The sequence below is a fragment of the Saccopteryx bilineata genome, chromosome 12 (assembly GCF_036850765.1).
Source record: "Saccopteryx bilineata isolate mSacBil1 chromosome 12, mSacBil1_pri_phased_curated, whole genome shotgun sequence".
In the NCBI taxonomy this organism is placed as follows: Eukaryota; Metazoa; Chordata; class Mammalia; order Chiroptera; family Emballonuridae; genus Saccopteryx; species Saccopteryx bilineata.
The window spans coordinates 24,696,829-25,850,261 of NC_089501.1; the positions used below are offsets into that span (position 1 = coordinate 24,696,829).

The 1,153,433-nt window shown below is 37.0% G+C and overlaps 3 protein-coding genes, 1 non-coding gene and 5 pseudogenes across 8 annotated transcripts in view; 3 read left to right on the forward strand and 6 right to left on the reverse strand.

The window, feature by feature from the left end:
- Positions 1–114,660, forward strand: part of LOC136316468 (uncharacterized) — a 199,596-nt gene extending 84,936 nt beyond the window's left edge. The window contains exon 2 of one of the 2 annotated variants that reach the window (XM_066248526.1): positions 114,624–114,660. In XM_066248526.1, coding sequence (XP_066104623.1) covers positions 114,624–114,641 — 18 coding nt within the window. In that variant the 3' untranslated portion in view covers positions 114,642–114,660. Of the gene's footprint in view, positions 1–86,384; positions 86,482–114,623 lie in introns of those variants that run through there. The other variant, XM_066248525.1, reaches the window with a different exon arrangement.
- A 14,482-nt stretch (positions 114,661–129,142) lies between these two features.
- On the reverse strand, positions 129,143–171,769 carry LOC136316049 (GTP-binding nuclear protein Ran-like; annotated as a pseudogene).
- Positions 171,770–276,493: 104,724 nt separating this feature from the next.
- On the forward strand, positions 276,494–936,761 carry LAMA2 (laminin subunit alpha 2). 3 transcript variants are annotated; one of them, XM_066248490.1, is made up of 65 exons: positions 276,494–276,996; positions 451,405–451,575; positions 456,633–456,745; positions 491,053–491,295; positions 536,690–536,869; positions 540,293–540,382; positions 541,724–541,841; positions 548,037–548,215; positions 564,739–564,838; positions 571,576–571,736; positions 596,146–596,286; positions 599,214–599,387; positions 656,061–656,162; positions 657,500–657,711; positions 667,702–667,813; positions 673,394–673,447; positions 673,629–673,742; positions 687,392–687,519; positions 696,451–696,537; positions 704,128–704,339; positions 709,166–709,272; positions 713,600–713,780; positions 715,663–715,799; positions 720,368–720,604; positions 721,883–722,026; positions 722,733–722,912; positions 723,020–723,208; positions 723,292–723,425; positions 727,433–727,550; positions 734,859–734,993; positions 754,201–754,325; positions 763,259–763,345; positions 767,545–767,738; positions 780,227–780,369; positions 784,158–784,256; positions 797,086–797,197; positions 803,006–803,168; positions 804,465–804,675; positions 812,579–812,695; positions 813,391–813,554; positions 814,861–814,999; positions 837,981–838,083; positions 851,059–851,175; positions 852,563–852,745; positions 856,724–856,878; positions 862,672–862,815; positions 863,774–863,907; positions 865,721–865,880; positions 869,037–869,161; positions 887,938–888,100; positions 888,775–888,919; positions 895,147–895,285; positions 897,297–897,308; positions 900,506–900,626; positions 903,049–903,225; positions 910,291–910,439; positions 915,217–915,393; positions 916,413–916,581; positions 924,416–924,528; positions 924,817–925,006; positions 926,991–927,146; positions 928,564–928,717; positions 931,752–931,882; positions 934,615–934,837; positions 936,388–936,761. In XM_066248490.1, the coding sequence occupies exons 1-65, from the start codon at positions 276,891–276,893 to the stop codon at positions 936,543–936,545; spliced, it is 9,411 nt and encodes a 3,136-aa protein (XP_066104587.1). In that variant the 5' UTR covers positions 276,494–276,890; the 3' UTR covers positions 936,546–936,761. The 3 variants fall into 3 exon arrangements, with proteins under 3 accessions (XP_066104587.1, XP_066104588.1, XP_066104589.1); XM_066248491.1 differs by lacking the exon at positions 897,297–897,308; XM_066248492.1 differs by lacking the exons at positions 673,394–673,447; positions 897,297–897,308 and having other exon boundaries at positions 276,495–276,996; positions 936,388–936,676.
- On the reverse strand, positions 373,678–374,658 carry LOC136316416 (developmental pluripotency-associated protein 2-like; annotated as a pseudogene).
- TRNAA-AGC (transfer RNA alanine (anticodon AGC)) lies at positions 507,498–507,573 on the reverse strand. The gene has a single exon. It is a non-coding gene; the product is annotated as a tRNA-Ala (tRNA).
- Positions 640,228–640,903, reverse strand: LOC136316417 (ubiquitin carboxyl-terminal hydrolase isozyme L1 pseudogene; annotated as a pseudogene).
- On the reverse strand, positions 673,760–675,816 carry LOC136316418 (metallothionein-1A pseudogene; annotated as a pseudogene).
- A 56,116-nt stretch (positions 936,762–992,877) lies between the features above and the next one.
- Positions 992,878–1,122,258, reverse strand: ARHGAP18 (Rho GTPase activating protein 18). Of its 2 annotated transcripts, XM_066248038.1 has the most exons (15): positions 1,122,063–1,122,258; positions 1,053,866–1,054,059; positions 1,051,142–1,051,377; positions 1,047,575–1,047,638; positions 1,043,003–1,043,181; positions 1,031,358–1,031,523; positions 1,029,157–1,029,248; positions 1,024,751–1,024,828; positions 1,021,718–1,021,877; positions 1,019,610–1,019,692; positions 1,014,116–1,014,325; positions 1,013,247–1,013,387; positions 1,001,220–1,001,344; positions 995,961–996,022; positions 992,878–994,398 (listed from the first exon to the last, which is right to left on the reverse strand). In XM_066248038.1, exons 1-15 carry the CDS (start codon positions 1,122,173–1,122,175, stop codon positions 994,307–994,309), a joined length of 1,995 nt encoding a protein of 664 aa, XP_066104135.1. In that variant the 5' UTR covers positions 1,122,176–1,122,258; the 3' UTR covers positions 992,878–994,306. The 2 variants fall into 2 exon arrangements, with proteins under 2 accessions (XP_066104135.1, XP_066104137.1); XM_066248040.1 differs by lacking the exon at positions 1,001,220–1,001,344.
- LOC136316419 (large ribosomal subunit protein uL1 pseudogene) lies at positions 1,062,089–1,063,086 on the forward strand (annotated as a pseudogene).
- Positions 1,122,259–1,153,433: the final 31,175 nt, after the last annotated feature.

The following is a 1,153,433-nucleotide window of genomic DNA, read 5'->3' on the forward strand; positions in this document are numbered from 1 at the left end:
TAAAATAGCTCAGTTGCCGAGCAGTGGAGCAGCAGCCCCATATGGGCAGAACATCAGCCCCAGATGGGGGTTGCTGGGTACATCCCAGTTGGGATGCATGCAGAAGTCTGTATTTTCACTTCACTACTTCTTGCTTGATTGAAAAAAAAAACTTTTTGCTGTTGGGAGGAAAAATGTCTCCTCAAGTTAATGTACAAAGATTCAAAACAGGAAATTCTAGGAATGTGGTCCTAAATTGGTTGGTCTTACTTTCTAATATTTACCCCATCCAAACTGTCTTTCCTGAATCAAATGGCTGCTAGAACCTATGGAATGGCAGGTGGAAAGGAAGGCTTTATTTCTCCTCTTTGATGCAGCATGCGCCCAACACCATGAAAGGAGCCTTGAGCTAGATTGCTAATCCCTGGAACCTATAGAAAGCTTGACCCTTGAGATTAGTAAAAACCTAGTGGAAGAGCAACATGTTTGTGGGCCTGGTTTTCAACAAGGAATAATATATATTTTTTAGATAATGGGAAAAGAATTGGATCATTCTCAGACTTCTCCCATGTGCCCAAGCCTAGGAGAGAATGCCAGGTGCTTTCTAAGGACTTCTTCACTGCTATGGTAGACAATCAGTATTTGTGTTCGTTTCATCACTTCAGTTCTCTGTGAACAGCCCTTAGTTCCACTGAGCAGAAAAAAATAAAACAAAAGTAAAAACATTTAAAATGGCCCAGTAGCCAGAGATAGAGGGATCAGTCAGAACAAAAGAAACAAATACAAATAAGAATGAACCTCTAGATTAGATAGACAGTCTTTTTGGAACTAAAATGAACAAACAAAAAACCCCCAAAATTCACCCTCCCCCCAAAAAAAGAAAGAAAGTCTGATTTCTCAACCAAAGAATTTACAGTAAATATTGGCAGAGTGGCAGTCTTTGGTAAGGTGACGGAGACTACTACTATGTGTTCCACAAAAGCATGCGCCTCTTTGTCCTGGGCATGTAGGTAGATTATACTCCCCAACCCCTTTTGCACTTATGAATGCCTGTGCAGTTGATTCATGCTAATGGAATGTGAGTAGAAGTAACATGCACCAATTCCAAAACTGCCAAACTGCCAATGGTGATCCTTCACTCTGTCCCCATTAACTGGCTGGATGTAGCTTCCCAAAGTGACCTGGGAAGCCCTATGTTGAAGATGGCAAGTCTTCTTCAGACAAGGTTGACTGAGCAGAATCAGCTCCTCTAACTTTTACCACTTACATTTTATGTGATCAAGAAACACACTGCAATTGTATTGAATAACTGAATGTATCTGTTGTGCCTTAAATATATCTTAATAAGTACAGTGAACTGACAATTAGTGGCCCAGAAGATCAAAGGAAAAAATATCTCAATGTATGCATTAAAAAAAATAGATAAACAACATGGAAAGACATTTGGAAGGTAACTGATATGTGAACAAATGGAGTTTCAGAAGAAGAAAACAGAATAGAGAAGAGACATGACTAAACCAATAGTTAAAAACTTTCCTGGGATGAAGAATGACCCAACTGAACTTCATGATGTTCAAGTAGAGTTGTTGAACAAATATATGAGCCAAAGAATTTCATGGCAAATGTTTAAAGAAAGATCCTTATAAGTATTCATAGAAATAAAGGAGGGATTCTTACAAAAGAAAGAGAATCTTACTGTCAATAAAATTCTTATCTGTAAAAGAAGAATATAGAAGAGAGTAGAATAGCATACTGAAGAAAAAAGATTTTAAGTCAGAAATCCTGTATTCTCTCATAAAAGACATTCATCTTTCAGTGTGAAGGAAAGATATTTATAATGATGCAAACTATACAGTATATGCTACATGTAGAAGAAAAGAATTGAGAAAACAATGTATTTAAATCATAATATATAGAATAGAGAGCCTATAATAGAGATGGAGAAGAGGCTATGTAGTCAAATAGCTAAATCTATTGATATGATTTATTTATAAATCTAAATGATGTGGACTCTTAATGAAAGACTTAATTGTGGAGTCTTGAAACAGAAGGGATACATGGGGACTTAATACTAACCTAGAACCAAAAGTACTACATTATTTGAGCAAAACCTGAGAGTTTACCACGAATGGGAGAAAAGAAAAGTAAAAACATTTAAACATACCCCTTTATCTGGGCATATAGAAGAGGAAAAATCTAAACACAGTACATTGATGTGTTGTGTGTGTTGTGTTGTGGGTGTGTGTCTTTGTGAACAAGGATGAGAAAGCAGGAAGTAGAATAGAATTAGAGCATTTTGGTTGAGAAAAGACATGTCATCTGATATTTAATATTAGTAGAAAGACAAAGATATGTACCTGATTAAGCATCTCATTAATATAACTTCTTTTAAAAAGTAGGACAATATAAAACATACTCATTAATATGAATAAAAAATGAAATGAAACTTAGCAAAAATAAGGAAATAAAAAAGAAAGAATATAAAATGTAATTTGTTGTATAACTACATATTCATTCCTAAAAATCATATAATTAAAAAAACACAAAATCTCATGGGAAAAGTGAGGTCTGGAGTACAACACTCAAAAACTTTGTTAGTTTAAAGATTGGAACCTAATAAAAAAGGTATTACAGTTTTAAACATGTTAAATTGTTAAAAATACATCGATAGTACAACAAATATGGCATATTGCCTTGGAAAGTATAGCAGTTTGAATATGAAAATAGAAGCTGGAAGGATTGGAAATTGTGAGTTGTGAAGTTGTGAAAGGGAAATTGTCAAAATTTACAATCTTTTGCATCCTTAAATCCTGAGGCTTCTTTTTTTTTTCTTTTTTTTTTTTTTTTGCTTTTCAGATGTAGGTCCTTCAGGCACATGTTAATAGTAGGTACTTGTCAATACCCCACTTTCCCCTTTAATTAACTTCAATATCACTGCTAGAAATTCTCTGTGGATTTCTCTTCTGCACTTGCAGCTTCACCAACAACTGGAAGGTTTTGGAAAACGTAGTGATATTTGAACATCCCAGACCTGGTCGCTAGCAGCACTAACAGGAGCCAGTTCTACAGGGTTTGGTGATTGAGGTCTTTGTATGTAAATGATGCTTTCTGTTTGATTGTGAGGAAGGTTGTTCTCAGTTGTTGCACAATTTGGACTTTAATTCATACACTCAACAATATTTCAATATCTTCTGGGTTTTTTTTAGGACTTGTTCTTATTTTATTGACTTTCACAGCATTTACAGATGTCCCAGACATCGACATTTATTTTTGTGCAGTTGTCTCTGATGACACACAAGGTGTGTTCCCTTATGTGTTTCCTCAGGAGGTATCATGTTTTCTCTCATTTCTTTCAAAACACTTTACTACAAGGTTTCCCTCAAAACTTAAAGGTTTTCCTTCACATACACTGCTTACAGTTTTTGAATCTGGTTATTTAGATAAATTGAAGATGTTAAAAAAAGTGTTTTTATTTTATATATAAAAGTTTATAAATTCAAAAGGCTAGAAAAACAGAACCATGTAGAATAAACATGGTTTAAACTGAGGTGGCTGGCAGATATCTCAGAGGTGAGCATGGTGTTTTTCATGTATTAATTACTGTTTGGCTCAGGCTAGCCAGTACAGTTTTCTGCCTTTACTTAAAAGTTTTAAGGAGCCCTGGCCGGTTGGCTCAGCAGTAGAGCGTCGGCCTGGTGTGCGGGGGACCCGGGTTCGATTCCCGGCCAGGGCACATAGGAGAAGCGCCCATTTGCTTCTCCACCCCCACCCCCTCCTTCCTCTCTGTCTCTCTCTTCCCCTCCCGCAGCCAAGGCTCCATTGGAGCAGAGATGGCCCGGGCGCTGGGGATGGCTCCTTGGCCTCTGCCCCAGGCACTAGAGTGGCTCTGGTCATGGCAGAACGACGCCCCAGAGGGGCAGAGCATCGCCCCCTGGTGGGCAGAGTAGCGCCCCTGGTGGGCGTGCCGGGTGGATCCCTGTTGGGCGCATGCGGGAGTCTGTCTGACTGTCTCTCCCCGTTTCCAGCTTCAGAAAAAAAATACAAAAAAAAAAGTTTTAAGAATATTTATGAAATGATTTATAAACAAACAAAATTAATTTTACATCCAAATTGTTCCCTAAGCACTATAGCAGAACTACTATATATAATAAAACAGTAACATAAGGTAAAGAATAAAATGTTATAATCTGAACGGAATATTACTGAGCCATAAAAAAGAATGAAATCTTGTCATTTGTGACAATGTGTATAGACCTACAGGGTATGATGCTGAAAGCAATAAGTCAGAGAAAAAACAAAAACATATGATTTCCTTACACATGGAGTCAAAAGAACAAAATAAACAAACAAAATAGAAATATACTCATATAGATATAGAGAATAGACTAATGGTTGTTAGAGGGGAGGGAGGATTTAGGGGTTCAGTGAAAAGAATGAAAGGATTAAGAAGTATAAATTGTTACAAACTAGTCACGGGGATATAAATTATAGCATAGAAAATATACCCAAGAATATTTTAATAGTTATGTATAGTGCCAGGTGAGTACATGAAATATCAGAAGGAATAAACTTTGTAAAGTATATGATTGTCTAACTGCAATGTTATATACCTGAAACAAGTATAAAATAATATTGAATGTAGACTGTAATTTAAAAATAAGATTTTAAAAAATGTTTTGTCATTACATTAAATGTTGACTGAAATAATTTTATAAGAAGAAAGAAACCATTAAATTAAAGTAAAAAAGAACATAGCTATGTACTGACTTTATACAAAACACATCATAACAAAGAGATGAGCAGAGAGGTATGAATCAAATTCAAGCGAAATACAGCATGAGTGGAATTATAAATACTAAAGAAGCTTAAACTTAAGGATAATAGAACTAATTAATATAAAGAAATATATACTAAAATCACTATTTATAAAGGGAACATGCTGACTATAAACTTTTATGTACCAAACATAGCAACTATGTATGTAAACTAAAATGCATTAGAAAATAAAATATAGTAGAATTTATTTATGATGAAGCTTTAAGATACTACTGTCAATTTTGAGTAGGTTTGGTAGGAGAAAAACATTATTTTCAATAAAACATATATATAATACATATATAAAATATAATATATGTATTACATATATACAATACCTATATCTGACCATAAGTATATTTTATATCCCTTAAGTAGATAATATTAGAAGAAGACTCTTACAATTTATCAAAGAATTAACACTATAATAAAGGTTTTATATTAGAAAAAAATGGTGCTTTATTTATTATTAAGATATCTACCACCAAAATTTAATACATAACTTAACATAAAACAAATTTAGAGAGAATAAATATGTATTTATAACAATAAACAACAAAGTAGCATTTTAAAAATTTATTAGAGATTTCTAATAAAACATGTAGGAAAAAAAAAAGCACATTAAAATTAAAAAGTCCATTACCTCAGTTGGTTAGAGTGTTGTCCTGATACGCCAAGTTTGCAGGTTTGATTCTTGGTCAGGGAACATAGAAGGACCAACCAATGAATGTATAAATAATTGGAATAGCAAATTGATGTTTCTCTCTCTTGCTCTCTCTTGCTCTCTCTCTCACTCTCCCTTACTCTCCCTCTCTCCCTTCCTCTCTCTCTAAAATCAACAAATAAAGTTTTTAAAGAGTTCATTACCAAAATATATCTGGAGTTTGTTTCCTAAATGGTGAATTACTAAAAATTCTTTTTAAAATAATTGAGGGTCTACATTTCCAAATAAAAAAATTAACAAGAGAAAATAAATGGGCAACCCACAAGATAGTAAATCCAGAAGGTCAACAAGGATGTGAGATGATGTCAGACTTGCCAGGAATCAGATAAATGAGAATTAATTAACAAAGATATTCTATTGCTTGTGGTGGTAAAAAAAAAAAAAAAAGAGTATTTTCAAAAATTGTTAGTGGGGCCTGACTAGGAGGTGGCACAGTGAATAGAGCATCAGACTGGGACACAGAGGACCAAGGTTCAAATCCCCAGGGTCACTGGCTTGAGTATGGGCTTACCAACTTGAGCACGGGGTTGCTGGCTTGAGCCCAAGGTTGCTGACTTGAGCAAACGGTCACTTGCTCTGCTGTAGCCCCCTGGTCAAGGCACATATAAGAAAGCAATCAATGAACAACTAAGGAGTTGTAACAAAGAATTGATGCTTCTCATCTCTCTCTTTTTCTGCCTATCTGTTCCTATCTGTCCCTCTCTCTGTCCCTGTCTTTCCAGCTAAAAACAAAAAAACAAACAAACAAAAAAACATTGATAGCGGGTATATAAGTTATCTCTTTAGATATAAAATTTAGTTAACAGTTATTATAATTTAAAAAGAAAATATACCTCATATATCTTTTCACCCAGCAATTGCATCCTGTGCATTTAGGTCATAGAGTTAAAAGCATGAATATGTAAGTATAAATATATAAGATGTTTAATTAAGCATTGTTTATTATACCAAAAAAGAGGAGAAAAAGAATATGCACTATAAGGGTTGAAATACAGTAGCTGCATATAGTGAATGATTTTGCAGCTATTAAAAATGAATTTGAGCTCTCGTAAGGTTTGCAGAATTTCCATGAGGTATTATTAGGTGAGAGAAGAAGAAGCATAAATGTATACATAATAAGGTTTTGATTTTCTGTAGCAAATAACAAAAACAAATTTGTATATGTTTATATATGTATACTGAAAAACATGGTAGAATAGCTACCACATTTTTAACATGATATTCTTGGAAAGTGAATGTAGAATAATGTTGTGAAGAGGGGAGGTGGGAAAAGGTTGTATCAAGAATAAGGACAAAAAGGGGGTAGCAAATTGGAGAGAAAAAAAACAAAATGTCTAGGATATATATATGGTCACATATACATTCATGTAAATTAGTAGTTTGCTAGTTTTATGCTTTCTAGAAAAAGAAATAGATTGACTTTTAACCATTAACAGGCTTAATGATATATACAATAAAAGCCCCAAATAATGGACAACCTCACTCTATCAACATGTCAGGCTCCAAAAATATGGGATTTCATGGAATTACATGGTACTGTATCTAGGCCACACCTGGATGCTGCGGACCAGAGAGGGCACTGGCAGGATGCCGGCCTGAAAGTGCCTCAGAAACCGTAGTGGTGGCTTGAGGAACAGGCAGGATAATATTTACCCTCATGTCAATATAATATGATTCTGCTTTGTCTTCTCTATTGACTGCTGGAGCCAACTGTGTGAAAGGTTATGGCAGGTGGTCATCTATGTACAGGAATATGAACAAGTGACTGCCTTGCAAAAAGTTTCCCTAGGTTTGAAGAAGCATTCTGATACCTGGGTCCCAATTGCAGAGACTGATTCAGTTGGTATGGAGAGAAAGGCTAGGTTTTTGAGATAGATTGCGTATATATATATGGAGGGAGGGAGGGAGAGAGAGAGAGAGAGAGAGAGAGAGAGAGAGAGAGAGAGTTTACACCCGAGAGCATTCTCTTGCCCAGCTAGAATTGTAGAATTACAATCCATTTCAACTCTATCTAAAGTTTTCGTTAATACAAACCATTTCATATCCTGTTTTGTTACTAGAAGAGCCAAGATCCAACAATGGCTATATTTAATCCTCATCTGTTACTAAACTAGGACAAAATAGAGTAACTATTAACTGTTATCTCAAAGGCACTAAGACAGGGTTAAGGGGAATGGTGATGTTTGTGATCAAGTAAATTATATATGAGGTGGGAAACGAACTGGTATAGAAAAGATGAGCTTCTAATGGTAGTCAACTTTCACAATACACTAGAATCACCTGGGGAACACTAAAATATACTGATGCTCAACTTCGCCAAAATTCTGAGGTGATTGGGTCTGAGCACAGGGATTTTAAAAGTTGCCCCAGAGGTTCTGTGCCAGGATTGTAAACTACTGAAATACGGTACCATTTTTTTAAAGCATGGAGTTGCAAAGATCTTTGAGACAGATGTCATTCCATTTATTTATTTATTACTTCAGTTCAGGCATTCAGTATAGTCATTCTTTTTTATTACATTCAATTCATTCAGTATTCATTAAATAACTACTTTGTATTTGTCACTGAGTTAGGGGAAGGGCTGCTTCACTTAGTTACCACTTGATAGCTAGAATGCAAATGTGTTCACTAATCTCTCCTTGTTTCACTAATTTCTCCTTGTGTCTGGGCCTTCTGCATCTCTTATTTTGGCTCTGGCTCTGTTTGAAAGTAAGGCGTTTTTTATGTTCCTGCTGCAACTTGTGAATTGAAGCATAGAATTGTGGAATGTCTGGGAAGGTAATTTCTTTGAAGTTTCGTTTTGTATCTTAAAAATTTACTGAATTTTTAATCTGTAAGTTACTTACAATATAAAAATGTATTTAATTTACTATTAGGGAAAATAACCTTATGTTTCTACTTTAATGGATGCAGTTGCCTTGAGTTTATGAATTTCAGAAAATTCTGCTCAAGACAACTGACACGACATATACGTTTTAGTGTCCAGAATGTATTTCTCTGCTTTGCCTGTAATCACTAAATTTCAGGAATACATACTCACCCAAATTGGGGAACACAAATGGCAATACTCTTTTTCACTGTGAATCTGAGTTTCTGACAAGTCCTGATGAAGAGATTCTGAAATGCTACTGAATTGGGAAGATCTCTGCACCCACTGGCCAGACACACTCGCTGATGCTGATTTTTATTTTCCTCTAATGGTGTAATTTTCGTCTCATGAGTCAGGAATCTCAGGTGACTTATTAGTCCTATTATTAACTATCTTTATCCAATTAAGACTTCATTTTCTGTGTAGTGATCGTATATGTATTTCAACCACTCAGTTTGCAGAACTTTGCACTTGTAATTATTTATTCAACTCTTGTAATTATCTGTTTAATTTGTATATTTCCTGCTGGTATAATCTCCAGGAAGGTAGAAACTTTGTCTATCTTTTTAACTCATGTGTCCTCCATACCTAATATTTTGCCTGGTACATATTAGGCCTTAGTATAATATTTGTTAAATGACTAACCGTATAGGACTTTGCCAACTAATTTATTTCTAAAATAAGTTTTTACTAGCCATGCTTCACTGAGCTTGCAGAAAGTCAGGTAATTTTTAATTTTACTGATTGTGCTTTTTACTATGTTGTTTTACCCACTATTTCTTTTTAGATGCAAAAATATGCAATCTCATAAGCTTGAAAAGCTTATGAGAGATATTTTTGAAATGCTGCTATAAGAATGATGATTTCTTGTTATTGCCTAGGAGTTTTTTTTTTTAAAATTCATCCAGTATTTGGGTTTTTTATTTTAATGATAAAAAATTTAAAATATAAATAAGCATCAAAATTCATCAGCACCTGGGGTATTAATTGCCTCTATGTATGATAAATTTACCAGTACAGATTAGGAAAATATTTTTTGGTTGTTCCTTCTATCAAGATCATCCCAAGACTATTTCGGTGACAACTGTGAAACCACTGACTTAATGACATCAGGTTGCTTTGCATTTCTTTCTTTTTTAAAATTTTATTTATTCATTTTTAGAGAGGAGAGAGAGAGGGAGAGAGAGGAGAGACAGAGAGAGAGAAGGGGGGAGAAGCTGGAAGCATCAACTCCCATATATGCCTTCTCGAGGCAAGCCCAGGGTTTCAAACCGGCGACCTCAGCATTTCCAGGTCGACGCTTTATCCACTGTGCCACCACAGGTCAGGCTGCATTTCTTTCTTTTAAAGAATTTATTTATTTATTTTAGTGAGAGAGGAACAGAGAGAGAAAGAGAGAGGAACAGCCAGCTATTCCTCTATGTCAGTGGTCCCCAATCTTTTTTGGGCCATGGACCAGTTTAATGTTAGAAAATATTTTCACGGACCGGCCTTTAGGGTGGGAGGAATAAACGTATTACGTGACTGAGACAAGTGTCAAGAGTGAGTCTTAGACGGATGTAACAGAGGGAATCTGGTCACTTTTAAAAAATAAAACATCGTTCAGACTTAAATATAAATAAAACAGAAATAATGTAAGTTATTTATTCCTTCTTTGCGGACCAGTACCAAATGGCCCATGGACCGGTACTGGTCCGTGCCCGGGGGTTGGGGACCGCTGCTCTATGTGCCTTGACTGTGGATCAAACCAGCAACCTCTGCACTTCGGGACAATGCTCTAACCAACCAAGCTATTTGGCCAGGGCCCTGCATTTCTATTGTTTATGTTTTTCCTGGTTTCAGACCTATTTTAAAATCATTGGTTTTTAAAGTCCTCTGATATAACCAGTTGAAAATATAATTTAAAAATTATTTTCTTTCTTTAAAGTAAATGGAAAAGAAGAAATTCCCCTACCTACCCACAATTATTAGAATTCTTATGCAATTGGAAAGCACGTAATATCAGGAACTAGAGTAGTGTCAAACTTGCTGTAATTCAGGAGATCCAGACCCCCAAAATGGATCTGGTATTGTGGGATCCCAAAGAAAACACAAGGAGGGCTAGATGGAGTGGACATAGCCTTTATTAATACTTACATAATAAGTAAGGGGCAGCACCAATGGTGGCAGGTTGGTGAAATTCTGCACCCTACAGGGTGGGGTCATGGTTTAAATAGCTAAATCCTAAGAGGTTACTCAAGTGAGACTTTTTTCTACGTGCAAGAAACCAGGTGAGCAGGGGATAGGGGTAAAGGTACGTGCCATTCTGTGTTGTCTCTCCTTGATACATATCTGATGACTCAGTTCCACTGTTCTTAGTAAAACCTTAGTTTCAGTTTGACTATCCAGTATCTCATGGCCTGATGTCAGGATGAGTGACAGTGGCATCATGTGGCCAGAGAGAGGGGGAAGGTTCATGTCCAGCACTGACCCTCCAGTGCAAGCTGTATCTCTAGTAACAAGATATATATAACCACTATAGTTCTGTTTTGCTATGTATCTTTATATATAAATCAACAAATTATATAGTTTTATCACTTGTGTATATATATAATTTTTAGTGACACGTGACAATTTTGTTATCTTATGGTATCCTCTCAAGAAAGGAAATATCCCATATAAAAACGCAAACATATTTTGTAAAGAAACATAAAACAAACAATAGAAAACAGCTGAGAATATTGAGATTAAATCTTGCCAAAGGTCAGATAAGCCCATACAGAGTTGGAACCCATCACATATCTGTTTTTTCTCTGGTGCTATCCACTCTGATTTAAAATTAAAGGTTCTTTTTTACTGTTTTCTATTTTTTTTTGTACTTTTCTGAAGCTGGAAACGAGGAGACAGTCAGACAGACACCCACATGCGCCTGACCGGGATCCACTCGGCACGCCCACCAGGGGGCGATGCTCTGCCCACCAGGGGGCGATGCTCTGCCCATCCGGGGCGTCACTCTGTTGCGACCAGAGCCATTCTAGCGCCTGAGGCAGAGGCCACAGAGCCATCCTCAGCGCCCAGGCCATCTTTGCTTCAATGGAGCCTTGGCTGCGGGAGGGGAAGAGAGAGACAGAGAGGAAGGAGAGGGGGAGGGGTGGAGAAGCAGATGGGCGCTTCTCCTGTGTGCCCTGGCCGGGAATTGAACCTGGGACTTCTGCACGCCAGGCCGACGCTCTACCACTGAGCCAACCGGCCAGGGCCACTGTTTTCTATTTTAATTTTACAGTTCTGGCCGAATGGAAGAAGTATAAAGAAAATGGTTCATTGCTTCCTCTGGTCTACACTTTATCTTGTAAGAATTTATGGTAAGGAGTACTTGAGAATTGTGACTGCATGACAATTCTTGCTGCATCCCCACTGCTGTATATCATCCCACATTCTTCCTTGCCATACTTTAAATCAGCTTTGCAAATAGCCACTTATGCAAAAGAAAACACTTTAGGCTAATAGTGTAATATTTTCCAATCTTGTATCTGGTTTAGTAATTGACATCTCTAAACACACCTCATTTCTTATTATCGTTATGTCCAAACCACAATTAATATTTTTAAAACTTATTTACTGATTTTAGAGAGAGATAGGGAGAGAGACAGACAGACAGACAGAAACGTCAATCTGTTCCTGTATGTGCTCTGACTTGGGATCAAACCGGCAACCTCTGCGTATTGGAATGACACTCCAAGCAACCTAACCGTCCGTCCAGGGCAAACCACAATTCATGTTAACAGGCAAGGGGTAATCAAGGTAAGTCTCAAATCTCTTTGGAAAAAAAAATAATAATGCTCTTGTAGTACTACTTGGTTAGGCAAGATATTATATGGGTTGTTAATAATTTTAGGATATCTAAATAGCTCTTCTCTGGGGTTAATGAAAGTAAACCTTCACCAAGAATTTGCAAATAAATAAATAAACAAAATACTGTGTAGGAAGATGTATCTAAAAAATAACCTCAGCAAAAGGACAAGTAGGCACAACATACAAACTGGGAGCTCTTTCCAAGAAAAGTTTTGGGTTTATTTAAATTAAAATAAAGTAGAGCTGAGTGCCCAGGGTCAGGCTCTTCAGAGACTGTTGTCTGTGTGTGTTTACATTTTTTAAAGCTAGCACCAGCTCCTGTGCCCACAGCTTTGACAGCTTTGGGTGGATGGGAAGCAGCAGGAGTTAGGCGGGAGCATTGAACTAGCCCTCGGGTACTCCAGTGCCATCTAAAGAGCTGCCTAGCCTGTTGCCTGGGGCAGAGAAGCTGCAGTTGGCCTAGATCAAGGTCCTGGGGAGGGACTGAGCAGGTGGTTTGATCCGAACAATTCGAAGTGGCACAAACTCAAGTAGGTCAGACAGGTGGGGCAGAAGCAGGCATGGCAAGAGCTCCATGAACTTTCGCTTTGAGAGGAGACAACTGGCCTCTTAAGGTCTTTTTGGCTAAGGGCTGCTCCATTGTTCTTGACCCTTTCTGCTCCCCCATGGAGTGGAATCCTGAAGTCTATCTAACAGGTTTAAAATGTTGAGGAAAAGGCTTACATCCTGAACGTATTATCATACTTTTAATCCCCCAGGTAAAGTCTTTGTGTCTTGACCAAGAATTTGTAATTGATCTTGGTCCTCAGTGGTAAAACCGTTTGCTGGTGCTGTGGAAAGAAAAGTCTGCTTATGAGAGGGAGAATTTTGAAGCTAAAGATGTCTCTGGGCTAAGGCAGTAAAATCCTAACCTGAGAGGATCAGTGAAATCTTCAGCTCTCCTTACTTTGCCCTTGACTCTGTCAGTTCCCTTACTTTATAAAAACCCAATGTGGGGCAGATTGAGAAGACAGGTTCCCCAGAGTATATCCACCCCCTCTTCAACCTGACTGTGGGCTGACAGTTTATGTAACGCTGACTCCGGATCTGTGCAACTGACAGTTGTCAAATTAATATTTATACAGAATTTGTTCTGTATGCAAAAGCAGTCAGGCTCGAGTTTTTAAACAGTGGACACCACTTTTACAGCTTCTGATGCTTTAAATAGCCTCCCCAGGTGACTGAGCCTTACTTGTCATAGAAGTGTGGTAGTATACATGAGTACTGGGTCAGTTTTAATACACAGTAATTGTCTCCCACAAGATAACTTTATTATTATCCGTCAAATAACCATGAGATTTTCAAAATTATTCTTTTTCTTTCCTAATGCTAGTCACAAACTCTCAAAGAAAGGAGTCTTAACTAATTTTTCATTTTCTTCGTGGCTTTTGTACAACTCTCTCAAAACTTCGGCATTTGAAATAAGCCCCAAAGCTTCCTTTCAGGCCATTTGTTGACTAAACTCTCTCTTCTCCACATTTATAAAATGGATAATAACTTATGATATCATTACTCCAACAAATTGCTCAAGGTGAAAATATATACAGAATTAAAAGGCATATGCAGGGGCTCCTTGTGTTATAAAGTCTTGACATTCGATGTTTCAAGTTTATGACTCTTACTCCCATAAAAACTTAAAAAAAAAATTGAGACGTGAGTGTTTTGGATTACGCCGTTAGCATGGTATATACTTACGGACTACATGGGCAAACTAGTTTGATTATATGTGGCGGAAGAATATGCTGTATTCTTTTTCTGTGGCTTAGTTGTGTTTTTATGTTCTAGATTATGATTTTACAACTGTATTAGGATAGGTAAGTGACTAAGGGTAGGGTGTGTTATGACTTACATCAAAATTCGGGTTACATCACTATCATAGGAACAGAACTGTGTTGTAACCCGAGGACACCCTATATATAACAAATACATAAAGACAATTAGATATGTCTGAGGAAGGACCCTGTCACTTGAAAATATTATGGACAACAATTATTCTTATAACAGTAATTAATGACAGTTGAATAGTCAGAGATAATTTCTACACCTGGAGCCATGAAGAGTTTTGAGAAATGAGGCTCTGGTTAATGCATAACTACTAGATAATTTCTGAGCAGAGAAGTACATAAGACTTAGAGGAGTTAAGAAAGGGAATATAATAAAATGAGAAAGAAAATCTGTTATTTCCCCATTAGACTTTCATTATGCTATATATTTTATCTTATGGTACTTGGTAAGTTTAGAGTTATATATATTTTAGTGAGTCTTTGAGTAATGCTTATTTCTATAAATAAATAAATAAATAAATAAAAACTGTAAGACCCACAACAGCAGGAACATTGCTAGTTCTCTTCACTGGGAATTCCCTGTGTATTATACATGATACAACGAGACTGTTCAAGACACATTTTTGTAAAAAAATAAATAAATGCATGAGTGGAAGAATAAATGAGTCTAGTAGATAATTCAAGATTTAGAAAATGAAGGAAGTCCAAGGACAGTACAGAGTCAGCAGAGTTGACCTTGAATAATAAAGTTTCTGTGCTCTGATTTACAGCCTGTTGGGTACCAGTGGTCAGGTGTTGGTCATGGCCAGGAGCATTCTGCGACCTGGAGATGACTCTTTCCTCTAATTGTGTTGGTGACAGCAAAGCTGTTATCTTACCCTGGATTCTGATTACACACTGTGTATACAGTAATTGTGTAACAGGCCAGGTGAGAATTAAACAAAAGCTGTTTTCATTTCTTAAACTACCTGTGCAATTCTTTAGCATAAGAAATGATAAACAATTTTGGTAGACAGCCAGATGTTTTAAACATATTTCCAGGATTGGTCATGAAAATATCATGAATATAATTTCTCAAATTTCCTGGTAATTCTTAATTGAATATTCAGTAGGAACAAATTCAAGCCAACCTGTTCAACTAGTTTGTTGTATAATAATTAACACACCTAATAAAGACATTAAAGGACCATCAGAGCTAATAATAGCAAGTTTATCTTCCTTCAGTGGGCTAAATTTTTTCCAAAATGATTTGCAATGTAATTTGTTTAGACTAGTTTGCTTTCACCAAATTTCTTTATGTACAATCTACTAAAAGAAATTTGTCTTCTTCTTTTTTTATTTTGACAGAGAGAGACAGAGAGAGGGTCAGATAGGGAAAGACAGACAGGAAGGGAGAGAGATGAGAAGCATCAATTCTTCATTGTGGCACCTTAGTTGTTCATTGATTTCTTTCTCTTATGTGCCTTGACCGGGGGGCTACAGCAGACTGAGTGACCCCTTGCTCAAGCCAGCGACTTTGGCCTCAAGCTGGTGAGCCTTGCTCAAGCCAGATGAGCACGCACTTAAGAGGGCAACCTCAGGGTTTTGAACCTACGTTCTCTGTGTACCAGTTCTTTTCTTAATAGGCTTATAAATTTGAGTTTTAAAGCCAATTAAAGAGAAAAATAAAATGAACTAAGGCTATTTTACTTAACTAACTGATTTTGCCTTTATAGAATTAAAAACTAGAAAATTTTATAAATTATTTTGTCATTAATGATTCTCATTATAGTACTTCAGTGCCCCTGTAACATAATCTGTAGAATGGGGAGTCATTTAATGGTTGTTTTATGAGTATTACAGAGGTGTTTCATTATAAGCCAGAAGTTTCTCTAAAGAATAGCAAACCTAAAATATGCAAAAAAAAATTTCTATGTTAAAAAATTTATTTACTACTTCTGATTTAATAAAACAAAAAATAAGTCTCAATGCTTTCAGACATTTTTATTTAAATACCAGGCTTATATTGGAGATATAAAGTTGAAAAATGTAATATTTGTTTTCAAGAAACTTACCATCTAATAGGTAATATAGATTTTTTTAAAATCCCCCAAAACACCATGGACTTCAAATAAGTAGTATAATAATAGAGATATTTATACAATATTTATAGATGAGAAAAAAGAGAAGGATTTCTTTTATTTGGGAATAATTAATTTAATTGTCAAAAATATTTTTTAAAAGGCCATTTCACTTGATAGGTTTCCTTTTCTTTTTTTTTTTTCTTGTTCTTTTTTACTTTTTTTTTTTTTTTTTTTTGAAGAGAGGAGAGGAGATAGTGAGGCAACTCTCGCATGCACCCTGACTGAAATGCACCTGGCCACCCCATCTGGGCCAGTACTTGAGTACTGAGCTATTTTTAGCACCTGAGGCTGATGCTCGGATCAACTAAGCTATCCTCAGTATGCAAGGCCACGTTTGAACCGATTGAACCATTGGCTGTGGGATGGAAAGAGAGAGCAAAGGGGGAGGGGGAGGGATAAGAAACAAAAGGTTGCTTCTCATGTGTACCCTGACCAGGGATTGAACCCAGGATTTTCCTATGCTGGGCCAACATGCTATCCACTGAGCTAACCAGCCAGAACCAATGGGTTTCCTAAAAGAAAAGAAAATACCAAACAGGAGGAAATTCATATGTGCATGTGTATATGTGTGAGAGCCTATAGTTTGGGAATTTTGAGTAGTGAAAATAGCATGTGCAAAGACATTAGGCACTAAATAGTTCTTTATCATGTATTGTCCTATAGTCCTAGTAGTCACTGATGAAGAGCTAGGGGAACAAACAGGAGTCAGGTCATTGAGAACCTTGTAAAACATGCTGGACAAATGCTCTTAATTCTAAGAATAATGAGGACGCATTAAAGAAGTTTATAGAATATAGTTGTCTTTTTTTTTAAAGTGCATGCTATCTTTCAAGATACATAAAATGAATATGTCCCCCTTTAAAAGATTTAGAGGTTCAAAATAAAATTATACCCCTAAGAAAGAAATTAGAATCTCCGGTAAGATTTTTCAAATTATTCTGTTAGAAATATGATATTTAATTCAAGAACTCTTTTTTCTTATACCTTACTCTTTCTCAAACACTTAGATGGGATTGTATCACTTCCTTTCAGTCACTAGATTAAGAATTATAGCTTTAGGGTCAGTGTGCAATGTAGATAGGCAAATTTTAGAATGAATTTAGGAGATCTGTTAGGAGGCGATTGGGTGTTGCAGGTAAGAATTGAGCGCCTGAGCTAAAGTAGCAGGAGCAAATCTCAGGGAATGGGTTGGCTTAAGAGATACTAAGGAGGTTAGATCAATGGGACCGAGAGATGAAATAAGGGTTGGCAAACACAGAACGGTTGGAGTTGACTGCTCAGTTTCTGGCTTAACCTAGTAATCAGGTGGTGATCTACATCAGAGTGTTTTGAAGGGGTGGGTATAAAAAAGAGGCAGGGAAAGTGATGAGTTCATTTGGGGATATATTGATTTAATGATGAATGATGTGTAATAGACATATGGATATATGAGATTTGTAGCTCAGAAGAGAGATCTGAGAGGCAAATATAGATTTGACACTCATTGCTGAACAGATGGTAGTTGAAATTTCAGTTTGGCTATGATGCTCCAGGACAAAGAGTGAACAAGAATCAGTTGAGTGCAAATGAAGAAACTGTGGGAAGAACCCACATTTACAGGGAAGATGTGGAAGATGAAACCTAAAGGGGCTGAGGAAGAATACCACAGAACAAGGAGGAAAACCAGGACATAGCAGAATCATGGCAGATGATGGAGAAAATAATTTCAAGGTGGAGAAATAGTCACGGAGTCAAAAGTGACTGAGTAGTCAAGTAAGACAAGGAGCTACAAGTGTCCATTAAACTTGGGAGTTAAAAATTTTCTCTTGGAAGAACAAAACTAAACCAAATCAACAAAAAAAACTACTCTGATACCATCAGAGTATTTTCATTACGTATTTTCTTTAATGTCACCAGACCCTTTTGTTATTTGGTTAAAAAAAAATGGAAGAGTTATATTTGCTGCATTCACATTTTTATGAATTTGTTTATTTTAGAAAATGCATATAATCAAAAGGACAAAACTGGCCTCTCAGATTCTATTTCTTTCTTTTCATGATATTTATTTTTTTGATTAGCATTAATGTTTCTAAATTGATACTGTAGGTATTATATGGTGATTTATTTCTAGCTTCATCGAGATATAATTGACATATAACATTATGTCAGTTTAAGGCAGTGGTTCTCAAACTTTTTGAAGTCAGGGCGTATTTAAAATTCTACAAATAATTGTAGGCGCACTATATACAAATTTCTGAGAAATATGTTATAATAATTAAGTCAAATATTAAAAAAATAAAATCTAAGCATACTTTTATAGTAATTAAAGGAAATAAATATGACAAAGGTAAATTTATTCTGACATTAAAAACATTTTTATGTTATATTTTTTGAGTTATGCTTTTTAGAATTCATAAAAAAAGAGGGGTTAAAAAATTAAAAAACAACAAAAAGTTATCTTTATATATATATATATATATATATATATATATATATATATATACACACACATTCTTAGTAAGATTTAGTAAATTCAGCAGGTCCCGGCACAAATGTGTTAAGTTTTTTCATTCTTGTGTTTATGAGAAACATGAACCTGATGTGTCCTAGTGATTTCTTCAATGTTTGGGCATATATTTGAAAGGCAAACTCTCATTTTCTCATCAATACATTGAAGGATTCTTCTCTTTTTACTCTTAATTGTGTTGAGTGCAGAAAACCCCTACCATACATATCATCTTAACTTCACACCAAAGGATAGAAGAAACTTGCCTCCAGTCTTTCCAGGGAACATGGAAGGTAGTGTAAACAATCCAACACCACAGCTTAACAGCATTTTGCAACCTAATCAGGCAAGTGTGGTGGGGGTTGGGCAGACTGTGGGCTTACAGCCAGTTCCCCACACCTCTGTCCAACAGGCACGTATTTCTCTGGAATACCACAGGGCGCACCAGTGCACCCTGGCGCACACTTTGAGAACCCCTGGTTTAAGGTGTACTATGTAATGATTGGATATATATAGTGTGAAGTGATTACCATGATAAGGTTAGTTTATACATTCTTAGCTACTCTCATGCGTATAAAATACAATATTGTTAGCTATAGCCACAGTGCTATTTGTTAGATTCAAAGAAGTTATTCATATTATAACTGGAAGTTTGTTCACTCTGACCACATTACCTATTGCCCCTAACCCCTTTTCTCCTGGAAACCAATAGTTTACTCTCCGTTACTGTGAATATGAGCATATAAGTGATATCATAGAATATTTATCTTTCTCTGTCTGACTGGTTTCACTTAACATAATGCCTTCAAGTTCTGTCCATGTTGTTGAAAATGATAGGATTTCCTTCTTTTTTATGTTCAAATAATATTAAAATTTTTATATATCACATTTTTCTTATCCTTTTATCCACTGACAAATACTTAGGTTGTTTCTATGCCTTGGCTATTGTAAACACTGCATTGTACATGGGATTTGCATATCTCTTTGATATACTGATTTTTTTTCTTTGGTTATTTACTCAGAAGGGGTATTGCTGGATCATATGGTGGGTCTATTTTTAATATTTTTGAGAAACCTTCATATTATCCTTCCAATGCGCAAATTTAAATTCCCACCAACAGTACACAAGGGTTTTCTTTTCTCCACACCTTGCCAGTATTTGTTATCTGTTGTCCTTTTGCTAATAGCCATTCTAACAGGGGTGAGATAATATATATAGTAAACTTTAACAACAACTTTGGATGACATTAAAACAGAATTTAATTTTTTAAACTGAGTAGACTCTCTCAGGAAGTTGGACGTTCCAAGTTAATTGGCAAATTTAAAACCATCAAGGAAGAAATCTTTCCCCGAGTTGGATTTCTTTCCAGTTGGTTCAGGTTTTTCAGTTTAGTCCTTAAATATGGGAAACACTGTACGTGAAGTTTGAATCTGGCAACAATAAAGACAAGAAAGGGGAGGGAAATGCAGAGCCTTACCCACATTAAAAGCATTGTAGCCCTGGCTGGTTCTGGCCGGTTGGCTCAGTGGTAGAGCGTGGGCCTGGCGTGTAGAAGTCCCGGGTTCGATTCCCTGTCAGGGCACACAGGAGAAGCGACCATCTGCTTCTCCACCCTTCTCCTTCTCCTTCCTCTCTGTCTCTTTCTTCCCCTCCCGCAGTCAAATCTCCATTGGAACAAAGTTAGCCCAGGCACTAAGGATGGCTCCATGGCCTTCGCCTCAGGCACTTGAATGGCTCCAACCATAACGGAGCAACGCCCCAGAGAGGCAGAGCATCGCCCCCTGGTGGGCATGCCAGGTGGATCCTGGTTGGGCGCATGTGGGAGTCTCTCTGACTGCCTCCCACTTGTAATTTTGGGACTTACGAAAGGCTGGCATGTTTCTTAGATGTTTTCCCCTTGAAACAGGATTGTGTTACTATGTTTTCTAGATACAAATATTGATTGACTTACAACCTATGCAACTTATGACCATTCGACTTTACAACCACAATCGCTAGCCATGACTGCTCCACATCTGGCAGCACAAGCGTTTCCCAGCTGGGCATACAACAGTGCAGACCAGCTTCCGGCAGCACTACCATCTCCACGTGCACCATTTCTACTGTTATCCCAGACTCGGTACAGGAATTTGTGTTTTGTGTCTTGGATATTTTTCATCAAACCGCTCCCAAGATGTCTACCAAGAGGAAATTGTCTTTGCAAATATTAAACCAGTTGTACTGGTAATGCAGTATTTTACTTAAACCTGATGAATGTAAAAATAAGAAACAAAATGCTGTAGAGATGGTACAAATGGCATAAAATGAACAAAGAAAATTATGATATATAACAATAATGAAAGAAAATTATGATAAAATATGACTTAAAGATTTTTATAACATTATTTCACAGTACTGTACATATAGCCTACTCAACTTATGACCAAATCGTGTTACTACCAGCCAGTCGGAACCAATCGTGGTTGTAAGTCAAGCACTAGCTGTACATAGCACCTGTAATAAAGATGGGGAGGGATTTGGGAGAAGTTATAATACTTATTTCATTTCAGGTTAATATAAATATTTTTCAATAAATAATTAATAAGGAAAAGTCCCAGAAAATGTAGCCTTGCCTAAATCAGTGTCTCCTTGGTAATGAGGTCTGTTCTTACTTCTGTGATCTATTGTTCAACCAAGGGGCAGTCAGGAATGGTGAAAAGAATTGCTATTCTCTCAATAAATTTAGCAGAGCTTTTGGAGCCCTTGACATTCAGAACATCCTTAGAGTTACAATGTTTTCTAATCCAGTGTGTAGGGGACAGAGAACTTCTGTCTCTCCAGAGTGAGAGAGATACTCTAGGCTTTTAAGTGTAGGTACAAAAATTTTCCAGACATTCCCCATAAAACAATATCTGAAAGTGATAATGTTCTTTCTAATTCTTTTAAGAATGATATAAAAAAGTTTAGATTTGGAAACCAATTAAAGTTGATACCTAAATATCTTAATAATCTAGCACTGTGCATCCAACTTAAAACAACTTTGAAAATCACTGCGTATGTTTATATAAGCACATGGATCATATACACATGAACACACAAGATTTTCAGGGCATTACTCAAGAAAATATGAGATTACACTCTGTGATGGAAAATTTGGGGTTCTGATATTCACTCTTTAGCATAATTGTATCTTGCTAGATTTGAGTAGAAATTTTTTACAGAACGATGTGAAAGTGCTCTAGAAAAGAGGCAGACTTCTTTAAAAAGATTATAGACCAAATGACAACCAAATGTTATCAAATAGGAACAGGTAATTGTTAGAGTTTCTATGATCCTGTGAAACATCATAGGAATGAATAATTATTCTATAACATTTACTACTAGTGTCAAATATGTGAGGGTTCCTGAAACTAATTATACAGTCTTAGAGCGAGTATCAAAATCTCCCTTGAATGAATCCAATTGCCACTTAAAGATCATGAGACTATTCCTTAGCTCCTGCTTGTCAACCCCTGGCTCAGAAGATGACATCTTTCTGATGTCCAACACCTACCTCTATTTTTCAAAAATATTCAGTGACTGCATATTTGCTGGCAAATAACCTTTCTCCCAGCTCTACTTGACAAAAAAGTCAACCAGATTTTTTTTCTGAAATGTCAGCTCTTTGTGAAGCTTTTTCTGAATCTTTATCCTTAATATAATCTCTCTTTCCTGTGAATTCACCAAGTATCCCAGTCTTCTCTTTGTTACATTTATTTGTTCTGTTTTTTTTTCATTTGCTGCACTATTTTGTAAGCTCCTGGAAGACGCAGTTTCTTCTTCGGGTTTGTATTCTTTAGCTCCCCAGCCCAATATCAGAGAGAGAAGCAAAGAGAGAGAGAGAGAGAGAGAGAGTGCTTGGTAGACAGTTGATGTTCATATATTTTATTTTTTTGCCTTGGCCGTGTATCTCAGTGGATAAAGCATTAACCAGGTGCGCCAAAGGTTGCGGGTTTGATCCTAGTCACTGCACATAAGAGAATCAATCAATAAGAACACAACTAAGTAGAACAACTGAGTGAAATAGTGAGTTGATGCTTCTCCTCTCTCTTTCTCTCTCTCTCTCTCTCAAGTCAATGAGAAAATTTAAAAAATATATATATATTTAATTTTAATTAAAATTACAAAGAGAAAAAGTGGCAGACATAAAAGATGTTGAAAGATAAAGAGGACACTGGTCATGAAGACCTTTATTATCAGCAAACAGAAACCTACATTTGGAAGCATTATGCCCATCCATGTGGGGACCAGCTTTTTTTTTCCCACCATATAATTTTTGTTGTTAAAATAGCTTGTTGATTGTATTTTTATCTTGACTCATTTGCCTCCTACTTCTGGATCCAAGAACGATCATGTCCTAGTCTGGGTAGAGCAGAAAATGTTACAATTTCAAGGTCCTTATATCCCTAAAATTTTAATCAACTACTTAGTTTGTCTTTGATATTTGGCCTTTGTACACTTCCAACTTGCGAGTAATCTTGCTTTTCACTTTGGACCTCGTTTGGAGCGTTCGGTTCTGTGTGCTTTGGGTCCTAGATGCCTGTTGGCCTCCCCATTATGCCTCTGTAACTCATAACCCTGGCATGACCTTTTAAGTCTATTCTTGGGTATTTTTATTAGATTAAAGAGAAAGGTGAGAAGAAAAATGACAAAAGAAAATAAATTTGACTGCTAAGTGTTAGCTAAGTTTAGGTGATCATTATCCGTAGCTCTTGCTGCTGTCTTTGTCCTTATATTTGTCTGATGGTTATTGCTATGCCAAGTGTCCTAAAGTCTCCTTAGGGATCCTCTGCTTCTGTCATGGTCCCCAAAGAAATCAAATGCAGTCCTGAACATTCAGACTTGAGATTTTTTTATTTTCTTATTACAAACTGATTATAACTTCCAATATTCACACAAAAAAAAGCACATTCAAGTAAAAAATAATTGATTACTTTAAATTTGAGGACATGAGAATTTATTTCCATGGAATTTCAAGATCAAAGAAGAGAGAATGTTAGAAAGCGATATTTTGATCCTCAAATTCTCTGATTTTTTATGTTTATAAATACATGGGAAAACTGAAATAGTCTGAGGTGATTTGTATTATAACGTTTAGGAAATAAAAATATGAATAAGAAAGCCCTTTAAGTTAGTAAGACAGTAAACTAGATATTTAAAAAACTATTAAAAGAGTGGTGGGAAGATAGAAGAGGGTAAAGGGTCAAAAAAATGGTGATGAAAGTGGACTTGACTTGAGATGGTGAACACACCGTGCGATATACAGATGATGTATTATGGGATTGTACACCTGAAACCTATGCAATTTTATTAACCAAGATCAACTCAGTAAATCCAATTAAAAATAAATGAAAAGAATATAGCTAAAAAACTATTACATATGCATAGTAAAAACATTTAAAATTAATTTTATTTGCATAAATAAAATAAGTTTATATAAATTTGAATTTTTTTCCTTTTTAATTTCTAAAGCAAATCATAAATTAATTATATAGTGTACATTTATTTATACTAGGTGTTTTATTAAAAATGAAACTAATATTATAAAATTGTAAACATTTGACTTCAGACTTTAAATATAAGGTTATATTCTTTTCACCATTATCAAAGATGAATTATAAAGAAAAACAATCAAATAACTGGAATGGTTTTCTGTGTGTGTGTGTGTGTGTGTATGAGTTTGGTAGTGTTTCCTATGATTATTCTTTGTGCAGATTTATAAGTCCGTCCCTAATTACACATAAGGATACTTTTGAGTTTTATTAGCTTCTACCGCAGCATCTTAAAGATATTGATAGTTAACTTCAGAGCAGTATAAATGTAGCATTCTAGACAAATCTGGGTATAGATTTATTAGGATAGCTGGACTAGCCACAATTTTTTGTGAGGTTAATATTTAGTACAAAAAAATTTGTTTCTTCCTGTTTAAATAGTAAATGTAACTATCGTCTGGGTTAGAAAATTTCAAACCAAACCAACAGTGCATAGAGAAGATCCTGGAACAAAATAAGAAATCCATTTTAACAACAGACTAGTGGGTAGTAATTGGGTCAATAATAAGGTTATATTACTGAGTCAACATCAGCAATAAAATACAACAAAGCCAAGTGACTAAATCAAGGTCAAGTATGACAATGGTTATGAATCAGCAAAAACAATCATAGTATCAATGTTTAAGAATAGGTTGGCCAGAAATAGATCAGTGGGACTCAACTATGTTGAATGCATTTGGTATGTTACTTTCCTTCGTTTCTTCTTTCCTTCCTCTGAGTCTTCCTTTCTCTCTCTATTTCCTCCTTCTCTTCCTTTCTCATTTCTCTTCCTTTACAAAAATAATATCTACTATATGCATCATAATTAGCACTGATTATACTGATGATAGATTTATTTCTTACCTAAACAGAGTTCTCAGACTATGTGTTTTGAGATCATAAGGTTAATACATCTTTGCCTAATATATATCTTGAGTACTCATCATTTGCATGTTTCAGTTGTTCATAATCTAAAATATAAATCTAATACTAAGCACATGGCTATGAGCAGAAACCTCATCCCTGACCTTCAAACTTAAATGACTGTCCTAATTGGATGTAATTTGTATAGCTCATGATGTTATTCAGTAGAATTCACTTGGAATAGTGGTAGTGGAACTTAGATAATGGTAATGAGACTTAAATACATGTAGACAGTGCAAACATGAGAAAAATGTGAGGGAACATGATTTTTCCTGCAGCACAGCTGATCTTTGCTGTTATAAGAAACATCAGACGGAAATTTTATAGAATTCTACAAAACATATTGAACTACTATTGCAATAGTATGAAGTACAATTTCAAACTCTTACTTGGATAGAATACACACGTAGGCTTATAATTTATTGTATTTCAAGTTGAACTTCATGACAGCTGAATAAGGAATATGATATTGCCTTTTAATGAGCTAATTCCTTCCCAATTTTAAGAATGATAAAAGGTCACCCCTTTCAAATTGCACAGCACACACTTTTAAGTAACTGGTGTAAATCATTCCTATGTTCAAGTGCAAGAAAACTATAACATAACTCCACATATTAAACCAAAAGTGCTTTTCAGAATAGGGAGAGAGAAGCAAATGTTCACAGTAACAATACAGTGAGTGCTTTATGAAATAGAAAATTAACCTTCGTCATTTCTCAATGAAAAAGGTTTGGATAAAATAGAAAGTTATTCTTCAGAGGATACCAAACCATGTAAAAACATTTCTCATTTGGAGTTGAGTTCTGAGTGTCAGGTATTTCGGCCTTGTCTCCAAATGTCATAAAATGTTAACTATGTACAGACAGCATAGACCTCAATAATGTGGTTTAGCTCTGGGGAGTTGGATCAGTGGTAGAGTGTTGTCCTGGCATGTGGATGTCCTGGGTTCAATTCCTGGTCAGGACACGCAGGATAAGCAACCACCTGCTTCTCCACTCCTCCCCTTCTCTCTCCCTACCTTTCTCTTCCCCTCCCACAGCCAAGGTTCAGTTGGAGCAAGTTAACTCTGGGCGCTGAGGCTGGCTCCATGGCCTTGCCTCAGGTACTGAAATAGCTCCATTGCTCAGCAATGGAGCAGCAACCCCAGATGGGCAGAGTATCACCCTATTGGGGCCTCACCCGGTGGATCCTGCTTGGGGCACAAATGGGAGTTTCTCTGCCTCCTCGCTTCTTAAAAAAGATGATGTAGGTTAGAGAAAAGCTGCCGAGCATTGTGGCACCTGAATATTTAGTTTAGAGAGATTGAAAATAGTGTCATATCAGAAACTAGTATGGAACCTGGAAGTAGGCAGTTGGTATTGGCAGATAGCCAGTACTTGGGATATCCACCCCCATACTTCAAAGGAGATTCAGAGATGTATTTTTTAACAAAATTTAAAGGGGGATGGGAGTCTTAAAGTGGTAATTTTCTTTCTTTCTTTCTTTTTTTTAGAGAGGAGAGGGAGAGACAGAGAGAGAGAAGGGGGGAGGAGCTAGAAGCATCAACTCCCATATGTGCCTTGACCAGGCAAGCCCAGGGTTTTGAATCGGTGACCTCAGCATTTCCAGGACGACGCTTTATCCACTGCGCCACCACAGGTCAGGCAAAATGGTAATTTTCTTAACCCAGTATTTCTACATTTAAAAACTTATGAGTATAATAATAATCAATAATCCATATAAAGTATTATATACTAAGATATTTGCTGCAACATTATGTATATAGTATAGAACCTGAACCAAATGTCTAATAATAAAGAATATATAATAAAGTACATAATAGGGTATTATGCACTCATTGGAATCATTTGTAAATAATATCTAATAAAATATGAAAAATGAGCTTTACGCAATGTTAAGTGAAAAATAGAATACAAAATAATATGTATACCATAACTATATTTTTATAATAAACATAAATACTTTTATAAAATGACTTAGAAGAAATACAGTAAAACATTAATTATGGTTTTATCTGCGTGATGGGACTTATAAATAATTTTAGTCTTTTAAAATGCATTCTGTACTTCAAATTTTCCACAAATTTACTTTGTTTATAATTAGAAAAATAAGCTTAGAAAAGTTTCTGACAATATAATTCCTTGCTTATTTATGGAAGATTCCTTTCACCTTCAGTCCCTAATTTCAAACTTTGATTTTGAACTGAAGATATGAATGAGACCCCTATTGCTGTAGCAAATATAGTTTGCTCAAACCTATAAGTTGCTTATTACAATTGAGTCTCTTGTTTCCTAAAAATCTCCTAAAAGTGGCCTGTTAACTCAGGACTTGATACTATTTTTAATGTATACTGCTCACAAAAATTAGAGGGTAATTTCAAAATGAACATGAATGATAAAATACCCCTAATTTTTGTGAGCAGTATATTTGGTCATCAGTAGGTTTGTTCTTTCCACATGATTCTATATGAAACTGCCTTGTCCATGGATCTTCTGTTCATCTGATAATTCTTTGGGCTAATTTTTGGATCTCCAGGTTAGTGAAATTTTCTTCTGGACATTGAGTACTTTGTTTCCTCCCTGTTATGAAATCACTCTTCAGGGCAGACTATAGATTATGTAGTGCCTCCCTTTGCTGAGATGATCCTTAGGCTGAAATCGTAAACTATTCCATTCTAGCTTAAGTTACTAATACTCTGGCTGGCTTTGTGCTTTACTGAAAGTATCCTAGAACATATAATGCATTGACTTTCTCACAAAGCAATTGAAATTTTGGTTTGTAGGCAGGGACTATGTAGCAGTCCTCAGCTCTAAGACACTTGGCTATAGCTCTCTATACACCTGCATGTTACTTTGAAGACTTCACTCACAAGATAAGCTACAGGAATGTTTTCATGAAAGTCCCTAGGACTCTGGGGATTAAAAGTCAGTGACTCCCATAGACCTTGAAGCATTATGGGAACTCAAGAAATAGATAATAAAGGGGGAAAGACCAAGGAAGATAAAGGTAGCCTTTAAGATATGAGTAATTTTATTTTATTTTTTATTTTTTTTTGAGTAATTTTATTAATAAAAATATTGTTTTATAGAGATTAGGTAGAAGAACAGAAGACAAATAACGGAGTTAGGTAAATCATTCTGAGGTAGGGGAAGTTTAGAAAGTGTCCAATCTTGGAACAAATAGTCACGGTTGATAAGGAAAATTGAGAGCATAACATAGGGTGATTTCATATATATGACCATCAAGATATTTGATATAAACTCTTCAATAAATAAATTGTTGTTGTTTCTTTTAAGCGTTCAAATAGGTAAACTTACTTGTGACCCAGACCTTCTATGGTTGATTGTAGTCAATTGAATAACGGCCACCAAAAGATATCAAATTCTAATCTCTGGCATTTGTAAATTTATTTCTCTGGGAACGAGGTCTTTGCATGTGACTAAATGAAGGGTCTTGAGATGAGGAGATGACCCTGCATTATCCAAGGGGCCCTATACACCATCACATGTGTCCTTATAACACAGATGCAGAGGGAGGTCATACAGACACCCAGAGAAGGCATACAGAAGAGGAAGATGCCACATGACCAAGGAGGCAAAGATTAGAGTGGTGTAACTCAACCCAGGGAAATTGTTGGAGCCACTAGGAGGTAGATGGGGCAAAGAAGGATACACCCTGGAGCTTTAGAAGGAAATGCAGTTCTGCTGGCAACTTGATTTCAGACCACTGACCTTCAAAATGGCAAGGGAATAAATTCCTATTGTTTTAGGTCACTAAATCTGTGGTAGGAAACACATACATAGCTCTTCTATTGGAAAACATTCTTATTGCAATTGGTTTGGGAGAAATGTGATTTAAGTGTTGTGCTAATAATATGGTGAAAGCTAAAATCATATTTGAAGAGCTGATATGAGTAGTGGAGGTCTCTAGGAGTCCCGTGGCCACAATAACTTCAGCTACTGTAAGAGAATTGGAAAGTGGGGGGTAGGGAGACAGTAGGAGGGAAAGGGCTCCATCCTGAGCAGCAGTCTCTTTTTCAGTTGAAATAAAATCTAGACACTTAGAAGAGATGAAGTCTCTAGTTGCAAGACTGGGTGGGAACTGGAGCCATATGTATGTACTCTGTGGGGTGATTTACCCAAATCTTGGGTTAGTCTTTCCATTGCATAGGATCCATGCTACAGTTTATCAACAGAAGAACCAGTGGAAGGAAAGTTGCCTGCCTCATTTTCCTGGACCTGAAGAACAGTTTTTGTTTTTTTTTAAAGAAATGTTTTCAATGCCCGGTTCCAAACAAAACAAAACAAAAACAACCACTGCTTCAAAACTCAAACTAGATCCACTCCAAAGCATTCTTTCCTCAAAACTACTTTGCGGTGCCAGCGCTAGGAAATTTGCATTTGACAGACACATAGGAAAGTTTTTCATGTTACACAAAGGCAACATTATAATCTGGCTGTCAGGCCTGAGCTCCCCTGATGCACGGAGATGTGGGACAGATGGAGATAATTCCGGGAATCCAGCTGCGGTGACGGTCTCAGGGAGCCCAGCCTCAGTTAGCTGAAATCCCAAACGCTTATCACAAAAGCAAGAGACATTTGATAACGACCTGGCAGGGGCGACCAGACTTATTCTTGCTAGAACAAGAAAGTGATATGCAGAGATTGACATACTCTTAAAACGATCAAAAGGGAAATGCAAGGTTTTTTTTTTTTCAGAGGTTCAAGTCACACTGAGTTTGGTCAGATAGTGTGAGGGGCCCAGTCAAGTCACTTGTTAGAGTATGCGAAATAAAGTAGGGAAAGAAAGGAAAAGATAGAAAAGAACAGGGTATTTATTTACTAAAAGGACCAATGAAATCAATCCCTTCTGTGTGTAAAATGAGGAAGGGAGGATACTCTGCTAGGTATTCACAATGTGTAGATAGGATTATTTCTAGAGGACACTTAGTGGATATTTTCCATGGTGTGCACCAAAGGTAATAGAATTCTATTATGTCAATAATGGATTACGACATAATGGATTAAAAATGATACTTATTTTTTAAATAAAAGTAGTACATATCTTTATTTTTAGAAGGGGGGCTGAAATATAAATACATAATATGGGAAATGACATACCCATATTGGACACCCAATGGATGTCCACTCCTTGGAGTCAAGCCATAGTTAAGAAGCTGGTATACAGGCCCTGGCCGGTTGGCTCAGCGGTAGAGCGTCGGCCTGGCATGCGGGGGACCCGGGTTCGATTCCCGGCCGGGCACATAGGAGAAGTGCCCATTTGCTTCTCCACCCCCTCCCCTCCTTCCTTTCTGTCTCTCTCTTCCCCTCCCGCAGCCAAGGCTCCATTGGAGCAAAGGATGGCCCGGGCACTGGGGATGGCTCCTCGGCCTCTGCCCCAGGTGCTAGAGTGGCTCTGGTCGCAGCACAGCGACGCCCCGGAGGGGCACAGCGTCGCTCCTGGTGGGCGTGCCGGGTGGATCCCGGTCGGGCACATGCGGGAGTCTGTCTGACTGTCTCTCCCCGTTTCCAGCTTCAGAAAAATACAAAAAAAAAAAAAAAAAAAAGAAGCTGGTATACAACATTATAGAAGTTAGAGATAATAAATTGGTTGATGTCAACCAGTCCAATTTGCATATGTTATAGTGGAGGAAAATGAGGCACAAATAAAGCTATTGAGTTGTTGAAGTTTGTATAGCTAATTAGGAGATCTTGGTGTGCTTTTATGTTATCTAAAGTAAACATAAAAGCAGATGCTTTCACTTTTACCTGATTTTTATACCTAGTTTTTCTCTTGAGCTATTAGGGATATACATCCTAGATACTTTGAACAAGGTTCTCTCAAAGTAAGAAAGGAAATTTAAAAAGTAGCTGAAGACAGCTAAAGAGTGTTACCTAAAGTGATCATAGGAAGAGGTAGTTTATGATTGAATCATCACTCTCAAATAATTGGAAAGGGCTTTGTTCTTATTTTCAAACTTGAGGAAAAACATGATAACAATAATGTATTTACCAGAACTTTCTTTAATACAGGAGTATATTTTTAGCTCTTTCTGTAGGAAATCCACTTCCAGTCTGAATCATGTTGGCCAGTTTCTACATTCTCCTAATCTAGCCTCAGTCATGCTCCCCAAAGCTGTTAATTTTATGGTAAATATGAGAGACTGTTTAAATTTTTCCTGTGATATCTAAAATTTCACTGAATACTGATGGTGTTTTTCTATAAAAAATTTTGTATTACTGCCCCTTTTTAAAATTCGATATTTTAGCCCTGGACGGCTGGCTCAGCGGTAGAGCATCGGCCCGGCATGTAGGAGTCCTGGGTTCGATTCCCGGCCAGGGCACACAGGAGAGGCGCCCATTTGCTTCTCCACCCCTCTCCCTCTCCTTCCTCTCTGTCTCTCTCTTCCCCTCCCGCAGCGAGGCTCCATTGGAGCAAAGATGGCCCGGGCACTGGGGATGGCTCTGTGGCCTCTGCCTCAGGCACTAGAATGGCTCTGGACACAACAGAGCGACACCCCAGAGGGGCAGAGCATCACCCCCTGGTGGGCATGCCGGGTGGATCCCAGTCGGGCGCATGCGGGAGTCTGTTTGACTGCCTCCCCATTTCCAGCTTTGCAAAAATGAAAAAAATAAAATAAAAAAAAAATAAATAAATAAAATTTGATACTTTATTAAAGAACATATTGAATATTTAACCATTTCTAATGAGATTATTTTCAGCCCTATAAAAATCCCAGAAAATTGTCTAAAATCATTTTACATATTCTTATGCTTTTTTCTCCATATACAACCTACTATAGTTATCAAAGTGCCTTAAATACTATATATGTATGAAAGATTCACTAAGAATATGTGTATTCATTCTGTACAAATGTATGTTTATATATGTACATAAGCATTAATAAATATAGGTTTCACCAATTTTTGAACAGGAAATGAACCTGGAATTTGAGCCATGTAAATTTGTGAATATTGGCTCTTTTACTTGCTGGCTGTGTGATTTGGGGCAAGTCGCTTAGCTTCTGAACTTTACTCTCCACATTTATAAAATGAAGGTCATAATGACTATCTTGAAGTATTGCCACTAGGCTTAAATAAGATGAAGAAATAAAGGGTCCCAATAAGCCGGGCATCTAGTAGGTGTCAAAAATGGCAGCTATTAGTATTATTTCTTTATAAATAGCATTATATTTTGAAGAGACTAAATAGTAGTGTCTAAAAATATTCAGTTTTTTATCTTTCTGTACTAATTAATTTGTCCTTAAAAAATGTTGCATCTTTGGAGACCATTTGCAGGTTGGAGCTTTATTCAGACTTTCTCACACTTACATTTTCTCCTCTGCCCCACCCCTGACAGTGATAGGCGCTCTGCTGTTTTCACCTCCTGGCTCTTCTCCTTGTTGGTACATTGTTTCAGATTGAATTGAAACATGTTCTGGAACCATTTCTGGCATTCTGCCCTCTTGTGCAATTGCCTTAGAATCAACTTCTCCCACAATTGGTTGTCACTTGTTATATTTTTATCAGTTGACCAAAATGCATAGTTGAACATAGATTAGGTTGTCATGTCTCTGGAGAGCCTGATGTTCAGAACTTTTTACTGGACACTTTCTCTTGTCACCTGATGCTAAGAGGAACATGTCAACAGTGAAACTTATCTGAAAGCTAAATATGATGTTACTGATAGATGTAGGTGTCACATTATATAGTAGACAGTAGTGTTGCTTGATAGAACATTGTTTGATTTTGTGCCAAAAACACATTGGGTTCACTGTAGCTGTCTAGCTCGTGGCATATAAGTATGTCATTTGCTAGCATGCTAAAAAGGTAGCAAGAGACCAGGATTATTTTAAGCTGGAAATGCTTCATTTACTTCTTATAAGCTAAATAGAACTTTAATGAATAACTTCTTTAATTTAGCCTTGTTTTTAACACATGAAAAGGGAATAAATATTCAGTGATTTGAATGATAAATTCTCTGTAACAATGAACTATTCAAATGTTCTTGCCTGGAGCATTAATGGATCATAATGTTTCTTTTGACAACCACTAGTATTTTCTATTAAGTGAGAGTAATCTTTTTTAAGCTAAACATAAAATCACAAACATAGAGAGCTTTCATTTTGAACTTTTAATACTCAGAAGTAAGCCTTAATTTGGATGGCTCACAGAGGTGTTTTCCTTAACTGTTGTACTCATGAAGTTCTTTTCCAAATCAGAAATAGTTTTATAAATTAATTTATAAACAAAAACCTAAATTTTAGTCACTGGCATGAACTTTTTCTTGGAGCAGAAAACTGGAATTTATTTTACTCTAACACTAAGTCATTCATCATTTACCCGCTGATATAAAAATGCTATATTTTTAGTAGTCTAAAATTATGCAAAAATTACAAGACATTTCAATTCTATTGTTATAACATTAAATAGGAGAGACTGTATATATTACTATATGCCCACTGATCATACATTTGCTGAGGTTAACTGAGTTCTGGGTAAGATATATGCCTGTGGAGGATTATCCTGGTTTGAGAGTAAGAATCACAAAGATGGTTCATTTAGTTGACTAAAGTTTTGAGTTCACATTCAGGTAATGAACTGCTTTTCTTCCATTTTTTATAACACATTGTGTAGCAAGAGAAAAATAGTATATTTAAATACATCTATAGTATATTAGGATAACAATAGCCTTCTGTTTTCCATACAAGTAACCCTTGAGGCAGACAACTACAGAGCAAAAAACTGCGAAATGTGACTTCACTAGAACAGATATCGAGGGTGAATTTTAGTTGTTATTTGTTGTTTTATTTTAAAATTTTCTCAGGAACTGTTTTTCAATCACTTTTTGTCCATTTTAAGCTGGTGGTATTTTCCTGTACTGGAGGTTGCAGTAAAAAGTCCGAAGCCACCTTGGTTATTAAAACAGGAAAGGGTTTGCATTGGAATCGCAGATATAACCATTGCGAGGATAGGGGAGTGAAGGGCAGGAAGTCAGCCTGCTGGTCCCAGTGACCAGTAGAGCTAGAGAGGACACTCAAAGCATCAGGAAGCTAAAGTGAACCTCAAGAATCTCCAAAAAGTGGCTATAATTTTACTGCTGCCTGCAGCACCCAAAGTGGATGATTTGTAAGACTCCTCCGACAGAATCTTATGTCTATCTGTGAATATTAGTTAATTGCTGCCATAAAAAAGTGTGTTGTTTCTTTGTTACTTTCTTCATCTTAATGCTTGCTTGCCATTTGCAGGCTAATCTGGAACATCCAGTTAAAGGGGACCTGGGCAATCGAGTTTTGCTTCTCCTCCTTTGAAGCAGAGAAATATAAAATGCTGTTTTAGTTAGATGAGGATGCTGTAACAAAAATACCATGGATTCTGTGACTTAAACAATAAACATTTATTTCTCACACTTTTGGAGGTTGGAAAGTTCAAGATAAAGTTGCGATCAGATCTGTTCTCTGGTGAGGGAACACTTTCTGGTTTACAAAGAGCCATCTTTACACTGTGCCCTCACATGGCGATGAGAGAGATCTCATGCTTTGTACTTTTTTAATAAGGACATTAATCCTTTCATGATGGCTGCATCCTCCTGACTTAATCTAACCCTAATTATTTCCCAAAGGGCCCCATGCTAAATACCATCACATTGGGTATTAGGGATTCAACATATGTATTTTGGGAGGATACACATCTACCAAGTTGAACACACATCTGGAATCATTCACCCTTTGCCAACTCAGCATCTACATGCACCTTTCTACTCATATTTTAACTTCAAAACAACAACCACCCAACTTTATGCTTCCACATAATATGATGTAACAATTTCTTATACAGCTATATGTATAACACATATGATCACAGACAGCTCACCTTTTCCCCAAATGTGTAGACACAAAGTGCCATAAGTCACTGTGATGTTCATTCTCTTTTCTAACTTAGTTTAATTTTGTTTTTAATATCTAACTTCTAGACTGACCTATAAGGTTAATCTCTTCTAATGCATTTTATATTACATAGAACAAGAGGAAGGCTAGAAAACAAAATGGTTGATATATACAAATATATATATATATATATATATATATATATATATATATATATATATAATAAAGTGGAAAATGAAATAGGCTTAGCTTCCACACATCTCATTTCTGCAACTGAATAAAAGGTCATGGTGGTACTTATAATTTCCTTTTCTTACTGCCCATTCCATTCTCCCCCAGTAAGCACCTTAGCTGGTCAAGGTTCTTTACCTGATGGGGTAATGCAAAGCTCTACTTTTGAAAGGCTAAAGGTATTAGGGGTCCTGCTTTTATTGGTTTGTTCCACTTTTTTATTAACCTTAACCATTGGACATATGAGTACTAGGAAACAGCCCAGAGAATTCCTTGAATTCTCTCTGCCTTCATTATGTAGTAGCAACTCTAGTTCTCTTTCATAATCAGGATCATTCACTTCGGTTAGGATAGCAAACCCTTCTTTGCTGCCAGCTTTAGTGGAACAAAGATTTCAAGGTCACAGTTGATAGCTTAAACATTAAATTCACTGGAATCATTATTAGGTTCACTAGTAAAAGCATTTTATTTTTAAAATATTAAGTACTCTAAACCTGTAGAACCAAAAGATGGAAAATAAGAAGAAATGTTTTATAATTGTGTTCCTAAGCATAATAGTGAGAGAAATCATTTGTATTCCCATTTCTTGGTTTTTTTTTTTTTTGTTCATGTTCTCTGGCTCTGAGAAAGATAGTATCATATTGGTTGCTAATTTAGAACAAATACATATATAACACCTAGATAAACAAAATGTTATTACTTATTCCCCAGTAAGCTAACTGGGTCTTTAATAGGGTAGTCCACTATTTTATCACTCAAGAAAACATGGAGGTGTGGCACATATTAAAACCAATAAATTCCTTGGTTGAAAACCTTTTCTTTATTCTTTTCTGGTAAATGTCTTCTTTGACCAGAAGCAAGGTTTGTGGGTATCATGATAGAGAATCAGGAATTCCAAAGCAGTGCAGAGAGGGAAGGCATATATATGTATCTATGTCTGTTGTGTTTATTCTTATGAAATAGGTTGCTTCTCCCTGCATGGTGGGGTGGTCATCCTGGCTAGCTGATGTCCTTGGGTATGGTGCCACAAGAGAGGAGCAGCAGCAGACACGGCTGGATGGCATGATAGGTATTCAGCAATAATTAGAGCCAGAATATCTTGTTGAAGGGAAGGCCATGTTTTTTAACCCATGTATAGCCTCTACTCCTGATGCCTTGACCACTCTGCTCATGAGCCCATTGGTCAAGCTGCAGTAGTGAGGGTAAGAGACCACTGCACAAAAAGTATTGTCTTCTCCATGTTATTATTAGGAAAAGTATCTGCAGTTGATGCCTGTTTGTGAGCACTTATTTGGGACACAAATAATATCAAACTTACCCACTTTAAGTTTAGTACTTCTTATTCAGATCTTCATGTTATTAATCCTCTATATTGTTTCTAATGAGGAAACTGTTATCCATTTTCCACTTTGTAAATTTGCCATCTCTTTCCAGAAAAAGTAAGCCCTTGGCCAGATAGCTTAGTTGGTTAGAGTATGCACTAAATAAACCAACATATGCATAAATAAGTGGAACAACAAATCACTGGTTTTCTCTCTCCCTTCTTCTCTCTCTAAAATTAATCAATATTAACAAAGAAAAAGTAAAATAATTGAAGTTATTTATATGTATAATGCATCCACTTTTGGATAATTTGATGAATTTTGGTGAATGTATGCACTGTGACCTCCACAAATAAACTTTTTCTCCATTCAAAAAATACCCTTGTACCTTTTTGTAGTCAAAACATCCACTTACTCCTCTTCCTAAATAAACACTGGTTTGATAACTACCACTATAGACTAATTCAAATATTTTATATAAATAGACTCATTTAGGGTTTAGTATCTGGCTTTATTTTACAGTGTAATATTTCTGAAATCCATCCATGTTGCTGCAAGTATCAGTAGTTGGTTCTGTTTTTTTTACTGAGTAATATTTCATTGTGTAAGTATACTACAATTTGTTACCTGTGATGGATATTCATCTACAAGTCTTTCTTTAAACATGTTATTAATTTTCATGGATAAATACTTAGGAATGGAATTCAGATATTACATGTATGTTAAACCTTATAAGGAACTCTCAAAATGTTTTCCAAATGGTGATAAAATTTTCTACTCCTGCCAAGAAACAATATATATGATTTCACATTTCTTCACATTCTTGTCAATACTTTATAGTGTCAGACTTTTTAATTTTGGCATTTACTGGTTTTACTTTGCATTTTCCTGTTGATTAATGATGTTTCAAATGTTTATTGACAATTTATTTATCTTTTTTTGGTGAAATATTAGTTCAAATCTTTTTCCTATTTACAATTTTGTTACTTTTTTTAGTATCGAGTTGTAAGATGTCTACATATTCTGGATGCAATCCTTTCTCAGATACACAGAGTAAGAATGTTTTCTTCTAGTTCGTGGCTTGCCTCTTTATTTTTGTAAAGGCCTCTCAAAAATCAGTCATTTTTAATCTTGATGAAGTAGAAATCTCCATCTAAAAATAACCTGTTGCTTTTTATGCACTATCTAAAAGAGTACACAAGACAGTAAAAATAGTATGCCAAAGTTATGATTTTCTCATATGTTTCATTCTAAAAATTTTATACACTAACTTTTATATCTAAGGCTATGTTCTATTTCAAGTTAATTTTTATCTATGATTTGGAGTGAGGGTTGAGGCTTGTTTGTACATTGTAGTTTTCATCTCCAGTTTGATTTAGGTCTTTTTTATATCATCCATTTTTCTAAAGAATTTAGAGGAAATGTTTTGTCTTTCCTCTAGCTTTTTTGAACACATGGATACCATTGTACTAACAGCTTTGATGCCCTCACTTATAAATTCTATTACCTTCATAATTTTGGGTCAGTTATCATTGATTTATTTATCTTCTGATTATGTCTTATTTTCCTTCTCTTTCTTGTGTTTAGGGGATAGATTTTGTAAATTTTACCTTATTAGTTGCTGATATTTTTGTGTTGTAAATATTTTTTTAAGCTTTGATATGGGACATAGTTACTTGGAAACAAATTGGTTTCTTCAGGTCTTGAGTTTAATCTTTGTTAGGTGGTATTGGAGCAGCTAGTTTTGCTACACTACTAAGGAAATAAATCATTGTGTATATTCTACCCAATGTCCTATTTTCCAGTCTGCCTTTTGAACAAAAGACTTATTCCTGGCACCATGCAAACTGCAAATTTTCTCTTCTAATTCTTTTGGGTAGTTTTCTTTTTGTTTGTACAGAGAGTTTTTTTCCCCAGGCATTCATTGGTTGGAATTCAGCCAAAGATACAAGGAAAGGGAGATTGTCTGAAGAATTCTGAATCTCTTTCTGTGTGTGCAACTCTCTTCTCCCTGGTACTCTGACCAGAAAAACATAACCTTCTCTAGAGAGACCTAAGCAATTAGAGTATAATGGCTCTGAGTGATGTTTACTGTTGAGGAAATAAAATGCTGTTTGGATATCATCAATAAATCAACAAAAAACAAGTGCTGGTGGAGGTGTGGAGAAAAGGAAAGCCTTGTACACTGTTGGTGGAAATACAGGCTGGTGCAGCCACTATGGAAAGATGGATGGAGTTTTCTCAAAAAATTAATGATAAAACTGCGTTATGACCCAGCAATTCCACTTCTGGGGATGTATTTGAAGAATTGCAAAACACTTATTCAAAAGACTATATGCATCCCTATGTCCATTGCAACATTGTTTTCAATAGTCTATATATGGAACCAGACCAAGTGCTCATCAGTAGATGAGTGGATAAAAAGACATTTATTTACACAAAGGAATACTACTGAGACATAGAAAGTAAGGAATCTTACCTTTTGTGGTAGCATGGATGGACCTGGAGAGCATTAATTATCCCAAGTGAAATTCACCAGTCAGAGAGAGACAAATATCTTATGACTTTACTTATATATGGAACCTAATAAACGAAATGAACTAACAAGCAAAATAAAGACAGACTCATACATAGAGAACAGTCTGACAGCTGTTGGGGAGGAGTTGGGTGAGGGAGATGGAGCGACTGACTGAAAAAATGACAACCCCCCCCCCCCAAGAAAAACCCAAAATCGAAATGCTCATGGACATGAACAACAGTGGTGATTGCTGGGGGTTGGGGGATGGAGGAAGAGACTTGACTTAGGGGAATGAACACACAATACAGTGTACAGAAAATATGTTGTAGAATTATACATCTGAAACCTGTGTAATTTTGTCAATCAGTGTCACCCCAATACTTTCCATTTAAAAGCAAAAACAAAAAAAAAACAGAACTAAATTAAAAAACACAAAAAAGTTACAAAAAATCTGGATCAATTTTAGAATTTGGAAATATGTCTTATGAGGTACGACAGTTCATGCTAGCTCACTCGAAATCGTCTCTGCATAGTGCTGGGGACGCCTATGAATCTGGCCCTGGTCCTCTCCTGTTCCTGTGCTGCCTGCTGACATATCTCTGCTTGATGAATTCTCTTTCTCTAGTGATAAATCTGTAGTTCTCTTAGTCCTAGCCACATGGCAATCTTGTTAATTCAGCCTCTGGTGTGGGGGTTCCAAAACTCGTTACTCACGCCACTGATAGTCACCTGAGTCAGTAAGTTTGTCTTGAGTTTCATCAGTTTTACTTTCAGAGATCAATTTTGTTGTGAAAATTGTGAATACAATTGTTGCAAATTAAGAATATTTGAACATATTACAGATTTAAAAGATTTTTACAGGACCCTTTTATCTTATTTGTCTGAGCTCTTTTATGATCTAGGTTTTTTGTTTTGTTTTGTTTTTTTGTTTTTGTTTTTGTATTTTTTTCTGAAGCTGGAAACGGGGATACAGACAGACTCCCGCATGCGCCAACCGGGATCCACCGGGCACGCCCATCAGGGGTTGATGCTCTGCCCATCCGGGGCTTTGCTTTGTCGAGACCAGAGCCACTCTAAGCGCCTGAGGCAGAGGCCATAGAGCCATCCCCAGCGCCCGAGGCCATCTTTGCTCCAATGGAGCCTCGGCTGTGGGAAGGGAAGAGAGAGATAGAGAGGAAGGAGAGGGGGAGGGATGGAGAAGCAGATGGGCGCTTCTCCTGTGTGTTCTTGCTGGGAATCGAACCCGGGACTTCTGCATGCCAGGCCGACGCTCTACCACTGAGCCAACTGGCCAGGGCCTGATCTATATTCTTAACGGTATCTTTATTTGTTAATATTTTCTAAATTACTATTGCCCTTACTGCTCTTTATATTTTAGTTATAATTCCTATGTAGTAGAAATCATTCATTTTTATGGCTCCTTCTCTCACATCAATTCACATAAATAAATTCATCTCTAATGTATAGACCTGGTAATCATTGAATTTTCCATTTTCCATTGAATTATTCCATTTCCTGCTACACTGTTGACTATTTATTTTATATTTGCAGACATTTTGGAGTGCTGTTCTGTTGCATATCTTTTCCTTCCTTCAATTCCCTGTTGACTGTCCCCATCCCTAATCCCTGGCTAACCCATTGCCTCAAGGGAGTGCGTCCATGACAGCTATGTTGGCACGATATTCTTCTTCTTTAATGACAGTTTATTGTAACATAATGAATATTTCAACCAAGATAGTCTAATTGGCATTATCATCCTGGGATTTTAAGTACGGGCTCTAAAATTTAAATTGAAAACAAAGAAAATCACTTGAATGGGTAAGATGCAATCTTAGTTAATGTGTTATACTGCATTGCTGATTTCAACCACCTTTGTGCCCTAGAATGAAACCCACTTGACTGTGATGTATTATCTTTTTAATGTATGTTGTATTTGATTTGCCAGTACTGCTCACAAAAATTAGGAGATATTTTATAGCTTCGTATTCACTTTGAAATATCCCTTAATTCTTGTGAGCATTATATTTTGTTTAGGCTTTTTGCCTAAACAGATGTATTCATCAAAGATATTGGTCTGTAGTTTTCTTTTCTTTTCCCTTATTTTGCATTATCATTGCTAGGTTTTGGTATTAAGGTTATGATGGCCAAGACCTAGAAACAACCTATGTGTCCTTTGCTAAATGATTGGCTTAGGAAGATGTGATATATATTTACAATGGAATACTACTTAGCCATAAGAACAGAGGAGGCCCTGGCAGGTTGGCTCAGCGGTAAAGCATCAGCCTGGCATGTGGAAGTCCTGGGTTCGATTCCTGGCCAGGGCACACAGAAGAAGTATCCATCTGCTTTTCCACCCTTCCCCCTCTCCTTCCTTTCTATCTCTCTCTTCCCCTCCCATAGCCAAGGCTCCATAGGAGCAAAGTTGGCCTGGGCACTGAAGAAGGCCTCCACCTCAGTCACTAGAATTGTTCTGGTTGCAGTGGAGCAATGACCCAGATGGGCTGAGCATCACCGCCTGGTGGGCATGCTGGGTGAATCCCAGTTGGTTGCATGTGGGAGTCTGACTGCTGCCACCTGCTTCTCACTTTGGGAAAATACAAAAAAATAAAAAGGAACAGATGAAATACTGCCATTTGTGACAACATGAATGGACCTTGAGATTATCATCCTAAGCAAAAGAATTCAGACAGAAAACATAAAGACCCATAAGATTTCACATGGGATATAACATGGAAAGCATCAAATGAACAAATAAAACAAACAAACAAATACTCATACACACTGACAACAGTATGGTGGTTACCAGAGGGAAGTTTCAAATTTTATTATTTTTCAATACTCTTTATTCCTGTAGGACTATTTGTTACATGGTCCATTATAGAATTCTTGGGTGAAAGGATTGTAAAGGTTAAAGGGGTCAAATATATGGTAAATTTGGATTGTGGGCTTACAATGTAATATACAGATGATGTATCATATAGTTGTACATTTGAGACCTATATAATCTTATTAACCAATGTCACTTCAATAAATTTAATTAAAAAATATAAAAGTGTAATCTTTGGATGCTGTAGGATGGACATCTTTGTCCATTGTATTTCTGAGAATTTAAAGAAAGATGAATGGATGAAGTTAGTGCTTAGCAAGAAGCAGAGGAAAGAAGAAGAAGGAAATTTTCTGGGTTTTTGATGTTTTCTACTTTTCTAGTTCCAAAGTTTCTCTAAAGCTAGCCTATATTCTTGTCCTTGAGCATTAATGAATTGTACCTATATCCTTACAATACATTCTCTTTCTTATTTTGTCTTTCTCTCTTGCTTAATCTAGCTAAATTCAGTTTATATTGCTTAAACCAAGGGGTGCCAATTAATAAAGTGTTCAACTTTTTTTCTTCTTTGGTAATAATCCAAATCCACCCTAAGAGTAGAAACTACATAAGTTGTATACCATTTTCTGGGCAGCACATATAGACAGTTTACAAAAGAAGAATGCTCAGGTCAAGCCAGAGGCCAATTATTTAAATATCTATTATATTTTGCCCTGACTGGATAGCTCGGTTGGTTAGAGCATCGTCCTGATACTCAATGGTTGCTGGTTCGATCCCTAGTCGAGACACATGCTGAGGCCAATTGATGTCTCTCTTTCTCTCTCTCTCCCTTCCTTTCTCTCCGAAATCAAGAAATAAAAATCATTAAATAAACAACAGATTCTATAATTTCTGAGAAAAAGGTTAGACTTCAGCTAAGTAAAATAAAATCTTTGTAAGAAGTTCAAGTACCAATCTAGAGCTGGAGGTAGGACAGAAGCGAAAAGGGAAGTTCAACAGGAGAAGCCTGGAAGTAATATTTAGTAAAATGAAGTGATTCATACAGACTCAACCCTAGATAAATCTCAAGGATAAGGCATTTAGGCAATGATTTCCTTTTTTCATTCAGTAAATCAGGATGCATAAGGCACTGGAAATATCGCAGAAACCATGGCTGGCACTGCCTTTCCCTTGTATGGCTCATATTCCTTTGGAGATGAAGTAGGAAGTTATTGAACAATTAATTGCACATATATTTACTTCTCTATTACTGTGATGAGTATACTGAAGGTGAGCCAGTAAGAGAAGGGACTTGACCAGTTCTGGGTGAAAGCGAATGATTCTGTAGGGAAGTGAAATAAGGTATGTTAGTATATATTTGCTAAGCCAGATGTTAAAACGGCAGACTTGTTTCAATGAACCTGAGGATTAAAAAAACAAAACAAAACAAAATTTTATGCTTACTTGTAACAAAAAGTGGCAGAAATATAACAGTGTATGGGTTGAAAATTCTTAGTTCTTTTTTATGCCTTTGACCTTAATCTTCTTTTTGAAATAAGTGTTAGTCTTTTGACTTAAAATACAGAGAATAATGTACCTTTTCTAGCTTGTCAGAAGAAAGTAATAAAGGCAAAGAATTATCCTGCCTAGACAGCTACTGTTCTAAGTGGGTAGGCTTTAAGTATCAAATAAACTTAACGCTATATGTACTTCCCTACATGTTTCAGTAAGACTTGTTTTCTTTCTGCTACTCAACTCACACCGCTCAGACTTTTCTCCAAACTTTCAGGCATTGGCAAAAGAAAGAAGGTAGGAGAACTAAAAATATTTGAAGTATAAATTATGTGCCAGATTGTATAGGCAGTGCTTGGACATTTTTGGCTGCTTCTCTATCCTTAGAAATTTACTGTTTTCCTCACCAATGTAGTCATTTCTTACCCACCAACAAAACTGAGCTTTTTCAGCAAGACCATGATAAACCTTTTGAATTTGTGCATAGGCTTTCCGAGGTCAGTGAAAATTTATAATTTATATACACAATTGCATATATATATATATATACATATATATATATTTGGGGGAACAATGGGGAAATTAAATACATTTATAATATATACCTGCTTTAAAGAAAAACAGTGAATCAAAATGGTTAGGTAGGTCTGCTCAAAAATCCTGCCTTGTCCCTTAAAACTCAGGCCTACATTGATCTCATACCGGAAGCAGTTCTGAAAGACTCAAGGTAAATATAAACTGGAGCACATGCTACTTACTGGTTTAAGAAATGAATGTCTTCTCTTACAGATCAGATCGAAAGTTACCAGGGATATAGTTCTTTTATATTCTTTGTATCTCCCCTTAGTTTCTAGTACAGGGGTTTAATCTTAAAGAGTAATTTAAAATTCTTGCTAACAAATAACATAAATCATTCTCCTTAAAATGATAAAGATACTGAATTTCTGGGGATAATTCATGTGTTATATATTTTCATAATTTACCATTTGTTTGATTATTATTCACAGAAAATATTTTTTACTTATAAAAGTAACAAAAATGTTAGTGTAAGAATCAAGACACTTACAGTTAGTTGACCTTGTTATTACCTAATATTATTAGGTTATTTTGAAAAAAAATTTTTGTAAATGTCAAACTTTTCCTATTATGTCTAAATTAAAAAAATATTATAGTTAAAACATTAAATAATATTGTTTATCCACTCAGTATATGGTAAGCAGAATAGTAGCCCTCCCACCCCCCAACCCACCCCCTGTTATAGCTACCTTGTAATCCTCAAATCTGTGAATAAATTATGTTGGCATAATTTCATGACAAGGAGGAAAGGTGTTGCAGATCGAATTAAGGCTGCTAATCAACTGACTTTATTTATTTATTTATCTTTTTAACATGATTTATTTTAGTATTTTTTTAAAATTTATTTAAAAGAAAAGAAACAACAGATTTTAGAATAAGAAAATTATCCTGGATTTTTGGATGGGTACAGTGTAATCACTGTCTCATAAATGTGGAAGAGGAAAGCAGAAAATCAGTGTGAAAGTGATTTGATTTGAAGAACTCACCAGTCTATTGCTGGCTATGGAAGGGGGCGAGGAGCCAAGGAATGCAGGAGGCCTCTAGGTGCTGGCAAAGGCAAGAAAACAAATTCTCCCTTGAAGCCTCCAGATGGGATGAGGCCCTGTTAGCACCCTCATTTTAGCCTCGTGAGACCCCTTATGAACTTCTGATCTCCAGAACTGTCAGATAATAAATTTGTTTGGTTTTAAGTCACTTACTTTGTGGTAATTTGTTATAGTAACAACAGGAAACTATATACACACTGTCAGGTAGGAATAATAGCATTAGATTATGTTATTGTCCACATAACTGTGCAAAAGCATTTGATGAAATACTTTACATACTTTTTTAAGTTCTTACACAACCTTATGTATTAGGCTTTTACTGCAGAAAGCAGAAGGAAGTTTGGAATCAAGGTCTGTCTGACTCTAGAGCCTATGGTCTGAACCATTGTACTAGGCAACCTCCTCTTTATCAGTCATTGAATGAATGATTGAGGTATGTAACACTAACTCAAGTACATATGGAGCTCATATGAAGTGCACAGGAAATTCTTATGAATAACTGAAAATGTAATTATCAATTAAATTTTCATTAGAATCCAATTTTTAATTTTAAAGAGCAGCATTTTGGTCAGCAGGAATATTCAGGAGGCTGAAGTTATTATTCTACTATACTTCCCTGGAAAGTGGCTAGAGCAACTTTGAGCTTGGCTATATCTACTTTAGCTGTTCATTGCATCCATCTTTTGAGATATACTCAAGCATTTAAGAGTTCATTTCTTATAATTCTGAGAGTAAGAAGATACATGAACCGCTTAGCACACCCTGGTGAATCATCTTAATCTGGGTGTTTCCGTCAAAGTGTTCCGAACAGACATTTTTTTCTAGTGTGAGAAAGCAAAAGCATATCGAACTTCAGGCCAAGTTATAGATTCCCTAAAGAAAAGCATCATATAAAACAACCATCTGTTTTTCTTCAACTTTCCAAACTTGCTTTTATCCATTTGCTTGAAATGTTTTCTCTCTTGTAGTCCCTGATTCTCCCTATGGTACTTGCTTTCCATTAACTTCCTATTGATTTTTGGTTACGTGTCCTCAGTACAGCATGAACATAAACTGCAAACAGCAGACTCAAAGAAGTTCTGAACTATGCCTGTTTTGTCTTGGTGACATAGCACTACATCATGAATATTATCTGTGGCCTCTTTAAAATATATATATATTTTAAGGTAGTTGTGACAAGTAGGGTCAAATCTAACTATAATAAGTGATAATGTATGTAAATTACCACAGGAAGAAATTTGGCACCTGGGGATAGAGGATGTTCAAGAAGAAAGGACACATTGGAGCAGATAAAGATGAGTTTTTGAAATTATAGCATTAAAAAAGAGGAAAATTTAGCATTACAGAAGGTAAAGTATTAAATGAGAAAAGAGCCTGACTAGGCAGTGGTAGACTGGATAGAATGTCAGATTGGGATGCAGAGGGCCCAGGTTCGAAACCCTGAGGTTGCTGGCTTGAGTGCAGGCTCACCAGCTTGAGCAAGTGGTTGCTGGCTTGAGCGTGGGATCATAGACATGACTCCATAGTTGCTGGCTTGAAGCCCAAGGTCTCTGGCTTGAGCAAGGGGTCATTCTGTCTGCTGTAGCCCACTGGTCAAGGCACATATGAGAAAGGAATCAATGAACAACTAAGGTGCTGCAATAAAGAATTGATGCTTCTCATCTCCCATTCTGGCTGTTTGTCCCTATCTGTCCCTCTCTGTCTCTGCCACAAAAAAAAAAAGAAAAAAAATATATTTATGAAAAGAAATATACTAAACGATGAGGAATACTAAGGAACTTATACATAGCAAGCAAGAAAGAAAGTACAGTTTTTGAGGCAAATGAGATTTCAATAGTTATTTTCTCTTAATATAATTAATAATGCCTCTCACATTTTAAAACTCAAAGTTGGATTGTTTTGCTTTTGAATTTCAAACAGTAGCAGTATTTTGAAATTTGAGAGACTTGGATATATAGATATTGGGCGAATATTTAACGTTTTTATTTGTCTCAGTTATGTCATCTGTAAAATGAAGATAATAAATATTAATTCACAGATTTGTTGAGTAGCTTTTCTACTAGTAGAGAAACTAATAAAGCACTTTGTAACTTTCCTATATTTAGGAAGTCATAAAAATAGCCAATACCCATATTTATATTGAAAGCTATTTGAAGTAAAAACCAGTAAATGTAATAGAAAAGAGTAGATGTAAATAAAATTGACAAAAGTAAACAAGCAAAAGCACATGAGTCTTAACTTTGTTCAATTATTTGAAAGGTTTTACCTAAAGTTTACAATGCTCATTAAAAATGCATCTCTGTTGGTAAAACAGAAGAAATAAGCAAGCCAAGGAAATTGATGACAAAGCTAAGATTTTTAAAGCTGATGCATTGTTAAAAATTATATTAAATTTAAAAATTGTAGTGAGATTCCTTTATATTATAACCTATGTAACAGGAGTTTATGAATAATTGCATTGAAATAAAACAAAAATTAGGAATATTTTTTCTGTAACAAATAAATAAAAGGTAATTTTCTAGAATTTTAAGATTGTATTTCACTTTCAGGTGATATTTTTAGAAATAGAGCTAAGTTATAAATAAAAGAAACATTTTTCCACATTTCTGAAAAACATTTACATAACAGACCTCTATTGCATGAAGAATATTTAGAAAATATTCATCTACATGAGCACGATTTTCCTCTGAAGATTCTTTCTTATTTGAGCAAGGGAAAAAAAGAAAGACATATTTTTGTAGGGAAATTAAACTGCCTGTTATGTCTTAGCTTATGCCTTCTTTCTTAGTGTTTGTACAAACAAGAATATTCCAGTTATCTTTTACTAGTTATTATCAAAAACACTATTTTGTGCCATATATATATATATATATGGCACAAAAAAAAAATATATATATATATTTTTTTTTCTGAAGTGAGAAGCGGGGAGGCAGAGAGACAAACTCCTGCATTCCCCCAACCGGGATCCACCTGGCATGCCCTCCACAGGGCGATGCTCTGCCCATCTGGGCAATTGCTCTTTTGCAACTGGAGCAATTCTAGCACCTGAGGCGGAGGCCCCCAAGCCATCCTTAGCCCCCAGGCCAACTTTGCTCCAATGGAGCCTTGTCTGTAGGAGAGGAAGAGAGAGATAGAGAAGAGGGAGAGGTGTGAAGGGAAGAGAAGCAGATGGGCGCTTCTCCTGTGTGCCCTGGCTGGGAATCGAACCCGGTACTTCGCTCACACCGGGCTGATGCTCTGCCACTGAGCCAGCTTGCCAGACTATGTACCATATTTTATTGAAGAGCTTAAGATTTCCAAAGCGAGAAGCTCAAGTACTGAATATTTTAAATTGGTCTTGTTTCTTTCTTTTCCATCAAAAAGTTCTTACAAATATTTCAAGTGCAAGAAATAACCTTTGATGTTGTTCTCCTTTGTCCTGGTTGATTTGGAGCTGAACTGGGCTGAGTGGGTTACTGAAATATACTGACAGAATGACATTTTCTTGTGGAATGACTTCTTGAACCATTAACTAACTTGTAAAAAATTAAATTTTCTCTAACCCAACTGCAAGTTTCAACCAAATTAAACATTTCTTACACAATTATTAAAAAATAAAGAAGCCTGACCATGATACAATGGATAGAGCGAACCTAGGATTCTGAGGACCCACATACACAAACCCCAAGGTCGCCAGCTTGAGTGCAAGTTCACCATCTTGAATGCAGGATCATAGACATGACCCCATGGTTGCTGGCTTGAGCCCAAAGGTCACTGACTTGAAGTCCAAGGTTGTAGGCTTAAGCTCAAGGTCACTGGCTTGAGCAAGGGGTTACTGGCTCAGCTGGACCCCCTAGGTCAAGGCACATATGAGAAAGCAATTAACAACTAAAGTGACGCAACTACAAGTTGTTGGTTTTCATCTTTTTCCCTTCCTGCCTGTCTGTCCCTGTCTGTCCTTCACTCTGTCACACACAAAAGAGTGTCTATTGAATGCCTACTTTTTCATTCTCACCCTTTGCCAGGAATATCCTTCTAGTTGGAACAAACATTGCCTCTTAATAAACCACTCTATATAGCTATACTGTTTTTTTATTTTATTTGTGTGTGTGTGTGTGTGTGTGTGTGTGTGTGTGTGTGTGTGTGTGACAGAGACAGAGTGATAGAGAGAGGGACAGACAGACAGGAAGGGAGAGAGATGAGAAGCATCAATTCTTCATTGCAGCACTTTAGTTGTTCATTGCTTTCTCATATGTGCCTTGACCCGGGGGGGGGGGTTCTATAGCAGATTGAGTAACCCCTTTGCTCAAGCTAGTGACTTGGGTTCAAGCTGGTGAGCTTTGCTGAAACCAGATGAGCCTACGCTTGAGCCAGCAACCTCAGTGTTTTGAACCTGGGTCCTCTGCAACCCAATTCAATTCTCTATCCACTGTGCTACCGCCTGGTCAGGCTATATAGCTATACTGTCAAATGCTTTTTCTGGATCATAGCTCAGTCTTGGGATCACCATATTTCCTGGCTGGGGAGGGAAAAGAACTAGGCTTTCATATGTCTTGGAAGAGAAGATTGACACACAACCACCTGCGGTAGTCTAGTTATGTGATCAGGATTCAAGTCTTTTAAAAGGAATTTTCATTTTTTAAAATTGATTTTTAGAGAGAAGGGAGGAGATATGGTAGGGGGTAGGAGCAAAAAGCATCACCTAGTAGTAGTTCCTTCCTGTGTGTGCCTTGACCAGGCAAGCTCAGGGTCTTGAACTGGTGACCTCAGTGTTCCAGGACAACACTTTATCCACTTGAACCACCACAAGGCCAGCCAAATAATTTTCTCCATATGGCTTCTCATTGTACCCTTTCCTGATGACTAATATACCTTTGGCCATACTGTTGCGCCAAAGAAGAGCATAGTGGAATTGGGGTGATTTTGTGCGCGTGTGCAAGGAGTACACAATTCTTATCGGCTTATTTCCTCATAATTTAGTCAAAGGAGTATGTATGGCGGCATTTTTTTTAACTACTATTTGTTATTCAACTCTATTTTTCTTTGGGAAACAGGATTTAGGAATCAGAACATTCTGTTGAGTTCTAGTTACCAAACTTGGGTTTAAATCTGCCTAATTTAGAACCAAAACACACTCTATGAACAGTGCAATTTAGTGTAATTTTACCTTCTATTTTCCTAGGTGAGAAAAACCAGAGTAAAATTCCCACTTGCAGACTAACTCCTTTATCAACTAGACCTTCAAGGCTGTATGTATCACCCAACCAAATCTTAACAAATTTCTCCTATACTGGCAGAAAATACTACGGATCCTGATTTTACTTCACACTGGGTTATTCCCAAGTCATCAGTTCTAGACTGGGAAAGTATATAAATATAGCAATTAAATTTACTCCTTTTTCCAGTGTATTCTTCCCTTTCTAATGAAATAAACCTTGCCTCTTTTACTGCATTCCTAATGTCAGCCTTTTATGTTATAAATTTAAAATGAGAGTATAGACATTATAATATGTTTAATATTTTTGTGTGTGTACCTCTTATGAGCAAGCATGGTGATATGTGCAGCCATCACTGAGCAAAAGTTTTAAAGGGAAAAGAAACTAGTGCAGGGATAGGATTGGACAATTCATATCTTTGGTCCATTACTCCCTTCCTAAATAATACTTAGATGAGCACTACCAGTAATTAGTTCTGATAAACCTCTTTTCCTAAGATTACAGTCCCAACAATCCTCATGTCTTGTGGGCCATATTTTTTTTATTTTGGTGTAGTAAAATCTTCAAATATGACCATCAAAACTAGCCAATTTTGTAATTATGTTTTATATTTAGTTATCTTCTATCACTTTGCTTGAATAAGTTATGTATGGTCCTAAAGCTATTCTCAGGTAGCATTTTTCCTCTTATTTCTTGATGGGGTACCTCACTACTATTCCTCTGTTATCGCTAATAATATTTATATTATACACTGGTAATTAAATATAGGTTCTATATATAGAAGACACCACTCTATATTCATTTGCTAAATAAATGATTGAAATTTCATTGTATGTCAAGCATTAAAATCATTTGTTAATTCATTCACTCATTTAATTCCTTTTAGGCATACTGTTTTTATTGAACATGAATAATAGTATATATATTGGAAACTATGATAGAAGCTTAGTATTCCACAGTGAGCAAATTGGACACTATGTCTATCTTCAAAGTGTTTACAGAACTGTTGAGAAATCATGTGAACAATAATCACAATAATGCAAGTAAGAAGTAACATAAAGGAACTAATAGGGTCTTATGAGAACAATGATGCATAAATACTGTGGGTTTTTATACTTTAAAATTTAGTGGCAATGTCCTTGGAACAAAATTTTTAAAGTGACCCAAATAAATGAACTAAGAAATTAAAATATTAGCATAATAATAAAATAATTAAATAGTTTAAATCTTCTGATAACAATTGCTGGACTAAGATTATGCCAAGTCATTGTGAATGAAAGGAGAAAAGAATTAACTCTAGGTTTGTTTCCTTAGAAAAGAAAAACCAAAATCCAAAAACAATCTGAGCAAGAGAAAATCAGTCAAGAATAAAGTTAAAAATTATAACATTGATGAGTAGGTAAAACTGGAAATGTGCAAATAACAGAAATTTTGCAGACAGACAAATTTAAGAATTATTCCCTTCAATAGAAAAAAAAGGTAGTTAGATATTCATGAAACAAAGCCTTAAAGGGAAATAGTTAATGTTAGAAAATCACAGAACAGCCCAAAAGCTTAGAATGTTCAGATCCCTAAAGAAATAAAGATAACATTATACAGATTTTTTGGAGCATTTTATTTTCACAATAGTTGATACTGAATGTTATTTTATTTTCCAAAGAGTGCCTACCATATAACAACTTATAAAATAGCGAGAACGGGTAAAATTGGATAAAAGACTCCAGCTTCTAGCAGTTCAGACTTTACCCTGTAATTTGTCTTTAAGTTTTTTGCTTACTCTGTTCCTGAGTGTCTCATATAACAATTGGTTTGTAGATTATCCCATCACTGAGTAGTTTGTGCCTGAATCATAGGCTGGGAACACTTACAGAGAGGATATTTTCCTGACTCCAGGCCCAATAACATTCAAACTAACCTGAAAACATCACTCTTTTAGTTCTTAAAAATCTTTTGTGAAAGAGAGGACACAATCTTCCCTTTAGAAGCTCTGTGGAAAGCATCTAATTGGTAGGCTATTTTTAGGTACAGTTTCAAAGATTATACTTTTTCCAAATCTCTTCTTAATACAGTAGTAGCACACACGCCTACAGCCCATGTTATTATCATGCTATTCAATTCCTTTAACTAATAGACCCCTGGAAAGAGTAGAATGATTTTATTTTTTTTTTGAAATGATATCTAAATTTTCTTTCTTCATTTCATCTAGAGTGTAAATTTACATACCCAGAATATGTCTTTCGTATTTTATATAGCACTCTCTTTGGCTTTAGACAAGGTTTAGAAAAAATTATAAGGAAGGATATTTACAACGGTGGTAGAATTAAAGTCGAATGAGTAGTTTGGGCTGAGTGTAAAAGAGCATGAGTAGGTAGTTGCCGAAATAAGAGGAAAGATGGGGCTTTGTCTTCAGAGGAGGTAAACCGGGCACATCAATTCAGACTTTGAACATCTCTGTGATTACCTTAATTTGAAAATTGACACATCCTGTGTTTTTTTTCCCATTCTCCTCAGGAAGTTAACATTATATTTTAAAATAGTCATCTGAATATATCTGCAACTGGATAGCTGCTACCTTTGCCTACAACACAATCCCCCACCACTTTGGAAAACTTCCTCCAATTTTTAGGGCTTGAATTTTAAAACAGGTGACCACCAACCTGGATCCAGATATGGCTGTGACCCATGCCTACACAATGGGTTTATTTCATCCTTTCGCTTACAGAGCATGGTTGAGGAGGGGTGGGGGGAAATCACACGTTTCAGAGCACAACTGGGGTTGATCTATTGCAAAGGGGGAAGAAACTCTTTCCATGGTGATTGCTGAAGGAGGAAGATACAGGCAGGAGCTGTCTCATGCTCCCTGTGATGAGCTGGAATGAATGAAGCCCAGGCAGAGAAAAGCAGACTTAAGGGAGGAAGATAAAGCAAGTCCCTACTGATATAAATTGAGACACTGCATCTAGTGCCTTCTAAATATTCATTTTTTTGAGTATGTAGATTACCCCCCTTTATTCTTTATGAGACTCCAACACTTGCATTGTTCAGTAACTCATAACTAGAACAATTCTAGTAATAAAATGCATTTTGCACCCATACCTGTAGAGGAGCTTGGGGGTTTCTATAAGTCAAATGCTCAGAATTCTGCACAGAATCCACTTCCCTCTGTCTTGCTTTACCATCTGAAGAGAGGACCATGAAGGCAGGCATGAGTAACCAGCCAGCCAGGCACACTATATAAATGGCTTCCATGGGTTACACTTCTTATGCTGATAGCATAATAATAAATACTTCTCTTCTTTGTTAGGGAACAAAATGGATTAATCTTCATCTAGAATTTGTTTTGTAGCAAATAGCAGTGAAAAACTAATATTTTTAAAGAGAGATCACTACCAACACATTTTGGTAGAGCCTGAGAATCTGCAAGGTTAGAAGAGATAAAAATGAAACTGTTACTCTCTAGGATGCCCAATAACGTTGAAATTGTTGGCCTAGAACCTTCTTTATCCTATCCGGCAAGGTGCAGGTTGGAGAGGATCATGGACGTTAATCACTCATTCTTGCTAATCTTCAAAGAGGTGGATGAGAGACAGAAATGGCACAGAAATGCCCTATAATATCTGTAGTTGAGTTCTTGCTCCTAGAAGAGAGTATTATTTTGAGATACTGAAATTTTATAATGTTATCCTGGTGATTTAAAGATTCATCACACTAGGTATTAATTATATTAGATGATGTATATCATTTGTAACAGTAGGATAAAAAAGTCTTATTTTCTTTATTAATTTTCAAGTTGTTACATCACTTTTTATTTCCTCAGGGCTTATAAAGTCCATTTCTATAATGACAGATGAAATGTCAAGTTGAGAATGCTCTAAGGCATTTGACAGTAGAAAAAGTGTTGAGTTTTTAAGTTGGCAGCAGATTTTATTTTATTATTTTTAGAAAGACTAAAAAAATATATCACATGATTTGAAAATTGCACAGATTTTAAGTGGGAAACTTGAAGAATTCTCACAAAGTGAACATACCAGAATAACAAACACCCGATTCAAGAAGCACAACATGACCAGCATCCCCAAATCCTCCACTCAGTCCCTATCTACCCCCTTCTCCACCACAGATAACGGCCATCCTGACTTCTAAAGCTGTAGGTTGGTTGTGGACAGATTTGGAAGGGCAAAATACCCCACTGAGACATGAAGGAAGTCTCACGGATAGTTTTATTCTAAAACTGTATGAAAATCTTTTTACAACAGGACCTTTTTTTCTTCAGCCTACACAAGAACCCACCCACGGCAACTCTACATTTCCTCTGAAGCAATTTTTATAGTAAGTTTTAAATCTTGGTTTAAGAGTTTCATCATAAAGAGCTATATAACACTGAATGGGGTTACCATCCGGGTGTCTGTGTCAAGTAAGCTCCCGTAATAGTTCTTGGGAGAAAGGGTCAATGTGGAGGCAGCTCAGTCCTTTCTTCCTCTCTTTTGCCCTGCTCCATAATGACCAGTTTACTCTTTAACTAAAAGGAAAAGGGAAATAATTTAAAATGTCATCTAAAGGACTTCAATTTATAGTTCTTTATTCATTCTTACATCCTGCTTAATCTCACATGGTTTCGATTTTAAGCAGTATATATCTCCTTTGTCTCGCTCAAGTTTCCATCTAGACAACGAAATTGAACATAGGGAAACAAGTTGAGATAGTTCCTGAGTGCTGGCCGGTGTGTGCCCTGTAAGTCTGGGTGAAAGTGAAATGACGAGGTGACTTGCTTTGGAAGAATAATGGTCATTTCAATATACTACTGAATGCTCTTGGATTCAGAGTGTGATGTTATATGTAAACTAATTTCTTGGTAATTTGCCAAAGACAATGATACATGTTTAAGAGAACCAAGTACCAATGCAGGTGTATTTTTCCCAAACTAATAGGTATTACTCAGCATGCTGGGATACTGGGGAGATTTGACTTTTAGAAACATAGAAAATGATTTAATTTAGAATCAGAGATGCTAATTTCTCATAGCATTAAGCAAATAAATTCAGAATTAAAAGAAGGTGCCTTAAATGATATTTTATTCTTTCTATTGAACAATAGTCTCAGAAATGCTGACAGTGAGGATTTATGAATTTAGCAATTTTCAGAGCAGTCACTTTTAATTGCATAAAAGTCTCAAATAATTGTATAAAACCTTCAAAGTACTTTTATGTAGTAGTGCTGCAGCTGATTATGTAGAGCTCATTTAAAGACACACATGCAACATGTTATTACATTAGCTTCTTACAATCATATATGATATATATATTTCTTGCAAAGCATAATTATTGAGAAATAATGAAAACTGCTAAGAGGGCGATTTTAAGAGTTTCATAAAGAAGGTTTCTACCTTTAGAAGCTTGTAGTCCTTTTGAAGAAAAGGATTCTAAGTCTGTGCCTTTTATTTTTTTGCCTTTTCTTTCTTTTTGTATTTTTCTTTAGTGAGAAGAGGGGGGAGTACAACAGAGTCCCATATGCCCCTGACTGGGATCCACCTGGCGTACTCACCAGGGGACGATGCTTGACTCATCTGGGGCATTGCTCTGCTGCAAGCAGAGCCATTCTAGCGCTGGAGGCAGAGGCAGCTGTCTTCAGGGCCTGGGCCAACTTTGCTCCAATGGAGCCTTGGCTGTGGGAGGGGAAAAGAAAGATAGAAAAGAAGAAAAGGAGGAAGGGTGGAAAAACAGATGGGCGCTTCTTCTGTGTGCCCTGACCAGGAATTGAACCTGGGACTTCCACATGCCAGGCCATTGCTCTACTGCTGAACCTACTGGCCAGGGCTTTCTAAGTCTGTGCTTTGGCCTAGTGTCATCCTTGCCTAAAATAATATGTGGAAAATAATAATAGGAAGAAGCAGAGTGCGTTTGATGGAAGAGTCGAGAGGTCAGTTAAATTGAACACCGCTGCTGCTGCTGCTGTGCGTGTGTGTGTATGTGAACTAAGTGTAAGATAAAGTAGGAGTTTTAAAATTGGACATATAATAGTCTGGCTCAGTAACACACAATCATATTCAATACATGTTGAAAGAATGAATAAAAAAGAGCCTCAGAAACCTAAAAAAAGATCTGAGTTTTCATCCTGTAGGTACCAAGGAGATACCATGAATACAAACTTGCCCACTTTGTTACCAGAAATGTTTGAGTTCCTCTGATAGAGCGCAGTTACAGGTCCTTAGATGGACGAGGATTGGACTTTTTAACTTTAAAGAGAAAATCCTGCCAGACATTGTACGCATCTAAATTCATGTGAAGTTTTGCACAGGCAGTGGAAGAAATTAGTTAAAAAATGATAAACTTCAAACCATCTTGTACTTGTATATAAATTTGGTAGTCAGCATCCTATGAACCATAACTGATCCATCTTTCTCAGGATGAATAAGACTTTTTTTTAGTGACATTAACAGGCTTTAAACTATACAAGCAAAGTTGTGACAATATCAACTGCTGCTAATGATAAAACCGAAATGCCATATATATATATATGTGTATACAAGTATATATATACATATATATGTGTGTGTATATATATACACACACAGTATATATATTATATTATATATATCTTGTACATATATATACAGCAGAATTACATATAGCTGTATATATAAACAGTACACACATACACACACTTATTAACTATGTTTTGAGATTTCAGACAAAATTTTAAAAACTTTAAAAAATATCAGTTTGTTAGTTTTTCTGATAAGAATACAAAGTTTACAAGTATTTATATTTTTTATGACTCTTTTTTTTTTCAGGGACAGAGAGAGAGTCAGAGAGAAGGATAGATAGGGACAGACAGACAGGAATGGAGAGAGATGAGAAGCATCAATCATCAGTTTTTGTTGTGACACCTTAGTTGTTTATTGATTGCTTTTTCATATGTGCCTTGACCGAGGGCCTTCAGCAGACCGAGTAACCCCTTGCTCAAGGCAGCAAGCTTGGGTCCAAGCTGGTGAGCTTTTTTTGCTCCAATCAGGTGAGCCTGTGCTCAAGCTGGCAACCTCAGGGTCTTGAACCTGTGTCCTCAGCATCCCAGTCCGATGCTCTACCCACTGCACCACTGCCTGGTCAGGCAGATTTATGACTCTTAAAATAAGAACCAGTGCCTGACCTGTGGTGGTGCAGTGGATAAAGAGTCGACCTGGAAATGCTGAGGTCACCGGTTCGAAACCCTGGGCTTGCCTGATCAAGGCACATATGGGAGTTGATGCTTCCTGCTCCTCCCCCCTTCTCTCTCTGTCTCTCTCCTCTCTCTCTCTCTCCTTTCTAAAAAAATAAAAATAAAATAAGAACCAATTATTTTATTTTGTTTGATTTGTTTTAGCATAATTTATTTTTAGTAATGAATTCTCACAAAATGGCCATATTCATGGCACCGCTGATGTCAGTATCACCAGCCAGATGTAGATGACGTATCTCAATCTCCAGTCTGAATACCAACCACACTGTCCTCATGAACATTGTTACCCATCATAAGATGGATAGTGTGAGTCAATTACTTTCTGATCATTATAGCCTGTATAATATGGTTACCCCCTAGATACAAACTTTGTAAATAATGTTGTGTTGCAGAAATTAGATTGGGCAGATGGCATATAGGGATACATTTACCAGTCTTAACCCAAGTAAATATACAACAGATCCTAGTATAAGAGGATTTAAAAGTTTCTGTAGCCAGCATGATATTTTGCTTACAAGGTTCTAACATAATATAAAACTTAAAATAGGCGAGAAAAGCCCTGGCCAGTTGGCTGAGTGGTAGAGTGTCGGCCTGGCGTGCGGGGGACCCGGGTTCGATTCCCGGCCAGGGCACACAGGAGAAGCACCCATTTGCTTCTCCACACCCCCCCTCCTTCCTCTCTGTCTCTCTCTTCCCCTCCTGCAGCCAAGGCTCCATTGGAGCAAAGATGGCCTAGGCTCTGGGGATGGCTCCTTGGCCTCTGCCCCAGGCGCTAGAGTGGCTCTGGTCGCGGCAGAGTGACCCCCCGGAGGGGCAGAGCATCGCCCCCTGGTGGGCAGAGCATTGCCCCTGGTGGGCATGCCAGGTGGATCCCGGTCAGACGCATGCGGGAGTCTGACTGTCTCTCCCCGTTTTTGTATTTTTGTAAAAAAATACAAGAAAAAAAAAAATAGGTGAGAAAAATAAAGGTTTAGCAGTGCTTCGGCCTGCTGTTTTGGAGGAACAGTTGAAAAGACTGGTTGTCATTTCATTTGGCATTTTTGGATTATTTTAATGGATTATTAAATTCCAGATGGGTATTAGCATATTGGTAGGGCATGGTCAAATACTTTTAAAAAGCAGCAGCTACTGGATTGGCTTGAATTGTGTCCTTAAAATGGCAGATTAGTTTTATGAGTGGTGTTTTTAATACAGCTTCACAGCAAAGCAGATTTGTGTAATTTGGCCACCTGTTATAAACATCAATTTTAATCAATCATGTATATCTTAGCCAATATAGTTTATCAGTGGTAAAACATTTAAATATTTGGAAATAAATTTCATGATAAAATTAAGCAGCCATCTGGAATTATAATATAGGTTTTCTTTAAATGATTTGCAAGGCACACGTGAAATATTGTATATAGAGAATATACATATAAGGGTATACATTTATCTTTTCTCTCTTTACAATGCTGTTTGTGAGGACATTTTATTGTGCATAATATAGCAAATTTCCCTACTTAACATGACCTGTAAACAACCATGGGCAGAAAAATGCTTGAGCTCTGGTGGTCTAGGCTGTGTGCTTAGATCATGAATATACATCTGCTCTAGGGTCTGCATATGATGATCCAACCTCTTTAGCTTTTCAGTTAGTGTGAAAGTATTGCAAAACACAGTATCTGCTTTCTGTATATATTTCAAGTGATGTTTGCTTTAATAATGTGCCCCCAATCCAAATACAATTTATGGGGAAAATATTGAATGTATCCTGCATATTCAAGTTAGGTTAAGCCCCCACTCCTGCTCATTGTTTGTAGAAGAAACTTTCAAAACTGTTTAGGGAAGACAAATTCAAAGAATTTGCATAAAGATTATATTACAATCTGGATCTGTGAAACCAAAGACATTGATATTTAAATCAATAATAATTTCTGCATTTAACCCTGCAATCCACTTATTTTCATAGATATGGTTTATTTTGTATTTTCTTATTTTAGGCTTAATTTAGGTTTAATGATTTATTCATTACTAGTGGTAGGGAATGTGGGGATTGGTTAACATATTTTCTGTTTCCTCTCCTCTTTTTATACTTGTTTTATTACTCATTTAAATGTATTACATATGGGTATTTTTCCTTGAAATAACTAGTATTCCTCCAAATAAGAACACATTTTACTAGTTTTATAGCTTATCCTGCCTTTAATTCAAAATCATAGGTCTCGAATAAGACTAGATACAAAATTAAATATGTAAAATATGAGCAATAATATGTCTCAAAAAAAGATGAGATTGCCAGTGAAAGACTATTATCATTTAAAAAACAAACTAGTTTGAGGCCATTAGCAACGACATGCTGTACTTTTCATTTCTGTGGCATTATTGTCAATGTGGTATGGAGCCCCGACTTTATAAAAATTAACTTTGAATATGCAAACAAACTGAGGCTCATATAACCACTCTGCATTTTTTTAAAATTTTTATTTAAAAGTAAAATGTTTTAGATTAGGTTATCACCTCATATAAAGAGAGGTAAAAGTTTTTATTACTTGTTCATTTAACAACACACGTAAGAGCTGGGTACTTACCTACATCATCTGACTTTAGATGTCAAGCTGTTATCAATATACCAAAGTACCCATATATAAATCCATATTTATGACCCAACTTGATACTTGGTATAAATATTTATTTGGAAAATAAAGGAGGAAGCAACTTTTTCTTGACTAGTAGGGAATAATTACACAGAAGAAGTAACATTTTTATTGGGCCTTGAGGATGCATAAAAATTTACCAGGCAATGAGGAACATTCCAACAGAAAAAATAAATAGTATGAAAGCATACAAGATGGAACAGAAGGCTGAGAAGTTGAAACCCATATAGTTGGGTAAGGGTACAAGATGGTCAGTGGTGGGATTTAAATAATTTAATAACCGGTTCTCTGCCCTAATGACCGTTTTAAGTATAAAAAAGTGATATACCAAAAGGTAGTTTATTAGTTCATGCATTTAATACTTAAATAAGAACAATAAAAGAGGCACACAAAACTAGATATTGTTATAAGAAAAAAGTTTTAAAGTGTTAACGAAAACGTATTAATAATACCTGACAAAACCAATAAAATTGCTATTTAAGATATTTCCAATGACAGCTTGTCACCCCCTGGTTCTTTTATACTTTTTCTCCTCACATTATATGTTTGTTTACTAAAGTAACTAATGTGAGAGATTTAAAATATAGTATTTCATCAAAGATATAATGAGTTTTCTGAAATAAATAAATAAATATTAGAAGCATAGTTTCATCAACTTTTCTTCACCTCTAAATGGAATGAACATTACTGCAGGTGCTTAGAATATGCTGTTGCACAGATGAATGTTAAAGAAAAGTAAAGAATGTAAATTTGTGGTTTCCACATTGGGTGGCTCCCTAGGCATCCACCTTAGAATCCTGATTACAAGTATCATTTTAACAACTGGTTCGCCAAACTCAACAAAGAATTAGGTAGCAGTTCTACTGAACCAATGTGGACTGGCTTAATTCTACCACTGAAGATTGTGGAGAAGTAGAATAAAGGGCTTAAGAGTCATCTAAGGTCAAATTATTAAGGGTATTATTGTCATAGTAAAGAATTATTCTGTAGGCATGGAGATCTAAGCATTTTAAAGCAGAGTAATGACATGAATGAAATGATCTTTACAAAGAGATTATAAAGTGATAGTGTGAAGGATGTGCTCGATGCACATAGACCAGTAGCTCAGCCAATTATACAGAAATGGTAATGAGCAGAGATTTTCTTTTTCCAGCAGAAAATAAAGCCATGTATTCTTCTCAGAAGAAATGGAAGAAAGTTGCTGGGTTTTATTCTTATATATGTTATCTACTAACATTAGTTTTACTGTTAGATTATAATAAAGTATATAAAGATTACAGAATACTTGGCATACTTTTTTTAAAAAATGTTTATTCTATAATTTTTGAACATCTTGATAGTTTTTTTTGAAGTTTTATGAATGTTTTCAAATGTCCAAGTTACTATTCTCCATTTTGCTAGAGAAGTTGATGAATCCAACATATTTAAATAAATGTTTTCTTTATCAGTGTTTTAGAAATATCCAAGAACACAAACAACTTGTTTGTGTTTTATCTCTTTTAAATGACTCTTCTTCAAAAGCAGCCATAATGTAAATTATTAGATAAATAGCCAAAGGGTAACTGGCTGAAGAGAAAACAAAAAGAAAGTATTTGAATAAGGAACACACCAAAAGATAATTTAATTCTGTATAACTAAAACTTGAAAAGATAAGATGTCTTGGGCCTTAAAATTAGGAACTCATATTATGAAGCTACCTATTATAATTGCTATATACAATGTTTTTATTTTTCACTCTATTACTTACATTGTTCAAAATCCCTACTGTATAGGTAATAAAACAGGATTTATATGCCAAGACTGTTTGTCAATGTCAAGTATTATTTGATGTTTTTGACTTGATTTGGTAGGTCAGGTCAATCAAAACAATGAAACTAGCTCTATCCTATATCTAGTCTAATTATACTGTGAACATGTAGACATTTTGTAATAGTAAAGCATATTATATGTTTGCTGCAAGGGGTTGAAGTCCTTAGTTGCCTTTCTAGCCTGTAAAATGTTGTTCACTTTAGCAAATATGTAAAGGATTAGTTGGATTAAATTTTGAGCAAAGCAATTTATTTCCTCACTTAATGCACGATTAGTACTAATGATTCTTGTAACAATAGTCATAAAGATGATTCATAGTTTTCTATGTGGTTTTATAAATGCACCATCTAGAAAATAGAAGATTCTAGTTTAATTAATAACATTTATCTTTTGGTTCTCATTTTCCCCCTGAAGTAACATTTCTAGATATGGTAAAAAAGGAAATCTTTACTTAAAAGATTAGGTTTTAAAAATGAAATTCAAGGTTATTAGCTGAAAGTTTTTTTATAGGTGTGGGGAGTAGCCTATGTATTATTCTATTATAATATATACATTTTTTTATCTGTAAATCCACAGGTATAATTAGAACTTAATTGTTATAATTGTCTTTTGAGGGTCAAAGTTTAGATAAAAAATATAAGAGCAGTAGAAATTTGCTTTAAGCTTATCCTTGCAAATAACACCTTAATTGAGTATCTTTTTCTATGTTATTTCCATCGCCTTCCCTCTGATTCTGCTCACCTCCATTACTTCCTCCTTACTTCTTCTTCTTCTTTTTTTTTTTTTTTTGTATTTTTCCGAAGCTGGAAACAGGGAGAGACAGTCAGACAGACTCCCGCATGCGCCCAACCGGGATCCACCCGGCACGCCCACCAGGGGTGATGCTCTGCCCACCAGGGGGCGATGCTCTGCCCCTCTGGAGGGTCGCTCTGTTGCGACCAGAGCCACTCTAGCGCCTGGGGCAGAGGCCAAGGAGCCATCCCCAGCGCCTGGGCCATATTTGCTCCAATGGAGCCTCCGCTGCGGGAAGGGAAGAGAGACAGAGAGGAAGGAGAGGGGGAGGGGTGGAGAAGCAGATGGGCGCTTCTCCTGTGTGCCCTGGCCGGGAATCGAACCCGGGACTTCCGCACGCCAGGCCGATGCTCTACCACTGAGCCAACCGGCCAGGGCCCCTCCTTACTTCTTTTCCTTCTGTAAGTATTTATTGATAGCCTAATGAGTATAAAATATTTTAATACAATGCCAAATATATTGTGATATAAACAAATGCAAATATTTCTTAGATTATAAGTACTATTAAAATTAGTCCTGAGCACTATGTGAAGAAGGTAAAAGTCACACTTTTGGACGGACAATAACAGGAGTGGGCAGTGACTATATCAGGGCCAAATTGGCTATTTAAGACCAAGTCCAGTTACGTAGAAAGGATCTTGCAGGTACTGTTGGTCTAGCAGGCAAGAGGTCATGTTCCAGCTCACAGAGAGGTAGGTTCTATTAGACAATGACTCAAGTAAGACTTTAACAACAAATTACAGTTCAACATGGCCTTTCAGCAAACCCTTCTGTGGGAAAGTGCATGGTGAAGATGGAGAGCATGGGTAGTCAGGAGGAGGGAGGCACGAGTAGTGACTAGGGCATCAAAAAAACTTAGTTATTAGAGAAACCACATCCCTTTGTCTTCATCAGTGAGCATTACCCAGGTGACAGAGGAGTTGGTCAAATGGGGTGAGCTTGTGTCCAAAAAAATTAATTTAAATTGGCAAAACATTTTTTCTTGTTTGTTTGTTTTTTGTTTTTTTTTTTCAGGAGAGGAGAGGATATGTAATTATAGAATCAAAATGGTATCTAAGGAGGGTAATCAGAGAACATAGTGATTAAGACTTTGGAGTTAGTCTAAATTCAAAACTCAACTTTACTACTTACAAACTATGTGACTTGGGCAAATTATTTAACTTCTTTGTGCCCTGGTATCTTTATCCTTAAAATGAGGAAACTAATAGTATACACATCCTAAAATTGTACTGAGGATGAATTGAAATTGTAAGGTATTTTTCCCCGCCGAGAAGGAAGGAAGAGGGCCGGAGCCGCAAAGTGTGAAATAATAAATGGCTTTATTGAGTACAGAGCGCACACCCCACCCGGCAAGATTCCCTGGCCCCGAGGAAAGAAACATGGAGGCTAGGGAAATTGCAAAGATTAAACCGCGTGGGAGATATTTAAAGGGTCCCTCTAGGGAAGTGGAGCTACTATGACGTGGTGAAATTTCACTGGCTGGCAGATGATCGCTTCTTTCTAAATGGTTCCTGGGAAGCTTCCTTTGGCGGGCTTGATTGTGGGCGGTCCTAGCCAAAGTGGGTGGGTTTGAGTCCCTACGTCACCATCCCTCTATCGTGAGGAGGGGGAGATTAGAAGGTGGTGGCTTTGAGGGGTGTTAAGAGGAACATCTGTGTGGCTGTGACTGGAGAAACTTCGCAGATGCGGTCCTGTAAGGATTTTTTTTTAAAAAGAGAGGAGTAATAGGGGATTTTGCAGGGTCCAGCCTTTTGGTGAGCTGGAGATGGATGGAGTCCAGTGGTTCCGACTGCCAGAGGTCCTATAAGGAGACAAGCTTGAGGCAGAACTGCATGTCAGGAGTGGCGTAAAAAAGGGGAAAGGAAGAGGGTCCCATCCATTCCCATAACTGAAACCTGTGAGGGAACTAGAGGTCCAGAGTATGAAGGTAAAAACAGAGAAGGCAGCCCCCATGTCCACAAGAAATGAGGTGGACTGACTTACCCACTTGTTGCAGAACCCTGGGTTCTCCGAGTCCAGGCTGTGTCCTAGGAGTTTGAGTGATGCACCCACCTGGCTGAATTGGCCTTCCATTTGGGCGGCTTGTCCTCCATGTAGAGGCGCTGAGGAAAAAACCTGTTGCCCAAAGGGGCACTCACTCCGCCAGTGACCGGGCTGCTTGCAGTCATGGCAGGGCTCAGTGGGCAGCCGCGGGCAGGGGCCCTGCCGGGGCCAGTGGTCCTGCTTGCCACACTTAAAGCAAGCTGCTGGTGGCTCTGCTGGTCTCAGGGTTGCCACAAGAGTTTGGGCTTAGAGTGTTACCTTCTACTGCATGGAGGCCTGGCGAACAGGCCTGTTTTTACTAGTTGGGACCGTTAAAAACTTTAAATGCCGTGTTCACAGGTTCCGGATAGGGGTTTGGGGATTTGGGAATAAGAGGGGGGCTCGTGCGGGGCCCAGCACCCAGATCCCGCAGGAAAAATGCTGGAGCCAAAGGCAGAACAGGGCAGGAACTTCCTGTAAGAAAATTGGGGTTGGACATCCTGAAAACCGGTGTAAGAGCCAATGCCAGGCTGAGAAAGGCCTGGCGGAGGCAGGACTAGAGAACACAGTGAAGGCAGGGGCCCCTGGCCAGCAGGGGAGGAAAAAGAGAAGGTAGTTAGTAGATGGCGAATAGGAAACAGGTTTTTGCCAAGGGAGTGGAGAGAGAGTTTGGAGTCCGCGGAGAAGGAAAGATTAGGAATAGAGGTTTTAGGTGAAGTTTCTCCAGCCAGAAAGAGGGGCCTGCGTGATGTGGAACAGGCAGCACAGAGATTAAGGACGGTTGTGCAAATAATTAGGAGCCGTGTATGTAAGAGATCTCCAATCAGTTCCCAGCTTTTTTGGCGATAGTTAAATTGGTGAGGGTGTTAAAACCAAAAGTCCCTTCAGGAGGCTAATTGAGTGGGTTCTGTGGCCTGGCCACAGCGGAGAAGAAGAACAGTTTCTTCTTCCTTAGGAAGGGAAATTCCTGTGCCCTCACAGCCGCACTCAGTTCTCGGAGTGGTCAGACCTGAGCATTAGCGTCCTAAAAACTCAATGTCCAGCCACGGATGAAAGTGGATGTGCTTGGGGAGGTCTCCACAAGCACAGGCTCACTCGGACGGACGGACGGACGGAAAAGACTTCCCTGACATAGCTACGGTTTCGGACAGGGAGTCTCGCAGGAAAGAACTGAGAGGAAAGCTGGAGGCAGGGGACTTACCGCACTGTGCGCCGAAGTGGGTTGGAGATCAAAGATCCTGGTTCTTTCTCCTGGTTCTTTCTCGGAGGGGAGGTGAAAGGAGCAGTCCTTGCAGATTTCTAACTCCTTCCCGGGTTTCGGCACCAAAAATGTAAGGTATTTTTCCCCGCCGAGAAGGAAGGAAGAGGGCCGGAGCCGCAAAGTGTGAAATAATAAATGGCTTTATTGAGTACAGAGCGCACACCCCGCCCGGCAAGGTTCCCTGGCCCCGAGGAAAGAAACATGGAGGCTAGGGAAGTTGCAAAGATTAAACCGCATGGGAGATATTTAAAGGGTCCCTCTAGGGAAGTGGAGCTACTATGACGTGGTGAAATTTCACTGGCTGGCAGACGATCGCTTCTTTCCAAATGGTTCCTGGGAAGCTTCCTTTGGCGGGCTTGATTGTGGGCGGTCCTAGCCAAAGTGGGTGGATCTGAGTCCCTACGTCACCATCCCTCCATCCACCCACCTTACAGAAATAATACTTGCAAAGTGTTTAGGGTAATTCTTCGTCAATCGTAAATGGTTGTGAAATATACTTTATAAATTGGATAAAGCCTTCATACATGAATAGCTCATAACTGAAATGATAAATACTGCAATGTGAGGTGATGAGAGTTTAGACTAGAAGTGTGCTTGTGGTATGTAGAGGCAAGAGTGGGACAAGAATTTATTCCCTCTGGTTTTGCAAGGCCAATCCAGTTCTTATCCAGACATGTCAAGGTAGCCTCAATGTCTTCTTGTAAGATCAGTTGTATTAGTATTAAAAGAATCTAAGATTTTATGGTCTTCTTTGAATGGAAAAATGCTGTTTAGACTCCAAATACATCCTGAGTTAACAAAATTTGAACCAAACTTCTCTTTCTGATAAACTTAATGATTTTCATGCCTAGAAACCTAGAGGTTTCTGAGAAAAATAACATACGACCAGTCCACTTGAATCCACAAGCTGAACAAATAGGTTAAACACAGCAGCTAAACAAGATTTTAGAGCTGACTCAGAAGCTGTTTCACACATCTGGCTCATTAAGGGATAGCTGGCTCTTGTGGTTTCTATAGTGTGTGTGTGTGTGTGTGTGTGTGTGTGTGTGTGTGTGTGAGGGGGTATCTCCTGAAAATTTTTGAGATTTAAAAAGTCTAATTTCATTTTTCAGTACATAAAGTATCTATTTGAAGAGTCCTAAAAATATGAAGATACATTTTAACACTATAGGATAATGCTGATTAAGAAATGCTTAATTTTCTTACAGAGGGTTGATTCCTGTTTTCTATTATTTAGGGGGAAAGTCCCATCAGATGACAAAAAATGTGATTTTCTGTGTTATTTTGTACAGTCTGTAGGGAGCAAAGGATTATTCTTTGGTGTATGTTTGTAATGATTTGTCTATCCTAATTTTGTATTCTGTGTTGCTCTTGGGCTTTTCTCGCCACATTTCCCCCTAGTGGGTTATTTATACTTTTAACAAGATGATGAATGGTTTTTTTGGTATATTCTAAATGTGTTTATGTCCTCTGGAGAACCTAAGTGAAACAAGTACATTCTTGCAGAGGAATCCTAATATGGTTACCTGTTCCTTGGAAATTGACTTTATCTTTGATTCTAAGAATTCTTTACAAATTGAATGCTATATATTAAAAAACTACAATATTTCATATTTTTAATAGAAATAAGATGGAAGAGATTTTAATTTCTTTTAGAGAGGAGTATTTTATAACATTAAATAAATCCATCTAGGGATTTAGATATGTATTTTCTTTATATGCTACTATGAAACTTAAAAACATGAAATTATTTTTCTCCTTTTTGGAGAGCATTTCTCTTTCCTTCTTTCTCTCTGATTTCCTTCTCTGGATACCATCATATTTTTATACTTTGGCACTTGAGCACTGGGTTATAGTTCTGACTTAAATAAGATGTATCTATTTGATTTTATACTGCACACACACACATACACGCAAAACACAGGATGGTTAATTTTGGAGAAGAGAGAGAAGAAAGAATGTGCACAGTTGTCTGTGTAAAGAATTTGTACATTGCCTGACAAAGCAGAGGTGCAGTGGGTGGAGCGTCAGACTGGGATGCAAGGGGACCCAAGTTCGAAACCCGAAGTTTCACTGGCTTGAGCGCAGGGTCACTGGCGTGAGCCTGAAATCATAGATATGACCCCATGGTTGCTGGCTTGAGCCCAAAGAACACTGGCTTGAAGCCCAAAATTGCTGAATTGAGCATGGAGTTACTCGGTCTGCTGTAGCCCCCTGGTCAAGGCACATATGAGAAAGCAATCAATGAACAACTAAGGAGCCGTGACGAAGAATTGATGCTTCTCATCTCTCTCCCTTCCTGTCTGTCTATCCCTATCTGTTCCTCTTTCTGTCTCTCTGTCTCTGACACACACACACACACACACACACAGAAATTTACTCATTGGAATTTCAAAGAGATATTACTTGCTATTAATATTCCATTTAAACTGAAGTGTAAAGTAAATAAAGATAACTTACGTTGAACATTTAATTTATAGAAATATTACACATCATTTATTGGAATGCTCTGTTATGTTCTGATAGAAACAAAGATAAAAAAAAAGAAGAGAAAAAAGAGAAAGAAAAAAAGAACCAGAAATAGAAATGGAAAAAAATCTGAAGTTCTTTGGAGTAGAAGAGCAGCATAATTTACTGGGTATTAAATGTGCAAAACACACTCTTAAGTATATGGCAGTTCCCATTTATATTTGTAACAGTGGGATTTAACCCTGAGAAATATATTTCCCTTAACAGTATTTCTGTCAATGAGGTGAACTAGTTATAGTCTTACTAAGTACTGAGAAAGGATTGAAATCAAGGTACTACAATTCACACAAGACACTAGCGCTATAATGATATATTCTTTGGTTGGTATTGATTTATGTGCAGTTCAAAGTTTGAATTTAACAAATATTTAATAAGTACTCTCTATTTTCAAGGTACTATAAAAGGCAATGAAAATTAAAATAATAGTAATAAAAATACAGAATCCATGTTCAAAAAATTTATCATCCAAAAAGGAAACAGATATGTCAAAGAACCAAAACAAAGTTATAATAACACATAGTTAGAGGAACTTAGAAAAATGTTGTCTAATTTTGCTTGGGGCTACTTGGCAAGCTTTGCCCAAAGAAGGAAATCTCAAGATATGTTCCAAAGTTAGACCGCGTAGGAAAGGGTATTTCAGGCAGAGGAAACTACACAGATCAGATGCATTGAAGTGATGTAAAGTAGAGAATATTAAGGAAATTGCAAACTCAATGACACAATGCTTCTGGAATTTCTAAAAGGCATGACATGACCTTGGATCATGACAAAGGCCAGTCTACGAAAGGCCTTATAATGCCACCACATATATTATAAACTTCTAAAGTGGAGTCCTTTTAACCCCAAATATTAGGTGAAATAATATTATTATTATAATTCCTGAACACAATATGTCAACCAATAATGCAAATCTATAAAGTGTTGTGAAATAGGATGGTGTAGTTTAATGGCTTTATTAACTTAGCATAGTTTAATGCTAGTGGTCATTGTTGCAGGATGAATCTAGAATCTCTGGTGTGAAGGAAAAATCAGACCATAAATAGACATGAGGTTTAATGAGTTTCCAAGAGGCAATTTTTATCTTGTCAGACTGTAGAAGAGAGTCACAAAAAGAATAACACTCATTTATTAATTTATCCAATAAATCTTTATTAATTGCTCATAACATATCACTGTGGGAGATGAGAATCTAGCTCTTGAGGAGTTTATAAGGCACCACAAGCCTCATGCTTTTGGAGTCTGAAGAACTAAAGTAATAGAATCTGCTCAGTGATGTTGTGGCTACTTCCTGCCCCCCAGGTATCCTGAGTGAATTATGTTGCTGATCTTCAAAGATTAGGAAGGTTAATGGACAATTGCATTTCTTAATGTGCTTGTAAGTGCTTCTTTTGTGAAGTGAATGTTAACCTATTTATAAGACATGCCACAAAGTGATTTAGTGGGAACTCTAAGCTGGTGCTACAAAATCTGGGCTGTGAAAAATAAAACAAGGAAGTCCAGATTTTACAAAGTAGGAGAGAACGGAGTGCATGAGCAGAGCAAAGAGATTGCATCAGCGAGCATGACAGACAGTGTTGGTTGGTGGCCTACTCACAAACACTCACTGATTCTGTCCCTGTTCTGCCTAGGGATGATGAGCATCAGGAGAACTTGGCTTCTTTTCCAACTCCAGGGGTGAAGCTTGATTAGTCCAAGCCAATTATGGTAATTCCATGCCCCTGCCAAGTGATTCATTCTGGCATTGGGTAAGTGACAGAATTTTGGCAAGTGAGATGTGAAGGGAAATCAGTTGGATAGCTTCTAGGCAGTTTAACCATTCTTATTGAAGGACATAAGGAAGCAAATATGCCTTCTATTCATTCTGGCTTTTGAATGTTGTTGTGTGAGCATATAGCATTTGAAGCTACTAGAGCCATCTTGCTATCATGAAAGGACAAACCTGAAGAGAAAACCTACATGCAGATGATGGCAGGAGGAAAGAGATGGAAATAACGGGGTTCCTTCCTGGTAAAATGAACTGCTGAATTGACCAGTTGGCCATTCCTGGCCTGTCACTGCTATGAACTGCTATATAATGTAACTGGTATCTTAACAGAAGCCAGTTTTGTTTTAATGGCTTTTCTATTTCTTGCAGCCAAAAGTGCCTGGGATAAGTCTTCCTACCCTGTTAGTATTAGTGTTTGAGAGCCTGAGAATTAAACTGATCAAAACCAGATTACCAGGAGAAAGATGATAATATTTGTATGTGCACCCAGTCAGAAAAAAGCAGTTAAAACACAGAGACAGTTAGACCCCAGGGACATATATACATTTTAACAATGGGCAATACATTATGGAGAAGGGACTAGGCAAAGGCAAAATGGGGTCTAGGTTCTCAGGGACAGTAAGCTGTAGGGAGATGACTAGGACATATCTGGTATATAAATGTTTTTGAGTACTGTTATGAAGATGAACATTGTTCTCTTTGTCTGGGAGAGGAGAACACATTTACAAATGGAAATTTATGTCACCTTTTTACAAAAGGGAAATTTGTGCTCTGCTTTTAGGCCAAAAAGGAGGAGGGCAGAAAGTTCTTCCTGCACCTGCTGTTTTCATTTGTCTTTACCCCCAAATAATCTTTATGTCAAGGGACTATTTTGGGGCATCATATTCTGACCCCTTCTGCATCCTACTTGAAATGGCAATTACTCTGCCTTATGGATTGAATGCTCGTGTCCCCCTGCCAAATTCCTATGTTGAAAACACATCCCCCAAAGCGATGGTATTCAGAGGTGGAAACTTTGGGAGGCAATTAGGGTTAGAAGAGGTCTTTGAAGATCAAGCCGTTATGAGTATGATTAGTGCCCTTATAAGAATCACCAGAGAGCTGAATTCCCCCACTCTGCTCTCCTGCATGTGAGGATATAAAAAGAAGTCAGCAATCTGCAACCTAGCAGAGGGTCCTCCTAGACCCCACCATGCTGGTATCTTCATCTCAGACTTCCAGTTTCCAGACTGTAAGAAAAAAATCCTGCTGTTTAAAAGTCACCTAGCTTATTGTATTTTGCTATAGCAACCTGGACTAAGATATCCCACTCTTCCGTACCCAGAGGTTGAGCTCAAGTCTTTTGTTCAGGGTAGTGAGTACACTGTGTGTGGTCTAGGAACTAAAGCAGGTTGGATGGGGCTTAATTCTCATGTTAAACATATTTATAAACCATGATTTTTATGTCTATAGTAAAACCAAATTTTGGCCATCATTACAGTGAAGCTAGAGGTGATTAATGAGTAGAAAATAAAATATATATAAATGGTTTACAAAAAAATTACTAGCAGGTTTTAAATTAAGGCTCTAATAGTTTATAATTAGCCAAGAGCAAAACAGGCAGACCAAAAGTAAGTGATCAAAAACTAGTGATCAATAGACATGACCCCATGGTCTCTAGCTTGAGCCCAGAGTCACTGGCTTGAGCAAGGGGTCACCCCCCCCCCCATCAAGGCACATATGAGAAAGCAATCAATGAACAACTAAGGAGCCGCAACGAAGAATTGATGCTTCTCATTTCTCTCCCTTCCTGTCTGTCTGTCCCTATCTGTCCTTCTAAGGAGCCTCAACGAAGAATTGATGCTTCTCATTTCTCTCCCTTCCTATCTGTCTGTCCCTATCTGTCCTTCTCTCTGTCTCCTCTGTCTCTGTCACAACTCTCTCCTCACAACAAAACTAGTGATCAATTGGGCAGACAGCTATTTCTCAGATATAAAATAAATGCAGTTTTTTAGGAAAATTAATGGGAGTCAATGACCCTCAGCTGTCTCTTAAAACACACATGTAAGTTAGAGAAAGTTTAACAATAAATAAAGCCTGGAGTATGAAAATTCAGTGATTTGTATTTTATGGTCAATAAAAATGTCTTGTTTTATATTGGTATAAGTACAATTTGTGTAGGAGTCTCGACAGTGGTGGTATTCAAATAATTTAACAACTGGTACTCTGCCCTAATAACCGTTTTAAATATAAAAAATATACCAAAAGTTAGTTTATTATTTCATGCATTTAATACTTAAATAAGAATAATAAAAGAGGTACAGAAAACTAGATAACAAGAGTTTTAAATGTTAATGAAAAAATATTAAATAATACCTGTCAGAAAACAATGAAACTGTTATTTAAGATATTTCCATATTGCTTCTTGATTGGCATCCTCACTTCCAATGTTTATTGTTTTTTTATCCAGGCATCACTGACTGTGTGATTTATCCCTAACCATCTTTGACTGTAGGAGTAGGATCCCATTTGTTTATCTATGGACAAAATGAACATTACTACAGGTACTTAGAATAAGCCATCACACAGATGAAAGTTAAAAAAGAATAAGGGCTCTAACTTTGTGATTTCCACATTGGGCATTTCGGCACCCTCCTTAGAGAGAACCCTGATTACAAGTGCCATTTTAACAACCGGTTCACCAAACTCAACAAAAAATTAGGTATTGATTCTGTCCAATTGATGTGAACTGGCTGAATCCCACCACTGGGTCTCGATGATGTTTAAGAACCTCTTGATTATATGAAATTGAATTTCAATGAAACCAGACTATTTTGTGAAGTATCTGACTTAGCATTTATTTTTCTCTTTAGGGTGATGATATTGCTTTAATTAATGTATCTAAAGTTTGAATGGATAGCTTTATCTTTTCAAAGTAGTGATTTTCTTCAGAGACTTCAGTTCTATGTCATATATTGCTTACCTTTAAAATGTCTATGAATTGCTGCTGTTTTCCCTTCTTAAACTGGGAGAACTTTATTCCTGATTGAGAATAAAGGATTGAAAATGTCACTTTTCCCTTTGAGATGTGGAAGAAATCTTTTGGAAATGTTCAGTTTTTTGGTTTTTTTAATTTCACAAAGTGAAACATATACTGTATAGATAGGTCAAATTTTTTTTCATTTGCATTTCTCACATTCAAGTATAAGAGTTTGATGCCCATGCAAAACAGGAGGCAGAATCTGGAAATAAAACTCTCCACCTGTTTTAGGAAATTTAGTATCCATCTGAAAGCAGTTATTGTCAATGTTAACATATTGGGGAAAAAATGTCGTAGTTCAAATGTCCAATGTGAGTGGTCAATTTCTGCTTTACTTGCTCTGTGATACTGGTTTAAGAGGGTCTCTCTCTCTCTCTTTTAAGGAACACTGTGCTCTCTCATGGATTGATAAACAGTAGTCATGGCTCCTTTAATATGTATCATGATTCCCAGCCAAGAAAAAATTATTCACTTATACAGAACATGTTGTAAGTATAGGATATGCTATCCTGAAATTTATCAAGGGTTTGCTGTGTGGGTGGCTTGTCTTAAATAAGTGATCATAGCACTTTAAAAATCATTCGAGCAGCTTCCTAAACTACATGGAGAAAAATTCTATTTTCTCAACCATTTATTGGATACCACTACAGGATAGACAGCTATATGCAGTCTTTATGGCCATAAATAAATAAGAATCTACAGTCTAGTTGAAGGAAATAGATGTGTACCTGCAAAGATATCTAAGTGTAACAAAAAGCTGCTGGTGATACAACTGAAGTATAATTAGATGACAGTGCAAAGATTAGATACCATTTGATGAAAAGGAAACCATCTATCCATTCGTGCAACAGGTATTTATTGAGCATCCTTAATGTGCCAGGAACCATGCTTTGTGTCAGAGTTATGATGGTGGACAAAATAGACTTGGGGAACTTATTCTTGCTTGGGAAAATATAAATTAAAATGTTTTACTATATTTGCCAATTAGGTTAAATATTATGGTTGAAATATATAACTGGGTGAGGGTTGGGTATGTACATAGCAGAGAACTTAACTTCCATATTGTGTATATATTTTTAATGAGCTAGGGACCATAAGACATGCTCTATACTTAGATTTAGCTGTGTGACTCTAAATCACGCAAGAAAAGTTATATTTTTCTTATGTCACAGAGCAAATTAATATAAATAACGGAGCCTTCAAAAATGAAAACTATTACACAAATGTAAGTCATGTAATGTTATAGTTAAAAGTACTGCATCCCAGAACATCATTTCAGAACAAGATCATTATAAAAATTAATTATGGTAAGGTCAGCAAATGAACTTTTTGTCACAAGCATTTCACAAAAACATTTTGCAGTAGGTACTTGTTAGTCTTTGAGATAAAAGTCAGTAGAATGCTAGATATAGAAACAGGTAACAGTAGTTTCAGAGAAAAAAAATCATAGGGGAGGATACACAATATGGGACAGAAATGGGAATTCCTGATTCACTTTCTTTACTTGAGGCAGTCGTCAGTGGGAATATCCCACTTTATAGTTCTGATCAGTTTCCTCAAGGAGAAATTCTTTCCACTCAACTCCCTTCCCCAGGAATGTCATCTCACCAGTGAGCAATTATGACTTCTCTAGGAGGTCAAAGAGACCTAAGGACCTATCTATGCCTGGGTCCTTGTAGGTTAGATTTTGCCCCCCCCATTTATTAAATATTACTTTATATTTTCTATTCCTTCACATTTTATGCATACTTTCTCAATTTCTATTGTTCTTTTAAAGCTAAGTCCTTAAAGATTAAACTCTGTAGGTCTTGAGTTTTAATCTAACTACATGGCACATTGACACTAGGTTTAATATTATATATTTCTGACACTTTCTGAGTAGTCAACAGAGGTACCTAATAGCCAAACCATAACAAATAAATAGAAGAGGTAGTCTGTGCCTTTTTTGTCATTCTCAAACCACTCCAAATTATAATAAGAAATCTCAAGAAGAAAAAAAGTCCTAGACTTCCCTGTCATCTTCCTTTATGTCAGAAGCACTACTCTGACATTCTAAGTTTTTAGGTAATATCTTACAAGAAACTGAGAGGTGCTTTTGATGCAGTTGCCAACTGTGGGGTTTACTTTATGCCCACACATCACTCTCAGCAGGTCAAAAATTATTGTATTATGAGCATCTACATTGGTTCTTCAGTATATTCACGGTAACAGCAGCACATCTCTGGGAAAGCACCACTTTTATTTTATGGATCTAGGGGTGATTTGGCATTGACATCTGTCAGTCCATTAATCCCTAAGAAAGATTTGGCTGAATTAATTTGTTTCCTGGTTAATCCCTTTCCCATCTACTGCTCCATTTGCATCCTTTACCAGGTTGCTGTTTGGACAGTTTAAAGATACCTTCCAAGGTAGAGAAAGGTTTTTATCAAAAACGTGACAATCGCCTGACCAGACAGTGGCGCAATGGATAGAGCATCAGACTAAGATGCAGAGGACCCAGGTTCGAGACCCCGAGGTCACCAGCTTGAGCGCTGGCTCATCTGATTTGAGCAAGGCTCACCAGCTTGGACCCAAGGTCGCTGGCTTGAGCAAGGGGTTACTCGGTCTGCTGAAGGCCCACAGTCAAGGCACATATGAAAAAGCAATCAATGAATAACTAAGGTGTTGCAACGAAAAACTGATGATTGATGCTTCTCATCTCTCTCCATTCCTGTCTGTCTGTCCCTATCTATCCCTCTCTCTGACTCTCTCTCTGTCTCTGTAAAAAACAACAACAACAAAACACAAAAAAACCAAAAATGTGACAATCAAGCACATAAATATAACATTAGTTCAGTGCAGTTTTATTTATTTTTTATTTTTTATTTTTTTGTATTTTTCTGAAGCTGGAAACGAGGAGAGACAGTCAGACAGACTCCCGCATGCGCCCGACTGGGATCCACCCGGCACGCCCACAAGGGGCGACGCTCTGCCCACCAGGGGCGATGCTCTGCCCCTCCGGGGTGTTGCTCTGCCGTGACCAGAGCCACTCTAGCGCCTGGGGCAGAGGCCAAGGAGCCATCCCCAGCGCCCAGGCCATCTTTGCTCCAATGGAGCCTTGGCTGCAGGAGGGGAAGAGAGAGACAGAGAGGAAGGAGGGGGGGTGGAGAAGCAAATGGGCGCTTCTCCTGTGTGCCCTGGTGGGGAATCGAACCCGGGTCCCCTGCACGCCAGGCCGACGCTCTACCACTGAGCCAACCGGCCAGGGCCTCAGTGCAGTTTTGAAATATCATTAAGCATAAGGAAGGATTTTTGTACTCAACAGCACTTCAAATTCAGGCACATTTAATGACAGTCTTGCTCTGTGCTTCTCGGAAGCATGGTGGCTCAGGCTGTGAACTGGGGGGGAGGACATAAAAATGAAACAAAGGAGGAAACCCACAATGAAGGCACTTTTAGGCTCTTTTAAAAGCCTATTACCTGGCTGTACTTCTATTCAAATGTGAAAACAAAGTTTAAATCTTTTGTTTTTATGTAGGAAAGTGGTCTATCACTAGAGAAGACAGGTTATTTTTTCCTCTGTACTTGGAACAATCTTCTTCCATAGTTGCTGTTTTTCTGGACTCTACCTCCTTGCTTCCTGATGGTTTCCCACCTGGGTACCCCCCTCTCCTTTCTGTTTTCAGGACCATTTTTCTTTTCAGGGAAAATTAGAAGAAAGTAGAACAGAATAACCCTGTATTGTTTGTTCTGTGTCTCATAGCTCATAATTTTTTATCTTTTTTTACACTACTTAAAAAAATATTGTATTTATTCTTTTCCCTCTCTTCTAAATACCTTTTTTGCTTTTGTGTTTCTTGTCTTAGTTAACTGTACAAATTTTCTGTTTCTCTAAAAGTATTTGAAAAAAAGTCCCATTATGTTTGTATAAATTTTTTCTTCATTAATGCCATCATCACATCTTATATTTTAAATTTATTTATTGATTTTAGAAAAAAGGGGGTAGAGATAGAAAAAGCAAAGGGGGGTGGTGAGGATCAGGAAGCCTCAACTCATAGTGGTTGCTTCCCATATGTTCCTCAACCAGACAAGCCCAGGGTTTCAAACCAATACCTCAGCATTCCCAGTTGATGCTTTATCCACTGTGCCACCACAGGTTGGGCCATCCCATCTTCTATATGATTTTAATGTGGTCTCTGCTCAAATAAGTAGGCTGCGTACTGCTATTATTTCTGCACAGATTACACAACATGAAAAAGACTCTATCCTACTTCTCATCTAAAAACATTTCTATGTATTGCAATTCATGTTTAAGTGCTCCAAAACTGCACACAGAGCCTTGTCGCTGCACTGTTGCTTATTTACACTAATTCTTCTTTATTTAAGTGGGAAATCCATCTTGTGACTCCTTTTAGGGTTGGAGATATTGGAGGATTAATTGTTCACATGTCAGCTGGGAAAAGAAAAGTGAGGTGGCAAGTGTTGATATTTGGATTTCTAAAGAAGGCACTTCATTTTCATCAAAAGGTGATTACACCAATTAAGATTTTATTTGTACTGGTTCATTTTTCACAAATACAGAATTAGAGCAAAGCTCAACATTTAAGGCCTTTGTGAAAATGATCAGCTAATAAAACTCAGAATCTATACAAGAAATGAGGCAACTAGAAATTTAAAAAGAAAAAGCTGAATTTAGCACTGTTAGAAATTTTACACTGGGAGTGGGAAAAATTAAGAGAAATAGCTTTAAGTATTCCAACTCCAAACTCATTTGAAAGTACTCTTTATTGCCTATTTACTAATCTTGATATAATGATACCACTGTACATTTTATATCAACTCTATCAATACTGTTGTTATCACTGTGATCTTCATCAATATTGTGATTATCATTGAACACTCATTTCACAAAAGGTAAGGTGCTGTGTGTTGTTCTGTAAACAGAGATTAGACAGTGGCTCTGATCACCATGGTGCTATAATCTAGGAATAGAAACAGCATATATACATATCAATGAATGAATGCTAATCAAAATTATAGACATTTAATGAGTCCCCAGAATTTGTCCTAATTGTGTTTTTTTGCATTACATTTTTACATATAATTCCTTTAACCTTTATAGTTTGATTAACATTGGATTTTAATCTATCTGGTTTATATAAAGAAAACCTGTAATTACAAACATGATTTGTCTTCTTTACAAAAAAAATGCTATAAATTATATTTGAATTGCTAGAGAATACAGTGATTCTTTTATTGATACCTGTTTGTATTAATTAGTGTAATTCATACTTTCTACTGGAACAAGTGAAGTTATAAATTCATTGGATCACCATAAAGTCTGATGGAGGTTTGGGTTGAGGTCTTTTCTGGACTGCCCGTTTCTGAAGAATGACTGGGATATAACTGGGATATAGTCCCCTTCAGTTGTGTAGCTCTGCTGTCTTGGAGCCCATCACTTCCTGCCTCAGATATAGGAGAATGAATAAGCTATCAAATGGGACCTAATAAGACAATATCATTCTGCCTCTGTTCCATTAGCCTGAAGTTAGTCATATGGCTTCCACTTAATATTAAGGGAGGCTGGGAAATGTGGTCTTCTTACATGCCCTCCCCAGAAAAAAAGAGAATAGGTTTAATGAGTACATAGCATTGTCTCTGTTGTACTATAAAATATCCAAGTAGAAATAAAACTAGATATTAGGAAATTAGAAATTTAGGATACAGGACTACATGAAAAATGTAGACCTGGAAGACCATGACAAAATGTAGGGTTGACTAGTTAGATGTTAAATAATGAAAGTCATTACCCAAAGCAAATGAGCAGAAAGGGATTTAAAGAATGCTTTTAAAATTGAGGGACCAAGAACAAAACCTGGTATGGCATAGACTTTTAATCACCTTTTATTGTCCATTTCTTTTACTTCTTTTGTAACAATACTGATTTACTGCCCAGTTAAAAGTCTATTTTGTACCCTTTCTTGTATTTGGGTATGACCATGTGATTAATTTCTTTCCACTGGTATATAAGTGGAAATGGTATGGTGAGATTTCTACAAAGTCTCCTTGGAAAAGAGAAAGTATGAACTTCGTCTTGCTAGCCTCTTTTTTTTTTTTTGAGCCAGAGTTGACCTTTAGTATGAGAAGCAAGCACTGGGATGATAGAGAATGAAGATAGGAGAAGTCTGGTCTCTCAACACGCTGCCTGCATTCTTCTAGAATTTCTTTACCTGAGAGGAAAATTATACTACTATTTTGTTTGAGCCTCTGTTAATTTTTGTTTTCTATCTCATGCAGCTAGTCCTAATCCTAACTACTAAAGCAAAAGTTACCAACAGTGAACACAAATGACTACATGGTACACTGAACTTAGAATTTATTTAAAATTTTTATTTACTGATTTTAGAGACAGGGGAGAGAAAAAAGAAGTGGGAGGAGGAGTAGAAAGCATTAACTCATAGTAACGTTTCTCATATGTGCCTTGACCAGGCAAGCCCAGGATTTCAAACTGGTGACCTAAACATTCCAGGTCGATGCTTTATCTACAGCGTCACCACAGGTCAGGCTGAACTTAGATTTAATACTTTCCAATTCTGATTCTTCCCACATGAACATTATAGTTTCATGATAACAACAGCAACAATCTATGGAAAATAAAATCTTTGACTTTCTGCTATTCTCAAGTCACTCAAAATTATAATTTAGCAGGAAAAAATTTTTTAAAAATCTATAGCTCTCTATTATCTTCCTTTTTGTAAGGTAAGCAACCTGTCTGGCTTTCTAAGTGTTTAAGGGACCAATGTCTTTGGAAAATAACAATTCATGAAACCAGAAATGACTCAGTAGGTCTTTATGTCTATATGAAATATATATATATATATATATATATATATATATATATACACTCTAGTCTAGAAGGTGAAATAGAATATGTTATTCTAAAAATATTTTCATTGATTTTGGTAAACCTATTTTTTTTTCTTTTCTTTCCTTTTTTATTTTTTAGAGAGAGAGAGACAGAGAGAAAGGGAGAGAAATGAGAAGCATCAACTCATAGCTGTGGCACTTCAGTTGTTCCATGATTGCTTTCTCATATGTGACTTGACCAGAGGAATCCAGATGAGCCAGTGACCTCTTGCTCAAACCAGTAAACTTGGGTTCAAGCCAGCAATCATGAGGTCATATATATGATCCCATATTCAAGCCAGTGACCCTTAGGGTTTCCAACCTGGGTTCTCAGCATCCCAGGTCGATGTTCTATCCACTGTGCCACCACCTGCTCAGGCTGTAAACCGATTCTTATAAGTTGTTAGAAGTATAACATCTAGGACAATTTCGAAGCCAATATACTCAATGAGCAATAAGTAACATGGTTTTATAAAGGATAAGTAATTTTGAGATTGATAGCTTAAAGCAGAATTACCAACCTTGAGAAGAAAGGAAAGGCAGCAGATATGATATGTAGTTTCCAGAATTTAATAAACCATTAAAAGTACCTGAAGAAATGTGTGAAAAATTAATTTGAATTCGCAATGTCATTTTGGTTGAGAAATGAGTGGCATGGAATGAATTGGAAACTGTCGGATGGTAATAAATACGAGGTAAGATTAATGGCATTACCCTGTACAGAGCTATCCTGAAACAAGTCAGTGTTATAATCAGTCTCTCTTTCTCTCTTTCTTGCTCTCAGTATAATTTTACTAGTTTTCTGAAAGAATAAATCATATACTATTCATACCATTTAATAAATCGAACTCTATTGCATGTTAGACTATTGTGCTCCTCAAGAATTTTCATTAATTATGACAAACTAAATGAATTGACCATAAATTTATTTTGTTTTATTTTAATGACTTTGTTTTTCACTAAGCTGTATTTCACAGGTCTGGTGATTGCAGGTACTTTTACAAACTCCCAACCTACATTACATAGTTTTCTTTATTCTTAAAAATTTTTGGAAAGAGTACAACTTTCTCCTAGAACTTCTTTCTTGCTCTATTTCTTGAATGCTCTGCCCCCCCCCAACACACACATTGTTTTTCCTTTGCTGCTTTTCTGTTTGCTTTATTGCTCTCAACTAAAATATTAGATTTCCATGTGTCCACTAGTGTAAATGAGTAATAAGATGTTAGGATTGTAAGGTACAGAAAGGTTGCTCTTTAGAATTAGATCTGGTTCAAAAGTACTACTTAAACTACTGAAGTAATCTTGACAGTTTATCTAACAGCTTTGGATCTGACTTTATTAAAAAATGGTATATAAACGCATGTGTTATAGGTGTGCTGTGAGAATTAAATGATAAGACACATATAAAAATGGGTAATGGGTCTATCTTATAGAGTAGGTATGTAGTCAATAAAGATTATTGTCTATATGTTTTTCCTTATGTCCATCCATTCTTACAACCCTCCTTTTTTTTTTTACTTCATCTCTCTTATTCTTAATAGAGACCACAATATCCTAATCTAAGGTTTAATGTTAGTATACCCCTTAAGTCACACTTTGCCAAATTTTTTTTAATAATAATTTTATTTTTTTAATGGGGTGACATCAATAAATCAGGATACATATATTCAAAGATAACAAGTCCAGGTTATCTTGTCGTTCAATTATGTTGCATACCCATCACCCAAAGTCAGATTGTCCTCTGTCACCTTCTATCTTGTTTTCTTTGTGCCCCTCCCCCTCCCCCTTTCCCTCTCCCATTCCCCCCTCCCCCCGTAACCACCACACTCTTATCAATGTCTCTTAGTTTCACTTTTATGTCCCACCTACGTATGGAATAATGCAGTTCCTGGTTTTTTCTGATTTACTTATTTCGCTTCGTATCATGTTATCAAGATCCCACCATTTTGCTGTAAATGTTCCAATGTCATCATTTCTTATGGCTGAGTAGTATTCCATAGTGTATATGTGCCCCATCTTCTTTATCCAGTCATCTATTGACGGGCTTTTTGGTTGTTTCTATGTCCTGGCCACTGTGAACAATGCTACTTTGCCAAAATTTTATTCAAACAATGAAGACTCAGATAACCTCTGCAAGAAAACAAAGGAGCAGCCAAAGTTATTTTTATTCTGGCATATTCAGTGAGAACTTAGGGGAAATGTTTGCGTTGGTTGCTTTCGGTATCATCTCAGAAGTATTTTCTCATTCCACTCTTGATTTTACTCACCCACACATTCTGATTAATGTCATAGCGGTGGCAAGCATGTAGATGACTAAAAATGTATAAATAGTAAGGAAGAGGCTGTTTCAGGGCAGCGTTTTGAAATAGCTCTTTTTGTCATGGTTAACCATATTTCTCTTCTGCCAGAGTTCTAGACTTCCATGATAGTAGTTAAGAGTCATTCTACAAGTGAAGAAAAACCAGCCTTGACAATAATTGCTCCTAAACAATCTCTCTGCCACTATAGAAACTCTTAGCACTTCCTTATCCTGTCCCTTCCTTTCCCTCACCTTCCTTCACACTGAGTGGACAACCTTTGTTTGAAATGGTAAGCACTGAGACAGTTCCTCTCTCACCATCCACTCACTTTGCTTCCTTCCTTTCTTAAATGCTTCCTGAATTGTAACACTAAACTATTAAGCAGCTAATGGCTACAATTTAAAAATTGATGAGTTAGCTTATATTTATCTTATATTTTCTTACAAAGTAAAACTATTGCAGGTTGATTTAATATGTAGAAATAAATACTCCTCAGCAGAAGTCCAATTATAATGAGAGAATTTGGGTGTTTAGTGAAAAGTTGCTACTTAAATGACCATTTTGGAAAAGAGGCACAGAAACGGTTGACAATCCCAAGGAAACACAGATCCATTTGTGTTGCGTGTGCAGCTGCAGATGTCATTTTAAATATCCATGTTATGAATAAGTGGTACAAATACAAAGACACATCTATACTTGGTATGGAATTAAAAAAACAAGTAATTTGTTTTCCAAAATCTATGAATATACCCAATAATTCATCAGAAAAAGCAAATTTACAAACACAACATTGACAAAAATATGCAAAATTTTCCCAACAGTTTACTTCTGAATACATTTATAAAATATGACAGAACATAATAAATTTTGTGTCACTTTATTTTCCAAAGGAAGTGCTTGGTTTGTAAACACCAGAATATCACCAAACTATGTTTTGAAATTCATTTCTTTTGGAGCTAGAATTTGAAACATTACATATTTTCTTAAAGAAAATATTCACCTACTTACTAATAATGATGCCAAAGAAATGGAAATGTAATTTCTAGAAATCACTTACAACTTTTTAAAGTTTTATAGCTCATGAACAGGAATACTGAAGATTGAAGTTGATTTAATATTTAGGAGAAAGAAGAGAGTGTATTATTTATATCTCTGATGTTAGAAAAAATACATTTCATAAAATGATTTTTAAGTCAAATTTTAGAGTGAAAAACATGTGCTGAAAAGAAAAGAATTAAATTTTTAACACTGTAGTTGACCTAAATACCTTAAAGTTATTAGACAATTTTGTTTCATTTACCCATCAATAAAGAGAATGATAATAATAATTATTTATTGCACAGGAGTCTTGCAATAATTAATTAATGTTTTAAAGTACTTTGAAGATAAAAAGATCTTTATAGGTCTCATTATTAAAGGTAAAATTTTATGGTAAATATTAAGCAACCAAAGTTTAGTCTCCTCAATATATTTTTATATGCTTCATTTGGATCCCTGTGTTAATTAGGAATTTTGAAAACAACACTTATGAAAAGGACATAAAATCTTTCAATCTCGTTCACACTGTGAAATCACGGATACCTTGTATTTGTGAATATGGGCAGGAATGGAGAAATAGATGTAGATAATATAGAAAATATTATTAGGAGAGTGTTAATGATTAGGTTAGAGCTGATTCATTCTACGCACTCTCTCATTTACCTATTCTCACGCACTCAATAAATGTTTGTATCATCTCAGGCAATGGGAACAGAGAAATGAAAGACATAGTCCCTGCTTTCATGTTTACAACATAGTTGGAGAGAGTCAGGTAAACCAGACTTTGTACATCTAATGCACCTTTGCCCTGTAATTTCTGTAAAACATCAATTCTACCAAGTGTCTTTTAAAAAGTGTTGACTAAAAATAAAGTTTTGAAAATTATAGATTATATGGTTTCTCATACCCTGGCCCTATGTAAAACAGATAAAGGTGGATATATCTCTATCAATTAGGCTTTATTTTAGCCAGCAGTTACTTTGTCAATAAATCTTTCCTTTCCTTTCATATAACAACTATTAACAACCTATGATAGGTTAGGTAGTTTCCACTGGCCCCTCCACACACTGTTCTATGCCTGGGATGCTGATATTTTGGATTTCATGCTCAAGGGCCCTGTGTTAGGTTTTGGTTGTGTTTGGCCCAAATGGGAAATGTGCACCCTGAGGAGGGAAGAATGAGAGAGAAGAGCAGGTCGGGCATTTATTCCTTGGCTCTCTCTTTGAAGTAACAAGGTCACCACAGATTTGCTGCATTCCTCAACTGAAGACTACAACTTCCTTCACATGGCCTTTCCCATAGAGCTACCCCTCTGCATTCTAGGGCTGGCAAGGCTCCTCTCCTGTGGCAAGTCTTATGATTCTATACTATTTCTCTTTATGAACCTGCTCACACAAGCTCTTTATTTAGCCTTCCTCAAATTAGCCCTCTAGGACCTCACTGTTATATATGAAATACAAGACTTGGGACATACTCATAGGGAGTGCTTAAAGAAAGAGTTCTGCATAAGAAGAAGTCCAGAAAAGTTTAAATTTCATATTATGATCCATAAGAATCTATTGAAGAATTTATCTGTTAGCTTATATATTGTTTCTTTCTTTTTATTTTTTTTAAGTTTATTTTTAAATGAGGCAAACCCCAGAGGTTTGGCTGTTTCTCAGACCTATTTTGCTATTCTTTATGTAACCCCACTTTTGGTATACTTGATTTCAGAGCAAATTTAAGGTTTTAGAAATGTGACATGAGTCAAAAACAACTGTGTTGTACTCTGGCAAATAAATTGCAAAGGAGGGAAGAAGGCAATGAGGCAAGGAAACCAACTGAGATGCATAGTGTATACTGAGTAATTAATATTTTATTAATAAATGGAAAGACTAATAAATATAAAAAGTTGATTTTAAAAATTTCTATTCAGCACCATTATAATATCTGATATTTGGATAGGGGCAATGGAGGCTAAAATCTTTGGTTAAAAGATTGTTGTGAAGCATGATATTCTCACAGTGATAAAGTATCACTGCATAGATTGTTCACAAATTGTAAAGGGTGCAATGTACCTTTAATATGGAATGATCTGGTGGTCACTACCCAACCCAAGAAGATAATCACAGCAGTTGTGATTAGTTGAAGGAGCTGAAAGCTTGTGTCTTCTCTGCTTGCTATGCAATATAAAATATATGTAAATCATTACCAATAAAGTAGTCTTGCCAATAATGTTTATTCTGAATAAAGCATCTACCTAACTTGTAGTTTATGAGAAGTTTTGTAATTAGAGAAACATGTTAAATCTCACCATTTTGAATCAATTTAACAAGTCCATAATTTAAAACATTCTCAAAGCCATTACTTTTAAGAAAATTCAAAGTCAAGAAAAAAGAACACTGTCTAAAGAGTAAGAAGACTCTAGATTAAAGGTGATTTTTGAAGTATAACAATACTTTTTGTAACATATGACTCTTTAAATAAATATTAGAGTTTTAATAGCCTATAAATATATTTTCAACATAATTGGGGAAATTTGAGTAACAACTGAATTAGATGACATTATAAAATTATCATTAATATTTTTTGTTGTGATAGTGATGTTGTACCTGTGAAGAAGGAGGATATGTGTGCTAAAATATTGTAGATTTCAATTGCTGTAAGTCTTCTTCCTGTGTAGTTAAAATATTTTGTGTTACCTATTATTGGTCCTCATTGTACCACCTAGGGTTCAAACATGAATTATGAGTTAATACTATCAAAAATAAAAATGGAAAATTTTATCATTGTTACCAAAAAACTAATAAAAATATATACATATAAAAGAGAAGATTACAAAAATTGGGTGTCCTGATATTATTATATTAATTATATGACACATTGACACACCCCTCTTAAATGTATGATTCCTTCCAACAGATATGTCATGACAGAAGTAACGGAAGTCAACTGTTTCCCACCACTTAGATGTCATTAGGTTGCAGTCCATAAAATAAAGATTTGTTCAATAGTCTGCAAGTATAACTTATTTTACAATATGTATTTATATATATACAGATTTATATATGTCTGTGTGCTATCTTTTTTAAAGATTATATAGCTTTATATAATAGCTATAGATAGCATATGTAATATATTATTGCATTACTGTAAAATAATATGGTTTGTAAAACAATTTTCTTGAAATTGTTAAAATATTCTTAATTATTTTATACTTGATATGCATTGTAAGAATTTCATGGACATAAGAAATAACATGTATTGTCTAGAGCAACTCTTTCTTTCCCTAATTCCATCCTCTTATTGGCAAGAAATGAACAAAAACAAGTGATTAATTGATGGTGAGATGTTAGGGTATAATATTATTGCTCAGTGTCGATGGCTGTTAGGTTACTTACCTATTTGACCTCTAATTTTGCAACATAAGTCATTGAAGTATGTATAATTGAAACCAGGATTCTGCTTCCAGCAAGCTGGACAAGGTTGCTTTTTTCCAGAGAACAGAACTATCTTCCAGTGGTGAATCTCAAGGACTATACTTAGGTGGAATACTAGGAAGCCCATAGGGTTTAAACCTCATCCTCCAGTCTAGTACTTTGGATAACAGTGTTGATATTTTGATAGCCATCTCTTTGATATCTGTTTCAATTTCTGAATTGTTTAGAACTTGAAGAGGGAGCTAAAGTTTAATTTGGTGCCCACTCCCCAATGTCTAGTATTTACTAATGCAGATATATTGTGTATTTGTAGCATGCATTGTGGTGGCCAAAGGAACCCAGAATGGTTCTGTTTATCTGCATTTTAACTTGACTACAATATTGTTTATTTTAGGCTCTTAGATCCAATGATAATTTAAATTACTCTCAGTGGACACTGTTTCCTTCCCTTCATGCTTTACAGCCCCAAATAATAAAAGATTCCATAATTTACTTTAAAGTCCATATTATATAAGCATGATTTTTGAGCTTTATGAAGGCTTAGGAGAAAGAAACAAGTGGTAGTGATATGCTCGTTAAGGAAGCAGTGCCATAGGCCCTGGTGGGTTGGCTCAGCGGTAGAGTGTTGGCCTGGCTGTGAAAGTCCTGGGTTCAATTCCTGGCCAGGGCTTCTGCTTTTTCCACCCTTTCCCTCTCCTTTCATTCTATCTCTCTCTTCCCCTCCCGCAGCCAAGACTCCATTGGAGCAAACTTGGTCCTGGTGCTAAGGATGGCTCCATGGCCTCTGCCTCAGGCACTGGAATGGCTCTGATTACAGTGGAGCAATGCCCCAGAGGGGCTGAGCTTCACCCCCTGGTGGTCATGCTGGGTGGATCCCGGTTGGGTTCATGTGGGAGTCAGTCTGTCTGCCTACCCTCGCTTCTCACTTCAGAAAAATACAAAAAAAAAAACCCCACAAAAAAATCCAGTTCCATAGGGTAAATAGGTTGGCTTGAAATCCCAGCTCTGCCTTATATTAGCTGTGTGAACAGGTTAATCTCTTTTGTCCTTTTGTTTCTTTACATGTAAAACAAGAACAATGACAGTATGTAGCTCATAGCATAGTTGGGAAAATTAAATGAACTAAGACAGCCTGACCAGGCAGTGGAGCAGTGTATAGAGCGTTGACATGGGATGCTGAGGACACAGGTTTGATACCATGAGCTCACTGGATTGAGCGTGGGATGGTAGACACGACCCCATGGTCACTGGCTTGAAGCCCAAGGTTGCTGGCTTGAACAAGGTGTCACTGATTGAGCTGGAGCCCCTCTGTCGAGGCACATATGAGAAAGCAATCAATGAACAACTAAAATGCTGCAACTCTGAGTTGATGCTTCTTATCCCTCTCCTTTTATGTCTATCTGTCCCTGTCTGTCTGTCTCTCTCTCTCGGGTGTGCACCTGCTAAAAGAATAAATAAAAATAAAAGAAATACATGAACTAAGACATGTGCAATGTTTACTAAGTCCCTGCCATTGAATCCTTAAAACATTTTGCTTTTATTATGCATACTTGGTTGATATAGAAGAAGAATTGATGGGAAAGCTGGAAATTCATTCTTGCCATAATTACAGTCTATTTTTAGAAATTTTAAAGAAAGCTGAAGCTACACCTATTCTAAAGTAGAGGAGCATTGATCATGATCTTTGTCCTGGAGAACTGAAAACAAATGAGACTTACATGCCACCAGGAAAAAAAAAGAAAGAAAAAGGATCTGAGGAGAAGGAAAGAAAAAAAATAAAGAACAGACAAATTATCATTTATGCAGGGGAAACAATCAAGAAGAAATCATCAAAAAAAAAAAAGGCTAAAGAAATATAAAGGTAATTATTCTGAATTGATCCACCCATCATCAGACTGATCAAACAGCATCTGTAAGATTGCAAGATGAAATATGCATATTTTCCTTACCATTACTTACGTAGATGCTTTCTCTACTTAATAACAACTACAATAAGCAACTGGAAGATGTCACTTAGCCAGCATGTTAAGCTGGATCTTTCTTAACTTTCATGGTAAAAGTTTTGTCTATGTAGACTACGTATTTTACCCTAGATATCAAACTGATAATGCAGATAAGACATGCATGTGCTTTGGAATTAGTAGTTTTCTATCTAATTTTTTTGATTGGTACTTTGTAGATTATGGAGAAGTTTGGTGAGAAAAACATTAATGTTATCATATATAAAAAATCAACTGCTACCTTTTAATATAAAAAGAATTATGCTTTTGAATTATTTTTGGTGTGATCAGTTGTATCTATAGTATCTTAGTGGTATTTAAAAGTATCTTACCCTAACAGTTCATCTAGAAAAATGCAGAGATTACCAAAATAACTAATAAAAATAATTTAATTAACAAATTAGCTTAATTTTATTTCATAATAATCTAACATTTTGGAAATGTTTATTTACCAGTATTTACATAATACAAGGACATTCCTTAGATTAATTATGCTTATTTTCAGAGGCTTATCAGGATGCAATATACATGATTCTGTTTAATATTCTTAACATTCCATAGACTTAACATTAGACATTTAAGTGCTTCCTTTTAGAATTTGGATTTTTATTTTCACCCCTAGTAGCAGGATAACTTTGAGATATGTGTGAGAAATATAGAGTGGATGGCAAAATAGAATGCTATGATATGAAGGAATATTTGATGGAAATATAATGGATTCAAAGTTTTTTGTTGAACAAATGAAACCAAAGATTTTCCTCTAACATCACAAACTAATTGCATTTCATTCTGATTTCCTTGGAGATACATATAGAAAAAAAAATGTAATAAATACAGTACTTAGATGTTTACTTAACAAAATGTTCTTTTCAGAAAAAATGATACCCTTTCATTGACATCATCCAAGTGATAATATACTTTTGTTTCTGTCATTGGAGTAATAATAACCTTTCAACCACATCGCTGCACAGTGCTTCTTTCTTTTATTGTACATAATGCATAAAAATAAAAACCCTTTATTATTTCTTAAGGAAAAAGGTTGTTATTTAAAAATTTACAGACATCTGAAAACTGCAGTTCCCTACTAATGTGTACTAAAATTTCTATAGATACTTGTAACTTTGTACAAAAGTTTAATTTTAATACTCTTTCAATTGTCATATTATACTTAGCTATAGGGCTTCGCGGTTTCACATCTCAAAAAAAAAAAAAAAAAGACTTGAAACCAAGTGTAGTTGCTTATGTTGCAATGATATGGAATTAGGGTTTTTGCCAAATACTTCTCAGACTGTTTAAACTCGGGTTTATTTAAATTTATATAAATTTTTACCAGTAGATAAATTGTATGTTACTCAACAACAGATGTGTCCAAGCTTATGTTGATGGGTTATTTAAATATAATTCAATAAAGATGGACACTAGTCATGGTGAGATTTTCTTTTAAATTATTTTAATCACTTAAGTTAACTTACAGCTTTAATGTAAAACATTCATGAGTATTTAATAGAGACTTTTATAAATTACCATACTTCTTATTACAGTAAAGTATATGCAGTGTGAAAAAATATTACTTTGGGCTTTTTAGTTACTGTCTCTTAAGAATTAAGACACTAATTTCTTTCTGCTTTTGTTTATTAACTTTGCTTTACTTAATTATAAATTGGAAAGCTATTTTTGCTAGATGAAGGAAATCCAAACAGCATTGCTCTATATAATAAATACACTATATCTTTAATACTTAAAATAAAAAACTACCTTAATAGTAATAAAGTAATCAGAAAGTTTCCTCATGCAGACATGAATTTCAAGCATTGGTGGGAGGATTTTTATGACAAATAATTATAAAATTTTATACCCTTTAAATATAAGTTTATTAAATAAGTATCAGACTTTGGTCTTGGTCTCTGCCCCACAGCGCTGCATTGGAGCTGAATAACACTGGATAACATTAGTTTGAAGGCATACTTACCAAAGTAGGGCAGAAATGTTACCTTTGTCCCATATTTCTACTATTGCAAATTATCTCTAAATTAAAGCTCAAATTGCCTATTGGATTTTATTGAAACAGGAAGCCTAATTAAAGCTTTTAAAAAAATTCACATGTATTTAGCAGAGCAAGAAAACAACTTCAAGACTCACTTTTAGCTCTTCCTAAAGTCATCTTTTGGTTTTACTGTTAAAAGGAGAAGGACTGTTCTTCAAACTGATAATTATAAGCATGCTGAGACAAAACTGTTATTGGGTTGGTATGACTTAAGAAGTCTGATCTCTTTCTGTAAATATTAAAATGATGTGTTACTCTCATCTGCAACTGTAATATTTTTGTAATAGCCTTACTGAAATTATACTCATATACCATACAAGTCATCCACTTAGTGTACAATTCAATGTTTTTAATATATATAGAGTTATGCAACCATTGCCTCAATCAATTTTAGAACATTTTTTCACTCCCAAAAGAAATCCCATACTCATTTATAGTCACTGCTCATTTTTGCCCAACAACAGTCCCACCACACCCACCTTAGGCAACTACCGCTTTATCTCTGCCCTTATAGATTTGCTTATTCTGAATATTCCATATAATCAGAATTACATAATATGTGACCTTTTATGACTGATGTCTTTTTTACTTAGCAAATTGTTTTTAGGGTTCACTCATATTATAACATGTATCTATTCTCTATTGCTTTGTGATGCCAAACAATTTTCTTTTATATGAGTATATCACATTTTATTTATCACTTCATCAGTTGAAGGGCATTTTAGGTTATTTCTATCTATTGGCTACTAAGAACAATGCTGCTATGAACATTCCTATATAAGTTTCAAAACAGGCATATATACTTTTCTCAGGTATAACCTAGAAATGGAATTGCTGGATCATACAATGTATGGCCAGTAGGCCCAGCCCCATCACAGCCGCCTGGCCAGTGCAGGTTCACATTAGATTCAGACAGACAGTAATGAAACAACAGAGCTGAAAACTGTTGACCTATCACCTTTAATCCTAGCTTGCACCCAGTGGGCAAGTAAAAATACACACTGGGCTCCAAAATCCACTCATTCAGTGCTCACAAAGCTACTGACTTATCCAAGTTTCCTAGTGTAAAGCCAGTATTCAAGACCACCATCACAGCCGCTTGGCCCATGCAGGTTCGAATTGGATTTGGACAGTTGGTAAAGAAACAACGGAGCCAAAAACTGGTGGGTCATCATCTTTAATCCTAGCTTGCACCCAGTGGGCAAGTAAAAACACACACTGGGCTCCAAAACCCACTCACATTCAGTGCTTATAAAGCTACTGACTTATCCGAGTTTCCTAGAATCAAAGGTTTCTAGCTCACCAGACTTATTCACCTCTGTTCCCCATCTCCTTTCTTCTCCCTGCACAAACTGCACAAACTGGCTTCTCCTTTAGCATTCTGCCATCTTGGCTGCTTCTCCTGGCCTCCTCCACGTGGCCTTTTTCTACTCTCCTTTCTCTGCTCTCTAATGCTAATCTCAGGAACCAAGAGAGAGCAAGCTCCTGGTCTGCCCCACTTTATAGTGTAGAAAAAAAAACATTTAATCCAATATACAAACAAGGAAGTCTTTGATACAAAGTCATTTATCTGAGGCATAAGGGGATTCCTCATGAGAGTGCACCACCCCACATCATGCAATTAGTCAAGGGTGTGGGGAAAAGCTTAGTCTTAAAACTAAGCCTTAGGCTATAATGACCCGGCCTACTTAGAGCCTGTCCCCCACACCCAATGCAAACTATAAGCAAGCAAACATATATATCATATTTAAAAACTTATTTGACCAACATATGATAACTATGAATAATCATTTTTTTAAATTACTTATTTATTTATTTATTCATTTTAGAGAGAGAGAGAGAGAGAGAGAGAGAGAGAGAGAGAGAGAAGTGGGGGAGGAGCAGAAAGCATCAACTCCCATATGTGCCTTGACCGGGCAAGCCCAGGGTTCCGAACCGGCGACCTCAGCATTCCAGGTCGACGCTTTATCCACTGCGCCACCACAGGTCAGGCCCACTATGAATAATCATTTGAGGAATTGCTAGACTGTTGTGCCATTTATATTCTCACCAGTGGAGTGACATCAGAGAAATGGCGCCATAAGGAATGCTCCCGATACCTCTGCCTGAAACTTCAACAAATTCAACAACTAGAGACAGAAAAACAATTTCAGGAGCATCTGAAATACACATACATCAAACAAAGGTATGATTGGGTGAAAGGTAGCTGAATATATAACCCACTTTGAAGGAAATAAGACAGAGAATGGAGTATTCCGCTTTCCTCACTGATCTGAGGAAGGGCTGCTTTCACTTGGAACTGAGAGGAAGGGAGGGTTGGGGGCACAGAAAAGCTGGGCTAGGGCAGAGACGTTCAAGTTGAGGACAGGGTGTGCCCACGGCTCATTCCATGTGGAGGTAAAGCCAGCGGCAGACCCCGGCAGAGGTAGGTGAGCAGTTGCCTTGTTTACTCCCAGTATCCCGGTCAGCGAGCACGGGCAGTGTGTGAGTGGACCCACCTGGTGCTTTGGGTGTGGGAGCCCGCATTCCTCAATGGAGGCGCTGGGTCGGAGACTGTCAGTAGTGACACTCTGTGTGGGCTGTGACCAGAGTTTCTGAATAATCCTGGCTTCCCAAACAACAGTGCAAGAAGTGCACAAAAACTGGCTTCCCTACACTCAGACCTGTCTGGGCGTGGCACCTCTGCCAGCCATACAGGCTAACAAAGCACACTCCTGGGAAAGAGAACTGTGGAAGTGGTAGGGGGAGGGGCACGCAAGCAGCTTGCAGACAGACTCTAGAGAGCAGACCTGCAGAGTGCTGAGGCATACTAGACGTGCCTGGAGGCTCATAGAAAGACATCTGAAAGGCAGTCGGCTTCCAGCCCTGCCTGATTATTCTGGTGGCTCTGGCTGGTGGTTCTTACTCAGAACCCTGCATTGAGTGGGATAGAGGGGAGATTTGGCAGCTCTTAGAGCCTCTTACTCTCCAGGCAGTGGCTGGGGCAACTTCACAACTGGGTCCCAGGCTGCTGGTTCAGTAAGGAGAGATTTGGGGAGAGGTTCGGGGAAAACAGACTCTCCCATTGTCGGAGCCTGCAAACGCTAACAAGCCCCACCTACCAACGGGACTGAAGCTTAGTTTATTTTATCACCATAGCGACAACAGCAAATCTCTGCCTAAGAGTGCCACAGAGGCAGAAACTAAGGTACAGTGCTACTGGCCAAAAAAAGAGAGAAGAAAGAAAAAGGAAGAAGATAACTTCTCAAAACCAGAAAAAATCCACAGTCTTTATAAATTTTTCCATTTTTTTTCTTGTATTTTATATCTTTTTTTTTCCTTCCACCATGGTGATTTTATCCTCTTTCCATTTTATTTTTTCCTTTTCATTTTGAACATTATTACCCATAGGTGTTACATTTTCCATTTTTTATTTTCTATGAGTGATACATTCCAAAAGACTTAGCTCAATTTTTTTTCTTTCTCTTTTTTGGTTTCTACTTTTCTCGTTCACTTTTTCTCTCATTTGAATCTCATCCACAAACAAATTATTTTATTCTGGATTCAAATATTTTCTTTGTGGCATTTTGTGTGCTTTTTATATCACTTTTTATCTCTTTAGCATTTCCCCCAACTCCAGCTCTCCATTCTATAGTTTTTGTGCCACTTAATACAATAGAATTTTCATTTTTCACTGATTTTTTTTGTTTTTTCTATTTGTTTTTTTTCTTTTCTCTTACACTATTTCTCTCATTTGCCCATCATTTACAAACAAATTATATTATTCTGGATCCAAACTTTTTCCTTGTGAAATTTTGTGGGTTCTTGCCTCATTTTTGGTGTCTTTGTCACTGCCCCCCAACCCAGGCCCGCCATTCTACGTATTTTTGTTTCACTTAGCACAATAGAATTTTTAGTTTTTCACTGCAATTTCTCAAAAATTTTTATCAACTCTTATTAGTGTTATTTACAATACCACTCTCAAATGCCATTAAAGAAAAAGAAATTGAATGTTATGAATACAAAAGACAGTGATGCAACTCAGATAGATGAGGAAAATCTAAAAAAAAAAAATTTCAATAGCTTAGAAACCTTGGATTTAAATGACAGAGAATTTAAAATTGAAGTCCTAAAAGTACTCAGGGATATACAAGAAAGCACAGAAAGGCAATTTAGGGATCTCAAAAAACAATTCAATAAACAGAAAGAATACTTCACCAAGGAAATTGAAACTATGAAAACAAATCAAACAGAGATGAAAAACTCAGTTCATGAACTGAAAAATGAGGTAACAAGCTTAGCCAATAGAACAGGCCAGATAGAGAAGAGAATTAGTGACATAGAAGACAGGCAACTAGAGGTACTACAGAACAAAGAGGAGAGAGACTCATGAATTAAAAAAAAATGAGGTAGCCCTACAGAAATTGTCTGATTCCATCAGAAAGAGCAACATAAGAATAATGGGTATATCAGAATGAGAAGAGAGAGAAAATAAAATGGAGAACATATTCAAACAAATAATAGACAAGAACTTCCCAAACCTGTGGGAAGAACTAAAGCCTCAAATTCAAGAAGCAAACTGAACACTGAATTATCTTAACCCTAACAAAACTACTCCAAATCACATCATTATAAAATTGGCACAAACCAACAACAAAGAAAACATTCTCAAGGTAGCCAGGGAAAAGAAGAATACAACATATAAAGAAAGGCCCATTATCAACAGATTTCTCAGCAGAAACTCTACAAGCTAGAAAAGAGTGGGCCTCAATATTAAAAGTTCTGAAAGAGAAAAATATCCAGCCAAGAATACTACACCCATCAAAGCTATCCTTCAAATATGAAGGATATATAAAAACATTCACAGATAGAGAAAAGATGAGGAAATTTATCAACAGAAAATCCACACTTCAGGAAATACTAAAGGGGGTTTTCTGGCCAGACACAAAGAACAAAACAAAACAAACCCCAAGTAAAAGCTCTTTTAAGATCGCAATAAAAACAAGATTAATCTGTAACAAAGAAACAAAAAAGGGGAGAGGATGAAGATTAAAAATAGCAAAGGAGAATGGAGTGCAGAAGCACTCATGAGATAATGTACTACAATGAACATGATATATATGCTTTCCATTACTTAATGGTAACCACCCCTAAAAAAAACAACATAGAAGTACTTGGCTTGAAAAAAGAAGTAACAGGGAAAAGAAGTATGGATTACAACCATATACAAACACAAAACAAAAACATATAATAGAAAAATAAAAGAGAAAAACCAAACAAGATACAAAACTATCAGAAAGCAATATGTAAAATGGCAATAGGAAACCCTCAAATGTCAATAATTATACTAAATGTAAATGGACTGAACTCATCAATAAACAGAGTAGCAGAATGCATTAAAAAAAATCCAACTGTGTGTTGTATACAAGAAACACATCTAAGCAACAAGGATAAAAACAAATTCAAAGTGAAAGGTTGGAAAACAATACTCTAAGCAAATAACATCCAAAAAAAGCAGGTGTAGCAATACTCATATCTAACAATGCTGACTACCTTTGCTGCAAAGATAATCAGAGACAAAAATGGTTATTTCATAATGATAAAGGGGACATTGAATAAAGAAGACTTCTTAATATATATGCACCAAACCAAGGAGCACCAAATTATATAAGACAGCTACAGACTGACCTAAAAACAAAAACTGACAAAAATACAATCATACTTGGAGACCTCAGTACACAGCTGTGGCTCTAGATCGTTCATCCAAACAGAAAATCAATAAAGAAATATTGGCTTTAAATAAAACACTAGAACTATTGGATATGATAGACATCTACAGGACATTTCATCCCAAAGTGCCAGAGTATACATTTTTCTCTAGTGTACATGAAACATTTTCAAGAATTGACAATATGTTGGGCCACAAAAATAACATCAACAAATTCAGAAAGATTGAAATTATACCAAGCATATTTTCTGATCATAAAGCCTTGAAACTAGAATTCAACTGCAAAAAAAGGGTAAACAAACCCCAAAATATGGAAACTAAACAACATACTTATATTTTATTTTTTTATTTTTATTTATTCATTTTAGAAAGGAGAGAGAGAGAGGAGAGAGAGAAGGGAGGAAGGAGCAGGAAGCATCAACTCCCATATGTGCCTTGATCAGGCAAGCCCAGGGTTTTGAACCAGCAACCTCAGCATTTCCAGGTGGACGCTTTATCCACTGCGCCACCAAAGGTCAGGCCTAAACAACATACTTTTAAAAAATGAGTGGGTCAAGGAAGAAATAAGCGCAGAGATCAAAAGATACATACAGACAAATGAAAATAACAATAAAACATGTCAGAATCTCTGGAATGCAACAAATGCAGTAATAAGAGGAAAGTTTATATCACTATAGGCCTATATGAACAAACAGGAGAGAGCCCAAGTAAACCACTTAACTTCACATCTAAAGAAACTAGAAAAAGAAGAACAAAGCCAACCCAAAACCAGCAGAAGAAAGGAAATAATAAAAATCAGAGCAGAAATAAACAAAATAGAGAACAGAAAAACTATAGAAAAAATTAATAAAACAAGGGGTGGGTTCTTTGAAAAGATCAACAAAATTGACAAACCCTTGGCAAGACTCACCAAGGAAAAAAGAAAAAGGACTCATATAAATAAAATCCAAAATGAAAGAGGAGAAATCACCACAGATATCATAGGTATACACAGAATTATTGTAGAATACTATGAAAACTACATGCTATCTAATTTAACAATATAGAAGAAATGGATAAATTCCTAGAACAATACAATCTTCCTAAACTGAGTCATGAAGAAGCAGAAAGCCTAAACAGACCTATAAGCAGGAAGGAAATAGAAACAACTATTAAAAACCTCTCCAAAAATAAAAGTCCAGGGCCAGACAGCTCAACTAGTGAATTTTATAAAACATTAAAAGAAGACTTGGTTCCTATTCTACTCAAAGTCTTCCAAAAAATTGAAGAAGAAGCAATACTTCCAAACACATTTTATGAGACCAACATAAAGCTTAAACCAAAACCTGGCAAGGACAACACAAAAAAAGAAAACTATTGTATACAAACCAATATCCCTAATGAATACAGATGCTAAAATACTAAACTAATACTAGCAAATGGAATACTTATTAAAAAAATAATTCATCATGATCAAGTGGGATTATCCCAGAATCACAAGGATGGTTCAACATACGTAAAACGGTTAACGTAATACACCATTAAACAAAACAAAGAACAAAAACCATATGATCTTATCAATAGATGCAGAAAAGGCATTTGATAAAATACAACATCATTTTATGTTTAAAACACTTAACAAAATGAGTATAGTAGGAAAATATCTCAACATAGTAAAGGCCATTTATAATAAACCATCAGCTAACATCATATCAAATGGCATTAAAACTGAGGACTTTTTGCCTAAAATCAGGAACAAGACAAGGTTGTCCACTCTCTCCACTCTTATTTAACATAGTGCTGGAAGTTCTTGCCAGAGCAATCAGACAAGAGAAAGAAATAAAAGGCATTCATATTGGGAAAGAAGAAGTAAAGATTTCACTTTTTGCAGATGACATGATCCTGTACATCGAAAACCCCAAAACTCCACAAAAAGACTACTAGAAACAATAAAGCAATACAGTAAGGTCACAGGGTAGAATTAATACACAAAAGTCCATTGCCTTCCTATATGCCAACAATGAAACATCAGAAAATTAGCTCAAAAAAACAATTGCCTTCATGTTTGCAACAACAACAACAAAAACACCTAGGAATAAACATAATAAAGAATTTAAAGGACCTATATAATGAAAACTACAAATCATTGTTAAGGGAAATTGAAAAAGATATAATGAAATGGAAAAATATTCCTTGTTCTTGGATAGGAAGAATAAATATAGTCGAAATAACTATACTAAACAAAGCGATATACAAATTTAATGCAATTCCCATCAAAACTCCAATGTCATTTTTTAAAGAAATGGAACAAAAATTATCAGGTTTATATGGAACTATAAAAAACCCCGAATAGTCAGAGCAATTTTAATGAAAAAGAACGAAGCTAGGGGCATTACAATACCTGACTTCAAATTATATTATAGAGCCACGATAATCAAAACTGCATGGTATTGGCAGAAATATACTCAGACCAATGAAACAGAATAGAGAGCCCAGAAATAAAACCACATGTATATGGTCAAATAATTTTTGATAAAGAGGCCAACAACACACAGTGGAGAAAAGGAAGCCTCTTCAACAAATGATGCTGGGAAAACTGGAAAACACATGCAAAAGAATGAATCTTGACTACAGTTTGTCCCCTTGTACTAAAATTAATTGAAAATGGATGAAAGACCTAAATGTAAGACCTGAAACAATAAATTACATTGAAGAAAACATAGGTAGTAAACTCATGGACCTTGGTTACAAAGAGCACTTTATGAAAGTCAAGGGAAGTGAAGGCAAAGATAAATGAATGAGACTACATCAGACTAAGGAGGTTTTGTAACAAAAAGAAACAAAACAGAGAGACAGCCAACTAAATGAGAGATGATATTTTCAAACAACAGCGCAGATAAAGGCCTAATATCCAAAGTATATATATAAAGAATTCATAAAACTCAGCAACAAGCATACAATCCAACAAAAAAATGGGAAGAGGACTTAAACAGACACTTCTCCCAGGAAGAAATACAAATGGCCAACAGATAGATGAAAAGATGCTCATCTCACTAACTATTAGAGAAATGCTGATCAAAACTACAATGAGATACCACCTCATACCTGCTATATTAGCTATTATCAACAAGACAGGTAATAACAAGTGTTGGAGAAGCTGTGGAAAAAAAGGAACTCTCATCCACTGTTGGTGGGAATGTATAGTACAACCACTATGGAAGAAAGTATAGTGGTTCCTCAAAAAATTAAAAATAGAACTACCATAAGACCCAGCAATCCCTCTACTGGGTATATACTCCCATAGCTCAAAAACACTGGTACGTAAAGATACATGCAGCCCCATTATCACTGCAGCATTGTTTACAGTGGCAAAGACATGAAAACCAAAAGCCCTTCAATAGAAGATTGGATAAAGAAGATGTGGTACATATATACTATGGAATACTACTCAGCCATAAGAAATGATGACATCGGATCATTTACAACAACATGGATGGACCTTGATAACATTATACTGAGTGAAATAAGTAAATCAGAAAAAACTAAGAACTATATGATTCCATACATAGGTGGGACATTAAAATGAGACTCAGAGACATGGACAAGAGGGAGGTGGTTACTGGGGGTGGGGAGGGGAAGGAAGGGGGTGGGGAGAGAGGAGGGGCACAAAGAAAACCAGATAGAAGGTGATGGGAGACTATATGACTTAGGGTGATGAGTATGCTACATAATCAAATGTCAAAATAACCTGGAGATGTTTTCTCTGAACCTATATACCCTGATTGATTAATGTCACCCCATTATAATTAATAAAAAAAATTCTCACCAGTGCTATATGGGGTTCTAATTTCTATACAACCTTGACAAATTTGTTATTATCTTTTTGATTATTGCACCTTAGTGGGGATCAAGTGGTATTTTGTTTGAGTTACAATTTTCTGAGCATGAGCATCTTTTCAGGTGCTAATTGGCTATTTGTATATCTTCTAGGAGAAATAGCTATTCAGATCTTTTGCCCATTTAAACAATTGCTATTTGTATTTTATTATTATGAAAGTTCTTTATATATTGTTTTAGCAATTTGCTTTGTGTCGCTCACTAAGCTGAAAACCTGAAGTGTATGTTTGTGTCTATCTAAATACAATATTTGATGTTATTTTTTTAACTTATTAAATCAACAAAATATAATTTTTTTGTCCACCTGCTATAGGGACACCAATTTGACTTAAGTTTTCTTTCAACAGTTCTGGAATTTGCTTGACTACCAAACGTTGTGGATTTTAATGTGTCACTCAGGGTACTCCTTATAAAATAACATGCATTTAAGTTATATTTTTCAAATTAGTATTTAAAATTTTAGCATTTGAGAAGTCATCTTTTTTTAGATTTTTTCTATATCTCTTTTCTTGTATATATTTTGCTCTTAGGCTACAAATTAAACCTACCAAAACATTAATGTTTTTATGTAACAAGAACAATCACCTACATGCTTCACTCTCTTATTTTCAGTTAAATAAGAGAGAAAGTGTAAAAATCATGGTGCTCCTTGATGTTGCTAGACTGATCCATTCTCCAGGTACAATGTGGTGGAGATGTAAGCCCAGTTTACATGGAAGAACACTTAAGAACGACCAAGGTTAGTAGAGGAAACCAGCTATTACAGCAAGGAAAAAGCGCACAGACTTAGACAACAGGATGGTGATTACAAGAGCGAAATGAGGTTCAGAGGAGGTAGAAGAGGGTAAGAGGGAGATAAATGTTGATGGAAGGAGACTCAACTTGGGGTGGTGAGCACACAATGCAATATACAGATGATATATTATAGAAATGTACACCTGAAACCTATATAATTTTATTAACCAATGTCACCCCAATAAATTAAATTAGAGACAAATATTAAGTAAGAAAATAAAATATATGTATATGTAATTGAAATAGTGGAGAAGAAAGGCGAGTGTTCATAATGAGGCTCAGGTTCTGTGACATTAGAAAAAAGAGTGACAGGTGGTTTTGGTTCCTTCCTTTGAGTCTTCTTCCTGGGGTCAGAGATATAGTATGAAAGCCTTCTTAAATAACTGGACTGAGACAATGTGTAGCTCAATACAAACATGGCCTTCCTTTTATGAAAGAAAGAAATGACGGGAAATATAACTGAAAATTATGATCCCAATTTGCAAACTCACTGGACAATATTAATTTCTTTTAAGATTTCTAATATATTTTGGGCAGACTATAAGTCTTCACCATGAAAACAAAACTGAAATGGACCTAAAAAGTAGACAAACAGGACTTACCGTAGTTTTAAATTTCAAAATTTAGATAAATACAGGGAGCCAGTATTTAAAATGCAATCTCCATTTTAGATGCTTCTGGAAATAAAGCAGTGAATGAAGTATGTTATAACTTTAAGAGAAGTTAAATTCACAAATATATTAAAAAAATTGATACATATATTTAAATATTTGCTTAAAAGCACACACAATTCTTTAAAACAGACATATAGATCAATGGAACAGAATAAAGAGCCTAGAAATAAACCTACACTATATAGTCAATTAATATTTGACAAAAAAGGCAAAAATACAGTGAAATAAAGATTGCCTATTTAATAATACTGCTGGGAAAATTAGACAGAAATGTGGAATAAAATGAAACTAAATCACACATTACACAAGAATAAACTCAAAATGGAATGAAGACTTGAATGTTAGACTTGAAAGCATAAAAATCCTAGAAGAAAATATAGGCAGTAAAATCTCAAACATTTCCCATAGCAATATTTTTATGATTTATCTTCTCAGGAAAGTGAAACAAAAGAAAAAATAAACAAATAGGACTGTTAAGACTTTTAAGGCCCTGGCCAGTTGGCTCAGTGGTAGAGCATCGGTCTGGCGTGCAGAAGTCCCGGGTTCGATTCTCCGCCAGGGCACACAGGAGAAGCGCCCATTTGCTTCTCCACCCCTCCTCCTCTCCTTCCTCTCTGTCTTTCTCTTCCCCTCCCGCAGCGAGGCTCCATTGGAGCAAAGATGGCCCGGGCGCTGGGGATGACTCCTTGACCTCTGCCCCAGGCACTGGAGTGGCTCTGGTCGCAACAGAGCGACGCCCGGGAGGGGCAGAGCATCGCCTCCTGATGGGCAGAGCGTCTCTCCCCCTGGTGGGCGTGCCGGGTGGATCCCGGTCCGGCGCATGTGGGAATCTGTCTGACTGTCTCTCCCTGTTTCCAGCTTCAGAAAAATACAAAAAAAAAAAAAAAGAAGAAGAAGAAGAAGAAAAAAGACTTTTAAAAGTTTTAGCGCATTAAAGGAAACCATCAACAAAATGAAAAAGAAAACCCACTAAATGGGAGAACATATTTGCTGATATATCTGATAAGAGGTTAATATCCAAAATTTATAAAGAACTTATAGAACTCAACACTAGAAAATTGCAATTCAATAAAAAAAAGTGAGTAAAGGACCTGAATAGACACTTCTCCAAAGTGAACTTATATATGGCTAATAGACATATGATAAGAATGCTCAATGTCACTAATCATCAGAGAAATACAAATTAAAACCCCAATGACATATCATTTCACACCTGTCAGAATGGCTAATTTAATAAATCAACAAACAAGTGTTGATGAGGATGAGAAGAAAAGGGTATACTCATGTCCCATTGGTGGGAATGCAGGTTAGGAAGCCACTGTGGAAAGCAGTATGGAGTTATGTCAAAGAATTAAACATGGAACTACCTATGACCTAGTGATTCCACTTCTGGGAATTTATCAGAAGAAATCCGAAAAGCTAATTCAAAAAATACATAAGCACTCCCATGTTCATTAAAGCATTATTTACAATAGCCTAGATTTGGAAGCGGTCCAAGTACCCATCAGTAGAAGAATGTATAAAAAAAAGAAGTGGTACATTTACACTATGGAATACTACTACTCAGTCATTAAAAAAAAGAATTTTACTTTTTGCGACAGCATAGATGGACATGGAGATTCTTATACTAGGTGAAATACGCCTGTCAGAAAGAGACAAATATCATAAGATTTTACTCATGTGGAATCTAACGAACAAAATGAACTAACAAGCAAAATAGAGATGAACTCATAGATAAAAAGCAGGTTGACAGATTTTGGGGGTGGGGTTTGAGGGGCTGGGTGGTGGGGTGGAGGAATTAAGCAAGCAAGAAAGAAAAAAAACCTCATGGACATGAAGAACGGTGTGTTGATTGCCAGGGGCTGGGTATTAAAGAGGTGGAGGAAGATATAAAGGGATAAAAGAAATAAAAGCACGTGCAATTCTTGCTCACAGACAGATGAAATCCTAAATGTCAGCAAGTTGCTGCTAACAAGAAGATGTGGAATGCTAAGTCATAATTCAAAACCTGGACAAAGAGATAACACTCGTGTCTCGTTTGAGTAATAGCAAGACAGAAGCATCATCTTCTGAACTTCTCATTCTTATGCCTACTCTTCTTTCTTTATTTCTTTCTTTAGATCATAAACATGCAATTGGAATTGTGCCATTGAACAACTATGCTCTATGACAAGATAAGTAATAGCCTAGTAATGTGATTGTGGAGAAGAGTATGTGTGTTAGGACAGGAGAGATGAAAATTGTCCACGTAGAAGAGAAAAAGAAACATTATGTGAAACAAAGCCCTAGGGCAAGAATTTTGTATTTACAATTTTTTTTTTAAGCACTAGCTTCTATAAAGTGAGCTTCTGCATTTTGTGGTCTTAGTAAATCATGGTGGCCTAACCATGAATTTAAAGCTACTATGTTACCAACAGCCATTCTCCCAAACTTACATTCATGAAAAAAGATAATAACAATAAAGAAAAACTTCTATGTAAAATTTAACGTTGATATGATTAAAACATGTATCAGCAGCTGTAGGGAATCAGACTTCATAATGATGGAATTGGTTTGTTATAATAAAAACAAGCTTCACTGTCATATCTGAGTACAGGTTTAACTTAGTATTATTTTTTAAAAAAGCCAAAAATGGTAGGCAGTAATTTATTTATTTAGATTGAAAACTACATCTGGGTTAGCGTTAATAGCACCTAAAAGTAAAGTAGCACTAGAGAAGGCTTGCAGGTATGTCTGGAGCTTTTTATTTTTATACTGTTTGGTAATAAGCTAGTTACCTGAAAGCTATTAAATTAAATCTTTTTATTTTGCTGAGATTAAAAATATTACACTCATACTTAATATTTTGTACAGAAAGCTTCCATTACATTTGGCAATGGTTTTTTGTTGTTGTTTAATCCAATGTAATGGCTTGTTTGAAGTGATGTTTTTACAAAGCTTCAAACTTTAGAACTATGTCTGGTTTAAAGAGTTTCATGTAGGTAGAGTGCAGAGCGCATTCCTAGCAGCTGTGGCTGATGCAATGCTGTGAGAACACTCCAGCACCTGAAACCCTCCTAGGCACACCCAGGAGGGAGCTCACCCACTGTAAGGAAGTGACTTAGCTCCAACCACGCAGCTCCCTGATCTTTTCAGCCATTGGCTTTGAGGAACACGCTGTAACACCCTATAGGCCGAACCTGTGTATATAAGCTAGCTTACTTCCTGAATAAATCGGATCTGCGTCACTGAACCTGGTCCTCGGAGTTGGGTCTCTGGTCTCCATCGTCCTCACCCCCGGTGGGCCTTGTCCACAGTTTCATAGTAAATATTGATGCTGTATAAGTTCAATGATATGTACTAAGTTCCCAAAAGCCTGTTCCTGAAGGATAACTGGTTTATACTCTACCGGTTTCCCTGTCTAGCTCTAATGGGAAAATAGGTATAATATAGGAAAATTCTAAGAATATTAGGAACTACTCAGGAACAAACTAAAATTGAGAAAGAATAAAGTTAGAGGTGAGAAACATGTCATGACAACACTGGACTTAATATGTGTTTGACAAGTGCTCTAAGGTTTTTAGATTGTAATTTTTTTATATTTGGTTGTCTGACCATTTTTCCTTTTGAAAATTCTCCCCTCTCCTTTTTCCATTCCTTTACTTTCTCTTCTTTTTTTCACCAAAATTATTTTCTTGATAAAAACCAAATGGTTTTTCACTCTGAGAATTTTATAATGACTTTCCATTGAGTTTTGCAAGCTGTAGGCACACACATGTGCATGTATGTGTGTGTTGGATGGTTTTCTAAGAAAATTTTAAATATAAATTTGAATTTATATCTTTCTCTTTGCCTAACATTTTATACAAATTCTACATAGTTTTAGAGACAAACTACAGTAGTACAGAATAGTACAGAGATTCAGAATCTCAGTGCTCATATTTTTACTTAGTTTCCTACTTATTAGAAATGTCCGTATTGACTTGTTTAAACTCAAAATGTAGTCACAAATAGATCTCCCTATAATATTTCTTTTATGATTCCAGCTGTGGAACTGCAAATATGAAAAAATATCACAACAAATTTCTTCAACTACTTTTTTTTTTTTTTTTACCGGGACAGAGAGAGAATCGGATAGAGGGATAGATAGGGATAGACAGACAGGAACGGAGAGAGATGAGAAGCATCAATCATCAGTTTTTCGTTGCTACACATTAGTTGTTCATTGATTGCTTTCTCATATGTGCCTTGACCGGGGGACTACAGCAACAGCAGACCGAGTAACCCCTTGCTGGAGCCAGTGACCTTGGGTCCAAGCTGGTGAGTCCCCCCCCCCACCCGCTCAAGCCAAATGAGCCTGAGCTCAAGCTGGTGACCTCAGGGTCTCGAACCTGGGTCCTCCTCATCCCAGTCTGATGCTCTATCCACTGCGCCACAGCCTGGTCAGGCTCTTCAACTACTTTTTAAACACAATCTTCAAAGATCAACTTCTTTAGTCAATAATAATAGGCAGTCATTGACTAATAAATAAGATTTAAAAATTTTACTTATGAAATAGTTATTTAGAAAATTTGGAAATAATTTTCCCACTGCAATATTGCTGAAGGAGCTAGTCTTGGTTCAAGAATGATCCCCAAATCAATTTATCTCATAATAAAGTTGAAGTGTTGAAATCTAGAATCTAATTTCAGTGTCTTGTTTGTAGGAAAGTAAACAGGATAAGATTCACTTGATTTTTAGTTTACCAGGATTTTGTTCTGCCTAAGTTATTTGATTTTTATTCCTGGCTGTACAACCCCATAGGAAGAAACAAAGGATTTCTCAGACGTGACTCACCAAAATTTTATGCTATTTTTTAACACAGCCCTTACCAGTGTGCAGCCTCTCCCCACACTTTTAAATCTCTTACTGATTCTCTGACAAAATAATTCAGAAGTGTAATTATCGACTATAATTTTTGTATTTCTCTTTATCTTTCCAATTCCATATTCTCTTGTCCTTCAAGTTTCATTCTTGTTCCTCATCAAATGATTATTCTTCCTATTTATTTGAAGATCCAGGGTGTCTTCCCCCCTCCTTGGCTTGTCAATTTGTGATTCCCTTTAATTTTAGAGAAAAAGATGTTTCTACTATAAAACCCACCTGTCTTTTTGTCCTTGACCCAGCTTGTCCTGTTACATAAGCGATATTAATCTCAAAATGTTTTTGCTAGTGTAGAATTTCACATCCTGCTTAACATGCACACTTATACCCATATTCCACTCTAGCTACAGCCCTCCTCCCCTCTTGCCCTTTACTGTCAAACATCTTTAGTGCCCCTTTTATCTCTATGTGGCTTTAAATTCAATGAATTGTTTAGTATTCTCTCTCTTTCTTTTAATATTACCCTCTCAAAATCTACACATCGTTAACTTTAATAGCCATTTATTCACTTTCAATCTACTCAATTCTTTAATGCATTCTACCCCTTAAAATTTCTTCTCCCTGACTTCTGGGAAAACACATTACATTGCTCTGCAACACTCAGACCCTTCTGTTTTTGTCTGCTAGATGCTCAGTCTTTTTCAGATATTCCTTTCCACTCTTTTGTTGTTCTCTTTATTAAACACCAAACCTCAGAGATCTCATTTCTCCCAGGACTACAACTCTCTCTTCTGGATGAAAAATCATAAAATATCAATGGTTTCCTGTTTATAAACAGTTTTTGCTTGTATAATTATATTAAATCTGCAATATGTACTTGTGAAGTAGATATTATTATATTCACTTTAAAGACTCCTAAATTTATATTTTTCAGCTAATAGCTATCTGACTGTTTTCCCAAAAGTCAACTAAACATATATTGTACGGTAGGCATTCAATATAGCATGGTAACATTCAAAATTAAATTTACAATCTACACTCCTGACCAGGCAGTGGCATAATGGATGTAGTGTGGGCCTGAGACACTGAGGACCCAGGTTTGAAACTCCAAGGTCCCTGGCTTGAGCGTGGGTTCATTTGGCTTGAGTGCGAGCTCACCAACTTGAGCCTGGGGTTACTGGCTTGAGCATGGGATCATGAACATGATGCCATGGTCGCTGGCTTGAGTCCAAATTCATTGGTTTAAACAAATGGTTACTGGCTTGGCTGGAGCCCTGTGGTCAAGGCACATATGAGAAAGCAATCAATGAACAACTAAGGCACTGCAACTATCAGTTGGTGCTTCTCATCTCTCTCCCTTCTTGTCTGTCCCACTCTTTCCCTGTCTGTCTCTCTCTTTCTCTCTCTCTGTCTCTCTTTCTCTCTCTCTAAAAATAAAATCAATAAATAAAATCAATAAATACAATCTACTTTATGTCTCACCAGTGTTCTCTTCTGACTTTCTAATTGGTGTTAATAACACAACTATTAGACAAATATCTATTTCAAAATTTTAAGATTAAGTTTTATTTCAAATAGTAGAGGCTTCCAATGGAATTAAATTGGACCACTATCTCTTGATGGTTTCTACCCACAGCACTCCGGACATCAAAACGTATGGGTCTTCCACACCAAGAAGTTTCTCAGTTTTCTGTGGATACCATCTGGCTGCCCAACAATTTAATTCACTTGTAACACTAACTACTCAGATTTAACACAGACCTTGCAGTTCAAAGGTTTATTCCACATGACTGCCCCTCATTTTAGTTACCAATCACATGTAGTGTGTCTCCAGATTGACCACACTTTTATTCTTTTTGGCTATAAGGCAGAGGTTACCACGATCTCCTTCTTGGGTTGTTATAATGGTTCAAAGAACTTAAGGAAATGCTTTACTTACTATTGAGGATATTATATTTAAAAGAAGATTCTAAAGAATACAAATAAGCAGTCCGATAAAGAGACACATAGGGCAAGGTCCTGAAGAGTCTTGAGTATAGGAGCTTCTGTCCTTATGAAGTTTGGGCTCCACCAGCCTCTTGGCATGTGTATGCATTCACCAAGCTGAAAGCTCTCTGAACCTTTTTGTTTAAGGTTGTTTTTTTTTTTTTATGAAGGTCCCAATAAATTGGCATGACTGATTAAATTATTGACTATTGGTGGTTAATTCAACCTCTCACCCCTACTGAGAAATTAGGTGATGAATGGGGTCTAAAGTCCAGCCTGTCAATCCTATGTTTGGTTCCTCTGGTTGATGGCAACCAGCACCCATCTTGAGCTACTTAGGGGCCCATCAGAGAACTAGCTTCTTAACATAAACTCAGATATTGTGAAAAGGGACTTTTTATGAATAATAAAAGACACTCCTCTCAAACCTTATCACTCAGAAAATTCCTAAAGTTTTAGCAGCACTGCGTCAAGAATAAGGATGAAGACTAAAGATACATGTCTTTTATTATATCACAATATCACAGTGACCTTCGCTGTTGCCTGTCAACTCATCCTTTAAAAGACCATTCAGATGGTCACTTCTCTACAGAGTCTTCACCAGATCCCAATGTTTCTGGATGTTTTCTCAGAGTGCTCTGTTCCTGTAGTATACTTGTTAGTCCTCAACCTGATACTGCTGAATGGTGTTGCTGTCAGAGCTTTTGTCAGATAGACCTGTACTCTAATCTTCCCGTTGCCACTTACAAGATGAATGACTTGTTATAAGTCACATACTTTCTGAAGCTTCATTTGTTCACAGTGGTAAACAATGTCATTAATAATAATGCCTAATTTGTGGAATGCTTCAAAAGATTAAATGAGACTATAATGCACATAGCTGGAGCATAGCAAGTACTCAATAAGTGACTGTCTAATTCACCTCCTAAAGTATAACATTGTGAAAAACATGCAGATCCTGGAGTTTGAAGATTCATTTCCCAGTTTTGTGTTTCAGCTTTACAGGGCTGTGGCCTGATCATGACACCTAAATTCTTTGTACTTTTATCATCTCTGCTATACAGTGGGATGAATTATAATTCCAAAGTGTATTTGTGGGATGAGAAATTTTTCACTAAAGATGTTCATAGACTATAAGATTCTTGGTAAAATGTAAACAATGGTTCAAATCAAGTACTTGAACAGAGGAATAAGATTTTGTACATCTTTGCATCTTTTTATTAGATGAACAATCATAAATTAAACAAACATGAACGACAGAGTGACTTATAAATTGTATAAAAAGTGTTTGAGTATTGACTGATTGAATTTACTTTGATATTAATTCTCCATTTCCCACATACAGACACTTTTCAGATTGTGTTGATTAAAAAAGAGAAAACAAACAAACCTCTAATATATTACTTCTCCCTTAACCCAAAACTACTCTCCTACTCAGGTCTCAAAATTCTTTTGAGAATAACTGTAAGTACCACCTACTTGATTGCACTCTCTTTGGGTTTCAGCTCTATTAATTCATTCATTACAACATTGTAGACTGTTAATTCAGCCATATCATTCCCTTGTTAGAAACTTCAATAGCTTGCTTCTTCCTCTCACAACAAAACTGAACTTCTCCCTTGAATTTTAAAATCTTCCATCTATTTCTACTCTTCCTAGGCAATATTATTTTTCATTATTTCTTAACATGCTTCCACTGCCCTACTGAGACAGGTATATTTTTTGTCTCTAGTAAACGAGGCCCCAAAGATAAAAAATTTGCATAAAATATTCAGTAACATGTTTCTTATTTTTCTTTCACCTTCTATGCTTTTACACATGCTGTATGAGTCTCCTGGAATGTCTTCTCTCCCATCACCTTGCATAAATCTACCAAAACTCCATGATCCTTTTTCCTGTTCTCATTAACATTCCCTGCTCTCTTAATGTCATTATATAGTCTTTTGACATAGTCTAAATAGTCATGTGGTATGAGATTCAGAAGGCACATTGGGAGATATGCAGTTTCTGTTCCCCAGCAGCTCCCATTTTTCTCCTCCCAGATGTGTTCTGTATATAAACAAATATTATATATTTTTCCCTTATCCCTTCCCCTACCCTCTTGACAGTGAGGAAGCTGTCTCTAAGGACGTCACATTTGAGTAAAACCCTGAACAAAAGCAGTTGAGCAAGTCAGATTGGATCTGGGTAAAAATTTCAGGCAATGTAAACAGCAATTGCAGAGTTCCCCACTTGGTAATTGAGGATGAGATCACAGCAGATGATAATGGAATGGTGTCCAGCGAAATTAAGAAGAGTGATCTAAGCCATACTAAGGAGTGAGGAATTTATTTTAAACTTAATAATAATCTATTGTAGGATATTTAAAAATTTTTTAATTAATTTTAATGGGGTGACATTGATCAATCAAGATACATAAGTTCAGAGAAAACATCTCCAGGTTATTTTGACATTTGATTATGTTGCATACCCATCACCCAAAGTCAAATTGTCTTCTGTCACCTTCTATCTGGTTTTCTTTGTGCCCTCTCCCTCCCCCCATAACCACCACACTCTTGTCTCATTTTTATGTCCCACCTATGTATGAAATCATATAGTTCTTAGTTTTTTCTGATTTACTTATTTGAGCAGAGCATGCCTATTAACATTTTTAATTCTTCCTTTTTTTTTTTTTTGCATTTTTCTGAAGTTAGAAACGGGGAGGCAGTCAGACAGACTCCCACATGCGCCCTACCGGGATCAACCCCGCATGCCCACCAGGGAGTGATGCTTTGCCCATCTGGGGTGTGGCTCTGTTACAACCAGGGCCATTCTAGCACCTGAGGCAGAGGCCATGGAGCCATCCTCAGCGCCCGGGCCAACTTTGCTCCAATGGAGCCTTGGCTGCGGGAGGGGAAGAGAGAGACAGAGAGGAAGGAGAGGGGGAGGGGTAGAGAAGCAGATGAGCGCTTCTTCTGTGTGCCCTGGCTGGGAATTGAACCCGGGACTCCTGCACGCCAGGCTGACACTCTACCACTGAGCCAACCGGCCAAGGCCTCTATTAACATTTTTAAATGACCATTATAGAAACTCTGCTGAGATTTGACAATAGGCAACAGAACAATTAGGGAAGACATTTAGAGGTCCCAGCAAAAAAAAAAAAAGAAAAAAAGGCTGTAAAAATGTGCCTTGGAATTACAAATCAACTGAAATTACAAGTTATTTAGAAATTAATGACACTGCTATCTATTAAAACCTAAAAGATATAGGCATAATGCTACTTGAGGGAAAATTTTGTAACAGTAAAGACATCTACTTAAAATGCGGATAGCAAGCAAACTAAACAATTAGCTATATAAAATTAAGATTAAGAAAATAAGGTAAAATAATTTAGGTAGAAAGGATAAAGAACTCTATTAGCAGGAATTTAATATAAATAAATTAAAACTAAAATTGACTCTGTAAAAACAAGTGAAAAGGGGAAAGTTAGAAAGTTTAACGAAGAAACAAGAGAGTAGACATATTAATACCTGTTATAGGTAACTCTGTGAGGGTAGTACAGCTCACAAGTTCACCTTTTCTAGAGTTGAGCTCCAATACACAGCGATTGATTGTTGGTACCCTCCTCCCACCCCTCTATGGAATGTGATCCTAAGTAGCCACCATTCATTGAGCAAGGACTGGAGAACTCACCCAAGCTGGACCAATTATATATTTTTTTTCTGGAAATTGACATTTAAACTGTGATAAACAGAGATTGAGAGTGGTGAGAGCATAGAACAGTGGTCTTTAACGTGCTTCTGCATATATGTGTAGACTCTCCAAAAGTTACTTGGACTCATAGAAAAAGGGAGACAATTTCTACACCTTATTATCCACATGTATTCTAGTTATGCTTTTCTCATTTTATTTTCACCATACCCTTTTTCTTCTTTCTGAAAAAAGGCAAACACCTCACTCAGGCTTCCTGAGTACTTACATCAGTGAATTACTCACTTACAGTGAGTACTTAATCAGTGTAAAAACTGCCAGGGTGCCAAACAATGAACAGTTGGCAGTATTGATGTTGGTGTTGAGGCGGTGAATGCCTAATGATGGGGTAACAAATTCTCCTACAAATTAGGAGATTTCTTTTTCAGCAAATTAAATAAAATTCAAAAAGAAACTAATACAATTTTCATTGATTAATTATTAAATATAATTATTGAAAATCACTATTTTTTTTGTCATATAACCAATAATGAGTTCATAGAAGTGAATAACATTGCTATATCAAAACTCCTAGGACCAGTTAAATATGATATAAACAAGCTTTCTCAGAATTTATATCTCTGAAAATAGGAATATTTGAGCAATAATATTCATCAATGAATACATGAATTAATAAGAATAAATAGCCCTGGCCGGTTGGCTCAGCGGTAGAGCGTCGGCCTGGCGTGTGGGGGACCCGGGTTCGATTCCCGGCCAGGGCACACAGGAGAAGCGCCCATTTGCTTCTCCACCCCCACCCCCTCCTTCCTTTCTGTCTCTCTCTTCTCCTCCCGTAGCCAAGGCTCCATTGGAGCAAAGATGGCCCGGGCGCTGGGGATGGCTCCTTGGCCTCTGCCCCAGGCGCTAGTGTGGCTCTGGTCGCGGCAGAGCGACGCCCCGGAGGGGCAGAGCATCGACCCCTGGTGGGCGTGCTGGGTTGATCCCGGTCGGGCGCATGCGGGAGTCTGTCTGACTGTCTCTCCCCATTTCCAGCTTCAGAAAAAATACAAAAAAAAAAAAAAAAAAAAAAGAATAAATAGGAAAAAAGCTTCAGTCTTATCTGTTTCACTAAGAAACGCATTTTCAATTAATGTTTACATTTTATGATTGATAATTGTCAAAATTTGTAATTTTGTTGTTTAAATCAACTGGGAACATCTAGTCATTATAATAATTAAGTTAAAAATAAATTAACAGCCCTGGCCAGTTGGCTCAGCAGTAGAGCGTCGGTCCGGTGTATGGAAGTCTGGGGTTTGATTCCCGGTAAGGGCACACAGGAGAAGCGCCCATCTGCTTCTCCCTCTTTCCCTCTCTCCTTTCTCTCTATCCCTCTCTTCCGTTCCCACAGCCAAGGCTCCATTGGAACAAAGTTGGCCATGGTGCTGAGGGTGGCTCCATGGCCACTGAATGGCTCTGACTGCAGCAGAGCAATGTCCCAGATGGACTGAGCATTGCCCCCTGGTGGCCATGCTGGGTGGATTCTGTTCCAGCACATGGGGGAATCTGTTTGTCTGCCTCCACCCCCCACCCCACCCCCACCCCACTTCTCATTTCGGAAAAATAGAAAAATATTAATTAATTGATTAACACAAAAACTCATAGTAAGAAAAATTGAACATTAAACTTCCAGGCATAGTATTTTACAGAAAAATATTAAAAGATAATAAATAAAAGATGCTGAAGCATAAAAATATGTATTGCCTTGGTATAAAGTTTTATGGGGTTAAGTGAAATATAAAAAGGAAAAAAGAAATATTGTAAATTTTAGGCATTTAAAAAAAATGGATTGTGGTGGGTGTCAAATCATGATGGCATTTAGATTCCACTGGATACATTTTAAAGTTATAGAGCAGTTTACTTTATAAGTCATATATTTATGGAACATAGAGTATTATTTTTGCAGCTTAAATTTATAAAACAAAACTTAATTTCAACTTAAAATTTTTTTACAAATATCAAATCATGTTGTACACCTGAAAGAAATACAATGTAATATCTAAATTATATCTCAATTAAATACATTCTTATGTAGATACATAAACAAAATGTTTGACTACCTCTGTTCTAGGAAGAAGAGCCACCCTGAACCCTGCGCTGCTACGGATTGGGAAGAGGTTCTTTCTTTCACAAAGTAAGTTATATTTGCAATTGAAAAATCCTCAACAGTCACCAGGTTTTCCCAGTGTGCAGACAGATTGAGTACAGACTGAACTTGAACACTTGATAGGCTACTTGCTCTCTGTCTGATACTGGACAAATAACATACTGATTTATGCCTCACGTTCTTCATCTGAAAAGTTAGGAAAAATATGGTACCTATCTGAAACATTGTTATAAAAATCTCTATAAACCCAAAGGACTAGGGAAAATAGCTTAAAGCATCCTGGCAAATACAAAATTTCTTTGAAGTCCCATGTTTTATCTTTATAATCAACCATTGCTGAAACCCACTTCATAATATGGTTTATTTTCATATAAAGTGTGGTTTCAAATATAGAATCAAATGAATTATTTATTCTACCAAATCTCTATAAAAATGATTCTCCAACTCCAAAAAGGCGTGTTGTCTTAATACCATCAGTTTGCATGCTTCCTTGCACACCACCTTCCTAAGCACGGTATTACTTATCTTCCACGTGCATCTGGGTTTGGGAGTGTATGTGTGTATTTGGACAGGCCATCATGTTTTATTATTTGGCAAGAAGCGATCACTGCCTTCCCAATATTTCTTAGGAACTTGATCTGCTTATTTGTAGGAGTTATGCATAAAGAAAGGCAAAATATGTGCATAAGCTCCTTCCTAGGATTCTGTGCACTTTCAAAAGCTGAATTCCAAAGAAGCCATTTCAATGTCTTATGAAATTAGTCACTGGAAGGAATTGATGCAGCTTTTAAAAGAAATGGAAGTTCCCCGAGAGTGCTAATGCTCTGCTACAATGAGCATCAGTGGGCCAGTAAATCAGTCGTACAAAATGAAATTATGTGTGCACCTATTAAAGATTACCTTCTTGCTAAATATGTGAAAACTTTTAAGAGAAATTTTGCTTGTAATTTAAAGTCCTTGATTGCAGGAGTATAATGGAAACAGAAACTTGAGGCAACTTTTTAAAATGAATTCTTTTTACAAAAATATTCAAAATGCAGATTAAAAGAGAGCCTTTTACTATCTTCTTCAAAGTTTGAAATCAGTAACATAAAGGTAATAAAATAAATCTTTTAGTAATAAATCATATTAGAGGGTAAAATCTTGTTTTTTGTTAATATAAATATAAGTTATCTAAAGAAGTATTTAAAATAATTTGGCATGTGTGATCTAAATAATTTACAGTTAAAAGTTAAATAACAGATATTTACTAGGAACCATACATGTGAAACAAAAAAGGATATATTTGTTGGTAAAAATGAAGGGTAAAAATCACAGGATGTAACAGAATAATAAAAGGAAAATCCACTTTGAACAGAATTTAGAAACTTCAGTAAGAATTGAAGGTTTTAAATGACTAGTAGAAATTGTTTACAGGTAGAACTGGCACAAAGAAAGTTTAAGATCCCAGTTGTGAAAGTCCCACCAAGCAAAAGGTTCTCTTTTCATCAAATCATCAAACCGAAGCAAGAAAATGAATCCATATCCAATAAATTAAGTGTGTTGAATTGGTGATAAATGAACAGTGTCAGAAATCACTGTTAATAACCAAAGTTCTGTTGTCCATCTAAATTCTACCTCTCCTATTAAATTGCAATTTCATCACTATATTCAATCTCCTTCTCATTCATTATTTCCCCTATTATTCTGTGGTTTTCCTTGTCAAGTTCATGTAAGTGAAGAAAGTTGCAGAGCTGTCCTCAGAACAAACTTTATCTAGGCAACTCTTGAGTCACTTTGGCACCTGAAACTTAAAGGAGAGTATCAAATGTCTAGTTTTTACTTAGCTCTGTGCTGATGCCACACCAGCTCCAGTCAAGGGCTTCAGTAAATAAAGGCGATAAAACTGATTTTTTTAAAAATATATTTTTAAATTTTTATTTGTTGATATTTAGAGAGAGGAAAGAAGGAGAGAACAATGGAAGGTAGTTGTTGCTTTTTGTATGTGCCTTGACCAGGCAAGCCCAGGGTTTTAAACTGGCGACCTCAGCGTTCCAGGTTGACGCTTTATCCACTGCATCACCACAGGTCAGGCAAGGTGATAAACCTTAATAGAAAAGAACCCCAGGGCTTTCCTCCATACAGTATGTTTTTCTCCGGAAGAATTCCCTTTCACATTTAAGGTGTCCCTTTCCCAGTCTGTCTGCTTTTTGCCAAAACCTCCTCTTTTTGAGTGACAATGGGTTCAGATGATGCAGTAAGTCACTTTGTCACAAGTGACAGGTGTTTCAGCAGAATTATTTTCCTTTCTTGAAGGACTGTTGACCTTGAGCTTATTGAAGGTGAGTGAGTTTTTCTATGAAAAATATAGTGAGAAAGTAGATGACTATCTCAAGATTTCCTTATTAAGTACTTCACACAAGTCTAATGCTATGGTTTAAGTATAATTTGTCATCTTCAGTGCAAATTGAAGTTAATGTTTAGGCTTTATTTTTTTTTTTCATGGCTAGCTTTCACACTGCTTATTCAAGCTAATCTTGTGCCTTTTCCTCTTTATTCTCTTTTGATTTGTACACTTGCCATGAATAAAAGGGAGTTTATATAGAAGGAACTCTGCTATCTTTGGAAAGATTTTCTTAAACTTCTTTTTTTATATATTTTAAACAATAGTGACTTATATGTCTATAGATAATTAAGGTAAGTAAATTCAGTATTTTGACTTGTTTTATAATGCATGCTACTGAATTTCCCCCCATACTTAAGAGCTTTGTGATTTTCTGTGAATTTTGTTTCTAACGGCCAACACTAGGGGTCATCCTTCCTTATTTTAAAGTTTTAGTTATAACCCCATACCCACTGACTGACAATCCATTCATTTCAGAAGTAAACAATTTTGTAAATAAATGCAAAGGACTTTTGGCTCTAAGAGGGAAGTACTTTTGCTTTTTCTCCTTACCCTGTCGTAACAGTTTTATGAGTGAAAATACTATCGAACTTTTTTTGAGTAAGATATTTTGATAATAAAAATTAACTCAGTTGGTTCGAAGCAGGACTCACAATAAGCATTTTAGGGTATAATATATGAGATAATATTTGAAATTTTTGAGTTTAAAAATGAGTTTTTTATGTGATAATTTACTTATAGAAGTGATAGTGATTTTGCCTAATAGAATAGTACAGATATCTTCATAAAATGAAATGGGAGAAATTAGGTAATTAATGACTGTGCATATCCCAACTAAGGGTTTATAAAACTTATCTGAGAATGCTATTGTAGAAATAATTACATGCTGAGCTCTATCTTTAAGATCAAACCCAAGTACAACCAATTTATTAACTTCAATACTTAAACACTACCCTGCCTGAAAGTTTAACCATATCCCAGTTCATAATTAAAGCAATTCAGGTGTTGATTTCATGTTTTCTTCCCTGGCCTAGGATGTCACTCATTAAATAATTTATACAATATTTATAAGTCCAAAAGCAAGATGATTTGAAGATTTAATGTCTAGCACATAATAAGCATTCAATAATAGAAAGCATTGTCTTTATTATCTGGATGTCTAAAATGAAAGATCAGTGGAAACCCGTTCAAAACTGAGAAAAATTATAAGCGAGAAGAAGGCAAGGGGTAAGAGTTGTAAAGGGAAAAAAGTATTTAAGACTGTTGATCAGAATTATTGAAAGAAGGAGCTCTCTTTGGGATTCTTAATGATACATATTTTTTTATTTAATAATTTTATTATTTTTTTAATGGGGTGACATCAATAAATCAGGATACATATATTCAAAGATAACAAGTCCAGGTTATCTTGTCGTTCAATTATGTTGCATACCCATCACCCAAAGTCAGATTGTCCTCTGTCACCTTCTATCTTGTTTTCTTTGTGCCCCTCCCCCTCCCCCTTTCCCTCTCCCATTCTCCCCTCCCCCCCCCTAAACACCACACTCTTATCAATGTCTCTTAGTTTCACTTTTATGTCCCACCTACGTATGGAATAATGCAGTTCCTGGTTTTTTCTGATTTACTTATTTCGCTTCGTATCATGTTATCAAGATCCCACCATTTTGCTGTAAATGTTCCGATGTTATCATTTCTTATGGCTGAGTAGTATTCCATAGTGTATATGTGCCACATCTTCTTTATCCAGTCATCTATTGACGGGCTTTTTGGTTGTTTCCATGTCCTGGCCACTGTGAACAATGCTGCAATAAACATGGGGCTGCATGTGTCTTTATGTAACAATGTTTCTGAGTTTTGGGGATATATACCCAGTAGAGGGATTGCTGGGTCATAAGGTAGTTCTATTTTCAGTTTTTTGAGGAACCACCATACTTTCTTCCATAATGGTTGTACTACTTTACATTCCCACCAACAGTGGATGAGGGTTCCTTTTTCTCCACAGCCTCTCCAACATTTGCTATTACCTGTCTTGCTAATAATAGCTAATCGAACAGGTGTGAGGTGGTATCTCATTGCCGTTTTGATTTGCATTTCTCTAATAGCTAAAGAAGATGAGCATCTTTTCATATATCTGTTGGCCATTTGTATTTCTTCCTGGGAGAAGTGTCTGTTCATATCCTCTTCCCATTTTTTTATTGGATTGTTTGTTTGTTTGTTGTTGAGTTTTATGAAAATGATATTTTTTATAGCTACATTATGTTTGAAATATACCAACTGAGAAGAGATAGGGACCAAGAAATACAAACTTACTATTAAACAATAAAATCTGTTGCTGCCACTGATAATGATAAGTAGTAATTGCAGAATATTTATTATGATCAGGCCTTCTCCATATATCAGGTGAAAATATAGGGGCTAAAAAGATACAACATGCAAGACAGTAACAGATAAGTTTATGAAGCAATATTAATTTTGATATCAGGAAAAATCGACTTTTAAGCAAAAACAAAACAATGAAAGTTGCCATAAAATCATAAAATAAATAATCTTCCAAGAAGAAAAAAATAACTTTGAAGTAGTGTGTACTTAATAATATTGGCCCAAAATGTAAAATGCAAAATCTTCCTGAATTATAAGTAGAAATTTAAAAATCCAGAAACATGGTGACAATTTTAAACAAACCTCTGTCAGAAATAGAAGAAGCATAAATCATATGAGAGACTATAAAAGATTTTGATATAACTATTTAGAGTATCTATTAAATACAGGAAAACAAACACCCAATTAATTTATTCATTTTTTTTTTTTTTAGAGAGGAGAGAGAGAGACAGAGAGAGAGAGAGGAGAGACAGAGAGAGAGAAGGGGGGAGGAGCTGGAAGCATCAACTCCCATATGTGCCTTGACCAGGCAAGCCCAGGGTTTTGAACCAGCGACCTCAGCATTTCCAGGTCAATGCTTTATCCACTGCGCCACCACAGGTCAGGCCAACACCCAATTAATTGACCATTTCAAAAAGACAAGAAAATTAGAGTTACAAGAATATAAATGGAGAAAATAAAACTGGTCATATTTTTTGAAAACATGATTGTTTAATTAAATAAGCAAAGATATTTTAGAGTCATATTAGAAATAATATGAGGCATTGCAAAAACATAGTACAGCTATCAGTAATCTTCCATTATCAAATATAATAGAACACGAGATTCAGATTCCAAAAGCAACAGAAAGTAATTTCTAGTCTCAGTGCAATTCCAAACACAATACTGATATGGCATTTGATTTGATATTCCTAAAATTAATATAGTAACCAATGATACTAAAAATAAAAAATAAAATTTTCAACAAGGAAAGCAAGGGAAACGCCCCTACCATTATTTTTACTAAAAAACTATAATTATGCCAGTATTATCCCAAAGCAGGGATAAACAAATAAAGAATAGACAGTCTAGAGATAGATCTTCACACATATAAAAAAACACATCTTTGAGGTAAAAGCCTGTGCCTTTTGTATTTGCTCATCTTTACTGTTCACCAATGTGTCGATCTGAGTAGAAGGTAGAGCCATTCAGAATAGCTTTCTACTTTGTTTACTCAGTTGATGAATTTGAGCATAGTTTTATATGTCAAGAAGCAGGCTTTTAGAAGAACAAAAATCAACGGACTTTATAATATTTTGCCAAGATAATAGCACTTTCTTCCAACTACTAATTAAAATGAAGTCAGGTAAGACTCAAACAGAACTTAAAGGCATTGTATACAAATACATTTCGGTAACAGGTTTGATTTATTATATTGTTGAAGATTAAATTTTTTTTTTCTCAGAAAGACGAGGAATGTTGGACATGTTGTTCATTGGGATCTACCCTACCACTTGAAGGTCCACTAAGTATATAACTATCTGCAAACGTGCATGAGCAGTGCTAAACTCTGAAAGCAAAAGAAGACATAGTAATATAATAGATATGATACACAATATCATGTAGAATATAAAATACCATGTCTACTATTTTATTGTTTATTGCCGACACTGATAATGAAAAGTAGTAATTGTAGAATATTTACAATGATCCAGGCCTTTCCACAACTAATGGGACAGACAATAGCCTTAAGCTCTATTTTGTAGAAGACACTATCCCAACCTACACATGCCATGCATCTTAATTAAAAAAAGACTGAATTTTTAAAAAATTACACAATATATGTCATTATATTCTTTGTGATCCACTAATAAGAGGACAATCTTTAAGATAGATATTATGCTATCTAAAATCACTGACTCGTAAATTAAGCCAGTAAAACACTTCTTTAGGGCAAATTCCTAAAAGTGGAGTTTTTTGGTGAACAGATATACTTTTTGATATTTGATAAGTGGATTTTTTTTCACTGGCCTCCTGCTGGTATTACAAATGTGTGCAATGCAGAGTGATAACGCTAATTAAGACGGAGTTGGGTGTTTTTTCTCCGTTTTACACTCCTATAATTGCTGGGTTAGAAGGGTAGAGGGAGATGCCAACAGTTCTTAAGTCCCCCTGGTGGTAGCCCTCTAATCTTGTGGTACTCCTACGTAACAGTCCCTCAGCTGCACACACTGAACAAGGTCCCATCCTCTTTTTGACCTCTGAACACTGGTGCTTTTCTGCACTTGGCCAGCACGAAACTCTCCCCTTCTCCAGATCTAGCTCTTTCATGGCATTGGGCCTTTGAACTACCTTGGAAGGTAGTTCTCTCCATTCACATCATTGGTTTTTTTCTCAGAAAATGAAGGCAGAATTGAGAGTAGAGAGATTGATATCTTAGTGGATGGTTAAGCATGCCCATAAATGGACTCTACGCCTAGACTCCTAGATGAGTGTCTACTTCCTAGTCCTTTCCTATCCCCTGGAAATTGCAGTTATGTATGACCAGAGACTGGTGACCACTAGGGGGCGTTATTGGCTAAAACCACAAGCCAGCCTGACGGCTAACTGCTTAAGAACTGCCTGCCCTCTAGAAAAGATGGTGTCTATAGAACATCCATGTATTAGTGTCAATTTCTCCACACCTTTGCTAATACTGTTGTTTTCTTTTTCTCTTTTAAATCAATTTGAAAGACAGTAATGTTATCTTATGTTTTCAATTGGATTTCTTTGATAACTAATAAGATTGTATATTTTTTAATATTTCATTTTAAAAATTCTGATTATACAACAGAGTATACCCTTTAGAAAACACATTCATACCACTTTAAAAAGCACCAAGAAAAAAGATTCTGTCATAATTTCACCTCCAGAAGAAACCATTTTGATGCCCCCAGAATTTCTCCTATGCAACATGTATACATACATAAATAAATATATTTTATGCCTAAACACATAGACTTACTATATCATTATTTTTAATAGCTACAGGAAGGTTTTACACAATAAATATCATAACTTATTCAACCAGTCCTATAATGATGAAATTTTAGCTTGTTTCTAATTTTTCACATGACTAACAGTGCTATAATGAATATCATTTTAAACAAACCTCAGAGTACTTTGTGCAAACATCTTGAAAATAAATTTCTAGAAATGTAATTATTGGGTCAAAAGGTTTGCATATAGAGTTTGATAGAATAAAATTCTGTGAGGTCAGAGATTTTTGCTTATTATATTTACTGCTTTAACCCCAGTGACTAGAATAGCACTCAATGAATATTTTTTTAATGAATGTATGAAAATATTTAGCCCAATCCTTAATTTTTTAAACAATTTTTTCCTTCTACCAATAGTGTATTAAAAAGTCCTGTTTTGCTCTGGCTGGGCCTTTCAGTTGGTTAGAGCATTGTCCCAATACACACCAGGGTTGCAGGTTCCATCCCCAGTCAGGGCACATGCATAGTTTGACCACTGAATGCATAAATAAGTGGGACAGTGCATTGATGTTTCTCTCTCTCTCCCCCTTCTCTCTCTAAACCAATCAATAAATAAAAATTTTAAGAAAGCCTGTTTTATTTCACAGATGTCACACTGAGGTTATTGCATCTTCTGATCATTATCCGTCTGAAGAGTAAAAATAAGGGTATCTTATTTTCTTTTGCATCTAATTATCTTGAGGCTAAGCCTCATTTATTTTTTGCCATTAGTATTACCTAGTAATTGTCTATTGTCTTTCTCCCTTTTATTGAGTGATTATGTTTTTCTTTCAATTTTTTAACTTATTTAAGTATTAAAAATTATCCTAAAATATTGTCTACTATTAATTGTGTTTACATTTGCATGTAGTCAAATTCGACTACCTATTCCCTTACAGCTCCTGTGATCCTTTCACGATAAGAAAGATCATTGCTACCCAAAGATTAGGAAAATAATATATACACGGCAATATTTTCTTCTTATTTTCCCTATATTTAAAACTTTAATTTATCTCAATCTCTTTTTCTTTCTTTTTTTTTGTGGCAGAGACAGAGAGAGTCAGAGAGAGGGACAGATAGGGACAGATAGGAAGGGAGAGAGAGGAGAAACATCAATTCTTTGTTGTGGTTCCCTAGTTGTTCATTGATGGCTTTCTCAAGTGTGCCTTGATGGGGGTGGGGGGGGGGGCTACAGCAGACTGAGTGACCTTGGGCTCAAGCTGGTGAGCCTTGCTCAAATCAGATGAGCCCACACTCAAGCTGGTGACCTCGGGGTCTCGAACCTTAGTCCTCTGCATCCCAGTCCCATGCTCTATCTACTGCGCCACTGCCTGGTCAGGCTCAATCTTTTGTTTTTAGTGACAAGTATAAAATAGGGACCTACATTTTTAATTCTTTGACCTTTTTAATTTCTTTTTCATAATTTTGCCCATTTTTCAAGTTTATTATATCTTTCTTATTGATGGAAAGGAATAAGAATATATTAAAAAAATTTTGCTATTCAGGATCTTTCACACTATTAAGGAGAGAAAGATAAACTGAAAGGGTTAAAAAGGGGGAGACCTCTAAGGACATCAAAGAAATTTATTTCAAAGATGACTAAATTCTAGCATCCAAACAATTCACCAGAGCTGAATGAATTTCTTGTCTCCAATTTTCTAACATTTATGTCCTCACTCTCTTCTACTTGTTTCCTTTATAGGATGGAAAAAATGGAAAAAAAGTATGATCACTGGCTATTTCAGATTTACTTTATCTCCTAGTTGATAATCGCAGACCAAAGAACAAGATTCTGTTAACTACACTTTTACTCAACTTACTGTCAGCAGCACAGCCTAATTTTACTAATAACAGAGACTCTCACCTTTGATTTTGGGACAACTCGTGAGCCTTCTGGCTAAGAATGTAGTTCTCCTTCTTGCCAGGCTTGAGTTAAGTGCCCACCCCAATGACCAGGGGATTCAGAAACTGAAAGAAGTAAGATAAGCACACAGCCAAAGTGGGAACGAGCAGCTTTTCAAAGGGTGAGCAGTAGTGTGCGTCCACATAAAAAATGAGAAATACTAGCAGACAGACAAAAGCATTGAGTATCAAACCAATTCTGGCATATATATGTATACACACACACACACACACACACACACACACGAAGAATAGTTTTGTCCTTTATTTATACGATCTTTTGAAATAACATTTCAAATTTATGTAGTAAATAATAAGGTATTGCTGCAGTATATTTATGATATGTGATTAAATACTGGGCAACTTTAAGAATCATCTTGAAAAATACAAAGAAGAATGTTAAAATATTTTCATTAAGTGCCTGACCAGGTAGTGGTGCAGTGAATGGAGCTTCGGCTGGGATGCAGAGGACCCAAGTTGGAAATCCCGAGGTCTCCGGCTTGAGCGCAGGCTCACCAGCTTGAGTGTGGGGATGGTGGCTTGAGTATGGGATTATAGGTATGACCCATGGTCACTGGCTTGAGCCCAAAGGTTGCTGGCTAGAGCCCAAGGTCACTGGCTTGAGCCCAAGGTCGCTGGCTTGAGCCCAAGGTCGCTGGCTTGAGTAAGGGCTCACTTGCTTTGCTGTAACCCACTGGTCAAGGCACATACGAGAAAGCAGTCAATAAACAACTAAGGTGCTACAAAGAATTGATGCTTTTCATTTTCCTCCCTGTCTGTCTGTCTGTCTGTCTCTGTCCTTCCCAAAATATTTTTATTAAGTGAAAAATCCGGTGCATATATTCTATATTCTTGATATATACATATATATGTACACACACACATATTCAAATATATACACTTGTTTAAATGTTTTCTTTGCCGGACCAGGTGGTGGTGCAGTGAAAAGAGCATCGGAATGGGATGCGGAGGACCCAGGTTCGAAGCCCTGAGGTCACCAGCTTGAGCGTGGGCTCATCTGGTTTGAGCAAAGCTCACCAGCTTGGATCCAAGGTTGCTGACTTGAGCAAGGGATTACTTGGTTTGCTGTAGCCCTGCAGTCAAGGGACATATGAGAAAGCAATCAATGAACAACTAATGTGTCGCAACGAAAAACTAATGATTGATGCTTCTCATCTCTTTCCGTTCCTGTCTGTCTGTCCCTATCTATCCCTCTCTCTGACTCTCTCTCTGTCTCTGTAAAAAAAATAGATGTTTTCCTTTATGGATCTGACAGTTAAATATTGTCATTTTGTTTTATCTTAAATTAACATAAATAACTACAACTTTTAATTCAAATCTATAACTTTTTAGTATTTGTTTCCCAACCATATACAATAAGAACTTAGCATGATTTGCTCTTGACCAATGCCTGAAACGTCCTCATTTTGTTATTTTAGCTGAAAATTTTTATTTCTAACTTTAAAACACAAAACTATTATTTTTATTTTTTAATCAAGTGAGAGGTAGGGAGGTGGACAGACATATTTCCACATGCACCCCAACCAGGATCCACCTGGCAACCCCCATCTGGGGCTGATGTTCTGCCCATCTGGGGCTGCTGCTTTGTTGCTCAGAGTAATTTTAGCACCTGAAGTGAGGCTATGGAGCCATCTTCAGTGCCCAGGGCCAACTTGTTCATTTGAGCCATAGCTACAGAAGGGTATGGGGGTTGTAGAGAGGCAGATGGTAGCCTCTCCTGTGTGCCCTGACCAGGAATCAATCCTGGGACTTCCACACGCTGGGTCAAATCTCTACCACTGAGCCAACCAACCAAGGCCACAAAACTATTATTTTACAGTATAGTTAATTAAATTTATTCAAGTATTGTTATTAATTTCAATGGTCATTTTATTCTATCTACCTTACCTTACGTTTGTGTTCATTTTTCTTTTGATAGAATGCATAGCTCTGTTTTCTTTTACAGAATGGCTAGTTGGGTAAATGATCTTAGCTATTTTATGTCTGAAAACATCTTTATTTTGCCCTCATTCTTGAATAATAAGTATAAATTCTATGTTGACAATTTTTTTCTTCCATCTGTCCTTGGATACAATTATTCTACAAAATGTTGAAATGCACTGTTGCAGATAAAAAACAATGTGTTCTATCTGACTATCATTTGTAAGTAATTTGTCTTTTTTGCTCCGGTAGCTTTCAAGTGTCACTTTTAAACTTGATGTAGTATTTTATATATATATATATATATATATATATATATACACACACACACACACACACACACACACACACACACTATGTCTCTATGTATGGACATGACCAAAAGTCAGAGTGTACTTCAGATCTGAGAGCTCATGTTTATCCTTAGTTCTTGAGAATTTCAAGCAGTTATTGTTTCAAATGTCACAAGTCAGTATACCTTATTAGATGAGTGTTCTGGTCTTTCAATCCATCCTTCATATTTCTTACTGCTTTGTGATGTTTCTTTTTCCTCTGAGCTATACTCCGAATGAGTTCCCCCATATACTCATGTTTCTAGCTATTCTGCAGTTGTTTAAATTTCTTTGTTAGTCACTTACATTGCATTTTATTTTAATGACATTACTTTCCATTTTTAGTATATGTGAGTGATATTTTTTATAATCTCAGTTTATTTCTTAAGGATTTCTAAATTTTTTATTTAAGATAAAGTGATCTATGGCTCTTTTTTCCCTTAAAAATCTTCAACATATTTAAAATATGTGCTCCAATTAAAAAATTAATTCAAATTAATTGAAGTGAATTTACATTCTAGTTACTGATTTTCTTAACTGTCTTGTAACATTGTATTCGTTATGTGTTTTAGAATTTCCCTGTCTCTCTCTCTTCCTCGCCCTCCCCCATTTCCTCTCTTCCACTCTCCCAATTTGTCACATTCTGCCACACCTTCCTGCTGGTCCTCTGATCCTCTATTTCAGAACCTGGTCAGATAATGACAATAGTTATTCCATCCAGTGGCAATACTGGAAATATCAGATCTATTCACAAAGTCAGTGAATAATTTGGTTCAGTCTCCTGTCACAGGTTGTATATTTTATTGTTTATTTTCTAGTTGCAAATCACTGGCTTCTCCCACTCTTTTATATTTACATTCCATTTCTAGTCAATGCAGATATTTATTTTGAATTTGAGTGTGGCCATGTCATTTTGATTACTTTATACTTTATTTGCCTTTAGAAAGATCAGGGGAATTTATCAAGGGATATACCTTTTGCACTATTTTGACCTATGTATCTGTTTATTCATCTTACTGTCCACTATTTTTTTAAAAGATATTCCATAATTAAATTTTTATTTATTGATTGATAGATTTTAGAGCAGCGGTTCTCAACCTGTGGGTCACGACCCCTGGGGGGGGGGGGAGGGTCGAACGACCAAAACAAAGCCATCAGAAAATACATATTTTTTATACAATACATTTTTAAATAAAATATGTATTTCCGATGGCTTTAGGCGACCCCTGTGTTTTGGTCGTTCGACCCCCACCGGGGTCGCGACCCAAAGGTTGAGAACCGCTGTTTTAGAGAGAGGAAAGAGGGAGAGAAATAAAAACATCCATTTGTTGTTTTACTTTATTTATGCATTTATTAGTTCATTTCTAAAAAATGTTATTGGGTTAACACTGGTTAATATCATTATATAGATTTCAGGTGTCCGATTCTACAACACATCTTTGTATACCATATTGGGTGTTCACTGCCGCTCCAAGTCAAGTCTTCATCTATCACCATTTAACACTCCTATATCCATTAGTTGATTCTTATATATTCCCTGATGGGGAATTGAACATGCAACCTGATGTATCAGGACAATACTCAATGAAAGACACTACCCAGACACGCCTTTTTAAAGATATTTAAAATCCAATTTTATTCTGATTCTTTTTTTTTTTTTTTTTTTTAAATTCCACTTCTGTTTGTGACAGAATGATTTTTTTTTATTTTTTTATTTATTTATTCATTTTTATTAGAGAGAGAGGGGAGAGAGAGAGAGAGGGAGAGATAGAGAGAGAACAGGGGGAGGAGCAGGAAGCATCAACTCCCATATGTGCCTTGACCAGGCAAGCCCAGGGTTTTGAACCGGCGACCTCAGTGTTCCAGGCTGACGCTTTATCCACTGCGCCCCCACAGGTCAGTTATTCTGATTCTAAACAAAAGGGAATGGAAATGATAGTAAGAGGTTTTACCACTGAATATTGTGATGAGATTATAACATTCTTATATTTGAAACTCAATAAGGAAACAACTGCATTCCCAAACAGATAAATATGCAGGATCAAATAAATGAAAGTATTTTTCTAACTGCCACATTCACTCTGAAGTTCATTCATCTCCTTCAACAATTCAAAGATCAAGCACATGTTCCACTTAGCTTGATAATAGAATGGTGAACGTGCTGCAGTCTGACGCTGGGCTCCAGCTTCCCTTGCTCACAGGTCACCATCCTCACCTGGGAGAGTGGTGGTCTGAGCATCCTCTAGATCAGTGGTAGTCAAGCTGGTCCCTAGCGCCCACTAGTGGGCATTCCAGCTTTCATGGTGGGTGGTAGTGGAGCAACCAAAGTATAAATAAAAAGATAGATTTAACTATATAGTAAGTTGTTTTATAAAGATTTATTCTGCCAAACTTAGTGAAAATCCGACATAAAGTACTTAGTAAGTAATTATTATTATATGCTTTAACTTGTTGTAACTCTGCTTTATAAATTTTATAAAGTAAAATTACTTTCCTACTTTATAAATCACCATTACTGTGGAACTGGTGGGCGGTTAGAAAACTTTACTACTAACAGAGATACAAAAGTGGGCGGTAGGTAAAGAAAACTTGACTGCCCCTGTTCTCTAGATCATGCTCATGTTGTGCTGCCAAAGCTGGGTCCACAACAACCTCAAATGGGGCAAGAGCAAGCATGGCGATAAATTCCAAGTTAGAGTCTCCAATTAGTTTTCCGGGAAGCCAGGAGAAAGGCTCTTCAAAGTTGGAGCTCCTTTTGGCAGAAATGCCATAGTACTGAAGATTCTTCTTTCTATGGAAGACAATGACTTTGCCTTAACTTTCCTGTCCTTAATATCCACTTTGTTATCACACAACACGATGGGTACATTTTCACACACTCATACCAGATCTTTATGCCTGTTCAGTCCATTCTTGTAACTATCTTTCAAAATTGTATCAATAGTGTAATGGCACACTGGACTTGATAGTTATAGCCATCTCTCACTGCACCAAGTTTCTCCTGACAAGCCGTATCTCACATATTGAACTTAATAGGTCCTGTGCTGGTGTGGGACATGAGGGGGCGGACCTCAACACCCAAGGCATTTACAAATTCTTCTAAATTCGTCAGTCAGATGACGGTTCACAAATGTAGTTTATTCAGTCCTAGTATCATTAACCAATGCAAGTTTGAACTGAACTTGGTCTTATCCTTGGGCAACATCTCTTTAATCATGCTTTCTTGCTGTGCCCATATATTGTCTACCTGGTATTGTGATAATTTTTGAAAGTTTTTTCAAAAGGTCCTTTAAAAATTTTCAATGACAATTTAAAATTTTGTTTAGTATCTGGCTATTAAATTATAGGCCTCTGCCCCTCTCCTGGGAGTACTTCTCTTGCTGCTGTATCCTCCTTCTTGGTCCTCAGCACTTTGCTCTGTGCCATAGTCAACTTTTGTTTTACCTTCTTCCTTTATGGTGCACATTTTCTCTGAGATGCAGCATTATTTTTTTTTAACCACAAAAACATAGATTCTATTTTAAGACTCTCAATTCTACCCACCTGATAAAAGGGTCCTTGATTTTAGGGAATGTGTTTTTACTAAGTGTGACCAGATTTTATCTCAGTTCTACAAACTTTGGCAGATGTTGTTGGTGGCTCATTCATATCCCTTGGTATCCACTCTAAATGCTGAAGTTTGCATTTTGCAAACACATGTGACTCTCCCCTTTAAGGCATTTATGGCTCCAGTAGTTTTGCTTCAAATTCAGCACAAAGCAGAAGTGTTAGATTGTTAATGCCTCCTGAAGGGGTCCTCAGATATACTGGATAAGATGTGGTGTGTAACTATCACAGGGTCCTGTCCCTCATCTGGGGTAACTCTGAAGCAGATTCCACAGCTTCCCCATAGTTCCTGAGTGGGATTTGGTTTCAATTGCCCCCAGTGATAACTTACTTGTATTGCATCTTTTGTTGCTTTCCTTTCCTTCATTTTCTCTTCACTCTTTTATAGGCATTTACCTGGGTTGTGTCCCAACCACATTATTTATATCCTACCCCTTTTCTCTGGGTTCGCTTCTGGAGGATTTTAAACTCAGATATCAACCATCTCGTTTATGTGCTATATTTAACTAGTGTTCATTCATTCCTATTCAATTTCATAGCAGATATGGACACCACTTTTGGCTATCTCTTCTGATTGCTTTAGTTTGCTCATTATACATGTCTACTCTTTCTGTATGCTGAAGCATGCATCTACATCTTAAGAGAAGTTCCTTTGCTTTTTCAAAAGGTATAATATTCTAGCAGTGCTAGAATTAGAAAATTCTTCCTTACTACTCTTAGGGCCTGATGAAAATCTCTTTTTAATCAAACTTTAGTCAAGCTCCTCTGAATCCTTTTCCCAACTAGGCCTTAAATCTTGGACTTCCATGTTCTTTGCGTTGCCTAGTTTTAGCGAGAATCTTCCTAAATTGGTTTAGCCAGACTCCCCTACTCTCAGTATTTTATTATCCTTGGTATCTGATCAGGTTCTTCATCTTTCTCCATGTCCCAGGTAATATCTGTGATATCTGATTATCCTAACATGCCTTCATCAAGAGTCCAGTTAGGTTTGTTTAGCTAAAAATCTTTCTTTATATAGCCCTTGTATTTCCTCTTATAATTGTGTATGCCTGTCTCTCATTCTCCAACCTCAGATCCTTGGCTATAAATGTTTAATTTGGAATTGAACCCACTTCAGTATAGAGTCCTCTTTCCCTCTTTTGCAGTAGCTGTGAATAAAGTCTGTTTTTACCACTCTGCTGTTTAGGTCTGGTTTTCTTTGACAAACTTTCTTTTGGTCTTTTTTCTTTTTTTTAAACATTATAAGCTGGTGGGGGGAAAACCTAGATTCAAAATATAGTCTCTATAACCCATGTTTTAGTTTGGCATAGGCATGGACAAGTCTTTTCCAACATGGATTTATGAGTTGGTTCATTTTGTACAAGCAAAAGTGTAATTGCATGGTATGTCTAGGGGATAGAACACTACACCCGTTTGCTTGACCTCAGAGTGGTGGATGGCATGGTTGAAACTTGGGTTGCAGGAGTCAGAGGCAGTGTTATTTTATACTCCTTTTTATTCTACCTCTTTTTGTGCAGTGATAAAATAATTATTTAATGAGTAAAACGATAAATGTTTATAAATATAATCTGGACACTTAACTAACTTTTTTTTTTTAGAAAGAGAGGGACAGATAGACAGGAAGGGAGAGAGCTAAGAAGATCAACTTGTAGTCATGGCACTTTAGTTGTTCACTGATTGTTTCCTCATATGTGCCTTGACTGTGGGGCTACAGCTAAGCCAGTGAACCCTTGCTCAAGCCAGCGACCTTGGGGTCATGTTGATGATCCCATGTTCAAACTGGTGATCTTGCTCAAGTCGGCGACCTTGTGCTCAAGATAGTGAGCCTGTGTCAAGCTGGATGAGCCCTGCACTAAAGCTGGTGACCTCAGGGTTTTGAACCTGTGTCTTCAGCATTCCAAGTCAGCCCTCTATCCATTGCACCACCACCTGGTCAGACTACATAACTAATTTTATAATACTACAACTGGCAGGAGATTTCTAGTTTCCTCTTTTTTTCCCTTTATTCTTTTAATTCGTTGTTTCCATTTTTTCCTCAGGGAAGTCACATTGATTTCTGCTATAGAAAGAAGGCCAAAAACTGTCAAAAACTCCTAGATGAGGCAATTTAATCTTAATAATCAGCCAGCTGAATGGATATCATTCAGAGGCAAAGGCACCACCAAGCAGATTCTAGCAAATTCTAGATTCTTGCCAATTTATATTTAATCTTTCAATAGGCAAATATTGACACTGGGTAGTTAAATCTGAAAAGTGAAAGAGAATGCTTTTCTTGGCTTTTGAAGAAAGCCACTGGAGTCACTTTGCCAGTTGTTTCTTCTTATCTCTTTGAATTGGCTTATTGTTTAAGGCTTTGTCCCTCACTCAGATGCAATTTTATCAGAAAAGAGGTTTTCATTTGCATATTCTGTTGAAGAATCTGAAGCATGTTTCCTTGGAAACTTTGATTATCTGGAATAGTTAGTTTTATATAAACAAGGTTTTTATCAAAGCTGATGTTCCCAAAGGGAGGGGAATATTTTGTTGGCCCCACATAAAGCATGAATTAAAACTAAAATATTTTTATATTGAGATTTATTATGATTAGCAGAACTTGTTTAACTTCATCAACAACATGTAATAATTACACACACACACACATACATACACACACACACACAACTTGCCAAAGTATGCATTAGGTTACACGTTCCATATGTTATATATAAATATCTCCCTTATTCAACCCAGGACTTGTAGGTGAAAAGTTAACTGAAATAGTTGTTTAAAGTTGAATCTAAAAACAAAATTAAATCATTTAAATTAAAACAAGTTAAGTTGTATTTATTTGTTGGCCGAGGTCTAAAGACTTTTACTTTGGTGAGTCAGTGGAGAGAAATTGTACTTTTTCTTATTAATATAATCACATATATGATGTATTTTGTAATTTCCAATCTTAATTTTCTTAAACTTCAAGTGAGAACTCATGTATTTACAAAAAAAAAATGTAAATGCCTTGTAGATATTTTTTTCAAGTCTCCTGTTAACTTTTTATGGTTTTCTTATTATCTATATACTTCATACAACAGAGAATATGTTAGTGACCCATAGTTATTGAATCTTTCAAAGCGTTTAAGTTAGATCACATAGCAAAACCATCATCAATCACATATCATCAATTTGCATAAAATTATTTACTTACATAATTGTAGTGACAAGTACAACTGGCATAAACAGGAATTTCAGCTGAATATTGGTAAGCATACACCTCTACAGGTAGACTCTCAAAATTTACTGAGTACTACAGGAGAGAAACTTTTATATACTCTTAGACTCTGTGACTGGGCCTAAAATTAAACTGATATGTGACAGATTAATGGGAGACAAACACACATTTTATTTAATATTTTTACATGCATATGCATATTTTTCAAAAGGAAACTAAAGGCTCAAACCAGCTGGTAGGCCCAGAAGCTCACATATCTTTTTAAACAACAAAAAAATAAATTGTGAGGGCATGACAGACAATGAGCCATGGGCTAGGGGCAAGGGTGCCAATGCTACTGAGACAAGGAAATATATGAAGAAAATTAATGAAAAAAAGGTTTTTGTTTTTTTAGAAGGTTTGCATATAAAGGTCCAATTTGGTATCTGGGGATCAGAATGTCTTTTCTCCCTGATAGAGGGAGAACACCTTTGTCATGGGAAATTTTATGGCCTGCTTTTTGGTAGAAAGGGAGAGGAGAGGTCACAGAACCTTTCCTGCAGCTTCTATTTCTCAAAAGTGCTGGTTAGCTCAAAATAATCAATATACCGATAATCAATAATCAGTATTTTAGAGTGCATGTTCTGAACCCTTTCAATAGTTAGGTATACTAATCTGTGTGCTTTTCATGGTGATACAGGAGTAGATAAAACAGATGAGAGGCCCTGGCCGGTTGGCTCAGCGGTAGAGCGTCGGCCTAGCGTGCGGAGGACCCGGGTTCAATTCCCGGCCAGGGCACACAGGAGAAGCGCCCATTTGCTTCTCTACCCCTCCGCCGCGCCTTCCTCTCTGTCTCTCTCTTCCCCTCCCGCAGCCAAGGCTCCATTGGAGCAAAGATGGCCCGGGCGCTGGGATGGCTCCTTTGCCTCTGCCCCATGTGCTAGAGTGGCTCTGGTCGCAACATGGCGACGCCCAGGATGGGCAGAGCATCGCCCCCTGGTGGGCAGAGCGTCGCCCCTGGTGGGCGTGCCAGGTGGATCCCGGTCGGGCGCATGCGGGAGTCTGTCTGACTGTCTCTCCCTGTTTCCAGCTTCAGAAAAATGCACAAAAAAAAACAAAAAAAAAAAAACAAAAAAACAAAAAACAGATGAGAGTCCTTGCCTGCATGGAGAAGTAGACGAGTAAATGAAGCATTTAATAAATAACTATGTCTCTGTCATGACGAATCAGAGATGTCCTCTGCCTGAACACCTTTCCACGTTCCCAGCCCACCAACGGTCCTTTCCCCACCGAAGTCTATGATGCTGAGGTGCAAAGCTTATGGCCCTTTCTACATTTAATGCACTCAAAGGGCTTTTCTCCTGTTTTAATTATTTGAAGTTGAAAAAGGTGTAATCTGTCTGAAGATATGACCAGTCTTTTCATTCACCTTTTCAGTCCACTGTGACATTTTATTTTTTTATTTTTTTACTTTGAACAAAGTAAAGATTTGGCTGAACATTTTCTCCAGCAGGAGCTCTTTGAACAGAAGTGTGAGGACACTTAGGGACTATTTGGCAACATTGAGTGTATAGTGGACACTAGTCAGAATTTTTATGGTAGAAATGGAGAGAGTAACTCTGTTGAGCCAGTCAAGTAACCTGAATCTTCTTTATATATTTGTTACTACATTATGATATTTGGGCAAGAAATACAGGAAGCATGCTATCATCTTTTTTTTTCTCATTGACACCAAATATGTTTTCTCCCAGAAAATATAAATGTTGTGGCTTTCACCATATTTTGATATATTAATATCATTTTAGCTAAACAGTAATATTTTAACAATAAAGACTATGTTTACTTATAACTATCTTTGCAAGTACCACAAACCAACTTCCCAAAACATTTTCTTTTTCTTTTTAATGACAGGTTTATTAAATCTATTCAGTACTTTTCTTTTATAACATATTGTGACATTGTACTTAAGAAATAAGTCAAGAAGATATTTTTAAAAAGTGTTTTATTCAAGAACTACATGATTCCATACATTGGTGGAACATAAAAATGAGACTAAGAGACATGGACAAGATTGTGGTGGTTACCAAGGGTGGGGGGGAAGGGAGGACATGGGAGGGAGGGAGGGAGAGAGTTAGGGGGAGGGGGAGGGGCACAGAGAACTAGATAGAGGGTGACGGAGGACAATCTGACTTTGGGCGAGGGGTTTGCAACATAATTTGATGACAAAATAACCTAGACATGTTTTCTTTGAATATATGTACCCTGATTTATTAATGTCATCCCATTACCATTAATAAAAATTTATTATAAAAAAAAGTGTTTTATTTTATCTCTTAAAGAAAAAAAAACAAGTGAACTGTGGCTCTTTTTAAGTAAACACAAACACTAAACATATATAATGGGATAATTCATTCATTAGAATACTTCTACTATGTCAGTAAATAAAACCCTATTTTCAATTTGGCTTCTTCTTATTTCTTTACTAATACAAATTCAACTTAATTGTAGTTTTCCTTTTGTTGCTATTGCTATTGTGATTTCTTATGAAGCAATTTTGCAATCTTATAAGCAGAATCACTTATCTGTATGGAAATTAAGTGGTAAAACAATCTTGGAATCCAAAAGAAGTAGATATAACATGCTGTGCAATGTGTCCTGATATATATATTTTTTGAATATGCTGAGCAATTTTAAACTTTGTTTTTTAAAAAATATTTTTGATGTTCAACTTTTAAAAAATAGTTTTAAAAGCCTTTCAAATTAACTATCCGGAAAGAGAGCAAGGGAGGGAGAGAGAGAGAGAGACTCGATCAATCTGTTGTTCCAGCTGTTTATGCATTCATTGGTTGATTCTTGTATGTGCCCTGACTGGGGATGGAACCCGCAAGTTTGGCATGGATGATGCTCTAACCAACTGAACTGCTGGGGTCAGGGCTGATAATATTTTCGACTTGAATCTAAACTTTTTCTTCATGTATCAATAAAATGTTTAGTAAATACTCAGTGGCAGGCATAATTCTAAGCATTTGGGGTATATTGGTGAGCAAAACTTCAAAGATTCTTGATTTCTCAAAGATACCCTTCTAGCAGGGAAGACATATTAAAAAAAAACCATAAGGAATAAGTGAATTATAGTACGTTAGGTCAGAAGCACTATGGAAAAGGAAGCAGAAGAGAGTAGGCAGATTGGGAGTGTTACAGGAAAGATGAGGTTGGAGAGTTCCATTTGGAAGGTGATATATTGGGCAGAAACCTGAAAGAAGAAGGAAGTACGTTTTATAGGTATGGTGGGGAGAGGTGACTATTGGAGTGTCTGAGGTAGCAGTGTACCTGGTGTGATGGAGGATGGAAAGGGGGACAGAAGGCAGGAGCTGAGTGATTGAAGTGAATATTAGAAAGAGAGGTCAAAGCAGTAGAGTCGTCTCAGATCAGCACTTGAAAAGGATCACTCTGGGTTCTCTGCTGAGAATAAAGTTTATATGGCAGAGGATGAAGTAGAAAGAATAGTTGGGAAACGACTAAAATAAAACGAACAAGAAATAATGGTGATACAGACCCTAGGTTTTGCCTAGTAGGATTCTGGATTTCTTTTGAAGGCAGAACCCTTGAAACTTAAAAAAAAAAGTATTCTATCTCTTTGTATAGGATATAAATCATATATGGGAAAGATTCCATCACCACTTTGTAATATATCTAGACACAATTTATTACTTTTCCTTATCATTAGAAAGTGTTGAAAGTCTTCTGGCTTATACTCACCTACAACATATCATTTTTTTTAAGTGGAAGTGATAGATGCTTAGAGATATAGTTCCCAGGTTGTTTATGAATTAACATTAAAGATGAGCTTGGCTCTCCAAGGGTATATCGTTTCTTAGTGCCTTGAACATATACATATCTACTAATTATGGAAATACTGTAATTCATGCCAAATTTTAATTTTAAAATTTATTTTTAAAATAAACACTGTAGTTAAGAAAGGTAGTATACCTATACATACAACACATATACTCTACCTTCTTAAATGAGCCTTCTTAAACTAATAATAACTTTATTTCTTTTCTTTTATTACCAATTTATTTGAAATGAGGAGACTGACATTTTGAAATGTTTGCAGATGTATGTTACATTTCCCCCCTTTGTCTAAGTGCCAGTTCTGGTCAGAAATTGAAAAACAAATCAAGTACCAGCAACCTATTTAACATTGTTGTCAAAATCATTCAACTTCACATAAAGCCGCTCTCAGATCTTTGAATTTCTACTACAAGAAGGTATTTGTGTTTTCTTTTTCAGTATTTTATTCTAATCCTATTTTAGCAGCTAATTTTCTTTCTAAACAATTGAAAATTATGTCATAACTAGTTTATTGCTTTCTACTGACATAAAGACATATCGAAATTTTTTAGGCTGTAAGAAGTGATAAGATGATGGAAGGACAGGGATGGAAATGATTAAAGTGAATACAAGGAGAGAGTGTGCACTGTAATGATAAAATCCCGTCATCTTCCTAGATAGAAATCTGATTGTCCCGAACATCTTTATATCAGCTTGAGTTTGGCAGCCTGGGTCTTATTGACAGTTGAAAAATATGTGTTGAAACTTTCAAATATCTTTTATTTTCCAATTTGATTAGCTCATTTCTTTTGGCAAAACATACATTCTCTTTGTTAGAATTTAGGCAGTTAGCTCTTCATGGACAACATGGCTTTAAAATAATAACAAAAACGGAGAATAAAGATCTCACAATAAATATTCTCAATCCTCAATTTAATTCCATGCACTTTGGGGTTGCTTATATTTTATTTAGATCAATTTCAGTTGCTAAATCCCACTTACAAATTTCTCTCTCCAGCCGGAGCTTTCTCCTGAATATAAGCCCATATATCTAGTTGCCTAAAGTGAATGAATTACAAACTGAACTTCTGCCCCTCTTCCTACAATGTCACTCTTTCCAAACACCATAAAAGTCATCTCTATCTTAATTTATAGCACTTAACTCTTCCATTTACTCTGGTATCAAATATGGTTTTCTCCTGTATCTCACATTCGGTCATCAAGAAATCCTGTTTGCAGTAATTTCAACATATACCTACTGTCTAACCCAGCATGGCCAACATACGGCTCGTGGGCCTGATCTGGACTGCATAATGAATTTATGTGGCCTGCGATTAATTTTTAATATTCTCCACTACTTTAAAATCTCAGCTACTCAGAAGCGGAAGCGTCTTTGATTATTGGAAATCAAGATATTTAAGAAGATAGTGATATGCGGAAAAGAATTCTGCGTGTGACTAATCTAGGATTAACTTCCAATAATTGGTCAAATGGATTTGCAATACTTCTTTATTTTTAAAAAAAATTTCATTATAAAGATATACAACTATTGTACTCATCTATACTCGATATGAACTGTTTGACATTTAGCGGCGAAGTGAAACCCACATTCTTTTTTTTCTTTCTTTTAAAAATTAATTTTAATTGAGTGACAATAAATCAGGGTACATATGTTCAGAGAAAACATTTCCAGGTTATTTTGACATTTAATTATGTTGCATATCCATCACCCAAAGTCAAATTTTCTTTGTCACCTTCTATCTGGTTTTCTTTGTGCCCCTCTCCTCCCCCCACTCCCTACTTCTCCCCTCCCACCGTAACCACCACACTCTTGTCCATGTCTCTTAGTCTCGTTTTTATGTCCCATCTATGTATGGAATCATACAGCTTTTAGTTTTTTCTGATTTACTTATTTCAGTCAGTATAATGTTATCAAGGTCCATCCATGTTGTTGTAAATGATCCGATGTCACCATTTCTTATGGCTGTGTAGTATTCAATAATGTATATGTGCCACATCTTCTTTATCCATTCTATTGAAGGGCTTTTTGGTTGTTTTCATGTCTTGGACACTGTGAACAATGCTGCAGTAAACATGGATCTGCATGTATCTTTACGTACCAGTGTTTTTGAGCTATGGGGGTATATACCCAGTAGAGGGATTGCTGGGTCATATGTTAGTTCTATTTTTAATATTTTGAGGAACCACCATACTTTCTTCCATAATGATTGTACTACTTTACATTCCCACCAACAGTGGATGAGAGTTCCTTTATCTCCACAGCCTCTCCAACACTTGTTATTACCTGTCTTGTTGATAATAGCTAATCTAACAGGTGTGAGGTGGTATCTCGTAGTTTTGATTTGCATTTCTCTAATAGCTAATGAAGATGAGCATCTTTTCATATATCTGTTGGCCATTTGTATTTCTTCCTGGGAGAAGTGTCTGTTCATGTCCTCTTCCCATTTTTTTTGTTGGATTATTTGCTTGTTTGTTGCTGAGTTTTATGAGTTCTTTGTATATTTTGGATATTAGGCCTTTATCTGTGCTGTTGTTTGAAAATATCATCTCCCATTTAGTTGGCTGTCTCTTTGTTTTATTGTCAGATTCTTTTTTTTTAAAAAGCTTCTTAGTCTGATGTGGTCCCATTTATTTATCTTTGCCTTCACTTCCCTTGCCTTTGGAGTCAAATTCATAAAGTGCTCTTTATAACCAAGGTTCATAAGTTTAGTACCTATGTTTTCTTCTATGTACTTTATTGTTTCAGGTCTTATATTTAGGTCTTTGATCAATTTTAAATTAATTTTAGTACAAGGGGACAAACTGTAGTTGAGTTTCATTCTTTTGCATGTGGTATTCCAGTTTTCCCAGCACCATTTGTTGAAGAGGCTTTCTTTTCTCTATTGTGTGTTGTTGGCCCTTTATCAAAAATTATTTGACCATATATATGTGGTTTCATTTCTGGGCTTTCTATTCTGTTTCATTGGTCTGAGGGTCTATTTTTATGCATATACCATGCTGTTTTGAATATCGTGGCTCTATAATATAATTTGAAGTCAGGTATTGTAATACTCCCAGCTTTGTTCTTTTTTCTTAGGATTGCTTTGGCTATTTGGGGTTTTTTATAGTTCCACATAAATCTGATGTTTTTTATTCCATTTCTTTAAAAAAATGCCATTTGAATTTTCATAGGAATTGCATTGAATTTGTATATTGCTTTGGGTAATATGGTCATTTTGATTATATTTATTCTTTCTATCCAAGAATAAGGAACATTTTTTCACTTCATTGTATCTTTTTCAATTTCCCTTAACAATGCTTTGTAGTTTTCATTATATAGGTCCTTTACATTCTTTGTTATGTTTATTCCTAGGTATTTTATTCTTTTGTTGCAACCACGAAAGGGATTTCTTTTATGAATTCATTTTCTGATGTTTTATTGTTGGCATATAGAAAGGCAATGGACTTTTGTATATTAATTTTGTATGCTTTTTATTGTTTTTTTTTATAAAAAATTTTTATTTTAATGGAGTGACATCAATAAATCAGGGTACATATATTCAAAGAAAACATTTCCAGGTTATCTTGTCATTCAGTTCTGCTGCATACCCATCACCAAAAGAGAGATCATCCTCCGTCCCCCTCTAGCTTTTTATTGTTTAAGGAGATTTTTCCATTTGAATTTTTTTTAATAATTTTATTTTTTTAATGGGGCGACATCAATAAATCAGGATACATATATTCAAAGATGCCTGACCTGTGGTGGCCCAGTGGATAAAGCATCAACCTGGAAATGCTGAGGTCGCCGGTTCAAAACCCTGGGCTTGCCTGGTCAAAGCACATATGGGAATTGATGCTTCCAGCTCCTCCCCCCCCCTCCTCTCTAAAAAATGAATAAAATATTCAAAGATAACAAGTCCAGGTTATCTTGTTCAATTATGTTGCATACCCATCACCCAAAGTCAAATTGTCCTCTGTCATCTATCTAGTTTTCTTTGTGCCCCTGCCCCCATTTGAATTTTTTTCTTATTTTCCAAGTTAGGGTGGGAGAGACAGAGAGACAGACTCCCACATGTGCCCTGACCAGGATCCACCTGGCAACCCCTGCCTGAGGCCGATGCTCTGCCCATCTGGGGCCATGCTTGCAACCAAGCCATTTTTATGACCTTATTGTATTGGTTTATTGTTTCTAGTAATCTTTTTGTGGCCTTTATTATGTTGAGATATTTTCCTTCCATATCCATTTTGTTGAGTGTTTTAAACGTAAAATTGTGTTGTATTTTATTGAATGTCTTTTCTGCATCTATTGACAAGATCATGTGGTTTTTGTTCTTTGTTTTGTTGATATGATATATTACGTTAACCATTTTGCATATGTTGAATCATTCTTGTTTCCGGGGATGAATCCCACTTGATCATGATACATTATTTTTTTAATATGTTGTTGTGTTCAATTTGCCAGTATTTTGTTTAGTATTTTAGCATCTGTATACATTAGAGATATTGGTCTGTAGTTTTCTTTTTTGTGCCGTCCTTGCCAAGTTTTGGTATGAGGGTTATGTTGGCCTCATAAAATGTGTTTGGAAGGGATTGCTATTTTTTCAATTTTTTTGAAGATATTGAGTAGAATAGGAACCAAGTTTTCTTTAAATGTTTGATAGAATTCACAAGTATAGCTGTCTGGCCCTGGACTTTTATTTTTGGGGAGTTTTAAATAGTTTTTTTCTATTTCTTTCCTTTGTAAGGGTCTGTTTAGGCTTTCTGCTTCTTCATGACAGTGTAGGAAGATTGTATTGTTCTAGGAATTTATCCATTTCTTCTATATTGTTGAATTTGGTGGATATAATTTTTCACAGTACAATACTTCTTTGTATATCTATGATATCTGTGGTGATTTCTCCTCTTTCATTTTGGATTTTGTTTAAATGAGTCCTTTCTCTTTTTTCCTTGGTGAGTCTTGCCAAGGGTTTGTCAATTTTGTTGAACTTTTCAAATAACCAGCTCCTTGTTTTATTAATTTTTTCTATAGTTTTTCTGTTCTCTATTTTGTTTATTTCTGCTCTGATTTTTATTATTTCCTTTCTTCTGCTGGTTTTGCATTGTCTTTGTTCTTTTTCTAGTTTCTTAAGATGTGAAGTTAAGTGGTTTACTTGGGCTCTCTCTTGTTTGTTCATATAGGCCTGCAGTGATATGAACTTCCCTCTTATTATTGCTTTTGCTTCATCCCAGAGATTCTGATACGTTGTATTGTCATTTTCATTTGTCTGTATGTATCTTTTTATCTCTGTGCTTATTTCTTCTTTGACCCACTGATTTTTTAAAAGTATGGTGTTTAGTTTCCACATTTTTGTGGGGTTTTTTTAAACCTCTTTTTTGCTGTTGAATTATAGTTTCAAGGCTTTATGATCAGAAAATATGCTTGGTATAATTTCAATTTTTCTGAATTTGCTGATGTTATTTTTGTGGCCCAACATATGGTCAATGTTGAGAATGTTCCATGTACATTAGAGAAAAATGTATACCCTGGCACTCTGGGATGAAATGTCCTGTAGATGTCTATCATATCCAATTTTTCTAGTGTTTCATTTAAGGCCAATATTTCTTTATTGATTTTCTGTTTGGATAAATGATCTAGAGCCTTCAGTGGTGTATTGAGGTCTCCAAGTATGATTGTATTTTTGTCATTTTTTGTTTTTAGGTCAGTCAGTAGCTGTCTTATATAATTTGGTGCTCCTTGGTTTGGTGCATATATATTAAGAAGTGTTATGTCTTCTTGATTCAATGTCCCCTTTATCATTATGAAATGACCATCTTTGTCTCTGATTACCTTTGCTGTCTTGTAGTCAGCATTGTTAGATATGAGTATTGCTACACCAGCTTTTTTTGGATGTTTTTGCTTGGAGTATTGTTTTCCAGACTTTCACTTTGAATTTGTTTTTATCCTTGTTGCTTAGATGTGTTTTCTGAAGGCAGCACACAGTTGGATTTTCTTTTTTTTTATTATTACTAATTTTACTAGGGTGGGATTTTCTTTTTAAATTCATTCTGCTACTCTGTGTCTTTTTATTGGTGAGTTCAATCCATTTACATTTTGTGTAATTATTGACACTTGAGGGTTTTCTTTTACCATTTTATATATTGCTTTTTATTAGTTTTGTATCTTGTTTGATTCTTCTCTTTTTTTCTATCATTTGTTTTTGTTTGGATGTAATTCATACTTCTTTCCTCTGTTAATTTTTTTTCAAGTCATTTGCTTCTGTGGTGGTTTTTTCAGGGGTGGTTACCATTAAGTAATGGAAAGGGTACCTATAATGGTCATTATAGTACACCATCTCATGAGTGTTTCTGCACTCCATCCTCCTTTGCTACTGTTAATCTTTGTCTTCTCTCCATTTGTGTTTTTTTTTTTTTTTGTCACAGTTTAAATTTGATTTAATGTGTTCTTGGTGGAGCTTTTACTTGTAATTTCATTTTGTTTTGTTCTTTGTATCTGGTGGTAAACCCTGTTAGTATTTCCTGAAGTTTTCTGGTGATAAGTTTCTTCATCTTTTCTATATCTGTGAATGTCTTTATTTCTCCTTTGTATTTGAAGGATAGCTTTGATGGGTATAGTATTTTTGGCTAGAAGTTTCTCTCAGAACTTTAAATACTGGGGTCCACTTCTTTCTAGTTTGCAGAGTTTCTGCTGAGAAATTTGATGATAATCTAATAGGCCTTTCTTTATATGTTGTATTCTTCTTTTCCCTGGCTGCATTGAGAATTATTTCTTTGTCATTTGTTTATGCCAATTTCATTATGATGTGCCTTGGAGTAGTTTTGTTGGGGTTAAGATAACTCAGTGTTCTGTTTGCTTCTTGAATTCAAGGCTTTAGTTCTTTCCATAGGCTTGGGAAGTTCTCGTCTATTATTTGTTTGAATATGTTCTCAATTCAATTTTCTCTCTCTTCTCCTTCTGATATACCTATTATTCTTATGTTGTTCTTTTTAATGAATTCAGACAATTCCTGTAGGGCTTTCTCATTTTTTTTTAATTTTGTGAGTCTCTTTCCTCTTCTCTTTGTTATTCCTCTAGTTGCCTGTTTTCAATGTCACTAATTCTCTCTTCTATCTGGCCTGTTTATTAGCTAAGCTTGTTACTTCGTTATTCAGTTCATGAATTGAGTTTTTCATGTCTGTTTGATTCATTTTTATAGTTTCAATTTCCTTGGTAATATATTCTTTCTGTTCCTTGAGTTGTTTTTTGGCTCCCTAAATTGCCTTTCTGTGCTTTCTTGTATAGCTCTGAGTATTTTTAGGATTTCTATTTTAAGTTCTCTGTCATTTAACTCCAAGGTTTTCAATCTATTAAAAAATTTTTTCTATAGATTTTCCTCATCTATCTGTGCTATATCTCTGGCTTTTATATCCATGATATTCGATTTACTTTTTCTTAATGGCATCTGATGGTGGTTTTGTTAATAACACTAATAAGAATTGATAAAGAATAAAAAATGAAAAATTAAAATAAAATTATTATCATATTTTTGTGAAAATGCCGTAAAAACCAGAATTGTACTAAATGGAACAAAAACTACCTAGAACAAAGGGCCTGAGTGAGAAGAAGTGACAAGGGGGAGAAAAACAAGGCAAGGACCCACAAAATGCTACAAGGAAAAAATGTGGATCAAGAATAAAACAATTTGTTTGTAGATGATGGTCAAATGAGAGATATAGTGAAAGAGACAAGAAGAAAACAAGGTAAAGAAAAAGGATACTATGTATTAAGTGAAACAAAAACTACATAGAATGGAGAGACAGGGTTGGGGGGAATGCAAATGAGTTAAAAAGTACATAAAATGCCACAAAGAATAAATTTGAATCCAAAATAAAATAATTTGTTTGTGAGTGAGGATTGAATGAGAGGAAAAGTGAAAGAGAAAAGAAGAAACCAAGAGAGAGGGAGAAAAAAGAAAAAGAAAAAAAAGGGAGAGAGTTGAGGTTTTTGGAATGTAACCCTCATAGAGAGAAAAAAGAAAAAAAAGGGAAAATGTAAATCCTATGGGTAATGAAGTTCAAGATGAAGAGAAAAGAATAAGATGAAAAGAGGATGAAAGGACCAAGGCAGAAGAAAAAAATAAAGAAAAATAAAGAAAGAAAAAAAGTGGAAAAAGTTATAAAGATTGTGGATTATTCTTGATTTTAAGAGGTTATCTTCTTCCTTTTTTCATCTTCTCTCTCTTTTTGGTTGGTGGCATTGTGCCCTAGGCTCTGCTTCTGTGGCACACTTAGGTAGAGATTTGCAGTTGGTGTGTCGCTATGGTGATGACATATACTAGGCCTCAGTATCGTTGGTAGTCGGGACTTGTTAGAGTTTGCAGGGTCCAACAATGGGAGAGCTTGTTTTCCTGGAGCATCTCTCCAAGTCTCTTCTTCCTAAACCAGCTGCCTGGTGACCCAGCTCTGAAGTTGCCCCTGCCACTGCCTGGAGAGTAAGAGGCCCTAAGAGCTGGCAAATCCCTGCCCTAACCTCACTCAATGCAGGGCTCTGGGTAAGGCTTTGCCAGCCAGAGCTGCCAGTGTAATCAGGCAGGGCTGGGAGCCAACTGCTCTCAAGGTGTCTTTATATGAGCCTCCAGGAGTGTCCAGTATGCCTCAGCACTCTGCAGGACCACTCTCCCCAGGCTTTTTGCACTTTGTAACCTGTGTTGGCTGGCAGGAAGATGCCCTAGTCACTGCCTGCAGAACAGGAGGTCTTAAAAGCTGCCAAGTCCCTCTTCCAGGTCCTTTTAGAGCACAGCCCTGAGTATGAAAGCTCTACTGAGGCCTGATCTGTGTTAGTGCAGTGGATAAAGCATCAACCTGGAAACCCTGAGGTTGCCAGTTCAAAACCCTGGCCCTGCCTGGTCAAGACACATATGGGAGTTGATGCTTCCTACTCCTCTCCCATTCTCTCTCTCCTACTCTCTCTCCTCTCTAAAAATGAATAAATAAATAAAAATTTAAAAAATTTTAAAAATAGAAAGCTCTGTTGACCAGAGCCACCAGCTTAAGCAGGAAGGGAGGCGAGTTGACTTCTGTTCAGGCTTTTTTTGAAGGCTCCCCAAGTATGTCTAGTTAAATTTGCCTTAGCATTCCATGGGATTGCTCTCTGCAGGCTTCTCCCTTGTTAAAAAGCCTACAGCTTAGCCTGCCCAACTTCTGCTGTGTTCTCTGAGGTCTGTTCCATAAGAATGTGTTTTTCACCCTATATCGGCTGGCAGGAAGTTGCCCAAGCTACTGCGTGCAGAAAAAGAGACCTTAAAAAATATCACATCTCTCCATCAGGTTCTCTTAGATCGCTGACCTTAGAAAGAAGACCTTGTCAGCCAGAGCCGCTGCTGGCATAAGCCAGCTGGGCAGTGAACAGACTGTGGTTAAGCTAATTTCAATGATTGGATCCGCGGATCTGCTCCAGAGACTGTCTGCAAGCTGCTTGCGTGCCCCTCCCCCTAGCACTTCTGTATTTTTTCTTCCCTGGGAATGTCCTTTGTTAGCCTGTATGGCTGGTGGAGGTGCCATGCACAGAGAGGTCCGAGCATAGGAAAGTTGGCTTTTGCACACTCCCCACTTGCTATTGTTCAGGGAGCAGTGATTACACTGAGACTCTGGTCACAGCCAATGCAGAAGGCTACTACTGACAGTCTCTGACCCTACCCCTCTGTCCAGGAATGCGGGCGCCCACGCCTGGGGCACTAGGAGGAACCACTCGCACACTGTCTGTTCTCACCAACCATGACATTGGGAGTAAACAAGGCAATTGCTCGCCCACCTCTGCTGGGGTCTGCTGCCAGCATTAGCTCACGTGGGCTTAGCCGCCACGGGCACACTCTCTCCTTAGTTTGAAAGTCTCTACCCTAGTCTAGCTCTTTCCATGTCCCTAGCCCTCACTTTCTTTCAGTTCCAAGTGAAAGCAGCCCTTGCTTAGGTTAGTGAGGAAGGTGGAGTCCTTCGTTCTCCATCTTACTTCCTTCAGGGTCGATTATATACTTAGCCACCTTTTCACCCAATCATACCTCTGTTCAGTGTATGTGTATTTCAGATGCTCCTGGGATCGTTTATCTGTCTCTAGTTGTTGAAATTTTGGGGAGAGGTATTGGGAGCCCTCCTCATGGTATCATCTCTCTGACGTCCAAAACCCACATTCTTTTAGGCTGTGTTTCCCTGTGTGCACCCAAGGTCAAACAATTGGTTATATTTGTGGTCAAGTGTGCTGAATTAAGTGGCATTATAGCATAGACAATAGCTGCAGGTGATAACTGAAAACATGTCTAGGCTGTTTGTAAAACAAAATAATTGTTTTATTTGCAATATAACCCCGTCAAGCTCATTCTATTAATTAAATATTGTTTCGATTGATTGTGATAGTTTGGATATTTATACAGTATGTAATTATATTTTTATTAAAATAATATTGTATATTAAAATTTTTTTCACTCACATTTTTTTTTTTTGTATTTTTGTATTTTTCTGAAGCTGGAAATGGGGAGAGACAGTCAGACAGACTCTTGCATGCGCCCGACCGGGATCCACCCGGGGCTACGCTCTGCCCCACCAGGGGGCGATGCTCTGCCCCTCTGGGGCATCGCTCTGCCGTGACCAGAGCCACTCTAGTGCCTGGGGCAGAGGCCAAGGAGCCATCCCCAGTGCCCGGGCCATCTTTGCTCCAATGGAGCCTTGGCTGCGGGAGGGGAAGAGAGAGACAGAGGAAGGAGGGGGGGCGGGGGTGGAGAAGCAAATGGGCGCTTCTCCTATGTGCCCTGGCCGGGAATCGAACCCGGGTCCCCCGCACGCCAGGCCGACGCTCTACTGCTGAGCCAACTGGCCAGGACCTCACTCACATTTTTTCATAAACAAATTCCATAATAAAATTTTGTTTACTTAAAAGAATTATTTTTTTATTTAACATTTTTTTTAATTTTAATATTTCATCCAGCCCATGAAAAAAGTTTTCTTTCTAATCTGGCCCAGAAACAAAAATTGTTGGCCACACCTGGTCTAATCCCTTCTTTTTCTGAACCATCATATACAGACTAACCATTTTTAACAGACTTCTAAATGGTTTCCTACCTCTTGCCTTTGGTTTCTTTACAATTTATTCCATTACAGCAACTGAGTGATACATTTAAAATCTAATTAATTTTTATGTTACTTCTCAGTTAAAAACTTGCATCTGGTAGGAGAGAAGATGGCAGCGGAGTAGTCGGATGCTCAGACGCCCAGCTCTCAACACCAAACTGGAATACAAATCAATTTAGAAAAAATCAGCATGAAAAACCAACACTGAACTGCAAGAACAGTTCTCAAAAACCAAGGAGCAAAGAGGAAGCCACAATAATCCTGGTAAGGAGTGCCTGAATCTCCTCTGCTTACAGGAACAGAAGGAGGGGGGTGAGGCTGAGAGCCCAGAGAGGATTTCACAGAGGAAAAAGAGCAGAAACTACTGCTCACAGCCACTTACCTGGCGACCAGGGAGCAAGGTGGGTTGAAAAGACCAGCTTATCTCCCAAGTGGAAAAGACAGGGAGAGGGACAGACTGTGAGGGGCTAAGGTATGCAAGAAAAAAAATAAAAAAGCTGACTCATTCGTGCTGGAGGCAGCCATAGCTGGGGGAGGGACTGAACCTTTCACAAAACAGAGCTGAAGTGCTTCCGGATCAGAGATCTCCGGACATCTATCCAGCTCCAGTCAGCACAACAAGACACAGCTGAAAACAAGAAGTGGGGAGGAGGGTCAGTAACTCAGGTCTCCATGGAGATCTGAGATACACCTCCCCCTACTGAAGCTGAGAAAAAACCCTGCCCCCAGTGAGATTAGTTGGTGGAAGAGACTTTCAGCGTCTCAGGTTACACCCACAGCATTCCTGGATACAGTTTCAAGGAAGCCCCCTGCTGAGATCAGTTAACAAGACTATCACCTGTTAAGAAAACAAACAAATCAAGACTTCAAAGCTGCCCAAATCCGAAAGTGGATTACAAATAATAGCTGATACCAACCCACGAAGACCTAAAAATAACACAACTGAAAACTGGAGGCAGACAACACCAAGCCTAGACTCAACCAACTCTACAAATAAAAATAAATAAATAAATAAATAAATAAATAAATAAGAAGATGAGAAGACAAAGGAGTGCAATCCAAATGAAACCACAAGAGACACCTTCGAGAGATGAACTGAGTGATATGGAAATAATCAAACTTCCAGATGCGGAGTTCAAAATAATGATTGTAAGGATGCTTAGGGATCTTAGAACAACAATGGAGGGGCAGTTTGAAAACCTAAATAAAGAAATAGCAAGTATAAAAAAGAATCAGTTGGAGACGACAAATACAATATCAGAAATAAAGACCACAATGGAAGGAATTAAAAACAGGATAGATAGAGCAGAGGATCGAATCAGCGAGTTAGAAGACAACTGGAATGAAGGCATGAAAGCAGAAAAGAAAAGAGAAAAAAGACTCAAAAAGTCAGAGGAAACTCTTAGAGAGCTCTGTGACAACATGAAGAGAAATAACATCCGCATCATAGGGGTTCCTGAAGAAGAAGAAAAAGAACAAGGGATAGAGACTTTGTTCAATCATATCATAGCTGAAAACTTCCCTAAATTAATGCAAGAGAAACTCTCACAAATCCAAGAAGCACAGAGGACTCCATTAAAAAGAAACCCAAAGAAATCTACACCAAGACACATCATAATTAAAATACCAAAGCTAAGCGATAAAGAGAAAATATTAAAAGCTGCAAGAGAAAAAAAAGTTATCACCTACAAAGGAGCCCCCATAAGGATGACATCTGACTTCTCAACAGAAACACTTGAGGCCAGAAAGGAATGGCAAGAAATATTCAAAGTAATGCAGAACAAGAACCTACAACCAAGACTACTTTATCCAGCAAGGCTATCGTTTAAAATTGAAGGAGAAATAAAAAGCTTCCCAGACAAAAAACAACTCAAGGAATTCATTACAACCAAACCAATGCTGCAGGAAATATTAAGGGGCCTGGTGTAAACAGATAAAGTGGGAAAAGAATATAGAAAAAAAAAAAAAAAAGGAATACACCTTTAAAGAAGAAAATGGCAATAAACAACTACATATCAATAATAACCTTAAATGTAAATGGATTAAATGATCCAATCAAAAGACATAGGGTAGCTGCGTGGATAAGAAAACAGGACCCATACATATGTTGTCTACAAGAAACACACCTTAGAACAAAAGACACACACAGATTGAAGGTAAAAGGATGGAAAAAAACGTTTCATGCAAACGGAAATGAAAAAAAAGCTGGGGTAGCAATACTTATATCAGACAAATTGGACTTTAAAACAAAGGATATAGTAAGAGATAAAGAAGGCCACTACATAATGATAAAGGGAGTAATCCAACAGGAAGATATAACTATTATAAATATCTATGCACCTAATATAGGAGCACCCAAATATATAAAACAGACTTTGATGGATTTAAAGGGCGAGATCAACAGCAATACTATAATAGTAGGGGATTTCAATACCCCACTAACATCACTAGATAGATCCTCAAGAAAGAAAATTAACAAAGAAACAGCAGACTTATTGGAAACACTAGATCAACTTGATTTAATAGATATCTTCAGAACCTTTCATCCTAAAGCAGCAGAATATACATTCTTTTCAAGTGCTCATGGTACATTCTCTAGGATAGACCACATGTTAGGGCACAAAAGTGCTCTCAACAAATTTAAGAAGACTGAAATCATATCAAGCACTTTCTCCGATCACAACAGCATGAAACTAGAAATGAATCACAGCAGAAAAGCTCAAAAATTCTCAAACACATGGAAACTAAATAGCAGGGTGTTAAAAAATGAATGGATTAAGAATGAGATCAAAGAAGAAATAAAGAAATTCCTAGAAACGAATGACAATGAGCATACAACAACTCAAAATTTATGGGACACAGTGAAAGCAGTGCTGAGAGGGAAGTTCATAGCACTACAGGCACACTTTCAGAAACTAGAAAAAGCTCAAATAAACAACTTAACCCTGCATCTAAAAGAATTAGAAAAAGAACAGCAAGTAAAGCCCAAATGTAGTAGAAGGAAGGAAATAATAAAGATCAGAGCAGAAATAAATGACATAGAGGCTAAAAAAACAATACAGAGGATCAATGAAACTAGGAGCTGGTTCTTTGAAAAGGTAAACAAGATTGATGAACCTTAAAGTAGACTCACCAAGAAAAAGAGAGAGAGGACTCAAATAAATAAAATTAGAAATGAGAGAGGAGAAATAACAACTGACACAACAGAAATACAAAATATTGTAAGAAAATACTATGAAGAACTGTATGCCAAAAAACTAGACAACCTAGATGAAATGGACAAATTCCTTGAAACATACAATCTTCCAAAAATCAATCTGGAAGAATCAGAAAACTTAAACAGACTGATTACACCAAAGGAGATCGAAACAGTTATCAAAAAACTCCCAACAAAGAAAAGTCCGGGGCCCGACGGCTTCACAACGGAATTCTACCAAATATTCAAAGAAGAACTAACTCCTATCCTTCTCAAACTATTTCAAAAAATTCAAGAGGAAGGAAGACTTCCAAACTCCTTTTATGAGGCGAGCATAATTCTGATTCCAAAACCAGGCAAAGACAACACAAAGAAAGAAAATTATAGGCCAATATCTCTGATGAATATAGATGCTAAAATCCTCAACAAAATATTAGCAAACCGGATCCAACAATATATGGAAAAAATCATACACCATGATCAAGTGGGATTTATTCTGGGGAGGCAAGGCTGGTACAATATTCGTAAATCAATCAATGTGATTCATCACATAAACAAAAAGGAGAAAAACCATATGATAATTTCAATAGATGCAGAAAAAGCATTTGATAAAATCCAGCACCCATTCATGATCAAAATTCTCAGCAAAGTGGGAATACAGGGAACATACCTCAACATGATAAAAGCCATCTATAAGAAACCCACAGCCAACATCATACTCAATCGGCAAAAATTAAAAGCAATACCCTTAAGATCAGGAACAAGGCAGGGGTGCCCCCTTTCACCACTCTTATTTAACATAGTCCTGGAAGTCCTAGCCACAGCAATCAGACAAGAAGAAGAAATAAAAGGCATTCAAGTTGGAAAAGAAGAAGTAAAACTATCATTATTTGCAGATGATATGATATTGTATATAGAAAACCCTAAAGTCTCAGTCAAAAAACTACTGAACCTGATAAATAAATTCAGCAAAGTGGCAGGATATAAAATCAATTCTCAGAAATCAGAAGCATTTTTATACACCAACAATGAACAGTCAGAAAGAGAAATTAAGGAAACAATCCCCTTCACAATTACAACCAAAAAAATAAAGTACCTAGGAGTAAACTTAACCAAGGAGACTAAAGACTTGTACTCAGAAAATTACAAAGCATTGATAAAAGAAATCAAGGAAGATACAAACAAGTGGAAGCATATACCGTGCTCATGGTTAGGAAGAATAAACATCATTAAAATGTCTATATTGCCCAAAGCAATTTATAAATTCAATGAAATACCAATTAAAATACCAATGACATACTTCAAAGATATAGAACACATATTCCAAAAATTTATATGGAACCAAAAAAGGACACGAATAGCCTCAGCAATCTTAAAAAAGAAGAATAAAGTGGGAGGTATCACACTTCCTGATATCAAGTTATACTACAAGGCCATTGTACTCAAAACAGCCTGGTACTGGCATAAGAACAGGCATATAGATCAATGGAACAGAACAGAGAACCCAGAAATAAACCCACAGTTCTATGGACAACTGATATTTGACAAAGGAGGTAAGGAAATACAATGGAGTAAAGACAGCCTCTTTAACAAATGGTGTTGGGAAAATTGGACAGCTACCTGCAAAAAAATGAAACTAGATCACCAGCTTACACCACTCACAAAAATAAACTCAAAATGGATAAAAGACTTGAATGTAGGCCGTGAAACCATAAGCATCTTAGAAGAAAACATAGGCAGTAAGCTCTCTGACATCTCTCGGAGCAATATATTTGCTGATTTATCTCCACGGGGAAGTGAAATAAAAGACAGGATAAACAAATGGGACTATATCAAACTAAAAAGCTTTTGCACAGCTAAAGACAACAAGAACAGAATAAAAAGACAAACTACACAATGGGAGAACATATTTGACAATATGTCTGATAAGGGGTTAATAACCAAAATTTATAAAGAACTTGTAAAACTCAACACCAGGAAGACAAACAACCCAATCCAAAAATGGGCAAAAGAGATGAATAGACACTTCTCCAAAGAGGACATACAGATGGCCAATAGGCATATGAAAAAATGCTCAACATCACTAATCATTAGAGAAATGCAAATTAAAACCACAATGAGATATCACCTTACACCAGTCAGAATGGCGCTTATCAACAAAACAACACAGAATAAGTGCTGGCGAGGATGTGGAGAAAAGGGAACCCTCCTGCACTGCTGGTGGGAATGCAGACTGGTGCAGCCACTGTGGAAAACAGTATGGAGATTCCTCAAAAAACTGAAAATCGAACTGCCTTTTGACCCAGCTATTTCACTTTTAGGAATATACCCCAAGGACACCATAGAATGGCTCCAAAAGGAGAAATGCACCCGCATGTTTGTGGCAGCATTGTTCACAATAGCGAAGATCTGGAAATAGCCCAAGTGTCCATCAGAGGACGAGTGGATTAAAAAACTTTGGTACATATATACTATGGAATACTACTCAGCCATAAGAAATGATGACATCGGATCATTTACAATAACATGGATGGACCTTGATAACATTATACGGAGTGAAATAAGTAAATCAGAAAAAAAAAACTGAGATGAATCCATACATAGAAGGGACATAAAAATGAGACTCAGAGACATGAACAAGAATGTGATGGCAACAGGGGCGGGGGGTTGGGGGAGGGAGGGTGGGGTGAAGAAGGAGAGAGGGGTTAGGGGAGGGGAGGGGCACAAAGAAAACCAGATAGAAGGTGACAGAAGACAATTTAACTTTGCGGGAGGGGTATACAGCACAATCAAATGTCAAAATAATCTAGAGATATTTTCTCTCAACATATGTACCCTGATTTATCAATGTCACTGCATTAAATTTACTAAAAAAAAAAAAAGATTACTTAGCACAGTAAATCATAAGCTTAATATACTATAATAGATATGATTATACCTATGCTATAATGATGTATATGATAATTAACTTTAGTTAATTAATATAGTTTATGCACTATAATAAATTATAATTGTCATTAAAAAAAAACAAAACTTACATCTGTTCCCATTTCAATTGGAGTAAAAGCCAGAGTCCTTACAGTGGCCTATAAGTTCTTTCATAATTTGGCCTAGAGTTACCTCTCTTACAAAAAAATTGTATTCAAGATCACCCAGCAGAAGAAGCCCTGGTAAACACACCTGATTTCAGAGGAATACACTGAGGGGCTTGCTTTAGGAGTGAATAAAAATCAGAAGAGTCTTTTATTATTATTATTATTATTGATTTTAGAGACATAGAGGATAGGAGAGAAAGAGCATGAGAGAGAGATATAGAGAGAGAAGTTTTTCATTTGTTACCCCACTTAGTTGAACATTCATTAGTTACTTCTCATTTGTGCACAGATGAGAATTGAACTACAACCATGGTGTTTCAGGACTACATTCTAACCCACAGGGCTACCTGGTCAGGGTAAAATAAGAAGAGTCTTAACAAAACTATAAACCAGATGCTACTTAGCTCATGCCCTGATTAGAGTAATGTGGCAGCTACCCCATTCAGCTCTACATTCTAGGAGAAGAGAATAAAGACCTTGAGGGAAGAATTCAATATTTCCTGGAACCACAAATTTTATACACTATCTATGCAATTTCATTAACGCTAGGCATCTTATAGCCTGACCAGGCAGTGGTGCTATGGCTAGAGCTTCAGACTGGGACACGGAGGGCCCAGGTTTGAAACCCTGAGGTTGCCATCTTTTTTTTTTTTTTTGTATTTTTCTGAAGCTGGAAATGGGGAGAGACAGTCAGACAGACTCCCGCATACGCCCGACCGGGATCCACCCAGCATGCCCACCAGGGGGTGACGCTCTGCCCCTCCGGGGTGTTGCTCTGTTGCGACCAGAGCCACTCTAGTGCCTGGGGCAGAGGCCAAGGAGCCATCCCCAGCGCCCGGGCCATCCTTGCTCCAATAGAGCCTCGCTGCGGGAGGGGAAGAGAGAGAGAGGAAGGAGAGGGGGAGGGATGGAGAAGCAGATGGGCGCTTCTCCTGTGTGCCCTGGCCAGGAATCGAACCTGGGATTCCTGCACACCAGGCCAATGCTCTACCACTGAGCCAACCGGCCAGGGCCGAGGTTGCCATCTTGAACATGGGCTTATCTGGTTTGAGGAAGGCTCACAAGCTTGAGCCAAAAGTTGCTGGCTTGAGCAAGGGGTCACTCAATGTGCCCCCTGGTCAGGGCACATATGAGAAGGCAATCAATGAAAACTAAGGTGCAGCAACAAAGAATTAATGCTTCTCATCTCTCTCACCTCCTGTCTGTCCCTATCTGTTCCTCTCTGTTTGTCTCTGTCACCCTCCACACACACAACACTAGGCATGTTCTAAGCTAGAGTCATATGATCAGAAGTAAAGTAAAGAAAGACAATAGAAGCAGATTCACAAGTAATCTAGTAATCAGAGTTAGCAGGTAAGAGCATTAACATACAATAATAAATATGTTAAAGAAAATAAAGGAAAACATGGGAGAAAAGATGAAAAGTTAGATAATGTTACTATAAAATTAAAAACAAAAAAATTTGACATTCTAGGACTAAAGTTAAGAACTCTATAACATTGCAAACAACAGAAGACATGATTCAATAAAAATATATCCAATCTAAATCCTTGGAAGAAAAATAACATCAGAGACATATGGAACACATGAATAGAAACTGGAGTTCTAGAAGGAGAAATAAAATGTGGCATAGGCAATATTTAAGTAGATAATGGCCAAGATTTATGTAAAACTGATGAAAGACTTGAAAAAAGACTGCTGGAAAAACTCTAGTAGAATATATACACAAAGAAATCATATCCAGGCATATGGTAGAAAAACTATGAGAATCAAAAGCAAATAGAAAATCTTAAAAGCAATAAAAGTAAAATAGGTAATCTTTTATAGCTAATTACTCAGTGGAAATGATGTAAGACAGAAATCAACAGAATGACCTCTCAAAAATGCTAGAGAAGAGTGAGGTCAGAGGAATGGCTCCATAAGGGTTGCTCCCAATATCTCCCCTTGAAATTTCAACAAATTCAACAACTAAAGACAGAAAAAAAATCTCAGGAGCACCTGAAATATACACACACCAGATAAAGGTATGATTGGACAAAAAAGTGGCTGAATATATAATGCATTCTGAAGGAAATAAGATGGAGAACGGAGTATTTTGCTTTCCTTGCTGATCTGAGGAAGGGACACTTTCATTTGGAACTGAGTGAAGTGAAAGTTCTAGGGCAGAGAGAGGAAGCTGGGCTAGGGCGGATGATCAAACAGAGGAGAGAATGTGCTGGCTCTGCCTGAGAATGCGGATGTGGAGCAAGCATGGGCTGCAGGCTCCTACAAAGGTTGCCAGTACGAGATGCCCATGGGAGTTAGCACTGGTGCTGGCAGCTATGTGTGCCCAAGGCCCACTCCTATGGGTGGTATGCGAGTGGCTCCACCTGGCACTTCTGGCGTGAGTGTGCACACTTGCAGGCTGGAGGGCTTAGCCTGAGATTATCAGCAGTGGACATCTGCGTGGGCTGTTGCCAGTGTCTTTGTGTATTCCTGGCTCCAGGACCAACAGTACTGAAAGTGCACAAGGGCCAGGATCCCTAGGCCTGGACCTGTTTAGGCAGGGTGCCTCCATGAGGCTAATACAGGTTTCAAAGCACATTCTTGCATTCCTGACTCTGACTGAGCTCACAGGTGCCGTGCACCTAAGTTGGTGGGAGCAGACTTCTGTGTGCACTGCTAAAGTCATGGGGGCTGGGCTCATCATGGCTCTCTGCAGGTTACCAAACAATGCACAAGGAAGAAGCTTGTGGAGATTAGACCTACGAAGTGCTGAGGCATACTAGACATGCCTGGGGGCCCTTAGAAAGGTGATTGATCTGTAATCGGCTCCTAGCCTTGCCTGCTCTTGCTGGTGGCTCTGGTTGGCATAGCCCTACCCATAACTGTGCTTTGAATGGTACTGGAGGAAGGATCTGGATGCTCTTAGAGCCTCTAGCTCTGCAAGCAGTGGCTGAGGTGAACCTCACAGCTAAGTCCCCAGGCTGCTAGCTCAGGAGGCAGAGAGGAGAGGCACCTAGAAAACAAACTAAGACTCCCATTGTCAGAGCCTCCAAGCCCTAACAAGCCCTGCCTACCAACAGGAGTGAGGCCTAGCCTATGTCATTGCCATTGCAACACAACAGCAAACCTTACCTCTGCTCAAGAGATCCACAGGGGCAAAACCTGTAGTACAGCGCCACCTGCCAAAAAAAAAAGGAAGATGCTATCACTCAAAATCAGGAAAAAATTACATTTTTATAACTTTTTTTTCATTTTGGTCATTTTATCTTCTTTTCTTTTTATTTTTTCCTTTTCCTTTTGAACTTCATTATCCAGAGTTGTTACATTTTTCATTCTTGTTTTTATGAGGGTTTCATTTCAGAAACCTATACTTTTTTCTCTTTCTTTTTCTCTCATTCGATCATCATTTATCATCAAATTATTATATTTTGGATTCATATATTTCTTTGTGGCATTTTACATGTTTTTTACTTCATTTTTTATCTCTTTTGTCATTTTCCCTTAGTTCCTGCTCCTTGTTCTCTATAATTTTTGTTTCACTATTCATTATAAAATTTTCATTTTTTTACTGTATCTATTCAATTTCTGTTTTATTTTATTAATTAACTTATTAGTGTTATTAACAATACCACTCTCAAGTGCCATTAAGGAAAAAGAAATATCATGGATACAAAAGACAGAAATATACCTCAGATAGATGATGATAAACCCCTAGAAAAACAATTTCAATTACTCAGAAACACTGCAGTTAAATGACAATTAAAAATTGAAGTCCTAAAAATACTCAGGGAAATACAAGAAAGCACAGAAAGGCAATTTAGAGAGCTCAAAAACAATTTAATGAACAAAGAGAATACTTCATCAAGGAAATTGGAAATATAAAATGGAACCAAACAGAAATGAAAAACTCAATACACGAACTGAAAAATGAGATAACCAGGCTAGCTAATAGAACAGGCCAGATAGAGCAGAGAATTAGTGACATAGAAGATAGGCAACTAGAGATACTACAGAGAAAAGAGGAGAGAGACTCACAAATTTAAAAAAAAAAAGAGAAATCCCTACAGAAATTGTCTGACTCCACCAGAAAGAGCAACATAAGAATAATGGGTATATCAGAAGAAGAAGAAAAAGAGAAAAAGGAATGGAGAACATATTCAAACAAATAATCGATGAGAACTTCCTGAACTGGTGGAAAGAATTAGAGCCTAGAATACAAGAAGCAAACAGAACACTGAGTTACCTTAACCCAAACAGACCTACTCCAAGACACATTGTAATGAAATGATCACAAACGAATGACAAAGAAAAAATTTTCAAGGCAGCCAGGGAATAAAAAGAATACAACATATAAAGGAAGGCCCATTAGGCTACAATCAGATTTCTCAGCAGAAACTCTACAAGCCAGAAGAGAGTGGATCCCAATATTTATAGTACTGAAAGAGAGGAACTTCCAGCCAAGAATACTATATCCATCAAAGCTATCTTTCAAATATAAAAGGGAAATAAAAACCTTCACAGATATAGAAAAGATGAGGGAATTAATCACTAGAAAACCCCCATGTCAGGAAATACTAAAGGTGGTTATCTAACCAGATACAAAAAATATAACAAAACAAAATTACAAGTAAAATCTCTATCAGGACCAAAATAAAAACAAGATTAACTGATGAAAACAAAAAGTAAAAAGGGGAGGAGATAAAGATTAACAGTAGCAAAGGAGGATGGAGTGCAGAAGCACTCATGAGATAATGTACTACAATGAATATGATATATATCCTTTTTATTACCTAATGGTAATCACCCTGAATAAACCACTACAGAAACACATGGCTTAAAAAAAGAAGAAACAGAGGAAAAATGTATGGAATACAACCAAAGTAAAACAAATGATACACTGGGGAACAAAATTTTTGTTGCATCCACAAAAACACTTGTTCTAACCTAATTCGAGTGTGCTCATCTCAAATCCGACATTAGTTTTTTTCTGTAAGCTACAGGTTTTTTTGCAATTCAAGATTTTAGGTTTTCATCTTATTGTAAAATTTTCAACATTTGGTTTAACATAATGAAGTAGAATGTCTTCCTGGGCATCATCTTTGTGAAAATATAATAATTTATATAATGCAGTAAATACACTAATACACTAAAAGATATGATTGTATCAGAATTTGTCTACTATTTCAAAATAGAACATATTAAAACAATTATTTTAATCATAAAATTCGTACAAAACTTATTTAATTTAAATTTTATTCAGGCAAAAATTTGCGTTTATAGCTTTTGCATTCGTGTACTTGTTGAAGACAATCTCTATTGATGCTCCAGCATTAGTCTGCTCATCACTAACAGCTCCAAGATTTTTGAAAAACTTATCAAGGTGACTGTTCAGGAAGTGAATCTTAATGCTCATGTTATATCCAGTGTCACAGAGAGCCAACAGCATTCTTTGAATCAGAAGTTCATAGTTTTCTGCTTTTTGGTTGCCAAGGAAGTTTTTTTGTAACTGCCACAAAAGACTGCCATGCTGCTTTCTCCATCTTATTCATCTTCCTGGCAAATTCTTCATCACGTATGAGGGTTTGAATTTGAAGTCCATCGAAATACACCAGCTTTTATCTTCTCGAAAGACAAAGTAGGAAAAGCAGAAATAATATGTTGAAAGCATTCACTTTCTCTATTCAGAGCCTGAACAAACTGCTTCATTAAGGCAAGTTTGATGTGAAGTGGGGGGAAAATGATACTGTATCGATTAACTACAGGTTCATTCACAATATTTTGCATCCCTACTTCCAGAGCTTCATGTTTTGGCCACTCCTGTGTCCAGTGTTTTTCTCGAGCTTGGCTGTCCCACAAACACAGAAAGCAAAGATACTTTGTGAAACATCTCTTGTCCTAGCAGAAAATTTACCATTTTAAGATTCACACAAATGGTCTAGTTATGCTCATCATACTTCAGAAAGTCGAGGATAATTTTTATGTCATTATAATCTTCTGACAGATGAGTTGAATAACCAATTGGAACTGCTGAAAATAGGCAATATATGAACATGTCACAAATGATGAAATATTATGCCTTTGACGTTGAAGAGTGTAACAGCCACATATATAATAGAAGGTGTCAGGACTATTCTTACATTTACACCTACTCAAAAAAGTCATTATTCAATCTTAAAACAAAGTAAGTTTTTATCAGATAATTTTTTTGCATTGAAAAACAACTACAATTATGTAAAAGTGATGTTTGTAAAACATTTATTGCCTTGTGGTTATGTTCAATCCAAGAGTCATTGCCCTTTAACTCAAATTTAAAAACCAATGCATGCCATTAACTCTAACCAAAAAAAAATATATAATTGCATAAAAATGCATGCACCAAAAAATGGATTTCAGATTTTGAATCAGTGATGCAGAAATATATAGAAACAGTTCTAAAATCTCATGCAACAGAAAATGAGAAAAAATTGTTCCACAGTATACATCATTTTATGTTTAAAACACTCAACAAAATGGGTGTAGAAGGAAATTATCTCAACATAATAAATGCCATTTATGACAAACCGTCAGCTAACATCATATTAAATGGCAAAAAACTGAAGACTTTTTCTCTAAAATCAAGAACAAGACAAGGTTGCCCACTCTCTTCACTCTTATTCAACATAGTGCTGGAAGTTCTAGCAGCACTTTGACAGAACAGTCAGACAAGAGAAAGAAATAAAAGGCCTTTATATTGGGAAAGAAGAAGTAAAGGTTTCACTTTTTGCAGATGATATTATCCTGTACATCGAAAATACAAAGACTCCACAAAAAGACTATTAGAAACAATAAACCAATACAGTAAGGTCTCAGGATACAAAATTAATATACAGAAGTGTATTGCCTTCCTATATGTCAACAATAAAACTTCAGAAAATAAACTCAAAAAAATAATCTCTTTTACGGTTGCAAAAACAACAAAAAATATTTAGGAATAAACATAACAAAGAATGTAAAAGACCTATATAATAAAAACTACAAAGCATTGTTAGGGGAAATCAAAAAAGATATAATGAAAAGGAAAAATATTCTTTGTTCTTGGATAGGAAGAATAAATATAGTCAAAATGACCATATTACCCAAAATAATATATAAATTTAATGCAATTCTCATCAAAATTCCAATGTCATTTTTTAAAGAAATAGAACAAAAAATCATCAGGTTTATATGGAAGTATAAAAACCTTCGAATAGCCAAAGTAATCCTAAAGAAAAAGAATGAAGCTGGGGGCATTACAATACCTGACTTCAAACTCTATTATAGGGCCACGACAATCAAAACAGCATGGTATTGGCAGAAAAATAGACACTCAGACCAATGGAACAGAATAGAAAGCCCAGAAATAAAACCACATATATATGGTTAAATCACCTTTGGTAAAAGAGCCAAAAACACACAATGGAGGAAAGAAAGCCTCTTTAATAAATGGTGCGGGGAAAACTAAAGAGACTTGTGCAAAAGAATGAAACTCGACTATTGTTTGTCCCCTTATACCAAAATTAATTCAAAATGGATCAATGACCTAAATATAAGACCTGAAACAATAAATTACAAAGAAGAAAACATAGGTACCAAACTCATGGATCTCGGCCATGAAAAATATTTTATGAATTTGACTCCAAAGGCAAGGGAAGTGGAGGCAAAGATAAATGAATGGAATAATGCAGTTCCTGGTTTTTTCTGATTTACTTATTTTGCTTTGTATCATGTTATCAAGATCCCACCATTTTGCTGTAAATGTTCCGATGTCATCATTCCATATGTAGGTGGGACATAAAAGTGAAACTAAGAGACATTGATAAGAGTGTGGTGGTTACGGGAGGGGGGGGAAGGGGGAAAGGGAGAGGGAAAGGGGGAGGGGGAGGGGCACAAAGAAAACTAGATAGAAGGTGACAGAGGACAATCTGACTTTGAGTGATGGGTATGCAACATAATTGAACGACAAGATAACCTGGACTTGTTATCTTTGAATATATGTATCCTGATTTATTGATGTCACCCCATTAAAAAAATAAAATTATTAAAAAAAAAAGATAAATGAATGGAACTACATCAGACTAAGAAGCTTTTGCACAGCAAAAGAAACTGACAACAAAATAAACAGACAGCCAACTAAACGGGAGATGATATTTTCAAACAACAGTTCAGATGAGGGCCTAATATCCAAAATATACAAAGAATTCACAAAACTCAACAACAAACAAGCAAGCAATTCAATAAAATATGGGAAGAGGACATGAACAGATACTTCTCCCAAGATAAAATACAAATGGCCAAAAGATATATGAAAACATTATCATCTTCACCAGCTATTAGAGAAATGCAAATCAAAACTACAATGAGATACCACTTCACACCTGTTAGATTAGCTGTTATCAAAAAGATAGGTAACAACAAGTGTTGGAGAGGCTGTGGCGAAAAAGAAACCCTCATCCACTGTTGGTGGGAATGTAAAGTAGTACAACCATTATGGAAGAAAATATGGAGTTTCTCAAAAAATTAGAAATAGAACTACTATATGACCTAGTAATCCCTCTACTGGGTATATACCCCCCAAACTCAAAATCATTGGTACCTAAAGACACATGCAGCCCCATGTTCATTGCAGCATTGTTTACAGTGGCCAAGACATGGAAACAACCAAAAAAGCCCTTCAATAGATGACTGGATAAAGAAGATGTGGTATTCCATACACTATGGAATACTACTCAGCCATAGGAAATGATGACATCGGATCATTTACAACAACATGGATGGACTTTGATAACATTATACTGAGTGAAATAAGTAAATTAGAAAAACTAAGAACTGTATGATTCCATACATAAGTGGAACACAAAATTGAGACTCATGAACATGGATAAGAGTGCAGTAGTTACCAGGGGGAGGGGAAGGGAGGAGAGGGAGGGGTTGGGGGAGGGTAGGGACATAATGAAAACCAAATAAAAGTTGATGGAGGACAAGTTGACTTTGGATTATGGGTATACAACATAATCAAATGTCAAAATGATTTGGAGATGTTGTCTCTGAATCTATGTACTCTAATTAATCAATGTCATCTCATTAAAATTTATTGTCTAAATAAAGTAAAAAAATGCTATAGAAGACATGCATACATGTATTTCCTATCAAGCAAAATAATCCTCCAAAAATGGAAACAAAATAATTCAAGATGTTTTCAGACAAACTAAAGGAGAAAAGTCATCACCAGCAGTTTTGAATAAACAGAGATATTTATGAAATTCCTCAGGCAGAAGTAAAATAATTCCAGATAGAATTGTAGAAATTAGGAAGGTAATATAAATACTATGTGGGAAACTTCAAACCTATACTGTTCATGCATAACAATAATAATAGTAATATTTTATGATGCTTAAAATATGTGAAAAATTTAAAAAGGTGACCATATCAAAAAGGAGGTAATAACCAATTTTACTATTAACATTTTGACTTTTCTAACCTCTTTTTCTAGAATTACAAGCTGGGTGACTTCCAATGTGTTGATGTTGATAGCTTTACCAAATAGTTTGCCATTGGATAATATAGTCATCCATTTTTTCCATTCTCACATCAGTTTCCTCACTTTCTGCTGTCTGATCGCTAAACCAATGTCACGGAAGCAATATGTTTCTTAAAATAAATTTCTCACTTCAAATTAGTGATACCTATATTAGTTAAGATAATATCAGATGCTGCAAAAAAACCCACAAACACAACAAACTTTTGGTTGGCTTACGTGATGGAAGATTATTTATTGCTTAAGTAAGATCTAATACAGTGGTCCCTTGTTTATTGTAGGGGGGGTTAGGTTCCAACCCCTGTGATAGGTAAAAATCTGCAAAGCAGCAATCTTATATTTATTTTATTATTTACATATCTTTATAAACCCTCCCCACACTCTTATAAACCTTTCCTACATTGTTACTAACCTTTCCCACACTCCTAGAAACACTTCATATGCTCTTAAACACTTTCTACACTCTTAAATCTATGTAAATTTACATATTTTATTTCAATTTAGTATTCTTCTAATGTGTTAATTAATATTGTTTATATTGTTTTTAATTTTTTAGGCTAGATTTTACCGCAAAATTATTAAAATAATAAATATATAGAAATACCTATATACCACAAAATCCCACGATACAGTGAAAAATCTGCAATACAAAATTAGATATATACAATTTAAAAATCTGCTGTACAGTGAGACTGCGAAAAGTGAACCGCGGTATGGTGAGGGATGACTGTACAGGTGTTCTTGGTTGGTAATTAGCCTTGTATCAAGTGATTCCGGACATTAGACTTCTCCCATCTTATGTTTTCACAAGAACCTTGAAATCCTTTTGCATTTAATTGGCAGTACAAACAAACAGAAAAGAATGTGAATAAAGCAGAGTTGTTTCTCAACCTGTGACACCATTTTGATTCATATACCAATGGTGTCATTACTTTGAAGGAGAAACAACTGTAATTGTAGACTTTAGGTCAACAAGCAGGCCTCTTATAGAAATTTTTACATTAGTGAAGAGAGATCATGAATTTTGGTTGGACAGTTAAGCAGTTCTGTTACAGAAGGCTTTTTGAATGAATTGTAAACAAAACTCACCTTCCATCACACTAATATTATACCACATTCAAAATTAAATGGACTCCATGAGGTAGCTATGGTTCGGGGATAGACATGCCATGTATTTTGTGAAATTATTTAAAAACTTTCAGTTAAATCATTTATCTAGGATTATGTCACTAAAATGATAAACATAAGTTAAAAACAACCATGCAGTCACTCTACAATATGTGTTTAAAAAGTATATACATAGCCCTGGCCGGTTGGCTCAGCGGTAGAGCGTCGGCCTGGCGTGCAGGAGTCCCGGGTTCGATTCCGGGCTAGGGCACACAAGAGAGGCGCCCATTTGCTTCTCCACCCCTCCCCCTCTCCTTCTTCTCTGTCTCTCTCTTCCCTCCCGCAGCCAAGGCTCCATTGGAGCAAAGATGGCCCGGGCGCTGGGGATGGCTCTGTGGCCTCTGCCTCAGGCGCTAGAATGGCTCTGGACACAACAGAGCGACACCCCAGAGGGGCAGGGCATCGCCCCCTGGTGGGCATGCCGGGTGGACCCCAGTCGGGCGCATGCAGGAGTCTGTCTGATTGCCTCCCCGTTTCCAGCTTCGGAAAAATGAAAAAAAAAAAAAAAAGTACATACATACATTTTTTGTTTTTGTTTTTTTATTAAGAGACAAACAAGAAGGGAGAGAGATGAGAAACATCAACTCATAGTTGTGGCACTTTAGCACAGTGGTTCTCAAAGTGTGCATCAGGGAGCACTGGTGCACCCTAGAAGATTTCCAGGTGCATCCTATGGTATTCCAGAGAAATATGTACCTGTTGGGGACCAAAAAACCAACAGGGTTTTTAGAGTTTAGATTTTTGGGGGACAGAGGTGTGTGGAATTAGCTGTAACCTGACAGTCTGATCAACTCCCCACCTCACTTGCCTGATTAGGTTGCAAAAGGCTGTTAAGCTGTGGTGCTGGATTGTTTACACTACCCCCCCCCATGTTTCCTGGGAAGACTGGAGGCGAGTTTCTTCTATCCTTTGTTTGATATAAAGTTAAAATGATATGTATGGTGGGGGTTTTCTGCACTCAACACAATTAAGAGTAAAAAGAGTGGAATCCTTCAATGTATTGATGAGAAAATGAGAGTTTGCCTTTCAAATATATGCCCAAACATTGAAGAAATTGCTAGGACACATCAGGCTCATGTTTCTCATAAACACAAGAATGAAAAAAACTTAACACACTTGTGCCGGGACCTGCTGAATTTACTAAATCTTACTAAGAATGTATCTCTATATATAAAAAGATAAACTTTTTTTTGTCGTTTTATTCTGAATTTATTAACCCCTCTTTTTTACAAATTCTAAAAAGCATAACTAAAAAAATGTAACACGTAAAGCTAATGACCCACCAAAAAAAAAAAGTAACATAAAAATGTTTTTTAATGTCAGAATAAATTTAAATTTGTCATATTTGTTTCATTTAATTGCCATAAAAGCATGCTTGGACTTTATATTTTTCTTCTTTAATATTTGTCTTAAATATTATAACATATTTCTCAGAAATTTGTATATAGTGTGCCTACAATTATTTGTAGGATTTTATTTTTATTTTTTTATTTTTATTTTTATTTTTTTTTTTGCATTTTTCTGAAGCTGGAAATAAGGAGAGACAGTCAGACAGACTCCCGCATGCGCCCGACCGGGATCCACCCGGCACGCCCACCATGGGGCAACGCTCTGCCCACCAGGGGGCAATACTCTGCCTATCCTGGGCGTCGCCATGTTGCAACCAGAGCTACTCTAGCGCCTGAGGCAGAGGCCACAGAGCCATCCCCAGCTCCCGGGCCATCTTTGCTCCAATGGAGCCTTGGCTGCAGGAGGGGAAGAGAGAGACAGAGAGGAAGGCGCGGTGGAGGGGTGGAGAAGCAAATGGGCACTTCTCCTGTGTGCCCTGGCCGGGAATCGAACCCAGGTCCTCCGTACGCTAGGCCGACGCTCTACCGCTGAGCCAACCGGCCAGGGCTATTTGTAGGATTTTAAATGTGCCCCGACTTCAAAAAGTGGTTCTCAAACCACTGCTTTAGTGGTTCATTGATTGCTTTTCAATCATGACTTGACTGGGGGTGTCCAGCTGAGCCAGTGACCTCTTGCTCAAGTCAGCAACCTTGGGCTCAAGCCAGTGATCTTGGGCCTCAAGCCAGCAACCATGGGGTCATATTTATGATCCCATGCTCAAGACAGTGACCCCACACTCAAGCCGATGAGCCCATGCTCAGTCTGGTAACCCAGGGGTTTTGAATCTGGGATCTCAGAATTCCATGTCAATGCCCTATCCACTGCACCACCACCAGTTGGGCGAGTACATACATTTTACTTAAGAGAAATCTTTGTGCATTTTAACCTATTTACAATGATTTTAATTTAAAGACCCTAGAAATAAAGAGAAGGTATTTATTAGAGTGTTTTGTACATGGATCTTTTCTACATTCTCCTTTAATTTGGCCTGCAATAGCAATAGAGAACTGAAGTTATGCAAACTTTCAAGCTTTGGATTAGCCTTTCAAAATTTACTCTTCTTAAAAAGGAGAAGGTATTTTTAAAAAGTTAATAATTAAAATGATTGTGCTGATATGCTTAATTTCTTAAAATCACTCATACTTTAACAGTGGAAGAAACAAATGATAATTATAGTCCACTCATTTATGACCTTAGTTCATAACCTCCTGAGAAAGGAGATGGCTATTTTCATGATATAAATTTAAACTCATGGGCTGTTTGTATGTATTAAATACATGCTGCAGTATCATGTTTGATTCATTGTAAAACATATTTTCTGAAATGCAATAATAATATAACACAAAAAATATGTCTTATAATATTAAATTTAAATTAAATATCTGATCTTTATTATTTATACCAATCATTTAATCTGAAAGCACTACTTTTATAGATTTTAATTTATAAATAACAACATTTAAAATATATAATCATCCAGGGATATATTTATATTCAACTCAGAATGAATTAAAATGGCTGTTTAGAAACTGTTTGATCTTATATACTGAGCTTATGTTTTCTATTAGTTTGCACAACACATTTAGATTTGAAGAAATCCTCTCACAAATTATTCATTTTCAATGTCCTTAATAAATTAGTGCTAAAAAATTGTCTATAAAACATTGAGTACATTTACTCTAGTTGAATTCCTTTTCAAAAGGCACCTTTCAGTATAACACAAAAAGACATAATTAAAAAGTTATAAACATCATGTTATTACTAATTATACTTGATCAAATACATATTAAATTTTTATTGTATTTCATTTGCCCTTGATTTATTATTGAATACAGTAGTTGAATTTTTTGACTTAGCAAATGAATTGATTTTAACTTTATAATAATCATTAAGACTATAATCAACTGTTGATTTGTCTTTTGTTTGATATAAATTTTTTATTTAAATTTTACAATGGGGTTTTTTGAATAGAAAAAGTAGCTGAAGATCTAACTGTGAGGTATTTATTTTGCCTTCAGAGCCAACACTGGAAAAAATTAATATGTGTGTTTTACTGCCAAAGTCAAGGATATTTTCCAAAAAGCAAAGAATAATTTTTAGTCTTTGAAAGAGTCTACTAATATGGCTGCTAATAACACTTGTTAGGATGAGCACTTCCTTGTTTTTGGAATCATTAGCATGTAGACTTTGTGATTATTAACTACTTCATCTTAACTATAATTGAAAAGTTTTTTGGTGTTGTTATTTAAAAGTATTTTAAGGAGCCTGACCAAGCAGTAGAACAATGGATAGAGTGTCCATCTAGAATGCTAGGACCCAGGTTTGAAACCTTGAGGTTGCTGGCTTGAGCACAGGTTCATCTGACTTGAGCACAGGTTCACCAGCTTGAGCGTGAGGTTGCCTGCTTGAGCTTGGAATCATAGACATGACTCCTATTTTCTTTGGCTTGAACCCAAACTTCACTGGCTTGAAGCCCAAAGTTGCTGTCTTGAGTCCAGAGGTCGCTGGAATGAGCCCAAAGGTTGCTGGCTTGAAGTCTAAGGTCACTGGGTTAAGCTCAGAGGTCGCTGGCTTGAGCAAGGGGTCACTGGCTCAGCTGGAGCCCTGCAGTCAAGGTACATATGAGACAGCAACCAATGAACAACGAATATGCTGCAACTATGAGTTGATGCTTCTCATCTCTCTCCTTTCCTGTCTGTCCCTGTCTGTTCTTTTTTCTCTTGTGCAAAAATAAAAAAAAAATTAAAGAATCTTTTTGTAAATTAAAAAACTTTCAATGGTTACTAGTTGTGGGTTATAAAAATTTAGTGAACCTCAATAAAACATATGAAACCCAGTCATTAATCCCACAAAATTATTTATAGCAACAGAGTTTTTTCTTCTTCTTTTCAGGTAGCATATACTTATTTCATATGACAACTTACACATTACTAAAATAATCAGCATATCAAGAAATAAAATAAAATATAAATGGAGTAAAGAAAAAGATAAATTGCTACTTAAATTATTTGTTTAACTAGATAATTTTTTGCATTTGGAGCTGATAGAAACCCTTTCATTTATAAATTTAAATTTAAGGTTGATCTTTCCAGAGGACCCAGTCCCTATAGGTAACCGCTGGAATGGTTCCCCAAAGGATGGAAGGTAGCATCTTGATAATGAACCACAGAAAGGCGTAAGTTAATTTGATAAACTCTTCCAAATAATTCTGGTATTCCTAGTCTTTCCTTAAGGATCTTGCATCTAATATAATTATTTCTTTTCAAGGGGCAATTGAGATTCAGTTTTATCCAACACTGTTCGTAAAATTAGGTGAGAAGATAGAAATAAAACCAATGCCTACCATTTTCAAGTGTAGTGCTCTTTCTAAAGCATCGTGCTTTACCTCTCTTAAAATTATCTTAGTGTCAGTAATGATATATCACTTCCAATTACAACTGAATGTCAACTCTTTGACCCTTCTGTAAAGCCAGTAGCTACGGCGACATTACAGCTGCCTGGCCCATGCAGGTTCACATTAGATTCAGACAGTTGGTAAAGAAACAATGGAGCCAAGAACTGGTGAGTCATTACCTTTAATCCTAGCTTGCGCCCAGCAGGCAAGAAATACACACTGGGCTCCAAAACCCACTCATCAGCACTCACAAAGCTACTGACTTATCCAAGTTTCCCAGAATCAAAGGTGTCTACTGCACCAGCCTCATTCTCCTTTGTTCCCTATCTCCTTCTCTCTGCACAAACTCTGAACAAACTGGCTTCTCTTTCAGCATTCCGCCATCTTGGCTGCTTCTCCTCTCCTCCACGTGGCCTTTATCTGCTCTCCTACAGCATGGGCTTCTCCTAGAACGTAATCACTCTTCTCCCGAACAATGTGATCTCTCTTCCTTTTAAAACCTTTTGGCGTGAAAGCCCTCCCCCAACACATATTAACATAATCATGCCCATCCCAAGCAGTCTCCGGGGCGATGAGCTTCCACATGGGCAGTGCCATCTTTAACAAAGTGAGCATAATATATTTTATCTGCCCAACAATCCACCCCTATGCTCACTTCACTACCCACAATCTACATCACCTGCATCCCTGTGCAAGGAAATTAGGCATATTACACAAATTACACCAACATGACAAATAATACAATTTCAACAATTATAAAGGTACATTTCATCAGTCTCTGAGCACTTTGCCAAAAGCACAAAATGTCCTCAGCCTTCTTTCTTGCCATTTGAAAGGCTTCTCAGGGTAGGGGAAGGGCCTCCAGCAAAGCCACCCCCCTACCCCCATCAGGGAATTTCACATTGTCCAAAATCCATAAGTTCATCCAGCAAAGGAGCCAGTGCTCACCTGGTCATAGTCCAGGAATCAGTCCACGCACATGGGGCCTTAGCCACCCCCCTTATCCCTGCCATCCTGGCATGTCTTACACTGTCCCAAAGAGGAGCATGTGGCAATGGCAGTCAGCATTTCCATATCTGCTCTGGAGAGCATGATGGCACCCACCCCTATGTCCCAGAATCACAGACCTACCAGGAGCATAGCAGGTACTCCTTCCAGCTGGGCTCTCATCTTCTGGAGACTGTGGATTACAACTCCAGTCCGATTCTCCTCATCTTCCAAAGAGGAACTAAAAACATCAGCTCCTGCTGCTGGGCTTGAGCCCCGGGTCGCCACCACCTTATTATGCTCAGCAGGCCTTGTAGCCCCAGCTCCAGCCGCAGCCCAGGCCTCCTGCCGCTGCTGGCTCGCCACAATGTCCAGGGCAATGTGCAACTCACAAACCTGTGATTCCCTCTCCAGCATCTGCTCCATTTCCAGGTGAATCTTGCAAACTTGGCTGGCCTCCTCTTCCAGCGCTTCCTCCAGCTTCAGGGTCAGGATCTCTTTCTCCCACTTTTGTTCCAGCTCCTTCCACTGCTTGGTTTGCAGGTCCCGGGCAGCCGCTTACACAGAGCTCTTGGTTTCCTCACGCATGGCTGTAAAAGTCAGCCAGCCTACGATCCCCAAAAGGACAGCCATGGGGAACCATAAGAGCAGCCAGTCCTCTACTCCACCGCTCAAAGGTAGTGGTGGCTCCATTCTCATCTGTATAGAATCCTACCATAGACTATGCCAAATGTAAAGCCAGTAGACATGGCCACCATCACAGCCACCTGGCCCATGCAGGTTCGCATTAGATTCGGACAGTTGGTAAAGAAACAAGGGAGCCAGGAACTGGTGGGCCATTAGCTTTAATCCTAGCTTGCACCTGCAGGCAAGGTAAAACACACAGTGGGCTCCAAAACCCACTCATTCAGTGCTCACAAAGCTACAGACTTATCCGAGTTTAATAGAATCAAAGGTGTCTACCGCACAAACCTCATTCTCCTTTGTTCCCTATCTCCTTCTCTCTGCACAAACTCTGAACAAACTGGCTTCTCTTTCAGCATTCCGCCATCTTGGCTGCTTCTCCTCTCCTCCACGTGGCCTTTATCTGCTCTCCTACAGCATGGGCTTCTCCTAGAACGTAATCATTCTTCTCCCGAACAATGTGATCTCTCTTCCCTTTAAAACCTTTTGGCACGAAAGCCCTCCCCCAACACATATTAACATAATCATGCCCATCTCAAGCAGTCACCTGGGCAACGAGCTTCCACATGGGCAGTGCCATCTTTAACAAAGTGAGCACAATATATTTTACCTGCCCAACACCTTCTTTTTTTAAAAAACTGATTTTCCTTAATTATCATAAAACAGGGTCTCCAGGAGAGAAATACTCAAATATGAATTGGTGAGGTATTCTTAGCTTGATGCTTCTTGACAGACTCAGAGGTATCAATACAGTTTTACAAGTTTTTAAGCAGATTTTGTCTTCTTTTATAATTTTTAGGTTTTTAGAATGTTTAATCAAGGATAAAAAATGTCAGAGCTTTTGCCCTAATGACTAATTTTGATGAACTCATCCAACCATTTTGGTTTGCATTCCCATACTGTGGTTTCACTAATTTCATAAATTCAGACAGTACTATAACTGGAAGGATAATTTCAAGGGACAGCAGACAGTGATGGTACACATTTCTTTTCTGGTAGTAGGGACAAGTAGATAAATAAAAAAGAGACAGCTTGGGTATGCCAGTCCCTACTCAATGCACCTCCTTGTAGATGAATTTTAAAAAGCTTGATTCAAAAACAATCTAATCAGATTAAAGTGACTCATCTTCTTTTCTATGCAAACGCACATGGTAAATTTTCTCATGTCCCTCAATGCACTGTGTGAACTTTGAAAGGTATTCTTATTTTTGGCTATGTCTCAGATTTTCCTTTTTATCTATTAAATATTATGCATATAAACTCTATCAACATTATATTGTTATAGTAAAAAGAAATTTATTTATTAAAAAAATACTTAAAAAATATTTTTAGCCTCACCAAGAAGTGGAGCAGTGGATAGGCTATTGGCCTAAGATGCAGAGTACCAAGGTTTAAAACCCCAAGGTTGCCAACTTGAGCAAGGGCTCATTTGGTTTCACCGCGGGCTCACCAACTTGAGTGAGGTGTTGCTGACTAGAGTGTGGGATCATAGACATGACCCCATGGTCCTGGCTTGAGCCCAAATGTTGCTGGTTTGAAGCCCAAGGTCTCTGGCTTGAGCCTAAGATCACCGGCTTGAGCAAGGAATCACTGACTTGGCTGGAGCCCCCAAGTCAAGGGACATATGAGAAAACAATCAATGAATAACTAACATGCACAACAAAGAATTTATGCCTCTCATCTCTCTCCCTTCCTGTCTGTCTGTCCCTATCTGTTCTTCTCTCTCACTAAATTAAATAATATATATAATATATATATAAAACATATATAAAAATATATAAATATATATACACACACACACACATTTATACATATAAACATATACATATTTTAAATGCCAGACATTGTCCTAGGTCATGTGCACAATCAGTAAACAAAGTCTTCACTCATGAAACCTATAATCTAGTTGGAACTTAGAGTTTTATAGTCTGGTTACTAAAGGCTATATATATATATATATATACACACACTTATGAGTGTGTGTGTATGTGTGTATATATAGATCACACACATATACATGTCTATATACATATATCTATGTATGGGTGTTTTTGGTGGTATGTGCTAATAAAAAAAAATAAAGCAAACAAGGTGACAGAAAATTTCACAGGTGTGCTATTTTATCTAATCAGGAAATGTCTTCTCAATAAAAGAATACTTCAGTAGACACATAGATTAAGAGATGGAGTGAGCCCAGGTGATATCTGAGGGAAAAACATTTCAGGCTAAGGGAGAAACTTGCTTTGTATGTTTGTGGAATTACAAATAAGTGGTGTGGCTGGAGCTTTGTGACAGGAGACAAGGTCAGAGATGTTATGAGCAGCCAGGACATGTAGAGCTTGTGGGCCTTAATAAGGACTTTGGAATTTATTCTCTTTAAAATGGATATTTAATGAAGGGTTTTGAGTACAAGAAGGGCATAATTTGACTAATGTTAAAAATACTATATATGTGGTGTAAAGAATAGACTTATTATGAAACTCATGTAGAAGTAAGCTGATTCATTGGAGGGGGAGCTATTAAAAATAATACAGGAGCCTGACCAGGTGGTGGCGCGGTGGATAGAGCGTTGGACTGGGATGCGGAAGTACCCAGGTTCGAGACTCCGAGGTCCCGCGCGGGCTCATCTGGCTTGAGCAAAGAGCTCGCCAGCTTGGACCCAAGGTCGCTGGCTCCAGCAAGGGGTTACTCGGTCTGCTGAAGGCCCACGGTCAAGGCACATGTGAGAAAGCAATCAATGAACAACTAAGAAGTCGCAACGCACAACGAGAAACTGATGATTGATGCTTCTCATCTCTCTCTGTTCCTGTCTGTCTGTCCCTGTCTATCTCTGCCTCTGTAAAAAAAAAAAAAAAAAAAAAAAAAAAAAAAAAAAAAAAAATAATAATAATAATAATACAGGTAAGACAATGCCCCTTGTACTGATGTGGCATTGTATAAGAATAAGATTCACAATATGCTTCCAAGGTAGAACCAGCAAGCTTTGCTGATATTTTCTATATTGAATATGAGAGGTAGAAAAGCTAAGATGACCCCCTCATTTTGGCCTAAAAACCTGGGATAATAAATATTACTATCTTATTGAGAAGAAAATATTATACTTTTAAGTAGTGATTGCCATAGTCTTCCCTAGAAGTGAAGCAATTCTCACTGAATTTAAGTAAAAACTCCTCCAAAAGACTGAATTGGTTCTGTAGCTCTTTCTATTACTTCACAAGCATTTTTCACACTTGCTAATGAAAGCTCAGGTTGGCAGCAGAGATAAAAATGATTGGTGGAGCTATTAGGGAAATATTCACAAAGGCTAGGAACTATCTTGCTTGACAGGCAGAAACAATGACTACTTAAGTGGCTTTGGGGACTGGGAGTGGCTTAAAAAAAAACCCTAGCTTAAAGCAATATTAATCTTTTCACAGATGCACTGACTTCACTCTTTTTTGCTAGGGCAAAGGAAGAGGGGAATCCTCTGTCCCCCTCAGTTGGTTTTAAATCACTACTAAATGTTTAAATCCTAAGTTTAAGTTGATTTAATTTTTCCTTTTGAATTAGCAGGAAGAGATTTGTTGTTTTTTGGTTCTGAAAATAGAAAGGAGACTTGAAAGGATGACTTAGTATACTGATATTTCTCCTGCAGACAGAAAAGAGACAAAAGGCATGATTAGAAAAGAGCTATAATAGAAAATTATGAAAGTAATTCTTTAAATTTGTATAATAAATTTTCTTCTTGATATATGGATTTTTGATTTTTATGTCTGCATTTCATAAAGTCTAGGATATTTTATTGTGCCCGGAAATTTTCTCTCTCTTTCTCTCTCTCTCAATATCTCTCTCTCTCTCTCTCTCTCTCTCTCTCTCTATATATATATATATATATATAGTATACATATATATACACATATATATTAGAGGGACAGAGACAGACAGACAGACAAAAGGAGAAAAAAAGAGGGAAACATTCATTTGTTGTTGCATTTAGTTTTGCATTCTTGTTTGCTTCCATATGTGCCCTGACCTGAGTTCAAACCTGCAGCAATAGCGTTTCAAGATGATGCTCTAACCTACTGAGCTAACCTTCTAGGACTGTATACATATATTCTAATGACTATGGTAACTTAAAAAATGTAACAGTTTACCAGAATACAAATATTCCCAGTAATGATATAATATTTTGTGTACTGTATTACTTACTATCTTACATGTGGGCTTCCACAGCAATCTGTTGTTTTCTTTTCCTGAAAACTATAAGACATTGCTGAAAGAAATCAAAGAACATACAAATAAAATGAAAATATATTTTATATTTATGATTGGAAGAATTAATATTGTTAAAATGTCTATAATACCCAAAGCAATCTACAGATTTATTGTAATTTCTATCAAAATTCAAATGGCATTTTTTATAGAAATACACCAAACAAATCCGAAAGTTCTAGGGAACTGCAAAATATGCCAAATAGCTGAAGCAACCTTCAGAAAGAAGAACAAACTGGAGGCATCATGACCCTTGATTTCAAACTATATCCCAAAGCTATAGTAATTAAAACAATATTGTTTTCTAAAAACAGACTCATACATCAATGAAACAGAATAGGGAACTCCAAGATAAATTCAACAATATTTGGAGAATTTATTTATGACAAAGGAGCCAAGAATACACAATGGGAAAAAGACAGTCTTCAGTAAATGGTGTTGGGAAAACTGGACAACCACATGGAAAAGAATGAAAGTGGACTTCCATCTCACATCATACACAAAAATGGTCTTAAAGTGAATTAAAGACTTAAATGTAAGACTGGAAACCATAAAACTTGTAGAAGAAGATATACCCACTAAGTTTCTTGACATTGATCTTGGCAATGATTTTTTGGATTTGACACCAGCAGCAAAGGTAACAAAAGGAAAAATAAGTTGGACTATATCAAACTAAAAGGTTTCTGTACAGCAAAGGAATCATCAACAAAATGAAAGGAAACAAATCAAATGGATAAAATATTTGTAAATTATAAAAACTCACGAGGGGTTAATGTCCAAAATATATAAAGAACTCATACAATTTAGTAGCAAAAATACAAATGACTATGTAGGAATGTCCAAAACTTTAGAAAACTTAAAAAAAAATTTTTTTTTTACTTTTATTAATTTTTTAGAGAGGAAAGAGAGTGAGAGAGAGAGAGAAGGGGGAGGGAGGAGCAGGAAGCATCAACTCCCATATGTGCCTTGACCAGGCAAGTCTAGGGTTTTGAACCGGTGACCTCAGCATTTCATGTCGACACTTTATCCACTGCGCCACCACAGGTCAGGAACTTTTTATAAAAATTCATTTGAGTCAAACGAAGGATATACTGGAGGCAAGATCTCAATAGATTGATATAAATGCTTCTAAGAAATGAGTTTGTAGCTTCTTTTATGCATTTGAAATTAAGGAGGAAATCTAAAGATTATATAGAGGTGGAATAAAGCAAGATGGGATTGCATTACAGCAGTGGTCCCCAACCTTTTTTGAGCCAGGGACTGGTTTAATGTCAGAAAATATTTTCAAGGACCGGCCTTTAGGGTGGGATGGATAAATGTATCACGTGACCAAGACAAGTGTCAAGAGTGAGTCTTAGACAGATGTAACAGAGGGAATCTGGTCATTTAAAAAAAATAAAACATTGTTCAGACTTAAATATAAATAAAACGGAAATAATGTAAGTTACTTATTCTTTCTCTGCGGACTGGTACCAAATGTCCCATGGACCAGTACCAGTCCGTGGCCCAGGGGTTTGGGACCACTACATTACAGGATAGTTAAGAGTATGTGCTCTCTTGAAAGTGGGCACACTTTGGAAGAAGGGACTTGAAAAGGTGGTCAGTATTAAAAGGAGAGGTCGTAAGCGGACATTTCAACGATGCATTAACTTAGATGCACAGAAATAATGGACAGGGCTTGTTTTACGCAAAGATAAGCCTTTTATTTTATTTTATTTTATTTATTCATTTTATAAAGGAGAGAGAGAGGGAGAGAGAGAGAGAGAAGAGAGACAGAGAGAGAAGGGGTGGAGGAGCAGGAAACCTCAACTCCCATATGTGCCTTGACCAGGCAAGCCCAGGGTTTTGAACCGGCGACCTCAGCATTTCCAGGTTGACACTTTATCCACTGCGCCACCACAGGTCAGGCAAGATAAGTCTTTTAATAAAGAACTTATATACTTGGGCCATGATTACCCACCAAGACCTGTCCAGTTAAAAATATATGATCAGGTCACCCTTCAAAGATTACTTTTCATACAACCCCCCCTTTTTGTATACACAAACGATTCAATTAAAAATGGCCAGAAGATCTGAATAAACATTTTTTCAAAGAAGACATATAGAAGGCCAAAAAGCACATAAAAAGATGCTAAACATCACTAATCATCAGGGAAATGCAAATTTAAACCACAAGAGGTATCATCTCATACCTGTTAGAATGATTATTAACTACTATTATCAGAAAGACAAGAAATAGCATGTGTTGGTGAAAATGTAGAGAAAATGAAACCTTTTTGTAATATTGGTGGGAATGTAAATTGGTACAGCCACTATGGAAAGCAGTATAGAAGTTACTGTAAAAATGAAGAATAAATTACCTCAGCAATTTCACTTCTGGGCATTTACCCAAGAAAACAAATATACTAATTCAAAAAGACGTATGCACCTCATGTTCATTGCAGCATTATTTACAATAGCTGAGATATGAAAACAACTTGTGCCTGACCCGTGATGGCACAGTGGACATAGCATTAACCCAAAAGGTGAGGTCCCTGGTTCAAATCCTAGAGGTAGAAAGCTTGAGCATGGGCCTGTCCCTGGCTTGAGCCCAAGGTCACTGACTTGAGACCCTGGTCATGGCATATATAAGAAGCAATCAATGAACAACTAAAGTGAAGCAACTATGAGTTGATGCTTTTCTTCTCTCTCCCCCATCTTTCTCTCTCCCTTTCCCCCTCTCTCTCACTCTTTCTAAAAAAATAAATAAATAAAAGAAAACAACTTGTGTCTAAACCTGTAGAAAAATTTTATGAGTTTATTTGAGCCAAACATAACGATTGCCATGGAGCAAGATAGCAGTTTTGCAGTTTCATTTTTCTATTTAAAATCAAGGAGAAAAGGTAGGGAAGATTTCAAGGAAGCAGGACAGGCAGATCCCGGCAGATTTGATCCACCTTCCCTCAATCCTTCCTGACCTCACTCTTGTATTTAATTAAATAAACTCTTTTTTACTCCCACCCCAAAAAGGGAAGCACAGTGGGATCGGTTTACAGGAGGTCCTGGGGTTACAATGCAGTTCCATTCATACAGCAGTGACGTAAACTGAATTTTGGTGGAAATTGAAACATAGCCTAACACAAAGAAACACTTGCACTTTTAACAGTCCAAAATGGCGTAGGTAATTGTACTGGGGGACGCCTATACCCTCATTCATATGCCGCGTTACTGCACATTCCTCTGCCTCATGCAACCAGACTAGTTCACCCATGTAGTCCATAAGTCTGATGCTAATGGCCTAAGCCAAAACACTCATGTGTCAATTTTTTAAAGTTTTTATGGGAGTGAGCATTGTAAACTCGAAACATTGTATGTTAAGACTGCCATAACCTGAGGACCCCTGCAGAGGGTAGTTAAGGTTATGTACAATCTTGAGGGTGGTCAAAGAAGAGGTCTGAATGGGGACATTTCAAAGATGTGTAAACCTAGTTACCAGCAAAAAATGGACAGGATTTGTGGAAAGCAAATATAAGCCTATTAATAAGAAGTTATATGCCTGGGTGTGACTATCCACCATGACCTCCTGGTTAGGAATTTAAAATCAAATCTTCCCATGATGCTGCTTTCCATCAAACTCCTTTGCATCCACAATAGATACAGAGAATATATTGGTGGTTGCCAGAGGCAGGGGATGAGGGGACAGAGGGTATGGAATGGGTGAAGGGAGTCAAAAGGTATCAGCTTCTAGTTATAACTAAGTCATGAAGATGTAATGTATAGCATGGTGACTATAGTCAATAACACTGTAGTACGTATTTAAAAGTTGCTAAGAGATTAAATCTTAAAATTTTTTTCACAAGAAATTAAAATTTTTGTAGCTATGTATGGTGACACACAACTTGACATTGTGGTGATTATTTCACAATATATACAAATAGCAAATCATGATGTTGTGTAATTGAAAGTAATATATTGTTGTATACCAACCATACCACAATTTAAAAGCACGACAAAAGAAACTGGAAGGACATGAAAAGCTTATCAGTAAGTAAAAAGATAAACAAGTTTTGGTATATTCCATTTGCCATAATGGAATACACCTTAACAACAACCAGAATAATGAACTACTGATAGATACTAAAAAAAATTTAGCCCAACAACTTTATACTAAGCAAAAGATAAAAATGCAACAAATACATTGAATATGACTCCATACAGGATAAATCTTATTTATAGTGACAGCATCAGTGGTTGCCTGTGGCCAAGAGTGAGATAATTTGTGTTCAAACAAAAGGGACCAAAAAAACCAAAATCCCAAATTTTGAAATAGGTAAATGGGTGATTGCATATTTTTTTCAATGTCATAGGAGAGCTTGTTGTAGCAGGTTTATCTAACAAGGATTATCTAACCTTTAGAAGCATGCCTATTTGATTGTGGGGTTTTGCAAATCTCTAAAAGGAGGTGGGTGAGTAGAAAACTAATAGTGATACAGATGATTCCGTTTCTATAGCAATGCAGTTTAAGTTTGTCCTGTAGAGACGCATATAATTTTTATGCCATAAGAAAATAATCATACAAACCCTATAGGATATTGACATTTTTTCTGTGTAACTCAGAAATCTTAGCCTAGCAATCTCTCTTTCCATGGCTATAAATAATTATAACTACCCTATAGTTTTTAAAATCAGCTTTATCATCCTGCTGTTTCTACCAATGTGTAAATTCATCTTTGATACATACCATTAAGAAAAAAAACAAACAAACCAAGCCCTCTCCAAAGATTCCAGTGAGTTAAACTATTTACATCATACCTCATTGCTGCTGCCCATTATTGTAACTCTTGTCTCTGGTTTCATTTAGACACTGAGCCTCTGTTATGCTGCTGGATCCCATCATCTCTAATACAATCAAGAAACCTGTCTCGCTGCAGTATCTCCTGTAGTTATTGCTGACCTACAGCAGACAGTAACCACAGGGCTTTTTAAGGACACTGGTGCTCATTGCCTTAGTTAAGCTAGGATCTCCTGTCTCCTTAGAATATACAGTGTGTCCGTAAAGTCATGGTGCACTTTTGACCCATCACAGGAAAGCAACAAAAGACGATAGAAATGTGAAATCTGCACCAATTAAAGGAAAACTTTCCCAGTTTCATACCTATTCAGTGCAGTTCGATGTGGGCTCATGCACAGATTTTTTTAGGGCTCCTTAGGTAGCTATCATGTAGAGCCTCTACAGACTCATCACTGACTGATGGCCTACCAGAACGGAGTTTCTCCACCAAACTGCCAGTTTCCTTCAACTGCTTATCCCACCAAGTAATGTTATTCCTATGTGGTGGCGCTTGATTATAAACGCACCGATATTCACGTTGCACTTTGGTCACAGATTCAAATTTAGCCACAGAACACACTGAACTTTCCTCTGTACCATCCACATCTCGACTGGCATGGCCGTGGGCTGCTCCGCTGTATACACGGTGTTACATCATCATCTGCACATGCGCACATGCTTCCACATCATCCTACAGAAACTGGGAGGGTTTTCCTTTTATTTGGTGCAGATTTCACATTTCTATAATCTTTTGTTGCTTTCCTGTGACTGGTCAAAAGTGCACCATGACTTTACGGACACGCTGTATAATAGATAAAGAATGCACAAATAAATAATAAAAAATATTTCAAATATTCTTATTGCCTTAAATTTCTACACTCCTTCCTTTACATTGTTCTGGAGAAGTTCTGGCATATTTATTTCATTTGATCACCAACAAAACAAATGACAAAAGCTGTTTTCTAGCTGTTCCAATTAACATATAACATCTAGAATATCTATCAAACTTACCCATTTCACAAAATTGGTCCAACCTATTGTTACATTCGGTCCTTCTTGGTCTGATACTCTTAAAATGCACACACACATTTATTTCTTAGGTATACGCAATATATATTAGGAAAATCTAGTTCTTTTGGTAAATGAGTGATTTCGCCCCCCTGCCCCCATTCAGACTTTGTCTCTGCCACTCTGAAGCATGCTTATAAATGACCACAGTCATGGATCCAGTAGCAACCAGGATTTTTTCAAGTGTGTGGTAGGCAAGATAATTGTCCCCCAATGAGGTCTATATTCTAATCTCCAAAACCTGTGCATGTTATTTTACATGGCAAAGAATTTCACAGATGTGATTAAAAGGATCTTGGGTTGCATCCTGAATTATTCCAGTGAGTCCAAGTAATTATGAGGTTCCTTAAACATGGAAGATGGAGTTCAGAAATAGAGGTCAGGGTGATGGGATGTGAGAAGGACTCAATCCCCCATCCTTGCTTTTGAAGATGAAGGAGGGACCATGACCCAAGAAATGTAGAAGCTAGAAAAGACAAGGAAACAGAGTCTGTCCGAGAGCCTCCAAAAGGGAATAGAGCTTTGCTGACACTTTGATTTTAACCCAGTAAGATTCATGTTGAACTTCTACCTTAGAGAACAGTGAGATAATACCTTGGTATTGTCTTAAGCCACTACATTAGAGGTAATTTGTTATGGTAGCCATAGAAAACCAATACAACATGAGGTGGTTGGGTATCCCATTACCAGATAATGGACTTAGGTGAGAATATTATAAGGGAGTCAAGAAAGAGGAAGTTAGTGTTTTCAGAACCAGGAAGGGGAATTATTGTTGCTCACACAGGAATAGCTGAAACACTATATTTGAGTCATCTAAATCTCAAATCCTATTTCTTCTCTATTAATGACCAAATCACATCAGATTTTCTTAGAAAATCTGTATATTTAAGTTACCTTGTAATTAAGAAAACTTCTCAATTACATGTTGCAATTGACTCTAGCAGAACTGGCCCAGAAATAATTATGGGATATAAAGTATTCTTTCGGGACAACTGTGAAAGTTTTTCAGCATTGTGGAATAGAAAAATAGAGTGGTACCTTAAACAGTATGGGTTAAAGAAAACTGATTTTTAAAATAATATCAGTAATTTAAACACGTTTAAATGTCAATGCATACAAATAAATGGAAAAAATATTGATCATGGGGGAATAATCAACCAAATTGAGAATCTGGAAAAGTGTAAAGAGGTGAGCTTCAGAGAATAAGGAGAAACAGTATGATCTAGAACACAAGAGGGAAGATTAATAACTGAGATGAAGGAAGGAAAAAAAAATAGGTCGAGATTAATTTGTTGGCATGGTGGCAAGGAATTGAAGAATTTTTTTCCTTGAATTTTGATTTTCTTTCTAAATGAATTGATAACAATAAAATATTGAGTACCACTCAATATAACAGCCTCTCTACACACTGCATCTTGCCCCCCATGCCCCATGCATAGTTTCTTTCCAACTCTATTCCCTCCCCACTTGAACCCATGTTAACACAATAAATTAAAAAATTAAAATTAAAAAATTTATAAAAATAAAAATATTAAGAATAACAGAAGAAAGGAAATAATTGGTGAAAGATGGAGAAAATCTACAACAACTTTTATGGAGAACAGAAGAAATTGTTGATTAGAAAGCTATATAAATAAAATTTAGGAAATGGTCAGTATCTAAGCATGATTAAATAATGCAAATGTATGACTGTATAATTTTCTTTTACAGTGTTCACTGGTCTGTGTTCAGTGGCAATGAGGAAGGCAATTGGATTAACATAGGCTCCATATGTCAGGCATTGGCCAACTGACTTCCAAACACTTTCCCTGTTTGGGGTACAATTCTCATTTTGAGCAGTTGATAGTTTTCATTTCCTCACCTTTCATCACAAAAGAGAGAACTTTTATTACCCTCTCTTTTAACTAGGATTTAAACTTTTGAACTAGTTTTAAGCTAACATACTCTCCCACTGGAGACTTTATAACTTGGGAGAATAATGCAAAGGCTTAGCAGGGGTCTCAAACTCGCGGCCCGCCAAACAATTTTGTGCGGCCCGCAGACTAATCCACGAAGTTCAAAATATTTTGGATAAAATTAAGTAAGCCTAGGGGCCTACTTGTATTTTTCATTTCTCTAGCATCCTAGCTAGATATTAGCTTAGTTAACAGCAGTTGTGATGCGAACTACAGTTTCTGGTCGTTTTGTGACACTGAGTAAACTGCATGTACGATTGTGCTTGTACTGATTTTTTTTGTTTTCAACTGCAGTGAGAAAAGTGTTGCGTAACAGTTGCCTTTTGTAGACCTAGTGCGGCCCGCCGAATGGCTGTGATCTTGCTCTGCGGCCCACATGCTGAGTTGTGTTTGAGACCCCTGGCTTAGAGCCAGTTTGGAAATAATATTTATGGCAACAACAGAACTTTAATAATCCACACATATCAGTATGAGGTGTGCTGCTGCAGCACTGGTCAGAGGCAACCATGTCAACGTAGCTGGCAGTTTCGGAGTCAGTACTGCCGGGGAGAAAATTTTTTCTTTGACTCTCTTAAGGCTCCTAGCTGGGTCTGAAAATGGAACAGATAATGGTAGATTAATAAGGGAAAGCATACAATTTTTATTAAATTTTTACATGCACATGGTAACCTTCACAAGAGAAGAATGACTTGAAGAAGTGAACAGAGCAGGAAGCTGTTAAAACTTTTAGTATAAGGAACAACAAATTTGTGAAGACAAAAAAGACAAAGGGGGTTGACCTAGAAGTAGTGAATGGTGAAGAAGTAACTAGAAAGATTAGAATTAGGTCTATAAAGTTTGTTTATACAGATTTCTTGGGCTGAAGTTTCCTTTCCCATTTTTTCTTTTTCTTCTGAGGTTTTCTCAGGCATATGGAGGTGGACAAGGGCACTGCAGAAATACTGTCTGACTCTTGCTTGCTCTGTGCTTTTTAAAATTTAGTTATTTATTTTTTATTAAATTTAGTGAGATGACGTTGGTCAATAAGATTATATAGGTTTCAGGTGTACATTTCTACGATACATGATCTGTATATTGTATCGTGTGCTCACCACCTCAAGTCAAATCATCTTCTGTCACCATTTGACTCCCTTTACCTTTTTTACTCTTAATAGAAAAAAATGTCTTTGAAGAGCAGCACTTTTACATTTTAATGAAGTCCTGATTACCAATATATTTTTCAATGGATAATGCTTTTTAAAACTTTTTACTACCTTTGCCTATTTAAGAATAACTAAGACTCTGTCCTATATTTTCTTTTCTCTTTTGATTTTTATTATTTTGTTTTTCAATGCAGTTTGTATTCAATATTATTCTATATTAGTTTCAGGTATACAACATAGTGGTTAGACAATCATATACTTTACAAAGTCATCCCCTTTATCCCCTTGATATTTCAAGTACCTACCTGGCCCCATACATAGTTATTACAATATAATTAACTATACTTCCTGCGCTGTGAATTTACATCCTTGTAACCATTTTGTAACTACCAATTGTTTCTTCTTAATCCCTTCACTTTCTCCATCCAGCTCCCCAACCCCTCTCCCCTCTGGATACCATAAATCTATTCTTTATGAGTCTGTTTCTATATTGTTTGTTTATTTTGTTGGATTCCATATATAATTGAAATCATATGATATTTTTTGTTCTTGACTTATTTCACTTCAAATAATGCCCTCTAGGTTCATCTTTACTGTTCCAAAGGGTAGTGTTTTATCTTTTTTTTTTTTTTTTTTTGTATTTTTCTGAAGCTGGAAATGGGGAGAGACAGTCAGACAGACTCCCGCATGCGCCCCACCAGGATCCACCCAGCACGCTCACCAGGGGCGATGCTCTGCCCACCAGGGGGCGTCGCTCTGCAGTGACCGGAGCCACTCTAGCGCCTGGGGCAGAGGCCAAGGAGCCATCCCCAGCGCCCGGACCATACTTGCTCCAATGGAGTCTTGGCTGCGGGAGGGGAAGAGAGAGACAGAGAGGAAGGAGGGGGGGGTGGAGAAGCAAATGGGTGCTTCTCCTATGTGCCCTGGCCAGGAATAGAACCCCGGTCCCCCGCACGCCAGGCTGATGCTCTACCGCTAAGCCAACCAGCCAGGGCCTGTTTTATCTTTTTTAACAGCTGAATAATATTCCATTGTGTATGTGTATCATAGCTTTTTATATTTTAATTTATTTCAGATTTTTTAAATGATTTTTTTTTTAGAGAGGGGAAGCGGAAAAAGGAGATAGAGAGAAAAAAATAGAAAAGGGGTGGTGGAGGAGGAAGCATCAGTTTGTAGTAGTTGCTTCTCATATGTGCCTTGTACAGGCAGCCCAGGTTTTTGAACCAGTGACCTCAGCATACCAGGTCAACCTCCTATCCACTGAACCACCACGGGTCAGACTTCCAGCATTTTTATTTGCATGTCTGTTGATGGGCACTTGGGTTGCTTCCATAGCTTGGTTATTATAAATAATGCATATATTCTTTTGAATTACTGTTTTGAGTTTCCTAGGGCTAGGCTATATACCCATGCTGGGTCAAAAGGAAATTTTATTTTTAATTTCTGTGGCAACTCCACATTGTTTTCTATAGTGGTTGCGCCAATCTGCATCCCACCAACAGTAAACTATGGTTTCCTTTTCGTCACATCTTTGCCAATACTTGATAGTTGATTTATTGATGATAGTCATTCTGACAGTGTGAAGATGTATCTTGTAGTTTTGATTTGTATTTCTCTGATTATTGGTGTTGAATAACTTTTCATATGTTTATTGGTCTTATGTATGTCCTCTTTAGAGAATTGTCTATTCAGATCTTTTGCCCACTTTTTAATTGGGTTATTTGTTTTTTATGGTGTTGAGTTGTTTGAGTTCTTTATAAATTTTTTATATTAACCCCTTATTGAATGTATTAATGGCAAATATCTTCTTACATTCAATAGGTCTTATTTTTATTTTGTTGATAGTTTCCCTTGCTGTGCAAAATTTTTTAGTTTAATGTTGCTTTTTTTGTTTGTTTGTTTGCTATTCTTGCCTGAGGAAATATGTCAGAAAAATATTGCTCCAAGATATGTCAGAGATTTTACTGCCTATGTTTTCTGCTAGGAGATTTATGATTTCAGGTCTTACAACTTAATCTTTAATTTATTTTGAGTTTATTCCTGTCTATAGTGTAAGAATGTGGTCTTGGTTTATTTTTTTGCATGCATCTATCCAATATTTTCAACATCATTTATGGAATATACTGTCTTTACCTTGTTGTTTGTTCTTTGTAATAAATTAATTGATCATATAGGTGTCGATTTATTTCTGTGCTCTCTACTTAGGCCATTAATCTGTGTGCTGTTTTTATGCCAGTATTATGAAGTTTTAATTACTATAGCCTTGTAGTAGAGTTTGACATCAGGTAGTATGATACCTCCCATGTTGTTCTTTTTCAAGATTGCTATCACTATTTGTGTCCTATGTTATCTTAATAGAAATGTTATATATTTACTTTTAAAGATTATATCTATAATTCACTTTGAGCTAAATTTTTTGCATCCTGTAAGGTAAGAGTTAATGTTATGTTTTTCCATATTTATATTCAGTCATTCTAGCTCCATTTATTGAGCATATTACATTTATACTATAAGATTATGTTGTCAAATTTGTAAAAAATCAATTAACCACACATGTGTGGGTCTACTCAGGGTTCTGTATTTTCTTCCTTTGATTCATAGCTTGATTCTTATACCGATGACAAACTGTCTTAATTTTGGTAGGTGTAATTATGTTTTAAAATTCATGCATGTTCTTCAACTTTTTTCTTTTATAAAACTACAGTGATACCTCAGTTTTCACTGATAATTTGTCTGAAAACAATTGGTGAAATCCAAAACTGACAAAAACCAAGGCAATTATTTCCATATGAATCAATATAAATCCAATTAATTTGTTCTAAGCACTCCAAAATACATATGAAAAACACATTTTATAAAGAATTAGTGTAGTGTTTAATACTAACAACAATAATAAATTAAATGAACATTTAGCATGGCATTTACCTTTCTGAAGACTCTTCTTGGCATATGGAAGATGGCAAGGAGGGGAGAGAGAGGTGCAGATACTGTATACACAGTAATCATTTATATGTAATTGTAGTATTAGCTCTTGCAATCAATAAAAAAAGCACAAAAACACTGAAAAGCAATGGAATTGTTTCGCTAGAAGAGCGAGGTGATGCTCACACAAGGAGAAACAATGCCACACTGAGTAGGAGAACACCTGGGTTGCCCTTTGTTTTTGTAAAATTAGCAACGAGGTCATGTGAGCATGCTGACAAAATCTGAGGCAACCAATAAAAACTGAGACAAATTTTTTGTGGAAAAAATGACAAAAACCAAAACCCATGATAACTGAAATCAACAAAAACTGAGGTATTACTGTATTTTAGTTACTCTTGTTTTATATTGCATTTCCATATAATTTTAGAATCATCTTATTAATGATCACAGAAAGCCTACTTGTTTTATTGGAACTGTATTGAGGTTATAGATTATAGGTGGAGAATTATCTAATCGATATGGAATCTATGAATTCATGAACATAGTATATTTCTCCATTTCTTTCATTTTAAAACATTTCCCAGCAAAGTTTTAAAGTCTTTAATATACAAACTTCCCATATATTTCGCAAAGAATTAAGAGTATCACCGTTCATATTTCTGGAGCTCTTTTTTTTTTTTTTTTTTTGTATTTATCTGAAGCTGGAAACGGGGAGAGACAGTCAGACAGACTCCCGCATGCGCCCGACCGGGATCCACCAGGCACGCCCACCAGGGGGCGACACTCTGCCCACCAGGGGCAATGCTCTGCCCCTCGGGGCATTGCTCTGTTGTGACCAGAGCCACTCTAGCGCCTGGGGCAGAGGCCAAGGAGCCATCCCCAGCGCCCGGGCCATCTTTGCTCCAATGGAGCCTCGCTGCGAGAGGGGAAGAGAGAGACAGAGAGGAAGGAGAGAGGGAGGGGTGAAGAGGCAGATGGGCGCCTCTCCTGTGTTCCCTGGCCGGGAATCGAACCCAGGACTTCTGCACACCAGGCCAACACTCTACCACTGAGCCAACCAGCCAGGGCCTGAAGCTCTTTTTTCTGTGTAGATTTCTCATCTGTAGAATACTGTCTTCCAATTTCCAAACACCTAAGCTTCTTAAAACCAGATTTTTACTGTCTCATTCAATGAAATTATTATGTCCTCTTTTGAATCTTCTACATGAACTAGGTTCTGACTGTGCTTCCAGGCAGAATTCTTGAGCAATATTATATCCAGTAGCTTTTCTGTCTCTCAGTTGTTTCATAAATTTTTGTCTAGTTTTCTATTGTTGATGATGAAAGAGTTAGTTGGGTATTTGTGATTCTACCTTGCTCAGAATCAATACTCTCAATAATCATCTGAGGTTAAGGTATGATAAAAATTTGACTTCTTCAATTTCTAAGTAGTAAATGAATTCTGAAAGCACTGTTTAAAATCTTGGTTCATTGATTTGAAATAATAATTTATCATTAAGTTATTTCTTAAGTAAACTCATATTTCTTTCTAGAATTGCTATTTTTTCTATGCATATATTTACTTATACTTAAGAAAGCTAATAGTTTAATATAAATAATAGCAAGTTGAAAATATATTTTAGAATCTTGTAGTCTATAATATTTAACACTTTGATACAATGTTAAAGTGATAATATAGATATATAGCACATATGCTCTTAATAAATAAATATATGATCTATAAGTTTTAGAATATTAATAATAATCACATCACTATTGTGAATATGTTAGTATAATATCAACATTTCCACCTTCAAAAATATCACTTTCCTATCTTTAGATATTTTATAGTAAGCAAACATCATTTCAAGCCTGACAACAGAAAAGATGTGTCAGGAAGGTTACCACAGTTATAATCAATGAGAAAACAGAAGTATCATTTGTCCCTCTAAATTTGCTATTTTACCTTGGACTTTGCTTAAGCATGAGAAAAGAAATATTTTACTTGGTTAAGGGTATGAATGAAAAAAGTTTCTGGGGTAGCAAAAGAGATTGTGAAAGGGAAGAGACTGAAGACTGTCAAGGAATGGTCCTGTATACCTCATAATTCAGGCCAAGACTATTGATTCACACACCATGTTACGTATATTACTTCTTTTTGTTTATCTCGCCCTAAGCATTCACTTCTCCTTTCTTACCCTCATATCACCTCATGCTTCCTCTTCATTAGAAGTGGGACTCAGAGATGTCATTACAGAACATTTGAGAGCACAGTAGCATTATGCCCCATGGTTCTCCACTGCACATCTTCAACGTAGCTGCAGGAAACTCTGACAGAACTTGACCTGTGGTGGCACAGTGGATAGAGTGTTGACCGGGGATGTGGAGGTCCCAAGTTAGAAACCTCAAGGTCTCCAGTTTGTGTGCAGGCTCACAAGCTTGAGTGCGGGGTCACCAGCTTCAGCATGGGATCAGAGAAATGATCCCATTATTGCTGGCTTGAGCCCAAAGATCACTAACTTGGAGCCCAAGGTTGCTGGCTTCAGCTCAAGGTTGCTAACTTGAACAAAGGGTCACGGGCTTGGCTGGAGCCACCCAGACAAGGCACATATGAAAAACAATCAATGAACAACTAAAGTGCCACAACTACTGGTTGCTACTTCTCAACTCTCTCCCTTCTTGTCTTTTTCTCTCTTTCTCTCTCTCTTTATCATACACATATGCACATACACACACACATACACAGAAAGCAACTCTGACAGAATTTTTGTGAATAATTTTAATTGAAGATTACATGCAAAAAAGAGTAAAGTTACAAATTATGAATCTTCATTTTCAGTAGGTTTGTATTGTCTTTATGTATAATGACTGGCATAAAAAAACAACAAGTGTCCCTTAACCTAAACTGTTCTAGATTATAGAGTCACTGCTATTCTGGTCCTTGAGTTATTTTTTCCTTTTTTTATTTTTGTAATGGATAGAGAGGGAGACAGAGAGAGGGGCAGATAGAGACAGACAGACAGGAAGGGAGAGAGATAAGAAACATCAATTCTTCATTGTGGCTCCTTAGTTGTTATTGATTACTTTCTCATATGTGCCTTGACCGAGGGGCTACAGCAGAGCAAGTGACTCCTTGCTCAAGCCTGCAACCTTTGGGCTCAAGCCAGCAAACTTCAAGCCAGCGACCTTTAGGCTCAAACCAGCGACCATAGAATCACATCTGTGATTCCATGCTTGAGCCAGCAACTCTGCACACAAGCTCATGAGCCTGTGCTCAAGCCAGTAACCTTGGGGTTTTAAACCTGAGTCCTCTGTGTCCCAGTTTGATACTCTATCCACTGTGCCACTGCCTGGTCAGACTGGGTTATTTATTCTTGAGAATGTTAAACTTACTGTCATATTTAAATCTGTCACTCTAAAGGAACTTTACATTCCAAACTTTGGTATATTGTCCCATCATCTGAAACACTACATTGTAACCCTTTACTATGTCCTTTTTGGTGCTGATAGAACCCATTCCAGTCCCAGTGATCTTGAATACTCTCTTTGTATCAAACTACAGATTCTTTCCTTATGCTTTTGAAACAAATATGTGAACAAACAAATATTTAAGCCTTTAATGCTAGTTTCCTAGAATTATGCCTCTTTCTGATTTTTTAAGTGAACTCATACATATATTCTTCATGTGAAAAACACTATAAAGGCACAATTCAGGTGCAAGGCATAAGACTCTATCAATTTCATATTTTAGAAATTTAATATAAATGGGAAGGATTAATAAAACTAATTTTTATAAAATCAGTTTTTATACATTGAGTAACATTATCCAAAGCAAGCTCCCAGAATATCCTATGGGGCCATTCATAAGAGACAAAGTGTTTTATGGCCTAATAAATGCAGTATAATAAATATAAACTACATCTCATGTTTTAGATTCAATGCACTTTAACATAATACTCTCTCTCATATGTCGTATTGAAGAAATCTACTTGACATAATATTTCCCAAGTTTATTTTAAAGGTGGTTTAGTGCATTAGTTAGGAGTTCAAGGTCTACAATGAGATCATATATTGACTGCCATTTTCTAGCTGTGTGACATTGGCCAATTATTTAATCTCTCTGTTTCTTGTTCCCATAATATAAAAGGTAATAATAATAATAATAATAACTGCCTTATAGGTTTAGGATTAAATAAGTTAATGTATGTTTAGTGCTTTGAAAATTACTTAATGTAAGAACCCACTAAAAGATCTGTGATTATGAATTGACTTTGATATTTCTTTTTCATTAGCATCTACTAATAGCTTGTTATTAGTAATGTATTTATCATTACTAATTCCCAAATGCTCATTATGCATTAACTGTTGTTATAGTCAATTTGAGCTGTTATAACAATATACCACAGACTGAGTGGCTTAAACAACATTTATTTATCACAGTTATGGGTGCTAAGAAGTCAAACATCAAGGTGCTGGCAGTGTCTTCGCAAGACTCACTTTCTGGCTTGTAGATGATTATCTTCTATTTGTTATCTCATGTGGTGGGAACAAAGAGAGAGTAAGCAGTATTTCAAGTTTCTTCTTATAAAGGCATTAATCACATTCCCCAGGGCACCACTTTCATGACCTAATTACTCCACAAAAGCCCCACCTCCTAATATAATCACATTAGAAGTTAGAATTTCAATATATGAATTTTAGGGTGAAGGGACACAAACATTCAGTCTATAACAGCAGTACTACCAGTATTTATTTTTATTATGAAGATAAACAGATTAAATTATTTCAATCAACCAATATTTACATAGTAAGACATAAATGTTAGACTTAGATTTTGTAAGTGGGAGAAACACAGGGTAGAAACCTTGGTCTCTCTGACTTTGAGGCTTGTGAAGGTGATGGATGGGCTTAACAGTCATCTTGTATTTATTTTAGATACTTGAGACATCAGCTATCAAGATCTCATTTACAGAGACAAGATGGCAATGGAGTAGGCAGATGTACCAACTTCCACCTCCCAGAACCAAAGTGGATTACAAATTAATTTTAAGAAACATCGTCTGGAAAAACCAACTTTGGACTAAACTAAGAGGACTCTTCAACCAAGAAATACTGAAGAAGCCACACCAAGACTGGTAGGAAAAGCAGAAATGCAGAGAGGGCTGCCCAGCTCCCCAGAGTGAACAGTAGCCGGGAGAGACTCTAGTGGTGGGAAGTGAGTTTAGCAGAGAGGGGAGGGTCCTGAGTCCCAAGAACAAAGCTCCAGCCTGCAGCTCCAAAGCCTAGAAAAGGCATATGGACAGTATTTAGCTGGAAACAAGACAGGACACTGTTTGTGAGAAAGAGACCGATTTCTCAGACCCAGGATTCTTCTTAAAGGGATGTGTAGAATACCTCTCTCACAACCACTCACCCGGGGCTCTGGAGGACAGGGAGAGAGGAGAGGACTAGAGTAGCAGGAAAAGAGTGTAATCTAGGAGGCACAGGGAGAAACATTTTGAGAGACAGCCACCCTAACCTCTGGGACGAGTCACTCCCCAAATTTGAAGCAAATATTTCCTCTGGAAACAGCAATATCAGCAAAGGGAAGCAGGACACCAGCCAAAAAAGCTCTCCTGAGGCACTCAGAGCAGAGTTGCTTAGAAGGAGGGAGCTTTCGGGACTACAGTAGTGAGTCTTAGGGTCTGAGCTGCAGCACCCCCATCCACACAGCTGAGGGCTCGCCAGAGGGAGGGCGGCGGTGGGATGCAGAAGTGCAATTCTGTTGGCAAGGGTGGAAGCCAGCTGGCCACCACAGAGGCCCAGGTGTGAGCTCAGTCTTGCCCGGCTGGGTAGGAGGGGGCTTGCAAAAGTGGTCAAGGGTGAAGGCCAAGGCCACTGAGGCTTGTACACTCGAGCATGTGATCACAGCCACTCCCATGAAGGAGAGGTGGAGACCACAGCAACAGCCCCAGTGGGCTGGCACCAGCAACACCCATACCCAAACACCATAGGCAGCACCAGCAGAGGGAGTGGCAGGCCTGCAAGCAGACCACACCTAGGGAACACAGAGGTCACATCCAGTGGACTCCAGTGGCCAAAACCTTCTTGTATACAGACAGAATGAGAAGGCAGGGAAATGCAACACAAATGAATCAAGAGAAATCCCCAGAAAAGGACCTGAATGAGTCAGATGGATTACCAGATGCAGAGTTTAAAATAACAATTGTTAGAATGCTCAAAGAAATTAGAACAACAATAGATGGTCATTACAAACACCTAAATAAAGAGTTAGCAAATATAAAAAGGATATTGAAATAATAAAAAAGAATCAGTCAGAAATGACAAATACAATATCAGAAATGAAAAACACAATAGAAGGAATTAAAAGCAGGATGGATGAAGCTGAGAATTGAATCAGTGAGTTAGAGGACAAGATAAATGAAGGCACGGAAGCAGAGCAGAAAAAAGAAAAGGGACTCAAAAAGTCTGAGGAAACTCTAAGAGAGTTCTGTGACAAATTGAAGAGAAATAATATCTGCATCATAGGGGTTCCTGAAGAAGAAGAGAAAGAACAAGGGATAGAGACTTTGTTCAAACATATCATAGCTGAAAACTTCCCTCAATTAAGGCAGGAAAAACATCTCACAAGTTGAAGAAGCACAGAAAACTCCATTAAAGAGAAACCCAAAGAAACCTACAACAAGACACATCATCATTAAAATACCAAAGCTAAGTGTTAAAGAGAAAACATTAAAAGCTGCTAGAGAAAAAAAGACTGTCACCTACAAAGGAGTCCCCATAAGGATGACATCCGACTTCTCAACAGAGACACTTGAGGCCAGAAGGGAATGGCAGGAAATATTCAAAGTAATGCAGAACAAGAGCCTACAACCAAGACTACTTTATCCAGCAAGGCTATTGTTTAAAATTAAAGGAGAAATAAGTAGCTTTCCAGACAAAAAAAAACAACAACACAAAAAACCTCAAGGAATTCACTACAACCAAACCAAGGCTGCAAAAAATGCTAAGGGGCCTGTAGTAAACAGATCAAAGGAGAAAAAAAATATAGCAAAAGAGGAATACAGTTTTAAAGACTAAAATGGCAATAAACAATTATATATCAATATAACCTTAAATGTAAATGGATTAAATCATCTGATCAAAGACCTAGGGTAGCTGCGTGGATAAGAAAACAGGACCCATACATAATGCTATCTATAAGAGACACATCGTAAAACAAAAGATGCACATAGACTGAGGATAAAAGGATGAAAAAAAAAATTTCACGCAAATTGAAATGAAAAGAAAGCTGAGTAGCAATATTTATATCAGACAAAATGGACTTTAAAACAAAGTTTATAATAAGAGATAAAGAAGGTAACTACACAATGATAAAGGGAGTAATCCAACAGGAAGATATAACCATTATAAATATCTACGCACCTAATATAGGAGCACCTAAATATATAAAGCAGACTTTGATGGATTTAAAGGGCAAGATCAACAGCAATACTATAATAATAGGGGATTTCAATACCCCACTAACATCACTAGATAGATCCTCAAGAAAGAAAATTAACAAAGAAACAGCAGACTTAAAGGATATACTAGATCAATTCGATTTAATAGTTATCTTCAGAACCTTTCACCCTAAAGCAGCAGAATATACATTCTTTTCAAGTGCTCATGGTACATTCTCTAGGATAGACCACATGTTAGGGTACAAAAGTGATCTCAACAAATTTAAGAAGATTGAAATCATATCGAGCACTTTCTCTGATCACAATGGCATGAAACTAAAAATCAACCACACAGAAAAACTGAAAAATACTCAAACACTTGGAAGCTAAATAGCATGTTATTAAATAACGATTGGGTTAACAATGAGATCAAAGAAGAAATTAAAAAATTCCTAGAAATGAACAATAACAAGTATACATCAACTCAAAATTTATGGGACACAGCAAAAGCAGTACTGAGAGGGAAGTTCATAGCATTACAGGCATACCGCCAGAAGCTAGAAAAAGCTCAAATAAACAACTTGACCCTGCATCTAAAAGAACTAGAAAAAGAACAGCAAGTAAAGCCTAGAGCTAGTAGAAGGAAGGAAATAATAAAGATCAGAGCAGAAATAAATGACATAGAGGCTAAAGAAACAGTACAGAGGATCAATGAAACCAGGAGCTGGTTCTTTGAAAAGGTAAACAAGATTGATGAACCTTTAACCAGACTCACCAAGAAAAAAAGAGAGAGGACTCAAATAAATAAAATTAGAAATGAGAATGGCTGCCTGACCAGGTGGTGGCGCAGTGGATAGAGCATCAGACTGGGATGCAGAAGGACCAAGGTTCGAGACCCCGAGGTCGCCAGCTTGAGTGTGGGCTCATCTGGTTTGAGCAAAAGCTCACCAGCTTGGACCAAGGTCGCTGGCTCGAGCAAGGGGTTACTTGGTCTGCTGAAGGCCCGCGGTCAAGGCACATATGAGAAATCAATCAATGAACAACTAAAGTGTCACAATGAAAGACTGATGATTGATGCTTCTCATCTCTTTCCATTCCTGTCTGTCTGTCCCTATCTATGCCTCTCTCTGACTCTCCCCCTCTGTAAAATAAATAAATAAATAAATAAAATAAAATAAAATAAAATATAGAAATGAGAATGGAGAAATAACAAGTGACACAACAGAAATACAAAATATTGTAAATCCTGACCAGATGATGGCGCAGTGGATAGAGCATCAGACTGGGATGCGGAGGACTCAGGTTCGAGACCCCAAGGTTGCCAGCTTGAGTCTGGGCTTATCTGGTTTGAGCAAAGCTCACCAGCTTGGACCCAAGGTCGCTGGCTTGAACAAGCGGTTACTTGGTCTGCTGAAGGCCCATGGTCAAGGCACATATGAGAAAACAATCAATGAACAATTAAGGTGTTGCAATGAAAAACTGATGATTTATGTTTCTCATCTCTCTCCATTCCTGTCTGTCTGTTTCTATCTATTCCTCTCTCTAATTCTCTGTCTGTCTCTGTAAAAAAAAAACAAAAAAAAAAGTAAAAAAAATACTATGAAGAACTGTACGCCAAAAAACTAGACAACCTAGATGAAATGGATGAATTCCTTGAAACATATAATCTTCCAAAAATTAATCTGGAAGAATCAGAAAACCTAAACATAGCAATTACAACAAATGAGATTGAAACAGTTACCAAAAAACTCCCAAAAAAGAAGAGTCTTGGGCCTGATGGCTTCACAAGTGAATTCTACCAAATATTCAAAGAAGAACTAACTCCTATTCTTCTCAAGCTATTTCAAAAAATTCAAGAGGAAGGAAGACTTCCAAGCTCCTTTTAAAAGCGAGTATAATTCTGACCCCAAAATCAGGCAAAGACAACACAAAGAAAGAAAATTATAGGCCAATATCCCTGATGAATTTAGATGCTAAAATCCTCAACAAAATATTAGCAAACCTGATCCAGCAATATATAAAAAAAATTATACACCATGATCAAGTGGGGTTTATTTTTGGGAGGCAAGGCTGCTACAATATTCGCAAATCAGACAATGTGATTCATCACATAAACAAAAGGAAGAAGAAAAACCCCATGATAATTTCAATAGATGCAGAAAAATTATTTGATAAAATCCAGCACCCATTCATAATCAAAACTCTCAGCAAAGTGGGAATACAGGGAACATACCTCAACATGATAAAAGCCACTTATGACAAACCCACAGCCAACATCATACTCAATGGGCAAAAATTAAAAGCAATCCTCTTAAGATCAGGAACAAGGCAGGGGTGCCCCCTTTCACTACTCTTTTTCAACATAGTTCTGGAAGTCCTAGCCACAGCAATCGGACCAGAAAAAGAAATAAAAGGCATTCAAGTTGGAAAAGAAGTAAAACTATCATTATTTGCAGATGATATGATATTGTATATAGAAAACCCTAAAGTCTCAGTCAAAAAACTTCTAGACCTGATAAATGAATTCAGCAAGGTGGTAGGATATAAAATTAATACTCAGAAATCAGAGGCATTTTTATACACTAACAATGAACTGTCAGAAAGAGAAATTAAGAAAGCAATTCCCTTTACCATTGCAACCAAAAACATAAAGCACCTAGGAATAAATTTTACCAGGGAGATTAAAGACGTGTACTCATAAAATTATAAAACATTGATAAAAGAAATCAGGGAAGATACAAACAAGTGGAAGCATATACTGTGCTTCCATATACTTATGGTTAGGAAGAATAAACATTATTAAAATGTCTATATTACCCAAAGCAATTTATAAATTCAACGCAATACTTATTAAAATACCAATGACTTACTTCAAAGATATAGAACACATATTCCAAAAATTTATATGGAACCAAAAGAGAACACGAATAGCCTCAGCAATCTTGAAAAGGAAGAATAAAGTGGGAGATATCACACTTCCGGATATCAAGTTATACTACAAGGCCATTGTACTCAAAACAGCCTGGTACTGGCATAAGAACAGGCATATAGATCAATGAAACAGAGCTGAGAACCCAGAAATAAACCCACACTTTTATGGACAACTGATATTTGACAAAGGAGGTAAGAGCATACATTGGAGTAAAGACAGCCTCTTCAACAAATGGTGTTGGGAAAATTGGACAGCTACCTGCAAATAAATGAAACTAGACCACCAAATTACACCATTCACAAAAATAAACTCAAAATGGATAACATTATACTGAGCAAAATAAGTAAATAAGAAAAAACTAAGAACTATATGATTCCATACATAGGTGGGACATAAAAATGAGACTCAGAGACATGGACAAGAGTATGGGGGTTATGGGGAGGGGCTTGGGTGAGGGGAGGGGCACAAAGAAAACCAGTTAGAAGGTGACAGAAGCCAATTGGACTTTGGGTGAAGGGAATGCAGCATAATCAAATGTCAAAATAACCTAGAGATGTTTTCTCTGAACATATATACCCTGATTTAGCTATGTCACCCAATTAAAATTAATTTAAAAAAATTTACGAGGACATGATGTTTTAAAAAAGAGATCTCATTTACAGAAAAAAAAATTATTATGTTCTGAGGACTTGGCACATTTAAGGGAACTGTCCAGGAACAGTGTTCCATGGCTGATAGCATAAGGGGTAAATGTATGATCCAAAGATGGGTGGTCAGTTGTCTGATGGGTTTTTTCAAACAGTGGTAATAGTGATAAAATGAACAATTCCAAACTTTCTTTTATCAGACATACTAAGAAAGAATCTTTATTTTTATTGAGCAATTTTTAATTTTTTAAAAAAATTTTATGAATTCAGTATGGAGAATCAGACTGTTGCTAACTCACCACAACAGTTAAATCATAGGCTCAAAATACTTCTGACAGAACAAAGAGAGTCAGGAGCATCTGATTTTTTACTAAAGCTACTGCTATATTGCAATTTCCGTGAAATCTGGCTGCTGGCTGGTTGTATTTTTCTTTCTTTCCATGCATCCTTTTGGAACAGGAAAAATTTGGCTAGCTAAGATGGCACAAAGATGCTGCTAGCAGCTTCTTTAATCCTACCAATCAAAAATATTAGTATTCATATATGTAAAGTATCTTTATTTTCTAACTAGAGAATAATTTTAGTTACAGGGAGGAATTTTTTGAAAGAGGATAGAGAAAATGCTTCTTTAATTTTGAACTCATTATCCTTTAATAGGGAGTTAAACTCAGCAAAAGAGTTTATAAAGACAAATAATTTGCTCCATTCTATTGAAAGAACTGAATGGTATCCAGGGCAAGAAATTATGAAGAAATTTGATGGAACTATTTGTGTAGGTGTCATGAGTCTAGGGAGCCTGCAGAGCAGGGCTGATACAAAAGTATAGCCCACAGTGAGTAAAGGGGTTATTCTTCCCAGATCTTCATTCAACACAACATCCTTTTAGTCCTTTAGAGTCAGTCCTAAAGCTTGGAGCATTGGACTTTTTATGGATAGAAGCAGTGACTCTTATCCAAAACCTTCTGCAATCAGGATTATAAACATTTTGAGGCCAAAAGAAGAGCTGAAGATGAGTATAAATGTGACATGATGACTGCATCTGACAAACTGCTACCTACGTGTAATGAAACATGCTTGAGCCCTTTCGGAAAACAAAGAGAAACCTAGAGAACAAGTTGAGAAGAGCTTTCTTCTGCTTAGACTAAAAGGAGAGAAGATGATGACTCATAATTAAATAACTCTGTTTTTAAACATCACAGTCTGATAAGGCTTGTGAACACTGGTTGCAGTTAAAATAAATTCCTGTCAACTGAGATATTATCAGCATATCCAAAAAGATTCCTTTCACCTTGAAAGGGTTTAACTAACACAATTATGTGGTATGCTACCAAGAAGTGAGTACAAACAGCAGTATGGAGAGAGTTTTTCTACTAAATTAATGTGAGGATGAAAAAGACTGAGATCTATATATTTATTTATTTATATTTATTTATTTATTTTCCATTCAAACTAGAAAGGGTTGCAATCAAAGAAACAACAAAGACTTGGATGATAGAATTGCCTCATAGAAATGCACAGTTAAATTAACTTGTACAATTTAACAAATTATTAACATTTGCTATAAACATATATATGCTTCTTTTCATTCACTTTTTTATTTTGAAGAAAAATTATAGACTCATTAGACGTTGCAAAAATGCAGAGCATTCACATGCCCATTATTTGGCTTCTGTCTGTGGTGGCATCTTACACAGCACATTATCCAAACCAGGATGTTGATACTGGCAAATTACAATCAACCAAACTAGTTCTTCAAATACTACAAACCACTCAAACTCACCAAAGACAGTATATGTATTTTAAATGCTTCTATAAATATTAGAGAAATTAGTCTATAATATAAAAGATTCTGGAAAACAAAATTTTAGATGATTTTACTGGAGAATTCTACCAAATGCTTAATGAAGAATATCAGTTCTACCCAATCTCTTCTAAAAAACAGAAGAGAAGGGAACAGTTCCCAACACTTCATTTAGGTTATAATTCCTCTAATACAAGAAACAGAAATAAATGTACAAAAAACAAACAACTTTGTTTTGAACATAGCACAAAAATTCTCAACAAAATATTAGCACACTGAATCAGCAATATACTTAAAAATTGTATATAATGGTGAAATGAATTTTATTCTAGCTATGCAAAGCTAGTTCAACACTCAAAAATTCATTAATGTATATACATGCTAAAAACTATAAAACCATGGTGAAAGAAATAAAGATGATCTGAATAAATGGAGAGGGAGCCTGACTGGTGGTGGTGCAGTGATAGATTGTCCACCTGGGATGCTGAGTTTCCAGGTTTGAAATCCCAAGGTTCTCGGCTTGAGCATGGGCTCATCTAACATGAGTGCAGGCTTGCCAGCTTGAGTGCAGGGTCACTGGCTTGAGTGTGGGATCATAGACATTACCCCATGGCCATGGATGCTGGCTGAGTCCAAGGGTTGCTGACTTGAAGCCCAAGGTTGCTGGCTTGAACCCAAGGTGGCTGGCTTAAGCAAGGGGTCACTGGCTTGACGAGCTCCCTGGTCAAGGCACAAATAAGAATGCAATAAATGAACAACACTAAGGTGCTGCAACTGTGAGTTGATGCTTCTCACCTCTCTCCCTTTCTGTCTATTTATCTCTCTGTCTTTCTCTCTCACTCAATAAATATATAGATAGATGATGATAGATAGATAGAAAGATAGATGATAGATAGATAGATGATAGGCAGGTAGAAAGATAAGGGGGAACAGTTCATAGATTTGAGCTCAATCTAACAAAGATGAAATTATTTACAAATTATAGAATAAACTTGATTTCAAATTGTCAACAAGACTTTTTTTTTGGTATAGGTAAATATATCTTACAATAAGTATAGAAAAAACATAGAAGTAGAATAGCCTAAACAGTTTTGTAAAAGAAGATTAAAGTTAGAAGAATTGCATTATCCAGTTTTAATACAATGAAAAATTTATCTTATAATATCACGTATTATAAAATACAGGGGTGGGCAAAAATTTGTTTATAGCTGTGTATAGAAAATAATACAATAATTAATAAACAGTAATAAGAGGATAAACTCATATATTCACAACTGCAATCCTATTTTTGCCCATTACTGTATATATACATATTTTAATAAACTGTAAAAATGTACATAGACTTTCTTTTTTGTGTATGTGTGACAGAGACAGAGAAAGAGACAGAGAGAGGGGGCAGATAGGGACAGACAGAAAGGGAGAGAGATAAGAAGTATCAGTTCTTCATTGCAGCACCTTAGCTGTTCATTGATTGCTTTCTCATATGTGCCTTGGCAGGGGTGGGGATGGGGCGCTACAGCAGAGTGAGTGATCCCTTGCTCAAGCTCATGACCATGAGGTCACCTCTATGATCCCGTGCTCAAGCCAGTGACCCGGTGCTCAAGCTGATAAGTCTGTGCTCAAGCCGGTAACCTCGGGGTTTTGAACCTGGGTCCTCTGCATCCCAGTCTGGCATCTATCCACAGTGCCACCACCTGGTCAGGCTGCATATACCCTACTTAGCATTCTCAATCTTTCTAGCTTTTAAATATATTAAAATACAATTATAATGATGAATGTGTTTCATGTTCTGTCTGATAATTTTAATGTCTATTCCAGTTCTGAGTTGGTTACAATTTATTGGTTTTTTTCCTGACATAATTTTCTGCTTCTTTGGGTGCCTGTTGATTTTTAAAAAATTAAATGACAAGAAATATAATTGTTACTTGTAAATCTGAATGTTACTTGGCTCTATACTTTTGTATTTTTAGAAATATTCTTGCTCTTATTCTCAATGCAGTTAAGTTACTTTGGAAACAGTTTGATCATCTCTGGTCTTGTTTATAAATTTTTTTTTTAAGACAAGAGGAGCATTTCATCTAGGACTAATTTTTCTCCATCACCGAGTCAAAACCCTTTTTTTTTTTTTTTTTTGTATTTTTCTGAAGCTGGAAATGGGAAGAGACAGTCAGACAGACTCCCGTATGCGCCGGACCGGGATCCACCCGGCACACCCACCAGGGGCGACGCTCCACCCACCAGGGGGCGATGCTCTGCCGCGACCAGAGCCACTCTAGCGCCTGGGGCAGAGGCCAAGGAGCTATCCCCAGCGCCCGGGCCATCTTTGCTACAATGGAGCCTTGGCTGAGGGAGGGGAAGAGAGAGACAGAGAGGGAGGAGGGGGGAGGGGTGGAGAAGCAAATGGGCGCTTCTCCTATGTGCCCTGGCCGGGAATCGAACCCAAGTCCCCTGCACGCCAAGCCGACGCTCTACCGCTGAGCCAACCGGCCAGGGCCTCGAAACCCTTTTGATTATTCTTTCACAACACACCTTGGGCTACAAAGGTACCAGCCTGTCTGGTGGGAGCAGACCTGGATTTCTGCTCCTGGATGAGCACCAGGTACTGGTCCCTCTAATTATGTCACGTGGTATTTTTTCTGGGCCTCTGCTGTCTGCTCACATTCATGCAGCAATGAGCAATCGTCAGTGTGCTGGAGGTGAACCTTCCACAGTTCTCTGGGGTTCACTCTTTTGGGAAGTTATCTTTTCACTGGTACCTTTTCCTTCGACTCTAAGTCATCTTGGTCTCACTGGATTTTTTGCTCTGCTGTCTCCTCCACTCAGGAAGTCTGTCGATCTCCTTCAGTGTCGCCACTCCCTGCACAGGAGCCTGGAAATTCTTTCAAGACAGTACACTGGGGCAGTAGAACTTATTATTTTTCATCTCTCAGGGATCACTGTTCTTTATCTGATGTAGTGAAAATGTTGTTTCATATCATTTTGCTTGCCTTTCTTAGTTTCAAGTGGGAGGATGAATTCTATCCCTGTTACTTCTTGCCTAGATGGAAAAGGCCCATAATTCTATTTTTTTTTCACTTGGACATTTTTAATGTTTTATACATCCACTCCTTTACTCTATTTTCACTCTCATCTAGTATTATTTTTTTTTGCTGCAACCAAAGCAATCTTCTAAAATAGGTAGTTCAGCAAGAATCAAAACAAAATGCAAAAATCAAAACAAAAATAAACCCACAAAATTTAATGATTTCTCATAGTATTTAGTCTGAGAATAAGCTCTAATAAAAGCTTAATATGGTTTAGCCTGACCAGGTGGTGGCACAGTGGATAGAGTGAACCCAGATTTGTACCACGAGGTCACCGGCTAAAGCGTGGCCTCATCCAGCTTGAGTGTGGGGTCTTTGGCTTGAGCACAAAGGTTGCTGGCTTGAAGCCCAAGATCACTGGCCTGAGCAAGGGGTCACTTGCTCTGCTGTAGCCTCCCAGTCAAGGCATATATGAGAAAGCAAACAATGACAACTAAGATACTGCAACAAAGAACTGATGCCTCTCATCTCTCTCCCTTCCAGCCTTTCTCTCTCTCTCTCTTTCTCTCAAAAAAAAAAAAAAAAAAAAAAAAAAAAAAAAAGAAAGAAAAAGAAAAAAAAAGGCTTAATATGGGTTAGAGGTCTTTCATCAAACCTGGCCTTAAATCCATTATCTTCCAAGTCTTTCTGCAGCTATACCCTATCCTTCAGCCACTTAACTTGGAGTTCTTCGAAGGTATGAAATAGCCTATTATCTTTAGGTAGTCACACATCTTTGTCCTCTCCTGTCTACCTCCTATTCATTCTTTACTTCTTTGTTTAAAACATACTTTCTTCAGTTTGAATTCAGCACTTAGCATATAACAGACACATCATAAATATTTCCTATAACGTATTATTATTTGGGATTGGTGTGGGGAGAATGGGGTTGACAACGGACTAATCTTGAATATTTCTGATATTTTATTTTTAAAATGAAATAAATTCTAAATAAAATTATGTTACTGTAGCTTACATTCTCAATGTCTTTTTATTTCTACTGCACAGTTATGAACATAGCTGTTTTCAACAATGCAAGTTTGCAGTTGAGTTGATTCACCTGCTTCTTTCTCTCACTCATACTGAGTCAGCTGGCCTTCCTCCAGGGTTCCTCGTTAGTGCCAGCATTCACCCATTCAAGGTTGGCATAATTATTCACTTTTACTTCAGGAAAGGCCCTTCTTCTCCTTTCCCAGGCCAGCTGGCATCTTCATAAAATCCTTTCCAATATTCCTGGCCTATCTTACATCCCAGGTTCCTCCCCCTTGGCTTATTGTCATAACACTCCAGATTCTCTAATGAGGCAAAGGCTATTTGTCTTGACTGGTGGTGGGCGGAATTTCTAGTCCTATTACAAACCACCGAGCAGAAATTATTTAACAAGGCAGAAAAAAAAATGGCATTTAAAATTATTTTTAGAATCAAAAGATCAAAATAGAGAACAACATTTTATTCATGCATTTTAAATAAAGATCCTCAAAAGAATATTCTCATAAATATATGCTATTTATTGGCATATTAAACTGTACTTTGGAACACATTTCAAATATATTATTTTTTATTTAAATGATTTTAAAGTATGTGTACCATGATGTCTTTTGAAAGAAATAATTATCTTGCTTTGTATTTAATGTCTAGAGCCTTCTTGAATATAATCTGGGTTAATATTTGAATCACATATCAATTTGTTATAAGATATTAAGTATAGCTATGTGCAAAGCACTGCACTTAATTTTGTGGACATAGAAGGATCAACAATGGATCACAATGGTCTCTGCCTTATGTACCTATGTGTGAATAGATCACTACAGGCAAGTTACTGGTATAGAGCTGAACTACCAAAATTTAGAACATCTATAATTCCTAGCTACATTACGTACCTTTTTTGTACTTTGAAGAAACCGATGTATTAACATTTGTCTTTCTTTTTATCCTATTTTCCTTTGGTGTATCACAGTGGTACAAAATCAGATTAATATTTATCTTTATTTTATCATATACTCTCATCCTCGGCTCTTGCATGCTTTATTTATTTGTTTTCAAACAATAATGTAACAGACATCAATTAACTTAATACTAATCTTAGAAACTAGAACATCTAATGAGCTGGCCTCTGATATTACTAACACTTATCCAATTCACATCACCTTCTAGTCACTATTATCTTGGGTCAGATATGGATATTATCTTGCTATTAAAAATATGTCTTAGTGATCACTAAGTATCCTTAGCAAGTATATTATTTCTTTGAAATTTTTAATATTAAAAATGTATGATACACAATTTTAACTTTTGGAATTACTCTTCCCCATTAAACTTAGATCACTTACATTCATTAGTGTTGTCTTATGTAATATCCATTCATTCATTATTTGACATTGTTGCATTTTGGAAATATACAATTTAATCATCCAGTTGCCTGTCAGTGTACTTTGTTTATAAATTATTGCCATTACCAAACATTACCCTCATATAAACCTTCTGTATATATGTTCTGTTTACCTTAGCAATATATAAATACATACATATATATATATATATAACCTATATATCCTTTGGTATAAAATTATCTGAGTTAACCACAAACTTCCTAAAGTAATTAGAAAAAATAGAAATGTTTTAGACTGAATTTTGTTATTATAAGAAATGATGGATCCCTGACAAATTCTACTTATTATGATGTACATGTGTGTAGAAATATTTTAATACTTCTTTTTAAAAGTTAATTTGTCATAAGTATCAAAACTGCTGGGTAAGGATTAAAGTTAACTGCAAATATTTTTTGTTGTTGTCTTATTTTCAAAGGTATACCCAGTGCTCTTTTTCCTAGTTAAAAAAAGAAGCTAAATACTGTGCTGTGTCTCATTTCATATCAGTTAATGTGAGCACAACATCCATTTCTGCACAGGACAAAGATATCTCATGTTCAGCTAAAAATAGTAAGGTAAAGAGTTGAGACTAGCTTTGATAAACTGAGAGAAACAAGAAAGCATTGTCCAAATGCCATTTTCTCATAGGGTAAAACACAGAAGTTTGAACAAGCAATTTAGAGTAAATAAATCTAGTGATAACTGTTCAATGTGATAGCATTGCCAAGGAGCTGTCCTAAAAACTTAATTTGAGATTATCTTTTTGTCCTAAACCTTTGTATCCAAATCACTTATCTTGACTCTCCTTTCACAAAACAAAATTCACTCTAAATTTTTTTTCCCATGACCAGGTAGGACAATTCTGATATTTTGTGAAAGTGCTGAACAGATGACTCATGGTTGCTTCTTTTAGGGCTGGCTTTCTGCTCTGAAATTTTCAAGGTTGCATTTGTAACTTATTTCTTTACCACAAGGGTACACTAAGAAGCCCTCATAAACACAAGAATCAATTATTTAATTTTCTGTAACTCATTTATCCAGAGCAGTAAAATGTTTCTGTTGGATTCACACGAAGGTGTTCATACTCAAAGAATTTTTTGCACTGTTAGAGATACTGTGCGTAGGAGCAAAAGATGAACTCCCGTCACAAATAAAATACAACAGTGAAGAACTTATTTACAATAATTAATTATTGTTTTAAAAACTCTTCCATAGATTCTTTCATGCATGAAAATAAATTTTGTCAGGAATTTTCTATTTCTTTGGCATTTAAAATATAGGTTTCCTCTCAAAAAGAACTTTTCATTATTTAGGAGAAATAGTTATGGGACTTTAGCCTATATTCTAATTAGAAACTATAAAACTTTGGTACATTATGATAGCATTATTGCTTAATTTTTCTTCATTACTTATATTAAGTATAATTGTATATTGGGCTTTTATAAGCATTGCATTAACTGAGATACTATCTATACTATATATTCATGCCAACCCAGATTATTAAAATTGAGTTATGTTTCTCAAAACAAAGAAAAAAATTATACCAACAATAGTGTCCCAAATGTAATTATGTCTATATATTAGAAACACATCTCATCACCTCTGCTATCATATTGACAAAAAGTGGTATTTTGCTTTTAGATAAAGCGTTGCAATTACTATTGTATAGATTTGCCACATTCTTTATGTTCCAGTGAGCATTAATTAAGTGCCTACTGTATGTTAGGCAGTGTGATAGAGCTTGGGGAATGATCTAGTTAATAACAACAGCAGACACAAAAGTTCCTTTAAGACATTCCCTGTATATTAGGATAACAGTGGAGATGGAGTTATTAGAAGAGAATGTGAAAGGTCAAAGCTTTCTTCAGCATTCATTGGAGAGTTTTCCTTAGTAATAATCAGAATGGATTTATTGAAAGGTAAATCTTACATGCATGACTTTAAGTTGAGTAGTAAAAGAAGCACTAGATTGGAAGGGAGAAGCCTGGGTTTTACTCTCAGCTCAGTCAGTAATACTTTGAAAACTTTCAAAATATCCTGTTTCTTCATTTGTTAAATACAAAAGTTAAATGACTTTTCTATTTTCTGAAATTTTAAAAAGCTCTGATTCTGCTTATCTGATTGCATAATTAAGAGATTTTCTCTACTGAAATGCAAAAAAAAAATATGGATTGCAAACAACATTTTGTAGTAACAGGACAATTAATATATTGTGGACTTTTCATTTTGAACATAAAGACATTATTCACTTTTACAGTTTAGCTCAGCAGTAGGCATCCTTCCAGTGCAATAGGCACAAAATGACCCTTTACATACAAAACAATCCTTTGAATACCACAACATTCCAGTCCACTGATATTCATCATGTAAATTTCTTGATAAGCTAATTGGCTTAATGACAAAGAAATATGGAATATCACTTCAAGAAATTATATTTTATATTAAAGATTTAATATTGTGGAATTTTATCAAGGACTTCCTCATTTCCTGCCTCACCTGTCATCACCTCTGATTTACAATTAAGAATGTTTGCATATTACAGTAAGTGTTAAGCATTATTTTTTTTTAAATTTTATTTTATTTTATTTATTCATTTTTAGAGAGGAGAGAGAGAGGAGAGAGAGACAGAGAGAGAAGGGGGGAGGAGCTGGAAGCATCAACTCCCATATGTGCCTTGACCAGGCAGGCCCAGGGTTTCGAACTGGTGACCTCAGCATTTCCAGGTCGACACTTTATCCACTGCACCACCACAGGTCAGGCAAAATGTTAAGCATTATTACAGAGAGAATATAATAAAGTTTTATGTATTCATCATACCATTAAACAATTAACAATCCGTGAACAATCTTCTATATTCTATCCAAGTGATTATGATTAAGGAAATCCCAGTATTGCTTCATGTCATCTCTATGACTCAGGAAAAAAAAACAACCCCGTCTTATTTGTATTTTATAAAGTTTATATTAAATTTATAAATTAACTTAGGAAGTACTGACTGATATCTTTGACACTAAGTCTTCCTGTCTAAGTTTACTGTTGTGTCTTGGGTGATTTCAGTGTGTAGGTTTTGTATATTTCTTGGTATATATACATATTGATATCTATATGTATGTGTATATGCATAAGTATATCAATGCATCTATATATATATATAATTTGTTAATCTAAATATGCACATTTGCTATCATGACTGACATCAGTCAGTTTTTGTTTATTTTTTAAAATGTTTTTTTCCTATATGTAAATGACCTTGTAATTTTCCTCCTTAGCTCAAAAGATATAAAGATTTTTATAAAGGTTTTTCTGATGTAAAAGTTGAAACCAACCTCACTTGCTTATGCTGTATTATATTTTAATATGCCCTTTATTCTTTTTGGTAATATTTTGAGTGTTTTTGCTTCAGTATTTGTCACTGAGACTGGGTTGTGGTGGGCTTTTGTTTTCCATTGTTGCCAGTTTGGGAATTTAATGCTATAATTCTTTCATAAGATAAATTTAGAAGTTTTTTTTTCTATCCTCTGAAATAGCTGCAATAGAATAATTTCAATTTTTAAAGAATTGGTAGATTTCCCTGTTTTTATTTATTTATCTATTTATTTATTTATTTTATTGTTTGTTTGTTTTATGGTTTCCAAGTAAATACTAAACATTCACTCTTTCACATTTGACAAATGATATACTTAAGCTTTGTATTGGGGTCAGTTTTGCTAAGTTACACTTTTGGGGAAGAATTATTCTTTTAATCTGGAAGAAATATATTGTCTCAGATCTCTGCTAAGTAATCACTTATTATTTTTAACATCCCTAGTTTTCATAGTATTTCCTGTCTTGTGTATCTGTCTTTTCTTCCTCTTTTCCTTTGATTATTTCAGCTACTTTTATATCTATTTTGTTGACAATTCAAGGCCTAGCCTTTCAATGTGTTAAGTCTACCATTTTTCTTTTTTATCACTTTTTTCTTATTAAGTTATCTTTATTAATTTTTTCTGCTTACTTTTGGTTTAAGTTGTGGTCCTTTATCTAATTTTTAAATTGAACTTTTAATTTGTTAATTTTTATTGGTCAACTTTATTGATTTAGTACTTAATGCTATTAATTGGTCTATGATAATTTTTAACTATATCTCATATATTCTGATATACCATTGGTTTATTATTATTTCTAAAATTTTTTATAATTTTGTTTCATATTTCTCTTTAGTACTTTGTATTTAATTTCTAGTTGAATAAAACTTTCAAATATAAAATTATATTTACTTTTACTGCATTGTAATAAAATTGTTAATTTTATTATATCTAATTTTCCATTACATGTAATTTTGGAATTCATTGGGATTTTGTGGCATATATGTTTTAATTTTTACTATTTTTTCTACTTCATTTATCTTGAACAATAGAAGTACATTAAAATTTCTTACTATTAGTTTATTTTATTTCTTATAAATTCTGTAGTTTTTTTCTGGAAAAATATTTTTTAATGTTACTGGTTTCATTAATATTGTGTTATTTTTTTCTTCAAAAACTTTAACTTTATAAACTGTTCTATTTTGTTTCTTTTAGTGTTTTTTGGTTTTAATTCCACCTTGTCAAAATAAAGATTAATATACCCTGCTTTTTTATTATTTTCATTTTCCTAGTATTGCTGTGTCTATTGTGTTTTTTTTTAATGTGTTTCTTTTTTTATTTTATTTATTCATTTTTAGAGAGGAGAGAGAAAGGTAGAGAGAGAGAGAGAGAGAGAGAGAGGAGAAAGACACAGAGAGAGAGAAGGGGGGAGGAGCTGGAAACATCAACTCCCATATGTGCCTTGACCAGGCAAGCCCAGGGTTTCAAACCGGCAACCTCAGCATTTCCAGGTTGATGCTTTATCCACTGCACCACCACAGGTCAGGCTATTGTTTTTTTTTTTTTACCTTCCTGAGTCTCTTTGTTTTAATTGATTCCAGAATGTAGCATAAGGTTGCAGTTGTTCTGTTAGCAAATCAAAACACCACTCTTTAAATTAGAAAATTAAGCCTACTTACTTTTATCAGTAAAACCAATATGGTTGTCTTTACTTTCACAATATTATTTTTTGTTATATTTATACCTAAATTTGTTGTACATTAAAACATGCAATCCTCAGTTTTTTTTTGTTTGTTTGTTTGTTTTTACTTTATTTGCTCTGTTTCTGAAACTCTTTTTCTCTGGCATAGTTTTTTTTTTTCTTTCTTTTCTTAAACTAGACCGACAGGGTCAGACAGACAGGAAGTGAGAGGGATAGAAGTATCAACCTCCTGTTGCAGAACTTTAGTTGTTCATTGATTGCTTTCTCATATGTGCCTTGATCAGGAGGACTCCATTTGAGCCGATGACCCCTTGCTCAAGCCAGTGACCATGGGATCATATCTATGATCCTACACTTAATTCAGCGACTCTGTACTCAAGCCGGAAAGCCCAGTTTAAGCCAGCTACCTCGGGGCTTTGCACCTAGGTCCTCAGCATCCCAGGCCGACACTCTCTCCACTGTGCTAACAACTGGTCAGGCTGGCTTAGCTATTGATATTTAGAAATATGTACATTTATGTTCTAATGGTTATGTTTATACTAATTCCTATATAAAATATCCTTATTCCTCTCATCCCTGTGCTTTTTTTTTTCATTATTGCCAATTAGTGTTCTACTCTGAGTATTCATTAATTTAGTGTACGTGTTTCCCATGGTTATTGTAACAAATGAGCACAAATTCAATGGCTTAAAAAATGATAGAAATTTACTGTCTCACTGTCTGGAGACCAGAAGTCCAAACTCAAACTGTCAGCAGGCCTACACTCACTCCACTGGGTCTAGAAAAGGTCTTATTTCATACCTTTTCCAGCTTCTGGTGGCATTTGGCTTTTTGCTCCAAAACACCAATGCCTGCCTGCATGCCACATTACCTCCTATTCTTGTGTCTGTTCTCCTGAGTGTGTATTTTATGAAGTTCTTGTCATGGGATTTAGAGCATACTCAGATAATCCAGGATAATGTCACATCAAGGTTCTTACTTTGATCTAATTCGGTCTACAAAGATCCCATTTACAAGTAAGGCAATAGATTCCAGGGATTTGACCTGGATATCTTTTGGGTGACAATTTTTAAAATTTAATTATAAATAATTATCCATTACCTAATTTTAACAACCACCAACATTTCTTTTCTTTTTTATTTTTTTAGTGAGAGAGACAGAGACAGACAGAGAGACAGAGAGAGGGACAGATAGGGACAGACAGACAGAAAGGGAGAGAGGTGAGAAGCATCAATTCTTTGTTATGACACCTTAGTTGTTCATTGATTACTTTATCATATGTACCTTGATGGGGGGATTCTGGAGGGTGGAGAAGCTCAGGCTGCGAGTGACTCCTTGCTTCAACCAGTGACCTTAGTTTCAAGCCAGCGACCTTGGGCTTCAAGCCAGCAACATCTGGGCTCAAGCCAGCGACCATGGCGACATGTCTATGATCCCATGGTCAGATTAGTGTCCCCATGATCAAGCTGTTGAACCTCAGGGTTTCAAACCTGGGTCCTCTGCATTCCATGCTGATGCTCTATCCACTGCGCCTGGTCAGAAAACAACCACCAACATTTTGACATTCTTGCTCCTTCTATTTTTCAATTATTTTTACTAAAGTATTTCAAAACAAATCCCCGAGTCATGTTATTTCAACACCTAAATATAATAATATGCATCTCACAAAAGGGTGAGACATTTTCCTACATAATCACAGTGTCATTACCACATTTTGTATAATTATAAATAACTTTTATTATGATATAATTAATATTCATTTTATATTCAAATTTCCCCAAGTACCTAACAATGTCTTCTTGCAACTGGTAAGAATTTGGATCCAACAAAGGGACTCTCACTGTATTTTTTTAGGTTATTTCTAATGCACAATGGCTCTCTCTCCTTAATTTTTCATGCCATTGAGTTGCTGAAGAAATTGGGTTAGGTGTCTCAGGAATTCTGAAATTTGGCACATTTCTTTCTATAGTGTTATTAAACCTTTTTCTATATCTGTAGTATTTCTTTTAGACTGAAACTCAGATGTGTAAGTTCAGAATTAAGTTTAAATTAGTTTTGGGTGCCATCTTTTGGACTACCTCACTTATTATCTGTTCTTTTTTACCATACTTAGTATAAAATAATTTTAGTATATCTATACTTTTAGAGAATATGGTTATTGTGACTATACTATTTTTTAATAGCCATCATTTAGTTTTAAGTCTAAAGGTAAATATATAATGCATAAAAAGGTAAAAACAGATCAATGTTTCTCTCTCTTTTTCACTAAAAATGTTTTTAAGAGTCTAACAATAATTCGATTTTTGTTCCCTTTTAGATATCTTGATATTTTTGCCGAAATACTCAAAATCCTTCCCCTGAATTTTTTCTTTTTTTTTCTTCCCTCCTTTCTCTTTATTTTCTGAATCTTTTATTTTTTAAAAAAATGTAATTCTTTTTCTAAATTTGGCTGTTTTCTGTTCTGTTTTATCCTCATATACAGGATGTCTACACTATGTGCTTTAAACTTCTCTTCAGGAAAGTTCTGTTGAATCTTGTTTTTATTGTGTGCTCTGTTTCATTGTCTTGGTATTCATATGTTGGATCTAGCATATCTTTCAATGATATTTTTTATTTTCTTTGGAATCCCATTTTATCTCTTTATTTTATTTTGATTTTCAAACACTGCTTTCTTTTCATATTTTCTTTCTCCTAAATTATTATTTATGCTAATGTGTGCGTGCCCCTTTTAGTTTAGTCTTAATTTCTGAAATGATTTTTTAAAAATTCTTTAAATATTTTTATTGATTTTAGAGAGAGAAATAGGGAGAGAGAATATATTTGTTGTTCTATTTATTTATGTATTCATATTTTAATTCTTGTATGTGCCCTGACCAAAGATTGAACCCACAAACTTGGCCTATTAGGACAATGCTGATGTGATTTTTTCATTTATTTATAATTCTAAGTTTTGTCAGCAATTTTTTCAAATAATAACTTTTTCCAGTAATCACATTTATAACTTTGTATAATTATTATCTGAACTGTTCATTCATAGCTTATAACAATTTCTTAATTTCTTTGGGCCCTGGCCAGTTGACTCAGTGGTAGAGCATTGGCCCGGTGCCTGGTCAGGGCACAGCATACAGGAGAAGTGACCATCTGCTTTACTCCCCACTCCCTCCTCTAGCTCTTTCTCTCCCCCTCTTGCAGCCATAGCTTAAATAGTTCAAGCAAATGGCCTGAAGTACCGAGGATGGCTTCATGACCTCGGCCTCAGGCATTAAAATAGCTCATTGCCAAGCAACAGAGCTGCTACCAAGCTGGGCAGAGTATCGCCTGGTAGAGACCTGCTGGGATCCTGGTCAGGGCACATGCGGGAATCTGTCTCTCTGTCTCCCCACCTCTCAATTAAAAAAAAATTGCTGGGGGAGGACTAATTTTTTAATAATTATACAACTCTTCTGTGGAAATGTTTTTTGTTGTTTTTTAGTTCACTTTCATCATTTATGGGGACCTAAACTTTTCCCCAATCTCAATTTTATTACCATAATTTTATCTGTAATTTGATTGTAGTCATTTTCATTGCTCATCCTTGAGATAACTTTCTTATATTCTTAGAAGCACAGGTAAGATTATATTTCCTAGCTTCATAGTTATAGACCTCCCTCTTCTGTTAATTTTTGAAGGGTTGAAAAAACTATGTCCTCATAATCTCTGGGATCTGTTGGCTTCTTCCCTGTCCCCAGCATGAGAGGACCCTTTTTCTGCCCTCCCCATATTTTCTATGTCTTGCCTAATGTGGTTTCTATTTCCCAGAAGGCTTTGAAAGGCGCTTTCACTGTTTATATGTTTGTTTGTTTTTAAATAGAGTTCAAATGGCTCAGAACTGTTCAACTTCATATGGCCTTAACATCTTTTCCTATACTGAATTCACCAATGAACCTGTCAAATCCTTTCCCAAATCAGTTAATGTTCCCATATTTGCTTTCCAAGCTCTCCAAATCTTGGTGTTTTAGGGGTTCTTCAGTCTCATGGTTTTCAAAAGTTTCTGTATCTCTCCTCTGCTTCCTCTTGTACAGTCATCCTACCAAACTACAGTGTGTTCATAAAGTCATGGTGCACTTTTGACCGGTCACAGAAAAGCAACAAAAGATGATAGAAATGTGAAATCTGCACCAAATAAAAGGAAAACCCTCCCAGTTTCTGTAGAATGATGTGGCAGCATGTGCACATGCACAGATGATGATGTAACACCGTGTATACAGCAGAGCAGCCCAAGGCCATGCCAGTCGAGATGTGGATGGTACAGAGAAATGTTCAGTATGTTCTGTGGCTCGCTAAATTAGAATCCGTGACCAAAATGCAACGTGAATATCGGCGCATTTATAACGAAGTGCCACCACATAGGAATAACATTACTCGGTGGGATAAGCAGTTGAAGGAAACCAGCAGTTTGGTGGAGAAACCCCATTCTGGTAGGCCATCAGTCAGTGATGAGTCTGTAGAGGCTATAAGGGGTAGCTACCTAAGAAGCCCTAAAAAATCTGTGCGTGTATGTGCTTAAGAATTACACCTAAGCAAGACTACAGTTCATAAGGTGATAAAGAAACGTCTCTGTTTCACGAGGTACAAATTACGGCTGTTGCACGCTATCAAACAGGCAGATAGACCCACATGATGTGCATTTGCTACAGATTATGCTTCATGAGATCAAAAATGATGCAAGATTTTTGCAGAAGATTGTGTTTAGCAATGAGGCGACCTTCCATATCTGTGGACATGTTCATCGCCATAACATCAGAATACGGGCTGCTGAACATCCACATGCCTATGTTGAGTATGAATATAATACCCCTAAAGTGAACGTGTGGTGTGGCCTGATGCATTATAGGGTGATAGGCTCATTTTTTTTTTTTTTTTGCAGAGCAGTCTGTGACGGCAAAGTCCTATCTTGACATGTTGGAATTCTTTTCAGTGCCACAATTTCCAGAAGGTGTCATCTTTCAACAAGACAGCGCTCCTCCACACTATGCCACCATTGTTCATGAGTTTCTGGGTAGAATATTCCCCCGGCCATGAATAGGCAGGAGTTCTGTCAAGCCATGGCCACCACGATCCCCAGATCTGACGCCCTTAGACTTTTACTTTTGGGGTTATGTGAAGTAACATGTGCACATTGAACATATCAACAACATTAATCACTTAAAACAGAGAATCATAGATGTTATTCACTCTGTCACACCAGACGTCCTATGTGGCAAGAACTTCACTACCGTTTGGATGTGTGTAGGGCAACAAATGGAGTCGACATCGAATTGCACTGGATAGGGATTTTGATTTTTCTACCTAGAGTGCTCCATCTGTTTTTGTGGTAATATTAGCTAAGATTCAAAAACTTTTAGTTTGAATTTTAGTTTGCTAAGCTGCTATAACAAAGGTCTAGAAGGGAGGAACTATGCCTCTTGTCCACTTGTCCTGAGAAGACTTCGAGATAGTGGTGGGAGTCAGGAACTAACTTAAAAATGATTGAATACAAATGATATGAACACCTAACCAGAATAATTTTATGTTTCACTCTTGAGATCAGCTTTTGGACTCTTTTAATTACATCAAGTTATCAATAAATAAGGATGTTACTGTATTGTCTGCACAAAATCAGGAAAAGACACAAGGAGTACTAATGATAAAAAAAATTGAAAGGATGAGAAGTTTCTTGTTTATAGTACTTCAAATTATATTTTTAATGATGTTAAAATTAGGAAGTTATTTTGTGTAAAACATTATGTAAATATTTCTTAAATTATTTAGTTATATTGAAGTTAGAGTATTATGTTAAAAATAAAAAATATATATTTGACTATTGGTAGTATTGAAAGTATTTTTAAATTGCTTTTGGTTTATTATATTGTAGAATTAAAATATTATAAAATTAAACTTAATATTAAACAATAAATAATGTAATGAAATAATATATAAGAATTATGGAATGAAAAGGTTTTATTCAAAAGGTTTTCTTTTTGCCAAAAGAGTTTCCATACCAATAATAGTGACTAACTTTATCAAAAGGGTCCTCTTTTTCTTAAACAAACTGATTCTTTTGTTGATAGCTATTAAAACTTTGGATTAAAAAAAGAAAGAATTGTTTAAAGATTTTAAAAACAATCTACACACCAGAAATTGCATGGAACAGAATTGTTTCAAGAAAGAGTGAACAAGATGATACTCTTATTTAGTTGGTTTTCCTCCTGAGGCTACTTCCCTGAGACACACAGAGTAATAGAGTTCAAATAAAAATTTGCAGTCCTCATGGGCTAAAAGGACAGAGGTTAAAACAGATAGGAGCATATGAAAATTGAAGGGAAAAAAATCTCAGAAAGGATTGCCCACCTCCAAATTCTGCATACAGAATTCTGCACACATATTACCTTTAACTTTTTAGATGATTCCTAAAATATGCGTATCATAACAAGACTCTAGAGAGCCAAGAGGATGTAGCACCTGGACGGTCAAAGAAATAAGATTTCAATACCTTGCTAAAAAAAAAAAAAAAGTATTTGCCATTTAAATGTTACTAAATTCTAGCTTCCAAAATTGTGAGACAATAAAGTTCTGTATTTAAGCCACTAAGTTTGTGTATATTGTTACGGTAGTACTTGCAATGATCAAATCATTTGTAGTGGTATATAACAACGATAATATATACTAGCCAAGTGCAGTTTATTCCATGAATGTAAAGTTGGTCGACCTTTAAAATCAATCATTGTAATTTCAACATATTAATAGAAAAAAATAAGATCATGCAAATATGCAGAAAAATCATCTTACAAAACTCAATACTTATTCATGATTTAAACAAACAAACACTCCCAGAAAACTAGGAATACAAGGAAACACTCCCAATTTGATTGAAGACATCTTTGAAAACTTTAAAAACTCTGCAATTAACAACATATATAATAATCAAAGACAAAATTTCTCCCAAAAATAGGGAAGAAAAGACTCATTCATCATTCTTATCACTTTTTTTTTTACCCACCAATAGAATAAAAGTCCTAGCCAGATAAATAAAGCAAGGAAAAAAAAAGATTAGGAAAAAAGAAGTAAAACTTTATTTAAAAGTTGACATGTTGTATACTTTAAAAACTACATACTTTACAAAAGTAAACAAATTAAAAACAAAGCCTACTAGAACTAATAGGTAAATTTAGCATGGTCACACAGATTCTTCCAGAAAAGTAAGAGAAAGAAATACTTTCCATTTTTTTAGGCCAGCATTACTCTAACACCAAAATCAGACATATGAACTATACAGGAAAGAAAATTGAAGAATAATATTCCCTGTGAATGCATAAGCAAAAATTATTGACAAAATTTTAGTCAATCAAATACAATATATACAATGATAAAGTATTATGACCAAGTGGGATTTATACCAGTATTGTATGTTTGATTTAATGTTTGAAAATCAAAGATATGGCCCTGGCCAGTTGCTCAGTGGGTAGGGCATCAGCTCAGGGTATGGACATCCTGGGTTTGATTCCCAGTCAGGCACATAGGAAAAGCGACTATCTTATTCTTCCTCCCTTCTCTCTCTCCTTCTCTTCCTCTTCCCCTCCTGCAGCCAGTGCTCAATCGCTTTGGGCATGGCCCTGAGCACTGAGAATAGCTTGGTTGTGTGTCAGCTTCAGGCACTAGAAATAGCTCAGTACTCGAACATCAGCACAATGGGGGGGGGGTGTTGCATGAATCCTGGTAGGGGCACATGCAGAAATCTGCCCCACTATTTCCCCTCTTCTCACCTAAAAAAATATAAAAATATGAATAAATAATAATAAAAAATAAAGCCAAAAGTATGAAGTAATGCATAAATAAATGAAAATAAGAAAACCATGTGATCATACCAATACATTCAAATAAAACATTTGATAAAATTCAAATTTTTTAAAAAAACACTAGCTAAGAATAGAAGGGATAGTGGTCAGTATTCTCTAGAGAAACAGATCCATTAAGATTTATCTTTCTATCTATCTATCTGTCTATCTATCTATCTATCATCATCATCATCATCATCTATCATTAGTCTATTATCTATCTATCTATCTACCTACCTATCTACCTACCTACCTACCTACCTACCTATCTGGAAAAGGAGAGAAAATGATAAAGTTAAGGGAAAGGGGGAGGATCAGTGGAAGAGTAGACAAAGATTTTTTTAAGGAATTGGCTTGTGATCGTTGGTGCTGGCAAATCTATGTGCAGAGCAGTCTGGCTGGAAACACATTTAGAACAAATGTTGCAGTCCTAAGTTTGAAGGCTGACTGGAGGCAGAATCCTTCTTCTTTAGGGAACCACAGTCTTTTCTCTTAACACCCTCAATTGATCGAATGAGACCAATACATTATAGAGAGCAATCTGCTCTACTCAATGTTTACTGATTTAAATATTAATCACATCTCAAATATACCTTCACAATAACATCTAGGCTGCTGTTCAACCAAATAACTGGCCATCCCAACCTAGCAAAGTTGAAATATCAAATTAATTCATAGATAAAAATATCTCAACTTGATAAAAGTTTTCTATGAAAAACCTACAGCTAACCTCATATGTAATAATATAAGATCAAATGCTATTCTTAAATGAGGAAAACAGCCAAACTATTTAATCCTGCCACTTCTAATCAACATTGTATTGGAGATTTTAGCCAGTACAATATGGTAGGGAAGATAAAAGGAACCCAGATCAAAAAGGCAGTTATTCTGTTTGTATAAAACATGATCATCTTTGTAGATATCCCATGGGGCCTACAATAAAGCTACTATAGCTAATAAATGAGTGACTCTAGCTATACCATCGCTTATTCGAATAGCTTAGATCAGAGATGGCATGGCACACAACAGCCCAGAATGTCTACCTGGTCCTTTACAGAAGGCTTGTCAACACCTGCTTTATTTTATCTTCCACATTGGCCCTGCATGTTTTTCTGGCCCTATCTCTTTCATTTCACACCCTTGCACCAAACCCTTACTGACCTTCTTACCGATTACCTAACATGCCATACTGTCTTTCATCTGTGACTTTGTACATATTGTGCTTGCAATATTCATTTTTTCCTACCTCCTATTTATTGGGTTACTCTTTTTTAATCCTTCAAGCTCCAGTTTAAGCTACTGCTTTTCTTAGAAAGCCTCGCTGAGCTCTGAAACCTTATAGAGTTGCCCTGACCACGGGCTTTTATTGAGCTTTGTCCATTTTCTAACGTAAGACACTTTAAAGGAACTTCTTCTGCTCTCTCTAAAAGATTGCAAGCTGCGCGAGAAAGGAATTTTGTCTAATTTTTTTTACTTGACACTGGCACATAATATCTCCTGAGTGAATAATTATTGAATAAATGAATAAATAAGTGACATTACAGGACCAAAATAGCTTTGAACCTAGATGGCATGCTCAAAGAAAACTTTCTGAGTATCACAATGACACTGACTACTTTCCTCCTTCCAAAGAACACCACGCCATTTTTCCTGGTTAGTCTACATTCTGTTTAAAGATGCAGAGGTACAGTTTACTGACTAACATTTCATATATATATATATATATGAATGAATCATATTACAAAGAATTCTTCTAGAGACATGGGAAATTAACTTTCCATATGGCATAGGTTATTTCTATCGACTGATATGGTAACTTAGGAGGCCAATTCCCTGGGCTCCTTTCCTAGGTCAACCTCAGACTTATTTGTATCATATTAGAAGTGCAAATCTTTATATGCGGCCCAACTTCTTCCATTTAAAATAGTGAAGTAATTGCTTTCCCCATAATTTCTTAAATTGATTGCTGAGAGGATTACTATTGTGCAATATTCTAAAATAAAAAAAATTAGTAATGTCTCTATGAGTATACCTTCACATGTGATGGAGGCAACCATGTGTGTTGACAAGTGAAATTGATTTGCCCAAGTTTTACTAGTAAAAGTAACAAATAGAACCTTGAATGCAAAGAATAAGTTCAAATAGCCAGTTACCAAGTTGAACTGTTAGAGATTTTGACCCAGGAGAGCAGCATTTTGACTGGAGAGTGGGGGAAAAGGGGATGAGATGACTCTAATTCTTAATATTAGGTTGTTTAGATTAAATACAGCAGGTGCAACTCCAGAAAGCTAGATGGCACAGTGTGATATCTAAACAACAAGGGAATGATACTTTATAAGAAGATACGAGCTCATTATTGAGACATTTAAAGGTTAAAAGGGTTTCTAGCAATACTTATATTTAGTTAAAGATTTGTGTCATAATTATGTATCGAAATATGTAGCAAACATGTTACAATATGCAGATTGTAAACTGACCAGAAAGAATACTATTTTAGAGAATACAAAGTAACATCAGTCATGTTGCCCCAGAAAAATAATGTCCTAAAATCTCTAGTTTTAGCAAAGTATGATACATTTTGCCCCCCACCTGTGCAAGAGAAAAGGTGATGAGCAGAAGCTGCTATCATCCCTGCAGAACATTTTTGACTCAGCAGCTGAAAGTGACAGATTACGTTAGAGAAAATTGATGGAGATACAATTGGATAAGTAAAAGTTATTTATTCTTTCAGAACTTAGAGTATATAAACTAAGAAACAAAAGTCTGCAAAGTCTAAAAATTTCAACCACAGAGGTAAGCAGAAACTCTTGACATAGAGCGAAAAAAACAAAAAAGAAGTCTGACCAGGTGGTGGCGCAATGGATAAAGCATCAGCCTGGGGTGCTGAAGACCCAAATTTGAAACCTTGAAGTTGCTGGCTTGAATGTGGGATCACAGACATGACCCTATGGTCACTGACCTGAGCCCAAAGATCGCTGACTTGAGCCCAAAATCGCTGACTTTGAGCCCAAGATCACTGTCTTGAGCAAGGAGTCACTGACTCAGCAATAGCCACCTGGCTAAAGCATGTATGAGAAAGCAATCAATGAACAACTAAGGTACTACAATTATGAGTTGATGCTTCTCATCTTCTTTTCTGACCGCTTACTCTATCTGGGTCTCTCCCTCTGTCACACACACACAAAAAAATCACTTAGGGAATGATTTATGATATTTATATAATTAATAAAATATTTATATTTATAATGGGAATGTGTTCTTAAAAGAAAAATAATAAACTCTTCACTGTTGGGTTTTAAGAATAGTTTATTATTCAAATATGGAAAAGAATAAGAGCTGAATTTTGAAAAAATGACTATCATAACTACTAATAAAAACCTTTAGATATGTGAAAAAGTCAATTTATTAAACATTGACTGATGACAATGCTGCTTGTGAGTGTTGAATAGCAGAACTATGTTCTAGGCACTACACTAGGCACTAGAGACCATCAGTTGACAATCTCACTATCTGCTATTAAGTTGCTTATAATATAGTGAGAAAGAAATGTAGGAACCAAAGAGTATGTGTCCATGATAAAAACATGAACTATTGATCAAAGAACTCATGTTGCAAATTCTTTGAATGGATGCTCAGTTTGTAGAGCAGAGAGATGCTTGTTTTGTTCAGCACTGTATTTTTAGTTCTGTGATTGGCATGGAAGAGTACTCAGAATTTTTTAAAAAAATAAAAATATCTGCCTTGCATGTATTAGACTAAAATTCACACTATAAGTGATGCATAAACTGATCCTTTAGAAAAGCCAGGGAAACAATGCACCAATATGCCCAATGGTACAGAAAGATGAAGCAGCTTGATTGTTTGGTCAACAGCCAGTCGTGACCACCAGTCTTGCAGGAGAAGATGCAGTCCCTCAGGACTGAAGAACATGGACAGGTGGGCAGGAGTCATTTTAGGTGGATTGGAAATATAGAGAACATTGAAGATTTGCTGTGATAATGAAAGAAAATCACTTGCTTGAAATTTTTTGCAAAAATAAAATGAAGATTAGTACTTTTTTAAAATATGATTTAGACAGGTTTGACTGGTACCTCAACCAGGTCAGAGTAGTTTTTGAGGCTTGGAGATGCTGGGAGAGTTTCTGAAGGTGCAGTCTAGGTGGCCTCTGAAGATGGTAAGGGAGGCCCTTATGTCTTGGGCTACTCCATATCCTAGTATAAGTCACTGACTGACCAAGAATTCTCTTCCACTATCACCCAGTCTTTAGTAAGAGTTATGTCTGAAGTTACAGACTTGTCTTGGTTGACTGTGGAACATGAAGACAATCTTTTGGGATACTATCGGGAATATCTGGATGAAACTGCAATAAAGCTATTGATGCATAATGCAGTTGTACTTCGGTAAGACTCTTAGCACATTGTTTGGGCATCAGAGTTGTGATTAAATATCAGTTGCTTTTATCTCCTCTGCCCTATATCATTGAATACTTCCATCATCACAAGTACTCATTTGTCTCTCACTGATCTCTAGCACTGAGCTTCTCATTTACTGTTTGATCTTCCTATTTGCCTCTGTAGACAACATTCATTCCTCTCCTTTGATTCCTAAAATGCTTACCCACATTCTCTACAATAAGCCCAGTTAATCAATTCCTTTTAAAAATCTGAGAAGTTTCCTCTAGCAGGATACTTAATATCAACCTCATTCTGTGGGTTTGTTCCCTGTGCTTTAAGATTGATTTGCTTTTAGTCTCAAAGGATCTTAGCCAACCTCAAAGTCCTGCCATGAACCTTACCAGGTCCATGACACCCCAGCCCTACTGAGTTCATTTGGAAGACACCGTTGCCTTTAAATCAGTAGCACTTACTAGGTCTTAACAAATTTGTCTATTAGTTTAGCTATGACATCATGGATAGAATGCAAACTCCTTGAGCATCAGACCTTTATGTGTGTTGGTATTCCTCACAGTGCTAACTCCAAGCTAAACATATGACAGATAACTCACTCAATACCTATGCTTAGAGAGGCCCCATGTGGGTGGAGGAAGGATTCTTGAATTTCTGAACAATACTTATTCTGGGAGTTTTCCTTTCCTAACAGGGAGAAGTTAACTGATTATTCGGTGTTGGGAGGTGCTTCTTTCACTTCCATTTCCTGTCAAACTATCTTTATGACATTTCTTTTATCATTCTACATTTCCCTTCTGTCATCAAGGATTTGCTTGTCTCTGCATCTATGGAATCTTTATGATTATAAAATGACATGAAGTAAGCATAGAAAAAACTGGTTGCATAATACTGACTAGGAGGTGTCTCTCATCATAAGGTAATGTGATATGGCAAACTCCTAATCACTGGGATGTTCTGGGTATTACCGAACACAACAAAAATGGAACAGTTACACCAGCCTGTATGACTGTACAACTTTATTCTCAGAATTGGTGAAGCAGTAACCATAAATAGCTTGCTCATATTTTACTCTGTTATATTTAAATGTAACAACTAAGTATAGATTTATTTCTAATGTCTAGGTTAGTCAAGTGGTTATCAGATATCTAAGGACCTTTGCTGTTATATAAATGCAGATTGGACTGAGCTTTTCTTTTTATGCTCTATACAGGTAGAAAAAAGAAGTAAGAATATTAGGAACATTTACAAAATTACCTGTCTAGTAAATGAGACTATTGATATAAAATTGTTATTCCTCTCAATAGTCTATGACAGAGCTTTCTAATACATAATTTTCTGTTACTCTAAACAATAAATAAGAATCATGTACACAATTAATTGATAACTGACTGAATTACAGTGGTATTTTTTTCTGATGAGTATCTTAGAATATTGGAATAGGCAAGATGATGCATTTTCTGCATGTGTTCTTCAGACAGAGCTATTTTCACTTTCACGGCCAACAATAAAAGTTTTCTCCCTGAGTTTTGACAGGGCAGGGAAGATAGTCATTTTTCTTTAAGAATGTCTGTGGTTGTTATTCCCAAGAGAAATTGCCTAAAGACCCTCTTCTCTAGTTATAAACTTTCTTAAAGACAAAACAAACAAATAAGCAAAAAACACCAAAAACACTAAACAAAACAAAAACCAGTCTCTAGAAAGTAACTGGAAGTTGTGAGCAAGTGAAGCCTTTCGGTGGGCTTTGCCACATTTTCAGCTCTAATGCCTCAGCCATGCCCCTCGATACTTTCGACTATTCTTATGCCCAAATTGAATAGGTTGAAATTGCTAATATGAGGTGGACTATTTGAAAATTCTTGGTGAGATGAATTTAAGAGTGAACAGTATACAGTTATATGCTTTCTAAATGCTCTTTAAGGGCTGACCTGTGGTGGTGCAGTGGATAAAGCATTGACCTGGAAATGCTGAGGTCGCCGGTTCGAAACCCTGGGCTTGCCTGGTCAAGGCACATATGGGAGTTGATGCTTCCAGCTCCTCCCCCTTCTCTCTCTCTGTCTCTCTCTCTCCTTCTCTCTCTCCTCTCTAAAAATGAATAAATAAAATAAAAAAAAATAAAATAAAATATAAATGCTCCTTAAATTTAATTAAGTAAGATGAAGGGAACCAGAACTCGAAAAGGAGAAAGATTCAGTATGAGAGATACATATTTTGGCTCTGGCCGGTTGCCTCAGTGGTAGAGCGTTGGCCTGGTGTGCAGGAGTCCCAGGTTCGATTTCCAGCCAGGGCACACAGGAGAAGCGCCCATATGCTTCTCCACCCCTCCCCTTCTCCTTCCTCTCTGTCTCTCTCTTCCCCTCCGGCCGCCGAGGCTCCATTGGAGCAAAGTTGGCCCGGGCGCTGAGGATGGCTCTATGGCCTCTGCCTTAGGCGCTAGAATGGGCCTGGTTGCAACAGAGTGATGCCCCAGATGGGCAGAGCATCGCTCCCTGGTGGGCATGCCGGGTGGATATCTGTCGGGCACATGTGGGAGTCTGTCTGACTGCCTCCCCGTTTCCAACTTCAGGAAAAATAAATAAATAAATAAATAAATAAATAAATAATAAATAAAAGAGAGATACATATTTTATGCTGGTTTTGAATGGTTCTTTTTTTTTTCTTTACAAGAGAAAATAGGATGAAGTGAGGCTTATGTGGAGACTCTGTGTGGTACTCCTACACATGCCTAGTAGTTGCTAACAGTTCACTCTTCGATAAATCATGAACTGATCCTTTTATTTTTTTGAAGAACCATCTCATTACCTTTCTAATGGTTGACTTCCTCCTTGTGGATATATTCAAAGAAGCCAGAAAAGAGTCTTTTTGAAATAGGACCACAGTCTGTGATGAGTATGATTAGTGGTTATAATTCTTTGCCAGCCCATGTGGGATTCATTCCAAGATCCCCGTGGAAGCCTGACACCTTGTTTAGTACTGAACCTTACATATACTAGATTTTTTTCCTACACATAACTATATATGATAAAGTTTAATTTACCCATTAGTCACAGTAAGAGATTAATAACAATAACTAATAAAATAGAACTATTACAACAGTGTACTCTAATAAAAGTATGTGAATGTGATTTTTATCTCTCAATAAACTAGCAAAAATTTATTTTGCCTTCTTCACAATTTCACTGATAGAAGTCTCATTCTCATTATACCTCTTAGCAACCTCCACATATGTTTTTAAAAATTATTATTATTATTATTTTATTATGTCAAGAAGCTTCACCTTTTCTCTACTAAAGGAAACGCTTTCTGGTTTCTATTCGGTATGTCTGACTTGCCAGCATTGTTCCTCTTGCACTTCGGAACCAGGGAGAGGTGGGTGTGGAGTACGGCAAAGAGGTGTCCAGTACACCTTCTCTAGAAGCTTCATTGCCGATTAAGTTTGGTTAAATTATTTCCATCTTAAATGCCTCTGGCAAGTCTTTAAGCACCACTATTAAAAAAATTCTTAAGTCAATAGAATTATAAAGCATGGTATAATAGAACCTGCGTACCCAGCTTTAACAACTACCAACGTGCTGCTACTCTTACTTTATCAATCTCCTCCCTCAGTGTTTTTCCTGGTATATTTTTATTATTTTATTTTATTTTATTTTCTGTCCTAATTTCTTATTTATTTTAGATTTACATTAGACAACTTGACAATAGTATTAGCGATAGTAGATGTACATACTTCCACCATAACAAGAAGATAAGCATTCTTTGTGTAGCTGTTATGATTCCATTCATTCATTCATAAAATAATGTTCACTGAATGAATATTTACTTTAATTTTTGCATGTTCCAGGCACTTCTCTAGGCACCAGGAACACAGCAATGAATGAAACAAACTTCACAGAGCTTACATTCTACTTCAGTGAGGAGAGATTGACAAGAAAATACGTTATATGTGAGAAACTACTATGTGTTGAGGAAACAAAATAAGTGAAGACAGTGATACAATTTAAAATAGGTAATTAGGAAAGATCTCTCTGAAAATGAGTGTTTGAGTAAAGACTTAACTGAATTGAGGGTGTGAGCACTGGGTTATCTTGGGAAAGAGAATTCCAAGCAGAAGAAACAGACGGTTCAAAGGCATTGAGGCAGGAGAATGACTGGAGTATTATAGGTGTATCAAGAACTTTGAGGTGAAGAGGAGAATGGTAGAAGAAGAGGTCAGGTGTATATATATATACATATACATGTAGATAGGGCCTTAATAGGTTATCATAGGGACTACTTTTCTTTTTCTTTTTTTGGGGGGGAGGTATTTTATTTTATTTTATTTTATTTTTTATTTATTTTTTTTATAATAATTTTATTTTTTTAATGGGGTGACATCAATAAATCAGGATACATATATTCAAAGATAACAAGTCCAGGTTATCTTGTCATTCAATTATGTTGCATACCCATCACCCAAAGTCAGATTGTCCTCTGTCACCTTCTATCTTGTTTTCTTTGTGCCCCTTATCCTGGTATATTTTTAAACAGATCCAGGGTAACACATTACTTTTCATCCACAATAACTTCAGTATATAACTCTACTAGATAAGAATTTTTAAACTTAATCATAATAGCATTGTTATTCTGAGGGGAATAAGTATAATTTAACCTTGTTCAAGTTCATTTTTATCTGACAGTTTCCAAATCAGTTTAAAGTTGATTTATTTGAATTGAGATCTTAATATTGGATTTGGTTGAATGTCTCTTACATTAAAAAAAAATCTGTTCTGTATCACATACTTTCTGAAGTTACTAGGGAATTTGTCCTGTTTAATTTTCCACACTTTTCCCTTAACTGATAATAATTTTATGGTATTATATAATATTTCTCCATACCAGAGTTCTTAAATGGGGGTTCCCTGATCCATGTAATTTAGGAAGTCTCTGAACATGGACTGAAAAAAAAGACCTCTTTATATTCCCTCACACCTAGCAGAAATGTATCATTCCCTTACTGTTGACTATAAGCAAGAAATCACAGAAATATTGGCATTACTATATAGATTTTTATTTCTGTTGGTAACAAATAGAAATTTTTATATTTATATCTTATTGCAATTATAGAGACTTGAAATGTTTTCTTTCTCATTCTTCTAAAATTTTACTGTGGCTGTTAGGTACTCCATTAGATTTCAAGTAATCATGGTCTTCTTGTTCACAAACATGTCTGGCCAACTAGGGGGCAAACTTGGTCCTAATAGTACTCAGAGACACAGACCTTCCCAGTGGCTTGGAAAAGCCACATGGAATTCTCAATTCTCAACCCATGTTGCAAAAAGGTGATAGCTTTTGTAATGCAAAGGGATACACAGGCCATAATTGCAGAACAAGCAAGTTTAAAACGTCTTTCTGTTGGAGTAAATACACTATTTGCTATTTAATGTAGTTTATTATGACTATGAACAGATAGTGTCATGGATTATTCATCGGTTCTAAATTCTGTAACAGAGTCTCTTGTTTTTATTTTTTCTACCACCCTTTGATCACTGTCTATATTATGAAATAAAAACATTCAAATACTGAAAAATTAGTAGTGCAATGATTTCAGGGATGTTGTTTATGTATGTGAAAGAATTCTTTGAAAGTGTTTGTGTTGAAGTGGATTCTTATGTATTCTTCTGGCAAATTAAAAATCAGTGCTCCAATCTCTATAGTTTGAAGATGGAGAAAATAATAAACAACAAAAAAAATTGTCTTTTTTAGAGATCATTTATTTTTACTATTTTATTTGCATTGTATTTATTAATATAAGTTCTTAAGTTGTTGAGTATTGCTCATCAATTACAGGTGACAAAAACTTTTGGAATTCACATTGTGTTTAAGTTTTTATGTAATTATGACGTGAATTCTATTGGATAAATTATGATTGCTGTTAAGTTCTGATAAATGCTACTAATGGTATATTGTATTGAGTGTAACATATTGCCTTGTGTGTTTTTTGAAAGATCACCCTACATATTTTAAATGTTACTTAAAAATTAGATTTTAAGTAGTTATAATTTATTAATATATTATCAATATTTAAGTACTATAATATCAATATGTTCCTATTTATAATACTGCCTATAATATTTGGAATCCAAATAATAATTAATGAAATATTTTCCATTTTAATAAATATCAATTGTTAATAAGATAATATTTGGAGGAAATAATTTGTTTCTGAGATAATGAGCTCTTCCTTCCTACATAGTTTTCCAAAAGCATTTTTTTGTTGTTTTTTTTTAGTGAAGGGAGGGAGAAAGAGAGGTGAATAACATCAACTTGTAGTTCCATGACTTTAGTTGTTCATTGATTGCTTCTCATATATGCCTTGACCAGGGGGCTCCAGCTGAGCCAGTGATCCCTTTGCTCAAGCCAGTGACCTTGGACTTTAAGCCAGTGACTTTGAGTCATGTCTATGAGCCCACACTCAAGCCAGCGATCCTATGCTCAAACTGGTGAGCCTGTGCTCAAGCCAGTGACCTTGGAGTTTTGAACCTGGATTCACAGCATCCCAAGTCAGTGCTCTATCCACTGCATCACCACCAGTCAGGCACTGAAAACATTTATTTAATGTTGCAACAGATTTGCAGTGATGTAAAGCAGTGTTTCTCTAACTCAGTCAACATCAGAACGATCCCAAGACCTTTAAAACTCAGATTACAGGGCCCCACAGTTTCTGATTCAGTACATCTGAAGTTTCATTTAAGAATATGCCTTTCTAAGAGTTCTTAGATGGGTCTGACCAAGTGGTGGCGCAGTGAGTGGATAGAGGGTCAGCCTGGGACGCGAAGGATCCAGGTTCGGAATCCCGCAATCTCCAGCTTGAGCACGAGCTCACCAGATTGAGTGTGGGGCTGCTGGCTTGAGCATGGGATCATAGACATGACCCAATGGTTGCTGGCTTGAGCAAGGAGTCATTTCCTCTGCTGTAACCCCACTGGTCAAGGCACATATGAGAAAGCAGTCAATGAACAACCTAAGATGCTGCAATGAAGAACTGATACTTCTTATCTCTCTTTCTTCCTGTCTATTTACCCCTATCTTTCTCTCTCTCTCTCTCTCTCTCTCTCTCTCTCTCTCTCTCTCTCTCTCTCTCTCATACACACACACACACAAACACACACACACACACACACACACACACACACACACACACACACACAAGAACATTCTTAGATGATGTCAATGCTGGTGGCCAAACAACCACACTTTAAATGCCACCATTGTAAAATATGTGAATGTACTCAATCATTAGTTCAATCATTCTATAAAAATTTGAGTAGATTTTATGTGCCAAAGTCTGGGGAAAATGGTAGAGAAGTTACATTGTCTCTACTGGAGAAAATTATTCTGAATGAGTATATAGCTTTATTTTGTTTCATAAAATAATCTATAGTTTTTAGCTTATATCTACAATCTCATTTCTTTATGTCAATTTTATATCACAAAACTTTTTCATAGGAAATAGATCAATAATTTATTTATAAACTAAGGCAATTAGACTACAAATATAATATTACTTTTCTATGGATACCATTACAAAACATCATAAATTAGATGGCTTAAACAACAGAAATATATTTCTCACAGTTCTGTAGGATGGCAGTCCAAGATCATGGTGCTGGGAGTGTTGATTTCTGGTGAAAATCACACCCCCCCTTCTTGGTTTACAAATAGCTGTCTTACTGTGTCCTCAGATGGCTTTTCTCAGTGCTGGTACATTCCTGGTGTCATTCTCTTATTATAAGGACACTACTCATATTGAATTAAGGCCTCACGTGATCAGCCTCATTTTAACTAAATCACCTCTTTGAAAGCCCCATTGCCAAATATAGCCACATGAATTAGGGCTCATGCATCCTACCTCATTTGACCTTATTTATCCCTTTAAAAGCCCTTCCCAAATTGGTTACATTCTGAGGAACTGGGATTGCGATTTCAACATATAGATTTTCAGTGAATATATATAATCCTGTAACAGATGCTCACAATTTTTACAAACATACCTTGAGAATACAACTTTAAAATTGTTTCTTCTGAATATCTATCTAAAAGATATTTTTTCATATAATCAGTTCCTCTAAAACCATATATTTAAGGACTACAATATATCCAGGTCTATAGTAGAAACAAAGAAATAAAGAAAGCTATAAGTAAATCAGAAAAAAAACTAAGATGAATCCATACATAGAAGGGACATAAAAATGAGACTCAGAGACATGAACAAGAATGTGATGGCAACAGGGGAGGGGGGGTGGGGGGAGGGGGGATGGGGTGAAGAAGGAGAGAGGGGTTGGGGGAGGGGAGGGGCACAAAGAAAGCCAGCTAGAAGGTGACAGAAAGACAATTTAACTTTGGGGGAGGGGTATACAGCACAATCAAATGTCAAAATAATCTAGAGATGTTTTCTCTCAACATATGTACCCTGATTTATCAATGTCACTGCATTATATTTAATAAATAAATAAATTAAAAAAAGAAAAAAAAAGAAAAAAAAAAGAAAGCTTACTTTGTCTTTAATTTTGAAGGTATTTCTAAATGTTTATTTATAAATTTGTCTGTTTGCAAATTGTGATGCATAGTTCTATAAAAAGAATATTTTGGTTGATCAGTTTCCTAGAAGAAGTAAAAAAGTCCATTTATTTTATAATGAGATTGAACACTGTGTAATTCAAATATAAAGTAATCACACCATAATTATAATTCAGTTTTCTAAGTATAATTCATATATTCTTGATGCAAGTTGTAAAATGGAGACAATTGTAATCACAGCAATACAAATATTGATTGACTTATGACCTATGCAACTTACAACCATTCAACTTTACGACCACAATAGCTAGCCGCACTGCTCCGCGTCTGGCAACGCAAGCGTTGCCTAGCTGGGCATATGACAGTGCAGACCAGCTTCCGGCAGCACTACCATCTCCATGTGCACCATTTCAACTGTTATCCCAGACTCGGTACAGCAATTTGTGTTGTGTCTTGGATATTTATCATCAAACCCTTCCCAAGATGTCTACCAAGAAGAAATTGTCTTTGCAAATATTAAACCAGTTGTACTGGTAAAGCAGTGTTTTACTTACACCTGACAAATGTAAAAATAAGAAACAAAATGGTGTAGAGATAATATAAATGGCATAAAATGAACAAAGAAAATTATGATATATAACAATGAAAGAAAATTATGATAAAATATGACTTAAAGATTTTTATAACATCATTTCACAGTACTGTACGTATAGCCTACTCAACTTACGGCCATATCATGTTACGACTGGTCTGTCGGAACCAATCATGGTCGTTAAGTCAAGCACTAGCTGTAAACGTTTTACTCTTTGAGTAAACTTTCATCCATTCATTCAACAAACATTTTATTGCACACTGGCTTTGTGTTCAGGGTGTAGTCTGAGAGCTTAAAATATAGCATTGAGTAAGAAGGACAAATCTTTGCCAAATGAAGTTGCCAGTCTTGGCAATGATTGAAAAGTGAAGGTATAACGACCAAAGAAAATCAAGCTACACACAACAATATTGAGGAGAACAGCTTACGTGGTCCTGTTAGGAAACAATAAACCCCAGATGACATAAAGAAAGGTTCTTCTCAAAGAACTATTTAGGGTAGTGTGTGGAGTTGAAGAAACAAAGAAGATATATTGAGATTCTCAGAGCCTAGCCACTACCATTCTTAGATCTGAAGAGTCCATGGAAGAGAATCCTTGTTTTAGAGCCCAGTGAGAAATGAAATAATGCCGGAGGGGACATACAGCGGGAGCTTGCATGGTTTAGGGATGGGGAGAGAAAGCTACTGACAAAATGTGACCCAAAGTTAGAAATTAGTGAGAATAAACCATGTCAATTTCCCTTTCCTCTGTTCTCTATTCTCCTGCTGATGCCTTTCTTTGTCCAAATCATATAGGAAGCCAGACAATCAGAGAACATAAAAGGTGTAGTCTGCTGGGATTAGCAGAAAAGGAGAAAGGGTGAGGTTGGGGGGGAGATGAGTATAAAGGGGTTAATAGCCTATAACCAACACAGAAGCTACAGTGTGGTTGAGATTATAGTTATAACAGCCTTTTGGGCATGTTCTTTACCAACAAGAATATTTGTATGACAAACACTGTTGTTATGCAATAAAGTTCATGATTTGTCTCTGAAGTCAAATCGTGGAGAAGACTAAGTAACATATGCAAAAAATCATGGAGTCATAAAGAATAGTGAACAATCATGAGCTAAGTGATTTACTGCAAGTAGAGGCATAGGCAGAGGGATTACTGGGGTTTGAAAATTTTTATTTGATCAAAAATCAATTTTGAGCAACTGACTAATTTATTTAAGGGTGACTTAATTATTACTTTTTTCTGAACTTGTGCTCAGTGTCATGGTAATTCTATGGCTGATGTAAGATACTTTTCCAATCCATGCAGCAGCTATGCCCTACTGGAAACTATTTCTTTGATAAGCTTTTGACAGGAAGGTCTTGGCAGTATTCCCAGGGTGACAAAGTCTTTCTATCTTTGGAAAGAGTTGTACAATTTCAGAAACTGCTAAGGTAGCTGGATGGTACTTGGATTCCATATAATTGGATAGTATTTTTAGGACATTGTGTGAGCATGAAATATATTAAGTGATAAGGTAAATGAATCTTGGTGAATAATAAAATATCACCAGGTATCTATGTACACAAAACAGCAAAAACTATAAATAGCATATTGAAATATTTTATGTCATTATAAAAATAATTAGAATAATTATAAATAAGAAATCTTATAGCTGATCAATTTATTCTCATCTCTGTATAGCTTCCTGCTTTTTAAAATGCAACATATTATGATTAACAAGAATAAATTCTAAAACTCCATCTCCTCAGACAAATATTTCTAAGTTCAATCTATATGAACATATAAACTCAGTAGTGTATCATTTGCACAAAATATATATAAGTACTAGAAATAATTAGCTGGCTTACTTGCTAGATTTAATTCTGTTCCTTGACTAGTTATTATCTGTCTTCTATATTTGTATTAATTTTAAAATTTCTATTTTACTAAATTTTAAGTTGGAAAAGATCTTATACACTGGGAAGAATCACACAGTGATTAAGCCTATGGGTTTGAAGTTGTATTCCATGAATTTGAGCCTCAGCTCTCTGCTACTTTTTACTTTGACCAATTTACTGAAGTTCTATAAACCTTAGTTACTTTATCTGTAGAATGAAGAATAGTAACAGTGCCTACCTGCCATGCCCGATTGGCTCAGCAGTAGAGAGTGGGCCTAGCGTGTGGAAGTCCTGGGTTTGATTCCCGGTCAGGGAACACAAGAGAAGCAAGCATCTGCTTCTCCAAACCCTCTCCTCCTCTCTTTCTCTCCCTCCCCTTCTGTAGTCAGATATTGAATGGTTGGATTGAGTTGGCCGCAGGAGCTAAGGATGGCTCCATTGCCTCATCTCAGGCAATAAAATAGCTCAGTTGCTGAGCAATGGAGCAATGCCCCTAGATAGGCAGAGCAGCTCCCGGTAGGCATCTTGCAGAGTGGATGCTGGTTGGGGCATATGTGGGAGTCTATTTGTCTGCCTCCCTGCCTCTCACTTAAGTTAAAAACAACAACAACAACAAAACAGTGCCTATCTGCAAAAATTATTATAAAGGATACATGAGACTTGACTTCCTAATTAGTCACTAATTTTATAATTTTAATTATTATTGTATCGGTAGTGGTACAGATAGAGCTTATTTAAAACAATATAAATAATGATAATATTTAGTTATTTATATGTATCACACTTCTTGAGGCTTATATAATTTAATAGTATCAATAATAATACAATATACAACATTCTTATACTTTAGAATATGACATGGTTACATAATTTAGTATATAATATTTCTAAAATAATAGTAAATTAATTATTTTAAAGACTTACTATTTCCAATTTTAAATTATTGGTCTTTTAAAATAATTTATTATTGATGACATTTGATAAATGAGGTTGTAATATTAAATAGGCCATCTCTTTATCAAAACACATAATAACTTAATAGTTTGGGTGAAATATTGGAGGAAAAAAAATCCCTAAATGTTTGGAGTTGTGTCTACTAAAATTCTAAGACAGTCTAAAATATTAACATCTCCCTCTGTGTTTTCCATCATTAGTGAAACAGGTGATATAAGTAAACCCTAAAGTAAAGCAAAAATCATGTGAGCTTTTGATACCTTTGAGATGAGTTTCAAAGAAATTATTACTATTCCCATTTAAAGAAATATTTCAAAAATGGAAGATAAATAACTAGAGTAACTGATATATATGTTTACCATATAAAATGGCAGAGGATTAAACCATGTTTGCCTAATACCATTTTTTAAAAGTAGAACCTTCAGGGAAAGAAATGTCTAGAGATCCGAAATCCATATCCACAGCGATTATGTCGGGCTTATCTACCGCACTGTACTGCATTTTTGTATTCTTTATGTGGTAAGCAACAAAAGCAATTTGAGTAAAAGTGGCTTAAACATTAAAGAAGATTTATTTGCTTTCATAAATATATAAATCTTGAAGCATACAGAGTTCATTTTGATTCAGAAATTTAATGGTATCTTTAAAAAGCCAATTTTAAATATTTTTTCTTCTATTGTCAAGTTCATTTTAGAGCTTTTCTCATATTGTCAAAACAGCTGCAACAGTTCCAGTCTTTGTAAGCACATTATCCAGAAATAAGAGTGTTTCTTTCTCGGAGTTCTAAACAAGAGTCTTAAAATTTACTTTATAAAAATCAATTCCTGGTTGGGAGGCTAAGGTCATATTCATCTGAACAATCACAATGCAGGAGAATAGAAATGTGCTCATGGGTTTAGCTCAATTGGAGGCTACTCTCTCAAATTCAACTTTTCTCAGAACATATAGACTGCAACTTGAAATTATTGATAACCAAACTGAAATTAAAACAATGCCTTTAGGAAAGAGGAAGGAAGCAATAGATGCTGACTAGGAGACCAACAAATATACTCCAGCCACTTATATCAAAGTCAGCAGAACAACCTCAAAACTCATATACACTAATCCTGGGGATTTTGCAAATGTAACTATACATCTTAAATCACATAAATAAATAAATAAATAATCGCACATCTACAGATATTATAGTAATTGCTTGACTTTGTTTTTCTCAAATACAACCCCTATTCCCAGAGGTTTTATCTGTTTTTTTTTCTATAGATTTTATAGAAGTTTATGGGTCTATAATACAAGACCTTTAAATGACTATGGCTCTGTGTATTGGCTAAAGTGTCCTGAACAAAAGTATTATTTAGTATAGGAACTGAATGCTTGTTTTGAAAATATACTTCTTAGTAGCTTGGGTCTTTATAAATTTTTGATTATTTTTATTCTTATTGAACTTATTAGGATGACTTTGGTGAATAAAATTATAATTTAGCTCTTAATGGAATCTGAAATACATTTTGTCCTGTGATTCCATTATGCAACAGACACCTTGTCATCTGGAAGTATAAATAATATTGCATTTTTAGTCCTGGTTGAATACTGAAAGACTGAAGAAAGCTGGAGTACAGCATATATTAAAGTTGTAGATGGTTTTATCTCTCTCATTTCTGTGATTCTTGCAATAACCACACTTTTTTGTTTCAAAGAGACTTCCAGAACTGACAACTGTGTCTGAAGAAAGAAAAGAGAGTTAATGTTTCTCTTCTGTCTGTTGGTTTTAGCAAATCACTTTGGATGAGCTGAGGCAAAACTCCAGCTAGCGTGAGCTTGAGAAAACTAGGCCAGTATTACAACACAAGCTCAGGACCGTTTGTTTTAAAAGTTGATAGATAGTTTAAGTTCTTTAGGGACTGAAAGGGCAATTCTACTTACAGTTCAAATGAATAGGATATAAGAATTTGCTCCAAAATTTTTAAGGTCTTAGAGACAACATTTTTCATTTTTTGTACATTTTTAGTCACATGTAACAACTATACAGAACAAATGATCATGAGGTGGTTTGGAGGAAAAAATTAAAAAGATTAGGAGTACAGGAAACATTTAGCCTATATAAGAGTTCCAAGAAGGATACATCGATGATGGTACATATCTTTAGGTCAAGCATGCTTAAGATTTTCTAAAAAGATTACAGTTAAAATCCTCTGGAAGAATAGGATCATCCATAAGTCAAGGTACCATATACTCTATATTAAAGGAGTTATCACTAGACCATTCATTAGTTTATTTACATGAAGTAGTGAGGACTTGGAGGTGGTTTGTGATTGGTTGGGGTCAGAACGTAGAGAGGTGCAGAGAGAAATCTATGGATTCTTTTAATAAAGAACTCTATGAACCAAGGGAGGCTCCAGTGGAAATTCAGTTCTTTAGTAAGTTTGCAGCTTTGTAAGCAACAAGAGAAGGTACACTTATCCTGAAATCATATATATATATATGATTTTTTTTTTGTGGCAGAGACAGAGAGAGTCAGAGAGAGGGACAGATAGGGAGGGACAGACAGACAGCAGGAAGGGAGAGAGAGATGAGAAACATCAATTCTTTGTTGCGGTTCCTTAGTTGTTTATTGATTTCTTTTGCATATGTGCCTTGACTGGGGGGCTACGGTAGACCGAGTGACCCCTTGCTCGAGCCAGCAACCTTGAGCTCAAGCTGGTGAGCCTTGCTCAAGCCCAATGAGCTTGCGGTCAAGCTGGCGACCTCTGGGTCTTGAACCTGGATCTTTGTGTCCCAGTTGGATGCTCTATCTACTGCACCATCGCCTGGTCAGGCTTGAAATCACATTTTAATAAAGGGTACAGACAGCAGTAGCAGTGCAAGGGACCACATTAAGAATGCCTTGGTAGATAGCAAACTTCAGGCAAATGTTGAACTAAGACAAGAAAATTGTCTGTGAGCATATGTATGAGATAAATAACAAGGTGTGTGAAAAATGGGTGGAAGGTTGTGAATATTTTTCAGATGGATGGAATCATAACCCAGTGGTATTTGAAGCATTGCTATTGATAAGATTATTTCATATTGGTAATGTTGTAGACAATAGCATAATTATTAGCTCTATGATTTTATTTTTTTATTTTTTTATTTTTATTGATTGATTTTTAGAGGGACAGAGAGAGGAAGGAGGTGAGAAAGAGAATGAGAGAGAGAAGCATTCATTTAGTTCTCCTTAGTTTTGTATTCATTGGTTGCTAGCCAAATGTGCCCTGACTAGGGATTGAACATGCAACATTTGTATTTGAGATAATGCTCTAACAAACTGAGCTAAATGGCCAGGGCCTAGTTCTATGATCTTAAAAAACTAAAAAAAAAACAAAAGAAATTAACAAAAAAGATGATTAATGAATACCAAGTCCAAGAATGGTATAATTCAAGAGCTGTTTCTGTCCTATATTGTTTCCATGTTAGTTACTTCTAAACTCATTTGGCTAAATGATAGAAGAATTCTTACTTTATTTTTTATTTTTTATTTTTTAATTTTTTTACTTTTCTGAAGCTGGAAATGGGGAGGCAGCCAGACAGACTCCCGCATGCGCCCGACTGGGATCCACCCAGCCCGCCCACCAGGGGGTGATGATCTGCCCATCTGGGGCGTCGCTCTGTTGCATTCAGAACCATTCTAGTGCCTGGGGCAGAGGCCATGGAGCCATCCCCAGCACCCGGGCCATCTTTTGCTCCAATGGAGCTTTAGCTGCAGGAGGGGAAGAGAGAGACAGAGAGGAAGGAGAGGGAGAGGGGTGGAAAAGCAGATGGGTGCTTCTCCTGTGTGCCCTGGCCAGGAATTGCACCCAGGACTTCCACATGCCAGGCTGATGCTCTACCACTAAGCCAACCAGCCAGGGCCAGAATTCTTACTTTAAGTTTAGAGTTTAGTTGGATCATCTGGGGTGTGGACAAGTCCTGCCGGGGGTGAGGACGACAGACGCAAGGACCCAACTCTGGGAACTAGGTTCAGTGATGCAGATCCACTTTATTCAGGAAGTAAGCAAGCTTATATAGATGGGTTCAGCCTATATAGAGTGTTGCAGTGTGTCCTTCATAGCCAATGGCTGAAAAGATCAGGGAGCTGCGTGGTTGGTGCTAAGTCATGTCCTTATAGTGGGAGAGCTTCCTCCCTGGGCATGCCCAGGAGGTTTCTGGGAGCTGGAGTATTCTCACAGCATTGCATCAGCCACAGCTGCTAGGAATGTGCTCTGCACTCCACCCACATATCCCCCTTCTCTTTTAATTAAGGCCAATTGGATTTGATGAATGACAGCTTGCTGTTGTTGTAGTTTCTGAATGCTACGCATTATGCAACAAAACCCTAGTAGAACTAAAACAACTATAATACCTATTATACTATATGCTAATAGATTAGCTGGATTAAACAATGAGGCAAGCTTCTGTAATGTTTGACTAGTTAGGAAATAAAATGGGAGTCTTAAACAGGGGACTCCTCCAAGGGTTGAGATGTCATTTCCCTCCCATTGTGTTACAGAGACCTTCTAGGTTCCATTAAACACAGTTCCATTTTGATTATAAAAAATGGATGTAGGTTTATGCATGCCCCCTTCCCACAAAGGTCCAAGCATCCAAACACAGAGCGGATGGCTTGCCGTGGGCTGCATACTGCATATGGTTGCAAGGCACATTACACAAATTACAGCAACATGACATTTCACCAGTCTCTGAGCACTTTGCCAAAAGGACAAAATGTCCTCAGTCTTCATTCTAGCCATGGGAAAAGCTTTCCGGGGTAGGGGATGGCCTCCAGCAAAGCTGCCCCCCACCCTCATCAGGGTATTTCATATTGTCCAAAATCTGTAAGTCCATCCAACAAAGGAGCCAGGGCCCACTCGGGTCATAGTCCAGGAAATCAGTCCATGCACATGAAGCGTCAGCCACCCCCCTCTTCCCTGCCATCCTAGCAGGTCTTACACTGTCCCAAAGAGGAGCACGTGGCAATGGCAGTCAGCATTTCCATCTCTGCTCTGGAGAGCATGATGGCATCCACCTCTATGTCCCAAAATTGCAGACGTACCAGGGCATACATAGCAGGTACTCCTTGCTGCTGGGCTCTCACCTTCTGGAGACTGCAGATCGCAACTCCAGACTGATTCTCCTCATCCTCCAAATAGGAACTGAAAACATCAGCTCCTGCCGCCAGCCTTGCAGCCCTGGGCCTGGCATCAGACCCCGCCTCAGCCCCAGCCTCCTGCCGCTGCTGGCTCTCCACAATGACCAGGGCAAACGGCAACTCACAAATCTGTGATTTCTTCTCCAGCGACTGCTCCATTTCCAAGTGAATCTCACAAACCTGTTTGGCCTCCTCTAGTACTTGCTCCAGCTTTAGGGTCAGCGTCTCTTTCTCCCACACTTGCTCCAGCTCCTTCCAATGCTTGGTTTGCAGGTCCCGGGCAGCCGCTTCCACAGAGCTCTTGGTTTCCTCACACATGGCTGTAAAAATCAGCCAGCCTACAGCCCCCAAAAGGACAGCCATGGGGAACCATAACAGCAGCCAGTCCTCTACTTTACTGCTCAGAGGTGGTGGCGGCTCCATACCAATCTCCGAATCTTGCCACAGGCTACGCCAAATGTAAAGCCAGTAGCCATGACCACCATCACAGCTGCCTGGCTCATGCAGGTTTGCATTGGATTCGGACAGTCGGTAAAGAAGCAATGGAGCCAAGAACTGGTGGGCCATTAGCTTTAATCCTAGCTTGCACCCAGCGGGCAAGTAAAAACACATACTGGGCTCTAAAACCCACTCATTCAATGCTCACAAAGCTACTGACTTATCCGTGTTTCTTAGAATCAAAGGTTTCTATCTCACCAGCCTTATTCACTTCTGTTTCCCATCTCCTTCTCTGCACAAACTCTGCACAAACTGGCTTCTCCTTTAGCACTCCATCATCTTGGCTACTTCTTCTGGCCTCCTACACATGGCCTTTCTATGCTCTCCTACAGCATGGGCTTCTCGTAGAATGTAATCACTCTTCTCCCAGAACAATGTGATCTCTCTTCCTTTTAAAAACTTTTGGCATGAAAGCCCTCCTCCAACACATATTAACATAATCACACCCATCCCAAGCAATCACTTGGGTGACAAGCTTCCATGTGGGCAGCACCATCTTTAACAAAGTGAGCATAATATATTTATCTACCCAAGAGTCCACCCCTTTGCTCACTTTACTACCCACAATCTACACTACTGGTGGGTGCCAGTTGTGGACAAGTCCTGCCGGGGGTGAGGATGGTGGATATGCAGAGACCTGACTCTGGGGACTAGGTTCAGTGACGCAGATCCACTTTATTCAAGAAGTAAGCTAGCTTATATACATGGGTTCAGTCTATAGGGTGTTACAGTGTGTCCTTCATAGCCAATGGCTGAAAAGATGAGGGAGCTGCGTGATTGGTGCTGAGTCACTTCCTTATAGCAGGCGAGCTTTCTTCTGGGTATGCCCAGGAGGCTTCTGGGAGCTAGAGTATTCTCACAGCATTGCATCAGCCACAGCTGCTAGGAATGTGCTCTGTGCTCTACCCACACTGGGGTATGGATAATTAAATGATTAAAGAAAGACTCAGTAGGCCCTGGCTGGTTGGCTCAGTGGTAGAGTGTCAGCCTGACGTGTGGAAGTCCTGGGTTTGATTCCCAGCCAGGGCACACAGGAGAAGAACCTATCTGTTCCTCCACCCTTCCCCCTCTCCTATCTCTCCCTTCCTGCAGCGAAGTCTCCACTGGAGCAAAATTGGCTCCGGCACTGAGGATGGCTCCATGGCCTCCGGCCTCAGGCATTAGAATGGCTCCAGTTGCAATGGAGCAACACCTCAGACGGGCAGAGTGTCGCCCCCTAGTGGGCTTGCTGGGTGGATCCCGGCCAAGAGCATGTGGGAGTTCGTCTCTCTGCCTCCTAGCTTCTTGCTTCAGAAATAATAATAATAATAAATAAAAGACTCAGAAGTCTTATTTATATTGTAGGAAACTGGCATTATATTTGGAAATCTTTAGAGTAAACCCTCAGATTGTTTCATGTTAATAGACTTCACAAAGATTATTAGAAGAACATGGAATGTCTAATGTGTTGAGATTTCCCTAATTCTAAACATTTTTGATGGGTTTTTGTGGAATTTTTTGGTAAACTAAATTTAAAAAAATGAGTTATAGCTTTTCAATATATTCCTTGTTCTGCTTATAGTAAAAATGTTAGTTTCAAATATTCAACCAAGAACCTTGTCTGGAACAAAGGACAGAAAAATAAAACGGATTATATTTTCTATGGAATTCTAAAAGACACATACAGCTTTAAAGATTTGTTTTTAGGTGAGAGGAGAGGAGACAGTGAGGTAGACTCCCACATGTGTCCCAACAAGGGATCCACCAGGCAACCATATCTGGAGCCAATTTTCGAGTATTTTCAAAGTCTGAGGCTTATGCGCTCCAATAGAGCTATCCTCAGCATCTGGGGCCATGCTTGAACCAATCAAGCCACTGGCTGTGGGAGGGGAAGAGGGAGAGAAGGGGAAGAGAGATGGGGGGAGAAGCAGATGGCCGCTTCTCCTGTGTGCTCTAACTGGGAATCGAACCCAGGACGTCCATACACTAGGATGATACTCTATCCACTGAGCCACCAGCCAGGGCCTAAAGATGTTATTTATTGATTTTAGAGAGAAAGAGTGAGAGGGATTGAGAAGGGGGAAGCATCAACTCTTAGTTTCTTCTTGTATATGCCTTGACCAGGCAAGCCTGGGCCCTGAACTAGCAGCCTCAGCACTCCAGGTCGACAATTTATCCACTGAGCCCCCACAGGTCAGGGAAGACATGTACAGCTTTAACATATTATTTTCAAGTGCTGAAATGGATATCAGGGTTGAAATGATTCATGCGACTCTGCAGTTTTTCTTTTCACAGTCATTGCCTCCATCAATTTGTTCTAGAACCCATTTAAACACAAGGGAATTGGAAACAACCAAAAAGCCCTTCAATAGAAGACTGGATAAAGAAGATGTGGCACATATACACTATGGAATACTACTCAGCCATAAGAAATGATGACATCAGATCATTTACAGCAAAATGGTGGGATCTTGATAACATTATAAGGAGTGAAATAAGTAAATCAGAAAAAAACAAGAACTACATGATTCCATACATTGGTGGAACATAAAAATGAGACTAAGAGACATGGACAAGAGTGTGGTGGTTACCAAGGGTGGGGGGGGGGAGGGAGGACATGGGAGGGAGGGAGGGAGAGAGTTAGGGGGAGGGGGAGGGGCACAGAGAACTAGATAGAGGGTGGCGGAGGACAATCTGACTTTGGGCGAGGGGTTTGCAACATAATTTGATGACAAAATAACCTATACATGTTTTCTTTGAATATATGTACCCTGATTTATTAATGTCATCCCATTACCATTAATAAAAATTTATAAAAAAAAAAAAACACAAGGGAATACAGAGTAAGAATACTTTATTCGGTTTATTGAGACTAAGCATTATTACAGTGATGCTCTCACCTTTTTATTTCTAAAAGCTGGGATTCTGACTTGCACATGTTAGTAGAATATATGTATTAATTGAATGAACTCATTATTCCTTATGAATAAAATATGCTCTTTCAAATTCTTTACTTCAGTAACACCACAAACATGAATATCGAAGTAAGAAAGCTTGAAACTATCCTTACTCTTCCCTCTGCAAATAGTTGTGCATCAAATTCCATCTCAAAAGCTGGTCTCATTTATTAATCTCATCTCTTGTTTTCCTAGACTAAAAATTCCATCATCTTTTGTCTGGCCTTTTGAAGGTCTTTATTGCTATTGGGTTGCCATTTATAATTTATCTTTCCAACCACTCCCAGAATGGCTGGAGTTAATATATGCAATGACCAAGAGCAGTGGTAATCAACCTGGTCCCTACTACCCACTAGTGGGCATTCCAGCTTTCATGGTAGATGGTAGCAGAGCAAGCAAAGTATAAATAAAAAGATACATTTAACTATAATAAGTTGTTTTATAAAGATTTATTCTGCCAAATTTAGTGAAAATCTGACATAAAGCACTTGGTAAGTAATTATTATTATATGCTTTAACTTGCTGTAATTCTGCTTTATAAATTTTATAAAGTAAAGTTACTTCCCTGCTTTATAAATCACCATTACTGTGGAACTGGTGGACGGTTAGAAAATTTTACTACTAACAGAGATACAAAAGTGGGCGGTAGGTATAAAAAGGTTGACTAACCCTGACCAAGAGTCCTGACCCAGCTGTCAGACCATATGGATTAAAATTCTAACACTACCCCTTGGCAGTCTGACTTTGGGTGAGTTGCTTAGTCACTCTGTGCTTCAGTTTTCCATTCTGTAAATAAGGAATAGGAGAACTATGTGTGAGGTGCTTAGAAGAAAGCATTCAAACCATGGTTCTGATTTGAAACCCATGATGATTCTCTTTTAACCTGCTGAAATAATAATAATAATAAATAATAATAATTATTATTATTTTGTGTATCTGTATACGAATTCCCACAATGATTCTAGGTTATCTTCGCAGCCTATGTATAAATATAGCCTATTTACTATAAAGTTAGTGCTGTTTTGGAGATGCAAACTTTATGTTCGTACTGCAGATTTCTTCATTTCCTCTTCCTGGAATGATCTTACATTGTTTATTGCCTGGAAAACTCCCACTTCTATTTCAAATCCAAGCTTGGAGATTTTCTGACCCTTTCTTTCTGTAGTGAATGTTGGTGGTTGGCCCATATCCCCTTCATTCTGCCATTTCTTTCCATGTACAACAGCCTGAATTGCAATGGTTACTTTTGTCTAATGGTGGTATTTGGGCTTGTCATCCTGCTCTGAACCCACCTTGTCATTCTGCTCTGAATCTGCTTTGCAAAATAAGAGTTGGGATGAGGAAATGAGGTGTAGAGATCCTTGGGAATTAACACCCCTCTGGCAGCAGCCCTTATTTACTAAGTATCATAATAATGATTCGCAGTGTAGGTATGTGTCTTTCTGGGATAAACTTGAGGTATGTGTTTTGCTTTGTTTCCTGAGGTTCTATTCTCAATGATATCTTAACAATGTACTGTTTAATGGCTATTTTCCCTTTCTGAAAATACTGCTTGTATTTAAATTGTTGGCTTAGGGTCTACTCTTAGGGAAACTCAAAGTAATTCAGAATCCTTCATATGCTTCCTTTGTTGGTCAAATAAGTTTTTAAATGTGATATATGTTTGCTCGCTTATAGTTTGCATTGGGTGTGGGGGGACAGGCTGTAGGCAGGCAAGGTGGTTATAGCCTAAGGCTTAGTTTTAAGACTAAGCTTTCCCCTACACCCTTGACTGATTGCATGATGTGGGGTGGTGCACTCTCATGAGGAATCCCATGATGCCTCAGATAAGTGATATAAAGCCAGTAACCAAGGCCACCATCACAGCAGCCTGGCCCATGCAGGTTCACATTGGATTCGGACAGTCGGTAAAGAAACAATGAAGCCAAAAACTGATGGGCCATCATTTTTAATCCTAGTTTGCACCTGGCAGGCAAGTAAAAACACACACTGGGCTCCAAAACCCACTCACATTCAATGCTCACAAAGCTACTGACTTATCCGAGTTTCCTAGAATTAAAGGTTTCTAGCTCACCAGACTTATTCATCTCTGTTCCCCATCTCCTTCCTTCTCTCTGCATAAATTGCACAAACTGGCTTCTCACTCAACACTCCGCCATCTTGGCTGCTTCTCCTGGCCTCTTCCACGTGGCCTTTCTCTGCTCTCTAATGCTAATCTCAGGAACCAAGAGAGCAAGCTCCTGTTCTGCCCCCATTTTATAGTGTATATTCATAACCTTTAATCCAATATACAAAATAGGGAAGTCTCTAATACAAAGTCACTTATCAGAGACATGATGGGATTGTACCACCCCACATCAAAAAGGGTGGGAAAGGCTTAATCCCAAAACCAAGCCCCAAGCTACAAGGATTCTGCCTACCCACAGCCCGCCCCCAACACACAGTAATATCACCTGGGTGATGGCCTCCACGTGGGCAGTGCCATCTTTAAAAAAGTGAGCATAATATATTTTATCTGCCCAACAAATGACTTTGTATCAGAGACTTCCTTGTTTATATATTGGATTAAAGGTTTTGATTTCTACAGTTTAAAATGGAAGCAGACCAGAAGCTTGCTCTCTCGCTGTTCCTGAGATTAGCATTAGAGGAGAGAGCAGAGAAAGGAGAGCAGATAAAGGCCACGTGGAGGAGGCCAAAAGAAACAGCCAAGATGGTGGAGTGCTGAGGGAGAAGCCAGTTTGTGCAGAGAGGAGATGGGGAACAGAAGTGAATGAGACTGGTGAGATTAGAACCCTTAGATTCTAGGAAACTTGAATAAGTCAGTAGCTTTGTGAGCACTGAATGAATGGGTTTTGGAGCCTAATGTATGTTTTTACTTGTCCGCCGGGTGCAAGCTAGGATTAAAGGTAATGTCTGACCAGTTTTTGGCTCCGTTGTTTCATTACTGACTGTCCAAATCTAATGCGAACCTGCACTGGCCAGGTGGCTGTGATGGTGGCTGCGGCTAGTGGCTTTACATCCCCATAGCACTTTATACATGTTCTCTCTGTATTTCTTAGAAGATTTTGTTACAGAACTGTTGGTCAAATAAGTTTGTAAATATGATATATATGTTTGCTCACTTATAGTTTGTATTGGGTGTGGGGGACAGGCTGTAAGCAGGCCAGGTCATTATAGCCTAAGGCTTAGTTTTAAGACTAAGCCTTTCCCCACACCCTTGACTATTGCATGATGTGGGGTGGTGTACTCTCATGAAGAATCCCATTATGCCTCAGATAAGTGACTTTGTATCAGAGACTTCCTTGTTTGTATATTTGATTTCTATACTATAAAGTGGGGCATACTGGGAGCTTGCTCTCTCTGGGTTCCTGCTATCACCATTGCAGGGGCCTCCCTGATCCCTTGCCCTTTGTGGGAAAAGCAGGTTTTCTGCTTTTCCCTTGTCTTCTCTTGTGGCTTGCCTGTCTTGGTGAGACACCAATAAACAGAATAGCCCACCATCCTCCGAACTCACCATTTCTTTACCGTCTGCCTGAATCCAATAGGAACCTGCATGTGAATGGCCACAATGGCAGTTCCTAGCCTTACAAGAACATTTATTAGTTTTTATCTGTTCTGCCACCTCTTCTGGACTTTGAGATGCTCCAGTGAAGTGCCACATCTCATTTTTCTTTGTATTTCCATGATCTTGGGCTTGATTTCACTCATGATGGCCCTTCAATAAATTCTTGGCTACTGAAATAAACAGAGATTTCTTCTGTGCCATCAAATTACTTAATCACTCTTTTTAGTGTACTCCCTCCTCTAGGATCATGGAATATTTGACCTTGCTGTTATATTAAGCTTCTCCTTCAGAGACTGGAATATAGTCCTTGAAACCCAAACTCATGGTTTTAACTTCCAATTGGTCACCATTATTTCTGATTCTGCTCTCCTGGCTGGTCTTTCCAGAAGAAAAAGAAAGGAAGGCAGGAAAAAGAAACAAGAAATGAAGAAGGGAAGAAAGAATGAAGAAGGAAGAGAAGAAAGAAGTGAGAGAAAGAAATGAGAGAAAGAAAATGAAAGAAAAAGAGCCAAAAGTAACAGAATGAGAGATGAGTAAGAGAAAGAGGAGGGGGAGGAAGGGAAGAAGGAGAGGAAATTGAAATGGAAAAGGAAGAATGCCGAGAGTTCATGTGAGACATTCTTCCTCTTTTCAGAAATTAGAAGAGGAAATCAACTGATAAGATAAAGGGGCAAGAAAATGCAGGCTTGAGTAGAGTAGAAAGAAGCTTGGAAAACCTGATAAGAGTGGAGATAGACAATCAATGATGAATGAAAGTACTGACATTTCTTCAATCAATAAACAGTTATAGAGTACCTTTCAGAGCAGGATTGAGGCCACTATATTGGGCAAATAATACAAATCTATTACCTTATATCAGTCTTTTTGTTCTAGTGTTTTTTTTCCCCTTTTTTGGCTAAACTATCTCAAAATGCATGTAAACAACACTATTAACCTAAAATATAAAAGTACTCATAAACAAAGAACAAATATGTGAAATAAATTACTTAAGCCTTGAAAGTAGAAATGTCTCCATAACAGCTGCTATCGATGTCAGAATTTATTATTTTGCTATTTTGTTGTCCAGTAAAGAGAAAAATACCTCTGGCAATATCACTTTCTTTATTATCTTTGCCAATGTTATCCAGAAAGCAGGATATCGAGTCACTGTCCCAAAGGAGAAGATTATGTCTGCCGAGGTCTACTCAGGGGTTTACAATACATTCTAAAGTAAAGTGGAATTTTATAACTAGAATCTTCTGACCCAATTTTATAATCCTAAGGAATTTTAGGCCTATGGCAAAAGTCTTAATCTAATGAGTCAGGTTTTAAATTCAGTCACAATTTTGCATTCTTCTTTTTTCATACACATTTCCTTAGCACTTTATCAGTTTTCTCCAAAAGATAAGCAATATTATGTGTCAAAATTACTATATACTTTGGACCTTGTTAGCAGTTAATTATGCCATTATAGATGATGTTTATAATAGGTAAGGGGAGGTATCTGTCACCTGACAGACCTGACAGAGAACTTTTTCCTGTCACTTGGTAGCTGTGACCTCAGAGAAGCTATTTAATCTCACTGTATTTTATTTTTTAATTAATTATTTATATTTTATTGATTGATTTTAGAGAGACAAAGAGAGGATGGAAGAGAAAGAAAGAGAGAAAGATTTATTTGTTGTTCCACTTAGTTGTACATTTACTGGTAGCTTCCTATATGTGCCCTGACTGAGGATCAGGCCAGCAACTTTGGCATTTTGGGATGATGCTTTAACCAACTGAACTAACTTGCCAGGTCCTAATCTCACTGTATATTTGATTCCTCTTCAAAAATTAGAAAATACAGAAATGAAAGAACTAAATTAATTAAAAAGATAGAAAGCTCATAACAGTGCCTGGCAATGCAAGAATTTGATAAATATTAACAACCAGCATTGACTATTTGTCATTCCACTTGTTTATTTAAGACGTCCATTATGTAGAATATCTTCCTATACACAGGGATTTCCCCATCTATAATTTTTGGGAGGATCAAGAGTTCATTTTCTTGTGTAGAAACAGAAATGACAAGTATTCAGGATGCTAGCCTGTGTAACTTTCCTTGAACTTTGGTTTGGAAAACAAATGCATCCATGTAGCCAACACTTAGAATTATAAGATAATGGTGCAAAAAATATGTATCTATATATGTAGATAGATCAATAAATAGATACATAAGAAGAAGTGAATCTGTTTAGGATAAGACAGAGACAACTATAACAGCAACAACTGCCTTCCAGGGGCAACAATAGCAGCAGTCCTGACAGTGACATCAGAATCATTAACAGTGCTTCCTGTGTCTTTGAACATTCAACAGAAGCAACAGCAGGCCAAGAAGTTGCATGTCTGTAGGTTATAAATTGTCTGGTGCTCTGGTTGTATGGCCTCTGAGTCTGGTTGTCTAACTTTCTGGTACTTTCTTTCAAAACACTTTTATTTAGATTCAACCAGTGTCAGGGTTTGTTGCTTTCAGTGAAGATCTTGAACTAATATAAAGTTAGGAACAGAAATGTTTGCACCAACAAGCCTAAGGGAAAATGGGGGTGTAAAGAGAGCACATGAATACACACATGTTGAGAAGTGTAGGATTTGTTAACTGGCCTAAAGGCAGAAAATTCTAACAAATATTAAAGAATAGATCTTTGGTAGTCAATGGCACATGGTACCTGAGCCACTAATTAAATTACTCCCTGAGGTCATCTACTGCAAAATAACAATTCAAAGCTAAGCTGTGAGGGACCAGTGGCTGTTTCAATGGCATGGGATGGGCAATTCAATAAATATGAGAAACTTTTTTTTCTAAATGCATGGGCAGCTAAAAATAAGAATGGTTTGCTCAAATCCCAAGTCTTGGCTTAAGGCACCAACAGTAAATATGACAGATAATGTCTACGTTCACATTTTTAAAAACTACCTTCTGCTGTACAGAGCTAAGATGTTGAAACCTTAATAATATAAATTTGAGTCTGTGCATTGCTAAATTATGTTAGGTGAATTCATTGCTTCCCTGACTTTCTTAGATGGAAATGAGAGTACTTATTGAGAAGAAGCGTACCCCTGATTGAAATTGAGATATATGGCAAATTCAGAGAAGCCTGAACTTCCAATGCTTTCTAAGCCTCCCAGGCCTCCTGAAAGCTGCCACTCATCCCTTTTAATGAAATGTGCCCACCTTGCTCCTCGGCTCACCTAAGAGAGTTACTTGCAGAAGGAAGCCAATTATACACATGCCCTCTTCCCATAGTTGTCTCATTTCTAAACCAATCAGAAGTTAGATTACAGCATACTTTAGAGGCACAATAACAAAGTCAAACCTGCCAAAGCTATATGCATAAGTGCACACATATATACACACTACACACACGAGTTGCAAGAACTTGCAAATTTATATGAGTAAAATCTGGTGAATATATGTAGTATTTTTTTTTTTTTTGAGTATCAGGGGTAGCCTGTGGACCAAATATGCTCAATTAACTGTTTATAAATAAAATTTTATTGGAACATAGCTCTTCTCATTTCATTATATATCATTTGTAGTGGCTTTACCATGACAATTGCAGAATTTAATTGTAACACAAACTGTCTCATATGTAAAGCCAAAAATATTTACTAGCAGAGTTTTACAGAAGTCTGTTGCCCCTAGTCTAGGACAAGGAGGGTAGAACAAAGTTTTGAATCAGTTTAAAATTATTGATTTGGATTGATCATACCAGCAGTTCAGGACCCAATGTAAAGCTTGAGTTGGTGGAAGTGACTGGGATTTTTTATTAATTATTTTGCGTTAGACTCAATATGGTCACTACATTAAGTAAGGTGCAAGAATTTCCTTAGTATAATATAAAAGAAAAAATCCCAATATAAAAGAAGTTAGACATTTTGGAGTAGATTTAGAGACTTCTCTCCTTAATTTGTCATATTCTTCACTCCTTAATCTATAGAAACCAACAGGAATATTTTATTTTCAGGGGCAAAATAAAGCTGGTTACCATAAAATCATTAGAACTATCTTGAAAATTTTGGTCATGCGCAGAGATGTTTTCGTGCTGTTATTGTTGTTTTGCCCACAGAATTTCTAGCAATGAAAAAGATGGACAATTTTTTAAGGCTCCACTTTATTTGTATATACCAAAAACTCTGGGTCTGGAGAACGAACAGGGGCCCAACTTGAACTCCTAAGACCTCAGTCTCAGCCCAGATCCTCAGCCCCTGGATTAAAGGTGATTCGAAACTCAGGAAAAAGGAGTTCTCAAAAGAAGCACAAATACACAGGGTACTTTTAACCAGGAGAAATGTGGCATGTGAAATGAGAAACTCTCTCATGAAGCATCAGGAATGATTGGACAGTAGCCTGAATAACGCTGGTTTAAAGGGCATAAATATGCTGGTGAACCATTAGGAAGAGCTAAGACTTAAGGAGGTCAGGTAATAAATGGAATTCTGACCGATGTGGACTTCCTATTAATCCCAGAAGAACCCATCTGTATTCATTAGGGTTATATATGCCTACCAGTAACAGAAAATCCAACTAGTGTGGTTTAAATAAGCAAGAATTCATGTCGCACCCATACCAACCAGTGTGGAGGAAAGTGGCCTTCAGTAACTCCCAGAGCTCTGCAGTGTCTGTTTCTCTTTGCCATCCCCTCATGTTAAAGTGGTCACTGCAAGTCCCGTCTCTACATTCAGGTTCAAGGCAGGGTCAAGGTAAGGGATAAAAGCTAAATCTGCTGCTTAGTTCTCCTTTTATAAAACAATTGTTTTTACAACAAATAACATCAGTTTGACACACTCTGTTAATGTATCATTGTTAGGATTATGCCGTGTGTGTTCACCCTGACAGTAAGAAAGTATAAGAAAAACAGAGAAACTTTGTCATAAAATATTCACTTGGGCTAGGCACATTGCTCCCCTGAATTCAGGTGAAAATATTAGCAAGGATGGAGTGGGGACCAATCATTCAGTTGTCTACCAATAAGGTCTGCCACATCATCTCATATTTATCTGACCAGATGTTGAGTGTATGGTTGGCCTACATATATTTAGTAACTAGCAACAACTCCTGTTTACTCATCTGACCCACTGAATAGAAGTTATTAAGATAGAAATGACCAAATGGAAGGGAAGGCCCTCCTTTCCTAGCAATATAATAACTTTCTTCCCAGGGGAAATCTATACCATCATTAAAGACTTGAAAGAATCCCAAGAAGATCACTAACCAATATGCTTCCTTCAGAATGTTAGAGGTATGAGAGATAATGTCTTTTTGTTGTTATTCAGTGAGAGGAGGGGAGGCCTAGACGTACTCCCACATTTGCCTTGACTGGGATCCACCCAGCAAGCCCACTAAGGGGCGATGCTCTGCCCATCTGGGGCTGCAGCACCATTGCTCAGCAACTGAGCTCTTAGTGCCTGAGGTGATGCCATGGGCCCATTCTCAGTGCCTTGAGCCAAGTTGCTCCAGTTAAGCCATAGCTGCAGAAAAGGAGGAGGGAGAGAAAAAGAGAGAGAGAAAGAAAAGTGAGAGGAGAGGGGTGTGAAGAAGCAGGTGGGCACCTCTTCTGTGTGCCCTGATCAGGAATTGAACCCAAGACATCCACAGGCTAGGAAGATGCTCTACCATAAAGTCAACCATCCAGGACCAGATATGATGTCTTTTCAAAAGGATATACTGACGTGTCCCAGACTAATGACCCCTCAAGTTGAACTGATAGAGTAGACCACTGAATTGTTGTAGTTTATTTTCTCCCTTTTGGAGCTCATTTATCTTACCAAGGCTTCCAATGTAATTGTATGTTATCACTTAGGTGGCTCCTTTAGCACCATGCCATTGGCATAGAGGCGACATTATGCTGTTCTGTGCAATGTCCACATGCTGCAGGTCCTCTCAAACCATACTGTATTAGAGTGTAAGGGAACTGATACAGAGGAGGGGCAGGCTTGGAAATGTCCATACCGAGAATTAGATCAATGTCTTCGGCTGTTCTTTAGATATAGAGCCTAATGAATCATGACACTGTGCATGTGTGTGTGGAAAAGCAACCCCAATATAGGAACAGATGTATTTCCAGCAATTCATTTATAAACTGGTTATTTGGGATTTGGATTATTTCTAAAAAGAAACATATTGTAGTCTTAATTATGTTGGTTACTAAGCCAGCCAACAAAGGCAAATTTAGTCCGTTCACAGTGTGATAGCACAATGTGGACGTTAGAGCCTATGAAAGACAGCTAAGAAATGCAGTGGGAGATAAAAAGAAGAGAATTCTTATCTTTAGGACTTAAAAACAAAACAAACGTTTTCATCCTACTTGTTGATCCTTAGGAAAGGAACTTCTACTACCTTGTCTAAAACTAATTTGCTAACCTATGTACTGAAGTGTAGCACTAACCCAAATTTACTACCAGATCTAAAGGGTTCCAATATTATCTACCTCTTTAATTAATTTGCACTAACACCTATACCACTATATTTGCATGTAAATGTGGGCAGGCTTTAAATTCGGGATGATGAAACACCATGTAGGCAGATGGGCTCTACCTGTACGTCCACTCCCATTGTTAGTGCTACTTTCCATAGCACTTTCTTCTCTCCATTTCTAAATACATCCATCCTTCAAAAAACTTTAAGGATTTGCTAGAGGTTCATTATGGCACAAGTTGGCTTCTGAGGATGGAAAAAGTACAAAAATATAGGTGGTTACATTTCGGGATTATCTATAAATTGAGATTTAGTTAGTGGTGTGGTGAGATTCAATTAATTTCACAACCTGTTCTCTGCCCTAGTGACCGTTTTAAGTATAAAAACAGAATATACCAAAAGGTAATTATTATTTAATGCTTTAATACTTAAAAAAGAAAAATAAAAGAGGCACATAAAACTATATCATGAGAGTTTTAAAATATTAATAAAAATATTAAATAATGCAAGACAAAAAAACAATAAAACTATTACTTAAGATATTTCCATATTGCTTCTTGATTGGCGTCCTCACCTGCAATTTTTTTTCACCTATGTACAGAGTGACCTTTACTACTGGCTCTTAGAATACACTGTTGCGTAGAACATTAAACAAGAGCAAGGAATGTAAATTTGTGATTTCCACATTGAGCGGCCACCCAGGCACCCACCTTAGAGAGAACCCTGATGACAAGTGCCATTTTAACAACTAATTTGCCAAACTCAACAAAAAATTAGGTATCAGTTCTGCCAAACTGATGCCAGCTGGTGCAAACTGGCTGAATCCCACCACTGGATTTACTTAGATTGAGGCCTGTAAAAGAAACATTATCTTTTTGGGTTTTTTTGTTTGTTTTTGTTTTTTTTGTATTTTTCTGAAGCTGGAAACGGGGAGAGACAGTCAGACAGACTCCCACATGTGCCCGACTGGGATCCACCCGGCACGCCCACCAGGGGGCGACGCTCTGCCCACCAGGGGGCAATGCTCTGCCCCTCCAGGGCTTCGCTCTGCCGCGACCAGAGCCACTCCAGCGCCTGGGGCAGAGGCCAAGGAGCCATCCCCAGTGCCCGGGCCATCTTTGCTCCAATGGAGCCTTGGCTGCTGGAGGGGAAGAGAGAGACAGAGAGGAAGGAGGGAGGGGGTGGAGAAGCAAATGGGTGCTTCTCCTATGTGCCCTGGCCGGGAATCGAACCCGGGTCCCCCGCACGCCAGGCCGACGCTCTACCGCTGAGCCAACCGGCCAGGGCCTATCTTTTTGTTAAGTAGATTTTGTCATCAGAGAGTTTTGTTAGTTTTGGCTAGGAATCCTTGATGCAGTAAGGATCCAAAAAAAAGTGATGTAGCCCACAGCTAATGAAAGAGAGAGAGCAGGATAGAGAGTTGTGGGTGGGCAGGTTCCGGGTCTCCTCCCTCCCACCACATCCAGTTCTATTCAGGCACTGTACTCTGACCACGTTACTTGTTCAACATATTCTGATTTTCATCACAGACTGTATTTGAAGGAAAACTTCCATTGTTCAAAGACTTTCGAGACAGGCTGGGTAAGATGATGTTTAATATCCATTTTAAATCTGCAATTCAATGGCTTGGTACTTAAAAGCTCAACACTTATAAAGTCCTCCCAGTTTTTAAAATTTGTAAGATCGTCTGTTTTTATACAATTTTTTTATGAATTAGAGAGAAAGTAATTAAAATATATTTTAAGTTTGATTATAAGTAAAAATTTTAAATTTAATAATAGGTAAACACCTTAAATTTTAAATTTAATAATAGGTAAACACCTTAAATTTTAAAGCAAAGCATGTTTTTTTTAATTTTCTTTCTAGCTGAGATTTTACAGTAGCCTCGAATCCTAATTCTACCATTTCTAGCAACGTAAACTAGATAACTGTCTTAAACTCTTTAGTCTTCAATTTCCTAAGTTGTAAAGTGGAGATAAATGTATCTACTTAGTTGTTATAAATAAAAATGGTAAGACATTTAAAAGCTTTAGGAGAGTGATTGGACTCTGGTGAGCACACAGTATAAATTTGTAATAATTATTATTGCTTATATTGAAATAATCAACTCATATTACTTGTTTTACCACTGAAAATTTGAGTAAATAACTTATAAAACCACAAAAAGAGGGAAAGAAGAAAAAGTAGGACATTCAGAACACTTTAAAGTCAAAACGCAAAAAGGGAAACAGATGGGCAATATCCAGAAAGAAAATTTTTCTCAGTATTTCCCATCTGCTACTCTTTGCCTGCATGCTTTGCAGTAATAGAAATTTTCAAACAGCCAAGCAATATAATCCGCAATCTAGTTTAATTTGTGTCTGCACCTCATTGGCTGCTGCCAAGGGAACGTTTAGATTCAGATTTGATGATAAAACCACATAGTCCTCATGTTTATCCCATGAGAGTCAAAGTTGTACAAAAGATTAAAATTAGTAGGAGGCAATTATTCTTCTTATTAATCAAGTCCAGACATATTTGGCAGCTTTTCTTTTGCAACAGCAGTACAATTCAAAGTAAAGGTGCTAGAGACTGTTTTTAATAGTGTTATTTTAATTAAAAGCCTTGAATTTTCTTCAGTAAGCCATAAACTTCTTTGCCTAAGAATTTGTTAAGATTAATGTTTTCCATTTAAAAATCACAGTTTTCTAAAAAGCCCATCACTGTTCATTCTCTTATTAATTTAAAATATACTTGTCCACAGTAAAAATAAATAGAAGTTCTCTGATTCAGAAATCAGAGAATAATGCATTTTCTTCCTACTGGGAAAAAGTGGGTATTATTATTATTATTTTTTTTAATAATTGGTCATTTACATAGACCCCCAGCTCAGATAGCAGATGATGGTTTTTTAAAAAGCAAGACTAAAATGAAGTTTCTATATTTGTAAACAATTACCAGTTTTCAGGAAACAACAATAGTAAGGGATTAACTCTGGAGATTACTGAATGAGATGATCATTTTTGTTTTAATCAGTCAATTCAAACACTTAGAAATGGTTTTTAAAAAGTGATTATTTATTTATTTTTACTTTTAATCAGGAGGAGGAAATTAGGCTTTTTTTTTCTCCTTTCTCCCGGGATTCTTGGTATCTGTAAGGCTAGGTATGTTCTGATGCAATCGGCTTCAACTTTAAACTCACAAGGTTTTATTACATCGTTTGTATCTCACACCGCACATCCCTCGATTGTGCTGGATTATCTGGAGTGTTGCTAGGTCTCATGACAGAGTGGGAGGAAAGCAAGGTGAAGCACACAGAATGACAAATTACCAAATATTTCATTCTTTTGTTTCACTGGCCTAGGCAAGTCACGTGGCAAGCCTGATTTCAACACAGTGAGGAGGTAAATTGCCCATCAGTAGGGTCATTCCATATCTTTTGCTACAGTCATCACAAATACAACTCAAAGAGGTGCTGTCAAACCTTCAGGCCTGCATGTGAAATGTGCTGGGGGAGATTTTCAGTTGTGTTAAGTTGGTTCTTTCTCTAAGGTGGGACCAGGGAGAAAGATCAAATAAGTAAAAAAATTAAAAGTGACCTTTTCTTTCCCGGGTATCACTTCTAGCCCTCCCCCAAATTACTCCAGTTAGAGTGCTTTGAGAGTATATGTTCTGACAAGAACAGGGTGCTTGAATTATGTAAGGGCATTCTGCCCACTAACTGAACATTAAGAGAGCCTGTCAAATCATTTTTTCTCAATACCTCTTTTGATGTAAGTGTTCTTTCAGTTGAAAATTTCTGTAGTACTACACTAGTAATAATGAATCTGCAAGCACTTTGTCATTCTTTATATATTCCCTTTTATAATTTTTGCCTTCATGTGGATCACGGAAACATTTTTACCTATTAAATTATGATATGATGTAAGGCGAAATAGGTTGGTGGAATACTCGGGTTCTAAAGAACATTATTTGACACTTAACAATATAAATTTCAACCCTGGTTTTCTCCTTCAGAAGAGTGCTGATTCGGAGAATATTCTATATTCTTAAAACTCTAAGTCAAGGTTAATGAAGTATTTTATGTTTTATATAAGGGCTTTAAGTTTATCTACTGCAGAAGTTATGTAAAATAATCTGAAAGGAACAAATTTCTTTTAAAGTGGTAGAAACTGTGTTACAGTATGCTTTATAATTTACATTAATAACTGTAAATTAATGGTTCTTTGAACTTTTTTTTACCACTCTTATTGTAGACTGACCCTAAATACACATTTAAATCTTCACTTTCTCTTCTACTCTCTGTAAGAAAGTGTGGGCCCTCTCCTTTGCTACTAATTTTTTTTTTTAATTTAAAGTCAGTTTTCAAGGTGCCATCCTAATTCCACTAATTCATGAGTATTTTATCCATCTAAATATACACCATCAGACTGATCTATTCTTCACTGCTAAAGTATTACTGTCTTCTCTGATTTTCATCTTCTTCCTTCTTCCTGTTCTCCAGTTTCCAAAGGTTTTATTGGTACATATGCATTAGAAAAGAGGCTTGGGAGCCTCTTGCTTCCAAGTTGGTGCACAGAAGAGCTGTGTCCAGGGACGGACGCACCATGCAGGGCCTGAGGAAACTGCTGCTTTGTCCGCTTCTTATTTGTGGATTAGTCATAAATGCAAATTGTGTAATCAACCAATTATTAAGGCTAAAACCATAGGCTGATTTCTTTTCTTTTTTTTTTTTTTCTTGCATTTTTCTGAAGCTGGAAATGGGGAGAGACAGACAGACTCCCGCATGCGCCCGACTGGGATCCACCCGGCACGCCCACCAGGGGCAACACTCTGCCCCTCCTGGGCGTCGGTCTGCCGCGACCAGAGCCACTCTAGCGCCTGGGGCAGAGGCCAAAGAGCCATCCCCAGCACCCGGGCCATCTCTGCTCCAATGGAGCCTTGGCTGCGGGAGGGGAAGAGAGAGACAGAGAGGAAGGAGGGGGGTAGTGGAGAAGCAAATGGGAGCTTCTCCTATGTGCCCTGGCCAGGAATCGAACCCAGGTCCCCCGCACTCCAGGCCGACGCTCTACCGCTGAGCCAACCGGCCAGGGCCCTGATTTCTTCTTTGGGACTTCTCCGTGAATCCCTGGTATGAATGATGTTCCTGCTAACCGAATACAGGTGACCCCTAGGATGGTGCCTGGCTTACAGTCTCCTGGATTGTTTTCCTACATATCGGTTGCCCAGTTTCCGCCACATCCAAGTCCTTCCTGACCCTGGCCGCAACCAGCCTGAATTCACGTAGTCTCCAGCCCTAGGAAGAATGAGCAGTCTTTCAAGTCAAAGTATTACTGATTTAGATCCTCAGAGACCCAAAGGAAGGGCATGGTCACAAAATGAATTCCCTTTTGCTGCAAGATCTTGTTGATCTATCGGCCCACCATGCCTGAGTGCCCGCCCTCTGGCTTGATGGCAGTAAAGGTGCCCCTGGTGCTGACTATGGTTTGAGAAGGTGTTGAGGCTGAACGATGGCTTGCTATGGTGCCAGAGCCAAGTCCTGTATATTTTCCTTTCTTTGTTGTTTAATAAAAAAAATTTTTTTTGTTTATCTGTTAACTTTCTCTCCCCCCTAAAAGAAGGTTAGAGTGACAAAGATGCTTTCCTTGACTAAACTTGCATCATGCTCTTCTGAGCCCTCTTCTGCGCTAGGCCGTGACCTTCGGACCCCTGTGGTTGTCCTCGCAGAGTCCGGTTTGGGCAGGAATCTTGCTAAGTCAGTTTACAAAGAAACCTCCTCCTCGTAATATCCGATCACTCAAATTCCTTATTTTCCACCATTCCCCAGGCTTATTATCTGATCTCCCCGGTCTGCTTTTAGCAAGAATACTGTCAAGTCTGTTTAGCTAGACTCTTCCCACCCTTGATATCTCCACTTTGTAATTTTCATCCACTGATGACCCACCTCCAAATCCCCATCCCGTTTCTGGCCTATAAATCGACTTGCTTTTGTTGTATTCAGAGTTCAGCCCTATCTTTATTGTTGCTGAACCCCCCCACCCCCCATTGCAATAATTCCTCTTGAATAAAGTCATATTTTCTATCTTTAACATGTGTCAAAATAATTTATTTTCTTTAAGAAAGGTCAACTTGTCAGATTTCATAAATAATTCTTAGAGGATTTTAACTTATATTGATTAATTGTGAGAATTTGAGAAGAAGAATTGTTATATCTAATATTTGATTCTTTCTTTCTTTTTTTTTTCATTTTTCCAAAGCTGGAAACGGGGAGGAAGTCAGACAGACTCCCACATACGCCCGACCAGGATCCACCCTGCATGCCCACCAGGGGGCGATGTCCTGCCCCTCTGGGGTGTTGCTCTGTTGCATCCAGAGCCATTCTAGTGCCTGAGGCAGAGGCCACGGAGCCAACCCCAGCGCCCGGGCCATCTTTGCTCCAATGGAGCCTCGGCTGCGGGAGGGGAAGAGAGAGACAGAGAGGAAGGAGAGGGGGAGGGGTGGAGAAGCAGATGGGTGCTTCTTCTGTGTGCCCGGCCGGGAATCAAACCCGGGACTCCTGCACGCCAGGCTGAGGCTCTACTGCTGAGGCAACCAGCCAGGGCCAGATTCTTGCTTCAAGAAGCATGTTCTGTATCTCTATTTCAGTGGGTAATAAGGTCTTTTTCTCTTTCCTAACTCTTGTTAGAAGACTTTTGATGTACCTTTTATAGGTCTAGGATATATGTATACAAACGCACACATGTATGTAGTCTTAAGCTTTAGCAATATAGGTATTACAAACTTATAAAACACATCATTAAAAAGTTAAATAATGTAAACTTGTTTTGTTTCAAGAATTTAAATAATAATTTAAATATATTTTAGTCTGTTTTTGCCACCTTTAATCAGAAAAACAAACAATTAAAATTTATGAATCACAAAATTAAAAACTGTAAATAAAGTTTCAAATGATTTTTGGGTAGATTTTTAAAATCCGTACTCTGAAATTATCAAGGCTTAAAACTGAACCAGACATTTGGGAAATATTGTCAATGGATTTAATATAATTTGTACTAAGTAATTTAATGTAAATTCCTTACAAAAGGACATTTCAATGTAAATAAAGAAGAAAAGCTTTTATTAGCATTTTATCTTAAAAATAAGACTAAAAAAATGTTTCCCTTAATTTTATCAAAATAAAAGATATCATTTTAACTGCTCTTAGTTTTGGCATGTCTAAAGAATGTATTGTTGTAAATTTTTCTGACAACACCATATAAAAACATGATATGAAATCAGTGACATTTGACTTTTGCAATAATTTTAAAATAGGACATTTTTGATAATGTATATAAGCTCTGTTTGCTAAATATTTTAGTCTTAAATTTATTATTATTTTTTATAGCATTTGACTTTTGCAATAATTTTAAAATAGGAAATTTTTGATAATGTATATAAGCTCTGTTTGCTAAATATTTTAGTCTTAAATTTATTATTATTTTTTATAGCATTGATCTTGTTACTATGCTTCTTCATTTCTCCTACTTGATTGCTAACTGGGCTAGTTTTAAATGGCATGGTCTGCAACCTGTATAAGCCCCCAAATCACTGTCACTGACTTCATGTAGTGTTACAGTTTTTGTGAGATTTTCATTTTCATATAGCAATTAATTTACATTATATTTTATTGTATTATTTGAAGTAATGCCTGATAATCAAAAAGAGAACGACTGACAAATTATTTATTTATTTATTTATTTAGTCAGTGAGAGCAGGGGAGGCAGAGACAAATTCCTGCATGCACCCAGACTGGGATTCACCTGGCAAGCCCACCAGAGGGTGATGCTCTGCCCATCTGGGGTGTTGCTCTGTTGCTTGGCAATAGAGCTCCTCTTGGTGCCTGAGGCAGAGGCCGTGGAGCCATCCTCAGTATGGGGCCAACTCGCTTCAATTGAGCCATGGCTGCAAGAGGGAAAGAGAGAAAAGCAAGACAGGAAAGGTGTGGAAAGCACATCGGTGCTTCTTTTGTGTGCCCTAATCAGGAATAGATCCCAGAATATCCACACACCAGGCTGAATGCTCTACCACTAAGCCAACTGGCCAGGGCCTGACAAGTAATTTAATGTGACATGCAGAAACATATATTTCACTTAAGTTAAGAAACTCATTTTAAAATTAATCTATTAAATTTGACAATTCAATTTTAAGGTCATAATTACTTAACAATAACTTTAATTTTTCTGTCCTCACAGCTGTGGGGTCTTATGAAACTTCTACTCAGATAATCATCATACCATTTTCCCAGTCAAACATTTTGTATTTAATTTCAGTTAATTTCTTTTTTGATAAGTTATATATTATATAATCTTTTTCCATGTCAGGACCTGTGGAATACTTTATTCTTTTACTTGGTATGTATGCTTTGTAGCTATATCTAGTCTTCTGTTGGTGGAAATTTGGGAAACTTCTTATTTTTTTTAATAGTACAATGAAAGTCTTGCATAGGCTATTTTTTAGTAATACAACAATATTTCTCTTGAATAGAAATCAAGTAGACTTACTAGGTTGAGATGATAGGTATTTTACATTTTCATATATTTTACCAACTTTTGTTTCTCAATGTATTGGCCATTTATACACTTTATGGACAGTGTATGAGCACCCCACATTATGCTTTGTCCAACCCTCAAATGTTTCAATGCCTTACTATTTTGCCAACTTGACTTATAAAAAGTGGTATTTCATTGTTGTCTTAAATGTTTTTCTACTAACTTACAAGGTTGAGTGCCTTTTGTACACGTATTACTATTCATGTTTCTTCTTTGTGAGTGTCCCTCACATATAATTTTCCCAGTTTTCTGTTGAACTTCTGTTTACTCTTCTCTTGCTGATGTCACAGGAGTATTTTTATATTATATGTACTAAACTTTTATCTCATATATGTTGCACATATTTACTATCTATATGTAACTCATCTGTTTATATTATTTCTTTTAATATTAATACTGTTTATGGCTTTTGAATTTGGAATATTGAAAAGGCTTCCCTATCTCCAAGTATATTTTCTTCTAGTGCTTTTATGATTTTATTTTTGACCATTTTCATAATTAACCTCTTAATCCATTGGATGTTGTTTCATTTTGTGAAAAATGCTAAGTAAGAAAATCTTGTGACTTCTACCTTAAAATATGTCTGCAATCTGTCACTTCTCTTCACCTCTGCTACCCCTTTGGTTCCAGCCACCATCACAATACGAGATTTCTGCAGTAACCTGCTAACTGATCATTTTGTGCCTACCCTTGCTCCTGACAGGCTATTTTCAACACAGCAACCAAAGACATGTACAAAAAAAATTATATACAGAAGTAATTTAACAATAGAGTAAAAACATTGTTTTTATTTTTTAAACAAAAATTCACATTTTATTTAGGTTGAAATAAACTATACAAAATTGATTTTCTTCACCAAGAGTAACAGCAATATTCTCTGTATTCTTCTTAGATAAGCCACAAAACATCTTTTTCTGGGTTTTTCAGGTTTTGCTTATAAATTTAAACAACATAGTAGATAAAGTCATGGAAAAAGACAGAATAAAATAGACAAATCAGTTGTCAATATCCATGGACTCTGATTCTGTCTTGACAATGAACAGAAGTGCTGGACATATTCCTGCTAAACAGCTTATAAAATAATAGGCTGAAATGTAAACAGCAACAACAACGTGATCTGGCTTCATTCCCTGCCAACCTGTCTCTTACCACTTTGCCTTCTTCTTCCTCTGTCCCTCACTGTCTTCAAGTGTACTCTGGCTTCAGTGTACACACCAGCCCAGGTCTGTGCCCATGCTCTGCTTTCTACCTAGAGCAGGGGCTTGCTCTGTCCCATTGACCTGGAGCCAGGTTGCTGCTGTGGCAGCTGCTTCTGCTTTAGTCTTATGTATCCACTGTGTCTGTTGCTCCTGATCCGTCTTTAATAGTTGGGTACAACCTTCCTCTTGCGTCCTGCTTTGAGGTGCCACTCTACCACTGCCCTTTAAGATATGGGTACAGCTCTGTATTTTACTAAGCACCTGCACATGTGTTACTTGGAAGTGAGAGGTGCTAATTCCTAAATGTTGAACAGGCTCAAGAAGGGGATGGGTATGAATGGGTAAGTTCTTTCTTATTTTTCCTTTGGAGGCAGAGTAGCTTTGTGTGATCTCTCTGAAAATATCTTCTGTGACCCTGCAATAGGTTTGCCAAAAAACTGTGTCCAGCTCACTAACGCTCTGCCTCTGCTTTACTCCATTTTCCCAGGGTTCCTGCTTCTTTGATATTGTACTTCCCAATAAAATGTTAGCAAACACATATTTCCTTCAGAGTCTATTTTCTAGAGATACAGGAATAAGACAAGTCTCTCCTTACATGTAACTTTTCTACTAAGACTTATCCTGGGCACTTGCTCCCAGGCTCAACCCCACATTTCCTTTATCACTGCATTTATTGTCTATTATATAATGTACTTTCTAATTATTATGGTTATTATTTTTATATTGTATCCTTCCTCATAATAAAAGTTTGAAGGCTATAGAGAAACAGATCTCTGTCTGTTTTGCTGAGAGCTGTATCTCCAGCACTCAAAACAATGCCTGGCTCATAGTAGGCCCTCAATAAATATCAGCTGAATAAATTGAAAGACTGAGTGCTGGCATTAATGCTACTGAGTATCACCATCATTGCCACTATAACAAATTTGAACTTGCCTTTGCTTCTTTATATTTTTAGTTGGATGTTAGACCTGTTCTGTGGGAGTATCTGAGAGACAATGCTTAACAGTCTTGTTTTCATCAGCTTCCAACAAACCTCTTTTTTTTTTTTTTTTCAGAAACAGAGAGAAAGTCAGAGAGAGGGATAGATAGGGACAGACAGACAGGAAGGGAGAGAGCCAACAAATCTTTTATCTTCTTATTGATAGACAAGTCCCCTTCTACCATCAAATAATGGCTGTGTTCCCAAATGGACAAGGCAAAAACAAAACAAAAAAGGTAATTTCTTACTTATATACAATATATATAATCTAGTATCTTATTAGATTTAAAAATTAATTTGAAGGGATTCTCTTTATAATGTTTAATATTCTTATCTAAGAGTATGGTAAAACCCTCTATTTATTTAGGTCTTCATTTTAATTTACCCAGATTGTTTTTAATTTAAAAATTAATTTTAATGAGGTGACATTGGTTAATAAGAATGCATAGGTTTCAGGTAAAGATCTCTATAGCATTTGAGTTGTTAATTGCATTGTGTGACCATCACCTATAGTCACCATATATTTGTCCCTTTTAACTTTCCTCCCCCAACCCCACTCCCCCTGCTAACTATTTTTGTCTATGTCCATGAGTCTCAGTTTTATATCTGGATTTTTAGAAATATTGTTTTCTATATCAGTCTTATGCATTTATTATTATGTTAACAGCTAGATAGAACTTTTCAAAATTAATATGACTAAGTTCTCATTTTCTAATTGAATGATTTTAGTATATAGCACAAATATTGCTTTTTATTTCTACAATAATTTTGTTAATTTCTTTTTTGCTGTACTCATATTTCACTTCTTAAAATAATTTGTTATTTTATTTTACTTTTAATCATTAAATTTATTCACAATTTCATGTATGGTCTTCAGTGTAGACATAACTTTTATTTTTTTCAAATTTTCAGCTGATTGTCTAAGCATTTATAGGTGAATATTCCTTTTATTTTATTAATTTATGGTGAAAATGAGCATATTATCTTGTATACTTCTACTTGTTTCTACGCTAGCTATGTCTTTTTTTTTAAAAGAGAGATAGAGAGAAAGACAGAGAGACAGGCAAGAACATTGAGCTATTCCTGTATGTTCCCTGACCGGGGATCAAACCCTCAACCTCTGGGCTTCAGGTCGACACTCCACCCAATGGAGATAGAGAGAGAGACTGAGAGACAGGCAAGAACATCGAGCTATTCCTGTATGTTCCCTGACCGGGGATCAAACCCTCAACCTCTGGGCTTCAGGTCAACACTCCAATTAACAGAGCTATTCAGCCAGGGTTTAATTATTTTACTGAGGAACAATTTTTTCCATTTTCTATTGCATGAGATTTTAGAACTGTTTCTATATATTTCTGCATCACTAATTCCAAATCTGAAATTTGTTTTTTGGTGCATGTTCTAGTTTTTATGCAATTTTAATTTCTTTTTGTTACAGTTAATGGCACGCATTTGTTTTTAAATTGGAGTTAAAGGGCAATGACTCTTGGATTGAACATAACCTCAAGGCAATTAATGCTTTACATACATCACTTTTACATAATTGTAGTTGTTTTTAAATGTAAAAAATTATTATCTGATAAAAAAGCCTCTTGTTTTGTTTTAACATTGAATCTTGGCTTCTTCAAGTAGGCGTAAATGTAAGAATAATCCTGACACCTTCTCTTATATATGTGGCTGTTACACACTTCAGCGTCAAAGGTGCAATATTTCATCATTTGTGACATGTTCATATATTGCCTATTTTCAAGTTCCCCTGGACGATCAAGACAAGAATTGGGCTCCTCATATTGTGTGTCATAATTGTGAGGAAATGCTTCGTGACTGGACAAAAGGAAAACGCAAAGGAATGCCTTTGGGTATTCCCATGGTTTGGCGTGAATCTAAGGACCACAGCAGTGACTGTTATTTCTGTCTGATCTATACAAAGGGCATCGGCAGGAAAAAATGACATATGATTGCATATCCTAATATTCTTTCAGCAATATGACCTATTCCACACTCTGAGACACTCCCAGTTCATTTTCAATGGTTTTATTTCTTCTAAGGACGAAGAAAGTGAAAATGGTGACAAAGTGTATTTTGATAAGATGCGTGAGGAAATGGTTGTAGAATCTGAAGGGTCTTCTTCTGATGCCAAGCAGTCATTAACCCTTCAGCAATTTAGCCAACCTGAATTAAATGACTTAGTAAGAATGACATAAAAATTGTCCTCAACTTTCTGAAGTATGAGGAGCATAACTGGATCGTTTGTGTGGATCTTAAAATGGTTAATTTTACTGGTAGGACAACAGAGAGGTTTCACGAAGTATCCTTGCTTTCTGTGTTTGTGGGATAGCTGAGTTTGGGAGAAACACTGGATACAGAAAGAGTGGCCAAAATGTGAAGCTCTGGAAGTAGGGATGCAAAATATTGTGAATGAACTTGTAGTTAATCAAGACAGGATCATTTTTCCCCCACTTCACATCAAACTTGGCTTAATGAAGCAGTTTGTTCAGGCTTTGAATAGAGAAAGTGAATGCTTTCAACATATTATTTCTGCTTTTCTTACCTTGTCCTTTAAGAAGATAAAAGCAGGTATATTCAATGGACCTCAAATTTGAACCCTCATATGTGACGAAGACTTTGCCAGGAAGATGAATAAGGAGGAGAAAGCAGCATGGCAGTCTTTTGTGGTAGTTATAAAGAACTTCTTTGGCAACAAAAAAGCAGAAAACTATGAACTTCTGGTTCAAAGGATGCTGTTGGCTTTCCATGACACTGGATGTAACATGAGTATTAAGATTCACTTCCTGAACAGTCATCTTGATAAGTTTTTCAAAAATCTTGGAGCTGTTAGTGATGAGCAGACTACTGCTGGAGCATCAAACGAGATTGTCCTCAACAGGTACACAAACACAAGAGCTACACACACAAATTTTTGCCTGAATAGAATTTAAATAAGTTTTGCACAAATTTTATGATTAAAATAAGTGTTTTAATATGTTCTATTTTGAAATTGTAGACAAATTCTGATGCAATCATATCGTAGTGTATTGATGTATTTACTGCATTATATAAATTATTATATTTTCATGAAGATGATGCCCAAGAAGACATTCTACTTCATTTTGTTAAGCTAAATGTTGAAAATTTTACAATAAAATGGTAACCTAAAATCTTGAATTGCAAAAAAACTGTAGCTTATAGAGAAAAACTAATGTCAGATTTGAGATAAGCACGCTCGAATTAGGTAAGAACAAGTGTTTTTGTGGATGCAACAAAAATTTTGTTCCCCAGTGTTATTGATTGAATGATTTTGAGAGAGAAAGAGAGAGAGAGGAAGGAAGAGAGAGGGGAGAAGGAAGGGGAAGTATTGATTTGTTATTCCACTCTGTCATTCATTCATTGGTTGCTTCCCTTGTTTCCCTGTGTGCCCTGACCGAGATCGAACCAGCAACCTTGTTATTTCCATTTCCAGATGATGCTAAACAACTGAGCTAAATGGCCAGGGCTGCTATGTTTTCCTGTTATTACATTTACACCTATTCCTCAACTGCTTAGAGAAATATATTTCATTGAGTTTCTGTGACGTGCTTTCAGATGAACTAGAAATAACCTACTAGATGTCTCTAATGGCAATTACCTCAATATATCTAACTCACACCTGCCAGTCTTCTTGTATTTCCTATTTCAGCTATTAATACTGCCAGACAGCCAGTTCTCCAAACTGAAACTTTAGAATAATCCTTAAATCCCCATATCCGGTTGGTTAGCAAGTCTTGTTAAATCATTCTCTCAAACATCTCCAAAATACTTTCTCCCCTCCATACTGAGCTTAACATTCATTTGAGTTCTGTGCTCTGTCATATCTTAGCTTAAGTGTCACTTCCTCAGATAGAGTTTCCTAACACCTTATTTATAGAGCGTTCACCTTACAATTGCTGCTATATCACCTTGTTCATTTCCTTCTTAAGTGTTATAACTATTTCAAATGACTTTTAAAAATTTTTATTACTTTACTCTTTGTTTCTCCACTGGAATGCTCTTCAGTTGGGCCTTGTTTGTTTGTTTGTTTGTTTGTTTTTTACAGAGAGAGAGAGTCAGAGAGAGGGATAGACAGGGACAGACAGACAGGAACAGAGAGATGAGAAGCATCAATCATTAGTTTTTCGTTGCGCGTTGCGACTTCCTACTTGTTCATTGATTGGTTTCTCATATGTGCCTTGACCACGGGCCTTCAGCAGACTGAGTAACTCCTTGCTGGAGCCAGTGACCCTGGGTCCAAGCTGGTGAGCTTTTTGCTCAAGCCAGATGAGCCCGCGCTCAAGCTGGCGACCTCGGGGTCTCGAACCTGCATCCTTCCACTTCCCAGTCCAATGCTCTATCCACTGCGCCACCACCTGGTCAGGCTTATTTTGTTTTTATAGTAGCTACCAATGTCTATTTTCTAGTTCATAGCACTCTGTAATGATTTGTTACAAGAATGAATAAATGACATAATGCTCTCTTAGTGGGTTCATAGCTTCTACTTCCTTACTCATCTTTTCCAATTAACCCTCTATTGATAGAATTGTTATAAAAAAAATAGAAACCTGGCCCTGGCTGGTGTCTCAGTGGATAGAGCGTTGGCCCAGTGTATGGATGTCCTGGGTTCAATTCCTGGTCAAGGCACACAGGAAAATCTCCCATCTTCTTCTCTTCCTCTTCCCTCCCACAGCCAGTGGCTCGATTAGCTCAGTTGGTTGAAGCCTCAGCCTTAGTGCTAAAAATAGTTTAGTACTTGAACATCGACCCCAGACATGGGTTGCCAGGTGGGTCCCAGTTGGGGCACATGTGGAGTCTGCCTCACTATCTCTCCTCTTTTCATCTAAAAAACAAAAAACAAAACCAGAAACCTGATCATGTTACTTTGCAGTTTAAAAACTTTGTGTCTTCTTAAGTATAAGATAGACATCAATTTCCTCAACCTACAAAAAGTGGTAGAACTACTTTTAATAAACTTTAAGTGAGGTTTGGATTAGAATGAAAAGGTACAATATTAGGTCAAAATCTTAAAACTTATATTTTATCTTAAATATTTATTTAAAAAACTAATTCTCTATAGAGTTATAATTCTTTTTTTAAAAGTCCACAATTTTTAATATTTATCCTTTCTTCATAGATGTTCTTGACTTTATTTTTTTATATATGAAATTCTAATTTTTTATTTTCATGTTTATTTTGGTTTTTATTTTACATTTCAATTTTTAATCTTTTCTGTATTTTAAAATCCTAACAGTTAAATACAGTGCTATTCTTTTTTACATAGAGTTATAGAAAGTCCATATAAAATAATTGTATTTTGTTATTAGTCTGTGGTATTGATTTCTTTTATGTCATCTACTCTTCCAAAGATCATATATTTTATGTGGCAATATCCGGGAGGTTATATTTTAATATCTTTTCCTCTTTAAATGAAAAGAATTTAAAAATTACACATAATTGACGTTAAGATTATGTATTGACCATGTAATTCAGTTTTTAAAATTTTTGTTTACTTTAGAGAGAGGAGAGAGTAAAGGAGTGGAGGAGCAGGAAGCATCAACTTTCATAGGTGCCTTGACCAGGCAAGCCCTGGGTTTCGAACCAGCCACCTCAGCATTACCAGGTCAATGACTCTTTATCCACTATGCCACCACAGGTCAGGCTGACTCATTTTTAATAGATGTCTATGTTAGCACTGATGGGTTAGTTGGTTGGAGAGCATCCCAATGCATCAGGGTTAATGATTCAATCAGGCCACATATAAGAGTCAACCAATGAATGCATGAATGTGTGGAACAACAAATCAATGTTTCTCTCTCTCTCTAGCTCTCCCCTGTTTCCTCTCTCTCTAACTCAATAAAAATAAATTAAAAAAGCAAAGGTTTATTGAAAACCAGATGTCTTATTTTCTCTGCAATATGTTGAAAGTTTTAAACTACTATACATTTTCCATACAGTTTAATAATATAATTATTTCCCAATAAGGTAAAATATAAAAATCTATTTTTAAGTTTTTTACTCTGTTTTGGAATAAGGTTTAATAATGTTATCTTGAATTATACTTTGTTCCTTTTCAGATATATGTTGTTTTCACTAATACATTGTCTTTTTAGTCGGTTTTTAAAATTGTTTATGCTTTTACTTTTTTAAAATTATTTTTATTTACTTATTCATTTTAGAGGAGAGAAAGAGAGAGACAGAGAGAGAGAGAGAGTAGAGAGAGAGAAGGGGGGAGAGCAGGAAGCATCAACTCCCATATATGCCTTGACCGGGCAAGCCCAGGGTTTTGAACCCACGACCTCAGCTTTTCAGGTCAATGCTTGATCCACTGCACCACCACAGGTCAGGCAAAATTGTTTATGCTTTTAATATAAAGATAAGATAGTTTTTATTTTGGGGGGTCTACATTGTAAATTAACTTTTTAATTTTCTAACTTTTAATGATCCATTTAAAAAATTTTCTGCATATCTATTGCCAACCAAAAATTTGTGATTAAAGAGAATGTATTTTAGTAAATAAATCCCTAGCATATTAATAAATAGTGCTATGGCTTACACATTATTAATAATATCAAGAAATTAAATAATATATTTTATAGGTTTGTGAAAAATATCAATTGGCTTAACAAAATTTATTTTTTCTGTTCTTGATCTTGTATTTTCTTAAAGTATATCTTGTGAGAACCTATTAAAATATAATTAAAAGGATTTTAAATCCTGTGATCCATTTCAAAGGCTACATTGTTAATATAAAGAGTAATAGAATGGTTTCAGGCTATGATTCTCAGAAAGGTTCTAGCTCATTACATTTTTTTAATCATTAAGATGAATTATTATTCTATCTTTAACTAGTATTTTGTTAATATTATTATTATTTAAAATGTATAACTTTGAGACTTTTACTCCCAGCCACAAGGAACTAATTTGTACTGAGTTTTTTGTATATTAACAACTAGGACATTGGGAAAAAGATAAAAATGTTGTTTTATGATATTGGGTATGAGAAAGTACAAAATTGTATGCCTTTTAAAAAGAAAAACATACTAGATGAGCCTAGAGATTGATCCATCCTTTTGCCTGAAGACAAAGTGCAAGGTTTTCTTTCAGTGCAAGGAGAGAAAACACAAGTGGTACATAGTAGTTTTACGTAACAGCAGAGGTAAAGATGAGAGTTTGGGGAGCCTACTTAAATTTGTGCAGTTGAGTAATGGAGGAGAGTAAAGAAAAGAGGCGGATCACTGCAGACTAGTAGGTGACAGATTTAATGAGTAAGTAAACTTACATAAGAGGCTTGTCAGGGGTGGCCACAGGATGAGTGAACTTTGCACCTGCCCTCCAGAATAGGAAAAGTTTATATCAATGCCCTCACTGGATTCAGTCACAAATACTGTCCAGATGGTCGCAACAACACATTACTATCTCAAGGCTGTATCCTAGAAGCAGCTTCTAGTATGGGGAAGGCAGGCAGAACTTACATGCTAAAGACAGGGGAGAGCGTGAGGAGGGGTTCAGATCCCAGGTCAACCTGCAGTCAGGTCCTGTCGATGAACTTCTCCAACAGCCCACAAGAAGTTGAAGACTCAAGCCTCAGACTGAGAACAATCTGCATTATATTAAGTATGTTTGACAAAGGACTTTCCTCCAGAATACATAATTTAAATCTTTCAACTTAATAATAATAATATGACAAATAAAGCAATTAGGAAAAATGAGCAAAAGGTCTGAACAAACACTTCACAAAAGAAGTAGTAAAGAACGTTGACTTGGTGTGTGTAAGTTCCGGGTTCGATTCCTGGTCAGGGCACACAGGAAAAGTGACCATAGGCTTCTCTACCCCTCTTCCTTCTCTTTCTCTCCCTCTCTTCTCTCTCCTCTATCTCTCTCTCTTCTTCTCCTGCAGCCATGGTTCAAACGGTTTGAGCAAGTTGGCCCCAGAGGCTGAGGATGACTCTATGGCCTCGCATCCGGTGCTAAAATGGCTCGATTGGCAAGCAACAGAGCAGCAGCTCCAGACAGGCAGAACATCACTGTTAGGGGGCTTGTCAGGTGGGTCATGGTTGGGGAACATGTGGGAGTTTGTCTCTCTGCCTCCCCTCCTCTCACTTAAAAAACATAGAAATGCCCAGTAAGCCCATGAAAAATATTTAGCATCTTTGGGAAAATGTAAATGACAACACTGGTAAGATACTATGCAACCACTAGAGTTGCAAAAATTAAATAATATTAGATGTCGGTAAAGATGTGAAGTATCTGCAACACTCATATCACTGATGGAATTTAAAATAAAATAACCATATTGAAAAACAATTTTATAATTTTTTATAATTATATACCCACCAAACAACCCAATTCTATCACTCTTAGCAACTGTGGAATACACATATATGTCCATACACACACACTGTATTCAAACATTCATAGTAGCTTTATTCTTAATAGCTCAGAATTGGAAAAATACAAATATATTTCTTTTTCTTTCTTTTCTCCCTCCCTCCCTTCCTTCCTTCCTTCCTTCCTTCCTTCCTTCCTTCCTTCCTTCCTTCCTTCCTTCCTTCCTTCCTCCCTTCCTTCCTTCCCTTTCTTTCTTCCTTTTTCTTTCTTTCTTTCTTTCTTTCTTTCTTTCTTTCTTTCTTTCTTTCTTTCTTTCTTTCAGTCTTTCTTTCTTTCTTTCTTTCTTTCTTTCTTTCTTTCTTTCTTTCCTTCCTCCCTCCCTCCCTCCCTCCTTCCCTCCCTCCCTCCCTCCCTCCCTCCTTCCCTCTCTCCCTTACTGCCTCTCTCTCTCTCTCTCTCTCTTTCTTTGTTTTTATTAAGTGAGAGGTGGGGAGGCAGGGAGGTAGAAAGACAGACTCCCACATGTGCTCTGACTGGATTCCACTGAGCAAGCCCTATCTGGGACTGATGCTCTGTCCATCTGGGGCTATTCAGCAATGAAAATGAATGCACTATTGATGTAAAGCAATGACTTAGCTATACCTACAAAACATTGAACTGAGTGAAAAGAACAGACACAAAAGACTATAATTTTATTTATTCCATTTATATGATATTTGTGAATAGCTAAAATAATCTATAGTGACAGAAATCGGATCAGTGGTTTTCTGTTTCTAGGGATGAAGTTTGGGGGAATTACTACAAAGGGTAGAGAAAAAAAACTTTGAGGGGAATGATAGAAATGACTGTATATCAATTGGAGTTAATTGTTAAGTGGGAGTTTACATTTTTAAACACATAAAATAAATGCATTATTTTGTGTATATTGTACCTCAATTAGGTTTATTTGAAAAAAAATTGTAGCTCCAATAATACTGATTCTGTATCCTAATTTTGGTTAAATAATTTTGTTTTCTCCCTGTGTTAAATCAGACAGGTGAAGCTGACAGTTCATATTATGGTCTCATTCTCAGGGCTTGAGCCATATTTCATTTTGCGATTTCCATAATCAAGAAAATGTGATTATAGGCCCTGGTAGGTTGGCTCAGTGGTAGAGCGTTGGCCTGGCATGTGGATGTCCTTGGTTCAGTTTCTGGTCAGGGCACACAGGAAAAGCTACCATCTTCTTCTCTACCATTCCCCTCCCCTTCCCTTTCTCCCTCCCCCCCCCCCCCAGCCATGGCTAAATTGGGTCGAGTATATCAGCTGGGCACTGAGGATGGCTCCGTGGAGCTACCAGCTCAGGTACTAAAAATAGCTCAGTTGCAAGCATGGCCCTAGATGGGGGTTGCCGAGTGGAGCCCAGTCTGAGAGCATGTGAAAGTCTGTATCTCTCCTGTGTCTTACTTGGAAAAATAAGAAGAAAAAAATAAAAAAGGGAAGGAAAAGTGATTATAAATTTTCGTAGTGCCAGCATTAATAGAACTAAGGAAAATGGATAATATTGAAGAATATTTTATCACTTCAGCATCATCTTGCCAGTGGATCTCAATCAATCCTATAATAAATTTCCTTTCAATAAAATAAAGGAAGTAATTTAGATAATCAGTTAACCTCAATATAATATATTTTAAAATCAATATAATGTCTTAAATATAAAATAAAAAGAAAATAAATTATCTTTTTTGTGAGAGAGGAGGGGAGATAGTGAAGTAGACTCCTGCATGTGTCTGGACCAGGATCCACACAGCAACCCCATCTGGGACCGATACTCCAGTATGGAGCTATTTTTAATGCCTGAGGCTGTCATCCTTCAACCTATCCTCAGGGCCCAGGCCATGCTGGAACCAATCAGTCCCTGACTGTGGGAGAGAAAGAAAAAGGGAAGGGAAGGACAACGAGGGAAAAAAGTGAGTAGTCGTATCTCCTATGTGCCTTGAAAAGAATCGAACCAGGGACGTTCATAGGCCAGGTCGACACTCTATCCACTGAGCCACTGACCAGGCCCAATAATGTGTATTTCTATGTGTAAATACTTGAGTAAAACTATCTTAGTAGGCAAAATGAAATAGAAGCCCAAACCTATTCCCAGAGTCATCATTAATGTGACAGATGGGGTATTGATAGTGTCCTGGAGACAATGCCCTGAGCAGAGTTATTGGTGATGTGATTTTCTGAAATGGTAAACAAAACTTGGTAAAGTTAGAAAACACCAAGTACGTATATTATTTCCTTTACATATATATAGTAGATGTATTCTAGAAAATAAAATCCATGCAAAATGTTTTATGTGCAGAATAGACTTAAGGCTTCAAATATAATGTATATCTTTCTAACTTTTTTTTTTAAGTGAGAAGAGGTGAGATAGATTCTTGCATGTGCCCCAATTGGGATCCACTTGGCAACCCCAGCCTGGGGCCAATGCTCCAACTGACTGAGCTATCCCCAAAGTCAGGCCAATGCTCGAACCAATCAAGCCACTGGCTGTGAGAGGGGACGAGGGGAAAAGGGGGAGTCAGAGGGAGAGAGAAGCAACTGGTCGTTTCTCATGTGTGCCCTGACCTGGGATCAAACCCAGGACATCTGCATGCTGGGCTGAAGCTCTATCCCCTGAGCCAACTGGCCAGAGCCAATGTTTTTAACCTTTATAAATGAATACCCAGTGGTCCATTCAGAAGCTCCTGCAGAACAATTTATGGTGCAGGACTGTCCCACACATTGTGATACAGCTGACACTCTTCAACCTCACAGTACTCTAATGCCGGTGGTACTGCCAAACATGGAGTAAACAAAAAAGACAGCCGACAAGTCACATAATTTAAATCTTATGTGAATCACAAACCGTAACAAACAACAGCCAAACAAACAAAAACTTGGTAAGGAGCTGTCATCTAAACCTGGAATGGTAAAAAAGATACTGATAAAAGTCTGCTGATTAAAGGGAAGAAATGGGGAATGGAAGGGATAAAATTTTGAGTGTGAATGGAAGCATGTGTAAAGGTCTTTTCATCTTTAAATAACTGTCAGTGACTTAACTAAAAACCTGCATTTTAACCTTTCTATTTGTCATAAACATGGTAGTGGAGCAGGAGCCCATTTTATTGTTTCTTCTCTCTGCTGCCGGCCAGCATTCCACCAAGCAGTAAGTCCCATGGCCTGATTTGCAGCGTCCTAGGGACCACCTTCTGCCCTCAAGTAACTTTGATGTCATCTGGGCCTTTGGGTCAGTATTGTCACCAACGTGAATCACCTGGACACGAAGTGACAGCCCGCAGCTTTGCCAGGCCGTCCTCAGGGGTACATCTTCCCCGCTTTGGTCAGGTTCCTAGCTGTGCGAATTTCCCACAAATCATGCTTTCCACCAGCGGGGATTTTACAGATCACGAAGGGCTTCCACATCAATTACTTCCCTTAACTTAAAACTTCAGTTAACAGATCCAGCAAGGGACGAGCTCTTCTCAGAGGACAAGAGCGCTGTAGCAAAGGCCTTTTTCACTGAGGACCCTTTAAACGCCTGTGCCTGGATGTCGTGGGGCTAGGGCGAGCGAAGGGGGTGGAGGGTGGGGGAGTGTCCTCCTTCTCCCCCCACCCCACCCTCCGCCGTCGGCGGCTGAGCCGAAGCCAGTGGGGGCTGTCTCCTCCTCTTCCCCAGCAGCTGCGGCTCACTCAGCTCAAAGGCCGGGGCAGGGGACACGGCGGCTGCGACTCCTCCGGCTTCTGAGAAGTGGATCCGCTCGGGGCCACCGCAATGCCAGGAGCCGCCGGGGTCCTTCTGGTCCTGCTGCTCAGCGGGGGCCTCGCGCGCGGCCAGGAGCAGGGGCTGCAGCAGCTGCCACAGGCGCATCAGCAAAGAGGTAAGTCGAGGCACGGGCTGGATTGCATACTGTGTCCGGGCGTGAGGCTCCTCCCTGGCCCCTTCTTCCGACGGTTGCTGGCCTGGGATCTCTTTCTCTTTCCGCCCTCGGGGAGTGCGCTTTGGGGCGAAAGGGGCTAAACTGGATGCAAGTTCACTTTCCACTCCCTGAGTTGGAAAGAGGGAATTAATTGCCTCTCTCACCCCAAGAGAACATGAGGTGCTGTTCATTTTTCATTCGTTGCTGAGAGAACTTGCTAGCCTTACACATCCTGCAAATTGATTTCCAAAATCTTTCCAAGAGGCAAACTTTTAACCAGTTGAAAAAGTTTCTCCAAATCAGGTTCCTTCTCTGAAGAGAAAGGTTTCCCAAGCTGTGTCTCATCTTGGAACTTTATGGACCGCAGCTGATACCTCACCCCACCCCCTCCCTGGGCCCGCGCCCCGCGCCCTTTTGAAGGGACTTTGTAACTATTTGAACAGGGTTTGTAAAGTATTTAAGAGTGTGGATTTTTTTTTTCTTTCATGGCAATGGCGCCTCCAGCCTCGTATTTTCTCTACTCACATCCTAGCTCAGGTACCCTATTATATTATAGTAAAATTTCTCCTTGCTTAAAATACAGTCGAGGCTTCTGTGTCATCTGTATCTTAATTAAGACCGCAATGACCAGATAAACACTTCAGAGGACTTTGTAAAAAGAGTTGTATTTAATGTAACTCAAATTATTCTCTTCAGAGAGCCTTAATGTTTATGTGCATATCATTTCAGAAACTCTGGGGAGCCTTTGAAGAGTTATTTTATGATCATGAATTTTAAAAGAAGCACATGTTCAGTGTTTTAAACCACAATTTATAGTACATTATTTCAGCAAACATTTCTCTAATTTGGAAAACATGCATCAAAGTAAAAATAAGAAATATTTAAGGTTTGGTCTCAGACATCCAAATATTTACCCTAAAAGTATCAAACCTGGAGGTTAGCAGCTTTTGAAAGTTTTGATGAGGCTTAATCTGCCAGATTTTTGAAATATACTTACTTGCTTTTAGTTAACTGGAATAAAGTTTATGTCTAAAGTTCTGATAGTTTTTCTTCTTATAATCTAGCATTAAAAAGGAATAAAAATACTCTAAGCTCCTTGCTATAATAATAACTCCCTGATAAAAATTCCGAGAATACAAATGACCTAAGTTCACTATATGATTTTTTTCTGTTTTTGGTCTTCCTTCTCTTAGAGGTGAAATGAGGTCAATGCGGCTTAATTAATAGAATTTATGAGACAGTGATTTTGAGAATCTCTCTGACAGCTGATTTATAAAAATACTACTTTTAAATATTAACTTTGCCTAGTTATGTGATATGTTTTAACAGTACACAATACTTTAATACTCTTAGGCAGCTGGGAGTGAAGAGAGGCAAGGAGCACCCATCTTTCTGTTGTTGTGAATGGGGCAGAAGCTCAAAGCATGCAGAGTGGGGGGCCAAGTGGGTTCCTGAGAATTTTCCTTAGCATGTTCCTCCTCCCCTTTTTCTTCTATTTTCTCTCCTCTCCAACCCTCCCCTCCTGTGTTGCCCTCCCTTTCTTTTTCCTCCTTTCCTCTTCTTTTTTCTCCCCTCCCCTCATTTTTCTTCCCTCCCTTCATTTTCTCTTCCTTCCTCTCATTTTCTCTCCTCTCCTCATCCTCCCTCCCTTTCATTATTCAATCCTTCCACCTCTCTTTCTGTTCGCTGTTCTCTCCTCTCTCTCTCCCTCTCTCTCTCTCTCTCTCCCTCTCTCTCTCTCTCTCTTCCTGTTGTCAGATAAAACCATCTCTGATTCTATGGTCCAGATTCAGGTTGAGGTGAATGCAGAAGGAAGTGTTTATACTGCCATTCTCTTGAGAGAAAACTTGGACACTATATAAATTACAGAGTCCTATGCAAAATAACTATAACCTAGAGTGTACTGTAGACTGCTATATTCTGCTAGAATCTATTATGTATTTTCTAGATCCTTTGTCATATATTTAGGATTGGTTCTCAACTATTTGGTTGAGACCTGCTAATATTAAAAGTATACAAATCTATTTTATAATACCTTAAATTTGTATAGTGCTTTATAATTTAAAAAGGACTTACATACATGATTTTATTTAACCTTCAGCTAATATTATTCTAATTAAACAATTTGAAAACCTGAGGCTTGGAAGAGGTGTGACTTAAGTTGATGCAACTGATAATAACCTAATTTATAACAACTGAAATGATATAGTTCTGGTTATGCTAAAAAAACCTTTTTTTATGGTACCAATATTATTTCTATTTATTTATTTATTTATCTATCTGAGACCTGTTTTCGATGTTGTGCTAAATCAAGCTCTCATTGAATCAAGATCATTGAATATGAGTTTGATAGAAGTGTTTCCTTGGCTACCAGCATCTTTTTTTCTGTTTGATCATATAACACTGATCCTCCTGGATAAGCACTACTTGTTTAGAAGGAGTTCTGTTTTCTCTTTTAGTACAGTGCCAATTTATTAAGAATGTTGACCTCAAGCAGTCATTTTTAAGTGTTGAATTGAATTAGGAACTTAACCAGATACTTTGTTTGTTTTTAAATTTTGTGTAGTTTCTGTAGCACACGGAATTGTAGGCTGAATAACATTGATTCAGAAAGAATGATAGTCCAAGGAAATTCTTTAACTAGAATTAAGATTGATGAGATAGGAGAATAATAGTCAAAGTGATTTTGCATTTTCATAAGGCAGTAGATATAATCTTTTCTGGATATTTTTGTAAACAGTATGTGCAAATGGTAAATTGAAACTGATTGAAAATAGTTACCAAAGAATATTGCACAGTGAATCAAAGTTAATCAGGAAAGAAGTCTCTAGAATTGTGAGAGGTTTTCTTATGTTCATTTGTCTTGATAATGGCTTGATAGAAGACATAAAACCCAAGCTTATCAGAACTGTAGGTGGTCCAAATATAATTTGGGATTCTAAGCTGGTAAAAATGGATACAGGACTCTGTAGTATGGACCAAGAATGAGAAATACCTGAGATTGGTTGTAATATGTATGTCTAGATGTTAAATAACATCACTTGCCCTATTCTGAAGATTTGTTGTTTCCTTTATACATATAGGGATGAATACCAGGAATGTATGAGAAAGGACAAGTCTGAAGTGCAGTTAAATCCATTGTGAACATATAGCATGACACGGTGACAGAAGTGTTAACCAACTCACTTTTATCAAAAACTCATAGAAGCAGATGGGTGTGTTTATTAAATACATTTGTGTGCTTCATTGACTAATCGATGTAAATTCAGAGGAGATAGAGCACAATAGTTAGGAGTCTGAAAATATTTTCAGAGGATGCCTATGCCAAATATATTCTGTTGCTTTAGAGAAAGAAAGAATTAGGAAATCATAAGAGGTATTCTCTGAGTATTGGAAAACAGAGACTAAGTGTCCTTCCTAAAGCCTGAACTCAGATCCATAAAAGTATATGACTAAGAGGAATGTTTGAGCTCAATAAAATATTATATTTTAACCTGTTTCCTCTTCGCATTCTGAGCTGTTCTGAAGTAACTGGATTGTGTTGGAAGGCCTAGCTTCTGGATATGTCCATGCAAGGAATAGCTGTACAACTTTTCAGTGATGATTTTGTACAAAATGCCTTCACCAACAAGAAGTTAGGACTCATCCAGTCTCCAGCCCTTTCCCAAGTTCAATATTTTAGTATTATATCCTATTGTTTTTGGAGTACAAACTTGTTTTTTAAACTTCTGAATTCTTAAAAATGTCAAGAAAATATTAAATGTATATAAACATGTTTTTAAAAATATTTTATTTATTGATTTTAGAGAAAGAGAAGAGAGAGAGAAATTATTGGGTGAGGGAAGGGGAGCATCAACTCACAGTAATTGCTTCTTGTATGTGCCTTAACCAGGCAAGCCCAAGGTTTTGAACCTGTGACCTCAGCATTCCAGGTTGCTGCTTTATCCACTGTGCCACCACAGGTCAGACATAAGTGTGTTTTTAGATGCCTTTTGGGATTTAAAATAAAAATATGTTTGAGGCAATCCCACATATTTTTGGCACACATGCTTAAAAATTTAATATAGAATTTCCACCTCACCATTAATTACAGTTGTAAAACATCTATGCTATAAAATGTGAGAGCACTTTATAAATTACCTGAGCACTTTTCAAAAGATTTATTGTGGCTATAAAGCTGAAATTAATTTTTTGTAATATCTTCTTTTGTTTCATACATAACGTGTTGCCTTGTTCACACCATACTGGTTGAATAGTTTAGTAAAAATAATTCATAACAAATGAATGTATGGCTGGGAATAAGAACATTCAACATTGATTATTATGTTGTAGGTGTTTGGTAGAATTTTTTTAAATGACAATTTCATATTATAATTTTTATTCTCATATATTAATGTATACAAATTGCTGATATACCTTATTTTTAAAACTTCTCTTATCTAGAATTTCATGCAAAGTAATGAACTCAAAAGTTTCTAGGGATTATGTACAAGCTCTACCAATTTCTCATGATTCACTTCAGTTACCATACTCCTGAAATATGGGATAATGGTCACTTACACTAATAACTATAGTGTTTACCTTCATTAGATATAATTATCAAAAACTCAAATAAGCATCTCAAGAGTTATTCCCAGGTATGACTGCTGCAAGAAGGAACAGGTCTATATTTTACAGGAGAGAGTTAAATAGGAAGAATTTTTGAAGTAAATGGATTTGTAATTCTCACACTTTTCATCTATATTGCAATAAGCATGGCTCAAAAAAGTTTACTTTTTGGTTGATTTTACTTTGCAGTATTTTCTCAGTCTCCATTTATATAAAGTTCTGGTAGACGATTGTTACTTTTTTATTCATACACTTAATAAATACTGATTATTCATTCACAATGACTAATGAGCAAGACATTTCTACTTGGACCTCCAAGACTGAATCATTGTTCCTTCTTTTCATTCAAATAGATTTGGCAGTGAACTGTAAGAAAAAGAAATCACTTGAACTTTATATGACGTCTCACATCTCCTTTTATAATCTGCTTTACAATTATGGGGTCACAGTTCTGGACCATGATAGAAGAGAAGGAATTGGGACCTAGTGAGGTCCAGGATTGGGAAAACGAACTTCAATCTAGCATACATGCATAGAATGATTAGTGGGGGGCTAGCTGTCCAAAATATTGAGTCCAAAGGATGTCCAGTTATCAACGCTCAAGTTGTTTAGCTTGTAAAAGAGAAGATGGAGGTTTAGAATTTGTATGCAGTCAGAACTTTGAACTGGGTAGCTGAGTAGGAATTTAGGCAGAAGGCCAGTTTTTGTGAATGAGAAAACAAGGTAATGGTTAGAGAAAGATAGAACTCAATGCCACATGGTACTCAAGACTCATGCCAGGCTCAGGATATACCGGCCAGGCAGGCAAGCAGAAAGACTAATTGTGGGCTGAATCAAATGGTAAGACTCAGTTAAAGGAGAATTTGTGTAGGAAATTTATGGAAATGAGTCTATGTGTATTGAAATGTGCTTAATGGGGGAATTTATTCAGTGAGTAAAACAGACAAGCCCCCCCAAAAAACTCCCCCCAAAACCTCTCTGTGCTTGTGAAGTTGATATTCTAGTTGAGCAGACAATCTGAAGAATCTAATGAATCAGTAATATAACCAATACCTACATACCTACATTGTATAAAATGTAGTGGATAATGAGAATCCTGGACAATCAAATACAGCAGAATATGAAATGTCAGTGGTTTAGGAGTGGAGGGAGGTTGACTGCTATTTTAAATAGAGTAATAAAGGTTGACCTCACTGAGAAGGTTATACTTGAGCAAACACTTGAAGGTGGTATGGGTTCAGGAGTGATCACACAGAATCAGGTGGAAGTGGAAGAGGAAGCACGCTCCACATAGGGAACCAGCTTATACAGATCTAAGGCTGGGATGTAGTGAGAAGGTCAGAGAAGTAGTTGGGGGGTTGGGTCAGTGTGAAGATTTTGCCTTTCAGATTGAGTGAGATGGGTGGTATTGGAGAGTTTTGAGTAGAGTTAATGAATGAATGAAATACTACTTAATATTTATTTTTTCAAGCAGTCCATTGAACTAGAAGACCATAGTCCAAATGTAGGACTATGTTATATTTACCTCTTGGCCCATTTATAGAGCATATTTCATTGATTACATTCCATAATATTCCACCCCAAATATCTTATCATTGGGAAGCTCAGATGCATCTTTGTAAAATGTTTTTTTTTGTTGTTGTTGCTGTTTGTTTGTTTTTTTACTTTGGGCATCTCAATTCTATTCCATAATTAAAAGATTATGAGGACCTCAGAACAACTCAGAAAACTTCTACATAGCCTTTTGTTTTGCTTCAGGGTTTTTAGAAATATGTGATAGGTTTCTTAGAGAAATTTTAACTAATGTGCACATTAAACAAAAATTATTCACGATCTCAGGTGGATAAGTGTGTATGTTGGAGTTCTTTTTCTTTTGTTCATTTCAACATCAGACCTAAAATTTAGATACTATTGTTGAAAACGACACGATGTATTGATCTGATGACTTCTTTTATGAAATGAACTTTGAAATGTTACCTATTTTTACAATCAGAAACCTATTTATGCTGTTTCGATTTTTATAACTTCTTTAAGGATCACTGTAAGTCCTGCAGTTACCTTTAGAGTAAAGTAATACAATTTTGGCCTGACTAAATTATTTAGAATAAATTTAGGTGAAGAAAATTGCCTGACCTGTGGTGGTGCAGTGGATAAAGCATCAATCTGGAATGCTGTGGTCGCTGGTTTGAAACCCTGGGCTTGCCTGGTCCAGGCATATATGGGAGTTGCTGTTTCCTGTCCTCCCATTCTCTCTCTCTCTCCCCTTTCTAAACTGAATAAATCAAGTATTAAAAAGAAAAATTCTCTAAAAAGAAAAAGAAAAAGGAAATTGCATAGCTTCTCTCTCTGTCACTCCCTTTCTATCTTCCCCTTTGTTTCTTCCTTTCCTCCTTCCCTTTTCCTCTCCCTTTCCTCCTATTTTCCCTCTTTTTTCCCCTCATATTAGTATCCTTCTTCCAAATACAATATGGTTTTCAGAGAGATGATTCTAAAAAATATAACTTTTAAGAAGATATGTAAGGCAAAACTACACTTACATCTTTCTTCTTATTAAACACTACTGATAATTACCTTTTAAAGATAGTTTTGAGGAATAATATAAACTTACATGGTGAATTAAAGCTAGTAATTAGCTTGTCAAAGATGTATAATATGATACTTATTCTATACTAAATTATTTGAAAAACATAGTCAATGTCTGTGCCAGTGAATGAAAAGAACAAGACTCAACAGATATACCTAAGTATCAGAGCAGCATGAATCTCAAAGTTCGTTCTGAAAAGTGTAGAGCACTTACACTGTCACAAAATGATTGAAAGAGTTCCAGTTGAAGTTGACTTCTCAGTAAAGACAGAAAATTTAGCATATGTCCTAGATTTTTAGGATTTATTCATAATGCCTAATGAGAGCAAAAAAAAGGTTATTTAAGCATCTATTAGAATGTATGTATGTTTGCATGTATGCACCATGTATAGTTTAGAACTCAAAGTACCTAATTAGTATAGTTAGTCTATTTTTATTTGATTTTTTTAAAATTGCTATATTTTCAGTTTTGTAAAAAATATCTAGAATAAAGGAATCTAAAAATTGAACTTGCCAAAAAAAAAGCCTCATTGCTTTGATAAATTATTATGGACTGCAGAATAAATTATAAATGGGATTCTTATATTTTTAAGTTTGGTAGCTGTTCTATTAAAAATTTAAGGTGAAATCCCTTTTAAGTTGCTGGTAACATATAAGATCCTATTCTAAAGTGGAAATAGGGTTAGTAGAGTTTGCCATATCAAATATAGTTTTTCTTTTTTCTAATATATTTTATTCATTTTATTTTTTTTATTTTTATTTATTTATTTATTTTTTCTGAAGTTGGAAACGGGAAGAGACAGTCTGACTGTCTCCCGCATGCGCGGGACCGCGATCCACCCGGCACGCCCACCAGGGGCGATGCTCTTCCCACCAGGGGCGATGCTCTGCCCCTCCAGGGCGTGGCTTTGCCACAACCAGAGCCACTCCAGCGCCTGGGGCAGAGGCCAAGGAGCCATCCCCAGCGCCCGGGGCCATCTTTGCTCCAATGGAGCCTTGGCTGCGGGAGGGGAAGAGAGAGACAGAGAGGAAGGAGAGGGGGAGGGGTGGAGAAGCAAATGGGCGCTTCTCCTATGTGCCCTGGCGGGGAATCAAACCCAGGTCCCCTGCACTCCAGGCCGACGCTCTACCGCTGAGCCAACCGGCCAGGGCCTATTCATTTTATCTTTGTCCATCACCATTTATTCTCCCCTTTACCCTCCTCTACCTCTCTCCCTCCCCCTCCCCCCTCTGGCAATCACCATACTGTTGTCTCTGCCCATAGATCTCTTTTTTTTCTCTTTTACTTCATCTTACCCTTCTCCTCCATGCCCCCAGAGGACTGCCTGCCCTCTGACAGTTGGCAGTCTATTCTCTGTATCCATGAGTTTGTCTCCTCTCCGTTAAGTTTATTTTGTTCATTCGATTACACATATAAGTGAAATCATATGGTGCTTGTCTTTCTCTAGCCAGGTAGCTCAGTTAGAACATCATCCTGAATATGCCAAATAAAGTCTTTCAAAGCCTGTATTGCTACCATAGTCTGCTCTGCCTTTTTCGGTGACTGAATGAGGCTGAAAGTGTGAAGGAGAACATGAAGTAGTGCAATTGTCATTTTAGGTACCTACTTTATCTCTTGTTGTGAGCAGTGCATAAAATAATGACTATAAAGCACGCAGCATCTATGAGGGCCTCAGTATATGCAAAAATATTCAAAATGCCTCAAGAAAAATGAATTAAGTCTAAAAATGGTCTTGGTGCCAAGTAACTCTCTGGCATAAGCGGTATTTTTTCTCCAATACTATTGTATGCCAAATTTAGCTAAGAGTAGTTAGGAAAGAACTTGCTCATATAATTAAAAGCAAAAATGTAATAATTCCATATTAATTGGAATATGTATATTCATATTTTAATACTCTGAACTTTATAGCTCATCCATGAAAAGTACTCATTAACATACACCTTTTTATACCTTGAAATTCAGTATACATTTCTCTGCTGTGGGAATAACCTTGAATAGTAAGAAAGGTATAAATGGGTGATGGAAAGAATTGGACTCATAGGTATTACCACTTTTTTTTTTAGTAAAGCAAAAACCTGAGTTAAAACCCTTTGAGTACTGAGTTTTTTTTATTCTCGTTGACCCCCAGGAGTGAGTTATTTTTCAAAAAATGGCATTAGTTCCAGTTCCAGTTTTATTAACTTAAAATCATGTTTGTTTGATAACTAATTATGGAAACAAGAAGAACATAACATTTACTGCTCCAGCTTTTACTGCTCCAGCTCAAAGATTAAAGACATACATGTACGATCATACTCTGGATGGTCAGGAGGCACAAGGACATACATGAACGTTTGTACTACTCAAAGCGTTAACAGAATTTAAATTTACTATTAAAATTTTTGAAATTCAATTAAGTGAGACAATATATGTGAAAACACTTGGCATCTAATCAGTAAATATTATCTCTTTTCTTCTTTCCTCTTTATTATTTGATCACAAAACTCAAAAATGATGTTTGTAGTGCATATGACAGCCCTTTTGCCTAATGAAAGCAAAACATTCTAAAAGTTTATTTAAGTAGACCCTAAGAGATCATAGTTGGCATACTATGTCACTGCAGAGAGATTGAAGAATTCATTCAAGGTCAGACAGGAAGTCAGTCACAGAGATGAGAAGAAACAGAAGGTACTATAATTAGCTAATAGTTATGTTAGTAGCTCAAAGTGAGAAGTGATTTAAACACGCAACAGAATGAAAATTATAGCAGTACTTTGTGTTTTATTTATATTTTCAATATATAAAAACATTTTTATCTAACAACCCCTCATTTTTGGATATGTATTTATTAGGGATCAATAAACTATTTTTAAAATAATTTTATTATATATGTAATATGTTATAAAAATATATTGCACATAGTAAGCACTCCATAAAGGTTGGTTATTATTTTTAGTTTAGTGGTCCTCAAGCTTTTTGTGTTAAGACTCCTTTATACTATTAAACAACAAGCTGATTATACTGATTTATTGTATGAGAAATTTAGATTAGGAAATCTAAACATGTTTACTTATTAATTTAAAAGAAGAATAATAAAATAATTACATGTTGAAAAACTTAACAATTTCAAGAAAAATAATTTTATATTACAAAACAAATAAAACAGTGAGTATAATGATATTATTTTTATACTATCAAGCCACTTTAATGTTTAGGATAATATAAAACAACTAGATTCCTATTTCTTCCTTTACAAATTACTATGACATGTTGTTTTGATGAAAGTACATAAAGAAATATACAAAAACACATGCAGACATGTTGCTGGAAAAGGGAGATATCTGTTTGTCTTTTTTTTTACTCTACATAAATTCTCAGTAAGTGGTAGTTTTTTAGACATTTACTGCAATATGGTACCTGAAACTGGGCCAATTTTTCCTTTTTTTCTGTTATATTAAAATCCACTAGTTGTTTTGCACTTGGAAAGAGTTTTACTAGGTGTGATTGATAACTTCAATCGCTGTTAATTTGGAAAATATCAATTTGTTGATTTATGCGTATCTTCCCAAAGTTGACAAATTCTATTAAAAATAATTTTAAATCACATTTGCAATATCACCACTGATTGCATCAGAAAAATCTTTAAATATTCAAAGCTGTTAATATTAAAATGGTTTTCCAGAACTTTTATTTTCATTTGCAAGTTCAAATGTAATCATTGGCAACAAATTTTCTTCACATTACATTTACTTCATTCCTTTTGACAAAATGTCTGTCAGACATTTTTAACACTAAAAAATTTATACTTTGTTCAACTTTGGGGTAAAAAGGATATTTTATGAAAAAAATGGCTACTTCAGTGTGCAACTCAAATTGTACTGGGAGGGGCTAAAGTAGGTTCCAGTTGTCCATATGGAAAATAATATAATAATTTTTTTTTTGTATTTTTCCTAAGTTAGAAGCACGGAGGCAGTCAGATACCACATGTGCCCAACCTGCAATCATCCAGCATGCCCACCAGGGGGTGATGCTCTGCCCATCTGGGGCGTTGCTCTGTTGCGTCTGGAGCTATTCCAGTGCCTGAGGCTGAGGCCATGGAGGCAGAGGCCATGGAGCTGTGCTCAGTACCCTGGGCAACTTTGCTCCAATGGAGCCTTGGCTGTGGGAGGGGAAGAGAGAGATAGAGAGGAAGGAGAGGGGGAAGGGTGGAGAAGCAGATGGGCACTTTCTCCTGTGTACCCTGTCTGGGAATCGAACCCGAGACTTCCACATGCCGCGCTGATGTTCTACCACTAAGCCAACTGATCAGGGCAATAATTAATAAATAATAATATGAGAACAAACTCTGTGATTTACATACTCACAATTGTATACCTACTTTTGCCCTTCCTTGTATAAGTGTTTTTTCTCAAATCGAACATATTTCAGTTTATATTGATTATTATTTATTTTTCATCAGGGATCTTCTGTACAACTCACCTTTTATTTTCTTCTGTCAGTGTGTGGCAAAGAGTGAAAGGGCTCATCATATTTATTAATGCTAAACATCATCACTGTTACCCACCATTACTTTTGTACTGTTGGTATAAATGTCAATACAGTAAAAAAAAAAGTAAAAAAAAAAAATGCAAATAATGACTAAATCTTGTTATGCAAAGAATTTTGACCTTGAGAACTGACTCCCAGGGATCTATGGACTATACCTTAAGCTGTACAGGGTTGACTTTAGTTAATTTCCTTATCATATGTTCAAAGGCTACCATTATGTAAAGATTAACTGTGTCATCAGAAAGAACCTAAACAGTTCAGTTTTCACTCCAGGTCAGGTAGTATAGTCCAGAGACACCATTTCTTTTCAAAGAATAGAAATCCTGAGAGCATCTTTTCGGGGGAAAGCAGGGAATGGTTAAAACCAGCCATACATACTTACTGAAAATCAAAATGTCTGCATGTCATCTTCCTGTTTTTCTAGTTTTTTCATTTGCCCAATTAGAAATAGAAATAGTTCACTTGTCCAAGGTTAAAAATATTATATTCATCTTTAGTAGATTTAAAAAGTGAATTAATGACCAAAGTTTAACACAAAGGAATAATGTTAATACTTTGGAATTGTAAATTAGCAGAGGGCTTCCAAATTCACATTGGGAAGGGACTTCCATGCAATTCATGAAGAGGATCCTTGTTGAAAGTACTGTGACACATGCGTCTCTTGAAAAAACAAATTTGAATATACCTCTCCCCCACACACACGCAAATACAAACTTTGAAAGTTTGTGTTCTGAAAAAACATGAAAAAGGTTTTATAATATTTGGAACCCCAAACATGATCTTTTATTCTATGCCCATCTCATCAAAACCATTATGTAGGTGTCTAATAATAGATCTAGTTTGTTTCTTTTGGATTGTTATAGCATGTTGTCCAGAGACTTAAGGATTTATCTTTTTTTTTTTTTTTTTTTTTTTTGTATTTTTCTGAAGCTGGAAACGGGGAGAGACAGACAGACTCCCGCATGTGCCCGACTGGGATCCACCCGGCATGCCCACCAGGGGGTGATGCTCTGCCCCTCTGGGGCGTCGCTCTGCTGTGACCAGAGCCACTCTAGCGCCTGGGGCAGAGGCCAAGGAGCCATCCCGAGCGCCCGGGCCGTCTGCTCCAATGGAGCCTTGGCTGCGGGAGGGGAAGAGAGAGACAGAGAGGAAGGGGGGGGGTGGAGAAGCAAATGGGCGCTTCTCCTATGTGCCCTGGCCGGGAATCGAACCTGGGTCCCCCGCACGCCAGGCCGATGCTCTGCCGCTGAGCCAACTGGCCAGGGCCAGGATTTATCTTTTGACCCAAATTTTCACTGTCAGAGGACTGTCTCTCACTACCCTAATAGGTAGGAAATTCAGATTTATAGAGAGGAGTTATCAAACACTGATGGTTGAAAACAGCCAAAAAACAGAAGAAAGATTTTTATAGACTAAGTAGACAAGTTGCTTAGAAACGTTTTACTATCATAATTTAAATAACTATATATTTGAAAATTATGTGTTTCAAGCCTAACCTACCCACAGTATAATTGATCTGTAATCTCTTTTTTCTATAATAATAATAATTCATGGGCTGCTAGACAAAGTTAACAGATAGTGTTGAATCTATGTCCTGCTGACCAGTATGTCTTAATTCTACCTTTTTATTTATTTATTTATTTTGCCATATACGTCCCATTAACATAGAAGAAGTTATTTGGTATGGAAGGAAAATGTTTTAAAATGTATAGTCTATCCTTATTGGTTTTGTAAACAATGATATATTTAAAATTATTCAAAGGTACTTTTATTATTTCTCTTTATTATATCTTCTTCAAGATTCTCTCATATATGTAACTCAACTTTTAAGGACTGATTTTAACCATGGGGTTTCTGACATGATACTACCTAAAATGTGCGGAGTCAGCAAAACTATCTAAAGTTTATTTATGTATCTAGGATCTGAAATTCTACCTTTAGCTATTAATTTCTTTGGACAAAACATTTTTCTCTCCGGACATTTTTCAGATCCTAGGAGATCCATAAAATCTTTTTGAATTAACACATTACTATTTATACTCTTCTGAATATAATTATATGAATTAGATCAAAACTGGTCATATGTGTAATGAGTCTGTGCTGTTATTTTTAATTATGTAATGAATTCAAAACCAACCCAATCATATTTCAGACAAATTTCAAAAGTTATTGTTATTGAAGAAAGCTAGAGGGCATTTAGTCAACTAGTTCCTCTTCCAAAATTTTTAGATATTTAGCAGTTAGAAATTGCTAAGTAAGTTTCACAATAATAGGTCTTTTTGTCTCTTATTTTTATCTACTGCTATATCTTCAGTCTCTAGTATGGCATATGATAGTTACTCAATAAAAAAAATGTAAAATGAATAAAGAAGCCATTCTTTTTGGACAGACCAAACGTTTTTCTTTTTAAACTATTAACATGTACTTTTTTTCCTAACACTTTTTTAGTCTGAATGAATCTTTTTATAACATATACATTTTTACAGTACTGAAATGACATGCACGGACATAAGGTATTATTATCAATGCCACTTAGAGGATAAATAAAACATTTTAGATAGTCAGGTTACTTTAAGTTACCTTGCTTCTGAGATACATTTTTCCTCTGAGTGTATGCCAGTAAGAACTGAGCAATTTTCAAACTTTGGACGAGGAACTCATTTAGCTGAGTAAGAACTTTTCTATACGTGAGGCCACTTTGAATGAGGATTACAATACATAAAACTAAAATCCCCATTTAAGATGTAACTTCTAGGGATAGAATGCAGATAACTCAGGTGAGTTATACTGGCATCTTTTTCCATTTTAGTTGTTTCTTTTCTGACACCTCCAAAATCCTTTTTATTTCAGAAAAACAACTATAAAAAAACTTTTTCCCAGGCCTCCATAATATGTAAAACAGTACATGCACTTTGTCTTTAGATGTTGTTTCTTATTTGCAGTTATTAAAAATCAAAATGGTTACATACTTAGACTTAAGAGATTTGTAATTCAAGAAATATGGTACATGTATTGTTCTTATATTAAGAATGGAGCTCTCATGTAAGGCAATGCAGAGCTGATCTTTCAGCAAATAAGGGTTTTTTCCCCTTACAAAAGTAGATTTGTGAGAATGGGGTACAGGGTAAGACCTTTGAGAGCACAGCCTATTTTTACTTTACCCTCATGTATAGTGCACAGCCTGGCACATACAGTGGTCACACTAAATACTGAATGATGGAATAATAGAAAAAGGAGAGCTAATGTTTAAGAAAAAATGCATACTTGTAAGTATTGAAAATTTTGGAGTTAGTTAAGAGCATGCATGACACTCTCCAAAGCAGGCAGTTAAATTTTCTACTTAAGTCAAAAAGAGAGAGAGCAAGAGAGAGAACCAAAGATAGACATAAAGACACAGACCAAGACATAAAGAAAAGGTGTAAGATCTTGGAATGCTAAAACAGCATAGCCTTATTAAATGTTTAAGTATAAGTGATACTTCTAGGAGTTCTTCAGCTCACATTTTAAATATCCAAAAAAACTAGTGTTCAAGATATTATACCAGTTTCCTTTTTAAACCTCCATACTTTCTAAGTTTATTAATTGGAATTTATTCCCACTTTCCTTTTTCCAAATTAATCTGTTTTTAGTCACTTTTTGCTAAGGCTTTTACTAGGCTACGTGAGCCATTGAGAACTTTCTTCTTTCTTTAGCACACTCTCCTTTTGCAGACCACACCTCGTCTTCTACTGGTAAAATGGAGTTAAAACACATTTCCTCGGTATGCTCAGTGAGGAATCTCACTTCAGCCCCACCGATCATTATATATAGTGTAAGACTTCATCATATTATGCACTAGAATATTTTTCTTATTTTTCTTTATTTATTAATATGTTTTTGTGCTGTGAGTGTGGAAGAGTTAGGATTTGAGCTGATATTGTATATGTTTTATGTTCTTTTTTAAAATCTTTTTTACAATTTTTATTTAGAAAATTAAATTTAATGGGTGACATTGATCAATAAAAATACATAGGTTTCAGGTAAACATTTTTATAACATTTGAGCTGTTGATTATGTTGTGTAACCATCACCCAAATATTTTTCTTTTTTAAAAATACTACTTGAAGCACCTAGTGACTGAATTCTGTGTGAACCCAAGGAGCCATTGCAATGTTTTTAATTGGGAATTTACTTAAAGGGAGTAGAAAATTGGTATGATACTTAATTTTTGTTCTCTTGGTGAGTATTCTTTGTAGATTAAAGAAAAAAAAGTCAAGTGACTGAAAAAAAAACAACAATATGAATCAAATAATGAAGAAACAACTTGGCCTGTGGTGGTGTAGTGGATAAACATTGACATGTAGCACTGAGGTCACCAGTTTGAAACCCTGGGCTTGCCCGGTCAAGGCACTTATGACAAGCAATCAATGAACAACTAAAGTGAAGCAACTATGAGTTCATACTTCTTGCCCGCCCTGCTCTCTCTGTAAAATCAATAAATAAAATCTTTTAAAAAATAATGAAGAAATTGCAGTCAGCTATGGAATTATTAGCATACTAGCAAATTTCTTTCAAGTTAAATATTCTACTAAAACTGGGAATTCACATCAAACACTTAAAATTTTTCTGTTCAGTGAGTAACTGATATAACTTTCAGAAAGAGCAGAGTCTATAAACTGAATATCTAAATTTAGGTAACTACATAACAGTTATCTCAATTTCCATGGAGAAAGAATATCAAATCCTATTCGATAGTCTTAATTACAATCTCCTTTTCCACCATGCTGCTATTGTATGTTTTACTTTTGTGTAGCATCTGGGATGCAGGGCATTTTATTGTTTTGCCACCATTTTTAAGCTTTTATGCAAAGCTTTTGAGTATTGTGGCTAATGCAGGACAGTATACCATTGCAGTTGGAGTAAAGGGAGATCGAAACTTAACATAAGAGACTTAGCCTGCTAAAAATAGGAAGGGATAAAAATAGAATCCCAGGTTTTCTAAACCCCAGACATGCATTTCAGTTCTATATAAATTTTCTCTAGTATGAAAAGTAACAATTTTTCTTTTAAAACAATAAATCTAAGGCTGATCAGTAGGTGGTGCAGTGGATAGAGTGTTGAACTGGGATGCAGAGGACCCAGGTTTGAAATCCCAAGCTGGCGCTGGCTCATCTGGTTTGAGTAAGGGTTCACCAGCTTGAGTGCAGGGTTGCTGGCTTGAGCATGGGATCATAGACATGACTCATGGTCACTGGCTTAAAACCCAAGGTCTCTGGCTTGAGCAAGGGGTCACTGGCTCAGCTGCAGCCCCCCGGTCAAGGCACATTTGAGAAAACAATCAGTGAACAACTAAAGTGCCACAACAAAGAACTGATGCTTCTCATCTCTTTTCTTTCTGTCTGTCTGTCCCTGTCTGTTCCTCTCTGTCTCTCTTGCTAAAAAAAAAGGGAAAAAAGAAAAAAAAAGAGGATAAAGCTAATATGAAAATGATAGCACTAACAATATTTAGCGATGGTAGGTTATAATAGTTGAAATTTGAATGTAAAGGTAATTTATAACATGTTTTTCAGTTTAGTCAAAGAATGACGATTCCTCATGTTCTCCAGAGGGAGAACTCCCTTATTTATTTATTTATTTATTTATTTATTTATTTATTTATTTATTTTTGAAGTGAAAAGTGGGGAGGCAGAGAGACAGATTTCCACATGTGCCCGACAGGGATCCACCTAGTATGCCCACTAGGGGGCGATGCTCTGCCCAACTGGGGCATATCTCCGTAGCACCTGAGGTGAAGGCCATGGAGCCATTCTCAATGCCTGAGTCAACTTTTGCTCCAGTAGAGCATTGGCTGCAGGAGAGGAAGAGAGAGATAGAAAGGAGGGGTGGGGGTGAAGAAGCAGATGGGTGCTTCTACTGTGTTTCCAGGCTGGGAATCAAACCTGGGACTTCTACACACTGAGCCAATGCTCTACTACTGAGCCAACTGGCCATGCTGTTTACTTACTTTTTATCAGTATATTTAAGATAATTCTTACTTCTTCCTCCACTTAACTGAAGAGTTTAATTCATTTTCTATTTTATTTATAAATCTGACCAGATACATCTTAGAATTTCTGTACTGTGTTGTTTTATATTAATACATACCTATTTTCTGTCTTTCATAGACAGAAAAGGTAGATTTCTATGGTTTTACATATTATGGAATTATAAATTAAATTCACTATAATTCAGTTAGTAAAGTATTGCTGTTAAAATCTAATGTTATTTTGAATACTCTCTTTGAAGGATCTGGGACATTTAGAATGAAATCATCATTTCACCAAGATTTCTTTCTAATAAGACATTCACCATTACTGGAATTGTATTTTGTGCATTACATTCCATTGATGTAATTTTAAACTTTCATTATATTTTACTATATATGGAATTTCATTATATCTGAGTCCACAATAAGTGGGTTACAGTATTGTTGACATTTAGTAAAATTGCAGATCTTAGTGTCTTGGTATATACTCTGTATTAAAATGCATTATGTGTGCTTTTAATTCTGTTTCAAAGAAAGTACTATTGATTTACATAGTTGTATAGAAGAGTTTTGTTAAACTCCATTTCTTGATTTCATGGTAGCTTTTTTTCCCTTTCTGATCTCACTTGAAAATATTTCTCAATGTATTTTATTCAATAGTTATTGGGGAAAAATGCAAGAAAACTGGGAATTATAAGTGTTTTTGTGAGTTTTCTCTAAAAGTCTGTATAAAGCCTTTGTGGATCTTAAGCTGTAATTGTAGTTTTTTCCTCTTACAATTTTCTTTTATTCTACACGTTATTATGAAGCTCTTGTGCAAAATGAGGTGTTTCAGATGGTTCTTAGGATGCCTTTCTCTTTTGACAGGAAAATTAAAATCTTTTGTTTCAAGCTCAGGCGATAAAGCTTGGTTAGAATAAGATCTTTTATCTGGATCCGAGTTTCTGGGATGTAGGGTTCAACTCCTCCTGCCTTGGAGGCGACAGAGGGTGGGAGAGGCCTGGGCGGCAGGAGGTAGCAAAGACAAAGCACTTTGATTCTAAGAGACCTGGTGTAGATCTCATCATCCACCCCTAGATCTCAGAAGTAGGCATCTCCCTTCAGGGAATGGCTTTTTTTTCATTCAGCACAGCCCTGAAAGCACGAGATCCAAAGTGGATATTGCCCTAGAAAAAGTAGTAAAGCTTTTGGTTCTAGAGCCACTGTTTCCTTAAGAGTCTGAGAGTCAGGGCTAACCAAAATTTAGTTCACAGCCACAGTCTGTTGTGGTGGGAGGAACATTTTAAGTTCACCCAGGTTAAGATCATCCACTAGGTTATATGCTTAAACCTGACCATTCTTTCTCTTCTTCTACATTTTCTTCTCTTTCGTATCTGGGGGGAGGAGGGTCACATAGATAAGTAACTACTTCAAAAGACAGGTTTATAGTTCATCATTGTGCCACCTGAAATCTTAGTTCTTCAGCTAGTTAAGGGGAAACATTTGGAATACTTACTGTAACATTTTTGCAATAGAAATGCCCTTCACAACAGGTTTAATAAGGATTTTTAATTCAACACTAAAGTAAATTGGAGCATCATTTTTGTTTGTTTCTGTATCCCAAGATAAAGAGTATCTGGGGGCTAGATTTCCTGCTAAGTTCCTTAGCGTTATTGCCAGGTCAGAATGAGGCATATTAACATGAAACATATTGTTCAGCATCTGGAAGCCAGAATACAATAATCATTGTTAATTTAGCTGAAGAAAAAGACAGCTGTTTAAGATTAGCCTTCTTGTATATGTGTGGGAGTTAACAGAATAATGTCTCTTTCCTAAGATGTGTATATTTTTCTCTTGCTTAATGCAAATTTTAACTAATAAAGGAATTCATGAGCTAAATGAAATAATAAACTGTCTTATAGTTTATTTGGAAATTAGTTGACAAGTATTCTTCCAAGTAATGATATAAAATTCTAGAAACCAGATAACTTTGAAAATCTCTCTAGACTATGCATTATAATCTGGGTCATAATTTCCTGTAGTACAACTCTATTTCCAAAATAAACTTTTATGATAACCATTATTTAGAGTCCTGGCCTATCTGATACCTTGCAGTTAAACCACTGTTGTTCTCCGATATGTATTTTGATTGTTACCTGTGTTAGACACATTTATGTAGATAGGTATGATAAGATTTCTTTGGAAAAGTAGTTTGTATGTTGAGTTGAAACCTTTTATTTCTATTTACCATTCACCAGCTTTAATTTTTCTGTTCTATTGTAGAGCTGGTACCAGTTTTATGTCAGGCATTTTATTCACTTTGTTTCAACTGTTGTTGAGACGAGACCCATGAGGATGAGTATTGTTGTGGTCACCATTCTAGGCTGAGGAAATGAGGCTCCTCTGTACTGTAAGATTTACAGATGTCATATAGGCACACACTGTCTCTCTTTTGAACAACTTATTTGAATTATAACTTACATGCAATAACATTAATACATAAGTATACATTTAGATGGCATTTAGCAAACATATACCCCCCTGTAACTACCACTGCAATCAAGAACAAGAACAAGAACATTTCTACTTTCTCCGTAGGGCCCTTCCCTGCTCTTTGCAGTCTCCTTCCACACCCACCTCTTATCTGATTAGTTTCATCTGTTCCAGAATTTCCATTATATGAATCAGCAATTATGTACTTTTTTTGTGTCTGCCTTCTTTCCCTCAGCCTAATGTCTATAAAAACCATCCATATTTTTGTGTTTATCTGTGGTTTATGCCTTTTAATTGCCAGGAGTTTCCAGTGTATGAATGCATCTCACGTTTAATAACACCTGCTGATGACATTCAGACAGTTTCCAGTTTTTAGCTATTATGAATAAATTTTTCATACACAAGTCATGTACAAGTCTTTCTAGGGACATTACTTTGTTTTTAATATTTAACCTAGGAGTAGAATTCCTGGGTTGCAGAGAAAATATACATTTCATATTATAATAAATGAGAAAATGATTTTTCTTTTTTTTTTTTTCATTTTTCCGAAGCTGGAAACGGGGAGGCAGTCATACAGACTCCCGCATGTGCCCGACGGGGATACACCCGGCATGCCCACCAGGGGGCGATGCTCTGCCCCTCTGGGGCATTGCTCTGTTTCATCCAGAGCCACCCTAGCACCTGAGGCAGGGGCCACAGAACCATCCTCAGTGCCCGGGCCATCTTTGCTCCAATGGAGCCTCGGCTGTGGGAGGGGAAGAGAGAGACAGAGAGGAAGGAGAGGGGGAGAGGTGGAGAAGCAGATGGGCGCTTCTCCTATGTGCCCTGGCCGGGAATCAAACCCGGAACTCCTGCACGCCAGGCCGACGCTCTACCACTGAGCCAACTGGCCAGGGCGAAAATGGTTTTTCTAATAGGTTGTTTCATTTTATTTTCTCAACAAAGAAATGATCTTAATATAGTAATGTTTACTTCCTTATTTTTTTGGTAAGCTTTTTCTTTGCACTTCTTTTCTAAGTGAGAGGAGGGGAGACAGACTTCTGCTTATACCCCAACCAGGATCCACCTGGCAACCCCTGTCTGAGGTCGATGCTCTGCCCATCTGGGGCCCTGCTCACAACCCAACTATTTTTTATGCCTGAAGTGGAGGCTCCACAGAGCCATCCTCAGCTCCCCGGGGCCAATGCACTCAAACCAATTGAGCCATGGCTGCAGGAGGGAAGAGAGAGTGAAAGAGAAGGGGAGAGGGAGGGGTAGAGAACCAGATGGTTGCCTCTCTTTTGTGCCCTGACTGGGAGTCAACGCCAGGACATCCACACACCAGATCAGTGTTCTACCACTGAGCCAACCATCCAGGGCCGGTAATCTAACTTTTGCAATAAAGAGTAATGATAAAATTGGTTGTTTTCTTCTCTAATTCTTCCTCTTTTTTGTCTCTTTTAGAGAAATAATAGAATAAAGGTAAAAAGCTTGTTTTATATGGGATGATTTTATTATTTAAAAGGCTTTTTGGTAATATTTTCTATTAAAATTCTACGTATGCATACAAAGCAGAATAAATAGAATTTGTTCAACATTTAGAGTAGGTTTTTAGTCATTTAGCTAAATTTTTTTAGTATTATCATTAGATATAAAGCAATAATAATAGTAATAGGAAAAGGGAAGTCCCAATTTATTCATTAGATAAAAATGTGCTGCATATGTACTATGAGTAAGAAAGGGTTTCTATACTGTACATACAAAGATCAGCAAGTCTTTTTTATTTTCTGCAAGAATCTTGTAAGTTGAGAATAAGATAAGTGTATATATATGAGGATATTAATACAGGAGTACGTATGTGGGAAGGACTTTAATAAAGTCATTAAAAATGTTTTTAGATTCTCTGGGAAGTGAAAAGATTTCCATCTCATAGAAGTAGGGCTAGATTCACAGTGGAGATGAAATTTGGCTGAGCCTAACAGGAGAGAAGAATCTTAATAGGCAGATCAGGAAAAGAGCAATTCAGGAGAGGGAAGGGTGGGTTATGGGATATGACCAATCAGAAATGAAGAAGAGAACAGATGTGTGAGCTAGTAAGAATATAGACTCTATATGACCAATCAGAGAGGCAAGTATGTTAAAACAGGGCTGAGGAACTAGAAAGCAAAGGAGTAAGTTTAAGTTTATTATTACTAAGGCGAGAGGTTAGTTTGTGATGAAAGAAAGGGAAGCTCAGAATTAAATTTTCAGGATGATAGTATTCACTCTGAGAGATTATGAAAACTAAAGGTGAGGGTCTCCTATTGTCTTAGTGAAATGAAATACAGAGAGCAGTCATTGGCTTTGATGAAGTCTGGAGGCTGAGAGAAAGATTATCACAATGTCAGCATTTCTAAGTAGCATATTTTTTTAACTTCCAAATTTCATGTTTTTTGTAAGCTTTCAAATTTGATAACTTAAGCCCACAAAATGATACTCCATTATTGATGTAACCAATTATCAACAGTTTATTTGACTGGTATAATTTCTCTTTAAATAAGTCCTATTTATAAAAAAACAAACAAAAAACCAGGTTTACTCTACACAGGCTTCTTGTTATAACTTGCATATTGGATAAACATCCACATGAACTTAAGCTATATCAGTTTTTGGCGACAATAACTTGGTTTTACTTATTTTTATTAACTAGAGATACTTTCATGTAAAATTCCTTTTAAAATTGTGTATTTGTAGCTTGTTGCAACATAGTGACTAAAACTACTCCTGTTACTGGAAGTTGATTTGCGGGCATTGTCTACAGGATGTTTTATAATAGAAGTAATAAAGCAATTAGAGTTAGCTCTCAGAGCAGATTAGATGTGCTTATTAACCATAAAATATAGTCAAAATATGCCAGGCATAAACATATTTTTATGTGATGGAATGACTTCAGCACATAGTCAATCTAAATTAAATGAGTTCATAATTGAAGTTTGTGCAAGAAGAGAAAATTTATCTCTTATGCATACTATACATGCTTTTAATACCCACAGTCATCTTAGATATCTTCTGATAGTGAGAGTGGGTGACATTAAATGTAGCTGTCCACTTCTGCTGTTGTTACAAATAAATGACAAAACTAGACCAAAATTATAAAGAAAGAAACAAGCGGCTGTGGGAAAATGGAAGAGAAAAACTGTATTAGAGAGAGAAAAGCAAACTTATTCATCTGTTCTTTTCTCAAGGTTGTTAACCAAAATAATTTCTATCCCGCTACCTATTATGCAAACATAGGAAGAGATTTTATTTCTATTTTAAAAATAGTTTGATATGGCTCAAGGTTTGCTTCAGTTGCTTAGTTATCACAACTCCTGACTCCCAACTCCAAAAGCCACATATTTTCGGAATGTTTTGTTAATTTGATACATCAAACCAATGGTTGTGTTTTTATTATTGGCTTCCTGGTGCAAATAAGGAGATAAATTCTGCTTAAATAGTGTTTGGGTACATTTGAATTTGTACTTTAGAAAATTTATGGATTTTGTTACAGAAGTGAATATTGAAATCAGCAAACAGAATGTGAAATGAGCAGCAAATAAATACTACTTATGATGAGCTAACCTGTATAATTTAACTGTGTAATCCCCCATAATATGTGTATGTAATACTTGTTTTAATGCAATGTACTGGTATCTCCAGGCCACTGTACATCCCTGTCCAATCTCATAAATTTAAATAGCTATGTTCAGTTCAAAAGAAGACTTCATTATTTTGATTTGATTTGATTTAGTTTAAGTATATATCACCCGGGTAGATAGATATCAAATCAGTTTTTATGGACACCCCCCCTGTAAAAGAATCTTAAGGTAATTCTTTTACTTAAGCCTTAAGGTAAAGATAGCAAATTCTCTATTTTTTTTTGTTGCAATCGTGAAGGGGATTATTCTTTTGAGTTCCTTCTCAGTTGTTTCATTGTTGGCATATAGAAAGGCTATTGACTTCTGAATGTTAATTTTGTATCCTGCGACCTTACTGTATTGGCTTATTGTTTCTAGTAGTCTTTTTGTGGATTCTTTGGGGTTTTCGATGTATAGGATCATATCATCTGCAAAAAGTGATACCTTTACTTCTTCTTTTCCGATATGGATGCCTTTTATTTCTTTGTCTTGTCTGATTGCTGTGGCGAGAACCTCTAGTACCACATTAAATAAGAGTGGAGAGAGTGGACAACCCTGTCTTGTTCCTGATTTAAGGGGGAAAGCCTTCAGTTTAGTGCCATTTAACATGATGTTAGCTGATGGTTTATCATATATGGCCTTTATCATGTTGAGATATTTTCCTTCTATACCCATTTTGTTGAGAGTCTTAAACATAAAATTGTGTTGTATTTTATCGAAAGCCTTTTCTGCATCTATTGATAAGATCATGTGGTTTTTGTTCTTTGTTTTGTTGATATGGTGTATTACGTTAACCGTTTTACGTATGTTGAACCATCCTTGAGATTCTGGGATGAATCCCACTTGATCATGATGTATTATTTTTTTAATATGTTGTTGTATTCGATTTGCTAGTATTTTGTTTAGTATTTTAGCATCTGTATTCATTAGAGATATTGGTCTGTAGTTTTCTTTTTTTGTGCCATCCTTGCCTGGTTTTGGTATGAGGGTTATGTTGGCCTCATAAAATGTGTTTGGTAGTATTGCTTCTTCTTCAATTTTTTGGAAGACTTTGAGTAGAATAGGAACCAAGTCTTCTTTGAATGTTTGATAAAATTCGCTGGTATAGCCGTCAGGGCCTGGACTTTTATTTTTGGGGAGGTTTTTAATGGTTTTTTCTATTTCTTCTCTACTGAAAGGTCTGTTTAGGCTTTCTGCTTCTTCTTGACTCAGTCTAGGAAGGTTGTATTTTTCTAGGAATTTATCCATTTCTTCTAGGTTGTTGAATTTAGTGGCATAAAGTTTTTCATAATATTCTACAATAATTCTTTGTATATCTACGGTGTCCGTGGTGATTTCCCCTCTTTCATTTTGGATTTTGTTTATATGAGTTCTTTCTCTTTTTTCCTTGGTAAGTCTTGCCAAGGGTTTGTCAATTTTATTGATCTTTTCAAAGAACCAGCTCCTTGTTCTATTAATTTTTTCTATAGTTTTTCTGTTCTCTAATTTATTTATTTCTGCTCTGATTTTTATTATCTCCTTTCTTCGGCTGGTTTTGGGTTGTCTTTGTTCTTCTTTTTCTAGTTCCTTAAGGTGGGAAGTTAAGTGGTTCACTTGGGCTCTCTCTTGTTTGTTCATATATGCCTGAAGTGATATGAACTTCCCTCTTATCACTGCTTTTGCTGCATCCCATAGATTCTGATATGTCGTATTGTCATTTTCATTAGTCTGTATATATCTTTTGATCTCTGCACTTATTTCTTCTTTGACCCATTCATTTTTTAAAAGTATGTTGTTTAGTTTCCACATTTTTGTGGGATTTTTTTCCTCTTTTTTGCAGTTGAATTCTAGTTTCAAGGCTTTATGATCAGAAAATATGCTTGGTACAACTTCAATTTTTCTGAATTTGCTGATGTTGTTTTTGTGGCCCAACATATGGTCAATTCTTGAGAATGATCCATGTACACTGGAGAAAAATGTATACTCAGTCACTTTGGGATGAAATGTCCTGTAGATGTCTATCATATCCAGGTGCTCTAGTGTTTTGTTTAAGGCCACTATGTCTTTGTTGATTCTCTGTTTGGATGACCGATCTAGAGCCGTCAGCGGTGTATTGAGGTCTCCAAGTATGATTGTATTTTTGTCAGTTTTTGTTTTAAGGTCAATAAGTAGCTGTCTTATATATTTTGGTGCTCCTTGGTTTGGTGCATATATATTAAGAATTGTTATGTCTTCTTGATTCAGTGTCCCCTTAGACATTATGAAATGGCCATTTTTATCTCTGAGTACTTTTCCTGTCTTGTAGTCAGCATTATCCGATATGAGTATTGCTACACCTGCTTTTTTTTGGATGTTATTTGCTTGGAGTATTGTTTTCCAGCCTTTCACTTTGAATTTGTTTTTATCCTTGTTACTTAGATGAGTTTCCTGTAGGCAGCATATAGTTGGATTTTCTTTTTTAATCCATTCTGCTACTCTGTGCCTTTTTATTGGTGAGTTTAATCCGTTTACATTTAGTGTAATTATTGATACTTGTGAGTTCCCTATTGCCATTTTATATCTTGCTTTCTGTTAGTTTTGTGTCTTGTTTGATCCTTCTCTTTTGTTTTTCTATCTTTTGTTTTTATTTGGTTGTATTCCATACATCTTTCCTCTGTTGCTATCTTTTTTATCTCATGTGCTTCTGTGGTGGTTTTTTCAATGGTGGTTACCTTTGAGTAATGAAAAGGGTCCCTACCCTGTTCATTGTAGCAAACTATTTTGTGAGTACTTTTGCACTCCATCGTCCTTTGCTACTGTTAATCTCCATCTTCTCCCCCTCTTTCTTTTTGTTGTTGTCACAGTTTAAATTTGGTTTTATTGTGTTCTTCTTGGAGCTTTTACTTGTGGCTCTGTTTTTTTTTTGTTCTTTGTATCTGATTGGAGAACCCCCTTTAGTAATTCCTGGAGTGGGGGTTTTCTGATGATAAATTCCCTCATCTTTTCTGTATCTGTGAATGTTTTTATTTCTCCTTCATATTTGAAGGATAGCTTTGATGGGTATAGTATTCGTGGCTGAAAGTTTCTCTCTTTCAGGACTTTAAATATTGGGGTCCACTCTCTTCTAGCTTGTAGAGTTTCTGCTGAGAAATCTGATGATAATCTAATGGGCCTTCCTTTATATGTTGTATTCTTCTTTTCCCTGGCTGCCTTGAGAATTTTTTCTTTGCTGTTGGTTTGTGTCAATTTCATTATGATATGCCTTGGAGTAGGTTTGTTGGGGTTAAGAAAACTCAGTGTTCTGTTTGCTTCTTGAATTTGAGGCTTTAGTTCTTTCCACAGGCTTGGGAAGTTCTCATCTATTATTTGTTTGAGTATGTTCTCCATTCCATTTTCTCTCTCTTCTCCCTCTGATATACCTATTATTCTTATGTTATTCTTTTTGATGGAGTCAGATAATTCTTGTAGGGCTATCTCATTTTTTTTAATTTTTGAGTCTCTTTCTTCTTCTCTCTGTTGTGCGTCAAGTTGCTTGTCTTCTATTTCACTAATCCTCTCTTCTATCTGACCTGTTCTATTAGCTAAGCTTGTTATTTCGTTTTTCAGCTCGTGAATTGAGTTTTTCATCTCTGTTTGATTTGTTTTTATAGTTTCAATTTCTTTGGACATATATTCTTTGTGTTCATTGAGTTGTTTTCTGAGCTCCCTAAATTGCCTTTCTGTGTTTTCTTGTATATCTCGGAGGATTTTTAGGATTTCTATCTTGAATTCTCTGTCATTTAGCTCCAAGGTTTCCAATATATTAAATTTTTTCTCCATAGATTTTTCCTCATCTAGCTGTGTTACCTCTCTTTCTTTTGTATCCATGATATTCGATTTTCTCTTCCTTAATGGCATCTGAGGGTGGTTTTGTTGATAGTATTAATGAGATTTAATAAAGAATAAAAAGTTAAAAAAAATAAAAAATCGAAAAGAGTTGTTTTTTTAAAAAAAATTAATAATGAAATAAAGAAAAATAAAATAATAATTTTTAAAAAAAGGAAATTATTCCCCCCCTCCTTTTTTCCTCTCCTCTCCCCTTTTTCTTGAGAAAATCTTGTGGTGAACTGTGAATTATAACAAATAATGCCTGTGATGGAGGTCCTGAATTGGGGAAAAGTAATAAAGGGGCAAAAAAAAAAAAAAAAGAAAAAGGGGGGCGGTATGGACCCACAAAAAGCAAATAAGGAAAAAATTTGGGTCAAGAATAAAATGATTTGCTTTTAGGTGTTGGTTGTCTAAGAGTTATGATGAGAGGAATAAGAGGAGAACAGAAAAATGGGGGGACAAATTAAAAAAATACTATTGTATTTAGTGGAACAAGAACTAGATAAAATGGAGAGCCAGGGATGGGAGCACTGCTAGTGAGTTAAAAAGGTGAAGTAAAAACCCCCAAAATGCCACAAACATAAGTTTGAGTCTCAGATAAGATAATTTGTTTGTTATTGATGTTTGAATGAGAGGAGATGTAAAGGAGAAAGGAAGAAACTAATATAGAGGGAGAAAAGAAAGAGAGAAAGAGAAAAAAAGAGGGAACCAGTAAAAGAAAAAAAAAGAAAGGAGAGAGAGAGAGTTAAGGGTTTTGGAGTGCAACCCTCATAGAGAGAAAGGAAGAGGAGAAAAAAGATAATGGGAGATGTAACACTTATGGGTAGTGTAGTTCAAGGAGAGGAGAGAGTAAGACCGGCAGAGAGTTAATTGGCCAAATTGGAGGAGGAAAAAAAGTATCAAGAATGAAGATAAGAGAAACAAACGAACAAATATAATAAAATGGGATAGGTTATAAAGTCTGCAGATTATTCTTGATTTTGAGAGGTTAGCTTCTTGTTTTTTCTTTTCTCTCCCTCTTCCTGGTCGGTGACTCTGTACCCCAGGTTCTGCCCCTTTGGCACGCTCAGGTAGAGGTTTGCAGTTGATAAGTCTCTATGGCAATGTCATGTATTGTGCTTTAGTCTCGTTGGGAGTCAAGGCTCATTAGCATTCATAGGCTCCGACAGTGAGAGAGTCCGTGTTCCTGGAGCCTTTCTCCTAGTCTTTCCTTCCTCAATTAGTAGCCTGATAATCCAGCTATGGGGTTGTTGCTCCTCTGCCTGGATAGTAAGAGGTTCAAAGAGCTGGCAACTCCCCACTCTATTCCCACTCAGCACAGGGCTCTGGGTAAGGCTCAGTCAGTCAGAGCTGCTAGCATAATCAGGCGGGCTTTCTGCCCACTCAAAGACCTCTGGCTCTGCCACTCTGTCCGGTAACACAGGCGGGCACCCACTTCCGGGGTGCTTGGAGGAAACTCTCACTCACTGTCTGCGACCAGGATATCTGGCCAGCAGTCTCACGCTCTGAGTGAAACCCCGAACCGCATGGAAATTTGCAGCGCTGGAATTCGCTCTCGCTCCGTCCCCGTGCACGGCTTTTGCAAGGCGCTGGGGCGGCCCGAGATTCCGCTTTTGCCCACACAAAGGCCCCTGACTCTGCCCCTCTGTGCGATAACACAGGCGCGCACTGCCGAGGCACTCGGAGGAATCGCTCACTACCTATCTGCGCGCGCACACCAGGATATGAGGCCGGCCGCGTTTCCCTGAGTGAAACCCTCACCAGCACGGAAAATCTCCACCGTTGGAATTAGTTCTCGCTCCCTCCCGTGCGCGGCTTTCCCAGGGCGCTGGGGCTGCCCAGAGATTCTGCTTTCGGCCCACAGAAAGGCCTCTGACCCTGCCTCTCTGTGGGGCAACACGGACACCCACTTCTGGGGCTTAGGAAGATATCTCTCGCCCACTAACTGCGCACCAACCAGGAGACCGGGTAAAATGGCCGCTCCGCTTGTCTTTCTTTGTTTGGGTTTGGCGCGAGTGTTAGCTTGTATTGCCCGGCTTGCCACAGGAACAGTTTTTCCTCCGCTAGGATCTCCGTGCCACAGCCTGGTTCGGCCTTTTGTGCGCGGCCTAGATGTATTCACCCCCTTTGCCCGCCTCAGTTTCTATATTCACAGTTACCAGAGAAAGCCGCCCTGTTTAGGTTAGTGAGGAAGGCGGAGCATTTCTTACTCCCTATTTCCTTCAGGATTTGGTTATATATTTAGCCAATTTTTCACTCGACCATACCTTCGGGTGTATTGTGAAGCATCTGGAGGCTCCAAGTATAGGTTTTTCTGTTTCTGGTTGAAGATCTTGTTGAGTTTTGGGGGAGATTTATTGGTATCGCTTCCTACTCTGCCATTACTCTGACGTCCGCAAATTCTCTAAAACAGTCTGGTAATTGAACATGGGTTAATCATTCTTGAGTTCATTATTGTTGAACTTAAATATGTTTTAATTTACATCTAAAATGTGCTCTTAAAATTGATAGAATAGTCATATTGTATAGTATTTTACAAATTTGTAAATTCAATGGACTATTCATAATATATGGGGTTATTTAATGTTTAAGTTTCACTAAAAACAATAAAATACTTTCTCCTCAAATGTTTCTATACCTATTGTACATTACTGATTTTTTTTTTTCCGGAGTTAGAAGTGGGGAGGCAGTCAGACCGACTCCCTCCCGCATGCACCGGACTGGGATCCACCCAGCATGCCCCCCAGGGGGCGATGCTCTGCCCATCTGGGGGCGTTGCTCCGTTGTGGTGGGTTGGAGCAATTCTAGTGCTTGAGGTGGAGGCCATGGAGCCATCCTCAGTGACCAGGCCAACTTTGCTCCAATGAGCCTTGGCTGGTGGAGGGGAAGAGAGAGATAGAGAGGAAGGAGAGGTGGAAGGGTAGAGAAGCAGATGGGTGTTTCTCCTGTGTGCTTGGCCGAGAATTGAACCTGGGACTTCCACATGCCAGGCTGATGCAGTCCCGCTGAGCCAACTAGCCAGGGCCTGTACATTACTGATTTTGAGAAATAGAACACAAAACAATTAGCTACACCCATTTATGAATAGCTATACTTGAAGCAGTTTGTTGCTAGGCCCTATTACATGGCAGAGGTGGCTGACTAGTTGGTCTAATTTGAAATATTTTGTTTCACATAGAATTTATAAAGCCTGAGTGCCAGTTCTGTGTATTCAATATTTGGCCAAGTGCTAAAAATTAACCTATGTACCTCTTTCAAAACATTTTATATACATTCCACTTAGACACATGAACAAAACAGAAAAGATGATGGGGAAAAAACCCCACACTGCTTTTCTTAAAACAAACAAACAAACAAACAAGCATGTACCTATATACTAACATGTAAACCTACATACTCACGTATTTCTCCCCTATAAATGGTTTATCTGTTTTTGAGGTTAGTCTCTGGTTGAGCTGTGTGGAGTCCAGGGTTAGAGCCAAGGAAGGAATTCCACTCAGAGCATTTCTGATTATTTTAGCATTTTGTGGAATAGTATGAGAGATCTCTTCCAGTTGTGTAGGATAAGTACAGCCTGCTGAACACTGCTTACCAGCAGTTTAACACAAGCCAGTTATAATGTCAAAACTGTTGGAACCTTTTCTTTTCTTCTGTATTTGAATAATGATAAATGCCTTCACACTATGTGAGAACTATTGAAGTGTGTTTCTCTGCAGGTAAACTTGGCAGTGTCTTATATAACTCCACTCGATGGGAGCATTACTTAAACAGTGTGAAATATGTTGTCTGATAAGAATTGTATCACAATTTGGAATGATGTTTATTCAAGTGATAGCCTGCTAGTATTTGTAGTTTAGAAAATGGACCTGTGAGGCCACTACAGAAAACCTTCATCTTTATTTGGGTATTTGTAGTGAAAACTATAATTGTTCCTTGTGGGAGAATAATGCAAGCTCAATCATCTGGCCATAGTACGTGTGATAAGAGACAACTTGCTTGCTCTTTATTTCTAAAATAAGATGTATAATATAATATTTTACTATTATTAAATGCAATTTTCAGTGAAATTGAAATACTGATACTTAATTGCATATATTCCAAATGCCTGAAATGTACTTTTTGGTTGTTGTTATTTATTAACTAACTGCTGTGGCATTCTTCTTTGCTGCTAGTTTGTCACTATCCATCACCCTTGGTGATAATAGTTTTTCTTTTCATGGAAAAATTCAGTAATGGGTTCATGGTCCTTAGTAGGCTGGATAATAGCTAGGTAACCAAAGAGCCTGTTTGGCTGAATAGGAATATGGAGATGAAGGCCAAATATTTCAAAGTTCTTGGCAAATTTTTGAAAGACTACAATTCTATTGACACATGTTCCTTTTAATTGAGTCTCCAGACACTCCAGGATAAATGTTATAATCAGACAGAACCCTAGGTGTAGATACTGATTTTAGCAATTGAACGATTGGTATTTGAATCACTGAGTTTCTGATATGTAAATACCTCACTAGTTATGTGACCATGTTACTTTTTTATTTAAAAAATTAATATTAACAGAATGACATTGATCAGTAAGAGTACATAGGTTTCACAGGATACCTTTGAAATGTAGTACGCAATGCACTTATAATTGTACACAGCAATGCGATACTGTCACCTGAAAAATCTTACCACTCTGAACATGATTCCATAAAATAACTAGCATTTCAAGACTTTCGTCCCTTGTGACTTATTTGCTTTTATCCAATCTTTGCATTTAAAGTTAGCATCTGGTTACATACAATTCCAAGATCCTTTTCATATAAAAGTGGGGTTTCTCAAATTGTGTAAGCATAGAGAAGTCTAGGAGGCATCACATAACTCTGAAAAGCTGGTATGCCCTATCAACAGTGGCTGTGAGGTCAGCCCATGACTTGGGGTGACAGGTGATTCATAGCATTTCCACCCAACATCTAGTCAAGTATAAATGGATACTCATTGGTTTCAAACTGGATCTTTTCTCTATTTTAGTACAAAGGATGTGGATAAATTATGGTGCAAAATTAAGATATGATCTGAGGGGGTGGAGTTTGAAAATATGGACTCTTCTCAGCATTAATTTTAATATAGATGAGAAATTTGATTGCTCTCTCTCCCCAGTTATCTTTACAGTTGTGTTTACTATTTCCCAATCTTTATTTCCACCTAATTCTTGTTATTTCTCTCACTGTCTTTGTGTTGGATTTTTTTTTAATGACTCTATCTCAAGAGCACTCTTTGCCTCTCCTTGTTCCTCCCCTTCCACAAATAGAATGTAAAATTGAAGTCCCCCTTTTTAAAAAACCAGATAATAGAAGCAATGTATACTTATTACGTACTCACTGCAGTTAAAAACAACATATAAGCAAAAACAAAGGGACAAAACTTCATCATTTTATACCAGAAGTTGAGTATCTTAGAGAATTGTAATTACCTATAACATTTTTTTTACCTATTTTTCTTAGATGTTTAGGAGTTTTTGGCCTATGGATGGTCTCAATTTTGAAAAATCATATTTTTACTTTCTACTTTACTCATTTTTATAACCCAAAAATAAGAAACTCTATTTGCTTTACAAATATTGATCGACTTACGACCTATGCAACTTATGACCATTCGACTTTACGACCACAATCGCTAGCCACGACTGCTCCGCGTCTGGCAGCGCAAGTATTGCACAACTGGGCGTACAACAATGTGGACCAGCTTCCGGCTGCACTACCATCTCCATGTGCACCATTTCAACTGTTATCCCAGACTTGGTACAGCAATTTGTGTTTTGTGTCTTGGATATTTTTCATTAAACTCCTCCCAAGTTATCTACCAAGAGGAAATTGTCTTTGCAAATATTAATCCAGTTGTACTGGTAATGCAATGTTTTACTTAAACCTGACAAATGTAAAAATAAGAAACAAAATGGTGTAGAGATGATACAAATGGCATAAAATGAACAAAGAAAATTATGATATATAACAATAATGAAAGAAAATTATGATAAAATATGACTTAAAGATTTTATAACATCATTTCACAGTACTGTACATGTAGCCTACTCAACTTACGACCAAATCGTGTTACAACTGGTCTGTCAGAACCAATCGTGGTTGGCCTATTAACCTTGGTGGAGAAAGAGGTTTCCCTAACTTGCTTAATGATTTGTTTATTAAAACATTTAATTATGGTGGTAAGAACTCAGTACTACTTGTTCTAAAGAGGAATTTTAAATTCACCGAATCCCTTTACTGATTGTGTATAATGTTGAGCGTTATTTCATTTTCTTATAGTTATTTTCTTTTCTTTACTTTGTCTCTCTACATCTGTCTTCCTTTCTTTTTATCTTAATATCCTTCATTTGTCCTCTTTATTCTCTTCTTTTTACCTGAATTTTATACAGTGGTATGAGTCAATCTGATGTGAAAAAAAGGTTAGTTTTTTTTATTTTCTGCTGAGGACAATGTTTATAAGTAAGCAAAATAATAATTTCTCCCCAACTTGGTGATGTTTACCAAAAAATAGTATTATTACTATAAATTTTCTAAACGTATAATTCAATTTAGTAAATTAGACATCCTGGACTGGATTTTAGAAATATTGAAAATGTACACTTAGGATCCAAGTAAACTTGCTTGAATGAATGTACGTGCATTTGCATTGTAGTAATGGTGTTTATCTGAAAATTTAATAAATTAAAATAACTTAATGATAAAAATATACCTAATGCTGAATTATCTAAAGAGAGGTTGGAGTTAATAAAAAGGAATAAAAGAATGTTGGAAGTTAGGATTTGCACATTTATTGTCTTCTACTTTTCTTTGAGCTCTTCTCTAATATCTAGAAAACCAGTCACCTCCCCCACCCCCCAAGTCCAACTAGAAACCTAGTAGTCATCCTACTGTTTCTTTTGTTCACTCTCTCCACTACACTCAACGTTCCCTTGTGACAGGTATAATATTTACAGTGTTGTGCAAAAAAAGAAAAAGAAAAATTGTGAGTTTTATATTTCTAGTGTATAACTTGATTTGTTATTCAGAACTTCATTTTCATATGGTAGGCAACTTCATCTAGATGTTTTTAGGTAAGTTAAGATTAGTTTAGTAGGTTTTGATGACTTTTCTACTTAAAACTGATTAATTTCATGTTTCAGCCTCCTAATATTTCTTCTGATAGGAGATGTGGTTCAGAGGGAGGGGACTTATGTAATATCGTGATGTCCGGACAGGAAGATGAATATTGTGGAGAGGATATGGTGATGTCTTCAAATTGTGAGGATCAAGAATCCATCCTAGTACAGATTTAGTTCACTCCAGAGTAGCTTTACTGTTAGCTTCAGGCATGCTGCCACCTGGCTCACAGTTTCTCCTCTGCTTGTCACTGTGCCGGTCACTTTGCACTGTGCTCTGGTGGTCTCTAGCAAATGAACTGACTCTGACTCTGTTTCCTCAGTGACAGGTAGACAGAGTGGTAGGAGTTATTTTCTGACTCACCCTTTGAGATCCATGGCTCACTCGTGGGGATCATTGTTCAGGTTGGTTCCTTGCCTGTGACAATATATACATGTGCCATAAACAATCAACTGTTCTCCCAATACCTAGAGGTAGTGATACATAGTGTCCTGTGTTTTAAACTCTAATGTATTTAAACTTTAATTGATATCAGTAAATTCTGATAATAATAATACTTATGCTACTACATTGTCATATAACATAGTACTACAAATAACGTTTATATTGTGGTTAATATTTGCCATAAACTTTATATTTCATTCTGTAAAAAAATACAATGATGTAGATAGTACTATTCTCATTTTATAGACAAGGAACATGGGATATAATGTTAAAAGACTCACCCAGACTGACCAGGCAGTGGCACAGTGAATAGAGAATTGTACTGGGACCCAGAGGACCTAGGTTCAAAACCCCGAAGTTGTTGGCTTGAGCATGGGCTTATCTAGCTTGAACACTGGCTCGCTGGCTTGAGCATGGAATCATAGACATGACCCCATGGTTGCTGGCTTGAGCCCAAAGTCGCTGGCTTGAGCGAGGGGTCTCTCGCTCTGCTGTAGCCCCCCCCCCCAGTCGAGGCACAGATGAGAAAGCAATCAGTGAACAACTAAGGAGCCACAATGAAGAATTGATGCTTCTTGTCTCTCTCCCTTCCTGTCTGTTTGTCCCTATCTGTCTCTCTTTCTGTTTCTCTCTCTGTCACAAAGAAAAAAAAAAAAGACTTACCCAAAGTTACACTTACTATGTGGCAGACCCAGTAATCTGACATTAGAGTCTGAACTCCTAATCTCAAAAATTTTTAAGGGACCCCATATATTTGGCTTTTCTTCTTTCACATCTGCCAATTCTTTTGTTATCAGTGGTCCAAGGCTGGTCTATTCTAGATGCTGGGGATGGTGAATTGTGGAGGAAGTTACTCATCAGAGAGCTAATTCCATTTATTTCCAGATACCCAAACTGACTCTTACTTGAATTCTAATCTTTTGGATTCAGAAACTACAAGTTTTGGATCTTTATTTGTTGCTCTCTTTCTCCACCCTGCCCACAATCTCTGATTTCCAAAAATAAAAATAAATAAATAAATAATAAAGTAAAAAAAGATACCCTCATAGTCTAAGATTCAGCCAATATTGATCACATGGGAGAAAAACAACACAGTTATGTTTCAAATTATTAATTTGTCTAGCACACACTTACCAAAGAAATCTAATCATACCTATTTCTTGCAAAACTATTAGTTGAAACTTTGAAACTGCCACTTTTGCAGGTTAAAAATGGTGAATAGCAGCAGTTTTGTATGGTTCAACCTAATATACCTTCATCAATTTTTTTACTGGCTCACAGTCATTACGGTGATTCAGGCCACCATCATTTCACAACCAGAAGTCATCACAGTGGTCTTTTCATGAATCTTCCTGCTTTCCATTCCACTCTCTCCCATTCATTTATTACACTTCAGCTAGAGTCAGCTTTGTAAAATATAATAGTCCCGAGCCACTCCTCTATATAAAATTCTATAACAGTGTCTGATTGATCTTAGAATTTGTGGTTTAGAAGTCCTGTGGTCATACATTCCAGTTACTCTTGGACAGCCCTGGTTTACACCTGCTGCCCCAGCCTAATTATTAAATGTGCCCCTTTTTATTCTCAGAGGTGGCCTGGTTGGAAGATGAATTTTATAATTACCTTATTTATCAGGTACTTCCTGATCTGGCCTCTGCATTTCTCTCCGCCCTCATCTCTTTAAAATTGCAACCTGAGCCCTAGCCATTCAGAACTCCCTTGGATTTATGGGACATGTCACACTCTTGCTCAGTTCTGAGCTTTGGGCCCATGATGGTGTCACTGCCTGCAACCCTCTTGTTAACCTGACTAATTCATACCAACCTGTCACAACTGCACTTAAATACTTTCCGCAAGAATTATTTCCTGACCTCCAGGCCAGCTCGAATTTCCCTGCTTTCTGTGCTTGAACTTGCTCTGCACATCCCCAGTCAAATCCTCTTCCCACTCGAGCGTGTTTGTATAGAATTTCTGAGCTTCCTCTCAGAGCATTAGTTCTGGCAAGACATGACTCAGTTTATTCACCACTATAATCCCCAAGGCTTAATAAGTGTTTATTGCTACATTGATGTTACTAAAAATGTATGTATGTGCTGAATGAACTTATGAGGCAGAAATGATTTTAGGGTGACTTAGCATTTTGACATCTACTTTTTACTTTTTATATTAGGAGAGAAATGTTAGGAAAGTATGAAGCACTGTGACAAGGAGAAGGAAAAAGGAGACCAGAAAAGTACCAAATCTTGAGTGTCAAAAGAACAAATGAAAAACAACAATAAAAAAACACCTGAGAGGCTTTTTGAACTGACAGTTTGGATGGACACTACATTCCGTTTCTGATCGTCCGACCCTGTTTGCACTGCTGCTCCCACTTATCTTAGCAGGAGCATTTAAAAAGCCTGAACCCCATTATATGTTGCCTGCTGTGTGCAAACTTATTACAATGTCATATAAAGTAACATAATTTTAAGTAAGTGCAAAAAGTAATTATGTTTGAATTTGAGAAGGTATGGGCTAATATAATCTCTCATTTAAAACTGGCAACAGTTAAACGTCAAATAAAAACAAAACAATTTCTGAAATGCTGGCTCAAAGGAAAGGCTGTGTAAATCCAATTTATAGCATTCACCTCCAGAAAATGAAAAACCTGGAGCTGTTTTTTAAGCTGTTGTTTGCAAACTATTGTAGGTTGAATTGTGTCCTCCAAAGAATATGTTGAAATCCTAACCCCCGATATATGTGATGGTGACTTTATTTGAAAATAGGGTCTTTGCAGATGTGATCAAGTTAAAATGAGATTATACTGGGTTACGGTGGGTCCTAATTCAATATGACTGCTGTCTTTCAAAGAAGAGAAGGAGAGAACAGAGATACAGGGAGAAGTTGACGAGAAGATGGAGGCAGAGATTGGAGTGATATAGTAACCAGCCAAGCAATGTGCAGGATTGCTGGCCACCACCAGTAGCTGGATAAAGAGACCTAGAATACATCCTTCCTCACACTATCTAGAAGGAACCAACTTTTCTATGACCTTGATTATGAACCTCTAGCCTCCAGAACTATGAGAGAATAAAATTACTATAGTTTAAGACACCCAGTTTGTAGTAATTTGTTAGCAGAACACTGGGAAATGAATATAGCTATTTTAAAAGAGGAGAGACTAAGTATATCCAATGTATTTTCTATGGAAAGGATGGAGATGTAAATGGTAGAATGATCAGAGGACTAGTTATTTAGGATTGAAATGATGTGCTATGTGCTCCTGCTGCTCGTTCTCTCACGGCTGATTTTTTTTTTTTTTTTTTTTTTTTTGTATTTTTCTGAAGCTGGAAACAGGGAGAGACAGTCAAACAGACTCCCGCATGCGCCGGACCAGGATCCACCCGGCACGCCCACCAGGGGCTACGCTCTGCCCACCAGGGGGCGATTCCCTGCCCCTCCGGGGCATCGCTCTGCCGCAACCAGAGCCACTCTAGCGCCTGGGGCAGAGGCCAAGGAGCCATCCCCAGCGCCCGGGCCATCTTTGCTCCAATGGAGCCTTGGCTGCGGGAGGGGAAGAGAGAGACAGAGAGGAAGGAGAGGGGGAGGGGTGGAGAAGCAAATAGGCGCTTCTCCTGTGTGCCCTGGCCGGGAATCGAACCTGGGACTTCTGCACGCCAGGCCGACGCTCTACCGCTGAGCCAACCGGCCAGGGCACGGCTGATTTTTTTTAAGTAACACATTTACTCATCTGCTGTAGTAGCCTAATCATAGGAACAAATAAACTCCCAAATCTCAGATGATACAAGAGGCTTGATGATACAGAGGTTTAGCTCTTAATCATGCAGTGTCCAATACAGGTCCATCCAGTGACTCAGCGTCCCCCTTTTATTCCTCTTGTGATGTCTCCAGCTCAGCAGATGGCTTCCGTGGTGGCGATGGCAGAGAACGAGAGGGGGGTGGATCTGGTACTCCAGTTCTCCAGTTCTTCAGCCGGGAAGTCATACATATTTCTCAATAACATGAGCTACATGCTATTGTCAAGAAATAGTCTGTTCCCCCCCTAACTATAAGTGGACTGAGAAGTGCAGGGACACAGGGGGCAGTCCTACTATTTCTGCTTAATTACAATGGAAAGGAAACAATCTTCAAAGTTTATTAGTAAATTGCACTAGCTTTTCAAAGATCTAGCTTGACCCCTATTTAGGTTTTCTTTTATCCTAGTAATAGTCTTTTTAAAAGCTTATATATATATATGTATATATATATACACATACACACACATATACATATGTGTGTGTGTGTGTGTGTATATATATATATATATATATATATTGCTATTAACACAAGTAGGCCAATTTCCGTGGTGCTGTATTAGCCCATGCCAGAACTTCTGAAACAGTAATAGAATTCTTCTCCTTATTTAAACATTTATCAGTGTTCCATTCTAACATATTTGAACTGCTTACACTGAAGGAAAAGGAGATGAGAAGAAAAAGAAGAAAAAATATAGAAGGCAAAAGGAAGGGAAGGGGTGTGGAGGCAGAAGCATCCACTGAAGTTTTTAGAGTAAATGAAACAGCCCGACAAATGAATTCTGTGATTTAGTCTATGAATTGAATTATCAGTTCTCAGAATTCAGGAAAATATACCCCAGGAAAGAATTTCTCTTACATAACAAACTAAGCTTTACCCAACTCTGTCTTGTATAAAAGGTTGATGCTCCTCTGTTAGATATCTGTAAGATCTCAGCTCCTAGGTAATAAGGAGCCTCCTAACTTCCCCCTAGATTTGAAGGTACAGTTCAGCTCATACAAGCGGGTTATTTCCCAGCATACAGATGCTTCATTTGACTCTCCTACTGGTCCACCACCCTTCACATCAACCCATCTGCGATTACTCTAAACGTGATTATATTATTTTCAGGGAAGAATGTCATTAACATAGAAATAACATCAGAAAGTCTTTTATGGAATATACCTACTTAAGTCTCACAACATATATTGAAGATATATGATTGCAAAAATAATATATAAATGTATTTTGGTTGTAAAAAATTCAAATATAATCTCATGCATTAGGATTGGCACTTAAAAAAAAACAGTGTTGGTGTAGATGTGGAGAAATTAGAACTCATATTGTTGATGGGAATAGAAAGTAGTGAGACAAATATGAAAAACAGAGTGGCAGTTTTTCAGAAAATGAAAAATAAAATTGCCATATTATCCAGTAATTTCTCTTCTGGATATATACCACCAAGAATTAAAATCAGGGTCTTAAAGAGATACTTGTACACTAATGTTTGTAGTAGTATTATTCATAATAGATGAAAGGTGGAAGCAACACAAGTGTCGAAAGATGGATGAAAAATACCCAAATGTTATCTATAACAATGGAATTTTGTTTGGCCTTAAAAAGTCAATCTAACACATACTGTAACATGAATGGACCTTGAGAACATTATATTAAATGAAATAAGCCAGTCAGAAAATACAAGTACTGTGTGATTCCACTTACATAAGGTACCTGAAGTCATCAAATTCTAGAGACAGAAAATATAAAGGTAGTGCCAGGGGCAGGGGTGTTATTGATTATTGTGTGTAGAGTTTCAGTTCTCTGAGTTGAAAGATTTCTGGAGATGGATGGTGGTGATGGTTAAATAGCAATATGACTGTGTTTAATACTATTCATCTGTACACTTCAAACTTTAAGATGGTAAAATTTGAACAAAACACCTCCACTGCTAGTGCTCTACACAGAGGAAATTGGTCTTTATTTTTTAGTTATGAGATAATTTCTTACACATTTACATAAACACACAGTCTTATTAGGCAATATAGCAATATATGGTTTATTCGCTGATTAGTTTTGTTTTTTACATGAATACTAGTAAACTGAACATCTAGTTCTGTATGTCCAACAATATTAATTATGAGAGCTGCGGGAGGGAGTGCCTGAGCCCAAACAGAAGAGGCCTCTCATTTGCTTCTTTGCCACATGCATTGAAGTCTTGATTCCTTTGGACTGAATCGTTCAGTCCTTCTAATGAGCCATTTTTGTGGACTTTAAAATTGTCCACCAGTTCTAGGATTTCTCCCTACCTCTTCTACCATTTCCATATTGCTTCTCCTAAAATTCCTTATTCTGATGAAGATGAAGTCTACATCAGGGTATGAGTGCAGTGTTAGGATTCAAAGGTAAGGTCACAGGTTTTCACAACCACTCAATGATTTAGCTTTGAGTCACTTTAATTTTTTTAAAAAAATCCTTTTTTGGAGCCTGACCTGTGGAGGCACACTGGATAAGGGCATCAACCTGGAACACTGAGGTTACCAGTTCAAAACCCTGGGCTTACCTGGTCAAAGCACATATGGGAGTTGATGCTCTCTGCTCCTCCCTCTTTCTCTCTTTATTTCTCTGTTTCTCTCCTCTCTCTCTAAAAATGAATAAATAAAATCTTTAAAAATTTTTTTAAATAAAAGAAAAATAAAAATCCTTTTTGGAGTTGGTGGGACTAAGGTTTGAAATATAAGTATTAGCTCTCCTTTAGGTTCTAATCTTTAGATTTGAGAAGTTTACAGTTTCAAGGATCAGAATACATCATACCCCAAATTTATAATACCCAGAAGTTACTCAGACATATCTGTGATGCTTTAACAATATCATTTTTCCTCAATATTTAGGGTGAAACAAAGATGAAGAATTGTCAAGAAAAGTTTCAAAACTCAAATGCTGTAATAGGCTTCTAAACTTCTGAAAGCTTAAATCTTGTTTTAACATAGGAAGCTCTAAAATAACAATGCAATATTTCATATCTAACAATTATTTTATACTAGTATTGTGCCTTGATTAAAAAAGTTGTTATAGGACATACATTGACTATTTATGCTCCTTTTTAAATTTGGTAATTATTTTCTGAGATAAAGAAAATCTGACCTATTTTCTGAGCCCTTACTTCTCTTGAAGTAGGTAAGACCACTTTCCCAATTAGAAATATTAGCATAGTAGTAAAGTTCAGAGTTGATGAAGTGATTCAGTATTCAACAGATATAATGTTGTAGTATTATTGGTAAGATTGTGAAACAAATCCCTGTACACTTAAGCTCTGCTAACAAAGATGAAATGAGGAATTAGGTATGTATATGCTGAATCTGATTAAGGTTGACATCAGTTTGAATACATTCATTCTCCAAGGTGTAGTTTTGGGAGAATCATCAGCCAAGCACAAGATGGTGACGTTGAAAGCAGCAGGACTCAAAGTCCTGGTGGATTTTAAGGAACTGAGAATGTTCTATAGCTATTGAAATGAGATTTATCAATGATAATTTGTCTTTAAATACTAAAATGACTAAAGCATTCCTTGGTGAATACACCAGTCTCCTTCCTCTCTCCTCACTCCTTTCAAGCAGTGGTGCTTTTCTCACACACACACACACACACACACACACACACACACACACACTCACACTGATAATGCCATAAAATATCTTCAAACAATACTTAAACTTATTTCATTCTATGTACTCCCAAATTTCTACTCAATAGTCTATATTATGAATACCAGTTTTGACTTAATAGATTGATTTTGGTATCTACTTCCAAATTGTAATAATTTGAAAAATCCTCCCCAGAGAATTTTATTTTTATATATTTAATTTTATTTTGGGAATAATTGAAAGTGTGTTGAGTAAGTAATGGAATACTTCCTAATTATCTGTACAGACAAGCAAAAATATTTCTGTGAGCTGGGATCTTTTTTAAGAAGTTTGCTTGAATTTCTTCATAAAGACTTTTTTCCTTATTGATTTTTAATTAAAAGTTTATGTGTGTATATGCTAAAGCAAAGGGAAAGGAAATCTCTCTTTGTAAAAACTGCAAACCTGTTATGATACCGTAAAGGTATCATCTTTAATCATGTGCTTCTTATCATCCCAGTAGAGATTATGTCTTCATATTTACATAGTGAACTCTAGGAATGAGATACAAAAGCCATAAGATTGTATTAATAAAAGACTCCTGAAGAATTCAAAAATCATAACTTTGGCCAATTTTAATACTTAATAAAGCAGTGGGTTTTTTTTTTCTTGAATAACTTTGCAAACTCTTGTCTACATTACTTTTTTGTTGGTAGTTTATTTTCTTCCAGGAATGTGAGGCCAATAAAATAAGATCAACATTCTCTCTATTGTCTAAAGGTTGTGATAAGGTCAATGGAATGTAGACAAATCTGTTGTCTCATCTGTGTCCATAGATTTAAATGTTATTTCAATGTCAATGACTCTGAAATCCTTATTTTAATGTTTGAACTCTTCTGTCTGATTTTAATGTTTGAACTCTTCTGAACTCTAGTGTCTGATTTTCAACTTCTCTTAGAATATTTTTACTCATATATCCCTGCCAGGGTGTATAACTTAACATGGTATAAACTTAACAACTAAGCATTCTTTCATTAAGGACCCTCATTCTTTCCACTAACACCCCTTTAGTCAACTCTTTTTCTTCTTACTTTCTGATTTCTGCTAATGACAACAGTAGTCTTCCAGGAATATATCCTTAGAGTCATAGGAGACACCTTTCTTTCCTCCTATATCAACCTGCAAGGCCTCAATTCTATTTCTAAAGTATTTATTTTACTTTCCTTGCTTTACATTCCTACTGCTTACATCTCAATACTGTTTATCTGCACAACTGCAGTCATCTCGTGAGCAGCTGCTGGTGCTGTTTATGAATATTTCCCATTTTTCTCCTTTTGGGCGAAAAGTAGAATTGTACATGCCCATCCCTGAAATTAGACATAGCCATAGTCAACGAAAGGTGAACAAAAGTGACATGTATAACTCTTTGAATCCTTTAGAAGTCATTGCACAATTCACCATGCTATAGAGACAAATGATCTTCCAGATGGATTCCTGAGTGCAAAAGCTATGGATCAGTGCCCCCCACTCCCACCCCGCCAACTCCGAATGGCCAAAAACATATGGAGCAGCAGCAAGAAATAAGTTTTTTGTTTTTTTTACAGAGACAGAGAGAGAGAGTCAGAGAGAGGGATAGATAGGGACAGACAGACAGAAATGGAGAGAGATGAGAAGCATCAATTATCAGTTTTTCATTGTGACATTGATTGCTTTCTCATATGTGCCTTGACTGTGGGCCTTCAGCAGACCAAGTAACCCCTTGCTCAAGCCAGCGACCTTGGGTCCAAGCTGGTGAGCTTTGCTCAAACCAGATGAGCCCACACTCAAGCTGGCAACCTCGGGGTTTTGAACCTGTGTCCTCCACATCCAAATCTGATGCTCTATCCACTACGCCACCAGCTGGTCAGGCAAGAAATAAGTTTTTTCATTTAATCTCTGACAGTTTTGAATTTCTGGTTATACTACATTCTAGCTTGTTCTGAGTGATAAGATCCCTCAACTGATTTCTCTACTCAAAGTCTTTCCCCCTTTAATTATTCTTGAGCACTATCACATTCATCTTTTTAAAATATGTCTAAGATAAATCATGTACTAAACTCTTTCAATATTTTTCATTCTCTTCACTTTGGTCATCAATTCCCAGTATGTATCTCAACTTGCTTTTAAAACACCCCTTTCGGTATGTCTGCATGCACACACACTGAATATTTTCTACCTCCTTTGCTGTTCTGTTCTTGTGATTTAAGATGACATTTCCTAGTGCTGTCAAGTGCTACTGTTCTTAAGTAACAATTCAAATACCACCATTTCTATGAGGGCTTTTCTGTACCCTTGTATAAAAGGGACAAGAGACACTTCCCTCATGTCCCAAAGGATTTGAATCTCCATTAAAGTTAACACGTTTTGTAGGTACCGTTCCAAATAGACTAGTTTTATTCAGGCAGAACATGTTTTCTTTACTTTGATCTTATTACAAATTCTCTAACATGATGCCTAGTACATTGATCTTCAAGAAATAAATGAATGGCCTGGCCATGCAGTGGCATAGTGTATAAAGTGTCAGTCTGGGATGTAGAGGACCCAAATATGAAACCCCGAGGTTGCCAGCTTGAGTGCAGGCTCATCTGGCTTGAGCGCATGCTCACCAGCTTGAGTGTGGGGTTGCTGGCTTGAACATGGGATTATAGACATGACCCCATAGTCACTGGCTTGAACCCAAAGGTCACTGGCTTGAGCAAGGGGTAATTCACTGTGCTGTAGCCCCCAGTCAAGGCACATATAAAAAAGCAATCAATGAACAACTAAGGTGCCACAACCAAGAATTGATGCTTCTCATCTCTCTCCCTTTCTGTCTCTCTGTCCCTATCTGTCCCTCTTTCTGTCTCCCACTCTGTCTCTGTCACACACACACAAAAAGGAAAGAAATGGATGAATAAAATTAAGATTACATTTGATTTCAAAGCTGCCACTTTACTCTTTAGAAATCATGTGGTTATCTACAAAAACAATAAGTACGGCCATTGCCTCTTTCTTTTAAGTGAGAGGCAGGGAGACAGGGAGGCAGAGAGACAGACTCCTGCATGAGCCCTGTCTGGGATCCACTTTGCAAGCCCCCTACAGGGGTATGCTCTGCCCATCTGAGCTATTTCAATGCCTGAGACGAGGCCATGGAGCCATCCTCAGTGCCTGGGACCAAATTGCTCCAATCATTTGAGCCATGGCTGCAGGAGAAGGGAGAGATAGAGACAGAAAGAGAGAAGAGGGAGAAGAGGACTGGAGAAAGAGATGATCACTTCTCCTGTGTGCCCTGACTGGGACTTACACACACTGAGAAGACACTCTACCGCTGAGCCAACCAGCCAGGGGCCAATTATTTCTTAAGTTAAAAAAAATGTATGTCATAGCAGTCATGTTTTTGAAAATGATCTTAAAAATTATTTTTTCTAAGATCTACTTGAACTTTTACTCTTTTATCTGACTTCTTTTGACTTTCAAGTATTTCTTTGTGACTCCAGTTTTTAAACCATTTAAAGAAATAAAAATTAATTTTGAGAACTCTTATTTTCAAGCTGTTGCTTTCCAAGTAGTGCACTTGGATTGTTATTAGAAAATCTGTTCTTATTTTTTTTAAATTTTAGTTCTATTACTTGGTTTTAAAAAAATAATAATCGTTCATTATATTTTTTCTCAAATTGCTTTAAATGTCCACCCATTCTTTTCTTTTCTTTCTTTTTTTCTTCTTTTTCAAGTGAGAGGAGGAAAGATAAAGAGACAGACTCCCTCATACGCCCCTATGAGGATCCACCCAGCACCCCTGTCTGGAGCCAATGCTCTGCCCACCTGGGGCTGTGCTCATAACTGAGACATTCTTAGTTCCTGAGGTGGAGGCTCCAGGATCCATCCTCAGGGTACAAGTGTGATGTGTTCAAACCACTCTAGCCACTGCTGCGGGAAAGAAAGAGAGAGAAAAAAAATGAAAGAAGGGGGAGCAGGAGGGGTGGAGAGTCAGATGATCGTTTCTCCTGTGTGCCCTGACCAAGAATCAAACCCAGGACATCCACACACCAGGCTGACACTCCACCACTGAGCCAATTGCCCAGGGCTAACCATTCTTTTCTAAGTAATATAATGACCCACACCAATAAATCTTCTTCTACTTTGACCTTATTATAATTATGAAAAGGAGAGAAAAAACCTAAAAATTCTTATTCTATAAAATCTAAATTAAATATGCCTGTATATTTTACACTAAAAGGGATCCTCACAGTAGTAACCAAAAGAACAAAATTAAATCATTCTTCACACATTACAAGAGGCTGCTTCTGTATGGGCTGTTAGGAAGAGTCATATAAGTGAAGCACTGTGTCCTTAAATGCACCTTTGTTAATGTGAAATCTTTAGAAGTCTCTCTAGTTGTTTCTTTCAGTAGTGGTGCCTTGAAGCCTGAGAAGCAATCACTCAACAAGTGTTTACTGAGAGTTTACCTACAGTCAGGCCCAAAGCTTTTACTAAAGAGACTACCAGATATGGGATGTAAATTGTGCCTCAACGGCTTATGTTCAAGACAAGATGTACATACATTACAGAGAAATGTAAGAGTAAATGATGAAGTTCTAAAATGCACTGTACAGCCTATGAGTGCAAGGAACTGAGAACAAGGAGAAATCAATAGGGGACATCAATAAGTGGTACAGGAGAGTGGTTTTTAGGCAGGTCCAGATAACAGTAGGTAAGCATTGCCCAGTGGCTTCCAGGATCAGGCAAGGATCTTCTGGATCTTTGTGGAAATCTCAGAGTCTCTGAAGCCAAGTTGCCTAAGTTCTAATTACAGCTTCAGCACTTCCCACCTATATGTCTTTAGGCAAGCCACTAAAACTTTACCTCAATTTCATTCTCTGTAAACATGGAGATGGCAGTCATAACATTAATAATATATTCTATCTCATTGAGTTGTGAGGATCTTGAAGTGGTAGAAAAAAGTATTTACAACAGGACACCATATATAGTGTTTGCTGTTATTTATAAATGATGTTTTATGCGGTCCTTACAATGTTAAGCACTGTATATGAACTATTTCATTTGATCTTCACCATAATCTCACAAAGAAAGTTTTTTTGTTTCATGTTTTAGATCAGTGGTCCCCAGCCCCCAGGCCGCAGACCTGTACCAGTCCGTGGGCCATTTGGTACCAGTCTGCAGAGAAAGAATAAATAACTTACATTATTTCTGTTTTATTTATATTTAAGTCTGAACAATGTTTTATTTTTAAAAAATGACCAGATTCCCTCTGTTACATCCATCAAAGACTCACTCTTGACACTTGTCTTGGTCACGTGATACATTTATCCATTCCACTCTAAAGGCCGGTCTGTGAAAATATTTTCTGACATTAAACTGGTCTGTGGCCCAAAAAAGGTTGGGGACCACTGTTTTAGATGAAGCGATGCTCGGAGGGGTTACAGAAGCAGAGGTGTTGTCAGTTAGTTTATGGGGGAGCAGGCATAAGTTTTTCTCATTCAGCACAGGAAGCTGGGCACTTCACCACCACAGCTGCTCCCCCAGATGAGTGTGAGTTCAGTGCTGGGTCCTGTGGAAATAAGAAAGGATTAACGCACTAAACATTGAAGTTTATAACTCAGACTTCTCAGAGGATGTTCTTCTCAAGTGGATTTCTCCTTCTACATACTTGTAGTTTGTTTGCAGATATCACTTTGTGAGTTCTTACACACCACTGAGGAAAGAAAGGAAGGCCTGGGGGTACCAGTACGTAAGGGTGAGCAAAACACTAAGAGCCAGCACAGGGGTAGTCAACCTTTTTATACCTACTGCCCACCTTTGTATCTCTGTTAGTAGTAAAATTTTCTAACAGCCCACTGGTTCCACAGTAATGGTGATTTATAAAGTAGGGAAGTAACTTTACTTTATAAAATTTATAAAGCAGAGTTATAGCAAGTTAAAGCATATAATAATAATTACTTACCAAGTACTTTATGTCAGATTTTTGCTAAGTTTGGCAGAATAAATTTTATCTGGTCCCTACTGTTCCACTAGTGGGCGGTAGGGACCAGATTGATTACCACTGAGCTAGCAGAAAGGATAGACTTCTGTTATCTTTAATCCCAAACATACTCTACGTCAGGTCACCTTACTTTCTGTCTGTGACCCCTGGTGCAGGCCTTGAAAATCTCAGAATGACCTCATTCTTTTCTCTCTATTTGCACTTTCTATCATCTCTTCAGGGTGTAGACTTTAGTATTCCCTCCATGTACTTTCATTGCAGACTTTAATTTACCTTCTTATTTCTAGCCTCTTTTTAATTTGAGCAGTCCTCCACCTTACACTGTCCAGAATATTCTTCCCAAAAAACCAAAGGCTCTGCAACTTATAATTTCTGTTAATTCTCACTTAGATTCTTTACATGTTCTCCACTTCACCCAGTCTAGAAAATTTTTCTTCATAATTTTTTGATAAACTATTTTTTTTTGTTTCATTACTGCATCTTTATGCCTGGGACATGGTAGCTATTCAATAAATAATGTTGAATGAAAGCATAAACCAACTTATAATATCCTCTTCTTCAAGTGACTTTGAGTTTTATAAGGGTTGTAATTCCTTTGTAATTAGCAGAATATCTGATATTTAAGTAAAAGATTAAATATATGAATAAACAAAGAATTAAGTACATGAATATTTTAGACAGAAGCAGAGAAGAAGGTTGCAGTATTGAGGAAGTCCCCCGAGAGATGCAAGGGCAGATGGACATTGTGGTTACAGGTCCAAAATGTGGAGTTTTAAAAGCAGTGAGGAGCAGAAGGTTCAACAAGAAAGCAATGATGCAGCAGTTTGAATTAGACACTGGAATACCCATTCCACCATTATCTTATGGACTAACTTCTACTTCTCATAAGACAGCTTAAGCATTACTTCCTCTGGGAAACTAGCGACTCTCCTACCCAGACTAAGTTGTCCCTCCTGGTTCTCCCTGAACACTCCGAGCAAGCCCCCGCCATTGCCTTCTAAAAAAAACTTCTCTACTGCATTTTTACCTACTCTAATCTGTTCTCTTCACAGCAGTCAGTGATGTTTGTCACTGCCCTGTTTTAGAGTTTATAGTGATCTACCATGGCAAAACAAAAGAGCTCCCCCATTCTTACCCATCATAGATTTTGCCACTGTACTTCAAGTTATGTTTTGTTCATTCTGATTCTTTTGATTTTTTGAATGTGTTGTTTTCTCCACAGCTTTAAAAAGCCCTTATCTTCTCCTATTACGTTAGATCCTTTCCACCTAGCCTACTCATTTTTCACATTTTAGTCAAATACCGCTTTCTTAGAGGATTCCCTTTAGATTTCCTCCTGCCTTCAACTAGATCACATTTCCTTATTAGGGATACTATTGTTTCCGATGCTTTTCCTTTTTAGTACTAATCATGGAGTATAACTGTTGACTTTTTGAATGAGTAGATTAGTGTTCCTTCTTTCTCTATCGTAAGCATTACGAGAAAAAGATATTTCTTTTTCTTTCTCTCTCTCTAATGCTTGGAACATTGATTGCTTGGCACTGATGGACTCCCAATAAATATTTGTTGGAATAAATGAATTTTGTGTGAGGGAATAAATAGATAATGCAGTCATGAATGAATAAAGCATGTACTACATTTTTGTAGTTGATATTTTGTTAACATCCATTGATAAAACTACAAGTGCCATATGATGACATATGACCTGAAAGCCATGGAATCAAAGGGTGTACCTTAGAGATGCAGAATGTTATTTTAAATATTAAGTAGAGATGTTTAGTATTAACAGGGGTACCAAACTGCCTAAAGGAAGGAGTCAAGAGCAGTGACATGGATTAAGTGTGGCACTTTTAATATAAATTTCTTGAGCAGAAGGTTTTCTTTGGGCAATGGTTGAAAATAGGACTCCTGGGGTAGAGCGAGTGAATGGAAGGCATTCAGAATCAGGAAGAACAATTTAGACAAAAGGAATTTATCTTGAACTTTTAACAATTATTGACTTAAGGTCTACTAGTTACCAGTCATATAATATTAGGTGCTAAAAAAATCAAGGTAGAATGAGATGGAGAAGATTTATTATAAGCACTTGAAAAGTAAAGTACATAATCAAAGTTTGTGTTAGAAAGATTGATCTGAAAGCCTTTGAGAGATGGATCTGGGATAAGAAAAAATATTCTAGATGAATGGATGAATGGATGGATGGATGGATGGATGGATGGATGAGTCAAATAAATTAAACAGCTGTGCTTTTTGTGAATATTCTGTATATCCTCATTAAATTTGGTTCTCTTGACTGAAAAATGACTTTATACTTTACTGATTCTTTGGTTCTCTTACATTCAGTTAAAGCAGATTTTAAGAAATAGTTTTCAAAATTCAGAAATAGAAAAATAACATGCTGGACAAAGAGATGAGCTTAGTACTAAAAAAAAAATAAAGGAGATGAAAAATATGTAAGTGAGAAACATGATAATGAGTTTTATTAACAATTTGCACCATTAAAAGCAAACATATTCTCATGGGGTGGGTGGTGGTCTTATTCTCTGTGCCCAATGTGCTGTAATCCACTGATGGAAAATTTTCAAATATGCCGTGTTGCCAGGGGTCATCACATCACCCACATATACCTGTGTCACTGAGGAGTTCAGAGGTAGAAGATGAAGGGGACCGTGCTGGCCTCTGTTAATATTAGTTTGAAAAGAATATCTTGGAGAACCCTCTCTAAATTTAGCTGTGGTTAAAGTGCTCTGCCACAAAAGAGCAGCAAGAAACAATCTCATTAAAATGAGCTCAGATAACAAATCCAAGATATACGATTAAAAGCAAACCAAACAACTGAAGTACAAATAGTGTGACCTTCTCTTGACTGCTCCTTTCACAGCTCCACTTATCCAAGTTCCGTTTTGAACATTAAGCTTTGTTCATAGCCATAATTCTGGTGCTTATTCATCCACTCCACCTATTATTTCCTCTTCTATTTTTATTGAATTCTTTTAGGAGAAACTTGAAAAAAAATATCAACAAAAGTTTTCACTCAAGTGCTTTTAAAATAATAGTACGTGTACAGTAGCATTTAAAAGTATTTTTTCTATTGTTGTTTACATTACTGTTTATTGAAGACCAGAGAAATCCTTTCCTTGAGGTTTATTTTAAAAGGAAAAGCAAAACAAAAAAAGAGAGTGAGAGAGATGGTCAGCAGCAAGAAACGCTGAATAAATTATTCTTTTATTTAATTTTCAGAACTATTAATTGACTGACTTAAACAGATACTAAAAATATGTGTGTGTGTATGTGTATGTGTGTGTGTGTGTGTGTGTGTATCTGAATACGGTTGTTGTGGAGATTAAAACATTTTTCTTTTTTTCTTTTTTTTTTTTTTTGCATTTTTCCAAAACTGGAAACGGGGAGGCAGTCAGACAGACTCCCGCATGCACCCGACCGCACAGCATGCCCACCAGGGGGCGATGCTCTGCCCATCTGGGGCGTCACTCTGTTGCATCCAGAGCCATTCTACCACCTGAGGCAGAGGCTACAGAGCCATCCTCAGTGCCCAGGCCATCTTTTGCTCCAATGGAGCCTTGGCTGGGGGAGGGGAACAGAGAGACAGAGAGGAAGGAGAGGGGGAGGAGTGGAGAAGCAGATGGGCGCTTCTCCTGTGTGCCCTGGCCGGGAATCGAACCTGGGACTCTTGCACGCCAGGCCGACGCTCTAACAATGAGCCAGGACCATTTTTCTTTTCAGTTGTGTGTACTGTGAATAACAAATTTCTCCTAGATGCTTCTTGGGAATACAAAATAATTTAGTTTCTATAGTAAAAGTCCTCCAGTTAATGCTTTTATAGAACAGTTTAATCAAGGAACATATGCCGTAATAGGATTGCTATGTGTAATAGTATTTGGGATAGCATTTTAAATATTATTTATATATGTGTAATTTTACCTGTATACTATGGAGCATATTGAACAAAGTTCAATTCCATTTTTTTTTGTGTGTTTTTGGTTGTTGTTGTTTTTACAAACACAGATAGAGAGTCAGAGAGAGGGATAAATAGGGACAGACAGGAACGGAGAGAGATGAGAAGCATCAATCATTAGTTTTTCATTGCGACACCTTATTTGTTCATTGATTGCTTTCTCATATGTGCCTTGACCATGGGCCTTCAGCAGATGGAGTAACCCCCTTGTTGGAGCCAGCGACCTTGAGCTCAAGCTGGTGAGCCTTACTCAAACCAGATGAACCCAAACTAGTGACCTCGGGGTCTTGAACCTGGGTCCTCTGGATCCCAGTCCGATGCTCTATTCACTGTGCCACCGCCTGGTCAGGCATGTTCAATTCCATTGTTAACTGCCCTGTTTGCAGGTAAGCCCAAGTATATTTACCAAAGGGACTCACTTGTGGCTGAGCTAGCTGCAAGGCGTGGGGGCTGAGGAACTGTCTCGGAGCCTGGGGGCAGGCGGAGTGCTGGCGGATTGTAGACCCGGTCAGAGGAGGGCGTCTCTGCCAGCTGTCCTCAGATCTGCTCCACGGGGACTCTCAGCATCATGCCTTTACAGATAATCCTATCATTTTTTCATTTTTTAAAAAAGCACTTTATTTTTTTAAAGCATTCAAGTTATGTTCCTCTTTGATCAGAGAATGTATCTCAAGCATTTCTACTTTTTAGAAGTAACTATGATTTTTCTATGTGGTACCGTACATGATACATTTTTTTTTCAAATGACCAGGAAATAGAGTTTTGTAAGTTTTTTCTACTTTCAAGTTTATCAGAGACAATAGTGAAAATGATATTAAAAATACGTTACTACTTTTGACTACTGAAGAAAATAAAGAGTATGGTTCTACGGCATATACGAGAAGGAGAAAAACATTCACTTTGTGAGAGTACCACGGTAGGCCAAGTGGGAGGCTCTTCATTAAGGAGGTACTTTGTGAAAAAAGAGCCACTGACATTAAGAAAGATTTACAGAGACTACTTATAAAGTATATCTGATGGCAGGCTTGTTACATATATGACAAAATTAAGGTTTCAAAAGATCTTCACTGGTTAGAGTGATACATCTGTTATGTATATTAAATTTCTTGTGGTTATTCCCCAGAACCTGGAAACTCCTATCTGTAATTTTAGGGGGGTTAGTGAACAGGAAAGAAGTTTATTAGGTAGGTGTCAGTCCTCCAATAAGATTACAAATAGCTACTGGGATCTTTATAATAATTTCAATAGACATGGTCGCAAAAAGAGTGGTCTGTGGTTCACCTGTCTAAAACACCAAAGATGTTGAAAATACATATGAAAGGGACCTTACCCAGACTAAATACATTAATCAGAATCTGTGGATTTGGATCCAAAAATTTGTATTTTTGCCAAACTCTTATGTGCACCCAAAAGTTGGCAAACCACTGATCTGAAATAAGAAAGGTGATAGCCTGTCATATCTTCTCTTTGCTAAATAAAATCTGGAAGACATATACTTCAGGTACCATACTTCAGAGGAACATAAGAAAGAAGGTTAATTTTTGAGGAAAGAGTGGATGTGACATTAAAGGTTCGTCTGAGGAATGCCTGGGGTGGTGGCAAGTATTTATCACATACCAGAGCAGGCTCCAAAAAGATATACCAGTTGTCTCCAAACATTTGAGAGAATATGAGTAAGAAGCACATTTATCAATATGCCATATTTACCCTCAATCTTTGATAAAAAATGCATTTTAGTAGATTTAATTGTGCTATTTTCCTCTGGTGACCATCTGTTACAATTTTGAGTACCTTAACCTGTAAAAAAAATTTATGTCACTAAGGCACATTTGTTACAGAAAATTTCTCACTTCTGAAGTTTTTAATCAGCATAGCTGCCATCAGACTGACCAAACAGTTTGCCTGCTAATCCATCTGATCCATGTCATACTAATCCACCCATGACTGGGGAACAGCTGCTGCTCTTATTTCATTCTTCTTGCTGTCATAATATCCAGGTGCCAATAACTCAGCTTAGGCATTTTACCAAAAGCAGTTGTTACAATAGTTTGAACTTAAATCCCAACTCATTTTCCACAAAATATAAAGTTGAGTGTAAATTTCAGTAGTGGCATATTGATTAAGTACTTAGAATTGGTAATTTCTTTTAAACAATACAAATTTATTTTCTCAATTCTGAAGGTTAAATTCTGAGTATTATGGGTCAGCTGGCTTTGTGCATAGAAACTCACAGGCAGATGCCAAGGTACCATTGTGGCTACGCTCATTTCTGGAAGTCCTGTGGATAAATCCACTTCCAAACTCATTCAGGCTGCTGCAAGAATTGTTTAATATATTTATAGAACTGGGGTCCCAATTTTTTTTTTACAGGGACAGAGAGAGATTCAGAGAGAGAGAGAGAGAGAGAGATAGTGACAGACAGACAGGAACAGAGAGAGATGAGAAGCATCAATCATCAGTTTTTTGTTGCAGCACCGTAGTTGTTCATTGATTGCTTTCTCATATGTGCCTTGACCGTGGGCCTTCAGCAAATCGAGCAACCCCTTTTTCAAGCCAGTGACCTTGAGTCCAAGCTGGTGAGCTTTTTGCTCAAACCAGATGAGCCTGCGCTCAAGCTGGTGACCTCGAGGTCTGGAACCTGGGTCCTCGGCATCCCAGTTTGACACTCTATCCACAGCGCTGCGACCTGGTCAGGCTGGGGTTTCAATTCTTTGCTGACTATTGGTCAGGGGTCATTCTTATATTTTAGAAGCTACTATGTACTTTGGCTCATGGCAACTTTACCACCATCTTTAGTGCCAACAGTGATGAATCAAGTCAAGCTACAAATCCCTCTGCCTTTCTCTTCTGCCATGTATCTCTGCCTGGTCTTTAGTTTCACAGCCCAGATAGTTTAATTGTGCGACTCTTAGTATATTCAAGGTCTAACAAACTATCAGGAGACTGAAACAGAGACATAACTAGGTCTGGGTCTGAGGGCTTTGTGTGTACACAATTATGTGTGGGACAGTCAGGTTATTTAGTGTTGTTGAAAGATTCCAAGATGACCTTCAATTTCCGAATACTGGGATAACATGTCCTATGGAATCACTTCCCCTGGAGTGTGAGAGAGACCTGTGAAAATGATGGGATATCAGTCCTATGGTTAGGTTATATTTTATGACAAAGTAGACAGAGAATTTTAGGAAAAATTCAGTTCTCTAATTAGATTAACCTTGAGTTAAACAAATGAAGATTATCACAAGTGGGTCTGATCTAATCAGGTGAGCTCTTAAAAGAACAGATAGAGGAGGTCAGAGAGATTCTGGAACTGGCCTTGAAGAAGCTAATAGCCAAGTTGTAAAAGGGTCACAGGCAAGGAGCTTTGGGGGCCTCTAAGAACTAAATATAGCATCCGGTCGCTAACCAGCCAGAAAGCTCAACTGGGCCAATACCTGGATTACAGCTTTGTGGATCAGTCTAAGCTATGCCAACTCCTGGCCCACAAAAGTGTGCAATAATACCCAAGAAAAGGGAATTTTTCTAAAATATTAGAGAGTTATAACATCATGACAGAAAAAGCTTGAATATCATTATTACTGGCATAGAATGAAGAACTAGCAGAGAGCAAGAGGCTTCAAAGCAAGGGAGAAAATACAATGTGAGCCTTTACTATTGTTTTTTGGATGAATTCTGATCTATCTTAATCCTTAACAAATATATGCAAATACTATGTAGAGAATTAAAGGAGTTAAAAAGTTAGAAACATTGTTTAAGTACTTTACTTACAATATACCAGGTACTGTGTACGATGGTAACACTACCAAGATATAGCAATTACTCAAGGAGCATATATATCTTTTGGTTAAATTGAATAAAACAAAGTATTACATGGAGTAAGCTTGCTCAAGTAGTGAATTGAGAGCACAGAGACGGGGTGGGGAGGGCCGCAGCCAGGAGAGCAGCTCTGGGATTGGCGCTCCAGGAAGCATATGCACAAAATAATAGGGGACAGGTTATTATAGATTGGTCAAGAAAATGGTGCTCTGGGAAGCTTAGTCATTCTAAAGTAACTCATCACCTACGAGCCAGGAAAGGAGCAGATGGGAGGGAAGCTGGTGAGGAGCCAGGCAGAGCAGTGCCTTAGGGAGGCTGTGAGTGGAACCTGATTATCCTAATGTTCCTCCATCTAAACCCCAGTAGTACTAGAATTACTAAAAGTCAGACATTTCATGTAATTAACTCCTAGTAGAAAGTTTTTAGCTTCCCAAATATTTCCTACTACTTGGGCAATCAAATACATGTGAGGAACCTCTATTAAGGATTGATTTAGGCAGGTTCCAGAGCCACATAGTTTAGAGTTGAATCCCCATCTCTCACTCTGTGGCTGTGTGACCCCAGGCAAGTTACATAGCCTCTCTGTGCCTTGTCTATAAATTGGAGTAATAACAGTACCTACCACAGAGAGTATTGTAAGGATTATATATGCATATATTATTATATTACTATATTTATATTCATGTAGATATATAGATATATGCATATAATAAGGTGCTTAGCAGAGTCCCTGGCACCAATAAGAACTGAATTAAATATTAGATATTACAGTGTACTTCATCTGAAACACTCAAATAGTATAGTAATAAGGGCATGCAAAAGTAACTTCACTCTCAACTAATGAAATGTCTTCAGGTTTGACCTGTGGTGCAGTGGGTAAAACCTCGACCTGGAACGCTGAGGTCACCCATTCAAAACCCTGGGCTTGCCTGGTCAAGGTACATATGGAATTTGATGCTTCCTGTTCCTCCCCTCATTCTCTCTCTCTCTAAAAATAAATAAATAAAACCAAAAGAAAAAAAAAAGAAATGTTTTCAGATTTTTGTCTATCCATGATAGATAAATGGAGAAGAGATCTGGTAGCATAATATTTGAGATTCACCAATCTTTTTCAACAATAATGGGACAGTATTTTTATGTTGTTGTTGTTGTTGTTTCTGTGTAAAGTGTCACTGACAGTCATTTCCATTTGCCAGTAAAAAGCATCAACTTTGGCATCAGTCAGATATGACTCAAAACTGTAGTTTTTCCATCTACTAGCTGTTTGACCTTGTGCAAGTGCCTTTGACTCTCTCTCTTTTTTTAAATCTATAATATAGGTGTCTTCCTTGTAAGATTGTTAAGAGGATTAGATATGATAACAGGTATAAGTGAGTAGCAGAGTAACTATCACAGCTAAATCCTCAGTGAGTAAGAGCTGTTACTAAAAAAGATATTAGAAGAGATGTGGTGCCATTTCCAAATAAAAATCTTGGTTAAATATTATGGGGAAAATCTTTTATAAGAAATCTCCTTCCAGTATGGTGTCTAAAATTATAATGCATAACAAAGGAGTCATTTAAATGAGGTTACTGATGTATCAAGCAACTCCACTAAGGTAGGGTATGGAGTCTAAGTTACAAAATAACCTACTATTATTCCAAGGATTGATGCCAACCCTAACGCAATGATTGTAGGATAAATTCTACTGTGTTCTCAATCAAGTGTCATCAGAGTTAGTTCTCCTAACAGAAGAAAAATACTATTTCCCCAAAGTTGTTGATATTGCATTTAACTCCACATGCCCCAGAAATGCTGTTTATCCATTTTGGATTTTTCATTTAAAATTTTTCATCCTTTTTTATTTTAAAATTTTTTATATTTTGTAAACAAGTCCATACCTCAAAACTGCTTAAAAATCACTTCAAATCCTAACAGTTTCATTTTCTGAATTGGAATTAAAACATTTTTAAAAATATGTGGAAAAGTAAATGTCTTTCCCAAAGTACATTATTTTATAACAGTTCTTCAAAATTTACTTAAGTGACCTGGTGTTTGTGGTAATCTGATGTTAGCCAGCAGGAGTAGAAGTTAAATTCATACATTGTCAACAATAAATTTTGAGTATTTACTGTAAATAAGGCACTGTACTACATGTTCAGGATCTAAATATTTTTGTGATATAATTTCAGTCTTTGATGATATCAGTTTGATAAAAAAACAGGCACCATAGCAAATAAGGGTTACTGAATTTAATGAAGTTACATGGAATGCAATTGCATCTATGTTTGGGAGATGTTTATAGATGTTGAGTTTTACAATGTAAAATCCAGGCACATTTTATATAAAAAAAAGTCACCCTTTTATATTTATAGTAATGATAGTTATTAACATTGTTGGATACATTCTATGTAGTCTCCTAGACACTTATTTCTAAATTACATAAAATAGGTAGTTTTGCTTATGTTAGTCTTCAGTAGGAGGTGATAAAAATACAAAATTAGCCTCAACTGACTCCTCTGTTAATTTGTCCAGAGAGTGCAAAAAGATGGATATCTGTCAGAGCAGAGGGAGCTGTGGGGTCTGGGTTAAAAAGGTAAAGGATTAAGTAAAAATACCTCAAAAAAACCCCAAAAAACAAAATACTTGTAGATCCAGACGACAGTATTGTGATTGCCAGAGGGAAAGTGAGCAAGAGGAAGGTACAAACAGGTAAGGGGGATAAATGGTGATGGAGGGAGACTTGACTTTGGGCGGTGAACACACAATACAATAGACAGATGATATATAAGAGAATTAAACACTTGAAATCTATATAATTTTATTAACCAATGTTACCCTTATAAATTCAATAAAAACCAACTAAACAAACAAAAAAACCATTACTTGGCCATTTGTTGACCAGGGACTGTAGCCCTTTCATCAGACTCTCTCTGATCTCCTCTCAGCTTTCCTCCTCATTGTCTTAATTGCATTTGCGCTTTCTCCACAAGGTGCCTAAAGGGGGCGATTAAAAGTTACAGGGTTAGCCTGACCAGGTGGTGGTACAGTGGATAGAACATTGACCTGGGAGGCTAAAGACCCAGGTGTGAAACCCCTAAGTCACTGTGACTTGAGCTTGGGAAGGTTTTTTTTTTTCATTTTTTTTTTCATATTTCTGAAGCTGGAAACAGGGAGAGACAGTCAGACAGACTCCCGCATACGCCCGACTGGGATCCACCCGGCACGCCCACCAGGGGCGGTGCTCTGCCCCCCAGGGGGCGATGCTCTGCCCATCCTGGGCGTCGCCATATTGCGACCAGAGCCACTCTAGCGCCTGAGGCAGAGGCCACAGAGCCATCCCCAGCGCCCGGGCCATCTTTGCTCCAATGGAGCCTCGGCTGCGGGAGGGGAAGAGAGAGACAGAGAGGAAAGCGCAGCGGAGGGGTGGAGAAGCAAATGGGCGCTTCTCCTATGTGCCCTGGCCGGGAATCGAACCCGGGTCCTCCGCACGCTAGGCCGACGCTCTACCGCTGAGCCAACCGGCCAGGGCGGGAAGGTTTTTTAATGCCTTCTAAACCCTTGTAAAAGTAAGTCCAGCAAACCTGTTCCTGTAGAATGTTTGTATTCATGAATGTGTGTGGATGTAGATGTATGTGTGTATGTGTTAGTTAGTATATGTGTATGCATGTGGCTTACTGGGGCACTGTGATAATTTGGTATGATCCCATGGTTGCTGGTTAGAGCTCAAGGTCACTGGCTTGAGCAAGGGTTACTGGCTCAACTGGAGCCCCCCAGTCACGGCACATATGAGAAAGCAATCAGTGAACAACTATGGTGCCACAACTATGTGCTGATGCTTGTCATCTCTCTCCCTTCCTGTCTCTCTCTCTCTCACTCTTTCACCAAAAAAAAAGTACTGGTTTAGATGGTCCTTACCACTTTAAATCTCAGAGCAGGGGAAGACTTCTCTCTTCCAAGATCACCATTAATCTCCAATGGCCCTGAATGGATCATGTATCCAACCAACCGTGTGTTCACAAGGCCAAGGTATCTTGCCCAGCTTAGGTCATATTTCTGTGAAGTTGCCTGATACATATTCCACAGCTAGAAAATGACAGCTGTGATTGGAATCCATGCTCCTTCCAATCACTCTGACTTTACTTGTAGTACTTTTCAATTGAAACCGCTTCCTGGTTTGTTTCTTGAATTTGGTGTGAAAAACCTATTATCTTCACTATTAAGTAAAAGTAATAATAATAATAATAATAATGGTCCTGTGGTGTTTTCTTCTTCCAAAGAAACTAGCTTTTTTTTCTCCCAAAGGAACTAGCTTTCACATAGAGTGGATTTCATTAGAGATCTACTCTTTCAAGAAGTATACATAGTTTGTGTAAAATACTAGAATACCCTGTATTTTTAATGCCTTCTAAACCCTTGTAAAAGTAAGTCCAGCAAACCTGTTCCTGTAGAATGTTTGTATTCATGAATGTGTGTGCATGAGGATGTATGTGTGTATGTGTTAGTTAGTATATGTGTATGCATGTGGCTTACTGGGGCACTGTGATAATTTGGTTGAATGTTTCCTTTTTTTCTCTTCCACATTGCTAAAAGGCCAATTTTGGATGTGTTATTTAAAGGAGATGAAAGTATTCCCCCTTTTCTGAGGACAATTTTAAAAGAAGTTCAGTTTTCAGGTGTTTCTAGTCAAAATGGCAATCTTGCCAAGTATAATTACATCATTCTAAGTATGTTTTATTGACAATATCCTTTAAATGTTGTATCCCAGTTGATATTTTTCTTTTTTTTTTAATTTTCAAATAGTTTGGAAATCAAATTATATCCTGCGGGTTTTATTTGTGTGTGTGTTTTGTTGTATAAAATTTTGTGTTTCATCTCTTCTGGTTCAGTTGTATGAGGATATTAGATAAAAATTGTTTTAAAGTGGACTTGAAGTTTGTCTCTTTGACGAATGGGTTATTTTCTAATTTTAAAAAATGTAGCATGCACATTGAAGATGTTTGTAATCAGTATCAGTGTGTTATTATTATTAGCAAAATATATTCTTCAAAGAAAAAATTAGAACTTTTTAATGATGCTTCATAATATTACTCTTTTTTTTTTTTTTTTACACAGAGACAGAGTCAGAGAGAATGATAGATAGGAACAGAGAAAGATGAGAAGCATCAATCATCAGTTTTTCGTTGCGACACGTTAGTTGTTCATTGATTGCTTTCTCATATGTGCCTTGACCGTGGGCCTTCAGCAGACCGAGTAACCCCTTGCTCGAGCCAGCGACCTTGGGTCCAAGCTGGCGAACATTTTGCTTAAACCAGATAAGCCCGCGCTCAAGTTGGCAATCTCGGGGCCTTGAACCTGGGTCGTCGGCATCCCAGTCTGACTCTCTATCCACTGTGCCACCACCTGGTCAGGCCATAATATTACTCTTGAAGGTGCTTCTTAGCTAGTTGTTATAAAACAGGAGGATATATCACAGAACATTAAAATATAGTATCTATAGTCATAGTAGCATACCATTAAATAAAGTGAAAACATGAATATTTAAATTAGAATTTATTTTTTATACTTTATTATTTCAGTACAAAACTGCAAGCTCTGAAAAATCTTTGTGTCTTAGTGAAGAAGATTCTGATTTATATGGAACTTTATAAGGATTATCTGCATCAGCAGAAGAATGCTAACAGTTGTTATATTTAATTTTATTTAATGTTTTTTAAACATATAGCAATTGTTTTTATATGAAGGGGGATTGCCTGTCATTTTACATTTCTGATTCCTTGATTTAATTTTTATTCTCAGTGCTGGCCTGTCATATGGAATGAATCTACACTACAGCAAAGCTTTGTTGTCCACAACTACATAGCCAGATATAAAACATTTAAATAAAAGAATTACATAGTCATAGAAGGGGTTCTATTTAAGAGCTTTAAAAATAATCCTTTGGTTTAAAGCAAAGAAGTATTCTGCCATCAAACACAAGATTGCCTAAGATGAGTCTGTTCATGTTACAACTTAATTATCTTTCTTTTTTTGTGCGTGTGACAGAGACAGAGAGAGAGACAGAGAGAGGGACAGAGAGGGACAGATAGGAAGGGAAAGAGATGAGAAGCATCAATTCTTCGTTGCGGCTCCTTGGTCTCCTTAGTTGTTCATTGATTGCTTTCTCATATGTGCCTTGACCAGGGGTCTGCAGCAGAGACAGTGACCCCTTGCTCAAGCCAGCAACTTTTGGGCTCAAGCCAGCAACCATGAGGTCATGTCTTTGATCCCACGCTTAAGCCAGCGACCCAGCGCTCAAGCTGGTGAGCCCACGCTCAAGCCAGCAACCTCAGAGTTCAAACCTGGGTCCTCTGTGTCTCAGTCTGACACTCTATCCACTGCGCCACCACCTGGTCAGGCACAACTTAATTTTCTTTATCATTCTTAGAACTCTCCACATGAATTTTAATTTCAACAGTGTTAATGGGCATTCTTCAGTGTGTCAGGAGATTATAAAGTAGATAAACTTTTTAAAAAACAAGTGTAAACAATGAAAATACTAAGAGTAAGAGCTGTTTTCTGAAGGAAATACTAAATAAAGTGAATTCACAATGTGTTATCTCTCTCCTAGTTGGAGAACGCTTTGAAATTTTTATATTGTCTAATGTTTTGATTTCCTTTCTTTTTATTCTATTTCTTCCCCAGGAGACTTCTCACCTTTATCTTGTAATTTGTTTCATTACCATTTTATTTTTTAAAAATAAATATGTTAATCTCTGCTTGTTTTCTATGTGTTTCATACATTTCCTAGTTATCCAAGGGTATTGAAGAGTTTTAAAACCTTTTATTTTATCTTTGTCTTTATAATTGTCTGAGTTTTTTTTCCATTTCTCTGTTTTGTTTTTCATCTTACATGATACATGAAAAATGTCTGGGGAAATTTAGCTGTCTAATATATATCTTTATCTGAGACACTAAAATTGTTAGCTCTGTGGGTGTCAGAGAATCTTAACCATTGAAGTATGATTAAATTGTTTTATAATTGGTAGATTCCCAAAAACCTTGTCTGTCGACTATTTACATGAATAGGTATTTCCCAATCTTTTGTTTGGTTGGCATTTCTTTTGGGAATGAAATAAAGGCTAAGAGTTAGAATATACACAATCACATTATTCAGTATGTTGAATTTTGCTTGTCTTTTTCAATATGCAACCATACATTCACCTCTATCCTTCACTGCGTGGAGAATGGAGACTTTCTGTTCAATTTCTCTGGAGAATAAACCTTTGTCTACTGCCAGGTATTCATGGGATAGTAGTTAGACTTAATTGGCTTGGTGAGGGCATCTTGTGACCTAAGTTGTCTTTAAAGACAAATTTTGCAGACCCAGTCCTTATTCTTGCCTTATAAATTATTTGGTGCTTCAAACTTCAGAGACTTTCTGGGGCTCAGAAGCTCACACTGTCATTCTTGCTGTGGTTTCCTTCCTCCTTCTTGCAGACACATTCTCACCTGAGATTTCTCTGCTCGGGGCTAATACTGTTTGCACCATCTACTTTCTATCCTCAGTTAAGTCAGTCAACATTTCTCTTGCCGTCCTTCTCTGTCTAGTTATCTAGAGATTATATATCTTTTTATTATTTTATTCTAACTTTACAAGGCTTTGCAGGTTAAGTAGAATTAAATGTGTATGTCTGTGGCCTTCTTTAACTAAAGACCCTGGTGTGGTTACTTTAGTGTGATGCACAGAGTATATTATTCCCATTCTATTACTTTTGAAAGTCTATGGTTCTAAGCCATATGTTTTCAGTCAGATTACATACTAATAGTGTTAATCTGTTTCATTCTATGTTCATTATATTAACACAGAGAAGTATATAGTGGCTTAACACATATTTCAATTGCATGACTGTTGTGAGGAGAGCCTTATGAATTATTCTTCATTTCTACAGAGACAAGGACAATGAAAATTCAGTATCACTATGTTGAGTTTTATTAGAAGCTTAGTTGTGTTTTTTAATTATTAAACAATTAAGTAGCATTTATCCTTATCTGTGTTTATAGAGGCAAAGGACCCTGAGTGACTTAGTCCGAAGCTTCAACATTCATGCGATGTGAACTTCTAGGTCCTATGTGGTATAAGTACTGTGCACTAACTGACTTCACCATTGGAGCCCTATTCTATATCTATAAATCCAAATCATACCCAGAATTAACTTCTAAGTTCCTATGTATGTATTCTTTTTAACTTTTAACTTTCTTAAAAATTGAATTGATTGGGTTGACACTAGTTAACAAAATTATACAGTTTTCGGATGCACAATTCTACAACACATCTTACATACACTGTATTGTGTGTTCATCCTCTACAAGTGAAGTCTTTATTCATCAGAATTTTCCCCCAATACCCTTTTTGGACTCCACCAACTACCCCTAACTCTCCTCTCCACCCTTGGGAATCACCACACTGTTGTCCATGTCCGTGAGTTTTTCTCTTTTTATTTTGTCCTTTTATATTTCATCTCTACACTATCCTCACCCAGACCCCCTCCCCCAACAGCTACCAGCCTGATTTCTGTTTATAAGTATGTCTCTGTTTTGCTTGTTAGTCTATTTTGTTCATTAGATTCCACATATAAGTGAAATCACATGGTACTTTTCTTTCTCTGACTGGCTTATTTCGCTTAGCGTAATGTTCTCCAGGTTCATCCATACTTTTGCAAAAGGTGAAACTTTCTTCTTATCATGGCTTAGTAGTATTAGTATTTAATTGTGTAAATCTGCCATAGCTTTTTAATTCAGTCATCTACTAATGTATTTATTTAATTAAATGGTGGCAGAAGTAGAATCTATTACAATTTATTTCTGGTTCAATACCTCTATTTCTTTTTATTTGAAAACACAATCTTCTGAAATGGCAAAGAAAAAAATTGTCACATATGTCTTATTAATGAAAGGTCAACAAATATCTACATTTTTCTTCCTCCTGAATAAAACAAAGTAATAAAAAGAGATTAAGCTATTCTTTTTAGTGTCTTCATTGTCTTTCAAATTGTTATTATTTTTTTGAAAAGGAAAATATGTGTTTGTGTTGGGAGGAGAATATTGACCCAAGAAATAGATGGCCTTGTTCTGGTACAGTTCTGTCACTAACTGGTGGATTTAGTCTCTGAAGTGCAATCACAGATCATTGTAGGACTTAGTCATCTTTAAAGTTCACTTCTTCTTCTTCTTCCTCCATTTCTTAGTTTGTTTTTGCCTTTCTTTGCTCCTTGATACTAAGACATGACTCTTGCTCTCAACTGACTCACATATTAGGGGTTTTCATATTGGTGTACATTGTTAACAAGCATGCAAATAATAATATAATATGATCATATTACTACTCTAAAAAGGTATGTAGAAAACACTGGGGTAATGTGGACTATTTTCTTACCAATCTTATTTTTTACCTAGTAGACATATCACTTTCAATCATGGAAATGTTATTGAAATAATGTCTCACATGACTGAGATCCTTCACATCTGACTATCTTGAGACCTTATGTTGTGAAATTCACTGAGTCTTTTCCACTGAGTGCTTTGTTCAGTGTTATAAAATCTTAAATCAAAATGTTAGATCAAAGGAAAACTTTCATCAAAAGAACCTCAATGAAACCTTAATACCATGAAACACAACACTCATCTGTTTAAATCATAAGCAAAGTGAGCACTGTTATCCCAGTTTATAAGCTAACAAGACTCATCATCTTGACCCATTCACATGTGCTTATTGCCTGGCCAAAATTCTGCAAATCACTAGTAAACACTGACAAGGAGAAAGGTTAAAACACGCAGGCTATTAAATTTTAGCTGACAAAATATTTACTGAAATGCTATCTGTGTGAAGCATGGGGAAATTTATCACCTGAATGGTCTGAATAGCCCACCAAGAATGTAATCCTCTCAGGGGACATACATTCAACATTCTTCTAAGTTAATTTAGACCAATATGCAGATGCTTTATATGCTCCATGTGTGATATCTCAGAAGGTTGTGTTTTTACTTTGAGTTTTGAATATACTAATCTTCTTTCATGAATGGTGTCATTCAATGCTCTTTAAAAAAATAAACTGTTTCTTTCAAGGCAAGTGGTGGGAAAGAGAAATCATTAAAAACCAAAGTATAGAATTTTTGTTAATTCAAAAGGTGTCAAGTGAGTTAAATGTCCTGTATTTTTAAAACAGGAGTGATCTCTGTTATTACTAAAACAATCTGTGTTTTATGTGATACCTGACAAGGGAAAGGAATTCTTGATGAGTGGCCAATGATGTTGAACTTGCTGTATTTTCCAACTGACTTGTTTTTCTTATGAAGGCAACATTTTAGTGAAATTGTGTTTGTTTTTCTTTCTGATGTGTTCTAATTGTAGTTTGAAGGTTCATTACACAGTGGCTGGGAATATGTTGTCAAATATAATTCGCCTCTCCCATAGTTAGCTTAATTTTATAGGACAGGGGACTCCAGAATGCTCAGCTGTCATCATATTTGGCTCCAATTTCATTCATCATGGACAGAACTTTTGAATCTCTACTTTCAAATGTCAGTACACTAAAGCAAATATTAAATAATAACTTTGAATCTGAGTAGATGAACATTGACATTCAGACAATACATTATAGGCTAAATCTTATGTCTCTTTCAATTATGTAAAAAATACAACCTTAAATATTTTACACATGTATTACCTGAATTCCAAAACTCATGCTACTTTTTCAAACTCATCTTCATTTAAGCTTAATAAGAAAAATAAAAATTGAAAGTGTTTGCTCTTATTACAATACACACATTTCTCATATAGCCAGACACTTCTGATTTTATTTGGGAAAATAAATGTATGTAGGGTAGGTTTGGGTTTCTCAGTAAATGAGTCTACTTCAGTGTGAGGACTGTTTTTTATTAACAGATTTTATGAACTGACTTGGTAGTTTTCAGTTCTGTGGTCAAGAACAATCTATCATAATAAACCTGTAACATAAATGTAGAGGATCCATTCTTGTTTCAAGAGTCTCTAAGAGGAGTCCCCTCATGAACAATTTATATGAGAGGATCATAAAATGAAGTTCAATACCACAAGCAACTGCAGTGAATGGTGTGTTGTTAAGATCCTTTAAATCATGTAAAAACTATACTGTCAAGGATTTATTCATCTTGTTCCAAATATATAGATTTTTTTTTCTGAATAAAAATGGAAAGAGTTTATATTTTCTAGAAGTACAAAGATGACCATGTATTATAAAACTAAATAAAGCAGGGCAGTGACCTCTGTTTTGAGTGGAATGTTTTGTTCTGTTTGACATTTGGGTGCAATCATGGCTGTGCCCGTATCATTTTAATTTTCCTTGTGAAAGCTTGATAAAACATTATATATTAATTTACATTTTTGAAAACATAAATTATGTTATATTATATTTAGAATAAAGTTTGCCTGAGGATATAAATCAGCATTGACAATATGCTCATCAACTGAACTATCTTTTATTTAATTTATATAATTTTTTGCTGTAGGTACCTCTGAGAAAAAAAATTTGGCTTTGTCAGTTTTTACTATCATTTTGTTTTAGCTTATTTGAATCCTTTATTTTATTCTTCTTTCAGCTCAGAGGGACTAAGGTTTCCAAAGGAAACAATAAGTCATTTAAAATGTATAGGTTTTTGAGTATGGGTGTTTATAAACAAACAATATCAATGTCATTATTTATGACATTTAAAAATTTTATTTTAACAGTTCAAAAAGTATCTTCTGGTAAGTTACCTGCATTTTATAATGTTTTAAAATAAACATTGAAATTATTCCCAGTATTACTTCTCCTTCAGATAGCAATATTTGAATATATCTGAAGTCATCTTTTATTCTATTTCTCTCTTTTCTAGTCTAGAGGTGACAAATTAAAATAATATACAAAGGCCTGTACTTCCACTCTGATAATTCTTTTTTCCTGTTGAACTATAGCTAGTTCTTTTGGAAGATTAGCATATAAACCAGCTCTTTCTCTTTTAATGCTTAGAACCATTGACTATTATAAAATACTTCTTAGGATATTTATTGTTAGTCAGGGACATTAAGAAATTTTTGATATTTAAATAGTAGTAGATCAGAAGTAGATAAAAAAAAAGACCTCTTCAATGAGTATGACCTTACACTGGGTGCAGCCCTGGTATCTGAAGTGCAAATACTGTGATTTGCACTACTCTGTGAAATTAGTCATAGATTTTAAAGTTTAACTGCTTTATATTCTGTGTTAGTATGAGTTAAGAAGTTAGACACTTAAGAGCAATTGAATATCTGAGTTAAATTATTCTTAGGAAATACAAGTTTTCTCTGTAATTTTTACCTTCTGTGGACAACTTATTGAGGTCTCATCTATTGTTCTTGTCCACACACAGGCCCTTCAACTAAAAATAAACAAAAATAAACTAAAACAGTACATAAGGACAAAGACTGGAAACAAAGGAAAAATAATTTGGACTCAAGGGATTTTCTTTGCAAGGTGTCAGTGCATGTGCATCCATACTCTTTTTAAGAAAGGCATTGTATATAAGGCACATTTAGCTGAGTAGATTAAAAAATCTTTATTATTTTGATTAATGTTTTAGCTATTGTCTCAATGGTAAATATTTATAAAATGTTAATATTCATTCACATTTTAAAATGAGGTATATTGGATTCCAAGATGGCAACAGACTAGGTGGAAGCTACACTCAACTGATCCTAGTACCAAATCAGATTTCCAGCTAAATTATAGAGAGATCAACTTGAATAACCAACTGAAGGCTAGCTGAACTGAAATATTATCACCAAGAATTTACAGAAGAAGACTCATAGAAACAGGTAAGAAAGGTGGAGATGGACAAAAGGCTGACCCCCACACCCACATGCAGTGGCTGAGAAGCTGAAGGGAGATCTTGGATGCAAAACTCTCTACCTCCAGGAGGTGAGATCTCAACCCTACATAGGGATCCCCAATCCAGAGCAACAAAAACTGGAAGAAGAGCATGTATTGTATCTGGTGGTGAAAATCACTGGGGATTCCGTCAGCCTGGGAGAGAAGAGAGTCTGCTAGAGACCCAGATGACGTCTTCCCAGGGGTGAGCACTCATATTGTTACAGCAAAGTTGAGCACTTTTAGTGTAAAACACCAGCCTGGGGAGTGCACTACCCATTTTTCTAACAACTGATGACACTACTCTGCTATGATTGACTCCTGCAGAGGGATTTGCTGGCTGTACCCTGCAGAGACCTTTGGGGTGCTTTTTCTCTGGAGACAGTGATTGAACTGTGTATCATTGAAAAGGGGATCATTATTCCCTGCCTGCAGCACACAGCCAGCACCCTCCCACCACCACCACCACCAGACCTGGTGAATCACTAGGCTAGTCCTTCCACTCTGCGGCCCGACTTGCTGAGTTTAGTCTCAGATAGATCAGAGTGCCGCACATAGCTGGGACTTGATGGAGTCTCATCTCAAGTGGATGTGTTTTTCCAGGAGTCAGACAGGCAGGTGCTAGTTTGTGGGGCTACATCACAGGGGTACTCCTATCATCCCGGTGAGATTAACTGTGCTATCCCAGAAAGGAAAAATACTGTTCACCCCCCTCCCGCTTTTACAGATTTATCATCACCACCTCAAGTGGAGACTGTTTGGATTTGATACCCCAAGTCCCAGTGGCCCCAACCTGATGAGCTTAATTCCACTGGGGAATGGGAGAGCTGCTTGGAGCTGGGACCTTTGAAGTTATGCCCCTTGGAGGCTACTGCCTGAGACTGGGACCAAGTGCATGGCCCTGTCCTGTGGACTCAGCTAGTACAACCCCAAAAGTGGGACTCTTTTGATCAGAGCTTTCTCCTGCAGAGGGGAAGTCTGGCTGTATCCAACCTGAACCTGTCGTGTGTTTGTCATGGGGGAGCTATAGTTGGAGACTTGCAGAGACTGAGTGGTTTGGCTCTGGAGTAGGTGCTTATTTCCCCTCACTGTGTGCCTGACAACATGGTCCCCAAGTAGGGGACACACTAGCCCTCTCCTCCTGACCCTGGTTGCCTAGCACTACTGAGCCCAAAGCTCGTTGAAGGGTCTGTGGGATGCAGCAAGTCTGGGTCCACTCTACAGTCTTTCTTCAGAAAGCTCTGGAGGAAGACCAGCTCTCTTCAGGGAAGGAGGAGGAGCTGAGAGATGGAGGGAGTCCTTAGGGAGCCTCAGATCTTTTATGAATCTACCACCAGATCTAAGTTTAAGGAAGCCAACCCTTATACACAGACAGGCCCCTCCCATGCAAACCCAATTCCAGTAGACACAGCCACAAACAGTGACTAACATGGTAGCTCCAGACAGGTACACCAAGGTTGGTTACACACAATGTCTGGCATCCATCTGTATCTGAAGGCATGCTGAAAGGGGGATTATGATTGGCAGCAGACCATTCTGGAAACAACTTCACCATAGGGGGTAGCCCCTGCACAGTGATATATATGTGGTGATCATAGATTACCCTTATAGTCAGCAAGACTGAAAGGTTAACTCACCACAAAAGGGTCAATAGCATTCAAGACTCAATTGCAATAGGAAGATGCACTTAATCCACAAGAAACATTCTTGGAGAACAAAGCTCAAGTGATCTAGAAGATTGTACAACTAAGCCCAACGAGATACCTACATCATAAAGTCATTTTGAGAAGTTTGGGAGTCATAGCCGATCTATCAAATACAGAGAGACAAAATGGGGAGACAAAGAAGTATGCTCAAATAAAAGGCTGAGGGAAATCCCCAGAAAAAAATTAAATGAATGGAAGCAATCAAATTGCAGATGCAGGGTTCAAAACTATGGTTATATGGATGCTCTAGGACCTTAGGGGAAGAGAAATTAAAGAGACAATAAGCAATAAAAAAGACATAGAAATAAACCATAAAAAAGGATGAGTCAGAAATGAAGAATACAATATCTGAAATAAATAATACACTAGAAGGAATCAATAGCAAGTTAGATGAAGCAGAGAACTGAAGCATCAGCTTAGAGGAGAAGGTAACATTAAGCACTCAACCAAAAATATTTTTAAAATGTGGAACTTCTAAGGAACCTCTGAGACAACAACAAGCAGAAAGAGGAGAGAATGAGCAAAGAATAAAGAACCTGTTTGAAGAAATAATGGCTGAAAACTTGCCTAACCTGGTGAAGGAGAATGTTACACTCATTTAGGAAGCACAGAGTCCCAATCAAGATAAACCTCAAGGGGCCCACACCAAGATACATCATAATTAAAATGCAAAGTTTAAAGAGAGCAGCAAGAGAAAGCAAATAGTTACCTTCAAAAGAGTGCCAATAGGCTGTCAGCTAATTTCTCAAAAGAAACACTTTAGGCCGGAAGGGATTGGCGTGAAATATCTAAAGTGATGAAAAAGGAGAACTTACAACCAAAACTATTCTATACAGCAAGCCTATCATTTAAATTTGTTTAAGGTATTTTGTTAATTAATTAATTTTTAGAAAGACAAACATTGAGATGTGTTATTCCACTTATTTATGCATTCATTAGTTGATTCTTGTATGTGCCATGACCTAGGATTGAACCCACAACCTTGGCATGTCAGGATGACACTGTAACCAACTGAGCTTCTCTGTCAGGACTATCATTTAAAATTAAAGGCAAAATAAGAGTTTTCCAGACTCCCTCCCCAAAAATATGCTAAAAGAGTTTATTACCACCAAACAGTATTGCAAAAAATGTTAAAAGTCCTATTTTAAGTAGAAGTAAAATAGAATAGAAAATAAATGGAGAGAGAGAAGATCATAGGTATAAAGAATAAAATGACAGCCTGACTAGGTGGTGGTGCAATGGATAAAGTGTCAGACTGTGATGTGGGGAACCCAGGTTCAAGACTCCAAGGTTGCCAGCTTGAGCACAGCCTCATCTGGTTTGAACAAGGCTCACAAGCTTGAGCCCAAGGTCGCTGGCTCAAGCAAGGGGTTACTCGGTCTGCTGTAGCCCCCCAGTCAAGGCATATATAAGAAATCAATCAATGAACAACTAAGGTGTCGCAACGAAAAACTGATGATTGATGCTTCTCATCTCTCTCCCTTCCTGTCTATCTGTTCCTATCTGTCCCTCTCTCTAACTCTATCTCTGCCACACACAAAAAAATAAAATGACAATAAGTAAGTACCTATCAATAATAACCTTAAATGTAAATGAGTTAAAATTCCAATAAAAAATAAAGGGTAGCTGCATGGATAAGAAAATATGACCCATATGTATGCTGTCTACCAGAGACCCACCTTGGAACAAAAGATGCATACAGACTGAAAGAGAAGGGATGAAAAAAATGTTCCAAACAAATAGATATATATTAAAAAAAGCTGAGATAACCGTACTTATATCAGACAAAATAGACTTTGAAACAAAGGCCATAACACGAGACAAAGAAATTCACTACATAATGTTAAAGGTATTGATCAAAAAGAAGATATAGGCCTTGTAAACATATATTTCCCCAACATAGGAATATCTAAAGAGATAAAAATTTTGGTGGACATTAAGGGATAGACTGACAACAATAGATCACAGAAGTAGGGGATTTTAACATATCATTGACATCAGTAGATAGAGCTTCCAGACAAAAAAATCAGTGCAACAGCAACTTTAAATGACACAAAAATCAGATGAATTTAATTGATATTTACAGAACATTTCATCCCAAAGCATCTGAAATGCACTCTTCTTAAGTACACATGGAACATTCTCAAAGATAGATCACATTAGGATACAAAATAAATCTTAACAAATTCAAGATTGAAATTATATCTAGCATCTTTTCTGACCACAATGGTATGAAACCAGAAATCAACTCCAAAAAACAAACAAAAACAAAAACAAAAAAACCTCTGGAAAACATTCAAACACATGGAAACTAAACAGCATGTTATTAAACAAGGAAAAAATCAAAAGTTACCTGGAAAAATAAAAATAAACACAAAACCCCAAGTATATTCAAAAGCAGTCCTGGCCCTGGCTGGTTGGCTCAGTGGTAGAGCGTCGGCCTGGCGTGCAGGAGTCCCGAGTTCAATTCCCGGCCAGGGCACACAGGAGAGGCACCCATCTGTTTCTCCACCTCTCCCCCTATCTTTCTTCTCTGTCTCTCTCTTCCCCTCCTGCAGCCGGGGCTCCACTGGAGCAAAGTTGGCCCGGGCGCTGAGGATGGCTCTGTGGCCTCTGCCTCAGGCGCTAGAATGGCTCTGATTGTGGCAGAGCGACGCCCCAAGATGGGCAGAGCATCGCCCCCTGGTGGGCATGCCGGGTGGATCCCGGTCGGGCGCATGTGGGAGTCTGTCTGACTGCCTCCCCATTTCCCGCTTCGGAAAAAAACAAAATAAAACAAACAAACAAAAAAGCAGTCCTGAGAGGGAAGTTTATAGCAGCACAGGCCTAAATCAAGAAGCTAGAAAAATCTCAAATATTCTAATTTTACACCTAAAAAAAATAGAAAAAGAACAATAAATAACATTGGGGAACAAATTTTTCTTTTATTTTCTGTTGCATGAGGTTTTAGAACTTTTTCTATATATTCCTGCATTGCTGATTCCAAATCTGAAATCCGTTTTTTGGTGCATACTCTACTTTTTATGCAATTTTAATTTCTTTTTGTTACAGTTAATGGCATGCATTCGTTTTTAGATTGGAGTTTAAGGGCAACAACTCTTGGATTGAACAAAACCACATGGCAATTAATGTTTTACAAACATCACTTTTACATAATTGTAGTTGTTTTTAAATATAAAAAATTATTATCTGATAAAAACACCCTCTTATTTTGTTTTAAGATTGAATCATGGCTTCTTCAAGTAGGCATAAATGTAAGAATAGTCCTGACACCTTATGTTATATATGTGGCTGTTACGCACTTCAACGTTAAAGATGCACTATTTCATCATTTGTGACACATTCATATATTGCCTATTTTCAAGTTCCCCTTGGCGATCAAGACAAGAATTGGTCTCCTCATATTGTGTGTCATAATTGTGAGGAGATGCTTCGTGACTGGACAAAAGGAAAACGCAAAGGAATGCCTTTTGTATTCCCATGGTTTGGCGTGAACCTAAGGACCACAGCAGTGACTGTTATTTCTGTATGATCCATATAAATGGGATCAGCAGGAAAAAAGGCATATGATCGCATATCCTAATATTTCTTCAGCAATACGACCTATCTCACACTCTGAGATACTCCCGGTTTCAGTTGTCAATGGTTTTATTTCTTCTAAGGACGAAGAAAGTGAACATGGTGATCCAGTATATTTTGATAAGATGCATGAGGAAATGATTGTAGAATCTGAAGGCTCTTCTTCTGATGCCAAGCAGTCATTAACCCCTCAGCAGTTTAGGCAACCTGAATTGAATGAATTAGTAAGAGATCTGGGTCTGTCAAAGAAAGCAGCTGAGTTATTAGCCTCCAGGCTTCAAGAAAAGAATGTACTTCACCGGTCAGCTAAAGTATCCCATTTCAGAAAGTGTGAACAGATTTTTGTGGACTTTTTTTCTGAAGACAAACACTTTGTTTACTGTTATGATATCAGTAGTCTTCTCAGCCAGCTAGGTGTTACCACTTACAGTCCAACAGAATGGCGCTATTTTTTGACAGCTCTAAACGGAGTCTGAAATGTGTTCTCCTACACAACAGTATGTTTATGCAGCAATTCTAATTGTTTATTCAACTCATCTGTCAGAAGATTATAATGACATAAAAATTGTTCTCAACTTTCTGAAGTATGAGGAGCATAACTGGATCATTTGTGTGGATCTTAAAATGGTAAATTTCCTGCTAGGACAACAGAGAGGTTTCACGAAGTATCCTTGCTTTCTGTGTTTGTGGGACAGCCGAGCTCGGGAGAAACACTGGACACAGAGGAAGTAGCCAAAACATGAAGCTCTGAAAGTAGGGTTGCAAAATATTGTGAATGAACCTGTAGTTAATCGAGACAGGATCATTTTTTTCCCACTTCACATCAAACTTGGCTTAATGAAGCAGTTTGTTCAGGCTTTGAATAGAGAAAGTAAATGCTTTCAACGTATTCTTTCTGCTTTTCCTGCTTTGTCTTTCGAGAAGATAAAGGAAGGTGTATTTGATGAATCTCAAATTCAAACCGTTATACATGATGAAGAATTTGCCAGGAAGATGAATAAGAAGGAGAAAGCAGCATGGCAGTCTTTTGTAGCAGTTACAAAGAACTTCCTTGGCAACCAAAAAGCAGACAACTATGAACTTCTGGTTCAAAGGATGCTGTTGGCTTTCAGCAACATTGGATGTAACATGAGCATTAAGATTCACTTCCTGAACAGTCAGCTTGATAAGTTTCCTGAAAATCTTGGAGTTGTTAGTGATGAGCAGACTATTGCTGGAGCATAAAATGAGATTGTCCTCAACAAGTACACAAACGCAAGAGCTACAAACACAAATTTTTGCCTGAATAGAATTTAAATAAATTTTGCGCAAATTTTATGATTAAAATAAGTGTTTTTAATATGTTCTATTTTAAAATTGTAGACAAATTCTGATGTAATTATATTTTTAGTGTATTTACTGCATTATATAAATTATTATATTTTCACAAAGATGATGCCCAAGAAGACATTCTACTTCATTATGTTAAACTAAATGTTGAAAATTTTTACAGTAAGATAAAAACCTAACATCTTGAATTGCAAAAAAAACCTGTAGCTTATAAAGAAAAACTAATGTCAGATTTGAGATCAGCACACTCAAATTAGGTAAGAACAAGTATTTTTGTGGATGCAACAAAAATTTTGTTCCCCTGTGTAATCAAAGCCCAAATTAAGTAGAAAGAAATAATAAAGATCAGAGTGGAAATAAATGACATAGAGACTAAAAACAAAACAAAACAAAAAATAAAAGATCAATGAACACAAGAACTGATTTTTTGAAAAGATAAACAAAATTGATGAACTTATAACCAGACTCATCAAGAAAAAAATAATAGAGGACCCAAATAAATAAAATAAAAAATTAAAGTGAAGAAGTAACAACTGACAACCATCCAAATTGAAAAGGAGAATGTAAAAACTGTCGTTATCCAAAGATGACATAATAGTGTACATAGAAAACCTTAAAGATTCCACCAAATAAAAAATACAAAGGATTGTAAGAAAATATTATGAACAACTATATGCCAACAAATTGGACAACCTAAGCCAAATGAATAAATTTCTAAAAACATACAATTTTCCAAAACTGAATCAAGAACAATCTGAAAACCCAAATACCCGATTACAACTAATGAAATTGAAGCAGTAAAAAACAAACAAAGAAACAAAACCTTCCAACAAACCAAAGTCCTATACTGGATGACTTCACAGGTAAATTTTACCAAACATTAAAAAAAAAACCTAACAACTATCTTTAAACTGTTTCAAAAAATTCAAGAGGAGACAAAACTTCAAACCTCTTTTACGAGGCCAGCATTATCCTAATTACAAAATCAGATAAAGATACATGCAAAGAAAGAATACTATAGGCCAATACCCCTGATAAACACAGATGCTAAAATCCTGAATACAATATTAGTAAACAAAATGCAGCAACACGTAAAATTATTATATACCAAGGTCAAATGGGATTTATGGCAGGGACGGAAGGTTGGTTAATATTTGCAAATCAATAATCATGATATATCACATAAGCAAAATGAAGGATAAAAAAGTCACATGATTGTGTAGATAAATGCAGGAAAGCATTTGTTAAAATTCAGCACTCAACACTCAACAAAGTTGGAATAGAAGGAACACAGCTCAAGATGATAAAGGCCATATATGACAGATCCATAGCCATCATCATACTTAATGGGAAAAAATTAAAAATATTTCCCTTAAGATCAAGAACAAGATAGGAATGTCCACTTTTACCATTCTTAGTCAATATAGTACTGGAAGTACTAGCCACAGCCATCAGAGAAGAAGATAAAACCATCTAAATTGAAAAGGAGGATGTAAAAGCTGTCATTTTCCAAAGATGACATAATATTGTACATAGAGAACCTTAAAGATTCCACCAAAAACCTGCTATATCTAATAAATAAATTCAGTAAATAGCAGGATACAAAATTAATAAATGCTATCAGTAGCATTTTTATACTCCAATAATGAACTATCAGAAATAAAAATTTAAAAAAATCGATTTACTATTACAAACAAACAAAAACAACACACACACACACACCAAAAAAAAAAAAAAAAAAAAAAAAAAAAAAAAAAACACAACAAAAAAAACCCCACCAAATAAGTTACCAGGGAGTAAATGTAACCAAGGAAATGAAAGATTTGCACTTAGGAAATTATAGGCTATTGAAGAAAGAAATGGAGAAAGATACCAATAAGTGTAAGCATCCATCATGTTCATGGATTGGAAAAAATTACATCATTAAAATCTCATATTTCTCAATGAAATCTATAGATTCAGTGTAATTCCTATTAAAATTCTAATGGCCTATTTTACAGATCTAGAACAAATATTCCAAAAATTTAAATGGAACCAATGAAGAACCCCAAATAGCTTCAGCAATCTTGAGGACAAAGAATAAAGTTGAAGATATCACAATACTTGATACCAAACTAACTACAAGGCTACTGTAATTAAAACAGCCTAATACTGGCATCAAAACAAACACGTGGATCAATGAAACAGAACAGAGAACCCAGAAATAAACTCATGACTTTATGATCAATTAATGTTTGACAAAGAACACAAGAGAGTACAATGAGGTAAAGATAGTCTCTTCAATAAATGGTGTTGGGAAAATTGTACAGGTACATGCAAAAAACAACCACAAAAAAAGATTCTAGACCACATCCTTATACCATACACAAGAATAAACTTAAAATGGATAAAAGTATTAAATGTTTAAATTATGAAACTAAAAAGTCTATAAGAAAACATAGGTAGTAAAATCTCAGACATCTCTTGTAGCAACATTTTTGTCAATATATCTCCTCAGGCAAGGGAAACAAAGGAAAAATAAACTATGGGACTACATCAAACTAAAAAGCTTTTACACAGCAGAAGAAACCATAAAAAAATGAAAAAGAAACCCACTGAATGGGAGAATATTTGCCAGTAATACACCTAATAAGGGGTTAATTTCCAAAATATATGAAGAACTTCTGCAACTCAACACCAGGAATACAAACATCCCAATTAAAAAAGTGGGTAAAGGACCCAAAAGACAGTTCTTGAAAGAGGACCTACTGATGGCTAAAAGACATATGAGGCCCTGGCTGGTTGGCTCAGTGGTAGAGCATCGGCCTGGTGTGCGGAAGTCCCAGGTTCGATTCCTGGCCAGGGCACACAGGAGAGGCGCCCATCTGCTTCTCGACCCCTCCCCCTCTCCTTCCTCTCTGTCTCTCTCTTCCCCTCCTGCAGTTGAGGCTCCATTGGAGCAAAAGATGGCCCGGGCACTGGGGATGGCTCCTTGACCTCTGCCCCAGGTGCTAGAGTGCCTCTGGTCATGACAGAGCTACACCCCAAGATGGGCAGAGCATCGCCCCCTGGTGGGCATGCTGGGTGCATCCTGGTCTGGTGCATGCAGGAGTCTGTCTGACTGCCTCCCGTTTCCAGCTTCAGAAAAATACCAAAAAAAAAAAAAAAAAAAAAAAAAAAAGACATATGAAAAATGCTCATTGTCACTAATCATCAGAGAAACAAAGTGAAACCACAATGATCATTTCAAAGCACAGAGGTTGCTGGTTCGATTCCTACTCAGGGCACATACAGTAACAGCTCGATGATCCTGTCTGTCTCTCTTCTTCCTCTCTTGCTGAAGTCAATAAATAAAAAAAATTTTAAAAATCACAATGAGATATCATCTCACATGTCAGAATAGCTATCATCAATAAATCAACAAGCAAGTGCTCGTGAGGATGTGGGAAAAAGGGAACCCTCATGCACTGTTGGTGGGAATGCAGTCTCGTGCAGCCATTGTGGAAAACAGTGTGGAGTTTTCTCAAAATATTAAAAATGGAATAGCCTTTTGACCCAGTGATCCCACTTCTGGGAATATATCTTAAGAAAAATGAGACACTAATTCAAAGGAATACAGGTTGGGGCAAAAGTAGGTTTATAGTTATTCATATAGAAAATATTATAATATTAATAATATAAGAATAGACACTGTTCCATGTACTCACAACTGTAAACCTATTTTCCCCACCCTGTATATGTACTCCTATGTTCATTGCAACATTCTTTTTCTATTTCTTTTTTTTTTTTTTAACAGAGACAGACAGTGAGAGAGAGGGATAGATAGGGACAGACAGATGGAAATGGAGAGAGATGAGAAGCATCAATCATTAGTTTTTCGTTGCGAGACCTTAGCTGTTCCTTGATTACTTTCTCATATGTGCCTTGACTGTGGGGCTACAGCAGATCGAGTAACCCCTTGCTCAAGCCAGCGACCTTGGGTCCAAACCGGTGAGCCTTGCTCAAACCAGATGAGCCCTCGGGGTCTCGAACCTGGGTCTTCCGCATCCCAGTCTGACGCTCTATCCACTGCGCCACCACCTGGTCAGGCCATTGCAACATTTTTTACAATAACCAATATCTGGAAACAGCCCAAGTGTCTATCAGTATACGATTAGATTAAAAATGATATGTTTATATAATGGAATACTACTGGGCCATAAGAAATGGAAATCTTACCTTTTGCGGCAGCATGGATGGACCTGGAGATTATTATGCTAAGTGAAATAAGCCAGAGAAAGACAAAAACTATATGATCTCACTCATATGTGGTATCTAATGAACAAAATAAACTGACGAATAAAATAGAACAGAGGCGTGGATACAGGGAACAGACAGACAGCTGTCAGAAAGGAGGGGGTTTGGAAAACTGGATGAATGAAGGTGAAAGGATTAAGCAAAAAATTATCTATGTATAGATAGATTTATAGATATATAAGACGGACACAGACAACAGTGTGGTGATAGCCAGGGAGAGAGGGAGGTGGGGGGAGTTAGAAGTGGGAAAAAGGGGGATTTTGTAGGCAGAAAGAGTATTTTGGGAGACAATGGGTACATTAGGCAGTGTGCATATAATGTTTAGTTGTGCGGTATACTGGAATCCTGTGTAGTTTTGCAAAACAATGTCACCCCAATGAATTCAATAATAAAAAAAAAATAATAAGGTCAATGTGCTGAGAAATGGGCTTTTCTTTATCCAGTGGCTAATTCTGTATTCCTTAAGATGAGCAAAGATCTGCTCAGCAAATAAGATACTTGTGATAATGAGAGTACTACACACAGGAAAAAACTGCCCTTTTGTTTTGAATAAAGATTTGATTAACTGAATTGCATTACAGGCGCATTGCATAAAAACATTTCAAGGGCAAAATTCTTCCTCATTACACACTAGTGAAGATCCAAATTTCAATGACTAATTCAAGTGCCAATGCAAAAATGTGCTCCCGAATATTCTGCAGGTTATTATGAAAAACTTACCTAAGATCCTTGTGAATAGAGAGCGGAGAGGAATGTGCCTAGGTGTCAACAGCCTCCATTCATCCTGCTACTCCACAGCTTTCAGGCCTGGGCTCTGCACTGGCACGGAAGGCAGCCCCAGGGAAGCTTTTATTACCGTTTCCATTGTTGGACTGACTGCTGATGAACACAGAAACTCAAGCTCCCCACCACTCCCCAGAATACAAAATAATACACAATAAAAAGAGAAATGGTAATGAAATAAATTTTTTTTTTTTTTTTTTGCATTTTTCTGAAGCTGGAAACAGGGAGAGACAGACAGACTCCCGCAATCGCCCAACCGGGATCCACCTGGCACGCCCACCAGGGAGCGATGCTCTGCCCATCCTGGGCGTCGCCATGTTGCGACCAGAGCCACTCTAGCACCTGAGGTAGAGGCTACAGAGCCATCCCCAGCGCCCGGGCCATCTTTGCTCTAATGGAGCCTTGGCTTCGGGAGGGGAAGAGAGAGACAGAGAGGAAGGCGCGGCAGAGGGGTGGAGAAGCAAATGGGCGCTTCTCCTGTGTGCCCTGGCCGGGAATCGAATCCGGGATGAAATAAATTTTAAAAGAAAAAGAAACATTTAAAAAGTATCAAAGAGAAAGCACAGTATTGATTATTTGATTAAATACTCATTGACCGGTTCAAAACCCTGGGCTTGCCTGGTCAAGGCACATATCGGAGTTGATGCTTTCTGCTCCCCCCCTTCTCTCTCTCTCTCTGTCTCTCTCTGTCTCTCTCTCTCTCTTTCTCTCTCTCCCTCTCTCCCCCCTCTCTGTAATGAATAATAAAACTTTAAATACTCATTGAGTAAGATGTCTAGTCGGACACTGTTAGGTTCCGCTCATGTGCTCTGTGTGAGCACCACTTGCTGTGTGTCAGGCTCCGAAGCACACTCTGAGCATTCTTCATGCTACCTGTCATTCCTCTCTCATATTGTCCTGAGGAGACCACCAGACTCTGTACTGACCAATACCTGCTGAGTACATTTGCCAGACTTTACAAGACTATTTCTGCTCGAGAGTGGAGGAGAATTGCTGCGCATCAGGAGCAGGTTTGCATGGGCTCCCATAGGAAGCCCTGTTCTATCTCTAGGGAAGCAGAGATTTTAGTGCTTAGTGAATGATGAAAATGTGAGTCTGAGCTTTGCATCTCAGGTTATTTCTAAATTGCTCAATCTCTAAAGAAATTAAGATTCCCAGGCCCAGGTCCATTGCTGCTCAAGGATAAGATCCCAGACATTGTGTCTGTATTATTTTTCTCCAGCCCAAACTGGGAGGGTCAATTTTAGTCCCTAAGGACTTGCATTAAACAGATCACTTATTCTTTTTTTTTTTCTCTCTGCATGAAAATAGGTTTATTCAACCCAACACAAGGAAATCCATACGAGGCAACTGTTTAAAGAACTTTTCCTTTCAGTATAGTGAGTGGCTGGCTATTGTGGGGGATCTTTACTATGACTGAAATAAATTTGTAGCAACACTGATCTTGGATCTGATCTGGAGGGGATATGGTTTTGTAACCATATTGAGTCTAAAACATATTCATTCATCTGTTCTTCATCCATTCATTCAACCAATATTTTTGAGCTCCTATAATGTGCCAGCCACTGTTTTCAGCAGTGGGAAAAAAAGAGTGGACAAATCTCTGTTCTTGTGATGTTTTCTTTTTAGAAGGGATGAGGACCAGGGGGAAAAGCCAGTAGACAAGGGAACAAATAAATAAACATAATTTTATGTGTTGGTAAGAAACGAGAGAAAAATAAAATAGCTGTTGTGATCATTCATGGGGCAGGAGCCTTTGATTGTGTGGACAGGAAAGGCTTTGCTAAAAGAAGCAGTGTGTTAGTTGATGAATTGCAGAACTTTCCATCTATAAGAGGTCTGAGATGCAAGTGGTTCCCACTGGACAGAGAAATTCAGAGGTCCTAAAAGATGTGAATGAATGTCTCACATGGGAATGATCTTTCTTTTCTTTCTTTCTTTTTCTTTCTTTCTTTCTTTCTTTCTTTCTTTCTTTCTTTCTTTCTTTCTTTCTCTCTCTCTCTCTCTCTCTCTCTCTCTCTCTCTCTTAGACAGACAGGAAGGGCGAGAGGTGAGAAGCATCAACTTTTAGCACTTTAGTTGTTCATTGATTGCTTTCTCATACCTGCCTTGACTGGGTGGGGGAGGCCTCCAGCTGAACCAATGACTCCTTGCTCAAGCCAGCAACCTTAGGCTCATACTTATGATCCCACCTTCAAGCTGGCAATTCAGCACTCAAACTGGTGAACTCATACTCAAGCCAGTGACCTTGGGGCTTCAAACCTGGGTCCTCAGCATCCCAGGCAGATGCTCCAGACACTGCACCACCAACTGGTCAGTCTAATGAATGAACTTCTTATGTGTGAGGAACAGAAACAAAGCCATGGAGGCTATAATACTGTGAGCCTGGGTATGGATGATGTGAAGTAAACACAGAAGACATGCCTTGGCCAGATTGTGTAGGATCTTGAAAACTATGGGACTTTGTTTGTGTTTTATTCTAAGTTCATGAGAACCCATTAGATGATTTTGAAACTAATATTTGTTTGATACTATGTTACTTCATGTGCTGTTTGAAAAACAGAGATTAGGGAGACAAGAGTTGGAAGAAAGCCATACTTCTAGTCAAAGACTCCACAGCAGACTTTGTCACGGTCAGTTTCCATAATTCTCAAACTCTGAAGGAGACCACTAAGGCTTCTTCCTCACTTGCTCTTATTTGTTATGGGCCAAGGTCCCTGAAGAGGTAAAACTTGGGATCAATTACACTGTTAGTCTGGCTGACACCTTGGTTAGTTGAATAAGGTAAATGTAACTCTAGGGATAATAACAGAAGAACACCACTTCTGCTTAATTTTTTAACTTCTTTGAGTTCCACAGGATGACCATAGTGCTTTATAATAATTGCTTGTATGCAATTGATCAGAAGATGAATTTTAAATTTTCATTGACATTCCAATTTCTAAAGGTAGTTCAACAAGAAGGACCTCCCAGTTCTTGGAGCATATAGTTACCTATTAAATTACAACTTCCTGTGTAGTTTTAAATACTTATGTTAATATTTCCTTTTATAATAAAGCAAATTAATATTATGTCTTTGTATATTATTTGTATAAAACAAGAAAAATTAAAAGTGCTCAAAAATGAAAGATCTCACGTATTTTAGGAATTACTTTGGTATTGACATGCAGGTGGCTTCAGGACTAATACTAAGTGAAGAACAACACCATGTACAGGTATCACTGGTGTTGCAATTACTTTGAGGTCTAAAAAGACAACAAACATCTATACTAGAAAGCAGATTCTGGGTAGAAATCAGTGAAAATAATTATTATTTCAGGATTAAATAAATTGAGTGAAATAAGGAATTTTGCTCTTAGGATGAGAATATATCATTTTCTTTAAAATGTATGTTCTAAACGCCAAATCCTTAGCATTATTATAATTGCAAATTACCAATTTTAATTCTTATGAAAATTGAAATAATCTTCTGAATGCTGTTTTAGTTTAGCCACATCTATGTATTTTATTTTGTTTAATAATTCTTGAAAGAATAAAAATTTTTGATGAGTTTTATTATGCTACAAGGTATTTAAAAAATTCTACTTGAACAAAACATGGTGGAGTTTAAATTTAAAATATAGAAATGGAATTTAAAGTGTAAAGAGCCTTCAAATATTTGATCACTTCTAATAAGTCTCTTCTATATTATATAACCTACTAAAGTTTAGTGTCTGCAAGTTTTTTTCAACTGCATTTGATTTTGTCAAACTGGATGGGTACAGTTAAGAAGATAACTTATTTGGGGCTTTGTAATCAAAATGAAATCAGATTCAAACAAATCAGATAGAAATAAGTTTAATTAAGAATAAATATAATACATATTTTTAAATTGCTCATACAACTTTTCTTTAAAATTTATTACTGAACATGAACAACTAAACTTGAATTACAAAATAGAAAATTAGGTTGTTGGAACAAGCATTCTATCTTAATCTGGTAACTTTTTTCTCTTCTCATGATGCTTTGTCTTAAAATATGTTTAGCAATAGTATTATCTTCATTAAGTCAATCATTCCCCATTGGGTTGTCCACCATAGCTATATTTGGGGGAAATGAATTAATTTCTAATTTAGAATGACTGTAGCCTTTAGCTATAAATGTTGATATCTCAATGTGTCTTTAGTGAAGGTGCTGGTCTTCTTCTGCTTGTCTCTTGAAACAGGATGCGTTTGTGGTAGGGCTGGTTTATTGGTGGTCTTGTGGGGATGTGACAAAGAAGCCCAGCCACTCCTTTTGGTTCCTGGCACATGGTGCCTTCTTCTCCTCCTCTCACCAGTCTTTCACTTGACTCCAGAAACTTCAAGTGCCCATGGCTTTCATAATCACTTAGGGCCCATGTCCTTTGCCCTTCTGTGCTTGGCACTGGAAGGCACAGTGAAGACTGAAAAGTAATGAAGATTTGTTTGCTTACATAGCAGAATTATTTTAAAGCATTTTGTTACTTGTATTGATAATTTAATATGATACCTATCTTGAGAACTTAAAATTTACTACATTCTTCTTGCAGATAATCATTAGTATTTTTATGTACTTAGTGTTGTCACACATAGAAATGGAGTAGAGTACCTGTCCTCGGGAAAGTATATAGTGTTATTATGGATAGAAAGAGACAATGTTTTTGTAGAAAAAAATTAATACTTAAATTTGAACATAAGGAACTTAGGCAAATAGGTGATGTGAGAATGTAGAGGAGAATGATATCATTGCCAGACAACAAAACAGAACATTCTAGAAGAGGCAGTACTGGGGCTGGGATTTAGAAGGAGGATATGTTGGGATTAAGAGATTAGAGAGAAGATAGATCTTCCAGGCAGAGTTTCTAGAAGCAGAACCTGCAGCAGGAATTTAGTGTCAGTAATTTCTTGAGAGTGCTCACTGGAGAAACCTGTGAGAGGGAAGGAAGCAGTCAGGGTGGGGTTAGAAGCTGGGCAAAGATGCCATTCCAGGAGGCGTTGAGCCTCAGCCTGACACGTGGTTGGTCTGAAGAGAAAATTGCACCACAGAAAGGGTTTTCTCCATAAGGAATGGGCGCCAGGGATTTATGACCTGGATCAATCAGTGCCTGGCTTCAGGCTGGAGGAGTGGGAACGTACAAGTGATGTAACACTGAGAGTTCAGGGTAAGGTGGCTTTTACCCACATAGTAGCAGGGATCTGGGATGGTGCAGCTGCCAGCCACTGGATGTCAACCCCTGCTGCAGCTGAGAGATGGGTGTGCTCAGGCCTGGTAAGAGTTCTGGGCATGGTACCAACAGAATTTCCTTCATTGGTGAAATAAATGTGGTGGCACAGAATGTTAGGTGTGAGACAAGACCAGATTGCTGGGCGGTATTCATTAAGGCATATTTGTCAAGACTTCTAATTGGTAATACTTTAATAACCACTAGATATTGCTCCTTTATGCATTTTGAAGCAAAGACACCATTTTTAAAAATCTTACTTTGTAAAAAAATCCATATTATTTATTTTCTTACATATAGGATAATTTATTAAGAACAATCGATTTTGAGTCAGATGAACCTGATCTTTGACTCTGGCTTTGCCCCTTGCTGTATAAATGGCTTTGTGTGAGTTACTGAACCATGTTGAACCTCAGATTCCATCTGCCGTACGTGAATAATCATGTCTGCCTCATGCTTGCTGAGAGTATTAAATTCAGTAATCCATCTGAAGCATTCAGCACAGTGCCTGGTGCATGGTAAGTGTTCATTGAATGGTATTTATTACTCACTTTAAATGAGTAAAACTCTTATTGTTTTAATACAGAGTATTTGTGAGTATTAGTGTCTGCCGATTCCTTTTGTGGTTTATTGACCGAGCTGGGACTCAGGAGAGGTGAATGAGATGCCTTGGGCACATTTGCATTTGCTCGACCTGAGAATGAGTGCCTCTTAAATTTGTGCCTAGTGTACCTTCTTCAGCTCATCATTGAAAACTAAATCTTTATGCTAAATTAGAAAAAAAACATGCTATTGAAAACAGCATTTGGCCCTGGCTGGTTGGCTCAGTGGTAGAGAGTCGGCCTGGTGTGCGGGGGACCCCGGTTCAATTCCCGGCCAGGGCACATAGGAGAAGTGCCCATTTGCTTCTCCACCCCCCCCCTTCCTCTCTGTCTCTCTCTTCCCCTCCCGCAGCCAAGGCTCCATTGGAGCAAAGATGGCCCGGGCGCTGGGGATGGCTCCTTGGCCTCTGCCCCAGGTGCTAGAGTGGCTCTGGTTGTGGCAGAGCGACACCCCAGAGGGGCAGAGCATCGCCCCCTGGTGGGCAGAGCATCGCCTCTGGTGGGCGTGCCGGGTGGATCCCGGTCGGGCGCATGCGGGAGTCTGTCTGACTTTCTCTCCCCATTTCCAGCTTCAGAAAATACAAAAAAATAAAAAGAAAGAAAGAAAAAAAAAGAAAACAGCATTTATTGATACATTAGAACATCAATAAAATTCATTATAAATTAAAATATATCAATGAATTTATTTTAGTAATATCTCAAGGACAGCTCTAATTCCAAGTGATCTCCTATGTTTCCTGTAATAGCTTTCCAATATTCTATGAAAAACATTAGTGTTGTTATAGTTAGGATATTGGTATTTCAATTTAGTCATATTATCCTTTTATTATTGCGATGCAGATATTCGATGGAATGCAGGAGTTGGAAATACATAGGAAAATAAAAAATTACAATTCAATCAACTGGCTTATTAATTTAAAAGCAATTACTAGTAAGTTACTATATTGCAACGGATAAAAAGAAAGTGGTTTCTAAGACCGGTAATTCAACAATTGCTGCCCTAGTAGCTGAAGTCATATTTATGTGGGACAGACCTAAATCAAAGCCATCGTAAGATGTTACAGATCTTTTAATAGCTTGGCTCATGTGCTAATGAGCTTAGGACATTAGAGCTCATTTGAGAGCAGGATTCATGATTCCTTTGCTGTGTAATGTTCTTACTTCTGGCTTTGGCTCAATGACATAGCCACACACAGAGAATCACAGAGCACTCTGATAATAACAGACTAGAACATTATAATTCTTCCTTTGCCAGTATCACTCTATAATTCTTGAATCAAAAAGAACAAGGAGTTATCTTTAAAATGGAAACTTGATTTGAAATATGTTGTTTTGTGCCTTTGTCTTTTTATTGTTTTCTTCAGAACACTGAAAAATGTCACTGATGATCAAAAATCTTGAAACTTTAACAGTATTTATGGCATGATTTTAAAATACTTTTTTAAATGATGTATTTCTCTAGCTATAAGGCTTAGTGTTTGATTGAATTACCCTTAGGCAATATTAATTATAAGAGTTTGTCAGGTTTCTTCATGGCAATTTGAGGATGAAAGGGGGGGGGGAAAGGGAGGCGTTGGAAAAAGAACGGAAACTGATTTTTCAATCTACTGAAGGAGGTTCAGATTGTCAGAAGGTTGAAAGTTAGAGTTATAGATACAAGACTATTTAAGTATAAAATTAACTCTATTGCTTTACCTTCTGCCATGAATATATAACAAAAATGACAGTACAAATGGTCAGCCACCGTGGGGGTAGATGGATTTCTTGCTTTGTGGTGACCATGCTGTGAAACCTTCTATCCAGTGACTGTTTCCATAAACAATCTGTGGAATAGCTTTCTAGCACAAATTGAGGACGCCCATTTCAAGAAAATGCCTTTCCCTCCTCAATTGCTTTTTAAGCTTTGAACATTAATACTGACCTAGTGCACCTTTAAAAGGCCTAAATATATCACACAATGGCTCGCCCAATCAAGGTAGGTAGTCAGACACCAGCATGCTGTGCACAGTATGCTAGCTGGCCTCTCCTATAATTTAGGGTACTCCATTTAAACCTGGGTGACCATCTGGTTGCTTTATCAAGCAAGCATAGACTGGCTGCCAAAAGAGGCACAATAGCACAAAAAGTATCTTTGCATTCTACAGAAATTGTTTTGAATCACAGAATATTTGCTGTTTTTTTGATAACATCTAATTTCTACGAAAAGATATGCCTCCGTGACTTGTGCAAAAGTCAATTCACTAGGTAAATAGGACCTTAAATTCAAGGACTCATACCTTGAATTTGGTGTGTATAGCAGTATGCCAGGAAATAGCCAAAACTGCAGATACATATATGTAATATACATTTTTTTTCACGATACTTCTTTATTTTTTTAAAAAATTTCATTTTAAAGATTTACAACTTTTGTATTTGTCTGTACTCAATATGAACAGTTTGATGTTTAGTGGCAATGTGAAACCCACATTCTTTTTATATAAATAAATTTTTATTAATTTTAATAGGGTGACATCAACAAATCAGGGTACATATATTCAAAGAAAACATGTCCAGGTTATCTTGTCATTCAATTCTGTTGCATACCCATCACACAAAGTCAGATTGTGCTCCATCACCCTCTATCTAGTTTTCTTTGTGCCCCTCCCTTTCCCCTCCCCCTCTTCCTCCTCCCCCCCCCCCGCCCCCCGTAACCACCACTCTCTTGTCCATGTTTCTTAGTTTCGTTTCTATGTCCCACCAATGTATGGAATCCTGCAGTTCTTGTTTTTTTCTGACTTACTTATTTCACTCCGTATAATGTTATCAAGATCCCACTATTTTGTTGTCAGTGATCCGATGTCATCATTTCTTATAGCTGAATAGTATACCATAGTGTATATGTGCCACATCTTCTTTATCCAGTCTTCTATTTTTTTTTATAGTGATTAAAGCCTTTAAGCAAACTCTTGGCCAATACAGCAAGAATCCATAAAAGAGTAGTGTCTTTAACATGTTCACCAAGTCCAGGTTGGCCCCAACACCATGCCAAATCTCTGAAAAATGCAACCCAACCCCAGTTCAGTCTGTTAGGAGCTGTCACTAGGAGCAGGAGTCCAGGAAAAGTCCACATCCAGGAAAAGTCCGCATGGCACTGGAATTGTTGTCACAATTCTATACTTTGCAGCTCACGTCCAAGTCCCAATGACCACTGCTTCTAGCTGGTAATGATTCAGGTAGACTGGAAAAGCCATCTGCAGCATGTGTGGAAATGGAGCTTCTGTTCTCCTCTGCCTGGAGAGATGAGACCAGGTTACTTTTCCCTGGAGCTCTGCGACTGTGGCTTGGTAAAGAGAACCTTGGGATACACTAAGCTGGGTGGCAAAGGTAGATTCATAATAGAAGTTGGCAAAAGGGGGAAAGAGAGCTCTAAATTAGGAGTAGGTCTCAGGCTGAAATATGAGTGGGGCATTGAGGTAGGAGGAATAAAGGGAAACACTATATATTAAACAAAGCAGCAGAAAATAGGACTATCAACACCCACAACAGAGATCTTCGAGGGAAGAATAAAAAACCTGACTATTCAGGCAAGACATAGTTAAGTGGCCCTTGTGCAAATGAGATCAGTTTACCTGCTTCTTGGAAGAAATACCCTAGGCTGGTCCACAGTGTCATAGATGGGGCTGATGGCCCTGGGCCCCTTCAGCCTTCAGTGGCAAACCCCAGCATTCTGGGCAAGGTTAGGTCATAGGTGGCTGGAGCAGGGCTGGAAGAGACAGCCTTCCCTTAGAGGAGTGAGGGGGAAGCCTACCTTCCAGTGTCCCTGTTTCCTCACAGCAGAGACATGTAAGTCTGGCAGGCTTTAGCTCAATGACCTTTCTTTCCACTATTGAAGCAGGACCCAGATGGCATCCTATGAGACCCCTTTGGGGCATTGGAGCCTTTAAGGGTGTATCCTAAAAGCTGGTAGTTCCCCTGACCTCTATTGGGCTTTTTCTGCCTCTTTGTATCTTAAAGGCCATGCTCAGAAGATCTTGCTGAGGGGTTTGAGGATCCCCATCCACCTATATAAATCTTTTCCATATATCTGGAGCTATTTGGAAAAAGACAAAATAAAGAAGGTAGTAGTTTGCAGGAGAAAAAGATTTGTTCATCAGCATTCAAAAGAAATTAAAATTTTTTTAAAGTAAAAAGCATGATATGGTAGCCTCGTAGGAGTTCTAGGATAAGACTCCCCCGTTTAAAATTTTTTTAAATTGACCTTAAAATATTTGCTGGGTACACTTTAATAATACCTTGACTTTAAAGATTATAAGAAATACACATAATTCAAAAGGTTTGACACAATACAGTAAATGCTTTTGCTACATATGCAGGAGCATTGTCAGTTTAACCAGTTTAGGAAATCCAATAATAGAAAAATGCATACAGACAGTGAGCTATAAGATGCTTAGCAGCCTCTCCTGTTCTGACAGAGATTACTATAAATCCAGAATATGTATCCACTGTAACGTGGACATAGGACTGTTTGCCAAATGAAGGTATATGAGTAACATCCATTTGCCAAAGTTGTCGGGTAGGGATCCTTGAGGGTTAACTCCAAATGAAGGGGCAAATTGTATTATAGGACCCCTTGGACAGGATTTCCCAATCTGCCGTGCAGCTTCCCAAGAAAGTTGAAACTGTTTACACAGGGCTGCAGCGTTCTGGTGATGAATAGTATGAGACTAAATTGCTCGATCTGTCATGGTTGCTCCAAATAATTTTCTTTTGGGTAGCTTGATCAACAAGGGCATTCCTAGGCCCTGGCCAGTTGGCTCAGTGGTAGAGCATTGGCCTGGCATGCAGGGGTCCCAGGTTTGATTCCCAGCCAAGGCACACAGGAGAAGCACCCATCTGCTTCTTCACTCCTCCTCTTCTCCTTCCTCTCTGTCTCTCTCTTCCCCTCCCACAGCCAAGGCTCCATTGGAGCAAAGTTGGGCCAGGTGCTGAGGATGGCTCCAAGGCCTCTGCCTCAGGTGCTAGGATGGCTTTGGTTGCAATAGAGCAAAACCCCAGATGGGCAGAGCACCGCCCCCTGTAGGCGTGCCGGGTGGATCCCAGTCAGGCGCATGCAGGAGTCTGTCTGACTGCCTCCCCATTTCCAACTTCAGGAAATAAATAAATAAATAAATAAATAAATAAATAAATAAATAAATAATAAAAAGAAATAAAAGAAAAAGAGGGCATTTCCTGTGCTAAAGCTCCAGGGAGCATGGAGTGAGCTCGAGTATGTCCTATAAAACATGGAGCTCTATGTTGACATACAAGTCTTTGAAGAAGGAGGAACTGATGAAGTAGTTCATCAGCATTTGTCCCTAAGACAGCAGTCTTTATAGTGGAAACACCATAAGTAAATATTTGCTGTCTGTATATAGATTAAAAGGGGAATATGGCAAGTGCTGAAAAGCCACGATAATGGTATATAATTTCTAATATATATTTTACTTAAAGACTTTGATAGGACATGAGGTAAGAAAAACATTATTTTGATTAAAATATATTCAAACTTACAATGGGATGGAACTGAAAGTTTACGAGTAATTTTGAGATTAACTCCTAACAAAGTTACTATATTTTCTAGGATATTAATTCACACTTTTCTGCCAATACTATAATGTCTTGGAATAGTTTGTTAAGCACTATCTTATACTCATTGATTTTCAGAAAAATGAATCAATTAGAAAAACTAGTAGAAATGAGCCTGTAGAATCACTGTTTTATCCATCCATCCATCCATCCATCCATCCATCCATCCATCCATGCAATAGATATTTATTAACTCAGTGGACTAAATATTTTGTTGTTAATCTTGAACATAATGATTAATAAAAGAGGCATTGTATCTGCCTCACAGGCAACTGAGAACCCATTTTTAAAGTAAAGAGCAAAAAAGGACCAAAGAAGAGAAAAACTCATGGACATGGATAATAGTGTAGTGATTGCAGTGGGGGAGACGGAGGACAGTATAGGGCAGATAAATGGTGATGAACAAAGATTTTACTTGGGGGGTGAACACACAATACAGTGTACAGAGATGAGTTGTAGAATTGGGCACCTGAAACTTGTATAATTATGTTGCCCAGTGTCACCCAATGAATTTAATGAAAAAAAAGTAATAAATAGCATACATAGTAAGCTAAGTACAATAAATTAAACAAGATGTTGTAGAAGCATACAATAGAAAAATGAGATTTTTATATATTTATAAACACACACACCGTATTTTTCATTCCATAAGATGCACCTGACAATAAGACACACCTAGGGTTTTAAAAAGAAAATAAGAAAAAAAGTATTCTGAACCAAATGGTGTGTTAAAATATTTAATAAAATACCGTATTTTTCACTCCATAAGATGCACGGGCATTTTCGCCTCCACTTTTGGGGGGAAAAAGTACATCTTATGGAGAGAAAAATACGGTATATATCTATATGTATAATCTATATCATTATCTATATGTATCGATAGAGATCTCTATCTATGCATGCATATATATAAATAGAGATATAGTATTTTTGTGTGACAGAGACAGAGAGAGAGACAGGGATAGGGACAGACAGGAAGGGAAAGAGATAAGAGGAATCTATTCTTTGTTGTGGCTTCTTAGTTGTTCATTGACTGCTTTCTCATATGTGCCTTGACCAACGGACTACAGAAGAGCAAGTGACCCTTGCTCAAGCTAGCAACCTTGGGCTCAAGCCAGCAACCTTGGACCTCAAGCCAATGACCTTTGGGTTCAAGCCAGCGACTATGGGGTCATGTCTATGATCCCATGCTCAAGCCAGCAACCCCTTGCTCTAGCTGGTGAGCCCTGCGCTCAAGCTTGATGAACCCAACTCAAGCCAGTGACCTAGGTTCTGTGCATCCCAGTCCAATGCTCTGTCCATGCACCACCCCAATCCAATGATCTATACACTGTGCCACTGCCTGGTCAGGCTACAAGAGATTCTTAAAGTACTTAAGGAAGACTTCCTGGAGGAGTTAGCAAGGAATCTGAGATTTTAGGGATGAGGACAAATTCAAACAAGTAGAGTTTGCAAAAGGGTTAATGGGTGGATGGGGCTGATTGTTTTAGGCAAAAAATTTAGCACTTAGTTTATAAGTGAAGTCTTAGGTAAGAAAATGTATGACTTGTTACGTGACCTGAAAGCAGTTTGGAACACTTGGAATATAAAGTGTGGGGTCAATGATAGAGGAGAAGGAGGAGGCAGGGATCAGAGGGGTTGAGTGAGGAGAAAGAAGGTGAAATGGTAAGTAAGATCTGATTGTGAACTTTATGAGCTTGTAGAGTTTTAGGGACATTCCTCTGCTGGCAGTGAGGAATATGGAGCAGAGCAGTCAGAACAGGAAATGTCAGTAAGAGGCTATTGAAGTAAGTGAAGATATTGATGATGATGATGTGAACTATGATGGTGGCAATGGAGATGGATGGGATGAATGGACTGAGACTTTAATAATTCAACTCAAAAGATCTTGGGAACTGGTTAGAAATAGAGTATGTGGAAGAAAAAGAAATCATGACTCAGATTTCTAAGTTGTTTAAAGGAAATATGAAAAGACAGATGTTGAAAGGAAACAAGAATTTCCTCTTAGATTTTATTTTTCATTCCTAATGCCTGATAAGACATCCACACACAAGTATCTAAACAGTACTTGAATAGAGTTAAAGTTCAAGGAAGATCTCTAGCTGGTAATAATGACTTGGAAAATTTCAGCACATGAATAGTGATAGGAACCCAAGAAAATGGGTGATATTGCCCAGGACAGTGTGTGTAGTGAAAGGAGGGAGTAGCAGGAACACTGGAAAACCTCAGAATGGGAGAAGAGATGCTTAGCTTGAGAGTGGATACTGCAGTTCAACTTTTTTCTTTGGGAGAAGCATCATGATAAATGAATAAAATTAAATGTTGTACAATGTGAATACCATTGACTTTTGTGAGGGATGTGTTTTGGGACCTTCAAATCTGTAGATATCATTTTAGTACATATGAATCCCAAGAAATTCTGAGACGCTTAAGTTTGTGGTTCTGTGTGGAAAAATCTACAGATATAGCACTTGTGAAACTAATTCATACAGTGGTCCTATGACCCAATAATCTATTTATTTCTGTCCTTCAAATGGGGATTCCCCCTATAATAAAGCAAAACTATTATGGGTTATCAATTAGAAGACATATCTATATTTGGCTACCTTCTCTTGTTTGAATGTACTACAGATGCATTAATTCTGGTGATATCATTGATGAATGCCTTTTCTGGCCGGTAACTTTTTCCTCTCTGATTACCTTTGGTTAGGAGGAATGTAACATGGCTACACGATCAAAATCAGGCCTCTTATTTTAATGTTCTAATTTTCTTTTTCTTTTGTAAGAGAGAGAGATTCTTAAACTATATGAACTAAATTGTACTTATGCTGATTATATACTGGTTCATTAGCTTCAGTGATGTTTTCAGCCTCTGTTACCTCAGAGGAGTGATTATATATATGTTGCATTTCACCTGAATTAGGTTTCTGTTGAGACCAATGTTTTCTGAGCATATGTCCTCACTTCGCAAAAGTTAATTTATTTTCAACCTCTAGTTTACCACTGCTTTGATAAATGTTTTATAGCAGAGGAGAATGCATTGAAACAATTTCCAGACTTTTTAAATTTTTGTTTGCCTCAGAGACTATGGTTGATTTATTTCCTTTCTAGATTGAAACTACTACAAAATCAATGTTTTACTTTTAAATGAATTTAAAATGTATACATTACAGCTAAGTAGCTTCAGCATTATTAGTTGTCTTTCTTTGAAAGGAACTTTGTTGTTGGTTTTTTCTTTAAAAAAACATTAAAGACATCATTCCCTGAGTTACCCCTTTTTTTTCATTTGTTTATAGTGATTTTTTGATAATTCTCAAAATTTGGAAGCAACCATGTGTCCTTCAATATGTGAATAGATAAATACATTACAGTAACAATAGAATGTTAATGTCAAAAAGTGGGCTATCAAGTCATGAAAAGGTATGGAAGAACCTTAGATGCATATTGCTATAAAAAAAGTCAATCTGGAAGGTTACTGAATGATTCCAAAGGTATGACATTCTAAAAAAGGCAAAGCTATGAATACAGTAAAAATACCAGTGGGTGAGTTGTAGGGAGGAGAAGGCAGTGTTGAATAAGAGTACAGAATTTTTAGGGCAGTGAAACTATTTTTGTATGATTTTGTAATGATGGCTATGTCTCATTATACACATTCAAAACCCATAGGACGTAAAACAAAAACAGTGAACCCTAATGCCAACTATGAGTTTTTGGTGATACTGATGGGTCAATGTAAATTCAGAAATTCACCATTCTGCCTTACCTTTGATGGTGCAGTTGATAAAGTGTACACCAGGTATGTCAAGGTTGCTGATTTAAAACCGTGGGCTTGCTTGGTCAAGGCACATACCTACTCCTCCCCCACCACCTTTCTCTCTCTCTCTCTCTCTAAAAATCAATCAATAAATTTCTTTAAAAACAATTACCATTTTGGTGCAGGAAGTTGACAGCAGGGAAAATTGTGGAATAGAATTTGGGAGATCTTATTTTCTGAAAACCTAAAACTGTTTTTTAAAAATCTACTAATTAAAACAAAACAAAATTCTATTCTAAATAGCTCACTACCTGAAGCAGCAATGACAATCACTTTTTGGCAAACTTCAAGTACAAAATCCAGACATTCACATCTGTACCTGAGGCATCAGGCAACACTGAGGATGTCCGAGAAAGAGCACAATAATCAATGGGATATGAGTTAATTTAGCTGTGAGCTCTCCACTATTTATTTTTTGTTGAGACAAAACCCATCCAAAAGGAATGTTATGGGTGTGTTCAAGCCAGGTTGCTTTTTCTTCCTTATTGTAATTTATCATTTCATCGTCCTTTTATTCCTCTTAACACATTCAGGTCGTAACATATTATCCTCTAGGTCTGAGTATGAGACAGTGCAGGCTGGTCAGAGGAAGACACAGATTCTCTTCTTGGGAGTGTCAGGCATCCAAGCCTGCCCTGCATGGGACTGTAGGCGAACCCAACCCTGTGTGTCTGCCAAGAGAGGTCTGCCATGGACCACACACAACCTGACACAAAGTGTTTGCAGCAGAAAGTTCTCAGCAGAAACAGGAATGGGGCATGAATATATAGCCTTGGGTTGTTTGGTTCTTAACAGCTGTTCCTGACCGTGCTGCCAACATGGCCTCCAGAGCGGAAGTTATCACTTTAACTGTATTTGTCCCTTCCTCTCTCTTAACTCATCTGACAGCTTTTCTCACTTCTTGCTCTCTAGGTTGCCATTTTGCATTTGCTTGACCATGACTGCAATGTGGCCTCCTGTGAGGTTTCTTCAGTACTCTTTACACTGTCTCCATACGCCTTACTTACTTGACTTTCTTCAGAGTAAACAAGTTCCTTGAGCCTAAGATAAACCTCTATTTTCTTGCTGTCAGAACTCAAACTAAATTGTTGGCACCAGTTCTGCAAAGTGGCCCAATGCACTTTATTAATTGAACACAAAATGGTTGGCAAGGGAGGGATTGGTTTTGAACAAGCTCTGAATTGTTCATTTGTTTGAGGAAGATAAACTTTATCATTTGTCCTAGGTGTCTTAAGATTGGCTTCAGAGGTTGAAGAAAGGCTTGGTTCCATTTGATGTTTTTTATCACGTACTGCATTAACTGGAACCCAATGTGAGAATCACATTTTCTTCATCTAATTCATCCTCAAAGAAATCTTACTTGCTACAGTCAGAACTTGAGCTTGCCATTAGCAGGGACACTGTGAGGAAGGCTAGGTCAGCAGTGTTGAGGACGCCTGCCCTGCTCTATTCCCTGAGTTACTCTTTAAGAGGAGTATGAGTAGCAAGCCTGAATAGCTAACTAACTGTCTCAGATGTTAACTAAACAATTTGGAGATTCAAAGCAGGGCTTGAGGAGAATTGCCAATGAATATTTGTAATGAATTCTAAAGCTGCTTGTGAATAGTTGAAAATTCAAACATTGAGTCTCTGTATGCCAAGAATCCAATTATTCTTTCATCATTTTTCTTCCCTGACCATCTACTCTGTGTCTTAAGCACAGACACTGAATAAAAACAGACTTGTCCTTTCTTTAAAGACACGTGCAGTCTATGGAAAAACAGACTTTAAATAACCAAGCTAATTTAGATGTAATTCAACATGAGGTTAGATAAGGAATGAGATTCTTGGTAGTATCTCATGAAAGAATGTGATCTTTGGGACAGTTGTCAGGAGACACTTCTCTGAGAGAGTGGCTCTTGGAAGACTGAGTAGGTGCTAGGCGGGCAAAGTGGGTTGGGACAGAGGGATGAGGAAGGTGTTTAAAAGGAGATCCACATAAACATAGTCCTTCTCCTGGTGCACTCTGGAGATGGCATGGACCCTCAGAGCTCTAAAACTGCCATTGTGGCTGGAATACAAAGGTAAGGGATGAGAGTGTGAACTGAGGAAGAGGCCAGATCATGCAAAGCTTTAAAAGTTTTATTATGGATTTAGTGCATTACAGTAATCAAATAATGTTGACTGTTTAGTTTAGGAATGAACAAATTTATTTTGTAAAGGGCCAGAGAGTAAACGTTGTGTTGCAGGTATTCAACCCTGCTGTTGTAAGGGAGAAGCAGCCAGATATAACACGTGTATGAGTGGGTGTGGCAGTATCAATAAAACTTTATTTACCAAGACAAGTCACAGTCAGTATCGTACATACTTCCTCATTAGACCAATCCTAAAGTTACTACCTTATTCCCAAGTTTCTCCAACTGAAGTGGTACAGGGATATTTGGGGGACTCTAACAGTGCATAGTCAGCAAGCATTAAGGGATATTATATGTGGAAAATTGGGTTAAGAAAAAAAAAATTTGGACTCCTTTGATTTTTCTTTGAAGTCATGTCACAAGAAAAGTCAGCAGGCAAGTTCATCTGCCAAGAGAAAGAGCATATAAGACAAAATGAAATTCCAGAAACAAGATAACTAAAGGGAATGAGTGCTAAGAAAAGGTTAAAAAGGTTTCTTGAAAAGCAAGTATCACTTGGGAGGTGAACTTGTTCAAAGCATGCATTAACTTGCCTCTGCAGGAACAAACTGTATTACAAGGTTCTGCTCCAGCTCGTCTGATATACAGCACCTGTGGTCTCTGTAGACAACAGACTCTGGACTTGAGAAGTATCAGGTTTAGTGCTCATGCTAGAGAGAAGGACATACTATCATAAAAGTGTTCCGATGGAATCTGGAAAAGCTAAAAAGACTTCTAAAAAGTGGGTTTGGATCTCTTTTATAATCATAGGATTAACTTATTTGAATAATTTTATAAATGCTTTTTTATGCTGAAGTGACCAGTTTATAAAATTCTTATCAAAATCACATAATGTATTTAAAATATTTTGGAATTATAACACTGGACATAATTTGGAGAAGATATTCAGGATGGGCTAGGTTATGCTACAATAAAGAACAACACTCAAATCTCAGTGGTTGTAGACAACCAACTTTTTTTTTTTCACTCACATTGTTTATCATAGTCAGCAGGGGCTCTACTAATCATAGTCACTAATGGAACAGTCATCATCACAATATTGCTAGTGGCCATAATAGACGGGAGGGGATAGCTTTAAAGCAATTAGATTTTTGGCCCAGAAGTGACATATATTATTTTTTTCACAATGCGTTGCCATAACTAGTCAAATGGCTTCCACCCACCCATGACAGTTCAGTATATCTAACCTTACCATCCATGTGCCCAGGAAATAGAAAGCTGGGTATATTTGTCAAACAGCACTAAAGACCATATAGGTAGTTTTATATTTGTATAATTGTTTCATTAATGTTTATCTCATCAACTTTCTGGGGAGCAACATGAGAGAAGGAAGTGAGATTGTTTTGGCTCAGTTTCCTCAACCCAGCCTAAAACATTATCTGGCACAAAAAGGGACTCAAAAAAATATTTGTTCAGCAGATAAAGCTGTCTATCTAATCTAACTCTTTGACAATAGACCAAGCACGATAATGTGCTCTTTCTTGTGATCAAAATCGTCAAGAATATGAGTTCTATGTAATATTATTCTTAAAGTAGATATAAAATTGCTGTTGAAAATTAGAACCCCCAAATCTCTCTTTAGAACAGATACCGTTTAGAAGGAGCTAAAGCTAATATTTTTAATGGCCATTGTTGGTCAAATAAGTTTATAAATAGGATATATATGTTTGCTAGCTTATAGTTTGTATTGGGTATGGGGGAGAGGCTGTAAGCAGGCCGGTCATTATAGCCTAAGGCTTAGTTTTAAGACTAAGTTTTTCCCCACACCCTTGACTGATTGCATGATGTGGGGTGGTGCAATCTCATGAGAAATCCCATTATGCCTCAGATAAGTGACTTTGTATCAGAAACTTCCTTGTTTGTATATTGGATTAAAGGTTTGGATTTCTACACTATGAAGTGGGGCAGACAGGGGAGCTTGCTCTCTCTCGGTTCCTGAGATTAGCATTAGAGGAGAGAGCAGAGAAAGGAGAGCAGAAAAAGGCCACAAGGAGGAGGTGAGGAGAGGCAGCCAAGGTGGCGGAGTGCTGAAAGAGAAGCCAGTTAGTGCAGAGTTTGTGCAGAGAGAAGGAGATGGGGAACAGAGGTGAATAAGGCTAGTGAGCTAGAAAACTTTGATTCTAGGAAACTCAGATAAGTCATTAGCTTTGTGAGCACTGAATGAGTGGGTTTTGGAGCCCAGTGTGTGTTTTTTCTTGCCTACCTGGTGCAAACTAGGATTAAAGATAATGGCCCACCAGTTCATGGCTCTGTTGTTTCATTACCGTCTGTCCGAATCAAATGCGAACTGCATGTGAATGGCCACTATGGCAGCTCCTGGCCTTACAGCCATCTTTTCTCCACTGTAACAAAGAGTATTGAGATGCTGCACACTTGAATTAAGTGGTTACTTTATTGATTCATGCTATAATAAATATCCCCCTCCCATTGTGGAGTCTTTATACAACAAGGGTTTATCTTTTCACATTACTTGTCCAACTTTGATTACTATGGAGATTTAAAAAAAGAAGGAGGGGACCCTGCTCCATATAGCCATGTTAGACTGAACATGAAGTATGTTGTGAAAACTGCTGATCACCATGACTGAAGTAGGGATGCCTGGAGGGTCCCAAGCATCTCTTTTCTGTTTTAGCTCTGATGGGAAGTGCCACTTCTACCAATAGGTTATTGTCAAGAGCCCATCACAGAGCCTCACTAAGGTAAGGTATATGAGTGATTTGGAAGAGTAGAAGGGATATTTGGAGGGTACCACTTTTTCTTCCATACAGGTTATCTGTATAGAGATCATTGAGAGGCCTAAACATTTATATGTAGATATGTAGGAAAACCCCTTTGCACGATGTGAATTTTATCCTGAATAGAGATTTTACTAGAAACTGAAGTATATTGACATCATCAGGGATAGAGTAGCTCAGTTCAGGTTTGCAAAAACCATCAGTGTAATTGATGTGATGATAAAATAGTAGGAAAGAGTGTCAAAGAAGAAACAGATTGAAATTTTAGAGTCATGTCTGGACCCAATAACTGTAAGCTTTTCCTCCTGTTATGGAATAAAACAATGATGGATCTATCTATTTTTAGGGGAAGCATTTTATGAATTCATGTCACAGTCATTTCTTATATCAAATATTAGAACAGTGCAATAGAAAAATAGTCATTTTACTTTTCTAGATTGGTATCATACATACTATAATTTGATCTATATTTAAAAATATTTGCTGGTTATCCTATAAATACAACTTTCTATACTACATGCTATGCTAAAAGAGAATATTCCACACAGATGAATACTTGGTGATCATAACCCACCAGGCTCTAGAATTTCATATTGATTGCTATTAGCAAAATATCTAGGTTAAATTTTTGTAGAGTATACATGCTAATACTACAGGAAGCAAGAGTTTCTCTTTGGAATTTATTTTTTGAGGGACATTTCTCATGGAGCAATGGGTCATATTAGGTTAAGTTTAGAAAATTTGTGTTTACTGAGCTGTCCACATATCTATTAAAGGGATTTCATATCTATAAATAAATAAGCTTAATTTTCCATGGTGTCAGAGAAATAATGAGACTTTTATATAAAAATATTTCTACCAGCTGAAATATCATGATTGTTATTCTAATACTTCCTCCCACAAATACTTAGGAAATTGTTTGTCTATTTTAGAAAATTGGAGAGATATTTTAATTTTTTTCTTGCCTCTTGAGAACCACTTTCAACAATAAAAAATAGATTTGACTTTAATGTTTATATCTTGATATTTCTTTGGGCCAATTCTAATAAAATCAAAATGTATCTGAAAAGTCAATCATTTGAAATTGTAGGATTTTAAAATTTATTTAAGCTTTAATCAGTGTAATGCACTGTTCAGAAAGTCTTAGTACTTATCTTTCCAGTTACATGGGGATTGTCACTGGCACCCAACCATACTACTTACTGTTTCCCATTTTTTTCTAATTTTGTACAGGACATTCTAATTATCTAGATGGCTAAGTCAGAAGCCCAGTGTCTTCTTTTCATTCTTTCTGTGCCTTACAATCACATGTAATTAGTCCTATAATTTTCAGTCCTTAAATTGATCCTGATTCTCTTTTCTCTGTTTTATTGTTTCTCCACTAATTCAGGTCATCATCTCTTTCTACTAGTCTATTGTAATATCAAGGTGTCTGGTCTCCTGGAAGTGATAATTCTGTAATCTACATCTGGTAATATTTTTCTAACTAAAAGTTTCAGTGGCTTCTCATCACCCAGGATAAAGTCCAAACTCCTGAGAGTTGGCTATACTTTCTTTTGAGATCTTAACCTTGCCTGCCTTTCTAGTCTCATCCCTCACTAGTCTACACACCCTCTGAATCTGAGACATTAAAAATGACTTCTTAGAAAATATCACTTTATCTCTTAGTGGCTTTTCTTCATAAATATTATTCTTAATGCCTCCAGCACAGAAACATAACCTCCAGTCCTCAGTTCATCAGCTTCTACTCATCTCTTAATTACTTGTGACTCTGTTTGGAAGCCATTTTTAAATTCCTGATAAATTAGGCGGCCAACTTCTCTGCTCTTATAGCAGTCTGTTCCTCTAACATAGTATAAATTATACATTATCAAAATTGTTGCTTTAATCACTTGACCAATTCAAAGAATTTCTCCTTAAGAATATCAACTATGTCTTTATTTATTTTTCTATAGTGAGAAAATTTAAAAATACAGAAAAAAGAAATGATAAATAGCCATATTTCTCTCTTAAAAACAACTACCTTTGACATGTCATGTTTTATCTATCTTACTAAAGAAATAAAAGAAAATACCACTAACTTTTCTGTCCTAAGTCCTACTCCTCTTTGGCCTTTCTAAGGGACAAATACCATCATGGGATTGCTGTCACTTTCCTTTCCATTAAAAATACATTTACTATATGTATCCTGATTTATTGATGTCGCCCCATTAAAAAAATAAAATTATTAAAAAAAACAAAACAAAACATTTACATGTATACTATGTATCTATAGCCAATACTGAATATATTTTGTATCTATATTTTTCTAGTTTTTAAAATGGTGTTATACCCTCCCTGAGCTAACAGTAATTTTATGTCAATATTATGTCAATATGTATAGATTAAAAACATAATATTGAGTGAATATATCAAGAGATAGACTATTATCATATATAGAGTTTTTTTTTCAATTTTCTGAGTAAAAATGGTATGTCATTGCCTCATTTATCTTTTCTTCAAAAAATTAATAATGGTATAGAGCTTCTTCCTGTTGGCCTCTCAGGTATTCTCAGCTCTGAATTTTCTGTAAATTCATTCTTCACTCTATCCCCCTCCAGAGGATGAGAGTGAATGCACACAGGCTTGATGAAGAGGAAATCTATTTTAAGATGCATAGGCAGACAATGTGGCTCATATTCATTTTCTTGAGAAAGAGTGGTAGAAGGAGAGAATAGAGAGGATGATGGAGGAAAACAAAGCTAAGAAGCTTGGATTTTATCCTTTGGTGATGGAAACTTATTGATGGCCTCTAACTAGGGAAGCAATTACTTCAGAACTGAGTTTTAAAGATCAGCTTGTGAAGATGCTTTGGAGATCAAGCAGTAGAGAGAAGATTTGGAGCAGGAAAGTGACTCAGAAAAATACTCCAGTAGACCAGACATGAAATGATAATGGTTTAAAATGAGCAGGTGGAGTGGAGAAAAAAAAAAAAAGTGGTTGCACTTGCCATTTATTTGGGAAATTGTATTTCATTGATTTGGATTGAATCAAGGACAAAGTTAGGTGTTTTGTGCACATAATGTAAATGTTAATGATGACATTTATTTAATGTATACTGCTGATATTCATTTCTTTTCCTTCATTAAATTGGAAATTAAGGCAATCAGACCTTATTAAACAGTGTTCTCTATTAACCATTGTATACCCAGTGTTAACACTTAAAAAGTGTACAAAGAATAAATATAATAGATACCTTTATATGACTACCTGCATTTTGGTAGAGTGTGGTCATTCTTATAAATCCCACCTTAACCCTTTTCATCTTTCATTCTTATTGCCCCATGCCACCACAGGTATGATTTAACCACCACATCTTTTTGTTTGTTTTATTTTGTTTCCTTCTGTGGTGCTGTTGCAGCAGAACTACTAGTGAATTCTTATCTTGAGTCTGATGTGACGTTTTCCTGCTCATCAGCTACTCATGTTCTTGCTGCGCGGTAGTCTCTCTGTATGATCAATTTGACTAACGCCTCCTCATTCATGGTATATGTTTGAAAACTTGACTCTCTCCTTGAGGACCCATTCATACGTATTTAAACATGAAGATCATTATAGATAGTTATCCTAAAGTGAACTCTCCTTATTTCTAAACTTCTCATTTTCACTGTTCAAAACATTGCTGTTGGTCCAACTTTCTGAACATTTCTAAAACAAACAAAAGGCTTTGACTTACAAATTCTGCAGGATCAAATTACAAATTACTCATACTAAAAGGCATTTTCCTATGGAAGGAACAAAGTTTCTTTGTAGAAATGAAATTTTAAAGGAGTTTTTTTTTTTTTTTTTCCATTGGGAAACTGAGACGGTACTCACCAATCTTACTGGTTTTCATTTAAACTTATTTGTGATTTAATCTTGATAACATTTTGGATGGCAACAGATATAATTTAGTTAAATTATATTCCATTTCTTAGTTTTCTGGGGGAGTACCTGCAGCTGTGTTTGTATGACGAAACAATGTAAGTTGCCTATATACTGTACATCATGGAAATCACTTGACTGTATTATATTATGATAGAAAATAAAATAAACATTCACGATTATTTTAGTTTACTAGAACTATCGCTTTTTATCCTGTGTAGATCTACAATTTAATTAATCAGTTGGTTAAATCTGAAATACATGATTTTTATTATGCATTCAAATACTGTATCACTTTTTAGTCCTTTGTTATAAATCATAATATAGTGTCTTATAAGAAGAGCTGGAAAAATAAACCCTCTTGTTCATAGCTTGCCTCATTCTTTTTAGATTTATGTGCATGGTATGCCTGGTCCTGAATGTGGAATGGGTTTCTATTAAGGAAAGTGGGTCAGATGGTTGCTGTGAAGATTGAGGAGAAACTGATAGCTTCCTGGGCTCTTTTGAAGGGTGCTGTTTTAAAATACGGATTAGTCAAGGTTCACAGTGCTCTTACCAGCCTGTAAATTACCACTATGTAATTTTAAACTATTCAGTGCTTATGGCAAAATTCTGGTCTTTTGATGTTAGGGCAGAGGGAAGCATTTTATTGGAAAGTGGGGCAAAAATAGAGATAAAAACATTGGATGATAGTTCTGGAGGGGTTGACTTTTCTTCAGAAAAACTTTTTACTCCTTTACGATCTATGTCAATAAAATGACAAACAACACCAAAATAAACATTCAGTTTAGAGCTCACTTATGATCTAATATTAATCCTCCAATGTTTTAAAAAATTATTATGAAGAATTTTACACATAAAAAACAACGAACCCATCAAGTACACATTAGTTGCTTCAATAATCACCACTCAATGCCTATTATTTTTCATCTGCAATACTACCAACCTCCTCCTTTCCACACTAGATTCTTTTGCACCAAATCCCAGATATTATATCATATAATCTATAATCTGCATGTATGTGAGTCTTTCTATAAAACAAGGATTATTTTAAATAACATAACCCCAATACTATATAGACTAAAAAATTAAAAATAATTATTCCATATCATCCAATACTTAGTAATGATCTAACATTCCCTTTTTATTTATTAGGTGTTATGCTTATATAAATAAAAGTTTTCTACTATTAACTATGCTTTTATCCCCAGATACAGTTTACACAAGAAAGCAGAATAAATATTCGATATTCTCCCTTTATTTTCCAGGTTTTCAAAAAACTGAGTTGATTCACTAATATTTTTTAATGATAATTTACCTATTGCATATTTTTGAACTCATGGATATTTTGTATATTTGATGTGCTCCAATTCACTGAAGTTATTATTCTTTTAGTGCTCAAATTGTCCCATCTTTTTCTGGTGGTAATGCCCTCAATTTAGTTTCTTTGTCTTTTCAACTCAATGTTCCTTCATCTTTTCTATACTTTCTGGTATCTTAAGATGTTGCAGGATTATGTTGTATTTATCCTACCATAGTCTTAGAAACGGTCCCTTACAATAAGGGAAGTGATGAGAGACTACCTTTCAGCCTGCAGGGCTGTTCACTATTAATAGGGGATATTTCTTACTGGCTAATAATTTTAAGGTTTCCACCAGCCTACATACCACAATGACTTCTGGTGTTACTAACAAAGGCCAAAAATTCATGGGTGTACCATAATTACAGTAATAGTAGATGTGTATTACATTCAAAACAATATACCAAGCACTTTACTAGCATTAATAATTCTGTAATTTATAATTATTACAAAACTGAAATATAAGTGCTATTACCCCTATTTTATCAGGTAAATAAACTAAGGAATGAGGCTTAGTAGATGCCAAAAATTATACAGCTACAATTTTTGAGTCAATATTTGAACTTGGCAGTCTGCAAGTGTGTGTGTGTGTGTGTGTGTGTGTGTGTGTGTATGTGTATTTGAGTGTTTGGGTAGAGAAAGAAAAGCTTTAGCCCAACAATTCAAAAACAGTTCAGTATGCCTTACAGGTAGTAAAAACTAAATACCCTCATATGCGCAGGAATGTGCCAGCTTACACTTGATATCCTGATATAATTGCTAATAGCACCAACTTTTATTCTAAGAGGCCACCCTACTTAAGGGTAAAAAGAGGCTATAACCTATAGGCAATTTATAAAGTAGTTTAGTGTTATAGATGTTCAGTGTTTCATGGTGGGGGAATCTTCTTTTCTAAATTAAAGAAAGACCGTTGAAGACACCATTCTCCTGGTGTGTGGTCTGCTAATTTCTTCATGGTAGCCACGGACTGAGCTAGCCTGCAGTTGTAAAAATACCTCCTATATCTCTAGTCCCTGGAGCTGCTCTTAGCTAGGACTTAGTCTGGAGCTGCTCTTCATGCTGATCTCTGATTCCCTACATTTTAACAGTCCATCTGTTTCTAGGGCTTAGATTAGTGCCTGACACAAACTGGCCACTTAATGTTTTCTAACCAAGTGAATGACCCTTGATTGGTTTATTGCCACAGTGGTAGAAATAAAAAAATATGAGCTTATCCAGAGTACTCACCTACGTTGTGTGCTCACCTAAACATTTGCATTCAGATTATTTTGCACTTTTATTTCGGGGAAAACAATGTTATTGGCTTGAACTGGAGACTACTTTTTCAAATCATAGCAGTGTTTTTTGGGTTTTTGTTTGTTTGTTTGTTTTTTTAATAACAGAGAGACAGAGTAAATGGTCTATCGGCCATGGCTTGTTTTTTTTTTGTTGTTTTTTTTTTGTTTGTTTGTTTATTTTTGATTCCTGCAAGTAGTGCTGAGCATATGATCTGATAATCAATCCTTGGAGTCTTAACCCAGATAACACATACCACGGGAGCCCAAATAAAGAAATTGTAAGAGTATGTATGACCAGTATGAATTTACTGGGGGAAAAATGTCCACTTGATATTAACAAAATAGGTGGCTAATGCTAAGAATATGTGATCCTGGGAAAATAGCCTTTTATTTTCTCTAGCAAAATAATTTTTCAATAAAATATAAAACATATTAGGTAATAATATTTGTGTGGACAAATGTGTTACTGGGGCAGTTTTAATTATTAAAATCTGCTGAGCCCATGTAAGACTGGGGTATCTGATAGGTAAAATGGCTACTTAGCTGCCACCTCTAAAACAATGCAGGCCTGAAGGAGGAGTAAGGGCTCAGAACAGAACATCCTCATCCCCTACTATAAGGTTGTAGTTAATGTGCTTGCTAGGCTCTCTCTTAATGACTTCCTGGCTTTTACTTTGATATGTAGCAGAAAGTTTACCTTTGCAGGAGTTTCAGTAAAAGCTTACATTGGGAAGGGACCTGACAATTAGGGGAGTTTAAATCACTGTGGTTATTTGTAAAAGCTTTGATACAGGCCCAAGGGCGCCAGGACCGGCTGTTCCTGGGAGACACCTGACCTCAGCTATCTTGAAAATTTACCAAGGACACCAGAGAGGACCATGCTGATTAGGCCTGTGCTACATCAGAAAGAACTTGTATTTCTGCAGCTGAATCCCCCTCCTACTGCTCATAGTCAAGTCAGTGACCAAGGCCACAGACCAAGATGCGCTTATCTGAGCATGTCCAGGTGCACCCAACCCCATGCCAGCAAATGCCTGCAGCAACCTCTATATCTAACGCTCCCCCCCGCAGCTTGAGGCTGACACCCTTTATTGGTCTCAACCTGCCTGCACCCAAAGTGCTTTTAAAATAAATTTTCCTTTTGGAACACACTAGCCTTATGTTTTTGGTTCAGCCCACGGTTTCTTTCTTTCAGTATTGGAATACTGTGCAGCACTAATGCTACTATATGCATGAGAAAGGCTCAGATGCAGGTAGCCCAAACCTGTGTGAACATTACCTGGACAATTAAATAATCAGTTATTGAGAGTCACGCATTTTTAGAATTTACGCTAAATTCAGAGTATTATTTTTTTTTAAGTTTTTGAAATAATAAGACTGAAAAAAAAATTGGTTCTTCACATTTATTTTTTATGTTGATGGAGATTAATTTTCATCTGAGATGGGCCAAATAAATTAAAACTGAAGCATTTGATTTCGAAAACTCATATATTTCTTCAGGCTAAGATTGTTCATTTAAACAAGTCTATTAGATTCAATTCAAATTAATAGGATACTGAATAAAAATAAAATTATTCCTTCTTAGACAATTAAATCAAAGAGAGGACAAAATTATTCATAAAATAACATATTGAATTTCTAGAACAGCAAAGGATTATTTGTCCTTGTTAAAATGTTCTATAAAGAATGGCAGTGGTGGCGGTGTGTGGATGTATTATAGGTTGCTTAAAAATAATGATTATTGGCCTGACCTGTGGTAGCACAGTGGGATAAAGCGTCGACCTGGAACACTGAGGTCGCCAGTTCAAAACCTTGGGCTTGCCTGGTCAAGGCACATATGGGAGTTGATGCTTCCTGCTCCTCCCCCTTCTCTCTCTCTCTGTCTCTCTCTCTCACTCCTCTCTCTCTAAAAAATCAATAAAAATAAAATATTAAAAAAATAATAAAAATAATGATCATCTAGAAGGTGTTTTGATTATGTTTGAGTTCAGCTTCTCTAATTCTGTAATATTTATATAAATAAGTTTATTGATACTTTAATTCAAAAATTTTGAAACTGACTGAAAATAAGATTTCATTTAAAATTCTAACAATTGAATTATAGTAAAAAAATATACATATGAAACATTTGCTCTTACATTTTAAGAATTATAATAGTCAATGTAATTTTATTAAACAAGGTCACCCCCATAGATTTAATTTGAAAAAATAAAATAGAATAAAAATTCATTAAAATGTTAGTGAAATTTAAAATATGAGGATGAAGAATTACATAAGCTTCAGTTTATTTTGAGTAAGTGAAATTATGCAGAGTGCTTATATATGCTCAGTTTATAGATCACTAATTCACGAAATAGCACTTGAATAGCCTACATAGGGTTTGTAAGCACAGACCTTTGAATTTGTGTTGAAATTCTTGATGTACTTTTTCTATCTGGGCTACTGGAAATCAAGACTCTTTCCTCGAATGCCTCGGGTGCTCTATTATATCTCTGCCTTGCAGGGCTGCCCTAAGGATGAAAGATAAGTTATATAAAAGGCCAGACACATAGTAAGTGCTCATAAACTATAATTTCCTATTTTTTGCTTCACATCAGGTTTCATTGATATTTATAAAACCCATATTTCTAGATATTTTGCTGAATAGAACTAAGATTGTTTATAAGTATATATTATTTTAAAATGCTTTCTCTTTATTATGGCCACTGTTAAAACAGATCCAAACAAAGTGATCTAGCACTAGCCAGGTTATCTTCTATCTATAGGGTTGTTTCAGAGGAATTCTTATCAGGCTTCCACAACATAAAACACGTAGTTAGCTTTTTCTGTTTTTTAGGTCTTTGGCCTGTGCTACTTCAGAAAAATATTATTCTCTTCTGTATTTCCTATTGGTTCTCTGAAGGAAGCAATTATTTTAATTATTGATTATTTTTGGGAAACCATTTTATTCTAACTCATAAGAATAAAACAACAAGAAATGGGATGCATGAGAGACATCTCATAAACGTGTATCTAACAAAGAAAACATACATCTCCAAATATGAATATGCATTTAGAACCTGGCTTGCTGCCTAGGCTCCTAACCAGTTGTTTCATGCTTCAACGTCCTATTATAATAGATCCTGCAAGGGGAAGCTCTGGGTCCACAGCTAGAGGTAGTAGCACCCTATAGAGTTTTGTGTCTGGGATGAAGTGGACTTCTTTGTGGTAGGGTGGTTAAATATTTATCAGTTTGCCTTGAGCCAAGTACATGGTAAGAGACTAGTTTGTATTTTGGTTTTGTTTTCAAGGAGGCCACTTGTACTCTTATCTTGCATTAATCAGAGAATTCGTTGTTTGTTGAAAAGCTTTAATCTGAAATACTTTCACTGTGCCATTGTGCTCTTGTTTGTTGCCTAAAACAAATGAGCTAAGATTAATTTTATATTGAGCTGCAAATAATGGCTTGTCATTACATACATCACTCAATATTCTATATTTCTCTATATGCATAGAGGTGATATTTTCATCAATATGTGTCCCTATACTTAACGGTTGAAAGAACTACTAAGATGCAGATATTAATTTTTTTGTTATTATTCTAAAGGGGAAAATTATTGTTACATTATTAGTGTTGGATAAAAGATGGTGATACAATCAGTTTAAACAAGTATAAATATAGAGATGGTCATTTGGTTTAATTTTTGATTCAGAGCAAATTCTTGGGATTTAGAGTATTGCACAGTCAGTTCCATAAGAGAAAAAAATCACCTTGTGATTTTGTTTATTTATTTATTTATTTATTTATTTTTGATTCTGAGAAAGGTGTCCTATTGAGAAGTGTAAAGCCAGGAGGCAAGGCCAGGGCCACTATCACAGCAGCCTGGCCCATGCAGGTTCGCATTGGATTCGGACAGTCGGTAAAGAAACAACAGAGCCACAAACTGGTGGGCCATCGTCTTTAATCCTAGCTTGCACCCGGCGGGCAAGTAAAAACATACACTGGGCTCCAAAAGCCACTCACATTCAGTGCTCACAAAGCCACTGACTTATCCGAGTTTCCTAGAATCAAAGGTTTCTAGCTCACCAGACTTATTCACCTCTGTTCCCCATCTCCTTCCTTATCCCAGATACAAACTCTACACAAACTGGCATCTCACTCAGCACTCCGCCATCTTGGCTGCTTCTCCTGGCCTCCTCCACGTGGCCTTTCTCTGCTCTCCTCTGCTCTCTCTTCTAATGATAATCTCCCAGGAACCAAGAGCCCCAACTCCCGTTCTACCCCCACTTTATACTGTAGATTCAAACCCTTTAATCCAATATACAAAATAGGGAAGTCTCTAATACAGTCACTTCTCTGAGGCATGATTGGATTGTACCACCCCACATCAAGACGGGTGGGAGAGGCTTAATCCCAAAACCAAGCCCCAGGCTACAATGATCCTGTCTGCCCCCAACACACATTAATATCACCTGGGCAACGGCCTCCACGTGGGCAGTGGCACCATCTTTAACAAAGTGAGCATAATACATTTTATCTGCCCAACAAGAAGTTTATTTTATCTCCTAGATTTGCTTCCTTCTATTATTTTTTCCTGACAGTGACTGGGTTACAAAGAAAAAGTTATATAAACTACCACAGTCCTTTTTCTTTCAACCTTTGATCTCAAAATTGTTCTGCAGTCCTGAAATATGAAATACTATTGCTATTTTTTTGGTACACCTAGTTCCCCAACATGTAAATGTGTAAATTTGCTATACTTCATTGTGGAAGCAGAAGCGTCTTCAAAATTGCTTTACAAATTTTTCTCAGAAAAATGTAGTCATGTTTGTAACTACATAAAAACTCATTTTAGAATTCTTTATGATAAACGGAAGAAGATAAAGCAATATGCCTGTTGTATTAAACAGTGAAGTAAAAAGAATAATTATAAATAACTATTTCTGTTTTGTTAGGATACAAGTCTGTGATAATTGCTCCTTTAAAAAACCCTTTAGGTGAAACTTATGGTTGGCTAGAAAATCTATTCTAGGATTAAACAAAATGATATTGGAATTACAAATCTAATTAAATGATGAGTGTTGGGCAGATAAAATATATTATGCTCACTTTGTTAAAGATGGCGCTGCCCACGTAGAGACCCGTCACCCAGGTGGTATTAATGTGTGTTGGGGGTGGGCTGTGGGCAGGCAGAATCCTTGTAGCCTGGGGCTTGGTTTTGGGATTAAGCCTTTCCCACCCTTTTTGATGTGGGGTGGTACAATCCCATCATGCCCCAGATAAGTGACTTTGTATTAGAGATTTCCCTATTTTGTATATTGGATTAAAGGTTTTGATTTCTACACTATAAAATGGGGGCAGAACAGGAGCTTGCTCTCTTAGTTCCTGAGATTAGCATTAAGAGGAGAAAGCAGAGAGCAGAGAAAGGCCATGTGGAGGAGGCCAGGAGAAGCAGCCAAGATGGTGGAGTGTTGAGTGAGAAGCCAGTTTGTGCAGAGCTTGTGCAGGGAGAAGAAAGAAGATGGGGTACAGAGGTGAATAAGTCTGGTGAGCTAGAAACCTTTGATTCTAGGAAACTTGGATAAGTCAGTAGCTTTGTGAGCACTGAATGTGAGTGGCTTTTGGAGTGTATGTTTTTACTTGCCTGCCAGGTGCAAGCTAGGATTAAAAATGATGGCCCATCAGCTTTTGGCTCTGTTGTTTCTTTACCGACTGTCCAAATCCAATGCGAACCTGCATGTGAACGGCCACGATGGTGGCTCCTGGCTTTACAATGAGATTGTTGGACAAACTGACCCAACTGAGTTTTAATTTTCAGGAATATTTCACAGGCACTCTTTATTTCTATGTATGTGATTAATTTCCAATGAATTCAAAATCCAGTATGTAGTCTCATTTGAGTATTAACTTGGAAAATACATTCTTAGTCTAGTAATTTTCTTTTATGTCTATTTTATTTTAAATTAGAACATAGAGTTGCCACTGTGTTTTATGGCCAGGGTACATTTATTTTTGAATTATTTAAACCTTTTTATATTATAGAATATAGTACAGGACAAATGACATGATCAACAGTTTAAAAGTTTTAATGCAATCGTAGAGCCTTGGCAATATATTAAGCACTTATAGTTAAAACACATTTGGTTTTAGACATTTGTGAGAATCTCAAAGGTGTGTGATACAGTTTGAAAAATGTAAGGACGGATATTTGGGTGGTGAGTCTAGTAACTAGCAGCCAGTAAGTGAGCCCAGCTGTCACCCAGCACCAACAACATAAAGTGATTGTCTATTGGTTGATGCCTTATATTAACTTTATTAAGTGCTAAAAAACTTTATTTCATATTGGGAACTGATATCTAAAATGAAGTTCAATTGCTAATCCTTTAGGGTTTTTAATGTATTTGGAGATTTGTAGTCTCAAGATATATTCCTTAAGAATGTCATGGTTTTACTAAAGTTAAGGACATTTCTAACTCCATGGTCAGATTATTTCAGTAGTTAAGATATAGTGTCCTATAAAATAAAAAATGTCGCAAATTAGAAATAGTTTGAAACTGGTAGAGCATGCAAATAATTACTATTTTTTGATAAAAAAAATATATATATATATTTTTGGAATTCCGGTTATCTAGGTATGGTATCCAGAAACTGGCATTTAAAAATTATACACTTGTGTGCACATACACATTATGCTTCCACGTTTAAACTTAAATAAAGTGTCTATATCCTATAGTATACAGTTATGTTCATTATGTAGAGTGGAGAATGAAGAGTTGGATTGTTGATTAGCTAGGCCAAGGTAGAAAGACACCAACTGTGTATTTATTTTGTGCAATGACATTTCAGTGTCTCACATATCTTTGTCCTTTTGGTCTTAACTTCTTATGGGTGGTTTTCCTGTAGATACTTTATGTCTGTCATCTCATTGAATCTACTGTTTTGAAGAGAAAACTGTGAAGTTGGAACAATGTCAAAATAAGGTCTAATTCTCAGCTATGAACAGGGTTATTCAAAAGAAGAATGGAAGATTCATTTAAAATAGCTGAAACTTTTGTTTTAAGTAAAAATATTTCAGGTATTTTATGCCAAATACATCACTGGTGCTATTTGATTTCTCTCCCTGTCAATAAGAACTATCCGTGAGATATATAGCAATGAGTATATTTATTTATTTTATTTATTTTAAATAACAACAAACACATTTCTATGCACATATGGGGTGGGCAAAAGGAGGTTTACAGTTAAGTATGTGAAAGTTTAATCTTTATTATTTTTTAATTATTATTATATCATTTATTATTTTTATTAACCTACTTTTGACCACCTCTGTATACTGATCATGCCAAAAACATTCTGACTGGAAAGCTGAAAATAAAAATAAAAAAGCACTCTCTTTTCCACATGAAAACATTACTGATCAGCAGAAACTAGAAAATATTACCAAGAATTTAGATAAAATATAGATAGGTCCTGACTTCACAATGAGTGAACAGTGACTTCTGGTAAATTTTAGTATTGTCTTGACAGTGGTTCTTGGTACCTCTGTGTTGCTAGGCAACTCGAAAAAGGATGAGAAATTTACACTCAAATTTACTTATATATGTTGAATTTTATACACATTATGTTGAGAATGTATTGCACACATTATTACAGGCTAGTTGTACGTTTCTATTCTGTCTTTTGTGTGAGCTTCTCAATATATATGAAAGATACTCTGCCTGCATCTATGTTTACCCTCTTATTCTGAAAATTAATATAGCCCTAATATGTATTATTATGGTTGATTATTGTGGGTATATGAAATAAAACATGTAGCCTTTTTTGATGCAGAAAGAAAGATTATATAAGCTTTATAATATATTCTCTCTCACACACACAGAGCTTATATATATATATTTAAAACAACCATTCTTTCTGCACCAAAAGGACTACATACTGTGTGTGTCAGTGAGACAGAGAGAGAGAGCGAATTAGTATCTGGAACAAGAAATCTATGTAAGAAAGAGTCTTTTAGTTCCACCTGGCTTTTTTCATTTAATTACTATAATTAATAGATGCAGAAGAAAAATTAATAAAACACTTAAATCCAGTGAGGGTTTTTTTTTTTTTTTTTGTATTTTTCTGAAGCTAGAAACGGGGAGAGACAGACAGTCAGACAGACTCTCACATGCGCTCGACTGGGATCCACCTGGCATGCCCAGCGCCCGGGCCATCTTTGCTCCAATGGAGCCTCGGCTGTGGAAGGAAAAGAGAGAGACAGAGAGGAAGGAGAGGGGGAGGGGTGGAGAAGCAGATGGGCGCTTCTCCTGTGTGCCCTGGCCAGGAATCGAACCCGGGACTTCTGCACACCAGGCCGACGCTCCACCACTGAGCCAACCGGCCAGGGCCTAAATCCAGTGAGGTTTTAAAGGTCTAAATTATAGATATTTGAATTAAACACTAAGCAACTTGGGCTTTTTGAACAATACTTTCTGATATTAAAAAATTTGTAGTATATAATTTCAAGTGAGAGGTGTTATACTTGAGAACTAGAGTGCTTTTGTAAATCAAATTTTAAGAGTTAATGTTATGTCAATGCCACAAACCAGAAAATTAGATCTATATAACAAAGGAGCTTTAAAGAATGATGCCTAACAGATTGTGATGGCTGAAACTGCAGAAAATTGATGGTTCAAATTAAAAGTATGGATAAGGAATCTTTGTGGAATGATGCACACCTATAATTTTGTGAGAAGGGTAAGTAAGAAAAGCAAGTAAAGCCAGGGATTTTTATTTCCAGAAAGACTCTGAGGATTTGGGGTTTATATCATTTTATAACCTTAGTTAGTTTTCACTAGCTAAATGGTCCAAATTCAATGGTGGGATTCACATAATTTAACAACTGGTCTTCTGCCCAAATGACCATTTTAAATATAAAAAAATGATATATAAAAAGGTAGTTTATTATTTCATGCAGTTAATACACAAATAATAACAATAAAAGAGATACGCAAAACTAAATTATGTTTTAAGAAAGTGTTTTAAAACATTAATGAAAAAATATTAAATAATACCTGACAGAAAACAATAAACGTGTTATTTAAGATATTTCTATATTGCTTCTTGATTGGTGTCCTCACTTGCAATTTTTTTCACCTATGGATTGAACATTATTACTATAGGTGCTTCGAATATGTCGTTGTGCAGATGAACGTTAAAAAATGTGTAAGGAATGTAAATTTGTGATTTCCACAGTGGGTGGCTGTCCAGGCACCCACCTTAGAGAGATATCCGATTACGAGTGCCATTTTAACAACTGGTTTGCCAAACTCAACAAAAAATTAGATATTGGTTCTGTCAAACCAGTGCAAACCGCCTGCATTCCACCACTGTCCAAATTGCTGAATAGGTGTGTGCATAATCACACACAGATTATGCAACCATTCAAGAGAAGGCCAAAGTTTATAATCTCCCTGCTAAAGAGAGAGAATCCAATATGTTTAGAGTTTGATATACAGTGGTCCCTCGTCTGTCACGGGGATTAGGTTCCAGAACCCCTCACGATAGGCAAAAATTCGCAAAATAACGACCTTATATTTATTTTATTATTTATATATACTTTAAGTCTTTATAAACCCTCCCCACACTCATAAACCTTTCCCTCACTGTTATTAACCTTTACCTCACTCTTATAAACACTTCCTATGCTCTTGAACACTTTCTGCACTCTTAAACCTATGTAATTTTAACATATAAAATTCTATATGGTTATTCACCAGTAAATATACTGCAACTTGAATGATGAGGATGATGATAAATTAGCTTAAATACTTAACCACAAAAATAATTAAAATAATATATAAAAATACCTATATACCACAAAATCCCATGATATAATGAAAAATCCATGATACAAAATTAGATACATACAATTTAAAAATCAGCAATACAGTGAGACTGCCAAAAGTGAACCGTAATATGGTGAGGGACAACTGTATTTTGAGTTCTTTATAATAGATTGGACCAATGTTTACTTGAGTACTTTTTGTTCATTTGTATTATGGTATTCTCATTTGATTCAACCTGAATCTTTGAACCTAAAGATTAAATTTAATGTAAATTCTACTGTATATTATATCAAGATTACTATTAAAAATATTTATTATAGGAATCATGATCAATATTGAATACTATCTTCTACCTTATAGAAATTTAGAAATAATTATTAACTATCCTTAGGGGTATATTTTTTTAGTGGAAGAGAAAATTAAGAATGTGTGATAGTTTATCATATTGAATTTTATGTGGTCAGAAGAAATTATTTTGTGCTCTGGACTGTTGAATCAGTGATAGAGTGTTGGCCTGGTGTGTGAAAGTTCTGCGTTTGATTCCTGGTCAGAGTACTAGGAGAAGAGACCATCTGCTTCAGGAGAAGAGACCATCTGCTTTTCCACACCTCCTCCTTCTTTCTCTCTCTCTCCCTCACTCTCGCAGCCATGGCTCAAATGGTTCAAACAATGGCTCAAATGTTTCGATCCATGGCTCAAAGTTGGTCCCAGGTACTGAGGATGGCTCCACGGCCTCACCTCAAGTGCTACAATAGCCCAGCAACAGAGGAGCTGCCCCAGGAGGCAGAGCATCACCATCAGACTGCTTGCCAGGTGGTTCTCAGTAGGGGTACATGAGGGAATCTGCCTCCCTGCCTTCCTGATTCTCACTTAATAAGAAAAAAAAGTTTGTGGGCAAAAATATTATAAATAGTATGTCAGATGACATACCAACCTAACAAGTTTTTATTATACTTAGCATGACACACTATACACCTGGGAAGTTAAAACACTTTTTGTGGGATGAAGTTGAGAGGTTTTAATAAGAACCAGTTATTTTTAGAGAAATCCAATGATTTCTGAGATTTTTAACTCTTCAGAGACCCATTCAATTAATGATTTTTTAATCTCGGAATTCATTATAAATATCATTTAGCATATTTTTGTTTTTTAATAATTTTCATCTGATTTTCCTATAGATGAATTTCTGGGTTCTATCTATCTCATTCATACTACTTCAGAATTTTTTTTAATTTAAAAAATTTCTTTTTTAATTAAAGTTGACATACAATTTTACATTAGTTTTAGATGTACAGTATAGTGGTTAAACAGTTATATAACTTACAAAGTGATCACCCTGATATGCCTAATACCTACCTGACACTGTATATAGTTATTACAATATTATTGACTATATTCCCTATCCTGTTCTTCACACCCCCATAATGATTTTTATAACTCGTAATTTGTGCTTCTTATGAATTTAGTATTTAAAATATATTGATAAATTTAAATACCATTTTTAATTAGATGCTATCAGACAACTCATTTGACTAATTTTTCTCTTTTTAATTAGTGAATTTTTATGCCAGTTATAACCAGTTTTTGCATAAAAGCATTTATATGCTTAATTGATTTTATTTATATCAAATAAAATAAGAGCATAATCAGTGGACTTGGCATATACTGAATGTTTTGGTATGGATGGCTAAATAAATATTAAACTTTTTTCTTTAATATTTTTAGATTTTTGATAGGTATATAGTAAAACCTTCTTTCCTCTTTTCTTTTATTCATTCTATTCATTTGTATATCAATTCATTCTTTAATAAGGGTATGAAAATAAAACAGATCAGGCCTATGTCTTTATGGAGCTTATAAGTCTTACACAGGAGACAGTAAGTAATTAAATACTATAATTATTTACATGGTGAGTGCTAAGAAGAAATTGCAATAGAAAACCAACACAATAGAAAGTAGTTGTGTCAAGTTATTTAGATGAAATGCTCAGAGAAGGCTCTATGTGAAGGTGACATTGTAACTGAGATAAGAAAGATGAGAAAGAAGCTGGCATGTCAAGAGTTAAGGAGATTAAGTTCAACAGCCACCATGATATAAAAGGGTTTGGTGAGTTCAAAAAGTGGCCCACATAGTGAGAGTAAAGTAAGGCAAGAATAATATGAGTCAACGATGGAACTGTAGACACGAGCTGGCTATTCAAGAATTCATACCTATTATAAGAAGTTCAAGTTTTCCAGTGTGTTTTAAGTAAATGAATGAAACTGCTTTCTTAGAAAAGATGTTGAAGATGTTTGTAATACAGTGATTTTAATGATGGACCATGGAATCATTAAGCCAGACAGGAGGGAATGACAGCAGAGAGAAGGTGATGGATAAGTGAAAGGACCATGACTTGTAGTGGAGTATAAGAGTGAGTGAGTTGAAAGGATGAAGTGTGTGGTGAATGGCAGGATCACAGAAGAGTCATGAGAGTGGGTGCTGAGATGGAGAAGACAAAAAAAGATCAATGAAAAAAGTCAGGATCCATGTAGATTTTTGCAGTTATACAAGGAGATATGAAAAGGAAGGCAGTGAACCAGAAACCAAGTCTTTAATTACTGTCTGCAGGGTGGCTTTATGAAAGCAACAGGGGCTATATTAGATAGTATAGCCTGATGAAGGAAATTTCAGCTAAATTGAGAACAGATTTGGTAGTAGCAGCAAAGAGGAGCAGGTCAACAGGTAAACTATCATTAGGTCTTGAAAGACTTTTAGAAAAGTAATTTTCCAAATCCAAAGAATGATGATTGTAGTCATCTTTTTTTTAAATAAAATGTTGCCTCAATATTCACTGACATGCACCCATATTTATTTTTGGACAATTTAGCAAGAATGTATTTCTATGAGGAAAAGAATTGTTTGTTTTGCAGACTGCTGAATCAAGGCCTACCATATTGTTTACTCAGCAAATGTATGTTGACGTAAATCAGTTGATTAAATTGTAAACTTGATTTTTTCTTTAATTTTAATTTGCAAATTAAGAATAATGTACATTTCTTATTTTCTGGCCTTATTTTGAATTCTTTTTTTTTTACATGCCGTTATACTATATGTTCTTATTTTGACATTTTCTAATTATTGCTAAATTATAAAAAACTATTAATTAACATCTTATTGATGCTTCATAATATTCTATTAACTGGCATTTAACACATTTCCCACGAAACACATTTCTGGACATATTTATAGTTAGTGTTTATTGACACTTTCAGACTGGTTTTAATTTATGTGGTCCAAAATTTTACATAAAACTTCATGGAATTATCAGGTTCTTCACTGATGTGCAGAATTTTTATTAAACATCTGCTGAATTTGGGAAAGTAAAATATACTGAAAGGAAAAGTCTACTTACTCTAATGTATTTTATTTTTAATAAAAACATCCATAGGCTATGACTTTACTGTCTTTTTCTTTTTAATGTAAAATTTGCTAAGATTTCTTTCCCAGAGTTTATTTTTAAGTGTTTATGTTGGCCACTGAGGTTAGATTTGTATAGGAGAGTGATTTTATTATATTATTATTATTTTTTTTGGTATTTTTCTAAAGTGAGATATGGGTGAATGGTGGAGAGGAGGCAGACAAACTCCCACATGTGCCCTACTGGGATACACCCAGCAGGCCCACCAGGGGGCGATGCTCTGCCCCTCTGGGGCGTTGCTCCACTGCAATTAGAACTATTCTAGTGCCTGAAGTGAAGGCCATGGAGCCATCCTCAGAGCCCAGGCCAACTTTGCTCCAATGGGGCGTTGGCTGTGGGAGGGGAAGAGAGAGGTAGAGAGAAAGGAGAGGAGGAAGGGTGGAGAAGCAGATGGGCGCTTCTCCTGTGTGCCCTGGCCAGGAATTGAACCGAGGACTTCCACATACTAAGCCGATGCTCTACCACTGAACCAACCAACCAAGGCTTGTATAGGAGAGTGATTTTAAATTCTCCCTCTTTTATCTCCCTTCATCCTTCTTCATTAATTTCTAAATATACACACCTTGCTTGTTTTGTTTCACAAGAGTAGGGGTGGATAATGACTGCTGCATTTTTGGCCTCTATATCTCACCCCTGAAATTTCAAAAAATGACTTACTAATGTTGTCTATTATGTTTTTTTCCTTTTTTATATAAAAAAATTTAATTCTAATTTATTGTGTTAACATGGATTCAAGTGCCCCACAGAATACAACACCCACATCCCCACCCCTGTGTCTTCCATTACTCCCCTTTGCCCCCTCCCCCTAGCTCCCTCCCTTCTTGTCTATTGTATTTTATATAATTGTATATAAATAAACTTTTTAATTTTTTAACATTTTATATTTGTGTTTTATGCAAGCAATGGGTTTTAATAACTTTTTGAGTTCTAATTACTTTCAAATATTTCCAGTAATTTAATAGTGAAATACAATTTTAACAAAATCCAACCTTTTTTTGTGACAGAGACAGAGAAAGGGACAGGTAGGGACAGACAGACAGGAAGGGAGAGTGATGAGAAGCATCAGTTCTTTTTTGCGGCATCAGTTCTTACTTGTTCATTGACTGCTTTCTCGTATGTGCCTTGACCCGGGGCCTATAGCAGAGTGAGTGACCCCTTGCTCAAAGCCAGCAACCTTGGGTTCAAGCCAGCGACCATGGGATTGTGTCTATGATTCCACACTCAAGGCTGTGAACCCAAGCTCAAACTGGTGAACCCATGCTCAATCCAGCGACCTCGAGGTTTGGAACCTGGGTCCTCCTTATCCCAGTCCTATGCTCTATCCACTGTGCCACCTCCTGGTCAGGCAACAAATTCCAACTCTTATGCTAAATTTATGGAGACAAATTGTTGTTGAGGGACTGTTACAATGTTTTCATTCTGGAAAAGTTTCTAATTATTCTGAAGCTCTATAGATTGACCCAATGGTGTTTCAACTCAAAGGAAAAATATAATTTTTGTTTCTCTGCCTTTTTTCTTACCTACCTTTTGATTCCAGTGTTATTTGTTTGTTAGAGGAGATATTTTTTAGTGTTTCCTAGTCTCATATTTCTTCTTCAGATCTATCAGTTTGAAATTTAGTACATTTTTTAAAGAAAAAAATATATATATGTCATATAATTTTCCTTAGGGTCTGGTAAAAAATAAAAACTCTAAGATTGAAATTTTCTATCTGTGTCTCTAATCAAAGACTACTCTTAGATGTTTATCTTGTTGGATCAGAATTACATCAATATATAATTAAATAAATAATGTTGGTGGCAAATGTCACAGGCTGGATAAGAATCAAATTGAAAAGTCTTTAAAATGTGATCTTCAATTATATAGACCCAGAGACATGTAATTTGTGGTTATTACTATCTGAAGGAAATTGTATTGTTCTCTCTGTAATAGTTTTGTAGAATTTTAATATAAAGTTTAAGGTGCTTTTTGATACAGCTTAGTCTTTTTAATACCCTGTCAATAGATTTTTTTTTAAAGGGAGAAATGGGCTGTAATCTTAACTATATTTTACCAAACTTAAACATATTTGTCTCAATCTGAAGGTTGGACACTAATCAGTGAGACCTCTCATCTCTTTCTCTTGATTCCTGATCCGTGTGAATAGCCCATTCATTCATCTATCCATACTACAAGCCCCTCCCAGAGCCCTCTTTTCTACTTAGCCACCAGGTCCTGTGGATATTGCCTCTGATGTCTTTCTGAACTCAAACTGCTTCTTTTTTTTTTTCTACAGCCGGTACCTTCATTCAGAAACTATTTCTTGCCTTGCTCAAAGAAGACTAAACCAAACTGTTGCCATATATAGGTAACAGTCTTTCCCCTCATTCTTATATCCCTCTTGCTTCATAACCTCCCAAGAACCCTATGGTCTTCAATATAAAATATACATAAAAACTTTCAGTAAGGCATGTATCGCTTTTATCATGTTATGCCTGCTTACTAGTCCAACTGAATCCTTGATTTTTCTCATTTTGATACACTCTACTCCCGTCACGATGAACTATTTGCAATTATTGTGTAGTAAACTTGAGAACACTACTTTCTTGCAGGCGGTCCTTTTGGCCTCTCTTCTCCTAAATTTCCCATTATTTGCATGGCTAACATGTCCTCACTTTTTAAGAATTTCCTGAAATCATCCTTAGTGTCTTAGTCCTTGAATAGCCAACAGTCTGGGCTACCGAGGTGTTTGTAATTGTATTGTTTATTATAGCAGATTGTCACTGAAAGTTGAAGTGTCTGTTTCCCATGATGGGTTGGAGTAGTGAAGCTAAGAGAGTTAGAGAAAGCAGTATGAGGAGGCTTGTCTTAAAGATACATTGGTAGAGCACTGTTTTACTTAGATAATATTTATTTAAGAAGATTTTAGGGAAACTAATAGAGATTACTGGGGAAAGGCAAAATATGAGGGAATACTAAACACTTCTTAGCCCCCCCCCCATTGTGCTTTTTTTCCTGTGGAGTGAGCTCTTGAAAACAGACTATGTCTGTCATCTGTGTGTCTCCTGAACACCACATAGTATTTGACAAATAGACTGTATGTCTGGCACGTGGTAGGATCTTAACAAAACATTAAGTGAATCAGGGATTCTAGATACTAGAATTCATGCACTCATATTAAATTACTTTTAAAATGCAATTATTCCGTGACATTAAAATCTACCTAAAATACACTTTTTTTTGAAAAGGAAATATTTGACCCATGTTTTTGATTAACATGTACGAGCTCAATGGGGATTAAACGAAACTATTTCCATGTATAGGTAAGTATTGTATGAATTACTCATCTAACATTTCATTCACTAATGGAAATGTAGGGAAAATGAACCTCTTTGGCCAGTGTTTTTCTGATGGAGAAATAAGTCAGAAGTATTAAAAGTTCGCTGCCTCCATTTTGGGCTGCCATTTTCCCCTAAAAGCTGCAACACATCACGCATACCTAAATTGCCTTTCTGAAATATGGGACCAAAGTGTATTGTCAGGAAAATGGTGTGTGTTGATTAATTTGTCTTTGGGGTGCAGTTGATTCATCAGATGATGGAGATGCTGCTGGCGTTTCGTGCAACCTGGTATGGTATGTGGCCTTTATTGGCTTCCCAGCAGTGGCACTGACATGAATTGTCAGATTTTATGGGTTTTAAACCTAATGAAATACATCCTTGAGAAACTTCCTTCACTATTTTAGAAGCTGTACAATTTGAAAGAAAAGAACCAATGTACACAACAGAGGATAGTTAAGGATTGAAATCAGGGAAGATGATGACAACATGTTTATTTTGCTCTTGCATATGGTGTCATTAACTGCACAATGGGATACTGATGTTGCCTCAGAGGCTGGTATTAATCTTTGTGCCAAGCCTGCAGAAACCCTGCATGCATTCATTGATGTAAGTGTTGCTGTCCATCTTTTTGATCAAAAGATTATTCCTTTGGGATATAAGGTAATATAAGGCTGCTGAACTTAAAAAAAAAGATTCAGAGTTATTGCATGTAAGAGAAGTTCATTTTCTTGCAGTAGTGACAAGAGGACAAAGTTCACAAGAGACAGAAGGTCTATCACATTTGTTAATTTATATATATTATCTAATTTAATCATGCCCTTGGGAGATTGGACATATTATTACTACCATTATGGCAATGAGAGACTAAAAATTTTGCTGGTATTTGATCCCAAGTCTACCGAAATCTAAAGATATAGCCTTGATTAGTATTTTCTAGCATCTCCTATCAAAACAATTGTTTTATAATATTATTGCTTTTTATTACACCTACATGCGAGAAAAAATAAAATGTTGCACAAGTAAAGGAATGTTGACAAAAATTTATGTGCAAGGATATCTAATCCTTTTATTTTTATTTTTCTACCTCTTTATTTCTGAAATGGTGATATAGTCAGGATCTGTATACAGAGTGCCCTTGGGTTATGACAGTCTCGACATACAACGTTTTGAGTTTACAACATTCACTCCCATAAAAACTTTAAATAACTGAGATGTGAGTGTTTTGGCTTATGCCATTAGCGTAGTACTTACGGACTACATGGGCGGACTAGTTTGGTTGCATGCGGTGGATTAATATGCACTATTCTTTTTCTGTGGCTTAGTTGTGCTTTTATGTTCCAGATTATGATTTTACAACTGTGCTAGGACAGGTAAGTAATTTAGGCTGCGGTGTGTTTTGACTTACACCAAAATTTGGGTTATGTCACTTTCGTAAGAACAGAACTGTGTCGTAATCCTAGAATCCCCTGTACTGCCAGGAAATTGGTTAAAATGAAAAATCACTTTTTGGATAGAATCACTCGGGAGAATTTTCCAGATGATTCACACAGACTCAACTTAATCTTCTGGAAAACATTTAACGGACCACAAATACACACTGTTCCCAGGATATAGTGTGCTTACTGCAATGTGGTCTGTGATATTTCATTTGGCATGCATATTCTACAATAAATCTAAAGACCTAGATAGAAATGGTGGAATTTAGTACTTCCACCATAATACAGATGCTTTCCTACAGGAGAATATCCTCATTCATATTAAACATACTGTATCTCTCCCAAATACAATTGAGAAAGACAACATGCCACTGGGATCTTATCTGGTAGTAATGAGAAATGATTCTCCCCTGTGGGTGTCTTTGGATAAGATAAATATTAACTGTTTAGTAAAAAACTTATTTAGTATAAAAGTCTATAAAATGTTTCAGCCAATTTGTAGAGCAGAGTTAACTGTCTTCCCAATCAGACTATAATCTATTAAGGAAGTATTAGGTATTCTTTCTTTTTCTGCTTCCAAACATGTTGGAATTACGGGTCAGGTTCTGTAAAAACTGAGTGTTAATGGGTTTTTCAAAAACATCCAATTTTAATAAATATTCCATATTTTTCTTTAATTAAGATGGTTAATTTAAAAAGTCACATGTGCTTAATCCCCAAATCCAGGCAGAATATTGACATTAGAATGAATCTTCAGAGAAATTAAAAAAAAATTTTTTTTTGAAAAAAGCATGTAGTCATTAATTAAATACTTTACCTTCTGTGGCACCTCAAAATGTCCATTTTCAAAAAGAAAGTGGTAGTTTGAAAGAAAAGTTATGAGTATAGTTTCAGGGCCAGAAGGTAAAATAGTTTAAATTGCCTGGGTATATGTTCTTAGATTGCAAATTAGCACTACTTAAAATTTAAACCCTGAATATGATATCTCAGGAACAGAGTGAGTTCTTTATATATATGAAGTGATCCTTACTGCCTACCAGCTGTGTTCTGATTTTAGAAGATGACCTTTCCTATCAGTTTTATATGTAACTCATAAAGTACAGGGCTCTGGAGAACAATTATCATGACAGGGAGCATGCTTTCTTGATTATAGGGGGGGGGGGTCCTGTTGCCACCTCTGTTTTTGAAGGATATTAAAGGTAAGATTAAAAATGCTCCAGTTGTTCTGCTTTGCTGAAAATAACAGTGAGGGAGATCAAATTGATTCTAGCTTTTTGCTCAGTGTTTCAGTGTTATTCATAAGCACCTGTTGGCCAGCAGCTGTTAGGGATTATTGTAGGTTTCTTTGTCAGGAACAGTGTGGCAAAAATAATAAAGCAGATTTAAACTGGTTACTGAATGTTAAGGTTTATTTAAAAGGTTTAAAAATCCTTTATAATAAAAAAATGTTAATTGTAAGTAGTCAACCGACTGACCTGTATATATTATGGGACCACCTTATATTTTCTGAAACTGAGTAATGATTATAGTATACATGCACTGAAGCCAGGATAATTTTCTCCCAGACTACAGGAACATTGAAATCTTCCTTTTTCAGGTCTGAAAAGATAGGAAGGGTCCAATATTAATTTTTTTTTTTGCTTTTTTGTTTCAGGTGAAAGGGAGAATACAACCCTGATAATTAGAATTTCATATGGCAAATGCTCACAAGCATAGTAGATTTGAGGCAATCAATTTTCACTAACCTAAAAAATTCCCTCCTCGAGAGAGAAGAGATTTAAAAACTTTAATAATCTATTTAAATTCAATGTATCATTCTCCTATTTTGAATAGGGAAAAAAAGTGACTTTAAGTTCATAATGTGGGCTTGACTTCTCCCTTCCTAATATATCATGACATTTCACATTAAGGCATATTAGGGAAAAACTTCCGTGGGTGAATGGGGAGGAGAGAAATGTAGTTTTGTACTTTATTTTTTCATGGCAATATATACTTGATACAATAAATGTTTTCTGGCTCTCTAAAGATGTATTTTCTCTCAGGTGAAATCTCAAAAAATTCAGATGTTTTGGGGGTTTTGTCATAGAGGTGAATGGTATAGAGCTAAAGCAAACATTATATGGTTTTTTATTTAATACTGTATTCTATATTTATACCTTTACTAGTGCATACATATACATCCATATCCATATAAATTGAAGAGTTCATTTCTCTATTCCAATTTTATTCCTGAGAAAAGATTTATTTCTTTTAAATTAAATTTATTATGGTGACATTGATTAATAGAATTATTTAGTTTTCAAGTGTAGAATTCTATCATACATCATCTGTATATAATATTGTGTGTTCATCACCCAAAGTCAAATCTCCTTCACTGTATATTTGACCCTTTGCTACATTCTGCCTAACCACCTTTCTCTCTGGTAACTACCATACTGTTGTTGGTGCCTATGAATTTTTGTTTGTTTGTTTGCTTTTTCATTTTGTCATTTGTTGCTTTCAATTTTGTATCCCGCATATGTGTAAAGTCATATGGTTCTTGACTTTTTCTATCTGACTTCTTTTGCTTAGCATGATATTCTCACAATCCATTCATATTGCTGCAAATGGCTATATTTCATCTTTTCTTATTTCACTGTAAATTGCTACCAAATATTATCCAATTATTTATCAAAGGACACTTTGGTTGTCCATGTCTTGGCCACCAAGAATAATTCTGCAATGAGCATCGGGTGCATATATTTTTATGAATAAATATTTACAAAATTTAGGGGGTAGGTACTCGGGGTAAGGGTTGCTGTGTCATACAGTAAGTACCTGAACAGACACTTGTTCCAAGAAGACATACAAATGGCCAACAGATATATGGAAAGATGTTCAACCTCACTAGTATTCCAGAAGTCAAATCAAAACTACAATGAGATACTATTTCACACCTGTTAGAATAGCTATTACCAACAAGGCAAGTAATAACAAGTGTTAGAGAGCATGCAGAGAAAAAGGATCCCTCATTTACTGCTGATGAGAATGTAAACTGGTACAGCTACTATGCAAAAAAATATGTAGGCTACTCAAAATTTTAAAAATAACGTACCCTTATAACACAGATTTATTCTTAATCCCATTCATCTATGTGGACAATAGGCAATGTTACTTTGCAAACCTACTCAGTATTCTTCTTACCATCCTCCCTCTTTTTCTCATTATCTTTCACCAGTAGAGCCTTCAGCTTCCTGGGCATACAGGGCCACTTTCTGAAGAGTACCTGAAATTAACCACATACGTCATTTGGGTGGCAAACCTGGCTGTTACTCGTCATTTTTAACACCAAGTCCTCACTCTTGTAAATGGGGCTAAAAAATGTTATACAAGCTTCTTATGTGGAGAAAAGAGATCTCCTAATTGTTCTATTTGGACACTTTGAGCTCATCGCCATCCCCTTTATGGAATTACTTGACTTGTCCTTTACGGCTTTTCAAGCATTCATCCTACGAGGCTAGGCTCCTCCTCTAAGCTCAGGTGGCTCATCCATCACTGAGTCTTCCATCATCAAAGGGAGCAGTAGTGTACTTGGCAACAAGGCTGAACAAAGAAAACAACTTGACAGAGATTACTCTTAAAATCTTCTATTCTGAGAGCACCTGTTTCTCCCAGGGTTGTTTACTTCAGAACTTTCAGGGTCAGTAGGAATGCTTTTCAACAAAACTAGTTTCTTTCTGAAACTGTTCTTGGTAGTTTTGTTACATGTACCCAGTAATTCAGTTTAAGTGGTAAAGAGATGGAGATAATGGATAGATAGAATTCTAAATGCTCTAAGGCTGTTTTATAATCATCCCAGTTTTTCCGTAGATTGTATCTTTTTTTTTTTTTTTTTTTAATAAATTTTTATTAATGGTAATGGGATGACATTAATAAATCAGGGTACATATATTCAAAGAAAACATGTCTAGGTTATTTTGTCATCAAATTATGTTGCAAACCCCTCGCCCAAAGTCAGATTGTCCTCCGTCACCCTCTATCTAGTTCTCTGTGCCCCTCCCCCTCCCCCTCTCTCCCGCCCTCCCTCCCATGTCCTCCCTCCCCCCCCCCTTGGTAACCACCACTCTCTTGTCTATGTCTCTTAGTCTCATTTTTATGTTCCACCAATGTATGGAATCATGTAGTTCTTGTTTTTTTCTGATTTACTTATTTCACTCCTTATAATGTTATCAAGATCCCACCATTTTGCTGTAAATGATCTGATGTCATCATTTCTTATGGCTGAGTAGTATTCCATAGTGTATATGTGCCACATCTTCTTTATCCAGTCTTCTATTGAAGGGCTTTTTGGTTGTTTCCATGTCTTGGCCACTGTGAACAGTGCTGCAATGAACATGGGGCTACATGTGTCTTCATGTATCAATGTTTCTGAGGTTTTGGGGTATATACCCAGTAGAGGGATTGCTGGGTCATAAGGTAGTTCTATTTGCAGTTTTTTGAGGAACCACCATACTTTCCTCCATAATGGTTGTACTACTTTACAGTCCCACCAACAGTGAATGAGGGTTCCTTTTTCTCCACAGCCTCTCCAACATTTGCTATTACCAGTCTTGTTGATAATAGCTAATCTAACAGGAGTGAGGTGGTATCTCATTGTAGTTTTGATTTGCATTTCTCTAATAACTAATGAAGCTGAGCATCTTTTCATATATCTGTTGGCCATTTGTATCTCTTCCTGGGAGAAGTGTCTGTTCATGTCCTCTTCCCATTTTTTAATTGGATTGTTTGTTTGTTTGTTGTTGAGTTTTATGAGTTCTTTGTAAATTTTGGATACTAGGCCCTTATCTGAGCTGTCGTTTGAAAATATCAGTTCCCATATAGTTGGCTGTCTGTTTATTTTGATATCAGTTTCTCTTGCTGAGCAAAAACTTTTAATTCTGATATAGTCCCATTCATTTATCTTTGCCTTCACTTCTCTTGCCATTGGAGTCAAGTTCATAAAATGTTCTTTAAAACCCAGGTCCATGATTTTAGTACCTATGTCTTCTTCTATGTACTTTATTGTTTCAGGTCTTATATTTAGGTCTTTGATCCATTTTGAATTAATTTTAGTACACAGGGCAGGCTGTAGTCGAGTTTCATTCTTTTGCATGTGGCTTTCCAGTTTATCCAACACCATTTGTTGAAGAGGCTTTCTTTTCTCCATTGTGTGTTGTTGGCCCCTTTATCAAAGATTATTTGACCATATATATGTGGTTTTATTTCTGGGCTTTCTATTCTGTTCCATTGGTCTGAGTGTCTATTTTTTTGCCAATACCATGCTGTTTTGATTATCGTGGCCCTATAATATAGTTTAAAGTCAGGTATTGTAATGCCCCCAGCTTCATTCTTTTTCCTTAGGATTGTTTTGGCTATTTGGGGTTTTTTATAGTTCCATATAAATCTGATGATTTTTTGTTCCATTTCTTTAAAAAATCTCATAGGGATTTTGATAGGAATTGCATTAAATTTGTATATTGCTTTGGGTAATATGGCCATTTTGATTATATTTATTCTTCCTATCCAAGAACAAGGAATATTTTTCCATCTCATTGTATCTTTTTCGATTTCCCTTAACAATGCTTTGTAATTTTCATTATATAGGTCCTTTACGTTCTTTGTTATGTTTATTCCTAGGTATTTTATTTTTTTTGTTGCAATCGTGAAGGGGATTATTTTTTTGAGTTCGTTTTCTAATATTTCATTGTTGGCATATAGAAAGGCTATGGACTTTTGTATGTTAATTTTGTATCCTGCGACCTTACTGTATTGGTTTATTGTTTCTAATAATCTTTTTGTGGAGTCCTTCGGGTTTTCGATGTATAGGATCATATCATCAGCAAAAAGTGATAGCTTTACTTCTTCTTTTCCGATATGGATGCCTTTTATTTCTTTGTCTTGTCTGATTGCTCTGGCCAGAACTTCTAGCACCACGTTGAATAAGAGTGGAGAGAGTGGACAACCCTGTCTTGTTCCTGATTTAAGGTAGAAAGTCCTCAGTTTTATGCCGTTTAATAGGATGTTGGCTGATGGTTTATCATATATGGCCTTTATCATGTTGAGATATTTTCCTTCTATAGCCATTTTGTTGAGAGTCTTAAACATAAAATTGTGTTGTATTTTATCAAAAGCCTTTTCTGCATCTATTGATAAGATCATGTGGTTTTTGTTCTTTGTTTTGTTGATATGGTGTATTACGTTAACCGTTTTGCGTATGTTGAACCATCCTTGAGATTCTGGGATGAATCCCACTTGATCATGATGTATTATTTTTTTAATATGTTGTTGTATTCGGTTTGCCAGTATTTTGTTTAGTATTTTAGCATCTGTATTCATTAGAGATATTGGTCTGTAGTTTTCTTTCTTTGTGCCATCCTTGCCAGGTTTTGGTATGAGGGTTATGTTGGCCTCATAAAATGTGTTTGGAAGTATTGCTTCTTCTTCAATTTTTTGGAAGACTTTGAGTAGAATAGGAACCAAGTCTTCTTTGAATGTTTGATAGAATTCACTAGTATAACCGTCTGGGCCTGGACTTTTATTTTTGGGGAGATTTTTAATAGTTTTTTCTATTTCCTCCCTGCTGATTGGTCTGTTTAGGCTTTCTGCTTCTTCATGACTCAGTCTAGGAAGGTTGTATTGTTCTAGGAATTTATCCATTTCTTCTAGATTGTTGTATTTGGTGGCATATAATTTTTCATAGTATTCTACAATAATTCTTTGTATATCTATGATGTCTGTGGTGATCTCTCCTCTTTCATTTTGGATTTTATTTATTTGAGCCCTGTGTCTTTTTTCCTTGGTGAGTCTTGCCAAGGGTTTGTCAATTTTGTTGATCTTTTCAAAGAACCAGCTCCTTGTTTTATTGATTTTTCTATAGTTTTTCTGTTCTCTAATTCATTTATTTCTGCTCTGATTTTTATTATCTCCTTTCTTCGGCTGGTTTTGGGTTGTCTTTGTTCTTCTTTTTCTAGTTCCTTAAGGTGTGAAGTTAAGTGGTTTACTTCGGCTCTCTCTTGTTTGTTCATATAGGCCTGAAGTGATATGAACTTTCCTCTTATTACTGCTTTTGCTGCATCCCAGAGATTCTGATATGTCGTATTTTCATTTTCATTTGTCTGTATATATCTTTTGATTTCTGCGCTTATTTCTTCTTTGACCCATTCATTTTTTAGAAGTATGTTGTTTAGTTTCCACATTTTTGTGGGTTTTTCCCCTTCTTTTTTGCAGTTGAATTCTAGTTTCAAGGCTTTATGATCAGAAAATATGCTTGGTACAATTTCAATTTTTCTAAATTTGCTGATATTGTCTTTGTGGCCCAACATATGGTCAATTCTTGAGAATGTTCCATGTACACTAGAGAAAAATGTATACTCTGTTGCTTTGGGATGAAGTGTCCTGTAGATGTCTATCATATCCAGGTGTTCTAGTATTTCGTTTAAGGCCACTATATCTTTATTGATTCTCTGTTTGGATGACCGATCTAGAGCCGTCAGCGGTGTATTGAGGTCTCCAAGTATGATTGTATTTTTGTTAGTTTTTGTTTTAAGGTCAATAAGTAGCTGTCTTATATATTTTGGTGCTCCTTGGTTTGGTGCATATATATTAAGGATTGTTATGTCTTCTTGATTCAACTTCCCCTTAATCATTATGAAATGACCATTTTTGTCTCTGAGTACTTTTTCTGTCTTGTAGTCAGCATTATTAGATATGAGTATTGCTACGCCTACTTTTTTTTGGGTGTTGTTTGCTTGGAGTATTGTTTTCCAGCCTTTCACTTTGAATTTGTTTTTATCCTTGTTGCTTAGATGTGTTTCTTGTAGGCAGCATATAGTTGGATTTTCTTTTTTAATCCATTCTGCTACTCTGTGTCTTTTTATTGGTAAGTTTAATCCATTTACATTTAGTGTAATTATTGACACTTGTGGGTTCCCTACTGCCATTTTATAAATTGCTTTCTGTTAGTTTTGTATCTAGTTTGATTCTTCTCTTTTGTTTTTCTATCATTTGTTTTTGTTTGTTTGTGTTCCATACTTCTTTCCTCTGTTGCTACCTTTTTTAAGTCAAGTGTTTTTGTGGTGGTTTTTTTAAGGGTGGTTACCATTAAGTAATGAAAAGGGTACCTACCATATTCATTGTAGTACCCTATCTTATAAGTATTTCTGCACTTCATCATCCTTTGCTACTGTTAATCTCCATCCTCTCCCCCCTTTTTTTCCTTTGTTGTCACAGTTTAAGTTTGGTTTTATTGTGTTCTTGGTGGAGCTGTTACTTGTGGTGTTGTTTTCTTTTGTTCTTTGAATCTGGTTGGAAAACCCCCCTTAGTATTTCCTGGAGTGGGGGCTTTCTGTTGATAAATTCTCTCATCTTTTCTGTATTTGTGAATGTTTTTATATCTCCTTCATACTTGAAGGATAGCTTTGATGGGTATAGTATTCTTGGCTGAAAGTTCCTCTCTTTCAGGGCTTTAAATATTGGGGTCCACTCTCTTCTAGCTTGTAGAGTTTCTGCTGAGAAATCTGATGATAATCTAATAGGCCTTCCTTTATATGTTGTACTCTTCTTTTCCCTGGCTGCCTTGAGAATTTTTTCTTTGTCATTGGTTTGTGTCATCTTTATTATGATGTGCCTTGGAGTGGGTTTGTTGGGGTTAAGAAAACTTGGTGTTCTGTTTGCTTCTTGAATTTGAGGCTTTAGTTCCTTCCACAGGCTTGGGAAGTTCTCGTCTATTATTTGTTTGAGTATATTCTCCATTCCATTTTCTTTCTCTTCTCCCTCTGATATACCTATTATTCTTATGTTATTCTTTCTGATGGAGTCAGACAATTCCTGTAGGGCTTTCTCGTTTTTTATTATTTTTGAGTCTCTTTCTTCTTCTCTCTGTTGTGCCTCAAGTTGTTTGTCTTCTATTTCACTAATCCTATCTTCAATCTGGGCTGTTCTGTTAGCTAAGCTTGTTACCTCGTTTTTCAGCTCGTGAATTGAGTTTTTCATTTCTGTTTGATTTGTTTTTATAGTTTCAATTTCCTTGGTAATATATTCTTTGTGTTCATTGAGTTGTTTTCTGATCTCCCTATATTGCCTTTCTGTGTTTTCTTGTATATCTCTGAGTATTTTTAAGATTTCTATTTTAAATTCTCTGTCATTTAGCTCCAAGGCTTCCAATATGTTAAGTCTTTTCTCCATAGATTTTTCCACATCTATTTGTGTTACCTCTCTTTCTTTTGTATCCATAATATTCGATTTCCTCTTTCTTATCGGCATCTGAGGGTGGTCTTATTGATAGCACTAATTAGAATTAATAAAGGGTAAAAAGTAAAAAAAAAAAAAAAGGTAATACACCCCACAAAAAAAAACAGTAATAATTTATTATTTCCCCCTTTTTTTCTCTCTTCTCTTTCCCTCCTCTCCCCTCCTCAGGGAAATATCATGCCTATAATGGAGGGCCTGACTTGGGGTGAAGAGTTTAAGGGGCAAAAAAAAGGGAGTAGGGACCTACTAAATGCAAAAAAAAAAAAAAAAAGGAAGAAAATCTTAGACAAGCATAAGATGATTTGCTTGTAAGTGATGGTCAACTAAGAGATATAATGAGAGGGATAAGAGGGAATCAGAAAAAAGGACCAAAAAAGAATAATAAAGAAGAAAAAATAAAAATAATAAGTAAAAATCTGTTGTATTAAGTGGAGCGAAGACTAAATACAATGGAGACCTTGGGTTGGGAGGACCCAAAATGCCACAAAAATAAACAAACAAGAGAAAAAATAAAAAATAAAAACAAAAGCAAAAAAGAGAAATAAAGCCAAAAAAAAGCCTTGAGTCCCAAATTAACTAATTTGTTCGTGATTGAAGATTATATGGGCGGAAAGTAAAATGAGAAAAGAAAAAACGAATAGAAAGGAAAAAATAAGAAAAAGAGAAAAACAAAGGAAGAAATAAAATAGGAGGAGAAAAAAACAAAATAAAGCAAGACAAAAAAAAAAAAACAAAAGAGGAGAGAGTGAGAGTTAAGTGTTTTGGGGTATAACCTTAAAGGAGGGTGAGGATGAAGAAGAAAAATAAAATGCAACACTCATGGGTAGTGTAGTTCAAGAAAGGGGAAGCATAAGATGGGCAGAGAATAGAAGGACCGAGGTGGAGGAAATAAAGGCAAAAAGATAGAAGAAACAAACAACAACAACAACAACAAAAAATTAGTGGATCAAGTTGTAAAGTCTGTGGGTTTTTCTTGATTTTGAGAGGTTAACTTCTTCCTTTTTCTTTTCTCTCCCTCTTCCTAGTCGGTGACTCTGTACCCCAGGCTCTGCCCCTGTGTCACTCTTAGGTAGGGATTTGCAGTTGATGGGATTCTATGGCAATGTCATATAATTGGCTTTAGTCTTGCTGGAAGTAAAGGCTTGTTGGCGTTTGCAGGGTCCAACGATGAGAGAGTTTGCTTTCCTGGATTCTCTCTCCTAGTCCCCCCTTTCTGAATTAGCAGCCTGGTGATCCAGCTATAAGGCTGCAACTGCTTCTGCCTGGGGAGTAAGAGGCTCAAAGAGCTGGGAAATCCCCACTCTATCCCCACTCAGTGCAAGGCTTTGGGAAAGGCTCTGACAGTCAGGGCCTCCAGTGTAATCAGGCGGGGGTGGGAGTCAATTGTTGTCAAGGTGACTGTTCAGCGCCTATCATTTAGTTGGACCTCTCAACCCAGGCTTTCCACACTTTGTAGCCTGTTTTTGCAGGGAAGAAGAGGCACTAGTCTCTGCTTACAACTAGTGTAGCATAGACCTTAATATCTGCCAAGTCCTTCTTGTTAGCGTTTATCCCTGAATATGGAGGCTCTATCAATCAGAAGTTGCCCCCGCCCCTTTAGCGAGAGGCACTAAAAAATATCAAGCCTCTTGTCTTGGATCGCTGAACTGAGAGAGATCTTATCAATTAGAACCGAGGGTGCGCAGATTTTATGGGTTAAGCTAATTTCAGTGATTGGGTCGCAGCTGTGCTTCCAAAGGTATTTTAAGCTGCCTGCGCGCGCCCCTTCCCCAACGCTTGATTGTTAGCTTGAATGGCTGGGTGAGGTGCCCCGCCCACGGAGAGAATCTCCCAAGCCTCTCCCGCTCGCCCCGTCGCTGGCAGCTGGACTGCACCAGGCGCAGGATAATGGAGCCCCCTGGGTGTGCGGGCCAGCAGGGCGCCCTGGGCGTGTGGAATGCCCAAGGCACGCGCGCGAATGGGGCGCTCCAGGCACCGGTGGCCGGCGACCCCCACTCGCAGTGTGCGGGCCGCTGGGAACGTCAGCGGTGCTCAACCGGACCTGGCGCTTGCGGCGGCTCGTGGCGGCCGCTCGCAGTGGCTTGAATGAGCGTCGCTGCTGCGATAGCTTCCTCCACACCCTCGTCTCTCAGATTCAAGTGATAACAGTCCTTTTGCTTTCAGTTTGTGTGGAACTCCGGAATGCTCCGAGGATAAATTTTTCTGTTTCTAGTTGATAAATTTGTTGTGATTTAGGGGAGAGCTGTCGGACGCGCTTCTCACGGCGCCATTTCCGTGACGTCACTCAGATTGTATCTTCTAACATCAAAAATTGCAAAACAAGAATAGGTTTAACATTGGTACAGAAAATTTGTTAAAAGGGGCGAAGGCAGCACTGAGCTCTTCTGTCGTTGCTTACATTCTACACCCTTTTGCTTCTTCACGCCCAGGACCCAGTTGTAAACACTCAGGATTAAGTTTAGTCATTTCATGCAATTTCACAGAGTATCTTGTCTTTCTGCAAAGCAAAGATAATATTGTAGTTCAAAACTCAGCCATCCACATCCCTTAGGGGATTTATTATTATTATTATTTCTCAGCAGGAACATTTAAATTTGGTTTAAATATATTTTATCACTTACCTGCATTCTTTAAACATAGAATATAAATAATAAATGTACCTATTATTATAACTCATCTACTATTATTATAGCGATCGCTCTGATTTTAATACAATGATAATACTGTTAATTTATTTAGAACTTTTACGTCTTCTGCGAATAACTCCAAGCTACTGTATTATCACCCTTAATTTGCTTCTTCAAATCCACTGCAATTTGGAATTAAAATTATTAAAAATTTAATAATTATTTATAAATTAAAAAGTATGGTCATGGATAAAATGCACATTTATTTTTAATATTAAGAAGACTTTTGCCTAACTTATGGTGGTGCAGTAGAAAGGGCTTCAATCTGGAATGCTGAGATCAGGGGTTTGGAACCTCAGGCTTGCCCAGCCGAAGCACACATGAGAAACAACTGCTATGAGTTGGTGCATCCTGCTCCTTCTCCTTTTCTTTCTCTTCTCCAAAAATAAATAAATATAATCTTATTTTTTTAAAAAGACTTTTTGGTTTTAGAATATTTTCCTTTTTTGACTATTCACTGGAAATAGCCACTTATGTCAAAATTATTGCATTTTCATTAGAGTTAACAGGCTTTTGTCCTAGAGGAAAGATACTATTGCAAATGATGTTTTTATACTGTATTGTTGTTTTTAGTTTATCAAGGTGATGGTTCATGAGGCATAAATAAATGCTCCATTGGCAAAGGTAGTCATGTATTTTTTGCTCCTTAAATAAACTGAAAGATAATGAAATTAAATCATTGTTAAATCTGTGTGCACTAATTAGGATTTTGCTTATGGGGTATAGATTTTGGAGGCTATTTAGAATCAATAACACATACATTATTTATATATGATAAAATATAAATATTTACCTTAATTAGGAAAGTGTGGGAATATCTCCTTCCTTTTTAACATAATCACATTTACACTCATATTCTTAAATTTAAATATCCACAAAGTATTTTATTTTTGCAAAGATAGTTCTAAAACTCATAAAATCAGAAAGATGAATGATAATACACATATCAAAATAAGATTAAAATATGGGTTACGCCTTTTATTTACTGTCCTGGCATTAAAGATGTTACAAACATACATACATAAGAATATTGCCAAGTATCCCAATGTTGTCAGAAAAGTCTTTCTCTAATTTTAGAAAAGGAGAAACCATCCAAGTTTTATTCTTTTCTTTTGTTTTTTATTTTTTTATTTTATTTTTTTAGAGACAAGGACAGGCAGATAGGAAGGGAGAGAAACAAGGAGCATCAATTTTTTTGTTGCAACCCCTTAGTTGTTCATTAATTGCTTTCTCATATGTGCCTTGACTGGAGGGCTCCAAGTGAGCCAGTGACCCCTTGCTCAAGCCAGAGACCTTGGGCTCAAGCCAACAACCATGAGGTCATGTCTATGATCCCACACTCAAGCAGGCAACGCCTCAGTGAACCTGGTGAGCCCATGCTTAAGCCAGAGACCTCAGGGTTTCAAACTTGGGACCACAACATCCCAGGCTGATGCTCCATCCACTGTGCCACCACCTGGTCAGGCCCAAGTTTTCTTCTTTAACTACTGACATGATTTAAATTTGGTATATGGTATTACTATTTCTCCTACTCTAGCAAGTCCTAGTTTTATCAAGGCCTTTTTTCCTGACTTTTCTAGGAATAAAACATATTTCCAACCTTTAAATTAAAATCTTTTTCTCCTAAATATATGTACTTTGTTGACAAATTCACATATATCTTTTCCATTTTAGGCTAAGCAAAGACATGCATTTAGTAAAAGACAGTCTAACAATATCAAGGGAAATTGTGCTCTTCTGTTGATTTGGTATATTTTATTCAAATTTCCATCTCATTACATATGGTCGAAGAATGTTCAAATAATAAACCCAAAAGAAACATGTGTAAGATTGGTCTTTCTACATTTTAGCCACTGGGGGGGAGGGGCCCTGTTTGCCAATGATCTCACCAACATAAAACCACATCCATGGCCCTGGCCGGTTGGCTCAGCGGTAGAGCGTTGGCCTGGCGTGTGGGGGACCCAGGTTCAATTCCCGGCCAGGGCACATAGGAGAAGCGCCCATTTGCTTCTCCACCCCCCACTCCTTCCTCTCTCTCTCTTTCCCTCTCGCAGCCAAGGCTCCATTGGAGCAAAGATGGCCCGGGCGCTGGGGATGGCTCCTTGGCCTCTGCCCCAGGCGCTAGAGTGGCTCTGGTCGCGGCAGAGCGACCCCCGGAGGGGCAGAGCATCGCCCCCTGGTGGGCAGAGCGTCGCCCCTGGTGGGCGTGCCAGGTGGATCCCGGTCGGGCGCATGCGGGAGTCTGTCTGGCTGTCTCTCCCCGTTTCCAGCTTCAGAAAAATACAAAAAAACAAAACAAAACAAAACAAAAAAACAAAAAAAACCCACATCCACTCCTCAGTGGTCACCAATCCATTCAGCAGAGCTTCCTTAACTGAGAGCTGTTTGAAATGACCAGTTTGAACACTACTGACTATTTTTTTTCCAAGTCCTGAATAGCCATAGGGATCTGAGCAGAGGTTGGGGGAACGAGTTCAACTTTGACATAGTGCCAAAAAGTGGCCAGTGGAGGATTCTCTTTGAGGCTATGGACAAATCTGACCATGGTTCTAAGATGGAAAGTTTATGGCCTTGAACTGCCAGCTGATTATCACCCCATACCAATTCTTTAAATACAAGCGAATTCCCCTTTTTTTCTGTAAGTATTATCTATAGCCATCAAGGATATTATATGAAAGCCCCTTCTAAAAATTATTTTAAAACTTTTTTGCAATTGCAGTTGACATTTAAAATTGTATAAGATTCAGGTATACAGCATAGTAGTTTACACATTTATGTATTTTATGAAGTGATCCCCCTGATAATTCTAGTACCTGCTTGGCACTATACATAGTTATTATAATATTATTGACTATATTCCCTATCCTGTACTTTATATTTTAAAGATAAAGCAAATATGGCCAAGTGTCACTAGTCTTTTAACTTTTCTGTATGGTTGACATTTTTATTGAAAATTTATGAATAAATAGCATAACAAGTGGCTTAGTAGCTATTAAGATGGTCAGGGAAGGCCTACTAAACGACCCCACTAAAGCCTGTTATACGAGCCAAAGGAATGGTGGTGTGACTGGAGTGTGGAGGGTACAGGTTCGAGAAACAGAATGTCCCTATTCCAGAAACAAATGTCACAGCGTGTGCAGGGGCCATAATGTCTGCACAAGATTTCATAAGCCAAGAGAGAAATTTTTATTTTATCCTAAATAGATTTTAGGTAGAAATGTGCCAAGCTTCTGATTTATATTTTAGAAACATTTCCTTGGCTGCCATATGGAGAATTTATTACTGGGATGCAATGTCTTAAGAAGGGAGATGAGCGAAGAGGCTACAGAGACCCAGGTGTGATGGTTGCTTAGAGAGGATAGATTTCATGGACATGAGAAAAAGTAGACACGTATGGGTTATTCTGGCAGGTGGAATCAATGATCCCTACAGATTAATTGTGTATAAGTGATGAGCGTAAGAGGAAAATAATAGTTAAGGTGATTAGGGAAGGAGAATCAGGATAGATCTTAGATTTTGGTCTTCTGCAATGATGTAGTTGGTGATATCATGGAATATCATGGAATAGATTGGAAGGAGAACAAGAATTTTAGGAAGGGAAGGGCAGGAAATAAAGAGTTATGTGTTAGGTTAAATTAGAAACACCTTTAGACATCTAAGTAGAGCTATAGACTTGTATTTGAATTTGTAAGTCTGGTGTTTCAAGAAGATTTATCTTGACAAGATAGCACCATAAAAATGGTGCTAAAGCCATAGGATGGAGATAAAGAAATGTCACCAAAGAAGACTGAACAGATAAGGAAAGGAGGTTCTCTTATTAAGGGGGACACACCCACATTTAGTTGTTAGCCTCTGTGTTTAAAACAAGAAACATAAAATCTAACTAATAGAGCTGATAATATAATAAAGAAAAAGTAAGGATGAAAGGACTATGAAATAATGTGTTCAATTTTGTACTAGACTCTAACGAAGCACAAATATATCAGGTATTATATTCTGTCAGGGAGAATTATCAAGCCTTAATACTTGGAAATAAAACTCAGGAACCTATTCAAATAGGAAATTAAATAGAATTTGCTCCAAAGTAACAAATTAACACCCTTCATAATAACTGAGAACACTATTGTTTAAAATTCAATTAAATGTAATCATTTATCAGTGAAAGTGTAAGTATATTAACTAAAGGATACAAACAGGAGATTAAAAATGCAATCTTACTAGGAGATACATACCAAGAGTACAGATGTTAAGGAGAAGTTATCTTGATTAATTATATCATATATGCAGGATCCCCTCTCCCTTCAAAACACATACAGTGCAAAGTGAGTCTGATCAGGATTATCAGTGTCTTTGCTCAAGAATCATCAACGTCATTTATCCAATCTAAGAGGCACTGGTGTAAAATGAGAACCATTAAGAGAATCAGAAAAAGAGGCCTTACTTATAACCTCCAAGGAAAATGAAATACAGGGGGTCCTCGGGTTATGTCAGTTTTGACATACAGTGGTTCAAGTTTATGGTGCTCACTCCCATAAAAACTTAAAAAAAATTGAGATGTGAGTGTTGCAGCTTAAGCTGTTAGTATTGTACTTAGACTACGTGGCAAACTAGTTTGCGTGCGGCAGAGGTGTACAATTGTACAGTGTACAATACAGTATATTTATGTCCTTTTCCTTGTCCTGTGGCTCGGTTGTGTTTTTATATTCCAGATTATGATTTTACAACTGTATTAGGGTAGGTAAGTGACAGGCTTGGGTGTGTTTCGATTTACACAAAAAACCGAGTTATGTCACTGTCGGAGGAAAGGAACTGTGTCATAACCTGAGGACCCCCTGTAGACATCTCAGGCTTTGCTTTTCTCTACAGTTTATCTGAATTATGAATTGTAAATGTATTTTAAAAATACCTACTATAATACTATCCACAGTATTTTATCATCAGAAACATTAAACATTTAAAATATACAATATGAAATGCACTATCTTTATAATTAGTTTTATTGACCATATTCTCTCCAACTCTACTTTAGGAAATGTGAAATCCTAACACTCTAGAACTTAAAAACATGTTCTATTTTTTATTGTTGATGTGAATATTGAAGGAAGGTATTATTTTTAATAAATACAGTATTCCTCATTGTTCCTAATCAAAGGATGTCTTTATATGTAGTCTGTACAAAAATTGAAAATGGTGCATCAAAATATAGCTTTTTAAGTTGCAAAGTGGTTTATGCATCTTGGGTTTGCTTATTTTTGTAGTATTTGCATTTTAAAATCACCATTTATACTCTGTATTCTAGCCTTTGACTGTGGTGGAAATTTGGATTAGAGACAATGGGAATTGTGAAGTACAATGCATATACTTGCATCCAACTGAGAAAAATGACCACTTTTGTCAGTACTTCAGTCAGCAGGAGCTTTTCTTTTAGTTTGTTTTGAAGAATCAGGCACTGTCATTTGTATGGCATCCAATGTGTGAAAGAAAAATTTTCTTTTGCTCTTTGTGGCTTCAATGCTGAATGCCACTGAATCCTCTGTTTAGCTGAAGAACAGTAAAGTTTCATCTGTGAAATTGTAATGATATAACCAAACACAACTTTAAATTATTATTCTTGATAGATTAAGATCCATTTTCTGAATACTAAACAGAGCCAAAAAGTTTTCTGTGATTAAGAACAGACATAAAGACACTTAAAACCAGGTATGTTTTATAACCACTTTGGAAAATTCTTTGGCATTATCTATCGAAGTTAATGTATGCATGCTCTATGATCCTGCAATTCAACTAGTAGTCAGATACCTAAGAGAAATGAGTGCACCTGTGCACCAGACACACAGACCAGAATGCTCAGAGCAAGCATTCTTTACGACATCAATATTAGTATGGATAAATATGTTGTGGTAAAATCATGTAAGGAGTTCTATAAAGCAGTAAAAATGAACACCTGCTACACCTGACAACGAGTGAATCCTCAAATGTAATGTTCAGCAAAAAAAATTAGACATGAAAGAGTACATACTGCATGATTATATTTATATAACATTCAAAAATAGATACAACTGAACTGTTATCTTAGATGTCAGAAGAATAATTCTTTGGGGAGAGATGAAGAAGGGATTGAGAAAGTGGATTTTTTGGTATTGGGGAATATTCTCTTGACCTGTACTATATGGTTATATGGGTTTTTGTTTATGATAATATTAAGAGAATCAATTAATATGATTATGACAATACATTAAAATAATAGAAACATAATACATTTGTTTATTTTTATATATGTCTTATATTATATACACACAATACATGGCATCTATAATATATAATATATTGATATATAGCATATATAAATTTAAAAAATATTTTTAAAAGAAGAAAAACATTTCTGGAAATAAAAATTACTGTATTTCTTTTTTCCCCAAAGATAAATAGCTCAATTATGTAGAAAGTGATTACATAGTATGTTATGCATATGTTAATATATTCTAAATAAGCAATTCAGCAACTCTATTTAGATTTTCTTACAGATCACAAAACACAATTATGTTTAATTACATTTTATATAGCCACTTCAAGAATTAATATAAAAACTTATTTTTCTGGATAATCTTAGAGAATATTAACTGTAAGCATATTTAACATGAGTAATTATTTTAAAGACTTTGTAATTCAGAGTCAAATTTATCTTGTTTTTTTATTGAGTGCAACAATTCACTTCAATTTTAAGATAAAATACTTTATTTTGCTCATCCTCTATGTGAGCCACTATTGTTTTTATATAATAAATGCCTATTATGGGTTCTCAGTTTGAAAATTTTATACATAAGAATACATTGACTTCAGCAAGTGAGTATATTTATCAATCTATACACTATTTATCTACTGCTCAAAAGTACATTATGAAAATTAGAACTGTATAAACAAGCCTGGTATCTAACAGCTGAACTTGTTAACATAATATCCAGTAAAAAATCTTACTATTGAAATGTATAATACTATTTTTAAAAAACTATTTTTTATAATCCCATGGGATATATCATCCCAGAGGATGATAAAGGTGATACTAAGAGCTGCCATTTACTGGGCATAAGTACCATATGCCAGTCACGTGCTACCATGGTTCATAACACATAGATATCTATGTTTCTGGAGAGAGTTAATTTAAACAAGATTTTTTTTCCTGCCTTAAAATTGATGAAGTAACACCATCCTTTGATGGCAGTCATCTGAGATATTTAAAAATTCTATTTAAAAGTTAGTATCAAGGGAAGATAGAAGCAAATGCAGTTATCTTACCTTAGATCTTACAGATCTAAATATATGAACAGAAATACCTAATCTCCTCAAACCAGCAGTTTTGTCTATGATGGCATCTCTTTCCATTGTGTAATTGGAACATTTATAAGGGTTTTTACTATCTATTTTTCACAGAAAAAAATACATTGAGAATATTTCTTGATCAACTTTAGTTGCCTTGGAACAAGAACAAAATAAGAACTTGTTCTGAACATTGCAAAATGTTTTGTATTTCAAATTAGAATTGGTTGTGAAATAATATGGTCACACAGAATAAGATATTTTCATGTAAGAAACACAAGTGAGGTATTTTAGGAAAGGACTTAATAAAAGAGAGGACATGTTAAGCTCAATGTTGTTTTAAGAAGCATATGCAGTAACTCTAAGAAGATTGAATATGTCAGGAAGTTAATATGATGGCAAATTAGCACATATGAGAAAAATAAAAAATGGTGACTAGGGTATTAAAAGGAAGTAAAGATAAGGTGTGTTAAAAGTGATATAAGAGTCAAAGGAAAAGATTAGTGAGATTTATAATTATAAACTTTTTAAATTCCTTTTAAAAAATGAAACAAATACAAGTACAAAAAAATTAAGAAGTTTGAATAAAACAAAACACATTTACCCATCCATTCCCAATTCCCAGTCATGTTTCTCGTAGGTGTCTAATGTTACACTTTTTGGCTATCTCTTTTGATGCTTTTTTAATGATAGATTTTTTTCATATTTCTCAATTAACATTTGTTTCCATAAATCACAATTTAGATTTTCTATATACTATATTCCTTTCCTACCCATCCAAAATATCCTAATTTTCTTTAAATAGTATATCTTGTATGATATAAATAATGTCCAGTGTTGAAATATTTAAGATGTTATGTTTACATGTCCTATCTTAGGAGCTAATTTCTATTTATTTTTTTCAGGTTTCTAATCTTTCTTGTACTTCTTGTACTATATGTCATTATTATAGTTTTCTTCCCTTACAAATATTTCAATATATTAGTTTTTTTATGAACAGTTCCACTTTTTTTTAAATTTTTATTTTTATTTATTCATTTTAGAGAGGAGAGGGAGAGAGAGAGAGACAGAAAGAGAGAGAAGGGGGGGAGGAGCTGGAAGCATCAACTCCCATATGTGCCTTGACCAGGCAAGCCCAGGGTTTTGAACCGGTGACCTCAGCATTTCCAGATCGACGCTTTATCCACTGCGCCACTACAGGTCAGGCCAGTTCCACTTTTCTTTAGAGCTCTTTACCTATAATCCTCCATGTTCTGCCTGAACATGAATCTATTATTCCTTAGGCCTATTGTACTGTTTTTCTGCTTTGGAACCACCTTGTCTGGGAGTCTACACCTACACCTTTCTTAGTTTACTTTCCCATGTTATGGGAGCACATTCTCAAATAGTTTCTTGGGAATTCTTACATGAGCAGTAAACTTTCTAAGTCCTTTTATATTCAAATCATTTTTATACAAAATGTTAGTCCTTTTTAGTCTTTATAATTATTCCTTCAAGTTTGGGTAAAAATCAGTATTTTTTAAATATAATTTTAATCAACTTTCTTCATTCTAATTTTTTGAAGCTATTAGTCAAATTTGGCTTTCTTATATTGAGCATATGTCACCATTCTTCTTGTATTTTAGTTTATATTTTTATAAGCAATGTCTTCAACTCTATCTTCCAAAAGTTGTATTAAAAGTTTATTTTAGAAATGTTTGTAATAGTTTTTTTTTAATATTGCTATATTCTTTTTTTCTTCTTGAATCTCTCCAAGAATATTAGAGATTTCTTTCTTTTTTAAAAAAAATGTTATCATCAGTCCTTTGAATGATCTTTTGTGTTCTGGATTTTTTTTGTTTGTTTAATCATGGTTCTTCTTTAATATGAGGTACATTTTACTAAAAATTCTGAATATTTTTATTTGCTATTAGGCTTTCACTTTGAGGTCCTAAAATAACCTGATTGAGGAGGTAATTGACATGATATAAAACTCTGAGTGTGAGAACAGGGCAAAAGGCAATCAAGTAGAGAGCCAGCTGTTTTCTAGAGTAGCATCAGATACAAGAAGGTGTGGATTTTCCCCCCTCAAGGGTCATATCATTTCTCTAGAAAGGTAGCCTTTATACCAAGCCCTGGGGGAGAAGTGGCTACAAGTATTTAGGGCCACAGCTTTTCTTGGTCACAGGTAGAAGTGTTCAGTTATATAGAAAAATCTCCATCACTTTTTCAAGTTATGCCTTTTAATGTAATCACATCTTATAAATACATTTTATTTCACATGACTGAATCATTAAAAAAAATGCCACAGCCTGACCAGGCGGTGGCGCAGTGGATAGAGCGTCAGACTGGGATGCAGAGGACCCAGGTTCGAGACTCCAAGGTCGACAGCTTGAGCGCGGGCTCATCTGGTTTGAGCAAAGGCTCACCAGCTTGGACCCAAGGTTGTTGGCTCGAGCAAGGGGTTACTTTGTCTGCTGAAGGCCTGTGGTCAGGGCACATATGAGAAAGCAATCAATGAACAACTAAGGTCTTGCAATGAAAAACTGATGATTGATGCTTCTCATCTCTCTCTATTCCTATCTGTCTGTTCCTGTCTATCCCTCTCTCTGACTCTCTCTTTTTTTTTTTGTCCCTGTAAAAAAAAAAAAAGCCACAAATTTAATTCCCTAGGAACTCTGCACTACCTAGTAACTTCACCTTTGGGGGGTTGTATTTGAATGTACAGTGGGCTTAAATACCAATTTTAGAACTGTAGTCCACTTGACTGTAGTAGAGCTCTGGTTGCTAAATTACAATATTTCAGGCAGTGAGTAGACTGTTGAGCTTATTTTTTTCCAAAATATTTATTTGTCACTTATTTATTCTATAACTTTTCACCTATGAGTCAACTCCTCTTCTATGTTGACTTTTTTATATACAAAAGTTAAAATAATTTTGGAAAGATAAATTATTCAAATGCTGAATTTACATTTTCATTGATTTCAAGTAGATTATAAAATGATAAGATTAAATACATGCTTTATGTAACAGAGCTTATTTCTTAAAATTATATAGAAAATGCACATAATTCTGGAAATAATAATGTTCAAGTGCTTAGAAGCTCTGTCCTGTTATTTTTCTTCCATTTGCTACAAACATACATATTTTAAGTATATACAGCGTAGTTAGTTCTGTAGCCCCAAGAATTAGCAGCAGCTGTGGACAGAAAAGGTAGGAGAAAGAGTGCCCTGAATGTCCCTTTGAATAGCTCAGGCAAGAGCAGTCTTATTATCCCAGGAGGAAACTCTAAGTGACTTTTTTTTTTTTTTTGTAATTGGAAGTGTGTCCTGCCCTGATAAGAATTTGTGGGTAAGGAAACAAGAGAGCTGCAAATAGCCAAGGGGAAGAAAGCCAGAAAAGCTCGCTGTGTTTCTCCACTTAAATATATGTTATTTTTTTAAAGAACTGCAGGTTTTACAAAGAGAAGAGGACTAATTTGAGATGCTACTTACCTCTGTTTCCAGAAGGAAAAAGACTCTTCTAGAATGTGGTTATAAGTAGGTCATGGAAGAAAAATAGGCCATAAGACATACCAGGCAGCTTATGAACTTCAGGGTTCTAGGAAATTTCATCCATTAGAGGGTTCCCCAGTGCTTGAAACAGTATTAAAAGGGAAATAGCAGGAAAAATTAACCATGCTAGTAAAAATCAGTGGTAGAGTCAACATAGTTTTGCTGTTTTTGTTGTCTTGTTGGTTGGATGGTTTGGTTTGCTCTGATATTTGCTTACTTTCTGTCTGTTGATTTTTAAAATACAAAAAACACTGCAAGGCCAAGAAAAGAAAATAATATTTCAGGAAGTTTTAAGATAACATTGTACATTTTTAGAGCTTTTAAGGCTGAGATTCTATTTTGTTTTTTACTTAAAAGGAATGTTACCATGCTGCACATTTTTGCTTATTCTACATTTGTGCTTATTCAGAAACTCAGAAGAAATTCTGTCCACTGACAATCTCTCATTGTGTATTCATCACCACTCTAAATGCTCATTTACTCTGAAATTAAGTGTTCAATGATATTCACGTTATAAATTCATTCTCAGTTGCAAAATATCTTAGTGCTTATGAAATTGTACTTTAATCACTTTTAGTCAAAAGTTTAGCAAAAATAGTACTTTGACATACAACATCAACATGTTCTTAGGTTTTGATAAATGTGGACAAAATCAATAGGTAGACACATAAGGAGGGTCCAAATAAAATCATCATACTTCAAAAGCTTTACTTAACATAACTCACAGCTGTAGACTTTCCCTTCCAATAATAAAAGAAAATAAATAAGTCACAGTAATGTAATGTATAACATGGTCACTATAATCAATAATAATACATTGCAAATTTGCAAGTTGCTAAGAAAGTAAATCTTAAAGTTTTTGGCACAAGAGTAACATTTTTTGTAACTTTTGAAATGGAGACATTTGGTAACTAGAATTTACGTAGTGATCATTTTGCAGTGTACACAGCTGTTAAATCATTATTTTTTACATCTGAAACTAATGTGTCAATTATAAGTCCATTTAAACAAGGAAAAAAAATCGTTTTGATAACTAAAAAACACCTTCCCAGCTTTCTATTCAAGGAGGACTTCTTGGCAGGAGGCAGAATAATAACTAAAAAAATAAATAAATAAATAGGATTAGTAACTTTAAAATACTGTTGTATTTAAAGGTAATGTGAGTTTTAAAGTTATTTTGTACTTCCAGCGTAGCTATTTGAGAACACTAGTTGCATCTATATGCCCACATCAATTGATACTTTGAATTTAAATATTGAGCGTAATCGGTCCCACTCCATCTGTTTTCTTTTAATATGTCACCCTATTAGCTCTTTCCCTTTAGCATTTCACTTGCTTAAGTCTTTCCTTCCTTAAAGATAAAACAAACATTAAGTTATATGCTACCCTCCATTGTATCTGTGTCCATACCTGCTGCCTCCTATCCGGTCACTTCTCAACTGATGACAATCATCTGTATTCAGTTTTCATCTCTCTATAAAGCTGTTCTTATTAAGTTCACCAATAAGCCCTTATTTCAAAACCCAGTGGAAATTTTTCTTGATGTTTCCCGAATTCTTTGTGGTATTTAACATGTTATTTTATTTATTTTGTATTTTTCTGAAGTGAGAAGCAGGGAGGCAGAGAGAGAGACTCCCACATGTGCCCGACCAAGATCCACCTGGCATGCCCACTAGGGGGCGATGCTCTACCCATCTGGGCTGTTGCTCTGTTGCAACCAGAAACATTCTAGCGCCTGAGGTGGAGGCCATAGAGCCATCCTCAGCACCTGGGCCAACTTTGCTCCAATGGAGCCTTGGCTGCGGGAGGAGAATAGAAAGATAAGAGAAAGGAGAGGGGAAGGGTGGAAAAGCAAAAGGGGTCACTTCTCCTGTGGGCCCTGGTTGGGAATTGAACTGGGGACTTCCACACACCAGGCCAATGCTCTGCCACTGAGCCAACCAGTCAGGACCTTGAACACATTCTTTCTTTGAAGATTCTCTTCCGTTGATTTCCAAGACAAAACTTTTTTCTAATTATTTTCTGCTATCTTGGTTTTGTTCTTCTGTGTAACATTTATTGGTTTCTCTGTATAATACTTACATAACAACATTTTTCTGAATTCTGTGCTGCTTCTTTTTGGGGGGGCTATAGAGTTTCTCTGTGTATCTGCATTGTCTTGATATTCATTCCAAGTGTGTGTTGGAGATTCCCAGGTCTAGACCTTCAACCTACTCTGTTACTCTCTCTGTGTTCTCTACCTGAGTGCCAGCAGAAGAGCCATGGGGTTGCTCTTGAATCTTTCTTCTCTCTCTTACTCTCAGATTTAAGGAAGTATAAATCTTGTTAATTTTTACCTTTTTAGTACCTCTTAATTCTGTCCTCTTTTCTCTGTAAACATTGTCAGTATCCTTCAACTATGGTTGTGTCTTGTCTGCAATGCTACAGCAGCATCCTAATCTGCTGTGTTATTCCTAGTCTTGCCAACCCCATTTAGTCCACTCTTCTAAACTCCTTCCCTTTTAACACTTACTACTTGTCATTTTGTTTTATAATATCAATTTGTATCATAATGTGTCATGATTAAACTAGTATATGCAAATATCTTTCCATTTTTTTGATTAAGCATAAATGTGCTTAAAGTCGGTCAAAGTAAAAAACCAAGGGCCATAAGAAATACTTTCATTGAATGTCACAAAATTTAAAAATTAATTTAGTGCTATGTAGTTTTGGGGTTCACAAATATAAGACTCAAAATCTTAAAATTATGTATTTTTCTCATTACAACAGTAAGTGTCCATTACTGAGTAAATCAGTTGAGGAGTTTAGTTTGAATCATTAGCAAAGGAGAGAATAGGAGTATTATAAAGTGTGAAATGAAATGCACATCTCTGCTATTTTTGCATAAATTAGACTTTATTTTCAATTATTAAAAATAAGTATTTTTCCTCCCCTTACTGCTGAGTTTGCTGTTTGCTATAGTAAGTAAATTTCTGAGAAAAGTGAAAATATTTATATACTTTGTCTTTGCATTTAAGGGAATATACATTCATACACAGGCTACTATTTAAAAAAAACCACAAAATGTTAAATCATAAATTTTGTTTTTTTATTAAGGATTTTTAAAAAATAGTGATCTGAAAACAGTTATTATTCTTTTATAAAGTTGGAAATATCACTTTTTTAACATAGCTAAAATTGCTCTTTTCATCAATTGCTTTGTTAATAGTTCAAGGAAAAGTTATACCTAACAAGGGTTCATGGAGAAAAGTGATCAATCATATCAGAATTAAAATTAAATTGAAAAAATTTAAATACTTTTTTTTTCTGCTTTCATTATGCTGTGCAAATTCTTGCATTTTAAGTGGAAATGGGAAATTTCATAGCCACTTTGGTAAGGGTGGAGGCAGGGCACAATATACCTATGGCAACTTTTGCACAGTTAGAAAATTACATTTGAAACATTTCTGAATACATTATGGAGCCACAAGAAATTTACAGTAATTTCTTTTTAGTGGAACAAAGTACTTGCTCTTTTTTAGTTCACAATCATTTTCCAATCATGCCACACTTACCAGGCTGTGCAAATTCAGTCACAGAATTGTATTTGCTATGCACACACCGGCACACACACTCACTCGTACAAATTTACTATCTATTCTCTCTCTGTGTGTATCAATTTAGCAATCAACTAGAATTTGTGTTTTAGTTTGAATAGTCATTTACTTCATCAAATATGCCTTTTACTTAATCTCTTTCTAGACTGTTTTCTCCTAAAATATGTCCATAATGTCATATTTAAAATGATATGGAATAGAATAAAAGGTTGGGTGAAGTGAAAATTACTATATCAATTACCTTTCTATATGCAGAAGGAAATAAGCACTTTGACCAGATATAAAATATAGCTATATAAATAACACTGCAATAAACATAGGGGTACATATTTCTTTTGAATTAATGTTTTGAGTTTCTTCGAATAAATACCCAGAAAGGACCAGATGCATCATAAGACCATTTCATTTTTTATTTTTTTGTTTGTTTTTTTGTATTTACAGAGACAGAGAGTCAGAGAGAGGGACAGACAGACAGGAATGGATAGAGATGAGAAGCATCAATTATTAGTTTTTCGTTGTGACACCTTAGTTGTTCATTGATTGCTTTCTCATATGTACCTTGATCGTGGGGCTACAGCAGAGTGAGTAACCCCTTGCTTGAGCCAGCGACCTTGGGTCCAAGCTGGTGAGCTCGGCTCAAACCAGATGAGCCCACGCTCAAACTGGTGACCTCGGGGTCTTGAACCTGGGTTCTCTGCATCCCAGTCCAACGCTCTATCCACTGCGCCACCACCTGGTCAGGCTCATTTTTTATTTTTTGAGGAACCTCTCTACTGTTTCCACAGTGACTGCACCAGTCAGAATTTTTACAATCAGTGCATGAGAATTTCTTTTCTCCTCATCCTCACCAACATTTGTTGTTTGTTGATTTATTGATGATAGCTATTCTCAAAGGTCAGAGGTGATATCCCATTATGGTTTTAATTTACATGTCTCTAATAATTAGTGATGTTGAGCATATTTCCATGTGGTAGTTACAAACAGTCATGGGAAATATAGTCAATAATAGTGTAATAACAATTTATGGTGCCAGGTGGATACCGGAAATATTGATATATAGTAGAATACTTTGGAAGTATATGATGGTCTAACCACTGTACTATATACCTTAAAATAATACAAACTGATACTAAATGTAAACTGTGATTAAAGAAAAATAATAATAAAAGAAAAGAAATAAAGCATTTCAACAAAAAGGATATATGCTAAAATAAATGCAAACTGTATCACAAATTTGTGGAATATTGATTTTTTTTGTTAATTTATATAACATTCTAATTAAAACAAATATATTTTAAAGTTGCCATTAGCACAGTGGTAAAGTATTTTGCATTAGACATCATATAGATGTGCACTCAAATTAAGTCTAACAGTAAAGATGAATGTAATAACTACAAATTTAGGGGGGAAAATTCAAGAATAAAGCTGTTTACAAGTAATTAGTATATATGTGCTTTGTTAGAGGAAGGACAATTTATTGAGAGTAGGGATTCATGAACTCTTTCAGACATAAAGATTCTATTTTCCAAGTAACTTCATTCCTCTAAGTGATATGCTTCAAGTCAAAATTCAGCTTCCAGCTGTTTTCTGATGTTGGGAAGTGAAACCTGAAGGTTTGAAATGGTTCTGGGGACACATCCTTTTCTGTCAGGGACTCTAGCAGATGCTGGTATAATTTAATATTCGTGGAAGACAGAGCAAATATAGAATAGCATCAAATTGCTTTTGCAGTGTTTTTTCAAGCCAGATGTCCCTTGGCATTTACATAGAAGAAGTCTACTGTGTAACAAGTTGCATATTTTTGTGTTCAAGTTCTCAGCCATGGTGTGCAGTCATTGGTGTTTTGACAGCCATCTGCTCAGGCCTTACTTTCTCTACTCAGCCACAGCTAAATTTGAATATTTTTCAAAGCTCATAACTCCAGGTAGTTTTGATTATAAGAGAACAGAAAACTAGTATTCAGTGTTAAAAACAAAAAAAACCAAAAACAACCCAATACCTATCTTTTGCTCTTTAGTACGCTCCGTGTTGAAAAAAAATGTCTTATAAATAACTATACAAAAAGAAATAAGTTTTTAAGAATAGAGACCTTATCCTTTCTCTTACTAAGTTTGTTTTAATTTAGTGCAAGGTTCTACCTAGACACTGAGGGAATTACAGAAATAAATAGCTTCACAGTGACTAGTCTAATGCTAGTCTTGTCTTGTATACACCAAGCACTTCATAAATTTTGCCAATGAATGACTGAAGGAATATATTAGAATCCTTACATAATAGCCTGTTTATTCGTAGAAAATTTCTCCTAAAAGCTGATAAGTTTTTAATATGTTGAGATGTATGCATACATGCAAACATATTGTACACGTATGATAAGTATGATATGTACACTATGACTGAATAAGAGTTTGATAAGGACTTTTGAACATTAACTATACACTTACAGATATGCTAGGCATTCTGGAGATTCAAAACAACATCTACATGAAAAGTAAAAGTAAACGACATTTTAGCCTGATTTGTGGTGGTGCAGTGGATAGAGTGTCAACCTGGAACGCTAAGGTTGCTGGTTTGAAACCCTAGGTTTGCCTGGTCAAGGCACATACAGGAAGCTACTAAGAGCTGATGCTTCCTCCTTTTTTCCCTCTCCCCCTCACTACTCTGTCTCTCTCTCTCTTCTCTCTTAAATGAATAAATAAAATCTTTAAAATAAATAAATAACATTTTTAAATGATAGATTGTATGATATAGATTAATTGATAAATAGAAAAGGCTGGGGAATATTTTATCAAGAGGATGCATTTTAGCTGATTTTAAAGGAAACATTAAGTTTAGACCAATGGAGAATAATTAAAGGAAGGAAACTAACACAATATAGATGAGGTGGGTAACGTTGTATTTGTGCATTAATTGAGTCATTTATCAAATAATTTAAAATATTTTCTTGGGTCCAGCATTATAGTAAGAAGATATATTATTAAATAAGCTTTCAATTTAGCTTGCAGAAATAGAGGTATATCAAATATTACTTTGAGTATCTAGAAATCTTAAAGCCCTATATCTATCAGTTTCATCAGCATGATTTACAAACCTGCTTCATTACTCACAGGGTAGATGAAATATATATCTTTAAAGAATAATAGTTTGCTGGGCATATTTATTGTAGCTAAGCAATATACAGTATTCTGAAACTTCTATTTAAATCTCTTGTTTCAACATGCTTGGGACCAGTTAATGTTTATAGTGAACAAGAATATACATTGAAAACATTTCACTCAATAATTGACTTTCTTGAGTTTTGAATAAATTTTGGAGTCTGTCTGAGGGAATCAATATGATCCATAAATTAAATCTTTTATGTATGTGTAAGTTTAATCTCTTGATATTATCAACTCTTTATCAATAATTTAATATCTTGAATAAAATATATAATTACCTTTTGAGATATTTTACTATGACCAGTGATTTCTAGCCATAAACCATACTAGTGGCAATCACAAAATTCAATATCAATAAGAAAAAATAACCAACCTTTGTCTTGACATGGCTGAATCTACCAAATATATCTGTATTAGAAGTTCACTTCCAAAATAATCCAAGGTATATTATCTAGATGTGATTTTAGATGATGCAGTATATTGTTAAACCTTAAATTAAATAGTAGTACAAAAATAGATTAAATATTATTTAAGATACAAGGAGAGAACAAATTGGAGAAATAGGCAGAAACAAATCAGAAGTTTCAAGTATAAAACTGAAGAGCAATTTACTCTGGAAGCAAAAATCTCACGGCACTACAACAAAATGATGAAGAAATTACTCTATTTGCAAGTGTGGAGAAAAAATAGCTTGTGATACCATAGTGATCTGGGAGCTCATTATACATACAGCAGAAACGGAGAGCTCTAACTGCCATGCAATTAAAGTACTAGGGAGTATAAATAGGAGTGTATCATGTGTGGTAGCTTATAAAAAGTCAGAAGTGGATGGAATTTTAGTAGAGTGATACTCTTGAAAAAGGAAACCGATTAGTAATATTTAATTAGAGAGCAGTAAGAAACCTTCTGTAACATCTTTCAAGCAAGAATGTTTCATTTTGGATATCATACTTATTGTAAGGTTGATATTCCCAAGGCTTATCATCCTTGGACACTTATTGAAATGTTCTCCTTCATCCCCAATCATACATATTCTGGACTCCATCTACTTGACTGCCAGGCAGGATTGGGGACTGAATAAGTTTCAGTGTGGACAGTTAGCAACCACTTCAAGTTATAAAGAATCATACTCTTCTCTATTTGTGTCCCAAACTCATTGACTCCAGTGAAGATAGAGAACACTTTTTGCAGATATAGAACAAAACGTATACAGCAATTCTATCATCTGGTTCTCTTGCACTGTTTGAAGCTCCGTGAAGGAGGGCCTTTAGCTGCTGTTTATTCGTATATAATTACTGCCTAGCTAAATTCCTGAACAGTTGGAGGAATTCCATGAATATGTGTTACATATATTGTAGTTGAAGAAGAACTGGGACTAAATTTGAAAACACCAGTTCTAGATTTAAGAAACTATCATTACTGATCTTTAATTATTTTACCTATAAAATTTTGATAATAAATGTCTATCTCATCTAATAGTTTCATTGTGAGAAATGAGATAACTGAAAGTACATTATAAAGTTCAGTTCTATACATTTATTATAAGTGACTTGCATTACTCAAACATTTACTGTGTGTATCCTGTGACAGAGCCTCCTGCTTTTGATTTAGTTTGCTTCAGGTCAGCTGACCTAGAAAAAATATACTTACTCCATGCAGAATTTTTTAAAAAAAAGATGTCAGAAGTAGTGACTAAGTTAATTCACAGAATCTCTGAGGTCATTTACCAATTTTATGAATATTGATTGAGCATTATTTGATGTTAATGCCTTTGATTATCTCTGAGAATAAAAGAATTGATAAATTATGACTTCTATCTTCAAGAAACTTACAGGTTAGTGGTCATAGGATGTTAGTAAAAGGCAAAAACTAAATTATCACAAAAACTCATATCTGACAGTTTTATCTGTGCTTTGTAAATGAAAATTGTTATTAGCAACACTCTGCTAAATGACTATAAACTACTGATTTTTCACATCAAGCATTTATAAGAGCAAACAGAATATTTGTGAGCTTTTCTGCATATTTATGTGTGTGTTCAAACAGCTGCCAGAGAACAAAGTGTATTGCTATAAACACTGTCAAATCTCACTTTGAAAAAAATTTGTCTATAAAACAAGTATTTCCATAGATACACTGAATCTGCACAGAATATGCTTTTAAAGCATAAAACAAAATTTGATGCTTGAGTCAGCTGCGAAGCATTTTTTTTATGTAACCCTTATTCTGAATCTTTACACTGGATGGGGCTAAAAGCTGATACGACTTGAAAGTGATAATGGAATATAAAAGTTCCAGAAGCCACCAAGCAGTGAGCATAAATAACATTGTATTTATCAGAACCATGCATTTATAGTTTTCAATGTTTGGAGGGGTGTGCCAGGGGAGAAGAGAATTGGGTAAATAGAATATACGTCCATCAATCAATCGAACTTTTGATTTATCAAATAAACCAACTTAATTCCAGAGAGAATTCAGAGTGACTCACAACAAAACACAGAAGACAATTTTATTTGTTTTCCAAGACAGAAGATGAGAAACTACTCAGAGGGTAGAGATTTGTGCTTACGAAGACTATTAACACAATGAACTTTAAGAAAATATTGGTTTTACCCATTGATGTAACATTATCTTTGTGTTGTCACGTTACAAAAATGATTAAAGAAATATATCTGTGGATTTTTTTGCGTGTGTTTGTTATGCTTTACTTTTTTCCTCTTCTATTCTTTTTATATTTTCACTAAATAAAACTTTCCACTTCTTCAGAACAGGCACACAATTTATGGCCTGAATTCGAAGGTGAATTTCTCAGTGCGGAATGTTTTTGAGCACCTTTATATGTTCAGCCCTGGCCCGGCTCTGAGAATACAGTGGCACAGAAAATAAATAAAACAAACCTGGTTTCTTCCGTCATGGAGCTTCTGTTCCAGCAAGGGAGACAGACCATGAATAAATGATCATTACATAAAGTTATGCACTGAAATCGGTGATATACAAGCAAAGTGAGGCACAATTAGGGAATGTGATGGGAGACTGTTTAGAAAGGTTAAGAAAGATCTCAGAGGGAGTAAGATACAAGGGAGAAACACTTTTGAAAGATAGGAAGGTATGAAGAGTGGAGGAAAATTAAAGAGCAGGGACTTCTAGGCAAAGTCCTGTGGAAGAAAAAGGAACAGCCTAGTTCTACCAACCCTTTAAAGGCAGTATTCTTTGAATATGATGAGAGGATATTGTAAACCAGGATAGTAATTCTGAATTTTAACCTAGATGCAAGTATAACCCATTGAGGGATTCTAAGGGAAGTGACCTGATCAGATTTGGATCACAAGAAAATCTATTTGGTTAAAAATAGACTGATGAAAGGCAAAGGGTAATAATAGAAGTCCACTCAGAAGGCCACTGCAGAAGTCCAGATGTTAAATGCTTGTAGCTTGGCCCCAAGTGTTGGCAGTGGCACTGGAGAGAAGCAGATGGACCTGAAATTAATTTTGGAGTTAGAATAGTATTTAGTGATAGAATGATATCAGCAAAGACTCCTAGTTTTCTGTATGGAACACTGTAAAATGTATTGAGCTAAACAGAACTCAGGAGTAGTTAGGGGTGTGTGTGGTAAGGGAATGGCAGTGGTGCTGGAGCACTGGAAATTATTAGCTCTGTTTTGGGTAGATGAAGTTTGAGATGCTCAGGAGACATCTAAGTGGAGGTCTCAATCCAGCAGTTGGGTAAGTAAGCCCGGAGTTTCAGAAAGCTATCTGGCCTAGAGATATACAATAATTTGGGAATTGTTGCTTATGCAGGTGGTATGTAAATGGCTCAGAAGTGCAAGAGATTATCTGGGGATGAGAATGAAATAAGAAAATGATCCAAGATCATGCCCCAGAGAACTCTAAATCGAACTGATAAACACAAACGAAAAAGAACAAAGTAAATGAGTATAACTTTCCTTTTTCCTTTCATTTAGGTTTTTTAAACCAGGAGAAACACAATGTAAAACAATGTGTTTTATGTGTGTTTCATCATTAGAGATAAATTATCCAGCAGTTCTTAAAGAGCAGAGCCCATGGGGAAAAGCTCTTTTCTGCTGCCATTGTGTGCATCAAGCCTTACATGAGCCCCTTCTGATATTTCTGTCTGAGGAATGTAAATATAAGCTCATGCTTCTTGCACAGTAGTTACCTTAGAGATTTATTGTATTGTTATTTTTATATTTTGAATTGTTAGCAGATACAACATTTTCAACTTGTGAATTTTTATATTATGAATACCTCTGTTGTAGAGTAATTACCTAAGGCTTAATTTCATTTTCTCTCCTTTGCCTTTTTTACTTCTCATTTTGAGTTTCAGGCAGACCTGCCAAAGAGACATCTAGATTATAGTCTTGGTTTTGGAAGCCAGGAAGAAGAGAACAGATACTAAACATATGTTCTGAAGCTGATATTGATGAAGTGAGGTTGGAAGAAGCTTGGAAGCAGTTTCTTTCTCCCCAACCGCCACCCCCTCAATGAATATTTTGGGTATTCTTATGTTAGAACATTCTAAACAAGTACCCCAGCTATAATAATTATATTTTTATCATATGGCATTGAAAACTTTTAGGCTGATCCAGGATTGTTCTATAAGTGAGACATAAAAAAAAAAAGGCAAAGCAGTTTGTCAATTTTTATTTTAAATGTATGATGGGTTCAGAGATCCATGCAAATTGTAAGAAGTAGAAGTTTTTGTGACTAGAGCCGTGCTCATCAGAAAGAGATGCTCTGTAAATAATGCAGGTGGGAAGAGTGAGGTCCTGTATTTGGGTCAGGTATATTGAACATTAGACGAGTAATCTTTTCAATCTAGCCATAGAGTTGATATTTTACAAAATTTGTTTTTTGTTTTACATTTCAAGAAGTCTTCATTGCTCTCTTTATCTTTATTTGAGAGGATGGTTGACTTCAATTTACCAACCATAGGGTAGTTAGAGTTGGTTTCAAAAAAAAATGTTTGGAGGAGTTTGAGGAAGTTTGAGTACAAATGTCTTAACTGAATTCACTGCTATAGAGATGTACTGTCGTGCTCTTCTGGTAGAGCTGTTAGTATTCTAGAAATCTAGGTTCTAATGGCAGTTATTTTCAATGTATGTTTAAGTTTTAGTTCACTGCAAACATATAATGTAACGCTGTCTTAATAAGATCAGTGATGTCCTTTGCCAGAAATTTAATAAAATATTATATTACTCAGCTGGGCCAAGCGGGTATGATGGCATTTGAATTCGTAGTAGCCCTCATAGTCTTGATTTTAGTCAGAATATCTGCTATGTAGAGTAAGTGTTGATATTCTGTAGGCAAACCCCAATTAAGATCCATTGAATTATGATTACATGTGATTTATTTCTGAGGATAATAAAAATACTTAAATGTTCATTTTAATCTGTTTGGAAAGAAGAAAGTATTTTAAAAATTAAGTCCACAGAAGAACATGTACTACTTTTTTTGATCACGGAGGAAGAAAGGATACCAAACCAACCCAGAGACCTCCAAAAATATCCTTTTATTTTGGAAACGGAAAAGGGCAGAACTAAGCAACAGTGGAAGACATTTAAAAGGCCTAACGGCACAAGTTAGGAGTAGAATATGTACTCTCCTTCTTCTTTTTTTCTTTTTCTTTTCTCTCTGAACAACTGGATTCAACACTGTTTTTTCCAGCTTACAATCATTGTTGTGTCTGGACAGCTATTAGTTCAAATTGGACTGATTTTCTAGTTCTCTAAAACTCTTTGTCTGCATTATGGATCAAGAGCATTAAGTTGCTTCCTGCAGTGCACAGCTGGAAGTGATTCTCTTCAGCAACATTTTGTTGTGTCCCATTTTTGTTTTATATCAATGTGTTCCCACACACCCACATAGCTCAGAATTTCAACAGACAAGGATCTCCTTTTCTTCCTTGACATGTCTTAGAACATTTTAAATTGGCAGATTCTTTTTTGTCTTTCAAATACTGAAGTACTTGCAAACAGCTCTGTTTGCTTGCAAGAATTTTTTTTTCAATGTTCCAGACAGAGAAAACTGAAATGGAAGTTAGAAACATTCAAACAGACAGTTTCCTCTTATTCTTTTGAGAGTCGATAGCTTCTTGGCATGAACAAGCAAGAGAAATATTGTGTACTAAGACTAGGATGACAGAAGGAGAGAGAGAGAGGGAGAGCAAGAGCGAGGGAGAAGTATGATATAATGTATTGTTGTAAACAATACCTTACGATATTTAAAAGTTATTAAAAATTGACTATATTAAAGAGAACAGTTTATTGACTGATGACTTTTCCCTAGCAAGTCTTGAATGCCATCTGTTATCATTTCTATTAATGAGGGTCTTTGCAAATAGGATAAGAGATATTAACAAGAAATATTATTTGTAAAATTAAAATACATATATTGTGTGTACTGATATATAAACATATAACATCAACTCTGACTATGAAAAAAATATTATAATACACTGGGCAAAGGCTTTGAAGACAGATATTCCACAATATTTATTTAGTTTAACATTTAAACTAATTTAAACAATAAAATGCATTTATAAATTTGTTTTGTCAAACTATAGTAAAAAGATTTTCTTTAAAGTGTGAGTTAGATTATGGTTATTCTTTTATTTTTTACTTTTTGTAACAGAGAGAGAGACAGAGAGAATGACAGATAGGGACAGACAGACAGACAGGAAGAGAAAAAGATGAGAAGCATCAATTCTACCTTGTGGCTCCTTAGTTGCTCATTGATGGCTTTCTCATATGTGCCTTGACCAGGGGAGCTACAGCAGACCGAGTGACCCCTTGCTCAAGCCAGCAACCTTCAGCTCAAGCTGGTGAGCCTTGCTCAAACCAGATGAGCTTGCGCTCAAGCTGGCGATCTCAGGGTTTGGAACCTGGGACCTCAGCGTCCCAGTCTGATGCTCTATCCACTATGCCACCACCTACTCAGGCCATATGATCTTTATGTCCATCTGATTACTTGATTCCAAGCAACAGAAGTCAACAATAGCAGAACTGTATTTGATATATATCACATAACCTTCAGAATCACTGGGTAGTTTTGATTTGAAAACCAGTCTCAAGAGATGACAGACATTAAGATCATTCCTAGGTTTCACTGCCTGAATAATCTAGTCAAGGTTCCTTTGCAGAATTGCTGCCACTTCTTCCTCTCCACCCCCACTGGTCCTATTATCACTTTCACTATCATGACCTTATTTGCCTTATCTCCCCGATCTTGAGCTTCAAATGCTCAACATTCAGAGCCTAGAGCAAAGTCATGTACACATGCTCAAACTGCAAAAAGGAGTAGAGAAAAAAGATTTTCTTACTTCCACTTCTTTGACTATGAGGTATAGGGTACTGAATACCCTCATTAATACATACAAAGCTGGATGTCTGGGACAATTAAGAAGTTATAAAGATCTACTACCTTTTTAAAATAGATTAGTTATTAAAATCTTATTTTTGCCTGACCAGGCAGTGGCACAGTAGATAGAGCATCAGCCTGGGATGCTAAGGACCCAGGTTCAAAACCTTAAGATTGCTAGCTTGAGTGCAGGCTCACCAGCTTGAGCTCAGGGTCACTGGCTTAAGCATGGGATCATAGACATGACCCCATGGTCACTGGCTTGAGCCCAAATGTCACTGGCTTGAGCAAGGGGTCACTCACTCTGCTGTAGCCACTCTGCCCCCCCCATCAAGGCATATGAGAAAACAATCAATGAACAATCTAGGTGCTGCAAAGAAGAAGTGATGCTTCTCATCTCTCTCCCTTCCTGTCCTTATCTGTTTCTCTCTTTGTCTCTCTTGGGGAAAAAAAAACAGCTTATTTCACTGAGCTAGATTACTAAAACAGAATTCTACTGTTTCACTAAATCAAGGGTCTGATTAGTTTAATGGCTTTTGTTTGCCAGCTTTGTCTCAAGAAAGATTACAGAAATGCATGTATTTATTCTTATTCAATAAATTTAAATATGAATGCTATTACATGTTAGCTAGTGTGATCTCTATGCTCAGTAATGTTACAGACTAGAAATCAACTGTAAAAGATATTGAAGTTATAGTATGATGATGGTTATAATAAAATATCAACTAAGGACTATGTAGACACCAAAGAAGAAACAACAAATTCTGTGTGACAAAGTCAGGGGATACTTTCACAGAGAAAGAGGAATTTGATCTGGGTCATGAAAGATGAGTAGAGGACAGTGTTTTTAAATAAAGAAAAGAAAAAAAATACTCTATAGAATGGACAAAATATTCTTATGACAAAGAATTTTCGAAGTAACTGGTATATTTGTAAAGAGCAAGATGTCACTACATTGGATGTGTGGGAAGGCATGAAAAAAGTTGCAAATGGATGAGTTTAGAGAGGTAGACGTGGATCTGATTATAAATATTCAGATTACCAAGGAGTTTAACTGTTATGCTATAGGCAACAGACAACGCACAGAGGTGTTCAAACAGGAAAGTGACATGATCAAACTTAATTTCTTGGAAAAATAATTTCTGTGGCAGTGTGGAAGATGAACAGAAGTAGGGTCATGCAGGAAAGACTAGTAAGGTAGAATAGGATATATACCAAAGTATAAGTGATCGATGGATGGATAGATAATGCTGAGCTATAGAAAAAATAGTTTAAAGTTTGAAGCAGAAATCTTAGAATGGTGACAAGTCAGACATTTATCCTTAAAGTGCCTATTACGATTTTCTGTTTTTTTGTAGAAAAACATTTTATTAATTCTAGTTTATATTCACCTATATATGTGGTAAGAATGGCAGAAATTTGGGAGATAAAACTGGTGAATCAGTTACCAGTATTTTTTTAGTTGGTCTTCATGAAGTCAGTCAATAATGGAAGCGTGGATATTTGGATGTTAAAAAAAGAAGTTATGATTCACAAACGAAACTGAATTGTGAACAGCGTGTGAAAGCCAGAAATTACTTTTCCTCTCCCAGTGATTCTGTGACCCATTGGGGAAAGCTACAAAAGTGTCATTGTTGGAGGAGGTCAAGGCTTCAATTACATTAAAAACATTCAAGGAGCGCTTTCTTAAAATGGAGAAGTTTAGAAATAAATTATAGGACTTGTAAAACTGTGATGACAGTTGGCCTGTAATTGTGCATATGGCAGGGAAAAGGGTAACTATATGGCATAAAACTCAGGAATGTTGTAGGAGGTAAAAAGGATTTTCATTTAGAGCAGGGATGGGAGTGAGGCAGGGTGGCTCTTTAATATTAAAATTAATTCAAATTCATTTAGAATTACAAAGATTGTATTTGAAAACTAACTGTGTCAGCCTTGTACTGGGAAGTTTTTTTATTCGTAAAATTTTAGTAAGGCGGCCCTGGCCGGTTGGCTCAGTGGTAGAGCGTCGGCCTGGCGTGCAGAAGTCCGGGGTTCGATTTCCGGCCAGGGCACACAGGAGAACCGCCCATCTGCTTCTCCACCCCTCCCCCTCCCCTTCCTCTCTGTCTCTCTCTTCCCCTCTGCAGCCGAGGCTCCATTGGAGCAAAAATGGCCCCGGCGCTGGGGATGGCTCCTTGGCCTCTGCCCCAGGCGCTAGAGTGGCTCTGGTCACAACAGAGCGACGCCGGGGAGGAGCAGAGCATTGCCCCCTGGTGGGCAGAGCGTCGCCCCCTGGTGGGCGTGCCGGGTGGATCCCAGTCGGGTGCATGCGGGAGTCTGTCTGACTGTCTCTCCCCGTTTCCAGCTTCAGAAAAATACAAAAAAAAAAAAAAAAAATTTTTTTAGTAAGGCTTCTTTGGACTGAATTCTTTTTGCTACTGAATTCTTGTTGCAAACAACAACCTCCAAGTTCATCACCTAGAGAAATATTGCCTAAAGCCTAAGGAACTAGTCTGAATTGTACCACACAGCAGATCACTTACTCATATGGTAGATGCATTTCTCTCAGACTCACTTGTAGTTCTTCAAAAGATAACACTTATGTATTAAATATGACTCTGAGTCAAGTTCTTCATTTTTATGAAATGAAAGCTGAGAGAACTGGAAAGTTGTACAAGGAAAATAGAACCGCCTGCTGATTTCTGACCTGTAGGCATCTTGAAGAGACTTTCAGCTGTTTTGCTAATCCAGTGTGTTATTAGCTTGGTTCTTCTGATTCTGAATGGGATTGAAAAGGTATTTTTCTTTTGTAGTATCCAAGAACTTTTTTCACATTTGATTTAAAAACTATAAAGTTAATATTTTATTGTTATTGATATTGATAATTTATAAAAGCCAAATAATGAGATAAGTTAATTATATATACACATATATGTGCACAAGTGTGTGCATATACTTATACATATATACAGCTATATACTTATACATATATGTACAATATTTCTATAGATGTTTGCCAAATTTTATTAACAAAATTTTCCTAAATGCAGAAAATGGAAAGAATCATACAATAAACACCCATATACTCAGCAATTAGATTTAAAAATTAGTATCTCGCTGTATCGCTGTATTTGCTTTATCATACATCTATCTGTCTTTACATAACTATCCATAAATTTATCTTTTTTTTTAACAGTTATTATTAAGTGAGAGGCGGGGAGGCAGTGAGACCCTTCCCTATGTACCCTGACCAGGATCCACTTGCCAAGCCCACTAGGGGGCGATGCTCTGAGATTGCTCTGTTGCTCGGCAATGAACTATTTTAGCAACTGATGTGAGGCCATGGTGCCATCCTCAGTGCTGAGGACTAACTTGCTCGAATGAGCCATGGCTGCAGGAGGGGGAGAGAGAGAGTGAGAGAAAGGGGAGCAGTGGAGAAACAGATGGTCGATTCAACTGTGTGCCCTGACTGGGAATCAAACCTGGGACTTCCACACATTGGCCAGCACACTACAACTGAACCAATCGGCCAGGGCCCATAAATCTATCTTAAACTTTGATCCATTGTAAACTTTATGCCTAAGCACTCCATCATGTATATATTGACTAGAGCTCAATAATGGTTTACTTCTTCTTTTTTTTTTTTTTTTTAAGGTAAAATTTGCCTAGAGTGAAATGCACAATTTCTCACTGGTTGTGAAATGCACAATTTACTCATTGAGTAACATTCAGATTTTAACAAATGTATATACCAGTATTGTACAAACTCCTATTAAAATAATAACATTACCCCTGAAATTTCCTCTGTGCCTCTTCCTATCCAGTCTCTACCCAAGTTAACCATTTTTTTATGGGCATTTCCCCCAAAGGATTAGGTTTGCCTGTTCTAAAAGATCATATAAGTAAATAGTAGAGTATGCACTCTTTTGTTTGTTTGTTTGCTTTTGTTTTTGTAACTTTGTATTTCACATTATACTTTTGGGAGTCACCTCACTGTTGCATGTATCAGTAGTTCGACTCATTTTAGCGTAGAATACTATTTCATTGCATGAATACACCAAAGTAAAAATGCCCATTTTCTAAAGTGGTAGTATTACTTTACATATCTAATAACAATGGAGAATGGAGTAGAGTTCTTCTTGCTCTCCGAACTTTTAAATACTTGGTGTTGTCAGTCTTTTTTAATATTGCACACTTAACCTAAAGCATAAGAACCTTGTAAATATATAGGTAAGTTTACCAAAATTCCTCCACCCTCCATTCCTTTGTTATAATTGTCATATGTATTAAGTCAACATACAGTGAACCCTCTTTCAAAGCAATGTTATATGTTTTTCTTTAAACATTAATATATATTTAGAGAACTTAGGATAAAAACCTATTGATTAATATGCATGGTTACTTATACTTCTGTTATCACCAATTTTCTATTAATCTGATGCAGTGATTTCTTATTCTAGATGATGCATTTTATTTAGTTCTAAATTTATATTTGGTATTTTTTTTGTAATTCATATTCCTTTGCTGAGATTTCTTATTTGTCTATTTTCTTTATAAGCACAATTTGAGTTGTCCTTGATTGGATTTGTAAAATACAGCTCCTTAAAATATTTCTGTGCTAGTTCCAAAATCTGGGTGATATAAATGTTGGTGTCTACTTACCTCTTCTCTGCTAAATATGGGTTGCATTTTATTGTTGTTGTTTTTCTGTATGTCTAGGAAACAAAAAAATTGTTTTTTATATTGAATTTTATATTTTATCTATGATATATTTTAGAAACTTTGGATTCTGTTATGTTCTTCTGAAAAATAGTTATCTGCCTTTCATTTTTATGTTGCATCAGCTGATGAACTTATCTGGATTCAGACCCTGAACTGTTGTCTTTTCTGCAGAATACAACAACTGCAATCTCAGTTTCAGCACCAACTAGGGTGCTTGGAGTCTGCTTAGGGCAAATGTAGATCTGGTATCAGTGAGGGATTTGGAAAGAGTTTGAACATATTTGGAGGCTTTCATTCTGTGATTTTATTTCTCTCAGTATTGTTTCCTCACTTTACAGCAGCTGCAGTTGCTCTTAGTACTTCAAGACATTTTTTGAAAAAGACAATAAAATTGTAGGTTTCTATTTGAGTTTCAGCCACCTCACACAGTGCAGCTTGGAGCACTTCCAATATATTCCTTCTTCTATACTTACACATCCCTCCTGGCTTACCTGTTTTTGGTTGGTCTTCAATGTCGTTAGGTACTTGGGGTTTTTTATAAAAATGTATTTTGTTCATATTTAATAGCTGTTACCCATGAGAGGTTTGGTCCAATAGAGGCTGCTCTGCAATTACTAAAAGTAGAACTTCCATATGCAAGTTCAAAAAATGCTTCTACCCTTGGAATCCAGAATGTAAGGTTTTGAGAAAGCAGATCACTGAAATCCCAAAAACTTGCAAGAACATAGCACAGTATTTGAGCAAGCATATACAGAATAAAAACATCCAAATGAACACAAAAATTTGGTGAATTTTCTAAATGTTTTCCATATTTTAGCAAAGTTTTTATTTGTCACATCCTGTACACTTAGCCTTTCTCTTAGATCATCTATTTACTAGATGTATATATTACAGAAGAAAATAAATAACCATCTACATAGTATACATATTTTAATCTTTAATAAAAATATGGACTATATGGAGAATAAATATGATTTATGTTTTGTTCAGACTTTGTTCTTTAAGCCACAAATCCAACAATTTATTTAGTCTAACTACTATTCAGAAAAAAAAGTCAATTATAATTGTATGGACAATGGTGACTGGCTTTTATGTCATTATCATTACATGACCTCAAGTTGAATTAAGAGGCTGTAAGTCAATACTCTATAAAGGTTCATCAGCTTTTTGTAGTTCTTTACACTTGCAATGTTTATATAATCTTAACCAAGTAACCCATATTGAATATGGCAATAAAGATGGCTGCTTTGAAAGGGAATTAATAGGTACAGCCTAATAGATCTAACATATAATGAAAATGGGCTGCAATCTATACTACAACCTGCTGAAGATTCAATAAAAGCTCAGGTATTGACTAACTCTTCAAATTGATCATTAGCACTTAATTGGGGACCTTCCATGACCAATACGCTTTACTGCTTTTTAAAAATAAACAGCAAAATAGCTGATAAAATTTCAATAGGCTACAGTACTCTGACTGCCATGCAAGGCAATTAAATTGCAAGAAGGGTAATTTTGAGTACATGTTCAATAAGTATAACAGAAACAAATCAATGGAAAAAAGAATAAACGTAAATATTAGTAATTTTTTTAGTTTATGAGTTAGAAAAAACTCAATAAAGTAACAAATGGATGGGGACTGAGTATTTCTTTTATTAAATATGTAAATTGACCAGCTTTGGGGAGGACTGGGTTTTGGCTCCTTTTCATGCCCAATAAGAATAAATCTGAGCTAAAGAGCTGAGTTCAAAGTTAGGTTTTCAGTCTTCTTAATTCATAATGCTATGCATACTGTTTATCTCTTTGAGCTACACTTGCTTCATTTGTGAAACGGGATGAATAAAACTTACCCATTGGGGTTATGAGGGGATTACACCATATTATTTAATAAATATGAAATATTTTATGAATCAATGTTACTTCCATACCTGTAATTCTTTTATAACCATGTCATTTTGCTCATGTTTTATTTATTTAATTCTTTAGGGGAAGTGGATGTTGTTCAATTTTATATTTGTAAAACATACAAAACACAATAAGATAATTTTCACTAGCTATTTCCCCATTTTTTGCTTCCTCCCATGATTACTCAGATCTGAGCAAGCATAGGACCTGCCAGCTCAAATCAGGTCCCTCAGGGCTGCCCCAAAGCAGGGTGTAGAGATTCTAACCCATTGCTACAAAACAGAACCCAAGGTCAGAGTTAGGGTCTGGAAAGTCAGAGGTGAGGGAGGAATCAAAGATCATAGAGCAAAACTGACAAAGTCCTGGTAGAGCTTCAGAGATACTGCCTCCTGTCTGAAATAATGTTTGTTTAAGGAAGAGGCTAGAAGGGACTTACCTACCTTCTGCAGGCCAGCAAGATGACAGGTCAAGTTTAAGCCTTTTAAAAACCTAATTCCCTGCCTGACCAGGTGGTGGCACAGTGGATAGAGTGTCGGACTGGGATGCAGAAGGACACAGGTTCGAGACCCTGAGGTCGCCAGCTTGAGTGCGGGCTCATCTGGCTTGAGCAAAAAAAAGCTCACCAGCTTGGACCCAAGGTCGCTGGCCCCAGCAAGGGGTTACTCGGTCTGCTGAAGGCCCGCAGTCAAGGCACATATGAGAAAGCAATCAATGAACAACTAAGAAGTTGCAACGCGCAACGAAAAACTAATGATTGATGCTTCTCATCTCTCTCCTTTCCTGTCTGTCTGTCCCTATCTCTGCCTCTGTAAAAAAATAAATAAATAAAATTAAAAAAATAAAAACCTAATTCCCAACATATATCTTTTTTCTTAATATTTCTGTTTACACTATAAATTAAAATTTTTTAAACCTAGAATAAATCCTACTAACACAAAATACTAACAGTGATAAATTTATATATATAAACATACATACACCATATTTCCCCATGTATAAGAAGCTCCCATGCTCCCATGTATAAGATGCACCTTAATTTTGGGGCCCAAAATTTGAAAAAAAAATTACATAAAGTTATTGAGAAGTTTTATTCATCATAAAATTCATACAACTCCTCATCACTGTCAAAACTCCCATCCATTAGCTTGTCCTTATCTGTGTCTGATGACGAATCACTGTTTTCATATATTGCCTTGTTCTCAGTTCCATGTACAGCATTTAAATACCACAAACACTGTATAAGATGCAACCAGTTTTTAGACACCAAGTTTTTCAAAAAAAGATGTGTCTTATACATGAGGAAATACAGTATGTATATATCTATAAACACACACACACACACATATGCACCATATATATATACAATTACCTAATCTAAGAGGTTAGAAAAATTACAAATTCAAGTACTCTGTCAATCACTCAACATTCATATAAGCTCTCAGACTAAAGTCTATACTCATATGCTATTTCCTTTATCTGGTGTGTTTGCTTTTTGTTCTTCATTTTCTCAACCAAATAAACTTCTAGTCTTTCTTTAATATTCATCTCAAGCCTGACCAGGCAGTGACACAGTGGATAGAGCACTGAACTGGGATGAGGAAGACCCAGGTTCGAAACCCCTAGGTCACCAGCTTGAGCGTGGGCTCATCTGGCTTGAGCCCAAGGTCTCTGGCTTGAGCAAGGGCTCACTCAGTCTGCTATAGCCCTCCTGGTCAAGGCACATATAAGAAAGCAATAAAATGAACAGCTAAGTTGCCACAACAAAGAATTGATACTTCTTATCTCTCTCCCTTTCTGTCTATCTGTCCCTCTCTTTTTCTCCTTCTGTCACACACACACACACAAATTTAGCTCAAGATCCAATATAAGCCCATCTTAATGGTATTTTTATTTCCAAATCTTGTATTATATCTGGCATAGTATGTGTTTAACACATGTTTGATGAAATAATTGTACAATTAAATGCAAAATTGTGATGTGTTATAGAAGAGAAAGATATATAGTTTAATCGTATTTCATTTATTTCTTTAATTATATTTTATTTCCTAGCCTAGTGAATAAAATATCTGAGGTAGAGAGATAATGCTCTAGGGATGATCAGATTATTTTTAAATTTGTAACCTGACAAACTTTACAAAATTGAAGTTGATTCCAGTAAGCCTTGTATACACAGGTAGAACTACAAATAAGTAAGCAAGAAAATAAATAACCTTTGTATAGTACTGTATCTTTTATAAAACACTCCATATTTTCTTGTAAGATAAATAATAAGTTTTATGAATGGCTAATATTTTCCCAACCAATAATTACATTAGCTGACCTTATATCACATTGACAGAGTGTTGCATTGAATTGGCGTTAGAGCACAAACATGTGGGGGCCTGGGAGAATGAATTATGTAATGACAGCAATTAAGTAAAAGAAATAGGTTCTGAACTTCTGGCAAACAAAAATTGGAAACCTCAAGTAACAATTAGCTATGGTAGGAGGGCTATTTGGCTCTTGGGGTAGGGTAGAATCAGAGGGATTGTGTAGATGTGTCAATATGGGATGGAGGAATTGAGAGAAGATTCTGTGGAGGCACAGTGACTGAGATGAGAACTGAGGTGTTGCCTGGTCATACGAATTCACTTCCCTCTCTGAAAACTGTGAAAGCTATTACAATAGAGGTTCAAATTATTTAAAATTATTTTTTCTTTGCTGTCTTATTGTTTCTTTCAATGAAATTCTAAAGTTAACCAGACCATAAACTGGTACAAGATTTACATAGCTTTTATATGGTATTTGTAGAAACCATGCAGTATAATGATTAAGAGAATAGACTAGGCCTGACCTGTGGTGGTGCAGTGGATAAAGCGTCGACCTGGAAATGCTGAGGTCGCCGGATTGAAACCCTGGGCTTGCCTGGTCAAGGCACATATGGGAGTTGAGGCTTCCAGCTCCTCCCCCCTTCTCTCTCTCTGTCTCTCCTCTCTCTCTCTCTCTCTGTCTCTCCCTCTCCTCTCTAAAATGAATAAATAAATAATTAAAAAAAAAAGAGAATAGACTTTGGAGCCAGATTGCTTGTGCTTAAATCACAGCTCTGCTGCTTGCTACTCGACATCCTGGGGAAGTGCTGGACACTCTGATAATATAGGGGTAATAGTAGTGTGTAGCTCATATGTGTGATGTGTGTAGCAAGTTAGTTTCTGCAGATATAGTGTTAAAAACAGTCCCTGACAGAATAGTGTCTGGCACGTTATAAGCATTCATTAATGCTGTATACTATTATTATTATTTTTTTATTTTTAATATTATTATTATTATTCAGAAAATATAAAAGAACATATATGAGGTCAGTATTTATAATTTATTTATTTTATAAATATATGAGTGCTTACTCTGTACCCAGCAAGTGCTAAGTTTTGAAGATAAGACAGAAAACATTTATGAACTCAAAACTCTAAGGATCTCAGTAAAACATCAGGACATAAGATTTAGTTCGTAAAGGTTTTTTGTGTTTTGGGGTTTTTTTTGGTCAGAGGTTGATTGATACAGACCTAGTTGGCATGTGTGCAGAACAGAGATCTGGTTATCATGTTCCTTACATAACTTGAGTCAAATTTATTTCAAATGCTCCAAGATTGGTCTTTCAGGGAAAGAATGATTTCTGATGAGTGACTTTACTATATTATCATTGAAAATAGGTTATGAAATGCAAATACTAGACGTGTATGAACCAGACTTGACAGTAAATCATAGAAAGTGAGAGCCTGAGTTGGCTTCTCAAATAGTACGGAAGGCCTCCCAGCCCCGCATTAAAATTGGCTTCTGAGATTTTTTTCTAAAGAAGCCAAACACTTTTTTAAAAAAAAATCTAACATAAAAATTTCTGGTACGTGATCATGGACTACCACAACTATTTGTTTTGGGTAAGATATTACTATATAATATGGCTGTGTAGCACAGAAGGCAGTAAAGAATGGTTTTCCAATGTCTTTCATTATTTTCTATCTTTGCCAGTCTGGATGTAAAGAAGTTCCAATAACCATTTATGTTAAATGATAATTAGAGCATAAAAATGACCATGAAAAGCATTGGTGCATCATTGTACAAAATATCTACATATGAAAATCTACTAGGTCAGTAATTTTCAGCCTTTTTCATCTCATGGCACACATATATTAATTACTAAAATTTTGCAGCACACCAAAATATATATATATTTTTGCTGATCTGACAAAAAATAAATATAATTTTGATTATTTACAGAAAGAAAAGAAAATAGTAATTATCTACCCTTTTTGCTCCAAAGTGATTTTTAAAAAATTTAGGTACTTAAACTCATATATAAGTATTTCTGGTACTTAGAATTAACCAATCAGATGCGATCTTATTATGTAATATAACCAATAAGATGCAACTCTATTAAATGTATGGTTCATGACAGAGTATTTATATGTGATGTCTATTGTTATGTTAACTGTTGTCACTTTTTTATTTGACAATATAATGGAAAAGAGGTCAATGCCCTTCACTAAATAGTCAGAAATTGTATGTTTTAAAAGTTCTTGCAGTGCCTGACCAGGTGGTGGCGCAGCGGATAGAGCATCGTACTGGGATGTGGAGGACCCTTATTCAAAACCTGAGGTTGCCGGCTTTAGCATGGGCTCATCTGGTTTGAGCAAGGCTCACCAGCTTGAGCCCAAGATACCTATCTGTCCCTTTTTCTCTGTCTCTGTCACAAAATAATAATAATAATAATAATAATAATAATAATCTTACAGCATACCAGTTGAAAATCACTGTGCTAGACAATAGCTGAAATGGAAGATGAAAGATTCAGTAAGATTTTTGCCAATAACATGAAGAAAAGATTTTTAAAGAGTGGAATTAGAAACAGTATTTTCTAATTATTAGAGGTTAATAAATTAAGAAGATTGCTTTAAATTTCATATAAAAGATATAAAAAGAAAAAATGTTTATGCTATTTATGCTATTTATGTGTTGTCAGATATTTATCATTGTTTATTTCATTTTGGTTAATTTAGCACTATGAAAAATATTCTATCTTAATTTTATTTTAAAGTGCAACAAATATCATACCACATTCTTTGTGTTCCACACCTTCATTTGTCCATCTTTTCCAGGTTTATTCCCTGCTGTTTTGAATCTTGCTTCTAATGCTCTCATCACTACAAATGCAACATGTGGAGAAAAAGGACCTGAAATGTATTGCAAATTGGTAGAGCATGTGCCTGGGCAACCTGTGAGGAACCCCCAATGTCGAATCTGCAATCAAAACAGCAGCATTCCGAATCGTATGTATTTTACTATGTTTTGTATCACAATGGGCAAGATCTATAATTGAAAGGGTGTAAGAAAAAGTTTCATTAAATGTCAAAAAGATTGTGATTCCCCAAATTCCTAGAACTGCTCTTTCACTGTGAGCTTTTTTTACTGCTTTTCTCGATCACTTGACAAACATTAGATTTCCTTTTCCAAACCAGATACAGTGCTTCAGGAGGATTTTCTAGGTAAAGACCTGTGGCAATCATTAGGTTTACTTTCTTCAAAATAGTATCTGAGGATGTGGTTAGTTTAGGCTTTAGTTACTCATTGGTCACTAATGTGCCAGGTGCTGTGCTGAAGAGCCAACAGGAGTAAGGTGTGCTCCCTGGCTTCAACTAATGAAGAAATTCTGTGAGTCATAAAAGACAGGTTAGAAGGAAGGTAGGTGCAAAGATGGCGATAGCAAAAAAATTAAGTAGAGACTCCTGGTTAGAAAAATGGATAAGATGCATTCACTAAATTGAGCCCAAGACTAGCTTTTACTCCCTTCTTTAGAGCTCTATATGCAGGGTCTTTTGTCTCAATGGAAGACATCATGCTAGGCACTCCTACTCCACATTTTCACATTGAGACAAAAAGCAAATGAACTGTTTCAGTAAAGCAGGTACATATGAAGTGTGTTTTGTATTTCCCATTTTTATTTATTTGTAGCATTTTTGAAACTTACCACAGCCTGGAGCTATTTTGTGTGATTAATTCTAAATTACCAGCTTTTTTACATTTTAAAGTTCTATTTCAGAACTAGACATTTAGAAAGAATAATACCCCACAAGGAGAGAAATCTGGCCATAACCCACATGAATATATTTCAGTAAAAGTTGGAGCAACAGATGATAAAATTTCAAAAATTCAGTGAACAGCTAGAATAAATCTGGAAGGCCTATGCTTAATTACCATACAAAGAAAAGGAAACTTGAACTCTTTATTGTTAATAGGTTGTGCTTCACAATTGAAACTAGCAGATGGAAAAAGTTACTTTATTAACAATTTCCTTACCAAATTTTAGATGCTGTTAACTTGCGATTGACTTGCATAGCTATTCCTGCCTGTTAAGCATGTTATACGTTTCTATCCTCTTGTAAATATGGGAACTATGCCAGTGATTAATCAGTTTTTGCAAAATAATTATGATTAAACTTTGATAATGGGGATTATAGTTAATTGTTAATTCATCTCCCAGTCTTCTTTTTTTGTAAATAATTCTCATATCAATTTGACCTGAGGTGGAAGATATCAAAATTTCCAATTAGACAGCTCTTGTCACAATTATTTAAGAGCCATGAATTTGATTTGGAAATATAGTTTTGTGTGTGTATTTTTCTATCACATATTAAATCCACAATCTATAAAGAAGATTCAAGAGGATGTTCAGGGAATGTTCACTGTGACATTTATTTTTCTTCCCAAGCATCATCAGTAATATTTCATTTATGAGTTCTGATTCCTAGTGGACCAATTTTGTCACCCACTCTCACCACCAAGGGCATTTATTTGATATTTAGTTATGCTTCTGGTATTTGTTATCATTATAAAGACCTGACGCCTCCTCTAGCTTCAACAGAACAAGGTAACCAGTGTTAATTATTCAGTATATTCAGCAATTTTACTTTTTATTAATGAGCTTGGATGACTCATCACTGTGGACATTTAATGTGAAAAGATCAGGTACAAAACAAAGTTCACACAGCTGTTTTATTGAATTAAATAACTGACATACAAAAATTACTTATTTTTGCTCTGGTCCTATAACTCATCATAAGTAACTCAAAGACAGAGTCTTTAAGTTTTCCACTAAACAGGTTATAGAAGACTATATTAATAAAATTAATATGTAATAAAAATATTCACAATCTGAAAATGTCATATTTATTGAATGTTCAGTTTTTAATATATTTTTTCTTTTGAAGATGATTTTTCTATTACACTTACAGCCTGACCAGGTGGTGGCACAGTGGATAGAGCATCGGACTGGGATGCAGAGGACCCAGGTTCGAGACCCTGAGGTCACCAGCTTGAGTGTGGGCTCATCTGGTTTGAGCAAGGTTCACCAGCTGGGACCCAAGGTTGCTGGTTTGAGCAAGGGGTTACTCAGTCTTCTGTATCCCCACAGTCAAGGCACATATGAGTCAATGAACAACTAAAGTGCCACAACAAGAAACTGATGATTGATGCTTCTCATCTCTCTCCATTCCTGTCTGTCTGTCTCTATCTATCCCTCTCTCTGACTCTCTGTCTCTGTAAAAGATAAATAATAATAATAATAATAATACACTTACATTGCAATGAGGATTTTATTTTGCTTGATATTTAAGTTCAAATTTTTTGTTAAATGTAATTTGTCTCCAATTAAGATTCAGAACAGGGTATATTTTGAACAGATTTATAATTTTATGCACCTGCATAATAATAGTATATTATAGTTGTGAGTTCCTACCCATGGCAAAATGAGAAAGCAAGAACAAAATTTCAAATTTTTCATACATAAAAAGGAATACCTTAAACAGTTATTCTTCATTTTGATATGATTTATAAGAAAACTTTTGCTGTTTTTTTGAGACTAAAAGACATGGACAAGAGTGTGGTGGTTACCAGGGGTGGGGGGAGGGAGGACATAGGAGGGAGGGAGGGAGAGAGTTAGGGGGAGGGGGAGGGCACAGAGAACTAGATAGAGGGTGACGGAGGACAATCTGACTATGGGCGAGGGGTATGCAACATAATTTAATGACAAGATAACCTAGACATGTTTTCTTTGAATATATGTACCCTGATTTATTAATGTCATCCCATTAACATTAATAAAAATTTATTAAAAAAAAAACTTTTGCTGTTTTTAAACATCATTCATCTTATGAAACACAATGATGGTATATTAAATGATAGTAAAAATAGGAGACTACTATTAGAGAAAAAAGAGCTTGAATTCCTATATCAATTTCACAAATCTTTTTCACACATTTTTTTTTTTACAGAGAGAGAGAGAGGGATAGATAGGGACAGACAGACAGGAACGGAGAGAGATGAGAAGCATCAATCATTAGTTTTTCATTGCGCGTTGCAACACCTTAGTTGTTCATTGATTGCTTTCTCATATGTGCCTTGACCGTGGGCCTTCAGCAGACCGAGTTACCCCTTGCACCGAGTAACCCCTTGCTGGAGCCAGCAACCTTGGGTTCAAGCTGGTGGGCTTTTGCTCAAACCAGATGAGCCCGCACTCAAGCTGGCGACCTCGGGGTCTCGAACCTGGGTCCTCTGCATCCCAGTCCGATGCTCTATCCACTGCGCCACTGCCTGGTCAGGCCTCACACATTTTAAAATTTTATTTTTTCTGAAAATTAAGAATGTTGTAACCACTGCTGTGAGTGGACTTCCGGTATGATACATAGTGTTTAGGAGACTTACTCATAGCCAAGTAAGTACTAAATGGTAAAATCAGTTTGACTCTCTAGCTTCTTATACTCCAGCTCTTTATATTCCAAATTGTGTGCTTTTTATTTTATTATTAGATACCCCTGGCTGCATTACTGTAGGCACATCCAGAGTTCATGGTTATTCTGCATAGTGCAATTATTCATTTGAGAGAGAGAGAGAGAGAGGGAGAGAGAGAGAGAGAAGGAAGCATCAACTCCATATGTGCCTTGACCATGCAAGCCCAGGGTTTCAAACTGGCCACCTCAGCATTCCATGTTGATGCTTTATCCACTGTGCCACCACAGATCAGACACTAATTTGTTCATTGTTTGAAGTCTTTCTTCAATTCCCCCCCCAAAAAAAAGTGTTCTGATCTAAAAGGTTATTGTCAGGCCATTCATTGGAAACATCCACTTGGAGAATCCTTCACCCATAAAGAACAAAAGAGTAGCAGGGAAGCTAACTCCCACATCACTTACATTTCTATGGGAGAAATATGCTAACTTCCCAGTGAGAGGTCAGTAAATTAAGTACCTGTAATTTAGCCCTGAGGACAGAAATAGGAACAGCCCACAATCTCCGCTCCTGCCATTCTCACAACTGCAAGAGCAGGGCCTCTTTGAAGGAAAAGAAAAGGAACAAAACTTGTGGGAAATGACAAGCACAGATTTCAGACGAGGACCAATGACTGAGAACCAAAATGGAATAGAGGGCTTTGGCAGCCTAGAGGTAGTGCCTGCTGTTGTGAGATCCATTAGAGCTCAGTTGAAGGAGAGGAGGAATCTATAAGGTCTGAAGATTGTAAAGAGGAAAAATTGGAAGAGAGGACTGTGGGGAAACCTTTATTTATTTTCTATCCTCAATCTCCCTTTTATTCTCACAGCAGAACCCATTCTCATATATCAGAATAAAGGCAGAGTGGAGTTTCACATTTCACGTGCAATCCTCTTTCTGCTTTCCATTATTGTCCAGACTTCACCACTGAGTTAGGGATTACCGCAACAGGCAAATGCTGGCTGGGTCATTTGGAGTATCTTTTATTATACTTTTAAATAGTGGTGGAAAGTTGCAAAGTTCGGAACCAACTACAAAAAGCCTCATAAGATAGATTTGACACCTTTTTAAATTGGCTGAGTTATAGTAATGCAGGTCTCAGAAGGACAATTCTTCAAGTACCTTTCAACCAAAATTCAGGATTTTCTATTTCTGTTAACAAAGTTGATGGCATACCAATGCCACCTCAAACAGAAGAGACTTTATTTTTTTTTGAATGATTGACACCTCAATTAAATTTCAGTATTGTTTGTTCACACTTCATTTCTGTAGTCATTGTTAAATTGGCCCATTTTAGACAATGGCCAGAGTGTAGAGCTGCTTCTCTCGTTATATAGCTGGAGTGTTTAGCCATTTCTCAGGACCTAGTAGAATGCTATGAAAAAGTTGACATTACATAAAATTCTACTGAAGATATGAATCGCTCTCTCTTTATATTGGTTTAATGTTTGATAATCACATGAGATGATTTTAATTTAGTTTTTACTTTTTCTGTAAAGTAACAACTATACATTTTTTAACCATCTTGTTTTCTTCTTCGGCCATGCTCTTGCTGACTCAATAGAGAGACACCCAATTACGAATGCTATAGATGGGAAGAACACTTGGTGGCAGAGTCCCAGTATTAAGAATGGAATTGAATACCATTATGTGACTATCACGCTGGATTTACAACAGGTATAGTGCCTCCTTTTTTTCCTTTTATTTCCTGTGCTGTACTTGACATCTCCATGACTTTTTTGCAACTACCAATTTGTACTTCTTAATTAATCCCTTCACCTTTCATTTTTACCCAGGTATAGTACCTCTTTAGTATTTTATTTTTTTAATCATTTTCCAATGTGAAATTGTATTTTGGATTTGCTTTTTGTGTCACTAGTAGTTATTTGGTAAAAAGATACTCTTTCTCATCACCCTCTATTATTGATACAATGAACAAAGCGGCCTATTCATTTAGTATGTTGTTGTTTTTAAATTTTTGGCACTTATTTCTAAAGCACAACTAAAATGAATTCACAGAAAGGGTTTAGCACTGAAAAAAGAGCTGATTCTATTTTGACTAAGGGGAATTAATGATGAAAATACAGGTCAACAGAATTTTACATAAAGAAAATATAATACTGCCTTTTTTTAACTTTTAAGATAATGCAGTGTTCCTACTCTGCTCGTGGTGGTATACAGAACAGTTCTTAAATAACAAGGCTCTAAAGCAAATTTTCCCTCTTTATCGAGTGTACAGCAAGACCTGGCAGTTAATTATTAAATTAAACTTGGGCCACTAAACGAGGTAACAAGCCTAGCAGCGGTATAAAACTGATGCTGAAAGTTGTTCTAGTTTATGTTGCCTAGGCTTAGGTGCTTCCACACTTAATTTCTTTCTTCTTTCTGTTCACAATATTCAGGTAAGGTTGACATTATTAATCAATAATCACCATCACCCCAATTTATTTAGGCTTACAAATAATATGGAATCTGGAAGAATGTTCACATAATTTTTCCCCCTATACCAAAGCCGATTTAATTGACCAAGGCCAGAGACTAAAGGCACTGACCTCTTGAAGTCAGCCTATTTCTCTCACTGTCTGGAATCAGCATTGGAAAGACTCTTAGCTACTCTGCCTTTGCCCGGTGGAGATAGAGCAGCAAGCGAGTGAGGATTCAATGAAGGTGAAATGGCTAAGACAGAAAGTGTACACAGGTCTGGTTTCTACAGGTGGCCATAGTGGAAGGAAGCACCAGCCAATGGGGTCAGTCACATTCTCCGGGAGCCAGACAGACACCAGATATTTCCATAATGGGAATATGGCTTCCTGTATTCAGGGTTTATGTCCATTTTGGCCAGCATGCACATTTAGGAATTACAAAGAGCTGACAGGTAGGTCTCACAGCAGACCCAGTTTCCTCCCATCTGGGACTCCTCATGACTTGAACAAATGACTAGCTGCAAGGGCTCAGTGATACAGCTAAATCACTAACTGTCCTGGATTTATTTCCATGCTACTAGCAGCTAAATGTCAGCTTTGAGTTAAAGGAACTTCTCAAGAAAGGTGAGAACACTATCTAAGAATGGCAAATCAAAGTGCCACACCAATCAATCATGCTTTAGGTCAGTGAATCTTGTGCATAAATTCCCTACAAATTCTAGCTTCAAACTGCACTTCATTCCTCTCCTGCTACTGACAGCATGGTCTTTTATGAGTCACAGAAGTTCTCCCTTTTCATATGGTCATTGAAGTTCCACTTTCCTGATGCGGAATGAGTCTCTGCTGTCTATTGCCTCAGATCATTTCCTGCAATAGAGAATCAATAAATAAGGAAGATTAGGGAAGATTAATTGCTCTGGTTTACTCTCCAATTATCTTTTTAGATTGCACATAGAGCAAGAGAGTCAATTATTAATACAATTTGCACAAATCACTTATATTACTCTTTCAGCTCAACCACAGTGGTATATGGTACACTGAATGGAACGGTACAATCACAAGTTTTTACAAGATCATTTCTATCCAACATACATACCTTATTCTTTCAACAGGGCAACGATTTCACCTGAAAATCCATTGTTTAATGAAGTCATTCATACTTTTGCATCCTCATTAAGCCACTCCCATGTGATATTTCAAGATTTATATGGATTTGTTTTCCTGATCTATCTTCTTCTTCATTGGCCTAAACATAAGTGAATACTCTTTTTCTTTTATAGTTCAGTCTTCATAACAGGTAACAGGAATCTGTTTATAAGGCAGGTCTGCCTGACTGCAACCACTGGAATATACCCAGTGGATGTGATGCAAAGACATGAACTCATATACTCCCCTATCCCATGATGGCGACTCCATTCCTTCTTTACTTCAGTCATCACCTACTTCCTGAAAATTAACCTGATCTGTATTCAAGAGAAAGGAACATAATCTATAAAATAAAATAAATCTTATTTCCATTTGACTCAGATTTTAATTTAGTCACTGATTTAAAAAAGAGTAAAACAACTTTGTAATCTGATTTTGTAATGGAGTTCCTCAGAAAGGAAGGGGCTTTAGAACTTTCATTTGGCCTTAGGCTTTGGAGTAACAAATTGTGGAACAAGTTCATAGAACTTAAGTCAGGAGCAAAGCTTCAAGAATGGATATTTCAATGTATTGGCAACAGGGAAAATGTGGACATCCTTATTTTTTAATTTACTTCTCACAGTAAGCCTATAAGATGGCTAGTAAAGTTACCTTTATTTACTAGTTGAAGAACACTGAGACTTAGAAAAATGAAGTGACTTGGCCTTTTAAAATAGTTTATTACAGGCAGGGCTGGGATTTTGACCTGAGTAGTCTGAATTCAGACCCCAAACTACACCAGTATTTCCTAACCTGGTATTTGAAGACTTAGCCTGGGAAGCTCATGAGAATTTTTGGTATATAATTTAAAGGTGTTAATAAATTGTTTGGATTCAAAAAATACCGCACTATGATCTCCTGGTTTGCCGGGAGAATATAGCCAACTAGATTTTTCATTTTCTAGTACATTTTAGTATGTCTTTAAAATGGCATAGTTTCTCTTTTTCACTTACATGCAGCATGAAGGATTAATAGGTTATTCAGCATAATATGAATTATTATCCAACTGGGAAACAAGGGTAGCAGTTTTGCAATAAATAGGTAAATATCACTAAATGTGTGTCAGTGATTCAACATTTATTAGTCCTCCTGAATACTTTGAGCTGTATATATTTTAACAAGAGCCAGCTTAAAATCTTTTGTTATTGATATGTACTTGGCTCCTCTGTGAAATACTTTTAGTGAATTTCTATTTTAAATATAAACAACCACTTTTGGATTTCATTGATTAAATCATTACGGATTACACTGGAGCATTTCTTTTATATTTTAACATTCACGTAAGTACTACACAAATACAACAATTTACTGAGAAGAGAGGAGCAGCTTAATTTTGCATTGATTGTTTTTAGATTTTTATTACTAAGGGATTATTAACTTTTCCCAATTTCTGTTATTTACTCACAGCATACTGTGAGCAAATGATTTAATCATGCTGTGCCCCAACTACTCGATTAACAAAAATAAATATAAAATTATGGCAAAAAGTTTGATACAACAAAAATAATATAATAACTAAATTCCATCTGGCAATTATAACTATTGGTTTTTTTGTTTTGTTTTGTTTTGTTGGTATTTTTTTTTTTTTTTTTTTAGTATTTTTCTGAAGCTGGAAACGGGGAGAGACAGTCAGACAGACTCCCGCATGTGCCCGACCGGGATCCACCCAGCACGCCCACCAGGGGCAACGCTCTGCCCACCAGGGGGCGATGCTCTGCCCCTCCCGGGCGTCACTCTGCCACGACCAGAGCCACTCCAGCGCCTGGGGCAGAGGCCAAGGAGCCATCCCCAATGCCCGGGCCATCTTTGCTCCAGTGGAGCCTTGGCTGCGGGAGGGGAAGAGAGAGACAGAGAGGAAGGAGGGGGGGTGGAAAAGCAAATGGGTGCTTCTCCTATGTGCCCTGGCCGGGAATCGAACCCGGGTCCCTCGCACGCCAGGCCGATGCTCTACCACTGAGCCAACCAGCCAGGGCAATTATAACTATTGTTAATAAAGGCTAAATTTGAAGAGATGTTTAACTGTTCCACTGATAAGTATGCAAAAATCCAGTATAATAGCAAAGAAAAATATGCGTAAGTTTAAAAGACTTTAGTAGGGCCTGACCTGTGGTGGCACAGTGGATAAAGTGTCAGCCTGGAACCTTGTGGTCACTGGTTCTAAATGCTGGGCTTGCCTGGTCAAGGCACATATGGAAATTAATGTTTCCTGCTCCCCTCCTCTTTCTCCCTCTCTCTGCTCTCTAAAAATGAATAAAATCTTAAATAATAATAATAATGATAAGTAAAAGACAACAGTAGGGGATAGAAGGCTAAAAGGATGTTCAATATATTTCATTTTAGTGTCCTTAACCAGCTTTATGCCACAATATGTGTTACGATATCTGACCTCATTTTATGACTTCTTAAATCTGGCTATTTTCTCAAGTCTGCCCTTTGATTCTTTACGAAGAAAGCTGATTAGCAAGTGGGGTAAAACACAGAGGGACAGCTTTTTAGTAGGCTTTGTTAACATATACTGAGGTCATATTCACTCCTGGATAATCCAGGTAGGTAATGGAATTAGATGTGTTCATGTGCAGGAATCCTTTTTACTCCAGTAAACAGTTCTCTTTTTTTCCTGGTTTGTCTCCCAAAATGAAAAATGGAGTTATCAAGAAAGATCATCTTGCTGTCTTATAGCTTCAAAGAACAATTTCTACATGTTCTTATCCTAAAAAAATTATTTTCTGACCTCACAGAGATATATTTAGTAAGATAGGTTAACAATTTTAAATAAGTTATGTTTCTTTTGTTTTGTATTTTTTGTTTTGTTTTTTAATTATATTTAGACAGTTTTAACGAGGTGACATTGATCAACTAGAGTACATAGATTTAGAGAAAACATCTCCAGATCATTTTGACATTTGATTACGTTGTATACCCATCACCCGAAGTCAAATGTCCTTCTTTACCTTTTATTTGGTTTTCTTTGTGCCCTTCCCCTCCCCACACCTCCTCTCTGTTCTCCCTTCCTCTCCCCCTGGTAACCACTGCACTCTTATCTAGCTATGTCCGTAAGTCTCAAATTTGTATCCCACGTATGTATGGAATCATACAGTTCTTAATTTTTTTTCTGATTTACTTATATCACTCAGTATAATGTTTCAAGGTCCATCCATGTTGTCAGAAATGATCCTATGTCATCATTTCCTATGGCTGAGTAGTATTCCATAGTATATATGTACCACAGTTTCTTTATTCAATCTTCCCTTGAAGGGCTTTTGGTTGTTTCCATATCTTGGCCACCGTGAATAATGCTGTGATGAACATGTTTTTTAGTTTTGGAGGTATATATCCAGTAGAGGGATTGCTGGGTCATATGGTAGTTCTATTCTTAATGTTTTGAGGAACCACCATACTTTCTTCCATAATGGTTGTACTACTTTACATTCCCACCAACAGTGAATGAGGGTTCCTTTTTCTCCACAGCCTCTCCAACACTTGTTTTTACCTGTCTTGTTGATTGATAATAGCTAATCTAATAGGTGTGAGGTGGTATTTCATTGTCATTTTGATTTGCATTTCTCTAATAGTTAGTGAGATGAGCATCTTTTCACGTATCTATTGGCCATTTGTATTTCTTCTTGGGAGAAGTGTCTGTTCATGTCCATCTGCCATTTTTTATTGGAGTGTTTGCTTATTTGTTATTGGGTTTTGTGAGTTCTTCGTATTTTTGGATATTAGGCCTTTATCTGAGCTGTTATTTGAAAATATCATCTCCCATTTAGTTGGCTGTCTGTTTGTTTTGTTGTCAGTTGTTTAGTCTGATGTAGTCCTATTCATTTATCTTTGTCTTCACTTCCCTTGCCTTTGGAGTCAAATTTATAAAATCTTCTTTATGGCCGAGGTCCATGAGTTTAGCACCTATGTTTTCTTCTATGTAATTTATTATTTCACATCTTGTATTTAGGTCTTTGTACTATTTTGAATTAATTTTGGCACAAGGAGACAAACTATATATATGTGGCTATCCAATTTTCCCAGCACTATTTGTTGAAGAGGCTTTCTTTTCTCCATTGTGTGTTTTTGGCTCCTTTATCAAAGATGATTTGACCATATATATGTGGTTTTATTTCTGGGCTCTCTATTCTGTTTCATTGGTCAGAGTGTCTATTTTTCTGTCCATACCATGATGTTTTGATTATTGTGGCTCTGTAATATAATTTTAAGTCAGGTATTGTAATGCCCCCAGCTTCATTCTTTTTCCTTAGGATTACTTTGGCTATTCGGAGTCTTTTATAGTTCCATATAACTCAATCATTTTTTGTTCCGTTTCTTTAAAAAATGACATTGGAATTTTGATGGGAATTGCAATAAATTTGTATATTGCTTTGAATAATATGGTCATTTTAAATATATTTATTCTTCCTATCCAAGAACAAGAAAAAAATTTTCATTTTATTGTTTTTTGATTTCCTTTAACAATGCTTTGTAGTTTTTATTATATAGGTCCTTTACTTTTTTGGTCATGTTTATTCCTAGGTATTTTATGTTTTTGTTGCAACAATAAAAGGGATTATTATTTTGAGTTCATTTTCTGAAGTTTCTTTTTTGGCATATAAGAAGGCAATAGACTTCTGTATATTAATTTCGTATCCTGCAACCTTACTGTATTGTTTTATTGTTTCTAATAGTCTTTTTGCAGAGTCTTCAGGGTTTTCAGTGTACAGGATCATATCAGCTGCAAAAAGTGAAACCTTTACTTCGTCTTTCCTAATATGAATGCCTTTTATTTCTTTCTCTTGTCTGATTGCTCTGGCTAGAACTTTCAGTACTACATTGAATAAGAGTGGAGAGAGTAGGTAACCTTGTCTTGTTCCTGATTTTAGAGGAAAAGTTTTCAGTTTTTTGCCATTTAATATGAAAATGGTTAGCTAATGGTTTGTCATAAATGGCCTTTAATATGTTTATATATTTTCCTTCTATACCCATTTTGTTGAGTGTTTTAAATATAAAATGATGTATTTTATTGAATGCCTTTTCTGCATCTATTGATAGGATCATATGGTTTTTGTTCTTTGTTTTGTTGATATGGTGTATTAGGTTAATCGTTTTATGTGTGTTGAACCATCTTTGTGTTTCTGGGATGAATTCCACTTGACCATGATGAATTATTTTTTTAATGTGTTGTTGTATTTGATTTGCTAGTACTTTGTTTAGAATTTTAGCATCTGTATTCATTGGAGATATTGGTCTATAGTTTTCGTTCTTTGTGTTGTCCTTGCCTGGTTTTGGTATGAGGGTTATGTTGGCCTCATAAAATGTGTTTGGAAGTATTGCTTCTTCTTCACATTTTTGGAAGACTTTGAGTAGAATAGGAACCAAATCTTCTTTGAATGTTTGATAGAATTCACCAGTATAGCCATCTGGCCCTGGGCTTTTATTTTGGGGGAAATTTTTGATAGTTGTTTCTATTTCCTCCCTGCTTATGGGTTTGATTAGGCTTTCTGCTTCTTTGTGACTCAGTCTAGGAAGATTGTATTGTTCTAGGAATTTATCCATTTCTTCTAGATTGTAAAATTTGGTTGCATATAGTTTTTCATAGTATTCTATGATAATTTTTTTGTATATCTATAATATCTGTGGTAATTTTTCCCCTTTCATTTTGGGATTTGTTTATATGAGTTCTTTCTCTTTTTCCCTTAGTGAGTCTTGAGAAAAGTTTGTTAATTTTGTTAGTCTTTTCAAATAACCAGCTCCTTGTTTTTTTTAATTTTTCTATAGTTTTTCTGTTCTCTATTTCATTTATTTCTGCTCTGATTTTTATTACATCCTTTCTTCTGCTGGTTTTCAGTTGCCTTTGTTCTTTTTCTAGTTCCTTAAGATGTAATGTTAAGTTTTTTACTTGGGTTCTCTCTTGTTTCTTCATATGAACCTGTAGTGACATGAGCTTCCCTCTTATTATTGCTTTTGCTGCAACCCAGAGATTCTGATATGTCATGTTGTCATTTTCGATATGCTTGGTATAATTTCAATCTTTCTAAATTTGTTGATGTTAACTTTTTGGCCCATCATATGGTCAACTCTTGAGAATATTTTATGTACACTGGAGAAAAATGTATACTCTGATGTTTTGCAATGAAATGTCCTGTAGATGTCTGTCATATCAAATTGTTCTAGCGTTTCATTTAAAACCAGTAGTTCTTTATTGATTTTCTGTTTGGATGAATGATCTAGAGCAGTCAGCGGTGTATTGAGGTCTCCAAGTATGATTGTGTTTTTGTTGGTTTTTATTTTTAAATCAGTTAGTAGATGTCTTATATACTTTGGTGCTCCTTGGTTTGGTGCATATATATTAAGAAGTGCTATGTCTTCTTGATTCAATGTCACATTTGTCATTATGAAATGACCATCTTTGTCTCTGATTATCTTTGCTATCTTGTAGTCAGCATTGTTAGATATGAATATGGCTACATCTGCTTTTCTTTGGATATTATTTGCTTGGAGAATTGTTTTCCAACCTTTCACTTTGAATTTGTTTTTATCCTTGTAGCTTAGATGTATTTCTTGAAGGCAGCATACCGTTGAATTTTTTTTTTTGATACACCGTGCTACTCTGTGTCTTTTTATTGGTGAGTACAATACATTTTCATTTAATGTAATTATTGACACTTGAGGGTTTCCTAATGTTTCCAATTTTAAATATATTGCTTTCTGATAACTCTGTTTTTTGTTTGGTTCTTCTCTTTTGTTTTTCTGTCATTTGTTTTTGTTTGGTTGCCTTACATACTTATTTCCTCTGCTTCTTCTTTATTTAAGCCATATGTTTCTGTAATGGTTTTTTCAGGGGTGGTTACCATTAGGTAATAAAAAGGATATATATCATATTCATTGTAGTACATTATCTCATGAGTGCTTCTGCACTCCATCCTCCTTTGCTACTGTTAATCTTTGTCCTCTCCTCTTTTTTGTTTTTGTTGTCACAGATTATTCTTGTTTTTATTGTGATCTTCTTGGAGTTTTTACTTGTAATTTTGTTTTGTTTTGTTCTTTGTATCTGATTGGATAACCTCCTTTAGTATTTCCTGAAGTGGGAGTTTTTTGTTGTCAAATTCTCTTATATTCTCTATATCTGTGAATGTTTTTATTTCCCCTTCCTATTTGAAGGATAGCTTTGATGGATATAGTATTCTTGGCTGGAAGTTCCTCTCTTTCAGTACTTTAAATATTGGGATCCATTTTCTTCTGGTTTGTAGAGTTTCTGCTGAGAAACCTGATGGTATAGCCTAATGGGCCTTCTTTTATATGTTATATTCTTCTTTCCCCTGGCTGCCCTGAGGAATTTTTCTTTGTCATTGGTTTGTGATCATTTGATTACATACAATGTGCCTTGAAGTAAGTCTGTTTGGGTTAAGATAACTCAGTGTTCTGTTTACTTCTTGGATTCGAGGCTCTAATTCTTTCCACAGGCTTGGGAAGTTCTCATCAATTATTTGAATATGTTCTCCATTTCTTTTTCTCTCTCTTCACATTATAATATACCCATTATTCTTATGTTGCTCTTTCTAATGAAGTCAGACATTTCCTATAGGGCTTTCTCATTTTTTTTTAAATTTATGAGTCTCTCTCCTCTTCTATCTGTAGTGTCTCTAGTTGCCTGTCTTCTATGTCACTAATTCTCTTCTCTATGTAGCCTGTTCTATTAGCTAAGCTTGAGCTTGTTACCTCATTTTTCAGTTCATGTATTGAGTTTTTTTTTATCTCTTTTTGGTTCCTTTTTAAAGTTTCAATTTTCTTGGTAAAATATTCTCTTTGTTTATTAAATTGTTTTTTGAGTTCTCTAAATTGCCTTTCCATGCTCTTTTGTATTTTCCAAATATTTTTAGGATTTCAGTTTTTAATTCTCTGTCATTTAACTCCAAGTTTTCCAAGTAATTGACTTTTTTTTCTAGAGATTTTTTTTATTGTCCATCTGAGCTACATCTCTGTCTTTTGTTTCTGTGATATTTTATTTCTTTTTTCTTAATGGCATTTGAGAGTGGTATTGGTAATAACACTAATAAGAGATAATTTAAAAAATAAAATAAAATTGAAAATTTACAGTGAAAAAATGAAAATTCTATAATGATAAGTGGAACAAAACTACAGGAAACAAGGAGTAGGAACTGAGAAAAAATGACAAAAGAGATAAAAAAATGAAATCAAATACTCACAAAATGCCACAAAGAAAAACATGAATCCAAAATATAATAATTTGATGATAAATGATGATCAAATGGGAGAAAAAGAAAAAGAATAAAGAAAATAAAAAAAGATAAAGGTGTCTGAAATGAACCCCTCATAAAAAACAGGAATAAAAAATGTAACAACTATGGATAATGAAGTTCAAAAGGAAAAGAAAAGAATAAAAAGAAAAGAAGATAAAATGACAATAAAAAAGTTATAAAAATGTAATTTTTCTCTGGTTTTGAGAGGTAGCTTCTTCCTTCTCTTTGGCAGGTGATGCTGTACTACAGGTTTTGACTTTGTGGGGCTAATGGGCAGAGGTTTGCTGGTGTGTCACTGTAGAAATAACATAGTCTAAGCTTCAGTCCTTTTGGTAGGAGGGACTTGTTAGAGCTTGGAGGCTCTGACAATAGGAGTCTCAGTTTTCCAGGTGCCTTTCCTCACGTCTCTCCCAGCTGAACTATCAGCCTGGGGACTTAGCTGTTAGGTTCACCCCAGCCACTGTTTGCAGAGCAGGAGGCTCTAAGAGCAGTCAGATACTTCTTGCAGTACTGCTCAAAGCACAGTTCTTGGTAAGGATGTGCCAACCAGAGCTTCCAGCAAGAGCAGGCAAGGCTGGGAGCTGATTGCAGATCTAGTGCCTTTCTAAGAGCCTGCAGACAGGTCTAGCACATTTCAGCGTGCCTTGGGCTGGGAGCTGATTGCAAATCAAATACCTTTCTAAGGGCCCCTGGGTATGTCTAGCGTGCCTCAGAGAGCTATGGATCTAATCTCCACAGTCGTCTTTCTCATGCAGTTTTTGGTAGCCTGCAGCAAGTGATGTGCATGCCCAGCTCCCTCAACTCCAGCTATGCACACAGAGGCCTGGACCCACCCTCTCAGGTGTACAGTGCCTGTAGTCTCAGTCAGAGCTGGGAATGCACTCAAAAGCCTGCATTGTCCCTGTGGAGGCACTCTGCCCTGGCAGTTTCAAACCAAGGATTTCAACCAGTGTGCACCTGGCACTGGTGATTGTGGAGCCAGGAATACACAAAGACTCTGGCAACAGCCCATACAGATGCATATCACTAATAATCTTGGTCTAAGCCCTCTAGCCTGTGTGCGCACATGCATGAGCCCACACCAGTGGTGCCAGATGGAGCCACTTGCACACCACTGGTTATCACAGAGCCGAGAATGCACAAAGCTACTGGTGCTGATGCCAGCTAATGTGGGCACTTGCACTCATAACCTTAGGTGGAGCCCACCACCTGGGAGCATGCCCCACATCCACGATAACAAGCAGAGCTAGTATATTTTCTCTTCTGCTTGATCATCCATCCATATCAGCTCCATCCCCTCTGACTCAAACCCTCCTCTTCACTTGGCTCCAGATGAAAGCATCCGTTTCTCAGATCAGTGAGGAAAGCAAAATACCTTGTTCTCCATCTTATTTCCTTCAGAGTGGATTATATATAAGCCCCCTTTTCACCCAATCACGTATTTGTCCAGTGTGTGTATATTTCAGGTGCTCCTGAGATTTTTTCTGTGTTTAGTTGTTACATTTGTTGAAATTTCAAGGGGGAGACTGGGAGCACCCCTCACAGCACCATTTCTCTGACATCACTCTGCTGGTTATGTTTTGAAATGAGGCTGAATTAAAATTTGTATGTAAATATTACAATACTTTTAGAATCTATGTGACTAGTGTAGAAGCCTTTTTTCCTAAAGACATAAACTGTTAATGTGATGATTGAACCCTTCTATAATAAAAAAATAAAGCATGAAATACATTGAGGCATTTAAATGTATCTTTTATATATTCACAATTTATTTTGTTTAAACATAATAAGGATGGTCCAATTTTCAATCTTGAAGAAAGAATATTATTTTCTCAACATAGTTTCCTCACACTCTCTTCTTACTCATTCCTATTAATAGGATCTGTTGTTCAATAGCATAGAGAGCATTTTTAGCTTTACCTAGTAAATAATAAAAAAGTGAGATAGATATAGTTCAAAATTAATCATTCAATACATAGAAAGACATATAAACAATACCCTTACATATCTTATACAAATAAGGTAGAAGCCATATACCTGTAGTGTATTAAAAAGCCATATATGATTTAAATGATCCAGTTAAACATGTTTTTATTCAACAGAGTCTATTTGCTGTAAGGGTTTCCTTTTGGAGGCAGATCTCTATAAAGCATTAAGTCATTGTATGATGATTGGATGTTTATTTTTCTGTAGTCCCACTAGGTTGTAAATTCTTAAAGTCAGAGGTCTCTGATTGTTTATACTTATCATAATCCTCAGCATTTAGCAGAAACTCAGCAGGTATGATGAAAGAATAATCTGTGGCTGCTATTCACATCACTGAATTTTTTTATACTATTTGGATCACTCCTAAATTGATGAATACAAAACTAACTATAAATGAGATTATAATCTACATGTTCAAAATGTCCTGTATGGATACATCTTTTTTTAATATGTATAGCAGACTATAATTAAAATGGCAGTTCTTTACCTGCTTTAGTTTAGTTTAGTTTTTTTTTTTTTGATCATTGATTCAATGTCACAAGTAAAATCTGTGGTTAATTAGAAAATATATTCTCCCTCTAAATGAATTTGTGCTGACCTTTTAATCATTAATAAAGGTGGCAACCAGCTTCAGTATCTATATTGTACAGAACATTAGTTCTAATTATCTTCCCCTTACTCTAATTTTAATACTGTAGTCGCTTTGACCTTATTAGTACAAAATCTCAGATCATATCACTTCTATCAGAAATCTAATGGCTATCCATTGTATGCAGTGGAAAAAGCACAAGAATTTAGACTATCTTTATCTCACTCTGTCTATCATCTCTGGCTTTATCTCCCCTCTTCTATTGCACCACTGGCTACTTCACTGGGTTGTGAAGGCCATCACACTTAATATTCCTGCCCCATGACTTTGCACTTGCTATTTTTTCTGCCTGGAATTATTTCTCCCAATTTTAATATAATTTTTTTCTTACTTCTTTTGGGTTTTTATTCAAGTGTCACCTTAGCAAGGATGAACCTGATCACTTTATTTAAAATTGTAAAATTATAAACCCTTATCTGCTTCCTAACCCACTCCTCAAGTTTACTTTTCTCCATAAACTATATCACTGTCTAACTTACTATGTATATTTTACTATTTATGTTAAGTGTTGCTTACCTTGCTTTTCTAAATATATTTTTCCTTAGAGTGGAGATATCTCTGGGTTTTTTTAATTGCTACATTTTGAGCACTTAGAAGAGTGTCCAACATATTAGTTACTTGATAAATTTATGTAAATGAATAAGTGATTAAATGAATGAACAATGCAAAATAGCAACCCATAATGTAAGAATCTTATTAAAGCTGCAAATTAAAGGATGAAATAATCTTGTTTCTTATGATAAAATATGCTGTGAATTTTTTTAATTTATAAAGTATTCTCTAAGTCTCAGCTTAAATAGCATGAAGTAAATTTTCTAATGCTTTTTATTTTTTAGAATTAGATTTATTTGGTGACATTGATTAATAAGATTATATAGGTTTTAAGTATAGATTTCTATAATACATGATCTATATATTGCATTGTGCCACCACTCAAAGTCAAATCATCTTCAGTAACTATATATTTGTTTCCCTTTACCCTTTCCTAACCCCCATAACCCACTCCCTTTTTCTAAATATCACTAATCCTTTTTCTAAACATATTCCAAACTTTAGTCATATGTGTCTGTTCCTGTGTGCCTTTACATTTATAGCTTTATTTGGGAAAAGCAGGTTTTAATCAATTTAACTCCCCATTTGAAACAAAGAAAGCCCAGGACTACAATTTTTAAATTGATATTTTTTTATTTTCTAGTAGAAAAATAGTAGATGCAAAAAGAAGGGAAGGGTGACCGTAATACTTTTTGAACAAGATCATAAAATAGAATGTTATGTATTTAGATATAAAATACTAATAAATCATATTCTAGCAACATCATGAACATGTAAACATTGGGGAGATGCAGATCTTATTTCAAATAGCATCAAGATGAGTGCCTTGAAAGGTGATTTTTGAATCCAAGTTATAAATTAGAGGATTGTTTATTTATAAACAGAAATAACTTTACAAAGATAGAGATCTATTAAAATACTGTGGAGAGATTTCAGAGCAATAATGACATGAGAAATCTCCTGTCTTTACCCTTGAAATTTCAACAATTTAAACATCTGTAACTCAACAAAGCATTTCCCTCTCAACACATAAATGTATCTGGAAGATTCTCATGTTGAAACATCTAAAGGTGGGTAAGTGTGAGCAAAAGAGGGAAATAACAAATGAGAAGAGCTGAGATGAGCCACAGATGCAGCCCTCTATCCTGGAGCCCACTGCTGGGCTCAGCCTGGAGAGGGGAGGAATTAGTTGTGGCTGGTGATTCCTTCTACTGAAATGTAGTGTCCCATTATGAGATAAAAAGTAACAAAAAGATTCAGTGGTTATTTCTGAACAAGTGAGCAGTATGAGCTACAGCTGATTCCAGAGACCTAGTCAAGGACGCAACACGGGGTATGGCTGCAGTTGTCATGCAGTTGTTGAGTGGTCAGCATTGCAGAAGAGAAACAAAGCCATAATCCTTGCTACCTGCTTGTCTCCCAGAGCTTGCCTCCATTTGCATTTTGTATTGGGTTGTGGAAAACATTATCTCCAAACCTGAGAACTGGTACTAAAGAATAACTCCCCCCCCCCCCCCCGAGCAAAGGGTACACTCCCCTGACTGGTCCTAGGGTCAGGATACAGGGGAGACACCATGGAGGTCTAAGCTTGCCATTATTTGGAGGTAAAAAGAAAAAGGCTTGCAAGTTCCCCCTGCCCACCCTACTCCCATGCATCTCAGCTATATTGGCAGCAGCATCTGGCTATGGAGGACAGCACTGGGATTTCACAGAACTTAAAAAAAAAATTGTTTCAGTGCCACCTACTGGAAAATAATGGAAATACCTCTTCATGTTAACCTTCCAGAGAAGTGCCTAGACAGAGAAAGAATCTATCAAATACAATGAATAACCAAGGTAACAAGGCAGTACAGAAAGAAAATTAAAAAAAAAAAATCTCCAGAAAATGAACTTCAATACATGGAAATACGTGATATAAATAACAGAGAATTCAAGATTACAATTCTAAAAAGATGCAATGAGATGCAAGAAAATAAAGACCAACAATTTAATGCTCTCATAAAACAAACCAACAAACAAAATGAATGTGTTACCAAAGAGATTGACATTAAAAAAAAAAAAGAACCAGATATTCTGGAAATGAAGAACTTAATTGAAGAGATGAAGAATAAATTAGCAAAAAATAGAGTGAATCAGATGGAGGAAAGGATTAGTGATAGAAATCTAGAAATACTAGAAATGACACAGAGGGAAGAATAGAGGGATTTGAACATAAGAAAATGAATCTGAGAGATTCCATCAGAAAGACTAATATAAGAAGTCTATCAGAAAAGGAAGAAAGATAAAAGGAATAAAGAATTTACTCAAACAAATATTTGATGAGAACTTCTCACACTTATTAAAAGAACTAAATTATTTAATTCAAAAAGCAAACAGGACATCTAGTTACGTCAATTTAAAGAGGCTTTCTTTAAATTGTATTAAAATACTTAAAAATTAATGACAAAAAACAAATTTTCATGACATCCAAGGAAAAGAAGAAAGTTTTTCTCTCATAGAGAAAAACCCATTAGGCTATTATGTATATTATACTTCTAAGGAGAAACTTCAAGCCAGAAAAAAATAGAACTAAATATTCAAAGTACTGAAAGAGAAGAATTACCAGCAAAGAATAATATACCTGGCCAAATTATATTTTAAATAGGAAAGAGTAATAATGACATTTGCAAACATAAAAAAGCTGATGGAATTTATCACCAGAAGACCTCCACTGCAGTAAATACTCAAGGAGTATATTCTACCTGAAACAAATGACAAAAAGTGTCAAAACTATGATTATGATCACCAACAAATTTAAAGCATAAAAAGGTATAATTTGTGACAAGAAATACATGAAAGAGGCAGGGGTAAAGGTCTGAATTTGCAAAGGAGGACAGAGGTCAGACACATTCAAAAGTTAAAGGACTATTGTATATATGAAACTTTCTTTTTTATAAACCTTATCCATAATCATACACAAAGTAACCAAAACTGAGATACATAGCTTTAGAAAAGGGAAACAGAAGAAAGAAATATGGAATACCACTAAACAAAGACAATAGACAGAAACACTAAGGGAAAGAACAAGTGGAGGCACACAGCTACCATAAAACAGAAGATAAAATAGCTATAGAAAATTCTCATATATCAATAATAACTCTAAATGTAAATGGACTGAATTTACTAATAAAGAGGCACAAGTAGGAGATTGAATAATTATAATATCTAATAAAAACAACAACTCTCAATTGCCTTCAGTAGACACATTGTAGCTTCTAATACAAAGTGAGACTCAAAGCAAAATGGTAAAAAATGATTCTCCAAGCAAATATCATACACACAAAAGACAGTATAGCCATATTTATATCTCACAAAACAGATGTCAAGATAACAAAAGTAATACAAGACAAAGATAGACATTTTATAATGAGAAATGGGACACTACATCAAGAAGACATAACACTTTTTACTATATATGCACCAAATCAGGAAGCACTGAAATATATAGGGCAACTGCTAGCAGAACTAACAGAAAAACTTTCAAAAACACAATCATAGTTGGGGATTTTAACACTCCATTGACACATTCTAGGTAGATAATCCAAAGAGAAATTAAATAAAGAACTATCAGCCTTAAATGACACATAACAACTGGACATAACTGACATTTATAAAATCTTTCATCCAAAATCATCAGGATATACATTCTTCTCCAGTGCACATAAAACATTCTCAAGGATAGACCATATGTTGTATCACAAAACTAGCCTCAATAAATTCAAGTTTGAAATTATACCAAGCATATTATCTGACCACTTTTGAATGCTTTGAAATTAGAAATCAACTGAAAAAAAAAAGAAAAAGAAAAAAATGCCTATATACCGGTATGTGTTAATTAAATAACATACTGTTAAAAAAATGGCTAGGTCAAAGAGGAAATAAATGGTAAGATCCAATGGTACATGCAGAGAAATGAGACTAATAATACAGCATATCAAAACTTCTGGGATGCAGCAAAGCAGTAATAAGAAGGAAGTTTTATCATGAGAGGCTTATCTCAAGAAACAAGAGAAATTTCAAGTAAACAACCTAACATTACATCTTAAAGAACTAGAAAAAAAGAACAAAACAGCCCAAACTCCACAGAAGTAAGAAAATAATAAAAATTAGAGCTCAATGGAATGAGAGAACAAAAAAGATTATATCAAAAATGAATACGACAAAGAGCTGGTTCTTTGAAAAGATTAATGAATTGACAAGTCCCTGGTTACAGTCACTAATGAAAAAAGTGAAAACGCTGAGGTAAAATTAGAAATGAAAGAAGTTACCACAGTTGTTGCAGATGTACAAGGAATCATACTAGAATATGATGAAAGACTATATGTCACCAAATTCAATAACCTAGAAGAAATGGATAATTCCTAGAAATACATAACCTCCCCAGACTGAATCATGAAGAATTGGAAAATCTGAAGAAACTGATAAAGAATAAAGAAATTGAAACAACTATCAAAAACCTCTCCAAAAATTAAAGTCTAGGACCAGATGGCTTCACTAGTGAACTTTACCAAACATTTAAAGATTAGGTACCTATCCTTCTTTAACTCTTCCAATTCACTGAAACAGAGGCAATACTTCCTAATACATTTTATGAGACCAACATAAATCTGATAGCAAAACCTGGCAAGGATAACACAAAAAAACTACAGATCAGCCTGACCTGGGATGGCTCAGTGGATAAAGCGTCGACCTGGAAATGCTGAGGTCGCCAGTTCGAAACCCTGGGCTTGCCTGGTCAAGGCACATATGGGAGTTGATGCTTCCAGCTCCTCCCCACCTTCTCTCTCTGTCTCTCTTTCTCTTCTCTCTCTCTCCCTCTCTGTCTCTCTCTCTCCCTTTCTCTATCCTCTCTAAAATGAATAAATAAAATTAAAAAATAAAAAAAGAAATCTTTATTTAAAAAAACTACAGATCAATATCTTGATGACTACAGATACAAAAATCCTATACAAAATGCGTACTAGCAAATTGAGTATAACCATACATTTAAAAATATATGTCATGATTAAATGGGGGTCATTCCAGCAGCACAAGGATGATTAAACATATACAAATTGATTAATATGATACAGCACATTAATAAAACACAGGATAAAAATCATATGTTCTTAGCAGATACAGAAAAAAGTATTCAGTAAGATATAATATCCACTTATGATTAAAACATTTAATCAAATGGGTATAGAAGAAAATAGCTCAATATAATAAAGGCCATATATGACCAAGCCTCAGCATATATCATACTCAGTGCTGAAAAACCTGACGTTTTCTCTAAAATCAGGAATAAGATAAAGATGCTCACTCTCACCACTCTTTATTCAACAGAGTTCTGAGAGTGCTAGCCAAAGCAATCAGACAAGTGAAAAAAATAAAAGGCATGTAAATGGAGAAAAAAGAAGTAAAAGTGTCACTTTTGCAGTATTATGATTCTGTACATAGAAAACCCTAAGAACTCTACCAAAAAAAAGTATAGGATAATAAGCAAATACAGTAAAGTTGCAGGATACAAAATCATTGTAGAAAAGTCCACTGCTTTCCTATATACTAATAATGAAACTTCAGAAAAAGAAATAAAAAAAATTTATTTTACAATTGTGCTAAAAAAAACCAACCTTAAAACAAACTTAACAAAGAATGTGAAGGACCCATATGCTGAAAACTACAAAGCATTATTAAAAACAATTGCAAAGGACACAATAAAAATGGAAAGATATTCTGTATTCATGGATTGGAAGAATGAACCTTGTTAAAACGGCCATATTACCCAAAGCAATATACAGATTTAATGCAATCCCCATTAAAACCCCAATGTCATGTTTTGAAGAAATAGAACAACAACAAAAAAATCATCAGAGTTGTACGGAGTCACAAAAGGCCCCAAATAGCCAAAATAATCCTGAGAAAAAACACAAAGCCAAAGATATTGCACAACCTGACTTCAAAATATCTTACAAAGCAAAAGAAATCAAAACAGCATGATATTGGCAGAAAAATGGACACACAAACCAATGAAACAGAATTGAGAGTGCAGAAATAAAATTACGTCTATATGGGCAAATATCTTATAATAAAGCAGCCAAAATCACAATGGAGAAAAGACAGCCTCTTTAATAAATGATGCAGGGAAAAATAGGAAAGCCATATGCAAAAGAATGAGACTTGATTTCAATTTGTCCCCATGTACAAAAATAAATTCAAAATAAAGCAAAGACCGAAATAAAATATCTGAACAATTAATTACATAGAAGGAAACATAGGTACTAACTGGACCTTGCCATAGAGAACATTTTATGAATATGACCCCAAACGCAAGGGAAGTAAAGGCAAAAGTAATTGAAAGGGACTATATCAAACTAAAATCCTTCTGCACAGCAAAAGAAACTGACAACAGAACAAAAAAGCTAACCAAATCAACAGGAGATTATATTTGCAAGCAACAGCTCTGACAAGGGGTTAATAACCAAAATATATGTAGAACTCATACACCTCAACACCAAACAAATAAACAATCCAATTAAAAAATAGGGGACCTGGGCCCTGGCCCGTTGGCTCAGTCTGGCATGCAGGAGTCCCGGGTTCGATTCCCGGCCAGGGCACACAGGAGAAGCGCCCATCTGCTTCTCCACCCCTCCCCCTCTCCTTCCTCTCTGTTTCTCTCTTCCCCTCCCACAGTAAGGCTCCATTGGAGCAAAGTTGGCCCGGGCACTGAGGATGGCTGTGTGGCCTCTGCCTCAGGTGCTAGAATGGCTCTGTTTGCAACAGAGCAATGCCCCAGATGGGCAGAGCATCGCCACCTGGTGGGCATGCCGGGTGGATCCCGGTTGGGTGCATGTGGGAGTCTGTCTGACTGCCTCCCCGTTTCCAACTTCAGAAAAAGAAATAGGGGACATGAACAGACACTTCCCCCCAAAATATACAAATGGCCAACAGATATATGAAAAGATGTTCAACTTCACTGCCTATTAGGGAAATGCAAATCAAAACTATAATGAGATACCAGCTCACATTTGTGAGATTAGGTATTATCAATATGACAGGTAATAACAAGTATTGGAGACATGGAGGTGAAGAAACACTTATTCACTGCTGGTGGAAATGTAAACTGGCATATCCACTGTGGAAAACAGGAAGGCAGTTCCTCAAAAAATTGAGAATGGAGTTACCAAATGACCCAGCAACCCCTTGTCTATATGTCTACCTGAAAAACGAAAATATTAGTTTGCAAAGATATATGCACCCCTACAATCACTGAAGCATCATTCATTGGTGTCCAAGACATAAAGGCAACTAAAATGTCCTTTAAGAGAAAATGGGATAATGAAGATGTGGTACATAAATACTATGGAATAATATTCAGCCATCAGAAAAGATGAAATACTGCCCTTTGTGACAACATGGATGGACCTTGAGAATATTATATTAATTGAAATAAGTCAGTCAGAAAAAGCTAAGGACCATATGATTTCACTCATATGTGAGATATAAAACTGAAACTCGTAGACACAGATAATACTATGGTGGTTAACCAGAGGGAAGGGCATAGGAAGGTAATAAAGGGTAAAGGAGCAAATGTATGGTGATGGAAAATGATTTGACTTTGGTTGGTGGGCATACAATGCAAAATACAGATTATGTATCATAGAAGTGTACACTTGAAATATATATGGTCCTATTAACCAATGTCATCCCAATAAATTTAATTTAAAATAATTCTTGAAAAAGCGCTGTTAAAATTTTTATATCATACTTATTCTGTCATGAAAAGTCTGAACAGCACTGCCTAAAATAGATGGAATGCGGGCAATTTTTCACAACTGTCTAATGGCTGCCACATATAAAACACAGCTGCATTTCAATAGGAAGGCCAGAGACTGTATATTCTCCATTTTTATTGTTTGAGTGATCAATTGTGGCAATACAGCTTCTTAGAGGAATGAATTAAACCACTCGTATATTGGAAATATCAGAATATAGAAAGAATATATTAAATTTCAATGAGTGACAATATTTTTTATTAGAGAATCTTTAATAAAACCCTGAGATTTAATTTGGGAGCTCTCACCACAACAACACCTATCAGTGTTCAGTTTATTTATTTAAACTCGCAAATGTTGATAGTATAATTTTCAAATTAAGGTAACAGATAATAAAACTGTACTGAAAGAAAGGTTATAGCATCCTTGTTAGCCAGAGTTTGTCTAAATATTAAAAGTAATATATTCCCCGTCAAAACACCTCAGTTTTGTTTTATTTTTGCAAATATTTTCACGTGGCTTTTCAGCCAAGTTTGCTGTCAGAAGGTCATGTAGAGATTAATCTCAAATTAGCTGAAACAATGAACACAGCTAAGAGAATAATCGACCTCATAATATAGTACAACCAGGAAAATCAGTTCAAAACTGTAATGAGTAGTTGCCTCTCTGCATTGGGTTATTATGATTACATTAATTTAATAAGTCAGGTTGGGAGGCAAAGATAAATAATATTCAAGATACAGCATAAATAGTTCATTTCGCTTTCTTCACACTGTGTATTATTTCTGTGCTATAATTTTGCAGTGGTGGACAAGAATATGCCACTTTCTCAATAATGCTGCTTGAATAAGGTTTTCATTTCTGCTTTATCATCACCTTTACTGCCACCTTTCTTAATGAATTCATTTCAAATGATCAGCTTTTTCATCCATCGGTGTTAAGAATAATTTATTTAATTAATGATTCTGGAAGTGTGGAATGTTAATAAAATAAAATAGAAAAATACAAAATTAAAGGGAGTGCCTTAGTTACACTTTCCAATTATCTTTATCTTCTGAACTCAAGCAGTATGTAACACTTTGGACCACATTTTGGTTAATTTTTTAATTGTGGTAAAAGCTATTTAACATGACATTTGCCATCTTAACTACTTTTGAGTGTTTAATTCAATGGATTAGTACATTCACATGTCATACTGCCATCATCAGCTCCTGAACTGTTTTCACCTTACAAAACTGAAGCTGTACACGTTACATAGTAACTTCCTATTCTCCCTCCTCCTCTCAGCTCCTGGAAATGGCCATTATACTTTCTGTCTTTCTGAGTTTGATTATTACTTCATTTAAGTAAAACCATACAATATTTGCCTTTTGTGTTTTTTTTTCTCTTAGTATAATGTCTCAAGATCCATCCATGTTGTAGCATGTGTATACCTCCATACAAAATGTAGGCTGCTTTCAGCAAGTGTCTGTATTTACTATCTGCTGTTTACGGTCACTATTGGTAATCCCATTCTGTACTCACTGATTAGCCATGCTTTGCTCAGGTTATGAAGGCTACATGAAAGGATGTTTAATTTTTATTTCAGGTACAGTCAATTAGTCCTACCTGGAGGGCTGTGGAAAGGCCATGAGCAGTCAAACGTGTTAACAGGGCACTTTTTGTGAAGGCTCTGTGAAAGAGACAGAGATACTCTCAAAGTGTGTGTGTATGCTCTGGGTCCTTTTAGAGCTTTAGAAATCTAGCTCTTGGTACTTTATAAGTCTTTTGTGACTTGACATCACTATAGTTATATTATGATTTGGTGGGTTCTAGCAAAAAGAATCAGGAGAAATCTAGGTGGACTATCAAGAAAGCAGAATTTGCAGGGTGATTTTTGTAATAACTTTATCGTATGTCCTCTTAAAGCGGTAGCCTTTTAGAAATATTCATCATAACTTTTGGCATGTAATTCTTAGAAAATGTTTATACAGTTATATGAGTGTCATCTACTACTTTTACCTTTAAATCATAAGTGGAATGACATCAGGCTCTGAAGCATTTTCATTTTTATTTCATTGACACTCCTCACACTTCACTGGCAAGTGAGGTCACCTCCTTAAAATGTGGGGTAAAGACCAGTTTGAGAAGAAACCTTGGCACAGTGCTCTCTTTTGAAGATTTTCATTTCTGAGGGAGAAGACATATTTAGGATTGTTATCTTGGTAGAATTTCTCCTCTGTCTTTGATGAAGTATATGTCATCTGTACTTATTAATGTATGGCAGGCAGTTAGGCAGGTACACCCATTAGGTACTTGTGGAAATCACCTCACGAAGCTAGACTGACTCCATAAAAGAAATCATTGGCATGAGTCTACAGGAGCTGTTCTGGATATTGTGGATGTCACTCATTCACAGGGTTGCCAAGAGTCAAAGCCAACTCCTTGGGGCCCATGACATGCATAGATATCATGTTGAGGTTTCTTAAATCATTTCAGAGTTGGCATTCTATTTTTGATCACCTATTCAATTCAATTAAGAAATAGTTGAGCATCTATTATGTGTAAGATATTAAGAGGTATTTCTAAAGTATTTTATAGTTTTCACTGCTAGCAACTTATAATTTAATTTGGTGGTAAAACAGGCAAAATTGCTCCTTTAAAAAGTGAAATTCAATTGTCATAAGAGACATTCAGTTGTTAGTTTGAAATATAAAATGGGATATTAAAAAGGGGTTAGGTTAGAAACTAACATGTAAAAAATATCTCTATAGAGAAGTTTGTTTAAATATTCATAGACACAAAAGATATTACTATGCAAAAAACAAAATTAAACAAAACTGGATCTATAAACTTACTACCTAATGTACTGATCATGTGAAGTGCAACAAGTTGCCTAATTATTAATTTTCCATTGTGTTCATAACAGATTATCATAAACTTAGTGACTTAACACAAATTAATCTTATAGTTTAATAGGTTAGAAGTTTGACATGAGCCTTACTTGGCAGGGCTGTATTTCCTCTGAAAGCTCTAGATCAATTTTCTTGATTTAACCAGCTTCCTGCATCCTTGATTCATGGCCCCTTTCTCCATCATCAAAGCCAAAAATGACCGGATTACTTGTTATGTTCCATCACTCTGACCTCTTTTGATTCCCTCTTCTGTGTTTCAGGACATTTGTGTTACAATGGGCGCACTCTCAGTATCTAGGACTATTTTCCCATCTCGGGGTGTTTAACTAAATCATATTTACAGTCCCCTTTGCCATATAAGGTAACATATTTATAGGTCCCAAAGATTAAGATATGACATTATTCTTTCTGCCACACCTACCTTCTGTCATTTTAATTTTATGATCAGTTTCTACATATCTCATAAAGCTCTTGTTAGCAGAAACAAACCTCTGAATGCTGAAAGGCCTTGCTAAAAATAGGCACTAAATAAAATGTTACTTTATCTACTGAAAAGGTTATTAAGAAATAAAACATTGGACATACTTTTGTTAAAAAGACTTGAGTCATGAAGAACCAGAGCAGAAGCACCCACATAGGACGTGGTGAGAAATTCAGACAGTGCTGTCTTCTGTATACCCCTGTTTTTATGACCTCTTCTGCCGTTGTTCAACTTTCCATTTTAGGCAAAAGCTGTATTAAGGAAATGTGGGGTTTTTTTAAATCCCTGAATTAAAAATAAATGCCATTTAAAAAATTAAAATAAATATTTTTTAAAAGGAGAGAGCAGCATAGTCAAAGGCTGTAGATACCTCAAAGAAGATGAAGATGGAGGAAAAAAATACAAATTTTCCAACCAGGTTGCTTGTAATTCTTCTGAAAGTGATTAGATTAGGGCGGTAGGTGGTATATAGGCTACAGGAGTGGTAAAGTAATGAACAACACTGCGTACAGAGCATTCTTAAGAATGTGCCTAGAGAAGGATAAGAAAGTAAGACAATACCCAAGCATGTAAATAGCTGATACTATTTCATTTGTAGTTGCTAAAATTAAATAAATATTAAATGACTCTGATCTGTTGAAAAAATTCATCAACCAAAATCAGAAAGTTTCATTCTGTCTTTGATTTGCTATTCCACACTGCTAATGCTATATGTCTTAACTCTTCTCATCACTACAAATCTTCGCTATTACATATTCCCCAAATGCTTTGAACTAGAGTGATTCATTCATGTCTGCGATGTTATAAATTGGAGAAAGTGTAGGTTCATACCCTGATGACTACAGAAGCACAAAAACAAAGGCAATGCCAGGTATTTCTCCAGGGTGAATAAATTTCAGAAGGCAAGATTTAAACTGTCACATTTCTGATTGTCTGTGATTCACACCAATATTGTGCTCTGTGATGACTTCATTGAAAGGACTGGCATAGTCTATGGAGGACTCTGCCCACCTGTTCTCTTACCTGTAGCTGGTGTGAAAGCCATGCTGTGCGGTGACTTGTTCACAGGAGGCAGGTCAGTCTTTTGAAGCGATAGATTGTTTTAAATGAGAGAGAAATAGGTGCAGAGAGAATAGATGTCAAGGACACTTCTATAGAGAAGGCAAATGCTTGTCTGGTTTTCACCTGCAGCTAACACTGTTAAAAATGATAGCAACTTAATGAAGCATGGAATACTAAATGCATTAATAAGCTGAGGGAGGACCTTAGTCATTCCCATTTGGATTCTATTCACTTGTATTACTCACTTTCTTAAGACAGGACTAAAATTTTGATACCTTCTGGGCCAGCAATGCTTCTCAGGTTTGATAGTTAATTTGAAAGAATTATTAAGATCTGTTTCTTCAGCTCAGAATGCAATGTGGTCACAGCATAAAACAGAGTTAACCATTTATCAAGATACTAAAGAAAAAGGAATTAAGTGTTTTTAAGACAAGCAGCAAATTTCCAGTGGTGGTAAAATCATTATGTTAAAGGGATTTATTTGTTTATTTAAATGAGATGTATTAGCAGTCCTTTAATTCTGATTATGAAAATTTCACAACATACATAAAAATATAGTGAATACCATAGAGCCAGATGTACCCAACACCCACCTATAAGAGTTAAATCATGACCTTTCTTCTATTAATTAATTCTACACTTATCCACACCCTATACCACCCCTAGATTATATGGAGGCAAAATCCATACATACCACTTCCTCTATAAATATTTCAGTGTGTATCTCTGAAGGATAAGGCTCTTTTGTAAACAAAACCATTGTCACACCTAAAAATTAATACTAGTACTACCACTTCTTTGTTCTGTGTGAACAAAGATCCAGAAAGTATTCAAATTTATCCTATTTTTTTTCCAAATTTTTAATGGTGGATTGAATCAGGACGCACCTGAAGTCACATATTGCACTTGTTTAACATAGCCCTTAAATCTCTCTTAATCTATAATCTAATTTTTCATTTCTTAGCAGTTTATTTTTTAAAGAAACCATATTGTTTCTCTACTACAGCTTGTCACATTCTGAATTTTGCTAATTGTATCACTGTGGTGCTGTTTACATGCCTCTCTGCTACTGTATTTTGTGTAAATAATAGTTAAATTTAAGAGAGTTGCTCTAATTTCAGTTTACTTTTTTGGCACCACTACTTTGTAGATGGTTCAGTGTGGTTCCATCACACTTCAGAAAAAGTCCAGGTGTCTCTTTCTTGGAGGTGTTAGTGGTCATAGATCCATTATTTGAGAGGTCCTTTTTGTTGTAAACAATAGCTATAGAACTACAATTTTCTCCAGTTTTTTTTTAACTTAACAATAATATATTTCTATATTTTTCCACTCATTTCTCTTCCATCTCAGGTTTCCTTGGCTATTTTTGCTCATTAATTCTTCCCAATCAACTGTATAATCAACTTGTCCAGCTCTAAGAAAAAAGAAAACCTAATATTTTTAATAAAAAAGGAAATTGCTTTACATCTAAATATTAACATAGAGAGTTGAAAAGTAATGTTATTTTTCAGAGCTAGAAGCTGAGATTTTTTTTCTTGCAGAGTGAGGTAGAGAAATTTTTCAAATACTTTCCCATAAGTACTTAGGCAATGATTAAAACCCTTTTAAAAAAACAATTTCACTGAATAATTGAACATTTTATCTTCAAAGGATTATCATTAGTCATCCAGTTAGATTATTGTTTCTTAGAAATTCTGGAGTAATTCATTTTCAAACGTATAAACTTCACATGAGTTTAATGTAAGTAGAAGAAAATCAGTTTTAATTGAGGGCAGAATGTTTCTGTTTCTCTGGCAACATGGGAATCACTTACCTGGAGGTGAAATAGCTCGTTTGCTTACCTGCAACTCATTCGGGTGACACTCAGCAACTCCAGTACACACTTGGGGAAGGGTGGGGGAATTAATGGACTGCGCATCATACCTCATTGATAAATACAGATGATTTCAGTATGATAAATTATTACAAATGAATTTATCTGGAAGAAAGTATAAGTGGGCCAAGAAACTGCCTTTCTAGACTCCCCATTACATTATTCTATGTTTTTTGAAGTAATTATAAATTTAAAAAGGGCCACAGAACTCACCCAGAAAGTAGTAATTGGATGTATTTCCAGGTTAATTTTTGTAAGTTTAAATGATCATTTAAACACTTGTTATTTTAGAGCTTAAACTTAGGTCCACTAACAGTTTTATCAAAATCTGTATAATGAGTTCTTCGAAGAATTTTTAAGCTTATAAGGTGCCAGTTATTTTCTGCGATTGCTCAGAACTGTTTGCTGGGGAGTAAGAACTCGGGGACTTAAAGTTTGGTGGGGCTGGGTCTTTGAGTAAATCCTCTATTGTACACAAACTTTCAATGAACTCCCTCCATTCAGCCCCACTTCACACCCTGCGTCTGGTCAGACCTGCTGCTGTGAGAGGCTACTGGACTTCCCCCAGCCCCTGCAGCAGTCACTTGAAGTACTTTAGGCCATGGATTCTGCTTTTCCTCATTAGCCAACACCATGGACCTTCTAGAAAAACGCTGAACTCTCCTCATCCTCTTGTCTTTGTTGTTATTGGTTTCTATTTTAGTTCTTTTTTTCCTCTTTGGAAATCTCAAGTAAAAAAAACCAGATAATATAAATTACATCCATCAACTCATACACAGAGTCTTATATGCATTATCTATAAGGCTTCCCAGATTATTCCAGTGGGTGTCAAGCTTGAGAACTCATGATTTCTAGGATCTTTACTGGTTTTGATATTGTGAAATATCAAAAAAGTGATTATAACTATATGGATAAATATGAGAAGTTGAGAAACACGCTATTAGAACTAAGAATATAGATAAGTCTTCAAAGTGTACTAGAGATGGCATCACATCACTAGTGAATGTTAATATTCAAAAGATGGGCCTGACCAGGCAGTGGTGCAGCAGATAGAGCATTGAACTAGGACACAGAGGACCTGGGTCTGAGACACCAAGGTTGCTGGCTTGAGCGCAGGCTCATCCGGTTTAAGCGCGAGTACGCTGGTTTGAGCATGGGATTATAGACCTGACCCCATGGTTGCTGGCTTGAGCATGAAAGTCACTGGCTTGAGTCCAAGATCACTAGCTTGAAGCCCAAGGTCATTGGTTTGAGCAAGGGGTCACTCTGATCTGTTGTAGCCCCCCCTTCCCTGGTCAAGGCACACATGAGAATGCAATCAATGAACAACAAAAGAGCAGCAATAAAGAATTGATGCTTCTCATCTCTCTCCCTTTCTGTCTGTTTATCCCTATCTGTCCCTCTCTCTGTCTCTCCTTCTGTCTCTGTCCCCATACTTCCCCCAAAAAGAGATGGGCAAGAGCAGGCATTAGAATATTGCAAAGCCTTTTCAAAATTACACAGTTTTGTTATGTGGACTCACTCTAGGAAATTCACAGCCAGCCAGCGATGTGTGGAAAGAGGCAGAACTCAAGAGCAGGCAAAATTAGATGGTCACAGGTTGTTCTCTAGAGAGATTAGGGAAGAAAAATAGGTGAGATAATTTGAGTCTTATGAGAAGTATGAAATGTCATCTTCTATAGCGAATGGCCTTCATTTCTATTTTAGTGGCTTTGTTGGGGGTCTGCCTATAGGAAACAGGTCCCATGGCTTTGTTACATCATTAAAGAGTCATACTTTGACCTGGCTCTCTTAATTGTGGCTAGTGATACTCAAAAACCTCAGTAAAATCTCTAAAATATGATATTCTTGGTAGCATTTTTTCTAGATTTGTGATTCTTTTAAAAACAATGAAACTAAGATAAAGTGATTTCCTTAGAGTCACAGCAGAGAATATTGTTAAAATATCCAGACCCAGCAATACATGTGCTAGAGCTTTGTTGTGGATGTCAGAACCAATTGGTTATAGATGAACTAACATATTCAACCCCTGGCCAGCACACAGACTGGCCAAAGCCTCTAGGGAGCACATTAAAGGCTATGAGGTCCCATCCTTTTATCCCGTAGCTGTGTCAATACTGTATCTCAGCAATGGCATGGAAAAGATTGGGAAGCATCATTGTATATGAGAGTATGTTACTTGCTTCTTTGGGTATGTTTCTTGCTACTTGGGACTGAGGGATTCTTTAGAAAGAACACTATTCTCTAATTTTACCCTAATAGAAATTAAGTCTTTGTTGTTGTTTTTTGACAGAGACAGAGAGAGAGTCAAAGAGAGAGAGAGAGAGAGATAGGGACAGACAGACAGGAAGGGAAAGAAATGAGAAGCATCAACTCTTTGTTGCAGCACTTTAGATGTTCATTGATTGCTTTCTCATATGTGCCTTGACCAAGAGGCTACAGCAGACTGAGTAACCCCTTGCTCAAGCCTGTGACCTCGGGCTCAAGCTGGTGAGCTTGCTCAAACCAGATGAGCCTGCACTCAGGTTGGCGACCTTGGGGTTTCGAACCTGGGTCTTCCACGTCCCAGTCCGACACTCTATCTACTGCGCCACTGCCTGGTCAGGTGAAATTAAGTCTTAATACACTGCTTAGTGTGGCAGGAACATCTAATAATTCAGTTCTGCATCAGTGAAGTAATTACATAATATTTTTTTAGGTGACATACAAATGGAATAGAAATATAAAATTAATTTTGTTATATAAAAATATCAAACATTTGGTATTATTTCAAAAGTTATTTTGAATTTATTTTTCTTCATGCACCAGCTTTGTGAAAAGTGCCTTCCAACAGAGAAAAAAAAAAGTGGGAATTACATGTTGATATCTAAGGTTCATCAAACCGAGCCATCATAGCATTTTGTACTTCTCTTAATGAGGTGTTTGCCTTCCTTACTGCACCCCATACAAATTAGGGTCTATTCATCTGGAAATCAAGTTTTATAACTACTGATTTTGAAGAGTTTTCATGCTGAAAAGAGAAGACATACTTAATGAAAGTAGCATAGGTGCATAAAGAGAATTATTCTATTAGACTCATTAAAATTGGAGTCTGACTCCAATTTTCACTTAGAAAATCACTGTAAAAATTTTCACAGCCATTCTCTGACGCCTTCAAAGAATACCTCTATTCATTGTGATTTTTCATAATGCTGTCTCCCACATATTTAAAAGTTTATTCAAAATACTACATGCCAACTCATTTAATTAATTTTGCATGGACTGTGAAAGAATCCATAGATAATAAATGAAAGAGACATATTGTTTTGAAATGGGACTCTTCTAATATTCTCTAAGGCAATGACTGCTTTTCCATGTCACTGAGGCTGACCATTATATTAAATTATAGAAAGAGTCTGTTGGGTTTCTAGTATAACTTTACTGCCTGGATTTCATCTATTATTCCAGATCCAACACAGAAACTTCTAAGTCCTATGTGTACATTGTAGCTCCAAAAGAATTTGGCCTTCACTCATATTTGCTTCCTGAGTTGCTTTCTAAACCAATTTTTTTTTTAGCCATAACCTCAGTGTATTTTTCTTTTTCTTATTAGGTACCTATGATACCTAATTATGCTATGCTATTTTCTTTTTGGTTTTAATTTTTAAAACATCTTAGCAATTTTTTCTAAACAAAAATATGATAATTTAAAATAATTATATATATCCCCCCCCCAGCAAACATGCAGTGTTTTGTATTTATTATTTCAATATTTCTTTCATGATTTTGACTTTGGAAAAAAAAACATTGGGAAACAGAGAATCAAAGAGTTTAAGTAATTTTCTCAGCTCATAGAAGCCTAATAGGATGAACACTATATATGTCTCAGTTTCTAAAAATGACAAAATAAGGTAGTGTTGACTGGAGGTCAAGCTCATACAAACAGAGTAAAAAACGGTGCTATGCCTGACCAGGCAGTGGTGCAGTGGATAAAGCGTCAGACTGGGATGCAGAGGATCCAGGTTCGAAACCCCAAAGTCACTGGTTTGAGCTTGAGCGTGGGGTTGCTGACTTAAAGTGTGGGATCACAGACATGACCCCATGGGCGCTTGCTTGAACCCAAGGTCACTGGCTTGAGAAAGGGGTCACTCACTCTTCTGTAGCCCCCGGTCAAGGCACATATGAGAAAGAAATCAATGAACAACTAAGGAGCTACAGCAAAGAATTGATGCTTCTCATCTCTCTCTGTTCCTGACTATCTGTCCCTCTCTCTATTTCTCTCTCTTTCTGTCTCTGTCACACATTCACACAAAACAAAAACATAAAACAGTGTTATGCTAAAAAAAAAAGTAATAAAGAAGCATATTACAATGATTTTGGCCACTCAAGTAACTCTAATAAATATTGAATTCCCGCTATTTCAAATGATTTGTAAGAACTATAACATCTCGGACTACTCACAAATTAGTTATTTGTAGTATTTATCATTTTAGTTACATTGTCATGAATACTTTAAAATTACCAGAAATTAGGACCAGGGTGTTTTATTTTATAACAGAGACAATTGTCTTTGTGTTCTGTCAGGTTCATCAATAGGTATGTTCTTCTCTCCTTGACTCCTTATTCTCAATCCCCAAAAGTAACAACTTGAACATAACATATATTTTCCCCAGACGGTCTAGGTGCATTTAAGTGTTTATATGCACATGGTTATGTGTCTCTCTTTAATTATACTTATCTGTATATCATGTAAATATAGGTTCATAATATTTCCCACCTGTAGTGATAGTCAATGAAACAGAACCAGGTGCAGACCAATCAGAATAGACGTGTTGGCTGTTTTTTGCTAGGCTGAGGTTAACCAGGTGGTCTCAGGGAAGAGGAGGCCAACATGAGACTTGGGCCACAGAAATTCACCAAGTACAGAAGTTTGCCAGTATGTTAACCACTGGTTTTTCTACAACAGTGCCTAAAAAAGCAAATACTAGCCCTACTTTCAATCATTTGATGACTTGTGGTTTTCCTCTCACTGCACATAAGTGTACCCAACTGCCAGCAAAGATCTCAAAGGACCTCAGACCATTTCAAAAGACCTTCATCAGAGCCTCTCCTATTAGCCCTTTTGTACCAACTTTTCATATTTTTAAATTCAGTCTCTTAGAGTTACCATAAATACTGTTTATGCATTAATTAAGGTCTCATGTCAAACTATGAAGCAGATACAGTTTATTTCCAGAACATTTCTTGCAGGATTTTTTCTGCAGCACAAGCAGACCCCTTAATCACTTTTATTTAGTGCAGGGGTAGTCAACCTTTTTATACCTACCACCCACTTTTGTATCTCTGTTAGTAGTAAAATTTTCTAACAACCCACCGGTTCCACAGTAATGGTGATTTATAAAGTAAGGAAATAACTTTACTTTATAAAGTTTATAAAGCAGAGTTACAGCAAGTTAAAGCATATAATAATAATTACTTACCAAGTACTTTATGTCAGATTTTCGCTAAGTTTGGCAGAATAAATCTTTATAAAACAACTTACTATAGTTAAATCTATCTTTTTATTTATACTTTGGTTGCTCCGCTACCACCCACCATGAAAGCTGGAACTCCCACTAGTGGGTGGTAGGGACCAGGATGACTACCACTGATTTAGTGTGTCTGCCCTGCCAGTTGTATCCTTCCAGTTACTCCAGTCAGTCCAAGCTTAGAGCTGCTTAGCACCCATATCTCAGAGCACAACCATCTCATGTTGCTTTATTATCAGTATATTTTTCATATGTCTCATAATTACAATATATTACCAACCCATGGATGATGGAATTATAAGTTAAATTACTTTGTCTATGTCTTTCTGCCCCAAGTATTGCATGTAAATGTTACTTAATGTTTGTGCACTGTTCTCTGTACTTTTGGACTGTATTGGTGAAGACATGCATATGCACTATTATAAAACATCCAGAGTAATTTTTTACTTCATATTTTATGCTGATATGAAAATAAAGGTTTGCCACATCCCTCTCTATTTTCACTCTGATGCTTTTCTTTGACCCAACCCCCTCTTTATTTTTATACAGTACAGACACCCTTCATTTAATATGTTCCAGCTTTAATTAATTATCTGCTGAACTAGAATTTCTTTTGCATTATTTTCTATTTGGGGATGTAGAGGAAGTGATGTTTATTGATTATTTATTGCCGAGTCCTTTGCCAGGTACTCTGCACATATTATCTCATTTGATCCAAATTGCCTCTCAGAGGTATACTGATTAACCCTCATTTGCAGAATGGAAAGTAAAAGTTAGAAAAGTAAAATAATCAGCATAGGATCATATAAATACTGAGACCACAATTTGAATAGAGGACTGTTCCTCTAAAGCTCTGGGTTGGTTTTGCCACACCATGCTAACACCTTCAAGGTGGTAGTTTTTGGAGGATTGGGTCATGTAAATAAGCAGATCTTCTAAACTATCAAGCACTATCATTCATACATTGAATTTCTAACTCCTACTTCATATTCTCTAACACAGTAAGAGGAATAAATGGGTATGTAATGAATGCTTTATGTGATCATGATTATAATGGAACTTTCAAAATTTGGGTGAAATAATGTCAGTGAGTTGTTAGAGAGCTAAAACCAATCTTTACCCATTTGTTTCAAAGACATGACAGTCAACATGAAACTTCTCATCTTAGCAAAAAGGTATTAAATATGGACACGTTACAATAAAATCATTTCACAAAATTTCAAGGGTTATGGAATAAAAATCTATTGTAGCATTAAGCCTTTTTATTGGATATAAAATGGTGGGAATACTTTGGAATTCAAAGTTACACATTGTTGTTGTCACTCTTACCTAGGTGTTCCAGATTGCATATGTGATTGTGAAAGCAGCTAACTCTCCACGGCCCGGAAACTGGATTTTGGAACGCTCACTTGATGATGCTGAATATAAGCCCTGGCAGTATCACGCCGTGACGGACTCCGAGTGCCTAACCCTCTACAACATTTATCCCCGCACTGGACCACCATCCTATGCCAAAGACGATGAGGTCATCTGCACTTCCTTTTATTCCAAGATACATCCCTTAGAAAATGGAGAGGTAAGATGAGAAAACTCACCATAAGTAGATTTAAGATGGCCAAATAGGCTTGTCAGAAAAACTTGAATATATCAGTAATTAGTGTCAGAGAGATTTTAAAATAAGATTTTCACTGAAGTATAATACATTTAAATGAGTTATTAAATAATAAGAAAAAAAAAACCCAAGGTGATTAGAATTTTAACTGCCTTCATCTAGTATGTATCTCCCATCTCCAATAAAGATCGGAGAAGAGAAAATTGGTTTCAGTGAAAAAGTCAGTGATTAATTTTACATATAAAGAGACTGTTCTGACAATGAGGATTGCTAATGATTGAAGAAGGATTGAGACCTTAAAGGAAGTTTTAGTTCTGTGTATACTGTGGTCTGAAGAAGGGGACAAAGGTAAATTTGAAAGAAATAAAATTCAAACAAAGGACCTAAATGAAAGGGAATTCTTTGTATGTTTTTCTGCTCTCATCACATAAGGCTACAGTGGGTTTCATTTCTTTGGTCAGACTTTGCTTATTGAGTATTTGTTAATGCTTAATCCAAGTGTTCTACTTCTCTGTAGCATCTTTTTTCCCCTATGGTTAAGATTTTAGATTTATTCATTGGCTTTAAGCCACAGATTCATACCATGGCTTTACCTGATACCAGCTCTGTAATTTTGAGCCATCCCTGAACCTTGGTTTTGTCTCCTATAAATTAGGAATAACAATAGTAGTTCCTGCTTCATATGATTGTCAAAAGATAAATTACTATATTGAAAGCATTAGACCAGTGCTAACATATACATTAAATGCTTTGTAGTAACTATTTTTGTTGTTGCTGCTGAAATAATGATAATAATAACTAGAGTGTAGTTTTTTACTATAATTATTATTAGTTTCCTTTCAAATACCCAAATCTTAGCCGGAGAGTCTCTTGGACTTTAATTATATTTCTCTAATATGCCTCTCTTCAGTATATATGGCCAAGCTCCTTTTTCCTATCTGCTTATATATTTATACTTCTCTGTTTATAGCCATGTCTGATAGTCTCTCTTCAATTATCCATGTACCAGAAGCTAGTTTCATTTGTATAGTTACATTTTCAGAAAACCCATATTCATATTCTATCATGCCCACCTTTGTCAATTTAGAGTTATCTATTTAAACACTGCTGGAAGTTAGATTTTTGACACAAATCTATCACACTGTCTTTTGCCACTATTATTCTATGAATATATACCAGTGCTTCACTATATTTTAAATTCCATGTTCAAAAATATCACTTTTTGGGGAAAAAATTTCCAAATGGTGTTCTCAGCTGAGATCTCAATCTGCCAAATGACAAGAAGTTAAATGCAGTGAGTCAAACAGCTGCTCGGCCTGCTCTGTGCCCAAAGCCATCCCAGTCTGTCCACACTGGCCTGAGGAGATGGGTGTAGGTAAGGAGTGTAGAGAGAATATATTTGAGTTGAATTTTTATTCTTTTACTACTGGATCTAGTGTTCACTCAGGATTAATAATTATCTAATATTTCTAAAACTATTCTTTACCTTGAAAAAAGGTCCAACTCAGGAATTGATTGAACAATATAAAATAAGATAGACATGTAATGTACATATCACATGCACATCCCCAAATCATTCTGTTTCTACATCGGTGGTGGTTCTCCGTCCTTTAACCGTGCTAACCTGTCAACATGGAGTAAACTGATGTGTTATTGTTTGTTTAGCTGGCTATATTGTTTTCACTCCTAGACTTTCACCAAAAATATTCATTGATAGTGACTATGAAGAACAACTTATTCAACTTTTTCTGTGACATGTTCTTTTGAGTCTGTTTCTCTATCATGGAAAAGTAAGTAAGGTGAGAAACAGAAAATAATTTAAAATATTTGAAGTAGAATGATAGTATTTAAAAATAATAATTAAATGCAGAAGATATCTGCTCCATTTTATATATGGGTAGCTTATGCTGTAAAGCATGTAATTTTGTGAAATTAACAGATCCAGAGAAGGTGGGTGTACCAAGACACCCAGCTCAGCAGGTAGTAAAGCTGAGATAAGAATCCAGTTCCCCTGACTCCCAAGTTAATGTTCCTTTCATACTATAGTAAAGACTGAAAGTTGATTTTTAAAAGTTGGTAATTGCTATACTCAAAAATGGTTTAGAGGAACCATAGACGTGCTGAATCTAATATCAGTAGAAAGAGTCCTAATTCTGTGATTTCAGGATATAGAAGAATGTACATAAGATTAGAAGACTAGATTCTGGTCCTGGTTCTGGGTTTAGGGAAAGAATACCACAGAAATGAAACAGCTTTCTAATTGCATTACTCATATTTGTTTTTATATGCACATCTCTTATCTATTCCTTTCTTGTTAGTTTATAAGTCTTACAGTGCTTTTAGATAGATATTTATTTTGCACAGCAGTATCTAAATACTCGTGATTTGAAATATTTATTTATTTATTTATTTATTTTAATTTTATTTTTTTTAATGGGGTGACATCAATAAATCAGGATACATATATTCAAAGATAACAAGTCCAGGTTATCTTGTCTTTCAATTATGTTGCATACCCACCACCCAAAGTCAGATTGTCCTCTGTCACCTTCTATCTTGTTTTCTTTGTGCCCCTCCCCACCCCCTATCCCTCTCCCATTCCCCCCTCCCCCCGTAACCCCCACACTCTTATCAATGTCTCTTAGTTTCATTATTATGTCCCACCTACGTATGGAATAATACAGTTCCTGTTTTTTTCTGATTTACTTATTTCGCTTCTTATCATGTTATCAAGATCCCACCATTTTGCTGTAAATGTTCCGATGTCATCTGAAATATTTATTTTTGATTAAACATTAAATGATCATTCACAATGCCCTTTAAATATAAATTTAAGTCAAAGAATAAAAGAAATAAACATAGAATCTCTCTATCTATGTATCTATGTATCTATCATCTATATATCTATCATCTATCTATCTAAACTGTTTTAGCAGGCAAGAGAGAGAGAGAGAGAGGGAGAGAAAGAGGAGGGATACAGACAGGGACAGACAGACAGGAAGGGAGAGATGAGAAGCATCAACTCATAGTTGCGTAGCTTTAGTTGTTCATTGATTGCTTCCCATATGTGCCTTGACTGGGGTGGAGGTGCACAAGCCAGCAACCAAGGAGTCATGTCTATGTTTCCAGGCTTAAGTTGGTGAGCTTGCTCATAAGCCAGTGACCTGAGGGTTTCAAACTTTGGTCCTCAGCAGCCCATGTTGATGCTCTATCCACTGCACCAGCACTGGTCAAATCATAGTAGAATACTTTTCCAGGTTCATCCAGGAAGCAAAGCATTATGAATTAAACATATATCAGTTATAATAAACTAATTTAGCAATAATGTTTATGTTATAGGTAATAGAAAATAGTCTTCTATGACTAATATCAAATCCAGTGATTATATGTTTTATTACCTTGTCACTTGTCTGGAGAATTTTGGAGAACATTTTAAAATACTTTAAATTATTCAGATTATTATTAGAGACTTTAGCTTTACCTTCTGCCATCTTGAATCACACAGCATCATCTCTGCTTATTTCTTCAGCTTTATTTGTTGTGCTCCCCACCCCCAGCTCTCCACTCTTTTCCCTCCACTCTTTGACTTGGTACCTTCTCTGCCCTTCAACCCACATGGCCTGTGAGAGATCAATAAATGTTCATTGTGTACATTTGCCATAAGGTACGTTAGGACACTACTCTAGCCCCTAAATAACTAAGTTCATCTACTACAAAGAAATATTAACCCTGAGTCCACCCTGAAGGCATGCACTCAAAGGAAAAGGAGATGTTCACTCGCAGTCTCAGTTCCTGTCTGGCAGAGAAATTAGAGAACAATACGGGGAAAATATATTACCAATATGTTGTTATCCAGGCAGTAAACAGAAGGAGGATTTGAGCTGAAGCCTTCAAATAGGCTTGTTTCAGAAAGGCAATTTTGTATCATCACTGCCAAGAGAGGGATCAGCAGGGACCCTGCTTTGCCTGCTTCATTGAGCTCCCAAATAGGAATTACAGGGTGTGAAGCAGCTGACCTCAGGGAGGCCACCATCACTTGAGCCCAGCCAAAGAAACAGCTTTGGTGGGAACAGCTACATAGACATCCCTCTCCAGTAGAGCTGCAGGGAGCCGACGCCATCCAGGGCTGCTGTCAGCCCACTTGCTGCCTCTGGGGAAAGCAGTTGCCCCAAGATGCTACTGAAAACTGCTAACAAGAGCTGCATTTGGGGGCACCACTGGGAACTCTACTTACAACAATGGTTCCACCCAAACTTGGTTTTACTTAGCAATCACACGGGACATTTGAAAGATAGCTATTTCTGGGACCAGGGAAGATTTAGGAAGGCTAAGGAAGCTGTATGTATATTTGAAACAAGTACTCCTGGTGATTTTTATATCTCTTCTCTCAACTTATTGTTCAGCCTTCCCAAACTTTAGAGAACAGATCATCAGTTATTTAGAGAAAGCATATCAGTCATTCTAACTACTTACAACTGAAGATAGAGACTAACGTATATCTGCTAAGAAACATGATTAATTTTGGTACATTGAATCTCTGTGTGGGTTCAGTGGAATAAATAAGCTTTGAGTTTTAACTGTTATAAAGTGGTATAAAGAAGTGTCTAGGAAAGGAAAATCATTCTAATAAAATTAACAAGGATGGACTGTGTTAGTGGCACTGCTTTTGGATCCTAGAATTAAAATTTTAATAAATGTATTTTTGATTTTCATATATGAGGTTCTCCGCTTTCTGTGACTGGAATTATTCCTTTTCATTTCTCTGGATTGTCACTAGCCTGCTCACTAAATAATCATGGCTACCGTAGTAATTTTTGCAGTAATTTCCACATGCAGACACCTTTAAGTTATTTACATATGATTTCCTCTCCTTCTTACCGCAATCCCTCCCATTCTCTTTGACCACCACTCAAATGGAACTTAAGTTCAACTTTGATTCTGCTTCTGCAACATGGCAGTCTTATATACAATTCCCTGGATAAACCATCATTAATTTTTGAAGACACTCTTTTTTTCTGTAAAATTTACATAGACCTTTGATATTATTTTGATATCCTTTTTGAGCGAATTTTATATATACAGACAGAATATTTTTCTTCTTTTTTTAATCACCTGACATTATGGTGATTCTTAGTATTGCAAATCCTGGAGAAGGAAGAAACAAGGCCCCCACTGTATTGAGAAATGTTTCTCAAATCCTTCTTTGGTGTAACATTGTCAAGGGCATAGCATGATGGCATATATGAGTTTATGTGGAAATGTGGGAATAAAAATGAGAAACTAGTCTCTCTCCATTGCCCCAGGAGTTGTAGCTTTACAGTGAAGCAGCAGGGCATCACTAATTTGTATCCACTTTGAAAAGAGATTAAGAGAAATAATTGCTTGGGGTTTCAGACATTCTTTCTTTAAAAATAATTCTTGCATTGACCACCGTGGGGCCAGTTAATAAAGCACAAAGTGCCTCATTACAATGAGGTTTACATGACATCCTCTAAAAGCAATGTTTCAACTCCAGTTAAAATATATACAGCACTAGATATGTTTTGGAATTATACACATAGAAAATCCATGATTCGTTTTATCTATTTGTACTTGAAAATACACCATTATAATAAAATGATAAAATTAAGAAGCATGTATCCCTTTCTGTTGATCAGTTTATAGATTCCCTTCAACAATATTGTGCCTAGAAAATATCAGTAAGTTCTTGTTAAATTAATACAGCATTGCTGAAAATCATGCACGTCAGAGAAACTAAAGGGGAATGGAATCTTGAGATAACACCAATAGGTAAGACCTGGTTATCTCAGTTTTGTGGCATAGGATCTACCCAAACCTACTGAAATGGAACAAAGGGGTAAGTGTCTGCTGAGCTGGGTACAGAGTGTAAAGTTGCAGTAGAAGGCACAGAGGCACAGCCTGCTGTCTTGTAGGCTGTTCAAATATAGCTCTGCCACTGATCAACCATATGGCTTGGGTGGATGACTAACCTATCCAACACATGCCCAAGCCAGTTCACATGACTATAATGAAGATCAAGTTAGTTCATTCAGGACAATGCCTCCTTATAACCTATAGAAAATCGCCTGACCTGTGGTGGCGCAGTGGGTAAAGCGTTGACCTGGAATGCTGAGGTCGCCAGTTTGAAACCCTAAGCTTGCCTGGTCAAGGCACATATGGGAGTTGATGCTTCCTACTCCTCCCCACCTTCTCTCTCTCTCTCTCTCTCTCTCTCTCTCTCTCTCTCTCTCTCTCTCTCCTCTCTGAAATGAAAAAATAAAATTAAATTAAAAAAAAGAAGAGGATAGCAGATTCTCTAGTTCAATAGCTAGCATAGGCTTAAATTTTCTCTCATTGCAAGATGACCAAACTGGCTTTGCCTGAATTGAGATTTGGGGAACATGAAGTCACAGAGCCATGCCACGGTGTTTTGTGGGGTCAACCCTAGGGGAGACTGAGCTGACCTAACAGGACTGAAGAAATAAGCAAAACCAAAAGCCATGGGCTTTCTATAGTTTAAAGGGCTAGAGGGAACAGATGAGTCTCAAGTGCTGGTATGGGTTCGGCTGGGATCGTAGCAATCATAGCTAACATTCATCGGACACCTGTTTTATGGCAGGTACTACTTGAAGAGTTTACAAGTATAAACTCATATTTGCTAATACTTCTCTCATTTTACCGTTAAGCGAAACGTTGTGCAGAGAGGTCAAATAACTTGCCCAGAGTCTAACAACTAGTAATTTTTGGAGCTGTGGTTTGAATCCAGTGTGTACTCTGAGCACCAGAGAAGCACAGGAAAGAACAACAGTTATCTTCATGCCTGGGATTTTCTGGGAAACCTGCTGGGTCCCACAAGCTCAGGGGTCCCCACTCCCCGTGGGCTGTACCCCTCTCTGTATAAGCTTGCAATGGCCTCTGGTCAGTTGCTGCCCAGTTTTGTTTTTTTTTTAAGCTTATTGGAATTTAACTGTTTACTGTTTTAGGTTAAAAAAAATCATTTACCTTTATTTTTCTTTTTGATGGGAAAATTATTATTTTTAATATACTTGTTAAAATTTTTACTTTCTTATCTTATTAATATTTATCTGGCTTATTTTTATCTTTCCAATGATCTTCTTTTTCTAGTTTTAAGAGTTTTACCTTGGTATATTTATATTTATATTTATATTTTTTTGTTTCTCAATCTTTATTCTGCTAAATGATTAGTATTTCTTTTACATTGTTATATGCAGGTAGGTAGATAAATAAATATAGATATAGATATATAGGTATAATTTTTGATTTTAGAATTAAATGAGTGCCAATTGTGTTATATACTTTTCAGAATTCTTTTTTCTTTTTTGTCTTTAAAATTTTTTTAAATCTCATTCTTACTTCTCAATTATGTTTTCTTATAATTTCATCAATTATATGGAAGCTCTAATTTAAGGTACTTACACTATATGTATAACTTTTAAACCACTTTTTAAATCCCTCCCTTCCTTCCTTCCTTCCTTCCTTCCTTCCTTCCTTCCTTCCTTCCTTCCTTTCTTCCTTCCTTCCTTACTTACTTTTTATTCAGTGAGAGGAGGGAAGGCAGAGACAGACTCCCACATGCACCTTGACCACAAGTCACCTGGCAAGCCCACTAAGGGACAATGCTCTGCCCATCTAGAGCATTGTTCCATTGCTCAGCAATCAAGCTTTTCTTAGCACCTGAGACAGAGACCATGGAACCATTCTCAGCTCCCAGGGTCAAATTGCTCCAATTGAGCCATGGCTACAGGGGAGAAAAGAGAGACAGAAAGAGAGAGAGAAGCAAGAGGCAGGGTGGAAAAGCAGGAGGGCACTTCTCCTGTGTATAGGATATAGTCAAGAGAAAAATCCTCAAAACACATATCTGGTTTGATTTTAATAAGAATCACATTGTAGGAGATCTAACAGAAACTATTTAAAGAGGATTTTAGAATATGTTTTTATTTTTTATTTTAATTTGCATTTAAAATGGAGTTAGCTGTTGAATATAATTTCTTTCCAAGCATGGCTAGGGAATAAGTGTTCTAGTCTGTGGGTGTTCCAGGGGCCACCTCATATTAAATAGGCATGTGACAAACTGAATAAAATAAGGTTTTTCACCAGGACTATCTTAAGGGTTCAATCCATTGATTCTACACATATATCATAGTCAGTTTGAGGTGCTATTGCAAAAATATCATAGACTGGGTGGCTGAAAAGCAAACATTCTTTTGTCACAGTTCTGGAACTAAGAAGACCAAGTTCAAGGTGACATTATGATCAGGACCTGGTTTCTTCAATGGTGGAGAGGCAGAGAGAGAAACTTTTAGTGTCTCTTTTTATAAATGCACTAATCCCATGATGAGGACCACATCCTTATGACCTAATTACCCTTCAAAAGTCTCATCTCCAAAAATCATTGCATTGGAATTAGGGTGTCAATATATAAATTTTGGGTGACACAAACATGCAGTCCATAACAGTGGGTTACATTTATAAATAGTTAACAGAACTCTTGCTGTATAGCCCAAGTGTATTTATAACTCCAGAACAAGCATTATATGCATGGTCTAGTTTTTGACTACAGAATCGAATGCCCCACCAAAAGCCCTCCATATATAGGGATTGTCTCATTCTTTGTACATTTCTATAAGAAAAGAAACACAATGCCATGTAGATAGACTTGAGATCCATTATAATAACATAATTATTTTTTAAAATAACATCCTAAAATCCCCACATACAGTAATTCTTTTCTGAAGCCTTTAAAATTGGCAAATAATAACAATAATATATTTTGAAAGTAGTTACCCATTTTATGCACATTATTAGAGAGATTATAGTAAACAAGGTTTTAAATGATTTCTAAGATATTTTTTTGAACTATAGATAGTTGTTTTATCAGATATATTTGGGTGAGATACAGAAATTTACCATTTTACAGTTTTACTAAAATATTAAATAAAGGGCCAAGTAATTATATTTTCATTTCATCAAAAGTTAAAAATTTGTGTTTTTCTTTTACTTTTGCTCATGATTATTCTTTTAAACCATTACTTTAAAAATTGTTTTTCATTGATCGGAGAGAGAGAAAAGAAGGAAGAGAGAGAGAGAGAGATGCATCAACTGTTGTTCCATTTAGTTGTATACTTATTAATTGCTTCTCATATATGCCTTGACCTAGGATAGAATCCACAACCTCAGTGTACTGAGATGATGCTCTATCCACTGAGCCACAAGGACAGGCCAAAATTGTTTCCTTTATTGTTAAATAACTAAATAAGTAAAATTCTATCTGGACTGAATTGACATCATCTATCTTATTGTCAGAAAGGATAGCCTCTTGTACTCTTTTTATTTTATTTTTATTGAGAAGCAGGGAGGCAGAGACAGACTCCCACGTGTGCCCCACCCGACTGGGATCCACCCGGCAAGCCCCCTATCAAGTGATGCTCTGCTCATCTGGGCTGTTGCTCTGTTGCCAGGCATCCAAGCTATTTTAGCTCCTGAGGAGAGGGCATGGAGCCATCCTCAATGCCAGGGGTCAAGTTTGCTCAAACCACTTAAGCCATGGCTGTGGAAGGAGAAGAGAGAGAGGGAGGGAGAGAGAGAGAGAGAGAGAGAGAGAGAGAGAGAGAGAGGAGGAGGGCAAGTGGTGGAGAAGTAGATAGTCGCTTCTCCTGTGTGTGTGGATCAAGAATTGAACCCGAGACTTTCACACTCTTGGCTGATGCTCTACAGCTGAGCTGACCATCCAGGGCCAGCTCTTAAATATAATCTGTTAGTATTTTAGACATTTCTTCAATACTTTGTCAGTTTTGATTTGAATAAATTTTAGTTTTTATTTTTTAGGTTGGTTGTTTCTTGTATGAAGAGCATTATATTTTCATATACTACTCCACTTGGATTTGGTACTAAAAGAATGATTCTGTAAGGAAATCTGCAAAATATGAAACAAGATTTAATATTATTCTTTAGCTTGTCCATACAAAATTGTCTTTCTTCTATATAATATTGTAGAGACAGGAACAAAAGCATTTAGTTATGCTAGCACCTTATAGAAGACTCTCAAGAAATCTGGGTTAGCCAAGTTCCACTTTTTATACTCACTGCAATTTGTCATAGAGAAAGCATGTGCTAAAGTTTGCTTAACTGGGAATTATAAATTGTCAGTTATTTGAGTCTCAAATCTGATTTTAGAGAGAGGAAGAGAGAGAGGGGTGGGTAGGGGGAGACGAGCAAGAAGTATAAACTCACAGTAGTTGCTTCTCATATGTGCCTTAACTTGGCAAGCCCAGAGTTTTGAACTGGCAACCTCAGTATTCTATGGGTCTCAAATCTAAAGCATACTAAGATTAAAAAATTATGAAGCATAAATTATATTTGTTGTATACAGAAATAAAAATAAAGAACTATAAACACACTGGATATTATAAGAAACATTTGAGACCATTGAAATTCATCTTGTGACTTTTAAAATTAAGTCCGAAATAGTGAGCAAACATCTCATGATGGAATGCCAGGTCATGCTAGATTTGATGTTGTCTTATTGTTTTTTTTTCCTGTATCACCAAAGTAGGGACTAAGCCTTTCAGTTAAGATGCAAATCTCATGGAAATGAAAAGGATTAGTGAGTTAACCGTTATTATTATCAATAATATTGGCAATAGCCCATTTTATGTATGGTGCTTCATGAAATAATTACAAATCTTCTGTTCTACATTCTTTTATTTTATTGTTACCAAAGTCTTGGAGAAAAACATTTATGATTCTCATTTTATAGACTGAGATTAAATAATTTGTCTGTAGTTACATAGTGCTAAATGTTTAAAAGTAATCTCTGGTCCAGGTCCAGTTCAAATCTTCTAGTAGCAAATCTCATAATCATTTCACTTCATAAACTGAATCCCTAAGGTCCAATTCAACTTCTCTTAAATGTGTATTTACCATTGCTCACAAGGGCTGTGTGACACTGTGTGGATAATTAAGTGCCACCCACCATCTCTACTGGGGAAATCCTGAGGGTGTCAGTTAATCAGTTTCACACAGAAAAGATAATGTACTAGTATCTTTATTGCAGAAGTATACTTGAAAATACAACAAAGGATTTTGAAGCTATTAAAATAAGCTTCTGATCCTTAGGGAAACTCTTTAAACACTAGAGCTATCATCAAAAGTCCTTGAGACAAGTAACCCAGGAGTAGAATGATTATGATTACACTTTACAAGCAAACTTAAAAAGATATCAGGAGCTGCTTTACTAGGTTCCCTGCTATGAAATGAAAACTTAAGAAAAACTGACTGCAAAGCATTCTGGCCTGAGGATGTATACTATTTTGCACTGTGGCAGATCAACTGCAGCCAAATATTTTCATTGGAAATACGTATATGAATGACTTGGCTGGATCCCGCTACCTGAGACTCACATAAGACATACAATTTAAATTCTAATCATGGGTGGTAAAATCCTATGATACTCATTCTGCAAAGGAGAATGGCAACCCTGGCAAGATTACAGGTTAGAAAATTGCATTCCCCTTGTGTAAATTTTTTCTTCAGCTTTATTCAGTAATAAAAATTGCTTATTTTCTTATTCAACAGATAAGTGCCTTCTAAAATTAAGCCTACTATTAGGTTGAACTATATGAAATTGCCAATATTTGACTATTTTTAGTTAATCAAAATGCAGTTTCTTAAGGTTTAGATTAATATATGCCAAAGCATGACTAGAAACACTTGCAGAAATTTCAACTGTTTGGAACATAAGCTCACATTACACATTATTTTAACAAAACTATTAAAGGGAAATAAAGTCCCTTCATTGAAACAATAATTTATAATAATTTATGCTAGTTATTTTGTGAAGGTCTTTCTTTATTGTGTTAGTAAGCTGATGAATATTAAGCTAAAAAATGAGTCATATTGCATTTGTTTCTAATTTTTGGTGAGGGGGAAAATAGCAGAAAGCTTTTTCATGTGAATAATCAGGCATTGCGGTCATCTGGAAGTTGAAGGTGTGTAGATTAGTAGCAGTCACTTTGGGAATGGTGTTGCTTTGGCCCACAGAATGTAAAGCATGTGTGTGTCTATTTCTACATAAGCAAATTCCACTACTCTTGTTTGTGCAGCAAAATCACGGGGAGATGTACTGTATCGGAAGTGACAGCTGCCACCTTCTTAGAGGCATTGCAAATATTTTTAAACCTGGCATCCAACTTATAGCAGTTATACACTATCCTTTTTAGGGTTAATTATCTTATTGAAAGACAATTGGTGAAAATTCTTAAAGACTGTGTTAGGGGGAAAAAAAACTTCTTTAATGCTTTTTGAAGAAAAAAAGTAGGAATGATCTTATTTTGCTTTCCTTCTTATCTCTACATTTGTTCTTTTTATCGGTGAATGAAAAACATTGTGCTCTTTCTTCTTACAATTTTTTATGTTGCAACCATTTGTCTTATAACGAGATAAACTTTTGTGTTGAATTAGCTGCGGGAGAGCAACTTGCACATTAATCACTACTAAGTAAATGCATTCCCCAGAAGTTAGGAGATCAGAAATATGGCTAAGATACAGTCTTAATTCAACTACTGACTGATTTGATATAGCTACATTTTATGGGTTTATATAGCCAGGAGTAGACCTCAACATTGGTCATATTTTTCCATTTACAAATCTGATCATCACTTAGGTGACAAATACTGTCTTAGATTCAGAGAATAAAAGAGATTATGTTTTGGGGGAATAAGAAATTAAATAAATTAGGGAAAACACTTTGGAATTTTGGACAAGGTGGTAAATGCATTTGTAGCATAGAAAAGTGTTGGTTACAGCCTGACCAGGCAGTGGCGCAGTGGATAGAGCATCGGACTGGGATGCGGAGGACCCAGGTTTGAGACTCCGAGGTCGCTGGCTTAAGCAAGGGGTTATTCAGTTTGCTGTAACCCCACGGTCAAGGCACATATGAGAAAGCAATCAGTGAGGAACTAAGTGCCACAATGAGAAACTGATGACTGATGTTTCTCATCTCTCTCCGTTCCTGTCTGTCTATCCCTATCTACCCCTCTCTCTGACTCTCTCTCTCTCTGTCTCTGTAAAAAAACAAAACAAAACAAAAACTGGAAGTTTGTAAAAATAAATAAATAAAAGTGTTTGTTACAGAGAGAGAGAGAGAGAGGAGAGAGAGAGAGAGAGAATATGGTAGTGACCTGTCTTGGGAACTGCATGGTTACCACACAGAAATTAAATTTAGGAGGAAGTGATGGGAGATAGCTTGTCTCATAGAAATTGCTTGAATTCGCTATGATTACTTCAGCTACTGAATATCTGAATAAATTGAGTAGGGAGTCTGTTTGTATTGAGTTAGAAAACAGTTATAGGATGAGAAAATTCAATTTTAAGCTTACACTTAGGAAAAAAAATTCTAAAACCAGCCTGCCAGAAACATTTCACAGAAACAGATTTTAGGGAAACAATTCTTTTCCTGTATACTCCTATGATTAAGTGCTGGTTAAAAGAAAATAATAAGGATGTTTATCAGCATAAAGAAGGAAAGCTTCTTTTTTTGCTTTAGTTTATAAAAATTTATTCTGTTTTTAATTTTTTTCCAAGAAGACTCACATAGTGTGAAGCTTACTCTTTAGCATGAAGGACCTTTTGCAAAAGTTGGCATATTTTAGCCTATTGCTTTTTATAGTTTTTTTTTTTTTAATCAGTCTTTCCATTGACAGGTGAACTCTAGAGAGAGAAGCCAAAAGTAAAGCAACCCACTTTGTCAGCACTTCCATTGTGATGTCTGAGTGCTATGACTGGGTCTCTACTATGCTGGTTAGTTCTGTTAAGCCTTAGTTGCTTGCTAACAGGGCTAAACTATATATTTACATGGACTAAGTTAAATGTAGGCAGACAAATAAACAGGTTACTCTGTGACCGCAATAAGTATTTAAACTTGGACTAAGAATTGCAAGTGATGTTCTCAGGAAGCTGAAACTATTAGGACAGGAGCAAAATGTCCTAATTTGGGGGAACTGGTATCTTGGCAACACAATGTGTTTATATATACTTATCTTCTTACCCAAAGAACAATTGTGCTAAAATTTGCCAAGGCTCACTAGGGTCTCAGAGGTACCCCAAGGAGGGGACTTTAATATGTGAGTCACGCTCAGCCCTGCCCCGAATAAGGCCCTGCATTAGGGTTGAGAGAAGAGATGGTTCAGCGCATTTTATGCCTATCTCCATAGAAATAGCACAATTGTGTCTAACTATTCTTTCTGAGAATAGCCCAGGCAATTTTTCAGCCAAATAGATTTTTAGCAAAAGAGGAAACAATGGTAGAATGTGAAGAGGAGCTGTTATCAGGGCTTCTGATGACACTAAAAGTCATTTTACTTTTTGTTGTTGTTGTTATTATTATTATTATTATTATTTTGTATTTTTCTGAAGTGAGAAGTGGAGGCAGGGGTGAGAGGGGGGATAAAGACAGACAGACTACCGCATGTACCTAACCGGGATCCACCAGGCATGCCCACCAGGAGGCAATGCTCAGCCCCTCTGGGATGTTGCTCCGCTGTAGTCAGAGCCATTCTAGCGCCTGGGGCAAAGGCCATGGGGCCATTTTCAGTGCTCGGGCCAACTTTACTCCAGTGGAGCCTTTGTTGCAAATGGGGAAGAGAGAGATGAGAGAAAGGAGAGGGGGAAGGGTGGAGAAGCAGATGGGTGCTTCTCCTGTGTGCCCTGGCCCAGAATCGAACCCGGGACTTCCACATGCTGGGCCAATGCTCTACCACTGAGCTAACCAGCCAAGGCTTAGTTATTTTAAAATAATAAACAGTTATCTCCAAGCATGAGACTCCAGAACTAGAAGCAGATCAAATAATTACAGGTAGGATATTCATATGTATGTTTGTCTGTACAAAGTATATATATAAAAGTGATCCTGTAAAGCATAAGGGTAAATTCAAGTCCAGGTTGAAAGACATAAAATAACTAGGTCAAGAGCAATCAGTAAAATATAATATATGCCAAACCAAACAATACTTTGATATTCTGTTCTTGAATGAGGATTTGGGGTTATTTTGAAAAATAACGTCACCATGACTCTGTCCAGAGCTCACAGCTGCAGAAAGAGAAGTAAACAAGTGATTCTATTAGAGACTGGAAGGTTAAGGAACAACCAAATACTCAAAACGTAATGATATTTTTGTTAGTTCCCAATGAAATGATTACAGCTCCTACAGTTCCCTAAAGGAAAACTACAAAAGGATGATGTTTCTAGAGATAGAGACACAAACACCATTTGTTTGTTTGTTTTTTAATCAGATAACAAGAATAAAGATTGTATTAAAGATATTTTCTGTGTTTGCCTTTGAAAGTATTTCTATATTTTATTTGCAGTCTTTTAACATAAAATCTTTCCCACTGTCTTTTCATAGAATATTACATTCTTGAAAGATGCTACTGTTCACAGGGCATTGCTAAAGGCTGTTGAATTCCATGAGGGAGGGGACCAGGAGTTACTCTTTTTTGCATTCCCCACTCCTCAGTTTACATCTCATACATGTGTGTGTAAGGTCTTCCATGCCAACAGACGAATCAGATCACTCTTGCCTGGGACTTAACTCATTTGACTATCCTTATCAATGAACAACTAGCTTTCAAATTTGTGACAGAGATGGATCACCTTAGAATTTGCATGTGTCATTGAATTATGTGCTATAGCTATACCAGCCTCATAGAAAAATCAAGGACAAACAGCTTATCAAGTATTCTGGGTTCAAATTAAAACATTCACGTAAGAATATTAATTGGATAAATATATTTGTATGACAATAATTATTGTGTGTATCACATTTTTTATTTTTTTTGCATTTTTTTTTTCTGAAACTGGAAACGGGGAGAGACAGTCAGACAGACTTCCGCATGCACCCGACCGGGATCCACCCGGCACGCCCACCAGGGGCGACGCTCTGCCCACCAGGGGGCGGTGCTCTGCCCATCCTGGGCGTCGCCATGTTGCGACCAGAGCCACTCTAGCACCTGAGGCAGAGGCCACAGAGCCATCCCCAGCGCCCGGGCCATCTTTGCTCCAATGGAGCCTTGGCTGCAGGAGGGGAAGAGAGAGACAGAGAGGAAGGCGCGGAGGAAGGGTGGAGAAGCAAATGGGCGCTTCTCCTGTGTGCCCTGGCCGGGAATCGAACCCGGGTCCTCGGCACGCTAGGCCGACGCTCTACCGCTGAGCCAACCGGCCAGGGCTGTGTATCACATTTTTGAAGGTACCTAATAGATCTATATTCTTTTCCGTTCAAAATAACACATAAGCAAAATGCTACATGGGTCCCAAAATATATGGACCTTTAGACAGTGCAAGTCAGGAGATAATTGCTCAACCCTGTTTCATTATTTAAGAGAGTATTTTCTAAAAAGCTGAGAAATAACCAGTCTCCTGTAACTTAGCACAAAACCAAATTGGTGTCTCCACTTTGATTTCTCTTTTGAAATTAATTTCCAGTTTGGTTTTCTTTTGCCTCTGGTGTTCTGGATAATCATTTTGTAGCATCTGGATAATTTTATGTTAACATCTGGAACTGAGATTTTTTTTTTTGTCTTATGCCTATAGAATACTTCTGTAAGACATGTATTTTTCCCAGCTGCTGTTTATTCATTTCAAAGAGACATGGTTAAGTGAGTGTAACAGCCTCTGAAATTCCTGAGGAAACACAAAGCATGTTTAATACAAAGTCCTGTCAGTCTATTTTCTCTCCTGCAAGCTTTTCCCATGGCAGAAGTCGTTGAGATCTCTGAAGAGTTTTGAATGGGTAACAGGTGGCGTTGTTGAGCCCATGGGCCTTTGAAATCAGGCTTGGTGTGGGACCTTGGTCTAGCAGTCGTAGCTATGTAACTTTGGACGCCTCTTTGAAGTCCAATTTTCTTATTTCAAAATGGAAAGGTTTAAATACATCATATTAAATGAGATGATCGATATAAAATACCTGGCTTAAGGTGACGATTCAATTAATGGCAGCTGTTATCACTTATGTCTGTGTATTTAGAATGCAGCTAAAAATGTCTTTTCCTGACCTTGTAGGGCTTTTATTTATGTGATTTGCAGTTTGGTGATTTGTTCAAAGTTTTTGAGAGCTGTGACTGAACTTTGTCTTTGAAAAAGTTGCTGTGTGAGTGGAAGGAGAAGGAAGGGATGAAGCTGGCTAAAGACATTATAGAAGAAACCAGGGAACACTTCCTTCTGGGCTTCTGCAGCATTGCTTGTACTATTTGCAAAGTAACTTGAATTTTTAAGCAGTACTTTGGAATTCACACATCAAGTCAATATCTTTAAGTCCACGCTACTATAGTGGCAAGGATCAGAGTCCTACATGCATTATCATGAGTGAAATGTTAAAAATGTTTTGGAATTTCCTGGATTTCATTGTTTTTATGTTGTTGACTTTTTCACAAGTCTTGATTCTAAATGAATTTTTTCCTTTTTCCTTCAAAATTATTCACCTTTGAAGATAAAATTTTATAATATTGAGTTAAAGAAATGTACTGAAGGTTCTTAACACATCTAAATATACACAAAATCTTTTTCATGTTTTTGGGATATGTGTAAAATTAAAACTATTAATGTAAAGGGTTTTTCATGTAGCTAGTTGTACATTTTTGATATCTTTTTTTAAAAATTAGGAGCTTCATTTTATATTCACATATTAAAAGGTGTTAAGGTGTTTTTCAAAGAAGCATGAGTGAACAGTTTCAGAGGAATAATTTAATAACATGAATTTCACACATGGATTCTGAAAACCCAATAATTTTCTTAAATATATTCTTTCTTGTGTTCCTGCTACCTTAAAGAAATTGAAGGTTTGCAGCTTGTCTAGTTTTTCATTCTTTCCTATACTTAGCAGGGTCTGTACTCAGTCACACTGGATGAATAAAAAAAAGAGATGTTATATCAATAAATTTATTACCATTTTTATTAAAGAGATATACTCTTTTATACCTCCAATTATTTCTAAGAAAAGTGTCAAATGCTGTACCTAAAAATCATCGCATTAAACTGACAACAAATAAGTGAAAATTCAACCGACCAAAAAAGAAATTAAAGAAATATGCACATTTATTGCTCATCTGTAATGAGTTAGTAATTATAGCTGAACTCTTAATTCAGAATTTTCAGACAATTGGGCAAAAAAGGAAAATGTTAAATTATGTAGTTTTCTTGTCTGACAAAGTTGAGTTTCCAAATTTCCAAGACAAATATATTTTTGGTAATGAATTCACAGAGAAATTTTAATATAGTCCTTATGTAAAGACTTAAGATAGCAAAAAGTACAAGATTTTCAAGCATTATTAGTACAGAGGATAATATTACTTATTTATTTCTACCATGTATATATAAAAGCTAAGATTATAAAACTTAAAATTTTTACTCAATAATGATATATGTGTCTTTGAGGAACTAAAATAATGTGATTCAGTCTCACAATTTTGTGACAGTCTACTTACCCCAGAAGGAGCCTTGGGGATGAATGCGTAGTGTGCCTATCTTGATGTCACTCTCAAATGTCAAATGCACAAGGAAATCCTCAGGACTGTATTACTTTGCAGGGATTTACGCATCAATAATCTTTATTACTGTGTAGCCATCGATATGTGATTAACATAGAATATTACATATTCTGCTAACCAAATGGAGAGCTAGCCTATTGCCACAGAAAAGTGCTTTGTTAAGTGAACTGTATTTAAAACCAACATATTTTTCCCAACCTACATTTTGAGTAATAATAGCTAACATTTATTGATCCCTTGCAGTGTGCCCGATGCTATTATAAGGGCTCTGTATCTCTTAACTCATCAAACTTTCACAATAACCTCCTGTAGTGGACGCTATTATTGTTCTCATTTTACAAATGAGGAAACTGCTGGGCAATATTACCTAGCCCAAGGTTATACAGCTTATAAGGGACAGAGCCAGGATTTGAACCCAGGCTGATGCAATAGCCTATGTGCTTAGACACAGTCATGAACTTACCCTCAAGCTGCCTATCCACTTGTATTAGCATGTGCACTTTACTTCCTTCATATAATGTAGAAGGAATATTGACATGAACAATGATAAGGAGAGCAATAACTAAAATTTGCTTGCTTTAACCGTGAAAGAACATCAATGCGACTCCCTGCCAAGTATCTGATTATACAGAAAATTGCATTGTGATAGCAGGCTAAGATGAAGAAAGTATGAAATGTACCCTGAAGTCATTGAATGGAGCATTAACGTATTCCATGACACCAGGCTGGAGAAGAGTGTTCATCTTACAGACACAGTCTAATAGAAAATGCATGGGATTTAAAGTAAAAAATAGAAACAAAGTTTTATTCCCAGTTCTACTACTCTTAGTCTCCATAACTGTTTAGTGTTTCCTTTTTTGTGAGACCTTGGATGGACCTCCTTAGAAGCTCAATTTTTTTAATGAATTAGTTTAAGGATTATTTTTTTTCCTACTCTTCAGTTTTGTTGTGAAACCTGCCAATTTTTTTTTTAAGTTGGAGTCAGAGAGAGGGAAAGAGAGAGACAGACAGACAGGAAGGGAGAGAGATGAGAAGCATCAACTCATAGTTTTGGCACTTTAGTTCATTGATTGCTCTCTCATTGTGTGCCTTGACCCAGGGACTCTAATTGAGCCAGTGAGCCCTTGCTCAAGTTGGCAACCCTATGCTCAAACTGGTGAATTCATGCTCAAGCTAGATGAGCCCACGCTCAAGCCATATGAGCCCGACCTCAAACTGGCAACCTTGGCAGTTTGAACCTGGGTCTTCAGCATCCTAGGTCGATGCTCTAACCACTGCACCACTGCCTGACCAGGCTATATAGTACTTCTAGATTCCTTTATTTGTTTGTTTGTGACAGAGACAGAGAGAGTCAGAGGCACAGAAAGGGACAGACAGATAGGAAGGGAGAGAGAAGAGAGGCATTAGTTCTTTATTGTAGCACCTTAGTTGTTCATTGATTGCTGTCTCATGTGTGCCTTGATGGGGGGGGGGGGACTGCAGCAGACCGAGAAACCCCTTGCTTGAGCCAGCGACCTTGGGTCCAAGCTGGTGAGCCTTGCTCAAACCAGATGAGCCCACGCTCAAGCTGGCAACTTCGGGGTCTCTAACCTGGGTCCTATACATCCCAGTCCAACGCTTTATCCACCATGCCACTACCTGGTTTGGCTATACTTGTAGATTCTAACACAATTTACAAGTACACAGTATCCACACATACTTTCCATGGGTGAAAGACATGCATCCAATTAGTGTATAAGCTGCAACAAATTATTTTGCTGCATTCTGAAAACCACCACAACTTATTTAACTATACAGAAAAACATTCTTTCTCTTTCTTTCAATGCTTAAGAATCTCTATATAAGAGAGGTACCAATGACACAGTAAGGTAAGTTTGAGAATTAAGTTCTAAATGTTTTGGGGTTTCTGAACACAATTAGTGAAAATCCATAATGTAACCACTTGTAAAGTTTTACAAATTTATCATTAAAAGAAAGAAAAGTCAACTTCAAGTGAAATAAAACCAATCAGCTTTGCTTCGTGGGACATCATTATGCAAAAAAATTAGCTTTACTGGACTAATATATTTTTGGATTTCCAGGATTTCATAAGGATCATACTGATTTCTAAAATGTATATTTTGTAAATAAAAATATTATGGGATTTCAGATTCAAAAATCAATAAAAGTTTAATAGTTTTACAATGTTTGCTTAACTATATTATGATTAGTATACCATAAAATATCTGGATTTCAGATATGATTTTTCTGGCCTTAGAAGTGAGACCTTTCTTTCACAGGTGACTTCATTTTTTTTTTTTGTCTCCAGAGCGATTTTGTTTAAAGGCTTATTTATCCTCTGTTTAGTGATCTTTCTAAGGCTTTTCAGCATGTCTCTTCCAATTAAGTTGAGAAAACTTTAAGGAACTTAATATCCTCAAGAGTTAGTGCAGTCTTTTGCTATTGCATTTGCTGTGATTTTGAACAAAGGCACAACTGGAGGAAACTGTAGCAGTGAACACTCTGGAAAATTCCGAATTCACCTCATGTTTTCTCATGTTACTTCCTTATTGCCTTTAATAAAAAAATAGCTTCTGAATCGCAAGGTTATTCTAAGCCACATGAATCAGCATACCCCTTCAGCTGGATTCCTCAAGGAGACTTTCCGAATGCTGAAGTGATTAACAGTAACGGAAGTGCAACTGCACAGGCTGTGTGGTGTGGGAATGGTGGTGGGAATGCATATTAGTCTAGAGGCCAAAGCTGAGTGGAAGACAAAGACCTCCTTCCCCATTGTCCTGCACCCATGGTTGGCTTGGGATGCATTTTCAGAAATAATTACTTACAGAGCACTTATAAAAACGGTTGAATCACCCTTTTTATTGTGTTTTTTTTTTGTTTTGCTTTGTTTTGGGAAGTTTGTCTACTAGGCTGTTAATTGAGAGATTTACCAATTTAATAAAACAATATTCCTAATTTCTTTGAAGACCTCAGAGTTTTCTACAAATATACTTCCAATTTTTGTTTCAAACCCCCGATGCTGTAGTTTACCATGTACTCTTACTTACTTTGAGTATTTACATTTAGCATGAGTCATCCCTATGGATTAACAACTTTCTATTCTAATTATATCTAGTCATATCATCTCTGTGTTTTCAACGGTGTGTCTGCTATTCCAGAGATGTTCTCATATGTTACACCCGTTAGAACTAGCAGAGCCTCACGTAAAAGCTGGTAGTTCTGGAAAGAGGTGCTAAAAAATAACCTGCAATCTGGAGGTTGAATGAATGCTTTTGAAAAACAAAATTGTCCTGTTAGTGAGACTCTAGATTAACCCTTCCCATATCATTATTAATTGGTTTTAAGAAGATGTATCCTGAAAATTACAAGAAAGGCTGTGGATCAAAGAAATTATAGGATGGTAACAAATTGTAAATAATATATTTTGAAAATATAATTAAAATTAGCCAGAGTCAATTTACTAGGCATTGAACTATTGTTAAAGATTTATGACATAAAATATCAAATCGACCCTGATATAATTACTTTCATTGCAATTAAAGAAAGGTATCTTATTTGTTGTTTCACTGCTTCAATCAGCATAAAAAAATCAAATTTGTGATTATTACTTATTATTATGACTTTTGCAAAATTATTGTCAAACCTCAAAATATGTGCAAAGAAATCACTATATGTTTTAGTCTCTCCTTAAGACTTACAATATGCAGTACTTAGACTTTCCTAACCCAGTTAATATCTATTTAGTATGTAGCTGAATGCTCTATGAAAGCTTTAGACTTAATTCTATTTGAATCATTCATTGTAACAACTGATCATTTATAAGTGATTAACAGACTATTGAAGAAAATGTTTTTTTTTCCCTAAGCACATTTATGCAATCAATATTTATAATGTTGTTTTTGAAAAAACTCTTGTATCAGATTGTATTCCTGTTTGTCAGATGTTCCTGCCTGAGACAACACCAGTGTAAACTTCTGGGTTTCACGTAGGCAGCAGGTTTTCGTTCTGGGGCGCTTCAGTGTGCACACGTGCTCATAATCACAACCGCAGCCTCATACATACATGTGGTCCAAAGTGAAAGACTCAGGAAAGTATAGCCCAGCACATCGGCATGCTATTCTTCAGACCTTGGGAAATCTTTGGGAGGCCCTATAGCACTATACAGAACATGGGGAGGCAGGATTATATATGAAGTTTACCACTTGATTTTCCCAAATGGTGCTTATATGAATATATATAACTTGTGCTGTGATCAAATGATGTCCAGGTTTGATGTCCAGGAGCCGTAGAGGGCAGCTGTCTGGTAGAGTATATCCCCTGGGTTGGCGTACACTGGCTCTTCACAGAGCTCCACCACATGCCTTTATTACTGGACTTGAATTTTAAGCTCTATTACTTACTACCTGTTTGCTTGAAAGCAAGTTCTGTAGCCTCTCTTAGCCTGTCTTCTTATCTGCAAAAATGAAGAATATAGTAATACCTTGCTAACCCTGAGAATTAAATGAGATAAACATAAATGATAAAACCAGCATATAAATGTCCATTTAAAGTTATTGCAACTTAGAGCCATCTAATTCATGTATTGTGTTGTTTTTTCCTTGAAAAAAAAAAGTTTTATTTTGGTTAGTAGACCAGATCCAAAGCTTAGGACTAAACTCAGATAACAAACCATGGCAAATTGCCTATAAATTTTGGAACCAGAGGCACTGATCATCTTTGTTTCAGACTACTGATCCAAGGCTTTTTATAAAGGGAACAACATTGAAAAGAAGAAATAGTGTCTACCTGTAAAGCAGGTCTGCTTACAGCCTTGGAAGATAAAGATAGTGTCTCCTCCAGAGCAGGGGACAACTATGCTTACTGCCCAGAATAAAAGGTTTGAATTCTGTACACCTTGTGATCCTCATTTGTCACACACCGTGTAGATTCAGGTATCAGGTGGTCTTCGTCTCTCTCTCTGGAAGTGAGGCTCAGACACAGGCATCAAATACACTGAGGCTAATGCTGCCTTGTGTGCTGTCAGTAACAAAGTCCTTTCTCCCTGCTAGATCAGTATCATCTATTCTGCCTACACTGATATAACTGTGTCAGTCTAACTTGTTAGTTGCAGATAAGATAAAATCTAAAGTCTCAGACCCTCACAGTCTTTTTAAAAAGAGCAACAACTCAACTTCATTTAAGATATACTTCACATACCACAACATTTCAAAAATTTAAAGTGTACCTTTTAGTTGTGTTTTATATATTCACGGAGGCGTGCAGCCATCTTTACAATCTTATTTTAGAACATTTTCAACATCCCGAAAGAAAGTCTACATTCATTACCAGTCATTTCTTGTTCTTATCCTCTCAACCCCCACAGCTATGTTGGGTTGGATTCAGAGCATAGGAGGGGGGAGATGGAAGTGAAAAAGTACTTAAGAGGCTTTTGCAGTATTTCAGGAGATAAAAGTGACTTAGACCACAGTGACAGCAGTAAAAGTGGTGGGAAGTGTCTATGTAGAAGATATATGTTATAAGTTGAGCTAGTAGGCTTTCCTGACCGATTGGATCTGCCAGGAGAATTTGCTGATGGAGTTTCCTTGAGGTGTGAGAGCATGAAAGAAGTGAAGCATGAGTCCATGTTTCTTAGCTTGAGCAACCAGAAGAACTGAGTTGTCATTAGTGAACTGGGGGGAGCCTGTGGGTACAGCATGCTTTTCCCAAGAGAATCAGGAGTTCAGTTTTGAACATGTTAGGCTTAAAATGGGTATTAGACGTTATGGTGAGATTTGAATAGATGGCATATAGTATTCTAGATTTCACATGAAAAATACTGAGAATTTAAAGCCATGAGACTGCAAGAGATCACCCAGGAAGTACATGAAGCTAAAAAAGAGAAGCCATCCTAGAACTGAGCCCTGAGGCACTTCAACCTTTCGAGGTAGAAAGACGAGGTAAAACCAGCACAATCAAAGAGCAAGCACACACTTTTGAAAAGAGGGATTTCAGGCAAGAATACTGCAAGCATTATATATTCTCTTTGTTGCAGGATGTAAAAATAGTCTTCTAGGAATGTGCACTCAGGCATTGGTGTGATTTATATAATAAGCAACTGATTATGTGCTAATTCTGTTTCATTTCTAAAAATAACTAAAATGTTATTAAATAGATAAAGTCTGAAGAAAAGGGCTCCAGCCTCGTAAAGAAGGCCTTGACCAGGATATGTATAGAGGAACCCAAGCTTTGCTATACATTAAACAAAGTAAACAAATTGGTATATAAGTTTTATGTCCCTTAACATTCACATTCTAAATTCTCATATCAGATCTTACATATTAACATATATATACTATTTAAGTGTATAGCAAATTCGATCATATGGTGCATTCTTGAAATAATATCTGAAAGATAAACTGAATTTAGAGACTTGCTCTGAAAAGAAATGTTATGATATATATTATATAATAGATTGTTTATTCTGACATTTGGTCACACTTTTAAACCTTCCAATGTTTATTTTTAAGTCTCACTAGTAGAATTATACATACTGAAAAAATACTGAAGCACCCACCACATCATTCATATTAGATTCCTTTCCACAATAATGTGCCAGAACTCAAGAAATATATTTACTTATTTAATTTATTTCATTTTTTTAGTGAGAAAGGAGGCAGGGTGGGGGACAGACAGGAAGGGAGAAAAACGAGAAGCATCAAATCATAGTTGTGGAATTTTATTGTTCACTGATTGCTTTTTCCTATGTGCCTTGACCGGAGGGTTCCAGTGGATCCAGTGACTGCTTGCTCAAGCCAGCAACCTTGGGTTTCAAGCCAGCAACTTTGGGGCTCAAGCCAGTGACCATGGGGTCATGTCTATGAACACACACTCAAGCTGGATGATCCTGCGTTCAAACCAGTGACCTTGGGGTTTCAAACCTGGGTACTCAGTGTTCCAGGATGTCATTCCATTCACTGCGCCACTGCCTGGTTAGGCAAGAAACATATTTTTTATGTCAAAATAAGATAGTGTCTTATATAATGCCAAACATCTGGGTGAAACTGAAAATTATAGTTTGCCATCAATGTTTATTATTATTTGGATAATTAATGTCATCAAAATGATAAATCTTAATTAGCTTTTCAATTTTCCAAACAGATATTCATTGAAATACAAACACAATCTATGTCACAAGCTGGAAGAACATTTAAATGACCCATAATTGTTCTTCTGCTTCTCAAAGTTAAAGAGAAACAAAATTTGTTAACATAACCCTTTTGATAATGTGTAAAGATATGGTCTATTACTTTATAAATATGAGAATTTATACTAAGATGTGTTGAAATTGATTTAACCTGTTATGTTGTAATGATATTAATGACTGAACAGCAGGAAGAATTGTAAAATATATTTAAGATTCAAGCATATTATTTTATAGTTTTTTAAAAAAAATCTGTCTTTATAAGAAATCTTATAAGTGACACTGTCCATGGTGAATGATTGTCTTCAATGGTTAAAAGGGTTTGATTTTTATAACAAGTGAAAGGATTTTTCAAGTAATTTATCTTTGATTACCATTTTCTTCTCCATGTTTTAATATTTCCCAATATTATCTTGCAGTTGATTCTTAAGAAGTACTAAAGTTTAAAGAATGCCTGAAATTCTGGGTTTTAGAGAAAGTGTGTGGACAGGCCCTGCTATCTGTTCCTTCCTCTGTTTCCAGCTTGAATTTTCTATTTCCATACTGAGCTTTATTTTTTATGACCTGTTTTCTGTTTCCAAAAGAATTTGTTTTTGAAATAGTCTTTTTCCTACCACTTACAGAAAACTTTCAGGAATAATGAAAAAACACAAGAATAGTAAAAGTTTGAAGAAAAGGCAATATTGTTATCTCTATTCAGAGCACCCGGAAATAATTACTTTTGAAAGAGCAGTACCCATTTGGACTTCTAAACTCTGGAGCGGTTGCTTTACAATTTCTCACTAGATTGTTGACCTACATGCATATTTATATCTTTACTGGATGAAGAAATAGAATTGGTGGTGGTATAGATGTATTTCTATATAGATTGTATAAGTTGATGATGACAATGTTTATGACATTAGAGAATACTTTCCTTTCCTTTGTCAGTACCATCATGTTTCTTAAATATACCACTAGAAGGAAATAGGAAAACATAGATGTGAAGAAAAAGATTAAGGTGAAAATAAGGTGGTTAGTTAAAATTGAAAATAATTTAAATTCTATTTTAAAAAATAACATATATTGGAGACCTAATAAAGGAATTTTAGAGAAGCAGGAATATAGATATAGTAGTTAAAAGAAAGGATTATTTCATTTAAAATATATTATTGGTGGGTAGGAAGGTCATGAGATAGACCAGTGAAAGAGCTTACTTATGATAGGGAAAAAGGATTAGAAACAGAAAAGAAAGTATAGTATCAGGAATTAAGTTAAAGAAGGGACTGCATATTGGTCATATTCCCAGTCCTTACTAATACCAGTCATAGGCCTTAGAGTTTGCAAAACAAACTTTCTATGGATGTATTCCTGATCAGTGTGCATAAAAGTAGGTTTTAGGGCATGGCTGTGTGGTCTCTGGCCCTGTGTATCATGAAGTGAAATTATTGGGTTAAAAATACCTATACATCATCTTTCCATGTTGATATTCAACACATTGAGGTACTTATAAATAGGAATTCAGAGATTTTTATTTTATTTTATTTTTGACAGAGACAGAGAGAGAGACAGAGAGAGGGACAGATAGGGACAGACATACAGGAAGAGAGAGATGAGCAGCATCAATCTAGTTGTTCATTGATTGCTTTCTCATATGTACCTTGACCAGGGAGCTACAGCAGACCAAGTGACCCTTTGCTCAAGCCAGCAACCTTGGGGTCAAGCTGGTGTACCTTGCTCAAACCAGATGTGCCCGCGCTCAAGCCGGTGATCTTGGGATTTCAAACCTGGGTCTTCTGTGTTCTAGTCCTATACTCTATCCACTGTACCACCACCTGGTCAGGCCAGAGATTCTTTCTTGTGTTTCTCAAAAGACTGCCATACCTAGCTATCTAATAAGGAATCTCTTATTAATGAATCTAAATGGCTTTAGTTAGTACCTTATCAGACTGAGAAATACAGAAGACAGCAAGGATACTGATAGTGGTGGAACATGAGAGCCCTAGAGAAAAGCTACAAGGGAGCCTAAGAGGAGAGGGAAAAGGTGATCTTAGAAATTAGACTGGAAGCATTGCATTCTGGCCAGTGAATATTCACTGGACACTTTTTCACTTTTTTTTCACTGATACAGTGCACTTTTTTTTATGGCACCAAGTTAACAGCTGTTATAATGATAAAAACATAGATCATAATGGCATATGTTTTTAAAAATATTTTATAGGTGTTGTTATTATAAACTATTTCAAAGTAGAGATTAATGTTAGCATCTGATTTTCAAAAATAAACACAGCGTGGGGGAAGAAAAATGAAACAGTCTCGTTGCCATTTCTCATCGGAACCAGTTTAAAATGAAAACAAACCAACAAACTCCGAAAGCCCAACAGCAACATTCATAGCAATTTTTCTAATTTAACTCCTTTTCTTTTTGCTAAGGAGGAACAGTTGCATTTTTGTCATTAATAGAAAAGGGAACAGTGCCTAGACAGCCTATTATAAATTCTTCTGGGAAAGCATATTACAAATAATTGAAAACAAACCTGATTCTGTGAACTTGGCAGCAACAGCATAACAGAAAGCAGTTTAGCCCTGGCCCCTGGATGATTGATGAAATGTTTTATTGCCTTTACCTTTCATTCATGCTGTGTATGTCAAGAGGAGAGGAAAAAGGGATTGTTGGGAAACAAAATCCACTTTAGACAAATAACTTACAATAATGATCAGTGACCTCGAATCAGCTATTTATTCATTTTCCTCGAGTATTCATGTTTCTAAATATTTATGTGCATGGGTGACTGCAGAAAATAAGGCCCTGAAATTCAGCATGTCCCCAACCCCGACCAGCTAAGCAACAACACAAATAGTATCTGAGCTTCTTGGAGGGCACGGCCCTGCAGCTTCCTGTGGTCAGTTACTAGTGTGAGTCCAGCAGAGGAACAAGAACACTGTGTACTCAGTAAATTTACAGAAATTCATCGTCTGGTTGTGTGGGTGTGCTCTGTCTTTGAAGAGACTGGAGATCAGCTAGTGCCGTACAGATGTCAGGGGTGTGTGAGCCAACATCCTACAAACCTGGTAAATAAATGATAATGCTCCAACTTGGTACAGAATAATGTAGAAATCTGAACTTAAGATACTATTGACATGGATCACATTTGCTGTTGTTCTGTAAATCATGGGAAAAGTGAAATAAGCCAGTTAGAGAAAGATAAGTATGAAATGATTTCACGCATATGTGAAATCTAATGAACAAAATGGACTAACAAGCAAAAGGAGAGACTCATAGATAGAGAGCAGGGGATGGAGAGAGGTAGAGGAGGGTATCGAGGGATAAACAGTGGTGGACGGAGACTTGACTTGGGGTGGTGAACACACAACACAGTGTACAGATCATGCATTGTAGGGTTGTGCTCCTGAAACCTGTGTAATTTTGTTAACCGGTTTCACGCATTAAATCAAATTTTTTTAAAAAGCAGGTACAACTAGCACTGCACCTCCTCAAGGAAACACTTCCTCGACACCTGGACTTTTAGTTATCTAGGCACCTTGTGATATGCTGCAAACCTGTTGGCTCCAAAAAAATTGAAGCATGAAGTCCAATTTATAGACATTTCCTTCCCACATCACATTCTTTTTTAAAATTAAATTTATTAAGATGACATTGATTAATATGCCTGTTTAGGTTTCATGTGTACAATTCTGCGGTACAACATCTGTAGGTTGTATTGTGGGTTTCTTTGCCATTCAAAGTCAACTCTCCTTCCTTCACCATGTATTTGATCCCCTTTACTCTTTACTACCTCCGCCCACCCACCTTCCCTATGGTAACCACCAGAATGTTTGTTGTCTGTATCTGTGAGTTTTTGTTTCTTTGTCTTGCTTATTCATTTGTTGTTTTCAGTTTTATGAGTGAAATCTTATGGTTCTTGACATTTTTTTGTCAGACTTTTTTCTCTTAGTATACAATATTTTCAAGATCCATCCTATGAAAAGATGTTCAACTTCACTAGCTATTAAATGCAAATCAACACTACAGTGTGATATACCACCTCACACCTGTTAGAATGGCTGTTACCAACAAGACAATTAGCAAGAAGTGTTGTAGTGGTTGTGGAGAAAAAAGAACCATCATTCACTGTGGTAGGAATCTAAACTAGTACAATTACTTCAGAAAACAGTATGAAGATTTTTCAAAAAAATTAAGAATAAGGTTACCATATGACCCAGCAACACCTCTTCATTACCTACCCCAAAAATTTGAAAACATTTATTTGCAATGATATATGCACCCTATGTTAATTGCAGTATTATTCACGGTGGCCAAGACATGGAAACAACCAAAGTGTCCTTTGATAGATAATTGAATAAAGGAAACATGGTACTGCTCATCCATAAGAATAAATGAAATACTGTCATTTGCAACATTTTTTAACTTTTCATATTTCTTTTGTTACAAACTACTGCCCAGGTGTCAGTAGTTTTACAACCTCCCCTCCTGCAGCCCTTGCGTTGGCACTTGGTTACTTTCTCCGTCCTCCGCCCTAAAGGCTGTCATGTCAGGGAATGGGAAGACAGGCTATCCCTAGAGCAATAGCCCCAACACAGAGCTGGAGAGCTTTTGAACCAGAAAGTTCTCTGCTCTTTCCCTCTCTTAATTGCTTATGTGAAATTGAATATGAATTAGAAGGCAAAATTCAGGCTCATGTCTTGCTCTCCTTGATGCAGAGTATCCCATTGATGTTCAACCTTTTTAAAATTTCCAGAATCAGCTCTCCAGTATGGGTAAGAAATGTGTCTCTGCTACTTATATTGTCTGAGGCTGATCAGGTTGGTGATAGGTAACTACCGTAAAGGGTACAGCACTTACTACTTACAGGAAGACACACATCTATTTGTATTATTTTTATTACTCTTTCAAGAGTAACAATAACAACAGTGAACACTTAATATATTTCCTATGCACTAAGCATTATTCTATTCAGGATACATAAATTATTTTTTTATTCCAGCAAACAGCATGATAAAATAAATATTATTATCATTTGTCTTGTATAGAGGAAACAGGCGTGGAGAGATGAAGTAAATTACTAAATCACAAAAATATTAAGAGCTGGAATTTGAACCCAGCTAGTCTGTCTCTAATATATATGATCTTACACTATGATTAACTATCTGATCTGAACACACACAAACACACATACATGCACACTGTTCTACAAAGCATCAGGCATAGTATCAGCCAAGATTAGAAAAGCATATGTGTACAACCGTCTTTGCAGCCTTACACACAGATCCATTGGTACTCAGATTTATGAACCTCCTGAAATGTAAAGTCCTCAGTTATGAAAGTAGAAACTTTTGTTCACACACAAAAAAACAATTCTTATTTGTTTATTTACCCTTTGTGCAGTGAAAAAGAATCTTAAGTTCAGAGACATAAGACTATAGTTTGATTTTACAAAACTAGGCTAGAGGCCAAGTTTAGAGTAATGTAACACATGATTTCACTTGAAACGGTAGAAACTTGATCAACTGGGGATGTAAAATTTCACTCTAAAGATAAAATTAAATATAGCAGAGTAAGAATTAAAAAATAACAGATAACTAAAGAAAAAGTAAAGATATGGAATGAGACACAAAAAATATTATTAACATAAAAGAAGAATGGAGAAAGATGGCAAAAGAAGGGAAAGTTCAGAGAATGAAGCTGTCCTATCTTGGTGAGAGTAAGGAGTAAGTAGACACCTGTCAGAAGGTGGGGAGATGTGGGTAGTCAGCATGGGGACTCTAGTTTGCATACACTTATGTTAGGGATACTAGAAACACAGCTAGCCTTAGAATCATACTCAGTCTTGAGGATGATTAGTATGTCTCAATAATTTAAAGTCTCTGATACCTTGTTTGAAGTTGAAATTTTGTGAAGTATAAATTAGTTGAGCTCGCCAATGGCCTTTCAAAATGTTATTCTGCATAAATGGGGGAAAATTCAAATTAATATATTTATCCAGCTTTCATTAGTACAATTGTAACACATGCAGATACATGCATACAATTTTTCTCTGAGGAACCCTTGAGTCAGAGAATGAGAAGGAGAGATTGAACTTCTCTGTCAAATATGCATCTAGGTTTTGTTCCAATCTAATGACACAGGATCTGGCACTGTAGTTAGAGCTCATGCTCCAAGATTTTATTTTAATTTCAAACAAGTGTTTCCACACAGGGACTGAAAACAAAATAGGAAAATGTTGCTTAATTTTTCCTTTGTGCAGTTATTATATTTCTTTTGAGTGTACTGATTGTTCTGTCCTACCAATGTAGGTCATTGTATTCTCAGTTGCTTTTTTTTCTTACTTGGGGCTTTCCCTAACAGCTCTTTACACTAAGGAAGAACATGTTAGTTTCACAGATATTTATTTTGGGTGTTAACCTATTATTTTCCCCTCTCCTTATAACTTGAGGTTTCAGTTCTTCCTTTGTAGAATTTCCTATAAAGTATAAATTAATTTTTTTTGCACACCAGTGAATGGTTTTTCTTATTAAAATGTTTAAGTACTAAATCTGTCATAACCAATTTTGTATATTATGATGTTAGTAAGACTTTAGGGGTTGTTAGTTCTTTCCTGGTTAATTGATGCTTTAGCCTTCAATTCTTGGACGTGTTCCAGTTCTGGTTTTGATCAATGTAGAATTTTGCTTTTATTTATACAGAAGATCTCTACTGATGTGGATATATGCCAAGGGATGTTAATCAGGTCTCAGACTATCTCTTGGTTTAGTGGTTCTCTGTACTATGATATAGCTCACTGCTGTTATCAGAAAGCCTAGCCACTATCTGATCTGGTGGTTGGTCCTAAGTGGTGAATTTCGAGCATAGTAAGCAGTTTACCCAAGAAAGTCTAAAATGGATAAAACTAGTAGGATAAATACTACTAAAAATTAATGAAGAAAAAAACAAGATCTGGGGAAATTAAACAGTATAAATAACCCCAGAGAAGGAAAAGCAGGATGATGAAGAAAAAATAAAGTTAAAAATCTGGGGTCAATTACAGACAAGGTTGGAATGGAAGAAAGGCAAATAAAAAAAATTGGAGGAATGGTATATGGGAAAGGTTCTCCACTAGTGATGAGCTTCATGATGCAAGAAGTCTCCAAATAGTGCCTAAATGACCAGCTGTTATTTATTCAACAAATGCTTACTGAAACCCTACTCTGTGAGGTAGTTTAGTGGTACTGAGGCATTTATCCAATGTACTAAGACTAGAATTGGAGCACATCCTAGCTTTATAAACTTAGCCACGCTTGTTAAAAATTTAATGCTTTTTTTAAAAAAGGAGATAATACTAACACCAAGCTCATGAGGTTGTTGTAAGCATTAAATGAGTTAATACTAACTGATTTAGTACAGATAGATCACATACAAGAGTGTCTGGAGTCCAATAAGTACACAGTAATATCTGCTATTTTTTTATGCACAAGATCCTGTATATTGCAAATAAATTTCTGAAATAGCTATGAAGTTGAAATAGATGACTAATGACCTGTTCTCTTAGTTTCTGGTTGAGGCACACCCAAAACAGATTTTGGAGCAATGGAAATGTTTGAGGAAAGTAAGAGAACTGTTATTCTGTTGATTTTCCCTCGTGATCTGTTCTGAAGCTATTTCTCTTAAATTCTTTCCTGCTGTGAATTTCAGATGATGTTTGTATCCCTATATTGTCTTAGCTTGACAGCACTAAGATTTAGTAGTGACATCTGCATTTGATAAAATTTAAATGAGAAGCTCCCAAAAGAGATTGAGTAAACCTATTTTGACAATACTTTTTGCAAACATTATATACTTTACCTGGAGAAAGGAAAATGTAAGTGATAATTTTGAAACATTTTCAACTTGGAGTGCTTTTTAAAATTATCATTTGATTATAACTTTAAATTGTATGATAGATTTAAAATGGGCTCCTCTAATTTAAGATCCTCTTAGAGAAAAGAAAGGGGGGTGATATTTGCATTTAGTAATGAATTTCTCTTTTTGAAAATTTCAGGGTCTTAGTTATCTTTGTTCCTTTTATACATTATGACCAGTGGGAATGTTATCAAGATCTTCCACTCAATTATGATGTATTATATGTCACCCATCTAGGCATGATGATGAAACGAACCTAAGCTCAAGGAGCTGAAAAATAAATGCTTGTCTGATTGCTTTGACTTATACAAAGCAAAAAGACCACTAGAAGCTTTATGAAAAGAAGGACCATACCAAGCTTGAAATGTTGAGAAAATGAAAACGTCTAATAAGTCTTTGCTTCTTTTTCTTTATATATTTTTTAATTCTTGGTGAGAGGAGGTGAATCAGTGAGGCAGACTCCCCACATGCTTCCCAGATGGGATCCACCCAGCAAGAGGGCTCTGGAGCCAATGCTCAAGTATGAAGCTATTTTTAGTGCCTGAGGCTGATGCGCTCCTACAGAACTATCCTCAGTAAACTGGGCTATGTTAGAACCAATCAAGCCACTGGTTGTGAGAGGGGAAGAAGGAGAGAAGGTAGAGAAAGGAGAAAGGAAGGAGAAGACAAGCAGGTGGCCACATGTCACATGTTCCCTGACTAGAAATTGAACCGCAGACGTCCATATGCTGGGTTGACCCTATATCCACTGAGCAAACAGTCAAGGCTAAGGTTTTGCTTCTATTTTTGATCTTTTTGGAAAACTTAGCTCTTCTATGTGTTAATTTTATAAAAGTTAGAAAGCATTGCTATATGGGAAGTGGAAGAAGTTATAGGGGTATAACTGGTGATGGACACAGACTTGACTTGGGGTGCTGAACACACAATACAGTATACAGATGATGTGTTGTAGAATTGTGCACCTAAAACATGTATAATTTTGTTAACCAGTGTCACCTCAAGAAATTCAATAAAAAGGAAAAAATAAAAACATTGCTCTATGAAATTTGCTGTTGGTATAAAAAATAAACAACTGATACAAAATGAAAAAGAGAGGAAGAAAGATGCTCTTATTTAACCAGGAGAGAAGCTACACAAATCTTTGAAGTACAATATTTTAACTGTTTTTACTATGAGAGACTGCGAATAAAAAACAAAATGACAAATACTCTTTGGAGAGAACTGATTTTCTTATTATGCTGCAATTTATTAATGACTATTGCTTTGACAGTGAAAAAGATGTTTAAATATTTTATGGAAGAAAAAGCTTTCATCCAGGAATGACAAGGCAAGAATTCTACTTCTAAATAACAGGAAAAAAGCAATCCTAAGTTTCAGGGGCAGTTGGAATCATGCATGTGTCAAAAGCAAAATACTATTTTTCAGGAGTACAAAAGACCTGTTAAGACTAAGCTCAGGCCCTGGCCGGTTGGCTCAGCGGTAGAGCGTCGGCCTGGTGTGCGGGGGACCCGGGTTCGATTCCCGGCCAGGGCACACAGGAGAAGCGCCCATTTGCTTCTCCACCCACCCCCCTTCCTCTCTGTCTCTCTCTTCCCCTCCCGCAGCCAAGGCTCCATTGGAGCAAAATGGCCTGGGCGCTGGGGATGGCTCCTTGGCCTCTGCCCCAGGCGCTGCAGAGCGACCCCCCGGAGGGGCAGAGCATCGCCCCCTGGTGGGCAGAGCATCGCCCCTGGTGGGCGTGCCGGGTGGATCCCGGTCGGGATCTGTCTGACTGTCTCTCCCCATTTCCAGCTTCAGAAAAAAAAAAAAGAAAGAAAGAAAAAAAAAAGACTAAGCTCAGGGTAGAGTTGTCAATGATAGTCATATTTGTTAAACAGTTCATTAAGCTGCCATTTCCTTGTATTCTTGAAATAAGTTAGTTAAGGATATTAAGGTCACTCACAGTCCTTGACAATTTATTTCTTTTAAATACTGCTTTTATAGTAAGTCATCATCCATGGAAGAGAACTTGATTTAGTTTGGTTTGTAAACTTTTAATGATTGGGCAATATTTATTAAGGACCTTAATAAATAGAATGCACTAAACTAATTAAGAACATTCTATATGAAAAGAAAGTCTTTCCAGTTCTGGTAAGTAGGAATATTGAGGCACCTGAGGATGTATCTATTTGTACAAGATATTGTATTATTTTTATCTTCAGAAATGACTCTACTGATGTCTTAAATGGTCTTTTGTAGATATACCTAAATGTTGGGGCTATAGAGATATCCATATAATCTTCTTTCAAATACTTGAATTATTGCAGCTCTAGTGAAATATTGTCTATTATGGTAAGTTAAATTCATTAAAAATTCTTGTGTCCATTCAATCAATGGAATTAGAAACATAGGTAAAATATACTTGAAACATATATATACAAAGTCAGTTTTTGAATGATATACAAAAGTTGTGACTGTTTGGGAGGAGGAAATAATTAATTCTCTGAAAATTCTATCACAACCTATAATATTTATACATGATACTGATCTTTTCATCCAGCAAATAATTATTGAGAATCTACTATATACTACTCACTTTATTAGGCACTGAAAAGATATTATAAATAAGGTAAAGTTTTTATCCTCATTGAACTTACAGTCTAGTAGCAGACACAGGCAAGTCAATAGGCAATGATAATAGAGGAGCTCAGAGAATTCATAGGAAGAGCTAATGGACAGAACATGACATATGTATTCATAGAAGGAGGGAATTGGTATCTCAGCTAAGAGCTGAAAGATGCATAAAGTATGGCTGTGCAAATGGAAGCAGGCAGACACAGAAAGGTATTTGACAAAGGGGCCTAGAAATGAAGTAGACCACGATACAAAAGGGAAGTGAAAATAATTCAGTGACCTGGAATATACTAGGCATCCAATAAGTATTTTTGAATGAATGAGTAACTGACTGACTAAATGAATGAATAAAAATATGACTAGGCAGACCAGAGACAAAGTTTTATAAGCATGTGTTTTAAACATTCAAAATACTTCATTTTCTGGATGTGCAAATAAGCAGTATTAGAATTAATAAAAATAATCATAAAAATGACAGCTGTTGAAAGAAATAAAATGTGGGTTATAGGAAAATGCAAAGAAGACTTTAATAGAGGGTGCCTCATATCACTGAAAATAACAGACTATACAAATATTTATTCCATCGCTTCTCGTCTTTTGGTTAAGATCAAGTGCAGAAAAATATTGATTCTATATATAATACCGCTTTTACTAATTATGGCCCAAAGACTTCTTGACAAGGAAATCTCTAGTCTGAAAGTTTAAATATTTAACTTGTATTAGTAATGACATCTTACGTAACTTTTAATATTTATCCAGTGTATTTTTATTATTCATGCATTAATTTTCATATATTTATGTATTTCCATATTTTTAAGACTTTAAAATATTCCATTGATTTGAAAAATGTTTTAAAAATTGTAGTGAAACTTTTCTGATAAAGACAGGAAGTCATTTTTCAATAACTACTCAGTCACATAAAAGAAAACCAATGACAATCCATAAACATGAAACATTTAGTAAAACCTTTTTCTTCTAGAAGCAAGGTACTCTGTTAATTAGCCTTTTTAGTAGTTATTTTATGTCTGTAGGATTTAAGTAATCCACTTTATAATTCTAATATAGTTTCTTATTTTTTATGAACTCTTTTGCAAAAAGTAGTGCATAATTTATAGAATAGACAATGAAATATATAGAATATGATGTACACAAAGAAGGAGTGAACCAATGGGTAAGATACACTTTGCTCTGATTAACAAAATTAGTTTGAGTAGTTCTTAAGTTCAAATACAATGTCTTATGATACAGAAAACACATTTATGTATTCTGCTCAGCTGAAAATAGCCTTCAAAATGAAACTTTGGTGAAATAGAAATGAAGTTAACTAATATTTAACTAATATTAACACACACAGTGGACTTATTTATGAGGAAATCTTGGCTCTAAGCTGTTAATTTCCTAATTTTCTTTAAATCAACGTACCTCAAAGTTCTTAGATAAAAAATGATATGGAGGATTACTGACTTTAATTACATTTTGTGGAAATAGCATTCTCAAAGATTTACTCATATAATTAGAGAAAAAATCTAATTATTCTATAAAATAGCTTTTTAGTTAGAAAGTATTAAATTTGTTAAATATTTTTAAATAGATGATAAAGTGAGCATTGCAAATCTGGGAGAATAATATTCTGGGCAAGGAACCGCAAATTTAAAAGTCCTGAGGTAAAGGATCACCTTGCATGCCCTAACAAGGCAGTCTGACTAGAGCAGTGTGAATGAGGGAAAGAAAAGGAAAGGGCTCAAAAAATTATTGTTTTCTCCTTTGGCAATATTCGAGGGTAGAGTGTGGCATTGCAGATAAGATCAGATCTCATAGTTCATTTTGAAATTTTTGGCTTTTATTGGGTCTGTAATAGAAAATCATTGAAAAGTTTTAAAGGGTAGGATGACATGATTGGAGTTATACTTTATAAGGAATATTTAGAGTATCCCTGAAACAGATACTGACCTTAAAAGAATTTGTAAGTTAATTTTTGAGGCACCAAATGATGAGGAGAGACTAAAAGCTTTCATTCCTATTCAGAAAATGACAACTTTTGTGCATTTGCTAATAGTGCAGGCGGCTGATGTTGAAAGAAAGTAATAATGATTGGAAATGAGGAAAGAAAAGTTCCAAAGCAAGACTGCATGTGAACATCAAGAAGGCAAAAGCTATTATTAGTGCCAAAGAAATATGCAACTTTAATATAGACAGTAAAATATCAAAATTTTTAAAAGATTTTGCTTATCTTGGTTCGGTCATTAATTCAAATGGAGGCTGTAACTAAGAAATAGAAAGAAGACTGACTGATACTTGGAAGTGCAATAGTGAAAACATCAGGAAAAACCACCAAGAGCAAAAATGTGTTCTTAGAGACCAACGTTAAGATCATTCATACTCCATATTCCCAATTACTACATACAGGTGTAAAATTTGGACATTGGAAAGGACTGATAGGAAGAAAAGTAGTTGTTTTGAAATAAGGTATCGGAGGAGAGCTCTATGAATACTCTATACTTCCAGAAGGATGAATAAGTTTGTCCTTGAGCAACTTGGGCCTGAAACTTTTATGGAAGCAAAAATGACAAAGCTGAAACTGTCCTATTTGGGCACATCATGAGAAGGCAGGATTCTTTTGAAAAGACAATAATACGGGGGAAAATTAAAAGCAGCAGGAAAGGATGAAAACACCAAATATGAGATAAATTGACTCTGTAAAAGTGGCCATAAGCAGGAGTCTACAGTAGCTGAGCAAGACTGTTGAAGACAGGACATGGTGAACCTCACTTATTTATAGGGTCAACTCAACACTATATAACACACACTTGAGTTGAAATGGACTTCTTTCGCTATGGTTCACATTATTTTTATAAAGTTGCTGGTCATCTTTACCTCTTGCATATAATCTATTAAAGTGGAGTCTCCTTGTAGAAATTATTGAAGATCATTGGGAAAACAGAAGTAAAAGAACATAGACCAACTTGCACCACAAGTGAAAGTTGGTCTTGTTTGGTGTACAATATATTAAATCATTCATATTAAATTTGTGGTTTTTGTTTTAAGGAATACAGATAATAAATTGATGAAAAATTTTACTAAAGACTTAAAAAAAAAACCTGACCAGGCAGTGGTGCAGTGGATAGAGTGTCAGTCTAGGATGTGGAGAACTTAGGTTTGAGACTCTGAGGTTGCTAGCTTGAGCACAGGCTCATCAGCTTGAGCCCAAGGTCATGGGCTTGAGCAAGGGGTCACTCGGTTTGCTGTAGCCCCACGGTCAAGGCACATATGAGAAATCAGTCAATGAACAACTAAGGAGCCCAGTGAAGAATTGATGTTTCTCATCTCTCTCTCTTCCTGTCTGTCTGTCCCTATCTGTCCCTGTCTCTGATTCTCTCTCTGTCTCTGCCATACACACACATACACACACACACTTTTAAAAAAGCTGCTATGTTACAAATAGACTCTAGAGATTTAGATATGGTAGCATGAAGACTATTCTTAACCTATGGGAGCATGATAAAAGCTTGGATTTAGATGGTTTTAGTGGAGGCATTGATAAGTGTTTAGATGCTGAATATATTTTGAAGGTAAAGCTAACAAAATTGTCAGACATTTAGGATGTAGAAAAGAAGAAAACAAAAGCAGTCAAGGATGACTTAAAAATGTTGGTCTGAGTAGCTGAAAGGATGAGATTATTTAGTGCAATTGAGAAGGCTGTGGGGATGAAGAGCAGGAACGCAGTTTGAAATATATTTGAGATAACTGTTAGACAGTCAAATAAATACATCAAGAAGGCAGCTGGATTCTGCATCCTGACCTCAGAAGGGCGATCAGTCCTAGAGATAAAGGTATGAGAGACATCAGTATAGATCAGGGGTTGGGAAACTTTTTGGCTGAGAGAGCCATGAACACCACGTATTTTGAAATGTAATTCCATGAGAGCCGTGTATGTTACGCATTATCTGCAACCATGAACATGAGCAGTAGGAAATGAATGGACTACATGAGAATGTTTTATATTTTTACTGTTATTATTTTTTTTATTAAAGATTTGTCTGTGAGCCAGGTGCAGCCATCAAAAGAGCCACATCTGGCTCGCGAGCCATAGGTTCCTGACCTCTGGTATAGATGGTATTTAAAGCTATGGGCTTTGATATCACTAAATGAGTAAGTACAAATAAAAAAAAGAGAAAAGACTGAACAATGTGTCACTTCAACATTAGAATTAGGCAGGAGAAAAGGTAGTTGGTAGAGAAGGAGATTGAGAAGAATATCCAGACAGGTAGGAGGGAAACGAGGACAGTGCGGTACCCTGGAAGTAAATGGAGTATTCACCTGTTTTAAATGCTGCAATGAATTAGGTATGGTGAGGACTAAATATTCAACATCTGAGGATTCCTTCTGACCACCAGGTCAGAACCAGAGCCTTTGTCCTGTGCTACAAACACAAACACAATGACTAATCATTTTCCTATAATTTCTACAACTCACCCCCTTCCTTCAAACATATGCTTCTCTTTTTTTTCTCACATAGGGTAAAATAAAAGTTATCAGTTTCATTTCTCAAAGTTACTCTCCCTCTCTGAAATATCATATTAACCATGGCTGTCTTTCGGAGGTTCCCATATATCTCAATCATTCACTTACATACATACTTATCAAGTCTTTGGCTACCCCTATCCCTAGCTAATCTCATGATGCACATGTGGATTTTGTTTTATCTCCTGGAGACACCTTACAACTTTTTTACTGGCAAATTTAGAGGTTGAAAATTCAAATGGGATTTTAGAATGTTTTAAGAGGGCACGCTGCATGTCACATTGTCAACTACATCCCCTCCCACTACTCAGTTCAAAGTTTCTAATGCTTATTAATGATTTCTAAGCAGCCTTCATTCTCTCATCCTTCCAGTCACTCAAGAAATTTGTAATATTATTATAGAAGTAAAAATGTCATAAAGTCAAAAATGTTTATCCATCTGCAATGGGAACATAATTTATATAGTATGCTTACACGAATAAAAAACAGAATTATTTAGATGAGCAGAGTGCAATATTGATTTAGTCATTTGGTCATGAACTCATGAGATATTATTCCTCTTCATTTTTCTGTGAAAACTAATTTCAAAGAACAGTGTAATTTTAAAATCTAAAAAAATAAATAAGTCTGTTAATCAGGCTGATATTTTCATTTGGAATGAATTCCTTTGACAGCATGAACATACACCCACCATCATGTCTGCAATAGAAATCATCACAGAAGACACTAGACTTGCCGCAGACTTCTCACAGCCTCACAGCAAGAGAGTGGTGGTCTTGAGCACTGACACTTTTCATCTTTTTGAAGACAGACACCCTCCAGTTGTTACCCCACAGGGAATCAGGATGTATGCTAAACTATCCAGAGGACTTGGAATTACACAGCATCATGTCAGTGTACATTTTCTCTCTGATATTATGATTGATTTTGAAGGCGATTGGAAAAAAAAAAGAGAGAGAGAGAAAAAAAAAATGATAGAAGGAGGCTGTATCCAACATGGCCAAACAGCTGGCTGTTTTTCTAATCCAGAAACCGTTTGGGACTAAATCTACTCACAAGATCTCTTGGCAGAGCCGCCTGATGAAAATACCAAAGCTGTGAGATGTGTTCTTTTGCTGAATCCTTCATGTAGCTATCGTATGCTTTATTAACCTAAATGAGAACATGTACACGGTTTATTTTAAATTTCCTGTATGTTTCAGTGAGGAACTTACTGATTTTATGTACAAACACAGATATGGTTCACCAGAAAATTAACACCAAAGAGACCTTCATAATTTTTAGAAACTTTAATCCTTGACATGTAGTGATTTCCTCCTTTTTTTCAAATCACATTTTTAGGAGCAGTCTCCGGAGAGCTTGATTAAGACAGAAATTTAAGCATGAAATCAAGGGCACTGGTGACTTTTCAGATGCCAAAATTTCATCTCTAAGGGAAACTAATTTTAATTGCTTCATGTATCTATTTATTCATTCTTTTAACATTTAATTGATACCTTCTTAAGTAATGGAGTCCACTTAAACACTTTTTTTGGTTCACCTGCTAGATACCAGAAGTGGGGAATATACAAAATCAGCTTTTCTCTTCTCGATTTTTTTACTTCAGAGGGAGGGTATTCTTTTTAGATGCAGCATATTCAGTAGATCTTGAAACTCTATCATCTTCAAGTGTGTGAAGTGAATTTATTCTTTACCGAGTATCCAAGGTAGGCTCAATCAGCTGGGACATTCCATATTTTTATCATGAGGCATTTTGGGTATACTCTCCATGACATCAGAATTAGTTTCTCATCTCAGAGTTTGCCATATTTATTTCTCTAGTGATTCAGTAGTTTATTGGCACTCAGTTTGTAAAATGCTCTCGGGGATTATCTAAATGCAGGATGTTAGGAATGACAACATATACTTTCGCCTCTCCTGTCAAATAATATGATTAACACACATGATATATGATCTTGCAAAAGTGGGTGAAAATTCCACTGGGTGACCTCAAGTCACAGTTTCCCAGTACATGCATAGACTGTCGTGTTCCTGGACAGCTTCCAGCCTGGCACAGGACTCCTTTCTGGCTGGCATTCCTGTCTCTTTAGTCCCCTATGCACGTGAGCACAAGCTGCATGTGTATTGGGTGAGGGGAGAGGGGTGGTGGTTGGGTCAATACAAAACATACCACCCAGTTTAAATTTCCTTAACAATTTTGATTTGATTTAACTTATTGGATAGGTAATAATGCATTTACAAAGTACAAAAAAGTGAAAGTACTTTTTCCTATAAGTATACTAACAGTTTTCTTATTGTTTATTATGGTACACTAATTCGGTATATAAATGTATAATTTACTTAACCAGTTGCACATTGATGGATATTAGATTGTTTTTAGTCTTTTACTATTAAAAAAATGTTGTCTAGGAATAATACAAGAGCACACATAATATCTGTAGGATAATTTCCCAGAAGTGGGATTTCTAGGTAAAAAATTATATATGCATATGTAATTTTGATAGTTATTGTTAAGCTCACATTTCATAAAGATCTGTGCTATTTCATGGGCACAACTGTAAGTATATGAGAATGCCTGAACCTCTTCAGTTTTTCCATCAAGGAGGATTATCAATATTTGGGGGTTTGACTACCTGAAAGTATCGAAAAGTTTATTATTGTGGTTTGAATTAATAGTTCCATGTTAATTAATGAGTGAAGTTCATCAGCTTATCAAAAGTGTAACAGTCATTATATTTTCCCTAAACCAGGGGTCCCCAAACTACAGCCCGCAGGCCACATGTGGCCCCCTGAGGCCATTAATCCGGCCCCTGCCGCACTTCTGGAAGGGCCACCTCTTTCATTGGTGGTCAGTGAGAGGAGCACTGCATCCTGTGCTCCTGGAGTACTGTCTGTGGCGGCATTGCTCATGTACAGTACTACTTCCGGTGACGCGGGACATACACGTCACGGCTCCGGAAGCGTGTCATATCACTTGTTACGGCTAGCAGTGACAAATGTGGAACCAGACATTGACCATCTTATTAGTCAAAAGCAGGCCCATAGTTACCATTGAAATACTGGTCAGTTTGTTGATTTAAATTTACTTGTTCTTTATTTTAAATATGGTATTTGTTCCCGTTTTGTTTTTTTACTTTAAAATAAGATATTTGCAGTGTGCATAAGGATTTGTTCATAGTTTTTTTTATAATCTGGCCCTCCAATGGTCTAAGGGACAGTGAGCTGGCCCCCTGTGTAAAAAGTTTGGGGACCCCTGCCCTAAACAGTCCACTTATATCTTTGTCTTTTATTTGTGTTATATAGTTATCTTTTTTCTTATTGAAGTATATTTTTTCTTGTTTGAAGTAAAAAGATTTTTAGTTATGAGAGAAAAAAATCCTTTATCTTTGATAATTCTTTTTATCTTATCAAATTGGTTTATTCTTCATTAAAATGCTCTGCACTTGTGAAATTCTTGTAAGAACACGTGGGATTCATGTACCTTTAAAGGGTAGTTACTTTGCAATTTTTCTATTTTGTACATAGAAAACAGTGCAATTCAATTTTACTTCTGTTGGTGTCAATTGTGATAAAATATTTTTCTAAAAAATCTACCATTCCAACAAGATTTTAATGTATTTTCATAGAATGTGTTATACCTCTGATATCTTTTTGTCTTGTTGAACTACGATTACTAAAAAAACAACAAACAACAGATTGAAATCTCTTACTGTGACTGCAGATTTGTCTGGTTTTCCTTGCAAATTGTCTATTTTTGCTTTCTACATAATTAGATACTTTAGAGTTTAAGATTTTTTTTTATTATTATTCAGTAAGAGGAGGGGAGGCAGAGAGACAGACTCTGCATGCGCCTGGACAGGGATCCACTTGGCAATCCCGCTAGGGGGCAATCCTCAACACATCTAGGGCATTGTTCTGTTGCTCAGAAACTGAGCTCTTCTTAGCATGTAAAGCGGAGGACATGGAGCCATTCTTAGCATCCGGGGCCAACTAGCTCCAATCAAGCCATGGCTGCAGAAGCGGGAGAGAGAGCGAGAGAGAGAGAGAAAGAAATGAGAGGGGAAGGGGTAGAGAAGCAGATGGGCATTTCTCTTGTGTGCCCTGACCAGGAATTGAGCCTGGGATATCCACATGCTAGGCTGACATTCTATCACTGAGCCAACTGGCCAGGGCCAAGTTTAGGATTATTTTAAGACTTAGTTTATTTTGGGTTTTTTGTTTGTTTGTTTTTGGTTTTGGTTTTCCACTGTATACCAGATTCTTAAAAAAAAATTTTTAGGGCAAAATAATTTTCAGAAAAAGATAAAATGATTTTAATATTCATGGAATTCCTAGGGAGGCTTAGTAGCTGCAATGCCTTGGAACAGAGGATTATGGATAATTGCAATATAAAAAGAACACCTAAATATAAACAAATATATTGCATGTACATGTATTAAAAGGTCCACAATATCTCACAATTCTTTCACTATATTTCAGTAGAGGTGAAGCTGTACCAGTCTAATTAATTGGCAGTAGAGAGCTCATCTTTATTTTTCCAAGAAGAAAACGATACCAGACATTTAGGTTTTGGTGAACTTAATTGTTGACTTATTTCCCACATTGCATAGATCCACATCTCTTTGATCAATGGGAGACCGAGTGCAGATGACCCTTCTCCTGAACTGCTAGAATTTACCTCTGCTCGCTATATTCGCCTGAGATTTCAGAGGATCCGCACCTTAAATGCTGATTTGATGATGTTTGCTCACAAAGACCCAAGAGAAATTGACCCCATTGTCACACGAAGAGTAAGTTTTGATGAATCGTATTGCACGCTGTGAATGATATTGCACTGTTCTTTTTAACTGTCTGTTAAATAATTTATAAAATATATCTTTTCATGATTTGTAGTAGTGTTTATTATCAAAAACTTTAAATTTGATAGACCTTTTCTTCAAATCCAAGCTCAGTCACTTGTTAGATGTATAAGATTTATCAAACTTATTAATATTTATTTTTTAATTTTTATTTATTGATATTAGAGAGGAAGGGAGAGAGAGAGAGAGAGAGAGAGAGAGGGAGACAGGAACATCAAGCTCTTCCTGTATGTGACCTGACTGGGGATCAAACCCGCAGCCCTGAGCTTTGGGATGATGCTCTAACCAACCCAGCTACCCAGGCAGAGCCATACTTGTTAATATTCCTAAACCTTGATTTTCTCTATTGTAAAATAAAGATGTTCATAAACTCATTTTGAGGACATAATTTTGTCGTTTTGGGTGATTTATATCATTATAATTGGCTTTGGGGAGACACTACAGGAAGTTGAAATATTTTTGGCTGCAAACAACACTAAGAAATACATTTTATATCATGACCCAGAACACACACACACACACACACACACACACACAGCCAGCAATAAGTCTTAAAACTTAATATGCATATAGTCCATATAGTCAGGTATTAATATTGTGGAAACGCAGGTTCTGATTCAGGTGGTCTAGGACTGAGCTGAAAAACTGCATTCCTATCAAGTTCCCAGTAATATCAATGCTGTGGACCATTTTGTTCAATGAAATTACTTAATTTTATGCTTTATTAATAAATCACAAGCAATAATTTAAAAAAAGTAATACTGCTATATTGAAAAACTGATTTTACATATTGTTTTTTTTTCTTCATGAATAGAATAGCAGGGGGGAAAAAGCTTAGAGCATCCTATCAACAGATCTTTGAAAATAGGAGCTAATGGAAGTACTGCTTTCCAGTATTAGAATGGGACTTATGTGATTATGATGTAGATATCAGCCCAGGTTGCTGGGAGAGATAATTGTGCTTTCTCCTATCTATTCCCCAGCGTGTGCACTGCATTATGTCACCTCCCTTACGTGCTGCTACACAGCCACGACATTGTTACCAAGAGAGTCCACTCAGCTGTAAGCCCATAAAACAAATGAATGCTCAGAGAATTTTTACTGTGTGACTAGAAGTAGAGGTGAAAAGAGAATTGGAGGGAGAAACTAAGATTGTGGGACAGAGTTCTTAATTCTAAAATGATCTTATTAAGGTCAGACTATCACCAATAATTGCCAAATTGCTAAACCATTAGGCTGAAAATTGAAGGGAGGCATTTTCTGTAGTTCATGTGTACCCCTTATATATTTTCTGTTCTTATTACTTAAATTACCCTCCCCTAACCTCTTCATCATCACAAAATAACTTTTAAAGTTTATTAGTTCCATATAACACAAGTTCGTTGTGTTACTGCCCCATATTTCCAAACGTAAAATAATTTTACCATTATATACATCAGCATATTGTGACTTGTCTTATGCAGAAGTAATCATTATTTTATATCAGTGTTAGAATATTATTTTTTAAAAAATCACTTTTAATTCTAATTTCAGTATGACTTAAAAATATATGCTGAGAAAGACTGGATGATTTTGAAAGAAATTTTAATTTTTCCTGACAGTACATCTATCAAAGAGAAAAGAAAAGTCAATAGAAATAAGTGTGCTTCTTTTATCATCTTTTGCAGAAGGCAAAGTGGAGGTTGAGTGCACATCTATTATTTATAACTTCATTGTACATGAGCCATTAAAATAGTCCAGTAAAATTCAACATTTAAATAGGTTTTTTGAAAGTACAGTTCAGTAAACACTATAGGTAAATTTAAAAATATAAACATAGGATATTGAACTTCAGCTCCTTTCTATGACTCAAAAGTAAAACATTACTCATTTATATTTAAAACAGATTACCCAATTTAAAAACATTTACAAAAACTACTATGTCTGTTTTCCAATCATATACTGTATCCTTATTTGTAGCTATATTATTAGGTGATGAAATCAGTGAAAGCAGATTTTTTACCTAAACTTCCTAGCAATTTTCATTAATTCAAAATTTAGGTATAGCAAGTAAGGTAATGTAACAAAAATATTATAAAAGACAACAAAAACAAACACAGAAAGAAAAAGAAAAAAGTAAATAGAAAAGGAAACTTTGTAGTTAGAGAACTCAGATTTTTGTCTACCTACTTATTATCTCTAAATCTGTATTTCTGTGTGTGTGAATAATTAAAATAATGGAACTACAAGCCACTGAGATGCTTATTTGGATACCATATGATACCATACAATTATAAAATGTATTATACATATTAATGAAATATTTTAAGACAATTTATTTCTATAATTATAGTAATCTGTAAAAAATAGCTGAGTAGATTTTAAAAGATGGAAACATATGACTATCTTAACTTTGGATAAGAAAGTAATTGCATGGACATTTTAACATAATAATGAAAAAAAAAAGCAAGTGTGCTTCCCATCTAGATTATGCCTTACATTTTGTTAACTCAATCTTGCAGTTAACTTCATTTTATTATTTTCTTTGTATGTTTAAGAAATTTATTGTTATGAGCGCGTTCCCCTAAATTTGTTGATTCTTTTCAACTTCATCAAAAAAAGAGCCTGCATATGATTCTTGGTTCCTAGGGTTCTTAAGGTTTCAATAGAAGAGGTTTTCTTTCAAAAAAATTAAAACTACTTTTATGAAGAATTATAACAACTTGCTCTCACAAACAGATACTTTGGCATGGACTTTCTCCTGTCTCTGGAAAAGAGATTTATTGGGGGGGGGGAGATTTCTAAAATGCCCACTTAACATGAATTAGGGGTAGTCAACCTTTTTATACCTACCGCCCACTTTTGTATCTCTGTTAGTAGTAAAATTTTCTAACTGCCCACCGGTTCCACAGTAATGGTGATTTATAAAATGGGGAAGTAACTTTACTTTATAAAATTCATAAAGCAGAGTTACAGCAAGTTAAAGCATATAATAATAACTACTTACCAAGTACTTTATGTCGGATTTTTGCTAAGTTTGGCAGAATAAATCTTTATAGTACAACTTACTACAGTTAAATCTATTTTTTTATTTATTCTTTGGTTGCTCTGCTACTGCCCACCATGAAAGCTGGAACGCCCAGTAGTGGGCGGTAGGGACCAGCCTGACTACCAATGAGAACTCTTCTTTGGGGTATAACTGCAATGAGGGAGTTCCTCGATGGCTTACATGAGCCCTCGTTGTCCTGTAAAAACGCTAGTGTGCTTCAAATTAAGGATAAAAACAAACTAAAGTTTTTAACTTAATGTTCCCTTTTGTTACTTTCACCTTTCAGTCATTTTAACAAGATTTCTCTCTGGATTGCTTTTTTGCAGTATTACTACTCGGTCAAGGATATTTCCGTTGGAGGGATGTGCATTTGCTACGGTCATGCCCGGGCTTGTCCACTTGATCCAGTGACAAATGTATGTATATTTATAGGATGCTTAGGCAGAACGCAGCTCTGAACTGTAAAATGTTTCCTGAGAGGCCTGGGACACTGTGAACGGGTGACAGGTCCCCGCTGAGACAGTGTAACAGAGAGCTGCATCAGGGCAAAATAGAGCTGGCCGTTAGGACTGTAGACTCTAAAGTCAGCCATCACAGTATCAGAAACCAGATTAGGTTTCTTTCTTTTCTTTTCTTTCTTTTTTTTTTTTTTTTTGCAAAAAAGGGTCCAACCTGGTCATCTATTTTTGAAACCTCTTTAACTATGACAGCCTCCTGTATGATTTAGCTTTACAGAGTGCCTGCCATCAATCAGCCTGACCATTTCTTTTAAAAGCTTTTGTCTGAAAAAAAAATGTAAATCAATGAAAAATGGAAGTGAGTGGAAGTGGCCATGAAACAGGGGACTGAGGTGGGGCCGGGGCAGTAAGGAGTGGAGTGGACGAGAGGATTCGAGAGAGCATTGAAACTGCTAGGCCAGAAAGTGCTGCGATGCTTTTGGGTCAAGTTTTTCATTAATGACAACGTTTTCAGTGAATATAACCTAGGAAGAAGATAAATGAGCATCTTTTTTCTGAGTCATAAATAAACTGGTGAAATACAAAATCATTTGCTGTATAGTATATGAAAGAAATATATTGAATAGTAAGATCCGTGAACATAGCTGCCTACATGTAGATTTTTTTTTCCCTACTAAACTTGTAAGACAAATGACATTTTCAAATACACTGGTATATTTATCTGGGCATGTTAGCGGGGCTGCTTTCTGCAGGGTGTGTGTCTATCAGGTGGCACAATGAGCAGTGTTTCCCCAGCTTTGAGAACACACAAGGCAGCCTTGGAGGCTCAGTTCTGTGTGATGAATCAAGAGCTGTGCTTGGAGCGCTCGGTCCTGGGATATTTGATTTCTTTTGTAATTATGCCTTTCGATGCCTAGGGAGCAACTCTCTCCCATGTGTCCATACTCCCAAATGTCAACAGCACTTTGAGGCAAATCTTAGTATGGATAACATTCAACCCTGAGCTTTCTCAGGCATCAAAGAAGGGATCTCAGTCTTCAAGACGACTCCAGATTGAGCGTCTACTCTCTTCTCAGCTGAAGCCCTGGGATTCCAGGACAAGCCTGGACCTCTGTAATCCAGTTGATCAAACACACCTGCTTCCAAGACAGGCACCTCTTCCTTCCCACACTGTGGGGTGTTTTAGATTTTGATACATAATCTATAGGTTTTTCTCTTCTCTTCATTTTACTTTTGGGGAAAGCTTTTTATTTATGGTTCTGAAAGTAACTAAAAGTTGGTTCTCCCCATTTTGACTAGAAATCCCGATGTGAATGTGAGCATAACACGTGTGGCGAGAGCTGCGACCGGTGCTGTCCAGGATTCCATCAGAAACCGTGGCGAGCTGGGACTTTTCTGACCAAAACCGAATGTGAAGGTATGTTCCAGAGAAGCCAGCAGCGTGTGTAGTTCTTTCTCTTCCCGAGACAGGTAAAATAAACATGTGATGGTCTTAGGTAAGCACGTATTTTCAGTTCCTATGTTTTCTCCAAAAAAACAACAAACAAAAAAAACTGGTCATCTCTTTTACCCTGCTATTTAATTTACTCAGCTTCCAGGGTTTGTTTGTTTGTTTGTTTTTATTTGGTAAATATTAAACACCTATGAATTTATCACTGTGTGAAGATTATGAGCAATAGATAAAAGCATAGTATATGTTTATTATCATGGTGAAATTTAAGCTTACAGCATAATGGTTATCCGGACTAATAGAATAAAAGGAAGGTAAATAAATATTTATTAAAACCTAGACTTGGCCCTGGCCGGTTGGCTCAGCTGTAGAGCGTCGGCCTGGCGTGCAGGAGTCCCGGGTTCGATTCCCGGCCAGAGCACACAGGAGAAGCGCCTATCTGCTTCTCCACACCCCTCTCCTTCCTCTCTGTCTCTCTCTTCCCCTCCCGCAGCTGAGGCTCCATTGGAGCAAAAAGATGGCCCAGGCGCTGGGGATGGCTCCTTGGCCTCTGCCCCAGGCGCTAGAGTGGCTCTGGTCATGACAGAGTGACGCCCTGGATGGGCAGAGCATCGCCCCCTGGTGGGCGTGCCGGGTGGATCCCGGTCAGGTGCAAGCGGGAGTCTGTCTGACTGCCTCCCGATTTCCAGCTTCAGAAAAGTAAAAAACAAAACAAAACAAAACAAAAAACCTAGACTTTATTGAAACTGCATTTCTAAACATGTATGTTAGAAAATGATTCTGAAAGCAATATAGTTCCAGCAACTTCTCCCTCTGCATCCCCTCACTCAACCCCCACTCCTTAGTAAGAGTTTTGAATACCCATCATCTAATAGAGGGAGAAAAACATAGACGAGACATTGTGTCCTATAGTTTAGAGACAGTTTGAAAAAAAGAAACTGATTCATTAGTTAAATTTACTAAAGGCTGTTGTTTGGAGCTAGTATGTAGCTTGGAAGAATATGAAAGTAAAAAGTAACAGAGAGGCAAAAAAACAAATTTGTGGGAAAAGAACATTTATTTTAACAATAAGCACTAATATTTTAAAAGTATGGTTTCTCATTAATAACAGTAAAAATGCCAACATTAGCAATAGCATCGTAGGAGAGGGTGGAAAGGAGGGGAATAAAGTGGGACAAATATTCAGTGACAGAAAATGAGTTGACTTTGGGTGATGGGCACGCAATGCAACCAACATTTCAAATGCTCCAGAGATCTTTCCTTGAAAACCTATGTACTCTTATTGATCAGTGTCACCCCATTAAATTTATTTTTTTTAAAGAAATAGCATTGTGATAATTATTAGCATGGACTAGGCTATAGAAATTATCATACAGCAACAACCAAACAAAAATCCAGTAATTAAAAATAGTAAACAACATTTCTATTTTAATATAATCACTTTTGAAGACAATCCATATATCTAGTTTTTCCTGAATAGAAATACCCAAGAAGTGTAGCAAATGACTTTATAGTCTAATATTGCCGCCTGACCAGGTGGTGGCGCAGTGGATGGAGCATTGGACTGGGATGTGGAGGACCCAGGTTCGAAACCCCGAGGTTGCTGGTTTGAGCGTGGACTCATCTGGTTTGAGCAAAGCTCACCAGCTTGAGCCCAAGGTCGCTGGCTTGAGCAGGGGGTCACTGGATCTCCTGGAGCACACACACCTGCCCCCCAACCCCCGCCGCCCTGTCAGGGCACATGTGAGAAGGCAATCGGTGAACAACTGATGTGCCATAGCAGGGAGTTGATGCTTCTTGTCTCTCTCCCTTCCCATCTGTCCCTGTCTGTCCCTCTCTCTGTTTCTCTCTGTCTCTGTCATAAATAATAATAATAATAATAATAATAATAATATTACCATCTGACTCAGCATGGTGATAGGGATGTTAAAGAAAGCTGTGTTTCTAGAGATCTGCTCAGGCTAAGACAGGACCTATAAATAAAGACTTGTGCTGGACTACAATTTCAAACTAGCCTCGAGTCCCAATTCATTTGAATTAAAATATTAACATTTTGGTTAATCAGTCTTAACTACATTTTTCAGTTCAGTAGGTATACATGACTTTCAATATAGGCCTGTAACCAATTTTTAACTAATACCCACCCTATATATTTATTGAACAAAAAATATTTATTATTTGTTAAGAGTCAAACATAGTAGGTCTTTAAAACCATTGAATTGTAGTAAATTTTAATCATAAAATATTCCCAACCACAAAATACATTTTCTTTTCAGTTTAAGATCCTGCATATACCATCCATGTCTTGAATCCCTTCATTTTTCTGTATTTACTACTTTTGCTTTTTGATCTGTGCCTACCTGCTTATAATATATTTTGAGTTAGAATTTACCCATCATCATTGTGACATATCCAGCAGAATTGGCCAGTGACCCCTAGTATCGTACAGAGACATCAGAAGTTCTACCCCGTCCCTGACAATCGCTCCGGTTCTCCACTGCTTCTCCCAATGAGAATGAACATTCATTCCTATGAGCGAATTTAAGTTAACTGCCACCTTTGATATTTGCTCTCAATCTTTTTAAAATTTTCATTGAATTTCTCCTCTGTTTGTGGAATTTCAGCAATCAGAAGAGGGAATTGCATTTGCAAGTAGTGATTCTCCCTGATGCTTCTATTCTCCCACACAGTTATAATAATGTAACATTCAGTGCATCTGCAAAATCCTTTACTATTCTTGTGCGTATGTGTTTAAACAAGGAAACAAAAAGGTTAGTTCAAACTTGTTAGCAACAGCCATGGACAAAGCAACCTGATAGGAGTTTTCCACTTGCTACTAAGATGCATTTTTTAAAATCCTCCAATTATGAAGCAGTTTTATCTTTCTTTGTGTGGCAGATAGAAGGCTGTCTTTCCAATAAAAAAATAAATATATTTTTCAAAACCATAAGTTAAAGATAAGGGTCTTAACCATAAAACCTTATGTTAATGCCATATTTTGAGCAATGTATGCATTACTAAAAGCTTGTATGAAAATTTTCTTTTCCAAGTTGCATTGTGTTCCAATCACTTTTATATTTAAAAAGATCCTTTTGTGATATGATGGTGCCGTTTATAAAATAAATAATCACCTTTTATTCATTTAAGTTCAATTTGGATTTTCATCAGTCTAGTTTACTTAAGGCATGATATATCTCTAAAGAGCAAAGAATATTTATCTATTACTAAGCCTACTACTAAATTATTGCTAAACTACTAAAAGACAGTTTCAGTTTTGTGTCTTGGTTGTTCTGTGAAGTAGCACACAGTGGTGACAGAATGAAATGGAACTCTGGGAGAGAGACTCTCCGTTGCCCTCTGAGGCTGTGGCAGCGTGGAGCCTTTAACAGCAGCCAAGTATGTAGGCCGAGGGCCCTCTCTGCAAGGAGTGTGAAAATTACTGCTGCTCAAGCATCAGTGTATTACCTATGTTATCTCCTTGTTATAAACACTCTCAGTAGCACTAACTCTGGTTAGTATGAGAATAAATTTGTGTTACTCGATTTCCCTCTACTTATACTGACAGCAGAAATCATTGCTATTTCTTGCAATGTCTTTTTACAAGATTTTGATTAATTCTTGTGTATTGTCCTAAAGATAGAAAACTGCTTTTAATGCTTACTAATTTATACTTATTACAACATGTCTTCTAGAATTAACTTTGAAAGTTCTATATCAATCTAGCAAAAATACTATATTACAAATCAAAAGTCAACAGACTGGGGAAAGCATCAGAAACAAACATAACAAGGAGATATCTTTACTATATTAAGAGCTTACCTAGCAATAAGAAAATGGCAATAAACCTGTTAAAAATGAAAAAAAGATGGAGACAGGCATTTCTCAAAGAAGAGAAATGACTTATAATCTTATAAAAATATTATCACAGTCATAATTAAGGAAGTACCCATTACAACAATCGAAATAGTTTTTTGACTTCTCAAAATGTTCATTCTTCCACTCAACAATACTTTAATGCTTACTATGTCCAGAAACTGGAATAAAAAAGGTTGATAATGTGCAGTGTTAGTGAGGCTATAGGAAAAGCATTTTTTCATATCTATTGGAGAAAGAGTAATTTGACACAGCATTTTGGAGGGCAATTTTTCAAACTAATTAAATTCTTGCATGCCCCTTGACTAGAATTTCTACTTGCAGGAAGCTGGCCTATACATATACTTGTATAGTTGTACTGGGCATATTATCATGATTCTTGTCATTAGTAGACAATTACTCATTCTATTGCTACTAACATTTATGGATTTTAGTAGTTATTGTGGTTCTGGTATTGTGCTAGGTGTAGTGCATTCTTAAAACAACCCTGAGAAATAACTCCCAACTCCACATCCTCCTTGTGTGTACCAGTGTTATTTATAAAGGAGAAATCAGAAAACAATGCAACTGCTCATTAATAGGATCTGATAAATACCTCCATTCAAGAAGTAATATGATGCCTGACCAAGTGGTGGCACAGTGGATAGAACCTCAGACTGGGATGTGGAAGACCCAGATTCAAGACCCCGAGGTCGCCAGCTTGAGCGTGGGTTCATCTGGTTTGAGCAAAGCTCACCAGCTTGGACCCAAGGTCGCTGGTTCAAGCAAGGGGTTACTCAGTCTGCTGTAGCCCCACGGTCAAGGCACATATGAGAAAGTAATCAATGAACAACTAAGGTGTCACAACGACAAACTAATGAGTGATGCTTCTCATTTCTCTCAGTCTCTGTAAAAAAAAAAAAAAAAAAAAGAAGTAACCTGAGTAGCCTTGGGGGAACATATGCTGATAGAAAAAGAGCTAGGCTATTTACTGTCAGTAAAATGAAATAGTTTAGTACAGTATTTAAATGTCCCCTTTTGTGGAAAAATAAGGATGGAGCATTGGCATATGCACATACCAACACACATATGTATGTGGAAATCAATGTAAGGACACCTCTGATACTCAACATCTGAGGAAGTACAGTCAGCATATCTTTTTCTTAGGTTCTGTACTGGATAAATTCTATTCATTTTTCAAAGCTTTACCCAGTTCTTTTAAGAGAAGTGATTTTTTTTTCACTTTTCTGAACTTTAAAGTGATAGGAAGAAGAAAAGGAGGAGAAAGAGGAGAAGTCAGGAGGGAAAAGAAAAAAACAATTGAGAGCTTATTTCTAAGGCATTGTGCTAATGATTTTTAAAGTATTATCTTAATGCTTTTAAATATCTCATAATTATTATTGACCACTCATGTCTTATATGGACATGGGTCCTTTATGAAATTAAGAAGTTCCCTACATCACATGACTACTAAGTAGTAAAGAGGACACCCAAATCCAAGTCTGGTGCAAAATTGCTTGATCTCAGCCACTAGGCAAGCCTCTAATTTTGTCTTGATTGTTTGACGGTGGTCTTCTTACCTATCTCATCAGGTAGGACTTGAAGGTCCCGCAGCAGTGGTTAGCTCTGCAGACTCAAGCCTGCTTTCCCAGCGGCTTACAGTACTGATTTGGTTATATTTTTACAAGTTCCTTCACTTTTCAGTGCCTCGGGTTACTAATATGAAAATATGTTAATAACAGTACCAAACTCATAAGCTATTTTGAGAATTAAAATCAGTGGTAATAAATACAAAATACTTAGAAGGGGATATGGCATATAAAAAAATGCTAAGTTTTTGTTATTACTAGTAGTAAAAGATAGGAACTATAGTCTGAGCATCCTTTTTTTACCCGTAAGATGTAATATAGAGATAATAACAATTATTCATTACTTTCATTACTGATTATCTGGATGTTAATCATTTAGTGCCATAGTTCAATAACTTTTTAATTGTCATACTAGAAAAGTATAGTTAAATCATATATTTTAGTTTTGTAAAAGCAAATCAGTCAAATATTGGCAATTCATATGATTCAGTTTAATTTACATGTCTTAATTATTTCAAGTTCCATTAAAAAGTGTGAATTTATTAAATTTATTAATATAGAAAATGAATCTAAATATTTTTAGAGACTTTTGTACTGATTATACATGTAAAAAACATATACTACTTATATAGTATAAAAAACTATTATATAATACAAAGTGACTTTTAAGTATCTTTGAAACCTGAAAAAAATATTTATGAATTTATTTTTCTTATGGCAGCATGCAATTGTCATGGGAAAGCTGAAGAATGCTATTATGATGAGAATGTCGCTAGAAGAAATCTAAGTTTAAATATACATGGAAAATACATTGGTGGGGGTGTGTGCATCAACTGTACCCAAAACACTGCTGGTATAAACTGCGAGACATGCATTGATGGCTTCTTCAGATCTAAAGGGGTAAAGTATGCTTTTTCTTTCATAAAGAGTAATTTTTTATACAAATATATATTATATAAAAATAATTTTGATAGACTTCAAAATCTTTTTTTAAGATTTTTTAAAATTTAATTTGTTCATATAATAGATTCTAGTATCTCCCCGAACACATCCTCCTTCCCCCATACTCCCCTCAACATCTCCCTTACCCCCCTCCAAAAAGCTCCCTCCCCTTTTCCCTTCAGGTTTAATTCCATTCCTCAGTTCACATTGTTCCTTGGATTCCTCAAATGAGTGAGGTCATATATTTTTCTTTCTCTGCCTGGCTTATTTCACTCAACATAATAGTTTCCAGGTCCATCCATGTTGTTGCAAAAGGTAAGATTTCCTTCTTTCTCATGGCCCCATAGTATTCCATTGTATATATGTACCACTTCTTTTTAATCCACTCATCCACTGACAGAGACGTGGCTGTTTCCAGATCTTTGCTATTGTGAACAATGCTGCCATAAACATGGGGGTGCATTTCTTTTTTTGAGTCAGTGATATGTTGTGCTTGGGATATTTTCCTATAAGTGGAATGGCTGGGTCAAAAGGCAGTTCCATGTTAATTTTCTGAGCAATCTCCATACTGTTTTCCACAGTGGCTGCACCAGTCTGCATTCCCACCAGCAGTGCAGGAGGGTCCCTTTTCTCCACATCCTCACCAGCACTTATTCTGTATTGTTTTGTTGATGAGCACCATTCTGACTGATGTGAGGTGGTATATCATTGTGGCTTTAATTTGCATTTCTCTATTGATTAGTGATGTTGAACATTTTTTCATCTGTCTATTGGCCATCTGTATATCATCTTTGGAGAAGTGTCTATTAATTTCTTTGGCCCATTTTTTGATTGGATTGTTTGTCTTCCTGATGTTGAGTTTTACAAGTTCTTTATAAATTTTGGTTATTAACCCCTTATCAGATATATTGTTGAATATGTTCTCCCATTGTGTGGTTTGTCTTTTTATGCTGTTCTTATTGTCTTTAGCTATGAAAAAGCTTTGTAGTTTGATATAGTCCCATTTGTTTATCCTGTCTTTTATTTCACTTGCCCATGGAGATAAATCAGCAAATATATTGCTGCAAGAGATGTTGGTGAGCTTACTGCCTGTGTTTTCTTCTAAGATGTTTATGGATTCACGACTTACATTTCAGTCCTTTATCCATTTTGGTTTATTTTTGTGAATGATGCAAGTTGGTAGTCTAGTTTCATTTTTTTTGCAGGTAGCTGCCCAGTTTTCCCAACACCATTTGTTAAAGAGACTGTCTTTACTCCATTGTATACACTTACCTCCTTTGTCAAATATCAGTTGTACATAAAGTTGTGGGTATATTTCTGGGTTCTCTGTTCTGTTCCATTGATCTATGTGCCTGTTCTTATGCCAGTACTATGCTGGCCTTGTAGTATAACTTGACATCAAGACATGTGATACTTCCCACTTTATTCTTCTTTTTCAAGATTGCTGGGGCTATTCATGTTCTTTTTTGGTTCCATATAAATTTTTGGAATGTGTTCTATATCTTTGAAGTATGCCATTGGTATTGCATTGATTTTATAAATTGCTTTGGGTAATATAGACATTTTAATGATGTTTATTCTTCCTAACTATGAACACGGTATATGCTTCCACTTGTTTGTGTCTTCCTTGATTTTTTTTTTCTTCTGAAGTTGGAAACAGGGAGGCAGTCAGACAGACTCCCGCATGCCCCCGACCGGGACCCACCCAGCACACCAACCAGGGGGCGATGCTCTGCCCATCTTGCAGCGTTGCTATGCCACAATCAGAATCATTCTAGCACCTGAGGCAGAGGCCACAGAGCCATCCTCAGTGCCTGGGCAAACTTTGCTCCAATGGAACCTTGGCTGCGGGAGGGGAAGAGAGAGACAGAGAGGAAAGAGAGGGGCAGGGGTGGAGAAGCAGATGGGCGCTTCTCCTGTGTGCCCTGGCCGGGAATCAAACCCGGGACTCCTACACGCCAGGCCAACGCTCTACCACTGAGCCAACCGGCCAGGGCCAATTTTTTTTTATCAATGTTTTATAATTTTCCAAGTACAAGTCTTTAACCTCCTTGGTTAAATGTACTCCTAGGTACTTTATTATTTTTTGTTGTTGCAATAGTGAAGGGGATTGTTTCCTTAATTTCTCTTTCTGACAGTTCATTGTTGGTGTATAAAAATGCCTCTGATCTGTGTATTAATTTTATATCCTGCCACCTTGCTGAATTCATTTATCAGGTCCAGTAGTTTTTTGACTGAGAATTTAGGGTTTTCTACGTACAGTATCATATCATCTGCAAATAATGGTAGTTTTACTTACTTCTTCTTTTCCAATTTGGATGCCTTTTATTTCTTCTTCTTGTCTGATTGCTATAGCTAGGACTTCCAGGACTATGTTGAATAAGAGTACTGAAAGGGGGCATAACTGCTTTGTTCCTGATCTTAAAGGGATTGCTTTTAATTTTTGCCCATTGAGTATGATGTTGGCTGTGGGTTTGTCATAGATGGCCTTTATCATGTTGAGGTATGTTCCCTGTATTCCCACTTTGCTGAGAGTTTTGATCATAAATAGATGCTGGATTTTATCAAATGCTTTTTCTGCATCTATGAAATTATCATGTGTTTTTTTTCTCCTTCCTTTTGTTTATGTGGTGAATCATATTGATTGATTTACGAATGTTGTACCATCCTTGCCTCCCCAGAATACATCCCACTTGATCATGATGTATGATTTTCTTCATATATTGCTGGAGCCAATTTGCTAATATTTTTTTGAGGATTTTAGCATCTAAATTCATCAGGGATATTGGTCTATAATACTCTTTCTTTCTGTTGTCTTTGCCTGGATTTGGAATCAGAATTATGCTTGCCTCATAAAAGGAACTTATAAGTGTTCCTTCCTCTTGAAATTTTTGAAATAGCTTGAGAAGAATAGGAGTTAATTCTTCTTTGAATATTTGGTAGAATTCACCAGTGAAGCTATCAGGCCCTGGGCTTTTGTTTTTTGGGAGATTTTTGGTAACTGCTTTGACCTCATTTGTTGTAATCAGTCTGTTTAGGTTTTCTGATTCTTCAAGATTGATTTTTGGAAGATTATATGTTTCAAGGGATTTGTCCATTTCACCTAGGTTGTTTAATTTTTTGACGTACAGTTCTTCATAGTATTTTCTTATAATATTTTGTATTTCTGTTGTGTCAGTTTTTATTTCTCCACTCTCATTTCTAATTTTATTTATTTTGAGTCCTTTTTTTTTCTTGAAGTCTCATTAAAGTTTCATCAATCTTGTTTACCCTTTCAAAGAACCAGCTCTTGGTTTTATTGACCCTGTATATTGTTTCTTTAGCCTTTATGTCATTTATTTTCGCTCTGATCTTTATTATTTCCTTTCTTCTACTACCTTTGGGCTTTGCTTGCTCTTCTTTTTCTAATTCTTTTAGATGCAGGTTAGGTTGTTTATTTTAGCTTTTTCTATCTTCTTTTTTTTTTATTTTTTTTTTATTTTTTTTTTTTTTTATTGATTTTTTAATTGATTTTTAGAGAGAGGGGAGAGAGAGAAGGGGGAGGAGCAGGAAGCATCAACTCCCATATGTGCCTTGACCAGGCAAGCCCAGGGTTTCGAACCGGCAACCTCAGTGTTCCAGGTCGACGCTTTATCCCACTGCGCCACCACAGGTCAGGCCGCTTTTTCTATCTTCTTAAAGAATGCCTGTAGTGCTATGAACTTCCCTCTCAGTACTGCTTTTGCTGTGTCCCATTAATTTTGAGTTGTTGTATGCTCATTATCATTTGTTTCTGGAAATTGTTTTATTTCTTCTTTGATTTCATTGTTAACCTATTTGTTATTTAATAACATGCTATTTAGTTTCCATGTGTTTGAGTATTTTTCAGTTTTTCTGTTGTGGTTGATTTCTAGTTTCATGCCATTGTGATCAGATAAAGTACTTGATATGACTTCAATCTTCTTAAATTTGTTGAGACCACCTTTGTGCCATAACATGTGGTCTATCCTAAAGAATGTTTCATGAGCACTTGAAAAGAATGTATATTCTGCTGCTTTAGGGTGAAAGGTTCTGAAGATATCTATTAAATCCAGTTGATCTAGTGTGTCATTTAAGTCTGCTGTTTCTTTGTTAATTTTCTTTCTTGAGGATCTATCTAGTAATGTTAGTGGGGTATTGAAATCCACTATTATTATTGTATTGCTATTGATCTCACCCTTTATATCCATCAAAGTCTGCTTTATATATTTAGGTGCTCCTATATTAGGTGCATAGATATTTATAATGGTTATATCTTCCTGTTAGATTGCTCCCTTTATCATTATGTAGTGACCTTCTTTATCTCATACTATAGCCTTTGTTTTAAAGTCCATTTTGCTACCCCAGCTTTTTTTTCATTTCCATTTGTATGAAATATTTTTTTTCATCCTTTTACCTTCATTCTATGTGTATCTTTTGTTTTGAAGTGTGTCTCTTGTAGACAGCTTATGTATGGATCCTGTTTTCTTATCCATGCAAGTACTCTATGTCTTTTGATTGGATCATTTAATCCGTTTACATTTAACATTTTTATTGATATTTAGTTGTTCATTGCTATTTTATTCTTTAAAGATATATTCCTCTTTTGCTATATTCTTTTCCCCCTTTGTTCTGTTTATATCAGGCCCCTTAACATTGCTTGCAGCATTGGTTTGGTTGTAATAAATTCCTTGAGATTTTATTTTCTCTGGGAAGCTTTTTATTTCTCCTTTAATTTTAAATGATAGCCTTGCTGGCTAGAGTAGTCTTGGTTGTAGGCTCTTGTTCTGCATTACTTTGTATATTTCTTGCCATTCTCTTCTGGACTCAAGTGTTTCTGTTGAGAATTCGGATGTCATCCTAATGGGGGCTCCTTTGTAGGTGATAGCCTTTTTTTTCTCTAGCAGCTTTTAATATTTTCTCTTTATCTCTAACTTTGTTATTTTAATTATGATGTTTTTTGGTATGGATTTTTTTGGGTTTCTCTTTAATACAGTTCTCTGTGCTTCTTGAACTTGTGTGACATTTTCCAGCATCAATTTAGGGAAGTGTTCAGCTATGATTTGATTGAACAAGTTCTCGATCCCTTGTTCTTTTTCTTCTTCTCCAGGAACTCTTATGGTGCGAATGTTATTTCTCTTTTGATTGTCACATAGCTCTCTTAGAGTTTCCTCAGATTTTTTTATTATCTTTTCTTTTTGCTCTTGTATTTCTGTGTTTTTGTTTATCTTGTCTTCTAAATTGCTGATTCAGTCCTCTGCTTCATCCAGCCTGCTTTTAATTGCTTCTAGTGTAGTCTTGATTTAAGATACTGTATTTGTCATTTCCAACTGGTTCTTCTTTATTATTTCAATGTCCTTTTTAAACTTGTTAATTTTTTATTTATGTGCTTACTGTGACCATCCATTGTTGTTCTAAGATCTTCCAGCATTCTAATAATCATTATTTTGAACTCTGCATCCAGTAGTTTGCTTATGTCTGTCTCACTCAGCTCATTTTCTGGGTGTTTCTCTTGTTGGTTCGTTTGGATTGCACTTTTCTGTCTTCCCATTTGTTTGTGTTGCTCTGAACTTCTCTGGCTGGGGTCTGGAGCAGATCATGGATGGGTCATTGCCTGTGACTTGTTCTTATCCACCTTTTGGAGTCTGTAGGTAATCCAGATCTTTTGGCTGCCTCTGCTGGGTCCAGGTGCCATTGTAAATATCAGCTGCACTCCTAGGCTTGCTTTTATCTACTCTTGGCCTGGGAGAGGTTACTTTAAAAGTTCAAGTTGCCCTAAAATTTGCTTTCTGTTGTCTTTTATTGCTGGCTACTTTTTGGGCTCAGTGCGGTAATTCAGTGCTTAGGTACAGTATTAGATGTGACCTACTCCTAAGCTTCAAGTGTCATTCTATTCATACATCTTAGTTCCTGTTTTGTGGTCTACCAGGCCACTACAACTGTTGCTGCCCCGGGATTTTGGGCTCAGGTGCTGCTGGCTCCAGCCCACCTCCGTGACTACTGCCGCCCAGGTTGGGCTCGCGCATGCCTGCGTGACCGTTTGGACCACTTCCAGGGCTGGCTCAGTTGGCTCAGCTCTCAGTGGCTACCTGGGGGTTTGCACACCCCCTCTAGGATCACCGCGGAGGTTGCCCATGCTCTTGTTACCACTGAGGCTGAGGGCATGTCGGCACTCTGAGCAGGTTTGCGCGCCTCCTGGATTCTTGTAGTAACTGGCGTGACTTCCACTATCGCTGGCTGGCTCCCGGACGCCTGCACTTCCCCCTCAGCTGTGGCTGGGGGCTCTGCCTCTCTTTGGATCACAGCTGAGAGTATGCTCAGCCCCAGGCAGGTTTGTGTGCCTGCTTGGATCCCCGAGGCAGTCAGGTGACTTTTGATGTTGCTGGTGGGCTTGTGCACGCCCGTGCATTTCCCCTTAGCTGCCGCTGGGGGCTGGGGGCTCCTACCTCTGCTTGAATCACCGCTGAGGGCGTGCCCAGCCCCAGGCAGGTTTGCTCTCAGGCCGGGTTCCCTGAGGCAGCCAGGCAACTTCCGCCATCACTGCCGGGCTCACACGTGCCCTCGTATTCCCCCTCTGTTGACTCTTGAACCTTTGCACCCACCAAGGGCAGGCCACTCAATAAGCAGGGCTGTGTGTACACCCAGGCTTCCCCAGAGGCAGCTGTGGTTCCTGGCTCCACAGGCCGGCTTGTACGTGCTCACTGGAACCTCGGTAGCCACGCCCTGCCACCTCTGGCCTGTCTGCCCCAGGCAAGCACTCAGCAGTGCAGTGGGTGGTGTAGCTCCAGGTTCCAGGGCTCTAGGCTGTGATTTCAGCTTTGAGGATAAGGACCTGCAACTTGCTGAACAGTCCTCCAGTTGTGAAAGTTCCTCCTGGGCAACACTCCCAGGAGCAGGGCAGCCTTCTCTGCCTCTCCGCTTTCGTTACCAGACTCAGTGTGGGCTCTTTGGTGGTCCTTGGCTGTAGAATCCTTCTATTGATAGTTCAGTCGAAAGTTTGTCTTTCATGATGAGTGTTCTCAGATTTAAGTTGTAATCCACCTTGGTTCTGGGAAGTGGGAGTTGGTACATCTGCCTACTCCCTTGATGGTGAACCTTTTTATAAAAACCACCCACTTTTGCAGTGCTGGTCAACCTGGTCCCTCCCACTCACTAGTGGGCGTTCCAGCTTTCATGGTGGGCCAATTGTGACGCTGTTTGGTTGCTCCACTACCACCTACCATGAAAGCTGGAACACCCACTAGTGGGAGGGAGGGACCAGGTTGACCAGCACCGCAAAAGTGGGTGGTTTTTATAAAAAGGTTCACCATCCTGGGTCTACTCTGTGGCCATCTTGTCCCTCTCTAGACTTCAAATTCTCAAAAGTGACCAAGAACATGTCATGATAAAACTGATATAAATATTTGAAGATAAAATATAAAACACTTCCATCTCTCCAGAAAGTTCCACTGTGCCTCATTCTAGTCAGTTCCACCCCCAGACAAACTCTGTTCTGATTTTTAGAACATAGTTTTGCCTCTTAAAGAATGTCATAAAAATACCAATCATAAAGTTCACACACTTTTGTGTCATCCTTCTTTTATTCAACATAGCATTTTTAAATTTATTCATGTTATGTGTCTCACTAGTTTCATTTTTTTAATTGTTGTGTGGTATTTATTTGTATAATCGTACCATTCTACTGTTGGTAAATTTGTTCTTTTGGTAAATATTTGGGTCACTTCCAGTTTTTGGTTAGCTCCTATAAAACAATTTTCTATGTCTTTATATGGTCATGCTTCATTTACCTTGTGTAAATATCTAGGAATAGAATGTTTATTTCATAGAATAGGTATATGTTTGACTCTATAAAATATTGTCAATGTTTTGTCAAATTAGTAATAACATTATACATGTTTATCAACATTGTACGGTAATTCCAGTTCTTCCATATCATTCCTAATATTCGGTCTTAACTATCTTTTTGAATTAGCCCTTCTAGTGGATGTGACTTTAGTGATTGTGGCAAGTTGATATCACTAAGCTATTCCCATCAATGCTTGGTCCTCCAGCAGATTTTCTTTTTTTTTTTTTTCATTTTTTTTTTTTTCATTTTTCTGAAGCTGGAAACGGGGAGAGACAGTCAGACAGACTCCCGCATGCGCCCGACCGGGATCCACCCGGCACGCCCACCAGGGGCGATGCTCTGCCCACCAGGGGGCGATGCTCTGCCCATCCTGGGCGTCGCCATATTGCGACCAGAGCCACTCTAGCACCTGAGGCAGAGGCCACAGAGCCATCCCCAGCGCCCGGGCCATCTCTGCTCCAATGGAGCCTTGGCTGCGGGAGGGGAAGAGAGAGACAGAGAGGAAAGCGCGGCGGAGGGATGGAGAAGCAAATGGGTGCTTCTCCTGTGTGCCCTGGCCGGGAATCGAACCCGGGTCCTCCTCACGCTAGGCTGACGCTCTACCGCTGAGCCAACCGGCCAGGGCCTCCAGCAGATTTTCTATTGTGAATTCATAGCAGATCTCACAATAAATCTAATTTTAATTTTTAGTGCTTATTAGCAATTCCTACATATTTTCTTGTAAAGTATCTCTTAATGTCAAGATCTTCTTTATTCTAGAAATATTTTATTTTTCAGTTTTAAGGCCATGGCGCATACACAAGGAAATCTTTGTATTGGTGGGAAATAATGATTGTGATCTACAAGGTTAATCTGGCATTCTAGCACCATTTTTTTTGGATAATACTTTCTCTTTTTTTAATTGCTTTGAAGTATTTGATGAAAATTAGTTGATGATGGAGGTCAATTTCTGATATTCAATTTCTGGAGGCCCAGTTCTGTTCCATGGGTTTCTTTGTCCATCCTTGTTCTAATAGCTCACTATCTTGATTACTTTAGTTTTATAAGCATAAATTTAAGAAGTATAAGTGCATTCACTTTTTTTAAAGAATATTTTGACCATAACAGTTTCTTTATATTCCCATACAAAATTTAAAGTCAACTCGTCAATCAATTACAGAAATGTTTCTTGGGATTATTGTATAGAATCTAAAAACAAATATGGAGAAAACAAATGAAAATATTTCTTCAATCAATAAATATAGTATATCTCTCCACTTATTTATTATTCACAGCTCTATGTTTAGTGCAGAAATCTTGCAGGTCTTTTGTTAAACTTAGTCCTAAATATGTATGCTTTTTTATTATTGTAAAAAGTACTTTTAAATTGTTTTACATAATTATTAGAAAGATTTTTGAATATTGGTATTATATTTTATATTTATGCAGAGGCCATTTAATAGTCATTTTATAGTAGATTATTTAAAAGTATGCATATAAACAACCACGTTTCCTGTGTATAAATTGAAGTTTATTTCTTCCTCAGCAGTCTTTTTGTCCATGTTTATTAAAAATGGTGAGAGCAGACATCTTTGTTCTCGATTTTAAAGGGAAACATAATATTTTTCTGTTGAGGATGCTGTGAGGTTTTTCACAGATGCCCTTAATCAGATTCAGCAGGTCCCTAATGCTCTGAGATTTCTGAGAGGTATGGAATTCTGCCAAATGCTTTCTTCATCTACTTAAATAAACATAAGAATTTTCTCCTTATTTTGTTAAGGTGGTCAATATTTTTTGAGTTTTAAAAAGTATTAAACCAACTTTGCACTTGTGGAATAAACTTTACCTGGTTCTGAAGTATTGTTTTTTTATAATTTGATGATTCAGTATGCTAATATTAAGAACATACAATACAGTATATTGGTATCTAATTTTATTTTTGTGTAATGTCCTTCTTAGGTTTTTCTATCAGGTGGGGTGTACAGCTTCAAAAATTGGAGTGGGAAAATGCTTCATATTCCTGATTTTTTAAATAATTTATGTAAGATTGCAATTAATTTTTTAAAAATGGTTGATACAATTCCCATTAAAGCTTCTAGACTTCTATTATTCTTTGTAGGAAGAATTTTGATAATAAATTCAATTTGTATTAGATATAAGGCTACATAGATTTTATATTGGGGGTTAGTTTTGATATAATGTATTTTTTAGAGAGTTTTTTTTATTTTATCTAAGTTGTCAAATTTTGGAGGATAAAGTTATTTTTTAATATTCTCTTATTTTTTAAAGTCTGTAGTATTTATAGTGATAGCTCTTCTTTCATACTAAGCCAGGTGCAGTGAATAGAGCTCGAGCTGGGATGCTGAGGACCCAGGTTCCAAACCCTGAAGTTGCCAGCTTGAGCATGAGCTCATTCAGCGTGAGCGAGGGGTCAGGGGCTTGAGCGTGGGATCAAAGACAGGACCCCATAGTTGCTGGCTTAAGCCCAGAGGTCACTGGCTTGAACTCAGGGTCACTGGCTTGAGCAAGGGATCACTGGCTCAGCTGGAGTTCCACCCGCCCCATCCCTCAAGACACATATGAGAAATTAATCAATGAACTACTAAAGTGCCTGACCTACGAGTTGATGCATCTCATCTCTCTCCCTTCTTGTCTGTCTGTCCCTGTCTCTGTCTCTCTTTCCCCACAAAAAGAAACAAACAAAAAATACTTTAGCTTTTTAATTACATTTTCTGTGTTTATTAATTTTTGCTCTTACATTTATTATATTTATTTATTAAATTATTACTTTAAACTGTTTGGGGTTAAATTTTCTATTTTTTGACTATGTATCAATTTGAAAACTGATATTATTGATTTGAAACCTTTCTTCTTTTCAAATATAAGTATCTGAATAAAAAAACTTCCTCTTACAAGAGTTGTAGCTGTTTCCATGAATTCAGAGATGTATGATGTTTATCATTTATTTAAAGGCTAATTTCTCTTGTCATTTCTTCTTTAATTTCCAGATATCTAGGCTTTTTAAAATATCATATTGAGTATCTTATGGTCTAAGAACTCACTGTATGAGATGTCAAACTTTATAAGTTTATTGAGATTTATTTTAAAGCTCAGTGAATGGTCTCTCTTGGTTACCAGAATATATATGTACTTGAGAATAGTACATGGTTTTGTCTAAACTATTATTGTGGATTTTTACCTTTTGGTTAGTCATTATTTCTTTCTATATTTTGCAATGGTGTTATTAAGTGCATATATATTTAGAATATCTATGTATTTTATATCTTATACCTTGACATTTTAATAATTATTAGTCTCCACTTTATCTCAAGTAAAACATTTTTTTGTCATAAAATCAATCTTGTCACCTGTTAATACTGCTATACAATCTTTCTTATGCTTACTTTGTACACGGTATATATATTTTTTATTTTAAGACTTTAAATCTATCTGCATTTGTATTTAAAAGTAGGTCTCTTACAAACAGTAAAATAGTTGTATGTTGCTTTTTCATCCTGATAATCATTGTCTTTTAAACTGCATGTTTAGTTTATATATTTAATATAATTAATTATATAGGTGGATGCTATATATCTGTTTGCCTCATACATTTTTGTTACTGTTCTTTCTACCTGCTTTCTCTTGTGTTAAACAGATCTTTTTCAGTATTTTATTTTATTTTATTTTAAATTATTTCTCATATTATTAGCTATAAGTATTTTCTTTAGTTCATGCTGCAGTGATTGCAATATACCTTACGAGTTATCGCTGTCTGATTAGAGTCACTAATGTAAAACTTTACATACATTTAAAACTCTACAATAGTATAGTTTTATTACCCTACATTTTAGGCTATTATTTTTCTATATTACATGCAAGTTATAAGCCCTCTCTCTATACAAAGTCATGATTTTGTTTGACTTCATTTTTCTCTCAATGCAATGAAGACTGTTTATATCTTTCTAGGTAACTGGGTTTTACCAGGTACCATTTCATTTCCCTTCTGACTAAAATTTTCTTTAGCTTTTCTTTTATAGTAGTAGGAGTAGTAGTAGGAGTAGGAGTAGTAGTAGTAGTAGCAGCAGCAGTAGTAGTAGTCGTAGTAGCAGTAGTAGTAGTAGGAGTAGTAGTAGTAGTAGTAGGAGGAGGAGGAGTAGGAGGAGTAGTAGTAGGAGTAGTAGTAGGAGTAAGAGTAGGAGTAGTAGTAGTAGTAATTCAGAGCTGTGCTGGTGCCAAATTCTTTCAGCTTCATATTAATTGAAATTTCTTTATTCTATCCTTATTGCAGAAACATATTTTCATTGTGAGTAGAGGGGTGTTTGTTTTGTATATTCTTATGAGAAGGCAGATATCATATGCATTTTGTTCTCTATATAAAGTGCCTCTCATTCTCTGACTGATTTCACAATTTCTTCTTTATATTTGCCATTTAGCAGTTAAATCATGTGTTGGCAAACTTGGCCTCTAGATCAAACTTGTCACTGGTTTATTTTTTTGTGACCAGAAAACAAATAATGTGTATGTGTATGTGTGTAATGTAAAGTTTTTTAAAAAAGAATATGAAACAAGTGGAGGAGGAGAACAAAATTAAGAAAAATAACAAGGCCTAGCATGTGGATGTTCTGGGTTCAATTCCAGGCCAGGGCACACAGGAGAAGCACCCATCTGCTTCTCTACCCTTCCCCCCTCCTGGAGATGCCTTCCCTCCTGCAGCCATTGCTCCATTGAAGCAAAGTTGGCCCGCACTGAGGATGGCTCCTTGGTCTCCACCTCAGCTTCCTAGAATTATATTTTTTATATTTGCTTCTCTCTGCTGAAATACCTTATGTCCCCATGTAAAAGATGCTTCCATGTATAAGACACACCTTAAATTTGGGCCCATAATTTGAAAAAAGAATGTATTACATAAAGTTATTGTACTCAAGTTTTATTCATCATAAAATTCATACAACTCCTCATCCACACAAAGTGGGAAATTCAAGTAAAAAAATCTACAACCACTGCATAAGAGGCAACCAGTTTTAGACCCCAAATTTTCAAAAAAGGGTGCATCTTATACATGGGGAAATTTGGTAATCCATGCATTCACTCATTATACATATATTTTATGTTCTTGGACTTAAATATATAATACTTGCATAGATTCTTGTCTGCCAATTTCAATACATTGGGCACCTTAAGTTTCTGCTTTGATTTACTTTTTCTTTAAATAAGTACTGTACTTTCCTGTTTCTTCTCATGTCTAGTAAGTTATGTCTTATGCAAGACATTGTAACAAATAAGTGTTGAAAAATGATTCTGTTATCTTCCTTGGAAGATTTTTGACATTGTTCTAATTGTAGTCAACTTATGGACTTGATCACCATGAAATTTTGGAGGCCTGCTTTTACATTGTGTGAGGGTTAATTAATAGAAAGCTCAAGGTCTTTAACCTTTCTAATTTGGTAGACAACTCCAATTTCTGTTTAAATTATGGTGTGCAGACCTGATAATTCTACGCAGATCATTCAGCTTTCCAGCTATTGCTATTTGTTGGATACCCTGGTGTCTCTTGAATAAATGTACAATTAAAGGATCCATTATGCATTTCAAGGGCATTGATATGTAGATTTTGGTGCTACCTTATGTTAATATGGATCTCATCTGGTATATTTTCTTTCAAATATTTTGAATTTTAGCCTACTTTTTATTATTCTCTCAAGTCCTCAAATATTTTATTTCTCTATTTTTCTTTAATAATTCATAATTTTTATATGAGGCTTTGCTTCCTACATGACCAAAGCTGGAAGCTAGATTGAGCATTGATTAAAAGTCAAGTACTTAAGTAAATCAGAGCTTAGATTTTGATAATTTAATACTTGTAAATATTTATAATACATTTATGTTAAAAATATTAAATTCTTTCAGATGCTTAATTTTTAGGTAGAAGTTTATTACGTTTTTATAAAGATATAGAAATGAAAGTATTGGCATTGTATTTTTGCAGCTAAATAACTTTTATGATATTCTTAAAATTATCTAAAAATCTAAATTTAGCTATATTTACTAAATACATATATTTAATAGTTAAAATATGTGTGTGTATATATATACACTCACATATAAATACACACATTATATATATACATGTGTCAATGTTTACTTTAAAGACTATTAGTAATCTGAATTATTATTTTAATAAAATTAAAAGTCAAGGGCCCTGGCTGGTTGGCTCAGTGGTAGAGCATCGGCCTGGCGTGCAGGAGTCCCGGGTTCGATTTCCGGCCAGGGCTCACAGGAGAAGCGCCCATCTGCTTCTCCACTCCTCCCCCTCTCCTTCCTCTCTGTCTCTCTCTTCCCCTCCCGCAGCTGAGGCTCCATTGTAGCAAAGATGGCCCGGGCGCTGAGGATGGCTCTGTGGCCTCTGCCTCAGGCACTAGAATGGCTCTGGATGCAACAGAGCAACGCCCCAGAGGGGCAGAGCATCGCCCCCTGGTGGGCATGCCGGGTGGATCCTGGTCGGGCGCATGCAGGAGTCTGTCTGATTGCCTCCCGTTTCCAGCTTCGAAAAAATGAAAAAAAAAAAAATTAAAAGTCAAGCCCTGGCTGGTTGGCTCAGTGGTAGAGCGTCGGCCTGGCCTGCAGAAGTCCTGGGTTCGATTCCCGGCCAGGGCACACAGGAGAAGCGCCCATCTGCTTCTCCCCCCCTCCCCCTCTCCTTCCTCTCTGTCTCTCTCTTCCCCTCTCGCAGCCGAGGCTCCATTGGAGCAAAAGATGGCCCGGGCGCTGGGGATGGCTCCTTGGCCTCTGCCCCAGGCTCTGGAGTGGCTCTGGTCGCGGCAGAGCGACGCCCCGGAGGGGCAGAGCATCGCCCCCTGGTGGGCGTGCCAGCTGGAAACCGGTCGGGCGCATGCGGGAGTCTGTCTGACTGTCCCCGTTTCCAGCTTCAGAAAAATACAAAAAAAAAAAAAAAGTCAAGTGTAATGTAGATATATTTATAGAATCTGATATATTAGAAGATTTCCTGACCAACAATCCAATTCAGGCTGTTATCCTCAATTACCACAGAGGGATAATGAATTAGGAGGATTTGGTTCAGTCAAGTTCATCACTGGAATAATAAGTTATATTTATAAAAGCTAAGATTTTACCCAAAAGAAAATTTTTGCCATGTGCCCACAGGTATTTTTCATGTTTCACTTTTCTGTTTTTTTCTGAGTAAAAAAAACTTTTCTAACAATTCTGCTCTCAAATTGCTATTCACTTCAAGATCTAGTCTAAATGCCACTTTTTCAGTAAAATATTGATTAACTTCATTTTGTGGTGCTATTACTCCTTCTTCGTTTTCCTCTTAATACTCTATTTGTATGTTGTTTTATCACTTGGCACATTCTCTTTAATCAATGTCTCTCAAATCTGTTATTTCTATAAGGTATTTAGGGCAGAGAGCAGGCTTTAACTTTCTGCTATGCAAAATCCTAACTTTATAATAGGGGATAAATGAAAGTGTCTTAAATGATTTTAAAATTGATCTGAGGACACAGTTGATTGATATTCTATTTGACATGTAAACAACTCTCTAGTTGTTTGACATACTAGCAAACAAATTTTCATTTGTAATTTGAACCTAGTCATATAAAAATACAAAGGGTATATTTTAAGGGAAATTTTACACACACACACACACACACACATATATATATAAATATATATGCAATATATAAATATATATGCAATAGTTCAGTATTTCCTAGGCAAATAATTTAGTATATTTTTGGAAAATGTCTATATAGTATATTAGTACAACCTAGATTTGTTTAATTAAAATATTGCAACAATAAAATCTAGTTATATTGCATATTTAATTCCCATGAGGAATCTTATAATCTTTTTAAATTTAATAACATCACTGTAGTTGTTATTATTATCCCTTTTTTACAAGGAAGTAAAGAAATTACAGTAGCCACACAACCAGTAAGTGGTCACACTGGGATACGAGTTCCAGTTTACCTAACTATAGTGCTTATACTGTTTCTTCCCTGATTATGCTGTCTCTCCAGAAAACCAAGTTTTAATTGAAATATTTAATTTTTAAGCATAAAACATAAATTTCTTTTTAATTAATTGTACAATGATCAATGCCTATTATACAACAATCAATTGTTGAAAATTAATTTGGGGAAAATTTCTAATTTTGAACTATATTATAATTAGAAAACAAAACAATCAGGAAGATTTTATTAGGGAATGTGTATTAAAGAATATCAAAAAAAATATATAATTTTTTGTTGTGATAATGACACTGGTTATTAATGAAAGATGCATACTGAAGTGATTAGGAATTAAAATATACTCTATTAGATATTCTTTAGTAACTTCAGCAAAGGATAAGATCTTACAAAACAATAAAATCTTGGTAATGATTAAACTGATAATTGTTAAATCTAGGTAACAAATATATATAAGTTTATTATGTCTTTGTTATTTTCATTATTCATTTAAAAGAAGTGGATTTTAGAAATTGGGAACATATATTAAAGGTATTTTTTATATTATAATTTTCCCTATTTTATGTATTATTATATATTATTATAGTTAATTTGTTGTTAAAAGTTTGCTGAATTTAAAAAATATTGGTTTTTTTTACACTTTATTAAGAGCATTTTAATATTTTTATTAGGTATCTCCAAATTATCCAAGACCATGCCAGCCATGCCACTGTGATCCAGTTGGTTCCTTAAGTGAAGTCTGTGTCAAGGATGAAAAACATACTCAACGAGGTGAGAGCCATTGTAGATAGCCATTGTTCTAATGAAAGGACAAACTAAAAGCCAAATAAATAATATTTTTATAGGAGAATGTTTTACAGTAAGTTTCATTCATGTAATGAATTTGTTTTTATATTTTTCAAATTTCTCTCCAAGAGCAGTTTTTTTATTCATCTTCACAGTTAATTTTGCATTTAATTATAGTGCTTTAAAAGCATGATAGAATAATTTGTATTGCATTATGCACAAGCACATATTTACATATCTATGCATATGTGTCTTTGTGGGTGGAGCACAGAGCACATTCCTAGCAGCTGCAGCTGATGCAATGCTGTGAGAATACTCCAGCTCCCAGAAGCCTCCTGGGCATACCCAGGAAGGAAGCTCACTCTATAAGGAAGTGACTGAGCACCAACCACGCAGCTCCCCGATCTTTTCAGCCATTGGCTATGAAGGTCACGCTGTAACACCCTATAGGCTGAACCCATGTATATAAGCTAGCCTACTTCCTGAATAAAGTGGATCTGCGTCACTGAACCTGGTCCCCAGAGTCGGGTCTTTGCTCCTTTGTCGTCCTCACCCCTGGCAGGACTTGTCCACATGTCTTCTGTAAGCAATAATTGGTGGTGTATGGCATTATTTTATGTCTTTCTATTTATTCATTTGTTCATTCATTCATTCATTTAATTATTTTTTGAAGAGAGACAGACAGACAAACAGGGACAGACACACAGGGAGAGAGAGAGAGAGAGAGAGAGATGAGAAGCATCAACTCATAGTTACAGCCCTTTTGTTGAGCCAGTGACCCCTTGCTCAAGCCAGAGACCTTAGGCTCAAGCCAGTGACCTTGGGCTTCAAGCCAGCAACCTTTAGGCTCAAGCTGATGACCATGTGATCATGTCAACGATTCCATGCTCCTGCTAGTGACCCTGTGCTCAAGATAGTGAGCCTTCACTTAAGCGTGCAACCTTCAAGGTTTCAAACCTGGGTCCTTAGCATCCCAGGTTGATGCTCTATGCAATGCTCCACTGCCTGGTCAGCCTGTCTTGTTATTTATTAGATTATTTTGTAGTTTCTATCATGAAATGAAATGATATCATGATATGAATTTATTGAAGGATGTGTATGCTATAATGGGAAAAGAGATTAGAAGAAAATATATGAAAAATAAAAAGTGTGCATAAAGAAGTGTACATGAAAGGTATTAGTCATTATTTTATGAAGGGGAAGTGGAGGATGCTAATTTAAGCCAAATACTTTCTATAAGGATTGAAGTTTATGATGAACTCCAAACATTAAGGAATCAAATGCTATAATAACTTCTTGGTGTAGAATGTTAGGAGATAGAAGAGAGTTCCTTGCCAAAATTAAGTAGAAAATTTATAGAATATATCTGAAACAGTTTCTTTATATATATTTTCCAGTGGATTCTTCTCTACTTTGGAAATACAAAAATAGGTTTTTCTCACAAAAACTTTCAAATTAAAGGACTGGCAATGTTGCTTTGGCACAATTTAGCTTACTTGCTTTCTTCATAAAACTGTAAGATCATCAATTTAAGCCATGTAGTTTTAAAACTTAAAATATTAAAGATATTTTAATATTCAAATTGTGAATTATTTAGGTCATTTTTCATTTCTAGGTTCCTTATCTTTTTACAGTTACAACTGAATCATATTATTTTCAATAATATCACTTAACTTTTTTCTGATTTTAAAACATGAATTATTGTTTAAAGATTTATAAAAAATAATAAAGTAGAAAAATAAGTATATAATGCAGTAGTAATTCAGCATGGATAAGACTATTAACATTTTTGTGTTAACTGTACATATAAGTTTTTCTTGGTATATATTAAAAGTTGCTCTGAAATCTAGTTTTATCTCTTGAATAATACATACATCATTATATGGGAGTACCATAAATGATTTACCCACTCAACTTTATATAGATATTAAAACTATTTCTAATTTTTGTTTTTTGCCTTAATAAAGATCTTTGCATAAAAATATTTTTTGATTATTGTATAAACAGTATATAATAAAGTAAAATATTTTTTTTTGTATTTTTCTGAAGCTGGAAACGGGGATAGACAGTCAGACTCCCGCATGCGCCTGACTGGGATCCACCCGGCACGCCCACCAGGGGCGAGGCTCTGCCCACCAGGGGGCGATGCTCTGCCCCTCTAGGGCATTGCTCTGTTGTGACCAGAGCCATTCTAGCGCCTGGGGCAGAGGCCAAGGAGCCATCCCCAGCGCCCGGGCCATCTTTTCTCCAATGGAGCCTCGGCTGCGGGAGGGGAAGAGAGAGACAGAAAGGAAGGAGAGGGGGAGGGGTGGAGAAGCAGATGGGCGCTTCTCCTGTGTGCCCTGGCCAGGAATTGAACCCAGGATTTCTGCACGCCAGGCCGACGCTCTACCACTGAGCCAACCGGCCAGGGCCAATAAAGTAAAATTTTAACAATAGGAAAGAAAATAAATAACAATAGTGTCCCTTTCAACTTATTTATTCTCAGTTTCATTTCCAAAATTAACCACATTGGGTCTTTTCTCCCATTAAGTTCTTCTGTAAGTATTTATCTTCCAAACAATATCTGAATAATCTTCTTAACAGTTTTTTACTCACTGTTGAATATTGCCTCTTGACTCCTCATCTTCAAAGACAAAGAAATGTGTCATTCACACCACATCTTTTATTCACTCCACCATTTATATATTTTTATTCTATATTTCTTCTATGGTATCTTTGTTATGTTAAATAAAAGGCTTAAATCTCTCTTTCATGATCTATTAAATTTAGACAGCATCTTTTGAGATCATCCTATGCAAGCTGAGAAAAAGACCCTTCCTACACACTCCATGGATTTTCTGACAAATGTTGCAATGTCTCTCAATTTCATTTTTATATTTTCAAGCTTGCAGAGTTATAACTGGTTCTAGAACAGTAATTATTTTTATTTAAAAACTGAAATACAGTAATCAAGATTTGTAATATTATAATTGCACATGTCTTACTCTGTATAGATTTTTATTTATTTATTTTTTTAATTTTTAAATTTTATTTAGAAGATGAACTTCAACATGGTGTCATTGATCAATAAGAGTACATAAGTTTCAGGTGAACAGTTCTATAGCATTTAAACTATTCATTATGTTATATACCCATCACCCAAAGTCAAATCATTTTCTGTCACCTTATTAGACCTTTAAACATATTAAATTTATTTTCTGAATCTCTGAGTAACACTCTCTGTTATTTATATGAGTCTGAATTTGCAGTTTGGATTTTCTGCTCTTATTCACTGGGGCCTTGTTTTCCTGTCTGTTTCAATTATGGTTGTTACGTGTGCATGCTCATGTGTATATTTCCTAGTTTACCCTTTCAGGACCTTTGAATTTATATGAAGTTCTCTATTATGGCCTCCTAACTTGAATAGTGCCTAGAATTTATCTTTTCATGCATAAAACCATATTCCACATTCTATCAGAATCAGTCAGCTCCAGGAAAGACACTGACATAAGGGCTAAAATGTTATTATTTTTGTAATTTCTAATATCTACAAGAAATTTATTTTATACCAGTACAATCATTTTTCTTCCCCTTCCTTCCTTCCTTCCTTCTTTCCTTCCTTCCTTCCTTCCTTCCTTCCTTCCTTCCTTCCTTCCTTCCTTCCTTCCTTCCTTCCTTCCTTTCTTCCTTCCTTTCTTCCTTCCATCCTTTCCTCCTTTCTCTCTCTTTCTTTTCTTTCTTTCTTTCTCTTTCTTTCTTTCTTTCTTTCTTTCTTTCTTTTCTTTCCTTTCTTTCTTTCTTTCTTTCTTTCTATTCTTTCTTTTCTTTCCCTCTCTTTCTCTCGTTCATCTGTCATCTATCTATCTATCTATCTACCTACCTACTTACCTACCTACCTACCTATCCATCCTTAATTTTATACTGAATTGTTAAGTGTTCTGAACAAAGGAGGGGTCTATGGACATCTAGTTTATAGTATTTCCAGAAGCAAAGTTAAGATAGGGATTGGTTATTACATGGAGTTACATCTACACATCAACTTAGTGTCTGAATATTTTAAAATGAAAAATAAAGATTAATTTTTGGAAATGCTTTTATAACCTTTATTAAATCATTACATTTCTATTTGAACTATGTCTATAAGTTAAAATAAATTTATTAAAATTAGACAATATTTATCATCACTGAATAATGTACATTAGGATTCAGTTTAATATTTAATTTATTTAGAATTTTCTGCTCTGGGTTCATTTGATAAATTGATTCTGGTTCTGAAACCTAGCTATGCTACTTTGGTAAATCACTTAATTTCTTTGTGCCTTAGCTTCTTCATCTGTAAAATGGGAAAGAAAATAGTGCCTATCTTGTATGATGTTTTGAATATTAACTGAATTAATGTTTGTGTAATGTGTAATGCTAAGTATACTGTGTAACATCAAGTAAGTGGTGTGACTTAAGTATTAGCTGTTATATTTATTTTGAATTATCTGCATTAAATATTGATAATAATTTTTTACTAGCTTCATAAAATGAATTATACAGCTCTCCATTTTTATATGCCCCATAAGTTTCAAATATTGAAAATATTCTCTAAAAAATAAGTAGCACAAAACTTTTCTGTGGAAATTCTTTGATCATTTGTCCTTTTTTGATAATCTTGATTTACTTTCTTTAAGGTGCTCTTTTTACTTGCTTTTCATTTTGTTTATTTTTAAAATCTTCCTCTTTTCTTTTTCTTGCAGTGTTTATTCTGTTTTTTATATTTGTATAATTACATAAAATTAATATTAATTTATATACATTATTTTTAAAATAATAACAGTAAGTTTATAAACTCACTTTTGGCTTTAGTTTTTTGTTTGTTTCTTTTTAATATTCAATAGATAAGTTGCTTTTTTGGGGGGGTGTCATTTTCTATGTAGAAAACGATCTAATCTGGAATTGGATTCTTGTTTTTCTCTTTGTCTCAAGATTTACTAAGAGATTACTTACTAATTTTTAGAGAGATTAAATTTTGTATAAAATTATCTCATCTTGTTATTAATAATTAATTTAACCTTAATTTATTATAGTATTGGTTACAAATTAAAAGTAGTAATTTTTGTTAAGAAAACAAGTTTTAAAAGAAGGTGAAGGGATTAGCCACATTATACATACATAATTCAGCTACAGACAACAGGATAGCAATCCCCAGAAGGAAAGGGGGAATGGAGGTAGGGGGCGGGGGGCAAAGAGGTGAAATAGGAATAAAAAGAGACTTTGCATGGGGCATGGGGCACGATGTTGGGGGTAGAGGGTGATATATTGAACAGAACAGTTGAAACCATGTTAACACAATAAATTAAAAATAAAAATAAAATCTTAGCAAATAAAGCATGATCATAACCATAAAAATGAAAAGAAACTTTAGATAATTTCTGCTCTGAGAAATTGAACATTTTTGTGGATTAGTCATAGGTAAGCTACATCAGATATTTATCTTTGTATACCTTATATCATATAGTAAAATATTATATAATTCATATTTTTATATCTAATTATCTTTTATTTAAATTTACTTATAAATATTTAAAATGGTAAGATTGTCATTCTGAGACATCAATTTTGGACATTTTTTTTATTTCTACTGCCTTTTGTAATTTATATATTTTTGTACTATAATTAGTGCTTATTTGAAGCATAAAAATTTAAATCATGTTTTTTATTGGAGCTTTAACAATGTAAAATGAGAACTTATTCTTTTGAATCTTTTAAATTCAATTTTACGTTAGACCTTATTAATATTATACTACAACAGTTTTTACTTTACTAAATGCTTTCTTAATGTATATTTATTTTTTTATTTTTTCATATTTCTCATCATTTTCTGTATCTTTTGTGAACATTAAATGCACATAGTTTTAATAGAGACAGTGAGATGGTTTAACTTACTTCTATATAGCTTGTATATGTGTTTGTCCCTCTCCATTCTGTTTTATGTTTGCTCATCATAATGTTTCCTTTTTTTTTCTTTCCCTTTGTTTTCTGGGTAGAAAATATTTTACTGATTTGCTCTTACATTTCTACACATGTTGAAGGTCAATCACTTGTATTCATTCATTCATGCATGCATTTTTTTTATTTTTTAAAAACAAGAACAAAAACTGTCTTTTGCATTTCTCTATTTAAAAAAATGTATATTTAAACTGCTCTCATTTTCTTTCTCTATTTTTCATCTCCCAAATATTCATTCCCATGAACACAGCCTTTTCTTAGTTGTGTTAAGTAATTTTGTATTTATATTAGAGTTGTTAAAGTTTTGTTTTAAGTAGCATAATTTTATATTCAAGACACTTTTCCATTTTGTTTTTTGTCTTGCGGGATTTATGAGCCAAAAGATATACACAAATTACATATTCTTAATCTAGAGTCATTGGTCAGAGTTATGAAAATTCCTCTTTGATCATTGCAGTGGTTTTTCGGTGGACCTAATTTTGGTAGAATCTAAGAAACTTTACTTTTAAAAAAAATTCTAATATTTTAGAAAACTTACAAAATGTTGTGTATTCAATATATGTGCAAATTATAGCCAGCTTTTAATTAAACCTTATGTTCTTTGGTTTAACTGTTCTTTCATGATGTCCATCACGAATCTAATTTTTGTGTGATAATAGGCTTTTAAGGTTACTATAATCACAACCTTCGGATGTAAATTATACATTTGTTTTAAAACTGTTGCTATGTGGCTAATCTTCTCTTAGGTCTGGCACCTGGATACTGTCATTGCAAACCTGGCTTTGGAGGAATGAACTGTGGTCGGTGTGCCAGGGGCTACACTGGCTACCCAGACTGCAAACCCTGTAACTGCAGTGGCGAAGGAAGTACAAATGAAGACCCTTGTTTAGGACCCTGTAACTGCAAGGTACTTTGTTTGTTCTAGTAGGATACCACTCTCAAAACAGAAGGTCACTTTTCTTGACTTCTCTGATATGTCTACTGGCAGTAAGCACTTGTTACAACTCCTCCAGAACATATCCATTACCTATTCTGTGTATGCTCCTCCTGAAAGTCTACCAGGTTCACTGTAGCAGGCACCTTCCATTTGTCTAAAAACAACAGATACTCAGGGAACAGGTCATCTTAAGAATCTGTGTCATTTTATAGCAAAAACACCTTTACCAATCTAGTGTAATTTTAAACTATACAACACTAAAAATAGCAGCCTTTTGAAAGTATAGTACACTCAGCTTTATATCTAATTCTGAATATAATTCAGTCAAGAGTTTCACTGTGGATTTTGAACCTTCTGATGTTTGATACCAGATAGGTCTGAAAATCCCATATTCAAACCTTTTCATTTAATTACCAAAATGTAAGAAGGTCTAGTGGTATTGATTAAAGGCTCAATATTTTCTTTTAAGAGTACTTTCAGAAATGCAACTTTATTTGTTGTACATGCTCAGCTAATAGCTCATCATGTTAACACCAAAAGAGAAATTACACCCGCATCTTATACACATAGAGGAAACACAGAACCATGTACAAACTTTAAATGATAAAAGTGATATCCTTTAGTTATCATAATCAGTACTAAATGTTTGAAACAGACAGTGTTAGTTAAATTAGCTGAGAATAAACAATCCAATGAAAATTTAGCATGCCATACTAAGACTAAGATATAAAAATACTAAGATATAAAAATAGATGTTTTCTTTTCTTTGCTCTAACTTTTTTCATGTAAATATTAGTATTAAAGTGAAGTATATATTTCTTGGGATGAGAATGTCCAAAATACCAAGCTAAATATTATAATAGTTAGATAGTATGCTTATGTTGCATGTCACTGGTAATTTATGTACTTAATCATTGACAGTAAACAGGCAGAAAGTCCACAGTTCATGTTAAGGAATTGTCATGTATAGCAATGTAATGAATTTTCTAGATCCAGTATATTTCATTCCAATATTATCTGAAATGAAAAAATTCCTGTAGTAGACCCGGAATGTGTAGCCATCTGTGGTGATGGCTTGTTAAGAACACCTCCCTTCTTACATGAACAAACACTTCTCCCAGGAAGAAATACAAATGACCAACAGATATATGAAAAGATGCTCATCTTCTTTAGTTATTAGAGAAATGCAAATCAAAACGGCAATGAGATACCACCTCACACCTGGTAGATTAGCTATTATTAACAAGACAGGTAATAGCAAATGTTGGAGAGGCTGTGGAGAAAAAGGAACCCTCATTCACTGTTGGTGGGAATGTAAAGTAGTACAACCATTATGGAAGAAAGTATGGTGGTTCCTCAAAAAACTGAAAATAGAACTACCTTATGACCCAGCAATCCCTCTACTGGGTATATACCCCAAAAACTCAGAAACATTGATACGTAAAGACACATGCAGCCCCATGTTCATTGCAGCATTGTTCACAGTGGCCAGGACATGGAAACAACCAAAAATCCCGTCAATAGATGACTGGATAAAGAAGATGTGGCACATATACACAATGGAATACTACTCAGCCATAAGAAATGATGACATTGGATCATTTACAGCAAAATAGTGGGATCTTGATAACATTATACTAAGTGAAATTAGTAAATCAGAAAAAAAACAGGAACTACATTATTCCATACGGAGGTGGGACATAAAAGTGAGACTAAGAGACATTGATAAGAGTGTGGTGGTTACAAGGGAGGGGGGAGAGGGAGAAGGAAAGGGGGAGGGGGAGGGGCACAAAGAAAACTAGATAGAAGGTGACAGAGGACAATCTGACTTTGGGTGATGGGTATGCAACATAATTGAACGGCAAGATAACTTGGACATGTTATCTTTGAATATATGTATCCTGATTTATTGATGTCACCCCATTAAAAAAGTAAAATTATAAAAAAAAAAGAACACCTCCCCTCTTCATCCTGTATGTCTTTGGGGGGGAATCGTATAAGCTCTTAGTAAATATTCTCTAATATTTACCAAAACATATCCTGTGTGTGCTCTATTCCTTTTTCAAACCACCACAGAAATCTTGAATCTTTATCACTTGCTCAAATAAAGAAGAGATCAAGCTGAGCTTAAAATGGCAGAAAAACTTCTCCAGTTTCTAGAATATAGGAAATCAAACTGGTAAATAAATAAATAAATAAATAAATAAATAAATGGAATGTTTTTCTATATCTACCATTTGTACAGTGGAGATGCCTGGTGTTGGTGAAGAAAGGGCTACCTGAGTGAGAAAGACAGGCTTCACCGTGTTCATACTCTTGGCCCAAGAGTCTTGGGTAACCATAGCTGCAAAACTCAGAGCAAGAGAACAGGAGCCACTAGCAGATCTCTGAGGGAACCTCCTGACCTATATCACCTGCTACCTGCCTGCCTGTCTCCATATTGTACAGAGATGGATTGCAATGCTAATAAGAAAAATGCCTCTTTACAAAGATAGTTGAAGCACTGCACAGATAATCAACACACAATAATAAACAGCAATTAAGAAATTATAAAAGAAAAGGAAAAATGAAATAATTAGTGTTATTAAATAGTTGTCCTTCAACAGTGTGGGATTTTAAATAAAGGAATATAAGCTCTTATAAATAAATATTTTAGGATAAAACTTGCATGAAACACCGGTTTTATTAAGTATCTACATAATTTTAAAAACCACAAGTTATATGTATTCAGCAAAAGAATTATATCACAAAGTTTGTTCATCTAGTATACTATCATATAATTGAATACATAGCTTCTCATTTACAAGAATATAGTTTCAATAAAATATACAAAAAATTGAAATACTGAAAAGACATTTATTAATTTAGAGTAAAATGTGATAGTTCATTCTGTTTCACAAAAAACAAACAAACAAACATGATTTGGCATAGGTGTCAAAGGATTATATAGATCAAAATGCTATTTAATAAGTAATACTTTACTGAGAAGCAAAGTTAATAGAGACTTACATTCAAATAAAATGATATTCATATAAGTGTTCATCTCCAAATTGCCTTTTCACTAGTAGACATTTGCACATTTATTTTCTCACACTGTAACATATAATAGTCTTTCATAATTTTCGTTAGAAATAAATATCTTCTGAGTAGGTAGACATTTTAAGGAGAAACTTCAGTCCTCAACTTATTTTTTATTGTAAGTTTTAAATAAATAAATATTTAATAAAATATGATACTTAGAAAAGTAAGCACCACTTTTCCCATTTCTGCCGTTTCAAATACAATATGCTGGATAAAACAGAACAAGTAAATTTGTAACCATGTTGATTCAGGAAAGTAAGGAAAATTCTTAGATGTCAGACCAAAGAGAGAAAACTAACTTAAGCATAAGCTCCACAAAACTGAACAACTAAGGTCACAGGGTTGGTGGGTGCGCCGTTCTTAGTACTAAAATGGGGTTCAAGTTTGGGGTTTCAATGGCCTCCCTAGGACATGAAATTAGGATTGGAATTACAGAAGGAAGTTGGAATTGAATTCACTTAAGCTTGGACTCTAAAAATGCCCCTGACTGTGAAATAGTGCAACAGGTACTGAAAAATTATACCTGCAAGGCAGGAGTGGAAGCTAGAAAACTTTCTCTTTCCTTTAGAGTTCTAGGTGGGGAAGAATGAATGTATTGAGAGGAATCAAACCCCACAGCCTATGTGCCACATGGGAACGGAGTCAGTTTTATTCTTTCTTTATGTGCTAGCATTGTTCAAGTCAGGCAAATGCAAGTCCCACAGGAAATAAAGTATATAGCCTCAACTGACAAAGAGCTCACCGTAAATCAAGTGCACTACGCAGAAGAGAACCAGAAGCCACGTAAGTTTGAATATTTGTAAGCTAAGAACTAGAAAAAGTAAGATAGTCTGAAATAAATAGTATAAACATAAAAATGTGTAGTTATATAAATCATAGAAATAGAAATATGTAAAAAATATATATAATCATGCCTGACCAGGCAATGGCGCAGTGGCTAGAGCATCTGTCTGGGACACTGAGGACCCAAGTCTGAAGCCCGATGTTGCCAGCTTGACACGGGCTCATCTGGTTTGAGCACAGGGTTGCCGGCATGAACATGGAATCATAGACATGACCCCAAGGTCACTGGCTTGAGCCAAAGGTCACCAGCTTGAGCAAGGGGTCACTGGCTTGGCTGGAGCCCCCTGGTCAAGGCACATATGAAAATGCAATCAATGAACAACTAAGGCGCCACAATGAAGAACTGATACTTCTCATTTCTCTCTCTTCCTGTCTGTCTGTCCTTGTCTGTCCCTCTCTCTCTGTCTCTCTTGCAAAAAAAAATAATAATAATTTCTTAGTTTAGGAAATAATTCAATAAAATTTATTTCTAAAATAAAAAAATGTATATAGTCATTGAAATATAAAATTCAATGAATGGTAGAACAAGTGATTAGAAGCTGCTGGGTAGAGAATCAGAAATACAGACTGAGGAATTGATGTAGGAGATGAAGCTGTGAGATGCTAAATGGCATGGCTGGTAACTAATAAACTTTAACTTAAGTTTATCATGAGTTGCCAAAGAAGAGATGAGATATAATTGGAGAGAAACAATATTCAAGAAATAACAGAGAAAAAGTGAAGGGATTAAGATTAAGCAAAGAAAATACTCATAGTCATAGATAACAGTATGGTGATTACAAGAAAGAGAGGGGATGGAAGTGATTTTTTTTTTTTTTTTACAGAGACAGAGAGAGACTCAGAGACAGGGATAGATAGGGACAGACAGACAGGAATGGAGAGAGATGAGAAGCATGAATCATCAGTTTTTCGTTGTGACACCTTAGTTGTTCATTGATTGCTTTCTCATATGTGCCTTGACTGTGGGGTTACAGCAGACTGAGTAACACCTTGCTCAAGCCAGCAACCTTGGGTCCAAGCTGGTGAGCTTTGCTCAAACCAGATGAGCCCGTGCTCAAGCTGGCAACCTCGGGGTCTCGAAACATGGTTGTCCACATCCCAGTCTGATGCTCTATCCACTACACCACCATCTGGCCAGGCTGGAAGTGAAATTTAAAAAAATTTTCTTTAAAAATTAAAATTCTATGTTCCCAGTTTAAAGAATACATATATATACATGTATATAAATGATGGTGAAAGAAATTCACCACCAGAGTGCTAGTAAACTACCTGCCCACCAGTCAAAATAGAGAAAAACATTTTAAATTACAAATATCAGATTATTGCTAGTGTCAACCATTCGTAGACCAACTTTGTTTATAAAAAAAGTGCTTAGAACCAAGCAGAGAGTGCTACTGGATTACAGAATATGAGAATCAGTCTATAAGAAGCAATAACATTTCTTTCCAATTTTTTCTCAGATTTTATTTATTGGTTTTAGAGAGAAAAGAGAGAAAGGGCAAGTGAAGGAGCAGGAAGCATCAACTCATAGTAGTTGCTTTGTTTTTTTGCCTGAGTGGGCAAGCCCCGAGCTTTGAACCAGCGACCTCAGCATTCCAACTCAATGTTTTATTCACTGCACTACCACAGGTCAGGTGCAGTAACATTTTTATATACCAGAGATAGCCGATTAGAAAATGTAATACAAATATTTAGAATAGAATATATATATATATATATATATATATGATACCTGGAAATATTTTTAAATAGAGATAATTTTTTAAAAGATATTGAAGAAGATAAAATTTTAAATGTTAAGATAGCTAATAATAATGATACCTGATGAAAATCTAGGAAAATAGAAATGTTTATCACTGTTGTTATTAGCATGAATTAGAATTAAAACCTAAGGAGCACAATAGACATTATTTAGTATTATTTAAATATTGAAATCCTGTCAGCCAGCAACATCACATCTAGACATTTACCCTAAAGAAATTCATATAATATGTAGAAAGAAGCATATAGAAAATGTTCAAAATAGGCCAATTGGTTAGAATGAATATTAGAAAAAAATCTAAATATCCATAAATCAATTAGAAAAATAAAGTGTAATATATTTATATAAATTGATACAAGAATCAGTCAAGTGAGTGAAATAGGGTCCACATGTATAAACATTGATGAATTTCACAAACTTCAGAAGACAACAAATACCATTACATTGTCATTTATGTAAAGTTGAAAACATAAAACCGTTTCTTAATGTGTGGACACACACATATATAACTTGAAATTTTTAAAAAATACACATATAATAACTACTAATTTCAGAAGAGTTAACTCTAGAGAAATAAGGAAGGGGAACAGGACGCAAGTGAAGTAAAATTCAAATATGCCTAAGTATTATTTCTTTAAAAATATATCTGAAGCATGCCTGACCTGTGGTGGCGCAGTGGATAAAGCGTCGACCTGGAATGCTGAGGTCGCTGGTTCAAAACCCTGGGCTTGCCTGGTCAAGGCACATATGGGAGTTGATGCTTCCTGCTCCTCCCTTCTCTCTCTCTCTCTCTCTCTCTCTCTCTCTCTCTCTCTCTCCTGTCTAAAATGAATAAATAAAGTCTTTAAAAAAATAAATAAACAAAAACATATCTGAAGCAAACATGAAACATGGTATTTTTTTTTTTTACTTTTAGGTTTTGGGTAATGGATAATTGTCACATTACAGGTACTATTCTGTTACTTTAAAATAATTCATAATTTAAAATTTTAAATTTCTGTAATGAAAGGAAACAAAAGGATTTCCTGATTTAAAAACTGGTAAATGAAATTCTTAACACAGTATCTACTACTATCACCTTCATACATAAGATTTTCTGTTAAATTATTGTTCAGACAATGATATTAATGAACATCATTCTTATATTTCAAAATACTAAAACAGTACTAGCTAAGACACAAAGACATTTACTAATTTTTATGCATTGTTAAAATTTTTGAACTTTCTATAGCTTCTTATGAATTACAAGGTAAGCCAATTTCAGATATATAATAAGCTAATTAAATGTAAACACTATTCTGACTCTTGGTATTTAAGTACACCATGCTAGAAATGATCTTTTTTAAAGTTTTGTGTTATGGTATCCATTAAAACTCAGTTGAATGCAGACTCTGTTAAACAGTATAAATTGACCTTTATCTAGGTAGAAACACATATTTTTACCTTTATGGAAGTCTTATAATAGAAAGATAAATAAGATAAATAATGAAGTAAAGGTCTAGAAATCAAAGTTGTTTTCATCTTGCTTTGCATTGAATTTTTTAAAAATTATGTTTATTGGGAGTGACACTGGTATTGGGTGCCCAATTCTACAACAAATCTCTGTTCAACATATTAGGTGTTCACCCCACTACGTTCATTCATCGTTCATCACCATTTATCCCCCTATCTCCCACTCCCTCCACCCCCACTTCATACACCACACTGTTGGCCGGACTTCTGAGCTTTTTATTTGTTGTTCAGTCCCTCTGCTCGCCCTCACCCAGCCCCCTTTGATCTCCAAGTCTATTCTTGCTGTTGCAAAAGATAAGATTTCTTTTTTTTTCATGGCCTAGTAGTATTCTATTTTGGAAATGTGGTTTTTTATTTATTTTAAAATTTCTCTCCTCTTTTTCTTTTCTTTTCTTCCTTTTTTTTTTTTTTCATTTTTCTGAAGCTGGAAACAGGGAGAGACAGTCAGACAGACTCCCGCATGCGCCCGACCGGGATCCACCCAGCATGCCCACCATGGGGCGAAGCTCTGCCCACCAGGGGGCGATGCTCTGCCCATCCTGGGCTTCGCCATATTGCGACCAGAGCCACTCTAGCGCCTGAGGCAGAGGCCACAGAGCCATCCCCAGCGCCCGGGCCATCTTTGCTACAATGGAGCCTCGGCTGCGGGAGGGGAAGAGAGAGACAGAGAGGAAGGGGGGGTGGAGAAGCAAATGGGCGCTTCTCCTATGTGCCCTGGCCGGGAATCGAACCCGGGTCCTCCGCACGCTAGGCTGACGCTCTGCCACTGAGCCAACTGGCCAGGGCTCTCTCCTCTTTTTCATTTATGCACAGGAATGATCACATCATTATTTTTTTGGACTCATACCCAGGGCATTTCTACAAAAGAAATTCAATTTATATATTTAATCCCAAATTTAAGTTACAGATAAAAAATTTTTAGCATAAAAAAGTACATGTAGGAATTTATCTCTTGTAAAAGCCACAGTTCAAAATATTATGTTAATTTTTTAATATTGGAAATATTTTAAAAAGCAAGAACTAATTTTTATTTGTTTTCTCTTTCTCTTTTCACCCGCCATTTATTATTAAAACTGATACAATATTTAAAGAATAAGCACTTAACAAATATTACCAATTATCTAATTATCTTCTTTTAACTTATTTCAACACTAGGATGCATTAGAATGAGGCCATAACAAGAAAACACATAATTGACTACAAACACCCCACACACACACACACACAAATAAGCATAATTGCAAAATTTCTAACGCAAATATCAAAAAATTAGCTTAAATGTCGCTGAAGATATTTCTGGTAACTTTGTCAATAGAATTCCCAGTTGAATAACAATCACAGTTAAACATGTATTGCCTAAGTTGTATCTAATTTATAATAAAGTGGCTTCATGAAAACAAATACAGGGAAACTGTTATGACTATTTCTCTAGAGAGAAACTATACTGAGGGAATTACAGCAAAGAGAAAATTTATGTCAACTCAATAATATCTGACTTCAAGAAACAAATAAATAAAACCTACTCAGGTTTTCCTAATTCAACTTTGCTTTTAGGGAAAAATTAGTACCAACAGAAATAAAGGGCAGTTCTCATAAACATATTTTGTTGTAGGGTAGTCCACAGTATATCTAATTAAATAATTAGTTAAATATATTCAATAGCAATATGTCTCTAAATCATACATTTCTCTCTAAGGGAATGAAAATTGATTTTTTGAGGGGCAAAAATATATCATTTTATGCATAAGTCAAGCATATTTACATGTTACATATAATATACCTATATAATTAAAATTTTATGGTGAGGATGATTATAAGACAAATGACTAAAGAGTATTTTTAATGTCTTCATAATTTTAGCTAGGTTGAGATCCACTGGTCTACAGTGAACTGACACTTTTTATTATTATAATATGTAAGTGAATAAAACTATTTATTATAATTATTAACAATTTAAAATTATTGGCTATAATTAGTACCTATTTAGTTTTTGTTGAGATACTCATTGAGAATAACGGTTTTGAAATTAAGAAAGTAGAATACTTGGTCTTACGAAAATATGACCAGTAAGTTGTCAATTAGAAAGAATTACTGTTGGAGTCTAAATATAAAGGATTAAAATAAATTTACTGGATTGACAAAAGTTGCCCTTTGGAAATATGAAAAATAGACTAGACCCCATTTTGTTTAGATATGTAGTTAAAACAACTTTTTAAAAAGATTATTAAGTTTTAGGTTAATACAGTTGACTCTTGAATAATACAGGGGTTAGGGGGACTGACCCCAACATGGTTGAAAATTTGTGTATAAATTTTGACTCCCCAAAATCTTAACTACAGTTTTCCCTTGGTATCTGTAACAGATTGGTTCTGAAAATCCAGATGATACCAAAAGCTGCAGGTGCTCAAGTCCTTATATAAAACAGTGTAGAACAATGCAGACAGTCAGCCCTCCAGGTGCTCAAGTCCTTATATAAAACAGTGTAGAACAATGCAGACAGTCAGCCCTTCAGGTGCTCAAGTCCTTATATAAAACAGTGTAGAACAATGCAGACAGTCAGCCCTCCAGGTGCTCAAGTCCTTATATAAAACAGTGTAGAACAATGCATACAGTCAGCCCTCCAGGTGCTCAAGTCCTTATATAAAACAGTGTAGAACAATGCAGACAGTCAGCCCTCCAGGTGCTCAAGTCCTTATATAAAACAGTGTAGAACAATGCAGACAGTCAGCCCTTCAGGTGCTCAAGTCCTTATATAAAACAGTGTAGAACAATGCAGACAGTCAGCCCTCCAGGTGCTCAAGTCCTTATATAAAACAGTGTAGAACAATGCAGACAGTCAGCCCTCCAGGTGCTCAAGTCCTTATATAAAACAGTGTAGAACAATGCAGACAGTCAGCCCTTCAGGTGCTCAAGTCCTTATATAAAACAGTGTAGAACAATGCAGACAGCCCTTCAGGTGCTCAAGTCCTTATATAAAACAGTGTAGAACAATGCAGACAGTCAGCCCTTCAGGTGCTCAAGTCCTTATATAAAACAGTGTAGAACAATGCAGACAGTCAGCCCTCCAGGTGCTCAAGTCCTTATATAAAACAGTGTAGAACAATGCATACAGTCAGCCCTCCAGGTGCTCAAGTCCTTATATAAAACAGTGTAGAACAATGCAGACAGTCAGCCCTCCAGGTGCTCAAGTCCTTATATAAAACAGTGTAGAACAATGCAGACAGTCAGCCCTCCAGGTGCTCAAGTCCTTATATAAAACAGTGTAGAACAAAGCATACAGTCAGCCTTTCATATCCCTGGGTTTCCCACTGAGCATTCTTAACTATGTATTAAATATACTGTTTTCAATCTGCGGTTGGTTGAATCTGAAGACACAAACGCCGGGGATATGGAGGGCCAACTATATAATCACTGAAAAAATCTGGGTGTAAGTAGACGCACACAGGTCAAACCTGTGTTGTTCAATGATCAACTATAACTCTTCTAAAATTTTATCAATTTCAAAGAAGTGATGATAAATAAATAAAGGGAAGAGAAATCTCATTATGAAAAAAATGGCATTTGGACCGGAAGCTACAAACTCTCGCCATAATTATTAGATTTCAAGGATAAATTATTTTCACATCTGTTATTTACAAACTTAGTTGGATGGGTGACAAGGTACAGGATATATTTTCCCTTAAAGGTCTTATAATATTCAATATAATATAAATGGCAAGAGCATGGTACAAGAATATTGGTCTTAGTGTTGGTATTTATTTATTTTAGTAAATGACCTCCAGTAGGCATTCTTACATCTGAAAACATTCCAATTTGAGAGAACAATGCTGCCTCAGCTTATTTTTATCTTATCATGAAAACCTTGGGGGAGGGAGGTAGATATAGTCAGGATAAATGGTGATGGACAAGGATTTGACTTGGGGGGTGAACATACAATATATGGTATACAGAGATGTGTTATAGAATTGAGCCATTGAAACCTTTATAATTATATTAACCATTGTCACCTCAATAAAACCTACTTTAAAAATAAGAAAGAAAGCCTGACCAGGCAGTGGCACAGTGGATAGAGTGTCAGACTGGGACACAGAGGACCCAGGTTTGAAACCCTGAGGTCGCCAACTTGAGTGTGGGCTCATCTGACTTGAGTGGGGCTCACTAGCTTGAGCCCAATGTCACTGGCTTGAGCAAGGGGTTACTCAGTCTGCTGTAGCCCCCTGTCAAGGCACATATGGGAGAGCAATCAATGAACAACTAAGGTGCCACAACGAAAAATTGATGCTTCTTATCTCTCTCCCTTCCTGTCAGTCCCTATCTGCCCCTCTCTCTGTATCTCTCTCTGTCACACGCACGTGTGCGCGCACACACACACACACAAATAATAAGAAAGAAAATTTTGGGATACATTTCTTTCTTTCAAACTTATGGATTTTGTTTTATTTTTTCTTCAGATGGATAGAGAATTCTAATGATGAATTTTGGATACAAAGCATGTACTCAGTACTCCTCTTAGAGCAGGGACTTCCTTCTACTTTGTTTTATCCTTATTCATCTACATTCATACTTTCTTTGCTAAAAACCTCTTGAGGGAGTTTTTATATTCTCTCTGGCATCTCTTACAATGTCTTATATTAGTAACTCAGCTATGATTTGATGAATGCATATGTAATAAGAGAATAAAGGAACTGTGAAAAATAATCTATAAAACATTTACTAACAACTTGATATTGATAACAAAGGAAATTGCTCAAAGAACCTACCCATAAAGCAGAAGGTTCACTCTTGAAAATTAAAGTCCCTGACCATTCATACCAAGAGGATCTTCCAAGAAGGAATTAGGAATACAGTAAGAAGATGCTTCATGGATTTGAGTTATTGATGAGTTACCGAAAAGTTCTGAAAAAGCAATGATCCACTTGGGAACCTATAAAAATAATTGAGATTCAAGCTACCAAGATCAAACTATTAGTAGATGAGAAACCTTTGTTTTTATGACTATGCAATAAAAGTTCTGACTACTATGCTTCTATGTTTGAATTGTGCCACTCAAAAACACATAGAATATATTATCAAACTGTGATGTTCTTCAGTGTTAACTAGTTTAAAACATTTTTTTCAAAGAAAATTTTGGAAACAATATTAAAATAAGTCTCTTGAGGGAGTTTGAAAAAGGAAATAAGAAGTAAAATCTGATATAATTAATTCTACACATGTTGAAACATGTCCAGAAGCAGAGATCTAGTGAGCTAAAAATATTTTTTCCCCTGATTTTCATTTTTCTACTAGCTCTAAAAGGCACTTTAACTAGGCCATATGGACCAATACATAAGTAGATTTTTTAGTTTTAGTTTAATATTTATCTGTAATAGAGCCTGAGAAAAATAAGAACCAAACACTTTTGATTGAATGATTCTATGTCAATCTTTAGGAACTACCACTCACTAAAGAAAGTTATGGTACAGACTCAGTACTGAAAATGTAGGAATCTAGAAACTTAAGATTGTGGCTTTAAGAAGATATAATTTGCAATTGTATGTGAGGTGTATGCAAATATTATAAGAGTTGATGATTACTTGTGAAGAGAGTGAAGTGAACTGGGTGTGGGAAGCAGAATAGGATTAATTTGAGGATTTATAACAGGGTCTAAAATATGTTGGTTCAAAAATTATCATTATAAACAAAGGAAAACTATCACTTGACTAACTTGTTTTTATAAGTTTAGACATCCTATCGTCTTTACCATGGTGTTTTGGGGGTCTCCAAGATCACATTCAATTTCAAAGATTCACTAGAAGGACTCACAAAGCTCTATAAAGCTCTAATACTCATGGTTTTGCCTGACCAGGCAGTGGCACAGTGGATAGAGCGTCAGACTGGGATGCGGAAGACCCCGAGGTTGCCAGCTTGAGCACAGGCTCATCTGGTTTGAGCAAAGCTCACCAGCTTGGACCCAAGGTCGCTGGCTCAAGCAAGGGGTTACTCAGTCTGTTGAAGGCCGGCGGTCAAGGCACATATGAGAAAGCAAGGCACATATGAGAAGTCAATGAACAACTAAGGTGTCACAACAAAAAACTGATAATTGATGCTTCTCATCTTTCTCTCTCCATTCCTGTCTGTCTGTCCCTATCTATCCATCTCTCTGACTCTCTCTCTATCTCTGTAAAAAAATTTAAAAAAAGCAAATGACTCATGGTTTTTTTTTTTGTTTTTTTTTAATTTTATTTTTTTAATGGGGCGACATCAATAAATAAGGATACATATATTCAAAGATAACAAGTCCAGGTTATCTTGTCATTCAATTATGTTGCATACCCATCACCCAAAGTCAGATTGTCCCCTGTCACCTTCTATCTAGTTTTCTTTGTGCCCCTCCCCCTCCCCCTTTCCCTCTTCCTTTCCCCCCTCCCCCCGTAACCACCATACTCTTATCAAATGTCTTTCAGTTTCACTTTTATGTCCCACCTACATATGGAATAGTGCAGTTCCTGGTTTTTTTCTGATTTACTTATTTCACTTCGTATAATGTTATCAAGATCCCACCATTTTGCTGTAAATGATCCAATGTCATCATTTCTTATGGCTGAGTAGTATTCCATAGTGTATATGTGCCACATCTTCTTTATCCAGTCATCTATTGATGGGCTTTTTGGTTGTTTCCATGTCCTGGCCACTGTGAACAATGCTGCAATGAACATGGGGCTGCATGTGTCTTTACGTATCAATGTTTCTGAGTTTTTGGGGTATATACCCAGTAGAGGGATTGCTGGGTCATAAGGCAGTTCTATTTTCAGTTTTTTGAGGAACCACCATACTTTCTTCCATAATAGTTGTACTACTTTACATTCCCACCAACAGTGTGTGAGGGTTCCTTTTTTCTCTACAGCCTCTCCAACATTTGCTATTACCTGTCTTGTTAATAATAGCTAATCTAACAGGTGTGAGGTGGTATCTCATTGCAGTTTTGATTTGCATTTCTCTAATAACTAAAGAAGACGAGCATCTTTTCATATATCTGTTGGCCATTTGTACTTCCTCCTGGGAGAAGTGTCTGTTCATGTCCTTTTCCCATTTTTTTATTGGATTGTTTGTTTGTTGAGTTTTATGAGTTCTTTGTATATTTTGGATATTAGGCCCTTATCTGAGCTGTTGTTTGAAAATATCATTTCCCATTTAGTTGGCTGTCTGTTTATTTTTATATCAGTTTCTCTTGCTGAGCAAAAACTTCTTAGTCTGATGTAGTCCCATTCATTAATTTTTGCCTTCACTTCTCTTGCCATTGGAGTCAAATTCATAAAATGCTCTTTAAAACCCAGGTCCATGAGTTGAATACCTATGTCTTCTTCTATGTACTTTATTGTTTCAGGTCTTATGTTTAGATCTTTGATCCATTTTGAGTTAATTTTAGTACAGGGGGACAAACTGTAGTCCAGTTTCATTCTTTTGCATGTGGCTTTCCAGTTTTCTCAGCACCATTTATTGAAGAGGCTTTCTTTTCTCCATTGTATGTTCTTGGCCCCTTTATCAAAAATTATTTGACTATATATGTGGTTTTATTTCTGGACTTTCTATTCTGTTCCATTGGTCTGAGTGTCTACTTATCTGCCAATACCATGCTGTTTTGATTGTCGTGGCCCTATAATAGAGTTTGAAGTCAGGTATTGTAATGCCCCCAGCTTCATTCTTTTTCTTTAGGATTGCTTTGGCTATTCGGGGTTTTTTATAGTTCCTTATAAATCTGATGATTTGCGCTCCATTTCTTTAAAAAATGTCATTGGAATTTTGATGGGAATTGCATTAAATTTGTATATTGCTTTGGGTAATATAGCCATCTTGATTATATTTATTCTTCCTAACCAAGAACAAGGAATATTCTTCTATCTCATTATATCTTTTTCGAATTCTCTTAACAATGGTTTATAGTTTTCATTATATAAGTCCTTTACATTCTTTGTTATGTTTATTCCTAAGTATTTTATTTTTTTGTTGCAATCGTGAAGGGGATTATTCTTTTGAGTTTGTTCTCAGTTGTTTCATTGTTGGCATATAGAAAGGCTATTGACTTCTGTATGTTAATTTTGTATCCTGCGACCTTACTGTATTGGCTTATTGTTTCTAGTAGTCTTTTTGTGGATTCTTTGGGGTTTTCGATGTATAGGATCATATCATCTGCAAAAAGTGATACCTTTACTTCTTCTTTTCCGATATGGATGCCATTTATTTCTTTGTCTTGTCTGATTGCTCTGGCTAGAACCTCTAGTACCATATTAAATAAGAGTGGAGAGAGTGGACAACCCTGTCTTGTTCCTGATTTAAGGGGGAAAGCCTTCAGTTTAGTGCCATTTAATATGATGTTAGCTGATGGTTTATCATATATGGCCTTTATCATGTTGAGATATTTTCCTTCTATACCCATTTTGTTGAGAGTCTTAAACATAAAATTGTGTTGTATTTTATCAAAAGCCTTTTCTGCATCTATTGATAAGATCATGTGGTTTTTGTTCTTTGTTTTGTTGATATGGTGTATTACATTAACCGTTTTACGTATGTTGAACCATCCTTGAGATTCTGGGATGAATCCCACTTGATCATGATGTATTATTTTTTTAATATGTTGTTGTATTCGATTTGCTAGTATTTTGTTTAGTATTTTAGCACCTGTATTCATTAGAGATATTGGTCTGTAGTTTTCTTTTTTTGTGCCATCCTTGCCTGGTTTTGGTATGAGAGGTTATGTTGGCCTCATAAAATGTGTTTGGAAGTATTGCTTCTTCTTCAATTTTTTGGAAGACTTTCAGTAGAATAGGAACCAAGTCTTCTTTGAATGTTTGATAAAATTCTCTGGTATAGCTGTCAGGGCCTGGACTTATTTTTGGGGAGGTTTTTAATGGTTTTTTCTATTTCTTCTCTACTAATAGGTCTGTTTAGGCTTTCTGCTTCTTCTTGACTCAGTCTAGGAAGGTTGTATTGTTCTAGGAATTTATCCATTTCTTCTAGATTGTTGAAGTTAGTGGCATAAAGTTTTTCATAGTATTCTACAATAATTCTTTGTATATCTATGGTGTTCGTGGTGATTTCTCCTCTTTCATTTTGGATTTTGTTTATATGAGTTCTTTCTCTTTTTTCCTTGGTAAGTCTTGCCAAGGGTTTGTCAACTTTGTTGATCTTTTCAAAGAACCAGCTCTTTGTTCTATTAATTTTTTCTATAGTTTTACTGTTCTCTATTTCATTTATTTCTGCTCTGATTTTTATTATCTCCTTTCTTCGGCTGCTTTTGGGTTGTCTTTGTTCTTCTTTTTCTAGTTCCTTAAGGTGTGAAGTTAAGTGGTTCACTTGGGCTCTCTCTTGTTTGTTCATATATGCCTGAAGTGATATGAACTTCCATCTTATCACGGCTTTTCCTGCATCCCATAGATTCTGATATGTCGTATTGTCATTTTCATTAGTCTGTATATATCTTTTGATCTCTGCACTTATTTCTTCTTTGACCCATTCATTTTTTAAAAGTATGTTGTTTAGTTTCCACATTTTTGTGGGATTTTTTTCCTCTTTTTTGCAGTTGAATTCTAGTTTCAAGGCTTTATGATCAGAAAATATGCTTGGTACAACTTCAATTTTTCTGAATTTGCTGATGTTGTTTTTGTGGCCCAACATATGGTCAATTCTTGAGAATGATCCATGTACACTGGAGAAAAATGTATGCTCTGTCACTTTGGGATAAAATGTCCTGTAGATGTCTATCATATCCAGGTGCTCTAGTGTTTTGTTTAAGGCCACTATATCTTTGTTGATTCTCTGTTTGGATGACTGATCTAGAGTCGTCAGCAGTGTATTGAGGTCTCCAAGTATGATTGTATTTTTGTCAGTTGTTGTTTTAAGGTCAATAAGTAGCTGTCTTATATATTTTGGTGCTCCTTGGTTTGGTGCATATATATTAAGAATTGTTATGTCTTCTTGATTCAGTGTCCCCTTAGCCATTATGAAATGGCCATTTTTGTCTCTGAGTACTTTTGTTGTCTTGTAGTCAGCATTATCAGATATGAGTATTGCTACGCCTGCTTATTTTTTGGATGTTATTTGCTTGGAGTATTGTTTTCCAGCCTTTCACTTTGAATTTATTTTTATCCTTGTTACTTAGATGAGTTTCCTGTAGGCAGCATACAGTTGGATTTTCTTTTTTAATCCATTCTGCTACTCTATGTCTTTTTATTGGTGAGTTTAATCCGTTTACATTTAGTGTAATTATTGACACTTGTGAGTTCCCTATTGCCATTTTATAGATTGCTTTCTGTTAGTTTTGTGTCTTGTTTGATCCTTCTCTTTAGTTTTGCTATCTTTTGTTTTTATTTGGTTGTTTTCCATACATCTTTCCTCTGTTGCTATCTTTTTTATCTCATGTGCTTCTGTGGTGGTTTCTTCAATGGTGGTTACCTTTAAGTAATGAAAAGGGTTCCTACCCTGTTCATTGTAGCGCACTATTTTGTGAGTACTTTTGCACTCCATCGTCCTTTGCTACTGTTAATCTCCATCCTCTCCCCCCTTTCTTTTTGTTGTTGTCACAGTTTAAATTTGGTTTTATTGTGTTCTTCTAGGAGCTTTTACTTGTGGCTTTATTTTTTTTTTGTTCTTTGTATCTGATTGGAGAACCCCCTTTAGTAATTCCTGGAGTGGGGGTTTTCTGATGATAAATTCCCTCATCTTTTCTGTATCTGTGAATGTTTTTATTTCTCCTTCATATTTGAAGGATAGCTTTGATGGGTACAGTATTCGTGGCTGAAAGTTCCTCTCTTTCAGGACTTTAAATATTGGGGTCCACTCTCTTCTAGCTTGTAGAGTTTCTGCTGAGAAATCTGATGATAATCTAATGGGCCTTCCTTTATATGTTGTATTCTTCTTTTCCCTGGCTGCCTTGAGAATTTTTTCTTTGCCATTGGTTTGTGCCAATTTCATTATGATGTGCCTTGGAGTAGGTTTGTTGGGGTTAAGAAAACTCGGAGTTCTGTTTGCTTCATGAATTTGAGGCTTTAGTTCTTTCCACAGGCTTGGGAAGTTCTCATCTATTATTTGTTTGAGTAGGTTCTCCATTCCATTTTCTCTCTCTTCTCCCTCTAATACCTATTATTCTTATGTTATTCTTTCTGATGGAGTCAGATAATTCTTGTAGGGCTATCTCATTTTTTTTAATTTTTGAGTCTCTTTCTTCTTCTCTCTGTTGTGCGTCAAGTTGCTTGTCTTCTATTTCACTAATCCTCTCTTCTATCTGGCCTGTTCTATTAGCTAAGATTGTTACCTCGTTTTTCAGCTCGTGAATTGAGTTTTTCATCTCTGTTTGATTTGTATTTATAGTTTCAATTTCCTTGGTAATATATTCTTTGTGTTCATTGAGTTGTTTTCTGAGCTCCCTAAATTGCCTTTCTGTGTTTTCTTGTATATCTCTGAGTATTTTTAGGATTTCTATCTTGAATTCTCTGTCATTTAGCTCCAAGGTTTCCAATATATTAAATTTTTTCTCCACAGATTTTTCCTCATCTGTGTTACCTCTCTTTCTTTTGTATCCATGATATTCGATTTTCTCTTCCTTAATGGCATCTGAGGGTGGTTTTGTTGATAGTATTAATGAGATTTAATAAAGAATAAAAAGTTAAAAAAAATCAAAAAAAGTTGCTTTTTTAAAAATTAATAATGAAATAAAGAAAAATAAAATAATATAAAAATTAAAAAAAAATTTTTTTAAAGGAAATTATTCCCCTCTTCCTTTTTTCCTCTCCTCTCCTCTCCCCTCTTTCTTGAGAAAATCTTGTGGTGAACTGTGAATTATATTGTATTTAATAGAACAAACAATGCCTGTAATGGAGGGCATGAATTGGGGAAAAGTAATAAAGGGGCAAAAACAAAATAAAATTAAATAAAAAAATAAAATAAAATAAAATAAAAAGGGGGGTATGGACCCACAAAAAGCAAATAATGAAAAAATTTGGATCAAGAATAAAATGATTTGCATTTAGGTGTTGGTTGACTAAGAGTTATGATGAGAGGAATAAGAGGAAAACAGGAAAATGGGGGGACAAATTAAAAAATTACTATTGTATTTAGTGGAACAAGAGCTTGATAAAATGGAGAGCCAGGGATGGGAGCACTGCTAGTGAGTTAAAAAGGTGAAGTGAAAACCCCCCAAAATGCCACAAACATAAATTTGAGTCCCAGATAAGATAATTTGTTCGTTATTTAGGTTTGAATGACAGGAGACGTAAAGGAGAAAGGAAGAAACTAATATAGAGGGAGAAAAGAAAGAGAGAGAGAGAAAAAAAAGAGGGAACCACTAAAAGAAGAAAAAAGAAAAAAGAGGAGAGAGAGAGAGAGAGTTAAGGGTTTTGGAGTGCAACCCTCATAGAGAGAAAGGAAGAAGAAAGAAAAGATAATGGGAAATGTAACACTTATGGGTAGTGTAGTTCAAGGAGAGGAGAGAGTAAGACTGGTAGAGAGTTAAATGACCAAATTGGCGGAGGAAAAAAAATCAAGAATGAAGATAAAAGAAACAAACGAACAAATATAATAAAATGGGATAGGTTATAAAGTCTGCAGATTATTCTTGATTTTGAGAGGTTATCTTCTTGCTTTTTCTTTTCTCTCCCTCTTCCTGGTTGGTGACTCTGTACCCCAGGTTCTGCCCCTTTGGCACGCTCAGGTAGAGGTTTGCAGTTGATAAGTCTCTATGGCGATGTCATGTGTTGTGCTTTAATCACATTTGCAGTCGAGGCTCATGAGCATTTATAGGCTCCGACAGTGAGAGAGTCCGTGTTCCTGGAGCCTCTCTCCTAGTCTTTCCTTCCTCAATTAGTAGCCTGATAATCCAGCTATGGGGTTGCTGCTGCCTCTGCCTGGATAGTAAGAGGCTCAAAGAGCTGGCCACTCCCCACTCTATTCCCACTCAGCACAGGGCTCTGGGTAAGGCTCAGTCAGTCAGAGCTGCTAGCATAATCAGCCGGGGCTTCCGCCCACTCAAAGACCTCTGGCTCTGCCACTCTGTCCGGTAACACGGGCGGGCACCCACTCCCGGGGCGCTTGGAGGAAACTCTCCCTCACTATCTGCGCACGCAGACCAGGATGTCAGACCGGAAGTCTTGCCCTCTGAGTGAAACCCCACGCCCGCACTGAAAAGTTCCAGCGTTGGAATTGGCTCTCGTTCCGTCCCCGTGTGCGGCTTTTTCAAGGCGCTGGGGCAGCCTGAGATTCCGCTTTCGGCCCACACAAAGGCCCCTGACTCTGCCCCTCTGTGGGATAACACAGGCGCGCACTGCCGAGGCACTCGGAGGAATCTCTCCCTCACTATCTGCACATGCAGACCAGGATATCAGACCAGCGGCGTCACCCTCTGAGTGAAACCCCCTCCCGCACGGAAAAGTTCCAGTGTTGGAATTAGTTCTCGCTCCCTCCCCGTGCGCGGCTCCCCCAGGGTGCTGAGGTGGCCCGAGATTCCACTTTTGGCCCACACAAAGCCTATGACTCTGCCTCTCTGTGGGACAACACGGGCGCACACTCCCGGGGCTTTGGAAGGAGTCTCTCACCCACTATCTGTGCGCGACGACCAGGAGATCAGGTAAAATGGCTGCCCGCTTGTCTTTCTTTGTCTGGGTTTGGCGCAAGTGTTAGCTGTATTGCCCGGGTTGTCACGGGAACAGTTTTTCCTCGGCTTGGATCTCCGTGCCACAGCCTGGTTCGGCCGTTTATGCTGCGGCCTGGATCTATTCACCCCCTTTGCCCGCCTTAGTTTCTATATTCTCAGTTTCCAGTGAAAGCCGCCCTGTTTAGGTTAGTGAGGAAGGCGGAGCATTTCTTACTTCCTATTTCCTTCGGGGTTTGGTTATATATTTAGCTAATTTTTCGCTCAATCATCAAAGATCAAATTGACACATTGTGGTCAGGGTCTCTGGTAAAAAACAACAACAACTAGGCATTCACCATAAATCACAGTGTTTGCATTAAGTATCTGATGTGACCCCATGGACCCAAGCATTAAATGACACTCTTATCAGGCAGGAACTTCCAAGGGTTTATATGTTATCTCACAGGAGTTGTTCAAGGGACAGTCTTTCAATTTGGATTATACAGGGTTTGAGCAGTTCAAGCCTGCTGAATTAACGCCATACTGCACCATGTGGTAATGAATGATTTCCTTGTTCCAGTGTCTCACGTTTCATAAACATTTTACCTGCTACTACCAACTTCAGTATCTCAAGTATAATTCTGTTGATTAAACTCCTGCTGAATAACCCTTAATGACTTTAACAATTCCTACGGGAGAATATCTAAATCTCTTTGGGCAACTTTAAAGGTTTACTGTGTGAAGTCAGGGGCCCTAGAACCCAAGTACCGAGAGAAGTTCCTAGCAAATAGGAAATATTGAATACCTGTGTTTTGAAAGAATAAATAATAAATAAACCTTCTATTCTTTGGATTATTATTTGTTCCCAGTATCTTTGAAACATGGCTCTCTCATTCTATCTCCTGCAACAGATTGAATTTTTTAACCATGCTTCAAGGTTTTGATCAAATTCCACCCCTTTCATAAGGCCCTTTTAAGCCTTCATAGCAGGCATTAATCCATCTCCTCTGCATTTCCTTAATATAATTTATTTACGAGATGCACTTATCATGGTCCACCTTGCATTATATTTATATTTGATCATGAATGTATCTTTTCATTCAACTCTACATGTTGGCTTGTAAATACAGAGAACTTGACCCATCATTCTTTTTTAGTCCCTAGAATTCTACCCTAATATATTGATTCAGGTCATTAGGTGAAATTGAATATTGCAATTATTTAATCATAATCTTTTCAAGCTCCTATTGCCAGGCTAAAATGTGGCTAAGGAAAATGTAACGACTGTCCAAAAAAATGTCTTGTTGTTGAACTCAGTCTAAGTCTCAGAAAAGTGCTATTACAAGCTTTCAAATTAGAGTAAATGAAAAGTGGATTAGACCAAAAACATAAAAACACAATGTGCAGAACAGCTGTACTATGTCCTCAACGGGATAAGCTAGATTATAATTATAATTATGTTTCATCTTTTCTACCGGTACTCTTTTGAAGATGCTTTCAACTTCAGGGCCTTGGGGATTTATTTGTCACCATAGGTCTGAAATTAGTTTGATTTGTTTCACTGACATCTTTCATCTCAAAGTATCTGAAATACACCTTAGAAATAAAACACCAGTGAAAATTTCAATGGCAATAATTGAATTTAGGTACATACCAGGATACTAAGGTTTGACACATGAAACGGGTCTAGAAACAACCCTTTATCTATGCCCCAGGGATGTAGAGGTGGTTGAGGTTATAAGTGAGACATAAAAATTGAGTCAAAAAGTTAATTTCAAACAAATTGTTCTCTCAGATACAAGGAGAATATCTTTATTTGTTTATTTTTATATATGTATCTCTTTTTTTAATGCTATTCTAGCCCATTTTATTTTTTCTTATATGCTATCAAATTTTATCATCCCAACCTTCTGCCCAAACTTGGTTTGTTATAAAATATTTTAATTAACATCTGTGAGCATAACATTTTACTCTGCGTGAGAAACACAATCACTAAGAGATTCATTTAAACTTAATGAAGTTTTATTAAATTGGTGTTAAGTATTCTATCAGAAACCCTATTATTCCTTGGTCTTCTAAAGATAAGTAAGATAGGGTTTCTACCTTGGAATAGATTATGGTTTATAACTGAGAAGAACAATCTTAGCAGGGGTAGCTATGCTTTTTCTGTAGTTGTAACAGGGAAAAATATAAAGGGCTATAAAACAGTTGAGAGAGAAGCTAGTTCTCTAAGGAAAAGGAAAGTTTCAGAATTGAGGTAATAAGAGAATTCAAGGAAGAGGAAAAATGTGGAGCAAATGTGTGGGTAGGGAGTATTAAGAATCTGTTTAGTGGGCCCTGGCCGGTTGGCTCAGCGGTAGAGCATCGGCCTGGTATGTGGGGGACCTGGGTTCGATTCTCTGCCAGGGCACATAGGAGAAGCGCCCATTTGCTTCTCCACCCCCCCTTCCTCTCTGTCTCTCTCTTCCCCTCCCGCAGCCAAGGCTCCATTGGAGCAAAAGATGGCCTGGGCGCTGGGGATGGCTCCTTGGCCTCTGCCCCAGGAGCTAGAGTGGCTCTGGTCGCGGCAGAGCGACGCCCCGGAGGGGCAGAGCATCGACCCCTGGTGGGCAGAGCGTAGCCCCTGGTGGGCGTGCTGGGTGGATCCCGGTCGGGCGCATGCGGGAGTCTGTCTGACTGTCTCTCCCCATTTCCAGCTTCAGAAAAAAAAAAAAAAAAAAAAAAGAATCTGTTTACTGGAGAGCAAGGAGACTTCATTTAGAAGTTATTAGTCATGTTTAACCATTCTTTAAATTGAAAGATGATACCTTTTCTAGGTTTTCATCATAGACTTTCTCTGGGTTGAGTCAACATTATAGGCCCATCTATAAAATACTTTTTCAGTATACTCACACTAGGATTAATGAGACCAATCTGGTGAGTAGGCACCAAATGAGAATTACTCCATTCATCGCTGTGGGATTAACTGGCTATACCATTGTATTAAAGGAAACACTGTGAAAATTAGGCAGGGAAAACTTCCCTCCTTTTCTCCTTAGTCTCACTAAGAAATACTGTAACTGTTTGCTCCGGTTTCTCTACTTATTGGGTTCTTATGTTTCCTCTAATGTATACCTTTTAGTATATAATGTGAAAAGTATTTTGCCATCTGCACAACATCAATGTTCTATTATACAACCATGTTATTAGATTAATGTCTTTCATTTTATCATATGTCTTCTGTTCTAAGACAAAGTAGTTCAATGATGGACACAGTGAACCAAACTGACATTAGTCAGTTTAACTTGTTGCTGTATTTATCATTATCATAACATATACTCCACACTCTTGACATATAGTTAGATCAAAGCTGTAACTTGATTAGGGTAGATGAGTGTCCAATAATCCTTCCCATCAGTGCAATTAGAAACAATATAGCTTACTAAGGAACATTAGAGCAGATTCTTAAAAACATCATTATACTGTAAATGTGTTTGAGAGGTAAAATGAAAAAATATATTGTACATTTTTTTAAACAGAAATAGAGACAATTCTTAATTTTGAAGAGCATCTCTGTTGCTAACACACCTTTCTATTTATAGGAGAATGTTGAAGGAGGAGACTGCAGCCGCTGCAAATCCGGCTTCTTCAATTTGCAAGAGGATAATCCTAAAGGATGTGATGAGTGTTTCTGTTCAGGGGTATCCAATAGATGTCAGAGTTCGTACTGGACCTATGGAAATGTAAGCAGTGGCCTTATAATTCTGTACACTGTTCTGTAGGGCTTCTTGCTATTGCTGTTCTTTTTTAAGAAATTAATTTTTTTCTTGCAGTGAACTTCTGCATAAAATTATTATGCAGAAGGAACGGAGTTTTATTTCTCATGCTATTTGTGTATTTTGATCACAACCTTTAAGGCTTTATTCAAAATAAGGTGTAGACAGGAATTTCTCAGAATAAGTGAACAGGAGCCTTTTCTTTTATTTTTTTAATTTATTTTAATTTATTCATTTTTAGAGAGGAGAGAGAGAGGGAGAGAGAGAAACAGAGAGAGAGAAGGGGGGAGGAGCTGGAAGCATCAACTCCCATATGTGCCTTGACCAGGCAAGCCCAGGGTTTTGAACCGGTGACCTCAGCATTTCCAGGTCGATGCTTTATCCACTGCACCACCACAGGTCAGGCCAATAAGCCTTTTCAATGACCATATTTAACATGTGAAACAGTAATGACATTAATGTTGTTCTAGCTCCAAGGAAAGGGGAAACAATAGAGAAAGCATCAGATTGTGATATGAAGAGTTATATTATTCATTCATCAATATTTTTGATATTCAAGTTAAGTAAAATTGCTTTATTATTTCTCTACATAATACAAATTATGCACCAACCTTTAGTTACTCTTTAATGTTGCTTGGATTCTTTCATTGTTAAAGGAGGTCACTGAATTTAAACAATACTTCATTCTCAGTCAATTTAAGAAATTTCAAATTATTGCCTATTTAGTAGTCACTGTCATTTTCTTCCTCTAACATAAACATACACATTTACCTTCCTTCCTCCAATGCCCACCACACTCCCCATTGCCTTTTCAACTCTGTACAGTGATTTGTCTCCTTATAGAACAGGTCTGAAAGGAATTTTGGATCTTTAAGGATTACAAATAGCCTGGGTAGCTGCTCTTAAGAGTCCAGAATAGCAAGAATCAGGCTAGAAAAAGAGAAGCCAAGAGGGGGAATGAGAAACTATGCCATAAAGGGTTGAACATGCTAAGAAGTTGGATTCTTATACTTAGATAGTCATAAAGGATTTTAGCAGAAGGGTGATCACAGTTGTGCTTTACAATCAAACATCACTATTTCAATAAACAATCTTCCTTTCAACTTTAATTAGCTAACTAATCCTTAATACAACTATTGTATATTTTTCTCTGCCTGTATTTGCATTTATGTCACGTCTGAAATATTATGAGTAGTTTATGATTTTTTTCTCATGTCTAAAATTGAACCCATTCATACTTTATCAAATATATTGCTTTTGGAGCAGAATACATAGAACTGACAGTAAATGGGAATCTAGTCTAACTTCCTCCTCTTATTTATAGTGCCCCCCTCTTCTAGAGAGCCCTATTAGTGTATCAAAGCTTTATGGTTAGCATAGGAGCAAAGGAGGCACTCAGCGCTGGTCTTCAGAAAACAGGGCCATTGATACTTGCATTTCAGTAAGTCTTCTGGAAAGACCTTCCTCTGAGTCTCATTTGGGCTGTCTTAGAATGCCTGGAACATGGCATTCTAAGAAAGGGAGGAAAAGAAAGTAATATATATCTTATTGTCTAGCCAGCCAGCAAGTCTTTACCTGGTCTCTCTCTCTCTCTCTTTTGACCAGGATACTCCAAGCAATTTTACAGCTTTGGGAGCTACAGAGTCGAATGAATTCCACATAAAGAAATTTTAGAATATATATTTTATTCAAATATAATCACCATCCATTCTGCTCCTTATCACCTGCAATACCAAGCAGCTCACACAGATCTAGTGGGCCCCTGAGACCTTTAACCTGTGTCCAGGGTTTTGTCCTGACCTGACAGTTTAATTTAGAATTATAGCTTAACTATGTGCCCACTCCAGGCTGAAGTGTAAAGATGGAAAAGAAATCATCATGGCTTCCCTAAGTCCTTCTTTAAGGCTTATTCCTTTTCTGAGCTAAGGACCTAAGCCATGGCTCCCCATAGCCCTTCCGACACCATGGGAAGGAGTAGGTTCAGTGTTGTGAGCTGTAGCCATAGCAACCAGTCAGACGGGCAGATTAAAATGTTTTTAAGCCTCAAGGTTGAAATATAAATAAGTGGGAAGAGAGAAAATGCTGAATAAAAAGCCATTTTTTAGGCACTTGAATATTTTATTTCTTTCCTTCCTTTGCTTTACAAATATATAGGTAACAAACACCATTTGAAATATTTTTTCCATAAATAATAGAAAATTACTAGTGGATTGAAAAATACAAAATTCAAATTCTACCTATTTAATAATTAATATAACATTATAACTATTGTATAATTTTGAGCAATTTTTTTAAGAGGTATTTGGAATCATGATTTTTAAAAAGAGCATTGGATTGATAAAAACAGGTTATTATATAGTAGGTACCATTCACACTCTAGAACAGTGGTCCCCAACCTTCTTTGGGCCACAGACCGGTTTAATGTCCGAAAATATTTTCACGGACTGACCTTTAGAGTGGGATGGATAAATGTATCACGTGACCGAGACAAGCGTCAAGAGTGAGTCTTAAGTGGATGTAACAGAGTGAATCTGGTCATTTTAAAAAAATAAAACATCGTTCAGACTTAAATATAAATAAAATGGAAATAATGTAAGTTATTTATTCTTTCTCTGCTGACCAGTACCAAATGGCCCACGGACCAGTACTGGTCCGCGGCCTGGGGGTTGGAGACCACTGCTCTAGAAGCATCAAGAAAAAAATTGGAACCTATCATAAGTACATCTAATAAATTTAATGAAATTCACAAATCCTATATTTTTATAAACTTGTATAAATTCTGATTTTTTTAATTTCCAAAAAAAGGGACACTATAGGAATTCAAAAGAGAAAATAATTGGATGGATTTTTTTTCTCTTAAAAATGATGGTTTTTTGTTTTGTTTCATTTTTAAGATACAAGACATGAATGGCTGGTATCTGACTGACATCTCCGGCCACATTCGAGTGGCCCCCCAGCAGGACGACGTGGAGCCCCCTCAGCAGGTCAGCATCAGCAACGTGGAGGCCCGCCAGGCCCTCCCGCAGGACTACTTCTGGAGCGCACCTGCACCGTATCTGGGCAACAAGGTAAGTCCCTGTGCTGCGTGCTCCTTGCTGCTTTGCTGTAACAGATCAATAAAAGAACGGTTCAATTCAGTATTTATTTAAAGGAGGATAAGAATATCAAATATCCATTAGATTGCCAGAGAGACTCAATGTACATTTTGGAAGCAACAAATAAATTAATGAGGGTTCTAGACAATTTTTGCAAAGTGTTATGGGTATTGAAAGAAACTGTCAGGCTTGCTTGAAATAGCTGTTTTTCTAGAGTTGTTTATGGTGGAAGAGATACTGAAGTTTTTCTCATCTATTTCTTTATCATGTCAGAACTGATATTCAAAAGAGTTACTTGTTCTATCTTATATGAATGTTAATTGGAAATGAAATTTATTACATAACTGATTAAATGCTTGCCGTGAAGCTTATGTAAACAACATATTTCTTGGAGCTCAGAAAGAGAACTACCCTAAAAGCATTGCCAGATTGGAAGCACATGTTTGTTTTAAAGCCCACTTACACATCAATAAAAACACGCACAGAGAAAAATGCCTCAGAAGTGCAGGCATTATTTTGTTTTTCTCCAGTTGTGAATTAACTCTATCTAAACAGATGCCTTGGCTTTTATAATTTTATTTTGCATAATAATTTGTTGGAAACAAAATTTGGTATAGTAATTCTAAATGTGAATACAGCTTGTTCTATGAAAGTTAATACCTTGTCAGCTGATAGTTTAATTAACCTAATCACACACAGAAAAATCTCTTAATAAATTGATGTTATTGAAGAAATCGTCACTGGTTAAACAAGTGAAAATATATTTACTGTTAGTGGTTCTCTTGTCATGGCATCTGAGTACTGAGATAGAGGAACTTAAGTAGTTCATGAGTCACCTTGTGAGTTGGAATTGGTGGTTTTAGCAGATTGAAGAAATTTTAACTTATGGCTAGTTCTCTTATTTTTACCAGGCTTCAAAATGCTATTGTAAAAAATGTGTATATGAATAAAACGCATTTTCAATGAATATGTATTTCAAAATAGACAGTATATGTTGCATAAAATTCTACAGCTGCAATAAAAATCTAATTAAATGTTTATTTGCATGGCTCATTACAATTAGAAGTCATTCTATTCTATTCAATTTAGGAACCCCTGTATCCCCAATAAGAATAAAATAGCACATGAGAGTTGAATGTCTACAGCTTAAATTTTCCAAAGAAATAAACTATCAAGTTTTGTTTGTTTGTTGTTGTTTTTCCTGCTCTGAGTAGTTGAGAAATAAGCTTTGGGTCAAAATTGGATGAGTTTCAGAGGTCTTATTTTTCTTACTATAGTGAAATTTATTGAAGGATGGATTATAATAGAATATTCTTTAGCATATTTTTGATAATTTCTCCTTTGGTCATATGTTTTTCTTTCTGTTGGCTGAAAATCAAACTGACAGAAGGAAAGCAAGCAAATGGGATACTAAATAGCATCTGAGCAAAGAATTTGGACATCCTGTTTGTAGTTGTTGTTTCCCAAAGATAACTTTCCTTATCCTGGCTGAACTATTTCTTATAACCAGTCACAAAGAAGCACTTCATATCCCCCCACAGATCGTTTCCACATCAAAAAGCTGTGCTTGCCCATGCTTCAGTTTCCATCAATGTACAAAATAATGGCAACAGGGTGTGCAAACTGAATATGGAAGACGTTTTTAAATGTAATGCCGAAGCCCTTGGTAGTTTACTGTCAGAGAGCTCCGTATGAATGAAACAATTTACCTTAATAACTGAACCATATAAATTTTTGATACTACCAACAATACTGCAAGCTCTCACAAATTACCACAGTACATCTTAACTGCCATGTCACATCACGTAAATTATAGTCATGATGACATGCTTGGCTTGGTTGATTTAATATCTTGCTAAGGAAATGGAAAATTGTAGGGACTTGTTTGTAAATTCAATAAAGCCACTTTTTAAATAGTTGAGGCTACATTATTTACCAGTAATAGCTGTTCAAATCAGAGCCATTGCCAGAATTCAACAGAAATAGCATATCAAGAAACCAGTGCATCTGCTTAGATACTGAATTTCATTTATGTCCCTGACCAGGAAGCTGTAGGTACCTAATTCCCCCTCCATTATTTTAGAGTTAATTTCTAAGTCACAAAAATATTTAGGAGATGCTATTAGCATTTCCTTAATATTTATATAACCAATTTTCAAGACAGTCAACTGGTTATAAGCTATTACAACAGAAAGGGGATGTGCTGGGCATGTCGTAATGAAGATGCCACATGCCATTTGACCTTTTCACAGCTCTCTAACCTCAAATAAGAAAACCTTTCTGACACTGGATATTCTTTGGTAGCATGAAGGTTCATCTGTATGTAATAAATTCAAGAACAGCAGGCAGTTTTTTTTGGTCCTAATATTTTTATTGACTGTGGTTCCTCTTTTGAGTAATGAGAAATATGTAAATGAATATAAGTTTGCATGTGTATAGTAGATGAGGACTAGAAAAACTAAACAGGGCCCTGGCCGGTTGGCTCAGCGGTAGAGTGTCGGCCTAGCGTGCGGAGGACCCGGGTTCGATTCCCGGCCAGGGCACACAGGAGAAGCGCCCATTTGCTTCTCCGCCCCTCTGCCGCGCTTTCCTCTCTGTCTCTCTCTTCCCCTCCCGCAGCCAAGGCTCCATTGGAGCAAAGATGGCCCGGGCGCTGGGGATGGCTCTGTGGCCTCTGCCTCAGGCGCTAGAGTGGCTCTGGTCGCAACATGGCGACGCCCAGGATGGGCAGAGCATCGCCCCCTGGTGAGCAGAGCATCGCCCCTGGTGGGCGTTCCGGGTGGATCCCGGTCAGGCGCATGCGGGAGTCTGTCTGACTGTCTCTCCCAGTTTCCAGCTTCAGAAAAATGCAAAAAAAAAAAAAAAAAAAAGAAAAACTAAACAGTTTTATACTACCCGTTTAAAAACTGTACATGATCTTGACTATGAGTTAATTCCTCAATGGCATCTTGAAAAAAAATTTTTTTCTCATGTGTGCATGAATATTTAGCCCCATTGGCACAATCAAGAGTTAACTTTCTCCCCCATGCTAGATAGTCAAAGCGAATGAAGTTAGGTACCCACAGGGCTATCCTAGACAGCATTACATTTTTTAAATGCTTGGCAAGTGTTAATGCATGTTTTTAGGGTGTTTTGCTTAAGCATGGAACTACTCAGGAACTGAAAAGGCTGGAGGGCAGAGTCCTGCTGGTTGGCTACAGGCTTCAGCTATTTAGAAACAGTTTGAGCATTTCAGAGTTGGAATAATTTACTGCTTTAGTAAACTAAGTGCTATTGGAACATTGAAATAATCATTTACTTAAGGTTACCCTAGTGGTCTGAAATAGTGTAACTTCCAAAAGCAATTCTCATCACATCTATAAAGTTCCCAGAGAATCTGGCTTGGTCTGTCTACTGTTCCTACATTACCACTAAGGTTTGAAATTCTGCCTCTGAGCATTATTGAATTAATCTCATGTGATTTGTTCATTACAGAAAAATGCTTATTTACTACAACATTCTGTTGTCTTTTTCTGTTTCTAGTTTAAAGAAGCTTTTCTATTGTTTCATGTAGTTGCCAAGTATACCTATAGCCTAGTTTAAAATGCATATCATGAGCCTGCTGACAAAATAGCATCAGGCTTCGGAAAGTAATCTTTGGTATTTCTTTGTTGTGCTTGCTTGACTTTCACTTCTACCTCTCAGATCCCAAATTAAAGCTGTGAATTTGAAGAAGACTGATGTTTTGAAATTTATAAGACAGGGTAGTTCTTGTCACATAAAAGAAGCTTAAAAAATACCTTCTGATTAATGCTACTTACTTATCAAAAACAAAAAATAGTTTTAATAAGGCTGTTCAGAAATGACTCTTGAGTTGGGATTTATGTGGAAGTTGGAAGATGATTTCAGTCTTGGTTTAAAAAAATTAAAAACTAATAAGTGTGACCCACTCTCTTTTTAGCAGCAGAATTTGTATTTGTAACTTCTTTGCTCCACATTCCTCAAAAGTATTTTCAAATAAAGGTTAAACCTTCTCTGTCATCCTTAACTTTCTGCAATATAGGTCCTGGGTTAATTAATAAGATACTATGTATATGGAGAATGGCATAGCCATAAAAATAAATAGAGTAAATTGTGAATGAATTTTTATTCCATCAATCACATCTCATCAATGATGATTTGGTAATAGAATAATACCAAGAAAAAAATCTGTTGCCTAGAATAAACCAAATGAATTTTAGGGGTCAATGAGAAAAAAATATATTTATTCAAAACAAAAAAAGGCTAAGAGCTCATTTATTAACAATAGTAATAATGTCTAGTATGCAAAGTTAGCCCACCTTTGAGAACTCAGGGTCACACACAAAAATCTCCCAATCTTACTTATACTTTTATTGTTATTATTATTATTATCACCATCATCATCATTAGCAAGAGAGCTAGACAAAGAGAGAGACAGACGGACAGATAGACAGGAAGAGAGAGAGATGAGAAGCATCAACTTGTAGTTGTAGCATTTTAGTTGTTCATTGATTGCTTCTCATCTATACCTTGATTGGAGGGCCTCAGCTTTGCCAGTAACCCCTTGCTAAGCCAGCAAACTGAGCCTAAACCAGCGACCTTGGGCTTCAAGTCAACAACCTGTAGGCTCAAGTCAGCGACCATTGGATCATGTCTATGATCCCACATGCAAGCTAGCATACCCCCACTCAAGCTGGTGAGCATGCACTCAAACCAGATGAGCCCCTGCTCAAGCTGGCATCCTTAGGGTTTCAAACCTGGGTCCTCAGTATTCCATGTCAACATTCTACCCACTGCACCACCACTGGTCAGGCTTACTTATCATTGTAATAATATTATCTTGATACCTTTCCTAATAAAATTTATAAAGCACTAATTTTATTATCTTAAATTATTAAGAGAAAGAACATTTTAATACTTGCATGCATTATTCTATTTACAGTGCTTTCTAATGAAGTATAGTATAGGTACGAAGTCAATTTTTACAACTAATCAACTGAACAAGTACTTAATAGGGGAACATTTAGTTTAACAACAATTTGATAGAAAAAATTAAGAAGTTTACTTAACAGCACTTTTGATCTGTGTTTACTTTGTGACATGATTGCCAACAAAACTCACATAACCTGGGACTACACTGGTAAGAATTTACTGATCTAGTCAAGGAAGATAATGGTTATACAGATTCTGTACAACACAAGTCACTTAAAATATTCAACTACCTATACTAACTCACGAAAATAAATGTAAACATTCTAAACAAAGCATGAACAATCTGAATCTATGAGTATAAAAATGGTAAAACTAAGTTGGCCAAGTTTCTTTTATCATAGGACTTCAAGATTGGTTTAATATCATAAAATCAGTTTAACTGTCTACATTGACTGATTAAAGGAAAGAGAAAAACAATAACTCAATAAATACAGAAAAAGATACAAGTAAACATACATAAGGATTCATGATGTTTTAAAAATTTTCAAATTATGATTGGAAGGCACTGGTTTAACTGATGAAGAGTATCCATTCAAAAACAAAGAACAAATGTCTTATTTAATACAAAAATTTTAAAGAATTCTTTAAGATCAAAAACATGAAACAGTTTTTGCCATGATCACTTTTATTTAACATTGAACTAGAAGATTTGGACAATGCAGGAAGATAAGTAAAAAATGTAACAATCAAAACTGCAGTTTTTAAATAATATTATTATGAGTTTTGTAAATTCAAAAGATAAATTATTAATAAATGAATCAAAAGAGAACTATATACAAAATTAACATATAAAAGTCAATTTTGGATTTTTACAACATAAAATTATTTTTAAAAACTTTAAAAATAATTCCTTTATAATAGCAATAAATACTGAAAGTATCAAGGATTAAGTATATATGGAAAAACAAAGGGCCAAGAATAATCAAAGGAATTTCTAAAAGAAGTTGGATATGAGGTATTAATCAAACCCTAATATAAAGATTTAGGACTTATTTTAAAAATAGTAATGATTAAGGAAGAACACTGTTCATGTGAAAATAGATTAAAGATCAATGAAACTGAAAAATAGTCCAATAATATCCCAAACATATATGAATTTTAACAAGATAAATATTGTAAATCATTGATAAAAAGATAAACTATATAACAAATGGTTCTGTTACTACTAGTCATCCAAAAAAATAATAATACTCTCTGCATCTATACCTTACATTATACCTAAAAATAAATTCTAGTTGAAACAAAGACTATATTTTCAAAAAACATGCTAACTGAGCTTTTCAAAAGCAATACATTAGAACTTTTGCTTCTATGAGTAGATAATGAAATTACATTTACCTACCTGCTTTAAACATCAAGTAAACTTGAGAAAAAAATGTGAAATAACAGTTTTTAGATGCTGGACAAGAGATAGTGTAGGACCATGATTCCTGAGAAAGAAAAACAAATGAGGTGAGGCTACAAGTCTCCCAAATTATTGCCTGGCTACAGTTTCCAAGGTGAAGTGCATTGTGGGAAAAACCAGCAGCATGGTCTGTAAAACAGAGATCGGGGCTCAGGGAAGCTAAAGAAGCTAGGATTTGTGGAAAGTAATATCAGAGAATAAGGAGCTGGAGGGAGGGAGAGGTATCTAGGTATTTATAAAGGTTGGAAAGGAAACCTCCAGGCTGGCTGACTATTGAGTTGGATGAGAGAAAGCTACCTAAGTCTGGTAAAAGAACTATCAAAAGTAGTAAGAGAAACTGTTGTATTTCTAGAGTAAATCAGAGCTGGTAATATTTCATTTTTTCATTATCTTTATAATGGAAAGTATATCAGGCAAAGTATTAAGAGTGTTGTCTTGGTAGAGGGGATAAATTAGCCCCAGACTACAGGCTGTTTCAAATTCACTCCAACAACTCTTAAAAGCAAGCCTTAGAAGAGACCTACTTATTTCAAGTAAATGAACTACAGGCCAGAACAAGGTCATTACTACTTAATTAATTACAGCAATACCTAGCACTCAAATACGTAAAATTCATCACGTTGGTCATCAAATCAAACATTACCAGGTATATAAACATGCAGGGGCCTAAGTACCATAACCAGGAGAAAAATCATACAATTAAAACAGAAAAGAATACCATGCCAAGGTATATCAGAATCAAATTATTTAAAAGAAAGAAGGTATGGAAAGAATAAGGAAGGAAGGAAGGAAGGAAGGAAGGAAGGAAGGAAGGAAGGAAGGAAGGAAGGAAGGAAAGGAGGGAGGGAGGGAGGAAGGGAGGGAGGGAGGAAAGGAGGGAGGAAGGAAGGAAAAAGGAAAGGAAAGGAAAGGGGAAAGAGGAAAGAGGAAAGGAAAGGAAAGGAAAGGAAAGGAAAGGAAAGGAAAGGAAAAAGAGGGAGGGAGGGAAGGAGGAAGGGAGGGAGGGAGGGAAAAAGGAAGGGAGGGAGGGAAGGAGGTAGAAAGGGAGAGAGGGATGGAGAGAGGGAGGAAGGGGTAGAGATAAAAAGAAAATCTTGAAAGTGGCCAGAGGAAAAAAGAGACAACACAAGTACAGAATATCAAAGAAGATTCTTGTCAAACATGATATAAACCAGACTACAGTACAGAGATACTTTAAAGTATTGGAAGAAAAGAAATCAACAACAAACTAACAAAACAGTCTAGAATTCTTTACCAGTACAAAATATCTTTAAAATATGAAGGCAAAACAAAGAGTTTTGTTTGCTTATTTTTTAAATATTTTTTTTAGAGAAACACTGAAAAGTACTTTTTTGTCATTAATACATCTACACTAGAAGAACTGTAGAAAGTTCTTTTGGTAAAGGGATTATGATACCAGATATAAATTTGTTTCTAAAAAAAGAAATTAAGAGTATTTAAAAAGCTAATAATAATGCCCTCTCCACTGATGCCAGCTAACATAAGACATCAAACTAGTCATCTCTCTAGGCCTAGGGCTAAACACAGTAGTTACTGGATAAGTAACAAAACATACAAACTTAAAATAGAAGGTCAGGTACTTTTGTATCGAATCTCCTTTGCAATTGTGAAAAGAAGACTGTGCCATAACAAGAGCATAAAGCCTTCCTGGCCCTGGCTTGTTGTCTCAGTGGTAGAGTGTTGGCCTGGTGTGTGGATGTCCCGGTTCAATTCCAATCAGGGTATACAGAAGCAACCATCTGCTTCTCCATCCCTCCCCTCCCCTTCCCTCCCCTCCCCTCCCCTCCCCTCCCCTCCCCTTTCTCTCTCTCTCTCTCTCTCTCTCTCTCTCTCTCTTCACCTCCTGTAGCCATGGCTCAATTGGTTCTAGTGCATCAGCCCCCCGGGTTCTGAGGATAGCCCTGTGGAGCCTCTGCCTGAGGCACTAAAAATAGCTCTGTTGCAAGAATGGTCCCAGACAGTGAGGGGTGGGGGTTGCCCGGAGGATTCTGGTCAGGGCGCTTGCAGGAGTCTGTCTCTCCTCCTCTTACTTGGAAAAGAAAAAAAAAAAAAGAATTCAACCAGTACCAATTTGAAAAAGTTTCAAACAAAGCTTAATGTAAAACTTTACTTTTATTTTCTGCATCCTTTTTTTGTTACACTTTACAGCCATGTTCCAGTTTCAGAGAACCATAAAGAACAAATGCATTGCCAGTTGTCATGCAGTAGTTCTAGTACTAGCACTAAGGGGGATGAACCCCCAATATTCTCGCCTCTGTCCCTTGCAATAGAACAGAATCACCAGTTATTCAATGGGGCAGTATTATGCCATTTCTGAACCTATCATTGCCAGAACATTCTTTATGTGCTGTTTTTTTGTTCGTTTTTAATGGTTAATAGTGGGAAAAGAACAAGATGGTAAGGAACAATGGGATACAAATAAGTATAGGGAGCTCTGGCCTGAAGACACAGGGAGGACAGCCATCTATAAGACAAGGAGAGAAGCCTAGAACAAACCCTTCCCTCACAATCTGTTGACACCTTGATCATGGACTAGCAAACTAATACATTATTTGCTTTCTTTCTTCAGTAGAATTGATTGAAAACTATTATTTATGCAAGGGGAGGCCCTGGTTAGTTCTTCTTGGTGTTTTGGTCTTTATGATGCCTTTTACAGATTTGATTCAAATGCTGGGTTGCTACTTTATTAGTTTTGTGATTTTAGACACATTCCGTGATTTAGTTGACTCTTTCATTATCTGCAAAATGAGAATTCCAAAATTCCCTCAGACTGTTCAGAATTCTGATAAATTTCCTTAGCACACAGAAGCTATTCAATAAATGTCGATTGCTTTGTGAATTTCTATAGTTGTGTGCTGCAGTAAAAAAAAAATAAAATAAATAAGACTATAGGTAGTCTTATATCAATAAGAGACATTTGTCAAAGAACACTTTGTCCCCTGTCTATTTTTTGCTATCTAACAGAGCATCTGGACATTCACAGAAAACTAATTTTAGCAAGTAAGTAGATTATATGGCTTAAATAGCAGCTATGTAGCTATGTGAAAAATTAAATCAATTAGCTAGCTTTTTGAGAGACCCGCAGAGTGTTTTGTACTTTATCTTGAAGCTTCCAAAGTGAAGCTTACAAGCCTCACTTCATGTCTTTCCAAGCAAATGATGTGATAAGTATCCCACTATTCCTGCCTCACTGAAGACCTAGTGTTTAAAGGAATTTGCAATTTCTGCCCCTCAGTGACTGATTAGAAAAGTCAATTTCATAAAAATAAAAACATAATCAACACCCTGAAGCTATAATGTAACAAGATAACAAGGAGGTCACGAAGGTGGAGGTATCATCCTAAGAAGTAAGCATTTGGAAACACATACTGTTAGGAAGAATGCCAGTGTGAACATAAGGATAGCCATCTACAAGCCAAAGTGAGACCTAAAGGAAATCCTTTTGTCACAGCCCTCAGAAGGAACCAAGACTGCCCACACTTTGATTGTAGACTTATAATCTCTGGAACTGTGAAGCTATGATTTCTGTTGCTTATGATGCTCAGTTTGTGATACTTTGTTTTGGTAGCCCTAGAATACTACCATAAATAATGAGATGTTGTTGTTTTACTTTAGAGCAAACAAAAGGCCAATCTCTCTAGTATCTAAGGAGGTTATTGAAATTGATGAGAGAAAGGCCAACTGTCCAACAGTAGAATGGGCAACAGACATGAATGGTTTCCAGAAAAGAAACAACAAATGGTTCTTCAGTATATGCAAGGATGTTCAACCTTACTCTTAATATGATTACAACAATGAGAAAGTATTTGTAATCTCTCTTAGGAAGGGCAACAAATGGAGAGCACACTGAGACTTTAAAAAGACAAATATCCTTACATTTTAGTAGTGGAGATTTACATTGATGCAATTCAAGAAAACCAATTTAGAAATCTTCATCAAAGATACAAATGCACATATGCTTACATATTTTTCTTCTGGTTACTTATCCTACTGGTATATATAAATATGTAAATGCAAATTTATTAATTCTTAAATGTTTGTGATAGCTTCAAAAATGTCTATCATTGAGAGGCTGATTAAATGAGTTTGGGGCACATACATGTATCCTAATGCTATAAAACTACAAATAAATAAGGAACATTCTGTACATATTAATATGAAATGATACAAAGTATGTGGTTAAGAATTAAACCCAAAAACAGGAACAGTGTATATATGGCCAACATTTATGTAAAAAATAATAAATAAAAATAATATGTATTTATAGTTATAAGTTTATTTAGCTATTTAGAGTAAGAGCTAACATTTGAATTGAGGTGAATTTATCTCAGAGATTATACTTCCTCTCAAGAAGAGCATTGTTAAAGTTGTAAAATTAGACATTTTAACTAGAACAGCCTTTATTTTTGTTTTAATCTATTACAAACTATTATTGTTCTATTCTAGACTTTATAGTAAAAAAGATTGCTTTGATATGATTACTTAATTAGTAGTTAAATGCCTCAATTCTATAAGCTGAAAATTTGTTCGTATGCTTAATTTATCACAAAGATTTCATAGTACTCCTAGTTTCAGAAAATTCTGTTACTGTCAACAGGTCCTGTTGGGGAAGCATAAAGCTTAAATTTTTTATTCCTGAGGTCTTCTCATCACTTCCAACAGTAGTACTGGAGTCAAAGCAAATGCTCTCTCACGTTATTTTTTCTAAAGCTCTCCCTCTATTACCTGGGTCTAAAAATCTACATTTGCCACATGGAGAAAGGAGCTATGTGATAAGACCCCAATTGGAAATGTGATGAATTATTAAATAGGTAATTTGTTGGGTGATTGAAAATTACCTGCAAAAGAGTGCTTATCTCCTTGAGGCACGTCAAAAGCTAACGGAATTGAGCCAATTAGACTAACTGTCTATTCAATGAGTTGTGACCTCTCGATGGTAATAGCTTATTATGATGATAAATGAACCCATCTCTCCAACTGAAGCCTGAGTACACACTTCAGCAGTTTCCTTGAATCATGAGGCCATTACCTCTCCACTCCGGATCGACAGCAGTGACAGCCGTGAGAGCAGAAAGCATGCATGAGTAGACACAGATGATTGTTTTATTCAGATGAATATATTTACAACTATTTTCCAAGAAACGAGACCTCCTCTTGCATTTGGGCTCACACCCAAAAAAATTCACCATGTGACGTGTCCTTTGTTAAGAACTCTTTCCTGGCTACTTTATTCTGAGTTAACTAGGTGTTTGGTTTTATTGTTTTGTTTTGTTTAGTTTTGTTTGCTGTTTTCAATGTTTGAATTCTTCATTCTTGTTGATCTCTTGAATGAGTAAAATTTAAGAGTAAAAATACTTTCTTACATTGAATTTGTCATATACAGACAAGTGTGTTTTTTCAGTTAATTAATTTAATCCTATTAAATTTCACAACTTTGGGAGAGCCACTCAGAGACTCCTTTTTATTTGTGGAGAACTTCTGTAGGATCATTGGTTTGAGAATCACACAAGTGTAAATACTTTAACTTTTTTTTTCTTTTTTTGGTGGGGGGAAAGAGACAGAGACAGAGAGAGGGACAGATAGGGACAGACAGGCAGGAAGGGAGAGAGATGAGAAGCATCAATTCTCTATTGCGGCTTCTTAGTCTTCTTAGTTGTTCATTGATTGCTTTCTCATATGTGGCTTGACCAGGGGGCTACAGCAGAGTGAGTGACCTGTTGCTCAAGCCAGTGACTTTGGGCTTCAAGACAGCGACCTTGGGCTCAGGCCAGCGACCATGGGGTCATGTCTATGATCCCATGTTCATGCCAGCCACCCCTCATTCAAGCTGGTGAGCCCTGCTCAAGCCAGATGAGCCCACGCTCAAGCCGGCAACCTTGGGGTTTTAAACCTGGGTCCTCCACACCCCAGTTCAACACTCTATCCAGTGTGCCACTGCCTGGTCAGGCTACTTTAGTTTTTTATTTTTTATTTTAAGGAAATGTCAGAAAATCTTTATCTTAGTAGTTACTAAAGTTTGACGTAATTCCTCTATTCTACTATAGTGATATTTTTTATTTGAGGAGAATTAGAGGAGAGTTACTTATTGTATATATAATAAAATACAATCTTCTAATTCCTCATAAGTATTAGACAGGTGCTGACTGTCAAATATATTCTTGAAATAACCTGTTGACCAAACAAAACTAAGTTTATGAAGTTGCTTCAGTAAGCAGAACATCAGCCACCTTGACAATGTCTTCATAGTGTCTCTGAAGGTAAAGATCAGGGAATGCTACTCATGGATTTTAGGGGAAAGCTTGGGTGATTTTAAGGCAGATTTTGCATTGCAAGTAATTGGACAGAATTTATGAGTACCATAGCTTTGGATATGTCCCAAGAATAAGGCCAAAGTCTTGGATCAAGTTTTAAAGAGCAAGCAGTTAGTCTCATATAACCTTGTTTACATGAATCAGAGTCCCAGAACCAGGTTTTCCTTGACTGTGTTTGTAAAATTGTTAAGAGTAGAGGTTGAAAACTATGCTTGTTTCCAGCATTATTTAACACAGAAATGAGGAACTGGATTGACATTAGTTCTTACAAACAATAGCTGTGTGATTATAGTACAGTAGTAACCTTTTTCTGTGCGACTGTGTCCTCACATGTAAAGTGGGGATAATACCCACTTCACAGTTATCTTGAGGATTAAATGAATTTTACAAATATACAGCACTCAAGACAGTGCCTGATAAACAGTGGGCACTTAGCATTAGTTTATATTACTAACTCCAACTAGCCCTAATTTAAAGTCAGACATAATCCCATTGAAATTTTAGGAAGGTTCCCCAAATACACAAACACAGAAATAAGTAAATAAAAGAAAAAGAGAAAGAAAGAAGAGAAAAAAGAATAAATAGAGCAGCAAAGAAAGAAAAGGATGGGAAGGATTTGCTCATACCTGTATATATTAAGTTTTCACAGTACTGTGGTTTAGAAAGTAACTATTGATAGACCCTCTCTCTTTTAGTCCAAATCTATCAAGACATGGTCTGGTCATTGAATAAATGTGTTTTTCTCATTTTTAGCTAGGGCTGGGTTTGAAATAATCAGCCTCTGTATTCTGGAAGTAACTTATTTATAATGAAATAGAACTAGAAATAATCTACAAGCAAAAAGCTTTGCAGGCCATTAAAGGTCCTCAAGGCCATTTACTGCTGTAAACCCATTTTTACTCATCATCACAGTGAAAAAAGAAAATGTGAATAGCGCATATTTTTCTTATATTAAGTAGTTTTAAATTAAGATGTGAAGAGTTTGTATAATGGCCAAAATGCTTTATTTTGCTTGTTTTTAAACTCAAGTGTAGCAATAAAATTTGATTATATTATAACTTAATTTTAATTTTGCTCTTGGTTAGAAACTCTTTTGAAACTACACAGGAGACAGTAGAACAATTTAATGTACCTCATTATCTAGCCATTATTTAGATGATGATGATGGGTAGAAGTAGTGTTTGGAAAAAAGAATTTTCTGTTGTGCCAAACACATGAACTCTGTACCTGGTGAAAGATACATAGGATGCGGAAAATGTCAACTATGCTGGAAATGAACCCCGTGACAGCTTGATCCCATAAGACTCAGTAGGCCGACGTTTCTGACTCCTGTAGTACATACAGTATTGTTACTTAAAGGAGACAAGTCATGTTAAGGAATTCAGCAGGGCCATTAAATTAACCCCATCTTTAAAAATCTAGTTATAGTTAAAACAGTCTCATTGAGAGATATCTGGGATCTTTAATAAAAACAGAGATTACTGTCCCCTGTCCTCAATTCACTTAGTCAAAGATCTGTAAAAAGTGCATAAAAATCTACATTTTTAACAACTTCCTCATGTGATTATTTACCCATAAGAATTTGAGGACCACTTTTTTTACTACTTTTGAAATGACTGATTATTAATTATGTGTAGATGATTCCGAAAACTTAAATTTTCCAAAGCTTAATTTAAAAAGTAAAAAATTAAACAGCACAGCTTAGTCTGAATTCAAAACTTGACTTTTTTTTTGTGACACAGAGAGATAGAGAGAGAGAGAGAGAGAGAGAGAGAGATGAAGAGAAGGACAGATAGGGACAGACAGACAGGAGAGAGATAAGAAGCATCAATTCTCCATTGTGGCTTAGTTGTTCATTGATTGCTTTCTCATATGTGCCTTGACCAAGGGGCTCCTGCAGAGCTATTGACCCCTTGCTCAAGCCAGCGACTTGGGCTTCAAGCCAATCACCTTTGGGCTCAAGCCAGCGACCATGGAGTCATGTCTATGATCCCACGCTCAAGCCAGTGACCTCTCACTCAAGCTGGTGAGCCCCTGCTCAAGCCAGTTGAGGCTGTGCTCAAGCCAGCAGCCTAGGGATTTCAAACCTGGGTCCTCCATATCCCAGTCCGATGCACTATCCACTGTGCCACCACCTGGTCAGGAAAAACATTGACTTTCTTACCCAATAGTCTCACCTGCATAAGGCAACCTTATCATAACCCTTTTTTAGCCACCACAAAATACACAAATCCAAACCTATTTATAAATCTTATTAGAAATAGAAACAAACAAATAATATACATTCACACAGGAAGAAAATGAATCTTAGAAAGTAGCATTTTTGAAATAGGAAGTCTAAAATGCACTGTCATTAATGTCTGGAATGAAGAGTCTTGGCAGGACCATAATAATATTATATGGGGGTTAGGACCTCCTTCACTGTGCCTCAGTTTTCCACTGAGGAAGTGGGAGAAGGGGGTAATAATTTTAGCAACAAAATCCTTAATTGGAACATGCCAAACGAAGAAAAATGGTTCAAGTGGGTGAGAGAGGTGGTGTGGTTACAGTGGAAGGCAGAACCGACACTGATCTAGTGACTGAAGGGCTGGTTCTTGTTATCCTGGGTGACAGAGCTAGGGGCTCGTGTAGACATTTTATCCCTATGGCCTCATCTGTGGTTTCCTCAAAAGAAATCTAGGCTCTAAAATTTAGAGTAATCTCGTATGAAAACAGACCAGATGGATTAGAAGGTCTGCAAATTGCGATTTGATGATTCTAACACTAAATAGAATCACAATCAGCTGACTGCTAACAATGAAAGAAAAATTCTACAAAATATGCTAAAATGACTACTTGACACTTGAGAAAAAAATATTTCTCAGCTATTGTCCACAATCAAAGTGTTGATACTTAAGCCCAGCCATAGAAAATGAGGGATATGTCAGAGCAAAGAAACTAAAATTACTGAAGACATTGAACAGTTAGTTTACATTATTTCTTGCCTAGATTTCAGAAAAAGCCATCTTACTTTATTTTTTTCTCCCACCTCCCTGGTCCAGTATTGTTTTATCTACATACCTGATGGATAAACTTAAATTTGATTTTTTCCATCCTTGGTTTAAAATTCCATTGTCTTAAGGACACAGTGAAATCTCTGAGACCATTCTAGAGTTGTAGCTTCTTTCTGGACTTGTAGCTCAGGAAGGAACCCTGTGGACTAGCTATTAAAATGTCTGTAAGTATCCCATGCTCTCTCTCATACTTTGCTATCTCACAGTTTCCTTTGGTCTGAGAACATTTCTACCTATTTATTGTCTAACTTCTATTTGTTCTTCAAAGTGCTGTGTAAGGGTTGACCTGAAACTTTCCTGACTATCCCATATCCTAGGAAAGGCTGAGTCAGGCCTTCCAAGTGCTTTTCCCTATGATATCCCACCATGCAGCCTATAAAAATGTTTCTCCCTGGTCTGTGATTTCTTGAATGCAAACGAGATTTTGTTCACCTTTGTAACTTAGGACCTAGCAGATTGTTCTGGGCAGCACAGGGGCTTAATCATTTCTTTTTGGGTGAATAAATGGATGCTCTATGTGAATAATAATTACTTCTGTTTCCATAGAAGATGAACAAGACACAATATAAGTAAAATTCTCCTAAACAAAAACAAGAGAAAAACGAACCCTTAGAGAAATTACTTGCTTGAAATTTCTTCAGAAGTGACTGTTTGTATTTTTGAAATACTTGAAAAAATAATTCTGGGATCGTTTAAGGCCACATCTATTCAGAGCAAGGCAGACAACCTTAACCGTCTGCCAAATTCTTTTCCGGTCTTCAACATTTATGAGCCCGAACAGCATTGTTTGGGTAAAAGTCTTGTTCTTTGTGAATTGGAAGAAGTTAAGATATTTTGGATACTTACATAGAAAAAAAGAATTTCAGAGCTGAGAAGAACTTGAGCAGTATTTTATTAAATGATTTTCCCACTGTGTTCTGTGTGGTCTTCCTGTGCTAGGATAGAAAGGAGAATGAGCAGATAGGGAGGCCTTTTCTTTCTTAAACCAAAATGTCTTTATCTGTTTTGCGTGTTCAGAGTAAGTACTTGGATGGAAAATAGAAATAGACCATGAAAGGTTAAGTCACTTGAATGAAGATACACAGCTTTCCTAGAGACTAGGATAACATTAGATTTATGACACCCTCATTTCTGCTGCAGATCTCTTTATACACTTTTCTATGCCAAACAAAAATGAGTAAGCTATTTACTTTATGGTCAAGGTAAATTAAATTGTGATGGTTGTTTTCAAATATCAATTTCGAGTTCAGGCCATCAAGTTAAGGAAGTTTGTCAACTAAGTTTAATTTGTTTTCACAGGAAGCACCTGCATTTCAAGATAATAAAATAAACAGATACAATAATATTTAGTCAGCTGTGGCTTTTAATTTAAATGTTTGACCTAGTGCTATTTAGTCTGCTGGATTGCAAAATATTCTCTGTGAAAGAAGTGTATGCATTTTAAAGCATCTCTGATGTTTATTTTGATGTCCTGGGTCTGGCTGTCATTCTGTCACTCCGCATCCCCTGAGCAGTCATGACAATTTAAAATTGTTTAGAAGTGACAATGGTGGAATAGACCATTTTCTTCTTTACTGTCTCCATAGTTTTGCCTTTTCCAGAATGCCATGTACTTGGAATCTTACAGTATATAGCCTTTCAGATTGCTTTTCTTTTCACTTAGTTATATGCATTTAAGATTTCTCTATGTCTTTTCATGGCTTGACACCTCATTTCTATTCAGCACTGAGTAATAGTCCATTTTCTGGATGACTACAGCTTATTTCTCCATTCACTTACTAAATGACATCTTGGTTTCTTCCAAGTTTTGTCAATAATTAATAAAACTGCTATCAACATCCATGCACAGGTTTGTATGTGGACATAGATTTTTTTGTGGACTTAAGTTTGTAACTTCTTTAGGTCGTATGGAAAGAGAATGTTTAACTTGGTAAGAAATAGCCGAAGTGTCCTTCCAACCTAGGAATATGCAATTTTGCATTCCCATTAACAATGAGACCGAGTTTGCTTTGTCCACATCTTTGTCAGTGTTTTGGACGTTAGGCGTTCTAATATGTATATAGTGGTATCTCATTAATCTAAAATATGATTCCCTAATAATGTATGCTCTTGGGAATTTTTCATTTGCTTGCTTGCTATCTGTGTGCAATCTTTGATAAGGAGTCCATTCACAGTTTTGCTTATTTTCTTATGTGGGTTGTTGATTTTCTTATTTCTGACAATTGAGTTCTTTGTATATTTGGTGGACAAGTTCTCTATCAAGTACATCTGTACAAACATTTTCTCCAAAATTGTGGCTTGGCTTCTCATTCCTCTGACAGTATCCTTTGTGGAGCATATTATTTTTAATTTTAATAAAGTCCAACTTGTCAATTTTTCTTTCATAGATTATGCCTTTGATATTGTATCTAAAAATTATTTCTAAACCTAATGCCCTCTAGATTTTTCTCCTATGCTATCCTCAAGGACTTTTATAGTTTTGTGTTTTATGGGATACATTTTGAGTTAATTCTAGTGAAAGGTGTGAAAGGTCAATGTCTAGATTAATTTTTTTTATACCTGTAGATATATAATACCAGAAGACTGTTATTTTTTCCATTGAATCGCCTTTGCACTTTGTCAAAAATCAAATTTTGTATTTCTATGGGTCAGCTCCTGGGCCCTCATATTCTGTTTCATTGATTGTATATTCTTTCAACAGCACCACACTGCCTTGATTACTGTAGCTTTATAAAAAGTTGGGTAATGCCTTCATTTTGACTTTGTTCTCCTTCAACACTGTTCTGGCTATTCCAGCTCTTTGATTCTCTATATAAACTTTAGAATCAATATCTTAAAATCCACAAAATAACTTTTTCTGGGATTTTGATTGGGATTGCCTTAAATCTATAGATCAAATTGAGAATAACTGATGCCTGACCTGTGGTGGCACCGTGGATAAAGCATCAACTTGTAACCCTGAGGTTGCAGGTTTGAAACCCTGGGCTTGCCTGGTCAAGGCACATATGGGAGTTGATGCTTCCTGCCCCTCCCCCAACCCTTCTTTCTTGTCCCCACCCCCTAAAGTGAATTTAAAAAAAAGAGAATAACTGACATCATAAAAATATTGAATATTCCTATATGTAATCATTTAATATCTTTCCTTTGGTTCTTTGATTTCTTTCATTAAATACTATAGTTTTCTTCAGTTAGGTCTTGACATATTTTGTTAGCTCAGTTCCTAAGCCCATCAATTCTGGGATGCTAATGTAAATTAAATTATGTATTTAATTTTAAATGTAATATTGCTTATATACAGTAAAATAAGTTTCTTATCATTTTCTTTTTTAGATATAATCAAATGACTTAGAAAAGGACCATGTTGCTTTAGCTACAATGAATTTAGCTTTCTTGCAAATTCTCAGCTTCCTTCTAAAATCATAACCTTCCTTCAAGGATATGGGTAAATGTTGCCTACAAAATTTATCTAAAGCTTATCATCTAAAGACTGAATAGGACCCTATGAGATTATTGAAATCAGAGGTGTTTTATTCCAAATGAATTCCTAAAGGGTTAGGTATGATATGTTAACTGCAAATATAAACCAACATTAAAATTTCTGATGTAGACTACTCCTTCATATCTGGAAGCTTTCTCTCTGTTTTTCTTCTTTGCCTTCCTTCTTCCCTCCCCCCTTCCCTCCCTCTTCCCTTCCTTCCTTCCTTCCTTCCTTCCTTCCTTCCTTCCTTCCTTCCTTCCTTCCTTCTTCATTTTGTCTATTTTCCACAGTAAAAAGCAACTAGAGATACTGCTTTGCCAATCCATGTCACAATCATGCATTTTTTGGAGAATGCTAGGATGCCCAGCCCATATGTATTTCTAAAAATGTGTGTTATAATATCAAAAATGTGAGGTCATATAGACCTGGTTATGTTTCTAAACCTATATAACATTTACAAGCTGTGAGATATTAGAGAAATTCTTTCACCTCATATGTTTAGTCACTTTAGCTCTAAGTCTAGAGACTGTAAATGCTACTTTGTAGAAATATCATGATTAGTTTACTTAACAATACAGAAAACATCCAGTTTCTATACTGGATAATTATTTACACACTTTTTATATTTCTAAGAAAATTAACTTGATTCAAAATTATATGATAGATTCCAGTTATTAACTGATTACAGGAGAAGTTTTATCCTTTTTTTTCAATCTGGCTTTTTAAAAACTACCTTTAAAAGAAACAGTAGTGACTACAAACAAATTTCTGCCAACTACTTCATTATGAACCAGGACAATAATGGTTGATTATACCCTACTGTGCAGAGCAGAAATGAGCTCAATATATAATAGAAATCAGAAATCAAATTTTGTTTTACAAATGATATATAATCACAATGCTACTTGGAAATAGAGTCCCTGATTATACCATTACAGTCACGGGTCACTTCCTATCACAGCATAAACACCATTGAAGAGATGGAAACTTTATTATTTATATTATATGAAAACTATTCTCCTTTGTTTTCATGTCAGTTGAGGAGAAAATGATATTCTTGAGGGCATAGCATGCCTTTCATACATGATGGCTGCCTGGGGCATATTCTGGCACATTGTATAAATAGTGAGTAATCCCTGTAATTAAAATGATGTCTCTTGGAATGAGGATGGAGACACATGGTTATCTGAATAGCTTTGAGCTAGTTTTGCACTAAGTAGATTATTACTAGAATATGTAATGAATAATGCTATGTTACAAGTGGGTATTAATTAATGGTTGAAATACAAAAGGTGTTTTCTTGGGATTATGTAGTGTTTGTTCTACATTACAACCAGAGGTATTTATCAGGATAAATGCTAGATAGTGTCGAATCATGGAAGTATATATGAAGTTCACTTTTATTCTTTTTTTTTTTAATTATTATTTATTTTTTACAGAGAGAGGGATAGTCAGGGACAGACAGACAGGAATGGAGAGATGAGAAGCATCAATCTTTAGTTTTTCATTGCGCGTTGCAACACCTTAGTTGTTCATTGATTGCTTTCTCATATGTGCCTTGACCGCGGGCCTTCAGCAGACTGAGCAACCCCTTGCTGGGGCCAGCGACCTTGGGTTCAAGCCGGTGGGATCTTGCTCAAACCAGATGAGCCCGCGCTCAAGCTGGAGACCTCGGGGTCTCGAACCTGGGCCCTCTGCATCCCAGTCCTACACTCTATCCACTGCACCACTGCCTGGTCAGGCCACTTTTATTCTTAATGAAAATTATTTTATTTTGTTAGTACAGTTAATATTATATTAATAAATAAAAGAACACTAATGTATAATTCTTCATTTTTTATTTGTGATGCATGTTTTTTGTTGCACAATTATAAATTACTTTAATGTTATTGAGAATACTTTGAAGAAGATGTAATTATCAGAAACAAATGTTATACCTAAACATATATTAAGACCCCTGGTTTGTTTGTTTGTAGCTAGACTGACAGACAGGGACAGGCAAAAATGAATGGAGAGAGATGAGAAGCATCAATTCTTTGTTGCAGCACCTTTGTTGTTCATTGATTGCTTTCTCATATGTGCCTTGACTGAGGGTCTCCAGCAGACTGAATTACCCCTTGCGCAAGCCAGTGACTTTGGGCTTCAAGGTAGTGGCAACCTTTGGTCTCAAGTCAGTGACCATTGGGTCATATCCATGATCCCATGCTGAAGCCAATGACCCTGCGCTCAGGCTGGTGAGCCCATGCTCAAGCTAGTGACCTTGGGGTTTTCAATCCTGTGTCCTCAGCATCCCAGGCCAAAGCTTTATTCACTGCATCACCACCTGGTCAGGCAAGGCCTTTGTTGTAAAATTAGATTTTGAAGCGGGAAAGTAGCAATATAATTATGTTTCTAAAATACAGGTAACTACAGAGAAAGTGATTTGAATACAAAATATGTATTTTCCATAGGAAATATAGTTAATACTAGCATCATAACTTTGTATGATGACAGATGATTACTACTAGATTTATCAGAGTGATCATTTCTTTTTTTTTTAATAAATTTTTATTAATGGTAATGGGATGACATTAATAAATCAGGGTACATATATTCAAAGAAAACATGTCTAGGTTATTTTGTCATCAAATTATGTTGCAAACCCCTCGCCCAAAGTCAGATTGTCCTCTGTCACCCTCTATCTAGTTCTCTGTGCCCCTCCCCCTCCCCCTAACTCTCTCCCTCCCTCCCTCCCATGTCCTCCCTCCCCCCCCACCCTTGGTAACCACCACACTCTTGTCCATGTCTCTCAGTCTCATTTTTATGTTCCACCAATGTATGGAATCATGTAGTCCTTGTTTTTTTCTGATTTACTTATTCAGAGTGATCATTTCTTAAGGTATATAAATGTTGAAATAACTATGTTGTACACTTGAAACTCATATAATATTGTATATCAACTGTACTTTAATAAAAATGGATATATATTTTTAGAATATTAGACCCATAAATTACCTCTTTTATTATACATGTTCCAACATCTAGTTTCTATATTCAGTTCATGTCATTGAAGATTATAATTATGTATGATAAATTTGCAAATGCACATGATTACCAAATCATATGGTCAATCCTAAAAATCTTTTTGGCAACTATCTATTCTCTTTGAGGTTGAATTCAGTCTTTCATTTAAATTAGAGAATGAGTGTCCATGAGCTACCTTTAGTAAGACCACCATAGTAATATGGAGAGCTATACATTACTTTACTCCAAGAACTTTTCCCTTATAAATGTTCCCACAGTGCTTTTCATGAAGATCATCTGTCACCAAGTTGTAAGTAAATTCAAACCCTTTCCTTTTTAAAATTCTGGGTGTTTTTTTCTGTGAAACAAGATTTTTAAAAGATCTGGCTGAGACCCTTTTGAACATTTTTCATAGAGAAAAATAAAGACAAATTTAAACAAATGTCACAGTTTCTGAGAAACCTTGGATGTAATCTATTCTAGACTGTCATTCATGGATAAAGATGGTTTCCTATTTATGGGCTTGGGGTAATTAAACATCTATAACTTAAAGAAGCAGTTCTTAAGCTTAGATAAAGGGAATCTTGTGAAGTTTCACAAAACGATTTTCAAAATTCCTTAAGAAAAATAAACCTGGGCCCAGTAGCCAGTCATTTGTGTTTCTGAAGCACCCATGTAAACTTAGCAGAGTCAAGAAGTGTCTTCTTTTTGTCTCTTAGAAGTGTACAAAGAAGGAGATTATTGTGATGTGTAAGCTAACCAGCACCATCCCAAAGCCACAAGTTCTTATCTCACATCACCAGTATTCATAAGACTTCTTTTCCCCCTGTATCAGAAGCACTACATTTTCATTGCTGTAGGGTCATGACATATTTTAATGAAAGTGCAAAAACTATGAGTAATGAATTGAGGCATAAAACACTGAAATATAAAGTGTAAACTAGATTAAGACAAATATTCCTAAATTCATTATTGCAGATGACATTAAGAGCAGGCTTGCTGTTACCACAGATGGCAATGCAATTGACTCAATGTATCAAAACCACAAATATATTCTTATAATATCTGTAATATAATGACATTCCAATTAAAATGTCTTATTATATTGTAAAAATGATTTATTTGTGCACACTGTTTTTCCTTCTCAAAATTTTAAGCTTTGTTATGGGAGAAAGAGCATTTTATTTACCTTGTGTGACCCTCCCTCATCATACTGCCTTAAACATAGCTATTGAACCATATTTAGTGTATCACTTGAATTGCATAAATCTAGGTTGAAAAGTTTTGATATACATTTAACATACTAATACAAAGTGTAAAACCTCTCTTAAAAACTTGCTAAAGCATATTTAGTTGTTAAAATTCTAAAGAAGGAAAATGTTATTAGATGAGACCCACCTCCACAGCATAAAATAGTAATAGACGTTAAGGTAAATTAATGATTTTCTCATTTTTCAGTAACAGTTATTAAATGCCTATTACAATTTGCTACATTCTGAAAATTGATTATAATGAAAAGATCATGGCCATTATAAAATTGTCATCTAGTCATAGGTAAAATAAATGAGAGCATTATGGTGTTCCAAATATAAAAGACATTTAAAGTGGAGAAAAGATGAATTTATAGTGCTAAGATATTTTAGTGTTTTTTTATATTGTGTGTTGAATAATGTAACATGGAAAGATAATATTTTCATTGCAGATGCTTAAAATTAAATATATATTTAAAACTTTAATTATTTTTATTAAAAATTCAATAGTTATGTATAAGACTTAAACATAGATAACTTAACAGTGCTAGAGATAAAAGTATCTAAGTATAGAGTAGAGATTTGCCAATTATTCCTTCAAGAATTTCTGATAATTTGCTAGTTTTCATGAGTTTGGATTAAAACTAATGATGCTCTAAATCATGCATGTCAAAATACATTGGTAAAGACAACAGTCTAAATCAGCAGTATTTGAGAACCAAGAAGTATGTGTTCTGTTAGAGTATCTATAGGAGGAACATTAGAATATCTTTATACATATTTTATTTACTCTAAAAAATAAGAAAGAATAAAGTGGGGTACCATGCTCAAAATATTCTGAGCATTTGAAAGGTGTGTGGATATTTTCAGTGGTAACATCACTTGTTTGTTAATTGATGTATTATGAAATATTGTAGATTAATTTTGCTCAACTAAATAAGTGGATTTATCAGTTTTGATTACCTATTTTTTTCAACTAATGAAGATTCACTAAATAAACACATGGATTTAGTATATCCCTTCAAAGAATTACAGTGAAGATAGAATTGACAATGCATGTATAAACAAAGAACAAGAAAACAAAACTTTACTTTTTCTCCATGTAAGAGCTTCTATCCCACAGCAACATGAAGTGAAAGTAATGACAAATCAAACCTGACACAAAATTGGTCAATGAGTGAGAAATCAATTATCTTGCAAAAGTAGCTTTTATTATACAGAAACAATTTTGAAAGCAATTGTTCAGAAAGTTTCTATCATTTTGTGGCTCAAATTAATGTTAGTCTATCAACCACAAATACTTATCTGCACTTTGGAGCTAGAAAACAGATTGTTTTTAGAATACTTTGAACGCAAAGTATCAGAGAGCTTTGGAACTTTTTGTTAAATATATTAAAATGTCACATTTTCCAAATAATTTTCAAGTAGAAATAATTATCATAAGGAAATTAACTAGCCAAATTTTACCCAGACCTAAAATAACTGGTGGATAAGATTAGAAATAAGTATTGACCCTAGCCAGTTGGTTTAGTGATAGAGCATCCACCTAGCGTGTGGAAGTCCCAGGTTCGACTCCTGGTCAGGGCACACAGAAGTGACCATCTGCTTCTCCCCTCTCCCCCTCCCCTTCTCTCTCTTTCTCTCTATCTCTCTCTTCCACTCCTGCAGCCATGGCTTGATTAATTCAAGTGTATTGGCACCAGGTGCTGAGGATGGCTCTGTGGAGCCTCTGCCTCAGGTGCTAAGCATACCTCAGTTGTGAACATGGCTACAGTGGACAGAGAATTGGCCCCAGACAGGGGGGTTGCCAGGTGGATCCCAGTCAGGGCACATGTGGAAGTCTGTTTCTCTGTCTCCTTGCCTCTCACTAAAGGAAAAAAAAAATGAAATGACATGAATATTATAATTTAGTGTACTCAGCCAATGATGTAATTTTATAAAGAGAACTATGTATGTTTTGCAAGTGGTATTCTTTGAGGCTGTGAAAACCATTAATATTAAGTATTAAATTGAACCTAGAAACAGAACTTAACATTTTAATACTTAGTAATATTATTAAGGTGTAAGCCAAGATTTTTAAAACTGAAAAAGCATATTATGTCACTCTTTCTAAAAAATAGCATTATATTGTTCAGTAAAAAATAATTTTATATCAATAATTAAATATTTTCAAATAGTGTTTATTTCTCATACTTTAAAATTTTTGTTTTTAGTAAATATGTTAATGTTATAGCCCATTATATATTACAGAAATACATAGAGTATGTATCATATTCAGTGTATATGTACCCTAAAATAAAACACTTTTATTGCTAAGTTAAAAAACCAAAATTCTAGAGACCACTGCTCCAGGTAACTGAATAGTACAGTAAATTCACCCCTAAGAAAAATACATGAAATAGATGAAGTTTATCTTTCATGCACAATTAACATCTTTTCAACTGTGACTCTCACTCTCCTGGTAGTTATATACTATTCTTCTGTTGTGCTTAATTATATCATTATATAATCTTAAGTGCTCAAGATAGACACTTAAGGGGATTACCACTGCAAAATGCTACTTTATGACTAATTTATATATTCACTGACACCTATTATTTGTCAGGAACTTTATGATCTCTGAGCAGTGAACACAACAGACACTACCCTTCCCTCTTAGGGTATGCATTCTAGTTAGAAGAGAGAAAATTAATTAGGTAAGTACATAAAATATAGTATGTTAGATAGTTATAAATGCTAAGGGGAAAAAATAGAGCGTGAGGAATGAGAAAAGTGGTGGTAGATGGATGGTGCTCGAATGTTAGCTAGAATGTTTACTCAAAGAACTGAAGATGATACAGGAGGAAATGGTATGGATATTTAGCAAGAGGGTCTTAGAGGAAACCAACTGCCAATGTCTTAAGATATGAATATAGCTTATATGCTAAAATCATTCAGGAGAGGTGAACGGTGGTAGAATAAAAGGGATGGACCTTGACAACATTATACGGAGTGAAATAAGTAAATCAGAAAAAAAAACAAAAAACTAAGATGAATCCATACATAGAAGGGACATAAAAATGAGACTCAGAGACATGAACAAGAATGTGATGGCAACAGGAGCGGGAGGTTGGGAGAGGGGGGAGGGGGTGAAGAAGGAGAGAGGGGTTAGGGGAGGGGAGGGGCACAAAGAAAACCAGATAGAAGATGACAGAAGACAATTTAACTTTGGGGGAGGGGTATACAGCACAATCAAATGTCAAAATAATCTAGAGATATTTTCCCTCAACATATGTACCCTGATTTATCAATGTCACTGCATTAAATTTAATAAAAAAAATAAAATTAAAAAAAAAAGGGAGGTTGAAAATATTGTAGGTCTTCAGGCCACTGTAATATCTTTAGATTTTTCTCAGAGTGAAATGGAAAGCAGTGGTATGATTTGGGCTCAAAAATGTAATTATCTGATATATTTTAACAGGGTCAGTATGATTGTTACATTGAGAACTGACTGAAAGGAAACAGGGCAGAAATAGGCAGACCAGAGGCTTTGCAATTATTGCCTTAGTAGCTATGCTGGCTTGGACTAGAGGGGTAGCAGTGCACATAATGAAGAGGGATTAGATTCTGGATACATTTTGAAGGTAAAGTCTTAAAAGATGTGCTGACAGTTCGGTTGGGGAATGAAAGAAAAAGCAGAATCAAGGATGACTTCAAAGTCATCAGCCTGAACAACTGAAAGAATCTCGGTGTCCTTTACTTTGATGGAGGAGACTGGGAAGAGCGTACTATTTTGGGAGAAAGACCAGGAGCCCAGCCTCGCTGGTTCTGTGAGTTAGAAATGTCTTTCAGATATTCAAATAGAAATGCTAGGATGGTAATTGCCATAAAAGTCTGAAGTTCAATAGTGATGAAAGGGAATCTAGACTGACAATTTCAGAGAGATTTTAATCATTCATACAGATGTCATTTCAGCCTGGAAACCAGATGTGATAGCCAAGAAAATAAATAGAGTTGATATTACTGGTAGTGGTGGTGGTGGTGGTGGTGGTGGTGTGTGTGTGTGTGTGTGTGTGTGACAGAGGCAGAGAGAGTCAGAGAGAGGGACATATAAGGACAGACAGGAAGTAGAGAGATGAGAAACATCAATTCTTTGTTGTGGCTCCTTAGTTGTTCATTGATTGCTTTCTCATATGTGCCTTGACTAAGGGGCTACAGCAGACTGAGTGATCCCTTGCTCAAGCCAGCGACCTTGTGCTCAAGCTGGTGAGCCTTGTTCAAACCAGATGAGCCAGTGTTCAAGCTGGCAACCTCAGGGTCTCAAACCTGGGTCCTCCACATCCCAGTCCAACGCTCTACCCACTGCGCCACTGCCTGGTCAGGCTACTGATGATCTTAAAAAAGCACTTTCAGTAAAGTGATGGGAACAAAAAATTGACTGGAATGGATTTATGAAAAAATGGGAAAAGAGAAGGATTTGAGAGTTTCAAGAAGAAAAGAAGAAGTATGAAATAGCTTCCAGGAACACAGGAGAGAAAATGGAGTAGGCTTTATTAAGGAACCACAAGAGTTTAGTAATCATGAATTCAAAGCAAGGTCCATCAGCAAGGTGGTATATGTTTCTTCAAGTATGTCTAGCTCAATAGAGAAGGTAGAGAGTTGAGTTTAACTGGGGGGTTGGGCATTACAGTAAAACTGGAGAAGGGAAAATGGGTTGAAGCTATGCAAAGAAGAGATTAAAGTTATTGGTCATGCAGTTCAAGATGGTGATAGAAAAGCTTCAGACTGTTACAATTTTCCATCTTTCCCTCCTTCTAAAAAAAGGACATTGATCTTTTAGGTTAGGCCAGCCTTTGTTTTATGGAACTATACAGAGAATTAGGAAATATTTATTATCTTTGGTCCCCAGATACTATTAATAGTACTTCACCAAAATTAAAGGAACAGTATGTAATCTTTGATCGTTTTTTACCTCATTGTATTTTTTACTTCTTTGAAATTAACATTTTTCTACCTACCCCCAAAAGCAAAGCTAGGTTATGTAACATTAAAATACTTAAAACAAACAAAAACCGAAGCCAATTATCTATTTGTTGTATTCAGTACAAAATATGCCATCAAGGAAAACAAAGTTTAGTGCTTTGAAGTTATACTTTACTGGACACAAGAGAATTTTTATGAGCAATTTAAAAATAGTCTTATTTCTTAAATACATTAATAATAGCATTAACTGAAGTATATTGAGTATCCATATGTGTACCTGGAATGTAGTAAATGTTCTCATGTGTACCTGGCACAGTACTGATTGTTTTACTTGCATTGTCCGATTTGACATTTTCACAATGCTCTGAAGTATGTATTATCATTATCCCTATTATGTAGTAAATGGTATAAAAATGTGCTTATTTCTTGGAGAATGAAGAAATGTTTTGCAATATTATAGGATGACTGTTCACTTTGCACTGGTATGTGTTGACATTGAATAGTTTTAGGCTGATAAGAAAACACTGTAGTGTCTACCTTTTTTTATTTTCCAGACATAAACACAGTTTATTCATTTATCCTTTAGTTTTTCAAACTGCTTGTGAACCTTCTTCTAATTTATTTTTACATTAATGATTAAAATAGACAGCTCAGATTTTTTTAACAACAAAAACAAACCAATGAACATGTGCCCTCCAAAATATTGTTTAGTGTATTTTAAACATAAAATGATTCAATCACTTAAATAAAATTTTCAGCTTCTGAAGTGGCATGTCATTAGATTTCCATGACATTTACTTGTAAATGAATAGATGTCCTCTGCCTGTATATAGTTATCATTGCTGCATCAACACAATATTGATGGAGTTTCAAATTCCATTGTGAAAAAAAAAAAAGATAGAGAAATTATAGTTGTCACTAAGGTCCCCTTGATTGGAACTGCATTATGCAATGCTCTTTTCTTTCAGCTCAATAACTTGAAAAATATAGCTGTCTATTTAAAGAAGACATTTTCTTGTTTGGCAGAATATTATCATCATACAGCATATGTACAATATGGTCCTAATTTGTGTCTATATGTGCTAGGCTTAAAAAAGTCACTTTAAGTTTTACTTAATTTATTCTGGAGTTTGACTATTACTTTTGATGTGATTTATATTCTCAGGAAATCTTGGCTTCTTTCTGCTTGAAACTCAGCACAATGACATTGGCTAGATAGGAATAGTACATGCTCTTATTAGCTGTGTCTGCTAGGGCTCCAGTTCTGTTAGAAACTTGTCAGAATTTCCAGGGCAAGCCTTCCTTTTCTGGATGTTATGATTTCACCTGCTAATTTCTATTGCGCTCTGAAAATGGCAGCCATCCTGACTTTTAGAACAAAATCTATATATGGAAGTTCATTTTTTTCCCTCCTCTATACTGCCCCTCCCCTCAATTTTTTATTTCCAAAATGGGATATTTTTGTCTGTTTATAGAGCAAATAGCTAGTGGGTGATTCTTGAGGAATTTATTTATATTGACCAATACATGTAGTAGGCTGAATAATGACCCCTTTAAAGATGTCCATGTTTTAATTCTCAGAACCTGAAAATATATTAGTGTACATGACAAAAAAGACTTTGCAAATATGATTAAGTTTAAGGACCTTAAAATGAGGAAATCACCCTGGATTATCCGGGAGGGCCTCGTCTAATCCACAGGCTACCGAGGTGGAAGAAGAAGACAGAAAAGGGGGGCAGAGTGATGTGATAATGGAGGAAGAGGGAGAAGAGAGTCAAAACCTGAAGGAGGTTCTGTCCATCTTTGCTGGCTTTGAAGATGGAGGAACCCCTATACCAAGAAATGTGGATGAACTCTGAAGCTGGGCATGAACATTTGCTGACAGCTAGTAAAGCAATGGGAACCTCAGTTCTATAACCACAATAACTGAATTCTGCAAATAATCTCAATACACAAGAAAATGGATTCTCCCCTAGAGTTTCCAGAAACAATTGTAGCCCTGCTGACACCACAATTTTAACCATTTTAAACTAGTGAAGCTCCTGCTGGAATTCTCACTTATAGAACTGTGCGATAATACTTTGGTGTTGCTTTCAGCTGCTAAATTTGTTATGATAGCAGTAGGGCACTAGTACAAGTGTATATGGATGCTTGTGTCTTTGAACGGAAAGAGATGGGAATTATAATGTGCACAAGACAAGGAGGAAATAATAGGATGAGAAAAATTCAGTGGAGACGATGTCATAATGTTTGTCCCTTTTTCTTTCTCCACTCCCCTTTTCTGGGGGGAGGGAGCTTATGACGCTGGTTTAAAATTTCATTTTAATAAAGAAAAAGGGGGAGAACAGGAAGCAGGGGAGATATTTTTGTGAAAAATGTATGACTAATTTTGACACAGGGTGGAGGAAAAGGACATTTTACCCACATCTGACCAAGAGCAGCTTTGATATCTCCTGAGGGGTATAGGCAGCTTTGCATGAAGTTGGGTTCCAACTGACAGCACCAGCAGCTGAATGAGGAAGAGATGTCTTGTTGAGGGAGCAAAGCATATTCACTTTGGAAGTGTAAAGTGTCCTGAAAATGACTCTTATTGAATACCAAGGTCAGTGGGACTTTATTTCTATACATAGGTTTGTGAGGACTGGGATTATGTGCATTATGTAAAAAGACTACATTTATCATTAGAAAAGCCTGAAGTAATTAATGTCCAAGTATTCAGCCATTTTAAATGATGTCTACATAATGCCACACATATAAACATGAAAACCCAAAAAGTGAATCATTTATCATAATAATTCTCCCAATCTAGCTATTTGTTATTATGTAGAAGCCCCTGATTTGGCTTTTCTGAGTTTTTCACTTAGAACACAGTCAGGATGTTCAAAGTATAACAAAAATGGGAGGTAAGTTGAAAAAGAATGTAACAATGGCATTTTTTTCTTTATATGCACAATTATATTGGAGCTATTTTATGACAAGAAACCCAATAAGATTCATAGATTTTAAATTGAATAAGTATATTTCATTAAAGCTACAAAATGTTTATTTGTGAGGTAAATTTATGAGCAGTAACAAAATCAAACTGCATTTTAAAAATTAAGCCATTTCAATGTGAATAAGTCAAATTTAATATGTTCATTTTAATTGTCTATGTTCTTTTATGCTAATTTCAAAATTCAGTTACACAGAATGTGTTTTTAATATTCAGTGTTAAACTACCTTGGTCATATACTAAGAGGCATAAACTTGATCACTGACTGTCTTTATGAAACTAAATGTAAGAAAGAAAAATAAGTCAATGGAGTCAATCAACTGCGTTCAACTCAATAGCCTACCGGAAATGCGGCCTGTGTATTTGAATGAACGAAAATGCAGTAGAGTAAGTTGGTCTTATCTTACTGTAGTTTATTTGAGACATAAATATATGATTTAGAAGAGCTGGAAGAAAAATCTTAAACAAAACTCTTAAAAGAGTTAAGGTAATTTCATAATTTCAACTTTATAAGAATTTACTGATTCCTCTGAGCATATTTTATACTTGAATATTCATGTTAACATGAATGACAAGTAAGAAAATTCCAGGGACTGGTAAACTTAGAACCACCTGAACTGGAGCAAAATAAACATTAGCTATTTCAGCATATAGAGTTTGTGTACAAAAACAATGGATTATTCCCAATTATAATACTGTGAAGGCACCCAGTCATTGGCATTCATTTTGTTTTGCTTTTATTAAGTCATGTTGAGAAGCAGGGAGCTTTAACAGATGATCCAAAGACCCTACAGTACTCTTTTCAAGCAGGGTCAGCACCTCTACAGAAAAGTGAAGTTTGCTTTACTCACCTGTTCCTTCCATTGACAAAGCTACCAATATTTTCTTTTTACCTTAATATAAAAAGATATTTTATATTTTTGTAAATTGCACCAAAAGTAGATACATTGTTCTCTTTGTTATATCTTTAGATTTATATTTGCTTTGCATAAGACAAAGCTTAAAACAAAATCTTATGTAAAAATATGCTTATTGAATTACCTAATAGCTACAATTATAACTGAAATTTATTTGTTCCAGAAAAATGATCAAATTTTCTTGAATGTCAGTTGTATAAAAAAAGATATTAGAAAAGTTAATGAAATGATGAATGTTCTTGCCTGATGATTAGGATACATATTAACATTTCTTCAATTCTCATTAGTTAAATATAATGTAACTTTAAAAATGTCTGTTATAGCATTAATTTGTTAAATGTATTATGCAAATTACCTTGCATAAAGAACGATTTCCTGGATTTTCATTTTACTCTTGTTTTTGAACTTTTTAATGTTTTAAAGTATATAATTTGATCACTTTTTTAGAAATACTGAAATTCCTTGCTTGTTCTATCTTGTTTAATGATTGGATTTTTAATATATTATTTTAAATAAATAAATTGCATGATTAAACTGAGAGGCAAACTTTTATTATTATATTTTATTAGAATTAGATGCTAATTAGAAATGCTCTTAATTTTGACTTATAGCTATGAAATTATTCATACAGCTTGTTTTCCCCAGCTCTTCATTGTTATAATTAAAAACTATGACAAGTTATTATGAGTTTCTTGTGTTTGTGAAATATTTACTGCATATTCCTTGATCCTTTTGCATTCATATGCAAGTAAACAATTACAGTGATGGTAGACTTTAATATATGAAGCAATCTTTGAAAAGTGGAGAAAGAGAAGATTAAAACAATTAAAATAATATTTAATAAACTCTTTTATATTCATAGACAGGACCTATACTAATGCAATATTTAAAAAATTAGTTTCATGACAAACAACACAAATACACTTGTACATATACAACATACACACACCATACACAAATTCTAAAATCAGAGAATTTTTAGTTTTATTCTCTGATCATACTGTGATCAAATGTAAATTTAAAATAATTAAATAGATAAGCGAACCACTTAACATTTTAAGAGCTTGCTATATAATAACTATTCTGGCAAAAAGAAATTAAAGTAACAATTTACAGGATGTGGCAAAATTAGATTAACAGTTGTGAGTATTCAAAACAGAATTTATTCATGTATTAGCTTTTATTATGGTATTATTTAACATTAGAATAACTGTAAACCTACTTTTGCCACATTCTATGTAAAATTTAAATAACAAAGTATCATAAAAACAAAACTCTGAGATGAGGCAAAACTGAAATATTCAAGAGTAAATCTAAATGCTTTCATTATAAATGAGGAGGAAAAGAAGAAGAATGAGAAATTAATCTAATATTTAACTCAAGAATCAGGAAAAATTATGACACGTAATACTTATCACACTCTTTATTATTAATGACCAACTCCTCCCCTTCCCTCTACTCCTCTGGAGAGCAATTTTTTATTCTGTTTATCTCTGTATATCTCAAATCTAGTCATTTTAAAACATGGATTATACTATATATTCAATAAATATTTAGAGAATAAATGAATGAAATTTGAAAGTATAATTTTACAATAAAAACAACAGTATAGCCTGACCTGTGGTGGCGCAGTGGATAAAGCGTCGACCTGGAAATGCTAAGGTCGCCGGTTCGAAACCCTGGGCTTGCCTGGTCAAGGCACATATGGGAGTTGATGCTTCCAGCTCCTCCCCCCTGTCTCTCTCTCCTCTCTTCTCTCTCTCTCTCTCCTCTCTAAAATGAATAAATAAAAATAAATAAAAAATTACAACCTTACCCGTTTTGAAAACAAAACAAAACAAAACAAAAAAACAACAGTATAAAGCAGGGGTCCCCAAACTACGGCCCCCTGAGGCCATTTATCCAGTCCCCGCCGCACTTCCAGAAGGGGCACCTCTTTCATTGGTGGTCAGTGAGAGGAGCATAGTTCCCATTGAAATACTGGTCAGTTTGTTGATTTAAATTTACTTGTTCTTTATTTTAAATATTGTATTTGTTCCTGTTTTGTTTTTTTACTTTAAAATAAGATCTGTGCAGTGTGCCTAGGGATTTGTTCATAGTTTCTTTTATAGTCCGGCTCTCCAACGGTCTGAGGGACAGTGAACTGGCCCTCTGTGTAAAACGTTTGGGGACCCCTAGTATAAAGCCACTCTTTTCTGTTCTTATAAAAATAATATATGAAAAGATAGAACAATGATAGGTTCAAATAAAGATCATTTAAAATCAGGAAAGTAAATCTGTAGAACAACATAGCTTTAAATGGCAGTTGCTGAATTTATCAAACTAGCCAATATGGAGAAAAATAAGGTCTAAGAGTTTTCCAACTTTCTATTGCTAAGTAACAGACCACTTCAAAATTAATAGTGTAAAACCACTATTATAACTTGCTTACAAATTTTTTTTTCATTCAGTGAGAGAAAGGGAGAGACAGATTCCCGCATGCGCCAGATCGGGATCCACCCGGCATGCCCACTAAGGGGCTATGCTCTGCCCATCCGGGGCACTGCTCTGTTGCTAAGCAACTGAGTTCTTCTTCTTAGCACCGGAAGCAGGGGCCATGAAGCCATCCTCAGTGCCACAGGCCAACTTGCTCCAGTAGAACCATAATTGCAGGAGGGGAAGAGAGAAAGAGATGAGAGGAGGAGGGATAGAGAAACAGATGGCCACTTCTCCTGTGTGCCCTGACTGGGAAGCAAACCTGGGACATCCACATGCCAGACCAATGCTCTACCACTGAGCCAACTGGCCAGGGCACAAATTTTTTAATTAAGAAATTTGGACAGGGCATTTCAGAGATGTCTAGTCTTTGCTCCACAATATCTTGGGTTTTAGCCAAGGATATTTAAATAGTTGTGCATTGATTGAAAGGCAAGAGGCCTCTCCCCATACTTATCTAGTGCCTGGGATGCTATAACTCAGAGGCTAGACTCACCTGAGACAGACAACCAGACATCCCATGCATGACAAATACATGTAGATTGGGTTTCCCCAAAGCATGGTGGCCACAAGGTAAGGGGACTTGCTTCATGGAAGCTCAGAGCTTCAATAGAATATGTTCCCAGAAATCAAGGCATAAAGCTCATTTTTTTTTATGACCTTACCTCAGAAGTTGCATAGAATATTGCATTGGTCAAAACAGTCATAAACCCACCCAAATACTAGAGAAGGGACAAAGACACCAGTGACACTCACTGGGAAGGATTTTAAACCATTATAAAATAATATTTTAGAACTATTAGGGCATACTAAAATAAAAAAGAAAACTTGTCCTAAGCCAGTGGTATCTATGAACACATGTAGAGATGTAGGACTAAAAACCAGGACCCGGAATCTCTGCCATTGTTTTTCCAATTTGACCTCAGGCAGAGAGTATATCTTCTCTTGCCCCATGTTTCTTAATGATAAAATAAGTGGTGTGGGGCTTTGAAAAAGTCTGTAGTTCTTGGAAAGGAAATAAATGAAATCGCTAAGATTTTCACTTAACTTCTTTATACATGATTACTTTGAGAAATATTCTTGTAGACTCTAAAGTGATAGAAAGTTGTTTATATTATGAGCCTGCTTATCAATCATTGGATAAATGACTAGTAAAGATGAGATGGTGGTACATGTAGGTTTTCCTTATTATCCACTTTTAGTGAATTTCTAAGAAATATCTAGTATTTTCAAATTAAGTCTACCATGTCTAAGAATTGCATGAGCAACCTTGCAATGGTTTGATTCAAGTGGTTCTGAATCAAGTGGTTTGATTCAGAAGAGTCACAGATTACAAAGGTCAATATTTATGTCTCCATGTTCAGCTATAGATTAACTCAAAGAGGTTGTGTGTATGTGTGTGTGTATGATGCATTTGTTGGAATTGTATCTTTTCTACAACACTGGATTAAATAAACTTGTCAAGTATGGTTTCAAACTTTCTGTCTGTGTGCCTCTTGTTAATACATATGGCCAATGGACCACCTGTAACAGGTAGGGCCCATGTTATTAGATACCCATGTAAGAAAAGTTGCATTCAACTTCTCCTTGGCTCTTATGGATAAAAATACCTCCTAACTAGTTTGTGTATTTCTCTATGGGAGGAGAAGTCACTGTTAAATGGACCAGAAATCTTATATGACATTTTTCTGCTGCCATTTACAAAGTTTATGAGGTACTGCATATTTAATTGGAAATATTTTATATTAGTCATTAGTAGCTGAAGATAACCTTGTGTTTTAACTGATAACACAAATTCCATGCTTTTCCACATACTAACATCTAAATGCTAGCTCAATAAGAAAAGCTAATGAGGAGCCTAAAACTTAATGAGACATTAAAGCTTTTGACTCTGACCTTGAGATAAAATTTGGAATTTATGATGTTAAATCACTTGCCTTCTTCTAAGTAGAGAAACAGCTGGCCTATGTGGGAGGGATGTTTAGTTACAACTGAAAAGAAAAACAAACAACAGAAATTTTAAAACCTTAAAGACATAGTATATAAAATTGAGTACATACTACAAAATTCAGTGCAATATGTTAAAGTTCGCAGAATGCATAAAGGCTACCCCACCCAAGAAATCTCAAGTTGTGTTGACGTGAAAGTGCATAGAGAAAATAAGTGTCCAAAGCTGCATAAATACTTGCTCCCCTGTGAGAGTGGGAGAACGTGTGTGTTTCATGTTATGATTGATAGAACTGCCTTCATGCACCACTTTGAACTCTTAGCAGGAACTTTGGAGTGTCCTGAGGGTCTGTCTGCCTTTGTCTGACAGGAACTCTGTTTTCTTAGAAAACAGTAAAGAATACTGTTTGTACTCCCTTTCTTATAAAAGGGTGCCTGTGGTTTTGGGGAATTGGGGAAGTTAGTAGAAAAATCAAGAACTTTCTCATATAGCTTATAAGAAATGCTCAGATTTATTTTAAAACTTTGACCATAGTTATTTTTTTTTCCCTTCTGGTTTTGTCTCTGTTGAACTAAGAAGGCTGTTGCTTATCCTACTTCTAATACATACTTGATGTACTTTGTAGATTCGGGTGGGGTTATTTTGTTCTAACGATTTGCCTATTAAAGATAAAAGAAATATGGCCCTGGCCGGTTGGCTCAGCGGTAGAGCATCGGCCTGGCGTGCGGGGGACCCTGGTTCGATTCCCGGCCAGGGCACATAGGAGAAGCGCCCATTTGCTTCTCCACCCCCCCCCTTCCTCTCTGTCTCTCTCTTCCCCTCCCGCAGGCAAGGCTCCATTGGAGCAAAGATGGCCCGGGTGCTGGGGATGGCTCCTTGGCCTCTGCTCCAGGCACTAGAGTGGCTCTGGTCCTGACAGAGCAACGCCCCAGAGGGGCAGAGCATCGCCCCTAGTGGGCGTGCTGGGTGGATCCCGGTCGGCGCATGTGGGAGTCTGACTGTCTCTCCCCGTTTCCAGCTTCAGAAAAATACAAAAAAAAAAAAAAAAAAAAGATAAAAGAAATAAAGTGAAGACATATCTAAAATATTGTCTAAGTAATTACTGGAATGCAATAATTGTTGCATTTTAGAGAGCTTCTCTAGTAAAGCAAGAGATCTTGAATACTGAGCTGAAGTTTTATAATCCGATAGGTATGAGATTTCTATTGCAGTTTAACTCAGGGGATTTTAGATCTAACATATCAAATGATAAAAGTGTACCTATGTATAGTTTTGAAAATATGTTAATAAGTATTACTTCCTATCTCAAAATAACAATAAAGTAAACAAGGAAACCATTGAAATGCTTACAGTAGAGATGATGCTTTTAAAGCTTACTGAGGCATAAACTAGTTCAAAGTCAGACTTGTGAGAAATGTGCCCACTCAGCCATCATGTCAGCCCTTTTCACTTTCATATTCTATACTTTGGTTTTGGTTTTGTTCTTAAGAAAGAAATATTTTTAAAAGTGCACATCTAGTTTGAGCAGGGCTGGCTGTCACTCCGTCTCCTGATTCCTCGTTCTGTGTTTTCTCAGCCTTACTCTTCCAGAAACCCCTCTATATTCTTAAGGCATTCTTTTTCTGATTGGTTACCAGGGGCATTTTTTCAGGTGCTTAAATCAAAGATATTCAACTTTGAACAGGTATTTCAGGGAGTAATGCTGATTCTATTAAAATTACTTCACCCCGCCTGACCTGTGGTGGCGCAGTGGATAAAGCGTCGACCTAGAAATGCTGAAGTCACCGGTTCGAAACCCTGGGCTTGCCTGGTCAAGGCACATATGGGAGTTGATGCTTACTGCTCCTCCCCCTTCTCTCTCTCTCTCTCCCTCTCTATCTCCTCTCTAAAAATGAATGAATAAAATAAAATAAAATAAAATTACTTCACCTGATATAATTAATTTAATCACAAAAATATCAAAATACATAGTAACTACAATGCATTTTAGAGCTAACTCTTATATTCCCTATGTCTACATTTTTGTTTTAATAGACTATATTTGTATATATATATATATATACATATACGCATATATTATTATTCTTTCTTGTTTTACACAAATGGTAGCATGACATGCACATTATGGTTTTAATTTATGTAGTGAAGATAATTCCATATAAATAAACAAAGATTTTTCTCAGTTCATCAGTCATCAAAGAGGTTAATCATTGATTAAGGTCTAGGTACTAAGGTTAAAACCTGGTTTCACCACCTACCAACTTTTTAACCTTGAGCAAGTTATGTAATTATTCAATGTTTTCATGTTCTCATCTTTAAAATGAATGTAGCCATAACAATAAATACCTGTCTCGTAAGGCTGTGTGAGTATTGTTTTAGGATTAAATGCTAATATATGTATATTCACATTAAAGGCTCTATGGCATCTCCATTATCATTATTAATATGTCTATTAATAATTGTTCTCAATAGATATATCTATCTTTAATATTTTCTACAACAAGCATTGTTGCAATGAATAACCATGTGCTTAACTATATCCTAATGTGCTAAATTACTGTAACTGGTGGATAAATTTTGAGAGGTAGAATTTCTGTGTCAAAGAGTATATGCATCTGAAATTTAAATGGATTTTGCCAAATTAATCCTATAGATTTTATACATACCACCACCAATGAATGAAAACTCTTATTTCTCTTAAACTCCTCATCTATAGAGTATGTCATCAAACTTTTAGAACTTTGACAATCCAATAGAAAATATGTCATTTTAGCAAAACTTATACTTTGCTTCATTTTTGTTAATGCAAGTAGTATATTTCCATGTTAAAGGAACAATAGTATTTTCTTTTCTACAGAAACACTGAGACTCAAATTAAGAAACTTATTTGGACTTGCTGAGTTCCTAGATTAATTTGGAGAGTAAGCAAGATAATGTTTAAATAAATTTTTTATGCCTGGTAGAGAATATGGAGAATAGGATTTGTAAGATATTTTTCCCCACTGAGGAAGAAGTAAGGGGTGTAGCCACCAAGTGTGGATAAGCAAAAGCTTTATTGAATACAGCGCTTCGCGGACAAGATTCACTGGCCTGGGAGATAGAGGTCAGGAAAATCATGTGGAGAGACTGTGTGGGGCAAATTTAAAGGGGTCCTCTAGGGTGGTCGAGCTAATATGACGTAGCGAAATCTCACTGGCTGACAGACAGTTGCTCTTTTCCAAGGGACTCCTGGGAAGTTTCTTTTGGTGTGCATGAGTGTGGGCAGTTCTAGCCAAAGTTCCCGGGTCTGGGTTCCTCATGTGACCTTCCCCCCATTGCTGACCACCCCACTGGTTTTACCTAATTCCTATTGTTAATTTCTTATAAAAAATTATTCAAGGTAGATATTTTAATTTTCTTTTTGATATAATATAATTTATACTTCAGAAATAAGTTAATTTATCCAGTCACATAGTAAATATATGTACTAAGGTTAGAGAGGATATTATTCTGAAACATATGACCTTTGCATTATAGACATCATCTATACTGAAAATATGTGTGTGTGAAAGAGAGAGACTTGATCAGTAGTATCTAAAAAAGTAAAAAATATATTAAAAATGTATCTCATTATCATTAAAGCAACAGTGTGACTCTGAACAATTTAATCTCTTAGAGGCTCAATCTCTCTCTCTCTCTCTCTCTCTCTCTCTCTCTCTCTTTAATCTTATCTTCAGAACAATTTTATTCCTTCTTAAAACAATATAAACCACATCCAAAGCCTTAACTTACAGACACACTGAAGTATCTATTTTCAGTATTAGCTATTGAGGTTGGAAACACACAGTGGGAGAAATGCTTGCTATCTGAAACTTACACCAAACTGCTCAATCACAGTACATTTGGCTGTGGTCGAGGGTGAGTATAGATACAGAACCAAAAGAGAACAACTGTTTTCTACAAATGCCAAAGTCTTTTACTACTAAAATGGTAGGGATATATTTCAGTGGTAAAGAGGGGGAAAAGCTTAGTTCCTTTCCACAGTGCATGAGGGGGCCTTGCAGAGGGTCACAGCAGAAAAGCAGACATCCCCTTGCTCACTCAGTGCGTTCTCTGCAGACCTTCGTAGCGTCCTACAGTAGCTGTAAGCCCGTGCCTGGATGCCGTGATTCACTGTAAAAGGCATTCGTCTGTCAGGTTCATAGAGGTGGCCATCCATGGTATTTAACAGACTAAAATGAAAGTTCACCTTGTCATCTACACAACAGTGGCCTTCCTGTGCCACAGAGTCATGGACTGCCTAAATGGCTCCATTCTTTTCAAAACATTTTCTCTGTCTTCAGTGGACAACTTCATTTCAGAGAGAATTTATTTCAGGACAGACCTACCCTCACATTCTAGTTTATCTTCATTATTGATTGGCCACTGCGTATGTAAGTATGATGATACCACAAGACTTCCCCCATGTCTGCTTCATGAAGCACACTTCAGGACTGACCTCTTTTCCCTTCAGTTCTTCAATCTGTTTTTTCCTGAAGAGTGCAAATAACAGCAACGGCACGAGGCAGGTGTTGGCACCATGCTCAGAGCCTTCTCCTGCAGCCCAGGCACATGGCCCCGAAACACCACTGGTTGGCAACCCCCAACCTGGCCAGCACTTTGTTCAGTGTTTTGGGGTTAATCTCCATGAGTTTGGACTGCATCTTCACAAACCACAAGTGAGATCACAACCCAAGAAGATAAAAAACCTCAATTTCTTCATCTATACAATATAATAACAGATAATAATAATAAAGCTCCACTACAAAATTTTTTATAGATTAAATAAAATGATGTGGAAAAGTGCTTTTGAAATTTTAAATTTTCATACAAATGTCAGCTTGATCACATATGGCTCAGTAATTGGATTCGTTTAATTTTTGAGACCTGCTATATTTTTTATATTATCTATATCTTGCTTTAAAAAATGGTATATATTTTTGTTTTGTTTTCTAACTTTAAAAATTCAGATTATACTGATTTGTTACAATGATATGGTAGGAGAGAATCTTGTTCAGGATGGTTACAAATTTTTGAGATGGTTTAATACAATGGCAACAATAACAAGTAAAGTGATAGCAGCTAACCTTTCTTTTACCTTCATAAAATATCAAGCACTATTCTATTCAATTGAATTCTCACAAGAATCCTATGAGATATTTTCTGCTGTATTATCTCTATTTTTCAGATAAAGTCTTCAGACCAAGAGAAATTAAATAATTTACTTATACACAGTTAAGAAGGGGCAGAGCTATTTTCCTCCCAGAAATCCAGCTCTTGACGCTGTAATATTTCCAATTCTATTTCTCTAAATTTGTCTTAATGAATATGTTGTTCTTCCCTATAAATACTTTATTTCTAACATCTCAGATCAGGGAGCAGGTGTGTATAAAGCTAATTACTATTCTGGTGCTCTACAGTAGACATTTCAAAAAGCTACCCTAGTATTTCACTAAACAACTATTAATAAATTAGCTTCAAAACTTAGCATTATGGTTTTGGAGTTGTAGTGGTACCAGATCTAGTCTAAACTCTCAGCTATGTAGGCATTCCTTCTCCATTATCTCAGACAGATGGACCTCTGTTTATATATGTTCAAAGATATAGATACCTGGTGTGTTATGGCTCATTCCATTATGAACAGTTGACTCTGGATGGTTGGCTCAGTGGTAGAGCATTAGCCCAGCATATGGATGTGCTGGGTTCAATTCCCAGGGCACAAAGGAAAAGTGCCCATCTGCTTCTCCACTCCTCCCCCTCTCACTTCCCTCTCTCTTTCTCTCTCTCTCTCTTCCCCTCCTGCAGCCATGGCTCGACTGGAACGAGTTGGCCCCAGGCACTGAAGATGGCTCTATGGCCTCTGCCTCAGGTGCTAATGAAAGCTCAGTTGGTGAGCAACAAAATGATGCCCCAGATGAGCAGAATAGCACCACCTAATGGGCTTTCTGGGTGGATCCCAGTCGGATGGCATGTAGGAGTCTGTCTCTCTGCCTCCCTTTCTCTCACTGAATAAAAGAAAAATTATGAACAGTTGTAGATATTAGAAGTTAATTCTTGCATGACCTGTGGTGGCGCAGTGGATAAAGTGTTGACCTGGAATGCTGAGGTCGCTGGTTCAAAACCCTGCACTTGTCTGGTCGAGTCACATGTGGAAATTGATGCTTCCTGCTTCTCCCCCATTTCTCTCTCTCTCTCTCTCTCTCACTCTCCTCTCTAAAATGAATGAATGAATGAATAAATAAATAAATAAATTTTTATATAGGATCAAAAGGTATCCTTTCCTTCCTACTTTTTTTTTTTTTTTTGTATTTTTCTGAAACTGGAAAACGGGGAGAGACAGTCAGACAGACTCCCGCATGCGCCCGACCGGGATCCACCTGGCATGCCCACCAGGGGGTGACGCTCTGCCCACCAGGGGGCGATGCTCTGAGGAGACCAGAGCCACTCTAGCGCCTGGGGCAGAGGCCAAGGAGCCATCCCCAGTGCCCGGGCCATCTTTGCTCCAATGGAGCCTTGGCTGCGAGAGGGGAAGAGAGAGACAGAGAGGAAGGAGGGGGTAGGGGTGGAGAAGCCAATGGGCACTTCTCCTATGTGCCCTGGCCGGGAATCGAACCCAGGTCCCCCGCACGCCAGGCCGACGCTCTACCGCTGAGCCAACCGGCCAGAGCCACCTTCCTACTTCTTTATATAGGTTCCGTTTTTGTGCTACAAACGGAGCAAGTTTTCTTCCTGTTATATATGATAGGCCATCAAATGTTTTAAGGAAACAACCATGTTTTCTCTAATGTTGGGCAAATGAGTTTATAAAATCTGTATTTTCTGGTTTTGCTCACTTTTATTGTTAAGATTGGCCTCTGCTCATGTTTCAATGCTCCCATGTCATACAGCTAATTACCTTTCTGCTTGGGAAGGGGCTTGGTTATGCTAATGTGCGAAGAAGGAGGAGCTAGGCGGCCATGTTGGTGCAGGAAGAGAGGCAGCCAAGATGGCAGAGTGCTGAAGGAGAAGCCAGTTTGTGCAGAGTTTGTGCAGAGAGAAGGAAATAGGGAAAAAAGAGATGACTGGACTAGTAGGGTCCTTTGATTCTAGGAAACCCGGATGTGTCAGTAGCTTTGTGAGTGCTGAATGAATGCATTTTTGAGCCTAGTGTGTTTGTGTTTATTCACGTCCCGGTTGTGAACTAGAATAAAAGAAATGGCTCACCATTTCTTCGCTTTATTGTTTATCTACTGTTTATCTAAATCTAATGGAAATCTGCATGAGCCTGGCGGCTGTGACAGCCATGACTACTGGCCATACATCTAAGTCTTTTCTATTTAAAACTAAACATTCCATGATCTTTCTAAACCACTTGCTCAGGTTTTACAGTCATTAACATCCTGGTCACCACCTCTTTGGATGAACTCTAATCTGTCAACTACTCTTAAATGGTGATGTCAAGCTTTGACTGCAGTAGGATCATTACTTCATTTAATCTGTATGCTGCGTGTCTTTTTTTTTTTTCTGAAGTTGGAAACGGGGAAGCAGTCAGACAGACTCCTGCATGTGCTCGACCAGGATCCACCCGGCATGCATATCAGGGGGCCATGCTCTGCCAATTTAGCAACCAGAGCCATTTTAGCGCCTGAGGCAGAAGCCATAGAGCCACCCCCAGTGCGTCGGCCAACTTTGCTCCAATGGAGCCTTGGCTGCGGGAAGGGAAGAGAGAGACAGAGAGGAAGGAGAGGGGGAGGGATGGAGAAGCAGATGGGCGTTTCTCCTGTGTACCCTGGCTGGGAATTGAACCCAGGACTCCTGCACGCCAGGCCAACACTCTACCACTGAGCCAATCGGCCAGGGCCTAATCTGTATGCTACGTGTCTTCTTAATACAGAGAGTATGTTCATTGTTTGTTTGCCTGTTGTAAAGTACTGTTTCACGGGATTTACCTAGAGACACCAAGTCCAAATGAATTTTAAGGAATTTTATTAAATAGAGGAGATTTAATAATATGCCAGCTGCATATGACTAACACAGGGCATCACTGACCCAAATCATGCCCACTGACTATAGCCCTGAGGTAGGTTATATACCTTTGATCACACACAGGTTGGCGGAAAAAGAAGGAGGGGTAGAGATGACACAATTCATTAGCAAGCTTATAACATTCGTCATAGGATTTATAAAAATATTTCTACACATTAAAACTTACAAGGTAATACAATAGCAGAAAATGTTGTTCTACATATAAAAAGATATTCCTAAATTTTCGAGTGTTCATTTGCCATTTCTTTGTTTAGAGGTAGAGTGGTACCTTGAGATATGAACAGACCAACCTACGAATTTTTTAAGATACGATTTGTGACTCAGTCCATATTTTGTTCGATATCCCAGCGAAATTCCAAGATAAAAGTGGTTTGGAAAGCTGCCACTAGTTGGTGCACGGGTCCAGTATCGGCAGTTTGATATACGAGTTTACTGACTTACTAGCTTGGTTACAGAAGGAATTAAATTCATATCTCGAGGTACCACTGTATATACATTGATTACACATTTTCGGGAGGTGGAGTTTTCATGTCGCCAGGGAATAAGCATCCGTGAATAGCCCATCAAAGAAGGAAAGAGAGGAGAGGAAAAGATTTGCTTAATCTCTCTCTCTCCTCCCCACACCTGGCTAGGTGTTTACCCTGTTTCTTACAGAAGTTGGGAGAGGGGAATCTAAGTCTCCCCAGCACAAAATCTCTTTACAACACAATGTTGTTGTCTATTCTGAGTTGGTGCAAATCACACACAAATATAAAATCATATTTACAAAATCTCTCTGTGTGCTTAGCCCAAATTATAAAACGCCTTTTAAACTTCCTAGTAAAAAGGGATTTTCTACACAGTATGTCTCTGCAAGCCAGAAAAACTCCCTCTTTCCTCTCCTAAAATATTAATATTAATTTTTTCATTCTTTGGTACCTTACCACTTGCCAGTATACACAACTACTGAAAATGTATTTATGACTTAGAAAATATGCATTAATGGGCACTAGAATTTACCTGTTATTCTAGCATATAGAAGCTGGCAAAAAGTAATGACATATAGTTGCTTTACGTGTGTAAATGTCTAAATGACCTAAATATTGATTTTTCTTTTAGCTACAGACCAAAATTCCCAAATGCTGAAGGTCTCATATTTTCAAACACATTTGAGATTTGCCAGTCAGCAGTACATTGAGTTCCTATAGTAAACGCAAGTCACTGAAAAGTTTAATTAGACATACCTCCTTTTGTCTGTTTTTAGGACTGATAAAGATAAGAATAGGGAAACCAGTAAAGACCTATTTAAATAACAACTGCAAAGTATCTCATAGGAGTGGTACAAATCTGTGCCATTTTTTATGCTTTCTCCATCCAGAATTCATTGAAATAATATATAGTGTTGAATCTGATTATAAGTCAGCATATATTTTTGCAGCATGTACTATTTGTAAGATGCTTGTGCAAAGTACCATAGGGAAACATTAAAACATGAATTCTTCCATCACTGTCATCTCTTCCAGAAACTCTAGGATTTTAAACTGCATTTAGAATTTTGAAATAAATAACATTATGATTAGTTTTATGTGAAGTGTGTATGTTATTTTAAGTTTACCAAGGATTCTTACTAAAACAGTGTGACAACATTTAGTTAATATAAACTATGTGCTAGGTACTAGGTAAGGAATTTTGTGTATAATTTCTCATTTCATCCTCAGTACTTCTGAGATAGATATAATTCAGCTCATTTTAGTGAATATTAACACAGTCTCTGAAAACATAAATGACTTTCCTAAGGGCCACACAGTACTTAAAGGAAGAACACAATCCAAATTCAGGTCTAGAAAATCTCCAAGTATGAACTGGATCTTTTGTGTGATTTATATCTGATTCTTATATTTATAGACATGTCAGAAAACTAATGCAACTCTATCTGTTAATAATGGAAGGTTTTATAGGCCTGTTGATTCTCTTCTGGTATGAGGCTTAGTTTCCATTGCACATTTGGAGATTTTTTTTTCTTCTGAAATTCACAACCAGCTTCTAACTGCTATAGTCAAGAATCACCTTCACGAATTAAGGAAGAGAGAAAAGGATACAGTAGTAGGTCAGTATAGCATCAAATCAAAATAGTATTCCAAGACTGGTGTTCTGGCTGCTACTTTTGTGGGAAATAGTTGACTTCCTTTTTAAAATAACCTTTATTTACATAATGTAACCTAAAATTAACTGAGCTCATTTATTTATTTGTTTATTTATTTTTTTATTTTATTTTATTTTATTTTATTTATTTATTTTTTTTATTTATTCATTTTAGAGAGGAGGGGGTGTGATAGAGAGAGAGAGAGAGAGAGAGAGAGAGAGAGAAGGGGGAGGAGCAGGAAGCATCAACTCCCATATGTGCCTTGACCAGGCAAGCCAGGGTTTTGAACCGGCAACCTCAGTGTTTCCAGGTTGACGCTTTATCCACTGCGCCACCACAGGTCAGGCTATTTGTTTATTTTTTGTGGCAGAGACAGAGAGTCAGAGAGAGGGACAGATAGGGACAGACAGACAGGAAGGGAGAGAGATGAGAAACATCAATTCTTGTTGCGGCTCCTTAGTTGTTCATTGATTTCTCATATGTGCCTTGACTGGGGAGCTACAGCAGACCGAGTGACCCCTTGCTTGAGCCAGTGACCTTGGGCTTGAGCTGGTGAGCCTTGCTCAAACCAGATGAGCCCATGCTCAAGCTGGCAACCTCAGGGTTTTGAACCTGGATCCTCCACATCCCAGTCCAATGCTCTATCCACTGCACCACTGCACCACTGCCTGGTCAGACTTAACTGAGCTCATTTAAATATATAGTTCCACATTCAGTGTTGTTAAGCGTTGTAACATTGAGGATTGCCTATGAGCAATCTGAGAACTCTGTTTTTAACTCTCTCTCTCCTACTTTTACAGTAAGGGGAGAAAAGACTAATTTACTAGCAGCATTCTATTCCAAGTAATGAATATCTTTTTAAGACAAAATAGTTAAGCACTAAGAGAAAAACTATCTAAAATTATCCTTTAAATAGATATTAACAATGCTGTTATCTTGTTTTACAGTGTTCTCCTAAATTTCACACAAGTATAAAATATTTTGCATTTTTTAATTCATTTGTCATTTATGTGAATACAGTGTGTTTCTCTTTAACTTAATGGAATTTGGATTAAATGTGTCCTGCTATTTTAATCAGTATCAGTATGATATATTACGTGCATGCAGTTTTCTGTTTTCTTGACCAAGAACTAAAAAAAATTAAGTCCTGGTCAATAAGAAACACACACACACACACACACACACTCACACACATATATGAAATCATAATTTATAATTTTATTAGATCAATGTTTAATTATTACATGTATTTTTGTACTGAGTATTTACACATAAATTAATCCAGCCCTCAGAAAGAGTACTAACAGAACATTCCATCTAAACATAAGTAAACAGAAGAGAAACAGCTGTTGCAAAGACCCTGCTTTTGAGTCTGGTCTTGATAGCAAATAACAGTTTGGAGAATTGGGCTGTGACCATTTACTTACTTACATATGCTGAGATTGTACTATTTCAACACAATAGTTGATCAGTGCATGTCATAGAGTAGCATATCATTCTCTAAGTCAGAAAACTTACAGAAATACTACATAGTCATTTATTGTCTGGGATGTTGTACTTTTAAGCCGTTTATCATCTTCTGTTTAGCAATTCTACTAATGGGATGTTTAAATATTTAAGTGTGCCCAGAGGGATCTAAGAGTTTGTAGAAAATATGTGAAATATGAAAGAAATAATTTGTTATATTTTAAAATTTGATCCATCTACCTCTGGGCCATTTATTTATAAGAAGCCCTCATCTGATTTTCAGATGCAACCTAAAACATTCTTACCTCATCAGACTCATTTGCTTTGAATCATAACTTAGCATAGGGAGAGTATAATTGGACCCTGCCTTTGTTAAACAGGAGATAGCAAACATATGCTGAAGTTTTAGGTTGGTGTTGTATGAGTAAATAAACAATTTAGCAAAAATTTATATAGAAAACTCACATTGACTTCTTCATTCCCATAGATAAGTCTCTCACAATTTTTTTTTTTGCCCTGCCAATCAAAATGCTGTAATGGCTTTCTCTTGGCATTTTCAGTAAGAAACATCGCATATAAACGTTGGCTAGAAGATAGATTGTGAGGATTTTGAAAGCCATGGTGAAAGTTGGGACGACTAAAAAAGATTGAGAAATTTCATAAGCAGTTCGAGGACTGGGCTGTAATGACACTAGTCAATTATTGTCACCATGAGGGAGTATCTCTGGTGGGCTGCCACAAAACTCTGTCCTTGGCCCTTTCACATTCATAACTATCATCACCACTTTGGATACTTATGAAATACAGATGATATAAAATACAAAGGAATGCAATATGATCTTATCAAGTTAGAAGTGGCCAAATCTAAAAGGAAAAACATCCCACAGTCAGGCCTTTCCTCAAACGAGTTCTAATAATCGCATATGTGAAAAAGGCATTGTTGTGATAGCAACATAAATATTGTCAAGCTCTAATTTGAATAACAAAAAAGAAAAAGGAGGAGGAACAGAAAGAGGAGGAGGAGGAGGAAGATGAAGGAGAAAAAGATGGAGGAGGAGAAACAAATGAGTAAAAAGTAGGGAAAGAAGGCAGGAAAAACAGGTAGAGGGGAAGAAAAGAGCGAAAGGAGGGATGAAGGCAGGCAAGCAGTGGAGTTCTTTACAGTTTCCTTTTTTTGTATCTTCATACTGCATAATGGGATCTCTTGCCTTCCAAACCAGCGTTCCTACAATGTATTGTCTCTGTTTGACAACTCCAACTCCCAGTACATTTTCTATGCCTTAAAAATATAACTTGAAGTCCTCCCATGAAGATTCCGCCTGTTTTCTAATTCAACATCCTCTTGCATCTGTTCTTCTCAAGTCAAACTTTGAAAGAAAAAAGAACAAAAACATGTTCTTACTTCAGTGTTATTAAGTGCACAGAAAAGCATAACACAACCTATGTTAAAATAAAGCTCCATGAATAGATGCATTAATAAACATCTATGTAGGAGGGACATCTCTCAAGAGTTTAATGCTCTGGGGCTTTGGAATCTAGAAAGTAAATTGCTTGTGCTGTTTGTGATGTGAAACTAAACTGGACAGATATGTTTCATTTATCCTGCTCAATATTACGAAGGCTTTTCTTCACTTGATTTTAGTATATTCCCCCTGAAACATTTACTCTGATAAGCAAAAGCAAATATTAAGTTTTATACCCCATTTAGTGGAGTAAGAATGATGTTGTCCTGACAAGGAGAACCAAATACTCCAGGCTTATTGTTATGAAAAGAATTTTTCCCAGCTATATTGTCCCCCATAGATCACTCATTCACTCCCCTCAATTCATGTTTCTTAAGATTGGGGGGGGGAGACAAGCTAGAGTAAAAATCACCTAATTCTAAACATTTTTGTAAGGTTTAGTTTTATGAATTACTTTTAGCTTTTTCTACTCATGAGGAAAGACTTTTTTGCCTCATTAAATCTTTAATGCAACGTGCTGCATGCACACTACATTATTATGTGTGACATTGGGTTATATATTGTACAGTAACTATAATGTTACTTGCAAACAAGCCATTTCTTTCCCTTGAAGGTAAAATTAAAACAGGTTCTCATGGGAAACAGCTACTTACTTCTATTGCTCTTTTATTTTTATTTATAATTAAAATTTTCATTTTTAACTTATTGTGCTGACATGGTTTTAGTATCCCGCTTAATATAACACCCCCTACACACTGCACCACCGTGCCTCCCCTTATATTGCTCTTTCCTTAACGGAGTAAATTTAAGGATCAAGAGAGTGGATGGCTTAGCACTGAACCTAATCCAGGAATGAATGGATGCTGCTACTTTTCCTAAAGTGTCTTCTCAATTTGACATCTGAATCTTCCTGAAAAGACTTTTGTGATAAAAAAAAAACACCCAAAAACATAAAAAGCAAGATCTTTAGGGAATTCACTTTCTTTTTGTATTGAAAATGAATACAACTTTCATCTCTGGTAAATATAGTCTAATCTATCCAGTAAATGTAAAGATTGCCTCAAAGTGAATTGGAATTGCACTTATTTTTAGTTAGAGGAAACCATATTTCTCTAGCCAACAGAATGATGATGATTTAGTTCCTAAATAGCAGGAAAAAAAAAGAATGTTCTATCATTTGTACATGCAGTACTCTATAAAATTACAGTAATCACTGTTGTCCCAAAATGGACTAATTTGAAAGTTTTAAAGATAATATTAATTGAGTCTACAGAGTCCAAAATTGTAGAAAATTAAAGTGATGCACACTACACATAACTTACTGATGTCTTGTGATGTACTGTTAGACTTCGTTAGTGTTGGTTTATACAGAGCTCTTCCTGTTCCAGAATCCTATAGCTCTCTTATTTGTTGTGGTTGCCACTGACTCTTTAGTAGATTTTGGGGATATTACTGAAAAACGTTTTCGTCCTGTTTTTTGACCAGTCAGACATTAGTCAGGCAAAGAAAGAAAAGCAGCATTTAAATAGCCAGAGTTCTGTAGGAATAGAATTTCAGCAGAAATATTAGTTTAAGCAAATCTAAGTAACAGAGTAAATAGATATGCAAAGAGATTATATTGGCAGTTACCAAACTTTCTCAATTCATGGTACACTTTGTGTTTCTGTATTTTCTCCACAGTGCATTTTAGACCAATGGAGATATGCCACAGATATTAGGGTCAAACAACTTAATAAAGAATTCCTTTTTAACAATTTAGTAATCATTTAAAAATATAATGCACATAAATTTAGGCATTAGAATAATTTGTTCATAAATAACCACATTTGCTTACTAATGGGATTTGTTTCCCTGCTTGGTTTTTATTACAGCATCCACTGAAAACTTTGCTTGACAGAGGTATGACATAGCTGAAAATGAAAGTAAACAAAAACAACTCAAAATTCTGAGAACATTCTTAAGAGGAATGTAGCATTATCTAATGTTGAAATTGTGAACTTGGTAGAGCTAGTTGTTTCTGTAATATCTAACAGATATAAAGTACTACTGTATTTCCTTCAAACATTTACAGTATCCCACAGTGCCTTTGTAAGTTCACTGTAGTGCTCTAGGGCAGTGGTCCCCAACCTTTTTTGGGCCATGGACCAGTTTAATGTCAGAAAATGTTTTCATGGACCAGCCTTTAGGGTGAGACGGATAAATGTATCATGTGACCAATAAATGTATCATGTGACCGAGACAAGCGTCAAGAGTAAGTCTTAGACAGATGTAACAGGGAATCTGGTCATTTTTAAAAAATAAAACATCGTTCAGACTTAAATATAAATAAAACAGAAATAATGTAAGTTATTTATTCTTTCTCTGTGGACCAGTACCAAATGGCCCATGGACCGGTATTGGTCTGCGGCCCAGGGGTTGGGGACCACTGTTCTAGGGTACCTCTGCACAGAGTTTGTGAACAAGCGGCTAGATAAATCCTAGAGAGTATTTAAACTGCACTGAAAGGTGATTGATAATATGGATCCCAGACTGCTGGAGGTTCTTCATTACGAAGGTACAAAACTAGAAGTAATAGTAGATAAAACTTTTTTCAGCAAAAAGACTGAGGTCAGAGAATTAGTTCAAATGTTTGATGGGGGCCTAATAAGTATGATGTGATAAGAGGAATAGAAAGTTAGACAAGATGCATTTCAAGAGAATAAGATTGAGACAATAATCTGATGCAAATAACAAAGTGAAAATAATATTGTATTGCACCTACAGTTTCCAATTTAAAATAGAGAAATAAAGTAATTGATTTGACCAATTTATGGAAGTTGGGAAAAAATCAAGTTTGTTTCCTAGGAAGAACCAGATAATGAGACTAACTTTGGGTACCTTGAGTGTTTGAGACATTATTGAACAATCACTCAATACAGGACTGTTAAAGCTGGAATTGTATCTATCCACAAATTTATATGTTGAAGTCCTAACCCCTGAAACCTTAGCCTGTGACTATATTTTGAGAAAGGCTCTTTAAAGTGCCTTTAAAGTGCTCTTTAGTTAAAATGTGGTAATTAAAAGGGTTTCTAATTCAACATTACTGGTATCCTTATAAGATGAGGAAATTAAGACACAGACTAATACAGAGGAAGACCATGTGAGGACACAGGGAAAAGATGGCCACTTATATGCCAAAATGAGAAGTCTCAAAAGAAATCTACCCTACTGATAACTTAATCTCATATTTCTGTTACTTAAGCCAACTGGTCTCTCATATTTGTAATGGGAGTATAAGCAAACTAATATAGGGACACAGCACAGGATGGAAGATGCATTTCAAGAGAATTAGATTGAGTAACCAGGTGTAAACATAGTTCAATTGATGAGAGAGGAATGGAAAAGTTAATAAAGGATAACTAAAAGAGAGTATGAGTCTTGGAGACATTTGTACAATAGATATAGAGTTAGAAAGAAAGAATGTATCTATAAATGAGACAGAGGTAAGAGTGGGGAGTAGGGGTTGGGGGAGGAGTCTCAGTACAGTTTAGTGCAATAGAAGACAAAGGAGTCAAGAATCTTAACTATTTTATGTCACATAAAGATTAAGTATAGAACTGACCAAAAAGGTCTATTGGTGGTTGCCAGATAGAGTTGATGAATGACCTTTCAATAAGCATTTTAATGGAATACTAGGGATGAAACACAGGTTGCAGGAGATAAAATAAGAAAGGCTGAATATGCAGGAATGAAGATTATGAGTGTAAAACCCCATATCACAGAGTTTGATGATGAAAGTAATATGTAACCATAAATAATACCAAAAGAACACAATAAAGTCAATTGATGATTTGCAGTCCTGTGTACATTTGATTTGATGGAGAGAATGAAGATTGGGATTTTAGGAGAGTGGGGAAGCAAGGAATCCAGCAAAGGTGGCATTTGGGAGATGGAGCAGTACATAGATGAAGGAGAAGTGAAAAATTCTTTATCCAGAGCTATGCAAAAGGAATATTTATACTCTGAATGTTCTCAAAGTCTTTTTCCCAAAAACACACTAGCTCTTAGAAAACAGATACTGTCTTATAACTAACTGACATTTTACAGACTTTCACACAATGGTATGTATTCTTTGAGGAAGACACATTAGCTGGAAACAATACTAGGAAATGATTGGTTTTATTGCCTATGGAAACATTATGGAGTTATAGAAAAACACAGACAGAGGAATATAACAGTGTACACAATTATTCCTTGTGGTACTACCTTCAAATTGCAGAATGATATCTTAATCATTTAAAAAATTAGTTAAATAAGCATTTGACCGAGTAGTTATATAGAGGTGATTATAAATATATGCCTAGGGTGAATAAAAAAGGACAATTGTAATATTATGGAAATGGGTACTTGTGGCTTGAGAAAGAAACTCTGGGAATAGTATCATAAACCTTTCAAAAATTGTCTGCTTTTGCCTGACCTGTGGTGGCGCAGTGGATAAAACGTTGACCTGGAATGCTGAGGTCACCGGTTCAAATCCCTGGGCTTGCCTGGTCAAGGCATATATGGGAGTTGATGCTTCCTGCTCCTCCCCCCTTTCTCTCTCTCTCTCTCTCTCTCTCTCTCTCTCTCTCTCTCTCTGTATCTCATTCACTCTAACTCTCTCTCCTCTCTAAAATGAATAAATAAATAAATTAAATTAAAAAAAATTGTCTGCTTTTCACATAACTTAGGTAGAAGTAAAATGAATTAATTCATAAAAATTGTTAGGTGATACAAAAACTCGTTCTTATAATGCCAAAATAAATCCTCAGGAGAGTGGGTTCAGTTAATCCTACTTCAGAGTTCATGTGTTATATTATCACCGGTCTACATAAGGCCCCTCTCTTTTTCTGTACAGTTATTTGTTGCTTTTTCTTCATTTCAAACTTATTCCTCTCCCATATTACTGGGCAGAAGATGTTTCATTGAGTTTCAAATCTGAACCTGTACCCCAAAAAGTTCAGTTTAAAAAAATAAAATAAGTTAAATATTGCAACAAGTCAAACATTTTTAAATTTTATTTAAAGTCTGAAAAGCAAAGCTTGAAAGCTGAAATTACTTATACTTTGACTTTTTTATTGGCAAATGGAAATTATATTTAATTATTTCTAATTCTAAATTTTTTATATGTATGATAATTTCTTATGTTAATTTTGAAAATTAAAGTTGAATTTTTTTAAGGGTTGGGAGGGACATATTCCAGAAAAATAAAAGCATATGATTCAAATTTTAAATATTCAAAAGTTTTGCAATGTTATAGATTTATGTCCCAGTATTCTTCCCAAACTCAATTCCTACCTGCTACTAAACATTTTTATTAATTTAAAAAATTCTGAATAGTTCAATCCTCTTGGAAATACATAAAGTATCCTTTTTTTGCTGCCTTTCTAGGCTTCATTCATTGAGAAAATATCTGGCTATTTTTAAACCAGCATGCTATGTGATATTTTGGTTGTCTATCTTAATAGAACCAAAAACCTTGCGATAGATTCACCTCTCATTACTCACAATAATGCCAAGTGCAATAGTTTAGGCAGACACTTATTATTTTATATGTAAGAAGACATTAGAGTAAGGCTATTTCTCAGTGGAATAGGGGAATAGAAGTTTTCCGAATTTTAGTCTTTCTAGAGCTCCTTGTAATAAGCTCTTAGAAGACATTGCAGAACTTCAATTAAAAAACCCTGTTTAATCAGCCATAGTGAGTTCTCTGTGGAACAACGTGGAGAGAAATCAGTTTCCTCCTCCTCCATCCAGAGCGTCCCCAGAAGGGCTTTGTGGCCAGGGTCTGCCCTGTGAGACCACAGAAAGCCAACGGCAGCAACACTGGGTCTCTGCTCGTTGGCATGGAGAAAATAGCTGAATATAAATCATCCACTTTGTTTTATGAATATCTTTATTTACAATGCTGCAGTGGAATTTTTAAAGAAGGAATACAGTATTTGCATTGAATCTGTCACTCAGGCTCCAGTGTTGATTCCTGTCCTATAAATGATCTTGCTTTCCTAATTTTTTGTCTTTGTACAAAGTTACTATCAATGTCAGGGGATGAATACCTCAAGTATACATTGTATGGGGATTAGCATGCATTTTAGAAGAAAAGAAGTTTGATAAAAATAGATAATAAAATTCATTCAAGCTAAGCATGTTTGATCACACATGGGAAAATAAATTTTCTTTGAGAGTTTTGATTGAATTTTATCATAATATAAAATTTGATGCTACTCTCTTGTTTTCCTTTGACCAACAGAATTTCTCAGCTTAGCTTATAGTCTATATAAAGTGCCTGTCTAGGAAAGTGATGTCTTTGTTGAAAGCATTCAGACCCACAGAAAGTAAGTGACCCTCAGGGATAGCTAGAAATCTCCCAATTTTGATAAAGGTCCTTTTCTGTTTAGAAATTGTAAAGCTCAAGCCATAGCCTAGGAAAATGACAGAGGGGCTATGTTTGCTTTCATGGATCTTAACCTATTTCTGCCAGCCTGCAGTACTGGGCAAAATAACACCTGAATTGATATTTGTGTCAGGCTTGCCTTTGATTGCTAAGGTTCGTATAAAGGTTATTCCTAAAGAAATGTCTGTCATTCTTACTCTGTACTCTTGGGATTTCTACTTTTTCCAAATCCTGCCTTCTAGAACGATAAAGTAATTTTAAAACAATAAGTAAAATATGATTTAGTAGCCTATGTCCTGTTTTATAATGATTACACATCTACTCTCTTATAGCTCACAGCAGCTGGGGGACAATTAACATTCACTGTGTCTTATGACCTTGAAGAAGAAGAAGAAGATACAGAACGCATCCTCCAGCTTATGGTTGTCTTAGAGGTAGAGTATGGGGAGGGCGCTGATGTTCATCTGTTCTTACACTCTTATGTTATTTGAGGCTATTCCTTACTTGGTTGGTTTGACATTAATTTATATACTATGATAAAAAAAAGATTATATCTTGGAAATTGTTTTCTATGCCAATCCTATGTTTCACCCTGAGACATATTTAGAGGACTGAGTATATTTATTTTGGTTCCAAGGATAATGGAGACCTTTAGACCAGACATGGAATTTAAATTAAAAACATAATTGCCATGTTCTCATGGCAGTATGATTAAAGTGTTTAGGCAAATGCTGATATACATAGTTGTATATTTTCCATCTCCCCTTTGTTCCAGGTAGAAGTTCTCTACTTCTTTGTTTATATTAGGCAGAAGTAAGTGAAAGAGAAAACTTGGAAGCCTAAACTTATCTTAGTGTCCCTCTCCTGCCCTTTCTCATACCCCTTCCTCCAACACTCAAACATAGTCAAAGGCGCACTCTTGCACATTTATGATTCTAAATGGGTCAATGTTGATTTAGCCCTGGGCTCTATTGTTCTTATCTGGAACTTTTCATGCCTGTGAATCAATGATACAATTCTTTCCCTAAAAGGAGTATTTCCAATATTAGATGAAATGGTCTGGATAATATAACTTATTTAATAAGTATGTATATATGTGTCTATGTCTGTGAGTGTCTAGAAGCTAGAAGTATACCTTGAATGCCTCTGAGATAGAAAGGTTCTCTAAATGTAAAATGATGAGAAATTATGTCATTAATATGAATGAACTAAGATAAGAAGGGTAATCTAAATGTCAGTAATTCCTTATTAATATGCCATTTTCCTATTGTAAATAGGATTTTTCTTGTTTGTTTATTTTATTCAATATAAAAAACTCTTTAAAACAATAGCTTAATACACTATTTGAAGTTTTCTTCCATATTTTTCTATACAACCCACATTAAATATAAAATTATATATCTGAAATACACAATTGATGTGTACATAAAAGAATTTGTAATCACATATATGTATAAGTTTCCAGGTATCTATTATTTTAGATAATGGGGACAGCAATGGCAAGCATAATCAAGAAGCTTGTGTTTTGTAACGCATCTGGTTAAGGTTAATATTTAAATTGCCTTCTCTGTCTTTCATATATACATATGTATGTATGCAACTATATATATACACACACACCAGAAACATGCTGAATGGCAAGGAAAGTCAACCTGAAATTAAAAACCTACTGAGAATAATCCACAATGTGGACAATTAAAATAGGAACACTTTTTACCCTTTTATACCCTCTTTTCACACTTTCCCTTTTATTCTTTCTTTGTCCTTTTAGGGAAGTAACTTGAGAATCAGCACAGCCCAAGAAGAGGTATTTCTGCAACCATCTGAAGACCATATTCATGAATTGTCACTCAAAGCAGAATTATTTACCATACATGGTACAAATTATTCAGTCAGTAGAAAAGAGTTTATGACAGTGCTTGTGGATTTAAAGAGAGTCCTCATACAAATAACAGACGGCCTTGGGGTGGATGCCATCTTCAGGTAAACTCAAGAACTGCATCTCCCACTGTTTTCCACATTTGCCTTTAGGGCAAACAGGTCTGTGTTAGAAGAATGACTCTGAAGACTTGTGGGGTTTGTTTTATCCAATCAGTGAAGGATAATGGAGCGCTGGTGTTCTGAAAAGTGTTTCTGTAATAGCTTAAAAAATTTAAATACCTGGAATGAATCTGTCTTAACCCTTTATTAGTATTGGTGATTCATTGGCAGTTCTGCCAGAACTTATGTTAAAAATCATCCCTAAACTAAAAAATGCTATATTGGAAAATAAAGTCTCCTTTATGATGACTCACCTAGTAGGAAACTAAAGGGATGTAATTCCAGGGTACCCATATTCAGATATTCAGAAAGTGGTTTGTAAAAGATGTTCTTTCATTAATTAATTAACTAGATTCTGATTTAATAGTATATAGTTTGTAGTAAAAATAAAAGCTCCTTTATTTAAATAGCCCCAAGTCTCTTTATAAAACACTGTAAGACTATAACGGCTGCACAGTATAAACGAAACAGGATTAGATTTGGAGCCAACTAGACTAGGAATGCAATAAACTCTACTGCTGATTATATGTGTGACCTTTGGCAAGTGATTGGTCCTTGTGGAAACTTGCTTTCCTCAAGTATAAAATAGAGATAATGGTGCCTACCTTTCAGGGTCATTATGAAAATTATGTGCAATAATTATGTAAAGTGCTCATTACCTAGAACACTTTTAGAGGTTAGTTCCTTTTTGTTCTCCTTTTTTTTTTTTTTTTATAGAGAGAGAACTCCCTGACTTGAACAAAATATGCCCATGTCTGACTTACTGTAGCAGTCTATGCTTTTGTTTTTAAAACAATATTTGTTTAACTAAATCTAAGCTACACCTGTGTCTGAATGAACTCTGTTTCTTTCTCCTTTACTATTCTAATAATAAATGACAATCTCTCACAACTGCCTTTTAAATCAGATTGAGTTAAAAGATGAAATTCGACCTCAGACTGACAACTTGGAATACCCATAATGAAAGCAGTATCTCTAATACTGGTTGATTTACAAAAGAATATAGATTTTTTTAATGAGGCTCCCCCAGCCCATCACTTTTTTGTGTTGCCTAGTTTGTCCTTTTTGTTGTTGTTGTTTGTTTTTTTGTCCTAAGTGAAAAAGGGAGGTAGACAGATAGACTCCCTCGTGCACTCGATCAGACTCCACCCCGGTAAACCCACTAAGGGGTGATGCTTTGCCCATCTGGGGTGTTACTCCACTGCAACTGCTAGCACCTGAGGCAGAGGCCATAGAGCCATCTTCAGTGCCTGGGCCAACTTTGCTCCAATGGAGCCTTGGCTGCAGGAGGGGAAGAGAGAGATAGAGAGAAAGGAGAGGGGGAAGAGTGGAGAAGCAGATGGCCGCTTCTACTGTGTGCCCTGGCCGGGAATTGAACGTGGGATTACCACATGCTGGGCTGACGCTCTACCACTGAGCCAATGGGCCAGGGCTAGTTTGTCTTTCAACTAAGTGTACTCATCATAACCATCTCCCAAGGAGGGAACTGCAGATTCATAAACAGAACTATTGCCAAACAATATCACTATTTTGCATAGACAGTTCTGCTAGAAGCTGGGTTAAAATGTCATGAAGAAGAGAAGCAGCACTTAGAATTTAATTATGTTTTTCCCCATTTGGTAAATAGAGATTGTCATCATGTTTAAACAGTATAAAAAGAGAAGTCCTCTGGCTGCAGAATGAATGACAACCAAATTGACAAAAAGTAGCTAGGGGGCTTATTTATTTTTGTCAGCATTGCTTCTCAGACTAGTTAATCTAAAGGCATTTCCCCCTGATTTATGTCAGAGAACTTCAGTGTCTACCCATCTTAAAATCATCAGTTTCATTTGAAGTGTTTTGAAGTTTTCCCATACACAAGCGACATGTTCAAAAAGCATGACTATGTGGACTGACACAGGAGCTAATCCAAGTAGGTTGCTTTCTAGTTTGAGAAGTAAAAGCCAATGTAAGATTTGAAACTCCTACCCACTTCAGATGAGCTGATAGCATGAATCCCGAGTCAGTAAACTTGTTATATTTTATTTATCTCTGATCTACTAGTAGATTGATTTATATTTGTAAAACATTACTTGAATTGATTTCAACTTGTTTTGCACAGTAGGCTTCTGACTGGGTATACAATTTGTGTGCAAGCACAAGTAAATTGAAGTTATCTCAACAAAATGTCATGTTTAGAGTTATTTAAGGAGGATTTACTGTTATGGTAGTTCTCTCAGCAAATGGGCTTAGGTTGCTTTAGTTATATGGTTACTAGAGTCCCCCCCCCAATCACAGGGGATACATTCCAAGACCTTCAGTAAATTTCTGAAACCACAGATAGTACCAAACTGTATATATACTATGTTTTATTCCTGTACATACATACCTATGACAAGGTTCACTTTATATATTAGGCACAATGAAAGATTAACAAGAATAATAATAGAAGGATATTCAATTCAAACCTATTTTGTCCATCTGTGTAACCATGCCTTACTTCCTGTAAATGGCCTCCTGGCCCTTGTTTCAGGAACTCCCTTGCTAAAGTCTTTATAATGCTCAATGCTTTCTGGAGCAACACATTACTATCAATTACTAAGTTGAGAACTTTCACCTGTTCTCTCAAAGGAAGCAATTCACAGCTTGTCTTTGACGGCTTCTCTTTGGTACATCTGAACTGCCAACATCACTCCTATCATGCTTTGGGGCCATTATTTAGTAAAATAAGTGTTACTTGACACAAGCACTAGCATACTCAACAGTTGAGCTGATACCTAAGGCAATTACTATGTGACTACAGGGCAGATATACAGTGTGGATATGCTGGACAGAGGAATGAGTCACACCCAAGGCAAGCCAGAGCTAGAAGGTGTGAGATTTCATCACGCTGGTGGTTGAAACCTTGGAAACTGAAACCACGGAAAGAGAAATTGTGGATAAGAATGGACTAATATAGAGGCCATTGAATAGTGCAAGGAGAATTGGATGCAGGTCACGATTTTGCATTTTGTTCTCAACTCTTCTACTATATAATAATTTCAGCCATAAATGTAGCTTTGACGTCTTTGGATTTCAGTCCACTCATCTGTGGATGTGAATATGATAGCTTCGTAAGGTCACCATGAGAATGGACTTAGAGGGCTGCACAAGCACTTAGCTAATAACAAAATGGCACACAAAGCGGAAGCATTTCTATCTGACCAGCATTGTATCACGGAATAATATTTTCTCCAAATACCATGAAGACTTGGAAATATCTAGAATAAATATGTACTACTATTTCTAAAAGAGTGACAGTTGTGCTGTCATTCTCTTTCAAAACACTGAGAGACCCACACAATAAATTCATTTTCTTCTCTATGTCCTCTCTCATAAGATGAAGATAAAAATGGAAATTTTTCATCCTTCTTACAAGACTTTAAAGACATAACTTAACCTAAATGCCCATTATTCTCTTTTAAGTGCACCAAACCTTAGTTTGAGCACCATCTATGATATCTAACACAAGCAAGAGGCCTATTCAGCTTTTCCTTAACACCTATTTAATGTAGAATTTTGCAAAAATATATTTTTTCTTTCACCTTATAGTAGACATGAATATAGTTCATCAAATTTTCCTCATTTTAGAGTATTTTATTTCTCTAAACTTTGAGGGTAGGTGTGATCAAATGATTTGTTTTGCCAATGAAATGTGAGCTGAAGTGGTGTGTCAACCCCACTCCCCCCCCCCAAAAAAAAACACTGAATTGCCAGTCTGAGATTTTCTGGATCTTACTGAGCTACCGGATGATCAAAACAGCCTGAAATATTAGGAGCACATATAGTCAGTTGCCCTGAACAGCCATCCAGACCTACAGAGAATTTCACACGAGTAAACTTCTGTTTTCTGTTAATCTACTGAGGATTGGGAGTTGTTTGTTCCCATAACATAACTTTATTGTGATGCTCCCGTGTATCTCTATTGCTTCAAAATAAATACATAACATTTTCAAGGCAATATGTTTGCACATTACTTTTAGAGTAAAGTTGGGGGTCTTTTTTTTTGGTATCAAAAATATTTCTCAGAATGTATATAATAAATAATCTAGAAAAATTCTTATAAATAAAGTAGTCTTGATGATTATAGAAATAATGTTGATAGTATACTTTATCTTTTGAAATTAATAATGCAGATGATTACCTGTATAATTAGAAATATTGTACTGATGAAGGAGTTAAGGATTGAAAAAAAATCATGCAATTGCTAGTTACCACATTGTTGATAATGGATGGGTTCAGTCAGGATTTAAGTCTACACGTTTCTTCCGGGTAACTCTGACAGACTCCCAAATCTATTCTGTAAATATTGGATTCATTCAGTCTGCCAACATTTACTGAGCACCTTCCCTGTGTATCTTTCTAAAGTCTCAGTTCCTTTGCTGTAAGGTAGTAGAAACAATATTTAACATTCAAGATTGAAGGCTAAGTAAGAAAAAGATGTACCTAAAACACCTGGCATGCTATCCAGCATATGTTGAGAGGCAATGTAATGTAGCAAGATGATCATTGGTTTTTGGAATCACACTTAGCTTTGAATTTGTGCTGCAGCCTTTGCTAACTGTATTATATGGACAAGGCACTTTACTTCTCTGAAACCCAGGTTCTTCATTTGTGTTCATCATTACTTAAATGTGGTGTCTGTCTAGTCCCCATTATAATACACAGAAAATAACGGGCACTCAGTATATAATGATTATTATGATTTGATAGGTCTAGGCTAGGCAATGAGGATACAAAGATGGATAAATGACCATTGAATTCAAAGAAGAAAAAGTCCTTCTTTAAATATGAAAGGCAGATGTACATTTACAATACTATATGAATGTAATAGAAGTATGCACAGTACACAATGGTAGGACTAAGGTAGGAAGAGGTGAATTCTGGTATTAACAAGTAATATATTTTTTTTTTAATTTTTTTTTAAATTTTTTATTTATTCATTTTAGAGAGGAGAGAGAGAGAGAGAGAGAGGAGAGACAGAAAGAGAGAAGGGAGGGAGGAGCTGGAAGCATCAACTCCCATATGTGCCTTGACCAGGCAAGCCCAGGTTTTGAACCGGCGACCTCAGCATTTCCAGGTTGACGCTTTATCCACTGCGCCACCACAGGTCAGGCAACAAGTAATATATTTTAATTAATGGCTGTAACAATATAAAATCCTGTCAGATATTTCTCTTATTTGACTGGGATTGAAAATGTCTGGGGAAAATGTTTAGCTCTTAGTTGGTCCACTCAGACACTGACTGGGGCACTAAGTGATTTTGTTACCTTCTTAGAAATGGAGTGAAAATTATCAGTCTGCTCACATTTAGTACCTTGTGTAACTTTCACAAAGACAGAGTCTAAAATGAGTTCTGAGTCATCATGTTATGTTTTGACAAAATGAAATAGAACAAAGTACCTGAACGGTAATAAAATCTTTGTCTATGTTGGCTATCCCAAAGTACCATCTCTTTAAGTAGAATTAAATGAAGGTCAATATAAAAGAGTGGATAGAAAAAAAGTAATTATTTTTGAAAGTTTTATGATAAAAAATATCGTGTGTTCAAAGATTTATTTTTAATTTTATTTTTTTAGCAAAGCATAACATATCTAGCTGGTAGAAGAGACAATAAAAAAAAAAATATTAAGAACAAATTTTAAGTTAGTACCAGGACAGTGATTCTGATATGATTTTTAAATTTTTAATTCTCGCTTATGTAATTGTGTCTTTTCATTCATCAGCTTCTCTGTCTATCCAAGTCACAGAAATAAAGGAGGAATAGCAAGCTAAACATTTGACTTGTTGACAAACCTTTGATAGTTCATGTATCTCCAAACTTTAGTTCTTTATTATTGCCAACATTATGTATTTAAATTAATGCAGCCTGGTATCAAGAAAAGAAAATGACCATATTGGAAAAAAACAAAACAAAACACTGCAACCTTCTTCATGAGTAACACTTAAAAATGTTGAACACATTAAAATTCCATTTAACAAATAGCAGAACCTAATGAACATTGGGATTGCTCAGTGAATACTAATGTGGAATATTGCTAGGAAAGATGTTTGCATGATAAAACTCCTCATAGCTCAAATGGTTTCATAGATTAAGGAGAGGAACATCTGTTGCTCAAAGACAAATGAAATTTGGCAGTTCATTGAAAATATTTTGTTGTTTTGTTATATTTTAAATTGTTCTTGAAGTACTCAATTATTTATTTTTCTATTTTGTGGTTTTTTCATATTTGTTTACATTTTGCTTATCAATTTTATATTGAAAATCCTGGGACTATATCTATATAGAATTTACCAGTTTGCTATTTAGTGAATTATGATAGTCTTTCATATGAAAACTAGTATAGTAATCATGAAATCATCTAATTCTGAAGTTAAAGTGATCATAAATATGTTTGTCCTAGGACAGCCCATTAATCGCAGAGAATTAGGTGTCACAATACATTCAGATGAGTTCTGGCCTTTGGCCTCAGATGAGCTTTGGCCTGAAGTCCTAATTCTAACATTTTAAAATTTATATTCTTTGTTAGATCAGACAAGTAAGTAATTTGTCTTCTGCTTATCTGATTTTATTCAACTGAAATGTGGATGGTAAGATTTAGTGTATCATTTGTCATGCTGTATGTTACTAATTATCAGTTGTATAACTATATTCCATTCATCTATCCATTCATTTATTCATGTATGGATGTATGTATTTAGTCTTGTATCCATCCATTCATCCATCCTTCTATCCATGTAGTCATCATTTATCTAATCTTTGTTCTAGTCATACAGCCAACAAAAGTGCATTGAGCATATATTGAGATGACCAGGCTAGGAATACAGGTAGCACAATAAGGACTCTGTTCTCAAAGAGAGGCTCATAAGTTCTTGTCAGCAGAAGCAAGAACTATTCTTATTTTAGTAACTCTTATGTTATGTTAAGAAAAGCTTGTGTTGTCTTAAGAATAATTGCCAGATACAGAAATTACAGTCCTACATATATACCCAAAAGAATTAAAAACAGATACTCAAAAAATACTTGCATTTGAATGTTTATAGCAGTACTATTTTCAATAGCCAAAAAAATAAAAACAGGCAAACATCCATCAACAGTTAAATAGGCAATCAAAACATGGTATATTCATAAAATACAGTATCCCTCAGCCATAAAAAGGAATGAGATACAGGCTAAGACATGGATGAACATTGAAAATATTATGCTAACAAAGAGAAGCCAAACACAAAAGGTAGTGTATTATATGATTATATTTGTATGAAATATCTAGAATAGGTAAATCCATAGAGACAGAAGGCAGATTTGTACCTACCCTGGGTTGGGAGAGGAGTGGCCTAGAAAGTGATAGCATAATAGGGTTTCTTTGGGGCTAATGAAAATGCTTGCCACTAGGTAGAGGTGGTGGTTGTGCAACTTTGTGAATATACAAAAATGACATTTTTAAAGTGGTTAGTTTTATGTCATGTAAACTTTCACCTCAGTTTTAAAAAAGAGATTTCCAGTGACACTTCATGTACAAGTTTATTTAATAAATAAAAAGATTATAGGCCCTGGCTGGTTGGCTCAGTGGTAGAGCATCGGCCTGGCGTGCAGGGGTCCCGGGTTCGATTCCCGGCCAGGGCACACAAGGGAAGCGCCCATCTGCTTCTCCACCCCTCCCCCTCTCCTTCCTCTCTGTCTCTCTCTTCCCCTCCCGCAGCCAAGGCTCCATTGGAGCAAAGATGGCCCAGGCACTAGAGTGGCTCTGGTCCCAGCAGAGCAAAGCTCTGGAGGGGCAGAGCATCGGCCCCTGGTGGACAGAGCATCGCCCCCTGGTGGGCGTGCCGGGTGGATCCCGGTCGGGCATATGCGGGAGTCTGTCTGTCGCTCCCCGTTTCCAGCTTCAGAAAAATTAAAAAAATTTAAAAAAAAGATTATAGAGAGATTTTCTAAAAATCTCTTTGTAACCTGAATACTTTTAATGCTTACCAGTAAAGAATCTCCTGCCAGATTGTCTTAGCTGTACTCCCAGAAAAGCAAGCATCTGAGACATAGTGTTGGGTGAGTTCATCTGTAGTGAATAATAATCTGTTTTCAGCTAGCACTTTTAGCACCTGTCTATCCCACCCAAATGCTTAATTTCTGATATTTAAACTTGATTTTCCTTTTCTACTTTTTGATCATGTATGGATTCTTACATATTTCAAGGTACTATCAAAGGTAGGATTGATAAAGTGGAGGTTAAAACAATTAAAATTTTAGAAACGTGTTACTGAAAAGCTTACAGTTTGATAAAGGTTGTCACTTTTGAGGATAGTTAGTGAGTTTTTCCCTGGTTTATTACAGTGTATGTTTCCCAGAACTCACAAGCTTTTGGGTGATTATGTACTGCCAATCAATAAAAATCTACCACCACTCTTGAGAAATCAAGGAAAAATACATGTTATAGCAAGAGTCAGTTGCATCTTTTTTATAATTAAAGGATGGCATACTATGTGATATGGAGATTTAGCAATCATTTCAAAAAACAATAATTATCATTATGTATCAATAGCAGCCATTTAGTTTTGTGCTCTTAAGTTTAAAATTTATTTAAATTTATTAAAATGACAAAAAATCTAGTTTGGGAGGTACAAATGTTATTTCTAGTACTACTCATGTAGTCATTTCTATCCTATCTCTATAGTCAATGAAAATATAAAATGCCTACTAATTAATAATCACTCACATGTTTATATCTTATATCAAGAACTTTATGTTTATTATTTAATGTAATCCTTTAATCAAACTCATGATATATAGAATCATTATGTCTATTACCTAGATGACAATATTGAGGCCTAGAGAAATTAAGTAATTTCTTCTTGTCTACAGAACTGATACATATCAGAGACATGACATGAATCTCAGTCTAGCTGACTTCTGAGTTTGTGTTCTTAAAGATGAAAAAAATTATTATATTTTAAAAATATGGAAAAGCCAATAAGACACCAATAACATTTATTTATAACATTGATTTAAATTGCAAATGTATATATATCATTTACATAATTTTTGGAAGGGACTACGTAATATTTTATAATATATATTTATATATCTATATTTATATATAGATATAGATATATACTGTATACAAGTTATGTAACAGCATTTCCAATTTAGCCAAACTAACTTTTCCCAAAAATAATAAGTGACATCAAATCACTGTGCTAAAATCACCAGACTGTAAAAAAGTACCAGTAAAATTGAAGTAATAGACACAGAGAACAATGAATTCAATTTAGGCTCAAAACAAATCAACTAATTCAACTGAACATTTGAGAATGTTTGACTTTTACCTACCAATATGTAGATTTATTTTTGAGAAAAAGGAACCAAGATTACTTTTCTTTTCCTCCCTCCCTCCCCCCTCCCTCCCTCCCTTCCTCCCTCCCTTCTTTCCTCCTTCCCTTTCTTTTTTTCTTCCAATTTAATGGTTCAGACTGAATATATGTTTTTACTTTTTCTCCATTTGTTAATTCTGTGTATATGCTCTTTCTCTATTCTTATTGTCTTCTTCTGATTTTCTAGTTTAAATGTTAACATAAATCAGTCATATAAATGTTTTATGTTATAAAAATCTTTTCAAACTAACTCCCCCCCCCAAAAAAAAGGAAATTAAAACACAGCCAAAAAATAAGAAATGAGCAAGAATGTTCTCATATCTTTTCAGCATTTGATGGTGGTGATGGTTGTGAATACTTTTAACTGGGCAGATTTTACCTAATACAATGAATGACCAGAGTTTCAAGTTATAGATATTTATTAGCCTGTTTTCTTAGTACAGATAATTTTCTTATGTTTGTTTACATTATGGTTACATTACTTTTTATTCCAGCTATACAATACCTAAAAGATTATTTACTTATTTACCATCTCTTTTTTCTTCTGCCCAGGTTAAGCTCTGTTGGCCTTGAATCTGCTGTTCCCTATCCCACTGACAGAAGCTTTGCAGGAGCTGTGGAAGTCTGTCAATGTCCACCAGGGTATACTGGATCGTCTTGTGAAGTAAGTTTGCAAGAATATATTCTCAGGGCATTCTAAGTTCCTTCATACTTCCTTCAATAAACTATTCTAAAAAAGAGTCTAGATTTTTGTTTTACATCAAGATTGCACAAATAAATGATAGTATATTACTTCAAAAAGGATCTTGAATGCCTGCCAAACAGTCATGGCTTTTAAATAGAGTGCAACTCACATCATGTCTTCTTGAAATTATATTTCTTTTTTAGTTGTTTTGCCTTACTGTAGCTGAAAATCTGATGTTTTCACAAGTGTTGGTTCCCTAGTCATTCATTTGAAAACAAAATGGGTTGTTTGATAGAGGAATATATTTCAAAATATTTCCCTCTCAATACTTACCAGAAATTTATCACTAATTTTTTATACTCTCTCTTCATTTTTTAATCTTGTGTGCCACATTATTTCTCTATTTATTCCTAAGAATACAACAAAATCACAATCATCTAAAAGACTGTATCTTTAAAATGTCAAGGTCATAATATATGAAAGAAAAACCTTGATCTAGAAAATTCCCTACAGGTCTTTGAGATGTTTATGTTTAGTACCTTACATTTGAGATATTTTTATTGTTTTCTTAATATTCCAGATTCATAATATTAATGTTTCTTAATATCACAGTGTTCATTTTAAGGTAATCATTTTTATTTACTTCTATGTATTTTTTTAGGTAGTTTGAAAGTTGATTTTACTTGAAACCTGGTCAAAAATTGCAAATACCAATTTCCCAAGAGAGAGCATAGCTTGCGGATAAATAGGAGCTTAAATTCTTTAAAAACGGAGCCTTTAAGGAATTGTTTGACTGTATCAAGATGTTCCACTTCAGCACACTACCCCATTATGCCATTCATAGAAATATTCTAGGCATTGCTTTGTCAGTTCTCCGGTGCTTTAAAATAATAAGTGCTTCAAGAGGATGCACAGAGTTTACATTCATATGTTTAGATTCAAAATATGTTTTCTTTAACTGGACTCAGATTTACCTATCTAGAATAAAACCAAATGTAATTCATTGAAGTACTCACTTTTCTAAAATTCATGTAGAGAAGAGAAAAATAATCATGGAAATGAATTAGCTCTGTCAACTTAAATTTGATTTTGCATGTAAAATACATGCTGTATTTGATAAAAACATATTCTTTTATTAAGAGCCTAGTAGTTTTGATTTTAAACAAGGAAGCCCTCTTTGAGCCTTTATGCTCCTATTTCAATTAGAATGATAAATATCTTGATTCTATTCTTGCTTTAATACTTATTCCCACATTAGTAATTCTCAGTACTCTTAGTCATCTTTTATACAAGTTCCAAATGCCCATTTAATATAAAATTATATAAATATTAGAATTGTTTAATTGGCTATACTTTGTATTTCTTCTTTTCTCTCATCAAAATATTTATTAATAGTCTTTGGTAAATTATGCACTGATGCTGAGGGTATTACCAAGAAGATTACATCATAACCCCTGTCCTTCAAGACTTAACAATCTGTTTAGGGTGAAAGAATAAATACCTATGAAAACCGGAATCACAGCACTATATAATTAAGAGACCAGTAAGTGGTACAAAATATGAGTGCAATGATCATTCAAAAAGGTGAGTAATTCCAGTGTAGAGAGAGATGTCACAGAAAGTTTCCTGGAAAGAAAACCCTCAAATTGTATGCTAAGTACTGGTAACAGGTAGGAAGAGAGACACATACATACAAGTGTGGAAGAGTCAGAACAAAGGAGAAGAGGAGGTATAATGAAAACTTCCTGTGCCTCTCACAGAATGTTTGATAAACAAAGTTATTTCGAAGTCTACAAATAATTTAATTGAATCTGAAGACAATAAATTCAGAAACTCGTGTTTTTCTCTAATTTCTACATTTTCTAATCTCTAATAATTTCTTCTGTTCTTTATCAAAACTCCTCATCCCTAGACTCACTATTATTTTTTCTATCCGTTTCTGATTTCATTTGCTTTTTTACTGATTTTACAAGGCAAGGCACTCTAGCTTTGTTATCACTGATATCCATATGCCCTTTAAAAACTGAATAAAATCCAAAGACCAGTGTTGTCTCATTTCTAGGTTGCCAGAAACAAAGCCAATAACTCATTATAAAATTCTCTTTTTTTATTTCACTTGAGGCCACAATGTTTAGTCAGAATCACTTTTCCCCATTTCTACTTGACGTATAAATCTGCCAAAGTTCCTATTTCAAATATTTTCTGTTTTCTAGGATCACCATAATTAATTTCACTTGACAGTTGGGACAAGTGAGCAAGTGAAAACATAGTGGGGAAACTGAATAAAAGAAAGCATTTTAATTCAATTCTCAGTTTCCTCTTCTGTATAATGGAATTATTAACTGCCTCACAAAAGTGTCCATATTTTCATTTCATTTAGCTAACAGATAGTGATGACCATGTATTTTGAGATAATGAAACCCTAGACATGGATGATAATGTGATTAACAATTTATATATAGTCCTTGATCTCTAGGACATTACATTTAGTGGAAGGCTAGACAATATGCTAGAAAATGAATTGAAATAAGTGTGATAAATTCCATAAAGAAAATAAACAGTTGCCTCAATAAAGGTACTGAGAATGGGGGTAGGAAATTCAATGGGAAGGACTACTTTATAAATGGTTATCAAGAAAGGCTGTCTGAGGTGGTGACATCTAAACTGAGTTTAGGGTCAGCTATGTAAAAGGAGCTGATGAGGAAGTGAAATAAAGCATGGACCTGAAAGAAGACAGGTATGGTTGGAGCTTCGTAAGCAAGGGGTAAATTGGCAAAGATGTGATTGGAGAAGCCAGGCCATTCAGAGTTTTGCATACATGGGATTTTACTCTAAGAGCAATATAAAATTATTAAAAGTCTTTAAGCTGAATGGTGCCATGATCTGAGTTATATTTTTTGAAAACATTATAACTGAAGTATGGAAGTATACTATAGGGGGCAAAAATGGTTAATATGCTATAGTGATAATAATGTTTTGTGTTGGATAATGGCAGGTGATGTAGGAAGACAATGCTCATTCTACCTATATTTTGGTAATAGAGCCAGTAAAACTTACTGATAGACTGTATGCCAATGGAAAGTTAAAAGACATAAAGAGTTTCAGAATGGGCCTGACCTGTGGTGGCGCAGTGGGTAAAGAGTCGACCTGGAAATGCTGAGGTCGCCGGTTCGAAACCCTGGGCTTGCCTGGTCAAGGCACATATGGGAGTTGATGCTTCCAGCTCCTTCCCCCCTTCTCTCTCTCTGTTTCTCCCTCTCCTCTCTAAAATGAATTTAAAAAAAAAAAAGAGTTTCAGAATGAGTTAGATTCCTTGCTTGAGGAATTGGATGTGTCACCATTTACTGAGCTGGAGGATACTGGGAGAGGAATTGCTAGTAGAGGGGGAGTTAGTGGGGAGCTGAATTCAGCAGTCCATTTTAGAAATACTGGACTTGGAAAACCTTTGAAGTATAGAGTTCAATGTGCAATTAGAATACGTATGTAGGTCTTGTACTTCATATATCTGGCTGGTCTAGAGATATGTATTTGGAAGGCCTCATCAAATGTGGGACTGTACAAAATTACCTAGGAAAGAGTGTGCTAAAAAATAAAAAAGTAACTGAGTTCCCAGGAGCTCCTGACAAGAAGTAGGGTAGAGGCAGAAGAGACAGCAAAGGGATAGGGCAGAAACTTGGGGACTGTGATGTCATAAAAGTTACCCAAAAAAAAGGTGTTAAGGGAGAAAGGAATCAATTAAGTCAATGTTGATGAAGGTCAGATAAAATATAATTGTAGAATTGTCATTAAATTTGGCTACCTAAAATTTGGATTTGGCAGCTTGAAATTTGGTGACACAAATAAGAACAGTTTTGATTGAGTAGTGGCAGCCCAAGATGGATCAGAATGGAATAAAGCAGCATGGTAGGGAAGTGAGGGAGAGGATTTTTTAGAGTGGTTTTACTAGAAAGTTCTGGGATATTAAGAAAATAATTTTGCCATTTTTGTTATTGCTGTTAGAAATTTTGATGGGGATCATATTTTTGAGCTGATAATAATAGTCCAATAGAAGAGAAAGCTATTACTGATGCAGCACTGAGAGAATATTGGGAAATCAATAGATAATGGAATACAGATCCCAAGAGGAGTGATATTCTTTTGAGAGGATGAGGAATCCTGCGTGCCTCAACCCCATTTTTCCAGAGGGAAAAAGGGCAAAATGAGTCATGTACTTGTGCTTCTGGACTTGTTAGTGGGAAGTTGTCCTCCAGTGGCCTCAAATGTCTTTGTGAATAATGAGATGATATCACTGACTAAGAGAAAGGGGTAAGGAATTTGGAAGTTTAAGAGGATTTGCTATGAGTAATACGTTTGTGGAGTATACAAATAAAGCTTATTAATGACAATTCCATGACTATTTTTCCTCAAAAGATGAAATCAGTTTTCTCCATTATCAACTCCCTTAATTTCTACCGCTTTTTGAATACATAGCTTGCAGGTTTTTAGAAATATATATTGCAGAAGGAAACTTCTTCTATAATGAATCTTTAAGGTAGCAAAAATTTTAATGAGGAGAAAGTATTAGAAATAGACAGAAAATGGACACTTTCTTTATTGCATTGCTCAAATTAAGAGGAAGGTTGCTTTTTTTTCCTTTCAGATATGAAGTATTGGCACATTGTTTCTTTATGTGTTTGTTATCGATGTTCCAATTTAAGAGTCCTCATATCCTAAGGCAGAAGGAACATTTCTAACAATACACAACACAATTCTATCTAGATACTTTATTACTTCAGTGATTTCTCTCTTGTTTTTATTTTCAACTGGAAAAGAATGGCCTTTCATGATATATTATTTTGTAGTTAACCATCCAGAAATAAAGTAAATAACGTACAGAAAGCAATTATAACTTCAGGGAGGTCATAAGCCCTTAAAGGGTAGTAATGTCTGCCCCCCCACCTCATTTTGGAATCTGTCCAGTTTGTAGTAACCCTCACAGAACTAAAGCTTCATTAAGGGTGATGGTGGTCTTAGAGCCGGCACTGACTCAGGTATTCTAAGATCTAACTACCCCTTTTTAAATCAGAGTTGTTTTATGTCATCAAGTGTTTCATACTTTAAAAAAAACAGAAATGATGAATTCAATAGTTCTAGTAGAATGATACCATAAAACAAAATATCAAAGGAATAGAGGGTAAATAAATAATAAACTATTTTGTGTAAATTTGAGAAAGCATAATAGGATGAAGAAAGTTGAGAATGAAAGATATGATTTATCTGGGAAGAAGTTAGTGGTGTGTGTGATCAAATGTAAGAGCAAGTGTTATCTTCTAAGTTATTGCAAAGATTTCCTGCAAGTGACAGAGTTAAGGGCAGTTTGTAGTGGCAAATTAGTGCATCCCAGAGAATCAGCATTCCTCTGGATGAAAGGAGGCTAAGACGGTCTAAGGTTCTCTTAAGAATCCTTTTATGTTGGCTGCTCTTTTTCAGTACTTTTCCTTCTATTTTTGTCTGTGCTTTTTTACTTTGAGACTGTCACATTTCAACTCTTTATATCTCTGCTTTATTTTGCCATTACAGAAGAGACACCAAGCTAATGCTTCCTCTAATCTCATACCTGCCAGTAACACTAAGGTCAGTACAGAGCTCCAGTGTCTGGAGCAGTAACTCTGGAGCAGTTTTTTTTCAATAATTTCAAACTTTTGACATGTGCATTGGTTGAGTTTGCCACTTAAATATTTTTCTTTATCCAAGAAAGACCAAAAAAAATATTTAAATTCATGAGACTGACTTGAAACCTTATCTTTTTTTTTAGTCTTGTTGGCCGAGGCACAGACGAGTTAATGGCACTATTTTTGGTGGCATCTGTGAACCCTGTCAATGCTTTGGTCATGCGGAGTCCTGTGATGACATCACCGGAGAATGCCTGGTAAATGCGCCCTTCACTGCGGATGCGGACTGACAAAGCTGAGATCAGCTAAGTGGGCCCTGCAATTCAGTCACTGCTTTTGGTTCTTAAGCACTTGAGTGAAGAAGTGACTTGATGAAAATCTTTATATTTTTTTTAGTCTAGATGAGTTTATTATAGTTCAATAAAATTATTTGTTCATACAAAAAGAACATTTCAATTGGGTCAGGGTTTATGAAAACATTTTAAACAATGTGGGTTTGTAATATTGCTCTACTGACAATGAGGAGCAGAAGTTCTCTAGCCTCAGGCGCAGCAGCTACCCTTTTCTGATGCTCTGTTGCAGATGCAACCCTGGGCACACTGGGCACAGACCATGGGGCAGCAGAAGGGGCAGCAGCTCTTCTTGCAGGAGGTGCATTTGCAGTCTTTGCATTTGCAGGAACCAGCAGAGGTGCAAAATCTACCAGTTGGGCAGGACCAGTTGAGTTCTACAGTGTGTCTGTAAAGTCATGGTGCACTTTTGACCGGTCACAGGAAAGCAACAAAAGATGATAGAAATATGAAATCTGCACCAAATAAAAGGAAAACTCTCCCAGTTTCATACCTATTCAGTGAAGTTTGATGTGGGCTCACACACAGATTTTTTGGGGCTCCTTAGGTAGCTATCCCGTATAGCCTCTACAGACTTGTCACTGACTGATGGCCTACCAGAACGGGGTTTCTCCACCAAACTGCCGGTTTCCTTCAACTGCTTATCCCACCAAGTAATGTTATTCCTATGTGGTGGCACTTCGTTATAAACGCATCAATATTCATGTTGCACTTTGGTCACGGATTTGAATTTAGCGAGCCACAGAACACACTGAACTTTCCTCTGTACCGTCCACATCTCGACTGGCATGGCTGTGGGCTGCTCCGCTGTATAAATGGTGTTACATCATCATCTGCACATGCGCACATGCTGCCACATCATCCTACAGAAACTGGGAGGGTTTTCCTTTTATTTGGTGCAGATTTCACATTTCTATTGTCTTTGTTGCGTTCCTGTGACCAGTCAAAAGTGCACCATGACTTTATGGACACACTGTATTTTGATTAGAGATGAGGCTTGAGGTCCAAAGCAAGAGAAGAAGGGGCCCTTGTGTTTCTGCAAGGCGCGGTCAACAGAGATCTTTATATAGGACTGAGTTGGCACTTGAGAACACTCTTTCACTTGTGATCTCAGTGAAAAACAGGTATTAGAAAGTGTTTATTCATATTAAGCTAAAAATTGAATTTGGATCAAATGCATCAAAATAAAAATGGAACTAGTAGACTAGATACAGATCTACCATGAATATACATGGGTTTAATCCCTTCCATAAATCTCCCAAAAATAAATTGTAACATATTAAACTGAAATGATTTGTATCCCCATAACATTTTTAAAAAGTAAAATAGAACCTATGTAATAGGCAAAATTTGTGTTTTTTTGACATTGAACGTCAAAACATACCTGAATTTTTTATTTTAAAATTTCAGCATTTAACTAAATATGATATCATATGTAGATTAAAAAATAATATATATATTTTTTATATATGTAGCACCTAGTCATCAGAGCTGTTTACTCCACAATTAGGTCTGCACTTTTAACAAGAAGAACAGCTCTACACCAGCAAAGTACTTTCTGTCCTGCTAAGAAGACTTTGGGTTGTAGAATTATGCTGAATAGAAAACCATTCTGATTAACTCAAGGGCATGTTAGTTTTATATTGTCTGACATGGCATGAAGCTTGAAACAACACTTCTCATTTCATTAGTCTTGCAGAAACACAATTTGAAATGGTGCCAGTTTAGGAGAATATCATACTCTCATTTCCCTTTAGAATTTAAGGCAGACTCTGTTTTCTGTATTTCTTAATGTTATCTCATTCTCTTGCTCAGTTCCCTCCCCCTCCCCTATTTTTTGTCTACTTAACAGCTTCTGGGAAAAATCTAAAATGAAAATTCAGGGCTTTTGTTTCAATGTATTTTGACATTTAGGATTATTGATGCTCTTTCCGTTTTCTCTATATAAAATTTTGTTTAATTACATTGCAATATAAAGCATGATAGCCTTTGTTTGTAGAGCAGCAGATTTTTGAGATTGCATTTTTATGAATAAAAAGACTAAGTGATTTTGATTTTAACTCTACCATAAGACTTTTAAAATGTACCTTGGGAAAAATATTGAGTTACCTTTAACTACTTCACTAACATGCAATAAGAAATATTCAGCCTAAAACTGAGTTGGATTTGCTTTACTGAAACCTAAAAAAAACAAAAATAGTATATTATGGTACCAGACTGATAATGTTCCCAGTAGTAATATTTCATGTTGAATTCATTAGTATTTAATCAGATCATATTTTTATTCCATTTGGCTTTGTGATATTTCCAACAATGGAAGCAATAGAAGTCATTTTTTTTTTAAATAAAACAGTTTCATTCAACATAATTTTAATGGAGAGAAGGGAGGGAACAATGATTATTTGAGGCTTTCTACTAATATTTCTCACTATATCATTAATGAAACATAGTTTACTGACTGTTTTGCAGACAAAGAGATAGGAGCTCACCTTCAAACAACAGAGGGAACCTTAGAGAAACAGTAGAGATCTTGATGATGGACAGAACTGGGTGTTTTAGGTTTTCCACTGTAGCTGGTAAATAGGTGATGATGTAAGATACTTTCTGGCTACTGATAACTGCCCTTTATCTAAAATGGTATTGGTAGCTACATGCTGATATCTTATTTTGAGTACATGGATTCTGATATGAACCACAAAGAGAAAAATATTTGAATCCCACACATCAAGGGCATTCTGATTTTTTTGTTTTACTTTTTACTTTAGCATCTTTTTTATTACATATGTTTTCCCCTTAGTGTTAAACAGATCAGTTATGAAATATACAGAAAAAACTACTTTTTAGTTACCTTAGCTTTGAAATCAGATTAGAAATTAACTAAAATATATTTTGGTATCAGATCAAAACTCAAACTTCTGTTATAGTGTGGACCTATATGAAAGTCTTATTATTATTTAGTGAGAGGAGGGAGGCAGAGAGTCAGACTGCTGCAGACACCCTAACCGCGATCCACTCAGCAAGCCTACTAAGGGGTGATACTCTGCCCATCTGGGGAGTTGCTTTGTTGCTCAGCAACTGAGCCATTTATTTTTTAGTGCCTAAGGCAAGGCCATGAAGCCATCCATCTTCAGCACTCAGAGTCAACTCCAATCAAGCCATGGATGCAGGAGAGAAAGAGAGAGAGAAAGAGAGAGAGAAAAGCGAGAGGGGGGTGGAGAAGTAGATGGGCCCCTTTCCTTATTGTGTGCCCTTATTGGGAATTGAACCTGGGACATTCGTATGCTGGCTGACACTCTACGACATTGGCCACAGCCTATGAAAAATCATTTTAGCTCAAAGTACGTTTGAAGTGAACTGGAAAACATTTAAAGTCACATAGAAGATTGAATACTTTCTCTTTCTCGTTGTTCTTGTGATATATTATGTAAACAGACATTTGAAAACCACTTTTGTAGCAGGACACCTGTTAAAATAACCAGAATGAAATAATCAGAATAAGCCTTTCATCTTTTACAGTTTTGATTTCCATTATGTTTTTGACTAAGGTTGCTTTATAGTTATAATTACAAAAACACTTGACTTTTATGATTAATTTTATTATTTCCATGAAATGAAATATAACATTAAAAAATATAAGAAAATTCTACATGTTATTTTTCCTTTGAATCAGTAGTTAAAGAAAAACAGGGTTTCTGGGTTATATAAGGTTTTCAGTTAAGTTTTAGATATGCTCTCCAGGTACATCCATGCTGTTGCAAAGGGTAAGATTTCCTTCTTTGAGGTGACGTCAGAGAAATGGCAGCATGAGAGATACTCCTCATCTCTCCCCTTGAAATTTCAACAAATTCTACAACTATATGCAGAAAAATAAAAAAAACATGAACCTGAAATATACACACACCAGATAGATGAAGGTATGATTGTGCAAGAAGGCCAGCCAAAGCACAGAAGAAAAATACCAGAGGTCTGAGTATTTCTCCTTCCTCATGGGCCTGAGGGAGGAAGGTACTCTTTGTGCAGGCTTTGTCTCAGATCCAGAGAAGCCGGGTGGAGAGTCTGGGGGGAAGGAGCAGAGCAAGGGGCGATGACCAAGAACGGAGAGCAGGGCTGGTTCCTGGTGTCTGCTGCACCAGTGATTCAGGGTTGAGCTATTACAGGCATAGGACACACACAAAGTCAGTGGCAAGCTCCCAAGAACTACAGGTGAATAGCTTGTGGAGACTGGCGCACAGGACACTGGGGCGTGCTTGATCTGCCCACCCTACCGACACAATTTAGTCTTGTGGCACTGGGAACTGGGATCTGCATGCCACCAGCTCTGAAGCTCAGGAACCGACTTGCCAGAGGGAGTTTAGCATGTGTGGATGGGAAGCCCCTGATCTGCTATCTCTGCCGCAGCTGCTCCCTAAACTTGGCGATACTGGCTTGTGGCACGCACCCCTGGTCCAGCCCAGGGCTGTGCCTAGAAAGTTTAGAGTGATATTGGAGGAGGGACTGGACTCTGTCACCATAGCCATACGGTTCCTCATTGCTCCTCTTGCTGTGAAAACGGCAGTGGTGGCGGATCCTCCTCCACTAGGTCTCCAGGCTGCTCTCTTCTATGAGAGGTGGGGGCACCCAGAAACTAGGTGCCCTGCTTTGTGGGGACATGGGGGAGGGTCCTGGAAGACTCCTGGTCAGCCAGTGCCAATATCATAAAGTGGCAAAACCCTAGCAGTAACCCCTCCTACCAATGCAATAACTCTGCCTTCATCATTACAAAGGCGACAGCTAAACCTTAACAGATCACCCAAGAATCTTGCAAGGGCAAATCTTGTAGTACAGCGCCCCCTGCCAGAAAAAGGAATAATTATCTCTTATTGGGTTTATTAACAATGTCACCCACAAATGCCATCAAGAAAAAAAATTAAATATAGATATAAAAGACAGAGACATAGCTCAGACAGATGATGATAAATCTCCAGGAAAAAAAATCTCAATTACATGGAAACCTTAGAGCTTAATGACAGAGAATTCAAAATTAAAGTTCTAAACATACTCAGTAAGATACAAGAAAACACTGAAAGGCAATTTAGTGAGCTAAGAAAACAACTTAATGAACAAAGAGAGTACTTCACCAAAGAAATTAAAACTATAAAAAAAGAACCAAACAGAGAGGAAAAACTTAATACATGAACTGAAAAATGAGGTAACAGCTTAGCCAATAGAACAAGCCAGATAGAGGAGAGAATCAGTGATATTGAAGACAGGCAACTGGAGATACTACAGAGAGAAGAAGAGAGAGACTCACAAATTTAAAAAAAATGAAAGAGAGACTCACAAATTTAAAAAAAAAAATGAGAAAGCCCTACAAGAATTGTCTGACTCCATCAGGAAGAGCAATATAAGAATAATGACTATATTGGAAGAGGAAGAGAGGGAAAGGGAATGGAGCACATATTGAAACAAATAATCAATGAGAACTTCCCAAGCCTGTGGAAAGAGTTAGAGCCTCAAATCCAAGAAGGAAACAGAATTCCGAGTTACCTCAACCCAAACAAACCTACTCCAAGGCACATCATAATGAAATTATCACAAATCAATGACAAAGAAAGAATCCTCAAGGCAGCTAGGGAAAAGAAGGATATAGCATATAAAGGAAGGTCCATTAGGCTATCATCAGATTTCTCAGCAGAAACTCTAGAAGCCAGAGTTTCTGAAAGAGTACTGAAAGAGAGGAACTACCAACCAAGAATACTACATCCATCAAAGTTATCCTTCAAATATGAAAAGGAAGTGAAAACATTTACAGACATACAGAAGCTGAGGAAAGTTATCACCAGAAAACCCCCACTACAGGAAATACTAAAGGAGGTTATCCAACCAGATACAAAGAACAAAACAAGACAAAATTACAAGTAAATTTTTTTTAACAAAACCACAATAAAAACAAGTATAAACTGTGACAACAATAACACAAAAGGGGAGAGGATAAAGATAAGCAGTAACAAAGGGGTATGGAGTGCAGAAGCACTCATGAGATAATGAACTCTAATAAATATGATAATTTTTCTTCTAATAGCCTAATGGTAACCACCCATGAAAATGCCACTACTGAAACACATAGCTTAAAAAAAGAAGAAACAGAAGATAGAATTATGAAACACCACCAAACAAAAACAAATGACAGAAGAACAAAAAAGAAGAACCAAACAAGTCACAAAGCTATCAGAAAGAAGTATATAAAATGGCAATAGGATATTCTCAAGTGTCAATAATTACACTAAATGTAAATGGATTGAACTCACCAATAAAGAGGCATAGAGTAGCAGATTGGATCAAGAAGCAAAACCCAACAGTATACTGCCTTCAAGAGATACATAAAGCTACAAGGATAAAAATAGATTCAAAGTGAAAGGTTGAAAAATGATTCTCCAAGCAAATAATGTCCAAAGAAAAGCAGGAGTAGCTATACTCATATATGTCAATGCTGACTATAAGACAACAAAGGTAACCAGAGACAAGGATGGATGTTTTATAATGATAAAGGGGATAGTATATCAGGAAGATATAACTGTCCTTAATATATATGCACCAAACCAAAGAGCACCAAAATATACAAGACAACTACTAACTGATCTAAAAGTGCAAACCAAAAAATATATAATCATACTTGGAGACCTCAATACACCATTGATGGTTTTAGATCATTCATTCAAACAGAAAATCAATAAAGAAATATCAGCCTTAAATAAAACACTAGAACAAAAGGACATAATAGACATCTACAGGACATTTCATCCCAAAACATCAAAGTATACATTTTTCTCCAGTGTACATGGAACATTCTCAAGACTAGACCATATACTGGGCCACAAAACCAACACCAACAAATTCAGAAAGATTAAAATTATACCAAGCATATTCTCTGACCATAAGGCTTTGAAACTAGAATTCAACTGCAAAAAAGAAGTAAACACACCCACCAAAATGTGGAAATTAAAAAACATACTTCTAAAAAATGAATGGGCAAAAGAAGAAATGAAAGAAGAGATCAAGAGATATATATAGACATGAAAATGACAATATGGCATACCAGAATCTCTGCGATTCAGTAAAAGCAGTAATAAGAGGGAAGTTCATATCATTACATGCTTATATGAAAGAGCAAGGGAGAGCCCAAGTAAACAACCTAACATCACATCTTAAGGAACTAGAAAAAGAAAAACAAAGACAAACCAAAACCAGCAGAAGAAAGAAAATAATAAAAAATAAGAGCAGAAATAAATGAAATAGAGAACAGAAAAACTATAGAAAAAGTTAATACAACAAAGAACTAGTTCTTTGAAAAGATCAATAAAATTGACAAACCTCTGGCAAGACTCACTAAGGAAAAAAGAGAAAAGACTCATGTAAACAAAATCCAAAATGAAAGAGGATAAATTACCACAGATATAATAGATATACAAAAGATTATCACAAAATACTATGAAAAATTATATGCCACCAAATTCAACAATCTAGAAGAAATGGATAAACTCCTAGAACAATACAATCTTCCTAGATGAATCATGAAGTAGAAAGCCTAAATAGACCAATAAGCAGGGAGGTAATAGAAACAACTATCAAAAACCTCCCCAAAACTAAAGGTCTGGGGCCAGATGGATATATATACTAGTGAATTCTACCAAACATTCAAAGGAGACTTGGTTCCTATACTTCTCAAAGTCTTTCAAAAAATTGAAGAAGAAGCAATACTGCCAAACACATTTTATGAGGCCAACATAACCCTCATACCAAAACTTGGCAAGGACAACACAAAAAAAAGAATACAGACCAATATCTCTAATGAATACAGATGCTAAAATCCTAAACAAAATACTAGCAAATTGAATACAACAATGCATCAAAAACTAATTCATCACAATCAAGTGGGATTCATCCCAGAAACACAAGGATGGTTCAACATACATAAAATGATTAATGTAATACACCGTATCAACAAAACAAACAAAAACCAGGTGATCCTATCAATAGATGCAGAAAAGACATTCAATAAAATACAACATCGTTATATGTTTAAAATACTCAACAAAATGGGTATAGAAGGAAAATACCTCAACATAATAAAGGCCATTTATGACAAACCATCAACTAGCATCATACTAAATGGTAAAAACTGAAAACTTTTCCTCTAAAATCAGGAACAAGACAAGGTTGCCCACTCTCTCCACTCTTATTCAACATAATGCTGAAAGTTCTAGCCAGAGCAATCAGACAAGAGAATGAAATAAAAGGCATTTATATTGGGAAAGAAGAAGTAAAGGTTTCACTTTTTGCAGATGACATGATCCTGTATATAGAAAACCCCAAAGACTCTACAGAAAAGCTATTAGAAACAATAAACCAATACAGTTAGGTTGCAGGATACAAAATTAATGTACAGAAGTCTATTGCTTTCTTATATGCCAACATTGAAACCTCATAAAAAGAACTCAAGAAAGTAATCCCTTTTACAGTAGCAACAAAAAATAATAAAATATGTAGCAATAAACATAACAAAGAATGTAAAGGACCCATATACTGAAAACAACAAAGCATTACTAAAGGAAATGGAAAAAGACACAATGAAATGAAAAATATTTCTTATTCTTGGATAGGAAATATAAATGTAGTTAAAATGACCATATTACCCAAAGCAATATACAAATTTAATGCAATTCCCATCAAAATCCCAATGTCTTTATGTCTTGGCCACTGTGAACAATGCTGCAATGAATATGGGGCTACATGTGTCTTTACGTATCAATGTCTCTGAGTTTTGGGGGTATTTACCCAGTAGAAGGATTGCTGGGTCATATAGTAGTTCCATTTTCAGTTTTTTGAGGAACAACCATACTTTCTTCCATAATGGTTGTATTACTTTACATTCCCACCAACAGTGAATTAGGGTTCCTTTTTCTCCACAGCCTCTCCAACACTTGCTATTACCTGTCTTGTTGATAATAGCTTATCTAACAGGTGTGAGGTGGTATGTCATTGTAGGTTTGATTTGCATTTCTCTAATAACTAATGAAGATGAGCATCTTTTTATATATCTGTCACCCCTTTAAAATTAATAAAAAAATATTTTTAAAAAATATATAATTATATTTTGTAAAAAAAAAATTCCAATGTCATTTTTTAAAGAAATGGAACAAAAAATTATCAGGTTTATATGGAACCATAAAAACCTCGAATAACCAAAGTAATCCTAAGGAAATAAAACAAAGCTGGGGGTATTACAATACCTGACTTCAAACTATACTTCAGAGCCACAATAATCAAAACAGCATGGTACTGGCAGAAAAATAGACACACAGACCAATGGAACAGAATAGAGAGCCCAGAAATAAAATCACATATATATGATCAAATCATCGTTGATAAAGGGGCCAAAAACACACAATTGAGAAAAGAAAGCTTCTTCAATAAATGGTGCTGGGAAAATTGGAAAGCCACATGCAAAAGAATGAAACTTGACTACAGTTTATCTCCTTGCACAAAAATTAATTCAAAATGGATCAAAGAACTAAATATAAGATCTGAAACAATAAACTACATAGAATAAAACATAGGTACTAAACTCATGGACCTTGGTTATAAAGTGCACTTTATGAATTTGACTCCAAAGGCAAGGGAAGTGAAGGTAAAGATAAATGAATGGGACTACATCAGACTAAGAAGCTTGTGCAAAGAAAAGAAACTGACAACAAAACAGACAGCCAACTAAATGGGAGATGATATTTTCAAACAACAACTCAAATAAGGGACTAATATCCAAAATATATACAGAACTCACAAAACTCAGCAACAAACAAATTTAAAAAAATGGGAAGAGAATAAACAATCCAATAAAAAAAATGGGAAGAGGACATGAACAGATACTTCTCCCAAGAAGAAATACAAATGGCCAACATATATATGAAAAAATGCTCATCATCACTAACTATTCGAGAAATGCAAATCAAAACTACAATGAGATATCACCTCACACCTGTTAGATTAGCTACTATCAACAAGACAGGTAATAACAAGTGTTAGAGAGGCTGTGGAGAAAAAGGAACCCTCATTCACTGTTGATTGGAATGTAAAGTAGTACAACCATTATGGAAGAAAGGATGATGAGTCCTCAAAAAATTAAGAATAGAACTACCATATGCCCCAGCAATCCTTCTACTTGGTATACACCCACAAAACTCGAAAACATGGGTACATAAAGACACGTGCACCCCATGTTCATCACAGCATTGTTCACGATTGCCAAGAAATGGAAACAGCCAAAGTGCCCTTCAATAGAGGATTGGATAAAGAAAATGTGGTACATATATACAATGGAATACTACCCAGCCATAGAAATGATGACATAGTGTCATTTATAACATGGATGGACCTTGATAACATTATACTGAGTGAAATAAGTAAATCAGAAAAAGCTAAGAACTGTATGATTCCATGCATAGGTGGGACACAAAGTTGAGACTCATGGACATAGATGGGGATGCAGTGGTTACCAGGAGAAAGGAAGGAGTGGAGAGAGAGGGGAGTGGGGGAAGGGGAGGAGCTTAAAGAGAAACAAAATATAGGGTGACAGAAGATGATTTGATTTTGGGTGATGAGTCTACGGCTATACCACCCTGAACGTGCCCGATCTCGTCTGATTTTGGGTGATGGGTGTACAACATAATCGACTGTCCAAACGATGTGGAGATGTTTTCTCTAAACCAGGCGTCCCTAAACTATGGCCCGCGATCCGCATGCGGCCCCCTGAGGCCATTTATCCGGCCCCCTTGCCGCACTTCCGGAAGGGGCACCTCTTTCATTGGTGGTCAGTGAAAGGAGCACTGTACCTGGCAGCCTTCCAATGGTCTGAGGGACAGTGAACTGGCCCCTGTGTAAAAAGTCTGGGGACCCCTGCTCTAAATCTATGTACTCTAACCAATGTCATCCTGTTAAATTTAATTGTCTAAATTAAAAAAAAAATCTCTGTCTTTTTTACAGCCCAAGTAGTATTCCATAAATGTACTACAGCTTTTAAACCACTTATCTACTGATGGACACTTAGTAGAGCATTATGCTAAAAGAAATAAGCTAATCAGAAAAACACAAGTACTATATGATTTCACTCATGTTAGAATCTAATAAACAAAATAGTAAAACAAGCAAAATAGAGACAGACTCATGGAGAGTAGGCTAACAGCTGTTGGGGGTGGGGGGCTGAGGAGGATAGAAGGACTAAGCACAAAAGATAAAGAAGGGGAAAAACTCACACAGACAACAATGTGGTGATTGCTAGGGGTAGAGAGTAGAGGAGGTGGAGGTGGGCCCAGGGGGAGAAATTGTGATGGACAGAGACTTGACTTGGGTGGTGAATACTCCAATACAGGTACAGATGATGTATTGTAGAATTGTGTACCTGAAACCTGTATAATTTTGTTAACCAGTGTCACCCCAATAAATTTAATAAAAAGGAAAAAGTTTAGGGGTTTTAAAGAAGTTTTTATTTTTAAAACACCTAAGTCTTTAAAAATATAATTTTGATTGTGATTATGACAGTATGCAAAGAATATTGCAAAAGCCTACAATTTTTTTAAATAATAGACTTTATTTATTTTTTTATTTATTCATTTTAGAGAGGAGAGGGAGAGACAGAGAGACAGACAGAGAGAGAGAGAGAGAGAGAGAGGAGAGCCAGAGAGAGAGAGAGAGAGAGAAGGGGGGAGGAGCTGGAAGCATTATTCTCATATGTGTCTTGACCAGGCAAGCCCAGGGTTTCGAACCAGTGACCTCAGCATTTCCAGGTTGACGCTTTATCCACTGCGCACCACAGGTCAGCAGTAATAGACAACTTTAACTAAACTTGAATACCAAAAGTAACAAATACAAAGATGAAATAAAAGCCTTTCTTCAAATTGACCCGTATTTTGCGTGTTTCATCCCAATATGCTGTTATTTAAACAACTGTTGATAGTGAAGTTAACCTCTATGCTCTCTTTGAAGAAGGGTTACCAGGTAAATTTGAGATAGAATTTAAAATACCTTAATGAAAAATCTACTTGTGGTTGTGGAACTGTCAGGGGATTTTAGAGTTTGAAAATTCCATAAATCATGGGCGTTAGTTCCCTCATTTTATGCAATGTAAGTGAGAGGTTTAGAGAGTTAAATGATTGGATTTCCATTAAATATCTTCAACTTGATAAAAATCTTTCTCCCCAAGATATTTAACAAGCTATGTTGAAAAGCGTGTATTTTTAAATTAAATCCACTTGCTAAAATATAATTAAATTGAGCTTTTTTGAAATGTACTTAACATATACTTAAAAATATACTGAAATAAATAATACTTCAGAATTTTTGTTAAATTAGTCTGGCTATTCTAATGGTCATCCAGATGAATCAAGTTTGACTTTAACTTAAAATAAATTTATATTTTAGCTATTTCCTATTTGGTTATTGATCATAAAAATAAAGTTTTCACAATCTTAAGCTCTGATGAACTCTTGAACATGAGAAAAAAATTATAATTATATATGTTTGTAAAATGAAAAATGTATTTTAGTCATAATAAATCCATACTACATGATACTTAATAAGCATTAGATATGTTTTATTGTACCACTGGAGACTGAAGAAGTAAGTGATATCTGTATGATACAAGTTTATCAAATTGTGCTATTAGAAGCTTTATAGACAATTCCATTGCTTGATTAACTGAATTGTTCACCTTTAAACCAGTCTTGATGAGTTTTGTGAACACAATCTAACCGGATGAATGTACTTTAATTAACATGAAGAAATCAAGATATAAATTCTTATTTTTGAAAAGGATATGGATTCAATAAATACTAATTGACAGGAAAATGCGGTTTCAGTTTTTCGAAAATTATCTAAAGGTAATTACTAGGTGCTTGTGGTTTCAATATGTATTGGAATATATTTAACACATTTTCAAGATTCTCTTTGTATAATTATGAGTCAAAAAAGTCATTTACAGATGTAATACATTAATGCAGTCTGCAAATCATCAGAGTCCACTGAGGTCCAAATTAATCTCTGAAGTAAGAGGACATAGTCCCAGGGGATTTGTATGATTAGCTATAGTTCTCATTAAATCAGCAGTTTTAAGCTGAACGATTGATTTTTTTTTTTTTTACCTAGCTACAGTTTCCATTAAACACACTTTATTAAGGGTCTATAACTATGCACAAATACACATGCATGAACAATCACATGTATTTCTTAAAGGAAAAAATAATTACAATCTAAAAAAGAAGGAAATAGTATTTGCATTATGAAAAAAATTATAATGAATTTTAGTCATTTTTTATAAATGTGCATATGCTGAAACTAGCATGTAGTTTCTAGCTATATATTAAATTAACTTTCAATGCTATTTCCCAGCTGTAAAATTGACCATTTCATGTGGAAAATTATTCTGACTACCAGGAAACAGACTAATAACTCTGTAGACCTATTTTTGGTAAGATGTTGTTGCTTGAGACCAAAATAATAAACTTTGATGTGCATTTCCTTCTCAGAACTGTAAGGATCACACAGGTGGGCCATATTGCAATCAATGTCTTCCTGGTTTCTATGGCGATCCTAATAAAGGAACCTCTGAAGACTGTCAGCCCTGTGCCTGTCCACTCAATGTCCCATCAAATAAGTGAGTAGCAGTTACCTCTCTAAAGATTGGGCATCCAGTTATGTAAGTGCATTTTTATATAGAATGTACCCTTTCTCTTGTCACACATAACTAAATAATAAACACATGCATGAATTTCTCAGGAATACGAGTTTTAAAATATAAAATATATTTAAAATTATCGCTATTTATTCTGCAGAAGTTTTAATACTTTAGCTCTAGTTTTGATGATATAGTAGCTAAGGACTGAGCTGAAATAAAATTTTGAAACTAACTACAAAGAACAGATGTATTTTATACAAATATATCTACATGCACACAGGCACACATGCACACAAACACACTCACACACACACACACACACACACACAGAAACACACATATCTTCATACTATAATGAAAAGACCAGTAATAAGTGCTGCTCATTTGGGTCCCAGTCTCACCCTATTTATTTGTGAATCTTGGACAAGTCACAAACTCCCATAAATGGTAAAATGAGATAAATCTAGCGAACCTTTAAGCACCTGGTGTGTTCCTCAGTCATCACATGGTTTATCATAGTATCATATAACATCATATTATATAGATATATATCTTAGTAAAACAATTATAATGATAAGAATTGTATTATGAACTGTATGAATATTGAAATATGAATGATAATTAGCACCTGATTTTTTATAAACTAGATCTTGAAAATGTTTAATGCAAACAATACAACTTTTCTAGTCATCCAGTTTTCTTTCCTTTCTCTCTCTCTCTCTCTCTCTCTTTTCTCTTGTTCATCCAGAACAATAAACCTTTTCCATTGTCTTCTCTTTCCCTTATCTTTTAGGAGAATACTTGATTCCAATTTCTGCTGCCAATTCATATTCACTCAGGGCTGCCATTCTAATAAATACCTATGCAGGAACCTGAAAAAAATTTTTTTAAATAGGCATTTTATGTTGAACAAAATGAACATTTTTATTTGAAAAAAATTATAAATAACTATAATTTTATATATATGGGATTTTTTGAGAAGCTTCTTAAAGGTGAGCTTAGTGCTTAATAAAGTTAATACTATAGTATGCCCCTCCCAACTATTTCTAAATGCTGTAAGAATAATTGTATAGTGAAAAAATTTAATGACATTTTAAAGAAATCTGTCAGCTCTAGACTTTTAATATGAAAGTGTGATCAAGCTGGTCATACTCTGAGGTCTTACCCAGGACACTACTAATGAAAATAGTGTTTTGTTAATAGAGTCAATAAATATTACAAGTTAAAGACTTTAAGAAATATTCTGTCATTAAGTTTAAAGTTCTCATTAGAATTATGCTTCTTACTCTTCAGTCCATATAAACCCTGGTCCTTCTCCCAAGAATCCTTTTTTCTCAGAACTTTCCACCTTAGTCATTGGAAAAGGAGAAAAAGTAATATTTAATGAAAACAGATTACTATATTCTAGGCACAGGGTTAAGCACTATATTTGGTATTAGTTTACTCTCAGAAACAACCCAGTAAAATGGGTATGATGACTGCCATTTTATAGATTTTTTTAAAGGCTCTTAGTAAGAAAATAGCACCATAGTACCAATTCTGGAGCTAGAATTTCTTGATTTAAAACCTGAGTCTTATACTTTCTAGCTGTGTAACCATAAAATGTACTTCAGTTCTCTGTATCACAGTTGTCATTGTGATAAATAAGACCCTCTTATAAGGTTGTTGTAAGAATTACATAAATTTAAAATACACAAAGCACCTAAAACAGTGATTGGGCATGGTGAATCCGTTAGAACTATCATCAAATAATTTGCTCAGAGTCATAAAATACTGAAATATCAGAGTTGGAATTTTAAGTCCATGTGCCTTTCAGTTGTTTGCAGATTTCTTTGACAAACACATTGCTTTTTAAGTGATAATATTAAAAGCAATTAAATAGAAAACTGGGTTAATGTATAAAAATGTCAAATCATTTCCAGCATTTAGGGCATGAGCCTTGATAGGCACAAAACTGAAATCCTTTGGCAACCAAAGGTATCAGAGAAGAGGAAGAAGGCAAACAGGGAACCTACTGGAAAATAGTGAATATAGGAGAATTAAAGTCTTTCACAATTAATGACTAGTCAGGCCTATGTTGACTGTAATGTGACACAAACCTTGCTCTCTGGTGTATTTGTGAATGGTTAGATCACATAAAGAAGGACCTACTCATTCACTATGGCTAAATGAATTCTCCAGAACCATCTAATATACACTTAGCCCATTGTTCAACACTATCTTTCACTGAAGGAAGCGGAAGGATTGCATTTTTCCACTCATCTGCATTGCACCACCTTCTCAGACAACAGTCAGGAACTTAGGACAGGTGTCGGTTCAGCAGAGCTGGCCATTCACTGCACCATATGAAACCTAGCCTAATAGTTTTTGGAATTATTTTATTAATTGAATGTATAGAGCATATGGATTAATCCTCAAGCCTTACCAACATGACTACAAAATGCAGAGGGGCCGTTAGGGAGAGAACTTTGTGTAAAGGTAGGAATTCATCAATCACCCCTCTGTTTACTATGCTTCTACCTTAGTAGTGGGTTCTAAATGTTGTTGAGAGGAAAAAAGTCAGCAAGCATTAAGACAGCATTCATCAATGCCAGAGGGATTGAGGTCTCAGGGTCCAGTGATTGTATTTCGTCAAGTTTCTGTATTATAATTTTGTATAATTATACAGATCTTGATTTTTTTAATATAAAGACAATTCACTAAAAACAGTTATAGTTAAAAAAAGTATTTAAAGATTTTTCAATTTTCAAAGTATATTAAATAATTATTATATTAAATAATTATTGAATTATTAAATGTGTATTAAATAATTATTGAATTATTAAGTAATAATTTTATCCTTACAAGTGGAATTGGGGAGACAGCATTAGTTTATTTTAAATTCCAGCTTTAAATGTAGCATTTTCATAGTAGAAAGAAGGGATACTGAAATTAATTTATTTTAAAAATCTTAAAAGTTTGTGTTCAGAGCTATAAAGTCTTTTAAGTTAGAGCAACTTGGAAAATTAACAGAGTCTACTGCACAATTGCAATGGAAAAAATTCATTTTAATCTAACAGGTTAAATTTTCTTTTAAAATCACTAGATAATAGGACATAATGCCTTAGTGAAACTCTCCTTCTTAAAAAGTTTTTAAACCAATCATTACTGCTATAATTTGCTTAGAAACTCTGGGGAATAAATTGAATATATTTGAATATAAATATGTTGATGTGAATATGAATATGTTGATATGAATATGAGTTTTTGATATCTTGTTAAGAAAAAAAAAGAAATCAGCTAAAGGTTGCTAAAACCTTCATCTACAAGTGTAAAGTTAGTTAATGGTTTTATGTTGATTTATTTATTTAATCCCTGATCATAAATCTTACAGATCACAAACTTTTTAACTCCAAATTTTTTATGTAATATTGCTAAATAAAACATATATGTAGAAAGATATAGACTATTATATTTATTTTTATGTGTGAGTACAGATAAGCATATGATATTTAAATTATGCATATATATATCAATGTCATCAACTATTTACATGTCCACTCTTTGCTTATCCTTCTCATTTTGGTGATGTATATATTCTACCTATAGATTGTAACTAGGTAATAAAATTTATCTCTAGAGAAACAAATTAAATTGTAAATACTTCAAATGATTTATATTCATTAATTTCTGATATGACATGCCTTATAGGTTAAATAATATATTTAAAAAACACATTATTATCTGCCCTTGAACACTCAGGATGTGTTTGAATTGATAATATTATTAAAATCATAGATTTTCATCAGTCACACAATAAAATAAGAGATATTCTTGGCACAAGGCTGAACAGAGGGTGGGCTCCCAACAAGTTCTGTTTACTAATACCATTATGAATTCTTCTTTGTATGCAACAGGAATGCTAAATTTTAAATTTCTGAAAGAATGCAACACTTCTAAAGCTGACTCTTGGGTTCATTCAAGAGTACACATTGAATTATTGTTGTTAAAATTGGTAGTTCTAATAGAAAATAATATTCTCTAATACTGTTATAAGGCAAGATGGAAACTTACAGAAACATTCAACATATTTTTTTTTGTATTTTTTTGAAGTCAGAAGTAGGGGTTGTGGGGGTAGAGCAGGAGTCGGGAACCTGTGGCTCACGAGCCAGATGTGGTTTTTTGATGGCTGCATCTGGCTTGCAGACAAATCTTTAATAAAAATAATAATAATGTTAAAAATATAAAACATTCTCATGTATTACAATCCATTCATTTCCTACCACTCATATTCATGGTTGCAGGTGGCTGGAGCCAATCACAGCTGTCCTCTGGGACAACACCAATTTTTTATTGGATAATGTGTAACGTACACAGGTCATTGTATGGCTCTCACAAAATTACATTTTAAAATATGTGGCCTTCATGGCTCTCTCGGCCAAAAAGTTTCCCGACCCTTGGGGTAGAGAGACAGACTGCCACATGCACCCGACCAGGATCCACCCAGCAAGTCCACTAGGGGGTGATGCTCTGCCCATCTGGGGCATTGCTCCATTGCAACTGGAGCCATTCTAGCACCTGAGGCGGAGGTCATGGAGCAATCTTCGGCACCCTGGCAACCTTTGCTCTAATGGAGCCTTGGCTGCAGGAGGGGAAGAGAAAGATAGAGAAAAAGGAGGTGAGGTAGAGAAGTAGATGGATGCTTCTCCTGTGTGCCCTGGCTGGGATTTGAACACAGGACTTCCACACAGCAGGCCAACACTCTACCACTGAGCCAACCGGCCACAGCCACAATGCTCTTAATAAATTTTACAGTGTGTTAGATAATTTAAAGCACTTTTCTACATAGTGTTATTTATGTCCACATGGGTTATTATGATATATTGTGCTAGTTCCATAAACCATAAAGAAAAACTAAACTCCAAAGAAATTAAGTAATTTGATTGTGATCACACATCCTGCTTGTGGCAGAACCGATATTAGAACCCATATATTCAGCTCTCTGTGCTTCTTCCAGTGGGGCTGTAGAAATAGAAACAATTTCAGAGACATTAAAGAAAAACAAAAATAAAAATTAATAGAACTTAATATTAGACAAATTGTAAATGTTCATCATAAAAATGACTCTAGGGTTTGGCCACCATTATGCTAACTCAATTGTACGTACTAGAGCAGGATGAGAAAGTGCCGGTTTAATTATTTAATGAGTAACAGAGTACCTAAAAATTTAAACAAATCATTATGCTTTGGCAAAACATTTTAAAGTATTAAATTAGAGCCATGATTTATTGTGCCACTATGCTAAAAGCTTACTTTCATACAATTTTAGTGTGAAAGGCTTTATTTGGTAGATCATATTATCTCATTTTGCAGAACAAGAAACTCAGGTTTACAGAAATATTGCATCCAAAGACACAGAAAATAACACAATTTTAATTACAAACCCAATTGTGGAGATTAATTCAGATTTCATCGTATTTGGAGATAATCAAAGAAATATGTGTTAGCTTAACATTTCTCCTAAGGATATATAAAACAGAGACCACCGAACTGAAAAAAGTAAACATGAAGAAACTTTAAAAATTCATGTTGCCCAAACCAAAATCCTGAAGTAAATGAGTTTTTCCATTATTTTTCTGCTCTTCCTCTTGAGTCCTCTGCTTCTTCTCATCCCTTTGTACCAACTCATCCCCTTAGGGTTTCTCTTTCCCTATCCAAAGATGCCAGGTTATAATTAGTTAAAAGGAGTTCTCCTTCCCTATTGTATCTGCAAACAGAACATGCCTGATTGTCCAATCCTTATGATGGGAATGTTATTCCAGTGATGAAAGGAGTGTTTATTTCATATCACATCTAAACCCCAAGAGGCAATTCATTCCCTTTTGCATAACTGTGAGCTAGTTCAAAGCCATATCTTGATCTGCCACTGTCAAATGAACATACCTTACAAAATGTATTTTTCATTCTAACTACACCCTTCATTTTCTTTTTAGTATTCTTTTCATCTTTAACCTTATTGATGCATATTATCTTAATGTACATATGTTGCTGGGTAGAATTAAATTTTTTTTTGGAACAAAATTAATTGTATCTACCTGTAAATATTTACATATATAAATGAATACACCTATAGTTTACATACATATTTATACATAGAATATATGTGTAGTCTACTTATAAATGAATCATTATAAATATAAAAATTTATGTTCAGCCATTAAGAAAAGCTATTTCTAGATGCAGATCTTTGCTATATAGTTCCAAAATAGCTTCTTTTCCTCCCCTTATTTTTGGAAAATGCTTGCTGTTCTTGGGTTTCTCGTGTCCTCCATGGCATGGAGTAGGTAGTTCAGGAAGCAGAATACTCTCTCTGCCAGGGGAGAGCTAGCCAACTGGAGTTAAACGGCATCATCTTGGAACCATTTGAAGTCAACAATGATCTTGCAGTTTTCTCTTTCTGTCACAGAGCAGTTAAATTCATATTTTGGTCAAAATCAAGTCAGGTTTTTGCATTTGCCAATCCAAATTCTATAGCCTTTTTTGTTTTGTTTTCTATGTTTATTTCTCATCCTCAGTTTACTTTTGGTGCTGAATGTCATCTTCTTTATAACTATAATTTCAGTTGTCGCCATCAGGGAGTGCACCCTCATTTTATGTTGATTAAAAATATTAAAGCACAAATACAGTTATACTTTATGAGAACATTTTACTTCACTGCTTCTTGTTAAGCATTTATATGATCAAAAGTTTAAACATACTTAATTCTTATAAGTAGGTTGAATGCTGGTTGGACAAAAAGAGAACATCATATTAGAATTCAGAAGTCCTGAATTACATGATAAATTCTCCTGGATGACATTGAACAAGGAAAATTATGCCTGCCCCAATGAGCTCATAAAATTTTGGAAAAATGTGATAAAATTATTAGCAAAAATCATTCTGAAATATGAAGAACTAGTTAAATCTCACATTTCATTGTCATTGCTTCATTTTTTCTGAAAAAAAAGTGTTCTCTTTTGTCAATGACAGCATTGCACTTTACTTCTGTCAACTTTAAGCAATGCATGAGTGTATTTAAAATTTAAAATCTATTTTATAAATAGTTTTAAAGTGTCAGAAGCCATGTCAAGGATTTTAAAAAAATTGGTGTTTTCTTTCAATCACTATATTCCCTCATGGATAGGAAATCGAGGGCTTCTAGTTAGAGTCATTCTCCATAGATGATGAGATAGTTATAGAATGCCAGTCTTTAAAAAGAGATGTACACACATTCTAGAAATTGGTCAAAATCTAATTCTTCCTTTTTTTTGTCTGAAAACAATTGCAAGTCACTGGGTAAGGAGGGGAAAATCCTATTTCTTTTTATTTTTACATGTGCCTCTTCTCATCAATGCAGTCACATTCCTGCCAAGAAAATCACCCACAGTGAACTCCTTTGGGATCACAGGTGGCCGACCACAGCCTGATCTCTAAAACATGGTTCTCCCCTCAAAGAGCACGGGCTAGATTTGTCTTGGTTATGCTTTTTTGTGGCAGCCACCATAACCCTTCAATGTGGAATATTACATCTGGGTAATATTTGTAAACTCAAGATATTACAGACCTGGCCACCATCCCCTCATCCCCTCAGTCCTTAGCTAAGCAGATTCATTTAGATTTTCCATGAGTTAAAATGTTTAAAATGATAGAACTACTTGCTCTGATAGCTTGCTACTATAAAAAAAAATAGGATTAGTAAATCTTTGCTGGACTACTATGAGTTAAGCCAGAGGAATATTATTCAAAATGTTTCCAATGATCTGATGTGCACTAGTTAAGAAAGTATTCCAAACTCATGCAAGTGTCAGGAGCAGAACGAGATCAGGACTTGCACTATTTAATTTGTTGTTCTCTGTTTAATTCATTTAGCCATCAAGCAAGCCTCTACTGAATTGTCCTGTCATATATAATAGAAAATAAATCTATTTAGGAAAGACATAATGGGAAAAAGATTAATTGGGGGCATTTCCTTTTAAAATGATAGAGCAGCAAAATGCACAGAATGTGGACTGTTTGATGACTCTTCAGAGAGCCATTGTGTCAATCTTAGGTAAGGGTTCACGCATGAGAGGTGTCTCTCACAAGTCAAGGAACACGCTGTTGAAGGCTAAGGCTAATACACAGTTACTTGGCTGTTTTCAGACTTGCTGTTCAACTCTGTTACTTCAGATCCACATGGGAAATATGTGCAAGAAGTGAGGTAAATGTTGGAACATGCCAGAAGATGAGAAATGGAAAGGTTGTTTTAGTTCCTTTGGTTTTATTATCCATTTAGGCAGAATAAACATGCTTGATCTCTTGTGAAAGCTTTACAGAGGATTTCTTCTGGGTTGACAGCATGCCTATGAGTACTTACAGGCAGCAGCCTGCACACATGTGTGCACGCATGCATACACACATTCACACACCTGCAGTAACAGTACTGGATGTAGGAATCCCATCACCACCATCGCTGTCATCACCACTTCCACTTCTATATACTGAGTTTTCCCAAATCTCTGGCAGGTATTTCTGGAAGGCTCTTAATTTCAGAAGGATTGGGCTGGAGAGAGAATATGTGGCAGTATTTTGCTGGGCCTGGGGAATCCCTAGAAAGGAGCAGTTCAGTCCCACTTGTAACTGATGATCACAGACCCAGAACAGTCAAAAGTCAGTTAATAACATGTCACCAGGATATTGCTCTCCACTGGGCTATATTCACGTCTGCAGAAATAGCAATGTCATTTCATCCTCGATTGGCCAGACCCTAATCTCCGTCTGTGAGACGAGAATGACCAGCCTGTACCCTTTTGTCACAGCAGTACTGAGAGAGAGAAGTGAAAATATGCTGCTAATGACTTTGTATATGTGCTTTTTCCTTGTCTCTGTTGTTCTCCAACAACATCAACATAGCTTTAGCCCGACGTGCCATTTAGACCGAAGTCTTGGATTGATCTGTGATGAATGCCCTGTCGGGTACACAGGACCACGCTGTGAGAGGTAAGCACGGGCTACGCCGTCTTTCAAAATGATTTCTACCTTGGGAGTTATAAAACTACAGGCATTATCATCCTTTGCACTACCCCAGAAAAGCCGCTGCACTCAGTAAGATGAAATAAAGTTTCTCACCACACTTGTCAAACAAATGCATTATATTTTTATAGTTTATTTATTCTCTAGAAATGGCTCTATAAATCTCCACTCACTCAGAGAAATGTTTGATTAATGTTTTAATCTTAAAGGTTACGCATTAACCTACAATCTTTCTAGAAAGTATCGCTCAAGTGGAAAGTCATGCACTTTAAGATTTATCTTACTGTCTACATTGGCACCATTTATTTTTCATAATTAGCTTTTTGTCCTTAAAATGTGGCTTAAATGTGTAGTTCATAGTTCAGCAAGTGGTTCATAATTTACCTTAAATAAAATTTGAAAATAGAAATAAAATATAACTTATTATCATGATTTATATCCTCTTCTGAGTACTTCCAAGACAGTACTTTAATTCTTGTTTATGGTCACTAGCCTGCTCAGTCATGGAACCAAAGATATTTTATGTAATTTCTGTGCTCATTTTTCCTCCTAAAATCTTTTTGAAGAAAGAGTTCTTCTGAATTTCAGTTTCAGTATGAAACGGTACGAAATTCCCCCTTGATATTATTGATAAATACAACACGACCTCTCTGTTTTTAGCACTGAAAAGAGTCCACTTTGCCACCATCCCAGGGGGACAGGGGGTGAGGTGGGTGCAAAGGACCTGCTTTCACCCATTGTCACCAAAGCTAACTCCACAGAGGGCTATTTCTGCCTGTCTTTTCCTGTCCTCTTGGCAGCCATCGCCCCTGTTTCAACCAGGGTGCATAAACAAAGCAGGAGCCAGTCTCCCAGAGGGCATTTAGCCAGCAGCTAGCAGCCTGTGCACAGAGTGCCAATGACAGTTCTTAGCAGCAACAAGGACTATGTGTGCATATGGCGGCATCTATAAATTCATGATGGAAAACCAGAGTTAAAGTAAGAAGGATTTATTTGCAATTGAGAAACTGGAGGTCTTTAATTGTGTAGTAGTGTGTTTTTTTTAAGAAAACATGTGTATCATTTAAGATAATAGCAGAACATACCATTACCAAGACAGATTTACATCAAATGCCTAATGCCCACCCCACATACACGTCATCCAGCTGACGATTGGCAACGTTTTTTTTTAAAGCAGCTGGAGAATGATAGCTGCTCTGTCATATAAAGTTATTAAATCCACTCACATAGATGACCATAGTCTATGAAATATTTATACTGCTTTGCTTCATGCTCTGTATTTTCAGTTAGACAATAGTTTCTGAACCATCTACAATTTAAAATCTTTCAAATTATATAACAAACATTTGTTCAGCAACTACCATTTGCTGGGTTCAGGGCTAGACAGATTGTATACACAGATGCATTACATAATCCTTGCTCTCAAGCAGCCCACATCTTTAACATGGATGAGAATGTTTGAATGGATTCTAGGGATAATTCTAATTGGTATAATAAAAATCACCAAGGAGAGAAATACCTGATAAAAAGCATGATTTTGTATCTAAAATCTTCATTTATCTGATTAAAGAAAGGTGGAAATATGCATTTATAGCTTATCAAATGGCATTTTTTATCTCTGGTTCAAATTTTTCAGTCAAAAATAATCTTAAATTATCACTATATGGAGAATGGGATCATTTATTTTTCTAGTAAGAATGGATTAAAGTTTTCCAGGGATACTTAGGGTGTGACATTTCTCTGTATTTATATAAGCCAAGAAGTTCCTTAGTTGGGTCCAAAAATATTTAAGAGAAACATTTTCTGAGATGTGTAAGCTTTAGTGGAAAGGAAGGGGGAATAAGAGCTAGCGTAAGGAGGAGAAACTAAATCTTGTCATCAGAACTATTCTGTACGTGATTGGAAAACCAAAGCTGTGTTTCCTAGACTGTAGATGTTCTTGCAATAGAGCTCTGTGATTGCATAAGCTTGGGGAATACCTATTAACATGATAAAAAAATTATGACATGTCCTGGAATGAGGAAATCTGTTCAAGTTATTGAACTCATTGTTTTCGAGTCTTGTTTGAACATCCAGTCCCAGCTTTTATACTATTGAAAGAATGCATCTCAGAGCAAAGCTAGATGGACAGGAATTATAACTTTACATTCTTTATCTTAATTTAATTTCTATTCTGATACTTAATTATCCATAGGTCAGAGCTGTAAGAGCTCAGGAACATAATCTGTCAAGTACTCTGTAAAGTCACGCAATGTCATATGTCAATTATATCTCAATGACTTTTTAAATTAAGTTTTTTTTTCTCTCTTCTCCACTTCTCAGGCTTGAACCCAAGTTCAAACAAGCTTATTTAGTACCAGAAGGCTTGAGTATTTATATTTTAGGCAATGAACATTTGGTGGGGCCAACAATCTCTGAGTAACATCCAAGTATGTTGCTCTGACCTATTCTTTTTTCATGTCCTCTTAATTACCTTCCCCTTCTGGTCTAATAACTCTAGGCACTCTTTTCATGCCACTGTGGAGGGGGGTGGTGGTGGCACAGGACGCATTCTGCTGCTTTCATTCTACACTGGGGTGCACCAGCTTCTCTACTGTCATCACTACTCCTCCGCCTGCCTTTTCATCTCCATCCCATTTTGTCTTTGGGAATAACTCGCAGGAGTAGATGTCACATTCATAAGAATTGTGACTTTTAGAGCTGGAAGTCCAGAAGATCCCTATGTTTCTGCTCTCTTGCCTGTCGAATTCCTTCCTTCACTCTGTCATGTAGCACAAGATGGCCTTGCTGCTTGATTTAAGAGAAGGATGAAAGATCATGAAAGAGGATAGCAAACTGAGATGTGACAAAATATCGGTGGCTCTTCTGTTTCATGTAGAACTCCAGTTAAGAGATTTGGAAAGCTTTTGCTTGGGGCCAAAGCACCCATACTTTGACATATTATTGCTTTCCTCTGGGGACTGTTTTAAAGAAAGTAAGAATTTAGAGAGTCAGGGATGAGGTATTTATTATGGCTCTTTACTAAGTTCCTAGTATTTTATTATCGGGACAAGAGGGGAAAACCAATAAGGAGACACTCTCTAGAAAGGCATAAAGGGAGGAGTGTTGGAGCATCAAGAGAAATTTTAAGTAATATGTAGTTCTTTTTTTGATTTTTAAAATTTAATTCCCAAATCCAAGTTTAATGTTCTCTGCTTCAGAAGTGCCTGACTCTGAATCAAGTCTAATTGTAATCAGATCACTGTTTTGAGGAGATTGCACTCATGCTGCAGTCTCTGTGAGCCCTTGAATCCTGGATGTAGAGTGTGAAGTTGCAGAAATAACGGAAGAGAGACACTTACACTTACTTGGTAGTTCTATTAGCAAAATTGTGACTCCATGTGAGGTTTCAAAGGGCTGCTCACATGATTTCACAGTTCGTACACAGCACAAAAGGACTCAGCCAAGGGATAGATTAGAGGGTCAAACCCAGTGTGCCCACTTCTTGCCAATCCACCTTCTTTCTTGTTCCTCAGGGCCCAGCTATGCCCACTATCTCTTCATCTTTCTGCATATGCCAGAGAGAATCTTTTTACAAAATAATTTGTGGCCCTGGCTGGTTGGCTTAACAGTAGAGCATCAGCCTGGTGTGTGGAAGTCCCAGGTTTGATTCCCAGTCAAGGCACACAGGAGAAGTGACCATCTGCTTCTCTTGCAACCTACCCCTTCACCTTTCTCTCTTTTTCTCTCTCTCTGTCTCTCTCTCTATATATCTCTCTTTCTCTTTCCCTTCCACAGCCATGGCTCAAATGGTTCAAGCAAGTTGTCCCTGGGTGCTGAGGATGGTTCCATGGCCTCACCTCAGGCACTAAAATAGCGTGGTTGCCCAAGCAATAAAGCAACGGCCTCAAGTGGGCCAGAGCATCACCCCGTAGGGCACTTGCCGGGTGGATCTCAGTTGGGGCACATGCGGAAGTCTGTCTGTCTGCCTCCCTGCCTCTCACTTAATTAAAGATAAATAAATAAATAAATAAATAAATAATAAATGAAAATAATTTGTGGAAAGGGACCATATAAGCAGGGAAACTCCCTGAATCTTTAGCTTATTTGGCCAAATGGATGATAAAGTTCAAATGTTTGCCCAGCTGTTTACATCTACACTCCAGCCTCCATGCTCTTTGCCTTTGCCAATTTTGCAATTCCCTCTGCCTGGAATACGGCACCCCATCCATTCCTCTGCCTGCTCAACTCTTACAATTCGGCTCTACCATCCTGAAGGCATCCTTCATTAACCCTAATCTGAGTTGCTTGCTGTTCTATGCTTCCATCAAAGTATTTGCTTATCTCTAGTAGGTCAGCGCTGCTTTTGTAAGTATGTCTTTCTTCATGAACTATAGTCCAAAGACTGTGCCATACAAAACTGTTTAGTAAATGTCTGAGGAAGAACAGGAGGGGAAAAAAGCAAGAGCTTTTCCAATTTGCTTAGGGAGGTTGAAGCATTGTTTTCAGTCCATAGATCATGGCAACACAGGCCACCAATTTCAGCCCAAAGTTGGTGAAGACCAGATAGAGAAGAGTGAGATAAAAGTCTCACCAATGTTGCTTTCTCCTTCTCATTGTTATCTTTCTCCCCTTCTGCCATTCTTTTTATCTCTATCTCTATCTCTATCTCTATCTCTATCATCTCTTATTTATTTTTCCATCTCTGTCTCTCTAAGTGATCAACAGAAAAAAATACATTACATGCATATTTGGAGTGTCATCTACATTTGAAGGTTTTCTTTCTAAAACACTGCACTTTGATTTGAAAAAGTTAGCAAAAATGTGGAAAGGAATGGTGAGTTTATTATGTCAAGGCATTTCTCTCTAGCAAGGAATCCAATGAACCCTTTCTGTAAGTCCTCATTCTGTCCTGCATATAAGAGGATTTGAGATTTTAAATGAAAAGTAATATTGGTAAAGTAAAATTCTGAGAAGCTAGAAAGTCCAAATGACTGTGATTACATTAATTTTATTAGGTGAATCCAACTTGATCAGAATATCAAAACCATCATTATTAATAAAGTTATATGGTTAGCACTATTGTATTCACTGATCCTAAAATCACTTTTTAATTTCTATTGAAACATTTTAGGCCCTGGCCTGTTGGCTCAGTGGTAGAACATTAGCCCAGCATGTAGATGTCCCAAGTTTGATTCCTAGTCAGGGCAGAAAGGAGAAGCACCAATCTGCTTCTCCACCCCTCCCCCTTTTGCTTTTCTCTCTTCCTCTTCTCCTCCCATCCTGCAGCTATGGCTTAATTGGAGTGAGTTGACCCCACGTGCTAAGGATGGCTCCATAGCCTCTGCCTCAGGTGCTAAAAAATGGCTCCAGTTGCAACTGAACAAAGGCTCCAGATGGCAGAGCATTGCCCCCTGGTGGGCTTGCCGGGTGGATCCTAGTAAGACATATGTGAGAGTCTGTCTCTGCCTCCCCTCCTCTCATTAAATAAATAAATAAATAAATAAATAAATAAATGTATCTAAGAATACCTTTCCATGTATAGAAACACATACATATACATCAGTAATAAAACATGAATGTGCACTTTTTAATAAAGTGGCATATGAATTATCTATCATGTATAGTCAGTAAGTTTTCTTATATATCGTAAAACAAAAAATAAAAAGCAGATGCTTCTAGATGCTTCTTCAGTTACTCTATTTAACTGTAGTTATTTTCTCATGGACTAAGGTGTTTTTCATTGTGAGAGAATGTTGGACTTATTAATTGGTATCTATGTTAAGAAAAACCCCCAGATCTTATTATAACACCATCTCTCCTGAGGGCAGTAAGTCATTTTGAGGAAAGTAAACTGAAAATAATGGGTTTTTGTTGGCTGTGATAACGATCATTGTGTATTGTTATTCTAGTGGAGCACAGTCACTCTCTTAATAGTAAACAAAATGAGATGTGAATATATGTGGATGTGATTATAAGCTCTGAATATCAAGTAAGAAAAAAGAATAGGTTAAAATTCCAAAGAATCTTCCTATTTGTCAAACACAACTCCTGAAGGGATTGTGGGGGAATTTTAAGCATTCAAATGTTAGTTCATATTTTACAAAAGAGAATTAATAAGCAATTATATTGTGTGGGTGGCAATGCTTTTCCAAGCAATATTTGTACAATGACTTTTACAACTGATAAAATATTTTGTGAATATAATTTTAAAAATAATCTCATTTTATAAATGAGGGTAAAAGGTTAATTTAAAAGACTATTATGGCATCTATAAATGTTCTAGAAAATTTAGAATAATCAATGTATATTACAAACTTAATGACTTTGCAACATAATTCGGATGTTATTGAAGTATCCTTGTATGATGTACTGGCTTTAAACCATTTCTCCTTCAAATGGTAGAGAGCATTTATTACACAATGACTTAGCCATGTGTGAGTGGCTGAGAATAAAAGTAGTGTGCAATAGAAATTATATTCTTTCACATGGTTTTTGTTCCCCTTCAATTTTGACCCTTGCTGAAAAAGACTATTTATTTTGCTAAAATAGCACAGATAACAGAACTACCCTCACCATAAGATTTCAGATGCTCTGTTCTGCTTCTCTTTCGGCAACTGTGGCTTACTTAATAAGAAACATGAGCAAACATCATTGAAAGAGAAGACAGAGCAGAATATAAATGGGTGCTTTCTCTAAAGATATATTTGTGCACCCATCTCTAACATGAAGGAGCATTTTAAAATCTAGCATATGGAGAAAGGGCAATTGGATACTGTAATTTAAAAAATCTCCGCCATGCCTCATAAATAAACAAACATTTGTTTTTTCCCATAATGTCTATAATGACGTTTAGTCCTTTAAAAAAAAAAAAACCTAGAGTTTGCTAGAGATTTGTGGGCACAGCTAAGTATCATCTCTTGGCATGTTATCATAACATACAGGCATATGTAATTTTCAAGGAAGACTCCTTAGTGAAAATCTACCTCTATATGGATATGCAAATACATACAAACTTATTATTAATGCAGAGATACCTATAGCTTCCACCCCAAATAATAATAAGGACATTTTGGTTTATAATTTTCTATTTAATAAATTTTGAATTCTCACTACTGAATTTCCTTGTGAGCCTGTTTTTTCATAACAAGCTATTGCTGCAACAAAAACAAACAAACAAACAAAACCAGTGAACCTTACAAATTTGTACAGAAAACAACCAATTGGAGTAGATACATATGATGTCTTGTACTACAAAGGCTTTCCAGCATGGACCTGGATTCCTCTGGAGTGCTAGGAGCAGATTTCTTATTATGCTTTGGTCTCATCTTCAGTGCCAGTAACAAGATTTTTTTTTCTCCCTGAAATCTAATTACTAGTGGAGCTGGCAGGATTTCATCTTGTATCTACACTACAGTTGTGGAAAAACATTTTTTAATCACCTTGCATTTGAGAAAAGGAACACTTAAAAGGAAAACATATCCTGGGAGAGGGGTGGTGTGGAAAATACCTAAGCATTACCCCGATGGGTTTCATTAATTCCTCCCAAATGCTCACTGATGAAATTTTTTGCCTTAGGTGTGCAGAAGGCTATTTTGGACAACCTTCTGTACTTGGAGGATCATGTCAACCATGCCAATGCAATGACAACCTTGACTTCTCCATCCCTGGCAGCTGTGACAGCTTTTCTGGCTCCTGTCTGATATGTAAGCCAGGTACAACAGGCCGGTACTGTGAGCTCTGTGCTGATGGATATTTCGGAGACGCAGTTGATGCAAAGAACTGTCAGCGTAAGTCCTGAACTATTGATGTCCCTGACAGAATTGATGCATTGCACCTCAAAGCATCTGATGAGTTCTTGAGTGGGATCGGAGAGGAGGAAATTATGTGTAAAACATGTATGATAGAGGCACAACCTATATACAGGGTCTGCATATCCTAAAATACTTTTTTACTAATGAATCGAGTAAATCATTTGAAGATTGCTGCATTGTTGCAGTGCCGCTGTTTTTCGGGTAATACACATATTTCTCTTTACATGTGGAAAAAGATTTTAAAATAAATGTATGTCCATAGGAGGAAAGAAGAATTTTGAAAATAAGTAGGATCTATTTATCCTTTATTGTTTATCTCAACTCTAATCATTTTCCCAAAATAAATTTATCTGCCCATGTTGTTTCATTAGTATCTATCAGTAAATGTGAATCTATATTCCTTTCATAGGTGAACTTTACATTTCTGCATTTCATCAATGTTTTTACACACAGTCATTGATATTGTTAAGTAATTAACTTTCACCTTAGAACTCTTCATAGACTGCTGTTCTCCTTTCATAAAATTAGATATTGTAGGACTTCATTCACATGAGTCGGCACCTCCCTCCCTCGCCTTTCCCTCCTTAGCTCTATTACACAGTGTCGCAAAGAATTTACAAATGCTTTATGTAGTGCTAATATAGTATGCAGGGGAAATCTTTGCACTGCCATTGTCAGCTTCATCTGCTGTCATAATCTTTAAGCAAAACAAGAATCAGCCCAACAGTTTACTTCTGCCAGTGGCATTATGTAAGAAGGGACTCTTCAAACCATTCAGTGGGTACAGAAATGGAAAAATATGAAAACTACTGAAAATATAGTCCCTGCTATCATCCCTGCTGTAAACATCAAAGACTTGGTAGGATATTTATTTCAATATGAAAGGTGTCTTTCTCCTCATAGATGTAAAATGCATGTCAGCTTCTTGTCATTTGAAGATGACAATTCATTGAATTAAAAACAAATCACCCCTGAATAATTGACATCTATTAATATCATCTGTAAACTGATGATTTTTTTTAAAGCAAGCTTTTCAATAGGCTTTGGAGGCTTGTTAACCATTGTAGGATTAGGGAATCTGTGTAAAATCATAATGAGCTTAAGAAATTCTCCCGTTCAAATATGTTACCTAGAATCTGCACTTTCTAGCTATATGACCCTGGTCAAGACATTTGACGTCATTGAGACTCAATTTTTTTCATTTACATCAAGGTTCATAGTTTTCTGTGGGAACTAACCAATCTACTCCCTAGACAGTGTCTGGTGAACTTGTGGGCCTGCAGCTCACACATGGCATCTCCTTCCCCTTTGGTGCTTGCAGTGTTCATGAGTAGCTGGCTTTACTCACTTTATGGCTGTGTTATTCATTTCATGATCTCTCTTGTTTTAGTTTCCAATAAGCCCCTCCAAAAAGTCTCAGGAGGTTCTTCTACTAATTTTATTGTAGTATGTTGGGGATCTGTAGCATGAAGACTTAAGATCACATAGAAGAATATAGCATGAAAACATTTTTGAATCATCACCAATTTTTATACCACTTGCCATGAGCAATAGATACAATTATGGTTTTTAATGCTCCTTAGGATGTAATTAAGACTTAAAGTATAAGAGACTAATTTATTATCTATTTTGATAATTTTTTGAAGATACAATAGCTCTTCTTTTTTTTTCTTTTTTTTTTAATAAATTTTTATTAATGGTAATGGGATGACATTAATAATTCAGGGTACATATATTCAAAGAAAACATGTCTAGGTTATCTTGTCATTAAATTATGTTGCATACCCCTCACCCAGAGTCAGATTGTCCTCCGTCACCCTCTGTCTAGTTTTCTCTGTGCCCCTCCCCCTTCCCCTAACTCTTCCCTCCCTCCCTCCTGCGTCCTCCCTCCCCCCACCCCTGGTAACCACCACTCTCTTGTCCATGTCTCTTAGTCTCGTTTTTATGTTCCACCAATGTATGGAATCATGTAGTTCTTGTTTTTATCTGATTTACTTATTTCACTCCATATAACGTTATCAAGATCCCACCATTTTGCTGTAAATGATCTGATGTCATCATTTCTTATGGCTGAGTAGTATTCCATAGTGTATATGTGCCACATCTTCTTTATCCAGTCTTCTATTGAAGGGCTTTTTGGTTGTTTCCATGTCTTGGCCACTGTGAACAGTGCTGCAATGAACATGGGGCTACATGTGTCTTTACGTATCAATGATTCTGAGGTTTTGGGGTATATACCCAGTAGAGGGATTGCTGGGTCATAAGGTAGTTCTATTTGCAGTTTTTTGAGGAACCACCATACTTTCCTCCATAATGGTTGTACTACTTTACATTCCCACCAACAGTGTATGAGGGTTCCTTTTTCTCCACAGCCTCTCCAACACTTGCTATTACCCATCTTGTTGATAATAGCTAATCTAACAGGGATGAGGTGGTATCTCATTGTAGTTTTGATTTGCATTTCTCTAATAACTAATGAAGCTGAGCATCTTTTCATATATCTGTTGGCCATTTGTATCTCTTCCTGGGAGAAGTGTCTGTTCATGTCCTCTTCCCATTTTTTTATTGGATTGTTTGTTTGTTTGTTGTTGAGTTTTATGAGTTCTTTGTAAATTTTGGATATTAGGCCCTTATCTGAGCTACAATAGCTCTTCTATGCATAGAAACTCTCAAGAGAAGAAAATTCTGATAAAGCATTATTTTAGTTGCCCCTAGATTTGTTCATCAAAAGTATACCATTACAAAGAAATATATTTTGCTTTTCAAATTTATGTATAGTGTTTAAGTGTCATACATTTCTTTAAAAATGCCTCTTAAAATTTTTACATTGCTTTTGTTATTTTTAAGTTGACAATAATTAGCTTTAATTAAGAATGACTATGATATTATACATTTCATTAAAAAATATCACTTAAGTATTCTAGATTGCTTTCATTATGTTTAGGATGATATTAATTATGGTAAATTTAATCTTATATTTCTCACTCTAAGAAAAAGTAGCTTCTAAATTCTATATTATTTGAGATTTAAAAATATGTATGTGTCATATATTATGTGTAATATACATTAAAGAAATTAAAAGTATAGATAGTAATTGCATTCAAATAAAATGCATTGTTAAAGAAATTATTGTCTTCAGCCTTTTCTCACACCCCAAATATGGGCTATCTTTGGGCTAACCCCAAGGTAAGTGATTGGCTGCTAGTGGGCTGGCTCTCCAACACCCACTCAACCACTGTCTGGTTGGCAGACACTGAAGGCCAAACTAATGAAAGAAACATCAAGCAGATTTTAGGAAGCAATAATACTAAGTAGAATCTTGAGTCAGATGATCAGAATAATAGCACAAGATGGTAGAGTAGCTATTTATAATGTATTTATAAAGTGTGCTCAGATCAAAGTGTCCATAAACATGAAATATTGTACAAAATTTTCTAAAACCATCCATAAATACTCTAAATATCATCTCTCTCTTATACTTTGTATTCTGGTATCAATGCAATTATATATACCATTTAAAATACACTCATTGAATACAAAGTAAGCCATTAAGTACTGTTACATTTGTGAAAAGGCCACTTAATTTTTAGATTGATATATGTTTCAGAATAATATCAGACATCTTTATAACACAGAAATGACAAATGAATACTTAAACTAAATATATTTTCTATCTTTGAAGATTGTATGTAAGTTGTAAAATAAAAATATATTTTTTTAATTATAATGTACCCTGGCTGGTTGGCTCAGTGGTAGAATATAGGCCTGAATGTGTAGATGTCCCTGGTTTGATTCCCAGTCAGGGTACACAGGAGAAGTGATCATCTGCTTCTCCTTCCCTCCCCCTCTTCTCTCTCTCTCTTTTTCTCCCACAGCCATGACTCTATTAGTTCAAGTACATCAGCCCCAGGCACTGAAGATGGCTCTGTGGAGCCTCCACCTCAGGCACTAAAAATAGCTCAGTTGCCAGTATGACCCCATGTGGGCAGAGCATCAGCCCCAGAGAGAGGTTGTGAGGTGGATTCCTGTTGGGATGCATGTGGAAGTCTGTCTCTCTATCTCCTTATCTCTCACTTAGAATAGAATATATATATATATAATGCATTATTTTATTTTTTATTTATGCTAGTATACTTGAAACAATGCTTTTATGTACTTTCTAGTCTTAAAGGTATGTATGTGATGGATATATAAATAAAATTTCCCCCTCAAACTCATTTTTTGAGCTTAATACAAAGCAGACACATAGTAAATAATTACTAAATTAAAAAAATAATTAATGTTGCTTGATTAATAGTGATATTAATATTATGCTATGGTTGCTATTAATTTTGATAATTTTTCAAAATTCTTTTAGCTCTAGTGTAATATGCATTACTTAAAATGGAGATATAATATCTTAAATGTTATCCCAATGTACCTACAAAACAGTGAGACATCGGGAGAAGTGATGGACGCAGCAGTAGCGCCTACAAATCATGTGGCCTTGTACGGGTTATGGCTTCTTTGAATTTCAGTGTCTTCATTCTTAACATTGGAATAATGATGATGACATTAATATTTCACTAGCATATGATATGCCAGGTACTGTGCTAAAACTTTACATGAATTAATCTTACAGTTTGCAGACTTGTAAGGATCAAATGACATAATGCCTAACAGAACATCTAGCAAGCCAGAAAACATTCTATTTTAAAAGTTAGTTGACAGTGTTACTATCTTGGAGATATTATTATTTAATAAGTCTTTTTAAGACTATTAGAAAGTTTTTCCCAGAGGCTGATCTCTCTTTTTTTTTATAGCTTGTCGCTGTCATGCCAATGGCTCCTTCTCCGAGGTGTGCCATACTAGAACAGGACAGTGTGAATGCAGGCCTAACGTTCAGGGCCGGCGGTGTGATGAATGTAAGGTAAGCAGGAGGAGCTGGCGGTGAATTACTTCCTCCTTGAAAAGTCTCATTAGCTTCCAATGCCATACATCTTAGTGTATTGAAAGGTTCAGGATTATCTAATTCTGCATGTGAAATTACTGTGATCATTGAAATGGTTTCTCAAAATAGAGTGATATCTGCTGTACAGTAACTAGCATTTGACCTTCAACTTATATTTTCTCAGAAGTGAGTTTGTGTAATATTTACTGTTCTTCAGATGTTGCTGAATCAAAAAACATACAAATTTACTGTCCAGTCTACGGAGAGTAAAATATTCTTTCCTTTGCCTTTACATTTGGACAGAATAAAATGTGTCATACCCTTTAGTTTGAGTAAACTCTTTGTTCTAATTCCATTACTTAGATGTTAGTTCATGTGAGCACTCTAAGGGTTTCAGTAGAGAAGCTAATCGAGGTCTTTTTTAGAGATCCTTTCACTAAAGTGAAACAATAATAAAATCCTGTTGCTCTCTGTTCTTGAACAAACTGCCCTGCCTTCAGTATGGTAAGACCTTAAGAGTCCTCTGTGGAAGCAGGTGGATTTGCTTCACTTCTCACATAAATACAAACTTTTTGTGCTAACGACTGTTAAACAAAAACAAGAATTTTTTCCGATGTCATCAAACAGGCCTTTCTGTAGAAAGTTTGGAGATGTTTGATTCTTTCTCTTGAATAATATCATATGCTCTTTCTTTTATTTTTTTCTTTTCTCTTGGCTTTTAAAGTCCAATATGTGGTGGGACCCAGAGAAACGATTCTGTGTGTTATGTGACTGCAATCCTGTTGGCTCTCTGTCACCGCACTGCGACCCTGCAGGAAGATGTGTCTGTAAATCAGGCTTCGTAGGGAAGCAGTGCAACCTGGGCAGGCAGGTGCACCAACGGGAGGAGCATCCGCGGAGAGCACAGCCGGTGTTCGGGCCACCCCAGAGGTGGGGGGCCAGCAGCTCCAGCGGGTGCCCTCGGGGCGCCTACTGGCCCGCGGCTCGGGTAATCCCAGAGGCGCTGCATGGCTCTTGCCTGGCATGTTGTGTTCTGTGTGCCGCGGCTGACGATCCCTGATGCCATTTGACCAAAGAATGGTTGCTAAGTGTGCAAGTTGCAAATGCAAAAAACCCAGACAATTCCTGATTAAACCCTTGCCTTAAAAAAAAAAAAAAAATGTAGCTCTCCATGTTTTCAAAAGTACGTTCAAGTTCATAAGTTAATAAAGTTTCAACTAATGATGGATGTGTAGAAAACAAAGAAAAAAAATTATGGATAGGAACCTCTAGTCTCAAAAGTGGAAAGGGCTTCACTTTCTATTTGGAGCAAACCCACTTCTATGAATGAACAAATGAAGGGAAATCTAGCAAAGAAAGTGACTCACCCAAGAAAATTCAGCCCGTTTACCTGACGATCTCATCAGCATAATAAATGATTTGATTGCATGTCCGCACCATAGTGTTGCTCTAGGGTATACAACACAAGAAACACATTTTTACACACTGTAAATGCACAACGTACACAAAGTAAGGATGCATATTTTCTACCACCTAAGTAGGCTACCCCTTCTCACAGGCAAAACAAAATGAATGTTGGATGGAAGGAAGAGAGGAAGGGAGGAGGGGAGTCTAGGTCCGCAGCCAACCTGCAGAGTGGCAGGAGACTCGCAATGGAGAATCACAGTCTGTGAGAGAGCTGAGTGTAGGGGAGAGAAGAAACTGAGAATGAAGTACAAAGTAAAGAAGCAAAGGGGAAAAAAAGCAGGGTTTCATTTCTTTGACATTTTAAGAAAACTAGTTCCCGTTTCAGACTGCCTCAGGTCCAATTCCAGCCTCAGCACTTCCTGCTGTAAAACAGGTTCTTAAGTCCTTCCGTAAGTCAGCTTCTTCATTGCTAGTAGGACCTACTTCACAGGGATTGCATCTGTTCGGATTTTCTAAGAAACAAATGCCAAGTGATTGACCGGGAAAAACGCCTATGAAGGATGAAGGGGGAGGGAGCCCAGTGGGCAGGGAGCCTTCTGCTGCAATGCAGGGCAAACTAGGTGAAAGAAGAGAGGGGAGAAAAGAATGGGTAGAAAAGCCTCATCGGGTACACTCTGCCAAAATCCCAAGTTCCTGGCAATGGGAAATACTGAAGCAAAATTGGCCCGTTAGAGGAATTCTGCTTTGGGCAGAAAAGTCCCAGTATTTTATTGTAATCAGTTATTGACTAGAAGAAGCATGGCCTGGTGTAGTTCCTCCAGTGGATACGAAGGAATGGAAGCTGGACATTGCCAATCCGTGACACTCCCCACTGCAGGCTCTCGTGCAGGAAGATCTTCTAGGACACCTCCGTGACTGTTTCAGGGGAGTCATGAGAACAGTGCATGAAGTACAGACAGATACGGACAGTTCTCTGTAAATGTTAGGTATTGTTAATACTATTAAGTGAAGAAATCTTTAAAAGAGATTATGATTTTAAATAAGAAATGCGTACTCACAGTAAAAGAAAGGGATAATAACTGATCAGAATGTCTCCAGTATAAAAATTTAGCAGGAATTCAACCCTCTGCTACATTATGTGTCTATGGATATATGTTTCTATTTGTGTGTATCCAAGTGGTAGGTGTGTTGTTGTAGGTATGTAATTAGAATCACAGTGGATATATAATTTTGTATTCCGCTTTTTGAAATTTTACTTAATGCTATATACTAAGCATATTCATGTCATTAAAACTGCTTCAAAACAGGATTTTAATGATTGCATATCATTGCATAGCATGAATGTATTATAATTTAATTTTTCAAATTTTCTCTAACATTGAATATTCAAGTGCTTCTACAGTTACTATGATAAATAATATTGTAATGGGCATGTTTGTACTTTAAACATTTTCTCAATTTTTTATTATTTCTCTAGGCAAGGTGTCTAGAATCTTACATTGAATTATTTTTATGAATAAAATATATGTTTTAATTTTTCTTTATAGAATTGAATTTAAAATTTTAGTATCATGTAAGTCATTTCTTAAAAGTGATGTATACTTTCTTTTTTAATCATGTAATGAAATCTGAATTAGAACTAAAAATAAAAATAAAGTCAGCAGTATATATAAATAAAATGATTAACAAACTCATTCAACATATTTTATATTTTAAATACAAAATTATTCTTAGCTACAATCATTTTAAAAGAATAATTTTTAATATGGCTTTGTTTTCTAATAAAATAACTTACCTTCAATACTGTTAACAATAATGGAAAACTTATAATGAAGCTTATTTAGCTCTCTTTGAATGGCTCATATTAAGAAGCAAGATTTATTTTTACTAAGAAGTAAATAGTAAGTCTAATTTTCCAAAATAGGAATTATTTTTACAAGGAAGTAATTATTGAGACTAATTTTCTACATTAAAATATCATAACAATGTGACGTACTTTATATTTAAAAATACAACCTTGACATACTTAAGTAGAATACGTTCTTCCCATTTTTCTTATAGGAGTAATTTTTAATCCATCAGCCTTTTCTTAGAGTCACTCTACATCTGATAACATGTATTTCAAGAAAGTCAGCCAAAGCAAGTAATGAAAACTTGACCATAGAAATTTAAGTGCTACAAGTAGATAAGAGATATGCATATGAATAACTTATCAGAGTATAAAAGTTTTCCTTCATTTACCTAATTATTAATGTATGTAATAAATCAGTTTCTGTTGTCAGTATGAAACCCAAGAAACTAGATATTTGTCAAATCAGTTATTTTGGCAGTATAGGCATAACTTGTAAATTTTATTTATAATGTGAGCCCTATAGTGATGATTAGAAGTATTTGTGGATATATGAAAAATTTTTAGATTAAATATTAGAGGAAATAATTTATTTTAATTTTAGGCTGTGGGGAACAATATTGAAAGCAGTTTTACCAAGTAGAAAGGGCTGATATGAAAATAATCAATGCAGATTATTAGGATTTAAGCAAATAAAAATTTTAATTAAAATAAAAATACCAACCATAGCTTATTTCCACAGTGCTGTTAGAACCTAGAAAGTATAGGCAAAGGCCAGTAAAAATATATCAAGCTGAATAATAAAAGCCTAGTTCTGCCTTTATCTTGATGAAATTTCAAAGTAATTAAACTTTTATCTTTGGAAATGATAAAAATGTTTCGTTAGATTGAATGACAACTGAGTTGTCATAATATCAATGAAGAAACTTTCATAAATCTTCATAACCATTAGACTCCTTTTTTTCTCCCTGATCTTTTAGTACAATGATCTTGTTTTATAGTGAATGAATTGATTTAAATTTAATGTTTCTCTTGCCTTTCCTATCCCAGCCTGAAACCTTTGGCCTACAGTCTACAAGAGGGTGTGTTCCCTGCAACTGCAATTCCTTTGGGTCTAAATCATTCGACTGTGAAGAGAGTGGTCAATGTTTGTGCCAGCCTGGAGTGACAGGAAAGAAATGTGACCACTGTGCCCATGGCTATTTCAACTTCCAAGAAGGAGGGTGCACAGGTCTGTGATTAAGAGTAAACACTAAACATTCATTCCCCAGTTTGGGTGTCTGGGTTTCATAACACTCTGTTCTTCAGGGGCCCCAGAGATGAAAGGAAAGGCACCTGACAACAAACATATACAAAATATATATTTAAGCCCATGAGAAACATCGATTTATTTTAAATATTGATACATTAACAAAAGAAATACATTACAGTTTTAAAAACTGCCCTGTAAATAACTGTATTTGCGAGTACTTGATGCTAATCCATCAGCAGACCCAAGTCCTGCTGTTTCACTCCCTGACTATGACCTCCAATCAGCCAGTCCCTCAAAAGCTCGAAAGTCGAAAGTTCACTTTTTCTGGTGCCAATGTTGTCTTCATTTAAGCTCTACTCCCGTGTTAATGCAGTCCAGCTTTTCCATTTCCTACTGCAGAATTGGTACAAGAACCAGGGAAGTTAATATATATTTTTTGAATCTGCAGCCTCTGGTGCACTGGGTCAATGTTTTATACAGTTAGCCACCAACCAGGACCCATTTTTATTTTAAAAAATGGTACAAATAAACTAAATCATTTGGCAGAAAATTAACAGCACCAATAATAATAACAAAAACAATGGCTAACATTTATTTGGTGTTTACCCTGAGCCACGTATTGTGCTAAACATTTTTCAAACCTGGAGTGAAATGCTATAAGCAATGATAGTTAGGATCCTTTAAAATATGATCTCAATCAAATATCTCAAATATATTTTGTTGGAAAGGTGTAATCATCATACAACCAATTAAAAGTTTTCTTATAACATTCATCCTCTTTGAATTTGAATATTTGGTTTTTCTTCTCTTAGTTTCTCTTATTTAATATGAAACATTGCTTTAAAATATACTCAGTAGCTGAGTTAACTATAAGTAATAAGCAGCAGATTGTTCCTGTCTCAGATGGCTTTGAAGATCTCAAATATTATTTTTGCATTAATTTTGCATGGGTAGAAGTAAATTTGCACTCTTCATATATTATATCATAGCAAGGAAAATTCAAAATATGTTGAAAATAAATAAAGTAGGTGGTAAATAAAACTCAATAACATTTTATATATATACTCATATATGTACAGTTCTGTAATTTAACTATTTTTAAATATTTTAAAAACTGAAATATCTTGATATATATCAGATTATACTGAGTTTAGGAAGCTTATTAAACTTGTAAGTTTTTATTGTAAGTAAGATCCATCAACAGGAAAGAATTGTTCATCTATACGATATAGAAAAGATAATTATGGATTTAAATATACTGTAGAAAAAAATCCTGAACTTTAAAGTATCCAGGTAGAAGATAATACAGTTAACATGGAATCTGATTACACCAGTTCTTTCTTTCCTTAAGCTTATTTGAAAAATTAAAGATGCTTTACCTTTTGAAATTATTAAGTGAATTACAACATACATGTATTGAATATCCTCTGTGAAGTGCACTGTACTATGATATAAAAGATGAGTGATTCTTGGGAATTGGTAAACATCATGTGCCTGACAATAAGAAAATAAAAAAAGCATTTGTACTGAACTGTGCAAGCCTTAGGGACTGAAAAAAAAGATTAAAACCATTAAAAAGAAACTCATTTCTAAGCTGAATGAACATTTGCCTGATTAAACTGGGACCAGTCATTTCCAAAGCTACATCTGTCCATCTTGACAGTGTTTGTTCTTTTGTATGTTTAATTACTATGTGTAAATCATAATGACAAATAAATTTTACTGTAAAAGATGAATGAGTTAAATTTTCATTTTTAGGGATCCTAACCATAGAATGGAAAATAAAACAACATAAATCACAATGTAAAACTCAACATTTTGTATCAAATTCTTACCTTTTTTTCCCCTTTCACCTGTAAAGCTTGTGAGTGTTCTCATCTGGGTAATAATTGTGACCCAAAGACCGGTCAATGCATTTGCCCTCCCAATACCATTGGAGATCAATGTTCTAAATGTGCACCTAATACCTGGGGCCACAGCATTATCTCTGGTTGTAAGGTGAGTGAATTACTTTATTTCACTTCATAATGTTTTTCAAAGATTTTTAAGTTGGTCGAGTTCTTTAGTCCGGTATTTCAAAATCCAATATTATATACAAAACAATGTAGAACTATCTCTGTGGAGTGATCACAGCTATTGATCAGCAGTTAATTTTTTACTGATGGAAAAGATAAGGAAGTAAGTATACATTTATGCAGCCACATCTATGATACCTAACAAAAAAGGAGGAAGAAAACAAAAAAAAATTATAATAAAATAAAAATAGCTACAGCCTCATACTTACACACAATGGAACTAATTAATAGATATTGCCAAAAATTTATATGAATTGCCCTCAATTTATGAGTAAGTTTCAGTTTCCAGGAAATAGTTGAGAAGATTCTGAAGAGTCATATTAACAACCTTTAGCTTAGAAAAAGCCTCAATTTTTTTCGTAGATGGACCTTAGAAAGTTTCTTGACCAAACTCACATTTAGAGAAATATATTTAGCATCAGGGTAGAAGTAACTATCAAGTTTAAAGATTCATAGAGCTACATTTTGGGAAACAAAACAAAAATATTTTTAAAGTGTTCCAAAAATTTACATGAGTAGAAACAATTCTACAAGTTTCATGAATGACTTTTTGCATTTCGCACTCTAAATCCAAGCATCTGTCTCATCTCTAGACTCATGAATAAGCCATAAGGAAACTTACGAGAGTTCCATTCTAGACCAAAAGCCAATAATGTGGCCAAACTCTAATGAAATTCCTGAAATTGAAGCTAATACCTACTATGCAAGATACAAGTCAGGATAAAATATAATCCAAGTTTATTTTTTAAGAAGCTATATGTTTGATACCATTATATAGTGATCACTGAATAAGCATTATGTGGTTTAAAGTTGAAGCTTTTTGGTTACTTTGAACCACTATTAAAAAATCTAACTTTCTAAATAGATACCTCATGGTTATGATGAATTACAAAAAAAATCATAAAGCCTTTAAAAATATTTATGAGCATGTATTCTACTATTTAAAAAACTTGAATGACTATAATCTAAATTTACAGTGATTTGAGATTTATAGCTTTCCTTTCTTTGCATCATGGGTAAATTACTCTGTGCTGAAGTGTGAGTACACACATTATTTGAGCTTTCATTGAAGTAGAATACAAAGCCTGCCATCTTTTGCTAGCAGGGTATAGTGCACAAATCCTCTGTTGCTAAACAAACATTACATCTAATTATGATTTAAGTTTGATGTTGGCTATAGCCCTATCTAAACATATGGTAAATGGTCTTCTTTAGTTTTTACTATAACTTGCTGGATATACTCCCTGATTTGGAAAGATCTCGATGTCTACTTATTGTCAATTAGTGTTTAATAATAATACAATAAATTGGGTTGCAGATATTTCATATTTTAGTTAAATAATAAGAATGTCTGATAGAACATTTTCAGAGTTTATTGCATGATTGTAGTGTCCAACCATATCATAATTTTCTATTTCTGATTATAGCCAATTTTGTTTGTGTCAAGGAAAAAAATATTTAAGTGAATGAGCTAATCATTCTTGTTTTGAAACCTCATTTGATATGGGTGAGTTACTTGAGGTGATGACATTGGTTATTCTATGCCTTGAAAACTATGTCCATGTTTGTAATATAATAAAAACTCACATTTGGGGTTTAAAATAGTTTTTAGTGACATCCCCTCTGCAGCCCATTTTATGGGATAGCAAGAAGACTTTAAAAAAACATATAATCATAAAGATACCAAAAATCAGGCCTGGAGATTAGTTTAATATCGACCTGGGAAGATATTTCACCAAAGATTTAGACAGAACTAAATAGATGGGAAGCTAGTGATGGTATATCACATTCTAGGAAGAGTAGTCCCATAAGGAAACTACTGTTGGCAAGAGAAGAAGCAGGAATATGCCCAGTCGTAGTGGGTATAAGAATTAAAATGAGTGAAGAACATGTGAGAAATAGGAAGTGAGATCCAGGCAGAATTAGATCTGGGAAACTGGCGAGTTGCTATGCATGTGAGCCTGCCACGGAGCTGTAGCTCTGAGAAGAGGAATAGCACAGCACCAGAAAGAGGTGACAGACTAAGTATAAACACTGTGTGGTGACAAACTCAGACACAGAGAGGGTTGGAACCCACTTGGATACCAAGTCAGAACCCACTTGGGAGACAGAAACCACCAAAATTATGTAAACAGAGGAAATAGAACATAAAATCTTGTTAACTGGTAAAAGGTGGTGCCTAAGAAAGTTATTGAAAAAGATACAAAAGAGATACAAAGAATTCTGAAGTAGCAGATACAAAGGAGCAGCTACTTTATCTAGGCCAGTGGTCCCCAAACTACCACCCCGGGGGCTGCATGCGGCCCCCTGAGGCCATTTATCTGCCCCCTCCCGCTCTTCCAGAAGGGGCACCTCTTTCATTGGTGGTCAGTGAGAGGAGCACATTGACCATCTCTTTAGCCAAAAGCAGGCCCATAGTTCTCATTGAAATACTGGTCAGTTTGTTGATTTAAATTTACTTGTTCTTTATTTTAAATATTGTATTTGTTCCCATTTTGTTTTTTACTTTAAAATAAGATATGTGCACTGTGCATAGGGATTTGTTCATAGTTTTTTTTTATAGTCTGGCCCTCCAACAGTCTGAGGGACAGTGAACTGGCCCCCTGTGTAAAAACTTTGGGGACCCCTGACTAGGCTAATGGAGGGTGGACTATTAAGGAACCAAGGGCTAGGAGAGGCATGTACTTTCCTCTCCACCCCCCTCAGCAAGGCTGAGGTTCAGATTTAAAGAGAAGGTAGCTACCCCAGGAACACACAACCTGCGTGTGGTAAAACAAAAAACACCACCACACTCGGCAGAGTTTGTGGGCAAATGCTAGACTGTAGAAACTGCCCACAAGATTTGAAGGTTAAGGGCATGCTAGAGCTTTGTCATGGTCAGAGCTATGTGCAAACTGAAGCTACCCAGAAAGCTATCTACTGGAGAGAGTGATCTGGAGGGCACAGCTGGAATCATTCTAAACTTCTGGGCTCTCCTGCTAAGCAATAAAATAATGATAACAATGATAGTAATGAAGACAGAACCCAGAACAGAAGTACCTTCCTTCCACTATGGTTTTATTAGCTCCTCTGTTGACGAAGCTTAACTTTTAGCTACCTGGCAATGGAGAAATGTCTATAGGTTCTAGCTACAGTATCACAAAGCAGAGCAAGGAGGAATGAATTTAAAGCTCAGAGATAGTAGGTTAATCACTGATACAGTTCATCTCTTAAAATGTTTTATTTATTCTAAGATCCTAAACGATATTTTAGAAATCTTCTTGGCACTTCTACTACATTACAAGGAGATATAAACTTTGTAAATCAAGAGCAGAAAGGTTTAAAAGAATAAAGAAAAATAAGACACATGGATGAACAGGACTCAAAGAAGAAATGAAGTAAAGAAATTATTGAAAAGAACCTAAACATGCAATAGTGTAACTAAGATAAGCCTTGGTGGTATAAACATACAATAGAATTTTCACTGTGTAAAATGGGAGCTATGAAATAGAAAACAAATTTGAGACACAAATAAGAAAATAACTACTTAAGACATAGGGATGGTAAATGTTTCACAACCAGACAAAAGTGATGTACTTTAGAAATTATAAACTAAATTTCATATCCTGGAATATAGTAATGTACTTCCTGAAGTGATGTACTTTAGGAATTATAAACTAAATTCTGATCCTGAAGAAAAATTGGTTAATTAGAACAGAAGTAAAAATTCCAAACAAATTTGAAGAAGTAGCATGGAATCAAAAAACAATTTTGTTCTCAAATGGAAAGAACTCACCATGTTTCAGTAAATTAATTAAAAGACCCTCAAACTTAAAAAAAATTCTAGCAGAATTTGGAATTATAGAAATAAAGAAAAAAATCTTATATGTATATATATCTAGAAAGAGAAAAAGGTTATCAGCAAAGAGCCTCAAATCAGGCCTGGTTGAAAAACTCAATGCCAATAATAACACCATAGTTGTTATTTCCATCAATTCTCCCTAGCTTCCCCACATCTGGTTTGCTGCTTATGTTTTCATAGCATTTCGCATTTCCCCTATTAATTAAGGTTATTCTATCGTGTTCTACTTATATGTTTATTGTCTCTTTTTGTTAAACCGTTAGGTATGTCTCTGTACAACTTAAGTGCTATAAAAATGAGATGATAAAGTAAGATGACTTTGTCTGTATTTCAATCTTCCGAACAAGAAGGTTTGAGGAAAACCTATACGTAATTCCTCCCTGCCACAAAAAGGCACAGAAAATACATTTTCTTTCTTAAGCAATAGCATTGTAGTTTCTGGACACTCATATATTTTAGTAAATGCAGGAAGCAATTTTAATGTTATGTTCATTGATGCTTCCCAAGCGACTAAACTAGAACAGCATGAAGCATATAATAGACACATGATTAATATGTATTTAATGTACGCATAGAAACATTAGAATTAAAATTTTAAGATATTTCCCAGGAAACGGTGTTCATGGTTGCTGTTTTTATCTCCTCTCTAGGCTTGTAACTGCAGCACGGTAGGGTCCTTGGATTTCCAGTGCAATATAAACACAGGCCAGTGCAACTGTCATCCAAAATTCTCTGGTGCAAAATGTACAGAGTGCAACCGAGGTCACTGGAACTACCCTCACTGCAATCCCTGTGACTGTTTCCTGCCCGGCACTGATGATGCGACCTGTGATTCAGAAACTAAAAAATGCTTCTGTGTGGATCGGACTGGGCAGTGCACTTGTAAGGTATGTGCTATGGAAATACATTTAGGAAAAACTTGCCTCAGTTCTATTTGCATGGCTCAATATTAACTTAATTCAGTGCTCATTATTCCTGCTTCATTGAGCTAAACAAACAGAAAAACAAACAATCATTGACAGGATTTTTTACTGATGTATGTTCATTGGTGTACTGATAAGCAAGGCTTTTTAAGAACTTAAATTTAACCAAAGCCTAACTTTTTTTTCTAGTTGGTAGAAGTGATACATTTTCAACAGTAATTTTTTTTTTTATTATTTTTTTTTTACATATTTGCTTTGCTTAAACAAGAATAATCTGGGAGGGAGAAAAGGACAGTCCTCTTTAAGCATCATTAGAGAAAATCACAGCTCAATAATAAGGCTTATAAAAGACATTTCTACTCACATTCATCTGCAGTAACTGTACACAAAAAGTGTATTTACTGCTGTGGAAGGTCTGTAAAATTTCATTATGTATAAACACTGACATTACAACACTGACTCTGTGGAAATTTCAGCCCTCATTAATATTGTTAAATGATGTAGAAAAACAGCCAATTAAAAAGGATTAGAGAGGTTTTTTTTCCCCTCTTAGGTATATCTGAACAATCAATATCAGGATAAATGCAGTTAAGACCGGGTCATAGGTATCTTTTCAAGAAAAAGTCAGTACAGAGAGGGACAGAAAAACAGAAGGGTGAACTTCAGGGAATGATGGTTAAAATAATCCTGAGAATTCAAGAACATGGCAGCCTTTGCCATTCAAGACCCTGAACAAAAACCACAAAGTATAGTGCTGCATCATTACATATTGTATTTAAGACTACACATTATATTTAACACATATTACATGAGTATATATACATTATACAATAATAATTATATAAATCTATATTTGTAACATCCTGTCTGTTTTTTACACCTGTTTTTTGCATCATGCCACTGTTTAGGAGTCAATGTTTTTTTTTGCTTTTGAAATTCTCATGACTAATTCATACTCTTCACAGCAGGACAGTAGACAATGTGTTGCTTAGATTGAAAAAAACAACAACAACAATGTAAAACCCTTGATAGTGTACATATATATAAATAAAGCATTTGAGACTGGTGAAATCTTAATGAGATTATCTACATGTAGCATTTGGGATGTGAGCCTAATTAATACTCAGTGATCTGTTTTGTTTGTCTGCTTTTTAATAAGTGTGCTCCTGTTAGTTTTTCTTAAGTTAATTTCTCTCATAACTTTACTGGTATGAACACCGGGGCACACTCATCTTCCCTCAGGTGAATGTAGAAGGTGTCCACTGTGACAGGTGCCAGCCAGGCAAATTCGGACTGGACGCCAAGAACCCACTTGGCTGCAGCAGCTGCTATTGCTTCGGTGCTACTACTCAGTGCTCTGAAGCGAAAGGCCTGATCCGCACGGGGGTGAGTGAGGACCCGCTGAGCCATGTAATGGTATAATGTTAGCCCTGCTGGCGTCTTTTAGCCAGTCACTGAGGGGTGGAAGGAAATGGAAAAACATTTAAGCCACCTTTTCCCCTGCGCACATCTAGAAATTATAAAGGGGTCGTGTGCCATTAGAGGTTTGGCATAAAGGCTGTTTTTAATTTTCCGTAAAAATAATTTCATTTATTGTTGATAAAGAAATAGATGGCACGTGAAAAAGGGAAATACTGTCAGGGAAACCAGTTTCGAAATGGGAAGAAGCTGCGTTGAGAGGTGGGAGGCATCAGAGCATGAATGGTGACCTGTGCCAGTGCCGTTATGAAAACCAGATTGGTCACCCACTTATTCCAACAAGCCGTACAGAATCATACATGGTTAGCGTGGAAGCATGTTCATTTATAGTTTCATTTTTCATAAACTTTTCCTACTTGTAAATGCTACCTTTAATAGTGTAAAAGGCTCCCATTTTCACAGATGTTGTAGTTTTTTGCCTTTGCAAACAAGCCAGGAAAAATCTAATTGCTTGCCTTTCTTGCTCGGAGGCACTAGCTCTGTCTCTTGTGAACACAGCTCATCAGATTGAGGATGGCGCTGCAGGTAGTAGCTATGCAATCCGCAACTCAGTTTTAAGTGAGAGCCCAAAAGCATGGAACTCAGTCTTTTGCTGTGACTGGATCCCTTGTAGGTGATACTGAAGCCCGAGCAGACCATTCTGCCCCTGGTAGATGAGGCCCTGCAGCACACAACTACCAAAGGCATCGTTTTTCAAGATCCAGAGATTGTTGCCGACATGGATCTCGTGAGACAAGATCTCCATTTGGAACCTTTTTATTGGAAACTTCCAGAACAGTTTGAAGGAAAGAAGGTAAGGACAAGAACTTGAAGTTCCATGAGAACAAAGTAAAATATGTTTTTGGAATCATTCCATTTGGAGATTTCTCTCACTCATCATTCCTCATTTTATTTTGTCAGTTGATGGCCTATGGCGGAAAACTCAAGTATGCTATCTATTTTGAGGCTCGAGAAGAGACAGGTTTCTCTACGTATAAACCTCAAGTTATCATTCGAGGTGGGACTCCAACTCATGCTAGAATTATCATCAGGCATATGGCTGCTCCTCTAATTGGCCAACTGACAAGGCATGAAATTGAAATGACAGAGGTAAAGTTATTAGTTGTTTGGTGCAAGGATGTGAGTGGTTTTACGTTCAGTTTTGTCAAAGTGGTTTATTTTCTTGTTAACAGAAAGAATGGAAATATTATGGTGATGACCCTCGAGTCAGTAGAATGGTGACCCGTGAAGACTTCTTGGATATACTATATGATATACATTATGTTCTTATCAAGGCTTCTTATGGAAATGTAATGAGACAAAGCAGGTAAACTATAATAGAAAATACGCAACTTAAGTTCTTATTCTAGATTCTATCGGGACGATCAGTAAGACATCAGGCAAGAAAGATTTTAAAGTCTTCAGTTTGGGAATGTGATAATAGAAGACAAGTCAAAGGTGACTTCAAAGTTACTTGGTGGAAGTTACTACCATTCCTCTAAAAGGAAAGTAGGTTGAGAAACAAGTTTAAGGAGAAAACACATTAAATTGACCTTTGACCTGGTGAGTTTTAGATGCCAGTTAGAAATTTAAGAGAAGATATCATTAGGGTAAAGATAATTAACTGTTGTGTTATAAGTAGGCTGCAAGATTGCTGAGAAAGTTACCTCATTAAACGCTCAGAAGCACCAGGCAGGGACTAATTTGTCCCACCTGTTTCAACCATGAACATTCATTCATTCATCCCTGTGCACCATGAAATATTGTCATTTTCCTTGTTCATCATGATGTGAAAACATTGGAATCACATTGAATAGAAAGAACACAGAAAAACAACAAAAATAAATGATAAAAGCCAAAGGATGGGAATACTGTAAGGGACTAGAGTGTTTTCATATGACCCAAAGAGGCTAATTAAAATGAAACTGTCTGATACTGACACAGAGGATCATATTGTTGTCATTCTTAATACCAGTTTGAGTGCAGTGATGGGGCAGAAATAGTCTCAAAGTTTTGAGGAGTAAATGGGACACATTGAACCTAATATTATGAGTGCGGACTAATGTTTTCCATGAACGTAATTGTGAAAGGGAGCAATGAGATTATATCAATGTTCAAGAGATGATTATTTAATCTGAAAGAGAAGAAAGCATGTTTACACACCACGGGGAAAGGAATTTATAGCAAGGAATACATAATACAAGGGGCCCTTGGGTTATGACACAGTTCCATGCTTACGACAGTGACTTAACCCGAATCTTGGCGTAAGTTGAAACACACCCTAGCCTAACACAGATGAAATGATAGCACTTTTAACAATCCAAAGTGGTGTAGGTAAGTGTACTGGTGCGCACCAACTCCCTCATTCATACACCGCATTGCTGTGTATGGTTCCTCCGTACACAGCCAAACTAGTTTGCCCACATAGCCCATAAGTACAACACTAACGGTGTAAGCAGAAACACATCTCAATTTCTTTTAAAGTTTTTATGAAAGTGAGTGTCATAAACTCAAAATGTCCTATATCGAGACTGTCATAACATGAGGACCCCCTATAGATTTAAAAAATATGGAATCAAGAGACACCATGAATATGGAATAATGGAGACACCAGGAGACTTTAACATCATGAGCACATATAGTCATATTTCTTGAGTGGAAAGGACAGCTTATCCAATGAGACAAAATGAGAAATCATACAGAATTTATTAGGCTTCATACTATAGAAATAGAAAGTTGAGTTGAATTGATATACATATTCTCAATTTCTCTGACATTTCACTTTCTCTCTTATGTCCTAAACAGTACGGAATCAGTGTGTATTTGAAAATAATCTTATATAATAAATTTGTAGATCAGTCCACAGAAACAAAACAAACATGAAGCTTCTCATCAGCAAACCAATAATATAAAAATGCCATATTTTAAATGTTTATACTGTACTAACCATATAACAGAATCCTCTTCTTTTGTGCATAAGAGTCATATAGCTTATCTGATTATACCAGAAGTAAAAAGATACGTCAAGGACCAACATTCACTTTCAAATCTGTATTCCTTTGGTTTTCCTTTTATATTTTTCACTTTTAACTGGAGATTACTTTAGTGTAAAATAATTTTAAAAAAGCATGTACAAAAAATATGCTATCAGCTATCTTGTTAATTATTTTAGAATATCAAATACATATAAACCAGGTGTTGGAAACTGAAGCAAGTTTGCATGTCATATAAGACAGCAAATAATTTTGTTGAATGTGCAGATATATTATTTTCCAGACTGTGCTATGCCGTAGCAAGAGTCTGGTAGTACATAGAAGGCTTGTTAGTGGAACTGGTAGAAACAGTGTTGTCATGCATTTTTCATTGTACTTTCTCTGCAGGTCTCACATAGATTCCATCCTCCTGTATGTAAGGTTGTCTTTTTTCCTCATGGGTTCCCTGCGCTTATTACCTTGTTTCACACCCTCACTAAATAATATCCTTCAGCTTAGGAGATCATTTTTTTAAACTTTAGAATAAATAAAAAAAACCTCACTTTTCTCCTAGGCTTAAAAAAAAAAACAACCCAAAAAGCACTAGAGTCATTTTCTTAGCAACAGTAAGGACAAATAAAGCAGTAGACCAGCATTTGAGATCTGTAAGACTGTGGAATTGTGACAAAGTTCAAAAATATGTTTGAATCTTCTCCACAAAGTAGTTAAGACAACCCTGGAGATTTATTCAGTTTAAAAATTTAAGTAGTCTCAGAAGCAGTTTAAGAGTTGTTATGTATGTGGTTCGAGATTCAGAATTTTTTTTATGAAAGCAATATATTTATATATTTATTCTATTCTTCATTAGCCAGAAACTTTTTTTTTAATTGTATACTTTATTGATTTTAATTTATTGTGTTTACATAGATTCCAGTGTCCCACTGAATACAGCCCCCCACCCTTGTGTTCCCCTCAACATCCCCCTTAATATTGTTAAGGCTAAAATTTATTTTCTCTTTAATTTTCTCTTCTCTTGCATTTACTTGAAGGACATAACAACTTTGCATTTTAATATTCATTTGAATAAATGCTTGAGTTTGGCCAAATCCCTGATTCGGGAAAAACAATTAGTTGTTCTTTAATCTTCTGAGACAAAAACAACACATAATAAAATATCTGCTGTGGACACTGTTCAAATATCACTTGGTTTTTAAATACCCACTATTCTGTTGTATACATGCAAGTGCAAGAGAAGGAGCAACTAGTCTAGTATATCCACAGGTTATAAAACACCGTGAGATGACAGTGGGGATGACTTGTGTCAACACTTTCTTATAGGAGGGGAATGGCTTGTTTACAGGCCACAACAGCTATGTGTCCTTGAAAGAAGAGAGAGCGAAATCTGAATTTTAACTGAATGTGTGTTTCATAAAGGCTGTCTGATCTTCAGAGTGCAGATTATGATGCTAGTGAAGTCAATTTGTGCATTCATAATTTAATGTCAATAAAATCTACCTAAGCTTGTGATAAAGTTTATGATTCAAGCTCAAGCTATCAGAGGTGACTTTTATTGAAGCAAAACTACTCATTGTCTCCTTTAGACCTTTATTTGCAGAACACCTCAGGTTATCAGATAGTCATGCAATAGTCTGAGTTTTTGAACTGCATATATTTTTAATGTTTTGTTTTAAATTAATGAAAAGTGTATTAGTGTTTTCACTGTGAATCTTTTTAATTTCTATTGTAAGGACTTTTCCAGCAACAGGGAGCATGAGTTAAGTTACCTGAATGATTTATTTAATAAAGTTAACAAAATACAAATTTGAAAGCCTTTCATCATCAGAAAAAGATCAGTATTATTTGATTATGCTCATTGTTTTCTAAAGTTTTAGAAGCAACAGTCAGAGACTCACAAGGAAGAAATCAGAGCTGATTGTAAATTAAAAGCAATTTCACCAGTGACTAGGGGGAATATTCTAATGGGGAGTGACCTTAGGTTGTCTACTGGAAAGAATGTAAATGTCTAAATAATTGGTCATGTCTACCTAAAGCAACACACATTTTAAAAAGTGGGAGGAAAGTCTTTATAATAACTTCTCAACAGGAAGTCAGGCATCTAATTTACTAAACTCCTTATGATTTATGTGAATATTTTGCTAATGTGTAATCTCAATCTTTGAGTAAGCAAAAAATGCAGAAATAAGATATGGCACATAAGTTTCAAAAAGTTAGGCATCTTCAAAACAATAGAATGAACTTAAGGTTACTGACAAAAACTTGGAAGGACTCTTCTTACAAGACTGACTGCTAGGTAATCTTAATTTACTGAACCGTAATGTAAGTACATGCTTGCTGTGTCTAGGATTTCTGAAATCTCAATGGAGGTAGCTGAACAAGGACGTATAACAGCAGTGAACCCTCCAGCTCACTTGATTGAAAAATGTGATTGTCCCCCGGGCTATTCTGGTTTGTCCTGTGAGGTAAGCTCATTCTTACTGACTTAGTTAAGGCCAACTCCCTTTAACTAACCAAACAGAAATACTCTCAGAGCTACCTTTGCTACAGTTTGTTTCCCTTGCATGCATACTCTTACCTTATTTTATTTATCTTCCACTCATAGTATGAGACACAGTAAGAAGATGATGCCGTTGTTACCTAGAAGTAAGAATCATATCTGAGGGGAAATATTTTATAAAAAATGAGGACATCTGTAAAAATACGGAGCAGTCAGGAAATAGTGTTTTCATAATGCCCATTTATTCCAGCTGGTTTATTTTTCTGGTATCTCTTGTGAACAGTTAGAGATGCTGAAACTGCATTAGGTTGATAATGATACTGATGGAATAAGTAGTTTTGTATCCATGTGTTGATTTATTTATAAAAACTTTTATATAGCTTTTATAAATAGGATTTGAGAAATGTTATATTAAGTATGGTATATGAGGCATATTATGCCACCAGGTCAGAATTGAAGTACAATGTAACAATGATTAATATAAATCTCTTGAAAGGCGGCATGGTGCAATGAAAAGAAAACAGAGTTTGGTTTTGGTGAATCCTACTTATCTACACCACTTGGACGGGGCACTTGTTTCTGGACCTCTGGTTGTTTACATATTCAATCATCATGAGGATTAATTTAATTGAAAACATATGTATGAAAGTCTCATCTTAAATTGAAGTGTCATTCAACTTTGTAACCATAATATGGATTTCAGTTTTTTCAGAGGATAATTTTTCAAGAATAACTTCAAATTTCTTGTGAAACATCCTTGGGAATTTTATAGCTTTGCTTGTGACTGCTCTGAGGGGCAATAGTCATTTGAATGTGTCCATTTGATCTAATAACATCAAATAATCCATCTCATCATTAATCAGAATGCTCACATACACATATATCCATTTGTACACACACCAATAAATATATTTATATATATAGTATTGCACTTATATACACAATCCACCCAAATACACAAAAGCACATGCAGAGTATATGTGAAAAATGAAATAGTGAGAGTGACATATATAAAATATGCTACCTTTTAATGATCGTAAAAGACATAAAGGTAGAAGATAGCCTGAACTTGTGATTTTTCTAGAAAAAATATGATTTTTTTTTCTTATCCTAAGAAGTGTTTGGCTATACTGCTGACTCACTGTGTAGCTGTGGTCAATCCTTTAATTACTGTATGCTTAAATATTATGTAGTTACCCAATCTAAAAAAGTACAGTTTGGCTTTTTGAAGTTCTACAATTCTCTGATTCTGCAATCACATTTTGCTATAGAGATATTCAATAAGAAGTCAAGATTGACCTTTAAATATCTTAAAGGAAAGTTATAACTATACATACTTCTACATCTATTCAAAATAATACTACTGTTCACTTGAACAAAAAATGTTTGTAGAGTAGCAAATTGTTTTAATGTAATCTACCTTCCATTTCATATTTTAAATGTTAAAAAAATCTCCTTATTGTGATCAGTAGGCTTTTAAAATAATATATTCTAAAATATGTTTTTCCATTAATCTTAGTAACTTTCTATTATTATATGAAAATATAAATCAACACAAATGAAGTAAATGATAGATGCAGGAAATCAAGAAACACTGGGAATACATGCAAACAATCACCTGCATTGGCGGCTTCCCTTATTTCTCATGAATTTCACTTAAGCTCCTATTTATAGACAATAATTACAGTAATATCTCAGTGGAGAGATATGGGGATAAAGGCCTATCCCTCATAATAAGGTTCCTGAGGTGTTCTCCACAACCCATTGCCTCTAATCCATTATACATCTTATTTATAATTCATCTTGATTCTAAAGTGTAATTACCCAGGCATAAAATCTAATCATCAAAGCAAGAGCTAAGGACAGTTTTGAAATAATATATCCCACTACAGTAACATATGCTTTGGGTCGTGAATACACAAAGCAATTCCTTTACCACATTTTCACCAAATGTATGGTATTCTAGAGACATCTGCTTTTACAAGCTATTCATTTCACATTTTTACTCAAAATATGGTGCAGATAAACAAAACTAAGTGTTTGTTACCACTGAAAATATAGCCAGTTAGGAAGACACTTAGCCTTTGCCTATTACGTGTGGGTAGTGTTATGACATTGCAGCTCTGTTCACTGAAAATATTAGTTCTAGAAATGCCTACTTATTACAATTTATGATTTGAAACAGAGACCATATTACCTTTAGAAGTCAAGTAAAGGACAGTTTTCTCACCACACAGATTGGTGTGAGAGCCATTGAATTTAATTAACATGGTTAATATCTAAGCTATTTCTCACTGCAGTCTCAGTTAACTCTGCTTCCTAACACACCTAGACTCAGGTTAGGTTATGTGCAGGAATGGAAAATATTCACCATTGTGTATGTGGTTCTCTGCAACAAGATTATGGAAAACAAAAGTGTGTAAATTAATCTCTGGGTCATATTTTGATCATTTCTGCCTCTTTCCCCTTCTCCCAGATTTGATAGGACTTTTGGCTCCCAGTTGAATATCTGGTGTCTACTAGGTCACCACTCAGAAGCTGTCACTTTTGTCTAGTAAAAATATTATTTTTAATTCCCTAACAATTTATACCTGTGATCAGCTCATAAAATTCAGAAGACAAGATAGTGAACATAGACTTTTCTTTTTACACATGCAGACCTCTTGGGATACCCTTCACCATTTTTGTTGCACATAAAAGACCCAAAAACTTGGTTCAGGTACATAAAAATATTGAGGAATAGTATAGGTAAATGACATGCATTGTAACTGTTTCCCAATGCAATTTACAACAATTGCTATTGCCTTTATTTTTAGTCTATTCTCAATAACTATAAAGAATCATCTGGGATGGAGGCAGCTATATTATAGGTTAAGCATTGAGCAAACATGATCTCATTTAATCCTCATAACAACCTTATAGAAAATAAAACTTACCATTTATTGAGTGCTTACTGTGTCCTACATGATGCCAAGCATGTTTCCTAAGGCACTTACACCAACATCATTGAGTATAATGACCCCCGCTTTACAGATAAGAAAATGGAAGTACAGGCAGGTTAAGAAATCTGCCCGTGATCCCATAGCTAGTAAACAGCAAAACTAAAATTTGAAGTTAGACATATCTTTTTCAAGACACCTAGATATACTTAAGATTTCACTATTATGTCATACAATATCTTTATGTTCCAGATGGGGAAACTGAGGCCCACAGTAGTGAAAATCTGCACAAAATCATGTGTAATGGAAAAAGAATTAGACTCAGGATTGCCTGATTGCAAAACCTACATAGAAATACAAGACTCTGGGGGTTTTGTTTTGTTTTATTTTGTTTTTAGCAAGAGAGAGAGAGACAGACAGGAAGGGGGAGAGATGAGAAGTATCAACTTAAGGTTATGTCACTTTAGTTGTTCATTGATTGCTTCTCATGTGTGCCTTGATTGGGGAGAGGGGGACTCCAGCCAAGCCAGTCACACCTTACTCAAGCCAGCAACTTCTGGGCTCAAGCCAGCAACCATGGGATCATGTTGATGATTGGAGACTCAAGCCGACAACCTCGGTTTTAGAACTTGAGACCTCCACGTCCCACATTGATGCTCTATCTACTGCTCCACCACTGGCCAGGCCAAGAGAGTGTTTTTACTGTCAGTGGTACAAGTATCTATTTTTATTGTTAAACTCTGAAGAATTAGGCCCTGGCTGGTTGGCTCAGCGGTAGAGCGTCGGCCTGGCGTGCGGGGGATCCGGCCAGGGCACATAGGAGAAGCGCCCATTTGTTCTCCACCCCCACCCCCTCCTTCCTCTCTCTCTCTTCCCCTCCCGCAGCCAAAGGCTCCATTGGAGCAAAGATGTCCCGGGTGCTGGGGATGGCTCTTTGGCCTCTGCCCCAGGCGCTAGAGTGGCTCTGGTCGTGGCAGAGCGAGGCCCCGGAGGGGCAGAGCATCGTCCCCTGGTGGGCAGAGCTTCGCCCCTGGTAGGCGTGCCGGGTGGATCCCGGTCGGGCGCGTGCGGGAGTCTGACTGTCTCTCCCCGTTTCCAGCTTCAGGAAAAAAAAAAAAAAAAACTCTGAAGAATTAGGGAGGCTATTGAGGAGCTCTGCACCTGGACTACATAGGCTCATTACTATTTCTGTTATCCATTCCCTTCTGTCCACACTCCCACATTTTTGTGTAGATTTGATTCTAACATTTTGATGAGATGTCATATTATGTATATACATTAAATATGGAAGAACAGAAGAAAATTGAGGTATGAATTATTTTAGCACAAGGAACCTTTGAAAGAGTTTGAATTAGGTAAAAAGAGATAAAGTTAGAACAGTAGTTATTTATTTGCTTTCCTTACACTTTTAATTTTGTTCCAGAAAGAATTTTAGACAGGACTTCAAAAAGTAGCTGTTGTCTTTTCTCTTTTGTGCCCAACTCAAATGTAATCATTCTCATGAGTTTTGCCCTGGTTCACTCAGAAGAAAAGCATCTGCTATTGATAAACACCTTCAGGAAAAATGTTTCAAAAATAGAAAGAATAAATATAAGGAGGATCCTGGAAAAAGGGGGATTAAAGAAAAATAAATGTCCCGTTCCTTTAGAAAGTGTGTTGTCTAGTTTCTAACTCTTGCATTGTGGCAATCTCTTTTTCTTTGCTAACTCTTAGAAATTTAATCTATAAGAACACAAAATTAATCTAGCATGTTAGAACTGAAAGAATCTTCAGAAACCATCTGGATTCATAACCTGCTCATTTGTAGGATGAGAAAACTGTGTCGTAATGACACAAAGAGACGTTCCTATACTCATTGGAAAAAACTAACTTGTAAAGTCAAGTTGCACTACCAGTCTGTATGCACTTAATAGACACATTTGAAGAACCTGAATGTAACTTTCAATCCTGGCTGCTTATTAGACTTTCCAACAGTTTTAAAAGAAACCTAAGCCCTACACTTGACAAATTTGAATCTTTGGGGGTAGAGCCAGGCATCAGTATTGAAAGCTCCTCAAATGATTCTCTGTGCAGCCAGGGTTGAGAACTACCTACGTAGGTATGGAATGCTCTGCCCAGAGCTCCACTTGGAGCTCAGGCTGGGACTTCCGCTAGGGGCACTTTTCTACTTTGTCCTAACTTTCCAGGAAAGAGCCATAGTAATAGGAGCAACTGGCTGCTACAGTGAACTTTTCCTGTACATTAACCTTCAAATTCCAGTCTACAATTTTGAATACCAAATGATTCTTCAATGAAAGTGCTGTTTCTTGACTTTATTCTTCTTCTAAGGCTTGTTTTAAACTTTTGCTTGAGATATAAAGGAGAGCTAGAAACTCTCAATTTGTGCTATTTTTACACACACACACATACACACACACACACACACCAAATATACCAGTATATACCAGTAAAATAACAATATTATATAGGAATCCAAGGATGAAATCCATGTAAAGAAAATCTAATTTTATTCTATAGTCAGCATGCTAAAGAACTGGAACCCACATTGTTGTAATGTTTTACGTGTACCTTGGGTTGTCTCTTTAGTTATGTTTAAATGAATTCCTCAGTCATACTATCAAAAACTTATTTGGTAAAAAATGGAAAAATCAACCTTGATTTTAATAATATGAATAATCTTGTTAAAACATATCATTACATCCACCATAAGACAAGTGAGACTCAAAATATTTTGAATACTATCCTCAGTTTTATCAGCTTGCTCAAAGCTGAGACGGTATTAAACCTCATTAGAATTTCTTATAGGCTGTGATAAAAGCAGAGACTCTTAGGTGCCTAATTGAGGTTCTTTCACATTATCTGGATCAAAATAAACAAGGAGAGTGCTGACTCCAGTATTGATCTTTTCCTCTTTGTAAGGAACTTATTTTGCATATTCTACTAGGGAGCACCTAGTCCAGAACCAAAAGTATGCAGAGGCATTAAGTTTTTAATCCAATATTTTCCCCCCTGCTTATTCAGCAATCACTTTTCTTTCAACAATGGGAGCCAGATATCCTGAGGGGAAAATCCTGCAAAGCTGTGGTGACAAGAACAGTTTCTTTTTTTTTTTGTATTTTTTCTGAAGCTGGAAACGGGGAGAGATAGTCAGACAGACTCCCGCATGCGCCCGACCGGGATCCACCCGGCACGCCCACCAGGGAGCGACGCTCTGCCCACCAGGGGTCATGCTCTGCCCATCTGGGGAGTCGCTGTGTCGCGACCAGAGCCACTCTAGCGCCTGGGGCAGAAGCCAAGGAGCCATCCCCAGCGCCCAGGCCATCTTTGCTCCAATGGAGCCTTTGGCTGCAGGAGGGGAAGAAAGAGACAGAGAGGAAGGAGAGGGGGAGGGGTGGAGAAGCAGATGGGCGCTTCTCCTGTGTGCCCTGGCCGGGAATCGAACCTGGGACTTCTGCATGCCAGGCCGACGCTCTACCACTGAACCAACCGGCCAGGGCAAGAACAGTTTCTTTATAATCTTTAGTGGTACCTGAAAAACTAGCTCCTACCTCTTACTCATAAATCAGTCTCAACTAAGGACAGCAGCTTTACATACAGAGAGAACTGATCCCAGAACATGGGACTGTTCTCATTATCCAAAGAGAATGAGAGCTGTGGGCTCCCTTCTAGAAAGTCAGCGATGTTTTTTGATACATTTACATAATAAACCCGAATGAAGATGGAAGGCTTCATTTTACATATGTCAGCTTTACTAGCAGTTTTCTGTTTGCTCTCAGATTTTTATTGCAAAATGAAAAAAAAAAAAACAGATCAGCAAAAGATAAATTGTATTAGTGGCCTAATATTTCCAAGACATGTAAAACTTTTATTATTTTGAATTTCTTATTTTTATAGTCTTTAAATTATACTGATATAAATAATGCAACTGTGACACTTATTTATTTATTTATTTTTAATCTCATTGGACACTTGCTGGTTATCCATCAAGCACAATAGAAGTAGATTTGGGGTTATAGAGGATGTTGGAATTTTTACTTCACATGACAATTTTATTTAAAAACAAATCTCAAGAAAAAGTGGAATATTTGAAGCATTTTCAGACTGAGTGGTACATGCACATGACAGCTTTCCTTTGCTAAAATCTAATGACACAGATGAGATTCCTAATCTAATACACATTAGGAATCAAAATTGGCATTTGTGTTAGTAAGTGATATTTCCTTTAATTCAGGTAGGGGGAGGAAGTCCTTTTTAACTCCACTGAGAACCCAAGTATTGTTAAAACAGGATGTCTATCTAAGTTGTCTGTTCTAATTGGCTTCTTTTTCTTTCAGACATGCATGCCAGGATTTTATCGACTGCGCTCTGGGCCGGGTGGCCGCACCTCTGGGCCAACCCTGGGCACCTGCGTTCCATGTCAGTGTAACGGACACAGCAGCCTCTGTGACCCTGAGACCTCCGTATGCCAGGTATTCACCTGGGCCTTTCTTGAACCAAGTCCATGTGTTCATCTCTCTTTAAACATGTTCAGATACCACTTGCAGAGGCCAGCTAAACCTCAGGGAGCATGTGTGTGTGAGTGTGTGTGTGTGTGTGTGAGTGTGTGTGTGTGTAAAATGAAACATGCAGACAAAAATACGTGTTTACCTGATTATACATTATTAAAGTAATTAAAAATTATAATTGGTAAAACTACTACTCATGTCAAGAAATGAAATTTTAACAGCTTCTTAGGACAACACCCAAGGACACACTATTTATGCAGAAATCACATGAGGGGTTTTTCAGATTATAAACAAAAATAAGCTTTCTATGAGATATTTGAAAATCATAGAGAAGTATTAAGAAAAAATTACAATCATCCAAATTCAACTTAAAATAAACACTTAATATGTTAGGTATTTCCTAGCAATATTGTGCATGTGTATATAAATATGATTTATATAATACCATAGGTTCAGTTTATGTTTTGCTTTTTAATTGTACAAATTGTGAGCAGATCACATTGCTAGCTATTCTGTAATATCCTTACAATCTTTAATAGGATATTCCATAATGTATCTATTTCCCTTAAAATTCTAGCTGCTCTTATTAGTTAGTTAGTAGTTTTTTTTGGTATGATCCTATTGGTGGCAAAACGGCACCAGGTGTTAAATAGGTGGAGTCAAACTGGACTTTGGTTCGGCAACCTCAGTATTTAGTTCTGACTAGAAAAGAATTCAGAGCCAAGACTCAAACTATAAAGGAAAGTTTATTTAGAAAGTCACACCATAGCCAGTTGGCTCAGTGGTAGAGCATTGGCCCAGCATGTGGAAGTCCCAGGTTTGATCCCTGGCTGGGGCACACAGGGATCAAACTGCCTATCTGCTTCTCCACTCTCCTTTCTTTCTTATCTCTCTCTTCCCCTCCCGCAGCCAAGGCTCCATTGGAGCAAAGTTGACCTGGGCACTGAGGATGGCTCCATGGCCTCTGCTTCAGGCACTAGAATGGCTCTGGTTGCAACGGAGCAATGCCCCAGATGGACAGAGCATCGCCCCCTAGTGGGCATACCCCAGTGGATACCAGTCTGGCACATGCAGGAATCTGTCTCTGCCTCCCTGCTTCTCACTTCAGAAAAAAAAGAAAGAAAGAAAGAAAGAAAGTCACAGAGGTAGACAGAGTGAGCTGTAGAAGAAACAGGCTCAGGAAACAAGTTAAAGAAGCAAAAGAGGGACCCGCGGAGCTTAGGAGAAAGAGAGAGGCATGGAAAACATGCTTAGGTGAATTGGGTGGAGAAGGGCCTGAGCATGCTCTCTAGAGAAAGCCCCACACACACACATTGGGTCCTTTATTTTAAGGGCTTTTAAGGATAGGGATTTTAGGTGTTGTCCCAGAGGAGGATCTCGGTACAATATTCATCAGCTCTCCAGGAGCGTTCTTTCAGGGTCGTGTCCTATGCTGATTGGTCATAACCAGGGCAGGGGGTCATTAGTCAATACACCTGGTCCTGATGTCAGTCATGGTGTTGCATGACTGGTTTGCTGTTTTTCTGGGCCTAGAACTGAAACACAACAGAGACCTAGATGTATTTGGTGTGGATCAGAATCGCGTTGTCCTGCAGGATTAATGCTTAAAGGCTATTCTTCGGCCTCCTTCTTTGTTTCCCTTCTAAGAGGGTCTAATCCAGATGACTAGCAACATGCTAGGGGAGGTTTAAACCATATAACCAGTAATATGAAAGGTCAGGGGAGGTTTCAAACTGTATGACCAGCAATATGAAAAGTGAGGGGTCTAAATCACATTACCAGTGATATGCTAGGGGACGAAAGGTCACCCTGGGGGTGAAGTCCTTGTTTTCCCAATTTTGGGAAATTTTGCTGGGCACCTGGGGCTGTTACCTTGGTGACTTTCTGTATCTGGCCCATCGTCTTTGCTCTGCTCTTGTCTGTCTAACTGCCTACCACATTCCTACTAACAGCCTCCTCTCCCGCCACTAGCCTGCCTTGGAACAGGCCAGGCTATTAAGAAATTCAGGTTTTCCGTGACACTACTTAGAGTCCCCCAGACTCTATGATCCCCACACAGCTCTGGATATCTCCTTTGCTAAACCCAATTTTCTAACTCTCTTCATCTCTGAAACCCTTGCATCGAGCCTGGTAGAACTCCTGTTCACAAGTCAGCAAAATCCCTGCATAATTTCCCTTTTCCTTTAATGGTGTCTTCTCTTTTCTTGCCTGTGACACTCTGCTTTCCCTGCAGTGCTCTCAGGTGGAAGCCACTGTTTTCGTTCAGAATCTTCATTCCCCTGGGTTGACGCTGGGTCAGGTGTCCTTGCTGCTCATTGCTAGTTTCATATCATTACCCTTTTCCCTCCATAGCAACACCCAGCTTTGAATCTCATGCCACATGTATTTGCCTATTATACCTGCTTGCTGAAGTCATCTACTAACCCTCAGATTACCCATCACAATTCTTAAAGATTTTCTCTCTGTTCATTGCCATTCACTCAGCATTACCCCTATCATAATTCTTGGTGATTTTAAGGTTTATAAAATTAACTCCTCTATACCCTAAACACAGGGGTCCCCAAACTACGGCCCACAGACCACATGCGGCCCCCTGAGGCCACTTATCCATCCCCGCCACACTTCCGGAAGGGGCACCTCTTTCATTGGTGTCAGTGAGAGGAACATAGTTCCCATTGAAATACTGGCCAGTTTGTTGAATTAAATTTACTTGTTCTTTATTTTAAATATTGTATTTATTCCTGTTTTGTTTTTTTACTTTAAAATAAGATATGTGCAGTGTGCGTAGAGATTTGTTCATAGTTTTTTTTTATAGTCCGGCCCTCAAACGGTCTGAGGGACAGTGAACTGGCCCCCTGTGTAAAAAGTTTTGGGACCCCTGCCTTAACATGTAGTTTCTTGTCCTCACTATCCAAAACTTATCATTGCCTGGAATTACAATTCTCTGTAGTCTCAAGGTCAATATCTCTTCTTTGACCCCCATCTTTTTTGTTTCCAGTTTACTTCTCAATACTTGAACATTTTTAGTCACTATCTATGCTCACACCTTTTCATTGTTTCTTATCTTTTTTATGCCTTCACATTATTTTTTAAAAGATTTTCTCTATTGTTTTTAGAGAGAGGAGAGAGAGAAAGAAAGGGGTGGGAAGAGGAACTGAAAGCATCAACTCATAGTCGCTTCTTGTATGTGTCTTGATGGGCAAACCCGGGGCCTTAAACAGGCAACCTCAGTGTTCCAAGTGGAGGCTATATCCACTGTGCCACCACAGATCAGACAATGCCTTCACTTTATTAAGCAGCATAGTCATCATGTTCCATTGTATTACTGTTTGCATCATGTATTTATCTCCCTTGCCACTCCATTACTTATTTTTACTCAGTTAATTCCAACACTGGTTAAATCCTACTCCTTCACACCTGTGCTTTCTAAGCTGAACGTGGCTCTTGAAAACATAGACAACTATGTTGTCAAGTCTCACCATCAATTCATTGTCACTCACTTCAAATAGACCCTTTGTGCTGCTCTGCAAGCATGCCCCCTTTCTCTAATCTCTTTCCACTCCCACATTCCTATATGATTATTCCATACCTTCCCCTCCTGCTACAAGCCCCAAGGCTCTCCCCCTACCTCTTCTTTAATTAATTTCAGTTGATGGCTTGGCATCCTATTCACTGAGAAATGAGAAGCCATCAGAAGAGAACAGGAGCCCCCAGTACTACACACACACACACCTTTCTGTATCTGTGCCCAGTTATCTGACTCCTCTACTACTTTGGATAAATGGCTTTTATTTCTAGAAAAGAGCAAGTGTGCTGCCTAATGGTATAGAGCCCAGCCCTCTCTCCAACTCAAGGACATCACTGCCCATTCCCTTCCCTTCCCTTCCCTTCCCTTCCCTTCCCTTCCCTTCCCTTCCCTTCCCTTCCCTTCCCTTCCCTTCCCTTCCCTTCCCTTCCCTTCCCTTCCTTTTTCTTCCCTTTGCTTTCCTTCTTCATTATTACTTTTTAGTTCTTCTTCTATCTTAGAAAACAAAAACAAAAAACAAACTCTTGACTCCCTCTCCTCCTCTTCCTTTTATGACTTCATTCCTCTCTTTCCATATAATGAAGAGTTATGTATACTCTATCTATAATTTCTCTCCTGCCATTCTCTCTTGAGCTATGAAAGCCAGGTCTTTTCTTTCACCACTATCCTGAAATCAATGACTAGTATTCAGCCATCAGTCTTCATTTTGCTTAATCTATTAGCAGCATTTTCTACTCTGATTCTGTTCCAAACATTTTGTTCAGTTTGCTTCCCAGAACATGATATTCTCGGGATTTTTAAATTGGATGTCTGCTCCTTCTCAGTCTTTGCTGTTTGTTCCTCCTTACCTGAAATCTACACACTGGTGTTCCTGGAATCAGTCCTAGAAGCAATTTGCCTCTAAATACATTCATTCTCATGGTGATCTCATCCAGGCACATGCCTTTCAATACCTGTACTGAGATCCCATAATATTTACCTTTGTTTCTATGATTAAAGCTTAAATCCAACTCTAAATTTTCTAGAATTTATTGTGGTGCGGGGAGGTAATTTTTCTTCAGATATACAGTACTTTAAAGAAACATTTTATGGCCCTGGCCAGTTGGCTCAGCGGTAGAGCGTCGGCCTGGTGTGCGGGGGACCCGGGTTCGATTCCTGGCCAGGGCACATAGGAGAAGCGCCCATTTGTTTCTCCACTCCCCCTTCTTCTCTGTCTCTCTCTTCCCCTCCCGCAGTCAAGGCTCCATTGGAGCAAAGATGGTCCGGGCGCTGGGGATGGCTCCTTGGCCTCAGAGGCGCTGGAGTGGCTCTGGTCGCAATAGAACGACGCCCCGGAGGGGCAGAGCATCGCCCCCTGGTGGGCAGAGCATTGCCCCTGGTGGGCGTGCTGGGTGGATCCCAGTCGGGCGCATGCGGGAGTCTGTCTGACTGTCTCTCCCCATTTCCAGCTTCAGAAAAATACAAAAAAAAAAAAAAAAACACAAAAAAAAAGAAACACTTTATTTATTGATATTTCCTTTTCTCTTTGATAGAACATGGTGTCTAAATACATATACACAAATTTGTCTTATCCATATGTTGGTCAAATAAGTTTATAAATATGATATATAATATGATTTGCTCAGTTATAGTTTACATTGGGTGTAGGGGACAGGCTGTAAGCAGGCAGGGTTGTTATACCCTAAGGCTTAGTTTTAAGACTAAGCCTTTCCCACCCTAAGTGACTTTGTATCAGAGACTTCCTTGCTTGTATATTGGATTAAAGGTTTGGATTTCTACACTATAAAATGGAGCAGACCAGGAGCTTTCTATCTCTCAGTTCCTGAGATTAGCATTAGAGAGGAGAGCAGAGAAAAGCCACGTGGGGAGAGGAGAAACAGCCAAGATGGCAGAGTGCTGAAAGAGAAGCCAATTTGTGTAAAGTTTGTGCAGAGAGAAGGAGATGGGGAACAAAGGAGAATAAGGCAGGTGAGGTAGAAACCTTTGACTCTAGGAAACTCGGATAAGTTAGTGGCTTTGGGAGCCCTGAAGGGAAAAGGAAGTGTTTTCCCCCTGTGTGTATTTCTTTCCCACCGGGTACAAGCTAGGATTAAAGCTAATGGCCCAGCCTGACCTGTGGTGGCGTAGTGGATAAAGCGTCGACCTGGAAATGCTGAGGTCGCCGGTTCGAAACCCTGGGCTTGCCTGGTCAAGGCACATATGGGAGTTGATGCTTCCATCTCCACTCCCTTTTCTCTCTCTCTGTTTCTCCTCTCTCTGTCTTCCTCTCCTCTCTAAAATGAATAAATAAATAAATTTAAAAATAAATTAAAAAAAAAAAAAAAAAAAAGCTAATGGCCCACCAGTTCTTGGCTCCATTGTTTCATTACCATCTGTCCAAATCAAATGCGAACCTGCACGGGTCAGGCAGCTGTGATGGTGGCCGTGGCTACTGGCTTTACACCATAATAAAATATGTTTAAAGAATTACCTGTCCTGTCTTACTTACCTTTTAGTTCTTATTACTGTGTTCTGATTACCTTTATTTTATACTAAGTTATAATATCTGGTAAAGCAAGGCCCTTTATTATTCTCTCTTTTCTAATTTTCTTAATTAGATATGTTTATATATTCTTCTGGATGAGATTTTGATTCACCATTTCAACCTTTTTAAAATGATAGTAGAATTTTTATTAGAATGGCATTAAATCCATATATAAAGAATTACTATCTTTACACTTGTAATATGAATTACAATAATCAGTTATTGTCTCTCAACCCAGGAATATGATCTCTTGTCTATTTAAACATCTTATGTTTCACATTAAGCTGTTTTAGTATTACTTATATAGGTTATGCACTTCTTATATTAAACATATCTGTGTATCTTACATTTTCATTTCAATTTGGAGGGCCAGTAGTCACAGCCGTCAAGGCTATGCACATGCAGGCTCCACTGGATTTGGACAGATGGTAAAGAAACAGTGGAGTCAAGGAATGGTGGGCCATTCCTTTAATAGTCTTGCACTGGCCGATGAGCAAACACACAGGGCTTCCAAAGCCACTGACGCATTCTCCAGTTCCACAACCAGGAAAACCTTCTGTTTCTCCTAGAATCAAAGGCCCCACCCATCTTGTGGAGCTCACAAAAGCCCCGCACCTCTGGCTCCCTGTCTGCACACCTCTTCCTTCTCTGCCAACATGGCTTCTTCTTCAGCACCCTGCATTCTCTCTGCTCTCACTCTGCAAACATGTCTTCTTTCTCCTCTTCTCCTTCTGCTTCTCCTTCTGCAAAACTTTCTGGCGCAAAAACCTCTCCTCCAGCAAACATTAGCATAACAAGGGCCCTTCCCAAGCAGGAAGGTAATTTGCGATTTCACTGCCTGGCACTGCCCAGCCCTCACTGCAAACTATAAAGGAGCAAACAGGTATCATATATACAAACTTATTTGACCAACACCATGGTTAATGCTACATTCTTTGTTTCAATATACTCATTAAATGTTCATTACTGGTAAACATTAACAATAGATTTATTTATTTTTTTCTGAAGTGAGAAACAGGGAGGCAGAGAGACAAACTCCTGCACCCACCCGACTGGGATCTGCCTGACATGCCCACCAGAGGATGATGCTCTGCCTATCTGGGGCATTGCTCCATTGTAACTGGAACCATTCTAGCACCTGAGGCAGAGGCCATAGAGTCATTCTCAGTGCCTGGGCCACCTTTTGCTCCAATGGAGCCTTGACTGCAGGAGGGGAAGGGAGAGACAGAGAGAAGAGGGGGAAGGGTGGAGAAGCAGATGGGTACTTCTGTGTGCCAGGTCTGGGAATCAAACCTGGGACTCCACACGCTGGGCAAATGCTCTACCAAGAATATATATAGTTTTAACATGTATTTAATATCCAATTACTTTTTTCAGTTTTAGAGTTTCTCAGTTTATTCAGCTAGTTTTATGTCTGTGGTAGTATTATTTGCAAATAACTATAACTGTACTTTTCATTGCCAGAAGCTTTACTTAATATAATAATTTCACTTTTTTTGCAATTGTTAAGTCTTCCAGAAAAGGTTAAATAGAAAGTTAGTCACTTCCAATCTTATTTCTGATTTTAATGTGAATGCCTCAAGTCTTTCACCACCAAGTATAATGCTAGTGGTTAGTTTAAGATAAATATTTTTTATCATGTTAATAACACTTCATTTGTGGTTTCTTGATTTCTTTTTCAATCAAATAGGATATTAAGTTTATCATATGCTTATTTATGAAAAGTTTAGTGATGGTGAAGTGTAAAATATAATCATATATACTTTATGCCTTAAATAGAATGATTTATGATAATACTGACTGGATGAGTAATTGACTGATTGTAACCATACTTGAATTCCAAAAATAATTATTGCTTGGTTTCAGTGTAATATTGTTTCACAAATCCACTGGCTTATAAAATTAAATAAACAATTTTAGGAGGGGGATGGGTTTATTTATACATTTTTTAAATCACCAATAATAAGCTCTCCTGAACCTACAGAAGACAATACTGAGGGAAGCTTTAGAGAAGCCAGACCAGGATTCAAATATAATCTCTATCACTTTTATCTGTTTATTTTTTCACTTTACTTTTATTAAATATATTGGGGTAATGCTGGTTAATAAAATTATATGTTTCAATTTTACTGCTATTCTATAATACATCATCTGTCTATTGCATTGTGAGTACACCACACAGAGTCAAATATACATTCTTCAGTGAGGATTAAGTATATTTATTTTTCTTATGCAATCATAATTGCTATTTTTTAACAGTTATGTATACTTTATTAATTTAGAAGAATTCATGAAGCATGAGGTTTAATTTTTTTAGGATAAAAGTTGTTGTCTATATACTGTCCTCTTTTGGATCATTTGGCTATTATAACTATTTTTTGTGCCATAAGAATCTTTTTTTTTTTTTGTATTTTTCTGAAGTTGGAAATGGAGAGGCAGTCAGACAGATTCCCGCATGCGCCTAACAGGGATCCACCCGGCATGCCCACCAGGGGGCGATGATCTGCCCATCTGGGGCTCCACTCTGTTGCAACCAGAGCCATTCTAGCGCCTGAGGCAGAGGCCATAGAGCCATCCTCAGCGCCTGGGCCAGCTTTGCTCCAATGGAGCCTTGGCTGTGGGAGGGGAAGAGAGAGACAGAGAGGAAGGAGAAGGGGAGAGGTGGAGAAGCAGATGGGCGCCTCTTCTGTGTACCCTGGCCAGGAATCGAACCTGGGACTCCTGCACGCCAGGCTGACACTCTACCACTGAGCCAACCGGCCAGGGCCTGTACCATAAGAATCTTAAGTGCAAATCTAGTTGTTCTTTCTTCCTCTTCCTCCTCCTCCTCCTCCTCCTCCTCCTCCTCCTCCTCCTCCTCCTCCTCTTCTTCTTCTTCTTCTTCTTCCTCTTCGTGTGTGTGTATGTGTATGTGTGTGTGTGTGTGTGTGCGTGTGAGAGACAAAGAGAGGGGGTGGGGCAAGAAGCATTCATTTGTTGTTCCACTAAGTGGTGCTTCATTGGTTGCTTCCTGTTTGTGCCGTGATTTAGTATTAAACTGACAACCTTGGGTTTTTTGGTTCAACACCAACCGAGTTAACTCTTCAGCACCCAGGTCTATTTTCTGAGATATTCCTAGAGGAAGTGAAAATTAAATAAATATGTATACATCAAATATGCACAGCTATAATAAATTGTTGTGCTCTGATTTATATGTTCTTTCAGGAAACTTACAACTTTTGAATATAGGTAACTTTGTTCATCTTTGAAATATCCCCTTAAGGCAAATAAGAAATAGCTATTATTACTTCAATGCTGTAACTAAGGAAACTAAAGCATACTGATTTCTTTTCTAGTACACTGTGTATCCCAGTTTAATATCATATACATTACACAGTGCAATGCCCTCTGCTTTGGTATAGTGGTCATAAACATGACTCTGGGGCCACTGCCTTCATCCAAATCCTAGCTTCATCCTAATGGGCTGTGGGAACCTAGGCAGTTTATATCAGAGGTTTATATAACCACATTGGGGTTTTAGTTTTCTCATTTATTAAAAGTAGATAATAATACTACCTAGTCATAGAGTTTTATAAGAATCCATTGAAGTACTTAGCACATGGTAAGCTCCATAGAAATGAAAGCAATGATGATGATTATGATGATGATAAAGATGATAATTACAATACATGTTGTCTATCATTTGTGGTCTAAGAACCAATTAGATGATAATTAATTGAAACATGTAAAAACTATTGTTAATTCTAGTACTATGCTAGATGTTCTCACTTATCCTTTATTCTTTTTCTTTATACATTTCTTCAGAAATACGAGGTGGAAAAGAAACAAACTATAGAAAATTTTACAGGCTATTTCAACAGCTAAATAACACCCATATCACTTTGTAACTATTCTCTTCATAATTCATTATGACATGAGACAGGTGTTGCTTCATCCTAGGCATTAATAAATCCAACGCATAGGCATATTATTATTAATAGCTCAGTAGTGACTGTTGCCCCTTAAGGAAAATTTTCTTCAAAATAGAAGAGTAAAACCTGAGTGATATTGAACCCTAAGCCAAGAGGAAGATAAGAGGTAAGTGAACTAACAATAATCAGTACACACTCAAACAGATAGATTAATTGATAGATAGTTTTTCAGAATCTAAACATAACATATATCTACCTACCTACCTATCATTTATCTATCTATCTATCTATCTATCTATCTATCTATTTCTCTGCACATATATAATCTCATATGATCATCACTACACTCTCTTGGATATTATTATTTCTTCTATATTTCACATGGAAATAGTAAAGCCTCAGCTAGCTGTAATAACTTTCTCAAGACCAAATAGTTTGTGAAAACATATTTTACTTTACCACAACTCATTTTAAAATGAAAAGAAAAACTAAATCTTTATTATTGATGTGTTTTGTTATCTTAACTACCATTAGAAGCTGTGGTTAAGCAATTAGCCCTATCTTTAATAAATAGACTCATAATAGAATCAACTGTGGTTAATGTGTTTTATAAACCTTATCTTATTTAATCTAACAACCTTACCAAAATATGAATTATTAGCATTGTATTACAACTCTGAAAATTTATGCTAAGAAAAGTTGAGTAACCAAGAGTCTTAGCTAAAATATACTAGAATCAGGTTTCAAATTCACTACAAAATGCTACCTACAGACTGTGCAAAAGAGCACACACACTCTTAGCTAATTAAATGTTTGCCTTTGAAAACCCCGCTGAATTATGTTCTAGAGTACTAATAGAATATGCAAATGTGATCAAAAGCCATGTATGAAAAATATTTGCAAAATTATAAAAATGTGAAATTTGTCACAGGATAAAAAGGAGTGAAATGCCATTCCAAGTTTTAGAAATGAAAATAAAATGTGGAAAACAAACTGAATTTGATCTCTAGTAAAATTTAAGAATTGCTTACTTAACCAATTTCTGTCAAGTGTAGAAAAAACAAATAGTGGTCAGTAAGAACCAGAATATGTTCATTCAAAATAAGCATATTAAGCTAGTTGCTAGGGTTACTATGTATATATTGATAATATCAGAGGCTATAGTTTCCTAATCCCATTAAAATATCAAATTCATCAGTGAGTGAGATCCATCATATATCAAATTCAGCAAAAATAATGGCAGCTACCATGTGTCCAACACAATGTATGTTCCAGGACCAATGCTGGCCACTGTAGATAGGTTTTCTCAGTTATTCTTAGAATCGGTTTTTGAAGTAGACAGGAATTATTTCTTCTTTCACAGTTGATGAACTGATGCTGAAAGAAACTAAATATATAATTTATTCATGTCATAAGCCAGGAAGAGTCAGATCTATGATTCAAACTGGTGAGTTTAAATAGACATTGACAGAATGTTCATGATATCCTCTCAAAAAGTGAAAATATGAGCCAAATGGTAATGAGTTAACAGGTTTGATGGGTATAGAAGTTGCTGAACAGTGTGACCTAGAATAATCTCTAGAGATGTCCCCAATGATGAAGCATAGGCTTTGTGTTTGACCCTGTCTTGTACAAAATATATATCAGTGATTTGGATAAGATCTATCAAATATTCATGTGACATAAAGCTGGAAGGAAGTGTTATCTAATGTGTTGGATGGTGGTCAAGAACCAAAAAGAGCCTGACAGATGGAATTATTTTAAAATGAAATTAATAGAAAAGGTTTTGAACTGAGGTAGGTTCTCTTGTTTATTCATTCTTGAGGCATATACTAATAAGTATTTTCAATTTAAAGACATTGTAGTAGGTGCTAGGAACATAAAAATGAGGACTGCTTGGGTCCTGCTCTCTAGATTAGATTATAGTCTAAGGCAGTGGTTCTCAAAGTGCGTGTCAGGGTGCACTGGTGTGCCCTAGAAGATTTCCAGGTGTGCCCTATGGTATTCCAGAGAAATATGTGCCTGTTGAGGACCAAAAAACCAACAGGGTTTTTGGAGTTTAGATTTTTGGGGGATAGAGGTATGGGGAATTGGCTGTAAACTGACAGTCTGCCCAAACCCCCACCTCACTTGCCTGATTAGGTTGCAAAAGGCTGTTAAGCTGTGGTACTGGATTGTTTACACTACCCCCCATGTTCCCTGGAAAGACTGAAGGCAAATTTCTTCTATCCTTTATTTGGTGTAAAGTTAAGATGATATGTATGGTGGGGGTTTTGGATTGATGATTAAACAGAAAGAATTGTCTCTTGAAGCCTTTTGGATTTCTATAAAAGAAGAATATGTGGCAGTATCTAAAATAGCTTTGAACATTTTACTACAATTTTCAACATCCTATTTATGTGAATTAGGATTTTCTACCCTCAACACAACTAAGAGTAAAAAGAGAGGAATTCTTCAATGTATTGATGAGGAAATGAGAGTTTGCTTTTCAAATATATGCCCAAACATTGAAGAAATAGCTAGGACACATCAGGCTCATGTTTCTCATAAACACAAGAATGAAAAAACTTAACACATTCGTGCCAGGACCTGCCGAATTTACTAAATCTTACTAAGAATATATCTATATATATAAAAAGATAGTATTTTGTCATTTTTTATTTTTTAACTCCTCTCTTACTAATTCTAAAAAGCATAACTTAAGAAATGTAACATAAAAATGTTTTTCAATGTCAGAACAAATTTAATTTCATCATATTTATTTCATTTAATTACCATAAAAGCACACTTGAACTTTATACTTTTTCTTTAATATTTGACTTATTATAACATATTTCTCAGAAATTTGTATATAGTGCACCTACAATTATTTGTAAGATTTTAAGTGTGCCCTGACTTTAAAATGTTTGAGAACCACTGGTCTAGTGTATAAGGGAAAGAACAGAGAAAATGACACATAATAGCAATTTGTGAAAAATAAGTTTTTCCTTGACTATAGATTTCTTTCTATAAATCCAGATCAAGGAAGACAGTACATTCAATATATTTGCAAATCACAGGTATAGATTTATAATATCTATTTTAAGAAAAATCTTGAATAACTGGGATTGTTAAATGTTTGGCTTGAAAAAAGATATTTACCTTAAAAAAAGAATTTAGAAAGTAATAGTATTATTTAGAGAGTAATAGTATTATTTCATGAGAAAGGGGAATTAGGTATAATCTGCATGGCTTATGAAGTCAGAACTTGGATCAATGACTAAAATTAGAGTGGAACTAATTCTTATTCACCATAAGGGAAATTTTATAGCTTATAGTTATTCAAGATAAAATGGCTCCCTTACAGGAATTCATGCATTTAATGATATATCAAGGTTTCCCTGTAAGGAAAGCAGGTTAGATTAAGTAACTTTTAACATTATATCTGAGATACTATATAATTAATGTTATATTTATTTGATATAATAAAAGGAATATATATTTCCAATTTTCCCATGGGCAAAAAAATACAAATATCTTACATTTAATTTATTATTGAAAATATATTAGCATATATCACTCTTGAGAATATAATTGAATTTCGTATTAAGCACCTAAAATATATAAATTTTTTCTAAAGACTAATTTCTACACAAGATAAAATTATTATAAATGTTATGTCCACTATTTCAAAACAGACAGGAAAGTCTATGTCAAAAAGTTTCAAAAATAGCATCCATGATTTATGTGTTGTGCTCATGGCCCTAACCAGAACATTTGATTCAGTAACCAAGTTGAGTATGTCAGCAACCGTTTGAAAGATTGACTGTCCAGAGAAGGTCACAATGTTTGCTTGCTCTGTGAAGAAATTAAACAGAGGAGTGGGTATGAGAGAGCAAACCATATTTTTTAATCTCGATATTTCTAATAATGATTAACATTATCTTTGGGTATTTTTATTCAGTTATTAATATATATTACATTAGGTTATATAAAGTAATATTGCACTGATTTCTTTAGAAAAGCAGAATGCTGATAATTATCGTTCAAGATCCCACATATTTTTTGGCACATATTCATTCTGTAACTATAAAATATGTGTTTAAAACACTCCCCAGTTAACACTTATTCATTGTTTGACACCTCGCTGAATGATTTGAAACTGAAATTCCTAGATAATTATTTTGTCTTAGAACAATTATATCTTACTATGCTACTGTTAAATATAAAGTGAGTGTTTTATTGCTAAAATATGGTGGTTCTTTTGGATGGCTGAATAAGAGAGGATTGTAATACTTAAATCAACATGAAAATACAATAAATCATCTTGCTTTTCTAAGCACCCTTTCTATTCAGATGATTAGACCTGAAATATGGTCTTTTTTATCCTAAGAAGCCTGACCAGTTTCATCTACACTTCCTAGAAAGGGCATTTATTCAGTCAGTCATTCAAAATACTCGTTGGATGCCTACCATGTTTCAGTTACTGTGTTGAGCTAGAAGGATCATTTAGCCCATACTTAGGGAAGCAGGGTATATTTATCAGAGAAAGTAACATTTACAGTGAGAGCTGAGATGAATAGTTACTAGCAAGGTAAAAGGGAGAAAAAAACATTTCAGAACAAGAGATTCGCATAGGAAATGTTCCAGAGAACTTAAGACACTTCCATATGGGTTTAGCATAGTGTGCAAAGGTTATAGTAGCTAGGGTTATTTAAGCTTAGGGGGTAAGTAGGGGCCAGATTATAAAGGTCTTTGTTGCCATGCTAGAAAGTTTGTTATTCTTCCTGAGATCAATGGGGAACCAGTACAGGCTTTCAAGCAAGAAAATTGCATGGTAGTATAGGGAAATTACTGGATGAGAAAATTTGAAAGCAGTTTCTTTGAGAAGCTGTTCTAATAAGATAAAAGATGATGGTGGCCAGATAAAAATAATAGCAGGGAGAGACAAGATGGCCCTGGAGTAGGCGGAAGTACCAACTTCCACCTCCCAGAACCAAAGTAGATTACAAACTAATTTTAAGAAACATCATCTGGAAAAACCAACTTGGGACTAAACTAAGAGGACTCTTCAACCAAGGAATACTGAAGAAGCCACATTGAGACTGGTAGGAAAAGCAGAAACACAGAGAGGGCTGCCCAGCTCCCTGGAGCGAACGGCAGCTGGGAGAGACTCGCATGGTGGGAAGTGAGTTTAGCAGAGAGGAGAGGGTCCTGAGTCCCAGGAACAAAACCCCAGCCTGCAGCCCCAGAGCCCAGAAGAGGCGTATGGACAGTATTTATTGATAGCTGGAAACAAGTCAGGATACTGTTTGTGAGAAAGAGACTGATTTCTCAGACCCAGGATTCTTTTTAAAGGGACCACGCAGAACACCTCTCTCACAACCACTCACCAGGGCTCTGGGGAATGGGGAGAGAGGAGAGGACCGAAGCAGTGGGAAGAGAGTGTAATCTAGGAGGCACAGGGAGAAACACTTTGAGGGATAGCCACCCTAACCTCTGGGACAAGTCACTCCCCAAATCTGAAGCGAATATTTCCCCTGGAAACAGCATTACCAGCAAAGGGAAGCAGGACACCAGCCAAACAAGCTCCCCCGCGGCACTCAGAGCAGAGTTACTTAGAAGGAGGGAGCTTACGTGACTACAGTAGTGAGTCTTAGGGTCTGAGCTCCAGCGCCCTCACTCACATGGCTGAGGGCTCACCCAAGGGAGGGCGCGGGATGCGGAAGCGTGGTCTGTTGGCAAGGGCAGAAACGGGCAGGCCTGCAGGCCACCACTGAGGCTCAGGTGTGAGCTCGGTCTTGCGCAGCTGGGAAGGAAACCAGTTAGAAGGTGACGAAAGACAATTGGACTTTGGGTGATGGAAATGCAGCATAATCAAATGTCAAAATAACCTAGAGATGTTTTCTCTGAACATATGTACCCTGATTTATCAATGTCACCCCATTAAAATTAATTAAAAAATAATAGCAACAAGGAAATAAAGAAATAGGTAATAGAATCATAGAATAGGGTGGTCAAATAGATATCGCAGATGATATCTCTCAATTCCTGGTCTAGGTAATTAAGAGGTTGAGAGTGACCCCAAATAAAATTGAAAATACAGAAGTATCTGCAGATTTTGAAAAGATGCACATAATATTTGTCATTTCAAATTCAAGCTGCTTTTATATTATGCAATATGAACTATCCAGGAAGAAATGGGAAATATAATTCTGGAAATCATTAGAGATATCTAGGCTGAATACATAAAATTTACAGTTTGGGGTACATAGATGATAGCTGAAGTTACAGTAATGGATGAACTCCCCAAGGTAGAATGTATAGGAAATAAAGAGATGAGAACCAAAGTTAGAATCAAGGGCACCAGTCTTACTAAACAGAAAGAGAAGGAAGAGTCCATGAAGAGAAACCACAGGAGTAGGAAAATAATCAATAATGTATAATGTTAAGAAACTATAGGAGAGAAATTTTAAAGAATGAATGAACAGAAATATCAGCTGCTACAGAAAGTTCATATATATCGTGCAGACTGATTATTATCAGTAAATTTTAATTTAATAATGAAGATTTTATTCATGAGCCTGAAATCATGTTTTCATGGTAAAAACCACAAGCTTATTTAAAAGGATGAATGGGCGATGAGGAAGCAGGGACTCCAGAATGTAAACGATGCTTTTAGAAAGATTCCCAAGACAGCATGAAAGTTGTCAAAGGACTTGAGACCTCACAGATTTTTTTTTAAGATGGGAAAAGCTTGACCACCCTCACATGTCAGTGGGAATAAGCCAACAAAGAAGGAGAAAGTGCAGATGCTGAAGACAATAGGGGGCGGGAGGGCAAGGACATTAGAGTTTAGGAAGAGAGTAACCTTAGACAAAAGACAAACACCACTTCTTGTGAACAGAGATAAAAATTAAAGGGATGGAAAATAATGCAGGCAAATTGGTGAGTCATTTGGCTCTGAAAGAGCACCCAAATGAGAGCTTTTTCTTCTCTAAGAATTGAGGCTGTCATTAGCTGAGGATGAGGTAGAGATTTAGGATATTTATGATTTTTATCTTACCACATTGAAAAACTTAATTTTGCATTAAGATGTAAAAATATATCTGTAAGTAACGCAATATATTTGCAAATATATCACTAAAAATGCAAAAGAAAGCCCCAATGGTCTTGCATTCATTGAGGAAATACCAGGGTGTCCCCACCAGGGAATAGAATAAACTCTAAAAAAGGGGTCAATAATTCTAAAAAAATAATTTTAATTCCATGGCAATGTCTGCAGAAACAGTTATTTCAGTTACTGTTTATTATGAATGACCACACGTACCACACCAAACATTGTCTGGCCATTAGAAAACACATGAAAAATATATATGTGCTTCTTCACTGATTGAATGAAGCCAAGAACTCAGCACAAGGGATGTGGTCCAAGGTCAATATAGAGCCTGCAGGTGTCTCTGTTGCTCCAGCTGAGTTGATCAGGAAACCAGTACACTAACCTGTACATCTATTTTGTAACTGACTTTTTTGCTTTCCAACTTTTCTTTTGGTATTATTGTATGTCACCGTTCTGACCATCCAAATCCTGTCCTACAAAATCAAGCAGAAATCCAACTCCAGATTTCTTCTGTTTTTTCCTGTTTCTCAACTTCCAAAGTCAAATGTCACATTTCCACTAAACAATAGTCAATACTAAACTCTTTATATTATATCTAAAGAACAAAAGAAACAAACAAAATAGAAACAGAACAGACTGATGGTAGTTACAAAATAGTCACAGGGATGTAAAGTACAGCATAAGGGAATATAGTCAGCCTGACCTGTGGGGGCGCAGTGGATAAAGCATCAACCTGAAATGCTGAAGTTGTTGGTTCAAAACCCTGAACTTGTCTGGTCAAGGCATATATGGGAGTTGATGCTTCCTGCTCCTCCCCCCTTTCTCTCTCTCTATCTCACTCTCTCTCTTCTCTAAAATGAGTAAATGGAAAAATATTTTAAAAACAGAATATAGTCAATAATATTGCAATCATTTTGTATGGTGCCTATTGGTAGAAGTTATTTTACGTTTTTACTTACTTGATTCCTCTCAGTACCTGTCTCGGTGTCTAGCTTGTAGCTCTTCCTCAGTTATTATTGCAAATGTGAATCCTATGTGTTACATATAATTTTACTTTATGAGAATTTTAATTTCAAAACTATTTACACACTATTCTGAAACTATTCAAATTTCCTTATGTCTTAAAGCATATTACCCGTATCTCTTATTATGCAAGCATGAAAAAGAAAATATTGACCTGAGATTCCTATTTTCAGATTGGGTCCTCTCTATCATAAAGAGCCATTAACATTTGGCAGAATTAGATGAATATTATTTTTTTAATTAAGTGAGAGGAGGAGGCAACGAGGCAGAGAGACAAACTCCCTTATGTGCCCCGACCAGGATCTACCCAGCAAGCCCTCTACACTGGGCCTACAGGGTGATGCTCTGACTATCTGGGACTGCTGCTCTGTTGCTCAGCAACCGAGCTATTTCAATGCCTAAAGGGAGGCCATGGAGCCATCCTCAGTGCCCGGGGCCAAATTGCTTGAACCATTGGAGCTATGGCTATGGGAGGGGAGGAGAGTGGGGGAGCAAGGGTGGAAAAGTAGATGGTCACTTCTCCTGTGTGCCCTGACTCAGAAGCGAACCCAGGACTTCCATACTCCAGGCCAATGCTCTACCACTGAGCCAACCGGCCAGGGCTGAATAACATTCTTAAGATGGTAATTAACTGACCTTTTTAATTCTATTATTGCTTCTTAAGAAGTTTATGATTGGTTTAGTTTCAGAAAGCCCACTGATGGGCATGCACCAGGTTCCAGGACTTTTATCACTTCTCTAGCACTTTGAAGAAACAGCAATGGCTAGGTGATATAATAAATTTTATAAATTTGGGAAGTTTATATCTGACATTAGAATTAGAGAAAACATTTATACAGAGATTCACATAGGAAAAAAATAATAGAAACTGTTGTTTTCAGTATAGCGACGACTACCCCATAATAGTTTCTCAAATGAAAGAGCTTAAAAAAATTTTATGTATATTAAAAACTGAGTTTCCCGTCAGTGGTGTGTGTGTGTATGTGTGTGTGTTCATAAAAGTACACACACTCAGAAGTGTAGAGCAGTATGATAAATTCCATTATAAGTCATTAAATTAATAACAATTTTTCTCTTTTCTTTTACAGAATTGTCAGCATCATACTGCTGGTGACTTCTGTGAACGATGTGCTCTCGGGTACTATGGGATTGTCAAGGGATTGCCAAATGACTGTCAGCAATGCGCCTGCCCTCTGATTTCTCCCAGCAACAAGTAAGATTGAGCAGTATTACCCTGTTTCCCAATCAGTAACACCATCTGTGCAGCACATGGGCTTTCAGATTTGGCTATATTTTTCGTGTAGACAAAAATCTCAATTTAAGATAGAGATTTTTTTAACAGTATAAAAACATGACAAAAGTGAGCACATAATATCTTATGGTTTATTTTCCTTGAAAACCTTGTCCCAAGTAAATAATACTTATTAATTAAAATGTAAATATAAATGTTAGCACATGTTTGTGAAATAAATGATATATGTACATATGTGTGTAATTTTACATATTTTTATACAGGTCTAGTGTTTGCATATAGTTTTGCTATGAACTCAGTTATTAAGGATTGTTTGGGTGAACATTATATCACTTTTTTGGCTGTTTCTATTCATTTGGTGTGTTTAATTCACGATTGGTAAAGAATTAGCTAGAAAAATCACTGAAAATGGTGCAGTTGTAGCAAGGTGACTTATTATTATGCTCCAAAATAAGTCAGCCTCTTCCAGAAAAACAGCTCCCTTTCTGTTAAAATGATCCGGGCTGGATACCATGGAAACACAGCCATACATGAAAGCAAAATCTGGAATATTTTTATTTCAGTGCAGTCTGAACGCTCTGCATTGTTTTATATATTGATGAAAACCTGTGAGTGTTTTCATTTACGTTTTTGCTAAGGCTGTCTACACCTTCTGCTAAGTGATTTATAGACTTTATTCTCTACATGGTAGGGCAGGTTTTCTCTAAGAATCTGCTGTTGAAAAGGTAGGACAGTTTGTTCAGAATGAAAATCCTGGACGTCTTTAAAAAATAAAATAAAAAATAAAATTCTGGACCTCTTGAGTGTATAAGAACCACAAAGCAACTCAGATAAAAAGATCATTTTGCCTGTGCTGACTTCGGTTTCTTGTTATTTTATTATTTCCTATTTGGCTTTGTATACATTTTGAAAATGTTTCCTATAAATGGTCTCCCCTCCCTTTGCAAGCTCCTGGTTTTTGTTGAGCGGAAGCACTGGTCTTTTATAGGGAGTCAAATGTAAATATTTAGGTAAGTTGCATATTGATGAGGGTAATATATATGATCTTTTATTCCATCTAAGCACCAAGTGGTAGTTTATTAAAAATAAAATTATTTTTATTTTCTTTGTTTGATCTCTCTCTGAAGATCAAATTAAAATAAGATTATGTTATTTATTATATTGTTTATTAAAATATAAACTATTTGATTAGAAAAATTCAATAATTAATTAATAATTTACTATTAGATGAACTATAACAAAAGCTATACAAGAGATATAAAAGAGAAGCATAACATTTCTTAGAGAGGCTCACAAAACATGTGTCTTAAGAGAAGTCAGTTTAAATGTAAAGAGAATTCAAAGGCACAGAGGATCACACTTAATTTTGGGAACTTCAAAAGCACATTAAAAGAAGTAGTAGTATTTATAATTGATCTTAAACAATGGATTAAAGGATTTTTACTGGTGAAGATAGTAGAAAATTATATGAGCAAAAGCTGGGAGACAAGGAAACATAAGGCGTGTTTAAGACCTAGTAAGAGAATTTGGAGCGTGGATTTCAAATAGTTTCATTACTACAGATGAGAATGAATGGGAACATGGAGACCATAATGTAGACATCCTTGAATATCAGTCTGAGAAATTGCTGTTTAATTTTCTATGTAATAAAGAAACACTACAAGTTGTTATTATTAAAAGAAAAGTGATGTGATGAGAGCCACACTTTTGGAAGACTACTATGATAAAGTTGAATATAATGAATTCAAACAGGCAAAGAAGAGAAGTGAAGAGACCAATTAAAAAGCTATTGCATTAGCTTAGGCAGAAGATAATTAGAACCTAAAGGTAGATAATAGTAACAAAAACACGAACAGGTGGATAAATGTGAGAAAATTGTTGAATGCAATTTTACAGGATTGATAACTAATAAGATGTGAGAGCTGAGAGTTAGGCAGGCTAGACTTGAAGCCAGAGGATTTTAGCCAGGTTGAATGTCCCATAATGGTCATGCCATTAACTGAAATAGGAAAACCAACAGAGAGCAACAGCAGAAGAAAGACAATTTATGTTTCAAATAGGTTAAAATTGATATGAAGGTTCTGTCTGCATAGAAATATGCAAATAGTTGCAGGAAATGGAAATCTGAAAATGTGAAGGGCACCTGAAGGAAGACATATGTTAATAAATGAATGAAAGTCAGGTAAGATGTCCCAGGGTACTGTTACCCAAGTGGAGCACATGGAGAGAAGGAAACATAAGGCTCCTTTCGTGAGGGGAGTCAGAGGAGAAAGAGCCAGGACAGGAGCTGTCAGGGAGACACGGGAATGAAGGCCACACTGCCACTGGAGCACCCCCTAAGAGGGCAGAGCAACAGTCAGGGAGCCTCAGAGTCTCCTGTCCCGGGAGGGGACTCAGGACATATGGGGGTGCTCAACTATGAGGGGCACTGTTGAATTCTGACAGTCAATAATGAAAGCAAACATTAGGTTGCAAGGGTGCCAGTTTGTAGCTTTAAGAAATTTTAAGAAGTAAAAAAAAAAAAAAAGAGTACTACCTTGGTTTCTCAGCAGAATCAAACAAAAGGATGTGTTTCCTTATTCTTATATATGGTTTGTATAATTGAAGTATACTTTTTTATGCAAAGGACCTTGTACGAATCAAAATACCAAATCAAAGTGGCTAGATCCGTGGCTTTCAAGCTTTATTGATCACAGCCACAATGAGAAATGCATTTTTATATCATAGTACACAAAAACTTCCATGTATATATAGCTGTCTACCTATCTGTCTATCCCATACCATAACTTTTATGTAACTTTATTTTCCTGAATTATTATAAGAAATTTTATTCAAAACTAAATTGATATCATAAGCCACTAATATCACCACTTAAGGTTGGACCATATTGGGCTACTTAACAAAGCAAAAAGGAAGGGAGGTAGAGGCAGGTAGGTACAGGGGGGATAAATGGTGCTGGATGAAGACTTGGTGTGGGGGTGAACGACAATATGGTGTCCAGAGATGTGTTGTAGAATTGGGCACCTGAAATTTTGTTATAATTTTGTTAACCTTGTCACCACAAAAAAATTCAATTAAAAAGAAACAAAACAAAGAGACATATGATGAGAAAACAAGGATTAAAATGCAAAGCAAAGAAAGCATCCAGGACAAAGAAGAGAGGCATTTCCTACTGCATATAAAAATAGGTTTCATCTAAAATATAAAGATGGAGGAAGCTAAGTTATTACCCTTACTGACTTCAGCCTGTGCGGTCAACAGAGCAGTCAGCGGTGAGGCATGGTGAGTGATTACTCATTTCCATGCATTGGTTCACCTCTTCAACGCCTCTAACCAAAACAAATACATTTTTTAAAATTATTATTACTTTCAGCTTTATTGTTCTGCTTCATCTGGCATTTGCAAATTACAGCAGCATGGGCCTTTTCAGCCGAGTACATAACAATAATTTACTATTTAAAGACAGATTGACTGGTTATAGCAGGTATTATTACCACAATAAAGACTTGCCAATTTAGTAGAAAGGAGAAGGAAGCCCTCTTTCCAAATGAGTGAACTTGCTGAAATAGACAAAGAGGGTCTCTTTAGGGGAACTCTGCGAAGGGTGGGACATGCTCACATTGTCACTCACTATGATGACCTCATGCCACTGATGCTGGGAACAGGTAAATGCTGCTACATCCTGCTGGTCCATCACTACAACTCACAAATGACAGTTCACCTTTTGGGAAACAGACAGCTGAAAGCTCCCATCCTTATTTCCTGTTGCAGGGTGTTGTCAGCCCAGGAAAAGCTCTGTCATGATACACCCAGCCGTCAGACATTGGGGCTGCAGATCTTGACCATGTTCCTAAAAGTGGAAACTGGAGCACCTTCCTAAGAGCAGCAGCTGCCATTTACTGCAGCCTTGCTGTGTGCCCAGGACGGTGTAACTAGATCCTCACTGAGTCCCCTCCACCTGCCCTATGAAGTCTATCCTGCTATTGCCCATTAAGCTTAGTCTCTAAGAGACAGACCTTATGCTCAGGTCGAGGGCTCCATGGTGTTAGGACTCAGTCTTATATTTGAACCCAGAGCCCAAGACCTCAACCGCTGCAATGTAACACCTCCACTGCCATCCGGCAAATTCTCGATGGTTGAAGTAATTTGATCCACACAAGGGACTCACCCTTGACACCTCCAGGCAACAGGGAATGATCATCCAGACTGATGAGAAGGCCAGCAGAGGCAGGGATAATCCCAAAATTCAGACACACAGGAGTGATTTGGATTTGGCTCAGGACTGCCGAGCTGGGATAGTTTCTCAAGCAAATTCAGATTTGCTTTCTGAGTGATGTTTTCCCAGGCAGGTGTTAAAAATAGCCCCCTGGTCTCTGGAAACAGGTTGGGTAAGAAGGGAAGGTAGTGACTGCGGTGGCAGAAAAATTTTACCACAGAGGAGCCGTAAAGCTGATCAAATTTCCTCTAATTAGCAGAGTTATGGGGTTGTGGCTCCTTCTTACCTCTGGGGCTTTATTTTGAAATTCTCTATCTTTAAATGAGGAAAGCAGAGGAAGATGAGAAGGGTAAATGCTTCAGGTTCTTATTGTCGAGGCCTTGATCATCGGCCCTAGACTCGATTTATTCCGGATTTCATGTTCCAGAGCACGCGGGAGAATGCCCATCCCAGGCTTGCCTCCCAAACTAGCGATCGCCTCCCAAACGACTCACTAGCTTCTTTTTTTTATTTTAATTTTTTTTATTTAGAAATTAAATTTAATGAGGTGACATTGATCAATAAGAGTATGTAGGTTTCAGGTGAATATCTCTATAGCATTTGAACTGTTGGTTGTGTTATGTGCCCATCACCAAAAGTCAAATTATTTTCTGTCACCATATATTTGTCCCACTCTACTCCGCCCCCCCCCCGTAACCACTTCACTTTTCTCTGTGTCCATGAGTCTCAGTTTTATATCCCACCTATGTGTGAAATCATATAGTTCTTAGCTTTCTTGATTTACTTACTTCACTTTGTATGATGTCCTCAAGATCCATCTACGTTGCTGTAAATGGCAATATATCATCATCTCTTATATTTTTAGCCGTTGTGATAGTGTAGTATTGCTCACGTATCCTCGGGGTTTTCCACTGCCTACCCAGGTCAGGTCAGATATTTTAGCAGAGTATTAGAACGCCACTGCAAGCTGAGAGCCTTTCCAAGCTCAGTGCCCTTGCCTGCCTTTTATCATGGTGCCAAGTTAGTTTCACGATCATCTCCAAAGTGCTCAGCAGTTTTTGTCAAACAAAGACAAATACTGCCTGTTTTCACTAGTACGTGGAATCTAAAAACAGTTGACTCAGGGAAACAGAAGAGAACATTTGTTGCCAGGGGCTGTGGAGTGGGGAAATTAGGGGAGACTGTTAAAAGGATACAGACTTTCAGTTGTAAAATAAATAAGATCTGAGGATTTAATGTATAACATGGTGACCTTACTGAATAATACTTTACTGTATACAGTGGGTCCTCAGATTATGACCCAATTTCGTTACTACAACAGTGACATAACCAGAGTTTGGGTGTCAGTTGAAACACACCCTAGCCTCACACAAATGGAACACTTGCACTTTTAACAGTCCCAAATGATGTAGGTAAGCATGCTGGGGGACACCAACTACCTCAGTCATAGACCACATTGCTGCGTATTCTTCCGCCGCATGCAACCAAACTAGTTCACCCACGGAGTCCATAAGTACGATGCTAACAGCATAAGCCTAAACACTCACGTCTCATTTTCTTTAAGTTTTTATGGGAACGAGTGTTATAAACTCAAGACATTGTATGTCAAAACAGTCATAACCTGAGGACCTTCTATAATTGAAACTTCCTTCTATAATTGAGAGAAGAACTGTGTTCTCACAAAACACACACACACTTATAACACAAGTAAAACAAAACAAAAATGGTAAATATGTGAGATGATAGATCTGTTAATTAACTAGAGCAGCGGTTCTCAACCTGTGGGTCGCGACCCCGGCGGGGGTCGAACGACCAAAACACAGGGGTTGCCTAAAGCCATCGGAAATACATATTTTATTTAAAAATGTATTGTATAATAATGTATATATATATATTCACCAAATCATCACATGTACATTTTTAAATATATTATAATATTATTTGTCAATTATCCCTCAATAAACCTGAAAAAACACAAATAGATGTATAATGTAAAATCACAAAGTAAAAGTTTTACCAGAAAAAATTAAACTGCTTTAGTGAATTTAGAGTGACTAGGGTACCCTTTTTAGATAGAGTGATAAATGAATATCTTCATAAACAGATGAGGCTTGTGCAGAGACTCAAGAGAAACAATGGAGGGAGCCATGTGACTATCTGGAGGAAGGGCAATCCAACCTGAGAAAAGTAATTAAGTTCACTGGTTTAGAAATCGGCCCATGCTTGCCAGATAGCAAAGGTCCAGGGTGGTCGAAGTCAAGGACATGAGTGGATGGGTGGCAGGAAAGGGAGTCAGGGAGGCTGCAGAGGGTAACTAAATGTCCTGAGAGCTAAAAAGCCTCCAGTGGCAAAGGGAGACTTGAAACACAATAATGCAACCATAGGCCTGACCTGTGGTGGTGCAGTGGATAAAGTGTCAACCTAGAATGCTGCAGTTGCCAGTTCAAAACCCTGGGCTTACTTATTCAAGGCACATATGGAAGTTGATATTTCCTGCTCTTCTCCTCCTTCTCTCTCTCTCTCTCTCTCTCTCTCTCTTTCCCCTAAAATGAATAAATAAAATTTTTGGAAAAAAATAATAATGCAATTATGAAGTGACGGTAACACCAGCAGCATCTGCAGGTAGAATTCTTGTGGAATGTGAAAGAAAGGAGACAAAGGTGACTCTGTGGTCTATATCAGAGCAAATAGAATTACAGAGTGGCCATTGACTGAGATGGAGGAAATTACAGAAAGGTCAGTATATTTTCTGGAAAGTGGGGGAGGTCAGTTTTAGACATGTTAAGACGGATGTAATATTTAAAGACTTGATGACTGAATCAAATTACTTAGGGGAGAGAGGCAAGGATAGACAAGATCAGGATAGGAAAAATCTGAAGATTGAACTGTGAAGCACATAGAGGTCAAGGATATGACCAAGGTTCAGCAAGGAGGCTGAAAAGGAACAAACCAGTGAACTGGGAAGCCGGTCTGTCTCTGTGGTATCCACAGGGCAACACAGAGCAGCGGACTCCAAATTGTTGAAATTCCATTGAGGCAAGTTTGGAATCAGCAAGTTTGGAATTAGCTGTAAAAGATGACCACCCAGAGAAAGCAGCAGGATTTCTCAGAGGCCCTGTAGGCAATGGGAAAATTAAGTGTATTTAAGGGTATTGTGAGCAGGAAAAAAAAACCTCTAATTTTAAGAAAGATGTGATTCCTACTTCCTCCTTCATAAATTCTTATAAGTGGTACAAGAAAAAGTTTTAATACACCACACTATCATAATTCAAGAAAGTTTATATCCACTGTTCAAGGAGAATTATAACATTCCTATATATAACTGAGACAAATATGTTACTGAAAAGGAGTATTATTTAATTATGTTGGCTCTCTAGAGTTTCCCTTGAAATAGCTAAAAATGTATATTTAAGCATCTATATATGTATATGAGTGTGTGTGTGCACGTGTACAGATGCACTTAGCATCAAGCTTTAAATTAGAGCTAAACGCTTGCAGACTGTGTCAGTTATGTTTGTAGGTCTATTTTTACAAAGGCAAAAAATAAACTTTTCGGATTATGAGTTTGTGAATAGTCGATGAATTTGTGTGCATAGTTTGCTTGGTTAGAGTTTATTACTCATTCATACACTTTTGATTTAATGCATTAAAGAGATGTAAAATAAAGTCCTAGTAGCACCTGACCAATAGAAGTTGTGACCCTCATCTGTACATTTTATTGCTTTTTCAGCATCAACTGGGTTAGCAGACCAACAAAAAGAAAAATGGTGTTACAGCATTACTGTTTTGCAGCAAACATATGTGGGGTTTTTTTTTCCTTTTATTTCAAAGATTCTAGTATACCAGGCAATTTTACCCAGTGGGAATGCAACACTATTTATGTTTGAGAGAAGTTTGTAACAATCCCCAAACTACATGGTCATACAGCTTCATTTTTAAGTCTTGTCAAGTCTCTCTTTTGTAAAGTAAGATGGTCAGCAGTTCTGACACAGACTTGATGGTCTGTGGTCTACCAGTGTTGTAAGAAAACAGGACAAGTTATATAAGACCTACCTATTAGCAAAGATCATAAAAGTCTCAGGAAATCTTACCGATTGCATGTAGAAAGCTTTCCTTCTGTGCTCACACTAAATTACATTACTTTGTGTTTCAAGTAAAATGCAGTTTGAAAGTAATACGTAAATTAGAAAAGGCACTCTTTTAAGTGAAATATTTATTCACACTTCATATGTTGAAGTGCCAGTGGCAATTTGAGTGAGTTGGGTTTTCAGAAAAAGAATATATATAGCTTTAATGTTCCCTTACCCCCTTTTTTACCTGAAAGATAGTCAGTAATACTTATTGTACTATCAGGCAACTATGTGTAAATTCTAGTCATGTTTTTCTATTGATTCATAAAAAAATGAACTTTTGCTGGATATTTCATATTTTCATGGTTATCATATAATTATTAAAATTTTAATATAGACAATATGATGCATTATTGACTCATTAAAAGCCAAGCATATTTATTTGTTGACTGTTATTGGTCATATTTAGTTCTGATATTTTATTCTCAAAAAGGAACTTATAAATAGGCATTTATAAGTTCTAATTATCTAGATAATGGAGAATTACTTATATTTATAAAATAAATAGAAGAAAATATTGTTTACAGTGTTTTCTTTTTCTGACTTAGTTTCAGCCCTTCATGTGTCATGGAAGGCCTTGATGACTACCGCTGCACAGCCTGCCCACGGGGATATGAAGGCCAGTACTGTGAACGGTATGACCAGTCATGATACACAGAAAATAATGATACTTAGAGAAAGCATAATAAAGGATCACAATGAAAAGTATTGGCTATTTTTATAACTTTATTATTTTATATTAATTAGTTATTTATATACTACTTTTAAAACATGTTCTAGATTTAGAGTTTCTCCAAAGATACAGATTACTTTACAATTTTCTAATTGTCTTAGTATATACATATATACACATACTAACATATATATGCATATAGATATATATTTATGAAGAGAAGAAGAGATGGAGAGGAGCTTTATAAAAACAAATAGATTTAATCAATTTCCAAAAGCTTTTAAGTAGTTAACAACAGAAAGCTGACTACACATAATTCTCATTTTTAGTTCAGTGGAAAATACCGGCTAGCATTATTACATGCACGTCACTGTTCTGAGCACTATGGCACTACACCAGCAAGTGTATACATAATTCAGAACATAAATGGTATCAAGCATTCTTAATTAGAACAACCCAAACAATAGAGTATTTGTTATTCAGTTCTCCTTTTCAACAGGCAAACAGTATTTAAATGCTTCCTCTCACCATGTGTTTTACAAAATCTGATAATGGATGATGTAGTTACTAAATTGAATTCTAACTTTAATACACATGGTAAATGAAGTAGCACAATTTCAGACTGACTGCCTAGTAAGTTTGTAATTAATATCTTATGGGTCCATATTTTCTATAAGACTAGTATCCTGGATATTCAAACATATGATCAACATTTTTATTATGTCTTATATAGTACCTCTAAAGTAACAGAGTAACTAAAATTAACTATTAACATTATACACATAAGATAATTTTTGCATAATTGATAATAGTTTAAAATTTTATGAAGACCTGTGAATGTAACCAGCTCCATTGCCTTGGCTGAGTCCCATATTTCTCACCTATAGTATCAGAATAGGTGATGTTCTACCTACTTAAAACTAACATTGTGAAGATCAGTTACATAGACTAGTGTTGGTACCGTGCCTAAGCACCTACACAGAAGCCTCCTGTCCCATCGCAGGAGAGAAAGGCCTGGGAATGACCCCACCCTTCCTTCAGTGGTGCAAAGTCAATCAATGACTAGTATGAGAGTACAAAACTCTAGCTTCTTTGCACCAAAAATGAACAAATTTTTAGATGTTACTTGTGCTTTAGAGCTTTTCATGGAATTAGGCTGAAATATTAGCTAGAGTCACACCATTACTTGGATCATTTCTTTTCCATGTCTTGCTTCACCTACTCCTTTGCTGGATTCTTCTAAGAGTACTTCTTAAGTTATGACTCTCTTTGCAAATATAAACCCATATTCATTTTCTTATCACTTATTTAAGAATCTTCTTTTGATATCACCAGAAATGGTGTATTAATCATGGAAAGAAGTAGGTAACTAAATGATTAAACTTAAATTTTATAAATTCCAATGCAGTTTCTATAAGTCTGTAAAATATATTTGCAAATAATTCTATATGTGGTAACTCTAAACACAATATCTAATACTTGAATATATATATAACTGCTCATTCACAATTTCCATGCCAACAGAAATTAGCAGCAATTAAATAACTCAAAGCAATACAAAATCCAAAAGTATTTCCATTGGTTTTGAAGATATATATAGCGCTTGAATAGATATATATTTTTTTAATATCCACCAGTGTGCTTTGGTATTCATGCTTAGACTTATATTCATTTCATGCCCTTGTAAACTTCAGCAGGATGATGACTAAAAGCATCCCTGAACACCAAGGAAATTATCTGCAGTAATTTATGAGAAAAATGTTTGATAGCATTGCTACATATATGAATTGAAGTTACCACTATCCATGAAAGCATGGATATAGAAAAGACTGGAAGGGTACACGGAAATGTCAATGATTGTCTTAAGGCAGAGTGATTACAGAAAATTTATTTTTTTAATATTCATTAATGTTAAATAAATACGAGTTGACAGCTTATATAACATATAGATATGGATGATCAGGGTCATACACTATCAAATGTGAATGAATTGAATTGTTTTTGCCGTTCTCAAATGCTGTTATAGCTTTACATTCATCATCTCTAACATAAATGATCAGGTTATATTTCCCTGAGAAATTGCTTTTATTCAGCTAAATTAAACCAAAGGTCTTGGTTAAATTTTTACTATAACCTTCCAAATAAATTTGTTCCACTTCTGAGAGCTTCTTAAATCATTTAAATCACCTTATGACCTGCCTAAACTCATCAGCTTGGGTCTAAAACTGCTTAAATGTCTTGAGTGTCCCTGTAGAAGTGTAGAAAACCCTCCCCACGCTTTATCTTAAGTTACTCGTGCAATAGATTCTTTGAGTATTTAATCAATCTGAACCAGCATGGCATAGAATTCTTTTACCTGCTGATATTAAACAATTTAAATGGATTTATTTAAATGATGCTTTTATTGCGCATTTGTAATATTATATTGGGAGTAAAATAATAATTAAAACCATAACTGCATAAAAGCCTAATGATACAGATAATTCTCCTTGCTTTGGCTTTTCCAGGCCAAGATATTATTTAACCAGGCCAGGATAAATAGACTTTCACAGTCAGCCATGCGAACCTTCACTATACCAGGTCATTACAAATGGTCCAGGATTACTTGACCCATGTTAATAACTTTTGGCTTCCATGTCCTACTCTCTCTCAGCTTCTCTAATACTCGCCTTTTGAACAAAAATTCTGACTGTGGATTATATTTAGGTTGACTGTATATAATTCATTTTCCAATCTGGGATACTTGAGGAAAGAGAAAGGAAGTGTTTTTAATAATTAAGCCGGGACAACAGTTAATCTGGGACCATTCTGAGTAAACCAGAACGTATGGTCTTGCTAGCATCTTGTAAAGTTACTACTTCCAGTAATATGACCAAAGGTGTAGGCTTAGATGAATGAATACATGGATGAGTGAAAGAGTCAGTCATTGAATGGATCACATTTGGGGTTTATCTCATTGGATTTCCCCTGTAGTTTCTCAAGTTGATGTTATATATTTTATCTGTATCACATTAACCCACTTCCATGGGCACACAATGAAAAATTCATCTTAAGAAAGGCTTATAGAAAGGAAAGAACAATAGAATTAAATAGAAAATCTAGTTTACTGTTATTTTGCTTCCTGTCACTCATTAATAAAATTAACAGGTTTGTCATTGGCAGAGGGGTTCTTGTCCCTCTTCAAAACAGAAATCAAGAGAGGAGATTAAACAAATTCAATAAAGGAAAGGTTTACTAAAGTTTGGGTGAGAGGAAAAAGGGAAAGGGAGGAAGCCTAATGTATCAAGGGAATGCACAGGGACAGAGGATGGCTCCCCTCACTGCTGCCGGCATCTGGCGTCTATACTGCGCTGGGTTTCTTTGCGCAGGCGCAGGGTGGATGTCCTTGCACAGTTTCCCACCACCCATCGTTTTGCCATTGACAGTCCTAGGCACAAACACATTGGTTTGGGGAGTACCTTCAGGGAAACCTTAATCTTACAGGAAAGACTCGAGAAGTAACTGAAGGACTTTCCCATCCATCTGAAAGAGGCTCAGCCTGTCTCAGGTTGAATGATTTAATCATTTTGATATCTAAAATGCATGAGTCTAGGAAAGCTCAGGCATTGATACATAATTGTATTTATTTCTAATTTAAAAAAGACTTCAAAATTAGTTTATGATCTAGAGTAGTGATGATCAAACAACAGTCCACAAAATTTAGTCCATTACTTGATTCTGTATGGCACTCAAGCTAAGAATGGTTGTTGCAGGCAAACATTTACAATCAATGTGATGATAGGAAGGACTAAATTTGAACCTTTGTTAAGTAAATTTGATATTTCAACAATTCGATTTATGCACTGGTAGATTCGTTTTTATTTAGCAGATTATTATTATAAGATAATTTGTACTGATTATTTTAATTATATTTTGAATTCTATCAACCAAAAAAAGTTTGAAATTTTATTTCTCTCTCACTGCATGATTTTGATTTCGCCTTTTGACCCGCAAAATTGAAAATATTTATTATCTGGCTCTTTACAGGAAAAGTTCCCTGACCCGCCAACCTATTGACTCTTGGTATCAGTTTTGTTTCATTTAAAACAACACATACAAGTAACAGCAATTTAGAGATATAACATTATTCATTTTCTTTGCTTTGCCACTGTTTCAATCCAGGTGTGCTCCTGGCTATACCGGCAGCCCGAGCAGCCCCGGAGGCTCCTGCCAAGAATGTGAGTGTGATCCCTATGGCTCACTGCCTGTCCCCTGTGACGCTGTCACGGGGCTCTGCACGTGCCGACCTGGAGCCACAGGGCCGAAGTGTGACGGCTGCGAGCATTGGCATGCACGAGAGGGCACGCAGTGTGTTTGTACGTATACTAACTTAGCTTTAGTTTTTTTGGGCCTTGGGTCCATTTCTGTCTTTCTGTCTCATTCTCAGTGAGTGACTTCCCCCCCCCGCCCCAATAGCTAACGCTTTATTGTTTCTGACACTGTCTATCCACCTTCTGCTGTTTGCCTGCTGTTTTTGTCTCTATCCCGCTGAGCCCAGGACAGCTGAGAAAATCCTCAGCATGCTTTAGTCAGTTCATTGAAGACCTACAACAAAGCTCCTGGAGGCATATTTTATTTTTATTTTGTCCATATCAGAGTTGGCATTGCCTCTGTGACAGATTAAAAATCTGGGTTAATTAAATTTTTTAGAATCTTTTTGAATTTGTAATTGGTTGGACACTTTTTAGCCTTGAATTTCAACTGAATTTTCCTAGCTTTTACAGAAATCCAGAGACTTACTGCTTCATAACTTTCTCTTGAACTACAGAACCTGGAAGCACTGACGATGAACTCAATATTTTTATTCACATGTACAATAAATGAAGAGCAAGTTGGCTTGCTCTTTCTCTCTCTCTCTCTCTTTACTTGCTTCTGGATGCAGTAATGCCATATTCAAAGTACATCAAATATCAGTAGTTATATGTATAATTATTGGCTCTTATACAAAGCCTATCTAAAATAGATCATTTGTAAATTTAGAGAGGGACTATTAAATCATGTTATTCTTTTCCTTGAGGGAATTTACATTAGTTATCTTAATTCTTTGTAACAAAGAAAAATATAAATATTTTTGTTCTTTGATTTCAACATTTACTTATTTTAACGTATACATGCATGCTAATATTTCTGGTTTTAACATCTAATTTGTGTCTAATTAGGAGAGAGGAGAGAAAGAGAAACAGAGAGAGAAGTGGGGGAGGAATGGGAAGCCTCAACTCAGTTGCTTCTCATATGCTCTTTGACCTCAGAAGCCTGGGGTTTCAAACCCGCGACCTCAGCATTTCAGGTGGACGCTTTTATCCACTGCACCACCACTGGTCAGGCTTAATAGCATCTTAATTAGAATTTTTGTTTGTGCTTCGGTTCTATAAGAGTTACCTCAAAAACTAAAGATGGCTTTTAAAATATGGCACAAATAAAAGACTGGAAATATTTGGGGACATATATTTTTAAATTATTTTTCTATGTATTTCAAATGTCTTTAGTGAAAAGGGTATTACATTTAAAATATTAATAAATGCCAAATTTGAGAGAGAGATGAAATGTAATCTACATTTACATTATCGTATTCAGTTAGTGTTATCGACATATTCACTCTTCTCAAGTATAATGGCAAATTTTAATGACATCTTAAATGAACTACCATGATACTTCAACTAGTTTTAATATTGTTTCCAAGTTAAATTATTAACATGGATATATGTAATTACATAATTGATAGATACTCCTAGCATATACTAACCTAAATAATCCTTTAATTTTAAATCATCAATTTTATTAATTACCCAGTAGTAAACCTAAAATAAAAAGGTAATGTCCAATGTGAAGCACAAAAAATTACAAAACTTATTAAATATCTGTGAGTGATAAAATAATGGGATTATCTTCTGAACATTTCTTTGAAAGGGAGTTGTCATTCTGCTCATCAGTAACAATAGCTCTAAACACTTATCTTGTTGACAATATTTTATATATATTTAAATAAATTTATAATAAGAAAACCCAACTCATTTTTTTCCTCATCATATCTGTGGATTTCACATCTCCCAGTGTCCCATGTGAAAATACCAAAGTGCCGATCCTCCAGTTACAAAGTTATGTCAGCCTGGTAATGTTCATTTGCATTATTTTTGTCCCACAGGAAAATGTATTTCCAACTGCTATATATAATCATCAGTCCAGTTGCTATGTCTGGAAAATTTTAATATTCCTCTTACTGATTTTTTAAAAAATACCTAGATACCTTTTCTAAAGTATTTATAATCATTTTATAAATAACTATAATATTTACCTCATATTTGTAAAATATTAATGATAAATATTTTATATATATGATGTATAAATTTTTCTTATACTGCTCTTAAACCGGTAATTTTCATTTATTTCTAAGAATGTTTTATCTTTTACCCTTCATTAGCCTAATTGTAAGAATTGTTGCATAGAGTATCTTCAGATTTTTCATTTTTTCTTCATTTTGTAAAATTTTTCCTAGTGTGAACAATTAGGCCTTGATTATATGTTGGCCTTTCTCAGGACTCAGATACAACTTCTAGTTTTGAAATGAGATAACTCTAAGACATAAGTGAGGACATAAATAACTCTGACTTATCCTCAGTTTATTTTTTAATATCTTTCTATATCCATGAGCTAAATTAGAGTAAGGACCAAAGAGTGCATTCACCTGGCACATTTGATCTGCAGGGCCTGTTATACAAAGTTTAAATATATGCAATATCAATATGAAAATATATGACATTTGGTAGAGCCTTATTCATCAGAGGTTGTCCAGTGCAGTCCTATCTTCTGTGCAGATGGGAAGATCCACTAGCTGGGTGCTCAGATTCCCTTCAAAGCCTTTGTAGGTTTTTCTAAGAGAGATGTTGGAACAGCTCTACAGCGTACACTTCCCTATGCACGTTGGTGATTTCTGAATAGATATTTTATTGAACTCTCCAAGTTAGGACTTCTTCTCCAAGTTAGGTTCATACAAATCCCATCTCCTCTTTCCATTTTAATTCCTCATTTACATATAATTTTATAAATTGAGAACATCTACCTACTTCTCTGAAATGGGAAAATGAGCGAGAAAGATATTACTTATTTAATACTAAAGTTTTATATTGTGAAACAGAAAACTTGGCTTTGTTCATGTCCTATTTTCTTAGACTAGTAATTAACACCGAACAACTCATGTGATGTTTAAAATAGATTATGAGTGGCATAGTAAAATACATTACTGTCTTAGAGAACAGAAATTAAAATTAGTAGCTGTTAGCAAGATGTTATTTCATAAAGTGCGCCTAAAATAGCATTATATAAATATCAAATTGATGTTTCCTATTTTATTCATTACATATAAATTATTAGGACTATATCAGCCTTATTATTTATAATCACCATTTATCTCAAATATAACATCACAGATGTAGTTTTTTGGTGGTTTTTTTTTTTTGCCAGCATTGCAACAGCAACCACAAAGTGTGTTTTTTACCTGCAACCTAAGATAAATCTAGCTAAATGTGGTAATACTCCTAACTCTGTAAGGTATGTACCTGCTAGCTACTTGGTGAAACCTGAGGTCTGATGTTCTATCCAAACTTTTTACTCTACAGAGACATAGTCAACATTGTTATTTTTAATAATCAGTTGCCACCAAGGACCTCATTACAATAAGGCAGATACCCTTATGTATATATTATCATTATCACTTGAACAGTGTTGTACTTTTATAATCAAAGATGATTAATAATGGCAGTTACTGCTTCCTATATATAAGAACAAGAACAAATAGTGGAATGTGGTTCATCACTATTTTAAAAAATGGGATTTTCTATAAGAAAAGATGATGAAAAAAATATCATTTGACCTCCAGATGCTATTTCATGAGCTGTGGCTTTGCTTGTAAGACATGATGAGATTACCCTCTGTCCTAGCCCTTTAAATGCCCTCCTCTCCTTGCCTCCACTAAAGCCCCAAGTACCAGTCCCTATTCACAGGCCAGTATGTCTACCCTACATTTCTAAAACTCTAAGCTGTGGCATATTGTCCAAATCCAGACATCAGGAAAGTTATAAAAGCAACTTCTGTTCATCCTTCTTGCACCTTCTCTGCCTCTGTTTGGTTAGTAAAAGGTGCTTTCAGTTTCTTATTGTCAACCCTCTTAGCATAGGGCCAGACTAACAATGTTGTAGAAGAGCAAATACTCTCATTCTAGATCATTTTCCTCATTGCTGGTGTTTGGTTTCAGTGGTTTGTCTATCACATTGAGAAAGCTGGTCTATTAGTGGACTTGTGTGGTTGAATTGTCATATAGAGGAGGCTGATCACAATTTCCTTTATTTTCACTCAGTCTTTATTTTAAGAGTAAATTGTATTTGATTTCAATTTTCACTCTACTAGATCCAGGAAGTTTACTGACCTCACAGAATACTAGAATTACATGACTTGAAAATTGGGATAAATCTTATAAGTCAGAGTCTACTCCTCTCCTTTTCTGTGGTGTTCCTAAACAGACCATCTTCTGATGTAAGGAATCCTGCTCTGCTGGTGTGGAGGCTCTAGCAGACTTGAGTCCTCGCGAGCCACAGACGAGCTTTCCTTAATATTTGTGTGACTTTACTTAACTTTTCTAAACCTCATTTCATCATCTGTAAAATTGAAATAAAATGCTACAATCATCTATACATAGTAAGCATAATGGATGCTTAAAAAAACTCTAGAGATTATCTCATAGTTACTGTTTGATCATTTTTTTTTCAGAAATATAATGTTTTGCGCAGCCCATCAGAGCCTTGATGAAATATTGTATTGAAGTTAGGCTGAATTTTGATTTTTCTCTAATTATCTCTAATTCTAGACTCTTCAAGTCACTGAATACCTCTTTTATGACTGCTTTAAATTTTTTTATCTCTTTAAGTTTGTATTTATAGAGCCATAAATACCTTGATTGTGACTATTTTTCTCATCTTTAAAGTGACATTTAGTACTTTATAAAATTGCTGTGAACCTTAGATAGTGACAGCAAGATACAATATATTGCCTGCAATGTCACAAACATTGTACAGATAAAAGCTACTATCCCATTATTATTTCTAATACTATCAGTTTCTATTTTTCTGAAAAGCTACACCATACTGGAACCATATTGAATTTGTTTTACATACACACACACACACACACATATGTATGTATGTATGTACAGAATTTTGTTTAACATATATTAAATAAAATTTATATATAAATATAAAATTTTAAATTAAAATATAAAAATTTATATTATATATATATCAGAACATGGCACATGAACAAATATATCAGCCTCACCTAAAGTTTATAAAATACTTTTCTCTCTATTCAGAGAAATAACAGGCAAACAACAACCAAAAAGCCTTTTTAAGCAACTTAAAACCAAAGTTTTATTGTAGAAGCTATTTATTTATTATATAATATGCTAATCTAAAAGTTTCTGTTTGAACAAGAAAGGGAAAAGCGAGAAATCTAAAATCCACACTTAAGGAACTGTCAACGACCTTGATGCAGAACAGTTAAACTAAAACATGCATATTAACACAAATTCTATCTTTCGTTGGAATTGTATATTTACTTATTTTATCCTTGTTTGATAAGAGCAGACAATTTCTGTATCTTTAGCTAAAAATGGTTAATGGGTTTGGCCTTTCAGAAGTATTCAATGCACTCATTTCAGCTTTAGCTTCTTTGGTTTGGATGCAGCGTGTGACTTTTTTGTGACAGTAAGCCACTAGTTATTATGCATGGGGGACTCTGGTAGAAGAGCAGTATTTTGACTAATTGCTAACAGAAAGATCTGTAATATTAACTTCATGATTTGCCCCTTAGATGTGCCCAGGTATAACAATTTGAATTTAATACTGCATTTGTTAATATTAGATACAAATTTTATCCTGACATTTTTATAGACAAAGCCTCTGAAACATTTAGTCATGTAAAATATAATCGTATTTTTGAAGTATTTGCTTTTGCTCTCATACATTTAGGAAGGATCTCACTTTATAATCTTCTTTCTATTGCTGAGTAGGAGAATGGTTTTGGGAAGGGTGGTTGTTCCTGATTATAAGACAGGTGATAATTTACACTGAACAGTTACTCACCCTTATCAAAAAATAATTGTTTGCATACTGTGAATATTTCATGTCTCCATACACTGTTCCAAACTTTCCTATTATACTGAATTAAATGTGGTTTTAATTTGCATCCCATTTCCAGTGTTGTTGCCAGACATTTCAGACTTTTTAGGACAGATAAAAGTAGCTTGTGGTTTAAGTCAAATAATTTGTGTCAGAAAAAAAATAGCAAATCATAATATAAAGGGCACACTTCTCCATGTGTTTATCTTATAACTGCATGAATTCGATTTATACAGAAGCTTTGAAAAAAATTCCCATGGCGGTCATATTCATAAGTCTTTCTGGTCCATTTGGACAGATGTTAGTATATTACTTGGAGCATATATAAAACTTGCCCTTCACTTAAAGGAATGTGCTTGAACTTTGTTCCCCAAAAAGCAAATGCAGAGACTGTAAGACATGGCGTAATAATAGACCTTTGGACATAGAGACATAAAATGGAATGTATGAGTCCTTGAAAGAGCAATTAAATACATTTTCATTTCAACAACTGAAAATGAGAAACTGAAACAGATGGGCAGGGGGTAAAATAAATGAGAGAAAAATGAGTATTCATCATGCCTCTTGGCATTCTCATTCACCAGTTTCCACTGTAGTATATTACAGTAAATCAGATCTAGTTCTGCATTACTGTCCCCGATTTCTTCTTGTATGAAATAAAAAACTGAGAAAACTTTTTCCTGGAAATTTCTGGAACCATCAGTAAGGAGCCTCTAGCCATACCATTATCAATGAGCTAAGTCAGTTCCCTCTTGGAAATTATAATAAATCAGAAAACAAACTGGCAAAGGGTTTCTGAAGAACACACTGCCCTAAAAGGCATGGTGAGATATTGTATTATCAGGTATCTTTCATGATTTGCAGTTGAAAAAAAGAGCATTCACTTGCTTATCTCTTAGGAATATCTCCCCAAAATACATCTTCACTAGAAGTAGAATGGAACTTTTAAAACAATAATGAGCGTGGACTCAGGGGGAAAGGAAACTTCATATTCTTCATAACTTTTAATATAATTAAGACTTGTTACTAATACTTGTTTTTAACCTATAAATTGTGACTTGTCTCTGTTCTGAATTTACAGTCGAGATCACACATGCAAAATCTGGTAAAGGGTATCATTTCTCTATGCTGCTGCTCCAAAATTCAATATCCTAAAACAACAACTGTATGTATTTTCAAGATTTCATAGTGAGCAATTTGAGCTGTGCTCCATTTATAATTCTTTTCTGGTCATGACTGGAGAGTCCCAGATGGCCTCATTCACACTACGGGGCCTCAGCTGGAATGGCTGGGCCTGCCTTTCTCAAGATCAAGTTGCCTCTCTTGCTCAAGGAGGCCTATCTGGGATTGTTTACAAGGCAGCAGGGATCCAAGAATGTGAAAGCAGAAACTGCAAAACCTGTTGAAGCTGAGGCTCAAGAGTCATGAAGTATAACCTTATGACAACTGTGAGGCAGAGTAAGTCACAAAGCCAACCCAGAGTCAAGGGAGGCATATAGACTCCACCTCTCAGGGGGAGGGGCAGCAGAAAAGTGGCAAGTAAGCATTTCTGCTGCACCCCAGAAATGAGCAGTGCCTTTTTCCCATTCAGTAACCTGTGCTGTTTCTTCTTTGCTTCCCTTCCATTCCTCTATTCCAGTAACTCTTTTGGGAAAAAACTGAATGACTTCATAAAGGTATCATAGCTGTCCCCTCATTGGCATCAGTCAGGCTCTGCCTCTTCATCACAAGACAGTTTTCTCTCTCTAACCATTGTTTTTATCCAGTTCTCCTGTTCCTCACACATCTGTGTGGTTCTCCATTTCCTGTCATTCGTTATTATCTTCCCACATTCAGACATTTGTCCCTTTCTCTCCTACTCTTCTTATCCCTCTCCCTCTCTCTGTTCTTTTCATCTAACTCCCTGGTGGTTTCTCCTAAATACTGGTTGCTCTTCATTCACAAAGATAGTAGTAAAGGACTACGTAGTCCCCCTTGTATAAGACAAACCTTTTTTTGAAAAATTTAAGGTCTAAAAACTGGGTGTGTATTATACAGTGGTTGTGGCATTTCAAATGCCATAGATCAGTGGTTCTCAACCTTTCTAATTCCATGACCCCGCAATACAGCTCCTCATGTTGCAGTGACACCAAACCAAAAAATAATTTTGGTGGCTACTTCATAACTGTAATTTTGCTACAGTTATGATTCGGAATGTAAATACCTGATATGCATTATGTATTCTCATTGCCTCTCCGCCTCCTAGGCTTCTGTCCTCCGGCGCTTGCTGCACCCACCCACTGATGATGTCAGCAAGCGCCGGACACATGTAATGAGCTGCTATGGATGCAGCCACACTGCTATGGACTGTGGAGCATTCCCCCACTTCCCCCGCCCCTTAGGCCCTGGATGGATGATGCAATCACATCTGCGCATGACCGCAGGCATTCAGTTTGGAACGCAAGTCCATAACAGCGTGCGTTCAAGCTGAATAGCGCTGCTGCAGACAGTAGCGCGGCTTCTCAGCGGCTAAAGCCATGGAAAATATGTATTTTCCATGGCTTTAGGTGACCCCTGTGTTTTGGTCGTTCAACCCCCGCCGGGGTCACGACAGGTTGAGAACCACTGCCATAGATGGAACTGAGGACAAGGCCGTATATAAAGACAGTGATTCGTCATCAGACACAGATGAGGACAAGCTAATGGATGAGAGTTTTGACAGTGATGAGGACTTGTATGAATTTTATGATGAATAAAACTTTACTTCAATAACTTTATGTAATACATTTTTTTTCAAATTTCTGGTCCCAAAATTAAGGTGTGTCTTATACATGGGAGCATTTTATACATGCAGAAATACGGTATTTATTGTTTACTATGTGGAAGACAATTTCCTAGGCATTGTGACCAAAGGTAATTAAGGTCCCTTCTCTAGTGAGGAAGAAACAATATATAAATGAAGTAGTAAGATAGCCTCCACACACATTAGTGTAAGGCAGTGGTTCTCAAAGTGTGTGCCAGGGCGCACTGCTATACTCTAGAAGATTTCCAGGTGCGCCCTATGGTATTACAGAGAAATATGTGCCTGTTGGGGACCAAAAAACCAACAGGGTTTTTGAAGTTTAAATTTTGGGGGGACAGAGGTGTGGGGAATTGGCTATAAGCTGACAGTCTGTCCAACCCCCCACCTCACTTGCCTGATTAGGTTGCAAAAGGTTGTTAAGCTGTGGTGCTGGATTGTTTACACTACCCCTTTTGTTCCCTGGAAAGACTGGAGGCAAGTTTCTTCTATCCTTTGTTTGGTGTAAAGTTAAGATGATATGTATGGTGGGGCTTTTCTGCACTCAACACAATTTAGAGTAAAAAGAGAGAAATTTTTTAATGCATCGATGAGGAAATGAGAGTTTGCCTTTCAAATGTATGTCCAAACATTGAAGAAATCACTAGGACAGGCCCTGGCTGGTTGGCTCAGGGGTAGAGCGTCGGCCTGGCGTGCGGGGGACCCGGGTTCAATTCCCGGCCAGGGCACATAGGAGAAGCGCCCATTTGCTTCTCCACCCCCACCCCCTCCTTCCTCTCTGTCTCTCTCTTCCCCTCCCGCAACCAAGGCTCCATTGGAGCAAAGATGACCCGGGGATGGCTCCTTGGCCTCTGCCCCAGGCGCTAGAGTGGCTCTGGTCGGGGCAGAGCATCGCCCCCTGGTGGGCAGAGCGTCGCCCCTGGTGGGCGTGCCGGGTGGATCCCGGTCGGGCGCATGCGGGAGTCTGTCTGACTGTCTCTCCCCGTTTCCAGCTTTAGAAAAATACAAAAAAAAAAAAAAAGAAAGAAAGAAAGAAAAAAGAAATCACTAGGACACATCAGGCTCATGTTTCTCATAAACACAAGAATGAAAAAACTTAACACATTTGCACCAGGACCTGCCGAATTTACTAAAGCTTACTAAGAATGTATCTATATATATGAAAAGATAACTTTTTTGTCGTTTTTTATTTTTTAACCTCTCTTTTTTATGAATTCTAAAAGCATAACTCAAAAAATATAACATAAAAATGTTTTTAATGTCAGAATAAATTTAATTTTGTTGTATTTATTTTGTTTAATTACCAGAAAAGCATGCTTGGACTTTATATTTTTTCCTTTAATATTTGGCTTAATTATTATAACATATTTCTCAGAAACTTATATATAGTGCACCTACAATTATTTGTAGGATTTTAAATGTGCCCCGACTTCAAAAAGTTTTAGAATCACTGGTTTACGGCGACGAGACAAAGGGAATGTGGTGGTGATTGGTGGGGAAAGTAACTGCAGAGTCATCGGCCTTCCCCAGTGAGCAAGTAACTCCTGAGCATTTGACCTAACCTTCCAGGAGCCACACAGGGAAAGAGGGAGGGACACATATTTCAGGCAGAGGAGACAGCAGGCAATATGATGTCTTCCAAATCCTTGCTCCCTTTAGGACTAAGTGAGCATCCCTAAAGTTTACCATCTGGTTCAGTGGTTCTAAATTCCGGCTGCATGATAGGATCATCTGGAATCTTTTAAAAATACAAATGCCTGGGCTTATCCACAGACCCATCAGATTAGATTGTCTGGTGGTAGGGAGGGTAAACACCTGATAGCTATTTTATAAATCCCCATGTTATTCTAATGTGCAGCCCAAATTGAGAACCACTGACCTACAGCAGTGTTTCTCAAACGTCAGCATGCATAGATCACATGGGAATCTTTTTCAAATGCAGATTCTCATTCACCAGACCTGAGCTGGGTCCAAGATTACTCATTTGTAGTAAGCTCACTGATAATGCCAATGTTGCCCATCCAGATGCCACTTCAAATGTGGTGCAGAGACCAGGACTGTCGGTATTCCCCTAGAAGCTTATCAGAAAAGCACATTTTCATTCAGAGTATCAGTCACCTGGTTTCTTTTGAATTAGAAACACAGAGATACGGTCTAGCCTTCTGTGATTGAAGAACGCCCTTCCGATGATGCTGAGAACCAGACTGTGTCTTGCTGTTTAGACAAAGTCAATTTGGTACCTAATTGTGTTCCAGGCTGTGTTTTCGATAATTGTTTTGTGTAGATGAGTCTGTTGAAGCTTCTCAAGCACTCGCCCTGACCCGAGAGTGTGAAGCCCCAGTGCTCTCTGCCTTTCACTCAGTTTCCATGCAGAGCAAACCCCCTTTCATTCTGGTTAGGAGAAGGAGAAGCAGCTCTAGTTCCAGACTTCAGCTCCTGCCTCTGAAACCCCTTTGTTTGCTCAGCTTGCAAGGCGTCAGGAGCTTGCAAAGCCCCTGCAGGTGATGCTCTACGGATGCAGGTGTCACCTGCCAGGATGCGATTTATTAAAAGCCCTGCTGAGGAGTTTAATCCCTGAGAAGGGATATTGTAACTCACCTCTAACTGCTGTCCTATCAAAAATATCACCCTCTGTACTGCTTCTCTTTGTTTACAACTTCAGTTAATGGTTTTCTCTCCATTAGGCAGCTCAGAGGAGTGTCATTCAGGGAACTAATTGAATTCTTTCCAGCTTTGGGTGTGATCCAAAACTGCTCCAAATCTCCACATTTCCTATTATGTATTTTCCCCTCTTCTAATATGTGTATAGTTTTGAAACCACTCTGTAGACTATAAGCTAGAAATTATAACTTTAGATGAATGTACATTTTGAATATGGCAGGCAAAAAGTTAAAAAAAAATTGAACTAAGTTGAAACTGAATATGTATTTTTTAAATCCTCCAAAAGAATCAATATATTTTAATTTTAGAAATTGTACTGTTTATGAGATTAATTTGGTAATGAAGAAAAAGTCCATTTGTTCTGTCCACCAACTCGACCAGCAGGCCCACTCCGCAAGCACCAAATTTGAATAGTCTCTCTTTCTAGAATCATTGAAAACATTCTGAGTAGAACCTCAGCACTCTTGGTGCTTAAAGAATTTTTTTTTCTCCTTCTGGACCTTAGCGATTATTTCTCTCCACGACTGGATTAGATTAATCATTGAAGCAAGAGTTTGTGGGACTGCATCTGATCATGGGTGATAAGGTGAGGAAAGGCGGAAGAGGAAGGGTCGGCAAATAAGGAAATATGTCAATAAAGACCATTATGAGGAGGAAGAAACAAATTATAAAAAGAATTTTTTTTAAATCTTCTCAATGTATGTTAAACTAAAATCGATACAGTTTTTGGCTGTGTAATACACAGTCTGGAGAGACACGACTATTATAGATACTCCACAGTGAGATCTAACGTAGCATCTCATCCGTTTGCATGTATTGGTAGATTTGGGGGCATGTTCTTATTCCCTAGTTACAGATTTCCTCTCTATCGCTCTTGTGGTCATTTCTGGGGCATTACAAGATGACATTTCAGATCTCACCTCGCCTTTAATACCTCTGCAGGACACTTGTTCTCCTCATAATCCATGTGTCCCTCCTCTCTGGTCCTTCAGTGTATGTCATTGTCCATATTTCAGGTTCTGGACAATAGGCATGTATGTTCTTCTGTTGTTTATCTTTTTCTAAGAGTTGTTCATTCAAAAGCGTCATTTTCCCAGAGTTATACTTGGGCCGTAGAGCATTTCAGAGCTGAAATCTTTGAACATCTGCCTGGGATACCCAGCGGAAGTAAATACTCTCTGTCGCTCCCCTCTCACAGTTTGTGGAGATGACTGCACGGGCCTCCTTCTCGGTGACTTGGCTCGCCTGGAGCAGATGGCCATGAGCATCAACCTCACCGGCCCGCTGCCAGCGCCCTATAGGATGCTGTACGGTCTTGAAAATACGACTCAGGAACTAAAGGTAGGCTGCAGTAGTAACCGCAAGAGCCAGGGAGAAGATGACAGAAGCTCCTTTAAAAGTTGGCAAATGTTCTTCCCATTACCTCAAATCAAGGCAAGCAGCTGTTAGGGAAATTCAGAGGCTGCCTTACCCAGTGTTTTTCACACTTGAGAACTATAATATACAGATTACCATTAAGGAAAAGAGACCCATGGACCCCCGGTGTTTGGTTTAAATTACTTTTATTATATTACTTAAATATGTGCAAACATAAAATCAGGTATGAACTCCTTATACTTATACTTCCATAAAATCAAAACACATTAATTCTTACAAAAGCCTAAAACACCCATAAAATTCAAATTAAAAACATTAATATAAAATAACAGATGATTTTGCTAAAAGCAAGTTGCTATTTGCAACAAGACTATGACACAGACTGCTTCCACACAGGGTATTTCATCCAAATGTGCCGTGTCGTGACCACCACTCCTACCTTTCCTCAGCTTGACTAGAGAGCCCTGTACAAGGGGTCCTGAAATGACATTTGGCATCGCTTGATAAGTTCGAATGATTTATGTGTTCACTCTGCCAGATGAGCAAACGTGCTTGAAAATGTAGGTGCTGAGGTCCGGTGGTCCTCATCTCCCAGGTGCCCAGCCTGGGTTCCTGGAATCCTTACATTAACATTTCAACTTCTTATCAAAATGAGAACACGAGATTAAGATTTTGTGCTAGAGAAAATTAGACCTTTGAAAGTACAGTACTTCAGCAAGAACTGATTTGAGAAACTATTCTTAAAGCTTTCAGTATTTAATGGGATAGAAGGAAATGTTACAGAAATTGGGGTTCAGCTGATGAAAAAAAATGAAAGGTGACTATCTATATAGTGTCAGTTAATTATCAAGTCAATTATCAGCTATTTATTGAGAAATTCTGGCATGCCCCAGTACTGCACTTGGTTCTCTGGCGGTTTCATGACTTCTATAATGTAGTCACCACCCATAGGAAGCTTAGATTCTGTGGTTTAAAAATAATAATAAACAATATAATGAAACAGTTAGCAAAAGTACATAATTATGATGTGCTCTGTAAAACTTAGACATACACTAGCACACAAATATCGGAGAAATAGCTAAAATTCAGAGTAACCAGGGAATGCATTATGAATGAGAGTGCAATTTGTGTTGGAAAGTAAAGCATAGACATAATTTTTTTAAATTGAAATTATTGATTTTATAGAGAGAGGAGGTGAGGAGCGAGAAGTATCAACTACTAGTTGCTTCACTTGAGTTGTTTATTGCTTGCTTGCTGTATATGCCTTGACCAGGCAAGACATCATTTTAATTGGCAGAGAAATATCGGTGAGGACTGGAGGAAGAAATCTAAGGTTTATTTACTAGTCACTGGCAGACACTCTTCTAAGAAATATATTCTTTAATTTGGATCATGACCTGTAAGGTAAATATTCTTATTCCTAAAGAAGAACCAGCAATGATAGCAAGAATAACATTTATTGACAAATATCTCTGTGCTAGGCGATTGACCGGTCTTCTTTATAAATCTTAAACAAACTTCAAAAAGTAGGAAAGAAGTATTATTACCTCTACTTTTTTTCAGGTAGGGAAACTGAGGCACAGAGAAGTTACATGTGAGACTCAAGGTCACATGACCAATAACTGTGGAGATAGGATTTGAATAGAAGTAGTACATATTACTTTAGAACCTGTGAAAATGAAACCACCTTTGCAAATCTTAGAAAGAGAAAATAACTTGGCTGGGAGGGCTGAATTTGCCATAGACAAGGTCTCCCTGACCCATCCCAAGCCCATACATACTCTCTCTCCACCAAATCTAAAAGAACCACATAAGCAGAGGCAGGTGTGAATTAGCAAGACCCGCCTGACAGACATTAGGAGTCAGGCCTGTTTGTAAAAGATAATGCTGGAGGCTTGAGTAGGGCAGGGTGACAGGAAGAACAACCTTGAACTCCCAGTATTCAGGAATGAGAATAGTTTTAGCAGAGAAGATGCTGACCACCCATTTTCCTTACACATGGAGTGAATACAAAGAAAGAAAATTAAACTAGAGAAGCAAATCCATATATTTTTTAAAATAACACTTAAGCAATGGATGAAGTACAAATTGGCACTATGAAAGAGCTCATAATCTGTGGCCAGGAGCTAAGCCAGAGGATTTAGTCACCTACTTTCTTAATGCTGGGTGTTAATCAGAATGACCTTGATTTTCCTTCAAGTCCAGTCTTTCTTGGTTCTGTGTTTGCATTCTTCTTCTATAATTCATTTACTATCTAGATACTTGGGATCCCATTTAGACTTTTTTTTTTTTTTTGTATTTTTCTGAAGTGAGAGATGGGAAGGCAGAGAAACAGACTCCCACATGCGCCTGACTGGGATCCACCCGGCATACCCACACGGGGGATGATGCTCTGCCCATCTGGGATGTAGCTCTGTTGCAACCAGAGCCATTCTAGCACCTGAGGCAGATGCCATGGAGCCATCCTCAGCGTCTGGGCCAACTTTGCTCCCATAGAGCCTTGGCTGTGGGAGGGGAAGAGAGAAACAGAGAGAAAGTAGAGAGAAAGGAGAGGGGGAAGGGTAGAGAAGCAGATGGACACTTCTCCTGTGTTCCCAGACCAGGAATCAAACCCGGGACATCCACATGCCAGACTGATGCTCTACCACTGATCCTACTGGCCAGGGCCCCATATTTTCAAGCCTTAAGCAAGTTATTTACCCTCTTTGTTTAGTTCTAACCAGAGACTACCAGGAACAAATATATGATAATCCAGAATTGGGTTTACTAGCTCATGGCAACAAGGGACACTGCACATCACAGGGAATTTTGAGTGTCTCAATGAGAAGGCATTAGGAATAACTTATTAGTATGAGGGTTTGTTCCAAACAATTTGAAACAGGTTCAAGGAAGTAGGAGCTTGTGCTGGATTGGGTGTTATTAGGGGGTGGGCATAATCCCATAATTGAGTATGCCAATGAATCTTTTCTAGAAGGAGGGAAGATCAGAGGGAGGCTAAGGCTACAGATTAGAAAGGAGTTGGTGGTCGCTCGTGTCAGCCAGACAGTTTGGGTACTTTTGTGGTCTGCACCATGGCCATGGTTTGTCTGTGCTTAGACAACATTATGGAGTGGTCTTATTTTGTTCCATTCATCACTGTCACAGAGTGCCCCTGTCTAATGTTAGTGTTCTGTGAGATTGATTATGTTCAGAGGAGAAGAAAATGGTGTCCCTGTGAGTGCCAAGCTGGCTCCCGCCAACCCTGAGCTCAGGACAGTCAGTTAGTGCCTCGCCAGTGCCCTCTGTCAAGAACTCTGGTCCTCTTTTTTAACCGGTAAATGGACTCTCTGTTGATTGAAATGTAAGCCTTAAAGAGTCAGCCTTCATCTTGACTCTGCCCTTCACGGGTTGTGTGATGTTGTATACGTTTTTAACTCTCTTCAAGCCACAGTTTCCTCTTACACAGACTAGGATAATATTCACCTCATAGAACTATCATAAGAGTTAAGTCAAACAAAACATAACAAAATTTTTAAAAGCCTGAAACATAGTACTTTCTCACTAAATTACTGCAATCTGTATTAGCCAGAATATTCCACACACCTCTTGACATATATGTGCCCCGCTGAAATGGTTTCTTTCTATTTTCTGTGAAGGTGAGAAGGCTAAGGTTTTTTGTATATACAGGAAAAATGTGTTCTGTTAAATGTTCAAGCTCATGACCACTGCTAAAGCATTTACTAAAATGTACGAATGAACGGCATCTTTTTCAGCACTTGCTCTCGCCCCAGAGGGCCCCAGAGAGGCTCATTCAGTTGGCAGAGGGCAATCTGAACACGCTCGTCACAGAAATGAATGAGCTTCTGACCAGGGTAAGTTGGCAAAATCCTAAATCTTTTTAAAGCAGATAGATCATGTAAATTAAGGGAAATTACCTCAAGTTTCTGAAATGCCAGTCTTGTACTTCTGAATCCTTATTTTGGGTGCAAAAAATAGGTGTATTTTTGATTTGCTACTTCTGCTTCAAAATCTGAGAACCCAGTAGCACAGGGAAAGTTCGAATAGTTGTGAACAATGGCTAAAAATACCCAAAAAGACAGATTGTTTTGAAAAACTTTATCTATAGCCTCGATGTAAAGTTTGTATCAATTCTGAATTCCAAAAGCACCGTCTTTGCCTTTGCCTATGTAAGGAGAAAAGAAAAACAAATGAAAATACATGTAATCTTTTTGATCTCATCATGGAATTTTTGCATTTATACAGAAATGCAGTCTATATCAGTATTCCCATTCAAAAGAAGAAATCTTCTTTATTGTGAAAATTCAAAGCACTTAAGGCACTCTTAAGAAGCAAAATGTAAAGTTCATGTTGCATTTATCAGACTTTTCAAGGCATTGGGAGTTTTAGATTTTCAAAACTGCAAGAGAGTTAATGTTCTTTTTCCTGGTAGAGAATGAATAAAACAACATAAAGTCCGCCATCTTGTGGCCAGAAAAATGCATGAACAGGAACACTGGCTTGTAAATTAGGGATCCAGTTTGAAGAGCATTAAATGACAGAGTATTGGAGCAAGAAAGTTCTTACAGATTATTTAGTCCATTTTTTTTTAAGAAGAGATACCTCAGGCCATGCAGTTTAGTGAATTCTTAATGGCCATACAGTTTGCTAAACCTAGGAACCTAAGTCGGCCCGGTCCCCAGCTTCCCACTGGCCCAGTACTGTTTCCGCCTGACCCGATGCAGGTTTAGGAAAATTGCTACAGGGAAATCAAGTGGGTTTCTAAGCACAAAACATGAACAATGGTCCTGATGTTACTGCTAGCATACTAAACATTTTTTTTATAATCTCATACCATCATTTTGTGGAATGAACAAGTACAAGGTAGAATTTCTTACCAAATGTAGTTAGACCTTAATTAGAGTAATGAATTTATCTCATATTAATTAAATATTTAATAATTTTGTATTTTTTATGTGAATACAACTAAATAAGAAATTCTAAAGAGATCATAACAGAGTAAGCTCAATTCAACAAGCGCATATGGATGTTCATCCCGTACAAAGCCTGAGCTAGGTGTTGGTAGATGAAAGGTACAAATAAGGCTCCATCTCTTTCTTCAGGGAGTTTGCCGTGTTGTGTATAAAAAGCATTTCAGTATGTGGGACAACGGCAAGTAAATACAGAACTTGAAATAAAATAATGGATCTGTGAAATACATAACATATGGAATAATTTAATCTTGATAAAGGTAATTGGAGACAATTCCATGGAATAGGTGGCATTTTATTCAGTCATTGAATTAATATTTATTGGGGATGTTCCATTCTCTAGGCACTAAGACAGAATGATGGATTCTGAGGATAGAGATATTAGCAAAACTGACATGGTCACTGCCCTCATTGAGCTGCTTATAGTCTAATCATCTGAGTGTAGAGACACAAGAAATACTTCACTAGAAGAATCAGGTCTTCAATGTTTCTTAGCCTTCATCCTTGCATCTCTCAAGCTGACTGTCCCATGCTTAATTTTTAAAAATAGACATTATATTTTAGAGAAATTTAAGATTCAAAGCAAAAGTGATTGTAAAAAACCAAAGTTTCTATAAACCCCGGCCTTTGCACAAGCATAGCCTGCTCCTTATCAGCCTTTCTTACCAGAGTGTCACAACTGTTACAAAGGATGAACCTACACTGACAAATAATTATCAACTCAGAGTCCATAGTCTCCACTTTCGAGCTCACTCTTGGTGTTGTACACTATAGGTTTTGACAAACATTTAATTACATATCTCCATTATTATAGTATCGTAGACTAATTTCATTGACCTAAAAATCCTCTCTTCTCTACCTCCACCCTAAACCCTGGCAACCACTGATCTTTTTACTGTCTCTATAGCGTTGCCTCTTCCAGAATATAGTGGGAATTACACAGCTTGTAGACTTTTCAGGTTGGCTTCTTTTTCTTAGTAATAATACACTTAATGTTCCTTCATGTCTTTTTATGACTTGCTCTTTTTCTTTTAGCACTGAATAATATTTTCCATTGTCTGAATGTACCACAATTTATTTATCAATATACCTATTGAAAGACATCTGTGTTGCACCCAAGTTTTAGCATGTGAATAACGCCACTATAAACATCCAAGTGCAAAACTTTTTAATTTATCTGTGGAAATACCAAGGAGTACAATTGCTCGGTCATATGTTAGGAGTATATTTAGTTTTGTAAGAAATCACTAAACTGTCTTCCAAAGTGGTTGTACCATTTTGCAGTCCCAATAAATAAGTGGTCCTATTGTTCTGTATGCTCAGCAGCATTTGGTGGTGTCAATGTTTTTTGAATTTTGGCCATTCTAATAGGTGCACAGTAGTATCTCATCATTGTTTTAATTTACAGTTTCCTAAAGAGATGTAATGTTGAGTATCTTTTTATATGCTCTCTTGCCATCTATATATCTTCTTTGATGAGCTGTCTCTTCAGGTCTTGCTATGGACAAATGTTCGTGTCCCCTTGAAAACACTTATTTAGAAACCCTATACACCAAAGTGGTATTAGTAGGCCTTTGGGAGGTGATTAGGTTATGAGGGTGGAACCCTCATGAATAGAAATGCCCTTACAAAAGGAATTGCAGAAAAAAATGTTGACCCCTCTTTGCCTTGTGAGGACACATTAAACAGATGCGGTTTATGAGCCAGGAAGCAGGATCTCATCAGACACTGAATCTGCTGGGGAATTGATCTTGCACGTCCCAGTTTCCAGAACTGTGAAAAATAATTTTCTGTTATTTATAAGTCATCTAGTTTGTGGTATTTTGTTGTAGCAGCCCAAATACGCCAAGACAAGTTTTTTTTTTCGTCTCATTTTTTACTTTGGTTGTTTGTTTTCTTATAAAGTTTTAATAGTTCTTTGTATATTTTTGATAAGTCCTAGATCAGATATGTTATTTGCAAATATTTTCCCCCATTCTGTGGCTAGCTTTCTCATTCTCTTGATGGAGTCTTTCATAGCACAGATGTTTTTAATTTTAATGAAATTCAACTTATCATTATTTCTTACATGGCTAATATCTTTGGTATTGTACTATTTCCAAAGTCACCTAGATTTTCTCCTATGTTATTTAGGAGTTTTATATTTTTTTACTTATATAGTTTTGCATTTTCCATTTAGGTCTATGATAAAATTTGAGTTAATTCCAATACTTTTTTTTTATTGATTTAAATTTACTGTGTTTACATAGATTCAAGTGTCCCACCAAATACATTCCCCCCACTCCTGTGTTCCCTTCAACATCCCTTTTGCCCACCTCCTCCCAATGCCCTCCTCCCTCCCTCCAGGATTTGCTTTCCTGCTCTCTATAACGCTGTGTTATGTATATATAATTTCACCAATCTCTTTCCCTTCTCTGATCCCACCCTCTCAACCCCTTTCCCTCTGTCTGCTTTCCCTCTGGTCCCTTTGATCCTGCCTCTGCCTCTATTTTGTTCCTTCTAATACTATTTTTAAATAAACTTTTTATTTTAGAATAGTTTTAGATTTATAAAAGACTTGCAAAGATAGTACAGAGATTTCCCCTACATTTCACATTATATCCCCTACATTAATATCTTAGTAAGGTGTATCTGTTACAACTAGTGAACTAATGCAGATTCATTATTATTAATGAAAGACTACTTTATTCAGATTTCTTCAGTTTTACTTCATGTCCTTTTATTGTTCCAGGACCCCATCCAGGATACTGCATTGCATTTAGTCATCATGTCTTTCTAGGCTGTGTCTCCTAGACTGGATAGCTTCTCAGACTTTCCTTGGTTTTGATGATTTTGACAGTTTTGATAAGTTTATATATTTCATAGGCTGTCCCTCAGTTGAGGTTTATCTCATGTTTTCCTCATGATGAGAGTGGAGGTATGGGTTTTTCTGTGGGAAAGGCTACAGAGAGAAGGTATCATTTTTATCACATCGCATTAAGAATCCAGGCGATCAGTATGTCATCACTGTCTATGCTGATCCTGATCTCCAGCAGAGGCACTGTTCACCAGATTTCTGCGCTGTGAAGTTACTCCTCCCCTTTTTCATTTTCTAGTACCATTTTTATGTTCCCATTCTTCAGATTTTATAACACAAGCCTAGAAATAAGACTGCTGAAAACAAGGATCTCCTTGATGAAGTGAGGAGGAAATGGTGATTTTCACTTATTAATTAATCTTGTCCCTACCACATGTATAATTATAAACAGAACTGCCAAGGAGACTTTAAATACTCAATTCTTTCTTTCCCTGTGGTCAGCTACATGATCATCAAAAGGTGAATCAATACACATGGACTCATAACTAGAGGACTAGATGACTTAAATCAGGCTAGGACCACCAGGACTTTCATCTCACAACGTGAGTGATCCAGCAATCGGGCCAGAATAGAAGTGTGGTGGCCATGACTGTCTATAATCCATAGCTGCGTTAGGAAACAATGCCTTAAACTAGGACTGCGCATTGGAATTACCTGGTGCTGGCTCTCACCCTGAAAGCTGTGACATAATTGGTCTGAGGTGCAGCATGAGCACTGGCGCTTTCAATAGCTCTCCAGATGATTCTGTTGTCAGGCGGGGCTGGAACTGCTGTGAGCCTATTGTCATCTGATGGCACTGGCTCTCTCCCCTCTGGAAGGTGCTTGCACAGCCAACCACATGATGCCCCTTTTCCTCTGCTTTCTTAGCTGACCAGTTGCTGTAGGACTCATCCATTCTTTGTATTTGTTAATGCATTTGGTGACTCTCATCCTGCATCTGGTGTGGGAGCTGTCCTCTCTCCTTCAAGTGCTTATGTATTTTCTGCTCTTTTTTTTTTTTCTCTCCATGGAGCAATCTAGTCCTTTAATAGCCCTTGGTAAAGGAAATAATATTCCTCCCCAAAAGAAACATTTTAAGATGTGTTTTTATATAATGTAGTGAATGTGTAAATATTACATAAGCTAAATATTACATAATCAGATATCTCTTTCAATGTATTTTGATTTATTGTCATTTTATATCCTCCTATAAATTCCTGATATATGGGAATATTTAATGTATTCAAGCTGTTTTACAACATGTGTGAAGTATCGAGATGCTTTTTGATGATAATTCCATATACCTCCATAGCTACTACTGCCCTCAGCCCCTTCTTTGTTTCATAGCCAAATTTTGGAAAGATTTAGAGACGGGTCTGCATTCACTTCTCACTCCACTGCAGTATAAACTTCCACTCCCAGCATGCTACTAAAACTATTTCCACAAGATAACCAACTGATAAATTGGTCACTAAATCCAAAGGAAAATTTATTTTACTTAAATTCCCTGTAGCAATGGCCAGTTTTAAAACTTCCTTTCTTCTGGCCCTGGCCGGTTGGCTCAGCGGTAGAGCGTCGGCCTGGCGTGCGGGGGACCCGGGTTCGATTCCCGGCCAGGGCACATAGGAGAAGCGCCCATTTGCTTCTCCACCCCCCCCTCCTTCCTCTCTGTCTCTCTCCTCCCCTTCCGCAGCTGAAGCTCCATTGGAGCAAAGATGGCCCGGGCGCTGGGGATGGCTCCTTGGCCTCTGCCCCAGGCACTAGAGTGGCTCTGGTCGCGGCAAAGCGACGCCCCGGAGGGGCAGAGCATCGCCCCCTGGTGGGCAGAGCATCGCCCCTGGTGGGCGTGCCGGGTGGATCCCGGTCGGGCGCATGTGGGAGTCTGTCTGACTGTCTCTCCCCGTTTCCAGCTTCAGAAAGAAAAATTAAAGAAAAAAAAAAAAAAAAAACTTCCTTTCTTCTTCACATACTCTTCTCTCTGTTTTTTCCTCTTGCTTCTCTGACCATTCATTCTCACCTCTCTCTGCCCATCCCTTCCAATTGGTTTCCTTGAAGTTCAGTCCACAGTTCACATCTTCTTTCACTCTGTAAACTCTTTCTTTAGGCTTGCATTGCCATGTATATGCTGATGATTGAAAAATCTGTGTTTTTACGATAGACTTCATTCTTCTGCTTCTGTCCTATGTCCCTAACTACCGACTGGACACCTCAAATTAAACTCATAATCTTCTTTTGAAGATTTAGATCTTTTTCTAGAACACCTCTATGATTTATCCTGTGATATGTCTCCCAAAAGAGAGATCATTCGGTTTCCCCTAACTCTACTCTCTTTTTCACCCCAAACTCAATTCAGTTCCCTTCTATAACCTCTCTTTCTAAGCCTTATCAACTCCAACCAACGAATGGTCATATGGCAGAACAAACTTTCTAAATTATAGGTCTGATCATATCCTTTTTCACATTCTACAGTGGCTCTCCATTTGTTCAGCATGGCAGATGATGCTTTCTCATTATAGTCTGATTCTTGCTTAACTCCCCAAACTCATCTGTTTCCCAACTCATTGTCTAGTCACCTGAACCCTGATGCATTGAATGTATAATCCAGAATCCTAGAAATTGTCTTCAATGCCTCATTCTTCCTCATTGTCCTCCCACTTATCCAATCCATTACTAAATGCTTTTTGTTCTACTTCTATCTCTCAATCTCATTCTACTACCCCACTCTTATCCACTCCCCATAATCTTTAGTGTGGCATTACCATTTTAGCTTCCTAGCTAGTCTCTCTCCTTTCACCATTTGTTCCTCCCAGTCAGTATTCTACAGAGGCACCAGAATGCACTTTGGCTATTCCATATTATCATCTATACCACTGTGTTTTTTCTCCAGTTTGTAATTTTAAATTTATGTTCATGATCATTGACAAATAGCTTTCTGGCCCATCAGACTATAAGGTCCAAATGAATATAAATTGTGTTTATTTTCTTGTCACAATATTACCAACACCATGCACACAGTAGGTATTCATTCAATATTTGTTTAAGTAATTAATTGTGAATAATTTAAATAATAGCATTTGAACAACCAGATGAAAGGCAGAGAAACCCAAAATAAGTACTGATTTTGAATTTCTCTAAAATGTACAAAAATTGGAAATATATTTATAATTCTATTGAATGGATAATTTTCTTTTTTTAATAAACATCTCTTAAATGTTTATATTCTGTAAGAGGAGAATGTTATTTATGTATTAGACTAAACTATATAAACTATCAAAGTTCAGCTTTATTTACATTGTCTTTTACTGCCTATGTAAAATTTAAAAATCAAATTTAAATGAAGATTAACCATTTTCCAAATGATGAAATTAAATTTAAATGATTTTTTTTTCAATTTAAGTGAGAGGAGGGGAGGTAGGCTCCTGCATGGGCCCCAACAGGGATCCACCCGGTGGCCCCATATGGGGCTGATGCTCTACCCACCTAGGGCTGATGCTAGCAACTGAGCTATTTTTAGTATCTGAAGTGGAGGCTCCATGAAGTCATCCTCAGTGCCCAAGGCCAACCCACTTGAATCAATCAAGCCATGGCTGTGGGAAGGGAAGAAAGATAATAGTGGAAGGGGGAAAGGAGGAGAAGCAGATGATCACTTCTCCTGTGTGCCCGGAGAAGCAAACCCGGGACTTCCACACACCAGGTTGATACTCTACCCCTGTGCCAAGTGGACAGGGGCCATTTTTAAATGCCAACAATGTTATATGTTTATAATGCCTTGTTTATAGTTTTAAAAGGTCTAAGTTGCTAAGAACCTTTTTTTTTCCATTTCTTCTCTTATATTTTAGAAGACAGTATATGACAAATCATACTTGTTTGGTTTGACACTTTCAAAATTGACATCTGCAATATTTAGGGAATAATTCCACATGGAACTGACTTATTATCATTCTGCAGGGTCAGTTGGTTGCTCCCTGCCTCTTTCCTTGTGTCTGTCTGAACAGCATGCCTGAGGATTTACACAACTGGCACTGTCTGAAAAGACCCTTGAGAATATCATATAAATGAATAGATCTGAAATTTAATGTTAGCGGAAAACTGTCTAAGTCTGCAGATGCAACAGTCGATGGCATCTAAGCAATGTTGTCTATTCAGTAGTTAGATTTGCTCCATTAGATTCTAGTTTTAACATAAAGAAGGCAGAAAATGAGAGACACTAGTAATATCCAACCAAGAAAATTATGTGCAGATTTCAGGAGGCACAGTGAGAACTGCTCAAGCTAAAGCAAGACAGTAGCAGCTACATTGTTCAGAAGTAAATTAATGTGTGCCTAATGGTGATGCATGCTGCCTAGATATAAATACTCTAGAGAAAGGAAAAAAGGAAAAAGAAAAAAGAACTTGAATGTAAAGAAAGAAAGGTAATCAGAGATAAGACAGATACAGATTAGGTAATGCATAAGGCAGCATTTACAACAGAACACTAGAAAGATTACAGGACAGAGGTAAGAGGAAGCAAAAATAAGATAATCAAAGCTAGAGAATGAAAGGAAGATTATACAACATATTAGGATAAATGAGAAGACTTGTCAAATACTCAAAGGACAAGATAATAGTGAATAAGAAGGAAAATGATTAAGGGATGGAATGGTAGTTTAAAAAAACACAAGGAAAGCCAAACTGTACCAGACAGACAGCTTCTATTATGTACTATTAAACATTCTTCTGTAACATTATCAATAGCCTCTCCTGGGTGAAACTGATTTTTGTAAATTTCACTTTTTACATGATATTACTATCACCACTTCCCATAGGTGACAGTATATTTGTCAATAGCTTTCTTTATGAAGCCTCTCATGGGTAGTTTTGATAAGGGTGACTCTTCAACTTAATTACCATGTCGTGAAACATATTTAAAAATATATCTATATGCTATTCTGATATGGATTTTTAAATACATTAATTTACTTAAACCTAAAGCTTATGCACATAAAGTTGTACATAAGTTAGAGTGATGCCCTCTTCTCCCCCTAGAATGTTCAATACACAGAATCTTTCCTGTGTTTTCTTTGTCATCTTGGATGTTTGACACAGACAGAATATAAAGCTGTGAGACAGGAAATTTGTGTTTGGTCCTCAATTCCCTATATGTATAATTTAGATAAGTCATTTAACCTCTCTATAACTTCATTTTCACGAGCATAAAGCTAGGAATCATGCCTTCTATGTGTCTCTAAAGGCAGAGAGAGTAAAGGAGACACTAGGGAGTATTATAAGGCCTCCTGAACATACATATCAATTTGGGGCACAGCTAAGCCTGACTGTGTAACCCATCAATGCCTCTTGGTACCAGGAATCTCACATCCCCTCCTCTCCTAGAGTACATCCAAGAGAGGCAGCTCTTCTTGTCTGTGTGGAGGGAAGGTCCTCTTCCACCTTGATAGGCACCGTGCTGGTCCTGATTAGTTCTGCCCACCCCCAGCCCCTACCCCTACCTGCAGCAGCAGAGTACTTGGTGTGCTATCACAGGCTAGTTTTGAATTACCATGAAGCCAGTAACTAGAATGCAGTGTGTTGGAAACTGAAGGCTCTCAGGCCTGGCTCTCCTCCTAAGCACTGAGCCACAGCTCTTGAGCAGCAGCTTCCCAAGAGGCTCTGAAAGATGCCCAGAAAACTGCCCAGCCATCCACATTCACTGGCAAGCAAAGCATCAGGCATATGGCCAGTTTGAATGGTGTTGAGAAGGCATATGGAGAGGGGTTTTATTTTCCTCCAACAGGTTTTAGAACATCAGAGGGATAGTTGGTTTGATTATTATTATATCAGCCAAACACCCAACATCTTTGACCCCCTGCAGTTTGCCAGAAACTATGCCTGGCACTCTGAGGAATAAAGAGAGGTCAGACATAGCCCCAGACCCCAAGGATGAAGATTAGATAAATATGGCAAAACACCTAAAAAATGTAATTACTCAAAATCATCATGACTGCTGGTAATGATTGTTGTTTTTGAATATCTAAGAAAGACAGCATGTGCAAATAGTCAGGGATGGATTCACAAAGCAGGTGGGGTTGGAACTGAGTCTCAAAGGCTGGATTTATTTTGGATAATTGGAGAGGAGTTGCACAACAGTAGTATGAACAAAAGCTTTTTTTAGGAATGTTCCTAGAAAGGGAAGCCGTAAAGGACAGTAATAACGTTGGCAAGATTTGTTAAGAAATTGTTGTTTAGTCTATATACTTAACAGCATTCACTCAATATTTGCTATAAGGTAGGCATCATACTTGGAGGGGCATATAAAGTGATGAACAAAACAGACCAAGTTTGTGCTCTCATAGAGCTTACAATATAGTCAAGGAGGGAGCCAATAAATAAGTAAACCAACATATAAATAAGTAATTCTATATATATTGCATAGTGCTGTGAAGAAATGTTTTGCTGCAGAAAGTGCAGAAACCTAGGTAGGTGCCCAGGAAATGGCCACACTGAGAAGAGACACTTTTTTTTTCAGTTCTGATATATATATATATATATTTTTTAATTTAATGTGTTTACATAGATTCTAGGAAGAGACACTTAAACTGAAAGCAGATGGATGACAAGGACCCAGTCACTGGAAGTATAAAGAAAAAGCTCAGTAAAAGGAAAAGATGACAGGATAGCAGAAGGCCTTAAGAAAGGAAGCATTTGAATGTTTCTTTTTTTTCTTTATTTTATTTTTTTTATTTTTTTATTTTTTAGACAGGAAGAGAGAGAAATGAGAAGTATCAACTCATAGTTGTGGCACCTTAGTTGTTCTTTCATCTAGACACATTTTGTATAAGGCTGCGTAGGGTCTCAGCCATAATCCTTTTATCTTGTTTTTTAGCATGGGTCATCTAGAATTCTTGACACCTTCATGGTATGGTGCTCATATGATCGGTAAGGAGTTTGTTAATGATGATGCTTACACCTTACTGCATAAAATTAATTAGGTTAAGTAGAAGTCAAGGTAATGAATATGATCTTGATTATGTAGAATTTAAAAGAGATGGTGATTGCATACATTTATTTTCAAAAAGAATTGTTAAGCTTGAAGGTGTAAATATTTACTTAAATTATGATCTCTTGGTAATATAGGTAAGATATTGATATGACAAAATAATTTTAAGTTCAAACTGTAATGTACATTTGCTCTGTAGTAAGAGATACTAGTGCCAGAGATACATTAATTCTTATGATAAGATATTGCAAGATGACTATAATGTAGATCAGGTCCCATATTCTAGTGTTCTGTGATATGTGAAAATAGGAGTGATATCATGGAACACAGTCAAATCCAGACTAGACAAGCATCTAAAACAGTTTAGATGGCCTATATTTTAAGCTGTTGACTTCAGTAATTCAAAAGCAACATTAAAAAAAATTATACATGTGTATATATGTGTAGTGTGGGTGTGTAAGCAATCATTTGACCCATCTGAGTCTTGAATCTAAAAGTTAAAATAATTTTATTATTAATATTTTAGATTTTAATCCAGAGTGTTCTAATGTATTGATTACCACCCTCCCACATCACTGATACTTATTCTGCCAACTGTACAGAGGATCTTTAGAACTCCCAATGGGTTCTTATTTTTTCATCCTCTTATTTGTGATAGTAACACTTGTAGGTTGAGAAGATGATAATATTTGGACTTGATATGCTACCTTTTATGCAAAACTTTGAAAACTTTCATGAATTAAACCTCTTACTGAACCTGGGAAATCACAAAGTGCAATAAATTCTGTAAGCATGCTCTCTGCACTGGCCAGACATATAGTTCTATTTTAAGTTCTATTTAAAATCTACTTTTATATTTAAAAATATAAATTCTTTGAGTATCTAGAATGCAAGCACTCGGTACAAGATTTTAGAGTATTAATAACTCTACCAAGTTGGGCCTTATTCAAATTATTATGAGACAGTTTGTGATTCTTTGATTCATTATCTTTAGATTATCTCAATCATTTTATTTAAAACAAAGTCATATTTATTAGCATATGCATACACAAATGAATGTAAAACTATTTAAGTTGCTTTAAACCTTGTAACATCTTTTAAGAAACTTTTAATGTTATACATGCCATCTTTATTTAACAAAATATGGTATGTCTTAACTATCTACATGTGAAATTGATTCCATTGTGTCCAAATGGTATTTTCAATGTAGTTAAAGGTGCAACTATAGGTGGCTTCTCTTTGGGAAGTGAGGTTGTTTGGGGGTTCTGTTTTGTTTTGTTGACAGTAATCTATGGTTCTGTGACTAGCATCCATATGGTTTGGTGATGACATATGGGCAAAATTAGCATTCATTCTTTTTTAATGTTTTACTGGCATCTTTAGAGTGTTATAAAACAAGCATTTACTACTTAGTAGCTAAGCATTTCCCCCTCTTTGTTTCTTTAATTAACGTATTGATTTCAACCGAGTCTATAAGATCAAGCTTATTGAGACAGACTGCCTGTGCCTCTGTCATTGCTACACTCCACACTTTTTCAGTAAATAAAATATGGACAAAACTGCCATACGTCGAGACCGAAGAATTCATTAAGGACTTTTGGCAACAGTCCCTTAAATATATTTCAGAAATAATTGTGCTTTATCGCTTCTTCTGTGCCATTGCGTGTAACAAGGGTTTTAAAAAGACCAAATGCAGCTCTCTGATTTCCATTTAATGGAAGAAGTAATAAAGTTTAATTGTATACTTGAGCACGGGGTGTCACTTCCAGTACATCTGATCAATAATTCATCGATTGCCTTTGGCTCAAAGCAATATTTAAAAGAAAATGCAGCCAGTGGGAGTTTATCTAACCGTAGTTTCATCATCTCTATTAATTATGCTTTTCCCGAATTTGGATCATTAGGCTACCAAAGTGACAGCAGATGGCGAGCAAACTGGACAGGATGCCGAGAGGACCAACACAAGGGCGAACTCCTTAGGAGATTTCATTAAGGAGCTCGTCCAGGATGCAGAAGGTATCGCAGAACTCACAATTTAATAATTATTTCTCCCAACAGAAAAAAAAAATAGAAAAGAGATGTTATTTCTAAATTTGAGGGTTGGATTTTAGAAAAACATTTTGGTCAAGCTATTCGAGGGCATTTATCTGCCAAGAACTTACAACCTAGAGTGCTAAATTAGTGGCAGCAGCCGTAAATTAGTAATTATGAGTGCAGAACAGCAGTAAATTGAATGTACTCCTTTAGGAATGCTCCAAATTTTAAGGAATGGCTTTTATGATTAAGTAACTAATGGGCAACTTATGCTTTGCTGTTGTTTGTATTCAAAACCAGTTAATAGATGTTTATTTTTTTCAAGCTAATTTTATCAATCTACTCAATATATTAAAGCGGCACTTTAATCTCTCAAAATGCCTTTTAAAATGCTTGGTACTGGTTTTGAATGAACATCTGTTGCTTGAGATTTGGATGTGCTACCTTACCAGAAGCTGTACGGCATTTAGTCCACAATCCTCTGGGAGTTCGTTCTTGGCATCTGCCAATCCGATTGAGAAGCAAATAGGAAGCCAGGTTTGGAAAAAAGCCCAGAGATTGAGAAACTCTTTAAAAAAAACAACAGGTAATGCTAATAAAAAATAAACCCATTAATTCTTAAATATCTATTAATAAATAACAGACATGTATTCATGTTTAGAAAGTAAAAAAAAAAGGTTTTAGGGTTCTTGTTTTATTGGATTTAAAAAGTAAAACATATTTATTGCTCTACAGTGTTGTGAGTTTTAGATAGTTTGCTTTGTAATTTAGCCAAATAAGTCAAGACATAAGATAAACCTTCAAGGCAGATCCTGACAGGTAATTCTTAGGAATCAGTGGCCAAGAAGAGACAGAAACTCCCCAAAATCCCCCACTGCAAGAAGCAACAGAGTTTTAATCTGAGGAATAATCTAAGGAAAAACATGTCAGGATTTGAGGCAGAAATGACTCCTACCAGAAAAATCTCAGTTAATTTACATGCTTAGTCCTCTGCCTGATAAAGCTGTTGTGCTTTTTTGGTTTTATTTTCCTATAATGCTACTTGAAATGTCCACCTCCTCACAATGGGAAGAAAAAAAAATCTCATTGCAAGTAAAGCTATGTCAATGTCCTGGGTCCCTGAAGGCATCCGTCAATATTCCAGGAACTATTGGTTTCTTTCCACCTCAATCTCAAACATTCAACATCCAGAAACCTTCCCTAGGAATTTATTTTTGTCATTTCAATCAAATGTTGGCACATAAGAATAAACGTTAATACAAGTTTTCATTAGACTCCAGTTTTGGCCCTGATTACTGTTTCTCTTCAGTGTGCCCTCCATCTCCCAGTTTGTGCACTGAACAAAGGTTACCAGCAGGGGGCAGAGTGGAAATGATATTGAACCCAAACTTTGCTCACCATCCACAATCCATCCATCAGAGAAAAGGGTTAAGTATAGTCAAAGGTGTCTGTCTCCCATTCCCCAAATTGTGCATCGGTCAGATAGTCTGGTTGTGTCTGTCCAAATGGAGCACCTTTTTCTGGTTCACCTGCCATGCCATGTACCTGAGGGATATGTGAATACTACTCTCTCTTCTATCAGGTGTTAACATAAATAATTATAAAAATCATAACCACAGCCATTCATAGAAAGAACTTTGGCAGAATTAATCCAACTGTTCAAGTTTCATGAAATTTGAAAGTTAAACTGAATCCTGACTGAGATGTGTATATGTGCTGCAAGTCTTGGTAGTATAGGGGATTTTTTTTTAAAAGAAAACTCATTAAAAGCTTTAAGTGGGTAATACAACATATCCACATCCTTTTGCTATCTTAAAATGACAATAATTGGAATAATCATTACTACTGTTAGGTTTTATTATTGGCAGTAAATTGATGTGGGAAATGTGAGTGCTTCAGCATGGCATTATCATTTTTTTTTTTATTCAGTGAGAGGAAAGGAGGCAGAGAGACTCCAGCATGTGCCCTTACCCAATCTACCTGGCAAGCCCACTAGGGGGCAATGCTCTGCCTATCTGCAGCATTGCTCAGCAACTGAGCTCTTCCTAGCACCTGAGGTATAGGCCATGGAGCCATGAGCCATCCTCAGCACCCAGGACCAACTCACTCTAATCGAGGTATGGCTGCAGAAGGGGTAGAGAAAGAAAGAGAAGGAAAGAGAGAAGCGGCAAGAGGGGTGGAAAAGTAGATGAGCACTTCTCCTGTGTCCCCTGACCAGGAATCAAACCTAGGATATCCACACACCAGGCTGATGCCCTACCGCTGAGCTAACTGGCCAGGGCCTTGGCATTATCATTTTAAGTTTTATTTTTAGATAGATGGGATGCCTTATTCATCCTACTTTTTACCACAAGTCATAATCTTTTTATAGATAATGAAGATCTATTCATAAGGCATTCTTTTTTTCTTTTTTTTTTTTTTGTATTTTTTTGAATTTAGAAGCAGGGAGGCAGTCAGACAGATTCCCTCATGTGCCTAACCAGGATCCACTCGAGCATACCCACCAGGGGGTGATGCTCTGCCCATCTGGGGCATTGGCTCCGTTGAGGCTGGAGGCATTCTAGCACCTGAGGCAGAGGCTATGGAGCCATCTTCAACACTAGGGCCAACTTTGCTCCAATGGAGCTGTGGCTACAGGAGGGGAAGAGAGAAATAGAGAAGGAGAGGAAAAAGAGTGGAGAAGCAGATGGGCACTTCTCCTGTGTGCCCTGATGAGGAATTGAACCCGGGACTTACACACCAGGTTGGTGCTTTACCGCTGAGCCAACTGGCTAGGGCCTAAGGCATCCTTATCTCAGTACTTTGCTGTGACTTCTAATTATATCATGAATAAACTATTGTTTATTCCACACACTGTTAGAATTAGTAAGTGAATATATATAAACTCATTAGTATATGTCCTGACATATAATGGGACATAATAAATGCCAGACACCCTTCTTTTCTGTTTCTCAGATCACAAAAGTATTTGTCATTTATGATAAATTTACCTATTGGAGAAATATGTTTTCCAAATCATTATGAAAAATAGCTCTGCTTCTCCTGAGGAATAGTTTTAATTGAATGTTACGTATACTATATACCTCTTAAGCACCTCATTTTTGTTCCCCACTATGCCTTGGCTACTAAGACAGTGCTAGATTTAGGATCCAATGCACTGATAATTATGGTATACCTTTTTGTCTATTAGTATTTCTCCTGATTTATATTGTATTTAAATTTTTTTACCTTCTCCTTTTAAGTAAATTTTTTCTTGTTTTAAAGAAATTTTAAAACTACTTAAAATTCCCTTCAAAATAAGGTAAGAATACATAAGTAAATTTAAAAGATATATTTGTTACAATTATTTTTTCAATATCATTAAAACCATACTGAAGCTGTAGTGTAAATCTTCGAGTAAGTGACCTAACATATTCATCTTCAGTTTAAAAGTATGCAGAGAGTTTCCAACTTTCATAGATAGCAGCAGTGGAAAAATCAGACTTCTTCTATTAAAATATATACTTTCTTAATACAGCGTCATTTTTCTAAAGCAGTTTTTGGGTATCCTTATAATGTTTCCTAGTTGCTAATATATTGCTTTAGTGTTTTTTTTTTAATATGCATTCCAAACTGTACAGCCATATTTTTATTTTTCTCTCTCTGATATTATTCTTTTTCCACCAAATTCTTCTCTGCAGAAATTTAGCTTTGAGAATGGACCACAAGAGAAGGATAAAGCTCTATCTCATATTTCTCCCTTCCTCAATACCACCCATGCCCAAACCTAAATTCAATTAATTAAAAAAAAATCTCTAACCAAAGCTCATTTATATATTCATTTAAAAGAAGAAAAACAAACAGCTGTGGCAGGTTGCAAAGTGTGATTTATCCCTTTTATTAAAAAAAATTAATGAAAATGAAAACAATGGTTACTTACATGCTATAATTGCTTAAAATCAACTGCACAGACAGGTATGCATTCAGATTAAAGAGTAGGGCTGTATTATAGGTATGACTAAATCTACTATTGTTTTTCCTGAAGTCAAAGAAGTAGAAAACTTCTTGATCTAATCATTAGTATTCTAGCATGGTTCCCACATAGTCTGCTGGACCAAAGAACTTTCAAATCAATCAGTTCATGGTCATTATGGTTCTTTAAAGAACACAAAACAGCCAAGGTGATGTATTACATACAACAATAGGGGTTGAATCCTGAGAAGGTTCTTAGGCATATGTTAAGATATGACTGTGAGCCAATTGACCAAGAAAGAGCCAACCTCACTACCTTTTAGGAACATAGCTAGGATTTGCCATATTTTTTTCTTTAAAACACCCAATTCCAATTGTTCTGTTAATTAAACTGTGGCTTCTTCAAGAATAACGGGTTGAATACAGCCACTCGCTAACCAACTTTATCAGGGAGAGAGAATTAGAAAGATGCATTTTGGAAAGGGTAGAATCAGAGGTAGAAACTCAATTATTTCTACAAACCCAGTGAATCTCAAACTCTCTAGCATGCATCTGTAGCTCCTGGAGGTCTATGGAAACATACATTCCTTATCCCTACCCCTAGAATTTTTAACCCAGTAAGTCTGGGGTGGAGCCTGAGATTCTTCATTTCTAATAAGTTTCTAGGCGATGCTAATGCTGCCTGTTTGGGGACCACATTTCAGCATCACTGGACTTACCCACCATGTGACACCCACCATGGCTGTTCTGCTTGGTCTGATGACTTGTACCAGTTTCAAGAGCTCTGTCCATTTTTTCCTTGGAGCAGCTCTTACCTGTGCTAATCAGGAAAGTTTCTCTAAAACAGAAATGAATGCCAAGGTTCTTTATGTCTTAAAGAAATCTTAGGTACATCCCTGAGTGAGAGAAAATACCTCTTGGCCAACTCAGATCGCTCATTGTAGGGATTTTCATAGATAATATTATAGAAGTAAGCGTTTGGCAGACAAAAGAGTTCAAAAATATATATCTCCTTTCAACTTGTTATATTAATGTTCCATAGAACACACTTCAGGAAAAGTTGGTCCAAAACTAATATTAGAACTGCAGGAATGTTTCAATTCACCAGTTTTTCAAATTTTTATTTGACATCGAATTCTTTTTTAAATGAAATTTTTCCCAGAATACCAACCTATAAAAGAAATTCTTAGCAGAATAGTCATCATTTGTAGACTACCTGAAGCACCTGGAGAACCCTAAATTTCCAAAGAGCACAATTTGAAACCCCATTTAATGCATAATAAAACACACTCTTCTAGTGGATGTTATTGCCGGATGGTGTCTTTCAGCCCTAATCTATAATGCCTGTCCCTAGACAAGTGTTCCTTTCCTCACTCCTTTAAAAACATGAGTTCAGAACTGTGTTGAAGTGCAAGGGCAGTTTCGTTTTTAGATAGCTCATCACCAATAATATTTCTGTACTCAGTATTTTAAAATGGACTTACTATGATTAGGTCTTACGGCCAATGTGGACCTTGTCTTTTCAGCTTCCAAGTGTTAGGCTACATACCTCATTTTTTTACCCCTTACCTGAAAAAGATTTGAACTACCTCTTTTTTTCCTGTATTTCTTCTTTTCGAAGTAGAAACACCCTCTTTACTTACCATGCCCCTCAAAAGAAGCATAATATAGAGAAATATGTCACATTTTCCTGTTTGTTAGGATTGTTGTATTAGCTGCCTCTCTTTTCCAGCAGGAACACCATGACAGACTACATTTCATCTGGAGATGGTGGGGAAGAGCAGATGCTGAGTGGCAGTTTTGTTTACTAACTTAAATTTTTTGTTCTACCCCCTGCAGCTGTAAATGAAAAGGCTATAAAACTAAATGAAACTCTAGGAGTTCAAGACAAGGCCTTTGAGAGAAATTTGCAAGGGCTTCAGAGAGAGATTGATCAGATGATGAGAGAATTGAGGAGGAGAAATCTAGATCCACAGAAGGAAGTTGCTGAAGACGAGTTGGTGTGAGTACATCCTCTATGTTTTCATTTGATAAGCTGAGCTTTGCAAAATGTTTACAGTTTTCTAAACTTGCCATAACATATATGAGTATAAGAGACTTTGCTTGCTATTTAGTTTTTATTTACTTAGTTATAATTTATCTTTCTCTAAAAGTAGTTGAAAACATATTTTTGCCTATTTATAAGTTACCAGTTAATTAATCTTTTCTGATGCAGTCTCTTCCATAATTAGGTTTATGGGCTTGCTGTATCAGTTGCCTATATTTGGGACTTTTAAACTACCAATAGCTTTTAGTTTTGATGAAAGTGCCTTTGAATAAATAAACCTATGAATTTTACAGGCCATCATATACGTTTTGTCTTCTCACAAAATAATAAATAAAAGAGTCACCAAATAATAAATGTTTAATACTTTGAAATCAGGGTTGGGAATTTGAGGTTGGGAATAATAGTCAGTGATTTTACCAATGCTAATATACTTGTGTGACCACACACTGAATAAAAAAAATACTTTTTTATATTCATAGCTAACTTCATAGTGATTAGGTTATTAATACTTAATTAATGTATATTAAACTAACAATATCAGCAATATCTGAGAATTTGTAACTTGAATACAGGTTATCAAACTTCACCCCATAATTACCAAATCAGAACCTTTGGGGAAGAGGCCCAGCACTGTTTGGACAAACACTTCAGAGGATTATGACGCCTATTCATTTCAGAACTAGTTTTTCAAGTATTTAGCCTTTCTTATTGCTTTAGGTAAACTATTAAATTAAACCCAGGAAACTCCCAGATTTCTCAGAAGAGAAAGAAAAGTAGAAAAGTAGATCAAAACCATGACTTTATACTAGCATGTCAATAATTTAGAGTTCTGTTCACATTTTCTAACCAAACATATCAATATATTCATCATACCTTACAGCCAGAGTAACAGAGGAAATGTCTCATGTTGAATCAGGAAGCTATTTTTTGTTGTTATGTAAAGTAAATCATAAAACTTACTCTATCAGTCAGATTATGAGAATGAGGTCCTTTCCAACTGAGATTTTATATTGCTAACGAATTAAAAATGTATGAATTTTGGGGGGTTGATTTTAATTGTAAATGCTCATGCCACTTTTTCAGGTAGCAGTTTCCAACTTGGTTTTTAGCATGTAGTCAGTCTTCTTTAAATATTGTCTTAATTTTTCATCCTTTTAATGTTAGCATCTCTTGGTAATGCAATTTCATACTGGTAAACCCTGAGGAAGGGACAGGGCTGATTGTTGTCTGTTGTTGGCCTGGGTCCTGCAGAGCTGCAGAAGGCCTGCTGAAGAAAGTGCAGAAGCTGTTTGGAGAGCCCCGAGGGAAAACTGAAGAAATGGAGAAGGATCTCGGGGAGAAACTAACAGATTACCAAAACAAGCTGGATGACGCTGGGGACCTGTTGAGAGAAGCCACGGATAAGATCAGAGAAGCTAACCGTTTATCTGCAGCAAACCAGAAGAACATGACTGCTCTGGAGGTGAGTCCGAGGGGCCCTTTCATATGTATCTGCGGCTGTGGGGTGCGGGCAGAACAGGGCCGGCTAAGGTGATGCACATTTACGGAGATCAGGAATGACAACTCTGAAAGGAGACTTCTGCGAAACAGAATAGGCAATGATCTTCCTCCTTTTTAAATCAGTGGTCATGGCCCCTAAAATTTAATAAAAATGTAGATAACTTAAACTATTGAAGATTTTTTTAAAACAGCATGGTACAGTGGAAGGAGCTCTTTAGTGGGAGTCAAAGAAGCTTGGACTCAATGACAACAGTGACACTAACCAGAGGTACACGCTTGGCATGTCAATTAACATCTCTAAGCATCAGTCCTCCAACTGTACGAGTGCATTATACCCAAGCAAATCTTAGGTATCTTTAAGTGCTAAACAGCACAGTTTTACAAGATACCCAACCATATCCACAAACCGTAATTTAGATATCTGATGGCCATAAATCACAGAAATGCCAAGTATTTGCTAATGGAATTTGGACACATCAAGAACAGCTTATTGAGAGACCAGAACTTTGGAAGACTTTGATTCTCTTTCTTTTTGCAAAGAGTTCTATGAAGATGATATTTTAAAAGGGACTAAAAGGAACAGATCAAGTCTGTTACTTGCCCTCCTTTTCTTCACAGACAAGAGGAACTTCTCTCCTCTAGAAATGATGGTCAGCCTCTGCCTTTGGCAGAGTGCCCATGAGGCTGAAACAAAAACAGATTCCTCCATCTCTTCACCTTTTGGTTGCTCTCAATCCCTCTCTCTCTCTCTCTCTCTCTCTCTCTCTCCCTCCCTCCCTCCCTCCCTCCCTCTCTCCCTCCCTCCCTCCCTCATCTCTATCTCATTCTCTCACTTAACAAATTGATTACTTTTCCCAAGAGTAAATTTAGCACATATAATGGCACGGACTTGTGTTTGGTATTTGAAAAGCAACAATAACAACTTTCTCCCCAGAAACAAACTTACCTCTACTTTCTTCAAAGTATTCAACCCCCAACAGATATGAAAACCAGCAGCAGACCTATACATCTTCTAACATATAATCTCACCTTCAACTAAAACTGAACACTCCATGGCATATTTGTGAAATAAAAGTTAAATCAAACAAATCTGAGTTTTAATTTTTTTAAATCTAGTCATCATTTCTGTCCATTTTTCTTTGGATTAAGAGGAAGACAAATTAATTTTTTTTAGTTTTACTTTTTTTTTTTTCTCTCCTGGATTTCTCTCCTGGGACATAGCCTTGTCATTTTGATAGAAGATTGAAGAGGCTCACTTTTTCCTTAACGGATGTGTCTACTCTGAACCAATTTGGAATCTACTGACATGCTGGCAATGTTAAAGAAAGAGCACCATTGGGAGAGGCAGGATGCTGGGCCATCGTCCTATCGGGGGCTACAGAATGACCCTCCTGCTTGGTTACACACCAGTGGTATAACTTACCTGGAGTGCACCTCTTCATTTTGTGGCAACAGCTTAAGAAATTAAAATTACCCGTGTGGACAGTATAATAAACATTTGAGAAGTATTTCAAGAAGAGTTATCGTGGCACAGTAAATGGTGCTTTTAACTCCTCCTTCCTCCTAGTGATGTTTAAAACAAGGAGCCCTCATTCTTGCCCCGCCTACCCTTCACAGATGCCTGGAGCTTATATAGTCATGACTGTAGTTCTAAGTGGTCCTTTTCATATTTTCGTTTCATATGCCATACCTAAGTAAGGCTTGTTAAAAACTTACTGGAGTAGACACAGAAACTGATTAAAGTAACATGAGTAAGGCACAACTTATTTCAGGTTGTTTGTGAAGGCAGATTCAAGTTGATTACCAAGGTTGATGCTAGATTGGCTAAGAAGGAATAGCCTGGACAGTTTGTTCAATCGACAGGTTCCCTGGACCTTAACTCAGAGAGGGAGTAGGCTGATCTAGGGTGTGGCCCAGGGTCCAAATTCTACAACTTTCCCTGAGTTAATCTGATGTGCATACAGGTGTGAGAACAACTGATATATTATAACTATTTGATTGAATAATAAGCTGGGGTTTTTTACATAAATAATTTTAATCTGCCTGTGCTACCAAAAATATAATTAAGACCCAATTCAAATGATTTTTTCTTTATTTTTAAAAAGGTAAGCATGTAGTGTTTTAAAAAATTTTTATTGAATTTGTTGGGGGTGACATTGGTAATAAAATCATACATGTACAACTCCATAACATATCATCTGTACACTGCGCTATGTTCACCACCCCAAGTAAAGTTTCCCTTCATCACCATCTATCGCCCTCCTACCTCCCTCCCTCCACCTTTTTATTATTAAAAACATTTATCAGGTCCTGGTCAGTTGACTCAGCAGTAAAGCATCTGCCTGGTGTGTGGAAGTCCTGGGTTCGATTACTGGTCAGGGCACACAGGAAAAGTCATAATCTGCTTCCCTCCCCTACCTCCCTCTATCTCTCTATCTCTCTCTCTTCCCCTCCCACATCCATGGATCGAATGATTCGAGCAAAGTTGTCCCCAGGATCTGAGGATGGCTCCATGGCCTTGGCCTCAGGTGCTAAAATAGCTCTGTTGCTCAGCAACAGAGCTATAGCCTAGCTGAGGAGAGCATCACCTAGTAGGGGCTTGCCAGATGGATCCTGGTCAGGGCACATGAAGGATTCTATCTCTATTCTCCCTCTCACTTAATATAAAAAGCAAAACAAAACAAAACAAAAACATTTATCAAACCCTTACTAAGTTTAATAAGTATGCTAAACACAAAAATTGATAACATCAAGTACTGGTCCTCATTGTATGGTCCTTAGACCAGCAGCATTAGCATCAACTAGAAACCTGTTCAAATACACCTTCTCAGTCCTCATCCCAAACTATCAACGGGGAAACTGAGTAGAGCCATCAACTAGTGTTTTAAAATTTCATCCTGTTACTCAGATACAACCTTCAGTTTGAGAACTGTTAATATTTAGAATAAAACACCATCTCTGATGACTTTTGGTGACTTGTTTTATTGGGCAGTACACACAGGTAAACCATTCTATACCCTAACTACAGAGGCAAGCAAAGAAAGGACATCTCCATCACCCCTGAGTTTTAGGATGGGCTTGATAGAAGATCAGATGCATGTGTTAAGTCCTGAATGGTGGGCACTAGCTGGTCAAAGTAGAAAGGGAAGGATATTCCAGACATGGGAAAAAACATATACCAAGGCACAGAAAACATACAAGGTAAAAAGCGTTTTGGGAAAATTCAATGGTTTGATAGGATTGGGTGAATCCTATCATGAGAGTGAGTGAGGGAATAGAACAAAAGCCAGCAAAGGGAGAGCCAGATCTTGAGTTATAAGAAAATTGCATTCAGAGGCTAAGTCAAGGAATTTTGTTTTTATCCTGAAAGCTATAGGATGCGGTTGAAATACTGGAGTTGTGGATTAAGGTGACATATTTTGGATTTGTGACTGGGACATGTAAACTGAATAATGGGTTTTGTATTGGAAAGTAGTGTGATTGATAATACGGCTCGGGAAAGAGGCTGGAGTAATACTTACCATCTGTCAGACATCTCCCATATCATGGTGCTGTTGGCAACCAGGGCATTTGAGGTTGAACATGAATGATTCCTGACCTCAAAAAAAAAATACAGTCTTCTGAAAATTTAGGCACTTTAACCTTTTACTCTATCCATGTAATCCTATGGTTAATAGGGGCTGAGAGAATCAGCCAAAGATTCACAGAAATGATGGCATCATAGCAGAAACTTAGAGAAATTGATAGAAACGATGGATGGAGCAGTTGGGCCCAACACAAAGCTTTGAAAGTGTAAATTGATCTCAGGAAATGTCATATAGAGCAATAAAGCTCATTCTTAAGCTACATAAAAGTCTGTAGGAGAAGGTGGCTCTGGCGACAGCATTGGGGGCTGGATCACAGAAGGCTTTGAATTCAGCTTTCTAGAAGCAGACAGGGTTAGAAGGGCATCTCCAGCAATGGAGAGAAGGCAGAGGGAATTTTGTGCCAATGGACAAAGTGAAGATGAGCAATTCAGTTAAACAAGGGAGCATGTATTGAACAGACTGTCCCCAAATCTATCATTATAACCTTGCAAAAGGAAGGATTGTGAAGAAAGTCAAGAGTAAGTTGCTAGAAAGAAGGATTGACTACAAGATAGCCTTTGCAGGTTTTTATTCCACCTTTTCACACACACACACACACACACGCACACACGCACACACACAAAGGGCATTATACTTACTAAATGCTGGAATGAATTAAGATATAATTAGGAATGAAAAGTAGAACTATAATCAACTTTGGTATTCAAACAAAAGCACTTAATTATACTTATGGCATCCTTTTGGATAATGATTCTGTATATATGGACCTCCTTTTTGTTCTCCAAACACTCAAAGCCTTCTACCTTAGGAATTTTATATCCTATATCATTCTCTATTCATTCTCTCTCTTTATTTACTTTTATAGCTCTCATTATTGCTTAAAAATACATATTTGTTTTCTTATTCATTGTCTCCCTCTTCTAGATAAGCCATGAGAAATACATTATCTTCTACACTCTATCCCCTTGGCCTACAACAGTGTCTGCCATAACTTTTTTTTTAATGATTAAATAAAGTGCCATAAAACAAACACAAAAACATATATGTATACTTTTGTTAATATCTAGAGGCTCCAGATATCCATTTTTTTCCTTGACTCAAAACTAGATTCTATCAGTGCCTAATCTGAAAGTTAGGCACCTCTAAAATCTCCTGACTCTTCAGATTGTTGTTTCTGGTGAAGGGATTAAGCAAAGAACAAAGACTTAAAGACACATCAACAATGTAGGGGTTCAAGGTGGGAGGAGGTGAGAAGGGAAGAAGAGAGATAAATGGTGAAGGAGGCAGACTTGACTTGGGATGGTGAACGCACAATGCAATATATAGGTGATGTATTGTAGAATTGGGCACCTGAAACCTGTATAATTTTATTAACCAATGTTACCCCAATAAATTTAATAATTTATTTTTAAAAAGAACACATTCTGATCATGCATAACATTTGGTTCCCTAAAGTGATTCAAATAAAGCTTTTATAAGGATTCTAACTCAGTACTTAATTGAAACCAAAATACCTATATATGCAGCTCTTCACCTAATATACTTATAGAAATAGTCTCCCTCACTTTGGTACAGCATTTTAAATTACCTTGATTCATTAATATAAACAAACCATGTTGAAACAAATTATTGTATGTCTATGTATGGAATAGTTTAAATCACTCCATGCAAAAGCTGAAGGCTATAATTAGTAGTTATGTAGAAGAATGTCAAGCCCTTTAAGATAAAGTATGACTTGTAATCAGGAGCATCAAGACTATCTCTATGTTAGTTATCCCTAAAGAGAATGACATATGGAAATGTCCTCTGTATTGGTCAGTGATGAAAGTAGCTAATGATCCAAGTGTCACTAGTTCAGATTTTAGGAATTGATTCTAGTTTCATTTATTCATTCGAACATATTTATTGAGGAAACTCTTTTAGGTATTGGAGATACAATTATATATAAGACTGTTTTATGGAATTTACATCATAGTGAGGGAGACAGTCAGTAAAGCAATAAATAAGTAGTATATAATATGGCCATAAACTCTGGAGCATGGGCTAATATAATATTAAGTAATATGTACAGTGACACTGGGCTAATATAATATTAAGTAATATGTACAGTGACACTGCATGATGCATTTAATATTTGTCCTCCATCAGGCACATGCAGCTCAGCTGTGGGTTTCCACTAGTCCCTACATATGAATATTGTGATGAATTGGTGTCACTAATTTTCATTAAATAATATGAGCAATGAAGATGGTTCAATCTATACAAAAATTTTTTTATCTATGTTTATATGGTTTATTACCCCCCCCAATAGACTATAACTCAGAAAAAATGAGTGCTAAGAATAACAAAATAAGGCAATATAATAGTCAAAAATTACATCATATTTACTATGTACCAGGAAGTATCCTAAGCTAGTTCTAAAAATTTACTGTGTACATCACCTGGGATTCTTGTTAAATGCAGATTCTGAGCTGGTAGTTACTAAAAGACCTTAAGATTGTACATTTCTAACATGCTTCCAGGTAAGGGTAATGCTGCTGGTCAATGGGCCACATTTTGAGTAGTGAGGGACTAAGCATTTCCCATGAGGCTAAATCACTTGGCCCAGGCTTCATACCTTGTGCGTGGGTGGGGCTGGGATCCCATTACAGGCAGGCGTTGCCTGAATCTGGCTCGTAGCCACTGTCCTCTAGTATATAGAAAATAATTGAGATAAAGAAAGAGTGCTATTTTAAATAAGTGATCAGAGAAGTGGCCATTAGCAGAGAATGAACGAGGAAGCAAGATGAAGAACTGGGAAAAGCACACAGTTAAGGGGACTGCAAGTGTAAAGGCTCAGAGGCAGAAACAAGGTGTATGTACCTGGCAACAACCGGAAGTACTTAGTGAAGAGGAAGGAAATAACGGTGTGAAATTGGAGTTAGCCCAGTGCAAATAAGAAATGCGATTTCTGTAATAGGAGAGTCAGTACTTTCACAGCTCAAGACCCAGGCTCTCTCATTAGGTAGACCAGATTCACATCTTAACTACATTGTACTGACTGTGTGACCTTGGGTAATCACTTAACTTCTTCAATTTTCTATTATTTTTATTATTCTTTAATTTTTTATTATTAAATGTATTGAGGTGACATTGATTAATAAAATTCTATAGGTTTCAAGTGTACAAGTCTATATACTTCATCTGTATATTGCATTTTCTGCTTATCACCCAAAGTTAAATCTTCTTTTGTCCCCATATATTTGACCCCCATTACCCATTATTCTGCCCCCATGCCCTTTTCCCTCTGGTAACCACCTACTGTCGACTGTGCCTATGAGTTTTTGTTTGTTTCTATATTTTAAAAAGGTGATAAACACAGGACCCATTGAGTGAGCGTAGAATTAAATGAGAAAAGCTTATAAACTAGCTGACACATATTGAGATCAAAATGAATATATAAAGTAGCATTATTGTTTATATAAAAATATAAATGGCAGGATTTTAAAATTATAATTGATGCAGTTAAATCCACAGTAAAAATAAGGGGGTTGAAAATATATAAATAAGTCAGAAGCAAAAAGAAAAGACTAGGCAAAGTAATTATATAAATAAAGAAATAGCACTCTTTCTCTCCCAGAAATTTTACTTTTCTAGGTTCAGAATGAGTTTTAGGTACTGTTGAGACAAGATATTAGTTTCAAAGAAAATTTAGAGTCTGCTCCCCTCTTATGGGAGTCTCCATTAAGTTTATTCTTCCATGTCATAATTTCTCTCTCTCTCTTTTTTTTTGAAAAGTTATTCCCCTAAATTCTCTTAAAAATTCATTTTCTTTCCATTTTTATAGAACTCCCATACAATAAATCTGCTTATGTGTATGCTCACAAAATACTCCCTGGGACATAGATTCTGGAATTCAACACCTGGATCCAGTGTAATTTATTGTGCTACCACAAGTTCAGTAAGACATATTCAGCACTTATATTTTAGTTAAAAACGTGGATGTTCATCTTGCTTTAAAAGTAGTTTTTAATTCCTCGGCTACTGTCACAGAACTTTTCTTCTCTTGGGATAACTTTCTCACAATGAGATGATGAAAGTACCTGGATAAGCATTTCAATAAAATAACACTTGGAGGACTGGCTGAGTGGTATATATACTCTCATCTAGTTTTGTTGTCAACATGACATACTTTGCTTGCAACACCTTTGTTCAGACAGCTCAGGGAAATCAGGAATACTGGGCTCAATAGGGTTTTACCTAAAGGCATTTTGATGTTTTGTTCATGCTGTACTACAGAAAAAGAAAGAGGCTATTGAAAGTGGCAAACGACAAACTGAGAACACTTTAAAAGAAGGCAATGACATACTTGATGAAGCCAACCGCCTTGCAGATGAAATCAACTCAGTTATAGACGTGAGTATATTTGCTAAAACTCAAAGTAAAAAGAAAATGTTAGTGACATAGGCTTTCACAAATGGGAATCAATGAGAAATCTCAGAAATATAAGCAAATCTTAATTTTTTTTTCCTTGTGGGTATAAAATTATTTCTCCATTTTTCAGTTGCAACCATGCCCACTTATAAGCAACAATTAGAATTTCATATTGTTCCCCCAATAGTTGTGAATGTCTGTGTGAGGGTACTAATTCACTCCCACAGACCTGTATTTTTTTTTCCACACTGAGGAAGGGCATTATTTGTTGGTAGGACAGCACTTACAATCTACTTCAATAGTCATATTAAGAAATGTAAATCTATAAACAGACTGTTAATGCATTATACACTGTGATATATGGTGATAGAAATGTAAATGGTCTAAAAGATCCTAATAAGGATCATTTACACATTTATAACTGTGAAGTAGCATTTTTTAAAGATAGTTGGGTTCTTCTCGGTATAAATTAGCTTCATATATTTTCTAATTTTTTAAATTAAATAACAGCTTTTCTTTTCGATTTTTCTTTTTTTTCTTTTCTTGTTTGTTAAGTTAGTAAATTTTAAGTTTCATAAAAAACTAAGGATGTGTAATTGTATCTCGGAGAGTAGTTAGTAAATGAAAGAAGGCTTGGGTCCACTTACTTAAAACACCCTCTTTTTTCTACCTAACAGTATGTTAAAGACATTCAAACTAAATTACCACCCATGTCCGAGGAGCTGAAAGACAAAATAGATGACCTCTCCCAGGAAATAAAAGACAGGAAGCTCGCTGAGAAAGTGTCCCAGGCTGAGAACCACGCGGCTCAGTTGAATGACTCATCTGCTGTGCTTGATGGGTATGTCATCTGTCGTTGGAAATGTCTCTGTATCTTGATGCTTGTCCAGAAGTTTTGACTAACAGAAATGGTAGAGAATCACTTTCAAATCTTGATTATGAACATATGAGCTGCATGGCCGTTCTGTAGAAGAGCCTAATTGTGATGGTCTGGGCAGAGCTCTGCTGGAGCAACATCAAAAGTCTGAGTTGAAAGTGAATTCAAATATGGCTTGGTTGGGAGTGAACATAGCCCTAGGCTACACTTAGAAAAAAAAATGGTTATTGTTCTTAATTAGAGAGCACAGCAGTTGCCTTATTAGCATTTTAAATAATAATGTATAAACACACTTCCTGCTTCAAATTTCAGTTTTATATTTTTAATGGAATCAAAACTATTTATTGTTAAAAGGGTGGCTTTTGAAAATATGCCCCATATGTAGTCTTTTTTTTTTTTCCTTTTCAGACTTCAGGGAGATGCTATATATTCCTCTGTGAAATAACAGGTCACCATTGCTGGGATTCTTATATGGGTCAATGCAGGGAGGGCAAGTGGTGAGGTGTGCTTAACTTATGGCCAGCCTTCTAGATAAAACTGGTATACTACCCTTCCCTAAAAAGGGGATATTAGCCCCAAATATAATTTTCCCAAACTAATCTATATTTAATATATGACATGTATAAGGTTCTGTTCCAACATATAATACTCATTGAGACAAAGGAAAATATTAATATTTGGAGACCCAGGGCATGAATCACGCACAGTTCATTTTATAACATACGTTTGCCATTTTCGCATGAAGGGTAGTAGATGGAACAGGAAGCTAGAAGTCAGCAGATGCTGGCTTCAAGTCATTATTTGGCAACATGTTGGACATGTGACCTGAGACGAGCTATTTAACCTTCTGAAGTAAATTTATTTACATCTGGGAAATACATCTACCCCATAGAGATTTTGTGAAATTCATTCTAGTAATGTGGTACTAATGCTCTGAAATGTGTAACGTGTGCACAAATGATATAAAAGATCATCTTGCCACACATAGTTGGTGTACATGGTTACAGAAGCTTTGTGGAATGCTATGGATATTTAATAATAGGCTGGTTATTATTTCATAGCTGAATTATTTAAGAAGATGAGTTTAAATTGAAAACTACAACATAATACAGTAAGTAGATAGCCAACTATGATTTAGAATTATCATAATATATTGGCCATGGCTATTTGGAAGCCATATTTACTCTAAGTAGGATGCTCTTCATTTGACTATCAACTGCTCTGATGGTTTTTTTGTTTTGTTTTGTTTTTTGTTTGGTAATCACAACAGAATTCTTGATGAGGCTAAAAACATCTCCTTCAATGCCACTGCAGCCTTTAAGGCTTACAGCAATATTAAGGACTATATTGATGAAGCCGAGAAAATTGCCAACGAAGCCAAAGGTCTTGCACACGAAGCTACAAAACTGGTAAGAAACAAATAGTATGATGTGCTGAGAATGGAGGTCCATCTGTTTGAGTAAGTACCGAAATTTCTCAAATTTAAATGTGTTCTGGAAAATCCTAGTCAAATAGAATCTTTGTTCTGAATTATTTTCAAAGGTTCCTTTTACATTTTATCCAAAATAAACTCTCAGTATGCTGTAATCACAGCAGAAATTTTCTGTCACCCACTACTTACTACACATAAAGGACTTGAAATTATGCAGATGCCAAGCAGGTCTGTTCCGCCAAATCACAGAAGAAAAATAGTCACACATAAGATGTTGGACAGCAATATTAATCACTATTATTACAAATGTCATCACTAAGAAAGTGCTTTGAAAATTAACCCATTATCTACAGTCACACACAAATTAGTTATATGTGAAGTATGACTATAAAGTGCATCTGTTACAAAATGCATCAGAACATGTGCTTCTAAACTATTTATACTATTTTTAGCAATCGAAGCCTTTGCCTTTAAAGCAATCTTTGGCTGTTATTCAAAATAAACTTGAAACTAATATGGTAAAGTTTCAGGATTCCAATATAGCACATTATCTGAGTATCTTCAACAGTCACAAATCTTCATCCTTTACATGTACCAACATTTAGTACATAAGTTATGTTATAAAATGTGGTACTACTATTTTAGGTTAAAAAACATTTCATAAATAGCACATAGTGAGTTGAAACGTGCAGAAACATTATTTACTTCTTTGGCTTCAAATAAAATCTAGAAATTTTAGAAAACAATAACTAAATTCAACATTTGACTGTAAATGAAGTATGCATTAATAATTGGTGTTAAAGAAACAAATCAGTATGTAAGGTGTTCTCAGGTTACGACATAGTTCCTTTCCCACAACAGTGACATAACCCAAATTTTGGTGAAAGTCAAAACACACCGTAACCTAAGTCACTTACCCATCCCGACACCATTATAATGCCATAATCTAGAACATAAAAACACAGCTAAGCCAAAGGAAAAGGAAAAAGACACGAATATACTGTACTGTATACCGTATTATAGTAATAGAAAAAAAATGACAAAAAAATTAGTGTAAAAAAATTCCTTACCTTTATTCCTGTGGTTGCCTTGCACACTGGAAGGGGCTTTGCAAGGTGGGAGAGAGTGACCTATTGGGAGGAGGAGGCTGGAGAGGCAGGAGAACCTGCAGAAGGTGCTGGAGATACTGGGTCAGATAAATCAGGATTGCCTAAGGAACATGCAGGAGACACTGGAGATGATCCTACCTGTACTACAGGTGTTTCATTTGAGAAGCAGCTGATGTAGAGGGTACAGGATCTATTGTAGGCCTCTCTACCTTCTTAAAGAATTGTTCCAGGTTAGTGTCTGGAAGGTCAATGACTTCTTCTCACCAAACTAGTTCTCCCACATAGTCCATAAGTATGACGCTAATGGCATAAGCCAAAACACCCATGTCTCAATTTTTTAAAGTTTTCATGGGAGTGAGTGTCATAAACTTGAAACATTGTATACATTGAGACTGTCATAACCCAAGGACCCCCTATATGTTTATTTCTTTTGTATTGAGCACAAATGCTTTCTTGGATGTCAAGCATATTAGAGATACTCACACAATCTTAGAGGCTTTATTTCGTGGTCATAATGAAAACATCCTATTCCATCAGCAATTGTTATTATTTGGTTTTGTCTGGAATGAGTTCCACTAATGCCATTACATTCTGTTTATTTCTTATTCAAAATTATGATGTAATTATTGCAGAAACTGCCCTATGCCTAGTAATTCTTTTAAAATGAACTTATTTTAATATCTAAACTAAATTATTTATCTATCCTCTCATAGATAATTTTCTATTTTAAATACCCTAATTTCAAAGTTTGCCATTTTCATCTGACCTGTATTTTACTGGGTGATCATTTTCAGAATCAAACAGAGTGCCTGACAAATAGTAGGCACTCATGAATGAATGATGGAAAAAAATGCATAAGCGAATGTCATCCTAATTGACATTTTTCATGCCTTTTACAATCTTTTGTACCAATAAATATCTCAATCGCACTACTGTCATTGCTTTAGCCTTATACATTTCTAATGCTTCATGTTAAAGAGCTGTTGGATTTCACCCTAATTTAACGCGATCACTTTACACTTAGGAGACTCTCCTTCTATGCTTACATGAAATGCGTGCTTTTCCTCACTACTGATGTTCATACATGATAGGCTAGCCCACCACAAGCACAGAGCTGAGTGATAAGGCATTGCAGCCTGTCCCCTTGTTTTCATGATTCCTTCTCTCTCTCCATAAACCATGTATAAATAACTAAATGTATGAAAAATTACAAAGTTAGCACTATAGACAATCACTGATTTATTAAATAGCTAACAGGAAGCACAGAGAAAACCGATTTGTCCCAAAAAGTGTTGTTTTCAGTTGGGAAAGGTTGGGTGCGCTTGATAGCAGGTTGCCAGTGTGTGCGGCAGAGTGGAGGGGGGAGGGGCCATCTGCACCACAATGTGACAGGCAGTAAATTATCCACGTTTTATTCCCGTGAATGACTGTCATCCTCTACCTTACTGTGCTTTCTGAGTCCCGGCCCGCTTCAGCCCCTCTGTGCCCCCTCCTGCCGGATCCCCACGGAACAACGTAGGGCTCCTTAAACTCAAAGGACTGAAGGGGAGTAAGTGTCGGAAGACTCGAGTAGGTGTGGTTGGGGACAGTGTCCTCCGCTGAAGTCACACACTTTCTTCAATTTTTTATCTTCTCTTTATCTTGTCTTTTTTTTCTTTTATCTTCTTCTCTTTACTCCATCAGCGTGGAGAGTCCTGATGATCTCCCCTGCACAGTGATTTCATTTTATTTCGTCTCTTGGTACTGTTTTCTGCAAACAGCTTTTTGCTCAAAGTACCAATTTTTAAATTAATAATCCGTATTTCTAAGGAGCCTTTTGTTTCCTACTTGTATAGTTTATTTATGTCCTTGTGGGAGGGTTATGTTCAAGGCCTCTACTAACCCATGTAGTGATTGGGTGACTTAGAAAAAGATGTCCCGGCCCTGACCGGTTGGCTCAGCAGTAGAGCGTCGGCCTGGCATGCGGGGGACCCGGGTTCGATTCCCGACCAGGGCACACAGGAGAAGCGCCCATTTGCTTCTCCACCCCTCCCCCTCTCCTTCCTCTCTGTCTCTCTCTTCCCCTCCCGCAGCCAAGGCTCCATTGGAGCAAAGATGGCCCGGGCGCTGGGGATGGCTCCTTGGCCTCTGCCCCAGGCGCTAGAGTGGCTCTGCCCCCCCCCCCCCGGAGGGGCAGAGCATCGCCCCCTGGTGGGCAGAGCGTCGCCCTGGTGGGCGCATGCGGGAGTCTGTCTGACTGTCTCTCCCCGTTTCCAGCTTCAGAAAAAAAGTACAAAAAAAAAAAAAAAAGAAAAAGAAAGAAAAAGATGTCCCCACTGAGCATGGGGATCACTTTTTGATGCGAACCTTTGGGTCAGACTGAACTGATCTGCCCAGAACCCCGTGTGGTGGGAAAGAGGCTCCCTGCTGGCCTCAGACTGCTGGCTCCCTGCTCTGTGCAGTCTGCTCTCGTGGTGGCTGCCACCCTGGTGACTGTGGGGTTCTGTTTATTTTTCTACTTCTGCTTTTCAATAAAAGAACATCTCCAGAATTAAAATTTAAGCTGACAATTGACCCCCAGGGGATAGAAACATGGATAATCACAAATGACCCCCTGAGTATTTCACTCCCACTCTTTTACACCCAACCTTTCATGATTTTCATAAAGGTAGCATGTGGTATGTAGCGGCTGATCACTAAGGGTAGATTACCCTTCCCTCTTCAAACACGAATGCTAGAACCAGAATGGCTAGTACGTTCTAGATTTTCAGAATTGACAAGGTATTTGTATTTCCACAAGAGATAGGAAAGTTGAATAGAAAAGAAAATTTCAAAGGAAAATTAAAATCATTTTTCCTATTTAGTTTGAGGTAATGTCTATATATCTGTTTGAATATAGATGTTATATAGATTATTTTTTAAATTGGTAAGAGTCAGGTTCTAGTGGTGTGTTGGAATTTCTGAAATCAAATTGGGGGAAGAAGGTAGTAGGTCAGAATTTGGGAATTAGTAGGTCTGTCTTAAAGTTAAACACATTTTACAGTCTATTCTGACCTCTCCATTGGCTTAATTCCTATAGTATAGGCTCTGAACTTAGAACTTAATTTTTTTAACCTAATTTAATGTTCAATCTTTACATCAGAATCAGATCTTACTCCTATTATTGATGCAGTTAGGATGCTAATGAACTATTTGTTGATACTAAGTGTATCAGTATTTACAATTTCTCTTTAAAAATTTTAGCTACATATATATATATATATATATATATATATATATATATATATATATATTGTATTTTTCTGAAGCTGGAAACGGGGAGAGACAGACAGACTCCCGCATGTGCCCGACCGGGATCCACCCGGCACGCCCACCAGGGGCGACGCTCTGCCCACCAGGAGGCGATGCTCTGCCCCTCTAAGGCGTCGCTCTGCCAAGACCAGAGCCACTCTAGCGCCTGGGGCAGAGGCCAAGGAGCCATCCCCAGCGCCCGGGCCATCTTTGCTCCAATGGAGCCTTGGCTGCGGGAGGGAAAGAGAGAGACAGAGAGGAAGGGGGGGGGGTGGAGAAGCAAATGGGCGCTTCTCCTATGTGCCCTGGCCGGGAATCGAACCCGGGTCCCCCGCATGCCAGGCCGACGCTCTACCACTGAGCCAACCGGCCAAGGCCTTTAACTACATATTTAATGTACCTAATGTCTTCATAGTATTATGAAACACAACCCACAGGGTGATCAGAGATGAATAGAATTCTAACCTACCCTTAAATGGGCAATAATTATGTATGTGTGTTATTTGTGATGCTAATAAAAATAATGCCTTCCAAGAGTTACCTCCATAATTCATTTTTATCTTTATTGTAATTTTCCTTTTCCTTCCTTATTATTATTTAATATTGTTCATATTATTCCTAATAGTTTTTTTATTAGACTTTGAGTCCTTATAGTAACAAGATTATTTTTAACATCACTACTATTGGATAATAAAGCTTATAGTTAAACACTGTAAATCTTGCCATAGAATGATTAAACATTAAGGCAATTCAAATGAGTATTTGTTTAGAAATATGATAATGTAGTCTCTTCAATCTGTCTTCTTTAGTATTTGCTTTGTGTAATTGGATGAACCAAAATACATAAAAAGTTCTTGCAAGGTCATTTTTGAGTTTTTATTTCCTACATGAAGGACTGGGCAAATATTAGCAGAGTACATATTGCATTCAAAAGACCCATAAAATAGTCAAGTTGTAAACTTTAACTCCTATATACCTGCTATTTTATTCTGTCATTCACTATTTAGATGGCATTCAAACAGTAATTTTGACTTCTTATTAATATCAATAATCATTGAAATTTAAATTTTATTCCAGTGTAGTATTAGTGGAAATTTTTGAATAATATAAATCCATAATTCATATAATTGAATTTGCTAAGAAAACTAGTGAGCATTTCTTCCTCTTCAGCAATTCAGCAACTAATCTACAAGCCGAGTGATTCACACAATAGCAAACATAAAAAAGTCAGGGGGGAACTAAGTAACCTAGAAAAATATTGACTCTGTGTGTGGAAAGAGTGTTCATTAAGCCAGCCTGACTTTAGTGATTTTCTTTGTACAGGATACACTCATCGGAGCCAACTCTAAAAAATCCATTGGAAACAGAGAAGCAAAATTCTATTTATGACCCAGCATTAGACAAACTTAAAAACTCAGAGCACTAAATGTTAAAAATCAAAGGGTTTGTGACAGTAATAGAACTCAGGAACTCTTTGGGATGATGTTGTAATGCAACATCAGTTTGAACTAATTTTATTCACATGGCAGGGCTCTCTGACCTGCAATTTCGGATTTCCACCTGCAGTGGAATAGTTAGGAGGTGAGGTTGCCATGTTGAGTTTGATTCTGGACATTAACTGGAAAGAAAACCTATGCCTGATGAGGATGTTCTCTGACTCAGTAAATACTTCTTTATTGATTTGATTTGAAATCCAAAGTCCTCATACTAGCCACCCACCTTGCCCCCAACAGCAAGCTGTGACATCCACGTGAGCTAGAGCAATGGCTGTCATCTGTCATGGATGAAAACCTGTTCTCACTTAGTGACTTTTAAAGCCTCATTTTATTTTGTCTTTTTTGATTTTCTCCTCTAGCTGAATATTCAGTCACTAATTCTAAATTCTCGTGATTTTGAGAATTTCCTCCTTCATCCCTGAGCCTCCTTTGTCTGCAAAGTTGCTTCTGGTCTTCCCGAGACTCCTCTAATCCCTCTGCTGTTTTAGGATAATATGCAAGGCCAGGGTCTATAGCCTTTCTACAGATTTCAGACCAAGGTCATCACTTTGGCTTGTTTTTCTTTTCTTTTTTTTTCTTTAGTGATTATATATTGGAGTGTTTTTTTTATTATATCAAAGTGTTCTAATGCTATCATAAGGAATACAGATGCTTGAAACAACCTGCATTAAATTATATTTTTAATACAATTAAAGAATATTTATAACCTGTTTGTAATTACAAACTGATTTGTTTCTTGACCCTTTTTTATTCAGTTTTATTTTAATATCCTATGGTAATGTTAAAACATAGGTTATAGTAAAATACCTTTAAAATTAATACAGTGTTTTTCTTATCTTAAAAGAGTGTATGATCTTTTTTAATTATTACAAAAGCAATTCTTGATTATTACAGAAAATCAGGAAATACAGACAAGCAAGAGGGAGAAAATAAAAGTGTACATAATCCCACCAACACAAATAAACATTGTTTATCTTTCCATACCTTTCTTATGCAAATAGTATATCTACAAAGAGTAATTTATTATAACACTTTTATAGCTTAATATATCAATATCACATGCACATCTTTGTATTATCAAAATTTTTTTAAATGCATATTATCTAGATTCCACCATTTCTTATGAGAATTTATTTTATTATAGTAGGAGAGTTCTCTCTAATTTTTATTAATAGTCTAACATAGCAAATATAAATTTCTTTGAAGTATATATTACATAACACATTGCAACTAATGACCAGCCTTTTATATACCCTTGTAATTGTGAACAATTTTTTCTATTAAAAAAGTTTTAAATTTAACCCTTTGAGTAGTACAAACATTCATGTATGTCCTCATGCCTCCTGACCACCCAGAGTACAATCCTACGTGTACATCTTTTTTTACAAATAGGAGATACGTGAGAATTACATGAGATAAAAATTTTTATTTAAAAAATGTATAAGGCAACATTAAAAAAAAGGCAAATGTATGTTCTTCTTGTTCCCATAGATTGGTTATCAAACACACATGATTTTAAGTTAATAAAATTATAACTGGAACTAATTTCATTTTTTGGAAAAAAAAACTCACTCCCAGGGGCCAGCAAGCATAAAAAAAACTCACTACTCAAAGGGTTAAAATTATTATATAAGTTACAAATGATCTCAGCATTTTATCTCTATTGGAAATATGCAAGATTTATTCTCTAAAATAAATTATTTTATAATAGAATAGGTGAAAAACCATGCTGTTTAATTTTTAGTTACTACTTTCTTTAAAAAGCAAAACAAAACAAAAGAAATATTCTGCATCTCTCCTTAGGGCCAATTCTTTCAATATATTTAGAAAATGTAGCTCTATTAAGAAGTTATTTTAAGCACAATTTAAAAATAATAAAAATATAATATAGGCAATAATATAAATAATAACTTTTTAAATTGAATTTATTGGGGTGACATTGGTTTGAAAAACCATACAGGTTTCAATTGCACAATGCAATAAAACATCACCTACACACACCATCATGCAATGGGGTGACTAAATGAAAGAAAGTAAAGGGATTAGACAAGAGATGTGTATGCATTATACACAGTCACTGACAACAACGTGCTGATAGCCAGAGGGAAGGGAGCCAGGTGGATGTGGACGAAGGTAGGAAGGAAATCAGTATTGCAGAGACTTTGCTTGAACAGTAACTTTTAAATTTACTTATATAAGTAATAAATCACTGGGTTGCAGGTTTACCACCCTGATAAATTTAACTGCAGGGCTCTTCTTCTCCTCATAAAAAACCCCCTTTGACAACAAAACACGTAGATATCTTTGTGCTCCAACCTGCAGTAATGGTTTCTTTAGAAAGGACTTTTTTGTTTTATCTTTCCATGTCACTATGGTTCCATTAGAGAAGGTAGAGTCTGTATCTTTGCATAATTAGAGCTTACTCTGGTGCTTGGAACAGTTAAAAATTTTTGCTAGGTAAATGAATCAATTAATTTATTTATTAATTGATGACATGATGATTTAACAATTCACTATACATATTTAACAAATATTAGGAAGAACAAAACTAAGATGCATTAAAAGCCAGTAAAGTGCCAAGTTCTCTGTTAAATCTTTATAGACATGTTTTCCTGTATCTTCCATTTTCTAATGATGTCTTATATTATCTCACATTTTCTATAAATGATTATTAACTAATAAAAACATGTAACCTAATATAATATTTGATTATATGTAACAATAAAATGTATAACTAATTTATATATAATGTATATATATACATACATACTATATATACACACAGAGAGAACTTATAAAAATATAATCTCTAAAAAAGAAATGAAAATATCTTGCAACTCCAAAAACCTCATTTATATTTCACATACACTGTAGACACAGCTCAGAAACTCAGATGTGACACTTATGAATATGTATGAAGTATAATTAGCTTTTAAAATGCTGCTTCATCACCTGTTCTGAGACTGTTGATGTGCTTCAGTGCCTTACTAAGCAGTGTTGGAAAAGCAATTCTCCAAATTCCAATGAGTTGCAACAGTTCTGTTCATCCATACCATGTTGGTGTTTTCCATTCTGTTATCATATGGAAAGCTTGTCTTTTAAAGCTATATTGTTGGTATGCTGCTCATAACTGATAGCTCTCTAACATTTTGGAGTCCTCCTCGAAACACTGAAACCTATCTTATTCCTTCATATCTCTTGAACCCAAATAAACGTCTCAATTCCATTCCCCTTGCCTGAGGTTACCTCTTTCTTTTTTCAAGCCCATACCAGAGATTTTCAACCTTTTTCATCTTATGGCAATCATAAACCAATTACTAAAACTCTGTGGCACACCAAAAAATATATATTTTGCCAATCTGACAAAAAAATAAGTATGATTTTGATTCATTCACACTAGATGGCTATTTTTATATTGGCTGTTATCATTTTTTATTTGACAATCTGAGGAAAAAGAGGTCAGTGTCCTGATTAAATAGTCAGGTATTGAATGTTTTTAAAATTCTACAGCACACCGGTTGAAAATCCCCTATACTATTAAAATAGCCAACTGATGTATCCTTTTCCTCTCACACAGCTGCACAATTCATCTTCCTGAACTGAGGCTCTGATCATACACACCTACTCAGAAACTTTCAATGGCTCAACATTACTTATTGTCCAGTTTCCTTGGTCTGACATTTAAACTTTTCTGAAATTGACTCTAATCTACCTAACAGCCTTCCTTCTTCACCTTGCCCTTTCTTTATAAACTCTGCAGTCCTTTGCAACTTAAATACTTGTCTCCCATCCACACATCAAAATTCTCTGTGCTCTTGCTTTTCCTGACCTTGTTGTTACTATCTCCTGATACCTGAGCAAAGAGTGGCTGACTAAGGATCCAGGAAGAAGTCACTGGCTATCTGAAAATCAAGAATGACAAGATGCGTAGACACAAAAAGCAGGCAATACTCATAAACACAAGAAGATAGGAAATCAGCAGCAGGAAAATCTGTTAGCAGATGGACTTCAGTCAGAGCTCGGCCTTGTTGCTGGATGAAGGTGCAGGGGCCCAGTGGAAGATCAATAAATTGATAATCATCCAGTCAGACTAATAAAAAAATTCAGAAAAGTCATCAATATCTAATATCAGAAATAAAAGGAATAAAATCACTACAACTTCTGAAAACAGTAAAGATTAATAAGAGGATATTATAAACAACTTAATGACAAAAAATTCAACAATTTGAATGAATAGACAAATTCTTTGAAAATCATAAACTATCAAAAATCATTCATGATCCTGGCCAGTAGGCTCAGGGGTAGAGTGTTGGCCCGGCATATGGATGTTCTAGGTTTGATTCTCGGTCAGGGCAGACAGGAGAAACACCTATGTGCTTCTCCACCCCTTCCCCTCTCTCTTCTTTCTCTCTCTCTCTCTCTTACCCTCTGCAGCCATGGCTCAATTGGAGCAAATTGGCCCCAGGTGCTGGATGGCTCAATGACCTCTGCCTTAGATGCTAAGAAGAGCTCAGTTGCTGAGCAATGACCCAGATGGGCAGAGCATCATCCCCAGTGGACTTTCCTGGTGGATCCCAGTTGGGGCACATGCGGTAGTCTGTTTATGCCTCCCCACTTCTCACTGAATAATAAATAATAATAATAATAATAATAATAATAATAATAATAAACAGACACAAATAAATAGCTTAAAAACCCTATATTCCTTGCAGTGGTCGGCAAATTCATTAGTCAACAGAGCCAAATATCAACAGTACAGTGATTGAAATTTCTTTTGAGAGCCAAATGTTTTTAACTTAAACTATATAGGTAGGTACATTGTTATTAAATTAATTAGGTTACTACTCCTAAGCTGGCCTTCGAGCCACACTCAAGGGGCCAAAGAGCTGCATGTGGCTCGTGAGCTGTGGTTTGTCGATCACTGCCTTAATTGGTACTTAAAAACCATCACACACACACACATGCATTCAGTTCAAGATAACTTCACTGTTAAATTTGAACACCTATTTAAGGAAGAAATAATAATTTATTCAAAGAATTGAAAAGGATAAAACATCTCGTCTCATTCTTTGAGGCCAGTTAGCCAGTTACTGTGAAACAAACCAGACAAAAACATTACAAAAATATTTAAATTTATAGACCACTATCCTATATGAACATAGATACAAAAGTTCTTGACAATGTTAAATCAAATGCAACCACTTATTAAGACAAGCTACAGAGGGAATATATTTACAAATTATGTATCATATAATGAATTTGAATCCAGATTATGCATGAATGTCATTCAAAACTCAATGAGAGAAGATTGCAGTGGAGTAGGCGAAGTACCAACTTTCACCTCCCAGAACCAAAGGGAATTATAACTTAATTTTAAGAACCATCATCTGGAAAAACCAACTTTGGACTAAACTAAAAGGACTCTTTAACCAAGGAACACTGAAGAAGCCACACTGAGACTGGTAGGAAAAGTGGAAATGCAGAGAGGGCTGCCCAGCTCTCAGGAGCAAACAGCAGCCCGGAGAGATTCATGTGACGGGAAGTGAGTTTAGTAGAGAGGAGAGGGTCCTGGGACCCAGGAACAAAGCCCCAGCCTGCAGCCCCAGAGCCTAGAAGAAGCATATGAACAGTATTCAGCTGTGAAACAAGTCAGAATACTGTTTGTGAGAAAGAGACTGATTTCTCAGACCCAGGATTCTTCTTAAAGGGACCATGTAGAAAACCTCTTTCACAACCACTCACCCAGGGTTCCGGAGGACAGGGAGAGAGGAGAGGATAGGAGTAGCAGGAGGAAAGTGTAATCTTGGAGGCATAGGATGAAACACTCTGAGGGACAGCCACACTAACCCCTGGGCTGAGTGACTCCCCTAATCTGAAGTGAATATTTCCCCTAGAACCAGCAATAACAGTAAAGGGAAGCAGGACACCAGCCAAACAAGCTCTTCTGCAGCACTCAGAGCAGAGTCACATAGAGGGAGGGAGCCTTAAGGAATACAGTATAGAGTGCTAGGGTCTGAGCTGCAGTGCCCCCACCCACACTGCTGAGGGCTTATGGGAGGGCAGGTGGTGGTGGGATGAAAAAATGTGGTCCCGTCGGAGGGGGCAGAAGCCAGGCTGGCCACAACTGAGGTCAGGTGTGAACTTAGTCTTGCCTGGCAGGGGCGGAAGGGGCAGACAAAAGCAGTCCAGCCGGCTGCAGGCGCACCTGCAATCCAGCCTGCAGGGGAAAGGTGAAAGCCTGGGAACTGCAGAGTCCTGTGGCTGAGCTTGGGCATGCGGCCCTGCTGGCCTGCAGAGCCGGGGCTTGCGCCCGACCCCGAGCACAGCTTCACCCATGGGGGTGGGGCAAAAGCCTGGGAATAGGTAGAGACCTGCAGCAGAGCAAAGGTGCTCACCCCTGACTGTGGTGACGAGGCTTATGGCGCCGGGCATGGTGCACAGCCCCACCCGTGGGGTCAAGGCTAAGGCCCAGGCTTGTAGACCCTGGCATGTGAACACAGCCCCTCCCCTGGAGGAGAGGCAGAAACTGCAGCAACAGGTGCAGACTGTGGGTGCTGGCAATGCCCATACCCAAACGCCCAAGGCAGCAGCAAAGGGGATGGCAGGCCTGCAGACAGACCATACCAAGGGAACACAGAGTCCACACCCATTGGACTCCAGTGGCCACACACTTCTTATACACAGACAAAATGGGAAGGCAGAGAAATGCAACCCAATTGAATCAAGAGAAATCCCCAGGAAAGGACTTGAATGAGTCAGATATAACCAAATTACCAGATGCAGTGTTTACAATGATTGTTAGGATGCTCAAAGATCTTAGAACAACAAAAGATGGTCATACAAACAACTAAATAAAGAGATAGCAAGTAGAAAAAAGGACATTGCAATAATAAAAAAGAATCAGTCAGAAATGACAAATATAATATCAGAAATGAAGAACACAATGGAAGGAATTGAAACCAGGATAGATGAAGCTGAGGATGGAATCAGCGAGTTAGAGGACAAGATAAACAAAGGCATGAAAGCAGAGCAGCAAAAAGAAAAGAGACTCAAAAAGTCTGAGGAAACACTAAGAGAGCTCTGTGACAACATGAAGAGAAAAAACATCCACATCGTATGGGTTCCTGAAGAAGAAGAGAAAGAACAAAAAATAGAGACTTTGTTCAATCAAATCATAGCTAAATACTTCCCTAAAATGATGCAGGAAAAAGGCACACAAATTCAAGAAGCACAGAGAATTTCATTAAAAAGAAACCCAAAGAAATCTACACCAAGACACATCATAATTAAAATACCAAAGCTAAGTGATAAAGAGAATATATGAAAAGCTGCTAGAAAAAAAAAGGCTACCACCTACAAAGGAGCCCCCATAAGGATGACATCCAACTTCTCAACAGAAACACTTGAGGTCAGAAGGGAATGGCAAGAAATATTCAAAGTAATGCAGAACAATAGCCTACAACCAAGACTACTTTATCCAGCAAGGCTATTGTTTTTTTTTGTTTGTTTTTTAATAATTTTATTTTATTTTATTTTTTTAATGGGGTGACATCAATAAATCAGGATACATATATTCAAAGATAACAAGTCCAGGTTATCTTGTCGTTCAATTATGTTGCATACCCACCACCCAAAGTCAGATTGTCCTCTGTCACCTTCTATCTTGTTTTCTTTGTGCCCCTCCCCACCCCCTATCCCTCTCCCATTCCCCCCTCCCCTCCCGTAACCACCACACTCTTATCAATGTCTCTTAGTTTCACTATTATGTCCCACCTACGTATGGAATAATACAGTTCCTGTTTTTTTCTGATTTACTTATTTCGCTTCGTATCATGTTATCAAGATCCCACCATTTTGCTGTAAAAGTTCCGATGTTATCATTTCTTATGGCTAAGTAGTATTCCATAGTGTATATGTGCCACATCTTCTTTATCCAGTCATCTGTTGATGGGATTTTTGGTTGTTTCCATGTCCTGGCCACTGTGAACAATGCTGCAATAAACATGGGGCTGCATGTGTCTTTACGTATCAATGTTTCTGAGTTTTTGGGATATATACCCAGTAGAGGGATTGCTGGGTCATAAGGTAGTTCTATTTTCTGTTTTTTGAGGAACCACCATACTTTCTTCTATAATGGTTGTACTACTTTACATTCCCACCAACAGTGTATGAGGGTTCCTTTTTCTCCACAGCCTCTCCAACATTTGCTATTACCTGTCTTGCTAATAATAGCTAATCGAACAGGTGTGAGGTGGTATCTCATTGCCGTTTTGATTTGCATTTCTCTAAAAGCTAAAGAAGCTGAGCATCTTTTCATATATCTGTTGGCCATTTGTATTTCTTCCTGGGAGAAGTGTCTATTCATATCCTCTTCCCATTTTTTTATTGGATTGTTTGTTTGTTGTTGAGTTTTATGAGTTCTTTATATATTTTGGATATTAGGCCCTTATCTGAGCTGTTGTTTGAAAATATCATTTCCCATTTAGTTGGCTTTCTGTTTATTTTGTTATCAGTTTCTCTTGCTGAGCAAAAACTTCTTAGTCTGATGTAGTCCCATTCATTAATTTTTGGCAAGGCTATTGTTTAAAATTGAAGGAGAAATAAAAAGTTTCCCAGACAAAAAAAACTCAAGGATTTTATTACAACCAAACCAATGCTGCAAGAAATGTTAAGAGGCCTGCTGTAAACAGATCAAAGGGAAAAAAGAATATAGCAAAAGAGAAATACAGCTTTAAAGAATAAAATGGCAAACAACAACTACATATCAATAATAACCTTAAATGTAATGGATTAAATGATCCAATCAAAAGACATAGGATAGCTGCATGGATAAGAAAACAGGACCCATACATGTGCTGTCTACAAGAGACACACCATAAAACAAAAGATGCACAAAGACTGAAGGTAAAAGGATGAAAAAAATTATTTCATGAAAATGGAAATAAAAAAAAAGCTGGGGTAGCAATACTTATATCAGACAAAATGGACTTTAAAACAAAGGCTATAATAAGAGATAAAGAAGGCCACTACATAATGATAAAGGGAGTAATCTGACAGGAAGAGATAACCATTATGAATATCTATGCACCTAATATAGGAGCACCTAAATATATAAAGCAGACTTTGATGGATATAAAGAGCGAGATCAACAGCAGTACTATAATAGTAAGAGATTTCAATACCCCACTAACATCAATAGATAGATGCTCAAGAAAGAAAATTAACAAAGAAACAGCAGACTTAAAGGACACACTAGATCAACTCGATTTAATAGATATCTTCAGAACCTTTTACCCTAAAGCAGCAGAATATACATTCTTTTCAAGTGCTCATGGTACATTCTCTAGAATAGAACACATGATAGGGCACAAAAGTGGTCTCAACAAATTTAAGAAGATTGAAATCATATCAAGCATTTTTCACTGATCACAATGGCATAAAACTAGAAATCAACCACAACAGAAAAATTGAAAAATACTCAAACACTTGGAAACTAAATAGCATGTTATTAAATAATGAATGAATTAACAATGAGATTAAAGAAGAAATACAAAAATTCCTGGAAATAAATGATAATGAGCATACAATAATTCAAAATTTATGGGGCACAGCAAAGGTAGTATTGAGAGGGAAGTTCATTGCATTACTGGCATACCTTAAGAATCTAGAGAAAGCTCAAATAAACAACTTAACCCTGCAGCTAAAAGAATTAGAAAAAGAACAGCAAGGAAAGCCCAGAGGTAGTAAAATTAAGGAAATAATAAAGATCAGAGTAGAAATAAATGACATAGAGGCTAAAGAAACAATACAGAGGATCAATAAAACAAGGAGCTGGTTCTTTGAAAAGGTAAACAAGATCAATGAACCTTTAACCAGATTCACCCAGAAGAAAAGAGAGAGGACTCAAATAAATAAAATTAGAAATGAGAATGGAGAAATAACAACTGACACAACAGAAATACAAAGGATTGTAAGAAAATACTATGAAGAACTGTATGCCAAAAAATTAGACAACCTAGATGATATGGACAAATTCCTTGAAACATACAATATTGTAAAAATCAATCTGGCTTGACTAGGCAGTGGCGCAGTGGATAGAGCATCCAACTGGAATGTGGAAGACCCAGGTTCAAGACCCTGAAGTCGCCAGCTTGAGCACGGGCTCATCTGGTTTGAGCAAGGCTTACTAGCTTGAGTCCAAGGTCACTGGCTCGAGAAAGAGGTCACTCGATCTGCTGTAGCCCCCCCAGTCAAGGCACATATGAGAAATCATTCAATGAACAACCAAGGAACCGCAACGAATAATTGATGTTTCTCACCTCTCTCCCTTCCTGTCTGTCTGTCCCTATCTGTCCCTCTCTCTGACTCACTCTGTCTCGCCCACAAAAAAAAAAAAAATTAATCTGGAAGAATTAGAAAACCTGAACAGACAAATTACAGCAAATGAGATACAAGTAGTTATCAAAAAAAACTCCCAACAAACAAAAGCCTGAGGCCCAGTGACTTCACAAGTGAATTCTACCAAATATTCAAAGAAGAACTAACTCCTATCCTTCTCAAGCTATTTCAAAAAATTCAACAGGAAGGAAGACTTCCAAGCTCCTTTTATGAGGCAAGCATAATTCTGATTCCAAAACCAGGCAAAGACAACACAAACAAAAAAAAATTATAGGCCAATATCCCTGATTAATCTAGATATTAAAATCCTCAACAAAATATTAGCCAACCAGATCCAGCAATATATGAAAAAAAAATCATACAGCATGATCAAGTGGCATTTATTCTGGGGAGGCGAGACTGGTACAATATTTGAAAATCAATCAATGTGATTCATCACATAAACAGAAGGAAGAAGAAAAACCAGATGATAATTTCAATAGATGCAGAAAAAGCATTTGATAACATCCAGTACCCATTCATGATCAAAATTCTCAGCAAAGTGGGAATACAGGGAACATTTCTCAACATGATAAAGGCCATCTATGACAAACCCACAGCCAACATCATACTCAATGAGCAAAAATTAAAAGCAATCCCCTTAAGAAAAGGAACAAGGCAGGGTGCCCCCTTTCACCACTCTTATTCACCATAGTGCTGAAAGTCCTAGCCACAGCAATCAGACAAGAAGAAGAAATAAAAGGCATCCAAATTGGAAAAGAAAAAGTAAAACTATTATTATTTGCAGATGATATGATATTGTATATGGAAAACCCTAAAGTCTCAGTCTAAAAACTACTGGACCTGATAAATGAATTCAGCAAGGTAGCAGGGTATAAAATTAATACTCAGAAATCAGAGGCATTTTTATACACCAACAATGAACTGTCAGAAAGAGAAATTAAGGAAACAATCCCCTTCAAAATTGCAACAAAATAATAAAGTATCTAAGAGTAAATTTAACCTAGGAGATTAAACACTTGTACTCAGAAAATTATAAAACATTGATAAAAGAAATCAAGGAAGATACAAACAAGTGGAAGCATATACCATGCTCATGGTTAGGAAGAATAAACATCATTAAAATGTCTATATCACCCAAAGCAATTTATAAATTCAATGCAATACAAATTAAAATATCAATGACATACTTCAAAGATATAGAACATATATTCCAAAAATTTATATGGAACCAAAAGAGAACACAAATAGCCTCAGCAATCTTGAAAGAGAAGAATAAAGTGGGAGGTATCACACTTCCTGATATCAAGTTATACTACAAGGCCATTGTACTCAAAAGAGCTTGGTACTGGCATAAGAACAGGCATATAGATCAATGAAACAGAACAGAGAACCCAAAAATAAACCCACACCTTTTTGAACAACTGATATTTGACAAAGGAGGTAAGAGCATACAGTGGAGTAAAGACAGCCTCTTCAACAAATTGTGTTGGGAAAATTAGACAGCTACCTGCAAAAAAATGAAACTAGACCACCAACTTACTCCATTCGCAAAAATAAACTCAAAATGGATAAAAGACTTAAATGCAAGCTGTGAAACCATAAACATCTTAGAAGAAAACATAGGCAGTAAGCTCTCCGACATCTCTCTCAGCAATATATTTGCTGATTTATCTCCATAGGCAAGGGAAATAAAAGACAGGATAAACAAATGGGACTATATGAAACTAAAAAGCTTTTGCACAGCTAAAGACAATAAGAACAGAATAAAAAGACAAACTGCACAATGGGAGAACATATTTGACAATACGTCCGATATGGGGTTAATAACCAAAATTTATAAAAAACTTGTAAAACTCAACACCAAGAAGATAATCCAATCAAAATGGGCAAAAGTAATGAATCAACACTTCTTTGAAGAGGACATACCAATGGCCAATAGGCATATGAAAAAATGCTCAACATCACTAATCGTTAGAGGAATGCAAATTAAAACTACAATAAGATACCAGCTCAAACCAGTCAGAATAGCACTCAAAACAACACAGAATAAGTGCTGGCGAGGATGTGGAGAAGAGGGAACCCTCTTGCACTGCTGGTGGGAATATAGACTTGTGCAGCCACTGTGGAAAACAGTATGGAGATTCCTCAAAAAATTAAAAATCGAACTGCCTTTTGACCCAGCTATCCCACTTCTAGGAATATACCCCAAGATCACCATAGCATCTCCTTTTTCAAAAGGAGAAATGTACCCCCATGTTTATGGCAGCATTGTTCACAATAGCGAAGATCTGGAAACAGTCCAAGTGTTCGTCAGTGGATTAAAAAGCGGTGGTATATATGTACAATGGAATACTATGGGGCCATGAAAAAGAAAGAAATTTTACCTTTTGCGACAACATGTTTGGCCATGGAAACTATTATGTTAAGGAAATAAGCCAGGCAGAAAAAGAAAAATATCATATGACCTCACTCATTTGAGGAATCCAATGAACAGTGTGAACCGAGGAACAGAATTGAGACAGAGGAGAGATCAAAGGAACCAGAGGAAAAGAGAACAGAGGGAAAAGAGATGATAGGATGGGATAAACCTGAAAGAAAGGGGGGAGGGCACTATAGGGAGGAAGGGCAAGGGAGATGTTGAGGGGAATACAGGGGAGGGGGGATACATTCAAGGCAAGATTAGAATCTATGTAAACAATAAATTAAAATCAATTAAAAAAATACTCAATGAGAACAAATAATCGAGGAAAAAATGAACAAAAGTTTTAAACAGATAATTCAGCGAAGAAGATGGCCATTAAGCACATCAAAACATGCTCAGCATTATTAGTCACAAGGAAAATGAAAATTAGAACAAAAATGTTATATACACTTATTAGAATGGCTAAATATAGAAACACTGTCTATATTAAGCATTGCTAAGAATGTAGGCGAATGTAAACTCTTCTAACTTGGAAGGAATTTTGAAAACAGGTTGGTACTTTCTTAAAAATTTAAACATACATTTTCTATATAACCAGTCCACTTCTAGTATTCACTCCAAGAAAATAAAAGTATATGTTCATACAAAGATTTGTGCACAAATGATTTTTAGCAACAATTTAGGATAGCCAAAGCTAGAAATAATTCAAATGCCAATGAACAGGTAGATGAATAAATAGATTGAGACATATCTATATACATAATAGAGGGATCACATTTATTTGTGGAGCTGAAAGGTTTTAAGGCCTGTTTCATTGTGGTAAAAAAGACATAACAAAATTTACCATTTTAATCATTTGTAAGTGTACAGTACAGTAGTGTTAACTATATGCATGCTTTTGTGTAACAAATTACTGTACTTTCATCTTTCAAAAGTGAAACTGTACACCCATTGAACAGCAATTCTTCATTTTCCTTTCCCACCAGCAAAAGAAATCACACACACACGGATAAATCAGATACACATATAATATGGGCATATGTCAAAATAATTACACTCATTGAAAGAAGCCAGACAAAAAAAGAGTGTACAGTACATACTGGATGATTTCATTAATATGAAATACTATATATTGCTAATAGTGATGGGAAATATATCAGTGTTTGTGTGGGGGTGAGGGAAAGACAAGAGGGGTGGAAAGAGGAGATTATATAGGATTGATGAAAATGTTTTTGGCCCCAGTTGGATGCTCAGTGGAGAAATGACCATCTGCTTCAACCCCCTGCCTCTCTTCCTACTCTCCCTCTTCCTTTCCCATAGCAAGCAGGTCAGTTGGTTAGAGTGTGGCCCCAGGAGCTGCGGATAGCTTGGTTGGTCCAGCATGTCAGCCTCAGGGGCTAAAAATAGCTTGGTAGCCAAGCATCCACCCTAGAATGGCGATTGCTGAATTGATCCTGGGTTGGGGTGCATGTGATAGTCTGTCTCACCATCTCCCCTCCTCTCACCTGAAAAATAAAAAATGTTGTTTTCTACCTTGATTGTAGTGATTGTTTTATGTTATGTCAAAACTTATCAAATTGCAAATATGTGAAGTTTATTTGTGCCTCACTACAACCATTGAAAAATGTAATAAAAGGGGGGGGGGAATAGATATTGGTCATCATAGTCCTTCAAAAATTTTCACTACTAGAATTTAGCCTCTTTCTATGTTGTTTGGTTCTCCCTCTTTTCTCTCTCCTTTATTGCATTAATTTTTTAATGCAAAGAAAATCAACTCTCTCTCCCTTTGCCTCACTTGGCATATCCAAGATTAGAGTTAAAATTTTGGTTAAATTCTTTCCAGATGTTATTTTTGTAGAAAGGCTATAAGGGAAGTGCTCTCTCTCTCTCTCTCTCTCTCTCTCTCTCTCTCTTTCCTTCTCTCTCTCTCTTTCTCTAGTTTGATCTAGTATGATGAGATCCATATTACCTTGATGACTCAGGAGAATCATATCAATGTTAATTATTTTACTATGATAGTATCTGCATCTATTGAAACCTACTCTCTCCCGATCCAAATTGACTGCAAATTCTGGGCTTCAAAAACTCTTCTACCTCTTAGCTTTCTCTTTCTCAATTGTCAGACAGATTGTTAGCTCTTACTTCTGCTGTCTTCAAGTGCCTATTTAGAGTATCTTAGTCCTTTTTTTTTATATAATTTCCTTTTTCTAACCTGTTTTGATTCAGAAAATTTGTAACCAAGTAAGTGAGAATGGCACATAAATTTGGAACAAATATAAATCTAAGTGGGTAATTGAGGCTTATTTTTTAAGTAGGGTACATTGGATTTGTGCCATTTATAATGACACTCTTACTTTTTTTTCAAGATAAGTGACACTTATGTGATGTTATTGTGTCTATTTCCCAAGTAAACTGTAAGACTAAGAACTTCTATGTTTTCAGTTGAAGACATTCTTTATTTTCCATAGAATAATTCGCCAGAGTTGTCAGCTCTTTTTGCAAATGTTAGGTATAATGCTCAATGGCCCTTTTTATTTATGTACATATTTCCAATATGTTCCTTCTTAGATATCATAGCATTATAGCATCAATCTGTTCTGTGAACAATAGATTATTTAAATGGAAGCTGTTTGTATAACACCTTAAATTAAATTTTATTAAATTATGAAGTTGGGTAATATTTCCTAGTTTAATGCTCAGATAATGTGACTGATTTTAAATAAAATTTATCAAGTCACTCCAAATGTCTTTGAAGAGTGTTATATCTAGGATAACCTGAATTCAGATTTAATACTACGGTAGTGTTTAGCATTCTCTAGCTTCCCTGCACTCTGAAATACTTTTCCAATTTAAAACTTAAGATCTTATTTGATTCATCTCTTGGTATAATGTATTATGTAATGATGGCTGAGAAGCAAACACTATTAAAAAGGATAACTGGACACTCAAGTTAAATGATTCCTTTCCCATATCACTCTATTATCTTCGTGCCACCTCTTTTAATCCAAGCCTCAACAAATACGCTTTGCTAGAAGAAGATTGTGGTTCAGAGACTGTTATTTAACCTGACCAGTCAGTAGTGCAGTGAATAGAACATCAGCCTAGGATGCTGAGGACGCAGGTTGGAAACCCCAAGGTTGCTGGCTTGAGTGTGACCTTGTTCTGTTCGAGTGCCAGCTCACCAGCTTGAGCATGGGGTTGGTAGCTTGAGCGTGGGATCACAGATATGGCCCCATCCACGGTCACTGGCTTGAGCCCAAAGTTCTCTGGCTTGAGCCCAAGGTTGCTGGCTTGAGCAAAGTGGGTGTCTGGGTACCTGGCTTGGCTGGGGTAAAGGCACATATGAGAAAGCAATCAATGAACAACTAAGGTGCCACAACTATGAGTTGACGCTTCTCATCTCTCTTCCCTCCTATCTGTCTGTCGCTTCTCATCTCTCTTCCCTCCTATCTGTCTGTCCCTGTTGGTCCCTATCTTTCTCTCTCTCTCTCTCTCTCTCTCTTTCTCTCTCACTGAAAAAAGAAAGAAAAAGAAAGAAAGAAAGAAAGAAAGAAAGAAAGAAAGAAAGAAAGAAAGAAAGGAAGGAAGGAAGGAAGGAGGGAGGGAAGAAAGAGAAAGAAAGAAAGAAAGAAAGAAAGAAAGAAAGAAAGAAAGAAAGAAAGAAAGAAAGAAAGAAAGAAAGAAAGAAAGAAAGAAAAGATTGTCATTTAGAAGATACTGTTTTGCCGTAGTACTTTGAAATGCATTTAGAAAAAGGAGCAGTGTTCTTTCTCATTTTAACACTTTAAGTGATAGGAAAAGCTCTCCCACTTACTCCACAATTCAAGTGAAATGTGCTTAAGGATAAAGTCAGTGGATAGGTTTAGATGTTAATTTGCTTGTTGGTTCTTCTGCCCTTATAATACTGATCAGCTGTATCTTTGCAACATCACCAGCTATCATGCTTTCAGCTACTTCTTTATCTCTTCATTTCCATAATATTATACTATCCCAGTTTCTCTTTGTTCTCTCCAGAATCAGCTGTACTTTCTATACCTGTCCCTTAAATTTGGGGAATCTTAAGGGCTCTCTCCTAGGCCTTCCCTTTTTCCAATAAATAGTCTATTGACTTTAATCATCAATATATAATGTTAATTTATTATTCTAAATCTGTAACCCAGAACACTTTCCTGAAAGTAAACTGTATAACAACTACTGGTTAGATACCTTTATTCCATTATTCTATGACTTTAGATGTGACACTTCTTTTTCTGTTTACAGGCAACAGGTCCTCAGGGTTCATTAAAAGAAGGTGCCAAAGGCTCTCTTCAGAAAAGCTTTGGGATTCTTAATGAAGCCAAGAAATTAGCAAATAATGTAAAAGGTTAGTGACTTATTTTTATTATTATTTTCAGGTCAATTGTAGTTGCAATTGGTAAAACATTTTATCACATCATTGGAAAAGTGTAATTGCTTTAGCATGATATTTATGATTATTTTCATTATCTGGATTCAATACAAATAAATTTTCTCATCAGGATTACAATATTTTGTCTTTACTCTCATTTTGCATTGGGTAATATGTCATTATTTTAAACCTAATTTTTATAGCATCATTTCACCTATATCTAAAATTTAGTAACTTTTAAATGAAAATATTATAAAATTTTAACCACACAAAACCTACTTTATTCTGTCTTCAGAAGTGATACAAACAAAAGAATAAATCAGGCAGTTGTAGCATAAATGTCCTTGTGAAACTTTCCATTTTGTTAGTGGGTCATATTTCTAAAATTTTTATGTTTCAAATACATTTATATATATTTTATTTCTAATTCAAGATCAAAACACATAAAATATCAACCCTGATATGTTATGCGTTTCACATTAAAAATATATTATTCACCTGACGAGGTGGTGATGCGGTGGATAGAGCACTGGCCAGGGACACAGAAGACCCAGGTTTGAAATCCCGAGGTTGCTGGCTTGAGCGTGGGATCATAAACATGACCCCATGGTTGCTGGCTTAAGCCCAAAGGTCGCTGGCTTAAAGCCCAAGGTTGCTGCCTTGAGCACTGGGTTACTGGCTCAGCTGGAGCCCCCCTGCCCCTGCCATCAAGGCAAATGTGAGAAAGCAATCAATGAACAACTAAGGTGTCGCAACATAGAATTGATGCTTCTCAACTCTCTCCCTTCCTGTCTGTCTGTCCATCGCTGTCCCTCTCTTTGTCTCCATCTCTCTGCTAAAATAGATATAATATAATCAAATTGGAATGATTCAGAGAGGATTAGCAATGCTTACATGCAAAATGTTAGCAACTATGCAAAGTGTTCCACATTTTAGATGATAATGAGCAACATATAGAAATCATAGTTCACAATAAAATAAATAAAAATAATATAACATCAAATTAAAACAAAGCACCCAACATTATCATAATTAAAGACTTGTAAAGCAAAAGAACAGTGAGATTATTTCTCATCTATCAGATTGGGAAAAGTGAAGTGTCTGATAATACCAAGTGTTCACAACAGTGTTGGTAAAAGTGTATATTGATGCCGTATTTTGAGGAGCAATTTAACGTTTATTAGAATTTTAAATATACATGTATTTGGCTCTGCATTTCTCCTGCCAGAAATCTATCCTACAAATGAACTTGTAAAATTATATCAATATGTATCTTCCAGGATATTCATAAGATCATTATTTATGATAGCAAATAAGCTCAGTATTAGGGGACTTTTTATATCAATATGGCCTATCTATGCAATAGTATATACTGCAGTCTTTGAATAGTATTATATGAGTAGGCACTGATATGTATAAAGCTTCTTAAGATCTTTCTATGAAAATAAACAAGGGACAACATACAGACTCTGACACACAAACAATTTAGCAGGGTGGGTCCATTGGTGGGGAGGTGGGGAAGAATATGCCACAGAGCCTTGACTTACAACAGACATATAGGAACTAGGAACAGAACAAGTAATGGTGGTGTGAGGGTGGGGCACTAAAATCTTTTATTTTATATCTGGTTGTGCTGGTTAAATATTTTTTCTGTGTATATAATTTTTTTTTTACTTAAAAGGTAAAAAAAATACTTAAGCAACCTTAACAATAGGGTACTGTTATTTATTTCCTACCACCAACACTGTTGTTTTCATCTCTTTCCTGGTACCAAGACCAGGAGAGACTATATTGGAGAGACTAGGGCCAAAACAGGCTTGATCTGAATGTGTGCCCATCCCATTCAGAGTTCGTGTTTCTGAGTTTTGAGAGGAGCTGAGCAGGCTTATGGCAGCTGGAGAACAAGCTTCATTTATTGGTTTTCATCTGGGAAGAACAGGAAAGGGAAAGGAAGACAGAGGATTCCTAACTATTGGTGTTCTAGGTATGAAAACATACTGAACATATTAATTAATGATCCATCTAATTTCATGTAAGAGTTTTATAGGCAGGGAGATTAAACCACAGTTAAACTACATTAATATTATATAAGCACACAATTTTATTTAATGCATATGCTTTTAAGTTCCAAGCCAAAGGCCCAACCTCACTGAAAAGCAAATCATAAACTATTTCAGCAAAGCACGGATCTAAAATATCAATATGTCTATTTCAGTCACTGAGATATTATGTTTAATGCTAGGTCTTCAAAATATACTTTCCAAGGAATTAGGTTTTTCTCCTGTCAATCACAATTCACCTTTTTAAATACTGTTATTTTCATTGTCTGTACTAAAATAAAATCTTTGGATAGGTTATTGAAAGTGTACTTTCAGAAATTAAACCAGTCTGATATCTATAGGAATTCCTTGAGATAAAGGGCGGCACTTTTAGTAATTACTTGAAAGTCTTTGTCAGTTAAGGAAATGGAATGGTACAAATTTCATTTCTTAGCTTCTTGATTGGATCTGAATTTTTAAATAATGAAGCAGTTGAAATGTTCTGGCAGAAAATATATATTCATATACAGTGAAAAAAATTAAAGGGAACCACGGTTTATACTATTTTATGCATTCTGATAGCAAATACTGGCTAAACAATCATGCCAACTACACAGAAGAAAGACTGATGTGAAGAACATTGTTACCTCTGTCCCACAAGTACCAAAACAGTCATTTTGATCCTCTGCTTTCTGTGCTAAAAAGCCAAAATGTGATATTTTGACCAGCCTGTTTTTTGTTTCAGTTACTTGACTCTGATTTCTTCTTAATTTATCCTTTCTTACATTCTGATCATTTTTTTCCTAAAGTAGTTTTTAGGATTTCTCAAACTGAGTCTAAACACTTTATAGCCTTTTCAACAGAAATAGCTGAGTAGAAGTTGGCGAAGGGGAGAATTGCAGATTTTAAAATGGAAAACTTATAAAACTATAGCCATGAAAACCCAGAAAAATAAACACCCGAGGCTGGCTTTAAATGAAAAGATATATGAGGTAGAGTGTAGCTATAACCGAGTGTAAAGAAAAATGCATGAGGTCCAGTTTGAACTGTAACATGGCCAAAGAAACAAAATTATTGGTAGTTAAAAAAAAATTCAATCCAATTCTTTGTTTGCAACTTGTGGAGAACAAGAAAAAGATCCAATTTATAATCCACAGCAACATTTCCTGGGTCCCAGGAAACCAGGAGGATTTCTTCTTCTAGTTCTTCAGCTCTCACGCCCATTAACAGTAGCTAAGTCACTCTCTTTATCTTCTCTGTGGTTTTCACACCACCAAACCTCAAAAGGTCCAGACACACACTTCTTCGGCTTTGGCTCTCCCTTTCTCATCCTGTCCTCACACATTAGAAGACCAAGTGCAGGACTGGGTCTGACAGAGGAAGAGCTCATAAAGAGAGGGACAAAGCAGGGCAGCAAGGGTAGACATGGACATGCCTGGCAATATAATTTCCCTTTGTTGCTTAACCATTGACATTGCAGAAGATAGACATATTTAGAATGAAATTCACTGGATAGAGTTGTAAGTTGCTTCCACTTATAATAGGTATTTCCTCATGTTGTTGGCACTGTGCTAAATATGAATTAGAGTTTAAATAACAAATAGCAACATTGAACTATGCCATGTAATATCTCAAAATAAAGTTGTTATAAGTAATTTCTTTGGTCATTAATAAAGTCTGTTTTTCCAATGCCAGCCTTCAGATAAAGGCAGTGCGGTGCCATAAAATCATTATAAGTGTAGATTGGAAGATGTGAGTTTGAATGCCTTCTATTCCTTCCGTTTTACAAGTATAAGGTGAAAGTAACACCTTCCTTCATATGACTGATATGAGAAATAAATTGTAGGATGTATGAGAAAGCATTGGACTTCTCTTAGGCAGTTATTGGATGGTAACAAAATAATTCACATTGGTTTGATAATTGCCCTGGCATGTTTGCCACTTTTAAATAATATTATTAATAATTCACTTTTTATTTAAACTGCATGATCCAGAACTAATTTTGTTTATTTCTCTTTTATATTTTCTAAATATATATATATATGGCACTCATTTTTAACTAAATATAAAAATTATATTTTCATATTTAATGGAACTGTTTTATTTGACTATTCAAAATCATCTAGTTAAGTTCCTCAAATGCAATTCATATTTTTTCTTAAAATGAACAGGACACACATAACACAGAAATACCTTGAGAGAATCCCTCATTTTTAATGAACTTTTTCTTTCTGATGATGTTTGTTTTATTATGGACTACTACTAGTATAGACTTATTATCACTTCTAATTTGCTCCTTTACCAAAAAATGAAGAAATATGCTCCCATTAAGATTTCTTTGTGGTCCTGGTTTGTTGGCTTAGTGGTAGAGTGTTGGCCCAGCGTGTGGATGTCCAAAGTTTGATTCCTGGTCAGGGCATATTGGGGAAGTGACCATTTGTTTCTCCACCCTTCCCCTCTCACTTCTCCCCCCCCCTCTCTCTATGTCCCTCTCCTGCAGCCATGGCTCAATTGGAGCAAGTTGACCTTGGGTACTGAGGATGGCTCCATGGCCTTGCCTCAGGCTCTAAGAAGAGCTTGGTTGCTGAGCAACAGAGCAATGCTCCAGATCGGCAAAGCATTGTACCGTAGTTTGTTTGCTGGGGTGAATCCCGGCAGTTGGGGCACATGTGGGAGTCTGTCTCTGCCTTTCCTCCTCTCACTGAATAATAATAAAAAAAGATTTCTTTGTAAAATAAAAATTAATCCATATAACTTCTGTTTTCTACAAGTTTGCCTCATCTCTTGTTCTAGAGGCTCTTTCTGGATTAGAGAACAGGTTACTCTCTGCAGCAGTTCTACCTATAGTTCTGAAGCAGGAAGTTTGAACAGGCAAGGGATCTATATGAGGTCAGATGAAAACCTTGATTTTGACTTTCCTGGTAATGATAGATTCTCTCTAATCTCAGGTATTTATACATTTATTCATTTATGTATGCAATTTATTCAAATTGTTAATGCTTCTTTGACTTACATGATTTTTTTTGTACATACCAGAGGTGGCTAACTTTACTAAATTATATAATAGATTACTTTCTATAATTAATCCATTTTATTATATTACATTATATTATATTTTTTATCTTTGGATATTTTAAGAACATAAAGAAGTACAATTTCCCTCAAGACACTTGACTATAATTTTTCACCCACTTCTTTCCTCCTTTGTCTTCTAATATTGAGATTTCTAAAGAGCCTCCTTCCTAAGTCGGCGCTATGATCCAGTGCAGGCTCCTGAGACCCGTGCAGAAGCCACAGCAGCTGTGCAGGGAACAGAGCAGGGCCAAGTCAGATCTGTAGCCCTGATCCTGGGCTTCTGTCATAGACTCGATGAGGCTGCTACACCCAGTCTTCCCACCGTTTTGTACCCCTAGTCTTCTTGCATGGTGCTATTCCTATGCTTCCCTTTCCCCAGTTACTGTCGTGAGTTTGGGATGTGTCCTATCTCTAAATGCCTCCTTCCCCTGACTTGTACACCAGAGTGTTTATGTATAGGTCCTGCACTTATACAGAGGCACGTTACTGAGAAACCCTGTCTTGACCCAAAAGTGCCAAATTAAATCTTGTTCAACATGGGCCCAGAACCTGAGAGGCCCTCATAACTGCTTAGCTACAACTGAATGTGCTCTGCCCCCACTGGAGGGTTGTAGTAAGAAGCCTGAGGAGAGGACAGAAGGGGCACCGGTATGCTGGCAGGACCCTCATAGACTAAAGATATCCAGAGAGAGGAGTTCTTTCTTCCGCCAGTGGAATGAGAAACCAAAATGGCCAGATATCAAAATCACATCTGGGTCCTAGGACACGCTTGAAAGCCTGACTGCGGGCCTGCATGCTTGTTTTGTTTTGGCCAATAAGGTTTTTTTTTAAAAAAAAAAAATTGAATTTGAACACTTTAAGTAAGACAAGTACTCTTTGGTTTCAATAGTCTTCACCTTTCCATGTTTGCCATATTTCACCGCTTTTCATTTTAACTCCTAAAACAAGTCCAACCCGTTTTTGTTTTCTTGATTTTTTTTTTTTTGCATTTTTCTGAAGCTAGAAATGGGGAGGCAGTCAGACAGACTTCCGCATGCACCCGACCCTGATCCACCCCGCATGCCCACCAGGGGGTCGCTCTGCCGTGACCAGAACCACTCTAGCACCTGGGGCAGAGGCCACGGAGCCATCCCCAGCGTCCGGGCCATCTTTTGCTCCAATGGAGCCTCAGCTGCGGGAGGGGAAGAGAGAGACAGAGAGGAAGGAGAGGGGGAGGGGTGGAGAAACAGATGGGTGCTTCTCCTGTGTGCCCTGACCAGGAATTGAACCCGGGACTTCCGCACACCAGGCCGACGCTCCACCACTAAGTCAACCGGCCAGGGCCTTTCTTGATTTTTCTTTACTCATCATACTCCAAAAGAGGAACTACAACCCTGTATCAGGAATCAGCTATCTCTATGGGAAAAGGTTGTTTTGTTGCCTGGACTGTGGTAGGCTCGAGGATACAGGCTTGATTTCATCCATATAGTCCAAAGGGATTTTGTCTATTTGTTTTGTTTTGTTTTAAATCAATGGAGCAGATCTTATTTTTCTTTCACATGCTTACCTATCAAAAGGCTAATTCTGGAAAATGGTAGTATATGAATTCTAAAGGAGTGCACCATTAATAATAATGGAATGAGCCCTGGCCGGTTGGCTCAGCGGTAGAGCGTCAGCCTAGCGTGCGGAGGACCCGGGTTCGATTCCCGGCCAGGGCACACAGGAGAAGCGCCCATTTGCTTCTCCACCCCTCCACCACGCTTTCCTCTCTGTCTCTCTCTTCCCCTCCTGCAACCAAGGCTCCATTGGAGCAAAGATGGCCCGGGCGCTGGGGATGGCTCCTTGGCCTCTACCTCAGGTGCTAGAGTGGCTCTGGTCGCAATATGGCAACGCCCAGGATGGGCAGAGCATCGCCCCCTGGTGGGCAGAGCATTGCCCCTGGTGGGCGTGCCGGGTGGATCCCGGTCGGGCGCATGCGGGAGTCTGTCTGACTGTCTCTCCCTGTTTCCAGCTTCAGAAAAAATGAAAAAAATAAATAAATAATAATGGAATGTTGTAGACAAAAGCTAACCTCTGTATCATACATTTGATGTATCTGAACATCACTGCAGTATTCCTGTTTACTCTTTTCTTCTAATCTAAAATAATAACATAGAAATTTAAAAGGTTAGTAATTGTAAGTGTACCACATTCATGATCGTAGAACCTTTCTGATACAATTATCTGGATGGAATGACTGAATTACTGGAAGATCACAGTACGGCAGGAAAGAATTGGTTAACTGGATAAAATTAACATTTGGAATAACAAGGGTACTGTTCTGTGTTGTACAGCACCACACGCTGTGCAACCCACTGATTCAATATTCTTGGCAATAGATAGTTATTTCATGTGAGAGTCATCTATTTCAGAGACATGTTATCTGTTTGTTCCTAAGTAACTAAATAATTTCATTTAATTTGGGCAAAGACAATAGTTAGTGATAAATTAAGAAGTAAATAAAATTGAAAAGTTACTCTATATACAATAAAATATGTAACTGTAAAATCTTAGCATCCCCAGACTTGTAATACATCATCCTCAACTTCATTGCTTGCCCTGTACACACTGTGTGAGAATCGCAACTGGCTATTTTATTGACAAAATCTCTTGTCAATCTGAAAAGTGGTATTAATTCACCTGATGGTATTAATTCATTTCTAACTCTTTCTATCATCAATTTGTACCAAGCCCATATCTACCAACAAAATTATTTTTGTCTCCATAGACATTCAATCAGTGCATTGTAGACTGGCTTCAAATCTGAAATGAGCACAAGGACAAATTCACTTCTCACAAATGTATATTCAAAAGTCAAAAGCCAAAAGCCAAACAAACTTCTACCGACAAGTCCAGACTCCTTCAAGGCGAGGACAGCATTACAATGGCAGAGAGCAGCATTAAGTCATTCATGAATAAAGCCCACAAACTAACTGGGTTGCAATGACTTGAACCAAGTAACAAATTAGAAATATAGAGGACATACTGGCCTCACAATTTTTATTCCTTCTAACTCCAGGCACCATAGAGAGAGAAATGACTAAATCTCTATTTTAATAGCTGCTGTCAAGAGTTTTTCTCTGTAGGGCCTATTTCAACAGTTCCTGGTGGTAATATATGGCATTTCCCTGATTAACAGCCATTTTATAACTTGTGTAATTGGCCACAAATCAGAGGACTGTCATAATGTAGCAAGAAAACATTCCCATCTCCGTCACAGCCTTGGCTTGGATTTCTGGAGGAATTATTACTTGAGTAGTTTGTGGGTTTCATTACTTTAAGTAATGTACTACCTGAAGTACAAAAAAAGACATTTAAACTAATGAGCATTTCTGTCTCCTAACCTGTTCTACAATGCCTTTACCTACATTTCTTTTCTCTTGGAAAAATGTCCCTAAAAATGAAATTCTTTCTTCATTTTCTATAATACCAGTGCTGAAGGGGGGATAGAGGCAGAGCCGGGCTGGGAGTCTGTTGAGGTGAGTGAGGCATTCACCTAAGGTGTAAAATTTAAAGGGACATCAAAAAAAATCAAGATAAAACTGCTTTGATACCATATTTTAAAAATCAAAATTAATTCAAAAATACCAATGATGAACAAAATGTTAAAATTTTAAGTATAAACGGGCTCTGACCCTGCACTTGCCCAACTCCCCGCATTCACCTCACCCTAGTTCCAGCTCCAGCAGAGGAACTGGAGGAGAAAAAGTGACTGCAAAGTAGCGAGAGCAACTCAGTTTGTCCAATAGTAAGTTGACTCTTGATAGTTATTCTTCAGGTTTTAATAAGAGCAATCTCCTGCACAGAATGATGCACATAGATAATTATTTCACCTGTCATTCACAGTCCAAAGTGTTTTACTATCAAGGGGCAATCTATACTAGAGACAAAACTTGGAATTCCATTTCGGCCTCTACTGGAGACCAAAGACTATTAGTTTAAAGCATGAGAAATATAAATGATTATAAACCCTTTTCTTTTCTTTTTAAGATGTATGACATTCCATTATTTAAGAAATTTGCTTATTTCCTAATTTGAGCAGTAACTGTGAATTTATACACTAGAAATACAAAGTTAAAAAGATGATCTTGTGTATGTCCTCAAGAAAATGAAATTTAAACCCATGGTTGCAGTGGTTTGAAAAGTCAATGAGAAAGGTATGCATGAGGAAAGGGCATATTATTTAGAAGGGGTTAGGTTTCCTAGAGAAGATAACCTCTGAGCTAAATATTGAAAGTCTGACTGAAGGTAGCTAGATGAAAAAGAAAGAGGGATGATGAAGTGTTTCAAAAAGAAGGATTAACACTGGGACACAAGGAGGTTTGCAATGGTAGCATGTTTTGGAAAGGCCAGAAATATTTCAATAGGGACCATGAGTATTTCAATACAGACCATATTGGGGATATGATGCAGAGGAAATGATAAAATGGGACTGGAGAGAGAGAGAAAGAGAAAGCAATTCAAATAAGAAACGAGATATTTGAATGAAATAGTATATATAATAGCTTATTTAGAGAACAGCCATATTAAATAATATATATATATTTATATATCCATATTGCTTATGTGAGCGTCATAAGATTTCTTTAACTGTGACCAATTCTTTTAAATATGAAGGAGGTAATGAGAGGAGAGAAAGGGAAAGAGGAAGAGAGGGGAAAAAATCATGGGAATGAGTAGAGGTGGGGACACTACTGTTCAATATGCTGTACTAATCCCTGTTTTGACTACCAATACCTAGAGAAATGTAAGTAGCAAAGAGCATAATTTTTGGGAAGAGACTGCTTGCATTTAAATGATAACTCTCCCATTTACTAACCATGCAATGGTAGAAAAGTTACTGACATTGTCAAAGCTTCAGTTTCCTCATTTGTAAATTGGTGATGGTAATAGTACATACATCATAAAAGTTAGTGTGAGGATTAAGTAAAATAACCCAACAAAACTGACAAACACCAAATGTGGCATGTGTGCACATTCAGTGACTGCCACTCATTCCTGTCACTAAGTGTTCTCCAAATCAGACCAGGCAGAAATAGGGCACTGCCCCCCCCCTGCTTCCTGGTCCTTTCTCTATGCACCTCCTTACTTGAGGAATCTACCTTTTATATATGTTTTGCATTTCTGTGGACTTAATTTAAACAATTTGCATACATCTCCCAAGGGAAAAATATTATGGCATAATGAACTATTTAAATATATATATGTATATTTAGGAAACAGACTGATCAGGTTGTGGCGCGGTGGATAGAGCATTGGTCTGGCATGCTGAAGACCCAGGTTTGAAACACAGAGGTCACCAGCTTGAGTATGGGATCATAGACATGACCCCATGGTTGCTGGTTTGAGCCCAGAGGTCTCTGGCTTGAAGCCTAAGGTCACTGGCTTGAGCCCAAAGTCACTGGCTTGAGCAAAAAAGGTCATCTACTTGGCTGAAGCATCCCAGTCAAGACACATATGAGAAATCAATTAATGAACAACTAAGGTGCCTCAACTAAGAGCTGATGCTATTTCTCTCCTTTCCTCTGTCTGTCTGTCTGTCTCTCTTTCTCTTTCTCTCTCTCTCACTAAAAAAAAAAATCTGCTTTATTCAGTTAGGAGAGGTAAAAAGTATGGTGGGAAGTATAAAGTTTTGTATCTTCCACTTATTTAGTTCCACTGTTCACAATAAACTATGTAAGAAAAAGAAGATATTCACTATTCAGATACATTTGACATTTCATACATATCTAAGCTAAGACTTCTAAAGGTACATATTGGTCAAATAAGTTTTTAAATATGATATATATCAGTGGTAGTCAAGGTGGTCCCTACTGCCCACTAGTGGGCGTTCCAGCTTTCATGGTGGGTGGTAGCAGAGCAACCAAAGTATAAATAAAAAATATATATTTTACTACAGTAAGTTGTTTTATAAAGATTTATTCTGCCAAACTTATTGAAAATCCAACATAAAGTACTTGGTAAGTAATTATTATTATATGCTTTAACTTGCTATAACTCTGCTTTATAAATTTTATAAAGTAAAGTTACTTTTCTACTGTATAAATCACCATTACTATGGAACCAGTGGGTGGTTAGAAAATTTTACTACTAACAGAGATACAAAAGTGGGCGGTAGGTATGAAAAGGTTGACTACCCCTGATACATACATTTGCTCGCTTATAGTTTGTATTGGGTGTGGGGGACAGGCTGTAAGCAGTCCGGGTCATTATAGCCTAAGGCTTAGTTTTAAGACTAAGCTTTTCCCCACACCCTTGACTGATTGCATGATGTGGGGTGGTGCCCTCTCATGAGGAATCCAATTATGCCTCAAATAAGTGACTTTGTATCAGAGACTTTTTTATTTGTATATTGGATTAAAAGTTTTGATTTCTACACTATAAAATGGGGGCAGACCAGGAGCTTGCTCTTTCTCGGTTCCTGAGATTAGCATTAGAGGAGAGAGAAGAGAAAGGAGAGCAAATAAAGACCACATGGAGGCCAGGAGAGGCAGCCAAGATGGAGGAATGCTGCTGAGAAGCCAGTCTGTGCAGAGTTTGTTCAGAGAGAAGGAGATGGGGAACAGAGGTGAATAAGGATGCTGAGGTACAAATCTTTGATTCTAGGAAGCTCGAATAAGTCAATGGGTTTGGCAGCCCTGAATGGAAAGGGAAGTGTTTTCCCACTGTGTGTATTTCTTGCCCGCCAGGAGCAAGCTAGGATTAAAGAGTATGGCCCACCAGTTCGTGGCTCCGTTGTTTCATTACTGTCTATCTGAATCTAATGCAAACCTGCATGGGCCTGGCGGCTGTGATGGTGGCCGTGGCTACTGGCTTTACATTACATTCTTTTATTAGCAGATTAGGTCTTTATTTTCTTTCTCCTAAAACATTTCATAATTTTACTCCTTATATGATTACACTCAAACACTGACTGCTTAGTTATTATTATGATACAAACTAACCTAAAATCTGAACAAGGTTAATTAAAAAAAAAAAAAAAACTAGTGGAAAGAGCCCTGGCCGGTTTATTAGGTTAAGAGTGTCTTCCCAAAGCAACAAGGTTGCGGGTTCCATCCTCTGTCAGGGCACACACAGGAGCAACCAAAGAATGCCTGACTGATGGAGCAACGGATGAGTGCTTCCTTCGCTCTCATTTCTCTCTCCTATCCTCTCTCTGGCTCTCTAAAAATAAATAAATAAAATTAGTAGAAGGAACCTAGAAATTTTACACTTATAATATTACATTATATCTGGTAAGTCACATTTTTAATGTTAAAGCATGCTACCAAAGCAAGAAAAACTGATAGAAAGCTTATTTGAAAGCTATTTGTACAATATGGTTTTCTTTATTAAAAATATGACAGTTGAACAGAAATATGCTAGCAGTTCTTTTTCTATTCCTTTGATTTATATTCGTTTCAAACAAATACTAATAAGTGATGTTTACTGAAATTGGGAGATTCTGCTTAACAATCTTATCTGAGACTTTTAAAAGCTAATCCAATATTCTATTTTGGTACTATATGTATTTTTTCAATGTGACATTAATGAGGGTGATGTCAAAAGAACATTACAAATGCAGTAAAAGCCTGACTCTTTTGAAGTTTTTCTCCATAAAAATTATCAAATTAAGTCGTCTACCAAGAAGAAAGCATAATTGTTGAGCATGTTGAAGTGTCAAATGGTCATATAAACACATATTTTATATTGTGCTCTGAAATACATATATTCATGGATAAACCTAAACTTATAGAATCAGGTATAAGCTCAGAGATTATTAAAATTGTTTTATCTCTCTTTTTTTTTTTTTTGGTTTTGTTTTGCTTTCTGTTTACAGAAAATGATGACCGTTTGAATGGCTTGAAAAGCAGATTAGAAAATGCCGATGTTAGAAATGGGGATCTCTTGAGAACTCTGAATGACACTTTGGGAAAGTTGTCAGCAATTCCAAATGGTAAGCTCTTAGGACATTGCAAATTTTGTCAGTTGTTCTGAACTTTTAAAGAATGGTCTGTTTTTTACCACCTTTTTTCTAACATTACGCTTATACTGTTGTCAGGGTATTAGATAAATGTTTTCTTATTACTTCTTTTTGAGAATGAGAAACTAAACCATACTTAACGCTGTGATATTACTTATTATTTGTCACCTTAGCCGGCATCCATAGGACCATGTTACAAAAAGGAAAATATAGCCATCCTATTATTGTATTGTTGTTCCAAGTTTCAGCCCAGGAAATCTTATATTAGCAGAAAAGTATAAAATCATACAGACATTGTTCTCTAAAATGTTGATATAATACCACAACATGGCAGATTATTACTGAACCTACAGTAATAAGTGAGAGCCAACTGTCTCAGCACATATTTTGACAAAGTTCAGTTTCTTAAATGTTTCAGCTTTTAAAAACATTAACAGTTGAACCATATCTGTAATATCTTTCTACCTATTACAAGTGCTTTAAGTTATTGCTTGGTATACTAAAAACACTATTCTTTTATGATTACTATTTTTATATTTTTTATAGCATGACATAATAACAGGGTTGCTAACATTTACTGAATGCTTACTACAATGCTGATGTTAAGTATATGTAATCCTCATACTAAGCCTACAAGGTGAATAGCATTATTATCCCCTTACAAGTCACAAGCTGAGACATAGTATACTGAAGGTCATTGTTAAAAGTGACATATATGAGATTTGAACCCCACAGTTTACCTTCAGAGCTTGTTCATAATCTCTAATGTACATACATTAGTGATCATCTATTTCTACAGTATATTTTTTTTATACAACTATGATCAAGAAAATAAATGCATATATTTATACAATACAGAAATTATTAAATTCAATTATTTTTACTTTTCCTAACATGAAAAATCTGAAGTGATTTTCTAGATTCTCATATCACCTCTTCAGTATTAAGAAAGTACAGAGAAAATGTCCAAGGTTGAAAACAAATGTAAATATAGGAATACTTAGTCTAACATACCTGAAAAAGGTATATTATCTATCTCTTCCTTTAAACTAAAATACATTGATTCCCTATCACCCAATTTAAATATAGTCAATAGCAAATCACAATACAGTGAACATTGAGAATAATCATTTCTCTTTCTTAACAGCTAATCAGTTATTCATAGCAAAGATTCCTGAGAAAATTTAACTTAGCTACAATTTTAATTTATTTGCTACGACTGCATGAGACGAAGTTTAGCCTTTCCCACTGCGCGTGTGTTCCGGAGGTCAGCCAGCTGCAGCCTCACTTTGTCAAGCATAGATTAAGCCACTAACTCCAGACCCTTTGCTTTGTCTCTCCTACCCTCTTCTGCTGACAGACACGGTTGCTAAACTGCAAGCTGTTAAGGACAAAGCAAGACAAGCCAATGACACAGCAAAAGATGTACTGGCACAGATTAAAGATCTCCACCAGAACCTTGATGGTCTGAAGAAAAATTACAAGCAACTAGCAGACAGTGTAGCCAAAACGAATGCTGTGGTTAAAGATCCTTCGAGAAACAGTAAGATCCCTTTTTTCATTTTGATCATGTTATTTCTTTCTTCTCACCAAACAAGTACCCTAGACTCATATTTTTAGAGCTGAGAGAGACTCTCACAGTGATGTGTCTGTCTTCCTCATTTTTATATAAACTGGGCTCAGGAACTGTGCGTCTGCAGCTCCAGAAATAGAACCCAAGTCTCCCAGCTTTGTGCCATGGCTTCCCCCTCAAAACTGTGCCCAATTGAGAGCAGATTAGGAATTCACAAGGTCTGCATGATATTTGATGCAGAGATGCCACATACATTTTAGTCCATTGTAAATGAAAATACATTTGTACTTGGGAAATTATATCCTTAAAGCTGGTGAAGTTCTTTGGAACATAGAGGTCAAGGAGCATTCAGTTAGAATATGATATTAAAATAGAATCAATTTGAAATGCATTAATGTTCAAAAATATTGATATTTTATTATTTAGATTTCAAGAATATTTCTTCACATCTTTTGTATATTACCTCAAATTATATTTAGTTAATAAAGATTTACTGAGATATGTGGGAGAACTTAATATAATGATAATTTAAATTATTAAATGTAGTCATTAAACATTAGGATTTTAATCTAATTTTTACCATTCTGTAAAGTGAGAAAATATTTTCTTAGCATATGATTTCAACAAAAGATACACTTGATTTTTTAGACTTGTTACTCTCAAGAGAGTAGCCCTCTGTATATACCAGCATTTTTATTGGGTCTCCAAATATTTGAAGGGTACAATAAATAACAAAATCCCTGTTATTGACCTTATATGCTATATAATTTAGATGCTGGTTGGGGAGCAGAGCCTGATTTTTCAGCACTATAGCCTCAAATCAAATGCTAATGATGCTGTGAAGTAATAAATACTACTAGCAGGACCCCTTCATGAGCAAGGAGAGTGCAGACACACACAACTGCACTGCAGAGTTAGGGGGAAGAATTCATTTTTTGCCATTTTTTTAGAAAAAAAGATGATACATTGGTTTTATTAATTTATTTTTTTGTAAGCCCAGATATAGGATTCTCCCTGTAGTTTAAAAACTCCATCTGAATAAATGGTTCAGATTTATGCCAAGTCACATTTCCACCCAAAAGTTGAATGAATATAAGTTTTAAAGGAAATAGCACTCTCCATTTTACTTATTTCATAATTTAAAATATTTCATTCAATTTTAGATTGATTCTCAGCTAATAGTGGACTTTCCATAATATTTAGCTCTAACTTTTTAAATCCTATACTCTATTAAGATAGTTAATCATCTGTATTATTAAACTGGGTCTGTTTTCTATCTATTAAAACATTATAATAAAAAAATTTTAATATGAACAGGGGCATCTAACTTTCCAATTTTTGTGTATTTTTATTTGATAACACTAGTTTGACTTAAAATTCGATGTGTTTGTAATTAGTAAGTGTGAAAAATATTTTGTGATTGTCATTACTTATAATACCAATAAAAAATATTTCCTCATGAATTTTCTAATTTGTTTTTGTTTTACTTCCATATGAAATCATCTGCAGAGATCAGTATGTATATGTTTACTTACATATCTCTTGGTACCTTTTATACTTGACTGCTTTTGCAGAAAGCTTCAGCTTTGCATGTTACTATGTTTAGGTACTGATTTAAACATTGTAGAGCTATTTTTTCCAGTGTCACCATATTAATAATAGATATGTAAAAGGAATGTTTCTTTACAAAAAGTTAGTATATGAATGTATTTGATATACTTCTAGAGAATTATATTTAGAGAAACATAATAAAATTAAATTAAATCTTTAAAAAATGAGCAACCACTGGGATATAAAAATAGCCTCTTTTAAATATCTGATGGTTTAAATTAAAAAAAAAAACTGCAAAATAGAAAATAATAATAAAATCCAATATATAAAAAGCTGAGAAGGCTCTCCTCAGTGGAAAAATGAGTGCAATTACATGACTAAACAAGCAGTGAAGTAAACAATTTTGACAATCAATTCTATAAGTTAAATAAAATAAAATTAACTAAAGGTAAGAAGATGAAAAAACATTAATGAATTGGAGGACAGAAAAATAATGGACTTGATCAATCTAAGAAGTGAATCAATAAGAATATAAAGAAAATATTTTAGAAGCTTCACAGGCTTAATAAAAAATATAAAGCACAAACAGGCAAAATTCTCAAGGAGATAAAACTAGATAAGAGAAAAAAATTGACACATAAAAGGATACTTGGCAATATGTGATGCTAATAAATTTTAAAGCTCAAAAGAGATAATTTTCTAGAAAAACATTAAGTTATTAAAATCTATCTTCAGAAGTTATTTAAAAATCTACAGGTAAATAATTATGGAAGAAAGAAGTTTTCAAAAATTACTGAATAAGAAAACATCAGACTCAATATAATAGATGATTTAATTTTAAACCTTTAAGAAAATGATTTCAAAATGACTTAAACTGCTCCTGAAGATAGAGGAAGAGAAGGGGAGAATGTGGGGAAACCCACAGAATCCAGTCTGAAATCTTTGATAGAAACTTTTAAAAACATTAGAAGAAAAGTATCCTTTATTCACTTAAACCAAAGTAGTCTTTGCTTAACCCCCCCTTTTTAAATGAATTTAATCTGAAGCATTTTTACATAGTTCTAGAATAATTTATCAAATATCGGAATAACATTGGAGAATTAAAGGAAAAAAATGGACAAGCGGTTTATTTAAAAGTGCACAAAATGAAAGTTGACTGTGTTTATGTTGACTATCTATAAGATAATGTAAAGGGCTTTCATTTACATCAGGAAGAAAATATTCAGCTCATGCTATAGCAATTCGATTAGTTAATGTTAATAAGAGACCTATAATTTTTAAACATCATTAACAATATAATTCATAGTTATGACTATGAGTTGAAAATACTTAGTTTAAACCTCGTTTAATAACAATAATTTTCTTCTTTTTGAGCACATTTGATGAATTCCTGAGGATTGCTTCCCAGTTGTGCAGTGTCAGCCAGAGAGCAGATCATTCAGAGTCTCGTAGGGCCCACAGCCTTGGACCCTAAGCTGTCTCACTTCTTCGTCAAGGTTCCAGAGACAGAAAACAACAACACGTGCTCCATCAGGAAATAAACGATGCCCACTGCCAGCATCCTAGAGATAGAATAATTGCTTTTCCATGTATCAGTTGCCCTTCTATGAAAAGCACCTACAGGAAGTCAATGGATCAGTGATAACTGTTAGTAATTTGGGGGTTATATCCCTTTTTGAAATTGTCAATATTCAACCTCCCTTTTTTTTCCCCTACAACAATGGCAGTTTTAATATGGCTCAACATAGTATAGAAAACAGAATAATCAACTATTCTTCAAAATGAAAATGAATTATAGCATGAAAGATTTAATTAAAGTATAAAATAAGTCTTTAGTCTAAGGGTTGTTCAACACTGAAGAGTTTTCAGAAAACATTTTAATAGCTTCTTTATTTAAGATGTGTAAATAAAGACAGCGATGAAAGGGAAGATAACCGATTTTGTGTGAGAAGCCTGATTTAAATACAGGCTTAAGCGAACAAGGTGACATTTTAAAGAAACTTTCATTTTTCTGATTTTACAACTAAAACTCTTGTTCCATAAAAGTTAGCTTTTTGGCTGAAGCTAAAAATTAAGCACTGAGTTAAGTGTATCGTTTTCTCTACCTTCAGTGCTAATTTTTACTTTCATCACGAAGCTAGCAGTGGCCGTTGCTCTCTAACTGCTCCTCCTCTGGCCTGCTTGTGTTCCAACTGAAATACACCCACTCGCCAACCCAAGGCATGGCTTTGCTTTTGTCATGTGGAAAAGATGAAACTCTTTTAATTATTTATTAAGCATACTGTCATTTTCCTTTGTCTGTGTGTGCATGCCCTGGTGTCTGTATGTGTGCACACATGTGTTTGTGTGTGTGTGCATGCATGTATGTGTGGGATGTGCAAATCTTGGTCTATGCAGTTGCAGATGCCGATGCCACTGTGAAAAATCTAGAACAGGAAGCCGATCGACTTATCAATAAACTCAAACCCATCAAGGAACTTGAGGATAACCTGAAGAAAAACATCTCTGAGATTAAGGAACTGATAAACCAAGCCCGGAAACAAGCCAATTCTGTAAGCTGTTTTTATTTGCAGTATTACAAACTGGTTGTATTTTTGGTTCTATTTCCAAAAGAATGTCTTGGTTCTCTTATTGTTCTTTAACTCGAAGTATTTGGCGGGGGGGGGGGGGGGGGGGGGAGGAGGAGTTGGGAAATGACAAGTTAAATGTTTTGATTTGTTTGTTCTTTCATAAACTTCAAAAGACATTTCTTGAGAAGAATAATCGCCACTAATTGTTCTATAAATTTAAAGTCTGCTGTATTTTATCATTATTTAAATAGAGTAACAGAAATTCAAGAATGGAAACCAAACCTTATTTTTTTTTAATTTTTTATTTATTCATTTTAGAGAGCAGAGGGAGAGACAGAGAGAAAGAGAGAGGAGAGACAGAGAGAGAGAAGGGGGGAAGGAGCTAGAAGCATCAACTCCCATATGTGCCTTTACCAGGCAAGCCCAGGGTTTTGAACCGGCGACCTCAGCATTTCCAGGTCGATGCTTTATCCACTGCGCCACCACAGGTCAGGCCAAACCTTATTTTTATATACTGAAAAAGTATATGGATGAGAGTGCCTTGCTCTTGATGAAAACAAAAAAGCTACTTAGTGGGGTTTTAGCAGGAATGAATGAACAAGGTTACATGAAGTAACAGCAAAGAGAAACCATTATTTTCTATATATACTCTTATCTGTGTACAAGCAACAACAAAAGTTATTTTAGTTACAAACAATTTTTACAGGTTCCTTTTTGTTTTAAATGAAAAATAAGAAACACCTAGCTGGTCTTAAAATTTTGGTCTTTATTAACAACTAGATTATTAGGATAGAACTAGAACTTTCTAGAATATGACATCTTAATAATCTAGGACAGAATTATTAATGCCAATGTAAAAACTTTATCTAGCTGGGTAAAGTTATCCCAAGATGAATTTAGAAATAGAAGGAAAAATTAACAGTTTTCATGTTGTCAGGTTTAAATTCAAATCTTTTTAGATACCCAAGTCTTCCATCTCAAAAATTTTGTTTTACTAAGACCTGTGAAACTAGAATGAACACAAATGACCTTTCTTAATCCATCAATTTATATTTTTTACCAGTGGCCAAGAATACAACACCAAGTGACAATATATCCGTTTATCTCCTTTATACACATCTAATCTAAGGAAGGCCAAGTCAGTATGTTCAAGGTGTACTTTGAAAAGAAATTCATAACTGATTGAAGAGAAACTTAGAAAATGACAAAAAATTAGTAAAGATGGGGTAAAAAAAAAGCAGATAGTGTTGAGAAGACATGTATTGAGCTATACAATATGAAAACCATGTAGACAGTATGATAACAGGTGATTATTGTGATCATATGTGAAGCACGAGGTAAAAAAAAAAAAATCAGTTCTTAGCCTAAGGTGTAGAGTTTTATCTAAGATTTAGCCAATGTAGAAAAACCATCTTCTATGTTCCAAGCTACTTGCAGTGAGGTTCACAAAGATGAACAAGGAACCCACGAAGTGTATAATGTAGTAGAAGAAATGAGACACGTACACAGATAACTCTAAGATAATGCAGAAGTGTCATTCTACATCGTAGGAGCAGGGAAGTCCTATAAAGTTGTAAAAGAAAAGATCACCTCTAATAGAGGCCAGATATTTCCTGGAGCGAGGGATTTGAGCCATGCCTTAAAGTGGGAGAGTAGGGGGAGGGTGGGGGAAGCATTCTGAGAAGAGGGAATCACTTGAGCCAAGGCAGAGAGAGAACCAAGTTTCAGGGTTATTTTATGAAAGAGCAGTCGAGTTTGCCCAGATTATTGCTCAAGTGAACTTTAAACAAGAAAGGTCAGTGGAAGCCAAGTCTTGTCAGGCCCTGAATACTAAGTTAAACAGTTTCATTTAGCTGCAGTTGTACTGGAGAGAAACCTCATTGGTGAAGAGAAGCTGCAAGTTCTTGATTATAAAATGTAATATGTAATATAATCAGAGATGAGAGTTTTGAATCTGAAACTTAAAGTAGTTTGTGGGCTAGATAAGAGACACTAGAAAGAAGGCAACAAATTTAGGACAAGACCCAGCTGTGTCCGAGACAGAGAAAAGGAAGAGATTGATATACCACCCCTGTATTCTGCAATGCTGAGTTTGACGGAGCAACGATAATAAGTATTCGATTGTGAATCATACACTTAGCCACATATCCTGCTGAGTTATTGGGTAGGGAAATATGGACACTTTATTATGTCTTCATTTTAAAGAAATTTTTAAAATATGCCTATATGTTTATCAGTTATGAGAACTTTCCCACATCACCACCCAATTAATCCCTGGAGAAAAAGATAAAATTCTGGCATGTAAATATATAAAACCTATCTAGAGACACAACATGAAAGACAGATATAAAAATAATGTTAGAAAAAGTGACCATTGCCTATGCCTTTTAAGAAAAATTTTAATTGCTTTTGGAAATAGAAGTTACAACAAAGTGCCTTACTTTTTGTAGGGTGTTAGAAGTATGTAAGCAGCCAAATTTTTTTTTTCAAATGAGTTTCATACAAATTGAAGATGACATTTGCCTGATTAATTAACATATTTGTAATCTAGCATGGGATGTCTAGATGTGGCTCTAACACATAGTCAATGTGACCAAGAAATTAAAGACATTTATTTTAAAGTAGCTTTTTTTGCTTTGTTGAAATAAAGTGGCTAATACTTGTTTTAAATGAATGACCTAGTTGCTGGATGAAAAATGCACTGAAAATCCAATAGATATAATAATGGGATCCTCAATAATGTTCAACTGAGTTCATGATGATAAATTGGTAAATAATGTTTATGAGAAATGCTTTAGAGATACCTAATGCATAGTGATTTTTGTTTAGAAGTTTTACTAGGGAGTCACATTTGAAATAACAATAGTTGATAGAACCAAATATCTTAAGAGAACATTTGTGTGTCAGAAACCTCTCTCCTCTTATGAAAGATATATCCTAGAGATTTCACCTAGGGAAATGTATAAATGCTATACTTGGATTTACCTATTTTAAGTTAGTTAAAATAAATACCTATAATTGTAAATAAAAACACAAGATGTTTAAATGAGAAATTCGTAGCTATGGGCTGGTTACCAACAGTTTGGGCTGCCTAAAATTCCAGGTACTGAGCACATATGCAAAACCATAACCCAAAAGACAGAAAATCCAGAGGATTTGCATATATTCAATAACTGTAAGAGCTGACCAATAGGTTCTTTTACAAGATTAACTGCTGGCATACCAGATACGACAACATCATTTTGCTCAGAGAACCATATTTTTCAGATATGTAAGGTGTGTTAGTTATAATATAGATTAATTGTAACTCCTGGTGTGTTAGATACCCTTAGCTTTCTGCTGACTGCCTTCTTACACCCCATTCTCCGAGGGGCTTCATCAGCTCAGGCAGGCTTCCGTACTGGTGCTCTGTCTTCTGCACTTTGCCCTTCCCCCACACACACACTTTTTAACACACAGATCATATACTGTAATCCCCTATTATTTCTTCTGGGTATATCTAAACAAGGACAGACTCCTCTGGTGACCAAACAGCCATGTATCCCACTCATATTTGGTCATTTCTTCTCTTAATAGTAACTAAGGAGAATTCTAATAGTGTGTTCTGTAAGTAAGTTGTGATTAAACAAGCCATATGCTTATATAAGCATATACGGAATAAGGATAAAACAAACTGCACGTCTAGTTACTTTTGACTGCTCGCCCCGCCCCACTAGAAATTTGGATACTTTTCCTGCCAGAAATGGCTCAATCTGTTATCCTCGTGAGTTCCAGGCAGAACTTGATTTCTTCCCTTTGATCTTCATATGATGGCAATGACACAGCCTGCCTCAGATCTTAAATCTGCTCAATGCCAAGGTCTTCCCTGATATGGTTTGGGTACACTTGCTGTTAATTCGTAAAAACTCACTATCTCCTACACCAGGGGTCCCCAAACATTTTACACAGGGGGCCAGTTCACTGTCCCTCAGACTGTTGAAGGGCCAGACTATAAAAAAAAAACAACTATAAACAAATCCCTACGCACACTGCACATATCTTATTTCAAAGTAAAAAAATAAAATGGGAACAAATATAATATTTAAAATAAAGAACAAGTAAATTTAAATCAACAAACTGACCAGTATTTCAATGGGAACTATGGGCCTGCTTTTGGCTAATTTGATGGTCAATGTCTGGTTCTATATTTGTCACTGCTAGCCGTAACAAGTGATATGACGCACTTCTGGAGCCCTGACGCGTGCATCCCATGTCACCAGAAGTAGTACTGTACGTAAGCGACACCGCAATTTGCGGCACCGCCACATACAGTACTCCTTCCAGAAGTGTGGCAGGGGCCAGATAAATGGCCTCAGGGGGCCGCATGCCCCCTGCGAGCCATAGTTTGGGGACCCCTGTCCTATACCTTTGGTCTGTAGGAGACTTAGCAGACCTGCCGTATCCTCGGAAGTTCTTAAACACACATGCATTTACATATTTGTCACAACCAAAACCCCTCCCTCGCTTTCTCTTAAATTCAACCGATGTTGAATCCAGTGCCTCTTTAGTATAGTCTATACCACCCTTGGAGAGGAGTCCCATGCTGCCTATCCATACCCTAATGAGATTCCTGGAGACACCTCCTTGTGTCACCATAATATGGAGACTGGTTTGGTGTCCTAGGCTTTCTTGTTTGGAGTCTGTGCAGCCCTTTCCTGGGGGTAATAATAATATTGGTTTTCTTCCATTTGGGAAAAGTATTTGAATAGCACAAAGTGCTAGAAGAAATAAGACAATGGAAATTTATTGCTAGTGAGGACCCAGAAGCTTCTTGAAGGTGGTCAGCTTCTTGAAGTGGCAAAGAGAAGTTTTTCATGTTCCTGTCTCTGCCTCCTACTTTGAGCACTGTCACTAATAAAGTCACAGCTTCTCTCTGAACGCAAGCAATGACATTGCTGTCTGAAAGTGCTCTTTTGACAGAGTACCTGAACCAGAGGAAATCAAATCAAATAATCAACTAGTGTTATTTGTGATGGAAGAAAGGCTCCCTAAATGGAAATAAAAATTGGTATGAACTGTATCAGTTCTGTCCACATAGGAATTCCTTTCCTAGCAATTATAGTAATTTTTAAAGAACTAGTAAAAAAAAAAAAAAAAAAAAAAGGCTGTTAAATACATTAGCAGTGATAGTTGTTGGAAATTCTGTTTCATTTCCTGGAAACTTAATAAAAAGATATTATTTATTCTGAAATGTATGTTCTGAGTGGCAATGATCAATATTCCTCTTTTTGTTAGAACATCTAGAACAAAATCTATTTGGACTCTTTCAATTGTAAGAACATAGGAAGATAGATAATTTCCTCTTGAAAAAAATAAAAGAAAAAAAAATGGGATACCAAAATCACTGAAATTTGAGTTGCACAATTTTGTTAAACAACCTTATTAAAGATATTACCATTAGCTTCATGTAAAAATCACCTTTTGAAAATGCTCCCATGTTCATAAAGGGGTAAAATATGAAGATAAGAATTTGTTAGTTGCAAGATTCAAAAAATAATGTGCTGACAAGACATATGACTGAGAACAGCTTATTGTCAAAATGCTGGTGGAAAGCTGCTCTTCTCTGCCCTCATTAGTGAGTATAATAGTGTCTGCATATGAGCATCTAATGATGGTCTTTGATAACGGGAACATAACTTCAAAGAAGAGATGATGATGGCTTTGTGATTGTTTGGGAACTATTTAAACTTTCTCAGACAGTTAGTCTTAGTTCTTTGTACCTTGTTTTTCTTGAAGATCAAAGTATCTGTGTCTTCGGGAGGTGACTGCATTCGAACATACAAGCCAGAAATCAAGAAAGGAAGCTACAATAATATCATTGTCAACGTGAAGACAGCAGTTGCTGACAACCTCCTTTTTTATCTTGGAAGTGCCAAATTTGTAAGTCTAAAATTCAGCTTTTCTTGGCTTACTGTGTATAGTATAGTCAGAGGTTAATTCTGGCAGTCTGGAAAATGTATAGAATCCAATAACCATGTCCCAGAATTCTGTTGGGTAGCCTTTCAGACTTGAAAGGCTCAGAACCTTACCACACAAGGTTCTGCCAAATTAAGTTAGAAGGCAAATGAAATGAAGAAAACCGTTTGCGGTACTTAGGCACATCTGCTTTTGTGAGTATGCCAGCATTTATTTTGAATTATATTTCCAGATCCAGCTGTTTAAGAAGAAAGACTAATAAAAATAAACCTTTTTTTTTTCTTTTCTCTAACTAAGAAATTACAAGGAACTTTTATGGTAAATGAAAATGAAAAATAGTGTGCTCATTTTTTTACCAATAAAAATCCTTCTGATTTATATTGAGTTTATTACTCAGAGAAGTTGTATCTGCATAAGCCCACCCAAAAGTTCTAATTCCTTTCATTTACACTATTTGATTTTGCATGCAGAATGAAAATGACTGTTCAACAGATCAGTTATTACATAAGTCAGTACTTGGAATTCGGGTGAGAAGTTTGAGGTCACTTGAGTAGAAAATAATAGCTGGTCCTTTAAAAATGTCATTGTTCTCAGAGACAACAATGAATTATGAATCCAAATACCATTAGTAGCCGAGTAAGAAAAGATTTTGTCCTCAAAATTATTCCTAACTATGATGGATGAAATTAGCCCATATACCTCAGCAGTATGGACAATTGTGTTGTCTTAAAAACATGGTAATATATTGTTTAACCATTCATAATAAAAGTTCATCTTATTTGGGAATTTTATTTATGTAGCTTGTAATTATATTACATATCTGGAAATGGCACCTGTTAAAAAGAACTGTGTTGACCAGTTAACACAGTTAACTGGGTGCTTTATATCTGATATGTATTGCTTTTGTGTTTCTCTGAACTAGGTCGACTTTCTGGCTATAGAAATGCGCAAAGGCAAAGTAAGCTTCCTATGGGATGTTGGATCTGGAGTTGGACGTGTAGAGTATCCAGATTTGACTATTGATGACTCATATTGGTACCGTATTGAGGCATCAAGGTAACTAACTCAATAAAAATTAATACAATGACAGAATTTTGAAGTAGGTTGCATAGTATATATGTATACACATCTTCTTGAAGTTAATGTATACATTTCTATATGTACACACAAATTTTATATATTATGTGTATACATAAATATATACAAATTGATGTCTTAGTGCCTGTGAGGAACTGACAAGCCTTAGAGTGACTTTGGACTCCTTCTCTGGCTGTCCCATGGGAGTTTTGAAGCTAGTTGTTTTCAGTTACCCTGCCACACCTGAAGGGTGCTGAGGCTTGTCTTTATTCAGAGCAAGCCAGAGTAGACAAGCTGCCATCGGTGCCCTTCTCTGGTGTTCACAGTTCCTCTTCTAGTCTGCACAGCAACCTAGCTTACAGGCTTGTGCAGTAGCTAATTGCTGGCATGAGTATTTGTCAGGTCCACACTACTTAAAATGGGAGGTAACAGGAAATTGATTCATTCTATCTTTGAAGCTAATTCAATTAAATTCTAACAGTGTATATATTACTTAGAGAAACCATTTCTATCCTTAATACTCCTTCCTCTATTTCCCTTATATTCTTAATTCTTAACTGTTCACCACACCCAAGGCAGCTAATAGTTAAGAGGTATTGCTAAGGGCCTAGGGCTAGAGATGAAGTTGATCAAGAATCTGGTAATCTAGGTGATGGGAACATAGATTTTTGTTCTGTGTTTGTATATGTTTAAATTTTTCCATAATATAAAATTTAAAAGAAAACTTAATGAGAAGTAATATCTTCAGTTTGTGTGTGTGAGAGAGAGAGAGAGATAGTGAGAAAGAAAGAGAGAGAGAGACTGACAGACAAAAGTACTTCTATATGTAATGATGGTGGGGATTGAGTACTTTAAGAATTTAAGAATATTTATATTCACAAAGTACAGTGCTTTTATCAGAAGAGATATATTCTATTAAAGAAGAATCTTATTTGATAAATTCACTTTATTGTTTCCATGTATTTCAGTTAATACTGTACCCTCAAAGATAAAAAGATTACCACAATGAGATAGCAGGGAGTGAAATATGACACTAAAGTTTTGTTTTGACAGCTTATCTCAGAAAAGAGACTAGATTTTCATATTTAACAAGCCATGGAAATCAATCACTTAAAAAAAGAAAATGAAATACAATAATAATAGCTTTCAAAGTCATATTAATTGAATTTAAAAGTGAAGTTCTTTTATATAATTTGTATACACAACTCTGAACACTAGATATCATACCATATACATTAAGATGGTATGCCAAACAATAAAAGATGTGTGGTTCCAGGAAGACTACATCAGCAAATCTAGATCCAAGATATGATAAGGGACTTTAGAAGAAATTATGCAGTTTATAGTGCAAAAGGGATTATTCAGAGCTCACTTGCTGAATTAAATTAGATAAAATACTAAATGAAGTAATATAAACTTATTTTAATAGCTAGTGTTGGTAAATAGTAAATTGTTTTGTAAAGCCATAGGAAAAAGACTTTTTATTCAATCAATAGCAATTTTATCAGCTAATTGCTGCTGTGTCATTACACATCCGTGGACACTCACAGAATCAGGGTATACTGCTCACTGGTCCGGCTGACAGTAAACATCTAGCAAAGATCAGACTCTGGGTTTAGATTTGCAATTTAATGAATCTGGAAGTTTTGAAGCTAAACACCCAGTTATCTCTTAAATATTCCAAAACACATCTCTACATTTTATACCTCTTCAATCTGAAGCTACCAGAAGGGTGATACATAACCCGTCTTCTGTATTTCCTTCTGTTTCCTTTCAACACGTACCCTGGAAGAACTGGGAGAAATGGAACCATCTCTGTGAGGGCCTTGGATGGACCCAAAGCCAGCATCATGCCCCGCACATACCATTCAGCGTCTCCTCCAGGGTATACGATTCTAGATGTGGATGCAAATGCAATGCTCTTCGTTGGTGGCTTGACTGGGAAATTGAAGGTAATGTATTCTTCCCCATCCTGCTTACTTAGTCATGGTGGACAACTCCTAACATGGTTACTTTGGTTGAAGCATGATAAAACTCAATCACTTTTTATGAATTTGTATTTTTGGAAACACAAATTCACATTGAGTAAGAATTTTTTTCAGTACTAGGAAGACAATATTTGAAGCCTATGAATTTACTTAAATAGTTGGGGGTTTTTTGCCCTAATTTATGGCATCAACATTTGGATATTCTTGTGTTAGTTACCTCAGAAGCAAAGTGATCTTTAAATATACTTTATTTTCTGAATCAACTTGTGATTTATTGATATGAAGTGCTATAAAGTTCAAACACATCTAATTAAAAGATTTATGAATACCTTGGGAAATATCACGGGAATCGTAAGCTTTCAAATCATGATCCAATTTTAAAAGTTTTCGAGTTGCTCTTCTCCTCATTCTTATAGAGTAAAGCACTTAATATTCATAATTGCTTCATGACAGGTCCTTGTGCATTTCGAATTGCAAAGTGCCTGCATTTCAAAGATGCTCATACCGATTAAATAGAATTAGGTGTTAGAAAATGACCTGTGGGTGAGATGTAAGAGCACAGCCGAATATAATAGTTAATCCTGGCTTGTCAGAATCATCCTGAGATGAGATTAATCAGAAAATGTGAAAAGCCACAGTGACCCCAACTTTATAAGAACTCAACCTTCTGATCAAATGAGGTTGTTTTATTTGCTTTGTGTATGAGATATGACTCTAAAGTATTGTAATTGATTCCACAACTACACACTAAAATCATTCTCATTTCTTAGAACTGTATATAAATATACAGTATGTGTACATAGTAATATATAGTCATATTGCCAGCCTTCTCTTCTCTGCAGAAAGATAAATATAGGGGTAATACGGAGCAGTACAAAAGCTGTGAATTTTGAAATCTAGTCTAGGTTGGATCCTCTGCTTCATCATTTACTAAAAATATGACCTAAAGCAAGTCACTTACTTGGGCTTCAGTTGTCTCAACTAGAAAAGGGAGATAAGAATTTCTGCTTTGCCTACATATTAATAATAAATTTTATAAATTTATATAGTCTTTGCTATATGTTCAGTAGTGTCCTAAGTTATTTACATGCATTAACTTATTTTTCACAATAAACCCAACAGGTAGGTAAAGTCCTCCTCATAGTTAAGGTATCCAAGTATAAGAAAAATGAAATGACTTGACCAAAGTCACACAGCCATTAGTGGTGGCGTGGCATTTAAACACAGGCTTACGGGCACAAGTACCTCCACACTTAATCACCGTGTTTCACATCATAATGAACAGTAGATCATGTGCGCACAATTTATGACAAATGATTAAGGCATGGTAGTCATACCTTAAATCTCACCTTAAATAATTTTTAGTATTATCTGATATCACTGTTACAAAACAACTTTCTTAAAACAGTCTCAGGGGAAAATAAAACAGACAAGTGGAATCTTATAGAAAATCATCATGATCTTGACCAACAGCTTCAAGGAAATTGCCACCCAGAAATATGAACCAAAAGCTGAAAACAAGTAACTCAATCAGCACAGTGATGAAAATTCAAAGGAACAGGAACATTTAGGGTGTTTTTAGGATGCAAGAGGGCAAAGCAAACAGCAAATAGCATCCACAAGTGGGATAATCAACCTCTGGAAAAGTAAGCGAGGCTCTGACGACAGAATTCCAAGGACTGTCTGGCTTCCAAATGCCATCAGCCTGATGAACGTTCTGTCTACATGGCAGTGCCCCTCTTCATCACAGCAACACAGCAACAGGGACGTAGATGTGTTAATGAGCCTCTCCCACAACTGTAACCACAAATTTTAACTGTTCAGTGACCATCTTCCCACAGTTTTCTGAACCTCAAGCATGTCAACTCACTTTTTCCCAGCCCCAGATTATTTAGATCAGTGTGAATTCACTTTTCTAAAGTTATAGGCACCAGTATATAGTATTTCTGTGCAATATGTCAATGCCATAGAAACAGCTGTTTAAATTACAGCAAGGTTCTCTAGCATAGACTGTGTCACCCCCCTTTCTTTGTGACTGTGTTCTGTGCCGAGCTGAAGGCCTTTCTGAGTGAGAAGGACACTAGGCTTGTCATTCAACACACATGTATTGAGCCCCTACTGGGTGTCAGGCACTGTTCTGTGTGCAACAGCCCACGACACCAACATGGTCCCTTCTCTTACAAATTAACTGTTTCCTACATTCTTCTGCCCTGAAAACCTGCTTAGATGCAAAAGGAAATGCAAAACTGGGGACAGCACTGTCATAGGCTAGTTCACATGCAAGCTTCTTCTCCCCTGTTTGTAATCAGTGTGTACTCCTTCTCGTGATCGCTGGACGAAAGCTCAGTGGTGTTACAGCACTCAAATTCATTAACTGCTTTCCCTGTGTCAGTCCCTGTATGTGATACCATAAGTGAAATATCTAATGTCTAGTAAAGCTCCTGATAATCTCATGTTAGAGACAAACAAAAAAGTATAATCTCAAAGAAGATAAGCAGCTCACCTCAAGTCAGAAGCTAGGAAGTGTTTATTTACTCACGGTGATAACTTGATATAACACACACACACACAATCTGTGAGGATAGAATAAGGTTAAAAGATGAATATGTGGGCCCTGGCCGGTTGGCTCAGTGGTAGAGCGTTGGCCTGGCGTGTGGGGGACCCGGGTTCGATTCCTGGCCAGGGCACATAGGAGAGGCGCCCATTTGCTTCTCTCCCCCCCCTCCTTCCTCTCTGTCTCTCTCTTCCCCTCCCGCAGCCAGGGCTCCATTGGAGCAAAGATGGCCCGGGCGCTGGGGATGGCTCCTTGGCCTCTGCCCCAGGCACTAGAGTGGCTCTGGTCTCGGCAGAGTGAAGCCCCGGAGGGGCAGAGCATCGCCCCTGGTGGGCGTGCCGGGTGGATCCCGGTTGGGGGCATGCGGGAGTCTGTCTGACTGTCTCTCTCCGTTTCCAGCTTCAGAAAAATACAAAAAAAAAAAAAAATGAATATGTGCATAATCAAGACTATCAGAAAGAGTGGTTTATCGCTATTCCAGATTCTGCTGCTAATAAATCTGACAGGTACTCCAAGATTTTCAGTAAAATTCTACATTCTAACAAGTGTTCTGTTTCTCCCTGCAGAAGGCCGATGCTGTGCGTGTGATTACATTCACCGGTTGCATGGGCGAAACCTACTTTGACAGCAAACCTATTGGGTTGTGGAATTTCCGAGAAATAGAAGGCGACTGCAAAGGATGTACGGTCAGGTCAGTGAGATAGTCTGGCCTGCGCATCACAAAAGCTTTAGTTTTATTGTGCACTGTTGTATGATCGTGTGCATGATACGGGGCCAGGTTTGAGTGATTACGTTCAGAGGTGTACCTCATCACGCTAATGAAAGTGCAAGTCCCTCCCTCACATTGCGCAGGCGGGTTCCAAGGTCCCCGGAGGCGCTCCAGCAGTCCTTTCACATGCTAGTGTGTTTTGGTAAAAACTGGCAAAGGTCAGGTATTTTAACCTCAATCAGTTAAGACAGCTATTTCTTTCCACTCCAACTTTTCTTCATTTTCTAGGAGGTTTTTCATGTCTGTGGCTTTACTGTAGTTATAATTTCTTTTTTTCTTTTCGATAATGATATTCTACTGTTATTTTTTAATTTTATTTTATTTTTTACTGAATTTATTGGGGTGGCATTGGTTCATAAAACCATACAGGTTTCAAGTGTACAGCCCTGTAACACATCATCTGCCTTCTGCAACGTGTGTTCACCACCCCAAGTCCAGTCTCTCTCTGCCACTGTTCATCCCCTTCTGCCCTCTCCCACCTCTGCCCACCCCCATTGCCTTCTGGCAATCACCATATTGTTGTCTGTATCTGTTTTCTTTTTTGGTGTGTGTTTTTTTTCTTTGTTTAATCCCTTCACCTCCAGCCTCCAACACCCCTTCCCTCTGACAGCTATCAATCTCTTCTCCATACCTATGAATCTGTTTCTATTTTGTTAGTTTCTGTTGTTCATTAGATCCACATGTAAGTAAAGATACAGTACTTGTCTTTCTCTGACTGGCTGATTCAACTTAGCATAATACTCTCCAGGTCCAGCCTTACTGTCACAAATGGTGAGATTTTCTTCTTTTTTACAACCAAGCAATATTCAATTGTGTAAATGTACCACAGCTTTTTATCCACTCACCTTTTTGATCCACTAATGGCACTTGGCTATTGTAAATCACATGGCAGTGAACATAGAGGTGCATATATTCTTTCAAATTAGTGTTTCAGGTTTCTTCAGATATATTCCCAGAAGTGGAATCACTGGGTCATAGGCAGTTACATTTTTAATTTTTTGAGGAAACTCCATAATGTTTTCCACAGTGGCTATATCAATATGCCTTTCCACCAAGAGTGCACAAAGGTTCCCCTTTCTCTACATCCTCACCAGCACTTGTGGTTTGTAGATTTATTGATGAGCACCATTCTGAAAACATGAGGTGATACCTCACTGTGGTTTTAATTTGCAGTTCCCTGATGATTGGTGACGTCAAGCATCTTTTCAGGTGTCTGTTGACCATCTGTATGTCCTTCTTGGAGAAGTATCTATTTAGGTCATTTGCCTATTTTTAAATTGGATTGTTTGTTTCTTGTTATTGATTGTGTAAGTTCTTAATAAATTTTGGAAATAAACCTCTTATCAGGTATATTATTGGCGAATATATTCTTCCATTCAGTGGGTTATCTTTTCATTTTGTTGATGGTTTCTTTTCCTGTGAAAAGCTTTTTAATTTGATGTAGTATCATTTTTTTTCTTTTCTTGCTCAAGGAGATATATCAGAATCAAGTTTATTTTTGTGTATAGTGTAAGAAGGTGGTCTAGTTTCACTTTTTTGCATCAGTTTAATATTGTATTAGTTTAATTTTCCCAACACCATTTATTGTATAGACTGTCTTGACCCCACTGTGTGTTCTTGCCCCCTTTATCAAATATTAATTGACCATAAAGGCATGGATTTATTTCTGGTCTTTCTATTCTGTTTCATTAATTTATATACCTATACCTCTTTTTATGCCAGTACCTTGCTGTTTTGATTACTACAACTTTGTAGTATAGTTTGATATCAGGTAGCATGCTATTCCAACTTTGTTCTTCTTTCTTAAGATTCCTGTGACTATTTGAGTTCTTTTGTGTTTTCTTATAATTTTTTGGAATATGTGTTTTAGTTCTATGAGATATGCCATTGATATTTAAATAGGAATTGCATTGACTCTATAGATCACTTTGAGTAGTATGGATATATATATATATATATATAGTCTCTTGATGTATGACAAGTTGCTTTATTAACATATTTCTTTTATTACAAGTTAAATATTTTTCATGTAAGCCATTTGTTTGTTTGTTTGTTTTATTAAATTTAATGCAGGCCTTGGCCGGTAGGCTCAGTGGTAGAGCGTTGGCTTGGCATGCGGAAGTCTTGGGCTCTATTCCCAGCCAGGGCACACAGGAGAAGCGCCCATCTGCTTTTCCACCCCTCCCCCTCTCCTTCTTCTCTCTCTCTTCCCCTCCTGCAGCCAAGGAACAAAAGATGGCCCGAGCCACTGGTGATGGCTCCTTGGCCTCTGCCCCAGGCGCTAGAGTGGCTCTGGTAGCGACAGAGCGACGCCCCGGAGGGGCAGAGCATCACCCCCTGGTGGGCAGAGCGTCGCCCCCGGTGGGCCTGCTGGGTGGATCCTGGTCGGGCGCATGCGGGAATCTGTCTGTCTCTCTCCGTTTCCAGCTTCAGAAAAATGCAAAAAATAAATAAATAAATAAATGAAAATAAATTTAATGCAGTGACATTGATAAATCAGGGTACATATGTTGAGAGAAAACATCTCCAGATTGTTTTGACATTTGATTGTGCTGTATACCCCTCCCCCAAAGTCAAATTGTCTTCTGTCACCTTCTATCTGGTTTTCTTTGTGCCCCTCCCCTCACCCACCCCCTCTCACCTTCCTCGCCCCATCCCCTCTCCCCCCACACCCCCATCCCCGTTGCCATCATATCCTTGTTCATGTCTCTCAGTCTCATTTTTATGTCCCATCTATGTATGGATTCATATAGTTCTTAGTTTTTTCTGATTTACTTATTTCACTCCGTATAATGTTATCGAGGTCCTTCCATGTTGTTGTAAATGATCCGATGTCATCATTTCTTATGCCTGAATAGTATTCCATAGTATATATGTACCAAAGCTTTTTAATCCACTCGTCCTCTGATGGACACTTGGGCTGTTTCCAGATCTTCGCTATTGTGAACATGCTGCCACAAACATGGGGGTGCATTTCTCCTTTTGGAGCCATTCTATGGTGTTCTTGGAGTATATGCCTAAAAGTGGGATAGCTGGGTCAAAAGACAGTTCGATTTTCAGTTTTTTGAGGAATCTCCATACTGTTTTCCACAGTGGCTGCACCAGTCTGCATTCCCACCAACAGTGCAGGAGGGTTCCCTTTTCTCCACATCCTCTCCAGCACTTATTCTGTGTTGTTTTGTTGATGAGCACCATTCTGGCTGGTGTGAGGTGATATCTCATTGTGGTTTTAATTTGCATTTCTCTAATGATTAGTGATGTTGAGCATTTTTTCATATGCCTATTGGCCATTGGTATGTCCTCTTTGGAGAAGTGTCTATTCATTTCTTTTTCCCATTTTTTGATTGGATTGTTTGTCTTCCTGGTGTTGAGATTTACAAGTTCTTTATAAATTTTGGTTATTAACCCCTTATCAGACGTATTGTCAAATATGTTCTCCCATTGTGTAGTTTGTCTTTTTATTCTTTTCTTATTGTCTTTAGCTGTGCAAAAGCTTTTTAGTTTGATATAGTCCCATTTGTTTATCCTGTCTTTTATTTCACTTCCCCATGGAGATAAGTCAGCAAATATATTGCTCCGAGAGATGTCAGAGAACTTACTGCCTATGTTTTCTTCTAAGATGTTTATGGTTTCACAGCTTACATTTAAGTCTTTTATCCATTTTGAGTTTATTTTTGTGAATAGAGTAAGTTGGTGGTCTAGTTTCATTTTTTTGCAGGTAGCTGTCCAATTTTCCCAACACAATTTGTTGAAGAGGCTGTCTTTACTCCACTGTATGCTCTTACTTCCTTTGTCAAATATCAGTTGTTCAGAAAGGTGTGGGTTTATTTTTGGGTTCTCTGTTCTGTTTCATTGATCTATATGCCTGTTCTTATGCCAGTACCAGGCTGTTTTTTGAGTACAATGGCCTTGTAGTATAATTTGATTTCAGGAAGTGTGATACCTCCCACTTTATTCTTCTTTTTTAAGATTGCTGAGGCTATTCGTGTTCTTTTTTGGTTCCATTTAAATTTTTGGAATATGTGATCTATATCTTTGAAGTATGTCATTGGTATTTTAATTGATATTGCATTGAATTTATAGTTTGCTTTGGGTAATATAGGCATTTTAATGATGTTTATTCTTCCTAACCATAAGCACGGTATATGCTTCGACTTGTTTGTATCTTCCTTGATTTCTTTTATCAATGCTTTGTAATTTTCCAAGTACAAGTCTTTAGTCTCCTTAGTTAAGTTTACTCCTAGGTACTTTATTTTTTTGGTTGTAATAGTGAATGGGATTGTTTCCTTAATTTCTCTTTCTGACTATTCACTGTTGGTGTATAAAAATGCCTCTGATTTCTGAGTATTGATTTTATATCCTGCCACTTTGCTGAATTCATTTATCAGGTCCAGTAGTTTTTTGACTGAGACTTTAGGGTTTTCTATATACAATATCATATCATCTGCAAATAATGATAGTTTTACTTCTTCTTTTCCAACTTGAATGCCTTTTATTTCGTCTTCTTGTCTGATTACTGTGGCTAGGACTTCCAGGACTATGTTAAATAAGAGTGGTGAAAGGGGGCACCCCTGCCTTGTTCCTGATCTTAAGGGTATTGCTTTTAATTTTTTCCCATTGAGTATGATGTTGGCTGTGGGTTTCTCATAGATGGCTTTTATCATGTTGAGGTATGTTCCCTGTATTCCCACTTTGCTGAGAGTTTTGATCATGAATGGGTGCTGGATTTTATCAAATGCTTTTTCTGCATCTATTATCATATTGTTTTTCTCCTTCTTTTTGTTTATGTGATGAATCACATTGATTGATTTACGAATATTGTACCAGCCTTGCCTCCCCAGAATAAATCCCACTTGATCATGGTGTATGATTTTTTTCCATATATTGTTGGATCCGGTTTGCTAATATTTTGTTGAGGATTTTAGCATCTATATTCATCAGAGATATTGGCCTATAATTTTCTTTCTTTGTGTTGTCTTTGCCTGGCTTTGGAATCAGAATTATGCTCGCCTCATAAAAGCAGTTTGGAAGTCTTCCTTCCTCTTGAATTTTTTGAAATAGCTTGAGAAGGATAGGAGTTAGTTCTTCTTTGAATATTTGGTAGAATTCAGTTGTGAAGCCATCGGACCCCGGACTTTTCTGTGTTGGGAGTTTTTTGATAACTGTTTTGATCTCATTTGGTGTAATAGGTCTGTTTAGGTTTTCTGATTCTTCCAGATTGATTTTTGGAAGATTGTATGTTTCAAGGAATTTGTCCATTTCATCTAGGTTGTCTAATTTTTTGGCAATCAGTTCTTCATAGTATTTTCTTACAATCCTTTGTATTTCTGTTGTGTCAGTTGTTATTTCTCCACTCTCATTTCTAATTTTATTTATTTGAGTCCTCTTTCTCTTTTTCTTGGTGGTTCTAGTTAAATGTTCATCAAAATCTTGTTTACCTTTTCTTGTTTCCTAGTTTCATTGATCCTCTGTATTGTTTCTTTAGTCTCTATGTCATTTATTTCTGCTCTGATCTTTATTATTTCCTTCCTTCTACTACATTTGGGCTTTACTTGCTCTTCTTTTTCTACTTCTTTTAGATGCAGGGTTAGGTTGTTTATTTGAGCTTTTTCTAGCTTCTTAAAGTGTGCCTGTAGTGCTATGAACTTCCCTCTCAGTACTGCTTTTGCTGTGTCCCATAAATTTTGAGTTGTATGCTCATTGTCATTTGTTTCTAGGAATTTTTTTATTTCCTCTTGGATCTCATTCTTAATCCATTCGTTATTTAACAACTTGCTATTTAGTTTCCATGTGTTTGAGAATTTTTAAGCTTTTCTGTTGTGGTTCATTTCTAGTTTCATGCTGTTGTGATTGGAGAAAGTGCTTGATATGATTTCAATCTTCTTATATTTGTTGAGACCACTTTTGTGCCCTAACATGTGGTCTATCCTAGAGAATGTACCATGAGCACTTAAAAAGAATGTATATTCTGCTGCTTTAGGGTGAAAGGTTCTGAAGATATCTATTAAATCAAGTTGATCTAGTGTTTCCAATAAGTCTGCTGTTTCTTTGTTAATTTTTTTTCTTGAGGATCTATCTAGTGATGTTAGTGGGGTATTGAAATCCCCTACTATTATAGTATTGCTGTTGATCTTACCCTTTAAATCCATCAAAGTCTGCTTTATATATTTAGGTGCTCCTATATTAGGTGCATAGATATTTATAATAGTTATATCTTCCTGTTGGATTACTCTGTTTATCATTATGTAGTGGCCTTCTTTATCTCTTACTATATTCTTTGTTTTAAAGTCCAATTTGTCTGATATAAGTATTGCTACCCCAGCTTTTTTTTCATTTCCATTTGCATAAAATGTTTTTTCCATCCTTTTACCTTCAATCTATGTGTATCTTTTGTTCTAAGGTGTGTCTCTTGTAGACAGCATATGTACCGGTCCTGTTTTCTTATCCACGCAGCTACCCTATGTCTTTTGATTGGATCATTTAATCCATTTACATTTAAGGTTATTATTCATATGTCATTGTTGTTTGCCATTTTACTCTTTAAAGCTGTATTCCCCTTTTGCTATATTCTTTTCCCACTTTGATCTGTTTACAACAGGCCCCTTAACATTTCCTGCAGCATTGGTTTAGTTGTAATGAATTCCTTGAGTTGTTTTTTGTCTGGGAAGCTTTTTATTTCTCCTTCGATTTTAAACGATAGCCTTTCTGGATAAAGTAGTTTTGGTTATAGGTTCTTGTTCTGCATTACTTTGAATATTTCTTGCCATTCCCTTCTGGCCTCAAGTGTTTCTGTTGAGAAGTTGGATGTCATCCTTATGAGGGCTCCTTTGTAGGTGATAGCTTTTTTTTCTCTTGCAGCTTTTAATATTTTCTCTTTATCACTTAGCTTTGGTATTTTAATTATGATGTGTCTTGGTGTAGGTTTCTTTGGGTTTCTTTTTAATGGAGTCCTCTGTGCTTCTTGAACTTGTGAGAGTTTCTCCTGCATTAATTTAGGGAAGTTTTCAGCTATGATATGATTAAACAAAGTCTCTGTCCCTTGTTCTTTTTCTTCTTCTTCAGGAACCCCTATGATGCGGATGTTATTTCTCTTCATGTTGTCACAGAGCTCTCTAAGGGTTCCCTCTGACTTTTTGAGTCTCTTTTCTTTTTTCTTCTCTGCTTTTATGCCTTCATTCCAGTTGTCCTCCAACTTGCTGATTCGATCCTCAGCTCTATCTATTCTGTTTATAATTCCTTCCATTGTGGTCTTTATTTCTGATATTGTATTTGTCATCTCCGACTGATTCTTTTTTATACTTGCTATTTCTTTATTTAGGTGTTCATAATGACCATCCATTGTTGTTCTAAGATCCCTAAGCATCCTTAAAATCATTATTTTGAACTCCACATCTGGAAGTTTGGTTATTTCCATATCGCTCAGTTCATCTTCTGAAGGTACCTCTTGTGGTTTCATTTGGATTGCACTTTTTTGTCTTCTCATTATGTCTGTGTTTGGGTGTTTTGCTTATAGAGCTTGTTGAGTCTAGGCTTGGTGTTTTCTACCTCCAGTTTTCAGTTGTGTTATTTCTAGGTCTTCTTGGGTTGGTATCAGCTATTATTTGTAATCCACTTTCATTTTGGGTAGCTTTGAAGTCTTGATTTCTTTGTTTTCTTAACAGGTGATAGTCTTGTTTACTGATCTCAGCAGGGGGCTTCCTTGAAACTGTATCCAGGAATGCAATGGGTGTAACTTGAGATTCTGAAGGCCGCTTCCACCAACTAATCTCTCTGTGGGCAGGGTGTTTTCTCAGCTTCAGTAGAGGGAGGTGTATCTCAGATCTCCATGGAGATCTCAGTTACTGCCCCTCCTCCCCACTTCCTGTTTTCAGTTGTGTCTTGTTGTGCTGATTGGAGCTGGAGGAATGTCTGGAGATCTCTAATCCAGGAGCAATTCAGTACTGTTTTGTGGGGAAGCATCAGTCCCTCCCCCAGCTATGACCGCCTCCAGCATGAATGAGTCAGCATTTTTTTAGGTCATCTCCTGCATTTCTTGGCCCCTCACAGTCTGTTCCTCTCTCTTTCCTTTCCACTTGGGAGATAAGCTGATCCTTTCAACCTCGCTCCCTGGTTGCCAGGCAAGCGGCTGTGAGCAGTACTTCCTGCTCTTTTCCCTGGAGTGAGATCCCCTCCGGGATCCCAGCTTCACCCCCACTCCATTCCTGTAAGCAGGGGAGATTCAGGCACTCCCTACCAGGTTTGTTGTGGCTTCTTTGCTCCTTGGTTTTTGAGAGCTGTTATGTAGTCCAGAGTTGGTTTTTCACGCTGATTTTTCCTAAATTGATTTGTATTCCAGTTTGGTGGTGAGAGCTGGGCATCTGTGTATCTGCCTACTCTGCTGCCATCTTCTGTTTCTATCTTGTTCTTTTGTAATCACAATTTCATGTCTGTTTTCTGTCAAGGTATTGATGTTTTTATTTGTTGATTTTGGAGGAAACAGCCAGTATGGACATTTTTATTTTAATTTTTTCTATTTATGAAGATGGTATATGCTTCCACTTATTTGTATCTTCTTCAATTTCTTCAGTATCCTATAGTTTTCTTGTTGCTTCTCATATGTGCCTTGACCAGGCAAGCCCAGGGTTTCAAACCAGTAACCTCAGCATTCCAGGTCAATGCTCTACCCACTGCACCACCACAAATCAGGCTAGTATCCTATAGTTTTCTGAGTACAGGTCTTTCCTTCCTTGGTTAAATTTATTCCTATATAACTTATTTATTTTTATCTTTATTATGAAATTATAAATAAAATTACTTTCTTAGTTCTTTTCTGATAATTCATTATTGGTATATAAAAATGCCACTGATTTCTAAATATTATTTTTATATCCTGCTACTTTATCGGATTCATTCTTTAGTTCTGGTAGTTTTTTGATGGAGTCTTTGGAATTTTCTATATACTATCTGCAAATTATGACAATTTAACTTCTTTCTTTCCAATTTAGATGCCTTTTGTCTGATTTCTATGGCTAGAATTTGCAATACTGTGTTGAAAAAAATGGTAAAAGTTGACATCCCTGTCTTGTTCCTGCTCTTAAGGAAAGAACTTTTAGTTTTTGCCCATTAAGTATGATGTTGGCTGTGGGTTTGTGATATATGGCCTTATTATGTTGAGATGATCATAAATGGGTACTGGATTTTATCAAATGTTTTTTCTGCATCTATTATATAATCATGTTATTTTTATCTGTTGTAGACAGCATATATATGGTTCATGTTTTCTTATCCATTTAGCTACTTTATATCTTTTGATTGGAGAATTTAATCCATTTATTTTTAAGGTTATTATTAATAGATACTTATTTATTGGCAGTGCAGTGTCACCATTTGGAGGTCTGGATTAGTGCACTCCCAGTGCTGGTGCTTTAAGAATAGGCATACTATACCCTAAGAATATGGTGCCTGATGGAGGTGTGGGATATGGACTCAGCACACAGACATCAGTGGCTAACCCTCCAGATCTCTCCTTGAGGCCACACCACCCAGATCTTCTCTTTCTGACTCCCATATGCCCTGAGTCACTTGCCCTCTACCAAAGCCTGGTGTGAGTGTCCAAGAGCAAGATCCTATTGTTGGCCCCTTAAAAGAGCATCTGGGTTTATAGCAGACACCCTTCTTTCCCCGGCAGACAGAGACCCCACTTATTTTCACTAGCTGGTGCTATACAGGCTCCTTTTCCAGACTCTGGTACTCTCGGTTGGGGATCCTGGCTTGGGGTTGAGACCACACTCCTCAGGGGTGACTCTAGCAGCTAAGTTATCCCTCTGGCCTTTCAGCCACTGCACGTGGTACAAGGGCCAGCTGTACCTGCATCTCCATCCTTCTTACCAGCTCTGATGTGGCTTCTTCTGTAAATCCTTTGTTATAATGCTTCTGTTCAGCTGTCCTTAAGTTGGTCATTCAGATTGATTGCTTTATAATTTTGGTACCGGAAAGTGGTGAGTATAGTTTCTACCTACCTATTCTGCAGCCATCTTAGAATTTTAATTTTTTTCTTTTTAAAAGAAAGTTTTTTCTCAAACTAATTAAGCTTCAGGCCTCACAAAGCTTAGATTCATGCCACTAATTTTTTTAACAAAATGTAGAACCCTAGTGAAGTGTTAGCTCCTGAAAGATTTTTCAAATTACACCTAAGGTAAGTGTTTCAAGTGGAAACCCATGGACCTTAAATTTTTCACTTAAGTGGAGAGGAGAAGAAAGGGCCAAGATAATTCTGGAAGAAGTGCCATAATACACATCATCAATTATAAGAGACAGATTAGAATGTAGGTATTTTAAAATATTTAACAAAAAAAACACAGCATATGTAGAGAATAAACATTCTTAGATAAATCTGAATAAGGAATACACAATAATTACCTAGCAGTGGAGGATTTCTTAGCATAAAAAACTTAGAGTTCACTAATCAACTGAGCCTATAACAGTTTTAATAATATTAAATTAAATACATGTAAGCTTAATACAAACAGATAGCAATTCTAAAATCAGTAGGTGCTAAGGAGTTTGCATTTTTTTATTTCCAAATTAAAATGTACACGCAAGGACCCAAAGTCCTAATTAATGTGGCAGAATACATTTTACATATTTTTCTCAGCATCCCTAGAGTTTTAAAGAAGAAAGTAGCCCCCCCCAAAAAAAATGTTCTTTCTAAAACTTTTAACTTACAATTTCCTATTTATTTTTGTCATTAAAGATGTCAATGTGGCATTGAGGACAGATGGAAAACCTGACCCATTTATTGTTTAAAGTGGTTTTGTCAATAACCTTCAATAAAATCTACTGTGGAATGTTTTCTGTAAAGTTCTTTCAAAACAACAGAGACAATGAAGTCCACATTAACATTCTACTATTCACAAATCGACACTAACTTTCGCTAAATATTTCTTTTTTTTTTTTTTTTTATATTTTATAATTTTATTTTTTTAATGGGGTGACATCAATAAATCAGGATACATATATTCAAAGATAACAAGTCCAGGTTATCTTGTCATTCAATTATGTTGCATACCCACCACCCAAAGTCAGATTGTCCTCTATCACCTTCTATCTTGTTTTCTTTGTGCCCCTCCCCACCCCCTATCCCTCTCCCATTCCCCCCTCCCCCCTGTAACCACCACACTCTTATCAATGTCTCTTAGTTTCACTATTATGTCCCACCTACGTATGGAATAATACAGTTCCTGTTTTTTTCTGATTTACTTATTTCGCTTCGTATCATGTTATCAAGATCCCACCATTTTGCTGTAAATGTTCCGATGTCATCATTTCTTATGGCTGAGTAGTATTCCATAGTGTATATGTGCCACATCTTCTTTATCCAGTCATCTATTGATGGGATTTTTGGTTGTTTCCATGTCCTGGCCACTGTGAACAATGCTGCAATAAACATGGGGCTGCATGTGTCTTTACGTATCAATGTTTCTGAGTTTTTGGGATATATACCCAGTAGAGGGATTGCTGGGTCATAAGGTAGTTCTATTTTCAGTTTTTTGAGGAACCACCATACTTTCTTCCATAATGGTTGTACTACTTTACATTCCCACCAACAGTGTATGAGGGTTCCTTTTTCTCCACAGCCTCTCCAACATTTGCTATTACCTGTCTTGCTAATAACAGCTAATCGAACAGGTGTGAGGTGGTATCTCATTGCCGTTTTGATTTGCATTTCTCTAATAGCTAAAGAAGATGAGCATCTTTTCATATATCTGTTGGCCATTTGTATTTCTTCCTGGGAGAAGTGTCTATTCATATCCTCTTCCCATTTTTTTATTGGATTGTTTGTTTGTTGTTGAGTTTTATGAGTTCTTTGTATATTTTGGATATTAGGCCCTTATCTGAGCTGTTGTTTGAAAATATCATTTCCCATTTAGTTGGCTTTCTGTTTATTTTGTTATCAGTTTCCCTTGCTGAGCAAAAACTTCTTAGTCAGCTAACATCATATTAAATGGCACTAAACTGAAGGCTTTCCCCCATAAATCAGGAACAAGACAGGGTTGTCCACTCTCTCCACTCTTATTTAATGTGGTACTAGAGGTTCTAGCCAGAGCAATCAGACAAGACAAAGAAATAAAAGGCATCCATATCGGAAAAGAAGAAGTAAAGGTATCACTTTTTGCAGATGATATGATCCTATACATCGAAAACCCCAAAGAATCCACAAAAAGACTACTAGAAACAATAAGCCAATACAGTAAGGTCGCAGGATACAAAATTAACATACAGAAGTCAATAGCCTTTCTATATGCCAACAATGAAATATTAGAAAACGAACTCAAAAAAATAATCCCCTTCACGATTGCAACAAAAAAAATAAAATACTTAGGAATAAACATAACAAAGAATGTAAAGGACTTATATAATGAAAACTACAAACCATTGTTAAGGGAAATCGAAAAAGATATAATGAGATGGAAGAATATACCTTGTTCTTGGCTAGGAAGAATAAATATAATCAAGATGGCTATATTACCCAAAGCAATATACAAATTTAATGCAATTCCCATCAAAATTCCAATGACATTTTTTAAAGAAATAGAGCAAAAAATCATCAGATTTATATGGAACTATAAAAAACCCCGAATAGCCAAAGCAATCCTAAAGAAAAAGAATGAAGCTGGGGGCATAACAATACCTGACTTCAAACTCTATTATAGGGCCACGACAATCAAAACAGCATGGTATTGGCAGAAAAATAGACACTCAGACCAATGGAACAGAATAGAAAGTCCAGAAATAAAACCACATATATATAGTCAAATAATTTTTGATAAAGGGGCCAACAACACACAATGGAGAAAAGAAAGCCTCTTCAATAAATGGTGCTGGGAAAACTGGAAAGCCACATGCAAAAGAATGAAACTGGACTACAGTCTCTCCCCCTGTACAAAAATTAACTCAAAATGGATCAAAGATCTAAACATAAGACCTGAAACAATTAAGTACATAGAAGAAGACATAGGTACTCAACTCATGGACCTGGGTTTTAAAGAGCATTTTATGAATTTGACTCCAATGGCAAGAGAAGTGAAGGCAAAAATTAATGAATGGGCTAAATATTTCTTTGGTAAATTTAAAAGTAGGATTTTGGTAAGCTTATTGATCAACAAACATCAAAGTAATATTGTCTATTTAACAATGCATATCATGTATCAAGATAACATCCATAATTATCAACTCTGCAAAGATCTCTGTACCTTCAGTATATAAATTATCATACAAATTAATACAAATAGAATAGTATTCCTATATATGTGTGTAGGGGTTTTTTTTTTCAGATTAAAGATTTTTACACTTATAACTTCTTGATAGCAGGATGAACACATCCCAGTCCTAGCTATTAAGCAATTTATAGTCAAGAGAGAATATAAGAAAAATGCTAAAATAGTTCAAATATGAGACATATTAAAAAACCCTTTTTAAAAGGTACACTCTATGTATATTATTCACATTGGGTGAGATACATAGAGATCAGCTTCTTGGAGGAGGTGACATTTGAGATGGACCTTGACATGAAATAAGAGTCCAAAAAAAAGAGATGTCAGAATGTGGAGAGCATTCTAGTCCCACTGACAAGTGAAAGCAAATTTGGGAAGGCTTGAATGACAGTGTGTTTGTAGAAAAGAATGGGTAAGACCTGTTCTGCTCTCTCACTTGCTCATAAAAGTGAATTCATTCATACAGAATTGGCAAATGGGAAAATGATTTTGGAAAGGGGCAGAAGTCACATAGATTCATACAGTTCTTTCCAGCATATTAGTATCTGTACCACCAAGTAAAACTGTTGGTGGTGAAAATGGCACCAGGTTTTAGACTGGTGGAATCAGACTGGATCTTGGGTCAGCAATTTGGGTACATGAATTCTGACTAAGGAAGAGTTCAGAGGCAAGACTCAAATTATAAAAGCAAGTTTATTTAGAAAGTCACAGAGGTAGAAGAAGTGAACTGTAAAAGAAATAGGCTCAGGAAACAATTTAGAGAGGCAAAAGAAGAACCATGGGAACTTAGGAGAAAGACAGAAGCAAAGAAACTGAGCCTGGGAAGGGTGGGGAAAGGCATAGGCTCTATAGAAAGAGCCACGGGGTCCTCCATTTTGAGGGTATTTATCTGGAGGTCCAGGGGAGGATCCCAATAGAATATTCATCAACTTTCCTTGTCCTTTCAGGGATATGGTCTCTACTGATTGGTTGGCACCAGGGCATAGGGTCATTAGTCAGTGCACCTGATCTTGATGTCAGCATGGCATCACTTGTCTGGTTTTTCAGCTTTTCTGAGCCTGGAGCTGAAACACAGCTGAGGTCTAGATGTATTTGATGCATGTCGGAACCTTACTGTCCTGGGTGCTTAATGCTTAAGAGATATTCTCTGGCCGCCTTGTTCATTCTCCTTCCAAGGGGAACTGCATGGCCAGTGATATGAAAAGTCAGGGGGTCTAAATGGCATGATCAGTGATATGATATGGAGGAAAGATTACCCTGGGGGCAAGATCTTTGTTTTTACACTTTTGCCTATTACTAGACACCTGGGACTTTTCACCCAAGTGCCCTTCTGTACCTGGCCCATCATCCTTGCTCTGTCTAACTGCCTACCACCAAAGCAGCTGAATGTAGTGTACTCACACAGCTGTGAACACAAAGCTCAGGAGTCCGGGGTCCACAGTTTAGCCTGCACACACTGCTGGCTGCATACAACAATGAACTTGCTGTCGGTTGGGCCCAGACTCTGTCATAGAAGAAGTGTTCAATGCCCAGTTACCATCCATTATTGTGCTTTTTTTGGAGGGGGGATTTTTGTATTTTAACTTTCTAAAATTATACTTTATATTCAATATTATTTTGTATTAGTTTCAGGTATACAACACAGTGGTTACATAATCATATACTTTACAATGTGTCCCCCCTCACCCGCCGATATTTCTAGTACCCACCTGGCACCATCCATAATTATTAAAATATTATTGACTATATTTCCCATGCTGCACCTTATACCCCCATGACTATTTTGTAACTCCCAATCAGTAATTCCCAATTCTGTCACCATTTTCACCCAGGCCCCCAACACCCCACTGCTTTGGCAATCTAATTGTGCGTTTTTACCACATCAGTCAGCAGTGTCAGCCCTTTCTTATATTTCTTGCCATCAAACTACCTTCACCTATTCCTTTTAAGGTAAAAATCTGTATTTACTGAAATAATTATATATTTTAAATTTTTCAACATATCTTTCTGCATGATGCTAATGTTTTGATCAAGATTGTTATTGTTTTTATGAGTTCTCTGATGACAAAGTCACATAGATTTTGAGTGACCTGCCCCAACCCTGTTAAGCCTTGATATTTGTAGAATTAATTTTTACAGAGCTCTTGGTATTTGTTTGTTTTATATTCTGGAGAACATAGTTTACAATTGTACATATAATGAATCATTCCAGTTTTGGAGAAGAAATGATTATATGGAGAAACTGTAAAAGATGAGGCTATAAAGCACAGACTGGAAAAATTTTGTAGGTGATCTTAGAATGTCAGTTTTAGAAATTTACATCTATCCAGGAGTCAGTAGAAAGAATATAATTGTAGTTCTGCTTTAGAAAGAGTAATCTTTCAAGGATATAAAAAAATAAAAGAAGTGTATCTAATTTTTTTAATATCTAAAAATTACATTAAGATTAAAGTAGAAAAAAAAACTGCTACCTGTAAAATGTATTTATCTTAACACTGAAATGATGATAAAATGTTAATATACTTAACCCCAATATACACCTACGTGTATAAGTGAACAAGTTACATGTGGAAGAACATGGCTGTTCCAAATAGCGTAATCAATCCTTACTTACTTGACCAGACATCACAGTTCAAAAGAGAAACAACAGGCAAGTTAAGAAACTTAGCATTCATTAATTATATGGTAAATGTATTCAAAATGAAAAGGAAAACTCTAGTATGATGTTAAATGTTGAAATATTATAGAATACATCTGGAAGGACTCATTTTTTTCTGCAGGTCAATGTCACCAACTTAAAGCTAGCTTCACCTGGTTTTGGTCAATGAATTAAGTGAAGTATGCTGATCTACATCTGCGTGTTTAGCTTTTCTCAGCACAAAACTCTTTCCTAGAGATTTGCTTTTTGCTTGAATAAGAAAAGGTCCTACAACATTGGAGTAGAAAGGGGCCTTTGAAATCATTCAGTGATCTAATCATTTCTACTCACATTTGAGAAATTGAGACATGAAGTGTTAAGTGACTTACAGCAGAGCTTTAGTGAGATTCCACATCAAACTCCAGAGTCCGGCCCTGGCCGGTTGGCTCAGCGGTAGAGCATCGGCCTGGCGTGTGGGGGACCCGGGTTCGATTCCCAGCCAGGGCACACAGGAGAAGCGCCCATTTGCTTCTCCACCTCCCTCCCTCCTTCCTCTCTGTCTCTCTCTTCCCCTCCCGCAGCCAAGGCTCCATTGGAGCAAGGATGGCCCGGGCGCTGGGGATGGCTCCTTGGCCTCTGCCCCAGGAGCTAGAGTGGCTCTGGTCGCGGCAGAGCGACACCCCGGAGGGGCAGAGCATCGCCCCCTGGTGGGCAGAGTGTCGCCCCTGGTGGGCGTGCCGGGTGGATCCCGGTCGGGTGCATGCGGGAGTCTGCCTGACTGTCTCTCCCCATTTCCAGCTTCAGAAAAATACAAAAAACAAACAAACAAACAAAAACTCCAGAGTCCCTGCATCTAATTTTCTATTTTCTCTATGATATGTTGAGGCAATAAATAGAACAAGGACACAAGGACATCAAGATATAAATATCCCAGAGTTTTTGTACAAGATAAATAAAATGTAATATTTTTGTTTTGATTATAATACTTATCCTGACATTGAAGTTTTATGTTGTTTTTATTTTTGTTTTTTTAAGTTATAAATAACAATCCATTGGGTAAAGCATCCAGAAAAATGTCAACAGTGACTTCTATATCCCTTTTGGTTGTCACGAGTAGCATAGCAATATATAATGCAAAATTCTAGTGTTTGAGAACTTCAAAGAAACTTCTCCTTAGTGGACTCTACACAACATTTCCTTCTCTCAATTGCAATGCTCCAGACATTAATGATCTTTTAATAATGACGCCCAATAAAAACCAATTTGTTTACTATCAATTATACTGTTAATAGGTTTACTTAGCACTTTGCCTGAAAGTTGAAAAAGCTTCTTTTAAGTTTACTTAGAAAAAAATGTTATATCATCTGACCTTGTTTCTAATTAGATATAACTTAAAATTTAAAAGACCTAATTATGGAAGATACAATAAGACTCTTCCCTTTGTCTTGAGAATTTTATTCTCCTCTGGTCCAGGAATAGAGAGAAAGCCAACTTGTCTAAAATGTGTAACATTTCTTTGTCCATAAGCCCATTATTTTTTCACTATTATTTTTCTCATCAGCTCAGGTTTCACGCAAATAATATGCTAGGCTCTTGTTATTTTACAATAACATAACTATAATATTTTTACACATCTCCTCTCTACCTTCAAGTTATTACAACCTTCTAATTTTAGAGATTCAAACATATGCTAATATGCAGGTATTTAAAGTTTAAAAAATATCTCCACAATTGAGATTTACTCTGTAACACCATCAATTAAATCATTGATAATAGATAACTGATAAATGATAAATAACTTCTCATTTGAAAAATAAATCTTTTAAAATGTCATATTTACAAAATCATATTTACAAAACATATCTTAGATAATTATTAATTATTTAATCAGTGTAGTCTATATGAGGCAGTTTGCTATCCTAAAATTTCATTTATTCCACGAACAATTTACCAGATCTACTCTGAGCTAAGTATCATGTTGGATGCTGAGTTTGTGCCTGGCATGGAGCCTGGCCCATAATTTCTAGTTGGCCTCAGAGAGCTTCCATTATAATGAAGAAGACAGAGCAACAAGCACACAAATAAATAGTGGCATCCTTCTTTGTCTGAATCTAATCTGTCCCAGAAAAACCTATTGGATAGTAAATATTCAGAGAATAAGGACCTTTATTCCATTATGTCTTTTCCTTACTAGTTTGTAAGTTTGTACTTTTTGACTACTTCCCCCATTTCATCCAGCCCTGTTATGTTATGTATATTAGAAATGTAATAATGCATTCTTAACACAACTAAAAATATTACTAGCCTGACCTGTGGTGGCGTAGTGGATCAAGCATTGACCTGGAATGCTGAGGTCGCTGGTTCAAAACCCTGGACTCGCCTGGCCAAGGCACATGTGGGAGTTGGTGCTTCCTGCTCCTTCCCCTTCTCTCTCTCTCTCTCTCTCTCTCTCTCTCTCTCTCTCTCTCTCCTCTAAAATTAATAGATAAATAAAAATAATTAAAAAAATAAAATAAAAACATTACTAGTTCACACCACTGAGACACATTTATACACTGATATAATCACCCACCACATACTTTAGCCCAACATAAAACATTTAAAACATCAGGTAAGGGAAAGATGGTGGTTACTTGGTTTAGGATGCTGCTGTGGAAATGGAGAGATGTGGAAGTGTGGAAGATATATTTTATAATGGTTTCTGCCCTACAACAGCTTACAATTAAGTCTCAGAAAACAGTTTGATGTATGGAATACAGATGGACCAAGTAGACATTGTCTGATTCATGTGAACTGTCTCCCTTCAGTCCTCAGGTAGAAGATAGTGAAGGGACTATTCAGTTTGATGGAGAAGGCTATGCGATGGTCAGCCGCCCCATTCGCTGGTACCCCAACATCTCCACAGTCATGTTCAAGTTCAGGACGTTTTCTTCAAGTGCTCTCCTGATGTACCTTGCCACAAGAGACCTGGTAAAGATATGCATAGCTGATCTTCCATGATACAAAATATCTTGTTTCTTTTCCCTAGTATTCCAATACAATGATTAGTTATCGTTAAATTATCAATGATTATTCAAAGGAGTCTGGGATGGCTATGTGATAACCAAGAGTGAGTGATGTAGACAGTGCTTATATTTTTTCACTGAAAACTCTAATTACAGATATAATTTAATTATTGTTTATTTTCAATACAACACCCCATATAATCCTTTAAGAAAAGCACCCAGTAAAGATATTGCCAATATGGAAACATGAAAGAGCAGACCGTCTTCCTTAGTCTTCTAGAGACCTAAGTTGAAAGGTGATTTTAATTATCTTATTTTGGTTTTTTTCAGGTCAATATTTTTGAGTAAACTCTTTCATGGAATATACCTTGTAGTTTTCTTAATATGTTTTCAAAGGAACTCACTTTATACTGCTCTCATAAAAGGACGCATCCTAGTAACTTGGTTGTGACTATTTGTATACTGACAAATATTCACAAAATAATAATACCAATTCTATTTTCAAAATGGAGTTTAATTACAGATCAATACATTCAGTGATTTAGCCATAAGGCCCTGTAATAAACCCCACAAAGAAAGTGACTACCCATATATTTCTCTATGTATCTAATCACTGGCATGTTTTTACTCTATTAATAGAAAGATTTCATGAGTGTAGAGCTCACTGATGGGCACATAAAAGTCAGCTATGATCTGGGTTCAGGAATGGCTTCTGTTGTCAGCAATCAAAACCATAATGATGGGAAATGGAAATCATTTACTCTCTCAAGAATTCAAAAACAAGGTGAGTTTCTATAGTAATAATGCACCATGAGCCTTAATTATGCTCTCCATAGCTCTCATGTACCTAATCATAAGGAAAACTCTATCTGTAATTTTAGGTACTCACAAATTCTGTGAAAAATTGATACAGTCATTTCTTTGGCTTAGATTATAGGTAGTTTGGCTTAGACATGACTGATTGAAGAGCCAAATGGTTCTCTGTCATTTTCTTTTGAAACTGAGAGCTTAATTTAAAAGCACAAAACTGTCTTACAACTTGTGAAATTATATCCTGTAGTAGGTTTAAAAAGGTTGTGTGCCTTTACTTTCCTTTCATTTTGCCAAGATGTTTGCTCTAGAGTGGCCCCAGGTAGAATATATAGAGACTGTGAGAGCACAGCTACTGGGTCTTTGCTTTTAAAAAATGACAAAAATTTGTGTGTGTAAATAAATGCTTAATAACAATATAATATTTTTATGCTTCCAAGACATTTTTAAAACACATTCACAAATTTTATTTATTTATATCAGTTTTTTGTTCTGATGTTAGAGAAAAAAATACCATAGACTCAAACATCACAGTTATGCACACACATACAGATTATATATGTATTTATGCAGATATATATTTTATATATATACATATATACACATACATATATATATATACACACACATATATATACACACACATACATATATGTATGTTTTCACAACCAAGACAGAAATTCAAGTCTATTAGGTCTTAGTGTACTGATATTGTTACTTAAGTATAAGTTCCCCAATTCTGTGTACTATAGCATTACCAGTATCTGAAAATAAAACTTTGATACTTCTGTTTATATAACTAAGCCTAATTAATTTTGACAATGTCGGTGTGACATGCCATGGAAATTTACGTTTAACTTTGCACCATCCTTCATTCCTCCACTTAACAAATATATTCCAAGCACCTACTAAGTACTATGCAGGAACTAAATGAAGTCTATGACAGGTCTTAACTTCAAGGAGCTTATAGTCTAATGGGTTGTAGACAAGCAAATCAGCAGTTAGAGGACAAACAGAAAGCTAACTGCTGTGTAGAGATATTCCTAGCAGACTAGGAATCGCAAAAGAAAAAGACATTAAAGTCAAACAGAAAGGTCAGCTCCCAGGGGAATACCCGTGAGGTGCAATCAGGAGTTGAAGAGTTTGCATCTTTTGACATTTCAGAGAAGTGGAAGTCCAGAGTGCCTCAGAGAGCATAAAACATAATGCATCATTTTCCAACTAATCCTCCCTAGAACCTGAAACTCTGGAGAAATGTCTCAGTTTGGATGGAAACTGGTTGTGCACTTATATAAATTAGAATAATGCTGAATACATTGTTCCCATGAAAGAGAGACACAATGCACATTGCATGTTAGAGGCCCTGTATTGTAGTTAAGAAAAATGTTTAACTGTTTGGCCCAGCATTTCCCAAACTTCTTTGATCACCAGAATCCTTTCCTACTATACCAGCATTCTGCTGAACACAGCGTGGGAAGTGTGCTGCAAATGAGCGAGCGCAGCTAGTAATTCCAGGTCCTGAGTGGGAACGGCGGGGAATTAAGAAATAGGCTTAGAGAGAAAAAGGATGGGCTCAGGAGGCCTCTGCAATGCTGATGGCCAGAACAGAGTGCGCTCCATACCCGCTTCTTGCTTCATTTTTAGGGCAAAGTGGGCCATTAGCAAATCAAAGAGATCTCTGATCACATTTCCAAGGCAACCCAAGAATTCTACCAAGTGTAGAAAACCCCCCACCATATATAACATCTTAGCTTCACAAAACAAAGGATAAAAGAAACTTGCTTCCAATCTTTCTGGAGGACATGGAGGGTAGGATGAGTATAACCAATCCAGCACCATAGCTTAACAGCCTTTAGCAACTTCACAGAACAAATGAGGTGAGAGGTTGGACAGACTGTCAGCTTACTGCAAGTTCCCCATACCCCTGTCCCCCAAAAATCTAAACTGCAAAGACCCTGTAGGTTTTCAGTTCCCAACAGAAGTGCTTTAGTAACTAACTACAAATAAATCCACAGGCTAAGGGGACAGCTGTTTACATAAAATTATCAAATGAGGCAAGAGAGATACAAAGCCAGTTCACAAAGGGCCTTATGAGATAAGTTAATGAGCTTCAACATTATCCTGGGAGCTACTAAGAGTTTTAATCAAGGCTGTGATACTATCGCACCATCAGATTTGTGCCTTAGTGAAGTTTTTTTAGCTGCAACTCTGCAGATAGATTTGTACCAATTTGGCAGGCTGCCTTGGTCTGCAGTAAACCAGGTAGAGAACAAGGAGAACGAAACTATGAGAATGGAGAGGAAAGAATAAATTTGAAAGTTATTAAGCATTTTAAAACTGAGGAGCTATATGATATACTCAATGTGAAGACTAAGTTTTAAAAAAAGAATATGAAGAATTATTCTTTTTTTTGTTTGTTTTGTTTTCATTTAAATAACAAGAATGTCAGTACCATTTACCATGCTACTGGTTACAGGACAAAGAATAGGTTTTCTAGAAAAGATGCTGAGTTCTATGTTGGACATGTTCTGTTAAAGGTACTTACTATCTTGCCTGACCAGGCAGTGGTGCAGTGGATAGAGCATCGGACTGGGACGCGGAAGACCCAGATTGGAAACACCGAGGTCACCAGCTTGAGCGCGGGCTCATCTGGTTTGAGCAAGGCTCACCAGCTTGAGCCCAAAGTCTCTGGCTTGAGCAAGGGGTACTCCATCTGCTGTAGCCCTTGGTCAAGGCACATATGAGAAAGCAATCAATGAACAACTAAGGTGCTGCAATGAAGAATTGATGCTTCTCATCTCTCTCCCTTCCTGTCTGTCTGTTCCTATCTGTCCCTCTCTCTGTCTCTCTCTGTCTCTGTCACACACACACACACAAATGTACTTACTATCATTAGCAGCCTCGGGAAGCTGTGTAATGGCAGGCAATTAATTAGTTGCGTGAATCTGAGGGTCAGCTGAGCTCTAGGAGAGAGGTGAGATATGACACTAGGGAAATGCAAAATAAATCCACAATGTGATACCACTGTACAATTATTAGAATGTATAAAATTGAGAGCAGATTCTAAGGATAGGATACAGGTAGGAATTCAAATAAGACTCCAGATATATGGGTCATTACTCCCGTTCAGTGACCAAATTAGTTGTTTTACGTAAATTATTGTCACCTAGCTGGTAAAAGTCCTGTCCCTTGAAGTTCAAATGCTCCTTCAGTAGGCATTTTCTACCTTCTCTGAGCGTGAGTTAGTAGAACCACAGCCTACTACCAACAGAAGTTTGCCAGATTCCCCCAAGTGCGTGGAGATGGACACCAGATTGATAAGGATCATTTAGATTTCCAGTGGACCCAGAGAGAAGAAAGGATGTACTAAAGTACAAACAATTCATTATAACAACTCAGCATTTATTATAAAATGCTGGGTAAGCCCATACTCAGTGTCCAGTACTTAATAAAGCCCTTATTTCCCTGCTGACCCATAAATGATGTCTGAACTCATCAACACCGAAATTTTGTGTTAATAGCTATTCTGTAAGGGAAAGAAATAGGGCAAGAAATAAAAGCAAGTGTAAGCACTTCATTTTAGTAACCACTTCATGGTGATCACTCATGAAGGGTAGAGTAAATTCTTTCTTTAAATTGGTAAAAATATGCCATGCTGTGTCTCTCTGCTGGAGTTAGCGCTTGGACCAGTGAGTTTCGATTCAATTGTGTTCCTGCTCTTTAATCAGTTTTTCTTAGAATGACTTCTAAAAATGCATATATTCACTCAGGGATAAGGAAGAAAACTACCTCCAGTTACTGGCTTGCCTGAGATAGAGGCGGAATCTCATTTTCACACACACTGTTAAAATATGTACCGGTCTGGTAGAAAGAGGCTATTTTTATGTTCCAGTAAACAGCCCTGTATGAAACCTTCAGTCAGGTCAAAAAATCTATGTGTGTATAAAATTAATATGTATAAAAGTAATTAAATTTTTAATTTGCTAACTATTTTTTAATGAGACAGCTATTTTTAGGATTCTCTGCTTTGTGTGTTTTTACAAAATTCTGCTTTGAGAATATGAGGTCTTAATAGGTCTGAGTATTTTACTTTGGTCACTTTTAAAGGCATTTATGTTTGGTTTTATTGAAGATACTTCCATTTGTAATGGTTGGGTGACAGATTACAGTGGAATTTTGGAGTATGATATTTTGTTTTCTAAAGAACACTATTCTAAAAGATGATGTGTCGGGGTAAATTACTAATGTTCCGTGTTAAGCCTAATCCGGAGGGACCCGAAACATTGAAAACATGAACAAAGTCCGTCAATTACACACCAAAGCTTTATTGTCTAGCTTGGCCAAGCGGCGGCAACTCCGACAGAAATCTGAGGGAGAGCACGCTGGCCCTTTGTTCTACCTAGTTTTTATAGTTTTGCAAGTGGGAAGTACAGAAGCAAAAATTGTAATTAGGAGCCCTTTACCACCATTGGTTATAGTCATATGTCCTTTAACATGATAGGACCACATTCAATTTGCAAGCCATACATCATTTTGGAGAAAACAAAATTTACAAGTCAACACAATGGTAGAAAGATGTCCTTTACATATTAAAAGGCATTCCTATATTCTCTAATGTTTGTCCACCATCTCTGTCCAGAGTCACACACATTAACCACATGCATTCACATAGGAGAGGTAGTTTCTGTGGGGACAAATACCCACAAATGGCTCATTGCTATAAGAAAAGGTTTATTTTGGCTTTTCTCTTCCTGCACCTGGCTAGCCATTCACCCCTTTCCCCACAGGTATGGTGGAATGTCAGAGAATCCATGTTTTCCTCCCCTTTGCATTTACAATACAATGCCAAGGGCCATCCTGGTTATACCAATCACAAAGTACAGAAACTATTCTCACAATTTCTCTGCACACCTTAACCCAAATTAATAAAATGTTCTTCAAGCCTCTTAAAATATTAATATTAATTCTGCAGCTTTTGGTACTTTACAACACCTGCAGCTGAAGTGGCGCAGTGGCGCCTCATTCCGTGGTCAAATAAATATAGAAAACAGTTCTTGTGTCATGTCCCTGTTAAAGCATTATGTTACATACCTGCACATTGAAAGATCCAGACAGCCATAAAACTGAGATATAAATTTAATTTTTCTTAATTCAGTGATCATTATATTTTTTTGAGTCAGGAACATTCAAGAAACTAGCTTTCCAAAAAAATAAATATTTACAAATGCTGTAATAATTCATTTGGTTTAAATGGCCATTTTCAGACCCTTTGTAATTCAGATCCTATATCAAGCAAAGATTTGGAGGCCAAACCATCATGTCAATGAACTAATGTCTCAATATGCATCATGAAGCCAAAATACAGTATGTGAGGCTGTTACAGTCTGAGCCTAAGCAAATATTTTGGTGAAAAATAACATCATTCAGAAAGAGCCTAGCTTGATTCTTCAGAATAAAGGGGGAAAATCAATGAGAGAAGGGGTTTCCATCTATGTATTTGCTGAACAAAGCAGTTTTTAAACAAAGAAGTGCCTCTCTTTTTCCCTTTCAATATCTGAATTCTTATACTCATCATATTCGAAATACCTTTAAGGCCTGAGAGAAAAGCAGTATGGCATGGGGATTACGCCTCTCTCACAACACAAAGCATCCTTTATCTAAAGTGTAATTGACAATGGATGAGGTCCCCATCATCTTGGAAAATCAATTGTTCCCATCTCTCCACTCCCATGTACAACCATCCCATCCACAATACTGGTGAGCTGAAGCCCCAGTATTTCTTTGCTCACTGAAATGTACAGGAGCCGCAAATTTGGTATATTAATAATCTAACTCCTAATTAGAAATTTACCTTAGTATTAGTTAATTATCATACTTTATTTTCTAACAACATATCTATTTTACTGAAAACCTGTCCAATGTTTCTTTATGTTTGTTTATCTAGACTTCTTTTATATTGATTAGTTTGCCTTCATTGGTGTTCAGGATATCATTTTTATATTCTCTTTATAAATAGTTTAATAGCGCATTTTATTGGTGTTTTGTTTCTGCAATTATTAAATGGTTGTATATAGGACAAGTGCTTGAGAAAGTCAATGTTAATTTGAAAACGAAAGTGAGTTTATCTTGAAGTAACCATGATGATATAGATGTGGTTGTTATTGCTCAAATAAAATATTAAACTCCCTTTCTCTTTTACAGCCAACATATCAATTATAGATATAGATACTAACCAGGAGGAGACCATAGCAACTGTGTCTTCTGGTAACAACTTTGGCCTTGACTTGAAAGCAGATGACAAAATATATTTTGGTGGTCTGCCAACGCTGAGAAACTTGAGGTAATTTTGTGTATATTCAGAGCTAAGGATTAAGTTTTAATTAAGTGGCCACTATGCTCACTAAAGTTCTGAAGTTTAATTACAACAGGAATGTCACATAATCTTCAACTGCAGAAAGGCCTAATAAAAAAAAAATTATGTTGCATGTTAGAACAACACCAACATTTAGAAACCAAAGGATTAATTTGATATCTTCTCTGAAGAGATGGATGGGAATTACTGCTTTTCTTATATTCACATAATGAAAAGAATTATGTAAGTAATTAAAGGTGGAAACCACAGTTGAATGTGGACCTTGTAATTGCTGTTCTCCTTGCACATTCACTGAAGTTAATGGCACACTGACATTGCTTAGTGTTTGAAAACTGGTCAGTGTTTCAGGATGCTGTGAGCATAACCTATTTTATTGCTAAGCATCAGCATGATAATGGGTGTTGGAGATTTCCCATATGCCTAATACTAAAGCCATAGTAGTTATTCTCATGCCCATGCCAACCTTTCTTTATTTTACATGTTTGTTTGTTTTTATTGCAGGATAGGAAGATATATTGATCTCATAGTTTAGTTAATTCAAAAAAGAAATAGAAGTGACTAAAAAAATGTTAGAAAATATTTCATGTGGCATTTAATTAATTTACTGCATGTTATAAAAACATAAGAAAGAAAAGTTGTAGGGTAGTTGGTACTTAATAAATGTTCATTGAATTTAATAAAATGGGATAAATTTGTGTGGTTAAACCATAAGCATTTACTACAAATACAAATTAAATGTTTTTCATTTTTGAATTGTTTTGCTTAGTTTTTAATGGTTCAAAAGTCCTCTTTAGGTATTACTACTCTTAGAAGACATGTTGCAATTGAAGGGATCTAAGAATAACTGAAATGTATTATGGTCAATTATTTACATATTGTCCAAATGGGCAATGAAACTTCAGTCTTATTTTATGACTTTAGCATACGGGCTGAGGTTTACTCCTCTCCCTGTGTCTAAACTTATAGACCAGGCAACTGTGTAATTAATTCCTAGTCTTTCAAGGGTATAACTTGATTAGCTTCATGGTACACACAAACTGGTTCTATATTTATCTACATTATAAGGTTAAAAGTGTCTAGTCAAGAAAATTATTGCAAATCAAATGTACTTGAATAGTGACATATTTATTAAACATTCAACAAGTGTTTGTTGGGCATCTGCTCAGTGTTAGGCACCATCTGAATGCTAGAGGTCCAGCAGTTGTTCAAGTCTAATATTTACTTTGCAAGATCATTAACTAAATTTTCTATGAGTGAATTAAATATAGTCAGAATAAGGCTATGCAAACATAGCTTTGCTTATTCTAGTAAAGACTTGGTTTTAATTACCATGATTTTTAGGAATTATTTACAAAGATATATATGTTGACTTTACAGAGATGAATATAAGTGTTAGTTTTCAGAGTACATAGATAACGAGTCTCTATTACTAAAATGTTTTTATTTTCACGATACAACATTTCATAAGTTTACTATTTTCATGCTATGGCACATTATTTCAAAACAACCTTTAGACTTATGCTTGTGACTAATAAAGGAGTCATGCATTCATGATTAGCTGTTATTTTACCTACACACAGGATCTTGATATGATAAAGTTCAAAAGATGTGGAAAACATAAATTATTCTTACATATATTAAGTTCCAGTTTTTTGAGAGACAGTATTTGTAAGCTAGTCATAAATACTACAGCATAACAACATTTGTACATTTTTCTGTTTATAAGATTAAATACTTTAAAAATTCCAAAATACAAATTTTTCAAAAGAATAGTCTGGGAAATGGTCATTTTCAGATTCTAATTACACTGTGGTCAAGGGCATATGTCTGTTTTCTGTTCTGAGGATTTTTAAATTCCTTTCCTTTGAAAGATCCCTGTGAAATACTTTATAGAAAGATTTATGATGTTGCTTTTACTAAATGAAAATGCAATTATAAATAAATTGTGCTTTTTTTTTTTCTTTTTCCTTTGACCAAGTATGAAAGCAAGGTAAATTTATGCATGCCTTCTTCCAGTGCATGGGTTGGGTAAATGTGGCTTCTTAGGTAAAACAGCAGTACAGGAGCAGAGCGACAACTGTGCAGCTTCATCCATAATATGTTTCATGAGCAAGTAATGCATTCTGAGATAGTTCTCATGCTGCCCTTTGCTTAAAAAGACACTGCTGCTTACCCACCATCAACTGGGCTGCAACGGGTGTGTTTCACCAGCGACAGCAGATTTGCTCTGCTTATTTGTTCAGCGCCCCCTAGTGCCTAAATTTAGCAGCACATGTGCAAAAGATCACTATCTACCTGCTGACAAAAATTAGGGGATATTTCAAAATGAATATGAAGAGATAAAATATCCCCTAATTTTTGTGAGCAGTATAGTTCTAGGGAAGAGAACGAAAGCAGTCTCTTGGGTTGATCCCCTGACTCGGGTCTCTAGTACCGCACTGTCTGCTGAACAGTAAACCTGTGCTCCCACATGCTTACCACTACCCTGGTGCTTTTAGCAAGCCTGCAAATATGCAAACATCTACACAGCCCTTGCACCTCTTGGCAAAGCTGCTTATTCATTGCCATGTTTATTTAGAATTAGCTCTGGAGCCAGATAAAAGGCATCTCTGGAAATACTGTTGCCAACAAGTGTTTCCATTAATGGTGAAGAAGTTTGTGAAGAGTCCTCTTAGCTTCTCAGGAGTATTTTAATTCCCACTTGCAGGGAGGCAATAGAACAGAAGCTGTAAGCAATAGGCCTCTGTTGGTGGCCCATCAAATTTGGGAAATAGACAGGCTGGTCACGCTGGCTAGAACTCAAGGTGTTCTGGTATTTCAGAGCCAAACTGTGCCGTACTCATGAAAAGGACAGAATGAAGCTGAACCGATCCAAGAAATTTTTAAAGCAAAGACTAGACTTTTAATACCAGAAACTAGACTATGTAGAAATAATAGTGTAATAATAAACAATCGGAGTTGTTTTATCATGATACAGTTATGAGACCGGTCGGGCTGTTTGCTGAGATGGCCAAAGGGCGAAGGCTGGTGTTCAGTGGACATACCTGCTCCTACAACTCTGGAGAGACACCATGTAGCTTTGTCATTTTGCCTTTGAGGCAAACAGAGGAAACAGAAGCCTATGGTTACCACGACGAGTCTGATCGCTCTATGTGGCTGTTTATCCCCCTGTGATTTTCATATCACCGAGCTTGCTAAATCACTATGTTTGGAAATGGTTCTTCATATTTCCACAAAACACTGAAGTACATAACTTGTAGGAGTGATTATTTTTACTGATAAGACCTCTGAAAAATTGTGATAAGTCAGTCTTCCTCTGAAGGGAAATACGGAAAGAAATGAAGACTGCAAATGAAGTTCCTCCATTTGCCCCCTTTACACAGTAAGAATATAAGCAAGGTCTTCGCCCTCCAGCTGGGCGTGTTCTACATAATAACCAGCTAACAGAACAGAAGAAGAAGACCTTAGGACAAAGGGAAACAAACAAAGAAAATAAAACCGTTCTAGAGAAAGAGGGGGAAAGAAACCACAAATACCTGGCATGACATAAATCTGATACCCTCTGCCAGTGCAGGGTTTGCTTCCCGCCTGCTTCTCCTCATGCCCACGTGTTGTTGTTTTTTATTAAGACCAAAAAGGGAATCCTGGCATCATGGGACAGTGTGGAGAGAATTAGTTATTACCCTAATGAGTATAATATTTTGGTGTTGTTCAACAGCTTTTATAGATGAAAAAAAAAGTAATTATTTTTTTTTAGTACTGTAGACCTGCACTGTTCAATATAGTAGCCACTGATTCCACTGACCATTTAACTTTAAATTAAATAAAATTAAATAATGATATTCATTATTCCTTATTCACATAAGTTACATTTCAAGTGCTGATAGCGGCATGTGGTTGGTGGCTACTGACTGAACAATGCAGAACAGCACATTTCCATCACCACAGAAAGTTCTATTGGACAGCACTGCTATAGACTAACTAAGGAAGTTTCGTTATTATAACATATTGCTAGTTTATGTTTTTTGGGTTTTTTTAACAGAGACAGAGTCAGAGAGAAGGATAGACAGGGACAGACAGACAGGAACAGAAAGAGATGAGAAGCATCAATCATCAGTTTTTTCGTTGCGACGCCTTAGTTGTTCATTGATTGCTTTCTCATATGTGCCTTGACTGTGGGCCTTCAGCAGACCCGAGTGACCCCTTGCTCGAGCCAGCGACCTTGGGTCCAAGCTGGTGAGCTTTTGCTCAAACCAGATGAGCCCATGCTCAAGCTGGTGACCTTGGGGTCTCGAACCTGGGTCCTCCGCATCCCAGTCCGACGCTCTATCCACTGCGCCACCGCCTGGTCAGGCGCTAGTTTATGTTTTTTGAGCACTTACTATGTACTAGCATGTTTATCCCTTTTCAAAAAGTAATATGCTAAAAGTAAACATTCAGGTGTCATCTTGGTGTAGAATCCATTTTCAACTTTATTGGAAAAATTAAAGTGTGTTTTATGCCCTTGGTTGCTTTATTTTTTATTGCTTCAATATAGAGTAAGAACCTTGGGGTCAATCTGTAAATCCAATTTTAAAGTATCTTTTTACAAGCTGTGAAGTCCAAAAGAATGTTTCTTTAGACTTTTAGTTGAAAAGCTTTCAAGAGAAATATAATAATTTGTTACTCTTTAGCTATACCCTCCCACAAAAAAAAAAAAAAAGTCCTGACGACAGAAATATTTTATTTTTAAAATAATGTTTACAGTTTTTTCTTTCTAAAATTTAAGCAGTGTTTTACATAACCTTTTTGGTATGTGACTTGATTATTCTGCTTACACAATTGTCTACTCTTTGGTAAAAAAAAAAGAAATAGAGTTTATCATGCATATGAAGAACATAAGATGTTAATTAATTCCTGTATCTTGTCATGTTTAAATGCCATTAGGTAAGGGTATTATTTAAAAGGAGAGGAAGACTACTTACATAAAGATTCCTTCTCAGGATGGTGTTAACATCCACATAGCCCAAGCGGTAGAGGTGAGAGCATAGTTTGTTGGGCACAGGTGTGCACAGGTGCAGAGTCTGAGAGACACGTGCCTGCCAGTGTGTCCGTCCGCTTTGTGTGGCTTGTGTCCAGTAGTCACACACACTGCACTGCCCTTGCTCTAATAATGTTGCTTTTGTTCCTCATGTAACTTTTCAACAGGCCGGAAGTAAATTTGAAGAAATATTCTGGCTGCCTCAAAGATATTGAAATTTCAAGAACTCCTTATAATATCCTCAGTAGCCCTGATTATGTTGGTGTTACCAAAGGATGTTTGCTGGAGGTTGGTTTGTTTTCATTGGCTTCCTAAATATACATTCATATCAGATTTCACTTTCTTACTGTGGGTGCTCTTACAAGGACCAGTCCCTTGTTAATATGTTTCAAATTCCTACTGATGCTAGTCTTATCTATGGGTAGATAATACAGCAAGACTGAAGCACTTCTGTAAACTACTGTAATCAACTGCACTTAGGAAATGGTATTATGAAGACCCAAAATTGTGAACCAATTTCCCACATGTATAGTATTTCAGAGAATTTTTTTTTAATATTAATCTCTTTCCTGGTTCTTTCTTCCTTCCCAACACTACTCTTCCATTTTTCTCATCTTTGTCAACTATTTAGATTTATTTTATCTTTATAAATTGCATATAGCTTTTCTGGAATGTGTTAGGAGTTTACACAAATAGCTAGTAATAATATACACCACGATCATTACTGCATAGCATCTTGTCTACAACTTGGAGGTCAAACCTCCTTTTCCTTGAACATGGTACAGACTGGAACCCTCTATAAAGTCTTGTCTTTGACATGACGGCAATGTCCCTTGTCATCAGCTATCTTCAGGGTCTTTTCTTTGTTGTAAAAGCAGCCCAGCAGCCCCCTGATTCCACCTGACTGTTCTGCCCTGATTCTTCAATCAGGGCCAGCCCGTGGGAGAGAGAAATACAGGTCCCAGCTCTGCTCTCTTAAAATATCTATAAGCAAGATGCCAACAATCATTAGCAAACATTAGTAAGAATTTTATGAGAATTCTAAAAGAGATGAGTTTGTTTACCAAAAAAAATTAACTATATCATTCTTATAAAATTTTAATTGCTCTGATATGACACAACTATTCATTCAAGCTGCTTCCTGCAATTAAAATTATTTTAAAGCATTATGATAGGAAATGAAGAGAGAACAAGGGCAAAGAGAAAGTGCATCTTCCACTGAGCTATCAGGTTTAAAGGCTGGAACAGAACTTTCAGGGTTTTCATTGTGCATAGTTATGGGCTCTGATTTTAAATTAGCCACAGACATCCACCCTGAGAAGTTCGGGAATAAGGTAAAAAGAAAGGAAATACATCCAGGATTGAATCTCTAAGAATCCAGACTGGGCTCTTAAAGAAAGTTTTACTGAGAATTTTAATCTTCCAAAGGCTAACTCTCATTCACATGCAAAAGATCTATACATGAGGATGGAAAACCGTCTAGAAAATGAACGGCTTATCTGTGTAGAAATGATGCATCTATAAAGGCACTTTTCAGTAACCAGGAATTATTTTGCAACTAAAATATGAGGTAGAAAAATATTGAAAAGTCTGAACAGTAGTTTTATCTGAACTATCCAAAACTCTATGACTTGAAAATTGGAATAGAAAATAGATTATATATTTTACAATACTTATGTCATTTACCTGGGACTGAAGTACCGTGGGGACCAATACCCTGCATTAAATGATTTCTTACTTTTACTCCAACAAAATCCAGGACTTTTAAAACGAGCATTTTAAGTACTGTACATATTCTACTTCGTGGGTTTGCTTAAATAAATCCTAGCACATTCATAAATGGAATGCCCTCCTGCAATTAAAAATAATGATTAGATCTATGTTTACTGACAGAAAGTTATCCCCCACATACATAATGACAAAAAGTTACGAGTGAATGTGCCTATTGTGATTCAGTGTAAATAGAGAAAAGAGGAGAGAGAAAGTGGGCAAACCAGTAAAAGATAAATGAATAAATGCATGCATGCATGCATGAATGAATGAATGAATGAATGATAAAAAGCTGTATGTTTCTACACAGCTTTGGGTTGGGGTGAATTTTACTTTCTCCCTTTTGCACTTTCTTACTTTCTAAATTGTTATTGTTTTGATTGTAATTATCAGCAAGGACAATACTATTTTTGTTTTGAGAAGAAAACTGGATGGTTTAAATAAATACTTGTAAGTGTTAGATTTTTATCTGATATTTAAAATTCTTCTAGACTAGAGTATATTTGTACATTTGCTGGCAATGAACATCTTTACCTTGGACTCATCACCAGGAAGAATGCAGAACAACACCATGGTTATATTCAGCTATAAAATACATATAAACAAACAGTTGTTGAAGGGTATTCAAGGGATTAATTAGCATGGTTTCAAGGGTGATTTAGCAAGATAGATTTAAACAAAAAAAATGTCTGTCGATAATAATCTTCTATATTTAGAATGTTTATTTTAATATAAACTGCTTCAAAAATTTAAGTTAAAGCTGGAAATGGTATTTCTCTAGTTGCTCTTAAGCTCTCCTTAAGACTGTGGATTGTCCTGATTTCTAAAAATGCCATGTCTTTTATAACGTTGAATACATTGAGGAGGGTGAGTGAGACAGAGAAATTCTTTTAAATTTTTATTGTTAATACTTTCTTCTCTTCTTTCCTTTCACCCTCAGAATGTTTACACAGTTAGCTTCCCCAAGCCCGGTTTTGTGGAGCTCGTCCCTGTGTCCATTGATGTAGGTACAGAAATCAACCTGTCCTTCAGCACTAAGAACGAGTCTGGGATCATTCTCTTGGGAAGTGGAGGAACACCAGTACCACCGCGGAGAAAACGAAGGCAAACTGGACAGGTATTCTCACACTTGGTTAATCATGTATTTTCCCTAATGCTTATATAAAACAAATATTTTAAAAAGAAGTTAGTGAGGCATATAGGGTTCATCAATTGCTTTTGTATTTTTAGATTGGCATTATTTGTGTCCACTATCATTTTCTAAAAACAATTGTCTCTGCTAGAATTTTCCTGTTGGTCAATTCAGCCACGCTATATTTGCACCTATAATTCATATGGGGTTATCATAATGCATATATAAAGAGAGAAAGCTTAAAATATATTCAAATTATGTATTAATCTTCTGTCTCTAAGTCTAGTTCCTTATCAGATCTCTAGATATTCATCTAGGCTCTTAAATTTAAATTTCTTCTAGAATCAATTTCCCAGTTTCATTAGCCAACATGATGCAGTCTTTTGGAGCCTAACCTGCTCTACCCTCTTTGGGTGCAAAGAAGGCAGATAATGGACCTGAGGTAGAAGAAGGCATATTAAGCATAGCTAAGCCAGGCATGGATGTAGTCCAGGCTCAGTCTCCCATGTGACGTAAAATAAAGCCTACACAGTGTCTGCTCTCTAAGGTGTAAACTTCAGTGTTCATAAACCCTAGCTATCTGATTCTGTTAAAAGTTATCTCTCTTGGCCCTGGCCGGTTGGCTCAGTGGTAGAGCGTCGGCCTAGCGTGCGGAGGACCCGGGTTCGATTCCCAGGCAGGGCACACAGGAGAAGCGCCCATTTGCTTCTCCACCCCTCCGCCGCACCTTCCTCTCTCTCTCTTCCCTTCCCGCAGCCAAGGCTCCATTGGAACAAAGATGGGCCGGGCACTGGGGATGGCTCTGTGGCCTCTGTCTCAGGCGCTAGAGTGGCTCTGGTCGCAACATGGTGACGCCCAGGATGGGCAGAGCATCGCCCCCTGGTGGGCAGAGTGTCGCCCCTGGTGGGCGTGCTGGGTGGATCCCGGTCGGGCGCATGCGGGAGTCTGTCTGACTGTCTCTCCCTGTTTCCAGCTTCAGAAAAATGCAAAAAAAAAAGTTATCTCTCTTATTTGCCCAAATCTACACACCATAACTCCTTACTGTTTTGATATTCCTTCACTACTTTTAATCATATTTTTTTAAATATCTTTTTTTTTATTTAATTTAGTTTTTCTCAATGAAAGGGTTTAGTGGAATTACCTCGTCTGCCATGGCCAAGAGATAGAAAGCTTAAGTGTGCATGCATTTTGTAAGCCAGCTTGTTACTGTTTGTGATTATACATGTCTTTTAAGTGACTTTTAGCATTTAACATTTAGTAATCAATAATATTATATTATGTAATAAGCCTTATACTGTCCCTAAAAAAAAGCCTAAATAAAATATTAGTAAATAGAATCCGAAGATGTATAACCATGAGTCACTGGGATATCTCAGAAAAGCAATGGTGCTTTAATAGTAGAAAATATATAACTGGGATATCTCAGGAATGCAATGGTGGTTTAATAGTAGAAAATATAAAAATCATGTAGTCATCTCAATAGATACAGAAAAATGTTTGCTAAAACTTAACACTCATTTCTAACTTAAAAAAAACCCATAAGTGTTTTAATAGAAAAACATTACAAATATTTTCTGTAAAATCAAGCCCAAGAAAATAATGAATATTATTACTACACATGTCATAGCCAGTGCAAAAAAGGGAAAAAAAAGGGTATATATAGTACAAGAACAAGTATATAATTTAAGAATAAAAGTAACAAAACAAATTTAAGACTTTTATGGAGAAAATTATACAACTTTATTAAAATATTAAAGTTCTTCAAAAAATGAACATATTCAACATGTCAATGGAAAAGGTTTAATGTTAAAAATATGTTAATTCTACCCAAAATGTACATTCAATTTAAATAAAAGTACATCTTATATTTTTGTGAATTAGACAAGCTAATTTTAAAATTTATATCCTGGATCAAAATCCCAAGAGACTTCTTAAATAGAAGAATAAAGTGGGGGCCGTCTATTCAGATTATCAGCACATTAGGAGCTAGAGTTTTGAATCATGGCAGTATGGTATTAAATAATCAATAATTCTGTGCCAGTGGAACAGAATAGAGTCCAGAATATACCCAAGAATACATGAAAAAAGCATTTGCAATAGGTGCACTATACATTATTAAGGAAAAAAGTAGACCTTTCAGTGAATGATTCTGGAACAACTAGCTGTCCATATGAAAAAAATAAAATAATTTCTAATTTACACCAAACAGAAAAATAAATTCTCCATGAAGTAGAATATTTAATATGAAGTGAAAAAAGAAAACTAAAAATTTAGAGGAATATGTAGAAGGATAGTATTTGACATTGGGGAAGGGAAGAATTTACTGAACAAAACAAGATAATAAATTTATAATTGTGATTGTGGATTATAAACAAGTTCAACTGTATTAAAAGTAAAACTCTGGTCACCAAACAACACAGAGAAACAATATACATAACCTAGAAAATTTACTAACCAGAATATTAAAATAACTTTCACAAACCAATAAGAAAAAGACAAAAATGTATACAACATTGGACAGAACATTTGAATAGCCATTTTTCAAAGAAGAAAACATGAATGACCCAAAAAAATCCTCAGTTGTAATGAAGGAAATGCAATTTCAAACCTGGATTTTATACCTACTTGGTTGGTAAAATATTAAGAAGTATGATAATACCAAGTAATGGCTAGATGTGGATCAAAGGGAGTCCTTAATCACCACTGGTGGAAAGAGTAGATTGTTGCAGCCACTTGGAAACCAATATGGCACTACCTTGTGAGGTTGACATGTGCACACTCTACAAGGCAGCACTTCCCTCCTAAGTCTAGCCCTAAACTCTTGCACATGTGCACAGTGACACATGGACAAGAATATTCAGAGCAGCATTTCTTACAATAGCATAAAAACTGGAAACAACGCTAATAAATGTTCATCAGCTGAAGAACAGATCAATTCTGGCACTTTTGCATAATGGGATATTAAGGAGTAGTAAAAGTGGATAAATTATAACTAAACATAACAACGTGGATGAATCTTAGAAACTAGCTAGAATTTTTTTAAATGCACAATATACTATATGACATCGTTTCTATAGATTTCTGATATAAGTAACTCTAACCAACATATTGTTTATAAATATTCATGTGACTTTGCAAAAATAATTTTTAAAATGCAAGGGAATAAAATCTACACTAACAAATGTTGGTGAGAATGTAAATTGGTGCAGCCACAATGAAAAACAGTATGAAGGCTCCTCAAAAAATGAAAAATATAACTACCATATGATCTAGCAATTCTACTTATTAATATTTAACCAAAGGAAATAAAAACACTAACTCAAAAGATATATGCACCTCCATGTTTATTGCAGCATTATTTACAATAGCCAAGATGTAGAAGCAAGCTAAGCAAGTTAAGCAAGCTAGGCGCTCACCCACTGATGAATAGTTAAAAAGTTGTAGCATATATAATTAGATAATAGATATTCTTATACATAGCTATTCCTATATATAGATACTCCCATACTCCCATATATAGAGATATTCCTATTATATAAATATAGATATTCTTATTTTATATAGACATTCCCATTACAGGCAGTCCCTGGGTTACAAACGAGATAGGTTCTATAGGTTTGAAAATGTTTAAGTATTTATATGCACAGAAAGGTAAAATAAATACTATGGTAAGACAGACATCTGTCTAAGTTGCATTAAATAGATAAATATACCTGTTCCAACTTACATACAAATTCAACTTAAGAACAAATCTGCAGATCTATCTCATTTGTAACCTAGGGACTGCCCGTGTGTATACACACACACACACACACACACACACACACACACCTATTGCCATTATACACATGTGTGTGTATATTCGTTCTTAGGAATATTATCTAGCCATGAAAAGGATGAAATTTTGTTATTGCAACAACATGGACAGACCTTGAGGGCATGATGCTAAGTAAAATATGTCAGACAGAAAGATAAATACTGTGTGTTCTCAATGGCATGCTGAATCTAAAACAAAACAAAGCAACAGCAATGAGCTCAGAGGTATAGAGAACAGATTGGTGGTCACCAGAGGCAGAGGATGGAGGGCCAGCAAAATGGGTAAAGGAGGTCCAATGGTTCAGACTGCTAGATCTAAAAAAATATAAGTCATGGGGATATAATGTCCAGCATGGCAAATTTAGTTGGTAATACTGTATTGCATACTTGAGAGTTGCTAAGAGAGTAGATATTTAAAGTTCTCATCAGACACCAGAAACATTCTATAACTCTGTATGGTGATGAATGTTAACTAGATTTATTGTGGTGATCATTTAGAAATATATACAAATATCAAATCATTATGCTGTATACCTTAATCTAATATAATGTTGTATGTCAATTATACCTCAGTTAAAAACAAAGAGGAAGACTCCCTCTCTAAGTACGGGCACTGAGGAAGGGCCCAGTGAGAACACAATGAGAAAGTGGCCGTTTCCGAGCCAGACAGAGGATTCTCACTACAACATGACCAGGCTGGCACCCCAACCTCAGACTTTCAGCCTCTAGAACTACGAGAAAATAAAGTTCTATTGTTTAAGCCAAGTAATAATAGTAACAATTTTTACAAAGCAAGGGAATAAAATTCATGTTAGGAATTACCTTGGCCCTGGCCGGTTGGCTCAGTGATAGAGCATCGGCCTGGCATGCGGAAGTCCCGGGTTCGATTCCCGGCCAGGGCACACAGGAGAAGTGCCCATCTGCTTCTCCACCCCTCCCCCTCTCCTTCCTCTCTCTCTGTCTCTCTCTTCCCCTCCTGCAGCTGAGGCTCCATTGGAGCAAAGATGGCCCGGGCGCTGGGGTTGGCTCCTTGGCCTCTGCCTCAGGCGCTGGACTGGCTCTGATCTCAACAGAGCGACGCCCCGGATGGGCAGAGCATCGCCCCCTGGTGGGCATGCCGGGTGGATCCCGGTCAGGCACATACGGGAGTCTGTCTGACTGCCTCCCCGTTTCCAGCTTCAGAAAAATAGAAAAAAAAAGGGGGGGGATTACCTCCAAGATGAGGTAGCTGGGGGATAGGACGGGGAAGAATCTCAGAGGAGATGCAAAAGTATTGTTTTTTAATCTAAGTGGTAGATTTTCAGGTATTCACTGAATTGTGAATTTTGATGCATGTCCATTATGTTGTGAGAAATGTATCAAATAGTCATAATAAAACTAATTTTTAAAGAGTAGAGAGAGAAAAAAGAAGTATTATTTTATCTCATTCCTCACTGCATCTGAGCACTGAATGCCTAAAAATATAAATGCATCCTGGCCCTGGCCAGTTGGCTCAGTGGTACAGCATTGGCCCGGCGTGTGGAAGTCCCGGGTTCGATTCCCAGCCAGGGCACACAGGAGGAGCACCTATCTGCTTCTCCATCTTTCCCCCCTCCTTTCTTTCTTTCTCTCTCTTCCCCTCCTGCAGCCAAGGCTCCACTGGAGCAAAGTTGGTCTGGGCGCTGAGGATGGCTCCATCGCCTCTGCCTCAGGTGCTAGAATGACTCTGGTTGAAATGGAGCAATGCCCCAGCTGGGCAGAGCATCGCCCCCTTGTGGCCTTGCCAGAGGGATCCCGGTTGAGTACATGTGGCAGTTTGTCTGCCTCCTTGCTTCTCACTTCAGAAAACTTAAATTTATATATATATTTTTTTATATAATGCATCCTTAAATTCTTTACCTTTTAATTATTTTCTTACTATTCCAAATCATAAGCCAGTGATAATAATAATAGGAGGACCAGATCAAACATTCTGAAATAGATTTCTACTAAAGGATATTTGTCAAATTTTTAAGTACCAGTGATTAGCTCCAAATTTCTCCTCATCAGGACTAAACAAATGGACTTGAATCACCAGCTTTCAGGATAGTTCTTAAAATAGAACATGATCCTATTGAAACACTTAAAATGAGACAATGTTAAGTATTCTAGTACAAAGTAACTTAGAAATTACATGTTAATATTTCAACATTTTAATAATAATGAATATTTAGCTATTAAAATCTTATAATGGATATTATCTAAAAGAGGAAACAGTGTTAAATAGTTCATGTCTGTTATAGAATCAATGCTGATTGTACTGACACATTTTCTTTTTTCCAAGCTAACCGCTTTGATACCCATAAGGTTATTCGTGATTAAGTTCTGCTAAAAAGGTTTGAGACATCAAACAATCAATCAGCTAAGAAAATTTTAATTGAGTGAGTAGTTTGCAGTGGCCTCTTTGATGGATGTTGAACACTAATCCAATCCTCTGGACATTTTATGTTGGACACACAGCTACATAGACAATTTAGTCAATTAGTGGAGACAAAATGTTTGATTAAACTGTCTCCACCACCACAGGTGACACATGGGGGACCAAGTGATCACTGTGCAGCAGGTGCCCTCATGCTCCACAAGCAACGGAGTACACGTGGAAGCAGCTTCGGGGACTGGGAAAGCATTCAGGCTCCCTGGGGCTCCTAATCTGATCGCAAAGCCATACTGGTTGCTATAGTAACAGTAGCAAGGAGAAAGCAGGCATGTTTGTGGATGAAAAATTGTCTTCCTTCTTTCTAAATGAGGGAGACAAGTTACATATTGGTGATAGCAATCTATTCCACCAGCTCAGAGAACAAATTGAAGTCTAAACATTCAAAATGCTATGAGGTTGGGAGGCAGACCTGATTTCCAGAAGCTGCCTGTCTACTTGTGAATATAAGGGAGGGAAATTTTTGTTGACACCCTTTGTTTCCTGGTGGGTTCTGAGAGTTAGAGACCCCATACAAGCATGCTCCCTCGAGCATCACAAATCTGCTTTCCAGAGACGGCTATGTTACAGCCCCCACGTTCCACATCATCTAACTAGCAAAAATGGAAAACCATTAAAAAGCTATTTCCAGCTGCTTTAAATAATGTGATTAAGAAAATATTGATTCTTAACTTCTCAGGTGAGAATCAGAGCAGATGAGTGTGCGGTTCTTTCGGAGAACCTCTAACGCAAAGTCACGGATGAGATCCTCTCTAACCCGGAATCACGCTTTGCTGTTGCAGGCCTATTATGCGATAATCCTGAACAGGGGCCGCCTGGAAGTGCACCTCTCCTCGGGCACAAGAACAATGAGGAAAATTGTTGTCAAACCAGAGCCGGGCCTGTTTCACGATGGGAGAGAACACTCCGTTCACGTGGAAAGAACCAGAGGGTAACAATAGCCCCACAGAACCTACTGTCATAGCTAACGGGAACCCCTCTGCAGTATTAGTCACCAGCTGCGCCTTTGTGTGCGTGGACATGCGATGCGTTGCCAAACTATCAAGTAGCTTAATTTCTTCTTTCCATTCCCTACTTCAGAAACTCATTTACCTTGGCCCTTAGGAGTTCGACTCTTCACATTTTTATTCTATGCCATTCTCCTCTCCACTCTGGGGAAAAGCAAATGTATCTTTTGAAGTTGTAGATAAGAAACATCCTCCCTCTGCACCTCTCAAACATTCCCTTCTCAAATAAGGTATGCACACAGCGACCTGCCAGAGCCCGCAGCCTTGGGCAGCTGCTGGTTCATTCAGGCTCCAAAGCAGTGATGGCAGCTGCTTAGAAACCTGTCACAGAGAGGCAGCGTGCAGCAGCTGCAGGGCCTACTGAGCACAGGTGTGTGCGTGCCTCTTCCAGGTCTCCCTCCAGGGTGTGTGGAGTCCCCACGCAGGGGTTTCATGAGGGAGCAGAGTGGAGAAGGAGAGAGGAAGGCTGCTATCCGGCCATCAGTGTGTGGAGGCTGCGTCTGTGGACCCGCCAGAGCACTTGCTCTCCAGAGTCCGGGAACTGGATGTAACAGTGTTAGATGCTGATCTCTCATCTTTGGATAGCTTACTACTTACTTTATTGGGAAAGTCATCTATATTTTTTATCCAAATATTGTATGACAACTCAGAGTGGTAACATGCTTAGTAGGACAATTAGAAAAACAGAAAACAGAAGCCCAGAGACTTCAGACCTCCAGACTGGCAATCCATTTATTAGACTGAAGACAAAGAAAAGAACTGGAAATCAAATCTGATAAAACCTCAGAACACAGAGAAGACATCTAGAAACAATGGTATAAATATGTAGCAATAGTCCAAGTAGGAAGATGCTATTCTATAATTAAAGACCTATATTTTCTAATTATCCTCTTGTGTGGATAACGGTATAGATAAATTTAAGAATTTCTTATCTTCTAAGTAAGTGATAAGGCTTTCTTTGGCTCATTTATTATTATTATTTTTTTAGAGCCTTAGGTTGTGATCTGAATTCATACTAAGCGTTCTTGCAGAGAGCCAACTGAGTAGGTTTAGAAACCATGATTAAGACAAATGAGGGATCAATATTTGGACTAAGTAAGAACTCTTACTAATATAATAGCCAGATATTGCAGTCATGGTCTCCAAGGAAAAATGCAAACTGAATTTTCTCATTTCAGAATGCTCTAAACATGTATTCTACACTAAATTTCAGGTTCTTTGCCAAACTTTAACCCTTCTCATTATGAGAAAGACATTTTAAAAGGCTTTAACATTAAACAATTTTAATAAGCTAACAAATTTCAAAAGCATAGTTGCCCCAAATCATCCAAAACATGTTATTTTGTCAGAAACAATGCTGGCATTCCCAAGTGCGTGACGATGTTGAGTGAAGGTGTCCTTTTCACAGGTGTTTCTTCAAGAAGAGCATTTTATTATGCCAACCTCACAGCTGTTAGCCATCAATCCAACCTTTATTTGATTAAGCTCAGTGTATAGTACATCACTGAAAGCTGATCATTCAGTTAATTGGCCATATAAACAAACAGTTTTGCCATTTGCTGTTAATTAAAGGATAATGTATTGGACATATTATGCAGTCACTGAACTCTTTGGCATAGCAAGAACACATTTGCTATCATAATGTCTCATTTAGCACTCTAAGGTCAAAAATAATCATCACCTATCCTTTAAGCAAGTGCTACAATTAACTGATTAACCAGAGATTGCTAATGACCCTAAGAACTTCACCTAAAAACATTTTTAATGCTTCATAACGTATTCTATGGCATACTCTGTGTCAAATACTAGACAAAGATTATGTCCTTTCATTGTTGTAAACATATGTGAAGTCTGTATTAACATCCTTTCTTCATGGGTGAGGAAATATTAATTACCTTGTCCAAAATCACATATCCAGTAAATAACAGAGCCAGGATTTAAACCTATATATATGTATATGACTTGAACACCTTGATCTGTACTTACCAACTATTTATTCTTACCCTTTTTCTGTGTCCTCAGATACTTGTACTGCTTCGTGTTGATTATGATACTCTTATTAATTTGGAAATATTTGCTTACTCCCAACATTTTCCAGAACATAAATGTCAATTACCATTTCTTTTCCTAAAACCTTAGATAAGATTTTCATTTTAATATCTCTCAGAAAACTATTGCATTTTTACCAAATTAAGAAGCAAACTTTGCAAGATTGAATATGAGTTTTTCTCTCCCTCTCTACCTGTCTTTACCCTTCTCCCTCATTCTCCTTTTCTAGTCCTTGTCTGCAAGAATGTCACTTCAGTCACTTTGGTATATAATTCCATGGTATTTCAGCAACCCCTGCTTGTATAGCTGTTTTGCCCTCTGATCCTTTTCCTGGAGTCCACCAAAAATAGCCTGTGGTTCTAACTGGACAAAACCTCTACACCCTAAGAGCCTAGAGTAGATGCTTAAGTGAGTAGGTTTTCTCTTCCATGAGAGCATTTTTATACAGGTATAGAATTAGGCTAAAGACCACAAAGTTAGATCAGATATCTCAGGAGGACTTTGGGTTTTCCAGAGTAGGATCTTACCATCCAAAATATGTTCAATAAAAAAAGTTTAAATTTTTGTTTTTCATGTGAATTACAAATATTAAGGCACTTCTCTTAATATCTTCTTCCATATATACAATCCAGTTGGTGGTATTTGAAAGAACAATTCTTAGACCATTATCCAAACAAGCAAGAAACAGAATCCATGAATTAATCATCAAAATTATAAGAAAATAGAGCTGACCTATCATAATCCTAATTGTAATGTAATTTTTATTATGGTGTTCTTTGTACATAGTAGGTAGTCAGTGAAGAGTTGTTGAATAGATACTTGAAAAACTGGAAACATACCAGAATCATAATATGATTGATTATGCCCCTCTTTACAAAAGAACTAAATAAATGATCTAGATTTGATGCTCCTAGACTGTAAATTACCAGCAGGGATTTAGCTGTATAGTCTTCTAGCAATGCCCTTATTAAATTATACAGCCTCAGGGCAATCCCTTAATTAATGTTTTCCACTATTTGAACTATGTATTTGTATTTTCATTTTATAAATGAATGAAATGATACTGAATAAGATTAAATAACTGATTCAGGTTCACATAGCCAGTAAATTTACACAGTAATATTTAATTCCAGTCTGTTCTTTCTGAAAGCTCATGTTCGTTCTAGGTCTCCACCCGGTGATCTTGTAAGAAAGGACCCCTGCTAGGGCTCGTGGGGCAGAACCAGTCTAGAGTCTATGTCAGAAAGAAATGGGCCTCTGGCTATTAAAAGTTCTAATCAAGAACAGAGGTTTGCTCTCCTTGGATAATTCAATAGTGGCTTAAACCCCTCATGAAAACCATCAAGAACAATGCTATATCAAATAAGAGGATGTTTTTAATCAAAGAAAAAAAAGGTATTTCAGAAAGGAGAAGGGAGGACTATTCAGTCACACCCAGAAGTGAGTGGTTGTCTAAGTCTCCTAAAACCACCAACGTTCTTAGTAATGAGGTTCAGCATCCTGCATTCTGCCTACGCGCTCTTCCAGAGCCTAACGAAACAAAACAAAACAATATGTCGCCTCCCCTTCTTTTTCCTTTGAAACTAAATTCAACTTGCCTCCTCTATACCCCCAGAAACAATGATATTTTGAGCCACAATATAATTCACTTTTTGTTCCGTTTTGTTCCATTTTCTTCCATTTGAATTGCCCCAAAGTGGACCACTTCCTTAGTGCCATTTCAGAGAGCCTTTGCCCTGGTTTATTGTGTCTGGTTCTGCATGTGGTTTTTACTCCTGATCAAATCAAGTAAGAAGGCATTTTAGGACCGAGTTTTCCATCTAGGTGCTTTGGTTTTCTCCCCAGATATGAAGTAAGTTTACAGCAATCTATTTATGATCCTCAGGCTTGTGACTAACACTGATGACTAATAGCTCCATGCTGACTGAGACTGAAGTTTAAAACCTGCTTCTAGAACAAAAGAGAAAATGCCTTTGGTCATTTTCATCATCAAGACTCTGTCTCCTTCTGATTCTTTGCCCCTGGATTCAAGGATGGTGACTAAGTAGCATGAGGATCTCAATTAGTAGTGTGTGAGTTATCTCTTATAAGCAAATTAGGGAAATTAATGAAACAGTCACTGTGGAGAATCATTGCGAGGAACAATTAGCTTGGTGTTCTCGCCTGCCTCTTCTATTCAAAAGCTACATTCTTTATAAAATGTCCTGTAAGTGTCTGCGGTTGATTCCTGCAATCTAAACTCTCAGGAGCACAGTTTGTCCCCTAGCAAGAAGATAATAGCTAGCACAAACCAAGAAATAGCCAAATGAAAAGTGACCCCGTGCTGTGCTAAACCCACTGAGCCTTATCCGATTAGACATTGCTACACGGTACAGAAGCTTCTCTCTACGGGCTCCTGTGTTGGGCTGTAGACCACTATCTTCAATGCGGCCAGAGGCTAATGTTGCAGCTACACCATTGCCTCCTTTAAGTAAATTTGCAGGGAGCGTTAACAGTATCATTCGTTTAATGTAGGCTAGATACCTAATCATCAACTTTGGGCTCACTTAAAAGCCACAGGAGGGAGGGGTGGGGGTGGAATGAAAGAGTTTGATTTCCTATTGTTTTGGACATTGGGTGTTTTATACTTGTTTATTTTAAATGTTTTATCAGCATCTTTACTGTTCAAGTTGATGAAGACAGAAGACATATGCAAAACCTGACAGTAGAGCAGGCAATTGAAGTTAAAAAGCTTTTTATTGGAGGTGCTCCACCTGAATTTCAACCTTCCCCACTCAGAAATATTCCTCCTTTTGAAGGCTGTGTATGGAACCTTGTTATTAATTCTGTGTAAGTGACTCTCTTTGCTACTATTTTTTTTTTTTTTTGGTGTGTGTAGGAGGGGGGTATCAAAATCATTGTTGCATCCCACTGCCCAAAATCATGGGGCGAAGGAAACAGTGAAGAGCTTCAAGTTACATTTAGAAAATTGCACTGATGGCCAGAAGCAGATTAAGGTTAGTTGAGGCCCCAGGTGCAGAAGAAAATAGTGGGCCCCTTACATTAGAAAAAAGTATAAAGTTGGGGTTTTGCAGTGCCTTCAGAAGTTGGGGCCCAGGGCACACACCTGGTACACTCACCATTAAATCTGCCTCTGCTGATAGCCATTAAAAAGGTGTGGGCTGCCTGACCTGTGGTGGCGCAGTGGATAAAGCGTCGACCTGGAAATGCTGAGGTCGCCGGTTTGAAACCCTGGGCTTGCCTGGTCAAGGCACATATGGGAGTTGATGCTTCCAGCTCCTCCCCCCTTCTCTCTCTCTGTCTCTCTCTCCTCTGTCTCTCTCCTATCTAAAAATAAATAAATAAAAAATTAAAAAAAAAAAAAAGGTGTGGGCTGGCCCTGGCTGGTTGGCTCAGCGGTAGAGCATCGGCCTGGCGTGCGGGGGACCCGGGTTTGATTCCCGGCCAGGGCACATAGGAGAAGCGCTCATTTGCTTCTCCACCCCCCCCCCTCCTTCCTCTCTGTCTCTCTCTTCCCCTCCCACAGCCGAGGCTCCATTGGAGCAAAGATGGCCCGGGCGCTGGGGATGGCTCCTTGGCCTCTGCCCCAGGCGCTAGAGTGGCTCTGGTCGTGGCAGAGCGACATCCCGGAGGGGCAGAGCATCGCCCCCTGGTGGGCAGAGCGTCGCCCCTGGTGGGCGTGCCGGGTGGATCCCGGTGGGGCGCATGCGGGAGTCTGTCTGACTATCTCTCCCCGTTTCCAGCTTCAGAAAAAAAAAAAAAAAAAAAAAGGTATGGGCTAATTTAATTGTAAGAATGTGAGACAATGAAAAGTGAGAAAATACTTAATTCTAACTGTGTTCCACTAGCCCCATGGACTTTGCACGGCCTGTATCCTTCAAAAATGCCGACATTGGTCGTTGTGCCTATCAGAGACCCCACGAGGATAGAGATGGAGAAGTTCCAGCTGAAACAGTTCTCCAGCCGGAGCCAGTTCCCACTCCAGCCTTCCCAACACCCACCCCAGTGCTGGCACATGTAAGTGTTTATAGCCCACTGCTTTCTAATATTTAGTCAGTTTAAGAAGGAATGTTATTCGCTTAACCAGGTGGTGATGTAGTGGATAGAGCATCAGACTGAGACTCTGGGGACCCAGGTTTGAAACCCCTAGGTCACTGGCTTGAGCACAGGCTCATCTGGTTTCAATGCTCACCAGCTTGAACCCAAGGTCGTTGGCTTGAACAAAGGGTCACTCGGCCTGCTGGAGCACCCTCCCCCCCATCAAGGCACATATGAGAAAGCAACGAACAACTAAGGTGCCGCAATGAAGAATTGATGCTTCTTATCTCTTTCCCTTCCTGTCTGTCTGTCCCTATCTGTCCCTCTCTATGTCTCTGTCACACACAAAAAAGAAGGAAAGTTGTTCAAAATACTTACTCTTCTCTATTGGTAGAATTAGAGGGTAGGTAACCTGCCTATGATAACATATTCTCCTTAAATAGTTCTCGGATTACTTTTATTTATATACCTGTCCTCTTTTAACTTCCCTGTTCATAAAATGGCACCTGTTTTCAGATGAAAAGTTTAGAAAACACAGAAATACCTTCAGAATCAAGACCAGAATCCCCCTATAACACCGCCATACAGAGGCAACCCTACGTACAGTTTACATACAAGATCTCAATTTGGTACTCTGCTTTTAAAAACCAATAATACGTAATTAAAACTGCTTCTAAATATCATGTAAATATGACTATATGTGTGTATGTGTGTGCACATGCACACATACAGAGACATAAACTATTTCAGAGTATGGGAAATAGGATATCCTTGATGGACACCAGTGTCAGATTGCCTGAGTTCAAATCCCGGCACTCTAACCTACTGTCTGCATGAATTTGGGAACTCTACTTAGCCGGCCTACTCCTCACTTTCTTCATCTGTATAGTGTGGTTATGAACAACACATACATCAAAGAGTTACTATGAGGATTTAAAAAGATAATGTTTGTTAAATGCCTAGCATAAACTAAGCATTTAATAAATGACACAATTACTATATAGTTATGATTATAATGACCTCTTTTAAGTGCTTACCATGTGCCAGCCACTACATAAACAATTTCCTTTCAATATAATATGTAGTTTTCATAAAAGTTTTGTAAAATATATATAGTCCCATTTTTAGTGGTGTTGATAAAAACTAGCTAACCTAAGTAACTCACCCACAGACACAGCCAGCAAAGGGCAGGATAAGAATTTTAATCCAGTGTTTCTGACTCTAGAGTCTGGCTCCTTATCACTGCAAAACTCTATCTTTACAATTTATTTTACTTCTTCCCAACTGGGGGTCACATAAAAAGTGTTTTCAGTTTTTCACTATTAGAAACTATATTCTGTTGAACACACTGTACAACAAAGTCTCTCACTATTCCTGATTATTGTTTTAAAAATAGATTGCTAGGCAGTGAATTATAAGGCCAGATGATGAATTTGCCTAAGGCTCTCAGTACATACATCTGAACTGCTTTTTCTAAAGGTTATCCCAATTTACATTCCCACCACCAGTGTATCGGAGAACATGGGTCTCACTGCACTCTGACAACACATGCATCATATGACTGATGCTCCCCAGTTGATGGGTTGAGGTATCTTGAATGCGGATTTTATTCTCTTCCTCCGTTTCCATGATTGGAATTGGTAGTTCTGCAGAGAAGTACACTTCTTGTCACTAGAAATACTGATTAAATGAGAAGCCAAATCATGATCTTTTAGGAAAATCAGTCATTTACTCCAAGCATCATTTGATCCTCTGTAAAATATGGATAGTACACCTACCTTGCCTACCACATGGGGTTGCTGTAAGAATCACATGAGCTAATAATATATGTGAAAGTCCTTTGAAAATAAACAAACAAAATTGAAACAGGCCCATAGATACAGAGAACAGACTGGTGATCGCCAGAGGGGAGGGGCTGGAGGACTGGGCTAAGACAGTGAAGGGATCAACAAGTACAAATTGGCAGTTACAAAATAGTCACTGGGATGTAAAGTACAGTATAGGGAATAGGGTCAATAATATTGTAATAACTACGTATGGTTCCAAGTGGGTAATGGAAATATCAAAAGAAACACTTTGTAAAGTATATGATCATCAAACCACTATGCTTTATACCTAAAACTAATACAAAATAGTGTTGAATGTAAACTGTAATTGAAAAATAAAGTTTTTGTCCTGGCCAGTTGGGTCAGTGGTAGAGTATTGGCCTGGTGTGAGGATGTCCCGGGTTTGATTCCTGGTCAGGACACACAGGAAAAGTGACCATCTGCTTCTCAACCCCTCCTCCCTTCTCTCTGTCTCTTTGTCTCTCTCTGTCTCTCTATCTCTCTCTCTCTTCTCTTCCTGCAGCCATGGCTTGACTGACTCAAGCACATTGGCTTCAGGTGCTGAGGATGGCTCCGTGGAGCCTGCACTTTAGGCACTAAAAATGGTTCGATTGCAAGCATGGCCCCAGATGGGGGTTGGTGGGTGGATCCCGGTCAGGGTACATGTGAGAGTCTGTCTCTGTATCTCCCCTCCTCTCACTTAGAAAAGAAGAAAAAAATACTACTAATAAAAAGAAGTTTTATTTTAAAGTTAAAGGTTTGAATATTTTTTAACAAATATTTATTAAGAGCCTGCTGAATGCAAAGGTGAACAAGATATCATCATTGCTATTCAGAGAGAAAGGAAGAGAGAGAGACAGACAGATAGGAAGGCTAAGAGCTGGAGATTTGAGAAAGGCATATTCACATAAATCAGGCAGTAAGAAATATGTGTGAAAGCCATTCAAGATCAGTGCTGAGTGTGAGCTGCAAACAGAACCCACTAGCGTTCAAGTTTAAAAACTGGAAGAATGGCAGGGGACACCATTACATTCCATCCAGACAAAATGGCGAGTGGTACCGACAAGTATGAAACAGGTCCAGCAAATGCAAGTTTTAATACATCACCATGCTCTTATATTTAAAATCTTTCCATTGATACAATATAAAATAATAATGACATTATGTAAGTGAGGGAAACATCTTTTAAGTCAGAATGTAGATATAAGAATTGATGTAAAAATTAAGACTTACACATTAATTCCTAAAATGGGAGCTGCCTGTGTATGAGCAAGTCCCTGTCTGTTAGCACCATTGACAGGAGCTGTCTATTATTCTTGGCTTCTTCACTTTCTTCTTTTCACCGTCACACCCCTCCCACCAGCAACTTACAGCACGCGGACAGTTACCATACTCCAGGCAACTGAAGAGGATCTTGAGAAATTCCTGCCCCGTGAAATGGATTATGTCAAACCTATTATTAATACATGTCAGAACATCATAGATCAGACAGCATTTTACGCATATTATCTCATTTGGTAGTGTGCTAGTATCTTCTCCTTATACTTCTTTCTTCTTCTTTAGCCCGCATAGAGCTGAATAAAAACATTTCTACATATTGAATCCATGGATGTTTCTCATGGAGGTTGGCATGGGGTGGGGTAAATAGGAGACCAGACTTGTAGTATTACAGAAATTTGTCAAAATGTGACAAATTCTCTGCAAGCGTATGCAGTGTTTATAGCTAGTCTTATTGCCAGCCTGGCCTTCATGGATTTGTACACAACAAGCTAACAGCATATTTTTATTTGAATTTTATTAGAAAGTTGAACTTAGAACCTCAACGTTTAAGATGCGAACACTAAGAAGAGCAGTGTAAGTAGCCGTGAAGAGTCCCTGTGCTATTAGGGCTCTCAGAAATTAGAGGGGAAAGTGAGCAGAGAAGGACAGAATAGAGCAAACAAAGCTATTCCACCAGCAGTTTTAACGCTACAAATTTAAAAGCTAAGTACAGTCAAGGCTGACGGATAAACTGATTGGACACTGATATGTATTTAAAGGAGAAAGACACATTTTCCGTACTGCAAGCAATCTCTATTCAGGCATTAGTGTGTAAATGTTACTGTAGATGCCTAATACTTACCAAAAGAGCTCATGTTTAGGGAGTTAACATATTCAGTTTCTCAATAAACAGCCTGAGTGGGGATTTTATATTTCGGAGCATTAAGTCACTGCTGCAAAAAGCATCTTCCGCTTAGTATTCATCTATAAAGAAGATCATCGCAAAGAAACACCCAATTTCTCAGATGTGATTTTAGCCCACATTTGTTACAGGGGTTATTGACTTGTAGAAAAAGAAAATAATGCAATTTTTATGATCATTTGTCATTTGGTCTTTTCCAGAACAAAGGTGCCAACTGCGATAAATGCAATTTAAATCTTTGCTCAGTACCAATCTAAATCCAAGGAAGGCTTAGCTACCTCCTCCCGACCGCAGTTATATGCTATTCTGACACCAATAACTCATTTCCAAGTGTCAGCCAGCAACCAGCAGTTGGAAATGACCACTGCTTTATTATGACCTGAAATTAAATTAGTGACAGTGTGAGGGGGGAAATAGTCCTGCTCCGTTGCTAATCGGCTGCACTCTTCCCTCGCCTGAGTGTGGCTTTGGGAAGCATGGCTTCCGTGCAAACCCTCTGTGACCACATCACTGCTCTAACCATCAGGAGCACCGCCACACTTAGACTCCCCAGCCCCCTCCTCCACAAACTTGTCACCTGCAAAGCAGAGACAAACAGGGAGCAAGCAGATCGCATTCTTCTTTCGTATCCCATTTTCCGCCTATGTGCTTGTAGTACTTTAAAAGAGTCCCCACAAGGTGGCAGGATTGTAACATGTTGAGATTGATGAGCTTCTACCGAGCCGGGAATTTTTTATTGTTAATTATTGTCGTTTCGACGCATTTCAGAGATCACTGTTTCCAAAATAACACCGGGAGAGTATCGCATCCATAAAGGTGACACCTCCTCTCAAGCTCACATGGGCTTGGATGAGGAAGAGTCATCCTGCAACCAGCATCCTTTAGTGTTTCACTAAAATCAGACGAACCTTCCCCTTACCCCTCTTTCTTAGCTTCGGTTTCTACAGGAAGCAGGGTTGACAATGTCCTTAAAGACAAGCTCCTAGAAACCGCCTGAACTCTCTGTTCCAATTCACAAGCCCCCCCCCCCCTTAAAATGTTAAAAAGGAAAAAGGCTCAGGAGAAGACAGGGTGAGCAGCTCCACCCTCTGAGGGGCCTGAGGGAAGAGGAGAAGGCAGCAGGCAAACCGCTGGAAGTGTGCTGTCCCTGGTTTCAGATTCACCCAGGGGAAAGGGACACAGAGCAGACACCATCCAGTTCCATCTCCCTGCGCCAAGCGAGTGCAGGGATGTAGACTCGCGTGAAAAACATCACCAGGTTAGAGGTTGGAGAAATTGTCTTTCCATTTAAATATTAAGGGAGATACAAACATATAAACCCACTTACACTGGCACTTCTCAGTCCTCTCCCAACTGCCAGTTTTATAAAGCAAGATAATAGAAGTTTCACTAGAGCAACCTTCCTAATATCCATCGCAGTGCAAACTTGTGAGAGTAAACATCAATTTGGATTTGCTTAACAAACAATGAACTTAGCATAATGGCTTTGTACTTTGAGGTTTCCTCATAGAGTGATCCATCCTTACCACTCTCCGCTCTAACATTGGCCAACCTGAGGACACTGCTATTAGCCACTGCTTCTGTCTGTGTCTCAAGACCCACCTGTTGCGAAAGTGAAGCAGGACCCCCGAGAGGCACTCTTCTTCCTAAGTTTCAAGGGGTGTGTCATGTAATGCTTTTTAAAAAAAAATTGTTACAAAACCCCTGTCTTTTTCTGGTTAAAAGTTTTCCTGAAATAATGTAAGCAGGGACTTTTTATCTAGAAAATCTGATTGTATTGACAGAGAACTGCTTTCTGCTCGGCTCCGGATCAGTGTTGGACATACCTGTGCACTCTTAACAGCAAGGCCAGGTTACCCTAGTGCCCCAAACATACAATGACAAAAGCTCACCATGGTGAACAGTGGCTACCAATAAAATGCCTAATCTTTACAATTGCCACCTTGATAATTCTTTTAAATTATATTAGAAAAGTTATTTCACTTATATGTAGTAACTAAGTGAGTGACCACAGTGGTTATGTTGATGTGGAAATAATGTGCCGATGGCCTTCTTTCGGGCTGCCCATGATTGATCCTTAATTCCTCAGTATCCATTGACCTTTTCCATTCCTCTGTTTTCAGAGCAGAGGGTTTAGAGATGTTGTAGCCAAATTCTGCCCCTGATGGACTCACAGCAGGTAGGATTCTCTTAGAGGTTTCTAAGGAGCACTGCAGGCTACTTGTGTTTGTTGGGATGGTCCTCTGTACAGAAAATATTGTGAAATATGATTCCAATTCTATTAACAGCATCACTGGAGGCTGAAACCTGAAGCTACCCAAACCTTGCTGTTTGGGCTCTTTCTGCAGACAGTCTAATAAGGAGGGTGCCCCATGCTGAGTCCAGGGGAGCCCGTTCAGCTGTGTGAACAAATAGCACTTTGCTGTTTTACCCACTGGGTTTTTGCATATCTGTGTAAATTTCAGCCACAGTCTGCTCTTTGTAACTGACCATTTCCTCCTGGAAAGCAAGAAGGGAAATACTACTTCCATGAAGACCAATTTTCTAGCCTTTCAAAACACTTAAAGCCTTTTACCTGCAGTGGCAGAGTGCTCCATTTGACGAAGCTCCAGGGAAAAGAAAGCCAGGCTTTTCCTCACAGAGTAAAAATTTCCTGTGTGCTGATGAGTCATCGCCGAGGCACACTATGGGGAAAGAACATTCTGCATCAAAAGCCTGCCTTGGGCTGTTTCAGAACCTGTGCTGAGTCAGCGCTCACTGGGGCAGTGGCCCGTCCAGAGCTATTAAGTGCAGATCTTAAAAACAGATGTGTTATAGAGAGTGTGCTGGTTATTTATTTGCTCACGTACTGCATGTTCTAAAAGACTTCCTAAGCAGCTTGTGCGTCAGGCTATTTTGTGAAAATAGAGAACAGAGAAAGGAATTGTGGCTTGGTAATTTGAGGAGCCTTGATTAGCTATTGAGCTGAGGGTCAGAGTAGACAAATATGGTCCACCCAGCCAACACTGGCTATGTAATTTGCAGGGACGACGAGAACAAACTGAAGACGCAGAGCCCCTTGTACAAAAAGGATTAAGAATTGCAAGTTAGTGACAGCAGAGCGTTAAAGCCAATGACTGCGGTGGTTTCACTGCTCTGAAACCGGCCCTGCACCAAGCTCTCCCTCATGAGCACCCTAGGAAGTTGATCTTTAAGCAGTGGCAGTTGAAATGGTGGATGGTGGGTTACATTTTTTTTTAAGTGCTGGGTTGCCTAGCAACCACTTAAGGACCGGAATACGCTGACTTGCAAGTTTAGATACACCATCTTGAAAGTCTAAATTCATGGACACCTTCTAGTAGACTGATAATTTTCAAGAAAAATAATATAGTGGGAAATAGATTTGGGTAAGGCAAAAAGGAGTACATTTTTCTATTCTTAAAACACAGTGGCTAGTGTGTCATTTTCTCTGTTCAGTCTTTTAAGAATAAAACTCTTCATAAGTGAAAAGGGAATTCCAGTTTTCTCAGAAATATAAACAATATTTTCCCTTGGAGGATAATAAAAACATGAATTAATCAATGAATTTTCATTTGGCAATTCAAGAATGCAATATAAGGAAATTGATTCACATTCACCAAACATTTAATAATAAGTACCTGCTGTGTTGTAGAATAGAGAGAAATGAGAGACTGTTTTATTTTTAAGGGACTTAAAAAGATTGTGTGAGAACATTAAACCAAAACAAGAAAAACAATTAACAGCATTAGATTTTTAAAGAACATAGTCCATAATATCCTCTCTTTCTCTCCTTGGTATTTTGCAGGGGCCTTGTGCTGCAGAATCAGAACCAGCTCTTTTGATAGGGAGCAAGCAATTTGGGCTTTCAAGAAACAGTCACATTGCGATTGCATTTGATGACACCAAAGTTAAAAATCGGTATGTACTATTCTGAGATGTGGGACAAGAAGAACCAATAAATGGAAGTGCTGAGTATTTGCACTTATTCAGGTTTAATCAACCACATTTATTAATAAATTAGATAAACTCTTTTCAATTACTGAATAAGAACAGCCCAGTTCAGGAAGTCAGCGGACCTGGAAAGTCTCGTCTCAGGAAAGGTGTAACTGTCCTATATGAAAATTCACTCATGATCAGATGTGTCTCTATCTTTGAATAAGAGTGCTCTTATTCTTCTGTCTTACTTTGAACGCTTTTGTTTTACAGCCTCACAATTGAATTTGAAGTTCGAACCGAAGCTGAATCAGGCTTGCTCTTCTATGTGGCTCGGGTGAATCATGCCGATTTTGCTACAGTTCAGCTGAGAAATGGATTTCCCTACTTCAGTTATGATTTAGGAAGTGGTGACACCAACACCATGATTCCCACAAAAATCAATGATGGCCAGTGGCACAAGGTAATAGTCCTCCGGATGTTGGCAGTACCCTCCTAGGCAGGTCCTTGCTGGCCGCCTTCAGTGTTCTCCTGGCGCCAGTACTATTTTGCCAGGGCAGACCCTGACCTGGTGCTCCTGGAATGTGGCTGAAGCTAAAAATAAAGCAAGTGCTGTATATGACTGCCAACTGTAGAAAGGTGATCAGACCTGGGGAGGTCTGTCTTTGACCACTGCCATGCCTCTTCATGGTACAATAAGATTCCATCATTGCTATAGAGATGTGCTTCTCAAACATCTGTCCACACATGGGGGCTCGGTAGTTGAAGACATTCTTGCTACTGGAAGTTAGAAACGTGGACAATGAAGCATGTTAAGCATAAAGCTCTACAAATTCAATTTAAAGAAATAATGCTTATTCTGAGATCATGTTTCTTTTTATTTTTAAGGTAGCAAAACAGCTTCTCTTTTATAACATTATATTTGACAAACTTAAAAGCTGGTAATACTAAAATAGGCCTTAAGACTTGCCCTCCTATCCCACCACATACTGGTCTGTAAAAACCAAGAGTCTGGAAATCTGTTGTATCATGTTTGCAGGACTCCTGGGTATCATTTTCACCGACAGTCATTTGGAACAACTTTTCAAACGTTGGCCTTACACCCAGAAACCCATACTATTATGGGCACAGAGGGTTCATTTGCCAGCTTACTGTCCTCTTTGGCATGACTACAAGTAGATAATATACTGCCCAATTAAACAAAAACCCAGTTTGTTTCTGCACCTGTGACAGCCTATTAAGTGAAGTTTCCCTAGGTAGACCAATAAAATGTTCAATTTTTAGAGTATAATGTTATTAGATGTCACATTTTACATGTTAACACACTTGGACTTGTTAAATGCTCATTTAACATTTTGTATGATTAGCATATTATATAGTAAGCCAAAGAACCCAGGAGTATAGGATAAAAAATGCAATGTTAACCAATTTGTTATCTTGGAAATAAAACATAGAATCTTCATATTTTCTTGGGAACTTATGACTTGCAAATATTGATCTCTATAAAGGCACTCTCATTACGGTTTATTCTTATCTTTGGCTAATAGAATAATAACTATGACAGTTGAGAAAAAGACATCGCTGGGCCACAGTGAGTGTGGGATTAAGGAAGAAAGCTTAAATACAGTAAACAGCCCCATTAAGAAGGGATTTTATTTTCAAAGGTTTTTAAAAATTACTTCCTGAACCAGAATCGGTGTATAAATGAGATCTTAAATTTTTCTCATCCCGATGTAGGTTCATTTTCAGCCATCATTGTACTTCAGCCTTTCACACACTTCCATGCTCCTTTTTCTAAATTCAGACCCAAGGTTTTCAAGCTCCAGCCAGTCTTCACACCGCCTTTTTCTCTCTATGCCAGAAGGTAATTCAGTCCGCTGCCGCAATTTCAGCATGTCAGCTTTCCGTCATCCTCCTGACTGCGTACTGATCAGCGGCTGCAGAGACAGCGGTGCAGCCGGGATGCGTGGCACCCCCCGCCCCCGTCAGTTCTGCGGAAGGGCCTGTTAGGCAGAGGGATGCACCATATCTGAGATTGTAGTGGGGAGACCAGCCTTTGCTCAATCAAACTAATGCCCTTTTAAAAACGGACATGAATTTTGCAGCTCACGCAATCATGACAGGCTCTCAGTCTGCCCGGTGCCTTACAACATGCTTACTTGGCAACCAATCGAAGAGTCTTCCATCTAAAACTCACCCAGGAAGATTTTGCACTCTTTTAGAGATGGCAGTAATGGAGAAAAACAAAACAAAACTATATCTATAGTTTGAGATATTCTGTAAAATAGGTTAATTTCACTTATATTATTGGCTTAGCAGATACTGAGCACTCTGTTAGTTTTTTTTTTTTTGCTTTTCCCGTGCATATCCTTAAAGTTCTTTTTTTATTCTCCACACACTTGAAATTTACTCATAATTGGCATTAATGACTCCTCTTCTTTTTGTAGATTAAGATTATGAGAGTTAAGCAAGAAGGAATTCTTGATGTAGATGGTGCCACCAACAGAACCATTAGTCCCAGAAAAGCTGATATCCTGGATGTTGTGGGCATGTTGTATGTTGGTGGTCTCCCCATTAACTACACTACACGAAGAATTGGTCCAGTAAGTGTCTAATGTGTCATGTGTGCATGTGGCCTAAATAATCTGAATGAGTCATATATGTATTTTTAATTATTAAGTCACATTGGCCAATGAATACTTATAATTAGATAGAAAATCATCTTTTCTGAGATGCACATCAAGTCTTCTAGAGTCTAGAATCTAGACTAATTCAATGAGGAGAGGCAGTATTACAGGGACAGAATGTGGATCTTGGAGCCAGACGCCCTTGGTTTGAACATCTGCTTAACTATTGACTAGTGGTGTAATCTTAAGTAATTTACTTAATCTTTCTTTGACAAAGTTCCCTCTTTTGTAAAACAGAATAATAAAATAATACCAAACAAACAGGGTTGCCGTGGAGCTTAAAGGAGGTAATATGTTTAACGTGCTTGGAAGAGTACCAAGCAGGTAGAAAGCACAGGACAACGAGGAAGATGATAGCGATAGCACCGAGAGTATTGTTTCAGAACTACAGATTTAGCAAATATTGAGAGATGCAGTATTTAGATTACAGTTATTCAATACTGGATTCAGAATTTAAAGCCTTAACAATGTTGTCAATCAATAGTCACAAAATAATTCTTGGAAATTTTGCTTAGGAAAGCATTATTTTAAGAAGCTTGGGGGATTCATGTCCTTAGAGGACACACTACATACAAGAGTAATACATTTCTGTATGCAAATAGAACACGTGATAATGTAGAGAGCTATTTGCCATCAAAGATGATTGTTCATCGCAGTTGTAATTCTCAGCACTTGGCTTCTCTTATGGGTGATCGGTATTGCCTCCCTTTCGTGGATGTTGGCTGTGCTACCCGACCCCATCAAAATAAGAGCATCTGAAGTGAGAGTGGCAAGAGTGATTAAATTGCATCCCTAAAACCAGCTGAAATATAATGGGGCAGAGTATGATTGATTGATTTCTACAGTCCCTACACTTTGGATGTTTCTTGCAGACTTTCAAGTTTTACATGTATGTGCATTTTTCTTAGAAAAGGGCTCCATGTTTTTATTCGACTTTAATAAGGAAGAATCACTGAACCAAACCTAATTACCTTTTCAAACAGAATATGAACATAGGTTATGACGTAATGTGTATATAGTAAGGTTAAAAAGAAAACAATTAACAGAAATAGAGGCCAATTATAAGTTATGGTATCCATATGGGCCCATTGCTCTGTGCAGTGTTTAGAATATCAGAATGATCATGTTACAGGCTAGATACATCCCAGTTGAGAAGCACAACCCAGGCTTCTCTGCACTCATGCTGTGAAGCCTGGGGTAAGTGTAGATCCAGGCACGTTAGGGAGACTTTAAGTTAAATGGCCAATGATTACATGCTTAGTGCACTCCACCAATAATGGCGTTCCACATAGAGGCAAAAACCTGGTTTTACTTCTTCTCACCTGAATACTAGGTGACCTACAGCATTGAAGGCTGCATCAGGAATCTTCAGATGGCTGAGGCCCCTGCTGATCTTGGACAGCCAACCTCCAGCTTCCAGGTTGGGACATGTTTTGCAGATGCTCAGAAAGGAACATATTTTGATGGAACAGGCTTTGCCAAAGCAGGTGAGGTGCTTTCATTTGCTTCCTGTTTAATATAATTAGGTACAAATATTAACTCCTTGCTGTGCAGAAGCATGAAAGTCTCTGTGGCCCTAAACTACTATCCTGTATTTAAACCAGAATAAAAACGTGCAGATGTAATAAAAAAAAAAAAGGCCTCTTAAAGATTAATGTATCTGATTCTGATAAGAACTAATAGAAGAAATAAAGTAAAGGGCTATTTGGAAAGTTTATTTCATCTCTTTCCCTGGAGATCAATAACTGCAAAATGAATGTAATTCTGTGAGGAGGTTCATATGTTTCTACGATATCATTTATCTACCTTTAAGTTTAACCTGTCTACCTTCATGGAGATGAGATAACATTTTTTTCCTTTCTTCAATTTCTTGCAAGATGCTATTTCTTGACAAACACACCCCCATACACACAATGCATCCATACTGGTGCCTGTTTCTTATTGACGATGACGATGACTGACACCTTTCCCTGACTTTCTTCAAGTCAGGGACTTAACATTTCCAGCATAGGTCTGAATCACTGTTAGTGAAGGTACAATATGGAAAGAAAAATATGTAACAAATTATATCTGATAGCAAAATATATGACATTAACATACATTAAGAGAGAATATTCAGTCCCATGTTTACCACAGAAGTACACGTTTATTCCTTAGAAAAACAATTGCTGAGCACATAATATATAGAAGTTATCATGGGCAACAGAAGTAAATAAGGTGGTATTTCTTTCTTCAATACATGATTGATCCATAAGACTCTGTATGCTTATAAATCATGAGAAAGCAAGTAAAAATGAATGAAAACTATAAACACGAGGCAAGCAAGTTTCTGTGGGTATTTAGAAGAAAGATTAATTTTGGTTGGGAAATCTTATGGAGAAACTGGTGTTTGAGTGAGAATTTAGAAGAAGAATTGAACACTCACATGCCCAAGTTGTCAGAGATGGAAGAGCAGGGCCTTCCAATAAAGAGCATAGGTAGAAATTTCACCTATGTAGAAGCAGAAAACAGAAAAACACAAGCTATGTTAAATATTAAAACATTAGAGGTTAAGATGAACCCCAGATTCCATGTGCTATGAAAGTGTAAAACCTTCCTCAAGATTTCTGCAACTTCACAGATGGCTTGTATACTCTTGGTCAGATGTGATGGAAAACTGGGGCTTCAGTTTCCTGCCACCCTGCCTGGGCTTTTTGGTTCTGAACCAAAATGAACCAGAAAATTAACCCTTTCCCCAGTTTCCAGCAACTCTTGCCATCACCTCCACACACCAAGTAATACAATTTGTATAAGATCCAGGAGGTCAGAGGAGGTATGTCGCTGAAAAGCATACAACTTCAGTTTAAATCGTTGATATCTTTGTTCCTAAAAGTTTTGCAGCCACCTAGTCACTGGATGTTTTGTTTTTGTTTTATAAAAATTTCTATTGATTTGAGAGAGAGAGAGAGAGAGGAAAGGAGAGAGAGAGAGAGAAAAAAAAAAGCGGGGAGTAAGAGAGAGAGAGCGAAGCATCAACTCACTGTTTCACTTAGTTGCTCCATTTAATTGTGCATTGGTTGGCTGCTTCTCATATGTGCCCTGACTTGAGATTGAACCCATGACTTGGCATGTCAGGACAGTGCTTTATCTACTGAGCCACCTGGCCAGGGCCATAACTTGGGTTTTAATTGTCTCCTTACTCTGACTATCTTCAGCTGAACTGCCTTATATTGTTTTAGAAACAGAAACAAAGTCTTCCTGTTTTATCTTGCAAAACAACTCAGCTTTATCTACTGTCTACTATTAAAATCCACTCTAAACCCGCCTTTGCCCATCCAAACCCAGCAAGGTTCTCCGTGGAATAACAGTCTTTTACATAACAGGTGCTACTCTTTATTGAAGACAGTTGTGTTTACACATAACACGTTTTTCTTGCTGAATAAATCAGACATGAGAAACTTTCCAAGAGCTATTTCCTAATACTCCATGCACTTGGTAGGACCCAGCCTGATCTTAATGAATCACTTTGTTTCTAAGGGGTATGTTTTAAATACTTGCTAAAAGATTAAATAAACTGATGAATTAAATATGAAAAATTATAAAAAAAAAACTTAACTTGATGAAATAGAAAAATCTCTTCTCCTTCAAAATTGTACTTGCAATTCTTTTCCTTATTACAAAATATTTGGGACATTTTGAGCCCTTTCAGATCACTGTAACAGCATTTGGAGTGGCCTATTAAAATTTTACTGAATAATCACTGAAATGCTTGACATAATCCTACAGCAAGACTTTTGACATGATCATACCTGGCTGTGAGATTCTTTGAGTCAGTTTCAATGTGTGTTCCTCATTCATTCATTCAACACATATATGGGGGAACTCGGGTTACAACAGTCTCGGCATATGACATTTCGAGTTTACAGCACTCACTCCCATAAAAACTTTAAAGAATTGAGACATGAGTGTTTCAGCTTATACCATTAGCACAGTACTTATGGACTATGTGGGCAAGCTAGTTTGGTTGCTTGCAGTGGAAGAATACACAGTAACACATCATATGATTGAGAGAGTGTCCCCCAGCATGCTTACCTATACCATTTTGGACTGTTAAAAGTGCAAGTGTTCTGTTTGTGTTAGGCTAGGGTATATTTTGACTTACACCAAAATTCAGGTTATGTCACTGTCATAGGAACAGAACTGTGTTGTAACCCTAGGACCCTTATGTATTAAATCTCCAGTAGGTGCCAGATACTTTGATAGACACAGGGATAAAATGGTGTGTAATTAGACAAAGTAATTGCCCTCACAGAATTTACATTCTAAGAGGGAAGACAGCCAAGAAAATAAGCAATAACTATAAAGTGTGTTATGTAATATATTAATGGAAGTATAGGCCATGTGAAAGTCTGAAACTTACAGTTACTTACTTGGCTAACAACTAAATTAAAATCTAGTAAAACTGTTGTTCCATTATACAAATTTGAATTAACAGTTCTTAAACTCTAATCTACAATTTTTAAAAAAATCTTCATGTTACAGTTGGTGGGTTCAAAGTGGGACTGGACCTTCTTGTAGAATTTGAATTCCGCACAACTAGAACCACTGGAGTTCTTCTGGGAGTGAGCAGCCAAAAAATGGATGGAATGGGTATTGAAATGATTGATGAAAAGGTAAGCATCAGCTCTCTAAATATTTCTGATTTCTTCATGATACTGTTGTTCAGATATAGAAACTATTTTGATGCTTTATTCTTTGTTAGGAGAAAGCTAACCGTATCTTTTATTCTTCCGGATTATCTCAGTTATGTGTGTTTTCAATACACTAATTCTGCAGATCATTGTAAACTTGAAATGTGTTAATACTACACTAAAACAATTGTGTTGACTAATAATGGATTGAATAGGTTTGGATCTCAAGCTTTAACTGTGTTACCAAAAGCACACTATTATTCTCCTCTTTGTGAATACACGTGAATATACAATCTTTGAAACTCTTGACTTTAGTGGGGGCAGGGCCTTGGATTGTTTAAAATCAATCTTTCCCTCTTATCATACTTAGTGGTTAGCTGACATATTGGTTTCTCAATTTTTATTTAAAAGCACCAAGATACCATTTCAAAATAGAGAAAGTTTATAATAAATTTATATTGATATAATATAAAGCATTTTGTCAATTTGCTTACAACGGATAATCTAATATAAACACTCCTCTACTCCTTGACTGCCTGTGAACAGTCACCTGGAACAACCTGGTTGTATATCCTTTGTACTATAGGTAGCAGGTTAAAGAAGGCAAAGCAAGAAATTCCTCAAGTTTTCTTTCAGGCTTTTAAAAAGAAATCACACTTTAACTCTGCTCATATTTCCACTCATAGGGTATTGAAGAAGAAGAAACACCACATTATGCCCTAAAATATGTGTTCCTTTGCCTTTTCCCTCTCTCCTCTCAGTCTTCAAACCATCATCAAGGCAATAAAGCAAAAAGATCCCGGAGCACAGAGGCTATAAGGGGAACAAATACGCAACACTTAAAAGAGTTTTGCCAGATTTCAAAACATACTTTCCCTACATCTTGTTGGAATAAGCTTCATTTCATCACCTGCTTATAAGCCCAGTTGCTATCAATTTGTCAGCGTATCAAGTTCCATTATGATGCCTGTGGATTTCTCACCACCCTTCTTTTCTTAAAATTTTTTTTTTTTTTTTTTGCATTTTTCTGAAGCTGGAAACAGGGAGAGACAGTCAGACAGACTCCCGCATGCGCCCGACCGGGATCCACCCGGCACGCCCACCATGGGGCGAGGCTCTGCCCACCAGGGGGCGATGCTCTGCCCATCCTGGGCGTCGCCATGTTGCGACCAGAGCCACTCTAGCGCCTGGGGCAGAGGCCACAGAGCCATCCCCAGCGCCCAGGCCATCTTTGCTCCAATGGAGCCTTGGCTGCGGGAGGGGAAGAGAGAAACAGAGAGGAAGGCGCGGCGGAGGGGTGGAGAAGCAAATGGGCGCTTCTCCTGTGTGCCCTGGCCGGGAATCGAACCCGGGTCCTCCGCACGCTAGGCCGATCTTAAAAATTTTTTATTGATTGATTTTAGAGAGAGAGAAAGGGAGAGAGAGAAAAGAATATCATTCGTTGTTCCACCCCCCCATGAATTCATTGATTGATTTTTACATGTGCCCTGACTGGGGATCAAACTCATAACCTTGTTTCTTTTACATGCAAAATCCTGTTCTTCACCCAATATAGTAAAATCTTAACCAATATTTACATCACTGTTTACAAACTTTTCACATATTTACATGTACTTTTAATCTTTTTTGAAAATGCCAATTTCTTTTACCTCATCAAAAGTGTTGCCAGATTGACTGTTTTTAATGTTTCTGCATGTTTCTTAATCAGCTTCAAAAGAATTCTGTCATCTCAAATTTCAGGAACCTTTGCATGTTCCTGAAACAGGTTTTTCTCATTTAGAAAAGAATTACCAGTCTTAAATTCTTCATTGTTAAGAATTTAACCGGCCTTCTGACTCAAAGTCTTTGGCACCTGTGACATGAAGCCTGCCCCAAAAAGTAATTTATGTAACTCGCAATCCTGTATATAAAAATGGAATCCGTAAAAAAAAAAAAAAAACACATATGATGAAAACATCAAAAGCTTAAACTGGAAAACCATAACCCTTTAAAATGAATTTGTAAGCCAAGTTAACGAAACACTCTAAACATCTTTTAAGAAAATTTTATAAGGCTCACTAAGAACTGTCACTCTCTAAAAAGATCTACTGTGGAATTTTCCCTGTTTATTCTAGTTCCTCTTTTTGTCAGCTAGTCTCAAATTACACTTGATATTCTCTAAAAACAGTAGTGTTACTAGCCTCCCACATCTTGCGTACTGCTCCCAACAGTGCCCAAAAGCAAAGAACATAATTTGTAACTCTTGGTTATTAAATTTGTGTTTCAGTTTTTTTGATTTTTTAATTTATTGTGTTTACATAGATTCAAGTGTCCTACCAAACATATCTCCTCCCCACCCCGTGTTCCTCTTGACACCCCCTTTGTTCCCTCCCCCCCAACGCCTTCTCCCCTTCCCTGCAGGATTTGCTGTCCTGCTCTCTATAATGCTGTGTTATGTATATATAATTTCACCAATCTCTTTCCCTTCTCTGATCACATCCTCTCATCCCCTTTCCCTCTGACCAATGAACAGTGTGAATTGAGGAACGGAATAGAGGTAGAGGTGCATTTCAGTTTTCATCAAGTATTTTTATTTATTTTAATCTTCAGTTATGTTCATTTTACACCAGTCCAGCTGATGTCTTTCCTAGAGGCTTGCCAGTTTTTATCATGTGAACCATCATGGTACCCTTCTGATGACACCATCTACGACTGTTCAATTTCCTACTTTCTAGATTATGTTTCATGTGGATAATGGTGCCGGCCGATTCACTGCTGTCTATGATGCCGGGATCCCAGGGCATCTGTGTGATGGACAATGGCATAAAGTCACGGCCAACAAAGTCAAACACCGCATTGAGCTGACAGTAGATGGGAACCAGGTGGAAGCCCAGAGCCCAAACCCAGCATCTACATCAGCTGATACAAATGACCCTGTGTTTGTTGGAGGTTTCCCAGGTAAGCATTGCCTACCCCAAGAAGAATTTCTTCGCTCTATTATGTTTTTGACTGTTTTGTTGTTGTTGTTGACTTGAGAGAGAGATTGATTTGTTGTTCAACTTACATATGCATTCATTGGTTAATTCATATATGTGCCCTGACTGGGGATCAAGCCCATAACCTTGGGGTATCAGGAAGATGTTATTAACCAACTGACCTACTGGGCCAGGAATGTTTATGATTTTTAAAAAGTTTTTATTTCTATAAGTGTTTCCAAGAATATGTGCTTAAATGTACTTGCCTCCTAGTTTTAGAATCTGCTCCCATAAACATCATACCTGAAATTTCCAGTGTATAAAATGTGCATATTCCTTATATAAAACACATAAAACTGAACTTTTCAGGATAGTCCTCAAAGTTTCACTTGTGGTCAATGGAGGATATAGTGGAAATGAATTTGGCTTGTAAAGGATATGAGGCATTTAACAGTGATTGAGGCCAAAGTTGGATTTTTTTTTCTTTCTGATATTTTAAATATTAATATACTCAAAGAAGCATAAAATATTATGGAACTTATTTCCTCAAGTTCTGGAAATCATTGGGTTAAATATAGCTAATTTCCCCCTTAGGTTATTTAAGAATTTATATTTATATTACAAGGAAACCAAGTATAAATCTTCATTTGAAATCCCTCTCTAGCACATTAAAAATAGCATGTGAACCACAGAGACTTACCTAAAGTACCTATAAACAAGAATGCCTAACTCAATGAAAAATAAGCCAAGTGCTTCTTAATAAATTCTCTAATAACACAGACTCCTGGAATGGTCTTTTAGCATTTTGGCAAGAGAAACTTTAGTCCTCATTTATGGTAAAACTCTGCTGCTTAACGCAACAAACAAATGTATATTCAGCAGCGGCTGCCTGAGGAAAAGACAGAGGAGTGATGAGGACCAATTCAGAGCTCCTCATTCCAAAGTTGCTTCTGTTTTAACAAGTAGATTTTAAAAAGACACACTTCTGTTTCCATCAGGATAAACCCCAAGATAGTGTAAAGGAGCTCATGTATTTCTTCCCTCACAGTCTGAGAAATGATATCCTAGTTAGCACCTAGTAGACCCGCTGAGAGAAAGGAGTCTCTCCTTAATGAAGGGCAATGTTGCATGAGTTTTCAACCAATTTCACCATTTGGAATTTATTTTTACAATGTAAGAAAGGAATAAACTCACCACTAAAAGCCCATGTCTTAATTCAGTCAAGTATTTGATCAATTGTTTTGTTTTATTCAATCAAATTTAATAATTGTAAGTCACACCTGTACAAGAGTTCATTCCAAACCAAATTATTTGTTTGATGTCTTAATATGTGTGTCTCCAAATTTTATAATACATGACTACAAAGAGTTGGTATTTTGATACAAGTGTAACTGTTAGTAAAGCTAAGGATAAATTCACTAACTTGACATAAAACCAACTTTCATTTCATCTCAGACCAACAGCTGACTTTCAGACATGCTCTTACAAATAGCAGCTGGGTAAAAACTGATTTCTCTTTGCTTTGTTTTTCAGATGGCCTTAACCAGTTTGGCCTGACAATCAACATACCATTCAGAGGTTGCATCAGATCCCTGAGGCTCACCAAAGGCACGGGCAAGCCACTGGAAGTTAACTTTGCTAAGGCGCTGGAGCTCAGAGGCGTTCAACCTGTATCATGCCCAGCTAAATAATAAAAATAAATTTAACCCCCTCAAAGGGTTCTTCAAAACAAGTATATCAAGTAAAGCAACTATATTTTACCTGTATATGTTATTAAAACTAATTTGTGCATGTATATTGAATTCTTTCTGTATTCAGATGGTGCTAATTCAGATCTCAGACTGAATTTTCATTCAAGTTCTTTCTCAAGTCCATGAATATTAAACCAACTATTTCATTCTAAACAATTGCTTGTTTCGTGTCATTTTAAGGATAAAAGGCAGCTGACCATAAATTGTTGAATTTGCAACATGCCCTAGAGTCATTTCAAGAACTCAGATATAATTGATGAAGAGAACTTTTAATTTTTTTTTACTAACTCCTATTAAGACTTTTTTTTATCATCCTTTGCCATGTATGTCAGCTTTGACTTTCTGTCCAGACCACTGAAAACAACAGTGGCTTTGGGTGAGTGACTGGGAGGAAATCAGCTTCATACTCCCTATGTTTGTGAAAGCATTAGCAAATCATTTCTCTGATCCACGTTCATTAAAAGAGTTTAGCTATCTGAATGAACACCTTTTTCTTTCATGCTGAAGGTATAAAATATAGATCACATTCAGTCCAAAGAGCTTAATTACTTGATTTTCTTGTTTGAGAATGATTTATAGGCTTTGGGTAGTATAATGTTGGTGGCTGAGGTCAGGCAGGTCCACTCTGGATTGGGGCAGATGGTAGAGGAACTGTGGAGCCAGAAAGCAGTGGGCCATTTTGTTTAATACAATCTCACAATGGCAGACAGCAAACAGGCAGGGGAAACCACTTCTCACAGCAGCAGACAAACAAAACAGCAAAACAGCCCCTTGCAGTGGAGAGAAAGCGATCTGCAATCTACTCAAAGCCTTACATAGGCTACACACATGTGGCTCTGCCATGTGCTCATGCACTAATCATGCAAAGTGCAAACGAGCAAGGCTAACACAGCTGTTTTCCCTACAGGTAGATACCAGAACCAAGTTCCAGAATGACAATTAAGCACACATTTTAATATAACAGTATTGAGCCTTTGGGCTCTAAGTTTTCAGTGAATTTAACAATCTACACTAGGTGGAGAAGAATAATACTAAAATTAATTGTTTACTTACCAAAAAATAAAAATAAACCAGTAACTTAAAATGCATACATTGTTGAAGCTGTTTTAGTTGTAATATGACCTAAAAAATGTATTTCCTAAAATATTTCTGTGTTTTGTGCTCATTTTACCAAATATTTTAATTACCTTCAAAGGGGTCTGTGAGGAGACTGGCCTTGATCTTATTTGTTATCTTAAGAAGGAAACATTTCATTTGCCATCTTCACTAGAAATAGTTGTAGTCTAGTAATGCAGAACATTTAAAAGAACAGCTTCCCTCACAATGGTAATTCCAGCAAAAGAAGAATGCTCAAGGAGAAAAAAGATGCTGTTCTTTAAAAAAAAAAAAAAAAAAAGATTTTATTTATTCATTTTAGAGAGAGGAGAGAGAAAGAGAGAAAGAAAGAGGGAGGAACAGAAAGCATCAACTCCCATATGTACCTTGACCAGGCAAGCCCAGGGGTTTTGTATATGTGCTGCCGAAGCGAGCACCAAGCCCAGGGTTTTGAACCAGCAACCACAGCATTCCAGATCAGTGCTTTGTCCACTGCACCACCACAGGTTAGGTGGAAGGTGCTGTTTCTAATCAGGGAAACGGCTAACACACTGTTAGCATTTTTACCATTGGCCATTGCTTGATATAATTTATCCACACATCTTAGACCAAGCAATTTTCAACCTTGGCTCCATTTGAGAATTAGCTATGAAGCTTTAAAAAAAAAACAAAAAAGGGGAAAAAAAAAAACTGGTGCCCAGTCCAGCGATTCTGATTTTTGTCTAGGACATAGCCTGGGCATAAAGACTTTTTAAAAAGATTTCCTAGGCAGTTCTAAAGGAACAAGAACCACCGTTCTAATGAGAGAAATTATCCACTGTGACAATAAAGAATTGCAGTAATTTGAGAATCCCACTGTTAATGTTGTCTTGACCATTTTCACACACATAAAAATGTATGTATAATATTGAATCCAGTTAACGCCTTGTGGCCAAACTTGAAGTAATAAAACTCTGAAAGGGTTCTGAAAGGAAAGACATTACTTCTACTCTGAAGAATGGCTTATTCTGGATAATGAGTGGATAAACAGGAATAAAGATGGTAGGTTCCGAAATTGAAAGCTAATACCTTTCTTTACTGAATCCTGAACAGAAAGCTCATTTGAAAGCCAGGGTACTTAATTGGCATGCCTATCATCAGTTAAGCCCAGCTGAAGTCAATTTGTAGGTAAGTGTCTTAGAATGGTGGAGTTGGAAGGACCCTTTAGATCAATAAACACAGTGATTTTCAACTCTAGCTAGACATTAAAATTGCCATGGGCACTTAAAAAAAGAAAATAGGATAAAAATTTTATGTCTGAATATCACTCTAGAGCTTCAGGTATAAACTCTGGGTAGGGCCCTGTCTTTGGCATTTTTTAAATAACTCCAGTTGATTCTAATGTGCAGTAAAGGTAGAAAACTCCTGGACTTCTACTTCCTCTGTATTGTACGGGGAGAAACTAGAAGGAACCCAGGGAGATTTGATGGAGTGCATGAAGGCTCACATTAGTTACGTTTCCAAGTACACCAAGAGAGTTGATCTAAACCCAAGCAAAATTCACTGAATCAAATGCCGGTTAAATTTATCCCATACCAATCCCCACTCCAAAATGGAAATTTAATAATAAAAAAAATTTCTCTGGCATATTTTAAATTAATTTTCTAGCTTAAAAATTAGATTAATTTTTATCCAATACAAGATAAAATGTTTCTTTTACTCAACTTTTCCCTTCAGTAATTTCCTCATCTCCCACCACCCACAGCAATCATGAAGAAAGCAGAATATTTTTTTCAATTATTTTCCAAACACCCACTTCTACCAGGTTGTCAGCCTTCTTCTTTAAGAAGGTACTTTTTACTATAAAAGAAAAACATTTGTGAGGGGACTTTTATTGTAGTTACCATGGTGAATGCCACTGACAAAGGGAAGAAAGGAACAGAACAGATTGTAGCCCCAAATCACCAGAACACTGCCAGACACTTCAAGCTTCAATTAGTGGTTTTATAAATCGTAACTATTTTCTCCTTTGATTTAGCCTATTGTCCCCAACTGTAGGACTCGTCTAGATTTTCTACTTAACAGCAGAGGAAAAGACTACTTTGACAAGTTGAAAATCTCTTGATTTTATGTGAATTATTTCCTGAATTATTTTGTATATAAAATTGATTTCTGTGATTAACATGGAAACAAAACACAATAATAGTCCGTTGTTGCAAGCACAGTTGTCTTCTTTCTTCACAACCACTTGCTCAAGATATGACTTATTGCTGATGCAGCTATTATCTGTTTTTCAATGTCTTTTTGTCCCTGTTGAATCAAAAGAGCTACAAACATATGTATATACTATAGTCATTTGTTTGACTGTGATTAGATACCTCAGGCACCTAAAGGGAGGGGGTGCACAGGCTGGGCCTGCCTTTCATTATTTGAAATTTTGACATACAGGATGGTGGCTCAGACTCACTCTTTGGCATTGGTGCCCGTTACCTAAGTGAGCATGACATTTGTGCCCATTACTGAAATGATGGCATGAATGATGTGCCTTCAAAATTCATATGTTGAAGTTCTTTTTTTTGTTTGTTTTTGAGAGAGAGTCAGGGAGAGAGAGAGAGAGAGAGAGAGAGAGAGAGAGAGAGCAACAGGAACACTGAGCTGCTCCTGTATGTGCCCTGGCTGGGGAATTGAAACGTCAACCTCATCGCTCCAGGAAGACACCCCAACCAACCAAGCTTTCTGACCAGGGCTTAATTTTTATTGATTTTTGGAGAGAGCAAGCGAAAGAGAGGGAAGAGAGAAGGGAAGTATTCCCTTGTTGTTCCACTCAGTCGTGCATTCTCTGGTCACTTCCCGTGTGTGCCCTGACTGGGGATCATACTCGCAACTTGGTCGTTCTGGGACAACACCCTTAACCAACTGAGCTAACCAGCCGGGGTCATACATTGAAGTTCTATTCCCCCAGTATCTCATAATATGACTGTATTTCAAGATAAGGACTTTAACGAAGTAATTAAGGTAAAATGAAATGATGTGGGTAGACCGTAATCCAACACTACTGAGGTCCTCATAAAGAAAGGTTAAGACACAGACAGGCATAGAGAAAAGGCCGTGTAAAGACTTAGAAGATGGGTTGCCTGACCTGTGGTGGCGCAGTGGATAAAGCGTCAACCTGGAAATGCTGAGGTCGCCGGTTCGAAACCCTGGGCTTACCTGGTCAAGGCACATATGGGAGTTGATGCTTCCAGCTCCTCCCCCCTTCTTTCTCTCTATCTCTCTCTCTCTCTCCTCTCTAAAAATGAATAAATAAAATAAAAAAATAAAAAAAAGACTTAGAAGATGGCTATCTCCACGCCAAGGAAAGGGGCCTCTAAAAAAAAAAACCCTGCTGACATCTTGAACTCAAGACTTATAGCCTCCAAAATTGTGAGAAAATAAATTTCTGCTACTGTATTAAAGCCACTCAGTCTGTAGTACTTTGTGATGGCAGTTCTACCAAGTGAATATAGAGCCTATTTAAATAAACAAATCAATAAATCAATAAGTAAACCGGATATGTATATTCATATACACATATAAACCTAAAGCATCAACAAATTTCAGGTTCTCTGTAGAAGAACATGTACATTAAAGAAATAATTTTGAATAGTGACCATGACAACTTATGTAAATGAATAGAAAAAATAAAATAATATTCACAACATGCTTAAATAGAGGAGGTTGTTTATAAGTGCTGGGAAGTATTAGGAATAACTACATAGCAGTTGTAAATCAAAGAAATCACATTCTACATAATACTACTACTCATTGAATGTTTCAGTAGAATGGATTTTCTGAAGAGCTGTTTCTATTTTCAGGTTTAGAGAACTACTCAGGTATCCTTGACAGATCAAAGCCTGCTTTTGGGGGGAAAGTTGACTCCTTAGAGTTTAATCCTTCTGCAGGGACATGCTTAATGATAAAAGAGGTGGTAGCAGTAGCGGTGGTAAAAAAGAATTAAATTCAGGTATGTTTTGAAGGTTCGTAGATCAGTGTTTTTTAAAGTCTTGCCTGTGAAGTGTGAAAAAATAAGGCACTGATAACTTCTGATCATCCACAAGAATAGAGTATCCAATATTCTGGGATGGAGGATGGAGGATGGAGGATGGAGGATGGAGGATGGAGGTGGATTAGGCTTTTTATGGAAGGGAAAACCAGGAGAGTAGTTGTAAATATATTGAATTTAAACTTGTCATTAGATATATAAGTGCTCCGTACTGTATGTAGGAAATCGGATATATGATTCTGGAGTTCAGGAAAGAGGTCTGAACTATAGATATAAATGTGAGAGTCATCTGAATGTTGATGTTATTTATAGTAACAAAACTGAATGAGATCACTAAGGGAGTGAGTGTAGATAGAGGACCATGGGCACTTAATTTTTTTTTCTTTTTTATTTTTTTTTTTGTATTTTTCGGAAGCTGGAAACGGGGAGGCAGTCAGACTCCCGCATGAGCCTGACCGGGATCCACCCGGCATGCCCACCAGGGGGCGATGCCATGCCCATCTTGGGGCGTCGCTCTGCCACAATCAGAGCCATTCTAGTGCCTGAGGCAGAGGCCACAGAGCCATCTTCAGCACCCGGGCAAACTTTGCTCCAATGGAGCCTTGGCTGCCGGAGGGGAAGAGAGAGACAGAGAGGAAGGAGAGGGGGAGGAGTGGAGAAGCAGATGGGCGCTTCTCCTGTGTGCCCTGGCTGGGAATCAAACCCGGGACTCCTGCACGCCAGGCCGACGCTCTACCACTGAGCCAACTGGCCAGGGCCTCATGGGCACTTTAATATTGAAAGTACTAAGAGCACAGGTGTCAGAAAAATTACTCAGAATTTGAAATTAGGCAAAAGAAAATGTTGGGTGTTCTCTAAATGCAGTACTGGGCCTGACTTTCTATTGACTGGGCTCTTTATACAACTCTGTAGGGTCAAAAGTATCACATAGACTTTTGTCAAGTAGAGGTGTAAATAATTTCTGTCTGGCAAAAGTGATAAACCCAAAGGATAATTATTTTGTATCCATTAGAAATTTTATCCTAGCCAGACCAGGAGGTGGCGCAGTGAATAGAGTTTAGGACTAGGATGCAGAGGACACACGGACACACGTTCAAAACCCCGAAGACACTGGCTTGAGTGTGGGCTTATCTGGTTTGAGCAAGGCTCACCAGCTTGAGCCCAAGGTCACTGGCTTGAGCAAGGGGTTACTCAGTCTGCTGTAGCCTCCCCCCGCCTCAGTCAAGGCACATATGAGAAAGCAATCAATGAATAACTAAGGAGACTAAGGAGCCGCAACAATGAATTGATGCTTCTCATCTCTCTCCCTTCCTGTCTGTCTGTCCTTATCTGTCCCTCTCTGTCTGTCACAAAAATAAAATTATCCTAATGTTTGTGTATGTGTGTGTATGTGTTTTCTCAAATGCTCTTTAGACCAATTTTAACATCATATTGGTTATCTCATTAATTAGTGAATTAAATAAAATATTTGAAATGTGTTCATATTGTATTTGCCTGAGAGTCAATATTAACCTTTTGACAACTAACTACACCTTAGCAGGAAAGAAGGGGAGAAAGGAACCAGTTAAATTTTCCCAGCTTAATTTGAAACTAAAATCCAGGTCACACAATTTGTTCACTTATAATTGAATCTTTTCAATTTCCTAATCCTATAATCTCATTGTTACATTTCTTGTTAAGTAAATATTACTTCAGAAAGTTAAAATAATGTTTAAAAACTTAAGAATTATAGCTTTTCATTTTATTTATTTATTTTTGCATTTTTCTGAAGTGAGAAGTGGGGAGGCAGACAGACAGACTCCCACATGTGCCCAACTGGGGTCCACTCAGCAAGCCCACTAGGAGGTGATGCTCTGCTCATCTGGTGATGCTCTGCCCATTGCTCTGTTGCAACTGGAGCCATTCTAGTGCCTGAGGCAGAGGCTATGGAGCCATCCTCAGCACCCATACCAACTTTGCTCCAATGGAGCCTTGGCTATGGAAGGGGAAGAGAGAGATAAAGAAAAAGGAGAGGGGGAAGGGTGGAGAAGCAGATGGGCACTTCTGTGTGCCCTGACTGAGAATTGAACCCAGGACTTCCACACACATTGGGCTGATGCTCTACCACTAAGCCAACCAGCCAGGGCCTCATTTTACTTTTTATTGATAATTATTCTCTCAATAGCTCAGTCTCAGCTTTTCTGTGCACACATATATAAATTGTCTTACCTGTTTGGCAACTCTGGAGCCAGGAACAAATTATTTGTGGCAGAATGCATGATTAATTTTTAATATAATTTTATAATAAACTTTTAACTCTCAGATAGTAACACATAATCATAAAAATATAGATAGAATTTTTAATCTTTTTTTATTTTTGAATTACACAACACAAAAAATTATTTCAAGTAAAAAATATTTAAGTCAGCCTATTATTTAATGTCCTTTTATATAATTAATTTATATAATATTTCTAGTAAAACCCATTGTCTTACATGCAATTGAAATAAAATTATTGATTGTTAAAAATCACAAAAGAAATATTTAAATAGACTTTCACCAAATCTGGAGAGCATGTTTTGGATCATCTGACTTAAAATGCAAGCTATTGCAGTATACACAGAATTCATCAGTGGTGCCCTAATGGGTACTTCAGGGAGATGGGCAATCACTCCTAAAACTGAGACATCAGCATTAGAGACTGTTGACTGCTGGTGGAGTAAGTCGTGCCATACATACTAATACATGGTGAATAGAAAATAATAATAACACAATAACACAATATCAAATACAAACCCCAAATCAAAACTTACCAAAGAGATACTACAAATGTTACCAGGTGTCATTGATATACACTAGCATTAGTGTATATTGTTGCTAATGAGCAACATTATTGAGAATGTTCTAGAGTTAGAACCATCAAAAATTTTACTTAAATAAGTAAAGGATGCTTTATGAGTCTTTGAAAAGAGGTATAGAATAGGTCAGTTCATCTTTTTCTATGTAAGAAAATGGAAATGGAGGAAGGGAGAGGGAAAGAAGGGAAGAGGGAGGACAAGAGGGAGGGAAAAAGAGAAAGAGTGAGAATTTTCTCATGTTAAAGGTGATGCTCAGTCTAATTTAAATATATAAGTAAAAGCAAACTTATTGATAAATTTCTTTTGTTTGGTCATAATATATATATTAAAATGTACACTAATATAAAATATTTTGAATTTTTTTATTTTTCATTTACAATTGATGTACAATATACTAATTTCAGGTATATGACACACTGATTAAATATTACATAACTTACAAAGTGATCACTCCAATAAACCTAGTACCCATCTGACACCAGATAGAGTTATTTAATATTATTGACTATATTTCCCATGCTGGATTTTATATCCCTGTGACTACTCTGTAACTACCAATTTGTACTTCTTAGTCCCTTCACCATTTTTACTCATCTCCCCAGCCCCTCTCCCATCCGGAAACCATCAAAATATTATCTGTATCTATGAGTCAGTCTTTTTGTTCTGCTTGTTCATTTATTTTGTTTTGTAGATTCCACATATAAGTGAAATCATGGCATTTGTCTTTCTATGACTGACCTTTTTCACTCCGCACAATATTCTCTAGGTTCATCCATGTTGTAGCAAATGGCAATATTTCATTCCTTTTTATAGCTGAGTAATATTTCATTCTATATATGCACCACTTCTTCTTTATCCATTTATCTGTTGATGGGCACTTAGTTTGCTTCCATATCTTAGCTATTATAAATAATGTTGAAACAAACATATAGATTTAGTGTTTTGGGTTTCTTCAGATAAATACCCAAAAAGTGAGATTGCTACATACTTTTTTGTTTCTTGTTAGAGACTTTTTTTAAAAAGTCTATTTTGTCTTTTTTCACTCATTTACTTTTAGCCTATGTGGGTCTTTTGTAGAAAGCTTATGTAAGGGCCTTATTTTCTAATCCACTCAGCCATCATATCTCTTTCAATTAGAGCATTTAAGCCATTTGCATATAAACTAATTGTTGACAGATATGTATGTATTGTCTTTTTATTATCCTTTTTTTTTTCTTCTGAAAGAAGACCTTTTACCATTCCTTGTAATACTGGTTTGGTGATGATGAAATTCTTTAGCTTTTTATTGTCTGAGAAGCTCTTTATCTGTCACTCGATTCTAAATGATAGACTTTCTAGGTAGAGTAGTCTAAGTTTTAGGTTCTTGCTTTTCATGACTTAGAATATTTTGTGCCAGTCCCCTCTGGCCTTCAAAGTTCTTGTTAAGAAATCAACTGACAGTCTTATGGGAGTTCCTTTGTAGGAAACTAACCTCTCTTCTATGCAACTTTTAAGATTCTCTCTGTCTTTAACATTTGGAATTTTAATTATGATATGTCTTAGTGTGGGCCTCTTTGGGTTTATCTTGTTCAGGACTCTGCACTTTCCAGACTTGTATGTCTATTTCCTAACCAAGTTAGAGAAGTTTTCTGTTATTATCTTTTCAGATAGGTTTTCAATTCCTGGCTCTCTCTCTTTCTCTTTTCTACACCCCTACAATGTAAATGTTGGTATACTTGAAGTTGTCCCAAAGGCTCCTTAAACTATCCTTGTTTATTGAGTTTTGCTTAGTTCATTTTTTTTATTTTTTTATTTTTGGAGTTTTGATCTGTTCTTTCATGTGGAGCATGTTCTTTGTCTCATCATTTTGGCTGCCTTCCTGTGTTTGCTTCTGTGTACTAAGTAGAGCTACTATGTGTCCTGGTCTTGGCAGAGTGGCCTTATGTAGTAGGTGTCTTGTAGGACCTAGTGACACTGCTTCCCCAGTCACCCTAGCTGGGCACTCCAGATGCACCCTGTGTAGGCTGTGCGCACCCTCTTGTTGTAGTTGAGTCTTGATTGCTGTTGGCATGTCAATGAGTAGGATTTATCCCCCAGGCAGATTGGTTGTGAGGACTGACCACAACCACTGTGAAAGATCTGCTGTGCAGGGGCTTACCCTACATAGCAGGACTCACTTCAGTGAGGCTCCAATGCCAGCTGAGTCCACCCCTTGAGTAAAAGTACACTTTTTATTAAGTGTATTGGGGTGATGCTGTTTAACAAAATTATATAAATTTAGGTCCAAAATTTCACGACACATCATCTGTAGGTGGCACTGTGTGTTTACACCCGTGTCAGGGCTCCTTCCATCACCGTTCATCTCCCCACACCCTTCTTTAACTTCCACATACCCCTTCCCCTGGCAATCGCCACACTGTTGTCCGTGTCCATCTGTTGTTTCTCTCTTTCTTTTCCTTTTTGTAGTAATATTTTTTCTGATATATCTTCGTAGGCAAGGGAAACAAAAGGAAAAATAAACAAATGGGACTACATCAGATTTAAAAGTTTTTGCACAGGAAAGGCAACCATCAATAAATGAAAAGATGACCCACTGAATGGGAGAACATATTCACCAATATATCTGATAAGGGTTAACATCCAAAGTTTACAAAGAACTTATAAAACTCATCACCAAAAAAACAAACAATTCAATTTAAAAATGAGCCAAGGACCTGAATAGACACTTCTTTAGAAGACATGCAGATAGCCAGTAAACATATGAAAAGATGCTCAACATCACTAATCATCAGAGAAATACAAATTAAAACCTTAATGAGATATTAACTCACACCTGTAAGAATGGATTCTATTTCCTTTTTGCTGTTCTGATTAGGTACTTTCTGGTTCCTTATTTTCCAAATCACTGATTTGATCCTCTGCTTTATGCATTCTACTGTTCATTCCCTGTAATGTATTCTTTGTTTTAGTTATTGTATTCATATTTCTGACTGGTTCTTTTTTTTTCTCTACCTCCATTTTGCTTAGTTCATTTTTTTTGGAGTTTTGATCTGTTCTTTCATGTGGAGCATGTTTCTTTGTCTCATCATTTTGGCTGCCTTTCTGTGTTTGCTTCTGTGTATTAAGTAGAGCTACTATGTGTCCTGGTCTTGGCAGACTGGCCTTATGTAGTAGGTGTCTTGTAGGACCTAGTGACACTACTTCCCCAGTCACCCTAGCTGGGCACTCCAGATGCACCCTGTGTAGGCTGTGTGTACCCTCCTGTTGTAGTTGTAGTTGAGTCTTTTTTTTTAAATTTTTTTTTTATTCATTTTTTAGAGAGGAGAGAGAGAGAGAAGGGGGGAGGAGCTGGAAGCATCAACTCCCATATGTGCCTTGACCAGGCAAGCCCAGGGTTTTGAACCAGCGACCTCAGCATTTCCAGGTCGACACTTTATCCACTGCGCCACCACAGGTCAGGCATAGTTGAGTCTTGATTGCTGTTGGCATGTCAATGACTAGGATTTATCCCCCAGGCAGATTGGTTGTGAGGATTGACCACAACCACTGTGAAAGATCGTCTGTGCAGGGGCTTACCCTACATAGCAGGACTCACTTCAGTAAGGCTCCAGTGCCAGCTGAGTCCACCCCTTGAGTATGTCACTCACAGAAGTGGTTGAATAATACTTCCATATGGTCTGAAGTTCTCCACCAGGTGCACTGGATTTGGTGCATCCTGGGAGGTGCAGGCCAAGGTCAGCTGCCACCTGTGCCCTACCCATGGCCACCTGGCATAAGCTATAAAGTGATCAGCAGCTGGCTGCTATATGTGCTGGACTTGAAGGTGCCCAGAAAATGCCAAGCTGCTAACTAAGGCTGACAGCCTGTAGTGCTAGGACTGGGACCTTTTAGCTAAAGGTATGGGGCATACGAAGGCCAGATACCACTTATTTGAAAGAGTTCAGAAAATTCAAAAGCATCCCTGGCCAGTTGGCTCAGTGAATAGAGTGTCGGCCTGGAATACAAACATCCCAGGTTTGATTCCTGGTCAGGGCACACAAGAGAAGCAACAATATTTCTCATCCCCTCCCTCTTGACCCTTTTTCTCCCTCTTCCCCCCCCCCCCAAAGCTAATGGCTTGATTGGTTCAAGCATATGCCCCAGGCACTGAAGATAGCTCATTTGATTCAAGCATTGGCCCCAGATGTGGGTTGTCAGAGGAATCCCATGGTCAGGATACATGTGGGAGTCTGTTTCACTGTCTCCCTTTCTCTCATAAAAAAAAAAAAAAATCATCAGGAGCACAAACCAAGACAGGTCATTTGTATGGAAAAGCCACTAAAAGTGGCTTGAGCAAGGTAAACCATGTTAGCCAGGTTGATGGAGACTCAGATATAGTGCATGCTTGCCAGCTCTATGAGAGGAGGGCTCAGAGAAAAAATCATGGGCTCTGCCAGGATTTCCGACTTAGGGAAATTTGCCCCTCCAGTCTTCACTCTGATGCCAGGCAATTCAGTTCTTCCTTGTATGTCCCTGGACATTTTTTTTTTAAAGGGACAGAGAGAGAGTCAGAGAGAGGGATAGATAGGGACAAACAGACAGGAATGGAGAGAGATGAGAAGCATCAATCATCAGTTTCCCATTGTGACACTTTAGTTGTTCATTGATTGCTTTCTCATATGTGTCTTGACCACGGGCCTTCAGCAGACCGAGTGACCCCTTGCTTGAGCCAGCGATCTTGGGTCCGAGCTGGTGAGATTTTTTTTTTTTTTTGCTCAACCCAGATGAGCTTGTGCTCAAGCTGGCGACTGCAGGGTCTTGAACCTGGGTCTTCCACATCCCAGTCCGATGCTCTATCCACTGCGCCACCACCTGGTGTAAGGCCAGGAGCCGCCATTGTGACCATTCACATGCAGGTTCCCATTGGATTCGGACAGTCGGTAAAGAAACCATGGAGCCAAAAACTGGTGGGCCATAGTCTTTAATCTAGCTTGCACCCGGCGGGCAAGTAAAAATACACACTGGGCTCCAAAACCCAGTCACATTCAGTGCTCACAAAGCTACTGATTTATCCGAGTTTCCTAGAATCAAAGGTTTCTAGCTCACCAGACTTATTCTCCTCGGTTCCCCATCTCCTTCCTTATCCCAGATACAAACTCTGTACAAACTGGCATCTCACTCAGCACTCCGCCATCTTGGCTGCTTTTCCTGGCCTTCTCCATGTGGCCTTCTCCCGCTGCTGGCTCTATTCTCTCTGCTCTCTCATGCTAACCTCAGGAACCAAGAGACAAACTCCCGCTCCGTTCCTATTTTATAGTGTAGAAATCCAAACCCTTAATCCAATATACATAATAGGGAAGTCTCTAATACAAAGTCACTTCTCTGAGGCATGATAGGATTGTACCACCTTACACCAAAAAGGGTAGGAAAGGCTTAATCCCAAAACCAAGCCCCAGGCTACAAGGATTCTCCCTGCCTTTAGCCCACCCCAACACACATTAATATCACCTGGGCAACGGCCTCTTTAACAAAGTGAGCATAATACATTTTATCTGCCCAACACCTGGTCAGGCTGGCCTGGACATTTTGAGCTGCTGCCTCAGAGCTGGAGCTCAGAGAGGGTGAGTCTGAGTAAGTCTGTGCACTGACACTTTAAGAGGAATGCCTGAGACTCCAGCAGCCACAATCCCTGATGGTTTTTCCAGCCAGAATTTATAGAAACTTCTTTTTCTGGCTACTGACTTATCCGAGTTTCCTAGAATCAAAGGTTTCTAGCTTACCAGACTTACTCACCTCTGTTCTCCATCTCCTTCCTTCTCCCTGCACAAACTCTGCACAAACTGGCTTCTCACTCAACACTCCACCATCTTGGCTGCTTCTCCTGGCCTCCTCCACGTGGCCTTTCTCTGCTCTCTGCACTAATGCTAATCTCAGGAACCAAGAGAGAGCAAGCTCCCAGTCTGCCCCACTTTCTAGTGCAGAAATCAAAACCTTTAATCCAATATACAAAATAGGGAAGTCTCTAATACAAAGTCACTTATCTGAAGCATGATGGGATTGCACCACCCCACATCAAAAAGGGTGGGAAAGGTTTAGTCCTAAAACCAAGCCCCAGGCTACAAGGATCCTGCCTGCCCACAGCTTGCCCCCAACACACATTATCACCTGGGCGAGGGCTTCCACATGGGCAGCGCCATCTTTAACAAAGTGAGCATAATTTTTATCTGCCCAAGACCTTGTCAAAAGGAAGAAAATAGCAAATAAAAAGACAAAGAATAAGTTGCTTAAATCAACCTTTCCAATAAGAATAAGGTATTTCTTAAGATTTATTTCTAAAATTTTGAATTTGTTGGTCAAATAAGTTTGTAAACATGATATATATGTTTGCTCGCTTGTGACTTATAATGGGTGTGGGGGACAGGCTATAAGCAGGCCAGGTTGTTGTAGCCTGAGGTTTGGTTTTGGGACTAAGCTTTTCCCCACACCCTTGACTGATTGTATGATCTGGGTGGTGCACTCTCATGAGAAATCCAATTATGCCTTGGATAAGTGACTTTGTATCGGAGACTTCCTTGTTTGTATATTGGATTAAGGGATTTTGGTTTTCTACACTATAAAGTGGGACAGACCAGGAGCTCAGACACACAGTTCCTGCTATCACAATTGCAGGGGCTCCCCTGATCCCTTGCCCTTCATGGGAAGAGCTGGTTTTCTGCTTTTCCCTTGTCTTCTTTTGTGGTTTGCCTGTCTTGGTGAGACACCAATAAATAGGATGGCCCCCCAACCTCTGACTCCGCCATTTCTTTATCGTCTGCCTGAATCCAATGGGAACCTGCATGTGAATGGTCACGATGACGGCTCCTGGCCTTACAGAATTAATGAAAGTTTGTGCAAAAATTGTAAGCACTGACCTATAATAAAATATTGCAGTTGATCATATTCTCTATTTGGTGTATGTTTTAAAATATTTTCTGAGATAAAATAGAGGCACATTTATTAAATGTCTTGAGCTGTAGAAGACATCTGCTCTACATTTATTTCCCTCACTTCTGGGAAGAATTCCCTACATTTTCTTTGGGACCGATCTCCTCTTCCCACTATCTCTACTGCAGAAATGGGTACTGATAACATCATCAGTGAATCCCATCCTACAGTGACTGAGATGATAAGAAATCCAATTAAATCTAATTAGTTCTCTGATAAGTCTATTTGAAAGGACATACCCCTCTCCTGAGCTAGGCACAGTGTACATAGGATGTGGCAGCTGGTACTGTTGCATCTAATTTGCTACTAAGTGGGGAGAGCCCAGAACTGTCAAGGGACCTCAGGATGGAAACTGGATGAAGCTGACATTGCAAAAAGCAGAGTGGAAAGCCCACAGCTTCGGTGAGGAAAACCTCATCTGAAGGCTGTCCTAACTTTGGCCCATTCAACTACATGCACCAGGATAATTCTTTTGTTGTTAAAGATGGTATTAAACTTTTCTCACGCTTGTAGCACTCAGAGCTGATAGGTGTGCCAAGCACATGCCAGAAACTAAAAGCACTATCTCTATGTTAATCCTCTCAACAGCCCTTATGGCAACAACATTATTAACCTCATTTTATATATAAAGAAAGAGATGCTTAAAATAATTGACATGCCCAAAGTCACCCAGCCAGGAATTCCTGGAATCATGAATTCTAAATTGAAAATATTCACATTAGGCTTAATACTTTCTGAAAGTAAAGCTTTTGATTATTGGTTTTATTACACCTATATTGCTTTTTTTAAAAATGGAACTTGCAGGAGTAAGTTTAGGTTCAAAAGTAGTTACTGTGACCCCAGAGCTGTTCTCATTGAGAAGAGAGGTAAAAGCTATCATTCCTGACCTTTCTTTCTATAAATATTTTTAAATCCTAAAATATACAGGCACTGTTTAGATGAGAAACATATATTGTTGGAAAGATAAAATATATTATGTTCACTTTGTTAAAGATGGTGCTGCCCATGTGGAAGCCCGTCGCCCGGGTGATTGCTTGGGATGGGCATGATTATATTAATGTGTGTTGGGGGCGGGCTGTGGGCAGGCAGGATCCTTGTAGCCTGGGGCTTGGTTTTAGGACTAAGCCTTTCCCACCCTTTTTGATGTGGGGTGGACTTTGTATCAGAGACTTCTCTGTTTTATATATTGGATTAAAGATTTTGATTTCTGCACTAGAAAGTGGGGCAGACTGGGTGCTTGCTCTTTCGGTTCCTGAGATTAGCATTAGAGGAGAGAGCAGAGAGGAGAGCAGAGAGAGGCCATGTGGAGAAGCCAGGGGAAGCAGCCAAGATGATGCAGTGCTGAGGGAGAAGCCAGTTTGTGCAGAGTTTGTACAGGGAGAAGGAGATGGGAAACAGAGGTGAATAAGGCTAGTGAGCTAGAAACCTTTGATTCTAAGAAACTCAGATAAGTCAGTAGCTTTGTGAGCACTGAATGAGTGGGTTTTGGAGCCCAGTGTATGTTTTTACTTGCCCACTGGGTGCAAGCTAGGATTAAAGGTGATGGCCCACCAGTTTTTGGCTCTGTTGTTTCATTACCATCTGTCCAAATCTAATGTGAACCTGCACAGGCCAGGCGGCTGTGATGGTGGCCTTGGCCACTGGCTTAACATATATCTTATCCAAGTCTCTGTAGCCTGAAAGTAAAATCATCAATCCACCTAAATCATGTATGTTAGCAGAATAGCAGGGGTTTTTTGTGGAACCCGAGGAAAGAACGGAAGCCTGACCTCATGAGAACACGTGGTCAAGAGCTGAAAATATCCGGTTCCCCAGCAACTCTTCAGCTTCCATCTGCTTCCCGCGGCGTTGTTGCTTAGGTCTCCTCTCGCTGTAGATGGAACTTCCTGTTGCAGCTGTGTGTAAACAGACAACCCAGATGAGAAAAGTTACTTTCAAGGAACCTGCAATCCAATGTAATTCTGACACTATCTATTTGGGGACTGTGAGATTCCACAGGTTTAAAGATCAGTCCTATCAGACTGCTCTCCACCTACTTCAGATACAGGGGGTCCTTGGGTTATGACAGTCTCAACACATGTTTCGAGTTTATGATGCTCACTCTCATAAAAACTTTTTTAAAAATTGAGACATGAGTGTTCCGGCTTATGCCATTAGTGTTGTATTTATGAACTGCGTGGGCAAACTAGTTTGGTTGATGCAGCAGAAGAATACACAATACAGTGTACAGTACAGTATATTTATGTCCTTTCCCTTTTTCTGTGGCTTAGTTGTGCTTTTATGTTCTAGATTGTGACTTTACAACTGTGTGAAAATAGGTAAGTGACTTAGGCTAGGATGTGTTTTGACTTACACCAAAATTTGGGTTATGTCACTCTCATAGGAACAGAACTGGGTCATAACCCAAGGACCTCCTGTACTAACCACAAGTCATAAGTCTTGGTTGCCACCCATGCTTCTGACCAACTGGCTATAGATCAGAGGTTTCAGTGACCTCTCTATTGGGTTTAATTTGCTAGACCAGCTCACAGAACTAAGAAGAACATTTTACTTACCAGATTACTGGCTAATTATAAAAGGGCACAGAGCTTCCATGCCTTTTCCAAGGGTACCACTCTCCCCCAATCTCCATGTATTCACCAACCAGAAAGCTTGCCAAATCCCATCCTTTTGGGTTGTTATGGAGGCTTTATTGTATGGGTATAATTGAATAAATCATTAGTAGTTGGTGATTCATTCAACCCACAGTCCCTCTAACCTTTCTGGAGGTTGGAGGTGGAGAGGTGGTTGGGTTGGTGTGGAAGGATGAAGGGAGAACTGAAAGTTTCAACCCTCTAAACACAGGTTTTGGTCTCCTGGCAAACAGCCCCCAACCTTAGGTTACCTAAGTGCTTGACAAAAGTTGCTATATTAACATAACAAAAGACTCATCACTTAGGAAATTCCAATTGTTTCAGAACTCTGTGCCAGAAATCAAAGGAAAGACCAAATACATATGTCTTATAAATCACAGTATCATAGACTTGAACTTGGCCATAAGGGATTTAGGAAGAAGTAAAGGTAACCCAAATAAGGAAATCTAAAACCTGGACTCTTATAGAAAATGATCAGATGAATGAAAGTATCATATTTAATAAAATATGTAACAACAGAAACAGACATTGAACAAAAAATGAACTGACATGTTGCATCTAGAGCTTTTTGACATTCCCAAAGAGATTGTAAGAATTATGTGGTGTCTCTTAAAATCCTTTCAAAAAGACAGATGATAAATGAATTTCTAAACTAAGTACTGGTTTTGGAATGAAAGTTTTATCACTACAACTAAAAAATATTTACTCATTGATTAAATGATAATGAGTTTTTGAAATTCTTCTTTCTCCTCTGCTTCTAAACAACCTCCTCTGCCTGATAAATCAATCTAAATTGCTCCTCAATTTAAAGGCTGACTGTCTACCCAAAATGTTTGGTTTGTGTGTTTATTACAGTCCACATAGTACAAATATGAAAAAAGTCTAATTTTCTTAATGAAAGGGTTATAATCGACTCAATATAGTGTATTTCTAAAAGATTAGTAAACTACTTTTGTCATGGCAATAAGACAGACATTAAATAAAAATATTTCTCGAGAGTGAATAATAAACCCAGTAACATCTTTCTCATTGTCTGAAAACCCTTTATAAACACATACAAGAGGAATATGGTCACTGAAATTAAAGTCATCTCTGTATCTCTATAGAATGAACAAGATGGTTTTCAAACTCAGATGGACTAAACATTGTAAAACTCATATGATAAACTTTATGCTTTCTAAATCAAACATTATGATTCTTGGAAGTGATTTTTTAATTAATTCTAAAATAAGATAATAATATTTATTATAAAACAATCTTCTTCCACCTTTTTCTCTTTCTCTGTCTTCTCCCCTTTTCTCTGCCTTTCCACGATGTCACCTTTTCATTTAAAAAAAAATCTAATTTTGATAACATCCAGACTAATATGACTAGATATGGCTATTTAAAATAAGAAAAAGAAAGGTTTATCACTCCTCCTTCCTTCTGCAAGGTACTAGAGACACTGCGTTGAATAAGAGAGATGGAATCCCTTGTCACATTGATGCTTGTGACAGAGACAGGTAAGTAGAACAGTAAAGAACAAAAAAATCTTGTAGTAAGTGCTACAAAGAAAACAAACAAGGCCCTGGCCAGTTGTCTCAGCAGTAGAGTGTCAGCCTGGTTTGTGGATGTCCCAGGTTCAATTCCCAGTCAGGGCACACAGAAGAAGCACCCATCTGCTTTTCCACCCTTCCCCCTCTCTTTCATTTCTATATCTCTCTTCCCCTCCTGCAACCAAAGCTCCATTGGAGCAAAGTTGGCCCAGGCGCTGAGGATGGTTCCATGGCCTCCTCCTCAGGCACTAGAATGGCTCCAGCTCCAGCGGAGCACCAAATGAGCAAAGCATTGCCCCTTGGTGGCCATGCTGGGTGGATTCTGCTGGCCATGCCGGGTGGATTCTGGTCGGGCGCATGCGGGAATCTGTCTGACTGTCTCCCCACTTCTAACTTTAGAAAAATACAAAAAAAAAAAAAAAAAAAAAGAAAAGAAAACAAACAAGAGACTAAAACAGAGAGAAATCAATGGGAACCAACTTTAGAATGGGTTCGCATGAAGGCTCCTCTGAGCCAGTGACCCTTCTATTGATACCTAATAATAAGCAGCCAATTATATAAAAACATGTTCAGGTATGTTGAAAAGGCAAGATTTTGTGTCCAAAGACAGACAGTTCAAGAAAAGAATTAAGATGTGCAAAGATTATGATTATATAATATCTTTTTCAGAGAGATATTTTGGTCTATTCTCTAGTTTGGTTCTTTTTATTGGTAATATGTCTTTTTAAAAGTTCATTTTAGTGCCACAACTTGGCATTGGTAATATTTGTGTCTGAAGATTGTTGTCAAATACAAGGAAAACCATTAACAAGTTTCTTTTGTATATAAACTGTCAGAGTAACTGCCGACTCCATATATATCAGACCTCGTCTCTTCTTCATTCATCTTACTGTCTTAGTGTCGTGACCTGTAGCACATTTTCCTATCATAAAACAACCTGTGCTCCTGCCTTCCAGTGACCTGCTGTGACAGCCCAGTGGTGATGGAGGTCTTCCTGGAAGCCAGTTCCATACTAGGATGCCTGCAGTAACTTAGCTCCACAGAGAAGTTACTGAAAACTACACAAATATATCCCAACAAACACAAAAAGTATCATCACATCACCTTTCCCCAGAATGTACATAGCCACTCCAGTGCTACACAGTTCAGGAAAGTGTGACAGAGGCCAAGTGGAATGGAAAGATATAGCAATTTTAAAACTGCAATTTCAAATCTCACTTTTGCACATCTTAGAGAAACATAAAATAATATAAGCACACAATGCTAAGGAGGGGCATATTGCTGGAAGGAGCCCACACATGTGAAGGACCAAGAACAAAAGCCATGTCGTTTCATTATAAATTTGGTAAATCTGTCTCTGTTTTCCATTTCTTTATCTCTTTGTCCTGTATTCTGATTTCTTCACTTCTACTTGCATGTCATGAATTTTCTTTTCTGTGAAGAGGGTCCACCATGTATCTCACTTACTGAGTTTTTCATTTCAATGAAAATTTTTTTATTTTGGAAATTTCTATTTTGTTGTTTTTCACACCTTCCTGTAATTTTAAAGGAAGAATATCTTCTGCTTGTCTTATGTATTCCATTTCTTCTTCTGTATCACTAAGCATTTTTAAAATACTGAAATTTTAATTTATTCTATATTGCTCTATTATCCATAATTCCTTGAGAGCGAATATTCCCATGCGCCCGCTAACAATCTCATGGGGTTAAGTGCCCTCGCTGTTTTGTAGTTTGGTGCTTATCATAATGAGAGTCTTATGCACCTTGGTTTCAGAAGGCATCCCTGTAGGCAATTTTCTGTTTACCTTTATGAACAGAGCCCAGATCTAGCATTTTGTCACATATGGGTCCTCCATTCTCAACACCATCTTTACACTGGTATTAAAAACCCATACCCTTCTTGCAAATGGATGTGGGATAATTTAATCATTTAGAGAACAGTAGATTTGAGAGGCTAATGTTTTCTTCCTATGGATGGAGGTAAGTAGCAGCTAATATCACACATACACACAAACACACATGTAGTACACACATAGCCATATAACAGATGGTGTATCACCAAGAAAGCAAGTTGTGGGCCAAATTCTGTTCAGCAGCCCCACACACAAAAAGAGGCAAACATTTATTAGCAAGTAAGTACAAAAATAATGACATGCTTATGGTCTTTGCCTCATAGTATCTGCATGAAAATCTTGCTCCAACACAGAAATAAATTCTCCTGGTAGAACTACTTAGACTTATAGTGAAGGCAGGTGGCTGAGCCCCCATGAACAGAGAAGCATAGGCCCAATGTTGTAGACCTCAGGCACTATAATATTTTTAATTTTGGAAGCCTTCTGAGCTACCTGGATTATTATACTTTGTACCTGTACAATGTAAACATCTATTTTGAGGATGACTCATTTTACCAATGGGGAAAAAAATGCTTCTAACATCCCTTTTTTACACTAATAGCAACTGCTTTGGTGAATATTTTGATAATATTTGAAATGCTAAACACTCACCGGTAATAATGTGGATTCCTAATACTTAAAATACTAACTAGCCCCATCTGCCTCTATATTTGTTAGTTTTAATTTTTCATACTGCAGACAAGTATCTTCATGTAACTGGAAAGATGGGCACCAGCAACTCCTAGTATCACATTCTAACAGATGCATGATGAGTTTTAACTTGAGAATTCCCATGTACAATGTTCCTCTTAAACATGGTGTTCTGAATCATCTGAGGCTGATATAAGTGAAACATCATCAAGGAAAATATGACTTTTAAACCATTGTGATAGTCTGGCTGGTGGTGGCACAGAAGATAGAGCATTAACCTGGGACGCTGAGGGCCCAGGTTCAAAACCCTGAGGTCTCTGGCTTGAGTGTGGGCTCATTCAGCTTGAGAACAGGCTCAACAGCTTGAGCGCTGTGTTGCTGGCTTGAGCATGGGATCATAAACATGTCCCCATGATAGCTGGCTTGAGCCCAAAGGTTGCTGGCCTGAAGCCCAAGCTTACTGGCTTGGCTGTAGCCCCCAGTAAAGGCACGTATGAGAAGCAATCAATGAACAACTAAAGTGATGCAACTATGCATTGATGCTTCTCATCTCTCTCTCTTCCTTTTTCTCTCTCTCACACTGAAAACAAAAAACACTGTGTCAGACATTCTAATTCTGTATATATAATCACAGAGTTCTCAGAGGTTAAGTTTTTAATCACCTGTTATTTTTTCCACATATATTCACGGTAAGGGTTTCTCCATATTGCAATTGTATGATTAATTTTTACATCTGAATTTGGGGTTTACATGCATCCCTTTTACATTTTCTCTTACAAATTTCCCTCCACAATATCCAAGTCATTTTCAGAATATTTATTCTGCCATCTGGGTGAACAGATGGATGGATGGATAAAACATCTAACATTACTCCACTCAGTAGACAATGTTTTACAGTCAGCAATGTTGTCCTGAAACTATTTCAAGCTCTGAGTCCTGCTTCTATTATTTGCCTATCCTTGCCCCACTTTCTCTCCATTTTGGAATTTGCAAGCAATCACCACTCGCAGCCAAGGAAATCACATCTGAATAGAAAAGCTTACCCAGAAGAAATAATAACTTATGAAGTGGTGCCCAGTAGCCTGGATTATTGCAGGCTCCCACTGAGCCTCACTCCCTTTGGGGGAGCAGCTTGTGCAGCAGGAGAACCTGATTCAATGCATTTCTGATTTTGCATCCCCTCCTGGTATGGGATATGCTATAAGCAACTCTGCTAAGTGATCCAGTTTCACGGCACATGTTAATGACAGCACTGCGGGACTTCAACAAACAACAAAAATTAGAGGTAGTCAGGGAAAGCAAACAATTCCGGAAAAGTTAGGGATCAGATAGAGGTGGCTCTTGAGGCAGAATATTCTTCCTGTTTCAGGCTTGAGTTAGGGAAACATAAATACAATGGCCTATTTTACAACTGCCCAACAGTGATGGGCTTCGGTCACTACCAGCCTGGGAATGTTTTTACCAGGAAATCTAAAAAGTAATTCAACTGATTATCCATCCCTGAAACCATGCTCTTTCTATGATAAATAATAATAGTAATAGTAATAATAACAACAACTTGAAAGTTTTACATTGAACTTTTTAAAAATCAGCCCACTTTAATTTCCAGAACAATGAGATAAGGGATATAGTATCAGATTACTCAACTTTCTTTTTTTTATTTTTAAATTTTATTTGGAATATTAATTTTAACAGGGTGACATTGATCAATAGGAGTACATAGGTTTCAGGTAAACGTTTCTGTAGCATTTGATCTGTTGATATATATACTGTTCACAAAAATTAGGGGATATTTGATCGCTTCATATTCATTTTGAAATATCTCCTAATTTTTGTGAGCAGTATATTTGTCCCTCTTTTCACCCTTCCTTTCACCCCCTTCCTCAACCCCTCCCCTATTGTATTCTTCCCTTGGTAACCACTTCACTTTTTTCTATGTCCATGAGTCTCAGTTTTATATATCACCTATGTGTGAAATCATACAATTCTTAGCTTTTTCTGATTTACTTATTTCACTCAGTATAATGTTTTCAAGATCCATCCATGTTGTTGTAAATGTCACTATGTCATCACTTCTTATGGCTGAGTAGTATTCCATTGTATATATGTACCACATCTTCTTATCCACCTCTATCGAGGGACACTTTGGTTGTTTCCATGTCTTAGCCACTGTGAATAATGATGCAATGAACATGGAGTGTATGTGTCTTTATGTACCAGTGTTTTTGAGTTTTGGTGGTAGATACCCAGTAAAGAGATTTCTGGGTCACATGGTAATTCTATTCTTAATTTTTTGAGGAAACACCATACTTTCTTCAATAATGGTTGTACTAATTTATATTCCCAACAGCAGTGAATGAGTGTTCCTTTTTCTCCACAGCCTCTCCAACACTTATTATCTGTCTTGTTGACAATAGCAAATCTAACAGGTGTGAGGTGGTATCTCATTGTAGTTTTTATTTACATTTCTCAAATAACTAGTGAAGATGAGCATCTTTTCATATATCTGTTGGCCATTTGTATGTCCTCTTGGGAGAAGTGTCTGTTCAAGTCCTCTCCCCATTTTTAATTGGATTATTTGCTTGTTTTTTGCTGAGCTTTATGAGTTTTTTATATATTTTGGATATTAATCCCTTATCAGAGCTGTTGTTTGCAAATATCATATCCAATTTAGTTGGCTGCTTATTTGTTTTGCTGTCAGTTTCTTTTGCTGTACAGAAGCTTTTTAGTTTGATATAGTTCCATTCATTTATTTTTGCCTTTATTTCCATTGCCTTTGGGGTTAAATTCATAAATTGTTCTTTATGGCCAAGGTCCATGAGCTTAATACCTATGTTTTCTCCTATGTAATTTATTGTTTCAGATCTTATATTTAGGTTTTTTATTTATTTTAAGTTAAATTTTGTGCAGGGGAACAAACTGTTGTCAAGTTTCATTCTTCTGCATGTGGTTTTCCAATTTCCCCGCACCATTTGTTAAAGAGGCTTTCTTTCTCCATTGTGTGTTTTTGGCTCCTTTGTCAAAGATGATTTGTCCATATATATGTGGATTTATTTCTGGGCTCTCAATTCTGTTCCATTGGTCTGTATGTCTCTTTTTCTGCCAATACCATGCTGGTTCGATTATCATGGTTCTATACTATAATTTGAAGATAGGTAGTATGATACCTCCGGCTTCATTTTTTTTTCCTCAAAATTGCTTTGGCCATTCAGGGTTATTTATGGTTCCATATAAACCTGGTAATTTTTTTGTTTTATTTCATTAAAAAAATGACATTGGGGTTTTGATTGGAATTGTATTAAACTTGTATATTGCTTTGGGTAATATGGCCATTTTAACTATGTTGATTGTTCCAAGTGAACATGGCATATTTTTACATTTCATTGTGTCTTTTTCAATTTCTTTCAATAATGTTTTGTAGTTTTCAGTATATAGGTCCTTTTCATCCTTTGTTAAGTTTATTCTGGGTATTTTATTTATTTATTTATTTAGCTGCAATTGTAAAAGGAGGTTTTTTTTAGTTCATTTTTTTGATGTTTTATTGTTGGTGTAAAAGAAAGCAATGGAGACTTTGGGGTTTTCTATATACAGGATCGTGTCATCTACAAAAGGTGATAACTTTACTTCTTCTTTCCTGATATGAATGCCTTTTATTTCTTTCTCTTGCTTGATTACTCTGGTAAAACTTCCAGAACTATGTTAAATAAGACTGAAGAAATTTGGCAACCTTCTCTTGTCTCTGATTTTAGAGAAAAAGCCTTCATTTTTTTTTCCATTTAGTATGATATTAGGTGATGGTTTATCATATATGGTTTTTATTATGTTGAGGTAAAGATTACTCATCTTTCAAAAGCTATTGAGGGATAGCATGATCCCATTGGATATCTGAGCTGTAGTTTCTGTGAAATTATCTCCCTCAAGATAAATTTAACAAGGAGCTAAAAATCTGATTTTTTTATTTGGTGACTTTTTCCTCAAAACTATAAGGTTTCCTGTGTGTATTATTTGGACGCTAGAATTAGTTGTATTTCCCTAAAGAAAAAAGGCTGTAAAACTTCCCAAGTACTCTTTTTGTTGTCTTTACCTTATTGATGCCCCATACATGTCACCAAAACTCCCCCTCCCCCATTCCAAACTTCCCTTTAATTGTATTTTCAATTGACATTTATTTATTCATGTAAGAAAAATCTGTTACTTGGTTTCTTGGTGATGTATCCATACTTTCTCATAATAAAAAGAATGTTCGGAATAAGAAAAGAAATCACTACACATTCAAAAATGCTGACAAAACCACAAACATCACAACATCCAGAAAAATAACATTATTATAAACTGCCTGGCAAACTCTGTGATCCTATTCTCCCTTTTTAGTTGCCTTTTTTTTTTTTTTTTTTGGTGAAAAATATAAAATGTGCCACACTTTTAGGTGCTAATGATGGCCATTTGTCCTGTGCTATGTGCTGATTATTTTGAACAGCTCCCTCATAGGTCCTAGCTTCTATTTGAAAGATGCAAGCCAAGTGCCCTTCTAAGCAAAGAGGAAATTGGACCTTCGGCTTTTATTCTGGATTATCTTCTTCATCATCTTCAGGAGTGGTGAAAGCACAGAGGCTGGACACGTCAATCATCGTGAGCAGACCAAGAATCCCAATTCGTGGGAACTATCAGCTCCACTTGACAGCCTCCTTGCTCTTCTTTTTAGGATGCTGAGCTATGCAGTCCCTGAGCTGCAGATCCCTTTCTGCAGCAGACATCTGCATGAGCTGGTTTTTTATCCAGGTAGTGACTACTATAGCTACACTATTTCATGGGCATTTGAGTATGTTGGAGCAGGGTACAGAGAGCGGGAATCTTCAGCTCAAAATAAATAAAAAGGACAAAGGAGCAAATCTACGAGAGAAGTTATCTCTGACCCACGTAGATGACAAAGTATAGATTATGGTTTGATTTCATTGACCAGAATCCTTTTTAAAAGACTAGATTTTAATTTCTCTGTGTTAAGACCAAGTGGCATTTCTCTTGCGTTGTTTGTCAAGTAAAATACGTGGGAAATAAATACGAAAACCATCCTGACCTCAAGAACTATTTGTTTTGTCTTCTACAGATGTAATTGAAAGGAGCTTATGATAAAGAAACTAGGATTCCTAAGAGGCCTCCACATAATTACAAAGGAAACACTCCAGAAAACTAGAATGGCAAATATATTTAAGGTAATTCCCTGTGAATAGACTTCGGCTGCCACCATCTTTTTTATTACTGCTTTTCTAAATTGCTTTCTTGCTGTTCTGTAGCAGAGACTCAGATCAGTCTCTAGGTGTTTGTCGGGAGGGCTTGTCCAAGGCAATGACACCTGACACGGAGCTGTAATTATTTAAGTGCAGGGCATGTTACACTGTGCAGTAAGTCCTTTCCTTCATTAAGAGATCTTGAATCTCATGGTAGGCTATAAACTCAGCAAGTGTTTTAGTTCAAATGGAATTTCTCCAGGAAGCAAGAAGCACACGGTCACCCTCATTCAGGGAATGAGAGGTGGCTGGGAGATGACTAGAGCACAGTGTGAGTTACCAATTTATTACTTCACATCTCCGAATCCACCTTTCCTTCCATGCTCTGCAATAACAAATCTGAATTCTGCTCATCTCTCTCCATGCCCGCTGGCCCAGGGTGTGACGCTGTCAGGAGAGGGACAGTGGGGGAGGAAGAGGGTTCTCTGCCTGGGCCACAGGGCTCAGCTTGTTGGGCTTCTGCAGACTGTGGGATGCTTTCAGCAATGCCTAGCGGCCAGCAGCAAGTGAGCCCTGTCTGTGGCTACTTCCCCAGCACTCTCCTCCCAGGACACATCACAGAGTGTCCACGACAGTGTCTCATGGGATCGGCTTCTCAGCACCTCCTTTTCTCAGGGAATTTCCTAGGGGAGGACCACGGTCCAGCACATCCCCATAAACGGTTTCCCTGCTCACAGCCATGAGGAAACTTCACAGCAGACTGCTGGTGGCCAGGACTTTCCCAACCTTAACAGCTTCACCCCCTCTTCCCACAGCCTGCAGAGCTCTGAGACACAGCACTCTGTGAGGACGGCTCCCCAGCACCCCAGAAGGAAGATTTCCAGCCAACTTAACATATTCTGTGAGCTCCGACCTTTCCTGCTCTATGGAGGTCAGAGTCTCTGTCCTGGGAGATGGGGCCTTCTTTGGGGGTTCCCCACCTAATGCAGCAGTAATGACTGCTTCTGTATCTTCTAGTCTTGTATTTGTTAGCATTCTCTTGGCTCGGATTAACCAATCCTTCATGACTGAAATCCCCTCTTAATTCTTTCTGCTAAACGTTCTTTATTCAACTTTGTGTATATTTTCTGTCTCCTGTTGAACCTTGACTGACAGTCCCTAGTAGGAAGGAAAAGAGAGAGATTTTCAGTGTTTCAAAGAAGGAAGAGCTGCTTCATCCCTGACATTTCTGCCTCACGTGACCATTTTCCTAACAGCACCCTTGCCCACCTTGGCTGTCCTCTGTACATGGCGCGTACTGGCTGAAACCCACTGAATGCAGGCCCCCTAAAGGCTCCTACTGCCCCCACTCCCAGAGTTTCTCCAAATCTCTGCCCATCTCAAACACATCTAAGAGTGAGTAAGAAGAACCACTTTAATTTCTACATGAAATGTACTAAGGTACAACCTGTACCTTGACCTTTAAAAAGATTCACAACTTGATATTTTATAGCAGAGACTTAAAAAGAACTTTCACCTGATCAATATTGCAAATTGCCAAGTTAGTGAAAGTCTCAGAAAATCATGCTGAGACACAGCAGAAATGTGTTCATAATGCGGAGGTCAGTCAGGAATTTCTGAATTGCATTGGACAATATCACAACCACAGTGGCCTGACTTTGACACGATAATCCATCTACAACGCAGCACACAGAAAACCAGTGCTCATTATATAACCTTTCAGCAACTCTAAACAAAAGAAACACTCTGTAAAACTCTAGTGTGGTAGCCTATAGGTAAATTAGACATTAAAGTTAGGTTCTGACATGAATACTACAGCTATTTCTTTGATTTATTTCCTCTACTGGCCTTTACCCTCTTGGCCCAAATAGAAGTATGCTCCAATTATTTCTCTAGTTTTAGGTAACTTTAATCTGAACTAAAAAAAAAAAAAGAATGAAGAATAAGAAGATAAAGAAAAAGAAGAAAAGAAAAAACAGTGATCCAACTAAAAAATTAAAACCTGAGTATAAAATATAAAATAATAATGGGCTTTTTTCCAATAGCAGAATTACATGGTCAGCTTCTGTTTCACAAACATGAGGCAAAAGGTGTGGAACTGTGCTTTTTTATTTGAAATTTATTCATTTGGGAGTATGACATAAAATCCAGTTCCTGAAGTCTGCACAGATATTGTATTGAGGCCCAGCCTTGGCTGTGCTTAGAAATACAGGTCTCATTTTTATGTTCACTGTTCATACCGTCTCCAATTCATCTCAGGCATATCAGGCTCTTATGTTGTCCAAAGCCAGTATCCCACCTGACACAATTCCAAAAGGCATTGCAATAGGACACCTGTGAGTGTCCCTGGAATTGCAGAGAGACATTTCATAGAAGTGATGATGGTAATAGAAGGCAAAGAAGAACAAGATGGAAATTACTCAGATTTTAGGCTAGGGACACTGGAGGGACAAGCTGCTGTTGCTTACAATGGGGTGACGGGATGGAGGAAGCAGCTGTTGTTGAGAAATGTAATGAGAGTTGAGGTTCTGCTCTGGGTCCTCCTGTAAATTCACTTTATAACTTCAGACTGACTAGTCCCCTATTTTTGCCCCATTGAATAATCCCATTCAGATTTCTAATGGATAAGTATCAGTTCCTCTTCTTGTTAGTCACTGAGTTCCTTCCATCCAAGAATTCATTTCGACAAATTCCTTTGAACAGGGTTGTTCAGTTCACTAATTCTCTCTCCCTTCCAGGTAGAGTTACTGAGAAATAGCCACACTGCTGTCCTCCAAGTGGAAAACATTTCTACCAACATGGAGAAGAACAGAACACACAGATCCAGCGGCTCATAAAGATCACAAACTCTAATCAAAGAAACACTTCCTCCTGAGGCCAAGTGGTTCCCTCTCCCTGCTTTCTCAAATATCTCGTGTCCCTCAGATCACAACTTTCCAATTCTCTGGTCCAGCTGGCTTAGCATCTGTCCCCATTAAATAATAACTCCCCATTCTTCCTTTTACCAGGCCCCAGTAACCACCACTCAAATTTCTGTCTCTATGAATTTAACTATACTAGGGCTATTTGGCTATTCTAGATTTCACCTCATAAAAGTCAAATTATAGAGTATTTGTCTTTTTGTTTCTGGTTTATTTTTGAGACTTAGCTCAATGTCTTCAGGCTCATCCATTTTGTAGCATGTGTCAGAATTACCTTCATTTTTTAAGGCTGAATAAGATTCTATTGTATGTATATAGCATATTTTGTTTATCCACCTATTTGTCTATGGACGCTTGGGTTGCTCCCACATTTTGGGTATTATGAATATACTGCAATGTTTAAGACTCCAATATCAATTCTTTTGGATATAAACTTAGACGTGGAGTTGGTAGGTCATATTATTTGTCATATTCTTTAACAAAGTTACAACCCTGATTAAATCTCCATTTCTTTCTCTCTCTAGCTACCTAATTTAGCCCAGCACTCAAACAGCTGTTCATTGTTGCAGAAAAACAAACAATCACAACCTCTTTCAATTCGTGAATAAGAACTAGTATGACCAAACACCCTCATTTCTGCATGATTATCCCAGTTTTAGCAAGTCCCAAAACACCCTTGAGACCTGGACAAACAAACAGAGGCCATCTAGTCCAAAATAGGCCCTTGACAGTACCCTGAATTAACACTATAGTTCCCTAATCTCTTCACTATTCTGCTCCCCCAAATGATTGTTTCATAGCTAATCATTCTTTAAACCTCCAGTGCTTTCTCCCCATCCTCACTCTCAGCTGATAACTTTGATTCTTACTTCAATGAAAAATTCCCAGATTCTCACCACCACGACCTACCCACTTGGCAGCATGTGCCCTCACAGCCTTTGAGTTCCCCTCCTAATAACAAAGAAGAACACTGGTTCCTTTATCTGTGTACATATCCATATAACTCTCAAAAGCCTGCCCATCATTTTGCAAACTAAACCCCCTTTCTTCTTGTCTAGTTATTTCATGATATCCCATTTCTTTTGTTAAAAGATAAACTGACACATACTGTATTTAAATTTGGGGGAATTTACCTGAGCCAACATTAATTCCAGTCATGGAACACCAAAACAGAAGTGGTTAGGAGTGCTCTCCACAGGAGCAAAGAGCAAGGTTTTTATAGCAAAGACAAGAAAATTATTTGACTGGTTATAGCTTAAGCCAGTGGTTCTCAAAGTGTGCGCCCTAGAAGATTTCCAGGTGCACCCTATGGGTATTCCAGAGAAATATGTGCCTGTTGGGGACCAAAAAACCAACAGGGTTTTTGGAGTTTAGATTTTTGGGGGACAGAGGTGTGGGGAATTGGCTGTAAGCTGACAGTCTGACCAACCCCCCACCTCACTTGCCTGATTAGGTTGCAAAAGGCTATTAAGCTGTGGTGCTGGATTGTTTACACTACCCCCATGTTCCCCAGACAGACTGGGGCAAGTTTCTTCTATCCTTTGTTTGGTATAAACTTAAGATAATATGTATGGTGGGGGTTTTGGATTAATGATTAAACATAAAGAATTGTCTCTTGAAGCTTTTTGGATTTCTATAAAAGAAAAATATGTGGCAATATCTAAAAAAGCTTTGAACATTTTACTATAATTTTCAACATCCTATTTATGTGAATTAGGATTTTTCTACCCTCAATACAATTAAGAGTAAAAAAAAGAGGAATTCTTCAGTGTATTGATGAGGAAATGAGAGCTTGCCTTTCAAATATATGCCCAAACATTGAAGAAATTGCTAGGACACATCAGGCTCATGTTTCTCATAAACACAAGAATGAAAAAAGTTAACACATTTGCCCTGAGACCTGCTGAATTTACTAAATCTTACTAAGAATGTATTTATATATATAAAAAGATAACTTTTTTTGTAATTTTTAAAAATTTTTAACCCCTCTTTTTTATGAATTCTACAAAGCATAACTCAAAAAATGTAACATAAAAATGTTTTTTAATGTCAGAATAAATTTAATTTTGTTGTACTTATTTTGTTTAATTACCATAAAAGCACGCTTGGACTTTATATTTTTTTTCTTTAATACTTGACTTAATTATTATAACATATTTCTCAGAAATTTACATATAATACGCCTACAATTATTTGTAGGATTTTAAATGTGCCCAACTTCAAAAAGTTTGAGAACCACCAGCTTAAGCAGTTGCATTATTTGGGAAAGCCTAGTTGACTGTGATTGGATATTTTTCTTAACCTTGAGGTATACACAGCAGTCATTCTGGCTTGGGTTTTAAATTGCTAACATAAGCAACCAAGGCATTAGGGACATCTCAGTATAATGGCCGTCTTGTTGGATTACTTTAATATTTCTTATCTCATTGCTGGAAAATATGTCTCCAACAATTCTCCCCTTACTTGCAACATCGATTTCCTCTTTACTGCATCCTTTCCATTCTGTTTTATCTCCCATGATTAAAAAGAGAAAGAAAGAAAAACAACCTTCCTTTGATCCCACTTCTGTCATATTTTTTTTATAATCAAAACTCTCTGAAAGTGTTTTCATATATATTCTCCAATTCTTCTCTTCCCCCTCTCTTTTTTTTTAAAAAAATATTTATTTATTTTAGTGAGGAGAGAGAGAGAGAGAAGGAAGGAAGAGCAGGAAGCAACAACCCCCATATATGCCTTGACCAGGCAAGCCCAGGGTTTTAGACCAGCGACCTCAGAACTCCAGGTTTGACGCTTTATCCCACTGCGCCACCACAGGTCAGTCCCCATCCCTCTTAAACACCCTTCAACAGAGTTCTTCCTCCGCTGTACTATTGAATCCACTTTTATAAAAACTACCAATAATCTCCATGTTGCTAAATTCACCAATCAATTGTCAGTCTCCTTTTTACTTGTCAACATTTGATAAGCTACATCTAATTGGGTGATACAATTGGTGGTCTCCTTCTATCTGACACCTTTTCACTTGGTTTTAGGATGCCACACTCTGAGTTTCCCTCCTATTTCTTAGTTTTCTTTTTCTCTTTTCCTTGACTTCTCAAAAGCTGCAGTGTTCTAGGTCTATTGTTGGCTCTCACTTCATTTAAATCCAAACTCATTCTTTTGGTGATCACACCCAGACTCTTGACTATAAGGATGCTGATCACTCTCAGATTTACATCTTTAACCCAGACCTTTCTCCTGAACATCAGACTCACATATCTTAATTTCCTAAATAATATCTCTGCTTGGAAGTTAGACATCTTGAATATAACATATCCCAACAGCGGCAGATTTAACGGTGGGTGCACTGGACACGTGACCTGGGCTGCAACTTCTGAAAGGCCCCGCAAAACCCCAACTTTACACTTTCTTCTAATGACAAGTTTGGTTTCACATGTGCAATTTTAACATTAATAGTACATAATATTTTTTCTTTATTTAAAAATATGGTTAACATGTATTTTTATTTTCCCTGTCTCTCTTTCTTTTTTTAAGGGGCCCAATATTTTCTTATGGGCCCAGGGCCTCAACCAGCCTTAATCCTCCTCTATATCCCAAACTGAAACATGTGATCTCTACCACTCTATTCCCAACCTTCCATACCTGATGGGTTTACCCATCATAAATGGTGGCAAACAGATCTCTGCAGATTCTCAGGCTAAAAATCTTTTGAACCATCTGTGAATCTTATGTTTCTCTCTCATACTCTATAACCAGCCCATAAGAAAATTTTATTGGTTCTTACCTTCAAAATATACCCAGAGTTGCATTTTGCATGTGAATTTCTGCTCTTCTAGAAATGGCAGCTGGGACACTTGCTTGGTCCTTCCTCCTGGCAGTTTCTGTCCTTCAGCTTTGGTATATTTTCAAAAATAAAAAAAGAAAAAGAGTTAGTGAATAGAAGAGCATGGGGTAGATGTGAAACTCTAATTGCTTCTTATAATGTCTTTGTTTTCAAAGAAGTTATACTTAGAAATATAAGCACTTAACAGGAAGTAAAATTAGAAGCAATGTAAGACTATCTATAGAGCTCTTACAGTGGCTTAACATTATGTGGTCTACAGGGTGTATCACATTCAGTGTTTAATGAGCTCTCATTGACAAAAGTAACACTATTTTGCATTTACATAGTGATTCAACATGTGCGCAGTGTTGTTATATGCATCTCGTTAAACCTATTCACTCTTTATAACAATCCAATCATCCAGTTAATCTTGAAGTCATTGTGGACATAGAGAGCTTTGAGTCCCCCAATGGCTAGCACAGGGCCTGGCACACAGCGGTTGCCCAGGAAATGTTTGTTGCATGGGTTGACTCCCTGATATAGGCTCATTTCTCCTCATTTTACAGGTGACAAAAATAAGACTCAGTGACTGCTCAATATCATCAACTAATAATCAGTAATAAGCTGCCTTTTACTTCCCAAGTCAGTGTCCTCCCAAATATTATTAGCTCAAAAGCTTTTCAAAATGATTTTAGTTTCCTGTTTCTTATAATACAACAAACTTCTTATAGGAATTTTGATTGCCGGTCATTATCTTCTCCTACTATCTTTCAACTTAACCCATGTAAATATCACTTTTTCCATTATTTTCAGCCACAGATAAAGTTAGGAAAAATAGTAAAGAAGTTGTAGATTCCCTGATGACTGTCAGTGCCATGAGGTGCCCATTTAATGTTTTTAAGAACATCCTATTTTATGTGGATTGGGCATACATTTGGGGTGGGTGTTGGGATAGAAAGCAGATAGCACTCAATGTTAATAATGCTCTGAGATTCTAAATGTTCCCCTTTCCCCAGCTCATTTCTCCCACTGTTCTTTTTAATGTTTATTCCTGAGTCACACCATCACCAAACTCCTGGACATCCTCTTTTCTATTATTTATTTACTTATTTTACATGGAATCAGATAACTAAATAGACCTAGAAGTTATCATTTGGAGTATATTGTTTCATCTCCTTTTGCATGTGTACCTTAACAAACATTATTTCCATAATCCTACTTCCTTTTTTGATGTTTTCCACATATTGGGTTCCCAATCACAAACTGTCAAGAGTAGCTTTAGCTGTCCTGTCCATTTTGCCCCTGAAAGCCCTCCCTCCCTTTTTAATTCATGGCAGAAAATAATCAAGTTAGAAATCTATCACCATGCCAACTCGTTTATAATAATAACGGTACGACTCATTTCTTGTACTGTTCTCTCAGCAATACTCAGAAATGGATCCAAGGACTCTCAGATATTGCTTTTTAAATTCTATTTCAGGTATTTACATAGTGCAGTCTTTAGAAAACATAAAAAAGAAGAACGACAGGAACTTTTGAACAAAATGGGATAGTCGGGATCATTAGCAAACCCTATTTTAGTGAGCTGGGGCACACAACTAGTCTTCTTCAATGGCCATTACATAATCTTTTTTAATTTTGACCAATGTCGAGGCAGCTTTGGAACAATCAAGGTATAATAATGCCCCATACACTAGCTAAGCTGTGCAAGAGACAGGCATGAAAGAACCAAAAAAGATGTCCCTATAAGAAATTTATAATAGCTTAGTTTTCTTTAGATAGCATTTTATTCAACCTTATACAATTGGTTAATGGCTACCAGAAACCATTTCTAGCAAGCTCAGAAAACATCCTTTACCCTCTTTCTTACCTTGAACTGACATTAAGAAAAAAAACCCCAATAAATTAAAAAATTTCTATGTATCTTTTAAAAGAAAGAAAAGAACTGGGGATTCTAAGTTTGAGTCAAGCCCAAAATTTGCTTGATGGCCTCAGATAAGTTGCTTTGCTGCTGTGAACCTAAATTTTCTCATCTATAAATGAGAATACATTATCTTCTTTTTAAAACTATCATGAGGAATAAATGAAAGTTTATATAAAACGATCTCATAAAACATAAAGTGCCAAACACATGGCACTCCGGCAAAAGATTAGAGTCGAAGAGCAACCTGTCAGATGAGGTGAGAGATTCCAAAAGGTGCACTTGGGAATTTCATTACCCAAACCACAAAATGACCCATTTCAAGTCACCATTCTCATTTTTCACTTCTTAAGGAATAGATATCTTGAGCGACAATGTGTGGAGATTTATGGGGCTCTGGAAAATGATATTACTGCTGTAAGTATAAGAAAAATACCCAAATACTGATACTTCAGTGGACTCATTGTATTGCATTTTGTTAGAGTTAACTAGGAAAATAACCAAAAGTTTTTATGTAAAACAGTGTCTTTTCTCAGAGAAGGTGAATATCTCCCTCTACATAAAAATAGATTACTAATTTCTAAGGTAAAGTATTTTCTTTCTATACATGTTGCAATCATTTGTAATTCAGACTTTCCAATCACCCCTTATTTATTGCACTCTAATCCCATGTGGGGGGCTCCTGCCTCTCTCTCTTCTATGCCTCTCTTTTGCCTCATCATTTAAAATGCCATCTATATTCTGTCAGATCACAAATAAATATCTCTAGCCCAGACTGCTCTTGATGGACTGACTTTAATATCCAACTGCCATTTATCACCTCCACTTAGATGTCTAACATGACTCAAGCTTAACATACCCCAGACTGAATTCTTGATCTTTGCCTTAAGTCTCATTTATTCATAGTGTTTTCCAGGTTTGTTAATGGCTGCTCCATTCTCCCTTTGATTAAACCAAAAATCTTGGGAGTTGTATCTCCACATCCAATCTGTCAGGAAACCTTGTTGTCTTTACCATTCAAAATAGATCTAGAATCTACTTCTTACCAATACCACAGCCACCATCTTAGTTGGAGCCAACAATATCTTTTCTTAGGTCATGCATTGGCCTTCTTGCTAATCTCTCTGTTCTCATCCTTCTTATCCCCACCCCCACGCTCTCAACTCTGAATTTCTGTTCAAAACAGCAACAGATTAATTCTTTTAAAACCTGCATCAGTGCATCTTATAGCTTTGTTCAAAAATGCTCCAAAGCTAACATATTTTATTCAAAGAACATGCTTACATGAACAGGCTCTAATATCAACTCTGACCTCATTAGGCCAGTACTCTGCGCTGGCTCCCTCTGCCCCAGCACACTGACCTTTTCATTATTCCAGGAGCATAGCAGGTGCATTCCCTTCTTAATGGCTTTTGTACCAGTTTGTCTGCCTGCTCAGTGCCCTTCTCTGGGTCCATTGATCTAACACCTTCACATTGCTTCTTTTCTCAATGGGACCCACATTAACTACCTTATTTAAAATTGTAATTCTCCTCCTGTTCTTTTATTTTCTTTCCAAATACATAGCACTTATAACTCCAACATATTTATTTTTTTGTTTTCTATCTCCCTCTATTAGAATATAAAGTCCATGAAGGCAATATTCTAAGTAGAGTGCCTGGTTCTCAATAGATATTTATTGAATGAATAACTTCAGTCTCTCAGTTATGTAGGATCTTGAAAGTTGGATTGTGTGGTATATTCATTTCCTATTGCTCCTTTCACAAATCACTAGAAACTTAATGGTGCAAGACAACACAAATTCATTCTCTTACAGTTCTGCAGGTCAAATGTCTAAAATCAAAGTGTCATCATGGTTGGGTTTCTTCTGGAAGCTTCCACAAGAATCTGTGTTCTTGCCATTTTTAGCTTCTAGATGTTGCCTATATTCTTTGGCATATAGCCTCTTCCTTTAATCAATGCAAACTTTTGCTTCTGTGGTTACATCTTCTACTAGTTGCTTAAATCTCCTGACTCTTTTTATTCATGTTGCAGCAGTTACCTTTTAATGCTGCATTTTGTGCTGAATCCCCCATATGACCTTGTTCCTGAGTATTCCTGCCCATCCTCTCTCCTTCCTGTCTCTTTTCATAAAGACCTGTGTGGTTATATTATGCCAAATCATCCAAGATAATTCCCCCATCAAAATCCTTAACTTAATCACATCTGCAAAGTCCCTTTTGGTCTATAAAGTAATAATCACCAGGCCTGGGGATTAGGATGTAGATATCTTTGAGAAGCCACAACTCAGCCTACAGCATGTGGAAAATAGTCTTATGGGTTGAATATATGAAGCATAACATAACTAGGAAACAGCTAAAGAAATGTAAATTAAACTACAATATTTGCCAATATACCAGGCACAATAAGGGATTGTCAAATAGGAGATCAAGCTTTATTCAGATAACTTGGGAGACAGACAATACAATTTCTATTTCAATAGGCACATACTAGAGGTGGAAAGAAAACCAGTAAAATTAGGATAGAAAAGTTTTGAGCAAAGAGGTAAGATATAAGGCTTCAAACTTTGTCAAGGATAAAACCTGACAATTCTCCTAGGCTATCTTAAAGATGTTGGACTTGGTTCTAAAGGATATTGGAAACCACTGAGGCAACTTACATAGGGGAGTAACTTGATCAGATTTATATTTTAAAACATATCACTCTTGCAATAATATGAAAAAAGGGATGGGAAAGCAAGAGGAGATGTGAAAAGATCAGTTGGAAAAAGGATGCAGTAATTTAGGTGATAAAAGCTGGCTATTATATTGAGTCTTAGTTACCTCTCTGTAAAAAGAAGATCATATTGTTACCAACCTCACCTGGCTACTACAATTGCAATGATTCAACAAGAATACAGAAAGCACCACATTGAGCACATAAACTGTGCTGGCTACTGGTGGCGTAACTCTGATTCTGAATCAGACTTAGTCATCCACCCCTTACAGAGAATTACAGAGATACTGTTTAAAAGGAAATAAAGAGTTAATTATATCCAACACAAGGTATTTAAAAACTGATAAAACATTAACAGAAGCACTGAGGGATAAAAAGTTGGCCTCTACACAATCTGATTATGTTGAGAAGACATGTCTGTATGTTTTTTTTATTTTTATTGAATTTATTGGGGTGACATTGGTTAATAAAATTATATAAATTTCAGGGGTACAATTTATAATGCCTTGTCTGTACACTGTATTGTGCTCACCATCCCACATCAAGTCTTCTTCCATCACCATTTATTCCTTTACCCTCTTTTACCTCCCCCAACCCCTTTCCCTCTGGTAATCACCACACTGTTATTTGTGTCTTAAGAGTTTTTTGCTGTTGTTAGCTTAACTTCAGGTCCCAGATTTCAACAACAGTGAAACAAGGAGAAAAAAAAAATCACCACTGAGACTTTTAGCTGCCAATGACTAAATATTATGAAAATGAAGAAAGTGGAGGCTTCTCAGTAGTGCTTTTCTTAGTGTCACCCAGCAATGAGTTCACATAGGGTTGTATACAGAAGCATAGACACGGGCATGAAAGTGGCTCAGGTCCTGGCTCTGTCACTGGCTGAGTGTGTTCCTGGAAAAGTCATGTAAACGTTGAGTCTCAGTTACTCTTTCTGAAAATCAAGATAATTATGAAATAACTCACATATGAGTCAAAGTTTAATGAGAAAATGCTTCCAAAGTGTTAACACAAGTCATGGCACAGAGTAAGAGCCTAAATAATGGTTGTTATTGTTATTGTGAATGTTAATTGCAGTAGGCTTTTTCTTATGTTGACCAGTCCAATACCTTTCAAGGAACGGCAATAGCCTCCTGAAAGGTAAGGAAGACAGGCAAGAGGCCAGGAAGGAGGCAGTGCAGAGAATGTCAGGGTCACTATCAAGCCATCTTTACCAAACATACAACATACTCGCCTAGGACTCAGGCAAGTATTAAAGTGTGTTAGCAAACAGCAGACTAAGAGAGGGCGAGGAAAGATGTAGGTGGGGGCCAAACAGAAAGAATGAGTGTCCATGTGCCAAGAGAGGCTCATCTGGGAGGGCCTGGCTCCCTGTCACCAGGAATTCAACAGCACACAAGGAGCCAGAGGGTAACTGAGAACACTGCCCACTCTCAGCACTGCAGCTGCCTTCTCGGCAGAAACACAGCCACATTAACCCTCCCCAAACGAAAGGTGGTAAGGAACTGTTTGCAGCCTTCTCCAGAGGTCATTGTCAGAGTATGAAAAAGAGCCACTTAAAAATAACAAGATGACTTTGTCAACAAATAAAATCCTGAAGACGATTTTATTGGATATTAGCAAGACTAAGACAGCTCATGTTTCTGAGCTTTCCAGAAGATTTGGACTGTCACGGTTTATAAGTTGCATATGGTTAGGGGGAAAAAAAGAGATAATCTAATTTTCCAATGCCAAGAGGGTAAGTGTAAGTCAAGAATAAGAAAAGGGAGGGATGTCTACATGACTGAGCCTCCTCATAAGGGAAGGGAATGGGAGAATCACCTGGCTGACACCCTCCCATTGGGTGCCTTGTGAACTCAGGCTGAGATGAGCACATTTAATCCTGCGGGACAGAAGTACACGGGTTTCATCTCAGCAAATACCTTAGAGCAGGCACCTGGAATGGCTGTGCAAGGATGGATTCAGCAATTTTTAGAACAAGTATTAGGCACTTCTAGGCAGACTAGATATGATTGCTTACGTGTCACCTTCATATGAAAAAAGAGTTCGAGGCTTCCCATTGACTACCAGTTAAAATTTCTTTGTCTTAATTTGAGAAAACTTTTTCTTTTTTTTAATATATATATATATATATATATATATATATATATATATATTTTTTTTTTTTTTTTTTTTTTTCTGAAGCTAGAAACAGGGAGAGACAGACAGACTCCCGCATGCGCCCGACCGGGATCCACCCAGCACGCCCACCAGGGGCGACTCTCTGCCCACCAGGGGGCGATGCTCTGCCCCTCCAGGGCATCGCTCTGCCGTGACCAGAGCCACTCTAGTGTCTGGGGCAGAGGCCAAGGAGCCATCCCCAGCGCCAGGTCCAATGGAGCCTTGGCTGCGGGAGGGGAAGAGAGAGACAGAGAGGAAGGAGGGGGGATGGAGAAGCAAATGGGCGCTTCTCCTATGTGCCCTGGCCGGGAATCGAACCCGGGTCCCCCGCACGCCAGGCCGATGCTCTACCGCTGAGCCAACCGGCCAGGGCCGAAAAAACTTTTTCTTTCCCTGATATACCCTGATGATGGGACAAGAAAACTGAGTATCATCCAACTGGGTGTAGAGACTAGAGAATGCTCAGTCTAAATTCTAAATTCTGAGGAAAAACTGTTCGTCTCAATTCAATCAAGAGACTGTTGGTCTCAATCCAATTAGATGGGGCAAGTAACACAGCACGCATATGCCTCAGGGAAGGGAAACTGAATTTGGTAGGGATCCCAAAGTGTCTATCTTCCCTTGCCCCTCCCTTTCTCACCTAGTCCTCTACTCCGCTACATTGGGCAGTTTGCCATTCTTTTCACTTTCTTCCTCTGGGTTTTCTCATGGTGGAATGCCCTTTTTCTATCGCTCTGCCTGTTGGAAAAAGAAAACAGATAACAACCTTCAAGGACTAACTTGGAAATTGGCCAGAATACACACTTAGGCTCATAGATTTTATATCTTACCTTGGTAATTGTTAAGGACATGAATCTTAGTAAAGATTACAAGATGACATTCTTTTGGGGAATATGCATGTTGGTTACCTGGGAAGACATACAAATGTTGGTGTACATGTTATGGAAGCCTGGTACTAGGGTATTTTAATATCCTTTAATCCCTGCCGTTCATTTTGAAATCATAGCATTATTATATTAAAAAGATCACTAGTGTTATATTGTTGCATTATTCCCAATTGATATATTGACTAAGCCTCATGCATATAGTCACAGAATAGAATAACAGCCAGTTATAAGTGGTCACTCATCTGCAGAATTACAGGGCTTATGGTAGACAGCATGACACAGGATTGACCTGCCATGTACACCCAACTTGGCACCATCCTGTGAGGAGACCTCCTCCTCTGCAAGTGATGTAATTATCTCCCTCTTCTTCATCCCCAGAGCATTTTTGGTTTGATCTTCTAGATTAGGTTATAAACATTACGGCACATTGTGAGTATCGCATGCTTTGTTGTCGGTGTGAATCCTGGCACAGCCACTTACCTGACCCGGTGGAGAAAATTTCTCACTGGCAAAATAAGGAATAAAAGTATCACCCCCTTAGATGTGGTGTAACAATTAAATGCCAACATATATAAAGCACATAGCATACTGTTTGTTACAAAGTAACTACCCAACAAATCTATTAATGTCATTAAAATCTAATAAACTTAATAACATCATTATAATTTTTAAGGGAATCATCTATGTCTTACTAATATTTGAGTACATTGCATATATTAACAATGAATACGTTAAATGGAAAAAGGAATTAAATAGAAAAATGGTCACTCCAGGACAATACCTCTTACAACCTCTGCCCCAAAGTCCTGCCTAATGCCTAACTGGGTGACGCAGACTTCTTCCTTGATGACAATTTTAAATGTGACAGAAATATCAGCTTCTTTTAGCTAATATGCCTCTGTCATGGCTAACCTTACCTATCTTCTTTGAATCATTTAAAAATCTTACTTGATTTAAATGTTTGTATGTTCCAGGCGTTTATTCACCACAAACATTCACTCAGCACCTACCATGTGCCCAAAACTTCATTAAACACTGGAAATGCCAGAAGAGAAAAAAAAAAAACACAACAAAACAGCCTCTGTTCTCAGTATGCTGACAGTCTCATTCCTGGATGAATTATCTACTTTAACACTTAGTTTAATGTTCACTTCACAGCCACGAATCTACAATTTATGCCACTTAAAGATTTGTAACGGTTTCACCTCTCAGTATTAACATTCTCGAACTGAAGACTCATGATCTTTTCCAAATGACACAATTCCTCATGCCATTACGGACTCACTCTGGTTCCACTGAGACACATCGGCACCACTGTCATCAAAACTGATATTCACAAAACGATGTGTACCGTTTTCAAAGTATGTTCATACAAATGATCTCATTTACAGTATCCAGACTTCACAGCTCTGTGGAGTATAGTCTCTGCTGGGTTCCAGTGTTTCTCCTGACAAACCTAGATACTCAGTATGCTTTCTGGCCACAACAGGTTACTGAGAACAACCTCCATAGAATCAAATCACATATGTTCAGTTCAGACCCAGGGTAATACATTTTTATGTTTTACATTTGAATAAGTGTTTCCCCCAAATCCGTGGCTTTGTATTTCCCATGCACTTACCATCCTGGGAGGTCATCTGCTACCTTTGTACCCATTCAGAGATTTGCTACCTTTGTACCCATTCAGAGATTTGCTACCTTTGTACCCATTCAGAGATTTGCAGGTTCTTCTTATAGTTGCGGTCAGACCCCAAAGGATCCTCATTTTAGAATAGCTATATGTTGTCCTGGAACTGAACAGCCTTGTTTTTATTTTTATTAATTTTTATTCGCTAACTAATTTTTGTTTACTAATTTTTATTCACTCTGGAATCTCAGTCATTGCATTTCCTTAGCTAGAGAAGTCCATTTTCCTTATTCCTTATGACTGCCGCCATGGACTCTGACAGTTCCATGAAAAATGCACTTAGATACATCTTGGTGTAAGAGTTGGAGAAACCAATTTTCCTCCCCAAATACATAGCCCAGTTTTCCCTCTCCCAATGCCTCTTCACCCTCACTTGGGGTGATTTTCAGTTGATATAACCTGGTCCAGGGCAAACCCAGTTTGCAGTGAAATACCACTCCCATTGGAATGGGTCAGTAACCAGTTTCTGGCATATTTCTCAGAACTGACATAATGGGCAACAATAACAGCTGGGTAACACATCTGTATATAAGTCAGTTTGCTTCAAATGGTTTGCTTTCGACAATTATGAGGTGGCAGCTCATCACAGTAATTTTGATGATCTCTTACTGTGATTTTTAGCATATTATAAACTTTAAAGGAGTTAAAAACTAGGTCACTGCTAAGTTTTAAAATTCCTATTTACATATATATGTATATATTGTATATGTTTGAAAACTAGAAGTAGATTGATGCTAAATTTATTAGGAATAGGTAATATTCACCCATTCATAATAAAAAAAACCCCAAAAACTAAAGACCCTGTTCTCATTAAGAAACTCCATTTCCAATAAAGGTAAAATTTTGTTATTTATTAAATTTATCAAAGTCGGTGATATGTTTTTGTTGTTCGATCAACTATAACTTCAGTATATATACATATTGCAGGAAAATATAATTGATCTGTATCATTAAATGTATTATTTCAGGATAAATTTCTGAAAAGAAAGTACAATGGAAATAAGAGTTCAAGAAAAATACAATGTAAAATTGTTTTCATGCATTTTTTAAAATGAAGAGCTTTCATGCATTTTTTAAAACATATCAAGTCACTATAATATTAAAATTCCTCTTGGAATATTTTCAAGTGTTATAATGTTCTTTGCAATATTTAAACTTATAATAAAAAATTTTGAATTTCAATTGAATTATGCAAGGTGATACATAGTGCATAAAATTATTTTAAAGGGTATGTGAATGAAAAAAATTAAAAAAACAAGAATGATATGACTTGGGAAGGGGGTTAACACACAGTACAGTGTACAGAGGTGTGTTGTAGAATTGGGCACCTGAAACCTGTATAAATTATGTTATATAGTTTTGCCCTAATCAATTCAATTTAGAAAAATTATTAAAGAATTATGTAGCACTTTACTGCACTTTGTTCACGTCTCAATAATTAGGATTTAGAAACAATGTGTAAAGCGCTTGCCCTAAACCTTGTTTTGCATAGCATCATGTGTTTGAATTTATTTAATGTATATTCCTCAGGTGTTGCAGGATAGATTATAGTGAGCAGAACAATGACTTATGCGGCAATGCAGAAAAGCAATGAGACACAGTGGCACCTTACAACCAAGGGTATTTTCAAAAAAAGCTGCTAACACCCGCAGTGGTTTTCAAGCTTTTTATTCTTGGAGGCCAGTGAAAATAGGAGAATTGTTTTGGGGACCACTGAGGTAGAAATCATCTTGAGCATAAGTGAATTCGACTAAGATCATTGGGTCTATTATCTTATACAGCAGTGGTCCCCAACCCCCCGGGCCGCGGACCAGTACTGGTCTGTGGTCCATTTGGTACTGGTCCGCAGAGAAAGAATAAATAACTTACATTATTTCCATTTTATTTATATTTAAGTCTGAACAATGTTTTATTTTTTTTAAATGACATCCGTCTAAGACTCACTCTTGACACTTGTCTCGGTCACGTGATACGTTTATCCGACCCACCCTAAAGGCTGGTCTGTGAAAATATTTTCTGACATTAAACCAGTCCGTGGCCCCAAAAATGTTGGGGACCACTGTTATACAGCATCAAGGTGGTTCTCAAACTGGCATGAAATTTCTGGTGGACCAGTTTGTGGTCCATGGACCAGCAATTGAACAACACTGCTAATGTATCAGGGTTTTAGCCCCCTTAACACTAACTTCCAAACAAGATTATTTTAAAATAAATTGTTTTAAACTTAAGTCTTCAGCTTAAAAATCATAAACATAAAAATTATGATCTCTCTTTAAGAATTTGTAAAATTCTTAAGAGAATTTTTCACCTTTAGCATGGTCAATCTTCTTCAAAAACTATTCAGTTATTTTGAGTAATATTTGAGCTAACAGAACAAGAAGCCCTTGCATTAACTAAATATAGATGTTCACATAATATCAGATATTAGAGAAATTGTACAGTATATGAAAACTATTTTATGATCAAGTTTCTCATCTGTAAAATATCAGGGAAAAAAAATACCTTTATAAACTTTATTTCTTCTGCCTTTCCCCAACAATGCCAACTCAAGTCATAGCTTCCAACACCTATTGACATCTTGCCAACTGCCATAGGCTTCTGCTCCCATCACTCCAAAACAGCCAGCTCTCTAGGTTGGACCTGAACCTGCAAACTTCAGCTCCAACAGTTTCTACTTAATCTTCATCTGATTTACTTCCCTCATTATTTGACATATCGATAGTTGACCATTTCCTCCACTAAATCTATCTTTCCTGACATCCCTGATTTTTACTCTTCTGATAGTACTACTATGGTATCAATGACTCCTAACGATCTCTTTCTTTGTGCATTCCTTAAGTGACAGGAAACAGACCTCAAAAGTGTCCTTAGCCTTCTCTTGCCCTTACATTCACGGGGGACCACCCTTTTGCTCCAATGGCTTTAACCATCACCTCCATACAGATATTTGCTAAATATATACCTTTCAAAGAACTAGTACCTACAGATGTCTAATTTCTAACTGTCCAGGCTCTTCACATACCTCAAGCTCAAAATGTCCTCATTTTTCTCCTTTCCACACCCATAAGACTCTCCTTTCTCCTGTCCTAATCACTTTATGCCAAGCCAGGACTTCCCTGTTCTGGGACTCAGTGAAAAGCACAGCCATCTTCTCCAAGGGGTCTTTAACATCTCCCCTCTCTCCTTTCTCTGCATCCATGAGAACTGTCACATATGTCTTCTTGACCCCAACTCTGCAATACCAACATAACCCATACTCACTTATTTTCATTGCCATAGACCCAGTTCTGAGTCTCTTCCTTTCCAGCATGGTCAATCTGTGGTATCCTAATTGGGCTTCCAGTTTAAATACCACTGTCTCCTTTAACAATTATCCTATTAATGGTGTCCTTTCTCTATGCTCAAGTTAGTTGCACCTGTTTCTGCCTCTCTCAAATCCAAGTACATCTGCTGTGAATACATTCCTTATCACCAGCCTGTATCCATGTTATCCACAAATCTAAATCTAATCTCCTATGGGAATGCATAATATAATTGATTTTTACATCAACACAATATAAACCACAGTGTAGTACACAGCAAGCACTAAAATGTTTGGAAAGACATAGAGAAAAGGACAAGAAAGTAGAACACATGGATTGCCTGTTTCTTTCTGCACCTTTAAAGTATGCCTATCATTCTGACCTATGGTGGTGTAGTGGATAAAGCATTGATCTGTAATACTGAGGTCACCGGTTCAAAACCCTGGGCTTGCCTGGTCTAGGCACATATGGGAGTTGATGCTTCTTGCTCCTCCCCCTCTTCTCTCTCTCTCCTCTCCAAAATGAATAAATAAAATCTTTAAAAAAAATCTTTAAATTATTCCTATCACAGCAAAATTTTCTTTTTTTTTTTTGTTTTTTTTTTAATAAATTTTTATTAATGGTAATGGGATGACATTAATAAATCAGGGTACATATATTCAAAGAAAACATGTCTAGGTTATTTTGTCATCAAATTATGTTGCAAACCCCAAAATTTTCTTAATTTTTATTGAGTAATGCCAAAAAATTTCTTAGCAATTAAGAATGTTAATTCCTTCTTTGTCCTTAACATGAAGACAAGGATGAGGATGAACAAGGCATGTCCTAGGTTGTGTTTCAAGATTCCTGAACAAAAGATGATGCATAATCTCTCAACAGTATTTCTTTGTGCTCTCAGTTAGAGTTCGCTCTTGGCAAATAGAAACTGGGTGATACAAGCAACCAAAGTTAAGATGCACCTAGATTTCCCCCATTGAAATGAGTTTCAAAGGCACAAGGAGAGAGTAAATCACTTCATTTTTTGTATTTGTAAGCAGGCTACTGTCAGGTGGCAGAAAATTTTAATTGATTGACTATTCAGAATACTGTTCATTCTCTGTAGCTTTCCTTAAGAGCTCTTCTGCAGGAGGAAATTCCTGTTCGCTTTGGCCCTGGGATCTGATTTAAGACAAAGAGTACACGAAAGCTATCATTCTGTAAAGGTTATAAGAGATGCAACAAGAGAAGAACTGAGGTCTTCGGTGCAACGAGAGGTGAACATCAAAAGAGGAGTAAGACAGGGAAGAGAGGGAAGAGAGGGTCGCTTTCTCTGGAGCTTATCTGAGCACCCGCTGGTTGAAAAATCAAGACTTCAAAGCTCCAGATAAAAAGCTTGCTTTTGACAAAGCCAGTGCATATTGGCTTTCTTTGGAAATACCATAGAAGCAGCGCTTTTCTTGAAACTACTCTGTTTCTCTCATCCACTATGCAGCTACATGTGACAATTACTCGTGAAACCCTTCAAAGAAGTTCTAATGTTCATATAAAACTCTTTCTACCAGAGCCAAGTTACCCCACGCAATACTATAGGTCAGAGTAAAAAAAAAAGCTGGATGCCAAGTCCAGATTCTAAGATGTGAAGCCAACTGAAATGGAAAGGATTTTTTTTTTTTGCTTTATTTAATTCTAGTAAGCATCTAAAGAATAAATATTCCTGTAATTCTCATTATACAAAGTAGAAAATGAGCTACAATTAAGCATCTTGTCTTAGGTCACATTAATTAACCCAGGTAGTCTGGCACCAGTACTTACGTTACCCTCTTAAAATATTACTTAACTGTATAAATTCAAATTCAAAAATGATTTAAGCCAGCATCCAAGGCCCTCTATACAACGCCTCCTACTTCCCCTGCTTGCTAGCATCTCACTGATTTGCTCCTTTGTGTAGCAGCAGAACTGCTTGTGTGAGTTTTCTATACTCATAGTCTGATTCTTTTTCCTTCCTTTTCTCTCAACCCATTCGAAATCAGTCTTTCATCCCTATCAGGTTCCCTAACCTGCTCAGCCAGATCAAGAAGAGCTGTCTGAACATGTTAAGGACACTACTCTTTTATGGATTCTTGCTGTATTGGCCAAGAGTTTGCTTAAAGGCTTTTAATCACTGTAAAAAAAATAGAAGACTGGATAAAGAAGATGGGGCACATATACACCATGGTATACTATTCAGCTAGAAGAAATGATGACATCAGACCACTTACAACAGAATGGTGGAATCTTGATAACATTATGTGGAGTGAAATAAGTGAATCAGAAAAAAACAAGAACTACAGGATTCCATACATTGGTGGGACATAAAAGCGAGACTAAGAGACATGGACAGGAGTGTGGTGGTTACGGGGGGGGGGGGGGTTAAGGGAAGGAGGGAGAGGGGGAAGGGGAGGGGGAGGGGTACAAAGAAAACTGGATAGAGGGTGATGGAGGACGATCTCTCTTCGGGTGATGGGTATTGTAAAGCCAGAAGCCAAGGCCAGAGCCACTATCACAGCAGCCTTCTGGCCTATGCAGGTTCGCATAGGATTCGGACAGTCGGTAAAGAAACAACGGAGCCAAAAGCTGATGGGCCATAGTCTTTAATCCTAGCTTGCACCCGGCGGGCAAGTAAAAACACACACTGGGCTCCAAAACCCACTCACATTCAGTGCTCACAAAGCCACTGACTTATCCGAGTTTCCTAGAATCAAAGGTTTCTAGCTCACCAACTGTAAAGCCAGGAGGCAAGGCCAGGGCCACCATCACAGCAGCCTGGCACTTGCAGGTTCGCATTGGATTCGGACAGTCGGCAAAGAAACAGCGGAGCCAAAAACTGGTGGGCCATAGTCTTTAATTCTAGCTTTGCACCCGGCGGGCAAGTAAAAATACACACTGGGCTCCAAAACCCACTCACATTCAGTGCTCACAAAGCTACTGACTTATCCGAGTTTCCTAGAATCAAAGGTTTCTAGCTCACCAGACTTATTCACCTCTGTTCCCCATCTCCTTTCCTTATCCCAGATACAAACTCTACACAAACTGGCATCTCACTCAGCACTCCGCCATCTTGGCTGCTTCTCCTGGCCTCCTCCACGTGGCCTTTCTCTGTTCTCCTCTGCTCTCTCTTCTAATCTCAGGAACCAAGAGAGCAAACTCTCGTTCCGCCCCCATTTTATATTGTAGCTTCACAACCACTAATCCAATATACAAAGTAGGGAAGTCTCTAATACAAAGTCACTTCTCTGAGGCATGATTGAATTGTACCGCCCTACATAAAAAAGGGTAGGAAAGGCTTAATCCCAAAACCAAGCCCCAGGCTACAAGGATTCTCCCTGCCTTTAGCCCACCCCAACACACATTAATATCACCTGGGCAATGGCCTCTTTAACAAAGTGAGCATAATACATTTTATCTGCCTGTAAAGCCAGGAGGCAGGGCCATGGCCAGCATCAGAGCTGCCTGGCTCATGCAGGTTCGCATTGGATTCGGACAGTCCGTAAAGAAACCATGGAGCCAAAAACTGGTGGGCCATAGTCTTTAATCTAGCTTGCACCCGGCGGGCAAGTAAAAATACACACTGGGCTCCAAAACCCCAGTCACATTCAGTGCTCACAAAGCTACTGATTTATCCGAGTTTCCTAGAATCAAAGGTTTCTAGCTCAACAGCCTTATTCTCCTCAGTTCCCCATTTCCTTCCTTATCCCAGATACAAACTCTGTACAAACTGGCATCTCACTCAGTACTCCGCCATCTTGGCTGCTTTTCCTGGCCTTCTCCACGTGGCCTCCTCCCGCTGCTGGCTCTATTCTCTCTGATCTCTCATGCTAACCTCAGGAACCAAGCGGCAAGTTCCCGTTTGTAAAGCCAGGAGGCACGGCTAGGGCCACCATCATAGCAGCCTCCCGGCCCATGCAGGTTCGCATTGGATTCGGACAGTCGGTAAAGAAACAGCGGAGCCAAAAACTGGTGGGCCATAGTCTTTAATTTAGCTTGCACCCGGCGGGCAAGTAAAAATACACACTGGGCTCCAAAACCCAGTCACATTCAGTGCTCACAAAGCTACTGACTTATCCGAGTTTCCTAGAATCAAAGGTTTCTAGCTCACCAGACTTATTCACCTCTGTTCCCCATCTCCTTTCCTTATCCCAGATACAAACTCTACACAAACTGGCATCTCACTCAGCACTCCGCCATCTTGGCTGCTTCTCCTGGCCTCCTCCACGTGGCCTTTCTCTGTTCTCCTCTGCTCTCTCTTGCTAATCTCAGGAACCAAGCGACAAACTCCCGCTCCGTTCCTATTTTATAGTGTAGAAATCCAAACCCTTAATCCAATATACATAATAGGGAAGTCTCTAATACAAAGTCACTTCTCTGAGGCATGATAGGATTGTACCACCTTACACCAAAAAGGGTAGGAAAGGCTTAATCCCAAAACCAAGCCCTAGGCTACAAGGATTCTCCCTGCCTTTAGCCCACCCCAACACACATTAATATCACCTGGGCAACGGCCTCTTTAACAAAGTGAGCATAATACATTTTATCTGCCCAACACCGTTCTACCCCTATTTTATAGTGTAGCTTCACAACCTCTAATCCAATATACAAAATAGGGAAGTCTCTAATACAAAGTCACTTCTCTGAGGCATGATTGGATTGTACCACCTTACACCAAAAAGGGTGGGAAAGGCTTAATCCCAAAACCAAGCCTCATGCTACAATTCTCAACACACATTAATATCACCTGGGCAACGGCCTCTTTAACAAAGTGAGCATAATACATTTTATCTGCCCAACACTGCCCAACACCAACCTTATTCTCCTCAGTTCCCCATCTCCTTCCTTATCCCAGATACAAACTCTACACATACTGGCATCTCACTCAGCACTCCACCATCTTGGCTGCTTCTCCTGGCCTACTCCACATGGCCTCCTTCTGCTCTCTGCTCTGCTCTCTCCTCTAATGATAATCTCAGGAACCAAGAGCGTAAGCTCCCGCTCCGTCCCCATTTTATAGTGTAGAAATCCAAACCCTTAATCCAATATACAAAATAGGGAAGTCTCTAATACAAAGTCACTTCTCTGAGGCATGATTGGATTGTACCGCCCCACATCAAAAAGGGTGGGCAAGGCTTAATCCCAAAATCAAGCCCCAGGCTACAAGGATCCTGCCTGCCCAGAAACACACATTAATTATCACCTGGGCGACTGCCTCCACGTGGGAGGCACCATCTTTAACAAAGTGAGCATAATATATTTTATCTGCCCAACAGGTATGCAACAGAACTAAATGACAAGATAACCTGGAAATGTTTTCTTTGAATATGTACCCTGATTTATTGATGTCACCCCATTAAAATAAAAATTTATTTATAAAAAAAAAAAAGGAAGAGCTGTCTGCATAGATAAATCTAGGGTTGATTCCCACCCTTTATAGCTCATTTGGGCTTTAATTAGGATCTGATATTACGTCACTCCCTTCTCCTTATTAGCCTTTCTTCATTGCTTCAAGGCACATCACAATCTTTGGGTTATTTCAATCAGGGATGCATTTAATGGCTGGTGCACCTGGCACGCGCCCTGGGCCCCAACTTCTGAAGGGCCCTGCAAAACCCCAACTTTACACTTTTTTCTAATGTAAGGGCCCCAATATTTTCTTCTGTGCCCAGGGCCTCAACCGACTTTAACCCACCTCTGATCTCAATGGCCCCTTCTTTTAACCTCTTTGCTGGCTCCTTCTCATCTTTTAAACCTCTAATGCTGATTAGCCCCAGGGCTCAGTTCTTGGTGATTTTCTTAACTATATCCATGTGGGCTCATTCTTTTGGTGATCTCACACAAGCTCAAGGTTCAACTTAAAGGTCCATTAATATGCCAATGACTCCAGCCCAGACCTCTCTCTGCACTTCTATACAGATAAACTGCTTCCTCAACCCTATCATCTGGATAGCCAACAGACACCTCAAATTCAACACATCCCAAATTCCTCCTTCATCTGAATACCTAAATTTCCTTCACCTTTCCTATTTCTGTTAGAAATGCTATTCTTCTAAGCGCTCACATCAAAAATCTTGTAGGTATTCTCCAGTAAAAATGCATCCTTTTTCTCTCATATGAGAAAACCTGTAAATTCTACCTTAAAAAAAATCCAGAATCTGCCACTTCTTATCACTCCATAGTTACTGTCCTTAGCAACAGTGCCCTGCTGCACTCAAATGTGTTAATTTGAATAAATTATAAACACATTAATACCAGACCCTCCATGGTCTCACCCCCACTGCCACCTGTTACCTCTTGGGCCTCACCTATTTCTTTCACGGGCTCTCACCCCACCAGCGATCCTGGTCTCTTTGCTAATCTTTGGTAAGCCAGGTCCACTCCTGCCCTTGAGCCTTTGTTCTATGCTGCTCACAAAAATTAAGGGATTGTTGGGCAGATAAAATATATTATGCTCACTTTGTTAAAGATGGCACTGCCCATGTGGAAGCCATCACCCAGGTGATATTAATGTGTGTTGGGGGCAGGCTGTGGGCAGGCAGGATCCTTGTGTAGTTTTAGGACTAAGCCTTTCCCATCCTTTTTGATGTAGGGTGGTACAATCTCATCATGCCTCAGATAAGTGACTTTTTATTAGAGACTTCCCTATTTGTATATATATTAGATTAAAGGTTTGGATTTCTACACTATAAAGTGGGGCAGACTGGGAACTTGCTCTCTCTCAGTTCCTGAGATTAGCATTAGAGAGGAGAGCAGAGAAAGGCCACACTGAGGAGAGGAGAAGCAGCCAAGATGGTGGAGTGCTGAGTGAGAAGCCAGTTTGTGCAGGGTGAAGGAAGGAGATGGGGAACAAAGGAGAATGAGGCTAGTGAGCTAGAAACCTTTGATTCTAGGAAACTCAGATAAGTCAGCAGCTTTGTGAGCACTGAATGAGTGGGTTTTGGAGCCCAGTGTGTGTTTTTACTTGCCCGCTGGGTGCAAGCCAGGATTAAAGATAATGGTCCACCAGTTCGTGGCTCCGTTTTTTCTTTACCGACTTCCGAATCCAATGCGAACCTGCATGGATCAGGTGGCTGTGATGGTGGCTGTGTATACTGGCTTTACAGGGATATTTTATAGCTTCATATTCATTTTGAAATGTCCCCTAATTTTTGTGAGCATATAGTTTTCCTCTCTGTCTGGAATGCTCTACTCCAAGATATCCATGTGGCAAGTTCCTTGCTTTTTTCAAGTCTTTGATCAGTTAATAGATGGTCAATGAGACTGGTTTACTACTGCAATAAGCCTATCCCTCCTCTCTTTGTCCCATTTACTTTGCCCATTGTTGGGCAGATAAAATATATTACACTCACTTTGTTAAAGATGGTGCTGCCCACATGGAAGTCTGTCGCCCAGGTGATATTAATGTGTGTTGGGGGTGGGCTGTGGGCAGGCAGGATCTTTGGAGCCTGGGGCTTGGTTTTAGGACTAAAGCCTTTCCCATCCTTTTGGATGTGAGGTGGTGCAATCCCATCATGCCTCAGATAAGTGCCTTTGTATTAGAGACTTCCCTATTTTGTATATTGGATTAGAGGTTTGATTTCTGCACTATAAAGTGGGGCAGACCTGAAGCTTGCTCTCTTGGTTCCTGAGACTAGCATTAGAGGAGAGAGCAGAGAGCAGAGCAGAGAGAGGCCACGTGGAGGAGGCCAGGAGAAGCAGCCAAGATGGCAGAGTGTTGAAGGAAAAGTCAGTTTGTACAGAGTTTGTGCAGGGAGAAGGAAGGAGTTTAGGGAACAGAGGTGCATAAGTCTGGTGAGCTAGAAACCTTTGATTCTAGGAAACTCGGATAAGTCAGTAGCTTTGTGAGTACTGAGTGAGTGGGTTTTGGAGCCCAGTGTGTGTTTTTCCTTGCCCGCCAGGTGCAAGTTAGGAGTAAAGAGTGATGGCCCATTAGCTTTTGGCTCTGTTGTTTTTTTACCAACTGTCCAAAGCCAATGGGAACCTGCACAGGCCAGGCTGCTTTGATGATGGCAGTGGATACTGGCCATACATCATCATTTTTTCTGTCTCATTGCACTTACATCCTTTCAACATACAAATAATTTTATTTACTTATTAATCCATTTTATTTACCTATTAATCCATTTTATTTAATTTATTATTTGTATCCCTCCACTAGACTGTAAGCTCTATGAGAGCAGAATTTTTTGCTCACTGGTATAGCTCAAGCGTTGACATGCCTGGCACATGTGTGTTGGTGAGCAGCTAATATTTGTTGAATGAAAAACAAACATGTATATACTAAAATAAAGACAGAGGTCATTATGTCCTCAATTTTAGACATTCCTCTTATACCTTCCTGGTGCACTGTCTTTTCTGGTTATGATCCTTCTGCTTTAAATAGACATTGCCAAAATGTTTAATTCAGGCTCTAAAAAATACAAGAAAAGAAACAACAACTCCTTTCCTCTTTCTCCATTCAGCAGATTTAAGGATGAAAGCATACCAATAGACTAAACACAGAAACTCTGAAATGAATTTTATTTACAATTTTCACAATCAGTGATCAAAATGAGAGATCCATGCTGTTCTTACCTAACTGCCTTGCAGATGCTTGCACTGAGTCTGACCCACCTCCCTTTGAACTCAAGTTCACTTTCAAAGCTTCCCAGTTTAGCTGCAAAGGAATCCCTGACCAATACTGCCACCTACTGATCAGTAGCTGAGAAATCAGGACAATGAAGTTGAAAGTGCAACCCAGTTTAAGAAAAAGTAGGAAAAGACAGTAACGAAAAATCCCAGGAAGTCAGAAAACAAACTGCTTTTCCCCAAGAGTGCCAACAAAGAGTTTTTACTGGATTCTACAGCGCCAGTATACAAATACTAATTATAAAGAATTACAATAACCCCTCCAGGAAAAAGAAGAAGCATCTCTGAAATGTAAACGGGGCAACCAGTTGTCTATAAATATCAGCTCTCTACTTTTTACCAGTCACCCCATTAAAAGTTGGGATGTTTGAGACCCAAGGCAAATATATTTGTTTGGTTTTAGTTTCCCTTGCATACAAACAAAAACTAACCTATCCTGAGATTTAAAGTTTACTAGAAAACAAACAAAAAGAACAGAAAAAGTATGTGGGTTAATTCCAGGGTATTTACATATGAGGTTCTACTCTACCGAGTTTCTCCCCTTCAGAAGTGCAGCTACACGTCTGCCTTGGTTAGAGAAATGCAATATTGTTTGATGTCAATGAACATAGGTCATGAGTTCAAAAATAACCCCTCAAAATAAAATGACATTTTCTTGTTTATTTACCAAGATCTGGTACTTTTTCATTATTAAAAGCCTACTGTTCCCCCTGCCAGGTGGTTAGTAACTGTGGTGAAAATTAGTTGCCTTACACTTTAGAAAATCATTTAGAAAATCATCTAAACCATTACATCCACAACTGTTTTTTTTTATATATATAAAAAGCACAGTATATTTTATTTTATTTTAAGATTTTATTTATTCATTTTTAGAGAGAGGAGAAACAGAGAGAGAAAGAGAAGAGAGGGGAGGAGCAGGAAGCATCAACTCCCAAAATGTGCCTTGACCAGGTAAGTCTAGGGTTTAGAACCAGCGACCTCAGTGTTCCAGGTCAATACTTTATCCACTGCATCATCACTGGTTAGGCCACTTTTTAAAAGTTGTATGTATACCTAAACTATTTTAAATACTTGATTTTTATCTTTATATTGCTAATTGTTTTTATTAAATTGTATCATTAAAGGAGTTTGCTAACTGAGAAATTAATGTTAATTGCCAAAATCAGAAACCCAATATAGTGTGTTTTGAAAAATCCTAAAGAACAGAAATTTGCTAAGAAAAAACTAAAGAAGACACAAGTTTCTATCTCCCACATGTCTTCCCACTTTAAAAATTACACAGGAACAACAGGAGCAATCAAAGTGTAGAAGTGGCTTTTAACAAAAACAAAAATAGCCTATTAGAATACTCACGAACACATAGGACTAAAAGTAATAATTCCAAGAGAAGATAATGTAGAAAAATGCATTTAATTATAAAAAATTTTAAATAAAAAAGCAATGGCACAAATCACCAAAGAGTTAAACGATCATATCCACAGGCTGCTCATGTAATTATACGTTAAAAATTTATGACCATTCTCATTAACAGCATTTTCCCCCCTAATTAGAGTAACACCATGAGCTTCCGAAAATGTGTAATTTTTCCTAAAGTACTTCTAAAAGCCTCATAAACATAGTCTGTGCAGCATTCGTGGACATCACCTTTTATTTACTACACTCTCTAAACTCATAAAATATTGAACGTTTTTCTCTCGCTTTATTCCTCTTATTTACAGAACAGAGGCTCATCTCTTGTCACAATATGGTTTGTGTATTAAAATCCCTGGGAATGGTACTTTCCACAGCATTTTAATAAATTTACTCTGATTATATAAAATAAGTACACAAACAAAAGCTTGTTCATATGATTGTGGCATACTCAGAACAACTCTTCCTGCAGACTTATTTATGAGTTGGTTTTTTCTAAACTCCCTCTCTAAGTAGAATACATTCTCAACCACACTGGATCAGACTCTCATGCATATTTATACCACTAGTATGACAGTAGGTAAAGCTAGCTGCGACTTTTTAAATTTCATTTAGAAAAGATCGGCATACGTGAAGTAATTTGGCTTCCACTCTCTTATTATCCATAATCCAGTTATTCCACATAGATATATTTTATTTATTCTTAGTATACAAGTCTTTCAAGGTTCAGTAATAATTGGCAGTTCCTGACAGTTCTATTTTCTTGATAGTGGATACAGCTCTGTGCACATGTCAGATGAACTGAAAAAAATGCAAATCACTTCATGCAATACAGCAGGGAGAAGTAGAATATTATTGTTTGAACAAATGATTCAAAGGGATGAATATTCAACGTTCGCTAGTCACAGGAATACTGTTAAATTCAGGCTGTTTTAAGATGTACTGTCTTCTTCACTTGCCATACCTGGTGTTTGTTGTCTTTTTGGTTAAAAAGCAAACCCAATCAGGAGAAGGCAGGTGTGAGCAGGAAAGAATGGTAAGAAAGCATATATTAATTACTGTATATATGATTTTAGGGGGACAACAGTGAGGGGGGGAAGGGTATATTTCATATTTTAAAAAAAACTATGTCACATCTGGGCACATTTCACAAAGTACATGAAAACAGCCTACAAGCTAATACAGTCTCTCTCCTCTCACTCCAGAGATAGTTATTTTCTAACAATATTAATAACAATAATTCACATAATTCTGGCAGCAGCACAAATCTATAACTTTTTAAGGCTTGAGAGTGTCACTATTCACTGGTTGGGTACATGGAATAATGGAAGAGTCCTGCTGGGTTTTTTTACACTCGTGACCCAGCAAGTATGACTAAGGAGGTCCTTCTGGTCGTCTGCAGCATGTCTTCTATGATGGCTTGAACTTAATAACCCACTCAGCATTCGGGTTGAGCTCATATAAGTCCTTCATGTAAGTGTTGTCATCAAGGCAGCGTTCCCCTATTAAAGATATGTTGAATTTGCTTAACATAGTGGGGTGACTGGGCAATTGCAATTTTAAACCTAAGCCTAAATCTTAGACTATAAATATTTTTCATCCTTTGTTATCTCCCATAATATTATAAAACTTGGCCAAAAATATTAGAGAAGTCGATTTTATAGTCTTTCTACAAACGTACATGTTTCAAATTAATTTAGGAAGTTGAAAATACTTTGTGTGATAGGCTTTTAAATGGTTCCTTAAACACGTCTTTACCTTTATTAAGAATGGCAACAGTGGCTCTGGCCAGTTGGCTCAGTGGTAGAGTGTCAGCTTGGCGTGCAGGAGTCCCAGGTTCGATTCCCGGCCAGGGCACACAGGAGAAGTGCCCATCTGCTTCTCCACCCCACCCCCTCTCCTTTCTCTCTGTCTCTCTCTCTTCCCCTCCCACAGCCAAGGCTCCATTGGAGCAAAGTTGGCCCGGGTGCTGAGGTAGGCTCCATGGCCTCTGCCTCAGGTGCTAGAATGGCTCTGGTTGTGACAGAGCAACACCCCAGATGGGCAGAGCATCACCCCCTGGTGGGCGTGCCAGGTGGATCCGGGTGGGGCACATGCTTGAGTCTGATTGCCTCCCCATTTCCAACTTCAGAAAAATACTAAATAAATAAATAAATAAATAAGAATGGGAACAGTTTTGAAATCTACCTAAGAAAGAAATCACACTTAATTCCAAAAATCGAAGAATAAAACACGAAATCTAATATACTAATATTTAAATAATCTTTACTCATAAAGTTAAAAATTCCAGGTATTTAATGAAGTTTTGGTTTATTTAAGCTTTAAAAATGAACCTTAATGTTCTTACATTTAACTTTTAATATTAAATAACACTTTTAAGCCCCAAATAATTTCTACAAAATTTATCTGAAAACATTTTCAATGACTATTTTGAAATAAATACCACTTTATCTGTTAACAATTTCACCTTTACTATATAAGAGCCAAAAAAAAAAAGAAGGAAAGTTTGTTTTAAATTTTTAAAAAGACACGAGTACAACAAATAGGCAAATAAAATATAAGACATGTTCAAAATTAATCCATTTATCCCATTTTTATTTCCTAAATTACCAATATGTTTGTGCATGTGTGTGTGTGTACTATTTATAGGGAACCAACAATGGCAAAAATAACTTCTGCTTTTGCTAAAAATATCTAGTACTGTACCATATTAAAAGTGTTATCTTGGTCTTAAATAAACTCAACTACTTCCTTTATTAAGATATGACATAGGCATATAAAAAAGGTGTTGAAAAATTGCATTAACCATTCTAGGAATTATATCTATTCTAGGAAACTTGCCTTTGCTGAGGGTCAACATAGATGGAATCTGTACTGAAGGAGCTCAAACTGAGTTTGAAGAGAAAGGCCAGACCACTAAACAAACCCACACTATTCATCAATTATCTACAGTGTGTTACATTTTACATCTAGTAATTTCCCTTCCCTCCCCCAAAGATATAAATAATAAGCACTGGCAATGTCAAATCAGCATATGAAATACAAAGAAAAAAAACGTGCTTACCAATATTTCCTCCAATTTCATACAAAAAAACTTCCCCTTTCTTGAGCGTCTGGGCAATCCCACTATTAGGGATAAAACAAACTGATTAGTTATATCAGCAGACAGCTTGCAAGTAAATCATTTTAATGTGCTTGGGGAATTCTAGCTTGTATGGAAAATTCGTAACTTAGACACACTGTAATTATCTACACATTTGTATTTTCCCATCTGTTAAATGTGCCTAATAGGTAATAAAAATGTCACACCTGTAAATTAAACAAATGGAATCTACAGCTGAAGGCAAATAATAAATTAATATCTAAATTTATAAAATTGGAAAGAAAGTAACGTAACATTTTAGTTGCCAATAAAATTACTAATATGAGCATCTACTTTGCATAGGGGCCAAAAAGGTCCTTATAAAACTATGAAAATAAACATTTGTACCTTAGTTTTCCCAATGTGTTTATTCAATAAACATTTATCATGTGTTTGCTATGCTGACAACTCTAATAGTATGCAAAATGAATGTAGACACTTGAACATGGTTCATAACACTTCCTCTGTTGGCCATTCAAATGTGGGAGGTATATACACTCAACGGAAAAGCAAATACTCATTATGAAGAATTTACAGTAGGACTCATTTATTTATAGGTGTATACTCCTCAAAGAATAAACTCTTCCAGACAATAGTTTCAAACAATAAAAACTGGTAGAATTCAGTGGTTTTCAAAACTCCTTGTATACTAATTACCTGAGAAACCTGCTAAAAATTCAGTTTCAGTGCTCTGAAAATTCTGATTTAATATGAAGAAATACCTGATGCCAGATGAAGAATTGTTTTAAATGCTCTATAGTGGGTTCTGATGCATAGAAAAGTTTGTGAACCATTGATATAAGGCCCTGAAGATACATTCCCTGAAACTGAGAAGAGAAAACTAAGTCTGACTTTTTATCCAAAATGTTAGGAAAAATGCAGTGTGGTAGCTTGACCAGGTAGTGACACAGTAGATAGAGCATCGACCTGGGATGCTGAGTTCCCAGTTTCACAACTCCAAAGTCACCGGCTTGAGCATGGGGTTGCCAGGTTAGCATGGGATCATCAATCTGACCTTATGGTCATTGGCTTGAGTGTGAGATCATCAACATGACCCCATGGTCACTGGTTTGAGCCCAAAGGTCACTGGCTTGAAGCCCAAGATGGCTGGCTTGAATCCAAGGTCACTGGCTTGAGCAAGGGGTCGCTGCTCATCTAGACCCCCCAGTCAACCCCCAGTCAAGGCATATATGAAAAGCAATTAATAAACAATAAAGTACTGCAACTACTAGTTGATGCTTCTCATCTTTCTCCCTTCTTGTCTCTGTCTCTTTCTTTTTTTTTTAATAGAAACCTTTATTTTCTTTTTTTTTAAATTCATTTTAGAGAGGAGAGGGAGAGACAGAGAGAGAGAAGGGGGGAGGAGCAGAAAGCATCAACTCCCATATGTGCCTTGACCAGGCAAACCCAGGGTTTTGAACCGGTGACCTCAGCATTTCCAGGTCGACGCTTTATCTACTGTGCCACCACAGGTCAGGCTGTCTTTCTTTCTTTCTCTCACTTTCTCTCTCTGTCTCTCTCTTGCTTAAAAAATTGTGGTATGGTAGAAGTTTTCTTAACCAACCATTTAATGACTTACCTGTTTATCCAACTCTATCTACTCTCCTCCACTCAGGCAGGGCTCTATACGTCCTCACGCTGAAGACCGACCTGCTGACTTGTAGTCTATCTAAAAGACTTTCTTTTCAAGCTGGTATATATTTATTTTAAATTAACTAATTAATAATTATATTTTTACTTATAATATAGTCCATCACCTACCAATCTATGAGTACAAAAACAGTCATCATACCTATGAAAATCAGACTGAATGTTTTAGGAGACTAGATTTTAAAAATCTCATCCAGTGTTGCTCTCAGATTGCTTCTCTGTTCTCTATGCTCTTGTTCCACTTTACAGAAGCCTGCATTAGATTTCCTGGTATATATAAGCTTTTGCATGAGTCTAATCAACAAGTCCATAACTAAAGAAAAGGTAACAGCCTTTATCAAAGACTGGTGAGTGAATGTGTAACTTTTTAGTTTATGCCATTCATGTGTTCTTGGCTTCAGTAGAAAGAGTAGGGGTGGATAAGGACAGAGGAAAGTAGAGTTTCCAACTGCCCCCACACTAATCGAATGTGAATTAGAGAAGGAAAGGAAAATGGTGGAAGAAAAAATACATATAGGCCCTGGCTAGTTGGCTCAGTGGTAGAGCGTCGGCCTGGCATGGAGTCTGGGTTCGATTCCTGGCCAGGGCACACAGGAGAAGTGCCGATCTGCTTCTCCACCCCGCCCCCCTCCTTCCTCTCTGTCTCTCTCTTCCCTTCCTGCAGCTGAGGCTCCACTGGAGCAAAGATGGCCCAGGCGCTGGGGATGGCTCCTTGGCCTCTGCCCCAGGCGCTAGACTGGCTCTGGTCGCGACAGAGCGATGCCCCGGATGGGCAGAGCATCGCCCCCTGGTGGGCATGCCGGGTGGATCCCGGTCGGGCTCATGCGGGAGTCTGTCTGACTGCCTGTTTCCAACTTCAGAAAAATAAAAAAATAAAAAAACCCAAAAAAGAAAAAGAAAAAATACATATAAATGTTTACTGAGAATTTCAATTGTTGGATGGCCAGACAGTGCTGTGTGCCTCATGGTCATTTTCCCACTTAATTATCACAAGACTATACTGTCAGTCCTCTTATGGTCAACTTTTACAAAAGAGAAACTGAAGAGATTGTAAAAACCAGCCTAAGATGATATAGAGAAAGCTGGCATTTGGATCAAGATCATCTGCCTCCAGCATCTTTGAGCATAAAGGAAAGGGGCTGAAGACTTGGGGAAAGAAGGAGGCAAGTAGACAGAGGTGTTTACCAGACTTCCCTCTAGGTGAGCAGGATGGGGAGAGGGGAGGAAATAGAAGAAGAGACTCTGCTCCAGGAGGTAGCAAATGCTTATTTAATAAAAGCAGAAAATTCAAAAATGCAGAGGGTAATTGTCACAAAGCTGGTGCTTTCTATAACAGGCCTACTACTGTCCTTCAGTACCTAAATGTTAAAGTCAGAGTTGAATATATTGTATAACTTCATTGTCACACCTTGTATTATCTGCAAGAAGAGGAACCAAAGTCCCAACTAAATTGAGCACTTGGGCCCTGAAAGTAAACATTGCGTAAATTAACCAGGTCTAGCCTGGAAGAACAGCTTGTAGCTGAAGTCCGGCCACATCTTCAGATACACACTCTGGGCTGGGAAGAATTCTTCCCACACTCTGGTGGGAAAAATGGCAACAGCTAATATCAACCAAGCCGTGGCAGGGAGCAGAGAGGAAGCAGATTGACTTCATTTTAGATCAGAGACCCTTTAGGGAGCAAAGACATCTGAAAAATTCCAACTGCTCCCAGGACTTAATCCTGAGAAATTCCAATTGCCCCTGAACTTAATCCTCAAAAATTCCATCTACTCCCAGACTCTGCACCAATGACCCCCAGATCCGTGATGGTCTCTAGACCCACTAGCCAGGGTGGAGAGTGGTTAAGGGTTGTCTTTGAAGACAGAAACCACAGATTTGAAATTCAGCTCCACCACCTATGAAACGTGTGACCTTGGGAAGTCTCTGTGTTCTTATCAGTAAAACAGAAGTAATATGAGTACTTACTTCAGAGTGCCGTGAAAGGAAGTTTATGCTGGCTTACTGAAAGCCCAGATATTACCAATAAGCCTCTCTTTTATTTCATCACCATCTGTTCACTGCACAGTTCTTCTCCCAATTTATAAATCCTGAGGGGAGACACTTTCAAATACATTTTTATGCCCCTTCCAACATCTAGCAGAGGCCTTAAACAGAGCAGAGACATGTTTAAGGACTGGTGGTACTGGATTAAAATTGGAGATGTTTTGAAGAAAACAGCACTGAAGACCCCGAATATTAAAACGAGGAGATAAAATTCTATAAAGGCTAAAACAGAGTATTCATAAGCGAGATGGCAATGCCCCTGATTTCCCTGGCTTTTTAAAGTCTTAATTAGTTCATTTTCAATAAGTGGTAATGGAGGCCGGGGGGAGCAGCATTAAAAATATAACTTCAGGCCCTGGCTGGTTGGCTCAGCGGTAGAGCGTCGGCCTGGCATGCGGGGGACCTGGGTTCGATTCCCGGCCATGGCACACAGGAGAAGCGCCCCTCTGCTTCTCCACTCCCCCCCCCCCCCCACCTTCCTCTCTATCTCTCTCTTCCCCTCCCGCAGCCAAGGCTCCACTGGAGCAAGGATGGCCCGGGCACTGGGGATGGCTCCTTGGACTCTGCCCCAGGTGCTGGAGTGGCTCTGGTCGCGGCAGAGCGACGCCCCGGAGGGGCAGAGCATCACCCCCTGGTGGGCAGAGCATCGCCCCTAGTGGGCGTGCCGGGTGGATCCCGGTCGGGCGCATGCGGGAGTCTGTCTGGCTGTCTCTCCCCGTTTCCAGCTTCAGAAAAATACAAAAAAACAAAAACAAAACAAAAACACTTCAGCTAAAAGTAAGAGTTCAAAAGCTAGAAACTGAAAACCCAATACACTTGCTTGAACCTTGAAAATTCAGGAAAAGATAGGGCGACTATCTGGGAAAGTGTAGGCTCCGATATCAGAGGGATGGCACGGGTGTTCAAAGGGCGCCCCCGGGAACGGAGGGGAAGGTCGGCGTCCTATTTGAAGAGGCGTGTTCTGTCCTGGAGGCCTCACAGCTCCAGGGACTGGCTGTCCTCCCTTAATTCTTCATGCCTTCTGTTTCTAAATGTAAGCATTTTTTTATTCATTACATTTTATGGAAAGAAATCTGTAACCTTTGTTTGAATCCCACTGTATCTTAATTAGTGATTATCCTAACACACAGTAATTAACCTCCACTCAACACATTCCAGAAAGCCTGCTGAGCGGTCTCGTCTCGGGTGCCAAGCCCACCGCAGGCTCAGTGAAGGGACGCTCAGACATCCCATTCCAAATAGGCTCAACTTGAACACAAACTACATCAAATGAACTTAACTCATTCCCAGAGTCTAATTGCTAAGTCTGCTCTTCCTTTCTGCTGGAAAGACAAAAATCTGATGCACTTCACTCCATCCATAATTTAAATTAAAAAAAGAAAAAGAAAAGAAGAAAAAAAGAAAGAAAGATAAAGGAGGGGAGGGAAGGAGAGAGTGAGCAAGTGAGTTATACCATAAAATAATTAAAACAAAACAGGCTTCTACCTTTCTTGGCTGAGAAACCTGGCAAGTACATCACTGGCTTTTAGTTCTTCAGTTAGCTGTATTGCCATGGAAACTTTCGAAAGATGGGGAGCTTGCACTCGAATCACTCCCTGAGGAACGTCAGCCTGCAAAGCAATAATGACACTGGAACAAAGCTGGCAGCAGCTGGGACACGTAACTCTGCACAATGCGTTATATGGTAAGTGTGCTTAACTACTACGCCTTTTACTTCACTACATAAAAACCTTAACTACTGTATAATGTAATTTGCTAAATTACATGAAACCTCAAATATCCTCTTAATGGTGATAGGGGAACTTTGTAATGCCTGTGCAGTAATGCTTAATTATTTTTAAAGATGTAAAGAATGACAGCAATAACCATTACTGCCATATTAAGTGCTGATTTCTGAGTATTATCTACCAGAGGGTGCTTCTTTATGTAGCAATTTATGAAATTGAATCAGAAAAGTTATTTTGTGTGCTAGCTCAATGTATGCATTTTTAAAATCCTCCAGCATGTTCACAAAATTTGACAAAGCTCACACTGTGAACACATACTCTGAATTGATGATGGCCACTCTAAATCCTTTGCCCACAGATGTTAAGAACATTTTATGTATTTGGAGGGATATCAAGGCAATATTTTGAGGAATGTGATATCAAAATATCAGCTATGGCATTTGAAATATTAATATGGTGTGATTAATTCCTAATCATTCTGCTGAAGTAAATACTAATTTATTATTTATAACCATATATCTTAGACCCTAGAACAAACAGCATAAACCAATGTTTAAAGACAATGCTTTATACATTGCAAATACCCTGTTTGATACAATTTAAATTTATGAAGTATCCACTAAGCATCCAGCATCCAGGTGTTGTGTCAGGTCTACTTATCTAGTAGATAACTAAGAGACAAGTCCTTTTTGGTGCAATGTTATATTGGGGCTCACAATATCTTTTTCTAATGTACATGGTTTTGAAATGCTTTTATTTTTTAACATAAAACATGGATAGAAAACAGGTGGAATTAATGTGATTTTGCAGTGCAACAAGAATAATACAGCTTTAAAATAAGACTGCATAAGAATGTAGGTGTCTCCAAAAGATTTTTAAAACTGCTTCTCAGGATCACTGGAGATGCAGTGTGGGACTAAGAGAAGGAGCTCTAGCGCCTAAGACTGCACAAGGGGCCAGGAGATGGTGGGAGAGCGTCGTGAAGGGCTGCAAACACGGTACACCTGCAGAGACAGTACAAGGCATGGTGCCAAACTCAGAGACCCTGTCACCCTCACCCGGCCACTCAGTGAGGGGCTAGGGCACATCCCCTCCAACCGACTGGACGAACTCAGAGACCCTGTCACCCTCACCCGGCCACTCAGTGAGGGGCTAGGGCACATCCCCTCCAACCGACTGGACGAACTCAGAGACCCTGTCACCCTCATCCGGCCGCTCAGTGAGGGGCTAGGGCACACCCCCTCCAACCGACTGGACGAACACAGAGCGTTCGGGGCCGCCCACTCACTATTCCGCTGGGCTAGGGACTGCATTCTTTGTGTCCTGTCTAACTTCTCTTCCTGGGGGTGTTGGGCTCAACCCGATCCCTAAAAGCTGTCCCATCTTAACCCTTGCCCAGCTCCCTCACCCCTGCCTCGTCTCTCCCGCCCAGCCTGGGCCCCGAGCTTGGTTTGTTGGCTCCCAATTCCTGCGGCGTATCGTACAGCCTGATGCCTAGTCTAGTCTCTGACCTCCACCTTGCTTCTAGAATACAAGCCTAACTTACCTTTCTTCTTTAATTCTGTGCCAGATATTATTTTCATTTGTAACATTTTGGAAAATAAGCCTCTTCTTACAATAAAGGGGGCATTTCACATGGGAATGTGGTTACCTTTTTCTTTCACAGCAGTTAATCCATCAATGCTGTGTGTTATAACCCAGGGATTTCGCTACCTGCACATCTCCCTGGGTCTCCTCTCTAACGTCTACCCTGCTGTGGCCCTGCTGCCGCTGGCCTGCCCTCAAATCTGCGTTTCCTCAGGTGATGGGGAGGACAATAAGCTGGCCCTGATGACTCGAACATCGAAGTGAAAACTGTAAGAGCAACAGCTGACACAGAGTCGGTATTCATAAAACGCCAGCTACCTTGTCCGCTCAGTTAGGGAAACACGTATTTGCATTTTGGATACTGTTAGTCTTATTATTACAATGGCACAGAGAACCTGGAATATAGTAGGCTGGGCATCGCAGATAGCCACTTTCTCTATGCTGGTTCAAAAGTTAGGCAATTCTGCTTAAATCATAGCGCCCAAGAGTCTCACATATAGGTTTTCTTGGTGAAAGTAACAGTGACAAAAATTATTCTGATAATTACGTCTTCTTCAAATCCTAGAACATCAAAAAGACAGGCAAATCCACGCTGACATTTAAAGTGAGGTAAGGTTAACACCTTACGTTTTTATATATGGAAGGTAATGTTTTTATATATGGAAGGTCCATAATAAATGAGTTATAAGAGCGAAATGATCCAGAAAAATGATATATTGTCACAGAGAGTCCAGGGACTTGGCAACCTTGCCCTGCTCCCTGCCTTTGTTCCCACTATTCCTGGGCACCTTCCACTGTTAGAATGAAAAGGGCTATACTTTCCTACCTTGATGTATTCTCTGCTTCACTTCTGAAATATCCCACTGTTGATTTACAAGGCCAAGTTCAAATACCTCGAACTCCACAGAACCCTCCATGATCCACAAGGCCAAAAAATGATGCCTCCTTCTGCTGGAATTTCCACTGAATCTCTGACCCTAGTATATGACACCAGTTTTCTAGACACATGCCACATATCTGAGTCACATCTGTAGCCATCTATCAATGCTTATTGATTCAATAAAGTCATTCAAAACTATTTCTCATTAAAATTGGTATGCTAATAAAAGCAAAATTTCTCTAGTCTAAAATTAAGTATAGCACTATTTATTTTTAATAGCAAAAAAAAAAAAAAAGAAGTTTTAGTAACACTGTCTAAAAGACACCAGTTTGATTGCCTCTACTGACCACATGGTATTCCCTCTATTACTGTGAAAAGACAAGAAGGAAAAGAGAGTGGGGAAAAAAGAGATTACAGAGGCTCCTGGGATAATGCAGTCATTTACTCCTGCAGGGAGCCACCAACATCAGCATGCATCTGCTTAAGGATACAGCCCCTTTTTCTCCATGACAGTTCACAAACAGCCGAAGGCCTCTAACAATGTAACCACAGCCTGCGCTTTCACTGTGAGTTCAGTGATCATGCTTTGGAGAGTGCTGCCATGCTTCCTTATAAGATGCAGCCCTCAGGTCTGTAAGTGTGCTGTCAGAGGCTGCACCAGAATGCACCGCAGCTGAGAGAGGAATCCAGAGCCTCTCCGAGAATTAGTTTTAGAGGAAAGAGGCCCAGCTACTAGCTTCTGAGGGCCCTCAGAAATCCTCATGTATATGTGAAGTGTCAGGTAATTGCCGCATTATGGCTTTGGCCAGCAGACAGGCCGTGGCATCTGCACAGGTTACTTACTGCTGTGAAATTAAACATTTCCCACACTTTTCCCTTCAGTGAGCCGGAGGTGAAGCTACACCAGTTCTGGAAGAACTTTAACCCTTCCCAAACAACTAGCTGTACAATGTGAACTCGTTTCACACACAAATGGAATAACAATGCCCTTGACAATCTTTTCATTGGGCCAGCAATGGTGCACAGCTCCTTCTCGGGCTAACGGACACACATTCCCTGACAACTGCAGAACCTGTGTTCTAGCAGGGCACTGTGTGTCAGGGTAGGGATAGGAACGATGCTCAAGTGTTCATTTCTATGGCAATGCATCCCATCTAAATTCTCACAGCAATATAAAGATTGAGAGCGACTCAATTTGACTCTACCATGACCTTTACTGTTGGAGAAGAAACAAGTTTAACTGGTAGATGTAACAGTTAAAACTGAAGAGATTAAAAGTTGTTTCTGGAAAGTTTTTCCTGGCTATCTTGACAAGAGTGACCAAATGGCACTTACAAAGATGATAAACAAAAATGGTGCCAAAGCTTTTATTTAAATACTGTCTGACAATTACTATTAAGCTCCAGAATCATGCTGTATCAAATACTAAAGCTATTAGTATACTAATTACGTTGAGCTGCCAAGCTTTGAATAGACACAACACCCCTGATCATTATGCCAAACAGTCTGTTCTTAACTTGATCCATAATAATAACTGAGTCTGTGAACAGCATTCTCTTTGTAACCTTCCTAATTCACATTTTTGCTTTGCTTTGTTTTGTTGTTTTTTGTTTGTTTGTTTTGGTGTGTTTGTGAGATGAAGTTATGTGATGTACAGCAAGCCTGGGGAAGAACAGTATTTGATGAACACACAATTAAAACTGAGTCACAAAGGACTAGATCTCTTACAAAATGCTATTGAATTCCTTATGCATGCAAAGACTGTTATAATAGAGAAAATAATCTCGTAGGGCCCTTACATGTTTTACATTTTGAACTAAATATTTTTAAAAATATGATTTTATGTCTTATTATTTGGTTAAACTATGATTTTGGTATTTTTAAAAATGTGTAGATAAACACTACATGACTGATATTTTGCACTCTAGAGATTAGAAATGTGATGTCAGACCTTTACAACAGACATTAATTTCTTTTTTTTATTAAAAGCTAATTTAAATGTAAAGCTAACATTTTTAATGCTACAGAGAAATCTTTTATCTTTGAAAGAGCAAATCAGATATGCAGCATTCTCAAAAAAATCACACCTCATAATACATATTTTTGAAAATTAAACAAGGACATTTTAGCAAGGTATCTTAAACTAAAATGACACGCTCAATCACCTTAGTCTGGTTAGAAGTGAAAAATATAGAGGCATTCTCTACCACCTTGATCTCTGTTCTGATTATAATTGGGACTTGGTTATCCAAATGCTGAGACTTTTACCCAACTCACAGTTTCAGAGACTTCTAAAGAAGGGTCTGAAATGATTCCCAGAGTTAATATGCATTTAATCTACAATAAAATAAGTCCTAATATTTTTCTCTTTTGATATGGCACTTTTATGCACTATAAAAAAAATCAAAGACTATCTAAAAAAAATACAATTTTGTGTTTGATACTGTAATTTGATTTTCCACATGGATCCCCAAGTAGATCCAGACATGGTTTCTAGACTTAAAGCGGATGCTTGAAACAAGACCTTCAGCAATGCTTTGGGTTGGAGATGTTTAATGAAACCAGAGATGGACTTCCAAAGAGAGATGTGACTGAAGACACACAACTTCGTCACCAGCAACTGGAGCTACCATCTCCAAGGTTCTCCTGGAGAAGACCAGAAAGGGGGGGGGGAGGACAACAGATTTCTTTTCCATGTCTGAAGCCCTAAACCTTCATGTGGTACAAAAGTATTTTTGAACTTTGGCAAGCCAGGTAAGCTCTTGAAAACTTGAGTTCATCAACTGTAAATGAGGAGTATGACACTAGATCACCCTGTGTTACCACCGAGGTAGCCATGGGAGAAAGAACCTCTGTCTCTCTATCAATGAGGGCAGATGTGCTGTGCAGTCTGGCTTATTTCAGAGAATCTCACAGACTTGCTCTGTACCCGCTCATAAATGTACAGCTTCCCTTTCCTTTGAGAGGTGAGCTTGACTGACAGAAAAAAAAAATCATAACAAATCTAAGTCCACAATGGACTTGGAGCCTGTAGGGTTCAGTATTTCATAACCAGATGCTCACCAAAGCCGCCTTAGATTTTTTTTTACCAGCCAAAGATGTAATCTAAGGCAATCGTGTCTCTGATTTCCTTTAAAATACTAAAAATAAAAAGAATGGCAGACAAGACATAACAAGACCAGAAAGATGAGTTTGATTATTGGCGATGGGTTAATGGGGATTCAAATAATATTCTACCTCTGTATGTGTTAGAAAAACCTCATAATAATATATAAATATATAGGGATGCCATAATGCAAGAGGCTGCCAGCCAAATATTTGGTTAAACACCATTAATTTAGTCTTACACTCTCACTTTATAGAAGAAACTGAGGTCTGGAGATGTGAGATAGATAACTTGTCACTGATGTCTCACTAATGCCTGAGCTAAGGTTTTATCTTCAAGCACATGGCTTCTGATGTGTGATGGTGGTGTTTTTATGTGTGGAAGGGTATGATATCAATCCCACTTATAGACTGAAGGCTATCATTATGTGGTTTTTTGTAATGGTCTATATTTTTGTTATTTTTCACCAACTGTTTCCTCCTGATGAGTCTCATTTGTATTTAAGAAACCCAGAAATTCACATTTGTATTAAACAATTAATATGCTATAGTCATTAAAAATATGTTTCATTAAGTAGGTTGAGGGTATCCCTTTAAACTTTAAAGTACAAACCTTTAAAATGTTTATACTATTTACTTTACCAGAAATGGTTTATACTATTTACTTACCTAGTCAAGCAAGTCTTAATAATATAAATGCTTAATTATATATACATAGTTAGCACTAATAGCACACAGAATGCTTTAAAAAATATCACCTTGATGAATTTTCATTATATGCAATCTCTTATCTTACATTCTTTAATCTCAAGTAATCTGGCCTCTTCTGTCAACACTCACTGACAATTCTTTAGAGAAAGTCACAATTGACCTTTCAAATACAAACTCCAGTGCACCTCTATTCACTGTTCACTTCCCTCAATTTCTCTCCAGAGTTGCTTACAGACCAAGCTCTTTTCCTTACTTTACTCTTCCTCCTGAGCTTCTAAGACACCACAGGTCTCCATTTTTTTTTACTTTCTACCATTTGTTGGCCTCTTTTAACAGCTCCTCTTCCAGGGCCAGTTACTTAAAATATTGGTGTCCCCAGAGATCTGCCTTTGCCTTCTAATTATCTCACACCACATATTCACTTTGTGTAACAGGAAACACCAGCCTGTGGCTTCAGCTACAATCTCAATGCTGATCCCAAAGGCACACCTCGGGCTCAGACCAGTCCTGAGCTTCAGGCCGGTGTAGTGAACTTCCACACAGGCACGTTGACCCAGCACGGCTACTTGTCAAAGGTCTGTTCATTTTGCATGATGCTTTATCTTAGTGATAAAGTCAACCAAGGTGAAACTGGTGACTCCTTCTTTCACACCCCTCCTATCCCATCAGTTTCCACATCCCATGGGTCCTGCTGGCTCACTTTCAACACTTTTTTCCATTCCCATTGCTGGCCCTTGGCTTAGCCCAGGAGTTTTTAAAATGTTTTAAATTAAACATTTTACAAAGGCAATAACACATGTTCATTGTATAACCACCCATAAGCCTAGGATTTTGGTATACATCAAACCTCAGAGTTTTTCTGTAATCTATGGGACAATAGGGGACAATAGTAAGGAGATTTGGACTTAAAGTCATATAGATTTGGTTTCATGTTCCAGCACTTCCTGTCTAGATAACCTTAAGTTACTTAAGGTTGTTGATCTTCACTTTCCTAATCGGCAAAAAATGAGACAGTAATACAGGCCAATTAAATTACTATGAATATTAAGTGAAATGATGTTCACAAAATGTTAACCATCATTCCTGACCTCTTGTAAGCAGTCAAAACAATGATAATTGTCAACTCTTACAAAGACAGCAATATAATATTTTCCGATTTATAATTCCTTTTGACATGTTATGAATATCTTTCGATGTCAATATATAGACTTACACTTTCATAGTATTTATTTACACAGATGTGCCATAACATATTTACTTAATCACCTCTATCTTTTTAGATTATTTCTAATTTGGGGCAGTATAAAGACAATAGCAATTAATCTAAGCATAACTATTTTCACGTTCACCTTATTATTCCTTCTGAAGGCATCTCTGAGTCCGGTAAGAATGCTTTTCAGGCCTTTGACATATATGCCAACTACTGTCCTGAAGAATTCCACACATTTATATACTCCCATCAATAAAGAAGTCAACCAACATCTCTTACCTAACCTCCATTCCTCCAACACTCCCTTCACCTGCCTTCACAGTATTTATTCTAAGGTTCCAGGAACTCCACAGATACCAAAATCCAAGGATGTTCAGGTCCTTTATATAAACTATTACAGAACATTGTATACAGTCAGCCTTCTGCATGCGCAAACCCCAACCACAGATAAAAAATGCGACTTTCAATCAGTAGTTGTTTAAATCCACAAGTGTGAAACCTGCAGATATGAAGGGCTGACTGTGTTTACTGAAAAACAAAAGTCCATGTATAAGCAGATCTGTGCAGTTCAAACCCGCATTGTTCAAGGGTCCACTGTGGAATCATGTAACTCTGGGTCACGCTCTATCAAATACAAAACAGAAGCCTGGCCTCCTGTCTCCAGCCCTTGAGCCTCATTCTTGCCTTTCTTCTGCCCCTGCCACTCCGTGCATCTCACTGGGCAGTCAGTCTGACCTCATTTCCCCTGTAAACACACGCAAACATCTACTTAGACATCTACTAGACACTTCACACTCAACAGGTCCCAAGTTGAAATCGTGATCTTCCCTAAGGGTCAATTCCTTCCAATTCCTCAAGACAAAAACCTTGAAGTCATTTTTAATTTCTTTCTCTTACAACTCCCATCATTTCAGCATCAAGAAATTCCAATGGTTCTAACTTCAAAAAATATCTAGAATCGACCACTTCTCCATGACACAGACTTCTTAAGTGGCCACTCTATTCTGTCCTTGCTCTCTTAGAATCCATTCGCTACACACCAGCCAGAAAGACCATTTCAAAATACAGATTTTTTTAGGCCTTTGTTCAAAATCCTGCAATGACCCCATCTCGCCTAGGGTAAATCCAAATTCCTAACAAGGCCTTGCATAATCTGCTCCATTGTCCCTGTGACCTCATTTCCCACTATCGGCCCTCTGGCTGGCTCCAGTCCAGTCACAACCTTTCCTTGCTGGTCCTTAAATACCCCAATAAGTTCCTGCCTTCGGGCTTTTGTGCAGACTACTTCTTCTACCTGGAGTGCGGTCCTCCGGCCGTACACACAGCTCAGCTCCCCGTTCCCTCCACACCCCCACTCAAAGGAGTGAGGTTTAGACCAACCAACTTAACACTGTAAGAAGACCCTCAGACTCGGCTTTTTCTGCTCTACTATTTTTATTACTTTAGAGCATTTACCTCATATTAAGATACTGTGTGTGCATTCTACTTACTTTTACTGATAGAATTTAAGTTGCACAAGAGCAGTGATCTTTGTCTATTTTGTTCAAGAACACAGTTCAAATGCCTTGAACATGGCTTAGCACATAAAGATGCCCACGTCAAAAAGTAGTTGAACAACTAAATAAAATAACCCCAGGCAGTTTCATGCCCTATAGTTTTGTGCTGCATATTCAAATGATTTAGGGAAAGAGTCAAGAAACACAAACCAACAAGACAGATGGGGGGGTGGACAGTGGCTTATAGCAGAGTAGATGACACGTGTTCTATCCAAAGGGAACAATTGCTCCTCAGATCCAGGCTCTTGTTACCCTGCAAGAAAGCAGGCCCCTTACAGTGAAGGGAAACAGGAATGCTCCTACATCCAAACTGTCAAGTCAAGATGGAAATCCAGACTTCTATATTGAATCTTTTAGTTTTAAAATTCTGGCCACTGATAGACGCTCATGCAGAAGACTCTGATTATAGCCATAGTGTTTGACATCATCTTGTACTTTGCTGTGCTGTAATTGTTTTCTGTGTATACTTATTCTCCCTAATAAATAATAATAACTTGAAAAACAAATTCTGGCAATTGATTAAAATTTTTCATTGAAAATGACAGGCCACACGAACCTCCACTGTGGGCCATGATCACAGACAGGCAGCCACGCTGCCAGGAAGCTTCCTCCGCTAGCAAGATCTCTCTCTCCAACTCGCTGCCTGAATAAAACCTTTGGTGTTTTCCGCACCTCAGCTCTACTCCCAGGTGAAGGCTCTCTGACACCCACTTCCTGTTCTGCAGCCCAGTATTCCCTTCCAGGCCTCCACCACAGACCGCTAGCCCCTCTGCGCTCAGCCCTCCCTCGCCGGCCCGCTGCTAGCACCAGCCCCGCCTCCCTCTGAATACCTCGCGAGGAGTTGTGGGCTTGGGACCAAGGCGGCAATTTCTCAGAAGAGAAAAACAAACCTCAGAGAAACTGAGTCATAGCTTATACATGATAAAACTGAGGTTTAAATGCAAGTTTAAATTCCAATCCTTCAAATGACAATACAGCTTCTAACTAGTACTGAGAATTAGCAGACCAGCTGAGGCCTAATTAACCCGCAGTAAAAACTAAAGAAATCCAAGTAAATGCTGTTTTGCTATAAATGACAAAGTTATCCAAATGTTACCCAAAAAGTAACTATTTTTATTTTAAAATGTATTATTAAAAAGGTAAAGCACACGCCTGACCAGGCAGTGGCACAGTGGATAGAGCGTCGGACTGGGATGCGGAGGACCCAGGTTCAAGACCCCGAGGTCGCCAGCTTGAGTGCGGGTTCATCTGGCTTGAGCAAAAAAAAAAAAAAAAAAAAGCTCGCCAGCTTGGAACCAAGGTCGCTGGCTCGAGCAAGGGGCTACTGGGTCTGCTGAAGGCCCGCGGTCACGGCACATATGAGAAAGCAATCAATGAACAACTATGGTGTCGCGAAAAACTGATGATTGATGCTTCTTATGTCTCTCCATTCCTGTCTGTCTGTCCCTATCTATCCCTCTCTCTGACTCTCTCTCTGTCCCTGTAAAAGAAAAAATAAAAAAAGGTGAAGCACAAATATTTTTTCCTTAGATATATATACTGGGCCGCAGAATATCACATTTTGCTGCCTTATAAGAGAAATAAGGCTATAAAGTCACCTAAGTTAATAGGAAACACAGAGCTACAAAACAAGAAGATATTCACGTATTTACAGTGCTTGTAGAAGAAATAAACATTCTAAGTTAATCAAAAATGTTATCGCAAAAATCCTTTCTAAACATTTCTCAAAAACTATGAACATTATTTATCATTTTCCTTTACTAAATTTTGTTTTTAAAGATACTAAAAAATTGAACAAAAATTTTTAAAGACGAAAAAATTTTATAACAATAGTGAGAGCCATCAATAAGTAAAGGAGAATTTTTACTTTTTCCAATTACTGGATCCCTAAGTAGGCCAAAGCAGAAATACCAAAGGCTGATAGTTGTATTTCCCCATTATTCCACAAGATGGCAGCATGCAACTGAATAACCTCAATGGCGATGGGGGGGAGGGGGTTGTATTCACTATAAATAGAACAATAGAAACCTTTTGATTTCATATTAAGGTTTTCAAGTTAGAGCTATGGTAACTCACTTCATAAACGTGCTCATGTATATTCACTATTATAAACCCAATTTTTAATGTATTCTTGCAGCAGTTCATAAATACTAATATTTAGATATTTCTTTTTTGAAATATTTTAATTTTCTCCATTCTAACTAACTCCCTCCAAATTCTTCTAATGATCCACTTAGGAACCTTTAAGTATTTCCTGAAATCCAGGAAGTATCCCAGGCACCACACAAACATTGGTCTATTTGTCTGTCTGGGTTAGTTATTTTTCCCCATTTTACAGATGAGACCATGGGGAAAAAAAGATCTATGGTTCGCACAAGGGTCTCTTTACTCACTAGACATTACACGCTCACTGGGCAACCGGAGTCTCCAGGAAGTCCTCTGTCGTACATGGGTGGGCGGGCGTGTGCTGAGACATTCTGGCCTTATCTTCCTTTGTTACCAGTGAACAGTTCACACACTGAATCCTCAACACCTGAGACAGTGTGGAGACTGAACACCATCGGTTGTAGTACACTTACTGCTATTGATGCCTTTAACTTACAAGTTGTACCAGGACCTAGTAAGTGTGTTGAAACTCATACAACAAAAACATGTAAAATTCTTTGTGGTGAGTGTGATATTAAAAAAAAACAATACTGAAATCTGTATAAATACATATCTGGAAGTTTTCCTTACATCGTTTGTATTCTTGTCTTGCTTTTCATATTTTTCTCGGTCATAGGCCATTTTCTTCAGCAATTTCTTCATGGTCTTTTTATCTTTTTTAAGATTTTCGGTATTTTGCTTCCTCACTTGGTTGACAAGAAATTTGGGAATCTATGGAGAAATAAAATTAAGTTCCGGGAGGACAAAGAAGTAGCACCATCTTAACTGTGAAAATAATTATACTTATTTCTTCAATTCGAAGCAGTGAAAGGTTGTCTATTTGATGGGACTAGGCCATTTTATATGCACTCTTCATTAAGTCAGTAAAACCAAATGCATTGTATTATTCATTCGGCATGTGTGCAGGGCATTCACATGATGCAATTTACCACCTACAGTGTAAGGTTCAAAAAGAGGCTTGGTGAGGTTCAAGGACACAGTGGCTGTCATCTCTGCCTGACATGCTAAGAGCAGAGACAGCCTGAGGTAGCTGGCATTAGGGGCCACTGCCTCAGTGGTTGGTCCTGTTCGTGGCCACATTTCTACAACCTAGCCTCTAGCTAACCTACAGTAACCTTCTAATGGCCAGCTCGCCGCCTCTCCTGTCAAATGAAAAGGAAAACTCACAAATACCCATGAGCTGACAAGTACCCAGCAATAATCCAGGAACAACGGGTCCTCCAAAATTACATTAGCAAAATAATAAAATATTTTAAAGGAGATCAAATTGAAATAATGTTGGAATTTTAAAAATTGAGACTTAATAAATATTTTCTTTTAAATTGCATGTGAAATCACCTATACGGTTACCTTTTTACAGAGAATATAATAATGAATTAAAAAAACTTTGGAATCTAGATATCATCACTCATTAACAGAGCTTAAAAATATATACTTACCGTCCACAGAAGTTTCTGATACTTAATCAGTGAATGCATGGTATTTGCAGTCCCAGCAGCAGCCATTACGAATTCTCGCTGTTCACTGGACTTCAAGCCCAGCCCGTGACACATGAAGAGATTTGGGGCCATGACCATTGCCACATTCATGACTGTCATCTTATTTTTCTCTTTATTGTCTATTACTCTTTGGAGAAATTCTAGCAGGGCCTTAAAGAGAAATGACTCTTTGAGATTTGTGTTGCACATGAGGATGAGAAATTAAAATGCTGGAACACATGGGATTTTTATTTAGTTAAAAAAAAAAAATAAATTGTGCATAACCACAGGTAGCTAGCCACATCCAACAGGCCTCTTTATCAAAGTTCTCCATTTGGTGACGCCCTCAGGACTATGGCCCTGGGGAACAGGGCAGAGAGAATACCAGTCTGAAGCCAGTGGTGGGGACAAGTATGGAGAAGTGGAGAACTGACAGACCAACAGCCTGCCAGAGCCATGGAGCACTGCAAAACTGTTTAAAATATCACGTAAATATTCAGTTGCTTCAGGAAGTGTGTGCTTTTATCTCCAGGAATTAAAAAAAAAACAAAAAACAATTCCCTTTAAATCATTTAACCTATTGAATAGCTTCTTTTTTTTTTTTTTTTTTTTAGAGAGAGAGAGAGAGAAGGATATACAGGAACAGACAGACAGGAGGGGAGAGAGATGAGAAACATCAATTCTTCACTGGGGCACCTTAGTTGTTTATTGATTGCTTTCTCATATGTGCCTTGATGGGGAGCAGGGGGGGCTCCAGGTGAGCCAATGACTCCTTACTCAAGCCAGCAACCTTGGGCTCAAGCCAGCGACCTTGGGCTTGAAGCCAGTGACCATTGGGTCTTGTCTATGATCCCATGTTCAAGCTGGCAATCCTGTGCTCAAGCTGGTGAGCCTGTGCTTAAGCTGGCAACCTCAGGTTTTCGAACCTGGGTCCTCAGAGTCCCAGGTCAACACCCTATCCACTGAGCCATGGCCTAGTCAGGTTTAGGCTGTTTAATTGGCTTTAAAGTACTTGATAATTAGCTGACATAATATCTAAAACAAATGTAGATTATGATGGGGAGAAAAAGGGAATAAAGAGAGACAAAGAAAAGAGTTAAAAAAATGAGTGAATGCATAAAAAAGGAACTTTCCACCAGAACAGGCTACTTTATACTCAGTTTGATGCTCCCCTACTTCCTTCATTGCCAAAACTCAGGCGTCCTCTGAGCCTGTCCTGCCTAAAAGCCACGGGCCGATGACCCTCCTCATGACAGGGCTTAAAGCTTTAAGTTCTTCTTGTGCCTTCTTTCTTGAATCATTTTGGTGCAGAACAGTAACAGAAACTACACAGGTAGCCCACGTTCTGTATGGGTGGGGCATTGTTTTAAGCACAGCAGCGAGCTCACAGCACTTAGCCTTACTGGAGATAGATGATATTATTATCCCCATTTCACAGATGAGGAAACAATGTCTAAAAGAATGTAAGTAACTTACCAGAGATCATATCTCTAGCAAATGGTGGAGAAGCAACTAGACCAAAAAGTAAAACAGAGGAAAAAAGGTATTCATCTGTCACAGCATTTCGGGGGGAGGGAGGGAGGAGACTCCTAACAGGTTGATCCTGAATCAAATTTGGCAGCTTTATAGAGCTCAAAAATTTAAAAAAAACTAAAGGCATAGCCTTAGTTAGTATCTAACAAAGAGATTTATGTATCTAATTTCCAGTACAGTGCTCAGAAAGTTATATTGTAATCCAAGCATAAGGTTTTATAGAAACAATGCCTTCTCAAATGCTGACGAAAGATTAATTGGTGAGGTTTGGAAAAAGTATTTAATTTTGTTTCAGAGAACAGAATAATTATTCAGGGATCAGTGTATCTCTTTCTTTATGAGCATAAATTACAAAGATTAGGTAATGAGCCATTTTAATTGTGGTGTGCATGATGTGCAATAAGGTTATTCAAAATAATACTCTCAGAATATTAGAATGTGTGTAAGTGTAGGTATGGCATTAATAAAATATTAGCTTAGCCCTTGCTGAAAGAACTGCACCTTCAGATGTACTTTCTCTTCATCTGAACACTAAGAACTGCCTTTTTAAAAAAAAATCACCAGTCTGGTATTTTATAAGTATCGCTAGACCCACTCTCTGAAGACCCCATTTAGATTTCCGGCACACTCACTTGCTATGTGTGATTTTAGCATAACCTTTTGATACCTCTGCACTTTAAAGTCTTTTCACTGGTAAAATGGGAAAACTACTCTCTTAGCCTGCCAGGATGAAGTGAGACAGTGCATTTCAACAAACTTCCTCAAAAGTTTAAGGCTAGAGCTACCATATGACCCAGCAATCCTCTTCTTAGTACCTAGCCAAAACTTTTAAAAAACAGTTATACATAAAGATATATATACACCCTTATGTTCATTGCACCATATTCATAGCAGCCAAGACATGGACAACCTATGTGTCCTTTGATGGATGATTGAATAAAGAACACGTAGTATGTATATACAATGGAATACTACTCAGCCATAAAAAGATAAAATATTGCAAAAACATGGATGGATCTTGAGAGTATTATGCAGAATAAAATAAGTCAAACAGAGAAGAAACAAACCACATGATTTCACTCATATGTGCAATATAAAACAAACAGCAACAAATGAACAAACAGAAAAGAACAAACTCGCAGACACAGACAACAGAATGGTGGTGACCAGAGGGAAATACGGAGGATGAGGAGGGTAAAGGGGTCAAATCCATGGTGATACAAGGAGATGAGACATCAGGTGGTGAGCACACAATAGAGCACACTGGTTTTGTTATAAAGTTGTACACGTGAGTTTATATAATGTTATTAGTTAACATTACAGTCCAACATACTTAATGATTTTTAAAAAACTACAGAAAGGATAAACAAATACCAAAAAGTTATGTTTATCTAAACACTTCATTGATACCTTAACATCAGTTTTTGTTATGCTTCCAAGTCAAAGAAAAGTATAAGCATTGATCCAAATGTGCAATAATTCAGAGTTTTAAAAAAAAATTCTGGCCAAGCAACTTGCCCAAAGACACCTGCAACTTTATGCTTAAACGGGAACACAGTGTTTAACACAGATACGCTGTAGACAAAGTCTAGGCAAGTCATACACTTGATCCTGTCCCTCCAAATGGCAGCTGATGGAGTGGCCCAAGGACTGGGGAAATTTGGAAGTTCACGTTAAGCTTTCTGAAATTGCCTTCTGATGAAGTTTCCCTTGTCTTTTATGGAACTAAATTTAAATAGTTTATTCTCTTGTACATATGGTATACTTGTTTCAATGTTTCTATTATTAGAATTCTTGTGTGAAACCTTCATCAGAGCTGGCTAATTAAGCTACTAACGCTTATGTAAATTAGTAAAATTACTTGTTCGCATTTTCCAATTATTTTACCTCCTCTAAAGTATTTCCAATCTCATTTACAAAATTGTACTCCCAGTAACTTTATATACAAAAATTAAAACTACTAAAAAAATTTTTTTTAAATAATATGCCTCAGGTTTTGAAGGTAAATTACAAAAACGAATTCTAGACCAGCCTTGCCCAGTAGTAGTAACCATATGGGAATAAGTGTGTCTTTCCACAACTGTCTGAACTCATTTGAATGCAGGTGTATTTTAAGTCAATTGTGTGTCTTTCAATTCTCACTTTACATTGGTCATTCACAGGCCCACACACAGACAGGCACCTTTATGTGAATAAGGAAGAGATGGATTAAAGAACTCTTACCATGGAGTGGATGCCCTGTGTTAAGGGCACAGCTCACAAGCAGAGAATAGACTGGAAACCAGTCCCCAACTTTGTCCTGGGCCAGAAGTCCCTATTACTGCCACCAGCTACACACCCTTCACAGCTGCCCTGTCCACACAGTATTTGAATGTAACCCTGTCTAAAGTTGGCTTCTGCCTCCAAAACAAAACAAAACCTCATGCTGTATTCTCAGTGATTCACTTGACAATCATTTAAGCCAGTGGGTTGTTTTTTTGTTTTGTTTTGTTTTTTTCTGACTTAGTAATGAGAACAAGTCTTTGGAAGTCCTCCTGGAGCAATGTGGTGTTTTCACTCCAGTGATCCCCACAAACTGCTTTAATCCAGACAAGTTGAGTGTTAACACTCATTCCGTGGGCATGAAGGAATTACCAACCACCTCATCTCAATTCAAGGAGTCTTAATGAGATACAGGAAAGAATTTTCAAGATTTACCAACTGGGGGTTTTGTTTTCTTGACATGATATTTCATTTTAAATGGAAATGTAGGGGGGAAAGGGCAAGGTTTCTACCCTTACCTGTATAAAAACAACTCTTTTTAAGGCAATGGCAAACCTTAATGTAAACACTCTTTCTAAATTACACTTTTAAAGTTTCCTCTTTTACTATTATGAAAGTTTATATTGAAACTCTTTACAACTACCCTATGAACTCTCATCTTTAAGGAAGATAAATTATATGGAACAATCCACTGATTATTATAAAAACAACTGACTACTTATAATGAGTGATATTACATCGTATAATATTAGACCAAAACACTTTAAAATCATGATATAAATCAGCAACTCAGTGCAAGCACTTAGAGAAAAAACTAGAATTTGTTGGAGTTGGTCTATCTTTTGGCTAACCAGATATTTTTAAATCATCATCATGACTTATTTCAACCTCCAAACAAATGTGACATCTTTATGTAGCAGTGGGTTAAATGTGATGACTCAAGCTTTTCTTTTTAAACATTCATTTTGTGTGTGTGTGTGACAGAGACAGAGACAGAGACAGAGAGAGGGACAGATAAGGACAGAAAGACATGAAGGGAGAGAGATGAGAAGCATCAATTCTTCGTTGCAGCACCTTAGTTGTTCATTGATTGCTTTCTCATATGTGACTTGACAGGGGGTGGGAGGGCTAGAGCAGACCAAGTGACTCCTGGCTCAAGCCAGCAACCTTGGGTTCAAGCTGATGAACCTTGCTCAAGCCAGATGAGCCCGCACTCAAGCTGGCAACCTCATGTCCTCCATGTCCCAGACCTACGCCCTATCCACGGCACCACTGCCTGGTCAGGCAACATTCATTTTTTTTCACCATACTAATACATGCTCTTTAAATAAAATTTAGAAAATGCAGAAAAATAAAAAGATAAAAAAACTCCAGAAAGTACCTATATTTCCATTAACAGATGAACCTTAATCATCTGTTCTGTTAGAAGAAAAAACTGTAATAGTAAAAATTAAAATACAAAATACCTAAAAATACCATTAACATGACTCACCTAGTAAATAAATGAATAGAGTTAGACTTTCGCCATCTGTCCTTAAAAACAGGTCTTTTTTTTTTTTTTTTTTAATAGATCACCACTAATATTTCCATGACAATATCAAACTGTTTTGCCACACATAACCCTTCGGAGGGCAATTTAAGGTAAATGAATCCAGCTGACCTTCAGCGTGTCTCGGTTTGCATCCGGCAGGAGGATGACAAGCAGGTTCAAAGCCTGTAGTTGTTGCTTCTTGGTTGAGAGGTCTGTAGACATATTAAACAAAGCAGAGCTTGCCTTTACTGAACATTTTCCTTTACTTTCTTTTTTCATTTCATAAGAGAGAAGTTAGTGGGCTGAGCAGCGAGCCTCGGTGGGAGAGTGCGTGGGGGAGCAGGAGAAGCAGCCGCCGCTTCCGGCCTCTCTCAGGCGCCCCCTTCCGACTGCGATTGGTCGGTGAGCCGCCGCATGTTTGCTGATACACAACAGTGCTTTAAAAATAATTTCAACTTCTGCGTGCTTTTTATTCCCCCATAAAAAAGAGATAGAAGACTGGACCCCGCATGATATGGTGTCAGGGTGAATCTACGACAGTTAAGTTTCTTTTAATGGTGAGTGAACAAATTACGTGGTAAGAGTCCATCAATTTCAACAGGAGTATGTAGCACAGAGCCTGGGACACAGCAAGAGTTTGATAAACATTTTTAGAATGAATTGGAAAACCAAGCAGCAATGAAGAGGTACGTTATTATCATTGATATTTATCATTTTTTGGTAGCGCGTATCCCATTTAAATAACACATATAGGTATATGCAGTCATTCTGGCTTTTATTTTTCAGGGATAAATTTGGTCCTGTAATCCATACCCGAGGAATGTGTGTAAAATAGCACAACTTAACCATTAAAAAAATATTTTATGCAGAAGATGATGTTAGTCACATCTGCCTGAGAAATTCTGAAGAAATGTTATGGATAAGACTCATGGGAATCATCTCAATAGTGCATTCTATAAGAATAGCTTGGAACACAATGGAATATTATTCCGTCACTAAAAAGAATGACATCTTGCCATTTGTGTCATGGAACTTGAGGGCATAATGCTAAATGAAATAAATCAGACAGAGAAAGACAAATAACATATGATTTCTTTTATATGTGGAATCTACTTTTTAAAAAAGCCATGCTCATAGATACAGAGGACAGATGGTTGGTGTTTTGCTGGGACGTGGGCAAATGAATGAAGGGGGTCCAGTTATAACATAAGTCATGGGGATATAATCTATAGAATGGTGACTATAGTTAATAATACTGTATTGCAGATTTGAAAGTAGATCTTAAAAGTTATAGTCACAGGAAAAACATGCCCATAACTATGTATGTGACAAATATTAATTAGACATAGGGTAGTGACCTTTTCACAATATATACAAATACTGAATCACTATGTGGTACACCTAAAACTAAATATGATATTGTATGTCAATTATACCTCAATAAATTAAAAAAACAATAGCCTGGAATAGTTCTGGTTGACATTGTAGCTCCCCAGAGTCATTCATAGTGCCCCCTTTTACTCTCAAACATTTCCCGGGTTGGAAGTGAAACATGTGGTCACCAGGATGTGGCATTTTCCGTTTTTGTTTGGCTTCTAAGGACTATAAAAGATAATCATGCCAGTATATAAATCTCATAAGATCTCTGTGTTCAGTAGAAAGGTACTGAGAACTACCTGAGACATTGATTTGGAGCTTACCCAAGACTACAACACGGCCAGACCTAAGAAGTCTGCTGCCTCCACCAATGAGGCAGTGACGTGATTTGTTCCATGTTTCTGCACAACAATTTCAGAAAGTTAATTTTTCAGACAATAATCATAGACTCTGTCACATCTCCTCATGCTTGTATGGTAACTGTTAATCCAAGCTTCTCCAGTAAGTGTTGCTTTTAACACTTGGCAAGAAAAATGTATCAGAGATCTTACATGACTCATTCTAGTATAAGAGAACTGTGCAGTTTCCAAGGTTTTAACACGAAAATATATTGTATTGCTTAAAGGGCATGCAATTAATCTGTACCCAAAGAGAAGATTCTGTTTCCTATTTACTCAGAGATGCATAGTTATAAAGGAAAAGGAAAAACACACGTGGTCTTCGAGCACCCGTGGACATCTGTGAGTTAACCTGTCTATCCAAATATATCTGGTAACATTCTCTGTGATGCAAAATGCTGTTCGAACAATTAATAGGGATGGCAGGAGCACAAAGATAGCATCGAACAGGGACAGCCTTACTCTGGACAGCCTGAAAGGCTTTGAGGTATTCCACACTGAGGAGCGGCTGGGGCAGCTCCCGGACGAATAGTTTCAGCAGGCTGGCCGCGTCGTGCTGCTTGACGCTTTCCCAGTTAAAAGTCCCTTCGTAAAACTTTGCTTCTAGTTCTTGGCAAAGATTCTGAAAGACAGAAGGGGGGAAAAAAAAAACACCAAACCAAAAATGGGCTACCAGTAAGTGCATTCCTTTTTTCCTGCTGAGAGTGTGATCCACTTCCCACTTTCTAAGCGAGTCTACTCTTCAGAAAAGACATCAGAAAGCACGACAGGCCAACACTTCTCTGTCGCTTGGGAAAGCGCTGCTCCCCGTGCCCCAGGGTGATTTCCCAAATGAAAATTACACCGCAGGCCAGAAACTCAGAAACTTTCCACATTTTCCTGGACACGAAGCAAATCTTAAGTAGTAAAGGTTTAATTAAAGGATTAGTTAAAAGTGTCTTTACATTAGGGGGCTTTATTTGAATACTATAATTTTTCATTAAGTTTTAAAAAATCATTAAAAAAAGTTTATGTTTTAAATTATTTGAGAAGTATGTTCTGTGAAAAAAATACATGATCTATCTCTGAGCCAAAAGCAGAAGGCTACCTCTGATTAGTCACCTCTGGGGAATGAAAAACCAAATTCTATAGCTAATGAGGCATGAAAATACATCAATACACCTGTCTTCCAACACACAAGCCTGAAGTGACACGGCCACCCTGCTGCCCGCTGCAGAGCACGGTTTGATCCGTGTAGAATGAGCAATACCTAGTTCATTTGCCTCAAGGACTCAACAAAATTTGCCGGACAAATTATTAATAATAAATCAATTTAGTTTCACAATTACTATTTTCTATATGCTTTTTCGCTGTGGTGTAAATCTTCTATTATGTTAGAAATCTTTCCAAGTCCCTGTCACTTTCTTCTAATTTTTGAAACTGTTCTCCTAAATGAATGTTCATTGTTCTTCTTAAAAGGTGAATTTATTACACGTGCTCTTCCCAATTCAATTCCCTTCCCTACCTCGATTATTTTTGTAATTATATTCATAAAAGTACATTCCAAGAAATTCTTCCTTGGAAATGGGGAGTGAGGGAGAGGTGGGTGGAGGGAGAAGGGGACTGAGAGAAGGGAGGAGGGGGGAGAGAGAGGAGGGAGAGAGAGGAGCACAGGAAGTGTGGTGGGACAGGGGAGAAGGACAACCAAAGATTTTGCATATTATTTATTTGTAGCGGATCAGCTGCTGCATAGCTTGGTATGTGACAACAGGCTGGGCTGAAGAGTAGAGCCAGCTGAGTCCATTTAATTGACCTTCTGAGAAGCTACATTTAGTAGAACTCATCCTTCTGCCAGCAATCCAGTGAAAATATAAAACACACATTACGCTCACTATCGGGCACTAAAGTAAACATGTTGATGACTTGTAAGTTGGCCATTACATTCTGCTAATGAACGCTGTGAACAGTGAACTGAGAAGCAGTATTCCTGCTGATCTGGGATAATATGAAGTCACATTACCTGTTTCTGAGTCTCTCTCTGCACGAGAATGTACTTCTCGACAGAGCTTATCTCAGAATCACACACCATGTCCATGATTGACTGGTGGTGAAATTGCTGTAGGTTTTCACAAACGCGCTGAGACAATGGCAACTTATCAAACTTACAAGAGCAGCAGAACAGTCTCGGGACCTCTGTCCACCAGACACCAAACCCAGGGGACACAGGCTGAATGAATTTTGTGAGCAGGGTATATCAGGTTATGCGAATCAGATTAAACTGAGATCACCGTGCAGTTAGAGCCAAGTAGGCCGAAACTAGCCTCCTAAATTGAGGAAGCTTATCAAAATAAGCAGGTGATGGAAATGCGGAATGTATGAATAGTAATTGCACTCCAGGCACCCGCAGCCAGTCCCAGGGAGGAGACCATGCACCCCCCAAGGGTCATTTCTTCCTGATTCGGCTCTAAAGATATCATACGGGAGAGGCCTTAAGGAAATGAACAGCGAAAATCTCTTCTCTCTATCCCATTTTGTCCTGGATTTGCAAATTCAGGAAGCCAATATACTGGATGCGGGCAGTGACTTGTACTACCTCAGTTTAGAGCTACAGCTAAATTTGGAGGATAAGGTAAAGGAGATTGTGAATGACGGCGAACCAAAAACTTTCTTGGATGAATTTTCCAGACAGAGGTATCTTCCAAGTATGAAGCCTGTCAAATGCCAATCTCCCAAGAGGCATATGAATTATGCCTCATCTGCAGGGTAGTTGCACCTTGACCATGCACTCAGGATGTTTTATTCCCCAGATCAGGCGACTGAAAGAAAGGGCAGGATACAGAGCATCCTAGGATAGTGGGAAGGAAATGTCTCTTGGGAGAAAAGAAAGCAGGGGGAGGGAGGAGGAGGGCTCGAACTGGGACTTCTGGGAATGACTGTTTTCCCAAGCCAGACTGGGGCTACCCTGAATCCCATGAGACAGGGAACTGTGGAAGTCAGGAAAGTGATCGAGACGGAGTCTCATTTTGGTAGCTCACAAAGACACATCCTGTCAAGTCTCCTACTCTGCTCACCGGATGGAGTTTATCATCAAGCCTTAAAAAAAAAACCCACAAAACACCTCAACTGCTATTAGTCATGCTGACTAAAACTATCACCAGCCCCCTAGTAATATTTTGACTCATCAAGTTCTCTCCTCATCAGAAGGATGTAACTATTCTTGTCTTTTGCCTGTTGACTTTTGTTCCTACATTATGTTTGCACAGTAGAGAGATTATTTGCCTCTTTGTTTATCATAGTATTATTACAGGTAATATGGTGATTTAAAAAAAAAATCAAAACTTACACAAATCAGAAGAGACTACAGAAAAACTAAATATAAACTGAATGTCAAGGGGTTTTATTGCCCTATTTAATCCACTAACAATGGGAAGAAAGGGCGGGAGGGCAAGTTAGCTTTTAAAAGGCAGAAGTATAATAAAACCATAAAGTTTTAAATTAGTAAAACCAAGAGATTACCTTGACTCTATTGGCGGCTCCAGGTATTCTTAAGAGACCTTCAGTTTCTAAACCTCCCTCTTCAATTCGCGAAATCAGCTGTGTATAAACAGAAAAGCATTCTGATTTTGGTATACCTAACAGGTACACTTCCAAATTTAACATCTGCTTCGCAAACATATAAGTGAGAACTGATTAAATGACATGTAAGCTGGGTTTTATGAAGTTTGGAATGCAACTGCACCACCATTATGCTTTAACCAGGAAGTCCCAAAACTTTAGTCATAATTTAAATTTTCACAAAAGTTGGATCTTGCTCTTCTTTGTAACAGAAGTATATAATTTCACACAACAGCTGTGGCACTCCAAACAAACAGAAACTGAAAGAGTTCGTTTTTTAAAAGCAACTAAAACCATCCACTTCTTCTGCTTTTCCTGAAACATAACATTCTGCAAATAAATAAATCTTATGAAATTCTAGTATTTGCACATTTACATCTCGTTTTTAGCTTGTTCATAGAAAGAATTATTTATAATATGAAGACAAAAAACTGTTTACAAATATTCATTTTTAAGCCTTCAAGCTTTCAGTGGTAAACATAAATAAAAACAATGGTTCTTATACAGGGCTTCTAAATCATACCTGGTGCCCTATTAATGCATCCAGATCTCTATACCTCCAGAACCCCATTAAAATAACAAAGATTATTTTTTCTATAACGAGGCAGAAACCCACAAGAATAAAGCAAATGGAGACACTGCAATGGTGTAGGTAAGGAGATGATAAAAGAGTGGTTCATTTCCTGGCAGAGTATATTCCAATTGGAATATGCATTCTCTGGGCAGTATGCTAGGCTTTATAGGGGGCACTCTGTTATTTCAAGGAAATCAATTTCCTTGTCCCTCAGTTTCAATATAAGGCGTTCATTAGCATCGTATAGGTTTTCCTTCCTAACACTCATTCTCCTTTCACAACAACCTTCTCCTACTTTATAAAAGACAGACACACTCTTCACTCATCCCTAATCTTTACTACAGTTCTTTCAGCACACCCTAAGGCATAACATCTTCCAGGGTGCTAAAAGAATGTGAAATTGCAATTATTTTTTTTTCCTCAGGGAAACCTCCTTTAATAATTAACCAAAGACTCTATAAACTACATACAGCTTACTGTTTTCCCTTTGGTTATAAAAGTATCTTAGAAGCAAAGCATGGCATCATAAATGAGGTCTTTCGACCTTTCTCTAGATGTTCTGAAATCAGACATATTGTGTAGCGTATAGACACTGGGCGAGATAGCAACTTCACTTAATAACCTCACCTCTTCTATCCCTGGATTGTGGCCAGAAAATGAACTGATCTTGAGAGAGTCAGGTAAGAATAAAGCAAAGAGTAGTCTCAAAATTCTCCCAAAGATTTATTATTAGCTGAAAAGAGAAGCAACTTTAACCAATCAGCCAATGCAGTACATGATTTTTTGAAAATCAGCTGTAATATCTTCCAAGACTATACTTTTCAAATTATAGTAGATAAAAACCCACATCAAAATAATTTACATAATTATTTTACATTAGATGGGTATTATTCAATAAAGTATTTAAAACCAAATTATCAAATAATACCATGCAAAAAAGTTATTCAATGTACAAGCAATTTTCACTTTATTTAATCTTACAAAATGTTTAAAATATTCTATTAACAAAAGATAAAATTACATGCTAGCTGCTAAAGCAAATTAGTTTTTAGCAGCATACGCCTTTTGCTTACATTAAATACAATGGAAAATTGACCATGATTTCTAAATAACTAAATGAGAGTAATTTCTGAATTTTTATATTTGAGTCTTTTTAAATATTCTCTAAAGCTGAATACTAGCACTCAATTGAGGTATGTATACACACACACACACACATATATTCTCTGAAGGAATGTCATCTGTTTTCACCTATTTTTCACTTTGAAAATAACATATTTTTAGGTCCAACATTACATATAAAACATAATTATACTTTACAGCTTTCCTTCTCTTTCCAAGACTTAAAATGGACATGAAAAATAATTATATTGATGTATGTATTTTAACCATATTTTAGTTAACTTATCTTTCAGGACACATTCTGTAATTTATCAGCTATTTTCATAGCATTTCCCAAAATATATAATGTATACTTACATTAATTAAAAAAAATGAATTGAAGATGAAGTCAGACTTTTTGACACAAGGTAGGTTTGATTTGGCTGATTAGTTTGACAATAAGAAAAGAATTTGCTAATTAGGCAGACTTTTTCTGTAGATAAAAGTTAAGAATATTTCTATTTTTTCAAAATATTTCTGAAAATATGGCTTAAACACTGTGCCTCTGAGGGTAAAATAACAGATACAGTTCACAGATAGGTTTGTTAAAGCCCTTTTTGGATATATTTCTCAATAATTGTGAAAACATAATCCTCTAAAGACTGCTAACAAATCCTGTTGCAAATCAGTTGTTTCCAATTCTGTCCTTTCTTCAAAATTGAAAAAATACCTTAAGTGAGGTTTTTCAGCTGATCAGTCAAAAAATATGTTTCATTATAACTCCCTGTGATTTTATTTGTTTATAATTTAAAGAGGATGCAAACAGATAAGTGTTTATTTAATAGTAAGATCTTTATATGCCCTTTTATTAATTTTAAATGAACCCAAATACTTTAGGGCAGTTATCCAATAACTTCAAACCGGTGGGTAGCCAGAGTATCCACAAAAGACCATAAATGCAAAATAACTAACTACACACATAAGAAAACAATTTCAAGGAGAAAACAACAAGGGACTGGATGCAACCCTGAATGAACCTGGTCAGGAGAGTCACTGAACCTCTGCGGAGACCGCACCTTACCATTCACGGGTATGATGGTGAATTTGATCTATTGACTTAGCTACTGTGTCCCATTGTTTGGTCAAACATTAGTCTAGATGCTCCAATGAGGTATTTTTTACATACAATTAATGTTAAAGTCGGTAGACTTTGAGTGAAGCAGATTACTCTCCATAATGTGGACGGGCCTGATATAGTCACTTGAAGGACAGAAAAGCCCTGAAGAAAAAGCATTTCTGCCTCAAGACTACAACACAGAAACCCTGCCTGAGTTTTCAACTGGCGGACTCTGGAGCCAAGACTGCAACATCGACTCCTGCCCACACTTCTAGTTGCTGGCCAGCTCTACATATTTCAGGATTCCCAGCCTTCACACTCACATAAGCCAATTCTTTAAAATACATCCCTCTCACTCTCGTGCATGTGTATCCTATTGGTTCTCTTTCTCTGGAGAACATTAGTAGTACTTAGAGTGCATGGTGCTGAGATCCCTGCTTTGTACAGTCGTCTGTATAGAGTAACTGGCAACTTTCATTGACATTGAAAAAAATTTGAATGAACTATATTTGTTAGCACCTCTCTGTTTAATCACAGGCATTGTTGACAACTGTTCAAACAGATACAGTTTCTACTGATGGGGGCTAACAGGTTGATGAGTAAGATTAACTGTGTAGAGCAATGTTCATCAGGAGGAACACCCAGAAACAGATTTGTGTTATAGAGAACATCAGAAATAAAGGAATCAGAGGTTAGTAAATAAAACAGGTAAACGACCAGCTTGGAATAGCGGAAGAATAAGTGCCAAGAAGATCAAGCTTTAGTATTGATGAGTCTACCAAGCCAATCAGTTGTGAGAGTTAGCATTGCGACTCTTGCTCTCGTCAGAACTCCCAGAAACTGTGATATGCTTAGGATGTTGCAAAGACTCTAAAGGTTGGGTTGTTCATAAATGATTTGACCTGCCTTCTTCATTGTGTATTTCCTGACCTATATCACATGTAATCTATGCTCCTGAACAATGATGGCTCAGAGGTTAGACTGAAATTCTTATAATGCCGAGTATAATCCCCATATGAATAACTGAGTGTTGATTACACAAGTGACTTGACAGTTTAGTAATCCTTGTCTAATTCTACTTTATGGCTTCTTTGCCTAGTTTGGAAGTTAGACATTGGTAAATTAAATTGGACATCCTCACTGTAAATAAGAAAGCTTGGGAAATACATACAGGCATGAAATATTCATGAAGATTCAATTCCCTAGAAATTTATAAGCAGTTTCCATTTCTATGAACTATAGAACTGAAATCTCAATTATACAAAGCCAGCTAATAGAAGACAGGAAAATGATGCCAGGTAATCACAGTTAAAGTAATAACACAGAAAGCATCACCATGAAATAAAAATTATGAGCCCTTGAAACAAATTTGTTTCCTGAATAGAAAAATCAAAGCACAAAATAAAAGAGCACATCAATTGGAAACCTATAAGAGTGTGAATGCAAAAATAAAAACACACCATTAGTTCAAGTACTGTATGTTCTCTCCATGCTGATCCATTCAGACCTACTTACTTTTTGAAATATCAAGGGTATTCGAGTTCCTGGTGCTTTCCTCTGATCTTGTTCTAACAATACTGTCAGTGGAACACAAAAAAGACCAGAATCTGCAATAAACAAAGAAAAATATTTCTTCACTTCCATCAATCCCTAAAATATTAATGCCAAACATTAAGGCCTAAGATTTCTGATATTGTCATTCAAACAACTATCTATTGGGCAGTGACTAAGTGAATGCCCCTCTCTAGTCATTAGGCATTTACATTGCATTGGGGAAATCCTTGCCTTGCCTTACTGAGCACTTTTGCAAGGAAAGACAACCAAACATATGACTGCAAATAATCACCCTGAAATAATTAGAAAAGTATAAACTGCTACAGAAGAGAAACAAGAGTACTGTGCGAGAACAAAAATACGCATTTACTAAGCGTAGTCAAATGAAAAGTTTGGGCGTAAAGCAAATAAATATCACTCATCGTCTCCATACTTAATTGACATTTAGCATCCTACAATACAGCAAAATATAAATAGTAGCCTTTTGAGAAATCAGCCAACATTATAATCTTGTTCTACCAAGGATTTTCTTTAGAAAATGTAGTAGATGCTTAATATTCCTGAATTTAAATTAGTAATTTTATATATTTGGGGATAACATCAGAAGGAATGACAAGTAATCATTTCTAATTTTTCTAAATTAAAATCATATGCCTTAAGTCTGGTATGAATATAGCTTGTACGCAGCACCTCCCTGCCCACCCCCATGACTGAGGGCATAGTTTGCACAGAAGCCTAACACATCTGCAAGGAAGATATAAATCATTTGTGAACATGGAAAGAAAAGAATCTCCGAGATCTGAGCACAAACACTGCAAACTGTAACACTCGACAGAGATGCCATTAAAGAGAATGCCAGTAATCCAGTAAATAACTTTTAGTCTAAAAATTAAAAAAACAACCCAGAATATTCAAGAATGTTCAGTCTAGTTTACAAGATAAATAACTTTGATAACATATAAAAAATCTTAAAAAGATGGAAAGAAAAGTCTATTATTAGTGATACCCAATAAAAATGACAATACTTCTCTTAATATTGGCTTAATATAGGCCTAATATTGCTTGGATTCAATTCTAAAACATAACGGTCACCTCTTGCAGCCACTTTCAAGGTCCTAAAAACAGCTATCTAAATTATATTTTTGTTTGATATTTGAAGAAGGCCTTCATTGTCCACAATGGACTTGTTGAAACCGGAAGCATCGTTAACCTCAGAAATAAAAAAAGTTCCAAAGTTTGAAGCTTAAAACACTGATAAGAACTGAGCACAGAATGAAGTCTTCTGATGCCCATCATGGCAGAGGGCCTGGAGGGGAAGCACACTTCAGTCCCACCAAGAAATTGCCTCTAAAACTTACATCAGGTGAATACTTGTCTTTGCTAATGTTACCATAGCAACTCAGTAATCCTCATTCTTGGTCTCCTTCTAGGAGATACCATTAAGGTAAAACAAGAGGTATGATTTTCTTAAACAGAAAAGCTTTGTCAACAGAGAATTTCTTGAATTTCCAGACCATTAATGTCTTGAAAAAACAAAAACCCAGAAGGTATCAGTTCTCTATTATATTAAAAAAATAATAGAGTAAATTCATATAATATATAAAGCTGCCTTACAAAAGAAAAACTATACACATTCATGATAAATACAGTGTAGCAGTGTTAGATGCCACAATGGTATTATTTTCTTAAAAAAGCAACGAATGTGCTTGCAAAACATATAGGTAGAATGTTAATGAACCCAACACCTACTAACTACCGTATATATTTCCCATCAAATAACTAAGCGAAAGTAATTGATCAGAATCAATCATCTTAAAGTCATTTTTTCAAGAACTTATTTTAGAAATAAATAAGTATATATTACAAAGGCATTATTTTTACTATATATTTTTAAAGGAGAAGGCATGTGAGTTATAAGTCCTTGATTCAGAATTTTCTTCTATAGTAATTAAATATTTGATTATGCCTTTATTTGCCACATTCCAGGAGACAGTGCATTTTTTCAAAGGTACATAATTTTTGAGGGCAATGTCTTCGAATCTAAACTTTAGATGCATTGTAGTGTTGGTCTGTTTTGTAGATGTTTTGCCCCTAAAAATATTGTTAAAAAGAGCTCATCCTTGCTACTTTAGAAGTCCAACTATTTTTTTATTTTCAATTACCTCTTGTTTTGATTTTCACAGCTTTTTGTTGTTTCAGTTCAACACCCAGTATATCATAGAGGGCAGTCAGTTCAATTAGAGCTAAATGACAAACTTTCTTCATGTCCTGGGGTGCCAGGTCACCAATCCTGGTGGTACCAGTTTTGTCTTTTGGCAATCTGAAACTCTAAAATAAACACCATTAATATAGTAAAGGTGTACAGTATCTAACCTTTTCTTAATGAATCATAAACTTGTAAGTACATGATAGTGACAATGAAAACACAATTTCTCCGGTCGGAATAAAGAGCGATACTGTCCCGGTGATGCTGTCCGGACCTGTGGGAAGTTCAAGAGTCAGTCTCTGAAGTCTGATAAACAGGGGGACCAGATCACATTCTGGGATCATTCATACCCCAGTGGCTATGAGGAGAAAAGAGACAGGGAACCCAAAAGAGAAAAAAAAACCCTAGTTAACTGACCTTCAAAACTAGGGATGACTAGGTGTCTAGCACAACCATGAGGAAGAGGGAGAAGAAGGAGAAAAAGAAATAGCAGCCAGGAGTGAGTAGTTACAACCTGCCAGGTATCTTTTACCTGTATTATTATTGACTGCCATATATATAATATATAACATTATATATAATATATGATGATATGATATAATGTAATGTAATATAATATAGTAAGAATGTCATTAAAACCCAAATTAGAGTAGATACAGAAGGGCTGTATAGAATTGGGGGAGGGGAAGAGCAGAAAGGAGACTTAAAACCTAGACTTCAGAGCCAGATCACCTACCAGTCAGCTGGCTACCGACTAAGCTGTGTGTGACTTCTGTCGATTGCTTCATCGTTCTTTCCATAAAATGGGAGGAGGGGATGGAGGAGAAGACAGAGAAGAGGGAGGAGAGGGAGAAGACAGGGAGGGAAGAAAGGAGGGAGGTTGAGAGAGGGGAGAAGACCACCTGACTCAGAAGGCTATCATGAGGTTTGATTGCCTGGCGCTTCTCAAGCACTTTTATGTGGTTGCTATTATTAGTTTCAACACTGAGTAAGTAAACTGAGACATAGAGATACTGCTTTCACAGGCAACTGGTGTTTCTGCTGTTTCTTGCCTTTCTTAAATATTATCTACTATCTTTTTTGCCTCTCTTAATATTAAAAACCTTAAATATAAGGTAACAAACCACAAGGTAGAAACATGAATTTCTCTAACATATAATGCAAATTACAGTCCCTCTGAATTTACTGATTACTAACACAATAACTGTTCTCTAACAGTCTATTAAAATCTTATCAAAGTTATATCTTCACTTCCTAATTTAATGGCCAAGGATGTTCAATTGATTCACTTTGCTTTACTCATTTTTGCAGCATATCACTAATATTTCATAACCTAAAAACTATTGTAAAAGGCATGGCCTAAAATAGCAGTTCTCAAAGTGTAATCCAAGGAACCTTGGGGGAACCCAATACCCTTTATTAAAGAGTCAAAATTATTTTAATAATTAATATTCACATATTATTTGCCTTTTTCACTCTCAATCTCCCATAATTGTATGGTCTTCTCCAGAGGAACAAGACATGTCAAGGTAGAAGTACATACAAGAATCAAATTGCTAAAATGTGAAACCATGGCACATCTCTTAATAATTTTTTAATAAATATGTAATATGGTTATTTTCATAAAAATGTTATGTTGACTATAATATTATGGTTTAAATGGAATATTTTATAAATTTCTCAATTTTATTTTCTAATATGCTAAATATCCATAGTTATAACTGATGAAATTAAAGTCCCCCCATTTTTTAATTGTTTATTTATCAAGAGAACCATTCCTTGGTCTACACAATCGTATTTCATAGTTCAATAAAACAGGTCAGTGACAAATTTCCATGGACTTCAATCCAAAGAAAATTTTTCCATTCCAAAATCACTTTGAACCGGCCATATTCATCTTCTCAAAACCTTTCGTGGAATCAGAATTTCTGTAGAAATATTTATATCTCTTCTTTCTTGGTTCAGTCACAGAAAACTGACAGAGCTGCAAGCCCAGGGAGCCAGCCAACCCTCAAACAACATGAAGTTGGAGATGCCTGGCCAAGAGGCATTCCACCTGGGTCAAGAGCCTAACGCGGTCCTGGGACCACAGTGATGGAGAGCTGCTGCCCTAGAGCACTTCCTAAAACCCACCACTTCCATTAACTGAGCAGCTAATTTCTTTCAAGTAAACTCAACTCCACATAAAAGTATCTTTAAGTTCATTACAGGAGAAAGAGGTAATTTCTTAACTTTTTATAATACAGTTGTTTTTCCTGTGAGAACATTAAATAAAGCATAATAGACATGATTGAATATACATCCTAAGTGAAGTTCTAGCATAAGGGCCAATGGCCTCCAACGTACAGTGCAGAAGGTTTGGGGATGTGGAGACAGACTGCAGGTAACACATCTTAGCTCCATCACTCACTCACAATGTGACCGCGGAAAAATTACATCAGCCCTGAGTCTCAGCCATTTCATCTGGGAACAATACCGGAATCTGCCTTCTAAGGTTGTGGTGGGGAATCAAATGGCAAATACTAAGTTCTCAAAAAGTATTATTCCTACATGCTTTTTATAGAAGTTTTTCAATCATTTCAAGATTTCATAGTTTTCCTTTTCTCCTAGATATTACTATAATATAAGAAAAAATGAGGCCCTGGCTGGTTGGTTCAGTGGTAGAGTGCTGGCCCGGCATGTAGATGTCTCAGGTTCAATTCCTGCTCAGGGCACACAGGAGAAGTGACCATCTACTTCTCCAACAGCCCTCCCCTTTCTCTCTCTCTCTCTCTCTCTCTCTCTCTCTCTCTCTCTCTCTCTTTCTCTCTCTGTTACTCTCCCACAGCCAGGGCTCCTTTGATTCAAGCACATTGGCCCCAGGTGCTGAGGATGGCTCCATAGGGCCTCTGCCTCAGGTGCTAAAAATAGCTTGGTGGCGAGCATAGCCCCAGATGGGGAGAGTATTGGCCCCAGATGAGGGTTGCCAAGTGGATCCCAGACAGGGTGCATGTGGGAGTCCATCTTCCTTCTTCTCACTTGGAAACAAATAAAAATAAACAAAGAAAAATGATAAGGATAATACTCATAGTTGATAAATGACTTCTCATTCTATTCTGTAAAAGTTCTTATATGATAAGAATTATTATAGCATATTCCAAATGGGGAAACTGAGGTTTTAGTAAAGAGACTTAAATATTAGCCACTGATGTAATAAGGATGTAAATTCAGATCTTCTAAATCCCAAATTCAGTAACAATTCCATTCTGCTCCACTTTTCCCTCCACCTCAGCATGCAGGAAGGAATCTAGGTTGATCAGTGTTGATATAGGGCTGTGAGGCCCTCGAGGAGAAGAGTCACGTTTTAATCAGCTCTGTAACCCTACTGTACCTTAGGCCTGGCACACTGCAGGTGCTCGGCCCCAGTGCATTTCATGAATGAATATACATGTCCTCATTTCCTGTGATCACTACTGAGATTCCCCTTTAAAACCACACAAAACTCTCCACATTTTCCTCATGCCTGGCCCCGGAGCTTGGCTAATTATTTTGTTTCTGAAGGGCTGAACCCAATCCTATTTAACAACCATTTATTTTATATATAAAAAAGAAAAAAAGTCTTCAGCGTTTCATTAAAATCAGTTGCTTTTGGTCTAATAAGCCAAACACATGTAATAAAATCATTCAAAGCATTACCCGAGGTAAATGTTTAAAGAAACCTGAAATATTATTAGTTCAAACATTTGATTTACCTAGCAATACATGTCACGAGCTTTATTTATTTATTTATTTATTTAACATTGTGCTTAATGAAAGGACTCAGTTCTTTATTTCAATGTTTAATTCATAGCGGCAGCTTTAAATATTTATAAAGTTTCCTGTCATTCTGTTTAGTTAATAGACTGGATGGTTCAGTTTGTTGGCTAAGAGAAGGCAGTGCAATTTCAGCAAAGGAAAGCTCTTTATCTTTTGGAAAATGTGCTTAAAGAAAAGAGTGAAATACAGTTTTTTGAACTCTGTAAGGTCTTTGGTTCTCATGTGTCACCGTAAATTAATCAGGTAGCTCTCCAGGACTCGTCCCTCCTTTGTAGGTCTCGCTGTGCAAGGGGTCCCCTCGGCACTTCATTAGTTATGACGGAGTTGCCTCTTTCACTCATCAAGTTGCTCAGACTTCAACTTGGAAAGCAGGGGAATCTACTCTCACTAGGTCAGTTTTCACAGCATGGCTTTTTGATACCCTCTGCTAGGAGACTCATTCCTTACCTAAGTTATTTTTCCTGTGTACAATGTAACTTTATCATAGTATTTCATTCATTGTCATTTCCAGAGAATGAGTAGTTTTCTAGGTAAGTTAGTTTTAGGAATCTTTCATGTTTGCATTACTTTTTTTCAAATATAATGTTTTCTTCTTATTTCTTTTTTAATGGAGAGCAAGAGCCATCAGATCATGACCTCACACACCAGTTTTTATATTGGAATCTGCTTAGATGTTCAGTTTCCTCTGCCTTAGATTTTCAGTCTCCGCACTCAATCCCACACTGCTGTTTCTTCCGCTGTCCTTCAACTTCCTCCAGAAGTGTTCTACTCTCTGCCAAATGCCCAACTTGGACCTCTAGGTTTACTTTTTGGCCTTTTGTATACAGAGTTCTGTTGCCAGACAACCCAAGTTGTTACAAAATGTGAATTTACTTGCATTAAACATGACTCAATAGGAGTCCAAAAGACACTGATGAGTAAGTACCTAAGATATAAAATATAGGCTTGCATCTAGAATATCAACTCTATCATAGTTTTCTCAAAGATCATTCCAAAACTGTGATCTTAAAAATTCCTAAATACACCCTTAATCTTTCTAGTCTCCAAGACAGAATGAAGGAGCGATACTAAATTTCTGTTTTATAAACAGAAACAGTGAACCAGAATCTTACTTACATCACATCCTAAGCTAACCAAGTTCTCTGTAGCTCCAATAAAATAACAGAAAGTGATCCCCCAATATCTCCAGTACTCACCTGGCACCATACACAGTTATTAGAATATCATTGTCTATTTCCTATGCTGTAATTTACATCCTCTGACTGGTCTGTAACTACTACTTTGTACTTCTTAATCCTTTCACCTTTTTCACCCAGTACCCAAGCCACCCTCCCCACCGGCAAACATTAGTCTGTTCTCCATATCTATGAGTCTGTTTCAATTTTGTTTGTTTTTGTCCTTTAAATTACTCATATAAGTAAAATCATATGGTATTTCTTTTCTCTGACTGACTTATTTCACTGAGCATAATATTCTCTAGGTTCATCCATTGTATTGCAAATGGAAACTGGAACTGAAAATTTTACTATGTAAATACATAAATAAATATTTTTTTAAAATAACACTTAATTTAAATACATATATACCTTTAGGGCACATTAAATGAAATCAACATAGTCTCTGTAAGGCCTACAGTAGGCACGGCCACCATCACAGCCGCCTGGCCCATGCAGGTTCACATTTGATTCAGACAGTCAGTAATGAAACAATGGAGCCAAGAACAGGTGGGCCATTAGCTTTAATCCTAGCTTGCACCCGTCGGGCAAGTAAAAACACACACTAGGCTCCAAAACCCACTCACATTCAGTGCTCACAAAGCTCCTGACTTATCCGAGTTTCCTAGAATCAAAGGTTTCTAGCTCACCAGACTTATTCACCTCTGCTCCCCATTTCCTTCCTTCTCTCTGCACAAACTCTGCATAAACTGGTTTTTCCCTCAGCACTCCACCATCTTGGCTGCTTCTCCTGGCCTCCTCCACGTGGCCTTTCTCTGCTCTCCTCTCTAGTGCTAATCTCGGGAACTGAGAGAGAGCAAGCTCCCAGTCTGTCCCCATTTTGTAGTGTAGAAATCAAAACCTTTAATCCAATATACAAATAAGGAAGTCTCTGATACAAAGTCACTTATCTGAGGCATGATGGGATTCCTCATGAGAGTGCATCACTCCACATCATAAAGGGTGGGAAAGGCTTAGTCCTAAAACCAAGCCCCAAGCTACAAGGATCCTGCCTGCCCACAGCCCACCCCCAACACACATTAATATAATCATGCCCATCCCAAGCAAGAAGGGCAACTAATATCATCACCTGGGTGACGGGCTTCCATGTGGGCTGAGCCACCTTTAACAAAGTGAGCATAATATATTTTTCTGCCCAACAGTCTCCCAGAAAAGACTCTGGTTTCAAAAGCTTAGTCACTGAAGCCAAGTCTGAGCATGCCATGTAATCTCTCTCACCCATTTCCTTGTATGAAAAATAGGAATCAAAATATCGACCTCTTAGAGATCATTTGATAAATACATGAAATAATTACAGAGCACACTTTCTGAGATAATAGCGGGTCCACAATAACACAATTAGTCATAGCTAACTTTTCAAAATTACTTTTTAAGTTACTTTAAAGTACATTAAAGTTTTAAAACCTGATCCCCCAATTTAAGAGAAATTTGAATCCCCTGTGACATCATAAAGAATTAACAAAGACTTCTCAATGTTGTAAGAAAAGGGAAGTGACTATAAAATGAGGTCAAGAGAGAACAAGGTATTACATAAAGCTTACTGCTTATTTACAGAAGCAGAGGAGCATGGAGTAGAAATAGAATGTAAGGTTGTACCTGCTTACACACCTGCCTCAGAGTGGTGAACCTAAGTGTATTCACCTCATCAACCAGGCTGAGGATCACGGAAGCTTAGATGCCCATGCCTTCTAGAAGACGTACGGATGTACGGATGATAGAGGTGAACAGATGCATACATGTATAAATAAATACATGGGTCAACTGGCAATAATTATCAAAAGCATGGTATCTAGTCATTTCAAACATGATTTTACATATTTTATCTAATGTAAGTTCACTCAGGAAAGACTTTTAACAATAAACTCGAATGCTGAACTACAACCCAAAGATTGGTTAAGATTTCCTTGATAAACATGGAACAACAGAGGGTTAGAAATGGGAAGGTTATTTTACACTTGGGGCATCCCATGAATAAAATCAAGGTCGGGGAGCATAAATTAGTTCATTAATTGGAGAATAAAATGAGAAAGTTTTGTTTTTAAGTCCATTAAGAGGAGATTAATTTATTTCATTGTTTGAATCAACAACTTAAAAGTCAACAATGTGTTCATTTTTTTTAAATTAGACTCTACTATCTTTCACTTCAAACCCTTTCCATCTATTGAGATGAAGACTGCCACTTTTAAAAGATACTTTTGTTAAGAATAATCTGGACTGTGGATCATTGCTTTAAGCCAAATGATGCATACTTCTTTACTTTCTCCACTGGGCAGGACAATTCTTTAAAGGCAAATTCTTTAAAATATATGATAAAGCCTAGGAGCAACCCAGATGTTCACCATTAGGAAAGTTTGAATAAATTATAATTGTAATACATTCTCACAATGGAGTACAACATATCTATAAAAAGAAATGAGAAATATTTCTCTATACTATTATGAAGTAATCGCCAAAATACACCACTAAATCAAAAACAAACAAAAAAGAAACACCTTAAGGTGGAGAAAAGTATCAATATGTATAGTGGAGTACCATTCATCTAAGACCAGAAGGATAAACTATAAAATCAAAATAAGAAATTTACTTGTGAGAGGAGGGAAAGAACACAGTGATGGCTTAAGGATGGGAGCCAGGCTTTTTGTTTGTTTGTTTGACAGAGATAGTGAGAGGGACAAACAGGGACAGACAGACAGGAAGGGAAGGAGATGAGAAGCAACAATTCTTCGTTATGGCACCTTAGTTGTTCATTGATTGCTTTCTCATATGTGCCTTGACTGGGGAACTAAAGCAGACCGAGTAACCCCTTGCTCAAGCCAGTAACCTTGGGCTCAAGCTGGTGAGCCTTGCTCAAACCAGATGAGCCCGCGCTCAAGCCGGCAACCTCGGGGTTTCGAACCTCGGTCCTCATTGTCACAGTCGGAAACTCTATGCACTGTGCCACCGCCTGGTCAGGCAGGAGCCAGGTTTTTAATACCACTTACTTTTAGATTTGACTTTTGGACCATGTAAATTTTTTTATTTTTTTTTTTATTTTTTTTTTTTTTTCATTTTTCTGAAGCTGGAAACAGGGAGAGACAGTCAGACAGACTCCCGCATGCGCCCGACCGGGATCCACCCGGCACGCCCACCAGGGGCGACGCTCTGCCCACCAGGGGACGATGCTCTGCCCATCCTGGGCGTCGCCATATTGCGACCAGAGCCACTCTAGCGCCTGGGGCAGAGGCCAAGGAGCCATCCCCAGCGCCCGGGCCATCTTTGCTCCAATGGAGCCTTGGCTGCGGGAGGGGAAGAGAGAGACAGAGAGGAAAGCGCGGCAGAGGGGTGGAGAAGCAAATGGGCGCTTCTCCTGTGTGCCCTGGCCGGGAATCGAACCCGGGTCCTCCGCACGCTAGGCCGACGCTCTACCGCTGAGCCAACCGGCCAGGGCTGGACCATGTAAATATTTTATATGCATATAAAACAAAATTAAATATCAAAACAATCTCTCCTTAAAAATCAATAATAAAATGAAACAAATTAACCTAACCAAGTATGAAGTTGGTGGTTTAACCATATGGAGAAAAACTACCCTAAACAACCTAAAACATAGTAATTTTATTGTTACATTCCTTTTGGAATATACCCCAAGGACACAAACAACTAAAGACAAGAAAAACCAGTTTACACTGTTTTCTGGTAATCATATTGCTGCGGATAGTATTAGTATTGTTATCTGAGAATACTGTGAATCAATGGAGGATAAAACAAACAAGTAATTACATGATATTCTAATAATATTATCTGATGTATCCTAAGAACTACTATTCTCAGCATGGGAGAAAGAAGACACAGATATACTTCAGCCCTCTGAAAAGGCATTCAACAATGACCAACCCAGAGTAAGAAATACTCCTAGAGTCCTAATCATAGTCATACAATTATATTTCTACTCAATGGAACCAATGTTTCTTGAAGAGACAATTTGAGGTCTGCAGCATAAAATATGCCAGATAAAGATGGAAAATTTTTTCTACTTTCATGTCATACATGTCTAAATCCATGATTTAAGATGGATTAAAGAAAATTAAAATAAAACAACATTAATTGGTCACTAGTGAAAGATGCTAAGGAATAAAAAAAAAATTAAAAACTGGTAAGACCCTGACTAGGTGGTGATGCAGTGGGTAGAGGGTCAGACTGGGATGCAGAGGACCCAGGTTCAAGATGCCGAGGTCGCCTGCTTGAGCGTGGGTTCATCTGGCTTGAGCAAAAAAAAAAGCTCACCAGCTTGGACCCAAGGTCGCTCAAGCAAGGGGTTGGCGCATGATCAAGGCACATATGAGAAAGCAATCAATGAACAACTAAGGTGTCGCAATGAGAAACTGATGATTGATGCTTGTCATCTCTCTCCATTCCTGTCTGTCCCTATCTATCCTTCTCTCTAACTCTCTCTCTGTCCCTGTAAAAAAAGCAACAACAACAACAACAAAAAACTGGTAAGAAAGTGAAGCAACCACTTTGTGAATGTTTTTCTTAAAAGAATTATTCAAATTAATAAGTTTTATAAAGAAGTATGAGAACCTCACTTTGTAACCGTTAATAAACCAATAGATCCAAGCATTTATCAGAAAGAGCTGCTATTTTACAAAAAGAGGAAGATAACCAGTCATTTTGTGTCTCTTTATACAGTTACACTTGAAAAAATTTCACACACACACACACACACACACTGAACCCAAATATGATAAATCTAGAGTCAACCAATTAACAGAAAACAGAACATGAGAATAAAATTAGTCAGAGAGGGGAAATTCTTTATGACTTAATAACTAAGTTTCTTTAACAAATAAATTTCAAGGGAGAGAAAAAAAGAGGAAAGACAGAATGGGGAATAAGAGAGGATGCAATGAAAGAAGGGACAGAGGAGGAAAGTGAAGGATAGAGAGACAGAGAGAGGGGGACAGAGAGAAAAGCAAGAATGAAAGCAGGGAGAGGTTTAAAAAGTCTTCAGAGACATATCACCCAACTGCAACGCACAAACCCTATTTGAAACCTGATTCAAACTGTAAAAAATAAAAAGTCATAAAACTTATGACACAATTTGAAATTTGAACACCGATGGAATGTTTGAAACTCGGAATTGTTAGCATTTTTTAGCTATAATAATGGTAACATGGATATTAGTATCCCTCTTTAGTTTTTAGAAATACATTCTGAAATATTTATAGAAAACAAAACATAATTGAGATGTATTTCAAAATAATACAGAATAGGGAACTGGTTTGGGGTACGGAGAGGTCAGGACTGGTCATGTGTTAGTAAATATTAGGGCTGGATGCTGAGCATCCAGGGGTTAATTATACCATTCTTTTTAACGTATGTATTGTGAAATTTTACAAAATAAATAAATACTTAAAAAAATAAGACATTCGTTAGCAAAGTGCACACTCAGTATATACAGCTTTGTTTTGAAATACAATTTATTACTGAACCAGGACTCCTTAAAGAAATGGATTATCTCAAGTCTGAGGGAAGAAAAGTACAGAATGAGCCTGGAACACCTTGTTCTAGAAAGCAAAATCATTTATGAATGAGGAAGGCAGGTTAAAATGAATCTGGGTAAATTGAGACAGCAGAGAAAAATGATGACTTATAAAACACTGAATGAAAAAGGAGGCCTTCAGTCCATAGTACTATTCAATAGCAAAAAGAGAAAAGAGAAAAACCAATTATTCCAGCATACTGCCAGCCAATCAGTATAGAAGAAATAATAGAAGTATAAAATCGCTATTTATCAAACACCAGTTTAATTATGGTTTCAGGCAAAGAAGACAAATGCATGGTGCAACCTGTGGGGGACAGCTTATCACTGACATATAAGATATTCACCCAGTCTTCAGGATCATAAATTCATATTAATTGCATATAGAAAAATAAAAGTGTGTTTACAAAAGGGAGATTTCTTGGACATCTCCTTAACCCAGTGGTCAAACTTCCATCACCAGTAAAGGAACCATCTAACAACATGCCCTTCTTCTGATGATGCAGCAGGAGGCGCAAACATCAGCTACGCAGGAATTTGGCCAAAAATGTTTAACTGGAATCTAGTCATAGAGAAACAGGCAACATCAGCCATTTGATATGGAGTCTTCAAGAATTTTAAACACAAAGCAGCGGACCTGATCTAGATTCAAAAAAACCCAGAAAGATCACATCAAATGCAACATATGGCCTTTGTTCGAATCCAGATGGGGGTGGGGAAGGGAGAAGCTATAAAGGAAAATATGACAATTAGGAAAATTTAAATATGACTGTATATAAGTATAATTTTGTTTCCTTGTTCAATTTTTTTAAGTATTGTAATTCTGTTTTTTAAGCTAAAAACAGTTAGTGTGCCTCTGATAACGCAGCATATTCATAGGTAGATGTAGAAAGAGAGAAAGCGAAGATCGTAAAATGTTAACTGTTGAATGGATCTACGGTGAAGGCTGCATGGGTATTTGCTATACTTTTTTTTTTTTTTTACCTTTTCTATGGGTCTGAAAATTTCAAAATAAAAGTCTGACTAAGAATAAACTAGTAAACTACGTACAGGTAATGGGGAATCGTTGCCTTTGCTCTTCTGGGTCCTATCCGTGGAGTCCTCTTTCTGATTGACAGCTTGCTCTGCAAATGATACCTCCAGGTTGATATCTGTTTCAGAGGCGGGTGCCTCCTCAGGGACCAGTGGGGTCAGCTCCTTTTCACCAACAACCAGGCTAGATTCCTGGTCTGGGGGAAAAACCAAAAGACCCAATTTATTTATCTATTTTTATTTTTATTTTTTTACTTCTTTTTACTTCTAATACATTGACTATATAAAAAAAACCACCGAGAAAAGCGCTATTTACTACAGGCAATAATTAATAGTTATTTTAATAGTAAAAAGTATACTCGAGGAATCCTAGCAATGGTGCATGGTGTCTGTGTGGAGTAGGGCAGAGGGAGCAGAGAGGAGAAATGTGGTGACTAGAAATCCATTGTTCAATTGTGGGATCTTTTTTTGAGGTCTCAATTCTGGGTCCACTTCCAAAACATTGCTAGATAATCTCAAAATCTGAATGAAAACCTCACAAAAATTTTATAGACTTACATGTTGTTTTATTTAGGTTAGTTGTAACCTGTCTTAGAACTAGCAACATACTATTTAATTGCTTCACAGTAGAACAGATTCCCGGAATACGACCCCTTCCACACCCTGCATTTTTTCATTCTGGAATGTTACCTACCTAGTATAGTAAAAATTTCCAAACAAGAGTTACTGCCAAAAACTTATGGCCGTAGGAGTCAAGTCAGGCAGTACTTGGTACAAGAATCGATAGGTCTTGCACCTGATTCTATCAGAGACTATAAAAAGTCCTACAACTATAAACCTAGTCAAATAACTTCCAGACATTTACACCAACATTTCAAGAGTAGAATTTAACATTTGTGTTTGTTTGTTTGTTTGTTTGCTGTTACTTCTACAGGAAAAAAAAAAAGCAAAAACAATATTTGAAAGCCTTTTTTGCTGAAAACACCAGTTTTAAGCTTTAAAGAAAATCCTTCTAAATTTTACTATTTGATAAGTTTTTGGTTTTACTGCAATTTATACTTTAAAAACCCTGAAACCTATCACAGGATTATTATTATTTCCTCGTTGTAGACATTTATATCATGGGCAGCAGAACTGAATTACAAAATAAACTCACACAATACATTTATATATTATATACTGATATGACAAAGTGATGAAAGGTTGTTAATTTTAAAATGTAATAAATATATGTAATATATACATATTATTAAAAGTTGCTGCTTTAAGGGAAAAAAATCTTCCTAGTAATTTAAATTAAAAACAAAATTGTTTTTGTTTTTCTCAAAAGAAAATTAAGAATAGGTGTAAATGTAGCCTGATTCACTCCTACTCAATAAGCAAGGTGGGCTATCCACGGTTGTGTGACCTGAGCAGTCACACGGGACACCATGCTTTGAAGGGGCCTGCACTGGGTTTGATGCTGTGCTCTTACCTTCTTGAAATCTGAACAAGGAAGCCTACATTTCAGTTTGCACAGAGCCCTGCAGACTACATACCTGCTCCTAGTGGCATCTCATAGTTAAGAATGTAACTAATAAGCATTTACCTATGTCAATCCTAAAATAAAAATAAATTTGAAGGTCTTTGATAGCACTTATCTGCTGTCATTTATGTCACATTATATGTTTCCAATAGCCTGTAACAATTTATTCAATTAGAATAACTAGAGCTTCATTCTATTAATTTTTAAAGTCTTTTCCCACTGGTTTACACTGTTTCATGTTTTACTGTGAATATAGGTTGGTTTCTCAGAAAACCATTTTATGAGAAAAAAAAAAAGATTGGTCATTTTCTTAAATTACAAACTAGCTTTCCAGAATGTAATTTTTATGGACAAAAATTTTAAAACTATTTTTTTTTCTCTTCAACACCCTCAGGTTAGAGTTACAATAAATACTACCAACTCCCATCTATGAAATGTCTTGTACTGAATTCAAAACTACATAGAAAAATTATAATTAAGTTATAATACATTTAAAACATATATATTTTCTCGAAAACATGGCAAAAATTTTTTAAATGCATATAAAAGCATAAAAATTCAAATGGCGAATCAAGTCAGGGGAGAGAAGAAAAACAGTGGTAGAGGAACATAGGGATGTTGTAACAAGAAATGAATGACTAGTTGGTTGATGAAAGTATCTATGAATCAATGATCTATTCTCAAAGAGAAAAGCTAAGAGAATGCTGAGATAAACTTTGGCTCTTAAAGTCCTCAAGTGTAAATAATATAATTTCTTTATTCTCCTTTGGTAATGAGATAATCAATAACACTGGGTTACAAATAGATATTTTACAAAACTCCTTGAAATTTTTCAATTGTCTGAAATATTCTAGCTTTTATTTAAAAAAATGAATTTTCTGCCTGGCCTGTGGTGGCACAGTGAATCAAGTGTTGAACTGGAATGCTAAGGTCGCCGGTTCAAAACCCTGAGCTTGCCCAGCCAAGACACATACTAAAAGCAAGTACATGTTGATGCTTTCTTCTACCCCTGCTTTATCTCTGTCTTTCTAAAAATCAAGAAATAAAAACTTAAAAAAAGAATTTTTTTCTTTCATGAAATTAAAAAGAAAATAAAAAATATATACATATAAATGTAAAATTTTTATAAAATTTTTATATATTTTATAACATTTTTATATATTACTAATATAGCTTAATGCATGTAAACACTGGGTCTTTCACAAAAATAGAGTAGTAGTATTTGCTGAAAAGTTAAGACTGATATTTAGCAGTAGATTAATGTGAAATGTGACAACCCTTACAACATTACCACTTTATAACTTTTTCATTTAGAATAAGTATCTTTGACTGAACATGTGTAAAAACCCAATGTCTAGGGAAAACATTTACAACAGACTATGTCATGCATGCAATTTCAAGCAGAAAGAGCTCGACATTCCAACTCTAGACAATGTTTGCCATGCATTTCATTCAGAACCTTTCAGTATCTGCATAACACTAGTTAATTCACTGGCTAACGAAGGAGCATGACATGGCTCAAAACAGGTGCAGTAGTAAATTCTCAGTGACTTGGATGGCGCTACACACATTCTTACTGTTCTGATTGGAGGCTCCATGCCCAGTTCATGACATTCCAGCAAAAGCAGATGTAAATCAGACAAGTTTGCCACACTTCCCTTGCCTGCTGCAAGTTAGCCTGGAAAGTGCTCCAGTAATGAACTCGTCTTCCAGGACTTCTATTTATAGAACCTACATCACCCTCTCTGGCAAGGGAGGAAAACATCAAGAAAAGACAATATTTTCCTCAGTATTCATTTAGTGATTGCCAGTCACTGTTGCCCAAAGCCTAAAGCATATTGACACTGGCACAAAAGGTTCACCTGTCTCTCTTGATGACCCAGTTCTCCGGCAGGCCAGCCCTGGGAACTCCAGTTCGTTTGTCACTTCAGTGTTCACTGTTATGTAGACTTGGGGAAGCACCCAGTCATTTCATTCTGATATAAGAAAAACACAACTAAAGAAACCTCCATAGAATTGTAAAAGGAAGTGCTCTTATAGATATAAATATATAGACATATATGTGCACATACACACACTTGCATATATACACAGATGTCTATGGGTGTGTGCATATGTGTGTGTGCGTGTCTTTTAAAGGCAGGAGAGTTCTCAAAAAAGTATAAAAGAATGAAAACATACAGATACTGGATGCTCCAAGACTCCAAAATGCCCTATATAATCTTGGACTAACTCCTCATTCTTACAGGACGTTTGGGAACTTTTCCCAGTCCTCCACAGTCTACCTAATCCTGCTGCCCAAATGTTTCCAATCCAAATACAACACTACTAATGGCATAGACACTCCAGATGCCAGGTCTTAAGAACATAAACAAAAGGACAAATCTCCTAGTTAGAATCTGCAGCCACAAACCACCTTTGTTACAGATTTTAAATAATATACAATTAAAAATTAAATTTTAAAGCTTAAGTCTATTATTTTAATTTAGAACACTTTTTCTTTTTGTAAATAAATGAAATAGTTATAAATTCTTTCTTGATAAGTACTAATAAGGCTTAATATCTATTTTCATTCATTTTGAATTTCTAATCCACTTCTCAAACAACAGATATAGAAGATGAATAGTATATAAAGGAGAATCATAATAAATTATTCAAAATAACTTACACATTTTTTAAGTTTCTCTAAATTTTCTGAAAAGTAATCCAGATTCACGGGCTGCACTTAACTAGCTCAGCAGCTTTGGAAAATGACTTCACCAGATCTTTCATCTATTAACTTAGTTAAACATATCCACATAGTACCTGGCACATGGTGAGCATTCAGGGAAAGTGATTATGTATAGAGATGTTAAAGCAGAGAGATACACAAAGATTAACTAATTGTCATCATCATCATCACTCTCACCATCAAAGGCTCACTATATGCTCAGCCTTCTGTAATTATCTACTATTACTATTTTAATAAAATTTTCTTACTAGAATTAAAAGTGAATGTTTTAAAAGGCTGTATCTGTTTGTTATACTAATAAATGGGAAAATACAAGAGAACAGGTCCAACATACCATCTTTTCCTTGGTATTTGTTTTCATTTGTTCTGACTGACTGTGATTCAGTGCCATCTGGAGCCTAAAGATAGAAAATGGGCCATTTAGTCATCTCCCACTCACAACCAGAAAATGATATAGTAAATAATTCCATTACCAACCTTTAGAATATAGGAACTCTATTCAGAATTATAGCAATCACGAGGGAGAAAAATGGTAGCATGCTCATAATCAGCAAATATTTGATTACCCACAACTTGTAAGACATAATACTAAGCACTATGGGGAATATGAAAAATGTCAAGAGTGTCCCTGCTATCAAGGATGCCACCACTTAGTTGAGGGGAAAAGACAAACATATCAAAAAGCTAGCAATATCCCTTGAATAGATGAGTAGATAAACAAAGCAGTCTAGCTACACGATAAGATATTATTCAGCCATAAAAAGAAATTAAGTACTGATACGTGCTATATTATGGAAGAACCTTGAAATCATTATGTTGAGCAAAAGGAACCAGTCACAAAGGCCACCTATTTTGTGACTCTATTTCTATGAAATAATCAGAAAAAGCAAACCATAGAGTCAAAACACAGATGAGTGACTGCCTGGGGCCAAAGACGGGAATAGGAGGAGTAACTGCTAATGGGCGCAGGCTTTCTCTCAGGAATAAAGAAAACGTACTAAATTCAATTGTGGTGATGGTTGCAAATATGTGAATATACTAAAAAGCACTGAATTACAGACTCTAAATGGGTGAACTGGGTAGTATGTCAGTTATATTTCAATAAGGCCATTATAAAACAAAATTACAAGGTGACATGTAGGTAATAAAATAGAAATCTTAAACTTAAAAAAAAAACTACTGATAAATGTGAAATAAATTAAAACAAAATCACCAAACAGGTATTAGGAGCACAGACATGCAAAGGGACTCCTTTTTCCAAGGGCTTGGAGCAGTGACATCTGAGGAATGTGGCACTCCAAGGGTCTGTGGACACAGTGAAGCATGCCGACTCCCCTCGTCAGGATGTGTGGCTGGGCAGTATGTCCTCCTTTCCAAGTCAGGCTTCAGAGGGAACTCAGTAACCAGGAAGGGGGGGGGGGGGTCTAGATCAATCACACACAGATGTCTAACTGAATGAATTCTTTTAAAGTAATCATTCGATTGAATTTTCATCTCTACACAAAAGAGGGTGGCCTCTGTAGCCATCTTCACCATACACTGCCCCTCCAGCTGGGAGCCAAGAGGGGATGGGATCCTCCCTCTCTGCAGCCTAGGAGTCTAGAAACGTAATGGGTCAGGTACATAGAGACCACTACTGCATGACTTAGAGACTGGTATGGTAACTACCAAATTGCAGATGTGGTCCTGGGGTCATGGCACTACCTCAGTCCCATTCAGGGCTGGGCAATACCACCCTCACCGCTCCACCCACAAGCCCACAGAAAGTTAGCCTTCCATGGCACGGTGACCCACTGAGCAAGTCTCAGCTTACAGATGAACACATATTTTAGAGCATGCGGTCAGAATTGTTTTCCTGAGCAATTGAAGATGACAGTGCAGATGGTACTCATTTCTGTATTATATTTCCTAGTGTCAGCAATGGCTTCACGAGGAAGCATTTACAGAGGAAGAGCTGAGAATGCACTTGTCTGAGAACAGAAGAACTACAGGCGAAGATGGCTAGCCATGTTTGTTAGAAGGATGGAGGATACGGTTCTAATGGGTGGCAGCATTTCAATGGAAGTTAACATTATTTTCACTTACTTGTGCTAGTTCACTTTTCATGACTCCATCAGATGATACAATCCACCAGTTACCTTGACCTCAAACCATGTAGTTTAGGCACTGGCTGCAAAATCCTGCTTCTAGCACAGAGTAGCAACATCTTCTTGGAAAACTGGCATGAATCCCACCGAATATATTTTCCTTAGGTTGAGTCCTGTGACCCCTCTCCCTTCCCACTTCCCCTTACCTCCTTTATTGGGAAAGAAATGTCAAAATACTACATTTCCTTGCCATTTATTTTTCTACAGCTGGAAACCTGGTCCAGCCCTTCAATTCCCGTGGATGTCCCAAAAACCCACTCGGTGGTAAACAAGTGCTTCATGGCCACACAGCAACAAGAGACCTGCCTGGAACGATCCAGTGACCCCAAAACTGTAAAATAGCCTGGATTTGATCCAGAACTGACCATGCAAATAGAGCAGAAATCTGCAGCTATAAAAGATTTCTTAGAATAAAATGTCTACAAAAGCAGAAAACCTCTGTACATGAGAGAAAGATACCTGAAATGTAATAAACCTTCTCATTTTCTCATTTCTTTAAAGAATCATGAAATTTTCGTTACTTTTTATTGATAGTGTAAATAGAGTCTCATGTTCAGATTACTTAATATCAGAATCACATATGGGAACCAAATATAGCAGGATGCCTAGTGGTTAAAAGCACATACTAGAGTCAAACAAATTTGGGTTAACTATCTATGGGACATTGAGCTCGTTACTTTAAGACTATGAGCCTCAGCCATGGAATGAAAATGGTAATACCTCACTCAAAAGACAGCTGTAAGGATGAAATGAGATCAGGCAAGGAAAAGTAGTTAGCACAGTAACACTGGTGGCAGCAATTACTATTGCTATTATTATCATCACAATCATTGTTCAAGATTCCTTTTGTTTGCACTTATTTCAACCATCTCACTGGGTTTTCTAGGCCAGAGCTATTCAGTGTCATCTGAGAACAGGACCGAATATAAATCAACTTTAATCCTAAGAACCCCAATTAGTTAAGCACTCTCCCTGCCCCTACTCTCTCTCTTTTTCCTTTTGGTAGTAAGACTTCCCTGATGGTTGGATGTTACATACACTTGGTGAAAGCTCCTTATGTCCTCGTGGATTAGTAACACATAGTCCCCCAAGGGGCTGATTGGAGTAGCACTGTGCCAGGCAATACAGGTCTCTTACTTTTCCATGTCTTCCCTGACATCTTTTCATTCATAAGTCCCATAGCTTCAACCAGACTCCAATAACTTCCACTAATGGATTAATCATCTTGACAAATATTGAATCAAGTCTTCTAGATGCTGGGCACTGTGCTCAGTGCTTAACACAAAAGGGAAGTTATTTTGTGTTCCAGGGTTCTTGCTTTGTAATTCAGCTACAGTCAGCTCCCTCACAACTCACTTCCAATCACCCTCAGATGAGTCTAGGAAAAAGCAAACATTCCTACAAGAGTAACCAGATAAGGAAGAATCCCTCACCTCCTACTTTCCTGTAAGTACGATTGGTGGTCACGTTGTCTGGGGTGGGCGGGGGTGTGGGGCCACTCCTGATGCCCCAAGGACACCTGATAGAGAATTATTACCACACTGAATTGTAACTTGTTGAAATTTCTGCCCCATCAGCATTTACTTCCAGAAGGACAGGGATCAAGTCCCTCTTGAGCCCCGCCAGCAGAGAGCCTTAGTGTCTGGCATATAATAATATGCTCGTTATGTTTTTCACAATTTCAATGAACTGGATCAGTCTAAGCAATTATTCCTTTTCTTTAACATCTAAAAAAAAAAGAAGAGAAACCCTACTTTTTCTTTTGCGTCTGTCTGTTGAACAAATATATCTCTGACGTCAGGAATGTGGTGCTGCTTGTTTTTTTTCCTTAAGGTCTGGGAGACGGTCTCTACCCGCTTCTGAACTGCCGCCGCCTGGGTTCGGGTTAATGTTGCGAGAAACACCATGCTTTCTTGGGGGTCTCCAGCAGACTCTCCGAAGAGATTAGACAATCCGGCCTCCTTAAGCCACTCTTCTTCCAATTCACCCTCTGAGACAGTAAAGAAAAAAACGTTATTTCAGATGACAAAATATGAGAACTTGGACTTTTTTTTAAGCTTTGAAGAAACTCTTACTGAAACTCATCTATTGCAACCAATCCGCAGTGCTAAGAACCATTATCTGAAACTTGGACAATTGCCACCAACTCCAGCTACAAAGATATCAAATTTAAGATCCATTTCATAGATACTCAATTAAAAAATTTAAATGATTTCACATGTATGTAATTAACCTCTATAACTTCTCTGCGGATTAACTATGGGAAGATAATACTGTTCCCTTTCCAGAAGCGAGCATTGAAAATTTAACTTATTTCCATCAAGTTCTAGAATGAAGTCAATGCTGGGGATATCCATTAAAGCCCTGTGTCCTGGCTTCAGTGCAGCTCTACCGCCGATTCAACACTAATTATTAGAAAAGTTTGTTTTCTCTCTTCACTGCTGCTGACCAGGAAGTGTGACAAAGAAGTAAAAAGCATCTGAACATTAGGAACTAATCAATTTCAATTTAATTTTTTAATTCCCTTAGCCCATGAGATTCATGGTTTTTACATATTTTTTAAAAGTACACCATCTTAAAAAAAACAGTTTATTATAGGCAACAAATTACATAACTAGATCAATTTGAAATAGTGAAAGCAGGATATAAACAGCCAAGCAAATATTGTAGTTACAGGAAAACAGAAAGCTAACTAGAACAGATTTACACCAAGCACCAAGTTTATAAAGGAAATCAAAAGACCAACTGTTTGGGACACAAAAGACCTGCATCCACACCCCAGTTCTGCACGTTGACATCCCCATCACTTGAGACAAGTCAGTCTCAAGCTGACTTTATTTTCTCATCTGTAACCTACAGCATAGCTGTCTGGGCTGCCTTCTAACCAAAAGTGAGAATGTTATATGGGACAAGCTTTGCAGGGCTCTATTAGAGCTTGTATCACGTGATCTAGTACTGACTGGTTTTGCCTGTCTATCCTTCTACACGATATACATTCCTTGAGGGTAGAAATCAAGTATTAATAACCTTGGCTTCAAGAAATATAATGTGGTGCCAGACATTCTGCACGCCACACAACAAAAACTGACATAAAGTCAGCCATTATTATTAATGCTGTTTAGGTAGAACTCAGCAAGGTATATAAAACCAAATTTCCAGGAAAAAAGCTGATATTGACTGACAGGGACAGTGAACAATATTACAATATTGAATCAATTGTTTCATTAAAAAAGAAAGGTAAAACTCAATTTAAAGTCAAAGAAAAAGCACAGACATGTAAAAACATTCCTAATTCTTCTTGCTAATCACATAATGAACAACAATCTATGAATTTCTTTTAATATTGGAAAATTATGAAATAGCTAATGACAGATGGCTACGTATCAGGCTTGAATGTTATTTCCATTTTTTTTTCATTTCTTACTTTTTTTTGGCATTTATATCAACTTATATAACAAAGACATATTTATAAACTTATAGATGGCTCAAGACATAGAAAGAAAACTATATAATAGATGCCAAAATTGGACATAAAATTTGATGATTGCTTGATTTTAGGAGATTAAAACAGTATGAAATTTAAGGGGGAAAAGGAGAGTTTGACATGTTTCTTCTAGAAAAGCAAGTGTAGCAGTGGAGACTGTGGGAAATACGGCTGGAAAGACACTTGAGGGAAATTATGGACCAAAATACAAGAAAGAAGCAAACAGAGGCTAAAAAAAAAATTACTGTCCAAATTTATACTCTTAAATTAGCTGGCTAAACTTGGGACACTGCATCCTATCTGGGGTATATACTTTGAAAGATAAGACGACAAGACTGGGATCGGTCTGCAAACCAGCCACAAGGAACAGTTCATGTGATATTTTTTTTTCCTTCTAGAAATAAGCTGGTGGGCAACAAAATAACTATCTTCAAACATTTCAAAGACTCACGTAAAAATAGAATAGACTTGTTCTGCCCTTCCAAAAAGCAACACTACAGCATATGAGTCAAAGGGAGAATAGCAGATTTTAATATATAAATAAAATATAGAACGTCTAAGCAACTCAAGCTAACTAACCAATGGAAAAACAGCGTCACTACAAAGTAGTAAGCTTTCCACCAGCATCTACCCTCACTAGAAGCCACGTCACCATTGGGCTAGGAGGCTATCACAGAAGGAATTCAAAAATTCAAAGGAAAGTTAGATAATATCAAGGATCAAGTCTAATGTTAAAATGTTATGATACAGCAAGCTTAGCCAACAGGACTACAGCCATATAAGCCTACAGGAATCTACTCATGCCACTTGTATTTGGCAGCTGCATCTATAAATCTGCCACAAACAGTAATTTTCAAGTTGAAAGACAACCTGCTTTATGTTTTTGAGTTGCCCTATCTTTAATTTTTATTGTTGTTCCACTCTTCCTTTCCACGTATTCATCTCCCATAAATACATATACAAACTAAAACAGTTTTATTTAGTTAGTTATTACCATCAGGCTCTTTGACAACCACCAATTCTTGATCTTGTCTGTTTTCACTTGATTTCTTGATATTTTCCAGTTCAATAAAATAGTCCTCCATAGACAGTTCATCCACAGAATCCTGGGAACTTGATCGATCAAATGGAGGCTTCTCCTTAGCCTTGGTGATTTCTTGGTTCATAGCATACTGGCCACATTTGTGACTATATATTCAAAAGAAAACATGGTTCATTTTAGTACAAGCAAACATAGTATAATTTCAAAAATTTATTTTTTTTTATTTTTTATTTTTATTTTTTTGCATTTTTCTGAAGCTGGAAACAGGGAGAGACAGTCTGACAGACTCCCGCATGCGCCTGACCGGGATCCACCCGGCACGCTCACCAGGGGGCGACGCTCTGCCCACCAGGGGGCGATGCTCTGCCCATCCTGGGCGTCGCCATGTTGCGACCAGAGCCACTCTAGCGCCTGAGGCAGAGGCCATAGAGCCATCCCCAGCGCCCGGGCCATTTTTGCTCCAATGGAGCCTTGGCTGCGGGAGGGGAAGAGAGAGACAGAGAGGAAAGCGCGGCAGAGGGGTGGAGAAGCAAATGGGCGCTTCTCCTGTGTGCCCTGGCCGGGAATCGAACCCGGGTCCTCCGCACGCTAGGCCGACGCTCTACCGCTGAGCCAACCGGCCAGGGCCAAAAATTTATTTTTGAGTTGAAAAATTGGAAACTCCTTAAATTCTCTTTAATAAAATTAGAGATATATACTTTGAAACTCTTTTCTTTGAGATGCTATTAATTATAATATGCTTGTAGAACAAACAGTTCTATTAAAAATAAAACAAACAGTTTTTTTACCCCAAAAAAGTACAGTGAAGAACAAATAGCAATATAGGAAATCGTTTCTCCATTTCCATTTCACTTAAATAACTTTAACTTCTTTAAAGCTCAGCCTTTGTTCTTAGAAAACAAGTTAAATCTTGATTAGAGACTATTAGCTAATCAAATTAAGATAGAAAATTTATACATTTCTTATTTATCATTTATCTAAACTCAGCCAACCTGTATATAGCAAATATCTGTAATCAATAAATTAGGTACCTTTTGAATTTCCATTTTATTTTTGGAACCAAAACACAAGTAGAAAGATGACATATTAAGTTCATTGTGATAATTTACTATAAAAAGCAACTTTTAATTTTTACTGATAAATGTACCCATTATGTACATGTATTTTTAAAAGTGGTAAAACTTCATTGACTGGAAAAATTTATTTATTGGTGATTCTGAATAAATATCTAGGATTACCTCTTAAACATTTATCTCAAATATTACCAATGAAGAAAAGGATAAATTGAAAAAATAAAGGTATTTTTATGACTTCAATTTAAATATATTTTTTCTTCATATATCACATGTCACCTTCTACTAAAATTGAAGGACTTAATAATAAAAACCCATATATAATAGACATATTAAATTCTTATTTCATATTGTTTATATTGAGAAAAAGGAATAAAGTTTAATTACTTAAAAGAAAAATCAGTTATAGTGTTTTCTTTTTATAGTCAATAATTTTTTAAAAATATAATTTGAATGGGGATAATATTCAGTAAACTAGTATTTGTTATTCTAATTTTGTATTCCTCTTTTATCTCCCAAGAAGATGATAGGAAGTAATACTTTGCTAGATTGATTTTACTTACTGTACATAAGAAAATAAAAACAAAGGCAATAAAAGAAAATTCTTTAATAGCGTGTGAACATTTTCACATTTAATCTGGCATTCCCTGTAATTATTTGAAATAGTTAGATTTAATACTACATAAAGGAGAGGGTCACTAAACTCTACTCAAAGCTACACAGTAGTTAAATTTTAACAGTTTCTTAGAAAAAAGTAGAAAAACTTAATTGTTGCAAATAAATGCAATATAACTGACTACTTAACCATAATATAATAATAGGCTCATTTTCCTCCTTTAAAGATGGTTCTCCTCTACCTTGATTATGCACTTTATTAATGCTGGTTGCATTAATGTGTGAAGAATGGCTATAGTCTCTACACAGAAGCAATAGTGGGGTGGTGATGGATGAGTGTTAGGATGAGGGCCAGTAGGAGGAAGTCTAGGCATGTTTGTGTGAATCTCTTTCCTCCCATCTCCATTGTGCATTGTTTGCCTTGCACATCCCTTAATTTAAGGGGCGTTTCCTTCCTCCCTGCCCGAACTGTCCTGTTTACATCCCCGCACTACAGCCTGGTCTCCTCTAACCCCAGTGGCCTTGATGAACTCACTGTTCTCATTTGAGAGTTTACACTCTTGCTTTTTAGATTAAAATGTGAATGAGTAGGTTCTCTCTTTAAAACAAATTTCTCTCCCTTTTTTAAAAAAAATTTCTGTGATGAGTAGCTCAATTTCTCAATCGGTCATAATCCTTAATTCTGCCCTACCGGGGTAGCTGAAGGTAATTTACAGAATGTCGGCCAAATTCATTTGGGGTTTATTTCATGCCAAATATATAAAGGCCTTGTCCTTGCTTTTAATCTCACTGTAATGTAAAACTGTCTACCTTATTCCAATCCTCTACAACCCTTAGCCCATGGGACACCACAGTAAGTACTGTGGAATGTGTAAAGCATAATGACTAATACCAAATAATTTGGTTTATCTGTTCACAGGAAAGAGGTGCAGTTGAACTTAAAGCACATTAAGTCTTTCACTCCTGAAAGAATGTGTTTATTCTGGCAAGAAGCTTCCAGTAAATTTCCATTAAGATAGCATGTGCAGGAAAATGCAAGGGCATTGAGCAACTGCATTGTTACATTAATATACCTTCTATATCAAACGCTGCCTTGGGAACACACACAGAACAAAAATCTAATCGCTTAGTGGTGATGAATCCTCTCAATATTTGGACTTGAATAAGATTCAAAAGCTAACAGGTTTCCTGTGATACCCTGAAGAAGATACTGAGTCATGGAAAGATGATTTATTTTATTTTATTTTGGGGGGTCATTGGTAAATGTTACAAGAAAACATTTTATTGTATTTTTTAGAAACATTTTAAAATTAAATTTAGAGAGAGAGAGGAAGGGAGAGAGGGAGAGAGAGAGAGACATGTCAATGTTGTTCCACCCATTTATGCATTCTTTGGTTGATTTCTGTATGTGCCCTGACCGGGGATTGAACCTGCAACCTTGGTTCACTGGGACTACGCTCTAAGCAACTGAGCTATTCAGCCAGCACAAAACCTTTTTTTTTTTTTTAAGTATTAGAAGATAGGGAACGAGGAGGAGGCAACCATTCAGTGACAGACTACCCTCCTTAGTCCGCATGCCATGTATTTTATATTTTCCCTAAAAATGTAACTCAACATTCTTTCATTACATTTTACATCAATAAACATGTCATGTTGCTTCTTCTCAGAATATAATTTACTTTTGACCTCCAGACAAGCAATAGCAAAAAGTCTGGCCCTTCTTAAAACTGTCCTGGTAAGAGGCCAGTTAACTAGTTTCCTCTCCTCTGTTTAGAAGTATGTTATATGATACCATGTTCATTCTGCAAATTGGGTTCAAAAACATAAAGCAACATCTGCTACACATAATGAAGTGCAGGGCAGAACTATTTTATATTTCCAAAAGATCCAAGCCAACACATGGTGCTGAAATTGAAGAAACACAGTCTGTACCACAGGCAGCTACCAATTCCAATTCCCCTACCTAACTTACTGGCAAATGACCTTCCTACACTCCTTCTTCTTCACGCTCCCTCCAGAGTCCTATGTGCTAATCATCCTGTGGTCACTCTTCAAACATTCTCTCATTTCTCATCTTTCACTACTATAATGACAAACCTAGAGACACTATCCTCTAAAAGGATATTTCCCCCTATTTTTCTGTTATTTTTCACCTGATCAGGGAATTGCAAATGAACTAATATTATTCAAGGTATTAGTAATGCCTGTTATTTATTTTGTCATGGAGAATATCAAGCTGGTCTGACACATTTGCTCTTCATAGGGAAGTGGAGGCTGCCATGCATTTTACTTTGCTCAGCTAGAAGAGAACAAGCTAATTGATGAGGCATCCATCTCAGGATGGATGCAGTTAGTGAAATAACTTGGAAATATGGAACTGAGAGTCATGAGTACCAACTGGTTCCAGCTCTATTACTTAATTCTCTCTATGATTTTGGAAAATCTCTTAACATCTCTAATCCTAATCTTTCCTATCTATAAAATAGGAAGAGTACCAATCTCCTTGACTGCTTTGTTTGTTATCAAGTGAGAATTCCTCCTGAAGTGCCTCTTTGGCAATCATGAAGAGAGCACTCAAGTGAGTATCATTGTTAACATCTGCGTGACTGCAAATTACATATAACTGCCCTCCTATAGCTTAGGAAGGTCACCTTAGCCCTCTTCTGAGGTTGAGAGAGTTATTTATCCTCTAGGACAGCCGTTCTTAAACCTTTTGGTGTCAGGACTTCTTTATAAAAGAAGGGTTTTTTTTACTTAAAAAAACCTAAGGCTATAACCATAAAATCAACATTTACATTTGTAGTTGTTTCATAATATTCTAAAATGTGGATGAACTACATGTCATTTAACAAAGTCCTTATTTTTAGGGCACCCTTTTCTTTTACATTGTTTATATTTATATATGTCTTAAAATAAATACTCTTATACATACAAAAAATTTAGAGTACCCTCAAAGAGCTTTGGCTTATATAGGTTATATCTATTGATATGTATACTATTATATATTAAAATAGAAAAACATTAAATATAATGATAATAAATATATTGCTCACAAAAACTAGGGGATATTTCAAAATGAACATGAGCGATAAAAAAAAGAAGCATTTGATTTTTTTTTATTAAAGAAGAACATCAGAAAAGCAACCAACAAGTCAAAGAAAGTTGTTTGATTATCCAAATGAGATGCAAAACCAACTTTTATTTCATTGGTGAAAATGAACTATACAAAAGGCTGAAAGTACTGGAGTATCTGCATGTTCTCTGAACCCCTAATTTTTGTGAGCAGTAAATAACTTTTCTTGAAAAAAAAACATATTTTTTCCATACAAAAAAAATAGATATAGTGAGATGAGTAACATTGTTTCACATTTTTGAATCTATCTTTAATGTCTGGTTTAATGGAAGACATCTGGGTTCTCACATCTGCTTCTGCATTCAATCCTTTGCGATATTGCATGTTGGGTAGCCTCTGGAAAACTCCACTATATTCTCATGAGAGAATGAGAGTGAAAAGGGCCAATAACGCCTTGGTGTTAATATAAAAAATAGTCTCTTTATCCTAGACCCCCTCAAAGGGTCTTGAGACCCCCAGGTGTTCTTCGACCACATTTTGGAAACCGCTACTCTAAGATTTCTCAAAAATAACACCTAATGGTTCTCAAAAAATACTTTTTACTTCTTTAGGCAACACTCCAGAAAGCCTTACTGAAAGAAACAGACATGCTTTCCTAGTGACTCTTGACCTATTTCTTTGTTTATTTTAGTTTAGTTTTACAGCCTTTCATCAAAACTGGGACTTGTTCCAATTGTATATCCATATTTAATTTTTATCACAATGACAAAGAATAAAAACGTCATATAAAAACCCAGCCTTGTCAGCATCTTTTATCATTTGCTTTAATCCACCAGTACACGAGGAGGAAGTTCTCTATAAGCTTCCCCTTTGGCCAGTGTATCTGAAGATGTGTATTTTCCTTAATGTTGGCCAGTGTATCTGAAGATGTGTATTTTCCTTAATGTTGGCCAGTGTATCTGAAGATGTGTATTTTCCATAATGCTTCTTTGTCACCCATACCTCCTTCAACAACCATCTCTAGGCAGACTTGTTTGGAATTAGGTCATTTCTCAGAACTACCTGGTCAAATCTCTAGTTTTTGAATGTCCCTACCCTACTCAAAGGCAGATTTAATGGCGCGTGCACCAGGTGCGCCCTGGGCCCCAACTTCTGAAGGGCCCTGCAAAACCCCAACTTTACACTTTTTTCTAATGACAAGGGGCCTAACAATTTCTTCTGCACCCAGGGCCTCAACCGACTTCAGTCGGCCTCTGAGCATACCCTATCAGGAGTACTGTTGCTACTCTCCAGCCTGCCTCCTGGTTCTGCCTCTCTCAGAGGCATTTCTGTGGCCCAAAGTCTGCTTTCTTGAAGTCCTTTGATGCTAGGACTTGGTTTTGTTTGTTTGCTTTTCTTACAAGGTCTTTTTTTTTTTTTAAGAGATGAATTTTCTTTCATTCTCCTTATCCTACATTTATTTCCAATTCAGGGAAAGCAGTGACTGGGTTGGGAAATGAAGACTGAAAAATGAGGTTTATTCATGCTTTGCTTTGTTCTGCTTTTAATGTGGGGGGAAAAAAGTTCTTACTTAGCTCATGATTTATCATCAACCATAATGACCAAGTACCTTTTAGATAAAAACAGATTTATTGACACGTACACTAAAATGATACTGGACCTTAGAAAGACAAACCTATCTCATTATTTTGTAGGTGAGATACTGAGCCCCAGGGTTAAGTATTCCTCAAAGTCACCCAGCAAAGTGATGGTAGAGCCAAGATTTGTGTCCACATTTCTTCTTCAGTGTTCACTTTGTTATATCAAATAGACTAGAAAGGGTAGAATTTACTTTTTTGTATCAGATGCTCCAATCAGTCTGGTCTGTATTTCACACAGCAAAAACCAAAGTGACCTTGTTGACAGTCTATAATTAGTGGAGTTTTTTTTCCTTTTTTTTTCTTTCTTTTTTTTTTTTTTTACAGAGACAGAGAGAGAGTCAGAGAGAGGGATAGATAGGGACAGACAGACAGGAATGGAGAGAGATGAGAAGCATCAATCATCAGTTTTTCTTTGCGACACCTTAGTTGTTCATTGATTGCTTTCTCATATGTGCCTTGACTATGGACCTTCAGCAGACCGAATAACCCCTTTCTTGAGCCAGCGACCTTGGGTCCAAGCTGGTGAGCTTTGCTCAAACCAGATGAGCCCGTGTTCCAGCTGGCGACCTTGGGGTCTTGAACCTGGGTCCTCCGCACCCCAGTCCGACGCTCTATCCACTGCGCCACTGCGTAGTCAGGCTAATTAATGTTTTTAAATGACCACTGCACTTAGCTAGAGAAAAATATGTTTTAACAATGGCACCATACCTCTTTAAAATGCACAGAAACCTTTTTCAATGCATTTTCTAAAACATGGTTTGTCCATTTGGAGTATAACTTCAAATGTACAAGTTTTTTTAAACCGTTTTGAAATGTTTAAAATTTTTTAAAATGTCTTAATAATTCACTCTGCTTCTCCATCTACATTACCTCTGTCAAAAAAAAAAAGAATTAAAGAAGAAAGAAAAAGAAAAAAAAACAGCATAAATTTCTGATGTGTAGATTTTTCTCTTTCACTTGGCAGGGATATTAAAGAAGTAATCACTGCCATCCCGAGCAGGAGCAGCTACTAATATTCCCTAATGGTCCTGTCCATCAGAACACAGAGGATTTGAATGACTATGAAGAGCTGCAGCCTATGAATGACCCAAGCCATCTTTTTCTCCTTGGAAGTGAATGCCTCCTATTGTTTAGCTGAAAGCAGTAATTATTAGAAGTGGCTATGACAACCAGGAAGAAAGAACATGGACAATGGCCAAAGGCAGTAGGAAGTTGATTAGAAAGCAATACCACCCTGGTCTCTACTCACACCCAGGCGGCCTTCACAGACCAGGGAAAGGCTTTCCCATCCCACCCAACTGCTATAGTTTAAAAGGATATGTTGTTAATTTTCATAGCTCAAGTAAACTTGCTTTTCCTTTTGGTATATATTACCCCTTTCATTTGGAAAGAACAGTAAAATTTGCTCATTATTTCTTTTAGCTTTCTTTTGCTTTAAAGAGAAAAGTCACTTCACATCTGTATAGTACTTGATAGTCTTCCAAAGTGTCCACCCAGTTTTCATGCACAGCAAAACAATGAGCAAATGAACTGATTACCCTCTTAAAAACACATCACTGTCTGAGCGAAACTGAGAGAAGCGGCCCATTACCCTGGTGAGAGACAGTTTAGAAAACCTGGCATTACCACTTTTACAGGGAACTATGGCAAAACCAATTTAATATATGAGAACATCAGCACAAGGACTGCCCAAGTCTAGTAGCAAGAAAGAAGGGAGGCACAAGACAGAAAGGCATTCGGGAGAGTGAGGAGACAGCCAAGGCGAGTTGGAAACATGCCCTTCCTGTGTGGGGTACATAAAGACACAGGGTACGCAAAGGGGAAATTCTGGGCTATCACTGGCCACCAGACATAGGTCTTTCCTATTTAGAGCTTTAGTGCTGAGAAGAAGTGAGATTCTCCTTGTTCCCCAAATGTCTCTCATGTGGCAGTTCTTCCTCCTTGGTTGGGGAGAGAACAGGTAGCCAAGTGGGAGGCAGGGGATTTTAATGTGAAAATCTTCTTCCAAGACCAGGATGAAAGGATCCACAGGAAAGCTTTAACACAGAATATCAAGATCTTGATACACTAGTTCAGAGCATAACAGATTGAGTTTGCACAAGCACTTCAATGACCTATCACCACTCTTTTCTGGTTTTTGCAGCATCAGGAACCATGAGCAGCAAAGTGTCCTCTAGAAGGCAGTTTTGTGTGGGGTCCAGCGCAGGCTCTGGGAGTTTTTGGAGATGGTGGAGCTGCAGATCAGCTCGAAGAACTATGAACCTCAGAAGGACAACGCTTCTCAGGCACCATCAGGCTTAAAGTCCAGCCCCACCCCAAGTTCTCTGCATGGATTTTGAGAGACCAGCAGCACTGTGATGAGACCAAGGCCATGGATATTCCCCACGTGGACATCGAGGTGCTGAAGAAGCTCCGCAAGAGTAAAAATTTGGTCAAGAAGCTGGCCAGGAAATACGATGCCTTTTTGGGCACAGAGTCTCTGATAAAGCAGATCGCACGAATCCTGGACCCAGGCGTGAATAAGCCTGGTTAAGTTCCCATCCCTGCTGACCCACAACAAGAACCTAGTGGTCAAAGCTGAAGAAGTGAAATCCACAGTCAATTTCAAAATGAAGAAGGTGTGTTTGGCAGTGGCTGTTGGCCACATGAAGAGGACAGGTGATGAGCTTGTGTACCACATTTACTTGGCTGTCAATATAAAAAAAAAGCTGGCAGAACATCTGGGCTTTATACAGCAAGAGCACCATGGGCAAGCCCCAGTGTCTGCCCTAAGGCGGAGCTTAATGAACCATACTGCTACCAGTTTAAAAAGTTATCTATTACTCTTATCTCCACCTGACTCTTTGTTCCTGCAGGTTCATCTCCAAAACTCTCCATTTCTTGCTCTGGTTAGTTAGAGAGCTGCTTAGAGATGAGATACTAGCACAGGGGTCCCCAAACTATGGCCTGCGGGCCGCATGCGGCCCCCTGAGTCCATTTATCCGGCCCCCACCGCACTTCCAGAAGGGGCACCTCTTTCATTGGTGGTCAGTGAGAGGAGCATAGTTCCCATTGAAATACTGGTCAGTTTGTTGATTTAAATTTACTTGTTCTTTATTTTAAATATTGTATTTGCTCCCATTTTGTTTTTTTACTTTAAAATAAGATATGTGCAGTGTGCATAGGGATTTGTTCATAGTTTTTTTTTATAGTCCGGCCCTCCAACAGTCTGAGGGACAGTGAACTGGCCCCCTGTTTAAAAAGTTTGGGGACCCCTGTAACTAGCAGCTACTTTACATTAGGAGCTTGAGTTATCCAGTTGGATCTGTGTTCCTGTTGTCATTATTTAATCTCATAACTTAGTACCTTCTCCATGGCAGGGGGTGGGGGAGTTGGCATAAAGAAAGATATTTCCTCCCTTCTTCAGTATCTCCAGCCGTTATAACCACGTCTTGTGCTGAGATACTCACCCTTGTCTCTCTAACCCTAACTGTATGTTCCTTGGGGCAAGTGTTTTCCATCTGGTATACCTGGATTCAGCACACGGCCTGCCATAGCTGGTGCATAGCACAGCACAGCATCTGTGAACTGTTCAATTAATAATTGCTACCTCTGAAACAACAACCTCATCTTAATTTTTTTTTCTTTTTTGTGGCAGAGACAGAGAGTCAGAGAGAGGGACAGACAGACAAGAAGGGAGGGAGATGAGAAACATCAACTCTTCCTTGCAGTTCCTTAGTTGTTCATTGATTGATTTCTCATATGTGCCTTGACTGGGGGGCTACAGCAGACCGAGTGACCCCTTGCTCGAGCCAGCGACCTTGGGTCCAAGCTGGTGAGCTTTTGCTCAAACCAGATGAGCCCGTGCTCAAGATGACGACCTCGGGGTCTCAAACCTGGGTCCTCCACATCCCAGTCCAACGCTCCATCCACTATGCCACTGCCTGGTTATGCTCCTCTTATTTCTAAGGTATTTTTTAATTGTACAAAATTATAAAGGAATAAGACAAGGACTTAAAAAGTAGAGAGTAAAGAAACTAGTCATCAGGAAGCCCTAAAAAGTCACTAATAGGTAATTGCTCTATGTCTCTGTAACTCTTAGGTGGTTAGTTTGAAAGCAGACTTCCTTATGAGAGTAGAAGCATACAAAAAAAAGAACCAATTTCATGTCAGACTGCAATATTAAGTCACAAGCTCGCACTGGCATACCGTTTGTTAAGATATGTTCCCTGGTTCCATCCTGTCAACTCAATTGCTAAAACAAATTTTAAACTATTTGTTGGATGCCTACTATATATTGAGCCCCTTATCTAAAATGTCTGTTCATCCAAGCTACTCAATCCCTTATAAGGAGATGGATTGTACATGATGCTAATACCAGGTCTGGGTGGTATTTTCCAGTTCCTCCCTGAACTCGGGGCTCAGACACCTCTCCAACATAGGTCTCTGGGTCGCGACCTCTGCTCCAGCATCATCCCTGACACGCTGCAGTGCACCATGCTTCCCTCAGTAAAATTTCACTTCCTCTCTTGCTGCCACTGCTACCCCCTCACTTCCACCTTGTTCCCTGCTCAATTTTTTCATCGGATCAGACCAATAATTGAGGTTCCCTCTGTAACCCATCCTGGGGCCCCTTGCACTCCCCGCTCTGTTTCTCATGCTTCTCCTGGGTTTGCCCGCAGCCCAGCCCCTGGTCCATTATTAAGGCGGTCCTTTATCGAGCTAGAGTCCCGCTCCTTCACTACAGTCTACACCTGGTTCTGGTTTCTCAGCAGTCATCGGGCTTCAAGGGTGGTTATCAGCATCCAAAATTTTAACCAACTTTTTATCCATTTATTTTTATTGTTCCTGACACATCAATTTTTTTGCCCTTTCAGTTGCCAATTTATGTTCCTCTGTTCTTTCTGAGGAATCAATAAAAGTTCTCAACACATTTTCGGAGATGAAATGAAGAAAAGGATTCACTAATGAAGACCAAAAGTCTTCCCATCTCCTCTGATACTCCTGAACTCGTCATTCAAAATTTCTCTATCACGCCTTCTGTTAGCTTGGAATCTCACTACTACAGTTTACCGATATGCCTTAGATGTACATTAATACAAACAGATAAATTTTCACCAATGTGCAACTCTCTCACATACTAAACATAACAATATACTTCAAGATCTGGATCCGGAATAGCTGTTTATCAGTTGGCTAGAAATTTTACTAAGGGTGCCGACTAAATACAATTTGACAAATTACAATTTTCTGCTATCCCCTTGAGTTCATTAATAGGTTGTTATTGATTCATAACACCTGCCATCATACTGGTACTAACAGAATATTTGTTGATATCACACAAAAACTATAAATATTAATATTTTTTAACTTAATCTGGGATGGTATTGGATATAATGTTGGTTTTGCTTATTTCCTAAGGACAAGTTTCTTGCCTTTCTGTAGGACTTTCATACACATATTAACATCAACTTTCCTGTATTAATAAATAACATGGACAAAGGGCAAGTTTGGATTTAAAAAAAGCATTTGACAATAACTAAACCTAAATAAATGGTCACATTATGGAAGAGATAATGCATTATTATTAAACTCTTCTTAGTTCTTGGTGATTATTTACTGCATTAAGGTAGAGAAATTATCTCACATCTTAGGGAGGCTAGAGGGGCATAAAACCAACCTTTCACCAGCCAGCAAAAGGAAGGCCATAGACAAACAATAAAAAGAAATCATTAAACATAAAAGGATAGCTGTGTTTACATTACACAATGAAAAGGGAGACGATATTTAAACATTATTTCAAAGTAATGCTAGTGAATTGTAATAGGAGAACAATTGAAAACAACAACAACATCATGGCAATTACCTAGACAGAAAAAAAAGAGCTGCTTCATGTGGACTGCACAGTATAATTTAATGGATAGCTCCCAAATGACCTTCAAATACTGAAATGTTCCACCCATAAGTACTGAAGGCCAGAAAGTATTTTGTAAGCCAGGTGCTAAAAGTCAGCTCTACCGAGAAGATAGAGGGAGTGGAGAAATTATTCCCAGCTAATCAAATAATTTAGTCAAGCTTGGAAACAATTCATCCATAATGTTTTCCTCTCAATGTCTTCAGGAAGCCAGTTACAAAGTAGAATATGTGAATAATACAGGACAGTGTTTCCTTTTCAAATGAGATTATCTAAGGCTGCTTTTTACTTAGTATGTTTTGGAATCTGAGCTGACCCAACACAAGGAAGATGGGAATGCAAGTAGTCTAAAAGATACATGAAATAGAACAAAGAACATAAGAAATAAAAGGCAGTTTTCAATGGTAAAATACTGCCTGGGAGTGAGAACTGTAAGCATAACATTTGAAGGAAATATAGAAATACAAATCCCACAGAAACAAGTGTTTTCCTTAAAAGCCTCTGAGCTCTGCTCAGAAGACAGGACCAGGGCTCAGAGGGCAGCGGCCATGAGGCATGAGCAGGGGTTACAGGGAAAGAAATGACGCAAACCTGCCTTGGGTGAAGAGAGGTGATGCAGAAGGTGAAGAAAACAAATTTTAACAAGAAAACGTAAGTAATGTTACAAACATAACATAAGGCTATTCCTTAGCTTTAACACATCCTCTAGCACAGTTATGGGTTACACGGAACTCTGGTAAATGCCACTCATTTACCAGTTGATGCGAAGCACATCAATTCTGGGAAGATTAAATCTCCCAAACTTGAAGTTTCTGTAAGTGTCCAAGTTTAATTCTTATCCTGCTCAGCTTAGGAACCTCGTGTCTCAGGCTCACCACCAGGCTTTGCCTGGCCTACTGTTTACCTGTTCTTTATATAGGACAGCAAAATATCCATGTAACCAAAAGCAATATGGCAATCAGTTCCAAAATGCCATTCCATGTGGAAACTGAAGCGGGGTAAGAAGTCCGCATGAAGTTAATGTCCTTCAGAGTTTCCTCGCCAGCTACAGCCAAGGCTGCTGGCGCTCTATAAAAAGCTGACACCTAATCAATATCCAGCCCAAGGATTTCCACCTCCAGACATCCACTGCCATCCCTCTTGCTCTCCTCTGTGTTTCCCAGTACTCTATACCTGGGTCCTCCTTTCTGCCCATTTCCTACCAAAGAAACAATCCAGGTTGATTTCTGTTTTTTGTGTTTTGTGTTTTGTTGTTTGTTTGTGTTTTTTGGGTTTTTTTTTTTTGTATTTTTCTGAAGCTGGAAACAGGGAGAGACAGTCAGACAGACTCCCGCATGCGCCTGACTGGGCGTTGCTCTGCCGCGACCAGAGCCACTCTAGCGCCTGGGGCAAAGGCCAAGGAGCCATCCCCAGCGCCCGGGCCATCTTTGCTCCAATGGAGCCTTGGCTGCAGGAGGGGAAGAGAGAGACAGAGAGGAAGGAGGAGGGGGGTGGAGAAGCAAATGGGCGCTTCTCCTATGTGCCCTGGCCGGGAATCGAACCCAGGTCCCCCCGCATGCCAGGCCAATGCTCTACCGCTGAGCCAACTGGCCAGGGCCTGTTTGTTTGTTTTTTAAGGACATCTGCTAGATCAACTTCCTGAGCCCCACAATCTGCACTGGCCAAGACTCGAAGGACCTCACATCCCAGCTGGGTCTGGTACCCATATCCTTCCCCTTACCAGAAAAGAAAGATGGAGGAAAGAACTGCTGTCTGCGGAAGCTAACATGACAGAAGATAACAATGGGCTGCTGAGAAGAGAAAGGGGCCTGGAGAAACCAGAACAAAGTCTGAGTAAATTCTTAAAGGAGAAGGCGAAAGGATTAGGAGAATGTGGTGGGCGGAGGGTGGAAGGCCACGTCTGCGCAGTGGTTACCAAAGCTGTGATAATCAGGGTGGATGATGGCATCCAAGATGAACTTCCTTTACTGTCTGGCCACGGTACGTCTTCAGAAAAACCTAGGTTGTCAGGTAATCTGCCATAAAGATCCAAGATTAAAAACTTGTTTCTGTTCTTTATTGTTGTTGGTTTTTATGTTTCTCTTTTTAACTTCAGTGTGTGAAAGCCAACTACTACTAAGGGTTCCCATCTCATAAGAGACTCTAGTTATTTGCTGAAGCTGGTTCTTTAAAGTGAAGACAGAACTTTTATAAGAAATATTTGTGAGACTCCAAGCATATGCCAACCAATCTAATATGGAAACATTAATTTCTTAATCTAACAGATTTGTGAATAGAAAGTTGCACTGAACAACAAGCTCTAAATCTATTCGCTAGTCTTCCTTCATTACAGATATTGGTCAAAACTCCGGAACATTGTTTTAAAAAAAAACAACATGTGGTTATGGTTTAACAATGAAATTAATCTACATAATGAAGTATTATTTTCTATTTCAAGTAACAAAGTGGACACTGGAAAGGACACTGAAAGTGGAGTGCCGGCAAGACTTCAGTGGAGGGATGCTACGGCGCTTGGGTTCTTGCTCGATAATAACAAACAGATAACTAGGTTTTGACTCAGACATTCATTCAACAAATATTGACTCCTCATTAACTGGAAGGTACTATAGGTGTTGATGTCCAAGGTCCACAGAAGTGCAGGTCTTCACCTCTGATCCCCGAGAGTCCACAATCTTAAAAAGGACCTGAATCATGAAAAATAACAATACAGGGTAGCACTGGCTTCAGGCCATGTGAGTGGTAGAGACAGCAGGTGCCACAGTGCTCACTTCCCCATAAACAGAGGCAGACACAGATCCAGAAAATGTAAAAAAATGTTTGTAGCACAGGACGAGGAGGTTAAGTAGGGAGAGTCCAGGCCCTTGCTATACCTCATTCTAATTTTATAAAGCTCTCTCCAGAGCCAACAATGTCTTCCTGTTATTTGATTCAACTTTACTTTCCTCTAATTTAAGTCTATTTCCTCTGGGCAAATAAAGAATTAATCAGTATCTTTTTTACATCAACCCCTTTGCTGGGAAGAGCTTTAAGTTAGTCTTCTGCTATACCTTGAATCGGCCAGTGACTATGATTCCTTTACTGTTTCCTCCTACATTTTACAGAGCGGTGTCTTAGAAATATACTCTATTAGTACACATTCTTAACAGCATCTGAATCATGAAAAGCTACCTTCAGCATATCATTTTCCTTTTGGGCCTTTTTCAGATTGGCTCTTGCTCTGCAAGTGAACCGTCCAAGCTGATTTTGATTTTAAAAACAAGTACCTGGTTTAGGCCCACGTGGGTGGTCCCTGGCACAGACACTAAGTTCCAAACCTAATCATAAATGTTTTTTCTTTCTCTCTAAGGAAGTGAGCCCTGTTCTTGTTTCTCATGGTTCTGTTTTCTTTCTTTAAAAAGCCTTTGCTGATCATTTGCATTAATATTATGCTAATAAAAGTAAGGGAATGCTAACTAATTCAGTCTCTTCAGTAATAACTAAGGATCAGAGAAAAAGAGAAGGAGGGGTAATTTACATATTTTCATGATTGGAGTGAATTGGCCTTTTAATTCTTGTCACCATTTCTGAGGTATAATATAATACATGTTGGGCCAGTGTGGGCAGAAGTAATTTCTCCAGTGGAACCATCTAAAACCCAAGTATTTCAAGAGACATTTTGCTTCTAAGTATGAATCTCAGAGGACAAGGATGAGCATTCAAACACCAGGCAACATCTGCATCATAAATACATTTCAGTTCCTCTTTGCAAAAGGAATTCATTTACTGTTGACGGCCATTCATTTTCACTTCTGAGTGCTTATTCCTCAAAAAGCTTCCAAGTATTGTGAGAACAATGGTTAAAAGAGGATCTTTCCATCTGCACTGCATTAGGCTGCAAGACAGCCCCTCCTACAAAAATAGATTTGCATAATTCATTATGCCATTTTTAACCCTAATCAGTAAATTGCAATAAGCTATGGAGTGAGTACAGAAGAGGAAAGAAAGGCTGACATTTACTGGCTAACTTCTAAGCGTTTACCTAACTCTCACTTTGGGCTACTCTCCACGAATCACAGTACATGTACTCTTATATCTAATAAGTTCTTAATCTCGCCTGAAGTGTTGTCACCATTTTTAGTGCATACAAATACCCCAAGAAAGAGTATTTCTTAGGTTATTATCCCCAGATAGTGCAGAAGAAAACATTCTACTAGGAGACAGAAGAACTTGGGCTGTCCCCAAATCTACTGTTCATTACATCCATCCCCCCTAAAAAAAAGGAAGAATACCTCATGTTCTTTCCAATTTTAAAAATTATAGAACTCTAATTTGTTCACACTAATTTTTCACCTATAAGGCCTTAATTTAACCTACCACTTTACCTTACTGTTGCACTTTTTTTTAAAGATTTTCTTAAACTTTATTCATGTTGAGAGAGAGAGGAGAGAGAGAGAGAAAGAGAGGAGGGAAAGGAGGAGGAACATCAACTCCTTCCTATATGCACCTTAACCAGACGAGCCCGGAGTTTCGAACCAGCAACCTCAGCATTCCAAGTCAATGCTTTATCCACTGCGGCACCACAGGTAAGGCAGTGTTGAATTTTTTAAAGAAGGAGAAATTAAGATGGAGTGGGGAAGGGCCAACGTAGGTCCCTCACTTACCCCTCAACCAAAGCAGCTTCACTTTGATTTGTTTGCTATTTGGAGATCCATGAAAGAATGCCCTGGAAAAGGATTCTATGACTACAGAAAAGTCAAAAAACAATTGCATTAAGCATCTCAAGTTTAAATTAAAATCCTTTAAAGTTATAGAATCCTCAAGCTTTAAACACTGAAAAATTAATTAAACAGATGATTTTAATGATGATACGCAAGGTATATAATTTTTGAACCAGCAAAGTTGTAAGAAATTATGTGGGCATCAGGGTGGCGGCCACGGAATGCACATTTAATACTAAAATTTCTCACTTTCTATTACTTATTACTTCCTAGGGCATGGTAAAAATAAATAAAAAAAACATTTTGAGTTTTATATTTATAGGCGATATCAACATATAGTTGACATATGGTAAAATTTCTGAGATTCAGCGTGATAGTTCAGTAAGAATCGAAAGAACTGTCTCAAAAGGCACTACATCTTGAAACGGAGTCAACTGTAGTATGTTCACATAAATGACTTTATTTTCAAATCAGTCTCATAGTAATTGAAAACTTCACCCAACTCATTAAATAACTAACAGAATCTTTTTTAACTTTTTAATTGATAGAATCTTAGCACAACTGGATAGTAGCAGGAAATCTTCCCAAGTTGTTTTGAATGTGACAGTAAGTTGTTGCTTTGCAAAAGTGCCATCCAATTAAAACAAAAGGCAAGCCTTGAAAATAATGAGCTCAGTTTGGACTTGCTGAGTTTAAGATACGATAGAGACCTCTGGGTGACAACAGTACCTCTGTGCCTTAATCAGTGGTCCTTAGGGTACAATGTGTTCTCAGGACCAGCAGCACCCGTATTGAGTTGACAAAGGGCAGAATTTCAGACTCCTTCCCAGATCTGGGGAATCCCAGTCTGCATTTTCCTAAGGTGCTCGGTGTCTCCTATTCCCACTCAAGACCAGGACCTCTTGACAGAGGTCCTGCCTGGAAGGGAAGATAATTTTAGAAGTTATCCATGTAGACTTGGAAATGAGAAGAGTTTACAGAAAACAAAGAACTTTATTATAGGATAAAAGAATCTGTAAGGCAAGGAGAAGGCTTCACGTTTGGAATGAAGAAAGAATCATCATAAAGGTAAACAATGGCTCTCCTTTTTAAAAGTACATTAAATAAAAACTGAACCAGGAGAGCAGCAGGAAGGGAAAAAGGAAACAAACCATTTAAAAAATAATGAAAAAAACCATAATGGTGAATCTACATTTAAGCTATATAGAAATTCTATTTAAACTTGAAACACTAATTTGAAAGAATATATATATATGTTCACTGCAGTGTTATTCATAATAGCCAAGATTTGGAAGCAGCCCAAGTGCCTATCAGCACATGAGTAGATAAAAAAGCTGTGGCACCCTTTATACAGGGAAATACTACTCAATCATTACAAAAAAAAAAAAAGGAAAACTTACCCTTGCAACAGCATGGATAAAACTAGAGAACATTAGGCTAAGTGACATAAGCCAGTTAGAAAAAACAAGTATCATGATTCCACTCATATGTGGAATCTAATGACAAAATAAACTAACTACAACAACAAAAGAAACAGTCTTATAAAGAACAGATTGACAGCCATCAGAGAGGAGGAGAGTTGTGAGGTTGGGAGAAAAAGGTAAAGGGATTAAGCAAAACAAACAAACAAACAAAAAAAACCCAAAACAGACAAACAAAATACACCCTGATAGACACAGACAACAGTACGATAACTCCCAGAGGGAAGGGGGGTGGCAGGTAGAAGAGAGTAAAGGGGGATAAACAGTGACAGAAGGAGACTTGACTTTGGGTGGTGAGCACACGATACAATGTTTAGATGATGTACTATAGAATGGTACCCCTGAAACCTATATAATTTTATTAACCAATGTCACCCAATACATTCAATAAAAAAGAAAAGAAAAATAAACTGGAGTATATAAAAATAACACCAAAAAAACTTCTTTTTATGTTTAAGATAAAGTCATATTAATGTTCCTAAACAGTCAACGATACTGACCTACAAATTAGTTGAAAAACAAAAAGTTGATATGAATGGAGGAAGAATTAAATGGAAACTCCAAGGCCGCTGCTTGCTGGACGAAGGTCAGCAGAGCCGGTGAGATTATCAGAAGGTCTGAGTACTAGGCCCGTGTCACCAGATTTCACAGGCAGGGCAGCTCAGCTCTGCCTGCTGGTCTACCCAGCTGTACAGTGAGGGGGCTAGGGAACGGGACATTCTCTTCTAGAAAGATTTCCAGCTGTGACTAACTATGATTTAAACTGGCAGAAGACGAGGTTCATGGGTGGCCTCCAAAGACTCCTTGACAATAATAACATGAAGAGTGTTCCATTCCCAACGTCAGCCCATTCCACCCACCTTGTCCCACCAGCTCACCCAGTGAACAACTTCCCCGAAGTTTTGTTCAGAATCCAACAGCTGTGCAGAGCTGATCTCCAGCCTCCGAAGCTGTCTTTTGTGTCCTCTGTTTCCCAGGTGACACTGACGTGGCTGTCCCGGGTTGCCAGGCACACACCCAGAAGGCGGAGGCTTTACAACAGAGAGCCCCTCCCACAACCTGGACAGGCGGCGGCTCCCCGAGGTGCGGGACCTTCTTCTGAATGCTTCCGGTGAGATGCCCAATGACTGACTGCCACTGTGCACAATTAACATTCCATGCAAAAGCCTTAACATATTTTTCACAATTCGGTTTTACTGCAGGTCACAGAAGCAAAGCTGGGAATAGCACGCTGTGCTTTCATGTGGGGAACAGTGCGCATGAATACAAATATGGCAGCAGATGAAAGCGACGCAGGCAAGGACAGGCTGCTCTTTCAGCGGCGCAGGCAGTCCAGTTTGAATGGCTCGTCAGGGCACGGTGCCTACTACTCGGCAACTTGGAACACTCAGCGTACGCCCGTACTCTCCTTTCTGAAGTGAGAGCAATCTGTCTATTGCCATCCTCTTGCCTTAAATTATGCTCCAATATGGATCTGGAGAGGTGTTTTTGTTCTTCCAGAGCAGAGGCCCTTACATTAGCATGTGAAAGCTGCTAAAGCATCTCTCAGGCAATGAACCCTTCTCTCTGCCGCAAAGCCCCATCGGATGGTCTCCCTGCAGCCATGCCAAGCCCACATGTGCTGGCCTTCTCTCTGTTCCACTGTGCATGGGGTCACAGGCCTGTCTACCTAGCCACATATCCCAAAGTTAGCCCTTCAGTTAACATCAGGCTACTTAAAGCTACACCTATCTTACACACGATTCATTTGTCTTTACCTCAGGGCTTAATCACTTGGTACCATTCAAATACAGAGGCACACTAATCCTGCCAACTCCTATTTCCAATGCATCTCAGTTTCTACAAAGGAATTTATTCAAAAGCCCCAAATCTGCTTGGAAAAGGGGGAGATTCTCATGCTGTATTTCAAATGTAAATGTTAATCAAATTTCCATTAGTTACGCCCCATAGCTGCTGCATTATAAGAATAAAAGCAGCATTTGATAATTTGCCAGGAACAGTGATCTCAACAAGATGATGAGGTAGTCACCACAATCATTCCCAGTTTAAGGGTAAGGAGGCTGAGGCTCAGAGAAAGCAATCAACAGGACCAGTGTTCTTCGTCTCTACATGGTAAAAGCCTCTGAAGCCTGTCTTCTGAAAGGGGCGTTCACGTTAGGATGGAGTCAAAGCTGGGATGAATCTAAAGATAAGCTAAGTCAGGTCATTGTCAACCTGTCTTGAGCTTCACAGCTGACTCATGAGAGCAAGGGTAGTAAATCCACTGTAATTATCAATGTGCTTAAAGACATAAGTGATACATACAAGTAATACAATCCATCTTTCTCTAACACAGGCCCTTATTTCTTTAAAAGACCAAAAACTGGGTTCAAGTCCAGTATGGAATCTTCTGCATCCTTAGTTTCCTAGGTCTCAAGTCCAGACCTTAAATATTCAGATATGAATGTGGCAGGGTAGAAAAAATTGGGTGATTTGCCCAATGACATATAGGTAGCTAATTGCTGCACCAAATCTCTAAAAAGGTTTCTGATTCTCAGTCAGTAAATAGCATAGCCAACTACCTTCCATTAGGACAGATGGTATTATGACAGAGAAAACACATTACTCTCCAACTTTATCACCAGGGTAATAAAGACAGGCAATAAATACTCTTTTATTGATAATTATTTTTCCTCTGTGAACTTTGAGAGCCTAACCCACTGATCCTTTGGCAAGTCTAAAAAACAATTAACCACAGTGATACAACTTCGTATATCTGCCAACATATCCCCAATCTTTGAAACCAACTCCTTTGGAAAGAACAGGGCTGTTAATATTAAGACTTCACGTCCTTACAAACTGAGAAGCCTCAGGCTAGCTCTGGCTGACAGAAATGTCTTTTTGGCCAGCAGGGTGTTTCAAACATTTTTAGATTGGCTTACCACATTTTTCTCTTGTAACCTGTTCTTCTGGGCAGTCAGCAGGTGCTATGGGGCTGGGCTTTATGAACAGGGGATATAATATTCCATTCTCAGTTGGGAATCCACATATGTGGAGCACCGACTTAACTTATAATTGGATTTTCAGCTATGCAGGTGGCTGACGCTCCCCCTCACCCCCGCATACTTCAAGTGTTTGGTTGTACTTCTATTTGCTGCCATAGTACCCTCCAGGGCTTCCTCGATGTTATGCTATCTGCTGGTCCCTGTGGGTGTCTGGTTTGCAGTCTCTGCTTTACTGCATGAATATTACAGCATTAAAACAACATGACCCACTATGTCAAATCTATCACCAATGATTATCTAAATTCTGCATCAATATAGGGCTCACTTTGTCTAGAAGAAAGTAAATGCAGCAGAGTATAGAGGGATAGGACTGACCTGGGAGATTGTATATCTCGATTCTGGTCCTTCCTTCATCAGTAAATAGCTGTTTTACTTTGATCAAGTAACCTAACCTCAGTGAGTCATGGTTATGGCCTCATTTAAAATATAAACAAGTTAGGCCTGACCAGGTGGTGGCACAGTGGATAGAGCACTCACTTGGGACACTGAAGACCCAAGTTCGAAACCCTGAAGTCGCCAGCTTGAGTGTGAGTTCACCAACTTGAGTGCAGGGGCGCCAGATTGAGCATGGGATTTTAGATATAACCCCATCGTCGTTGACTTGAGCCCAAAGGTCACTGGCTTGAGCCCCAAGGTTGCTGGCTTGAGCAAGGGGTCACTGACTCGGCTAGAGCTCCGTGATCAAGGCACATAAGAGAAAGCAATCAATGAACAACTAAAAGTGCTGTAACTATGAGTTGATGCTTCTCATCTCTCTCCCTTCCTGTCTGTCTCTCCCTCTCACTGGCTACATAAGATTTCTATTTTTTCAACCAAAAAAATCCTATGATATGTTTCTTATACCAATCATATACAAATATAGGCATTTTCCCAGACAGGGGGACCTTAGGGAAGAGGTAACATGAGAGATTTTAGAAGGCATATAGTCTAAAATTTGACATATGGTTTCTGCATTTTCCATGGAATCTTAGGCAAGTTATTTAAAACTCTTTGAGCCTCAGTTTCCTCACATTCATTCATGTACTCAAAATAATTTATTGAGTATCTACTATGTATTGGGCACAGTACATTCTAAATGCTGACATTTACATAGAACAAAAATCCCTGGTCTCCTGAAGCTTACATTATAGTAGTAAGAGGACAGAAGTAAACAAATATTTATAATCTGTCAGGTGGTGAGAAGCACTCTGAAAATAAATTAAATCGATTAAGAGAATGGGGAAGGAGAGATTGGTTGGATTATTAGAGATGAAAAGAGAAGGCTTCTCTGATAAAAATTTGAGCAGAGACCTGAATAAAGTGAGGGAACAGGGATGGAGGGTAAAGGAGGAGTGACCATGTAGCTATTTGGGTATAAATTGTTCCAGGCAAAATAAATTGGGTGTAGATTATTCTAGGAGTTGTAAAAACGTCATGATGTGATAAGCAGACCTCCTGACTCCACCCTCCCCATTCTCCCTCCTCTAAACAGGTGTAGTCTTCAGGATTACTGTCTGCCTGTACATCAACACCAAAGGTAGCAAAGCAAAGCAGGTCCAGGGTGAGAAAACCTCACCTCTAATTCCGTTTCCTAAGCAACAACAATCTAAAACTGTCAAATCTTATTTTTGACACCCACAAAAGAGCACCAAACCCTTCCTTGGCTGTGTTCTGAGAAAAATCCTGTTATAATAAAGTACGCCAACACACATGCAGGTAGTTAATATTTATGATCTGTTCTCTCAGAGTGGGAGGTAGAGCATAGAGGTTAACATTCCGGTCTCCATGTCAGAAAAGCCTGGACTACATCCCAGCTCTCTGCTTGTTGCCTATATGACCTTGGGCTAGTTACTTAACTTCTGTGAATCTCAATTTCAATGTTTTCACCTGCAAATTAAGGAATAACAATGTTAGCTCTTTTCAGAGTTGTGGTGAGACTTGAATGAGCTTATGTGTCCATAAAACACATCTAACATTTTTGGCACGGAGGATAGTGCCCAGTGATGAGTATCTATTTCTATCAGAGTTTCTGTTTGCAAGTTACAGAGATCAACTCTGATTAAACAGAAGTGAATTATTTTTAAAAGCTTACTGGCTGGCTCCCTAACTGTCTAGTAGCCAGGAATAATGACCCACATCATGCCACGGGTGGTCTGGGGGCTCTGGAACAGCAGAGGATGAATGAAGCTCACCACCACTACCAACCACCACCGCCCTACCCCCAGCCTGCATCCTGAACCTGCAGCACTACATACTGCCCTGCAAAGCTCCCAGCAAAGCTCAGGAAGTAAGGAATTCCCCAAACCAGAATGAGAGCTCAGATGCTAGGCAGCCAAAGAACTGGCGGGTTTCCAATCTCAACTACTACAATATACATATCCTCTGGAGCATGTACACATTTGTTCACGCGCCTGCCCTCACCTAGAATGATCCTGGCCCTTCTCTATATGGCTCAGCCCCATCCTGGAGGCTCTTGCTCTGCGAGGCCTCCAGCCTGACTCCACAGCCTGCCTCCTCCCTTCTCCAGCTAATTCTCTTACAAGGGGTTTCATTATAAACTGATTTACACCTTGACTGTACATATGCATATACAAACAGACACAAATCCTTTTGGAAATGCACAGGGTAGAGATTAAAAATAAATGCATATATGATTATAAACAGCACTGTCTGGTTCACTAATCATTTCATGTGTGTATATCTCAACCCACCAATGAGGTCATAACTCCTTGTTGACAGGGAATACCATCCTCTTCTCCTGCACCTGTGGGAAGCCTATTTCCTGTTCTTTGCCAATACTTAATACTTCCTGCTTTCAGTCTGAGATGAAGCATAGTTTTCACATTGAAGGCCAAGTATCCAATTCATCTACAATTATACTTTTGTTAAGAAAAATAGATTCTAACTCCGATATAGAATGGGGAAAGTAATCAGTGCCAACAAATTTCACAAAATATTGCAACACTTACAAATTATAATAATCACTTTATAAAATCATATTTACTCTTTATTTTCAAATAAAAAAAAACCTCACTGTCTTTCCACTCTGAAAAGTAGGAAATCCCACACTACCCCAGTTTTACCAAGAAAAAAGTCCAAGCCCCCCATGAAATAATAGCTCCCTCTTATGAGCACTACTGCTCAATGTTTTAAAAAAATCTCGGTGACATTTCCAGAACTGTGACATCTATTAATATTGTTCAGGTTTAGATAGAATTAAACTAAAACTCTATTTGGCCCAGAAGCCAGAAGTACCCCGTGTCTTTAATAAATGCTTTCTGCACAGAGCACTTACGAACTTAAGACAATTAAAAGCCTATAATACTGATCAGGCATAAAATAAGTCAACAGAAAAAAAATCAAAATATATATTTTGGATCTAGAGATACCTAAAGAGGAAGCCCTTCCATAAAAGGGATCTCTTCTTCCAGTAAATAATCAATGCATTCAGGAAACATTTATTGAGATTCAGGGTGTCTAGCACAGTGTTAGCTATTATACTTAGGTCAGGCCTTGCCAAGCAGAAGGCAATACATATGTGAAGGGCACAGAGAAACTGACAATACATATGTGAAGGGCACAGAGAAACTGACAATACATATGTGAAGGGCACAAGGAAACTGACAATACATATGTGAAGGGCACAGAGAAACTAACAAGAACCTCAGAGGTTCTCAGCAGGCTCCTAATTATGGGCAGGAGGCTGATAATGTCTGCGTGGGCTGTTGTCCAAAAGAAGGAAGATTAGCAGGCATTCAGAATATGTGTGTGCAAAGAAGTTGAAAAACAAGAAAGGAGAGGAGGTGGTGAGACAAAGGAACAATGAACAAGCAAGAGGAGGAAGCACTGGTGGTACCCTTTTCATCAAGGGGAAGAAAGGATGAGTACATCTATCCAAAAAAAGTAAAAACAAGAAGTGAGAAAAAAAGTCTGAACACAGTTTCTATCTCTTTTCTCCTCTGCACTTCAAATGCCCCTTGAGCAAGTCTACAATGTACAGGTACGACAGATATTTAAACTTTTCCACATATATATATAGACCTCCCATCCTTTTGGAATTATCACACAACAAGCTTGTTTGGTGTTGCCTATATTCATTTTCCTTCACTGAAATAGTCTTTACCTAGAGACAGGGGATTGTGCTTTCCAGGCCAGATACGATGTCAACTTACTGAATTTAACCGTCATTTATTTCAGAACAACCTTTTCTGTTAAAGGTTATCGCTGCGATGTGGAGCCCAGGAACAGAATAAATGCAGCATCTTCACTCTCGACCATCAGTCCCTAAACCATCAGTTTATCCAACTCTTCATCCAAAATATTTCAACTATGTAGAAACCTCCCATTCCTTATTCTCAAAATAGAAATAGCAATTCCTACTTGGCATGGCTGATATAAAGATAGGGAATAATTTATATAAAGAGCCACTTGCTGCTCAGTAGAGACTCAATAAATGAGGACTGTGATCTTGAAAAGAAATATGTGAGCGCCTCAAGCCCAGAGAAATGAAGCAATCACACGACAGGCTGTGGCACAAGCTGTGGACTCCAGGACAGCAGGTCCGTTCCTCCCTCTCCACAAACTCGGGGCTCTAATCAGTGCTTCATGTTCAATGGGCAGTTTTTAAAGAGCAAGAGAAAAAAAGTGACTAAAATAAAATGTACCAAAATGTTAACGTAACTATCTTCGGGTACTAGTTTTATTGGCAATTTATTTTATTTCTGCTTTTCAATATTAACTAAATTTTCTAGAGTGAGTAAATATTATAAATGTTATGCAAACTGTATTTAACACGTCACCATAATTTTGAAGCCCCAATCTTCATCACACATTATAAATATAAATGATATTAACAATTGTTTCCTCTTCACTTGACTTTATATCCATCTATCCTTTCATATTTGTCTAATTTTTCTCCTGAAGTACCTATTCTAGACTAAGACATATAAAGCAATTTATTCTAGACTAAAACAAGAACAGCTTTTATTAAAAGTCCCCTTATATTCAATAAAATATCTCTTCAAAATTTCATTTCTGATCACAGTGAGTGTTAAAGTTAAATGTCAAGTTCAAACTTTCCTCTGGTCTAAAACCAACTTTGGGAGGGGAACCAAACCTAAAATCTCACATTATATTTTAAAAGGTGTTTTATCATTTTGGCATTCATACTTTCTCATATGGCAGGTTGTACTTGCAATTTTGAAATTTTAAATGCTCTTTAATATATTATACAAGCTTATGTGTAGAAGACAGAAATTTTCCAATTCAAAACTGAAGTGGCAATAACATGCCTATTAAAATTAAAAAAAAAAAGATCACATAGCATAGGCAACTATTTTCTTGCATTCTGATAGAGGACCTTCACACTAATGATGATAATGGCACCATGTTATAATTTAAACATAAAATAAAGTTCCAGAAGAAAGGGATACATTGGTGGTTAGCTAAATTATTTGAAAAACCTCTTACATACCCCACCTACTTCACAACCAAAGGAGAATCATCCAAATGCAGCGAAAAAAAAATGAGTGTGAAGTCATAACTCCTATATTTTTAATGCCCTCCCCCCACTGAGCCACCTGCTCAAAGCTTTCCTCCGCTCTGGGCTGCCAGACCAACAGACCCTTCTCCAGTGATCCCCCCTGACTGCATCAGCAGAAACCTGATTCTCCCCAAAATTCCGTCAGGTCTCTCCCCTCCAGATAGATCTCAACCTCTTCAGCTCTCTTCAGTTCACAAGAACTTACTGAGTTCCACTGTGAACTGTTTTTTTTTAACACTTTCCAGTATGATAAGTCTACTTCCTTCCTCAAATCATAACATTCATGAAGGCGCAGTATTTTAGAAATATCAGAAGTTAGGGACCTTAGACATCAATTAAATGGTCCTTAACCTTGACAGACTTGCCCTTTACATAATACACATTTTTATTAACTCCGCCATTACCATACTATAGTGAAAGTCAGATAATATATCTCTACATAATTTTAATAAGATATATTTGTGTATGTCCATAAACCCTTAATCATATCAGGAGAAATAAAGAAATATAATGTAAAAGATTACACATTTTCTTTTTTTTCTTTTTTTTTCTTTTTTGTATTTTTTCAATGTGAGATGCAGTGGGCGGCAGACAGACTCCAACATATGCCCGAATGGGTCCACCCAGCATGTCCACCAGGGGGCGCTGCTATGCCCATCTGAGGTATTGCTCCATTGCAACCGGAGACATTTTAGCACCTGAGGCAGAGGCCATGGAGCCATCCTCAGCACCCAGGCCAACTTTGCTCCCATGGAGCCTTGATTGTGGAAGGGGAAGAGAGAGACAGAGAGGAAGGAGAGGGGAAGGGTGGAGAAGCAGATGGGTGCTTCACTGGCCAGAGCCAAAGATTACACATTTTAATAAATGAATTAGTGATCAGATGCTAAAAGACATAAGGAGGATGTCACCTGCTTACATCTAATAATGACTGTGTTCAGATTTGGAGAAAAACAAGATCAGAAAACACTCATCATAAAATATTATGGAGAATAAGAGATTGAAGGGACAGTAGTACATGAAATTAAAAACTGGAGTAAAGATAAGAGATGAGACATTTTAATATGACACCCTTCAGGAATGCTCACTGGGTCATTCTAAAATCATAAAGGATACAAGATAATTCTTTGTTTGGCAGGACTGTCTCGAAACTGTAGGATGTCTAACACAACTGGAACCTGTCCTACAAACCATGACAACATAAAACACCCCCAATTTCCAAAATGCCCTTGAGAGAGCAACATTGTCCCACTGAGAAGTAGATACAATTCAACTTTCTTCACCCTCTTTTTGTTTTTGAAAGCACAGAGTGCCTGAAAAGTTTAGTGATTACACTCACAGCAGGTTACTGACAGTGGCACAGCTAACTGCAGAAATAAGTCTCATAATCACCACACACACACACACACACACACACACGCGCGCGCGCACACACACACGCACGCTCACACACACAGGCACAGGCGTACATATGCACGCAAACAGACACACACATTCTTGCTCTTCCCCCTTCTCTCCTACTCAGGGATCAGATTTTTCACCCCTGCCCTCTGTACTCATCACCCTCAGAATTTCACTGTGTCACTCTGACCCCACACTTCACACTTGCTTCCTTAATCATGTATGCTTACTGGTCCCTACTGCCCATCAAGTCTCATTAATGGTTGAAGCTTGAGCCTTATTAACTCAAATTCAGGGTAATCCTTCCTGAACCATGACCAACCTCCTTATTACGTTTGGGATTTTCCAGTTCCCAGCCAGCCCATTATGCCAGTCCTTTTTTGCTCCCACATCTCCCTCTCTCAGCACTCAGAACTCATTCAACACTGCTCCCCCAGCTTTGCCCATCTGACATATCTGCAGTCTTGTTTCCATGGCCCACAGTCAGCTTTTCCTTAGTCCTCCCTGCACAGAACAGGAAAATATGTTAATGGCCACATCTCAGCAGACCTAAGATACTTCATATTCATCAGCTACACTGTAACTCTATTCAAAGGAGTCTTTTCTAACTGCTGGAAAATTTCCTTCAATGGCTGTCCCAAATCTGCTGAGCTAAGCTCTGATTCAATCTACCTATAGAGTGAAGGAATTTGTTTTTATAATAATCAGGCAATGTCATAAGGATGTCTCTGCCAATAATGTCTCTGTTCATGCTATGTGTCCAAGTGGAATGCTCTTTTTTAAAAAAAAAAAAAAACACCAAGTTTTATATTGCCTTTAAAATCTGGTTCTTGTTAATATCCTCAATAAAGCTTTCAAGCTCTTGGCCATATGGATTTCTGAACTCTCAAATTATTTAATGATGACAGGTTTGCAGAGATGAAAGAAATTTTTAGATGACCTAGTCAAATCATTTTATTTTACAGATGATGGGACTGGGATTCAGAGTTAAGGAAACAGTTGCCAGTCAGATAGCTGCTTCATTGCGGACGAGGCTGCAACTCAGGTCTCTACCTTCCTGCCTAGTTTCTTTCAAATATACCAATGAATCATTTGATAACACATACTTTTTGAAAAATCAGAAATAATTTTTTCTTTAAAAACATGCTTTTGGCTAAATTTTAGAAAGATAATTCTACTATGCTTCAGGCTGCCATTTATTCAATACTTAAAAATGGAAATATTTTCATTTGCTACATATTTTCATACCACATGGAAATTTAATGCTAATGTCTTTATGGGCTGGGCCTTTGAATCAGGGCCTCCTCCTGCCGACTATGTGATTGAATGATGCCCACAGTGTCTTGTTCTCAACAGGCCAGCTCAGCTCCTGTAGACTCATGCTTACAGCTTCTTTTGTAGAGTTAATCCATCTCATATTTGGTCTTTCTCATTTCCGGTTGCCTCTTATTTTTCCCAGTATGTTTGTCTTTCCAAAATACCTAGCCTTCTCATGATATGGTCAAAATAGGACAGCTTTAATCTAGCTCATATTATCCTTGTTCATTTCAACTGTTTTTTCAAGTCAAAAACTATCCCCAGCTTGCTTTCCAGAAAAATATAACCATGCCAAAAATCTTTAATAGAGTAACCAAATGAATATCCCAAATGAAGTTTCTTAAGTTTTACATCATTTTGGATTTGAACTAGATTTTACAAGCACTTTTTCTCTTTATTTTATAACTAAATAGGAAGGATAAAGAAAATCACAATATTCAATCTGAAATCACTTTGTAGATTTCTAAAATTATGTCTTGCGTGTGTTAATTATTGTTAATTAGTCAGCATGATCTCTATCTCTGCAATTTCTCAACCCTCCAACCATTTAGGTGGTAAATATCTTAAATGGCTAGATTAGATTATTGCCATTCTTTTCATCAACTTATTATTACTATTTGCTTCTTTTAAATTAATGTGCTATTAGTTGACTCTTTTTAATGGTATCTGGAGAGAAACCACACTCAAAATCCAGACTCCCAGGTACCTGTTACTGTACTGTATGCACTTTACCAGCCTTGAAAACCTGATGGCTCTATCCTTTGAAGAACTTCTATTCCTTTGAGCATTTTATGCTCTATTTTAAACACAATCAAAACGTGGAAAAGGAAAATGGATATTTTCCCAAAGCCACTTAGCTGAAGGATAAAATAAGGAAAGGTTTCAAAGATACTGGTTCAAACTTCCTCTTCTTATAGTCCTACAGAGTAATTCTCTCTCTCCATCTCCCTCTCCCTCTCCCTCTCTCTCTCTCTCTCTCTCTCTCTCTCTCTCTGTCACACACACACACACACACACACACACACACACACACACACATTCTTCTCTCTTTGAAAAAGGTGTTAGTCACTGAGCGGTTTTTAGCTCCTTCCCAACTGCCTTAAGCTTTTAATCTCTCCGTCGTCATTAAAGAAATACACCTTATTGAAGTATTTTATAAACTGTCTAAAAACTTCAATTAGCTAGTTTCAGCTACATGAAAAATGTCAGTGAAATTCTCATTATTACAACCATCCAATATTGAAGCAAATTAGTGTAAGATGTTAGCTAGGCAGGTGATCCACATGAAGATCTGTAATACATGTCTATGGCTTACAGGCGAGAGGCCATTGGCTGCCTGCCTGGTTCTATTAACTATGTAATCTTGCATATATCACATCTCTCCGGACCACTTTCTTCCTTATAAATCAAGGAAGTCTATAATGTGAATATAATGTTTAAGTCTCAGAATTCTATGGTTTTCAGCAATTTCAAAAAAATTAACATTTTTCTATAACATACCTAAATGAAGAATATATATATTTGGCCCTTCAATAGAGGCGCTGCCTAAGAGCTCAACCGTGCATCTTTTTTGCTTATAACATCACCTTATTATCACATATTGTGTGGCCAGTTGAATCTATAAATAATTCACGAGTTTTATTTTCATAAGGGGCCACTTCTTTTTATTTTAAAAAATTTTGACAAAATTGCTAGTAAGAGAGCAAATTAGCCAAGAGGGAACAGAAGAACATCACTTAACTGAACTCTCACCACCAGCCAGGAACTTTTTGAACAATTGCAGAGGGAAATAACTGTCACAGTGACACCGAAGTAAGAGAGCTGTACCTGGACACCGGGTGACACACCTCCAGCTCATTCAGAGGGTAACAACCTCTCCACCTTCCAACATCTGATTATGAGGCTGACACTAACCAGTGACATAATCTTAGAACTCGATTTCCACACATACAATGAGAGTGGATGTTGGAGCAGCTTTGGTATTCCACTACCTGGTGCTACTTTAATCTGGAAAGTCCATATAAGTTTATATTTACCACAGGCATCTAAAAAGACTGGCATTTCCCATGAAGCACAGCCACCTACTCTTGCCTTACTTGGTATACGTGAATGGGTAACCAACAAGGAGCCTTGACTCCAGCCCTAAGAGATTATGAGAAAATATTTCAGAAGGAATAAGACACAGAGAGTTCATTATTTTCCCAGTCGTTTCTTTGAACAATACTTGAAATCAGTTCCCCTCCCTATGTACCTATGATTACCTATGCTTCCTGTCAAATTGCTCTCAATTCCAGACCACTCACACTCCAAATTCAACCAATAGCACCTCACACCACCCTATTCCACCTCACTCTACTCAGTGCTTTCCCACAACCAGAGAATATAATTACATATACACCATGTAAGGGCTGACCAGTAAATGGCCAAGGGTCATTTTAAATGACAGGGTTTTTTTTTTTCCTGCCAAAAATATAAAACAGATCTATGAATAAAAGAAGGAAGGAAGAAGAAAGAGGAGGAGGAGGAGGAGGAGAACGAGATGAGGAGGAGGAGGAGGAGGAGGAGGAGTACGAGGAGGAGGAGGAGGAGGAAAAGGGAAGAGGAGAAGGAGGAGGAGGAGAAGAGACAGAAGCAGCAGCCTGGTTAGTGTCATTAGAGTCAGGCACTTGATTTAGTTTATAAAGTGTCAAATTCTGATTCTTTCCTGTTGCACCCAGAAGAGGCTATTGAACAGTGAAAAAAGTGGGGGAGGATGGGTACAGGACACGAGGCCAAGCCTCCTCACAACTGACAGAGTTGGTCACGTTCCTACAGTAGACAGGAAAGTAATAAAGCAGGGACAGAAGTAGTCAATGTTCTCTTACAAGTGGAAGTGGTAAGGATGGTTACTTCTGCTTTCTGACTACTCATAAAGGTTAAATGATCCCATGAGTTGCAGAGGGGGCAACAGGTCAAACACTACCACTAGAACCTGCATCACTGGGCAATCCATTTAGTAGAACTCAAGGTATTTAGTTGTTGAATATTCACAAGTATATGTGAACACCAAATCATCCTAAATCAACAATGGACTCACCTGACCAGGCAGTGACACAGTAGTTAGAGCATTGGACTGGGATGCAGAATACCCAGGTTCAAAACCCAGAGGTCGCCGGCATGAGCACGGGGTCACTGGCTTGAGCATGGGATCATAGACATGACCCCATGGTCACTAGCTTGAGCCCAAAAGTCATTGGCTTGAAGCCCAAGGTCACTGGCTTGAGCAAGGTGTCACTTGCTCTGCTGGAGCCCCTGGTCAAGGCACATATGAGAAAGCAATCAATGAACAACTAAGGAGCTGCAACGAAGATGTGATGCTTCTCATCTCTCTCCCTTCCTGTCTGTCTCTATCTGCCCCTCTCTCTGGCTCTCTCTCTCTCTGTCTCTGTCAAAAAACAAACAAACAAAAAAACCCCAACCTAACTCTGTAAAAAGGGTTGTGCATGCCATGCACTCACACCCTTAGCATCTCCAAAGTTAAGAGATCATGCTAAAAAAAATTCCTTTTCCACCCTTTACGAAGAAGGAATGAAAACACTCTACCCATCCATGAAACTCAGTATAAATACTATAACTTTGTTGACCTGTAATATTAGACTGTTGCAATAATATTCTTTAAAATGCCTGGAAAATTAAGATGCACGAGGCAGGCACTTCACTTAACATTCACCAGGAATTCTAGGTTCTGTTCTTCCGACATGAGCTGTTTGTGGGTGACCATGAACAGTCATTAGACACTCATCAGTGACTCTAGATTCAGTTCTTGGTTCCACCACCAGCTAGCTATGGCTTACCCTGAGCAGCCATTTTACCTCTCCCAACCTCCATCTCCTCATATATAAAAGAAAAAGTTAAACCAAATGACACCGTAAATCCTTTAAACACAAAAATCTACGATGACAAGGTAAAATGATTATTTTTGTAAATTGTCTAGGAATCAGTGGTTTATCTGAAAACAGAAAAATAATTGCTTGTACATTTAAAAGAGAAAGAGAACAGAATATTCAGTGACAATAATACCACTGACTTTTTAGATCGCCAAATCTACATAAGTAAATCTCCAACCCAGATCTAAAACTAAATTAAGAGAGATTATAAGGGTGCAAGTGCCAAAGGTCAAGTTTAAATAAAAAGTTGCTTTTGTAGGCTAAATACTCTTTACTACCCCTTTTTGTGGTAAATAAAAATCAAACTTGCTTATGACTATGAATAGCTAGTTTTAGCTCGTTTGGTGATTGTTACTTTCACTGAGCATGAGAGACAACTTAAAATTCTGGCTCTAAAAGAAATAAGGCACAAAGAACACACAATGGAGAAAAGAAAGCCTCTTCAATAAATGGTGCTGGGAAAACTGGAAAGCCACATGCAAAAGAATGAAACTGGACTACAGTCTCTCTCCCTGTACAAAAATTAACTCAAAATGGATCAAAGATCTAAACATAAAACCTGAAACAATTAAGTGCGTAGAAGAAGACATAGGTACTAAACTCATGGACCTGGGTTTTAAAGAGCATTTTATGAATTTGACTCCAATGGCAAGAGAAGTGAAGGCAAAAATTAATGAATGGGACTACATCAGACTAAGAAGTTTTTGCTCAGCAAGAGAAACTGATAACAAAATAGACAGCCAACTAAATGGGAAATGATATTTTCAAACAACAGCTCAGATAAGGTCCTAATATCCAAAATATACAAAGAACTCATAAAACTCAACAACAAACACAAACAATCCAATAAAAAAATGGGAAGATGACATGAACAGACACTTCTCCCAGGAAGAAATACAAATGGCCAATAGATATATGAAAAGAAGCTCATCTTCATTAGTTATTAGAGAAATGCAAATCAAAACTGCAATGAGATACCACCTCACACATGTTAGATTAGCTATTATTAACAAGACAGGTAATAGCAAATGTTGCAGAGGCTGTGGAGAAAAAGGAACCCTCATACACTGTTGGTGGGAATGTAAAGTAGTACAACCATTATGGAAGAAAGTATGGTGGTTCCTCAAAAAACTGAAAATAGAATTACCTTATGACCCAGCAATCCCTCTACTGGGTATATACCCCCAAAACTCAGAAACATTGATACATAAAGACACATGCAGCCCCATGTTCATTGCAGCATTGTTCACAGTGGCCAGGACATGGAAACAACCAAAAAGCCCGTCAATAGATGACTGGATAAAGAAGATGTAGCACATATACACTATGGAATACTACTCAGCCATAAGAAATGATGACATCGGATCATTTACAGCAAAATGGTGGGATCTTGATAACATTATATGAAGTGAAATAAGTAAATCAGAAAAAAAACAGGAACTGCATTATTCCATACGTAGGTGGGACATAAAAGTGAAACTAAGAGACATTGATAAGAGTGTGGTGGTTACGGGGGGAGGGGGGGAGGGAGAGGGAAAGGGGAGGGGGAGGGGCACAAAGAAAACTAGATAGAAGGTGACAGAGGACAATTTGACTTTGGGTGATGGGTATGCAACATAAGTGAATGACAAGATAACCTGGAGTTGTTATCTTTGAATATATGTATCCTGATTTATTGATGTCGCCCCATTAAAAATAAAATTATTAAAAAAAAAAGAAATAAGGCACAGTTTCAAAACATTTAGATTCTACCTCTTGGTTAAATTAGCTTCCTGTGTGCTAATATTTGTCCGACTTTGGAGCTGTCCTAAAATGGAATGTTGTTGCTTAAAGAATATTCAATGACAGACACAAAGTAACAATGGCTGAAATATTTCTCGGAATTTTGTCACCACTAAGGGGCATTGAAAAGCTCATGGGCACTTCCCTTGGATACATGTTCCCAATTTCTTGCCTTTTTATTTTTTTACCATTTACATTCACAAGTAGCTTTTTCCTATCATCACTTTTTCTTTGTTCTCACAAAAACCTCTGCTCCCATACTTGACCACCTCCACCAACAAGACTCAAAGTTTCTCACATGGAAATACTACCATTAAGTGATCAGTAATTTTAGTGTGGGAAGGGAAAAGGAAATGCAAGATAGCAGTAAGTGAAAAGTAAAAAATAAAACTTGTGTATTAAGTGCCCTTCACATTTTCTTTACCAATTATGCTTTGCGTGTCCACATGTGGAATGAAACATGCTGTTGCCGGATGCGGAAAAGCGATCCCACATGCACAAGCATACTGGCTGCTCTTGGGGAGGGGTAGCCTTCCAGCCAAGGTTTTCTCAATCGGTGACCCTGGGAACCCCAAGGACCCATATGGATCAGCCCTTTTGGGTCTCTGAACGATGTTTACACAAAACACAAAATTAAGTTTTACCTTACAACTTGGCACACATATTTAAACCTAAATTAATCATTAATGAAAAAGTTGCACTTTTCCATTAAATTTTTTTTTTCAAAAGCTAGGGTGACACATGGTGCTCAAGAAAAACTGTACATGTAAAGACTTTATTCAGACATATATGACACTCAACAGATGCCCAGCAAACACACAGGAGCCATTGATTAAGTTCATGTGACCTACAAATATCTAGAGATTGTCTACTCTGCCCAACAGGGAATATAACACACAAAAATCCCTGCCCTTGTGAAGACATAGCAACCAAATACATTGTAGCTTCAAAACAAAAACAGCTCTAAAGGGGATCTGTGGAAATTTTAATATAGATTGTATATAGGAACATAATCATCTTTGGGGTGATAATAGTATATGGTGTAGCGGTTTTCAAACTTGCTTGTACATTAGAATCAACCAAAGACCTTCAAGGAAGATACTGATGCTGCTGACCCACCAGGGATTAGGTTTAATTAGTCTGGAATATGGTTTGAACTTTGAAATTTTAAACCTTTTAAAATTAAAACTTTGAACCCAGATGTAAGATTTATGTGTATTCATTATCCATTTTAACACATTTCTAAGTGCTAAAAATTTTTCATGATTAAAGCTGGGGAAACAAAATCAATCATCTTGTTCACTTGATGTTCTAAGACAGGATATGGTCCTGAATACCAAATTCTGCAATTCAGAAACAGAAAACTACTTTCAGATGATGGGACATGTTTCAGAAGTCACCAAATAATTTTACTACAAACTTTTTATTTCCATAATTTTTATTTAAAAATGTTTATGAGAGTTTTATTTAAAAATGTTTATGAAAATTATCCTATGTTTAAAAGAACAGTGGCTGGCCTGGCCAGATAGCTCAGTTGGTTAGAGTATTGTCTGAAGGGTAGAGGTAGACAGTTCAGCCCTCAGTCAGGGCACATACGGGAACAGCTGTTCCTGTCTCTTTCCTGCTCTCTCCCTTCCTCTCTCTAAGGTCAACAAAATAAACATTAAAAAAATTAAAAATAGGCCCTGGCCGGTTGGCTCAGTGGTAGAGCGTCGGCCTGACACGTGGAAGTCCCGGGTTTGATTCCCGGCCAGGGCACACAGGAGAAGCGCCCATCTGCTTCTCCACCCCTCCCCCTCTCCTTCCTCTCTGTCTCTCTCTTCCCCTCCCGCAGCCGAGGCTCCATTGGAGCAAAGATGGCCCGGACACTGGGGATGGCTCCATGGCCTCTGCCTCAGGCGCTAGAAAAGCTCTGGTCGCAACAGAGCGACGCCCTAGATGGGCAGAGCATCTCCCCCTGGTGGGCGTGCTGGGTGGATCCCGGTCAGGCGCATGCGGGAGTCTGTCTGACTGCCTCCCCGTTTCCAGCTTCAGAAAAATACCAAAAAAACAAAACAAAACAAAAAAAAAACCCCAAAAACTAAAAATAAATAATTAAAAGAACAGTGCCTCACTGACATTCTGAACATAGATTGCCTCTGCAGAATGCTGCAGGCCCAAAATGTATTTGGGCTTTATCTATGCTGATCCTATAAAACACACTTTAAGCTACATTTTGAAATAAAAACATAAAATATGTGATTTGTTCTAATTTGCTTCTTACTCTGAAAGATGTAAAAAAAAACAACAACCCAAAACCTTCCAATTAATATTATAAAATCAGTCTACTCTAGTGCCATCTGTCATCTGGACAGTTATTATTCATAAGGGAAACTATACTTATTGTTCATTATTTACATCTCACCAATTTGATTTTTTTTTCTTGCCAAGAATATGAAAAAAATAATAGGAAGAAATATAGCTGTAAAAGTAGACTGGAGGCCCTGGCCAGTTGGCTCAGTAGTAGAGTGTCAGCCAGGCATGTGTAAGTCCAGGGTTCAAGTCCCAGCCAGGGCACACAGGAGAAGCACCCATCTGCTTCTCCACCCTTCCCCCTCTCCTTTCTCTCTGTCTCTCTCTTCCCCTCCCACAGCCAAGGCTCCATTGGAACAAAGTTGGCCCGGGCACTGAGGATGGCTCCATGGCCTCCACTTCAGGCACTAGAATGACTCCAGTCCCAATGGAGCAATGCCCCAGATGGGCAGAGCATCGCCCCTTGGTAGGCATGCCAGTTGGATCCCGGTCGGGTGCATGCGGGAGTCTGTCTGTCTGCCTTTCCACTTCTCACTTCAGAAAATTTTTTAAAAAAATTAAAAATTAAAAAAAAGTAGACTGGAGCATGAAGATATTCACATTTAAGGCTGTACTCATTTGGCAGGTATGGAAAGTATTCACTAAGAACCTACTACAGTATATGTCAAGTAGTGTGAGTTCAATTACCAACAAGCCAAATAGGATTCCCAGTACGTACTCCGATTGGGGACACAGACAAATGCACATGACAGCATTAGAGTGCTGCTTTTGCAAAGTTAATCTGATGATCAGAACTAAAATAAACTAGACCAGGCTTGCCTTCAGAGTGTATATTATGCTCACATAAATAAAAGGGGATTCTTTCTAAAAATTAAACTTGATAATATGGTCCTCATGACTGTGTTTCTTTCCATTTCATTTCTATTTCCCTCCTTTTTGTATTAGTTTCGTGTGGCTGCAAATGACCACAGACTTGGTGGTTTAAAATAACAGCAATTGATTCTCATAATTCTGGAGGCTAGAAGTTCAAAATCAGAACCACGGGTGCCAAGGTGTCAATGGAGTCATACGCCGCCCAGGGCCTCTGGGGGAGCCACTGCTTGCCTCTTCCAGCCTCTGCAGCACAGCATTCTTTTGCTAGTGACCGCGAGACTCCAATCTCTGCCTCTTCCCACACACCTTCCTTGTGTGTATGAAGTTTCCCTCTGTCTTTCACAAGGATGATTGTGATCCCATTCCAGGCCCAACTAGGTAATCCAAGATAATCTTCTATTTCAAGATCTTCAATTTAATTGCATCTCTAAAGACCTTTTTTGTCCAGATAAGGTAACACTCACAGATTCCAAGGATTAGGACCTTAAATCTTTGGGAGCCATTATCAGACTACCGCACCTAACGCAGAAAGCCTCAGTGGAAAAGGGCAACAGGAGAAAAAACCAACTTGACTAAACCAGAGCGTTTCCAGTTCTGCTCCAAACACATCTGGAGGCTTATCCACTTCTGAGCAGGTTCCAAAATGCAAGTTTGTTTACTCCTCTGAGATTTCGTGTGTTTATGGGGAGAATTTAATTAAATGAGATCAGAGAGCACCATACAAATGGAAAGTAATGTTATTTTTTTTTTCTCTCCAGTGCCTTCTCAGTCATAACCTTGAATTTCCCCAGCTCTCGTAATGTTCCCTTACCCCTTCCTGACTTGATTTTTCACTTTAGTAAGCTCAGGGAGAAAGAGCACAACAGAGTTCAACAAGACAGCCCAACACGAGGCCAGTTCTCAGGTCTTTAACGAGCAGAGGTGAACCAGGGGAAGGCCAAAGCCTGGTCTTATAGAATCCAGGTGCTAGAACCTTTTTGGTCTCTAGAATTGGAAAGGTGACCTTGAGGGCATTCTAGTTATAGTAACTGTTCCATAATTAAGAAAGTCAGTATCCAGTATAGATGCTAAGAAGTCTAAATCCAAAATTATATAGACAAGAAGAGTGGTCCAAGGAAACTTCAAGATTTAGGCCCTGGCCGGTTGGCTCAGTGGTAGAGTGTCAGCCTGGCGTGCAGGAGTCCCGGGTTCGATTCCTGGCCAGGGCACACAGGAGAAGCGCCCATCTGCTTCTCCACCCCTCCCCCTCTCCTTCCTCTCTGTCTCTCTCTTCCCCTCCCGCAGCCAAAGCTCCATTGGAGCAAAGTTGGCCTGGGCGCTGAGGATGGCTCTGTGGCCTCTGCCTCAGACACCAGAATGGCTCTGGTTGCAACAGAGCGATGCCCCAGATGGGCAGAGCATCGCCCCCTGGTGGGCAGAGCATTGCCCCCTGGTGGGCGTGCCGGGTGGATCCCGGTCGGGCACATGTGGGAGTCTGTCTGACTGCCTCCCCGTTTCCAACTTCAGAAAAATACAGAAAAGAAAAAAAAAAACTTCAAGATTTCTAGTGAAAATGCTGAGGAGCCATTATTATGCCTTTTGTATATCAGCAGTCATGGTAGGGAAGGCTAAGCCAAATCTTTGCTTTCTGGACCAAACCATTTGAGTAAAACCATAATGTAGACCATCATAATCCTAACTTGTCTATTGTCTAGTAAACTGGACATACAGAATAACTGCTATCCTAGAATCCATTAAGCCAGTGATCCTTTGCTAAAATGCTTATTTGGAAGTATTTTTTAATATTCTTAATACATAAGGAAGTATTTCTTAATATTGTTAATACGTAAGAGAATTACTGCTATTCTAAAATCCATTAAGCCAGTGTAAGCCAGTGATCGTTTGTTAAAATTCTCATTTGGAAGTATTTCTTAATATTGTTAATACATAAGGGTGTCCTCTGTAAATGAAAACATCCTGATGTAGAAAATTTAACCTGACTCAGCAGGGACGAGCCAGGAGATTATTGTACTAAGTGAAATAAGCCAGTCAGAGAAAGACAAATACCATATGATCTGACTTACATGTGGAAATCTAATGAACAAAAGAGAAATAGAGGCATGGACACTTGGAACAGATGGAACAGCTGTCAGAGGGGAGGAGATGGGGGCACTGGATGAAAGAAGAGGAAGGGATTAGCAAAGAAAGAAAGTATACATGTATATAAAACACGGAAAGGTAGACAGCAGCGGGTGACAGTCAGAGGGGAAGGAGGTGGGGGGCAAGGGGAGGAAAGCAAAGGGGGGAATGTGAGGATGAGAGAAACTTTGCTTGGGGTGATGGGTGCACAATACAGCATGCAGACGGTGTTCTATTGAGTTGCACGCTTGAAACCTGAACAGTTTTGTGAATAATGTCACCCAAATAAACTCAATTTAAAAAATTTAACAAGGCCTGACTGGTGGTGGCTCAGTGGATAGAGCATCTACCTGGGACGCTGAGGATCCAGGTTTGAAATCCTAAAGTCACCAGTTTGAGCACAAGGTTGCCGGCTTGAGTGTGGCATTTATCAATATGATCCTATGGTTGCTGGACTGAGCTCAAAGGTCACTGGTTTGAAGCCCAAGGTCATTGGGGTAAGCCCATAAAGGGTGACTGGCTTGAGCAAGGGGTCACTGGCTAGACTAGAGTGCTTCCCCAGTCAATGACAACTAAAGTGATGCAACTATGAATTGATGTTTCTGCCTCTCTCTCACTAAAAAAAAAAAAAAAAAATTAACATGAATCAATTATCACTTGCATACAAACTCCACCTACGTTCTTTCCATTCCAGATATACACTAGTATATAAATTCAATCCTTCCCCTCTGAAACAAAAATAAAGTACCACAATATATCCTGATGACGCCATTAAAAATATACTTCCATTGTATTTGACCACCATTAACATTTTTTGCTTTTACAATCAGAATATTAAAACACTCCATTCCGTTGTCGCATTGCCTTAAAATACAGCAACATGAAAGAAAACGCAAAGTGAACAACAAACTAAGGTCCCCAGAATATAAGTGGAGGGCTGTCTGATGATGTAGGACACGCGCCGTGGGACAGTGCGAAGACCTAAAACACGGAAATTCACCTGTCTGTTCTCCGAGAACACGGTGAGCCGGCTCACAGGTTAGGAGCCTATTATCTCCTCTTGCTCATTTATTGGCTTGCTTTTAGGTAGCAGATGTTCCAGGCGGCTACTTTAACACCTCTACTGTTTCCTCTCCACTACCTCACCATAAAATATCCTTCCACTACAGTGGAATATATAAGCCTATATTCTCTTACAGAACTCATTTTAAGATGCAACGATTGTGCCAATAGAACAAACTGTAATTACAGAATCAGACTGTTTAAAACGAAGGATCACCGGAGACCCAGTGTCTGAAAGCAGACGTGGCATCAATCTCCATCATACATTCTGGACCAAAGTCCTTCCATTCTTCCCCACACCTCCCAGCTTTGGCTGGCTCAAGGGAAGGACAAGATTGGTTATCTGTAGGTACGAAGGCACACCGGGGTCACAGAAGAGATAACTCCTGTTTCGGAATATAAAACAACCATGCAGTTTCTCAAGTCGCAGCACGAGAGGAATGAAACCACAGCTGCCATCCACACAGGCTGCAAATGAAATCTCCTCGTGGACACCAGATGCAATTGTCTGTGGGTAGTTGTTGAAACATAAATTTCTGAGACTGGTGCTAGAGAATCCAGTTTTTATTTTTTCTGTTGGGGTTAAAAAATAAAATAAAAAGAAAGGAAAGGAACTGAAACCCTAGTGATACAAAGAAAAAAATTTATGTCCCAAGACATTGTCATTGAATCAGCAATCATTTGTTGACTGTACACAGCATGCTGAGCCTTATCTAGGTGGTAGGATTCAGAGATAAGCCAAGAAAACAACATGTTTAATGCTTTTATAATTTATATTCTAACAAGGATAAATAAATGTACATGTGTAGCTGGGAAGAAACAAAGGACTACACAAAAATTTCTGTCTTTTTTTTAGTAAGAGAGAGAGAAAGAGAAAGAAAAAGAAGGATAGACAGGGACAGAAGCATCGATTCTTCTTTGTGGCACCTTAGCTGTTCATTAATTGTTTCTCATAGGTGCCTTAATGAGGGGCTCCAGCCGAGCCAGTGACCCCTGGCTCAAGCCAGTGATCTTGGGTTCAAGCCAGTGACCATGGCGTCATGTCTATGACCCCTTGATCAAGCCGGCGACCCCTCACTCAAACTGGTGAGTCCGCGCTCAAGCAGGTGACCTTGGGGTTTTGAACCTGGGTCCTCAGTTTCTCAGGCCAATGTTCTATCCACTGTGCACCACCTGGTCAGGCCACAAAAAAATTTCTTAATCACACACATAATTCACTTTTATCAAAGACACCATAATAATGCATTATTAATATTACTCTCCTATTAGCTGTCCTATTTCTTTCCCTTTTTCTTTTTACTGCTATGATTTCAAGTAGTTGTTCTCAGACTTACATAGCCTAGAAAAAAAATTTTTCTTTTTAAAATTTGGGGTGGATGGAACCAACACAGAACTGGAAACATTTTTTTTTTTTTTTTTGCCAAAGAAGGGCATTTCTTAAAAAGGGAAAACAATATCTAATTGCACTAGCTTCATTTCATTAAAGACACTGATTACACAAAAGAATATGTAATCACATTCATTCAAGTATAAACCACCAGTATAAATCAGATCTCTTTATATTTGATTAAAAGTGTGAATTGTAGAGCAAGAAGAATACTAAGTAACAAATAGGAGGAGAGAAAAACCATGATGGGTCAAAAATGTAATGGAGACTAGAGGTTGGAAATGACAAGGTTTTTCATATTTCACACATTTTACTAGGGCCAGTGCGCCTCACCTTTAACGACACAATAACACAGAACCAAGGCGCATCTTTGTCTTGCATGGAGTACACTTGATGAGGGGAAACACCATCAAGACCTTTAAAATGATGTAGGGCTAACTGGAAAGCAACACAGAGGCGTTACCATGGGAGAGTTTTGCAAAGAACAGCACCCTGAGAAAAACACTTGGGAGAAAATTACTTTTTTAAGAGTGGCTGGAAAAGAAAAGAAGCCAGGGGCCAAGAAATAGACATGGACAGCCTGAGACAGCTGCAGAGCAAGCAGATCAGGATTGCAGCAGTTGAAAAATGAAGTACTGATCTCAGAAGTTTTGGGGAGAAAAAAAATAGCAAAACTCTGTAACAGGCTCCTTGAGCAGGCCTGAGGAGAGAGATGGCCGCGATGACTCAGATGTCACGAGTGGAGACCGGGCGGGCCAGCAGCAGGACTGCTAGTGATAGGGAGGAAGTAAGAGAGGAAATGATGCGCCAGATAGCTAGGAAACAGTATAAACAGTTACATTTCTGTGGTTTCTCCAGCAAAAAAAAAAAAAAAAAATGCATTCTGCAGTCTACACCTTGGCTAAAATGTAACTGGGAAAACAACATAGTAACGACACAAACTGTTGCTTTGAGATAGCATGTCTAGGAACCTCTGTGTAGGAAAAAATATACTGAGAGAAAGTAAAACTCAATAGTGGCTAGCTCTGCAGTGGTAGCATATGTGACCTTTATTTTCTTCTTTGCACAGCTGTTTTTTTGTGTGTTTTTTTCAAATTCTTTTCTAATGAGAATGCTATTTTGTTGTCATGCATATGCTAAACTGTTTTGTTTATAAGTTTCTGGACACACATACACACATGTAAAATGCGTCTACCTACCTAAAATACCCTGGAACTTTCAGCACACAGGGGCCACTCCAAAATATTATTAATACATCCATAGACGTACGTGTGGATCGCTCTGGCCAGCCCTCTGATGACTTTCACGTGTATCAGAAGTATACAGATTGGCCATTCATCAGCCGAAATTAATCATAAGAGCCAAGAAATTTCAGCCCAATAAATAAGTTCTTTAACCTAAAGCCTGACACTGTCATGGACCAATATCAATATCACAAAGAACTTTACACCAAGATATATGAAATGCTCTTTTAGTTATCTTTTAGAAGATATCAGCACTCAAGTTTTCTAGTATTGAATAAGGTATATTATGGTCATAAAGAAGTAGAATGCATACCTTGAAAGTAAATAAAGCCAATCCAGTAAGCAAGGTCATTAAAACAGAGAATGGCCACTATCCTCACCTCAAACTCAGGCTGTGGACAAAAAACATAGTAGTCATTAAGAGAACAGACTCTGGAAACCAGACTGCCAGCGTTTCAAACCCAGTTCTACCAATTTCCTAGTATGTCCTCTTGAGCAATTCTCTTTTTTTTTTTTTTTCTTTTTTGTAACAGAGACTGAGAGAGACAGAGAGAGGGACAGACAGACAGGAAGGGAGAGAGATGAGAAGCATCAATTCTTCACTGTGGCACGTTAGTTGTTCATTGATTGCTCTCTCATATGTGCCTTGACCAGGGTGGGGGTTGGGGAGCTACAGAAGACCGAGTAACCCCTTGCTCAAGCTAGCGACCTTGGGTCCAAGCTGGTGAGCCTTGCTCATACCAGATGAGCCCACGTTCAAGCTGGCAACCTCGGGGTTTTGAACCTAGGTCATCTGCATTCCAGTCCGATGCTCTATCCACTGCGCCACCGCCTGGTCAGGCTTGAGCAATTTTCTTAACTTCAGTGCTTTAGTTTCCTCAAAGATAATGATTGTTTCTACCTTTACAGCATTACCAAGTAGATAGGAATCAGTATTTATATATAAGATATTCCAGAACACATAAGGCACTACTGGGCAAATATAGGGTACAACCATAAACTGTGTTAATCACACTGGTGATTATTTGATACAGTTTTGCCATAGTCAAAAATACAAAGTTTTTTTTTTCCTTTCCACTTCCTCTTATTCCTCCCATTGCCGACCTACACACAAAGATGAAAATAGTTGATTACTAGAGTTCCTCAAAAATAATGGCATCCCAAGAGTAAGAAGCCAATGGTTTCTTCCTCACCATATCACGCTCATCCTTACTCAAGCCCGCCCCTAGGAAACCAAGGAGATTTCTTTACTCCACAATCTGGTATGTTGGCAACAACTTTCAAAATCAAAAGCAAGCTGACTCACTGTAAAAGAAAATTCTATCCTCAAGCAAAATGAAATAAATATATACATTACAAAAGGCTGTATAATAACTAGATCTTCTTCAGTGTGACACAGACTCTCAGAACCCAATTCTGAGCATTTCTTCGCAGTTAGCTTGTTTTCCCCACCCATTCAGTGGGAGCTACCTGAGCACTCTACATGCCATTATCAGAGAACCCTAGAAAGACAACCCACTCTACTCCCATCTGACCAATGAGAGTAGCTTCTAGCCTACCACTTACCAGTAAGGTGCTAAACCAAAGGCTCCCTGTTAGGTAAGCAGACAAATGCCAGAAGCTTACCCAGAACTCCTTTGGCTCCTCACAGGTAGTTGACCTCTCCCAAGGTCTGCCTCTTCCCTGAGACACTAGGGAAGCCAACTACTTGAATACTCCAGCAAAATATGGCTGACAGCTTCCAGAATCCTCAGAATTGCACCTACAGAAATATTTACTTGGTCTTTGGCCTTCTACAGATTCACATTTCTTTCAGAAATAGGGGGGGGTCTCTTCGTCAACTTTCACTGAATTATCTCCTAAAACCGTTCTTTATAAGAACACAGTTTCATCACTTTACGAAGTCAATTGGCCGCAAATGCTGAGCAAGCACTATGCTTCCTTGTTAGGGATCAGCCCAGCTTCTATATACCACACCCTCAGGACTTGCAACTCTACTTTACGGGTCTCAGAGAAATTATAAGCTACCAGTTTCAAACTTCCTAGTAACTGCAAAGGGTAAACTACAGATATTAACTATAGGAATGCAAAGAGCCTAAGGGTCTACTGACAGAGCTTGTGACTGAAACCTCAGCTCCTTAGAGTTAAAAAGTCTTTTTCCATGTCTGGTGTTGACAAGACATAACCTCTTTCCTCTCCTCTGGCACCAACCAGGACCCATAAAGATACTCCAGCTCAAGCCCAGAGGCCACCAAAGCAGCCGGGCTGAGGACACTTCTTTCATTCTCTTCCCTGGGCGTGGGAAGAAGGGAGATGAGCATCTCTTCTAGGGACTAGACTTCATTTCAGGAAGTGAACTCAGGCAGCTATTGTTATTTAACACAAAAAGCCATCCTTTCTTCTTTTTATTTTTTTAACTTTTTTTTAATTAATTTTAATGGGGTGACATTTATCAATCAGGGTACATAGGTTCAGAGAAAACATCTCCAGGTTATTTTGACATTTGATTATGTTGCATACCCATCACCCAAAGTCAAATTGTCTTCCGTCACCTTCTATCTGGTTTTCTTTTCTTTTTTTTTCTTTTTTTTCTGAAGCTGGAAACAGGGGAGAGACAGTCAGACAGACTCCCGCATGCGGTGTCTGGATCCACCCGGCACGCCCACCAGGGGCGACGCTCTGCCCACCAGGGGGCAATGCTCTGCCCCTCTGGGGCGTCGCTCTGCCGCGACCAGAGCCACTCTAGCGCCTGGGGCAGAGGCCAAGGAGCCATCCCCAGCGCCTGGGCCATCTTTGCTCCAATGGAGCCTTGGCTGCGGGAGGGGAAGAGAGAGACAGAGAGGAACAGAGAGGAAGGAGGGGGAGGGTGGAGAAGCAAATGGGCGCTTCTCCTATGTTCCCTGGCTGGGAGTCGAACCTGGGTCCTCCGCACGCCAGGCCGACGCTCTACCGCTGAGCCAACTGGCCAGGGCCCTATCTGGTTTTCTTTATGTCCCTCCCCACCCACCCCCTCATCCTTTCTTCTACCTTACATTTTTACCTGAGTCCACCATCTCCTAACTCCTATCACACTTTTTCTATCTCTGGATGTAGACATAAATGTATTGTGAGCCACAGTTGTAAAAGGCCTGATGGGGGAGACCATCTCAGATAGGATAAGAAGTTCACTAAGGATTAAGCATTCTTTTTTTAAAAAAAATTTTTTTTATTAAGACTTTATTCATTTCAGAGAAGGGAGAGAGAGAGAGAAAGAGAGAGAGACAGACAGACAGAGACAGACAGACAGAGAGAGACAGAGACAGAGAAGGGAGGAGGAGCCGGAAGCATCAACTCCCATATGTGCCTTGACCAGATAAGCCCAGGGCTCCAAACCCGTGACCTCAGCATTCCAGGTTGATGTCTTATCCACTGCACCACCACAGGTCAGGTGGATTAAGCATTCTTTTGTGGGTGGTATTTGCAGTGAGCTTACGTGCTTTAGTGCTTTACACATTTTACTTTTAACCTCCTTTAATCATTATACCACCACCGAGGCACAGAGAGATTTATCAACTTGCCCAGAGTCCGAGATATAAAGCCATGCTGTTCTACAATCCAGAGCTCCCTCTTTTCATCACAATGCCATTACATTACACCTGCTACCCCACATCCTTCAGTAGGGGTCCATAATGGAGGAGTTAGGCATGCCGAAAAGTGGGCAGGTCACAAGCAGACATTGACTGAAAGAAATTCCAATATTTTAGTGTCAAGATTGACCTTTAAGTTTTGCCACAAGTTGGCCTCATCTCCCCTTCCAGTCTTTTCTTCTTCCTCTCTCAAGCATCCTGTCTTCTAGTCAATTAGCATCTTCATAGAATTAACCCGCATCTGAACCTCCCTCTCCTCATTGCATTTACTTTCCTACCCCAAGCCAAGTCCTACCCAAGTCACTCCAACAAGATGAAACTTTGTCCTAACTTCTCAGTTAAATGTAAGATGCCCTCCTTCTGCATATACCCATACTAGAGCTGCTGCTGATTTTTAACCTCCATTGTAGTGGTTGTAACTTCCTGTCCTGTATAAGATATGTGACATAGTTCACCACCTACAGTAGAAACTAGAGAACCCCTTGTAGGAGGTGGTCACTGACTAGCACAAGACAGAACACAAAGTACCTTTTCACAAATTTCAAGGAGGTAGATAGCAGATTTCTTTAAGATAAAATAATTATATAGTTCAAATTATGACTCTAATACTAATAACAATGGCAAAACAGAACAAAAAAATCATGGGATTGCTGTAGCTAAAGAGTCCATTTATAAAAATTTTATTCACCGTGGCTGCTTAGCAATAGAGCGTCGACTCTGTGTGGATGACCCAGTTCAATTCCCGGTCAGGGCACACAAGAGAAGTGATCATCTGCTCTTCTACATGTCCCCCTCCCCCTCTCTTCCACTCTTGTAGCTAACTGCTTGATTGATTCAAGAGCATCAGCCCCAGGCACTGAGGATGGCTCTGTGGAGCTCCCACTTCAGGCACTAAAAATAGCTTGGTTGCAAACATGACCCCAGATGGGCAGAGTACCCCTAGATGGGGATTGCTGGGTGGGTCCCACTCAGGGCACATGTGGGAATCCGTCTCCCCCCCCCTCACTTGGAAAAGAAAAAAACAATTTATTCATTACAAAATCAACATAAATTTTCTGCCGATGCAAATTCATATATTCATATGTGAAATGATTTATATAGGAATTATAAGTAGAAATAAAGCTATTCATAAAGTAATAATATATCTTCATGTATGTACCGTGCTTAAAGTAGTACATGCCATTTAAATGAATAAAACCTCTGCTGAACTAAATTCATGTTTATCAGATATATTCCTATGAATGCTATACTTAAAATAAAAAATTCTTAAATATCTGATGTGTCTTAAGCAAAATGGTAGACTTTTACACTTGTCTCATCATCTGTTATTACATATAACATATAAATTCTCCAAATGTAAAATGATTCATGCTCTAAATATAATAAAACATGATGACAACTCAGAAAGTAAAGAAACAATTTATTGTTTACATTACTCACAGGTACAATTTTAGAATCTATAGATAAGGTTTATTTTCAAATATAAATATTGCTCTTATTTACTGTTTATCTAAGAGGTAATGCAAATGAAATATTAAATAGTGTAAATGTTCATTTTGAAAATATTCATGCATAAAGAAGAGAAAAATATCCATGCATATCAATAGTGTGGTATTATATGGATTTGTAACATTTAATATTCCTCTCAAAAATAAGAAAACCATTTTGTTCTATGATTTCATAAGCTTAACAACATATGTCACAATTTAGAAGATTCGTAAGGGACAAAACAAACCCCTAATAAAATTCACTCTTTCAATCATTTCTTCATGATGATTAGATTAATAAAATTTCAGGTGAGTCTGCCCAGTGTTGGTGCAGTAGATAGAGTGTTGACCTAGCATACTGAGGACCCAGGTTCGAAGACCCAAGGTTGCTGGCTTGAGCAGGGGTCACTGGCTCAGCTGGAGCCCCCTGGTTAGGGCACATATGAGAAGCAATCAATGAACTAAGGTGCCACAACTATGAGTTGATACTTCTCATCTTTCTGACTTCCCCTCTCTCTCTGTCTTTCTCTCTCTCTCTCTCTCTCTCTCTCTCTCTCTCACACACACACACACACACATACATACACACACAAAATTCAGAAAAAATATTTTTAATAGATATTTTTATCTTCAGTACTACCAATTCAAAAGCAAAGTATACCTGAACAGTGTTCCCCTGGCCACAACCCAGGAAGCATCTTTGAGGGGATGGGAACTATTCTACCAGGGCAGCAAACAAAAGGTCTCTAGCGATACCCCACCCACAGAACTGCGGGAATCTTATCCCACCCATAGCCTATTTTCAGGTCTCCACGAGGCCACCAAAGGGCTATGTACATGCCTCCTTGCAGCCAACAGCTCTGGTAACTGCTATGCTCACTGGCCTGCTGTCCCTACTCTGTGCCGGCCAGCCGACAGTGGCCTTCTATGGCCCCTGGAGGCTCTTGCAGGCCACCTCCTTTGCACCCAGTGTCTCAGGGACAGCCCCCTCCGGCAGCAGCGCTGGCACTGTCAGCAGCTATCCCTAACTTGCATAACTGCCCCCCTTTTCTAGTCTCTGCCCGTGCTTCTGCTCTTGTCCCTGAAGCCCAGGGACCCTCTCCTTCCCTAGACTGAGACCTCCAGGCACAGTGGCCTGAGACAAGGAGAAGGAAATAGCCTTAACTTTTATGTAGGTTTGTTTTTACATTACGAAGTGTTTTACTTTTAACAAGATGCCTGTGTCCTTCTTTTCTTCTCCCCAAAGAGGCAGGTTGTGCAGGGAGTCAAGCAGCCTGAAAGAGCCCTTTTCTCAAGACTCTCCTGTCCTGTCTGGTCCCCAGGCTGCGTGGGGTTTATATTTCCTCCCCCTCCCCACTGTGTGTCCTGCACTGGTTCTGCGGACCTGGCCGTTTTGGAAGATCGCTCCACGCAAACCATTTGCCCAGGTACAGGTATTCAATATAATGTCAAAAATATAAGGTCAAGGGGGCTTACAAAGGTAGGGTATCTTGGGAGACAACCAGGAAAGCATGCTGACCTCACCAAAGAACTCCACCTGGCAAACAGTACGGGGGTGGGCATCCCTAGGAGAGCAGGAGTGCTTGGAGTGGACACAGGGCCTTATTTTTGCTAAGGTTAGCAGTTTGCGGCAGCAGGACATTTATGGGAACATGTCAAGCAGGGACACCTTGGCCTGGGAAGCTATTTATAAAACAGCTCTAGGGTTAGGACCAAGACTAAGGCAATCCCCTAACCCTTGGCTCTCTGACAAATTCTAAATCACTTTGCCTAAAAGTGGGAAGCTCCAGGAAGAGTCATGGTTGAGTTGGCCCTTGGCTCCCAGTGGGAAACGAAGAAACTCTGTTTGCTGTGACAGAGAGCCAGGGCCAAGGGCTAGCTCCCAGAGTGTGCGCTCCAGCCAGCCAGCCCTCACTCGCCACTGCTTCCGCATTTTCTCTATTGCAATGAAAAGTGCTTTTGAAACGCCACATAGGCATTTTATTTTGATTCTTTTGGGGTCTGTGGTAAGCCAAGACTTTAATGTCTTTGTGGTCCCTGAAGTGTTTGAATGACTTTATTAAGTGAAAAGGGGCTGTTTGTTAGCTACTGTGACATTTCCACATTTTCACAGGAAGGAGCATTGCTCATTTGGATCTCAGTGGAAAGTTCCCACGCAACAAAACAGGTACTGAGACCATCTAGATTGTTAGGGATGACCTTACAGACCATGTCGCCTCGTGGCTGTCTTACTGTCCTATTTCCAATAGGGCTAATTCTGATTATTCAGCTTTTGTAGAAAAACGCATCGTCAAATGGCAGTGATGATGGTGCTGGTGATGGTAGTGGTATTTTAAAAACATATCTTGTCACTGTGTCATATTAATTCTGGGAAACTTTTACTGCATTTAAAGACAGTTTCTAGTTTGTAAATGCCAACTGATAGAAACAGAGGCCCCAGTCCAGGGTCTTTTCCTCCATTCTGTCCACAGGTACCTTTACTTCCCCATCGATTCCTGTGGTTCCATCACGCCCCAGACCGCTGGTTTGAAAGGACTAGATCAGGGTCCTCCACAGAAGACATTCTTCCCATGAACTAGGCCCCACTGTCATTCAGACACACAGGCTTTGAATAGAGAAAAACTGAATGGTGGGAACGGCGCTAACTCGATGCCTCTCAGAAGAATGCAAACAACCAGACTTTAAACCAGAACTGATCTATGTATGAGCTGTATGATGGGAGGCATGTGTTCCATGGACAAGAGCTTTCTCTTGAAGACCAGGATAAAAAGTCTTCCCTTGTGAGGATTAAACAAATTCTATTTTAAACATTTGAACACAGACAGTACTCAATAAATATTTGTTTTTCTTTTCTTTAATGATCTAATTTGCCCCAGTTACATGAATAGCTGACCACAGAACGCCAGGAGACTCCCCAGGGCCACACAAATTTATTTACTAAATGGCAGAATTTAGTAAAACTATTTATTATTTCATTTCAGTAAATGGTACCTTGGGGCTTGAAGGTAGGTAAGGTGAGCTCCTAAACTGCTTATTTTGTGACCAGTTAGATTGCTTAGCATCCAGATTGGAATAACCTTCTCTCGATTCCAAAAGGAAAAGAGTTCTTATGATTATAAAAATGAACACAAAGCACCAACTGAACACTCCGTTGTAGTTTAACTTGTTCTGCATATACTTCCAGAAACCACATTCAGTTTACAAAAGTTGGAAACAAATACTTTCTGTGAATGACAGAGGGGTGAAGACGAGGACAGCAGATCGCCCAGGGTCAAATCCCGGCTGTGCCGCTTCCTACTCTGCCCTCTCAGCCTCCATCCTCAGCTGTAAATGGGGGATACGATCACCCACTCCCTCGGGTTGCTATGAGGTTTAAGTGAGTTAACATAGCCTCTCTATTTTAGTGGCAGTAATCTCATGTTCTGCAAACAAACAAACCAACAAAACCACCGCTGAAGTTGTCCTATTCTTTTAAATGGAAAAAGTAACAGACGCCTGCTACCCAAGACCCTCCACCCATTTTCTAAAACATAACACACAGCAAAACTCCAACACATTATCAGCAAGCTATCCTGTTGAATTCAAAATGCTTCAACTGTTGCTACCGAAGATCAAACAACTGGTAAGAGTTAAGTTAAGTTAAGTTAAGTTAAGTTAAGAGGTAAGGCAGTGACATGGCAGAGCTCATGAGCTGACACTGAGCAGGTTTTCAAGATGCCCACATCATACTAAAAATGTAACAAGTTTTACCCCACATCTGTGGTTTAAAATGTCTCATACTGAATTTGCAGACATACACATACATGGTCCCTCCAAAAATCATGTGCTATGAATTGTTTTGTTAAAAGACTTACATGCTGTGAAGCTTAGGCATTCAAAAGTAAAGTACACTCCTACTGTGGAAACACGGTCACCAAAGCGAGACCTTAGGGAAAGGCGAAATGGGTGGTGACCAGCCAAATAAGCACAATTCACATTAATAAATATGTGATTGATTCCAAAGTATATAATATTTCCCTATAGAAAGAGAAGGCCATATTTTGTAATTTCACATATTGAATTCTCTGGAACATTGGTAATAACTGTGCTTTTAAAAAAAAAAAGGTTCCTAGGAATAGACACCTTGCTACAAAATATTTTAGGAATTCAAAACACATGACATATTATATGGCATGCTACTAAAAGTTCTGCAGTAAACTTTGTTTACACCAAAATGTTAGAACACAGAACCTTTATTATCAGAGCACCTAATAACAGTGTTCTGTACACAGTTTGGGAAACAAAAATCTAATAATTGGGCTTATTTTTTTGAAGAATCTTTGCTTTAAGCAGATTAACAGAGTCCTAGTCTCTATGGAGATGTATAAAAAGCTATTAGAATGAGCCTTGCATTTTATGGACACATAGCCTGGACTGTGTTTTCAACTTTCAGGCTTCAAACATAGCTCAGAAAGGGGGTGGGGCTGACCGGCAGTGGCACAGTGGATAAGAGTGTTGGCCTGGGACTCTGAGGACCCAGGTTTGAAACCTCAACGTCTCCAGCGTGAGCATAGGGTCACCAGCTAGAGCGTGAGATCATAGATATGAACCCATGATCACTGGCTGAAGCCCAAGGTTGCTGGCTTGAGCAAGTGGTCACTGGCTCTGCTAGAGCACACCCCCCATCAAGGCTCATATGAGAAAGCAATCAATGAACAACTAAGGTGCCACAACTGTGAGTTGATGATTCTCATCTCTCTCCCTTCCTGTCTGTCTGTTTCTATCTATCTGTTTCTCTCTTACTAAAAAAAAGGGGGGGGGGGTCAAGGTGATTAGGAGTACCAACCAACCCCTCTCCCATAGTCAAAATTCACAAAACTTTTGACTCCCCCAAAACTTAACTACTAATAGCCTACTGTTGACCCAAAGCCTTTCCGATAACATAACAGTTGATTCAAACATAATTTACATGTTACATATGTTATATAATATATCTTACAATAAAGTAAGGTAGCAAAAGGAAAAATGTTAAGAAAACCCTAAGATTCAACCTGTGAGTTTCTTCAAATTGTCACAAATCTCCAAAATATTTTCCTATATATTTATAGAAAAAAAATCCACGATGCTCTGGCCAGATGGCTCTGTTGGTTAGAGCATCGTCCTGATGTGCAGATGTTGCTGGACGATCCCCAGGTGAGGCACATAGAGGAACAGCTCAATGTTCCTGCCGTTTTCCTGTCTCTCTCTCTCTCCCTTCTTCTCTCTCAAATAAATCAATAAAAAAAATTTTAATACACATGTAGATGAACCTTTCTCAGTTCAAACCTGTGTTGTTCAAGAGCAAACTGTAGTTTCTTTCCTTTGTCTACAAAATGGAGAAGATGCGATTTTCAATCTACAGGTTAAGAATGGAAACATTAGTGAAAAAGTAGTTCTCTAAATGACCCTAAAATCTTAGGAATTAAGTCATCTGACAAAGCATCACCATCATTTTTCTACAGAGGTTCTCACAAAACAATGGCAGCCCTAAATGGGAGATACAATGTAATTTTTTTAAATGTAAACACAGTCTAATCTTAAGGTACTATTTTAAAATTTTTCCCTTCTTCTCCATCCCCCAGAATTCAGAGGTTGTCCTAGACATTAATCTCCCTCTTTGCTTTGAAGAAAGTGTGGCAAGAAGCAAATACAGTTTAGTAACAGTTATAATAGAGCACAAATTTGTAAACAAGAAAGAAAGGAAATACTAAAGTGACATTACTTAGGTAGGAAGGCTCAGTGATGACAGTTATTGAACGACTGTTAAATGTAACTAATGTACTGGGAGTAGAAAAACGAAATAACCCAAATATTAGTAATCAATTTTGTATAGCTTCGAGGATATCTTCCATGTGTACTACCATAATCTCAAAAATATTATGTGCTCCAAAATACTACATCTGTGTCTAAGAGTCCCTTAGCATAAATATAACTGGATGGATGTAAACAAATAAGGACCTCTGGCAACTCGGCTGCTATCAGATAGAGGGAACATTTTCTTTGCAAGGAGTACTTTATTTTTCAGGACTCTATTCTTCCCAAATTCTAATTTATTCTTTTTTGAAAAATATTTTCAAGAATCAAGCATAAGCTTTTGGTGGGGAAAAAAAAGCCTTATACTAAACTGCAAATAATAAAAACCCAACCCTTCCAAAATACCAACTATCAATAAAAAAATATATAGGATACTGAATCTATCCATTGCTTAGGATAAAGAAAAATTAGGATGAAGAAAAATGCTTAAGGCATTCATGTTCTTGATGAATAGAAAGTAACACTCTAATATAAACTTACCTAACTAAGCAAAGCAAAGGGATATACACACAGGATGTGTATCTTACTAGTGGACAATTCAGAAGTCAAGCTCCAAGGCAAAGAGGTTTCTGAGTTACGGCAGAAGACAGTAATCCCAGGAAAGGCATATTGGGACAGATGCAGAGAAAGACTGGAATTATAACTTAATAGCTTATTGCTGATGATGGCTTCCTTATGCCCAAGCCATTCGCTCACTGAAAGGCAAGGCTTATAACTGCTCTAGTATCTGAGCTGGCCAAAGATTAACTTCCCAATACAATATAACCAAGTGGTACTAAGTAACTTCTGAAGTTAGGCCCTGAGAAGCTTGGCAGGTTCTACCTAGACTTCATAGAATGTTCACTGTGGGGTAAGCCAGCAAGAATGTAGGAAGTCTGATTTCTCTGATACTGCCATGCTGTGAGGAAGCCCAAGCTAGTCATGTGGATGAGCTGCACAAGGAGAAAGAGATGACCCAAACAAACCTTCACATAAAGAAACCTAATGGCCGGCCCTGTGGTGGCACAGTGAATAAAGAGTCGACCTGGAACGCTGAGGTCGCCAGGTCAAGGCTCTGGGCTTGGCCAGTCAAGGCACATATGTGTTGATGCTTCCTGCTACTTCTCTCACCCTCGCCTTTCTCCCTCTCTCTTTTCTCTAAAATCAATAAATAAAATCTTCAAAAATAAATAAAAATAAAGAAGCCTAATGATCCTTGCCTCAGCCCATCTTGTTTGATGGACCCCAAGAAACAACTTGATTACAATTCTCCAGAATGAAGAAAGATTATTTTAAACCACAAAGTTTTGGGGTGTCATGTAACACAACACCTAACTGAAACAACCACCTTGGCTTTCAGGATAGGGGTCACAGATCTCACCAGTAGACAGAATTTGGTGGGGGGAGGAGGAAGACTTACTCCGAACTTTAATAATTCTAGCTTATATATTTTACCAAAACCCAAATTTTTATGAGGCCTATATTTTTCAGTCACCTACTTCATTCATTTATTGCATGACCTACCAGCCCTCATTTCTTAAGTATATAACCTTTTCTCTAAGAAACTGAAGCAAAAAATTAATACACATAAACAATTACGTAAATATATCCAGCTTGTTGACACTGTGTGGTTATACTATAATACAAAATGATGTAGAAATGCTATAATTTAAAAGAATTTTCATCTGGAAATACTAAAGAATATATATCCACTTTTTAAATAAATAAAAAATAATAATCAATGCATTAGTTTAAAAAATATATACTAATTTTAATCTACCTCAATCCAAATATCTTCTATCAGATGATGGATCATAGCTTTGACTGCATTATTTGGACCAGGAAAAAATAAACAGATACACACTTAGTAACTCTAGTAAAAACATTAATTATAGAATAAGTTAGTCAAGTTACATGTTTCTAGACCACCTATAAATAGCCAAAGTTTCTTTCAACTTTCAGTTGCCAAATATCTTTACTTACCCAAACCAAATCTCAATTACTCAACAACAAACTCTTTCAAAGTCTTATAACTCAAAAGAGAGAACCATGCCACGGCTCCCTAAATAGTACTGAAAATTTTGTTTTAGAATCCATTTAAATTAAATATGGGGAGCTCTTCAGAGTAGGAATTCTTTTATTTCTTTTATTCTGGGCTTATCATTTTACAGCCAACAAAATTCTTCATAGTTTAGTCAAAATTCATAATTTTTAAATAACTTAAAATTTAAGAAATTCAATATTTACATATCTTTAATGTCTCGCTAATCTACCCAAATCTCTTTCTAGGTAGGATTTTAATGTTATGCTGTTCATTAACAATATATAATCCCTACTATTGCCGCAGAATATGAATGAAATATACCAGACCCTTATAGCCAAACCATCCAAACTTCAACATTCTTGTTAATGTGAATCCTAATATTTTTCTACACACTTCTAGTTTTACAGCAGCAAGATGTTAAGCCATTTATTTCCCAGTTTATTAAATTAATTATGTTGTATAGTTCTAATCTGGTTCAACTAGGATCACAATGACATATAAGTATCAATTTTCACTTTTGTAAATCTTCCAAAATAAATGACACGTGTAGACAAGTGCATATCCCTCATGGAAGACAGGCATGTGTGTAGGAGACACAGCTTGTACAGCTCTCTGTATCTTGGGAAACACAGTGTACTACAGAAAGATAAAACTAGAGCCAGAAAAAAAACCCACTGTAAAGCCAGTAGCCAGGGCCACCATCACAGCAGCCCGGCCCATGCAGGTTCGCATTGGATTCGGACAGTCGGTAAAGAAACAACGAAGCCAAAAGCTGGTGGGCCATAGTCTTTAATCCTAGCTTGCAGCCGGCGGGCAAGTAAAAACACACACTGAGCTCCAAAACCCACTCATATTCAGTGCTCACAAAGCTACTGACTTATCCGAGTTTCCTAGAATCAAAGGTTTCTAGCTCACCAGACTTATTCACCTATGTTCCCCATCTCCGTCCTTATCCCTGCACAAACTCTGCACAAACTCTCTCCTCACTCAGCACTCCGCCATCTTGGCTGCTTCTCCTGGCCTCCTCCACGTGGCCTTTTTCTGCTCTCTGCTGTGATCTCTCTGCTCTCACATGCTAATCTCAGGAACTAAGAGTGCAACCTCCTATTCTGCCCCTATTTTATAGTGTAGAAATCCAAACCTTTAATCCAATATACACAATAGGGAAGTCTCTAATACAAAGTCACCTATCTGAGTCAAGATGGGATTGTACCACCCCACATCAAAAAGGGTGGGAAAGGCTTAATCCCAAAACCAAGCCCCAGGCTACAAGGATTCTGCCTGCCCACAGCCAGCCCCCAACACACATTAATATCACCTGGGCAACGGCCTCCACGTGGGCAGTATCATCTTTAACAAAGTGAGCATAATACATTTTATCTGCCCAACACCTACTTTCACTGTTCGATTCACAAAGGTCCTGAGAGGCAACAAAGAAACACTGAACAGTAACCCCCAACTTCGTTGAAGATTCTATGAGGGTCTGAAACATTTATTTCTAAACATGTTACTGGGAACTCATTTTCCCATAGCAACAATGTCCCAAATAAATGGTATTTGGGGTTTTCTAGCTAGCAAAAAGAGATCTGTTAACACATAAAATATCACTATTAGAGAATTTATAGCTCCATGGGATTTGAATATCTTTTATGCTATTTTTCCCCTTATGGAAAATGACTTCTGCATTTTTAATCAGCCTATGTCTCCCTCTCCACCCAGTTCACCATCTCAGATACTCCACTGAAAGTCCGCAGTCTCTGGGAGGTGGAAGCTAACGGCTGCTCCCTGGAGCCAATTTTCATAAGCAGGAGTTGCTGAGTTCATAGCAGCTTGAAGTGCAGCTGCAGAGAGGGATTTGAGAAGGACTGGCTAAGCAGACAGAATTTCCTAGCCCAGGGCCCAGGTCCCAGAAGGCATTTAAAGTGAACTTATTTAATGTATGATACAGATGAAGAGAAAAATCAACAGTGCAGTTTTCAAATATCTGCACTAAATGGGAAGGGGGTGGGGCACAAGGATGGGGGGATGGGGTGGGGGACACGTCCCCCAGACTCTCGTGCTATGCACATCACACCCCCAGCTTAGCTCTGATCCATGAAACATCGCTTCTTGGTTATGAGATCAAGAGTTGTTCATAAAGTACATAAATATATTTTAAGGGGAACAAAAGTAAAAAAATAAAAAAAAAACTATCCTTTTTCAAATACCTTACTTTAACTATGGTGATTACTTTTATCTGCAAGGATTCAAATAACCTAAAGTCAGTTTGCTCTTTGAGAAACATGAGATTATTTTTTCTTGCTCTACATGACATGACTGTCCATCTTATTAAGTGTAACAAATGATTTAAAAATGTACATCTGCCCAACCTATAAAAAACTATTCAAAATAGACACCTGGGACTAATGTTCAACATTTTTTTTTCTTTTTTGTATTTTTCGGAAGCTGGAAACAGGGAGGCAGTCAGACAGACTCCTGCATGTGCCTGACCGGGATCCACCCGGCACACCCACCAGGGGGTGATGCTCTGCCCAGCTGGGGTGTTGCTCTGTTGCAACCAGGGCCATTCTAGCGCCTGGGGCAGAGGCCATGGATCCATCCTCAGCGCCCAGGCCAACTTTACTCCAATGGAGCCTTGGCTGCAGGAGGGGAAGAGAGAGACAGAGAGGAAGGAGAGGGGGAGGGGTGGAGAAGCAGATGGTCTCTTCTCCTGTGTGCCCTGGGTAGGAATTGAACCCAGGACTCCTGCACGCCAGGCTGATGCTCTACCACTGAACCAACCGGCCAGGGCCAATGTTCAACATTTTAAAGCTCCTTTTAAGGTACTTTTTGCTAAGCTTACTAGTTATTAAAATAAATATATTGTGAGATATTTTTATAACTCATTTCACAAATCTTATTTTTAAAATTAAGAAGTTAGGCCCTGGCTGGGTGGCTCAGTGAATAGAGAGTCATCCGGGGCACTGAGGTCACGTGTTCAAACCTCAGTCAGGATACCTACAAGAAGCAATTAATAAGAACACAACTAGATGAAACAACTAAGTGGAACAACAAGTTGATGCTTTTCTCGCTCTCTCCCTCTCAAATCAATAGAAAAATTAGAAAAAATAAATAAAATTAAGAAGTCATACTCTATATGTATTAAAGCAAACATTCTCTTCCCAAACCATTTACAAATCAATCTCAAAAGTGCTTTCTAACTGTACTTTAAAATTAATTCACCAAGTAACCACCTTTGACTGCTCTGAATCATCATAGAAAATTGTTGTGCCATATATCAAGAACTCTTCTAAGTACAGTACATATATTAACACATTCAAGATTCATAAACTCTTGAGTAAACTATTATTATTCCCAGTTTGCAGAAGGAAAATAAACTGAGGGCCTATGACATTAAACAGTCTGTCCAGGACTCCAACCTGGACAGTCTAGATCCAAAGTCTGTGTGTGTGATCACTACATCCTACTCCCTCTCACACCCACTTATTCATCCATCCATTCATTCATGCATTCAAACTTTTATTACCTCCTTAGGGTAGGTCAAGCACTTTGCTAAGGCTCAGGTATAAAAGAAAAAACAAGTCAAGGTTTCTACCTCAAGGAGCTTACATTTTAATACACAGCATAAATGGTAAAAGGCAAATTAAACCAAAAAGTTCAACATGACAATTCTGGCTTGATGAAACTGCTAGGGAAAATTTAATATACTGGAGTGTAAAAGATGTATAACATACTCCTCATCTGTATATGTTTTCCAGTCTCCAAAGCTACACAGTTGATCTTTATCATTAACTTTGAAGCAGACAGAACATTGTTATGCTCATTTCATAGGTAAGGAAACAGATAAAGGTAGGATGTCCAAAACAGCTTAGCAAAGTTGCCACCTCCTGAACATCTTAGCAAAGATGCGACATGCCTTCTGTAGGAATCTGCCCTACCCACAGACTCTGCTTCTCTAAAAAGACCCCAAGTAGGAAGAAAAAGATGACCTGCAAGTGGTCAAATCATAGGATGCCTGGGGCAGTTCAAAAAGATTCACTGGGCAAGTCTGATCCCCCTTCAAAAATGTGAAGTTAGAAAACAGCAAGATGGGTCCGCTAGCTATAAGATGTAGACTGACAGAGGACAATGCTGGAGCATCCATTAAGAGCCATGCTCAAGCTCAGAATAAGGTTACGAGACTAGTGGGCAGAAAAGAATAGAGTCTGAAAAAGAGCACAAACATGCCAAGTGACCAGTCACTGGGGAAGAAGAGAGGCGATGTTTCCCTTCCCTAAGACCCAGATGCCTGCAAGAAATCTCACTTAACTGTTCTTTTCAGCCAAAAAAAAAAAAAAAAAAAAAAAAACCAACTACCAAATAGCATGTGTAAAAGAGATGACGTTTCACACTCCCTTTCTGTACAGAAATTCAAATACTTAGTGAGCTTGAGTATAGGAAAGACTCCAGACGTAGTAACTGGTTACACAGGCCTCTATAGTTTCTGTTTACTTCTTGAAAAGAAACAAAAACAAAAACATGGGAGGGTAAACTTGACCAGCCCATAGATCACAGCCACAAACCTACAAGTCAAAAGGATTTCAGAGTTATCCAGACATCATTCCTTGGCTCCTTCCACTTTAATCCCCTCCCAAGACCTTTATTCATCCCCACTCTCCTGAAATAAGGTGACTTTGTATTCTCTATCCCCTTTTATCAAAAGAAAAGAGTCTTAAATATCAATACCAAATAAAACTTACAGCAAATCTTCTATCTCTAAGTATTTCTATGAAATGAAAGGTTTGGATCAGGACAGAAATCACCTGACATCACACCAAGCCTAGTACACCGTCCTCCCCAAAGCAGGCACGAAGAGCATGCTGTTACCCTCTCCCCACCCCATCCCAAAACCAACACCACCCAAGCAAAACCCTGGATGCCTCAGGTTTCTGCAGTGCTGAGCTCTCTCCTAGTGGCACCTCTAGGATGACAAGTAGGAAGGCTTCTCAAAACCCTACCGCAGAGCCAAATCAAGAAGAGGCAGGAGAGAGAGAAGGCGGCCAAGGGGGAGAGACCTCCCAGACCTCGGACCACGGAGCACAGGGAACTTGCATTTCAGACAAGTGCGGCCTTGGTCTTCGGGATATTGGGTTCTTTTTCTAATGTGTGAATGGTACACCTGCTCATAGCTTACAGGGAATTTGAAAATAATAGAAAAAATAATAATTAATTTTTGCTGGTCCAATTATCAAAAACTATTTAAGCCTATTGGTAATTGCTATTTAATCCAATAGCAATCATATGCATCATTAAATGCATTCATTTTTATGAGTTCATTCGCTGCAATATTCTTAAAAACATAATAAGTACTATGAACTTAAAACATAAAACTAACAAATATAAACCTTTAAATAAGCACAAGCCTCACTCAGAAAAGAGCGACAAGGGTACCCGTGCAGGTGGACAGGGACAGAATTGTGCCACAGGAAACAAGGAAAGTTTGCAGCAGTTTTTGGGGGGCAGGTGTTCCTTGAGCTGTATAGGCCCTTAACAGCTGAAAGGCATAAAGATAACATAAGTTTTATGAAGATAATTTTAAACAGGCCCACAAAAATCCCAAGTCTCACAGATGAGGGCAGTTAAAAGTCAAATACCATAACTCTAAATAAAAGTAAGACCAGCCCATTTGGTATACTGGGTGTGACTTTTCACAATTCAAGAGGAAATTATAGATAAGGCTTCTAAAGTATACGATAAAGAAAATAGGTTTTTATGAAAGTACTCTTATGTAATAATATGGAGAACTAGATTGATTTAGAAAATAGCTATCTATATAGACAAGTGCATTTGGTCACCAAATCCTACATAATTAGAATGAGAAAACATGCCTTCAAAGCTAAGGTTAGAAAAAAATTAAAAGACATGTTACTTCACTTACTACATAATAGCACTGTAAAAAATAACTCTTTACCATTCCTTCCTTCACCAAAATATACATTATTTCAAATAATACACAAACTCAGAAAGAAAGAGCTCTATTCATAATATAGTACATAGATTTTTTTTAAATGCTGTGAATTCATGCAAGAACTCTGACCTCATTACAAAAGATGATGCCTTTTTCCTAATGCTTCTCTCAAGATATTTCCAGAGTTGCATGTCCAAAACTGAGCTTCAGCTCTGGCCCAGGCCACTGCCTTTCACACTGGAAGTCTTATCCATCTAAATCAATGGAGTTACACAGGCCAAATCTTCCAACAATCTTTAACTAGTCTCGTGTTCTCATATACCACAATCATCAGGAAATCCTATAGGCTCTACCTTCAGAGTACTTTATTACTCACCAGCCCCAATGCCTAAGCAACTGACATGATGGCCCAAGCCTCCTGTGTAGTGTCCCCCCTTCTACAGTCTATATTCAATAAAACAGCCAGAGGGACATTTTAAAACCAAAACACGCCGTTTCTCTCATGTTCAAAACCTTCCCCACTCACTGGCATCCCATCTCACTTTGAGCAAAAGTTAAATTCTTCAAGTTCTCTACCAACCTATCAGATGGACCTGTCCCACCTGTTTGCTGCTCCCTGCACCACCTACCCCCATGCTGGCGTCGTGCAGGGCTCCTTGCTCTTCTGGTGCTTGTTTGTTGCTGTTGGACTAGCTCCAGGCTTGTGGTTTCTACACTCCCTACCCTGCCTGCCTTGAAGGCTCTTTCTCTAACTCTGATCCCGTATATTTGCAGGGCTCACCTGCTCAGGTCTCCGTTTTCCACTCCACGTCCCCCTCTCCCACAGGCAGATGTTTGTCTGTACTATAGCCCCAGTTCCTAGGCAACTGTCTGACACACAGTAAGAGCACAGTAATTATATGTAGAATGACTGAGTGATTGACCGGTTAGACATACTAAGTAAGTTTCTAGAACCAGAAATAGGTAAGACTTGAAACAGTCTAGACCAAAAGCTAAGCATATGAAAATGGCAGTTCTCTTCCATTCAGCACACTGGGCAGTAGTGGTTCTTAAAGGAAGAGGGAACCATGAAGCCAGCAGCAAGTCCAGTTGCCAAAAGAGGACCCCCCACACTCACTCCATCTTGCCATAAAAGTCAACATTTGCAGGTCTCAGTGTGGCCCACCAATGATGCCCTACAGCAGGCCTGCTCTATAATTGACTGTCACTAGTTCAAATTGTAAATGTTGCTCTAGTTCAAAATGACCCTTCCAAGGTCTTTCAAACTTCTGTGACCCAAACTTTTATACTATGGTTGATTTTCAGTAATGTCATTTTTGGTTAAGAACATGGATCGTGACCATGTTTATTAACACATAACAAAATATCTATGGAAAGTAACATAACATTTATATTGTATGTTGCAAGGTTCAGTAATGTCTATCCTTTTCACTTTTTAACCTGGTGTTAAAGAAGGTAGCAGCTAGCTATGAACCAGACACTGTTTTGTGGGCTTTATAGGGATCATCCCACTTAATCCTCCCAATGCAGTGAGAGCTATTACAAAGTTCAATTTACAAGCAGAGAGTTAAAGAACTCAAGACCACATTGCTAATGAATGGCAGAGCTAGGATGTGAGCACAGGAAAGTTGGTCCCAGAGCTCAGAGTTTCAGGGTGTAAGTCACCAGGACACAGAGCCTCTGGGTTCTGTTTATCTAACACTTATCTAACACCAGGGACAAATGGGATCAACAAAACAAGACCCCACTTGATGAATGTCATACATTTATCTGTAAAAGACACAAAAAGTATTTAATGTATCAACTAGAGTTAAAAGGTCCAATAAGAAGAAAAATATTTTTGACATCAATATTAACCAAAATATTAGCAAAAATGAATACAAAGCAAACAAAATACTTTTTTCTTAAAATGGTAGGAAAGTCAAGGAAGAAGAGTTAGAATAGACAAATGCAGTATTCTTAGACAGACTGTTTTTGCAAAGGTAAATATTAAGAAATCTGCTTGAAAATTAACAAGTAAATAAAGTCTTATAAATAAAGCTACTCATAAAGCAGTTTTCTCTGCAAACATCTGACTATGTACAAGTTAGTCAGAAAAACTGTTAGCATGTTTCTTTAAATCTTGATGTTTAAAGGAGGAAGTATGACCCAAAACATTGAAAATAGGATTCTGTAAATATTTGAGAAGTTCTAATTAAGACTAAAATAAATTCTTTTATCTGGCATCTAATGAATGTTTTCTGATCAAAAGGAGTAATGGAATGGAGGGAATTTTAGACTACTGTGACTTACAAAAAGATTAATTACTCCCCACTATCTCAGCTTCCCCAATGACCAAATATATAAAATAGGACTTGGTTACTGTAAGGCTAACAATCAAGCATTTTCTAAAAATATCCTTAAACATATAGATAGCCCTTTACACTTTTCAAATGTCATATACATGAGTTCATCTTATTAAACTAAACATTTGATTAAATAATTCATTAAAATGCATATTATTTTGAAGAGATAAATCCTGCAATAAGCCAAATTAAATTTCTGTGGTCCCTCCAGCAACTTTTAAACAGGTAGGGTTAGAGGGAAGGTATAGAATCTAACTTTTCCTCTTTTTATGAGTTTTGTTTATCTTGCTTTGGTTTTGCCTTTTGAGGAGCTTTTTAAAATAAGCATCAACCATCCGCCTTCTGAACAGCTATACCTCTAAGCAGCTTCCCGCTAGCTGGCCAAGCCAGTCAGAGCCAAAGTCCTATGCATTCCTTCCTCCACCACCATCTTTAGCAAGTCCTGACCTCATCCCTCCCACCCACATCCAGTATCTCAACCGTTACAGGCTAAACAGGGTACCTCCCAAAGTAACATGAAGCTTATCTAATAAATTATTCCCTGCTTAAGGGTAAAAGCAAATAAGAACTGGCTCTTCTCCATCCTCCTCACCTTTCCTCCCAGCCCTCAAACCAAGGCTCTCATCGTCTCCAGCCGATATAAATAACTATCCCTAGGACTCTAATTCAGTAGTGAGAATTTGGGGTCAGTATGGACAAGCAGTGTGATGGTCAGCAGGGGAGGCACTTGGGATCAGACCCACAGGAGCTTGCACTGTGTGAGCAGCTGCCCAGCCGGCCACATCAGTCCCTCTGGATTCTGCTGTAGCACCAGTTGAGGACGTTCAGTTCTTCTCGTTTGCTCTCTCTGCCCATTCAAGTGCAGGCCACCCACAGCAGGCTGCAAAACTATAAACACGGGATCAAGTCTCCAGAACTAGACAGTCCCAGGCAGAGGCCTGGAAGCACAGATCTTGCAACAACCTAACTCATTCCGGGGGTTGGAGTCCTCAAGGTCAAAATGAGCAGTCTGGGCTCACTGTCTCTAAGTTTTTTCACTCTCACAATAAAGATCCAAGATTCAGCCCAGCTCCTCTGGCCACTCAGAATAAAGTCCCAGGAAGATGTGTTAGATGTGCACAATTCTGGCAATTTTGACTGTTATATGGACCCCAAGTTATGAAAGGTATGGGGTTGGTGTCACCGACTGCTTACTGCTGATAGGTTACATCAGTGTTCTACAGAAAATAGATGAAATCACTTTAAGATCTCTCACAGAAAGTGCTTAAAACAACAAAAAATGAAATGGTAACATACCTAAGGCACAGGAAGTAATTCCCTTTTATCTTTGGAAATGAATTAATTCCCAATGGAATACATAGTGTGGTTGCTACATGAGGAAAAGTTCTGGTCAGCCTGAGTATTTAAGGCAGAGCATGACAGTCATTCCTTTGACTTTTACTCCCCTCCCCCACATCTGGGGATTTTAAAACAAATGAAAGAAGGCATTATTTTAGCTTAAGGCATAAGCATAAGTCACAGTCACATAAGAACAAAGAAGGTTTTATTATCACATTAAACGTCAAGGAGGAAACAACTTACAACTAATTTAGTGCCTATCACAATTGGGTTAGCATTTTCTTTTTCCAAGTGTCTCAGTCAATATTTACAATTTATATCAGGTGAAAAATAGTCGGCTAGTGAAAAGGTCATTAAGGGAAAGGAGGGAAAATGTCCTTGGAAAACAGAACAGAACAAAGTACACAGATAGGGGAAAGGTGCTGTGTGCCTTAGTTAGTGGTCTGTGGAACATTTGCCCTCTCTACCTATAAAGTGATTTAACATTAACCACGTTTCTCTGGCATCAGAGTACTGACTCCACACACACACACACACACACATCCCTTTCCAAAGACCCCACCCCCAACACACCCACACACCCCTAAACCCACAAACACAAAAGAATATGAAGTATACTGCCACAGGCCAGTGTCTTGGGCTTTTTGCCTAAGAAGTTTGCTTTCCGCCTGGAGAGGGGGAAAAAACTTACTCTAACAACAACAGCTTGTACAGTGAATACCCTCCCTGCTGTTGGCACACTCTCCCAACTAACAGTTCCAGCGCTGAGCCTTGAGCCCATTCAAGAATTCCACCTCACAGGAAGTGTTGCAAATATAGTCATTTGATCTTTCAGCATTTGCAATTGCACCTGCTAAGCAACAAGTTTGACTGTCCTAGCCCCAGTCTCTCCTACCCATCTTGACCAATAATCATGAGGGCTGTTTCAGACCGGGACCAGATGAGATGCACAATACAGTACACGAGACCCCCTCCAAGCAGTTTTGCTGCTGCAGGCGGTTCGGTTCCACAGGCGGAGTCATTCCTTCCTCCCAACCAACTTCCCTGTCACTTTTTTCCTGGAGCAGGTAAGAGGGTTTTGTTTTGTTCTCTGGCTTTCCAATGCCAGGGCTTACCTCGAGGCGGCTTCCTCCCCTCCCTGGCCATGGCTCTCCCCCACGGCCCGGTCCTTGCTGCTGTGGTGGTAGGCAGTTAGCACCACTCCCTGGGAACTGGAGAGCCAGTTCATGGTGAGAGAAGGGGCATAATTTCTGCGATCCTGACACTGAGAAGGGGAATGAAGTTCCTGGCTCGCCTGGCAACTCCGTTCATTAGCATCGGCCAGCCCCTCCTCCCGGGGCCAGCGATTCACACGGGAGGGGCGGGGCCTCACCATCCAGGCTCTCCAATGAGAAGAGCTGTGACTCAGTATTGTTACAGCCCTGGGCCATTCCAGTTTGAGTGACTTAAGTTAAGGGGTAGAGGTGGGGGGTTACTTGCTGCCACCACCCAGGAGAAATTCAGATCTGATTAAACGGCCAGGTTGTACACTCCTCTCATCAATTTCAGTACAAGCCGTCTTGGCTAGGAAACAATGAGTTACTACAGAGCCTTTTTTTCCCTTCCCAATTCCTGTTTCCATCTGATAATTTCTGCTACTTCGTGTAACATGAGTAAGGGCATTTCTTAACCCTTTCCGGTTCAGCGTTAAAATTAACTGTAGCAGGAACCAGTGAGCCTGCTGCAAACGGTGCAATGACAGGTCACAGGAAAGGCTCTCCCTCCTGCGTCTGGTTAAAAATGCCCGCATAAAAATGACTGTGTACCCTGCAATGTTGTTTTGTCTTCTTTCACATAAAAGCTAATGCCAAGTTTCAAAACACCCTTCAGTACCAAAAAGAGACATCTCTACCAACACATGCTACTGCTGAGAATAGAAAAAGAACTTAGTATTTGTTGAGTGCTTATATACCAGGTTCTCTTTGTGACAGTGACGGTTGTTTTACATGCATTCTCTCATTCAATTCAATTCAACTCACTATCAGACTATCACACACATAATCTATAACATAGGTATCATCATCTGTATTTTGCAAAGTATAAGGAACGGGAAGCTGAGGTACAGGCTAAGTAACTTGTCTCCTATATCATCATCGTTCTGTAACAGAAGCTGCACTTGAACAGAGTTCTAGACTAAATTCCACTCTTTTTAACCAGCACGCTGTTCTTTGTCTTGTAGATTAGAAAATAAGCTCAAAAGTTATTTAAAATATGAGAGATTTTTCTGTTCTTTCTCCCCTAAAAAAATTCCACTCTCTTCTATATACCTACTACTCTAATTTGATGTGGGTTTTTGGTTATTGTTTATCTTTATGATCTCTCTAAAATTCCTCATGGACAACTTTTCAACTTCATCATTCCATAAGCATACTCTTTACACTTTTTTCATTATTTAAAATTATAAGAAATAGTTACTTTAGACTATACTTAAAGTATTTAAATTTATTTTTTAATCCTCTCTTTCACATCTATAGATAACTGGTCAGGTAGCTCAAGTAGTTTGATTATCTATCATCTCGATACACCAAGGTTGCAGGTTCAATCCCCGGTCAGGGCACATACAAGAATTAACCAATAAATGCATAAATAAGTGGAACAACAAACTGATGCTACCCCTCTCTAAAATCAGTGAAAAAATTTTTTAAAAGTTTATTATAACATACTTCCCCCCCCCGTCTATAATTTGTTATTCTTTCTTTGCATTTCCATCTCCTAAGGCTCTCTCTACCTTCAGTCTCCTTTATTTTATTTTACTTTTTTAAATTTTATTTTTGTTTGTACGCATGAGAGAGAGAGAGAGGAAGAGAGAAAGAGGAGAAGCATCAACTCATAGTTGCAGCACATTAGTTGTTCATTGATTGCTTCTCATAAGTACCTTGAAGGGGGGGTCACCAGCTGAGCCATTGACCCCTTGCTCAAACCAGTGAACTTGGATTCAAGTCAGTAACCATGGGGTCATGTTGATGATCCCATGCTCAAGCCCCTGATCCCACGCTCAAGCTGGTGACCTTGAGGTTTTGAATCTGAGACCTCAGCGTACCAGGTGGATGGCCTATCCGTTGTGCCACCACTGGTCAGGCTGCTCCCTTCTATCTCCATTGTCCAAGCCCCTCCACATCCTATAATTAAGTCTTAGCTCCAATCTTACAACAGGTCTTTCAGCTCATTTCCTTTAGCCTCATTCTCTTCTAAATTATTTTGTACATCATCACACCCAAGCATAGCCCTAATGATGTCTCTCCTTGCTTAAAAAACTTTCACTGGCTCCCTATCACTGACAGTCCCAAATTTGAGTAGATCACTGAATTTTCTGGCTAACTTAACCACACATCTTTCCATCACATCTGTCAAATGCCATTCCCTCTGGTCCTACTGTCATTCTTTTCTCCCCCTTTCCACATCTAACTTCATGCTACAACATAGTGGACCTTCAGTGAACGTTGGCTGGATGAAGAATTGAATGAATTTAATGTGTCCTTAGAAGGACTACTAAATTTTAAAATTGAGGTAAGTATTACTAGACAAGTGGTTTCCATGCACATACCAGTATGTGAACCTATGATGATATATTCACCGGTTCAGGCAAAATGAAAAATACAAGAAGAAGGAAAAGACGTAAGCTGATTGGAGTGTCTGAGTTCTGTCTTTTTAATGTCCTTACTTGGGAAATGATTAAAGATCTCTACAGTCACATTTCTTTTTTTATGCAGCTTCTCTGAAATACAAATACACAGGAACTCATTACCTTATACAGTTACCAGGGGTAGGCCATGCTCTCAGCCACGTAGGAACTCCTTTCTTCTCTTTGTCTCCCCAGCCCACTCCTGTTTCCCCCTTACTTCCCCGGACCTTTTTGTCATCATCCTTTATTTTCCCTCTATTTTTCCTTCCTCCTGCGCTATATCCTCAGCTTCGCAGGTCACATCTACTCATTGACAGCTGTGAGCACTGACAACTCTGTCGAGACAATCCATGATAAAGGGAGATTGTGTCCAGTTTTAACCATAATGATGATTAAGTTATATCTTTGCCTATATTCTCTCCACTTGTTCAACAGCAAATAAATCATAATATGCTGATTGAAATGTAACTATCTTACAAGTTCAAAATAATTTTGCAGTTCACAATAACCATGCTTTTTAATATCTGAAGCAGAAAATAAGATGTGGTATAAATTGATTTGCATAGCTTGGTACATAAAATTTGGATCTTATTAATTTAATTTTCAGGTACATGAAAATCCTCCAGACTCCCTTCCTCCCACTAAATAAGCCCTGTCATTAGTGGTTTAAGGATATTACCTGTCACAGACAGCTTGTAGGATTGTGCCTTGGTATACACAGCCTCCCGTATAGGCTCAAGTAGATTAAAAATGATGTTCAGGATTTTCTTATGACCATCATGGAAGCAAGCTTATTCTTAATATACTCCCTTGAAAAGCTATTCTTTTTCACATCCTAAATACATTTTACTCCTTTTGAAAAGCCTAATGACCTTGATGATGTTAATATTCCAGGCTCTTAATAGCATGTCAAACACTTTTCTGTTATGAAACACCTTACACAGTAATTAAATAACATCAAGAAGTTTAAACATTCATTTTATTCATCCCTTTTAAATAAGGTGTACTAGATGGCATAGGGAAGAAGAAGGAAGCTGTAATTTACATACCCAAATAGGTTACCCAAATAGGTTACCAAAAATAGGGTAGAGATAGTATTGCATCCTCATTTTGACATTCATATTAAAAAATACTGGAAAATATTTTAGTGGTATCAAAAAAGTTATTAACTGGTATTTATATTTAATTTAGGAACCTAGTTAAGAATATGGAATTATACTTTCAGGATATCATAATTACAGTGGAGTCAACATATTTACCAAAACTTTTCTCAAAAGCTTTCTGTCACTTTAAATGAAATTGAATTGACTAGGAAGAATGTGTATACTCAAACTCTAGATGACTGAAAGCCTGTATAGGGACATGAAGCCACGTGAAAGCTGACCTTTCAACTGGCAAAGTTAAACTCAATTCACAATAATATAAAAAGAACTTGAATAAATTAATCATCAACTGTGAAGTTAAAGTTTTACATAGTTGATAGAACCTAGATTTATACACTAGCACTGACCAATGAAGAAGGAGCGTTCTAGTATCCCCTACCTGATGCCTTATCAAGGTTTTATATGAATAATTCTTATAAGCTTGCAATCAAGCCAATTCTGTACAGAGTCACTGTGACCGAAAATTATTCCATATACAGAATCTAAATCTACTTTCTTGGAAATTGCATCATTGTTACTAATTCTGCCTCTGAAGCAACAAGAGAAAAAACCTTTTCCAGCTCTCCCAACAGCTCTAAAAAATTCTGCAATATTCTCAAAGTTATTTTTTTAACTGTTCCTCCAGGGAGAAAATACTAACTATGCTGGAATAATTTATAACTGCTATTGCCAGAGGCTTCTTGGCAAATATCTAGGAAAGATCTTTCTTACAATTAGAGAGTTTACTATGAGTAAATAATGATAGCTAATATGTAAGTGTTTATTCTTTGCTAGAAATGGTACACAGTCTTTCATTTTATTGTCACAAAACTAGCTTATGTTAGAAATTAGTCAAGGCAAGAAAGTGCAATGACCCTAGCTTTTCATTGGCTTTCTCTTCATTTCTGAACACAAGAGGACCCACACTGCCAACACTCGCCGCTGAAAGCACAAAGTTAGGAAGAGTGATGTGCGTTCTGGAGGTAGGCGCATTCTGGAAGGTAGGATTTTACTTAAGAGTAAAGACACAATTTAAAACATCTAGAATTATATCAATACTTAGACATGTTCCAATACAAAAGCCCTATCCTGACGTAGATTATGAAAGAATACTGATCTCCCCGTCAAGTAAACGAAGCCATGGTGACTGGAGAGGACCATGGAGAAGCCATGGTGACTGGAGAGGACCATGAAGAAGCCATGGTGACTGGAGAGGACCATGGAGAAGCCATGGTGACTGGAGAGGACCATGGAGAAGCCATGGTGACTGGAGAGGACCATGGAGAAGCCATGGTGACTGGAGAGGACCATGGAGAAGCCATGGTGACTGGAGAGGACCATGGAGAAGCCATGGTGACTGGGGAAGCTGAAAGGAAGAGCTGAGTTGATTTGTGAGTTGGAGAAAACCAAGAAAATGGAAACTGTAGTTCTGTTGGGGAAAAGATGGAGATTATTTACTCCAAAATAAAGGCTATTCTTCTAATGTTTTAGAGTGGTTCCTGTAGGAATTATTCTATTTGTATGCACCAAAATACTTAATAAAACCACACAGAGAGAAGCTATCAGAAAATAATTTCTTTTTCTCTTTGAGTCCCTTGGGAAATTTCTAAGGCTAGAAATGTCTTAAAAAAATGGTGAAGCATAACTTCACTTAAAAAAAATCCTGGTACTCTATTTATAAAGATAGTACCTAGAATGTTCAGCGATACTCCTGGTTTTGCTTCTCTGGTGAAGATATTACATTCACGTGCCACCATGGATCAATGGTCTCTACAAGTGCTTCTACTTGGATAAATGTGAGCATAACAAAAGAGTAACAATTCTTGACTTTGTAACATGACTTCAACTTGGGGTCTTGGAGGATTCTAGATCAGCCTATCTTGACATAGGCTTGTCTATTTCCAGAAGAGCAAATTATATAAATTTTCATTTTCTTTGCTGCTATTACATATTTTGGGAATTAGGGTTTAAGGAATTGTTGTCCAAATGAAATAAAAATGAATTACATATAAAAGAAAATATGTGCATTACTTTGTGAGAAAATAGCCTCTTTATTAAAATTTGTTTTAGGAAGAATTTTCTTTGTTTCTTGTTTGACCATCTGGGGTTTTATTTTTGTTTTCTGGAAATAATCACTAACTTCTTTTTCCAATAAGTGAGTGATAGCTCCTGGTTTTAAAAAAAATTGTATCATATTACCTCACCTCTGAAAAACACGCTTTAACATTTTTGAAGTTAGTATATACCTTGAAATCAATCGGACTATTTTACATGGTGGAAAGACTTTTATTTCCCCAAAATCTATTAAGTTGATTTGTTTTTTTAATTGATGGCAATCCAGAATTATGAAAATAAACTATACTGGCTCTGTAAAATTTTGGTACAATATACTTAGTTTGGGTATAATGTATTTGCTTCATTAGTTATAATTTACTTATCACATGGGAAATTTCTCTGTGAAAGAATAAATTTTCAATAAGTAAAGCATATTAAAAATTCAACTATAATTGTTTATATTGTTTTTTGAACTTAAGTCCATAAGTTTCAACACATTCTCAATATACCTCCAAAAAAGATGCACCATTGCTCTAACTTTTACAATAGAAGATTTTCAGCCAAATGCCTTATGTTTCACTCTAATTGAGAAAAATCTCCTTATATAATATCTTAATCCCAAATTGTTTATGCTCCTGAAATATTCTCTAAAAATATCTAGAAGAGTTCTTCACCTTAATTCTTTTTTAATAATTTGGTTAGCTGTTTTGTTACAAAGGCTTAAAGAACATGGCTATAACCATGAAGATCTTGGCCTTCTAAAATTTTTAAACAGATGCAAAATTATAGGGTTGAGGTTGTCCAAAGTTTATATCTAGTCTGAAAAACTCTTTTTTTTTTTTTTTTACAGAAGCAGATGCTAAGGGGAAAAAATGGTTATACAACAGCTGGTCAGCCAGATGTTTACACAGCCAGGATTCTCTAAGATTTGTGGAAAACATTATAGCCTGGCACCAAAATATTTTCTTGCAGTACAGACTGCTCAAGCACAGAGGGCCTCAGTCCACAGGCCCTGGCTCAGTCTAAACACCTGCTGTCAGACCTGGTGTCCAGCTCCTAGGAACCACTCCTAAACAGTGTCTTCAAAATTTCTACCCAATTCCCACCCAAAAAACCTACAGGATCTCTACAATTCAAGCAGTGAAGAAACTTGAATTCCACTACATAAAATAAAAAATACGTTCTTTTCAATCAACTTGTCTTCCCACTAACTACATTTCATTTTTGTGTTATTCTTTAAAAATATGTAAGATATATATTTTCCCCAATAATGAAATTGTGTGTTTAATATCAGATCTGTCATATTTCTGCAGGTAAAGATTAATATGTAACAATAAACATAATACAATCCCTTCCAGCCATCATCTTTCCAAGCATGTCACAATACATTTTATATGTACATCAACACCCACAAACACTGTAGACTAGATACATTCATAAAAAAAAACAACAACCCCAGCTTTCATTACAAACTGGCATAAAAGGGAAGAAAAGCAGGAAGACAAAGCACCTTGGTGAGACACAAGTAGACTGTTCCATCAGTTCTCATACGTACGTTATATCACATCACCTCTTCCTCATAAACAAAAGTAGCTTTGGTGTTTTGGTTTTTTTTAATTAATTGATTTTTTATTTTTAGAGAGAGAAGAAGAATTTATTAGAAAGAGAGACAGGAACATCAATCTGTTCCTGTATGTGCCCTGACAGGGGATCGAACCAAGAACCTGTGAGCTTCAGGACGATGTGATAACCAACTGAGCTATCCAGCCAGGGCCCCAAGTCGTTTTCTACAATTTTTACAAAAGGTGAATATAACCTCCCCAGTCATTAAGATTAAATCATACTCTGTGATGCTCCGGGAAATGTAATCACTATCAGGTATAAATAATTCAAATCGAGGCAGTAGAGCCACATTTTTGGTCACAAAAATAAGATATATCAGAATTCTCCTTACGGCCAGGCAGCTCCTCTCAGAAGTAATACTTGTCTCACTTTGCAAAGATCATGAATACATCCCTTAGAGAAAACAAGATGAAAGGGGCGGAGACCTCGAGGATTCCATGTCTTTCGAGAGAGACTGCCGTGACACTGTTCCACAGTCTATGATGAGCATGCACATATTAGAGGAATATGAAAAGAAAGTTAGAGCCACCATCAAACATTTTTTAAAAGACTTTTTCAAAGGTTTCTGTCCAGTGCAAACATTCTACCACCTCAACGTGAACTAGAGGCATAAAATAGCCCTGATGGAGGATCCTCCATTGTCCCAAGAGCAGGAACTAGGCACCAGAAGCACTCAGAGGAAGACTAGCAGACCAGCCTCTGAAAACTATAATTTTCCAACAGCTCACGATCTCACTTCTGATATCACGTGTGGTGTAATCTTGCAGCCACTGGCTCACTTTAAACAGATAACCCAAGGGAGGCAGGAAAGAAGGAGTTAAGGAAAAGGTACTGAAAGCTTTTCTTTCATCTTTTAGATTGCTAGCCCGTTCTCCCTCAGGGCACTGGTCTCCCAGAGGGTTTTCCCCTGTGCCTACCTTGTGGATGAGCACTTACTCATTCTTCAGGGACGCTTAATTTCTACACTAGGACTCCACTTAGGTCCATGAAATCAAAACTGTTTCAGTTTTCAATCAAGAATAAAGGATTAAAAAGGAAGGGAAGAATAAAAATGGAAAAGCTGAATTCACCGAGCACCTGTTATCAAGTTTCAGACACTTGCCACGCCCTTTAAAATATATATATATATTTTTAAGATTTTATTAATTTTACAGAGGGAGGCAGAGTAAGAAGTATCAACTTATAGCTGCTTCACTTTAGTTGTTCCTTGCTTGCTTATTGTATGTGCCTTGACTGGGCAAGCCCCTGGTTTCGAACCAGTGACTTCAGCATTCCAGGTGAATGCTCTAGCCATCCCAGGCCAGGCCCCTTTAAAATATTTTCTCTCTCAGTCCCCATCTTATCTATAAGGATGTTAAAGCTGTAACTAGTGCATAGCCCATGACCACACGGCAAGCCCAAGGCAGAGTCTGAAAGCAGGTGAGGCTCACACAGACACCTAACTATTCAATATATTTCAAACAACAGGCACCCCTATCCTATCCTCTTCATTGACATTTGGTGACATTTTATTATTGAAGTCTGTCTGTGTTCTTGTTCTTTAATCCATTTGCAACCTAATTAAAAACGTGATTACCAAATAGGAAAAAGAAATGTTGACACTAAAAAAGAAATCTTGAAATTAAAATTTTCTAGGCTAAATTGAGAAAACACAAAAGCAATTTCTGTACCACCTACCAGCGGCTCTACCCTGGATGTCTAAGGCCTGGAGGCCTAATCTCTACTGCCTGTTGGTCTACCGTAGTATAGTACTCTAAATTGCTTTTGGTTTTTCACCAAGCCCTAAGGTTTCAGTATCAATCTTTAACTTCAATCCAATCTCATAGTTTTTTTGTTTTGCCCAAACCAAAAAAAAAAAAAAAGTATTATGAATCATAGTATTTTGAACATTTGGTTTATACCACCTTGAACCAGTTTTCTGTGAACAATGAAATGAGGAAAACATCTGCTCCCAAAAATGCTCGGCCAGGTGATACAACATCCTTTTCCCTCTTCCTTTTCCTCCTTTTAAAATAGAGGCCCATCCTTGTTTACAGGATGAGGGCAAGAGGTAAAATCCTTTCCAAAGCGGATGTAGTATGTGATATTTTTATGAAAGTATTGTGTAAAACTGTTCCACAAACTGCCTAAGGAAATTTATCAACAAAAAAGTAGCTGAACTCTCACCTATGTTGATAGTCACCTGTGAGAAAGCCTAGTGGAACAGGGGGACCTATGGAAAATCAGAGGCTCCAGAAAGCTCTCTCTTAACTCATTCATGCTGCTAAGCCTCTGTTTCTAACGCTGTGAAATGGACACTACATGTTCCTACTACTAGACTGTTCTAAGGTGCAAACAAGCTAGTGGAGGCAGTAGAAACTCTCGATGAATGTCTGAACATGGTCACTTTTTAGTACTTGTCGACCGGATATGCCAAAGGACCCGTTTAAAAGCCAGGGACCTGGACAAGGACACAAATAAAAGCTTCAATAGTCCTGCTTCCTTACAGAGGGGGAAGACAGGTCAATGCAGCCCCAAGAACACGTAACAGAGAGAAATGTAGTAGATTGAAGTCCCTGCTAGACTTGTTTCATAGCTGATAAGATAAATGCTAGAGTCTGCGGTAAGAATAAGTTATTTTACTCAATCGGTCATTGTTAATACGGCCTTCTATCATCACGTGTACAGGAAAAGCGATATCAACTATGCATTCTGAAACAGGAAGGAAAAAATAACCATTTTCACTCTATTCTTTTACCTCCCCTTTCTTAAAGAACTAGAATCACTATCAAACTAGAATTGACTAATTTGTCAATATCCTCAACCTGTCTTTATCTTACTGGGCTTCAGAATACATGATAAAAATACTGCAGGAGAAGAACACAAAGTTCACAATTCCCTACAGCACAGCAGTAAACTACCACTGGCATCGCTAATCAACAACTATAATTAAGCCTAATTATAAATTACAAGTGTCTAATTTTAGAAGATCTTTGCTTTATAAATCCTAGACATTAAAGACATTATTAACTTAGCTACAGGAAATTCTTCCACAGCTGGAAACATCCTCACACATTCATGCCTCATGTACCTTGGCCTAGAAACAGTCCTATAATCAGGATCCTCTCCATGGGTTGACACGGGTCAGAGGCAGCAACTCATTGGTAAGAAGAGCAGAGCTTCTCAAAGAAGGCAACTGTAGGCTACCCACACAAATCTCTTTCCTACTTATACCTGAAATAGCCCCTTGGGCTTCTGATTTTCTTTTAATTGCTCCCCTGTAGCCCTGGTGTGATTTTTTTTATATGAAGAATCCCAGAAAATGTGATCAATTCAAGACCTATCAGATGAACAAAGACCTGAGTAAGGTTGAACCCAGAAATGGGAACAGAAGTGTCAGAAAAGAAAATAACAACTCCACTACAGAATGTACTCAAGTGCGTGGCAGAGTAGGTAAACCCCTCGCTTCCAGCTATGAATCACCATCATTTATGTTTTGGTTTGGCTTTGAACATTTCCAACCAGAACTGGGACAACCGTAGTGTTATCTGTGCCAGGTATAAGTACTGGAATAAACTAGGAAGCAGAGACCACTGTGGTCATCCGGGATTTGACCACCTAGTGATGTCCCACTGAACTTTCTGATTTGTAAAATACCATGCACATGGGGACCTATAGGCTCCTTTCAGCCCCAGAATGATAAGTCTGTGATATATCAATGTGTGGATTTCCTTGACAGGACCACACTTCGCCCACTGGCAGGTTTTGTAGAGATGTGGTGATAGTCACTGACTGATTTAAGCTAGTGTTCCAAAATCCCAGCCGTCTAGAGATACTGAATAGCCAAGAGTGGCTGACAGCAAGTTAAACAGGGGGAAATGTTTGCTTCTCTAGCCTCCTATTCTTTGAAAGGTCTTTCACAGGAACCGGCAGATCATGAAGGGGAGCTTAGTTAAGAGAGCAGATTTAGTAATCAAATGTCAATAGCTCTTTTTTCTGGAACATGGTGGTGATGGTACTGGTTAGCCATTCCTGATGATCACAGGATGCTAAACTTATATCAGGTACAATAGCTAGTAAGTATGGCCTTCCTGCAGAGAGAGAAGTAGTATATCAGGGACTTACTTTGGAAAAGAAAGCTAGAATTAGGGATTCACTGTTTGAGATGACTTTATCTTAGAGCATATCAGCAGTATGTATCATGTGAAGATGGATTGATCCCGATATCTCTTGTAAATATAGTCATCACAGCACCTGCCACTCCCCCTTGCCCTGCCCACAGTCCCAAAGAAAAGGGGTAGCTAATCTTCAACAGCCATCCACCTCCAGCCAGAGCTACTGATTAATTCAGGGATACAGGTATTAAAAAGAACAGTGGCTTCAGGAGACCTGCTTTCTAGAATTGGTGTTGATGCTAATTAGCATTGTGACTTTGTGCAAGTTAACTTTTCTATGCCTCAGTTTCCTCACCTTAAATGAAAAGGTTAGACCACCAGATCCTTTCTACCTTACCTGATTCTATGATAATAGCAAAATTATTATATTGATATTATCAGAATATTCATCAATAATAAATGCCCCATACTAAGTGATTTTCATACATCATTTACTTTAATCCTTACAGCAACATGTGGTATGATCCTCACTTTATAGAAAAGGAAAACTAAGACTCGAAGACTTGAGTTTACAAAGGACTCTATCTTGTTTATGCCTTTTTCAGTCTTTTTATTCAAAAGGTGTGCTTTGTTTTAAAATCACACACTAATACATAGTAGGCAACCCCCCCACCCCAATTCACATAAAAGCAAGTTAAAAAAGTAAAAAAATAGTATCTTTATAACCACTCTATTTGAACTGATTACTTTACTTTTTACTCTGCTTTTTAAACTGCCAAAACATTGAGTAAATTTATTCTTTTAAACACAGCGGTTCATAGATCTCAAGTCCTCTGATCGCCCTCTAGGATGCATGAGCATGATGCTCTGGCAGAAAGCAAAAGCAGCCTTAGAAACACTAACCTGTGTCTGGGCTTCATGTTAGAAATCCCTTCCTTTCAGAGGCAACTCCCCTTTAGACCCACGTGTTTGTTATATACCTGTCATTTCCCTCAAGTATTAACCAGCTGTCTTGACGAGATCTTTTTTGGTTTTAATTTTGTTGCCACCTGCTGGCTAAAAGACAAAAATCTTCCTTCTGCAACAAAAACTGCTTGGTAACTCGGAAGGACAACTGTAAATAAATGAATGCTCTCTCTCCAGCAAAGCCAGTTTGGGTGACATCCGGTTATCGAGCAAACGGGAAGGAAACTAAAATTCAGTGGAATACCAAGTCCTGCGGTAGGTGCTTCAGATGTATTAATACATTTAATCATCTCCCAACTATGTGACTGACCTGCGTATCAATGCCACCATTTCAGCTGGTTTCAGATTCCACAGTTAAAAAGCAGCAGCAAATTCAAAACCAGCTCGCACTCAGGCGTCAGCTTTCCTTCATCATCAACATATGCCCTTGATTCTTACCTACCCTGGTACGCCCAAATAATCTTACACTGGACAGAAAGTACGGACGAGCTGAGGCTCAGAAGCAGAGCTGTGACTCACTACATGGTCACAAAGCCTCCGTGAGATTTCATAGTAAGGACAACCAAGCCAGACCATCCCTTTGTGAATTTGGCAGGGACAGCCATTGATGATCAGTCAAAGTAAGATAGAATGAAAACATTATGAGAACCATCAGTAAAAACGATTTCAGAAGAACAGGAAAATTAATGAATTTTAAATGATCATTTCAAACATTCAGTTTTTTGCCAAAACAAAAAAAAAATGTTTAAAAAAAGAGGGTTAGGTATTTTTCTTTGATCCGTTTAGAAAATGCTCAGCTGTGCACCCACCTCCTCATGGGCCTCGGTGCTGGATGCCATGTGGATCCGACACATCAAAGCTTCCAGCTTCAAGGGGTTCTCTATGTAGATGCTGATGTGAATATAAAGAAAACTTCAATACTCAGAGCCCCTTTCTCATCTACTAACTCATGAGTCTCTGAGAGGCACTACCATTAAAACTAACAATGGCTACTGTTTCGAGTGTGCTAAATGCTATTTAAGCACTAAACTATATATTCACTAACTTCTTTAATCTCTCTAATAAATGGTGGGGGTTGGTAAACAATGAACCCAGAATCACACAGATATCTTAAGTGATAGAATGGTGTTTAACCCAGGCACTTCGCTCTACTCACAGATGTAAAGACTAGGCTGTGCAGTCCTAAGAGGAGTATGATTGTCACAAAGCCTTCATAATATTTCATAGATTAAGAAGAAACAAGCCAGATAATCACTTTATAAATTTGGCAAAGAGAGCCATCAATGATTATTCAAAGTAAGGTAGAATTAAAATACTGCAAGACTCATCAACAAAAGCAATTTCAAACACTATGGTTTCAAACAAGAACAGGAATATAAAGGTCAAGTGACTTATCAGATGTTGCACAGTTTAAGTAACCAGAAATGAAAGTTCCTATCTAACCATTTTAGTCTAGTTCTCAATCACTACCATTAGGTTGCTTCTGAAAATAATAATGATACAACAAGCATGGAGAATGTTCATCCACGTCACGTCACCTATGGTAGTTCAAGGCAGGTTGTTGGGAACAGAACCTGCAGTAGTGATGTCTGCAAAATGGCCTTATTACTAGTGAGGCTGCTTGCAGGTTGGGAGTTACTTCTAGAAGCAGCCCAGGCTGGGAACTCTTCCTCTGTTAGAAAGTCCAGCTTCCCAGAGAGGCTGGCACAGAGCAGCAGGTCTGCTGAGTGAGAAGTGAGTGACCACATCAGCCCCTATACCTGGAGGAAGCATGTGCACTCCATCTACATGGTCTATCAAATCAGAATGACCATCAACTTCTGGGGAAAATTCAAAGGCTTTATGTCCTGGAGCCAACTGGAAATATACGAGACTGGCAATCCACTCCAAACATCCCTCTGGAAGTAACACGAACACAAAATCATTATCCTGAGATGAAACTCTACTTGGATGCTGTAGGAGAGAAAACCATTATTATTTAGTAAACTTTTTTTATATTTCATCTAAAACTTCTATAATTGGAAGATACAGTTACAACTAATATTTATGACCAATGAAACAAAATATTGACACCAAAGGTGGTATGTGTATAATAAAATACACAGACAGACAAAAAGTCATAGCGAACGATCATCAGGGAGTGACCCAAAGAAATTTGACAAGTGTTTCTTGTGACTCTCTGTTTTTCTATTTTCTACCACCATAGAATGATTATGGTTATTTTCTTTTATGAGACTTATGGGAAGAAGAAAGAGAAAAATGCAAGTGGAGAAAAGGAAAAAGTATACTGGTAAATGTAAATTATACCATAAAGAATTTTACAAGTGAGTTATAATTTTTGTTGTTCTAAAATACACTACAATCATTCCCAATAGCTTGAAGACAGAAATATCATGGCCTATCTTTAAGCTAAAAAAACTATATTAGTTTGAAGCCCTACTTTCACATTTTAAGAAATATATGTATTAGAGAAGATGACTGGGATAGCAAGAAATTCCCAAAATATATCATACATGAAAAACTGTGTGTGGGGGGAGGGATGCTTGTCATAAGAAAGGAAAAATTAATTCAGAAATAATAATAGCAGCCATTAGGCTGTATACCTTACATTTATACAGTGTTGTACGTCAAGTATATCTCAATAAAACTTAAAGGAAACAAATTGCAAAAACCTATGGAATGTGTGTTATGTCAAGTATTGTGGTAAATAATTTATTCATAATCACATTTAATCCTTAAATTACATCTGAGGTATTTTTACATTAAACAGATAAAGAAACCAAGGATTTCATATACTCCCTCATCCTAGATGACAAACTGACAAATGGGGAAGGTAAAAACGCCTCTGCAGATCTGCCTTACACTTACGCTCAGGTCTAACATCTTGTTTCATCTGCTCTAGTGGCCACAGTGTAAGAGAGAGTGGTCCAGCCTCTCTTGTAAAAGATGGGTTCCTGGTAGCACTGCTGCCACCACCTGACAATGTGATTGTAGGTAAATTTTCATCTCCATGAACCACTCACTACTCTTTTGTCTATAAAACAAGAGTTGACCTGATCACTAAAGTGTTTTCTTTTTTTAGTTCAAATGCAAATATCTAAATGGTGAACTAGAATGAGTGGGATTACTCAGAGATTTTTTAGAATATGAGGATTTTTCTGGCACTGCTCAAAAATAAAATGGTATGAAGAAAGGCACAGAAAAAGAGATGATGTGAATGAAAATATAGATCTCAAACCCATTTATTTGATGTTGAATAAATCTACATTTTAGCAATATTTTGATATATTTTCTAATAAGGGTACTATATAACCAAAAGTAGACCCTGAATTCAAGTTCTATAACATAAAATTTCAAAATTATACTCTATGTACCTTTAAACTTATTTTTTCCTATACTCAAGGCAGTGTCTCTCATAAGAACTAGTCAAATTCTGAACTCTTTAAGTGCTAAAATATTTAGTGATTTAAAAAAGATATGATCATTTGATAGTGCTAAAGAAAAATGTTCTAAAACATCCATAATCAACAACATAAAACTTCATGTTGACAGATTTTATTGGAACAATCCATTCTCAAATATAAATGTTTTAGGTGACTATTTTTCTTTTTTTATTGATTTTTAAGAAAGAACAAAGGGTGAAGGAGAGACAGTGAGAAGCATCAACTCATAGTTGCTTCACTTTAGTTGTTTATTGATTGTTTTTCATTTGTGCCTTGACTGGGGTGGGGCTTAAGCTGAACCAGTGTCCCCTTGCTTAAGTCAGTGACCTTGGTATTATTTCAGAGATCCCATGCTCAAGCCAGTGACTCAGCACTCAAGCCGACAAACCCACACTCAAGCTGGAGTCCTGGAGATTTCTAACTGTAAACCTCAGTCCACGCTCTATCTACTGTGCCACTGTTAGAGGAGCAAGCCAGGGTTCAAGTTGCCCATTGCTGCCAATCAACCAAAGAGGTGGATCTAAGTACTATAAGAGTGTCTTTTATTCAATTGCCAGCAAGCTGAGAAGCCAACTTGTCCAAAAGAATTGCCTTAGCAGTTCTGGCTCACTAGCTGGTTCATATATCTTTTGGGAGATTAGTAATTCATTGGAGAGCATGCAGTTAGTCACATAGCAGTGTGTGGGAGAAAGGAGGCTGGTTTGCATGGATGCCTCCCCAGAACGTCCTTCTGACAGTGGCACAGCTCTATCTGGCGTCCTTGATGTTGTTCAGAAACCACCAGGGTCTAGTGCCTCTGGGAACTTTTTGTAAGAGAACTCCCTGTATTCCTTAGGCAACTAAGTAAAGATTAAGATTTGTAAACTAAGCTTCTAGTTTTCTACAGTGCCTTAATTCCTTACAGGAAATTTTGTGACTGAGCCCTTACAAGCAACTATTGTAATTTAACCCTTTACATAATCTCCTATTGATTACAACTAAAAGCTACAATTAATGAAGTTTCCAACTTTCGGGGTCTCCTATCACTACCACTTGTCAGGTGGTGACTAGTTATTTTTCTATCAAATTAAGTTTATGGTAAAAAATAAATAAGATATTGATAGTACATCCATGTTGTATAGATACTCTACTCTAAAAATTAAATTATTATACCTATGGAGATGATATCCAGTCTTGATTTTAATTCTCAATCTCTCCATTTGAATATGCCAGTGTTGCATTCTGGTTCCCTGCAGAATATCTCTATTGGGCATGCCTCATCATCTCAACTTTATATGTTCATGTTGACAATGTGTGGGGATTACGGAAAGGTGCTCCCCACTAAAGAACTTTTCAAAATTAGAGCAATGACCAACCGGCCCTGGCCGGTTGGCTCAGTGGTAGAGCGTCGGCCTGGCGTGTGGGGGACCCGGGTTTGATTCCCGGCCAGGGCACACAGGAGAAGCGCCCATTTGCTTCTCCACCCCCACCCCCTCCTTCCTCTCTGTCTCTCTCTTCCCCTCCCGCAGCCAATGCTCCATGGAGCAAAGATGGCCCGGACGCTGGGGATGGCTCCTTGGCCTCTGCCCCAGGCGCTAGAGTGGCTCTGGTCGCGGCAGTGCGATGCCCCAGAGGGGCAGAGCATCGCCCCCTGGTGGGCAGAGCGTCGCCCCTGGTGGGCGAGCCGGGTGGATCCCGGTCGGGCGCATGCGAGAGTCTGTCTGACTGTCTCTCCCCGTTTCCAGCTTCAGAAAAATACAAAAAAAAAAAAAAAAAAAAAATAGAGCAATGACCAACCCTTGGTCTGCTGACTCAAAGTCATGTGAAAAACAGATCAGCAATTAGTAAAGCAGGATAATGCCAGTGGGACAAGTCTATAATCCTACTGAGTTCACATAGCTAAAGAAAGTCAGAGAAAGACAAGTATCATATGATTTCACTCATACGCAGAATCTTATGAACAAAATGAACTAACAAGCAAAATGGACTAACAGACACATAGATAAAGAATAGGCTGACAGCTGTTAGGGGGAAGGGTCTGGGTAAGGGGTTTGGAGGAATTGAGCAAAAAAAGACAAAAAAAGAGGAAAAATGCACGGACATGGACATGGACATCAGCGTGATGATTGCTGGAAGGGGCGGTGGAAGGGGGTAAATGGCGATGAACAGAGACTTGACTTGGAGGGGGTTGAACACACAGTACAGTGCACAGAAGATATGTTGTAGAATCATGCACCTGAAACCTATATAATTTTGTTAACCAAACATCTCTTGCTTTTACTGACATCCTTTTCATGACATGGCTTCACATATTGTCTCCCTTGGAGATACTAGCTAATCAAACAAACTCGTAAGTTTTTCCTATTTCTGTGTTGCTACTACCCATCCCTAATAACAGAGTCTGACCTGATCATCTCTACCCAAATACTCCAGTCCTGTGAAAAGTCAAGTGTAGTACATATAAAGTATACAAAATAGAAATATATAGTGCCTCTGTGATTTATCACAATGCAAATCGTCAAGTGACCACCACCTTATTTGAGAAATAGGACACTGCATAGAGTCCTGAACTCTGTTCCTCTTCCTTCTTTATCAGTGCCTTCTGTTAATTGATGTTATATGATAATCAATCCCTTGTACTTTTTTTTTTTTTTTTTGGTGTGTGTGACAGAGAGGGGGACAGATAGGGACAAACAGGAAGGGAGAGAGATGAAAAGTATCAATTATTCACTGTGGCACCTTAGTTGTTCATTGATTGGTTTCTCATATGTGCCTTGACCAAGGGGCTATAGCAGAGTGAGTGATCCCTTGCTCAAGCCAGTGACCTTAGGCTCAAGCCAGCAAACTTGGGTTTCAAGCCAGAGATCTTTGAGCTCAAGCCAGTGACCATGGGGTCATGTCTAGGATCCCACACTCAAGCCAGAGACCCCGCGCTCAACTGGTGAGCCCACGCTCAAGCCAGTGATCTCAGGGTTTTGAACCTTGTTCCTTAGCATCCCAGACTGATGCTTTATCCACTGTGCCACCACTTACTTGGTCAGGCATAACAATTGTTTTTTAACTAGTACAGTCAAAATAACCAGATCTAATAGTGGTTCTTATAACCTCCATAATTTCAAACTAGTGATAGCGCAAATAAGTTTTCAAGATATTTGCAACAGCTGTTATGTGGTATGAAAATAATAGATATCTGTGTGATATCTATTAGTGACAAAGTGACAATATTCTGCTGGTAGTACTATGGCTTTAGGTTGACATTCTTAAAGGAAATGTTCAATTTCTGTGACACTTAATAAAAATAAATTTGAATTTTTTTCCTGCCTAAGTTCACAGGCACCCTGAAGCATACATATTAAGGGGTTCATGTTTCTGGACCACATGCTAAGAACCTCTGTCTGTTTCAGATTACCAAATTGAAGGTCAACCTTTCAGAAAGTGCTATGTTAGTTTTCTCAGCTCTAACTCACTGTGTATTCAATTCTCATTCTTACATTTTCTCCTCCTCTTCTTCTCATTCTTGCTATTTCTCATTTTTCAGTTTATAATAAATTCAAAATTGCTTTCATCCCCCAAGCATCTTTTCCTCCAAACTTCATTATTTCCATAAATAATTGTTTTCTTAAGAAATATGATTGTTTTCTTCTCTCAATCCTTACAGTAATAATTTTCTCTTATTGCATTTATCATACTGAGTTTTGAAGTATGGATATTGATATATTAGCCTTATCTATATTACTAGATGATAAATTTGTATAAAGTTCTATTCATCTTTGTATGTCATGCAGTATAAAAACAATTCAATAAATATTTGTTAAAATTCATGTCTGACTGGCAGTGGTGCAGTGGACAGAGTGTTGATCTGGGACACAGACATCTCAGGTTTGAAACCCTGAGGTCACTGGCTTGAACACAGTCTTGCCAGCTTGAGTTTAAGGTCACCAGCTTGAATATAGGATCATACACATAATCCCATGGTTGCTGGCTTGAGCCCAGAGGTCGCTGGTCAAGGCACATATGGCAAGTAATCAATGAACAACTGAAGAGAAGCAACTACAAGTTAATGCTTTTCACCTCTCTCTCTCTTCCTGTCTCTTTCTCCCTCTCTCACTAAAAAAATATAAATAAATAAATAAATAAATAAATAAATATTTGTTTAAGATTCTAATCACCCTGGCGGTTGGCTCAGTGGTAGAGCATCTTACAGGCGTGTGGATGTCCTGGGTTTGATTCCCAGTCAGGGCACACAGAAGAAGTGCCCAAATGCTTCTCCACCTCTCCCCTTCTCATTTCTCTTGTTCTCCTCCTCCCCTCCTGCAGCCATGGCTCGATTAGATCAGGTTGGCTCTGGGCATTGAGGATGGCTCAGTGGCCTCTGCCTCAGGTGCTAAAAAAAATGTCTCAGGTTGCAAAGGAGCAAGGGCCCCAGATGACCAGAGCATCGCCCCCTAGTGGGCTTGCCAGGTGGATCCCAGTAGGGGTGCATGCGGAAATCTGTCTCTGCCGCCCCTCCTCTCACTGAATTTAAAAAAAAAAGTTATTAAAATTCTTTTTTTTTTTTTTTTTTTTTCTTTTCATTTTTCTGAAGCTGGAAACGGGGAGAGACAGTCAGACAGACTCCCGCATGCGCCCGACCGGGATCCACCCGGCACGCCCACCAGGGGCGACGCTCTGCCCACCAGGGGGCGATGCTCTGCCCATCCTGGGCGTCGCCATGTTGCGACCAGAGCCACTCTAGCGCCTGAGGTAGAGGCCACAGAGCCATCCCCAGCGCCCGGGCCATCTTTGCTCCAATGGAGCTTTGGCTGCGGGAGGGGAAGAGAGAGACAGAGAGGAAAGCGCAGCGGAGGGGTGGAGAAGCAAATGGGCGCTTCTCCTGTGTGCCCTGGCCGGGAATCGAACCCGGGTCCTCCGCACGCTAGGCCGACGCTCTACCGCTGAGCCAACCGGCCAGGGCAGTTATTAAAATTCTAATCAACTTTGTATCTTGAAAACTTTACTTTCTAAAATTCTATTCATCCTTTGTGATCAACTGAGTGAATGAAAAAAAATTACCTGTGATATTCCCTTTTCATTGTCCTATTTATTTCATTAGTGATCTAAATCTAGATGATACTCTGATTTTATTTATATTAGCCAAAACCTGGAAACCATTCAAATGCTCATTTCTAGGAAAATGAACTAACTGTGGTACTCTCATACAATTAACAATTTTTTTTAAGTAGCTCTTGATACATGAGACAATGCAGGTGACTTTCAAAAGCATAATATTTTCTTTTTAAAAAGCCAGACACAAAAGAACTTATTTTAAGTTAAGTTCAGTAATAGGCTAAAATAGTCTCTGTATTTGATTTTGAGTTCAGCAATAGACAAAAATAATCAGGATTGAAATCAGAATCAGTGAGGAATAGGGCAGGATTTGACTAATAAAAGCCATGGGAACTTTCTAAGGTGACGGTCATATGTTTTACTTTGATCTGAGTTGATGATTACATAGGTATATGCATTTGTTTACATGCATCAAACTGTGCACTTAACATACTTTCAATTTGTCATTGGTAAATTATGCCTCAAAAATTAAAGTTATCAGGGAAAAATCTGCAGCATTTATTTTTTTATTATTAATTTTAATGGGGTGACATTGATAAATCAAGGTATATATGTTCAGAGAAAACATCTCCAGGTTATTTTGACATTTGATTATGTTGCATACCCATCACCCAAAGTCAAATTGTCTTCCGTCACCTTCTAACTGGTTTTCTTTGTGCCCCTCCCCTCCCCCGACCCCTTCCTTCTCCTACCTCCCCTACACACTAGTAACTACCACACTCTTGTCTATGTCTCTGAGTCTCATTTTTATGTCCCATCTATGTATGAAATCATATAGTTCTTAGTTTTTTTCTGATTTACTTATTTCACTCTGTATAATGTTATCAAGGTCCATCCATGTTGTTGTAAATGATCCGATGTCATCATTTCTTATGGCTGAGTAGTATTCCATAGTATATATGTACCAAAGCTTTTTAATCCACTCGTCCTCTGATGGATACTTGGGCTGTTTCCAGATCTTTGCTATTGTGAACAATGTTGCCATAAACATTGTGGTGCATTTCTGCTCTTGGAACAGTTTATGGTGTTCTTAGGGTATATTCCTAACAGTGGGATAGCTGGGTCAAAAGGCAGTTCAAAAATCTGCAGCATTTAGAAGAAAATCTACTAGGCACCATTCTGTGCACCAAAGATAGAGCAGTAAACAAAGCTCTGCCAGAGAAAAATATACAGCTGGTAACCCATTTAAATGGCAATCTTTTAGAATCACTCTTCATTGATTTCCTATTTTTATTACAATTTAATGTCTTTATTAGTATATTTTCTTAATACATGAGCAATAAATATTCACTGTAGAAAATTTAGAAATTTCAAATAAGCATAAAGAAAATTAATTATCCATAATCCCAACACAGAGAATATGTTCTTTTTATATTGGTTAAATAAATTATTTGTTCTACTATTGGGCTATGTCCAAGTTAACACAGAGTTTCTAAACCATAAATTCCAGGGTCCTTTTAATGTTGAAAATATTCCATTCTAATCAATTCATCTCTCATTAAAAACAAAAACAACCAAAGAAGAAACTCAACTGAGATATATTTTAATTACAACTAATCACAATAAATAAAAGGAAGTAAGGATTTATGCCATATTTACAAAGTACTTGTCAATCACATTAAAATTATAATAAATCAGATGAAACTTGTTTGGCATTGAGTGTCCTTCATTTAGTCACCGGTTACTGGAATTTTTTTTTTTGTTTTTTTTTTGTTTTTGTATTTTTCTGAAGCTGGAAACGGGGAGAGACAGTCAGACTCCCGCATGTGCCCAACCGGGATCCACCCGGCATGCCCACCAGGGGGCGACGCTCTGCCCACTAGGGGGCGATGCTCTGCCCATCCTGGGCGTCGCCATGTTGCGACCAGAGCCACTCTAGTGCCTGGGGCAGAGGCCAAGGAGCCATCTCCAGCGCCCGGGCCATCTTTGCTCCAATGGAGCCTCGGCTGAGGGAGGGGAAGAGAGAGACAGAGAGGAAGGGGGGGGGGGGGTGGAGAAGCAGATGGGCGCCTCTCCTGTGTGCCCTGGCCGGGAATCGAACCCGGGACTTCTGCACGCCAGGCCAACGCTCCACCACTGAGCCAACCGGCCAGGGCTTGGAAATTTTCAATGCAGAAATGGTCCACAACCTTACAGGGAAAGCGGGTGACAGAGGTCTGACGGGCCACCGGACCTGCAGCAGCGCTTCCCAGCGAGGGGTTGCAGGAGGTTCCCTGTTCCTCGGTCAGCGTACTTTAGGGACCCAACCAGGCCATTTCTTAACCTAGGAAAATCAGAATTCACCCAATATAGCGAGGCTCTAAGACAGCGGTTCTCAACGGGGGTCGCGACCCACAGGTTGAGAACCGCTGCTCTAAGAAGTCCTACAACAGAAAACAAAAACCTTGTTTTAACTGAACATCTCCCAAATGCATCTGACTACCTAGGCCACCTTCTTCCCCCTGACAACTAAGAACATCTCAAACTAAGGCCACATTTTGGAAATGTTAGCATCATCAATCACTTCACCAGTCACAGTGGTCCTCCTCAGCCTCTAATATCATCTCACCATCATTCCACAGACACACCGGTTTGCCACCGTAGCAAGCCCACGGTCATCTTCTCTAGACACCCGAGTGGCTCACCAAAGCCACACCTTGGTACATGCTACTTCCTTAACCATAAGTATCCAGCTCCCCTTTGGCCTCTCGAGCTGGTGAATGCCTACTCATTCTTTATGTTCCTCCCGCTCTGCTCCGCTTTCCCCAGCCAAGAACAGCTTGGCAAACCTTCCTCTAGGCTTCCATTTTACCATCCAGTGTTCTTCATTCTAGAAATTTCTGCAATATTTAATAATTGGTTTTCTTCTTGTGTAACTTCCTACATGCCAATCTAAATGAGATCCCTTGATTGGTGATAGGATTTCTTCTTTTTTTCTTTTACTAGACTGGCAGATAGAAGATTCTTAACAAATGTTGGTTAAGTGAATAGTAAATTATGATATAAGTCAAAAAGAAATAGCTATTGGCCCTGGCCGGTTGGCTCAGCGGTAGAGCATCGGCCTGGCGCACGGGGGACCCGGGTTCGATTCCTGGCCAGGGCACATAGGAGAAGTGCCCATTTGCTTCTCCACCCCGCCCCCCTCCTTCCTCTCTGTCTCTCTCTTCCCCTCCCGCAGCCGAGGCTCCATTGGAGCAAAGATGTCCCGGGCGCTGGGGATGGCTCCTTGGCCTCTGCCCCAGGCACTAGAGTGGCTCTGGTCGTGACAGAGCGACGCCCCCGGAGGGGCAGAGCATCGCCCCCTGGTGGGCAGAGCGTCGCCCCTGGTGGGCGTGCCGGGTGGATCCCGGTCGGGCGCATGCGGGAGTCTGTCTGACTGTCTCTCCCCGTTTCCCGCTTCGGAAAAATACCAAAAAAAAAAAAAAAAAAGAAAAAAAAGAAATAGCTATTATATTAGGGTACCTACATTATTATTATTTCATCAATTATTTTGTGGTGTTAGATTCCTACTAAAAGTATATTTGAATGACTCCAGATCTCCCCATTATTTTATCCAGTGGAAGAGCAAATGGACCGAATGGCACTAAATTATATACTTAAAATGAGTAAAGCAATGAATGTTATATTATTTGATAACTATATTAAAAAAAAAACAATGTCTTTAGATGAACCGTTAATTTTAAAATGTGCTCGGTTGAAATTGAAAACAAAACTGAAGGAGGTGAATTAAAGAAGTGAAAAAAGTTATAAAAGCAAAGATACATGTTTTCATTATGAAATTAAAACACAAAGCGCTCCTTAATTAGAGAAAATAGAGAGCATTGTGGCCAATGACATCCCCATTAGTATCACTCAAATTGCAGGGAACAGCTTACAGCTCACACGCAACTATCAAGTAAGTTAACTGGTTTCATAATAAAACACATTCTCATACCACATAGGAACTGTCTATGAGGGAGATTTCTATGTGGCTCCTGAGCCTATTCCAAAAGACATCCCAGGGTAGGGCTTTCCAGTGTACTTTGATCTATGAGAAAAACTTGTAATAACAGATCCTCAAGGCATTCACTCCTCATAAATTTTCTTCAAAAAGGACAACATTTCTGGTTTGTTTTAGAATAATCTGTAGTAACTTTATAGGCAAACTATTACTTTATTCTAGAACCTTATTCAAAAGCTCTAGTATTTATATCATACAAAGAAAAGTCAACTCCATTTAAAGTTGAATCCATTCACATGAACTTATAAATACACAGATCGGACATATTCTGGGACTTTTATTTTGTCATCCTTAAAAACAAAGCACTTTCTTAAAAACAGTTATTGTATAGCAGGTAAACAGCATTAATAACAACTTTCTAAAACAAACACAAAAAATTCTAGAATGTTCTCCATTCATAACTTGTAACTCTTGTTTTTCTTAATCAGATGTGAAAAAGACTTTTTAAAAGTATTATCTATTTATTTTCATGATTTTGGCAGGAGACAATAAACTTAGTATTTTCTATTTACCTTGTTTGTTTTTTTTTATCAAAACTAAGACCAAAAATTTCTGTACTTTTAACCCTTAACTAGGGATCTACTATAGAATAGACTGTGTTAATGGGTCTACTTTCCCCCTTACTTTTTGTACCTAGATAATCCAGAATGATAAATTAAAAGAAACCAATGTATCTAGAAGGAGTAAGTGCATCCAAGTGGGCATCAGTTTATTCTTTTGTCCCAGTGAGCATTTACTAAACATTTGAGCTCCACAGACACAAATAAAACATCATCACCTCTCACTTCCGTTTCCACCTTCTGTCCCCTTAAAGATTTAGAGCAATGAGATAAATCTTGCAGGCACCTAAATAACTAATAAGAGGATTATAAAGTAAAATATGTTTATCAATTCTGCATCATCTGTTCATGCCCTTTCATTCGTGGGGACATAGCTTTCTCTAAATGACTTCAGTATTAAATCACTGCCATTTGATATACTACTAAGCCTAGTGTTTAGATCCAGACACGAGGACTGAAACCGATCTTCCTTTCTCTTCACTGTGCATTTCTCTGCCTGGTTCTACGACCCTCTCTTCAGAATTATAAACTTGAATTTCTGACTTATCCTTCTGTCGACTTCTTGAGAGTCCACAGTTTATCTGCTATCTGAGTCCCAGCCCATCCCTCGCAACTTTGCTAACTTCCCCTAAACTTGACTTCTGACATGCCAGGTTAGGCTACCATCTAGCCCAGGGGTCTGGAACTTCTGTGGCTGAAGACCATGAATGCCACATATTTTAAAATGTAATTCCGTGAGAGCCATACAATATGTTTAACACTAAATGCAAGTTAATGTGTGCATTTTATGTAAGACCAACACTTTTAAAGTACAATAAGTCTCTGAATTCTTTTTAATAACGTTGTTATGCTGTTGCTAACCAATGATGAATAAAGTACTTCTTATCATTAATGCGACTTCTGGTGCTGCATGGTTTTGCTGATGGCTTTGTAGTCTGGTTGATACGTGGTGAGGTTAAGCTTCATGCAGGCGTTGAGACTTCCATTCATTAAATGTAATCGTAGGTTGGTCTTAATGTTCTTTAGATATGAGAAAGACTGCTCACATGTATACATAGAGCCAAACATTGTCAGTACAGCAATACTCACATGCTGCAGTGTGTGGTATGTGACAGGAAGGGTGTTCCAAGTTTTGACAATCAGCTGTCCGCGGGTTGAAGTTTTTTCATTTCTCCCCACTTGTGTTTGCTCGCCAACTCTGCTTGCTGTTGTGCAAGTCTTTCCAAATCTTCATTCAGTGACTTGAACTTATTCATCCACATGTCTGAGGCCTTCAGGTCAGCAGCTTGTAGTTCAAAATCTCTGATGGAGACACCGGGGATGTAATTCAAGTCGGCGCTGTCCACTGCACACTTGTGTGGATGGGTGATGAACTTAAAAAGACGAGTGCGCTTATGAAATTCTCCAAAGCACTCTTTGAATGACTGCAGGAGATTAGATGTGAAGCCCGCTAGCTGCTGGAGATCAAGATGTTGAGCAGGGTCACTTGCTGTGCATCCATCTTTCAACTCTCCCAGTTTTTCAAAGTGTAGTAAATGACCTGTTTCAATGTCGGTAATGAAGAGTCCAGCTTGTTTTCAAATGCAAACACTGCTTGTTGAAGGGATAAGACTGTACTTCTAATGCCTTGCATTTTCACATTGAGCTGGTTCAGATGTTCAGTCATGTCCATGAGATAGTAGAACTTCAGGAGCCACTCAGTGTTAGCTAACTCAGGATGCTCGATATTTTTCATTTCAAGAAAAGTCCAGATTTCATTCAGACAAGCCGTGAAATGGCTGAGCACCTTTCCTCTTGACAACCAATGCATATTGCTGTGCAGAAGCAGACCAGAATAATTATTCCCAACTTCATCCCGCAGTGTTTAAAACTGGTGATCATTAAAAGCTCGTGCAAAAATAAAGTCAACCACCCGAATGACCAGTGACATCACCTCACCAAGCTGCTCACCACACATCTGAGCACAAAGTGCCTCCTGATGTAGGATGCAGTGAAAACTTAGGATGGGTCTCTTTTCCTGTTCACGAAGAAGTGCTATGAATCCTCTGTTTTCCCCCACCATGCACAGAGCACCATCAGTACACACCAAAATAAGTTTATCCATCCATAGACTTTTTTTTATTTATTTACTTTTTTAGATTTTATTTATTCATTTTTATTAGAGAGAGAGGGGTGAGAGAGATCGATAGAGAGAGAGAACAGGGGGAGGAGCAGGAAGCATCAACTCCCATATGTGCCTTGACCAGGCAAGCACAGGGTTTTGAACCGGTGACCTCAGCATTGCAGGTCGACGCTTTATCCACTGCGCCACCACAGGTCAGGCTCCATCAATAGACTTTTTTCTTTAGCGAACTCAGTGTAAGTCTTGAATAAATCCTCCCCTCTTGTTGTCTCTTTCATAGGCAAAACAGCAAGACTTTCCTCACATAGTGTGTCACCAATAGCATACCTTGCAATCACGCTGAACTGGGATAAGTGGCTTACGTCTGTTGACTCATCCAAAGCGAGAGAAAAGAATGGTGCTGCATTTATGTTCTTCACTTGTGTTGCCTCATTTGGATTTGCCATCATGATAATACGATTGTGAACAGTTCTTGCCAATGGAGGCATGTCTTTTATTTGTTTGATTATCTTGTTTTTATCTGAAAAGTCATCAAAATGTTCATTGGCAACATCAAGCATGAATGTTTTGGATTACTCCCCATCTGTGAATGGCTTTCCATTTCTCACAATTGCTAAAGCACCAGCAAAGCTAGCCGAATTCCAATCACCTTGTTGGGTCCAAACACGGAGTTGCTGCTAACGAGCTTGCACTCTGCACAGTAGCACTTGACATGCTATCTTCCTGCTGTCCCCTACTGGATATTTTGATGCAAATGTAGTATGGTGTGTGTCAAAGTGCCACTTTATATTTGACTGTTTCATCGATGCAATTTTATCATTGCATATTAGACACACTGCAGAACCTGCTCTCTCCACAAAGGCAAATTCCTCTGTCCATTCCTGCTGAGAAGTTCAATGCTCCTCATCTTTTTTTTCTTTTAGCCGTCTTCTTCGTCAAAAGGGTTTCTGCAATTAGCTAGCTGACTACTTGATTAAAAGAGGGAAGTTTACTTCCTGACCTCACAACAACTCGTGTACGTTAGGCATTATCCAATAAAAATTTGGTGTTGTCCAGGAAGACAGCTGTGATTGGCTCCAGCCACCCGCAACCATGAACATGAGTGGTAGGCAATGAATGGATTGTAATACATGAGAATGTTTTATATTTTTAATGTTATTTTTTTTATTAAATATTTGTCTGCAAGCCAGATGCAGCCATCAAAAGAGCCACATCTGGCTCACAAGCCATAGGTTCCCAATCCCTGATCTAGCCCATTTTCTGCTGACTGATTCCTGACACTTACAGTTCAGGCACTTCATTTTGTCATTTCCAGACCAGATAATTCATGAAATAATGGGTCTGAAGTTGTTTTGCAGTAATTTTCTAAACTATTTTGGGAAATGGGAGAAAAGACACATTTTCATAGCCAAAGACTCCACCTTGATAATATGGACTCTAATGCAAGAAGTGACATACACTATTGGGAAGACTACATCTTGCTAGCAAAATGTGAAGCATGCCAGAGATGCAATAGAGTCAACATCAAACAAGGTGTATCATCAAAATGTAAGTGAAGAGAAACTGGGAATGGGTAATAGTGCATTATACATTATTTAGAGAACTTTGTATATTATTTAAAGCATGCAGTATTAGTGAAGAGAATGCATGTTTATTCATTCTAACAAATCTTGTTTTCTGCATATAATCACAAACTTAACAGGATCTCTGGATAACAGTTCAGGGGTGATGGTGGGGAAGACACACAATTGCATGAAGGGCCCCTATCATTTTAAGCAGAAACCAAGTATGTTGAAAGAATAGAAGTTCTAATTCTACATAAAGCCACTGGCAGAAGCAGAAGGTTTGAGACTTGTAAGGCTTCTATCAAGGGTGGTAGAACTCTTTTCCTACCATCTGAGTTATATATTTACCAAGAATTAGTAAGCTATTTGAATAGATAACCCCTATTATTTAAATTAAGTAATTCAATTACATAGTATTTAAATTGATAAAATATGAGTTCAAACAAAAAAAGAACTGTTTCTAGGAAAACTAAGTTGAATGTCTTGGGGATCCTTTATAAAAGCTGTTAAAGTAGGTGAGAGCAAGACAACTAAAAACTTGGAAAATATATAAAAATCTAGAATTCTCTACTCAGGTCAAAAATGGTTTCAAACTCTCATATTATAAAAGTCTTTCTTATAAAACAATACACTTAAAATATATTATGTACATATGTTTCTATATGATTTTATGGGCAGGAGCAAGATATGAAAAGGTATGCACCAGGCTGTCAAAATGGTTTTCCTGTTTTTGTATTATTTTGTTTAGAAAGCAGTTGTGGGGGAGGAGGTGAGGAAAAATAAGCCTATATGTGAGAAAAAAAGTTGCACAATAAATAACATCATATATAAAGAGAATCATGAAAGGACGGGTATTAAAACATTACTTTCATATATTACTTTGTATTTAAATATTTTAAAGTGAGACTTAATTTACAAGATCACATGAAAAATAACGCAATTTTCCATCTTAGATTATTGTTTTTCCATTAATAAAAGATGAAAGAAAAACCTTGAGACTAATGTTACAGGAAAAAAAAAATCAATGACTAAACATTGCACAAAAATGACTTTTGATCCTTGCTGACATAGTCTTGCAGAAAGACTGCCTCCTCCACCATCCAATTTCCATAACCTAAAATTTCATTCCTCAGGGAACCAAAGGACCTGTTGTATTCAAACCACTTACATTCTCAGTTGACAATAGTTGGCCTTAGCTCCACTCTTTCTTGTCCATCTTTATCTGCACTGTTTTAATAGAAAAATTAACATTGGCTTTTATACATCTATAGATCTACTCCTAATCCAAGGCAGCTTGCTTTCCGGTGGGTTGCCAGTATTTAACTCTGGGCCAGCGCTTCATTCAAGCAATGTCTGCCACATGTTATAATTTATTTGTAAGAGCAATGCATTAACCATTGGCTTCCCAATAGATAGGAAGCATATATTGGAAGGTGTTCATTGTAACGATTACAGACTTTAAATTCCAGTGATACATTACAAAGTGGATAAGGGGGAAAATATCCTGAAGAAATCTTGATTTTTTTTAAAAAAAAAGTTCACTTAAAAGAAAAATGTAATGGCAAATATATTCTGAAAGAAAAGTTTTAACTTTGCTGTCATGCAAACTATTACTTTAACAAGATCTGTGACATGAGAGAAGAATCCAGCTCTTTTTACCATGTTCCAGAAATCTCTTGGAGATTTTGAAGTGATCATTCCTGTATTCTTGGAACACATTTTTCTAACACATTTTCCCTTTTCAAATAAATCTAAATCCTTAGACTTAAGTATTGCTTTAAAAAAAATGGCCATCCCACCTCATAGTCTATTCTTTCTTCTCTACTAATTCAATTATTGATTAGATAGTCTAAATAGCAGTTACCAATTACATATGTTGTGTGCATTATGTATTTTACCTAATGGTTCTTCTTCTTTTTTTTTTTAATTGAGAGGAGGGGAGATAGACTCCACATGCAGCCCAACCAGGACCACGTCTCAGCACCTAGGGTCAACACTCGAATCAATCGAGGCTGTGAGAGGGGAAGAGAGGGAGAAGGACGAGAGGAAGAGAAGAAGACAGTCTCTTCTCACGTGTGCCCTGACCAGGGATTGAAGCTGGGACGTCTGCATGCCAGGCCGACACTCTATCCACCGAGCCAACCTGCCAGAACTATATTTTATTTAATGTTAACTCATGTAGACAGAATTC

What these genes read in the sequence shown, in the direction of transcription:
- LAMA2 (XM_066248490.1), top strand. Translation starts at nt 276,891, where the DNA reads ATGCCAGGAGCCGCCGGGGTCCTTCTGGTCCTGCTGCTCAGCGGGGGC. An exon ending in AAACAGCAGCATTCCGAATC is followed by an intron (nt 451,576 to 456,632) that starts GTATGTATTTTA and finishes CTGACTCAATAG; the next exon opens with AGAGACACCCAATTACGAAT. An exon ending in GTTGTCAGCAATTCCAAATG is followed by an intron (nt 851,176 to 852,562) that starts GTAAGCTCTTAG and finishes TTCTGCTGACAG; the next exon opens with ACACGGTTGCTAAACTGCAA.
- ARHGAP18 (XM_066248038.1), bottom strand. Translation starts at nt 1,122,175, where the DNA reads ATGAACTGGCTCTCCAGTTCCCAGGGAGTGGTGCTAACTGCCTACCAC. An exon ending in GCAACGATTCCCCATTACCT is followed by an intron (nt 1,031,524 to 1,043,002) that starts GTACGTAGTTTA and finishes TGTTTATTTTAG; the next exon opens with AGTTTCAGATTGCCAAAAGA. An exon ending in CAAACCGAGACACGCTGAAG is followed by an intron (nt 1,014,326 to 1,019,609) that starts GTCAGCTGGATT and finishes TTTCTCTTTAAG; the next exon opens with GCCCTGCTAGAATTTCTCCA.